The 833,535-nt window shown below is 39.9% G+C and overlaps 5 protein-coding genes across 25 annotated transcripts in view; all 5 read right to left on the reverse strand.

The window, feature by feature from the left end:
- Positions 1-16,524: 16,524 nt before the first annotated feature.
- On the reverse strand, positions 16,525-132,602 carry LOC140739537 (rap guanine nucleotide exchange factor 6-like). The gene is given in 21 exon segments (XM_073067937.1): positions 16,525-16,628; positions 23,771-23,947; positions 25,727-25,950; positions 29,271-29,294; positions 34,956-35,079; positions 38,856-38,880; positions 38,882-39,068; positions 45,038-45,421; positions 45,911-46,151; positions 50,610-50,624; positions 51,063-51,220; positions 54,806-55,052; positions 55,562-55,670; positions 56,621-56,824; positions 57,377-57,481; positions 57,877-58,046; positions 60,710-60,857; positions 82,746-82,934; positions 129,845-130,075; positions 131,747-131,885; positions 132,553-132,602. Coding segments are annotated over 21 exon segments (3,180 nt in total). The 3' UTR covers positions 16,525-16,599.
- Positions 132,603-142,240: 9,638 nt separating this feature from the next.
- On the reverse strand, positions 142,241-516,525 carry LOC140739160 (rap guanine nucleotide exchange factor 6-like). 13 transcript variants are annotated; one of them, XM_073067170.1, is made up of 30 exons: positions 516,064-516,525; positions 406,717-406,787; positions 402,138-402,194; positions 400,482-400,565; positions 342,807-342,882; positions 334,922-335,092; positions 263,141-263,272; positions 241,367-241,547; positions 239,249-239,385; positions 237,695-237,853; positions 230,049-230,201; positions 227,144-227,308; positions 226,656-226,763; positions 224,543-224,746; positions 223,449-223,557; positions 222,700-222,946; positions 215,690-215,847; positions 211,643-211,657; positions 201,754-201,994; positions 201,032-201,415; positions 186,928-187,139; positions 182,799-182,922; positions 178,815-178,838; positions 172,759-172,982; positions 169,900-170,076; positions 167,386-167,538; positions 155,232-155,451; positions 153,078-153,268; positions 146,704-147,033; positions 142,241-144,513 (listed from the first exon to the last, which is right to left on the reverse strand). In XM_073067170.1, the coding sequence occupies exons 1-30, from the start codon at positions 516,130-516,132 to the stop codon at positions 144,488-144,490; spliced, it is 4,602 nt and encodes a 1,533-aa protein (XP_072923271.1). In that variant the 5' UTR covers positions 516,133-516,525; the 3' UTR covers positions 142,241-144,487. The 13 variants fall into 13 exon arrangements, with proteins under 13 accessions (XP_072923271.1, XP_072923266.1, XP_072923264.1 ...); XM_073067165.1 differs by having other exon boundaries at positions 146,704-147,015; positions 153,078-153,634; XM_073067163.1 differs by having other exon boundaries at positions 142,241-144,510; positions 153,078-153,634.
- A 41,396-nt stretch (positions 516,526-557,921) lies between these two features.
- On the reverse strand, positions 557,922-656,742 carry fnip1 (folliculin interacting protein 1). Of its 3 annotated transcripts, none has more exons than XM_073067176.1 (18): positions 656,563-656,742; positions 631,188-631,305; positions 619,297-619,434; positions 614,557-614,657; positions 612,626-612,700; positions 611,180-611,268; positions 606,666-606,755; positions 591,542-591,613; positions 589,549-589,684; positions 588,564-588,765; positions 586,893-586,978; positions 585,220-585,366; positions 579,176-579,345; positions 576,544-577,897; positions 572,698-572,866; positions 565,622-565,822; positions 563,857-563,972; positions 557,922-560,400 (listed from the first exon to the last, which is right to left on the reverse strand). In XM_073067176.1, the coding sequence occupies exons 1-18, from the start codon at positions 656,649-656,651 to the stop codon at positions 560,322-560,324; spliced, it is 3,432 nt and encodes a 1,143-aa protein (XP_072923277.1). In that variant the 5' UTR covers positions 656,652-656,742; the 3' UTR covers positions 557,922-560,321. The 3 variants fall into 3 exon arrangements, with proteins under 3 accessions (XP_072923277.1, XP_072923278.1, XP_072923279.1); XM_073067177.1 differs by lacking the exon at positions 656,563-656,742 and adding an exon at positions 634,593-634,977; XM_073067178.1 differs by lacking the exon at positions 606,666-606,755.
- Positions 656,743-661,911: 5,169 nt separating this feature from the next.
- On the reverse strand, positions 661,912-713,319 carry LOC140739538 (uncharacterized). Its single transcript, XM_073067938.1, has 12 exons — positions 713,220-713,319; positions 707,582-707,686; positions 706,582-706,690; positions 703,777-703,876; positions 703,234-703,294; positions 699,488-699,595; positions 692,692-692,817; positions 692,501-692,537; positions 690,904-690,968; positions 689,404-689,486; positions 675,755-675,881; positions 661,912-662,516 (listed from the first exon to the last, which is right to left on the reverse strand). Exons 1-12 carry the CDS (start codon positions 713,317-713,319, stop codon positions 662,491-662,493), a joined length of 1,047 nt encoding a protein of 348 aa, XP_072924039.1. The 3' UTR covers positions 661,912-662,490.
- Positions 713,320-725,824: 12,505 nt separating this feature from the next.
- The window catches only part of LOC140739162 (long-chain-fatty-acid--CoA ligase 6-like), a 120,687-nt gene continuing 12,976 nt past the window's right edge, over positions 725,825-833,535 (reverse strand). Inside the window, exons 2-22 of one of the 7 annotated variants that reach the window (XM_073067184.1) lie at positions 800,679-800,796; positions 791,001-791,221; positions 789,041-789,155; positions 787,659-787,723; positions 786,384-786,485; positions 786,146-786,245; positions 784,305-784,483; positions 776,915-776,947; positions 776,667-776,718; positions 770,124-770,197; positions 765,005-765,082; positions 763,284-763,418; positions 760,516-760,650; positions 759,656-759,751; positions 757,084-757,156; positions 755,064-755,152; positions 751,677-751,793; positions 748,502-748,645; positions 738,605-738,706; positions 738,249-738,320; positions 725,826-731,646 (exon numbers count right to left, since the gene is read on the reverse strand). In XM_073067184.1, the coding sequence (XP_072923285.1) occupies positions 731,506-731,646; positions 738,249-738,320; positions 738,605-738,706; positions 748,502-748,645; positions 751,677-751,793; positions 755,064-755,152; positions 757,084-757,156; positions 759,656-759,751; positions 760,516-760,650; positions 763,284-763,418; positions 765,005-765,082; positions 770,124-770,197; positions 776,667-776,718; positions 776,915-776,947; positions 784,305-784,483; positions 786,146-786,245; positions 786,384-786,485; positions 787,659-787,723; positions 789,041-789,155; positions 791,001-791,195 (2,097 nt within the window). In that variant the 5' untranslated portion in view covers positions 791,196-791,221; positions 800,679-800,796 and the 3' untranslated portion in view covers positions 725,826-731,505. Of the gene's footprint in view, positions 731,647-738,248; positions 738,321-738,604; positions 738,707-738,888; positions 748,339-748,501; positions 748,646-751,676; positions 751,794-755,063; positions 755,153-757,083; positions 757,157-759,655; positions 759,752-760,515; positions 760,651-763,283; positions 763,419-765,004; positions 765,083-765,129; positions 765,208-770,123; positions 770,198-776,666; positions 776,719-776,914; positions 776,948-784,304; positions 784,484-786,145; positions 786,246-786,383; positions 786,486-787,658; positions 787,724-789,040; positions 789,156-791,000; positions 791,222-800,594; positions 800,797-806,314; positions 806,449-831,373; positions 831,453-833,535 lie in introns of those variants that run through there. The other 6 variants (XM_073067182.1, XM_073067185.1, XM_073067183.1 and 3 more) reach the window with 6 other exon arrangements.

Consider the following 833,535-nt stretch of genomic DNA (forward strand, 5'->3'; position numbering starts at 1 on the left):
GTGTCAAACTTGCCTCATCAAGGTTCATCTGCCAAAACACAGATGACATGTCGAGCTTGGCACCTGCAAACCAGGACATGATCTCTTCCCATGTTGGCAATTTAAATACTCTTTTTTGATGGCTTTATTGAGATCTCTCGGGTCTAGATAAATCCGCGATGCTCCATTTTTGTTTTATAAAATGACCAGTGAGACCCATTCTGTTGGTTCTTCAGTTTTCAGTATGACATTCATCCATTCCATGGGTGCTAGTTTGTCCTTAAGTGGAAACAGAACTTCCCTGCATGCATGGACAGCAGGAGTCACTGTCTCATCTCTATGAATTTTGTGTACACCAGGTAAGCGTCTGAGCCCCTCAAAGACATCTGTGTATTCTTCCATGAGTGAATTGTGATCATCTTTGGACTGTGAAGCCACTAAGAAAGCTCTTTTCACTAAGTTGAGCTTTTCACATGCACTCAGACCTAATATTGACTGTAATCTCTTTTCTACAATCATTTGCTGTACCTTTAGGTGCTGCCCCTTATGCCTGAAAGTCACTCTACAGCCCTTTTTAACTGGAACCTTCTCTCCAGTACAGCCTGTCACTTTTAATTTAACTGAATAAATCTTGCTCTTTACTGCAAAAGTCTTGTAATCATCAATGGATAACAGATTCCCCTGGATTCTGGTATCAAACTTGAATGGAATTACTGTTTCATTCACAATCACTGGAACCCATTCTGCTTTACCAGCACCAACAGTCTGTAGAGGATCCACAAAGAATTCCTTTATCTCCTCATCAACCATATGCACCTTTCTCTTGGTATCCCCAGCTTTGTAGCACTTGACAAAATATTTCTTCTTCCCACAATTACTGCAGGACTTTTCTGAAGCAGGACGTGTCTCTGGAATGTGACTGTCTCCACATTTGCTGCATTTACTGTTTGAGACTACCTCTTTGCTATGCGGTTGCTTTGGGAAATGCCTTGTGCCCTGCCCCTCTGTTTTCACAGCATGCACTGCTGTGTCCGCCCTGTGTAGCTACTTAGCTTGTGCTCGTGTGGTCTCTGCTGTCCTACACATATTCACAGGCTTTTCCAACGTCAAATCCTTTTCATGCAGCAGTCTTTCACCGAGTCCATTTTCTGGAATTCCACAAACTATTCTGTCTCTAACAAGTGAGTTTCTCAAAACTCTGAATCCACTGACTGACACGGTGTGTGAAGCTCAGCCTAGGCATGGCAAAGATAATACCTTGTTTCTGCTCACAGGAACAAAAACCTGACTACTAGACAGATATATGGAGGAATTTAAGGTGGGGGTTATATGGAGGCAGGATTTAAGGGTCGGCACAACATTGTGGGCCGAAGGACCTGTACTGTGCTGTACTATTCTATGTTCTATTAAACATAATGTCTTTATTTGGGACAAAATACTCCTCAAATTTTGTCATCAGAGTGTCCAACATAAAAGCTGTCTCATCAATTTGAAAGCTGATATAGATGTCCAAAGCTCCTTCACCAATTACATGCAGAGAAGTAGACACTTTTTTGTACTTTATCGGTCCCTCCCGCTCAGCTAGCAGCTAAGTATATATTGAATCACTGTTTGAAGCATCTCCAGTTATTGGTTAGATTGCCGGTAAGCCACACTGGTGTGGGAGAACCTAGCTTATCCATGAGAGGAACTCTCGGCCTCTGAGCTGAATCTCTCTTGGTGAATCTGATGACTGCTGAACTTCGGGAACAACATGCTCTCTCACCTCATAGGCCAGATTCTCACTGTTGTAAAGAGCATCCAATGACACATACTGCTCGCACCTTTTGTACTCACAACTCCCCTAGCCCTAGTGATTCAGTCTCTAAGGCCAAAATGCAAGCAGCCTTCAGGAAGCTTCCCCATGAAAAACAATTGGCCCAGACAAGGTACCCAGCCAAGACTAAAGAGCGGTGTTGATTAACTGGCTGGAGTGTTTACTGAGATCTTTAACCTCGCACTTTGGCAGTCTGAGGTACCCACCTGCTTAAAGTAGGCTTCAATTTTACTGGTGCCCAAGTAGAACATGGTGAACTTACTAAATGACTACCATCCAGTAGCACTTACATCCACAGTGATAAAGTGTCCTGAGAGGTTGGTGATGAAGCATATCACTCCTGCCTCAGAAGTGACTTAGATCTGCTCCAATTTGCCTACCAGAGCAACAGGACCACAGTAGATGCCATTTCGTCAGTATTTCACTCAACCCTGGAACATCTGGACAGCAAAGATACATACATCAGGATGCTCTTTATCAACTGCAGCTCAACATTCAGTACCATCATCCCCTTAAAACTAATCCATCAGTTCCTAGAGCTTGGTCTGAATAACTACTCGTGCAATTGGATCCTTGACTTCCTCCTTTGCAGACCCCAGTCAGTTCAAATTGGCAATAATATCTCCCCACAATCTCTGTTAGCAAAGGAGCATCACAAAGATGTGTGCTAGCACCACCCCTCCGCTCAACTCGCTTTACACTCAAGACTGTGGTTAATCGCAGCTCCAGTGAGATATTCACGTTTGCTGGTGACACCATTGCCCTTTCGGGAGCCAGGGTTGTATCTTGCCCCTTTGGTGCCCCAACCCAGGGCATCCTCCACCTGTTCCAAACTTGCCCTCTCACCAAGATCTAAGATGGCTTTGCTGTGGATCATCAATGCTGCCACGAGCTGGATCAGTAGCTTGACAAAAAAACAATTAGATTAGAAGTGTGAAAAGAAAAATACCTGTCATACAAAACAACAAGAAGTTTAATTATTTGTACCCTATTTATGCTAATCATCCAATTATACACAGGAGATTAAATTACAGTACAATTCATTAATTTAAACTATATTATGCCCTAATATCTAACGCCTAATGTCACAAAATTAAAAAGCTTTTAGGCATGATTAAGATTACCAAATACAGTAGTTCAGAGAACAGGAATGTATGCAGCTTTACAAACTAGGAAAACTAAACTGTATTTGAGTTAATTACTTCCACTGAAGACAAAATGGACAGCTTTCATGATTTTGCCACATGCAAAGATGATGTACTTTAAGGCAAAAGAAACACAAGAAAACACCATGACTACATTCCAAGAACATGAGGTATTGTGGTCATTGGTTCAGTGCTTCACTGTTCCAATGGGAACCCAAAATTATCCAAGCATCAAACTGCAGAAACTTTCTCATCTTCTGAAATGTAGAAGGCATATTTTATTTTCATATAATAAAATAATCATTAATGTAATATTTCTGTATTAAAATTAAATCAAAAACATAAGGTATTCTTGTTAAAAGCAGAAATTAGTAATGTGAGCATATATTCTTTACTGTAGGCCCATCTATTGCATAGAGATCCAGAAGTAATTTCAAATAAAATAGTAATCTGAATGATTTTGGGCTTTGAAATTAAAGTAACTGAAGACTCCAAGATGAAACATAGAAACATAGATAACCTATAGCACAAGACAGGCCCTTCAGCCCACAAAGTTATACCGAACATGTCCCTACCTTAAAATTACACATAGCCTTCTATTTTTCTAAGCACCATGTACCTATCTAAAAGTCTCTTAAAAGACCCTATTGTATCCACCTCCACCACCGTTGCCGGCAGCCCATTCCACGCCCTCACCACTCTCTGAGTAAAAAACTTACCCCTGACATCTCCTCTGTACCTGCTCCCCAACACCTTAAACCTGTGTCCTCTTGTGGCAACCATTTCAGCCCTGGGAAAAACCCTCTGACTATCCATATGATCAATGCCTCTCATCATCTTATACACCTCTATCAGGTCACCTCTCATCCTCCGTCGCTTCAAGGAGAAAAGGCCGAGTTCACTCAACCTGTTTTCATAAGGCATGCTCCCCAATCCAGGCAACATCCTTGTAAATCTCCTCTGCACCCTTTCTATGGCTTCCACATCCTTCCTGTAGTGAGGCGACCAGAACTAAGCACAGTACTCCAAGTGGGGTCTGACCAGGGTCCTATATAGCTGCAACATTACCTCTCGGCTGCTAAATTTAATTCCTTGACTAATGAAGGCCGATACGTCGTATGCCTTCTTAACCACAGAGTCAACCTGTGCAACTGCTTTGAGCATCCTATGGACTCAGACCCCAAGATCCCTCTGATTCTCCACACTGACAAGAGTCTTACCATTAATACTATATTCTGCCATCATATTTGACCTACCAAAATGAACCACTTCACACTTATCTGGGTTGAACTCCATCTGCCACTTCTCAGCCCAGTTTTGCATCTTATCAATGTCCTGCTGTAACCTCTGACAGCCCTCCACACTATCCACAACACCTCCAACCTTTGTCTCATCAGAAAACTTATTAACCCATCCTTCCACTTCCTCATGCACGTCATTTATAAAAATCACGAAGAGTAAGGGTCCCAAAACAGATCCCTGAGGCACACCACTAGTCACCAACCTCCATGCAGAATATGACCCGTCTACAACCACTCTTTGCCTTCTGTGGGCAAGCCAGTTCGCGATCCACAAAGCAATGACCCCTTGGATCCCACGCCTCCTTACTTTCTCAGTAAGCCTTGCATGGGTTACCTTAACAAATGCCTTGCTGAAATCCATATACCCTACATCTACTGCTCTTCCTTCATCAATGTGTTTAGTCACATCCTCAAAAAATTCTATCAGTCTCGTGAGGCACAACCTGCCCTTGACAAAGCCATGCTGATTATTCTTAACCACATTATACCTCTCCAAATGTTCATAAATCCTGCCTCCCAGGATCTTCTCCATCAACTTGCCAACCACTGAAGTAAGACTCACTGGTCTATTATTTCTCGGGCTATCTCTATTCCCTTTCTTGAATAAAGGAACAACATCCACAACCCTCCAATCCTCCAGAACCTCTCCCGTCCCCATTGATGATTCAAAGATCATCGCCAGAGGCTCAGCAATCTCCTCCCTTGCCTCCCACAATAGCCTGGGGAACATCTCATCTGGTCCCAGTGACTTATCCAACTTGATGCTTTCCAAAAGCTCCAACACATCCTCTTTCTTAATATCTACATGCACAAACTTCTCAGTCTGCTGCAAATCAGCACTACAATCACCAAGATCCTTTTCCATAGTGAATACTGAAGTAAAGTATTCATTAAGTACCTCTGCTATTTCCTCTGGTTCCATACACACTTTCCCACTGTCACACTTGATAGATCCTATTCTTTCACATCTTATCCTCTTGCTCTTCACATACTTGTAGAATGCCTTGGGGTTTTCCTTAATCCTTCCCGCCAAGGCTTCTCATGGCCCCTTCTGGCTCTCCTAATTTCCTTTTTAAACTCCTTCCTGTTAGCCCTATAATCTTCGAGATCTCTAACATTACCTAGCTCTCTGAACCTTTTGTAAGCTTTTCTTTTTCTCTTGACTAGATTTATTACAGCCTTTGTACAACACGGTTCCTGTACCCTAAATTCCCTGTCCCATTGGAATGTACCTATGCAGAACTCCACACAAATATCCCCTGAACATTTGCCACATTTCTTCTGTACTTTTCCCTGAGAACATCTGTTCCCAATTTCAGCTTCCAATTTCCTGCCTGATAGCCTCATAATTCCCTTTACTCTAATTAAACACTTCTCTAACTTGTCTGAGATAGAATTATGATCTCTATCTCCAAAATGCTCTCCCACTGAGAGATCTGACACCTGATCAGGTTCATTTCCCAATACCAGATCAGATCAGATTATTGTTTTGAAATCAAGGACTTGCAAATTATCTTCTTTGATAACCATAAGGGTAGTTCAATACTGGATCTTTGTAGTGTTTACCATATGGCTGTTGACTTGCAGTGTTTATAATGATGCTTATGCTGAGCTTAACACCTGACTAAAATAATTGTGACATATTTTTCTGAGGTTGAGTATTAATTTATTGATTTGCAAAAAAAGTGTTGGTCTAATGAGTTGCAAAACTCCGTTATTGATAGTATGATAAGATGGAATCTTGACCTCACAATCTACCTGAATGTTGCTGTTGCTTTATTTTCTACTGTATGCACTGTATAATGATCTGATCTGTATGAACAGGATGCAAAACAAGCTTTTCACTATATCTCAGTACATGTGATAAGGAAAAGTGAAAAAGGTTACAAATTATAAATATATGAAATGCTAGGGTGTTAAACAAATAAGAAAAAGACTAATCTGAAATACTAACCTTATCAGAATTGCATGTAGAGAAAAATATTTGCTTATATTAGTTTCATGATCAAAATCAACTTTTACTTTAATTACAGAAAATAAATACTTAAAATTGTACATTGGCAACTGTCCATTATGCCAATGCACTAGAATGTCCTTGCACCCTCTCCCATAGCTCTGCAATTTTGTTTAAGTGAGCTATCACTTCAAAATCAGTTTCTACAACCATTTCAGCCAATACACTATAGCTTGTAACAAATGATTTAATTTAATTTCTCTACTGATTTGTTTTTCAAGTTAATTTAAACTGATGTCGTCTGACTACTAACCCATTGCCAGTGTGAACAATTTCTCCTTTTTCATTCAATCAAAAATCCTATATTAATTTTCAAAAATTAAATGCTATTTTCTTTCACTGTGCTCTGAAACTTATCACACCATCTTTTCCCTCTTACTGTTTCTGAGAAATATACTTTGTACCCATTCAAAGTTCAAAGTCCATATACTATTTACAACCTAGAGATTCATCTCCTTACAGACAACCACAAAGCAAACCCATCAGAACCCATTAAAAAGAAAACCTTCAAACAGCCAATGTGCAGAAAACAAACAAATCGTGCAAACAATAAAAATAAGCAAAGAACTTTCAGAACTGAGGTTCAATAGGTCCTTATGTCATCCCTATGAAAGAGAAACAACATTAACATTTCACCTCAAAGATCCTTTGAAAGTTCTAGCAAAAGGTTGTAATAATAACTTTGTTTTCCTTTCGTGAATAATGCCTGATCTTCTGAGTCTTTCCAACATTTTCTGTTTTTCATCACATTGTATAGACCCGGGTTCAATCCTGACTTTATCAGAATCAGAATCAGTATCAGGTTAATTACCACAGCATGTGATGTGAAATTTGTGAATGGAGCTTGTGCAATTCCCCGTCCTGCATATGACTGTGTGGGTTTCCACCAGGTGCTCCAGTTTCCCCTTTCATACTAAGTATACGTTATTAGGCTTAAATGGCCATGGTAAACCGCTTCTTAGTGTAGGTAATCAGCAAAGGTCTGTAAAGGAAAAGTTGACTGGCGCATCAGAGAATAACAATGGAGACTGTGAAGAAGGATCTTTAAGGTTGCAGTATAATATAAATCTGCTGGAAAGTTAGATGTGTGCAAAGGCAAATGGCAAATCCTGATCATTGCGAGGGTGTACTTTGGGAAGCCAAGTAAGGAAAGACATACACAGTACACAGTAAATCAAAGAAAGTGTTGAACAGAGAGGTCTTAGGGCAAAAGTCCATAGACCCCTGAATCCTGTTTTAGATTAAATAACTGCGCATGTGCGTAAATAGGAGGGCGGAATATGGCTTGGTTTTACTGTCCGTCTTCTTCAGTGGCTTTCCTTCCAGGACATGTGAGATGTCTGCCTTTTTCAGAGAATGGGGTTTCCCTTCCTGTACCATCCAAGCTGTCCTCAGCCGCATCTCCCTCATTTCCTGGATATCCACCCTCACCCCATCTTCCCGCCACCTTAAAAGGCATGGAATTCCTTTTGTTCTCACCTACCGCCCTATGAGCCTCTGCACCCAACACATCAATCTCTACAACTGGCTCCATTTTCAATGGGATCCTACTACCAGGCACATCTTTACCTCCCCACCACTCTCTCCACTTTCTGCAGGGATTATTGCCTCTGTGATTCCTTTCTCTGTGATTTCTTCCCTCTATACGTTCTCCCTCCTGCCATATATCCCTGTGAGCAAACGAAATTCTACACCTGCCCATTCACCTCCTCCCATTCACAGCCCAAATAGTCCTTCCAGGTGAGGCAACACTTCACTGCGAATCTGTTGGGGTCATCTGTTGTATGCGGTGCTCCCGATGCAGCCTCCTCTACATTCCTAACTGATCCATGTTTTGTCACAACCTTACTCATGATTCTGAGTGTATTCAAAGTTCAAAGTAAATTTATTATCGAAGTACATATATATCACCATATACACATACATCATCAGATTCATTTTCTTGCAGAAACAGAGGAAATCCAAGAAATCAATGAAAGATTGCACCCAACAGGACAGACAAAAAATCAATGTGCAAAAGTCAACAAATTATGCAAATATAAAATAAAATTAAATAAAAATAAGAAATAAGAAGCAATAAATGAGAATCGGGTTTATTATCACCAGCATGTGATTGAAATTTGTTAACTTAACAGCAGCAGTTCAAGGCAATACATAATTTAGCAGAGAAAAATAATAATAGTAAATAAAATAATAAAGTAATAATAATAAATAAACAAGTAAGTCAATTGCATATATTGAATAGATTAAAACAGAAATACTGTATATTAAAAAAAGTGAGGTGGTATCCAAAGCTACAATGTCCATTTAGGAATCGGATGACAGAGGGGAAGAAGCTGCTCCTGAATCACTGAGTGTGTGCCTTCAGGCTTCTGTACCTCCTACCTGATGGTAACAGTGAGAAAAGGGCATACCTTGAGTGATAGAAGTCCTTAATAATGGATGCTGCCTTTCTGAGACACTGCTCCCTGAAGATGTCCTGGGTACTTTGTAGGTTAGTACCCAAGATGGAGCTGACTAGATTTACAACCTTCTGCAGCTTCTTTCGGTCCTGTGCAGTAGCCCCTCCATACCAGACAGTGATTCAGCCTGTCAGAATGTTCTCCATAGTACATCTATTTTAGTTTTTGAGTGTATTTGTTGACATGCCAAATCTCTTCAAGCTCCTAATAAAGTATAGCCACTGTCTTGCCTTCTTTATAACTACATCGATATGTTGGGACCAGGTTAGATAATCAGAGATCTTGACACCCAGAAACTTGAAACTGCTCACTTTCCCCACGTCTGATCCAATGAGGATTGCTACGTGTTCCTTCATCTTACCCTTCCTGAAGTCCACAATCAGCTTTCATCTTACTGACGTCAAGTGCCAAATATCAAGAACATGAAAGGAAAACTTACTAATTCTGCAAACTTGCTAAACCTGTCTCCTACATTCACACCCAAATGTTTTCAATCTTCCTCAATGCTTTAATCACAGAGATCGGTGTGAAATGGAGTCAATCTTGCTCACCTCCCAGAACCCACTTGGAGTGATCACAGATCACAGGCTCACAGGCTCCAAAAGTACCAGAAGCACACTTGCAAGAAAAAGATGTCTGAAGAGCCCAATTTGTATGTACTTTCTCTTTTTTTTATTAGTATGCAGACAATTTTCACTCAAAGTTGTCCTCATCCACTTTGAACAATACTTGGGAAATTCAACCAGTCAAACCTAATGTGCAAGACAATTCATAGAACATAGAACATAGAATAGTACAGCACATTACAGGCCCTTCAGCCCACAAAGTTGTGCTGACCCTCAAACCCTGCCTCCCATATAACCCCTCCCTTAAATTCCTCCATATACCTGTCTAGTAGTCTCATAAACTTCACTAGTGTAGCTGCCTCCACCACTGACTCAGGCAGTGCATTCCACGCATCAACCACTCTCTGAGTGAAAAACCTTCCTCTAATATCCCCCTTGAACTTCCCTCCACTTACCTTAAAGCCATGTCCTCTTGTACTGAGCAGTGGTGCCCTGGGGAAGAGGCGCTGGCTGTCCACTCTGTCTATTCCTTTTAATATCTTGTACACCTCTATCATGTCTCCTCTCATCCTCCTTCTCTCCAAAGAGTAAAGCCCTAGCTCCCTTAATCTCTGATCATAATCCATACCCTCTAAACCAGGCAGCTTCCTGGTAAATCTCCTCTGTACCTTTTCCAATGCTTCCACATCCTTCCTATAGTGAGGCAATCAGAACTGGACACAATACTCCAAGTGTGGCCTAACTAGAGTGTTATAGAGCTGCATCATTACATCATGTCTCTTAAACTCTATCCCTCGACTAATGAAAGCTAACACCCCATAAGCATTCTTAACTACCCTACCTACCTGTGAGGCAACTTTCAGGGATCTGTGGACATATACCCCCAGATCCCTCTGCTCCTCCACACTACCAAGTATCCTGCCATTTATTTTGTACTCTGCCTTGGAGTTTGTCCTTCCAAAGTGTACCACCTCACACTTCTCCGGGTTGAACTCCATCTGCCACTTCTCAGCCCACTTCTGCATCCTATCAATGTCTCTCTGCAATCTTCGACAATCCTCTACACTATCTACAACACCACCAACCTTTGTGTCGTCTACAAACTTGCCAACCCACCCTTCTACCCCCACATCCAGGTCGTTAATAAAAATCACAAAAAGTAGAGGTCCCAGAACAGATCCTTGTGGGACACCACTAGTCACAACCCTCCAATCTGAATGTACTCCCTCCACCACGACCCTCTGCCTTCTGCAGGCAAGCCAATTCTGAATCCACCTGGCCAAACTTCCTTGGATCCCATGCCTTCTGACTTTCTGAATAAGCCTACCATGTGGAACCTTGTCAAATGCCTTACTAAAATCCATGTAGATCACATCCACTGCACTACTCTCATCTATATGCCTCGTCACCTCCTCAAAGAACTCTATCAGGCTTGTTAGGCACAATCTGCCCTTCACAAAGCCATGCTGACTGTCCCTGATCAGACCATAATTCACTAAATGCCCATAGATCCTATCTCTAAGAATCTTTTCCAACAGCTTTCCCACCATAGACGTAAGGCTCACTGGTCTATAATTACCTGGACTAAGCCTACTACCTTTTTTGAACAAGGGGACAACATTCGCCTCCCTCCAATCCTCCGGTACCATTCCCGTGGACAACGAGGACATAAAGATCCTAGCCAGAGGTTCAGCAATCTCTTCCCTTGCATCGTGGAGCAGCCTGGGGAATATTCCGTCAGGCCCCGGGGACTTATCCGTCCTAATGTATTTTAACAACTCCAACACCTCCTCTCCCTTAATATTAACATGTTCCAGAACATCAACCTCACTCATATTGTCCTCACTGTCATCAGGTTCCCTCTCAGTGGTGAATACCAAAGAGAAGTATTCATTGAGGACCTCGCTCACTTCCACAGCCTCCAGGCACATCTTCCCACTTTTATCTGTAATCGGTCCTACCTTCACTCCTGTCATCCTTTTGTTCTTCACATAATTGAAGAATGCCTTGGGGTTTTCCTTTACCCTACTCACCAAGGCCTTCTCATGCCCCCTTCTTGCTCTTCTCATTCTTAAGCTCCTTTCTTGCTACTGTTATGATCCCAGCCCCCTCCTTTGTGAGAATCCCAGAGCCCTAGTGAAGGGGGGGGGTCAATGACCCAAGAGAAGAGAGAGATACGAGCGATGTCCCTCGTTTCACATTGGGGCAAAAGCTGGCGACTGTGGTCATTGTCTCGTGGAGACACCTTTGTGAATTGGGAACTGTACTATGTGTATACCCTCAGGGCAACGTGGGTGGAGAGATCGAGAGAGATTGCATCATCCCAACCTGATTGACATCTGAGACCCTGTGAGTTCAGATAAAAGAGGGGTTGTAAAGACGGCCCCCCAGACGCACCAGAAGACACGCTAGAAATCCTGTGACAGCGTTTAATAGCGACAGCCAGTGGGGGGGGGTTCGTGTGCGTCTTTTCCTTGCCTGGGATTGTCGACCTCACCACGAAAGAACGGCTTTAGCTACCGGAGAGGCCACAAGTGAACGGCCACCCCCCAACGAGACTCCGACGGATCGAACTCCTAAAGGTTGGAAAAAACCCGCCGGGTAACTGTTTCATTCAATCTCTATCTCTCTCTCTCTAACAAAAGTGCACCACCGCGACACCCCAGAAGACGGCAGCTGGTGGAACTGCAGTGAACGCAAGAGACTTTTAGATATACAGCGGACAATATATACCTTACCCCTAGACAACGATAGAGCTTATTTCTTATTGATTATTACTATACCTGCACTTTAGATTGAGTATTGACGACGTATGTTATCTGAATGTTTGTATTAACCTTACTTTTGTGCCCCTTTATAAATAAAAGCGTTTAAAAATGGTACCATCAGACTTCAGCGGACCTCTCTATCTTTGCTGGTAAGTGATCCAGTTACGGAATACGTAACACTACCCTATATTCCTCAATAGAGCCATCTGATCCTTGCTTCCTAAACCTCATGTATGCTGCCTTCTTCCACCTGACTAGATTTTCCACTTCACTTGTCACCCATGGTTCCTTCACCCTACCATTCTTCATCTTCCTCACCGGGACAAACTTATCCCTAACATCCTGCAAGAGATCCTTAAACATCGACCACATGTCCATAGTACATTTCCCTGCAAAAACATCATCCCAATTCACACCCGCAAGTTCTAGCCTTATAGCCTCATAATTTGCCCTTCCCCAATTAAAAATTTTCCTGTCCTCTCTGATTCTATCCTTTTCCATGATAATGCTAAAGGTCAGGGAGTGGTGATTACTGTCCCCCAGATGCTCATCCACTGACAGATCTGTGACCTGACCCGGTTCGTTACCTAATACTAGATCTAGTATGGCATTCCCCTTAGTCGGCCTGTCAACATACTGTGACAGGAATCCATCCTGGACACACTTAACAAACTCTGCCCCATCTAAACCCTTGGAACTAATCAAGTGCCAATCAATATTAGGGAAGTTAAAGTCACCCACGATAACAACCCTGTGTTATTTTTGCACCTTTCCAAAATCTGCCTCCCAATCTGCTCCTCGGTATCTCTGCTGCTACCAGGAGGCCTATAGAATACCCCCAGTAGAGTAACTGCTCCCTTCCTGTTCCTAACTTCCACCCATACTGACTCAAAAGAGGATCCTGCTACATTACCCACCCTTTCTGTAGCTGTAATAGTATCCCTGACCAGTAATGCCACCCCTCCTCCCCCTTTCCCCCCCTCTCTATCCCTTTTAAAGCACTGAAATCCAGGAATATTGAGAATCCATTCCTGCCCTGGCGCCAGCCAAGTCTCCGTAATGGCCACTACATCATAATTCCATGTATGTATCCAAGCTCTCAGTTCATCACCTTTGTTCCTGATGCTTCTTGCATTGAAGTACACACACTTTAGCCCTTCTACCTTACTACCTTTACACCTTTTATTCTGCTTCTCTTTCCTCAAAGCCTCTCTATATGTTAGATCTGGCTTTACTCCATGCACTTCTTTCACTGCTCTATCGCTCCGGGTCCCATCCCCGTTGCAAATTAGTTTAAACCCTCCCGAACCATGCTAGCAAACCTACCAGCAAGGATATTGCTCCCCCTCGAGTTCAGGTGCAACCCATCCAATCTGTACAGGTCCCATCTTCCCCAGAAGAGATCCCAATGGTCCAAAAATCTAAAACCCTGACCCCTGCACCAATTCCTCAGCCATGCATTCAACTGCGATCTCCTGCAATTCTTACCATCACTATCATGTAGTACTGGCAGCAATCCTGAGAAACCCACCCTTGAGGTCCTGTTCTTCTGCCTTCTGCCTAGTTTCCGAAACTCACACCTCAGGACCTCATCCCTCTTCCTGCCTATGTCGTTGGTCCTAACATGTATCACGACTTCTGGTTGCTTTCCCTCTCGTACCAGGATGTCATGCACCCAGTCAGAGACATCCCCGGACCCTGGCACCCGGGGGGCAACAAACCAAATTCAAAATACTTTCTAGGATTGAATGACTCCCTACCCCTATCTTGCCTCCATTAATCTGAAAAGTAGTTGGTATCAGGTCACATTTCAGATTTTAGAAATTGTTGCAGTTTACCTGACCTTAATCTACCTATTACAGGTACGACCTCCGGATGCAAAGTAGCAATTCAGGACCAAACTGGAATCACAGAAGGATAATCGAGAGCTATGAAAGGCCTTGAATGTTACCACTGTGTTATAAATAGAACTAATCAACATATGTGACAACAAGGTTTTGCTCTGAGATGAACTCAATGCCTTTTATGCTTAATTTGACTGACAAAACATGGAAGGACTTTCACGAACACCCACAGACCCCCGACCATCCTGTGATTTCAGTCTCTGAGACTGATGTGAGAGCATTCTTCAGGTGGGTGAACTCATGGAAAGCATTTGGCTGAAAAGTGAAAACCTGCGCTGATCAACTTGCTAAAGTGCTCACTGATATCTTTAACCTCTCGCTTTGGAAGCCTGAGGTATCCGGTTACTTCAAGCAAGCTTCAATTATACTGGTACTCAAGAAGAACGTGGTAACATGCCTCAATGACTATTGCCCAGTAGCACTTAAATCCACTGTGATGAAGTGCTTTGAGAAGATGGAAAATATTATGTCCTGCCAGAGGAGCGACTTGGATCCGCTCCAGTTTGCCTACTGTCACAACAGGTCCACAGAAGATGCCATTTCATTAACTCTTCACTCATCCCTGGAACATCTGTACAGTGAAACTGCATACACCATAATGCTCTTCATTGACTAGAGCTCTGCATTCAATACTATCATCCCTTCCAAACGTATCAATAAGCTTCACGACCTTGGCCTCAATACCTTCTTATGCAACTGGATCCTCAATTTCCGAAAATCTAGATAAAATGGTGCCACAACAACAACCACTCGCTCAGTGTCAGCAAGACCAAGGAGCTGATTATCGACTGTAGGAGGAGCAAACTGGAGGTCCGTGTGCCAGTACTCATCGGGGATCAGAGGAGTAGAGGGTCAACAATTAATTCCTCAGCGTTATCACTTCAGAGGATCTGTCCTGGGTTCAGCACACAAGTGCAATTACAAAGAAAGAAAAGCAGCACCTCGACTTTCGTAGATGCTTTCAAAGATTTGGTATGTCATCTAAGCCTTTGACAAACTTCTACAGATGTGCAGTGGAGAGTACACTGACTGGTTGCATCACGGGCCTGGCATAGAAACACCAATGTCCTTGAACAGAAAATCCTACAAAATGTAGCGGATACAGCCGAACCCATCACAGGCAAAGCCCTCCCCATCATTGAGCATATCCGCATGGAGCGCTGCCGCGAGAAAACAGCATCCATCATCAAAGACTGCCACCACCCAGACCATGCTCCCTTCTCACTGCAGCCATCAGGAACGAGGTACAGGAGCCTCAGGGCTCACATCACTAGGTTCAAGAACAGTTATTACTCATCAGCCATTAGGCTCTTGAACCAGAGGGGATCACTTCACTCACCACAACATTTAACAGTCCGCACAACCTCTGGACTCACTTTCTAGGATGCTTCATCTCACGCTCTCGATATTTATTGCTTATTTTGGGTTTTTTTTCTTTTTCTATTTGTAGAGTTTGTTGTTATTTGCACATTAGTTTTTAGTCCATCTTGTTATGTGTGTTTTTTCATTGATTCTATTGTGTTTCTTTGTATTTACTGTGAATGCCCCCATGAAAATAAATCTCAGGGTAGTATGTAGTGACACATAGGTACATGGGTAATAAATTTACTTTGAACTTTATTCTTGATTGTCTATAACTACATACATGATTTCACAATCTATGGAAAAATATTGTGTTTGCAGCAATTTCAAACAACTTGAATTATCACAAATTGGCATTCACTCCAATTCATGCTAAAATCCAATTAATGACAGAAGGTGTGGGAAAACATCATAGTAATTCTGCAAAACTACCTGGATACAGACTCAGTATTTTGCAGTGATCCATGATATAAGTTATTGTTTATTCAGTTTTCAGAATGTGGATGTTTCTAACAAAAATAGTTTTTATTGCTCACCTTCATTTTGAAAGTGTAATAAAAAATATCCATCAGTGGAAAGGATGTAACAGTTGCTCACAAGTAAAGCAGCTCATTTTTCAGGAAATTTTACATAATTGACAGTGCCTTACATAAAAAAAGATTTTAACCCAGAGTAATGTTACTTCCATTTGAGTGTTCAATTATTTGGTTCATGTTTGTAAGCACTGTTGCTGAAATGTGGGAAGGAACCTTTGTGCTGCTGTAGGAATTAAATCTTGCAAACTGTTTAAAGGGTCCAGCATACCAAGAAACTCTACACAAACCAAATGGTACAGGAACAGTACACTGTTTCGGTTAAATGTTGTTGAGACCAATAAAGAACAGTGCTGTAGCAAAGGTAAAGAGGAGGCCAGGAGGACTAACCTTACTTTTAATACACAGTCACAAGAAGTGGAATGGCCATATTCAGACAGAAAACTTGCACTTATTATAATGTTCACAATAAAGCTAATAAGCTCTTTCCACTTTACATTCCCACTTTGGAATATTCTATACATATTATCACTAAAACCTGCGTTGACTTTTATTGCTTTCCACTAGAATCCAGTACAGACTGTTTGTTGGGATTTAGATTTTGTAGCGACCAACATTAGTTTAGCACACACAAAGTACACTGCAGATGCTGTGGTCAAATCAACACGTACAAACAAGCTGGAGGAACTTAGCAGGTCAGGCAGCATCCGTTGAAAAGAGCAGTCAACGTTTCGGGCCGAGAACCTTCGTCAGGACCATCCTTCAGAGGTGTGATAATCTATAAGGATGGGACAGAAAGTACAAGAACTAGCAGACTTTGCCAACTCATGCCCTCTCCTCACAACCAAGGAATGTTTTTTCTTAAAATTCATTCATTCAAGTTGCTGACAAATCCTGTTGTCCGTTCCCACTTGGCTGTAAAGTACCGGTAAGTATGTTGCTAGGCTATTTCAAAAGTAACTAAATTGGATCTGGAATTACAAACAGGATAAGGATTTCATATTTCTCTCCTTGAAGGTGACTAAGGAACTGATATGTCGTACAATGATCGAACTATTTCAAGTTCATCATTTAATTAATTTTAATTTTGCTTATTCTGGCTGCTACACTGGGATTTGAATTGCAGTCTCTGAAACCCCACAGTTAAGAAAATCAAGTAAAATGTTCAGATTAGAACTGCAATTAAGATCATTCCAAAGTAAAGCTATCTCTACCTTATTTCAACAAAGTTCCTCAAATCCAAATTCATATTTGTGTTCCCAAAATAATCTTTAACTGAAAGTTTTTATGAACCAACAGTTGACATAAACTCATGTAACTTCTTGACCAAGTGCAAAAACTCATTTGCAACTAATTTGTGGAGTTGGTAGGGAAATTCTTACATTCAACATTCACTTCAACTGCGTATTAAATAACAAAATAACTAACAGTGTGAAAGCAGACAGTTTGCCATACAATCAACCCCATCAGACTTATTTCTTGAAGCAAAAAGTGATACAAAATTAAAGACTCCAGCAAGCAGGCACCATGATTTGTTGATTTAATATTGTTCATTGAATTAAATCAAGAGTTCAGCAAGGAACTTTAGGTGTGTGCCAGTTTATACAAAACTCTCATACCACTATAATATTTAGAATTTAAAATTTATACAGAAACAATTCTAGTAGATGATAAAATAGTCTAAAAGTGTATAAAAATAATTTAGTACCCAAAGGCTACAAAGGACTGGATCAAAGTTACACTTTGATAAAATAAGACAACAGTGATCATACTAGGTATAGTATAACTGCGTGATTCCTACACATGGCCAATCCATTGCTGACAGTGCAAAATTCTTTTTAAATACAGCCTTTCAGATATTTCTGTTATAATATAGGATTGGAAGTACTGAGTGAATACTTGTTAATGAAACTGCTCAAAAATAAAACAATCTGTTAAGAAACACAAAAGCCAGAGAAATAACTTCAATAAATTAAGCTCTGTCACAGTTGTGAAATCTTAGCGGGAGTAAATGGGTGAAAGGGAAACGGAAGGTGGGGGAGGAGAGGAAGAGGTACAAGGTGGTAGGCGAAGGTGAACCCAGGAGACGGGAAGGGGGCGGGTGAAGTAAATGAATGGAAGGGAGTATGATGATTCATGCATGATTATGAATAACACTTGGGTTTGGGGCAGATGATTGAGCAGCACTCTCAGAATTACCAGACAGCAGAGTGGAACTCCTTCCCATCTGGGAAAAACTGGGTAGAAATTTATCAGTCGTGGCTTCCACCAGAAGAAAAAAAATCATTTCTTTTCGAGAAAAAAGCTGTTACCGTTAGACGTGGCATTATATTTGATTGGAAGTTCCAGTACTTCCCTGGTGACTCAGTGAATAAAGACTACAATCCGGCTTGGGAGGAAGCAGGCTGCTAAATGGCATTTTTACCCAAGTCAGGAAGTAGTGAAAGCAAGGCTGTTGTGAAGGGAAAATGGATAAAAAATATATATTTCTATCTCTGATTACTATAGTCATACTTGGTTAGACAGTACACAGTCAGGTAGCATGTTGAACCTTGGAATCATATATTCTTTTAGCACTTGCTCTTTAAATTCAACCATTATATTAATATTTGAGCAAAGTATTGAAGAGCCAGTGCCAGTTTTACCCAATTGTTTTGAGAAAACTGAGAGGCAGTTTCATCCTCACTATATCACACATCCCCTTAAAATGACAATGCTTAAGTTTTAGTAGCTTCTAAACCATTGACTGTTTTCATTGAAACAGTACTACTTCATGCACAAGTGCAACACTTCATCCAGGTAGACAGAAGAAACATCGCTATGTAAAACCACAAACAAGAGAAAAGCTGCAGATACTGGAAATCAAAGTAATACACACAAAATGCTGGAGGACCTCAGCAGGCCAGGCACATCAATGGAAAAGAGTAAACAGTTGACATTTTGGGCCGACACCCTTCATCAGCATTGGAAAAAAGAGATTAGAAGTCAAAGTAAGAAGTAGAGGTAGGAGAGGAAGAGATACACGGTGGTGGGTGATAGGTGAAACCAGGAGATGGGGAGGGGTGAAGTAAAAAGCTGGGAAGTTCATTGGTGAAAGAGATAAAGGGCTGGAGAAGGAGGAATCTGATAGGAGAGGACAGAAGACCATGGGAGAAAGGAAAGGGGGAGGAGCACCAGAGGGAGGTGATGGGCAGGTAGGGAGAGAAGGTAAGAGAGGGAATGGGAATGGGGAATGGTGAAGAAAAAAGGGGGCGGGGCATTTACCAGATGATCGAGAAATCGATGTTCACGCCATCAAGGTTGGAGGCTCCCAGACAGAATATAAGGTGTTGCCCCTCTCACTTGCTCTCATTGTGGTAGTAGAGGAGGCCATGGACTGACATGTCAGAATGCGAATGGGAAGTAGAATTAAAATAGCGGCCAATGGGAGATCCCATTTTTTCTGGCGCTCCATGAAGCTGTCTGCCAATCTACATCCGGTCTCACCAATACATAGGAGGCTGCACCGGGAGCTCAGGATACAGTAGATGACCCCAACAGACTCACTGGTGAAGTGTCGCCTCACCTGGAAGGACTGTTTGGGGCCCTGAATGGTAGTGAGGGAAGAGGTGTAGGGGCAGGTGTAGCACTTGTTCCGCTTGCAAGGATAAGTGCCAGGAGGGAGATCGGTGGGGAGGGACAAATGGACAAGGGAGCGAACCCGATAGAAAGTGGAAAGCATGAGGGAAAGGGGTGATCCCTTTGGAGATGGCCAAATGTACCAAGAATTATGTGCTGGACGCTGAGGCTGATGGGGTGGTAAGTGAAGACAAGAAGAATCCTTTCCCTGGTGGCGGGTGGCAGGGTTTCCAGAACTAAATAGATGTCCTCTTTCTTCAGAGAAAGGGGCTTTCCTTCCTCCACCATCAACACTACTGTCATCTCTTCCATTTCACGCACATCTGCCCTCACCCCATCCACCTGCCACCTCACCATGGACAAGCCTGCTGTAGACAATGAGAACCGACATAGACCGGGAGACCGCACCTACGCTCCGTCAGCCAGAAAAAGCAGAATCTTCCAGTGGCCATCCATTTTAATTCTATTTTTCAATCCCATTCTGACATATCAGTTCATGGCCTCCTCTACTGCCACAAAGAGGCTACACTCATGTTACCTTATATTCCATCTGGGTAGCCTCCAACCTGATGGCATGGACATTGATTTCTCCAACTTCCGGAAAGTGCTCCCTCCCCTTCTCCTTCACCATTCGCCATTCCCATTTCCCTCTCTTACCTTCTCTCCCTGCCTGCCCATCACCTCCCTCTGGTTCTCCTCCCCCTTTCCTTTCTCCCATGGTCTTCTGTCCTCTCCTATCAGAATCCCCCTTCTCCAGCCCTTTATCTCTTTCACCAATCAACTTCCCAACTTTTTACGTCAGCCCTCCGCCTCTTTACACCAGCGCTCCACCTCCCCTGGTTTCACCTATCACCTACTATTTTGTACCTCTTCCTCTCCTCCCTCCACTTTCTTGCTCCGACTTCTAATCTCTTTTATCCAGTCCTGATGCAGGGTCTCAGCCCAAAGGGTTGACTGTTTACTCTTGTCCATAGATGCTGCCTGGCCTACTGAGTTCCTCCAGCATTTTGTGTGTGTTATCATAGCTATGCAAACTCTAGGCAATTTAGAGAACCCCCCCCCCCCACACACACACACACACACAAAGCTTCCATTAGAATTAGCTTACAAGTGAAAAAATGCTCCACTTTTGCTGCCAATCTCAAGAAAGGCACTTCCATCTACTATTACAAAAGGAACATTTTACTGGAGCTGTTCCTTCTTTTTCTTTTTATTCAGACAAGCCACTGTACATAGGAGATGAAGAAACATTCATATAGTTTTCCTTCTCCTACTCCTCATCATCTTAGGGTACAACCATTTAAAAGGTCGACTGCTGGAGTTGTTGCTGCAGCTGCCTTGATCTGTCCCTACAGTTGGTGCAGAACTTTTATCTGAAACACCTGTTACGTGTCCTGCAGTTCCTTCTGCCTCCCTTTTGTCTAATGAAACCTGTCTATATCTGGAAGAGCTTCGTTCTTGGAATCTCCTGAAGGGTGACCTTATTCTCTTTCTATTCTTTGATTCATGTTCTTTTTCGCTTCTAGCGTTCTTGACCCCGCTCAGGCCTGTAATCTGCTGAATCTTCTTTTGCATGTTGACATCACCTACACCACAGGTACATGCCACAGTGCTCCTGTGCCTGACCTCACTAGCAAGAGAAGAAGAGCAAGTAGATACTTTTGGTGGATTTGAATATTGTGACCACAATGGGATACAAGCTGGTAGAAAAAGGGATGAAACATGTTAAAAAAAAAACCTTATTCAACAACATAAATACCTAAACTTCTGAGGCCATTTTTGTTTTTTGTAGCACAAGCTGTCGTAATACCAGGGTGCCTCAGTCAGAAGCGTTTTGTCTAGTATAGATAACGATTAAGTAGTATCTAAACATAACAATGTTTTTGAGTATCATTTGCCACCCATTATGAATCACAGATCTGAATCCTACAGTTCATGAACAGCTAATAGAAATTACAGATAATGTAATTCAAATTCTAATGAAAATTTCATTATTTTCTGCATCACTGAATCACCGTCTTCTTCTTCTGAACATGGTGCTGGGATATGTTTCCACAACTATAAATCACAAATTGATACCTAGGGCATGTAACCATTACTCAAAATGAACTTTGACATTGACCTCTAATTGGCCAGTAAGGTTTACTTCATTAAAATGCAGTAAGCAGTGTAATTTTTTTATAAAGTTTATCTTTTATAGCTTGAAATCATGCAATGTGTTCTCAATATTTACACAGAAAGGAAATAGAATACCACTCATTATACTATAGATTATTGTCAAATAAATGCCAGGAAGTTATAAAATATCCTAATGGTCACCTGAAGCACAGTTTTGTTTTTGCCAATAACTCTGCTGAAATAAAGCTAAAACTTTATCATTATTAAGAGTCAATCTGCCCAAAAAAGTGAACTAAACTAACCCTCATTGTTTTCTTTACCCCGTCCACATCACCTCCCAGCTTCTTACTTCATCTACCCTCCCCTCCTCCCCCCACACTTGGTTTCACCTATCACCTGCCAGATGCACTTCTTCCCCTATCCCCACCCTCTTATTCTGGCCTCTGCCCCCTTCCTTTCCAGTCCTGATGAAGGGTCTTGGCCCAAACTGTTTCTCTCCCTCCATAAATGCTGCCTGACTTGCTGCAATCCTCTAGCATTTATGTGTGGTGGTCAAGATTTCCAGCACCTGCAAAATCTCTTGTGACCAGGAATAAATTATTGAGCTTACTCAATTTTCGTCAGAAACTATAATTGTATTAGGCTTCATTTTTAGAACACATGAATAAATAAATTTGGTTTAGTTCAGAATAGATCATAGAAAAATTATAGTACAGGAACAAACATTTTGTCCATTACATCTATGCCAGCTCCTAGAACAGCAATCTGGTCAGCTCCAATCCCCTACTCTTGCCTTACAGCCAAAATCTTTCTCTTAAGTCTCTTTTCAATTTCTATTTGAAAGTCCTGGTTGATTCTCTTTCCACTACCTGTTGAGTCAGTGAGTTCCAGATCATAAAGACTTCTTGAATTGGAAAAAAAAGGTATTTTTCACTTGCCCCTGGTCTAAATTTTAAATCTGTATTCTCCAATTTTTCGGCCATTGACTAATGAAAGCAGCTTTAATTCAGGTTTATTCCACCTAAAATTCTCTGAAATCTTTTTCTGGCCAAGGTTCAGTGCAAGTATGCTGGGACCCTGGTGGATAATTCTAAGACATACATCCAGTCTAGCAGATACGAGCTTTATAAAATTATGCCATGTCATTAAGATATTTAAATTGATAAGCCTCCACAAGGACACCATTACAAAGATTCTCCTCAACACCTGCTTCAATAAGAATGGTCCTCGTTTCACCATTTGAATCCTGATAGCTGAAATCACTCAAAACTAGAATGATTTGTTTTGAAACATCCTCTCAGTGTTTCAGATACCTTCCAAAATTTGACAACTACATCTGGACACAATGTTCTAGCACCTGGGGTTTTATAGGAATTAAATAGACACAACTTTCCTGCTTTTGTGTTCACAAAATGCTGGAGGAATGCAGCAGACTCGGCAGCATCTCTGGAAAAATAGTCCTCCCAAAGGGTCTCAGCCCGAAACGTCGACTGTACTCTTTTCCACAGATGCTGCCTGGCCTGCTGAGTTCCTCCAGCATTTTGTGCGTGTTGCTTGGATTTCCGGCATCTGCAGATTTTTTCTTGTTCGTGATTTGTCTCATGCTTCTATGTATGATGGTCAACTTATAAATATTTGAACCAGACCCTAAATCTTACACAAGCATTTCATTGAAGTGTGACAGGCAGTAGGCAGACAACTAGCTGTCTTATAGAGGCTTATCAACACAAATATTTTGCCCTTACATGGGCCAGTAAAAGAGAACCTAGGCTAATGGTCTTCCAAACTCTGAAGGTAAGCAATATGCCCCAAAAGCCAACTGTAACATGGAGATCATGGTGTGGAATCCCTGGCTCTGAAATACTGCGAACTAAAGGCAAAGACAACGGAGAGCTTTACCTACTGTCAAAGTGTCATTTATGAAAGGCCCATTCAGAGACTTTACAAAATTAGAAACTTGAAGTCATTAAAAACAAAAACTGAAAAAATATAATTTTTTGGGAAGCAACGATCTCTGTTGTTTCCTAGATTATTGCTACAGTATCGCTACTCTATTGAAACTGCAAGAGGTTTTGCTATCGTACAAGCAATTCTCCTTTACACTTACAGGATGTAAACATTTCATGAGAATGGAACTCAATAACAAGAAATATCCATTAGAACCAAAATGGATAAAACAATTACCGAATGATGGAGTTGGTACTTTTTTGCGTGAGTTGCTTGAAGGTACTGCTGGCAATTGCAGGGTTTGGCTCATCCGTTGCTGGACTTGGTGCTTTCCCTGCTGACCAGATGACCTTGTAATTACTGGGGACATGTCTGAGCTTTTATATGACCGCCGTTCACCAAAGTTCTTGCTTACTGTTACAAAACAAAAGCAATTAATAGCAGCACCTGACTTAAAAAGTCATTCAGTGTTGATTAATCAAGATAATTCATTTTATGTAAGTGTGTTAAATAATAATCTGAGAAATTTCAAGAAAGCATAGCTTTATTTGGGCTGCACTGAAACACAGTGTGGGTTAGAAATTCCATTTTGTTTTTATAACATTCACAATCCAATATAAGCTAGTATATCTTTAGTTCCAAACAGAAAATTGTTAGTTCTTGCTAGTTTAAGAAATGAACCAATTTTATTTATGAATGTTTGGACTGCATTAGCATTATTTGATAATTCCATTCAATTCAGAATTATAGAGTTCTTTAACATATCTCAGTTTTATATGAAATATTCACTTATATTTGCTCCTGGCATGACACCAGTTGTAGAGAAAAATAAAATTATCATTATTAATTCTCATAAAGCTCCCAGTATAATACCAGCATTGTGCTCCATTTAATTGTTATCTCCACACAAAATCCACTTGATTTCATTTCATTACTAAACATTTCACTACAGACACAACCACCTGATGGCAGTATGCTGTTGCAGCTAATGGGCAGAAATTTCAATAGCACTTTCACACAACATCAATGTATTATTGCTTCCATCACTTATGAAAGGTCGGTCCACTTTGCAGTTTAACCTTTAACCTCCTCATCCATGATTCTGAAAGTGTAACTTCAACGTGGAAAATCAATGTTCATTTAAATATATTTTCATTTCCCGCACATTTTAACAATACACCTGCTTGAACTGAGAGGTTAAATAGAAAACGGATTCCTTTCCCCCGTGGTTTCCAAATACAATAAGCTACTATGTGGCAGCTGAATAAGAAATATCAAGATATTCATGCCTCTCAAATTTTCTTCAACTGAGTCTAAACTTGCAGGCTTCCATGATTAATACTGTACCTCATCTTGTGAAGAGGAAAAAGCATGCGACAGTATAATCTTATACCTCTGTTATACATTCAGGCTGTGTTGTCATAAAAGAAAATTAAAATTATGCCCTCTGTTATAACCTATGATTATTTTGTATGCAGTTCCTTTTGGTTTAAAGACTAAAAATGAACTATAATTGATCATTTACTCACAGAGGTGAGAATGACCAATTTATTTTATTAATGGCAAGTTAAAGGTAAATATTGGCCAGGTGTACAGGATATGGTGCTGTCCTCTTAGTTCAGTAAATCTAGTTGGTTGAGAGGTGAACAATGCAGATCAAAAAGCTTGATGTATGATTCCCTGCCATTGATGATGTGGAGAACACACTGAAGTAGAATGGACAGTAAGCCAGATTTCACCATAACCACCATCCAAATGCGATTGCATTTGATATTTGATATAAGGGAATGTAGACAGTTGGCATGATTCTCCTGAGACTGCTAAATGTCATTGTATTAGTAAAGGATAAATTGTTACCTAATTGCGCAAATACTGATATTAATCTTTGACTATCAAATTCTCTTTGAAAAGTGGGTCAGGAAATTGAGGAGAGGGAAGAAAAAAACAGCTGTTGTACATAAATGGATAATTTGCTTGTTGATGATTCTAATTTAATAAATCCCAAACCCAAATAAATGGTGGAAGTTAATTGTTCTGTATTTACTTCTGAAAAAAATTCTTTGGTATCTGAATAAAACTGAGTATCACGAATGGCAAAAACTATTCCTGCTTCAAGTTATTTTCAAATAATAAATTGCTAAATGTTTCTTCATTAACAATTCAAAACAATAATCATCACTGGAGTTCACTCACATGTGCAATAGGCAGGCTCACATTGCAATGACATCATTTGAATGTTTTCTTCATTCGTCTCCACATTTAGGTTTGAGAAATACTGCTTAACCTTTCGAGCCATTTGTGCATCCTCATAAAGCTTCTTGGCATTGAGCAGGGAGCTTCGACGTACTCGCTTCTTATGACCCCCGCCTTGGACTGAATCTAACACGTTGGAATTTGTGCTGCCTTGACTTAATGACCTGTCCAAAGGTAAGAAGCAGAAATCAAAATGCAGCCAGGTTTTCTCAGCGATGTATAGAAACTAGCGCATGCAGTGAATAAGTGGAGGATGTTAGTTCATGGCACCTGCCGCCACTTCGTCAGCATCACATGCCCACAATAACAGAGAAAGATTTGTGAATAACAGACCTTACAATGGCACAGGAATAATTGAAATGAGTTAATAGATATCAGGATACCGAGAAAAATTTTAAGCAATATAGTTCCTCTTGACCATAATAAAGAAAATCTACATTGGTAACACACTGTATGTGAATTAATAGGAGATTTGCTTTTATTTACTGAACTACAGGCATATGACTGCAAACCACCTGGTGGTCAGCTTAATACTTTTAAGGATGATTAAAAAGTTCTTGAACATTCCTTTCCTCAGCCATCACAAATAAAAACAGATAAAGGTCCTCCCCAGTCTATGAGCACCTGACTTACCTACATCCCATACATACAATTGAGTGTTTGGGAGTCATTGGCTGTATTTAAGGCATATTAAAGCTTCTTCATAGGAAAAGGAGAAGGTGGGTGAATGTGGTTAAATGGCAGAATAAATATGATGGCCAATTGGCCTAATTCTGCTCATATAATCTAAAACATTGTAAACTATTTTGTTTCATCTAAGCCCCTTTTACTAAGGCAATCCAGATCAATGCTGGAAAAGTTAAATATCAGCAATTCAGCTCTATGTTCAATACAATCATACCGTCAGTTCTAATTAATGAGCTCAAAAACCTGAGCCTCTTGACTTCCCTCTGCAACTGGATCCTTGAATTCCTCACCAGATGACCACAGTCTGTGAGGATCAGAAATAACATCTCCTCCTCACTGGCCATCAACACAGGGGCACCTCAAGGATGAGTGCATAGCCCCCTGCTCTACTCTCACTACACCCACAATTGTGTGCCTAGGCACAGTTCAAACGCTATCTATAGAACGATACAACTATGGCCGGCAGAATTTTAGATGGTGATGAGGAGGCATATAGGCGTGAGATAGGTCAGCTGACTGAGTGTTGTCATTGCAAAAACAATGCACTCAGCATCAGTAAGACCAAGGAATTGATTGTAGACTTTAGGAAGGGGAAGTCGAGGGAACACACACCAGTCCTCAGTGAAGATCAGTATTGGAAAGGATGAGCAGTTTCCAGTTCCTGGGTGTCAACATTTCTGTAGATCTATCCTGGGCCCAACATATTGATGCAATTACAAAGAAGGCATGACAGCGGCTATATTTCATTAGCAGCTTGAGGAGAATTAATATGTCACCAAACCTAATTCGCAAATTTCTACAGATGTACTGTGAAGAACATTCTATCTGGTTGCATCACCATCACCATCACCATACTGCATAGTATGCAGGGGCCACTACACAGGATCATAAAAAAGCGGCAGAAAGTTGTAAGCTCAGCCAGTTCCATCATGGGCACTAGCCTCCCCATCATAGAGGGCGTCTTCAAAAGGTGATGTCTCAGAAAGGTGGCATTCATCATTAAGGGCCCACATCACTCAGAACATGGCCTCTTGGACCATAAGACATAGGATAAGAATTAGATCATTTGGTCCATCGAATCTGCTCCACCATTCAATCATGGCTGATTCTTTTTCCCCCTCCTCAGCCCCACTCCCCGACCTTCTCATAAACTTTGATGCCACGTCCAATCAGGAACCTATCAAGCTCTGCCTTAAATTCACCCAACGACCTTGCCTCCACAGCTGCCTGTGGTAATAAATTCCACAAATTCACCACCCTCTTCTAATTGCTACCATCAAGGAGGAGGTACAGGATCCTGAAGACACATACTCAGCATTTCAGTAACAGCTTCATTCCCTCCTCTATCGAATTTCTGAATGGACAGTGAACCAAGAAACACTACCTCAGTATTTTCCCCTCTCCTTTTGCACTATTTGTTTTCTTTTTTATATGTATTGTTACAGTAATTTATAGTTTTTATTATGTCTTGCAATGTATTATGTATTATCATTTTACTCCAGCCCTACTGCTGTGATGCACCATCAATAACTCACTCTGAGACGTAAGAAGCGAGGTATCGGCTTTTATTGACTGGAAGAATGAACAACACTACATCCTGGAGAATGAGGCCGGGCATCAGACCTCAATCGCCTTTATACAGGGGTCTGTGGGAGGAGCCACAGAAGCAGTCAGCAGGGGTCTGTGGGAGGAGCCACAGGAGCAGTCCAGTCAGGTATATCTAGTTCACCACATGCTGTTACACCTTTTTTGCAAATTCCTTACCTAACTGTTCCTTTAATTCCCACCCATTACTGTATTGGGAGGCCTAAAGAATATCCCCTGTGATATCCTCTCTCTCTTGTTCCTAAATTCTTTCCATATGGTCTCATGGGATACTCCCTCCAATACATCCTCCGTAACTACAGCTGCTATATTCTCCCTAGTCTGTAGGGAGAACTGTCCTCTTCTATCATGTCTGAAACTGCATTACCATGGAAAAAAAAGCTATTATTTTTGCCCTTTCCTCAATCACATTTCCATGATTGTTAACATCATGATTTCAAGTGCTGATTCATGCTCCTAGTTCATCTGTCCTATCCAGTAAATCCAGTAAAGTAAATTCAGTTGAGGCCTACCAGACTTCTCATGCTACCAAACCTGTTTCTGTCTACTCTTCCTACTAGATTTCTTGCATTATCCTCTACATTAGGGGTTCCCATCCTGGGGTCCACAGACTCCTTACTTAATGGTGTTGGTCCAAAGGGGTTGGGAACCTCCGTTCCACATCTATACATGCCATTTATCAAAAATGTCTTAGGTCAGTACATGTTCCAGCACTCATCAAAGATATCAACTCAACCATATCAAATAGGTATAAAATTATTCACCACTAATACAGTTGCAAAGCACAAAATTTACTGAAAAATGCTCTTTTCTTGCAAAATAAATGCACAAGCTCAGACACAGTTTAAAAAAAACATATAAAATGGATCTAAAGTTATCCATCATGAATACGATTGCAAAACACAAAATTTACTGCAAAATGCTCTTCACTTGTAAAATAAATGCATAAACCCAGGCATGGTCTTAAAAAATGCTTAGAGTTTATATACATTTTTAAAAAATTGCATGCATTGTTTGTTGTAAAAGGCATTTAGTTGAAGTAGTTTAGAAGTTATTCTGCAATATCACAATATTGTAAGGGGACAGGTGGGATGGATATTAGGTTAAGTGAGACATGCTGTTTTACAGGGCAGGCAGTCGTGAGGAGGATGCAGAGCTGTTATGTGCCAAAACCTATGCACAGACTACTTACCCCAAACTCCTCCATCTCTTCTTCCTGTAAGTGAGAGCCATGAACATTGAAGCATGTGTTCAGAGAGAAAGGCAGAAAAGATAAACCAGTTCAGAAGAGAAAGAGGACGAGGGGAAGAGTGCAGTACAAGGGAACAGAGAGTGCTATAAAACTGGCACTACTATTCATTATCAAATCAATAAGATTTGATCTAATCAGAACATACTATTGATATCAAAAAATAAATAGCTGGACGATCTCTGCAGGTCATGCAGCATCTGTGGGGACAAAGAGATAGTCGATATTTCACGTCAATTTTCTGCATCATTACCAACAATGCAGAGGGAGGAAAGCCAGTCTATAGAAGTGACAGGATTGGAAAGGGTAGGTTCAGGTTATTGAGTGAGGGGGGGCATTCAGGTAAAGGAACCAGGTGAGGAAGAGGTAGGAAAGGTAACCCAAGGAGAAGAAATCCAGGTAGATAGGAAAGTGGAAGACTTGCAGATGGAGCCAGGTTGGAGGTGGGTGTAATGTGTCTATGTAATGAGAGGGGATGGAGAAAGGGATGGGAAAGAAGAATAATGGCAGGCAGACCCGAGGTGGGAATCAGAAAGGAATACAATGAGACTGTGTTTGCTGTCAACTTCTAGCTTCTGTCTCAACCATTTCCTTTGCTCTCTCCCAACCTGGCTACATTTCCCTAAAAAAAAATACTTTTTCCTACTTCTTATACTTCCACTTATCACCTACAGTACTCGGCCTGTGTCTCATCTCTCCCACCTCCCCCATTGCTCCACCTGCTCATCTTCTCATACGCTCCACCTTACAGCCTCTGTCTCACCCCTCCCTCTCACTTCTGCATATTGGTTGTGTTCCCCTTTACCCCAACCCCCTCCCAACCGAAACAGCAACAAACCCATTTTACCTCCACAGATGCTGTTTGACCTGTTATGTTCTTCGAGCAGTTTATTCCAAAATTCCAGCATCTGCAGACTCTTGGCTCGACATACTGCTGATACGTTGCAGAGAAACTGGTGAACAGTTATAATCCTGCAACTATTCCAGACTGAAAGCTGGATTTTAACTGAGTGAAAGAAAAAGTTCAAAATGCACACTATAAAGATTTTAAAACAAATCACATTCTCTTGTGGCCTTGTAGGTATTAAAGTGAGAAGTAATGCAAGATTTAAGCAGGATTACAGACCATTCCAGATTCTGCAAAACCTATTTCCTAGATCTGTGGTTGAATTTAATTTGGATTAGTTTCAAATCCCTTTGTCTAAAGCTGTTCCCTAAAAGAGCATTCCATTCAATTAACCCAATAATCTAAATATAATGAAAGAAAAAACGCTTTGTACATGGAGTCTTTCAATGAACCATGAGAGCGGTGTCATGGAATCAACAGCAGAATGATCCATTTTTATTTGGGGCAATGGTATTTTGACCATGAAGTTGCGTCCCAGCTGTGTATGAGATATGCAGGTCAGGGCAGTATGATATGGAGAGCAAGCTGTTGCCTATGTAGCAGGCTACCCCTCTCCATGCAGCTGGTGAATCCAAAGGAATGGCAGAGACCACTAAAGTTTGGGACCATCATCGACACAGGAGTTACCAGTCAGTGTTGAGCTTAACCCAGGCCTGGGGACTTCAGCTCCAGATTCTTCCTTAGGGTTTACTCCCGAAACCTTCCTCAATAGTGGGTATTGCTGAAAGGCAGAGGAGTTTGAGATCAGAGTTTTTCATCTCCTAGATGAGCTGCCCAGCCCCATCTGACTGGTTTTAAGGTGCCAATAGCCTGCCTTTGCTTCTTCTCTTGTCAGTAGAAATCGCTCCGAATGGCTTAGTAGCTAAGCCACACGAGAAGACCAGGAGCTAGACTTGGTTGTCAGAGGCTATTTGAGATGCACACCATAGAGGGCATTTAATAGGTAATGTGAGCTTATCCCCACTACCACTTCCAGCTATAACAACCTTATGGAACCTGGCATCTTTTACAAACCCCATTTCCAGAAAAGTTGGAATATTTTCCAAAATGCAATAAAAAAAAATCTGTGATATGTTAATTCACGTGAACCTTTATTTAACTGACAAAAGTACAAAGAAAAGATTTTCAATAGTTTTACTGACCAACTTAATTGTATTTTGTAAATATACACAAATTTAGAATTTGATGGCTGCAACACACAACACACTCAACAAAAGTTGGGACAGAGGCATGTTTACCATTGTGTTACATCACCTTTCCTTTTAATAACACTTTTTAATCATTTTGGAACTGAGGATACTAATTGTAGTAGATTTGTAATTGGAAATTTTGTCCATTCTTGCTTGATATAAGACTTCAGCTGCTCAACAGTCCGTGGTCTCCATTGTCTGATTCTCTTCTTCATGATGCGCCATACATTTTTAATAGGAGATAGATCTGGACTGGCAGCAGGCCAGTCAAACACACGCACTCTGTGTCTACAAAGCTACGCTGTTGTAGCCCATGCAGAATGTGGTCTGGCATTGTCCTGCTGAAATAAGCGTGGACGTCCTGGGAAGAGACGTCGCCTTGATGGCAACATACGTCTCTCTAAAATCCTAATATACACCTCAGAGTCGATGGTACCTTCACATACATGCAACTCACCCATGCCGTGGGCACTGATGCACCCCCATACCATCACAGATGCCAGCTTTTGCACCTTTTGCTGATAACAATCAGGATGGTCATCTTCGTCTTTGGCACGGAGAACTCGACACCCGTTTTTTCTGAAAACTAGCTGAAATGTGGACTCGTCTGACCACAGCACACGGTTCCACAGTCTTTCAGTCCATCTGAGATGAGCTCGGGCCCAGTGAATTCGCCGGAGTTTCTGCATAGAGTTGATGTATGGCTTCCTCCTTGCGTAATACAGTTTCAAGTTGCATTTCTGGATGCAGCGACGGACTGTGTTAAGTAACAATGGTTTTCCAAAGTACTCCCGAGCCCAGGTGGCTATAATTGTCACAGTAGCATGACGGTTTCTTAGGCAGTGCCACCTGAGGGCTCGAAGATCCCGCGCATTCAACAGTGGTTTCCAACCTTGACCTTTACACACTGAGATGTCTCTGAATTCTCTGAATCTTTTCACAATATTATGTACTGTAGATGTTGAAAGACCTAAATTCTCTGCAATCTTGCATTGGGAAATGTTCCTTTTGAACTGACTAACAATTCTCTCATGAATTTTGGCACAAAGGGGTGAGCCACGACCCATCCTTGCTTGCAAAGACTGAGCCTTTGATGGACGCTACTTTTATACCCAGTCATGATACCTCACCTGCTACCAATTAGCCTGCTTAATGTGGAGTCTTCCAAACCAGTGTTACTTGAATATTCTGTGCACTTTTCAATGTTATTTTAACTCTGTCCCAACTTTTGTTGAGTGTGTTGCAGCCATCAAATTCTAAATTTGTGTATATTTACAAACTACAATTAAGTTGGTCAGTAAAGCTATTGAAAACCTTTTTTTTGTACTTTTGTCAGTTAAACAAAGAAATAAAATCTAGTGCCAATAAAAAATGAGGAACTGCCTCATTAAAGATTCCACACTCCCTTTGTTTTTTCCTAAATTAATACTCTCTACCAATTACTGCCAAGTTGAGAACAGCAGCACTGAAAGGCAGCAATGACATGTTGTGCATTCACAGTACAAAATTCATAGATGTCGTCAATGTATATGCATTTGCAGTAAGTGCAGTATTTCATTGATTTGGACTAAGTATATCCAGATGGAAAGAGGTGGAGTAATTTATTAAGAACCAGTGGAGATTTGTGGCAAATATGACTATTTGAAATACATCTTATGGAAATGTTTGTTTGATGATGAACTTCAATAAAAAATAAATTACAAAAAAAAGAACATTGTAAAAATATTCTTCAGCCAGTTTATCTTCAATTTATTTTATAGCTATTTGGATGCTGGAGGCCTGTGACTCGTGGAGTGCCGTAGGGATTGGTGCTGGGTCCCTTGTTGTTCGTCATCTATATCAATGATCTGAATGATAATGTGGTAAACTGGATCACCAAATTTGCAGATGACACCAAGAATGGGCATGTAGTGGACAGCGATGAAGGCCATCATGGCTTGCCAAGAGATCTGGATCAGCTGGAAAATTGGGCTGAAAAATGGCAGATGAAATTTAAGTCCTGACTAAGGGTCTCAGTCTAAAACATCAACTGCACTTCTTGCTATAGATGCTGCCTGGCTTGCTGTGTTCCACCAGCATTTTGTGTATGTTAGGTGAAATGTAATGCAGACCAGAGTGAGGAGTTGCAGTTTGGTAGGACCAACCAGGGTGGACATACAGTGAACAGTAGGGCTTAGGGATCTAGAAATGCAGGTCCATAATGTATTGAAAGTGACACCACAGGTAGATAGGGTCATAAAGAAAGCTTTTGGCACATTGGCCTTCATAAATCAAAGTACTGAGTACAGGAAATGGGATGTTATGTTGATATAACATAGCATTGCTGAAGCTTAATTTGGAGTACTGTGTGATGAAAGGGAATGGAGAAAAATGAAAGAGAAAAAGAAATGTCTCAATGGATATCCATGCTGAACTGGTGCACAAGTACTGGCCATTGGTTATACCTATCTCTACACATACAGCTAAGTTAACCACGGAACTGAGAAAACAGGTGGCTGACTGAAACTGAATGTGTAGTGAGCAAACCAAAAGCAAAACACGTCAGTTTAAAACAGAGGCTGTGGGGGAATTTCCAATGACTCTTGATAGATTATGGTTGATTATGATCAGGGAGATTGAGTTTAGAATCACAAGGTAGCTCTATAATACTCTGATTTCACATGTATTCACTCTTAGAATATTGTGTCCAGTTCTGGTCACCTAATTATAAGAATGACGTGGAAGCTTTAGAGACGGCGTAGAGGAGATTTACCAGGATGCTGCTTGGATTGTAGAGAATGTCTTATGAGGATAGGTTGTGCAAACTAAGGCATTGCTCTTTGGAGCAAAGGAGGATGAGAGGTTCCTTGATAAAGGTGTATAAAATGATAAGAGACACAGATCAAGTGGACAGCCAGAGACTTTTTCCCAGGATGGAAATGGATAATATGAGGGCTCATAATTATTAGATGATTGGAGGAAAGTATGGGGGAGGATGTCAGAGACAAGTTGTTTATGGTACATAAAGGGTGGTAGGAGCATTGAACACACTGCTGGGGTAGTGGTAGAAGCTCTTAAGACAGGCAAATGCATGAAAAAAATGGAAGGCTATGTGGGAGGAAAATGTTAGATTGATCTTGGAGTAGGTTAAACAGCTGGGACAACATCATGGCCGAAGGGTTGTATTGTGCTGTACCATTCTGTTCTATGTTAAAAGCAAGTTTAAATGTTGAGGTGATAGCTTTTCTTTCCACGGAGAGGAATGAAAACATAAAACAACAGATAACCAGAAAGTCAGTTGGCAACACATACTGTGATTAGCATTAAGCTGTATGCTGTAACTCTCTCAAAGAAACTGAAAGCATTTTCTCTATAAATTATACAACCATTTATGAGATTTTTAAGTATAGAAGTCCTATTAAACAAGAAATAGTTTGCAGAATGGAATATATTTTCATCAAACTTCCCCAAAACCAAAACATTCAAGACTTGCATTGCCCTGACCACATTTTAAAAATTGAATCCTCAGTTGGTTTCTTGACAATTACTAACCTATTCCTGAACATTACAGCAGGATCCATGTTAACTGAAGTCATGCGGACAACATGGCGAATCTCCTTGGCGATCATCCGCAGCTTCTCAAAATTTGCCAAACCTTCCACTTTGAAGTCATTTCCTTCAGAGAAAAAGAAAGATAATTTTGCCACTGAATGACAATTCCAATTTATAACAAAATATACAAAGAACGGTATAATATAAAATATTATACAATACACAAAATACATATACAAAACAACATAATAAAATATACAAAAATAGGCCTTTCACCCTTTGATCTTGTTCAGTAGCTACAAATGCATTTAATACAAATGCTTTTGAGAATCTGCTTTGCCATCACTGATGAAGTTAGCAGCTCAAAGGCCACCTGCCACAATCATCCTAACTACTCCTCCTCACAGCTTGACTCCTGCCATTGTCTTTTCTTCCAATTTGTCTCTTTCTGCTGCAGCTGTTCTCAAAGTAAGGCCCTCTGCTCAAGGATGTCCAAAATCTCCCCTTTGCTCTGCAAATTTGGCCTCACCCTGGTTGATAAAGCACTCACGTGGATTTCCTCTATTTCCCATACACACGCTCCTACCTCCCCTCTCCACAGACAGGACAAAGTTAAGACTTCACTTGCTCCTCACCTTTTAGACTCCACATCCAGTATGTTATCCTTCACTAGCTACAATGGAATCCTGCCACAGTCACATCTTACTCCTTTTCTACAGCACCACTCTCTCTATAATGTCCTGGTCTACTTATCCCTTTCCAACTACACCTCCCTGTCCTTTGGCACTGTAGAAGGTACAACATTTGCCCCTTTACCTTCTCACTCACCACTATCCAGAGACCTAAGTAGCCCTTCTAGCTGAGGCAGAGATTTATGGGCACCTCCTCCAACCTGGTCTGTTGTAGATGATGCTCACAATGTGGTCTACTCCTCATTGGCACGGCCAAACTTAGGCTAGGCAACTGCTTTGAAAAGCACCTGTGCTCTGTCTGCAACAGCCATCTTGAGCTTCCAGCTGCACGTCACCATTAGCTACCAGCCTCTGTCCTACTCTTCAGCTGCATTTCTTTATACTGGACACCTTTCCTTATACCCATCATCCCGCTTGACACAAAACTACAGCACAGGACCAAAAGAAGCCGCAGAAGGTTGTAAATCTAGTCAGCTCCATTTGGGCACTAGCCTATAAAGGACTCAGGACATCTTCAGGGAGCAGTGTCTCAGAAAGGTAGCGTCCTTTATTAAGGACTTCCAGCACCCAGGGCATGCCCTTTTCTCACTGTTACCATCAGGAAGTCAATACAGAAGCCTGAAGGCGCAGACTCAGCATTTAGGAACAGCTTCTTCCCCTCTGCCATCCGATTCCTAAATGGACTTTGAAGATTTGGACACTACCTCAATTTTTAATATACAGTATTTCTGTTTTGGCACATATTTTAAGTCTATTCAATACACATAATTGATTTACTTGTTTATTTATTATTATGTTTATTTTAATTATTATTATTATTTTCTCTCTCTGCTAGATTATGTATTGCATTGAACTGCTGCTGCTAAGTTAACAAATTTCATGTCACATGCCGGTGATAATAAACCAGAGTCTGATTTCCACAGATTCCACTTGAACTGCTGTGTTCTCCAGCAGTTTACTTTTTGCTCAATAATCTAATGCAGCTCCATTTAGACAAGGCACGCAGAAATGTTCAGCTTCGTACACAATATTGTTAGAACTACCACCTTTTCAGCACACACAGTTGATTCTTGATGAAGTTTGGTGGTGTTGTGGATCGTGTAGAAGATTATCAAGAATTGCAACAGGACATTGATAGAATGCAGAGTAGGGATGAGAAGTAGCAGATGGGGTTTAACCTAGAAAATTGTGAAGTGATTCAGTCTGGAAGGGCAAATTTGAAGGGAAAATATAGGATTAATAGTAGGAGTCCTAGTAGTGTGTAGGAACAAGGGATTTTGGAGTCCACATACATAGATCCCTCAAAGTTATTTGGCAATTTTGTTATGTTGCACGATGTGTTATCCTTCATTGTTCAGGGGATTGAGTTTAAATGCAGTTAAGTAATGGTGCAGTACTATAAAACACTAATTAGAACACATGTGGGATATTATGTCGATTCTAGTTACCTCATTGTAGGAAGGATGTGAGAGCTTTACAGAGGATGCAGAGGAGATTTACCAGGATGCTGGCTGCATTGGAGAGTACGTCTTATGAGTATAGGTTCATCGAGCAGGGGCTATTCTCGTTGGAGAAAAGGAGGATGAGAGGCAACTTAATAGAAGTGTTTAAGATGATAGCAGGCAACGACAGAAGTGGACAATACAAGGGAGAATAACTTAAAGGTGATTGGAGTAAAGAATAGGAAAATAACAGAGGTAAATTTTATATATACAAAGAGCTGTGGGTACGAGGAACACAATGGTAGTGGTGGTGGGACAATTAAGAGACATTTAAATAGTTATATGAATGATAGAAAAATGAAGGGCTATATGGGAGAGAAGGATTAGATAGATCATAGAATAAGGAAAAAGTTTGCACGACATCAAAGGCAAGGCCAAAGGACCTGTTCTGTAATGTTCTATGTTCTTGATCCTGTATAGATCTATAAATCGTGTTGGAGCACAAATTTAACGCACACATTATAAAATACCAGTGAACTAAGTGAAACTAGTATTTACATAATTTCAGCCTTGGGGGACTATGATATTACCTGCCATCTATTCGAAGGTGTGATACAATGAGACACTACATATGGAGGTGACACGGTATTGCACCAAGCAAGTTGATGACTGAAGGTCAGAGTTCTGGGATGATTATGACGATGAGGTGTTCTGGTGAAAAGCATTTTTATTTTGTAGTGTTGCTCATTTCTCCTTAGTAAACGAGTTTAAAAAATGGGGCAGACTCAATGGGCCAAATAGCATGCTTCTGCTCCTGTATCTTATGGTCTAAAATGCCCCAGGGATTTTGTGTTAATGAAAGGCATAAAAAGAATGTTTGTTATGGAATTTTGGAAAGCAGCCTGTTTCAATTGGAAAACTGTCAATACCTGTAAAATGCAAGCCTAGAACACAATGAACTTTATGACAGCAATTGATGAAATAATCCAGATCAACAACAGGTCCCAATTACTCTCGTTAATCCCAATCCTAAAAAAGTCAAGTGCTATTGATCACGAAGTATTTTATTTAGTTGAATATATATATTACTGAGATCATAATATTTTAATGTGTTTAGGATTTTTAGAACAATCGGAATGTTGACACACTGAACAATTGCAATTCTAACAACTAGAGACAATTAACTACATTATATTGTGACAAGTATGTCACATAAAAACAGAAAAAAATAGGCTTCCTGGATTTGATTCATTTCATGTCACGTGAAATTCTTGCTCTGCTGAACAAACATTGCGCAGAAGTAATACAACAAATTTGTAGCTATTAGGTTAACCATCTCCCTATTAGGTAAATTTATACAGCTGTCAAATAAAAACAAATCTATCAAGTTTCATCTACCTGACAACTGCACATTGTGCTTCAAAAATGTGATACGCCCATAGCCTCAAAAAAAATGTTTCTCTTTGTATTTAAATTCTAGTGTCATGGGAGTCAGCTCACCAAGTTGTGAAGGTCACTCATATTTTCCAGCATTTGATAATATTGTGACTGGCAGCCTAACCCTCACCTCTCTGAATAAACAAACCCACACAGTTAGAAAATTAGTACGTGACCAGTGGTTTAATCAGCATCCTGAGTATAATGGAAACTCCACATTGTCACACAAAGGCTGAAGATGCCACTGCAAGAGTTAAACACTTAACAAGCAGTTGATCGCATGCTGTGAATTATCTACATGAGCAGTTCTGACTGGAATAAAGGAATACCTTCATGCAGAAAAGTGAGATCTTTGTTTGACTACAGGGAACAGTGGAATGATGGGTGGCTGCAGACTCTGACTGCTGAGAACATTTCTGTATTTTGCCATGTTTCTCGAGGGATCAAAGAGATCTTGAAGGTCTCGTAGCAGCTTTTCATACTTGCTTGGAAGCTTTTCCCAAGTGCCTCTAAGACGTGCAACTGGTGCAAGATTTAACCCACTGAAAAATAAAAAATTGAATATTTTTGGAATACTTACATATTCTGATTTTCAAACATAGTAACACCCAATAAACACATTATCATTCAGATTTTTTAATCTAAGATGCATTAATTACAAAGTATGACATTATTTACAGTGCAAACACGTCTTTTGGTCAAACGGGTACATTCCATTTATGCTCACTTGGAGCATAAACATTAATCCTTCCCATTAATCTTTATCTAACTTAATCAATATCTTTCCATTACTTTCTCCCCTCCACTTACTTAGCTGCCATTGAATGCATTTATACTATTTGCAAACACTGAGGGCATTGAGTTACATGTTCGAATGAATCTCTAAGTAACAAATATCTCCAGAAATTTCTACAGAGTTGTTAAGAACTTACAGATTTAATGCCACTGTTTCAGTACAATTTTCAGACCTATCCTCTCAAACCCCTGCACCATCTTAATACTTGCTTCAAAATGCCCATTGGTTTTGTTTTATTTAAAAAGAGAATGGTCCACAAAGCTGTTCAGCCTTTCCAAATTCATATTTTCTCTCAGTTTTTTCATTTTGGCATATATTGACCCTTTTGCTTTAACCTTTCCAGGCTATACAGACCCAGACAATGAACCATACTCAAAGCATTGCCAAATAAACCTTCACGTAGCATCTGTGCTTTTCAATTCTATCATATGTGAAACCACCTTAGGTAATTGATTCCCTTTTCACTCTTTATAATGGCTTTATAAACCTGCAGCACTTTTAGTAATTAGTGCAGTTGTTTCATTGATCCCCCAGTTCTTTTACCCCTATTTTGGCAGGTATTTTCCAAGGAGTATGCACTCTCATGCCCACTATCAAAACAGATATCATACTTCCATGAAGAAAAATGTTTGCCAATATATGAACATTCTGAAAGTTTATTATTATCTTCCTTTCACAGTCCTTCCCTGCAGTGCTATGGATGATGGTTCCACAAGTTTGGAAACTATATTCTCAATACTGAGCCCAAAGAGTTTATGAAAATGATGAACATGAGAAGCCTTGGCCTTGATCTTCCTGGAAAAATACCTCACACATTTTTTTCAGTCTGAATACATATGAAGAGTAAGGCAAGCTTAGTAATTATTATAACTTTTCTTTCTAAAAATTCATTCATTATCTGATAATAGTTGTACCGTGGAGAGCATGCTGACAGGCTGCATCACTGTCTGGTATGGAGGGGCTACTGCACAGGACCAAAAGAAGCTGCAGAAGGTTGTAAATCTAGTCAGCTCCATCTTGGGCACTAGCCTACAAAGTACCCAGGACACCTGTAGGGAGCGGTGTCTCAGAAAGGCAGAGTCCATTATTAAGGACTTCCAGCACCCAGGGCATGCCCTTTTCTCACTGTTACCATCAGGAAGTCGATACAGAAGCCTGAAGACACACACTCAGCGATTCAGGAACAACTTCTTCCCCTCTGCCATCCGATTCCTAAATGGACTTTGAAGATTTGGAAACCACCTCACTTTTTTAAATATACAGTATTTCTGTTTTTGCACATTTTTAATAGTCTGTTCAATAAACACAATTGATTTACTTGTTTATTTATTATTATGGTTTATTTATTTATTTATTTATTTATTTATTTCTCTGCTAGATTATTTATTGCATTGAACTGCTGCTGCTAAGTTAACAAATTTCATGTTACATGCCGGTGATAATAAACCTGATTCTGATTCTGAATTGACCACTGTTATCAATGCCTGCTTTTACTGTTATGATACAAAGCAGATGATACAAATCGTTGTTCCCAATGTAGTCAGCACTTTGCTTTTGTTTCAATTACTCAGTAAATTAGACAAACCTATAGAAACAGATAGAGTATTAGTGTTCAGGTCAATGACATTTGCAAAGTCAACCAGGTCAGAATGCTAATAGATATAAAAAGGACAGACCAGGAAAAGGGACAAATTAAATGGTTGGCAAATCAGTTGAGCCTTGATCTCAACCACTATATCATTATTTTCTCCAATCTTTTCAAAGCTATCATGGCCAGTGGCCTTTCTTGCATCTGTTCCTAAATTTGAAGCCATCCTGCCTTACGTTAAGCCTTGTTCAATGATCATTGATCCCAGAATCCTAGAAACATACAAGAGAGAAGCAGGCCATTTTGGTTTAACGTTTGGCCTTTTTGTTTTACCAGCCATGACACCTACCTATGCTAATCCCATTTGCCATATTAGGCCTTAATTTCACATTCCTTAATGCCTCTAAGTATTTGTCTAAATGCCTTTTAAACTTTGTAATTTTCTCTCCCTCCACCATCTCCTCAAGCTTATTCCAGATAGTCATTTCACTGTCTGAAAAAACTTTTCCTTCGGATTATCCTTTAAATTTCTCCCCTCCCCTCTCACCTTAATCCTGTGTCCTCTTGTTCTAGACTTTCCTACCCTGGGAAAAATTATTTTGACTCTGGTTTATCTTCATAACCATCTGTAAGATCAGCCTTCAGCCTGCTACATTCCAGTGAGAATAAATCCAGCCAATCCAATCTCTTCTCATAAATACAGCCTTCCAAGCTAGTCAACGTGTTCTGCGCTCTTTATTGCTACTACACCATTCCAGCAGTGTGGCATCCTGAACAGTATAGAGTATTCCAAGTGTGGTTGTGGTGAACAACATATACCTGTCTGGACTGCTCCTGTGCCTCCTCCAACAGACCCCTGCTGACTGCTTCTGTGGCTCCTCCCACAGACCCCTGTATAAAGGCGATTGAGGCCTGATGCCCGGCCTCATTCTCCAGGATGTAGTGTTGTTCATTCTTCCAGTCAATAAAAGCTGATATCTCGCTTCTTACGTCTCAGAGTGAGTTATTGATGGTGCATCAGTGGTCAAACCAAGTTTTGTAAACATTGTTGGGTCCTTAACCTTCTTCAGCCCCTGTATAGTATTGCATCACTTTAAAACTTGGTGTTTTAAAAGCTCTCTTTGTTTCTCCACTTTTATGTATTTATTTATTGAGATGGAGTACAGAATAGGCTCTTCCCACCCTTCAAGCTGCACCACACAGCAACCCCGATATAACCCTAGCCTAACCACACAAAAATTTACAATGTCCTATTAACGTACTAACCAGTAGTTCTTTGTACTGTGGGAGGAAACTGAAACACCGAGAGAAAACGCACACATTCCACAGGGAGGACATAAAAGATCCAAACTCCAAAAGCATTGAACTCCGAACTGCAACACCCGAGCAAGTAATAGCACTGCGCGACCGTCGCGCCTCGATTCATTGACGGGCGCTGTATTTCACTGAAAGGCCATTGTTGCTAGATGGAGGAAGGCAGATGCTTAACAGTTTTTTAAACTCCCATTCTATGTTGAGACCTGCTCCTTCTACCCCATGACCCAATGACAAAGACTTACAGGTTAGTTATAGATTGGTTAAGACTTATGGGCTGGACTTGGTTTGAAAGTTTCCAAATGCATTCCCCACACTCCTCTGTAGTAAGTAAAATTCTTGTTGAGCACCAGATCAAGCAAAATCCTTTGCTTTAGTGAAGTTTTGTTAAGTAACTAGGGAGGGGATATGCTTGACAAAGAGTCTTGGTCCGAAACATCAAATGTTTATTAATTTCCATAGATGCTGTCTGACTAGCTGAGTTCCTCCAGCATTTTGTGTGTATTGCAAGGGATATACTGTACTTCCTCTCATTACCCCACAATCAACCACTGTGGAGAAATCAAAATTGATTTGATACTTTTACTAGCATTTTGGCATAGAAAATATGATTAAAACTGTACTCATAAAGGTCACTTCAAAGTAAAGGCAGAGATCGACTTATAAAAGGATTTGGCATGACGTCAAACTCTCTGGCAAACTTGTACAGATCTACAGTGGAAAGCATTCTGACAGATTGCAACAGAGCCCAGTATGGAATCTTCAAAACGCAGGATCCAAGTGGCTACTGAGTGGTGGACTCAGTCAGTTCCATCATGGGTACAGCTCTCTTCTCCATCAAGGTCATCAGCAAGAGGTGGTGCCTCAGGAAGGAGGCATCTACCAGTAGGGACCTCCAACATTTGGGCCATGCCCTCTTCTCAATGACGCTAACAGACAGGAGGCACAGGAGTCTGAAGACCTAGGCCCCAAACTTCAACAACAGCTTCTTCCCCAATGCCATCGGGTTCCTGAACTGACCTGAAAAACCTTAACACTACCTCAGACTATATCCATTCTCTAAATCTTGCACTAGTGTCATTTATTCTGCACAAATGTAACTATGTCTAATTTATGTTGATGCACCATCAATAACTCTCGGAGACGTGAGGCGAGAGGCTTTTATTAGCTGGAAGAAAGCAGTCAGCAGCAAGAGACCATCACACAATATCCTGGAGACTGAGGGAGGAGCAGTGCCTCCAATCGCCTTTATACAGGGGTCTGTGGGAGGAGCCACAGGAGCAGTCAGCGAACGGGGGGGGGGGGGGCGTGTCCAGACAGGTATATGTAGTTCCCCACATATGTTAACTTAAGTTTATGTTTACTTATGCTTGTCCTCATCTTGTAATGTTCTGTGCTACTGCAAAAAGCTAATTTTCATGGCATGTGTTTGAATGCCTTCAACAATGACAAACTTGAACTCAGGGACTCTTTCAGCTACAGTGAGAGCAATTTCTTTTTGTCCTTATTTCAGGCATATTCACTGTAATCAAATAGTATTGGCTGCTAAAAGAGAAAATATTTAATTTAGCTTTGCTGAACAATTTAATAACTGAAATAGTGAAAACAATTGCAATGCCTACAGCTTAATGTAGGTCTTTAATTTTGAAGTTAATTTGATTGTTCCTTCCCAATAAAGCCACAATAGCAATTTAGTGGTTTAATTAAACTTTTGACTTTTGACTAAAGGAAAGGACGAAGCCTCACGTTACCAATAAGGATCCAACACAAGTTAATTGGCCAACATCATTTCCACTGCTGGTGGGCATGTATACACAAATTGAGATTAATCTTTGTGTATTGGCATAAAATAGCACCAAATTGAAGAAGATCAGATGGATATGCGGGGAATCAATTACTCAATCAGTGGTTATTTAACAAGGTTAGAGTAAGACTCGTTGTTGAGGTATGCTGTTGTCAAGTGGAGCTACTGTTTGTTCATGAATAGCACAATCAAGATGTGCAGAGAAATTTTCCAGAATTGCTTTTTCCACTAAGCAATTTAAACTGAAAATATTCTTGAAGATTAACCTCAGCAACTTCCAACAGAAAATTTAAAAAAAACTTGTGGTTTTACTATTTGTAGTAACAGAGCTCAATATAGGTTAAAATTGCCCTTCCAGTGCAATAATGCAATCTAGTTATTCACTTTAACATACATAATAGATATTTAAAGTTCACATAACAGTACCTGCAGCCCTGCATTGGTTGGATCCAACCTAGGATGTTGCATCTTAGCTGCTTACATGATATGCAAGCCAGTACAAACCAGAGCAGTACGATACAGAGAGCAAGCTGGTGCCCCTGTAGCAAGCTCCGCCTCTCTACGCAGCTGATGAATCCAAAGCAGCAGCAGAGACTGATACAGAGGTGTCATAGGAGTTCCCAGTCAGCAATAAACTCAACACAGGAGTGCCTTAGCCAGTCAGGAACCAGAATTTTTCTCAGGGTTTACGCCCGAAGCCTTCCCCATGTAGGTATAGCTGCAAGGCAGCGGAGGTTTGAGATCAGAGTTTTCCTTCTCGTAGATGAGCTGCCAACAATGGCCAATAAGCCCCATCTGACCAAACTGAGTGTTTTTAAGGTGCCAGTAACCCACCTTTGCCCCTTCTCCTGTCAATAGAAATGTTTCCGCCAGGCTTGAAGGCCAGGAGCTGGATATGCCATTGGGAGCAAATAACCTCCCCCACCCCCACCAGCTATAACAACCTTAAGGAACCCACATCAATGTACATCATATTGCCTTTGAACTGATAAAAACAATTAATTCTTACCTGATAATAGCAAACATGGAGTTAAAGTTCTTGCACTCTCTGCAGTGTAAGGCAATTTTAATGAAATGTTTCATTATCTTCATTCTTTTCCACTGCACAGTTTCCTTCAAAATCTCAGTAGCAACCCAAAAGGTTTCCTGATTGATAACATCCTCAAACTGCTTGAGATGTATGTTTCCAGTTTTTGACTCCCTTTTAAAGAGGTCATCAATATACTCAGTGGGCTCAATGTTCCGGAACAATTCAAAGTCTCTCATTGACAACTGAGTAGCTACTTCAATGGAGCTAAGTTGCAGCAGAGAGATTTGACTTTCTCTTAGTAATTCCTGGGCATCTTCATCTGAGCAAAGAGTCTCTGTTTCCATGTTATTTTTCAGATAGTACCTAAGTGAAATAAACAGATATTAAATACAGTACTGGCATATTAAAGTTGTAGTTCAAAATTATTCATAATTGATATAAGAAATTAATGAAAATCTACAGATGCTGGAAATCCAAGCAACACACACAAAATGCTGGGGGAACTCAGCAGGTCAGGCAGCATCTATAGAAACGAGTACAGTTGACATTTTGTGCCAAGATCCTGCTTCCATTTTGATTATCACCTTCCTTCCTCCTAACCTTCAAACTCTATGCTGACTTTGAATCAAGGTTATAAGGTTCTCCAGGAAAATTACCTTGAAATGTCCAGTAAAAAAGTGTCTATTGCCCTTTTCATTACATAATTCATAATTTGTTGTAAAATTAATGTAAAAAATTATCAAAATACCCAGAAAAAAATCATTCTTGTAGAAATTGCATGTATTCCTCTTTTAAAATTTGGCACAAAAAGTAACTTGGAATCTTTGATTCTGATGAAAAATGCCTTCTTACCTGCCATTCAGCTGGATCCTGTCAGCAAGTTTAGACAACTGATCAGGAAGTCTTCTTTGCTTGATTACACCTTCACAGCTTATAGAAACTTCACAGAGAGAATAGGTTTCGGAAGTTGCAGTCAGGCCAAATTCATGTACAGCATGGACAACAATTTCTTTTGCTGTGGTATCTTTGCTTATGATAATGTAGCAACTTTGTTGATCAGCCTTAAAAACTCGGATGACTTGATCAGGTACATCTGTTTTACAATACAGTATTAAAAATTGCAAACATATAAACAGCAAAATTTATTTTGCCTACCTCTCAAGTTAATTGACACAAGTAGTTGGAGAATTCCGTCAATGCTGGCAAAACATTCTTGGTTACATGACATTACTGCTTTATCAAACAAGTATCCGGATTGTTGGTTAAAAGTTTATTTAATAAAGAGTGTTATATTATTTTTTAACAGTTTTATTTCTACTGACATGGGATAAGGCAAACTAATTTACCTTCCAAATTTAGCATTTGCAACTCCCCCATGGAACAAGAATGCCTGTTCCAAAATGATTTCCAAATGAGTAAAATTGGAAAAGTAAACTTCAAAATAATTACTTTAATGAATTTCATGGCCATTGGCAAATTTCGGAGTTATCCAGTGATTTGGTTTTAATTGGTACTAAAAATACAGAGCAATCAGATTTCATCTCTTGGTGGTATGGACATCTCTAACAAGAGAAATACTGCTCAGCATCCTTACACCAGGCCAGGGATTCCTAACCAGGGGTTCATGGACTCCTTGGTTAATGGTAGGCATCCATGGCATAAAAAAGGTTGGGAGCCTCTGCTCTAAGCAAATAGTTAACAATCATCACTGGAAACTTGCACAGACAAGAGTCAAACTTGGCTATACAAAACAACGCAGTGTACTAGCCAGATAATAGCAATTGATTGTACAAGGACATTAAGTAAAGCCAATTAGACAAATTAATAGTGAGCTAATTCCAAGAGACCACATAGTAGCAAATTTAGTGAACAGAAGAGCAGTGTAAAGGGGAAAAGGTAAAGGTAAATAGGAAAAGAAAAATAAATCACCAGATTGAAAATCAAACTGTCTATGGATCTGTCTACCAAAACAGATTTATGATAATGCTTCTACCTGAATGTGCCAAAATTAGCTTCTTTATATGTAGAAAATAAGAGTGAAGCTTATCTGATGGTTTAATAAATAAATCCTGCCATTCTGGCTTGATTTCCCATTTAACTGAGCTCAGCCAGGCATTTGCTTAGGGTATAATGATAATTTGCCGTATTCTTTCCTAAGAAGGGAGGACATAGTTGAAGGCAGATTGGATTAACCTGATGCTCAGCATGCTTGAATAGCCTGGAGACAACCATATTTAAAGGCAGGAAAATAATCAGATGTGGCCTCAATAACGTACCATGATTTCCCTACTTTTATACTGCAAGCTGAGCATACAGAGGCTAATGGAATGCTGGTCTTTACTGCTGGGCAAACCACCCATCAGCATCTTTACATTTCATAAATGAAAACCTGAAAATCACGTTGTTCTTCAGATTTTTTTCTTTACGTAATAATCTGCTATATCATTCCCCAAGTACAGAGACTCTCTGGATCGCACTATGGTCCCATGAACTATCAGTAGATTGAAGTTTACGGAGGTTGGAAATGCTGATGGATGAGCTCTCTAAAGTTGCACTGGGATGTTAATTGGCTACATATTAGTGCAGAATTTATTTATGTTTAGATCATAGTTAGAATTATATAGAATTTATAGATTCAAAACATGCCAGACCACAAGAATTGTTGGACCAGAGTCCCAGACCAGAGGATGTTTCTGTTTTTTTAAAGTTTCCAGCACCTGCAGACTTTTTTTTATTTTCAATGTATCTCTGTTAAACTATTTGCACACTTCTTACACCTTGCCTTCCTAACTACTATTTTTAATGATCCTCAAATCTGGCTACAACACATTTGTTTCCTTCCTAGTCTAAATCTTCTATTTCCCTTCTTTGAACTTAAAGAAACCCTCATTGTTAGTTTTCTAATATTTCTTTCAGTTTGTTCTCAATTTACATTTTTCTTTTCTTTGGCTTTATTTGCTAGAGTCTGAAATTATCCTAATCTTCGCTGCCTACTTGCAACTTTTCCTACCTTATACATTTTCTCTTTCCTCAATTTCCTACATTTGACATGGATTGATCATTCCCCATTTTTCAGAATCATTCCTGCTCGTTGTGGCATATATAACGTATTATCTGCTTTAGTCTCTGCTACTGCTTGTCTATTGTTTATCTGCCTCATTTACCAGTTCAATTTAGTGAATTCTCCCTTCATTCCATTCTAATTCCCTTTATCCATGCACTAGTTTTAGACCCAAGTTTTTCATCTTCTAGCTGAATGCCAGATCTACTGTGCAATGATTACCATTTCCCAGCAGATCATTTTCTCTGACAACTTTTATAGCATTAAGTACAACACTTCAGATAAATTCAAAATACAGTAAAGAAGCACGAAAGAAAGGAGAAACTATAGTGAGGGGAAACTACAGAAAAACTATAGGAATTGACAATAAAAGTTACACTTTTCTAGTTCTAAGATAGCCTGACAGAGTGGTTGGTGAGTAGTCTAGACATGGCTTCTGCATGTTCTACTCAGAGACACAAAGTGCTGAGAATCTTTCTAGGTTGCTTCTTCATTTTTTATCAGTCGCAATGCACGGATACTCACAAACAAGAGAAAATCTGCAGACACTTGAAATCCGAGCAAGACACACAAAATGCAGGAGGAACTCAGCAGGCCAGGCAGCATCCATGGAAAAAGTACAATCGAAATTTCAGGTTGAAACCCTTCATCAGGACTGGAGAAAGAAAGCTGAGGAGTATATTTGTAAGGTGGGGGGAGGGGAGAGAGAAACACCAGGTGACAGGTGAAACCTGGAGGGGGAGGGATGAAGTAAAGAGCTGGGAAGTTGATTGTTGAAAGAGACAGAAGACCATGGAGGAAAGAAAAAGGGGAAGGAGCACCAGAGGGAGACGATGGCCAGGCAAGGAGATAAGGTGAGAGAGGGAAAAGGGGAAGGGAGATGGTGAAGTTGGGGCGGGGGAGGGGCAGGCATTACTAGAAGTTGGAGAAATCATTGTTCATGCCATCAGGTTGGAGGCTACCCAAACAGTATATAAGGTGTTGTTCCTCCAACCTAAGTGTGGATACTCATGAGTTGGTAGGGTGTTATTTTGTTCCTGAGCTAACTTTGGTAATGTGCAAGTTCTTCTTCTGCCTTCCAAGACAACTTTTGCCTTAACAGAGTTCTGAATAAAGGACAAGTTTCAGGAAATTGGTATCAATGTTGTCCTCTTCCAAAATTGATTGAATGCAATAAAAGATTCAATGCTGGCCTGGAGGAGAATACTGTCAATGGTTAGACTATCCTACCAGCTGCCTTTTTCCATTAAATGCCAACTTAAAAATCATTTCTGTCTTGCTTAATTCCATTATATGGAAATTATCTGAGTGAGAAGGTTTATCTTGCTTCTTGCTTATTTTTTTAAAAATCATTTTGTATCTCTAGCTCCTAGTTCTAAATCTCTCAAAAAACAGAAATAGTGTATTTCCAAACACCAGATATAATTTTAAGAACTTCTATAAAGTGAACTCGTCTTGCAGTGCCAGAGTGGATTAAGTTTTCCTCTCTGGGTTCTTTTATGTGTCAGCTATGTTGAGTCTGACAATTTTATTTTAGTACTGCCATCAGATGTACAACAGTGCAATGTGTGCTATCTTATGGTGCTCTAGTGCTTACTGCACAACAATAGCATTAAAATGGACTTAATACAGGGCAAATCTATATTCCAATCACAGAGCACATAGCAAAGTATTGTCACAGTCTGATTTTGGGAAGTATTTTATCCTCAATACCAGAACTTTACTACAACAAAGCACCAGTTTAAAAAATTACAAATTGTGTGCTGTTTCTGTTCTTTTGTTGTACAAATTAAAGCAATTCCTATTCCTCTCTGACATTTGTGTACTGAAGGTAAGGGAAAAAATGAAATAGGAAAGCAATTAATAACCCAAGAATAGATTTCAATTAACAATGCACAGATATTATGATTTTTTAATGCTGCCACAATGAGAATTTACATTATGGAATATATACTAATCAATTCTGTAGAGATATTAAAAAAAGTGTTCTAATAAATTTAATTATAAAGTAATTGCATTTTATTTCCAGTGTAGCATAGCATTACAATGCCATAAACGTTGTAACAGAGTGACGGCCAGAATGGTCCTAGACTTGCAATGATATTGCAGTTCATTCCCATAGAATCCATAACAAGGTTTCAGATTATTCTGTCTGATTTCTATGATCTCTTTTGGAAAATTACCAGGATAACCTAGTGGCTATGCAGGCAACTTGACTGAGAGTAAAAGCTCAACAGGTGAAGGGGAGGTAAAGGATACTAAGCAGAGAACATTAACTCCTCTTTCACTTCATTGTGCTGTGCATTGTTAATGCAAAGCACAATGCCATCAAAAATATATTTTTTAAAAACTCTGTCCCTACAATACTAAATAAAAATAACACAATTATCTATAACCTCTAAATAAATACATGATGTTGCAACAAATGGAATATATCACACAAGAAAACAATCATTAAAAATAAACACAGAAGAGTGGATGCATACTCACTATAATAACCTGCAGCTGAAATGGGTACAAAACAGAGGGACAGACAAAAAGTAGTTACACAATTTGTGGACTATATAGATCAATTTAAGGTGACACATAACTGTATTCTAGAAATAATTCAATTTAAGTTGTTATCAAATCATGCAAAAACAACATTTATACATTTTGAACTCAAGCTTAAACATTGGAATCAATCTGACTAAATCGCAAAGGCTTAAATAACTGCATTACTATTACTAGACTGAAGTTAGCTCAAGCATCTATGGAAAAATAATTTCTTCATAGATTTTTAAGGAAATAAAAATTGCTGAAGCTACGATTTTTTAAAAAATCCATATGAAAACCAAGACCAAAATGTTCTATGATAACAGCTGATTATAACAAAGAAATTGAAAAAAAGATTCCACAAGTCAAAAAAAGTAAAATAAAGAATCCTTAATAGATTCTTCTTACCTGCAGGATTTGCAAAATCAAGTATACTAGTAGCAGGCTGCAACAGGTCAGGGCTGCTAGAAGAAAGAGTTCCAGGGAATGGCATTATAGCAACACTGTGCCTGAACTGCCTTGTTCCAACAATGCTATCATCCTGAGACTGGCTCACTCCAGCATCACTGTGAACCATTAAAGAAAGAATAAAGCAAATTGGGGTTTGTGATCAGCTGTACGCAAGAAATAATAACAATAGCAATAGTTCTTAATGGGATAGAACTGCAGTCTTCAGTGTCCAGCTTTTAAAACTACTAAAAATATCTATATTTCACACTTTCAATGCAATCACACAAGCAATAAAGAATATTTATTGGTCATTTGCAATGCCATACACAGGAGGGTGAAGCAAAGCAAACCAGGTAACTTGTCTGCCCTCGTTCAGCTCCAAAGGGAAGATACATTTTTAGTGAATCTATGAAAACAGCACTATGATGCTAAATCTTTAAAAATGAAGGATGACACAGCATAAGGAGATATTGTTTAGATGTTATTAAGAACAGTTATAAAATGCATGAGAATGAGGTTAGAGCAGATTGCAATTGACACTTATTTCTTCCACAAATACAGGACGTTCAATATAGAATAACATCGCAGAGCAAATTTATATTAAAACTTTGGTGGAAATGGACCAAAACATGGAAATGGGTGATGCTACCCAACTCTGTATACCAGAAGTGTAATGGATTATCTTTTACAAAAGCAAAAGTGAATGTCACAAGATGTCAATCAAAAAAAAGTACAAAATTATGGATGACACCTCCAGCAGTTCTGCAGCTTGTCTACTTAAAAGAACAAAACTTCACCTTAGAACAAAAGAAAAATAATTTTCCTAAATTGGATAAAAACAATGCCTTCCAGCAATTGGGCCTTTAAATGATTTGTATGCAAAGCCTTTAATAAATTAAATATCTTACCAAAATAGTCCCCTGTATGGGTTATGCAATCACAGAAAGAAGACAACATTTAATATAATGAGATGAAATACATTACGAAAAGCATACAAAAGACATGGATAAACAATTGGCTGTGAATGGAGGAGGGTTGGCCATGGAGCTAGCAACCCTTTCCCATGAAAACCTAGTGTTACAGAAACACCAACAGAGACTCCAAAGACCTCAACCCAATGAGAGGAAAGATTTCTGAAGATGGGCCACACTTGGGGACAAATTGAAAGACTTGGTGAGGACTTTGGTGAGCTGCCGTCGGTGGCTTATGACCCAGTAGGGGTGATGGACTTAAGTAAAAAAGTAAATAACAAATGATTATAATAACCAACAGTATTGAAACGGTCTTATGGATCAACAGTTAAAGGCAGGACTGACCAGTTTAGATCATCAAGAAATGAGAAATAAAGATAAACAAAGGACAAACGAGAAAATCTGCAGATGCTGGAAGTTCAAGCAACACACACAAAATGCTGGAGGAACTCAGGAGGTCAGGGAGCATCTATGGAAAAGAGTACAGTCAGCGTTTTGAGTCGAGACCCTTCAGCAGGATAAATAAAGGATTCAGGTTCATACTATCTAAAAAAATAAGTAAAGCAAGAAAATATGTTTAATTTCACCCTTATTTGGGAAAAAATAAATGACAAGATTCACTTTGAAGATATTTTTAAATATCCAGATTGTAATGCCACCTTGTTATCTATCAAAAAGGCATGAACCATGATTTTACTGAGATGAATCATACCAAATCCCACTTGTGTGCATGTGAACAATGACCAAGCAGCAGCCGCAATGTTAGCAATGCATCAAAACATTCAAACTACATTTATTATCAAAGTACGTACAGAATACAGAATACAACTCTGAGATTCGTCCTCCTGCAGGGAATCTATCCACGATGCAGGGTAATACTGTTACATGATGAACATTATAACAGAAAGGAACATAGATGCCTTGGTCCACCACAAGAAGATAAGCATCAAACTGGAATAATAGAAGCCTCTGTTTTGTTAAGCTGATGGGGAAAATGTGTCTTTTACTTGCTGCTAGAAACCAGCATAGATAGGTAGCATTCTATCCATTTATCCTCTTGGATGCAGATAGCCAAGCAAATCAAAGAAAACAGAAGGATTTGATGGAAGTACTCATTTTAAAAAACGCTGCAGCTTGTTTTGATAGCAAAAAGAATAATACTGTAGAGCTCTCATGACCATTTGCAGGACAACCATGAAAATACAGAAGCCCTTTTATAACAAGTTATAATGAAACCAGCAATGGCTTGGTGGAGTGGTTGATTTAAGTGAACACATGGAGGAATTTAAAGCATACACCCATGTAGATTTACAGCATTTAAATTGATTTGGCATCCATATGTACTTAAGGAATGAGCTTTGCTTTTATACCATGACGTCGCTCAACAAATTTGAAAATCAGTAATCACGTTTCAGAAATTTCGTCCTGTCACACCAGTGGTATTGCAATGGTGAACTGTGGAAAACAGAAGAGGTCGTCTTTTTGTTGCAGTTTGAGTCCCCAGGAATATTTTTCCAAATTTTAGATCATTTCCCAAAAACCTTCATCTTGCGAGCATAAGCATGGAAGCATTTCATGAAAATACTTCAAAGTGGGTGAGAAGATGGGATATTAAGATGTACTACCCCATTCTGTTTATATACCTGATGCTTCATTTAAGATTTGAAACTTATCGTACAGGGTATTGTAACTTCTCAGAATACCACTGCATCCATCTGCTGATACACCCTATGAATTACCTAGATTAATCCGAAAGCAGAAACGGCCATCATCAATGAAGAAGTAATCCCAAATAAAATTACTGATATTTTAGATTTCAGATTTCTGTGAATAAAGCTCATGTTATTGTTATTACAGAACAGAAATTGAAATGCGTGAATATTCAGCCACAGAAAATATTAACTACTGTTCCTTCTAATAAGATGCAACAGAACAGATTATCTTTATCAATCAATCCCCAGCAGCATTAATGGCTCCAGTCATATTAGCATGCTGTACTCTGCCTACCATGCTTATTTACCCATGTCAGCAACCTCTGATAAGGATTATGCATTTTCCCATCCAACACTTCTGACCTGTCCAACTCTTCTAATCTACTGCATGAAGCTTCCAGTCTCTCTGGCTTCACCATTCAAATTCAAGCTCTGATCTTCCCTCTGGCTTCCCATACTCTCACCTGGCTCTGGAACATACTCTTTCATCTGGCCAGCAGTCAGCCCCCGCTCCAGCCTTTCTAATTGTGTTCTGCTCCTAAATTCCTAATGGCACTTCAGACCTCCCGATCAACAGTTGCTTTCAATATGGCTGGCTGTAACTGGCAAATGAATGTGAAAAAAAGTTGATACATAAATCCTGCCATTCAATCTGGCATGACATCTGGTTCTTTAGACTTCCAAAATCTAAAATCATCACTTGCCACCCATTTCTATGGGCTTCTAGGTTGATGTGCAGCCCAGGATTTCAATCTGCTACTTCTACTAAACCAGATGCCTCTGGTCTTTACATTTGTCAGCAGTTAAGAATATAAGAATTAAGAGTCAGAGAAGGCCATTTTGTCCCAAGTTCCTACTAAATAACACTATGGCTGATCTTTCACTTGAGTCCAACTTTTCCTACTATTATTCCTTGATTTCCTTCATATAAAAAGATCAAATGATTTTTAGCTTGAATATGTAAAGGAACTGGATAATCTTCAATCAAAATATCATCACACTGAAACATTTCACTTACCTGAATGGCTTTGGTGGCAAGATGCTGAAACGTGTCTTGTCAAGTATTTTTCTGATTTTGTTTCGACTGCCTGACACTGTGTTGGCTTTCGTCTTCTTGTTACTTTTATCTGAAGGGAACATCTGTTCTAAATCTCCGTGCAAATCTGGATGTGAGTAACAATTCCCCTTTTTTTCAGCAATTTTAGGAATGTGAGGAACTCCATTATTTTTCTCCTGCATCAACCTGCTTAAGAGTTCCTTAAAAACTGGAAGGCAAAAGTGAAAAAAACAGTAATAGTAGAATGATTTTCTTTAAAAAATCTCTCAGTTAAAGGATGAAAGTTGGCCAGGACATTGAGATCATTTGATAGTTTTGTGGGATATTTTATAGTGATTCTGAGTTAATAGATGGGGCCTCAGTTTAACATCTTCTCCAAATGAAACATCTCACTCATTAATGCCGCATTCTTATTATTGTCCTGAAATTCCAGCTTTGATTTTAAGCTACAGCTTCAAAAGTAATGCTTGAACACATAACTTAATGAATCTAAAGAAAGAATGTCACCACTGAACTACAACAGAAATTATATTTTAAATATACTACTTTGACATTATAATCCTTTGGTTCACCCCAAATACAGTTTAAGTGTAATTGGTTTTCAGATTTATGAATAAAAAATTAAGTACCATTGGACAATTCCAAATTGATATTCAAAGGACTTACAATCATGGAGTCAACAATTCTCAATGGCAGCTTAAGTCTAAACATACTTACCAAATACGTTGGCTCTCACTGTGATGGACAGATGAGTGTTCATTCTCAGAATTTCTTGAGCTTTTGTATACTGGATATTTTCAAAATTCTGTCCATTGACTTCCATAATCTGTAAACAATTTATCAGTTGTTTTAAAAGTAGGCGGAGGAATCAAAGCATTTTCCATTCCTAAAGGTTTGCATCTGTTCACAAGACTAATCCCAACCACTACTGTTCAGCAATGCTCCCCTGCACATCACTGTTGTAACGCATCATTATTTGAGTTCCTGTCACCTTCCTGTTAGCCAGAACTGTCATGAACAAGGCGTTTTCGTCCACAGAACCACTGCTCACTGGGTTTTGTTTTTGTCTAGCACACTATTCTCATTGCTGCTACATGATTGAATAGTTAGATATTTGCATTAGTGTGCTGGTGTACTGGGGTAGCTAATAAAGTGGCCACTGAGTCCATTGTATCACTCTCTTCTTGTGTTCGCTCTCTCTCTCTCACTCATAAAGTACTCTGACCCAGACTCTCCCTCTTGCTCAATAATTACCTGGATTGAGATCAACTCACTTTAATGGGTTAGAGCAAGTAGACTGTAAAGTTTGTTGTGACGAGGGAGACCAAGGAAAGGTGGAATATCTCATGAAATGTTGCATTAAAGAAGTTTCACAGTAATGCAAATTAAATGTGCTATCTGCAAACAGCTGCAAAATCAGATGCAAAATACTTGGTTTGGGGCAAAGATTGAAGCAGAAGTTGAATTTCCTGTACAGATTAAGTCAGTTTTATGTTATTGCTCTGACATTCCAAAGAAATACTCACAGTTCATCCTTAACCAAATAGGAATCCAAATAAACAAGTGTTTCAGCAGCCACTTGAGACTATGCGCAATTTATTTATAGAACTGAACAAATGGAATGGTAAACACAAACTAGAATATTCAGCTTAAATAAGAGGGAGTATACTTAGTCTCTTTGTCCAATAATTAAATACATTTTTTTAAACAAAAACTCAGAATTCAAGTGGTTTTACTGTTACAAATAGCAGTATTTTCAAATACTGTGGTCTTTACCTGGTCACCTCGTTTAAGTCCAGCCTCAGCAGCTTTACTACCAGGCTCTACGCTTTCCACAAAGATGCCGAATCCTCTCTCGCTGCCGCCAAGTAGATTAAAGTATAATGGGGACTCCCTGGAAGGTTTTAGCAAAGTTATCTGCCTCCATTTGGCTTTAGCAGCACAAGCAATATTCAGCAATCTGAGATGTCCTTTCATTTTCTGAAAATTAAAACACCAAATCTTACAATTCAGTTTACATATGTAAATGTGTCTCTATGAATACTTTACAATGCTCTTGGGAAAACAATTGACATCTGTGAGAAATGCTTTGGCGCATTTTATTGTACTTAAATCACTTAATTTTTATAAATGTATGTCAATCAATATAATACAGCTATATATAAATTGTTCGCTAGCTACGGGAAGAAAGAAGCAGAAAAAATATGAAGCCAAAAATTAAGATAGGTTAATTAAATTATCCAATTAGAAAATTACATTTTAGAGATGGGCTAAGTTTAATAACACAATTGATAGCTGTTGACCTTAGAGCAGAAATCTTGCTGCGGTTCAGTAAAATGGAAATGAAAAAATGTAAAAAACAGTTTATTTCAGCCACAAAAGCATTGTAAATATCACAACTGAAGACTCTGTACTTGGGAACAATATTACTGAAAAACTGAAATGCTTGCAGGAATAGGAGATGCTTACTTAAAATTATTCTCCAGTCATGATCATCTTAATCAGTAAGCCCCATTTGCATACTTGGCTTACTGCGGTTTCTAAATTGTTTCCAAATTCCTCTAAAAAATTGGTCGTAGCATGATCTTTAAAGTCATTGAAATGATTGTTCACCCACAAGAGTACAACTCGTGCAACCTACAAAAGAATCATTTTGAAAAGAATTGATTCAAAGTAGATCACAGAATTATGAAGTTTAAACATGTACATGGATCGAAATAAACTTTTACTTTCTCTCTCTCTCTCTCTCTCTCTCTCTCACACACACACACACACACACACACACAGATGTTCTGCAGGTGCTGGAAAACTTGAGCAACACACACGAAGTTCTGGAGGAAGTCAGCAAGTTAAGCAGCATCTGCAGAGGGGAATAAATCGTTAACGTTTCAAACTGATTCCCAGTAACTAAAGCATCATTTTTATTTTCCAGACCTAGAATACAACAATTTATATATGCAGACTAAAAAGAATTTATTTTTAAATTAATTCTATGTATAATTTATTGCAAATGACTTAGTGTTCAGACTGACCTTATCCCTGAGGCTATCAACATTAAACCACTCGAGTAATCTCTCTCCAACTTCCATGGGACTTGACAGAAACGTTCTGCATGTCAACAGGGAATCCTCTATGTACGTGGGATCTTCAATGGAATGTTCTTCAACTAAGTGTCGAATAAGTCTATCTGGTGTTCCCTGAAAGAATAATACAACATTAATAAAACTATTTCAGCTGCCATATTTTCTATTTCCATTTCTCACCCTTTCAGAAAAATCTCCATTGCGAAGCATTAACCAAAAGCTAACTAACATGTGAGACAATGATATATTTTAATTCTGTTAGATAAATTCTCAAATCATATGGTCCTCAGTTATGCCACTCTGTAAGGCTGTAAGTTTAGTGCAACAATATGGCCAGGACATCATGGTTTTAGCCTCTTAATGGTAATATGTTTTTAAAAGGAAGAATTGGAGGATAAGTCTCAGTCAAAGGAGGCACTATCAGCATTGAGGGAGCTGCAACATTATAGTTTCTTAAATTGTCTTGTCTGTGGGTCAACCATAAACTAAAGAAGCAGTACATCAAATTCAAAGCATCGATTTATAATGATTGATGTATGAGAACGGGAGGATAGAGGAATTATCTCACCAAGAGTTTTTGGAGGACTAGACCTCAATATCTGAGGGATAAAACATCCAGAAAGCTCAATTATTTAAAACAAATCTGGTTGTGAATTCTGTTAGCTGTGGACTAAGAGCGGGAAAATAAATTAAGTTAGATTGCATTTCTTTAATGAACTAGATATGGGTCAAATGGCACCTGCCTCTTAACTGTATTTCTATGATTCAAATATCAGACAGATCAAATGTAGAAGCACAATATCATCCTCATTCCAGCGACAACCCACTTACTTCTGACTCACTTCTATGATCTAAACCCCACATTAGAGGCTCAATGCATAACATGCAAGTAGCTTTCCAGATATTGCTGCACTGCTTGAGGTACCATCTCTCAATTCAGATATTAAAGCACATATGCCAGATAGACATAATGTCTATACAATGTCCTATACAAATTCAAAGAAATATTAATTTCTATTGATATCTTGGCCAATGTTTGACCACCTTTTATTGCCATTGGTAGTACATTCCTGAACAACGACTGGCTGCCAATTAACCTTGTGTTACAACAGTGGCCGGCCCATGCACTTTATGATTTAAGGACAATCAATGCTCGCCTTGTCAACACTATCCCAAGAGTGAAACTTTAAAAAAGTTATTCTGCCTTTAAAATTTGAAAAGTACTGTACAAATGCAAGAACATACTGTATCTTGTTTTGAAAAGAACAAATATTAAACTGAAGTCAAAGACATTGCAGCTTGAGCTACGTGCAAATTTATCATTACATATGTCAAAAAACCCAAATTAAAACACCTGTATCACATGGCAGTGGAAAAATTGAGTTAGTAGAATCATTAAATTAAGACTGCATATCATTGCCACATTATTCTAAAAGGAAATAACATAGTTGGTACATTTGAGAATGATATTTACATATTTAGCAAGGGAGTATGTGGTTCTATTTCTCAAGAAGGAATCAGAAGCATTGTACAAACTCTGAACTTACAATCTAAATGCAGCATCTGTAGAGACCCATCAACAGGCCTCCTACGTTTGGTTAATAATGTCACAAACAAAATTGATTAGTGGTTCTCATCAATGTGTCACAAACCCATCATCTTTCTAGCTAGTGGGGAGTCATGAAAGTCTGCCTTTTTACAGATTTGCAATTGTATAGTTCCAAGATGAAAACTTGACTGGGAATCTCAGTGGTATGCAAGCCAGATTGATGCTGCCGCCTCCTAGCTCCACACAACTTACAAAAGACTGATTTTTTAAATTATTTGATACCGCAGGAAACTGCTGCAGCAACCCACCTTCTTCCTTCACCAATCTCCTACTACCTCCGAGGTCCTAGTCTTTCTAGCTCCTCCTCTTAAGAACATAGAATATAGAACAATACAGGCCATTCGGCCCACAATGTTGTGCCGACTCTTAAACCCTGCCTCCCATATAACCCTCCACCTTAATAGAACATAGAACAATACAGCACTCTTACTTGCCGCTTCTCCACCTTCCCATTAGGTCCTGACCTAGAAGAGCTTAAGAATTCTTGAAATTGAGAATTCCATGGAAAAATAGCAAAAACTTTCCAGATTAAATGGTTTGTGCTATAAATCAAAATAGCAGCAGCAACAAATTAAACCACTTCATTAACTAAAACCACCATATTATCCATAACATTTAAGTAGTTTAAAGGCTCAGACAATAGTACATTCTAAAAGTACTACCTGTCCATTCAACAAAATCTTCTGCTTTGCGGCCATTAATATATCAAAATTTGCAAAGTGCTTTAGAGATGAAATAATCCAACACAGCAGTGTGGAAAGGAAATGAGATCACAATTGAAGCTCTAATTAGAGAGAGAAGCTTTCAAATAGCCTCACAAAGAAAGTGGATTTACTAAGTCAAACATTAGACTGAAACAAGATATATATTTAACAGATCATTTGTAAGTTGCCTACTTGTTTTTTTGTTAATTTTTATCTACTGTGAAAATGCATTTTAAGACTGATCTGACACCACTGGTCATAATAAATCTGCATTATGGTGTATATGCAAGAATATATTGTGTGTCAAAATGCAAATTTAGCCACAAGATTCTAGAATAGGACCACATTGCAGCCAAGGGTTTATCCAAGAGTTGTAATGACAAGAGATAAGTGTGAAATATCCCTTGTTGTTTCCTCTTTAATGTTTCAATTGCAAATGAATCTCTCATTTACCTTTGTAACTACAAACTTTGTATGTGTCCTTTCCTGGTTCCAGTACGATCCAGCTCTCTGTGCTCTTTCACCATTACTATCTCTCCTTCCTCCTCCACCTTGTGAGTATTTTCCTCCTCCTCGTTCAGAATTTGGCAATTATCCTGCTGAGCTACACTTGCACACTGTTACAAGAGAAGCAAACATAAAACATGGAAGTTATTTGGTTAATCAACCCTTGGTAATAGTTAGCTAATCTTTAATGTATGTAGCTTGAAACATACCAAGTTTTGCACTGGAAGAGAAACATGTCCACATATGATCACACTTCATACAATTCAGTATTTAATGACACTACTGGAAAATCAGCACGTCTATCCCAAATATTAAAATGGTACAACAGAGCACAGGTGGAAGCAAATGTCAGACTGGTAACGTGAATAAAATGGATCAAGATGCCAGTACATTAGTGTATACTTAAACAACTCTTTCAGATCTCACAACAAAATAAACACAACTTACAATGTTGTAACAGTATTTATGAAAAGCACACTGACACTGGATTATGCAAAGATCGAAGACTCCTGTCTTCGTGCTAGCTCCAGTTAAGTATCTACAAAGTTTCATTTGACTATTCCAAAATGAAGGTTATGAAAACAATAATTTTTACTATGAAGTTTCAGAAGTGTATTTTACAAATCTAAACATTAAAAATGAATGAAAAACAGAAAAAGGTAATGCATTCTATTGAAGATAGTGGTTTAATCATATTCAGAAATGTACAAAAAATAACTTTTCCTCTGATCTGGACTCAACTGCATATGAGTGAACAGACTTAAAAAGAAAATATGAAAGGACATTTCATATTATATCTTCCTAATGCCAGCACCACAGACCCCTTGGAGATGTTGGATTGTGCAGTTCTTCTAGTAAAAGTTTAATTGGGCTTTGGTAGACCAACATAAGGTGCATTACCGCCATCTACTGAGATGGTGTGTGGAGCAAAGAGGCAGGAAGTACACCCATTTTAGTCCCCCCCTCAAAAAACTCAAATAAGATCAAAGAGTCTAATGCTTTTCAGAAAGTCAAATACCGTAGATGTCGGATTATAAGCCGCTACTTTTTTCCCACATTTTGAACAGCTTTGAACTCTGCGGCCTTTACTACGGTGCGGCTAATGCATGATTTTTTTTCATGCCGCCAAAAACATTTTGCCTCGTAACAGTAGACCAATAAAATTGATGAGTAGTTCACAGAGGTCCAATGAAATTGTACGATAAATCAAGCGCACTTTCACAATTAAATTATTGTAAATCAGTCATTTGTACTCACCCTCATCAACATGGAAAACACTCGAAGAAAAGCATTGTGCTGCCTTTATGGCAGTTATTTAGTTTATAATATTTTCGCTTAGTAATTCATTTGTTAGTATTTTCTAGTTAAAGTTAGAAGTGTTTTAACTATATTTGTTTTCTGTACTACATCCCGGGATGCTATGACGTCACATCCGGTTTTGCCGCATCTTGTGGGAAATACCGGTTTGCGATAAACGGGAAGGTGGGGGGCGAGCGGCATTAGAACCGAGCTAAACGCTGCTTTTAAGTTAAAGGTGAGCAATAACTTTTCCTGGTAGGCTGCAGTATATATTTTTTTACCAGTCGTTAGGAGATATTGGAATGTTGTTCGTGCACTGTTCAGTAAAAAAGTATACGCAACGTAATTTGTGTGTTACCGATACGTATGTATATTTAAAAGTAGCCGTGTTAGAGGCACGGTTCGAAAAAAAGCATTTGCAATATGTATTTGTTTATGTTACCATATGGATTTAATTAAAAGTTAAAAAATTCTCACGTGTAGTATCTTTCTGTGTAAATATCTCATATTACAACGTGGGACACCTGCGGCCTAAAATCCGGTGCGGCTTGTACAAGTACAAAATTGATTTTCTTTCTAAAATTAGAGCCAGCGGCTTTTAATCAGATGCGCTCTGTAGTGCGAAATCTACGGGTATACATTTATATAATTAGGATGGCAGCGATATCTTTACAAATTATCCATGTTAAACTGTGTCTATCCCAATTATCTCAACTTAGCAATCAGATGTTACCTTTGAACCTCATAGGATCTGTATTCAAACAATACAGTATATACAGCACTGTTCGACAAGTGCACTCCCTGCAAATATCTGTATCATCTATAATAGTTCTGAACAAGGAATTATTTAACCTAGTGTTTTCAATATGTTAATGTTTAAGTGTACAGTAACTTCTTCTCTCTTGTTGTACCCACCTCCCAGTTGAGCACACACCAGCCTCTGAATTTTATATAAATGACATCTTTTCTTTTCCTAGTCCCATCTTTGTAGCCACATTGATCAGAATCAGTATCAGGTTTATTATCACCAGCATGTGTCCTGAAGTTTCTTCCTGTACACATTTTAATTATGCTTTTCACCTCCCCCTCATGCAAAGGCACAACTATATTTATGTCCTTAATTCTGAATGATTGCTTGCCTAGAAAGTCTGTCACCTTGTTTCCTTCAACTCCAACATGGGCAAGGACCCATAAGAAGTGGATACATAAGCCTAGACCCTGCAGCCTCAACAGATATTGTCCAATTGTCCGGCCTACAATGTGAAATACCTGTTTCAATAGATGTTAAAACTCCAGAATGAATCAGACCAAAGTACATAATTAGGGCGTATTTCTTAGACCCATTCCAAAGCTAAAACGATAACATCCATCTCAGACATGAATACTGATACTTTGTCTGATAATCCTTTCTTACTAGTCCCCTGAACCCTTGAAACATAAACAGAAACACCTGAACAACCTGTCACTGGATCTTTTGAACCATCTGTATGGATGTGTAAAGAACATAATATTTGCCTTGCATATATTGCTGAACTACCTGTGGTGCTGATATAGCATTGATCTTCATCGTGATCTTCTCTTGATGAAGCACAAACAAAGGGAAAAGCTATAAAGGGTAAACTGGATTGCGTAGCGGGAGAGAGATTTCAAAAGAAGCGAATGGATGCAGACCCTTGGGGAAAATGAATTGTGAATTTGGGAGAAAGTTTTCAAAAGAAGCGAGGACGCGTCACAGTTCCCTCGGAAACGCCGGAATGCTTAGCGGGGAAAAGATTTCAAAAGAAGCGAGCGGGTGCATTCCACTTGGAGACAAAGGATTGCAAATTCGAGAGAAAGAAGCGAGCGCGCGTCACAGTTCTCCCAGAGACTTTCGAGTCCAACGCATTCTTAAGCGGGAGGGTGAGCAACCAGGGGTTGTGCCCACGTGGTACCAATGACTTGGGTAGGAAGGGTGACGAGATCCTGCGAAGTGAGATCAGGGAGGTACGTACTATGTTACAGAATAAGACCTCCAGGGTTGTGATCTCAGGATTGGTACCCTTGCCCAGTGCTAGTGAGGCCAGATGTAGAAAGATTATACAGATAAACAAATGATCTAAGGAGGTAGGGCAGCAGAGGGGGCTTTGGGTTTTTGGATCGTTGGGCTCTCTTTCAAGGAAGGTGGGAACTTACTGAAGAGACTGTTTGCACCTGAACTAGAGGGGAGTAATATCCTTGCGAAAGAGCTTGCCAGTGCTGCATAGAGTGTGGGGGGGGGGGGGGGGGGGAACCAGAGCGCCAGAGCAGATTGTGGAGTAATTGAGGGAGAAGATATTGTTAAGCCTACATACAATATCAGGAATCGAAAGGTTGAGCATGGTGGGACTAGTGTTCTGAGTTGTGAATATTTCAATGTAAGGAGCATTGTAGGAAAGGCAGGTGAGTTCAGGACATGGATAGCATGTGGAATTATGACAGCGTAGCCGTTAGTGAGACTTGGTTGCTGGAGGGGCAGGATTGGCAGACTATTGCTATAGTTGTACCGTGGAGAGCATTCTGACAGGCTGCACCACTGTCCAGTATGGAGGGACTACTGCACAGGGCCGAAAGAAGATGCAGAAGGTTGTAAATCTAGTCAGCTCCATCTTGGGCACTAGCCTATAAAGGACCCAGGACATCTTCAGGAAGTGGTATCTCAGAAAGGCAGCATCCATTATTAAGGACCTCCAGCACCCAGTGCATGCCCTTTTCTCACTGTTACCATCAGGAAGTCGATACAGAAGCCTGAAGGCACAGACTCAGCATTTAGGAACAGCTTCTTCCCCTCTGCCATCCGATTCCTAAATGGACATTGAAACTTTGGACACTACCAAATATTTGGTACACCACCACTGTATATTTTTTAATATACAGTATTTCTGTTTTTGCACATTTTTAAAAAAATCTATTCAATATACATAATTTGATTTACTTGTTTATTTATTGATGTTTTATTTTATTTTTTATTTTCTTCTCTTTCTGCTAGAGTATGTATTGAATTGAACTGCTGCTGTTAAGTTAACAAATTTCATGTCGCATGCCGGTGATAACAATCCTGATTCTGATTTCGAAACATAAGGTTGTGGTATGTTATTTTAATTTTCCGCATATTGACTAGGACCCCCAAATTGTAAAAGGGCTGTATGGGATAGAGTTTGTCTAACTGCTTTGGCAGGGAATGGGAAGTGGAGTGACAGTGCTGAAGATGAAGCAGCTGGTTTACAAACAGAGGCAATGTGCAGTAAGACTCCCAACAAGGAGAGGCTGTTGATAGGGTGAAATTGCAGTCAATGGGATGAGTTGAAATGTAAAAGGTGGATAAAATCGAAAAGGGTGGATACAGGACTAATGGTATTATATATGAATGTGTGCAGTATATGGAATAAGGTAGATGAACTTATAGCACAGTTACAGATTGGCAGGCGTTACTGAATTATGGCTGAAAGATTATAGCTGGGAGCTTAATGTCAAAGGACAAGCAGGAAGGCAGAGGTGTTGGCTTGGCTCTTTTGGTAAAAATGAAACTAAATCATTAGAAAGGGATGACATAGGGTCAGAAGGTGTTGAATCATTGTGGATAGAGCTAAGGAACCGCAAGGGTTAAAAGACAATGATGGGAGTTATGTACAGACCCCCAAACAGTAGTAAGGTTGTTGTCTACAAATTATAAAGGGAGATGGAAAATGCATGTCAAAAGGGCAATGTTACAACAGTCATGGGGGATTTCATAATGTAGGTAGATTGGGAAAATCAGGTTGGTGTGGAATTCCAAGAGGGGGAATTTCTAGAATGCCTATGAGATGGCTTTTTGGAGCAGCTCATAGTTGAGCCCACTAAGGGATAAGCTGTTCTCGACTGGGTGTTGTGCAACGAACCCAAATTGATTAGAAAGCTTAAGGTAAGGTTTCCGGTGACGTCATCGTCGAGAATGGCAGCTTAAGTCACTAGCTCCTCCGGAAAAATGCGTATTAAGCCCCGTTAACCCATCAAATATAATATTTTTTGAAAAATATTTGAACTGAAAAGAGGGGCAAGAATGGGGAAAAGGAGCGGAAATAAAAAAAAGCGACACTGCGGAGCCTGTGTCAGAGAGGAGTGCAGTGGGCGGCTCTCCGACCTGACCGCGTGCTAGCGAGGCGGCCGCCGGGCCTTGTTCAGTCAAAGTGGCGAATGTCTTCGAAATCCCGAAAGAAATAATGGAGGTCTAGAAAGATATAAAGCAGCAGCTCCGTGATATTAAGGCAGAGCTCGCCAGCGTTAATCAAAAAATAGCGGTGGCAGAAACTCGAATTGAGAAGGTGGAAGATCGCTTTCAAAACGTGGAACTGATACTGAGCAAGACAATAAAAATAATACATCACCAAGAAGGTAAACTGCTTGACCTGGAGGGAAGATCGCGGCGGAAAAATATCAGAATCTACAACGTTCCCAAAGGAGCGGAGGGCCCGTCTATGACGGAGTTTGTCGGAAAGTTACTGCGGGACGCACTGGATCTTCCCCGGCTATGAAGCTGGAAGTCAAAAGAGCGCACCGCGCGCTCGTCCCAAAACTTCCCAGGATAGAAAGCCATGCTCAATTATAATTAAATTCCTTCAGTACAGCACCAAGGCGGAGATTCTACGAAGGGTCTGGGGTAAGAAGAGAGTGTTTTTAGAGGATAAATTAATATATTTCGACCAAGATTACCCCCCCCCACCCCGCAGTCCTCCAGAAACGCAAAGAATACTCCGAAGTAAAGCGACTACTAAAGCAAAATAAGATTAGATTTCAAACTCCGTACCCTGCTAAACTTCGAGTGTTTTATGACAACGGGACGTGGTTGTACCAGTCAGTGGAAGAGGCGACTACAGACATGAAGGTCAGAGGGTTGCCCGTCAGCATAACCAAAACGAAGGTAAGCCTGACTAAAGAATTATCCCGCTCCGCTTGGGAAATAGTGCGAGAATCAAGAAGGCAGGAGACGGGAGAAGGCCGAGAGAAATACATCAGGAAGAGACTGAGAGTTTCCCAAAGACAGTTCTCACCCCCTTCAGAAGAGCCATAAGGTTTGGCTAACTTTAAAAATGTTGAGAAGCAAAACGGAAGCAAAAGTACACGGTGATATACCTATCTTAAGAAATACTTATTATAATGTGGATTTTATATTACTTAGTTGTTATTCTTTATTCGCTCACTTACTCCTTTTTCCCCACCAAAATGAGAATATATATACGTGTGCATATATGTGTATGTGTGTAATATGTGTGTGTATATGTGTGTATATATATATATATATGTGTGTGTGTGTGTGTGTGTGTGTGTGTGTGTGTGTGTGTGTGTGTGTATATATATGTATGCATATATTTATATATTTGTGTGTGTGTGCATATATATATGTATATATAGGAGGAGTACACAGGGAAATCTTTTCTGTGTAATGGATTTGTTCACTGACTTTTATGAATACTGCAATGGGGGCCCTCAACTCACAAGTAGGAGGGGTTATCCCCCACAGCTAGACATTTCCTCTAGCTCAACGCAGGGTCATCTACTAGAGACCTCAGCCTTGGAATCACACGTTTGTTGCCATTTTTGTTATTATTTGAGTTTCTTGGTTCTTATTTGTTCAGGGAGTAGATCGATTAAGTTTTATTCTAATTTCAATGATACATTGACAGATAAATACAGATGGCTAAGGACAAGGTAAAATTCATTTCTTTTAATGTAAATGGGCTATTAAATCCAATCAAACATAAGAGAATTTTATCCAAAATGAAAAAAGAACAAGCCCATGTAGTATATTTACAGGAAATTCATTTAAGTGATAATGAGCATAAAAAACTAAAGAGAATGGGCTTCACTAATCTGTTTTTCTCCTCATATAAATCAGGACATAGGAGAGGAGTTGCTATTCTTATCTCAAGTAGGCTAAATTTTGAAAAAGTATTCGAAATGGGAGATAAAGAGGGCAGATATATTCTGGTAAGGGGGAATATAGACGGCAATTCTGTTACTCTATTGAATATTTACGCACCCCCGGGAAGTGATATTGGTTTCTTTCAGAAAATTACTGATATTATGTTAACAGAAACAGAAGCTTTCCTGATATGTGGGGGAGACTTGAAATTACAATTACTACCAAACTTAGACTCTTCCAATAGAAAAACCTATGAAACAAAATCTTTACATAAGAAAGTCAATACACTTTTTGAGGATGTTGGTTTAATTGATATATGGAGGGACCTTTTCCCTGACAGAAGGGATTACACTCATTATTCTGCTCCTCATTCTGTATATACAAGAATAGACTATTTCATAACATTTGGAAAAGACAAAGACAAAATAAACACCTGTGGAATTGGGACAATAGATGTAAGTGACCAATCACCTATATATTTATCTGTTGATTTTGACCTACAACCAAAGAATACTATTTGGAAACTAAATTCAAGTCTACTCAATGATCCATACTTTAAGGAACAAATTAAAAAAGGAATTAGTCTCTACTTAGAATTTAATGATAATGGAGAGGTTTCACTTCCCATTTTATGGGATACTCTGAAGGCGGTCTTAAGAGGGAAAATTATAGCGATATCTTCATATAAGAAAAAAATAAGGAATAAAACATATAGGCTGAAGGAACCAGAGAAAAAACACAAATTGAATTTGGCACAGGATACATTAGGGGAAATTAAAAGAATTAGGAATGAAATAAATAATTTGGCTATGCAAGAAATCAGGAAAAACTTAATATTTCTGAAACAGAGACATTATGAAAGTGGATAGAAATCTATGAAAATACTGGTGTGGAAACTGAAAAAAAAAGATAGCAGAAAATACAATTCATAGAATTAGGGACCCAAGAACGAAAATAATAAAAAATAAGCTAAGTAAAATTCAAGAAGTTTTTGAAGTGTTTTACAAAACGCTATATTCCAAAGTTCCAGGGGGAAACATAACCCAAATTGACACCTTCTTGAATTCTCTAGAGTTACCCACTTTAAGCGAAGAACAAAATAGAACGATGACTGCTGACATAACTGAAGTTGAATTAAAAGCTGCATTTAGTAGGCTTAAATTAAGCAAGTCACCAGGATCAGATGGGTATATGGCAGAGTGGTACAAAGAATTTAAAAATGAGTTAATTCCTGTTTTACTCCCCACACTGAACTGGGCTCTAAAAAAGGCACAAATGCCACCCAGTTGGAAGGAAGCGATAATCTCAGCTATACCGAAAGAAGGCAAGGATAAAATGGAATGCGGGTCATTTAGACCAATATCCGTTCTTAATGTAGATTATAGGTTATTTACCTCCATCATGGCCAAACGATTAGAGGAGTTTCTACCCATACTGATACATAATGATCAGACAGGTTTTATACGACAACGCCAGACTCAAGACAATATATGAAGGACACTTCACATTATGGACTATATACAAAAAAAAATCAAAGCAATAGTGATAAGTGTGGACGCTGAAAAAGCATTTGATTCGGTTAATTGGAATTTTCTTTTCAGAGTTTTACATAGATTTGGTTTCCAAGACACAATTATTAAAACTATACAGACACTATATGACAATCCTACTGCTAGGATTAAAATGAATGGATATTTATCAAATAGTCTTACCCTAGAAAGGGGCACGAGACAGGGTTGTGCATGGTCACCAGTACTCTTCGCATTATATCTGGAACCATTAGCTCAATACACCAGACAAAATTAAGATATCAGGGGAATTACTATTAAAGGGACAGAGCATAAATTGGCTTGTTATGCGGATGACATGTTGATCTATCTAGGGCAACCAACATACTCTTTACCTAAATTGATGCAATCCTTTAAACAATATGGTCAATTATCAGGATACAAGATCAACATAGGTAAAACCCAATTACTTTCATATTGGGTATGAAATACCCAATTCACCAAGAGAAATTGAAAGTCGATACCCCTGGGCATAGCACACAGAGCCTTTCAAATATTTGGGCATCATTATGCCAAAAGATTTGGCAAAATTATCAGAATGTAATTATCAGCCTTTATATAAAAAAATTAAGGAAGATGTGGCAAGATGGAACCTGATTCCTTTTTTTAGTCTCAGTTCAAGGATTGAGTCTATTAAAATGACTATACTGCCCAGACTGTTATATCTCTTTCAGACCCTACCAATAGAGCTGAATCAAAATCAATTCAATGAATGGAACAAGATGCTATCAAGGTATATTTGGCAGGGTAAAAGGCCTAGAGTTCATCTCAAAACTTTGCAATGAGCAAAGGAAAAGGGGGGATGGGGCTTGCCTTCTCGTAGAGATTATTATTTTGCAGCACATTTGAGAGCTGTGATATGTTGGTGCAACCCATCATATGACGCTCAATGGAAAAACATTGAGGAGCGGGTACTTCCCATCCCCATACAAGCAATCTTGGCTGATAACAACCTGCAAAAGTACATAAATACTATTGATAACCCATGGGTGAAATTGACTCTTAAAATATGGAAAACTACTATAAAAGAATATAATCTAGAGGGAGATATTGCAATTCTTAAGTGGTGTGCATATGACTCGGATTTTACACCAATTAAATTGGATGCTAAATTTAAGGACTGGAAAGCTAAAGGAATAACAGTTCTTTGCAACATAATGAAAGAAGGAACACTGTTCAGTTTTGAAATGCTTAAAGAGAAACCCTTATTAGAAAAACAAGATTTTTATCAGTGTTTACAGATGCAACAATATGTTAATAAGATGCTTAAAAATGTAACCAAGGCAAATACATGCTTGATAGAGCTCTTTAGAAAAGCATATAATTCAGATAATAGTAGTAGAATCATTTCAAGCATGTATAAGGGGTTGTCAAATCTTAAAACACAATCGACTTCATACATTAAAACAAAATGGGAGAAAGAAGGAGGGATAATTATATCTGAGGAAGAACGGACAACAATATGGAGATATCAATGGAAGTGTACCAGTTCACAGAAATGGAAGGAGTTCGGATGGAAAAACTTGATAAGATATTTTATTACATCCTCTCAGAAATCCCATTATGATAGTAACCTCCCTGTTTGCTGGAGAAATTGTGGAAATCAAAATGCAAATCACTATCATATTTTTTGGGACTGCCCTGTTATCAAAAACTATTGGAGGGGGATACACAATGCCCTACAAGACATCTTTAAATGTGAAATACCCTTGGAGAGTAAGACCATATATTTTGGGTATATACCTCAAGAATGGTTGAAAAGAGATAAATATTTAATGAATATACTGTTGGTGGTCAGTAAAAAGACTCTTACTAGGAAATGGTTATCACAGGAGAGCCCAACTTTAAATACATGGATGGAAATTACAATGGACATTTACAAAATGCAGAAGATAACAGCATCTGTTAACCATAAGCTGGAACAATTTGATTCATACTGGGAAAATGGTTTAACTACATAATGCCTCATAGGCCTGATTTTATTCTCACAAATCAATTAATCTGTTGTAAAAAAAAAAGATCACTCCCTACTTGTACATAGTTCTTTCCTTTTGCTTGTTTTTTCTTTCCACTCTTTTCTATAAGTGTATACCTCAGATAAATACTTCGTGGAGATTTGTGCTATATATGATTATATGATATATATGTACAATGTCTGAAATACATCTTATGGAAATGTTTGTTTGATGACGAACTTCAATAAAAAAAAAGAAAGCTTAAGGTAAAAGAACTCTTGGGGCAAGTGATGATAATATGATCGAATTCACCTTGAAATTTGAGAAGGAGAAGCTAAAGTCAGATGCATCAGTATTACAGTGGATTAACAAAAATTACAGAGACATGACAGAACAGTTAGCCAGAATTAATTGGAAAGGAACACTGGCAAGTATGGCAGCAGAGCAGCAATGGCTGGAATTTATGGAAGCAAAGAGGAAGAACTATTCTAAAGGCAAGATGATACAACCATAGCTAACAAGGGAAATCAAAGCTAACAGAAAAGCCACAGGGAGGGCATACAACAAAGCAAAAATTATTGGGAAGTTAGAGGATTGGGTAGCTTTCAAATACCAACAGAAGGCAACTAAAAAGTCATTAAGAAATTAAAGATGGTATACAGAAGTGAGCTGGCCAATAACATTAAAGAGGATACTAAAAGTTTCTTCAGATGCATAAAGAGTAAAAGAGAGGCAAGAGTGGATATCGGACCGCTGGAAAACGATGTTGTAGAGGTAGTATTGGGGGACAAGAAAGTGGTGGACAAACTAGAATTCAGAAGGCCTTTGACAAGGTGTACACATGAGGCTGCTGAACAAGCTAGGAGCCCAGGCTACTACAGGAAAGATTCTAGCATGGATAAGGCAGTGGCTGATTGGCAGGAGGCAGAGTGGGAATAAAGGAAGCCTTTTCTGGTTGGCTGCTGCTGATTAGTGCTGTTCCACAGGGGTTTTGTATTGGGACCAATTCTTTTTACGTTATATGTCAATTATTTGGATAATGGAATTGTTGCAAAGTTTGCAGGCGATATGAAGATAGATGGAGGGACTGGTAGTTTTGAGGCTACAGAAGGACTTAGATGGATTAGGAGAATTGACAAAGAAATGGCAAGTGGAATATGTTGTCGGGAAGTGTATGATCATGCACTTTGGTAGAAGAAATGAAAGGGTTAACTATTCACTAAATGAGAGAATATACTAAAATCTGATATGCAAAGGGTTTGGGGGGGGCTTGTGCAGGATTCCCTGGAGGTTAATTTGCTGGTTGAGTCTGTGGCAAGGAAGGCAAATGCGATGTTAGCATTCGTTTCAGGAGGACTAGAATATAAAAGCAAGGATATAACGTTAAGACTTTATAAAGCACAGGTGAGGCCTCACTTGGAGTATCGTGAATAGTTTTAGGCCCTTTTTCTTAGAAAGGATGTGCTGAAATTGGAGTGAGTTCAAAGGAGGTTCACGGAAATGATTCCCGGATTAAACTGCTTGTCATACGAAGACAATTTGATGGCTCTGGTCATGTATTCACTGGAATTTGGAAGAGTGGTGGGTGACTTAATTGAAACCTATCAAATGGTGAAAGGCCTTGATAGAGTAAATGTGGAAAGTATGTTTCCTGAGGTGGGAGTGTCTAAGACCAGATGACACAGCCTCAGTATAGAGGGGTGTCCTTTTAGAACAGAGATGAGGAGGAATTTTTTTAGCCAGAGAGTGGTGAATCTGTGGAATTCTTTGCCACAGACAGCTGCAGTATTGAGGCCAAGTCTTTATGTATATTTAAGGCAGAGTTCATAGATTCTTGATTGTTCAGGGCATGAAGGGAAACAGAGTGAAGGCAGGAGATTGGGGCTGAGAGGAAAAATGTATCAGCCATGATGAAATGGTGGAGCAGACTTAATAGGCCAAATGGTCTAATTCTGCTCCTATATCCTATAGTCTTATTGTGTTCAGAAAAGTTTACTTGATCAGTACATAGAGATCCCAACTAGAGAGTGTGATACTAGATTTCCTATTAGGGAGTGAGATGGGCAGGTGGCAGAAGTTTGTGTATGGGAACACTTTGCATCTGATGATCACAATGCCATTAGTTTCAAGATAATTATTGACAAGGATAGGTCTGCTCCTCAGGTTAAGATTTGAAGTTGGAGAAAGGCCAATTTGGATGGTATCACAAAGGACCTAGCAAGTGTGGATCGGGACAGGTTGCCTGCTGGCAAAGGTGTACTTAGTAAATGGGAGGTCTTCAAAAGTGAAATTTTGAGAGAGAGAGAGAGAGAGAGATTGTATGTTCCTGTCAGAATAAAAGGCAAGTATAACAACTATAGGGAATCTTGGATTTTGAGAGAACTTGAGGCCCTGGATAAGAAAAAGGAGGTACACAGCAGGTTTAGGCAGAAAGGAGCAATTGTGGTACTTGAGGAGTGTTAAGAAATGCAAGAGGACACTTAAGAAGGAAATCAGGATGGTTAAAAGAAGGCATGAAGTTGCTCTAGCAGACAAGGGTGAAGGAGAATCCCAAAGGCTTCTACAGACATATTAACTGCAAAAGGATAGCAAGGAACAAAATTGGTTATCTAATATCAGAGTGGTCCTCTATGCATGGAACTGAAAAAGATGGGGGAAATCTTAAGCGGATCTTTTCCCACCTGCATTTACTCTGGATGGGAACACAAAGCCTATAGAAGTGAGGCCTAGCAGCAGTAAGGTCATGGACCATACACAGATTAAAGAGGAAGAGCTATTTGCTGTTTTGAGACAAATTGAGAAATTAGGGAGGGTAAATCTCAGGACCTGACAAGGTGTTTCCTTGTATCCTGTAGGAAGTTTGTGCAGAAATATTTAAAATGTCCTTAGCTACGGGTGAGGTGCCAGCAAGTTAGTGGATAGCTAATGTTGTTCAATTGTTTAAGAAATACTCTAAGAATAGTTCAGGAAGTTGTAGATCAGCGAGCCTGACATCGGTAGTGGTTAGTTATTGGAAGGCATACAAAGGGACCAGATATATATGTGTTTGGATAAACAGAGACTGATTAGAGATAGTCAACATGCCTTTGTGAATGGTAGCTTTGTTTATAACTAACCTTAACGAGCTTTTCAAAGAAGTTACCAGGAAAGTTGTTGAAGCCAGGGTAGTGGATGGTGTCTACATGGACTTTGACAAGGTTGCACATTGGAGCTTGGTCAAGAATGTTAATGCTGCTTAGCATTCAAGGTGAGGTGGTAAATTGGATTAGACATTGAATTTGCAGGAGAAGTTGGAGAGTGGCAGTAGATGGTTCCTTCTGACAGGAGGCCTTTGATTGGTGATGTACCGCAAGGATTGGTGCTGGGTCCATTGAGGTTTGTCACCTACCGTATATCAACAATCAGGGTGAGGGTGATAATGCAGTAAACTGGATCAGCAAATTTGTGGATAACACCAAGATTAGGGGTGTTGTGGACAACGAGAAAGACCATCAAAGCTTTCAGCAGGATCTGGACCAGCTGGATAAATGGACTGGAAAGTGGCTGATGGAACTTATCAATGTTTATAAATCAGTGTTAAGAGTACAGGAGTTGGGATATTATGTTGAAATTGTATAAGATGTTGGTGAGGCCTAATTCTGAATATTGTGCGCAGTTTTGGTAACCCACCTACAAGAAATATGTCAAGATTGAAAGAAAGCAGAGAAAGTTTGCAAGGATTTTGCCAGGACTTGGGAACCAGAGTTATAGGGAAAGAGTGAATAAGTTAGGACTTTATTTCCTAGTGTGTAGAAGAGTGAGGGGACATTTGATAAAGTATTCAAAATTATGAGGTGTATAGATGGGTAAATGCAATCAGGCTTTTTCCACTGAGGTTGCTGAGACTAGAGCTTGAGGTGATGGGTTAAGGGTGAAAGGTGAAATGCTTAAGGAGAACATGACAGGGAACTCCTTTACTCAGAGGGTGGTGAGAGTGTGGAAGGAGCTGCTAGTAGAAGTGTGAACGTGGGTGTGGGCGTGATGTCAATATTTAAGAGATGTTTGGGTAGGTACATGGATGGGAAGGGTATGGAGGGCAATAGTCCAGGTGCAGGTTGATGGGAGTAGGCAGATTAATATTTCAGTATGGACTAGATGGGCTGAAGGGCCTGTTTCTATGCTGTCCTTTTCTATGACTCTATGACCAGTATAAATGTTCTGACTGTGCACTGATAATAGTTATTACAAGAAAGCAGATCTCTGTCATACCTAGAATAAGGACGTGTTTGCACTGATATTCTTCCTATCATTTAATATATATATTTATTTCTCCTCCACATGGTGCTCATAAAACTTGGATGCACCTTGCATTTTCTTCCACACTACCTCCCAATCCAGGCCTGTTATCCTCATTCCCTACGTTATCTTGCCTTTGAGAAGTTCATCAACACTGATAAAATTGGCGGCCTTTGAGAGTAAAGGTTAAGTGGAATATGAATCAGAAGCTATCAGAATACACAGGATGCAGGTTCTAAACTTTGAGTCAGGTAACTGACAGACACTGTAGCTTTTGATTACCAAAATGCATAATTTACCAATGTGAAGAGCCCAGCTGTATTCAAGATTTCACTTTCTTGTCAGTTGTATAGGAAACAATCATCATTATGAACCCACTAAGTGTGACTAAATTAAAAATTACCTTGTTAAATTGCAATGATTGTTAAAGTGCTCTAGAATCATGTGCTTAACTGACAATCATCTGCTTTAGTCTTAGTAGTTCCTTTCATATATTGTTTCTCTAAGGAAGGAACAATGCCAAAACTATTTCTTTCTTTCTTTCTTTCTTTCTTTTTTTTTAATTAGTTTTTTCTATACATTTTACAAATTAAAAAACCCCAAATCACAATAAGGAACATTGATACAGTGCAAAATTAAGCATACAATGACAATATGCTACAAAGGAAGAGAATTCAACAAAAAAGCACCTAAATTAAAGACAAGTAAACTTAGTATCCTCCCCAAGCCCCACAACACAAAAAAAAACTCCAGACCAACCACAACACAATATAGAGAATATAAATCAGGACAATCAAACTCCCAGACTGTGAATACACTTAGCAACAGAGGATAATAATGCCTACTACCAGAAAAAAAAGGGAGCTGAAAGCAAGGGACCGAAAAGAAAAAAGAAAAAAAAACCCTAGTCAAGAGGAAGGTTATAAAAGTACTCGATAAAGGGTCCCCAGACCTTATGGAACTTTAGATCCGAATTAAGAACTGAATAATGAATTTTTTCGAGGTCCAAGCAGGCCATAATGTCATTAAGCCATTGAGCATGGGTGGGCGGGGCATCATCTCTCCATCTAAGGAGGATCAAGCGTCTAGCCAGGAGAGAGGCAAAGGATAATATTCGGCATTTGGTCGGACTCAGACGTAAATCTGTCTTGCCCCAGAAACCGAACAAAGCAATTAAGGGGTTTGGTTCTAGGTGCTGATTCAGAATATACGATAACGTAGTGAAGACATCTTTCCAAAATTTCTCCAAGCTAGGACAGAACCAGAACATATGAATGAGAGAGGCCACGCCCCTCTTGCATTTATCACAGAGCGGACTAATGTTAGGGTAGAATCGAGATAGTTTAGATTTAGACATATGGGCTCTATGAACAATCTTAAACTGTAAAAGGCAATGGTGCGCACAAAGAGAGGTTGAGTTAACTGATTTGAGAATCGAGTCCCAGCTCTCATCAGATAAGGAGGTATTTAAATCCTGCTCCCAGGCCATTTTAATTTTATCCACAGGGGCCCGTCGTAAGGCTGCTAATTTATCTCGAATTATTGATATTAAACCTTTACCTAGTGGATTAATGGAAAGAAATAAGTCCATAGCATTTTTTGCAGGCATTTCAGGAAAGTTAGGAATTAAAGGAGCAATAAAGTGTCTAATTTGGAGATATCTAAAAAAATGAGCATTGGGCAGATTGAACTTTACAGAGAGCTGCTGAAAGGAAGCGAAGCGATTATCAATGAAAAGATCTTCAAAATGTCTAATGCCCTTCCTATACCAAACATGGAATGCTGAATCGTACATAGTAGGTAAGAAAAGGTGATTATGTACGACAGGGCTGGAAACGGAAAAACCATGGAAACCATAGCATTTCCTAAACTGAGCCCATATACGCAAAGTGTGCCAAAACTATTTCTAATGCAAAGTGTTTCAGTTTTTGCAGGGGAGTCAATGATTTCCACTGAGCCATTTAGAATAACATACCATACGCCCATCTGTGATGCTGAGATACATCCTAGGATGCACTGGGAAACATCATCAGTGATGTAACCTGGTGTCATCGGGTGTTTTGGGTCTTTCAACATCAGACTCCCTCGCTCAGGTGACCCAGCCGGGGGTTGATTAGGCCCCGGCTTGTGTCCCAGCAGCACTGCTCCGCGGATCACACCTCTTAATCCTTAGCCATATGGAGGCACACTCAGCAGCCTCTGTGTGGTCCTGGTGGCTCTTCACTTTGCTGCCCCTGCTATGCCAAGGAGAGAGCAGGGTCTGCAGAATGATCGGCCAGCAAAACCTCTACACCCCACCTCTACAAGCTTAAGTGAGGCAGAACTGGCTCTGAGTTATTTCAGATGCATGAAAGTGAGTCAGTTTTCAAACAAAACAATAAATCTAAAAGTATTCTGGGAATCATTCCTCAACTATAATACTCCGGACGAATGGGCGAGTGCAAGGTTTCAGCATTCTGCTATTAATAGTAACTTCAAAAGCATTCTTATTTGACACAAATTTAGCTGTGCTAATGAACAGAATCCTTTCCTTTAAAAGTAATTTGAGGCACTTAAAACTGCCTGAATAATAAATCACAATGGTTTCTAACTGCCTATATTTCTTGATACTACTAATAATAGAACAAACTTTTGCACAAATGTGAAGAAAACTTGATGATGTAAACATATCTTATTTTTAAATGATGGAGGCCCAATATCAGCATTTTTGCTTATAAAATATTCAGAACTTTCAGACACTCAGACAGAGACTGGTATCTCTGAAATACAGGCATGTGCTTCCTTACAGCTTAATGCATGGCTAGCCGGCTGCTTTGAACTTGCTGGATTAGGAAAATTGATTAAGGGAGATATAACGTTGCGCTTTCTTAAACTCAAGCAATGCCAAAAACATCACAGCTGGGCATACAGGTCCTCTTCTTGTTATCACCATCAGGAAGGAGATATAGGAGCCTGAAAATTCATATTCAATGATACAGAAAAGGCTTCTTCCCTTCCAGATATCTGAACGGTCCATGAATACTACCTCATTATTCCCTTTTTGTTCACTATTTATTTATTTTGTAATTTATAGTAACTTCATAAACTTTATAGTAACTGCACTGCTACCACAGGACAATAAATTTCACATCATTTCACATCAATAAATATAATTTTGATTCTTTTTGGCAGAGTCACTATCTTAAGATGGCGTTAAACGGCGACTCCTTTGCTTGTATCTTCGGAAACAGCTTTATTTCTACCTTTGATATCTCTTTTTTTCCGTTTCACGGCATAGGAGGTTCTCTTGAAGACCCTGACCTGGAGTTACTCTCTGACTTTGGTTCTTTGTGGGAATGGGACCCGCTCTCAGGGCCTCATGACCGGCCACTTTTCAATATCCAAAGGACGCGGCCTGGAAGACGAGCATGCCTTCAGGGTTTTGTGGCCCTGGGGACATGCTGACTCTAGCCCGGAGCCCCTGACTGAAGCATTACGGGAGAACATGGAACATCGGGAGCAGTGGGTTAGCTGCTGGGGGGTTTGTGTGCCCGGAGATCTGCGCCATTTTGGTGCTGGCTCTCCGGGTGCAGAGCTTGGAAAAAGTGACTCAACAGACTTATAACATCGTGAATCAGTGAGCTGTTTGTTATGTCTCCCCTCTTGCTGTGAAATGGGGACACCCCTTAGGGAGAAAGAGAGTCTGTGGTATGTTGAATACCGGGTGAACGAGTAGTTTTGGGGTACTGCAAATCTGTGTCTTTACTGATGCTTTGCTGCACGTTTGAGTGCTCAGTGGAGGGTGCTGATGTTGTTTTGCTGGTGGGGGGAGGGTCATTGCCTTGCTGCTGCTTGTGCCTGGGAGGGGGAGCGGGGGGGGTCTTTGGGGTTGTAACGTTTTAACTGTCGTTCATTCTTTGGGGCACTCCTGTTTCCATGGATGTCTGCGAAGAAAAAAATGTTCAGGATGTATATCGTATCCATTTCTCTGACATTAAATGCACCTATTGAAACCTATTAACTGTGAGGAGGAATTAATTTACTTTGAAATACAATAAGTAAAATACTTCAAAGGGGCATCTTATTTATTGTTCTATCATTGTGCAGCAACTATGCTCAGTTTAATACAATGATTTGAAAGAAAAGTAAAAATAAAAATTCATGGCTTTTAGAAAAAGATTCTGAAAGAAAACTTTAGTTCTTCTGAAGAAAGAGCATGATTTATCAATTTTAAAAAATGTGTTCTGTTTTGCAAAATTACCATCAGATGTTTGCGTAATGCCAAGATTATCTTCCTATTGTCTACTTCTAGTTTGAAATTTATTGTATTGTCAATTAAGCTGAAAGAAAAAAGAACAGAATTTGAACATGTCAAGGTCTGTGTAGGAGAAAGTTTGAGCAACGCATAGGGAGGAATTCACAGAACAATTGGAGAGAGAGCATAAATCACACTTTAACACAATTGCAATAAATAATAATTCCTGTAATATATTCTAGAAGAATGAGCCACTCAAGATATCTGTATTTTGATAATATGTTGACTTTGAACTTTGTACTTTTGAGTGCAAGAAGACATTTTTGAAGCATGAAGTTCTTTAAATTAGTTCAATAGTTCCATTTAATATCAGAGAATGGATGCAATACACAACCTGACATTTCTGTTCTCTGCAGACATTCACAGAAACAGTAGAGTGCCTCGAAGAACGAGTAACAGTAAAAATGTCAGAACCCCAAAGCCCCCCCACACCCAAGCAGCTGCAAAGCATTGACCCTCCCCCCCCCCCCACTTACTTCAGCGAGAAGCATCGGCACAGTCTACCCACCAAGCAAGCAATAGCAATGTCCCTAAGAAAGGAATACCCTTCCCTTAAATTAGGAAAAAATATAGTGGGAATGGAAATCAATAAACTGAAATAAACTTATTCTTTTAACTAAAAATTAAAATTATTTGACATGTGAAACTTCCATGAATTATAAATGCAAACAAAAACACAACCAAGTTCAGTATTTACCTTTTTCCCATTGTCAATTATTAAGGCTCCTGCATGTTCCACTACTTCAAATATCATTAATCAGCACAGTTTCCTTCTGACAAATGTTATGAGTGATGAACAGACCTGATGGAAATGGGGTGCAGAGTTAACCATTCCCCCCCCCCCCCGAGAACTATGAACTACTGCTGTTGCTATGCTGCTACTGAGAGAGAGAGATGAAGCCCAGGCAAGGACATCTGCTGCAGATAAGAGGGAGAGAGAGACTGTTGATTTACTGTATTTTGAATCTTCCTGGATTAATTACCTTCCACTACAAAGACTTTACTTTGCTCGTTAACATTCCTCAGGAGACATCTGGAGTGGCCTGATTTGATGGACACAGTCATTCAGAGTTGATGGATAGCTGAGACCCCATTAGTAGGGATAAAAGACAGGTCTGGGGAGACACCCTTCAGACACACCAGTGGACACTGACTGAGTATTGTGAACCCACAGGAAGGTGGGGGTTTCGGAGACCGAATCAGGAGATCGGTCAATAAAGCTCACAGTGTTATGGCAGGGCTAGTGAGGACTTGTGTGTGTGTCCACTCATGCCAGAGTGACGAGTCCACCACAGAAGAACGGTCTAGCTGAAGAACAGATGGGTCATAGCTGAATGACCACAACGATACGACGGAATAAGAAAGCAATAGAAGGTTTGCCTGCTGCAGCTGTTACATCTCGCTCACTCTCTCTCTCTCTCTCTCTCCAACAATTACAACACAACAACCATAACTACCTCAGCATGCATGAACTGAACTTTATACTTTTCTATGACAATTCATTTACCCCTAGACATCGATAAAGCTTGTTTATTATTGCTTATTATTATTCCTACACTTTTAAGTTTATTACTGCTAACTTGTTTTATATGTATATTTGCATTTTTGATACTGTATTGTGTAGTTTACTAATAAACATCTTTAGTTTTTGGTACCACCAGACTCCAATGGATTCTTCTTTCTCTGCTGGTCTGACACCCAGTTACGGGGTACGTAACACGAACATGGTCACGTCGGCAAAAGCAAGTAACTGGTGCATAAATACCACAGAATAATTTTTTTTTTTCTCTCAGCTGAAGCTGGTAAAACTAGAGCTATGGACATAGCCAAGCACACTCATTTGTCTGTTGCTAGGAACTTTCAGACAATTCTGGTGGTGTTCAGTATTGTGGTTTTCTGAAGATTTACATAGATATTACTGCGTAGCCCTAATTGTTTAATGCTATTGTGTAGTGGCTTTGGGGTGACACCAATTGTACAAACGTTTGTAGATATTATTATCAGGACAATGTATATCTTGTTCATGTTCCAAAGTCTTTCAATTTCCTCTTTTACTTCAGAATATTTCTGGTGTTTTTCACTTATTGAAGTCTGTAAGATATGTGTTTGGAATGGGTATATCTATTAAATAAATTGTTTATCCTCTATTATTATATCTGCATGGTAATTATTGAACCGTAATAACTGATCAGCCATAATATAATTTGTGGTATTCTGACTCTAAAACTGGATCAGGCTTGTACCTACAGTAAGATGTGATTTCATTTATGAGTTTGTATTTCAAAACAAGACTTTGAGGATTGCTGTTTACTACCTGATTGTGCCTGTGTAAGTAATCATATTGTGTTAAACACAAGATCCTATAATGTGTTCTATTGTTTCTGGCTTTTCTCAGCATTTTCTACATTTATCATCTTGAATTTGTCGGTATTGTATTATGTATTTTAAACAAAATTCTGTGTTAACCACCTGGTCCTGCATTACCACAAGGAACCCTTCTGTTTCTGGGAAGAAGTTCATTACTAACGCAAGAAAATGTCTAGGAGAATTTGCGTAAAGTCAGATTTTAGTTAAATAGGCTCATTTGTTCCAAAGCGTTAATTAACAGATCACAATAATATGATAGCACAATGAATCTGCAGCCTGCATTATGTTGTGGTTTACACCACCAAATTTTAATTACCATACTCTACCTCAGATTTCATTTCTTCCTGCCCACTCTTAACCTCTCCCACCATGTAAACTTTGCAATCTATATTTATGTCATACTCCTCAGACTCAACAACACTGATGAATTCATTCCCATTGACCACAGCCAAAGCTATTTCTTTGTTGACTTTAACACTGTTACTTTCCTTTCCATTCTCATCTCCACTTTCTGTCTATTAGTCCAAAGAAGAGTTATCCAATTCACTTGCAATCATACATCAATTATCAAGGCTTTCCAATACGGCAATAGATATAGAATCAAGCAAGTTTAATATGATATTATTGATCTTGTTCACCTCAGTCTTTACTGCCTTTGCACTCTTCTATTCAGGTAGAAGTCTAAAATCAATCCCACAAGCTCAACGGGAATGTGTTGAGACTGAGGAGAAAATCTTGAGATATTTAGATTAGTGGACAAAGAAAAGAAGAAGTTTGTACAAGGGCAGAAACAGTAGAGCCACTGGTCTTAACATTAGGGACAAAGTAGCTCTTTGGACATAATTTTATCCAAGATGATCCAAGATCTGTAGGTTTTACTAAGCAGAACAGTCTGACTATGTATGTTGCAATCATATATGTGATTTACTAGAGGAAGTTAGCAGATCCAGCAGCAATTTTGCCAAAAAAGAATTTGATGTTTTAGACGGAGACTCTGCATTGTTAGCCTGTATAAAAGGAGAGGGGGAGAGGTCGGATAGAGACCAGCAGAGGATGGATGAACCAGGGAGAAGCGAAGGGCGATGGGCAAATGGACCGTGTAGTGGGTATGGGGTTAAAAGACTAAGATAAGCGATGAATCCAGGATGGGGAAGGGGTGCAGGGGTTTGCTGATGTAGGAACACAAAGGAAACCAGAGCTGAAATCTGGTAGGTAAGGAAGGTGAGAATAGGAACCATTGGGAAAGGTAAAAGACAGATGGGGCCAAATGCAAGAGGGAATTCAGTAATTGAAATGTATGGATAGCAGTATAGAAAAAAGGGCAAAAATAAAAAGAATTGAGAAGGATCATAAAGGAGGAGGGGATGTAGAAAACATGAGGTAGGGGCTACCTGAAGTTGGAAAATTCAGTATTCGTAGCATTACATTGTAGATTAGTCAGGTGGAAATGAGGTATTGTTCCTCCAGTATGCCTTGAGCCTCACCCTGGCAGAGGAAGCTGAGGATGGACAGATCAGTGTGGAATGGGAAGGGGCAGTGAAATAGCATGTGATTAAGAAGAGCTCGAGCACTGAGCTCATTGATCGATGAGCCGCTCAGCAAATCTGTCACCTGGTCTGTGCCTGATCTTGCTTCTCCCAGCCTTCTCCACAGCGGGGTGAGGTCCAACCCAAGCTAGAGGAAGAACACATTATATCCTGCATGGGTAGTCTACAACCCAATGGTATGAACTACGAATTTTACCATTTTCAGTAAAGTTTACTATTTGTGTTTTTCTCCACACCACCCCTCTCTCCTTCCAATCAACCTTCAGTCTGCCCATTTTGTTCCCATAACTCCCTAACCCCTCCAATCCTCAACACTCATTTTCATCACCCTGCCCTCATGGCTCCAGGCGCCTACTCCCCCATACATTTCATCATGATTTCCACGCCCAATATGGTCCCACCTGCAGTTCAATGCTCTCTTAACGAGGTTAATTCCCCGGATGGCAGGACTGTCATATGTTGAAAGATTGGAGCGACTGGGCTTATATTGTTACGTACCCCGTAACTGGGTGTCTTACCAGCAAAGATAGAAGTGTCCGTTGGAGTCTGGTGGTACTATTTTCAACAGTGTTTATTAGTAAAAATATACAAAACAATATCAATGCAAATATACAGATAATATACATTAGCAATACTAAACCTAAAAGTGTGGGTATAATAATAATCAATAATAAACAAGCTCTTATCGTTGTCTAGGGGATAATGAATTGTCACATGGAAATATAAAGTTCAGTTCAGTTCATGCAGGCTGAGGTAGTTGTTGGTTGATGTGTTGTAATTGTTGGAGAGAGAGAGAGAACGAGAACGCGCAAACAGTAACAGCTGTTGTCTTGCCAACCTTCCTTTATGATCTTGATCCGTCGATGTGTTGTTGCCGTGGCCATTCAAGTATGACCCCTCTGTCCTTTAGCTAGACCGTTCTTCCGTGGTGGACTCATCACCCCGGCAAGGGTGGACACACACACAAACCCCCACCAGCCTCGCTATAAACACTGTGAGTTAAAATTTACCGATCCTACGTTCGGTCTCCAATGCCCCACACTTTCTCGTGGGTGTCTGATGCTCACTAGTGTGTCTCCTGGTGCGTCTAAGGGGTGTCACCCCAGACCTCACTTTTATCCCCACTCACGGGGTTTCAAGTGTCATTCAGTTTTGAATGGCTTAGCCCATCAAACCAGCCCACTCCAGCTGTCCACCAAGGAATTCCAATAAATAGAACAGTACCAAGTAAACAATCCTTCTCCAAAAGACAATAACAGTAAATCAATGGCTCCTCTCCTCTCTTATCAGTAGCAGATGTTCCAACTTGTTTACCTCTTATCTGTGTCTCTCTCTCTCATTCTCTCTCATGAGCTGTTATCAGTAACAGCTGTCCTGGCATGTTTTCTTTTGTCTCTCTTACTCTCCCGTTAACAGCATCGAAATAGTAACGGTTTGCGATTGTCCAAAAGGGGCATGGGCAACTCTGCACCCTTCTGCCCATCAGAGTTGTTCATCCTTCGTAACAATATACACTGGAATTTAGAAGGATCAGAGGGCATCTGATTGAAACATGTAAGATTATTAAGGGATTGGACACGCTAGAGGCAGGAAACATGTTCCCAATGTTGGGGGAGTCCAGAACCAGAGGCCACAGTTTAAGAATAAGGGGTAGGCCATTTAGAATGGAGTTGAGGAAAAACTTCTTCACCCAGAGAGTTGTGGATCTATGGAATGCTCTGCCTCAGAAGGAAGTGGAGGGCAATTCTCTAGATACTTTCAAGAAAGAGTTAGATAGAGCTCTTAAAGATAGCAGAGTCAAGGGATATGGGGAGAAGGTTTGTTTTAAGTTTGTTTTAACAGGTATCCTAAAAATTATTGTATCTTCAGGTGTTCAAATTGAATTGTCCTATAAATGTGAATGTTCCACACTACTCTTCCTGAAGTTTCTAATTACAGATGGCTTGGATTGGCTTCCTGTTGCTTTGATTGGTAGCAATGAGATCAAATTCCTCTCATCCCAGCTGTATGCCTCTCCTTAACGTTAAGCAGGAAAAAAGCATCTTCATGCTCTGCTGAGAAAAGGATTAATTAAGTCTTCTAGGAGTAGCCATTACCCAGATGGCACATATTTAAATAAAGATGAGAGCACAAAAAAAACTGAGATAAACAGGCTGCTGGAAGAACTCAGCAGGACAAGCAGCATTTTGCAGAGGCAAATGTCAGGAAGAATCAAAGAGATAAGTAGAAGCCTTTCAATATTCCATCTCCAGTGATACAAAGAGAACACAAAAAAACATGTGGAGTGTCCAGTACGCTAATAAAAATGTTATTAAGTATTCTGTGCTTATAAGACCAGCAACCACTGTGTATTTTTATCACCATTGAGTATTTTGTGTGACAGTATCATCCTTCAGCATTTGTTTATGCAGTATAACATCAATTTAATTGGAATCAATACCCTAACTTGATTAACTGTATGAACAATACTTCTTCCTGTCTGAAGTTGCTTCATCATTTTATCTTTCACACCTCCATGTTAGAAAGCTAACAGCCTAATCTATCCATGCTTCATTTGGAATGAAAAAGATTACAACTTTCATCACATTTACTGGGAGAACCAGAAGCAAGTAACCATATTGCAACATAAATAAGGATTTTCGACTGTCATTTCTCCCGAAACCGAGCTCCAAACGACTTAATTCAGAACATGGCCTAGCGGACGATGACAATTGTGAACTGCAAATTGACAAGTATTCCAATCTGCAAAATACAATCTGGTCCACTGGCAACACTCATCTCAGTATTTCCCTGCAGGTAGTGATATCAAATGGCCACTTATACACATTTAAAAATCTCTTTACTTCAGGTATAGAAGAAACTCTGAATCTTTTAAATGATTGCAAATCAAAACCCTTTGTGTAAGTGTGATGTTAGTGTGATGTCATTAGAACATAAGGTTACAGTGGTATTTTAGATTCTTTAAGCCAGCAATAGATTACTTCATTGAATATCAACATGACATTTCAGCTCAAGCACATTAGTCAGAGAAATCTGTAGTCTCAATGCCACATCAGAAAGCTAAGATATGTCAAATTAAGTTGATGTCCTCATTTATCCAAGCTAATATAAAATTCACTTTACCCTCGCATTAAGTATTTGTTCTGTCACAGCTATGGGGTCTGCGCGCATTCGCAGGTGGGCTGCAGAATGGGTTCGGCAGTCACACTCGTAACGTTCCATCCAACTGGAGCTTCATTGTGGTGGTATTTAACACCCTTCCTCTCGCTCAATCATATCAAGACTTGACCAAAGGCACAGCAATGTTTATGCTCCCTTCTTGCCTTCTGTGGTGAACTACATATACCTGTCTGGACACACCCCTGATGACTGCTCCTGTGGCTCCTCCCACAGACCCCTGTATAAAGGTGATGGAGGTCTGAGCCCGGCCTCTCAGTCTCCAGGATGTAGTATGGTGGTCACTCACTGCTTGTTCCTTCTTCCAGTCAATAAAAGCCGATACCTCGCTTTTACGTCTCAGAGTGAGTTATTGATGGTGCATCACCTTCATCCTTGTCCCAGGGAAGAAGAATACCATTTTGATTGAAGCTGTAAAGGAGCATTGTTTATTTAGCAATAAGTTGTAGCTTTCTAGCCACAGTGCTGGTGTTAGCTTTCAGCTTGAGCGTTTTAGTTGATGGTCCTGTTGGCTTAGCATTGTTTTTTTTTCTTTTTCCTGCACAGTTGTTTTTAAAAGGCAGTGCATTGTTCATCTGCTTTAGTGCCTCCCTCTGCACTTGGGCTATAACCACACGTTTGTGTCAGCAAGTCTCGACCAGCTAAAATGGACCCAGTGGAGAGAGATCAGCTGATGTCGGCCATGAATTTTGTTGGCAAAGCCAGTTGAGGCTGGTTTGGCTGATGTGGCTTGGGCGGTGCAACAACTACTCACAGAGTGGCCAAACTGAAGTTTGTTGGTCAGCTAGAGAGGTTAAAGTCAATGGAGTCTGGTTTGGCAGAAACGGCTAATGCAGTGCTTTCAGAGTGGCAAGCCCAGTCCAGACAGGAAGAGCGGGTGTCTGGCTTGCACTGACGGTTCAACAGACAGCTGGAATCAGGTGGCAGCCATTGCTGTCCTCACTGCCGCAAGTCAGGACAGTCCCGCTCTGCATCTCCTGGTTTACGTGATGAAACTCAGACAGACCCCCACACAGCCTGGCCAGCAGTCTACGAGAACAGGTTTCCCCCACAGCCTGGTCCTTATGCCACTTCATGATTGATCTCAAGAGAGTGATCTTCCAGTACAGGGTCAGGAGGGAGCCCAGCTGCGCCAAGGGAAAGGGACAGTGAGGGACAGCAGAGTGAAGTTCTGCATGCTTGCAGTTGAGAGAGAATATCAATGTCAAGGCTCGGGATGGTTGGCCTCTGGGCATTGGCAAGATCAACCTTTCCACAGAACCCTTCCAACTTCTTCTAAAGGGCAACCAGAGGGAACAGCTCTCCTGTCTTGTTGATTCACCTGAACTTAGTGCTTCACCTTCCTTGGCTGTCTCGCCACAACCCACAGGTTGACGGGTCCCCAAAGGCACCCCAAGAGGGGGATGGCAGGTCCGTCTACCCGTCTGGGTTCAGCTCAACCCTCTATCAGTGTATCCCCAGCTGTGCCAACTGCTTGTCTGGATCTGTCTGGTGTTCCAGCCGAATATGCGGAACTTCTTGAGGTCTTCAGTAAGAAAGAGGCCATTTCCCAGCCTCTACACCAGCCACGTGACTGCATCATTGACCTCTGACCTGGCACTAGTCCTCCCCAGTACCAGCTCTTTTCCCTCTCTCATTCAAAAATGTGCCTATGGAAGAATACATGAAAGAGGCATTAGCCTTGGGACTTATCTGCCCGATCAACCTCGCCAGCAGGGCTAGACTTCCATTTGGTAAACAAGAAGTATGTCAATCTTAGTCGCAGCATTGATTACTGGCCCCTCAAAAACGTTGCAGTGAAGAACTGCTGCTCTCTTTCCCTGGTTTGCTTCTGTGTTTCAACACCTCCAAGGAGAAACCATATTCGCCAAGATAGATATGCGTAATGCTTACAACCTGGTTTGTATCCAAGAAGGGGACAAGTGGACGACAGCATTGAACACCTCCACCGGCCACTATGAGTACCTCCTGATGCCTTTTGGTCTGGACAATGCCTCTGCTGCATTTCAGGCCCTGGTCAATGATGTACTCTGGGTAAAGTTGCAGGAGCACATGTCAGGAGGGTTCTCAGACGGTTTATTGAGAATAACGTTTACACCAAGCCTGAGAAGTGTGAGTTCCATAAAGAGCAGGTGTCAATTTGGGCTTCTTACTCACCCCGTCCAGGGTGGCATGTTGCTGCGTTTCTTTGGCTGTTGCGTGTACAAGTCCTCATGCCTCGGAATCATCTGTTGCGTTTGCTAGCAAAGGAGACACCGGAGCTGGCAATATGCCGCGAGATTCTGCATTGGGTTGGGGGCTTGCCCGTACCATCAGTATTGCCCTGTAGTGTTCGCTCCTGCAATTACAGGCTGGAATGCCTTCATCTGTGACTGTATTTGCCTGAAATGAGAAACTGTTGTGGATTGCTCTTGCAAAAACATGGCTCCAGTACAACATCCATACTCTGTCATTCTATAGGTCATGACAATCCAGGACTTGGGCTATATTTTTTTTTTGTAATTGTACTTTTTCTGCTATCACACTTACATGTGCAATATGTGCTGTGTGTGACTGTAATATAACATATTGCATCTTGGCCCCATGGAATGCTGTTTTGTTTGGCTGTACTCCTCTGTATGGTTGAATGACAATTAAGCTTGAACCAGAACATGAAGATGACTCTTGACCCCAGTTCACAGTTCATGCACGTATCGAGCTTATCAGGAGAGCCGTGTTGCCTTGTGAATCTGCAGAACTGTAATTGGCACATTCAAGCATCCACTCAACTGCCAGAGCTACACTGAAGGAGCCTTGTAGAAGGTCTCCAGATCTGATGCAGTCTGCTGCGTGTTGCACAGATTCACCGTAGGATTCCTTGGCACTATCTACTCACGGGGAAGGTGCTGAGCAAAGCTGAGTGGAGAAGACAGGAGAGCCACCCTAGAAACCCACTTTTTAACTGGGCCACTTATGACCAAATCATATGAGCACTGAGTAATAAACACAACTTAATTGTTTATTTATCGGAAGTTTTCATCTTTCCTTTCATCAGTTGCCTTCCATCACATCATTTGCTTGGCCACAATGCTATAGTACAACCTGATACAAATTAAACATTCCAAGCTAAATCTTGGAATTGAAAGAATGCCAAATGTGAATTAATCAATCTCACCTATCTTATTAATGCCTTTCTTATACATGGCTTTCTCAATACTCCTATACAGTTCTACTCCATTGGATAATGGAAAAATGCTGACTCTTGGTCACCTTACCCTGATGTTACATTCGGACAGAGAGAAAGATGTGCACAAAGTTTAAGGTGATGTACCTGTCATCGTTGAAGAGGTGACAGGATGTGCAAAACTAAGACGTGGTTATCACAGGAAGAATTAAATAAATGAGAATATGATGGAGTTTATCAACGTTAACCAAGAGTTCGGTTGGAATTTCTTGAAGAGTGATGGAATTATAGTGCAACAACAACTTCTGTGGTTACCAATACAGTTGAAGGGATCCAGCATTTCAGGGAGTACTTAAGATTCTTACTACCCATGAATTTCCTGCAGCATTGCTTCTAGGTTCCATGTGTCTGGAAGATCATCCAAGATGCCCTTTCCCTTTAGGCAGAAATTCATCTCTGGTGAATATGTACTAAACATATGTGGCAGCATTCCACTTTCATGTTTGCATTCCACTTCCAAAAAATTCAATTCCACCATCACTTCAAAGATAGCAATGCTGTCGTAAATTTCCAGTGGCTTGGATTTAATCCTGATCTCCAGTGCTGCTTGGAGTCTACATGTTCTCCCTGTGACAACATGGGCTTCTTCCAGCTGCTCCTGTTTCCTCCCACATCGTGAAGACATATGCACTGGGAGGGTAATCAGCTGTTGTATTTTACTCCGTGTTTGGCAAGTGGTAGGATTTAGGTGGGGGTGGGGTGTGCTGTCGGACATACCTGTGATTCGTTATTCCAATAATAAGCACTATACGTAAGCTACTATTTATAATTGCACATTTTTCCTTCAAATTTATGGACATAGAATTCTGTTTTCAAGCCATCTCCTGTATTATTGTGAATTTGCCCAGATGGGTATACAGACCAGATATTTGAACTGTGTTTAGATAATTGATCTAATCCAGTGCTAGGTAAGAAGTTAAGTCAGTAACTTGAGACCTCATCTTTGATTTTCAATCCTAATCACTATTCAACAACCGAATGGAGTTTTCAGGGAAGCATATGATTGGACTCAAGTGACATGTGTTCTGCAAAGGAATGACCAGCCAGTTTTTACCGGTTTTTTCACTGAATGGTAGATTTTTGATAAACACATGAAAATAATACAAATGTATATTAGCAGTGAGCAGATAAAGACAAGCAAGGGGAAAATTATGCAGTAAAATTGAAGGAAATGGCTGAAACAAAAGAAGTAAGATAAAGAGTGTTGTGAAATTTTTATCTTCTATCTTTCAGAAATGCCAAATCTGAAAGTGCATTGTTTAGCAAGTGCTCGTAAACCATAAAGCCTGTCTAACAGCCATTTTTCTTACCTTGGAACAGAGCTAAAAATAAATTTCATACACAGTCTGCCCTGTCAGTTTCGCTGCATAATGTAGTTATGTTGGCTGTCATACCCAAGAAAATGCCTTAATGCCACAATAGAATCACTTCCTTTTGTCAGCTACTCACTATGGAAATGAGAAACACTTTTGCAAGACTGCTTGACAGATGACGCAATGCAAAGGCCATTTTGAAACAAAATTTGGCACTTGGAAAAAAAAGGTATTTAGCACAAATGAGATTGAGTTTAAATATCACAACTGGAAATACTTCAAAATAAGCAGCTCAGGAAAATCATTTCATAACATGTTTAATGACAATCACACATTTCCTTGCAGCATTGAAGTAAACAGGTTATCTGGCATTTCCCAGCTCTTTAGTTACGCAGTATCTGACGGCAATGGAACAGCAAAATCAATGCTAAATCTACTTAAAAATCATTTGAAGCTTCTGGTATTCCTGATCCTTATTCATCACTCCAAAGGCTTTTCTAACATTCTGCTTTTCATTACAAGCCTAATAAGGCACAGACTGCTTCTCTCTTTCACCATAAAACTGGGAATGTGGGACTTTTGTAATTCTCAGTGCTATGAGGTGGTTCCTGATAATTGGCAGAGTTCTCTCTTTGATGTCATCTACTTTCTTCCTCCTCTACCTTTGTTATATCTGCACAGAGGGCAAGATACTTCCTTCATGACAGGTGGCTTACAAAGCACATATGATGATGACGAATCAAGTCCTCTCTCCAGAATACTGGAGAATACTTTCCCAGCAGAACCTCGTCCTGAGGAACCAAATGAAGACATATTTTAAGCCTACAATGTGGCCCTATGGCTATGATAAACCTCCCTGCCTAGTAGGTTGTCAGTATAACAACAGATACAAAGTGAAAGAATTAGGAGCTTCCTGGATGAGTGATGTTCAGTGGCAGAGTAGCACAATGCCTTACAATACAGATGGCCTGGATTGCCTTTAAAGGGTCTGTAAGTTCTCCCCGTGATGGTATGGGTTTCCCTCCGGGTTCCGCAGTTTCCTCCCACAGTCCAAAGAACTACCGGTCGGTAGGTTAATTGATCATTGTAAAATCGTCCTGGGATTAGGCTTGGATTAAATCAGGGCAGCACAGCTTGAAGAACCAGACGTGCTTATTCCATGATATATCCCAATAAGTAAACAAGTAAACTTTTATTGGAGGTCATAAAACAATACGTTACTTTCAGAAAATGATCATCTTTGAGTTTATGAAGATCTTCCGGATCATGAGGGTCATCGAGCACCCTAAATGCTGTGATTACCTTTACCATTAAAAACATGCAAAACTGCCTACTTAGAACAGATGTTGCTGTCCAGAGGAGATAAATTCCTCTCCTCTTGTGTTCTGATGAAGAGTCCCTGGCCTGAAATGTTGATTCCATTTCTCTTCCCACATATGCAGCCTAACCTGCTGAGTATTTCCAGCATCTTCTGTTTTTGTTTTAGATTTACCCAAGTTTGGTCCATGATATATAGTCATGTTTCAGCATTCCCTTCTCAGTCAATCCCCAAGACATTTGCAAACACAGGACAACTTCTTTAAAATGGCACATATTCAGGGTTTCACCCTGCTGTGTAAATCCACACCAGGTTAATTACTCACTTATCTGAAAGTACCAACTGGGCATTGCATTTACATCAAACATTCAGGTGCTTCCTGAAAGGTACATCTTGCTGTTTGTTGGGACCCTTGGTTCCCAGTGGAGCATAGGCCATCAATGACCTCCTGTTTCCATCATCCTCTGAATTCAAAGGTATGGTTGGAATTCATCAATGTTTCTGCAATCCATAGTATCCACTGTACATGGGATTGGCCTACACAGCTTCACCAGAGCCCAGTTGGCCAGCCTCACCCGTTTCCACCTCTCATGACAGGGATGTAGGGTTGGACCTTAAGAGTCAAAAAGTACTTCTGGTGCATGTAAATGTGATTTAAAATTGTGCTAAATACTTATGAAATCCCAATCATATTTTATGATGGAATTGAGCTATATAGCCAATGTATAACATTCAAAACATTTTGCATTGAGCTAATGTTCATAACCTTTATGCTCTATTGCCTCACCTATTCCAAACATAATGACAAGATGATCTTTTCCTCTGGCAGACTTATCTCTGGTACAACACTCTTTCAGCAAGTACACTACTGACCCTTTCAAAATCTCCTTCAGTGTTTCTTTCCTCCCTTTGCAATCTCTACCTTCAAAACATTTTCCCATTACTGTTATCTGCTAAGTTGATCTGCTTCACTTCAATAGCTTCTCATTTGCAGGGCAGTTTTGGACACCTTTTTGCAAGAGAAGATTTGCTTTAAATAACTCTTTTAATGTAACTTTCAGAATGTCCCAAAACACTTCATAATCCAATAAAAATGTAGATGAAATCTGTTCTACCACCCACCAATATCTGAATGTTGACCCACTACCACCAAACCTTCACTCCTCCAATGATTCCATGATAACTGAAAAAGCCTAACCTCTAGTAATCAGGTTGGTTTAATTTTCAACTTTTGACTTTTGCTGGTTGGAGGGAAGGGTGTTGTTGCCGAGGGGGAAAGTGAAGGGGGAAGGGGCAGGGGAATGTGCTACCTAAGTACAACTCTGGAGATCAGCAGCAATTCTTGGTGACTGTAAGTTCTCCGCTGTTTCACAGCTGACCGTTTCTGAATATACATGGTTGGCAGCATCAAAGTTAGAGTGCAGAGTTACATCTATACTTTTATTCACGATAAGAGCTGTACCACCAGAATTTCTTGCTCACAGGAAATAACACAAAACTAAAGTTTAACATAACTGTTTCTGCCCTTTGTTCTAATCCATTCAAGTCTAATTTATTGTTGTTAATTGGGTGGAAGCAACAGGAAAATCATTGCTCGTATGTGAGAGCAATAGCATCGGCATATGGCAAACACTACATGAATAATATGCAGGTTTAAATTGTGAGCATTGCAAATGTCAACAACAAATCTCTTGAAGTTGTTCTGTCTACTAATATCAAAATAACAAAACTCTCACAGTAACTTCCTTTGTAGTAATATTGCAGCATGGTAGTATTCTACTTTATCATTAGATACATATTACAATTATGAAAGCACAATGTGCAAAAAGACAGCTTTTAAAATACTGAATTATTTGAATTCAATTTGTTAAAGATTTTCCTATATGCCATGAATTTAAAATTAATCCCACTTTATCCAGCAATTATGACCATAACACTGGTGTCCATGAGAAAACTCAAAAAACTAAATCAAAGTAGTTTGGAGCACACAAGCTTCCTTTGCCCTGTAAGAATATATAGTGCATCAAAAATCTGTAACAAAAATCACTTCTTTCCTATCTTTCCTACCTATTTCTTTAAATGAGATTACTGCATTAATGTTAACCTTGATCTATTAGGGAGAAATGAGAATGTGCAACCTGTTGGGAGATGAGTTGAGAAAGAAAGCATATTTTAATTAGAATATTTAATAGGCAGGGAGGTGCCAATTCCTTGAAAAATTATTGCAGTACTTTTAACTCAGCAGTTTGCATCATCTACAGTCATTCAAAAATAGGTAAGCACTTTGAAGGACATTGTACTGTACTTTGAAGTAATATATACAAGACTAATGGCTACATTGCAAATGATCAAAATATGGTTTTGAATACCAATTTTACTTTTTCTTTTGCTTTTTGTTGCACACACATAATACAGAGTCAACTCAGAAGAAATCTCCAATGCTGTTTTGAAAGCTTCTGTTTGGATCACCTTGAATAACCTTTCTGATTTCACCTTTGCTCAGAAAAGAGTATTTCTCAACTTCTCACATCAGGATAATTAAGACTGGAAATTTAACACAAAGGGATTACTGCTCTATCAATTCCTAGATGACCAGAGCTGTGCATAACAAATTTCTACTAGTTGCGAACAGGTCAATTTACTCAAAAAACATCACTTGCAAATATATTTTCAGTTTATAAAGTTCACTAAATGTTAATTTAATGTAACTGTATTTTAAAATGGACTTTGTTTTCTTGGCATTTGTGATAGTTGTTATTACACAGGACAGGTGAAACAAAATAGAAATTCTAGCTTCCTGTCTATAAAGATACCGTTACATACAGGAGAAAATAGCACCATCTTCAACCGATTATGATCTCTTTCCTGAACAAATTCTCACAGAATTCGTCTTTAGGTTTAAATTTATTATACTTTTTAAAAAGACTATTTGATCTGGTAGATTCTGATGACCTTGACTGTGCAAGAATAGTAACATGCCATACTGATGCAAATTATAACAAAGAAACACCTCTACTGAATTCAGATCTGATTCTGTACACTGATCGCTCCTCAATGATTAAGGGAGGAATTTGAATGGCTGGATGGTTCTTTGTTTCTGAAGCAGCTGGCATCAGGAAGCATGGCTCCTGGTAGTTCTGCGCAGCACGCTGAACTGAAAGCTCTGATTGAAGCTGTTGGCCAGAATGAACTACAAATCAGTGAACTGTAATGATGCAAGAGTGGTGAAGTGAATGAAGCAAGTGTTTCTTCTTGCCATGTGATGGCAGGAATGAGGGTCGCCATTTTGTGAGATTGTCCTTACAGCTGTCATTTTGTGAACTGTTTGATGAATTGGTTCTTGTTCTGGGATAACTTAATTAATGATCTGTTAATCCTGAGACCATTCTCAGATAAGACTCAAACAAGAGAAAATCTACAGATGCTGGAAATCCATGCAACAAGTGTGTGCTGCTCAGATAAGAAGCTGTTTATTATGTAAAATGGTAGGTTTGAAGGAAGAACAGCCTGTAATCTGGTTGTCTGTGTCCAGTGTTTGGGTGACCTGCTTAGACTGGTTTGAACCGGTCTGAGCTGGACAGAACAATAGAAATCGCCTAAGGCACAAAGCTAAAGAGAGAGCAATACTGCTCATAGCCCTGGGCTACATCCAATCAGATGCTGACACAGGTCAGTCAGATGACTTCAAAACAACAAAATTGCAGCATCATAGATAAATCTGACAAGGAAAAGAATAAGAATGAGGATTTTTGGCAGCAACAACTCTGAAGACCAACCATTGCGGATGTGGAGGTGTGGTTCTTCAGACATGTGGAGATCACGTCGGGACCACGAGGAATGCCCGGCCAGCATAGGCACTTTGTTCCAGGTATGACCTTTTCTCTTCTTTGACTGTTGACGAAGGGTAAGGGAAATATAGTAGGTGTGCACACAGGTATTCGGTTGTGGAACTTTACGTGCTTGTGAAACGAGTCAATAAAGCTACTTGTTAGTAAATGCAGATTCTCTCTGTGCCTAATTGTTTATTACTATTGAGGACTCAAGGATAAATCTGTCCATTAAGTCAGTAGCAGACTCGAGTCGGACCACATTGTAAGTTACTGAGAGATGTGGGCTGGGTAGCTGTCACTAAACCAGGATTGAGAAATCAGGGAAGTCTGCAGGTCTGGGGGATATGGATCGTCTTAATTGGAGGGGATTCCTCCAAAATTGGGGAAATAGCTTTGTACAATACAGGGGGTATGCTGGTCACACATGTGACACATGGATTTGCAATGAGGTAGAAAACCTTAAAGAGAGGCTTACACATTTACAGGGGTAGATGAGAATGGATTTGATACATACTGTACGTACCAGTTTCAGTTACAGTGTGAAAAACTGGTTAAAGAAAAGAGTGAACAAGAAAAGAAGCCCAAGTGGCTAAGAATGAAGTGGAGGGATGGAGGAAAAAGTGCAGTGATTTAAAGAGAGGGTTACGGTTAGATTGAGAGTAGGCGGGCGTATCAGCCCTCTTGTGCTTCTTGATCTCATCACTTGAGATTCAGCGTCACACTTTGATCTGGCCCATGCCTTCATTAACCAGGTCCAACACTTGCCTTTATTGGATCTTGCTCCTCCTTACACAAGTCATCGTGTTTGTGGGGGTGTGGCCAGGGTTAATCAGGGTGCGCTTAGGGTTAGTAGGGGTGTGTGCCCCCTTGTACTTTAGGATTAGGTTTGAGGGTAGGGCTGGCAGAAGTATACATTGGGTTGGGAGAGATCAGGTTGTAAATTTTTCTGTGGTGAGGTATGAGGTGTTATGCTGGATAGGGTAGTGTAGTGGAGCCTCTTTAATCTGGCCCATGCCTCATTATCGTGGTCTGACACCAGTTGGCTTAATGAAACGAGTGTGCACTGGGACACATCATCAGTAATGCAACCTGGGGTTATCAGGTGTTTAGGGTCTTTAATCATTAGACACCTTCTCCGAGGGATCCCACGCATTGGGGTGCACGATGAATAACTTCCAGCATAGCTTTGTTTTAAAATCTTAAAGTAACACATTTCCTCAGCTTTATCTGATGGCAACTTAATATTTCAGAGCACCTCTGGTGAAGGGGCTTGTCGTGCCCATCCTGGGGCAGCTCACTCAGCTTTGGGTCCCCACTGAACACTCAGTGGTTCCAAGTAGCTGTTTGCATGCGACAGTGGCCACACTCCAGTATACCACTTCGACAGGCAGGCTAAACCAGCTGAGAGTAGCCAACGGCCTCATATCCCAGTGAGATAGGGACATGCCAGGCCTGGCGTGCAAAATCAGCTCCGCAGGCTGGGTGGATGAGATCCACAGTGGGATCCAACAGGTAGTGCTGCAACACTCCACTGTGACCAAGAAAGACCCCAGTGTGTGACTCTAGTTCATACCATTGCACTTGGACTTCTGAGGTCGAGGGACTGGATCTCTGCCCCAGTGCAACAGCTTTTCCACTTTAAAAACTCTCCCGCACTGGTTTTCTGTCATCAGCAGAAACCCACCAATTTGGAACAAGAGATCTTCTGAAATGGTTTAAAGTATGAATGGATTGCATGTTTCAAATGTGTGAAGTATGGCCACATGTGAATTTGCACGTGTGTGTGTGTGTGTGTGCCTACATGTACGTGTGCATTTGTGTGTGTATCCAATTCATATTGGGAGGAAGTTTAAATTATCTTATCCTTCAGAAGGAAAGGTGATCAGTTGAAATATTTTGTTACTCTGAAGTGAGTTTGCAGGATCTTTGGCTTTTAAGGTGTTTTCCCTGTTTTAAAAAGCTGTGTGAATACACTGGGGCCCTCCCCCGGCTATTGTTAATTCTGTTGTTCTCTGAACTATGTGTGAAAGTTTTTCATGGAGGAATTAACTGTTTATTCTAAGTTTTGTAGTTACTTGTGAAGATTCTGAAGGAAATACTGCAAGCATGGATTTTTGTTTTGTATTATCTGTGTTTTTGGTTTGTTTCTTTATTCATTTTCCATGGAATTGGCTTTAGAGAGATCCGGATGCCACACTGGCCGTGTGGAATCCAGGTTAAGGTGATGGAAATCTGTGTATCTCTATTCCGTATATGAGATGCCCACATTTAAGAAGGAAATGGGCATTTGGGGTAATTAGTCATTGGTGTTAAATTGGGAATTTGAAATTACCATTTTGTAAGATTGCACTATTTGGGGAGCAATTATAAAAGTTGAAAAAGGATCTAGTGGTTTCCCAGCATGTACAATGAATAACACTTCTCGAGCTTCCAGCCAGGTACAGATATTAATTATAACCAACATTTCGATGGCAAACTCTGCCATCTTCATCATGGCAGAGTTTGTCATTGAAACGTTGGTTATAGTTGATACCTGTACCCAGCTGGAAGCCTGAGAAGAGTTTATTCATCCTAAAAGCTGTTTTTACTAACAAGGCTGCTTTCTTTTTACAGAACAAAATAGATGTTGCTCAAGATTTTAAACATATTGATTTGAGTTTGAATTTCTTTGAAAATAGTTTTGATGCAATCATAGTGTTTGTCATGTAAATTACAAATGAAAGCTCAGTTTGAATATCCGGCTTATCCAAAAAGCAGCTTGGCATTGATTCCCTTACCATCTTAAAGCACACATTTATCTGGCTGGCACTGAATGGTCGAATTAAAAAGCCTTGGTCAGTCAGCCCTAACACTGCAGGATTGAGATGTAGGGCATTAAGGTTTCTTCCTTTTTTACCGATAATTTTCGTTGTGCTGGAGAACTGCACAGGTATCAGGATATGATAGCAAATGATCCCAAGGCACCATTTGTATCAAAACAAAAGGGGGGAGTTAGAAGGAAATCAGATAAAGTTACAAATGACAGCAAAGGCACAAACAAAGGAAAAACTCAATTGAAATTTCTTATGGAGATGGTCCTTCACCTATACACGATGGTGAGAGGAAAGCCAACTATGGCATATATACTGTGTGTGAGGGGAAAAGAACACAGAGTCCATTCTGCTTCAAAATCTTTTTAACTTGGAGGATGCTGGCAACAGAGGGGATAATTTTGGAAAGCAAATAGTAATGATTCATTAGCATACATATGCCTTTCCCTTAATAATTACCATCACATTTTAAATTTGCATTCTCATGTGACAGGGCTGTTTCATGTGATTTTAAGATAAAGATGCTATACATAGCACAATTATAAAAATATTCAAAAAATTCCAAGTGCATGATTGTAAGCAACAAGAAAAAAGGCACATGAAGACAAGTGCTTGATTTCAAAAGAAAATTTACAATGTGTATCGAGAATCAAGCAACATCAAATCACCACAAAACGTACAAAAAAGCTGGATGAACTCAGCAGGTCGGGCAGCATCCATTGAAAGTAGCAGTCAACGTTTCGGGTCGAAACCCTTCGTCAGGACTAGAGAAGGAGGGGGCAGGGGCCCTATAAAGAAGGTGGGGAGAGGGTGGAAAACCAATCAGAGGAAAGATCAAGGGGTGGGGGAGGGGAAGCAGGGAGGGGTTAGGCAGGAGAGGTGAAGAAGGAATGTAAGGGGAAAGCACTGTGGGTAGTAGAAGAAGACAGAGTCATGAGAGGTGATAGGCAGCTAGAAGAGGAGACAGAGTAGAGGTGGGATGGGGAAGGGGAGGGAGGGAATTACCAGAAGTTGGAGAATTTGATGTTCATACCAAGGGACTGGAGACTACCCATACTACTTGGTATGAACATCTGCAGTGCACTTTGTATTTATTTATCGAATCACCACAACCTGACAAATTTAGCCAATTATTAAATATTCCTTAAATCAGGATGGACTGTGATATTCTAATATGATTAATCATAACTTCTCCACAGTTATTTCTAGGTTTAGTGTGATAGATGCAGAATAATTAAATTCCATTACACTTCTGTTACTTCAATTGTTTTTGAAATTTAATAGTTATATCTGACCTGAAGAAAGATACAGTTTCAGTGGTTAAGATTAATTCACAAAACTGACTGCATTAAATAATCTGATGTATAAAGTGCACAGGAAAATCACAAATAATTCTGCTGCACATATGATATCTTAAAATCAATAAATTTAGTATTCAGCCATATGTACCATTCAGTTACTGTTACCTGTTTCTAATCAATTCGACCCTCCCCATCATATTTTATCTCAAATTTTGTTAAAAAGGTAGATATATGTACATTTGAGAAGTAACAATGATCTTTCAATGTATGCTGAAAGTAGAATTACAAACTAGTATCGAAAGAAAAAAACATTTAAAAGGTGTTGGAAATTCAAACAACAACACACACAAAATGCCGGTGGAACACAACAGGCTAGGCAGCATCTATAGGGAGAAGCGCTGTCGACGTTTCGGGCCGAGACCCTTCGTCAGGACTAACCGAAAGTCTTAACCAAGGAGAAGCCCATCTTAGTCATTATATGCATGCAGATTATTTCTGTGCATGCTTAATATAGAGTCTAAAAATTTTCCAGTGACTATCTAATGGGAAACATTACTGTTGGCTGCATGAAGCAAGCAACATACAAAATAAACTTGTTTGATTTTGAGGTGTGTGGGAGAGAGTTGTCCGATGGATAAATCAATCTGATTCTTGCACCTTTATTTATAATCATCCAATAATCAGATGAATTTTTGACAGATCGTTCATATCTGTGAATAAGCCAATATAAAAATAGACAGTGAATGAGGCCCTGAAGAACATGCAGCACTTACCATCTTCCAAGAAACCCCTCAGCAAAGTCAGAAAATAATGATCAGATTTAATGTAGCACCATCTCAATAGGCCTGTACGGCTGTTGACCAAATGTAAAAACATTTTAAAAACCTGAAACTAAGCACAAAACTCATGATCTGCCTCGGCCTATCTGCAACGGGAACTCCACACCCTGGAAACTTCAGAGCCACTGGCAAACATTGCAACATAGCATCCTTTCCCAGCATCCATTGTCTCCAGCTCCAAAGCCAGAATTACACCAAATCAGCTTCACTAGGCAAGCAACGTTGCTCAAAAGTCTGATGAAATACCATAAGAGACAGCAGCAGAATTAGGCCATTCAGCCCATCAAGTCTGCTCTGCCATTCCATCATGGCTGATTTATAATCCCGCTCAATCCTATTCTCCTGCCTTCTCCCCGTAAAATATCGACAGCCCAACTAATCAAGAACCTATCAACTTCTGCCTTACATATATCCAATGACTTGGCCTCCAGAGTCACCAGTGGCAATGAATTCCACATATTCTCCACTCTCCGGTTAAAGGAATTCCTCCTCATCTCTGTTCTAAAAGGACACTCCTCTATTCTGAGGCTGTGTCCTCTGGTCTTAGACTTCCCCACTATAGGAAACATCCACTCCACATCAACTCTATCTAGGTCTTTCAATATTTGATAGGTTTCAATAAGATTTCCCATTGTTCTTCTAAACTCCAGTGAGTACAGGCCAAGAGCCATCAAATGCTCCTCACAAGTTAATCCTTTCATTCTCAGAATCATGTTCTTGGACCTCCTCTGGACCTTCTACAATGCCAACACATCTATTCTTAGATAAGGGGCCCAAAATTACTCAGAATCCTCTCAAATGCAGTCAGACCTATGGCTTATAAAGCCTCAGCATTGTTTTTATTGTGTAATCCTTTCAAAATGAATGCTAACATTGCATTTGCCTTCCTTACCACCGACTCAACCTGCAAGTTAACTTTTAGTGAATGGTGTACAAGTACTCTCAAGTCCTTTTGCACCTCTGATTTCTGACATTTCTCCCCATATAGAAAACAGTTTCTGTCTTTACTACTTCTACCAAAAAGCATGACTTACACTATATTCCATCTGTTACTTCGTTGCCCATTCTCCTAAGCTGTTTAAGTCCTTCTGCAAACCCCTTGATTCCTCAGCACTACCAACCTTGCCACCTACTTTCCTATCACCAGCCAACTTGGCCATTAAGCCAAAGCCATCAATTCCATCACCTAAATTATAGACATATAACATGAAAAGATGCAGTCCCGACATTGACCCCTGTGGAACACCAGTACTCACCAGTAGCCAGCCAAAAATGGCCCCTTATGTTCCCATACTTTGTCTCCTGCCAGTCAGCCAATCTTATATCCATGCTCGTATCTTTTTCTGTAATACCATGGGCTCTTATTTAGCAGTCTCATGTGCTGCACAGCTTTTTACATAATTAAAAATGAGTTTTTAATTATTTGAAAATATAATTGAAAATATTTCTTTGGATATTACTTATTTACACTTTCAATAAATCACCATTCCCATAAAGTTTTTGTTTTCTTTACAAGATGGTCTAGAATTCATACAAACAATAAAAACAACATGGCATATGGTGACCACAGGCAAAATGGAATATTTCAGACAAGTTCTATTGACATTACTGATATATCAAAATGTGGATATTTCAAGGTCAGTGTCAGAGATAGTCCACTCCTGCAAATGTTATGGTATTTCTTGATTCATTCAAAACAATAGCTTGGTCACAAGCTCCTATCAAGACGTCATTAAAAAGCAGGCTGTGTGCATTAGGACAATGTGAATATTTAATAGCACGATAGGTGATAATTGCTGCCAAGCAAGCTCCCTGGATCTGAAAATGTAATCTAACAAGTGTGGTATCTAACTGCTTAGAGAAGTTAATTGCTATTGAAAACTTAAATAAAATTTTATTTTTAAAAAATTTTCTGGCCTTTTATATCTCCTTCTGAGTAACATACAGCATGGACCCAAACTCTTTGATCATCCAAATCTGCACCAATCATCAAGCAGTAATCCTACACGAATCTCTTTTTATTCTCCTTGCATTCCCATCGATTCCCTCTAAAATTTGAATGCTCGCCTTTACACCAGGGGCAAGTTACAGTGGCCAATTAACCCACAAACCTGCAAGTCATTGGATTGTGGGAAAAACTGCAACACCCTGAGAGAACCCACAGGGTCACAGGGAGAATGTAGAAAATTCATGCAACAGCACTAGAAGTCTGGATTAAATATGGCTCATAGGGCTGTAAGGCAGCAGTTGTTCTAGCTATGTTGTTGCACCAGCCCGTTTGTCCTGTGTTACTTCTGGAGTCCATCTAAGAGAGGGAAAACTCTGATTTCAAACCTCCGCTGCCATGCGGCCATACCCACTCATGGGAGAGGCTTTAAGAGTAAACCCTGAGGACAAATCCGGAGCTGGAGTCCCTAAGGCAGTCCGACGTTGCCTTCAACCCCGTTCTGGCAACTCCTGCCACGACACTGGTGCCAAGCTGTATCGGCCCTTGCCCTTCCCTTTGTTACGTACCCGTGGGTATCTTGTACCTGTCATGTGACCGTGATGCAATTGAGGCCGTACTGGAGATGAGGTAATGGTCTTGAGATGGGGGGAGTGACATCATTTTCCCGCCAGTGAGAGGTCATGTGATAGTTTTTTTCAACAGGGTATAAAAGGAGAACCCCTCCCTGTGACGCAGGGCAGTCGGTGGACGATTTCACTAGTGATTCCACGTTGCTACGTATTCCAATGTTATGACGCAGGATTATTTTAAAGTGGAGCTTTATTTTCTGCCTTAAGTCTCAAAGGTTATTGCCAGCAGTTTCGCTACAATACTGCCAGTAAAGTCAGTGGAGAGTGAAGATTCGTCAGAGTTCAGACACTACTAAAGGATTTGGGAAGTTAATGTCGACGGTGAAACAGATTCGACCTTTGTTTAATCTTCACACGAGGAATTAGTAACTTGTGTTCGTGATAATTCCTGCTTTGCCAAAAAAGAGCAGTGAGTTGGATACAAAGTTTCGCCAAAGAAAGGTCAGTGCCTTTTAAGCCATTCATTTCCTTTGATCGTAAATCCTCCGGGAAAAGCATACTGCAGCTGGGATCAGCAGTAACGCGACGAAAGAGAAATTTAACACCTTTCAAGAAGTCTCTCCTTTTAACTGACTGTGTAAAACATTGGACCTTCGCATTACTACTTTAAGAACTGTCTTCGCATTACCACTTTAAGAACTGTTCAAGCTGCTGCACAGCAGCTGACTTCCAGTTAAGTTAGTTGCTTGTTTACTTTCGGGTTTTTTTTAGCAGTGTTTGATAAATGTTTATTTGTTATAAAAAAAACCTGCCTTAATTACACATTTATTGTTGCTGATTTGTGACACCTTGGACAACATCGGTGGCATGGAGAGGGGAGACTTGCAGCATGAGCAACTGCTGGTCTTCCATACAACGTTGCCCAGACCTGCGCCCTGGAATCCATTCAAGGTGCAGATCCATGTTCTCGCAAGACTAACGGATTCTACCACCACTTCTGGATTGGACTTGATACAGGTTAAATTGGACAAGACTTGAAAACCTGACCAAGGACTAGCTAACGTTATAATTTTTGACTCCATCCAGGAAGTCCTGAAAATAATTTTAAAAAAGCAAAAACAAATACTGAAAATCTGACATACAAACAGAAAACGGCAGGTCAGGCAGCATCCATGGAAAGAGAAATAGAGTTAATGTATCAGAGTGAAGACTCTGTATCAACTGAAGAAGAGCTTAATGTAGATAGACTGCAATTGACCTATTGTTTTAATAGAAAAAAATGGTAAATATTAAAATCCATCAAATGGAAAGTTAATATTCAATAGGAGAAATAATTTGATATATTAAGGTATGTGGCTTTTGGTCTTCAAAGTTCAAAGTAAATTTATTATCAAAGTGCATACTCTATACGTTGTCATATATTACCTTGAGATTCTCTTCCTTGCATTTCTTAGCTATTTATAAAAACAATACCACTAATATAACAACTTTTAATAATGATGCATTCCTGACCAACGTTCCAGGAAATATAAATATCCCCTTCAGTAAGAGCTATTTAATGATTTACTGAGGTTAGTGGGTTGGAGAGGATGCTTTCTAATGCTCAGAGAAGTCTTAAAGTAGTTACAGTGGTTTCAACCAACTCAGACAAATTATAGCTATTAGCTTTCTTATTCCATGAGAGGGGAAATAAATTATTTGTATTTATAAAGAATCTTTCAGTTAGAATATCCCAAAGCATTTTAAAGCCATTAAACTATTTTGGTTGGATGGGTTGTCTGTTGAAGAACAACCAATTTATCCAAAGCAAATTCTCAAACACAATTAATGAACAGATCAATTGTTCTTTTTCCCAAAATCAAATTAATTGAGATAAGTAAATAATTGTTCATCACTGAGAGTGCTTCCTTCGAAATGATATAATGGAAACATGTATATTGTCTGAGAGGTCAAACAAGATCTTGGTTTATTGCCTCTTCATAAGCTGTAATGTGATTTGCATCATGGTGATATGTTAATACACAGTGGACTCTGCAAAAAGACAAACTGTCCAAGGGTGCTAGATGCTGGTGTACTGTGTATGTTAATCAAAATGGCTTCTTTGTTTGTGAAAAGTAAAACTGCTTCTTTGTTATGCTAACTGGTGAGAGAGTGCTTTTCTTGCAGAGCGCTCTCGAAGCTTCTTGAAGCTTGTTTGGGTTAAAGTTGCTGATAATGGGGATTGTATTCATTTGTTAATCAATTGAGTTGGATGTTATTTTCTCTTGTGGGTCTGGGAGCTGGGATTGCGCGGTCTTTTTGGGGAGTCGGGAAGAAGACGGTGAGGAAGGTGGACGGGTGCAACACTGCTGGTCGATCACCGAGGGTGGTCCCAGGTGCGCGGGTCGTGGAGGTCGGAGAAGAGCGAAGAGTGGTCGGAGGGTTCGATGGTTGAGCTCCAACGATGTGCACTAATTGACTGAACTCTGATAAGTTTTGACGCCTTTTCTTTCTTTTCTTTTCTTTCATATATACTGTATCGTTATTAATCACTTAGTTCTAGTAAGATTTATAAAGTGTATTCTGTAAATGTACCTGGTGTGCTCTTGATATTGTGTGTGCGAGTTTGAATTAGCGTGTATTCCACAGCATCCACATATACGGGAGATGCGGTTTGGCGGGGGAACGAATTTTCCCCTAGACATACACCAGCCAGTCGCGGAAGCATTACACTGGATTAGACATGACTTTAACATTGTTTTTCTGCTTATAAATTGCATTGCTTTAAAAACAAATCCAAACTTGCCTATACAGAACTTCTGCAGCCAATGTCAATATTTTTGGTAGTTTCTGTACCTGTACCCAACATTCCCCTTGCTCCTTTACCCCATTAAAAAAATCAGCTTTCCAAAGAATATAGTATGTGGACTCCATTTTTTCCCACAAAATAATACACATCCTCAATTATTTACCATGATATTTATCTACAAGTTAATCCTTCAATTCTATTAACATTTCCTCTACTTTTTTTCATTGTCTTCCCAGGGAATGTTCCCATAATGGGGGGGGGGGGTGTCTAGGACCAGTGGGCACAGCCTCTGTATTCAATGGTGTCCCTTTAGAACGGAGATGAGGAGGAATTTCTTTGGCCAGAGGGTGGTGAATCTGTGGAATTCATTGCCACAGACAACTGTGGAGGTCAGGTGATTGGGTATATTTAAAGTGGCGGTTAATAGGTCCTGATTAGTAAGGATATCAGAGGTTGTGCAGAAAACGCAGGGGAATGGGGTTGAGAGCGAGAATCAATCATCCATGATGGAATGGTGGGGCATATTTGGTGGGTCAAATGGGCTAATTCTGCCCCTATGTCTTAAGGTAATATTTAAACCCCTAAGTAGGATTTTGAAATTCTTTACTTCATTGTTTTCAGGATTAGTCACAGTGTCAGTGGTGGAAAGTGTGCTGACTGGCTGCATTACGGCCTGGGAAGGAAACACCAATGCCTTTGAGTAGAAAATCCTACAAAAGATAGTGGATACTGCCCAGTACATCACAGGTAAAACCCTCTCAAACATTGAGCACATTGACATGAAATATTGCTGCAGAAAAGCACCATCCATCATCAAAGATCCTCACCACCCAGGCCAACCTCTTTTCTTGCTGCTGCCTTCAGGTAGAAGGTACAGGTGCCTCAGGACTTGCATCACCTGGTTCAAGAACAGTTACTACCCCTCAAATATCAAGCTCATGAACAGACTTATTCTACTTTTGGTGTTCCCACAACTGATGCTCTCACTTTAAGGATTCTTTATCTTGTTATTTCTTCCTTGTTATTTATTTATTGCTATTTATTTATACAGTATGTGCATTGGCACAGTTTGTTATGCCCACAGGAAAAAGAATCTCAGGATTGTATGTAGTGACATGTATATACTCTGATAATAAATTTTACTTTGTTTTTTTTTAGCCTCTTTTAACCAGCTTTAACTCAGTGTTTGTTTCAGTTTGTAGCCAGTTTGCTGTGTATTATTCTATTGTCCCCTTTCCATTCATTCAGATTTTGCAGAAATGCAGAATTAATGAAACCCCTTTGAAAATCCAATTATGTCACCGCACTGGCCACTTTCTTTCACTATTTCAAAGAATTTTGTAGACTGGAAAAGCACACACTTTCATTTTGAAACTGCTCCAATTTTGCTTTTTGGATGTTTTTCTGTTTTAACATTTCAGACTGGATTCCATCATCTTTGCCACTACTGATGTCAAACTAACTATACCCAACTATAGGTAGTTATTTGTATATAGTGCCTCTGTTATCTATTTTTAAATATGTACAGACACAAGACATTTGAAACAGACTTTTACCCTCCCTGAATTTGAGTGAATTTTCAACTATCATTCATTCAATATTTTAAATTTGTCTTTCATTAAAATATGCATATCAAAGTTGATTTTTGTTACAATCCAGCAACAATGAATATATAATTGAGACCCGTTTTTTATAACAAATAAAACGTTTATTAAACACTGCTAAAAAAATCCCAAAAGTAAACAAACGACTAACTAAACTGGAAGTTGACTGCTATACGGCAGCTGGAACAGTTCTTAAAGTGAGAAATGTGAACTCGGTTCTTTAAAGCAGTTTTGCAAAAAGTCCAAAATGATTTACGGAGTCAGTTAGGAGAGACTTTCCTTGGAGTAACAAGATCCTTTCTGGTGAAGTTACTGCTGATCCCAGCCGAAGTATGCTTTGCCGAGGGATTTACGATTGAAGAAAATAAAACGGCTTAAAGGCACTGACCTTTCCTTGGTGAAACTCTGCATCCAACACTTTCTGCTCTTTTGGCAAAGCAGGAGTTATCTTGGACACAAGTTACTAATTCCTTGTACGAAGATTAAATAAAGGTCGAACCGGTTTTACCACTGACATCAACTTTCCTCAATCCTCCAGCTTCCCGAACTTCGGTAATTCTTCACTCTCTGACTGGACTGAACTGGCAGTATTGTAGCAAAACTGCCAGCAATAACCTTTGAGACTTAAGGCAGTAAGTAAAACTCCACTTTAAAACAAAACTGCGTCATAACATGGAATACGCAGCAGGACGGAGTCACTGAATGAATTCAACCACGAACTGGCCAGCGTCACGGGGAAGGGTTCCCTTTTTATACCCTGTTGAAAAAAAACTATCACATGGCCTCTCACAGGCGGGAAAATTATGTCACTCCCCCATCACAAGACCATTACATCATGCCCAGCAGAGCCTCAATTACATCATGGTCATGTGACAGGCACATGATACCCACGGGTACGTAACAGTTTATTGTCATATATCAGCAAGTATGTACATGTAAGCACAGGTGCAAAGAAAATGCTGGACCAGCGTTCACAAGTAAAACAATATTTTCAAGAAAGAACATCATTAGATCAAAAAAGGAAACAAATTCTGTTTTAATGCAAAGAGATCATAGAGTTGCTAAATTGTAGGGATTAGAGTTTTACCAACTGGTTCAAGAACCAAATGGTTGAAGGGAAGTAGCTTATTTGAGCATGATTTTGTGACACGTCAGGCTTCTGTACCTCCTGCACAATACTAGCTGTCGAGAGATGGCATGACCCGATGGTAGGGATCTTTGGTTGTGACTGTTGCCTTCTTGAGGCAGCACTTCCTGGAGATACTATCAATGGTGGGATGGACATGTCTGTGCTGTATTGGGCAGAGTCCACTACCTCTGCCATCCTTATCTTCTGCTGTGCTCGTTTAAGTCATCCTATCACCCTTCTTTTGTATCTCTTCCATTTCATTGCAATTACCCCTGGGTTTATTGTGTGTTTCAGTTAGAAGTCAAAGGTTTCAGATTTCCTTTTCTTTTGCTATTTAATGACTGCAGAATATATTTTACTATTTTCTTTATTTTTGTTGTAAATATAATTTTTTGCTTTCCCTTGTTAACATATTCTTGCTTTTTCCAATTCTCATTTCATCATCTCCTCTTTCAGTGTAAGCTACATTCTTTATCTTTACCTTGGTTTTATTCCTCGTTCATCCATCGTATTCCATCGTTGGTTCATTTGTTTATACTCTCCTGCTCTCCACCAATCGCCATTTTGTTTATTCCCCATCGCTATTCAGTCTCTTTTTTGGAGACTAAATTTTTCTGATTTGCTTACCAGTTTAGTTTCATCATTTAAATTCAATAATATTTTTCCAGTTTGTTACTTCGCTTTATTAATTTTGTTCTACTAATCTTGCTGTAAGATTCCTTTTTGTTCCACGTTGCAAAAATATACTTTTTCATGCAAGATATTTGGACCTGAAATGATATACAATCTATTCAGCTTCATATTTAATTTTGCCGAAAATGCTCTCTGCAGGGAATACAAATTCCCTGAAATGTATGCTGACACAATATACCATAACTGATGCTCATTATAACGTGACTTAAATGGATGATGGAAAAAGCATAAAAATTCATGGGAAGGATGAGAATTGATATCAAATCTATTGGTATAATAACTCAAACAGTAGAATTACTAAATCTGCATAAATATTTTAAGACCTGATGTCTGAAAGCTTATAATTAAAGTAAACAATCCCTTCCAAGATTAGGTATAAAGCTCAAAATTTATTTGTTGCCTTGTCAATCCATAAATTACCCTGCCTCAAAGCAATCTATTAAATAACATGAAATATTTCCTTATTAAAGTTGCATCTGGTAACTGGTGAGTGTTTTTTGTGTTTACATAAAAAGAACAATAAATTATGAAATATTACAAGACCACAGGAAAATTAATGGCAAATAAATCCCCAGCATTGTAAGATTTGTGTGCAGTTTGTATGGCATCTTGCAAGTAATGGTTAAGAAAATTAATACATTCTACAAGTTAAGAATCTATATTCAATATTAGAAGGTTTGTGATTTTCACCTTTAACAAGTGTAATCAGCTGGGTTGATCAGACCCAAACCAATTCAATTGTCCAGGAGATGTGGTAATAAGTGTACAAGCACAACTAAGTACTGTAAGCCTAATTTATCAACATAAAGCAGAAAGCACAACTAAACCATACTAAATACTTCATAGTAAGATACAAAGATTTCAAGGCTCATGATTCTTCATCTCCACTTGATTGTTGCTGTGGTCAGGGGAGCACGAAATTCCAAATCGCAAAATCACCGTGGGTCCGTGCTAGGCACTAATCTATCGTAATTCCTCAATCTCGGAGAATTCCCAGGTACCGAGTGAAAGGTGGCTCAATAAATAGAGACTCAATTCACAAACATCGAAAGATGCGCAGAGGCGGATAAATTCTTTGGGCTTTTGTTCTCATGCCACTCGTGCCTAAGGCCAAAAAGAATCCAGCCACTATTAGCAAACATTTAACAAACCTCCAGTGTTTAACTTGCACAGACACCTTACATGCTGCAAACTCACACAGAGCTGAAGAATTACTTGGAATTGTTCACACTTGCACCTAATATTTTTACAAAATTTAATGCACCACAACACGAGTAATCAGCTGACTGATTGCTTCAGGTGTTTAAAATGCAAAAGGGCTAAGGAATTAATGATATGATGCTACCACAGTAGAAGATAAATATTCTAAATTCTACACCACAGTTCAACATGATCACTTGTATTCCACTGTCATGCTCATGACAGTCAGATTTATAAAGATCCGTAGAATTAATAGATACTGTAGCATGTAGGTGGTTTCTCCGACTGTTGTTTTATTTCTGAGTGTTAAGGCTGATTTATACTTGAGTGTACGGGCTATGCTGCAGCCTATGCAGTAACCTGATTTTCACTTCTGCGTCACTCTACGCTGTAGCGACCATGCGTTGGTGTGCGCCAAAATGCTAGTTGGCGGTTGGGTTTCTATGCCACTGTGTTGAGTTTCTTCATGAGAGACATGGACGAGGAAATGCATTTCAAACATTTTCGCATGTCGGAAGGTAGATTTGACGAGTTGGTTCATCTATTTCGCATCAGTGTACAGACATGGTGGAGGAGAAGCAACCGGAAATGCGTAGGAGGAAATGCGGTGCTACCAAGCAGACCAATCACAGTTGTTCCAGTCTGCATTGCCACGATGCATGAATAACTTTTCTGGAGAGGTGCACATCACCCTGCGGTGTAGGGTACAGCGTAGGTACTGCGTAGGGTACATGTTACTGACGGCATCAATGCGATGCACAAGTATAAATCAGCCTTAATCTGAACCCATTCAAGTGGAGAAAATTAGAAAAGTTTCATAGAGAAACATTATTTAAAATTCTTTAAGCAAGTTATTAAAATCCAGCCAAAAGCCACAAACATAATATTAAGTGTGACCATTACATATATGAAATTGTCAAAGGTACGATATAAATGTTACAGACTATTGCACTCTATAAGACACTGAATGCTGTATCTTGTGTGCTTTAACCCTTAAATAATCTGCTAGATCCATTCCTGTAAGTGGTCAATCCCGTTTACAGTTGATTTCCACATTACCCCTTTGATTCTTAAAATTTCTTATTCTCTAACTCTGGAATACTTCAGACAAACTTCACCAATGCTGACCACTCAGGTTATTCTGTCTCAGACTTCCAGCAAGGATTCCCATCTAAGGTGAAATGCAGCTGCTTCTCACTCTCTCTAAGCATGTTTATGATCCAAAAATCCACCCCTATAGCAATTTAATTAAGACAGCCTTCCCTTCAAAGTTCAAGGGTACATTTAATGTCAGAGGAATGTATACAGTATACATCCTGAAATACTTTTGCTTCACAACCATCCATGAAAACAGAGGAGTACCCTAACGAGTGAGTGACAGTTAAATGTTAGAACCCCAAAACCCCCCCAGCTCCCCCCTACTCCAACAGCAAAAAAAAAGTATCGGCACCCACCACTGAGCACTCAAACGTGCAGCAAAGCAACAGCAAAGACACCGACTTGCAGCACCCCAAAGACTACTCGTTCACACGATATTCGACATACCACAGGCTCTCTCTCTCTCTCTCTCTCTCCCTAATAAGGGAGAAAGAGGTATCTCCGTTTCACAGTGAGAGGGGAAACATAACAAAACAACTCACTGATTTACGATGTTAAAAGTCCGTTGCGTCGCTTTTACCAAGCTCTGTGCCCAAAGAACTCGGGTCTCTGGGCACACAGCCAGCAAGCCAGCTCACTGTTTCTGATCTTCTGTCTCCCACGACACACCAGATTCCTGCAGGGACACCGACCTTTGGTCCACCTGTCTCCAGAGCCATGAGATCCCGGAACTCCGAAGGCGAGCTAATCTCTTAGGCCGCATCCTTGGCATATCAAATAACGGCCAGTCGTGAAACCCCGAGAACAGGTCTCATTCCTGCAAGAACTGAAATCAGCGTGTAACCTGATGCAACCTGATGATATGAGTATCAATTTCTCTTCCAGTAATTTCTCCCCAACGCACTTAGGCTTTCCATGTGTAGGACGTACAAACTCCTTATAGATGACATTGGAACTGAACTCAGAACTCAAGCACCCTGAGTTGTAATAGCATCACACTAGCCACTACACTACCGTGGTGCCCTTCTCCCCCTTCCTTTCCAATCCTGATGAAAGATCTTGGCCTGAAATGTCAACTGTTCATTCCTCTCCATAGATGCTGCCTGTCCTGCTGAGTTCCTCCAACATTTTGTGTTTGTTCCAGAATCTGTTGTGTCTTTGATTGCACTATCTCTCCAGGTTCAAAGGTTCAAACGAGAAAGATTGGGCAAAAAACGCAGAATATAAAAAAGCTGTATGACTGAAAATAGTCTATAGTCCAAGTCCATATCCAAATGCAGAAAACCTGGATAACATTCTCCCTCTCCATAGCAGAGCAATCTCACCAGCGATAGTATATTAGCCCAACAAAGATGTTTTAACAGAAAAGAAGTTTGTTTTGGAATTCATCTGCAGTTGGAAGCTTGTTAATGAATGGACAGAGATAGCGATTAGATAACAACGAAGAGTCTCAGCCTGAAACATTGACTTTTCATTTCCCTCCATTGATGCTGTCTGACTTGCGGTGTTTCTGTAGCGTTTAGTATATGTTGAAAAGGTTTGGATCAGTTGATCAGACCTGCTTGTGCACCAACCTTCAGCTGCGCTAACCTATTGGATCCAGCCAGATCCTAGCAATCCCAATTTCTCAGGCACCCCTGTGGCCAGCAGGCTGCTGGGCCTTGCACTGAGGTTGCACCCCTCAGCCCTGTACTGGCAGCCTTTCATGTTTCATGTTATCGGAAGTTTTATCACTGGCTTTATACTCATGAACGCTTGAAACCATGCTCACTAATCAGTGACAACTAAAACCGTGGAAATATATTTAAAATGCCATCCCTTCTCTCAGTTCCTCCATCTCTGCCACATCGGCTGTGGGGTTTCATCCCAGAACTAAGGAGATGTCCTCCTTCTTCAAAGAAAGAGCTTCCCGTCCCCCCCAACATCAATACTGCCCACTCCCGTAACTCTTCTATTCCTTGCAATTCTACCCTCAACCCATCCTCCCACCACCCAACCAGGGATAGGGTTCCTCTTGTCCTCACGTACCACCCCATCAGCCTCTGCATCCAGCACATGATTCTCTGTAACTTCCGCCACCTCTAAAGGGATTCCACCACCGGCACACCTTTCACTTCCCCCCACCCACTTTCTGCTTTCCCCAGGGATTGCTCCCTACGTGACTCCCTTGTCCATTTGTCCCTCCCCATTGATCTCCCTCCTGGCACTTATCCTTGCAAGCGGAACAAGTGCACCCTACACCTTCTCCCTCACCACCTAAACAGTCTTTCTGGGTGAGGCGACACCTCACCTGTGAGTCTGTTGGGGTCATATACTGTGAGCAGTGCTCCAAGTGTGGCCTCCTGTATATCGGTGAGACCCAGCATAGATTGGGAGACCGCTTCATCCGCCAGAAAAAGCAGGAACTCCCTGTGGCCACCTATTTTAAATCTACTTCCCATTCTCTTTCTGACATGTCAGTCCATGACCTCCTCGACTGATGCGATGAGGCCACCCTCAGGTTTGAGGAGCAACACCTTACATTCCGTCTGGGTAGCCTCCAACCTGGTGGTATGACCCCCCCCCCCCCCAACACTTCACCATTTCCTGTCCCTTTTTCCCTCGCTCATCTTATTTCTTTACCTGCCCATCTCCTCCTTCTGGTGCTCCTCCCTCCCCCTTCCCTTTCTTCTATGGCCTTCTGTCCTCTCCTATCAGATTCCCATGCTCCGGCCTTTTATCTTTTTCACCAATTGACTTCCCAGCTCTTTACTTCACCTGTTCCCCCTCTGTGGGTCTCACCTATCACCTACCACCTTGTATTTCTTCCTCCCCTCCCCCACGCCTTCTTCCTCTGACTTCTCATCCTCTTCCTCCAGTCTTGATGAAAGGTCTCAGGTCAAGATGTTGAGTAAACACCTATAGATGTTTACTCAATAGATGCTGCCTGGCCTGCTGAGTTCCTCCAGCATTTTGTGTGTGTGGCCTGAAAAGTATTTAAATATTATATTTTTTCAATGAGGTTCAGATTAAAGCTTATCACTAACATTTTCTGAAACGCACAAATGGCCACTTTTTTTTTAGGTATACCTGCTCATGAATGCAAATATCTAATCAGCCAATGATGTGACAGCAACTCAATGCACAGAAGCATGCAGACATGATCAAGAGGTTCATCTGTTGTTCAGACGAAACATCAGAATGTGGCAGAAATATGATCTAAGTGTCTTTAACCATGGAATGATTGTAGGTGCCAGATGGGGTGGTTTGAGTATCTCAGAAACTGCTGATCTTCTGGGACTTTCAAACACAACAGTCTCTAGAGTTTACAGAGAATGGTGCATGAAACACAATATATCCAGTGAGTGGCAGTTCTGTTGGTGAAAATGCGTTGTTAATGAGAGACATCAGAGGAAAACAGACTGGTTCAAGCCAATAAGAAAGTGGCAGTAACTCAAGTAGCTATGGTAGCAGACTGGTTAGAGTGACACCATTACAGTTCAGGGCATCAGAGTTCAATTCTGGCATCCTCTGTGAGGAGTTTGCATGTTCTCCCTGTGAATGTTTGGATTTCCTCCCACAGTGCAAGGACAAACCAGCTAATTGGTCATTGTAAGTTGTCCTGTGATTAGGCTAGGGTTAAACAAACGGGTTGCTGGGTGGTACAGCCCATTAGGGCCTGTTTTTCACCATACCTCGAAATAAATAAACCACACATTACAGTAGTGGTGTTGATAAGAGCATCTCTACAAGCACAACACGTCGAACCTTGAAGTGGATGAACTACAGCAGTAAAAGACTACAAAGATACGCTCTGTGACCACCTTATTAGGTACAGAAGTGGTGTTCCACAAGGGTCTGTGTTGGGATTTCTTCTTTTTAAGTTATATGTCAATGACTTGGATGACAGAATTGATAGTTTATGGCAAAGTTTGCAGATGATATGAAGCAGGTGGAAGAGCAGGCAGCTTTGAGGAAGAAGAGAGGTAACAGAATGACTTGGACAGATTAGGAGAATGGCTAAGACATGGCAGATGGAATACAGGGTCAGGCAATACACGATCATGCACTTCGGTAGAAGAAGTGAAAGGGTAGACTATTTTGCAAATGGAGAGGGAATTCAAAAAGCTGAGGTGCAAAGGAACTTGGGAGTCCCTGTGCAGGATTCCAGAAAGGTTAATTTGCAGGTTGAGGAGGTGGTGAAGAAGACAAATGTGATGTTAACATTCAATTCAAGGGATGTAATGTTGAGGCTTTATGTAGCACTGGTGAGGCCCCACTTGGAGTATTGTGAGCAGGTTTGATCCACATATCTAAGAAAGGCTGTGTTGATGTTGGAGAGGGTTCAAAGGAGGCTCACAGAAATGATTCTGGGATTGAAAGGCTTGTCATAAGAAGAGCGTTTGATAGTTCTGGGCCTGTACTCAGTGGAATTCAGAAGAATGAAAGGTGACCTCATTGAAACCTATCCAATGGTGAAAGGCCTCAGTAGAGTGGATGTGGAGAGGATGTTTCCTGTGGTGGGGGTGTCTAAGACCAGATCACACAGCCTCAGTATAGAGGGGCGTCCTTTTAGAACAGAGATGAGGAGGAATTTCTTTAGACAGAGAGTGGTGAATCTGTGGAATTCATTGCCACTGGAGGCTAAGTCATTGGGTATATTTAAGGAGAGGTTGCTAGATTCTTGATTGATCACGGCATAAGGGGTTACGGTGAGAAGGCAGGAGATTGGGGCTGAGAGGGAAAATGGATCAGCCATGATGAAATGGCGGAGCAGACTAGATGGGCCAAATGGCCTAATTCTGCTCCTATATCTTATGGTCTTACAGGAGGTACCTAATAAAGTAGCCACTGAGAGTAAAATGTAAAGTTTCTTTACATTACTTCAGAGACAGCCTGTCAGATTTACACCTACATTTGGACTACAGAGAACAAAGCTCCTTTGCATTTTCTAACCTATTAGTGCCACTTATCACTACTAATTGAGCCAGTAATGGGCAGGCAGTGGGCTATTGACAGAGAAATGGTCTGTGGCTATCAAAGGAATTTGAACGGAGCTAACATTACCTCAACTAGCTTTTGCTTATTTTTGATGTCAGATGTTGTTAACCAGAGTTTGCAGGGTGATGTCAAAATATGAATCAACTTAGTGTACTGGAGTACTTGAGGATTAGGGGGAATAACCATTCTATCCATGAAAGCTTATTGTTTTAGCTATTTTAACACGTTGCCGCAAAGAATTCAAAGCCAACCAGTTGGCATTGCAAATAGACTTATCAACATCATGAATCACGTTATTAGACCATAAGACCATAAGATATAGGAGCGGAAGTAGGCCATTTGGCCCATCGAGTCTGTTCTGTCATTTGGGAAGAATTGGGCTGATCCAATTCTTCCTGTCATCCCCACTCCCCTGCCTTCAATGCATACCCTTTGATGTCCTGGCTAATCAAGAACCTATCTATCTTGTCAGCATATACTTCCTAAAATAAGGAGCCCAAAACTGCACACAATACTCCAAGTGTGGTTTCACGAGTGCGTTACAGAGCCTCAACATTATATCCCTGCTCTTATATTTTATACCTCTAGAAATCCCAACATTGCATACACCTTCTGCACCACCGACTCAACCTGGAGGTTAACCTTTTAGGGCAGGGGTGTCAAACTCATTTTAGGTCACGGGCCGGATTGAGCAAAATGCAGCTTCATGCGGGCCGGATCAGTCAGACGCGTGCGAACGCAGCTTTCGTTGCCTCCGTTTTTTCAGCCTGCTCTCATGTGTCTCAGTCTCTGCTATAACTACAAAGTGTTTCACTTTACAAATTCCGTTTCTTATGAAGAAGACTGCCGAGCAAGACTGCCGAATAAACACTAAAAACCCTGAAAACCTGGTACCTGAATAAACTCAGCATTAGCCATATCATACGCCATAGGCGCTTCGATTACTGGGGCCAGCTTTAATAGTAATTAGATATTATCTCGCGGGCCAAAGATAATTCCACCGCGGGCCTTGAGTTTGACATATATGTTTTAGGGTATCCTGCACAAGGACTCCCAACTCCCTTTGCATCTCTGTGTTTTAATTCTCTTCCCATCTAAATAATAGTCTGCCTGTTTATTTCTTCCACCAAAGTGCATGACCATATACTTTCCAACATTGTATTTCATTTGCCACTTCTTTGCCCATTCCTTTAAACTATCTAAGTCTCTCTGCAGGCTCTCTGTTTCCTCAACACTACCCACTCCTCCACCTATCTTTGTATCATTGGCAAATTTAGCCACAAATCCATTAATCCCATAGTCCAAGTCATTGACATACATCTAAAACGCAGCAGTTCCAACACTGACCCCTGTGGAACTCCACTGGTACTGGCAGCCAGCCAGAATAGGATCTCTTTATTCCCACTCTCTGTTTTCTGTTGATCATCCAATGCTCCACCCATGCTAATAACTTCTCTGTAATTACATGGGCTCTTATCTTGCTAAACAGCCTCATCTGTGGTACCTTGACAAAGGCCTTCTGAAAATCAAAATACACCATATCTACTACACCTCCTTTGTCCACTCTGCTTGTAATTTCCTCAAGAAATTGCGGTAGGTTAGTCAGGCAGGATTTCACTTTCAGGAAACCATGCTGGCTTTGGCCTATCTTGTCATGTGCCTCCAGGTACTCCGTAATCTCATCCCTAAAAATCGATTCCAACAACTTCTCAACCACTGATGTCAGGCTAACAGGTTTCCTTACTGCCTCCCACCCTTCTTAAATAGTGGAGTAACTTTTACAATTTTCCAGTCATCTGGTACAATGCCAGAATCTATCACTTCCTGAAAGATCACTGTTAATCCCTCCGCAATCTCTACAGCTACTTCCTTCAGACACCCAAAACTGCATTCCATCAAGTCCAGGAGATTTATCCACCCTCAGACCATTAAACCTCCTGAGCACCTTTTTCAGTTGTAATTTTCACTTTATTGTTCGCAAGGCTATTTATTTCACGGAAGGATCCGTACTGATCTGAAGCTGTACAGTTCAGATGCAACTTTGAATTGGCCGGGATAGATGAGAGTCGACCTTACTGTGATGATGGTGCTTGTGCTTCAATCTATCAAGTAACAGAGGACAGTACTGAACAAATGGACCATGATTTCTGTCTTCAGGCGAGTTGAGCTGTTAATGGATGGAATTGCAGGAGTCTGGGTTTCACCTCATTTATGTCAAAGATAATGGAACAATGTCACTGAAGGCCAATAACTGGAAGTGCAGTGAGGAGCAAAGTATCAGCAAGTTCTGAATTATGGAGGTTTGACTTTACAGGCCAGTCAGACACATTATCTACTACTGTTTAATGATTCTTCTCTCCATCAACAGGCAACGTGTTCATGTTCCTTTGACAGACGTGCTCTAATCACGTTCCTGTTCCACCATCTGCCCATACTTACTTGTGAAGTGTTGAGTAACCAGCCATCTGTCCCAGTGAAGTATACATATCTGTGCTACTGTCTGGTCTGAGTTACTCTCAGGACAGTGCACAATCATCATCTCTGAGGCCTCATCACCCACCTAATCTACTGAAACCGACTGCACACAGGGAAATCCTCTGGAGATGAACTATATGAATCACTAATAGTAAGGGTGTTTCAGGCATCATTACAATGAGCATCATATTTCACTCACTGTTGAAACTGTCAATATACTCTCTGTAATCTGGATGCCTTTGATTTTGTGTGCAAAGTCAGCTCTTAACACTTGCAGCCAAGGCTGCCATAAATTTCTAATGCGGCTATGAGTTTTATGTTTTCTCCAGCTTCCTGTGCTCAGTCACCCTGCGAGTATAGAAAGTAAGGGTCACCATGAGTGAGGATGAGAGCAAGTGTGGGAGGGAATCATTAGTGGATGGGTGGGAATGTGTGGCTGCACAAAAAGTGAGTAAGTTCAAGACTGGTGCCAGACAAATCACTTTTTCCTTAATGTCAACAAGACGAAGGGGATGGTTATCAACTTTAGGAGAACTCGCACCACTCACACCGCTCTTCAATTTGGCAAAACGGCAAAGCAGTTTCAAACTTCTGCGAATGCACATCTCGCATAACCTCTCATGGTTGCAGAACACAATCAGGAAAGGTGACCAATGGCTCAGCTTTCTGAGGAGGTTAATGAGAGCTGAACTATTCACATCTATACTCAACATCCTTCTACAGACGCGTAGTAGAGGGTATCCTAACATGCTGCATCACTGCATAGTCTGGAAACGGCACTGCAGTGGAGAGGAAGGCTCTACAACATGTTACCAAAACTGCCCAACGCATCACCAGCACCAGCCTACCCACCAACACACAGAAGGGCGCCAGAAAAGGCCAGTAATTTCCTAAAGGATCCTGCCCACCCTGCTCATGGACTGTTTGTCCCACGCCCATCAGGGAGGAGGCTAGGTAGCAACCAAGCCAGGACCACCAGACTGAAAAAGTTACTTGCCCCGAGCAGTTAGGCTGATCAACACTTCCCCCACTGACCTGTCCCTATCACATCTCTCATCACCACTTCTTCATCATTTCCTGTCAGTGTCACCTTATGAACAGACATTCCTGTGCCTAGCATCACTTTATAGACATACAATCAATGTATGCATATAAGCTATCTTATGTGTTAATATTTATTCTGTTTCTTTTTAAAATTGTGCTCTTTATCTTATTGTGCTTCTGTTAGTACTACATCATATCTGGAGTAACAATTATTTCTTTCTCCTTTACACGTGTGTACTGGAAATGACATTAAACAATCATGAATCTTGAATGGTTGTATCTACAAATGAATATGAGTTGTGATATGTTGGAGCTGGATTGAAAACACAAATTGAGGGTGGGTTGATATGGACATATGCGAGTTTGCTACTGTATTCAATTATCCTGACTTGGTTAGGCTGTTAGTCTACTTCCTGCATCAATCACATGTTGCTGTTGGCCTTGCTGCTACTTCAACTGAGCCTTGCTAGTCTAAGTTGTCGGGCTCTCCCTCTGAGTATTGAGAGAACAACCTCAGCTTCAACAGACATATCCCACAGCATTTTTCCTTCTGCCCGGAATCAACCTAGTTAATCTTTTCTGCACATCTCCAGGACCTTCACATCCTTCCTAAAATGAATTAGAGACTGGGAGTATAGAAAAAATGATGCAGAGAGTCACAGGGAAGACAAGAATTTATGATAACAAGTGTTGTATGCTCATTGTAAAAACACAATCGTAGAAAATTTATGTAATGAGTCCATTCAATCCATCATCCTACTTCCACCTTCCAACACGATCCACAATCCTGCAGGCCATGTCTGCTCAAACATATTCTATCTTTTAAATGGGGACGGCTTCTGCCATTCTTTCAGGCAATGAGATCCAAACCTTCTTTACCCTCTGTATGAAACCCTTTCTCCTTATCTCTCTTCTAAACCTTCTTCCACACTTTGACACCTCTATTGGTAAGATAGGCCCTTTGCTATCTATAAAACCCCTCATAGTTTTACGCCACAATTCAGCCTCTAACTAACCACATTTGTTCCAAAGAAAATAACACTGGCTTGTCCAATCTTTCCTCACAGGTATGAATTTCCAGTCCGGGCAACACCCTTGTAAATCTCTGGCTTTTCCAGATTGATCACTATTTTTTTGTGGGAATGAGAAATATCAATGAATGGAAAGAATTTTCATGCAAGAAAACTAACACTGTATTCTCCTTGATCATTTCTACTGAAGGCACAGACCTAGGTAGGCACAACTAATGTTCAGGAAGGTTAAGTTATTACTTTCTTGTGCTGGTACATCTAGTTAGCCATTTATCTCTTACTGACTTTCAGCTCAGATTTATTGCTGCTGAATGTCAGTAAAGTCACTTATCATACCTACACAAACAAGAGAAAATCTGCAGATGCTGGAAATCCAAGCAACACACTCAAAATGCTGGAGGAACTCAGCAGACCAGGCAGCAACTATGGAAAAGAGTACAGTCGACGTTTCAGGCCAAGAGCCTTCAGCAGGACCCTTCAGTGTGTACAGTATCTCCATTTATTACGAACTGCTGCAGTTCTTTCCCTTGCCACTTGTAAGTGCTACAAGCAAACATATCACAACACACATAGCTCTATCAATGGAAACGTTCAGATGCTTAATTGAACATGGAATGTTAACATTACAAAACATACTTTGCCATTATATGTTATTATGCAAATGTTCGATGGTCAAATATATGCGATTCATTGTAAACATCACTGAAATGAGAATGTCCAAGTCTTTACAATATTACTTGTTTTTGTTATTTTGTGACAAATAACTTTAGAATTCAGATTAGATTTTTCATACATCATTATTAATATAATTAATATATTTTTTCTAATTGGGCACTGAAAAAATATAAAGCTCTATCAAAATGAGGTGACACAGTAACGTAGTGATTAGCACAACACTTTACAGTAATAGTGACTGTGACCCGGGTTCAATTCCTGCCGCGGCCTGTAAGGAGTTTGTACGTTCTCCCCGTGACTGCGTGGGTTTCCTCCGGGTTCTCTGCTTTGTTTCCACGGTCCAAAGACGTGCTGATTGGAAGATGGAAGGTTAATTGGTTATTGTAAATTGTCCCATGATTAGGCTGGGATTAAATCGGGAGATTGCTGGATAGCACGGCTCGAAGGGACAGAAAGGCTGTATCTCAATAAATCTGCCTGAAATATCACTACACGTTAAAGGTTAATAGAAACATAGAAAATAGGTGCAGGAGTAGGCCATTCGGCCCTTCGAGCCTGCACCGCCATTCAGTATGATCATGGCTGATCATCCAACTCAGAACCCTGTACCTGCTTTCTCTCTATACCCCCTGATCCCTTTAGCCACAAGGGCCATATCTAACTTCCTCTTAAATATAGCCAATGAACCAGCCTCAACTGTTTCCTGTGGCAGAGAATTCGACAGATTCACCACTCTCTGTGTGAAGAAGTTTTTCCTCATCTCGGTCCTAAAAGGCTTCCCCTTTATCCTTAAACTCTGACCCCTCGTTCTGGACTTCCCCAACATCGGGAACAATCTTCCTGCATCTAGCCTGTCCAATCCCTTTAGAATTTTATGTGATACACCATCAATAACTCTCCGAGACGTGAGGCGAGATACAGGCTTTTATTGGCTGGAAGAAAGAACAAGCAGCAATTGACCACCACACTACATCCTGGAGACTGAGGCCAGGGCTCAGGCTCCAATCGCCTTTATACCGGGGTCCATGGGAGGAGCCACGGTCAGTGGGAGGAGCCACAGGAGCAGTCAGCGGGGGGGGGGCGTGTCCAGACAGGTATATGTAGTTCACCACATTATGTTTCAATAAGATCCCCCCTCAGTCTTCTAAATTCCAGTGAGTATAAGCCTAGTCGATCCAGTCTTTCTTCATATGAAAGTCCTGCCATCCCAGGAATCAATCTGGTGAACCTTCTTTGTACTCCCTCTATGGCAAGAATGTCTTTCCTCAGATTAGGGGACCAAAACTGCACACAATATTCTAGGTGCGGTCTCACCAAGGCCTTGTACAACTGCAGTAGAACCTCCCTGCTCCTGTACTCAAATCCTTTTGCTATGAATGCCAACATACCATTTGCCTTTTTCACCGCCTGCTGTACCTGCATGCCCACCTTCAATGACTGGTGTACAATGACACCCAGGTCTCGTTGCGCCTCCCCTTTTCCTAATCGGCCACCGTTCAGATAATAATCTGTTTTCCTATTCTTGCAACCAAAGTGGATAACCTCACATTTATCCACATTAAATTGCATCTGCCATGAATTTGCCTACTCACCTAACCTAGCATCCTCCTCACAGCTAACACCGCTGCCCAGCTTCGTGTCATCCGCAAACTTGGAGATGCTGCATTTAATTCCCTCGTCTAAATCATTAATATATATTGTAAACAACTGGGGTCCCAGCACTAAGCCTTGCAGTACCCCACTAGTCACCGCCTGCCAATCTGAAAAGGTCCCGTTTACTCCCACTCTTTGCTTCCTGTCTGCCAACCAATTCTCTATCCACATCAATACCATACCCCCAATATCGTGTGCTTTAAGTTTGCACACTAATCTCCTGTGTGGACCTTTTAGGACCTTGTCAAAAGCCTTTTGAAAATCTAAATATACCACATCCACTGGCTCTCCCTTATCCACTCTACTAGTTACATCTTCAAAAAATTCTATAAGATTCGTCAGACATGATTTTCCTTTCACAAATCCATGCTGATTTTGTCCGATGATTTCACCTCTTTCCAAATGTGCTGTTATCACATCTTTGATAACTGACTCTAGCATTTTCCCCACCACCGATGTCAGACTAACCAGTCTATAATTCCCCGGTTTTTCTCTCCCTCCTTTTTCAAAAAGTGGGGTTACATTAGCCACCCTCCAATCCTCAGGAACTAATCCAGAATCTAAGGAGTTTTGAAAAATTATCACTAATGCATTAAATATATAAAGAGCAGAGAGCTATATCTATTTTAATGCTATATGTTTTTGACTGGAAGCAATGCCTTGCCTTACATTTGTTTGATTTTAACTACAAAGGATTAAACTCTGTGCACACTACTCAAACAGTGAAGGCAATTCTCAAAACATCACACCATTCATTGTCTGAACTATAACAATAAAATGATCATGGAGACTTGTCTAGAATTTAGTTTATGAACAAAACATTGAGTTCAAATAGTAGATTTGAATACTGTAATAGTTCATTCGTATCTCATAAAGTAAATTAACCATCTGTCAGTTACCTAAATTAGAACACCCCCTGTACAAACCATTTGGTCCACGATGTTGTGCCAACCTTTGAACTTACTCCAAGATCAACCTAACCCTTCCCCCCCACATGGCTCTCCATTTTTCTTTCATCCATGTGCCGATCTAAAAGTACACTAATGTATCCACTCAGCAATCACCCTGGCAGGGCGTTCTGTGCATTTACTATTCTCTGTGTATAAAATCTACCCCTGACTTCGTCCCTATACTTTCCGAATCAGAATCAGAATCAAAATCAGAATCAGGTTTATTATCACCGACATGTGACATGGAATTTGTTAACTTAAGCAGCAGCAGCTCAATGCAATACGTAATCTAGCAGAGAGAGAGAAAATAATAATAATAAATAAACAAGTAAATCAATTACATGTATTGAATAGATTTAAAACAAATGCCAAAACAGAAATACTGTATGTTAAAAAACAAGTGAGGTAGTGTCCAAAGCTTCAATGTCCATTTAGGAATCGGATGGCAGAGGGGGAAGAAGCTGTTCCTGAATCACTGAGTCTGTGCCTTCAGGCTTCTGTATCTCCTACCTTATAGTAACAGTGAGAAAAGGGCATGCCCTGGGTGCTGGAGGTCCTTAATAATGGACGCTGCCTTTCTGAGACACTTCTCCCTAAAGATGTCCTGGGTCCTTTATAGGCTAGTGCCCAAGATGGAGCTGACTAGATTTACAACCTTCTGCAGCTTCTTTTGGTTCTGTGCAATAGTGGCCCCTCTATACCAGCTTGTCAGAATGCTCTCCATGGTACAACTATAGAAATTTTTGAGTATATTTGTTGACATGCCAAATCTCTTCAAACTCCTAATAAAATATAGCCGCTGTCTTGCCTTCTTTATAATACATTGATATTTTAGGACCAGGTTAGATCCTCAGAGATCTTGACACCCAGGAACTTGAAACTGCTCACTCTCTCCACTTCTGATCCCTCTATGAGGATTGGTATGTGTTTCTTTGTCTTACCCTTCCTGAAGTCCAAAATCAGCTCTTTCGTCTTACAGACGTTGAGTGCCAGGTTGTTGCTGCAGCACCACTCCACTAGTTGGCATATCTTGCTCCTGTATGCCCTCTCGTCACCACCTGAGATTCTACCAACAATGGTTGTATCATCAGCAAATTTGTAGATGGTATTTGAGCTATGCCTAGCCACACAGTCAGGGGTATATAGAGAGTAGAGCAGTGGGCTAAGCACACACCCCTGAGGTTCACCAGTTTTGATCATCAGTGAGGAGGAGATGTTATCACCAATCTGCACAGACTGTGGTCTTCCAGTTAGGAAGTCAAGGGAGGTACAGAGGCCCAGGTTCTGCAACTTCTCAATCAAGATTGTGGGAATGATGGTGTTAAATGCTGAGGTATAGTCAATGAACAGCATCCTGATGTAGTTGTTTGTGTTGTCCAGGTGGTCTAAAGCTGGTTGGAGAGCCATTGAGATTGTGTCTGCCGTTGACCTATTGTGGCGATAGGCAAATTACAATGGGTCCTCCAATCTCCTTAAAAGTATGTCCTTTCATATTACTCATTGCGACCCTGAGTAAAAAACTGCTGACTGTTCACTCTGCCTCTAATCTCCTTGTCAAGTCAACTCTCATCGTCTTTCGCTCCAGAGGAAAAATACCTCGCTCACTCAACCTTTCCTCATAGGATATACTGTCTAATGCAGGCACCATCCTGCCAATTCTCTTCTGCAATCTTTTGAAATCTTTCCTGCTTGGTTTTCTGACAGTGAGGTGACCAGAACTGAACCCAGTACTCCATGTGTGGTTCAACCAGAGTTTTATAGAGCTGCAACAATACCCCACAGCTATTGAACTCAGTCTAACTGAGGGGAAACACATCATGAGTGGTGGCATCCGTCTGTCTCGAGAGACCATGGATCTGCGCCTGCAGTTTCCAGGGCGCAGGCCTGGGCAGGGTTGTATGGGAGACCGGCAGTTGCCCAAGCTGCAGGCCTTCCCCTCTCCACGCCACCGATGTTGTCCAAGGGAAGGGCACGAGGACCCATGCAGCTTGGCACCGGTGATGTCGTAGATGTGTTGATGTAGCAATGTGTTGTTAAGTGCCTTGCTCAAGGACACAAACACGCTGCCACAGCTGAGGCTCGAACCAGTGACCTTCAGGTTACTAGTCTGATGCCTTGCCCACTAGGCCATGCACCAACACGGAAACACTTCAAATGCCTTCTTAACCACTATATCAACATGTGCAGCATCTTTGAGGGATCTATGGATGAGGACTTCTGTTCCTCCACACTACCAAGAATCCTACCATTAACCTTGTACTTTGCCTTCAATTTTTATCTTCATACTTCTCTGGAATGAACTCCATCCACAACTTCTCAGCCGAACTCTGCATCCTATTAGTTCCCCGTTGTAACCTACGACAGCCAGCCTTCTACACAATCCACATCACCATCAACCAATGTATTATATCATTTATACAACTCCAAAGCGTGATGCTTTCTTTGTCCTCTCACATTTTCAGATATAGGACTAATTCCAGACTTACTTCCCACAGCGTACCTTGCTTTCATTGAAATGGCCTCACCAGTGCCTTTTCATTTAAGAGAAGCATTCATGGGAGACATCTGCGTGAATCAAGAATATTTCTAAACATTCAGCCAAAAATGGACAGATTCTATAAATAAAAACATTATCAAGTCCGGTTTATTGTCATTCAGCCATACACACACATACTACCAAACAAAATAACATTCCTCTGGACCAAAATGCACAAACGCAGTACATACAACTTATGCACATATAACATAAAGTAATATTACCACTATTAAGTTAATAAATAATAAGATGCTCTCATTAAAAAGTAAACAGTATAACACGTATGATAAGACTTTCATGGTGGTAGGGAGTTTAGTTCTCTTACCACCTGGGGGAGGAAGCTGTTTCCCAGTTCTTGTCATAATGTTATGATACCTCCTGCCTTATAATAAGGGGTCAAAAAGCTTGTTGGATGAATGGGAGGGATCATTGACAATGTTAAGGGCCCTACATATGTAAAGCTTATGATAAATAACTCTGATGGGTGGAAGAGAGACCCCAGTGATCCTCTCAGCAGTCCTCAAAATCCTTTGTAGGGACTTGCAGTCAGATGCCTTAGATGATGATGCAGCTGGACAGGACAACTCTCGATGCTGCTCCTGTAAAAACTTGTTAGAATGGAGAGGGTGTGGGGAAACCTCACTCACTTCAGTCTCCTAAGGACGTGGAGATGCTGCTGTGCTTTCTAGACCAAAGGTGGGGGGGGTGTTGAGGGATTGGGTGAGATCCTCCATTATGTCCACTCCCAGAAACTTTGTTCTCGTAACTCTTTCATGGAGGAGCCATGTCTGTACAGTGAGAAGTGGTCAGCTTGCACCTTCTTAAAGTCCACAATCATCTCTTTAGTCTTGTCCACAATGAGACTCAAGGCATGGGCCCATGATCAACTTCATTCCAAAGCATCGAGGAAGATTGAAGCATTAAGGTGAATGCGGAGGAGGTCAGTGGTCACTCTCCATGGAGGCCACAGAACTGACGGCGGTCAGTAGCTCGGTCAGCGTGGCCTTTGGACCCGGCACAGCCATCGCTCCTCAGCAACTCTCCCTGATGCTGATGGGGGTATGTTTTTTGAAATTCTGAGATTTATGTGATTATTGGACTGTAGTTCATATTGGTTTCCCGTGTCTTCTTTCATGTTGCCAGTTGGCGGGTGGGCGATACGTTAATGTTTGTGCAAGGGAGGGGTTGGGGATTTGGGTTCTGATGTTCTTGTTGGTGTTTTTCAGTGGGGGCGATCTGTTAGCTTTTGTGTGTGAGAGAGGGTTGAGAGTTCGATGCTATTGTCACTGTCCTTTCTTACGAGGGAGGAGGTTGAGGTTATTGCTTTATTGTCACAGTTTTTTTTGTGAAGGAGGTGGTTGGGGATTTGATGTTATTGTTGCTGTTTTTCTGCAAGGGAGGTGGCTGGTGTTTGATTTTATTGTCGCTTTTTTGTGAGGGAAGGGGATGAGGGTTTGATGTTATTATTGTTTTTTTGTGAGGGAGGGGTTGAGCAGTTTGGGGTTTGCGAGTTTTGTTTTGCTTTCTTTTTCATGAGGGGGAGTGTTTGATGTCTTTTCTTTCAACGGCTCCCATGGATTTTCTGTATTTCCTGGCTATCTGGAGAAGATAAATATCAGAACTGTGTTGTACATGCATGCTTTGATGATAAAATGAACCTTTCAACCTTTGAAGTTGTGCTTGCACCATTTTACCAGCTGCTCAACATCTTCTCTGTACGTTGTTTCATCATCGTTGTTGATAAGGCCAGCCACTAATGTATCATGAGCGAATTTGATAATTCGGTTTGAACTAAATTTAGCAATGCTGTCACACGTCAGCGGCGTGAACAACAGTGGGCTGAGCACGCGACACTCAGGAGTGCTGGCGCTCAGTATAATGGAGGTAAGAACTATTTCTGCCAACATGGACTGACTGGTGCCTTCCTGTCAAGAATTCCAGGAACCAGTTACAGATAGAGTTGTTGAGACCTAACAGGGACAGGTTATCCATCAGCTTCTGAGTGATGAGATAAAAGATATATACTTCATTTTTCATGAATGTTTGATTATGTTGGTTTTTCCATTCATTAACAAGGTTAGCATGCATCTGGACACAGGGTCCATATATCAGTCTCTCACAGCGAGAAGGTCTAACACCTCCCACAGACATGAGCATAGCTTGAAAGGAAGCTGCTTGCATAGTTTTGGTATGATGCATGCAAAGCAAAGAGATGCTGATTCACAGGAATTCGGTTATTTTTAGCATCCGACTATTGGCATTAAAGTATATTCAGGGCAAATAACAAAGGTCATTAGGGCAAATAAGTTAATCTTGCTCATCAACCACACTTACTTATCTGCCTTCTGAACATTTGTCTTAAACTCCAGAAAAAGAAAATTGATTCTTGACCAAATCACACAGCCTGACTTAATGGCCAACTTTAATAATTTATTCAACAGTCCTGTTTTAATTGGGTAGAAAGGCTCTGCTCAGCTTGCTGGTCATATTTAATTAGATATTGACCTCCTGGCTATTATAAAAGAATTACATGAACTAATGCCCTTATAGGTTTCAAAAGGTTTAGAGAGATTGCCTCATAAACTTATATTTTCCAAAGATATTATTCCACTTACCTTCACACATCTTCACAGTATCCAAAATTATCTTTATTGCTTGCCTGTATTATCACAAGTCACACACTAATCTACCATTTTAATTATTATACTCCAGTGTCTGCTAAAATAACATTTAAAAATAAATACAGCCCCTTTCAGTCTGTGCACAGACAACTATTGCAAAGCAGCTGTGCCTATTTGAAATGTAACCAAAATCTTAGCCAACCTTTTCTTTTAGAATAAAATGCATGCATCTGTAAACATAAAATAGAGACAGAACTCAGCAGGTCAAACAGTACCTATGGGGGGGGGGGGGGGGTCTTTATTCTTCACCATAGCTGCTGCCTGACCTGCTGAGTTACTCCTGCTTTTTGTGTGTGTTACTCTGGATTTCCAGCAACATCAAAATCTCTTGTGTTAAATCTGAGTTTAACATTGATAAATCTGAGTTTAGCCTCTGTGTGAAGCCTCTGCTGCTAATTTCCCCCAGCAGCAGGATTGGAAGGTACCAAAATAAACCTTGAACTCCACATGGAGTTTGGGAAGGAAGTGTATGGAAGGGAACTTTGTTCTGTGGCTGTTCTGATAAAAATTTAAATATTTATAGTTGCAACACAGTTTCTTTCTACTGACACATGGGACCGATGGACTATGTCCTTGATATCAATCTACAAATACAAAGTACAACTTACATTTATTATCAAAGTATGTACACTTTATACAACCTTGAGATTGTTTCCTTACAGGCAGCCACAAAACCCAGCAGAACCCATTTAAAAAAAGAAGACAGGCAAACACCCAATGTGCAGAAAAGAAAACAAGTTGAGCATACAATAAAAGCGAGTAATTAACATTCAGAACTGAAGTTCATGAAAGTGAGTCCACAGCCACAAAGCCAGTCATTAGTGCAGCCAATTCAGGAGCCCATTAGTAGCCGGCCACAGCCTCAGTTCAGCACAGAGACAGCAGAGCAGCAAGGTAAACTGGTCCATCTCTCACCTTTGGTCTCGATACCGTGACCTTTTCATTCTGGCCCTCTGCTTTAATCGTCCAAACCTCAGACCGTTCCTTGCTCTTGGACCTGGGCCCTGCCACTCTGATATACCGAGGCAACTTAAGCAAAGTCTCATGTCTGAAACTGATTATATTTCAGGAAAACAAATCAAAAACAAATCAGAAAGATAACTTGAAATATGTTTTGGTTTTGCCCTATTTTCTCCTTTCCAGGAACTGTATACATAATCCAGGCTGGCATTCATGAACAGAATGCGGGAAATTTTTTGGGGATCTCCAGATAGTGATTACTCTTTGAGTGAAATAACGTTTTCTGATATCAGCTCTGATGACTTCCTCTACATCTTTCACTGATGGTTCTCTGGAACTTGTGCACTGTAGCCTGTGAATGCAACTCAGCAGTTACGATTCCCCAGGTTATGCAACATCAGCTTTACAGATATCTGACCACACAAATTCTACCATAATTTTTTAGAGAATGTTTAATAATAAATGTTTTGCTGTATTCATTAACAAATGGGTACACTATAACAGCAGTTCTCAACCTGGGACCCACTGACCCCTTGGTAAAAAGAGAAAAGCTTGAGAACTCCTGCACTATATGACCTATTTGTTTAATTAGAGTGTTAAAGTGAAGATAGAAGATACTGAACTAAATTAAAATTTTTAGGAAGTGTATGCAGAGTAATATGGGTAACTATAGAAATGAAAGCTTCTCACGGAAAAGAAATAGTTTATAGACAGCTTTTGGGAATGATACCCTTGTGCAACTCAGGAGTACCAGAACTTACCCTATCCTATGAAGTTCTATATTTGTATGAATCATCTCCCTTAGCGTCATGACTAGGAAGCTGTTCAATGTGATTTTTATCTGATGAATGCCTATCCATTTGTGTTTAGTCTACTGCTTGGCTGAGAACTTATGAAACTACAGAGTACGTGGCTGAGTGGAGCAGCTAGTAGAGCCTCATAGCTGCAGTAACCAAGTTCAGTTGTGACTTCCAGTGCTCTGCGACTGCTTGGATTTCCTCACAAATGACCAGGTGTACTGAGGGCTAATTGGTCACTGTAAATTATCCTAGCATGTAGCCTACAATCTGGGGGAGCTGATGGGAAGATGGAGAGAATGTAAAAACATAAAGTGAAGGATTAGTGTAGATTGGCCTTTCTATTTGACACAGACTCAGTGATCTAAAGATCCCCATTTCCACACTGCAGCATGAATCTATAGCATGCTTCTGTTGACTAGGCTTTGCTGGGTTGCTAGGCTGAGCTATTGCAACCTTTGCTTCTGGACTTAAGCAGACAGAAATATTTTCCCCATCTTCCTTGTGGTAAAGTTCCTTTCCATTGCCATTTCTCAGCTGGGATCTCCTTGGGGTTGTTTCCTGCTGTCACTGTAGCAATAAACCTGCAGTAAGTATGTATGGGGGAATTCTATTCAACTATCTTCCAGGATAAATGCAATATATGAATACCTAGCATGAACCTTTTCCTTTTGGTTTCATTACTGCTTACTTCTGATAAACCTATTTCATCATGCGTATGAGAAAAGGCCTTAATACAATTGTCATGGATAGTATTGTTGTGAAAACCATCAAAGTGGATACGTTGACTTCCTCAAACCTGCTGGTAGCTTTATCGTAAGTGACTGCTAACCAAAAGTTTGCAACTTTCATAATAACTAAAAGCCATTATCACCCACATTTTTTTTTGTCAAATCTATGGGGAGCTGTAAAATGAAGGCTAATTTGCTGGGGGATTAAGATGATAATTACAGAACTTGTAATTTTATAAGGAATCCTAGTTTGGGTGATAAAGAATAAGCAAAACTAGAGAATTCTGTTGGGCACATTTGAATGTAACATTTGATTTTTTAAAGACAACTGTATTTCATCAAAGGAATTGCCAAGGTTTCTGCACAATAACACACAAATTTATAACTGAAGGTTAAGGTTTGGAAGAATATATCTTACTTAGATTTGTTTTAATCTTGCAAGACAGTGCAATATAGCATTGAGTCTAGAAAGGGACATTAAACTGGCGAGGTGTGGTAGATCAAAGTGTCATATGTAAGGGTTTGTCGCAGCAAATCTTATTTCACAATACCAAGGCATAATAGGCTGAGGTGGCCTTACACAGTTAACATGCAAGGGCAAGCAAGTGGAGACCCTTCAGAAGATCTCCCGTTGCGTTTAGAGGTTCGCAAAACAGAATGGTTTGCAACAGAATGAGACACTGTGACTGCAGAGGAGGGATTGTCAGTCTGTAAAGAAGGATGAGGGTCAGGAGCTGGAAAATAACAGCACATTTCAGCCTTATACCCAAAAAATAAACATATTTATAGGAGCCATGTATCTGTTTTCTATCTGCATTGCATTCTGTTGCATGTTTATGTGAGTGAGAGTGTGGAAAAAGCAAAGGGAATAAGTTAAGACGTACAAAAAAGCTGGATGAACTCAGCAGGTCGGGTAACATCCATTGAAAGCAGTCAACGTTTCGGGTCCGGACCCTTCATCAGGACTAAAGAAGGGGGGGGCAGGGGCCCTATAAAGAAGGTGGGGGGAGGGCGGAAAACCAATCAGGAAAGATCGGGGGGGGGAGGGGAAGCAGGGAGGGGATAGGCAGAAGAGATGAAGAAGGAATCTAAGGGGAAAGCACTATGGGTAGTAGAAGAAGGCAGAGTCATGAGAGGTGATAGGCAGCTGGAAGAGGAGACAGAGTGAAGGTGGGATGGGGAAGTGAGAGGGAGGAAATTACCGTAAGTTGGAGAATTCGATGTTCATACCAAGGGGCTGGAGACTACCCAGACGATATATGAGATGTTGTTCCTCCAACCAAAGTTTGGCCTCATCATGACAGTAGAGGAGGCCATGTATGGACATATTCGAATGGGAATGTGAAAGAGAGCTGAAGTGAGTGGCAACCGGGAGATCCTGTCTGTTGTAGGTGCTCGACGAAGCGGCCCCCAATCTGTGTCGGGTCTCGCCGATGAAGACGAGGCCGCACCGGGAGCAATAGATTACCCCAACAGACTCACAAGTGAAGTATTGCCTCACCTGGAAGGACTGTTTGGGGCCCTGAATGGTGGTAAGAGAAGAGGTGTAGGGACAGGTGTAGCACTTATGCTTGCAGGGATAAGTGCCAGGTGGGAGATCTGTGGGGAGGGATGTGTGGACCAGGCAGTCGCGGAGGTTACAATCCCTGCGAAAAGCAGAGAGGGAAAGATGTCCTTAGTGGTGGGGTCCTGTTGAAGGTGGCGGAAGTTGCGGAGGATAATATGCTGGATCCGGAGGCTGGTGGGGTGATAGGTGAGGACAAGGGGGACATGGTCCCTGTTGTGGTGACGGGAGGATGGGGTGAGGGCCGAAGTTCAGGAAATGGAGGAGATGCGGGTGAGGGCATCATTGATGACGGCAGAAGGGAAACCACGATTCTTAAAGGAAGTGGACATTTGGGATGTCCTGGAACGGAAAGCCTCATCCTTGGAGCAGATGCGGCGGAGATGGAGGAACTGGGAATAGGGAATAGAACTTTTGCATTTGGCAGGGTTGGAATAAGTTACGTTTATCATGTGAGTGAGGGTGTGGTAAAAGCAAAAGGAATACGTTATGTATCTGTGCTCTGTTCTAGGGTTCAGTGGTTCTGAGGACCACTGGGTGTCATATCTTTTGTTGACTACTTAATTATCCTTAGTTACATCGCTTCAAGTTTGTTTGTTTTGCTAGTTGCTAATAACGGATTGAATGAAATTCCTTGACTTTTTTTGAACATTATTATTGGATTGATCAGATGGTGTGTCATACAAGGAAATCAACCCGGCTGAGTCACCAGCAGTGGTACTGGTTTGTTAGAATAGCTGATACATTCTGTCAACAAAAGATTTTTGACAGTTATACCAAATGAACATCAGCATTTGAACACGTCAGTGAAATTAGAAGCATTGCAGCCAGGAGCAGCTTGTGGCAATAACAGCCTTTTGTTGATTCATGCTGTGCATTTCATGTTGGAACAGTCTGGAATGGTCATCACTGAACCATAAGCTCTATAGTGTGATGTTTGGTTAAAAGTTCAGGACTTGGTATTGTTGAAGTGCTAATATATTTTTATTGCTGATATCTGAATTGAATGCCATTGTTTTGTTTGGTTTGTGCACTTGGAAAACAACATGAGTCAAGCTGGAATCAGAAGAGCAAGATGTCTCACAAGTGCAATCTTTGTGAAAATGTTGCTAAGCAACATTACTTGTGGTTGTCTTTTAATGCCAATCTTAGAGCAAGATAAACAGACCAAAAGTTTTGCAAATGTTCAGACACTTATTAATACAGTCACAGCAGAGGCTGAACAATAATTAAAACTAACATGGGATGCTGAAGGTCAGGTTGTTGGAGTAAATGAAAATATTTAGAAAGTCACATGGCATGCTTTGACTAGGTATAAAGCTGATGATTTTCAGGATGACATACACACTGAAGACAGTGTGTTTAACATGCGTGCAACAGGTACTATTGGTAGCAGAGAATCCCATGGATCTGATAGCTCCTTGGCATGAATGGAGGCAGATTTACCTGAGTTATGTGCAAGACAACAGATACTAAGGTATGAAGATGCACTGGAAGAACAGGCAGAGTGGATGAAAGAACAGCTTTGGAGAGGGAAGGAGCAGATGGAAGACAGCTTTGGAAAAACCAGGAGCAGCTACAAAGAACGATGGACAGCTTAATATGCAGGAAGAAATTGCAGCCAAGGTGGTCAATGTGAAAGCTCTGAAGGCTTCAAGAGCTGTGGGTGCTAAGAGTGCTCCAGCAGGATAGTTCGATGCTGTTAGTTCCTATGTTGATATGTCACACAGAAGATCAAACATACTTAATATCAATGTGGATACATTTGTTACTCAAATGTCTATGAATCACAAGGTTGGACCCCAAGAGGTAGTTCAGGATGCTCATTCTCAACCTGCACTAAGGAGGCACTCTGATCTATGTCATAATCCAATAGCACAAGGTGTTCCTGAGGACATTAATTTACAGTATGTTGACACTCATGTTTCAGATGATAAAAGTCTAAATAGTGTGTTGGCGGCCATAAGGTTGGAAAAGGAAATAGCAAGCTTAGTGGTGCAACAAAAATGCATAGCATCTCTGCCTAAAAGAGCGATACAAATCTTCGATGCTGACCCATTGCAATAGCATTCATTTATTAGGGCTATCAAGAAAAACATTAAAGACTGATAATTATGGTGACCGCCTCTAGCTTCTCAACAGTTCACTGAAGGTTACCCTAGAGAGCTTGTCAAAAGTTGCCAGTGAGCCAAGGAAGCAAGAGTATCTAAAGACCAAAGCTTGATTGCAGAACTCTTTGGTGATGAGTACAAAATTGGTGCAGTGTACTGTGAAAGGCTCTTTCTTGGCATATCAAATTGGTATAAAAGCTCTTAAAGACAACAATATTTTTCTTAGAAGCTGTTGCAATGTCATTGAAGTGCAGGACACTTCAACTTTCTTTGACAAAGTTCCACATGGAAGGTTAGTTAAGAAGGTTCAGTCGTTAGGTATTAGTGCTGGAGTAATAAAATGGATTCAACAGTGGCTAGATGGGAGATGCCAGAGAGTAGTGGTGGATAATTGTTTATCGGGATGGAGGCCGGTGACTAGCGGGGTGCCTCAGGGATCTGTTTTGGGCCCAATGTTGTTTGTAATATACATAAATGATCTGGATGATGGGGTGGTAAATTGGATTAGTAAGTATGCTGATGATACTAAGGTAGGAGGTGTTGTGGATAATGAGGTGGGTTTTCAAAGCTTGCAGGGAGATTTATGCCGGTTAGAAGAATGGGCTGAACGTTGGCAGATGGAGTTTAATGCTGAGAAGTGTGAGGTTCTACATTTTGGCAGGAATAATCCAAATAGAACATACAGGGTAAATGGTAGGGCATTGAGGAATGCAGTGGAACAGAGAGATCTAGGAATAACAGTGCATAGTTCCCTGAAGGTGGAGTCTCATGTAGATAGGGTGGTGAAGAAGGCTTTTGGAACGCTGGCCTTTATAAATCAGAGCATTGAGTACAGAAGTTGGGATGTAATGTTAAAATTGTACAAGGCATTGGTAAGGCCAAATTTGGAATATTGTGTACAGTTCTGGTCACCGAATTATAGGAAAGATATCAATAAATTAGAGAGAGTGCAGAGACGATTTACTAGGATGTTACCAGGGTTTCAGCACTTAAGTTACAGAGAAAGGTTGAACAAGTTAGGTCTCTATTCATTGGAGCGTAGAAGGTTGAGGGGGGATTTGATCGAGGTATTTAAAATGTTGAGAGGGATAGATAGAGTTGACGTGAATAGGCTGTTTCCATTGAGAGTAGGGGAGATTCAAACGAGAGGACATGATTTGAGAGTTAGGGGGCAAAAGTTTAAGGGAAACACAAGGGGGTATTTCTTTACTCAGAGAGTGATAGCTGTGTGGAATGAGCTTCCTGTAGAAGTAGTAGAGGCCAGATCAGTTGTGTCATTTAAGGTAAAATTGGATAGGTATATGGATAGGAAAGGAGTGGAGGGTTATGGGCTGAGTGCGGGTAGGTGGGACTAGGTGAGATTAAGAGTTCGGCACGGACTAGGAGGGCCGGAATGGCCTGTTTCCGTGCTGTGATTGTTATATGGTTATATATGGTTATAGGACATGCATAAACTGGACTTGCTTACTAATATAATGACTGTAGTAAAGAAATTGCCCTATATGCTTAGATATAAATGGAGAATGGTGGTTTATGAACTGCAAGAAAGGCAGTGAAAGTAAGATTACTTTCACTGGCATTGTTGATTTTATTGACAAAAATAAAGCTTGCTACACACCCATTGTTTGGGAATTTACACAATGCTACATCACCAAAACTAAGTCACCAATTCAGGGAAGCAGCTTTGCCACTGCTGTGGCTACTGTGGAAAGTGAAGCTAAAACTGAGCCTGCAATTGATGAAAAGGGTGCAGATACAAGCAAGACACAAAAGATTCAAACACAGCAGTGAGTAATGCATTGGTGTCTAATGGCCTTACGGGGACTTGTGATCCTGATTGTAAACTTACTGTAATTCCAGTTCAGGTGAAGTCTAAGAAGAGTAACACAATGGGGGTTACTAGATCAAGGAAGTACAGCAATGTTCTTTGTACAGTGAGGCACATGAACAAGTTCAATCTGACAGGAAAAGGAACACGCATTCTCTTACACACCATGGGTCAAGGGAACGTTGATAACTACATTATTTCAGGATTGGAAGTGGGTGGCTTAAACAGTGTAAACTATTGTGAACACCCTAACATCTATACGCAGGAAAATATACCTGTCCACAAAGGGAGCATTCCTCACCTGAGAGATCTTCGGGGAAGGTCTCACCTTAAGCATATTCTTTTGCCAGAAATTGAGCTGATGGTAGGCATTGTAAGTGATTTGCTGAGTTAATGATGGACCCTATGCAATCAGAATCAATTCAGTAATGGACTATTGAAAGGAGAGTATGGCAGTCAGAGAGACCATACTCGGACAGAGCTGGCAGTTAATAGGAAGTTGGATCAACTTTGGCAGTAGCAATTCAAAACAGGTTTTGCTGAATGCAGTCAGGAGGAATGACCTTGTAAAGAGAAGATCACGATCTGGGATAGACTGCTTAACAGAAATAAGACATTTGTGAGGTTAGTAAGATTTCATCTCTCCTGTGTTTTGGCAGCAAGTAGTTGTAATTATTATAATAATTAGGGAGATGGAATGTAGGAGTCATGCATCTGTTCCCTATCCGCATCATTTTCTGTGTCACGTGTTTATTATGGTTCATCATGTGGGTGGGGTTGTGGTTAAAGCAAATGGAATAATTTACATATTTGTGCTTTGTTCTGGGAGCCATCAGGTGTCGTACCTTTTGTTGACCACTTGAATGCATCACTTCAAGATTGTTTGTTTTGCTAGTTGCTAATAAATCATCAAATACATTTGTAGAATTCTTTGACTTTTTAGAACATTATTATTGGATTGATTGGAGGACTCACCAAACAAGGGTATCAACGCATGCTAGGTCACCAGCAGTGGCACTGGTTTGTTAGAATAACTGCTACAATGTTCTTTTAAGGAAACAGCATTGTGAATGTTGAACAAAAATGAGACAAAAGGCTAAAGTATTGTGATACAAGTATAAATAGACAGTACTCCTGACATGTTGATAAAGATCTTTTGTTTAAGGTTGTTGTGCAGAAACTGGATGATTAATCTGAAGCCATTCAAAAATGGTATTAGCTGAAAAGCTGAGAGTTTGGAATGAGGATCAGGAAAGAAGATGCAGCTGTGAATTCTCGAGAATGCAGGTTGCCATTGCTGAAGCTGACTTTGAGCCAGATTGAAGCAGCGGAGCACAGGCCCGAGAGCAGGAAACAAAGCTACGTTTAGCTGATTTAAATGGTGAGCCAGATAAAAATCATTAAGGTGTCAAGGCCGAAGGACAAGCTGGCATTGAGTTCACCACTCCATGAGCTTCAGTTACCTCAATTCTGAACTGACTGACTCTGCAGCTGTGGCTTGCAGCAGTCAGTAATTGCCTTAGCTTTGAACTGGCTCCGTGGCTGTGGCCTGCAGCCATCCAGCCCCTGGACTGGCTGCAGTGCAGAACTGATTCCATAGCCATGCACTCACTTTCAGGGACTATGCAGTTCTGTGCATTATTTGTTTAGCACAATTTGTCCATTATCGCTCATTGGATGTTTGACGGTCTTTGTTGTGCGTGCGCGCATGTGTGTGTGTATATTCTATTGTTTCTTTGTTTTATGGTAGCTTGCAAGAAGATGAATCTCAATATGGCATTATAAATATAAATATATATATATATATATATACACACACACACACTTTGATTTAAAAATATATACTTTATATTGTTTCATTAAAGAATCTATCCTTGAACAATAGTTTTGGTGCTTTTCCTAGTGTATAATGTGCCTAGTAGATGTATCAATTCAATCAAAGCTGCTGTGTGTGCAAGAGTCTGACATTTGAATGGGCATGTAAAATCACTGTGATAATATGGTGAAGAATGCATTTTGGCATGCAAGAAAATTGAGAATTCTATCAGCATTAACAAATTACCTGACGCTATAGTAACACAGCTGTACCAGTCCAAAGCATTGAAACTTTATCATAATGGTGAGATCCATTCATACAATCACTATTAATGTAATGTTAATAACACAGAACTCTTGTCAGGTTTGCACAGCCAAAATGTTGAATTTCAACAGCCTGAAGGTTGAGTGCTAACATTAAACAGAAAAGCAATGTCAGAGGCAATTATGTATGACAAGAGGAATTAGGACTTCATAGTTTGGAAGTTCACTTATAACTTTTTCCTCTCATAGTACAGGTCATTCAAGTGGAACACCATTGCAGATCCATCAAGGTTTCTACATAATAATAACTCTAATTTTGGAAAAAAAAAATGAACAAATTTAATGTGTAAATAGATGAGTTTTCATTAATTGCATTTAAATTGGCAGACAGATGCAGTGTTGAAAAAGATGTAGGGATAAACCATAAAATAGACAAAATTTCACTAGAGTGCTGACAACTAACTGAAGCTGTTCCACAACTATCTCAATGAGCTGTCACGTACAGGAATGCATTGGGAGAAACTATAGAGTGCTATTAATTCCAACAACTCTTGAAGGAAAATAATTATGAACTTACAGTAAAATACAGGTTTGAAAATATAGTATGAAAACAATTTCAAGTATATTTATTTGCCTCTCCTCTGTTGAAAACTCAAATTATTTCTACCCAAATTCAACATTTCCCAAAGTTGTAGGAACAAGCTACGAAAAACACCATCATGACAATGGGGAATTAAAAAACAGAGATTTCTATAAAAAAAAGTTGATTAATAATTTCATGGCCTTTATCAATAGTGACTCAAAGTGGATTGAATTGATATTCAAAACCCAGTGGAGTTGGCCAATTTCTTGCTGAAGTACATAGCTCTTAAAACTACCACAAGCAATGAACTTGCAAAATATTTTCTTAAAGTGAAAATTGTGAACACACTGGAGCCATGTTTAATCAAATTTGAACAGAAGCAGTCAGTTAAAAATACAGTATTCTGTTTCTAATCAGAAAGAACTCAACTTCAAATGTTCTTGGCCTCCTTAGCAAGCCTTGCAATTAGGAGGTATAAACCATAGTGTAAGGCTTGTAGAACCAAAAGATTTTTGCTTGAAATTGGTGATAAAATTAAAAATATTTGAGTCAATCAAATAATCATTGCTGCTGATGAACTATGCCTGGCTAGTGAGTTAAAAATTTATGATATCGTGGCTTAAATGTGTGAACTTCAGAATGTACCAAACTGAAGCAAGTTGGCAAAGAATCAGGACCTTCTCCATGAGACACAAGAATTAACATTCTCTCATAAAATGAGGAGAAGAAAACTCTTATCAAAAAGCTCTACGATCATACATCACGGCTCTTTATTGGTTTACTCGTTCACTTTAATGAAATCTCAAGAAATAAACAATACATTTTATAACATTTGTTCAACAAAAATATAACAAATATGTACACTGATAAAAGTATAAAAAAGCATACAGACACAAACTGTCTTTCTAAAAGACATAAGTTACAAGTAGTATCAAAAGTAGGAGAAAACATTAGTTAATATTACATACTCTTTACAATTATATTTCTTCTTTGTGAATGGACATTACAGAATATTTCTCTAATACCTGTATGTTTACAATGATTGTGCAGCTTATTCAATACGCTTAACGCCCATTTTGATAAGAATACATAGTCCATGAAGTGCACTCCAGTTTTTTTTAATATATATATATATATATGTATATCAAAAATAAAGCCCAAATTACCATTAACAAATGACATTGTGGGGAAAAATTGCAAACAATCACCTAACACTGAATAATTTTAAATTAAATTTAAATAAAGCACAGAAAAGATTTGCTACTATGAATACTACACAAATTGTTGAACAAACTGATCAATATGATCAGTTAATTTTTTTAATCAGTCGCAGTAGGACAAGCATGTGCATGTCACACTGTAAACTGGATATAAAGAAAATTAATCAAGATTTGCTTTTCCTCATTTATCTCTTCTATATTTCCTTTTATTTACATTTAAGGGGCAGGAGGTGTTTTAGTCCTTCAAGAAGGACGCTTCTGGCAATCATAATACTGTACTTGTTTCAATTTACCACTTATTTTAAAATACCTTGCTGCCCCTACAACTAAATAAAGGCACAAGGGATCAAGCCCAAGATTGCTGACCATAATAATGGCCAATCACAATCTGGAAAACTAAAATTAATTCTGAAACAAAAACAATAACTTTACCTTGTTTCTTGCTTACCTTGTAAACTTTCCTCACCAGTTAAGGTGCAAAGACAATGCCACAGTGAATGATTAAAAAAAAGTCAAGTAATATCATTACACAACTACCAGCCAATGTAAGAAACTAAGATTTTGTTTAGAGGTTAGTCTTGATGAAAATAGTTTTTCCAGTCTCATACATGATCATATACACATACAAATAACTAGACCAACAAATAACTAATTATAGGCTGCTAGATTTTCAAGGTTTAAAGAGTAATTTTGGTGTTGGATAATCTCTAACTACTCTTCAGTTAAGTTTTTGGAAGCAAGGAAAAAGACGTAATAATTAAAAATTAATGAGACAAAATTGTATACTAAATTCCAAAAAAATAAAACTCAGATTTTTGCTTGCTCAATAGCACAAACAAATTGTGGCATATTTAGATTGAATTTTAAGCAACTGAGCAACATAGATGTTTTTACTGATCAGCATACCTGCAGCACAGCTTTGATTCAGAAACCATTTATCTAATTTGCTTCCCCATAAGCTATTTATAAACAAACCCTCAACATATGGCCTTAGCTGTATAATCCTGATTCCTGTCATTTGTGCAAACACAGCATATTAGGAGTTTATAACAGAGTTTATGCCACACAATCTATTCCATGTTTGACCACACAAAGCATTATGAGAACAATTCCCAATGTTGCAAAACCTAACTGCAATCCCGAGACAACAGAGCTCCCATTAAACCTGAATAGATGTAATTTGTATTGTGATGTACATTACTGAACTATGAAATAAACACAATATGGAATAAGGACCAAAGGAAAATGGAATACCCTGTATGTCATACAAATTTCAGGTCAGCAACAAGCTATAATTTACAGCCCTTAGTTGATCATCACCGATGTATGGTAAAACAATTTATGATCAGTTTCCCCTGATGAGTCTAGTTATTTGTACACTATTTATGCTCATAGTCCAATTATGCACAGGAGATTAAATTACAATACAATTCATTAATTTAAACTACATTAAGGCCTAACATCTAATAACTAAGACTCCCAAAATTAAAAAGCATTTGGCATGATTAAGATGACCAAATACTGTAGTTCAGATAACAGGAGTGTATGCAGCTTTACCAACATGGAAAACTAAACTGTATTTGATTGAATTACTTCTCACTCAAAGACAAAATGGATAGGCCTTCATGATTTTGCCACATGCAGAACATGATGCAAAGATGATGTACTTTAAGGCAGAAAACACAAGAAAAGCAGCTGCCTGCATTCTGAGAACATAACGTACTGTGGTCCTTGTAGCTCCAGTGCTTCACTGTTGCAATGAGAACCCAAAATTATCCAAGCATCAAACTGCAGAAACTAGCTCGTCTTCTGAAAAGTAGAAGGTATATTTTATTATTTCATAATTATAATAAAACAATCATTCATATAATCTTTCTGTATTGAGGTTAAATCGAAACCATAGGGCATTTCTATTAAAAGCACCACATGGGACCATTTATTGAATAGAACTTAATGTTATTGCATTCAGAAGTAATTACAAATAAAATAGTAATCTGAAAGGTTTTGAGGTTTGAAATCAAAGTAACTTAAGATTCCAAAATGAGACCAATCAAAGCCTAGTAAATTACCTTTATTGCTGACTGTAGAGGGTAGGTTAATTCAATATTGGATCATTATAATGTTTAGCATGTGGCTATTGTCCTGCAATGTTTATAATGATGCTCACTCTGGAGGTAAACAATTAACTAAAAAATTGTGATACATTTTTCTGAGGTTAGGTATAAATTGATGATCTAACAAGCTCCAGAAATTCTGTTATTTGAAGTACGATAAAACAGATTCTTGACCTCACAATCTACCTCATTACATTCTTGCATGTTATTAGACCATAAGATATAGGAGCAGAATTAAGTCATTTGGCCCATTGAGTCTGCTCTGTTATTTCAACATGGCTGATCCATTTTTCTCTCAGCACTAATCTCCTGACTTCTCACTGTATACCTTCATGCCTTGACTAATGAAGAAGCTATCAACTTCTGCCTTAAACATACATAAAAAGCTCACCTCTACAGCTGCTTGTGGCAACAAAAAATTCCACAGATTCACCACTCTCCGGCTAAAGAAATTCCTCATCTCTGTTCTAAAAGGACCCCCCTCTATTATGAAGCTGTGTTCTCTGGTCTTAGATTCTCCCACCATAGGAAACATCTTCTCCATATCCACTCTATTAAGGCCTTTTACCATTCAATAGGTATTAGGTCACCTCTCATTCTTCTGAATTCCAGTGAATACAGGCCCAGTCATCAAATGTTATTCATATGACAAGCCATTCAATCCTGGAATCATTTTCGTTGACACCCTTTGAATCCTCTCCAGTTTCAGCACATTGTTTCTAAGACAAGGGGCCCAAACCTGCTCACAATACTCCAAGGGAGGCCTCACCTGTACTTTATAAAGTCTCAACATATTTTGTCTACCTGCACTGCACTTTCTCTGTAGCCTTTGCACTTAATCTATATTTAGTTATTTTTTTTACTTTGTGCTAGCTTAATGCACTACAATGAATTATCTACATGAACAGTATATGAGCTTCTCACTGTATCTCAGCACATGTGAAAATAATAAACCAAAGAAAGGCAGACAAAGACAAACATGTTTACAACAGTCTTCTAGACTCTTAACAGAAAAACTTAACACCTGCAGAAGAAAAGAAGGATTGCAAAAACATGCTTAAACATGAGAGACAAATACATTTCTGTGACTGAGTTACTCTATTATTTTTTTTAGAGATGCGATACAATTCTTAGTACTTCACAGAATTGAATTAAATTGAAAAACACCAGTAATTTCAGAATATTAAATGTAAATATTAAATTGTATTTGGATTTCAAATGTGAAACCAGTTTTTAACAAGGTAAAAACCAAAACTGTGTGCTAATGGAAAAATGACATCAAAAAGTATAATTAAATAAAACCTGAATCCTTAGAAATTCAACAAAATCGACAAATTTAAGAGTTTCAAACATCTGTTGGTTAGATCAGTTCAAAGATCTTTTACTCATGGATAAAATTCTGGAGAGTGTAGTGCATTTAGAACCTACAGTATGGTCATGGAAAGGTGTGACCTTCGTTGATTTCTCATTGGAGTACGTAAAGCCTATGTCAGACAGAACTGGATGGAGCAAATGGTAGGAATGAAAATCAGGAGGTCTTGTTAGACCCTGATTGAGCACTTTATTGCAATATGCCTGGATTGGTTTTAACAGAACACTAAGTCAAACACTCATAGCATCCATATACAAATATTCATAGTTGATGAATACTTAAAAGCAGAAATGCTTATTTATTCTAGGTGCAGACAAAATCATAGAACATACTGATGCACGTTTAAGATATGTTAAAGGTAACGACATTTTATAATTTTGGAAGCACTTTCTCTGTTATTTTCTAAAGATGATTTTAGCTAATACCAAAAATGACTAAGTTCAACTTAGACAAATGAGTAGTGCTAAATCCTACTTATTTTACCTCTAAATTTCTGAGGAATGGGCAACTTACCATCATCTTCATCACCTTGAAAATTCTGGTGGTTAAGCTGTGCAGAGTCAGACTCAGGCAGTTTATGCCACTGAGGTATTCCCAGAACTTTAGGTTGGTTGCTTGACGTCGGCTGACAAGCAATGGGAGTCTGCATCAGTCTACATGGGTCAGTATTTTGTGTTACCATCCGTGACCTTTTCAGTGCAACGCTGTAATCTGGAGGTTTTAAGTGTGGATGGTGATGTCCTCCTTCCTTCATCTGTGCTATCGGAATTCCCACGTAGCCTGGAGGAGTGGGTGGTGGCTCTCTATACCTACCATCCCTTTGTGCTGCAGTAACACAATACACTATTATAAGAGATAATCATTGTTACATTAATGAGGTTTATGAAAGGAAAAATGAAAAAGATTAAAAATATAAACATATGAAATGTTAGGAAGCTAAAATTTTTTTAAAGACACAAGCCTAATCTAAAACACCAACCTTATCAGAATAGTATGTAAAGTATTTGCTTATATTAAGTTCGTCATTAAAATTAGCTTCTACTTTAAATATAGAAAATACTTAAGATCGTATGTTGGCAACTGCCATTCAGTCCACTAATGTGTCGTCCAAATAGTTATATCGAAGTTGCGCCTTCTCCCATAGCTCTGGAGTTTTGTTTAATTGGGTTACCACTTCAAAATCAGTTTCTACAACCATTTCAGCCAATACACTATAGCTTGTAACAAATCATTTAATTTCACTTCTTTTCTGATTTGTTTTTCAAGTTAATTTAAACCAATGTCCTCTGACTACTGACTAATTTCTCCAATTTAAATTTTAAAAATCCTATAGTAATCTTCAAAAATTAAATGTTATTTTCTTTCTCTCTGCTCTTAAACTTACCAAGCTCTCTTTTCCCTCATACTGTACTTTTGAGAAATATACTTTGCAGCCATTCAATGTTCAAAGTTTGGTACATTTATTATCAAAGAATATATTCTATATACAACCTTGAGATTCATCTCCTTTTAGAAAGCCACAAAACAAAGAAACACGATGATGCCCATTAAAAAAGAAAACCATCAAATACCCAATGTGTAGGAAAAAACAAATCATGCAAACAATAAAAGCAAGCAAATAACATTCATAATTTAAGTTCAGTAAGGTCCTTATGTCACCCCTGCCATGCTTGCTCTACTGCCATCCTTGCTAAGGCCCCCTTCCAATTGACCTTGGCTAGCTAGCTCCTCTCTCGTGCCTCTGTACTAATACACCTTTAGCTTCTCTCTCTCAAACTGCAGTGTGAATTTTGTCACATTATAATCACTGCTTACCAAGAGTTCTTTGCCTTAAACTCACTAATCAAATCTGGTTCATGGCACAACAGCAAATCCAGAATTTCCTTTTCCCTTTTGCACTCGAACACAAGCTATTCTAAAACACCAACTCGATGGCATTCTACAAATTCCCGCTCTTGGGATCCAGTGTCAATCTGATTTTACTAGTCTATCTGCATATTGAAGTCTCCCATGATTACTGTAACACTGCCTTTCTTAAATGCCTTTTTCTATCCCTTGTGTAATTTGTATCCCACATCCTGGCTACTATTTGGAACCCATCAGGGTCTTTCTACTCTATCCAGAAGGATTCTACACTTTTTGATCCTGCTAAAGATTTGAATTCTTTTTTTTACCAACAGAGCCACCTAACCCCTTCTAACTAGTGTTATAATGTTTGACTGTAATTATACTATCTTACCATTCCTACAAATTGACTGCTGTTATATTGTAATATATCAAGTGGCATAACACAATGTTATGCCAATGACATAATCATCTTTTTATCTTTTAGCTTTATTAGCACTATCTCCAGAGTATTCCAGATGCACACTTACATATATGCTATAAACAAAACTATAAACTTCAAATAGCAAGAATGATGTTACTAAAGAGAACTGAATAAATTACTGTCCTAATGCTTCACTACCAGCTATCTACAGGTAAAATATAGTTCAGGATTTTTAAATATAGTGTACCAAGCTTGCTTATAAATCACATTTGTTATTTGATTTCATCATGGGAATTTTTTTTAGACAAAATTGGCCACTTGTGCAACAATCTTATCATGAGGGTGCTGAATGAATCAAGTGCAAGCTACACCCACACAAGAACTAGAACAAACACTGACAACCTGCTAAATAATACCCTGGCTTAACACACTGCAAAAAAATTGAATATTTCTAACATTCAAAAATATTCCATAGCTACTTAAAAAATGAAAAATTAAGAAAAACAAAGTTAAAACACTCAAAATAAAAGAACTATAGATTCGCAGTTACATATAATGAAAACTCAGAACGAGATCCACATTTAAGCTAATCCAATTTACCAGAACTTGTCACGTCCCTCTAAATTTTAAAGGGAAAGGGAAAGTTTTCAAATGCCTTTTAAACGATCTGCTCCCACCACCACCTCTGGCAGCTCGCTCTACGTACCCACCACCCTTTGTATGAAAATCCTCCCCTTCAGAACCCTTTTTAATTTTTCTCCTCATTTAAACATGTGTCCTCTAGTTTGAGACTCCACTTCCCTGGGGGAGGGGGAATGGCTGTCACTATCTATGCTTCTCATAAATTTAGAAACCTCACTGCTCCACGGAAATCAGTTCCAGCCTATCTAATCTTTCCTTACAACTTAAGCCCTCTAGTCTAAGAAATGTCCCTGTGAATCTTTCCTTCTCCCTCTCTAGATAAATCACATTTCTTCCTACAGAATGGTAACCATAACTGCACACAATACTCCAAGAGCTGTAGAAATAATGCTTTTTAAGAAGGTAACATGACATCCCAATTCTTGTTCTCTATGTCAATGCATTCACACCGTAAGCCTTCCTCTCCACATTCAGGGAATTATGTACTTAGACGCCAAAGTCTCTTTGTTTAATAACACTCCCCAGGGCCATGCTATTCACTGTACATCTGTCTTGGCTTAACTTCCTAAAATGCATAACTGCACAATTACACAAGTTAAATTCCATATACTATTTTGTTGCTATTGTAATGATCTATATCTTGTCACAGTGTTAGAAAACCTTCTTTGGTATTTTGGGTGTATTTGTACATTTACTAATCCTGTCACCTACATTCTCAACCATGTCTTTAGCATATACAGTATGACAAGCAACAAGGGACCCAGTATTAACCTCTGCTGCACACCACTGTTCAGAATCCTCCAACTGACAAACAAACCCCCACCTCCTGCCACCAAGCCAATTTGTAATCAATTTGCTAGCTTACTCTAAATCTCATGCCTTTTAACCTACTGAAGGATCAGTCCGAGTCAGCATGGATTTATGAAGGGAAAATCATGCTTGACTAATCTTCTGGAGTTTTTTTGAGGATGTAACTATGAAAATGGACAAGGGAGAGCCAGTGGATGTAGTGTACCTGGACTTCCAGAAAGCTTTTGATAAAGTCCCACATAGGAGATTAGTGGGCAAAATTAGGGCACATGGTATTGGGGGCAGAGTACTGACATGGATTGAAAATTGGCTGGCTGACAGGAAACAAAGAGTAGTGATTAACGGGTCCCTTTCGGAACGGCAGGCTGTGACTAGTGGGGCACCGCAAGGTTCGGTGCTGGGACTGCAGCTGTTTACAATATACATTAATGATTTAGATGAAGGGATTAAAAGTAACATTAGCAAATTTGCTGATGACACAAAGCTGGGTGGCAGTGTGAAATGTCAGGAGGATGTTATGAGAATGCAGGGTGACTTGGACAGGTTAGGTGAGTGGGCAAATGCATGGCAGATGCAGTTTAATGTGGATAAATGTGAGGTTATCCACTTTGGTGGCAAGAACAGGCAGGCAGATTACTATCTAAATGGAGTCAAGTTAGGAAAAGGGGTAGTACAACGAGATCTAGGTGTTCTTGTACATCAGTCAATGAAAGCAAGCATGCAAGTACAGCAGGCAGTGAAGAAAGCTAACGGCATGCTGGCTTTTATAACAAGAGGAATTGAGTATAGGGGTAAAGAGGTCCTTCTGCAGCTGTAAAGGGCCCTGGTGAGACCCCACCCGGAGTATTGTGTGCAGTTTTGGTCTCCAAATTTGAGGAAGGACATTCCTGCTATTGAGGGAGTGCAGCGTAGGTTCACAAGGTTAATTCCCAGAATGGCGGGAATGTCATATGTTGAAACATTGGAGCGACTGGGCTTGTATACACTGGAATTTAGAAGGATGAGAGGGGATCTGATCGAAACATAAGATTATTAAGGGATTGGACACACTGGAGGCAGGAAGCATGTTCCCGCTGATGGGTGAGTCCAGAACTAGAGGCCACAGTTTAAGAATAAGGGGTAGGCCATTTAGAACAGAGATGTGGAAAAACTTTTTCACCCAGAGAGTGGTGGATATGTGGAATGCTCTGCCCCAGAAATCAGTTGAGGCCAAGTCTCTGGATGCATTCAAGAGAGAGTTAGATAGAGCTCTTATAGATAGCGGGGTCCAGGGATATGGGGAGAGGGCAGGAACGGGGTACTGATTGTGTATGATCAGCCATGATCACAGTAAATGGTGGTGCTGGCTAGAAGGGCCAAATGGCCTACTCCACCTACTGTCTATTGTCTATTGAACCACTATGTAGAACATTGCCAAAGACATTGATAAAGACTTTATAGACAATGTCTATCACTCTCTTGCCCTTGCAGATTCTCTTGGTAATTTTCAAGAAAACTCTGTCAAATTTACGAGGCATCATTTCACACAAACAAAGGTATAATGACCATCCCTAAACAGTCCCCTTTCCACCTACAACTCTGTGTTATTTCTCAAAATCCCTTCCAGAAAATTACCCACCATTGCTTTAAACTTACTGATCTGTCCATCTCTGGTTTGTCCTTGCAGACTTTCTTAAATAAAGACACAATATTAGCCATACTCCAAAGATCTCAGTCCTGAAACTTCTTCTCCTAGATGCTGACTGTCCTGCTGAGTGTTTCCCCTATTTCCTATTTTTATTTCATTTTCTGTTTTTGAAATTTCTCTTTGGTATCATTCATCTTCTGCTAATTGCATTTCTGCTGACAGGTCAGCTGCACTAAGTGAAGATGCAAAAATCTCTGTCAGAAACACAACCATTTCCTCCCTTGCTTCACTTATCAATCTGTGATTGAACCTGTCATGCCAGGGGATAGCATAGCATTTTGTGCTTTAATATGTTATCCATGACAAGAAGCGTACACAAGTCTAAAACTTCCATAATTTTAATACTTATCCTGGCATTCTTCTTTTTTCAAGAGTTGGCTTCCACAGTATGTAACTTGTCCTTGTATGATCATTCCATGCTCTAAAGTCAACCAAGAAGTCTTTTTCCTTTTATCTACAATAACTCCAATAACTTTTTTTTTGAAAGTGTAAAACCAAATCGTTCCATATGTTCCATCAGGTCTAAATACTTTCAATATATTTATTGTGTATCTGCTACCAATGTTAAATTCATTTGTTAATTGATAGATGTAACATTAAAATGCATTTTAAAATAGTTCAGTACTGCAGATAATGTATTTTTAAACAATTAATTATCTTGAAGAATCACATTAGAGGCCAAAGTTGGACATTGTCCTTCAATGGAAAATAAGATCTCTATGGAAATCTATGAAAACAGCTTTACTCCTGCTTTGGATACTTTCCCATGGCTAAAGAGCCTATTATTATCCACATTAAAGGTTCACATATTCAAAATATTACTGAACTCTAACTAGATCTCGACAAGAGTCAACATGCTAAAGGATGGAGCTAAGAAAATTAAGGAGAAAGATGCAAACAATCCTGCTAGCAGTAACAAGGACACATTTTTGCCTTTTGAGCCATTGCCCATTTTAATTAGTTCTCCTGCAAAATTGTATGCTACCCTTTCAGGACTGATTTGTAAGTTTCATATCCTCTGGGGTACAGTAGAAAATCTGCATAGGAACATACTACTTCAGACTTCAGACAGTATGTGGGAGCAAAATTCATATTTTAAGAAAACTCACAAAATTAAACAAAATAAGGTAGCCATAAGTTGCACTGAAAAGCTAGCATTTGATCTCTTCTACATTCTCCACAAAATAGAGTTGAGAAAGGGAACAAAAACATAGGAAACCTGCACTGTCTATTTCACAATTGCACAACAAAAATTAAGGTCACCACTCCTCTAAAGTCAGACAAACAGGAATGCCCTGATATGATCTCAGAAGAATTGGTAAGTGGCTGTTATAATTAACCACAGTGTTCATGTATGCTGTTTCTGACCCATGCCAAACCTGGCATTCTTAATACATAACAACCAATGTTATCACTTTATATATCATTTACAGTAAAATTCATTATGAATGTCAGATATTTACCTATTATCTTTCTTACCTATGAGACCCTTTTCTGTGCTTGAAGTGACAGCTTTGCAAGAGGGGTCAATGTTTGGTTTAGAATTTGAAACATTCTCACTGCGCCCAGGTGCTTCAGCTGTAGTCTCAGGCAATCCTACTCGGTTTACGGTTCCACAGTCTCTTTCAAACTTGTCCAAGTGGGAATATGTTGAAGGCATCCAGCTTTCCCTGGAATGAACACATTCAATGCTGTCTTTAGACTGAATCGGACTAGGGCTTTTAGTCAGGTCTCCAGAGTATAAGTGACAGCCTGTGGTCCAAGATTCTGTCAGTTCAATTTCTGCAACTGGTCCATCTAAAGTATGAGTATATTTAGAAGCATTTAGTAGGTCCCAGTTTTTCTGAGTTTGAATTGTCTGGATGTTGTCATGGGAGTTGCTGGAGCATGAAGTCCAGCTTCCACGGCCACTGTCCGCTGCATCAATTGAGATGTGATCATAGTGTTCGCGGGCCAACTCTTCATTACTTGAAGATGTGACTGCTGTTTCCATAACCAGGCACCCTCGCTTTTCAGTACTTAAAATTACAGAAGAACTGAAGGGGAAAACAAATGTGTCACTATTATGGTTGACCAATTTTTAGCCATGTTGGTGATTAACCATTTATGGATAAAACCCAGATTCCCCAATTGTTTTGTAGTATTGGGGAACTTTCAAAAGTAAAAATTTTCACCTCATTGAAACAATGAGGGAAGGGATAGACAAGAGGGAAAAGTGGTGAGATGGAACTCTGATGTCAATGAAATGCCTTAAAATAAACATTTACTCCTGATCCCTGCTAAAAAAACTGAATTTTAAAATTCAACTTTAATTTACTTCAATTAAGGTTACTTTTGCAATATTTGGCAATGGACATTGTACAGATGTCACAGAATGAAGTAAGTTTATTTTGTGTCTAACTTTGTTCAGGAAGAGCATCAACCAAAGCCATTAGTTTGCTCTCAGTTACCCATTCTTAACCTAATCACCAAGTTTCTCTCTCACCATTGACTAATAATATGATTAAAAATAATTATCATAAACTATGGGGCATATGATTAATTTGAAATCCATTTTAAATACTGTACAGAAGAGCGAGTTACACAAAGTTGCAAAATGATATCAATGTGTTTTATGTAATGTTGTGAAGAGAGGTAATGAAATTATCACAATTCTGTCCTCAATTATCCCATGTACAGTAGATCTCAAAAGTGATGGTGGTCATGCTACGCAATTATGACTAGTGTGAGAGATTCAAAATAAACAACTTACAAGTTTAACAATGAATATCTATGACATAACATTCAGATATTTTACTTAAATGTATTTATAAGCAAGTAAATCATGTTAGTAATCAGACCATCAGACTACTCACTGCACCTTTGATCAATGAGAATAAACACATTCCAACAAATGCAAAAAGGACAAATGATAAACTAATGATAAACTGCTTATGTTACCTTCAATGAATATAGTCTATACTGTACAAAATAACATTTCAAAGTTACTTTTTGTCTATATAAGGTGCTTTCTTTTCTTTTTGTTATGGAGGACTGGAGAATGATAAGTTGTCATCAAGTGATACAAAACAAATTAACAAAAAAATGGTGGAGTGGTGACTCAGTTGACAGAATAGTTTACAAATAAATTATTTCTAGCTGCTCCTTTGATGCAGTCCCACAGAGGAAAAAGCCACAGCAAATGCAAATAAATCTCATAGGCCAATATGAATTATCTATTAATAAATAATTCAAATTGGAAGTTCTGATGAAATCTAACATTCAAGAATGAGACAGTTGTCATTTGACTGAGGTTGACCTGTGATTCTCCATCAATTTCAGAAATTTCAAAAATGACATTTTTTTGGTTTATCTTACCCATTGCCTTAGGACCTACAATGAAAGGAAATCTTTAAAAAGTCTTATTTTGTCTAAATGCTGACAAGAAATTCATGCTAATAAATTCATCTCATTCATTTACTTTTCAGAGCAATCAATCACTGAAGCCCTCATTTTTTTGTGTGCCCAAAAAAAATTGACTTATCTCATTCTTGATTATGCGCAACAATAATGTTCAAGGGTCAGTGGGATAGAGAATGTCAAAAAATCAAACTGAGTTGTGCTACATAAATAAAAGCTTCTTACTGATCTTACCTTGCGTTGGGTTGTGCAGATTTGTTTGCCTGTTGTACGTTTCTCCCTCCAGCTGGTTCCGTTGCATCTGGGACACTGATTGACTGCGATAAACATCTCTCATCCTGCATAGCAATGCACATGGAATCAACAGAGCAATTGCTGACAATGCTGGAGCGTGATGAGATCTCACTGTGACTTGAGTCGGAGAAATTGTCAATTCTTGTGATTGGAGCCAGGACTAAAATTAAACATAAAATATAAGAATAAAATCATCCATTTGCTTTCAAGATGCATGTTTGATACTACAATTATCTTTTTTTGTAGAATATGGGGAAATATTGGAGTAACCATCAGATTAATAAGATTGGACAGGCTAAGGTTTGTGCACTTACATTTAAAAACAATCAAATTGCTCTGGTCACTTTTAATAACTCATCAATTATTAAGATGGATTGCCTCTGCTACTGATAGTTTTCTAAACAAGACTGAAAACAGTGGATGGGAACTGGGGTACGTTTTGTTTAGGAAACCTGGAATTCCATATTCCCAGTTTATCATGGAGTGTTTGCACTGAAGGACACTTCTTCCCCGTTTTGACAGGATGCCAAAAAGATGTCTTATTGGCAAAGCTAGCTTCCATTTGGGAGGTGGAGGCTCGTGGGGAATGTTATAAAGAAAAGGGCCAAGTATAAAATGAGCCTACTGTTAGTGAGAACTTGGGGTAGAGTAGGTGCCTAAAGGTGTGGAAGCAGCTAACATGGAAAACTAGTGTACCACACACACACCAGCTCATCTGGTACACTAGCTCTGTGCAAAGTACCACTAATATCTAATCCTACTTTTATCTCCACCTGCTGGTCCAAAGAACACTTCTTGTACGTGCTTTCTCTTTTTTATTACTGCAGATAATTTTCATTCAAAGTTGTTCTCATCCACTTTGAACGAGACTTGGAATATCAAGCTAGACAAACCTAATATGCAAGAAAATTCACAATACTTCCTAGGACTGAATTACTCTGTACCCCCATCTTGCCTCCATTAAACTAAAAAGTAGATGGTATTAGGTCATACTTCAGATTTTAGAAATTGCTGCAGTTTACCTGACATTAATCCACCTGTTCTTGTCTATCTATAATTGTACCCAAAATTTCACAATCTTTGAAAAAAAAGTAGTGTTTAAAGCAATTGCATACACAACTTGAATTATTACAAATTGGCATTCTCGCCAATTCATGCTAAGATCCAATTAATGACAGAAGGTGAAGGAAAACATTATAGTAAATCTGCAGATCTACCTGATACAGGCTTAGTATTTTGCAATGATCCATAATATATATTATTGTTTATTCAATTTTCAGAATGTGGACGTTTCTCGCAAAACTAGCTTTTATTGCACACCTTAGTTTTGAAAGTGTAATGAAAAATATTGATCGGTAGAAAGATTGCAGGAGATGTTCATAAGTAAAGTGACTCATTTTTCAGGAAGTTTTACATAATATTGGTAATATTAATAATAACATTTTACATATCTTACATAAAAAAAGATTTTAACTGGAGTAATACACATAAAATGCCTGAGGAACTCAGCAGATCAGGCAGCATATATGGAAATGAATAAAGAGCCGATGCTTTGGGCTGAGACCCTTCATCAGGTGTCCTTTCAGGAATTGACGTGTAGGCTCAAATATACAATTGACATCTCAGTCTAAAACATCAACTATATATTCATTCCCATAGATGCCATCTGGCCTGCTGAATTCCTCCAGCATTTTGTGTGTGTTGCTCTGGATTTCCAGCATCTGCAGAAACCAAAAAGCACAGGAATAATACACTATTTATGATATATGTTGTGGAGCCCAATAAAGAACAGCATTGTAATAAAGGTAAAGAGGCAGCCAGGAAGGCTAATCTTATTTTTAATACACAGTCACAAGAAGTGGAATGGCCATATTCAGACAGAAAACTTGCACTTACTGTAATGCTCATAATAAAGTTAATAAGCTCTTTCCACTTTACATTCCCACTCTGGAATATTCTATACATATCAACACTAAAACCTACATATTGACTTAAATTGTTTTCCACTAGAATCCAGCACAGGCTGTTGAACCTTATTCAACAACATAAATACCTAAACTTCTGAGGCCATTTTTCTTTTCTATGGCACAAGCTGTCATAATACCAGGGTGCCTCAGTCAAATGTTTTTGTCCAGTACATATAACAATTAAGCAGAATCAAAACAATGTTTTTTGAGTATCTTCTGCTACCTATTATGAATCATACAGCTGATTTTGCAGCATCTAACTTCAGTTTAATATCCTTCTTCAGGGATGTGAAAATCTATAAAGATGGGGCCGAAGTACTAGAGCTAGCAAAATCTGCCAACTCATGCACTTCAAAGAAATGCTGTTATCCTAAATTCATTTATTCAAATTGCTGACAAATCCCATTGGCCAGTCCCAAATGGATGTAAAGTAAGTATGCTGCTAGGCTTTTTCGAAAGGCAGCTACATTGGATCTGGAATCACATACTGAACAACAGGATAAGGATATCATATTTCTCTCCTTCAAGTTGTTTAATGAACTGATAGGTCGTACGATGATCAAATAACTGCTTCATGTTCATCATTTAATTAATTTTAATTTAACTTACTCCAGCTACTACATTGGGATTTGACTTGTGGTCTCTGTAATCACTCAGTTAAGGAAATCGAGCAAGATGTTCGGATTAGAACTGTAATTAAGATCATTCCAGAATAAAGTTATCTCTACCTTATTTCAACAGTGTTCCTCAAATCCAAATTCATATTTGTGTTTCCAAAATAATCTTTAAGTTTTTAATGAACCAACAGTTGACATAAACTCATGTAACTTCTTGACCATGTGCAAAAACTCATTTGCAACTAATATGTGGCGTAGGTAGGGAAATTCTTACATTCAACATTCACTTCAACAATGTACATTAAATTCCAAAATAACTAACCAGTGTGAAAAAAGACAGTTTTCCATATTATCAACCCCTTGAAGTGAAAAAGGATCCCAAGTTAAAGACGCCAGCAAGCAGGCATCATACCACTATAATACTCAGCATTTAAAATTTACACAGAAACAATTTTAGTAGGTGATATAATAGTCTAAAAGCAGAGTGTACAAAAATAATTTAGTACCCCAAGGCTACAATAGACGAGATCAAAGTTACACTCTGGACTTTGGTACAACAGGACAACAGTGATCATACTAGGTATACTATAATTGAGTGAGTCCTGCACATGGTCAATCCATTGTTGACAGTACAATATTCTTTTCTTTGAGATATTTCCATTATAATATAGGATTGGATGTATTGAGTGAATACTTGTTAATGAAATAGTTCAAAAATAAAACTGACTGTCAAGAAGCACAAAAACTGGAGAAATAACTTCAACAAATTAAGCTGTCACAAACGTGAAATCTTAATGGGTGTAAATTATGGAAGAGTGTATTTGTATGATACATCATGCCTAATTTTGAATTACACTTAGGTCTGGCAGGTGATTAAGCAGCACTACCAGAATTGCCAGACAGTCCAGTGAAACTTCTTTTCATCTGAAAAGAACTATATAGAAATTTATTGTGCGTGGTTTCTGATAGAAAAATCAAATTCATATACACTCTTCTTTTAGGGAAAAAAAATCTGTTACCATTAGACATGACATTATACTTGATTGGAAGCTCCAGTGCTTCCCTGGTGTCTCAGTGAATGAAGACTACAATCCAGCTTGGGAGAAACCAGGCTGCCAAATGGCATTTTTACCCAAGTCAGAAAGTAGTGGAAGCAAGGTTGCTGTGGAGGGGAAAATGGTTTAAAAAAAAAATTCTCTCTGGTTACTATAGTCATACTTGGTTAGACAGTACATAATCAGGTAGCATACTATGCTATGTTGAACCTTGGAGTCAAATATTCTTATAGCACTTGCTCTTTATATTCAAACAATATACAAACATATTGAAGAGCAAGTGCCCGTTTTACCCAATTGTTTTTAGAAAACTGAGAGGCAGTTTCATCCTCACTATATCACACATCCCCTTAAAATGACAATGCTTAAGTTTTAGCAGCTTCTAAACAATTGACTGTTTTCACTGAAACAGTACTATTTCATGCACAAGTGCAAAACTTCATCTAGGTAGACAGAAGAAACATAGCTACAGTATGTAAACTCTAGGCAATTCAGAGAAAATCCCCCCTTACACAAAGCTTCCATTAGAATTAGCTTACAAGTGAAAAAATGCTCCACTTTTGCTGCCAGTCTCAAGAAAGGCACTTCCATCTACTATTACAAAAGGAACATTTTACTGGAGCTGTTCCTTCTTTTTCTTTTTATTCAGACAAGCCACTGTACATAGGAGATGAAGAAACATTCATAAAGTTTTCCTTCTCCTACTCCTCATCATCTTAGGGTACAACCATTTAAAAGGTCGACTGCTGGAGTTGTTGCTGCAGCTGCCTTGATCTGTCCCTACAGTTGGTGCAGAACTTTTATCTGAAACACCTGTTACGTGTCCTGCAGTTCCTTCTGCCTCCTTTTTGTCTGATGAAACCTGTCTATCTCTGGAAGAGCTTCTTTCTCGGAATCTCCTGAAGGGCGACCTTATTCTCTTTCTACTCTTTGATTCATGTTCTTTTTCACTTCTAGCATTCATGGCCTCGCTCATGCCTGTAATCTGCTGAATTTTCTTTTGCAAGTAGACACCACCTATGCCATAGGTATGTGCCACAGTGCTCTTGTGCCTGACCTCACTAGCAAGAGAAGAGCAAGTAGATACTTTTGGTGGACTTGAATATTGTGACCACAATGGAATACCACCTAGTAGAAAAAGGGATGAAACATGTTAAAAAAAAACCTTATTCAACAACATAAATACCTAAACTTCTGAGGCCATTTTTCTCTTTTGTGGCACAAGCTGTCATAATACCAGGGTGCCTCAGTCAAATGTTTTTGTCCAGTACATATAACAATTAAACAGAATCAAAACATAATGTTTTTATGTATCTTTTGCCACCTATTATGAATCATACAGCTGAAACCTACATTTTATGAACACCTAAAAGAGATTACAGATTATGGAATTCAAATTCTAATGAAAAGTTCGTTATTTTCTGCACCACTAAAATGCTGTCTTTTCATTTCCTGAACATGATACTGGGATAAGTCTCCACAATTATAAATCATAATTTAATACCCAGTGCACGTAATCATTACTGAAAATGAACTTTGACATCGACTTCAAATTGGATGTTTGATTTAACTGCTTTATCACAGAAGTGCTCAAGAAGCTTCAAGCTTCCTATAAGAACATCTGATAGTAACCCCATGTAATAACTTGTCCTTCTAACCCAGAAATACTAGGATAAATTGCAGGGTCTCACCATCTGTGTAGATTGAAACTTAAAGTTACAAACCCCTTGGCTGTCATGCCTTCCCTAATTTGAATAAGTCTGCTGAGTGATAGAGTGATAAACAGGCCGATAAACAAATTTCTATGGTTGAAGCCATGCAATTTTTTTTCTCATTATTTACACAAAAGAAAACAGGATACCATTCTTTATACCTTAGATTCTTGCCAAATATATGCCAGGAAGTTAAAATATCTTAATGGCCACATGAAACACTATTTTGTTTTGCCAACAACTCTGTATAAATAAAGCTAAACCTTTATCATGATTAATAGTGTAATTAACAGCAATGCTTAGTACACAAAAGTTCATCAATTAAAAGTGGATCTGTCTAAAACAAAAGTTAGCTAAACTAACCCTCACAGTTTTTCTTTAAATTTAGACTGTATACTGTATTTTTAATGAGGTAAACCTTACTGGAAAAGATAATACATTAACCGCACATGGTTAAGTATGGAAATTGGTGTGCATTGCAAATCAACAGATTTTGTTCTATCATTAAACCAGCCTCCGGTTTAAGATGGTGCTACAGTAGATGTGTGACAGCTTACCGGTGGTTCAAAAGCAAAGGAATTCGATTAAAAACATTATTAATAACTTTTGAAATAAATTGTGGTAAACTATCACATCAAACAATGAAGTGTAAGTGAGGGCAAAGCAAACTTGAGAGATGTGCCCTGCTGGTGCGCTGCAAAATCAACGCACTTAGGGTTGGAGTGGACAATTTGGAGGGGAGAAGACAGAACAGGGGAGTGCTGATGCCCGCCCAACTAACTTGGGTGCACAGGTGGATCGCTCTAAGTGCCAAGCCAATTTGGAGAGATCGAGAACAGCTTCCTTGGCAGCGAAGTCCAGGTCCAAAGCGAATTGCTGGGTGGTGTGTTCCAGGCCCAGAGCAATTCCCCACTGTGAGGACCAAGTCCTAATGCCAGGTACAATACGAAGTCTGGATAATCTCAATGCCGGCCCAGACAGACTGGAAAGACAGAATGTCAAAAGTCGGGCAAGGTTGGATCGTTTGGACACCGAACAAATTTGGAGAGGCTGAGAACGACTTCCCCGGCAGCAAAATCTAGACCCGGAATGATTCAGCGTGGTGGGACCCGGGTCTTAGTATGTAGTTCAGATAATTTAAATGCTGGCCCAGATAGTCTGTGGGCTCCACTCTCCACAATGCCAAGGCTGTGTGACTGTCCGTGGCTGCTGTGCTTCGCGTCTGCAACCTTTGTGCAATTTCCCCCACTAATATGGTGAACTGAATACTAAAGCTTTGGACTTGCTCCAGCGATTTGGATCTAAGGACTTAATTTGGTTCTGTGTGCTGCTGTGGTTGCTTGCTTCTATTGTTTGCATGATTGGTTTGTTTTCCCCCCCTCTTCCCCGGTGAGCACGGTGGGGGGGGGGGGGCTTTTTTAAAAAAATTTAAAATTTAAATTTTTTTTTAAATTAAAAAAAAAAATTTCAGGTTCCTTGCTTTGTGACTGCCTGTAAGCAAATAGATCTCAAGGTCGTATAATTTATACATTATTTGATAATAAATGTACTGTGGTGACCCACTTTCTGCGCAGGTGAACTGGCTCACAAATAGCCAGCGCGCGGGGGGAGACTTTGGTAATGCACCTCTGACGTCATTTCCACCCGGAGAGGGCGGGCATTAGGGATTAAATGCCACCGCCGCGAAGTTTGAATAAACTAGTCTAGAAACGACTTACCGACTGCATGTCATTATTTCAGCGCTGTGTGTAGCACATCGCTACATTGGTGACCCTGACGGTCCAAACGGGATTTGGACCAAAGATGACCGACTCTTCATCTGTTCACGCAGTTTCGCTAGAACTGCAGACTTTCCGGACGCTGCGACCACGCGTGTGATTTAGCCAAGCAGAAGCCCAGTTCCAGATTCGGCAGATATCTTCTGATTCCATGCGTTACTATCACGTGGTGAGCACCCTTGACTAGGAGATGGCGCCCCGGTTGTGGATTTCATACAGTCGCCCCCGGAAGAAGGCAAATATGAAGCATTCAAAGCGCTGCTCATTGGGACCTTTGGCCTCTCACGGCGTGAACGGGGTGCCCGCCTGCTTCACCTGGACGGTTTGGAAGACAGACTGCCGTCAGCATTGATGAATGAGATGCTGGCCCTGGCTGACGGACACAAGCCCTGCCTCATGTTCGAGCAAGCATTCCTAGAGCAACTGCCCGAGGACATACATCTGCTGCTGGCCAACACAGATTTCAGCGACCCCCGGAAGGTGGCGGCCCGGGCAGACGTGCTGTGGAAAGCCAAGAGGGAGAGCGTGGCATCTGTCGGTCAGATTACCAAGCCACGCGCCCAACAGCGGACCAGACCAGGCCCGGCAGGGGGGCGCACACAACACAGAGGCAGGAGTGAGGAGGCCAGTGAACAGTGGTGTTTCTACCACCAGCGGTGGGGCACAAAAGCCCGCCGTTGTCGCCCGCCCTGCAAGGGCCAGGGCCAGCTGCTGCTAATGACTATGGCGGCTGGCCACCAGGATAGCCTCTTGTACGTCTGGGACAAACAGTCGGGACACCGCTTCTTGGTCGACACCAGAGCGGAAATCAGTGTCTTGCCCCTGACGGGGTACGACACCCACAACAGGAAGCCAGGACCCACCCTGAGGGCCGCAAACGGCAGCACAATACGGACCTATGGCACCCGCACAGTGCAGCTGCAGTTCATGTGGGACTTCACACTGGCCGCCGTGGCCCAAACACTCCTGGGGGCGGACTTCTTGCGAGCTCACAGCCTGCTGGTCGACTTGCAAGGGAAAAGACTAGTACATGCCGAGACTTTCCAGACGTTCTCCCTGGGTGAAGCCAAGTTGCCGGCCCCACACCTGGACTCCATCATGCTGTCGGACAACGAATTCACCAGAATCCTGGCGGACTTTCCATCAATTCTGGCACCGCAGTTCATGGCAGCCAGGCCCAGACACGGGGTTCAGCACCACATCCCAACCCAGGGACCACCCCTCCACGCACTCGCAGGAAGGCTCCCCCCGGAAAATCTCCGTCTGGCAAAGGAGGAGTTCAAGAGGATGGAGGAATTGGGGATCGTATGGAGGTCCGACAGCCCATGAGCCTCCCCCCTGCCCAAAGTAGCCGGGGGTTGGAGACCATGTGGCGACTACCGCAGACTGAACGAGGCTACAACTCCAGACCGCTACCCCGTGCCGCACATACAGGACTTTGCAGCAAACCTGCACGGGGCAAGAATATTTTCCAAAGTAGACCTCGTCCGGGGATACCATCAAATCCCGGTGCACCCTGAAGACATCCCCAAAACAGCACTTATCACCCCGTTCGGCCTGTTCGAGTTCCTCCGAATGCCATTCAGCCTGAAGAATGCCGCACAGACGTTCCAGCGGCTAATGGATGCCGTGGGACGCAACCTGGTCTTTGCGTTCATCTATTTGGACGATATCCTTATAGCCAGCAGTAGTCGCCAGGAGCATCTGTCCCACCTCCGCCAGCTCTATTCCCACCTGAGTGATTTCGGCCTCACGATCAACCCGGCCAAATGCCAGTTCGGTCTCGATACCATCGACATCCTGGGCCACAGGATTACCAAAGACGGGGCAACACCTCTGCCTGCCAAGGTAGACGCGATCCGCCACTTTGCCCGGCCCAACACGGTCAAAGGCCTACAGGAGTTCGTTGGTATGGTGAACTTCTACCACCGTTTCCTCCCCTCAGCAGCCTGTTTCATGCGCCCTTTGTACACCCTGATGTTGGGTAAAGGCAAGGACATTACTTGGGACGAGGAGGCTGTGGCCACTTTTGTTAAAGCCAAGGAAGCCTTGGCAGATGCCGCGATGCTGGTGCACCCCAGAATGGACATTCCGACCGCACTCACGGTGGACACATCCAACACAGCAGTCGGTGGGGTGCTGGAGCAGCTCATCAAGGGGCGCTGGCAACCCTTGGCGTTCTTCAGCAAGCACTACGACCACCCGAACTCAAGTACAGTGTTTTCGACCGGGAGCTGTTGGCACTGTATCTGGCTATCCGGCATTTCAGGTACTTCTTAGAAGGCAGGCCATTCACCGCGTTCACAGACCACAAACCGTTGACCTTCACGTTCATGAAGGTGTTCAATCCCTGGTCGGCTCGCCAGCAGCGATATCTGTCCTACATCTCCGAGTACACGACGGACATCCAGCATGTCTCAGGAAAGGACAATGTCGTGGCGGACGCACTCTCCAGACCAGCTGTCCAGGCCCTGTCCCTGGGAGTGGACTATGCGGCACTGGCGGAGGCGCAGCAGGCAGATGACGAGATGCCCAGCTACAGGACCGCAGTCTCGGGTTTGCAGCTGCAGGACTTTCTCGTAGGCCCAGGTGATAGGACCCTCCTGTGCGACGTGGCTACCGACCAACCTCGCCCCATCATCCCGGCAGCCTGGAGGCGGCGAGTTTTCGACTCCATACACGGTTTGGCGCACCCATCTATCAGGACAACCGTCCGGCTGGTCTCCAGCAAGTTTGCGTGGCACGGACTTCGCAAGCAGGTCTGTGATTGGGCCAGAACGTGTGCGCAGTGCCAAACAGCCAAGGTGCAGCGGCACACTAAAGCCCCGCCGCAGCAGTTCGAACCCACCCACCGGAGGTTCGACCACATTCATGTGGATATCGTGGGCCCCCTACCAGTGTCCCCAGGAGCGCGGTACCTCCTAACTATGGTAGACCGGTTCACGAGGTGGCCAGAGGCGGTCCCGCTCACCGACACATTTGCCGATTCCTGCGCCCGAGCACTGATTGCAACCTGGGTAGCACGCTTCGGGGTACCGGCCCACATTACCTCCGACAGAGGCGCCCAGTTCACCTCCAGCCTGTGGTCGGCTGTGGCCAGCCTTTTGGGAACGCAGCTACACCACACAACTGCCTACCACCCACAGTCGAACGGACTAGTGGAATGCTTCCACCGTCACTTGAAGTCAGCTCTCATGGCCCGCCTGAGAGGACCTAACTGGGTGGACCAGCTTCCCTGGGTCCTGCTTGGAATTCGCACAGTGCCCAAAGAGGATCTGCACACCTCGTTGGCCGAGTTGGTGTACGGCGCGCCCCTGGCCGTCCCAGGAGAGTTCATACCAGCCCCAAGGGGGCAAGAGGAAGAACCTGCAGCAGTCCTGGACAGGCTACGCAAAAGACTCGGCAACCTGGCCCCCGTACCGACTTCACAGCACGGATGGACCCCGACCCATGTACCCAAAGACCTGCAGAACTGTAAGTTTGTGTTTGTATGAAGTGGCAGACACTGGGCACCGCTACAGCGGCCGTACGAGGGGCCGTTCAAGGTGATCAACAACAACAGGTCCACATACGTTCTGGACATTGGGGGGAGAGAGGAGGTTTTCACGGTGGACCGACTCAAATCAGCCCATGTGGACTTGGCGCAGCCGGTCGAGGTTCAGGCACCGGGGTGCAGAGGCAGACCTCCCAAGCAGAGGCTGATCCAGACTGTGGACATTGGGGGGTGTATCGCCGGTTCTGGGGGGGGGGGTTATGTGGCGACCCACTTTCTGCGCAGGCGAACCAGCTCACAAATAGCCAGCGCACAGGGGGAGACTTTGGTAATGCGCCTCTGACGTCATTTCCGCCCGGAGAGGGCGGGCACTAGGGATTAAATGCCAGCACCGCGAAGTTTGAATAAACTAGTCTCAAAACGACTTACCGACTGCGTGTCATTATTTCAGCGCTGTGTGTAGCACATCACTACAGTACTTTGAATCTCTTGAATCTTTGAACTAGCTTTGCACAAAAGGCTTTGACATTATTTTCCACTTAATTCTAGATGGATACATTATTTTGCATTGACCTACCAATCAAAATGAAGTCTGGCAACAAACAGTTCAAGTCTTTTCAATTGTTAATTCAACATAGCCACAGAAACTAAAATTAAACATGGTAATTTCTTATCATCCCATCCTGTTTCTTGTATTGATTTGATTCTAATTTTGATTCCGATGTACTCTTTCTGTTATCTCCATGTTTATTAATTGTTAAGTCTCTCTAGATAAGACCACTGCTCAATGAGATTCCACATGCTCTACTTCAGCACGCACTAAAGATTACACAAACAATTCTGACAGGATGCACAGTGAGATACCTTACTGCAGTGAGATATGGAACAAAATATTTGTTAATTAATAGCTGAAAGCAACTAATTAGTACTAGCAAATAGCACATCTCAAACCTCTCTTCAGAGCTTCACCATAAATTTAACATCATTATGAGAAATAATCTGTTCTGGATCAAATGGTTAAAAACAAAAATCAACTAAAGTTGATATCTGATCTATGGCTATGTGGCTTTCACTAATTGATCTAAATGTACAGTGAAGTTCAACATTCCAGAATTCTGGTGTTGCTGAACAAGCCTTTTTTTCTGGTTTATTGAATGTTATTCCTGTTAATACTCCAAAGCACTATTAATTTGCTTTTTTGTAAGTCCTTATTCATCATAAACATCATAAACTTTCCAGGGAGCTGAAAAGGTAAACAGCAGCTGGGACTCTAGTCAGTTGGAGGGAGCACAGGAGACATTACCAAGTGAGTCAGATGCTGAAATGACAGGATTTCCGAATGCATGGATAGCAGACTATTGGAGTTTTACTGTATTCCCATTTCTTTTAAGAAACAGCTATATAAAATGGGGCTAATTATTAAAAATTAAGGTTTGCTGATATAAAACCAATGCACAATGGCTAAAGATTACCTTTGCGTGAGGGATTTTGAGGAGATACAGGAGGAGAAGACAGTTGTGAGGATGCTGTTGACATAGTGTCATCAGTATTCTTCTTGCTTCTATCTGCTAGTACTTCCTCAGACACTACTGAAGTCTTCTTCAAGGACTGTGGTGAATTGGTACCTAGGGAAATAAAATTAATAGAATAGTTATATTTGAAAATTTAAAAAAAAAATTAATGATGAAAGTCTGAAATGAAAACAAACTACTGGAAATAGTCAACAGGTCAAGCAACTTTCTGTTCATACAGAAACAGAGGTATTGCTATAGGCCTACTGAATGGTCCTGTAACTGAAACATCATGATTCATTCTCCACAAAACACTGCCTAAGGTGGCATACCCTTTTTTAATTTATATTGTTACATTTTTTAAAGTTTTGATTTTAAAGCCACATTCATAGCCCCTTCCTATAAGCTTTAGTTGACTCAAGGCAGCAGCAGAGTAATATTCAAAAGCATGAGAAGACCCGGGAACTCAACTGAACATCATTTTTTGTTAAAAGAGTCAACATGCTGCCTGACTGTAGAGGCCTGGGAACAAACTAACACAACAATACCCCATTCACACTCATAAATCTATATTTCATAAGATGTAGATCAAAGCAAAGTGAGTAAGATCAGGAATGCTGTTAAAGCAGCTGTTACATTAACTACCCACATTTAAAAAATACCATCGGACTAGACTTGCTCAGGCATCATCCCTGAAGAAATTTGAAATCAATATCTGTACCCAGCTAGAAGCCTGAGAAGAGTTTATTCGTTACCCACGTTTATTTTCACAACCACTACTACTTAATGATATTCCAAGCACCACATGTAGTCATTGTAATTAACCTTTCAGGATGGTTTCAGTGATGGTGCACCAAAGTACCAGGAATTTGTCCTATCAGATACCCTCTTCCACCTATTACCTCCCAGCTTCTTAATTCATCTACCCTCCCCTCTGACCTGGTTTAATCTATCACCTGCCAGCTAGTACTCCTTCCCCATCCCCCACCTTCCTATTCTGGCTTCTGCCACTTTCCTTTCCAATCCTGATGAAGGGTCTTGGCCCAAACTGTTTATCTCCCTCCATGAATGCTGAGTTCCTCTAGCATTTTGTGTGTGTTGGTCAAGAAAAAAAACTACAATTACATTAGGCTTCATTTTTAGAACACATGAATGAAAAGATTCAGTTTAGATCAGAACAGATCATATAAAAATGACAGTACAGGAGCAACCACTCAGTCCACCAGATCTATGCCAGCTGCTAGAACAGCAATCTGGTCAGCCCCAACGCCCTGCTCTTGCCCTACATGAAAGCTCGTTCTTTGTCTCTTTCCAATTTCTAAGTGAAAGGCCCGATTGATTCTATTTCCACCACCTGTTGAGTCAGTGAGTTCCAGATCATAAAGACTTCCTGCAAAAATAAAAAGATATTTTTCACATGCCCCTGGTTGAAATTTTAAACCTGTATCCTCCAGTTTTGAACTATCCGCTAATGCAAACAGCTTCATTCTGGTTTATTCCATTGAAATCTCTCTGAAATCTTTTACTGGCCCAGGTTAAATGCAAGTGTGCCAGGACCTTGGTCGATAATTCCAACACATGCATCCATTCTGGTGAAATTCAGCTCTACAAAATTCTGCCAACCTTATTAAGATGTTTAATTTGATAAGCCTCCACAGGGACACTATTATAAACCTCCCCTCAACATCCTCTGCTTCAGTGAGAATGGTCCTCGTTTCTCCATTCGAATCCTGATAGCTGAAATCACTCAAAACTAGAATGATTTATTTTGGTATCCTCTTGCTGTTTCAGATAAATTCCAAAATTTGGCAACTACAGTTGGGCACAATGTTCTAGCACCGGGCGTTTCCTAGGAACTAAACTAACTTTCCTGCTTTTGTACTGATGCTTCTAAATATGAAGGTCAAATTATAAAGATCTTAATTTGACTCTGAATCTCCATATGCATTTTACTGAAGTCTTTCAGGCAGTGAGCAGACAACTTGTTCTCTTATAGAGGCTTATCAATGTAAATCTTTTGCCCTTACTTGGGTCAGTAAAAGAGAACCCATGTCAACCTCCTTCTGCACTCTGAAGGTAAGTGACATGTCCCAAAAGACTACTGTAACACAGACATCATGGTGTGGAATCCCAGGCTCTGAAATGCTTAAAAGCAAAGCTAGTGGAGAACTTTGATTACTGTCAAAGTGTTATTGACTTTAAGTCTTTAAATGAAAGTGTGATTCAGAGACATTTACAAAATTATTAAACATGAAGTCACTAAAAACAAAAAAATAAGAAATACTTATATATTTTTGTTCTGGAAATTAATGGCCTCTGTTGCTTCCTATATTTTTGTTACAGTATAGCTATTCCTTTAAAACTATGAGAAAGTTATGCTATTCTCCTTTACACTTACAGGATGTAAACATTTCATGAGAATGGAACTCAATAACAAGAAATATCCATTAGAACAAAAATGGATAAAACAATTACCGAATGATGGAGTTGGTACTTTTTTGCGTGAGTTGCTTGAAGGTACTGCTGGCAATTGCAGGGTTTGGCTCATCCGTTGCTGGACTTGGTGCTTTCCCTGCTGACCAGATGACCTTGTAATTACTGGGGACATGTCTGAGCTTTTATATGACCGCCGTTCACCAAAGTTCTTGCTTACTGTTACAAAACAAAAGCAATTAATAGCAGGCAGTATAATTTTTGTTTGACCAGAAAATTGTTATTTCTTGCTAACTTAAGAAATGAACCAATTTTACTATGAACGTTTGGAGTGCATCAGTATTACTTGATAGTTCTATTCAATCCAGATTTATTGATTTCTTTAACATATTTTAGTTTAATATGAACTATTCACTTATATTTGCTCTAGCATGACACAGTTGTAAATAAATATAAAATTATCATTATTAATTCTCATTAAGCTTCCAGCTTAATACAGCATTGTACTCCATTTAATGTTTATCTCCACTGAAAATCCACTTGGTTTCATTCCCTAGCCACACATCCCATTACAGACACGACTATCTGATAGCAGTATGCCATCTCCTTTTCTGAATTACTCCGTCTCCACCGCAGCTGCTCTCAGGATGAGGCTTTTCATTCTAGAATGAAGGAGATGTCCTTTTTCAAAGTAAGTGCCTTTCCTCCCTCCACCATCAATGCTGCCCTCAACCACATCTTTCCCACTTCATGCACGTCCACTTTTACCCCATCTTCCTGCCATCCTACCAGGGATAGGGTTCCTCATCCTCACCAACCACCCCACCAGACTCCGCATCCAGCACATAATTCTCCAAACCTTCTGCCACCTCCAACAGGATCCCATCACCAAGCACATCTTTCCTCACACCCCCACTTTCTGCGACTCCCTTGTCCATTCATCCCTCCTGGCACTTATCCTAAGTAGCACTGACAGAACAAGTGCTACAGCTGCCCCTACACCTTCTCCCTCACTATCATCCAGGGCTCCAAACAGTCCTTCCAGGTGAGGTGACATTTCACCTGTGAGTCTGTTGGGGGTCATTTACAGTGTTCAGTACTCCCGGTGTGGCATCCTGTACATTGGTGAGACCTGGCATAGATTGGGAGACTGCTTTGCCAAGCATCTATGCTCTGTCTGCCAAACCAAAGGAGATCGCCCAGTGGCCACCTATTTTAGTTCCACTTCCCATTCCAATTTCGATTATGTCTATCCATGGCCTCCTCCACTGTCATGATGAAGTCACACTTAGGTTGGAGGAACAACACCTTATATTCCGTTTGGGTAGCCTCCAACCGGATGGCAAGAAAATTGATTTCTCAAACTTCCGGTAACACCCCTCAACTCCCCCCACCACCTTCTCAATTTCCCATCCCCTTTTCCCTCTCTCACCATATCTCACCAATCAACTTCCCAGCTCTTTACTTCATACCTCTCCCTCCAGGATTCACCTGTCACCTGGTGGTTGTCTCTCCCCTCCCCCTGCCTCTTAAATCTACTCCTGGGCTTTTTTCCCTCCAGTCTTGTCAAATGGTTTCAGTTTGAAATGTTGACGGTACTTTTTTCCATAGATGCTGCCTGGCCTGCTAAGTTCCTCCAGCATTTTGTGTTTGTTGGCAGTATGCCCTTGCAGCCAATGGGCAACAATCTAACAGAACTTTCACACAACATTAATGTATTATTGCTTCCATCACTTATGAAAAGTCAGACAACTTTGCAGTTTAGCCTTTAATCTCCTGATCTGTGATTCTGGAAGTGTAACTTCAGCATACAAAAAAGCATGTAAAATCAATGTTCATTTGAATATATTTTGGTATTTCACATTTTCCTCACAGTTTTAACAATACATCTGCTTGAGTTGAAAGGTTGAATAGAAAACTGACTCCTTAGTCCTGGGAGTTCCAACGACAATAAGCTACTATGTGGCACATGAATTAGAAACAGCAAGATCTTCACGGTTTTCAAATTCTCTTCAACTGAGTCAAAACTTACAGGTTTCCATAATTAATACTGTACCTCATCTTGTGAAAAGGAGGAAATATGTGAGTATCTATGGGTATAAACTTGTAGCTCTGTTACACAGTCATGCTGTGTCAGCTTAAGATTATATCCTCATTTATAACCTATGATCATATTGAAGTAGTTACTTTTGAACTACTTTTGACTGAAAATGAACTATAATTGATCATTTACACACAGTGAGCTGAGAATGACCAACTTATTTTATTAATGTCAAGTAAAAGGTAAATATTGGCCAGGTGTACAGGATATGGTGCTGTCCTCTTAGTTCAGTAAATCTAGTTGGTTGAGAGGTGAACAATGCAGATCAAAAAGCTTGATGTATGATCCCCTGCCATTGATGATGTGGAGAACACACTGAAGTAGAATGGACAGTAAGCCAGATTTCACCATAACCACCATCCAAATGCAATTGCATTTGATATTTGATATAAGGGAATGTAGACAGTTGGCATGATTCTCCTGAGACTGCTAAACGTCATTGTATTAGTAAAGGATAAATTATTACCTAATTGGGCAAATACTGATAGTAATCTTTGACTATCAAATTCTCTTTCAAAAGTGGGTCAGGAAATTGAGGAGAGGGAAGAAAAAAGTCGTTCTACATAAATGGATAATATGCTTGTTGATGATTCTAATTTAATAAATCCCAAGCCCAAATAAATGGTGGAAGTTAATTGTTCTATATTTACTTCTGGAAAAAAAGTCTTCAGTATCTGAATAAAACTGAGTATCATGAATGGCAAAAACTATTCCTGCTTCAAGTTATTTTCAAATAATAAATTGCTAAATGTTTCTTCATTAACAATTCAAAACAATAATCATCACTGGAGTTCACTCACATGTGCTATAGGCAGGCTCACATTGCAATGACATCATTTGAATGTTTTCTTCATTCGTCTCCACATTTAGGTTTGAGAGATACTGCTTAACCTTTCGAGCCATTTGTGCATCCTCATAAAGCTTCTTGGCATTGAGCAGGGAGCTTCGACGTACTCGCTTCTTATGACCCCCGCCTTGGACTGAATCTAACACGTTGGAATTTGTGCTGCCTTGACTTAATGACCTGTCCAAAGGTAAGAAGCAGAAATCAAAATGCAGCCAGGTTTTCTCAGCGATGTATAGAAACTAGCGCATGCAGCGAATAAGTGGAGGATGTTAGTTCATGGCACCTGCCGCCACTTCGTCAGCATCACATGCCCACAATAACAACAGAGAAAGATTTGTGAATAACAGACCTTATAATGGCACAGGAATAATTGAAATGAGTTAATAGATATCAGGATACCGAGAAAAATTTTAAGCAATATAGTTCCTCTTGACCATACTAAACAAAATTTCTATAGGTAACACTTGACTCTACAAACTGCCTGGCAATCAATTTAATACTCATAAGGATGATTAGAAAGTTCTTGAACACTCCTTTCCTCAACCATCACCAACAAAAATAGATAAAAGTCCTCCCCAGTTCACAAACTCCTGACTTTTGCACATCCCGTACATAGGAACAAGCATTTGGGAAACAGATGAGGTGGATTTGCCATCTGCTCTGGGTCTGCAGTTGACTGTTCTTGATACTAGTTGGACCTTTGCCACATCAAATGCAAGAATACATTCTCATAAGCATGTTGACGTCCATTTTGCTAAACCTATTAAAAGATGGCTCCTTAAGATTGTTATAGCCAGGGGAGATAGTGGGGATCAGGTCTCACAACCTATTAAATGCTTGCAATGGTGTGTGTCTCAAAGTGCTTGTGATGACCAAGTCCAGCTCCTGGCCTTCACATGAGGCTTAGCTATTAAGTCTGGCTGAACTGTGTCTACTGAAAGGGGAAGGGACAAAGTGCCTCAAAACTAGTTGCTTCGGTCAAATAGGACTCATCAGCCATGGTTGGCAGCTCCTCTAGAAGGAAAACTCTGATCTCAAACCCCCACTGCCTTACTGGTACACCCACTCAAGGTGAAGGCTTTGGTAGTAAATCAGAGGCAAAATCTGGAGCTGGAATCCACAAGGAAGTCCTGCATTGAGTTCAGTGCTGACTGACAACTCCTGCAATGCCGCTGGTGCAATCCTGTATCAGTCTCTGCTATTCCTTTGGATTCATCAGCTGCCTGGAGAAGGGGAGTCTACTGCATGGACAATAACTTGCTTTCCATATCCTCCTGCCCTGGCTTGCATATGATGTAGACAGTATGAACACAGCATTCAAGCTTGACCCTGTCCAACGGAGAGCCTCATCTAGAGACATCCCTTTCAAGCCACTGACTGTACAATCATCATTTGCATTTCAAACCTTGTTTATAGTAAAATGTTTTAAAAGAATATCATTATTAGTGCAAGATAAACTCTGGCTAAATTTATTAATATCTAGTTTATTATCAAGAATACCAGGACAAGATTTAAAATGCTTCTTGGAATAAGTATTTCTATGGAACAACCCACCTCGGCAGGTATTTTCTGTCATGTGAGAATTTAGTTCATGGCTGCAATTCTGACTTGTGAACTGTCAGGGTTAAAATTTACAGGAATGGGGGTCTGTCATAGCCTGGGGAATGACATGTACCTGACCTTAATTAATTAATTAATTTGATGCCAATGGACTTTGTTGTACTTGCTTTATCTCTCCTGCCTTTATATACTTAAGGAGATACCTAGTTTCAAAAGAATTCCACTAACTTTACAACATGAGGACATTGTCAGAATATAAAACAAAGCAGGCCAATTTTCTTCCAGTTCTATGAGGTATGATTTATTCAGAATCAACTGACAAATATGAAATACAGAGAAGTATACAGGACTGCTTTCAGAGGGACAAGTATCATTAGAATAATGTGCGTGCACACATGTGATCCCCCATGATAGCTTATATTACTGGATGGCAACTGATAGTGGCAGTGAGCCCTCCTTGGTGTGATGTGGGCAAGGGTGACATTATTAGTTTCAGTCCTTTGTCCTTCTTGGTATTGGTAAACTCTAAGTTTTGTTTTAAATTTTTTTTTAGCATTTTAATCAGAGCAATAAATGTTTCTCACATTTCAACATAAACTATGTATTTGTAATCAATTCAGCCTTTAAGAACATTTAAACATTCAATAGAAAGAGCAACAAACCATTGCCCTTTAAAATATGTACTAACCATGTTAAAAAAAAACTAAATTAAACTGTCAATCTGGACAATAGTAGATAAATTATAGATTTATTCAAGATTAGTGCACCTAGTACTTTCCTCCCAATTTCAAAGGCAGCACACACATAGAGACATTGAGTCATAAAACTGTACATTATATAAGTGGGCCCTTGGTCCACCACATCTACCTTGACATTTTTTGACTATCTAGGTTAAGCCTATTTGCCTACAAAAGGTCTAGATGGTTTAAGCCTTCCTTATTTCTGACATAAATTACTCCTTTATTCATTAAGTGGTCCCTAGCAAACATCTTGGTTCTGATAAACTTACAGAATTACTTGGGAGTCTCCTTAAACTTACCATGGCCCTTTTTTGTTCTCCGAGCTTATTTCTTAAGTTCTTTCTGCACACACTATACATTTGCTATGTTTCCTTTCTCTCCTGCTGCGCCCTTCCCCGATCTAACCTTTAACACCATCTTTCTTTCATCTTTACTGGAACATGCTGGCCCTGAACTCTTACAAACACTGCTCTTCAAGACTCCCACTTGTCAACTCCAAGCATCTGTTCCCTATTTCTTTTCTCTAACTCCTTTCTTTGAGGTCCAAATTCATCTTTTTCTATACTTACCCTGTCATTTGCAGAATTTTGGTCACCTGTTCCTATGCATTTCCCTGCCAATACATCCACAACCTTCCCAGTTTCATTTCCTGAGATATGATTGAATACTGCCCCATTTCCAGTTTGGCCTTCTACATATTGTCTCAACAAACAGCACAGTCAGCATCCGTTCGTTAAGGGGAAATCTTGCCTGACAAATCTATTAGGATTCTTTAAAGAGGCAACAAGCAAGTTGAATCACCGTACATCATTTACTTGGATTTTCAAAAGGCCATTGATAAGGTGGCACACATGAGACTTCTGAAGAAGTACCAATTGTGTTACAAGTAAGGTACTAGATTGGATTAGCTGACTAGCATAAGGAAGAGAGCGAGGGTAAAAGGATCCTTTTCAGGATGGCTTCTAGTGGCTCGTGGGGTTCTGCAGGGATTGGAGTTAGGACCACAACTCATCAGTATTTACATTAATGTTATGGATGAAGGAACTGATGGCATTGTGGCCAAGTTTGTGGATAGTACCAAGATGGATGGAGAGACAGGCAGCGTGGAGCGTGCAGAAAGACTTGGGCAGGTTAGGAGACTGCAGAGTGGCAGATGGAATACAGCATTGCACAGTGAGCAGTTATGCAAGTTGGTAAGAAGAATAAAGGTGTAGACTATTATTTAACTGGGGAAAGAATTCAAAAATTGGAGGTGCAAAAGTACTTGTTCAGAATTCCCTTAAGGTTAACCTGAAGGTTGAGCTGGTAGTGTAAGAAAGGCAAAATCAGTGTCAGCATTTGTTTCAAGACAATTAGCAAGGATGTACTGCAGAGATTTAATAGAGCGCTGATTAGACCACACTTAGAATATTGTGAGGAATTTTGGTCCTCATATTCAAGGAAAAATGAACTGGCCCTGGAGAGTGTCCAAAGGAGGTTCATGAGAATGATTGTACAAATGAAAGGCATAACATATGTGGAATGTTTAATGGGCCTGAATTCAGCGGAATTTAGAAGGATAAGCTGTATTGCACGGAAACCTTATAAATACTGAAGGGTGTGTGGATATGGATAGGATGTTTCCATTAGTGGGAGAGTCTAAGATCTGATGGCACAGCCTCAGAATAAAGGAATGCCCCTTTACAACTGAGATGAGGAGGAATTTCTTCAGCCAGAGGGTGGTAAATCTGTGGAATCACTACCACATATATAGCAAGGTCATTTGGTGTTTTTAAGACACAGATTAATAGGTTCTTGATTGCAAGGGAATACAGGGATAAGGTGGGTGACTGGGGTTAAATGGAGAAGCATATACAATGGCCGAATGGCCTATTTTTGCGCCAGCATCCTATGGCCTAAAACATTCTTAACAAATTCTGTCTCTTTTACTCAGGCAATCCCAGTAAATGCTGGGAAAGTTAAAATACCATACTCCTCTAACACTATTGCTGTTACACCTTTTTTGCAAATTGCTTATCGAACTGCTCCTTTAATTCCTATCTATTATTGGGAGGCCTAAAGAATAACTCCAGTAAAGTGATCTCTCCTTCTCTGATTCCTAAATTCTATCTATATGGTCTCACTGGATCATTCCTCTAGAACACCCTCTCTAAATACTGCTGTTATATTTTCCCTAGTCTGTAGTGAGTATTGTCCTCTTCTGTCATGTCTGAAACTGCATTGCCAGGGAAAATTAAGCTTCAAATCTTGCCCTTTCTTCAATCACATTTCCATAAATCTAGTAACATCATTATTCCAACTGTTGATTCATGCTCTAAGCTTATCTGACTTACCCATGAGGGTCCTTGCATTAAAGTAAACTCAGTCAAGCCTACCAGATTTCCCATGCTTCCAAACCTGTTTCTGTCTGCTCTTCCCACTAGATTGCTTGTTGTATCCTCTACGTTTTTCTCCTCACCTGCTGCATTGCTATACTGTCAGAGGTACCATTAAACCTTGACTCTGTTTGCTCTCTTCAATAGACAAAAAAGTTGACATGGCATTAATGCAAAGAGAAGTAGGGAAGTATATGAATCTATATTTCCAAAAAGACAAATTATGGGGGTTATCAACGACTGGGGGATCCTATGTACAAATTTCCTATACTACAGTTTTTGCACTTCATTAAATATTTGACCAACTATAAAATGGCTGAGGTTGTTTCAAAATGGATTCAATGTCAGTACATTAATTTAAATCTTTTTGTCTTGTAACTCTTCACTTGATATAAACAGCCTACATTCTCCTTTTATTTTTGCATAAAATAGCTCCAACTTGATGTCACTGGTCTTTCTGCTTTATCCAAATCCTGAGACTGTAAATTACAGACTTTTAATTAAGACATTTAATCACCATAAATCACAATTATAATTGGCGTTGAACTGATCAAGGCCAATTTCAACCTCGTTTCCAGTGGTATTATTGTTATTTTAACAATAACCACAGTATTATTGGAGTGGATATAAAGAGTAGCGTGATGAATAATTGACCTGAAAACTTAACTCTTCACAGATGCTTCCTGTCCCTTGAATATTTTCAACTTGTTTTGTTTTAGTTTACATAATGCTATGTGAGAAACAGTAATACTAATACTGCATCAGTAATACTCCCAATAAAATCATGAGGAATATAGTGAAAAGATTTACTTTCAGTTAATCATGCTACACCTAAGCTATACGTGCCACTTATTAAAAGTTCCATCACTCATCAGAAATAACACTATCATATCAAATAAATATAAAATTATTCACCACTAATACAGTTGCAAAGCACAAAATTTACTGAAAAATACTCTTTTCTTGCAAAATAAATGCACAAGCTCACAGTTAAAAAATCATATAAAATCGATCTAAAGTTGTCCATCGCTATTACCACTGCAAAACAAAATTTACTGCAAAATGCTCTTCACTTGCAAAATAAATGAATAAAGCCAAGGCACAGTCTTAAAAAATGTTTAGAGTTTATATATTTTTTAAAAATTGCATGCATTGTTTGTTGTAAAAGGCATTTAGTTGAAGTAGTTTAGAAGTTATTCTGCAATATCACAATATTGTAAGGGGACAGGTGGGATGGGTATTAGGTTAAGTGAGACATGCTGTTTTACAGGGCAGGCAGTCGTGAGGAGGATGCAGAGCTGTTATGTGCCAAAACCTATGCACAGACTACTTACCCCAAACTCCTCCATCTCTTCTTCCTGTAAGTGAGAGCCATGAACATTGAAGCATGTGTTCAGAGAGAAAGGCAGAAAAGATAAACCAGTTCAGAAGAGAAAGAGGACGAGGGGAAGAGTGCAGTACAAGGGAACAGAGAGTGCTATAAAACTGGCACTACTATTCATTATCAAATCAATAAGATTTGATCTAATCAGAACATACTATTGATATCAAAAAATAAATAGCTGGACGATCTCTGCAGGTCATGCAGCATCTGTGGGGACAAAGAGATAGTCGATATTTCACGTCAATTTTCTGCATCATTACCAACAATGCAGAGGGAGGAAAGCCAGTCTATAGAAGTGACAGGATTGGAAAGGGTAGGTTCAGGTTATTGAGTGAGGGGGGCATTCAGGTAAAGGAACCAGGTGAAGAAGAGATAGGAAAGGTAACCCAAGGAGAAGAAATCCAGAAAGATAGGAATGTGGAAGACTTGTAGGTGGAGCCAGGTGGGGGAGGATGATGTGTCTAGGTAATGAATGAGGAGGATAGAAAAGATAGTAGTCTGAAAGGAACGCAAGAAGACTGCATTTGCTGTCATGTTCTAGCTTCAGTCTCAACCATTTCCATTGCCCTCCCATCAACCTGTCTACATCTCCCAAAAAAAACCTACTTTTTTTCTCCTTCTTGTATTTCCACTTATCACCTACAGTCTCAGCCCGTGTCTCATCTCTCCCACATTCCCCATGGCTCTACCTGCTTATCTTCCCACATTGTTCCATCTATCACCATACAGTCTCTGTATCACCCCTCCCTCTCACTTCTGTATATTGTGTTACCCAAACCCATTCCCGACTGAAACAGCAACAAACCCATTTTACCTTCACAGATTCTGCTTGACCTGCTAAGTTCTTCGAGCAGTTTATTTTTTGCTTAAGATTACAGCATCTGCAGATTCTTGGGTCAACATACTACTGATACATTGCATAGAAACTGGTGAATGGTTATAAATAATCCTGTAACTATTCCAGACTGAAAGCTGGACTTTAATGGAGTGATAGAAAAAAAATCCAAGATATGCACTATAAATATTTTAATACAAATCACATTCTCTTGTGGCCTTGTAGGTATTAAAGTAAGAAGTAATGCAAGATTGAAGCAGAATTCCAGACTATTCCAGATTCTGCAAAACCTATTTCCTACCTTTGTGGTTGACTTTATTTTGGATTAGTTTCAAAGTCCCTTTGACTAAAGCTGTTCCCTAAAAGTGCATACCAGTCAATTAATCCAATAATCTAACTATAACGATGAGAGCAGTATTATGAATCAACAGTACGATGATCCACTTTCATTACATCATGATTTGGGACAATTGTATTTTAAGTATAATGGCCACCAAAGGCATTATTGACAAGAACCTTGAAGCATCATCTGGATGGGAAGAAAACTGTCCCAAGATACTGGACTTCTCTTAGTTTTATGCTAAAAGACCAGCAAAAAAAAAAGTTGGTATCTCTTTGTGCAAAATAAAACTACAATGGGTACAACCTTAAAAATTGCCTCAATAGACCTGCTTTCAAGTTGCTACTATCCAGCAAAAAAATGACAAGCTGAAAGACACCAATAAGAAAGAGGAGATATTCTTTTATTTATAAAACATTTAACATTGTAAGTCAGTGGAATAAGTTTCATTTCTTGAAGCACTAATACTTTCATGGGAGTTAATATAGCCGACGATGTAAAAATGACAAACTTTATGGATGCTAAACTTGGTGACCAAGTAAACTAGGATGGAAAAAAATGACAAAAATGGCCATTAAACGAATGAAAACACATCATTCTGTGGCTGAATCACGATGATCAAGTTTTCAAATCACTTTGTAAACTGCATTTCACATTGAATAAATTGCTGTTTCTCTTCAACAACAGCAAAATAAAAACTAGCATTAATGCAGAAAATGAGTAACTGCCTCGTTAAAGATCCCACACTCCCTTTGCTCCCTACCAACCACTGCCAAGTTGAGAACAAAAGCACTGGAAAACAGCAACATGTCACAGTCTCACAGTAAAAAAAATAGTAATTGAAGTCAATGCATACAGCATGCATCTGTATTAAGCACAGCATTTCATTTATTTAGGCAACGTATATCCAGATGGAATGAAGTGGATTAGTTTATTATGAACCATGTAAAAGTATTCTGTAACTATAAGCATTGTTATTCCGTGATCTTCAATTTATTTTGTAGCCATCTGCCACTGTTTAAATGAAAACAAAGGTGCTTAATGTAGTATTTTTGAAGTGTTCAGACTTTGAAGTTGGGTATGTTATTGTTCATGTTGAACTGTCAAGCTCTTTGGGTAATTATTTACTACAGCAATTATTTTTATACACAGGTTCAGCTTGATTTTTTAAGATGCTTAATTAACAGCAAATTCTAATGTTATTTTTATTGCTATCATTTACTTCAAAAGCAAGCTCAACATATAAAATCTAAATGCATTATCTCAAAGTCCGAAAAATGATCAGATTCAAAGTACCAATACTAATTGGGTGAATGCCAAAGAACACAATTATCAGTCCCTGTGAAATTTCAATGCAGCAATTACAACAATTGACAAATGAGTTGTTCCCACTTTCGCCATCAATCTCAACCATTTTACAAAGTAAATATTTCCATCCTATCTTCTTCAGGACAATGAAAGGGAATGGAGAAAAACAAAAGAGAAAAAGAAATGTCTCAATGGATATCCATGCTGAACTGGTGCACAAGTACTGGCCATTGGTTATACCTATCTCTACACATACAGCTACGTTAACCACAGAACTGAGAAAACAGGTGGCTGACTGAAACTGAATGTGTAGTGAGCAAACCAAAAGCAAAACACATTAGTTTAAAACAGAGGCTGTGGGGGAATTTCCAACAACTCTTAATAGATTATTGCTGAAAATAATTGGCTGTCTTCTTGGGGTCCATGTCTATATCTCCCTCAAAGTTGCCACACAAGTTGATATGGTGGTTATGAAGACGTATGTTGTGTTGCCCATCATTAGTCAGGGGAAATGAGTTCAAGAGGCAGAAGATGATCTATAAAACTCTGATTCCATACATATTCTCTTAGAATATTGTGTTCAATTTTGGTCACCTCATTATAGGAAGGCTGTGGAAGCTTCTAGAGAGGGTTCAGGGGATATTTATCAGAATGCTGCCTGGATTGGAGAGAAAAAGACAGATTATGTGTGAACTAGGGCTTTGCTCTTTGGATCAAAGTAAGATGAGAGGTGACTTGATAGAGGTGTATAAGTTGATAAGAGACACAGATCAAGTGGACAGCCAGAGACTTTTTCCCAAGATAGAATGGATAATATGAGGGGACAAAATTATAAGATGATTGGAGGAAAGTATAGGAGTGGATGTCAGAGGTAAGTTGTTTATTTTAATTAAACGGTGGAAGGAGCATTGAACACACTGCCGGGGTAGTGGTAGAGGCAGATACATTATGGACAATTAAGAAGCTCTTAAGATAGGCAAATGAATGAAAAAGATGGAAGGTATGTGGGAGAGAAATGTTAGATTGATCTTAGAGTAGGTTAAACAGTTGGACAACATCATGACCGAAGGGCTGTATTGTGCTGTACTGTTCTGTTCTATGTTAAAAGCAAGTTTAAATGTTGAAGTAATAGTTTCTCTTTCCACACTGTGTGGCAGAGAAGAATGAAAACATAAAAGAATAGATAACCAGAAAGTCAGTTGGTAACACATACTGTGATTAGCATTAAACTGTATGCTGTAACTCTCTCAAAGAAACTGGAATCATTACCTTTATAGATTGTACTACACTATATGAGATTTACTTGTATAGAGTCCTATTAAACAGGAAATACCTCGTAGAATGCAATAAATGTTCAACACACTTTCCCAAAACTAAAACATTCAAGGCTTGCAGTGCCCTGACCACATTTACAAAAATAATCCTCAGTTGGTTTCTTGACAATTACTAACCTATTCCTGAACATTACAGCAGGATCCATGTTAACTGAAGTCATGCGTACAACATGGCGAATCTCCTTGGCGATCATCCGCAGCTTCTCAAAATTTGCCAAACCTTCCACTTTGGAGTCATTTCCTTCAGAGAAAAAGAAAGGTAATTTTGCCACTGAATGACAATTCCAATTTATAACAAAATATACAAGAATGCAAGTTCAAGGGCCTTTCATCCCTTGATCTTATTCTGTACCTACAAATGCATTCAAAGCAAAACCCGAGAATCTGACTTCTCGGCATTGAAGGAGTTAGTAACTCGAAGGCAAATTGCCACATTCATCCTAGTCATTTCCTCACAGCCTGACTCCCACAAGGATGCCATTACCCTTTTTCCCCCAATTTGTTTGTCTCTGCTGCAGATGTTCTCAAAGCAAGGCATTCTGCACGAGGATGTCAAAATCTTCCCTTTGCTCTGGAAATTTGATTTCACACTGATTGATAGAGCACTCACATGCAATTCCTCTTTTTTCTGTACACACACTCCTACCTTGCTTCTCACCAGACAGGACAGAGCTAGACTTCTCTTGCTCCTCATCTTTTAGCCTCCATATCCAGTATGTTGGGATTCTGCTACAGTCACATTTTACTTCCTGTCTACAAGGACCACTCTCTTGCTGCTCTCCCCTTCCCACCTACCTTCACCCATCCTCTGGCATTGTAGAAGGTGTAATGTTTGTCCCTTTACCTCTTCCCTCACACCATCCACAGACTTAAAAAGGCCTTCCGGCTGAGGCAAGGATTCATGGGCACATCCTCCAACTTGGCCTATTTTATTCGATGCTCGCAATTTGGTTGCATTGGCAAGGCCAAACTTGCACGAGGTAATCACTTTGCAGACACCACTTCTTTTCACTCAGTCTACCCAGGGTCACATCCTTTTTTCACTATTTCCATCACTCCCCCTCCCTGATCTTCCCTCTTCATCTGGTTCCACCTATTGCCTACAGCTCTGTCCTACTCTTCCCCTGCATTTCTTTATACTGGACATTTTTCCTCTTACCCATCACCTCCCTTGACCTGAAAAATCACACTTCACTTTTAACTCCACAGATTCCACTTGAACTGCTGTGCTTGTACAGCAGTTTCCTTATTGCTTAAGAACCTAATACAGCTCCACTTGGACAAGCCATGCAGAAATTTTCAGCATTTTACAGAATATTGTTAGAGCAAACCACCTATTCAGCGCACACAGTTGATTCTTGACGAAAGTTGGTGGTGGTGTGGATCATATAGAAGGTTGTTGAGGGAATACAACAGGACATTGATAGAATGAAGAGCTGAGCTGAGAAGTGGCAGATGGAGTTTAACCCAGAAAAGTGTGAAGTGATTTGGTGTAGAAGAATATAAGGCAGTTTGCATGATTTTGATGGCCAAATACAAGGTTAATGGCAGGATTCCTAGCAGTGTGGAGGAACAGAGGGAATTGAGGTCCACATCCACAGTTCCCTCAAAGTTGCTGCTGAATTTTGTTAAGTTCTTAAGAAAATGTATGGTCATTAGTCAGGGGATGGAGTTCAAATTCCAAAACCCTGATTAGACCACACTTGAAATATTATATTGCATTCTGGTCAGCTCATCTCGGAAGGATGTTGACATTTTTGTGGGTGCAGGAGATTTACCAGGATGCTCCTGGATTAGAGAGTATGTCTTATGAGGACAGATTGAGCAAACAATCTATCTCTTTGGAGCAAAGGAGGATGAGAGGCAACTTGACAGAGATGTTCAAGATGATAATGAGCACAGATCAAATGGACAGCCAAACCTTTTTCCCAGGGCAGAAATGGAGAATACAAGGGATCATAATTTTAATCATAAATAGAGGTAAAGTTGGAGGTAAACTTTTTACTTACAGGTTGCGTGAGCAGAACTCGCTAGGGGTGGTAGTAGAGGCAGGTATATTAGGGACAATATACAGACTCTTACTCATGTGGATGACAGAAAAATGGAGTGCTATAGGGGAGGGAAGGATTAGATTGCTTTTAAAGTAGGTTACACTATCATAGGCCAGGCCGAAGGGCCTGTATTGTCATGTTTTATGTTCTTGATCCTGTATAAATCTGTAAATCATGTTGGAGCACAAATTTAAAATTATAAAATACCTGTGTACCAAGTGAAACTAGTATTTGCGTAATTGAATTCTTGGTGGACAATGTTCCCTGCTGTTGATCCAAAAGTGTGATATAATGAGACACTACATATGGAGGTGAAACTGTACTGCACTAAGCAAATTGATGACTGAAGGTAGAGTTCTAGGATGACCATGATAATGAGGTATTCGGGTGAAAATAATTTTTATTTTGTAGTATTGCTCATTTCCCCTTAGTATGCAAGTAGCATGCCCCTAGGATTTTGTATGTGTGACATTATTAGTAAAAAATGCAAAGGGAATATCTTACGGATTTTGTTTTAAACAGTACTGTACCACAGTCTTAAGCACATACATATAGCTAGGGTGCCTAAGCCTTTTGCACAGTATTGTGTTTGTCAAGGTGGGGCAGAGTGTTTGTAAATCTGGTGGGGAAAATGATGTTGGGATTGGTGAGGGCGGATGCCATGGGAGGAGTGTGGAGCAGGTAGCAGAGGAGTGCCAGGGACGGTGGGGGGGGGGGGGGGGGTGGCGACATGAATGCAGACACAGCCAGCCCTGAGACACTATGCAAGGTAATTTGACTCCAAACAATTACTTCATTACTGAATCTCTCTCTAGCGCTTACCGCTCCCTCCCCTTTCTCCCAACCATTATTCCCTCTCCTTGCCCCCTTCCCACTCTCAGTCCACAAGAGACCCATATCAGAACCTAGCTTATCATTACTCACACGTCAAGAAATTTGTTTTTTCTTGTGGCAGCAGTATAGTGCAATACATAAAATTACTACAATAATATGGAACCTTAGCTACATATACATGAGCCTAAGACACTGCAGAGATACAGTGCCAAGCAGCTCTTTCAACCCTTCAAGTTGCACCGCACAGCAACCTCTAACCCTAGCCTAACTGAGAGACAATTTTACAATGACCAATTAACCTATTAGCGGTACGTGTTTGGACTGTGGGAGGAAACCAGATTACCCAGAAGAAACCTCTGTGCACACGGGAAGGAATGAACAAACTTGCTTTCACAGGATGCCAGAATTGCACACAGAACTCCAATGTCCTGAACTGTAATAGCATTGCACTATGTAACCACTATGCTACCGCGGCACCTCCAAATTTGGAGAAGTAACTGCTTCAATTGAAAAACTGTCAATACCTGTAAAATGTAAGCCGAAAAGATGATGAACTTTATGCCCCAGTAATTGATTAAATAATCTAGATCAACAACAGGTCCCATTACTCTAGTTAATCCTAATCCCCAAAAAAACAGTGCAAATGATCACAAAAAATTTAATTTAGTTGAATATATATTACTGAGATCAGAATATTTTAGTGTATTTAGGATTTTTAGAATGATTGGAATGCTGACACATTGAATAATTGCAAATCTGACAAGAGACAATTAATTAAGTTATTTTGTGCAAAGTACAGTATATCACATAAAAACAGAAAAATTAGACTTCCTGGATTTGATTGATTTCATGTCACGTGAAAATCCTGCTGTGCTGAACAAACATTGCGCAGAAGTAATACAACAAATTTGTAGCTATTAGGTTAACCATCTCCCTATTAGGTAAATTTATACAGCTGTCAAATAAAAACAAATCTATCAAGTTTCATCTACCTGACAACTGCACATTGTGCTTCAAAGATGTGATACACCCATAGCCTCAAAAAAAAATGTTTCTCTTTGTATTTAAATTCTAGTGTCATAGGAGTCAGCTCACCAAGTTGTGAAGGTCACTCATATTTTCCAGCATTTGATAATATTGTGACTGGCAGCCTAACCCTCACCTCTCTGAATAAACAAACCCACACAGTTAGAAAATTAGTACGTGACCAGTGGTTTAATCAGCATCCTGAGTATAATGGAAACTCCACATTGTCACACAAAGGCTGAAGATGCCACTGCAAGAGTTAAACACTTAACAAGCAGTTGATCGCATGCTGTGAATTATCTACATGAGCAGTTCTGACTGGAATAAAGGAATACCTTCGTGCAGAAAAGTGAGATCTTTTTTGACTACAGGGAACAGTGGAATGATGGGTGGCTGCAGACTCTGACTGCTGAGAACATTTCTGTATTTTGCCATGTTTCTCGAGGGATCAAAGAGATCTTGAAGGTCTCGTAGCAGCTTTTCATACTTGCTTGGAAGCTTTTCCCAAGTGCCTCTAAGACGTGCAACTGGTGCAAGATTTAACCCACTGAAAAATAAAAAATTGAATATTTTTGGAATACTTACATATTCTGATTTTCAAACATAGTAACACCCAATAAACACATTATCATTCAGATTTTTTAATCTAAGATGCATTAATTACAAAGTATGACATTATTTACAGTGCAAACACAAGTCTTTTGGTCAAATGGGTACATTCCATTTATGCTCACTTGGAGCATAAACATTAATCCTTCCCATTAATCTTTATCTAACTTAATCAATATCTTTCCATTACTTTCTCCCCTCCACTTACTTGTCTGCCATTAAATGCATTTATACCTTTCTTTGCAAACACTGAGAACATAAGAGTTATGTGCTTGAATAAATCCCAAGGTAACAAATATCTCCAGAAATTCTTATTGAGTTATTAAGAACTTATATATTTAATGTCACCTGTTTCAGTACAAACATTTTCAAATCTATCCTCTCAAACCCCTGCACCATCTTAACAATGGCTTCAAAATGCCCATTGGTTTTGTTTTATTTAAAAAGAGAATGGTCCTCAAAGCTGTTCAGCCTTTCCAAATTCATATTTTCTCTCAATTTTATCATTTTGGTATATATTGACCCTTTTGCTTTAACCTTTCCAGGCTATACAGACCCAGACAATGAACCATACTCAAAGCATTGCCAAATAAACCTTCACGTAGCATCTGTGCTTTTCAATTCTATCATATGTGAAACCACCTTAGGTAACTGATTCCCTTTTCACCCTTTATAATGGCTTTATAAACCTGCAGCACTTTTAGTAATTAGTGCAGTTGTTTCATTGATCCCCCAGTTCTTTTACCCCTATTTTGGCAGGTATTTTCCAAGGAGTATGCACTCTCATGCCCACTATCAAAACAGATATCATTCTTCCATGAAGAAAAATGTTTGCCAATATATGAACATTCTGAAAGTTTATTATCGTCCTTTCACAGTCCCTCTCTGTAGTGCTATGGAGGATGGTGTCCCACAAGACTTGAAACTATATTCTCAACACCGAGCCCAAGTGTTTATGAAAAAGATCAAAACTTTTTCAGTCTGAATACATAAGAATAGTAAAGCAGAATTAGTAATCATCATAATTTTCCTTTCTAAAACTTCATTCATTATCAGAAATGACCACTGTTATCAATGCCTGTTTTTACTGTTAAGGTACAAAGCAGATGATACAAATCATCGTTCCCAATGTAGTCATCAGCACTTTGTTTTCATTTCAATTACTCAGTAAATTAGACAACATCTAGAGAAACAGATACAGAATTAGTGTTCAGGTCAATGATCTTTGCAAAGTCAAAGAGGTAAGAATGCTAATAGATATTAAAAGGAAAGAGCAGGATAAGTTGAATTAAGTGGAAAGCAGATAGTAAAGGATGCTAGCAAATCAAACCACTAAATCTTTATTTTCTCCAATCTTTTCAAAGCTATCATAGCCAGTGGCCTTTCTTGCATCTGTTCCTAAACTTGAAGTTATCTTGTCAAACATTAAACCTTGTTCAATGATCACTGATCCTAGAATCATAGAAACATACAAGGGAGAAACAGGCCATTTTGGTTTAGCATTTGGCCTTTTCAGCTCACCAACCATGATTCCTACCTATGCTAATTTTGTTTGCTACGTTAGGCCTTAATCCCACATTCCTTAATGTCCTTAAGTGTTTGTCTAAATGTCTTTTAAATTTTGTAATTTTATCTGCCTCCACCACCTCAAGCTCATTCCAGATACTCACTTTGCTGTGTGAAAAACTTATCCCTTAGATTATCCTTTAAATTTCTCCCCTCCCCTCTCACTTTAATCCTGTGCCCTCTTGTTCTAGACTCTCCAACCCTGAGAAAAATTAGTTTGACTATGTTTTATCTTTGTAAACATCTGTAAGATCAGCCTTCAGCCTGCTACATTCCAGTGAGAATAAATCCAGCCAATCCAATCTCTTCTCATAAATACAGCCTTCCAAGCTAGTCAACGTGTTCTGCGCTCTTTATTGCTACTACACCATTCCAGCAGTGTGGCATCCTGAACAGTATAGAGTATTCCAAGTGTGGTCAAACCAAGTTTTGTAAACATTGTTGGGTCCTTAACCTTCTTCAGCCCCTGTATAGTATTGCTTTACTTTAAAACTTGGTACTTTGCAAATCCTCAATGTTTCACCACTTTTTTTTTAACCTTTTTACACAATAATCTTCCAAGTTCCCTGCATGCAGATGTATACTGGTACTTTCAGACGCAATCATTTCAACATTAGTTGTTACATAGGTTTCAGCTGCAAAACCAAAACCTCGGAAATACCCTGTTCTCTGTTCTCAGAGATTTCTTAAAACCTACCTCTAACAAAGTTCTGAGTCACTGGTTTTCCCAAAATTGTTCTGGTGTGTTAAGTGGCCACTGGAAATTAATGCTGTAAGGAGAAGTTGATGGGCATGTGGGAGGAGGGAGAGGATGCTATACAGATTAAATGGGGAAAAGAATTAGGTTTTGTTGATCTTCCTCATTGTGTAATTCCCCCATCCAACGTACTAATCAGAGGAAGCTTCATTGTATATCCTCTAGCCCAAGTGTGTCCTTTGTAAAACAGAAAGCAGACTGGAAGCTAATATTGCAGGTGGAACAAGTGCTACACCTGCTCCTACACCTCCTCTGTTACCACCATTCAGGGCCCCAAAAAGTCCCTCCAGATGAGGCACCATTTCACCTGTGAGTTTATTGGGGTTATATACTGTGGCCTATATATCAGTGAGACTCGACATAGATTGGGACACTGTTTCACCAATCACCTATGCTCCATCCGCCAAAAGAAGTGGGATCTCCCAGTGCCACCCATTTTAAATCCACTTCCCATTTCCATTCCGCTATGTCAAACCATAGCCTCCTCTACTGTTGCAATGAAGTCACACTCAGGTTGGAGGAATAATACCTTATATTCCTTCTGGGTAGACTCCAACCTGATGGCATAAATATTGATTTCTCGAATTTCCGGTAATTCCCACCCCTCCCCCCCTTCACCATTCCCTAGCCCCTTTTTCCTTCTCTCACCGTATCTCCTTGCCTGCCCATCAGCTCTCTCTGATGCTCCTCTACCCTTTTCTTTCTTCCATGACTTCTGTTCTCTCTTATCAGAATCCCCCTTCTCCAGCCCTGTATCTCTTTCACCAATCAACTTCCCAGCTCTTTACTTCAATTCCTCCCCCTCCTGGTTTCACCCTATAACTTTGTGTTTCTCTCCTCTCCCTCACTTTTTAAATCTATTCATCTTTTTGTCTCCAGTCTTGCTGAAGGGTCTCGGTCCGAAACATTGACTGTACTTTCTTCCATAGATGCTAAGTTCCTCTAGCATTTTGTGTGTGTTGCAGATTTTCTCTTGTTTGGAATCTCAAGTTCAAGATTTTTGTCATCTGACTGTATATATGTACAGTCAAATGAAACAATGTTCCTCTGGACCACGGTGCACACACAAAACATATATCACATACAGCACATAAAACAAAAAAAATCATAAATAAGTCAAAATATAATTTAAAATGTACATTGTGCAGAATAAACGTTACACATTACAGTAAACAGCTTGCTGTCCAAGTGATGAGACCTCAGTGGTGGCAGGGTATTTATTAGTCTCACAGCCTCAGGAATGAAGCAGTTACGCAGTCTGCCAGTCCTAGTCCTGGTGCTCTTGTACCTCCTTCATGATGGTACTGTGTCAAAGAGATTGTGGGACAGGGATCCTCAACAATACTTTAGGCCCTTTGTAAAAAAAGTTCTAAGCAAATGTCACAAATGATCCTCTCAGCAGCTTCTACTGTCCTCTGTAAGATCCACACAATGATGCTTAATGGTGCTCCTGTTGAAAACTGTTACAATGGGGGCAGGCAGTCTTGCATGCCTCAATCTTCTCAAAAGGTGTAGATATTGCTATGCCTTCTTGATGAATGAGGTGTAGTGGGTCCACGCTAGATCGTCCACTATGTGCACATCAAGGAACTTAGTGATCTTCTCTCTCTCTCTCTCCCCGCCACAGCAACACCATTGATATGCAATGGATAGTAGTTAACCTGTGCTTTCCTGAAGTCCACAATCATTTATTTTGTCTTGTCCACACTGAGACTCAGGTTGTTGTTCGTACACCATTTGATAAGCCTCTCTGCCTCCTCTCAACCACTGTTGTATCATCAGCAAACTCGTTAATGCAGTTTCTGAATCTGGTAATGTAGTCATAAATCAGCAGTGTGAACAACAATGAGCTGACACACAGCCCTGGGGGGCACCAGTGCACAGCATGATGGAGCTAGAAATCTTGATGCCAACTCGGACTAAGTTATGAGTTGGCATCAAGATCCATCCAGTTACGATGAGTCCCACCAGCTTCTGAGGGATGAGCACATTAAATACTGAGGTGAAGTCGATGAACAACAACATGGAATATGAGGGATCGTTTTCAAGATGGACAGGACAGTGTGGATGGACGTGTCTATGGTATCATTAGCACATCGATTTCAGTGGGGGGCAAACTGGAAAGGGTCCAATGTATCTGGAAGGTGGGATTTTATACAATCCATTACCAGCCTCTCAAAGCATTTCATGATTGTTTAAGTCAGTGCAACTGGCAGTAATCGTTTAGGCCAGCTACCGTCACTCTATTGGCCAGCAGAATGTTGGTGGCTGCCTTGAAGCCTGCAGGGAGAGTGGACTATTGCAAACAGATATTAAAGGTATCTTAAGACCTCTGTTAGCTGGGCCACACCTCAGCTCTAGGCAGGTATGATGTATGGCGCTGCAGCTCTGCATGGGTTTACCCGGGCTAGGATCCTCCTCACTACAGCTGTGGCCAGACATGGTGCCATTTCCTCAGGCTTTCCTTGATGTCATATCATTCATTGCATCAAAATATGCATAGAAGACATCAGCCTATCAGGAAGGGAGGTGTTGCAGAGTGGATATGTAATCTGTTATGGTTTGTATACTTTGCCACATGCCCCCAGTGTCACAAAGGTGTCTGAGAATTTTCTATGACTACTTGTACTTTGCATTCTTGATCCTTGGAGTCATCCTATCCCCCAATCTGAAGGCAGCATCCCAATCCCTAAGCAATGTACAAACTTGTGCAGTCAACTATGGTTACTGGTTTGCACTGGCAGTGTAATGCATAATAAGGGTAATGTCCTCAACGCATTTTCCTATGTCTCCAGTCACCTGTCCCGCATATTCATCAAAGTTAATGTGATGATCGCAGGGAGCCGGCTCCCTGAATATGCTCAATTCCATGTTTTCAAAACAGTCCCCCAGAGCTGAGGTGACACCTTCTGGCTAGGTCCTGATCTTCCTGCAAACTGGTTTGACTTGTTTAACCAGTGGTCTCTGTATGTGGCCTCCGTCAGTCATGGTTGACCATGGGTATTGCACCTCTAGTCACTGGTTTGTCAAGCAGTGTCGACTGTGGCTATTGCCGTGGAATTGTTGTCCGCTGTCCTCTCTGCTCCTGAAACTGACTCCAGATTACTCTTTCGCCTTGCTCTAGGTGTTGCTGAAGAAACCTTGCCATTTGTTGCGAGGTCTAGCAAAATGGATATGTGGTCTGAGTATCCAAGATGAGGCCGGGGCAGTCTTGTAGGCTCCACAAACGTTGGTATAGACCAGGTATAAAATATTTTCTCCTGTGGTTGTGAAGTTGACATGCTGGTAGAACTTTGGCAGGACTGCTCTTAAGTTGGCATCATTGAAGTCACCAGCAACAATGAAGAAACCATCAGGGTGAGTGGCTTCAAGGTCACAAATGGCACCGTAGAGCTTCTGCAGCATTTCCCCAGCACTAAGATGGGGGCGGGGGTGGGGGGATGGAACGGCAGTGTCCCTTGGAAAGTAGAAGGGACTGCATGTCACCATTGAAACCATCTGCGGTGAGCAGTTACTTCTGAGGCAGTCACACACCCTTTTTTATTGAGGTAGACACGCAGATCTCCACCGTGGATCTGACATACATGAATGATAATAAATTAGAACTTTAATTAGAACTTAATAACTTAGAACTTTGAACAAATTCTGAATTCCTTTCACTCTGATTTACTGATCCTTTTTGGCAATGTTATAAACTGTTCCCTTTAATCTCATACCATCTTGAACTTCTTAAACTGCTAAAGAACATGAGCTTCAGAATAACAATACAGGCTGCTAACGCTGGAGTATTTTTCAGATAAAGATGAAAGTGAGTGCAATGCAATAAAGCTTCCCATTTTCCATTAGTCTCGTTTCCATAACATGACTACGAAATGTTCTCCTGAAGGCACTAAGATAACTGCTAATCCCATCAAGATTAATAGAAACATTGACATGGTAAAACACCAACTTTTATATCTTCATTAAAGCAAATTTTTTTGACAAGCTAGACAAGCTAAACAAGCTCATTCTTATCAGTGCCAAGAAAATACAATTTGATGCATAATTTGAATAATGGTGGGAGTAAAAATGGGTACTTGTAAAACAATGTATACTGAACAATATGCTAGCGCAGCAAGAGTACAGCTTAAAGATCTTTGCTGAATTCCTCTAAGATCGTCTAACATGCAACTGAGAAACGCTCACTCCTTGAAGTTAGCCAAAGTATTTCATTAAACATCAGTTTATTTCAATGCGTTGAATTGAAGAACTTGTTGCAATTACACTTGCCCATAACCTTTCTCATGATTTTCAAAGTAAGTTGTAACACATACAGCAAAAACATTGCAGTATCCTCAAAAGTCACCAGGGACTCCTGCGGAAAATGAAAGTGACTATGCATCTCCATCATCAAATTAAAGTGATAACTTTAATTCTTAATCTTATGGAGATAAACAACTAACAATGCCTTAAAAAATACCCATATATTTGAAAGGAAAAGCCCAATTTTTCTGGGCATATTAGTGGGTAAGATTATAAAATGGACATCCCAACACCTTTTTTCCCCAAGGTGGGAATGACTAATATTATTTAAGGAAAGTAGAAGTGGGATGTCAGAGGAAGTTTTTTTTTAAAAACACACAGAACGTTAAGTGCCTGGAACGCACTGCCAAGGGTGCTGGTAGAGGCTGATGCATTAGGGATATTTAGAAGACTCTTAGATGGGCACATGGATTTATGAAAAAATCCCTGTGTAGGAGGGAAGGGTTAGATTAATTCTGGAGTACGTTAAAAGGTCAGTACAGCATTCCAGGCAGAAGGGCCCACACAATGCTGTACTCTTCTATGTTCTATATTTAGTGGAAATGATTTTTGGTGCAAGATCAAATGCCCTGAAATCCCACTCCTGGCCCTATATCTTAAATTCTTACATTTAACTCCATGTCTTTTTAAGCCAAGTTATGTAGTGAAAGGGAATAGCAAGAATGCAGTTTCTTGATTTCAGTATTCAACTGCATATGTGTGGATGCTAGATAAAATCACATCATTATTCCTATTTCAAGTTCCTGTCCTTTACATAATTCTTTACTATGATAACAGCTAAAACAGGATCACATTTTCAATGCAACTAGTTTTACAGGAAAGGCAGGTGAGCTCAGGGCATGGGATCAACATCTGGAATTACCATATTGTAGCCATTAATGAGACTTGGCTGCAGGAGGGGCAGGACTGGCAACTCCATATTCCAGGATTCCATTGTTTCAGACATGACAGAGCAGGAGGGATTAAAGGAGGAGGGGTGGCGATAACCGTCAGGGAAAATGACACGACAGATTTCAGTTAGGACAGACTAGAAAACTCATCTAGTGAGCGTTATACAGTGGCATGCAAAAGTTTGGGCACCCCTGGTCAAAACTTCTGTTACTGTGAACAGCCAAGTGGGTAAAAGAATACCTGATTTCCAAAAGGCATAAAGTTAAAGATGACATATTTAATATTTTAAACAAGATTACTTTTTTTATTTCCATCTTTTAGTTTCAAAATAACAAAAAAGGAAAAGGGCCCAAAGCAAAAGTTTGGGCACCCTGCATGGTCAGTACTTAGTAGCACCCACTTTGGCAAGTATCACAGCTTGTAAATGCTTTCTGTAGCCAGCTAAGAGTCTCTCAGTTCTTGTTTGGGGTATTTTCACCCATTCTTCCTTGCAAAAGGCTTCTAACTAGAACTGTGAGATTCCTGGGCCGTCTTGCATGCACTGCTCTTTTGAGGTCTATCCACAGATTTTCAATGATGTTTAGGTCGGGGGACTGTGAGGGCCATGGCAAAACCTTCAGCTTGCACCTCTTGAGGTAGTCCATTGTGGATTTTGAGGTGTGTTTAGGATCATGATCCTGTTGTAGAAGCCATCCTCTTTTCATCTTCAGCCTTTTTACAAACGGTGTGATGTTTGCTTCCAGAATTTACTGGTATTTAATTGAATTCATTTTTCCCTCTATCAGTGAAATGTTCTCCTTGCCACTGGCTGCAACACAAGCTCAAAGCATGATTGATCCACCACTGTGTTTAACAGTTGGATAGGTGTTCTTTTCATGAAATTCTGCACCCTTTTTTCTCCAAACATACCTCTATTTTAACTTCATCAGTCCACAGGACTTGCTTCCAAACTGCATCAGGCTTGTTTAGATGTTCCTTTGCAAACTTCTGATGCTGAATTTTGTGGTGAAGACGCAGGAAAGGTTTTCTTCTGATTACTCTTCCGTGAAGGTCATATTTGTGCAGGTGTCGCTGCATAGTAGAACAGTGCACCACCACTCCAGAATCTGCTAAGTCGTCCTGAAGGTCTTTTGCAGTCCATATAACCATATATAACCAATAGGGGTTAAATAGGGGTCAAATGGGGGTTTTGATTTGCCTTTCTAGCAATCCTATGAGCAATTCTCTCAGAAAGTTTTCTTGGTCTTCCAGACCTCAACTTGACCTCCACCATTACTGTTAACTGCCACTCCTTAATTACATTACAAGCTAAGGAAACAGCTACCTGAAAACGCTTTGCTATCTTATTAGAGAATGATACAGGGCAGGTGACAGAAGGTTCTGTAGGGGAATACTTTGCACCAAGTGATCACAATGCTATTAGTTTCAAAGTAAATATGCAAAAAGATATGTCTGGTCCGTGGGTTGAGATTCTAAATTGGAGAAGGCCAATTTTGATGAAAGGCAAGTGTGGATTGGGAACAGGCTGTTTTCTGGCAAAAGTGTACTTGGTAAGTGGGAGGCCTTCAAAAGTGAAATTTTGAGAGTACCAAAAATTGTATGTGCCTGTCAAAATAATAGGAAAAAGTTCAGGGATCATGGTTTTTAAGAGCTATTGAAGCCCTGGTTTAAAAAAAAGAGTCTAGCAGGAACAAATGAGGTGCTCATGGAGTATAAGAAAAGCAAAAGAACAGTTTGAAAATCAGGAGGGCTAAAAGATGCCATGAGATTGCCCTAGCAGACAAGGTGATGGAGAATCCTAAGGGATTCTACAGATATGTTAAGAGCAGTAGGATTGTAAAGAAAAAAAAATTGGTCCTCTGGAAGATCAGAATGCAATCTTTGCATGGAGTCAAAAGAGAAGGGAGAGACATTAATTTTTTTTTTGCACCTGTATTTACTCAGGAGATGGACACAGAGTCTATAGAAGTGAGGCAAAGCAGCATCAACTTCATGGACCCTATACAGATTACAGAGGAGGAGGTGTTGCTGTTTTAAGGCAAATTTGGGGGGGGGGGGAGATAAAGCCCCAAGGCCTCACACGGTGCTCTCTCGGACCCTGCCAGAGCCAAGAGCAGAAGTTGACTATGTCCTAGCAAAGATATTTAAATCATCCTTAACAAAAGGTGAGGAACCAGAGGATTGGAGGATAACCAATGTTGTACTGTGGTTTAAGAAAGGCTAACAATAAACCAGGAAATTATAGGCTGTTGAGCCTGGCATCAGTAGTGGAAAAATTATTGGAAGGTATTTTAAGTGACTGGATATATGCGGGTTTGTTTAGACATGGACTGATTAAGGATAGTCAGCATGGCTTCGTGATGGTGGGTTGTGTTATAATGGGAACTAGGAAAGTTGACCAAGGCAAGACAGTGGATGTTGCCTACATGGACTTTAGCAATGCATTTGACAATGTCCCACATGGGAGGATCGTCAAGAACTTTCAGTCACTCAGCATTCAAAATGAGGCAGCAAATTGGATTAGACTTTGGCTTTGTGGGAGAAGCCAGAGAGTGGTAGTAGATGGTTGTCCCTCTGAATAGAAGTCCCTGACTAGTGGGGTGCTGCAGGGATCGGTGCGGGGCTTGTTATTGTTCATCAACTACAGCAACAATCTGGATGATAATGTGGTTAACTGGAGCAGCAAATTTGTGGTTGACACCAAAACTGGGGGTGTAGTGGACAGTGAGGAAGACTATCATTACTTGCAGCAGGATCTGGACCAGCTGGAAAACTAGGCTGAAAAATAGCAGGTAGAATTTAATGCAGACAAGTGCAAGATGTTGCACCTCTGTAGGTCTTACTTTAGGATAAGGCACTGAGGAGTATGGTAGAGCAAAGAGATCTGGAAATAGAGCTTCAAAATTGAAAGTGGTGTTGCAGGTGGATAGGGTCGTAAAGAAACCTTTTGACACTCTGGCCTTCATAAATTAAAGTACTGAGTACAGGAGACTGGATGTTATGTTGAAGTTGTATAAGACGTTGGTGAGGCCTAATTTGGAGTATTATGTGTAATTTTGGTCACCTACCTACAGGAAAGATGTAAGTAATGTTGAAAGAGTACAGAGAAAATTTACAAGGATATTGTCAGGTCTGGAGGACCTGAGCTAAAAGGAAAGATTAAATAGGTTAGGATTTTGTTCCTTGGAACATAGAATATTGAAAGGAGATTTGATGGAGGTATACAAAATTATGAGGGGTATAGATACTGTAAACGTAAGCAAGCTTTTCCCACTGAGATTGGGTGAGATTACAACTAGAGGTCTTGTGTTCAGAGTGGAAGGTGAAAACTTTAAGGGGAACATGAGGGGAAACTTCTTCACTGAGAGGGTCATGAAAGTGTGGAACAAGCTGCCAGTGCAAGAGGTGTATGTGAGCTCGATTTCAATTTTTAAGGGAAGTTTGGATAAGTACATGGATGGTAGGGGTATTAAGGACTATGATTCCTGGTAAAAGTCAATGGGAATATGCAGATAACATGGCTCAGCACAGACTAGATGGGCTAAAGGGCCTGTTTATGTGCTGTACTTTTCTGTCTTTTTGACTACATTCAAACACAATTCCTTACAGATAGCGCCAGAATTGAACACAGGTCAGTGATGCTGTAATAACAGTACACTAACCATTACGTTACCACAGGTGCAGTTGAGCAGCAGGGTAAAGTAGCAATTAACACTCCACTCTTGCAACACTAGCAAACAGGATTCAATTCTGCCACTGTCTGTAAGGAGTTTGTACATTCTCCCTGTGATTGCATGGGTTTTCTCCAGGCACCTTCTCACATTCCAAAGACCTATAGTTAGGGACAGTGAGTCGTGGGCATTCAATGTTAACGTTGCAGCTATATAGGGACATTGGTCAGACCCCACTTGGAGTACTGTGCTCAGTTCTGGTCGCCTCATTACAGGAAGGATGTGGAAGCCATAGAAAGGGTGCAGAGGAGATTTACAGGGATGTGCCTGGATTGGGGGGCATGCTTTATGAGAACAGGTTGAGTAAACTCGGCCTTTTCTCCTTGGAGCGACAGAGGATGAGAGGTGACCTGATGGAGGTGTACAAGATGATGAGAGGCATTAATCGTGTGGACAGCCAGAGGCTTTTTCCCAGGGCTGAAATGGTTGCCAAAAGAGGACACAGGTTTAAGGTGCTTAAGAGTAAGTACAGAGGAGATGTCAGGGGTAAGTTTTTTACTCAGGGAGTGGTGAGTGCGTGCAGTGGGCTGCCGGCAATGGTGGTGGAGGCGGATACGATAGGGTCTTTTAAGAGACTTTTAGATATGTACATGGAGCTTAGTAAAGTAGAGGGTTATAGGTAAGCCTAGTAATTTCCAAGGCAGGGACATGTTTGGCACAACTTTGTGGGCCGAAGGGCCTGTATAGTGCTATAGGTTTTCTGTGTTTCTAGGTTTCTATGACAAACCTATATGGATATACAGTGAAAAGCATTCTGACAGATTGCAACAGAGCCCAGTATGAAATCTTCAAAACACAGGATCCAAGTGGCTACAGAGTGGTGGACTCAGTCAGTTCCATCATGGGTACAGCTCTCTTCTCCATCAAGGTCATCAGCAAGAGGTGGTGTCTCAGGAAGAAGGCATCTACCAGTAGGGACCTCCAACATTTGGGCCATGCCCTCTTCTCAATGACGCTGACAGAAGGCACAGGAGTCTGAAGACCTAGGCCCCAAACTTCAACAACAGCTTCTTCCCCACTGCCATTAGTTTCCTGAACTGATCTGAAAAACCTTAACACTAAATCAGAATATATCCATTTTCTAAATCTTGTTTTTTGCACATATGTAAACTGTGTCTAATTTAAGTTAACTTAAGTTATTGTTTACTTATGTTTGTCCTCACCTTGTAATGTTCTGTGCTGCTGCTGCAAAAAGCTAATTTTTCATGGCATGTGTTTGAATGCCTTCAACAATGATAAACTTGAATTTGGGGACTCTGTCAGCTACAGTGAGAACAATTTTTTTTGTCCCTTGTTTCAGGCATATTCACTGTAATCAGATAGTATTGGCTGCTAAAAGTGAATGTTAATTTAGCTTTGCCGAACGACTTAATAACTGAAATAGTGAAAACAATTGGAATACCTACAGCTTAAGGTAGGTCTTTAATTTTGAAGTTAATTTGATTGTTCTTTCCCAATAAAGCCACAATAGCAATTTAGTGGTTTAATTAAACTTTTGTCTTTTGACTTAAAGGAAAGGACGAAGCCTCACGTTACAAGTAAGGATCCAACACAAGTTAATTGGCCAACATCATTTCCACTGCTGGTGGGCATGCATGCACAATACTGAGATTAATCTCAATTTGGCATAAAATAGCACCACATTGGAGGAGATCAGATGGATATATTGAGAATCAATTACTCAATCAGTGGTTCTTTAACAAGGTTACAATAAGACTCATTGTTGAGGTTTGCTGTTGTCAACTGTTCATGAATAGTACAATCAAGATGTGCAGAGAAATTCTCCAGAATTGCTTTTTCCACTAAACAATTTCAGCTGAAAATATTCTTGAAGATTAACCTCAGCAACTTCCAACAGAAAATTTAAAAAAAACTTGTGGTTTTACTATTTGTAGTAACAGAGCTCAATATAGGTTAAAATTGCCCTTCCAGTGCAATAATGCAATCTAGTTATTCACTTTAACATACATAATAGATATTTAAAGTTCACATAACAGTACTTGCAGCCCTGCATTGGTTGGATCCAACCTAGGATGTTGCATCTTAGCTGCTTACATGATATGCAAGCCAGTACAAACCAGAGCAGTACGATACAGAGAGCAAGCTGGTGCCCCTGTAGCAAGCTCCGCCTCTCTACGCAGCTGATGAATCCAAAGCAGCAGCAGAGACTGATACAGAGGTGTCATAGGAGTTCCCAGTCAGCAATAAACTCAACACAGGAGTGCCTTAGCCAGTCAGGAACCAGAATTTTTCTCAGGGTTTACGCCCAAAGCCTTCCCCATGTAGGTATAGCTGCAAGGCAGCGGAGGTTTGAGATCAGAGTTTTCCTTCTCGTAGATGAGCTGCCAACAATGGCCGATAAGCCCCATCTGACCAAACTGAGTGTTGTTAAGGTGCCAGTAACCCACCTTTGCCCCTTCTCCTGTCAATAGAAATGTTTCCGCCAGGCTTGAAGGCCAGGAGCTGGATATGCCATTGGGAGCAAATAACCTCCCCCACCCCCACCAGTTATAACAACCTTAAGGAACCCACATCAATGTACATCATATTGCCTTTGAGCTGATAAACACAATTAACTCTTACCTGATAATAGCAAACATGGAGTTAAAGTTCTTGCACTCTCTGCAGTGTAAGGCAATTTTAATGAAATGTTTCATTATCTTCATCCTTTTCCACTGCACAGTTTCTTTCAAAATCTCGGTAGCAACCCAGAAGGTTTCCTGATTGATAACATCCTCAAACTGCTTGAGATGTATGTTTCCAGTTTTTGACTCCCTTTTAAAGAGGTCATCAATATACTCAGTGGGCTCAATGTTCCGGAACAATTCAAAGTCTCTCATTGACAACTGAGTAGCTACTTCAATGGTGCTAAGTTGCAGCAGAGAGATTTGACTTTCTCTTAATAATTCCTGGGCATCTTCATCTGAGCAAAGAGTCTCTGTTTCCATGTTATTTTTCAGATAGTACCTAAGTGAAATAAACAGATATTAAATACAGTACTGGCATATTAAAGTTGCATTTCAAAGTTATTCATAATTGATATCTGCCGTTTCCACTTTGCTTATCACCTTCTTCCTTCCTAACCTCCAAACTCCATGCTGGCAGTGATTCAAGGAAAATAACCTTGAAATGATAGATAAAAGAAGTGTTTTATCCCCTTTTCATTACACAATTTATAATTTGTCGTAAAATTAAATGTCAAAAATTTATCAAAACACCCAGGAAAAATGCATGTATTCATCTTTTAATATACGGCACAAAAAGTAACTTAGAATTTTTGATTCTGATGAAAAATGCCTTCTTACCTGCCATTCAGCTGGATCCTGTCAGCAAGTTTAGACAACTGATCAGGAAGTCTTCTTTGCTTGATTACACCTTCACAGCTTATAGAAACTTCACAGAGAGAATAGGTTTCGGAAGGTGCAGTCAGGCCAAATTCATGTACAGCATGGACAACAACTTCTTTTGCTGTGGTATCTTTGCTTATGATAATATAGCAACTTTGTTGATCAGCCTTAAAAACTCGGATGACTTGATCAGGTACATCTGTTTTAGAATATTAAAAATTGCAAACATATAAACAGCAAAATTTATTTTGCCTACCTCTCAAGTCAATTGACACAAGTAGTTGGAGAATTCTGTCAATGCCGGCAAAACATTCTTGATTACATGACATTACTGCTTTATCAAACATACATCCAGATTGTTGGTTAAAAGTTTATTTAATAGAGCATTACTTTATTTTTGAATAATTTTATTACTACTGGAATGGAATAAGAGAAACTAATTTACCTTACAAATTTAGCATTTGCAACTCACCCATGGAACTCGCATGCCTGATTCCTAAATTAGTCATATTGGAAAACTACCAGTAATCTGATCTAGTAAATTTCAAAACAATTTACTAATTCAATTGTTATTCAAGATTTTCTGTAATATCCGGTGACTTGATTTTAATCGGTATCAAATACAGAGCAATCCAGATCTCATCTGTTCGAGGTATGGACATTTCTAACTCAAGTCAAATAATTAACAACCGTCACTGGAAATGTGCACGAACAAGAGTCAATCTTGACTATGCTAAACAACACAGCGTAATAGCCAGATAATAGCAATTGATTATGTAAGGACATTAAGCAAAGCCATTTAGACAAGGTAATAGTGAGCTATTGCCAAGAGACCACATAGCAGCAAATTTAGTAGACAAGAGAACAGCATTAAGAGGAAAAGGCAAAGGTGGAGAAAATATAAAGGTGAATTGAAAAATAAAAATAAATCACCAGATTGAAAATTAAACTGTCTGTGGATCTGAAGATCAAAACAGATTTATAATACTGCTACCTGACTGTGCCAAAATTAGCTTTTGTATGTAGAAAATAAGAGTGAAGTTTATCTGATGGTTTAATGAATAAATCTTATCATTCTAGCTTGATTTTCAATTTAACTGATCTCAGTCAGACATCTGCTTAGGGTATAATGATGATTTGCCGTATTCTCTGCTAAGGGTGGACATAGTTGAAGGCAGGATTGGATTAACTTGATGCTCAACATGCTTGAATAGCCTGGAGACAACCATATTTAAAAGCTGGAAAATAATCAGATTTGGCCTAAGTAACATAGCATGATTTCCCTACTTTTATGCTGCAAGCTAAGCTTACAGATGCTAATGTAAGGCTGGCCTTTACTTCAGGACAAGACCTCCATTAGCACCTTTGCATTTCATGCACGTAAACCTGAAAATCCTGTTGTTCTGCAGCTTTGTGCAGGTTTTCTCCTTAATGGAATAATTTGTTTTATCATTCCCCAAGTACAGACATACACTGGGTCACACGAAATTCCATGATCTGTCAGTAGACTGAAGTTTCTGCTGGCTCAAAATGCTGCAGGCTGAGATTGCTAAAGTTGTAATAATACGTTAATTGACTACAGATTAGTACAAATCTGTACTATAGGTTCAAAACATACCAGAATACTGGAGTTGTTGGACCAAAAAATACCAGACCAGAGAATGTTTTAATCTGTTCGTTAATTTTTTAAAGGTTTTCAGCACCAACAGATTTGTTTTCTGTCCATGTACTGTATCTCCATAAACAACTTGTATACTCCTCACACATTGCCTTCCTAATTACTATTTTTATGATCCTCTGCCTTGAAGACATAAAACATAGGAGCAGAATTAGACCACTTGGCCCATCAAGTCTGCTATACCATTCTATCATGGCCGATTTAATACCATTCTCAAGCCCATTCTCCTGTGCTCTCCCTGTAACTTTTGATGCCACAACTCACTAAGAACCTATTACCCTCTGCTTTAAACATACTTAATGACTTGGCCTACACAGTCATCCGTGGCATCCACAGATTTACCACACTCTGGCTAAATAAATTCCTTCTAATTTTTGTCCTAAATGGGGGTCTTTGAGTCAGCTCAGTATCTTCTCCAAATCCACTCTGTCTAGGCTTTTCAATATTCAATAGGCATCAATCAGTTCTCCCTTCATTCTTCTTAATTCCGAGTACAGGCCTAGCTAGGTCCATCAAATGCTCCTCATACGTAAACCACTACATTCCCAAAATCATTCTTGTGAACTCCTTTGAACCCCCTCCAATGCCAACACTTTTTTCTTAGATAAGGGGTTCAAAACTGCTTACAGTAAGACCATAAGAAATAGGAACAGAACTAGGCCACTTGGCCCATCGAGTCTTCATTGCCACTTCAACATGGCTGATCCAAATTCCCTCTCAGCCCCAATCTCCTGCCTTCTCCCCGTATCCCTTCATGCCCTGACCGATTAAGAATCTATCCACCTCTGCCTTAAATATACATAAAGACTTGGCCTCCACAACTGCCTGTGGCGAAGAATTCCAAAGATTCACCACGCTCTGGCTAAAGAAATCCCTGCTTATCTCTGTTCTAAAAGGACACTTCTCTATTCAGAGACTGTGCTGTTTGGTCTTAGGCTTTCCTCCCAACATTCACACTTTCAAACCCTTTCACCATTTGATAAGTTTCAATGAGGACACCCTCATTCTTCTGAGTTCTAGTGAATACAGACCCAAAGCCATCAAACACTCTTCATACGACAAGCCATTCAATCCTGGAATCATTTTCATGAACCTCCTTTGAACCCTCTCCAGTTTCAGCACATCCTTTCTAAGATAAGGGGCCCAAACCTGCTCTCAATACTCCAAGTGAGGCCTCACCAGTGCTTTATAAAGCTTCAACATTACATCCTTACTTTTATATTTTTGTCCTCTTGAAATGAATGCTAACATTACATTTGTTTTCCTTACCACAGAATCAACCTGCAAATTAACCTTTAGGCAATCCTGCACAAATACTCCCAAGTAACTTTGCACCTCAGCGTTTTTGTATTTTCTCTCAATTTAGAAAATAATTAACCATACACTTTCCGACACTATTCCATCTACCAATTCTTTGCACATTCTCCTAATTTGTCCTTCTGGAGCCTCTCCACTTTCTCTAAACTGCCTGTCTCTCCACCTATCTTCATATCATCTGCAAACTTTGCTATAAAACCACTAATTCTATCATCCAAATCATTGACATATCATGTAAAAAGAATTGGTTCCACACAGACCCCTGTGGAACACCACTAGTCACCGGCAGCCAGCCAGATAAGGCTCCCTTTATTTCCACACTTTGCCTCCTGCCAATCACTAACTGCTTTATCCATTCGAGAAGCTTTCCTGTAATTCCATGGGTTTGTTGCTTGTTAAGCAACCTTATGTGTGGAATCTTGTCAAAGGCCTTCTGAAAATCCAAGTACACAACATCAACTGATTCTCCTCTGTCTATCCTGCTTGTTATTTCTTCAAAGAATTCCAACAGATTTTGAGGGGGTGGAGCTTAGCAGGCAATGGCGCCTAATGGCGACTCCTTTGCATGCATCTTCCGAAACAGTTCTATTTCTATCTTTAATATCTCTACTTTTCCTTCTCAGGGTTGTTTTGAAGAGCCTGACCTGGAGTTGCATGCTGGCTTTGGTTCTTTGCAGGAATGGGACCCGCTCTCAGGGTCTCACGACTAGCCGCTATTCGATATACCAAAGACACGGCCTAGAAGATTAGCACACCTTCAGGGTTCCAGGATTTTGTGGCTCTGGAGGCGGATAGACTCTAGGCTAGTGCCGCCACCTGATGTGTTATGGGAGTACATGGAAAATCAAAAGCAGCAAGATGGCTGCTGGTTATGCACCTAGAGACCCCAGTATTTTGGGCACAGGCCTCAGAAAAAGCGATGCAACAGACTTTTAACATTGTAAGTCAGCTGTTGTTTGTTATGTCTCCCCTCTCACTGTGAAATGGGGACACCTCTTTTTCCTTTATAAGGGAGAGAGTGAGAGCCTGTGGTATGTCGAATTACCGGGTGAACGAGTAGTCTTTGGGGTTCTGAAAGTCTGCGTCTTTACTGATGCTTTGCTGTATGCTTGAGTGTTCGGTGGGGGCCGCTGATGCTTATTTGCTGGTGGAGGGAGCCGGAGAGGGGGCTTTGGGTCCTAACATTTAACTGTCATTCATTCTTTGGGGCACTCCTCTGTGTTCGTGCATGACTGCGAAGAAAAAGGATTTCAGGATGTATATTGTATACATTTCTCTGACATTAAATGTACCTTTGAAACCTTTGAGATTTGTCAGGCAAGATCTTCCCTTAAGGAAACCATGCTGACTATGGCCTATTTTATCATGTGCCTCCAAGTACCCTGAGACCTCATGCTTAATAATCAACTCCAACATCTTCCCTACTACTGAGGTCAGACTAAATGGCCTATAGTTTCCTTTCTTCTGCCTCTCTCCCTTATTGAAGAGTGGAGTGACATTTGCAATTTTCCAGTCTTCCAGAACCTGGTGATTTCTTAGAAGATCATTACTAATATTCCACAATCTCTTCAGCTACCTCTTTCAGAACTCTGTGGTGTACACCATCTGTTCCAGGTGACTTATTTATCTTTTGACCTTTCAGTTTCCCAAAAACCTTCTTTCTAGTTATAACTGCATGTCCCGACACCTGGAACTTCCAATATACTGCTAGTGTCTTCCACAGTGAAGACTGATGTAAAATACTTATTCAGTTCATCTGCCATTTCCTTGTCCCCCATGGCTACCACTCCAGCATTGTTTTCCAGCAGTCCAATATCCGCTCTTGTCTCTTTTTTGTACTCTATGTATCTGAAGAAACTTTTGGCATCCTCTTTAATATTATTGGCTAGCTTACTTTTGTATTCTATCTTTATCTTCTTAATGACTTTGTTTTTTACTTGTCTTCTGTTGTTTTTTTTAAAAAAAAAGTTCCCCAATCTTCTAACTTCCCAGTAATTTTTGTTCTGTTATATGTGCTCTCTAGCTTTTATGTTGCCTTTGACTTCTCATGTTAGCCATGGTTGTGTCATATTTTCTTTAAGTACTTCTTCCTCTATATATCCTGTGCCTTCCAAATTGCTTCCAGAAATTCCAGCCATTGCTGCTCTGCCATCATCCCTGCCAGTGTTCTCTTTTCTGGCCAACTCCTCTCTCATATCTCTGTAATTCCCTTTACTCCACTGTAATACTGATACATCTGACTTTAGTTTCTCCTCAAATTTCAGGATGCATTTGATCATATTATGATCACTTTTACCTTAATCTCTCTAATCAATTCTGATTCATTGCACAACACCCAATCCAGAATAGCTGATCCTTTCGTTGGTTCAACCATGAGCTGCTCTAAAAAAAAGTCATCTTGCAGGTATTCCAGAAAATCCCCCTCCTGTAATCCAGTACAAACCTGATTTTTCCAATCTATATGGATACTGGTGTCCCCTGACTATTCTAACATTGCCCATTTGGTATCCATTTTCTATCTCCCATTGCAATTTGTAGGCCACATCTTTACTACTGTTTGGGGGTCTGTATACAACTCCCATCAGGGCCTTTTTACCCTTGCAGTTCCTTAGCTCAATCCACAATGATCCAACACCTGTCACATCTTTCTAATAACTTGATTTCTTTTTTTCTTAAACCAACAGAGCAATGCCACCCCCTCTGCCTTCCAGTCTATCCTTCCGGGAGAATGTGTATCCTTGGACATTAAGTTCTCAGCTATCATCTTTCAGTCATGATTTGGTGATGCCTACGACATCGTACCTGCCAATCTGCAACTGTACAGCAAGTTCACCTACCTTATTCCGTATACTGTGCGTATTCAAATACAACACCTTCAGTCCTGTATTCACCTTTTTTGATTTTGTCCACCTTTTATGCTGCAATTCATCCCAATGACTGAAATTCTGCCCTATCAACAGCCTCTGTTTGTAAACCAGCTACCTAATTTTCAGCACTATCATCAGCCTTTCCTATGATACTTTTTGCTAGGCACAGCACTAGGACTCGTTTAAACCCCACAGTGCAGCATTAACAAACCTTCCCCCCCAGGATATTAGTCCCTCTCCAGTTCAGGTGCAAACTGTCCCTTCTGTTCAGCTCCCACCTTCCCTGGAAGAGTGCCCGATGATCCAAAAATCTTATGCCCTCCTACACCAAGTCCTCAGCCACATATTAATCTGCATAATCCTCCTAGTTCTGGCTGTCCTAGCACGTGGCATGGGTAGTGATCCTTAGGTCACATCCCTGGAGGTCCAGCCCTTTAACTTAGCACCTAACTCCCTGAATTCCCTATGTAGAACCTCTGCACTCATCCTACCCATGACTTTGGTACCTACATAGACCATCAGCTTTTTGCTGTTCACCTTCTTACTTAAGATCACTGAAGACTTGATCTAAGATATCCTGAACTCTGGCATCCAGCAGCAACATACCATCCAGGAATCTCGTTCTCGCCCACAGAACCTCCTGTCCGTTCCCCTAACTAACAAATCCCCTATCACCACTGTGTGCCTCTACTCCCTCCTTCTCTTCTGAGACGCAGAGCAGGTTCAATGCCAGAGACCTGACCACTGTGATATTCCACTGTTAGGTCATCCCACAACCCCCCTCCCGTGACAATATCCAAAGAAATATACCTTTTAATCGGGGGATGGCCACAGGGGTACTCTGCACTGGGTCCTTAACTCTTTCCCAAACACTCCAAATGTGGTCTAACTAAATGCCTTATAAAGCCTCTGCATCACATCCTTGCTTGTGTATTCTGGCCCTCTCGAGATTAATGCTAACATTGCATATGTCTTCCTTACCATTAACTCAACCTGCGAATTAACCTTTAGGGAATCCTGCACAAAGACTCCCAAGTACCTTATACCTCTAATTTTTGAATTTTCGTCCCATTTAGAAAATAGACTACACCTTGATTCTTTCTGCCAAAGTGCATCACCATATACTTCCCTGCACTATATTCCATCTGTCACTTCTTTGCCAATTCTCCCATTCTGCCTGAGTCCTTCTGCAAACTCCCTGCTTCCTCAACGTAACCTGTCCCTCCACATATCTTTGTATCATCAGCAAACTTCACCACAAAGCTATCATTTGTGTCATCCAAATCTTGGCTTAATGTGAAAAGATGTGGCACCAATACCGACCCCTGCAGAACCTCACTTGTCACCGGCAGTCAACCAGATAGGTCCCTTTTATTTTGACTCTTTGCCTTCTGCCATTCAGCCAACCTTCTATCCATGCTAGTATCTTTCCTATCATACCATGGAATCTTATCTTGTTAAGCAGCCTCTTGTGCAGCACCTTGTCAAAGACCTTCAGAAAATCTCAGTAAGCAACATCTATTGATTCTCCTTTGTCTATCCTGCCTGTTATTTCCTCAAAGAATTCCAACAGATTTGTCAGGCAAGATTTACCTGAAAGGAAACCATGCTGATTTTGGCCTACTTTATCATGTGCCTTATCAAGTACTCTAAAAACTTCATATAGTCTCCATAATAGTCTACAACATCAATGAAGTCAGGCTAATTAGCCTATAAGTTTCCTACTTCTGCCTCCCTCCCTTCCTAAAGAGTGGAGTGATATTTGCAATTTCCAACCCTCCGGAACCATTCTAGAATCTAGTGATTTGAGAGATTATTAATAATTTACTTTCTTTGAACTTAAAGAAACCCTCATTGATAGTTCTTATATTTCCTCCAGTTTGTTCTCAATTGACATTCTTCTTTTCTATGGCCTTGTTTGCTGGAGTCTGAATTTATCCTAATCTTCGCAGCAAAATTATACATTATACATTTTTTCTTCCCTCTACTTCCTTCATTTGGTATGGTTTGATCATTCTCTATTTCTCAGAATCATTCCTTCTCATTGAGGTATATATAATGTATTATCTACTTTAGTGTCTACTACTGCTTGTCTATTGTTTTATCTGGCCAATCAATTTACCAGTTCAATTTAATGAATTCTCCCTTCATTCCATTCTAATTCTCTTTATTCATGCAGTAGTTTTTGCTGAATGCCAAATCTATTAAGCTATGACTATTGTTTCCCAATGGGTACTTTTCTTTGACAACATTTAGTACAAAAATTTGGATAAATTCAAAATCCAGCAAAGAAGGACCTAAAGAAAGGAGAAAATACTATAAAGGGATACTAACCAGAAAAATATAGAAATTGACAGTAAAGTCACATATTTCTAGTTTTAAGATCGTCTGATAGAGTGGTGGATGAGTAGTTTAGACATGGTTTCTGCATGTTCCATTCAGGGACATAAGGTACTTCGAACCTTTCTCAGTTCCCTCTTTATTTTGATCAGTAACAATACAAGAATTCTCATGAGTTGGTAAGAGTGTCGTGTTGTTCTCAAGCTAAATTTGGAAATATCCAAGTTTTTTTCTGCCCTCCAAGACATCTCTGCCATGACAGAGCTCCGAGTAGAGGACAAGTTTAAGGTCTGGTGTCAAATACGCAAACAATGTTGTCCTCTTCCAAAATTGATTGAATGCAATCAGAGCTTCAATGCTGGTCTGACAGAGGATACTATCACTGGTTGGGCTATCCTATCAACTGAAGTGGATGTTATTCTATTAAACACCAACTTAATCAGTTCAAATGCTGACATAGTTTCTGTCTTGCTTAATTCCACAATAAGGAAGTTCTCTGTGTGAGAAGGCTATCTTGCTCTGAGCTCATTAAAAAAAATTGCATCTCTGACTCCCCATTTTAAATCTCTCAAAAACTAGAAATAGTGTATTTCCAATCACTAGTCAAAATTTTAAAAAATTTCTATAAAGTGAACTCATCTTGCAGTGCCAGAGCAGATTAAGTTTTCCCCCCTGGGTTCTTTTACGTGTCAACTTTGTTGAAACTGACAATTTTATTTTAGTATTGCCAGCAGATGCACAACAGTGCAATGTGTACTATCTTATACTGCTATAGAGCTGACTGCACAACAATAGCATAAAAATGGATTTAATACAGGCCTAATCTATATTCCAATCACAGAGCACATAAGCAAAATACCATCACAGTCTGATTTTGTGAAGTGTTTTATCCTCAATATCAGAACTTTACCAAAACAAAATATCAGTTTTAAAAATTGGAAAGTGGGTGTTGTTTTAATTTTTCTTTGGTGTACAAATGAAAAGTCCTCTTCCTTTCTGACATTTGTATACTGAAGGTTAGGGGAAAAGTGAAATACGAAAGCAATTAGTGACCTAAGAATAGATTTCAATTAACAATGCAGAGATATAATGATTTTTTTTTTAATGCAGCCACAATGAGAATTTACACTATGGAATATATACTAAACAATTCTCTAGGGAAATAAAAAACAGCAATCTTATAAATTTAAATATAATGCAATTACATTTTCTTTCCAGTGTCAGTTGGCAGAGTGATGGCCGATAATTTGGGTCCTAGACTTGCAATAGTATTGCTGCTCATACCCATGCTGAGGTTTCAAATCAAATCAGCCTTGTTTATATGATCCCTTTTGGGAAACTATCAGGTTAACCTAGTGCCTCTGCACAGCAACTTGTCTGAGATTAACAACTTAACAAGTGGCGGGGAGGTATAGGATGCTAGGCAGAGAATTCTAACTCCTCTTGTACTTCATAGGTAATGCAAAGCACAATGGCATCAAATACATACTTTTAAAAGAAATCTGTCCCAGCAAAACTAAATAAAAATAACACAATTATCTGTAACCTCTAGTTACGTACGTGAAGCTGCAACAAACAGAATACATCACAGAAGAAAAACAAACATGCATTAAACATAAATACAAAAGAGCAGATGAATACTCACTATAAAAACCTGCAGCTGAGATGGGTACAAAATAGAGGAACAGACCAAAAGTTATAGAATATATAGATCAATATAAGGTAATACATATTCTAGAAATAATTACATTTCAATTATTAAATTATCAAACCAAGCAAAACAACAATTTTACATTTTGAACTCAAGCCAAAACACTGACATCAATCTGATCAAATTGGAAAGGCTGAAATAAATGTATCACTACTATTACATAAAGCTTGAACTAAACACTTGGGAAAAAATGCTTCATAGAACTTTAAGGAAACAAATATCATAAGAAATTAGACTCATTGATTTTAATGAGGTTATTAATTTTTAATTTGCAGAAAAAAATCCATATGAAAAGCAACAGCAACATGCTATATGCAGATGTCGGGTTATAATTTCTGAAGGGAGAACAAAGGAAGTGTTACTTTAAAGGTGGTAAATTATTAAGACACTTTACAAGTTACCCCTCCTTTGAGTCAAACTATATTTTTATACAGGAAGAACAAGTAAAATTGGAATTTTTGCAGTAGATGTACTTGGATTTTCAGAAGGCCCTTGACAAGGTGCCACACACGAGGCTGCTTAGCAAGGTAAGAGCCCATGGAATTACATATAGGGGAGTTATTAGCATGAGTGGAGCATTGGCTGATCAGCAGAAACAGAGAGTGGGTATAAAGCGATCCTATTCTAGCTGGCTGCTGGTTACCAGTGGAGTTCCACGGGGGTCGGTGTTGGAATCACTGCTTTTTACAAAGTTTGTCAATGATTTGGACCATGGGATTAATGGATTTGTGGCTAACTTTGCCAATGATACAAAGGTAGGTGGAGGAGCAGGTAGTGGTGAGGAAACAAAGAACCTGCAGAGAGACTTAGATAGTTTAGGGGAATGGGCAAAGAAGTGGCAAATGAAATACAATGTTGGAAAATGTATGGTCATGCACTTTGGTGGAAGAAATAAATGAGCAGACTATTATTTAGATGGGGAGAGAATTCAAAATGCAGAGATACAAAGGGACTTGGGAGACCTTGTGCACGATACCCTAAAGGTTAACCTCCAGGTTGAGTCGGTGGTGAAGAAGGCAAATGCAATGTTGGCATTCAATTCTAGAGGTAAAGAATTTAAGAACAAGGATGTGATGTTGAGGCTCTATAAGGCACTCATGAGACCACACTTGGAGTATTGTGTGTAGTTCTGGGCTCATTATTTTAGAAAGGATATACTGACGTGTGGCAGCTCTTGGGCTGTATTCCCTGGAGTTCAGGAGAATGAGGGGGGATCTCAAAGAAACATTCCAAATGTTAAAAGGCCTGAACAGATTAGATATGGCAAAGTTATTTCCCATTGTAGGGGAGTCTAGGACAAGCCGGCACAACTTCAGGATTGAAGGACGTCCATTTAGAACAGAGATGTGGAGGAATTACTTTAGTCAGAGGGTGGTAGATCTGTGGAATTCGTGGCCACAAGCGGCTATGGTGACCAAGTCAGTAGGTGCATTTAAAGCAGAGATAGATAGGTTCTTGATTAGCCAGGGCATCAAAGGGTATGGGGAGAAGGCAAGGGAGTGGGAATGACTGGAAGAATTGGATCAGCCCAATTCTTCCCAAATGGCAGAGCAGACTCGATGGGCCATCTTCTGCTCCTATATCTTATGGTCTTATTTCCCATTCAAACTAGTGTTACAATTTAATGGATTCTTTGATTTATCTGAACTTATTTGACTTCTTGGATTTATCTGAATTTATTTGACTTCTCTTGTTAGCCATTGTTGTGTCATCTTTCATTTATATAATAGACAATAGGTGCAGGAGTAGGTCATTCGGCCCTTTGAACCAGCACTGCCATTCAATGTGATCATGCACAATCAGTACCCCGTTCCTGCCTTCTCCCCAAATCCCCTAACTCCGCTATCTTTAAGAGCTCTATCTAACTCTTTCTTGAAAGTATCCAGAGAATTGGCCTCCACTGCCTTCTGAGGCAGAGCATTCCATAGATCCACAACTCTCTGGGTGAAAAAGTTTTTCCTCAACTCCGTTCTAAATGGCCTACCCCCTATTCTTAAACTGTGGCCTCTGGTTCTGGACTCCCCCAACATCAGGAACATGGTTCCTGCCTCTAGCATGTCCAATCCCTTAATAATATTATATAATATATATATATCATCCTTCTAAATTCCAGTGTATATAAGCCCAGTTGCTCCAATCTTTCAACATATGACAGTCCTGCCATCCCGGGAATTAACCTCGTGAACCTATGCTGCACTCCCTCAATAGCAAGAATGTCCTTCCTCAAATTTGGAGACCAAAAATGAACACAATACTCCAGGTGTGGTTTCACCAGGGCCCTGTACAACTGCAGAAGGACCTCTTTGCTCCTATACTCAACTCCCCTTGTTATGAAGGCCAACATGCCATTAGCTTTCTTCACCACCTGCTGTATCTGTATGCTTACTTTCAGTGACTAATAAACAAGGACACCTAGATCTCGTTGTACTTCCCTTTTTCCTAACTTGACACTATTCAGATAGTAATCTGCCTTCCTGTTCTTGCCACCAAAATGAATAACCTCACATTTATCCACATTAAACTGCATCTGCCATGCATCTGCCCACTCACCCAACCTCTCCAAGTCACCCTGCATTCTCCTAACATCCTCCTCATCTTTCACACTGCCACCCAGCTTTGTGTCATCTGCAAATTTGCTAATGTTACTTTTAATCCCTTCATCTAAATCATTAATGTATATTGTAAATAGCTGCGGTCCCAGCACCGAGCCTTGCAGTACCCCACTAGTAACTGCCTGCCATTCTGAAAAGTTAATCCCTACACTTTGTTTCCTGTCTGCCAACCAATTTTCTATCCATGTCAGTACTCTACCCCCAATACCACGTACTCTAATTTTGCCCACTAATCTCCTATTGGGACCTTATCAAAGGCCTTCTGAAAGTCCAGGTACACTACATTCACTGGCTCTCCCTTGTCCACTTTCATAGTTACATCCTCAAATAATTCCAGAAGATTGGTCAAGCATGATTTCCTCTTCGTAAATCCATGATGACTCGGACCGATCTTGTTACTGCTATCCAAATGTGCCGCTATTTCATCTTTTATAATTGACTCCAGCATCTTCCCCACCACTGATGTCAGGCTAACTGGTCTATAATTCCCTGTTTTTTCTCTCCCTCCTTTCTTAAAAAGTGGGATAACATTAGGTACCCTCCAATCCTCAGGAACCAATCCTGAATCTATAGAACACTGGACAATGATTACCAATGTGCCCACGATTTCTAGAGCCACCTCCTTAAGTACCCTGGGATGCAGACCATCAGGCCCTGGGGATTTATCAGCCTAAAATTCACTTTTAAATGTAAAATTTAGACATCTAGAATATGAGTTATACGAGAGCTACACAGAACTACATTCCCACTAACCATTTACATACTTCTAATTTCAACTATTCAAAAGGATTACTGCCAATGGAGTACCTCATATCAAAAGGAATGCTATAATTCCATAATTAATAAAACATTTAATAATTTTCAATTCCTCTAATATCTGCAACTTGACAAAAGTTTTTTTTCAATCACCCTTCAATTTGTTTCAGGTCAACAGTTTTTTAAAAATGATACTGAAAAATATTCTAATTACCCTTTTTGCTTGCTCAATATCGTTGCAAAAGTTTTATGATCTTCATTACTTAAATTGAATTCTACTTAGGGTACAACACAAAAAAAAATCTGCTTTAAATATGGTCAATTGGCATTAGAAGGGAAGCCTGCATGCAATAAAAAAATCCTTGGATGGAAATTCACGCTCATACTGTATATTGTTCAACATCTAGGGTAAAGTAATTGCAATTAAGAGTTTCAGGACTGTGTGATGGCTCACAAAGTGATCAAGATTTTTCTTTCACCTAATGGGTTCAAATATACTTAAGTACTGTATGTTTAAAAGGAGAAAAAATGTATTTTCATTACATTAATTTTTGAAAGATGAAATTGAAAAAGTTGCATGATTCATTTAAAAAGCCAAATAAATTCTTCTTACCTGCAGGATTTGCAAAATCAAGTATACTAGTAGCAGGCTGCAACAGGTCAGGGCTGCTAGAAGAAAGAGTTCCAGGGAATGGCATTATAGCAACACTGTGCCTGAACTGCCTTGTTCCAACGATGCTATCATCCTGAGACTGGCTCACTCCAGCATCACTGTGAACCATTAAAGAAAGAATAAAGCAAATTGGTGTTTGTGATCAGCTGTACGCAAGAAATAATAACAATAGCAATAGTTCTTAATGGGATAGAACGGCAGTCTTCAGTGTCCAACTATAAAGCTACTAAAATAATCTATGAAATGGTCTTGCACCAGAAGTTACATTTCACACTTTCAATGCAATCACAACAACAATGAAGAATATTTATTGGTCATAGGCAATGCCATACACAGGAGGGTGAAGCAAAGCAAAGTGAGTCACCCTGGGCTGTTCTTGGGTAACTTCTGATGAATGATTGCAGGTCAACACTGGCAGTAGGCCAGAAACCAGGTTACTTGTCTGCCCTCGTTCAGCTCCAAAGGGACGACGCACATTTTAGGGAGTCTATGAAAACAGTACTATGATGCTAAATATTTAAAAATGAACGATGACACAGCACAGGCAGACATTGTTTAGTTGTTATTAAGAACAGTTACTAAAATGCATGAATGAGATTAGAGCAGATTGCAATTGACACTTATTTCTTCCACAAATACAGTATGCCCAATACAGAATGACATTGCAAATTTATATTTAAAAATTCTGTGGAATTGGGCCAGTACAAAGAAATAGGTGATACTACCCACGTCTGTATATCAGAAGAGCAATGGATTATCTTTTACAAAAGTACAAGTGAATGTCACAAGATGTCAATCAAAAAAAAGCACAAAGTTATGGATGATACCTCCAGCAGTTCTGCAGCTTGTCTACTTGAAAAGAAAGATAACTGAACAAATAGTCAACAGAACAAAAGGAAATCATTTCCCTAAACTGCATAAAAACAAAGCTTCAGGCAACTGAGCCTTTAAATGAGTTGTATGCAAAGTTTTTAATAAATTAAATATCTTACCAAAATAGTCCCCTGTATGGGTTATGCAATCACAGAAAGAAGACAACATTTAATATAATGAAATGAATTACATTACAAAAAGCATACAAAAGACATGGATAAACACCTGAACATTTCCCTAGATTCACAAATGATTACATAAACCAACAGTAATTTCAACAGTATTAAAATGGTCCTATATATGAAGAGTTAAGGGCAGGACTGACCAGTTTAGATAATCAAGAATTGAGGACTAAGAACAAACTTATAAAGGATTCAGGTATTACCTTAAAAATGAATTAAGAAAAACAAGAAAAAATGTTTTAATTCTACCTTATTTGGGAAAAGAATAACTCGGTTCATTTTGCAGATATATTTAAATATCCATATTGGGGTGGCGTGGTGGTGCAGTGGGTGACCACTACAAGTGAACTGGGTTCAATTCCTGCCACTACCTGTAAGGAGTTTGGATGTTCTCTTCCTGACCATGTGGGTTTCCTCCGGGCGCTCTGGTTTCCCCCACAATCCAAAGACATACAGTACTGACTGATGAGTTAATGGTCATTGTAAATTGTCCCATGATTAGGCTAGGAATAAATGAAGGATTGCTGGGTGTGAGTCGAAGGGCAGGAAGGGCCTATTTCGCACTGTATCTCCATAAATAAATAAATCACACCACCTCATTTTTAAAAAAGGCATTAACCATAATTTTACAAAGATGAATCATACAAAATCACATTTTTGAGCACGTGAACAATGACTAAGAGGCTGGTGTAATGTTAGCAATGCAGGATAATACTGTTACATCATGAACATTGTAACAGAACAGAACATGGAGGACTTGGTGAAATAACAAGAAAATATTTCCGAAATATTTCCCTCTTAGACATAGCCAGCAAAGCAAATTTAAAAGAAAACAGAAGGATTTGATGGAAGACTTCTTTAAACAAATACAGTAGCTTGTTTTTGGTACCTCCAAGAGGACTACAACTTTCTCGTGATTTGGCAGCTCGTGTGCCCCAATGTCCCAGAAAGCTATGCTGGCTGGAATCAAGGCTTTATGCTTTGGCTTTTGGTAGAGTTACCCATGCCATGTCAGGGTAATGCTCAGAGTAAGTACAGTTCACTGGTCCTCTAGCTTTGGGGTTTCTGCTCAGGGCTAACAAACCTGACTGGTCAAACAAAACTGTTAAGGAAACAGCAATGAAGAAAACCTTCATTGCTGCACTAAAAGCAAGTGATGTAATGGCAGTAAGTAAATTGTTTTTGATAACAAAAAGTAAAATAGAACTCTCAGAACAATTGACCATCTGCAGGACAACCATGAAAATCCAGGAGATCTTTTACAAGATGTTATAATGAAACAAATCAATGCTTGGTGGAGTGCTTGATATAAGTGAACACGTGTGGATGCCTTAAACTTCTAAACAGGTAGATTTATAGCATTTAAACTATTCTTAAATTGTCTTTGCCATCCTAACAGAAGACCACCTCTACCTCGCTGACAATCAACACTGGCGCACCTCAGGGATCTGTGCTTCGCCCACTGCTCTACTGCCCCTATACCTCTGCCTGTGTGGCTAGGCAGAGTTCAAACGCCACCTATAAATTTGCTGAAGATGCAATTGTTGGCAGAAACACACCTCAGCAGGCCAGTCAGCATCTATTTCAGGACTAGCCCGAAATGCTGACTATGCTTTTTGCCATAGATACTGTCTGGCCTGCTGAGTACCTCAAGCATTTTGTGTGGGTTGCTTGGATCTCCAGCATCTGCACATTTTCTCATGTTCATTGTTGGCAGAATTTCAAATGGTGATGAGAGGATGTACAGGAGGAAGATGTATCACTACTTGAGTGGTGTCACAGCAACAACTTTGCACTCAATGTCAGTAAGACCAAAGAACTGATTATGGACTTCAGAAATGGTGAGACATGGGAACACACACCAGTCCTCAGAAGGATTAGAAGGAGAAAGAGTGAGCAATTTCAAGGTCCTGGGTGTCAATATCACTGTATCTATCTGGAACCTAATATATCGATGCAGTTGCAATAGGAGTCTGAGGAGATTTGGTACGTTCATAAGGCCATAAGAGATAGGAGCAGAATTAGGCCATTCTGCCCACAGAGTCTGCTCCGCCATTCCATCGTGGCTGATTCTTGATCCCACTCAACCCATACATCTGTCTTCTCACCATATTCTTTGTTGCCCTGATGGATCAGGAAACGATCAACTTCCACCTTAAATATAGCCACAGGCTCACGGACTTCAACTTCACTGCAGTCTGTAGCACAGCATTCCACAGATTTACTAATCTCTGGCTAAAAGAAATTCTCCTTACCTTTGTTCTAAAAGGTCACCCCTCAATTCTGAGGCTGTGCCCTCTAGTTCTGGATATCCTCACCATAGGAAACACCCTCTCCACATCAACACTAACTAGTCCTTTCAACATTTGGTAGGTTTCAATGAGAACCCCACCCCCTCACATTCTTCTAAGTTCCAGCGAGTACAGGTAAAACTGCCAAACGCTTCTCATATGTTAACCCCTTCATTCCTGGAATCATCCTTGTGAACCTCCCTCGACTCTCTCCAATGACAACACATCCTTTCTGAGATATGGAGCCCAAAACTGTTGACAATACTCCAAGTGTGGCTTGACTAGTGTTTTATAAAGGCTCAGCATTATTTCCTTTCTTTTATATTCTATTCTCCTAGAAATAAATGCCACATTGCATTTGCCTTCTTTACCACAGGCTCAACCTGTAAACTAACCTTCTGGCAGTCTTGCGCAAAAACTTCTAAGTCCTTCTGCACCTCTGAGGTTTGAACTTTCTTCCCATTTCCGCACTATTGCTCCTTTTACCAAAATGTATTGTCATACATTTCCCAATTCTGTATTCCATCTGCCACTTCTTTTGCCCATTCTTCCAATTTGTCCAAGTCCTGCTGCAATCGCATTATTTCCTCAGCACTACCTACTGCTCCACCTATCTTCGTATCATTCACAAACTTAGTCACAACGCAATCAATTCCATTATGTAAGTCAGTGGCAAACAATGTGAAAAGCAGTGGTCCCAGTACTGACCCCTGAGGAACAGTATTAACACTGGCAGCCAAACAGGAAAGGCCCCCTTTATTCCCACTTGCTGGTTAGCCATTCCGCTATCCATGCCAGTATCTTTCCTGTAACTCCATAGGATTTTATCTTGTTAGCCTCATATGTGGCACCTTACCAAATGCCTTCTGAAAATCCAAGTAAATGACATCCACTGCCTCTCTTTTGTCCACCCTGCTTGTTACTTCCTCGAAGAACTCAAACAGATTTGTCAGGGATTATTTCCCTTCACAGAAACCATGCCGACTTAGACTCATTTTATCATGTCACCAAAGACACTCACAAATTTCAACAGATGGACGGTGGACAGCAATCTAACTGGCTGCATCACCGTCTGGTATGGGAGGTAGCTACTGCACAGGATAAAAATAAACTGCAGAAAGTTGTACACTTAGCTCTATCTGCGTAGTACCAAGGAACGATGCCTCAGAAAGGTGGGATACATTACAGTATACTGCTGCCATAAAAGCAACAAATTTCATGACATATGCTGGTTAAACCTGATTCTGATTCAAATGAACTTGAAGAATGAGCTTTGCATTCATACCATGATCTCATTCAAACGAACTTGAAAAACAGAGATCACGTTTCAGAAATTTCATCCTGTCACACCAGTGGTATTGCAATGGTGAACTTAGGAAAACAGAAGTAGTCGTCTTTTTGTTGCATTTTGAGGTCCCAGGAATATTTTTCCAAATTTTAGATCACCCTAACCCTCAGATCAATAATTCCATCTTGAGAGCATATGCATGGAAGCATTTCATGAAAATACTTCAAAGTGGGTGAGAACATAGGATATTAAGATGTACTACCCCATTCTGTTTATTTACCTGATGCTTCATTTAAGATTTGAAACTTATCCTACAGGGTATTGTAACTTCTTAGAATACTACTGCATCCATCTGCTGATACACCCTATGGATTACCTAGATTAATCCGAAAGCAGAAACGGCCATCATCAATGAACAAGTAATCCCAAATAAAATTACTGATATTTTAGATTTCAGATTTCTGTGAATAAAGCTCATGTTATTGTTATTACAGAACAGAAATTGAAATGTGTGAACATTCAGCCACAGAAAATATTTACTGTTCCTTCTAACAAGATGCAACAAAACAGATTATCTTTATCGATCAATCCTTAGCAGCATTAATGGCTCCAGTCATATTAGCATGCTGTACTCTGCCTACCATGCTTATTTACCCATGTCAGCAACCTCTGATAAGGATTATGCATTTTCCCATCCAACACTTCTGACCTGTCCAACTCTTCTAATCTACTGCATGAAGCTTCCATGGCTTCACCATTCAAATTCAAGCTCTGATCTTCCCTCTGGCTTCCCATACTCTCACCTGGCTCTGGAACATACTCTTTCATCTGGCCAGCAGTCAGCCCCCGCTCCAGCCTTTCTAATTGTGTTCTGCTCCTAAATTCCTAATGGCACTTCAGACCTCCCGATCAACAGTTGCTTTCAATATGGAAGGCTATAACTGGCAAATGAATGTGAAAAAAAGTTACTACATAAATCCTGCCATTCAATCTGGCATGACCTCAGATTCTACAGAGTTCCAAAATCTAAAATCATCACTTGCCACCCATTTCTATGGGCTTCTAGGTTGATGTGCAGCCCAGGATTTCAATCTGCTACTTCTACTAAACCAGATGCCTCTGGTTTTAACATTGTTCCATTTGTCAGCATTTAAGAATATAAGAATTAAGAGTCAGAGAAGGCTATTTTGTCCCAAGTGCCTACTAAATAACACTATGGCTGATCTTTCACTTGAGAGCTACTTTTTTTCTACTATTATTCCTTGATTTCCTTCATATCTAAAGATCAAATTGATTTTTACCTTCAATATATTTTACAATGCTTGAGCCTCCACCACAGACCACAGTCTTGGGTGGTAAATTCAGATTCACAGCCTGCTCAGTACTGGAATTTCTTTTTATTTACCCTGACTGGCAAATCCTTATTTTCAGATAATGAATCCAGCTTGTAAAGATACCTATCATACGAACATCACTTCCACACCCACCATGTCAAAACCATTTAATAACTTTCTATGTTTTAATGAGATTTGTACATGTTAAGCCAATCACAATTCTCTTATACTGCATTTGGTAAGTTCTTGTTGTTTGGTCTCAACTATCATCACTTTTCAAACTTACATTTCTTGTGTAAAATTACAAAGCTTTTAAAAGAGAAATTAAGTAAAATATTCCTAGAAGTTTATTACTCAGGCTGCCAGCTTAGAAAGTGTGAATCCAAATTCTATATTTTAAATATGCTGTGCACAGTCTCCACGCTCATCATTTTGTATGACATTCTTCAGCCTCCCCCCAGAAAAATAACAGAAACTGCGATTCAGGCTGAAAGCATCTAAATACCTTGGCCCAACAGCCATTGAACTATCAAACTTATTTAAGTAATGATGCTTATATACAAGTTATTCTCATGGAAACAACTTTCGACTAAAAACTTAACAAATACTGCACATATCAAATGATATTCCCCAGGTTTCACACAAATAATTGATAGCCTAAGTTGCTTCAAATTGTATTACATAGTATGTGTTCTCTGGAGTGCAAATGATTGAGCCATTCAGATCCCAACCTCATGCTTTGCCAAGTCAATCAAATTGAACCATGTCATAGTAACTAGCTCAGGGAATTTTATGGAAAGAAAGATACAATGAAATAATGTTATTTTATCCTTCCACGGAAATTTAGCGCTAACCATTATTTATCTGTGTTTTATTTAATTGGTGCTTTGCTCCTTTTTCCTGGTTGCTCTGCATTATATACCATAAAGAGAACAGGGCACTTGTCAATCAAAATTTCATTACATTGAAACATTTCACTTACCTGAATGGCTTTGGTGGCAAGATGCTGAAGCGTGTCTTGTCAAGTATTTTTCTGATTTTGTTTCGACTGCCTGATACTGTGTTGGCTTTCATCTTCTTGTTACTTTTATCTGAAGGGAACATCTGTTCTAAATCTCTGTGCAAATCTGGATGTGAGTAACGATTCCCCTTTTTTTCAGCAATTTTAGGAATGTGAGGAACTCCATTCTTTTTCTCCTGCATCAACCTGCTTAAGAGTTCCTTAAAAACTGGAAAGCAAAATTAAAAAAAACAGTAATAGTAGAATGATTAAAAAAAACACTCTCAAGTTAAAAGATGAAAGTTGGCCAGGACATTGAGATTTTTTGGTAGCAGCTGTGGGATATTTTACATTGATTCTAAGTTAATAAATAGGATCTCAGTTTAACATCTTCTCCAAATGAAGTATTTCTCTCATTAATGCTACATTCTTATTATTGAACTGAAATGCCAGCTTTAATTTTAAGCTAGAGCTTCAAAGGTAAAGCTTCAATGCATAACTTTAAGAATCTAAAGGGAAAATGCAAGCACTAGGTTAAAACAGTGATTATATTTTAAATATACTATTTCACATTTTGACATCATAGCTCTTTGGGATACCCTTGATATAGTTTTATGTGCAGGACTAATAATAAATTAAATACCAACAGGAATACTCCAACTTGGTAACATAAGGTCTGAAACCATGTATTCAACAATTCTCACTGGCATCTTGAATCTAAATATACTCACCAAATATGTTGGTTTTTACTGTGATGGACAGATGAGTGTTATTTCTCAGAATTTCTTGAGCTTTTGTGTATTGGATATTTTCAAAATTCTGTCCATTGACTTCCATAATCTGAAAACAATTTATCAGTTGTTTTAAAAATACACTACAGGAATCAATGCATTTTTCATTCCTACAGGTTTTCATCTGTTGGCATTATAGCCATTGCAGTTATTAACCTAATTCCAACCACTAACATCCACTGATGTACTTCAAGTAAAATTGGATTTTAAATGTTAGTGAGCTACCCAGTGACCACATCATTAGGTACAGGAGTGGAACACAGTGTGGTCTTTTGCTGCTGTAATCCATCCATTTCAAGGCTTGACATATTGTTGCTGCTACATGATTAGCTGGTTAGATATTTGCATTAGTGTGCTGGTGTACTGAGGTATCTAATAAAGTGGCCACTGAGTGTATATTCCATTGTATCACTCTCTTCTTGTGTTCGCTCTCTCTCTCTCTCTCTCTCTCTCTCTCTCTCTCTCTCATAAAGCACTCTGACCCAGACTCTCCCTCTTGCTCAATAATTACCTGGATTGAGATCAAATCACTTTAATGGATTACAGCAAGTACACTGTAAAGTTTGTTGTGACGAGGGAGACCAAGGAAAGGTGGAATATCTCATGAAATGTTGCATTAAAGAAGTTTCACAGCAATGCAAATTAAATGTGCTATCTGCAAGCAGCTTCAAAATCAGATGCAAAATACTTGGTTTGGGGCAAAGATTGAAGCAGAAGTTGAATTTCCTGTACACATTAAGTCAGTTTTATGTTATTGCTCTGACATTCCAAAGAAATACTCACAGTTCATCTTTAACCAAATAGGAATCCAAATAAACAAGTGTTTCAGCAGCCACTTGAGACTATGCGCAATTTATTTATAGAACTGAACAAATGGAATGGTAAACACAAACTAGAATATTCAGCTTAAATAAGGGGGAGTATACTTAGTCTCTTTGTCCAATAATTAAATACATTTTTTTTAAACAAAAACTCAGAATTCAAATGGTTTTACTGTTACAAATAGCAGTATTTTCAAATACTGTGGTCTTTACCTGGTCACCTCGTTTAAGTCCAGCCTCAGCAGCTTTACTACCAGGCTCTACGCTTTCCACAAAGATGCCGAATCCTCTCTCGCTGCCGCCAAGTAGATTAAAGTATAATGGGGACTCCCTGGAAGGTTTTAGCAAAGTTATCTGCCTCCATTTGGCTTTAGCAGCACAAGCAATATTCAGCAATCTGAGATGTCCTTTCATTTTCTGAAAATTAAAACACCAAATCTTACATTTCACTTCACATATGTAAACTTGTCACTACGAATACTTTATAATGATCTTGGGTAAACAACTGACGTTTGTGAGAAACACTTTGGTGTTTTTATTGTGTTTATATCACTTAATTTTTATAAATGTATGTCAGTCAAGTTCACTAGCTACAGAGACAAAAAAGAAGAAAAAATATTAAGTTAAAAATTAATGCAGGGTGAATTATATGAGGAAACTAGCTTACTTCAATTATCCCATTAGAAATAATCAATTACAATTTGGAGAGTGAATTCTCACAAGGCAGAAGGTCCGGATGAGGTACCTGATAAGGCTCTGAAAACCTGTGCCAACCAACTGGCAGGAGCATTCAAGGACATTTTCAACCTTTCACTGCTACAGGTGAAAATTCCCACTTGGGTCAAAAAGGCAACAATTATGCCAGTTGTCCAAGACGACTAATGTGGGCTGCCTTAATGACTATCACCTGGTAGCACTCACATCAACAGTGATTAAATGCTTTGAGAGGTTGGTCATGACCAGACTGAACTCCTGCCTGAGCAAGGACCTGGAATTTGCCTATTTGCCTATCGCCACAATAGGTCAACGGCAGATGCAATCTCACTGGCTCTCCACATGGCTTTAGACCACCTGGACAACACAAACACCTACGTCAGGATGCTGTTTATTGACCATAGCTCAGCATTGAATACCTTCATTCCCACAATCCTGCTTAAGAAGTTGCAGAACCTGGGCCTCTGAACCTCCCTCTGCAATTGGATCCTCAACTTCTTAACCAGAAGACCACAATCTGTGTGGAATGGTGATAACATCTCCTCCTCACTGACGATCAGCACTGGTGCACCTCAGGGATGTGTGCTTTGTCCAATGCTCTATTCTCTATATACCCATTACTCTGCGACTTCAACAACCCAGCACTCAACGTCAGTAAGACGAAAGACCTGATTGTGGACGTCCAGAAGGGTAAGACGAAGGAACACATACCAAGCCTCATAGAGGGATCAGAAGTGGAAAGAATGAGCAGTTTCAAATTCCTGGGTGTCAAGATCTCTGAGGGTCTAACCTGGTGAAGAGATTTGGTATGTCAACAAATAACACTCAAAAACTTCCACAGATGTACCGTGGAGAGCATTCTGACAGGCTGCATTAGTGTCTGGTGTGGGGGTGGTCTAATGCACAGGACCAAAAGAAGCTGCAGAGGGTTGTAAATCTAGTCGGCTCCATTTTGGGTACTAACCTACAAAGTACCCAGGGCATCTTCAAGGAGTGGTGTCTCAGAAAGGTAGCATCCATTATTAAGGACCTCCAGCACCCAGGGCATGCCCTTTTCTTATTGTTACCATCAGGTAGGAGGTACAGAAGCCTGAAGGCACACGCTCAGCGATTCAGGAACAGCTTCTTCCCCTCTACCATTCGATTCCTAAATGGACATTGAATCTTTGGACACTACCTCACTTTATTAATATATATTATTTCTGTTTTTGCACAATTTTTCTATTCAAGATACGTATTCTGTAATTGATTTACTTATTTATTTATTGTTATCATTATTTTATTTTGTTTTTTTTTCTTCTATTTTATGTATTGCATCGAACTGCTGCTGCTAAGTTAATAAATTCCACGATACATGCTGGTGATAATAAACCTGATTCTGACATGTAATAAATAACAAACAGAATTGATAACTGGTAACCTTAAAAGACAGTAATCTTGCTGGAAATGATCAAAAATTACTTTAACAGTTTATTTCATCATAAATAGCACAATTAAAGTGCCTGTATTTGGGAACAATATTACTGAAGAACTGTGAAATAACTGTTGGCACAGGAGATGCTTACTTGGAACTATTCCCCATTCATAATCATCAATTGCATATATTGCTTACCGCTGTTTCTAACTTGTTTTCAAATTCCTCTAAAAAATTGGTCATGGCAGGATCTCCTTCAAAATCATTGAAATGATTATTCACCCATAACAGCACAACTCGTGTGACCTACAAAAGAATTGTTTGTTTTTAAAAGAATTGGTGAAAAGCAGAGCACAGAATTAAGATTAAACATGCTAATAAATTGAAATAAACTACACACACACACACACACACACACACACACACACACACACAGAGGTTCTTGCAGGTGCTGGAAATCTTGAACAACACACACAAAATTCTGGAGGAAATCAGCAAGTCATGCAGCATCTATAGAGGGAAATAAATCGTCGATGTTTCAGGCTGAGACCCAGTGACTGCAGCATCATTTTTATTATCGAGAACTAGAATACAAGAAAGTTATATACACAGACTAAAAAGAACATTCTTTAAAGATTAATTCTACTTTTCCATTTACTACAAATTATTTAAGTGTTCAGACTGACCTTATCCCTAAGGCTATCAACATTAAACCACTCGAGTAATCTCTCTCCAACTTCCATGGGACTTGACAGAAACGTTCTGCATGTCAACAGGAAATCCTCTATGTACGTGGGATCTACAATGGAATGTTCTTCAACTAAGTGTCGAATAAGTCTATCTGGTGTTCCCTGGAAGATTAATACAATGTTAATAAAACTATTTCAGCTGTCATATTTTCCATTTCCCTTAACTTTAAACTTTTCACCCTTTCAGAAAAATCTCCATTTGAAGCATTAACCAAAAGTTCAACTAACATGTGAGGCAATGATATATTTTAATTCTGTTAAATGAACGCTCAAACCTCAGTTATGCCACTCAGTAAGGCTGTAAGTTTAGTGGAACAATATGGCCAGGAGAACATGCTTTTAGCCTCTTCATCAGAAACGAATATGTTTTTAAAATGAAAGAATTGTGGGGTAAGCCTCAGCCACGAACAGCACTATTTGCAATGAGATCTTGCTTTTGCCACGAATTTGTTTGAAATCATTTGACTTTGCTTCTTGGTTTCTCAGAATTGTTAAAAGTACATCAGATTATACAAATGCTGTTCTTTTCTGGTTACAGCAGATGGCATGGTCAAGGTTGTCCAAAGTCCCTGAGAAATGCAAGTCAACCTTTGTATAAATTTCAAACTGCCATCAATGAACAGTGTTTCAATGGAGCTGCAACATTATAAATTGTTTTGACTATAGGTCATCCATAAACTAAACAAAATACCAAATTTAAAACATAGATTGAACATAATTGGTTTATGATCACGGTAGAAAGAGGAATATTCAGTTTTTGGAGGACTGGACCTCAATACCAGAAGGGAAAAGACATCCAAAAAACTTACGCATTTTAAAAAATATCTAACGTGCATGTGAATACTGTTACCTGTAGAATGAAAGCTGGAAAGTAAATCAAGTAGACTGCTTTTGTTTAATCATGGGCCAAATGGCTACCAGTCTCTTATCTGTACTTCCATGATTCAACCATCAAACAGATCAAATGTGGAAGCACAATGTCATCCTCAGTCCAGTGACAGTCCACTTACTTCTGACTCACCTCTATGATTTAAACCCCACATTAGAGGGTAATGCGTAATCTGAGAGTGGCTTTCATTATAGTACCGAGGGATTGCTGCACTACTTGAGGTACCACCTCTCAAATCAGATATTAAATGTGCATTGGTCAGAAAGACATAAAAGACGACATGGTCCTATTCAAATTCAAAGAAATAATAATTTTTATTGATATCTTGGTCAATGTTTGACCACCTTTTATTGCTATTGGCAGCACATTTCTGAACATCGACTGACAACAGCGATTATTCAACTTCATGAGCACTTCACTGGCCAGCCAATGCACTTTATGATTTAAGAACAATCAATGCTTGCCTTGTAAACCCTATCCCAAGAGTGAAATTTAAAAAAATATATTCTGCCTTTAAAATTTGAAAAGTACTGTACAAATGCAAGAACATACTGTATCTTGTTTTGAAAAGAACAAATATTAAACTGAATTCAAAGGCATTGCAGCTTGAGCTACATGCAAATTTATGATTGTATATATCCAAAACTACCCAAATTAAAACCTGTATCACATGGCAGTGGAAGAATGCAGTTACTAAAATCATTCAGTTAAGACTGCATATCATTGCCACATTATTCTAAAAGGAAATAACCTAGTTGGTACTTCTGAGAATGATATTTACATGTTCGTCATAACAGCAAGGGTTCTATTTCTTAAGAAGGAATCAGAAACTCTGAACTTACAATCTAAATGCAACATCTGTAGAGACCCATGAACAGGCCTCCTATGTTTGGTTAATAATGCCACAGCTACACAAACAAAATTGATTAGTGGTTCTCATCAATGTGTCACAAACCAATCATCTTTCCAGCTAGTGTCAAAGTGGAGAGTTATGAAAGTCTTTTGCCTTTTTAAAGATTTGCAGTCGTATAGTTCCAAGATGAAACCTTGACTGGGAATCTCAGGGATATAAAATCCACATTGATGCTGCTGCCTCCTAGCTCCACATAACTAACAAAAGACAGATACCACAGGAAACTGTGCCAGCCAGCCACCCTCTTCATTCACCAACCTCCTACTACCTCTGAGATCCTAGTCTTTCTAGCTCCTTCTCTTACTTGCTCCTTCTCCGCCTTCCCATTAGGTTCCGATCTAGAAGAGTTTAAGAACTCTTGAAATAGAGAATTCCATGGAAAAATAGCAAAAACTTTCCAGATCAAGTCGTTTGCGCTACATAAATAAATCAAAATAACAGGAACAACAAAATAAACCACTTCATTAACTAAAACCACCACATTATCAATGAAACTTCAGCAGTTTAAAGGGTCAGACAATAGTACATTCTAAAAATACTATCTGTCCATTCAATAAAATCTTCTGCTTTGCTGCCATTAATATATCAAAAATTGCAAAGTGCTTTAGAGATGAAATAATCTAACACTCAGCAGTGTGGAAAGGAAATGAGATTACAATTGAAGCTCTAATTAGAGAGAGAAGCTTTCAAATAGCTTCACAAAAAAAGTGGATTTACTAAAGTCAAACATTAGAGTGAAACAAAATATATATTTAAACAGGGCATTTGTAAGATGTATACTAGTTTTTTGATAGTTTTTATCTACTGTGAAAATATATTTCAAGCCTAATCTGACACCACTTGTCATAATAAATCTGCATTATGGTGTATATGCAAGAATATATTGTGTGTCAAAATGCAAATTTAGTCATAAGGTCCTAGAATAGGACCACATTGAAGCCAAGGCTTTATCCAAGAGTTATAATGACTAGAAATAAATGTGAAATATCCCTTGTTGTCTCCTCTTTAATGCTTCAATTGCAAATTAATCTCTCATTTACCTTTATAACTATGTGTCCTTTCCTGGTTCCAGTACGATCCAGCTCTCTGTGCTCTTTCACCATTACTATCTCTCCTTCCTCCTCCACCTTGTGAGTATTTTTCTCTACTTGGTTCAGAATTCGGCAATAATCCTGTTGAGCTACACTTACAAACTGGTACAAGAGAAACAAAAATAAAACATATTGAAGTTATTTTGTTAATCAACCCTTGGTAATAATTAGCAAATTTTTAATGTATATAACTTTAAACATACCAAGTTTTGCACTGGAAGAAAAACTATTCCACATATGCTCACATTTCATACAATTCAATATTTAATGACACTACTGGAAAATCAGCACTTCTTTCCCAAATATTAAAATGGCACAACAGAGCACAGATGGAAGCAACTATCAGACTGTTTCACTCTGGTGACTGATGAAACATGAATAAAATGGATCAGGATGCCAGTACATTAGTGTATACTTAAATAACTCTTTCAGATCTCACAACAAAACAAACACAACTCACAATGTTGTAAAATTATTTACGAAAAGCATTATGAAACCCCACTGACACTGGTCTATGCAACTATTCCAAAATAAAAGGTTCTGAAAACATACATTTTAACTACTAAATTTTAGAACTGCATCTTACAAAACTAAATGCTAAAAATGAATGGAAAACAGAAGAATGTAATGCATTCTATTTGTAGGAGCCAGGTATTTGTTTTCTGTCTGTATTGTATTTTGTCTTGTGTATTTATTATGACTAATTTGTCACGTGGGTTGGGGTGTGGTAGAAGCAAATGAGTATAGTTACATATTCATACTTTGTCTTAGTTTGGTTTAATTTTGTTGAGAGCTGGAGGTAACTGGGGTATGATATTTTTTGTTGATTGCTAACTTCGCTAATTGCAACACATATTTTGTTACTTTGCTTTAAATTGTTCATCTTTGCTGTTTTCTTAATAATTGACAAAATGAAATATGAAGTGGACAGTGCACATACTACTTCTAGCATTGATAAAGAATCTATCTTCATCTTGATCCTTTCTTGATGATTACAGGCAAAGGGAAAAGTGAGAGAAAGGGGTACACTGGATCGTCAAGTGGGAGGGAGATTTCAAAAGATGCAAGCAGGCGCAGTCGGGACGTTCTGTGCACCAGAGTTCCCTTGGAGACGTTGGAATTTGTAGCAGGAAAGAGAATTCAAAGGAAGCGTGTGAGGAGAGTCAGGACATTTTGCATGCCTCAGTTCCCCTGGAGACATTAGACTGTATAATTAAGCACTTGCCAAGGGCCAATAAAAAGTAGCTAGGTTTAAGTGGAGCTGCCATTGTGGAAGCGGGCCAGCATTAGAGTGAGGAGTTGAAGGCCTTGACTTCTTAGAGGGGGAGTTTGTAGAAGGATATATTTTGTTCAATTTTTCTTTCTTTCTTATTCCACAGTTAGAGCATTGGGGGTTGCCAAGCAGGATAGTTGAATGCTCCTCTTGCAAGATGTGGGAAGGCACTTAGACATCCAGTGTCTCTGATGACCACACCTGCAAGAAGTGCACTGAGCTGCAGTTTCTTTCAAGAATTTTAAAGAACTGGTGGAGGAACTGTGCAAGCTCTGGATCATTTGTGGGGGTGAGGGGTTGATGGACAGGTGATAGAGTGAAGTATTTAAACCCAAGGTGCAGGACACAGGTAACTGGGTGACTATCAGAAAGGGGGAAGGGGAAAGGAGATAGCAAGCTCTTGTGGCTATTCCCCTAAACAACAGGCATTCCGCTTTAGATACCGCTGGGGGGAACTTTAGCAGAAAGAATGTTACAGCACTCTGGCACTGAGTTTGGCTCTGTGGCTCAGGAGGGAAGGGAAAGAAGAGGCAAGCTGTGGTGATTGGGAATTCATTGGTTAGGGGAACAGACAGCAGTTCTGTGGAAGAGAATGAGATTCCTAGATCATATGTTGCCTCTAGGATGCCAAGGTCAGGGACATCTCAGATCAAGTCCACAGCATTTTTAAGTGGGAGAGTGAGCAGCCAGAGATTGTGGTCCACGTCGGTACCATTGACTTGGGTCGGAAGGGTGATGAGGTCCTGCAAAGTGAGATCAGGGAGTTAGGTGCAAAGTTACAGGACAAGACCTCCAGGGTTGTGATCTCAGGATTGCTACCCAAGCCTATTGCTTCTGAGGCAAGAATAAGAGAAATTACACACAGATTAAGGAGATAGTGCAGGAGAGAGGGTTTCAGATCTTTGGATCATTAGGCTCTCTTCCAGGGAAAGGTGGGACCTGTAGAAAAGGGATGGCTTGCACCTGAACTGGAAGGGGACTAATACCCCCGTGGGAAGGTTTGATAGTGCTGCACTGGGAGGTGGAAATAGAAAGACTGAGCATAGTGGGACTAACGTTCTGAGTTGTGTATTCTTCAATGAAAGGAGAACTGTAAGAAAGACGGATGAGCTTAGCGCATGGATCAGCAGTTGGAATTATGACACTGTAGCCGTTAGTAAGGCTTGGTTGTAGGAGAAGCAGGATTGACAGCTCAGTGTTCTGGAGTCCTGTTGTTTTAGACATAATAGGGCTGGAGGGATTAAAGGGGGAGAGGTGGCATTACTACTTAGGGAAAATGTCACGGCAGTGCTCAGATCGGACAGATGGAAGGACTCATCTGCTGAGGCTACATAGGTGGAACTGAGGAATAAGAAAGGGATTATAAACCAGCCAAAAGTCCATGGGATTTAGTGGAGCTAATTTGTAGAGAGGTTGCAAACTATTGCAAGAAACACAAGGTTGTGATAATACCTTCCACACATTCACTCGGACTTCCATACTGTAAAAGGGCTGGATGGGATAGAGTTTGTCAAACGTGCACAGGAAAGTTTCCTTAATAAGTACATAGGTGTCCCAACTGGAAAGAGTGCAATATTATATCTCCTATTAGGGACTGCACAGCGCAGGTGACAGAAGTTTGTGTACGGGAACACTTTGCATCTCACGACCAGAATGTAATAATTTTCAAGGTAATTATGGAGAAGGTTAGGTTTGGTACTTGGGTTGAGATTCTAAATTGGAAAAAGGCCAATTTTGATGGTATCAGAAAGAATTTATTAAGTGTGGATTAGGACAGGTTGCTCGATGGCAAATGTGTACTTGATAAGTGGGAAGTCTTCAAAAGTAAGATTCTGAGAGTATAGAGTTTGTATGTTCCTATCAGAATAAAAAGCAAAGAATACAGTTATAGAGAATCTAGGCTTTCAAGAGATATTGAGTCTCTGTTTAACATAAAGAAGGTGCATTGCAGGTATAGGCAGAAAGGAGAATATGAGGTACTTGAGTATACAAAATGTTAGAAAACACTTAAGAATGAAATCATGATGGCTAAAACAATGTATGAGGCTTCTCTAGCAGACAAGGTGAAGGAGAATCCCAAAGGCTTCTGCAGACATATTAAGTGCAAAAGGATAGCAAGGAACAAAATTGGTCCTCTGGAAGGTCAGAGTGGTCATCTATGCATAGAGCCGAACAAGATGGGGGAGATCTTAAATGGATTTCTTGCATTTGAATTTACTCGGGAGACACACAGTGTCCATAAAGTGAGACAAGAGGTCATGGACACTATACAGATTACAGACGAGGAGGCATTTACTGTCTTGAGGCAAATTCTTTAATCCTTTTCGCTCCTTATGGAGCATAGGACCTCAACAAAAGTCCTCCACTTTCTGCGATCTCTAGCAGATGTTTTTGCAGTCTCCCAAGTTTGGCTGACGGCTTTCAGTTCATCCAAAAGCCTATGCCTCCAGCTTTGCTTTGGGCGAACTCTTCTTCTCTTCCCTTGTGGATTCCATTCGAGTGATTGTCGAGCGACATTCGACCAGCTCTTCCTCAAGGTGTGGCCGACCCATCTCCACTTCCTCATCCTTATCTGGAATACAATGGGCTCTTGGTTTGCTCTCTTCCATAGGTCTAGGTTTGACACTCTGTCGTACCACTTGAGGCGGAGGATCTACCAGAGGCATTTGTTGAGAAAGGTCTGGATCTTGTTGCAGCTGGTGCTAGTGATTCTCCATGTTTCGGATCCATATAGCAGGATGGCTTTCACATTGGAGCTGAATATACGGAGCTTAGTCTTGACAGAGATGGCCGTAGATCTCCAAACAGGTCGCAGAGTTGTGAAGGCATGTTGGGCTTTTCCGATCCTTGCTCTGATGTCCTCATCTGTACCTCCTGACTTACTGATTTTGCTTCCGAGGTAGGTGAATTTGTCTACATCTTCAACTATTTGTCCTTCAATCCGTAATGGCTCCTCTTGTTTGTTATTAATGCGTAGAACTTTGGTCTTCTCCTGACTGATCTTAAGGCCTACTCACTGTGAGGTCTCTCCCAAGGAATCTACTTTCTTCTGCATATCTTGAAGCCGGTGTGAGAGAAGAGCAAGATCATCTGCAAATGCCAGGTCTTCCAATTTCCCTGTTAATGTCCACTGGATGCCTCTCTCTGAGCCAGCATAGGCTGTTCTTGTAGCCCAGTTGAGTACCACAAGAAAATGTAGAGGCGACAGCAGGCATCCCTGTCTGACTCCAGTAGTGACCAGGAACTCTTCGGACAGTCTCCCATCGTGGATGGCCCTGCATGAGAAGCCATCATAAAGCTGCTTGATGATATTCACCATCTCTTCCGGTACAACATAGTGTCGTAAGATGCTCCACATTGACTTTCTGTCCAGACTGTCAAATGCCTTCTCAAAATCAATAAAACACACATATAGTGGAGTTTGCCATTCTATTGTCTGCTCCACAATGACTCTAAGTGTAGCTATCTGGTCAATGCATGATCTCTCTTTCCTGAACCCTGCCTGCTCATCTCTAAGTCTCTGGTCAATGGTGTCTTTCATCTGCTCCAAGATGACCCTGGTGAGAAATTTGCTAGGAATGGACAACAAGGTGATCTCCCTCCACTTGCCACACAGTGATAGATCTCCAGATTTTGGCAGTTTCACAAGGAGGCCCTTCTTCCAATCTGATGGGATCTCTCCTGTTCTCCATATCAAATTCAGCAGTATATGCAAATGGTCCACCATAACCTCTCCACCCTCTTTCAATGCTTCTGCAGGAATGTTGACGGAATTGACGGAAGAGAACAAGAAAGATTTCCACATCGCCTTGCAAAACCGCTTTGGGGCTCTTCAAATAGAGGAACAAGATGAGAGAACAGCGGAACATGCCTGGATTACCTTCAAGCAGGCCACTGTAGGAGCCTGTGATGAAGTACTGGGAAGACCACCAGTCAACAGTAAACCTTGGATCAGGGACGAGACATGGCAAAAGGTGGAGGAGAGGAGAAAACTCAAACAGGAGGCGAATCAGGCCAGAACCCGGCAACAGAAACAAATCGCCGCCAACAGGTACAGCTTGATGGCCAAGGAGGTGAAGAAACAGCTCAGAAAGGACAAGAGGTCATACTTCAATGAAATAGCAGAGCAAGCAGAAACAGCGGCCAGTAAGGGGGACCTCAAGGCACTCTACACGACAAATAAACTTTTGAGAGGGAAGAAAAGCAATTTCAACAGACCTGTTAGGGACAAGACAGGCCATCTGCTCACTTCGGTTGAAGATCAGCTGGCAAGATGGAAGGAACACTTCCAGGAAGTATTGAATAGACCACCACCAGAGAACCCACCTGACCTAGAGCCTGGAGACCCACTCAACATCAATATAGGTGAAATCACCAAGCAAGAAATTCGAAAAGCCCTGAAAAGCCTGAAGAACGGCAAGGCTGCTGGAGAAGACAACTTGAGGCAAATTAGGGAGGACGAATCACCAAGACCTGACGAAGTTCCCGTGAACCCTGTAGGAGACTAACTAGTACAATAATTGCAGGGACTCTAACAGATATTTAAAACTTGGTTGAGGTGCCAGAAAATTGGAGGATAGCTAATTGTCTTGTGATGTTTAAGAAAAGGTAGTAAATTGGATTAGACATTAGACTGAAGGTGTGTTGGACAGTGAAGAGTATAAAAGCTGATGAGGGATAGTCAACATGGCTTTGTGCGTGGTAGGTCATATATAACCACCTTGTAGTTTTTTGAGGAAGTTACCAGGAAAGATAAAGAAGCCGAGAGAGTAGATGTTACCTACATGACTTTAGCAAAGCTTGTGACAAAGCCCTATAGAGGAGGTTGGTCAAGAAGATTCAATAACTTGACATTGACGATAAGGTAGTAAATTGGATTAGACATTGGACACTAAGACTGAGGGTTTGTTGGACAGCGAAGAGTATCAAAGCTTGCAGCGGAATCGGCACCAGCTGCAAAAATGGGCTGAAGAATGCCACATAGAACTTAATGCAGACAAGTGTGAGGTGTTTCACTTTGGGAGGGCAACCCAAGGTAGTACTTAGACAGTGAGTGGTAGGACACTAAGGCATGCAGTAGATCAAAGAGATCTGAGAATACAGATCCATAATTCCTTGTAAGTGGTGTCACAGGTAGATAGGGATGCAAAGAAAGCTTTTAGCACATTGGCCTTCATAACTCAAAATACTGAATACAGGAATTGGGATATTATGTTACAGTTGTATAAGACACTAATGAGGCTTAAGTGACACTAGTGAGGCCATGAGCAGTTTTGGCCACTCACCTACAGGAAAGATGTCAAAAAGATTGAAAGAGTACAGAGAAAATTTACAAGGATGTTGCCAGGATCTGAGGACCTGATTTACAAGGGAAGGGTGAATATATTAGGACTTTATTCCCCAGAGCATAGAAGAAGAGGAGATTTGATAGAGGTATACAAAATTATGAGGTACATAAATAGGGTAAATGCAAGCAGGTTTTTCTCACTGAAATTGTGTGAGAATAGAACTAGAGGTGAGGGTTAAAGGTGAAAAGTGAAACACTTAAAGAGAATATGAGGGTGGAACTTCTTCACTCAGAGACTGTGGAACAAGCTCCCAGCAAAAGTGATGAATGTAGGTTTGATTTCATCACTTAAGAGAAATTTGGATAGGTACATGGATGCATGGGGTATGGAGGGCTATAGTTTGGGCACAGGTCGATAGGACAAGACAGAGTAATAGGTCAGCATGAACCAGATGGGCTAAATGACCTGTTTTGTGCTGTAATGCATATATGACTCGTGTAAATGCTCTGACAGTATACTGATAATAGATGTAACAAGAAAGCAGATCTCTGTCAAACCAGGAATAAAGACATGTGTTTGCACTGATATTCATCCTGCCATTTAATATATTTCTACTGCACCTAGTGATCATAAAATTTGGATGTACCGCAAATTTTCTTCCACGCCACCTCCCAATCCAGGGCTGTCCTCCTCACTCCTTTAAGTTATTTTGTCTTAGAACTCTGAGAAGTTCATCAACACTGATAAAATTGGCTGCCTTTGAGAGGGTTAAGTGGAATATGAATCAGAAGCTATCAGAATACACTGCATGCAGGTTCTCAACTTTGAGTCAGGTAACTGACAGACACTGTAGCTTTTGATTGCCCAAATGCATAATTTACCAATGTGAAGAGCCCAGCTGTATTCAAGATTTTGCTTTCTTGTCAGATGCGTAGGAAACAATCATCATTATAAACCCACTAAGTGTGGCTAAATTAAAAATTATCTTGTTAAATTGCAATGATTGTTAAATTGCTTTGAAATCATGTGCTTACCTGACAATCATCTGCTTTAGTCTTAATAACTCCTTTCATATATTGTTTCTCCAAGGAAGGAGCAATGCCAAAACTATTTCCCATGCAAAGTGTTTCAGTTTTTGCATGGGAGTCAATGATTTCCACTGAGCCATTTAGAATAACATACCATGCCTCCAGCTGTAAGTAGAGCAAAACAAACTTTGAAGAAAAACAGCTATTTTAAGATGTATAAAAGTTAGCCCGTTTAAAAAAATAAATAAATAAATTTAAAAGCATTCCATGAATCATTCAACTATTAAACACCAGACAAATGGGGAGGGCAAGTGCAAGGTATCTGCATTCTGCTATTAATACTAACATCAAAAACATTCTCATTTGACAGAAAGTTAGCTTTGCTGATACTCAGAGGTCGTTCCCTTAAAAGTAAATTGAGGCATTTAAAACTGCCTGCATAATAAATCACAACAGTTTCTAACTGCATACATTTCTTGTTACTATTATTATAACAAGATTTTGCACAAATATGAAGAAAACTTGATAATTTAAAGATATCTGATTCTTAAAACATGGAGGCCCAATATCAGCATTTTTGCTAATAGTAGTCAGAATTATAAGACACTCAGACAGAGACTGGTATCTCTGAAATGCTGTCACGTGCTACCTTGCAGCTTGATGCATGGCTGGCTGACTGCCTTGTACTTGGTGGATTAGGAAAATTGACCAAGGGAGATTTTGTGCTTTATTAAGCTCAAACAATGTCAAAGACATCACACTGGAGCATCCTGGTCCTCTTCTTGTTACTGACATCAGGAAGGAGGCACAGGAGCCTGAAGATTCATATTCAATGATTCAGAATTACATTGAATTACAATCAATAGAATAATTTAGAGTGGCACCTTATTCAACAGCCCTGTTCCATCATCTTGTAGCAACTATGATCGGTCAGTTCAATACATTGATTTGAAAGAAAGGCTCGATACAAGAAAGTAAGAATAGAAGCTCATAGCTTTTAGATAAAGATTCTGAGAGAAAAAAAATAGTTTTCCCTCAGAAAAAGCATTATGCATGAAATTTAAAAAATGTGTTCTGCTTTGCAAAACTACCATCAGATGTTTGCCTAGTACCAAGGTTAGCTTCCTATTGTCTGTTTTTAACTCTGAATTTATTGTATTGTCAATTCAGCTGAAAGAAGAAAACAAAACAGAATTTGAACATGTTGAGGTCTGTACAGGAGAAACTTTGAACAACACAGAGAAAGGAATTCCCATAACATTTGGACAGAGAGCATAAATCACACTTTAACACAATTGTTGTAAATAATAACTTATATATTCTGGAAGAATTAGGCACTCAAGAGGGTTGTATATATTTTACATGAACTTTGATAATAAATTTACTTTGAATTTTTCCAAGCAAGTCATTTTTTGAACCAATGAAGTCCATTAAATTAGGAAAAATTTCTTGGGAATGGAAATCAATTTGTTCTTTTAACTAAAAATGAAAATAATTTGATATGTGAATCTTCAGTGAATTATAAATGCAAACAAAAACACAACCTAGTTCAGTATTTACCTCTTTTCCATCATCTATTATTATGGCTCCTGCATGTTCCACTACTTCAAATATCATTACTGAGCATAGTTCCCTTCTGACAAACATGGTCATGTTGGCAAAAGCAGGTAACTGGTGCATAAATTCCAGCAATTGTTCTGAAAATTGACAAACACAGATTTAACAAAGTTTTATTTGCACACATTTGAAAATTATTAAAAGAGTACTTAATGAACTCTGGTGACCATTGAATATGTAAGAAAATATGGGTATCCTTAGAGACATTTTACCTACTGGAAAGGAATACAATGCACCCCTGTTACTTTATCAGTGGAGTTGTCCAGCTATTAAAAAAGTAATCATTAATTGCACTACTAAACCATAGTAGAATAGTTGAATATCAATAACTTATATTATTAAATTAACTGTTTGGTTGATTAACTCATAGAAGTCATGGAGTTACACAGCACGGAAATAGGCTCTGGGCCCAACTTTTCCATGCTGACAAAGATGTCTTCCTAAGCTAGTCCTACTTGCATGCATATCCCTCTAAAACTTACCTACTGATGTACCTGTTACCTACCTCGGTCAGTTCGCTCCATATATTCATCACTCTGCATAGAAACACTCACCTGTCAGGTTCCCTGCTCACTCCTCATCCCAAACCTGTGTACATCTAGATTTCAATTCCTGTATCCTGAAAACAAAAGACTGACCATCCATCTTATCTGTTCCTCTTGATTTTATAAACCTCTCTGTGATCACCCCTCAGCTTCTTTTGCTCCAGGGAAATCAGATCCAGTCTTTCCTTCAACCCTTGAGTCCCAGTAACATCCTATTCAATATTTTCTGCACCCTTTGAAGTGTAATCAGATCCTTCCTATAGTATGGTGACCAGAACTGCAAAAGATGTTCCAGTGTGGACTCCCCAATGTCCTGTACATGGGATGTAATATGATGCCCGATCTTTAATTTAATGCTGTCTGATGAATGCAAGCATCCCATACACCTCCTTCACTACCTTATCAATTTGCGTTGCCACTTTCAGGGAACAAGGTACTTGTACCCCTAAGTCTCTGTTCTACAACACTCAAGGCCCTACCACTCCACTGTCCGGTTGATTTTCAAAACGCATTACCATACTTGTCCATGTTAAGTTCCATCTGCCAATCCTTGAATCACATTCCCAATTGACCTTGATTAATTTTCTTCACAGTCCACCACACCACCAATTTTGGTAACATCTTCAAATGTGGCAATCATCTAGCAATTGTGTAGGGGTAATATGGTAGCGAAGCCATTAGTGTAACACTTAACAGCGCCAACGACTGGTTCAATTCCCACCACTGTCTGCAAGGAGACCACGTGGGTTTCCTCCTGCATTTCAATGACATACAGGTTAGGGTTAAGCTGTGGGCATGCTATGTTGGCACCGGAAGCATGGCAACATTTGCCGGCTGCACATTGTTGGCTGCTGACGCGGATACATTTCACTGTATATTTTCCTGTTTCAATGTACATATGACAAATAAAGCTAATCATAATCTTTAATCTTAACTAATCATGCTACCTGCATTTTCATCCAAAATGTTAATATAGCTGACAAATAAAAGTGTATCCAGAACCACTCCCCATAAGTTACAACTGATCCATAGACTTCGAATCTTTAAAAAAGTAACCTTTAACTAACACACTCTGTTTCCTCCCATCAAGCCAATTTTGTGTCCAAGTGGCTACCTCACCCTGAATCCAATGGACCATGCCTATCACACAGGACATTATAGTAAGAATATTTTACTTTTTTTTTTAAAGATTTTAATTCAAACACAGTTTCATTGATTTTTAATTTATAAATAATTCAGAATGTTAAAGGCACAATGACTGTTTGACAGGCAACTATGACAGGTGGGATTCAGTTACCTGCCAATGTAAGAAATCATTAGTAGTATGCAAGGTTTGCTCTATCTCCTCTCACCCTGCACTGACATTTTGTTAAGGAATGAAATTTGCAGGAACTTTTTGTTCAGTATGCAAATAGTTCCACCTGGAAACTACTAAAAAGTGTACAATAGTATCAAGCAATGGGTAACACTAAAATGGAAGACAGTCGAAGTAAAGATAGATCTCTCTTAATTGTACCAATGTCATCGTCAGTTCGGTCTGCAGGATCTTTCTCCAGACATTCCCTAACAACATCCCTGCTCATCAATGGATCGGAGGCACGGTCAATGTCCTCTTCATCTTCTTCCTCTTCTTCAGAATCTACAGCTGTTTCCGGAAGACCAGTAAGATCCACATCCCCCATTTCACTCTCTGTAGCCTGTAAAAAATAAATAATTGCATGTAAATTATGTATGCCCATATTAAAGTACATTACTTTTTAAAAAAAATGTACTTTAGAGAAATAAAGCATGACATTGACCAATCTACTGTGATCTTCTTCATCTGCTTCCTTGCTAATGCAAATGAAAAGATCAAATTTTCTCCATTATCTGACAGATATCAATAATTTAACAATGATCCCTACAGGATGGGTCCATCTGTCCCACCAGTGCTATCACAAAAGCCCCACTTCTGCTCAATCTAGCTGCTCACTAGAGCTCTAGGTTACCAATTGCAGCTGGAGACTCCAGGATTACCAACTAATTATAAAAAGGCCCATGGTGCCTGCATACAACTCTTCTTCAGTCAACATCTTCTGGATAGATTTTGAAACCATATATTTCATTTCTTTTATGTCTTTTACGTATGTTTTTCATCTTGAATGTGATTCTGGAACTGCTGGAGCCTGTGATTCGAAGTCTGGAGATTGTGTGTTTCAGTGCTCCTGAGGCAGTCTGCGTGAAACTCGTGGCGGGAAAGCTGTGAGACGGGGTGCAAGCCAATGTTTGACTCTATTTCACTGATTAAAGCTTCCATTGTTCGTCAATTAAAGCAATGAGGGAGATTCGAATATCAACGCAAACGCGAAAGGTGAGCGCCAGCTGCCTGCCTTTTTAAGCATTGGTGAGATTGCTCTGCTACTGGAGATGGGAGACCCGGAGACTGCCTTTTGATCACTCTGTTACCAGAGAGGACTACTTTTTGATTGCTGATGTGATCACTCTATTGCCGGAGACGGAAAGGTCTGCCACTGTGCCCACAGAATGTTACCCAGGTTTTCCGCAGTTTGGATATGGGCTTGGAGTATAGACTTTTTTTCAGTCTTAGTTTTTTTTCAAACATTATGTCTTTTTTACCCTGTCTTCCTTTTCTTTGTGTGCAAGGGAGGAGGATTTGGGGGTTGATGTGCCTATTCTATTTTTGTTTGTTTCTTTGTGTGGGGAGAAGGGATTTGGGGTTGATGATCGTGCTGCCATTCTTTTTTTCCTTTCTTGGTTTCGCGGTGATCCGAAGAATAATTTCAGAATTGTACACTTCGATAATAAGCGAACCTTTGTGAAACGATCATGAAGAACATCTAGGAACCAGGAAAAACTGAAAATCAGGGGTTTAAGTTCTAAAAAGAACAGGGCTCCCTGCTATGTATCCAGGTCCCTAGGATCCCTGATTCCAAGCTCCAGACTCAACTATGCCTGTGACTTGAAACCAAGAGACTATTTTGTTCTAGAAAATAACCTGTTTTTAATCCATTCTAACACAACTACTCCAATACCATGGTCTTTTTATTAGTGTACCAACCTCCTATACCTTGTCAAATGGTTTTTGGAAATCTAAAGACACCAATGACACAGTTCCCCTACATTGTTTCCTTATTATAATTCTCAAATAATTCAAACAAATTAGTCAAACTATTGACTATTCACGTCCTTAAAAATATCAGTATCTAATTATCTAATTACTATAAGCTCAGAAACTTATTGAACTGCATGTCTGACGCACACCTCAAAAAACAGTCCATTGATGATAAATGAGTGAATATTCCGCTCAAAGGTAAGGAGAGGGCAGAGCTATTCACAGCCTTTTAAGATATGATAAAAATTCTGAATTCTAGATTTCAACTTAAATATTAGTCAGACAACAAACAAAACACTGAAGGAAATCAGTGGGTCAACTGCATTCATGGAAAAAAGGAACTTAACATCGTTTTGGGTTGAGACCCTGCATTCAGAACTGAGTGCAGAAAGACAACAGCCAGTATAAAGCAAAAAGAGGGAATGCTGAGACAGAGCCCAGTAGTTGTTTGGTGGACTGAGGAAGGGTGTGGGATAACAGGAATATCAAGCCAGGTAGCAAAAGGGCAGAGTGGAGTTGGGAGATGGAGACAAATGAATGATAGACGGAGGCAGACAAAAATAAACTGCAGATCGAGCTGGAAGGGAGGGTGAGTGTAATAATAACTAGAATCCTGTGACTAGCGGTGTGCCACAGGGATCAGTGCTGGGTCCATTGTTATTTGTCATCTAAATCAATGATCTGGATTATTATGTGGTAAATTGAATCAGCAAATTTGCTGATGATACAAAGATTGGAGGTGTAGTGGACAGAGAGGAAGGTTTTCAAAGCTTGCAGAGGGATTTGGACCAACTGGAAAAACGGGCTGAAAAATGGCAAATGGAGTTTAATACAGACAAGTGTGAGGTATTGCACTTTGGAAGGCCAAACCATGGTAGAACATACAAGGTAAGTGGTAGGGCACTGAAGAGTGCAGTAGAACAGAGGGATCTGGGAATACAGATACAAAATTCCCTAAAAGTGGCATCACAGGTAGATAGGGTTGTAAAGAGAGTTTTTGGTACATTCACCTTTATAAATCAAAGTATTGAGTATAAGAGTTGGAATGTTATGGTGAGGTTGTATAAGGCATTGGTGAGGCCAAATTTGGAGTATTGTGTATAGTTTTGGTCAATGAATTACAGGAAGGATATTAATAAGGTTGAAAGAGTGCAGAGAAGGTTTACAAGGATGTTGCCGGGTCTTGAAAAACGAGTTACAGAGGAAGGCTGAGTAGGTTAGGACTTTATTCCCTGAAGCGTAGAAGAATGAGGGGAGACTTGATAGAGGTATATAAAATTATGTTGGGTATAGATAGAGTGAATGCAAGCAGGCTTTTTCCAGTGAGGCTCGGGGAGAAAAAAACCAGAGGACATGGGTTAAGGGTGAAGGGGGAAAAATTGAAAGGGAACATTGGGGGGGGCTTCTTCACACAGAGAGTGGTGGGAGTGTGGAATGAGCTACCAGATGAAGTGGTAAATACATTTAACATTTAAGAAAAACTTGGACAGGTACATGGATGAGAGGTGTATGGAGGGATATGAGCCATATGCAGGTCAGTAGGACTAGGCAGAAAAATGGTTCGGCACAGCCAAGAAGGGCCAAAAGGCCTGTTTCTGTGCTGTAATGTTCTATGGTTCTAGAAGGTTGATAAGCAGGGACACAAAGCCAAAACAGTGTTGGAATCTGATAAAGAAGGAAGAAAATAATGGGAATCATTAGATGAAAAGTGAACAGAAGATAAAACCAGAAGCAAATGGGAGAGGGACACGGGTTTGTGTGGGTAGTAGGTTGGTAGACCAGCAGGCGATTGGAAGGAGAGATTGGGGTGGGGACTGCTGGGGGAGGGAGAAAAACGCACAAGATTTAACACATAGAAAATGCTGGAGGAACTCAGCAGGTCAGCCAACGTCGACGGAAATAAATCTGCAGTTGATGTTTCGGGCCAATATTCTTCATCAGGACTGGAAGGAAGGGGAAAGATGCAGAATAAGGAGGAGGGGGAAGGGGAAAATGGACAAGCCAGAAGGTGATTGTTGAAGCCAGGTTGGTGGGGGAAGGGGAAGAAGCTGGGAGATGATAACTGGAAAGACAAACAGCTGGAGAAGGTGAGGAGACAAAGTAAGAGGTTAGAGTGGGGAATAGAAAAGGAGGGAAGGGGAAGAGAACAAAAAAACTACTTGAAGGAGAAATTGATGTTCGTGCCATCAGGTTGCAGGCGACCTAGATGGAATATGCGGTGTTGTTCCTACAACCTAAGAGTGGCATCATCGTTGCATAGACCAACATGTCAAACAGGGAATGGGGATAGGAACTGATTGACTACTGGGAAATTCCTTTTCTTTTGCAGATGGAGTGGAAGTGCTCAACAATGTGGCCCCCCAATTTATACTGGGTCTCACCAATGTAAAGGAGGTCACATAGGAAACACCAGATACAGTAGATGACCCTGACAGACTCGCAGGTGAAGTTTTGCCTCACCTGGAAGGACTGAATGAATCCTGAAATTAAAAAAAATTCTATGCTTACACCAATTATTTGAGACTACGTAAAGAGAATATAAGGTCCAGTTAATTTAGTTTTTGTGTTAGGCCTCAATGACTGTGGAGAATGCAGCAGATGGACAAGTCAGTATGGAAATGGGAAGAGGGTTTTGAAATAGTATGCATCTGGGAGCTTAGGATGGTTCCTGCAGATAAAGTACAGGTATTCTGCAAATCTGGAGCATGGAATGTAGTAGATGTAGTTAAAAAAGGTGCATGCGAATTTTTGCCTCACCTACCAGAGCTGTTTAGATCACTGAATGGTGACGGAAAATGAAATGCAGAAATAGGTCTTGCACCTCCTGCTTATGCAGTGGTAAGTAACAGGCCATTCAGAGATGGGTGGGGAGGGATGAACATAGAAACTAGAAAGGGGTGGGAAGGTGATATGCCTGGTGATGGGATCTCACTGCATCTGACAGAACTGATGAAGAATATGTTGGATATGGAGGCAAGGGGAGCTCTATCACTGTCCTGTTTAAAGGGAGGTGAGATGAGAGCAGATGACCAAGAAATAAGGGAAATGTGACATTTCAGATGCCCTGGAATGGAAGGCCTCATCTTGATTGCAGATGCAAAAATGGAGAAAGTGGAAGTAGGGGACAGAATCCTCACAAGAGATAGGGTTGGAAGAAGCGACGTTTAGGTTTATACAAACTGTGGGTTTATACAAATGCTTGTGAAGAACTAATAAATATTTTTACTATGCTTGCTGAGAAATGAAAGTAGGCTATTATAATGGTTTGTCATAACTATGTTTCAAAATAGTTTTCTTCCCAGTCTGCTAAAATAATTATTGTCCATACAATGGAATTATGAGCAATTTTAATAAATGTAATTTCCACATTGACTGATCTGCATGATAATTAAGAATTTTTGTGAAGTTTCAATGCGTATAATTATCAGATCTAGAAGCACAAGCTATTTTTTCATGTTGAATCAGTGAACATTAGCTTATAGAATACTTTTGTGTTTTTACTTCTGCCTTGTATGAAAATTTACAATACAAATCCCTGTCATTTCATTTGATTGATTCTGTTAGTCAAAAACTTGTTATAAAGGACAGTGACTGAACATACCATCCCTTTTAAAAAGGGACAAATAGACAAAGACTATTCAGTGAATCTGATTCTGAAAAAAAGTTTCAATTGAAACGTTAAATATAAAACATATTAATATTGTCAGAAGACATGAAATTCAAATCATTCAGTAATATCAGTAATAAAACCAGTATCGATTAAAAATTATCTGCTATCATTCAGCACTAATTAATATCGATGCCAATTACATTTTTGCCCTGGTATTGAAATGGATTTTTGATTATTTTGATTTATAATATTTGTTTTTAAGATTCAGCATGAAACTGGAGTTTTTTTTACTCTGATACAGCACAAAATAGCACTTTTCACAGAAGGACTAAATTTGGTTTTATTTGATATAATTTATGAAACAGGGTTCTAACTGGAATGGTCCTCATTTGATGTCAATGGAAATGTCAATGTCACTTACCTAAAACAGATCTTGGTCATAATTTCTTGAAAAGGTATTTTATTCATTTTTCCTTTGGATCTCAACATTAATGACAAGAACAATAATTGCCCTTGAACAATGATGGTTTCACAACATAATGTAAACAAAATAAACTATTAAAAAATTGATTTAGCATAGTTGAAAGCAGTTAATTACAAACTATCTTATTCTCTATGAAAGGAGGTAAGCTAAAATTAACTTGTTCTTACACTATTAATTTTGTAGACAGATTAAGCTCAAGTCAAATTTCAGTCTATTGTGTTTACTGCTCTATAATTTAAAGATAAAGTAAAAATCTAGTCTGCTGTTCTGCACATAAAGCAGACTTACACTGGATGTGATAATATCAGGAGCTGTTTTAAATTAAACTTCTCAGGATACTGAAAATATTTGTTGGTATCTCAGTATTAACAAAACATTTAAGATATGAATGTAGGCTTATATCAATAAACTTGGAATAATATGCTATGCTAAAAATTTATTCATCAGCTCTCATAGCATTACAATCATAACTGAACACAACTTAGACTTTCTTCATTTCAATGGAATGACGCTTTGTTTTGCCATGTTCCTGTATATTCCCCCATATGCTGAATCTGCCAACCTCTAAGAGTCAATAATTTGAAATAATAGTACAATTAAATTTTAATGATCACATAAAGGGATTTGAAACATCATCAAGTTTTAGATATTCAGAATTATTTTCATATTAACATATAGCTGAAATAGCTGGAAAAAGCAATTTGATTTTGTTTTGCCGGCACTCCCCTACCTATGCAAAGGTTCCATTCCTAAGAACCCCAAGACGATCTCTCGAAGTCAGAGCATTGTTTTTTTTCTAAAACCACCTATATTATCTAATGCACATTATTACTTGTTAACTTAGTTGTGGTAATATTACTTTATTGTTGTGTTGTGTGTGAGTTATATATACTGTGTTGTGCACCTTCGTCCAGAGGAACGTTGCTTTGAGGGTATAGATAGATAGATAGATAGATAGATAGATAGATAGATAGATACTTTATTCATCCCCATGGGGAAATTCAACTTTTTTCCAATGTCCCATACACTTGTTGTAGCAAAACTAATTACATACAATACTTAACTCAGTAAAAAAATATGATATGCATCTAAATCACTATCTCAAAAAGCATTAATAATAGCTTTTAAAAAGTTCTAAGTCCTGGCGGTAGAATTGTAAAGCCTAATGGCATTGGGGAGTATTGACCTCTTCATCCTGTCTGAGGAGCATTGCATCGATAGTAACCTGTCGCTGAAACTGCTTCTCTGTCTCTGGATGGTGCTATGTAGAGGATGTTCAGAGTTATCCATAATTGACCGTAGCCTACTCAGCGCCCTTCGCTCAGCTACCGATGTTAAACTCTCGAGTACTTTGCCCACGACAGAGCCCGCCTTCCTTACCAGCTTATATGTGTATATGGTTGAAATGACAATAAATTGAGCTTGAACTTGAACATATTACTCTACATATACTTTCAATAATTGTTTCTTTGAATAATCACCCTATCACTACTCGTGATTAAATGAATGAAATGCATACTGTATCAAATCATTTATGAATACCACAGAGTAATGTATTATTATTATTAGTAGTAGTAATAGTAGTAGCAGTGACTTGAAAAATGCTAGACAACATCTAGGAGAATTTGTGTAAAGTCAGATTTTGGTTAAGTAAGCTCATCGGAAACACAATGTGTGATTACGTTAATTAACAGATCAATGTACTATGATAGTGCAACGCATCAGCAACCTGCACTAAGCTGTGGCTTACACCACCGAATTTAACTTACCATCCTCTCCCTCTGATTTTATTTCTTCCTGTCTACTCATAACTTCTCCCACCATTTAAACTTTGAAACCTATATTTACACCTCATTCCTCAGTCTCAACAACACTTGTCATAGCCCAGGCTCTTCCTTAGCTGGCTTTAACACTATTACTTTTTTCCCATCTCCACTTTCTGTCTACAGTCCAAAGAGGAATTATTCCATTCACCTTGCAATCATAAATTAATTACCAAGGCTTTACATTACCTCAATAGATATAGAATCAAGCAACATTAATATGACATTATTGATCTTGTTCACTTTAATTTTTACTGTCTTTGCACTATTCTTTCAGGTAGAAGTCTAAAATCAAACCCACAAGCTCAAAAGGAATGCATTAAGACCAAGGATATAATCTTGGGATATTTAGAGCAGTGGGCAAAGAAGAGGGCAGAAACAGCTGAGCCACTGGTCTTAACATTAGGGACAGAGTAACTTATAGGCTCTTTGAACATCATTTTACCCAAGATAATTCCAAGAACAGTAGGTTTTAGTAAGGGAAACGGTCTGACTATGCGTGTTGTGATCTGCCAATAAATACTTTGACTTATCATATATATGATTTGTTAGAGAAACTTAGCAAATACAGTAAAAATTTTGGTGGAAATGAATTTGATGTTTCAGGCTGAGACTCTGCATTGGGACTGAGAATGGAGGAAGAAGTTGGCCAATATAAAAGGAGAAGTGAAGTGGTGAGGTAGTGGTGAAGTGCAAGGAGAAGCAAAGAGCAGATGGAGCCAGGTAATGGGGGTGGAGTGGAAAGACATCGGTAGGTGAATGCTATATGAATGGCAACAAAACAAAGGACAGATGGATTTGGTTTGGGGAAAGGGGGTGCAAGGGGTTGGGTGATGTAGGAACACAAAGGCAACTAGTGCTGGAACCTGGTAAGGCAGATGATAATCGGAACCACTGGGAACGGTAAAAGGCAGATGGGACCAGATACAACAGGGAATCTGTTATTGAACTGTGTCGATAGTAGTATAGAAAAGGAGGGAAAATAGGAAGAGTTGAGATGGATCATAAAGGGGAGGTTAGTAGAAAACAGGAGGTAGAGGTTGTAGGTCATAAACATGAGAAATTTTGCAGATGCTGGAGACATTCGCACACGTACACAATCGAAAATACCACAAGACAGGGTTACCTGAAGTTGGAAAATTAATATTCATAGGGTTACATTGTAGATTAGTCAGGTGGAAATGAGGTATTGTTTCTCCAGTATGTCTTGAGCCTCACCCTGGCAGAGGAGGCTAAGGATGGACAGATCAGTGTGGAATGGGAAGGGGCAGTGAAATAGCATGTATTAAGAAGAGCTCGAGCACTGAGCTCATTGATCGATCAGCCGCTCAGCAAATCTGTCACCTGGTCTGTGCCTGATCTTGCTTCTCCCAGCCTTCTCCACAGCGGGGTGAGGTCCAACCCAAGCTAGAGGAAGAACACATTATATCCTGCATGGGTAGTCTACAACCCAATGGTATGAACTACGAATTTTACCATTTTCAGTAAAGTTTACTATTTGTGTTTTTCTCCACACCACCCCTCTCTCCTTCCAATCAACCTTTACTCTGCCCACTTTGTTCCCATAACTCCCTAACCCCTCCAATCCCCAACACTCATTTTCATCACCCTGCCCTCATGGCTCCAGGCACCTACTCCCCCATACATTTCATCATGATTTCCACGCCCAATATGGTCCCACCTGCAGTTCAATGCTCTCTTAATGGTTTCCATATTACTTTCCTTATCAGATTCCAGAACACTTATTATTCTCCAGCAGCCATCTCTACCTTCACCCTTTCCTTCCCTCACCTGGTTCCATCTGCTACTTTCCTCCATCCACTTGGATCTACCATTCTCCTGGCTCAGTCTGCCAACTCCACTCCTCTCACTACTGGCTCCATCTCTCCATCAGATTTCATACTTTTACATTCCATCAATCATCCACTGCCGCACCATATCACCTCTTCCCCGCTTCTCTTCATATTGACCATTTTCTTTCTCCATTGTAGGTCATAATGAAGAGTGTTGATCCAAATCATTGAAAAATCCTTTCCTCCATAGAGGCTGCTCAGCCTTCTAAATCCCTTTAGCAGATTGCTGCTTCAGAGTCCAGTATTTCCATCTTTCATTCTCCATATGTGTGATTTAATTTTTGAAGTTAGACCTGAATGTCACTGAGGATGTACGTGGAATGTGCATTCCAGGACTTGGTTAGGAGGTTATTGAACAAGAGCTCAATTTCTTTGCAAAGCCAAATATTCCCAGATTGGTAAATTTAGATGCTCTAATGCAATTTTTATAATAAATTGCAAGTAGCAAATAAAAGATGCGCACAGGTACAAACACGGTGGATTCCATCAGGATCAGTATATCTTGGCCCAATTAAGTAGCTGCCCCAATTAGCCAAAGTTTCATGGAAATAGTTTAAAAGATGTCAGAAAGATATAAAAGACTACCACTTAACTGAGTAACCAATTATGTACTTAAGTAAAGTACAGAGCAAATTAGAATACTACCAATGCTACTACAGCACTATAAAACTGTGCATTAGTTTCTAATAGTTATTGACGGAGGAACTTATCCAGTGTACGCTGTTGTGTTCTTTCAATTGATTGTAAATTAACAAAATCAGCGCAGACACCTAATGCAGATAATCGACTGTCTTCATTCAAAGCTTTTTTACTATTACATTCTCCAAATCTTCATTTTCATTGTAACATTCAAGATGATTGTAGATACCCTCAAATTCTTTGTAGTTCCAACCTTGTTGAACTAGTGAGATCATTTCAATCCTACTCTCATTTTTGGCATATTCAAATCTGAATGCATGAAATGGCAGCGAACAAAACAGTTCTAAATTTTCTTACTGCTTATTTCTCTCCAACTATCAGTGACAAAAATCACTACTTTTTGAACACAAACACATGCAACTGAGACTATTTAAAACTGCTGGCTCTCAGCATGGTGTAGTTCACATGACTGATGCTAGTTAGAAACTGTTCAACATCAGTCTCCTGTCCCAATTAAGCAGTAGAATGTCCCAAATAAACAAAGGCAATCTTCACAATTATTGTTTGTTCTTGAAGAGTTGTCCCAAATTAGCAACTGCCATGATTAATTGATGGACTAATAAACCAGAATCCAATGGACTTCCTAAATATATTGCTAATGCAAGATCTTTTAAATTTATATGTGTTAGAAACATAAAAAACCTACAGCACAATACAGACCCTTTGGCCCACAAAGCTGTGCCAATCAGGTTCTTACCTTAGAAATTACCAAGGGTTACCCATAGCCCTCTATTCTTCTAAGCTCCATGTACCTATCCAGGAATCTCTTAAAAAAGCCTATTGTACCTGCCTCCACCACTGTTGACAGCAGCCCATTCCATGCACTCACCGCTCTCTGTATAAAAAACTTACCCCGATATCTCCTTTGTATCTACTTCCAAGCACCTTAAAACTGTGCCCTCTTGCGCTAACCATTTCAGCCCTGGGAAAAAATCTCATACTATTCACATGATCAATGTCTTTCATAATCTTGTACACTACTATCAGGTCACCTCTCATCTTCCGTCACTCCAAGGAAAAAAGGCCGAGTTCACTCAATCTATTCTCTTAAGATGTGCTTCTCAATCCAGGAAACATCCTTATAAATCTCCCCTGCACCCTTTCTATGGTTTCCACATCCTTCCTGTAGCGAGGCAACCAGAACTGAACACAGTACTCCAAATGGGGTCTGACCATTCCTATATAGCTGCAACATTACCTCTCGGCTCCTAAACTCAATCCCATGATTGATGAAGGCCAATGCACCGTATGCCTTCTTAACCACAGAGACAACCTGCACAGCAGCTTTGAGTGTCCTATGGACTCGGACACCAAGACCCCTCTGATCATCCACACTGTCAAGAGTCTTACCATTAATACTATATTCTGCCATCATATTTGACCTGCCAAAATGAACCACTTCACAGTATTCAAGGACATTTTCAACCTCTCACTGCCATGGGCAGAAGTTCCCACTTGCTTCAAAAAGGCAACAATTACACCAGTGCCAAAGTACTATAATGTGGGCTGCCTTAATGATTATCGCCCAGTAGCACTCACATCGACAGTGATGAAATGCTTTGAGAGGTTGGTTATGACTAGACTGAACTCCTGCTTCAGCAAGGACCTGGACCCATTGCAACTTGCCTATCACAATAGGTCAAAGGCAGATGTAATCTCAGTGGCTCTCCACACAGCTTTAGACAACCTGGACAACACAAACACATACCTCATCAACTATACCTCAGCTTTTAATACCATCATTCCCACAATCCTGATTAAGAAGTTGCAGAACCTGGGCCTCTGTACCTCCCTGTGCAATTGGATCCTCGACTTGCTAACTGGAAAACCACAGTCTGTGCGGATTGGAGATAACATATCCTCCTCGCTGACGATCAACACTGGCGCACCTCAGGGGTGTGTGCTTAGCCCACTGCCTGTATACACAAGACTGGCTGGGCATAACTCAAATACCATCTACAAATTTGCTGATGATACAACCATTGCTGGTAGAATCTCAGCTGCTGACGAGAGGGCGTACAGGAGTGAGATATGCCAACTAGTGGAATGGTGCTGCAGCAACAACCTGGCACTCAACGTCAGTAAGACGGAAGTGCTGATTGTGGACTTCAGGAAGGGTAGGACGAAGGAACACATACCAATCCTCAAAAAGGGATCAGAAGTGGAGAGAGTGAGCAGCTTCAAGTTCCTGAGTGTCAAGATCTCTGAAGATCTAACCTGGTTCCAACACATTGATGTAGTCATAAAGAAGGCAAGACAGTGGCTATACTTTATTAGGAGCTTGAAGAGATTTGGCATGTCAACAAACACACTCAAAAAGCTTCTATAGTTGTACCATGGAGAGAGCATTCTGACAGGCTGCATCACTGTCTGGTATGGAGGGGCTACTGCACAGGACTGAAAAAAAGCTGCAAAAAGTTGTAAAGCTAGTCAGCTCCATCTTGGGCACTAGCCTATATCTTCTTCCCCTCTGCCATCCGAATCCTGAATGGCCCCTGAAGCTCTGGACACTACCTCACTTTCTTTTAATATACAGTATTTGTGTTTTTGCAGATTTTTCAAAATCTATTCAATATATGTAATTAATTTACTTGTTTATTATGTTTTATTTTATTTACTTATTATTTTTTTTTCTCTCTCTGTTAGAGTATGTATTGCATTGAACTGCTGCCACTAAGTTAACAAATTTCATGTCACATGCCAGTAATCATAAATCTGATTCTGATTATCTGGATTGAACTCTATCTGCCACTTCTCCTCCCAGTTTTGCATCCTATCAATGTCCCACTGTAATCTCTGACAGCCCTCCACACTATCCACAACACCCCCAACCTTTGCGTCATCAGCAAATGTATTAACCCATCCCTCCACTTCCTCATATAGGTCATTTATAAAAATCACGAAGCGTAGGGGGTCCCAGAACGGATCACTGAGGCACACCACTTGTCACCGACTTCCATGCAGAATATGACCCATCTACAACCACTATTTGCCTTCTGTGGGCAAGCCAGTTCTGGATCCACAAAGCAATGTCCCCTTGGATCCTATGCCTCTTTACTTTCTAAATAAGCCTTGCATGGGGTACCTTATCAAATACCTTGCTAAAATCCATATACACTACATCTACTGCTCTACTTTCATCAATGTGTTTAGTCACCTCCTCAAAAAATTCAATCAGATTCGTAAGGCACGACATGCCTTTGACAAAGCCATGACAACTATTCCTAATCATATTATGCCTCTCCAAATGGTCATAATCCCTGCCTCTCAGGATCTTCTCCATCAACTTACCAACCACTGAAGTAAGAGACTCTGCTCTATAATTTCCAACATCTGCAACCCTCCAATTCTCTGGAACCTTACATAAGAGGAGTACTCTATCATTCATTAAAAGCTTTGGCTCAATACTAAAAACAAGTGCAAATTTTATCATTTAGAAAGCAACACTAAAGAACTCTTTAAAGATGACAGGGGAATTCAATACACAATCACAATTATCAGCAACCTTAATCGTGTAAAAAGTATTACATACAGGAAATGTAAGCTTATGTAGGTTACATGAATCTAGAAATAGATTTATTTCCAACTTCATTCCACCCTGCCCAAAAATATAGGAGACTACTTTAAATATACTGGATTTTCATATAGGGTCTTGACCTGAAACACCAAGTTCCACCTTTTGTCTCTGCAGATGCTGTTTTTACAAGCATCTGCAGAGATCCGCAGGTCTTCCAGTAGCCTGTTTATTTCTTTCAATTCCAGCACTGTCTGAATAAATACTCTCCTGTTTATTTAAATATTATATGCCATCTGGTTAATAGCCACTACTGGAAGATGTATTTTGTTTTTTTCTCAGCAGGGCATGAAGATGCTTTTTTCCTGCTTAACCTTTAGGAGAGGCATACAGCTGGGATGAGAGGAATTTGATCTCATTGCTACCAATCAAAGCAACAGGAAGCTTATACAGCCATCCATAATTAGAAACTTCAGCAAGAGTAGTGTGGAACATTGACGTTTGCATGACAATTCAATATGAATACCAGAAGAAACAACTATTTTTATTTAGGATATCTCAGTGAAAACAAATTAACTAGTTAAAATTTATATTTAATCTTAACTACTTCTTGTCATAAAGATTTTACTCAAGACATGTTAATGAAAGTAGCATTATTGATATATTTTACTTATTTTCCCCCAAGGAAAATTACTGAACATATCAACAAGTTTTAATCGTGATCATTGTGTTAAAGATTGAGTGAAAGTGGAATGCCCTGGGTCAAGCTTCCAGGAATGCTAAACTCATATCAGACCCAAAGGATTTTGACATCATTTCCTTTGATTTTTAAAGCATTGAATATAAACAATGTAGCTTGAAGGTGGGGTGCTCGTTTGCAAGGAAGTTGAACTACTAGTTAGTTTAAGATCAAGTAAATGAAAGTGCAATCAACATCACTCTAGTTTCAATGACTGTCATCAAAGATTCTCCTAAGTCACTGAAATCCAAAAGATAAAATCCAGTATCACTAGTTAATTAATAATATTCAAATGTCAGGAAGAAACAAAGAGGTAAGTAGAAGCCTTACAATATTCCATCTCCAGTGATACAAAGAGAACACAAAAAATAGGTGGAGTGTCCAGTACACTAATAAAAATGTTATTAAGTATTCTGTGCTTATAAAACCAGCAACCACAGTGTATTTTTATCACCATTGAGTATTTTATGTGACAGTATCATCCTTCAGCATTTGTTTATGCAGTATAACATCAATAACATCAATTTAATTGGAATCAATACCCTAACTTGATTAACTGTATGAACAATACTTCTTCTTGTCTGAAGTTGCTACATCATTTCATCTTTCACACCTCCATGTTAGAAAGCTAACAGCCTAATCTATGCATGCTTCATTTGGAATGAAAAAGATTACAACTTTCATCACATTTACGGGGAGAACCCGAAGCAAGTAACCATATTGCAACATAAATAAGGATTTTCGACTGTCATTTCTCCGGAGACCAAGCTCCTACCGATACAATTTAGAATACAGCCTAGCAGATGATGACAATTGTGAACTGCAAATTGACAAGTATCCCAATCTGCAAAATACAATCTGGTCCATTGGCAACAGTCTTCTCATTATTTCCCTACAGGTAGCAATATCAAATGGCCACTTCATACACATTTAAAAATCTCTTTAGATATAGAAGAAACTCTGAATTTTTTAAATGATTATAAATCAAAACCCTTTGTGTAAGTGTGATGTCATTAGAACATAATGCTAAAGGTTACAGTGGTATTTTAGATTCCTTAAGCCAGCAATACATTACTTCATCAAATATCAACATGACATTTCAAATTAAGCATATTTAAGCATTAGACAAAGGAATCTGTAGTCACAATGCCACATCAAAAATCAATTATTTTTAAAATTAAGTTGATGGCCTCATTTATCCAAGATAATATAAAATTCAGTTTACCTAACATTAATATGTGCTCATTTAGTATATTATGCTCTTCTCAAATTAAATTGGTGATCAAAAGGTTTCGTTAAGGAATACATCCTAAGAATGCTGTCAGTTTTATTAGTTCAACTTAAATACTTGTACTTAGCATTCTTAAGTGGAAGATAACAAAGTCCTCTAAGCCTTTGAGTCCGACTCTAAGGCAACTAAGCCAGTAATACTGTGACAGAACAAATTGGCACAGAAGCTGCACAATGGGCATTGCAAGTGTCAAATGGCAAGAAATGCTTTCATGCACCAATTTAAGCTGAAGAATTAGAAACCTTGAACTGTGCTTACTGGAAGAATCCAAAACAAAATGAGCTCCTGACAACCCAAACTGTGGACTTTCTTAAGATAGTACAACATCTAGCATAAGAAATGGAAAAAAAATTATTCTGACATAGAGCTCTTCTGTTACTGGGGCCGAATTCGACATTTACTCCTGGGGTAACTATGATAGACTTGAATGCACCCAACACGAGGTGACTTAAGAAGTTTTCTAATAATCAGAACCAACTATCAGCAAACTTCAAACTGGCTGCAAAATTCAGCTGCATAACATTTGATGTTTGGGCACTATAAATGCCACATTGATTCAGATGTGGCAATCATAAGTGTATGGCTGCAATGCAAGTTACAAAGCTAACGTATTGATAAGGACACTAGTATCACCCACTGTAGGTATTGAAAAAGGACTAGAATCCATGTGCAATGTAGGTGTGACAGCAACAATGGCAATTTATCGCTGAACAAGTTAACCAACTCCCCAATCACAAACAAGAGAAATCTGCAGATGCTGGAAATCAAAGCAACACACACACACACACACAAGATGTCAGAGGAACTCAGCAGACCAGGCAGCTTCTATGGGAAAGAGTACAGTTGACACTTTGGGCTGAAACCTGCTGAAGGGTCTCAGCCAGAAACATCAACTGTACTCTTTTCCATAAATGCAGCCTACCCTGCTGAGTTCCTCCAGCGTTTTGTGTGTGTTGGAACCAACTCCCCAAGTTCACTCTACACCACAGAACATTTATTTATTAGCAGAAAATTATCCATTCCCCAACAGTCATTATGGAGATTAGGTACTAATAAATTTCAACCAGTAATTATTTGTCATCCCACATTTGATGCTGCCTGGCAACGTTGAAGGTGCTAGAATTTGCAGGAAACCAGGACCTGAAAGATTGTCTTTTATACCTGCTACATTAATCTGAAGTCTATCCACTACAACATTATTCTTTTTTAAGTGCCATATGGCACATACATTCATCCTACTAGACTTTTCCTCAACACTAATAAATTTGCTGAACAGATGTGATAAATGCCAAATATTCCCAAAACAGTAACAGTACTTTCATTCCATTGTAGATATCTGTGCGATTTGTATTTGAATATTAAAAGCCATCTCCATCTACATGATATGATTCCAGTTCATAATTCAGGCATATATGGAGCATATCAGGAGAGCTGTGTAGCGATAAGAATCCAGAGAACTGGTATTTGGTATGTTCAAGCATCAGCTCTACTGCCAAAGCCACATTGAATGAGGCTAGTAGAAGGTGGTCTTCAGATTTGAGGCAGTCTACTGCGTGTTGGATAACTTCACCATAAGATGCCTTGGCAAATCTATTCCAGGTGAAGACACCGAACAAACGTAGGTTGAAGGAGAGGTGGCAGATGGAGTTCAACCCAGATAAAGTGTGAGGTGGTTCACTTTGGTAGGTCAAATATGATGGCAGAATATAGAATTAATGGTAAGACTCTTGGCAGTGTGAAGGATCAGAGGAATCTTGGGGTCTGAGACCATAGGACACTTAAAGCTGCTGGGCAAGTTGATTCTGTGTTTAGGAAGGCATACGGTGTATTGGTCTTCATCAATCGTGGGATCGAGCTTAGGAGCCGAGAGGTAATATTGAAGCTAAATAGGACCCTGGTCAGACCCCACTTGGAGTACTGTGCTCAGTTCTGGTCACCTCACTACAGGAAGGATGTGGAAATCATAGCACGAGTGCAGAGGAGATTTACAAGGATGTTGCCTGGATTGGGGAGCATGTCTTAAGAGAATAGGTCGAGTGAACTCAGCCTTTTTTCCTTGGAGCAACGGAGGGTGAGAGGTGACATGATAGAGGTGTATAAGATGATGAGAGGTATTGATCGTGTGGATAATCAGAGGCTTTTTTCCCAGGGCTGAAACGGCTTGCATGAGAGGACACAGTTTTAAGGTGCTTGGAAGTATGTATAGAGGAGATGTCTGGGCATAAGTTTTTTTTTAAATGCAGAGAGTGGTGAGTGCATGGAATGGCTGCAGGCGACGGTGGTGGAGGCAGATATGATAGGGTCTTTTAAGAGACTCCTGGGCAGGTACATGGAGCTCAGAAAATAGAGAGCTATGGGTAACCCTGGGTAATTTCTAAGGTAAGGGCATGTTTGGCACAGCTTTGCAGGCTGAAGGGCCTGTTATTGCGTTGTAGGTTTTCTATGTTTCTACAACTTAATTGTTAAGTTATCAGAAGTTTTCAGCTTTCCTTTCTTCAGTTGCCTTCCATCACATTATTTGCTTGGCCAAAATGCTATAGTACAACCTAATACAAATTAAACATTCCAAGCTAAATCCTGGAATTCAAAGAATGCCAAATGTGAATTAATCAATCTCGCCTATCTTATTAATGCCTTTCTTATACATGACTTTCTTCATCTCAATACTCCTATACAGTTCTACTTCATTGGATAATAGAAAGATGCTGACTCTCAGTCACCTTGCCCTGATGTTACATTCGGACAGAGAGAAAGATGTGCACTGGGAGGTTAATCAGCCATTGTAAATTGCACCCAGTGTTTAGCGAGTGGTGGAATTTGGATGGGGGTTGCTAGGGATTCATTAGAATGGGGAGAAAATAAAATGAGATTAGTGTACAATTTGTGCAAATGGTCATACTCCTGGTAGGCTGTAGGCCCATTTCTGTGTTGTGTAACTCTGTAACTCTCATTGAACAGATTTCAGAAGTGACTACTCATACAAACACAACAAAAGCTGAATTTCTATGCCTTCCATTCCACCAAGACCTCAAAGCAGCACTGAAAACTATGGTAATTGTTCTCTCTCATCTAATACAAACATGTCTTCTGTTACATTGCAATCACCTCCTTAATGACATCTACCACTAGAAATAGCCACAGTCCTTCTTGCAAGAGATACAGACTAGTTTTAAGAAGCAGTGCTTAAGAAACTGAACTGCCTACTGAGGGGATAAAGGAAGCAACAGCATGGTTAACAGCAGCTGGATACTAAAATTTTATGAACAAGCAAAATAAATTGGCTGCATTGTCTGCACTGTTTGCTACTGAACTCCCTGCCACCACATATGAATCTCATCACACAGTCTCATTACGTATAAAGCACTGGTGGTGTTATAATGCTTACTTTTTAATTTGTATATACACTTTATATTTTTGTTGATAATATTTTGGTAATATTACTTTGTGTTATGTATTTTAGTATATATTGTGCACTTTGGTCTGGAGGAACGTTGTTTCATTTGGCAGTACAGATGTACGGGTATACAGTTGAATGACAATAAAATGAACATGAACTTAAAATTGATGAGGTCAAACAGGTGTGTAGTAATTAAACACAGAATTTCTACATCACTTTTGAGTATTAGTCGATTCAGCTCCTTTTATTTCTTGGTTTTTAACCTCAGATAGTGCTGAGGCTAGCAGGAGTGAGATCGATCAGCTGATTGAGTGGTATCATAATGATAACGCCACACTCAAAAACAGCAGAACTAAGGAACTGATTGTTAATCTGAGGAAGGGGAGGTCAAGAGAACACACATTAATCAATGGAGCAGCTTCATACTCCTGGGTATCAACATCACACAGGATCTATCCCGGACCCAACACAATGATGCAATCAAGAAAAAATGCTTTACTTCATTAGGAGATTGAGGAGATTTGTTATGTCACCAAAGACTCTTGCAAATTTCTTCAGATACATGATGGAGAGCATTGTGACTGGTTGACCACAGCCTGTAGGAAGCCTCCAATACACAGGATCACAAAAGATTTCAGAGAGTTATGGACTCAGCCAGCACCATCACAACATCTTCAAGAAGCTGGCATCTATCATTAAGGACCCTCATCATTAGGTACACACACTTTTCTCATTAATGCCAAAATGAGAGTTTTAGGCCATTCAGCCCATCAGGTCTGTTTTATCATTCCATTATGGCTGTTTTACAATCCCACTCAACTCCATTCTCCCGCCTTCTCCCCATAACCTTTGACACCCTGACTAAAAAGAACCTAACAACCTCTGCTTTAAATATACTCACTGACAGCCTCCAAAGCTGTCTGTGGCAATGAATTCCATGGATTTACCACCCTCTATCTAAGAAATTCCTCCTCATATCTGTTCTAAATGGATGCTCCTTTATTCTGAAGCTGTGCCCTCTGATCCCAAACTATTGGAAACTGCTCTTCACACACACTCTTATCTAGTCTTTCAAAATGCTATAGGTTTCAGTGAGATCCCCCTCATTCTTCTGAAGTCCAGTGAGTACAGGCCCAGGGCCATCAAATGCTTTTCAAACATTAACCCTTTTGTTCCTGGAATCATTCTCATGAACCTCCTCTGGACCCTTCACAATGCTAGCACATCTGTTCTTACATAAGAGGCTCAAGACAGCTCAATACTCCAAGTGCAGTTTGACCAATGGCTTATAAAGCCTCAGCATTACATCCTTGCTCTTACATTCTAGAGCTCTCAAAATGAATGTTAGCATGAATTTGCATTCTGTACCACAAATTCAACCTCCAAATTAACCATTCAGGAATCCTGCACAAGAATTCCCAAGTTCCTTTGTACCTCTAACTTTTTAACTTTGTCCCCACTTAGAAAACAGTCTATGCCTTTATTACAATCTGAATACCTTCAGAAAGAAAGCACAGGAGCCTCAAAACCCACACTCAACAATCCAGGAAAATCTTCCCCTCCATTATCAGATTTCTTAATGGTCCATGAAGATTACTTGGTTATTCCTTTTCTGGCACTTCTTTTTTTGCAATTTATAACTTTTATGTCTTGCAAGATACTGCTGCTGCAAAACAACGTATTTCGTGTTATAGGTCAGTGATAATAAACCTGATTCTTAATGTTTGTTCAGTTCTGACTTCCGTCAATCAATATCAGCATATTGTTGCACAAGATTTCCCAGTAAAGCTTGGTTGTTCATTTTATATTTGTATCTAGTTGAGTAACCAACATATACAACAAAGTACAGGAAACCGCATGTGCATTATTCCTCCAAAACCTTTTCTGAGAGTTAACAACCTTTATGCTGTTTTGGTGATTCTTAATTTCCTCTAGCTGACCACTAGAAAAACAAAAACAATTTTCCTCAATGCCTGTCATAATCCTTGTTCTCAAGCCAGTTCCCATCTCTCACTCTGGGACTATCAGAAGGTTGTTATCTGGACACCCAGCAAAACTTTCTAGTGAGTCTTAAACTTCATTTTTTCTATCAACAAAGACTCCTCACCCCCATTTCATCATTAATTGCTTTAAATATATCATAAATTCAGCTAGCATTCTTTGGCTTCCAACTTTTATTCTGCTTGAAATACTAACTTGACCGAACTCTGCAACACAAATGCTGTCCCATTTAAATCCCAGTCAACCATCACCCCTTCCTCATTATTCTAACAGGCTTCCTGTCTTTTAAGCTTCAATTAAATCCTATCTTCCCTTTATTAAATCCCTCAAGCCAGTTCTGATTCACTTTTTGTGCTATTCTCCAGACCAGCATTCATCCCTGTAAACAATTTTTGTGTCTCTGGATTCTTATGCATCACCACCAATTCCTCCCCCAACCTTCACACTGCACCTCAACTGAATGGCCTGTTTCTTTGCAATATGACTCTATAACTCTGAACCTCCAGACATTCTCTATAGAAGAATCAATCTAAACATTTCTGTCTAATTATACCTTTCTACCTTTTTCCTTTTAAGCCCCAATCATCAAACTGGATTGTGGTCAACCCTTTTAAAGTGTCTTTTTCAGACTTTTTAACTATTTTCGTAAATCTGAAAAGTACCTAAATCACAAAGGTATTTTACAATGCAAAATTTTGCTTTGTTGTATGCCAGCATAAATAATTACTGAAAAATAATTATATTGTTTTTCCTCATTTCAACTTTACCTGATAGATATCTGATAGGCTGCTGCTCCCAGAGTCACTGGCAATACTGCACCCAGACTGGCTGGAAGGGACAAGTGTCACTTGTGGATGTGGATTATCTGTGAGGTGCATCTTGGAAAGATCTGCAGGAAGCTGTAAAAATTATGAGGAGGAAGGGAGAAAAAAATCATTAATTTAATAAAATAAACTAAAACATAAATTAAAGAGCATTAGAAAAGCTTGCTGACCTTTAATAATCGTCTTTTAAATGATTTCAGGTTTTGTAGGGGTGAATGATTTTAGTAAAAAAAACTAATTAGCTAATAGATCAGTGTTGATGTGTGCCCTTATGTTGATGCATGGAATGGATTCTGTTGGATGCGTAGGTACAAAATTCCATTAATATTATTGAAATGAAAGTTCACATTCCAAAACAAACAGGTTTAAGGAAATTTTAGGCATTTAAACATCACAAATCAGAATCAACATATTTACTACCATGACCTCAACGAAGCAGCATATTTTTGCAATATCATTGGAACCTTAGCCTTGCAATGAAAGTCTGACCATATAAAATACAGACATTTCAAGCTTCCAAAACTCCTTTTCTGGCTTGATTATATTTGTTCTGTTATGTATTTTAACTTTTAAAAATATCTTGGGTGAAGATGGTGGGTGGTGGCTGGTGGTATTGATAAGAAAGGAACTAGATATGGTAATTCCTTTATGGATTTAAAAATGAAATCACTAAGGAGAACCATTCTCTTTCCACAATGAAAATGTTACCATATCCAGTTACGGTCGCTAGAAAGTTGCAAGCTAGATAATAATTATCAAGAAGTAGAAACAGAGATGGATATATAGACTGAAAATGGATGATGGATATTGCAGATCAGCAAGCTGAGAAACTAAATGGGGAGCAAAAACATGGAAGGAGGATTGGCAAATAATTTTTATATGCACTCAGCAATAGGGAACAGCAAACACTGGGTTTCAACTACATGATTTATAATAACTATGTTACTTCAACATTTCCAATTTATGTCAATTAAAAATTTAAATATTTATCTCCTTTTTCATGAATAACATACATTTTAATAATTAACAATAACTGTCATGGAAGCATTTTACTGAATTAGATTAGTTGCATACGCTGAGCTGGGAACAAATTCACACAAACATTCCATACTTCAGAGGAGCTGAAGCTATGTCTCTTTATTGTATTTTTTTCTCTCTGATTCAAATGCTCATACCTAAGTTCTGCATTTCTGAAACAGGTATGTACTTTAAACTTTGAGATTTGACACAGACATGACAGATCACAACTTCCTCCAGTTCAATAGGCTTCTCTAGCTATCGTATCAGTTATCGGGGACCAAAAGAATGGAGTTCAATTGCTCACATGGTCTCTATTATATATCCAGTTTAGATTTTCATACACCTGAACATTCAACTAAATTTAATTTGCACAATAAATGAAAGGCCAGACCTACATATGGAGCCACTGAATCTGCATGTGTGTCACAAACACATGGTAAGTTCTTTTAAATTTGATATTAATATACACAATCCATCAATAAGGAATTCTGGTCTAACTTTATGAAATGAGAAGAGCCCACTCACACTTTAAACAGAATAAAATAAATTAAAATTAAGAAAATAAAGGACCCAGTTATAAAATTTGGAGGAAAAGAGGCAAGTTGATGAAAGAAGAGGCTTTGTTTGGCAGTAATAAAGGCTGGATCCACTTTACAGCAACTTCTTTCCTGCAGGTCCCAAACACTGCCATCTTGTCATTCTCCTCTCTAGTAATAAGCATTGTAAATAAGCTATTTTATGTATATAATTGGACAGTTTTTCTTCTAACTCATAGGCAAAGAATTCTGTATTTAAGCCACCTCCTGTATTTTACGAGCCTGACTGAGTTTTTTGAAGAGGTAACAAAAGAAATTGATGAGGGTAGGGCAGTGGATGTGGTCTACATGGACTTTAGCAAAGCACTTGACAAGATCCCTCATGACAGACTCATCCAGAAAGTCATGAGGCATGGGATCAGTGGAATCTTGGCTGTTTGGATAAAAAAAAATTGGCTTAAAGGAAGAAAGCAGAGGGTAGTTGTGGAAGGAAAGTATTATGCCTGGAGGTCAGTGACTAGTGGAGTGCCACAGGGATCTGTCCTGGGACCCCTGCTATTTGTGATTTTTATAAATGACATGGATGTAGAGGCGGAAGGATGGGTCAGTAAGTTTGCGGATGACACGAAGATTGGAGGAGCTGTGGATGGAGCTGTAGCTGGTCGAAGGTTACAAGAGGATATAGACAGCCTGCAGAGTTGGGCAGAATAATGGCAGATGGAGTTCAATCCGGACAAGAGTGAGGTGATGCATTTTGGAAGGACTAACCAGAAGACTGAGTACAGGAGTAATGGTCAGTTACTTAAGAGTGTGGATGAACAAAGGGACCTTGGGGTTCAAATCCATACATTCCTCAAGGTCGCTGCACAGGTTGATAGGGTGGTTAAGAAGGCCTATGGGATGCTCGGCTTCATTAACAGGGGGATTGAGTTCAAGAGTAGAGAGGTCATGTTACAACTCTACAAATCTCTGGTGAGACCGCACTTAGAGTATTGTGTTCAATTCTGGTCACCTCTTTATAGGAAGGATGTGGAAGCTATGGAGAGGGTGCAGAGGAGATTTACCAGGATGTTGCCTGGTTTGGAGAACAAGTCATATGAAGCAAGGTTAGCAGAGCTGGGACTTTTCTCTTTGGAGCGTAGAAGAATGAGAGGGGACTTGATAGAGGTCTACAAGATTATGACAGACAGAGATAGGGTGGATAGTCAGTACCTGTTTCCCAGGGCACCAATAGCAAACACCAAGGGCATATGTACAAAATTAAGGGAGGGAAGTTTAGGGAAGACATCAGGGGTAAGTTTTTTACACGGAGGGTTGTGAGTGCTTGGAATGACTTGCCAGCAATGGTGGTGGAGGCTAAAACATTATGAGTATTTAAGAGCCTCTTGGACAGGCACATGGATGAAAGAAAAATGGAGGGTTATGAGGTAGTGTGGGTTTAGTACTTTTTTTTAAGGATTATATGGGTTGGCACAACATGGAGGGCTGAAGGGCCTGTACTGTGCTGTATTGTTCTATGGTTCTACGGTTGTGAATTTGCCCAGGTGGGTATACAGACCAGGGGAATACTTAACTTGATACGTGAACTGTGCTTAGTTAACTGTTCCAATGCAGGGCTCGGCAAGAAGTTAAGTCAGTACCTTCAGATCTCATCTTTGATTTTCAATCCTAATCACTATTCAACAACCCAACCGAGTTTTCAAGGAAGGATATGATTGGATTCAAGTGACATGTTCCCTGTAGGAGAATGACCAGCCAGTGTTCACCAATTTTTGCACTAAATGGCAGATTTTTGATAAGACACAAGACAATACAAATGCATATTAGCAGTCAGCAAAAATAAACAAACAAGTGGAAAATTAAGTAGTAAAATTGAAGGAAATGGCTGAAAGAAAAAAAGTATGATGAAGGGTGTTGTGCAATTTTTTTTATCTTCTATCCAACAGAAACACCAAATCTGAAATGCTGAATGCAGAGCACTTCGTTATGTTTTATGTGCACTGTTTAAAAAGAGTCTGTACAGCCTGTCTAGCAGCCAGCTTACCTACTTTGAGAGCTAAAAATAAACTTCATACACTGAAATTTCATTATCAGTTTCACTGCATAAAATAATGTTGGCTGTCACACCAAGACAATGCCTTAATGCCACAATAGTATCACTTCCCTTTGTCAGCTACTCACTATTGAAATGAGAAACATCTGTTGCAACACCGCTTGACAGATAATGCAATACAAAGCCCATTTCGAGACATAAACACTGTCACTTGGAAAAACAAAGCTGAGTAAGCATCGTGGATCAGTGAGCAGAACCATCCCTCGCCTTGCCTCCAGTCCCGACATCCTGGCCTTTTCAATTTGGCCTCGCGCTTAAATCATCCCTGTTCCAAAGGTTTTTCTGATATTCAGCGTTTCATTTCAAGTTTAATGAGGCACAAACAGTTTATTCACTACTAAACTGGTGCAAGAACAGAAACCTGAGCCTGAACATGGACAAGACAGAGATGATTATGGATCTCAGGAAGGCACAGGTTGCTCACTCTCCATTGGATATCAATGGCTCTGCCACTGAAAAAGTGAAGAGCACAAAGTTCCTTGGTCTGCACATAACAGTTGACCTAACCTGGACCCACAATACCTTCTCACTAGACTATAAGGCACAGTAGCACCTACACTTCTTGAGGAGACTGAGCCATCCAAAGTTCCCCACTCCCACTTTAACAACTTTCTACAGAAGAATGATCAAGAGTGCCCTTTCTGGCTGCCTCACAGTATGGTATGGAAGCTGCAAGGTATCAGACTGCAAGACCCTACAGAGAACAGTAAAATTACTGAGAGGATCATCGGGGTCTCCCTCCCCACTATTTGTGACATTTACAAGGAGCATTACAGACTAAGGGCCAAAAGCACTGTTGAGGATCCCTACCACCCATCCCACAATCTCCTTGACTCATTACCATCAGCAAGGAGGTGCAAAAGCATCAGGACTAAGACCCTCAGAGTGAGTAACAGCTTCTTCCTTCAAGCTTTGAGACTAATGCATACCATGCCACCAGGGTCTCGTTTCTGGACAGTGAGCATTTTACTGGACAGTTTACTGTTTACCTGTGCTGCTCTTTACTACATGCATGGAATTATATTCTATTGTTTTTTATAGAATAGTGCTTATGGTTTATGTGTTGTGTGTGATATATGTTGTGTGGATAAACAGTGGTCAGGAGATACATTGTTTTGTTTGGTTGTGTATATGTACAGTTAGAAGACAATAAACCTGAACTTGAAGTGGGGACCATTGTTAATTTGGCAGAGTTCTCTCTTTGACACCATCAACTGCCTTCCTCCCCTTCATTATATCTGCACAGAGGGCAAGATACCTCCTTCATGAAAGACAGATTACAAAGAACATATGTTGATGAAGAATTACATCCTCTCTCCAGAATACTGAAGATCACTTCCAAAGCTACCCAGATAGCAGAAACTTATCTTGAGGACCCCAATAAAAATATTTTAAACTTTCAATATAACCCTATGGCTACTGAAAACCTCCCTGTCCACAGGTTAGCAGTATAACAGCAGCTACAAATTGAAAGAATCAGGAGCTTCCTGGATGCATGACGTTGTCATTAGAACCTCTATTGGAGGTCATAAAACAATACATTACTTTCAGGAAATAATTACCTTAGTGTTCATGATCTTCTGGATCATGAGGAGGCTGAAGCACCCTAAATGCTTTACCACTGAGAAACATGCAAACCCGTCTACTTAAAACAAATATTAATGTCCAGGGGCAATAAATTACTCTCCCCTTGAGTAGAGAACATTAATGACCTTCTGTATATACCAGTGAACAAAATTAGAGATCATCAACTGCTGTTGATTCAAAGACAAAGTAATTCGGTCAGTAACTATGTCACAAGGCTGAAAAATTCTATGTGCAGATGCATGACTTAAAGGTGATCTCTGTCATCAGTGATTTTGATAATTTTAGTCTTCAGATTCTCCAACAATTTAACATAAGACCCTGGCTCCCAGAAGACTGTTATCAGAGCCATTCTGGCCCTGCTCTTGCATTGTTCCCAGCCAACAAGCCTTGTTCTTTGTCCTTTTCCTCTTATTCTTGATGTTACTTGAGTCCTGCTAGAAAAATTAATGTTCCTATGACAAATAAAAGCTAGCTGATCACCTTGAATGCAGACTTGGTGATCTCTTTGCTAAACACTTGCACTGAGTCTGCAATGACATCCCTAAGCCTCATGTTGCCTGCCACCTTAATTCCCCTCTTTATAATTAGATGCATTTTACTCATCGGGAGCATCTTTTGTCACCTTTCTGTTCTGATGAAGAGTCTCTAGCCTGAAATGCTGATTCCATTTCTCTTCCCACATATGCAACTTAACCTGCTGAGTATTTCCAGCATTTTTTGGTTTTGTTTCAAAGTTATCCAAACTTGGTCCACAATATTCAGCTATGCTTCAGCACTTTTTTCTTAAATAATGCCTAAGAAATCTGCAAGCACATGACTACTTCTTTAAAATAGCACGCATTCAGTTTCACCCTGCTGAGAAAATCCACACTAGGTTAATTACTCATTTAGGAGAAAGTGCCAAATGGGCATTGCATTTACATCAACCATATGTGTCCTCTTGTGCTTCCTGAAAAGATACATCTGGTGCATGTAAATATTATTTTAAATTGTGCTAAGCACTTATGAAATCTCAATCACATTTTATGATGTTATTGAGCTGTATAACTGATGTATAACATTCAAAACATTTTGCATTGAGCTTATGCTCATAACCTTTATGCTCTCTATTGCCTCACCTATTCCAAACATAATGACAAGCACATCCTTTCCTCTGGCAAATTTATCTTGGATGCTGCATTTTCAGTTTCCTCTTTCAGCCAGTACACTACTGTCTCTTTCTAAATCTCCCTCAGTGTTCCCTTCTTCCTTTTGTAATTTCTACCTTCAAAACATTTTTCCAGCTTCTGGTTTGCAGGGCAATTTTGGACACCTTTTTGCAAGAGAAGATTTGTTTTAAACAGCACTTTTCACTTTACTATCATAATGTCCTAAAACACTTCAAAATCCAATAAAAGTGTAGATGAAATCTGTTCTGCCACTTACCAATATCTGAATTTTGTCCCACTACCACCAAACACTCACTCCACCAAATGACTCCATGACAGCTGCAAGGGTCTTGCTTCTAGTAATCAGGTTGGTTTAATTTTCAAGTTTTAACTTTTGCTGGTTGGAGGGAAGGGTGTTGTTGCCCAGGGGGAAAGTGAAGGGGGAAGGGCAGGGGAATGTGCTACCCAAGTACGAACTCTGGAGATCAGCAGCAATTCTCGGTGACTGCAAATTCTCCACTGTTTCACAGCTGACCGTTTCTGAATAAACATGGTTGGCAGCATCAAAGTTAGAGTGCAGAGTTACATCTATGCTTTTATTCACGATAAGAGCTGTACCACCAGAATTTCTTACTCACAGGAAATAGCATATAACACAAAACTAAAGTTTAACATAACTGTTTCTGCCCTTTGTTCTAATCCATTCAAGTATAATTTATTGTTGTTAATTGGGTGGAACCAACAGGAAAAACCTGGCTTGGGTGTGAGAACAACAGCACTGGCATATGGCAAACACTACATGAAAAAAATACAAGTTTAAGTTATGCCAATAGTGAGCATTGCAAATATTAACAGCCAGATCTCAAGAAATAGCTCACTCTACAAATAACAAAATAACCAAATTACTTAATACAAGTAACTCTCATGGTTCCTAGCAACTCCTTTGTAGTAATATTATTATATTAATACTATAGTAATACTATAGTATTCCACTTTATCATTAGACACATTTTACAATTACAAAAGCACAATGTGCAAAAAGACAGCTTTTAAAATACTGAATTTGTCTGTCTCATCTGAATTCAAGTTGTTAAAAAAATTCTATAAACCTTTTTTTTAAAAAAGACAGTATTCCTCAAATGTGTGAAATAATGGGTTTGTTTATACCATGAACCTAAAATTAATCCTACTTTATCCAGCAATTCTGGCCATAATACTAGCATCCATGAGTAAACGCAAACAACTAAAAAAAATACTAGTTAGGAGCACACAAAATTCTATTGACCTCCATGATACCCAAAAGTGATAAAAATCTGTAACAAAAATCACTTGATACAATGACTTTCCTATTTCCTTCCCTACCTATTTAAGTAGGATTACTACATTAGTGTCAACCTTGATCTATCATGGAATGATAGAGTGTGAATGTGCAACTCCCTGGGAGATGAGCTGAGAAAAAAAGCATACTTTAATTAGAATACTTAATAGGTAGAGAGCTTCCAATTATTTGATAAAATGCTACAGTATTTTTAACTCAGTCTGCAGTTTGCACCATCTACAGTCATTCAAAAATAAACACTTTGAAAGACATTGTACTTTGAACAGTATATTCCAGCCTGACGGCTGTATTGCAAATATGTCAAAATATGGATTTGAATACCAATTTTACTTTTTTTTTGTGCCATTCACACGATCAATTTACTGAAAAACATTTTAGCAAATATATTTTCAGTTTATGAAGTTCACTGCATGTTAATGTAACTATTTTAAAATGTACTTTGTTTTCTTGGTACTTATGATAATTATTATTACACAGGATAAGTAAAACAAAATAGAAAATTCTACCTTCCTAGCTATAGTAATACAATAACATACAGAAGAAAATAACACCACCTTCAACAGATCATGATATTTTGTCGGAACAATTTCTCACTGAATTCATCTCTTAAGCCTAGGTTTACATTTATTATACTTTTAAAACAAAAGTCTATCGAGATGTTTGACCATGATGAGGGGAGATCTCAATGAAACCTTTCCAATGTTGAAAGGCCTAAACAGAGTAGATGTGGAAAGGATGTTTCCCATGGTGGGAGAGGCTAGGACAAGAGGACACAGACTCAGAATAGAGCGGCGCCCTTTCAAAACAGAGATACGGAGAAATTTCTTTAGCCAAAGGGTGGTGAATTTGTGGAATTGTTTACCACGTACAACTCTGAAGGCCAGGTCATTGGGTGTACTTAAGGCAGAGATCAATAGATTCTTGATTGGACATGGTATCAAAGGTTACGGGGAAAAGGCTAGGAACTGAGGTTGAGGAGGAGAAATAAAAAAAGGATCAGCCATGATTGAATGGGGCAGCAGACTCAATGGGCCAGATGGCCTAATTCTGCTCCTATGTCTTATTATGACCACGATTATGCAAGAGTAATAACATGCCATGAAGATGAAAATTATTACGAAGAAACATCTCTATTGAATTCAGTTCTGATTCTGTACACCAATGGCTTCTCAACGATTAAGGGAGTAATTTGAATGGCTGGATAGGCCATTGTTTCTGAAACAGAAGTGCTGGTATCAGGAAGCATGGCTCCCGGTAGCTCTGAACAGCAGGCAGAATTGAAAGCTCTGATTGAAGCCTGTAAAATAGCAGAAAGAAGATCAGCTGATATCCACACTGATTCTCATTACGCTTTTGGAGTGTTCATGATTTTGGAAATTATGGAGACAAAGGAGATTTCTTACAGCTGTAGAAACCCCAATCAACAATGTCAACTAGTATAAAAGCTCATGAATATCATGCAACTGCCATCAGAAGCTGCGGTATTAAAATGTAAAAGCCACTCCAAAGCAACTATAATGGAACGCCATGGAAATGCATTCACAGGTGAAATTACAAAAGAGGCAGCACAGGAAGGTGTAAAATAAATAAAGCAATAACAACTAGATCATGGAGCAGTGAAGCAGCTACCACATTTAAATGCTCTTGCCCCATCTGGTCCATTTTTACAAGTGGACTACATTACTTTACCAAGTATCAAGGATGGGCAGAGATACTGGTAATAATGGAGAGTTTTCAAGATAGATGGAAGCAAATCCAGCCAAAAAAGCCACTGCCACACACACAGTAAAAATTCTGATCAAGGACTATACTCCTAGATGGGAATTGCCATGTCACATCAACTTGGGCTAAGGAACACATTCCACTAGGAGTGTTTGCCCACAATTATATTGACTGATGAACATTAAATGGTCTTTTCATTGTACAAAGCATTCACAGTCATCAGAGCAAGTCAAACAAATGAATGGAATCATCAAACGACAGCAAAGTATCATGAGGAAGGTGTACCATGGGCTATAGCTCTTCCTATGGTCTTATGTAGCATCAGAGCAACCCCAAAAATGAAAATTAAATTAAATCCATTCAAAATAGTCACAGTGAGTCCTATGTCACTACCGGGAGCTCTTGATCTCGGAGGGTGATATACACATTATGGCAGACAGTTTAGTTATCTAATATGTGAAATTAATCCAAGCTACTGTCTGCCTCTTAACAGGTTTCTGCCACTTAGACTGATTGAACAGAAGGACGTACCCTGAATTCCGGTGAGTGAGTCCTGATTAAGAAACCACAGACTATAAATAACCACTGGGAGCTCAATGGGAAGGTTCTTATCAAGTGCTGTTAATTACCAATTCGGTGGTGAGAGTAGAAGGTATAATTGAATTGAATTGACTGTATCAATTACATCCTTCAAATCTGTCAAAAAAAAGTAACTGGATACATGGTGAATACTGTAAGCAAGCTAAATTGGTACAAGACGGGGCAACAAGGACTGAAATTAATATGCTAGTAACCTCTGACTGTGCCTTAGCTGCAGGGTTATGATGAGCAAATCACTAACCAGCCAGAAGACTTCAACCAGAGACAATAACTACTAGACATTATGTTTATTCTAATATTAGTTATTGTTCCCTATTCATAATGTGCCAATTGAAATGACTCATAATGTATACTTGCAAGTATCACATGAATTTGCTGATGCTGTTAATGCCTCTAGTTTTTGTGTATGTCAATATATACAACACACTTCAAAATATTCACCAATGCTAGGAATTCCTGTAGATCCAGAACAAGCATGCACCCTGTTCTGTGGCAAAATTCATTACCACAATCTAGCAATAGTGACACTAACATTGTGCCCATGCTTCATTATTGTCAGGGGAGACAAATATACAATGATCGTGCTTCCCACGTACCATCTTAAACTACATCAGTTATATAATCAGCATGATTTAGGAAATCAAATCATACCCTACTCATGTTTTATCCTGGGATATCTCCATATTTGCATCTAATGTTCATGACAAAACTTTAACTATTTTCATGTGTTTACTATAAAGCTACCTTTTACTTGAGTTCAGAAAGTACCATTCCAGTAGGGCAGAGTTTATGGAATTATACTTTATGTTGCCCTAAATGGGGTAATGACTCCGGAATTTGTATTGACAATACCCATCAGAAAAAATGACAGTTCAGCAAGGTTCCCAACAAACAATAAGAACTGGTCTAAGTTCATTGAATAATACATACTCTGGGTGCAGAAATGGGGCTTATATCTCTCTTCCATGTAGTTGGTTAGGATCTTGTTATTTGGGTTATGTCTTTCCTGCTTATCACATATACACAGACTCTATCTTTACATCCCAAGTCTGGAAGAAAACGAGACATTCAGGAGCTCATTTTGCATGAATTATATTCCCATTTTATGGTGTCACAATAAATATAAGAGAAATCAAAAACGCTAATGCAGCATTTGAAAGAGTAGGCAATGACACTGTTGGTGTCTTGGAAAAAGTAACAGAAGTAGTCACCGTGTGTACAATAGTTCTTCAAAACCATATGGTTTTAGATCTCTTAGCAATTGTTGGTGTGGGGGGGGGCACGTGCAGTTATGTAGGCAAGGAGTGTTATACTTACATACCTGATGGGTCTGAAGGTGGCTGATCATACTCGTAAAGAGACAGCTGAAATACATTAATCTGATGGATGGAATTTCTTTGACTGGATCCAATTAAATCAGAAGCTGGGGCTACTCAATATTGCAAGTCATAATATTTGTCCTGATATGTCTTATCATCATTTACATCTTTTTTACTTGTACAAGAGAAATGATGCACAGAGCAGTTCAAACTCACATAAGTGTACCTACTCATGAAAACAACCTACCTGCAATGGCATAATCTCATGAATATCTTTCAATAGTTCCATAGCTTTGGTGCATTTTTGATTATTTTATACTTAACATAGGAATCACAAGTTTTTCTGCCTATGAATATTCAGGTTTAATGATTCTAAATGAGAAAGATACAGGATAGATGTATTCCAAAAACAAAGAAATACTCAAATAGCAATATAGTACAATCATGGCTGACAAGGGAAGTCAAAGCTAATATAAAAACAAAAGAGTGGGCATACAACAAAGCAAACAATGGGAAGTTGGAGGATTGGGAAGCTTTTAAAACCTACACAGAGCAACTAAAAGAATCATTAGGAGGGAAAATATGAAAGCTAGCAAACAATATCAAAATGGATATTAACAGCTTTTTCAAGTATGTAAAAAATAAAGGAAATGAGAGTGGATATAGGACCACTAGAAAATTAAGCCAGAGAAATAATAATGGGGGACAAGGAGATGACAGATGAACTAAATTAGTATTTTGTGTTAGTCTTCACTGTAGAAGACATTAGCAGTGTGCCAGATATTGAAGGTTGTGAGGGAAGAGAAGTGAATGCAGTTTCTGTTACAAAAGAGAAGATGCCTAAAAAGCTGAAAGACATAAGGGTACATAAGTCACCCAGACCAGATGAACTGCAGACAAGGGTTCTGAAAGGTAGTGGTAGAGGCATCAGTCATGATCTTTCAAAAATCATTGGACTCTGGCATTGCTCCAGAGGACTGGAAAATTGCAAATGTCACTCCACTCTTTAAGAAAAGAGGAAGGCAGCAGAAAGGAAATTATAAAGCAGTTTTCCTGACCTCAGTGGTTGGGAAGATGCTGGAGTCAATTGATAAAGATGAGGTTATGGAGTATTTGGTGACACAGGACAGGACAGGACAAAGTCAGCACAGTTTCCTTAAGGGAAAATCTTGCCTGACGAACCTGTTGGAGTTCTTTGAGATCGCACATAGGATAGATAAAGGGGTGCAGTGGATGTTGTATATTTGGACTTTCAGAAGGCCTTTGACAAGGTGCAACACATGAGAATGCTTATGAAGTTAAGAACCCATGGCATTACAGTAAAGTTACTAGTATGGTTATAGCATTGGCTAGTGTCTAGAGGTGTTCCGTAGGGGTCGGTGTTGGAAACGCTTCTTTTTATGGTTTATGGTGTATATCAATGATTTAAATGATGGAATAGCTGGCTTTGTTGCCAAGTTTGCAGATGATATGAAGATTGGTCGAGGGGCAGGTAGTGTTGAGGAAACAGGAAGGCTGCAGAAGGACAGATTAGGAAAATGGGCAAGAGAGTGGCAAATGAAATACAATGTTGGAAAATGCATGGTCATGCACTTTGGTAGTAGAAATAAATGTGCAGACTATTTTCTAAATGGGGAGAAAAACCAAAAATCTGAGATGCAAAGGGACTTGGGAGTCCCTGTTAAGAACACCCTAAAGGTTAACATGCAGGTTGAGTTGGTGGTGAGGAAGGCAAATGCAATGCTAACATTCATTTCAAGAGGTCTAGAATAGAAGAGCAGGGATGTGATGCTAGGGCTGTATAAGGCACTGGTAAGGACTCACCTTGAGTATTGTGAACAGCTTTGGACTCATCTAAGATCTGCTGGCATTGGAGAGGGTTCAGAGGAGGCTCATGAGAATGATTCCAGGAATTAAAGGGTTATTAGATGAGGAATGTTTAATGACACTGGGTCTGTACTCACCGGAGTTTCGAAGGATGGGGTGGGGGGGAGGTGGATCTCATTGAAACCTTGCAAATGTTGAAAGACCTAGATAGAGTAGATGTGAAAAGAATGTTTCCATGGATGAGTGAGTCTAGGACAAGAGGGCACAGCCTCAGGATGGGGGAGCATCCTTTTAAAATAGACATGTATTGAAATTTCTTTAGTTAGAGGATGGTATATTTGTGGAATTTGTTACCACAGGCAGCTGTGGATGCCAGGTATCCAAGGCAGAGACTGACAGGTTCTTGGTGGGACACAGCATCAAAAGTCACGGGGAGAGGGCCGGGGAGTGGGGCTGAGAAGGGGAAAGAAGGATCAGCCATGATTGAATGGCAGAGCACACTCAATGGGCCAAAAGATTTACGGTAATTCTTCTCCTATGTCTTCTGGTCTAAATGTGTTATTTAGAATTAAAGGCTTGGTTGGAGGGGTGGCGGGGGGGGGGGGGGGGGAATGTTGGATTGGACTGTGTAATTGTTACCTTCATTGTAGGTTAACTTATGCTTGTTAGTATTTTTATATAATTACTATATATACACACACACATACACAAAAGAAATACATGTGTGTGAGAGAGATTGTTTGTGAGAGAGAGTGTGTGAGAGTTTTCTAATGGTTACAGTTCCACCACATTTTTCTGGAAGCTTCTTGGTTTCAGTGGTAGATATTACATTACTTGAATAGTGGCTATCTTATTGATTGATTCAAGCAATGGATTTTGAATGGAATGTCTATTATCAGCAATTGGGCATCAAAAGACTGGTTCAGTCTCTGTATTTGTGATTCTTGGTCTCTTTCTCTGTCTGTTCATCTTCCTTCCCTTATTTCAACATTCTTGTAACGCTTCTGAAAAACTTCAGAACAAAAACATCAGAATCCAATAGATCAACATGACTAGATATCATAGTCTTCAAGGGCTCATACAGCCCAAAGAACACAACTATTAAGAGCTAAATATACAAAATGCTGGAGGAGCTCAGCAGGTCAGGAAGCATCTATGAAAAGGAATAAACAGTCGACATTTCTGGCTGAGACCCTTCATCAGGACTGAAAGAGCCCGAAAAATTGACTGTTTGTTCCTTTTCCTGGATGCTGTCTGACTTGCTGAGTTTCTCCAGCATTTTGTATCTGTTACTCTGGATTTCCAGCATCTGCAACATCTCTACTTATGAGTTAAACATGATGGGTTTGGCTCCTATTCTGAGAGATGGGCTGGAATTGTCAATGACAATACTCGTGTATGTTGCTTGTGGTACATAGATCTTGGAAGAGAAATCTCCTTTTAGATGAGTTTCTGGAGGACAGGACTTCGTTTGATTTTTCAAATTCATCCCTAAATCAGCAGTTAATGTATGTAAACAACAATGCTAAATGAGATTGTAGCAAATTAGATGGCACAAAAGATTTCAAGGTAGCAAAAGTTCCTTAAGAGGAGAAAGCTCCCAAATGCCAAAATCTAATAATTGCTTGAGGCCTTTAATTTTGTATTCTGAAGGTTTGTCGGTTGTCGCCTAGAAAGTGGCAGGGGATTAGGAAGAAAATCTGTCACTCCACACTACCCGCGATACTTTAAAATTTGTACATAATAATAAAGATATTAGTAATGTTCTTGGCAATGGTAGAGAGGGGAAATCTTGCTCACATCACCACACACCAAAACTCAGCCCAAATTTTTGATATCCTCCATTGTGAACCAATTCAAATCAAAATTACAAAGGACAATTCCTCCCTTCTTCTATTCTGCTTCAAAACCTTTTTAACTTGGGAGTATGCTGGCAATAGAGAGAATAATTTTGGAAAGCTGATAGTAATGAAGTCATAAGCATACATATGCCTTGTCCTTAATAACTATCATCACATTTTGAATCTGCACTCTCATGACAGGGCTGCTTCATGTGATTTTAAAATAAAGATGCTATACACAGCATAATTATGAAAATATTCAAAAAATTCCAAGTGCATGATTGTAAGCAAGAAAAAGGCACATAAAGACAAGTGCACTATTTCAAAAGAAAATTTACTAGTTTACAATTTAGAATCAAGGACTTTGTACTGTCACAACCTGACAAATTTAGCCTGCTGCCTGGCCTGCTGAGTTCCTCCAGCATTTCGTGTGTTCCTTGGATTTCCAGCATCTGCAGAGTTTCTCTTGTTTGAAATTTAGCCAATTATTAAACGTTTCTTAAATCAGGATGAACTGTGCTATTCTAACACTATCATTCATAATTCCTCCATAGTAATTTCAAGGTTTAGTGTGATAGATGCAGAGTAATTAAATTCCATTACACTTTTGTTTCTTTATTTTTGAAATTTAGTAACTAAATAGAAATTGTATATTTTTAAAGTGCACAGAAAAATCACAATTTTGCTGCACATTTTAAAAACAATAAATTTAGCATTAATCCAAATGTACATCTTCAATTACTGTTACCAGTTTTTAAGTCCCTCCTTCCCCAAAATATATTAGCACAAATTTTATTAATGAGGTAGATTTATGCATTTACCATAAGTCACAATGATCTCTGAATGCACACAGAATGTAAAATTATAAAGTAGCATCGAAAGAGAAAAGCATTTAAGACTTAATAGTCTTAACCAAGAAGTCGTCCATTTTAGATAGGACATTTTACAAAATATATGCATGCAGTTTATTTCTGTGCATTCTTCGTATGGAGTCTAAAGATTTTTCCAGTGACTATCTAATGGAAACATTTCTGTTGTCTGCATGAAGCAAACAACATACAAATTAAACTTGCGTTTGACTTTGAGGTGCTTAGGAGAGATATGTAGGATGTGCAAATCAAATCTGTTTCTTGTAAATTCATAAATATCCAATAATCAGAACCAATTTTTGGACATACCATTCATATCTATTAATATGCTAATATAAAAATAGACACTGTATGAGGCCTTGAAAAACTTGTATGGTGCCCTGAAGAATATGCAGCACTTCCCATCTTCCAGGAACCACCTCTCAGCAAATGCAGAAAATAACAATCAGATTTACTGTACCATCATCTTCAATTCACCTGTACACCTTTTGACCAACTGTAAAAAGATTCAAAGAACCTGAAACTAAGCACAAAACTCATTATCTACCTTGACCTATCTACAACGGCAACTACACGCTCTGGAAAATTCAGAGCCACTCCCAAGTCCCTTCTGACTTTCCTCCCCATTTAGAAAATTGTCTACGCCTTTATTCCTTCCACCAAAGTGTATGATCATACATTTCCCCTGCACTATACTCCATCTGCCACTTCTTTGCCCATTCTCTCAATCTGTCCAATTCCTTCTGCAGACTCTGATTCCTTAAAGCTACCTGCCAATCAAACACCTATCTTCATATAATCCACAAACCCATCATTTCCATCATCCAAATTAATAACAAATAACATGAAAAGAAAAGGTCATAACAGCAACCCCCACGGAACACCACTAGTCACTGGCAACCAACCAGAAAAGGCCCCTATATTCCCACTCTTTGCCTCTTTCCTGTCAGCCAATGATCTATTCATGCTAGTATGTTTCATGTAATACTACTCACTCTTATTTTGTTTAGCAGCCTCATAAGTTGCACCTTGTCAAAGCCCTTCTAAAACTCCAAAAACATCCACTGACTCTCCTTTGTCTATCCTGCCTGTTATTTCCTGAAAGAATTCCAACAGTTTGTCAGACAAGATTTCCTCTTTAGGAAAACATGCTCTCTTTGGCCTATTTTATCATGTGCCTCCAAGTACTTTGAAACCTCATCCTGAATAATGGACTCCAACACCTTCCCAACCACTGAAGTCAGGCTAACCGGCCTATAATTTCCTCTCTTCTGACTCCCTCCCTTCTTAAAGAGTGGAGTGACAATTGCAATTTTCTAGTCCACCATAATAATTCCACAATCTAGTGATTCTTGAAAGAAAACTACTCAGGCTTCCACAGCTCTTCAGCAACCTCTTTCAGAACGCTGGCGTGCATCCATCTGGCCCAGGTGACAAGCATCATTTCATTAGTAATAGTACCTACACTCACTTCTGCCTCTCACACTCTTGAATTCCTGGCATACTGCTAGTGTTTTCCACAGTGAAGAATGACACAAAACACTTAAGTTCTTATACAAGACTCCAGAAACACATTGATACTTCGTAATCCAAGGCAAGGGTCGTTCTAAATCAGGACACTACACGCACCAGTTCATCTAAGTCCAGTATGAGGTTTTAGATCTCTTCTAAGATCATGCCATTTAGCACAATTCTAGGCCCTTACAAGACAATGGTAGCTGTCATTAGTGTAATGACAAGACTTTGTTCTTTAAGATGTTTTCAGAAACTGTTATTAATGCTAACTTGGAAAAATGCAACCTCTGGATTGATAAGGGGGACATCCAACTGGATTACTCACTAAGTGCACAGACACAATACAATAACTAAGCTTTTCACAAATCAGCTCTTCAATCAGTGCTGGTGCAAGTGAGCCATCCTTGTTGACAGACAAAGTACTCCAGCCAGAGCATATTTTCTGATCTTACCACTTTTAATGCTTCTTTCAAGTTTCTTCAACATTGATTCGTCATCTGTGAAATGATGGCAAGTAGCAATCAGGAAGAGGCTTCTTTGCTCATGCGTGTCCTGAAGTATCTAAGACTCACGAGATATTGAGACAATACTGGACATTGATTGGCCTATTCCCACTGCCAGTACACTGTACCTCTACCTCTGGTGATTCTGTCCTACCAGTGAGACAGGATGTATTCAGGATTGTACTGGAGTTTTCCGGCACGTAGTCCCTGCGATACAATTTGTAAATATGATTTGTAGCTTGACAGGTCTATGAGAGCTTTTTTCAATTAACCTGGTAATTGGTTTATTCTTGTCACTTGCATTGAGAGACAGTGAAAATCTTCATTTTGCATGCAATCCCAACAGATCATTCCTAACATAAAGTACATTGAGGTAGTACAAAGTGGAAAAAAATAACAGAATGAAGAATAGAATGTTACAGTTACAGAGAAAGTGCAGTACAGGTACACAAATAAGATGCAAGGTCCATAATGAGGTAGATTGAGATATCACATTTATCGTACAAGTGGTTTCTACCAAAATGAACCACTTTACACTAATCTGGGTTGAACTCCATCAGCCACTTCTCAGCCCAATTTGATGATCTAATTGAATCTATCTCAAACAAAACTGTTACACTCATTGTCCATCCTGAACTCATCTGTTATCCTTTTAACCTACTGTTCCTTCCTTATTTTCCACTGTTCTTAATCCACAAGAAAACTCACATCAAATTAAGAATATATTTTATAACATTATCTCAGACCAGCTGCGGCTGGAAGTGCAAAATCATATCTAGAGTATTTGGGAGGCAGTAAGGGACAAGAACATGCTTAACAACACTCAGTTGGTGAGGTTAGAACAGCAGTAACAGAACCCATGAAATTGGAAACTGGAGAAAATAGAAGTGATTTTGTAATAAAACACAGAATGCATCTTCTGCTGAATGTGCAAAACACCTGATGTGGTAACATTAAGATGATGGACACTGCTTTTGAAACTTGATTCTATTCTCAATGCATCCGAACTTCAGAAGCAAAGCTCAATGTGCAGAGCAACCATGTATGATGCAAGTGTATTTTTAGACCGTAAGACATCTGCATCTACAATTATTTCAAATGTATGCATTTTATAATGTCAATACTTGATTCTGTTTGCCAGTCACTCCTAATATAATACTCAAGTTTAAAGTTCAAATTCATTCTCAAGGTATGTATACCGTATACAAAACTGCAGATTCATCTTCTTGCAGGCACCCACAAAAAAAGAAACACAATAGAATCCACAAATACCACAGAACAAAGACAAACATACATTCAATGTGCAAGAGGACAAGAGGACAAATTGTGCAAATAGTAAAAAAAAATAAACAAATAATACTTTGAACATAAGCTTCAGAGTCCCCGAAAGTAAATCCATGGCTGCAGAGTCAGTTCAGCGCTGAGGTGAGTGCAGCCTGATGGCTGCAGGGAACAGCTGCTCCCAAACCTAGCAACATGGAACCCAAGACACCTGCACCTCTCTTCCGATGGTGGTAGCAAGAAGAGAAGGACAAATGGAGGCAAGCAGCATTGAACACCAGTTCCTTTTCCACTCTTGGGCCTCAACACTTTAGTTGGCACAGAGTAATGGAGCCTAGCCAGGTTCATTTTCTGCTCTTGGGCCTCGACACAGCATCCGCCCCCAGTGATGGCCGCCCCTGTATTCTTGAGGGTCAAATTTTCCGAAAAGTACATACCTTAAAGGGAAATTACAGGCTGCAGATGAGGTGATCGCAGTTAAGAAATAGAATATTTAGTACACCATCTAGAAAGTTTGTGAGCAGTCTGTTAAACACCATCGTATGTTGCCAGCACCATCTTGCTTATAAAGCTGCCAGCGCATCTATGCACAGTTTCAAATTACCTTTGGTATTGATGATGGCGATAAAAAAAACAAAAACTATATCTCAAATGGGGAGAGACGGCAAAGGAAAGTTATGCCTAAACCCATTTTGTCTTGTAGGGGAAGCTAATATAATCGGACAAAATATTATTTATGCAGTTGCTAAGCAAGTTCTGTCACCTGCTTCTTCAGCCTGTGGCCTGTGCAGTCTTCTATCTTGCTGAACCAAAATCTTGAACATGTGGCAATAAATTTATACCATAACCATATGGGATGTAATCTGGTAAAACTGAGTGCCCACTCTTTGTGATCTGCCAACTAATTTTTTAACTTTTAGACTCTTCTGTTGTTAATGTCAGAATTCTTTATCTCTGTCAATTAGAAAATACATACTTCTAGTGTCTGTGAATAAAACAGAGAGCCATACTGATAGAGGAAATGGAGCATGTAACTAATATAGTGAATACTAACCCAAATGTAATTTTGGACACAAAATTATAGGGACTTCTAAGCATACCTACTTCTAATATGGAATTGTACGTATAAGAAAATGTAAAAGAAAAAAGACAATAAAAAATAATCAGATCGAAACCTATGGTGGAAACATTTTTGTTCAGCAGTGAGGGAGAAAAAAGTGAGAGGAAGCAAATTATAAATAAGTAAAATATTAATGGAAAGATAGATATTACCTTCAGTAAACAATAGTCATTTGTTTTATTACACACAAGGAAGAACAGTTGCTTTAGCAATTAATATATTACTTCATAGCTTCAGGGATCCAGATGTAATGTTGACTTGAGGTGCCTTTTATACAATGTTTTTGTGTCCTCCCATGGCCACATGAGTTTCTATTAGGTGCTCAGTTTTGTTATCCCTTAGTGTAGCTAAGTAGCAAAAAAAAAACACAAAAGCAAAGCTAAGTTGCAGGGCAATAGGAGGGAGAGGAGGAGAAAGGGAATGGGTCACACGGGATTGCTCTGTTGGCAGCCATTATGGTCCTAAAGGGCTGAATAGACTCCTCCTAAACTACAATAGATAAGTAAAAGTTTGTTTTACTTTGGTTGTGATATTGAAGAATGATTTGTTAAACTGACATGCTATGCAAATTCAATTATTAGATGCCAAGCACATTCTGTGACACGTCCTTTGGACTTGGAGCATCCAGCACTGCATAAATTTTCTCAGCACACTTGTGTAATCATTATGCGTCAATAGTATGACTACAGTAAGTGATGACTGGTTTAAAGAATTCATACTTGTTGCATCATGCTCTAAGCCCATAATCTAATATTCTTAACAATGTCTTGATATTTTGAAGATGTCCTTGTCACTCTTACTGGTAACAATATCATCCAGAAAACACTGAATGCCTGGACAGTTCTGCAGCACCTGGCCCATAGCTTTCTGCCAGAGAGCAGGTGCAGATGATACTCTAAATATAAGCCTAGTATAGCAATAAAGCCCTATGTGGTTATGGTAAGAAACACTTTGAACTCTTCCTCCATCTCCATCTGTAGCTAGGTCTCAACTAAGTCCACTTTGCTGAAGTGCTTCCTTCCAGAAAGGTTTGCAAAGATATCCTCTATCCTGAGCATTGATCTACTTCCAGACCTTAAAATCACCACAGATCCTGACAGACCCATTCTTCTTGGCTACTGGGACCACTGGTGTTGTCCATGAGCTCCACTCAACCGTGGAAAGAATTCCTTCAGCCTCCAATCCAATTAAGCTCACTGGTTACTTATCATAGATAGTATAAGAAACCCAACAGGCTGCGTAAAACTTGGGTACAGCATTTTCACTGACTGTTACAAGAAATATAAGGTTGTTATAGTAGGTGATTTTAATTTTTCAAATATTGATTGGGACTCCCATACTGTAAAAGGACTAGACAGGACAAAGTTTGACAAATATGTTCAGGAACGTTTCCTTAATCAGTACACATAACTCCCAACAAGAGAGTGTGCGATAGTTGATCTGCTATTAGGGAATGGCACAGGGCAGGTGACAGAAGATTGTGTATGGGAACATTTTGCACCTAATGATCATAATGCCCTTAGATTCAAAGTAAATATGCAAAAAGATAGGTCTACTCTGTAGTTTCAGATTCTAAATTGGAGAAAAGCCAATTCTGATACAGTCAGAAAGGATCTGGCAAGTGTGGATTGGGACAGGTTGTTCTCTGGCATAGATGTACTTGTAAGTAGGAGGCCTTTGAAATTGATATTTTTAAAGTACAACACTTGTATGTACCTGTCAAAATAAAAAGTAATGACATGTTTAGGGAACCTTGGCTTTCAAGAGATCTTGAGGCCCTGGTTAAGAAAAAAAAAGGAGGTACATAGGCAGGTAGGAACAAATGAGGTAATTATGGAGTATAAGAAATACAAGAGAACATTTATGAAAGAAATCAGGAGGACTAAAAGAGTACATGAGGCTTCTCTAGCAGACAAGGTGAAGGAGAATCCTAAGGGATTCTATAGATATGTTAAGAGCAAGAGCAAGGGACAAAATTGGTCCTCTAGAAGATCAGAGTGGTAGTCTATGTGTGGAACCAAAAGAGGTGGGGGAGATCTTAAAATGGATTTTTATATCTGTACTTATTCAGGAGATGGACGCAGAATCTATAGAAAGAAGGAAATTAGAGTGGATAAATTCCTGGGGCCTGACAAGGTGCTCCCTTGGACCCTGTGGGAGGCAAGTGCAAAAACTGCAGGGACCCTAGCAGAGACCTTTAAATCATTAGCGCCAGGTCAGGTACTGGAGGATTGGAGGATAGCGAATTTACAAGGATGTCTTGGGACTGCACGACCCAGGTTATTAGGAAAGGTTGAAGAGGTGAGGAATTTATTCCTTGGAACGTTGAAGATTAAGGGGAGGTTTGATAGAGATGTACAAAATTCCAAGGGGTATAGATAGGATAAATGCATGCAGGCTTATTCCACTGAAGTTGGGTGGACTACAATGAGGTCATGGGTTAAGGGTGAAAGGCGAACATGAGGAGAAACATCTTCACTCAGAGGGTCATGAGAGTGTGGAATAAACTCCCAGAGCAACTGGGACATGTGAGCTCAATTAAACAATTAAGAGAAGTTTGGATAGATACATGGAGGTAGGGGTATGAAGGGATATGATCTGGTTGCAGGTCAATGCTTCAACATGGACTAAATGTGTCAAGGGGCCTGCTTCTGTGTTGTACTTTTCTATGATTCTATGATTTATTTTGTGGAATGGCAGGAACAGCCAAGCCAGTGTCCTATTCCATTTTAATTAATTTGCTGTTCACTTCTGGGGTAAGCCATATTGCTTGTCTATTGTTAGCTTTCGCGTTGCAAATCTCAAGTCTACCCAGTCTTGTGTCATTCTTGACATTATCAGATTTTTCATCAATAGCATGCAGATTACTGTTCTTTTTGAAACTGCAATTTGGCATTGTATTTTTCAGTCCTTCATGTGCAGTCCATTTATTTTTATCTGTCCAACATGCTCTTTGTATGTGTCCTACTTTGTTGCATTTTCTGCACGTTTCGCTTTTAAACCTGCAAATGGTCTGGTGTATGTGAGCCCTGCCACAAACAGCAACACAATTCATTTAGCAAATTAGCTTTCTCTTTAGACATGGCAATTTTGTTCATGCTCATAGAAACATAGAAAACCTACAGCACAATACAGGCCCTTCGGCCACAATGCTGTGCTGAACATGTACTTACTTTAGAAATTACCTCAGGTTACCCATAGCCCTCTATTTTTCTATGACTCCTTTCATTTTTGAATACAAATCAATTGTATTTCTGTCTGCTATTTCCATTGATACAGCGATTTCAACTGCTCTTTTAAATGCGAGTTGTGCTTCAGTTAGAAGCCAGTTTTAAATGCTTTTTTGCAAGATTCAACAAACTGAATTATCTCTCAGTGCATCATTAAGCCCATCGTTGAACTGACAATGTTCAGGTAATCTCTTCCATTCAGCCACGTATGCTGAAATAGCCTCCTCTTCTGTTTCATTCTGCTTATGCAACTTAAAGCATTCTGCATTCAACAATAGTTTTGGTACTATATATTCCTGCTTTCTTTCATGATATCAGCAATGCTCATTTCAACTGGTCTGGTTGGAGCAGTCAAACCTCTAAGCAAGCTATATGCCTTTCTACCTAATGCACTCAGCAAAACTTGCAATTGTTTTTCATCGGCTACTTAATTTCCTTCTTGATGAATGTCTCAGATGAGTTGAAAGGCTGAAATAACCTACTCCTACATATTAAGTTCATAAATATTTGGAGTTTGAGGAGCTGCAACTCACATCATTGAGCTGGAAGATGATCTTTAAACTCTGCAACACATCAGGGAAGGTGAAGTTGATGTTTTACCAGGAGGTGCTCACAATACATAAGATATGGTCTTTGGATTTAAATCTGTAGTCAGGGACAGAACAATATAATTCTAAGCAAGCAGGTATAGGAGCCTTAGGACCCACACTACCAGGTTCAGGAACAGATATTATACCTCAACTATCAGGCTCTTGAACCAGAGGGAATAACTTAACCTCATTCACCCCTCAAACTACGGACTCACTTTCAAGGACTCTTCATCTCATACTCTTGGTATTTGTTGCTTATTTATCTATTTTTATTCTTTTTGTATTTGCAAAGCTTGTTGTAGTTTGCACATTGGTTGTTTATCTATCATTTTGGAGGTGGTCTTTTATTGATTCTATTATGTTACATGCACTTACTGTGAATACCCACAAGAAAATGAATCTCAGGGTTGTATATAGTGACAAATATGTTCTTTAATAACAAATTTACTTTAAACTTTGATAAGGACCAAGAGTTCAGGGGCATGCACCTTTGAGGTTGTCCAAAGGGTTTATGGTTTTTCAGTTTATTTGGATAGAAGTTTACAGGGTGAATGTGTTAATTGACCATTACACCAAGGGTCAGAAAGTCATTGAAGAGGGAAGAACAAGCAAGAATGTTGTGGTAGAAGGGTTTTACATACAGTGCCTATACAACCTCTTGACCCTCCACCCACCTCGGAGGTTTTCATGTTTTATTGTTTTACATTTAGATTTGTCTTACATTTACATTTAGATCAGCCTTTCAACTCATCTGAGACATTCATCAAGATCACAGCCACTGTGATTCAATTTGGCTTTTTTTGATGCTGATCAACAGAAAAAGACTCATGTCAAAGTGAAAACCGATCTCTACCAAGTGATCTAAATTAATTATAAAATGATTGATTACATAAGTATTCACCCCTTTTAATATGGCACTGGTGCAGCCAACTGCTTTTAGAAGTCATATAATTAGCTCAATGGAGATCACGTGTGTGCAGTCAAGTTGTTTCAATTGATTGTCATAAAAATACACCTGTATCTGTAAGGACCAGCTGCTGGTGAGACAGTATTCCGGCAAAAAATACACCATGAAGACAAAAGAACATTCCAAGCAACTCCACAAAAAAGTTATTGAAAAGCACAAGTCAAAGGAAAATTTCCAAGTCACTGAATATCCCTTGGAGTACAGTTAAGTCATTCATTATGAAATGGAAAGAATATGGCCCAACTGTAAATCTGCCTAGAGCAGGCTGCCCTCAAAAACAGAGTGACTGTGCAAGAAGAGGACTAGTGAGGGAGGCCACCAAGAGACCTATGACAACCTTGGAGGAGTCTCAAGCTTCAGTGGCTGAGAAGGGAGAGACTGCGCATTCAACAACAATTGCCCAGGTACTTCACCAGTCGCAGCTTTATGGGAGAGTGGCAAAGAGAAAGCTACTGTTGAAAAAAGCTCACATGAAATCTTGGCTAGAATCTGCCAGAAGAATGGGGAAAAAATTGCAGTGTACAGATGTGCAAAGCTGATAGAGACCTATTCACACTGACTCAAAAGTTATAATTGCTGCCAAAGGTGCATCTACTAAATTCTGATTTAAGGGGTTCAGTCATTATGCAATCAATTATTTTGTGTTTAATAATTGAAATAAATTTACACCAAATTGTAGCAATTTGTTTTCACTTTGACACAGAAGAGTCTTTTCTGTTTATGTGTCAATAAAGCCAAATTAAATCCACTATGATTCAATGATGTGAAACAATAAAACATGAATACTTCCCAATATGGGGGGGGGGGGGCAGGTTGAATACTGCTTATATGCACTGTAGCAAGGAGGATATTCATTCATTCTCAGAATCAAAAGAGCTAACAATCTGAAACATTTGATACTGTAGAATGTTTTAACTAGGCTCAAGAGGAAATTAAGTGGGAGACAGTGAATTCAGTATGCAAGGTACATATACAAAGGTATGGCAAAGGAAAGTACTCTATCTCCAACAGGATCCCACCACCAAGCACACTTTTCTGCCCCACCACCCCACTTTCTACTTTCCGCTGGGATTGCTCACTAAGTGACTCCCTTGTCCATTCATCCCTTCCCACTGATCACTCTCTTGGCACTTATCCTTGCAGCAAAACAAGAGCTACACCTCCCCCTACACCTCCTCCATCATTGCCATTCAGGACCCAAAACAGTCCCTCCAACTACTGTAGCCGGTGCTCCCAGTGTGGCCTCTTATATATCAGTGAGAGCCAAAATAGATTGAGAAACCACTTCACTGAGCACCTAAGCTCTATCCACCACAAAAAGCAGGATCTCCCAGTGGCCACCCATTTTAATTCCACTTCCCATTCCCATTCTGACGTCCATCCATGGCCTCTTCTACTGGCATGATGAGGCCACAATCAGGGTGGAGGAGCAACATATATTCGTCTGGGTAGCCTCCAACCTGATAGCATGAATATTGATTTCTTGAACTTCTATAATGCCCCACCTTCTCTATACCCCATCCCCTTTTCCCCCACTCACTATCTCCTTGCCTCCCTCTGGTGCTCCTCCCCTTTTTTCTTTCTTCCATGGTCTTCTGTCCTCTGCTATTAGATTCCCCCTTCTCCAGCCTGGTATCTCTTTCACCAATCAACTTCCCAACTCTTCAATTTCATCCCTCCCCTCCCCCAGTTTCACCTATCACCTTGTGTTTCTCTGTCCCCTTCTCCACCCACTAACTCTGACTCCTGATCTTCTTTTCTCCAGTCCTGATAAAGGTTCTTGGCCCAAAACATTAACTGTACTCTTTTCCATAGATACTGCCTGGCCTGCTGAGTTCCTCTAGCATTTTTTGTGTGTAACCTGGATTTCCAGCATCTGCAGATTTTCTCTTGTTTGTTAAAGTAGTTCCATACAGTCAGAGGAGCTTGACAACAAATTAATCAGCAACACCAAGAAGTTAATATCTTTGATTGTTCCCTGAGACATCATCAAATAGGTTTAGGGGAATTAAGATTCAAGAAATGAATACATGGCTCAAAACTGGCGTAGTCAAAGTGTGTTTTAGTTCATGCCGATCGATTCCAGTACGGGAGAAGGTATGAGTTGTACAATTAGGATGATGTATGTACATTGAAACCACACTGGTTTGAGTTTTCTGGTGAGCTCCATAGCAGTGGAAGTAGAGAGGATTTTAAACTAACGTGTGTAAGGGATCAAAGTTGGGAATAAATGTGAAATCAAAAAGGAGAGAGAAGGCTCAAGAGAAAGCAGAGACAAAACTACAAACTAAAGCCCATATGCGAAGTGAGACATTAGAACATTTAGTTACAACTGGAAAGCTGAAAGGAAAAAGAAGCAGAGGCTGGCAGAGAATGAAAATGATAGATGGATTAACATCATGTTTAGAAACAGGGGAGGCAACAACTACAATTCGGAGGGTCAGGGACCGTGATGGATGGAGAGATATGAATGCCCACACTGAACGGCGAGGCACCTGAAAGCCCATAGCTTAACATGTAGCTTAAAGGATATAGTAATTACGCAAAGTCATGGCTTTGCCAAGGGGAAAGCATGTCCGATCAATTTATTGGAGATTCTTTGAAATACCACATGCCCTGGAAAGAGGTATTTAGATTGCCAGAAGGCATTTGGTAAAGTTCCACTAGAAAGGCTCTGTGGAAAATAAAAGCCTATGGGGGCAAAAGATAACATAGTCGCATAGATAGAAAATTGGCTAACTAATCACAGACAGTATTTATAATAGGTCTTTATTTGTGCTTGACAATGTTTAATGAGTTGTGGTGCACAAATCTGTTGAGGCTTCAATATTTTAATTTTTTTATAAATGGCTTTGATGAAGGCACTAAAGGTATGACTGCAAATAATGCTGATTACACAAAGATACGTTGGAAATAAGTTGTAAAGAAGGGAAAGGATATTGCAAAAGGTTAACAGATATGTTAGTGCACATGCAAAGCAGATAAATGAGAGTGTTATGAATGAATTGATTCTTCAATGGTGAAGTGCTCCAAAGAACTGAGAAAACATGCTCTTTCTTCAAGGGGACAACAAAGATCTTTCAAGACTACAGCCCTCTCAAACCATCAGTCAGACACTGATACTTTGAGAGGTCATTAGTGCAGTTCATGAATAACTGCGCTGGGAAAGTCTGCAATGCAGTCAGCTACTTTTGCCTGCTCTATCGCTTCTGTGGGATGAAGATTAAGCAAATAAAGCCACCTCTCTGAGTATAGTTAGGTGACATCCCTAATACAGAAGTGCCCAAAATAGTCAATTCTGCATTTGAAGGCATAGCTTATCACAGATTCAAAGAAGGACAAATAATGCAATATAAATTATTGTCTTTAAATAGTAAGGGAAATAGGGTCTATAAAACCTGATTGTTCTGAGAGTAGGGATCTTTTTTTCAAACAAGTGAAATCTTAGCACAGAGAAACTGTGTGTATTGCATTACAGCTGAAGTGTGGGAGTGTCATGCCAGAAAAAAACTGCAAGGGAGAACAAAAAAAACACAAATTTCCTGGACACTGGGACACATAAAAATCTGAATAGGGTTGCTTCACTTCAGGCCAAGCCAATTTTGAACAGCACAATGCAGATTTATTTTAATGGACTCATATGGACGAATTACTAACCTTGTACGTCTTCTCTATACTTTTCTATTGGAACCACAATATTTCAACTGAAATTCCAGGAAGAGATTACGATGATCAATAAGCTCTGCAACTGGCTTGGGGAAAAAATGTCCGTAAAAAGAATAACAAAACTTATTTGGTCACCAATGGGAGCTTATTTTGGCTGTGAATTCTATTGGAAAGACTTCCTTTACATAGGCAATATTTGCAGTACCTGGATTTTTACTGATTCTTCTGAATAGGAGATTATACACTCACCTTTTTCCAACTTCAGCCAAGAACATACTTCCAGCCTATTTAGAAATGCATTTCCACTAAAAAAAAATGTTCAGTTCGTTCAGTGAGAAAACAATTTAATGATTCAGGGCCATGACCTTTTATCAAAACTGGAGAAGTTAGAAACTCAATGTCTTAAGTTGTGAAGAACTGAGAATGGTGGAAAGAGCAGAGGAAATTACTGATGGCGAGGGAATGAAGGAGACCAGTGCTGGTAATATTGTTTAAGAAAGGATGGAAAAGACTCTTTATTCAAGTCTTCAGCAGGTTATCAAATGGCAGTGACATTGTTATTTGGCAAATTGACCTCTTCCAAAATCTGAATGACAGCTCTTTGATACCTCTCATACCCCTCCTCCTCCTCTGAATCTTACCTGCTCACTGTATTCCATACAGTGACATAATTTCCTTTAATCTTCCTGCATAGCCTCCTGCTTCATAGTTCCTCAGCTTCACAGAACCTACTTCATCTCCAAGGAGAACTATCCTAGTAAATCTATGATTTCAACTTGTTCTTGCCCCAGAACCTATTTTGTTGTGCTTTAACTCTATTTTTTCCTTGTTTTCAAACATCCCACTTCAACACATGACACCTTTGTAGCAGTTCACAATCATTCAGAAACATAGAAAACCTTCAGCACAATACAGGCCCTTCGGCCACCAAAGCCGTCATTACCTAGGGTTACCCATAGCCCTCTATTTTTCTGAGGTCCATGTAACTGTCCAGGAGTCTCTTAAAAGACCCTATTGTATCCGCCTCCACTACCGTTGCCAGCAGCGCATTCCACGTACTCATCAATCTCTGTGTAAAAAACTTACACCTGGCATCTCCTCTGTACCTACTTCCAAGCACCTTAAAACTGCCCTCTCGTGCCAGCCAATTCAACCCTGGGAAAAAGCCTCTGACTATCCACACGATCAGAATCAGAATCAGGTTTATTATCATCAGCATGTGACATGAAATTTCTTAACTTAGCAGCAGCAGTTCAATGCGATACATAATCTAGCAGAGAGAGAAAAAATAATAATAAAATAAAACATAATAATAAATAAACAAGTAAATCAATTATGTATATTGAATAGATTTTTTTTTTAATTTGCAAAAACAGAAATACTGTATATTTAAAAATGTGAGGTAGTGTCCAAAGCTTCAAAGTCCATTTAGGAATCAGATGGCAAAGGGGAAGAAGCTGTTCCTGAATTGCTGAGTGTGTGCCTTCAGGCTTCTGTATCTCCTACCCGATAGTAACAGTGAGAAAAGGGCATGCCCTGGGTGCTGGAGGCCTTTAATAATGGACGCTGCCTTTCTAAGACACTGCTCTCTAAAGATGTCTTGGTTACTTTGTAGGCTAGTGCCCAAGATGGAGCTGACTAGATTTACAACCTTCTGCAGCTTCTTTCGGTCCTGTGCAGTAGCCCCTCCGTACCAGACAGTGATGCAGCCTGTCAGAATGCTCTCCACAGTACAACTATAGAAGTTTTTGAGTGTATTTGTTGACATGCCAAATCACTCCAAACTCCTAATAAAGTATAGCTGCTGTCTTGCCTTCTTTATGACTACATTGATATGTTGGGTCCAGGTTAGATCCTCAGAGATCTAGAGGCCCAGGAACTTAAAGCTGCTCACTCTCTCCACTTCTGATCCCTCTACGAGGATTGGTATGTGTTCCTTCGTCCTACCCTTCCTGAAGTTCACAATCAGTGCTTTCGTCTTACTGACGTTGAGTGCCAGGTTGTTGCTGCAGATCTATTCCACTAGTTGGCATATCTCACTCCTGTACGCCCCCTTGTCACCATCTGAGATTCTACTAACAATAGTTGTATCATCTGCAAATTTGTAGATGGTACTTGAGCTAAGCCTAGCCAGTCATGTGTATACACAGAGTAGAGCAGTAGGCTAAGCACACACCCCTGAAGTGCACCAGTGTTGATCGTCAGCAAGGAGGATATGTTATCACCAATCCGCACAAGCTGTGGTTTTCCAGTTAGGAAGTTGAGGATCCAATTGCAGAGGGAGGTATAGAGGCCCAGGTTCTGCAACTTCTTAATCAGGATTGTGGGAATGATGGTATTAAATGCTGAGCTATAGTCAATGAATAGCATGCTGACGTAGGTGTTTGTGTTGTCCAGGTGGAGGCCTTGTGAAGAGCCATTGAGATTGTGTCTGCCTTTGACCTATTATGGTGATAGGCAAATTGCAATGGGTCCAGGTCCTTGCTGAGGCAGGAGTTTAGTCTAGTCATAACCAACTCAAAGCATTTCATCACTGTCAATGTGAGTGCTACTGGGCGATAGTAGTCTCATCATCTTATACACCTCTATCAGGTCACCACTCATCCTCCATCGCTCCAAGGAGAAAAGGCCGCATTATCTCAACCTATTCTCATAAGGCATGCTCCCCAATCCAGGCAACATCCTTGTAAATCTCCTCTGCACCCTTTCTATGGCTTCCACATCCTTCCTGTTGTGAGGCAACCAGAACTGAACACAGTACTCCAAATGGGGTCTGACCAGGGTCCTATATAGCTGCAACATTACCTCTCGGCTCCTAAACTCGATCCCATGATTGATGAAGGCCAATGCACTGTATGCCTTCTTAACCACAGAGTCAACTTGTGCAGCAACTTTGAGTGTCCTATGGACTTGGACCCCAATATCCCTCTGATCCTATAGTCAAGAGGCTTACAATTAATACTATATTCTGCCATCATATTTGACTTACCAAAATGAACCACCTCACACTTATCTGGGCTGAATTCCATCTGCCACTTCTCAGCCCAGTTTTGCATCCTATCAATGTCCCACTGTAATCTCTGACAGTCCTCCAAACTATCTACAACACCCCAACCTTTGTGTCATCAGCAAATTTACTAACCCATCCCTCCACTTCCTCATCCAGGTAATTTATAAAAATCACGAAGAGTAAGGGTCCCAGAACAGATCCCTGAGGCACACCACTGGTCACCGACCTTCATTCAGAATATGACCTGTCTACAACCACTCTTTGCCTTCTGTGGGCAAGCCAGTTCTGGATCCACAAAGTAATGATCCCTTGGATCCCATGCCTTACTTTCTCAATAAGCCTTGTATGGAGTACCTTGTCAAATGCCTTGCTGAAATCCATACACACAAAATCTACTGCTTTACCTTCATCAATGTGTTTAGTCACATCCTCAAAAATTTTACTACTCTTTCAACATAATTTTAGCATTCAATCAAACTTGGTGTTCACCTGATAAATAGACATGATCTTTGTTTTGTTCCTCCTCAAAGTATGTTCCAATTTTTCACATTATCATCAATAGTTTTTGACCTGAACCACTTTGTCATTCTCTATCCATAGAAACTTACAAACTCACTGAGCATTTCTAGCAGATAGTTAATTTATCCAGACACCTATCATCTTTAGGTTTATCTTTACTTTTCCATTATATTCCTTCACTATCAAGTTGATTTCTCTTTCCCATTTTCTCTTTAGCAGTTGTGATATCCAAGATGTATTGAACATTATTAATTCATCTTGTTGTGTGCAAAACATGCAGCAAAAGCCAGTAAACCTATAGTAAATCACACTCAACATTCATTGATGAATGAATTTTTATGTAGTAGCTATAAGCATTTTGTGATTACCTCAGTACAAAATAAGTGTGAGATCCTAAATATAAAAATACACATGGTAAACACCATAACTGTATTGTTGGTGCCAACCAGTCAAATCACTGGCAAGCACATTTGGACAATGAGTATTTTGGCACATTTAGAGACTTCACGTCGTCAATGACTGCAAGGTTTCTCACTTCCATGCTATTTTCTGTTACTGATTTTAAATACGCTATACTTTGGATTTCCATTTAACTAATTTGCATATAATTGGACAGAATTGCATTGATTCAGTCACTTACATGCTTTAAATATCACTTTAAGCACATCTGTGTTCAAATCTGTCCTGAGCTGTCTGTCTTTGTCACACACATAAAACAATGCTAGGATGATATATTCAAAAATATAAATGTCACCATTCTTTTCAATTTTTCTTTTTTGCAGGTTTCTTCTGATTTCACACTAGATTAAATACTATAAGCCAGAAAACTAACTTGATTTCCGATTTGTACGAACTGCAACTTTTTATTTTTCAAATAACTATCCAAAAATTATTACGTAAGGAGTCTTAATAGATGTCTGTGACTTAACTGCTCCTGGTGTACTTAAGAAGCATCAGAGTCCTGAAGTGTTAATAGCATCAGGCTCACCAGACTGAGTAGACATGGCAAACGAGCTTAAATGCAAAGATGTGGAGTAAAAAGCAAGAATAGAACAAAACCCAGAAAACTATAAGTGTTTCTGTGGGATTCTGTGGGAATATGGCAAATTTTATATGAAAAGGTGGCTGTTAATGTAAATACCATCAAGGACTATTTGTGGCTTCCCTAACAACAAACCATGGGCATCAGTGATCTAAAGGCTCTTTTCAATCACAAGAAGAGAGCATTTAGATCAGGATACATGGAGGAACTGAAACATGTGCAGAGGAAGCTAAAGGAGAAGATCAAGGTGGCTAAAGAGGAATATGGGAGAGAGCTGGAGAACAAGCTTTGGGCAGAGTAGCACACAGGAGGTGTGGACAGACATTAAGAACATCATTGGCTTTGATCAGCCGAGCTGTGGAAACTTGGAATGTAGCTGTGAATGGGCTAATGAGTTAAACCAATTCTCTTACGGTTTTGACAATTTCCCTCCTGTTCACACCCCCTCCCCCCGGCACCAATTCCTCTCCTCCTCCAGTTCAACACATGCATGAAGAAACACAGAGTACCACTGTCTACATGCCCTCCTTCCCCTGACCTGCCATCCACACCTCCATATACCAACTGCCATGGTGCCGATCTTCATCTGCCGCAGCCCCCATCTTCCACCAACTCCCCAGTCACTGTGGACTCATCTTCACTACTGAAAAGGTGAGAAGGGCTTTGGGGAAACTCAGACACAGCAAAACATTGGGACCGAAGGAGTGTGCTGAGTAACTACGTGAGTTCTCCAGCACATTTTCATTCTGAGTCTCAGCCTAGAAAGGTCCCAACTGTGTGGAAAACATCATGTGTGGTCCCAGTACCCATGGGCCAACTGAAAGTTTTGATTGACTACTGTCCAGTGACCCTGACCTCACACATCACGAAGACCCCAGAGAGGCTGGTCCTGGCTCACCTCCGACCCCTGGTCAGATCAGTCTTCAATCCCCTGCAGTATGCCAGCAGGAGCATACTGGAGTCAACAATGCTGTCATCCACCTGCTGAACAGGACCTACTCCCACTTGGATAAGCAGGGCAGCACTGTAACGATCGTGATTTTTGATTTCTCATGTGCCTTCAATACCATACAACCCTCATTGTTGGGAGAAAAGCTCTGTTCAGTGCAGGTTGGCACTTCCACTATCCTGGATAATGACTACCCTGACTGGCAGACCGCAGTTTGCGTGGCTTCAGAGCTGTGTGTCAGACGTGGCTATAAGTAGCTCTTGGGCCCCACAGGGGACTGTATTACTTCCCTTCCTGTTTACCCTGTATAACTCAGACTTTAGATACAACACTGAGTCATGTCACCTGCAGAGATTCTCTGATGACTCAGGAATAGTTGTGTGTATAAAGGGAGGACAGGAGAACAAATACAGGGACAATAGGAAGATTAATCCTGCCCTGCTCCCTGTTAACATTGATGGTGAGGACCTAAAAGTACCTGGTGGTGCACCTGGATGACAGACTTGAGTGCTGCACCAACACAGAGGCTGTATACAAGAAGGGCGAGAGCACTTCTACTTCCTGAGGAGATTGAGGTCCTTTGGAGTATGTAGGCCTCTCCTTCACAAGTTCTACCAGTCTGTTACTGCCAATACAATCTTCTACACGATGGTGTGCTGGGGCAATGGCATCAACACAGGTGATGCCGATAGGCTCAATACACTGATTAGAAAGGCTGGCTCTATTACAGGAGTCAAACTAGACACATGGAAGCTGTGGTAGAACAAAGGACCCTATAAAAGCTCCCGCCAAATCTTGACAATGTTTCTCACCATGGTTGAGCAGAGGAGCACTTTTAGTAATAGACTAAGACAACTGTGCTGCTCCAAAAAAAGCGCTATATAAAGTCATTCTTACCCTTGGCCATTAGGCTCTGTGAAGAGTCAACCAATAGCTGGGAAAGTGATGCCCCCTCTCTTTAGACTGTTTGAGGCAACTTATTTTTTATTCTTTCATACTTCTTTTCTAATATTTGTATATCTGTGCATTTGTAATGCTACTATGACATTGAAATTTCCTTTGGGATCAATACAGTTATCTGTTAATCAAGAGTAAAAATCATGCTGGCGATGGTAGTGTTAGAAATTAAATTCTGTGATTCAATAATATCTCAGTGAAAAGTTGAACATCAGATCACAACACATATGATACCAATTGAAAGATTTGCATTACAGCTCAGAGACAAAAAGAAATGCATTAAATACGTTTTCCAATAAAATGATAACTGACACCAAGGCCGTAATCACATCTTCGGGTTCAATAGCAATGAACCACTCAAACAGCACTTTTAGCAATATCTGCCATGTCTTAAGCCCCTATTAAATTACAACAATGTAACTCATTTCCAGCATTTCAGCAAAAAATAATCAATAGAAAGACTATTGAATTAGGTTTTGGGATTTTTATTTGCTACTATTTGCAGTATTTAATCCTATTACGTTGGAATGAAAAATAGTGTCAACTTTAACGGGTTTTTAATAATTACTATTTGGTAATAGCATTGTACAGTAGATTGTGGCACAACAAAAAAAAACCAAGAGCATCATCCATATGTCAGTAGCTGAAGGCTGACCCCAAGGCAGCTGGCAAACCAGTTAGTTGTTAAATTGGTCACAGTATGCTAATGTCGTCAGCTGTCTTTTCTCTAAAGAGAAAAATACTTCATAAAGCATTTAGCAGGAAGGATTTAGCAGGTCTTGGTAACATTATTCTGTAAGTGATATCATACACCAGTCTGGCCACGTATGAACTAACAAATAGCCATAACTTATTAGAATCACATTCAAAATCACTGGTGATAACTAATACCAAGTTTATGTGGTGAATTACACTATTATTGTACCAATTCATAAAAATATTGTGATGTCCCTATTTTGCTGCATTATATAATAATTACCAATACAACCCCTACAGAAATTTAATTTTGATACTAAAACACACTCATCCAAAACATATAATTGTCAGCATTATGTTAAACTACAATGAGACAATATTGAAAATTTGTAAGATTTCAGACTTGGAAGAATATTATTTTCAATGCAGCCATTCGTTAAAAGTCTAAATTTTAGCATTAGGGTGAGGAGAAACAGCTTATATTCCACTTGGGCAGTTGCCAACCTGATGGCATGAATATTATTTTCTCTCTCGGGTAAAAAAAAATCCCCCCCGCCTTCTCTTCCCTACTCTGACCCTTTACCTCTTCTCACCTGCCTGTCATCTCCCCGGTGCCCATCCTCCTTCCCTTTCTAGTATGGTCCACTCTCCCCTTCAACCCTTCACCCTTTCCACTCACCTGGCTTCACCCATCACTTTCTAGCTATGCTTATTCCCCTCCCTTACCTGTTTCTTCTGGTATCTTCACCCTTCCCTGACAATCCTGTAGAAGGGTCTTGACCCATTCATGCTTATGGATGCTGCCTGACATGCTGAGTTCCTCCAGCATTTTGTGTATGTTGCTCTGGATTTCCAGCAAATGCAGAAATTCTTGTGTAAATGATCTGTCCAACTTTGATCTCAAAAGACTCGTCCCCCACCATGATATCTGGACAAATCTGTACCATTATTAATATCCACTATATTGCTGAGTACTCTGAAACACTGACTCAGTTAATCTTTTGTTGAAGCTCATGTTATCTCTCAATCTGATTACTCCAACACCTTCCCACATTATTATCACAGAATGTTAAAGCCATCCAAAAATTATCTGAGCTGTGTGTCAGCTTCAGCTGATTCACCACTTGCTTTGATTACCTCCATCGTTTACAGAATAGAGTGTTCTCCCAACAATTAATAGTCAGAGAGGTACAGACAGGAACTAGGTCCTTCCAACCCAAATCCATGCCAAACATTAAGTACCCATTTATGCTTATCCTACAATAATCTGTGTTTATCCTCCCCTCATCTACACCTTTACAGCATACAATTCTCTTATCAACTCACATGTTTTTGAGATTAAACTGAAACACAAGGAAACCCACATGGTCACAGAAAGAACATGCAACTCCAAAGGGCACCTAGGCCTCTGGTACTATTTGAAAGAGACTTTACTCGCTGTACCACTGTATCATCATGCTTTGTAAAGATTTTCTTTCTTCATCTGTCACAGGATCTTTTATTAGGGTGGAGCTTGTATACTTAGAATATCTGCTGGGTGAATTGAATTATCTTTTCTCACCAGCTACTTTTCACATGCACTTATATGGTACCTGTTATCTGCAATAATGTTCAATCTAACACAAACATTAATTTCAGAGTATTGGTACTATATCGTCTAAGCAGCAAAAAAATGTGAAACTTGCAAATGGTATCGCTATGTGAAAACTGAGTATTTTATATTGAGAACTCTGCTGACATTATTTAGAACTTTCTAATACAAGCAGACTGAGTTCATTAAATAAAAACAAATATGCTGGAAACATTCTGGAAGTCAGGCAGCATCTGTGGAAAGAGAAACAGTTAATGCTTCTGGTCCAGGATAGATAGATAGATAGATAGATACTTTATTCATCCCCATGGGGAAATTCAACTTTTTTCCAATGTCCCATACACTTGTTGTAGCAAAACTAATTACATACAATACTTAACTCAGTAAAAAAAAATATGATATGCATCTAAATCACCATCTCAAAAAGCATTAATAATAGCTTTAAAAAGTTCTTAAGTCCTGGCGGTAGAATTGTAAAGCCTAATGGCATTGGGGAGTATTGACCTCTTCATCCTGTCTGAGGAGCATTGCATCGATAGTAACCTGTCGCTGAAACTGCTTCTCTGTCTCTGGATGGTGCTATGTAGAGGATGTTCAGAGTTATCCGTAATTGACCGTAGCCTACTCAGCGCCCTTCGCTCAGCTACCGATGTTAAACTCTCCAGTACTTTGCCCACGACAGAGCCCGCCTTCCTTACCAGCTTATTAAGACGTGAGGCGTCCCTCTTCTTAATGCTTCCTCCCCAACACGCCACCACAAAGAAGAGGGCGCTCTCCACAACTGACCTATAGAACATCTTCAGCATCTCACTACAGACATTGAATGACGCCAACCTTCTTAGGAAGTACATTCGACTCTGTGCCTTCCTGCACAAGGCATCTGTGTTGGCAGTCCAGTCTAGCTTCTCGTCTAACTGTACTCCCAGATACTTGTAGGTCTTAACCTGCTCCACACATTCTCCATTAATGATCACTGGCTCCATATGAGGCCTAGATCTCCTAAAGTCCACCACCATCTCCTTGGTCTTGGTGATATTGAGACGCAGGTAGTTTGAGTTGCACCATATCACAAAGTCCTGTATCAGTTTCCTATACTCCTCCTCCTGTCCATTCCTGACACACCCCACTATGGCCGTGTCATCAGCGAACTTCTGCACATGGCAGGACTCTGAGGATGCTGACTAAACTGGGAAAGAATGAAAACAAGTTGTTTTTAAGTTGTTTATAGAGGGTGGGGGTGGAATAGATGGACAGTGGGAATATATGTGATATATGGGAATTCCCGCAGCTTTTACATTTGTGCTTTCTCTAACTTCCCATGCATTAGACTTAAACTGCCCTTGTTCGTACTATTTCTATCTTCAAATATTCATCAGCCTGCTTCATCAACGGTTTATCTTCACATTAACCTAATATTCCACATCTCATCCATCCACTACTCTGCCTGCAACTTGAATCTAATTTGTCCAGCATAACAAGTCCTTGACTTGAAACATGACTGTTTCTCTTTCTGCAAATGCTGCCTGACTGCCTGAATACTTGTAGCATTTTTGACATACTGTCAACACTGACAGAAGTTTCAGTTGAATTTAGTATATGTTAGGCAAGGATTTCCCACTATTTAAGGGTACACTATTCAATTAATGGTATTCCAACTTCCAAACCAGTAATGTGGAGGTTTGAAATTCACTTAAAAACTGTCCCAACTAATAAAGAAAAAAAATTTTCTAATCAGAATAACTAACCCATTGGCAAGGTTGATGGACTTATAACAGCACTACTAAATGCATTCATTAACAAATAATGCAATGAAATTAAGAAATTAAAACCAGTAAATGTGTCCAGTAGCAAGCAATGATATCCAAAGGGCATCTAAACACATTGTTTAAATACTACCTACCAATATTTAAAGCAATGGCTTCATACCAAATTAAAAATACAAATATTTCTTCAGCCTCTCAAAGGGAAAAAATTCAGCATAAAGATACAAAGTATCATCAAGATTACTTTCATAAATAGCTTGACAGTCATAATTTGAAAATAAATTAACTTAAAACATTAAATACTGAAATCTTAAAAATACAACATAAAACCTCTATGTCCACAGATACTTCCCTCTCTCTTTTATTTCGATTCATTATAAATGGAATAGGTGGATAATTAGCACCATTAAAGTAACAAGAGGGATTAATTGCTCTTCTGGCAGCAGTTGTCCAAAACAGAACATCTCATTAGATAATCTCATTACTGTAATGACCGCCTGCATTGGCCCTTAACTACAACCATATTTTTGCTCAGCCTAGACAGAATGATGCGCTTTCTAAAAAAAATCCCCAGCATTTCTTGTAAATGTATCCATAAAAGGTTTTGCATTGGGATATGCAGAGCGTTTACAATAACTGCATGGTTTAGCCAGACTATCAGCAAGATTTGAAACATGAATCACTGTGTGCAAATTTGGAGATGCTATGATAACAACTTATAAGGCTTTCACATAACAATGTGCAATTCCTGTGTAAAAGGAGAAGAAAAAGTATTGGGGGTGTTCAGTCGGGGTAGAGGAGCCAAATAGCAGTACTACACATAGATGATGCAACTTGGGGATCTGTAAAGACAGGCTATGTAGTTATAGTGAGATTGATTTCATACATAAACAAAACATATATAGTAGTGCATCTATGTTTCATTCCAATTACGGTCTAGCCCAGTCACTTAACACAGCAGGCAACACTGCTTCCCTAATAAAGATTCATAGCCAGTTTAAGAATAAAGTCGTCAATGTTGATGACTAATCAAACATCATAAAAGATGGCACAGCTTTCTCTGAACATACTCAACTTGCTTCCTTGCTCCAGGTTATTTTCTAGTAATGACAACATACAAGGCTCCAAAGATTAGCTAGGAAATCAATTTTGATTACAACAAACCCAAAAATGTGAAAGTACTCTGCCTAGAAGTTAAAGGCTGACCAGGTACATGCATTAAACTATATGGTGGTGGCAAGTTAACCAAGCTTTGCTCAAGGCCTGCCACTAAATAATTTACAGTACAGGTTCGAAGATACCTTGCACAAAGTCATTTCTCCACACACTTCACTCAAATATGATTAATTCACAAAGGATGCTTTGGTTGACTGCAGAGATAAACAGGTAATGCATACATGTCCTGACGGAAGGTCTCGGCCCAAAACATCGACTGTACTTCTTCCTATAGATGCTACCTAGCCTGCTGTGTTCCACCAGCTTTTTGAGTGTGTTACTGAACTTTTCTGTTCATTTGATGTTGTATTTAGTCTCACGATCAACAAAACTGGGCAATATTTCTAGATATGGTGGAATTTCACACATTATGGTAGGTCATTCAAAGGTGACATTTACTTTTAAAATATGCTTTATGTTATTTCTCAACAGAAACAATCAGAACTACATTTTTCGGTATTCCCATAATACTGCAATGCTGCCAGTACATGTTAATAAACTGCTATCTCCCCAAGTACTTCCAAAGTAAGCTGTCCCTTGTGTGAATTTGGTGGAGTTAATGGGAATGTGTGGGGAGAATTTTTTTTAAAGTGAGGTTAATGGAGGATGAGTATAAATGGTGGCTTATGGTCAGTATGGATTTGGTGGGTTGAAGGGCCTATTCTGTGCTCTACTTATTATGACTCTCTTCTTCTCATTTAGCTGGGATGGGGTAAATGTGGTCTTTTCCATCTAAAGATATTCTTTCACATTAGGATGCACCCCACCTCAAGTTGAGAAAGCAGACACGTTATAATTTCATATGTCCGTTTCCAGGATAATTGTCCCATATTTTTGCGAACAACCCACAATGTTGAATGGGATTTGTAAAATGTTGATTAAAATGGCTGAGAACCTGAAAATCCCACAGTAAAAAGCAAAATCTGCTTTATTACATCACCAATGAACCAGAAACTAGAATAATGAACAAAGCACAATATGATTCTAAAAATGCTGGCAATAAATCAGAACCCTTGAAACAAAAAAAAAATCAGGTGCTGACCTAATTAGGCATGGTAAATCAATGGCAAGATCAATTCATCAGCAGCTAATAGTTGATAGGGGAAAGGGAAACAGAAAATCATAGCAGCTCAAATATTTTAAATAAGAATTTCATAGCCGAAGGTGCAACAATACTGGACTAATGATTTAATTTTGTATATTTTCCACAATTCGTAAGAACTAAAATTTACATGAAACATACAACTTATGTTACAAATTTAAACTTCCATGTATTGTGAAGGATTTTGATTCTTCAATAGAGATGTAAACATGTAGAAGAGCTGTTATAAGGTAGAGTGGGAGCAGATGTTCTAACTGTACTGCACAGAAACAGGCCCTTTGACCCATGACATCTGTGCCGATCATGATGCCAATTTAAACTCTACATCTATTTGTAAATCCACATCTGTCTCTCGCCCTCAATTCCTCATCTGGCCAGTTACCTATCTTAATGCCTTTCAAACATTGCTATCAGATCTGTTTTCACATGAAATTACTTTCCGGTCACTCACCATTCTCTGAGGAAAAAAGAACTTGCCGTGTAAATCTCCTTTAATCTGTCCCCCCCCCCCCCCCCCCCATGTTAACATTGCTTTCTAGTATTTGATATTTTCACCTGAGAAAAAGCCTCCGATTATCTACCCTGCTAATCTTCTCATAATTTTATATACTTGTATCAGTTGACCTCTCAGACTCCAATATGCCAGAGAAAATAATCCAAAGTTATCCAAGATCTCCTTATAACTAATATTCTCTAATCCAGGCAAAATCCTAGCAACCTCTTCTGCACTTTCACCAGAGCCTCCAAGGAGAAACTTGAAGGACAATAAAATGAAATGTTTTAAACTTGGTAACAAAGGAAAAACACATAGGACAGTAAAACACAATGGGTAACTAAATATGTATTTAAAACATAACAGAATAAGAAAATTGCATTACAGTATTTTGTCATCATGAGAGTGAGCACCAAAGATGGAGTAAGTTAAACAAGAAGAAGAAGACCCTTAAATCCGAGTGGAGTCATCAGGACGCCATCGTGATGGCGTTTTCTTTTAGCAGGCTTTCTTGTTTTTATGGGGCCAAGTTGCGAGCTCAACATTCAACCCAGCATGGGATGGAAAGCGTGCAGGTGAGCTGGCTAGATATGAACTCAGGAGCCTTCGCTCCGAAGTCCGGCGCCGATGCCACTACGCCATCAGTTGGCCAAGCTTGCTAAACTAATTGACCCCCAATTCCCACTAAACCTTCAATTTCAAGTTTATATCCTTACAGCTGTTTTGTCCTTATTTCTCCAGTGGCAATCGGTTTTATAACCTCATCAGAACTCTTAGCTTCATACCTTGTATATTTATATAATCTAAAACAAAGTTAGATCATTAAGCATTTTGCTGTATAATCAAATGAAAAAATGTTTTTTTCTGCGAGTGCCATTGAATCTAGAGGAAGCAAAGAGTTTTCCAGATCTGGGATCTAAACTGCATAGCAAAATAGTGTCAACAGAAGATAAAGGAGACTGCAGTGGTTTTGATCTTAAATTGTTGAATTTAAGATGCCCAAGAGGATTTAAATTACCAGATATTAAGACCACAATCTGGAAATAGTACAGATTTGGCTTAGAAATTCAGTAAAGTTAGGCTGGAAGAAGGAAAAGACTAAGTTAAGGCAGAAGTAATCAGTCTCTTCAAGTTTGAATAGAGGTTATCAATAATTTGGTTCAAGCTAAGATAATGCAAGAAAAATGGGGAATGAAATCAATAGTGAGCATTCTGAATTTGTGGATGGATTTTAATTTGGTGGCCTCAATTTTCCCCCAATGTTTACCTGAATGAGTTTTTGATGCTTTCAAGACTAAATTTGATCTAACATGGATTAATTTTTCTGATGAAAATGGTTAGTTCTGAAGAAAGGTCATCAACATTGAAACATCAATGCCACTGCTCTATCCACATGTCCTGTCTAACCTGCTGAGTTTTTCCAGCATTTTCTGATTTTTTTTAAAGAAGTCACCATCCCCTAACTGTGTTCTAACTAAGATTGCATTACAGGTAAAACTGCAGACATGCATGAGTTGTCCAAGCAAACAGATCAATAGGGTGACATTGAAGGAAGATGTTGTGAGCTTCAAAGAGACTGAGGAGAATTAACATATACCGGTATATAACAGCTACCACTTCACCTTGTATTTTGGGGATTAAATCTCAATAAATAAAAAGAATGCTGTGAGAAAGTGATCACAGCTTTGATTTTCAAGGTTCTTGGGAATAGAAAGGGGAAACTAGGCTGGCTGTTTGCAAGTACAGAGAATGATTATGAAAGAGAGAGAAACGTGATAAAGGGCTGTCTGAGGAAAGAAAACCAACAGTATTACCACCTGATTTGATGAAAAGCACATTCATTCAGGCAATCAATTAAATTACTTTTCTTGAATAACATCTTAAATTACTATGTTAATTCCAACTCATTATTTTTCCATTTTAACACTTTATATGTTTGGTAACAATAAAAATAACACTGTAATTCAACATGATTAACCATTCTTGTGCATCACATACAAAAACATAAAAAACTATTCTCCACAAAGGAACATAATTCCTGAGAGGTCAGCAACATAAAAGCTGAAGAGTAACTGTTTTCCTATTCTCCCCAGATCATAGATTTCACTGTCATTCAGATCCATGTCCTAGTCTATGATTTTTGACAAATATACATGAAAAAATAAATTAAAAATCATGGTCCAACTTTTCAAGTTATTATGCAAAGGTGCAGTATTCTTCACCAAATATATACACTTAAATTATGAAGTACATATTTGTTATGTATGTAGATATTAATAATATTTATAAAAATACACTTCTATCCCATCTTAATTAAAATGGTTTTGTTCTTTTTTTGGATAAAGGGTAGGCAAGCTCAAAAGATAAGGGATTAGAAAATAAGGCAGAGTGAATTAATGGAACAAATAAGAACACAATTATAGCAGAAATATGTGGGAGACCCCTTCAACTTGCACTGGTAGTTGATATGATTGTCATAGGTCCACACTTCCCCTGCATTTAAAGAATCCATTGATCTAACCTGGAAAACATTCACTGACTTAATATCCAAAGCCGCATGATATACAAGATTACATAGATTCATAACTATTTAGATGAAAATATCTCTCAGTCCTAATGTCAGTCTTAAATTGTTAACCACTTATTCTAAAATTATACCTTCTAGGTTTTCATGGTGGAATGATAGATGGAATTGCATGTCACTACATGCAAGATTGAGTATGGTAAAAATAATGTCTAAATTAATAATAATATGTTAATGGTAGAGGAGTAAAATGTATAAACCAGCAATTTTGAGATTCATTTTCACAAACCAACAGAGGTTAATGGCTTCCAGAAGCAAGAAAGACAACAGAAGCAGATGCTTGGGAATGCCACAATTTTCAAGTCAAATATTATCCTCAGTTCAAACTATTTTATGCCCCTTCACTGCCACAAAATCAAAATCCTAGAACTAGTCGCCAACAGCACTACAGGTTACTTAACCAGATTTTGCAGAGAATTTACAAAGGCAGTAATTTTTTGCACACTTATTGCTCACCATCGTTTCCTTTAAAGAAATGAGATATGGGCAAACTAAGCCATGTGACATAAAAAGTGAAAGAAAAAATGCCAATATTGGAAATTGGGAACAAGTACAGAATACAAAAATGTGAAACATAACAGCAGAAGCATATACAGTGAAATGTTGATAGTCCATCTGATTGTTTGGAAATCTAATGATCTGGTATATGCCTTACTCTTGAATCCCAAATGCAAGTCTATGGACAAGAATGCAAACATGATGCATGGGTAATGCCATAGATCTGGAGAGCAACCAGGACTTGGACTATTGGCCATGTGCATAGCTGAAGCCTGGAGCACCAGAGATCAGGAACACCCAATCTGTAGCCTGGTAGGTTTGTTGGCCACCATAAATTATCCCTATTATGTGGCTGAGTGGGGGGTTCTGAGGTTTACAGCAGGACCCAAAGTGCTTGTAATTTTCCTATTCTCTAACTCATGGGTAAGCCGAGGTAGTTCTAAGGTAAGGACATGTTCAGCTCAGCTTTGTGGGCCGAAGGGCCTGTATTGTGCTGTAGGTTTTCTATGTTTCAACTGGCTGACTAGAAGATGAATTATTCAAATGTCTAACAAGTTAAAAAATGAAATACGGGTATTTACAGGAGCAATATCCGACAGCCCTGAAAATCTGCTAGTCCACTATACTAAAGTCCCAAGATTGCTAGATCAGAGCTTTTGCTATAACATTTTAGTAAATTCAATGTTCAGGTCCAGAGAACACAAATATGAACACAAAGTAACACACATACAATGTTGTAATGCACAGCATACCAAGTATGTGGGGGGGAAAAACTTGGGCTACTTTTGTGATCTGCCGATGACTTCAAAAAAACTCATCATGGATGAACAGAATATTTCCAGAGGAAATTGAAATGTTGTCAACATTTAGATGTTCACAGGGAGGTAATGAAAACAAGAATACAACAGTACGTGAAATTAAATGGCAGCTCATGTGGAATGTAATCATCCTGAAACTTAGTTTGCATGTGTGTTGTAATTTCAATGCTATTCTAGGTTGTGCATTAGAAATTCCAATGACACATTTTAAATCATTAATTCACAAGTTTTTAAAGATGAAACACAGGCAAGTATTTCTCCATTACATAGATCTTGTTTAAATTTTGCCAGCTCCAACAGATTGTTAATTATGGTATAACAATTTTCCCCAGTGATACTTTAATTCATTCACAGGGAATTGGTGTGATATTTGAAATTATAGAGTGCACGGCACACAAGCTACTTTATCTTACATCTTTCCAGTGAACTGTCCCTTCATGATATTCTGGTTCTCTAACACCATCAGTATCTCCTCTTCCCATGGCACAGTTCCATGCAGTTTTAGAAAGTGCATTGTCTCCTTTTAGATTGTCATTTCCAAACAATTTTCAGGTGAAATCACGCAAAAATGTTCTACTTTTCAACTTGTGTACAACATTGCCTGCACACAGTGCATTCTCTCATAAAGTTTGGAGATAAAACTCAATACCATAACCATACCATAGAACATCACCTCTCTGTACAGTTCTTATTTTAGTTTTTTTTATCCAACACCCACTCTGATCTCTCTATGCTCAGCTTCCTATGCTTTTCCACCGATGCTCAGTTTATGCCTGAGAAACAAACTCTTATATTTGAAGTAGGCAGACCACAGTTTTCAACCATTAACACCAGCTTTAACCAGTTGAGGTGATATGAGGATTCCCATAATCATCTCTAGGGCCACTTACTGATCCATAGAACACACAACAGGACAGCACAGGTCTTTTGGCTCACAATGTTGTGCTAAACTAATTATATTAGTAGTCAAATACCCAATTAAACCTTTCTACCTATATAACACTATATTCTTCCAGTTCCTGCATGCTCATTTGCTCTTCTAAGAGCCTCTAGGATGTTTCTATTACTTATGGCTTCACCACCACCCCTGGCACACTGCATGCTCCAGCACTCTGTGCAAAAAAAGACTTGCCCTACACATTTCCTTTGAAGTTAACACCCTCTCATCTTAAATGCATGCTCTCTGGTATTAGACTCTTTAACTTGAGGAAAAAGATACTGTTCAGCCTACTCTGTCAAAGCCTCCTAATCTTGTAGACCTCTAGTAGATCTCCCCTCAGCCTTTGCCACTCCAAAAAAAAGCAATCCAAGTTAGCCCAATGGCTCCTTATAGCAAACACCTCTAATCAAAGCAGCTTCCCGATAAACCTCTTCTATACCCTCAAAGCCTTCACATTCTTCCCAAAATGGGGCAACCAGAACTGAATGTAGTACTCAAGATGCAGCTAACTATAGTTCTATGAATCTGCAATAACACCTCCCAACACTTAAACTCAGTTCCACAACTAATAAAGGCAAACATCCTATTTGTCTTTGCTACCACTCTATTAACCTGTGTAACTACTTCAGGCAGCTATGGACTTGGGCTGCAACATTATTAAGGTTCTTTCCATTAATGGTGTACTATCCCTTTACATCTGATCTCCCAAAGTGCACAACTTCACACTTGGCTGGGTTAAACTCCATTTTTTTTAAGAGATACAGTGCAGAATAGGCCGTTCAAATTACACCGCCCAGCAACGCTGACATTGGATTTCCCATGGGGATGAATAAAGTATCTATCTATCTATCTATCTAACCCTAACACAATCACGGGGCAATTTACAATGATGGGTCTTTGGACTCTGGGAGGAAACTGGAGTACCCAAGAAAACCCACACATTCCAAGGGGAAGACATACAAACTGCTTACCGAGAACGCTGGGACTGAACTCCGAACAGCGATACCCTAAGCTGTAATAGCCTCTCATAACCATCATGCTACTGTGTCACCCATGTGCCATTACTCTGCCCACATCTGCAACTGATACATATGCAGCTTTATCCTTTGGCAGTCTCCTACATTATCAACCACACCACCAATATTTGCAAGTCTCAGTAGAGTTTTCTGTGGAACACCACTAGTCGCAGAACTAGGCAGAATAAGTCACTTCAACTACTACCCATTCTTGTAAGGCCAAGCCAATGCTGCACTGAAATAGCAAATTCGCTGTGGATCCTATCCATCTTGATCTACTGGATGAGCCTCAAACACCTTATTAAAATCTATGTAGACAACATCCACAACTCTACCTTCATCAATCACCTTCATTTTCCCTCTCGAAGAACTCAATCAAATTAACAAGACACAACTTAGCTTGCACAAAGCCATGCTGGCTCTCTCTATTAGGCCATAGTGTTCAAAATGCACATAAACCTATCCTTAGTAATCCTCTCTAATAACTTCCCTACCACTGATATGAGCCTCTCTGGTCTAAGACTGCACGATTATCCCCATTTCTCTTCTTGAATAATAGAACATCAGCCTCTAGTCAAACCTCCGAGACTTCACTTGTAACTAAAGAGGACATGAAGATAATGGTCAAGGTCCCAGTAATATCTTCCCTTGCCTCTCTCAAAAAACTGGGATTTATTCCATCAAGCTCAGAGGACTTATCCACCTTAATGCTCTTTTGAGACCCAACACTAGCCTCTTTTTCTCAAAATACCTTGGCAGAAACTGTTCCCTCTAAGCTGTGTGGATGCCCGGCCATGGAGTAACTGAAGTATTCCCACACACATAGCTTTTGTTGCCTTCTTTAGAATGTTAATATAATTTTGAAATCAATTAATATAATTGTGAAATACCCTGTAATTATGTGTTAATGAATATAATCTAACCTTTACTATGAAACATCTTAAAAGTTCAATGTACTTACATTGTCAGTGTTTCAAGTAGCAACACTGTTACAACTTGTAACAATAAACACAGAATGGAACTCAACAGCTCATTATTAATAAACCACCAGCCCGCTAAACACTGACACTGTTTAGTCAAAACATTTTACTTTTGCCATTGCGCCTGTAAGTTGCTTTGACTGCCTGACATCAGTTATTTGTGTTGTGAGTTGTGATTTGTGTTTGGTTGATATGTATATTACGAAAAAAAAACATGTTGCAGAGTTATGAGGCATGTACAAATTTCCTGCTCAGAGCAATGATTGGTCTGTGCAGATATATATATATATATATATATATATATATATATACATACATACACAGACACACACACACACACACAAAAGAAGAAGAAATGCTGCTGGTGAAAAAGCATTCTCCACATTTATCTCCCTATCCTCCATGTCCTTCTCTTTGGTAAATACTGATGCAAAGTACTCATTCAGGACCTCAACTACGTCCTCCATCATCCCTCTTTTATCCTTGGGAAGTCTTACCCACTCCTGAGTGATCCCCTTGCTCTTGATGTATTAATAGAATGCCTTGGAATTCTCTTTAACCGTATTGCCAAGGACTTTTCACGGCACCTCCTAGCTTTCCTAATTCCTTCTTGAGTTCTTTTCTAGATTCTTTATAATCCTCACAAGCCCTGTTTGTTTTAGCTTCCTAAACCTTATTTTCCTTCTTGACTAAACTCACCACCTCTTCACATCCAAGATTCTCTTGCCTTGTTATCCTTGCCCTTTTTGTCTTATTGGAATATAGCTATCCTGTACTTTGTGCAGCTAGTCTTTATACACCCTCCACATATGAGATGTGGACTTTCTCCAAACCAGCTGTTCCAATTAACTCTTCTGCCTAATACTCTCATAATTTGTCCTGTTCCAATATAGTATTCTTCTGCTATTTTCCATGCTTATCCTTTTCTTAAAACTTAAGGAGTTGTAATTACTGTTCCCAACTGTTGTCCCAATGATAGCTCAGTCACCTGGCCAGGTTCATTACCCTACACCAGATCCAGTATAGTTCCTCTACTTGTTGGTATATTTACAAGTCGATTTAAGAAAACCTCCTGGGTGCACTTCTTGCCTCATCTAAACCTCCTGCACTAAGGAGGTCCCACTCTATATTAGGGAACTACACAAACCTGTTGGTTTTACATCTTAATCTGCCAACATATTTCTTTCTCCATGTCCCAGTAGCTATTGGGGGGGGGGGGGGTTATAATTAGTATAACTCTATCAGAGGGATTGCACCATTTTTGAGTTCTATATAGAGTCAGTGGGTGAGCCCTCCATTATGGCCCCCGAGGGCATCTGTGATATTCCATCCCATCTCGCCCCCATTACCTCCTATCTTTCTAAAATCTAGAACCCTTATCCCTCATTACTACACCCCTTTGCATTGTGCTGCAACTCTTTTTTCTTAAATCATTTATCATTCCTCAATTCCATCCATTTAGGCACCTTCTCTTTTGTTCTTTTCTGCCCCAACTCTACCCACAACTTCTCTGCATCTGACAATAATTTCTAAATCTGATGAAAAGGCATTGACTTTAAATGTCATCTAGTTTTTCATTCCAGACATTGCCGAGACGGTTGATTATTTCCAACATTTGCTTGTATTTTCTATGTATGGTTTTCATAAGTTTGACATTTGCTTTATGCACTGTGTAATTGCTTTTAAAACATTAATTGGCATACCTTCACTCTCAAAGACTTTTCTTGTGAAGTAATTCATGAGTTTGGCACAAATAGACACAAATCAGAACCAAAGACAGAGAGGTTTGTGTTGTTTTTTTAAACATTCCTAAACAAGGGTAGAGCTCTAGACCAAAAGACAAAGGAGCAAAATCAGGGCCTTCAGCCCATCGAGTCTGCTCCACATTCAGGAAGCTGGTCCTTATTTATACACAGTCTGCACTACACATGACAGCTATCTGACAACTGAGTTTTATTTCTATACACGATGGATATTGTGCCAAAGCATAAATTAGAAGCTTATCATCTTGACAGCTGCAAATCTCAAATGCTATATGCTTTTCATTACTTGCAATTAACTGCTAAGATGCATTCATCACTAGATTCAAAGTTAACTTTACCTGCATCAACAATTAATTTTCAAACATAATTAATTCGGGTTCCTAATATGATGAGCAGATAAACAGAGGAACAAATTGGCTACAGACACAAGCAGCAATTAAAAATAATGTGGGTGGTGAGAGAAGCAAAGTACATGAGTAGCACACAGCTCAGTACATTAAAAAATATTTCTAATTGGAATTGAGTGCAGAGAGAATTAGTGTGTGAATATACTACTGCAAACTTAACTACTGATCACAACATTTTATTGGGTAAGACTCCACAGATCCAAATCAAATCCATAATAAAATCATGTTGTTAATTTCAGGCAGCCTCCTTTTAAGCTGCAAATTTTATGTTCTAGTCTTGAAGTGCAAGGATGATACACACTACAAACTTAAATGGTTTGAACAAAAAATTGATCCAGAAACCACACAAGCAAGCAGCAAAGCTTAAGAGCCAACATGAATTCTAAGAGTATTACGTATACCTGCAAAAAAAATGTTTAAACTAATTTTCTATAATAGTTGACAGAGTAAAATGGGGAAACAGTTTTTAAAAAGGTAACAAGCTAACTAGTCACAGCTTCATTTCAAAAACAGCAATAAAACCAGCCAGTAAATTTTTCATTGGATTCTAGGTATCTTTCTTTCTAGCAGAACTCTTAAAAATCAGGAATGATGTAAATGAGCATGGAAACACATCTAACCAACAACTGCTTGCAACTGACAGGGCATCACTGCTGGCCTCCCTTCAGCTTAGCTAACTAGATTTTAGTAATTAATCTAACAGTAAACCAGCATTGACATATTATTACTCAATTACAACAGAATAACAAATCTCACAGGTAACAAAAGATATCACCAACACAGCATGCAAAAGACATAAAATTCAAAATTAACTTCCTTGCAAAAGATAATACTCGGTGGTAAACAAACAACTGTGCTTACTTTGGAGGACCAAGGCTGCAAGCAGTTGGCATAGCAACGTACAAGGAAAGCCATTTCCAGGATAATGAAAACAAGTTTCCTTTTGTGAGTAGAAGGGAGGAGGAAAAAGAGGAAAAGCAGAGATTTTGGAAAAGAGCAAGGAGGAAGTCACTTCTGGAAATGCGAGCCCATTGTAGTTGAGGTAGCCGAATATCCAGGCTGACTTTATGAACCTGCTAGTACAAAGATACTGCAGAACACCACTGGAGGATGTGCAAGCTACTTTAGTATTTCTTGGTGCTTTAATGCAGCAGCAAAATGTCACAAATAATCCAACCCCCGTTTTCCAGCGCGAACTTCTGCATTCCGTAGTGCAAATGATACGCTGTGGATCTTCAGCTAGAATAAAATCACATGACACAGAACCATTTCCTATCGAGTATCTTTGCTTGTTTCCTCAGCAGGTCCCTCAGGAAAAGTAGTTATTGATTGGATGCTTCACAGCAAGATGAAATATCTAATACCAGGCAAGGAAAAAAAGGTGGGAGGAGAATACAGCTACAGCAATGACATCATCTCCAAGAGGCCTCATTGGAAACTGCAGCAGATCAATCAGCTCAGCCATCGGAAGCTGCAGACACAATGGTTATCAGAATCAATGTAAATAGAGCTTCAGAAAATTATATATAGTAGAAAAAAGGAAAAATCTGCTCACATCAGATTAGTAACAGTGCTAATTTATGAACAAAAAAGCACAAGCAAATTAGATCTGTTTTTTAAAAAAAAATACTTGTAATAATACTCCCTAATGGCACAGACAATAGATGATTTACTGTGGCTATCAAATTATGCCGTGCAAAATTGTGTATCCATGCTGCTTTCTGCCATAAAAACCAGTTAACAAACATTGAGCACTGAGCCGTATTTCAAAAAAAATCTGAATATCTAAATTCCAAAAAGTCTTTATATAGATAAATATATGCTTCCAAGTTCAAAGTTAACAGTGAAAATATGAATCTAAACAGATCAATCAATAAAAAGAACAATTCCTGCAAAACACTAGTCAAACAGATTCACACAGCAGCAGTCACACTTTCTATCCATGCTCTATTGGATAGTTAATAAGGTTAGTTTGTTTTTAAACATTAACATTTCATTCCTTTTGTTCCTATGGATTTTGCTGAGTAGAGTTTTTCCTCCGTTCTGTAACTATGAATGTATTCTACATTTTCCAATGTAATTTTTGTGCAGAGCCTACTCAGCTATCAATTAGCTTGCATAATGAAGGGATGTATTATTTATCAGAATTCTGTAACAAAGATTCTGCCAGGCTAAATCTAAATAAAGTACTGCACATATTAATATACCTCCTTCTAAGAAATGCACAAAACACTATGCAAATGTCCATTAACAAATTTCTTTCTGGTCATCTGCTTTCAGATGCCATACTCAAAGCTAAATAATGGACACTAAATTTTATTTCCTGTCAGTTGCCCTCAAGTGAGATGACATCATCCTTTTCCTCAATACACCAATCAAACATCAGCAAATCCAGATCTCTGGAGTATTTACCAGGAGATTGTATATGTTGCACTGCAGCCTGACACTAGCAATGTAATAAAAAATAACAGCTCATTTTGGAATAATACTTCACCTATTTTCTAACCTCGGAATAAACTGTAATTTAAATCGTAACCCCTGCTCTTATACTTTGTATGTAAGTACTTTACCAGTTACAGTATAGATCCTGCATTTTAATTTAACTCTTCAAGTAAACTGGAATTCAAGTAAAATGATAGTGCAGTGATAGCTAAGCTATCATCATTGGATTCAATTCCTGTTGCTGCCTAAAAGGACTTTGTATGTTTTCACAGTGACCATGTGAGTTTCCTTGGATGTACTGGTTTCTTCCCACATTCCAAAGATGTACAGTTCAGCCTAGGGCCCATGGGTCTAACAAGAGAGGACAGCCAAGAGTTTGCAGTGGAATCTAAGCCACTAGATTTGGAAGTTCTAAGCTTTACATTTCTACCCCTGAAAGTGCCACAAGGAAAACAGTTCATGGAGAATTTATCACTCCCAAAAAACCAAGAGACAAATATGCGCACCTCACTTTTCTTCCAAGCTAAACAGAACAAAGGCTTTTGACATGAGTCTTCATTAGTCAGGACAGTGAGTATAAAAGGTGGAAGGTCACAGTGCAGATGTACAAGATAGCGATGAGGCTACATTGGGAATATTACATTCAGTTTGTATATAGAACATTACAGCATAGTACAGGCCCGTCAGCACGCAATGTTGTGCCAACCTTTTAACTTACTATAAGATCAATCTAACCTTCCCCCTCACAGGGTCTTCCTACTATAGTAAAAATTTTGTTAAACTAGAAAGTGTACAGAAAAGATCTGCAAGTATGTTGCAGGACTTGAGGGATTGAATTATAGGGAGAGCTTGGACAGGCTAGTACTTTCTCCTGGTAGGTAGGAAGCTAAAAGGATAAACACAAGAGATTCTGCAGATGCTGGAAACCCAGAGCAGCACACAAAATGCTGGAGCAATTCAGCAGGTCAGGCAATATCTAAGGAAATTAATAAACTGTCAATATTTCGGTCTAAGACCCTTCTTCAGGGCTGGAAAAGGGGCAAGACACCAGGATAAAAAGGTAGGGGGAGGGGAAGCAGGACTAGCTAGAAAACCATGGACCAACATGTCAGAACAGGAATGGAGATATCAATTTAAGATGTTGGTCTCTGGGAAATTCTACTTTTGGCAGATGGGACAGAGGTGCTCAACAGTCAAGCCCAAATTTACGTCGGGTCTCACCAATGTAGAGCAGGTCGCATTGGGAGCACTGGATACAATAGATGATCCAACAGATTCCCAGGTGAAGTGCTGCCCCACCTAGAAGGACTGTTTGGGGCCCTGAATTGAACTAAGGGAAGAGGTGAATGGGCAGATGTAGCACTTCTGTCTCTTGCAGGGACATGTGCCAGAAGGGAGATTAGTGGGAAGAGACAAATGGACAACGGAATCATGAAGAGACAAATTCTGCAGAAAGCGGAGAGTAGGGGGTGAGGTAAATCTATGTTTGGCGGTAGGATCCCGTTGAAGATGGCAGAAGATGCAGAGAATGATGTGTTGGTTGCGAAGGCTCATGGAGTGGTAGGTGAGGACAAGAGAAACTATCACTGTGAAAGTGATAGGAAGATGGGAGAACACAGATGTCTGGGAAATGGAGGAGAAGCAGGTGAGGGCAACATCAATGGTGGAAGTAGGGAAACCCCATTTTTTTGTAGAAGGAGAACATCTCTGATGTTCTGGAAAGGAAAGCCTTATCTTGGGAAAAGATGCAGTGGAGACAAAGGAACTGCAAAACAGGAATAGCATTTTTATAGGAGACATGGTGCAAAGGTGTATAGTCAGTGTAACTGAGGGAATCAGTAGGTTTAAGAATAATGTCAGTAGACAGTTTATCTCTAGAAATGGAGACAGAGATGGAGAAAGGGGAGAGAGGCTTCACCTATTAATCTTGTAGCTAGTTCTCCTTCCCCTCCACTCCCCTGCCGCCTTTGTACTCTGGCGTCGTCTCTCATCCTTTCCAGTCCCAAAGAAGTGTCTGGCCCAAAACGTCAATTGTTTGTTCATTTCCATTGAAACTGCTTGACCTGCTGAGTTTCTCCAACATTTAGTGTGTGCTCTAAGGAAACTAGAAGGTGATCTTTGTACAAAATCACAAAGGGCTTAACTAGGGTGAATAAGTGCAGTCCTTTTCCCAGGGCTGGAGAAATCAAGAACTACAGGGCATAAGTTTAAAGTGTGAGAGGGGTAAGATTTAACAGGAACTGGAGGGTCAACTTTATTTATTCATTCATTCATTCATACATACACATAGGCATATATAGAGGATGGTCAGTATGTAAAATGAGGTGCCAGAGGAAGTGTTGAAGAAGGTACAATAACTACATTTAAAAGACAGTTGGGCAGATATAGGGATGGGAAAAGTTTAGAAGGTTATGGGCCAAATGCTGGCAAATGGGACTAGCTTGGATGGACATCCTGCTTGGCATGGTCCAGATTGGCTGACATGCCCATTTCCATGCTATATGATGTGGTAACTCTACATAACTGCAACCTAAAGATCTCATCACTTTGAACCGTCTTTAGCCCTGTGTGCCTATCTGGAATGGTGGCTACTATGCCAAATGTTTCAGGGCAAGTTAACTGCCAAAAATGACCAAGCGCAGCATGTTTATCACTTGGCTTCATGTATAGAAAATACGCACTCAAGTTCCTGGTGAGTAAAGGGGGCTAAGGAAAGAACAATCGCGGGTTTAGCAGTATGAACAATAGATCTGTTTATGATAAAAGCAATAACCTTGCAACAGGATCAACACTGATCAATATTTATCATAATTCCATAACACAAATTTTCATTTTATCACATTCAACTGTAACATAACCTCATAAGTATCATGAGAAATTAATATTTACAGTGACATGTCCATCTTATAAGTGGAAACATATAAGTTACAGTGCCAATGTAATTTTATCGAGATTTGGTCTTCAAAGGGGCAGCTAAATATTGAAGCTGTACTATTCCTTTGCTTTGGTAGTATACATGAAATTTTGTAAAAGTGCAGCATTTCTGGTGGTGAAATGCTAGAGAAAACAACAGTTCAGGATACCAGCATGTGAACAATAAAATAACTATAGTTTCTACCATTTCTCATTAAACATATACATTAATAAAATCTGAAAACATTATACTATAATGAGATGATGGCCTACATAATGCAAGAAAGAATAAATTCAAAACAATAGTCACAGAAAAGTTTTGATGATGCTATCAATTAACTGATTAGGAAAGAATATACTATTTTTGACTTTATTTTAAAAGCGTTTGAAAATAACTCCCACATAAATAATTTAGTCTTCTAATAGGTTTTTTTGCACAAACATCAATATTGTTCTCTGAAGCAACTGCCTGCAATGGTCATTGGAAAGCCAGATGTAATTGTAAACCTAACCTTACTAAAGCCAATATTAAATTGTTTCCCTGGGATTCAGAAATCCTGATTGCAATTCTTGGGAAATCTCTTAAACTAGCAACACCCAAAAATGTCTGCTTATCTTTTTTATTATTATGTAAAGTCAAAGCAGGCAGAGCTCTCATTATTTGTGAAATTCAGGAATTCCTGTCCGAAAATATACTCCACCCATTCCCTTGCCTTTTGAACACAGCTTTGCCTTACTTCCCCAGCAGCAAAATATAATTTAGCCTTCAGGCCCAGTGGTCCTAAGTGTTCTCCTTCAAGGGCTCACCAACATATCATGAACAGGCCCAATTATAAGCATCAGTGAAATTTGCAGCACAGCATATAATGAGAATATGATATTCCCCTGAAGAGGGAGCACAGTTGTCATCACAACCAAGATGATGTAATTTCTTAAAATAGAATCAGCAACTCATGAATAACAATAATGAGAAGACAAAATGAAAATCGCAGCCATTTTTGCAGATCCATATGTAAATCATTCATCAATTTGCTTTTAAATGTACGAAAGGAGGTTGAAGTTCTATGCTAATTGCAATTAGGAATGGAAAGGTTAAGCAATGGAGCACACTTTTGGTTTGTTGCTGCTCTTGCAACAAACTGAATACTATCAGCACCATTTCCATCCTTCTAATGACAGACTTAAATTTGACTGCCCATAGCCTGAACACACTGACCACTTGCTGAGCTTAGATTCAATAAACCTCTACCATCTAGGTCCACCTGAATTGTAACACAGTGAAAACTATCTGCTCCCAAAATCTTCAAATGTGACAATGTTATCTCCAAAATTAATAAATTTGAATGAATCTGGAAAACTATTACCTTATTTATTTACCTTGTAACATCCTTCAGTCCTCCAACAAGCCTGGAGTACTTTAAAACACTAGGATTAACCTTTCAACATTACTTGGGCAATCTAGGGCACAAGTTCTAGAATGCTCTGCCCATTCCAGCTATCTCACTTCTTCTTTATGTCCTTCACTACCTTGTTCAATGCTTATAGACACTGAATGTCTTTTTAGAGTCAGTTTCAAATATTCGTATGCTTCTGTAAAGTGGCAAATCATTCATGACACATTTTTCCATTGGTTTTTGGCAAAGGTCTCCAATTTAAAGCCTAGGCAAATAACAAAATTTTTGCTACAGAAAGGGCAAAAATAGGTTAGCTCCCAGTCCTCAACCAATGCTATTTTAAGATTTACAGGAGGTAAGAAGGAAATCTTTCTTTCTCCATCTGCACTATAATACAAATAACAGAAGTCTCCAGTCACTTCACATCTGACTTGCACAGAAAGGTTCTAAAACTAAAATATATAGTGCAGATATTTTACTAAAACATACAAGATAATTTAATAATTAATTCAGCAGATCACAGTGCTTTAAAAATAAAGATTAAAAAGACCAAATGTACTTAATGTAATTTTAACTCAAAATGAACCATAAAGGGTTTGAATCACAAACAAGAGAAAATCTGCAGGTGCTGGAAATCCAAGCAACACACACAAAATGCTGGAGGAACTCAGCAGGCCAGGCAACATCTAGGAAAAGAGTACAGTTGGCATTTTGGCCCAAAACGTCAACTCCTTTCCTAGATGCTGCCTGGCCTGCTGAGTTCCTCTAGCATTTTGTGTGTGTTGCATAAAGGTTTTGAGTTATAAATCAAACAAAATAATAATACTGATAATTTTCGGTAAGGCTGCTTGACTAATCAGTCTACGAATTTGTGTTTTAATTAATCTACCAATAAATGTTACTCAGTTTATCAGTCTAACCTAACAGATTTTAAAATAAGACACTGAACTAAGTCGACAAAAAATGGAAATTATTGCATATAGTTGTCACCCACCAACCAAAAGGTTTGACTGGGCATTTCAATTCAATGAATTTACAGGAAATAGAGTTTCACTGGCAAGATGAACACTTATTATATATCTCTGTTGGCCTTCAGAAAATGGTGTTTTGCCAACTTCTTGTTCAAGATACACTGCTAATAGTTCTGAAATTTAGACCCAGAGATGATGAAGGTTCTGTTTCCATGTCAGGGAAGTACAAAGAGAAGATGGAACTATTATGTGATTGCAGCTCAATCTAGTAAGAGGTCATGGGTTGGGAGGTGGTACAAAATGTTTCTGACCTGAGCATTATACAGAATCACAAATGTAGCAGTGGCAAGCACTCAATTGCACAAGAGGAAAGGCTGACATGGTTTCTGAAAAGATTGCTTTCAATTTGCAAATATTGCAACAATTCTTTTCTTCATAAAATGGTTCTTGTCAGACACCACAGGAAACTTCAAACCGCAGACATGTCACCATTCTATGCGACAGTGCAAAATGCTGCAAATACAAAATTATAACATGTGTCTGGAAAAGATAAGACAGTGCAGATTTTGCATTTTGCTTCCGGTTGTTTTATTGCCCTAGTTACATGATTAACCACAAGAATATGAAACAGCAGCAACTACAAAAATCATCCAAACTATAAAGCAGTAAAACTCATCTATGTGAAAGCTACAGAATTTCCAGAAACAATTCAGGTGATGGTCTGGCAGTTCTGTACAACAGGCACCATGGAATCTGGTGATAAAATGAGATGGCATGAGGAAGGTCATCCTATTTTGCAGAAAAAATAAAAAGAATAACTCCAATAAACGTAATAAATCAACCTTTACTTTGCATGGTATCCATTTTAGAAAACATCCTAAAATTGTTCCATAAGCCATTTGGCTAGATCAAAATGCAAAGGTACATCTGCTAAATAGTCACCCATAGTGGCTATCCATGGCCTAAGTGCTTACACATTAAGTTGAATTTAGTTTTAATTCAACTTTGAGTTACTGAAGATACAAAGAAAATGTCTCAAAATTAGAGTGATCACCTGCACAGCTCAATAATTACTAACAATCAGTACTAAGAATGGAAAGGAGTAATTAAAACTACATAAAATAAGAGCTGATATATAGCTGAAGCCAAAAACATCAGGAGTTTATTTCACATTGAAGCTGAAGATAAGTGCCTGTTAGGTCACTTTCTCAACATGACCTATGACCACATCTCTTTTTTAATGTTGGTTACTGTTTTGATGGTCTGCATGTAATGTTTCAACTCCCCACAGTATCCTTAGTAACGACGGATCAGGAGACTTAGCGTCCTAGTAGTTTGATCCACTCCAAGTCACAGGAACAGAAACAATAAATTTTGGTGAAACCACTGACTCAGAATAGAAAACCATACGAACTTTGGGTCCAAGCAAATCCAAATCTTTTCATTTTGACTGTAATATCATTCAGCACAGGTGCTTAGCCCTCTGCTCTATTCGCTTTACACTTGTGACTGTGTGGTTAAGCACAACTCCAATGCCATATTCAAGTTTGCTAACAACACCGCTATCATAAGCTGAATCAAAGGTGATGATGAATCAGCATATGTGGAGGATGGTTAACAATTTGACTGAGTGGAGCCACAACAACAACAACCTTTTACTCAATGTCTGCAAGACCAAGGAGCTGATTATTGACTTTAGGAGGAGGAAATAAGAGGTCCATGAGCCAGTCCTGACTGGAGGATCAGAGCAACTTTAAATTTCTAGGTGTTATTATTTTGGAGGACCTGTCCTGCGCCCAGCAAATAAGTGCATTATGAAGAAAGCACGGCATTGGCTCTATTTCCTTAGGAATTTGCTAAGATTCAGAATGACATCCAAAACTTTTGACAAACTTCTATAGGTGTGTGGTTGTGCATATACCTGGTATGACAACACCAATGCCCCTGAATGGAAAATCCTACAAAAAGCACTGGATATGGCTCAGTCCATCGCAGATAAAACCCTTGCAACCACTGAACACATCTACATGAAGGATTGTCGCATGAAAGCAGTATCCATCACCAGGGACCCCCCTCCACCCAGGTCATGCTCTCTTCTCAGTGCTGCCATCAGAAGAATACAGGAACCTCAAGACTCACACCACCTGGTTTAGGAACAGTTATTACCCCTTAACCATCAGGCTCTTGGACATAAGGGATAACTTCACTTGCCCCATCAGTGAAATGTTTCCATAACCAACGGACTCACTTTCAAGTCCTATTGAGTCCTAACATCTTATGTTCTAGATGTTTATCGCTTATTTTTTATTACTATAATTTCTTTCTTTTTGTATTTGCAGTTTGTTGTCTTTTGCACACACCCAACTTGGTGTGGACATTCATTGATCTTATTATGAATTTAGTGAATATGCCCACAAGAAAATGAATCTCAGGGTTACATATGGTGACATACAGTATATGTACTTTGATAATAAATTTACTTCAAACTTTGAATATGTCCACTAATACAAATTAGGGATGTAATAATAGCATCAACCAAACTTTAAAGCGCCCTTCAATGTTAGTTTGAGGAGAAGTAAAGAATAAAGCCTAAGAGTGGATTGATAAAAAAGTGCTAGCAAATCTTCCACAGCATCTTTAAATTTTTAGCAATGCAGATATATTCCAAGTTGTCTGATTTGATCATACTTATTTAACCCATGCTGCATTTATACCACTACTAGAACCTATTAAGCTACTGATATATTTTATTTTGTACAAGCCAGATGTTTCTTATTTAATGCTCCTCTGCTGGGATATTTTCTTTGAAAATGAAGCTTTTCTAATTGCAATATAAAGAGAAATTAACAGCAATTTCTAAATCAAAATAAAATCCTGTAACAGTCATTGTCCTCAAATTACTGTTCCAATTAATACTTAATTTATCACAAATTATTCGCCATAACCTAGATGAAAAAGATCAATTGATTAAATTAATTAAGCTTATGTCAATATTGATCCTCTATATTTAAAAACAGAACACACAGGAAATATTGAGTTCAGTTATGCAGGAGGCAAATTTCAGGTCAATTTCCATCACTACATGAAGGAATAACCTACTTCATTTTCACCAATACAATCAGGTGAAACCATTGAACTGTACAGTTATAGTATTACCTACAAGAATAATATAGAATTTTGATCCAAACATCAACCAAACAGTGTAATAGAATAGGTGACCTTTTACAACTAGGAACCATTAAGAAACTCCAGACAGAATGAATGGAAATCAAAAGGAAAGCACTCCATTTGTTGCAGGCGAAACAAAAACAATTATCCCAGACAATATTTTAGTACTCTCAGCCTTCAACTGGCTTATCACTGACCCTGCCACAATTACCTCAGGTGTTGGTATATGCATGCGTAACAGAAGGGGTGGAGTGTAGGGAAAGTAATGAGTGCAAACTTACAATGACAGTTAATTAAATGGTCCATACTTGTCTACAGGACAATATTCAAACATGGAATGATAACTGATCCATAAATCAAATTTTAACCATTGACACTTCCTCCGAATTAACATCCTGCCATAGAGCATATATTTGATTTGACCTGCAACTTGAATACTATGTTATGGCAGGAGGATCAGAAACTGGGTACTCCATGGTGAATGACTCAGCCCCTCATTATCTTTACACAGCCTCCAAAGTATGACAAAATATGAAAATAACCACTCTGCAGTTCCAATACTGACAAACAGGGAGCATAACACTTGATTAACAAAATATCTACCAGCTAATATTACCTCCCCCATCATATTTGCAGTGTCTCATCTACAAGGATTCATAATCATTTGTATCAGGACAGCAAAACACACTGCCTTCAATAATCACCTGATGCTTAATTATGATGGGCTTCCCCATCCTGTTCCTTGGGCAACCATTTCTGCTGGTCATCTTTCAAAGAAAACAATGGCTATTAAATACACTAATCATATTATCAATAATTAGGCATTTCAGCTGTGTTCCATAATTTATTGGGAGGTGTACACTTTTATACTTGGCAGGATGGGGTGGGAAAGGGAGAGGGGTGGAAGGGCAGTGGCAGGGGCAGGGTATTCCTTGTTGAGGAAATGACAAAAAAAGAGTCTGGAAAAATCTCATGAAGAGTCAATGAAGAGGGGATGGGGGTAGACAATTGGACTGCCCTAGTGAAAAGAGGGGTTTAAAAGTGGGAGTGCCAAGTGGAGAAAGTGAGGAAGAGGAAGGGGTCTGATAAAAAGAGTGGAGAAGAACAAACAAGTGGAAATACTGAAGTTGCATGTGGTAGATAAAGGTGTCCTTAGACCATAAGACATAGGAACAGAATTGGGCCATTCAGTGCATCGAGTCTGTTCCACCATTCCATCCTGGCTGAGCCCAGATCCCACTCAACCCCATACACCTGCCTTCTCGCTATATCCTTTGATGTCCTGACAGGTCAGAAAATTATCAGCTTCTGCCTTAAGTATACCCAATGGACTTTGCCTCCACCACAGTCTGTGGAACAGCATTCCACAGATTCACTACTCTCTGGCTTAAAAAAACTCCTCCTTACCTCCATTCTAAAAGGTCACCCTTCAACTTTGAGGCCATGCCTGGATACCCCACCATAGAAAGCATCCTCTCCAGATCTACCTTATCTAGTCCTTTCAACATTCAGTAGGTTTCAATGAGAAACCTGTCCCTCTCCCTTTCCCACCCCATCCTGCCAAGTATAAAAGTGTACACCTCCGACTAAATTACTGAACACAGCTGAAATGTCTAATTATTGATAATACGATTAGTGTATTGATAGTAGATGATCAGCCATGATCTCAGAATGGCGGTGCAGGCTCGAAAGGCCAAATGGTCTACTTCTGCACCTATTGTCTATTGAGATCCCCCAGCATTCTTCTAAATTCCAGTCAGTACAAGCCCAAAGCTGACAAACACTCCTCATATGTTAACCCCTTCATTCCTGGAAGCATCCTTGTGAACCCCCTCTGGACTCTACTATCTGAGATAAGGGGCTCAAAACTGTTGACAATCCTCCAAGTGTGGCCTGACTAATCTCTTATAAAGGCTCAGTGTTATCTTTTTGCTTTTATAGTCTATTCTCCTTGAAATAAGTGCCAACATTGCACTTGCCTTCTTTACCACGGACTCAAATTGTAAATTACCTTCTAGGAGTCTTGCACGAGGACTCCCAAGTGCCTCTGCACGTCTGATGTCTGAACCTTCTCCCCATTTAGATAATAGTCTGCACTATTGTTACTTTTACCAGAATGCATTATCATACATTTCCCAACACAGTTTTCCATCTGTTGCTTTTTTGCCCATTCTGCCAATTTTTCAAAGTCCTTCTGCAAACACATTGCTTCCTCAGCACTACCAGCACTCAGTCAGGACTGAGTTAGGGAACTGGAGATGCAGCTCAATGACCTTCGCCTAGTCAGGGAGAGCGAGGAGGTGTTAGAGAGGAGTTATAGGCAGGTGGTCACACCAGGGCCAAGGGAGACAGACAAGTGGGTTACAGTCAGGAGGGGGAATGGAATGTGTCAGGTACCAGAGAGTACCCCTGTAGCTGTACCCCTTGACAATATGTACTCCTTTTTGAGTACTGTTGGGGGGGGGAGAGGAGAACAGCTTACCTGGGGGAAACGGCAGTGGCCAGGCCTCTGGCACAGAGTCTGGCCCTGTGGCTCAGAAGTGTAGGGAAGCGAAGATGAAGGCAGTAGTGATAGAGGACTCTATAGTTAGTTGGTCAAACAGGCGTTTCTGTGGATGCAGGAAGGAAACTCAGATGATAGTTTGCCTCCCAGGTGCCAGGCTCCAGGATGTTTCAGATCTCATTCAAGATATCCTGCAGTGGGAGGGAGAACAGCCAAAGGTCATGGTACGTATTGGTACCAATGACATAGGTAGGAAAAGGGAAGAGGTCCTTAAAAAAAGACTACAGGGAGTTAGGAAGGAAGTTGAGAAGCAGGACCGCAAAGGTAATAGGAATAGAATGAAGTGGAGGATAAATGCGTGGCTGAGGGATTGGAGCAAGGGCAGGGATTCACATTTCTGGATCATTGGGACCTCTTTTGAGGCAGGTGTGACCCGCACAAAAGGGACAGGTTGCACTTGAATCCCAGGGGGACCAATATCCTGGCGGGGAGATTTGCTAAGGCTACTGGGGAGAGTCTAAACTAGAATTGCTGGGGGGTGGGAACCAAACTGAAGAAACTGGGGAAGAGGAGGTTAGCTCACAGATAGAGCAAGCTTGTAGAAATTGCGAGAGGGAGGATAGGCAAGTGATAGAGAAGGGACGCGCTCAGACTAGAGGCTTGAGATGTGTTTATTTTAATGAAAGGAGTGTTGTGAACAAAGCGGATGAGCTTAGAGCGTGGATCAGTACTTGGAGATATGATGTGGTGGCATTACAGAGACCTGGATGGCTCAGGGACAGGATTGGTTACTTCAAGTGCTGTGTTTTAGATGTTTCAGAAAGGACAGGGAGGAAGACAAAAGAGGTGGGAGCATGGCACTGTTGATCAGAGATAGTGTCATGGCTGCAGAAAAGGTGGACGCCATGGAGGGGTTGTCTAGGGAGTCTGTGGGTGAAGGTTAGGAACAGGAAGGGTCAATAACTTTACAGGGTGTTTTTTATAGGCCGTCCAATAGTAACAGGGATATCAAGGAGCAGAATGGGAAACAGATCCTGGAAAGGTGTAATAATAACAGAGTTGTCGTAATGGGAGATTTTAATTTCCCAAGTATGGATTGTCATCTCTCTAGAGCAAGGGGTTTAGATGGGGTGGAGTTTGTTATGTGTGTTCTGGAAGGTTTCTTGACACAGAATGTAGATAAGCCTATAAGAGGAGGGGCTGTAATTGATTGGTATTGGGAAATGAACCTGGTCAGGTGTCAGATTTCTCAGTGGGAGAGCATTTTGGAGATAGTGATCATAATTCTATCTCCTTTACAATAGCATTGAAGAGAGATAGGAACAGACAAATTAGAGAAGTGTTTAATTGGAGTAAGGGGAATTATGAGGCTATTAGGCAGGAAATTGGAGGCTTAAATTGGAAACAGGTGTTCTCAGGGAAAAGTACGAAAGAAATGTGGCAAATATTCAAGGGATATTTGTGTAGAGTTCTGTATAGGTATATTCCAAAGACACAGGGAAGTATGGTAGGGTAAAGGAGCCGTGGTGTACAAAGGCTGTAATAAATCCAGTCAAGAAAAGAAAAGCTTACAAAAGGTTCAGAGAGCTAGGTAAAGTTAGAGAACTAGAAGAGTATAAGGCTACTAGGAAGGAGCTTAAGAAGGAAATTAGGAGAGCCAGAAGGGGCCATGAGAAGGCCTTGGCGGGCAGAATTACGGAAAACTCCAAGGCATTCTACAAGTATGTGAAGAACAAGAGGATAAGACGTTAAAGAATAGGACCTATCAAGTGTGACAGTGGGAAATTGTGTATGGAACCAGAGGAAATAGCAGAGGTGCTTAATGAATATATTACCTCAGTATTCACTATGGAAAAGGATCGATCTTAGTGATTGTAGTAATGACTTGCAGCAGACTGAAAAGCTTCAGCATGTAGATATTAAGAAAGAGGATGTGCTAGAGCTTTTGGAAACCATCAACTTGGATAAGTCACCAGGACTGAACAAAATGTAACCTAGGTTACTGTGGGAGGCGAGGGAGTAGATTGCTGAGCCCCTGGGGATGATCTTTGCATCATCAATGGGGACGGGAGAGGTTTTGGAAGATTAGAGGGTTGCAGATGTTGTTCCTTTCTTCAAGAAAGGGAGTAGAGATAGCCCAGAAAACTATACACCAGTGAGTCTTACCTCAGTGGTTGGTAAGTTGATGGAGAAGATCCTGAGAGGCAGGATTTATAAACATTTGGAGAGGTATAATATGATTAGGAGTAGTCAACATGGCTTTGTCAAGGGCAGGTCTTGCCTGATTGAATTTTTTGAGGATGTGTCTAAACACATTGATGAAGGAACAGCAGTAGATGTAGATGGATTTCAGCAAGGCATTTGATAAGGTACCCCATGCAAGGCTTATTGAGAAAGTAAGGAGGCATGGGATCCAAGGGGACATTGCTTTGTGGATCCAGAACTGCATGGAGGTCAGTCACCAGTGGTGTGCCTCAGGGATCTGTTCTGGGACCCTTACTCTTTCTGATTTTTATAAATGACCTAGATAAGGAAGTGGAGGGATGAGTTAGTAAGTTTGCTGATGACACAAAGGTTGGAGGTGTTGTGGATTGTGTGGAGGGCTGCACAGCAGGACATTGATAGGATGCAAAACTGGGCTGAGAAGTGGCAGATGGAGTTCAACCCAGATTAGTGTAAAGTGGTTCATTTTGGTAGGTCAAATATGATGGCAGAATATAGTATTAATAGTAAGACTCTTGGCAGTGTGAAAGATCAGAGGGATCTTGGGGTCTGAGTCCATAGGATGCTCAGAGCAGCTGCACAGGTTGACTCTGTGGTTAAGAAGGCATACAGTGTATTGGCCTCCATTAATCGTGGAATTGAATTTAGGAGCCGAGAGGTAATGTTGCAGCTATATAGGACCTTGATCAGATCCCACTTGGAGTACTGAGCTCAGTTCTGGTCGCCTCACTACAGGAAGGATGTGGAAGCCATAGAAAGGGTGCAGAGGAGATTTACAAGGATGTTACCTGGATTGGGGAGCATGCTTTATGAGAATAGGTTGAGTGAACTCAGCTTTTTCTCCTTGGAGAGAAGGTGACTTGATAGAGGTGTACAAGATCATGAGAGGCACTGATCATGTGGATAGTCAGAGGCTTTTTCCCAGGGCTGAAATGGCTAGCACGAGAGGGCATAGTTTTAAGGTGCCTGGAAATAGGTACAGAGAAGATGTCAGGGGTAAGTTTTTACTCAGAGAGTGGTGACTGTGTGGAATGGGCTGCTGGAGATGGTGGTGGAGGCGGAAACGATAGGGTCTTTTAAGAGACTCCTGGATGGATACATGGGATTTAGAAAAATAGAGGGCTATGGGTAAGCCTAAGTAGTTCTAAGGTAAGGACATGTTCGGCACAGCTTTGTGGGCCGAAGAGCCTGTATTGTGCTGTAGGTTTTCTATGCTTCTATGTTACCAACCCCTCCAACTATCTTCATAACATCCTCAAACTTTGCCACAAAGACATCAATTCCATTATCTGACAAACAATGTGAAAAGTAGCCGTCCCAATATTGAACCCGAGGAGCACCACTAGTCACTGGCAGCCAACCAGAAAATGCCCCGGGAACACTCCAGGAGATGGGTTATAGTGTATCCCAGATTCTTGGCCATCCTGTTGCTGTCGGATGGATGGTATGCTTTGTGAACTGGACTCCTTGCAGCCTTTGTGAAACTCATCAGAAAGCTTGATACAATCCAGCTTGGATCACAATCTAAGTTTTAATTACTGCTGATCATCACAGTGCGTTGCAAAATCTTACCAGGGACTCCTTAAATTTACCCAAGAAGATCATAGTTGGGAGCTTAACATCCAAGGATACACATGGTATCAAAAGGATAGACAGGAAGGCAGAGGGAGTGGGGTGGCTCTGTTCGTAAAAATGAAATCAAGTTCTTAGAAAGAGGAGACACAGGATCAGAAGATATAGAATCCTTGTCCGCAGAATTAAGAAACTGCAAGGATAAAAAGACTCTGATGGAAAATATATAAAAAGGTCCCCAAACAGATAGTAATGGGGGATTTCAGTATGCAGGTAGAATGGGAAAATCAGGTTGGTGTTGGATCCCGAGAGGAGGAATTTGTAGAATGCTTACTGCTCTGTTCTGCGCTGAACTAAGGGTCAGTGGCTGAACTCTCTTTGTGGACTTAAGTTCTGAATGTCATTGGTTTACTTATATTGTTTGCGTGATTTGTTTCTTTTTCCTCTGCACACTGGGTGTTTGACAGTCGTTTTTTATAAATGGGTTCTTTTGGGGTTGTTTATTTTGTAGCTGCCTGTTAGGAGATGAATCTTCTAGGTTGTATAATGTATACATACTTTGATAATAAATGTACTTTGGATTTTGAGGAGGCAGGAGAATGGGTTGAGAGGGATAATAAATCAGCCATGATGGAATGGTGGAACAGACTCGATGGGCCAAGTGGCTTAATTCTACCCCTATTGTCTTATGGAAGATAAAAGGCTGTCAAGGTCATGTAGATAAAGAAGAACACATGTGCTTTCATAACGTCTGGAGCATAATATACTCTCAGTGGCCAGCGAGGGGCACCCAATATAGGAGCCCCTCAGGGCTGCTTACTGAGTCGACTCTTTTACTCCCTGTACACCCATGACTGTACAGCTCCAATCTGCTAATTAAATTTGCCGACAACACTACATCAATTGGCCATATCTCAAACAATAACGAGGTGGCCTACAGGAAGAAGTCATTTCTCTGACACTATGGTGTCAAGAAAACACCTCTCCCTCAATGGCGCTAAAATAAAGGAGCTGGTTGTGGATTACAGGAGGAATGGAGATGGGCTAACCCCTAATGACATCAATGGATCTGGGGTTGAGAGAGTAAACAGCTTCAGGTTCCTCGGAATCCACATCACCGAGGACCTCACGTAGTCTGTACACACCAGCTGTGTGGTGAAAAAGGCACAACAGCGCCTCTTTCACCTCAAGCGGTTGAGGAAGTTTGGTATGGGCCCTCAAAATCCTAAAAACTTTCTGCAGGGGCACAATTGAGAACATCCTGACTGGCCGCATCACTGCCTGGTATGGGAACTGTATCTCCCTTAATCAAAGGACTCTGCAGAGAGTTGTGCGGACAGCCCATCGCATCTGTAGTTGTGAACTTTCCATGATTTAGGACATTTACAAGGACAAGTGTGTAAAAAGGGTCCAAAGGATCATTGGGGACCCAAACCATCCCAACCATAATCTACTCCAGCTGCTACCATCGAGGAAGCAGTAACGCAACATAAAAACCAACAGGCTCCGGGGACAGCTTCTTCCATCAGGCCATCAGACTGATGAACTCACACTGATTTGAGTGTACTCTATATTACACTGACTGTTCTATTTACTATATGTTATTATAAATTACTATGATTGCACATTGCACAATTAGACAGAGACATAACCTAAAGATTTTTACTCCTCATGTATGTAAAGGATGTAAAGATTCAATTCCATTCAATTCAATATTGGTGAATTTATGGAATTTATTACCACAGGCAGCTGTGGAGGCCTGGTCATTACTTAAGGCAGAGCTTGATCAATTCTTGATTATACACAGCATCAAAGGTTACAGGGAGAAAGCTGGGGACTGGGACAGAGGAGGGGAAAAAAGGATCGAATGGCAGAACAGACTTGATGGGCCAAATAACCTAATTCAGCTCCTATGTCTTATGGTTTTATTAGGTACAGATATGGAGCTTGGTGTGGTTTTCTAACGTTATAAGCACTTCCACTTCAAGGTTTAATGTACTGTACATTCAGAGATGCTCTTCTGCACACTACTGTAGTAAAGTGTGCTTACTGATGTTGCTACAAGGTACACCACTGAAGTACCTTTTTGACTCACTGGATGCTTATCTTGATAGATACCTTTTAAAAAAAGCAGCTTTTTTTTAAACCCTCCTGTAAGTTTGAACCAGTCTGGCCGTTCTCTACAGACCTCTCTCATTAACAAGAAGTTGTCACCCATACGACTGCCGCTCACTGAGTGTTTTTAATATTTTTATACAGAATTCTCTGCAAACTCTAGACCGTTGTGCTCGAAAATCCCAGGAGATTAGCAGTTTTTGAGATACTGAAACCACCCTGTCTGACATCAACAGTCACTCTATATCGAAGTCACTTAGATCACATTTCTTACCTATTGTGATCTTTGCTGTGAACAACAACTGAACCTCTTGACCATGCCTGTATGTTATTATTCATTGAATTGCTGTCCCATGATTGGCTGATTAGATATTTGCATTAATAAGCAGGTGTACAGTTGTATCTAATAAAGAGGCCACTGAGTGAATGCCTCAATCATTTATTTCATTTGCTATTTGTAAAACTCTGCTCAGCACAAAATCATTTCTAAAGTATCCACTGGCTGTAAACAAAAAATATTTGTGGACACAGAAGATGGCTGAACTGTGCAAATCTTTAAAAAAAAATCTTTGAAGGTGCATTACTATCCTGAAGTGTACTTTCTTCCCTGGTATGGTCCATGAAATCTCTACAATTACTTAAACCAGGCAAAGGCTGCTAAAACAGTATTCCTCTTTGCTGTTAAGGTTCAGTGTATTTGGGAAAGGGCTTTGGTGAAAACAAATGTCCATGAAAAATTGGCATATGCAAGAGTTCCCACAAATCAGAGATTCAGACCATGCCTTCCATTTCAAAGGTGCAATGCACCAGCTGATTATCCACCTTTTTATTCTGATTGGTCAACTGCATTTTTAGTGGAATTTATTATGGTTCTTCTATAACTTGAGACAGAAAGTAGGAAAACAGCCACTGGATGTTCGTAAATATGAAAGGTTATTTCAAATGGAAAACCCCACTTGAATGATCAAATGCTGTGTGAAATTAGTCATACCACTAAAGTACCTTCTTGACTTACTGGATGCTCATCTTGACGCACACTTTTTTTTTTAAAAAGCAGCTTTTTTAAAAAATATGTTGCAATCTCTGCTTAGAAGTCCATCCTTCAAAATTTAACAGAACTTTCAGTTCAAATACAATTTATTTAAACAAGAAATAGCTTTATTAAATTTACATTTTTTAAAAATTCAAAAGTAGTGCCATTACCAGAATCCTGAATGTTAGTTTTAAACTTCACTTAAGGTTCATTTAAAAAGAGCATATTAAGTACATTATGTGAAAGGGCTTTACCATGTTACAAGTGCTGGTCTGTTGGGGTCCATCAGAATGGTATGAATCCACATTATCTGTGATTGTTTGTCGCTCCCCTTTCAGGTTAATCTTTCTGAAGCGGCGACGAGACTGCCGGTTTGTAACTTCCCTCTGTAGATTCTTCTCTTCATTTTCACTCACATTTTCAACCTGAAATACATGTTCAGGATCCTGATTGAACATCCAGTTCTTCCATATCAAAGAGAGTCTATGGAATCTTAACAGATTCATCAGAAATGTGAAAAAAACATTAAACTATGCACATGAGAAAGGAGCTCTTGGGATAGAAACCGCACAAGCACAGCCGCACTATAACTGTGAAAAATTGTGTTTCAATGAGCTGGAGGCCACAGCTTCCTTCCTTTCAGGAAACTGTAAATAACGGTTTATCAATGCAAAAATCACATGCTTGTTTTGTGAGTACTGAACATTTTTTTCTATTATGAGCTATATTTTGTTCAATGTAACATTTATTTGTCAAATTCTTTTCAGTTATCAACTAGTTCTTCAATTTCCTACCATGAAAATCTAAATTCAGCATATTTAGTAGATACAATTATCTTCCTGTTTAGTCATGTTCATTCTGGTCCTTCAGAGCAAAACAAAAACTTAAAGGCTGTTTCTTATCTTTAATTAAGTAATCTGACCTCATAATGGTCTCTTTAAATGCTCTATGATTTGTTTCTTCTATGAAGAAAAAAAGGATACAAGGCATCACCAGTTTTAAATATAAAAATATCTTACTAACTTTTCAGTTTTGTTGAGTTACAGGTCCTGATTTTACAGGAAAAAGTCATCAGTTCTCTGAACAATTGATATTCACCTCTCATGTAACCATAAGCATTTTGGGGATTTTCATACAAAAGTGAAGGTGCTGAAGTTCCAGTCAGCTGCTTGATGGTATTTTCTCAATTACACTCTGCCATTGAATTCTCCAATCCGTCTACTTGGATGTTTAATTTCATTGAGAATTCCAAAAAGTTAATGTGGCGATATAAAATTACATCCTTTTCATCAAGTCAAGTCAAGTCACTTTTATTGTCATTTCGACCATAACTGCTGGTATAGTACATAGTAAAAATGAGACAACGTTTTTCAGGACCATGGTGTTACATGACACAGTACAAAAACTGGACTGAACTACATAAAAAAAAACAACAGAGAAAGCTACACTAGACTACAGACCTACAGAGGACTGCATAAAGTGCACAAAAACAGTGCAGGCATTACAATAAATAATAAACAGGACATGATTGTTCAAATGCATTTAAATATTTTTGTATTTGTTTCCTTGATTTTTAAACTAAAATATACTTTAAATTAAATCATTTTGAGCACTTTTCCAATTCATTTTGATAGCTTTGATAAATTACAGGGGTTATCCCTATCATTGTCCCCAAAATGATCACTTATGCTGTAGAATACCTTGTCAACAAGATTTCTTTGGAAGGCATGGATCGAGCTGTGAGGTGTGTGTTACCATTGGATTATCTCATGAGGCAAGCTCTAACTCCTATAAATATTAGTGGGGTGCAAGTGCAAATTGACCACAAATTTTGAACCATTAGGTAATACGAAGATCATAATTACACATGTTCTTGTAAAAACTGACAATAATTTATGCTTTTCTCGTGAATGCTGTTTATATGACACTATGTACTTGTGATGCTGCTGTATTTAAGAATTTCACTGTACCTGTGCAAATGACAATAAACTCGACTAGATTCTTAACCAATGTCAAGTGCAACTTCTAATGTTACACATTGAGTTGAGATGTTGAAGGGGGTCAAGCAACACACACAAAATGCTGGTGGAACGCAGCAGGCCACCCTGTCTCTTGCATTGCTACCTGGTCTATTCCTCTTCCACCCTGTCTCTTGCATTTCTCTGGAGACGGCTTATCTACTGATATCTACTATAAGCCCACTGGCTCTCACAGCTACCTGTACTATTCTTCTTCCCACCCTGTCTCTTGCAAAAATGCTATCCCCTTCTCGCAATTCCTCTGTCCTCACCGCATCTGCTCTCAGGATCAGGCTTTTCATTCCAGGACGAAGAAGGTGTCTTCCTTTTTTTAAAAAAGGGGCTTCCCTTCTTCCACCATCAACTCTGCTCTCAAACGCATCTCTCCCATTTCCCGCACATCTGCCCTCACCCCATCCGCCCGCCACCCCACTCAGGATAGGATCCCCCTTGTCCTCACCTACCACCCTACCAGCCTCCGGATCCAACGTATAATTCTCCATAACTTCCACCACCTCCAACGGGATCCCACTACCAAGCACATCTTTCCCTCCCCCTTCTCTTTCTGCTTTCCACAGAGATTGCTCACTACGCGACTGCCTAATCCATTCATCCCCCCATCCCTTCCCACCGATCTCCCTCCTGGCACTTATCCTTGTAAGCGGAACAAGTGCTACACCTGCCCTTGCACTTCCTCCCTCACCACCATTCAGGGCCCCAGACTGTCCTTCCAGATGAGGTGACACTTCTGGAAGTCGGCTGGTGTGGTATACTGCGTCCAGTGCTCCCGGTGCGGTCTTTTATATATTAGTGAGACCCGACGCAGACTGGGAGACCGTTTCGCTGAACACCTACGCTCTGTCTGCCAGAGAAAGCAGGATCGCCCAGTGGCCACACATTTTAATTCCACATCCCATTCCCATTCTGATCAAGTCTATCCATGGCCTCCTCTACTGTCAAGATGAAGCCACACTCAGGTTGGAGGAACAACACCTTATATTCTTTCTGGATAGCCTCCAACCAGATGGCATGAACATTGACTTCTCTAACATCCGTTAATGCCCCTCCTCCCCTTCTTACCCCATCCCTGACATATTTAGTTGTTTGTTTTTTTCTCTCTCTGCCCATCACTCTGCCTGTTCTCCATCTGCCTCTGGTGCTCCCCTCCCCCTTTCTTTCTCCTTAGGCCTCCCATCCCATGTTCCTTTCCCTTCTCCAGCTCTGTATCCCTTTTGCCAATCACCTTTCCAGCTCTTAGCTTCACCCGACCCCCTCCTGTCTTCTATCATTTTGCATTTCCCCCTCCCCCTCCTACTTTCAAATCTTTTACTATCTTTCCTTTCAGTTAGGCCTGACAAAGGATCTTGGCCCGAAACGTCGACAGTGCTTCTTCCTATAGATGCTGCCTGGCCTGGTGCGTTCCACCAGCATTTTGTGTATGTTGCTTGAATTTCCAGCATCTGCATATTTCCTCGTATTTGCTGTCGAAGGGGATGAAGTTTATTTTTTAAAATGACATACAGAGGAGAAGACTCAATGGGCCAAATGGCCTAATTCTGCTCCTATATCTTATTATGTTAAATAATCTGTTAACTAGCATCTTAGCCAAGAAACATGAAATTCAAGTTTTCAATCAAATAAAGATGTCTACATCTGGATATCACTGTGACCAGCTCAAACTTAAATGTGATGACTTGTTTTAATGTCATCAGGAAACAGCCCACTGCCAGGCCAATATTAATTATTTTAAAGTGGTATGCATTTAGCCCCAGTACGTCATCAAGAACAGCAACAAACGTGATAAGATAAAATAAAGGGAATAGGACTCAAGAGATATTGTAACAAGATCTTTTTTCCCTTGGTTAAATAATTTCAACAAACACATATGTAAATATGGATAACTGCATTCAAAAAGCAGCAGAACACCAGCGGTAGGACAAGAAGAATTTTTAAAAATTTGATATCCATATTATGTACAACTTGGTCAGGAATACTCACATCCCATAGTGAATTTAAAAATAAGTTGTTTCTATTTGTGCTATCCATTCAGCCAGTATCCTTATTCAATTATCCGGTCTTAACCCACTTGACACAAAAACTGCATTTGACAATGACCCTTCACGCATACTACAGAAACACAGAATGCTTGCTCTATAGATGTAATATATAGTCTGGTTCAGTTCGGTCATGTTTTAACACTGTGCATTCGTATTAACAAAATCAAATAAGTTTGGCTACAAAATGCTTAAGATACATCAAATTTTAGTCTCTTTCAAAGCATGCCACAGGTTCATATTGCACATGCAGAGTCAAGACAGAGCATCACATAGCCCGATTTTTAATGTTGAAAAAAGTATCAATTGCCTTGTCATGTAGTTTCTACATCAGCCATTGCAATACTCTACAAAAGTTTGTTTCCATTGTCAGGGGATATAAACAGGATATTTGCAGGAAATCTGTCAAGCATCTCATGGCTTTCATCAAAGTTATCTACTTTTTGAAAACCACATGCAGTATACTAATGACCAAATATTACTTTTGCATAGTTACCATTTTTTGGCGGCTCAGAATGTTTTTTTTATCGGCAAGGGATAGCTATTTTTAAGTAGGTCTTTTAGTTAGCTACGATGGAAATTTCAAAGCCAAGATATACAAAAAGAACAAATTGAGCACTGACACGTAGTTTATCTAAACATCAATAATAACATGCTTACATATTCACAGGGCTCTTCTGCTGGAAAGAGTACAAATAATTCAACATTTCTTTGCAGGAAAGCAATGCAGTCCATTCTTTACTAATACACAATCAGGCAATTAGAGAAGGAATTGATGACCATGAGGCAGAGGAAAGGAGACAGGCAGTTAGATGGAAAACCTCACACTTTCTCTGTGTAGGAAAATTGTGGTAGGTGAATGCACTATTGGGGTATGTGGCCAGATACCATGATTAAAGCACTATGGATAGCTCAGACGTAACAGCACAAAAGCAATTGTGGTAAGAGACGCTATAGTGAGGGGATTAGTCAAGTGTTTCTGCAGCTGCAGCACCAGGATGGTGTCTTGCCACTTTTGTATCAAAGTCAAAGATTTCACAAAGCTGTTACAGAAAATCCTAAAGAGAAAGAAATCTTGGTTCATATTGATATTGTCAACACAGGTAAGACAAAGAATGAGGTCCTGTAACACAAAGCCAGGGAACTTGGTGGCAGATTTAACAGTACCGTAGATTCCGGACTACAGAGCGCACCTGATTAAAAGCCGCTGGCTCTAATTTTAGAAATAAAATCAATTTTTTAATTGTAAAGGCTGCACCGGATTTTAGGCCGCACCGCTACTTTTAAATATACATACGTATCGGTAACACAAATTACGTTGCATATACTTTTTTACTGAACAGCACGAACAACATTCCAATATCTCCTAGCGACTGGTAAAAATATATATACGGCAGCCTACCAGGAAAAGTTATTGATCGCCTTTAACTTAAAAGCAGCGTTTTCGCTCGGGTCTGACGCGCTTGCGTAACGCGATCGGGTCTAATCGGGTCTGACGCGCTTGCGTAACGCGATCGGGTCTAATCGGGTCTGACGCGCTCGGGTCTTGCTTTTCTTCGAGTATTTTCCATGTTGATGAGGGTGAGTACAAATGACTGATTTACAATAATTTAATTGTGAAAGTGCGCTTGATTTATCGTACAATTTCATTGGACCTCTGTGAACTACTCATCAATTTTATTGGTCTACTGTTACGAGGCAAAATGTTTACGAGGCGGCATGAAAAAAAACCATGTATTAGCCGCAGTGTTCAAAGCTGTTCAAAATGTGGGAAAAAAGTAGCGGCTTATAATCCGGAATCTACGGTACTTCTTTCATTGTAATCTCTGTAACTTCAACTGCCACATGCTAGCAAGTGTACGAATTAAAGGATAGGTCATCATAGTCATAGGGGTGTTCAGCATGGAAACAGACCATTCGGCCCACTACATCCACACTGATCATTCTGGACAGTTAAGAAAATTAGTCACAAGGTCATTTTATGAACAAAATTACAAGCCAATCAGATCCTTTTCACTTGGTACAAAACAGAGCAAATTTTACCAACATTTTAAAGAATAAAAAAGTTATATTTTATTGCAGATAGCAGAAAAAAGAAATTCAGTTCATACTTGAAGCTGATCTTAAACGGTCAAACAGTTGACTTCGGGCAAATTGGTACACTGACACAACACACTGATTGGAAGAAAGAATTCAGGAACATGGCAGTGTAGCAGTAGATTTAAATTATTTTCATATTTTGGAACAACCAACAAAACACCAAATTGAAAAGCCCCTAGTATTTTCTTTTTATTTCAAATTTTCAGCATATGTAGTTTTTATTTCCATTTTCATTCACATTGTGATTTTCAGCATATTAAGAGATTAATAGGTGTGTTTACCATAAAGTCAAAGGCTCTCTTGTTTTAACCATGAGTCCATTAATTCAAGAGAGGAAGACTAACTGATATTTTTCTTCCACATTATGTCACTAACCTGGTATTTTAAAAGCTGAACACGAGGAAATCTGCAGATGCTGGAAATTCAAGCAAGACACACAAAATGCTCGTGGAATGCAGCAGGCCAGGCAGCATCTATAGGAAGAAGTACAGTCGACGTTTCGGGCCAAGACCTTTCGTTAGGACTAACTGAAAGAAAAGATAGTAAAAGATTTGAAAGTGGGAAGGGGGGGTGGAATCTGAAATGACAGGAGAAGACAGGAGGGGGAGGGATAAAGCTAAGAGCTGGAAAGTTCATTGGCAAAAGGGATACACAGCTGGAGAAGAGAAAGGATCATGGGACGGGAGGCCTAGGGAGAAAGAAAGGGGGAAGATGGAGGAGATGGAGATGGAGAACAGGCAAGGAGTGATTGTGAGAGGGGCAGAGAGAGAAAAAAAGGAGAGAGAAAAAATGGGGAGAACAAATAAATAAATAAGGAATGGGGAAAGGAGGGGAACTTCCATTAATGCCCCCTCCCCTTCTTACCCTATCCCTTATTTATTTATTATTCCCCTCCTTCCATGATCCTTTCCCTTCTCCAGCTGTGTATCCCTTTTGCCAATCAACTTTCCAGCTCTTAGCTTTATCTCTCTCCCTCCTGTCTTCTATCATTTCGGATTCCATCCCCCCCCACCACTTTCAAATTTCTTACTATCTTTTCTTTCAGTTAGTCCTGACGATGGTCTCCGCCCGAAATGTCGACTGTACTTCTTCCTATAGATGCTGCCTGGCCTGCTGCGTTCCACCAGCATTTTGTCTGTGTTGATTTTAAAAGCTGATTAGGATTCTTGCTGTAAATGAAAAATCAGGGAAAATCAGGAAACTGTGGTATTCCTACTGACTCTGCAAGATCACAATATAATATTTTTTTTAAATGGGCTAACTCAGTTACTGCAGGTACTTGCTGTCAGCCAGAACTGCTCATTTCTATTGGGCTCTCTCCAGGGTCTCAAAACAAGACGAGTTAAGATTGAAAAAGGCAAAACCACCTGGTTTATAAAGCAAATAGCCTCAGGAAGCTCAAAATGGAAAATGAAAATCTGAAAAATGTTAGATTTTACAAAGATAGTTAAACACTTGAAAACTTTTGGCATGTACAAGCAGTTACCAGATTACATAAGAGTATTATTCCTACGAATTGTCCATAAGCCCAGTTCTCTATAAGTCAGAAGCATCAGTTTCTGTTGTAACCTGTTTGTATTGCTCTATGTACAATTGCAATAATAATAACAACATTTCACTGAACAATTACCCTTCACTACCCATAATTAAACTAAATGAAATATATTATGCACTGTCATTAATCAACACTATGAAATTTATTATGAATATTACTAGCTTAAAAATTGCTTTAAAATTCTAAGGGTGAATGTGCGTAGTTAGATTTCTTTAAGTCAGGTGATTCATAGCTAAGGGAGCCCTTGCACGTTTGGGGCCAGAGGCAACAAAGGATTCATTGTAAAGGTTGGTTTAAACCCTATAAATGCCACAGAAGTACATATTGCCAATACCTTAAATAGCTAAATCATATTTACAGAAGCACAAGATGTCATGTAAAAATCCTATACAGTATTTCAAATTATTCTTACCACAATCATTTCTGAAGTTTCTAAAACGATACATTCACAACCTCGTCTCAGACTTCCAGCAGATTGCTTGCCAAAACTACATGTAAAAGAAAAGGAAAATATATAAATCAAACTTATCAGCAACACATATTATACATGGTCATAAGAAGATACACAGACTGAGCTGAAGACTATAATATAGGTAGTTATGTGATACAACTACTCATCCATTTAGCATTGGCCCAAAAATAGGTCCAAAGCTCCAAACCACTCAGAATCACCAATCTCCTAAACCTCTTCTTAATGCAAATGGACTTTCAATATGAAATGCAGGTACAGTGGCTTTAATGTAATCAGTAAAGCTCATAGTACATCAATCCCATTGAAGTACTCATCATCAATCTTATTGAAGTGTTCAAGTAGATCGACCCATGTCTCAGCCTCAATTGGCTATATAAAACTTGGAAGGATTTGGGATGATTAAAAAAAACTTAAAGACCAGTCATCACAAAAAAAAACACATAAAACACTTAATCTCATTTAAAATAGCTTAAAAACATAAATTTATTTAACTCACAGTAATTCATTTCCAAAGAAATTAATGAAGTCGTGTGAATTTCCCAGTAGATATTCCAGGAACCTTAGAGGTTTACACACCACTTCCACCACTGGAACATACTCAGAACAACAGAGTGAACAACAATGCAGAAATTCAGGACTTCTATGTAGATAGATAGATAGATACTTTATTCATCCCCATGGGGAAATTCAACTTTTTTTCCAATGTCCCATACACTTGTTGTAGCAAAACTAATAACATACAATACTTAACTCAGTAAGTACGTATGTATGTATATGATATACACACACTCACACTCTGCTGTGGGAATCCTGACTGTCTGTAAAAAAAAAACAGTACCCCCGCTACAAGCCTTACTAAGTTACAAATTGTAATTAATACCAATGAGATTACTAATGATATTTATAACTAAAAGAATGAGTGTGAGAGATATCTTCTGAACATTTTCAGAGTGGAAAATTAGGTCACTTCACTAAATCAGTGTTTCACCTTAACCAAGTGCTTTTAATTTTGATCTCCTCCTCCCAAGCCAGCAGGCTACGTGCAGTCCTGTCAATTCAAATATAGAAAACCTACAGCTCAATACAGGCCCTTCGGCCCACAATGCTGTGCCAAACATGTACTTACTTAAGAAATGGAACTAGTGTTACCCATAGCCCTCTATTTTTCTAAGCTCCATGTACCTATCCAGGAGGCTCTTAAAAGACCCTATTGAACCCAGCATCACCATCATCCCTGGCAGCGTATTCCACGCACGCACCACTTTCTGTGTGAAAGACTGACCCCTGACATCCCCTCTGTACCTGCTTCCAAGTACCTTAAAACTAAGACCTCTCGTGTTAGCCATTTCAGCCTGGGGAAAAAGCCTCTGGCTATCCACACGATCAATGCCTCTCATCATCTTATACATCTCTATCAGATCACCTCTTATCGTCTGTCACTCCAAGGAGAAAAGGCCAAGTTCGCTCAATCTATTCTCGTAATGCATGCTCCTCAATCCAGGCAATATCCTTGTAAATCTCCTCTGTACCTTTCCTATAGTTAGGTGACCAGAAATGAGCACATACTCCAAAAGGAGTCTGACCAGGGTCCAATATATCTGCAACATTACCTCTCAGCTCTTGAACTCAATTACACGGTTGATGAAGGCCAATACACCATATGCCTTCTTAACCACACAGTCAACCTGCGCAGCAACTTTGAGTGTCCTATGGACTCAGATCCCAAGACCCCTCTGATTCTCCACATGACCAAGAATCTTACCATTAATACTATATTCTGCCATCATATTTGACCTACCAAAATGAACCACCTCACACTTATCTGGGTTGAAATCCATCTGTCACTTCTCAGCCCAGTTTTGCATCCTATCCAAGTCCTGCTGTAACTTCTGACACACAACACCCCCAACCTTTGTGTCATCAGCAAATTTACTAAGCCATCCCTCCACTTCCTCATCCAGGTCGTTTATAAAAATCACAAAGAGAAAGGTTCCCAGATCAGATCCCTGAGGCACATCACTGGTCAACAACCTCCATGCAGACTATGACCCGTCTACAACCACTTTTTGCCTTCTGTGAGCAAGCCAATTCTGGATCCACAAACCAAGGTCCCCTTGGATCCCATGCCTCTTTACTTTGTCAATAAGTCTTGCATGGGGTACCTTATCAAATGTCTTGCTGAAATCCATATATACATCTACTGCTCTACTTTCATCAATGTGTTTCGTCATATCCTCAAAAAAAGTCAATCAGGCTCATAAGGCCTTTGACAAAGCCATGCTGACTATTCCTAATCAATTATGCCTCTCCAAATGTTCATAAATCCTGCCTCTCAGGATCTTCTCCAGCAACTTACCAATCACTGAGGTAAGACTCACTGATCTATAATTTCCTGGGCTATCTCTACTCACTTTCTTGAATAAGAGAACATCTGCAACCCTCCAATCCTCCGGAACTGCTCCCATCTCCATCGATGATGCAAAGATCATTGTCAGAGGCTCAGCAATCTCCTCCTTCGCCCCACCCCCCCCCCCACAGTAACCTGGGGTACATCTCATCCGGTCCCGATGACTTATCCAACTTGATGCTTTCCAAAAGCTCTAGCACATCCTCTTTCTTGACATCTATCTGCTCAAGCTTTTTCAGTCCGCTGTAAGTCATCCTTACAATTGCCAATGTCCTTTTCCATAGTGAATACTGAAGCAAAGTATTCATTGAGTACCTCCGCTATCTGCTCCGGTTCCATACACATTGTTCCACTGTCACACTTGCTTGGTCCTATTCTCTCACATCTTATCCTCTTGCTCTTGACGTACATGTAGAATGCCTTGGGGTTTTCCTTAATCCTGCTCACCAAAGGCCTTTGCATCTCCCCTTCTGGCTCTCCTAATTTCATTCTTAAGCTTCTTCCTGCTAGCCTTATAATTTTCTAGATCTCTATCATTACATAGTTTTTTTGAACCCTTCATAAGGTTTTCGTTCTTCTTGTCTAGATTTTTAGCAGCATTTGTACATCATGGTTCCTGTACCCTACCATCCTTTCCCTGTCTCATTGGAACGTACCTATGCAGAACACCACACAAGTATCCACTGAACATCTACCACATTACTGCTGTAGTTCCCAATTTATGCTTCCAAATTCTTGCGTGATAGCTTCATATTTCCCTTTACTCCAAATAAACGCCTTCCTGACTGTCTGTTGCTATCCCTCTCCAATGCTATGGTAAAGGAGATAGAATTTTGATCGCTATCTCCAAAATGCTCCCCCACTGAGAGACCTGACACCTGACCAGGTTCATTTCCCAATACCAGATCAAGTGCAGCCTCTCCTCTACATATTGTGTCAGGAAACCTTCCAGAACACACCTAACAAACTCCACCCCAGCTAAACCCTTTGCTTTAGGGAGATGCCAATCAATATTGAGGAAATTAAAATCTCCCACCACAACAACCCTGTTATTATTACATCTTTCCAGAATCTGTCTCCCTATCTGCTCCTCGATGTCCCTGTTACTATAGTGGTCTATAAAAAACACCTAGCAGAGTTATTGACCCTTTCCTATTCCTAACTTCCATCCACAGAGACTCAGTAGACAATCCCTCCACAACTTCCTCCTTTTCTGCAGCCATGACACTATCTCTGATCTGCAATGCCATGCCCTCACCTCTTTTGCCTCCCTTCCTGTGCTTTCTGAAACAGCTAAAGCCTGGTAATCTAAGTAGCCATTCCTGCCCCTGAGCCATCCAAGTCTTGTTTCTTTGTAATTTACTACTAAAGTGGCTTGTGGCTGCTTTATCAGAGTATATTCAAGACAGAGAATGGCAGATTTTTGGATATTGGTAATATCCATGGTAATAGTACAGAAATTATTCTGAGGTAAAGGTTCAGCCTTCATGTTACTGAATAGCAGATCAAGCTTCAAAGTTCAAATTAATTTATTATCAAGGCATGTATAGCATGTGAAACCTTGAGATTTATCTTTTTTTAGTCAGCCACAAATCAAAGAAAACAACAGAATCCACAAAAAAACCCACACAGCAAAGACCAATAAAAATCCATGTGTAAAGCAAGAACAAGTCATCAAACAACAAAAAGGAAACAAATGATACAAACAACATGAATTTCAGAGTCCCCAAAAGCAAGTCCACAGTCACTGAGGGAATTGAATCCAGTCCAGGAGCCTGACTACTGCAGGCAACAACTATTACTGAACTGACAGCTGGGACCCAAGACTCCTACACCTCCTGTCCAATGATGGTAGTGAAAAGAGAGGAAGACAAGTTAAACACAGGAAGATAGGATAGGCTCAGATAGGAGATCTTGGCTGATTGAGAGAAGTGAGCTGAACATCAGTTTGTCTTTTGCCCTCGGCATCAACGCCTTAATCCTTTTATTTTTTTTATGAGCAAGTAGGGGACAAATGCCATACTTCTGCTTAGTCCTTCTTATGTACACCATCACTCCATCACTGACACCAGTCAACCTGCCGTCAAGGACATGTATACAGTAATGTCATGAAGGATCCCACCCACTCTATTCATGAACTGCTTGTCCCATTCCCATCAGGCAGGAGACTATGTAGCATCCATGCCAAGACCATCATACTCAAAAAGCAGTTATCTTCCTCAAGAAGTTGGCATGATCAACACCACCACCCACTAATTCCACTTTATTATTTCCCTTTAGTCACCTTATGTACAAGTTAGCATCATTTTATGGTCATACATTGTATATAAGCTTTCTTATGCATTTAGATTTATTGTGAGTTTTTAAATTATTATTTGTTCTCATCTTCTGTGGGGGGGTTTTTGCATTGTATCTGATCTAGAGTAACAATTATTTTGCTATCCTTACATGTGTGTACATGAAATGACATTAAAAAATCTTGAATCAAACCAGAGTTACATACATAATTAAATATTTCACAATAAAGCAAGGATCATGAAAACATGACAAAAACACCACCTGCTGTTCCAGGTACTTTTTAATTGCTTAGTAGCATGGGTAAACACAGGTGTGTGAACACAGTATAACAGACTGATTGCTTGCACAAATACTTAAAGGCATCTGAAGAGAAATGAAAAATCACAGTATGTATTCTGTCTTCTTTACTGCAAACTCATGATGCCATTAGCCTCTAAGTCTCAATTCTCATAATGCTGTATGCCACAGTAGCACAATGCTATTACAACTCAGGGTGTTCCAGAACTCAGAGTTTGGTGCTGTTCTGTAAATGGTTCTCTGTACGTCCTCCCCATGGAATGTGTGTTTTCTCTGGGTCCTACGTTTTCTTCCCACATTACAAAAATGTAGAATAATTGGTGATTGTAAACTGTCCTGCGATTAGGTTAGGCTTAATTGGATTTGTTGGGGGTTACTGGGGTGGCGTGGCTTGAAGGGCCATAAGGGACTATTCTACATTGTATTGCTAAATGAAATAAAAATCATTAAAAAGTAAGCGAGCACAGACTGAGGCATGAAAACAAGGAAATAATAGCTGAAAAATGTTTGCAATCTTTTGTCTCAGAACATTAACTGCTGGAATTTTTTGTGGCCTATTTTTTAAATACTGTAATTAAACAAATTTGTTTAAAATTCATTCAAAAGAGAAATGCCATTATGCTCAAAAAATGGCATAAAACCTTATACTGACAACTGAAAAGGATTTTTCTAACATTACACTATCAATGTCTTTGCAACCACATCTCTTTGTGACCCCAAATTGCACTGTAACCCAAGATGGGGAAATGCTTTTGTAAAACCAGAGGACTTGCACTCATTAAAGCACCAGTTATGTTTGATCATTCTCCACAGCATCCTACAATACTTTTGTATATTAAAAGCTTTAATTAAATGCCCTACCATTTACTGTATATGTCCTACCTTGATTTGTCCTTCCAAAATGCAACACCTCACACTTGTCTGCATTAAATTCCATCTGCCATTTTCTGGCCCATTTTTCCAGTTGGTCCAGATCCCTCTGCAAGCTTTGAAAGCCTTCCTCGCTGTCTACAATGCCTCCAATCTTAGTGTCATCAGCAAACTTGCTGATCCAATTTACCACATTATCATCTAGATCATTGATATTAACAACAAGCAACAATGGTCCCAGCACAGATCCCTGAGGCACACCACCAGTCACAGGCCTCCAGTGTGAGAAGCAATCATCCACTGCCACTCTATCTTCTCCCACACAGCCAATTTGAAATCCAGTTTACAACCTTTCCATGGATACCTAGTGTCTGAACCTACTGAACTAACCTCCCATGTGGGACCTTGTCAAATGCCTGACTAAAGTCCATGAATACAACATCTACAGCCTTTCCTTCATCTACTTTCTTGGTAACCTCCTCGAAAAACTCTACAAGCTTTGTTAAACACTATCTACCACACACAAAGCCATGTTGACTATCTTTAATCAGTCCTTGGCTGTCCAAATACTTGTATATCTGATCTCTCAGTACACCTTCCAATAATTCACCTATTACTGATGTCAGGCTCACTGGCCTGTAATCACTTGGTTTACTTTTGGAGCCTTTTTTTAAAACAACGGAACAACACGAGCTACCCTCTCTATATGTTGCATGACACTACTGCTTGTTTCCCTTCCTTCTATATATGCTATGCCAGTTTCACAAGTAAATACTGATGCAAAAAAACTGTTTAAGGTCTCCCCCATCTCGTGAGGCTCCATACATAGACGACCACTCTGATCTTCTAGGGGACCAATTTTGTCCCTTACTATCCTTTTACTCTTAATATACTTATAGAAACCCTTCAGGTTTACCTTCACATTATCTGCCAAGCTACCTCATGTCTTCTTTTTGCCTTCCTGATGTCTTTCTTTAGTATTTTCTTACATTTTCTATACTCTTCCAAGTACCTCATTTGTTCCTTATTGCCTATACCTGCTATACACCTCTCTCTTTTTCTTAACCTCTTCTTTGTGGTGGCGTGTTGGGGAGGCAGCATTAAGAAGAGGGACGCCTCACGTCTTAATAAGCTGGTAAGGAAGGCAGGCTCTGTCGTGGGCAAAGTACTGGAGAGTATAACATCGGTAGCAGAGCGAAGGGCGCTGAGTAGGCTACGGTCAATTATGGAAAACCCTGAACATCCTCTACATAGCACCATCCAGAGACAGAGAAGCAGTTTCAGCGACAGGTTGCTATCGATGCAATGCTCCTCAGACAGGATGAAGAGATCAATACTCCCCAATGCCATTCGGCTTTACAATTCAACCGCCAGGAATAAGATATGTTAAAGTGCTGGGGTTAGGACTCAATGTATTTAAGTAAACTACTTAAGAACTTTTTAAAAGCTATTATTAATGCTTTTTAAGAGGGTGTTTTTAGATGCATATCATATTTTTACTGAGTTAAGTATTGTATGTAATTAGTTTTGCTACAATAAGTGTATGGGACATTGGAAAAAAATGTTGAATTTCCCCATGGGGATGAATAACGTATCTATCTATCTATCTAACCAGATCGCCATTATCCCTTGAAAACCAAGGATCCCTATGCCTGTTAACTTTGCCTTTAATCCTGGCAGGAACATGCAAACTCTGTACTCTCAAAATTTCGCCTTTCAAGGCCTTCCACTTACTGAACACATCCTTGCCATAGAACAACATATCCCAATCCACTCTTCCTAGACCCTTTCTCATTTCCACAAAACTGGCCCTTCTCCAATTTAGAACCTCAACTCGAGGACCAGACCTATCTTTATCCATAATTAACTTGAAACTAATGATATTATGGTCACTGGACACAAACTGTTCACCTACATATACTTCTGTCACCTGACCTGTCTGGTTCCCTAATAGGACGTCATCCTTTCTCATAGGTACCTCTATATATTGATTTAGAAAACTTTCTTGAACACATTTGACAAACTCCAAGCCATCTAGACCTTTCATAGTGTGGGAGTCCCAGTCAATGTGGAAAGTTAAAATCCCCTATTACAACTTTCTGTTTCTTACATCAGTCTGCTATCTCTCTACAGATTTGCTGCTCCAATTCTCTCTGATTATTGGGCAACCTAGAATACAACCCTATTAGTGTGGTCACACCTTTCCCATTCCTCAGCTCCACCCATATGGCCTCTGGAGACAAGCCCTCCGGGCTGACCTGTCCACGCACAGCTGTGGTATTTTCCCTGACTATTAATGTCACTCCTCGCCCTTTCGTCCCTCCCCCCATCACGTCTGAAACAGTGGAGCACAGGAACATGAAGCTGCCAGTCCTGCAACCAAGTCTCACTAACAGCAGTAATGTCATAATCCCATGTGCCAATCCACACCCTAACCTCATCTGCCTTACCTACAATACTTTTTGCATTGAAATAAATGCACCTGAGAACATTTCTATCATGTACAAACCTTTGATTTCTGTCTATACATGCAGTCCTCGCATGACCTTTATCCTCCTCCACCTCGCTATCTGTTCTAACACTCTGGTTCCCCTCCCCCCTGCAAATCTAGTTTAAACCCCCCCGGTGCAGCACTAGCAAATCTACCCACAAGGATGTTAGTCCCCCTCCAGTTCAGGTGCAAACCGTCCCGTCAGAACAGGTCCCATCTTCCCTGTAACAAAGTCCAATTGTCAGAAGCATGAAGCCCTTCCTCCTGCACCATCTCCTCAGCCATGTATTTAGCTGCATTATCTTTCTATTTCTGGCCTCACTAGCACGTGGCATGGGTAGCAATCCTGAGATTGCAACCCTGGAGGTCCTGTCCTTTAATTTTGCACCTAACTCCCTAAACTCTCTTTGCAGTACCTCCTCCTCCTTCCTATCCAAGTCATTGGTCCCTAACATGGCCCACGACATCTGGCTACTCACCCTCCCTCCTGAGAATACCGAGAACTCTATCAGATATATCGCGGACCCTGGCACCAGGAAGGCAACACACCATCCGGGATTCTCGATCTCTCCCACACAGCCTCTTATCTGTCCCCCTAACTATCGAATTCCCTATCACTACTGCTCTCCTCTTTTCCCTTCTTCCTTTCTGAGCTGAGGTTCAGTCTCAGTGCCAGAGCTGCGACCACTACAAGTTGTCCCTAGTAGGTCGACCCCACCAACAGTATCCAAAACGGTATACTTATTGTTGATGGGAACAGCCACAGGGGTGCTCTGCTATTTCTGTCTATTCCCCTTCCCTCTCCTGACAGTCACCCAGCTACCTGCCTCCTTTTAGGGGTGACTGTCTCCCTGAAACTCCTGTCTATTTCTGCCTCAGTAATAATCTGAAGTTCATGCAGCTCCAGCTCCCGTTCCCTAACTCGGTTTGTCAGGAGCTGCAGCTGGATGCATCTTTTACAGGTGTAGTCATCAGGGACAATTGTGCTCACCCTGACTTCCCACAAACTGCATACGAAGCACTCAACTGCCCTAACTGCTGCCTCCATTACCTACTCCTAAGTTAATTAAATTAATTAAAGGAACTTACCCAACCTTACCTCACTGGGAGCAAGCTCATTCTCAGCCTCTGCTCACCAAAGCCTCTCGAGCCAAAGCCTCAAAGCTCCACTCCTACCCTGAGCCACTATCACATTGGCCGCTCCTCTTCAGTTACCCCTCCTTTTATTTGTCCCTGCCAATTATCTCAAGTACTCACTCCCTCTAATCAACTAATCAATACACTGTTTAACCCTTCAGTTGCCATCCACGCTCCTTTTAAAGCACACTCACCTCAACTCCTCAGCTGCTTCCCAGCACTCAGCACTCTCCCGAGCCCCTCGCTCCTCCTCCTGCTGTGACAGTCCCGCAATCACACTGTCTTTCCAGAATGTCTTTCCAGATGCAGAATCATAGAGCATTACAGCACTGAAACAGATTCTGCAGACTAATTCTTTCTGACTGATTTTTCTGCCTAGTCCCATTTACCTTCACCCGGACCATAGCTCTCCATACTTCCATCATGCATGTACCTATCCAAACTCCATTAAGTGTTATACTTGAACCCACATCCACCACGTCCACTACAGTTTACTCCACATTAGCATCACCTTCTGAGTGAAGAAGTCCCTCCTCAAACTCTCCTTTGTGGTCTCATTCAAACTCAGCATTGAGCTGCCAGCCCTACTCCTTCGGCAACCAACTTTTGTTAACAGCTAATAAACAGAGCGACTCAAAACGTTAGCTCCATCATGTTCGACCTTCCGGTTTTCATTTTTGCTTGTAGGTTTAGCATCTGCTTTCCTCACTGCCTCTCAACTTCCTATCATTTTCATATTTTTCTTGCATTTAAGGTAAATATCATGGGAACCACTTTTACAAGGGAATATCTATTTACTACTATACTTTACTGCTTAAAAAGTATTTAACTCCAGAATTGGATTGGAACCTTTGAAACAAAACAGGAAGGAATTGTTGATGCACAGAAGGACAGAGAATGCTTCAATGACTATGTTGATTTCTCCTCAATCAACCTTAGTTCCTTTTTGAACTCTTTCCGCAGATGAGGTTGTTTAAATAAAAATAAGCAATAAAACCATTTTACAGCAGGAATATTACTTCAATTATTATATCAAAAAGTATTCCGTTGTAGCTTCATCCATGATTACCAGAACTGCAAGAAAACAGGGCGAAGTAAAAGTGAACATAGCAATTGAACAGAATGAGGTTAGCAAACTATTTATGGGGGGGATAAGGAAATGCAAAGGAGTTGCATATATTTCCTTGGAATTATTAGCAAGTGATACTAAAAACAATCCACCCATTGCTGAAAAAATACAGGAGAAGAAATAAATACCATCACTAGAATCTACGAATTAGGCAATTTAATAAAATTCAAGACTGATAAATGCCCTTGATCTAATGGTTTGAGGCCCAAAATTCTAAAAGGAATGGCTAAAACGATAGAAGCATTGATTGCAATCTTCTAAAAATTAATATATTCTGAAGATGAACTAAAGAATGGGAAAACTGTCATTGAGATATGTTTCACAAACAAGAGAAAATCTGCAGCAGCTAGGAATCCAAGCAACACACGCAGAATGCTGGAGGAAACGTTGACTATACATTTTTCCATAGATGCTGCCTGGCCTGCTGAGTTCCTCCAGCATTTTGTGTCTGTTACTGAGATATGTTTATTCATTAAGAGCTTGAGGCACAGAGCAAAAATGAACTATAGGCCAGTTTGCTTGATTGATGTAATTAAAATCAAAACTAGAATCAATTATTAAGGATGCAATTAACAGCTGGTTATGATATGCATTAATGCTATTGAGGAAGAAAGCCAAATTTGCAGTGAGGGATAAAGCAAGCTATAAAAAGTTTATAAAGAATTGGGTAAGTGAATGGACTAAACATTGGTAGATGGAGTATAATGTGGAAAAACATGAAGTTGTTTTCTTTGAAAAGAAGAATGAAATAAAACTAATTATTTAAACAGAAATATTTAAGGGTCTTGTACAAGAAACAGAGAGAGCAAGAGAGGCTGGGGTTAATAAAATTATGGCAAATATAGAAGTGAATTCAATCAAGTCCAGCAGGCAGTACAGGCAGGGAAATAGGATGCTCTGATCTATGGCATTTACTTTAATGCAAAAAAAACCTGACAGGTAAGATAGATGAACTCAGAGCATGGATAGGTAATGGGATTGGGATGTTATTGCTATTATATAAACATGGTTGAGACAGGACAGACAGCTCTGGGTACAATTCTGTGGTGTTACAGAGGTGAAAGGAAGGAAGGAGGAGAGTTGCACCCATATTGTTTCACTGAACAATCTCCTTTAAAATCATCAATGCTGCAGTACTTAGAGGATTTGTCAAGGGAGGCTATATAGGTGGAAATGGAATTAGTTTCTTATTGTGCTGAGATACAGTGAAAACATTACCTTGCAACTGTGATCTGACATAACTGAGCAATGAACCAAGGAAGGTGAAATAGGGAGATTGGTTAAACAAGTGACCATGGAGTTTTATGGAAACTGTTTTGTCACTGTCACATGTACTAGATATTGTGACACCTTACCTTGCATACTGTTCACACAGATCAAATCATTACACAATGCATTCAGGCAGGACAAGTCAAATCACGAATGCAGAATAAAGTAAAGCAGATAAAGAGAAAGTGCAGTGGAGGTAAACAATAAAGTGCAAGATCATAACCAGGTAGTCTTGTGAACTGAAGAGTCCACCTTATTGTAGAAAGAAACGTTAATGAGGTAGAAACTTCTGGTGCTGCTATTAAGGAGGTGACTTGTGTGAGCTGCTCCAATAGAAATCATCAAATATTCCTGCATTAGACTGCCACAGCTGAAGTACACAGCCACAGCCATGGACAATACAGTAAGCATCATCATTTCAAGGCGTTTAAAAATCTATTGCTACTCAAAGTCAACGAATTTCAGACAGCAGTCTCCAGTCATAAGTGTAGTTCCCCTTTAAGACAGTGGAAGAAAAGATGCCACGCTGGTTTAAAAGTTTATTTAAGGAATAGCAAGTGCCAACTTCCACTACTGGCTATTCTGCTGGCAAATATACAGTCTCTGGAAAATAAACTGAAGACCACAAACAAGATTGCCGTACCAGAGGGAGATCAGGGACTGTTGTGTTTTTTGTTTTTCGGAAACTTGGATATCCCCCGCAATCCCGGATGTAGCAATACAGCTTGCTGGCTTTACTATTCATCACCAAGATAGGACTGCATACTATTTCAAGGGCAGAGAAGTTGGAGTATGCTTTATGATTAACTTCCGTGGTACAGAAGCATGGTGGTTTGTCCCAGTCCTCCTCACCTGACCTCGAACATCTTGCGATCAATTGTTGTCTATTTTATCTGCCACAGGAGTTTTCAGCCATCATCTTGGTAGTGGTGTACATTTCATCTCAGGCCAATGTCAAACAGGCTCTCGATGAACTGAATGACATAATCAATAGGCATGAAATAGCATGCCCTGATACTTTCTGCATCATTTTGATGTATTTTCACCAGGCCAGCTTGAAAATATCTCTAAATATCACCAACATATCACTTGTGGAACCAGAGAAGCCAACACACTGGACTACTGTTATACCATCAATAAGAGTGCTTACCATGCTATCCCATGCCCACACTTTGGAAAGTCTGATCATCTAGTTGTACTTCTACTCCCCGAGTACAGGCAAAGACTAAAGACCACAGCAACAGTAGATAAGAACAAAAAGGTATGGACAAGGAAGGCAGGGAAGTACCTACAGGACTACTTTGAGTTGGTGGGCCAGACAATATTCAGAGATTCATTTTTGAGCCTGAATGAATATGCCACAGTTGTCAGTGACTTTATTAAAATCTGCATTGACGAGTGCAGGCCTTTGAAAACATACTGTACATACCCAAATCAAAGCTGTGTATGAACCAAGAGATTCATAGCCTGCTGAAGGCTAGATCTGTGGCATTCATGTCTGGTGATCCAATACTATACAAGAAGGCCTGGTACAATCTAAAGAGGGTGACCTCAAGAGCAAAAGAACAATTCCGAGTGTAATTAGAGGTGGAATCGGATGGATGTCAACTCTGGCAGGGTTTGCAGGCCATTACTTCCTACAAAGCAAAACCTAATTTGAATGGCAGTAATTTTTCACTCCCAAATGAGCTCAATGCTTTTTAAAAGGAGAATAAAACTACAGCTATGAGCACTCACATCTATGGTGATTAAGTGCTTTGGTTATGTCTAGAATCAACACCTGCATCTCATCAGCAAGAACGACGAGTCAGCTTACAGAGAGGAGGTGCCGCGGCTAATGGACTGGTGCAGAGCCAACAGCCTGTCACTTAATGTGAACAAAACAAAAGAGATGGTTGTTGACTTCAAGAGGGCATGGAGCGACCACTCCCCGCTGAACATCGACGGCTCCTCGGTAGAGGTCGTGAACAGCACCAAATTTCTTGGTGTTCACCTGACTGAGAATCTCACCTGGTTCCTCAACACCAGCTCCATAGCAAAGAAAGCCCGGCAGCGTCTCTACATTTCGCGAAGGCTGAGGAAAGTCCATCTCCCACCCCCATCCTCATCCCATTCTACAGGGGTTGCATTGAGAGCGTCCTGAGCAACTGCATCACTGCCTGGTTCAGAAATTGTACCATCTCGGATCACAAGACCCTGCAGCAGATAGTGAGGTCAGCTGAGAAGATCATCAGGGTCTCTCTTCCCACCATCACGGACATTTACACTACACGCTGCATCCGCAAAGGGAACAGCATTATGAAGTGTTATGCCTGCAGCCCCCTCCTTTGTGAGAATCGCAAGATCACTATTGGGTTGGGTCAGGGGACCCAGGAAATGAGAGAGAGACGTGCAGAATGCCTCGTTCCCCGGCGATGTAAAGCTACGGGACATGGCCATTGTCTCTTGGAGACACATTTGTGGATTGAGATACTATGCTGCGTGAATGCCCTCAGGCAAAGTGGGCTGGGTGAGAAAGAGATTGCATCACCCCAACCTGATTGACATCTACGACCCTGCGAGTCAGGATAAAAGAGGGTCTGTAGGAACAGCCCCTCAGACGCACCAGAAGAAACGCTAGCGATCCCGTAATAGCGGGAAGCCATTTGAAGGAGGCCACGTGCGTTCAGTTCCATTGCCTGGAACTGGTGGCTGGTACCACGGAAAACGGCTTTTAGCTAGCAACGGGGAAATCAACTCCCCCGACTCAAAGGACTGGCATCATAAAAGACCTGGGCAAGTTTAAAACCATCTCTCTCTTAAACCCAAAACGCTGCAGCTTGAACGAACTAACAGTGACTGTTATATTTCCATCGGACAATACATTATCCCCTAGACAATGATAGAGCTATTTCTTATTGATTATTATTATACCCGCGCTTTTAGATTTAGTATTGACGACGTATATTATCTGTGTTTGCATTAATCTTATTTTTGTGCCCCTTTATCAATAAATACTTTTAAAAATAGTACCATCAGACTTCAACGGACCTCTCTATCTTTGCTGGTAAGTGACCCATTTACGGGGTACGTAACAGAAGGACCCCATGCACCCGTCATACAATCTCTTCTCCCTCCTGCCGTCTGGGAAAAGGCTCCGAAGCATTCGGGCTCTTATGACCAGACTATATAACAGTTTCTTCCCCCAAGCTATCAGACTCCTCAATACCCGAAGCCTGGACTGACACCTTGCCCTACTGTCCTGTTTATTATTTATTGTAATGCCGGTACTGTTTTTGTGCACTTTATGCAGTACAGTGTAGGTCTGTAGTCTAGTATAGCTTTCTCTGTTTTTTTTATTACTTAGTTCAGTCTAGTTTTTGTACTGTGTCATGTGAACCATGGTCCTGAAAAACATTGTCTCATTTTTACTATGCACTGTACCAGCAGTTATGGTCGAAATGACAATAAAAGTTGACGACTTGATAAGCAAGGACCTGGACCCACTGAAATTTGCATATCACATCAAGTCTACAGTGGATGCAATCTCATTGACTCTTCATGCGGCCTTGGATCACCTGGACAACACTAATACTTACATCATGTTGCCGTTTAATGAGTACAGCTCATTGTTTAATACTATCATTCCTACTACAGTTCTTATCAAAAAGCTCCAAAATCTGAGACAAAATAATTATTTTTTGAATGTTTGTTAATGTCAAAGACAACAGATAGGAAAATTTGATGATAATTTATATCATCTCCAGGTCAAGGTTTCAATCATTTCTCAATCGTTTTTATCAATTGTTGTATGTGGTCATATAGTGTGTGCAGAATGACACAGATTACAGAAAAACAAAACTTTTAAAACTTCTCTCTTTATCAAAAGTAAAAGTGTATATGTATCAAAACTAACACATGCACAATTCTGATCACTGTTCACATTAAAACTACAAGATCCATCCAGCAATGGGGAGTTAGCAAATGTAGTGTTATGAAGATATCAGCACTGATATCAGATAATGGATCATCCAAAAAACAGAGAGGTGGTTGAGAAGGTGAATAATAGTTAAATTATTGCTCAAGCAATAATTTGCTATTTCACACACATATTTTACCCCAAACATTAAAAATTGAATGCAAATGAATTTGCAAATACAGTGGATTTAATACAGTGGCACAATTTATCGGCTGCTTTAATTATCCAAAGTTTCATGGAAAAAAAATGTTAAAAGTATAAAAAAGACAAACTACTATTTAACTGAGTAATAAATTGTGTATTTAAATGAAATAACAGAACAAATTAGAACACTGCCAATACAGTGCTACCACAGCACAATAAGTTGGATATTAATTCATAACAGTTATCGACAAAGGAATTCATCCTGTGTACACTGCTGTGTTGTTTTAATTGACTGTGAATGAACAAAATCAGAGCAGGCACCTAGTGCAGAACCATCCGGCATGGCATGATTTTAACAAAAGCCATGTTTCATCAGAATTGTAGATATCATCTACACAAAATGTTCAAAGCAACTCGGAGAGTTTTGTAGATTTCTGTGTTTCTACACTTATAGCACCAGCACCATCTTTCCTACTGTACGTCTTCTTGAAGTTAATGGTGCCTATATTTCCATCGAGACAAACCATCACCTGTTGTTTTAAAATCTTTGTGACCGAGCTTCTTAGCTAGTTTTTCTTGCTTGTTTTTTTAAAACATTGGTCCACTGACACCCGCACCTCTTCCAATTACAACTATTCACTCGAAGCAATGTGGTGTGTAAATGCCACACAAGTACACACGACTGACACCAGTTAGAATCTGTTTGGCAACAGTCTCCTGTCCCAATTAAGTGGAATAGGGTCCCAAATAAATGAAGGGAATCTCAGCAATGTTCTCAATTAATTTTTGTTAAGAATTGTCCCAAAATATGCGGCTGCCCCGATTAACCGATGGCCCAATTAGCTGGAAACCACTGCATAATATTTGTGTACTCGTTGAATGTTTTAGTTTTCCATCTTAATACAAGAATACAATCATAAATACAAACCCAATCATAAATACAAACCCAACAAAATCTCTATTTACAAAAGTGAGACCAAATATCTTGCCCTAGGTTAATAACAATGCTGGTTTCTAGACTACACTCCATCTGCTGGCTGGAAAATATTCTACTGTACTCAACTGCTGTTAACCTGTATTTACCACTTTATGTCACACAAGAGCCTAAACTTGGTGTCTGGAGAAACTACCACTTCTGCATACACTCTCTCAACACAGAATACAAGTTCACAAAAATGACAAGTGATTGAAAATGTTGAGAATTGACAGCTACAAAACAGTAAATCACATTTCTAGATTTACAGGGTTTTTTAGTAATCTTACTGACATTACTAATATCATAACAACACACACAAAATGCTGGTGGAACACAGCAGGCCAGGCAGCATCTATAGGGAGAAGCACTGTCGACCCCCTCCTACTTTTAAATCTCTTAGTATCTTTCCTTTCAGTTAGTCCTGACGAAGGGTCTCGGTCCGAAACGCCGACAGTGCTTCTCCCTATAGATGCTGCCTGGCCTGCTGTGTTCCACCAGCATTTTGTGTGTGTTGTTTGAATTTCCAGCATCTGCAGATTTCCTCGTGTTTACTAATATCATGTTGCTTTCATGCAGGTGCTCTTATTACAACGAGGAGGAGCAAAATTTTTCACAGATGAGAAGCCAACATCCTATCAAAAGGCAAATTTTTACACTTCAGCTATCAAAGATCATGATTTTTTTATTAATATTCTTTTGTATTAGTACTAAATCCACTCAAAACCTTCATCTGACACGAAGCAACAAATGAATAAGATGTTACAATAACTAACTTATTCACTAAACAAACATGTTAAAATTCAATAGACATTCTGTAAGCTGGCACAATAATCAGCAAAATTTGTCTGGAAAATATACTATAAATAGCTGGCTTAAAGTGCAGTACATCACTCAAGAGCAATGAAACAATTTTTTACCCCTATTGAAAAGGTTTGCATTGGTCTTCTTCATAATTCTCAACCTCTGCACTCTTGCAATTCTAGCCTTTGGCTCCTACTCAAGTTTAAAACATGCTTTGCAGCCCAGCCCTTAAAACAGAAAGTATGAGATACTCAGTATATTGGACATCATTTGTGCATGGGGTGGGAGGAGAAAAAAAAAACAGGCTGACAACTGTTCATCAGGACAGTCAAGTTATAAATTAAACATTTTAAACAGCAAACAGGCAAAAGCAAGAGAGAACAAAGGGAACATTTGTGGTAGAGACCAAAATGAATAACACAAGTGGTGGTAGAGCTGGCTGTGAAAATGGTGAAGGCCTGTTATTCACAGACCTTCTGCCTAGAACTGATGTAGAAGGAGATGCAAGAATGTCTGGATGCAGAAAAAGAGAGGGAAAGATTTAAATGTGCTGGAACAATTAGAAAGAAAACAACAGATACTGCAAATCTGAAATATGAACAGAGTGCTAGAAGTACTCAGTAGGACAGCAGAATCAACATTTCAGTTAATGATTCTTTACATGGATCCAAGATAAACTTAAAAAGCTGGCATCTAATATGGATGAAGATAATGTTAACTCTGAGGTTAAAACGTGCAAATCAAAAATGAGATACTTGAATTGAATTACTTACATCCTTCATATACATGAGTAAAAAATCTTCAGGTTACGTCTCCGTCTTAATGTGCAACTTGCAATTTATAGTAATTTGTAATATATTGACTGTCCTGTTGTACATACTCTATAATATAGAAATACACTGTATCAGCATGCATTAAGCAGTCTGATGGCCTAGTAGAAGAAGCCGTCCTGAAGCCTGTTGGCCCTGGCTTTTATGCTGCAGTACCGTTTCCCAGATCGTAGCAGCTGGAACAGTTTGTGGTTGGGGTGACTTGAGTCCCCAATGATCCTTTGGGCCCTTTTTACACACCCGTCTTAGTAAAGGTCCTGAATTGTGGGAAGTTCACATCTACAGATGCGTTGGGCTGTCTGCAGCACTCTCTGCAGAGTCCTGCGATTGAGGGAAGTACAGCTTCCATACCAGGCAGTGATGCAGCCAGTCAGAATGCTCCTGTAGAAAGTTCTTAGGATTTGGGAGCTTCATACCAAACTTCTTCAACCATCTGAGGTGAAAAAAGGCGCTGTTGTGCTTTTTTCACCACACAGCGGGTATGTACAGACCAAGTGAGATCCTCAGTGATGTGTTTGCCAAGGAACTTGAAGCTGTTCACCCTCTCAACCCCAGATCCATTTATGTCAATAGAGGTTAGCTTGTCTCCATTCCTCCTGTAGTCCATAACCAGCTCCTTCGTTTTTGTGACACTGAGGGAGAAGTTGTTTTCTTGACACCACTGTGCCAGGGTGATGACTTCCTTTCTGTAGGCTGCCTAGTTATTATTTGAGATTATGCCAATTAATGCCATCAGCTAATTTATTTAGCAGATTGGAGCTGTGGGTGGTGACACAGTCATGGGTATACAGAGAGTAAAGGAGGGGCTTAGGACACAGCCCTGAGGGGCAGCTATATTGAGGGTTAGACCTCTGTGTTGAAAGTCTAAACCTCTCAGCATTCTCTTCCCTTCACCTTTACAGCCCTCTTTAAAAATAAAACTTCTGATTAGGCTTTTATTTGTTTCTCCTACATATCCATATACTGTCAATATGGCTTTATTTGATATGTTCCTATGAAGTAGCATTGGTTATTTGACTGTAGAGATTTCCTGGTGGTGGTTGATGGAGTAACAGCAATCTGCCGTTGCTCCAACTCTAATTATCTTACTATTTCCAACCTGTCTTGAAACTTCTTTTTGAAGTGTGATATTTTTTCCAATATGGCTACATTAAGGGGTGGCAGAGGTACTAAAAAGGATGATTCCCCTGCTTCTTTGGATTCTATTATGGATTTGCTGCAAAATCATACACAAAAAGCCTCTGAGAAGTTTCAACAATTCAGCTCTGAATTTGAACAAATAGATGGTAAATTGGATTCTATTCAGCAAACTTTTAATGAACACGATAAACATATTAAAAAATATTGAAACAACACACACAAAATGCTGGTAGAACACAGCAGGCCAAGCAGTATCGTCCTGATGAAAGGTCTCAGCCCGAAATGTCGACAGTGCTTCTCCTTATAGATGCTGCTTGGCCTGCTGTGTTCTACCAGTATTTTGTGTGTGTTGTTTGAATTTTCGGCATCTGCAGATTTCCTCGTGTTTGCTCTTTAAAAAATATTGAAGCAATTTTGTCACCTCTGGAAATGGAAATGGAAGAATTGTAAAAGTTTTGTGAAAAGCAATCGAAGTCCAACGAAAAGTTAAGACAGAAGATTATCAACATAGAAAATATAAGTAGAAGGAACAATCTATGGGTTCAGGGTCTCGAAAAATTAACCAAAGGTAATCATCCTATGGAATTCTTTGCAAACTTTCTGCAAGAATTATTTCCGGAAATTTTGGCGTCTTTGCCTATGATTGATCGAGTTCACAGGTCTCCGTGTTTCGCCCTCCTAACAGAGATATACTAAGTTCAGCGATAAGTTGTTTTCATGAATTTAAAACAAAGGAACTGTTAATATGCGAATCTTGTCGAAGAGGCATGATTGACTATCATGGCTGCAAGACTAGAACTGTTGAAGATTACTCACCTGAGGTTATGCAGGAATGTGCTAAATTCAAAGAAGTTATGTCCAAGTTCTTTAACAAGGGTATCAAGCCCTCCCTTCGCTACCCAGCTTGACTCAGAATCACACTTAAAAATGGATCTTTCGAATACCGTAGATGTCGGATTATAAGCCGCTACTTTTTTCCCACATTTTGAACAGCTTTGAACACTGCAGCCTTTACTACGGTGCGGCTAATGCATGATTTTTTTTCATGCCGCCAAAAACATTTTGCCTCGTAACAGTAGACCAATAAAATTGATGAGTAGTTCACAGAGGTCCAATGAAATTGTACGATAAATCAAGCGCACTTTCACAATTAAATTATTGTAAATCAGTCATTTGTACTCACCCTCATCAACATGGAAAACACTCGAAGAAAAGCATTGTGCTGCCTTTATGGCAGTTATTTAGTTTATAATATTTTCGCTTAGTAATTCATTTGTTAGTTAAAGTTAGAAGTGTTTTAACTATATTTGTTTTCTGTACTACATCCCGGGATGCTATGACATCACACCCGGTTTCGCCGCGTCTTGTGGGAAATACCGGTTTGCGATAAACGGGAAGGCGGGGGGCGAGCGGCGGAGCCAAAACGCTGCTTTTAAGTTAAAGGCGATCAATAACTTTTCCTGGTAGGCTGCAGTATATATATTTTTTACCAGTCGTTAGGAGATATTGGAATGTTGTTCAGTAAAAAAGTATACGCAACGTATATTTAAAAGTAGCCGCGTTACAGGCACGGTTCGAAAAAAAGCATTTGCAATATGTATTTGTTTATGTTACCATATGGATTTAATTAAAAGTTAAAAAATCCTCACGTGTAATATCTTTCTGTGTAAATATCTCATATTACAACGTGGGACACCTGCGGCCGAAAATCCGGTGCGGCCTAAAATCCGGTGCGGCTTGTACAAGTACAAAATTGATTTTATTTCTAAAATTAGAGCCAGCGGCTTTTAATCAGGTGCGCTCTGTAGTGCGAAATCTACGGTAGTTTTGTTCGACTGCTGAAGCACAAAGGTTTTTAAAATACAAAAGCAAGCTGTTTGGTTTGTCCTTACATAAAGATACAAGATTAAATAAGAAACTTAATTCGCAAATCCGGTCGAAGGGACATGATTCGTTATAGGGTGGAATATTAAGATTCTCGAAGACTATTCACCTGATGTTTTGCAGGAATGTGCTAAATTTAAACAAGCTTTGTTAGAATTTTTTTTAACAAGGATTTTAACCCGTCCCTTGGCTAGCCAGTTTGACTGAAAATCTCATTAAAGATGGATCCTTCAAATGGTTTTGTTTGAATGCTGAAGCATAAAGATTTTTAAAATTTGAAAACTAACTGCTTAGCCTGTTTTATTCATGAAGATATAAGATTAAATGTTTAATGTCTTTCTGTATGAATAATTGTATCTGTTACTTTTGGTAAACCTTTGTAACTAATTTCCTTTTGTATTTTTTAATACTTTTTTTTGATTTACGAGAATTGAATTTCTTGTTTGGATATTGTTTAGTCTGGGTTGGAATATAAATAACCTTGAAACTAATTGGAGCAATCTCCAGGCTTTTTGGGGGGGGATGTCCTTAGTTGTAGATGCCAGCTTTCTATTGGTCGGTTTTCTGTCTTTGGGGGGTGTGCAGGGGGTATGGTTTTTTTTCTCAGAAGCTGTTTTCCATTTTTTTTTAGCCAACTTGTTGCTTGGTTACCATTTCTCAAGGTTTATGGATTGGTTTTAGCTTACATTTTAACCCTTCCTTTAAATAATATTAAAAATGGACCAAACTATTAACTTACTCAGTTTTAACATGAAAAGGTTAGCTCACCCTGTTAAACATAGTAAGATTTTTGCTTGTATTAGGAAATTTAAGACCCCTATTTTTTGTTACAAGAAACTCACATACACAAATGTGATAATCTACTTTTTTTAGCCATTGGAACGGAATTTGTTTTCATTCGTCTTTTCAGGCCAAATCTAGAGGAGTTTCAATTCTTATAGATAATAATACACTTTCCTTTGTCCAACATAAAGTAGTGTCTGATACTAATGGAGGTTTTGTTATACAGGCTGTCCCTGGGTTACGAACGAGTTCCATTCCTCAGTCCATCTTTAAGTCAGATTTGTACGTAAATCGAAACAAGTACATCCAGTATTATTTAGCGTCAGTTAGTCAAATATTTGTCTTAGCATATAGAATATATTTTACCTTTCTATGCATATAAAACACTTAAGAAACGTATGTATTTCAATAATTAACCCACTGCATTGCTTAGTAATAATTATAGCTTTCATCGGGGCAGGGCTTTTCACATGCTCCATTATTCTCACTTTATACTTAATCCTTTGAACTTGTTCCGATCGTTGACCAACTGTAGCCTAAAACTTTTCCAATGACCAATGACGTTTCACCTCTTTCCAAATGCTTTATTATTTCCACTTTATTTTCAATTGTGATCGCTTCCCGTCAATGGAACAGAAACACTGCGGGCAGCGAGTCCCGAGCTCTGCTGGCTCCCGAGGTCCACTGGGTCCTAAGGACCACCGCACTGAATTCCCCGGGCCCTAAGGACCACCGCACTGAGAGGGGTTAAATGGAACAAGTGGAGGCTATGCTGGGTTTGGGTATTTGATCCTCCACAATATTCCACATGGGAATTTAAACAGGAGGTGGCAGTGTTTTTTTTTACAAGGTCGAGTTGCAAACTCGGCATCAACCCGGCACGGATGGTACGGGAGTCACTGGATCGATGTCAACCTGGCACGCTCAACAGCGGTCTGTCACTGGATCAAACTCGGGAACCTTCGTTCTCGAGCCCGGCACTGATCTCACTGCGCCACCAGCCAACCGTAACGGGGGGGGGGCAGTGTCAGGGTGAATCTTGCTCAGAAAAATTTAAGCCAAATACAAAGTTACACACTCAACACAGTGTCAATGGCAACAACTTAAAATGGCGGACCGCATCACAATCCGACAAAATGGTGGACGGCGCTCTCCTTCCTTGGTTCGTAAGTACAAACTGTCCGTAAGTCAGACGTTCATAACTCGGGGACTATCTATAGTTTCAGGAAAACTAGATAATAAATTAATAGTATTTGCTAATGTGTATGATGCCCCAAATGTAGATGATCCAGGATTCTTTGAGTGTTTTGTTTTTTCGTTTTTACCAGATCTGAGTCTTTATTCTTTCGTGATGGGGGGAGATTTTAACTGCTGGCTAGACCCAATTTTAAACCGATCATCTTCTAAACCAGCATCTCTTAATAAATCAGCTTTGTTTATTCAATCTTTTTTATTGAAATATGGTATTGTTGATATTTGGTGTTTCTCACATCCTTTAGATAGGGAGTACTTGTTTTTTTTTCCCATGTCCATCATACATATTCCAGGATTGATTTTTTTTATTGATAGTCAAATGATTTCATCAGTTCGTTCCTATGAATATAAAGAAATTGCTGTTTCAGATGATTCTCCTGTATTTCTATCTTTAAATCTCCCTGGTCTTCCTCAAACAAACAGGTTCTGGCGTTTTAATACAACTTTGTTATCTGATAAGAAATTTTTAAAATTTCTAGAGAGGCATATTATTTTGTTTTTTGAAGAGAATAAAAAGGAAGAGACTTCTAATCTTATTGTATGGGATACTTTCAAGGCCTATATTAGAGGACAAATTATGTCTTATACTGCGAGTGTTAAGAATAAAGCTAATAAAGAAAGAATTGAATTAGCCAATCAGCTGCAACAATTAGATCCAAAATATGCTATAGGTCCAGAATCTGTTTTAAATAAAAGACATGTTGAATTTAAAACTAAATATGATTTTCTGATAACATATCCAACTTCTTAAAGATAAAACTCAATTTTACATTTATGGAGATAAATCAGGCAAAATATTAGCCAACCAATTAAAAACTTCTGTAGTTAAACGACAAATTAAAGAAATTTTCAAAACTAATAGTGATAGGACAACTGATCACTCTGAAAGAAATGATACCTTCAGAGAAATCTATTCTAAACTTCATAGTTCTGATTCCCCTAAAGATAATACTGTAATGAATAATTTTCTAGATCAATTAAATATCCCTGCACTTTTTTGCAGATAATTGTTATCAGATGGATCAACCCATTTCTTGTGAGGAAACTGCCGAGGCTATACGTTCATTACACTTTGGGAAGGCTCTGGGTCCAGATGGATTTTCTGAAGAATTTTATAAGGCTTTTTCTTCATTAATTATACCTCAGTTACACTTAGTCTTTTTGGATTCTTTCAAATTGGGTAGTTTGCCTCAATCTTTCTATGAAGCCTCTATTTTGCTTATCCTATAGAAGAACAAGGACCCAACTGAATGCACTTCATTAGGCCAATTTCATTAATCAATGTTGATACTAATATCCTTTCTAAAGTTCTGGCTCAGATGATTGAAAATATTCTACCTTCTATTATTTCTGATGATCAGACTGGATTTATTAAAAACCAACATTTCCATTTTAATATAAGCCATGTATTACATGTTATTTACTCTCCCTCCCAGGAAATATCGGAATGTGTGATATCCATAGATGCTGAGAAGGCCTTTTGATTGGGTTGAATAGAATTACTTATTTAAAACTTTAGATTTTGGACCAGATTTTATTCAATGGATTAAATTACTTTATCTGTTTCCTTCTGCTCAGGTTCTTACTAATTTTCAAAATTCCAAACCATTTAAACTTCATCGTGGAACTAGACAAGGTTGTCCATTGAGCCCTTTGCTCTTTGATCTAGCTTTAGAACCCCTTACCATAGCTTTTCGAGAATCTAATGATATCTGTGGTATTTTAAGGAGAGGCATTACTCACAAAATTTCACTTTACGCTGATAATATATTGCTGTTTATCCCTAATGTTGAAACCTCATTACCTGGCCTACTTTCTTTACTCTCCTGTTTTAGCCAGTTTTCAGGATATAAATTGAACCTACATAAGAGTGAATTATTTCCTTTAAATAATTTGGTATCGATTAATACTAATCTCCCTTTTAAAGTTGTAAGGAATCAATTTACTTATTTGGGTGTAACAGTCACTAAAAATTACAAACACCTGTTTAAAGAAAACTTTCTTAATTTATTGAATCATGTAAAAAGGATACCATTAAATTGGTCACCTCGTTCAATATCGTTGATTGGATGAATTAATTCTATTATAATGAATATTCTACCTGAATGTATATATCTTTTTCAGGCCTTACCCATTTTTATTCCTAAATCCTTTTTTGATAAACATCCTCGTTTAAATAAAGTTCATCTTCAAAAATCTAAAAAGTCTGGTTTAGCCTTACCTAATTTTAGGTTTTATTACTGGGCAGTTAATATACAATTTCTTACGTTTTGGCTATATTATGTTAATCGTGTAGACTGTCCGGTATGGGTCTCTTTAGAAGCTAACTCTGTTAATAAATGTTCTATTACTTCTCTTCTTGGATCCTCCCTTTATCTGTAAGTAAACTAACTGATAATTTAATAGTTAAACATACTCTGAGGATCTGGATACAATTTAGAAAACACTTTGGTTTATTGAGATTTTCCCTTTCAAATCCCATTTATTCTAATTTTTTTAAACCCTCCATGACTGATTTAGTTTTTGAAGAATGGGAGAGGATCAGTATTAAATGTTTTTGGGATCTGTTGGTTGGAGGAAACCTTTTTTCATTTGAGCAATTGTCAGCTAAATATAGCTTACCCAAAACTCATTTTTTTAGATATTTACAAATCAGAGACTTTTTAAGTTCTCAATTCTGTACATTTCCTATAAGTTCAGATAAGAACTTACTAGATGTAATTTTTAGTTTGACACCTTTTCATAATGGTTCAATATCTAATATTTTTGGTACGTTACTGGAGATGAGGAATGTTCCTTTAGACAAAATTAAGAATCTCTGGGAACAAGATTTACAGCAATGAGGCAATATCTGAGGAAACTTGGAATTAATATTTAAACTGGGTAACGCTTCATTGCTATGTGCTCGTCATTCCCTCATAGAATTTAAGGAGGTACATAGAGCTCATATGACTAATTTTAAGCTATCTTGTTTTTATTCGGATATATCTCCCTACTGTAACAGATGTAATAATGGAGAAGCTTCATTAATTTATATGTTTTTGGACTTGTCCGAATCTTGAAAAATATTGGAAGGAAGTTTTTCAAACTGTTTCCTTACTTTTTAAAGCCAATTTTAAGCCTAACCCTCTGACAGCCCTATTTGGTATTGTTGCAGGACAAGATATTAAGCTGAAGGCATCTGATTTACATATTTTGGCCTTTAGCTCTTTTATAGCTAGGAGGGCGCTTTTGTTTAAATGGAAAGATGTTTTTCCTGCTACTCATGCTCAATGGTTATGCAACATTATGCCATGTTTAGATTTAGAGAAGATTTGTTGTTCAATTTCTGAATCTCATCAAGACTTTCAAACATGGTGGGGACCTTTTCTGAATTATTTTCAAAACCTTCAATTCGTTATTTAAACTCAGATGTTGGCTATATTAATTTTTTATTATATGAGAAGGTATTTTACCTTTTCTCCTTATTAAACAGCTTTGGTCTTGGTAGGGGTTAGATTTTTTTGTAATAAATTAGTATAATGCAATATAACTTGATTAACTTACATGAATACAGGGTAATGAGATTGTTATTATGAACAGATATAATGTAGTTGGTGGTTTTTTTCATCTTTTTTGACCTTTTATATATACTTTCTTGTACTCTGTACTCTTCTAAGTAGAAACTAATAAAAATATTGGAAAAGACTGTATGAAAAGCACAGCTAATTGCAGGTCACATCATCGTTCAGATGGCTATCCTCTTTTCTGTGTAAGGACTGCAGGAAAGTAGGACACTGCACAGTCTGTCTCAGCTTCATCTTACAACAGTTTTGTTGAAATCAGATCCTGAACATTTGGCAATATTTTAGTGATGAACTTATTGCTATTACATGCAGATATTAAAATATCTGCATTAAATACCATGAAATTTAATTAGTGCAAAAATATGTTCAAAGGAAGCAATTGCTCTCAATATAAAAACATGACTCAACTTCCAAACCAGGTGCAAAATAAAAGTAGTTTACCCTATAATCATAATTACTATAAATTGTATGATACAAAAAGTCTTAAAATAGAATGAATTCTATGAATGGCAAGAACAAAGAGCAAGAGATTCAGCAATGTGTGAATGGAAAGCATGAGATGTAAGTGATCATGTTCTGAATCCAAAATAAAAGCTTATGACTTAATTAAGTGTTTGGTATATAATGAACTGTGTTATTCTAACAATTGCAAGTCAAATCGAAATGATGAACATATAGCTTTATAGGTCAAATTCCATTATTCCAAGATCTACAACTCTACAATATTATCAATATTAAGAAGTTCAAAGTAAATTTATTATCAAAGTACATATTTGTCACCATGTATAACCCCAAGATTCATTTTCTAGCTGGCATATTCAATAAATCCAAGAATCATAAAAGAACCAATGAAATAATGCATCCAATAGGGTAGACAAACCAATGCCTAAAAGGCACCAAACTGTACAAATACAAAAGAGAAATAATAAAAAATAAATAACCAATAAATATCAAGAAAATTACATGAAAGTGAGTCCAAAGGTTGTGAGAATAGTTCAGTGATGGGGCGAGTGAAGCTGAATGAAGTTATTCCCACTGGTTCAAGAGTCTGATGGATAAGCAGTTATTACTTTTCCTGAATCTGATAGTGAGAGTCCTGAGGTTCCTACATTCTTCTTCCTGATGACGGCAGTGCAAAGAGAGCATGAGCTGGGTGGTGGGGATTCCCAATGATGTATGTTGCTTTCCTGCAATAGTGCTTCATGCAATGGACAAGAGTGCTTCACCCCTGTTGGACAGGACTGTATCCCCTTCTTTTTGTAGGATTTTCAATTCAAGGGCATTGGTGTTTCCATACAAGGCTGTGATGCAACCAGTCAACATATTCTCCACTACACATCTATAGAAGTTTGGCAAAGTATTAGATGTTATGCCGAACCTTTGCAAACTTCTAAGTAGAGATGTTGCTGTGCTTTCTTCATAATTGTACTTAAGTGCTGGGCCCAAGACAAGTCCTCTGAAATGATAACACCAGGCAATTTAAAGTTGCCAACGCTCTGCACCTTTGATTCCCCTGATGAGCACCTCCAGTTTCCTATTCCTGAAGTCAATAATCAGCTCCTTGGTCTTGCTGACGTTTAGTGACAAGTTGTTATGGCAGCACTCAGCCAGGTTTTCAAGGCATTTTAATAAAAGTGCATTTTAGTAGTTACTAAAGCACATATTATACTGCTTCACCATAACTTTGTAAAGATTAGTGGAACTCTCCTGAAATTATTTGAAACTTGGAAGTAATTTCTTTGACATTCTATCATCAGGCAGGAGACTCCGTTGCATAAAGATAAGAACGGTTAAGATGGAAAGCATCTTCTTCCCTCAGGCCATTCGGGTTCTGAACACCTCGCATAGAGTATTTGAAGTGACACCGGATGATTTGTAATGTACCCTATAATATTTTAACTTGTGCACTTGGTTTATTTTTAGATCTAATTCCTACTTTCTTCAGTCATTGTGTGTTATACGTGTGTGATGTGTACTACTGTGCTTTCTGGTCTGGAGAAATGCTGTTTTGTTTGGTGATATGCGTGTGTATACTTAAATGACAATAAACTTGACTTGACACTGGGATTGAAAAATTCAAGTACATAATGCTACTGTTGCTTAAAAGAAGACACTGCTACCAGGATTAGAACAATGGGCAGCAGCAATTCTAACCATCTCACATGTTGTTGCAAGGGAACAGAATATTCAAGGATGTTCTACATTTAGCAAGGATAGCCAAAAAGAAAAACAAGATGGGCAATGGTTTAATATTTAATTAGGATCAGATTAGAACAAGCTAACAAGAGTCTCTTCACCTGCAACCTGTGTCATTAACTCAGTTTTTCTTTCCACAAATGCTACTGAGTGCTTCCAACATTGATTTTATTTCAGATTTTCAGCATATGCAATTTTTCGATTTTCATTTACTGAAGAGAAATGTAATGTTATCAAAAAAAAAAAGCAGCAAGCTTTAAGATTGGGAGCACTTTAGGACTCTGCAGAGAGCAATCAATAAATTGATTTTTAAAAAGGCAAGAAATCAAATGGATCACAAGGCGTAAAAATGTGCATCCCTTACATTCTGAGGCAGAATGTGGAATAAGGAAATGGAGGAAAAATTGAACAATTTTAAGGAAGACAACAAAAAAAAACTTACCAGAAGTAGAGAACCTAAGGCTCAGTGTTCAGCTAGAAAATTGTTGAAGTGTCTGATCAGCTTAAAAAGATTAGGACTGAACAGAATTACCAAGGACTTGTGAAACCATATTTGACTATTTTGTTGGATTTTTTAAAATCTGCAATTAGTATAGATCAGAGGGATCCAGCTGATATGGTGTACTGGATTTTCAGAAAGCTTTCAATAAGGTCCCACGCACGAGAATTGTCAATAAGATTTGAATACATCACATTGTGATCAAAATGTTGGCATGGACTAAGGGACAGTTTAAACAAACAGAAAGCAAAGATTTGGAACAAACAGCTCTATTTCAGATTAGCAAAAGTAATCAGTGCTTGGTCTCAGCTATTCACAAACCACAAATAGAGTTCAGAAGAATGAACAGAGATGTCACTGAAACTGATATACAGAACTGAATGCAAGACCAAGAGCACATAAGATCCACCCTAAATCAGGTTGTTTAACAACATTAAGTACAACTCAGACAAGACGTAGAGACTGAACACATCGGGTGCACATACACTAAGTTCTATTTTATTGGTGCAAACTGTTGATAGCTTGGATCAGTTCATTATTTTTTGTTAAGTAACAAAAAACTGAAAGTAGTATGATATATTAATTTTGTGTGCTTTAAACAACTAAGTTAAATTATATTGTGACTTCTGATACATTCTTGTACCAGATACTTCACTTAGCAAAGTTTGCAGAATTGGATACATCCACCTTTAATATCTACTTCCAGGGCAGCTTGAAGGGGATCTCATGTAGCACAGCTGGATGGATATGATTAAGTATTTGAATTTCAGCCTGATAAAGCTGAGAATTCAAACTACTCCAAAGGTCTGTACAGTTAATAAAACACCCCAATGCATTTGAACAATCGCTGCCTAAAACCGCCGGAAACAACGCCAATTGTGGCTGTACTTCTTGTCGGACTCCTCAAAGGAAACGTGGCTGCCGATCAGGGGTACAGGTGTGTTTTCGACTCCCAATACAACTATCTTGCTGGCAAACATACAGTCTCTAGTAAATAAAATTGAAGATTTCAGAGCTAGGGTGTTGTACCAGAGGGCATTATGATCACTTGTGTCCTTTGTTTCACAGAACCCTGGATAACACCTTCCGCACCGGACCAGCAATTCAGATTGACGGGTTCACTATATACCGATAGGATAAAACCATCCAGTCTTTCAAAAACAGAGGTGGAGATGTATGCCTCGTGATCAGTTCCTCTTGGTGACAAATGTATCAGTGATGTCCCAATTCTGCTATTAGTGTCGTTGATCTTAGCTGCCGCAGGAGATTTCAGCGATCGTTTTGGTAGCAGTGTATATTCCACCTCAGGCTAATGTCAAACAGGCTCTAGATCATCTGAGCAATGGGATCAACATACATGAAACATCACATCCTGGCACCTTCACCGTCATTTTGGGGGAATTTTAACCAGGCCAGCTTGAAAAAGTCACTAAATAATTACCATCAACAAATCACTTGTAGTACCAAAGGAAACAATACACTGGACTGCTATTACACCACCAAGAATGCCTACCATACTATTCCAAGCTCTCACTTCAGAAAGTCTGATCACCTGGAAAGCACAGGAGCACTTACATGACTGCTTTGAATCAGTGTGCTGGACTGTATTCAGCGATTCACTACAAATCTAGATGACTATACCACAGGTGTTACCAACTTCATTAAAACCTGTATGGATGAGTGTGTGCCTATGAAAACTTACTGTACATTCCCAAACCAAAAGTTGTAAATGAACCAGGAGGTTTGTCATCCGCTACGGGCTAGTTCAGTGGCATATACCGTAGATGTCGGATTATAAGCCGCTACTTTTTTCCCACATTTTGAACAGCTTTGAACACTGCGGCCTTTACTACGGTGCGGCTAATGCATGATTTTTTTTCATGCCGCCAAAAACATTTTGCCTTGTAACAGCAGACCAATAAAATTGATGAGTAGTTCACAGAGGTCCAATGAAATTGTACGATAAATCAAGCGCACTTTCACAATTAAATTATTGTAAATCAGTCATTTGTACTCACCCTCATCAACATGGAAAACACTCGAAGAAAAGCATTGTGCTGCCTTTATGGCAGTTATTTAGTTTATAATATTTTCGCTTAGTAATTCATTTGTTAGTAATTTCTAGTTAAAGTTAGAAGTGTTTTAACTATATTTGTTTTCTGTACTACATCGCGGGATGCTATGATGTCACACCCGGTTTCGCCGCGTCTTGTGGGAAATACCGGTTTGCGATAAACGGGAAGGTGGGGGCGAGCGGCATTAGATCTGAGCGAACGCTGCTTTTAAGTTAAAGGCGATCAATAACTTTTCCTGGTAGGCTGCAGTATATATATTTTTTACCAGTCGTTAGGAGATATTGGAATGTTGTTCAGTAAAAATGTATACGCAACGTAATTTGTGTTACCGATACGTAAGTATAATTAAAAGTAGCCGCGTTACAGGCACGGTTCGAAAAAAAGCATTTGCAATATGTATTTGTTTATGTTACCATATGGATTTAATTAAAAGTTAAAAAATCCTCACGTGTAATATCTTTCTGTGTAAATATCTCATATTACAACGTGGGACACCTGCGGCCGAAAATCCGGTGCGGCCTAAAATCCGGTGCGGCCTGTACAAGTACAAAATTGATTTTCTTTCTAAAATTAGAGCCAGCGGCTTTTAATCAGGTGCGCTCTGTAGTGCGAAATCTACGGTAAGTCTGTACAAGAAAACCAGGTATGACTTGCAGAGGGCTATTTCAAGAAGGAAGAAAAACATCCCGAGCAAATTTGGAGGCGACATTGGATGCACGTCAACTCTGGCAGAGTTTTCAGGACATTACTTCCTACAAAGCAAATCCCAATAGGATGAATGGCACCAATGCTTCACCACCAGATGAACTCAGTGCCTTCTGTGCCCGCTTTGAAAGGGAGAACATACCTACAGCTGTGAAGATCCTTGCTGCACCTGGTGACCCTGTGATCTCTGTCTCAGAGGTCGATATCAGACTGTCTTTAAGGAGGGTGAACCTTAAAGCATGCCCCAATGGAGTACCTGGTAAGGTTCTCAAATCTGTGGCAATCAACTGATGAAAGTATTCAAGGACATTTCAACCTCTCACTGCTACAATCAGAAGTTTCCACCTGCTTCAAAAAGGCAACAATTATAATGGTGCCTTAACGACCATCGTCCAGTAGCAATCACATCTATGGTATTGAAATGCCTTGCGGTGTTGGTCATGGTTAGAGTGAACTCCTGCCTCAACAAGGACCTGGACCCACTGCAATTTGCCTATCACTACAATAGGTCTACGGCAGGCACAATCTCAATGGCTCTTCATACAGCCTTAGATCACCTGGACAATTTGACTTCCTAAGCAGAAGACCACATTTTGTGCGGATTGGTAATAACATCTCCTCCTCACTGACAATCAACACTGGCACACCTCGGGGGTGGGGAGGGGTGTGTTTATCCCACTGCTCTAGTCCCTCCATACCCATGACTGTATAGCTTGGTGTAGCTCAAATGCCATCTATAAATTTGCTGATGATACAACAATAGAGGCAAGATAGCAACTATACTTTATTAGGATTTTGAAGAGATTTGGTATGTCAACAAATACACTCAAGAACTTCTATAGATGTACCATGGAGAGCATTCTTTCAGGCTGCATCACTGTCTGGTATGAGGGGGCTACTGTACAGGACCAAAAGCTGGAGAGAGTTGTAAATTTAGTCAGCTCCATCTTGGGTACTAACCTACAAGGTACCCAGGACATCTTTAGGGAGCAGTGTCTCAGAAAGGCAGTGTCCATTATTTAGGACCTCCAGCACCCAGGGCATGCCCTTTTCTCACTGTTACCATCAGGTAGGAGGTACAGAAGCCTGAAGGCACACACTCAGCGATTCAGGAACAGAACCATAGAACACAGCAGCACAGTACAGGCCCTTCAGCCCTCCATGTTGTGCTGACCCATATAATCATTTAAAAAAAGTACTAAACCCACACTACCCCATAACCCTCCATTTTTCTTTCATCCATGTGCTTGTCCAAGAGGCTCTTAAATACTCCTAATGTTTTGGCCTCCACCACCATCACTGGCAAGTCATTCCAGGCACTCACAACCCCCTGTTTAAAAAACTTACCTTTGATGTCTCCCCTCAACTTCCCTCCCTTAATTTTTTTACATATACCCTCTGGTGTTTGCTACTGGTGCCCTGGGAAACAGGTACTGACTATCCACCCTATCTAGGCCTCTCATAATCTTGTAGACCTCTATCAAGTCCCCTCTCATTCTTCTACGCTCCAAAGAGAAAAGTCCCAGCTCTGCTAACCTTGCTTCATATGACTTGTTCTCCAATCCAGGCAACATCCTGGTAAATCTCCTCTGCACCCTCTCCATAGATTCCACATCCTTCCTATAATGAGGTGACCAGAACTGAACACAACAGCTTCTTCCCCTCTGGCAACCAATTCCTAAATGGACATTGAACCCTTGGACACTATCTCACTTTTTTTAAAAATATATAGTATTTCTGTTTTTTTGCACAATTTTAATCTATTCAATACACGTACACTGTATAAAGTAAACTGAGTAAGATTTACTTTATTATTTTTTTCTTCTATATTATGTATTGCATTGAACTGCTGCTACTAAGTTAACACATTTCATGTCACATGCCAGTGATAATAAACCTGATTCTGATTCATAGTTGGTAGAATCTCAGATGGAGTTGGGAAGGTGTACAGGAGCAAAATATACTAACTAGTTTAGTGGTGTAACAGCAATAACCTTGCACTCAATGTCAGTATGATGAAAAAGCTGACTGTGAACTTCCGGAAGGAATAAGATAAAGGAACACAAACTAATCCTCATAGAGATATCAGAAATGGAGAGAATGAGCAATTTCAAATCCCTGGGTGTCAAGATCTCTGTCTTGCCTTATGGCTGCATCAAATGTTGGGACAAGGTTAGACGCTCAGAGACTATATTTCATTAGGAGTTTGAAGAGATTTGGTTTGTCACCCAAAACACTGGCAAGCATCTATAGATATATCGTTATATCTGACAGGCTGCATCACTGTCTGGTATTGGGGGACGGGGTGGGTGGGCTACTGTACAAGACCAAAAGAAGCTACAGAAAGTTGGAGAATTAAATCAGCTTCATCTTGGGTATCAGCCTCCTTAGTATCCGAGACATCCTTAAGGAGTAGTGCCGCAGAAAGGTGACATCCATTTTTAAGGACCCCAATCACCCAGGACGTGACCCCTTCTCATTATTACCATTGGGAAGGAGGTACAGAAGCCTAAAAGCACACACCCAGCAACATATGTATTTACCGTAATTGATTACACATTCTGGTGTTTTTATCGCCTATTACAAGATTCTTTGGTCACACAATTGCCCAAAGACATGCTGTGAAATTGAGGCTTACTGTACATGCAGAGACTATAAGTGCAACATGCCTGTTTATTAGAAACACTGCAAAGACAAAGCTGTCCAAATAGTGATAGATATTACATTGTCCATGATTAAGTATTGAAGTCATCAAGCACACATCTCACATTAGACTCTTCGATCTAATATTTCTATAACTTCTCTTGATAGCTCCAGCAGAACTACTCACCTTGTTTCTTTTAATCTTATATATTTTCTCGTAAACCATTTAGTAAATCTGCTCTCACCACGCCTGCCACGCCACTAGGGATAGGGTTCCCCTTGTCCTCACCTACCACCCTACCAACCTCTGGGTCCAACATATAATTCTCCGTAACTTCTGCCACCTCCAACAGGATCCCACCACCAAGCACATCTTTCCCTCCCCCCCTTTCTGCTTTGTCCGTTCGTCTCTCCCACCCCTTCCCATTGATCTCCCTCCCGGCACTTATACTTGTAAGCAGAACAAGTGCTACACCTGCCCTTACACTTACTCCCTCACCACCATTCAGGGCTCCAGACAGTCCTTCCAGGTGAGGCGACACTTCACCTGTGAGTTGGCTGGTGTAATATACTGCATCCGGTGCTCCCAGTGCAGGCTTCTATATATTGGTGAGACCCGACGCAGACTGGGAGACCGTTTCGCTGAACACCTACACTCTGTCCGCCAGAGAAAGCAGGATCTCCCAGTGGCCACACATATTAATTCCACGTCCCATTCCCATTCTGATATGTCTATCCATGGCCTCCTCTACTGTCAAGATGAAGCCACACTCAGGTTGGAGGAACAACACCTTATATTCCGTCTAGGTAGCCTCCAACCTGATGGCATGAGCATTGATTTCTCTAATTTCCGTTAATGCCCCCCTCCCCTTCTTACCCCATCCCTTATTTATTTATTCATTCATTCATCCTTTTTTTCTTCTTTTCTCCCTTTTTTCCCCTCTCTGTCCCTCTCACAATCACTCCCTGCCTGCTCTCCGTCTCCCTCTGGTGCTCCCCTCCCCCTTTCTTTCTCCCTAGACCTCCCGTCCAATGATCCTCTTCCTTCTCCAGCTGTGTATCCCTTTTGCCAGTCAACTTTCCAGCTCTTAGCTTCACCCCACCCCCTCCTGTCTTCCCCTATCATTTTGGATCTCCCCCTCCCCCTACTACTTTCAAATCTCTTACTATCTCTTCTTTAAGTTAGTCCTGAGGAAGGGTCTCAGCCCGAAACGTCGACTGTACTTCTTCCTATAGATGCTGCCTGGCCTGCTGCGTTCCACCAGCATTTTGTGTGTGTTGCTTGGATTTCCAGCATCTGCAGATTTCCTCGTGATTGCGTTAGTAAATCTTTAGATGCTTTCAGAGGTCATTCAGAGCAACTGCATTCCTTTTAATGTTGCTTCCCCAATCTAGTGCAGCCAGCTAACACTTCATACACCTATAGTTCGTTTTATTCAGATTTGAGAAACTGATTTCAGTTAGAAATTACTTCTGATTTTGATGTAAAATTATATCATATTCTGACCCCTGTTTCATAAAGGCCCTTTGATTTCCACAGCATCAATTAAGCCTCCTCATTATATAATATCTGAAATAGCTGTTTCCTCCTTTGTGCCTCCACAATAGTTACTTATAAAACCGTAAAAGTCCATGAATATTCCATCCTCCAAACTATTACAAAGAATTCAGTTTATCCTCTTCATAAACTATTATAATTAAGTTGTCTTACTCTCTTGTAAATTATTCCATTAATCTTGTTACACGAACTTCTAATTTCATGATTTACGCTGCACCATACACAATTATTAATTTATGTACAACTCCCATCGATTCCACTTCTTGATTTTCTAAGCAACATTTTCTCTCTACTTCCTTTATCCCATTATTTAATATCAGGCCTTTTCTAATATTGTTCTTCTTTTCTAAAAGTATCTTGGGAATATTCAATCTTTCTTTAGTGATGAAGCACGAAGTAGTGCTTTCCAGCCCTTGAAGCCAAACCTAATTGTGGAATAATTTACAATGACCAACTAACCTATCCAGCATGACTTTGATAACTTAGAAACAATGTTAACAACTATTACATTGCGCAATTTTATTGCCATGTGTGACAATAATAATCACTTAGCTTCTGTAGAATCTGCAAAGCAGTTTGAACATAGTCACATCAAATCTCTTCTTCCAAATGTCATGACTGGGATTGTTAATCATAAAAATCATTGAAACTCAATACTATAGTTGTACCGTGGAGAGCATTCTGACAGGCTGCATCACTGTCTGGTATAGAGGGGCTACTGCACAGGACCGAAAGAAGCTGCAGAAGTTTGTAAATCTAGTCAGCTCCATCTTGGGCACTAGCCTACGAAGTACCCAGGACATCTTCAGGGAGTGGTGCCTCATTATTAAGGACCTCCAGCAGCCAGGGCATGCCCTTTTCTTACTATTACCATCAGGTAAGAGGTACAGAAGTCTGAATGCGCACACTCAGCAATTCAGGAACAGCTTCTTCCCCTCTGCCATCCTATTCCTAAATGGACATTGAACCTTTGGACACTACCTCACTTTCTTTTTTAAAATATACAGTATTTTTGTCTTTTTTAATGTTTTTTTAAATCTAGTCAATATATGTATACTGTAATTGACTTGTTGTTATTATTGTTTTTATTTTATTTTTTTTTCTCTCTGCTAGATTATGTATTGCATTGAACTGCTGCGTTAAATTTCACGTCATATACCGGTGATAATAAACCCGATTCTGATTCTATTAATGCTATTAAAGAGTCAACCACTAGGTGGTATTCTATAGCAGTCGTGGCACAACTAGCTCAAGACTTTGTTACCTCAAAATGGGTGACCTCCATTTTATGAATGTGGTTTAAAATATTTTCACCTTGCTTTGCAGTTCCTTGTTCATGTATTTTTTTTGCAACAGCGGAAGCAAGTCTTCAATTTCCTATTTTCCTAGCATGACATTTCACTTCCTATTATCAGTAAATAACAAGTGAAATGTCAGCCTTTAACTTGAGGTGATCAAAATCCCTAGTTATAGAAAGTTGAGCATTCACCCTAAAATTAACTAGAAATTAGGCACTTCAACTCAAAATAGCACCCCAGAAATGCACCAAAATTTTACAAAAAGCAGCAAGGAGTATGGTTGACACCCATAACATTATCATGATATAGGCAACACCCAGTTATGCAAAGGTTCCGTTCCTGAAGCCGATTTCTTCGTAGTCAGAAATGCTCATTTTCTGTATCTATCTATATTGTACTGCTCTACAGGCACTTCCTTCACTTTACTGAATAAAATCCCAACAGTACACATAATTAATGAAATATATAATGAATAATATAATGTACTCTTGAGTTGGAGTCCTACATGTAGTTCAATGCTAACTGGCAACTCCTAAAACACTGCTGGCACCAAACTATATCAGCGTCTGCCATTTATTTGGGCTCAACGGATGGGTGGAGAGGGAAAGCTTGCTCTATGGGTAACAACTTGCTCTCCATATAGTACTGCCCAGGCTTGCGTATCTAGACAACTAGGACGCAACGGAAGCCCCAACTCAACTCAGCTGAATATAATGTATCATTAATGAATACATTTTTATTATAAATAGTAGCTTGAAAACTCCTTCAAAATATATGGCAAAATTGTGCAATACGTAGTCAGATTTCTGTAAGTCAGGTCGTTCATAACATGGGGACTCCCTATATATGGAAAATTCACATATTGATGTATTAGGGAGAAAATGTCAATGCTTAAACCACACAACATTGTATTTCTCATCTCATTGGAAATTTGAAAATTTTCTTGGAATTTGACTGACCTTACTTTCTGTAGTTCCCTAATATTTCCAATCTGAATAAGCATGAAAAAGTCCATTTTAACAATGCTTTGCTGAGAATTAGTTGTCAGAAAAGATTTTATTAATAAATGTATGTGATGTTTACCTGCATGTTATATAGATAATCCATATTTATGTTAGAGGCAACACCGGCATGAAGATGAATTGTCACAACTCAGACAACCAACAAGTGCACTTGAGCACTGTAACTTTGTCAGGAATGCACCAAATGCCCTGATTAAATGCAAGATGTTTAGGCATAGAGCAGAGAAGCCATGAAGAAATGCTGGCTCATTTTATAGATTCTGAGTTATATAGCCACAGAAATTAGCCCTTTGGCCCAACTCATTAATGCTTAACCCATTTGCCAGTATTTGGTCCATTTTCTCTGTGTCCTATCCATAAACCCGTTCAAATCTCTTTTAAATGTTGTACCTGCTTTTACTACCTCCTATGGCAGTTAGATCCATTTATGGACACACTATGTGAAAAAAAAATGTGCCCCTCAGATCCCCTTTTAAGCCTACACTTCTCAACTTAAACCTATGCCCTCTGGTTTAAACTTTGCTATCCTGAGGAAAAGACAGACTATCTACCCCATCCATCCCCTTCATAATTTTTTAAATCTTTATAAGTTCAACTCTCAGCCTCTTGCACTCCAAAGAAAAGTCCCAGACTATCCCATCTCTACTAATAACTCATTCTATCTGGTCCAGGCATCACACCTGTGAACCTTTCCTGTACCCTTTTAAGTATAATTAGTCTGCAAAATATTCAGGTAAGGACATTCTTGCAATGAAAGATTTTCTCTTCTCTCTCTCATGATAAAATGTCTTTATAAAGGTAGTATCAACATTTCAAACAACTCTGTTACTGCTTTGCTAACACTGACTGGCAAGTTGTGTGCATAAATTAAAGATACCGTTTTAAACCATTTTAACTAATGTACCAGTTTACTAAATCTATCCAGAATTCTGTACCTATGACTCAAAATCAGATTCTGCAAAAAGAACCCTAACCTCTGAATATGGCTTTATGTTTAAAGCACATGTGAATCATTGAATAAGTTCCCAAATAAAAGCAATACACCATTGGGTGCAATTCCTGTAACAAATGTAGGTTCATAAAATTTGTACTGACTTCAAAAAGAAATCCTAATTAAGAACATGAGTAGACAACTCAGTCTCTTGTGTGTTCCATCATTCAGTAAGATCACGGTTGTTCTTTTACCTCAGCACTATTTTCCCTCATTAATCCCTTATTCCTTGATTCTTTTAATATCAAAGTCAATCTCCGGTTATAAAAAGTTACAGATGCTTAAAAATAAATCCTCACTGCAATGGAGTCAATCTTAGAAAAGAATATATCAGTAATGGATCCATTAAATATTTTAACAAAACCAGAATTTTTCAAGTTAACTGTAAATAATTACTGAAAGAATCTGATTAAAATTCCAGCTACAAACAACACACAAGACTGAAAAATTATAAAGTAAAACATACCATTAGCTGGATGACTTTGTGTAAATTTTCTTTACCTAAAGTGGACTCTCATCTAAAGCACCATTTTCCTCCGAAATAACTTCCATTCATGAATGTAGAAGTACACCAGCAACTCACCAAGATCAGACTGTACTATAGGTCTTGGTTAACAAATATTGCTGTTATAGTACAACTCCGTATTAAGCCCAGCTGAATTAAGACGACGAAACAGAGTGTCCAAGTAAAAATAGTTTGGGAAAAAAAATACTGAAGTGAATATAAAATTTCACTTCAAAACTGTTGCAACTGAGTAACTTGCTTTAGGCCAGAAACACGGTTTGCCTCTGTTTCTTTTCCAGACTTGAGCTTCCTCTTTTACAGTTTTTCCCCTTCCATTCTCTGAATGTGAAAGCAAGCATTGAACTTGGCTCTCTGCTCACCAGGAGCAAGGCATGTGCATTTCCTGCTGAAAGTGATCCCAGAGACTCAAAAACAACACGGTTAAATTGCTCTGAAGTCGACAATTTTGCCTGCATACCAGCTTGAGACTTCAACTGCTATCTGGCAGCTGCAGCTCATCAATACAATGTAGAAGACAAATACGCTGTGACCATGATTTAAATTTTCCAAAGCAGGATGGCACGCCCTTCCAACCCACGGCTTGACCTCTTTTCCCAACCATGTCTAGATTAAATGAAAAAAAAAATACTAAACTTGAGAAATTAGGTTGCCCAAACAAGTAAGTGTTTTGCCTTGTCTTGTAGAAACCCCTGCTTTTTTCAACAAATGGTAATTCAACACAAGAAATGATGGCCCAAATTCAGTAAGTCACACACAGGGATATTACCAAGAGAAAAATAAACAGATGCTTAAAAAAATACTGGAAGTAGTACAGATCAACCACTGACTGCAGAATTAACAAGTGCAGTTGCTCTGCTCTCCTCTCTCGTGCACTGGATTTAGACAAACACAAGAAAAGCTAGTGACCTGAAATTAATTATGTACATTAAATTTGGTGTTCATTTTTAAGATGCTTTAACATGTGCACTTTTGTATTAATAATATATTGCTTCTATGATTCTGAACTGTTACACTGAAAATAAACTTTTCTATTGGGAAGAAATAACGCTCAATACAATTTATTCAATTTGAAGAGAAGCATTTTTTAAATTAAATAAACACTAAAAATATCACAATCCTGTGAACATTTTAAGCTAACCCAATAAGTTATTCTTTCAAAAAAATCAAATCTGTCGTCTATACATATCTTTGACTAATTTCCCATGGTTTCTGGTGTGTAAGTGCTAAACTACTCTCCCATGTATTATTAAGTAAACAATGCAGTCTAGCCATTCTTAAACTACCTCAAAATTTAAATCAATACTTTCCAAAATATACTGATCTCTAAGCAAACACACACTTGCGTATTAGACTAAATAGAATGCAGACAATTAAACAAATTAGCTTATGCTAACTTGCCTTACTTTTAAACAATTCAATGAATTTGAAGCAGTCAAAATATTCTGATGGTACTACAATACTGTGGTAACTTGTAGAGCTGATTCCTCTAATGCAATATTCCAGAGACATTACCTCTGCATGGGAATCATTTTCAGTAAATACTTTTCACGCAGAACACAATGTTTTTACTAATATAGAATCCATCCTCCCTCTTCTCTAGCAAATGACAATTAAAACATAGGCAAATAATCCAGTTCAAATCCCACCAAGTCAACTTCAAATTTTGAAAAATACACACAAAATGCTAGAATCAAAATTTTGAATTCAGCTTTTAAAATATTCTGGATTTGCAAATTGGAATCAGCTTAAATAATCATGAAGTAATTTGTTTAATATGATCTAATGGCATTTAGTTTTATGCAAGGAGATTTTTTTTGATGTAAGGGTAAGGAAAACTAATGTCTCCTCCAATTGTTATCAAGATTGCTTAAATTGTCATTTCCAGTACATAAGTGTAAAGGAGAACAAAATAATTGTCACTTTGGATCTGATGCAGCACAAAAAAAACCAATAAGAACACAATCAGAATTTTAAAAAACACGGATGGACGGATGGACAGATGAACGGATGGATGGATGTCATTAGAAACGGGGATTGTGCCGGAGGATTGGCGTATTGCTCATGTGGTTCCATTGTTTAAAAAGGATTCTAGAAGTAAGCCTGACAATTATAGACCTGTCAGTTTGACATCAGTGGTGGGTAAATTAATGGAAAGTATTCTTAGAGATAGTATTTATAATTATCTGGATAGACAGGATCTGATTAGGAGTAGCCAGCATGGATTTGTGCGTGGAAGGTCATGTTTGACAAACCTTATTGAATTTTTTGAAGTAGTTACGAGGAATGTTGAGGAGGGTAAGACAGTGGATGTAGTCTATATGGACTTCAGCAAGGCCTTTGACAAAGTTCCACATGGAAGGTTAGTTAAGAAGGTTCAGTCGTTAGGTATTAATGCTGGAGTAATAAAATGGATTCAACAGTGGCTAGATGGGAGAAGCCAGAGAGTAGTGGTGGATAATTGTTTATCGGGATGGAGGCCGGTGACTAGTGGGGTGCCTCAGGGATCTGTTTTGGGCCCAATGTTGTTTGTAATATACATAAATGATCTGGATGATGGAGTGGTAAATTGGATTAGTAAGTATGCTGATGATACTAAGGTAGGAGGTGTTGTGGATAATGAGGTGGGTTTTCAAAGCTTGCAGGGAGATTTATGCCAGTTAGAAGAATGGGCTGAACGTTGGCAGATGGAGTTTAATGCTGAGAAGTGTGAGGTTCTACATTTTGGCAGGAATAATCCAAATAGAACATACAGGGCAGGGAGATTTATGCCAGTTAGAAGAATGGGCTGAACGTTGGCAGATGGAGTTTAATGCTGAGAAGTGTGAGGTTCTACATTTTGGCAGGAATAATCCAAATAGAACATACAGGGTAAATGGTAGGGCATTGAGGAATGCAGTGGAACAGAGAGATCTAGGAATAACAGTGCATAGTTCCCTGAAGGTGGAGTCTCATGTAGATAGGGTGGTGAAGAAGGCTTTTGGAACGCTGGCCTTTATAAATCAGAGCATTGAGTACAGAAGTTGGGATGTAATGTTAAAATTGTACAAGGCATTGGTAAGGCCAAATTTGGAATATTGTGTACAGTTCTGGTCACCGAATTATAGGAAAGATATCAATAAATTAGAGAGAGTGCAGAGACGATTTACTAGGATGTTACCTGGGTTTCAGCACTTAAGTTACAGAGAAAGGTTGAACAAGTTAGGTCTCTATTCATTGGAGCGTAGAAGGTTGAGGGGGGATTTGATCGAGGTATTTAAAATGTTGAGAGGGATAGATAGAGTTGACGTGAATAGGCTGTTTCCATTGAGAGTAGGGGAGATTCAAATGAGAGGACATGATTTGAGAGTTAGGGGGGCAAAAGTTTAAGGGAAACACGAGGGGGTATTTCTTTACTCAGAGAGTGATAGCTGTGTGGAATGAGCTTCCTGTAGAAGTAGTAGAGGCCAGTTCAGTTGTGTCATTTAAGGTAAAATTGGATAGGTATATGGACAGGAAAGGAGTGGAGGGTTATGGGCTGAGTGCGGGTAGGTGGGACTAGGTGAGATTAAGATTTCAGCACGGACTAGGAGGGCCGGAATGGCCTGTTTCCGTGCTGTGATTGTTATATGGTTATATGGTTATATAGATAGATAGATAGATAGATAGATAAACAAACAAACAAACAAACATACATACATACATACATAAGATATCATATATACTAGATTGATTATATGTCCATGAAGTAATGCTGGGCACAGGAGTATCTGTACATAAGATGACTGACAGGAAATGATAAAGTAGTGGTGGTTGGGGTATGGAGGGGTGGGTCACTGGGTGGTGGTGTTGACCAGCCTCACTGCTTGGAGAAAGTAACTGTATTTGAGTTTGGTGGTCCTGGCATGGATACCATGTAGCCTACACCCTGATGGAAATGAGACAAACAATCTATGAGCAGGATGACTGTGATCTTTCATGATGTTACAAAGGCAAAATCTAAAAGGGCGAAGAATGCAGGACTGAAGGTGCAGATAGCATTTGGAATAAGGTGGTCGAACTTGTGGTGCAATTACAGACTGGGTATTGCTGAATCGTAGCTGAAAGAAGGCCATAGTTGGGAGCTTAACATCAAAGGGTATACTTTGTATGAAAAGGACCAGCAGGAAGGCATAGGCGGTGGTGTTAGTAAGAGATGGAACTTTATATTTAGGAAGAGGTGAGAGTCAGAGAATGTTGAAACCTTCTAGGTAAAGATAAAAAACTGGAAGGGTAAAAAAATAATTGTGGGAATCATATACGGGCCTCCAAATAGTAGCCAATATGTGGGGTTGAGATTGCAAAGGGAGCTGGAAAGGACATGCAATAAGGATAATGCCACAATTGTAACGGGGGACTTCAAAATGCAGAAGAAGTGGGAAAAACAGGTTGGTGTCAGATTGCAAGAGAGGGAATTTGTTGAATGCCTAATTGGTGGCTTTTTAGAGCAGTGTGTGCTTGAGTCTACTTGAGGAAAGGCCATCTTAGATTGGGTGCTGTGTAATAAATCCAATCTTATTAGGGAGCTTAAGGTAAAGGAACCCTTAGGAGTCATTGATAATATGATTGAATTGAATACTGCTATTTGAGAGGGAGAAGCGCAAGTCATATGTATCAGTATTGTAATGGAATAAAAGGGAATTAGAGGCATGAGAGAGGAGTTTGCCCAAGTGTTCTGGAGGAGGATACTGGCAGGGATGACAGCAGAGCAGAGACAGCTGGTTTCCGGGAAGAGTTCAAAAGCCACAGGATAGATATGCCCCACAGAAGCTGTTCTCAAATAGCAGGGATATACAATCGTGGCTGACAAGAGAAGTTAAGGACTACATAAAAGCCAAGGAAAGGGCATATAAGGTAGCAAAAGTAAGTGGGCAGTTGGATGATTGGGAAGGTTTTAAAATCCACAAAAGACAACTAAAAAAAGCTATAGAAGGGAAAAAAGAAAATACAAGGGCAAACTAGCCAACAATATAAAGCAACAAGGGAGGCGAGAGTTGTTATTGGACCACTGGAAAATGATGGTGATGAAGTAGTAATGGGGGTCAAAGAAATGGCAGATGAACTTAATAGGTACTTTGCATTAGTCTTCACCGTGGAAGACACTAGCAGGGTGCCAGAGGTCCATGAGTGTGAGGCAGCAGGTGTGAGTACCATTGCTATTACAAAGGAAAAAGTGCTTGCCAAACTCCAAGATCTTAAGGTGCATAAGTCACCTGGACCTGATGAACTACATCCCAGAATCCTGAGAGAGGTAGCTGAAGAGATAACAAATGCATTGGTCATGATCTTTCAAGAATTACTTGATTTTGGCATGGTCCTGAAGGACGAGAAGATTACAAATGTCACTCTTTAAGAAGGGAGGAAGGCAAAAGAAAGGAATTATAGGCCAGTTAGCCTAACTTTGGTGGTTGGGAAAGTGTTGGAATCTATTATTAAGGATGAGGTTTCAGGGTACTTGAAGACTAATGATAAAATAAGTCAAAGTCAGTATGGTTTCTGTAAAGGGATACCTTGCCTGACAAATCTGTTAAGAGTTCTTCGAGGAAATAAAGAGCAGGGTGGACAAAAGAGAGGCAGTGGGTGTCATTTTCTTGGATTTTTGGAAGGCATCTGATAAGCTGCCACACATGAGGCTGCTTAACAAGATAAAATCCTATGGTGTTACAGGAGAGACTCTAGCATGGACAGAGGAATAGCTGACAAGCAGGAGGCAGAGAGTAGAAATAAAAGGGGCCTTTTCTGGTTGGCTGCCAGTGACTAGTGGTGTTTCTCGGGGGTCAGTATTAAGACTGTTACTTTTCACATTGTTTATCAATGATTTGGATAATGGAATTGATGGCTTTGTGGTAAAGTTTGCAGATGATACAAAGACAGGTAGAGGGTAGGTAGTGCTGAGGAAGCACTGTGATTGCAACAGGACTTCGACAAATTGGAAAAACGGGTAAAAAATAGTGGCAGATCGAATTGGGAAATGTATGCTAATGCATTTTGGTGAAAGGAACAACAGTGCAGACTATTACCCAAATGGGGAGAAGGTTCAAACATCAGAGGTGCAGAGGACTTAGAAGTCCTCGCGCAAGACTCCCAGAAGGTTAATTTATAGGAGTCATCTGTGGTAAATATGGAAAATGCAATATTGGGATTTATTTCAAGGGGAATAGAATATAAAAGCAAGGAGATAATGCTGAACCTTTATAAGACACTAGTCAGGCCACACATGGAATGTTGTCAACAGTTTTGGGCCCCGTATCTCAGAAAGGATGCGTTGTCATTGGAGAGAGTCCAAAAGAGGTTTACAAGAATGATTCCAGGAATGAATGGTTAACATAAGAGGAGCGTTTGGCAGCACTGGGCCTGTATTCACAGGAATTTAGAAGAATACAGGGGACATCTCATTGAAAGCTACCAAATGTTGAAAGACTGTTTAAGGTGTATGTGGAGAGGATGTTTCCTATGGGGGGGGGGGGGGGGGGGGAATCCAAAACTACAGAGCACAGCCTCAAAATTGAGTGGTGACCTTTTAGAACAGAGGCAAGAAGAAACTTTTTTAGCCAGAGAGTAGTGAATCTGTGAAATGCTCTGCCACATACTGTGGTGGAGGCCAAGTCCATGAGTACATTTAATGTGGAAGTTGATATTTTCCTGATCGGTCAGGGCATTCAAGGAAATGGTAAGAAGGCAGGTGTATGGGGTTAAGTGGGATCCGGGACCAGCCATGATGGAATGGCAGAGCAGATTCGATGGGCTGAATGGCCTAATTTGCTCCTATGTCTTGTCATCTCATGGTCTTATGATTTGCAGTTTATTGTCAATCAGCTTACAAGTCAGTCTAGTCACAAAGAAAAACAGAAGAATTTACTTAAGTTCACAAAGTCAAACTTCAGAGACCTTTATAAAAGGGGAGTTGTTTGGTACACAAAAGGACGTAAGAAACAACGAAATGCTTTAAATCACTGAACTGTGGGTTCCTATAGGATCTTTGCATTTCTGGGCAGTACCTGCATAGGGGTTTATTATATATTGGCTTTCATTCCTACACTCGAGTGCCAAATACAAACTAAATAATTTGCATTTCAAATGAGCAAATTTACAATAAGAAAAAATATTTTGCTGAATTCAGTCAATACTTGCAAGGCATTAATTAGTTCTAATTAATCCCTTTTTGCTTCATCAAATTTCCAAGTTGTACTTTCTGCCTCCACTTATCATATACAACAGCCGACTGATCAAGTTGCAACCTCCCAAGTCATTCCCCAAATACAAAAGTCATAACTTATTAATAAAGTGCTGGAACATTTCTCTGGGTTTCAATGTTTCTTCTGTCCTCTTACGAGAAGGACAGGTTCTATACAACCTCTCCTTACCTTACTCGAAACCAGGAACCCAAACATCAGTGTGAATATGTCCTACTAATATCAAAATACATTTTTAAAGTAACAAAACTTCTTCAAAATACACTACTATTTTCCAAATGATAGTTTGCCACCCACCTTCTTGACATGACAGATCAGTTTTGAAGAAAACAATTCCCAATGCGATGATACTTATTTCCCAATCTGACTTGAAAATACAGAAACAAGTAGAATCTTTTACAAACAGGTTTCTATAGAACCCTATAACATTTTATTCAAAAATTTATAAGAATTTGCTGATGGCATAGTCCTGTGCAGAACAAAAAACCCCGACTGGAAAAATACTGGGACTCTCCAAGTGGCCTTAACAACCATAAATTATCAAGGATTGCAGTGGAAGATAAAGGCAGAAAGTCATCCAGGGTTCTGCATCTTGATTACTCAACTTTCTAGATGTAATTGATAAGGTACTGTACCTCAAAGTTAAATGCTGCCAGACAGTTAAATTATATAGCAGCAGATTATAAATTGGCTGAAATGATTTCTCCTTACTGGGTGGTTCACCCTGGGTATTTTGCAAGTACCGGCAAAACAAGCTTTGCACTTGACTACCTGCACTTGAGAGCTAAAATATGCATATTACAGGCACATTAAGTTTGAAAACTTTTTTTTATTTAACTTAAAATGTCCATGACAATGTGAACTTCATGAAAATCCCCAAATTCATCTGAGCATCCCCATATACTCCTCAATTCAAGGAAATGGGTAACAATCATGTTAATGGATCTGGAGTCATAGGCCAAACCAAATAAATCTTCCCTGAACTATATCAGCAAATCAGATAGTTTGTTACAACAACCAGTCCTGGAGTCTTGTGACTGTCACATGACCATGATGTAACTGAGGCTCTGCTGGGCATGATGTAATGGTCTTGTGATGGTGGAGTGATGTAATTTCCCCGCCAGTGAGAGGTCATGTCATGGCCTGTTTCAACAGGTATAAAAGGAGCACGCCTCGCTGTGACGCAGGTCAGTTTGTGGCTTAATTCGTCAGTGACTCCGTTCTGTTGCGTATTTGATTTTATGACACAGTTTCGTTTTAAAAGTGGAGTTTTAATTTCTACTGCAAGAATCGTTGTGCCGGCAGTTCTGAAAATCACTGCCAGTTAAAGTCCAGTCAGAGAGTGAAGAATTTATTGAAGTATGGAAAACCCGAAGGTTTGAGAAAAGTTGGTGGTGCTGGTGGCAAACCAGGTTCGACCTTACTTGATCCTCATTCGTTCAAGGAATTAGTAACCTGCGTCCGAGATAGCTCCTGCATTGTGAGCAGAAAGAGCTGGATGCAGCATTTCGCCAAGAAAAGGTCAGTGCCTTTAAGCCATTTTAATTTCCTTCGGGCAAGGCATATTTCGGCTGGGATCAGCAGTAACGTTGTGACGTTGAGAAATTCATTACTTCTAGGAAAGTCTCTCCTAATTGACTGTGTAAATCATTTGGTCTTTTGCATTTACTGCTTTTAAGAACTGTGTTCGTATTTCTCGTTTAAGGACTGTTCGAGCTGCCGTATAGCAGCTGACTTCCGGTTAAGTTCGTCGTTTGTTTACTTTTGGGTTTTTTTTTAAAGCAGTGTTTAATAAAAGTTTTATTTGTTTATAAAACAAACCTGTCTCAATTCTATATTCAATGTTGCTGAATCGTAACAATAGCATGCTCACAACTCACTAATCCCAACCGTATGTCTTTTGAATATGGGAGGAACAGCAGCACCCAGAACAAACCGATAACCACAGGAAGAACGTACAAACTCCTTACAGGCAGCAATGGGAATCAAAACCCTATCAGTGATCAGTGGCACTATAAAACAAATGCACTAAGCGCTATGCTACTATGCCACTTCATGGTTTTTGTAATTGATATATAATGATTTTTATAATTCCTGACTTACTTTAATATCATAGTAGCATCCAAACGCGAGTACCTGGATCAATAATCCAGGCTTCAGGATGCAAATACTCATGTCACCATATTATAACAGGTACACTGATACAGCATGTGCTTAGGATGCATTCCAACCAATGAATATACAGGCTTCCCCCATGATTCGAAGGTAGAGCGTTCCAATGAAATGGTTCGTAAGCCGGAATGTCGTAAAGTGAAGAAGCAAATACCATTTATTTATATGGGGAAAATTTGTGAGCGTTCCACATCCAAAAAAATAACCTACCAAATCATGCCAAGTAACACATAAAACCTAAAATAACAGTAACATATAGTAAAAGCAGGAATGTTATGATAAATACACAGCCTATATAAAGTAGAAATACTTTTCTGCAATCAATGCAGTACAGTACTGTCCACCGTAGCAAAACTTTCACACAAGCGCTTTCACCAGCACACTCAGGGCATATGCTCTCGGCAGAAACATTCGGCGCATGCGCACTCGGCAGCACTCTCGAGTAAACTTTAATCTATGAAGCTGCCAAATGAAACCAAATAAGAAATCATACCAAATAACACATAAAAATACACAGCCTATATAAAGTAGAAATAAGTGTAGTTTCACTTACTGGAATCGGGAAGACAGCGAGCACACTGATGATGGTGCATTAGGCTCAGTCGTCGGAGGTTGGGGTGGTGGAAGTTAGAGGAGACTGGGGTGTCATCTCATCATCGTCTGTTTCCATCAGGGCAGGCAGGTCGCCTTCTTCTATATCTACCTGCCTCAATTTCGAAGGTCAAGGTTCATCGTCTGCTGTGGCTGATGTGGAAGGCTTGAAAAACGACAGTATGCTTGATGCTTAGCCTTGCGCATTTTTCTATCATACAGTTCTTTGTAAGCACTCAAAACATCCTGCAAACCTGCCCTAAACCAAAGTACCCTTTCAAAATTAAATTCATACTTTTCTGCAGTCATTGCAGCGTTGTTAATTGCAGCGAAAATCTCACACAATTGCTTCACATTCAGTTCCTGGACGACTTCACTTCTGTGCTGTTCGCTACTGCGTTCGGATTCAATTGTTATCCTTTCCTCTTCCAATTGTATCAGCTCTTCATCTGTCAGTTCTTGGTCATGGGATGCCAAAACCTCTTTAACATCATCTTCGTCAACTTCCACAAACCCAGCCTCCTTAGCCAAACTCACTATTGCCGTAATTATTGTTGATGGTTCGAAGCTTTTAAAATCGTTCACTGCTTCGGGACATAGTTTCCTCCAAACACCATTTCTCATCGAGACTGCTAGCCTATCGAGAGCATCGCCAATGTTGTCGATTGCCAATTTTATATCGTACTCTTTCCAGATCTCTCGCAAAGATGCCTCGGAGTTGCCCTCTCTGTGGTACTTACAATAAAACGCATCACATTTTGCATATAGTAAGCCTTAACTGTGGCTATTAGGCCTTGGTCACACGGCTGCAGCAACGATGTCGTATTCGGCAGTAAGAACGCAACACGAATGTTGCGCAACTCCGTAATGCCAGGTGGATGAGCTGCACAATTATCGACAATCACAAGACACTTATTATCGAGGTTATTTTCTCTACAGTAATTTTCAACAAAGGGACCAACGTATCCACTCATGTACTCAGAAAAAAGCACTTGGGTATTCCAACCACTTGGATGTGAACAGAACACAACGGGAAATGTTTTATTATCAACGCCTTTAAGTGCCCTCTGATTTTCTGAATGGTACACTAGTAGAAGCTTAAGGACAGCATCACCAGCGGCGTTAATAATAGGCATTAGGGTAAACCTGTCCTTTGATGCCTTGTGTACCTTAGCCTGCTTTTCTTCTATCGAAATAAATGTTTTGCTCTGCAATTTTTTCCAATAAACTGCAGTTTCGTCACAGTTAAACACTTGCTTATATGAATAACCATCTTCTGTAATTATTTTCTTCAGTTCTGCTGGGAACTTTTTGGCAGCTTCAGTATCAGCCGAAGCACTCTCTCCAGTAAACTTTAAACTCTGAAGCTGCCCTCACTTCAGAAACCAATCAAACCACCTATGACTGCCTTTAAATTCCACTTTCGCAACACTTTCATCACCACCGTCCAGTACTTTCTGTTTCAGCTTATTAAAAAGACTGACTGATTTCTCCTTAAGTATAAGATAACTTAACGGAACACCACGCTTTGTATACCCATCAATCCACTCAAGCAAGACTTTCCATTTTATCCATTATTGGATGCCGACTAAGAGAGACCACTTTGCTACGAGCAGAACCAACAGTAACATCAGCAGCTTTCAAAATTCTTTCTCTCTGCACATAAATAGTGCGAATGGTGGACGCAGGCAAATTCAATGCGCGGACAATGTCCTTACTTCCTTCACCACGATCGAAATGTTTAATTATGTCTAGTTTTACGTTAAGTGTAACACCCTTATGAGCTCTTTTAGGCTTTTCCGATACAGGTACCTTAGAAGTCATCTTGCAAAATAAATCGACATACAGTAAAGCACAGAGGCTATTTTTTTCGCGCGCTGCCTTTCTTCGTAACAGAGAAAACACCTTCTGTTAGCGGAAACAGGTAACTAATGTAGGTCTTTCGTAACAGCGAGTTGATGTAAAGAGAACGTTTGAAAAACTGGGGACACCTGTATTAAAGGTCTAAAAAAAAAAGGCATTCATATTATCAGCATTGTTATATTGGGTACCTAGTATGAAACTTCCCCTTCCTACTCTGCTCCAGGAACTTGGGCAGATCAAGCAACAAATCACACACGACTACATGTGGAGAGGAAGTCAGTGAAGGGTAGTATCAAGCAGGTTCAGGTAAGTCTTGCAGCTGCACAGAACCACAAGATGGTGCATGGTTAGGGACTGGCACCACCTACTTCATGTTTTAAATGACTGACCAGATCCCAACTTCTGTCCCTTCACCTCCCAATAGATGTAATGAAATCTGCTGTCTTCCCTCTCTTTATCTGACTGTAAAGCTCTCCTCACCCCAGTGATCTCACTATAGTAACAAGCTCAGCAATGGGAACATGAATTTAAGCATGTTCAGCCAAAAATTGATGGAATCGGAATTGGTTTATATTGTCACGTGTACCGAGATACGGGGAAAAACTTGTCTTATACACTGTTCATACAAATCAATTCATTACATAATGCATTCAGATAGAACAAGATAAAACAATAGCTTTGCAGAATAAAGTGTTACAGCTAAAAAAAAATGTGCAGTGCAGGTAAACATTAAAGTGCAAGTACATAACGGGGTAGATTGTGAGATCAAGAGTCCATCTTATTGTACTAGGGAACTATTGAATAGTCTTATTACAGCAGTCTACGTCTGGTGGTACACCCTTTCAAGATTTTGTACTTTCTGCCCAAAAGATCATGAGATAGATTATGAGTTCAAGAGACAATCTTATCATACTAAGGAACCTTATTGGGATAGAGGCTCTTCTTGAGCTTGGTAGTACATGCTTTTGGGCTTTTTGTATCTTCTCCTTTGCAGAAAAGGGGAGAAAAGAGAATGCCCAAGTGGTGGGATCTTTGATTCTACTGGTTGCTTTACTGAGGCTACGATAAGTATAGGCAGAGTCCACAGAGGGGAGATTGGTTTCTGTGAGCTTTGTCTCAACTCTCTGCAGTTTCTTGCAATTACGGGCACAACAGTTGGCATACCAAGCTGTTATGCATCCAAATAGGATGCTTTCTACAGTTCATCAATAAAAAATGGCAAGGGTCAATGGGGCAATGCCAAATTTATTTAGATTCCTGAAGAAGCAGAGGTTTTGGTAAGCTTTCTTGGCCATGGAATCTATGTAGTTGGACTGGGATAGACTACTAATGATGGGAGAAAGTGGCTTCCATCATACGGAGGTGATGAGAGAGACCACTTGATTCAAATGCTATGTCAACCAACAGAGAAATTACTGACAGACCCAAGGAATGGCATGGAAACAGTGTTAAGCCCTGAGGCCCACATATTACCACACAGCAGCTGAACTACTCACATCAACACTGTAATTTCAAGTGTTCAGGCTTGGAGATGCCAGAAATGGGCAAGAGTGAAAATGAAACAATTTCACGACTTCAGCAAGTTAGGAACTATGAAGAATTTGAAGGGATTGACAATCATTTGTTGCAATGAAAATTAAAATTTGGAGGTAGCAATCTTTGAAAGCAATGTATGAAGGCAGTCCATTTCTACACTAGGTGTCTGATTTTGCAACACACACAAAATGCTGGAGGAACTCAGCAGGCCAGGCAGCATCTATCAAAAGAGTAAACAGTCAACGTTTTAGACCGAGATCCTTCATCAGGACTCCTAGCGTACATTGGATGCATTCCTCCGTTAATAACTATTAGGAACTAACACACAGTTTTATACCTTTTTAACTATTTCCACGAAACTGTGCATAATTGGGGCAGCTGCTTAATTGGGCCAAAATATACTGTCCCAATTAACCAGAATCCACTGTATCAAAAAGGGGTCAATTAAATCAGGTTGTATAAGACTCTGTTACAATCATCATTAAAGATTAAAAACAAAACTTCTATTCCAACAACAGATCATTTAACACCTTTATTTATTTAGAGATACAGCATGGAACAGACTCTTCTGCCCCAACGAGCCGCACAACCTAGCTAATCACAGGACAATTTACAATGGCAAATTAACCTACTAACTGGTATGTCTTTGGACCCTGGGAGGAAACCAGAGCACCTGAAGGAAACCCACGTGATTCACGAGGAGAGCGTACAAACTCCTTACAGACAGCGCTGGAATTGAACTCTCAACTCCGGAAAGCCCCAAGCTGTAACATCATTGAACTAACTGCTCTGCTACCACGGCGCCCATCTCTGCCTCCGCTATCAGGAATACACCAGAGCTTTTTCCACTATTAAATAAGATACAAATAATTTTTGCATTACGTTCATTATAAAAATATAACAAAAGTTGGGGTACTTTTGTTGTTTCTCTATTTTTTTTCTAATAAGGTTCACTTCCTTATACTTAGACTTCCACATTCAGTGAGTAATGACTGTGGTAACTTTTTTTAATTATTTCTACTTCTATTCTAATATTTATATCTGTGCACTTGTAATGCTACTGTAACACTATAAAGCAACTATAAACCTGATTCCACAAGTTGTCTCTCTTTAGGGTGCAACAAAGAAAACTTCTGGATCTCAACACATAATTTTCTGTTTTATAAGTTAACAAATGAAAGAAATGAAGTTTTAAAACATAGGACATTATAGCACAGTAGAGGCCATTCAGCCCAGTGTTGTTCCGAGCTTTGAACCTACACCAAGACTACCGTAGATTCCGGACTACAGAGTGCACCTGATTAAAAGCCGCTGGCTCTAATTTTAGAAATAAAATCAATTTTTTACTTGTACAGGCCGCACCGGATTTTAGTCCGCACCGGATTTTCGGCCGCAGGTGTCCCACGTTGTAATATGAGATATTTACACAGAAAGATATTACACGTGAGGATTTTTTAACTTTTAATTAAATCCATATGGTAACATAAACAAATACATATTGCAAATGCTTTTTTTCGAACCGTGCCTGTAACGCGGCTACTTTTAAATATACGTTGCGTATACTTCTTTACTGAACAACATTCCAATATCTCCTAACGACTGGTAAAAAATATATATACTGCAGCCTACCAGGAAAAGTTATTGATCGCCTTTAACTTAACAGCAGTGTTTTCGCTCCGCCGCTCCCCCCACCGTCCCGTTTATCGCAAACCGGTATCCCACAAGACGCGGCGAAACCGGGTGTGACGTCATAGCATCCCGCGATGTAGTACAGAAAACAAATATAGTTAAAACAGTTCTAACTTTAACTAACAAATGAATTACTAAGCGAAAATATTATAAACTAAATAACTGCCATAAAGGCAGCACAATGCTTTTCTTCGAGTGTTTTCCATGTTGATGAGGGTGAGTACAAATGACTGATTTACAATAATTTAATTGTGAAAGTGCGCTTGATTTATCGTACAATTTCATTGGACCTCTGTGAACTACTCATCAATTTTATTGGTCTACTGTTACGAGGCAAAATGTTTTTGACGGCATGAAAAAAAATAATACATTAGCCGCTCCGTATTAAAGGCCGCAGAGTTCAAAGCTGTTCAAAATGTGGGAAAAAAGTAGCGGCTTAAAATCCGGAATCTACGGTAATTTAACCCTTCCCTCCTACATTGCCCTCCATTTTCCTGTCATCCATATGTCCATCTAAGAGTTTCTTAAATATCCCTAATGTGTCTACCACCAACCCTGGCAGGGTGTTCCACACACCCATCACTGTGTGTAAAGATCTTACCTCAGACATTCCCCCTTATACTTTCCTCCCATCACCTTAAAATCAAGTCCCTTGATATTAGCCTTTTCTGCCCAGGGAAAAAGTATCTGGCTATCCACTCAATCTTTGCCCCTTACGATCTTGTACACCTGTATCAAGTCACCTCTCATTCTCCTTTGCTCTAAAGAGAATAGTCCTAGCTTGCTCAACCTATCCTCATAAGACATGTTCTGTATTCCAAGATCCCTCTGTTCCTCCACACTGTTAAGAATCCTGCAATTCTGTCTTCAAGTTCAACATTCTAAAGTGAATGACTTCATATTTTTAGGGTTGAAACCTTCAAGGGACAGTTTAGTGCAAGGCAATAAATACTGACATTATAGCAATATTTACATCAATGTGCTAATTTATAATGAAAAATAAATATTAATCTCCTCTGTTCTTCTCTCCATAGATGCTGTCTAATTTAAGTATTTGCATAATTTTCTGTTTACTGTAAGACGGTAAGCCACTGGCAAGGTGAACAGTAACACCAGACACATAGCAAATAGAATGACACAGAGTCAGACAAAGGTGGTAAGTGAAGTGGCGAGGGCTGGCAAGCAGTGGTGAGAACTAGTTCATTATTGCCGTTAAACATGACGAACGTATCAATATCTGATTGTGCATGGTAAATTAAAATGCATGTATTTTGAGTTATCATAGTTTGGATTGTACTTCAGGCTCTTTCTGCAAAAAAAAAAAGTTGTTAACCAAATAAATAACCATGGGATAAAGCATAAACTGAAGACACCTGGATAAGGAAGTTAAACCTTGGCTGCTTTGCAGCGAGGAATGTGCATCAATAACAAACAACTAAAACTGAGATTATAAATCAACTATTTATGCAACTAAATGGTAAAAAAGACCAGCTGCTAGAAATGTACTGCATTTCTCCAGCACAAAAACTTTAATTCAGTTCTGGCTTATTGATTAATTTAAAATTCAGATAACTCACCTGAAAAAGGTCACCAGGAAAAGACTAATAAAGAGCAATGGGAACTGAGACAGAACTTAGCAAAAAGAGTTAAGATTTCATTGCAACAACAGTCCCTTTACAATGTAGTTCCAAGTGAATAAAAGTGGATATTTCTTACATCCCACAATACACTTGTTTTTCACTGTCAATTATTTGAGTGTCAAAGTCCAAACATGGTTGTCATTTACACGAAGAAAAATGCATAAATTACCTGCAACGTGGAAGAAACATGGATTCTTTGATAAATACACATCCCGAAAGGAGGATATACCAGCAGGTTGCAATACTATCAGGACTAAACAAAAAGGAGAAAACAGGTTAAAGTATATTGTACAAAACACTAAAGGACAAAAGAAAATCTGTAGAATGATTTGATAAATTTGTAAATAGACTGTCAAAGAAACAGAATAATTACATAGATAAATTTAAGCAGAACTAAATCATAGATATAGAACTGTTTGAGATCTGCCCACTATGGTGGTGTCACATGCAAAATCCTAATTGGTGTATAGACAGAATCTGGACATTCAGTCGTGAGTCTATAGAGTGTAGAGGGGCTTTAAAGATGCAGCCTTGTGGGGAACCAGTATTGATAACAATAGTGGCAGAGGTATTGCTGGCTATCCCACTGACTGCAGAAAGTCAAGGATCTAGTTCCAGGAGGGGTCGTTTTGGGATTCAGGGTCCTCAGTCTAGGAGTTTGCGGTACTAAAACTATAGTCAATAAATCAGAATCTGACATAGGTGTCTTTGTTATTCAGATGTTCCAGATATCAATATAGGGCCAGGGAGATTGCATTTCCCCCATGGACCTATTTTAGCAGTGATCAAATCACAATGGGTCATGGGTAAAGGTTGACTAAGAGGCTGAAGTTGATGTGTGCCATGACTAGCCTCTCAAAGCACTTTGTGACAATGGAAGCTAGAGGATAAGACTGGCAACACTATCTGTCCTTCACCGTTCCTTAAACTGAACAACATTTCAAAGGATAATTAAGGGCAAATCACACCGTGAGGGAGGAATGAGACAGACTGGAGAAGGATGACAACTTACCATGAAAGACACATTAAGAAACAAGAATTATTTTTTTTACAACAACGTTGAAGTTTTAGATTGTCTATCATTGATATCATTCAAATTTAACTTTGCTAGCTGCCACTCATACCCTAGAATTCAATACTCCATTTCTATGATTACTATAGTAACTTTACTATGTACTGTACTCCTAAAATCTTGGTAATTCTTATGACAAAATAGTTTATATGAGAATGAGTATTAATGCAAAACACTTCCCTCAACTAGAAAGAGACCTTGTTTCTCCAACAGTTAGGGTAATGTTTAATTTTCTCCTTCCATCAATTCAAAAACTCATCATGCTTAAAAACTTAAAATACACATTAAAAATCAGCAGTCAACATAATCCTCAGTGTGGTGATACAAGACTCCTCTGCATCAGTCCTGGTTGATAATCGAAAATCAAATTTCCCACAACATTAGGAGTGACTGAAAACTGGACAGGAATCAGTTGAACTGAGTGGCTACTTCACAAACCACTGTAATACAGATTTCATAGTGCTGCAATGAGGGAAGCTATATCTTCTACTGATAATTTAACATCTTGAAATAGCAATAGAAATAACATATCTATTGATATTTCAAGATCAAACATTCACCCAAGCACCTAGCAGTTGCACTGAAAGCATTAGCATTTTTTGGTAAATTCTGCATAATTCAGCATTATTTGCACTGTAACAACAAAACCAGTGGATGTTTCTGCAAGGACAGGAAGAAACATTGCAACATAGAGATAAATGTGAGTTTAAAACTGACAAACACATTGAAAGACGTGACATTACAACTACTTACTAGAACAAGACTTCATTGGCATCATGCTTTTCATAACGTACTGTTGTGCACATCAACCTGAAAGACAAGCATTAGCATAGTAAAGGTTTAACGTTATTCTATTGTAAATACCATTGCTAGATGATAACATTTGAACCTCCTAACTTCTAAACACCAGAAATAATTAATAAATGATTTCAAACTAAACTCAGGGTCAACAATAGAGGAAGTCCAAAAGATGACTGATCATTTTTGTTTCTAACTGTAGTTTACTGCTACATTTCAGAACTAGCATTCATGGCTGAAACTTGGATATCCAAGAACTACAAATATTCAGTCTGGAAGAACACAACAGATAGATGATCACTACGAATGTAACATTTACCAAGAGATTCAAATAAGTTGCTCTGGTTGCTATATTCTCAGTATCCCATTTGGGATTTTAATTAGGATCTCTAAACATCAATTTTCTCTTTTTTTTCCTAAAACCAAAGTCTGGAAGGATTTAAACTACTGAGTTGCAGTAATCCCACATAGCTAGACTAGTAGGCAGCCTGTGATCCCAGGGGATCATAGGTTTGCGCCTCTGGTGGACTGTGACCTCTCCAGGGCGCTAGCCCAGGGGGAAAGATTTGAAAAACTGGCTGTGCCCATGCAGCAGGTTCCCCCGCTCCACATCACTGATACAGTTCAAGGAAAGGGCAAGCGCCAATACAGCTTGGCACCAGTATCGTCGCAGAGGCTGCCAGCGTGAAGTTGTAAACAACATCAAACTGCCTTAGGGACCCCGGCTCCAGATTTCTTTTTCGGGGTGTACTCCCAAAGCCTCTCCCATGGGTGAGAATGGCCACAAGGCAGCACAGGTTTAAAATCAGAGTTTTCCTTCTCCTAGGTCCAAGGCTGACAAACCCACCTTCCCGAAAGCTAGACTAACAGATCACAGAACTAGTAAATCAATTCCGCATTATTTCTGTTAAATAAATCCCAGTTCCTAAACATGATTTATTCATTGTGAAACCTGAAGAGGATCAAAAAACAACTGAGACCAAGCTGATCATCCAATGAACTGGTGCATGAATGCACTATATGAAAGGGAACAGAAGAATACCCTTGGAGTTCCTACAGTACTGGTGGATCTCTCTGTGCGGGGCTGTTATTAAAAGAAACAAACTAGTTATTCCAACTCTTCTAAGCCTATATTATTGCATTTGATGGGTGTATCTCTGGTGAATAGTTTCCCCATTTGCTCAATGCAGAGTGAGAATACAGAAAACCAAAACAATCCATTTAAGATGAATGCAGATAAAATAATTATCTAAAACATTTAAAATTAAAGATAGAGTCAGAATCAGGTTTATTATCACCTGCATGTGACGTGAAATTTGTTAACTAGCAGCAGTTCAATGCAATACATAATCTAGCAAAGAGGAAAAAAATAAACAAAATAAAAATAATAATAAACAAGTAAATCAATTACACATGTTGAATAGATTTTTAAGAAACAGGCAAAAGCAGAAATACTGTATATTTTTTTTAAAAAGTGAGGTAGTGTCCAAAGCTTCAATGTCCATTTAGGAATCGGATGGCAGAGGGGAAGAAGTTGTTCCTGAATCACTGTGTGTGTGCTTCTGTACCTCCTACCTGATGGTAACAGTGAGAAAAGGGCATGTCCCGGGTGCTGGAGGACCTTAATAATGGATGCTGCCTTTCTGAAACACTGCTCTCTAAAGATGTCCTGGGTACTTTGTAGGCCAGTGTCCAAGATGGGGCTGACTAGATTTATAACCTTTTGCAGTGTGGTACAAAGGCCCAGGTTCTGCAACATCTCAATCAGGAAATGGGAATGATAGTATTAAATGCTGGGCTAGAGTCAATGAATAGCATCCTGACATAGGTGTTTGTGTTGTCCAGGTGGCCTAGAGCTGTGTGGAGAGCCATTGACCTATTGTGGCAAAAGGCAAATTGCAAAGGGTCCAGGTCCTTGCTGAGGCAGGAGTTCAGTCTAGTCATAACCAACCTCTCAAAGCATTTCATCACCGTTGATGTGAGTGCTACTGGACAATAGTCATGAAGGCAGCCTACGTTATTCTTCTTTTGCACTGGTATAATTGTTGCTTTTTTGAAGCAAGTGGGTACTTCTGAGAGGTTGACAATGTCCTTGAATACTCCCGCTAGTTGGTTGGCACAGATTTTCAGAGACTCGCTGGGTACTCCATCAGGACCTTCTGCCTTGCAAGGGTTCACTCTCTTTAAGGACAGCCTAACATTGGCCTGTGAGACGGAGATCACAGGGTGATCGGGTGCAGCAGGGATCTTCACAGCTGTAGTTGTGTTCTCCCTTTCAAAGTGTGCATAGAAGGCGTTGAGTTAATCTGATGGTGAAGCATCGCTAACATTCATACTACTGGGTTTCACTTTGTAGGAAGTAATGTCTTGCAGACCCTGCTAGAGTTGCTGTGCATCTGTTATTTCCCCCAACCTCATTCGAAATTGTCTCTTCGCCCTTGAAATAGTCCTCCGCAAATCATACCTGGTTTTGTGGTACTGGCCTGGGTTACCAGACTTGAACGCCACAGATGTAGCCTTCAGAAGATGACGTACCTCCAAGTTCATCCACGGCTTTTGGTTTGGGAATGTACAGCAAGTCTTTGCAGGCACACACTAACCCAGACAGGTTTTAATGAAGACGGTAACAACTGCAGCATACTCATCCAGATTCAAAGATGAATCCCTGAATACAGTCCAGTCCACCAATTCAAAGCAGTCCTGTAGGCGCTCTTGTGCTTCCCTTGTCCAAATTTTCTTGGCCCTCACTGCTGGTGCTGCAGTCTTCAGTCTCTGCCTATACTCAGGGAGTAGAAGTACAGCCAGGTGATCAGACTTCCCAAAGTGAGGGTGTGGAATAGCATGGTAGGCATTCTTGATGGTGGTGTGGCAATGGTCTGCTGTGTTGTTTCCTCTGGTATTACAAGTGATCTGTTGAAGGTAGTTGCTTAGTGATTTTTTCCAGACTAGCCTAGTTAAAATCTCCAAAACCGATGGTGAAGGTGTTAGGGTGTGCCGTTTTGTGCATGTTGATCCCATTATTCAGATCATCTGAAACCTGCTTGACATTGGCCTGAGCTGGAATGTAAACTGCTACCAAAATGACCCCAGGGAACTGCTGTGGTAGGTAAAAAGGATGGCACTTTACTGCTAGATATTCCAGGTCTGTTAAGCAGAATTGAGACAGCACTGATATACTCATGCACCAAGAAGAGTTCATCATGAGGCATACTCCTCCACTTCTGCTTTTGAGGACTCTATATATCTACCCTGGTGGTGTATAGTAAACCCGTCGATCTGGATCGCTGCATCCAGTATGGAAGGGGTTAACCAGGCTTCCATGAAACAAAGGACAAACACGGTCCTAATGTCCCTCTGATTCAGCACCCTGGCTCTGAGATAATCAATTTTATTCACCAGAGACTGCACGTTCGCCAGCAAGATAGTCAGTATAGGGAGTTTAAAACCCCGTTTCCTTAAACGCACTTGTAACCCTGATCAACACCCGCGGTTCCTCCAAGGTGTCCTCCATGGGCACTTCTGACAAAAAAGTGTCGTTTCCATCGGTTTTAAGCAGCAATAAGTTCGTTTAAACGCATTGACACCTTTGTTGACTGTACTGACCTTGGAAGCAGTTGTGCTTTTAGCTGTAACAGGCTGAAACGGGAACACTTACAGGATGAAGAGGTCAATACTCCCCAATGCCATTAGGCTTTACAATTCAACTGCCAGGACTTAAGAACTTTTTTAAAGCTATTATTAATGCTTTTTGAGTTAGTGATTTAGATGCATATCATATTATTACTGAGTTAAGTATTGTATGTAATGAGTTTTTGCTACAACAAGTGTAAGGGACATTGGAAAAAATGTTGAATTTCCCCATGGGGATGAATAAAGTATCTATCTATCTATCTATCTATCTATCCATTGGGAGTACTGCTGCTACTCGAGTCGCGCCCAGGTGCCCCAGAAGTTTACAACACAAAACAAACTTGCTGCATTTTATACTGCATAATTGTACATGATTATACAGTATATAAGTGACCAAAAAATAAAGATCAACCAGACAGGACCAGATCTCAGCTCCAACCACTGAAGGTCAATACCAGCTATTCATCCATTTCCCTGAGACTCCATTAGCCTGTTCACCAACGACACAGACACCACCTTCAGAATGCATACAGTACTTTCCAAAATCTATACCTTTAGACCACTCCTAACTCCTAACAGTAGACTGACATCCTCCAAGACACACTTTCTAAAAAACACATGTTCAAATGCCTCACCAACACATAGCCCTGCATTTTTATTTTTCTGACTATTAACAAATGTTATTGGTATAACATTTTAAGTATCTGTATTTCTAAGAATTCCATGGCCCTATCCCTCCATCTGCCCTCAATTCTTTATACTGCCCTTCTTTGCTTTCAGTCCAATGCCCTTCCATAATCTATCAAACCAAGTAAAGGAGATGTAGCTGGAGTCAACTGATTCACAGAACGTGAAAAGGCAAATGGCCTACACATTTAAATCAAGTATTTTTGTTAATGCTTACCTGAGTTGGTGTTCCCTCAAATTAGAAAGTACATCCATGCCATGGAGGTGTGAGTAAATGATTTCTAAATCCTGTTCAAAAAAGATATAAACCAATTCAGTTCAAGTACAGATTACAACTTACAAGGATCTCTCAGAAAAATAACATCATATCATGACATACATTTTCAAGCACAAATAAAATTACCAAGAAAACTGTCTAATATTGTTAACTTTTGGAATGTCAGTTTACATTTTGTCCCTATTAACAAACTCATTCAAGATGAAAATAACATGATGGTTTTTCACTTGTGCACCTGCAGTGCAGTATCAACATACAAATTATCTAGACCCATCGATCTGCACCCAGACCATAGAGCTCATTACCCCTCCCATACACCACCAAACTGAGCTCGCATGCACCACTTGTGCTGGCAGTTCATTTCGCACTCTCACAACCCTCTGACTGAAGAAGTTTCCCCTCATGTTCCCCCTTAAACATCTGACCTTTCTCTTATAACCTATGACCTCTAGTTCAAGTCCAACCCAACCCCAGTGGAAAAAGACTGCTTGCATTCACCCTTGCGTTTGCATCTATACCCTTCCTAACTTTGCATACCTCTATCAAATCTCCCCTCAATCTTCTACGTTCCAAGGAATAAAGTCCTAACTTATTCAATTTTGCCTTATAACTCAGATCCTCCAGTCCCAGCAACATCCTTGTAAGTTTCCTCTGTATTCTGTCAACCTTATTTACATCTTTCCTGTAAGTAGGTGACAAAAGCATCACACAATACACCATATTAAGCTTTACCAACGTCCTGTACAATTTCACATAACATCCCATCTCCTGTGTACTTTGATTTATGAAGGCCAACATGCCAAAGCTTTCTATCTACCTGTGCCACCACTTACAATCAGACAGACAGACATACTTTATTGATCCCAAGGGAAATTGGGTTTTGTTACAGCCGCACCAACCAAGAATAGTGAAGAAATATAGCAATATAAAACCATAAATAATTAAATAATAAGTTAGTCATGCCAAGTGGAAATAAGTCCAGGACCAGCCTATTGGCTCAGGGTGTCTGACACTCCGAGGGAGGAGCTGTAAAGTTTGATGGCAACAGGTAGGAATGACTTCCTATGACGCTCAGTGTTACATCTCAGTGGAATGAGTCTCTAGCTGAAAGTACTCCTGTGCCTAACCAGTACATTATGTAGTGGATGGGAGTCATTGTCCAAGATGGCATGCAACTTGGACAGCATCCTCTTTTCAGACACCACCGTCAGAGAGTCCAGTTCCACCCCCACAACATCACTGGCCTTACGTATGAGTTTATGAATGAATTACGGACCTGTATTATTCCTTTGTTCTACCACACTCATCAGTACCCTATTATTCTCTGTGTAAGATCTACGTTGGTTGGTCCTACCAAAGTGCAACACCTTGTACTTGTCTGCATTAAATTCCATCTGCCATTTTCCAGCTGGTCTAGATCCACTGCCAGCTGTGATAGTCTTCCTCGTTGTCCACTACACCACTAGTCTTGGTGTTATCCAAAAGTTTGCTAATCCAGTTAACCACATCGTGATCCAGATGACAAACAACAAAAGACACAGCACCAAGCCCCATGGCACTCTGCAGGTCACAGGCCTTAAGTCAAAAGGCAACATCTACCACCATTCCTTGGCTTCTCCCACAAAGCCAATGTCTAATCCAATTTACTACCTCATCTAGAATGCCAAGCGAATCTTCCTGACCAACCTCCCATGCAGGACCTTGTCAAATGCCTTGCTTAAGTCCATGTAAACAACGTGCACTGCTCTGCCTTCATCAAATTTCCTGGTAACTTCCTCAAAAAACACTATACAAGATTTATCAGACACTGTCTACCATGCACAAAGCCATGCCGACTATCCCTAATCAGTCCATGTCTATCCAAATACTCATATACCCAGTCCCTTGCAATACCTTCCAATAATTCTTCCCATTACTGCTGTCAGGCTCACTGCAGCGGAACTACATTAGCTATCCTCCAGTCCTCAGTACCTCACCTGTTTTTAACAATGAGTAAAATATCTCTGCCAGGGTCCTGGTGATTGCTGCACTTGCCTCCCACAGGGTCTGAGGGAACACCTTATCAGACCCCGAGGAACTGTCCACTCTAATTTGCCTCAAGACAGCAGACATGTCCTCCTCCATGATCTGTATAGGGTCCATGAGCTCGCTACTGCTTTGCCCCACTCTTTAGACTCTGTGTCTGTCTCCTGAGTAAATACACATGCAAAAAAATCTATTTAAGATCTCTCTCATCCTTTTGTTCCACATGTAGATCACTATTTTGATATTCTAGAGGACCAAGGATTACTTTGCAATCCTTTTGCTCTTAGCATTTCTGTAGAATCCCTTAGGATTCTCCTTCACCTTGTCTGCTAGGTCAACTTCATGCTTTCTTTTAGCCCTCCAGATTTCTTTCTGAAGTGTTTTCTTCCATTTTTTATACTCCATAGCTACCTCATTTGTTCCAACCCGCTTATACCTGCTATACACCTCCTTGAGAAGGTCCACTCTTTCATACATTTCCAACATATACACCTGCTGCTTTTGCTGATGCTGAAAACTGGTGCTACTCTTCTCTCAAGCGTTCAAAATGCAATAAAGCACAGTTAATCTGACATCCACACTTAGACAATTAGAGTTATAGAGTCATACCGTGCAGAAACAGGCTCTTTGGTCAGTGCGGATTTGTTGGGCCTTTGAGCGGTCACTTCGCGAATTCCATTTAATTCTCCCCAAATTCTCACATTCCCATCATCACTCTAATTAACTTATCCACAATGGACAGTTCACAATGGCCAATTAACCAACCCACCCTTCTTTGGGATAAGACCATAAGACCTAGGAACAGAATTACACCATTCAGCCCATCACGTCTGCTCCTCCATTCCATCAAGGCTGATCCTGGATCCCACTCAACTTCATACACCTGACTTGTCACCATATCCGTTGATCTCCTGATTGATCAGGAAACTATCAATTTCCACCTTAAAAATGCCCATGGATTTGGCCTCCACTGCAATCTGTGGCAGAGCATTCTACCGATTCACCACTCTCTGGCTAAAAAAAATTCCTCATTCCCCCTTCAGTTTTGAGGATGTGCCCTCTAATTTTGGATACCCCCATCATAGAAGCATCCTCTCCACATCCACCCTATTTAGTCCATTCATCATTTGATAGGTTTCAATAAGATCATAAGACCATGAGACACAGAGCAGAATTGGGCTGTTTGACCCATCTAGTCTGCTCTTCCATTTAATCATGGCTGATCCATTTTCTCCCCTCCTCAGTCCCACTCCCCAGCCTTTTCTCCATAATCTTTGATGCTGTGTCCAATCAAGAACCTATCAAGCTCTGCCTTAAACACCCCCAACAACTTGGCCTCCACAGCTGCCAGTGATAATAAATTCCACAAATTCACCACCCACTGGCTAAAGAAATTTCTCCGCAACACTGTTTTAAATGGATACCCCTCTATCCTGAAGCTGTGTCCTCTTGTCCTTTACTCCCCCACCATGGGAAACATCCTTTCCACATCTACTCTGTCTAGGCCTTTCAACATTCGAAAGGTTTCAATGAGACCTCCCCCATCCTCCTAAATTCCAGTGAGTACAGATCCAGAGCTTTCAAACATTCCTCGTATGACAGCCCTTTCAATCCAGAATCAACCTTGTGAACTTCCTCTGAATGCTTTCCAATGACAGCACATCTTTTCTAAGATGAGGACCCCTAAACTGTTCACAATACTTAAAGTGAGACCTCACCAGTGCCTTATAATCACATCCCTGTTCTTGTATTCTAGACCTCTTGAAATGAATGGTAACATTCTTTCCTCACCAATGACTCAACCTGCAAGTTAATCTTTAGGGTGCTCTGCACAAGCTCTCCCAAGTCCCTTTGCATTTCCAATTTTTTGGATTTTCTCCTTGTTTAGAAAATAGTACGCACATTTATTTCTACTACTAAAGTGCATGACTCTGCATTTTCCAGCACTATATTTCAGTTGCCACTCTCGTGCACTTTCTCCTAATCTAAGTCCTTCTGCAACCTACCTGTTTCCTCAATCCTACTTGCCCCTCCACCAATCTTCATATCACCTGCAAACTTGACAACAAAGCCATCTATTTCATCATGTAAATCATTGATAGACAGCATACCAACCCCTGTGGGACACCACTAGTCTCTAGCAGCAAACCAGAAAATGATCCTTTCATTCCCACTCGCTACCTCCAACCAACCAGCCAATGCTCTAACCATGCCATGGGCTCTTAACTTTGTAAGCAGCCTCGTGTGTGGCACCTTGTCAAAGGCTTTCTTAAAGTCCAAATATACATGTTACGTACCCGTGACACGTGACAGTGGTACCCTTGTCACGTGACTGGGGTTGAAGTTATACTGGACATGAGGTAATGGTGGAGTGATGTCATTTTCCCGCCAGTAGAGGTCATGTGACAGGTTTTTTCTACAGGGTATAAAAGGGAGACCCACTCTGTCGGGTGGGGCAGTTCGTGGCAGGATTTGCCAAGATGACTTCATGTTACTGTGTGATTTAATGTGATGACGCAGTTTAGTTAAAAATGAAGTTTTATATAATGCCTAAAGTTTAAAAGGTCAGAGCCAACGGTTTCTTTGCTGATGGAGAGTGAAGAGAAGTTTGGAAAATGGAGATCGAGAAAAATCGATTTTCGATGGATTGACTTCGACCTTGTGTGATCCTCATTCGGAAGGATTTCGTTTACTATTCTCATGATAGTCTCCGCTGGAAAAAGCGGAAGATTGAGAATATTGTGGAAGGAAGGTCAGTCACTTTAAGTTGTTATATTTAATAAAATTCGACGTGGGAGTTCGACGCTGGGAATCAAAGGACATCGACGTGGAAGAGAATTTACATCGCTTTAAAAAGTCTCTCCTTTTAAAAATACCGTGAGCTTTTGAACTGTCGGCATATCGTTTTAAAGTCTGTTTTCTTTCGGCATATCGTTTTAACGAACTGAGTTCTTTTCAATACCGCTTTGAAGACTGTTTGGGACTGCAACGCTATTAAGGACTGTTTGAGCAGCTGAGCTCGGATCATTGTTTGGGATTTGTTTACATTTGAGGGGGGGTTTGTTATCAGTGTTTAATAAACGTGTTATTTGTTATAAAACCCTTCGTCTAACTCATCTATAATTATTGTTGCCTGAATACGTAACATACAACATCCACTTTATCTATCCTACTTGTAATCTCCTTAAAGAATTCCAACAGGTTAATCAGGCAGGATTTTCCCTTAAGGAAACCATGCTGACTTTGTCCTATCTTGTCCTGTGTCGCCAAGTATTCTATAACCTCAACGTTAAAAATAGACTCCAACATCTTCCCAAACACTGAGGTTAGGCTAACTGGCCTACAATTTCCTTTGTTCTGCCTCCCTTCCTTCTTAAAGATTCGCTATTTTTCTGAAAAAAATTCAAAAATCTAGTGATTATTGAAAGATCATGACCAATGCATCCATTATCTCTTTAGCAACTTCTTTCAGGATTCTGGGATGTAGTCCACCTCGTCCAGGTGACTTATCAACCTTAAGACCTTTCAGCTTGCCTAACACTTTTTCCTTTGTAATAGCAATGGCATTCACTGCTGCTCCCTGACAGTCATGAACCACTGGCATATAGCTAGTATGTTCTACAGTAAAAACTGAAGCAAAGTACTTAAGTTCATCTTCCATTTCTTTGTCCCCCATTACTACCTCATTTCTAGTGGTCCAATATCAGCTATCACCTCCCTTTTACTCTTAATATAACTGGGGAAAAAACTTTTAAGTATTCCGCTTTACATTATTGGCTAGTTTGCCCTCATATTTCATCTCTTCCCTTCTTATAGCTTTTTTTAGTTGCCTTTTGTTAGAATTTAAAAGCTCCCCAATCATCCAACCTCTCACTCACTTTTGCTACCTTATATGCCTTTTGCCTTGGCTTTAACGCAGTTCTTAACTTCCCTCATCAACTACAGTTTGCCATTTGATAACAACTTTTTCCATGGGATAATCCATCCTGCGCCTTGTGAACTATTCCCAGAAACTTCAGCCATCTCTGCTCTGCCATCATCCCCCGTAGTATCCTCCTCCAATCCACCTAGGCAAGCTCTTCTCTCATGACTCTGCAATTTCCTTTATTGTATCATGATACCGATGCATGTAACTTATGTGGGATGTGAGTTGACACCAAAGTATTCAAGAGATGTCCTAGCAATCATGGGGGAAATGGGGAAATGTACTAAATCCAAATAGGTCACGCTAGAGACTATAAGTGAACCCATGTCTTACTAATTAAGCAAATTCATATTTTTCTGCGATTATGGAAATCTCAAATTTTCCACCAGTGATTTCCTTACGCACGCATACTTCATTCCTGAAATAGGAGCTTTATGGTAGCCCTCAGTATTCTTCAGCTTAGTCAATATTACAACTAACAGAAAGAAAGATTTTATTAATAATTTGTTTTGCCAAAAAGTTTTCATATTTTTAATAGATAATTTTACATGTACAACATACAGCACATTACAGGCCCTTCAGCTCACAATGTTGTGCCAACCATGTAACTTACTCAAGAAACTGCCTGAAATTACCCTACCACATAGCCCTGTATTTCTAAGCTCCATCTACTTATCTCAGACCCCATTGTATCCACCTTTACCTCCTTTGCTGGCAGTGCATCCCATGCACCAACCAGTCTCTCCGTGAATACCTTGCCTCTGACATCCCCCTTATATTTACTTTGAATTGAATTGAATGATCTTTATTGTCATTATACATAGGCACAATGAAACTCTGTTTGGCTTCCTCCCAAGCAATCAAACAAAGCAATAGATAAAGACAAGACAGTAATAGAAAAACAGTATTAAATAGATAAGTAGCATAAAATAAGTTACAGCAGCACCAGAATGTCACAGTAATGCACAAAGTGCTATTAGTGCAAGTATTTGAGTCCTTGTGTGTGCTCACAGTTTCAGTCATTGTTCTGTGGGAGTGGTGTGATGGAGGCCACAGCTCTGGGGTAGAAGTTGTTCCTCAGTCTATTTGTTCTGGTTTTTAGTGTCCTGAATCTTTTGATGGACAGAAGCGAGTCAAACAGGGAGTGGCTGGGGTGTGTGGTGTCTCTGGTTGTGCTGATTGCTTTCCTATTGAGTCTGCTGGAATAGATGGTGTTCAGTCCTAGGAGCTCCATCCTGACAATTCGCTGGGCTGCCTCCACCACACGATGCAGGTCTTGTCGCTCAGCGGCTACGCAGCTAGCATACCACACTATGGTGCTGATGGTTTGAATTGTGCTTCTGTAGATGTTAAGCAACACTTTTTGTGGGAGTTTGGCCTGATACAGCTTTCTGAGGAAGAAGAGTCTTTGTTGTGCCTTTTTAACAAGCAGCGAGGTGTTGCTGGTCCATGTCAGTTTCCAAGCACTTTCAAACTATGCCCCTTCATTATTACCCATTTCAGCCCTGGGGAAAAGCATCAGGCTATCCACACAATCAATGGCTTTCATCATCTTGTCCACCTCTATCAGGTCACCTCCCAGCCGCCATTGCTCCAAGGAGAAAAGGCCAAGTTCACTCAACCTATTCTCATAAGGCACACTCTCCAATCCAGGCAACATTCTTGTAAATCTCTTCTGCTCTCATTCTATAGTATCCTGTAGTGAGGTGACTAGAAATGAACACATTACTCCAAGTGGGGTCTGACCAAGGCCTTATGTAGCTCTAATATTATCCCACAACTCTTGAACTCAATCCTACGGTTGATGAATGTCAACACACCATACGGCATCTTAACACTGTCAACCTGCACAGTAGCTTTGAATGTCTTATGGACATAGACCCCAAGATCTCTCAGATCTTCCACATTGCCAAGTGTCTTGCCATTAATACTATATTCTCTCTTCAAATTTGACCTAACAAAATGAACTACTTCACACTTACCTGCCATTTCTCAGCCCTGTTCTGCATCCTATTGATGACCTACTGTGACCCGACAACCCTCCAGACTATCCACAACAACCCTGCCTTTGTGTCATCAGCAAGCCTACTTACTTAACCTTCTACTTCTTCATCCAGGTCATTTATTTAAAAAATGCACAAATACGAAGGGTCCCAGAAGAGATCCCTGCGAAACACTGCTGGTCACCAACATCCATGCAGAATATGAACCATATTAGTTTTGCTACAACAAGTGTATGGGACATTGGAAAAAAAAGTTGAATTTCCCCATGGGGATGAATAAAGTATCTATCTATCTATCTATCATCTATCTGCAACCATCCTTCGCTTTCTATGAGCAAGCCAATTCTGGATCCATAAAGCAAGGTCTCCTTGGATCCCATGCCTCTTCACTTTCTGAATGAGCCTTGCATAGGGAACGTTATCAAATGCCTTACTGAAATCCAAATAGACTACATCCATATCCACTTCATCAATGTGTTTTGTTACATCCTCCAAGAATTCAATCAGGCTTGTAAGGCATGACCTGCCCCTGACAAAGCCATGCTCACCATCCCTAACCAGATTATGCTCTCCAAATGGTCATAAATCCCACCTCTCCGGATCATCAACAACTTACCTTCTATTGAAGTAAGACTCACTGATCTACAATTTCCTGGGTTATCTCTATTCATTTTCTTGAACAATGCAACAACATTTGTAATACTACAATCTTCCGGTACTTCTCCCATCCCTATTGATAGTGCAAAGATCACCAGAGGTTCAGCAATATCCTCTTTCGCTTCCCATGGTAAACCGAGGTATATCTCATCCAGACCTGGCAACTTATCTAACTTGATGCTTTTCAAAAGCTCCAGCACATCCTCTTTCTTAATGTCTATATGTTCAAGCATTTTAGTCCACTGCAAGTCATCCCCACAATTGCTACGGTCCTTTTCCCTGGAGAATACTGAAGCAAAGTATTCATTAAGCATCTGCGCTACCTCCTCCGACTCCATGTTTCCACTATCGTATCTGATTGGTCGTATCCTCACATGGCTCATCCTCTTGTTCTTCACATACTTGTAGAATTCTTTAATCCTGCTCAGCAAGGCTTTCTCACGGCCCTTTCTAACTCTCCTAATTTCATTCCTGACCTCCTTTCTGGCAACCTTGCAATTTTCTAGAACTCTACCAGTACCTAGCTTCTTGAACCTTTTGTAAGCTTTTCTTTTCTTCTTAACCAGATTTTCTTTGTAAACCATGTTGTTACCCTACTATCTTTTCCCTGCCTCAATGGAACATGCCTATGCAGAACACCACACAAATGTTCCCTGAACATTTGCCTCATTTCTGCTGTGCATTTCCCGGAGAACATCTGCTCCCAAGTTCCTGCCTATTGGCATCATATTTCCTCCTACTCCAATTAATTGTTTTCCAAAATTGTCTGCTCCAATCGCTCTCCAGAACTATGGTAAGGGAGATAGAGTTATGACCACTACCTCCAAAATGCTCCCCCACTGACAGATCTGACACCTGACCTTCATTTTCCAATACCAGATCAAGTACATCCTCTCTAGTTGGCTTATCTACATATTGCATCAGGAAATCCTCCTGAACACACCTAACAAACTCGTGCTAAAACCCCGCGCTCTAAGGAGATGCCAATCAATATTAGGAAAGTTAAATTTTCCCGTCACAACCACCCTATTATTCTTGCACCATTCCAGAATCTGCCTCCCTATCAGCTTTCTCGATGACCCTGTTACTATTGGGGGAGTGGGGGGGGGGGGGGGGTCCTGTAAAATTATTGCCCGCTTCCTGTTTCTGACTCCCACCCATACTGACTCAGTAGATAATTCCTTCCACGACCTCCACGTTTTCTACAACAGTGTCACTATCCCTGATTAACAATGCCATGCTCCCACCTCTTTTGCCCCTCTCCCTGTTCTTTTTGAAACATCTAAAGCCTTGCACAATCAGCAGCCATTCCTGCCCCTGAGACAATAAAGTCTAATATTCCATGTACTGATCCACACTCCAAGTTCATCTGCCTTGGTTATGATAGTCCTTACATTAAAATAAGACACATCACAAACCATCTGGCTGAGTGCATCCTTGTTCTATCTTCTGCCTATCCTTCCTCACAAACTCCCTACAAGTTATCTCCACTTGTGCATCAACTACCCATCCTCTGCCTTTTCACTTCGGTTCCCACCCCGCTGAAAATCTTGTTTAAACCCTCCCCAATTGCATTAGCAAACCTCCCCGCCAGGATACTGGTCCCCCAATTTACTTCATTTTGAATGTTAAAGTATGTTTTAAATACATATTTTACCTATTCATCAACCGTAGGATTGAAACAACACACACAAAATGCTGGTGGAACACAGCAGGCCAGGCAGCATCTATAAGGAGAAGCACATGTTGACTTCATCAGGACGAAGGGTCTCGGCCAGAAACGTCGACAGTGCTTCTCCTTATAGATGCTGCCTGGCCTGCTGTGTTCCACCAGGATTTTGTGTGTGTTGTTTGAATTTCCAGCATCTGCAGATTTCCTCGTGTTTAACCGTAGGATTGAGTTCATTTAGAAGCATTGAAATATGCTGACATCAGTCATAGATTGCAGAGCTAGAAGTGTGGCATTGCTGGCAAAGTTTACACAGAGTGGCAGAAGACTATTTTGCCCATCCTATATATCAGTTACATTATTCAATGGTGCTATGAGACATTTGATACTCCACTCTTGTATTAGTATCTACCAACAAGATTATCCTTCCAGATACAAACAAGGCAAACACGTGTAATCCAGTGACAACTGTAAGCATGGGGCTTAACCCAATAATATTTTAGCCAATGAATTTGAAAGATTGTTAACCTTGAGCTCAGAGCCAGCTTAATCCTGTCTACAGCTGAGAACTTATGTAACACATTGCTTCCAGACCTGCCAGATGTTGAAGTTGTTCAGAAAAGTTTTACAGAGGGACTGCTATTTCTGACCTATCCAACTAAATTTGCATAGCTATCTATATTACATCATAAGCTTAATTTCCAATTATTATCAGGCATTTGTATTGAAGTTAATTTTGACTTCTTCACACCTACAAACTCATCCTGTTACCAGTACAACGCTGGGGTTGAAGGTGTGATACAATGGTGTCAGAAAGCATTGAACCTCCACACAGCCCAATGAGGAGGAGTCCCTTATTTTTTGTAGTGTGTATCAATGATCTGGACTTAGTGACAGAAGACATGATTGAGATGTTTGCAAATTATATCAAAATTGGCATAAGGGATAATAGCAGGGGTTACACACAATTAGAAATTGAGCAATGGTATATTATTCTGGAAGTCTGTAATTGCATTAGAGCAGTTACAAGGAAAATGTGTGACACCATTCACAGTGCAAAAGAAGCTGTGTCATGAATAGATTTTGTTAAGCCAGGGATGCTTTTAATTGGAATCAAGACGAATAAAAACTAAAGCAGACATCATACAAATATGAAAATCCCTAAGTAAAAGGGGGTCAAAACAATGGGTTCTGATTACAGTAAATTCTGAAAAGTTTAGAAGGTCTGTGTAGAAAAGAATTTCACATTAGTGACTTTAAAGTACTTTGAGATATGAAATCATGAAAGACATCATGCAAATATCCTCAGCCAAGGGTGAGGTGCTACAGGATTGGAGGATAACTAGTGTTGTTCCATTGTTTAAGATAGACTCCAAGAATAAACCAGGAAACTACAGGCCAATGAGCCTGACATCAGTAGTACATACATTATTGAAAGCTATTCTAAGGAATCAGATATAAAAGCATTTAGTTGTTCAGGGACTGATGAGGGATAGGTCATGTTTAACTAATCTTATAGAATTTATCGAGGATGTTGCCAAGAAAGTTGATGAAGGCAAGAAAGTGGATGGTGTCTACGTGGACTTTAGCAAGGCATTTGACAAGGGCCCATATGGGTGGCTAGTCAATAAGTTCAGTCACTTGACTTCCAGATCAGATATTAAATTGGATTAGACATTGGCTTTGCAGAAGCCAGAGAGCAGTAGTAGATGGCTGCCTCACTGACTGGAGGTCTGTACCTAGTATGCTATGCATGTTGCAGCTGCAGGGATCAATGATGGATTCATTGTTGTTTGTCATCTGTAACAATGATTTGGATGATAATGTAGTTAACTGGATCAGCACATTTGCCTAAGGCACTAAGATTGGGGGTGTAGTAGACAGCGAGAGAGACTATTGAAGATTGTAGCGGAATATGGACCAGCTAGAAAAACGAGCTGAAAAATGGCAGATGGAATTTAATGCAAACAAATTGTGAGGTGTTGCACTTGGGTAGGTCTTGCACAGTAGGCGGTAGGGCACTAAGGAGAGCCGCAGAACAGAGGGATCTGGGAATACAGATCCATAATTCCTTGAAAGGGACACCATAGGTAGACAGGATTGTAAAAGAAAGCTTTTGGCACATTCGTCTTCATAAATCAAAATGCTGAGTACAGGAGTTGCAATGTAACATTGAAGTTGTATACGACCTTGATGATGCCTAATTTGGAGTATTGTGTACAGTTTCCGTCACCTACTGGCATGAAAGATATCAATAAGACTGAAAGGGTGCAGAGAAAATACATAATGATGTTGGCAGGACTTGAGGACCTAAGTTATATGAAAAGGTTGAATAGATTAGGAGCATAGAAGTATGAGAGGAGATTTGATAAAGGTTTACAAAATTATGAGGGGTATCGATAGGTAAATGCAAGCAGGCTTTTTCCACTGAGGTTGGGTGAGACTACAACTAGGGATCATGGGTGAAGAGTGAAAGGTGAACTATTCAAAGGGAACATAAGGCGGAACTTCTTCACTCAGAACGTGGAGAGAATGTGGAACGAGCTGCTAGCAGAAGTGGTGGATGCTGGTTTGATGTCAACATTTAGAGAAATTAAGATAGGCATATGCATGGGAGGGGTACGGAGGGCTATGGTCCATATGAAGGACTAGGCAGATTAATAGTTTGGCATGGACTAAAGGGCCTGTTTCTGTGTTGTAGTATTCCATGACTCTAAATCCAAGTGCTTTCTTCAACCATTTATAAAAAACAAGTTAAATAGCATAAACATATAATAAGAATCTAATTGTCATTTAACCATACACATGTATACCAGCAAATGAAACAACATTCCTCCAGACCAAGGTGCACAACAGAGTACACACAACTCAAACACGTAACATATAAAGTAATATCACCACAAGTAAATTAACAAATAATAAGATGTATTTACGACAAGTTAAAAAGTAAACAGTGTAGTTTTATGTGTGATGAGACTTGGGTGGTGGCAGGGAGTTCAGTCGCCTTACAGCCTGGGGGACTGTTGGACTGATAGGAGCGATCATTGACAATACTAAGGGCCCTAAGTACACAGCACTCCTGATAAATATCTCTGATGGGTGGGAGAGAGAACCCGATGATCCTCTCAACAGTCCTGATAATCCTTTGTAGGGATCTGTGGTCAGGTGCCTTACAATTTGTGTACCAGACAGTTGGTCAGGACACTCTCAATGGTGGTCCTGTAAAAATTGGTTAGAATGAGGACTAAGGGGAGTTTCACTCACCTTAATCCCCTCAGGAAGTGGACATGCTGCTATACTTACTTGACCAAAAAGGTGGTGCTGAGGGACCAGGTGAGATTGTCCATTACCTGCACTCCCAAAAACTTGGTGTTCCTAACCCCTAACCCTCTCCACAGAAGAGCTGTGTACGTGCAGTGAGGAGTGGTCAGTTTGCATCTCCTGAAGTCCACAATCATCTCTTTGGTCTTGTCCACGTTGAGACTCAACCTATTGTGCTTGCACCATTCTTCCAGTTACTCTACCTCCTCTTTGTACGTTGTTTCATCATCGTTATTAGTACAAGAATATTTGATCACAAAGTATTAAAATCTGTCTACATATTTGAAATTGAATGCATTGAGCGAAATTTAACCTATCATCCTTTGCCACATAATGAAACACCTACTCCTGTTTTGAACCTGAATTTACTCAATGACTGATTTTTGCAGTGTTGCCAGCTGTGCAAGAATCCACACTCCATTGCCTATTAGGACCTAGGTCACTCAATGAAACATTAGCAACTTGTTTGTTTTCTTCCTGATCTTCTTCACCTCCCGCCCTTCATTTCCAAAAGGAAAACAGGTAAACCTCCCATTACTCTATGAAAAAACAATGACTATACCTTGTATTTGTCGATATATTGCATTTATGGGGCACAACAAACACATAATTGTTCATTCCACTATTTGCTTCAACACTGAATTTTCTCAAATTAAAACATAGCTGTATTTTAAAATCAAAAATTTTCTTAAGTAATAACTATACAACTGGATAAAATATTACTGAAATCTCATGTCAATTCCAATATTCTTTATTGGCAAGTTGTAAAAAATTTTAATACATTCCTATAGTTCATTCATTACCTCATTCCAATGCAGCCAACGGAATACTTTGGTATTTCAGAGTTATTACAATTAGATGGGAAAAGAGTAAAGAATTTAACAAACCAGAGAATCGAATGCAAGTATTGTAATTATGATCAGATAATTCATGTCTCATTTCAAACTGGTGGTAGAGATACTTTGTGATTAGGACACAAAGAACAGCATTTTACTCCTGTCTAACCATTCTAAGCTGATGGATCTCACCATAGTATCTCATCCAAAAAACATTTATTAATAAAAGTATCCTCAATTAAATGGGATACATCGAAATACCATTTCACAAACATATCAGCAATATTCTTGTGCTTTAGTTTAATTTCCTTTTTCTGCACGGGCATACCTTACAATATTCAATATTTAAATCACTGGTATTGATTTGCTCAATCTTAGAGAATTGGGGAATAAATCAAATGGATTTATCACAAAGAAACGGAAGTAAAATTTTACTTCAATTTTCACATCAAACATAGGGAACCACTAACCTTTCAACAAGAAAGGAGAAGAGTCAAAACAGGATGAGGTTCAGCATTACGTCTATTTAACTATGAAGTAGTTTATAATTAAAAATGTGTTGTGACAAAATTGAAATCCTTTTCCTGGCTTAAATTTTCACTTCCGTTCTCCAAAGTGTATTGACCAATGTGATGTATATTTCCCTACATCCTATTCACTTTCAGTCTCATGGCCTTCATACCCTATAATCTACCGTAGATTCCGGACTACAGAGCGCACCTGATTAAAAGCCGCAGGCTCTAATTTTAGAAATAAAATCAATTTTTTAATTGTAAAGGCCGCACCGGATTTTAGGCCGCACCGCTACTTTTAAATATACATACGTATCGGTAACACAAATTACGTTGCATATACTTTTTTACTGAACAGCACGAACAACATTCCAATATCTCCTAGCGACTGGTAAAAATATATATACTGCAGCCTACCAGGAAAAGTTATTGATCGACTTTAACTTAAAAGCAGCGTTTTCGCTCGGGTCTAATCGGGTCTGATGCGCTTGCGCAACGCGATCGGGTCTAATCGGGTCTGACGCGCTTGCGCAACGCGATCGGGTCCAATCGGGTCTGACGCGCTTGCGCAACGCGATCGGGTCCAATCGGGTCTGACGCGCTTGCGTAACGCGATCGGGTCCAATCGGGTCTGACGCGCTTGCGTACGCGATCGGGTCCAATCGGGTCTGACGCGCTTGCGTACGCGATCGGGTCCAATCGGGTCTGACGCGCTTGCGTAACGCAATCGGGTCCAATCGGGTCTGACGCGCTTGCGTAACGCGATCGGGTCCAATCGGGTCTGACGCGCTTGCGTAACGCGATCGGGTCCAATCGGGTCTGACGCGCTTGCGTAACGCGATCGGGTCCAATCGGGTCTGACGCGCTTGCGTAACGCGATCGGGTCTAATCGGGTCTGACGCGCTCGGGTCTTGCTTTTCTTCGAGTATTTTCCATGTTGATGAGGGTGAGTACAAATGACTGATTTACAATAATTTAATTGTGAAAGTGCACTTGATTTATCGTACAATTTCATTGGACCTCTGTGAACTACTCATCAATTTTATTGGTCTACTGTTACGAGGCAAAATGTTTACGAGGCGGCATGAAAAAAAACCATGTATTAGCCGCTCTGGATTAATGCCGCAGAGTTCAAAGCTGTTCAAAATGTGGGAAAAAAGTAGCGGCTTATAATCCGGAATCTACGGTACTCAGTTCACAGCCAATAAAAACATATTGATCTCACAGCAAGACACAACTTTTCATTGAAAAATCTGATTAGGTGAAGTCCATACCGATGTGCAAAACATTTCTTTGCATCATTAGTCACTTAATTTTGATGAAAAGCTCAATCTTTTTCTGCTCACAAGGGCAACTTGGTCAACGTTATATCATCACTGCAGCCTATTTTATAAGGTTTAGCAAAGATCAAGGATTGAACTTGAAACTTCACTGTTATGCCTTATGTGATATTGTACTGCTGGTGCATTTCAGAATCAGAATCATGTTTATTATCACCGACGTGATGTGAAATTTCTTAACGTAGCAGCAGTAGTTCAATGCGATACATAATATAGAAGAAAAAATCATAAGTACCGTAGATTCCGGACTACAGAGCGCACCTGATTTTTAGCCGCTGGCACTAATTTTAGAAATAAAATCATTTTTTTAAATGTAAAGGCCGCACCGGATTTTAGGCCGCACCGGATTTTCGGCCGCAGGTGTCCCACGTTGTAATATGAGATATTTACACAGAAAGATATTACACGTGAGGATTTTTTTAACTTTTAATTAAATCCATATGGTAACAAAAACAAATACATATTGCAAATGCTTTTTTTCGAACCGTGCCCGTACGCGGCTACTTTTAAATATACGTTGCGTATACTTCTTTACTGAACAACATTCCAATATCTCCTAACGACTGGTAAAAAATATATATACTGCAGCCTACCAGGAAAAGTTATTGATACCTTTAACTTAAAAGCAGAGTTCGCTCGGATCCAAAGCCGCTCGCGTAATGCCGCTCCCCCCCTCCTTTCCGTTTCATCGCAAACGGCATTTAAAAGCAGATTTCGCTCAGATCCAAAGCCGCTCGCGTAATCCGCTCCCCCCCTCCTTTCCGTTTCATCGCAAACGGCATTTAAAAGCAGATTTCGCTCAGATCCAAAGCCGCTCGCGGAATCCGCTCCCCCCTCCTTTCCGTTTCATCGCAAACGGCATTTAAAAGCAGATTTCGCTCAGATCCAAAGCCGCTCGCGGAATCCGCTCCCCCCTCCTTTCCGTTTCATCGCAAACGGCATTTTCCCACAAGACGCCGCGAAACCGGGTGTGTCGTCATAGCATCCCGCGATGTAGTACAGAAAACAAATATAGTTTAAACTAAGTAGGGTAGGTAGCACAATGCTTCGAGTGTTTTCCATGTTGATGAGGGTGAGTACAAATGACTGATTTACAATAATTTAATTGTGAAAGTGCGCTTGATTTATCGTACAATTTCATTGGACCTCTGTGAACTACTCATCAATTTTATTGGTCTACTGTTACGAGGCAAAATGTTTACGAGGCGGCATGAAAAAAACCTTGCATTAGCCGCTCTGGATTATTGGCCGCAAAGTTCAAAGCTGTTCAAAATGTGGGAAAAAAGTAGCGGCTTAAAATCCGGAATCTACGGTAAATCTTATTCAGAAAATACTCTATACAGTGTACTTATATTGAATAGATTAAAAATCATGCAAAAAGCAGAAATTATATGTATTTTTTTTTAAAAACTGAGGTAGTGTCCAAAGCTTCAAAGTCCATTTAGGAATCAGATGGCACAGGGGAAGAAGCTATTCCTGAATTGCTGAGTGTGTGCCTTCAGGCTTCTGTATCTCCTACCCAATGGTAACAGTGAGAAAAGATGGAGCTGACTAGATTTACAACCTCCTGCAGCTTCTTTCGGTCCTGTGCAGTAGCCCCCCCCCCCCCCCACCCCATACCAGACAGTGATGCAGCCTGTCAGAAAGCTCTCCACAGTACATCTATAGAAGTTTTTGAGTGTATTTGTTGACATAACAATTCTCTTCAAACTCCTAATTAAGTATAGCCGCTGTCTTGCCTTCTTTATAACTACATCAGTATGTTTGGATCAGGTTTGATCCCCAGAGATCTTGACACCCAGGAACTTGAAAATGTACACTCTGTCCACTTCTGAACCCTCTATGAGGATTGGTATGTGTTCCTTCGTCTTACCCTTCCTGAAGTCCACAATCAGCTCTTTTGTCTTATTGACGTTGAGTGTCAGGTTGTTGCTGTAGCAGCACTACACGACTTGATATTTGAGATATCTGGCATATCTCATCACCACCTGAGGTTCTACCAACAATGGTTGTATCATCAGCTATTTATAGATGATATTTGAGCTATGCCTAGCCACACAGTCATGTGTATATAGAGAGTAGAGCAGTGGGCTAACCACATGCCCCTGAGGTGCATCAGTGTTGATTATCAGCGAGGAGGAGATGTTATCACCAATCCGCACAGATTGTGATCTTCTGGTTAGGAAGTCAAGGATCTAATTGCAGAGGGAGGTACAGAGGCCCATGTTCTGCAACTTCTCAATCAGGATTGTAGGAATGATGGTATTAAATGCTGAGCTATAGTCGATGAACAGCATCCTGACAACGGTGTTCATGTTATCCAGGTGGTCTAAAGCCTTGTGAAGAGCCATTGAGATTGCATCTGCTGTTGATCTATTGAGGCGATAGGCAAATTACAATAGTCATGACCAACCTCTCAAAGCATTTCCTCACTGTAGATGTGAGTGCTACTGAGTGATGGAAACTAAGCAATGTAAACTTGTAGTTTTAAATACCATAGGTCTGTAAGATCGCCAAACAACAAACTGCCATTAGCCCCATAACAATAACAACAATTTGACGTTTTGACTATAGAAGTTAATCTCCCTCAATGAGACTTCTCAGCAGAGACCAGCTGAATACCACTTCATAGAAAAGAAAAGGTGTATTGCGACTACATGGACTGCTCTCAGAGGCCACTCAGATCCCGTCTACGAAGTCAAGCAGTGAGCAGAATCAAGAAATTGGTTAGAGATAGTTGTCATTCAAGAGCAAAGTAACAGGAATATAGTCACTGTAGACAATGGCACTGCACTAAATTCCCTTCAAAACTAGTTTGCCATTTATCTAAATACTGTGAACATTTCAGGCATCACACACACAGAATGAAGATATATCAAATACAGTACTAAGCCTTGGGCAAGATTCTCATGTTGATGACAGGAAAATAATAGTCTTAAAATGCAATAGATTCAGCTAGCATGGACTATAGCTCAAAGAACAAATGTACACTGCCATTTAATATTAAACTGTTTATCATATTTGGTAGTAATATGAAAATGTCAATTACTACTACTGAGATCTCTCCAGACAGGTTACAAGATGTGGTGGAAGGATTTTATCAATAAAGAACAAGGATATTTATGTTTATTCAGCAATACTTGCTACAGTATATGGAGATGCTGGTTCTCACCCATATCTGACTACACAAAAATTTGATGCTTTAAAACATAAACTTGCATAAAAATTTTGACCCATTTTCCTTACTGTACTAACAGGTCAAGAAGATGCCATTTCATTGGATATTCATTCAGTTCTGGAACACTCAATGCTGATATATACAGTATATCAGGATGCTCTTCACAGACTACAGCTTATCATTCAACACTATCATTTCCTTGAAACTAATGACTCAGCTCTTCGACCTAGGTTTCAATACCTCCTTTTACAACTGGATCCTCGACTTCCAGACTCCATTCAGTATAGGTTTGCAACATCTTCTCCATAATCACCATTAACACAGATGCACCATAAGGTTTTGTGCTTTCCCACTGCTCTACTCACTTTATTCTAATAAGTGTGGATAATTTCAGCTCCAATGCCATAGTTAAGTTTGCTGATGACACCAATGCTGTTGGCTAAATCAAAGGTGGTGATGAATATATGAGATTAAATATCTGGTTGACAAGTGCCAGAACAACAACACTGCACTCGACGTCAGCAAACCAAAGAGCTAATTATTCACTACAGGAAGAAGAAACTGGAAATCCATGAGCCGACCCTAATTAAGGGATCAGAGGTGGGAAAGGTTAAATTCCTTAGCATAATCATATTAGAGAATCTATTCTGGGACCAGCCAGCATAAGAGCCATCACAAGGAAGGCACAACTGCACCTTTGCTTTCTTAGAAGTTTGTGCAGATTTATCATGTTATCTAAAAATATTGGTCAAACTTTCAGAGATTCACAAAGGAGGTATCCTGATTGGTTGCATCATGGCCTAGTATGGAAACACCAATGCTCAGGAATAGAAGTGTCTAGAAAATGTGGTAGACTCAGCACAGTACATCATAAGCAGAGCCCTCCCCACCACTGAGCATATCTACATGGAGCACTACCACAGAAAAGCAGCATCCATCATCAAGCAGCCTTGCCACCGAGGACAGGTCTCTTCTTGCTGCTGTCATTGGGAAGGAGGTACAAGAGCCTTAGGTCTCACAGTACCAGGTTCAGGAACAGATATTACTCATCAACCATCAGGACCCTGAACCAGTGAGGATATTTTCACTAACCTCAACTCTGATATGATTCCACAACCTGTGGACTAACTTTCAAGGACACTACCACTCAGATTCTCAGTACTATTCATACATCCATATTTTTATTATTTGCACAAATTGTCTTCTTTTTGCACAGATTATCAGTTTTTATACATTTTTTTATTAATTCTATTGTACTTATCTGTTCTACTGTTAATGCCTCCAAGAAATTGAATCCTAAAATAGTAATAGAGACTTTACAGACTTTGATAATAAATTTACTTTGCACTTTGAAATCCATTCAAAACATCCCCTTTGGCACACAAGTAGTGATGGCTTGTAGGGAGTTTATGAGGAAGGACAGGCAGATGATAAAGCAAAGAAGCACTCAGCTAGATGGTTTGAGATGTGTCTATTTTAATGCAAGGAGTTATCATAAATAAGGCGAATGAACCTTAAGAGTGTGGATCAATATGTGGAACTATGATTTGTGGCTATTACAAAGACTTGGATAACTCAGGAGCAGGAATGGCTGCTGAGTGTTCCGGGCTTTAGATGCTTCAAAAAGGATAGGCAGGGAGGCAAAAGAGGTGGGGGAGTGGCACTACTAATCAGGGATAGTACTGTATCACGGCTGCAGAAAAGGAGGAAGTCTTGGAGGGATTATCTACTGAGTCATTGTGGGTAGAAGTCAGAAACAGGAAGGGAACAATAACTCTACTGGGTGTTTTTTTTATATATAGATCCCCCAATAGTAACAGAGACACAGAGGAACATTCAGGGAGGCGGATTCTGGAACGGTGCAATAATAATAGGGTTGTGATGGGTGATTTTAACTTCCCTAATATTGACTGGTGTCTCCTTAGAGCAATGGGTTTAGATGGGGTGGAGTTTGTTAGGTGTGTTCAGAGAGGTTTCTTGATGCAATATGTAGATAAACCAACTAGAGGAGAGGCTGTACTTGATCTGGTATTGGGAAATGAACCCGGTCAGGTGTCAGATCTCTCGGTGGGAGAACATTTTGGAGGTAGTGATCGCAACTCTATCTCCTTTACCACAGAGCTGGAGAGGGATTGGAACAGACAATTTGTGAAAACAAGTAAATGGGGTAAGGGGAAATATGATGCCAATAGGCAGGAACTTGGGAGCAGATGTTCTCAGGGAAATACACAGCAGAAATGAGGCAAATGTTCAGGGAATATCTACACAGCTATGTTCTATTGAGGCAGAGAAAGGATGGTAGGGTAAAAGAACCACGATGTACAAAGGATGTAGAAAATCTATTTAGAAGAAAAGCTTATGAAAGGTTTAAGAAACTAGGTACTGTTAGAGCTCTAGAAAATTACAAGGGAGCAAGGATGGAGCTCAGGAATGAAAATAGGAGAGCAAGAAGGGGCCATGAGAAGGCCTTGGTGAGCAGGATTAATGAAAACCCAAGGCATTCTACAAGTATGTGAAGAGCAAGAGGATGAGCCATGTGAGAATAGGACCAATCAGGTGCAATAGTGGAAACATGGAATCAGAGGAGGTAGCAGACGTACTTAATGAATACTTTGCTTCAGAATTCACTGGTGAAAAGGACCTTGGCAATTGTGGAGATGACTTACATGGATGAAACACTTAAGCATATTGACATCAAGAAAGAGGATGTGTTGGAACTTTTAAAGGGTATTAAGTTAGATAAGTCACCGGGACCAGACGAGATATACACTAGGCTACTGCAGGAAGCAAGGGAGGAGACTACTGAGCCTCTGGCGATGACGTCAACATCATTGATTGGGATGGGAGAATTACCAGAAGATTGGAAGGTTGCAAACGTTGTTCCCTTGTTCAAGAAAGGGAGTAGAAATAAACCAGGAAATTATAGACCAGTGAGTCTGACTTCAGTGGTGAGCAAGTTGTTGGAGAAGATCCTAAGAGGTGGGATTTATGAGCATTTGGAGAGACATAATCTGATGAGGGCTAGTCAGCATGGCTTTGTCAAGGGCAGGTCATGCCTTATGAACATGATTGAATTCTTTGAGGATGTAACAAAATACATTAATGAAGGTAGAGCAGTGGATGTACAGTATATGGACTTCAGTAAGGCATTTGATAAGGTTCCCCTTGCGAGGCTCATTCAGAAAATAACGGGGCATGGGGTCCACGGAGACCTTGATTTGTGGATCCAGAAGTGGCTTGACCACAGAATGCAAAGGGTGGTTGTGGATGATTTGTATTCTGGAGGACAGTGACCAGTGGTGTTCCACAGGGATCTGCTCTGGGACTCCTTCACTTTGTGATTTTATAAATGACCTGGACGAGGAAGTAGAAGGGGGGGATTAGTAAGTTGGGAGTGTTATGGATAGTCTGGAGGGTTGTCAGCGCGAGTTCGATAGAATGCAGAACTGGGCTGAGAAATGGCAGATGGTGTTCAACCCAGATAAGTTTGAAGTGGTTCACTTTAGTAGATCAAATTTGAAAACAGAATATAGTTTTAATGGTAAGACTCTTGGCAGTGTGGAGGATCAGAGAGATCTTGGGTTCCATTTCCATAGGACACTCAAAGCTGCTGCGTAGGTTGACAGTGTTAAGAAGGCATATGGTGTATTGGCATTCATCAACCATAGGACTGAATTCAAGAGCTGTGGGGTAATATTACAGCTACGCAAGACTTTGGTCAGACCCCACTTGGAGTACTGTGTTCTTTTCTGGTAACCTCACTACAGGATACTGTAGAAAGAGTGCAGAGGAGATTTACAAGGATATTGCCTGGATTGGAAAGTGTGTCTTATGAGAATAGATTGAATGAACTTGGCCTTTTCTCCTTGGAGCGATGGAAGCTGGGAGGTCACCTGATAGGGGAGTACAAGATGATGAGAGGCATTGATTGTGTGGATAGCCAGAGGCTTTTCCCCAGGGCTGAAATGGCTAACATGAAGGGGAACAGTTTTAAGGTGCTTGGAAGTAGGTACAAGGGGGATGTCAGAGGCAAGTTTTTCCACACAGAGTGGTGGGTGCGTGAATTGCACTGCCAGCGAAAGTGGTCGAGACAGATACAATGGGGTCTTTTAAGAGACTCTGAGACAGGTACATGGAGCTTAGAAAAATAGAGGGCTATGAGGTAAGAAAATTCTAGGCAGCTACTAGAGTACGTTACATAGTTGTGAAGCTTCAGTTTTCCATTTCTCCTATAGATTAGCTCACTCCAGCAGGAAGTTTGCTTGAGGTGAAATGCAGTATTCCAATGGGAAAGATTGAGTGGTATGTTGAAGCAATGACACAGCCTTGATTTATACAAGAGACAATTTAATAGAGACTAATACAACACCATTGTGAGGACAAGAGAGCTAGAGAACAATTTGAGAACAATGATAGTATCAGCTGCAGTGAGTAAAATGCTCTGAAAACAAGAAATGACCCTTCAAGGAACTGCATTGTACTAAAAAATGCAATGCTGCAAGAAATTAATTACATAATGTTATTTTTGGAGCCAAAAATCAAGATTAAAATCATCAGACAACAATGGAATTTCCTTCTCACATCATTTAACATGTAACTGCAAATAGCTGTTTTGTTCACAAATGAAAAACAATCCTTTCAGTCCAGTAAATGGATCCAAGCTAGCTGTTTCTTTTTAAAATAAACTGTTTCAGCTAAAATTAACTGGAAGATAAGCAAAAAAAATGAAGGACACATAAGCTATTAAAACTTAAAGAGGAAGTGCAACATAAAATCTGTTTGGCACAACAAAGATCCAGAACTTTACTCACGTACCAGTCTGAGATACCCACCTGCTTCAAGTTGGTCTTCAATTATACCAGTATCTTTGAGACAGGTTTGAGACGATTATACCAGAGCCTCAATTATAGTCACTGAGACAGGTTACCGGAACCTGGTAACCTATCTCAATGACAATCGCCCAATAACACTCAAATCCACTGTTTTGAAGTGCTTTGACAGGTTGGTGATGAAACATATCAGCTTCTGCCTGAGAAGTGACTTGGATCCAACCCTATTTGCCTACTATCACAACAGGTCAACAATAGATGCCATTTCACTGGCTTTTCACTCAATCCTGGAACATCTGGAAAGCAGATGCATACATCAGTATGCTCTTCATTGACTGTAGCTTGACATTCAGTACTATTCATCCCCTCCAGACTAATCAATAAGCTTCAAGGCGAGGCCTCAATTCCTTCTTGTGCAATTTGATCCAGGAAATTTCTTCACTTGCAGACCCTAGTCAAATTAGATTGGCAAAAACATCTCCTCCATAATCACCATCAGCACAGGTACACCATGAGGCTATGTGCTTAGCCCACTTCTCTACTCTACTGTGACAGTGAGGCCAAGCATAGCTCCAATGCCATACATAAGTTTGCTGACAACACCACTGTCATTCACAGAATCAAACTTGGTGATGAACCAGCATATAGGAGGGAGATTGAGAATCTGGCCACAACAACAACCTCTCACTCAGTGTCAGCAAGAAAAACAAGGTAATTATTGACTTCAGGAGGAGGAAACTGGAGATCTATGAACCAGTCCTCATCCATGGGATTAAAGGTGGAGAGAATAACCAATTTTACATTCCTCGGTGTCATTACATCAGAGGATCTGGAAGTTCCATTATAAAGAAAGCACAGCAGCACCTCTACTTTCTTAGAAGTTTGCAAAGATTCGGCATGTCATCTGAAATTTTGACAGATCTTATAGACGTGAAGGTGGAGAGTATATTGACAGGTTGCATCATAGCCTAGTATGGAAACACCAATGCCCTTGAACAAAAAAGCCGAACAGAGTTGTAGATACAGCCCAGCCCATCACTGGTAAAGCCCTCCCCACCACTGAGCACATCTACATGGAGCACTGTCACAGGAAAGCAGCATTCATCATCAACGACATCCACTTTCTCTTCTCCCCACTGTCATCATATTGGTTGTACAGGAGCCTCAGTACTCACACCACCAGGTTCCCATAACCTATGAATTCACTTTCAAAGACTCTACATCTCACGTTCTCAATATTTATTGCTTATTTATTTACTATTATTGTTTTCTTTCTTTTTGTCTTTGCACATTGGTTGTTTGTTCATCCTACTGGGTGCAGTCTTTCTTTGATTCTGTTGTGTTTCTGGTACTTACTGGGAATGCCCACAAGAAAATGAATCTTAGGATTGTATATGGTGACATATACAGTATGTATTTTGATAATAAATTTACTTTGAACCTTAAAAATTCAGCTATTTACTTGCAATTTGATTATGTAGTATTGTGGCGACCCACTTCCCAGCGCACTCGAACCGGCTCACAAAGTGGCACACACCGGCATTGAGGCCGGTCCCAAAGAGGGCACCAAGCCTGCTTCACCAGCAAGGGGAAAAGCCCGCGCGCGGGACAGCACTGTGAATACGCACCCCCTATAGTATTCCCGCCCAGGGAGGGCGGGAACAGGAAGGCTTTAAAGTGAGGCCGCGAAGTTTGAATAAACCTCTTTTGCAACTGCAGCTCACCGATTACATGTCGTTATTTCAGCGCTGCGTGTAGCACACTGCTACAATTGGTGAGCCCGACGGCCCAAACGATATTTGGACCAGAGATTAACGACGCCGCATCTGTTCATGCAGTTTCGTTAAAACTGCCAAGCTTCTGGACGCTGCAACCTCACCTATGGTTCCAGCAAGCAGAAGCCCAATTCTACATTCGGCAGATAACCTCTGACACCACACGTTACTACTACGTGGTGAGCTCCCTCGACCAGGAGACAACCGCCCAGGTTGAGGAGTACATACAGTCGCTCCCGGAGGACGGCAAATACACAGAATTCAAAGAACTGCTCATAAGGACTTTCGGACTCTCACGGCGCGAGCAAGATGCCCGCTTACTGCACCTGGATGGTTTGGGGGACAGGCCACCGTCGGCTTTGATGAACGAGATGCTGTCCCTGGCCGGAGGTCACAAGCCCTGCCTCATGTTTGAGCAGGCATTCCTGGAGCAGCTGCCCGAGGACATATGCCTGCTGCTGTCCGACGCGGATTTCAGCGACCCCCGGAAGGTGGCGGCCCGGGCAGACGTGCTGTGGAACACCAAGAAGGAGAGTGGGGCGTCCGTTGCACAGATCACCAGGCCACGCTCCCAGCAGCAGACCAGACCAGGCCCTGCCGCAGAGCCCGCTAACCCCAGAGTCAGGGGTGAGGAGACCAACGAACAATGGTGCTTCCACCACCAGTGGTGGGGCGCAGAAACCCGCCGCTGTAGCCCACCCTGCAAGTTCCCGGGAAACGCCAGGGCCAGCCGCCGCTGATGGCTACGGCAGCTGGCCATCGGGATAGCCTCCTGTATGTCTGGGACAAGCAGTCGGGACGCCGCTTTTTGGTCAACACCGGAGCCGAGATCAGCGTCTTACCTCCGACGAGTTACAACACCTGCAACAGAGAACCAGGCCCCACCCTGAGGGCCGCGAATGGCAGCACAGTAAGGACCTACGGCACCCGTACGGTGCGACTACAGTTCGGCTCCAGCCAGTTCACGTGGGACTTCACACTGGCCACCGTAGCCCAACCGCTCCTGGGAGCGGATTTTTTGCGAGCTCACAGCCTACTGGTCAACCTGCCAAGGAAGAGACTGGTCCACGCCGAGACCTTTCAAACGTTCTCCCTGGGTGAAGCCCAGTTGCCGGCCCCACACCTATACTCCATCACGCTGTCCAACAACGACTTCACCAGAGTCCTGGCGGATTTCCCATTGGTTCTGGCGCCGCAGTTCACGGCAGCCATGCCCAGATACGGCGTACAGCACCACCCCTCCACACCTGTGCTCGAAGGCTTCTCCTGGACAAGCTCCAACTGGTAAAGGAGGAGTTCAAGAGGATGGAGGAATTGGGGATCATACGGCAGTCTGACAGCCCATGGGCCTCCCCCCTGCACATGGTGCCCAAAGCAACAGGGGGCTGGAGACCATGCGGCGACTACCGCAGGTTGAACGAGGCTACAACACCGGACCGCTACCCGGTGCCGCACATTCAGGACTTTGCAGCAAACCTGCACGGCACACAGATCTTCTCCAAGGTAGACCTCGTCCGGGAATACCATCAAATCCTGATGCATCCATACGACGTCCCCAAAACGGCACTCATCACCCCGTTTGGCCTTTTCGAGTTCCTCCACATGCCGTTCGGCCTAAAGAATGCCGCACAGACATTTCAGCGGTTAATGGACACGGTGGGACGCGACCTGGACTTCGCTTTCATCTATTTGGGCGACATCCTCATAGCCAGCACTAGTCGTCAGAAGCATCTGTCCCACCTCCGTCAACTCTACGCCCGACAGACTGAATACGGCCTAACAATCAACCCGGCCAAATGCCAGTTCAGGCTCGACACCATTGACTTCCTGGGCCACAGGGTTACTAAAGACGGGGCAACCCCTCTGCCCACCAAGGTAGACGCGGTCCGCCATTTCCCCCGACCCAACACAATCAAAGGCCTTCAGGAATTCATGGGTATGGTAAATTTCTACCACCGCTTCCTCCCCTCAGCAGCCCGAATCATGCGCCCCCTGTTCACCCTGATGTCGGGTAAGGGCAAGGACATTACCTGGGACGAGGAGTCTGCCGCCGCTTTCATTAAAACCAAAGAAGCCTTGGCAAACACCGCGATGCTAGTGCACCCCAGAATGGACGTCCCTACCGCCCTCACAGTGGACGCATCTAACACAGCAGTCGGTGGAGTGCTGGAACAACTCATCGAGGGTCGCTGGCAACCCCTGGCGTTTTTCAGCAAACACCTGCGGCCACCCGAGCTCAAATACAGTGCTTTCGACCGGGAACTGTTGGCGCTATATCTGGCAATCCAGCATTTCAGGTACTTCTTAGAAGGTAGGCCCTTCACCGCGTTCACGGACCACAAACCGCTTACCTTTGCGTTCACGAAAGCATCCAACCCCTGGTCATCCCGCACTAACTGCAGCAGTCCTGGGCAGACTACGCGAGAGGCTCGGTAACCTGGCCCCCATACCACTTCACAGCATGGACAGAACCCGACCTGTGTACCCAAAGACCTGCAAAACTGTAAGTTCGTTTTTGTACGACAGGGCGGACATCAGGCACCGCTACAACGGCCCTACGAGGGGCCATTTACGGTGATTAGAAACAACGGGTCCACATTCGTGCTGGACATTGGGGGGAAAGAGGAGGTTTTCACAGTGAACCAACTCAAACCGGCCCATGTGGACTTGGCGCAGCCGGTCGAGATTCAGGCACCGCAGCGCAGAGGCAGACCTCCCAAACAGAGTCCGACTCAGACTGAGGACATTGGGGGGTGTATCGCCGGTTCTGGGGGGGGGGGGGGTTATGTGGCGACCCACTTCCCAACGCACTCGAACCGGCTCACAAAGTGGTGCGCACCGGCATTGAGGCCGGTCCCAAAGAGGGCGCCAAGCCTGCTTCACCAGCAAGGGGAAAAGCCCGCGCGCGGGACAGCACTGTGAATACTCGCCCCCTACAGCATTCCCGCCCGGGGAGGGCGGGAACAGGAAGGCTTTAAAGCGAGGCCGCGAAGTTTGAATAAACCTCTTTTGCAACTGCAGCTCACCGACTACGTGTCATTACTTCAGCGCTGCGTGTAGCACACCGCTACAGTATATCACTTCACAAAAATATGTATCAAGGCAACAACAAAAGTTTTCCTCTCCAATGGTTTCAATTTTATCATCAGTAAATGGTACAGATTGCAATATTTACTCAATTCTATTTATTTATTGAGATACAGTACAAAATAGGCCCTTCAAACCATGCCACCCAGCAATCCCCAGATTAATCCTAGCCTAATCACAGGACAATTTACAATGACAAATTAGCCTACCAACCAGTGCATCGGGAGGAAGCCATAGCACCTGGAGGAAACCAACACAGTCACAGGGAGAACATACAAACTCCTTACAGGAAATGACAAAAATTGAACCCAGGTTGCCTGTACAGTAAAGTGTTGTGCTAACCACTACGCTACCGTGCCATACTGTTCCATATTACCTTATGGATAGGAAGTGGAGGAAGGAAAATAGCCTGGCCCTCAAAAAAAAAGACCCTTTTAGAAATATTTACAGTTGTGCTTTGATACAGCACATCACTGATATCAGATTATGAGCAAAACATAATTTGTTTTTAAGTTAGTATTTGAAAATTGTGGAGCACCATGACCATGTCAACTACTTTCCAGGCAATTTGAGATGGAAAATAAAATCAGGCACTTAATACTGGCCTCAACCACAAAGGATATTTAAAGCTGTATATATAGTTTATCGTACGTGCCCTTTCAATTTTTTTTTATTCTTTTAAATTCTCTAAACATATTAACTGAACCAGTAAAACAAAGTGGCTTGTTACTCAAGCAGATATTAATGCTTATAGCACACTCTAGTGGCAATAACTAGAATTTCAAGTTCCATTGTATTCAGGTAGCTAAAGACAATGATCTATTTTATTGAATGATAGCAGCTTCAAAGAACTAAGTGAACTCCTGTTACTAGCTCTCAATGCCACAAGTAGTACAGAAAAGTTGTATAACTGGTACACTTACTCCCTTCCTCACGATGCTCTCACAGCTACTAGACTGAATACTCTGAGCAATGTTCTTCCAAGCATTTCCAGAAGTACTTTTTGAACATTCTTGTGATAGGCATGAAAGCCAGAGCAAGTTATACATCCTTGCTACCTTCAATGGTTTTTCCAAGCACTTAAGGCATGATGGAGCATTGGGACTGTGATCATGACTAATTCAAGCTGTGCTTTTAATATTGGCACAAACCTCTGATGTTAACAATGAAACATCTTGGGGTTGACGAGACTGGGAATGCTTGCGCCAAATCCAAATTCAACAGCCAATGGAATAGCCACTTTTACTTTTGATACTATTAAACGTTAGACACAGAATTCACTGTCAAATATTGATCAGAATAGGTACAAGCAGCATATTCAAGTCAAGTTTGGAATGTGAATGTTTCCAGGTCATTAATCCAGCAGCTAGGAGTACTCAGTGTGTAACATAACTACTATGCCTCTGCACCCTATATTTAATACTGATATGCTGGAATGAAGCCATCAAATTCAAAGACACTTCTCAATATTTATGCAAAGTTTACAGTTACCATTGATACTCACTTTTGATATCACAATACATGCTTTGTATCCCTTTGTGGTTTTTCATGGCTCCCCAGTCTGCCGGATTCTCATGTATCCTTGCATTTTCCTTAATTGAATTCTTGATCATAGCTACTTAACTATAATCACTAGCCTTTGCTTATTACAGATACAGATTTTTATGTCACATAATTATTTCAGTACTACCCACTCTTTATCTGCAAGTTAACCCTTAACAGATCACCTAAGCTTAATAGTACTTTGTTCATTTTTGATCCCTTCAGTATTTTACATACCGTATTTAAAATTGAAACCACCCTTCAGTCTCTTTATTTGCCTTATAGCCAGTATCAAATTCATTCCCATCTTGGTACCCTGCTTAGTGCTATTCATTTGTCGCCCCGTCTGACCACTCATAGCTGTGTACATCAGTGAACTTTAAAGGAAGACATTTGCTTGTGCTGCACAGCAATAAGTCAAAACCTGGTGACAATTTCTGTTCTCAAATCCATGTCCTCTGCAAGTGCACTACATGTGTTGAGAGACTCATAGTATCTCCCATCACATCCTGATAGATGTAATAAATGCTGACATCTTCCCCAATTCTCCCTTGCCCAGAGATTTTGCTATGGTTTGTGCCAACATCAAATGTCAGGCTAGGAAGAGCTATTTAATATATTCAAAAAAAAGGGAGGGAAAGATGTCCAATGAGAAGTGGTGGTGAGATGGTGAGTTCCAGTCAGTCTGCCAACACATGGACAGTTGCTGTTAGTGCCCAAAAATGGCCCACAATCACTCATCAGAGTGCATCCTGAAAGCTACATCTCATAGCTAAGCAACAAAATCCACCTGCACCAAATTAACATTCTTTTGTCTCACAGCAGCTATTCGCAGACTTCTCTCAGCTGGTTAGCCAACTTAATGTCAAGTCTGGGCTGTTTCATGCTATGGGCAAAGGATAACTTTTGTATTGCTCTAATTATCTGAATATGAAGCATTCCCTTTTCTTTTTGAATAGGTATTACAAAAGGTAGTTTATTTTCCCTGTAAGATTTAAGTAATACATTTTATTGCTGTGGCACAGTTGTGGGAAATGGAAGATGGATGACTACCATCTGTAACTGAAGCTTCCCAAAGTTCAGAAACTGTCAGTTATGATCGAAAAGTTGCACTGGTCAATTAATTAGCTACATTAGTACAGATCTTAAATGATTTCAGATCTTAATTAGAATTAATTATATCAGATCTGGACTAAAAAATGCTGGACCAGAGATATTTTGGCTTCCTCAACATCACAGGCTGCTCCATGCTGGCCCATAAATCAAAGCCAGCAATACCAGGAACTCCCTATCATGTGATCTGCAATACACACAAAGAGAATGATTTAAAACATTTATTTAAAAGTGGTATTATTTAGAAACTGGCTCTCAACATGATTAGATGCTAATTTCTTACTCTTTACATCAATAGTCTTAACTTCTTACCAATTGATCAACATTCAACAATTACCTTGAATTTTTAAAAAAGACAATGTTACAAGCCTCATTTACTCAACCATAAAAATCTTAAGACTTCATTAATGCAATATTGTATTGCTTTCAATCAAGAAGAGAGGTAATAATGCAAAAGAAACATGTTGTAACATAGGTCTAATTAGTACAGCTCAGGAAGAGTCCATACTTTAAGAAAGATGGCACTACCAAACGTGTGTGAAGTCTCCCTACCAGTCAAAAAGCAAAGAAATCCAACAAAAAGCATCACTAAAAAAATACTTTTTCTGAGGTAAATTATGTTAAATTATCACCACAAACAGTAAAGGAGTGAGCGTTGGCAAGGCGAGTTCAGGGGATGAGCCAAGATGGTGCATTGCGGAATTGTTGCAGGTAGAGTCCTGATGCCCATACAGATGGCCCAAGAGTGAGGATTGATTGCTCTGGGCACCAAAAGGAGAAGTTGGGCCTGGGCGGTGAAGTCAGAGCCCAGGCAGAGAAATCCCAATGCTCATTCAACTGGCCCGGGTGCATTGCTCTGGGCGCAGAAATGAGAAGTCGGGGTCCGGACAGAGGAGATTTGGTGCCCATACAAATGGCCCGGGTGGAGGCTGATTTCCTCTGAATGCAGAAAGGTAAAGTTGGGAACCGGACAGAAGAGATTTGGTGCCCGTACAAATGGCCCAGGTGGAGGTTGATTTGCTCTAAGTGCAGAAAGGTAAAGTTGGGGACTGGACCGAGGAGATTTGGTGCCCATACAACCAGCCTGGGTGCAACATAGGATCGCTCTGGGCACTGAGCTGATTTAAAGAGTTTGAAGCGGCTTTGAGCTGAGTAAAGGAATGTAGGCCCGGATCAAGTTGCTGGACGATATGGTCTAGGCCCAGAGCCTTTCATGGTAGCCCAGTCCAAGTGCGAGGTATGATTTGCTGTTCAGAAGATTTAAACACCGGCCCAGATCAGAGGCAAGAGCCAATTTTGTTCACTCTCCACAATCTTCACTCCTCTCTCCAGGACGCAGAACCTTTCGCTGTTCTGTTGTTGGGTCAATTTAACCGCCGCCCCAGGTTGTCCGTTGGGACAAGAGCCGATTTTGCTCGTTTTCCACAATGGTCATCTCCATGGTGCTGAGGCTATGAAGACTGCCCCAGGTGCTGTGCTCTGTGTCCGCTAATATGATGAACTGATAAGCAAGGCTTTGGATCTGAGGACTCAAATTTGGCTCGGAGCACTGTTGTTCACGTGAATTGTTTACATGATTTTAATTGTTTTTTGTTTTTTTTTTCAATTTCTCTTGTGCACCGAGTGGTGGTCTTTTAGATTTATTCTTTTTTTTAAATTGGGTTCTTTAGGGTTTCTTACTTTGTAGCTACTTGTGAGCTATCAAATCTCATGGCTGTATAATTTAAACATTCTTTCATAATAAATGTCTTGAATTGTATTGGTAAGTTAACATCGTAGACTATAATTATAGAGGAACACAAATGAAAAGGCATCTTTGAGTTGGAATTTCATAAGCTGAGAAAGGCTGTTTCAGGCTGCATTACAACACTCTCAGAACTCAGTGATTTTAAATGATTTATGACAGCATCCAATTTTGCTGCATCATCACGAGACAAATACTCAGAGCTCAAGTTCAAACAGCATTTACTTTGAAGAGGGGATGAAAAATAGTTAAATATTCTAATTACCCACTTCTACAAGTAAACGCAGATTATTATTTCAGCATCAAGACTTCCCTTGCTAAACATCTCTCAGACCATTTCAATGTTGAGTGCAAAAAATGCACAACTGATTTCATGATCTGCAAGTATATACTCCAAGGCTTATTCAAACAATTAATTATCTTTATTACATGGGAAATAGTCAGTTTCAATCACATTGTCATTAACAAAGGCCTAGTTTACTGACAATTTTCAACCAATTCCTAATACGTGGCATCATACCACTTACTTTCAGCAGAAATATCTCATTACAGTTCAGAAAGCTTGAGTCATGTTCTCTATGATAACTGACAGGGCATACTAGAAGATTATATCCATAAAATAAAACTATTATGTGATGCATTATATTCAACAGCAAAAATAAAGGGAAAATATATTCTCTGCTGGCAAGGTAATGCACCGCATTGGCCTTAAAAATGCAGTTGAAGAAAATCTGAAGTAAAAACAGCAGGTACAGCCACATCTTTCTAATGCTCCTCAACCCTTCCTTTAGTACAAAGACGAAGACTTACTGTACACTCCAAAACCAAAAGCTGCGAATGAACCAGGAGGTACATCATCTGCTGAAGGCTAGATCTGTGGCATTCAAGCCTAGCGATCCAGGCCTGCCCACAAAACCAGGTATGATTTGCAGAGGGCTATTCAAGGGTGAAGAGGCAATTTCCAACAAGGTTGGAGGTGACATCGGACGCATGCAACTCTGGCAGGGTCTGCAAGACTTTACTTCCTACAAAGTGAAACCCAATACAGGTTTCACCCACTATCTGAAAGTACAGCGTTCCTATGAAACCGTTTGTCAGCTGAAAAGGTGTAAAACGAAGAAGCAATTACTATTAATTTATATGGGAAAAATTTTTGAGCATTCACAGACCCAAAAAAAACCTACCAAATAGCACATAAAACCTAATATTAACATATAGTAAAAGCAGGAATGATATGGTAAATATACAGCCTATATAAAGTAGAAATATTGTATGTACAGTGTAGCTTCTTATCAAAATAGGGAAAACAGCGAGCCAAAATCGATTTGGAGAAAAAAATCAGCACATATACGCCTATGTACGTACATGCATACACACACAACTGCCCTCACAAGGCTTCACAGTCATGGTAGTCTTTCTTGGGGTAAACACACGTATAAAGCAGGCGTCTTTTTCTTGTAAAAGCGAAAATCCGCTTTGGTTAGCGAAAACAGGTACTGATGTAGCTCTTTCCTAACAGCGAGCTGTCCTAAAGCGAACGTTTGAAAAACGGGGGCCACCTGTAGCATGAATGGCAGTGATGCTTCACTACCAGATGAAATTAACGCCTTTAATACCCACTTTGAAAGGGAGAACACAACTACAGCTGTGAAGATCCCTGCTGCACCTGATGACCCTGTGATCTCAATTTCAGAGGCTGATGTTAGACTGTCTTTAAAGAGGGTGAACCCTTGCAAGGCAGATGGTCTCGATGGAGTACCCAGCGAGTCTCTGAAAACCTGTGCCAACCAACTAGCAGGAGTATTCTAGGACATTTTCAACCTCTCACTGCTACAGAAGGAAGTTCCCACTAGCTTCAAAAAGGCAACAAATATACCAGTGCCTAAGAAGGATAATGTGGGCTGCCTGTAGCACTCACATCTACAGTAATGAAATGCTTTGAGAGGTTAGTCATGACTAGACTGAACTCCTGTATCAGCAAGGACCTGGACCCATTGCAATTTGCCTATCACCACAATAGGTCAATGGCAGACGCAATCTCAATGGCTCTCCACACTGCTTTAGACCACCTAAGCAACACAAGCACCTACGTCAGGATGCTGTTCATTGACTATAGGTCAGCATTTAACACCATCATTCCCACAATCCCGATTGAGATGTTGCAGAAGCTGGGCCTCTGTATCTCTCCCTGCAATGGGATCCTCGACTTCCTAACCAGAAGACCACAGTCTGATTGGTGATAACATCTCCCCCTTGCTGACAATCAACAGTGGCTTAGGGGTAAGTGCTTAGCCCTGTGCTCTACTCTGTATATACACATGAGTATGGCTAAGCATAGCTCAAATACCATCTACAAATTTACTGACCATACAATCATTACTGGTAGAATCTCAGGTAGTGACGAGAGGGTGTACAGGAGTGAGATATGCCAACGAGCTGAGTGGTGCCACATCAACAACCTGGCACTCAACATCTGTAAGATGAAAGAGCTTATTGTGGACTTCAGGAAGGGCAAGATGAAGAAACACGTACCAATCCTCATAGAGGGATCAGAAGTGGAGAGGGTGAGCAGCTTCAGGTTCCTGGTGTAAAATCTCTGAGATTCTAACCTGGTCCCAACATACCGATGTAGTTATAAAGAAGGCAAGACAGTGGCTATACTTCATTAGGAGTTTGAAGAGATTTGGAATGTCAACAAATACACTCAAAAACTTCTATAATTGTACCACGAAGAGCATTCTGACAGGCTGCATCTCTGTCCAGTATAGTGGGGTTGCTGCACAGGACCAAAAGCTGCAGAGGGTTGTAAATCTAGTCAGCTCCATCTTGGGTACTAGCCTACAAAGTACCCAGGACATCTTCAGGGAGTAGGGTCTCATAAAGGCAGCATCCATTATTAAGTACCTCCAGCACCCAGGGCATGCCCTTTTCTCACTGTTACCATCAGGTAGGAGATACTGAAGCACACACTCAGCGATTCAGGAACAGCTTCTTCCCCTGTGCCATCCGATTCCTAAATGGACATTGAATCCTTGGACACTACCTCACTTTTTTAATTTACAGTTTTTCTGTTTTTTGTATTTTTGTTTTAATCTATTCAATATATGTATACTGTAATTGACTTACTTGTTTATTTATTATTATTTTTAATTTTATTTATTATTTCTTTTTCTTTCTTCTAGTTTAAGTATCACATTGAACTACTGCTACTAAGTTAACAAATTTCACATCACATGCTGGTGATAATAAACCTGATTCTGAATGAACTGATGCTCCTTCATGCACCCTTGCTGAGCTTGTGAATTTCATCAACTTTTCCTCAAACTTCCACCCTGTCCATAAATTCACGTGGTCCATTTCTGTCACCTCCCTCTCCTTTCTCAATATCTGTCTCCATCTCTGGAGACAAACTGTCAACTGACATCTTTTATAAACCCACCTATACCTCTTCCCACCCCGTCTCCTGTAACAATGCTATTCCCTTTTCTCCATTTCTTCATCACCACTGCAGCTTTTTCCAGCATGCGGCTTTGCTTTCCAGGACATCAGAGCAGTCCTCCGACTTCAAAGAACAGGGCTTCCCTTCATCTACCACTGATGCTGACCTCATCCTTACCTCCTCCATTTCCCGAACCTCCACACTCACTCCATCTTCCTGCCACCTTAACAGTGATAGTTCCTCTAGCCTTACCCACCACCCCACGAGACTCCGCATCCAACACATCATGCTCCACAGCTTCTGCCCTCTCCAATGGGATCCTACCAACAAACATATCTTTATGCCCCCACCTTACTCTGCTTTCCACAGGCATCACCCCCTGTGATTCCCTTGTCCACTTGTCCCCACCTACAAATCTACCTCCTGGCACTTAATCCTGCAAGTGGCCAAAGAGCAATACCTGCCCATTCACCTCCTCGCTCATCTCCATTTAGGACCCCAACAGTCATTCCTTGTGAGGCAATATTTCAACTACAAATCTGCTGGGGTCATCTAATATGTCCGGTGCTTCTGATGCGGTCTCCTCTACATTGCTGAGACCCATTTTAAATTGGGGAACTGCTTCATCGAGCACCTCTGCTCCATCCACCAATCGAGGAACATCCCGGTGATCAAACATCTTAGTTCCCATTCCCTTTTCAACGAGTTGGTCCATGACCTCCCCTTGTGCCAAAATGAGGCCACCGCTCTCAGGATGAAGGAACAACACCTTGTATTCTATCTGGATAGCCTCCAATATGATGCATGAATATTCATTTCTCCATTCGGTAAAAAAAATTCCCTCTCCCTCCTATTCCCCACTCTGGACACTTAACATTTCTCATCTGCCATTCACCTCCTCATGGGTCCATTCCTCTTTCTCTTTCTCCTATGGTCCACTCCCCTCTCCTATCAGATTCCTTCCTCTCCAGCCCTTAATCTTTCCTACCCACCAGGCTTCACCTATCACCTTCTAGCTATCCTCCTTCCCCTCCCCCCATCTTTTTAATCTGACATCTTCCCCCTTTCTTTCCAGTCCTGAAGAAGGTTCTCAACCTGAAACATTGACTGTTTATTCAATTCCATAGATTCTGCCTGACCTGCTGAGTTCCTCCAGCATTTTGTTTGTGTTTCTACGCATGTTTCAGATCCTTCACTATCAGAACTGGCAAAAAAGAGAAAGTAAATTAGATTTTCGTAACAGAAAAGGCGGGTGCTAATCATCAGAACAAATGACATCACAGAATGGAATGGAGCCTTGCTAGGACAGCAGAGGCACAGTCAACAGCTGGATGTGTGTGGGCCTTCATCTTGAAGTAGTGTGGGGGTATGGCTGTGAAATGTCCATACTTGTATTTGTGAATTGTTTATTGTAAATACATTAGCTGCCATGGTATGTTCGGGGAGGGCGGGTGAGGGGACATTTGTTTAGGGGTAAGGCATAAAAGCAAAATGCAGGAAAATGTAATCCATTATGCATTCTGTATTGTGTCATTCCTTCAATAAAAATATATTTTAAAAAAGAGTCTGTGGACTGGGATGTTTGTGACTAGTCAAACCTCTGAGACACTGATTCAAAAGGAAAGAGTCAGAGACAGACTATGTGAAGGTGATGACAGGATGGAAAAATGACAGCAAATGACATGAATTGTTTCAGTTCCGCTGCATGAGTTCAGGAAGCAGCACCACTATAGTCATTCATTTACTGTTAAAAATAGTTGGAGTGGGCTCAAGTAGGACTAAAACCAAGACTGCCATCTATCCCATACAAAAAAACAAGTATAGCTTGGATCCATGGTAGAACCCATTGCTACAAGTTTGATCCGTACAGTAGAATTCAAGCTATACAGTTGTTTAAGCTGAGGAAAATTTCAGCCATAAATTAATTTGCTGGTGATGGGGGCAAGAGATTGTGACTCATTGGGCCTCTGTTCAAGGAAGATTTGATAGTCCTCACACCTTCCTGATGAGATACGGAAGGTAGAGGGATTTTAACCCATGATGAAGATGACTTGGTTGGGACTAGGAAAGTGAAAACTGCTGATTAGGTAAAGAACATTTGAAGCATCACAGAAGTGAATGGAAAGGGTTAATGCAGGAAGAAACAAAGTCAGTGGGGCAAAAGCAAACTGAAAGAACAGGTCTGTCTGGACAGTCTTGTTTATGGACATCGGCAGAAGTTACAAGAGAAGATTTTCCCCCTCCCCCCTCTACTTTCATATCTCTTACTATCTTTCTTTTTGGTTAGTCCTGACGAAGGGTCTCGGCCCGAAACGTCAACATCGCTTCTCCCTATAGATGCTGCCTAGCCTGCTGTGTTCTACCAGCATTTTGTGTGTGTTGTTGGCAGAAGTTACAAGTTAGCTCTGTAGGGCTGGCATTCTAAGAAGTTAGAAACTGTAAAGGGAAGATCACCCAAAAATATGAAGTCCACCTGTGGAATTGGAATATTACTACAAATAAACTCTTCTCAGGCTTCCAGCCGGGTATAGGTATCGATTATAACCGACATTTTGATGACAAACTCTGTCATCTTCTTCAGGGATGATACCTGGGCATGTCTAGTCCAGTGGCATATATACCCCTGTAGTCTGTCTCTCCTGATTGGTTAGTCCTCATCTAATCAGGTTTCCACTCTCCCAACTTGTTTACAATCGAACTCTAGTTCTTTCTTAGTCAGACCTTCATCTTTGTTAAAATTAATTTCCTCTCATTCCATTTCAATGGCTTCCTTTACCAGGCAGCACAAAAAGCACAGGCACAGCACAGTAATTTTGTGTCACTGAAGTCAATCCTATTGCCATTACAAGTGCAGTGTTCTGCTAAAGCCAATTTCTTCAGGTAACTCAAATGGATACACCTCATGTGCCCCTTGATGAACATTTCCACCATGTACACTGCTCCACATTCACAAGGATTTCTGTAAGCACCAGTCGACTTCACTCCCAGATCAACTTTGACCCACATAAGCTGTGACATGAGTTTCCTTAGAAGTTTGTGGCTGGTATTAATCCGGTATTTCTTCAGGATATTGGCAATCCTTCCAAAAAATGTGGAAATATAGGGAAGACAGGCAGTAGCAACATTTTCCTCCTCGTTGTTAGGTTTCCTGGTTTTTCCATCAGCCCTTTTAAGGGTCCAATTGATTTCTTTCACCATTTAGCCATTCTGTAGAAACATGTGTAATCGTCTTATTTCCTCAGAAGTAGTCTCCGGGTCCGAAATAGTTTTTGCATGGTTAATCAAAGTAGAAATCAAACTCTACGTTGCAAGGCGTGGTAGTGGCTGTTATTGTTGAAGTATTGGTCTGTCTGAGGAGGTTTCCGATAGATACCATGTCTGAGGCTACCATCCAGTTTCCATCATATTAGAATATCCAGGAATGGGAGAAAACCATTCTTCTCCATCTCTATTATAAATTGAGTATTTCAATGTATACTGTTCAGATGGTCATAGAACTATTAAAGTGCCTGGACTCCATGAGGCCACACTACAAAGGTGTCATCAACGTAACTGTAGTAGTATTTGGGGCACTTGGGTAATAAACTCAGAGCCCTCTCCTCAAAGTCCTCCATGTAGAAATTAGCAACAGCCAGCAACAAAGGTGATCACATGGCCATTCCATCTGTTTGTTCATAGTAGTTCCCCTTATAGTGCAAATACGTCAATAAAAGGGTGTATTCAAAAAGGTCAACGGTACCCTTATCAAACCTTGACCACCGGAGGACCAAGCTGTCCTTAATGTGAACTCTCATGAACAGGGACACCACATGGAAACTGACCATTATGTCCTCCGGGTTCAGCTGGGTGTTGGTCATCATTTTAACGAAGTTGGTCGAATTCATGATGTGAAGCTCAGAGCCTCCAACAAAGGGAATCAGCATGGTTGTTAAATGCTTAGTGAGGTAGCAAGTTGGAGAATCTATCACACTGATGACAGGCCTTGGCGGGTGGGGGGGTGGGGTGAAGAAACCCTCCTTGTATATCTTAGGGAGCCTGGAATATTACTGTCATGTGTACTGAGCTGTACTGAAAACATGTCTTAAATATTGTTCATACAGATTAAATCATTACACATTTCACTAAGATAGTACCCCAGATAAAGCGTAACAGAATACAGAATAAAGTTTAACAGTGAGGGAGAGTACAGTGCAGGTAGACAATAAGGGGTAAGATCATAACCAGGTAGACTGAGAGGTCAAGTATCCATCATATCTAACTGGACAACCATTTAATAACAGGTTAGAAGCTATCTCTGTGCCTGGTGGTACATACTTTCATATCTTTTATATCTTCTGCATGATGGGAGAAGAGAACATGTCTAAAGTGGGTGGCGACTTTGATTCTGTTGACAGCTTTGCTGAGTCAGCGGTGCGCTGAGCTGTAACCACCACTCTGCATTTCTTACAGTATAAGCAGTGATGTATCTGGATAAGATGTTTTCTATGGTGCATAAAAGTAGATAAGGGTCAGCAGGATATGCCAATTTTTTTAAACTTCCTGAGGAAAGAAAGGAGTCTAAATAGTTGGACCAGGACATATTATTGGTGTTCACTCCTAGGACCTTGAAGCTCTCAACTTCAGCACCATTGATGTAGACAGCAGCACGTGCATTGCACCCCCCCACCCCCGAAATCAATGCTTTACACCTGGATGACAGACCTCCAAAACTACAATCAATCTCACATATGCACTATGCCAAGTATGTCCTAGTTCCTACTGTAACACATTAAATGATCCACCAAATCAATTCCACTTTCACGCAACTCTTCTTTACATGTAGAAAAGCAGCATGGTAGCCTAGAAGCAAGCCCGTCCAGGCTTATGGCTGAAGATGTTACTGCAGATTTTATCCAATTCAATAAAGTAAACATTTCAAGGTGCGACAATTCCATGAAAAAATGTACAACAGTATTTATAAACATTCAAAAGTTACATTAAAATTTGTTTCAGTAAGCATGCCAAATGCCACTGATGCTTATTTCTCTAACCCCATCACAGCAACAGTTTATCAACCCCATCACTTTATCATTCTCTCCATTTCTCAGCATCTTTTACTTTCAGCATCTGACCTTGTTCCAGGTTATTTGACTCTTAAGTTCCTCATTTTCTATGCTAAGATCCATGAGAACTTCATCTCTTAGATATTGCCATTGTTTCCCTCTTTCAGTCCTTCAGTATGCTACTGCATTCTCAGAGATTTCAAGCTTCATCTTGTTTCATCATGCTCACAAAAGTTCAAGAAAATTGCAATCTATTAAAATTGCAGTTTAATGATTTGCAATTTGCCTTAACTTCTCATTCTCTCCACAAAGATTCCCTAAAACCCTGCTCTGTCCTCCCCTTTAACAGTAGCAGTTCATGTGGCTTTGGTACTCCTAATCACAGATAAACTCTTTTCAATTACTTTCAACAGACCTTTGGTTTAAGATGAAGCTGCTGAGGGCAAGCAACAACTTGCTGGTGGTTTTCAATGCAAGAAATACAACTAAATACTTTAATGAAAGCACTTTTTCTGTTAAAAAAAAATATTATGGGAAACGATCACCACAAATAATGAAGGCGTGAGCAAAGGCGAGGCTCAGTCAAGGGTCAAAGCATGTTTGATAGATAGATAGATAGATAGATAGATAGATACTTTATTCATCCCCATGGGGAAATTCAACTTTTTTTCCAATATCCCATACACTTGTTGTAGCAAAACTAATTACATACAATACTTAACTCAGTAAAAAAAAAATATGATATGCATCTAAATCACCATCTCAAAAAGCATTAATAATAGCAATGCAATTTTGCAATGCAAAATTGGATTGAGGACAAGGAATATTAGAGACAGAGTCAGGGCATGCAGAGCAAAGTCAGAGCGGAAGAGATTCGGGGCCCACCTAACCAAACTGAGAGCAAGGTTTGATTAACACAACCACTAGGCCTATTCGAAAAGGTGGATATGGGCCAAAACATGGCTGTAGGGTCCAGGCTCAAAGCTTATCAATGCGATAGGGCCCAGATTGTAGAGCAAGAAATGAACCGATGTTTGGATGATTTAAATGCTGGGCCAAATGGATTGAAAAGGCGGGGTGTCAGGACTGGAGGGGAGGGGCAGGGTGGTTCTGCTAGCTGCTCGGCAACGGTTACTCCATTCTTCACTGCACTAAGGCAGAGGCTGAGGACTTGCTCCGGCTGCCCAAGGCTTCATGTCTGAGGACTCACTTTGCTTCTAAATGATATTTGCTTACTTTTATTGTGTTCACAATTAGTTTTTTTCCCTCTCTCTGCAAATTGGGTGTTGATTGGTCTTTCTTTAAAAAAATTTTTGGGGTTTTTTTTTGTTTTATGATTGCCTGCAAGGAGACAAGTCTCAAGATTGTATAATGTATATATACTTTGATAAAGATATACTTTGAACTTTGAGATCCCCCCCCCTATCTAAACATAGCTTCTTATCATCCAAATCTAGAAACAGTTCTTCCTAAAGTTATTTCAGTAATCTCAATTCCGAGCTATTGGTCTTTCATTTGCCAAAACTTTCCTGCCGGTAAGTCATAATCATATATATTGATTCAGATACATTTATCACATGTATTTCAAAATATACAGTGAAATGTAACATTTTGCACCCAAAGACGTGCTGGGGGCAGCCCGCAACTATCGCCATACATTCCAGTGCCAATACAGCATGCCCACTATGTTCAGCAAACCCAAGCAGCAAATTAAGACCCTTTTCCACCCCCCCCCCCACCCATAAACCCACTCACACACAGAGACCTCCAACTCCAGGCCTGGCTCAGGTTCACAGACAAAGGCTTCTGACCTCCAAAGAAGCAATTCAGGGACATTAACCTTGTGTCCTCTTCCTCCAAACTTGCTGACTTTGGTCTTCAACCTTCTGGCTTCAAACTAGGCGAACTCTGAACTTCAACCTTTGGCTTTGCCCCTTGGACTTCACCAACCTCTGGATATCAACCCCAGGATTTTTGGCTATGACCGAAGGACTCACTAATCACAGGTCTGACCTATAGGCCCCAATACCAGGCCTCACTGATCACAAGTTTGAATTGAATTGATTACTTACATTCTTCACATACGTGAGGAGTAACTTTATGTTACGTCTCTGTCTAAATGTGCAATGTGCAATTTATAGTAATTTGTAATAAATAGTACATACAAGAGGACAGTCAACATAACATAGAAATACAATTGTATGAGCATGAGTTATTCAGTCTGATGACCTGTGAAAGAAGCTGTCCCCGGAGCCTGTTGGTCCTGGCTTTTACGCTGTGATACCATTTCCGGGATGGTAGCAGCTGGAACAGTTCGTGGTTGGGGTGACTTGGGTCCCCAATGATCCTTCAGGCCTTTTTTTTTTTAACATAACTGTCTTTCAAGCCTCAATTTTCAAGAGGACTTGCATGGTCCTCTGACGCTAGTGACCTTGGGAGTCACCAGCGCTTATGACCCATGCCCATACAGACCTTCAATCCAGGACTTAAGGACAATAATGATAATATATAGGAAGGGCTGCCAACTTGACGTCCAGGATTGCTGACTGGCTCCTGTCCTGACTCTTCATTTACTGCCCCAGACCCCTAACCCTCTCATTCCACTCCCTAAACCCTGATCTCCAACTCTCCGCATTGACTCAAAAACCATCACTGCGAACCTTAAAAACAACTAAGGCTGAGCCCTGACATCAATGGACGTTGCACCTTAGGGCCAGCTTAACCCAATCTTGATTTTAATATGGATATATGGTATCTGGAATTGTTTTACTATTGTCGCATGCACCAAGATACAACTGAAACATTCCTCATCCAGTTTGGCTTATTCTTTAGTCCAACAAATGAAACTTCAAAAAGAGCAAACACGAGGAAATTCTGCATACCTTGACACTGTCTTATCCCCCCTTGTTCAATCTCTTCCCACCTATGTTCGTGACACTTCTCATGCTTTGAATTTTTTCCATGATTTTAAGTTCCCTGGTCCCCACCGTCTTATTTTCATCATGGACGTCCAGTCCCTATATACCTCCATCCCCCACCGAGATGGCCTCGAAGCTCTTCACTTTTTTTTGATTCCAGACCTAACCAATTACCCTCTACCACTACTCTCCTCCATCTAGCGGAATTAGTTCTTACTCTCAATAATTTCTCCTTTGGCTCCTCCCACTTCCTCCAAACCAAGAGTGTAGCCATGGGCACCCGTATGGGTCCCAGTTATGCCTGCCTTTTTGTTGGCTTTGTGGAACAGTCCATGTTCCAAGTCTATACAGGAATCCATCCCCCTCTTTTCCTTCGCTACATCGACGACTGCATTGGCGCTGCCTCCTGCACGCATGCTGAGCTCGTCGACTTCATTAACCTTGCCTCCAACTTTCACCCTGCCCTCAAATTTACCTGGTCCATTTCCGACACCACCCTCACCTTTCTGGATCTTTCGGTCTCCATCTCTGGAGACGGCCTATCTATTGATATCTACTATAAGCCTACAGACTCTCACAGCTACCTGGACTATTCCTCTTCCCACCCTGTCTCTTGCAAAAATGCTATCCCCTTCTCACAATTCCTCCGTCTCCCCTGCATCTGCTCTCAGGATGAGGCTTTTCATTCCAGGATGAAGGAGATGTCTTCCTTTTTTAAACAAAGGGGCTTCCCTTCGTCCACCATCAACTCTGCTCTCAAAGGCATCTCTCCCATTTCCCACACATCTGCCCTCACCCCATCCACCCGCCACCCCACTCGGGATAGGGTTCCCCTTGTCCTCACCTACCACCCCACCAGCCACCAGGTCCAACGTATAATTCTCCGTAACTTACGCCACCTCCAACGGGATCCCACTACCAAGCACATTTTTCCCTCCCCACCTCTTTCTGCTTTTTGCAGGGATCGCTCCCTACGTGACTCCCTTGTCCACTCGTCCCCCCCATCCCTTCCCACCGATCTCCCTCCTGGCACTTATCCTTGTAAATGGAACAAGTGCTACACCTGCCCTTACACTTCCTCCGTCACCACCATTCAGGGCCCCAGACAGTCCTTCCAGGTGAGGCGACACTTCACCTGTGAGTCGGCTGGTGTGGTATACTGCGTCCGGTGCTCCCAGTGTGGCCTTTTATATACTGGTGAGACCCAACGCAGTCTGGGAGACCATTTCACTGAACAACTACGCTCGGTCCGCCAGAAAAAGCAGGATTTCCCAGTGGCCACACATTTTAATTCCACATCCCATTCCCATTCTGATATGTCTATCCATGGCCTCCTCTACTGTCAAAATGAATCCAAACTCAGGTTGGAGGAACAACACCTTATATACTGGCTGGGTAGCCTCCAACCTGATGGCATGAACATTGACTTCTCTAACTTCCGTTGATGCCCCTCCTCCCCTTCTTACCCCATCACTGACACATTTAGTTGTTTGCCTGTTCTCCATCTCCCTCTGGTGTTCCCCCCCCCCCCCCACCTTTCCTTCTCCTGAGGCCTCCCGTCCCATGATCCTTTCCCTTCTCCAGTTCCGTATCACTTTTGCCAATCACCTTTCCAGCTCTTAGCTTCATCCCACCCCCTCCGGTCTTATCCTATCATTTCGCATTTCCCCCTCCCCCCACCACTTTCAAATCTCTTACTATCTTTCCTTTTGGTTAGTCCTGACGAAGGGTCTCGGCCCGAAACGTCGACAGTGCTTCTCACTATAGATGCTGCCTGGCCTGCTGTGTTCCACCAGCATTTTGTGTGTGTTGTTGTTTAAACTTCAAAAGATCTCACTTATCTATCCAGTTACAGCCAAAGAACCATTCCATTCTCCATTTCCATACCATTCCCTATGGGTGTCCTCCAAGAATTTATATTTAGCCCTTCCTATACATTATCATTATTTTCCCTCAGCAACTTTAAATGAAAATAGTTTGTTGTGTGTGTGTGTGTGTGTGCGTGCGTGCGTGCGTGCGTGCGTGCGTGCAAGCAAGCAAGAGAGAGAGTGACTACTATTGATCTCCTATCTATCTCCAGCTATCCATCATACACCAATCAATAAGCATAAATTTCCCCCAACTAAGATTGGGTAAACCAAGGCTAGTAGTTTGTATCACTATCACAAACACTCCTCTTTATCTTATGATACCTTCTCTTTCATGACATGACAATCATCTCAAAATAAACCAGAAGAATGTTTCCAATCAAAGTTAAATTTTACTCTAAGATACAAGTCACACTTCCTGACTAAGTAGCAATTAGTTGTGTAGCATTGTTTGAAGTTAATTGTTTCAACAAGAATAAAGATCACTCCTCTAAATGATTTTCATCAGAAGAATAACACATTTGTGGGAGCAGCAACTTTTTCACACCAACCAGCATCAGAATTTGCTCAATTTTGTTTAATATGAAGTTAAAAGACATAGAAACAAGATGTGCCTGAAGAGATCCTGGGTGAGAAAGATGTGTAATTTTTTTTTACAACTCATTTCAAGAAATGATATTCTGGCTGTATAGATCAATGACAAAAGATGGTTTCATGATTCCTCTTTTGTGGTCAACACATCAAGTATAAATCTCAAAACCTGACCTCTTCCTCAGCCAATATGTGCAGCTGACTTAATGCAGGATCAGTCAATACTCTGAACTACCTTAAAGAATTACAAATACCATTCATCTAGTGCTGTAAATACAGAAGTGAAGCTGATTACTACAGCATCAGCTGATCATACTGTCACAAGAAATACACAAAACTGCCAAATTTCTGTTTTCACAAGTTTCCCTTCCCAAATTCTTTTGTTCATTTCTGTTGTCAGCATATTTCAGAAGCATTTTTAACCAGAATGAATCCAGTTTTGAACATGTCTCAGGTTTTTAAAAGGCTAAAAATATTCAGAACATCTAGCTTATTTTGCTTTCCCTTTTTAAAAAAAAACAAATAAAACTATTGAAAGAAATATTTAGCAGCTTAAGCAGGATTACAGGAAAAAAGTTAACATTTCAGTATCAGAACAGTTCAGAACTATAAACTGGACATTGCAAAGTCAGGCAAACTATTCATTCTTCCTACCCATACTTCTATAAATACCTTTCAATTTTGTTACACAAAATTTCAATGCCAAACAATTTCATTTTCAACATCCAGTAGTCACAGTCAATTAAAAACTGGAAAAGCTGAAATGATCATTTTCAGCTCTCATCACAGAATTATACCATTTCCAATAATTCTATCTCACTTCCTCAGCACTGAATCAGAAATTTTAGTTTAAAACCTCCACCCTTATTAAAGAGCTTCTCTTTACAGACACTACTGTCTTCATTGTATCCTGCAGCAGGGACTCTATATTGACTCCCAGCTCCTCAATATCTCCACTGTAAAATTTTCATCCCTGTATTTAGATACCTTAATAGTCTAAACCCAGCCTGTCACTGCTATTCGATTTAGTCATACACCCTTCCAGAAGCTGCATGTTGACTGGTCATCCATCTCTATACTCATTCCACCATGTCAAGCTCACGTTTTTAACATTCCACTCTAAAAGATCTTTGCTCACAAACATGTACATTTCGGGTCATCTATAAAAGGTTTGCCAACAACAGCACATCCTATCCCAATGAGCTTACTGCATTCTATGTACATTTTGAACAGACGAAAACTATACATCACCACTTACCTCAATGTCCTCCAATGCACCCAAACCCAAATTCACCATTGCAGATGCAAGATCAGTCTACAAGAGAGTAAGCCAGTCTAGCCCAGATGGTGTCCCTGGCCATACCCTCAGATCCTGTGCAGATCACCTGGCAGGGTTATCTGCAGGCATTTTTATCCCTCCCTTGGTAAATCAATGGTCCCACCTGCTTTAAGAAGACCACTATCTCCCCGATACTCAAGATAAGGTTCCTTAACGAATACCACCCAGTGGCTCAAACATTGACCATCATGTAATGCTTCCACAGACTTGTCATGGCACACATTAACTCCAGTCTTTCAGACAACCTCGACCCTCTGCAATTCACCAAAACAGTTCGACGAAGGATGCCACCTCCCTAGTCATCTCTGGAACATTTGAGCAATTAAGACACCTACACTAAACTATTATTCATTGACTAGAGCTCTGCCTTTCAGATTATATTACCAAGCAAACTTATCTCCAAACTCCAGACACTAAGAATCACAACAGCTCCCTCTGAAACTGGATTCTTGACTTCCTGACTAGCAACAACACCTCTACCATGATTATTTTATACTCGGGTGCTCAACAAGATCATACACTCAGCAGCCTAGTCTACTCCCTTGTGCACTCACGACTGTGTGGCCAGATTCTGCTCTAATTCTATCTACAAGTCTGAAAATGACACTATCATAGTGGGCCATATCTCAAACAAAAATGCGTTCGAGTACAAAAAGAAGATGGAGAAGAGTAGCAACATAGTATAATGAAAAAACAATCTTTTCCTCAAAGTCAATAAAATGAAATAGCCCGTCACTGACTTCAAAATGGGGAGCAGTGTACATATTCCTATCTACATCAGTGGTGCTGAGGTCAAAGGGTTAAAAGCTTCAAAGTACCTAGGCGTGAACATCATCTAGTATAACCATGTAAACACCACAGCCAGGAAAGCTCAACAATGCCTTGACTTCCTTGGGAGGCTAAATAAATTTACAAGTCCTATTGACTCTTACCAATTTTTAATTAATGCACCATAGAAAGAATCCTATCTGGATGTATACATGAGGAAATCTGCAGATGCTGGAAATTCAAACAACACACACAAAATGCTGGTGGAACACAGCAGGCCAGGCAGCATCTATAAGGAGAAGAACTGTCGACATTTCAGGCCGAGATCCTTCGTCAGGACTAACCAAAAGGAAAGATAGTAAGAGATTTGAAAGTAGTGGGGGGGGGAGAGGGGGAAATGTGAAATGATAGGAGAAGACCAGAGGGGGTGGGATGAAGCTAAGAGCTGGAAAGGTGATTGGCAAAAGTGATACAGAGCTGGAGAAGGGAAAGGATCATGGGACGGGAGGCCTCAGGAGAAAGAAAGGGGGGGGGGGGTCACCAGAGGGAGATGGAGAACAGGCAAACAACTAAATGTGTCAGTGATGGGGTAAGAAGGGGAGGAGGGGCATTAACGGAAGTTAGAGAAGTCAATGTTCATGCCATCAGGTTGGAGGCTACCCAGCCAGTATAAAAGATGTTGTTCCTCCAACCTGAATTTGGATTCATTTTGACAGAAGAGGAGGCCATGGATAGACATATCAGAATGGGAATGGGACGTGGAATTAAAATGTGTGGCCACTGGGAGATCCTGCTTTCTCTGGCGGACCGAGCGTAGGTGTTCAACGAAACGGTCTCCCAGTCTGCGTCGGGTCTCACCAATATATAAAAGGCCACACCAGGAGCTCCGGACGCAGTATACCACACCAGCCGACTCACAGGTGAAGTGTTGCCTCACCTGGAAGGACTGTCTGGAGCCCTGAATGGTGGTGAGAGAGGAAGTGTAAGGGCAGGTGTAGCACTTGTTCCGCTTACAAGGATAAACGCCAGAAGGGAGATCGGTGGGAAGGGATGGGGGGACGAGTGGACAAGGGAGTTGCGTAGGGAGCGATCCCTGCGGAAAGCAGAAGGTGGGGGGGGGGAGGAAAAGATGTGCTTGGTAGTAGGATCCCGTTGGAGGTGGCGTAAGTTACGGAGAATTATACGTTGGACCTGGAGGCTGGTGGAATGGTAGGTGAGGACAAGGGGAACCCTATCCCGAGTGGGGTGGCGGGTGGATGGGGTGAGGGCAGATGTGCGGGAAATGGGAGAGATGCGTTGGAGAGATGCGTTTGAGAGCAGAGTTGATGGTGGAAGAAGGGAAGCCCCTTTGTTTAAAAAAGGAAGACATCTCCTTCGTCCGGGAATGAAAAGCCTCATCCTGAGAGCAGATGCAGCAGAGACGGAGGAATTGTGAGAAGGGGATAGCATTTTTGCAAGAGACAGGGTGGGAAGAGGAATAGTCCAGGTAGCTGTGAGAGTCCGTTAATGCCCCTCCTCCCCTTCTTACCCCATCCCTGACATATTTAGTTGTTTGCCTGTTCTTCATCTCTCTCTGGTGCTTGCCCCCCCCCTTTCTTTCTCCCGAGGGCTCCTGTCCCATGATCCTTTCCCTTCTCCAGCTCGCTATTACTTTTGCCAATCACCTTTCCAGCTCTTAGCTTCATCCCACCCCCTCCAGTCTTCTCCTATCATTTCGCATTTCCCCCTCCCCCCACTACATAAGAACATAAGAGATAGGAGCAGGAGTACGCCAATCGGCCCCTCAAGCCTGCTCCGCCATTCAACAAGATCATGGCTGATCCAATCTTAACTCTAGTTTTCACCGAATCCCACAAGGCAGCAGTGCCAACCAACAGGGCACCATGCCGCCCATTTTATTTTATTATTCATCCCGCCCAAACCCATGTGATCACCCAGAGAAAAAAACTGAGTTGCCAATTGAGGAGAAAAAATCTGGAAAATTCCTCTCCGACCCATCCAGGCTATCGAAAACTGGTCCAGGAGATCACATGGCTGATCTAAACCTAGCCTTATGTCTACATACCTGCTCGCTCACCATATCCCCTAATGCCATTTTTATCCAGGAAAATGTCTATCTCCATTTTGAATTTATTGAGTGTAGTAGCTTCCACAGCTCTCTGGGGCAATAAATTCCACAGCCCCACTACCCTCTGAGTGAAGAAATTTCTCTGCATCTCAGTCCTGGAACGGCATCCCCTTATTTTAAGATTATGCTCCCTAATCCTAGTTTCACCCATCATTGGGAACATTCTCCCCGCATCCACCCGATCAAGCCCCTTCACAATCTTATATGTTTCAATAAGATCGCCTCTCATTCTTCGGAACTCCAATGAGTAGAGTCCCAATCTACTCAACCTCTCATCATACATCAACCCACCCATCCCCGGAATTAACCTAGTGAACCTTCTCTGCACTGCCTCGAGAGCCAGTATGTCCTTTCTTAAATATGGACACCAGAACTGCACGCACTACTTTCAAATCTCTTACTATCTTTCCTTTCAGTTAGTCCTGACGAAGGGTCTCAGCCCAAAACGTCAACAGTGCTTCTCCTTATAGATGCTGCCTGGCCTGCTGTGTTCCACCAGCATATTGTGTGTGCTATCTAGATGTATCATGGCTTGATATGGGAACTGTTCGACATGTGACTGCAAGAAACTGCAGAGTTGTGGAAACAGCTCAGCACATCCCAGAAACTAGCATCCTCCCCTCCATCGACTGAGGCCATACTTTGTGCTGTCTCTATAAGCCAGTCTACACAATTAATGACCCCACCTACCCCAGACACTCTCTTCTCCCCTCTCCAATCAGGCAGAAAACTCAAACGTCTGAAAGAAAGCTCAAGGACAGTTGTTACCCCACTGTTATATGACTATTGATTGGACCCTTGTACTGCAAGATGGACTCTTGACCTCACAATCTACCTCATTACAAAACCTTGCATCTTATTGCTTATCTGCACCACTTTCTCTGTGGTGTCAAAATGGTTGTGATACATCTAGTGTGGTAGCGTACTGGGTAGTGCATGTACTCTCACTTTCAGCTTCCACTGCTAGCAAGCAGTCTTGCAAAAGGAAGAGTGAATGTATAAGTCTCACTCTGCCAGTACGTAGCCTCTCCAACGGCAAACCTCATGTAGTACATCCTCACTGGCAACACATGGAAACCGAACTCCTTTTAGACTCAGGCTAAACTATAAAGGACGGAAAGGCACATGTAGCACTCAGGCCACCCTGGACACACCCTGGTGTTCATGAACCAGATCCCCAACAAATCCGGAATGGAGCCCGTAAGGCAGTTGGACGTCATTGAACATCTTTCTGGCGGCTTCTGCAGCCAAGCTGGTGCCAAACATATTACATCATAAGCTTTCCTTTGGACTACACTAGTGAGGCCAAGAGGGGGGTCTTGACGACAGGGCATGTCAGGATCTCCATACCTTCCGTCTAGACTTGCAATGAGCATCAACCAACTGTCCTTCGAGACAGATGGATGCTTTTCACTGTATCTCGGTACATGTGTCAATAAACCAATTTCAATAAAATTCCATGGTCACTCATTATTTAACCAATCTCCCAATTGCACAGTTATGTCAGATCACAGTTCCGTACATGGATGTTTTCATACTTTAAAGGGACTTTAGTAATGAAAAAGTTTCACTACTGTAGAAATAACGATTTATTGAACCTTTTTAATGTTTCACAAGACAAAAATACATTATACTTTGTGGATTTATTTCACTTAACATACTACTGACTCCCATTTTATAAAGAAAAATCATCAATTTTAAAAAATGCATTTATACAGTACCTATCTCAAACTCAGAGTCCCAAAAAAGATTTGCAATCCAAAACTTTTGGGAAAACAGTTTCATACTGTAATATAGGAAACACAGAGTTGCAGGTGATAACAATTGCAGTATTGTCAGTGATATTGATTGAAGGGATAAATATTAACAAGAATATCAGGGATAAAAACTCAGCTTTTCCAAATAATCCTATAAAGCAACGAAGCAGAATTTGGCCATTCAGTCCATCGAATCAGAGATCAGGTGCAAGAGACAAAAGAAATCAGTAGGGCTAAAAGAAGAGATGAAGTTGCTCTGACTGAAGTAGCATCCTAAGAGCTTCTACAGATATGTTAAGAGCAAAAGAGACAGAATTGGTCCTCTGGAAGATCAGAATGGTAATCTATCTGCGGAGCTAAAAGAGATGAGAGAGATCTTAAATGGACTTTATGCATCTGTATTTACTCAGGAGATGGACACAGTCTATAGAAGTGAGGCAAAGCGGCAAGGAGGTCATGGGCCTTATAAAGATTACAGAGGAGGAGATGTTTGCTACTTGAGGCAAATCAGGGTAGACAAATCCCCAGGGGCTAACAAGATGTTCTCTCAGACCCTGTGGGAGGCAAAGACAGAAATTGCAGGAGCCCTAGCAGAGATATTTAGTGATAGGTGAAGTACCAGAGGACTGGAGGGTAGCTAATTTTGTTCTGGAGTTTAAGAAAGGTTCTAAGAATAAACCAGGAAATTATAAGCCAGTATGCCTAACATCAGTAATGGGAAAGTTACAGGAAGACATTTTTGGGACCAGATATATGAGTATTTGGATAGACATGGACTGATTAAGAATAGTCAGAAAGGCTTTGTGCATGGTAGGCCATGTCTAACCAATTTTATAGTTCTTCAAGGATGTTACCAGGGAAGTTACGAAGGCAAGGCAGTGGATGTTGTCTACATGGACTTCAGTAAGGCATTTGACAAGGTCCCACATGGAAGTCTGGTCAAGAAGGTTCAGTCGCTTGGCATTCAAGATGAGTTATTAAATTGGGATTAGACATAAGCTTTATGGGAGAAGCCAGAGTGGCTGCAGACGGTTGCCTCTCTGACTGGAAGCCTAGAACTAGTGAAGTGCCATAGGGACTAGTGCTGGGTTCATTGTTGTGTGTCATCTACATCAATGACCGGATGATAATGTGGTTAACTGGATCAGCAAATTTGCAGATGACAACATGATTGCGAAGAAGACCATGAAAGCTTGCAGTGGGATATGGACCAGATAGTAAAAATGGGCTGAAAAATGGCAAATGGAATTAAATACAAACAAGTGTGAGGTGTTGCAATTTGGGAGGACCAACCAGGGTAGGTCTTAAACAGTGAGCAGTAGGACACTGACAATTTCGGTAGAAAACAGGAATCTGGGATTATAGGTCCATAATTCATTGAAAGTGGTGCCACAGGTAAATAGGGTCGTAAAGAAAGCTTTTGGCACAATGGCCATCACAGATCTAAGTATTGAGTACAGGAGACAAGATGTTATATTGAAGTTGTATAAAACATTGATGAGGTGTATTTGAAGAATTGTGTGCTGTTGTGGTCATCTAACTACAGGAAAGATACAAACCAGGTTGAAAGAGTACAGAGAAAATTTACAAGGATGTTGCCAGGACTGAAGGACCAGAGTTACAAGGAAAGATTGAATAGAAACACAGAAAACCTACAGCACAATACAGGCCCTTCTGCCCACGAAGCTGTGCTGAACATGTACTTATTTTAGAAATTATCTAGGGTTACCCATAGCCCTCTATTTTTCTAAGCTCCATGTACCTATCCAGGAGTCACTTAAAAGACCCTAACGTATCTGCCTCCACCACAGTCTCCGGCAGCCCATTCCACGCACTCACCACCCTCTGTCTAAAAAACGCCCCCGATCTCTCGTCCGTACCTACTTCCACTCACCTTAAAACTATGCCATCTCATGTTAGTCATTTTAGTCCTGGAAAAAAGCCTCTGACTATCCACACAATCAATGCCTCTCATCGTCTTATACACCTCTATCAGGTCACCTCTCATCCTACTTCACTCCAAGAAGAAAAGGCCAAGTTCACTCAACCTATTCTCAAAAGGCATGCTCCCCAATTCAGGAAACATCCTTGTAAATCTCCTCTGCACCCTTGCTATAGCTTCTACTTCCTTCCTGTAGTGAGGTGACCAGAACTGAGCACAGTATTCCAAGTGGGGTCTGACCAGGGTCCTATAAAGCTGTAACATTACCTCTCAGCTCTTAAACTCAATCCCACGGTTGATGAAGGTCAATGCACCATATGCCTTCTTAACCAGAGAGTCAGTGACTTGAAACTGTGCAGCAGCTTTGAGAATCCTATGGACTCAGACTACAAGCTCCCTCTGATCCTCCACACTGCCAAGAGTCTTACTATTAATACTATATTCTGCTATCATATTTGACCTACCAAAATGAACCACCTCACACTAATCTGGGTTGAACTCCATCTGCCACTTCTTCGCCCAGTTTTGCATCTTATCAATGCCCCACTGTAATCGCTGACAGCCCTCCACACTATCCACAACACCCCCAACCTTTGTGTCATCAGTTAGAAGTTTATTCCCTGGAACACAGAGGACTGAGGGAAGATTTGATACAGGTAAACAAACTTACGAGGCATTCACTGAAGTTTTCCACTGAGGTTGAGTGAGACTACAACTAGAGGTCATAAGTTAAAGGTGAAATGCTTTAGGGGAACATGAGGGGAAACATCCGCACTCAGAGAGAGGTTAGAGCGTAGAACAAGCTGTGAGTGCAAGTGATGGATGTGATTTTGATTTCAACATTTGAGGGAAGTTTGGATAGATATATGGATGGGAGGGATATTGAGGACTACTAGGCAGTTTAAATAATTTGGCATGGATTAGATGGGTCAAAGCGCCTGTTTCTGTGCTGTTAACTATCTATGACTCTGAGTATGTTCTGCCATTCCATCATGGCTGATTTATTATCCCTCTCAAACCCATTAACCTGCCTTCACCCCATAACCTGATACTCTCATTAATCAAGACACTATCAACCTCCACTTTAAATATACCCAATGATTTGGCCTCCACAGACTCTGACTAAAGAAATTCCCTCTCATCTCTATTCTAAAGGAAAGCAAGCATTTTGAGGTTGTGCTCTCTGCTCCTAGACTCTCCCATATAGCAGAGGTTCCCAACCTAGGGTCCACAGACCCCTCAGATAAATGGTAGGGGTCCATGGCATAAAAGGTTGGGAACCCCTGCACAAAAGAATATGTTTCAATTAGATCCACTCATTCTTCTAAACTCCAAGTACAGGCTCAGATCCATCAAATCTCAAGGTCATTTATAATCAATTAAATCAGAATCAGGTTTATTATCAACAGCATGTGTCATGAAATTTGTTAACTTAGCAGCAACTAAATGCAATACATAATATGGAAGGAAAAAAAATAGTAAGAGTAAATAAATCAATTATAGTATACATATATTGAATAGATTAAAAATCGTGCAAAAACAGAAATAATATATATTTTAAAAGTGAGGTAGTGTTCAAGGGTTCAATGTGCAAGGGTGTGTGGTTTAATGTCTCATCCAAAACTAATTACTCCTCAGTCTATATGTAACAAAGATTCAATGCAGAGTCTTTATCAACAACTCAATTGTAAAATCAATCACAATATCATTAACATTAGCAAAAACATAATCAGATCAAAACTGCAAGTTCTACACTTTAGATAAGCAAAGGGGATTTTTTTTTTTAAAAATGCAAATGCTAGAATCCAACAAGGAGAAATCCTTAGTACACTAATTTAATATTTCTATTTCCCACCCTACCTGTTTTTGCCTCAACAGTACAAGCAGTAGGAGGCCCTACTGTCCCATGTAGTTGCTCTTGCCTCAAATCCACCATCCCACCTACAATTCCTATTTTCTTTCGTCCCCTTGAGGTCAAAATTGCAAGATTTTATGCTGACACATTAATTACAAGTTCAGGCAGCAAACCACAAATGAAACTAGCTTCTCCTTTTCTCCCCCCCAATTGCACTAGGATTGCAGAGGTTAAGGAAACATACAAAATTAACAAACAAGTCAAAGAATAAAAAGGGCTACTGTTTTACACCGAAGTAAATGGCAAAGTGAGGCCAAGTAAAACAACTGATTCTGTGTCAATCAACAGTAAGCATCTGGATCTGAAGCTCATCATGCCAACAGTTACATTATCATTTGGAACAAACAGAAAAGTCCATGCAGCAGGCTAATCAAATGATCATCCCTTTAAATTGCTGGTCAGTGAAGTGTATGAACAGCTTGCCATGCACAATATAGGATGCCAATATGGCTAGAGATGAAATATATCAGCTTCTGACTGACAGGCAACTTGGATCTGCTCTGATTTGCCTCCAAGAACAACAGGTCAACAGCAGATGCCATCTTACCGGCTCTTCACTCAATCCTGGAACATCATCTAGACAGCAAAGTTGCATATGAGGATGCTCCTTATCTACTATAACTCAGCATTCAACACCATCACCCCCCACAAACTAATCAATAAGCTACAAGATCTTGTCTTCAATATCTCCTTGTGCAATTGGATCCTGGATTTCCTCACTTATAGACTCCAGTCAGTTCAGTTTGGCAACAACATCTCTTCCACAATCTCCATCAGCATGCTTGCACCACAGGGCTGTGTGTTTAGCTCCTTGCTCTACTCACTTTACTTACACCTATGGCTGTGTAGCTAAGCACAGCTCCAATACCATATTCAAGTTTGCTGATGACACCACTGTTATGGGCCGAATCAAAGGAGGTAATGAATCAGCATACAGGAAAGGGATTGAAAATTTGGAAGAGTGGTGACATAACAGCCACCTGTCACTCAATGTCAGCAACACCAAGGAACTGGTTGTAGACTTCAGGAGAGGGAAACCAGTGATCCATGATCTAGTCCTCATTGGAGGATCAGAGGAAAGGGTTAGCCACTTTAAATTCCTGGGTGTTACTATTACAGAGGATCCATCCTTGACCTTGCACAAGTGCAACTGTGAAGAAAGCACAGCAGCACCTCTACTTCCTTTGGAGTCTACAGAGTTTCGGTATGACATCTAACACTTTGACAAACTTCTATAGTTGTGTAGTGGAGTGTGTATTGACTGGCTGCATCATAGCCTGGTATAGAAACAGCAATGCCTTTGAACGGAAATCCTACAGAAGGTAGTGAATTTGGCCCAGTATACGACAGGTAAAACCCTTCCAACTATTGAGCACAGCTACTTGAAATGCTGTCATAGGAAAGCAGCATCAAAGATCGTCACTACCCAAGTCAAGCTCTTTTCTCACTGAGACCATCAGGTAGAAGGTACAAGAGCCTCAGGACTCACTCCACCATGTTTAAGAACAGTTACTATTCCTCAACCATCAGGCTCCTGAACAAAAGGGGACAGCTATACCCCCTTGCCCATCCACTAAGATGTTCCCACAACCAATGATCTCACTTTAAGAACTCTAACTCATTATTTCATGTTTTTGTTATCTAATGCTATTTATTATATTGGCATTTGCACAGCTTGTCGTTTTCTACACTCTGAAGTTTCATTGATCTTACTGTTCTATAGATGTGCTGTGTATGCCCACAGAAAAATGAATCTCAGAATTGTATATAATGACATATATGTACATTGATAATAAATTATTTTGAACTCACCTGTACTGGTTTCTAGGTATAATACAATTTAAAGTTTCAGACCTCCAGCCGAAAAGGATAATAAATTGGATTTGAAGAAAACATTTTAATAATATTTATGACTTGCCCCCTTCTAATACACAAAATTTGCAATATATAAAAAAAATCAAAACAATGGTATGAATCCAACTTGAGATGACAGGTTTGAAGATGAATATCATGAGGTAAGAACAGGATAACGATACAAAATAAAAAGTGTGAATTTTGCAATGTGTATTGATTAACTACACTGTTCTCTAACTCAGCATGGAGTTCAATTTCAGATTAAAAGTCTTCTCTTTGCACCTGCTTCCAAATAATCTTTTGCTTTTTTGTTTCATTTGTTTTAGCATTTAATCTCCATGATTTCCACTCCTTTTTAAACACCAAGTGAGCTGGAACGCCCAAGACTGTTCTTTCATCATAGCTTAGTCAAAAATTAGAATTTTCTCTGCAACATTACTGCCAAAATTATAGGAGGATTTCAATAAGCGCTGACTTGTAAGCTTTGCCCACATTCTATGATTAAATAACCCAGATTGTTCTTTTTTTTAGAAAATTAAAAACAAGTCAGAGACCTCATTCTCTAATTGTATATACAGTCGGCCCTCTTTATTCTCGGAATCCGTATGTGCGGATTCAACCAACTGCGGATCAGGAAAACCCGGAAGTTCTCTCTCCAGCACTCGTTGCTTGAGCATGTACAGACTATTTTTTCTTGTCATTATTCCCTAAACAATACAGTATAACAACTATTTACATAGCATTTACACTGTAATAGGTCATCTAGAAATGACTTAAAAGTACAGGCAGTCCCCGGGTTATGAATGAGTTCCATTCCTGAGTCCATCTTTAAGACGGATTTGAAGTCGGAACAGGTACATCTGGTATTATTTAGCGTCAGTTAGTCAAACGTTTTTCCTTTATAGTACACATTTACCTTTCTATGCATATAAAACACTTAAGAAACATACGTATTTCAATAATTAAACCACTGCGTTGCTTAGTAATAATTGTAGCTTTCATCGGGGCAGGGCCTTTCACATGCTCCATTAAAATTGTTCCGATCGTTGACCGACTATAGCCTAATGCTTTTCCAATGACTGATGGCATTTCACCTCTTTCCGATCACTTTATTACTTCCACCTTATTTTCAATCACTATCGTGATTATTTTTGTGAACAGAAACACTGCGGATTCAGATCTGCGCCGCCAGGTCCTAATGTCCACCGCACGGAGACATGTTAAATAAGGGACTTGAGCATCCACGGATTTTGGTATCCGCGGGGGGGGTGGGGGGGGGGATCCCGGAACAAATCCCCCGCAGATAAGGAGGGCCGACTGTATAAGCATTCCACACCTGTTGCTAAGCAACAGTGTATACATATGTGAAACTCCGTTGGACCAAATTTAAGCAGAAAAATGGAAAACTTTGTCCACAGTTGTTTGCTGTTTAACAATCTAACACATTTTCATCTACTATTAAAAAAACCTATACTTTATTTCATTACAATTTACTTCCCTATCTCTGCAACACCATCCAAAACCTACTTCAAGGTTGGGAAATGTAATTACATTTATTTAGAGATACAGCATGGAACAGGCCCTTCCTTCCAGCCCTTCCGAGCCACACTATCCAGCAAAACCTGACAACCCTCATTTAACCCTAACCTAATCATGCGACAATTTATAATGACCAATTGACCTACTAAATAGTATGTCTTTGGACTGTGGGAGGAAACTGGAGCACCTGGAGAAAACCCACGTATTCCACGCAGAGGACACACAGATTTCTTACAAAGGACACTGGAATTGAACTCCGACGACCCGAGCTGCAATAGTAACCACTATGCTACCGTGGTGCCTCAGTTACTGAGTGATATGAACATTGAAAATCACTGAGATCAAACAATGAAGAAAAAGTGTATAAAGCTTAGGAAGCTAAAGTCCATCAGAGCCCTTGAATATTATAAAGCCACAAAAGAATTCAATTAATATGCAATGAAAGTATGCCGCACTTTACATAATTAAACCTACCCCAGCTAACTACATAAACCAATTTCTGCACAGCCAGACTCCACAAACTAAGAAACAAATAACTATTCAAGTGACTCCCAATTCCTCTGTCACTCATCCATAGCAGAACCAAGTAATATCACAAGTAAAGCAGATTGGATATTAGCTAAGTTTTAACAATAAAGATACAAATAATAACTGTTAGTTTTATATTTGCCTACCGACACAACTGATAGACAGATGACGCAATAGCCACTGCTCTACATACCGTCCTTTCACATCTGGAGAAGAAGGATACTTATGTGAGAATGCTGTTCTTGGACCACAGTTCAGCATTCAACACCATAGTTCCATCCAGGCTCGACAAGAAGCTCAGAGACCTCGGCCTTGACCCTACCTTGTGCAGCTGGATCCTGGACTTCCTGTCAGATCATCAGCAGGTGCTAAGAGTGGGCCCCCTCACCTCCACACCTCTGACTCTCAACACAGGAGTCCCTCAGGGCTGTGTACTGAGTCCCCTCCTTTACCCCCTGTATATGCATGACTGTGTCACCACCCACAGCTCTAATCTAATAATTAAATTTGCCGACGACACTACATTGATTGGCCTTATTGCAAACAATAACTAGGTGGCCTACAGGGAAGAAGTCATCTTTCTGACACAGTGGTGTCAAGAAAACAGCCTCTCCCTCAATGTCGCAAAAACAAAAGAGCTGGTTGTGGATTACAGGAGGAATGGACATCAATTGATCTGGTGTTGAGAGGGTAAACAGCTTTAAGTTCATTAGCATCCACATCACCAGGGACCTCACGTGGTCTGTACACACCAGCTGTGTGGTGAAAAGGGCACAACGCCGCCTCTTTCACCTCAGACGGTTGAGGAAGTTTGGTATGGGCCCCCAAATCCTAAGAACTTTCTACAGGGGCACAATTGAGAGCATCCTGACTGGCTGCATCACTGCCTGGCATGGGAACCGTACCTCGCTTAATCGCAGGACTCTGCAGAGAGTGATGCCGACAGCCCAACGCATCTGTAGTTGCGAACGTCCCATGGTTCTGGACATTTACAAGGGCAGGTTTGCAAAAAGGGCCCGAGGATCATTGGGGATCTAAGTCACCCCAACCACAACCTATTCCAGTTGCTACCATCCGGGAAACAGTACCGGAGCATAAAGCCAGGACCAACAGGCTCCGTGGCAGCTTCTTCCACCAGGCCATCAGACTGATTAACTCACGCTGATTTGAGTGTATTTCTATGTTACAATGACTGTTCTATTTATTATAAAATACTATGATCGCACATTTAGACGGAGACGTAACGCAAGGATTTTACTCCTCATGTATGTGAAGGATGTAATAAAGTCAATTCAATTCAAAATAAATTTACTGAAAAGAATAACATACATAAAAATTCCCAACTCAAAATTCACAGGATGATTTTAAAAGCTTTATTTCCATTAAAGTACACTTGAGGTTTGGGCCCTTAGAATTAAAGCATTCTAAACAGTTAATCTGTGCACATATATCTTTTTTCCTGAAAAAAATGAACTTTATCAAGTTATTATCTCATTCAGAACTGGTTATAGTTGAGGAAAAATTGTACGCGGTCATCTGGAGAATTCCACTGTTCTTCTTCAAGTATGGTCTTTGAAGTTCCTTTGTAATTCCAACAGACAAGGGCCATGCTTGGATGTCTTGTCAAATAGACAACTTACAGAATAGCAGACATGAAGAAAATCTGCAGATGCTGGAAGTGTGTGTGTGTGTGTGTGTGTGTGTGTGTGTGTGTGTGTGTGTGTGTGTGTGTGTGTGTGTGTGTGTGTGTGTGTGTGTGTGTGTGTGTGTGTGTGTGTGTGTGTGTGCACGCGTGACACACAAAATCAATCAATCTGTGGAAATGAGCATTCAGTTGATGTTGACTGCTTACTCTTTTCCATAGATGCTGCCTGCCCTGCTAAGTTCCTCCAGTATTTTGAGTGTGTTGTTAAGTTAAAGAATAGGTTAGATAGGGTAACACTAAATCAGTTTAGCCCAAGAATCAAGCCTCTAACCGTCTGGTTTGAATTAATCAGTTGCCTTTGCCCACTAAAGAAAAGATGAATAATCTTACTTCTGGTTCAAAACAAGGTGGATTCAAAATGTCTCGAATATAGGAAGCAGAAGGTGGTAGTTGAAGGTTGTTTCTCAGAATGGAGGCTGGTGACAAGTGGCGTGCCAGAGGAGTCAGTATGGGACTGCTTGTTATCCTTTATATAAATGATTTGGATGCAAATACACAAGGCTTAATCAGCCAGTTTATGGTTGACAGTGAAGGTTGTCATAGGTTCTGGGGATCTTGATCAGTAAGGGGAGTGGTCCAAGAGCAGTAAATGAATTTCAATACATACAAGTGTGAGATGATGCATTTTGGTAAGTCAAGCTAGCATAGTATGTATACACTGAATGGTAATGAAATAGAGAGACATAGTGCACAGTTCATTAAAAACATCACAGGCAGCCAGGACGGTGGAAAGGTATTTACTACGCTGACCTTCATCAGTCACGGCACTGAGTACAGCAGTAAGAACATTATGTTGCAATTCAATTGCACAAATCATTGGTAAGCCTACACCTGGAGCACTGTGCAGTTTTGGTCGCCCTGTTATCGAAAAGATGTGGTTAACTGGAAAAAGTGCAGAAAAGATTTACGATGATGATGCCTGGACTAGAGTCAGAATTAGGTTTAATATCACTGACATTTGTCGTGAAATGTATTGTTTTGAGGCAGCAGTACAGAGCAATACATAGAAAACCATAAATTACAACTACAAATATATTTTAATTAAATAAATAAATAAATAATGCAAGTAGACAGCAAAATATTGAGGTGTGGTCATGGGTTGCTTCATTGTCCATTCAGAATTCTGATGGTGGAGGGAAAGAAGCTGTTCCTAAAACAGTGTGTCTTCTGGCTCCTGTACCTCCTCTATTATGGTGGTAGTAAGAAGAAAGCATGTCCTGTGTGAGGGGGGTTCTCAATGATGAGTGCTGCTTTTTGAAGATGTCCTCGATGCTGGGTAGGTTAGTGCCCATGATGGAACTGAGCTTGCAACCCACTGCGGATTTTTATGATCTGTGGACTGGTGCCTCCATGCCAGACGGTGATGCAGCCAGTCAGAATGATCTCCACTTTAGTGACATGCTAAATCTCCTCAAACTCCTAAAATATAGCTACTGACATGTCTTCTTCATAATTGCCTCAATATGTTGGCCCCAGATAAGATCTTCAGAGCTGATGCCTGGGAACTTGAAAATACTCACCCTTTTCACTGCTCATGCCTTGATGAAGACTGATGTTTGTCCCCTTGACTTTCACTCCCTCAAACCCTGAGTTAAAGGCCATGGTAGGTGTATATTCCTTGAAGCATATAAAAATGAGGGATGACCTGACCTGATAGAGGCTTATAAAATGATGAAGGGCTCAGATAAGATGGATGGTAGCGTAGAGGAACATAAAACTAGGGGGCACACATTTAGGCTAAAAGGGTAAAGATTTAAAAAAGGGTCTTGAGGTGCAACTTTTTCCATGCATTAGATGATGAGTATATGGGATGAAGTCAGAGGAAATGCTTAAGGTAAATACAACAGTACCATTTTTAAGCCCTTGGTTGGATACACACAAGGATATGGACTGGAATTTGGATTGCATGGGTGGATACCATGGTCGGCATTGACCTGTTGGGCTGAAGGGCCTGTATCCATGCTAACTAGCCCATGCCCAAATGTTCCATGTGACGCCAGTCCATTTCTTTCCACAGATGCTGCGTGACCTGCTGAATACCAGCAGCACCTTATTTGTTGCTCCAGATTCCAGCACTGTAGTCTCTTATATCTCCATACCTAAATATTGTCTAAGTAAGGTCTCAAGCAAGTACAGACTGTTGCATTTGCTAAGTATTGGAACATTATACAAACCACATTTCAGACTCTGTAATGAAAAAGTCATCACTGACAGAACAGTGGAAACTTGTTGGGCCTAAGCACTGTGGTGGTTTAATTTTAACAACCACACCTAATTTCCTTTGTGTGAGATACGACTCCAACCAAAGAGTGTTACTCTTTTAATGCCCACCAACTTCATAACATTACCAGATTTCCTTGATTGTATTCTGGTTCAAATGGTGTATTGATGTTAAGGTTAGTTACTCTCCGTTCACTTCTAGAATTCAGCTTATTAATTCAGTTTGAACCACGGCTGGGTGAAGATCTGGAGCCAAATTATCCCACTGAAACCAAAACTTTGCAGGAAGATTGGAGACTCATGCCACTTGATAACTCAACCAATGATGACTTCCATTAGTTTGCTTCATAGAGTAGACTGATTGATACTTGGCTAGATTTGTTCTCTTTTGTGAATGGTAAATAAGTAAGTAAATTTTGGGAAGATGTAATGGAACACTTTGGACTATAGGTGAAACTAGTTCTAGAAAACAAATTTTGTTAGTAATGCAACTAGAATCTTGTCTGGTGTCACATCTTTTACTTTATCCAATGCCCTCAGCCATTTCTTGATATCACTTAGCAAATGCATTGGCTGGAGACTCATTTCTGTATAGTGAGAAACTCAGGAGAAAATCTAAATTGATCAGCAATTCAGCACTTGCTATATTTTATATTTTGCTCTACATCATCAGAAACACATATCTATCCCCTTAACTTCCAAATCCCCCTTCATTACACCTTAATGTTTTTTAAACAACACATACAGTTCAATCAACTATGGTGCTATGAAGTCAACCCTGTCTGTTTTCCTTTTAGGAGCCTTCTCCAACATCAAGACAGGAAAACCAGATAGAGGGCTTGATGCACTCAGTGAGGCCCTGCACAATATACCATGGGTTCCTGAAATGTTTAGTGGTTACCCATTCCCTCACTACCTGCTGAACAATTAAGCTGCAAAATTCACCCTCACAAACACATTACAATCACACAGCTATTGTTCAAGGTCCAGATCCTGAGCTCTTCCTGTTGACAATTTTTTTTAAAACACATACACAGTAGTTGCCCAGCACTCAAAAAAATGCCATTTTCATAAAATACATGGTAGAGACTGAGTAGTCTGCCATGTCTTTATTTTTTTTAATCCACATTACTTAACTTTTTTATTTGGCCTGAAGCCATGACAAAGTGCAGGTCTTTCTTTTCTATGTCAATGTCATGCTTATGAGGACCCTCTTAATGCCACAACAAAGGTGAATAAAATAGAGAGTGGTAACTTTCAGAATAGCTTTGATATCCAATTTTTTTAAAAACATCTAAGCTCTAGCTCCCACTTAGTTGGGAGACATGGGAATGCCATTTCCAGTCAGAACTCTATTCCAGATGTGAAGTGAGTGCCATTCACCCACTGCACTGCCTCTAGGCAAAATAAATGGTCTGCCTCAGCCATGAAGCTGATTATTTCCACATGCTCACAAAAAACATTACCTCACTTAATCTGAATCTTTGAATATGTGTACGTTTTTGCCAGAAAAGAAAAACATATTGAAGGTTTCCTATGCAGTAATGATGCTAGAAAAATCCACTCAACAAGTTGCAGTCAATTTTCCTTACTGGCAAAGCCAAGAATCATTACCGACTCAATGGTCTGCAATTTAGATTTCCACTGGTTAAGATTATTCGTAGATTCTTTCATCTTTTCCCCCGAAGTTACTCACCTTTATTTCATTTTCAACATAATAAATCATTTTTCATTCCCCTAAATCACTTATAATCTATCTCATCCCATCACCCTCAAATGCCTAATGTAAACCAGCCTCTTCTTTCAAAATACAAATTAAGCAGCATTTAACTTTACAATATGTACAAGGCTATTTGATGCCCTTAAAAAATACCTGCGATTACGGCAGCTCAGAAATGATTTTGATTTCACTTTCAATCGTTGTGCTTGCAATAAATCTTCTAACAGTGCCATTACTCAAGATTTGAGTTTGTCACGTATATATCAAAACATAGTGAAATGTTTTGTTTGTGTTAACATCCAACAAACCCTTACTCATTGAAATCTTCTTAAGCATAACGGTTTTAAAGTTGGTCAATTTCACACAATCATTACTCTAGACAACGTGAAAAGAAACCCAACTAACCTCAAACCAAGCAAAACATGGAAATTATATATTTATTCTCCTTTTTCATTCTTTGTCCAAATTAAAATAGCCTGCTTAAATAATATTCTCTCCTTGCACCTTTACTATTTACACTTAAACTTCAAGCTTAAATAGTTCTATCAGATGGAAAATTAATTCTCAAAAGTCTTTCACACCAAGCAGCTATTTTTCCTTCATAAAATGCAACAACCAGGACAAACATATGCAAACTCATCAAACTGGGATTGTGGTATTTCATACTGTTAAGAGGTCAGCTCCCCTTCATCATCAAAGCACATTTGCAAGTAATCTAACGGCAACTAGGAAATCCAAAAAGATGACATGGGATCATTGGGTTAATCACTTCAAGGTGCTCTAGCTTGCGGCTCCAAGACCAGCATGTCAAGTCTCCTAACACACTAATAACCATCCAGAAAATGTTTATCACAGAAAGATCAATATTAAGACATTATTTTAAAGTTAGTTTTGAAATCATTTCACAGATCAATTATTGAAAATAGCCAAATCAATCATCCCTTATTTAATTAAGCAATGAAATTACTACATATTTTAAAACTTATACAATTCCATTTGCTTATTTCCATTAAAAGCCACTTCACAAATTTTCAAAGGCATTTACATGTAATTTTCCATATCAATATCACATAATCAATGGGCCAAATGGCATCACTCTGTACTATAGATTTTATATTATTCCATCACCAAAATCAAAACAGTGCCATATTTTATTATACTCTGCATTTCATTTCAATGAAAACTCAACTGTACTAGAAAATCAGCAACATTTGAATAAGCATCACAATTCTCTTTTTCACTATTTGTGTGTCCAAGACTTGAAGGACCGCAGATATCCATAGTGCCACCCAACAATATGCAATGCATGTCTGGATTAACACTTTGATAATTTTTAAATTTTATGTAGATGACCCACACCACAATACTAAAAACCTGATTTTGTATTACTCAAAGGGGAGACCAGCACTGGGGAAGGGAGATCTACTTAAGTAACGTAGCAATCCCTCACAACTGCTGTCCCTTTGGCCTCCTTATCAATCCACCCTTCTTCTTCTATTATTGATTGCCAATTCACTCTCACTAACTGGTCAACCACCCCCACCTATTTGATCCTACTACATACCGATTTTACCAGTATGATTCAGTTTCAATGCAAAATGCCTTCAGTCTCTTTCAAAGCAATTTTAAACAAGTGATACTAGCCAGAGTGGCACACATTTTAAATAAATAAACTTTTGTTTACATTTGACCATTTCTTGCCCAGCAATTTGTGTCAATTTTCTTGAATAAAATGGGTTACAATCAGCAAAGGCTTCCATATCATTTCCTCAGATGGCAGTAATGCCTGTAAATTATTTTTTAAATGGGATTGTTAAATACACAGGTTTACACAGGGTTCAGAAACATTAAAAAAATGCAGTAGGAACTCAGCAGGTCAAGTAGCATCTGTGATGGGAAATGAACAGAATCCAGAAGAAAAGGGGCAGGAGCACAAGCTGGCAGATGATAGGTGAATCCAGGGGGAGGAGGGGGGAGATAAGTAGGCGGGAAAGAGAAGTTAGAATGATGAGAAGCTGGGAAGTGATAGCTGGAGGAAGCAAAGTTCAGAAGATAGAATCTGACAGGGAAGACAATGAACCATGATATAAGGGAAGGAGGTGGGGAACCAAATGAAGGTGTGGATCATGGGCAAGTCACAAGGACAGGGGAGAGGAAAAGAGATAATGAGGTCAGTGAAAAGAGAAAGCAAAGGTAGGAGGGATGAAAAACAATGGGGAATGGTTACCTGAAGTTAGAGCAATCAATGTTGATGCCATCGAATTGGAGACTAGCAAGACAGAATATGAGATATTGTTCCTCTACTCTGCATTTAGCTTTGCACTAGAGTCAGCCATGAACAAACATGTCAATGTGGAAATGGGAAGTGGAATTGAAATAACTGGCCACCAAAAGATCTGGCTGTTATGACAGATGGCATGAAGGGGAGGCCACATCAAGAGCACTACATGGAGTGACACCAATGCATTCTTAAGTGATGTGTTGCTTCACCTGGTATTACTGTTCATAGGCCCGCAATGATGGGGGGAGGTGGTGTAGGAACAGGTGCAATATTAAAGTGCAACTGCAGGAATAAGTGCCTGGAGGGGATCAATAGAGACAGATGAGCAGACGAAGGAAACACCAAGACTGTGATCCCTGCAGAAAGTAGGGAGGGAAGGGCAGCAGAGAGAAAGATGTGCCTGATGGTTGGATTCACTGGAGATGCTGGAAGTCGCAGAGAATTATATGTTGGATGCCAAAGCCAGTGGGCTGGTAGATAAGGACAAGGAGAACCACATCCCTGTAATGTTGGGAGGAGGGTTAATGGGTGAGGCAGATGTTCAGGAAATGGAGGGGATACTAGTGTGGGCTGCACTGAAAGCAGTGGGGGGAAACCCGTTTTCTGTAAAAATAAAAGGAATCCCAAAATGTCCTGGAATGGAATGCCTCATTATGAGAACAGCTGTGGGAGAGACAGATTCAAAAGACCAAAACAACAAACTAAACAAGCCTGTAGGATAAGTAGCTAAAAATGCAGTATCCACCCTCTGCTGAATAGCTTGTTCAGCAACTTGTCTGATGTGCAAGTGTGACAGAGAAATTAAAAACTGGTCTAACAATATCAGTTGAATTTTGCTACAAATTCTCTCCACAAGCTCTTCCCCGGGGAAAAAATCCAAGCAGTCACACTTGCAACATAAATATTTTCTTCAACCTGCCAAGGATATGAAACAATTCAGCTAAAATGAAATGCTCGTACAAGATTGCAAATGCTTTAGGCACTGAAGAACTGAGTGCATTTTTTTTTAAAAAGTCAAAAATTATTTTAGCTTCAAGGTATGCTTGCTCAACCTCCAAAGTGAAAACTGAACTTTGAACTTGTTGCAAATGAGAACAAACCAGTCACACATTTTTGTTCTGGTTATCTCCTGGTACAGAAGAGAAACATGACCATTTCTTTCTTTTGCTCCTTTTTTAGCAGTTCCTTTGGAAATAGGATGACTTGCACCCATCCTCATCTTGTGGATTCTGAAGTGACTGACTGGAACCAGGCACTCTACCACAAATGGGGTTGCTGGTGCCCCATGAGGTGGGCGGGGGAAAAGTAGATTGTTGTGAGGAAGCTGTCCCATCACCGCTTACGCTGGGTTTGCAAAGAACAAGTATACATGGACTCTGGGTTCTTAAAACCATTCTGAATGTTACTTCTCCCCTTTGAGTAGACATGGGGAAAGGATTATAAGATTATCAGGAATCATTGAGAATAGTGAATTCCTGCTTCCCCCACCCCTGCATTAGCAGAAAGGGTCAGGAATAAACTATTTGAACAAGATACATTTTTGCTTCAACATAAAATTCAGATCAGCTCCCATCTATGGAGATAAAATATAACTAACATTTCAGTTGATGACTGTACATCAAAATCAGGAACTCACATTTTTAGTTGCAGAGAAGGCAAAGGGGTAGTAGAGAGACAAAAATGATAAAATGAAGACAAAGAATGACAAGGACAAATTGGTGGTGTTGCTGGTTGAGAATGTTGAAGACTTACTATTCACAGCTGATCCACCTACAGATTTAAATGGAATTTGTATTGTCTTTCATTTTTCCTCTTCCTTTCCTCATTAACCTGGGGATATAGCACAAATCCAGATGCAATATTGACTTAGTTTTCTTTTTCCCCACAACATTACCTGAATTCCTGGACATTTTCTAAAGCTCTACATTTCACTGTTTTTATGTTTATCCTGCTACTTGTACCACCTCATCCCACCCTGCTACATGGAGAAATGTCATCCCCTTTTCTCAATTCCTCCATCTCTGCCGCATCTACTCTCAGAATGAGGCTTTTCATTCTAGAACGAAGGAGATGTTGTCCTTTTATAAAGAAAGGGGCTTCCCTTTCTCTACCATCAACACTGCTCTCAACCACATCTCTTCCATTTCACGCACATCTGCCCTTACCACATCCTCCCGCCACCCCACCAGGAACAGGGTTCCTCCTGACCTCACCTACCACCCTCCGCATCCAGCACATAATTCTCTGAAACTTCTGCTACCTCCAATGGGATCCCAACACCAAACACTTCTTTCTCTACACCGCATTTCTTGCAGGGATCGCTCCCTACACAAATCCCTTGTCCATTCGTCCCTCCCCACTGTCTCCCAACTGGCACTTATCCTTGCAAGCGGAACAAGTGCAACACCTGCCCCTACACCACCCCCCTCACTACCATTCAGGGCCATAATAGTCCTTCCAGGTGAGGTGACACTTCACCTGCAAGTCTATTGGGGTCAGTTACTGTGTTTGGTGCTCCCAGTGTGACCTCCTGTATATCAGTGAGATCCAACGTAGATTGGGATACCAGTTTGCCGAGCATCTACGCTCTTTCCGCCAAAACAAGTGGGATCTCCCAGTCGCCACCCATTTTAATTCCACTTCCCATTCCCATATGTCCATTGATGGTCTCCTCTGCTGTTGTGATGAGATCACACTTAGGTTGGAGGAACAACTTATATTCTGGTTGGGTAGCCTCCAATCTGATTTTATGAACATCAATTTCTCAAACTTCTGTTAATGCCTCCACTCCCTCCCCCTTCACTATTTCCCATCTACTTATCCCTCTCACCTCATTTCCCTGCCCACACATCACCTCCCTCTGGTGCTCTTCCCATCTTTTTCCTTCTTCCATGGCCTTCTGTCTCTTTCATCAATCGACTTTCCATATCTTTACTTCATCCCTCCCCCTCCAGGTTTCACCCATCACCTAGTGTTTCTCTCTCCCCTCCTCCCACCTTTTAAATCTAGTCCTCACCTTTTTTTTCTCCAGTCCTGCAAAAGGGTCTCAGCCTAAAACGTTAACTGTACTCTTTTTCATAGGTGCTGCCTGGCCTGCCAAGTTCCTCCAATATTTTGTGTGTGTTGCTCGGATTTCCAGCATCTGCAGATTTTCTCTTGTTTGTGATTATTTTTATATTTCTCTGTTTATGCTCCCTCTCTAACTGCCTTTGTTTCAGATGTTAGAAGACCATGAAAGAGGCAATTACATCACTTTCAAATTCAAGTTTATAGATGGTAAATGAGTGTAGGCCACAGGTTAAAGTGGCATCCTGGGAAACTGATGGAAGTTTATTTGCAAACTCTTTTTACTGAAGGTGGTGATTAGGTAATATTAAAAAAAGTTTTGGAGTTAATAACACTGTTCCACTATGATCAAAAACTCCACCAAGATTCACTTCATGCATTCACTCAAGTCAATAATAAGCAACTTGGCCAAAATAGAAGAGCTCATCAAACATTCACAACACTTGAGTACAACTACGAGTTAACACCCTTCCTGAAATTCAAGGATATACTTTGCTGGGTGCAGGAAAGGGGAAATGGCAAGAAATTGGCCTATACTGAAAACGAACAAAACGAGTCTCTGATGGATTTCAGTTTCCAAGTGTTACTTCTATTCAATTTCTTTCAATGCTCGGACTGCTAAAAAGGAAATGTACAAAAGGGACTAACAGGATATCTTACTACTTCTGGGATGTAAATGAAAGCCTCTATCTAGGCAATGTGCCATAAACATAGAAACCCTACAGCACAATACAGGCCCTTCGGCCCACAATGCTGTGCCGAACATGTACTTACTTAGAAATTACTTAAGGCTACCTATAGCCCTCTATTTTTCTAAACTCCAGCTACCTATCCAGGAGTCTCTTAAAAGACCCTATCGTATCCATCTCCATCACCGTTACCGGCAGCCCATTCCACGCACTCACCACTCTCTGCGTAAAAACTTAACCCTGACATCTCCTCTGTATCCACTTCCAAGCACCTCAAAAACAGTGCCCTCTCATGTTAGCCATTTCAGCCCTGGGAAAAAGCCTCTAACTATCCATATGATCAATGCCTCTCATCATCTTATGCACCTCTATCAGGTCACCTCTCATCCTTTGCCATTCCAAGGAGAAAAGGCTGAGTTCACTCAACCTATTCTCATAAGGCATGCTCCCCAATCCAGGCAACATCCTTGTAAATCTCCTCTGCACCCTTTCTATAGTTTCCAAATCCTTCCTGTAATCAGGTGACCAGAACTGAGCACAGTACTCCAAGTGGGGTCTGACCAGGGTGCTACATTGCTGTAACATTACCTCTCAGCTCTTAAACTCAATCCTACAGTGGATGAAGGCCAATGCACCGTATGCCTTAAGCACAGAGTCAACCTGCGCAGTAGCTTTGAGTGTCCGATGGACTCGGACCCCAAGATTCCTCTGATTCTCCACACTGCCAAGAGTCTTAACATTAATACTATATTCTGCCATCATATTTGACATAACAAAATGAACCATCTCAATCTTATCTGGGTTGAACTCCAAATGCCACTTCTCAGTCCTGTCTTGCATTCTTTCAATGTCTCGTTGTAACCTCTGACAACCCTCCACACTATCCACAACACCTCCAACCTTTGTGTCATCAGCAAATTTACTAACCCATCCCTCCAATTCCTCATCCACATCATTTATAAAAATCTTGAAGAGAAGGGTTCCTACAACAGATCCCTGAGGCACACCACCAGTCACCAACCTCCATGCAGAATATGACCCGTCTACAACCACACTTTGCCTTCCGTGAGCAAGCCAATTCTGGATCCACAAAGCAATCCTTACTTTCTCAATAAGCCTTGCATGAGGTAACTCATCAAATGCCTTGATGAAATCTATATACACTACATCTACTGCTCTACCTGCAGTGTGTTTAGTCATATCTTCAAAAAATTTAATCAGGCTCATAAGGCCTTTGACAAGCCATGCAGACTATTGCTAATCATATTATGCCTCTCGAAATGTTCATAAATCCTGCCTCTCAGGATCTTCTCCATCAACTTACCAACCACTGAAGTACGTCTCAATGATCTATAATTTTCTGGGCAATCTCTACTCCCTTTCTTGAATAAGGGAACAACATCTGCAACCCTCAAATCCTCCAGAACCTCTCCCGTCCCCATTGATGATGCAAAGATCATTGCCAGAGGCTCAGCAATCTCCTCCCTCGCTTCCCACAGTAGCCTAGAGTACATCTCATCTGGTCCCAGAGACATCCAACTTGATGCTTTCCAAAAGCTCCAGCACATCCTCTTTCTTATTGTCTATATGCTCAAGCTTTTCAGTCTGCTCCAAGTCATCCCTACAATCGCCAACATCCTTTTCTGTAGTGAATAGTGAAGCAAAGTATTCATTAAGTATCTTGCTATCTCCTCTGCTTCCATACACACTTTTCCACTGTCACACTTGATTGGTCCTATTCTCTCATGTCTTATCCTCTTGTTCTTCACATACAGGTGGCCCTCCTTATCCGTGAGTTCCACATGTGCGAATTCAACCAACCGCAAATGGAGAAAACCCGGAAGTGCTCTTCCAGCACTTGTTGTTCGAGTATGTACAGACTTTTTTTTCTTGTCATTACTCCCTAAACAATGCAGTATAACAACTATTTTACATAGCATTTACATTGTATTAGGTATTATAAGTAATCTAGAGATGATTTAAAGTATACGGGAGGACGTGCACGGGTTATTGTGGATCGGGATCGAAAAAAGTCAAAAGTTCTCTTCCCAAGTAAGTCGGAACAGGTACATCCAGTATTATCCCTATTATCTTGTTCATTATTTATTGTAATGTCTGCACTGTTTTGTGTACTTTATGCAGTCCTAGGCAGGTCTGTGGTCTAGTGTAGTTTTTTCTGTTGTTTTTTACGTAGTTCAGTCTAGTTTTTGTACTGTGTCATGTAACACCATGGTCCTAAAAAACGTTGTCTCATTTTTACTATGTACTGTACCAGCAATTATGGTCGAAGTGACAATAAAAAGTGACTTGACTTGATTTAGCGTCAGTTAGTCAAACGTTTGCCTTAGTATATAGCATATATTTTACCTTTCTGTGCATATAAAACACTTAGGAAAATGTGTTTCAGCGCCAAGCTCGGAAACTAAAGCTCCGGAGTTCGATCCAGTGACAGACCACTCCCGAGTGCGCTCTCCATCATGCCGGGTTAATGTGGAGAATCAAAAACCCAGAAACCCAAAACCCAATAATTAAACCACTGCATTGCTTAGCTTTCATCAGGGCAGGGTCTTTCTCACTTTATCCTTTAAAATTGTTCCGATCGTTGACAGACTGTAGCCTAACGCTTTTCCAATGACCGATGGCGTTTCACCTCTTTCCGATCGCTTTATTATTTCCACTTTAATTTTCAATTATTTTCACGAACACTGCTGATTCAGAGCTCCACCGCCAGGTCCTAATGTCCACCGCACTGAGACAGGTTAAATAAGGTTCGGGGTTCCGCTGGGTCCTAAGGTCCACCGTCTTGAGACAGATTGAATAAGGGACTTTAGCATCCGCATTTTTTGGTATCCGCGAGGGGTCCCGGAACCAATCCCTCGCGGATAAGGAGGACCGACTGTACTTGTAGAATGCCTTGAGGTTTTCCTTAATCCTGTTCACTAAGGCCTTCTCACAGCCCCTTCTGGCTCTCCTAATTTCATTCTTAAGCTCCTTCCTGCTAGCCTTATAATCTTCTAGATCTCTCTCATTACCTAGTTCTTTGAACCTTTCATAAGCTTTTCTTCTCGTCTAGATTTCCAACAGCCTTCGTACACCACAGTTCCTGAACCCTACCAGCCTTTCCCTGTTTCATTGGAACCTACCTATGCAGAACACCATGCAGATATCCCCTGAACATTTGCCACATTTCTGCCGTACATTTCACTGAGAACATCTGTTCCCAATTTAAGCTTCCAAATTCCTGCCTGATAGGTTCATATTTCCCTTTACTCCAATTAAACATTTTCTTAACCAATTCATACCAATGCTATGGTAAAGGAGATAGAATTATGATCACTATCTCCAAAATGCTCCCCCACTGAGAGACCTGACACCTGACCAAGTTCATTTCCCAATACCAGATCAAGCACAGCCTCCTCTTGTGGGCTTATCTACATACCGTGTCAAGAAACTTTCCTGAACACACCTAACAAACTCCATCCCATTTAAACACCTTGCTTTCGGGAGATGCCAATCAATATTTGGGAAATTAAAATCTCCCACCACAACAACCCTGTTATTATTACTCCTTTTCAGAATCTCTCTTCCTATCTGCTCCTCCATGTCCCTGTTACTATTGGGAGGTCTATAAAAACACACACATTAGAGTTATTGATCCCTTCCTGTTTCTAACTTCCACCCAGAGACTCTGTAGACAATCCCTCCATGACTACCTCCTTTTCAGCAGCCATGACCCTATCTCTGATCAGTAGTGCCACACCCCCACCTCTTTTGCCTCCCTCCCTGTCCTTTCTGAAACATCTATTGCCTGACACTCAAAGTAACTATTCCTGCCCCTGAACCATCCAAGTCTCTATAATGGCCACAACATCATAGCTCCATGTACTGAACCACGCTCTAAGCTCATCTGCTTTGTTCATGATGCTTCTTGCATTAAAATAGGCACATCTCAAACCATTGGTCTGAGCGCATCACTTCTTTATCACCTACCTATACTCCCTCCAAGTATTCTCTATTTGTGAGCTGTTACAGATTCAGCAACAATAAATATAGAAGCAGGGTTTTTTTTTATAACAAATAAAACATTTATTAAACACTGAAAACCCCCCAAAAAGTAAACAAACAACTAACATAACCGGAAATCAGCTGCTGTGTGGCAGCTTAAACAGTTCCTAAAGGAATAAAGCGAAAACAGTTCTTAAAGCGATGTTGCAAAAACAGTTCTTCAAAGTAGTACTGCAAAAGTTCAAAACGCTTACAGTCCATTAAAGGCGAGAATTTTTAGACGATTTAAATTCTCTTTCACGTCGTGTTGCTGTGGTTCCCAGTCGAACTATACTTTTCCCGGAGAACTTACGAAGATGAAAATGAAACGGCTTAAAGGCACTGAGCTTTCCTTAACAAAACTGTACCCAACCCTTTCTGTTTTTATTTGCAGGGGTTACCATGGGCACAGCCAGCGAATTCCTTCCGAATGAGGATCAAACAAGGTCGAACCTGTTTCACCGTCGAAATCAACTTTCCTCGATCTTTTAGCTCCCGAACTCCGATCTTCACTCTCCACTGATTTTTAACTGGCAGTATTATAAAGAAACTGCCAGCAATTACCTTTTAAACTTTAGGCATTAAATAAAACTCCACCTTTCAACCAAACTGCGTCATAATATTGGACCACGCAGTGGCATGGAGTCAAAACTGCAAATCCAGCCATGAACTACCCCTCCTCACAGGGAGGGGTCCTCCTTTTATACCCTGTAAAAAAAAACCTGTCACATGACCTCTACTGGCGGGAAAATGACATCACTCCACCATCACAAAACCACTACCTTAAGTCCAGTATAGCTTCAACACCACTGTCACGTGAGAAGTACAAGATACCCACGGGTACGTAACAGAGGCAAAAGCCTCTTCCTCTATCTCTTCAGTTTAGTTCGCACCCCCCAGCAATTCTAGCTTAAACTTTCTCCAATAGCCTTAGCAAACCTCCCTGTCAGGATATTGGTACCCCGCAGTTTCAAGTGCAACCCGTCCTTTTTGTACAGGTCACACTTGCCCCAAAAGAGGTCCCAATGATCCAGAAATCTGAATCCCTGCCCCCCATCTCTCAGCCATGCATTTATCCTCCACCTCACTCTTTTCCTATACTCACTGCTGCGTGGCACAAGTAGTAATGCCAAGATTACTACCTTTGAGGCGCTGCTTCTCAAGTTCCTTCCTTAATCCCTGTAGTCTGTTTTCAGGACCTCCTCCCTTTTCCTACCTATGCTGTTGGTATCAATATGTACCACGACCTCTGGCTGTTCACCTTCCCACTTCTGGATATCGTGGACGCAATCAGAAACATCCCAGACCCTGGCACCTGGGAGGCAAACTACCATCTGTGTTTCTCTCCTGTGTCCACAGAATCGCCTGTCTGACCCCCTAACTATAGAGTCTCTTATTACTGCTGTCTTCTTCCTTTCCCTACCCTTCTGAGCCACAGGGACAGACTCTGTGCCAGAGGTGCGGCCAATGTTGCTTCACCCAGGTAGGCAGTCCCCGTCCCCCCCACCAACAGTATTCAAACAGGAGTACTTATTGTTAAGGGGGCCAGCTACAGGGGTACTCTCCAACATCTGCCCCTTGCCCTTCCCTCTCCTGACTGCTACCCATTTATCTGTATCCTGAGGCTCCTGTGTGACTACTTGCCTATAACTTCTCTCTATCACTTCCTCACTTTCCCTGACCAAGCAAAAGTCATTGAGTTGCATCTCCAGTTCCCTGACCCGGTCCCCAAGGAGCCACAACTCATTGCACCTGGCGCAGATGTGGCCTTCCAAGAGGCTGTGAGTCTCCCAGACTTCCCACATCTGATACCCAATACAGAACACCAGCCTCACAGACATACTTCCTGATTCTATTCTTCACAGATAACCTACCTGGCCTCGACCCATTATCGCTGAAGCCCCATTGCACCAAAGCCCTCCTACTGTCTCCCTCTACTCCACTGTCTGCTCTGTAAAGCTGTCCCTTTTTAATATCTTCAAGCCGGTCTTACTTGCTGACATCCATATGCTTGCGCAGTCATCCCTCAATCAAACCACCAAAGAAAAATCTGTTTCCTTTTAAACTCTTCGCACCGGTCTAACTCGCTGACGTCCACACGCTTGCGCAGTCATCCCTCAATCAAACCTTAAGGAAATCCTTAAAGTACACAAAATACTTTAATATATGCCCTTGAAGTGAATCAAGTGTATCACTTAACTATAGCCACAGAACACTAAGCACATCTAGTCAGTGTCAAACTGTTATTCTGCCTACACCCATCAACTCACACCTGAACCACAGCCATCCAGAATGTTCCCATCCATGTACTCATACAAACTTCTCTTACATGTTGTGATTCAAATCATATACACCATATATATCCTAGAGAGTCATACTGCAGTTTAGGTAGTTGGTGTTGTGCATTTAATATTTCAGTAATATTTGGGTTATTTTTTAAATATATTGTTTAAGCATTCTCGTTCATTTAAATAATTCATTACAGATTGTACACAAACTTATATGAATGGCACACTTCATCACACCACAACATACCAGCACCCCTCATTTAAAGTAAAAATGAAATTTACATGCATCTCTCAGCTCCCTTGTTTTTCTTTCAATTATGTTTATGTTATGGAGTTACAACACATAACAGTGGTGACAAGTAAGTTTTAAAACAAACCCGAGACAACTACTTACCTGTATAAATGCAGCAACACACTGGAGTTTTAAAAAAGCACTTTCTTCATAAGAGAAGACGTTCAAGTTTAAGAAAAAGGCAGGAAACACAAAATTTACAGGTTCATAAACCATGAGTACTACTTATGAAAAAGCAGAAATGGAGGAATGGTGGGCTACATCAGAAGGTTAGACTTGTTCGACTGCACAACAGATAATTGGAATATGCATACTGAGCGAATTGAGCTGTATTTTTAATTAAATAGACATTAAGAAGTATGTGCCAGTTTTGCTGAGTGCATTGGGTGGAAGAGCATACAATTTGCTTAGAAATTCAACTGTTCCAACCAAACTCAGCCGAAATGAGCTTTGCTGATATCGTGAAACTACTGCAGGAATCTTTGGAACCAAAGCCATTGTTGGCTGCAAAGCGCTTTGTTTCATAAGAGGAATCAAAAGGATGCAGCAGTCCATTTCAGCATACATGGCTGAATTGAAGAGATTGTCTGAACATTGTCAGTTCAGTGACGGGCTTTATGATGCACTGAAAGATCATTTAGTTTGAGGAATCTTACAAGAAAGCATTCAAAAACAGCTCCTGAAGCACAACTTAGGTTTAAAAGAGCAGTTGAAATTGTGGTATCAATGGAAACAGCAGACAGATTCACAATTGAGTTGCAGTCAGGAGTGAAAGTGAGCATGAACAATATTGCAAAATCTCAACACAACCCAGCCTGGCCAAACGAATTGGATTACCATTGTGGCAGGGGCTCACATACATCCGACCAATGCAAACCCTTGCCTGACAAATCTGTTAAGAGTTTTTCAAGGCAGTAACAAGCAGGGTGGACAAAGTAGAGGCAGTGGATGACATTTACTTGGATTTTCATAAGGCATTTGATAAAGAGTCACTCTTGAGGCTACTTAACAAGATAAAATCCCATGGCTTTACAGGAGAGATACTGTCATGTATAAAGCAATCACTGACAGGCAGGAGGCAGTGAGTGGGAATAAAAGGGGACTTTTCTTTGAGGCTGCCAGTGACTAGCAGTGGTGTTCCTCAGGGGTCAGTATTGGGACCGCTACTTTTCACGTTGCTTGCCAATGATTTGGATAATGGAATTGATGGCTTTGTGGCAAAGTCTGTGGATAATACAAAGATAGGTGGAGTGGTGGGTAGTGCTAAGGAAGTAATGCAATTGCAGGTAGTCTTGGACAAATTAGTAGAATAGGAAAATAAAGTGGCAGATAGAATACAGTGTTGGGAAATGTGTGATAATGCATTTTGGTGAAAGGGACTATAGTGCAGACTATTATCTAAATGGGGAGAAGATTCAAACATCAGAGATGCAGAGGGACTTAAGAGTCCTCATGAAGATACCCAGAAGGTTAATTTATAAGTTGAGTCTGTGATAAAGATGCCAAATGCAATGTTGGCATTTATTTTAAGGGGAATAGAATATAAAAGCAAGGAGATAATGCTGAGCCTTTATAAGACACTAGTCAGGATGCAGTTGGAGTATTGTCAACAGTTTAGGGCCCCATATCTCAGAAAGGAGGTGCTATCATTGGAGAGATTCCAGAAGAGGTTCACAAGGATGATTCCAGGAATGAAGGGGCTAACATATGAGAAACGTTTGGTAGTTTTGGGCCTGTACTCACTGGAATTTAGAAGAATGCGGGAGGATCTCATTGAAACCTACCAAATGTTTAAAGGACTAGATAAGGTGGATGTGGAGTGGAAGTTTCCTCTAGCAGGGGGATCCAGAAATAGAGGGCACAGCCTCAAAACTGAGGGGCGAGCTTTTAGAACAGAATAGCGGAAAGGAGGGTTTTTTTTTAGCGAGATTAGTGAATCTGTGGAATGCTCTGTCACACACTGCAGTAGAGGCCAAGTTCGTGGGTATATTTAAAGCTGAAGTTGATAGTTTCCTGATTGTTCAGGGATCATATCAAAGGATATGGCAAGAAAGCAGGTGCATGGTGTTGAGTGGTATCTGGGATCAGCCATGATGGAATGACAGAACAGACTCAATGGGCTGAAAGGTCTAATTCTGCTCTTATGTCTTACGGTCTCATGCAGTTTTAAAAGCAAAACTTGCAGAAAATGCAACAAAGTAAACTACATATACAGAGCATGTTGGGCAAACAAAAATAAATGGACTGCACAGGGAAGAAAAAAAGATGAGAGGTTAAGTTGCAGTTTCAAAAAGAGCACCAATATGCATGCTGTTGATGAAAATTCTGATCATGATGAGAGTAACACAGGGCTAGGTAGCTTTGAGATTTGCAATGTGAAAAATAACAACAGACAAGCATGGCTTACACCAGAAGCGAACGGCAAATTAATTAAAATTGAATTCGACACTGGCTCAGCTGTTTCAGTCAATCCAAAAAGTGAGTTTAAATGGCATTTCAAAGATACTGAACTGAAGCCTGCAGATATCCAACTAAGAACTTATACTTGAGAAAAGATCATTCTGGCTGGAATGACATTTGTAGCATTGAAATACAACTATCAAGCCACACTGGGAGGACCAAAACTGGCGGGGAGGGGGGGGGTCATGAGTAGCTGAGACAACTACAACTTGATTGAAGATCCATCTACCATTTGCATTTCAGATCCCCTGCAACAGAGTCAACTGACAGTGAATTAAGCTGACGTCACAGCAGTGATCAACAATGGCATTAGAAAATTCAAACATATCAAGGCTTAAATGGTGTTAAATAAAAATGCCACATTCATGTCTTATAAAGCCCGTTTGGTTCCTTATACCATCCATGATCAAGTAGCCAGTGAGCTAGATCAGATGGACACTGAAGGAATTCTGTCCAAGTTTGAGTGGAATCCATGGGCAATGCCAGTGTTCATAGTAGCCAAAAAAGAATGGGTCTGTTAGGATTTGTGGTGAGTTAAAGGTAATCATCAACCCAGTACTAAAAGTAGCTCAATATCCTCTATCCAGAATAGAGGATATCCTTGCAAACCTTTCTGGAGAAAAACACTTCAGTAAAGTGGACTTAGCGGAGTATTATCTACAGATGGAGATTTCACCATAAGCACTCACAAAAGGTTTTATCGCTATAATAAGCTTATTTTTGGAGCAGCAACTACACTTGTACTCTGGCAAAAGCTATGGCCCAGGTGTTGCAACGTTGTCCAGGCACTCAGGGTTACCTGGATGACATCATTGTTAGCAGTAAGGATGATAAGGTTACAAAACATAACAGTTTGAAAACCCTCGCAAATGGTGACATGCTTTTGTGCCTTTGAAATGAAGCTTGGAGTGCTTGAGACTAGCAATTTATGGGTAAATTTATGCTCAAATACATTAACAAAGAAAAACTTATTTGTACTTAACAGATAATTTTTTTAGTGTTCTAAGAACTAAGGGAAATTTAGCACTTCTTAACTATTTTTAACTATTTAAACACTTTGTTTACAAAAATAAATCAAGTGTAGACAAGTTAGCTGCTGACAGTTTCTAAAACCAATTTATAGTATTTATTGAGGAAGAATCCGCACATTTAGTTCCAATTTTCTCTACCACTCCTAGCTTCCTGCAAATTACAAACCTTACATCAAACTTTATGGCCCAGTTCCAATGGACTCTCAAAGTGAGAAAAGTTAGCCCCATTTCTCTTTAAAGCAGATGCTTCCTGGCGTGCAAACACAAAAGCGACTTCTGTTCTTATTTCAGAACCAAGCTTAGCCACACAGATTAAAATCTACAAGTTCTAATTAACTAATGGTTAGCAGCAAAGAATATAAATTACATTCATACAATTGCATCCTCTGTGACAACTTAAGTGCTTTCAATTCAATTGTTCCAAGATTTTGATTTTAAGCAGCAGGTCAGAAAATACTTACATCAATGACAACACTCCATTGATTTGTTTTCCAACAGATGCAAATAATTAATATTACAAACCAAGACTGAAGTGATAGGGAAGGCAAGACGGTTACGGCATAATGCGTTCCTGAGACACAAATTCAAATCCCATCATACAAATGGATATTTTAATAATTAAATAAATCAGTAAGCATTACCAGGAAACAAACAGGTTATCACTGAAAAATTTCCCAGTTCACTTATATCCATACTTGTCTTGTACATAACGCTAGACCCGACATTATAATTGACCCTACTTTCAAAAATCACCCTATGTTAAGTCAGGGGACAATTAATAAAGAAAAATAAACGTTTTTCTGGACACATTTATAACCCCTTCATTCACAAATGTTGTTCATTTCATGCTGCACAGTTCATGAAAATAATTCCATGGCTTCCAACAACACCACCACTTGAAGACCCAACACCAGATACAATCTCTCATCAGTACCATTGATTAAATATTCTAGTCATTCCTTTACCCCATAACAACCACATCCTAACTTGTTGCATCACCATCTGGTATGAGGAGCCACCGTACAGAATCAGGAAAAGCTGCAGAAAACTGTAAAATCAGCCTGGTCCATCGTGGGCATTAGCCTCTCCAGCATCCAGGACACCTTCAAAAGGCAATGCCTCAAAAAGGTAGCATCCATCATTAAGGACACCTATCATCAAGGACATGTCCGCTTCTCATTGCCTATGAACCTGAAGACACACACAGGTTTCAGGAACAGCTTCTTCCCCTCTGCCATCAGATCTCAAAATGGATAATGAAACTATGAACACTACATCAGTGTTTTTCTCCTCTCTTTGTACTACTTATTTAATTCAAATTTCTATATATACTTATTGTAATTTATAGATTTTATGTATTATAACGTCATGCTGCTGCAATACAATGAATTTCACAACATATGCTAGTGATATTAAACTTTCTGATTTCCATTCATATTTCTCAAATCTCAGTGCAATTATTGTACACTAGAAAGCAACTGTGGTTGAGATATTGCCCTCATGAACTTTGAAATTAACTGAAAGGTTACTTCTAAGAAAGAAGGTGGTTACTTCTAACACAAAGAAAAAATATTTCTATTATCTCTTCCCCTAAACCTTCAGAATTAATGAAATTGTAGTAATCCTTTAGCAAGTATTTCAAATGGTGCTGTGCTTTGCAGTGGGCCATGAATTTCTTCAATAATTAGTGCTTTCAACATGGTAAAACATCCAATAGGTGCTTTACGGAAGCATCTAACAAAATCAAGACAGCAAGACCCTTGAGAAGATTAAAGCACATGACCAAAAGCTTGATTAGTAAAACATTCAAAGGTTCAGCTATTATCAATGTATACAGCTCTGCAATTTTTCTTCTCTGGATGGCCATGAAACCAAGAAAGAACAGCAGCATGATTGTCAACCCCCAAATCCCTCCTCTCTGCACAAAAAACTGAACAAACACATCAACCCCTCCCCTTCATCCCTCTCTACAACATACAAAAAAACGAGAAAGATCAGGCGAATATAAAAATACTTCAAGACTGGAAAAAAAAGTCTATAGTCTAAGTCCATATCCAAAACACAGAGAACCTGAGTAAAATTCTCCAGGCACAGCTGCTGGTCTTTCCCTCTCCAGCAACAGCTCGATCCCACCAGCAATCAAAAGGCAGGCAGCTGGCGCTCACCTTCCACACTTGCCTCAATTTTTTTTATCTCCCTCATGGCTTTAATCAGCAAACAATGGGAGCTTTAATTGGCAAAATGGAGTCGAACATCGGTTCACGCCCCATCCAGCAGTCATCTTGCCACAAAGTTTGCGCACACTGCCTCTGTCTCCCGAAATTCTCTTGGAGACTGCAAAGCACTGAAACACCCAAACAATCTCCAAATGGCAAATCACAGGCTCCAATAGTTCCAGAATCACATTCAAAACAAAAAGCAAATGTAAAAGACATAAAAGTGAGATACTGTATATGGTTTCATGATCTATCCAGACATTGACCAAAGGAGTACTGTCTGCAGGCACCATCTTGACCGAAAATCCCATCAAATCCAAATTAAAGGCGGCGTCTTAGAAATATTGTTGAGATGAAACAGAAGCATACAAGTTATCAGATTTAAAGGAAAAATGAGAGCTCAGAGCTTATGTTACTCAAGGCACAAATCAGCAAAGGTATGAATAAACTTTGGGGATCAGAATTGGAGGAGTGCAGCTATCTTGGAGATTGTCCAGCTAGGTGATTATGAAAAGAAAACCCATTGAAGGACCTAAAAACTATGTTTAAAATGTGATAATTAACCAGGACCTAATGTGGGAAAGCAATATCTATGTGATGGGTGATCAGGATTTAGTTCAATTCAGGGCATATGTTTAGGATTAAACAGTATGGAAGATATAATCTGATAAGAAACAAAGAAAGCCTTTGTTACTGTCTAGAGTAACAAACACAAAATGTTGGATGAACTCAGCAGGTCAGACACGATGCAAAGGCATGAACAAAGGTTTCAAATACAACTAAACAAACTCACAGGCAAAACAGAGCAATATTATAAAGATGGCAATAGATGTTCTTCCTGCTGCTGCAATTTGAGCTTCAAATCACATTTCGAGGCTAAATTAGCAACTGTTGTAAACCGTCTGATGCAGCTTCAGACATTCACTAGGAATAGGGATGCTCTCAGTAGCCAAGCAACAAACTTGGTGACAGTGACAAAAGTATTTAGGGTCAATAAAATTACTACTCATACTCTGCTAGATGTTCACCATGCAGACTGACAATTTAAAGACAATGAAAGGACCTAGCCAGGGGATGATCAAGGAAAGCTGGGTATTATCAAAAAACACGTGGAAATTGATATCGTTCGTTTGGAGATAAGGACAAAGAAGGTAAGATTTTTTTTTGATGAGGTTAATGGCAACAGCTTTGAAGACCAGAGCACACACATGGGGAATTGTAGCTGTCAAGATCTTTCAAAGAGTTGGTCATTATTATACCAAGTATTGTGCTTATGCCATTGAAATTAATGTTAAGTCAAATGTTATTTTTCCAATTTCTGTCAGACTTCACTACCCACAATTGTGAATTTTGTTTTGGCGGCCCAGGATCCCCTTGGTTGCAATTTCTCAAATTATTCTCATGTTTTGTCCTGTCTTTCTACACAAGTATAACATATCTCAATCGGAAATCCTACCAAAAAACTTGAATACAAAATTCTTCGATGCAATTCCACACTTGAATTTGATTAGTTTCTTTTTATCTACAGCCTCCAGAAATAAACTTCATATTCAATAAAATTCCACTTATTGCATATGCACCAGAAAATGTGGTTCTATCATACTGTAAAATTGGCACTATTTTATTGAGACTAAAAATAAGTTAGTTGGAATGAAACAGTGGTAGTTATTGCCAAAAATAAATGAAAAACATACGCTAAACCTCTTCGCTCTACAAATCAAAGAAACTACATCATGTGTAAAGCAAAACCAAATATCCTCCAATCTTTCTCTCTCAAGATCAGATCAAGTAGGAAATGCATTACTCATACTACCTATCAAACAATTTAGTTAACATACTGACCAATGTAAAACAGCATTTTAGATTAATGCAAATGCATTTCAAAACTCTGATCTGTTTAGTTGGAATACAAAAGTTAGTCTCAAATCCCCCCCAGTGGTAATTTTCTTTTGACTCAGTAATTTTCTATTTTAATTGCTATCTACTCACATTGAACATAGCTGGCAATTTTATATTAAAATTCATTACCTACAAACATCCTTGCTGATCTTCTATTGCTGAAACCCAAGACCCCAAAGGCCCTCCAGAGAATTTGAAAAATAATTGAACAGAAATTTTTAAATATTCACTGGTTGTCATTATTATAAATAAAACAATAATTGAATGCCATATTGATATTAACTGCAGAATAAATTCTGGCAATACCTAGCATGCATACTGGTAGTACAGAGCAACATTACGTCCACAAGACTGGGCTTGTTTCAGGGCAAGGTGAACCTTGTTTCAATTAATATTATAGCAATGTAATCAGCCCACATAACCCAGATGAATCAAATTTAACTTTCCTTCTGTCATTTTAAGATCATGTCGTACAGCTCTTTCTCTAAACCCACCTTAAATAGATTCAGTATCTTCAGAAATTGTGCACAAAAATGAATCAATAGCACAGTAGCAGTGAAACCAATCCTTGCGTATTGTATGTAGGCCATGAAAAAACAGCAGGGTGATAAGATTGATCAATTAGGTAGGAGGCAAATAATTTTAATTATTAGCCATAATCACTGTTACACACCTCAGTATTCAAAAGTAATAAACTACACCAACCAAACCAATCTCTTGGGTAACATTTACATTTTGTGATGAGTGTGAGAAAGGGGAAGAGTCGGAAAATTGAAATGCAAGAAAAAGTTTCTTTTAAAAATAGGCTAATCAATTTATAAAAGAAATATCTCACTGAACAAAATAATAGTGGAATAGGAGCAGACAATTTAATACCAGTATCACAACATTTTAATTATTTTCTGTTCCTGTAGAGTAGTTTTCACAGCTCTATACAAGAACTTTTAACTTGCTTGCAATATTCCTGTTTTTGCATATTATTCCACAAGACTTTTGTTGCTAAAAACTACATAGACATCAGATTTGAAACTTACTACTGGCCTGACAGCAATTGTGTGCAGGAAAAGAATTCCAAACTTTCACCACCCTTCGTAAATAAAATTGTTCCCTAACTTCACCTTTGAAATCTCAAGGAAGAATCCTCATCATAAATTCTCCATCAGTGATTACAATAGAAAGAGATTGGGATCTTGGATTCCTCAATCCAATTACTTCAAAATCTCCTAGCTTGCAAGAATTATTAATCCACTGGCATTATTTTCACCTTCCTGCACAATAGATCAGCTCAGTAAAGATAAAACACATGCACTCTCCGTCTTTTTGCAAGGTCACACAAAAACCACCCAGTAAGATTTTGTTTTAAATCTGAAAAATACTTTTAGGTCCCAGATTTATTTAGAAATGCTCAAATGCCTTTTCTTTTTAAGAGCAGAAGAAATTGTTCAGGAGTTTTCCAATTTTCTGTGCAACTCCACAAAGCCTTGGGCTCTGGGAGTATGATAGAAGACGGTACACAGTAGCTAAATGAGTATATGATCTGGAAACCTAGTCCAAAATTTTGGAGCACGAGATCAAACAAATATATTAAAAATTCCAAATGTAGCTCAATAAACAAACTGGACCACAAGACTACAAAATATAGGTGCAGAATTAGGCCATTCAACACTTCAAATCTGCACTGCCATTCAATTATGGTTCTTTTTTTCCAGCCCCATTCCTATAACCCTTAGCCCTCTTACCAATCAAGAATGTATTAATCTCTGCTTGGCCTCCATAACCCTCAATGGCAACGATTTCCACACATTAATCATCCCCTGGTTGAAGAAATTCCTCTGCAACTCAGGTTTAAAGTAACACCTCTTTATTCTAATGCTATACCCTCAGATCCCAGACTCTCCTACTAATGGAAATTTTCTCTCCATCCAAGTCTTTCAGTGCCTGGTAGATTTCAATTAAGATTGGCCATCTCCATCTTTCCAAGCTCCAAGTACAGGCCCAGGGACATCAAACACTGTTCATAATGTGTGACCTTATAGAAGTTTATAAAATTGAGGAGCACAGATAGGATAAATAGTCAAAATCTTTTTCCCAGGGCAGTGAAGTGAAATACTAAAGGGCATAGGTTTAAAGAGAGATGGGAAAAATTTAGGAAAAGACTTGAAAGGCAGGTTTTGCCACACAGAAGCTCTTGTTTATTAGGAACGAGCCATCAGTGGAGGTGGTAGACATAGGCATATTTCCAACTTTAAAATGCATTTGGATGGGTACTTCAATGGGAAGGGGTTGAAGGGGTTTGGGTTTAATGAAGTCAAACAGGAATGGAGTAGAAAGGCATCATAATTGGCATGGATAAGGTGAGCAAAAAGGGTTCATTTTTGTGCAATAAAATTCTATGATTCCTGAGAAAAATCAAAGTCTGATAGAAACACACATTGGACATTGTACAAAAAAAATCTAAGATTTTTTTACATTATTAATATTTAATAACTCCCTTTAGCAAACCTAAATGTATACATTGATCCACTCTTGGCTTCTGAATCTCCAATGCGTCAAAAATCTATTGCCATATCTTTACAGTAAAACTATAATTTACAAGTATTTCATTCATCAAGTACAGGCAGTTCCCAGGTTACATTGCCAAGAATTGTTCATGAACCAAACTGTTTATAATTTGTAAATGAACAAAAACAATGTGTGGGAGAGGATTACAGAACCAACTGTGACAGGACAGAACAAGCACAGGAAGAGCAGCTGCCATCTGGCATCACTGACTCAGGGAATGAGCGAGTCTTAGTAATGCAAGCTCTCTCAGCTCGGCCCAGCTTCCAAATGTTGAGGCTTGGGGTGGAGGTCAGGAGAGAAGGCATTTGGAAATGTCCCATTCCCACGTCCCCAAAAGATGCCCGCAGCTGTACAGCAGATCCACCTTCACCCATTCCACTGGTTTGCCAAATGGTTGCTTATGTTTACATGGTATCCATAATTCAGGCATTTGTACCCCGAGGACCTGTAAACTTTATAAATGCATATCTTCATGTTATGAAAAACCTGATTTATGGCAATCTAACTTTATGCAAATCTCCTGGGTTTTTTTTAGTATATTACAAGGTAGCAATAAGAATAAAATGTTTAATAGCATTTACAATAACTCAATATTGTACATATCTTGTGGTTCAGTTATGGGTAGTGCTAGGCTGATTATTCAATGATTAAACTATAGCAAATGTACTTAAGAGTGACAGGTAGCTATAAGAAAAGGATTTTCCTGAAAAATGGAGAAATCGACTTACAGATAGTTTTCAGGATAGAACGTTTATGTAACCCAGGCCTACCTGCATTCCCTTTCACCTTTCTTGTTTAGCTTAGGAAAGAATCATTAACTCAAGCCTTTCTGGCACAGCAATCCAAATACAGACTGGTATGCCTAATCTACCAATGCACTTTCTATTCTATGTGGTTTACTTCTCTCTGGCCCACCTTCACCTTTCAGTTAGGTTATGTTGCTGCAAGGTCATTCACCTGTTCAAATGGATGAAAGGTAAAATAGGTTTGGGTTTTCATTTCAACTGTACAATCAGGATGAGGCTTCAGTTCAGAGGTGATGCTCAGCAAATGACAGAAACTTAACAAGGTTTAAGTGCCCCAGTTTATTTATAATATGACTGCAATTGAACAGTCCTTTTGTCTGATGGGAAGGAGACTCAAGTACTTCAAGTGATAAATAATAGATGCAGATTGCTGGCAAGGTGGGAGCACACAGCAGAGGAGAAGAAAAACTACTAGATTCTGTTTAAAGTGAATTTCAATTATGGAAAATGTGAATTGCTTAAATGCAACATGCAAATAGATTCTATTATCTTTTAACTAACTATGGGTTTATAAATATCTAAAATCAGTATCTGGATGGGCACAATCAATACAAAACATTTCTCAGAAGTGGAACTTCTTTGATTTTAGCTTTCTGTTTAAAATAAAAATAACTGTAACAGCATTTGTGGAACATAATTAAATGTGTATTGTTTTAAAGTTATGAGCCAAGATAAAAGGTTCTTATCTTTTACTGTGTCAGTGAATATTTAGAAACAAGTATTAAATAATATCAGAAAATGCTGAAGCACTCAGTCAATCAAGAAGCATCTGTAGAAAGAGAAAAATTAAAATTTTAGATCAAAGACCATTTGTCAAACCTGACAAAGAGAGAATACAAGTTACCGTAGATGTCGGATTATAAGCCGCTACTTTTTTCCCACATTTTGAACAGCTTTGAACACTGCGGCCTTTACTACGGTGCGGCTAATGCATGATTTTTTTTCATGCCGCCAAAAACATTTTGCCTCGTAACAGTAGACCAATAAAATTGATGAGTAGTTCACAGAGGTCCAATGAAATTGTACGATAAATCAAGCGCACTTTCACAATTAAATTATTGTAAATCAGTCATTTGTACTCACCCTCATCAACATGGAAAACACTCGAAGAAAAGCATTGTGCTGCCTTTATGGCAGTTATTTAGTTTATAATATTTTCGCTTAGTAATTCATTTTCTAGTTAAAGTTAGAAGTGTTTTAACTATATTTGTTTTCTGTACTACATCGCGGGATGCTATGACATCACACCCGGTTTCGCCGCGTCTTGTGGGAAAAATACCGGTGTGCTGCCTTTATGGCAGTTATTTAGTTTATAATATTTTCGCGTAGTAATTTGTTAGCATTTTTTAGTTAAAGTTAGGATTGTTTAAATCAATTGATTTGTCTGTAATACATCGCGGCTGTGATGACGTCACATCCGGGTTCGCCGCGTCTTGTGGGAAATTACCGGTTTGAGATTCACGCAAGGGTGGGGGTCACTCACATGTGCCACCATAACGCCGACTAGGGTCTCTCTATGCACCAAAGACACAGTGAAAGCAACGCTGTAAGTCATTAGATAATCGATATTTTGAGTTAAAATGTTAACGCCGATTCTGTTAAAAGTAACGACGGTCGGTAAGGTTTACCTTTTCGTCAGTTAAAGAGTCGGGATAGTTTGTATTGAAGTGTATCTAAAGCAGCCAATGGAGCAGCTAGATTCCGACTGTATGCTGCACTTTAATGTAATGTAGTTATTGTAGTTTTACCTTTGCAAGTATTCACAATGTAAATGTGATATTTAGAAGGAAACAAACACTGTACCAATCTTGTATTGTTTTTCAACAGTTTTCACCATGCGTTAATGTGAAGAGTGAACAGTAAATGGTTAATCTTACTGCGGCCTCGTTGCATTGATTCTGGTTTATCTCGACGTTTACCTCGGCGTTACGTCACACCCGAGCGAGAACGTTACAACCGGTTTGCGATAAACGGGAAGGAGGGGGGCGAGCGCATTACGCGAGCGGCATTAGATCTGAGCGAACGCTGCTTTTAAGTTAAAGGCGATCAATAACTTTTTCTGGTAGGCTGCAGTATATATATTTTTTACCAGTCGTTAGGAAATATTGGAATGTTGTTCAGTAAAAAAGTATACGCAACGTATATTTAAAAGTAGCCGCGTTACAGGCACGGTTCGAAAAAAAGCATTTGCAATATGTATTTGTTTATGTTACCATATGGATTTAATTAAAAGTTAAAAAATCCTCACGTATAATATCTTTCTGTGTAAATATCTCATATTACAACGTGGGACACCTGCGGCCGAAAATCCGGTGCGGCTTGTACAAGTACAAAATTGATTTTCTTTCTAAAATTAGAGCCAGCGGCTTTTAATCAGGTGCACTCTGTAGTGCGAAATCTACGGTAGTTTCAGTGGCAAAGATGTAGGGAGGGATCAGTAGAACAAAGTTCAAAATAAGTTTATTTTCAAAGTACATATATGGCACCATATACTTCCCTGAGATTCATTTTCTTACAGGCAATCACAGTGAATAGAAAGAAACACAATAAAATCAATGAAAAACCATACACGACAAATAAACAACCAATGTTCAAAAGACGACAAAATGGAAATACAAAAAATAATAAACAAACAAAAAGTACTGAGAACACAAGTTGTAGAGTCCTTACGAGTGTAACTATAAATTGTGGAATCTGTTTAGTGTTAGGGTGAGTGAAGTTATCCCCCTTAGTTCAGGAGCCTTATCGCTGAGTGGCAAGAACTATTCCTGAACCTGGTAGTGTGAGACTTTGAGGCTCCTGTACTAGCTTCCTGATAGCAGCAGCAGAAGAGTGCATGGCCTGCATGGTGGGGGTACTTCATGATGGATGCTGCTTTCCTACGACAACACGCCTGGTGCCACAGCAACAACTTGGCACTCAGTATCAGTAAGACAAAAGAGCTGATTGTAGACCAGGAAGGGTAAGATGAAGGAACACATACCAATCCTCATAGAGGGATCAGAAGTAGAGAGAGTGAGCAGTTTCAAGTTCCTGGGTGTCAAGATCTCTGAGGATCTAACCTGGTCCCAACATACTGATGTACCGTAGATTCCGGATTTTAAGCCGCTACTTTTTTCCCACATTTTGAACAGCTTTGAACTTTGCGGCCTTTAATCCAGAGCGGCTAATACATGATGTTTTTCATGCCGCCTCGCAAACATTTTGCCTCATAACAGTAGACCAATAAAATTGATGAGTAGTTCACAGAGGTCCAATGAAATTGTACGATAAATCAAGCGCACTTTCACAATTAAATTATTGTAAATCAGTCATTTGTACTCACCCTCATCAACATGGAAAACACTCGAAGCATTGTGCTGCCTTATGGCAGTTACTTAGTTTATAATATTTTCGCTTAGTAATTCATTTTCTAGTTAAAGTTAGAAGAGTTTTAACTATATTTGTTTTCTGTACTACATCGCGGGATGCTATGACGTCACACCCGGTTTCGCGGTGTCTTGTGGGAAAACGAAGGTTTGCGATAAACGGAAAGGAGGGAGGGAGCACATTACGCGAGCGGCTTTGGATCTGAGCGAACGCTGCTTTTAAGTTAAAGGCAATCAATAACTTTTCTTGGTAGGCTGCAGTATATATATTTTTTACCAGTCGTTAGGAGATATTGGAATGTTGTTCAGTAAAGAAGTATACGCAACGTATATTTAAAAGTAGCCGCGTTACTGGCACGGTTCGAAAAAAAGCATTTGCAATATGTATTTGTTTTTGTTACCATATGGATTTAATTAAAAGTTAAAAAATCCTCACGTGTAATATCTTTCTGTGTAAATATCTCATATTACAACGTGGACACCTACGGCCGAAAATCCGGTGCGGCCTTTACAATTAAAAAATTGATTTTATTTCTAAAATTAGAGCCAGCGGCTTTTAATCAGGTGCGCTCTGTAGTCCGGAATCTACGGTAGTTATAAAGAAGGCAAGACAGCAGCTGTACTACCATTAGGAGTATGAAGAGACACAGAAATACCATGGATATTTTGAGGAATTATTCCAAAAAGCACAGTCTATTTATTAGGTTGTAAGTTGATTCTGAGTGCATTAGAAATTGTCAAAAAGACTGACTTCCAAAACTGTTTTAATATAGAACATGACCAGAACATGTGTCAGTGTAGCTATCTCAGTTTTACACCTATCACAATACTTGTCAGCATTGGGAAATATTTTAAAAAGTCTCTCCTTCGTCAAATGGTAACAATGTACAATTTAAAATTGAATCAGTGAATGACTAGTACAAATCGAAGAAGTTAACCAGCTTCAGAATCCGCATCCAATCCTCCCATATAAAAGTCAAATTGAGTTCCTTCTCCCAATCCTGTTTAATCTTAAGTAAAGGACGTTTGTTACATTGATAGCTAAGGGGGCCATCTTGTTGAAATGGAAGGATATATCAGCTCCTACTTTGTCACAATGGTTCTCTCAAGTAATGCTGTGTCTTAGCTTGGAGAAAATTAGAAGTCAAACCTTTGAACCTTTATTTGATTTTGAGAAGAGATGGGGCTCATTTGCTCGTTATTATCATTTCAGTTAACTGATAGATTTCCTCCACGATCTGAATGTAATTTTTTTTGATATATCTTTTTTTCTTGTTGGCAGTTTGATGTTTATTTTTTAGAAGCTTTCTGTATGACGCATGGCTCCGGGGTTGTACCCCCAATGGGTTTCTTTTTTCCCCCTCACTTTTCTTGCTTAGTAGGGTGTTTCTTTTATTCACAAAAATTTTCAATCTTTAAGATAATTTCTTTTTTTTGAGGCATTGTAAGTGTTGTTACTTTGATGTACCTGTGTTATTTTTGAATAACAATAACAATAAAAAGATTTGAAAAGAAAAGCAAGGAATACGAAGAGATTTGGCATGTCAACAAATACACTCAAAAACTTCTATAGTTGTACGGTGGAGAGAATTCTGACAGGCTGCATCACTGCCTGGTATGGGGGGACTACTGCACAGGACTGAAAGAAGCTGCAGAGGGTTGTAAATCTAGTCAGCTCCATCCTGGGTACTAGCCTACAAAGTACCCTGGACACTTCAGGGAGCAGTGTCTCAGAAAGTCAGCATCCATTATTAAGAATGCCTAGCACCCAGCATGCCCTTTTCTCACTGTTACCATCAGGTAGGAGGTACGGAAGCCTGAAGACACACACTCAGTGATTCCGGGCTTCTTTCCCTCTGCCATCTGATTCCTAAATGGACATTGAATCCTTGGACACTACCTCATTTCTTAAAAATATACAGTATTTCTGTCTTTTGCACATTTTAAAATCTATTGTAATTGATTTACTTATTTATTTTTCCCACTCTTCTATATTATGTATTGCATTGAACTACTGCTGCTAAGTTAACAAATTTCACGGCACATGCCAGTAATAATAAACCTGATTCTGACTCTTGTAAATGCGCTTAATGGTGGGGAGGGCTTAGCCTGTGATGGACTGGCTGTATCCACTTCTTTTTTATATAGGTTTTCCATTCAAGGACACTGGAATTACCATACCAGGCTGTGATGCAACCAGAATAATTCATTTGATCTCACACGATCAGAAATAATATAGCATTACAGCAGCTTTTTCCCCCAGATTGGTCCATTACTAAACTAAGTGTACAATATGTAAAGCACTTACAATAATTCATGCTCAGTTTGGCCAGGATAGAAGCATATTAATCATTAGGTGTCTGGCTTCTTTTGTCTTCATCTTTTCCCCATTCCTTTATGTTAATGAAATAAGCCCAAGTATACCAATAACAACAACTGAATGAAGAAAGCGATTTCCTACTAGGTATTAGTATGGAGCTTAATTAGACAGAAATAAACACCTAACCAATGTTTGATCCTCAGAGGCTTTCAAACAAATGGGAATATAAATGGTGTACATGTCAATTAAAACATTAATTGAAAATGAAATGAGTGGTTTTTAAAAGTGTAAAAATAACTTCAAAGGATTTACATTCTAAATGATTCAAGATTTAACTTTGATACTTTGAAATTAAGATATTGAATTTCAAAATTAATTCATTTTGGATTCCTACCTAATACAATTCTTGATTAAATCAATACACTGTCTTCTTGGTTGTAAATATTACTGCAAAGAATACCCTGCCTTTTGTCTTGGATCTCCATGTGATCACTGGCTATATTTTTTCAGTCCCACCTTAACTTCTAGAAAATAAGTCCAGTCTCATTTCATATTACATTCAATGAGCTTTTAAAATCAGAGCTCATTCTGCTGCACAAAATCTCATGGCACAAGTCAACAATCAAGCATTGCTTTAGGAATTCTAGTAAAATTCACCTTAGTTAATATTACCACTGCACCTACAAAAGAAGTTAGCTACACATCTTGAGCAACCCACTGTCAATAAAATTGACAGCTTTATTTACAACTGTCAATAAAAACCCATGTTGGTAGGTATTGTCTCCAGCCAAAAATGTGACTGCACATAACTTTGTATTAACAGACTATCATATTAAGTACTAAGCGTGTGGCCAAGTGGTTTAGGCGTTCGTCTAGTTACCTGAAGGTCGCTAGTTCGAGCCTTGGCTCAGGCTTGCGTGTGTGTCCTTGAGCAAGGCACTTAACCACACATTGCACTGCGACGACACTGGTGCCAAGCTGTATGGGTCCTAATGCCCTTCCCTTGGACAACACTGGTGGCGTGCAGATGGAAGACTTGCAGCTTGGGCAACTGCCGGTCTTCCATTAATAAAATCTTGCCCAGGCTTGCACCCTGGAAACTTTCCAAGGTGCCAATCCATGGTCTATCGAGACTAACGGAGGCCTACTACATTAAGTACATGCTCCAGTTATATACATACATCTTCCAGAATTGCCATTGTTTATCATTTAAAGCCCATTTTAGTGCACATCATTCCAAAAACATAACTATCTACTTAATGCACATTTTTTTGTTTCATCAGTTCTTTAAAATCAACATAAAACATATTTCTCATAATTGCCCAAATGAAAATGCTGAAAAATGAAACCCAATAGCTGGTAACAGACTCCTGAATTAACCCACTAAGCACCTACCTACAGGAGTGTGTTGTGTGTGTTACCTACCTTTAGGTGTCTACTTACATCAGGTTTCAGAAAATGTGCTTATGTGCTTAAAATGTGCTCTGAATCTATCTTTTCCCAGTCAGAGTCAAGCATGAACATGGTTCAGTTAAGTTTATTATAACCCTGAATATGTTATCAGAATGCTTATTAGAATGTTTGAGGCGCAATAAATGGAATGATATAGAGGGCAGCAGCAATTGATTGTTTTAGCAGAGCTTTAGTTGCCTCAAAAGTAGCCAAGAAGAAAGTGGTAACAACAGAGTTGCCAATTACATTTTAAATTCTGTTGGAAAATAAGCAGTGCCAAATCTGATGCTCAAAAGATACTCTCTGCATCGAAGAACAAAGAAATCATATGTGTACATATGAGGCAAATAAGGAATACATTTCTTTGTAAAAAGAGTGAAGATAAAACTACACATATTTTGAGATCTCATATTAAATCATGCGAATATAACAAATAGTGCTACGAACATAGTGCAACATTGGGCTACATTGGAAAAATTTCATAGTCCTCCACGACTACAGAGCCATATCCACAAGCATTAATCCATCTAGTTTAATCATCACGCCCCCTGAAAATATAGGCAACCAATCAACTTGAAGGAGTGGGAAAATATTGATTGTTGCCAGGTTTGTATTCCAACTACATATCACTTTTTAACAGCCAAGCTACTTTAGGTATTTGGTCCAAATATTTGTTTATTGGTACCGTTGCTACTTTCTGTCAATCATTGACAGGATTCTATTGTGCCACAAACATAACACAGCAACTTGGAATGCTTTTTACACCTTTAACTGTCAAGAGACAAATTTCTATGTATCAAAAACTCACTGATGCCAAATCGTCAATGACTGTCAACAATTAAAAATCACCAAACCCAGTTGAATAAAATGCATTCTATCTAGTACAAAATATTCAGATCCTGACTGAAAGAGAATGGGAAATATAGTAAATTTGTGACATATGTATCTGTACAGATAGCCGAGTTATCAAACTCAGTCACACTATGTTGTAAAATGAACACTGGTACTTCTCATCAGATTCAGGATCATGATACAGCTTATTTTTTCAAAAAGCTGACTGAAAAATAGCAAACCCGATTGAATCATATGTGCTTGTCAGTAACAGCATCCACATAACCCCACAAGTGAAAAGAACAAGAGCTTTTTGCTCCAATATGTAAAGTATGCACTGCTTCATCATGTTTATCATACCCTCCTTATTAAAATATTGTTCAAATAACATTCTTAATATTAAAACTCTTAAAGAGTGTTCCAATAGCTTAACTTTTTATGTTAGCTAGTTGGATATTCCACAATTTTTTCTTAAACTTTTAACATTTCAAAAGCTGCTATTGGCAAAGCACTATAGAGAATATTTATTAATGTTATCCTTTTATGTGCAAGAAGAATGCAAAGGCAATCCATTTTTAATGATTTTGTTTTAATATACAACACCACTTGAAACCTTTTTTGTCCCTGTTTGATCAGTCAGTCATTGACTTCTTGTCACAGGATATGTCTCAGAACTTGAAGCTTAATTGGACAGATAGGTACATAAAACTGAAAAATCAGATAATTCTTTAGAAAAAAACTTCGCAAAGTTTCTTTTATGTGATATATATTTTTTAAGTTTGCACTCGTATCTGAAATGGAAAATGCTGCAACACTCAGCAAGTCAACACTAAGGAATTCAAGCAACATCTGGGGAAGGAAGAGATTTAGCATTTCCAAGTCAAAGACCATTCTTCATAATGGAGAAGAGTGAGGAAAAATAAGTTTTAACTTGCAAAGAGATGGGTAACGTGATGCCTGATGATACCAATGTAGGACCCACAAGTTTTGCTGCAGGTGGGGCTGATGGTGCTTTGTGAAATGGATGGTTTGGGATAGTGGTTGCCAACCCATCGATCGCAATCGACTGGTTGATCTTTGAGACTTTCCCAGTAGATCCCAAAAAAATCAAAAATAAATACACAAATACTGTTGAGAGATTGTTTCCGGGTTGCGGGGTTTTAGTTCCGTTCTTTCTGCCCAGTGCGCATGCGTATCGCTCCCCTGCACTACACAGTGTACTTCAGTGGTCCCCAACCACTGGGCCGCGAGGAAACAATATGAGTCAGCTGCACCTTTCCCCATTCCCTGTCACGCCCACTGTTGAACTTGAACCCACGCGAGGTCATCAGTCGCCTAAACGCAGTGACACCCTCGTGCCAGTGTTCGCCTCGCGTGGCCGGCAAGAACCGCCGATGGTATTGGCCCGGAGCACGGCTGGCGGGAAGTGCCAATGCTACTGAGCCAGAGCGCGGCCGGCGAGAACCGCTGATGCTACTGGCCCGGAGTGCAGACAGTGGGCATTGCCTCTAAACCTATTTAGCACACTGAATGTTCATGGGGAATCCGGTGCTAAAATATTCGCAGACGACCTAATTTGGCCTCAAGGTTTCGTAAGTATCAGAGCAGCTACCTCGCTGCGGTCTGCTGAAACAAACTTTTGTCAGCCAATAGACCCTACAAGAGGGGCGGGTGCCCTGTCGCTCTCCTCGCTCAGTCGCTTGCTCTCTCTGGACTACGACCGCCGTGGCCCCGGTACGGGGCCCTCCAGCCCTGACCTCATCCTCTCACCCAACCCACAACCCACCACACCTGGCCAGGGCGTCTGGTGGCGGGCAAGCAGAAGTTGGAGTTCGGGCTGGGAGGCTGTCTAATGAGGCAATGAAGCCCTCAAAACTGCTTCAGTACCCTGAGTCCAAGCACCCTGCACTTAAAAACGAACCTGCTGAGTTTTTTCAGCGGAAAAAACATGAGCAGCGTGGGACAGAAGCTAAGTGCCAAGAGCCGTGAAAATTAAATTGCGGAATAGACTAAACATAAGGAACCTGCATCAAGTATCACTGTATTCCCGTCGTGTTTAACATTCCCCCCACCCCGTGGCCAGTCCGCAAGAATATTGTCAATATTAAACCAGTCCGCGGTGCAAAAAAGGGTGGGTACCCCTGGTGTTTATGCATTATTTCTACTTCCGGGTTGTGGGGTTTTACTTCTGGTCTTTCTGCCCCAGTGTGCATGCATGTAACTAATCAATTTGGAGTCGATCTCGCCTTTCACTAAGGCCGAGGTAGGGGATCTTGGGCTTAAAAAATGTTAGTGACCACTAGTTTGGGAGGTGCTGCATTTCCTTAGCTACTTTTGCTAAGCTTCTATGCATATGGAATTAAAGTTCTGAATGTTTTTCCTACACTCTGAGCAATCATAGGCCAATAATTCCTGGGAGTCAGTAAGAATGCTACATTCCTTCACCCATATCCTAAGGTCTGTTTAAGGACCTTGCATCTTTCACTCTGTCCACTTAGCTTGGAAGAGAGTGTCTATTTCAAGAGGCTGATGTTAGGTACTTTAATGCATTGGTTGCCCAAAATAACCTAATGTGCATGATTAGCACCTCAGTATTGGAGAAATTGGCTTGATAGAGGCTATTGATGCTGATTCGTCAATCATACCAGTAGACATGAAATAACTCCAGTGTTATCTATCTCTCCATGCTTTGTAACATCTCATGCTGATTATCCATGTCCCATAAACATATACTGTAGGAATATTGGGATCATGTCAAGTTTCTTGTTCTTAAATCTAAAAACAATTTTATCAATGACTCTAACTTCTCACAAACCTGTGACTTCTATCACCATGGAAGGCAGCAGGAACAAGAACAAGAGAACACCACCAGCAAATCCATCCTGAAATTTGGAAAGTCGTCTCCATTTTTCTGTGCCTTAAACTTATTGGCAGAGAGCAAAAACAAATTGGCAGAATACTCAATTCTGTCAACATCAAATATACTGTCTGCATATTATTGCTAGACTACCGAGGTTACATTAACCATGATTCTGGAATGGAACTGATGTGGGCTGAGATTTTCCATGTCTGTATACAAATTCAACACAAAACTTGTTAGGGGTGAGATGGAGCATCTTACACAACAAGACATCTTATTTGTCACTAGACTGCACTGAAATCTTTCTGATGTAGACCTGTTCACTGAGGTCACAGCCTGCATGCTATCATGAAGAAAATGGAACCTGGTTCATTCATAACTTCTGCAGATCATCAAATTTCAGTAGAGTGCTCTACAGTCTCTCCCAGCAGAGTCACAAGGCTATAGCCAAGCCAGAAAAAGTCACGCTTAGCTGTTGGTTTCTCACAGCACTACTTTAGTGTCATGCTCTACAAAGACAAAATCGTAACTACAATTCAGGGAAAAAGCTCTTCGCTCATTGGGATGAGGCTGTTTATGAGGTCCCTGGCAATGAGATGCCTTCTGGTAAACTACAAGGAGACCATTCTATATAGCTGCAAGACCATAAGATATAGGAGCAGAATGAGGCTATATGGCCCATCAAGTCTGCTCTGCCATTTCATCCTCAGCTCCAATCTCATGCTTTCTCCCCATATACCTTCATTCCCTAACCAATCACGAATCTATCCATTTCTGTTTTAAATATACATCCCTCTGTTTTCAGACTGTATCCTCTGGTCTTGGACTCTCCCACCATAGAAGTCACATGCACTCTATCCAAGTCTTTCACCATTCGATAGATTTCAATGAGGTCACCCCTCATTCTTCTGACTTCTTGTGAATACAAGCCCAGAGCCATCAAATGCTCTTCATACTACAACCCACTCAATCCTGGAATCATTTTCATGAACCTCTTTTGAACCTCTCCAGTTTCAGCACATCCTTTCTAAACTAAGGGGACCAAAACGGTTCACAATACTTCAAGTGATGACGCACGAGTGCAAATTAACCTGTAAGAAATCCTGCACAAGGACTCCCAAATCCTTTTGTGCCTCTGTTTTTCGCATTTTCTCTCCATTTAAAAAATAGTCAACCCTTTCATTTCTTCTGCCAAAGTGCATGACCATACACTTCCCAACACCTTATTCCACCTGCCATTTCTCCTAATCTGTCTAAGTCGTTCTGAAGCCTCCCTACTTCCTTAAAACTACCGGCCCCTCCACCTATCATTATATCATCTGCAAACTTTGTAACAAAGCCATCAATTCCATCATCCAAATCATTGACATATAACATAAAAAGTATCAGTCCCAACACAAACCCCAGTGGAGCACCTCCAGTCACCAGCAGCCAACCAGAAGAGGCTTGCTTTATTCCTCCTACCAATCAACCACTGCTTTATCCATGCTAAAATCTTTCCTGTAATACCATTGTTAAGCAGCCTCATGAGTGGCACCTTGTCAAAGGCCTTCTGAAAATCCAAATACACAACATCAACCAATTCTCCTCTGCCTGTCCTGCTTAATGTTTCTTCAAAGAATTCCAAGAAATTTGTCAGGCAAGATTTTCCCTTGAGGAAACCATGCTGATGTCGGCCTATTTTATCATGTGCCTCCAAGTACCCTGAGACATCATCCTTAATAACTGACTCCGACATCTTCCCAAACACTCACGTTAGACTAACTGGCCTATAATTTCCCTTCTTCTGCCTCTCTCCATCCTTGGAGAGGCATTTGCAATTTTCCAGTCTTCCAGAATCTAGTGATTCCGGAATCATTACTAATGCTTCCACAATCTCTTCAGACACCTCTTTCAGAGCCCTGGAGAATACATCATCTGGTCCAGGTGACTTATCTACCTTCAGACCTTTCAGTTTCACAAGAACCTTCTCTCGAGTTATGGTAACTTCACACTCTTCATGACCCCTGGAACTTCTACAGTGAACACTGATGCAAAACACTTATTCAGTTCATCTGTCATTTCCTTGTTCACCATTACTACCTCTCCACATCTGATACCTCTATGAGGATTGGTTCATGTGCACTTCAGGAAGGTACAATCAGTTCTTTCATCTTACTGACAAAGTGCAATGTTGGTGCTGCGACTCTACTCAACTAGTTGGTATATCTCACTCCTGTATGCCCTCTCATCTCCATCTGAGATTTGACCAGTAATGGCTGTATCATTAGCAAATTTATAGATGGTATTTGAGCTATACCTAGCCACACAATCAAGGATACAGTAATAATAAAGCAGTGGGCTAAGCACGTGCCCCTGAGGTCCACCAGTGTTGACTGTAAGTGAGGAGGAGATATTATCACCAATCTGCAGTTTGTGGTCTTCCAATTAGAAAGTCAAGGATCCAATTGCAGAGGGAGGTATAAAGGCCCAGATTCTGTAACTTATCAATCAGGACTGTGGGAATGATGGTGTTAAATGCTGAGCTATAGTCAATAAACAGCATCCTGACTTAAGTGTTTGGATTGTCCAGGTGGCATGTGAAGAGCTTTTGAGATTGCATCTGCTGTAGAGCTATTGTGATGAAAGGCAAATTGTAGTGGGTCCAGGTCCTTGCTGAGGCAGGAGTTCATTCTAGCCATGACCAACCTCTTAAAGCATTTCATCACCATAGATGTGAATGCTACTGGGCGACGGTCATTAAGGCATCTCACACTACTCTTCTTAGACACTGGTATAATTGTTCCCCCTTTGAAGCAGCAGGTGAGAACTTCCAACCATAGCAGTGAGAGGTTGAAAATGTCCTTGAATACTCCTGCCAGTTTTTCAGCGGTCTGATATCTACTTATGCCTCTCTTTTACAGTATGTATCTGAAGAAACTTTTGGTATTATCTTTAATATCACTGGCTACAACAGCCAGATTTTCTTCCTTGCATCTTTGAAATACCTGGCATATCTTCCACTTTCCCGATATAACCGGTGAAGTTGTGAATTCATGACTGAATCTCTCTCTGTCAAGTTTTAGATCTTCAGAGTTACAAATGATCAAGGCTAGGATACCGCTCTGAGAAACTCCAACAATAATGTTCTAGAGCTGTGAGTTTGACCTCCAACAACTGCAACCATTTTTCAAGGTGTACTCCAGTGCCTTTAAATGTATACTGGATGGACGAAGGAGGAAGTACAGCACAGCACTGGCAACCTCTCAATCTTCATGAACCTCAACCATGTGCCTCCTGGTATCACAACATTAAAAAAAACAAGTAGAAAAAGGCATCAGAAAACTGGAGGCCAGTTGTCCAATTACCCTGTACCTATCAATTTCTTGAAACACATTTCCAAAAGCAGCAAGCAATATGATCTTCAGCATGAAATTTGGAGAATATTATTTCATGGTTCTACTCATACCAAAGCTCCTCTTACAAGTATTGATCCTTGGCATACTAATGAGCTATCAATATATGCAGTACATATAACCAAAGTTCCAAGTATATTTACTGTCCAATTATAAATATATTACCATATACAACTCTGAGAATTATTTTCCTGTGAACATTCACAATAAGTACAAGAAACACAACAGAATCAATGAAAGACCACCCCCAACAGGATGTATGAACAATCAATGTGTAAAAGACAACAAACTGTGAAAATACAAAAAGAAAAAAATAATAAATATCAAGATACGGGATGAAAAGTCCTTGAAAGTTAGTTCCTAGGTTGTGGCAACAGTTCAGTGATGGGGTAGTGAAGTTATCCTCACTGGTTCAAAAGCCTGATGATTGAGGGGGAATAACTGCTCCTGAATCTAGTGGTATGGGTCCTGTACCTTCTTCCTGATGGCAGCAGCAAGAACAGAGCACGACCTGGAGAGTGGGATCCCTAATGACAGATGCTACTTTCACATAACAGCACTGTGTTTCTACACTAACAATCAAATTAAAAAAACATTTTTTGAAAGACATAGCCATTTAGAATCACATCAGTGTGACACAGGAAGCCATCTCTATGTAAAACATGATAATTCATTTCTCCAAACTTTGCCTCCTAGGCAGGGCTATCTAAATCACCATTTAATGTACCAATTGGTTCCATTTCCATGATGCCACCAGGCAGCAAATTCCAGGTCATGACCATTCTCAGAAGTAAAGATTTTTCCCCTCACATTTCTCTAGTATTTTTAGGGCATGCTTTTAAGTTTTTGTCTTAGAATAATCCTTATAATGGAAACAATCATCCAGCTACTTTATTCAGATGTTTTGTTTTGACCCTTTTGTTTACTCTCAATCTTTGCAGCTCAACCCCAGTTCTCCAATCAGAACTTAATGTTGAAATTCCTAGAACCACGGCATTTGCTACCAAACAAATTGAATATACAATAAATTACATAATATAACACCTTTTAATAATGATAGCACGAAGTATACAATTCAAATCAGTTACAAACATTAGGTTAAACATATTGCAGTAATTGGTCTATTTAGCTTGCCTATATTATTGGGCTGGTCTGATATATTTTTGTGTCATCTGCCGAATCAGATTTATTGTCATTGACATACTAAATATTTAAGTATGTTGTGGTTTGTTATTTAGTGGCAGCAGTACACTACAAAAAAATCCTATAAATTATAAGAAACATATATTAAAAAGATGAATATGCAGTACAAAATAAGAGAAAAAAGTGATTTACTGCTCATTGATTCATTGTCCATTCAGAAATCTGATGGTGGAGGGGAAAAAACTTGTTACTAAAATGTTGAACATTGCCCAAAATCATTTTATGATGACACAAAACACACACTGATAGTTCAAGAATTTTTTTAAATCTAGAAACTAATACACTACGGAATCTGTGACAGAGGCAGAGATAATCGAGCACAGAAATAGGCCCTTTGGCTCAACTAACCCAAGCCAACCACAGCATCCTCCCTGCTAGTCCCAGTGGCCCACATTTAGTGCATAATCTTCCAAACCCCTCCCCAATGTACCTATCCAATGCCTCTTAAATATTGCAATTGTACCCACCTCAACCATTTTATCTGGCAATTTGTTCCAAGTACTCAATACCCTCTGTGTAAAGAATTTACCTCTCAAGTCAATTTTAAATCTGTCCCCTCTCCTTATGGACTCCCCAAGACCGGCAAAAAGACATAGACCATCTGCCTTATTTATACCTCTCATGAATTAATAAACTTCCAGGTTAATCCCTCATTCTCCTGCGCTTGATGAAGTAAGGATCCATCACGGTCAACCTCTCCATACAACTCACGCTCTCTAGTCCAGGGAGCACCCTCATAAATTTCTTCTGCATTATTTTCAGCTTGACAATGTCTTTCCATTAACTGTGTGACCAAAACTGTACACAATACTCCAAGTGGGTTCACCAATGACTTACAATTGCAACAGAATAACTCAAATGTGATAGCCTGCTGAAAGCCCGCATGCTAAAGGCCTTCACCACCACCCTGTCTACGTGTGCGGTCACTTTGAGCAAACTGTGCACTTGTAATTACAGATCCCTCTGCTCCACAACACTTGTCAGTGTTCGCCATTCACGGTATAAGCCCTACCCTGGTTTGAATATCCAAAATACATCATCTCACATATATCAAAGTTGAAATCCATTTGCCATTTTTCAGTATATCCCCCTGACTGATCAAGATCTCTTTGTAACTGAATGTCATCTGCTTTACTATCAACAAGACCCCATTTATTTTTATTTAGAGATACAGCGTGGAAAAGGCCCTTCAGGCCAAGCGAACCGCTCTGCCCAGCCACCCACTTTTAAAGTTAGTCTAAACTTCTCACACGTCTCTTTGGACTGTGGAAGAAAACCAGAGCAGCCAGAGGAAACCCATGTGGTCATGCAGAGAATGTACAAACTCCTTACAGACAACAGCAGGATAAAACTCTGAACACCCTGAGCTGTAACAGCCTTGAGCTAGCGGCTACACTACCACTGTGCCTTATTTAGTATCACCAAACTTGTTCATCATGCCATGTACACTCATACCCAAACAATTTACCTAAATAATAAATAACATCAAACCCTGGGACATCCCACTAGTCACAGGCCTCCAGTCAAAGAATCAACCATACATTATCTTCTGCTTCCTATCAAGCTGAATTCTGAATATACCTCTCTAGCTTCACCATCCCCTACCAAATCTCGTGCAACCAACTGTCATGTATTTAATATTTAAGTGATCTTGTATAAATATTGTTTAATTAAGCATTCTTGTTCATTTGAATAATTCATTACAAGTTTATATGTATAAATACATGAATTGCATACATCATCATGCTACCAAGTGATACATACACACCTTGCTTTAAATAAACTTGAAGTTAGTCCCACATTCCTGATTCCCTTGTTTTCCCTTTAATTAATTTGAAGTTACAAAACATAACACTAATCTTCCAGGTCTAAAGTCCATATAGACAACATTCTCTACCCTATCTTCATCTATCCCCTTAGTTGCTTTTTCAAAAAAAAACTCCAAAAGACACAACCCCTACTGACTATTCTTGATTGGGCCTTGACTATCCAAGAGATGATAGACCTTGTTCTTCAGCATTCCCTTCAGTAACTTCCCTACAAAAGTTAGAAAATCAGTTCGCAAGCCTATAATTTCCATGACTGTCCTCACTACACTACTATGATCCAAAACCTCACTTAATACCTTCATTTCTTTTGGCACCAAGTAAACAGCAAGGAAAAATTAGATATTAAAACTTTCCTACCTCAAGGAAAATATCCTTTCATCATTTCAAAATGTTCCTATCAAAAGCATTTCATTTTGAACAACACACAGGATGGAGGGTCCTGCCGAAGTGGTTCGGCCCAAAACATCGACTGTACTCTTTCCCTAGATGCTGCCTGGCCTGCTGAGTTCCTCCAGTATTTTGTGTGTGTTGCTCGGATTTCCAGCATCTGCAGACTTTCTCTCATTTCATTCTGAATACTAGATGTAATTTTTCACGGGAGATGGGCATTCAAATTAAATAGACAAAATATAAAAGATTTACAACCGTTAAAGATATAATTAAATAATTATAACGCCAGTTGTAATGCTGGCTGGAAGCCTTTTAGCCCATTATACCTGTTCAAGACCTAGTTAATATAGTTATACGTATTTCGAGTAGGAAATCAAGTCAACTCAATAATGGATCACAAGCACATCTACTTGTATTACAGCCTCAATCACTAATTGGAACGCAAGAATAGAAAGCAGTTCAATAAAGATAAACTTGTAATTCAGTTCTAATCTTGTTGCAATTGAATCATATTGCTGGAAAAAATCATTAAGCAATCATAGAAAAGGAGAACTGATGTCAACCTTGTGGTAGTACACATTTTTAATATTAAACCAACCATCACAAAGTTTAACCTTTGAAGGGCAGATTTCACACAGGAAGAATGAACTAGTATATTACACATTCACTAGAACGCCAAACAAAAGCAAAAGCTAGAAATAACCTCTACCCACATAAAAGCAAACAAACTTGTGCTGTTGACAGTTAAACTGCACAAAAATAAATTTTGACAATGTAGATGGAACAATTAAGCTTGAAATATTTTAAGCCCACTGAAGTATTGTTCCCAGGGTTTAATAAGTTCTAACAATGGTTTGATTTTCACAACAGAACTCCTTAAATCGGCATGTTTGCAAAATACTGATTGTTCAGGGAAACAATGTTCCTGAACTTGGAGGACTATTTTTTCCATTTGGATTGTGTAACTATATTTTGCAAATAGTAGTTTCATTCGCAAAACACTAATTACAAGAAGGTCAATACATCCACTCCCACCCGCCAAATCGTACGTTTTAGTCGGCACAATCAAAATTAAAGCCCCAGGGACACTCCCTTTAAGCGGCCAGCGCGTGCTGTCGAAAGTAGGGTATCTCTCTTCAAAAGTGTGAATACTGGTTGTATTTTTAAAGGAATTACCTGCTGGCTTCTTTCCGACGGTTTTTTCATTAAAACCTGCTTGAAAAGTAGGTCCACGTAGGAAGTCATTATCCCTGTGAGCCGCGGGCTCCCTTACCACCTGAAACCAAAGTCTCCGGGAGCGGCGAGACCCGAAAGAACAAGGGGGGGGGGGGGGGTAAAAAGGGGAGATCAGACTCAATGAAGTTTGCGTTCAATATCCTCCCGACCGACGCCTCCGTCAAAGTTCACAAGCTGAGTAAAAGACCAGGGCACAATCCAGACTCCGGACCCCGTTGCCACACATTTTTTAAAAACGGCGACCGACTCAGAGCCAGAATTCACTTTGCGATTTTCGGACCGATTCCCATGCGGCGATAAAAGAGGAAAAACCCTCTATCCGTAACGTTCGGGGGAAAACTTCTGCCCGACGGTTTAGGCTCCTCCGTCCGCCGCTCTGTCAAACTCCAGCGCAAAGTTGGGGCGCCGGCAGCACGCGCAATGCGCGCTCTGGGGCCTCACCTCCTGTCAATCAAACGGCGGCGCCATGGCGGCGGAGCGCTGACTTGCCAGCTCTCCAGTCTCTGCACTTAGTTCTCTCGTCTGCCTTTCTAGGCCCGCCGCGGCGGGTTCGTGCAGGAGCGTGTGTTCCTCGCTTACTGGGTTATTTGCCGGCCTGGAATCGACTCAAATCAAAAACAAGGTGCCTTAATTATTCAGCAGGTTAGGTAGCCTCTGTGAAGAGAGGAATCAGGTTTATTGCCACTGACATATGTCTTGAAATTTGCTGTTTTACAGCAGCAATAGATATAAACAATACTTTTAGTTACAAAATTAGATAAATAGTGCAAGAAAGATTAACAAGGTAGTATCTGTGGACCATTTGGAAATCTGATAGCGGAGGGGAAGAAGATGTTCCTAAAATAGTGAGCGAGGGTCTTCAGGCCTCCTTCCTGATGGTAGTAATAAGAAGAGGGCATATCACAAATAACAAGGGTCCTTAATGATGAATGTCACCTTAAGGCACCACCTCATGAATGGACAACAACACACACAAAATGCTGGTAGAACACAGCAGGCTAGGCAGCATCTATAGGGAGAAGCGCTGTCGACGTTTCGGTCTCGGCCCGAAACGTCGACAGCGCTTCTCCCTATAGATGCTGCCTAGCCTGGCGTGTTCTACCAGCATTTTGTGTGTGTTGTTGTTTGAATTTCCAGCATCTGCAGATTTCCTCGTGTTTGACCTCATGAATGGGAAAGGTTTGCCCATGATGGAGATGGCTGAGTACATTTCTCTGCAGCTTCTTTCAATCCTACATATTGGTCCTTCCATATTATGTAGTGATGCAACCAGACGGAATCTCCACTGTATATCAGTAAAAATGTTCAAGTATTTGATGACATACCAAATCTCCTCAAACTCCAAATGAAGTAGAGCCTCAGGCAGGCTCTACTTCAATATGCTGGGCCCAAGATAGATCCACCCTGATGTTGACACCCAGGAACTCGAAGCTGCTCACCCTTTCCACTGCTGGCCCCTCAATGTGGATTAGAGTGTGTTGTTCAAACTTCCCCTTCCTGAAGTACATAATCAATTCCTTGGTCTTGCTGACACTGAGTGCAAGGTTGTTATTGTGACACCATTCCACCAGCCAATCTATGCCACAACTAATTGCTGACTCATTGCTTTGGGCCAAAACTGCAGTGTCATTGGCAAATTTATAGATGCCATTTGATCTCAGCCTACCCACACAGTCATAAGAAAAGAAAGAGTAGAGCAGTGGGCTGAGCAAGCATCCTGGAAGTGAATCTATTAATTATCAGTGAGGAAGAGATGTTATTAAGGATCCACAAGAAAGGAGTCTTGTGGTCTCCCAAGAAAGAAGTCAAAGATTCAATTGCAGAGAGAAGTACAGAGACCCAGGTTTTGAAGCTTGTTGATCAGTACTGGGGGGACTGTGGTGTTGAAATGCCAAACTGTAATCAATAAATAGAATTATTATGCTGTGGTGTAGGTGCTGCAAATCTGAGGTGAGAGATGGTGAGATCATATCCATTGTAGACCCATTGTGGTAGTAGGCAAATTACAATGGATCCGGGTGCATGCTCAGTCAGGATTAATTCGAGCCATTAATAAACTCTCAAAGCACTTCATCACGGTAGGTGTGAGTGATACTGGGCATTACCCTGCTTTCTTGGGCACCAGTATATTGATGCACTTTTGAAGCAGGTGGGCACCTCCAGCTACAGTAGTGAGAAGTTGAAAATGTCCCTGAGCTCTGCAGCCAGTTGGTTGGCACAGGTTTTCAGTATCCCCCCAGTGTTCCTGGTTTGGAAAAACTCAGCATACACTCAGGTCTTGATGAAATTGGCAATGACCGTAGCATATTCATTCAGAATAGCGATGAATCTCTGAATATGGTCCAGTCAACCAATTCAAGGCAGTCCTGTAAATGCTCATTCGCTTCCCTTGACCATACCTTTGTGCTTCTCATCACTGGTGCTGCAGTCATCAGGCACTGCCTTTATGCAGGAAGTAAAAGTACAGCCAGGTGATTTGGACTTGCCAAAGTTTAGGAGTGAGATGACCCCATTAGCGTTCTTGATGGAGGTGTAACAGTGACCGAGTGTTGGTTCCTCTTGATTCTGAGGGTGACATGTTGGCGCTAGTTTGTCAGAGACTTTTTCAAACTATCCTAGCTGAAGACTCCACAATGTTCGGGAAGGCATCAGGGTACACTGTTTCATGACTGCTGATCACAGTGCTGAGCTGCTCCAGTGCCAGCCCGATGTTTGCAAGCTTTATGATAATTTTTCATCAGGACTTGGAAAATCAATATTTATAACTTACAGTTAAAGGGTTGGGCTAAAGAGGACAAAGTGATGTGTGTAATAAAGTGGAGACCATGCAAAGTTGTATAATGGTTGGTGGAGGTGGAACAACTGAGAGGATGGTGAAGACTTTGTTAATCACAACTGATCTGGCTAGGCTATTGTAAAGTAGGATGATTAATTAGGGAAAGACAAAATATAAACAATGCAATAACTGTGAAGTTTTGCTGACTGCAGTTACAGGAAATCCAAAATTGAAGATAATCTGATAATGTTGAAATCTGTATTGAGTCATGTGCACTGTGTTGTGCTGCCAGAAAATGAGATGCTCTTCCTCAAATTAACGTTGGGCTTTACTGATAGAGTATCTTAAGAGGTCAAGATTGGAAAGATTTGAATGGAGAATTAAAGTGAATTGCAGCAGTTGTTCCTCTTTCAGTGAATTTGCCACTGTCCCTTCTATGAAGTCAATGACCTGCTCTTTTGTTTTGCCGACATTCTTCTTCTTGGGTCCTTGGCTCATAGTGGAGCATAGGCCATTGATGACCTCCCATCTCCATTGTCCAAAGTCAATGTTATGGCTGAAGTTCATCAATGTTTCTGAATTCCATTGTATCTATTGTACAAGGGAATGGCCTATACAACTTCACCTGATCTCTGTTGGCTAGCCTTACTCATTTCCAGCTCTCACAATGGGGATGTAGGGTTTGACTCTGAGAGGCTTTTGTTGACGTTAAAAGAAAGAATGTTGTCATGACACCATGCCTCTAGGCTCTCTGTCTCCTTCCTGTACTCTGAATCATCGTGGATATGGCCCAGTCCATCATGAGTAAAGCCCTCTTCTCCATTGTGCACATCTACACAGGATGCTGTTGCAGGAAAGCCACATCCATCATTAGGGAGTTCTACCTCCCTGGTCATGCTCTTTTCTCCATGCTACTGCCAGGAAGAAGGTACAGGTGTCTCAGGACTCACACTACCAGGTTCAGGAACAGTTATTTGGCTCCTGAACCAGAGAGGATAACTTCACAACTTCAGTCGTCCCATCACTGAATTGTTCCCACAAACTATAGACTTACTTTCAAGGACTCCTCATGCTCTCAATATTTATTTAGTTTTCTCTTTTTGCAGTTTGTTGTCTTTTGCCCATTGGTTGTTTGTCCGCCCTTTTGGGTGTGGTTTTTCATTGATTCTATTATGGTTCTTGGATTTACTAAGTATGCATGCAAGAAACCAAATCTCAGGGTTATATATGGAGACGTGTGTACTTTGGTAATAAATTAACTTTGAATTTTGATACATTTGCATCATCTGGAAATTGTAGGTGGAGTTCAAACAGAATCTGGCCATGCATTTGTGAGTGTATAGGGAGTAGAGTAGGGAGATTAAGGATGCAGCCTTGTGGGGCATCAGTGCTGAGAAAAATCATGGCTGCAAAGGGACTGTTGAAGTGGGTGATGACATCCCAATCCCCTTCTGATCAGAACCTGTGAAAAATATATTAAGCTCACCAGGAAAGGATACACTGTTGTCAGTAATTCTGTCTTGTAACCTGTTACGGATGCAAGCCCTGCCACGGCTGACAGGATTGACTCTTGCATTGACTCTTGGCATCTCTGAGGGCTTTACAGAGGTTGAATACTGATTTCTTTGAAGGTCAGGGTCAACTGATATGAGTGCTCTGGTCCTGGACTTTAGTGGGGAGTTTATCTCCCAGTTCATCGATGGTTTCTGGTGTGGGAGCACCTGGAATTTCCTGTTTCTTCCGGTGTTCTCAACATACTTGTTATTAAAATCTGTGACAGTGGTGACATTCTTATCTAGGCTAAGTATTGAATCTTTGAATATGATCTAGACTACTGACTCTAAGCAATGATATAGAAGTTCATCTGTATCCTGAGACCAGCACAGAATGACTTTCTGTGCTGGATCCTCGTGTTTCAGCATCAGCCTGGTGATCTGAGTTGCCAAGGTTGAGGGAATTGCTCAGTAGGCATCTTTGATTGTTATGTAGCCATGGTTGAAGGTGTTTGGGACCTTGGTGGGACTGTTGTTAGAACTTGAGGAACACATTCTTGAAGTTGGCCTGTTTCACCAGCAATGATGAAAAGGACCTCAAGGTATCAACTTTCAAAGCTGTTGACCACAGAGTATGAGTCATTGAGTGCAGGCTTCATGTCCACCAGTGTTGATATGTAGACTGCTGTTAGGATAGCTGAAGTGAGAGGAGATTATTTCACAAAATTAAAGGATTTATGATTGAGGTAATTACATTGGTATGGTCTAAGGGATGGATAATAGACAGAAAACAGTAGGAATAATCATAAATTTTGGCTACAGTAGCTGAAACTAAGAAGTACTGCAGTGATTGGCTTTGTGGTTCCCTCTCTTCACAGTTTACTTCAGTGATTTAGAAGAGGGAATCCAGTGCATTACAAGTTTACTGAAGATAGTGTGAGTTATAAGAGGATGCACAGAATTTGGTTAAGGATAGTTGAGAACACGGCAAAAGTGAGCTAATGTGAAAAATCAAAAAGTAGAATATTTTTTAAATCGTGCAAATTTGAAAATTTCATGGTGACAAGATAAAATCTGCAGATGCTGGCAATGCAGGCAACACACACAAAATGCTGAAGGAACTCAGCAGGCCAGGTGCATCTGTGGAAAAGATTACAGTCAACATTTCGGGCCAAGACCTGCTGAAGAGTCTCAGCCTGAAAGGTCAGCTGTAGTCTTTTCCATAGATGCTGCCTGGCCTGCTGAATTTCACAAGGACCTAGGTTTCTTGGTACACAATCATAGAAAAGTAACTTACAATAGAGCAAGCAATTGTGGAAGTAAATTATATTCTTTGTTGAGAGAGGATTTGATACAAGTATAAAGAATTGGATGCATTCTTGGGAGAGGTGAATTGTTGATTGAAGGGGGAGACTGAGCAAACTGGATTTCTGCTCTCTGGAGTTAAGGAGGAGTTGTAATCTCACTGAAATATGCAAAAATTCTGGGGTTTGACATAGTGAGAAAGAATATTTCAAGTCATTGGGGTTTCTAGAACCAGGACAGCGAATGAGAAGAATCTACTGAACATCAGTAGAATTGAATGAATCATTGGAATTCTGTAAAGCAAGTAAATTATGGGGATTCTGCCATTATTTTCAGCTCCAAAGTCTTGAGTTTAACGGAGGAAAATGATGCTGAGGTAAAAGATCCACTGTGCTCTGACTGAGTGACAGAGCAAGGACAAGAGAAGCTACTGCTTCTATTTTACATGTTCATGTTTTACATGTTTTACAATATGACTGCCCTCACCCCTCTTCAAAATACTTTCTAATGTGTGGTCATGAACTATTTTAATATAAAAATGGGCAAGATCAATAATGAGTTGCCCATTTGCTTCTCCATCTTATTCAGGATATGTAATCTTAATTAATAACTGCGCTCTTCAGAGGCTTAAAGCATAAGCTGTAGATACACTTCACACACGCACACCAACTAGAGTTAATGTAGCCATTTATTTAAAACTTTGCACATCTACTATGAATAGAATACTTATTGATAGCAGCAGTTTCAGTGAACAGTGTGTATCCTGCATCATGTTGTGCATTTTGTATAAATCATTCGTAGGGTTTGTTTAAAAATTGGTTAAACTGCATTTGGAGTATAGAGAGTAGTTATGGCTCGAACATTACAGAAAGTAAAGGCTAAGTGAGGGTGCAGAAGAGGCTCTCCAAGATGTGTGGATTAGAGAGTATTAACTCTAAGGAGAGTTTGCACAAACTTGGATTGTTTTCTCTGGAGTATTAGAGGCCAAATGGGGAATGTAATAAAAGTATGTTGGAAAAAAAAAGAGGCCTAGATAGGTTGGATAATCAGTCTACTTCCCAAGATGAAAATGTCAGATTCTAGAGGCCTTAACTTTAAGGCGAGTAATGGAAAGTTTAAAGGACGATTATGAGGCAAGTCTTTTGTTTACACAGAGGGTGGTTGGTGCCCAGAACATACTGCCAGGAGAAGTGGTGAAAAATATGCAGTTTAAGTTAGTATCATGGTCAGCATAGATGTCATGGACCAAAGGGGTTGTTAACTCTTTAGTAAACACAAGGGATTTGCAGATGCCAGAAAACCTGAATAACACACACAAAATGTTGGAGGAACTCAGCAAGTCAGGCAGCATCTACTGAGAGAAATAAAGAGTCAATGTTTCAGGCCAACATCCTTCATCAGGACAGGAAGCACAATTTATGTCTATCAACCTTTTGTGCTGTTGTATGTTTTATTACTGGCTTTTGTTAATATGATTAAGAGTATTCTGTAACTTTTTTTGTCAACCAAGAAATGTCTCTGGGGAAAAATACTGGAAATAGGAATTAAAAATATTGAATATTGTGACCTCAGCAGCGATCTGTAGAAATCACGGATATTAATCAAAGTACGAAGTAAATTTATTATCAAAGTACATATACAGCCCTGAGACTCATTTTCTTTTGGGCACACTCAATATATCGAAGAACCATAATAGAACCCATGAAAAACCCTGCACCAACTGGGCAACTAGTGTGCAAAAAGCAACAAACTATGCAACTACAAAAAGGAAGGGGAAAAAATAATAATAAACAGGCAATAAATATTGAGAATATGAGATGAAGAATCCCTGAAAGTGTGTCCATAGGTTGTGGGAACAATTTAGTAATGAGGCTAGTGAAGTTGAGTTAAGATATCCTCCCTGGTTCAGGAGCCAGATGGTTGAAGGGTAATTACTGTTCCTGAACCAGGTGGTGTGAGTCCTGAGGCTCTTGTACCTTCCTCCTGATGGCAGCAGCGAGAAGAGAGCATGAGCTGGGTGGTGGATACCCCAGTTCATCAATACTACTTCTCTGCAATAACACTCTGTGTAGATGTGCTCAATGACAGGGAGAGTTTTACCCATGAGGGACTGGGCCATATCCACTACTTTTTGTAGGATATTCTGTTCAAGGGCATTGGCACTTCCATACCAGACTGTGATGCAGCCAGTCAATAAACTCTCCACCACACATCTATAGAAGTTTGCCAACATTTTACATTCTAAGGAGGTAGAGGCACTGCCATTCTCTCTTCATAATTGCATGTATGTGCTGGGCCCAGGACAGGTCCTTCGAAATGATAACTCCATGAAATTTAAAGATGTTGACCCTCTCCACCCCTAGTTTCTCAATGAGGACTGACTCATGGACTTCCGTTTTCTTCAACCTGAAGTTAATAATCAGCTCTTTGCACTTGCGAACATTGAGTAGGAGGTTGTTGTTGTGTCCCTTTCAAAATGGTGCTGGTGAACCACAGCAAAGTTCTGTGGGCTACATACAAATAATGAAAACAATATCACTTCATCTTCACGAGGAAATCTGTAGATGCTGGAAATTCAAGCAACACACACAAAATGCTGGTGGAATGCGGCAGGCCAGGCAGCATCTAAAGGAAGAAGTACAGTCGACGTTTCGGGCTGAGACCCTCATCTTTCTGGGATTCCTTCTGCTTCTTGTTCATATTGCCACAGTTTTATTGGAAAATCAGTGTGCAAAAGTGGCCCATTTTTTAATCTGGTAATTTGGGCATAAAACAATAATGGAAATCAGAAAGAATGTTTCCAAATTGTGCCAGCACCCACCAAAGGTGATAAAATACAATGGAATCAAGCTTGTAGCGTCCTATGCACTCTTCCACAATAATTCTGACTTATTACTCTAAGTGCAAATTTGATCCACTTTACACATTATTAAATGAGATTCATTGAACTATTTTAGCTCCTGAAAAAAAAACAAAGAAGGCCATCTGGCCAATCAAGCCTTCTCCAATTTTCTGCCATTTGCCATGCTGTTAATTTTACATAATTGTGAGCCTTATTGACATCTTATTTCAGCTCTCATGTATTCTTCTCAACCAGCAAAAAAGGTTTTTGTTTCAGTAACACGCACAAAATGCAGGAGGAACTCTGCAGGCCAAGCAGCAGCTATGGAAAAGAGTAAACAGTCAACATTTTGGGCAGAGACCCTTCATCAGGACTATATCAGGACTTCCAGCATATTTTCTTGTATTTTTTGTTTCAGTAGTTCAAGCTACATTTAACTTCTGACAACTGAAGTAAAAAAAGCAATACATTACTTGAAAAGTATAGAAACATAGAATGCTACTGAAACAGGCCCCTCAGTCCATCTAGTCTCTGTTGAACTATTATTCTGCTAAGTCCCATTGATCTGCACCCAGACCTCCATACCCTTCCTATCCATGCACTTATCCAAATTTCTTTGAAATACTGTATTGAAATCAAACCTGCATCTACCATTTCCTTTGACAGTTTATTCCACATTCTCACCACCCTCTGAGTGAAGGAGTTCGCCCTCACATTACCCTTAAATGTTTCATCTTTCACCCTTAACCCATAACCTCTCATTCTAGTTTCACCCAACCTCAGTGGAAAAAAGCCTGCTTGCATTTACGCTACCTATACTTCTCATGCTTCCATCAAATCTCCCCTCATTTTTCTACGCTCCAGGGTATACTAATGTTTTTCTCTCAAACCTGATATAAAGATCAATCTCAAGTGATTTATTGGATTAAACCAGCTCACTGAGAAGTACTGAGTGTAGAAATTGATGCTTGCTTGGTGCTGTGGCTAAACCCTGCAGATGCAGGTGTATGTCAGCGTTGGAGAAATAAAAGAATGCCACTCTTCTTCAGGAATCACTTCTCAGCAACATCTTCAGAAATGCACTCCCCCGGGATCATGTGGGAAAAGGAAGTTTGACTACAATACCCACTAAGATCCAATATCTGAGCCTGTGTACAGAAAATGCTCTCGTGAAAATGTTACATGAAAACCTTGCAGAGAGATCAAGCAAGATAAAATCAGGATTAGTTCAGCATGAAAAAACTTCAGCTACATTCATTTAGTGTATTATTTTTCAACACATACATATTTCAGACCCTATATTGATATAAACAACTCAGGATGAAAATTTCCATTTGAACTTCCTCTAACCCCATACTTTGTTTCTTTTCTTGTCCTTTTGCCACCTACTTCCACTATGCACCATCACCCTTTTGGTATTCAGTGATACCCTTTTGATACCTTTTGGTATCTTTCATACATATCAACACACAAAAATTGCTGGAGGAACACAACAGGCCAGACAGCATCTATGGAAATGAATATACAGTCAATGTTTCAGGCTGAAACCCTTCATCAGGACAGGAAAGGTAGTGGGGAGATGCCAGATTAAGAAGGTGAGGGGAGAGGAGGGAGGGCAAGCTGGATGGTGATACATGAAGCCAGCTAGGTGGGGGAGGGGGAGGGGGGTGAAGTAAGAAGCTGGGGGGAAGTGGAAGGGGCAAAGGGCCGGAGATAAAGGAATCTGATAGGACCATTGGAGAAAAGAAAAGAGGAGCACCAGGGGCAGTGATAGGCAGGTGAGGAGAAGAGTTAGGAGGCCAGAGTGGGGAATTGAAAAAGATAAACATATTGAAAAGATTAATATATATTATGCTTCCCTTCCCCCACCTTTACTACTTTCCTTCTTTTCCCCACATCTTTCCTACTTTCCATCCTTAAAACTTATTTCTAATGTTCTGATTTGAAGAAACATCATTGAACTGACACCTTTACTCAGCTTCCCGGGAAATGCTGCCCAATTTGCTGAATACTTACGGCATTTTCATTTGTCCTTTGGATTTTAAGTTTCCACTGCATCCATTCAGTAATGCTGACTTTGAAAACAGAGCATAGGACGTGGAGGCTTTGTCAGTCTGAATGGCAGTGCTTCATTAGAATTAAACCAAAAGCAAACTACGGTACTGCAGATGCTTGAAATCTGAACTGAAATGGAGAAAGCTATATATACTTAGTAGAATAGTTAGCATCTGTGTAGAAGGAAAAAGAAGAATCATATTATCTATTTTTGTCATTCATCTTATAAAGGCAACTACTGCCTGGCAGACAGTAACAGGAAACCACAGTCAAGGAACTACATGGAGAAGTTAATTATTTATTAAACAATAATGTAGTCTGAACATTGTTTTTGATAGTTCTGTTGGGTCAGATGAATTATTCTCATTCTGGACATTTTTGTATTCTTATGACAGTTGTCTCAATGACAAGAATGCTTTTGATAACTCTGCATTTCTGAAGTCCTGCTTTACTCCTTCTTTCCTCCTTTAAATTGCCCTTTAGAACCCACTTCCTTGTTCCCTGCTGCAACGCCTCTATACTCCACTGCTACATTCTTAGTCCACATATTTCCCCATTACCCTTAATTCCCTTGCTATGCAAGAATCTATCTATCTTAAATATACTTAATGAGGTAGCCTCTACTGCTTTCTTGAGCAGGGAATTCCAAAGATTTACTACTTTCTGGGAAAAGCAGTTTCTCCTCATCTCCATCCTAAATCTATTCCACCCAATCTTATTTTTTGAGATATAGCATGGAATAGGCCCTTCTGGCCCTTCAAGCTGTGCCGCCCAGCAATCATCAGATTTAATCTGAGCCTAATCATGGGTCAATTTAGAATGACCAATTAACCGATCAACTGATAGATAGATAGATAGATAGATAGATAGATAGATAGATACTTTATTCATCCCCATGGGGAAATTCAACTTTTTTTTCCAATGACCCATACACTTGTTGTAGCAAACTAACTACATACAATACTTAACTCAGTAAAAAATATGATATGCATCTAAATCACTATCTCAAAAAGCATTAATAATAGCTTTTAAAAAGTTCTTAAGTCCTGGCGGTTGAATTGTAAAGCCTAATGGCATTGGGGAGTATTGACCTCTTCATCCTGTCTGAGGAGCATTGCATCGATAGTAACCTGTCGCTGAAACTGCTTCTCTGTCTCTGGATGGTGCTATGTAGAGGATGTTCAGTATGTCTTTGGACTGTGGGAGGAAACCAGAGCACCTGGAGGAAACCCAATCAGTCACAGGGAGAACCTACAAACTCCTTAAAGCAGTGGTGGGAATTGAATCCAGTTCACTGCTACTGTAAAGCATTATGCTAACCACTATGCTACAGTGCCTCTCCAAATTTTGAGGATTATGTCTCTCTTACCAGTGGAAACAACTTTACTTCCTCGATCTTACCTATCTCTTTCATATTTCTATGTTTCTATAAGATCCCCTCACATTCTTCTCAATTTCAACAAGTATAGTCCCAGGCAACTCAATATCTCCTCATAGGCTAAGCTCTTCATCTCAGGAATCAAACTGGTGAACTTCCTCTACACCACCAAAAATTCCTTTATCTTTCCTCAAGTAAGGGAACCAGAACTACACGTAGTACTCCAGTTGTGACCTCACCAGTACCCTGCACAGTTTTAGCATAACTTTCTTGCTCTTAAATTCAATTCTTCTAGCGATGAAGCAACATTCCATTTGCCTATAAAATAACCTGTTCCATTCCTGCAAGGCAACATTTTTGCAACTCGTACACAAATGCCTCTGCAGAACAGCATGCTGCAATCTTTTACTATTTAAATAATAATCTGATCTAGTTTCCTTCCAAAGTAGATGACATTGCATTTACCAACATTGTATTCCATCTGCCAGACCATTGCACACTCAGTCCATCTATGTTTCTCTGCAGAATCTCCATATCCTCTCCACATTTGCTTTTCTGTGCAATTTAGTGTCATTAGCAAAGTTAGATACACTATACTCGGTTCCCCCTTCCAAATCATTAATGTATATCATGAGCAGTTGTGTGTCCCGCATCAACCCCTATGGCACTCCGCTCACCAGTAGTTGCTAACCAGAGGAACATCTATTTATCCCTACTCTCTGCCTTCTGTTGGCTAACCAATTCTCTGTCCATGCCAATACATTACCTGTGAACTCCATGCATTCTTATATTATACAGCACCTTTTCAAATGCTTGTCCTTGAAATCCAAGTATGCAACATCCACCTGTTTCCTTCTATCTACTGTACGTATTATATACTCTAAGAACTCCAGTAAGTTTGTCAAACAGGACTTGCCCCTTGTGAATCCATGCTATGTTTGTGTGACAGAATCACCTCTGTCCCATTTGAGTCACTACTTTGTATTAATGGCACTTGAAAGAATCATTTCAATAAATATTAATGATTACAGGGCTTATAAGTGAAATCAATATCAGTGGCTTAAAATTCATTCCCATGCACTGTATGGTTCCATTAGGATTTCCATTTGGCCTACTATTCATTCTTTGATACATATTACACATGTCCCTGTTTTACGCCACTTCGCTTTTACAAAAGACCTACGTTAGTAACCTGTTTTCGCATTACAAAGAGGATTTCCACTTTTACAGAAACTTTTCCCATATAAATTAATGGTTCTTCGCTTTATGCCATTTCGGCTTAAGATAGGTTTCATAGGAGCACTCTAACTTTGAAATACACCTGTATATTAATATGAGTGGCATGTTACTGGATGGAGATGAATTTCTAGAGAAGGTGAATGATTCATTTATTTTTCTTCAATTGAGAGTATTCCCCATGTGCCATTATTACTAGATAGCGAATAACAAATATTATGATTCTTAAAGTTAGAAAAGTAGTAAAGGAAGTAAAGTGTCCCTAGTGTATAGATGAGAGGTAGTATTGGGGGAGGGGGGCTGGTGGGAATATGGGATAAATATTACTGTAGAAGCAGGTGCTCAATGGTCAGCATGGATTTGAGGGGTGGAAGGCCTGTTTCCATGTTATATTTTTCTGTATTTTATATCCAACATTTTTCTATATATAAAATAAATATTTTCCATATTTCCTGTTTCCATGACTCTCTGTGGCTTTCGTTGACTACTTTTCATTACAAGTAGTAATCACATTTTCTTATTAACTCATGGGGTAGTTTATCATTTCTGAGACCATTATACTGAAGTACATGTGTTCTTGGGTGTTCGTATTTAAGACTTAATAACTCTAGTTCCAGGTCTTTGACTTTGTTAACTCTGGTCTGAGCCCTTTGACCAAATTATGCCTACAGTCAGTCATCTAGAATTGTGACTGCTCAAGTTCTTATTTATTGGTGTTTTGTGATAATTAAGCTATTTAGTTATTTTCCATCATCTAACTAAGGTTGTTTTGAACAGTTTGTCCCTTTTTGCAAGTTGATATTGTAAAATATTAATTTTAACCCACCTCATTCCCTCCCCTCCGGTACCTTGCACTCAGGTCCAAGTAAACCAACATTAACAAATCCTGAGTTCTCTAAGCATTGGTAGTAATCAGGGATGTGGCTAGAGGGACACAAGCTCCTGTAACAATTATAGACATGGTAGTAATAACAACCTGGCCCTTCCTTTCCAGTCCTGATAAAGGGTGTCAGCCTGAAACATGGATTGCTAATTCCCCTCCATAGATGCTCCCTGACCTGCTGAGATTCTCCAGTATTTTGTATGTTGCACTAATAACAGCCAGCTGTTTTTCATGAAGGCTTTAGCTATTTCTTTGTTTTCCTATTTATACACAGTGTGTGCTGCAGTTCCCCAAATGACAGTTAAAATAATTGTAACACTACCAGGACACGGGAAATAATTTGGATCTAAGAATGGATCTCACTATTCAGTCCCCAATTCCACAATTATTCTCCTCATGTTTTATATATTCTTCTTTAAATATATTATTCTTTAAATCCTTAGGTCTTGTTTCAAAACTTAGCGTCACTGTACAGACAACTTCCATACTATGAACATTCAGGTTATGGAAATCTACCCTTACAGAATTCCCAAATCGCAAACCAAAAAAATTGAGATAAAAAATAAAACTTGCCCTGGTTGAATTTAAGAAGGCAAGAAAATAAACAAATCTACACATATTTATTGATTATGTTGATGTGGTGTTGCATTATGGAAAGTTGCAATTCAGCACTGTCTTTTAGAAAGACAACCCCTCCTGATGTGAGGGGTGGTGTTTCACCTGTACGAGTAACACATAACATTTTGGATTTTCTCAGGAAGGTCAGGTAGCATTTATGGAGAGGAATAAACAGTTGTTTCAGGCTGAGACACTTCATCAGGGCCTTTCCTCCATCCTGGTGAAAGATCTTGGCCTGAAACAACGACTGTTTATTCCTCTCCATAGTGTTACTCTGTATTTCCAGCATCTGCAGAATGTATTTTGTTTAGTATGTTCACGTGTATGACTCTGCATAAAATCTCCTTTTTGTAAGTGTGCCAGCAGCTGGAGAATAAGATGCCCCAAAATGATCTTTGAACTTGCTCAACTTCATTTTGAAATTCTATATATTTTGAAATTCTTTATATTGGTAAATTGGTTTATTAGAGCCACATGCAAAGTGCCATCTGTACAGATTGTTTTAACACATCAGTGCATTGAAGCAGTACAAAGGAAAACAATGTCAGAATGCAAAATAATTTGTAACTGCGGAAGTGCAATGCAGGCAGAAGATAACAAAATAGATTGTAATGTCAAAAGCACATCTGATGGTATTGGGGACCATTCATTAGTTTTATAATAATGAGATAGAAACTGCCCTTGAGCTCGGTGGTATGTGTTTTTAGATTTTTCTATCTTCTGCCTGATGAGAGCAGGATAAAGAGAGATGTCTGAGTTCTTTGATTATGTTCACTGTTTTACACAGGCAGCAACAGGTAGAAAGAGTTGATGGAGGGGTGACTGGCTTCTGTGACGTGCGGAGCTGTCTCTACAACTGCTCTGCGGCCATGTGCAGAGCAGTAGCTATACCAAGCTGTACTTCATCAGGATAGGAGTACTCTGTATGGTGCGTCTATAAAAACCTGAGGGTCAAATGGGATGTGCCAATATGTGCTAATTCAGTATGTCCCAAAGTATCAGGGACCCATGTTATAAAGCAAATATTTGGTATTGTAAATTTGCATTAAATCTGCCTTTTGATATCTGATCTGCTGATGGCACAGTACTGTCCTTGACTTTGGTATCCAGAGTAAATACAAGAAATGATCAGTATAAGATACTTACTACTCACATTCCTCTCTCTTATAAGAGCATATTCATCCTTCATATCTCCCCCCATATGGTGTGGGCATTTAGTTACACAGTTCCTTCTATGATAACTGCTTAGGAACAGCCTATGACAGTAGTATTTTTCTTAATAGCATGGATGTCCATCAGAACATGCTTGTAAAGGATTTCTGCTCAGACCAGGCCACCTGATACAGGGGACATTGTTGAGCACCTGATAAGATTGCTAAGATAAAACACTACTTTCGCATCAGGTTAGAATGTACTATGCAGTGTTGAAGATCCCTTTGAGATTGAACTTCGTTGTTGTGTGGGAATACGGAGGTAGGAATTACTGATCGATTAGGGCACCTCATGGTGTTGGATTAGAGACAGGTTACATCCCAATGTCCTTTTGCCTATTGTCCACGAGCATGGCACAAGATTCACTATTCCTGTTTTGTTCTGTTCTAAGTCCTGATCATTTAGTCAGAATCAGAATCAGGTTTATTATCACCAGCATGTGTCATGAAATTTGTTAACTTAGCAGCAGCCATACATAATATAAAAGAAAAAAAACCAAAATAATAATAATAATAATAAGTAAATCAATTACAGTATACACATGTTGAATAGATTGAAAATCATGCAAAAAAATATATATATATATTTAGAAAGTGAGGTAGTGTTCATGGGTTCAATGTCCATTTAGGAATCGGATGGCAGAGGAGAAGAAGTTGTACCTGAATCACTGCGTGTGTGCCTTCAGGCTTCTGTACCTCCTAACTGATGGTAACAGTGAGAAAATGCATGCCCTGGGTGTTGGACGTCTTTAATAACGGATGCTGCCTTTCTGACACACCGCTCCTTGAAGATGTACTGGGTACTTTGTAAGCTAGTACCCAAGATGGAGCTGACTAAATTCACAACCCTCTGCAGCTTCTTTTGGTCCTGTGCTGTAGCCCCCCTCCCCCATACCAGACAGTGATACAGCCTGTCAGAATGCTCTCCATGGTACATCTATAGAGGTTTTTGAGTGTATTTGTTGACATACCAAATCTCTTCAAACTCCTCATGAAGTATAGCCACTGTCTTGCCTTCTTTATAACTGCATCAATATGTTGGGATCAGGTTAATCCTCAGATATCTTGATACCCAAGAACTTGAAACTGCTCACTCTTTCCACTTCTGATCCCTCTGTGAGGATTAGTATTAATATTAGTATGTATACCTTTGTCCTACCCTTCCTGAAGACCACAATCAGCTATTTCGTCTTACTGACATTGAGTGCCAGGTTGTTGCTGCGACACCACTCCACTAGTTGGCATATCTCACTCCTGTACGCCGTCTCGTCACCATCTGACGAACACTTAGTGGCCTTTACATTGCTTTCCATTACTTTTAGTCACTTTAAAAGCTGTGTAACTTTCTGGGTACTTAACTGCACTCTTGTCTGCACATCTGATTTCCTATCACCATTAACCACTAGTTATCTCCTTTAACTATTCCACACTAAACTGCACAGTTTGTTTTATCTAATTTATACGTGAAGGTGTTCCACTTTCCTGTATTTATCCCTACAAGAACAATTGATTACATTTGTGATGGAATTCAACAAGCACTTTGAATTTTGTGCACCTTTAGAATCAACGGCTTACTTAGTCTGTTTTAAAGGTTCAAGGTACCTTTATTATCAGAGTACATGTACTATATACAGCCTTGAGTTTCAGCTCCTTACAGGCAGCAACAAAACAAAAAAACCCAATAGAACCCATTTAAAAAAGAACGAGAAACATTCAATGTGCAGACACAAAAACACATTGTGCAAACAAGGAAAATAGGCAAATAACATCCAGAACTGAAGTTCATGAAAGTGAGTCCACAACCACAAAACCAGTCAAAATCAAATTCTCAATAATGTCAAATTCACTACAATACTTCGGCTGTTGCAACACTGTCAAATTCAGCAACACTGGTACAACTTAATGTTTTATATTTTCATATGGCTGCTTCCTCTCAATGATTTATAGCAGTTCTTTTCCTGAATGCATTGTTAATTTTAAGCGCATGAGAGTTCCAATGTGAGGTTTGTGGTTCTTTGCCTTAGTCAAAAATGTGGGTTCCTCTGCTGCCATCAGACCAGGTGTAGTAACGGCATTTATATTAGTCTATGTTGGAGCATTGTCTTCTCATGTCAAGATATATACGCCCACTACTTTGCCTTTTACCTGTTGATTCTTTATGCATTTCTTTACTTTAGAGATTTTAGCCATTCCACATGGTACTGGACTCACATTTACACACATCAAATGTTTAATGCCCCTTTTCTTGATATCCATAGCAAACTGAAAGAAACAAACCCAGCCAGTGTTCTTGTAAGAGGTGTACAAACTACATTCCTTCCTTCTCTGTTTTATAGTTCTTTCTGTGTGAATTGTTCTGATCGTTAGGTTCATCACGTAGCACCATCATGGTAGCCACACTATCTAAGAAAAGGCACAATTCTAGTCATCACCAATCTGTAAAACAAATTAATGCACACATAATACATTATACTTCTTCTTCCTATATTGAGCTAGATCCTCAGTCCTGTGGATCAGTGACCAGTTTTAATTGTGATCTTTTGCTTTTCCCTTTTAATATGCACATAATCAAATGTAACACTGATCAATATCACTTCTTATAAGGATGTGCACAAAGGGGAAAACTCAATCCATTTTGGGTCATATCTTGGACACTAATCCATTTATTCTTTATACCTGTACTGCTGTTGGTTGTCTTATGGCCTCTCCTGCTTTCTCAGCTCACATAATTGTCCTTCCTAATATAGCCATTTACTATTCTCATTTAATTGCTACCCACAAGTACCCACTGGTACTAGCATTGTACATCTTGTCTTTAGTTTAAGTGAAGACTGTGTGGTGTATGAATGCATACATTGTGTCCTGTACTAGTGCGAAATCCTCCCACCCACCTATCATTACTAAACAGTAACCTTGTTGCTCCTTCACTGCAAGAGTTCCAGTAGAGTCATTCTGTAAGTTCTCTGGTCTTTGCCATTTATGTCGACTTGGCCTTAATTGGCTCTCAAACATTATACTGACCATGTAGTATGCATCATTGCCAAAGTTTAACCAAATCACTTCCCAAGCCGTTCCACCACTAATCCCTCATCAATCTTTCATACATAGCTTGACAGAGACACAAGGCTGCAGAAGCTGGAATCTGGAGCAAAATCTTGCTGGACGAACTCAGCAGGTGATGCAGCTTCTGTAGAAGGAAATGGACAGTTGACATTTAGGGTTGAGACCCTTCATTTGGCCTGCCATGGGATGAAGCATGTCTTCCAAAAAAAGTTCCTCAGTTAATATTGTATCTTGTGTTTATAATCTGTGATTGTTCCAATCATGCCACTTTTGGGCTTACTTTGAAACCTGCCTCTTTCAATACTGTACTTCCACGCTTATAGAAGAATATCTACAGGTCCACCTTCATCCTCTGAGGTTAATTCTTGTCCTGTGGTGCTTGGCTTATTACGCAATGCGGCTTATTAGAACTGTTATGAAACCCTTGTGAAATGTTGATTTAAGGGAAATCCTAATAAGTTCTATCACTATATTAAGAATAAAAGGGTGGTTAGGGAGAGAGTAGGTTCCTTAGAGATCAGTAGGGCCACCTGTATCTCAAGACACAAGAAGTGGGTGGGATTTTTAATGTATGTTTCTCTTTGGTATTCATAAAGGAGAAAACCATGATTGCTCAAGAAATACAGGAACCACATGGAGATATTTTGGAGCTTAGGAGGACGATGGCGCCTAACAGTGACTCCTTTGCTTACATCTTCAGAAACCGCTCTATTTCTATCTTTAATATCTCTATGTTTCCCTTTCAGGATTCTTTTGAAGACCCTGACCTGGAGTTAAACACTGACTTCGGTTCTTTGTAGGAATGGGACCTGCTCTTGAGGTCTCACGACTGGCCGCTATTTGATATACCAAGGACGCAGCCTAGAAGACTAGTGCGCCTTCAGTGTCCTGGGATTTCGTGGCTCTGGAGGCAGGCGGACTCAAGGTTGGTGCCTCTGCAGGAAACTGGTGTGTCATGGGAGATGGAAGATCGAAAGCAGCAAGCTGGCTGTGTGCCCAGAGACCCGAGTTCTTTGGGCATAGAGCTCAGAATGATGCAACAGTCTTTTAACTTTGTAAATCAGCGAGTTGTTTGTTATGTCTCCCCTCTCACTGTGAAACAGGGACACCTCTTTTTCCCTTACTAGTTGAATTACTGGGTAAACGAGTAGTCTTTGGGGTACTGCAAGTCTGTATCTTTATTGCTGCTTTGCTGCACGCTAGAGTGCTCGGTGGGGGGCGCTGATGCTTTTTTTTGCTGGTGGGGGAGGAGAGATTGTTGCTTTGCTGCTGCTTATGTGTGTGAGGGGAGCTGGGGGGACTTCGGGGTTCTAACATTTAACTGTCAATCATTCTTTGGGGCACTCCTCTGTTTTTCTGGATGGTTATGAAGAAAAAGAATTTCACGATGTGTATTGTATATATTTCTCTGACATTAAATGTACTTTTGAAACCTTTGAGCATTCATATTACCATGGAGGAGGTTGTTGCAGCTTTACAGTGCATTAAGGTCGAAAATTTGCAGGGTAGGCCATGCTCTCTTTTCACTGCTGCCATCTGGAAGGAGGTACAGGAGCCTTAGGTCCCACACCACCAGAATTAGGAGCAGTTATTACCCCTCAATCATCAGGCTCCTGCACCAAAGTGAATGACTTCACTCACCCCAACATTGAACTGATTCCACAACCTATGGACTCACTTTCAAGGACTCTGCAATTCAGGTTCTCAATGTTTAATAACTATTTATTTATTATTGTTATCTTGTTGTTCTTTTTTCTTGTTTTTGTACTTAACACATTCTGTTGTCCTTTGCACATTGGTTATTTGTCTTCATTTGTATGCAGGTTTTCATTGATTCTATTGTGAATCTTTGTATTGTTGGAAACCACTGTTTTCTTTAATAATACTTTTTGTAAGAATTGTACTTTTCAACAAATTCATGTTTCATACTCACTGGCAGAAAGCGGTATAGAAGTTAAATTAACAGATTATCACCTTTCTCATTTTTCATTGGCTAAGTATTAGCACATGGCCCATGTGATGTAGTTGTTTTAAATATGTGGCCTATTAACTAATTTCTTCCTATCTAAGGAATTTCTTTTATCTTATCAATAAAAGTGATGGATTTTTCAGAAGCTCATCTCTTATTCCTTTGTCTTAAACACCTTAATGTCAGTTCCACTCTTAGCATCGTTTTTCTGCTCTTTATTTAGTTTGCTTAGTAGTTTGATTTTTGTTTAAATTAGTAGTTTAAATTAAACTGAAACCTTGGAGTTAAGACTGCTCACCATTTTTGACTCCTGGAAGATTTCTAAGATCAGAATTAAACAGAGATTCAACAATATTTACTGTGTAAGCCCTCAAGAAAATGAATCTCTGGGATAGTATGTAGTGACATGTATGTACTTTAATCATTTACTTTGATTTTTGAAATCTGCCCTCATGCTTTGTGGGAAACTAGAGAGGAAATTGTGGAGGCCATTGGAGAGATACTTCGTCATTAGCCACAGGTGAAGTTCCTAAAGGTGTCGTCTAAGATGAGCAGCAAGGAGAAGCTGAGGAGATACAGCTTGTCAGCCTGACATCAGTAATGTGGAAGATACTCTAGGGAATTCTGAGAGACTATATCTACCAACATGTGGATTGACAAGAGTCTGATTAACAAAAATCAACATGGCTATGAACATGGGAAATAGTGTTTGATGTATCTTTTAGTTTTCCTTTGAAGGGGTAACCAAAATGGGAGATGAGATTAGGGCACGGATGTTGCTTATGTGGACTTTAGCACGCTCTTCAATGAGCTTGTGCATAGTAGGCTCATCCGGAAGATTCTGGATCCAGGAAGAACTAGTCTGGTGTATTCAAAATTGGTTCGGAGGTAGGAAGCATAGGGTGGTGCTTGAAGGTTGTTATATGGAATAGGAACTGGTGTCTAGTGGTGTGCTGCAGGGAGTTCATTTTGTTGTTTGTCTATTTATATAAGTGATTTGCATATGAATACACAAGGCTTGACACAAAATTGAGAGGTGTTGTTACAGGAAGATCTTGATCAGTTAGAGAAGTGAGTCATGGAGTAAGAAACAGATTAGTATGAGGCTTTGCATTTTGGACAACCAAACCTGTGTTGGACTTCTAGCATGAACGGTATGGTAATGGGGATGTGTAATGGAACAGAGAGATTTAGGAGTGCAAAGTTCATTGACAGCAGCATTACAATAAGACAGGATACTGTAAAAGGCTATTAGCATGTGTCGTGGTTTCTCGTGCCCCACAAATGACCAAGAGACGCAGAAGATTCTTCAAGAAGGGTTAAACTTTAATTTGCAAATCAAAGCTGAGACAGTCATTGAGCTAGTCGCTGATTGCCCACCGATCCTTTGGACACAGCATTTTTTATAGCAATCTCCTGGTCCAGTTGCATTAGCATATGTAATCGGTCTATAGCTGCGTATCACATGTACATCCTGCCACTATTGTTTCTACCCATTGACTTAATCATGCTCTAATCTACATCTCTTAGCTACCTCTCATTAACACACCATTGTCTTCTACATTTTTAGGATTTCATTCTCCTACTAAATTGGGTACATGCATAGCAAATAGCAAGTTTAAAATTTATACTTTTATACTCCAATATATCCCCCCTTTGAGACCCAGAGGGTCTCACACAGAGAAAAGACTAAGAGTCTGCGCACAAAAGCCCCAATAAACTCAAGCACTTATTCCCAAATCTCCAGTTAAACTATAATTTTCTGCGCCAAGACCTCAAAGTATTCTCTCCCTGTTACCCTGGGCCGCTGAGCCAAAAACCTGTCCCTCTGTATCTGAGACAGGGAAAAAGACTTAGAAGCCCTTATAATCTACTCCCACACTGTCGTTTTGCTCTTGTTCATCCTGCAGGTGTTGTAGGCTGTAACGATACATTTTCGGTGTTTCTTTCTCCACTAAGCTTGCTTTAGTAATTGCCACGAGCATTGGAAATTGTTTGGTTGCAGCACGCACTACAAGAGATTTGAGACAAGGAAGAAAACAGCACAGCACAAGCGCACAGCTCAACAATATAATACTGACAGTTATTGCTATTTTAGTCAGCCATGCTCCCCATCCTCCGAGTCTACTTTCCAACCAATCAAAGAACTGATGTTCAAATCCTGCATTCTGTTTGACCTCCGCCCGCAGATTCTTTAATTTATTCATTGCTCTGGTGAAAGACCCTTCTGGGCTAGTATTGTTCGGTATGAAAGTGCAGCATTGTTCTCCAAACATTACACACACACCCCCTTTTTCTGCCAAAAGCCAATCCAGTACCTGTCTGTTATTCTCTCTTTTTAAGGTATTTCAGAGATTCACAGTTTGTTTACTGGATAATATTATTTACTCTAATTCTATGCCTAGTCTATTCTGTTCTGCCCGTGCAGACCTCTATTCAGAGCGGTGCCCACAGAACTTGCTCTTTGCACCTCGTCTGTTCAGACCCTTATCTCTTAAGGCTGTATCCATGAGGATTTTCTACTCTAATTCTATTCTATTTTCCTTTCCCTGCCCGTTTAGCCCTTCGTTTCATATGAAGCGGTACCCACAGGGATTTACCAACACCATGTGGACTTTTTCTTAACTTAACTTCTTATTAACTTATTTGTACTTACCCTCACTGCAGTGTTCTTGATCAATCCTCTGAGCCTCCTCTGTTAACCCCTAATTCTGCCAGATTCTTTGGACCCGAGAGACCCTTCGGCAGTGGTTCCACACTTCTGAGACTCCAAGACCTCCCCAAAGCCAACAGAATTCTTAGTCAAAATTGTCGCAAAAAGCGCTTACCGATTGGCCTACTCCTGCTTCTATCTCTTATGTTCTAATGTTTGGGTGCACCCTTAATACTGTTAGCCTTGTGGGGGTCCCTAGAGGACTGGGAAGCGTCCCCAATCTGCCGTTTCCGTTCCGTGGGTCTCTTTCCAGTCCTGCCGTGGTCGCCAATTTTGTCGTGGTTTCTCGTGCCCCACAAATGACCAAGAGACGCAGAAGATTCTTCAAGAAGGGTTAAACTTTAATTTGCAAATCAAAGCTGAGACAGTCATTGAGCTAGTCGCTGATTGCCCACCGATCCTTTGGACACAGCATTTTTTATAGCAATCTCCTGGTCCAGTTGCATTAGCATATGTAATCGGTCTATAGCTGCGTATCACATATACATCCTGCCACTATTGTTTCTACCCATTGACTTAATCATGTTCTAATCCACATCTCTTAGCTACCTCTCATTAACACACCATTGTCTTCTACATTCTTAGGATTTCGTGACTTAATCATGCTCTAATCTACATCTCTTAGCTACCTCTCATTAACACACCATTGTCTTCTACATTCTTAGGATTTCATTCTCCTACTAAAATTGGGTACATGCATAGCAAATAGCAAGTTTAAAATTTATACTTTTATACTCCAATACATGCCAGCTTTCATTAGTCATGCACTAAATTGGAATGTTACGTACAAGTTGTAGGTGAGGTTACACCTGGAGTATTGTGCACTGTTCTGGTCTTCCGGTTATAGGAAAGATGAGACCATAAGGCCATAAGACATCGGAGCAGAATTAGGCCATTTGGCCCATCAAGTCTTCTCTGCCATTCAATCATGGCTGATCACTTTTTTCCCTTCGTCAGCCCCACTCCCCGCCTTCTCCCTGTAACGTTTGATGCCATGTCCAATCAAGAACTTATCAATCTCTGCCTTAAATACATCCCAAAAACCTGGTTTCCACAGCTGCCTGTTGTAATAAATTCCACAAATTCACCACCCTCTGGCTAAAGAAATGTCTCCACATCTCTGTTTTAAATGGACACCCCTCTCTCCGGAGACTATGGCCTCTTGTCCTAGACTCCCCCACCATGGGAAACATCTACTCTGTCTAGGCCTTTCAACATTTGAATGGTTTATATGAGATCCTCCCTCATCCTTCTAAATTCCTGTGAGTACAGACACAGAGCCATCAAACGTTCCTCATATGATAACCCTTTCATTCCCAGAATCATCCTTGTGAGCCTCATCTGGACCCTTTCCAAATCCAGCATATCTTTTCTTAGATGTGAGAACCCAAAACTGTTCACAATCCTGAAGGTGAGGCCTCACCAGTGCCTTAGAAAGCCTCAGCATCACCTCCCTACTCTTGTATTCTTGACCTCTTAAAATGAATGCTAACATTGCATTTGCCTTCCTCACCAATGACCCGACCTGCAAGTTAACCTTGAGGGTGTTCAGCACAAGGACTCCCAAGTCCCTTTGCATCTCAGGTTTTTGGATTTTCAGACTAGAAAATAGTCTGCACATTTACTTCTACTACCAAAGTGCACGTCCATGCATTTTCCAACATTGTATTTTATTTGCCATTTTCTTACCCGTTCTCCTAATCTAAGTCCTTCTGCAGCCTTCATGTTTCCTCAACTCTGTCTGCCCCTTCACCAATCTTCATATCATCTGCAAACTTGGCAACAAAGCAATATATTGCATCATCTAATTCACTGATATACAGCATAAAAAGAAGTGGTCCCAACACCACCCTGGTGGAACACTACTAGTCACTGGCAGCCAACAAGACAAGGATCCTTTTATTCCCATTCACTGCCTCCTACCAATCAGCAAATGCTCTAACCATATCAGTAACTATCCTGTAATACTATGGGCTCGTAATTTAGTAAGCAGCCTCATGTATGGTACCTAGTCAAAGGCCTTCTAAAAGTCCACATATGCAACATCCTCCGCATCCTCTTTATGTATCCTACTTGTAATCTCCCAAAAGAATTCCAACAGGTTCATCAGGCAAGATTTTCCCTTAAGGAAACCATGCAGACTTCGTCCTATCTTATCCTGTGTCACCAAGTACTCCATAACCTCACCCTTAACAATTGACTCCAACATCTTCTCAACCACTCAGGTCAGGCTAACAGGTCTATAATTTCATTTTTGCTGCCTTCTTGCTTTCTTAAAGACTGGAGTGACATTTGCAATTTTCCAGTCCTCCAAAACCATCCTAGAGTCCAATGATTTTTTAAAGATCATTACTTAATGCCTTCACAACTCTGCCACCACCTCTATCAGAACCCTAGGGTGCAATTCATCTTGTCTGGGTGACTTATGTACCTTCAGGTCTTTCAGCTTTTTGAGCACCTTCTCCCTTGTAATAGTAACTCCACTCACTTCTCTCCCCTCACACCCTTCAACACCTAGCATACTTCTAGTATCTTCCACAGTGAAGACTGATGCAAAATACTCATTTAGTTCATCTGTCATCTCCTTGTCCTCCATTATTATTTCTCCATTTTCATTTTCTACTGGTCCTATATCTACTCTTAACTCTCTTTTATATTTTTATATACTTGAAAAAGTTTTTCAATCCATCTTAATATTGTAGCCTTGGAAATTCAGCACCCAACTACAACCATCCTTTAGCCACAACTCAATGATGGCCACAATATCATACCTGACAATCTCTATAAGTTCAATAAGAGCATACACCTTATTTCTTATACCCGGTGAATTAAGATATAACTATTTTGAGTACTGTATTTGCTAGCCTTTTTTATTAAACTGGAAAGAGTGCAGAATTATCTAAGAGGATGTTGCCAGAATTAGAGGGCCTGAATTCCAGGGAGAACTATTCTGGTTGGAGGTCAGTGACTAGTGGTGTTTCACAAGAATTACCGTAGTCCTGGGACCTCAATGTGATTATGTTGCTGGGTAGATTAGCAAGTTTGTGGTTAACACCAAGATTGGTGGAGAAGTGGACAGTAGCAAAGGCTGTAATGAGATATAGATCAATTACACATTTGGGCAGAAAAGCGGCAGATGGAGTTTGATCCGGACAAATGTAAGGTATTGCACTTTGGGATGTCAAATGAAAGGAAGAGGTCTAAAGTTAGTGGTAGGCTCCTTAACTGCATTGAGGTAAAAAGGGATTTTATGGTCTGGGTCCAGAGTTCTCTGAAAGTGGCTATGCAAATAATTAAGATTGTAAAGAAGGAATATGGCATACTTGTCTACACTGGCTTTAACTGGTGTATTCACATTGCAGCGAGAGAGAGAGAGAGAGAGAGAGAGAGAGCAGATCAATGTGAGTGCAAAGACAACAGATCATTGATCAATCCATGTGTAGTGCTAAGGAGAGTCATTGCTCTAAAAGAAATGGATCGATACATTACACTTCCATTACCCTATAGATTAATATAATATACAACTGCATATGTAACAAAACATTCAGTTTCCCTTTAACAAACCATACTCAAATAAATATGCTTTCACAATAATATTCCATAACTAACTTCGCTGTCCTAAAGAATCAGTCTTTTGGATGGTGCTCTGTTTTTTTCAGGATAGTGCCTTTGGGCCTGTGGAGTGGCATCAGGTTTGGAGGGTGTCTTGTCAAAGAAAACTTTCTCTGTTGCAGGCGTCACATTGATGTTTGTGATATGATCATCACCAGTGCCTGTAACGTGTCCGTCTTGTTGGATGCAGTTGACTCATGTGTGTTCTTCAGTTGAGCATCCAGTCTCTGGTCCACAAGACATCTTCATGTCTGATCTCAAACATCTACTGTGTACATTAGTGGTCCAGTTCAGTAACCGCACACCAGGACTTCCTGTCCAACCTCAAAGCTCCTAGCTGATTCACTTGGCAAATGACTGTTCTGTTTATTTTGCACTTCGCTCCGCAGATCTGGTTTCAGGAAGTCCACACAAGATCTCAGATTCCTGCTGATTATAACATTGTAGGTGTTTGATTTGTCATTGCATGAACAGAATTCTGATACACAAAAAGGAGATAGTCCACCTCGTGTTGTAGAGAAATGTCCTGCTTGTCCATAGTTTTAATGGACTTCTTAAACATTTGGACAAACCTTTCAGCTAACCCATTCGTTGCTGGGTGGTGAGGAAATAACCTGAAATATCTGATGCCATTTTTCTTCATTAATAGTATGAACTCTTCTGGATATATTCCGTCTGTGTAACTTCAACCTGATGGCATGAACATCAATTTCTCAAAGTTCTGGTAATGACTCAACGCCCCCCCCACCACCTCACCATTCCCCATCCCCTTTTCCCTCTCCCACTTTATCTCCTTGCCTGCCCATCTCTGGTGCTCCTCCCCTCCTTCCTTTCTTTCAGGGCTTTCTGTCCTCTCCTATTAGATACCCCCTTCTCCAGCCCTGTATCTCTTTCAACAATCAACTTCCCAATTCTTTACTTCACCCCTCCCCCTCCCAATTTCACCTATCACCTTGTGTTCTTCCCTCCACTCTCCCAACCTTTTAACTCTACTCCTCATCTTTTTTTCTTCAGTCCTGCTCAGCCCGAAACGTCAACTGTACTCTTTTCCATAGATGTTGCCTGGCCTGCTGAGCTCCTCCTGCATTTTGTATGTGACGCTTGGGTTCTGGGTCATTTGCCTTTCATTGGTTCAGATTTTTAAACATTTATCAACAAGTTCAGTTCACACTGTATGTCTATTTCCAAAATCATACCTTCAAGTTCTTCATATATCCATAACGGTACTGAAAGGATTATACAGCCTAGTTACAAGATGTGCGGCTCACTTTTATCAGTTGTAACTTGGTCCCCATTCATGGGGGGTGACACTGATGCCTGAGTGTCTATTTAGATATCACTCTGGCAGTCCCTTAACAGTGTTATCACATGGGCCCAGGGCCTCCGCAGCTGATTTGTTTCTGTTAGTTTATGATTATCTTAATCAATTGTTCTTTAATTGTGCCTCCTCAGATGGTGAAGCATTCATTTGGGAAAGCTTGCTATTGCCTGAGTCCCTGCATTTTCTCATCCTGGCCCTCAGCAGTTCTTAACTTCAGATCCAGGTTTAATGGAGTTTCCACATTTCCCGATGTTGTCTGTCTTTGGCCATGGATGATTACAGCTGCTGTGCGATTATGGTTGAAGCAGATTTCTGAATTTCCCATTGCATTGCTATGGCTATTTGACTGCTTTAGTCCTTTGTTGTCTAAGGTTTCATAACCTTACCATCTTGATCAATTCTGTCTTCTAATATATTCTGGTGTGCTATGCCTAACTTATCCATCAACAGTTTTAAAAATTATGTCATTTGTTTAAGTTGCTGGCACACCTGAGTGTGCCCTGTAAAATGTCCATTTGCTATCTTGGTCTTCTTATGCTGGCTTTCCTTTGTTCTGTCTCACTCCCGTGGTCTGGTTTACTGGAGCTGTTCCTACGATTGTGGCCATTGCTGCTTTAAAAATATGCAGTTAGCGTAAAAGCTTTACAGTGCTAGTAGTAAGCTTGGGGTTTGATTCGTGCCCGTCTGTAAGGAGTTTTCCTGTAACTATGTGGGCTTCCTCTGGCTGCTCTGGTTTCCTCCCACATCACAAAGACTTACAGTTAGGTTTAGGGAGTTGTTAACAGTACTAGTGGGCTACCCAGCACAACCCTTGCTGGTTTGATTTGACATAAACAATGCATTTCACTGTATGTTTTAATGTACAGTCCATGTGGTACATAAAGCTACTCTCAAAGAGTGACTGTTTTCAGATAACCCTTACGAGGCAAGGAATTGGACAAATGTGCCACATTAAGTTAGTTCTATCCAGGTGATGCAACTGCTGGATTATTTCATACATAGAACATAGAACAAATAAAATTACAGCTCATTACAGGCCCTTCGGTCCACAATGTTGTACTGACCATGTAACTGACTCTAGAAACTGCCTAAAATTTTCCTAGCACATAGCCCTCTATTTTTCTAAGCTCTATGTAACTATCTAAGAGGCTCTCAAAAGACCCTATTGTATCTGCTTCCACCACCACCTCCACTGGCAGTGCATTCCATGCACCCACTACTCTCTATGTGTAAAACGTACCCCTGATAGTCCCTCGGTACCTATTTCCATGCACCTTAAAACCATGCCCCTTCGTGTTAGCCATTTTAGCGCTGGGAAAAAGCCTCTGGCTATCCACATGATCAATGCCCCTCATCATCCTATACACCTCTATCAGGTCACCTCTCATCCTCCATCATTCCAAGGAGAAAAGGCCAAATACACTCAACCTATTCTCATAAGGTACACCCTCCAATCCAGGCAACATCCTTGTAAATCTCCTCTGCACTCTCTCTATAGTAATCACATCCTTCCTATAGTGAGGTGACCAGAACTCCAAGTGAGGCCTGACCAAGGTCTTAAATAGTTGCAATATTACCTCACAGCTCTTAAACTCAATCCCACAGTTGATGAATGCCAACACACCATACAGCTTCTTAACAACACTGTCAACCTGTGAAACAGCTTTGAGTGAACTATAGACACAGACCCCAAGATCTCTCAGATCCTTTACACTGCCAAGAGTCTTACCATTTATGTTATATTCTGTCTTCAAATTGGACCTACCAAAATGAACCACTTCACACTTACCTGGGTTGAACTCCATCTGCCACTTCTCAGTCCAGCTCTGCATCCTATCGATGTCTCACTGTAACTTCTGACAACCCTCCAGACCATCCACAACACCCCCAACCTTTGTGTCATCAGCAAGCACCCTTCTACTTCTTCATCCAGGTCATTTATAAAAATCACGAAGAGAAGGGGTCCCAGAACAAATCCCTGCAGAACACCACTAGTCACTGACTTCCATGCAGAATACTAACCATCTACAGCCACCCTTTGCCTTCTGCGGGCAAGCCAATTCTCCATCCACAATTCAAGGTCTCCTTGGATCCCATGCCTCCTTACTTTCTGAAGGAGCCTTGCATGGAGAACCTTATCAAATGCCTTACTGAAATCCAGATACACTACATCCACTGCTCTATCTTCATCAAAGTGTTTTGTTACATACTCAAAGAATTAAATCAGCCACATAAGGCACGACCTGCCCTTGACGAAGCCTTGCTGAATATTCCTAATCATATCATGTCTCTCCAAATGCTTATAAATCCTGCCTCTCAGGATCTTCTCCAACAACTTGCTCACCACTAAAGTCAGACTCACTGGTCTATAATTTCCTGGGTTATCTCTACTTCCTTTCTTGATCAAGGGAACAACATTTGCAACCCTCCAATCCTCCAGTACTTCTCCCGGCCCTATTGATGATGCAAAGATCATTGCAAGAGGCTCAGCAGTCTTCTCCCTCACTTCCCACATTAGCCTGGGGGTATTTCTCATCTGGTCTCGGTGACTTCTCTAACTTAATGCTTTTCAAAAGCTCCACCTCTTTCTTAATGTCTATCTGCTCAAGTGTTTCAGTATTTCCATTTTGCTTTTTCCCAAAAAAGTTTTTTCCTTGTGCAATTCATCTACAAGTCTGCATATAATACCACCACATCCCAAATAATGATGTTTCAAAGTACAGGAAGGAGTTAAAGAGTTTAATAATTTGATAGCTTACTCTCAATGTCAGCAAAACAAAAGAACTGGTCATTGACTTCACAAAGTGCTCATTACTCCTGTCTACATCAATGGTGCAGAGGTGGAAAGGATTGGGAGTTGCAAGCCCCTAGATTGAACATCACCAATAGACTGTCCTTGTCCAACCACATAGATGTCATTGCAAGGAAAGTTCACCAACTCCCCTATTTTCTAAGGAGGATAAAGAAATTTGCCATGTCTCTATTGATGCTTAAAATTTTTTAAAGACACACAACAGAAAGCATCCTATTTGGATGCTCTACTCTCCCTACCTGTGTGGATAAGCACAGCTCAAGAGTCATCTATAAATTTAGCAATGACGCTAGTATTGTTGGCAGAATCAAAGATGGTGACAAGGAGGCATACAAGTGTGAGATGTTATAACAACAACCTTCAGCTCAAAGTCAGCGAGACCAAGGAATTAATTGTGGAATTTAAGAAGGGGAAGTTGGAAATGGATTTTTTTTTGTATCTGTATTTATTCAGGAGATGTACATGGCCTCTATTGAAGTGAGGCAAAACAGCAACGAAATCATGGACTCTATACAGATTACACAGGAGAAGGTGTTTGCTGTCATGAGGAAAACTAGAGTGGATAAATCCCAGGACCTGACAAGGTGTTCCCTCAAACCCTGTGAGAGGCAAGTGCAGAAATTACAGGGGCCCTAGCAGACATATTTAAATCATTTTTAGTAGCAAGTGAGGTACTGGAGGATTAGAGGATAGCTAATGTTGTTCTTCTGTTAAAAAATAAACCAAGAAATTATAGACTGGTGAGCCTGATGACAGTAGTGGAAAAGTTATTGGAAGGTATTCTAAGAAACTGGACATATGAGTATTTGGATGGACATAAGAACATAAGAATTAGGAGCAGAAGTCGGCCACCCGGCCTTTTGAGCCTGCTCCGCCATTTAATAAGATCATGGCTGATCTGGCCATGGACTCATCTCCACCTACTTGCCTTTTCCCCATAACACTTAATTCCCCTACTAGGCAAAAATTTTTCCAACTTGTCTTAAATATATTTACTGAGGTAGCCTCCACTGCTTCATTGGGTAGACAATTCCACAGATTCACCACTCTCTGGGAAAAGCAGTTTCTCCTCATCTCCGTCCTAAATCTACTCCCCCAAATTTTGAGGCTATGTCCCCTAGTTCTAGTCTCACATACCAGTGGAAACAACTTTCCTGCCTCTATCTTATCTATCCCTTTCATAATTTTATATGTTTCTATAAGATCTCCTCACATTTTTCTGAATTACAGTGAGTACAGTCCTAGGTGACTCAATCTCTCCTCATAGTCTAACCCCCTCATCTCTGGAATCAACCAGGTGAACCTCCTCTGCAACACCTCCAAAGCTAGTATATCCTTCCTCAAGTACAGAGACCAGAACTGCATGCAGTACTCCAGGTGCGGCCTCACCAGTACCCTGTACAGCATAACCTTCCTGCTCTTAAATTCAATCGCTCTAGCAATGACAGCCAACATTCAATTTGCCTCTGCTGCACCTGCAAACAAACCTTTTGTAAATCACGCACAAGCACTCCCAAGTCTCTCTGTGCAGCAGCATGCTTCAATTTTTTACTATTTAAATAATAATTTGCTCTTTCATTTTTCCTTCCAAAGAGGATGACCTCGCATTTACCAACATTTTACTCCATCTGCCAGAACCTTGCCCACTCACTTAACCTATCTATATTGCTCTGCAGACTCTCTGTATCTTCTGTACAATTTGCTTTTCCGCTCAATTTAGTATCATCAGCAAACTTAGATACACTGCACTCAGCCCTCTCTTCCAGATCGTTAATGTATATTGTGAAAAGTTGCAGGTCTAGCACTTACAAACAAGCTGGATGAACTCAGCAGGTCTGGAAGCATCCGTTGAAAGGAGCAGTCAAGGAGGGAAATTTCTTTTACAATATAATAGACCCTTGACTTAGCAATCTACCTTATGACAAGTTTGTACCTTATTGTCTACCTCCACTGAACTTTTTCTATAGCTGTTGCATTGTATTCTGCATGGTTGTTATTTTACCTTGTGGTACCTCAATGCACTGTGCAATGAAATGATATGTATGAACAGTATTCAAGACCAGCTTTTCACTGTGCCTCAGTAGGTTTGGTCTGTTTGTTGGGAGTCCACCTCTTTAGGACCCGCCGAAAGTGAGTGTGTCAGTATCATCTCATGCTGAGTAGTACCTTCCTGTGCAGGTTTCATCCAGACCCTTGCTAACTGACTCAAGTGAACCCAGGGTACCAGACCCTGGTGACTCTGGCTCTTCAACCCTGAGTGGCAGTTTAACAGGTATTCACAAGGTAGCTCAGCCCGCACTCATCTGCTTCCACAGTCCTCAGTGAGATGCCATCCCTCTCTCCATAATGTTGTGGAGAACTTTGCGCCAATGCCTAGCACATGGTCTTTTAATCAAATCTCAATCAGTCTTTAGATTACGCCACTAGTAGGATGACTTTTCCTGTGTTTTGAGAAATCGTTTCCTGAAAGTACAGGTCACAAGTCCCCTGACGTAACATTAGCAACCCATTCAAAATGCTACACATTACTCTGTTTGTCCATCCTCAATCTCTATTTGTTACATCACAACTAGTTATTGTACTTCACCTGGGGTAATTTATCCTGCCTAGGACCTCATCATTGTGACACGTGCATGTCCTCGAGTTGCTTGTGTGTAAGACTTAGTGAACGGTGTCTGGGTCCTTTCAGCTTGCTCAGCTTGCACCAGGCACGTTGCCGTGTCGGCTTACATACCCAACCCTTTGCAAGCTGCGATTATTCCCTTCAATGCTCATTAACTGGCTCCCAGCATCTCCTTACAGTAAACCACTTCAGTGACGAATTGAAAAACCGACAGTATGTTGACATTTGTAAATTGTGTAACGAAGTATAATGATGGACTTGGTAGAGTGAATGAAGACATGGCAATGTCCCATTTTTCACATGTAAAGTATATTTTTGGAGAAGAAGCACACTCTTTACAATGATAGTGGAATTTGAATGATATAGTGTATGTCTTTTCTATGTTACCTGTGTTGCATAGTTTGTTCTTCACTTGTTCTTTCCTTTTGTTTCTTTCTTAGTGCTTTGTGTTTGTTTCCTTTGCATATTATTCAATGGACAATAGACAATAGGTGCAGGAGTAGGCCATTCGGCCCTTCTAGCCAGCACCACCATTCACTGTGATCATGGCTGATCATACACAATCAGTAACCCGTTCCTGCCCTCTCCCCATATCCCTTGACCCCGCTATCTATAAGAGCTCTATCTAACTCTCTCTTGAATGCATCCAGAGACTTAGCCTCCACTGCCTTCTGGGGCAGAGCATTCCACATATCCACCACTCTCTGGGTGAAAAAGTTTTTCCGCATCTCAGTTCTAAATGGCCTACCCCTTATTCCAAACTCCAAACTCCAAACTCTAGTTCTGGACTCACCCATCAGCGGGAACATGCTTCCTGCCTCCAGCGTGTCCAATCCCTTAATAATCTTATGTCTCAATCAGATCCCCTCTCAGCCTTCTAAATTCCAGTGTATACAAGCCCAGTCACTCCAATCTTTCAACATATGACAGTCCCTTGTATTCATGTTTGGTGCGAAGCTAAATCCCTCGTGTTACAGTTGTGATTCCTCTCCTTTTTCACTGTTGGTTCTTAAAAAAACTTTGGTTCTTGCTGTAAACCTGTTGCCTTTTATTCAGATGATCAATTCTTTTGCCATTTTATTACCTTATTTGACACTACTCTCTTTCTCATTCTTCCATGACGACTTGCTGCTCAGCTACAGAGCTAACATACTCTGGTAGGCTACGGTCAATTATGGAAAACTCTGAACATCCTCTACATAGCACCATCCAGAGACAGAGAAGCAGTTTCAGCGACAGGTTACTATCGATGCAATGCTCCTCAGACAGGATGAAGAGGTCAATACTCCCCAATGCCATTAGGCTTTACAATTCAACCGCCAGGACTTAAGAACTTTTAAAAAGCTATTATTAATGCTTTTTGAGATAGTGATTTAGATGCATATCATATTTTTTACTGAGTTAAGTATTGTATGTAATTAGTTTTGCTACAACAAGTGTATGGGACATTGGAAAAAAAAAGTTGAATTTCCCCATGGGGATGAATAAAGTATCTATCTATCTATCAGCTGCTTTCCCACAGTTTATGTGAAAACCTCTAAGGCTCTTCACATTGTGTTCTCTTCCCAACCCATTCACCCACATCACACTGCTATCCCTTAGCCAGTCTCAAAAATCAGCCCTTCTCAACCATTGCTTAACTTGAACAGGAAATACTCGTGCTTTAATCCATCGTTCCCTCTGTCGGTCATCTCCTTAGCTGTAATACCGCACATCAATGCCAATTGGCTTTCTTAATTGTAAAACAGCCCTTTGATTATATTTAAGCTACATTTATGTTATATTTTTAAAAAACCCAGCCTATTTTCCCAGTTCAGGAAGGAGTCAAATCAGAGCTCTTCAATACCAAAAGGTTTTGAAGACTGGAATAGGAGATTGGCCGGATGAACAACTGAGTTTGACATGGGTAACTGGATGGAAATTTCAGGAGGGTCAAAGAACCAGGTTATATAGCTGGAAAATGTGGGTAACCACAGTTTAAAAAATTCAATGAAGTTGTTTTCCTCCAGAGAGCATTGAGAAGACTGAGGAAATCAAAGAAGCAACTGATTCAAATGTACTAGTCCCAGCATTACTTAACAGCAGGAGGGCTTTAACTCAGCGACACTCAGCTGTTTATGTACAGATATGTTTTAAATATTTACATCAGCAGTTTTTATTTTAAATGTTTAGGGAAAATGTCAAAATGATGACAAACGACAGATTCATGGACAGAAGGTGTATGTCATATATGAGATTTCATAACATCTGTTTGCATTCCCTTTATATATTAACTTGTGTTTGAATTTCCTCAAAGACACATATAAAATTGTAAACACTGCTTCTCAGAAAATAAAACAAAATCATAAACACAAGAGATTCTCCAGATGTTGGAAATCCAGAGCAACACACAAAATGATGAAGGAACTCAACAGGTCAGGCAGCATCTATGGAGAGGTCAACATTTTGAGCCGAGACCCTTCGTCAGGACTTTTTAATATTTAATATCATTTGGCCTCACCTCACTTGGAATATTATGAGCTGTTTTGGGCCCTTTACCTTAGAAAGGATGTGCTGAAACTGGAGGGGGGGGGGGAAAGGAGGTTCATAAAAATGATTCTTGGATTGAACGGCTTGTGATATGAAGAGTGCTTGATGGCTTTGGGTCTGTGTTCACTAGAATTCAGAAGAATGAGGGATGACCTTACTGAAACCTATCAAATGGAGAAAGGCCTTAAAAGAGTGGATGTGGGGAGGACTCTGGACTCTTCCTATGTTGGGAGAGTCCAGAGGACACAGCCTCAGAATAGAGGCTGTCCTTTTAGAACAGAGATGAGAATTTTCTTTAGCCAGAGGGTGGTGAATCTGTGGAATTTTTTCACCACATGCAGTTGTGGAGGCCAAGGCAGAGGTTGGTAGATTCTTGAATGGTCAGGACATGAAGGGATGGGGCAGGGAGAAAGCTAGGAGACTGTGGATGAGAGGAAAATTGGGTCGGCCGTGATGAAATGGTGGAGCAGACTATTATCACTGTTTTTATTTCTGCAGAGGAGGTCAAGGATTGTTATTGCCGCTGTTCTTTCTCTGTATGTGGGGGGGGGGGGGGGTGGAGATTAGCTGTTATTGTTTTTCCTGCCAGGAGGGAGTGGGAGATTCTGAGGTCTGCAAGTTTTGTTTCTTTTACTTTTTCATGTGTACTTCATGGCTATCTGGAGAAGACAAATATCAGGGTTGTATTGTACATGCATACTTTGACAATAAAATGAACCTTGAACCTTCAACTATGGGTAATGTGAGTGGTTCAGTAATGGGGCAAGTGAAGTTATCCACTTTGGTTCCAGAGCCTGATAGTTGAGGGATAAAAACTGTTACTGAACCTGGAGGTGTGAGTCCTGAGGCTCCTGTACCTTCTTCCTGATGACAGCAGGAAAAAGAAAGCATGGACTAAGTGGTGGGGGGTCCCTGATGATGGATGCCATTTTCCAGTGACAGTGTAGATGTGCTCAATAGTGGGGAGGGCTTTACCCATGGTGAAATGGGCCTCATCCACTACTTTATGTAGGACTTTCTGTTCAAGGGCTTTGGTATTTCCATATTAAGCCATATTGCAGCCAGTCAATGTACTCCTAACCACACATTTACACAAGCCTGTCAAAATTTTAAATGTCATGCCATATCTTTGCAAACTTCTAAGGAAGTAGAGGTGTTGCTATGCTTTCTTCATAATCACATTTAAGTGCTTGGCCTAGGACAGGTCTTCTGAAAAGGTAGTATCAAGGACTTTAAAGTTGCTGACCCTCTCTGTCTCTGACTCCCTGATGAGGACTGGCTCAGTTACCTTCAGTTCTCTCCTCCTGAAGGTAAAATCAACTCCTTGGTCTTACTGACCTTTAGTGGGAGATTGTTTTTGTGGCATCACTCAGCCAGATTTTCAATCCCCTCCAATGTGCTGATACAGCACCACCTTAGATTTGGTGTTGTCAGGTAACTTAAATCTGTTGTTGGAGTTGTGCTTAGCCTCAAGTTATATTGGCCATTAAATGTTTTTGTTACGGGTTTCTCTGTGAGTCTGTAAGGTAAAGCAGAGTGAGAAATATACAGGTCTACATGCAACTTTGACACTTTCCCCTTGTGTTGGGGTGACTCATTCTGTTTGCAGCAACTGAATACCCCGCTTCTGTTGGATTTTCCTGATAAATGGGACATTCCTGGGCAAGTACAAGGCTAGTACTTGCCTTAAACTATGGAGTAGCTGTCTTTGCTTCAGGATACAGCTGATTTCCTTTGTGTGCTTCAACTGGTCAAGGCACAACAGAAAGGATCTGCATCAAATGCAGGGGCAGCAAAGCATAGCCCAACACAGCAGTGCCTCTAATTCCTCAAGAGTTTGCAAAAATTTGACAAAGCATTTAAAAATCTGACAGCCTTTATAAATGTATCATAAACAGAAGGAAATCTGCAGATGCTGGAAATCCAGAGCATTGCACACAAAATGCTGGAGGAACTCAGCAAGCCTGGCAGCATCTATAGAAAAGAGTAAACAGTTGACATTTCAGGCTAAGAACCTTCTTCAGAACATTTTTAGAGAAGGCACAAAGCTATAGTAGCAATCTAAAATCAGGTTCTAATGAAGGGTCTTGGCCTGAAACATTGACTTCTTACTTTCTTCCATAAGTGCTGCCTGGCCTGTTGAGTTCCTCCAGCATTTTGTGAGTGTTGCTTCTTTGTGTGGTGGAATATTGACTGGCTGCATCACAGCCTAATAAGGAAACACCAATGCCCTTGAACGGAAAATCCTACATAAATTAATGGATACAACCAATTCCATCATGGATAAAGTCCTCCCCACCATTGAGCACATTTACACAGAGCATTGTTGCAGGAAAGCAGCATCCATCATCAGGGACCCCACTACCCAATTAATGCTCTCTTTTTGCTGCCGCTATCAGGAAGGTGGTACAGGAGCCTCAGAACTCGCATCACTAGGTTCAAGAACAGTTAATAGACTTCAGCCATCATGCTCTTGATCCAAAGGGGATAACTCCACTTGCCCCATCACCAACATGGATTCACTTTCAAGGACTCTTTATCTCATGTTCACAATATTTATTGCTTATTTATTATTATTTCTTTCTTTTTGCACACTAGTTGAATGCCTAGTTGGTGCAGTCTTTCATAGATTCTATTATAGTTATTATTCTATTATGGATTTATTGAATATGCCCATAAAAATTATCATCAGGGTTGCATATGTACTTTGATAATAAATTTACCTTGAACAAATTTCAATTGGTACACAAGATTCACTCTACCTGCAGGGAGGAGATTATTGAAAGCTTCTTTCCTATTTCCTCTATGGGTGATCTTTCCATACCCTTTTCACCCTACTAGTTTCTTTAGAAGAAAGTGCTCGTTCATGTTCTATTTTCCTGTTCTTTAATCTTTAAGCATAGCATTTTGTGATTTAATATGTTATCCATGACAAGAAGATTGCACGGGTCTAAATCTTCCATTATTCTAATTATCCTGATAGTCTCATTTTTTTCCCCCCTAAGAGTTGATATCCACAGTAGTCAGCATGTCCTGTATGCTTATTCCAAGCTCTAAAGTCAACCATAAAGTCCTTTTACACATATTTCTAAACTATTCTTGTTTGGTGCGACGAAACCCAGTTTCCCTCGGGATCAATAAAGTATGTCTGAATGTCTGTCTTTTCCTCCCCCCCCCCCCCCCAATAACAATGTTTTGAAAGTATAAAACCAATTAACCAACATTCCAGATGTTTTATTAGGGCTAAATAATTTTAGTATGTTTCTTGTATCTCTGCTACCAATGTTAATTGATTGTTGTAAAATTAAAATGCATTTTAAAATCACTGCAGATAACATTTTGTAAACAAATAAACATCTTAAAAATCATGTTACAGGCCAATGTTGGAAATAGTGCTTCTATGGAGAATAGAATTTCCACGGAGACAGTTTTAAGTCCTGCCTTAGATACTTTCCCATGGCAAAAGAGACTATAATTATCCACAATAAAGGCTCATATGTTCAAAATATTAGTGAACTGTAACTAGATCTTGACAAGAGTCAACATGCTCAAGGTTAGAGCCAAGAGAATTAAGGAGAAAGATGCAAACAATCCCAGTAGCAAGTAACAAGGACACTTTTATTTGCCTTTTGAGCCATGGGCTATTTTAATTTGTTCTCCTGCTACCTTTTCAGGACTGACTAAACTTCACATTATCTGGGGTGCAATAGAGAATTTGTATTGGGGTGTACCACTTCAGACTTTGTATAGGGAGCAAAAAAATTCTTACTTTAAGAGAGCTCACAAAATTAAACAAGGGAGCCGTAAGTTGCACTAAAAAAAACTAGCATTTGATCTCTTCTACATTTTCCATAAAATCTTGTTGAGAAAGAGAACACAAACATAGGAAACCTGCATTGTCTGTTTTACAAATGAATAACAAAAATTAAAGTCACTGCTCCTCTAAAGTCAGACAAACTAAACACAGTGGGATGATCTCAAAAGTAATGGCAAGTGTGGCTGTTGTAATTAACCACAACATTCTTGTACACTGCTGCTGACCCATGCCAAATCCGGCATTCTGGAATACTGAAAGTCAGCTGTGAGGACATCTACAGTTGAAATACTTCCTGATAATCTTGACAAAATTTATGCATAAATAATGTTTGCTTGACTTGGTAGCAGTCTATAGTAAATTCTACTTGTGCATTCTTTATTTGAAGATGAAGGGAAAAATATTACAGGTCACATTCCAAAATGGTAGATGTACATGGTTGGAAATAAGTGAATATAATAAAGAAAATCATATTGCTATTGGAAATACTCAACTTTGAGTTAAAAATATTTAGATTTTCATTTTGGGAGCTTCCCCTTGATGGAAGAAAATAGCAAAATACATTCAAATGTTTATATTTAAAGCAAAATAAAATAAGAAAAAGTTATCCAAAAATGGCCACAGGAACTGAAAGTATGTATTAAAACCTGACAAACTAGTTATGGCAAGATGCGCTTCATCCTCCTCTGAAAATACATTGTCAGTCTTTCTTTATCATTGGAATGAAATCCTGGCACATCCACCCAAACAGAACTGTGGGAGTACCCAAGGGCTGCTTTAGTTCAAGAAAGCAGCTCACCGCTGTCTACAAGTGCTGACGGGAATGGGCAATGTTGGCTTTGCCTGATTCATCCAGATTTTGAAAATGAAATGGAAAAAAATGTATCGAGGATTGAAAGAATGACAAGACTTTTGACTCATACCAGATTCATCAAGCCAGGAAGGCTTCTATCCATTTTACTTAAATGCATGTCACAACAATGCAGAGTGGAGTTAGTTGGGAGAAAATGGAGCTGTTGGAAATCTGGGGGAAAGCTAAAAATTCTGGAACTACTCAACACGTTAGCAGCATTATGTGGAGCCAGGCACAGTTAATGAATCACAACAATGAACCTTCCAGCATTTGCTATTTTAAGAGTGTCGATCAGCTCTTACATGAATATGTACGATTTGCTAGCTTGCCAAGCCAAGGCTGAATGTCCAACTTAATAAGGTGGAACTCACTCGTTTTATCAAGCCCAATTTATTATAGCAGGTCCTCTCAAAACATTCTTCTTTTTGTTATATACAATAAACAAAATGTCAGCAAGTTCAATGAAACCCACATCAAATTTAATTAAGTTTCAACCTCATGAAGGAGTTTTAAGGAACTTCCATGAAAGTTCATCCCAAAATATTGCTAGTAAATTGAAAACACAATCTCAAGAGTGATGTGTAATGATCCGAATAGTAAATTACATTTCCTCAATGAATTCTCAAATAGTTGGCATTAACTTGTGAGGGAACTACTTGTGTTAAAACAAACTGTAGGCCAAATGCCCAACCTTAATTTTTTCTCATGTATTTATTGCACAGAATTCTCCAAAAGTAACAAATGGTTAATACATAGTGCACACTGAAAGAAGAATATTTACAGGATGTCCTGGATGTTTTGTGCAGTTTAGACAACTTCCATTTGAGTCAAATAAATTAAAAATACTGTAAAAGACAATTACAATTGACAAAATATTAAATACAATAATATCTTGCTCTTAAATCAGCATTCATGTTGCAATTTAGAAATTACTTTGTAATAGTTATTTTGAAAAATTACACAAAATCTCCCTTAAGACTTTAAAACCATAATGCATGAAAGAAAAGCTTTGTACAAACCCACTGCCTTTAACTACAATAGAGGATGAGAAATTAACAGGATTTCTCCCAAGCAATCCAAGTATCCCTTATTAAAGTAAACTCATCTTTTTAAATTGTACCTTGCGTCACGCCCATTACTACCTCAACCAAATACGTTTTTATTATTGTTAGCCCATGCCTTGATGGAAATTTCCTCCGATTAAGGCTGTGATTATATTAACAAAATCAATTCATAGCTCAGAATCTTATGCAGAATAAAGTCCAAGCGATATCAAAGATACTTTATTTTGTACTTTAACATCACTGTGATGGGTTCAAAAGGCACTCTCATTTTAAATTGCCCTCTCAATCCTTTGTCCGGCTAAGATTTATATTTCCTTTTTCTCCATGCTATATCTTGACCAGAACAGTAAATGGTGTCTGCAATCCTAGCTTCTGCTAGTGCTGCTGTAAAAACTAATCTTCCACTCTCTGGAATACTTTTCTATGAATACTGAAGACAGGGAAAATAAAATAAAACATAAATAACTCTTGCAGCATCACATAGATACAATTTTGACATCAGTACAAACACCAGGAGTTCCAATGGAAAATATTACTAAATATTTAACTACTTTTCCCCAGAGTGGATGGCTATTTTAAAATATTTTATTTACTTTGGTTTATTGTCTGCATTTCACCCTCATACTACTTCACACCTGAAAGATTTTAGTTGTTATAGTGATGGTCAAACTGGATTGCTAAATGATATCCTTACCCAACATTCCCAATCCATCCTCGGCCTGGTTGGCACTGGGTTCTGAGGATATGAAAAAAGTCTTAGAGAGATTACCCCATTGTAAAAACGTTGAAAAATACTGCAAAAATTAATGTAGTTAGGATCATGTACAGAATTCAGTATGGACATGAAAATACGATTGTCTTTTCACTTTATTTTATTCACATGATCAACTAGGAATGCATTAAACCATCCAGAACCAGAACCACATGTTGAAGATGCCTATTCTCACCAGTTAATTAGCTAAAATTTACATTTCTTCTTCCACTTTTAGTTTCTTCTCATGAGCTCTACCCACATGTGGTGCCAGTGCCTGAATTTGGTACTTTACTGCATCACTTAGCACCATGAGCTGAATAACATGCATAACATTGGCAGCCAAATTATAAATAAAATCCAGCTAAACTAGCATTTGGTAGCAGAGAAATGAGAGCATGTTACATCCCTTGATGCAGAATTAACTGAGGTAGTACAGCATTGAACTGATTTTCCCTCTCCATTACAAAGCATTTTCAAATAAGTTTTGGTCAGATTCCTGACTGAAGGTCTGTTACTGATACAAATGAATGAATGTATTGAATTTTTGACTGATCTTTCCTATATGATTTTATCCAAATTGTTGCATCAATGCTTAAATTTTAGAAAGGTGAAGCGAAAGCAATCACAGATAACAATTCCTCGAATTAAAGGCAATAATTAGCACTGTTCAATTCTTGTCAGTTACATCAATATACTTAAAACATTAAAACAGACTTTTTTTTAAAGTTTATTCTTAAGAGGGTTTTTGTAAAAGTAAACATACAAAACATCTTTCCAAATACTCTGTCCATAGAGTACAAAAAATAAAAATGCGCAAATATGTGCAGGTTCAGTAAAAACAGGAGTTAGTCCGACTTCCCTGAAGTCAAAAAATTTCCATACATGCAACATCATAGTTTTAGATCAAGTCAGAAGAAAAAGCTGAAATTTCTTGCTCTTGGTTTAAAAATGTAGTTGTTCAAATACCGGTTAAACACTGAAAAAGAATATTTCACTATTCTTTTTTTTGGTCTCCCCTTCCAAAACTTTCTACTTGCTTTAAACAGTTTAACAGTGAGAAAAATAACTGTTTTGCTCAGTACCAATCTTTTTCCTTCTACCAGGGTGATATTCTTCTGTGGCATTTTCATGCCGTTAAGATGCAAGGACCTTGCCATATAAGACAAGAACATAGGATTACACGCATGGAAAATGTAAATATTTTGGTGTTGTCTTCCATTCTCTGCAGTCATTTCCTTTTCCAAATGTTTAACATAACTTGGCTATCAGGAAATTCAAAGCAATATCTGGGCCACATATGGAGAATGAGTGCTCGCTACAGCTGCCAGCAAGGGCAGGTCACTGGATTCAATCCTATGAAAGAAGAAAACATGAGTAATTTTACTTCAGAGTTCCAGAAAGCAAATTAAGTATTTGTGTATTCCTTCACCTTATGCATTTGGAAGTTTTTGTTTAAAGAGGGGCAAAAATAGCTTTCTAGTCTATTCTAGTTCAAATTGACACAGACATATACATCTTTACCTTAACAACACACTGAGCTTTCTCTATCCAATGCACTTCATTAACCAAAATTAAGCTTGCTAAGTTTCTGGATCTTGACTTTAATTTTATTTAGAGATACTGCGCCGAACTGGTCCTTCTGCCCAACTATCCATTTTGCCCAACAACCTAATCACAGGATAATTTACAATAACCTATTAGCCTACCAACTGATATATCATTGGATTATGGGAGGAAATCGGAGCATCCGGAGGAAACCTATATACACATGGGAAGGATGTACAAACTTCTTAAACAGATGACGCTAAAATTGAACTCCGAATTCTGATGCACTGTACTGTAATAGAGTTGCACTAACTGCTACGCTGCCATGGTGCCTCAGCATTGAGTGTGACGCTATTACAGCTTGGGGCAATGTAGTTAGGAGTTCAATTCCAGCGTCCTCTGTAAGCAATATCTGTACATCCTCACAATGGAATGCATTGGTTTTCCCCGGGGGCTCCAGTTTCCTCCCACAGTCCAAAGACATATTGGGTAAGTTAATTGGTCATTGTAAATTGTTTCTTGATTAGGTTAGGGTTAAATCGGAGTTGCTGGGGCAGTGAGGTTTTAAGTACCAGAAGGGCCTACTCTGTGCTGAAATAAATACAAAGGTCCATTTGTTTAAGTCAAACATGGCACTGAGAGGAAATAAAATAAGCCTTGGGTTACAGGAAAATAAGTAAACAAAATTGTCAGTTATTGTTTCTGATTGTTAATCAATAAAACATCCTGTATTGTCCCGGTACCGAAGAAACCACAACCAAAAGAGTTGAATGACTTCAGACCTGTTGCCTTGACGTCGCACGTGATGAAGACCATGGAGCGGCTGATAATACAGAATCTGAGGCCACAAACCAGGCACGCCCAGGATCCTCTTCAGTTTGCGTATAAGGAGAAGGTGGGAGTGGAGGATGCTATCACGTATTTGCTGCACAAATCACTCTCTCACCTAGATGGGGTCAGTTGTGCTGTGAGGATTACATTCCTTGACTTCTCTAGTGCCTTTAACACCATCCAGCCCAAGATCTTAAGGCACAAACTAACGGAGATGGGAGTAGACTCTCACATGGTGGATTGGATAGTGGACTACTTGACAGATAGACCTCAGTATGTGTGGTTGGGAGACTGTAGGTCTGACACGGTGGTAAGCAGCACAGGGGCGCCGCAGGGAACCGTACTCTCTCCGGTCCTGTTCACCCTGTACACATCAGACTTCCAATATAACTCGGAGTCCTGCCATGTGCAGAAGTTCGCTGATGACACGGCCATAGTGGGGTGTGTCAGGAATGGACAGGAGGAGGAGTATAGGAAACTGATACAGGACTTTGTGATATGGTGCAACTCAAACTACCTGCGTCTCAATATCACCAAGACCAAGGAGATGGTGGTGGACTTTAGGAGATCTAGGCCTCATATGGAGCCAGTGATCATTAATGGAGAATGTGTGGAGCAGGTTAAGACCTACAAGTATCTGGGAGTACAGTTAGACGAGAAGCTAGACTGGACTGCCAACACAGATGCCTTGTGCAGGAAGGCACAGAGTCGACTGTACTTCCTAAGAAGGTTGGCGTCATTCAATGTCTGTAGTGAGATGCTGAAGATGTTCTATAGGTCAGTTGTGGAGAGCGCCCTCTTCTTTGTGGTGGCGTGTTGGGGAGGAAGCATTAAGAGGAAGCACTGTTGGGGATGGTTTAAAGTAATTTGGGAAGAGGGTGGGAACCAGAGTGATTACCACGTCTTAATAAGCTGGTAAGGAAGGCGGGCTCTGTCGTGGGCAAAGTACTGGAGGGTTTAACATCGGTAGCTGAGCGAAGGGCGCTGAGTAGGCTACGGTCAATTATGGATAACTCTGAACATCCTCTACATAGCACCATCCAGAGACAGAGAAGCAGTTTCAGTGACAGGTTACTATCGATGCAATGCTCCTCAGACAGGATGAAGAGGTCAATACTCCCCAATGCCATTAGGCTTTACAATTCTACCGCCAGGACTTAAGAACTTTTTAAAAGCTACTATTAATGCTTTTTGAGATAGTGATTTAGATGCATATCATATTTTTTTTACTGAGTTAAGTATTGTATGTAATTAGTTTTGCTACAACAAGTGTATGGGACATTGGAAAAAAGTTGAATTTCCCCATGGGGATGAATAAAGTATCTATCTATCTATCTATCTAAAACTGGTGGTTGTTAAACAAAATAAATGACAAAAAGTTTTCAGGTTTAAAAAAAATTACTACAAGGAATCTCCAGTCTTTAATCAATTTGATATACAAACACTCTCCCAGTCCCCCATTAGGTGGTAGACTAAATACGCCGGCAGAAAGTAAAATTTAAAGGGTGGAGGGGAGGTGGGAGATTTTCCACATCCACACTCTCAACTTTTATTTATTATTATATAACGTGAAGTATACAGTCAATGGCTGACAAGGTTGTAGCTAAATATGATAGCTGTAGCTGAAAAGGTTACAAAGGAAATGAAACCAAGACTCAAATACAAATGGAATTTTACAGTAAATCATTGAGGTGCATTAAAAAATGTGCCTTTGCATGGAACTGAATAAATAATTTAGAAAAAAAGTTGAGGGAAAATTAAGAACACCCCTGGAAGATACTTGCAGCACAGTGGCATATTGTTGATGCCACACTGCCCCAGTGACCTGACTTGTGGCATCTGTGTGGAATTTATACATTTTTCCTGTGATCCCTTGGGATCTCCCACCACTACACGTTCCTGTTGTTTTGAATATCAGAACCAGGGGGAGATTTGTTAGAAATGTGAACAGTATAAAATGATGCTTAATGGTTGGCCTAGCCTAATTAGGTCAATGTGCCTGTTTCTGAGGTGTATCATTCCAAGTCAGAGTCTTGATACTTGTGTAATGTGCCCCTCTGTCACTCATTCCCCAAAAGACTTTAAATTTAAACTAGGTCTTCACTTGCAGCAAGAAAGGTGAAATAAATGACACTAGAAATCATGACAGATAACCTTGGGATCTTGCTAGTTTAAGTAACTTAACTGATACCACCAGTGAGTGTGTACATTTGAAATCAGCTAAAATAGGGGAAAGGAAGTTACAACAGACAAATACAGAAATAATTTGGTTGATATCAATTAATGCCCTTATTGAGACTGTGACTCAGAGCATTACAACATAGGTGGATGACATATTTTCTGTAAAAGTTTCCTCTTCATGTGGAATTTTAAAAAAAACAGCTGGAATAATGGCATACATAATTCACTGCTTGAAAGATTAAAACTCCTTACCCCAAAACCATACCCAATTCCTTCACATGAACTCTCATTTGGCCCTTCAGATATTCCGACAACATCTTGCTTTTGAAATATAGCTCCTGCAAGCGATCTTCTAGGTGCATTATACACTATATATAAACAAATATAGATTAATTCAATATTAATCCTTTTTAATATTTAAGACAAGTTGTGAAGATTCTTGGCAGTCTGCTCATGACTAGCACAATGAAATACATAATGTCTTTATGAACAGCTGGTGTAAGTGTTAGGAGGGGAGCAGCTGTCTTTTGCATGAAAATCAGATCTACAACCAGAACTAATTACTGGAATGTTAAAGGAGAAGAGCTTCTATTTAGTTCCTGGTGTTGTGAAGTGAAGATGCCCCAAATTAAAGGTTAGTGTTGTTTGGGGGACAACAGAACAATAAAAATGTTACAGAACAAAACTGATTTGTTCCAAATCAATTTCTCTAACTCATTTGCAATGAATTTCCCCAAGCCCCTACTTATCCTCTAATCACTGGTACTGCCTTGTAAAATGTATTCTTTTCCTCAGATATGCAATTTCATCCCAATAACCATGACCAAACCTGGCTTTACCAGCAACCATTCACCAAATTTGACCAGATGATGACTTGCTATCACAGCAACAGTCCAAATACCTTCTGGTGGAGTTTTACTTATTCCTGATTTCAAACATCTTTTTAGAATCCACATGTACAGTACTGTGTAAAAGTGTTAGGCACATATATATATACTAAGACTTTTGCACAGTACTGTGGTTGCGAACATGGAATGTAGAGTGAATTTGTAAATATGGCGGGAGCAAAAGATGTTGGGAACAGCGAGGGTAGAGCGCCACTGGAGGGATGTGGGACAGATAGCAGAAAAGGAGTGCCATAGGAGGGGGAATTGGGGGGGGGGGGTGCACACACCCAGCCCTGAGACACCAGGCAAGATCATTTGATTCCAAACAGTTGCTTTATTGATCATTACAGAATGTTTCTCTGGTGCTTTACACTCCCTCCCCTCTTCCCAACCATGATTCCCCTCTCCCTGGCCCCTTCCCACTCACAATCCACAATAGAGACCCATATCAGAATCAGGTTTATCATTACACACAAACCCCCAAGACTTTTGCACAGTACCATATATAATTGGTTTCTTTGAAATTAATTTGACCATTCTTCAAAAATAAAGCAAAGGGCATTTCTTCATTTCCAGCCTCCTTTCAATTTGCCCATGTTCTTAACCTACAAGATTTAGTCCCATCTTTCTATCTTCTTAAACTTTTTGACTAAGTTTCTTCTTTTGGCCATTCTGTTGCCAAAATCATTAGCCTCTTTGCTTAGATGTAATAATTAAAACAACATTCACTGCTTTAAAAAAGGTTTATTTCTTTTCTGCATGTATCATCGTTCCTAAAGTGCACTAGTGTTACACTATCACACAAGATAAACAGGCACATTGGAGGCAGAAGCAGTTTGAATTTTTTTTTGGGTCCCCTAGTACAATTCTAAAATAGGATTTGGTTGCTGCTTTAGATATACACATCATTTCCTGGTAACAGGCTTTAGAATAGGTTTACACATTTATTAACTTCTTGTGGTTCTACTGAGATGAGTGATCAACTGCAATTGTGGAGTTTAAGGATGATGGAAGCTAGATGTGAACGTAGTCAATAGCAGCAATGATACTTTGTTTGACTTGATATTTTATTTTATATCTGAATAAACCTCAAATAAGATAACAGATCGCTCCCAGTCTTGAATACTTACAAAGTTTGGAGACAGATTTAGTTTATAAAGTTGTAGAGTGGAATGAAGTAGGTTAGACACTAAACTGGATACAAGTACTTCTTTCCCTAGTTTGTTGCTGTCCGTGACACGTCTCTGGCTACTTGCAACCTGGACTGTCCACTTATCCATATCTGCGATAATGCAAATTGCTTCTGCTATCGGTTCATCCAACACAGGATGCTGAGCAGAAAAAGAACGTAGAATGGTTAATACATTCTCTATCTTGGAGCATTAAACATAATGAAATTCTAAAATCAATGTCATCATACCAAATCTGCACTGGCTAATATTGGGAACATATCATCCATCTTCTAACATGGAGGAAAAAATATTGTTTACTTTTATTATTTTGTAAACAACTGTTCCTTTCTTCTTACAAGTTGGTAGTAACAGAGTCTTTTGTAAATTAAGTGCATAAACAGCATACAAGAGATTATTTACTGTACAATCTAGAGTACTAATAACATAGGACAGGGCTTATAATCTGAAGACACTTTCCTCCCACACCATTTGAGTAACTTGAAGTCAATTGATTAAATTATCTGGAACAGGAGAAAGTCTGGAGATGCTGGAAATCCAAAGCAACTCGTACGAAATGCTAGAGGAACTCATGTCAGGCATCAATGGAAATGAATAAACAGTTGACATTTCAGGCTGAGACCCCTTCTTCAGGACTGAGAAGGAAGGGTGGGGGGGGGGGTGTGGTGAAGAGAGACGCCAGACTGAAGTGGGGAAGTGGGGTGGTGGGGAAGGAAGTTAGCTGGAAGGTGATAGGTGAAGCCAGGTGGCTGGGAAAGGTAAAGGGCTGAAGAAGTAGTAATCTGCTTGGAGAAAGGGAAAGAAGAGGGGACGCAAGGGGAGGTGATGGGCAGGTGAGAAGAGGTAAAAGGTAAGAGTGGGAAACAGAGGAGTGGGTGGGGGTATTTTGTTTTTTAAAAACAGAAGGGGAAATTGATATTCATGGCATCAGGTTGGAGGCTACCAAGACGGAATATAAAGAGTTGCTCCTCCAACCCGAGGATGGCCTCATCTTAGCACATGAGGAAGGCCATGAACTGATATGTTGGAATGGGAATGGGAATTGGAATTAAAATTAAAATGCTTTGCTACTGGTTAGTTCCACTTGTGGCAGATGAAGTGGAAATGCTTGACAGAGTAATCCCCCAATTTACTAGAGGTTTCACCAATGAAGAGGAGGCCGCAATGGGAGCATCAGACACAACAGAAGACCCCAGCAGATTTACAGGTGTGGTGTTGCCTCAACCTGGAAGCTCAGATAAATTATCTGGAATCTCATATCAATAAAAGCCACATGAAGCTAGCACATTTGAAATGGAAAAGATTTGTTGTCCTTTGGAAATAAAAATACTGCAGATGATGGAAATGGAAACTGAATGGCCTGATATGACGTGGGATTACATGGAAGATTGAAAGCAGCAAGCTGGCTGCATGTCCAGAGACCTGAGCTCTTTGGGCACAGAGCTCGGAAAAAGCAACGCAACAGATTAACACCATAAATCGGCAAGTTGTTTGTTATGTCTCCCCTCTCGCTGTGAAACAGGGACACGCCTTTTTCCCTCATTAGGGAGAGAGAGCGAGCCTGTGGTATGTCGAATTACCGGGTGAAAGAGTAGTCTTTGGGGCACTGCAAGTCTGTGTCTTTGTTGATGCTTTGCTGCACACTTGAGTGCTCGATGGAGGGTGTAGATGCTTTTTTGCTGGTGGGGGGGTCGTTGTTTTGCTGCTGCTTGTGTGTGGGAGGAGGGAGTTGGGGTGTGGGCTTTGGGATTCTAACATTTAACTGTCATTCATTCTTTGGTGCGCTCCTGTTCTTGTGGATGTTTGTGAAGAAAAAGAATTTCAGCATGTGTATTGGTTACATTTCTTTGATATTAAATGTACCTACTGAAAATGCTGGAAATACTCAGCAACTTGGGCAGTGAAGACAGAAACAGAGTTAATGTTTCAGGTCAAAGACCAGAAACTGAAAATTTAGGAAAGAGGCAAATTTAAACCACTGTTTCTCTTGTCATAGAATCTATTGATCTTACCTCTTGTGATGTTAAGTGAAACCTTTAAACCATGGGGCTCATTTTTGGCTGCTACTTGAAATAGCCGAACAATTTAATTATGTTATAGATGGCAAATTCTGATAGGACACACAGTAAATGGCAGGGACCTTGAGGAACTTGATTGAAAAGGCATCTCATGGTGCAAGTCCATGGCTTGTTGAACGTGGTGACACTGATGGATAGGGCAGCAAAAGCAGCACTGAAATGCTTGCCTTCATGGCCAAAGCATTGAGCACAACACATTTACTCAACAGTGCTTGGGTTAATGAACGTAGTTCTGGCCACCATGCTACAGAAAGGGTGTAGTAGCAATAGATGTAAAGAAAATTCACCAGGATGTTACCTGGAATGTGGGACAGTAATTATATGGAGAGATTGAATAGACTGGGTTCATTCTCTTTGGAACATAAGGAGCCAAGGGGTGATCTATATATAGTGTTCTTAGCGTGAGATGTGGGAACTCTGGAAAACCTCCAGCCTCTCCGATAACCACATCTGCATCAGGTGCATCAAGCTGCCGCTCGATGGCCTTTAGCTTATAGGGGAGACTGAGGAAGTGATAGTTAGGAGCTACAGGGAGATAGTCACCCCTAGGCTGCAGGAGGCAGGTAACTGTGTGACTGTCAGGAGAAGGAAGGGAAATGGGCAGACAGTGCAGAGTACCCCTGTGGCTATTCCCCTCAAAATAAAGTGTACCATTTTGGATACTGTTGAGGGGGACAACCTACCAAGGGGAGCTGCAGTGAATAGGTCTCTAATACTGAGTCTGGTGCTGTGATTCAGATGAGAAGAGGTGAAGAGGACTACAGCAGTGACTGGAGTTTCCACAGTTAGAGGAAAAGAGATGATATTTTGTGGAGAGATACCCTGATGGTATGTTGCCTCCAAGGTGCCGGGGTCAGGGGGATGCATCGGATTGGATCCATAGCATTCTAAAGGGGAAGAGTGCAGAAGTCTTGGTACATACTGGCACTAATGACATTGGTAGGAAAGGCAAGGATGTCCTGAAGAGTGATTTTAGGGAGTTAGCTGAAAAGCAGGGCTGACAAGAGTAGTAATCTCTGGATTTCTGCCTGTGTTACGCACCAATAAGGGCAAAAATAGGCACAATTGGCAGATGAATGCATAGCTGAGGAACTGGTGCAGGTGGTAGGGGTTCAGATTTATGGATCATTGAGATCTCTTCTGGTAAAGGTATGAACTGTAAAAAGGGACATGCTACACCTGAACCTGAGGGGGACCAATATCCTTGTGGGCAGGTTTGCTAGAACTGTTTGGCAGGGTTTAAACTAATTTAGCAGGAGGATGGGACCCAGAGTGATAGGGCTGAGGATGAGGCAGTAGGTTTACAAACAGAGGCAAAGTGTAGTGACACTGTAAGGAGAGGGTGATGATAGGGCAAAACTGCAGCCAATGGGGTGAGTTGCAAAGTAAAAGGTGCACAAAATCCAGAGAGGTAAATACGGGACTGAAGGTGTTATATTTGAATACATGCAGTACATGGAATAAAGCAGATAAACTTGTAGCGCGTTTAAAGATTGGCATATATGTCGTTGTGGGCGTCACTGATTTGTGGCTGAAAGTAGTTTATAGCTGGGAGCTTAATATCCAAGGATACACACTGGATCAAAAGGTCAAGCAGGTAGGCAGAATGGGTGGGGTGGCTCTTTTGGTAAAAATGAAATCAAAATCCTTAGAAAGCGGTGACAAAGGATGGGAAGGTGTAGAATCATTATGGATAGAGTTAAGAAACTGCAAAGATAAAAAGCCCCTGATGGGAGATAGATACAGGCCTGCAAATAGTAGCAAGGATGTGGGCTACAAATTACAATGGGAGCCAGAAACTGCACGTCAAAAGAGCAATAGTCATGGAGTATTTCAATATACAGGTAGATTGGGAAATTTTGGTTGGTGCTGGATCCTAAGATAGCTTTTTAAAGCAGCTCGTAGTTCAGCCCACTTGGGGATCAAGTATTCTGGACTGGGGCTGTGCAATGAATCAGAATTAGAGAGCTTAAGGTAAAAGAACCCTTCAGGGAAAGTGATCATAAAATTCACCCCAAAATTTCAGTGAGAGAAGCTAAAGTCAGATGTATCAGTATTACAGGAGAGTAAAGGGAATTACAGAGACTTGAGGGAAATGGTGACCAAAGTTGATCGCAAGGGGTCACCAGCAGGGATGGCGGCAACGGCCAAGTTTCTGGGAGCAATTCAGAGGGCACAGGATGGATCCATCCAAAAGAAGAAATTTTCTAAAGGCAGGATGATGCAATTGTGGCTGACAAGGGAAGTCAAAACCAACATAAAAGCCAAAGTGAGGACATATAATACAGCAAAATTAATGGGAAACTAGAAGACTGGGAAGCTTTTTAAAACCAACAGAAGGGAAATAAAAAAAGTCATAAAGGCAGTAAAGATGGAAGATGAAAGTAAGCTAGCCAATACAAAAAGTTCCTTCAGATACATAAATAGGAAAAGAGTGACGAGAGTAGGTATCGGACTGCTGGGAAATGAAGCTGGAGAGGTAGTAATGGGGTACAAGGAAATGACAGACAAACTGAATATGTATTTTGCATCAGTCTTCACCGTGGAAGACACTAGCAGTATGGTGGAAGTTCAGGAGTGTCGGGGGCAGAACTGAGTGCAATTGCCACTACTAGAGAGGAGGTGCTTGGGAAGTTGAAAGGTCTAAAGGTAATTAAATCACCTGGACGAGATGGTGTGCACCCTGGCATTCTGAAAGAGGTGGCTGAAGAGATTGTGGAAGCATTAGTGATGGTCTTTCAAGAATCAATAGATTCTGGCATGGTTGCAAAGGACTGGAAAATTACAAATGTCACCCCTCTCTTCAAGAAGGGAGAGATGCAGAAGAAAGGAAACTATAGGTCAGTTAGTCTGACCTGAATGGTTGGGAACAAGTTGGAATCGATTATTAAGGATGAGGTCTCAGGGTACTTGGAGGCACATAGATAAAATAGACTGTAGTCAGCATTTTTTCATCAAGGGGAAATCCTGCCTGACAAATCCTTTGGAATTCTTTGGAGAAATAACTACAAAGATAGACAAAGGAGAATTGGTAGATGTTGCGTACTTTTATTTTCAGAAGGCCTTTGACAAGGTGCCACATGAGGCTGCTTAACAAGCTATGAGCCTACGATATTACAGGAAAGCTTCTAGCATGGACAGAACATTAGCTGAATGGTAGGAGATAATGAATGGGAAAAAAGAGACCCCTTTCTGGTTGGTTGCCAGTGACTAGTGGTGTTCCACAGGGGTCTGTGTTGGGATATACTCTTTTTACATTATATGTCAAATGTTTGGATAATGGAATTGATGGTTTTGTGGCCAAGTTTGTGGATGATACAAAGATAGGTGGAGGGACAGGAAACGCTGAGGAAGCAGAGAGGCTGCAGAAGGAATTAGACGCATTAGAAGAATGGGCAAAGTAGTGGCAGATGGAACACAGTGTCAAGAAATGTATGCTGATGCACTTTGGTAGAAGATATTAAAGCGTAGACAATTTTCTAAATGGAGAGAAAATACAAAAATCTGTGGTGCGGAGGGAATTGGGAGTCCTTGAACAGGATTCCCAAAAGGTTAATTTGCAGGTTGAGTTGTACTCAGTGGAATTTAGAAGAATGAGGGGTGGGGGTCCCATTGAAACCTATCAAATGGATTCAACAGTGGCTGGATGGGAGATGCCAGAGAGTACTGGTGGATAAACGTTTGTCAGGTTGGAGGCCAATGACTAGTGGTGTGCCTCAGGGATTTGTACTGGGTCCAATGTTGTTTGTCAAATACATTAATGATCTGGATGATGGGGTGGTAAATTGGATTAGTAAGTATGCAGATGATACTAAGGTAGGTGGCGTTGTGGATAATGAAGTAGGTTTTCAAAGCTTGCAGAGAGATTTAGGCCAGTTAGAAGAATGGGTTGAATGATGGCAGATGGAGTTTAATGCTGTTAAGTGTGAGATGCTACATTTTGGTAGGAATAATCCAAATAGGACATACATGGTAAATGGTAGGGCATTGAAGAATGCAGTAGAACAGAGTGATCTAGGAATAATGGTGCATAGTTCCCTGAAGGTGGAATCTCATGTGGATAGGGTGGTGAAGAAAGCTTTTGGTATGCTGGCCTTTATAAATCAGAGCATTGAGTATAGGAGTAGGGATGTAATGTTAAAATTGTACAAGGCATTGGTAAGGCCGAATTTGGAGTATTGTGTACAGTTCTGGTCACCGAATTATAGGAAAGATGTCAACAAAATAGAGAGTACAGAGAAGATTTACTAGAATGTTACCTGGGTTTCAGCACCTAAGTTACAGGGAAAGGTTGAACAAGTTAGATCTTTACTCTTTGGAGCGTAGAAGGTTGAGGGGGGACTTGATAGAGGTTATTTAAAATTATGAGCGGGATAGATAGAGTTGACGTGGATAGGCTTTTTCCATTGAGAGTAGGGGAGATTCAAACAAGAGGACATGAGTTGAGAGTTAGGGGGCAAAAGTTTAAGGGTAACACGAGGGGGAATTTCTTTACTCAGAGAGTGATAGCTGAGTGGAACGAGCTTCCAGTAGAAGTGGTAGAGGCAGGTTTGGTATTGTCACTTAAAGTAAAATTGGATAGGTATATGGACAGGAAAGGAATCTGTGAATCTGTGGAAATTATTGCCACAGGAGGCTGTAGAGGCTGTCATTAGGCATATTTAAAGCAAAGGTTGAGAGATTCTTCATTAGTTAGTACATGAAGGGTTATGGGGGAAAAAAGCAGGGGGGCTGAGAGGGAAATGGATCAGCTATGATGAAATCCAAGTGCAGACTCATTGGGCCAACTGGCCTAATTTTGCTCCTGTATCTTATGGTGATTTATTAATGTGAATTAATAGTGGTTTGCTATAACAGTGTCAGTGATAGATCTTTTCCATTAAAAAAAACTATTTTGGACATTGTAAAATAAAGTGAGCAGCATCATGGATGACATACCTGAACAGCATGTGTTAGATCTGAGGGCAAACACTGCTTTAATCTCTCATCACTGCCTGTTCCATGCAAAACAAAGTCTGATACATAATGAGGGCAATAACCACCGAAAAGAGACCTTCCAAAATTTGCTATGCTGGGTTTGTTGCAGTTTATTTCAATTGCATTTGATCTATAGGGAGGGAAAAGAACAATTAAAGAACAATCAGGTTTCGGTAAAAAGTTAAGCAGCTGATCACCACTGAGTATATCTACATGGAGCACCGTCGCAGAAAATCCAACATCAAGGATCCCCACTATCCAGGCCATGCTCTCTTCTTGCTGTTGCCATTAGGGAGGTGGGTACAGGACCCTCAAGACTCACATCACCAGGCTCAGGAACAGTTATTACCCCTCAATCATCAGGCTCTTGAACCAGAGGAGATAACTTGACTCACTCCACAGTAAACTGTTCCCACAACCTATGGACTCACTTTCAAGGACTCTTTCTCTCTCTTTCTCAACATTTATTGTCTGTTTATTTTTACCACCATGTTTACTTTTTTTCTTTCTTTTTGTATTTGCTCAGATTGTCTTTTGCACATTAGTTCTTTTGTCTTATTGTGCACAGTCTTTCGTTGATTGTATTGTGTTTCTTTGTATTAATTTATAATATACACAAGAACAATGAACCTCAGGGTTCTATATGGTGACATACATGTACTTTGACAATAAATTTATTTGAACTTTGATCTCTTGAAATTTGCTTTCATGTTTCTTTTTACATTGTATTTGCTTTCTTGTTTCTGAAGCTGAAACCCATGTTGTGAGTAGCCCAATGTGAGTGGAGACTCTGCAGTCAAACAAGGACCCGCAATGTAAATATTAAAGCAGGGATATAGGCACATAGTGTTCACTTGATTGGGTACACCTGTTTGTTAATGTAAATATCTAATCAGTCAATCATGAGGCAGAAATGGAAAGCACAAGAGCATGCAGACATGGTCAGGAGGTTCAGTTGTTGCTCAGGTCAAACGTCGTAATGGGGATGAAATGCGATTTAAGTGACTGACTGTGGAATGACTCTTGGTGCCTGATGGGGTAGCTTCAGTATCTCAGAAATTGTTGATCTCCTGGAATTTTCATGCACAACAGTTTCTATTGTTTACAAAGAATGGTGTGAAGAAAAATCCAGTGAGCAGCAGTTCTGTAGGCAAGAACACCTTGTTCATGAGAGGGGTGGAATGAGAATGGCCAGACTGGTTCAAGGTGGCAGTAAATCAAATAACGATGCATTACAACAACAATGTGCAGAAGAGCATCTCTGAACACACATCAAATCTTGAAGTGGATGCCCTACAGCAGCAGAAATTCATGAATATATGGAAATACACTCAGCAGCCACTTTATAAGGTACTTCTTCAATGTAATAGTGGCCACTGTGTAGGTAAAAAAGTTAAGCAATTGCTGAAGTTTACTTCTTTCTGAAGCAGAAACCTACATTGTAAGAAACAGGATGTGACTGGAGATACTTTGGAGACAAACAAGGATCTACAGCATAACTATTATAATGGAGATATATAAATATATAAACAGGTTAATCCTTTAAGTTTCTCTTTTCACAATTAAGAATTAATTAACTACTCTGGTAAGATAATTTTGTTATATACAACTGATTAACCATTGAACTGTTGATTCTGCTTCGAACCTGGAGGTATCTGTGTCATTCATTCAGAATGAAAAATGACTCCTATTTCATAGATTTAATGCAGTTGTCAATTCATAGGTTTATCATATCCAGAATAGCAAAATTTAAAAGCAAGTTTTGAGGGTATTCTGGGTATAACAAAGAATAAAGCCTGTGCTTAAGTTTTACTTTAAAAAAAAATTTACAGGGTCTTTATAATTCATGGAAGATCAACCCACGTGCCAAAAGTTTTAAAATTAACTCAACAGCAAGGTTAGCAAGGTAGTGAAATGGTTGAATGATAAACTGAAATTCATCTGTCCTCAACTGACCTACGTACATCATAGTATTCCTGTTCAGTTCAGAAACTAATTTGTAAATCATTAGCAGAATTTCACCCTGTCCCTGCCCAAGGGAATTTTCACAAACAAGAGAAAATCTGCAGATGCCGGAAATCCAAGCAACACACTCAAAATGCTGGAGAAACTCAGCAGGCCAGGCAGCATCTATGGAAAGAAGTACAGTTGACGTTTCAGCACGAAATGTCAACTGTACTCCCCCCCCACTGCCTAGTCTGCTGAGTTTCTCCAGTATTTTGTGTATATTGTTCCAAAGGAATTTTAAATGCACAGCTATGAGTTGTTTTATTAGAAAATGTTTCATTAATATGATTTATCTACTTGAAGGTGTTTTGAGACATGAGACACCCAAGAAACTCTCTTTCCCATCCAATTACTAAAAGTACACTATATAGAACATTCTGTGCTCAGTTATTGGACAGATATACTGCAGAGTACCCATTAAAAGCAGTAAATCCTACAAACATTTAAGTTACAGAACTGCAACTTTTTTTTGTTACAAGTTAGTCATTGAAACAACAGAATGCACTTGTCAGCAGCAGCAAAAATGAAGGTGGAGAACTAAAATAATAAATGATTCCTAATCTTATACATCATGTAGAAGACGAAAGTTCAACATGTAATTTGCAGAGCCAAGTTCACCCTCCAGTCTCAGGCAGCAAATGTCAATTTACAAGACAGACCCAATCTAAATAATGTTTTGTATACTGATGATATTTTTCCCATCAGGATTCTGAACTGCACCCTCTACAGCCAATAAAGAGCTATTCTGTAGTCACACATGTATATATAATAAACTATTTCTGGTCCTGAATTTTTAAAAACTGACTAAGGTTGCGTTTGAAAGTGAGAATCATTCTTTGAAGCCTACCAACATTCTTATGTAGTAGCAATAAGTTCTGCTGAAAATGCAGAAAGTGAACTTTGCCTCACATGAAATAAACTCTTGCATCCACTGCTTGATTGCCTGTTGCCACATCACAATCACATCAATTATTCCCCATTATAAAATGTCATATCTATATTTATAGCTGTTATTGTTCCAACAATAAAATTAGCATCTTTCACTACAGAGAAATTTCATATTCTGAATCCACTTTCTAAACTGAAACAATGCCAGTGCTTTCAATTAATGTCTACACATTTGTAGAACTGCCATGTGTAGACAATTGTTGCATGTTTAAAATAAGAGATAACCAAACCATTTTGGGAAGGGGCATGGTAAAGTCAAACATAAAAGCACTGACGTAATCACAGAGTCAATCCACTACACTGACTCTGTGAGAAATATGCCGCAACACTAGATCAGTACTTGTCTATCAAGCAGTGACAGGGTGAATTCAGCTTAATCTGCTTTAGCAATTATGATTTTATTCACAATTTGTTTTTAAATAAATTAATTCATTTTCTTTCTTTGCACTATCTCCCAAGAGCAGCATGTCACTCACTGCAAGGCTACATGGGCGAAGGTTGCCCTCTTTATCATTACAACCAATCCTGAAGTTTGAACTTCCAACCAGAATAGGTGATTGGAGGGGGTGGGGAAGATAAAGATGTAACATATTCTGTCTGTGTTAGATGTGAACAGTGCGTTGCATATATTCAGGGGGCTTCTAGCAAGTTTCCCAATGGATGAGTCATCCCCAACTCACCATGTCCTTGTCACTCAAGCAAAACATCCAATTTCAAATTCATGTCAACTTTCCTGAATAATGTAACTCAACAAAAGTAATCCCATTTGATAGTTTGTACATATGTCACAGAAAATTCACAAATTAATATAGTGCAAGATTTTCTTGCTTGGTACAAAATATTTGCTCTTACCCAGGAAAAGGTATCTGTTCCAGCCAGTCATCCTGCTCTGTACTGTAGTAATTATGTCTGGACAATTCATGCCCTGCGTCTTCATTCTCACTGTCACCCAAGGCACTATCTGAGCTTTCATTTCTGGGAATATCCCACTCAATCACAGGTGGTGCTTTTTTCCGTGGATGGTCTTCTGCACAGTGATTAAGAAGGGAGGCCTTGTCTCTGGTGTTCTGCTCAGCAGAACTGAGTGAATGTGATTCTAAATCTGTTACATACACTTTACAAGTGCAAATGCAACTGCTTCCATTCATGCCATATTGCTGGTCATTGTCCTGAATACCAAGCCCCAGATCCAAAATATTCTGCTGTTCGACTTGCAAATCTTCTTTCGGAAGATCATCAATGGTCTTTGCTTCTATTAAGTTGCCTTCATTAAAATACTCATCAAATAGACTCAAGCTTCCTTCATGTGAAGCATCCCATTCATAATTGTGTACACTGGACAATGTTTCCTTTATCCGATTTGTTTTGTTTTGGCCCAAAGGTTTGTTCAGTAAGTCTTCTTGTGCTCTTTTTTTAAGCTCCCCAATGCCCTTTTGTAGTGCCTCATTGGTCTCTTTTCTCTTGGTTTCTGTATCAGAGTCAGGTGAGAGTGATTCACCAATCTGAAAAGTAACTTTTTGCATTGAAGTGGGACAATTTTGGAGATGATTTTCACTACAAGGAATGGAAGGAGGCAACTGTTTATCAGGAGGCTGTTTTTCAATTACTGGTTCTACGATGTGGCTTTGGTCTACAGCAGCAGATCTGACAGAGAGCAATGTTTCGGTCTTGGCTTCCGGCACAGTGTGTATGCTTTCTTTGTACGGCTTGATGGCATCTTCCCTACAAAGAGCTGGCAGATTTGCAGTACAGCTGCTTGGACCACAACTGGTTTCCCACAAGTTCCTGTGAGACTGTACCAATGCATCATTTGAACCACTTGCCTCCTTCTGCCTGTTATCACCTTGCTGTTCTTTCCTAGGATGAAGGGGGCATTTCTCACTCTGGTTACCAACAGGGCTGTTCTCTGAAAGAATATTCTGATTTTGCAAAATGGTTGGAAAATGAAAGCTTTTATTTCGGTGAATTGTAACCACGACATACTCGGACTCTTCTACCTCTCCTTTCTCGAGGGATGTGGTCATTACTGACTCAGTCATTTCAGAATCACCATCCCCCTCCTCCACTAGCTGGGTTTCCTGCAGCTCTGAGCATCGAATGAAGTAGGTGAGAAAGTGCAGTAGACGCTGGACCAGTTCTTGCCGCTTGCCGACCACCACTGTCCGGGCTAATCGCACAGGAGAACCTATTGCACCATGCAGATCAACTGTCATAAAATCAAATGGTTAATATTAGAAGAGAATATTTTTGATGGTTGTATGAAGATGAAGGTAAACCGACGCTTTGGAACAGAATTATTTTCCTATGCAAAAGAACTTGAGCTTCCTCACAAACTAAATACAAAACAAACTATGAATGGCTCTACAACAATATGAAGGGTGATTGATATGTTCGTGGCCTAAGGTAGGAGATGAGTTATACAGCTCTCCTTACATGCACGTATTGGTCCACTCTGAGTGATTATGATGAAAGTTTGAAGTTAATAACTTATCTCCATCTCTCTTAGGCCACGAACTTATCAATCACACCTGATTAGTTATTAACTTCAAACTTTCTGCATAATCACTCTGAGTTGAACTGCATATGCATGTAAGGAGAGCTGTATAACTCATCTCCTACCTTAGGCCACAAATTTATCAATCTCCCCGGCTGTGGACACTTTCTGGAGGTCCAAGGTCTGTATGCTCCACGACTGCTGGACTAAGTGTGTAAATGTAGGAGGGAACTATGTTGAAAAATAAATGTGCTGGGTTTTCTAAAATTGACTCCTACCTTAGGCCACGAACTTATCAATCACCCTCATATAAATTTCCCTCCATAACCTTATGTTAAGCATCCAAACAAATTTTCTTTTGTATTTCTCCAGTGGTCTCCCATTCAAAGCAGTTCCAAAAAAATACACAGAGCCCAACTGCAGTTTTCCCAATGGATGTGAAACCACAGGAACTGGATTCTCAAAGTCTATTTCAAATGGATTAAGAGCACTAATATTTTGCCTTAGTCTAACACTAAACCCTAATCCCTTAATATCTGGAAAAAAAAAGATTCAAATGGTTTTGAACTTACTTAGCAACTAAGCACCTACAGTCTTCTGGAATAAAGAATTTTAAAAACTGACTACACCGAGTGAAGTTTATTCTCAGTGCAGTACTCTTTGGCTGTACCCTGCTTTTGAGATTGTGACCACAGGTTACAGACAACCTGACCTGGGGAAATTCCGTATATACCCTGTCAAACCTGTTAGGAGAAGGCTTGCAGAGATAACCCCCCACTGCCAGGAACGGAAAACAGTCACCTTAACTTTGACAGCTTGGATAGGCACAGACATTAAACTCAAGCTCAACAATTCATGTGATCTATTGTATATTTGAGCATTCCAATAGATTTTATTAAAGCACATTGGTGTGGCGTGGGTTACTTGCACAACTGAAATGGATTTAGTAATTGTCCAGTTTGTAAAAACATCTTTTAAAATAAAACATACCTAATTGGGCCCACAGCGGATTATAGGGGTTGGATTTTGAAAGCATATCAACACTTTGAGAGGAATGCTTTTCCAAGAAAATTTTAATAGGTGGTTGATCATTTGGCATAACAGTGGGGACCCAGGCAAGATGATTTGTGAGTACAGCAGTAATCAAGGCAGGCAGAAACCTGATTAAAGACAAAAATAAACATTTAAGCAAATTTGATAAATCATGTCTATCCACGCAAATACAATTTGTGCATTTAATAAGTACACAGTTTATCCCAAAACAAAGAGGAATATAACACCTAACAAATATATCATGGCATCATTTCATTGAGAGATAAAAGAAGTAATTTAAATTTCAGTCTGTCAATCTTCTTACCTGATGCCAGATCAAATATGGTCAAGAAGCCTTATAGATACTGACATATTGCTGAAGGACTTCTGAACTTTTTGCTTGTGCTATTGAAATTTAGAATCAACTATCCAAAATAAAACTCTGCAATCAACGATAGCTGTCTTAATTATTGCAGAACAACGCGGATATGCAAGCATGACACTAGATGAATATTTTGGAATCAAAAAACTGACAACCACTCAGAAATGACCAGGACATCAATCACCTTGCGAAACTTAAGGATTGAGAAAAGGCAGGAAAAATGCTGCAACCACATGAAGCTCTAGCCCTTACTCATGGAAGGTGGATTTATCCCTGTGAAGCCCTTTGATTGTCCTGAAAATAGGCCACACACTCGTGCTAGCAAGCTTGAGCCTTTTCTGCCTCTCTCTCTCACACACACACACACACACACACACACACACACACACACACACACACACACACACACACACACACACACACACACACACACACAAAAGCACGACAAGGAGTGCAGAGGAAGAAATAAATACATTTTGGCTGCAAACAAAATAGCAAGAATTATTCAATAACCAACAAGACAAATAATGAGACTTTTTTTTTGCCAAAGCCATAGGTTAAAATGCATTTTAACCTATGTGTCTACCATAGATTAGATGTACCATGAGATTCAAATTTATTTTTGCGGAAAGTGGCAAAATGGACCTGGCTCTGAGAGAACTAGGAGGCACTTCATCAGACAGAAGAGAGCACTTGAAAATAAGATCATCATGTGCCTTTCTGACAAGTTCAAAAATGGTTGAGAAGTGGGTTAGTACACAAAAAGCAAAGCACCATGGACAGATAATATGCAGTGTTTTTTTAAAAAGCTATCAAAATTTAATAACATTATTTAAGATTTAGTTTTTTTTTTGCAAAGGTTCCTGTTTTCTTCAGATGGAGGGGAATTGAATAGTTTAGATGCAATTCCTTGTGTAACCACTAGATGACGAACATGAGACATTGGACTGAACCAGAATCCAGTTTTATCTCTGTGTAATGAATTTGGTCTCCACTCTTCTCTTCTCATCCTCCATCACCAAACAGTTCTAAGGGCAGAAACTACAGTGCAGCCCCTCCCCAGTCTATGAATCACAGATTAATTAAAAAATATAATTGGTTTTTGCCATGCGACCTGAAGGATTCAAACAAGTCAAATGTAATTTTAAAAAGCCATGGTATTATACATGAACTATCGAACTTCATCAAGACCTGATGAAAACATGTCTGAAGCTCCACCACGTTGTACTCCTCAGTTCTGTCAAGCTGTAGATATAATGTGGCAAGTTAAAGACCAAATTTCCACCTTTCCCTGACTTTGCTGGTAATAGGTAATAGTGGATGAAGGGAAGCCCCTTTCTTTAAAAAACGAAGACATCTCCTTTGTCCAAGAATGAAAGGCCTCATCCTGAGAGCAGATGCTGCGGAGGTGGAGGAATTGAGAGAAAGGGATAGCATTTTTGCAGGAGACAGGGTGGGAGGAGGAATAGTCTAGGTAGCTGTGGGAGTCTGTAGGTTTGTAGTAGATATCAGTGGATAGGCTGTCTCCAGAGATAGAAACAGAAAGATCTAGAAAGGGGAGGGAGGTGTTGGAAATAGACCAGGTGAACTTGAGGGCGGGGTGAAACTTGGAGGCAAAGTTAATGAAGTTGACAAGCTCAGCATGTGTACAGGAAGCAGCGCCGATGCAGTCGTCGATATAACGTAAGAAAAGAGGAGGACAGATACTGGTGTAACGTTGGATCTGTAGGCTGGTAGGGTGATAGATGAGGACCAGGGGGACTCTATCCCTGGTGGGCTGGTTGGATCTGTAGGCTGGTAGGGTGATAGTTGGATCTGTAGGCTGGTAGGTAATATCCATGGTGAGTAAGATTAAAGTGAATCCCAAGGCATTTCATACACATGTTAAAAGCAAAAGAATAGCCAAGCAGATGGCAAGATCACTTCAAAACTAAGGAGGGAATTTATACCCAGAGCTGGAGAAAGTGGGTGAGCTACTAATGAGCACTTAGCATCACCATGGTATTCACCATGGCATGGGTTCCCAAGCTGGGCTCCATGGACCCTTTGGTTAATGGTAGGGGTCCATGGCATAGAAAAGGTTGGGACCCCTGCATCAAGAAGGTCATGGAGAATAATGAGGTCAGGACGACATAAGCTGATATTCTAGGAAACGTTTTTATTAGTCTTGAGTGTCTTGAAGAATGCAAAAGTGGAAAGCCCCCATTTCTTCATGAAATCTCTCACAGGTTACGGAGATATGCAAGAGATGAGATTGCAGGCACCCTGAGCGAGGGATATAAAAATCCTCTGCAGGCAAGATACCAGAGGACTGGTGGAAAGCCACTGACGTTCCTTTGTTAAAGAAAAGCAATAGGGATATTCCTATAGTACTACTACTTTCTCAGTATTTACTCTCATCTGGAAAAGCATGGACATGGATATTCAGCAAAGCATTGCACAGGGGAAGTTTTGCCACATAAACCTGATGATCAAAGTAGTAGTACTACTGTTGAGTAATTTTGAGGTGAAGAACATGATTGATGAGGGTAGGGCAGTGTATTCCACAATGTGCCTCATGGTTGGCTGATCCAGAAGATTAAGGCATAAGGGATCCGCAGAGACTTGGTAGATGAGATTTCAAATTGACTTGGCCGCAGTTGGCTGAGTGCAGTGGAGGAGAAAGTGTTACTCTGACTAGAAGCTTGTGTCCAGTGGTGTTTACGGAGATCAGTGCTGGACCTTCTTTTATTTGTGATATATAACTGATATGGACAAAAATGCAGAGTGGCTGACTATCCACAAAAAAAAAAGCGGATAAGGAGAAAGATTGCTGAAGGATACATTTGGATATAGATCAGTTAGAAATTGAGCAGAGCAATGGCAGATGAAGATCAGTCCGGATAAGTTTGAGGAGCTGCACCTTGGGAAGTCAATCAGAATCAGAATAGAGTTTATTATCATTGACAACACTTGTGAAATTTGTAGAAGAGATGTAGTGCAACAGCAGTACAGTGCAATACGTTAAAAATAAGTTACATTAAATATTAAAAATAAATTGTACAAAAGTAGAGCAAAATGGTGTTCGTGAACCTTTCAGATATCTGATGACAGCGGGGAAGAAGTGTATTCCTAAAATGCAGAATGTGTATCTTCAAGCTCCCGTACCTCCACCCTGATGGTAGTACTGAGAAGATGTCATGTCCTGGGTGGTAGAGGTCCTTAATGATAGATTTTAAGGCATTACCTTTTAAAGATGTCCTCAATAGTGAAGAGGCTAGTGCCCATAATGGAGCTGGCTGAGATGACAACCTTCTGCAGCCTTTTTTCAATCCTGTGCACTGTACTCCCAATACCAGACACTGTTGCAACCAGTAAGAATACTCTACACGGTACATCTGTAGATATTTGATGGAGTCTTTGGTGTTACACCAAAGTATAAGAAGAAAGTATACAGTAAATGGCAGGACCTTTAGGTGCTTTGCTGTGCAGAGGGGTCTTGGGGTGAAAGTCTACAGCTTCCTGAAAGTAGCAACAAAATTAGATAGGGTGGTAAAGAAGGCATACAGCATGGTTGCCTTCATCAGTCAAGGAATAGAGTACAAAGGTTGACAAGTCATGACAGCTATATAAAACTTCAGCCAAGTCACATCTGGAGTATTTTGTGCAGCTCTGCTTACTGCATTACTGGAAGAAATGTGAGGATACAGAAGAGGTTCATCAGGATGTAAACCTGGATTATAGAGCATTAGCTATGGTACATGGTGAGATTGGACAAATTTGGGATAATTTTCTCTGTACTTGTTGGAGGTTGAGGGGAGACTGGATAATTGTGTGGCACATACACGGTAGTCAGTCACAGGCTTTTCCCAGGATGGAAATTGTCATATACTAAAGGGCAACTTTTTAAGGTGAAAGGGAGAAAGTTCAAAGGATGTTTGCCAAGTTTTATGTTTCCAAAGAGTGGTAGATATCTGGAATGTACTCCCAGGGGAGGTGCAACTGCAGCATTTAATAGGCATTTAGAAAGACACATGAACAGGCAGGGCTTGGTCCATTTCTGACTCCTTCTCCTTCCCCTTCTTGATCTCTGTCTCCATATCTGGAAACAAACTGTCAATGAACATCTTTTATAAGCCTACTGATTTCCATGGTAATTTCAACCACTGATCTTCCCACCCTATCTCCTGTAAGAAATGCTATTCCCTTTTCTCAGTTTCTTCGCCCCCGCCACATCTGTTCCCAGGATGTGGCTTTCCGTTCCAGGACAGAGGTATCCTTCTTAAGGAGTGAGATTTCCCTCCCTCTATTGTTGATGATGCCACCCTCACCCACATCTCCTCCATTTCCCGTAGATCCACGCCCACTCTATCTTCCTGCCGCTGTAACAGTGATAGAGTCCCTCTTGTCCTTACTACCACCCCATTAGCCTCTGCATCCAACATATTCTCTGCAACTTCTGCCACCTCCAAAGGGATCCTACCACCAAACATATCTACCCACCCCCCCGGGATTTGGGTAGGGATTGCTCTTTCTGCAATTCCTTCCTCTGGTCTCCCTCCAGTATCTGCAATCGGCCTAAGTGCTACACTTGCCTTTACAACTCCTTCCTCACTTCTATACAGGACCCCAGACAGACCTTCCGGATGAGATAACACTTCACCTACAAATCTGCTGGGGTCACCTATTGCACCCAGTGCTCCTGATGCAGCCTCCTCTACATTGGTGAGACTTGTCGTAAATTGGGGGACCACTTCATTGAGCACCTCCACAACATCCGCCACAGATGGGACTTCCTGGCGGCCAAACATTTTAATTCCAATTCCCATTCCGACATGTCGATCCATGCCCTCTTGTACCAAGATATGGCCTCCTTCAGGGAGGAGGACTAACACCTTATGTCCCATCATGGTACCCTCTAACCTGACGGCATGAATATTGATTTCTCCTTCCAGTGAACAAATTTCCACTCTGACCTTTCACTTCTTCCCACCTGCCTATTACTTCCCTCTGGGTCCCTTCCTTCTTCTTTCTCCTACTGTCCATTCTCCGCTGCAGTCAGATTCTTCCTCCAGCCCTTCACCTTTCTCACCCACCTGGCCTCACTCATCACTATCTAGTCAGCCCCTTTCCCCTCCCCCCACCTTTTTATTCTGGCATCTTTCCCTTTTCCTTCTCAGTCCTGAAGGGTCTCAGCCCGAAATGTCAACTGTTTACTTTTCCCCATCGATGCTGCCTGACCTACTGAGTTGCTCCAGCATTGTGCGTGTACTGCTTGGATTTTCAACATCTGCAGACTGCCTCATGTTTATAGACAGAGATAAGACCATGTGCATACAGATGGGATTAGTTTAATTTGGCATCAAACATCGTGGGTCTATGGCCCTATTCCTGTGCTATACTCTCCACGTTCTATGCTACATTTCATGGCAGTTATTGTGGGTATTTACAATCAAACCATTAATACAAATATTTTATCATATATACAAGGAAAAGGGAAATGTTAGAAAATATCCAAGTGAAAGAATAAAAGGGAAACATTTAACAGAAAACTTTTAAAGTGATAATTAATAATTAAGATTGAAAGTAACAATCACATCTTTCCTGCCAAAAAAAGGTACGAAAAGTTTTCAATACTAACTGGTTCTTTGAAGCTTGTTCCATCAATAAAGCAAATTCTCTCATAAGCTGCTGACAAAGGAGGTTTTTCTCAGGAGCTCCGGACATCATAGTTAACCATACTGGCTCTGCAATCCTTGGCATTGTATATAGATTATGTATCGCTGTCCTAATTTGAGATAAAGTTATGGGAGAAAAAAGGTCATGTGTTTGTGGTCTGAAAACTTTTTTTAAATTTAAAAAGACAGTTTGTGCAGATTTCACTTTTCCTCATTCCAGCCATAATATTTAAACAAAAATTACTGTATCCACACTGGTCACTTAAGGTGAGTTATTCCTGTACAATATTCAAGACTGCCCAAATATGTAGCATATCATACACTTGTTGTGGTTAGAAGGCTGACTATATTTTACTGAACAACATTCTGCTTTCTATTCTTACAGCCTCTGGCATAAACTGCAATTGATACACCTCCCCCTGAAAGCTATCAAATTCTACTGGCATTGGACCAGCAGACATATGACCAGTTGGGAAGAAATCTAAACTCGGGCAATTTAGTCTGCATCCAAAAAAAAATAATTAGCGTTCTCCACAGCTGCTGCAATTCTTTCATTTCAAAGTGGAAGATGCTTATTTTAATGTCTACAAAGATGTTAACAGAATAGTGTTAAGTTAAAAACTCTTCCACTTAATTCCATGTTTGTTTGCTACAGCAGTTTATACAGTTCTCAGAGCCCAATGTTTGATCAAACAGCCAGATTTCTGATTTAAATGCTGTTCATAAATAATTCACAGGAAAATTTCCAGTTATAGAGGGAGTTGGCAGTTGTTATGAACTACAGCAATTCATTGTCTATAAATAGCATTGGCAGCAACGTACAAACAGGCATGTGTAACTACAGTAGATGTGACAGCAGTTAGGTAACCTCTGACTGAAGGACAAGACCCCAGAAAAACCCTCAGCTCATATGTCCATTCCTAATTGAAAATGCTGTGGCTATTTATCAAGCTCCGTTTTGGTCTCATTCCAGATTATTGTAAAATGAAAGTGCTTTTTTACAACTGATTTGTACTTTATAAAATAACCTATTGATAATATCATATTCTACATCAAAATTAGTAGTTGTGAATAGAACATGAGCAATACAATAAAGTCAAACTACTGTCAGACAGTCCGTTGTCACCAGTTGAAAATCTAAATTGGAATGTTAACTAACACCAAACAAAATTCAGCTCTTCCGAATTAAGGTAATGGATATGATTAAGCTTAAGAAAATCAATGATACAAAACATTAATTTATCATAATGAATTTCATAATTACATTTTCAATTTGAAGCACAAGACAACTTATTATATTGAACTAATTTAGCTAAATTAAAAACAATAAACAAGTGCAAATTATAAGTTGCAAAATGACAAACTATGCATGGAGTAGCTTATTCGCCTGTTGGTCCCTGCCTACTTCACTGACTTTATGAATGGAGCGCCTTGCTGGAACCTTTACTGCATCAGTCAAAAACTGGAGAGGCAATCAATATTTAAATGTTAATTCTATCAAGATAATGAGTTTTTAAAATGCTGCAATAGCTACTTTCAAAGGAATCTTTACTTAAAGCAAGACTTCTGCATTGATCCTAAGGCAACAGAAGCTTTCAAAATGCATGGTAAATATATTTAACATTGAAATATTCACCTGAATTCATTTAAAGCATCCACAATTCTATTGGAACTCACAACACGCTGGTTTGTCTCAGAAATTCTATTTCTCATTTTCATGGCCTGAAAAAAAAAGAAGAAATCAAACAGTTCAGCAAGTTACCCATGCAAATTATACCTTTTGCAAAATGTTTAAAGGTTATAGCTTTATATGAGAATACAAGGATTCAGATCAACGTATTAACACTGCTTTCAACACTGCATTTTTTATAGTGCAATAACGCTTGTTTCATGCAGTTCTACTCAACAGGTAACATAGTACCTATCAAATTTTTGGATTTTAACCAGTATTTAATTGATTGCTGCTAAAGCTCCTCTGACTGTATGAATAACTCTATATATTTAAATTTTGTGACCAAATTATCATAGAACAGTACAGGCAGGAAAGCATCTCTATAGCAACGTCAGCTCTTGGCTAAGGGCACTTGGCACCCAGTGAGGATGGTTACCTGCAAACCAGACACATTGGCTCAGTGGCACATTGGCTCAGTGGCTTATTGCCAAAATTGCACAGAGAATCAGTTCCCTGATTGTTCTCCACACTCTACACTCTAATTGGGGCAGCATTTATTTACAGGATATTGAGCTATTTCACCTTGGTCAATGTTTTTGTGAACAATGATTGGAGTAGTTCACCAGACTTAACTATTTCATGCTGTTATTCTTCTCACAAAGAAACTTAAAATAATACTCGAGTTTTCTAGGGATAACTGTTTGCAATTGTTCCAATGAATGAATGGGAGGAATCGAGGTATTTTTGAAATTATGAACCTGCTGATGATGAGGAAGCACCTACAAAAATGGATTTAGTCCAATATACTTCAAGCCACTCAGTTGACTACACACTCTGTCCAATGAAGCCAGCAGAGACAGATATTTCACTCAGGACAAGATTTAATTCTAGATTATTGCAAATTAATGCAGGCCTCTGAGTGGTCTGACAGCCCAACCTTGATATGCAGGAAGTTTTCAGGTAATCTGTTTTAACAGGAAGTGCAGATGTAGCCAATTCAACTGCACTACTTCTCTGTGGATACTAGGAAATCATCAATTCTTCCAATCCAAACATTTAAAAAAAACGACAAGTCTCTCACCTGTAAACAATGCTTCTGCACATCAACAGCTTGGTGACCAAAACAAATATTAAGCCCACTAAAGGGGAACTGGAGAAGAATTAACAAACTTCATATTGCAATGGAATAAGTACTCATTTTCAATTATTTCTTAAAACTGAATTTAGGTGGTTTCGTGAGGTCTTTCAATCTTCACATAGAGGGAGAGACAAGCTGACTGTGGGATTGGGCTAAAGTTCTTGATATGTCTCAAAGAAGATCAGAGGCTAACACTGGAAACAGTGATTTGCATCCCTGCCCGATGTGCAAAGTATTTTTTGGAACTGTAAAATGAAATTACATTCACTGCAAAACACTGAAGTTATATTCACACCCGCCCTGATAATTTTATACTAGGAATGTTTTTTTAAATCATAATACCATATAGGTGATTTTTCTTGTCAAAGGTGTACACCTTTCCCTCCACATTACTTATTATGTTACAAAACTGTAAAATGTCAGTGGGTCAACAAGTGATTCAGATAAATCCATGGAGGTACTACTTCCCAGCTAGCAGAAGGAGGAAAGACAAGTACCTGCTCAATAGCAAACTTCAGTCTGTTCATATGACTCTCAAATAGAGGGAAATGAGCAAAGAAGAATTCGTGAAACTTATTATTCTCTTCCTCAGTCTGTGATAGAGAAAATATAATGCCAATGGCAATCTTCTTTTTGCGAACAATAGAAGGATTTGAACTACAGCTTTCATCAGACATATTAAAACTCTCCTCGACTGACCTGAAAGACAATGAAAATTTTCTTAACACAGATGCCTTTAAATTGATTACTTAAGAGGAAAGATCAAATGTGTAATAGCAACAAATTGAAACCTGGTCATAGAAGTAAATGAGAATAAAATGTTGTTAATGTGAATTGCACTGCTCTCTTCATTTTCTCTTACATGACCATTAAAGAACAAAGAACAAAGCACATTACAGGCCACTCGGCCCACAATGTTGTGCCGACCCTTAAACCCTGCCCCCCATATAACCCTCCACCTTAAATTCCTCCATATACCTCCTGACTGATTACACCGTCCATCAAACTTAAAGCAATATGTAGTAGTCAACTGTCATTCAAACCAGAAAAATGAACTATCCATGAAAAACGCATAAGATCACAGCAAGAACACAAACTCCACACAGATGGCACAGAGAACAGGATTAAATCCAAGTGAGGCAGCATTGCTACCGTTTACACTCCAGTACTGCCCAAAGGATGAGTGGCAAGTAATGCACATTACCAATTTTTAAATTACTTTAAAAAAAATTACCACCATTCTTTTTCAGAAGCAGATTTAAACTAATGAATCTGGAACACAAGATCAAACTAATGAGAGTCATTAAATTATCCAATACCCATCTCACAATCTGCCAGATAAGTGTTTTACCTTTAGAGATTAGTGTAATATGGGAAAGACAAAGGCAGAATTTTCACTTGAAATACCAATTGATTTTGTGAAGCATCAAGGTTGAAAGAGCGTTAACAGATGACTTTTTCATCAAAAAATTTCAGGCTTACCACCTAGGAAAAACTCCATTCTCAAGACTGGTATTCTTACTGCGTCGCCAACGACGATGGTAACTGCTTGCACAACTACTTGGAAGTGAGGAGCTTGGTGAAGGAAAGGGTGTGATCAGCAGACTGCTCAGGGAAGCTGTGTCAAAAATAAATTTTAAACATATGTGACATTGGCTTGTACATTTTGAAAAAGATACGTCTGTGATTTTCATTCATTTTGATGTAATACAAATTACTACTCATCTCTTCCTAGGTCTAAAAAAGTATCCTTTTTTAGGAAATAAATAAAATCAAGAATTCAACAGGTTAATCAGTATTTAAACTTTTTGTCATTATAAAACACAAAATATAAATGTTCAACATTGATATTATTACAAAAAGTTCAAGCAGATTGAGAGTGGTCACATTGTCCAGAACATAATGAAATGCAGGGCACTCATTTTGCACAGCAATTTGGTCTGCTCGTTAGGATGTCCCTGAATAGACAGTGGAGAAGACACAGTAGAAATAGTGTTTTTTACAGTCTCATGGGTATGAACTGAGGTCAGTTATCCTCTGTTCACAGCTACACTGGGAGATGCCAAACAACAGCTTTTTCTTGGCCAACAATTATTACATGATGCAAGTCGGAATCTGATTATAGAGTAATAATAAACATTAGAAGTATTCAGCTTGGAAAATTCGGTTGAATTATTTTCCTATATCTTGGTCAGGAGGGTGCAGTTACAGTGTTAAAAAATGAATACCGTAGATTCCGGATTTTAAGCCGTTACTTTTTCCCCACATTTTGAACAGCTTTGAACTCTGCGGCCTTTAATACGGTGCGGCTAATGTATTATTTTTTTTCATGCCGCCGAAAACATTTTGCCTCGTAACAGTAGACCAATAAAATTGATGAGTAGTTCACAGAGGTCCAATGAAATTGTACGATAAATCAAGCGCACTTTCACAATTAAATTATTGTAAATCAGTCATTTGTACTCACCCTCATCAACATGGAAAACACTCGAAGAAAAGCATTGTGCTGCCTTTATGGCAGTTATTTAGTTTATAATATTTTCGCTTAGTAATTCATTTGTTAGTTAAAGTTAGAACTGTTTTAACTATATTTGTTTTCTGTACTACATCGCGGGATGCTATGACGTCACACCCGGTTTCGCCGCGTCTTGTGGGATACCGGTTTGCGATAAACGGGACGGTGGGGGGAGCGGCGGAGCGAAAACACTGCTGTTAAGTTAAAGGCGATCAATAACTTTTCCTGGTAGGCTGCAGTATATATATTTTTTACCAGTCGTTAGGAGATATTGGAATGTTGTTCAGTAAAGAAGTATACTCAACGTATATTTAAAAGTAGCCGCGTTACGGGCACGGTTCGAAAAAAAGCATTTGCAATATGTATTTGTTTTTGTTACCATATGGATTTAATTAAAAGTTAAAAAATCCTCACGTGTAATATCTTTCTGTGTAAATATCTCATATTACAACGTGGGACACCTGCAGCCGAAAATCCGGTGCAGCCTAAAATTCGGTGCGGCCTTTACAAGTAAAAAATTGATTTTATTTCTAAAATTAGAGCCAGCGGCTTTTAATCAGGTGCGCTCTGTAGTCCGGAATCTACGGTACTTTTATAAAGGTATTTAAAATCATAGGTACATTATTGTTAAATACTGTATGGTTCAAAAGCTTAATATATTTTACAGCAGACTATTTCTGCTAGCTTATAACAGTCATGCCCAAATCAGAAGCACATCTTGGCCATATCAGAATACAATTTAGCCTAAATATACTCATAGCATCAAATGACTAGTTTTAATAATTGTGTTTCTTTAAGGTTATTTATTTGGATTTTTTTAAAAAAATAAGCAAATGCCCCTTCCCTCAAAAATTAGTAGCATTAACTGAGACATTTCAATGTAAATAGTAGCTACACAGATAGCCACAAGCACTCAACATTAAAATTACTACCATAAATAATAACTCATTTAATTCTTACCAGATCTTGTTATCCCACTGTCTCTATCTTCATTGATTCCTCTACTGGGCATGTCCATGGGGGTGCTGTGAACTGCAAATGTTAGAAACAGTTAACATTTCTCATCTTACCATCTTAACTCTACCTGACTCTTCCCGCAGTAAATCAACCAGACCAAAGTGTAAACAAACAAACAAACAGATTGTGAAACAGGCAAGCTTCAAGTTATCCTACTGTGATGCTTTACATAGCAGCATGCATATTCAATTCATGATAAATGATCAGTTTATCAGCATGCAATTCACCAACAAATAGTAAAGTTGAAATTTCCAATGTTGTTACCATTACTAATGACCCACCACCACAATCAAGTCAGAGCTGAAGTAAATCAGAATCATTTATTTTGATGATTGAAATGAAATTAACAATATCATTTATGATAAACTGATTACTCAAAAATGTCCTTTTACTTAAGAATGCATGTATTTTGTAATATCCTACAAAAAAGTCGAACTGCTATTTCCTATTCTAGATACCTCATTTCATTAACTCAATTTTCCAACATCCCAAGAGATTAATTATGAGCCAATCAGTCTCAACTAAAAGCAGCAAGTAGTTTCTGCTAATTAAAGGATAAAAATCTTTGTTTCCTTTCACCTGTTCATCTCACCTCACTCCTGATGCCATTCAACACTTATTCATTGTTCAAGACAAGCAGCTGCTATAATCCTGAAACTACTCAAACATTTGACTTTCCAGTTTTAAAACAAATCAATTTCGCAATTCCAAATTGGGGCTCATTTACAGTCCTGTCCTTGGATTACTAGCTCACAATCTATGCAATCAATGATTTGGAGAGGGGATCAAATATTAAATCTAAGTTTGCTGATGATACAAAACTAGGTGCAAGTGTAGGCAGTGAATAGGATGCAGAGAGGCATCAGGAGGAGGTAGAAAAGTGAGTGGGCAAGGCCGTGTCAAATGGAAAAGCACAAGAGGGAAAAAGTAAAAAAGTGCAAGTTGTTTTAGAACAAAGGTGTACGATGGAATGATGTTCAGCGGGGTTTACACGGCCTTTTACACAAATCAGTGCTGAAATGCAGGTACAGCAAACAATCAGAAAAGCAACCATTTATAGATCTTTATTGCAATACGATTTGAGTTCACAAATCAATGTGTTACGCTTCAGTCATCTAGGGCTCTGGTGAAGATATCTCAAGTATTGTGTATAGCCTGATCTCCCCATCTATGAAGATACACATAATAGAAGGGGTGTACCAAAGGTTCACTGGATTGAATCCCGGATGGCAGTGTCTTTACACAAGGAGAGGTCAACAACACTGAGCCCATACTTCTGACCTTAGAAAGGTAATTTTATTGGAATCTACAAAACTCATGCAGACCCTGACAGGGTAGATGCAGAGTTGATGTTTCTCATGGACCAGGAGCATCAAAATAAAGATTCAGGCATCAAGACTGAAGTAAAATGAATCTTCTTCATGCACTGAGTTGCTGATCGTTTGAATTTTGTACACTTAACCGAAGGAAGCTTAACAGTTGTGCATATTCAGGAGATAGAGCAACAGATTTTTAAGATATTAAAATAATCAAGGGATATCAGAGTGCAGGGAAGTGGTGCCTAGGCAAAGAGTTAAATGGAAGTGGGAAGGATAGTTCAGACGGTGGGAGAGTCTAAGACCAGAGGACAGCCTAATAGAGGGGCTTCCTTTTAGAATGGAGATGGAAGAATTTCTTTAGCCAGAGTGTGGGGAATCTGTAGAATTTATTGCCACAGGCAGCTGTGTTGGCCAAGTCTTTAAGTATTATTTAAGGCAGATGTTGACAGATTCTTCATTGGTCAGGGCACGAAGGGATACAGGGAGAAGGCAGGAGATTGGGGCTGAGAGGAAAAATGGATCAGACTAATGGCCTAATTCTACTCCTATATCTTGTGATAGATAGATAGATACTTTATTCATCCCCATGGGGAAATTCAACTTTTTTCCAATGTCCCATACACTTGTTGTAGCAAAACTAATTACATACAATACTTAACTCAGTAAAAAAAAATATGATATGCATCTAAATCACTATCTCAAAAAGCATTAATAATAGCTTTTAAAAAGTTCTTAAGTCCTGGCGGTAGAATTGTAAAGCCTAATGGCATTGGGGAGTATTGACCTCTTCATCCTGTCTGAGGAGCATTGCATCGATAGTAACCTGTCGCTGAAACTGCTTCTCTGTCTCTGGATGGTGCTATGTAGAGGATGTTCAGAGTTATCCATAATTGACCGTAGCCTACTCAGTGGTCTTATTTAACTGAATGCTGGAGCAGGCACAAGCAGTGAATGGCCTAAACCTACTTCTATCATATTACTTGCTGCTCATTCCTAATATTGAACTTGTCATGCACCAAAGTATTGCTAAATGAAGACAATCCAACTTATAATCGTACAGGCAAGGATATACAAAAATTGGTATCTTAATTTGCTACAATTCAACAAAAAGAACTGTTGAGGTGACTGACTGATCCCTTAACCCAAGTGGCAGCTCATTTTAGGTAACTCTGTTTTCATAACCTCATAGCTATCCTTATCCAAGTTCAAAATACTCTTTTCTCTCAACCTTAATGTGAAAATCAATTTAATCATATTCACTGCTAGCTAGGGTTCCTCAAGATGAGATCACTAATTAATCCAATCTTTTTATAAAATATCTGTTCTTTGGTTGGCTTCAAAATATGCTGTTCTAAGAGACGATTCCAAAAACACTTATTTCCATCCACTCTGTCCTTCCATATCAGATTTTTCTTGCTATGTATAGAATAAAACTCCCCATGGTTATTTTCATACATTTCCGACAAGTATCCATTATTTCTTATTTTATACACTGCCATATCACATTGTTACTGTTAAAAACACTGTACACAACTCCCACAAATGACTTCTCAACTTAGTTATTTCCCAGTTAAACTGCTTTCGCATTCAGATTTTGTAAACAAGTTATCCTTCTCTATCACTACTCCTCCACAATTAACATTGAGCCTCTTAAAGAATATTAAGTCCCCAGGGCCTGATGGAATATACCACAGATAATTAAGATCAAGTGATAAAACTAAACACAGAATAGCCCTTTCAGCCCATGTTGTTTTGGCAAGCTTTTAACCTATTCCAAGGTTAACCTAGCCTTCCCTCCCACCTAGTCCTCCAGTTTTCTTTCATCCACGTGCCTATCCAAGAGTCTCTTAAATGTCCCTGATATACCTGCCTCTACCATTATCCCAACAGTGCATACTATGCACTCACCACCCCCTATGTAAAAACACCGCTATAATCTAGCCCACCCACTTACTTTACTCCAAGCATCTCTCATACTAGCTAGCCACTGCCACTCTGGGAGAAAGGTGCTGGCTGTCAACTGGATTTATATCTCTTATCATCTTATACACTTCTTTCAAGTCTCCTCTCATCCCTGTTTGCTCAATCTTTCCCCAAAAAACGCGTTCTCTAATCCAGATGGCATCCTGATAAATTTCCTCTGCAGTCTCCCTCTAGAGCTTTTACATCCTTCCTATAATGAGGCAACCAGAAATGAACACATTACTCAAAGTGTAGTCTAACCAGAGTTTGATAGAGCTGTTGTAGGAACCTTTGCCAATATTTTAATGTCTGTAGCCACAGGCAAGATCCCAGAGGACTGGTGAGTAGGCAGTGTTGTTCCATTATTCAAAAAGGGAAATAAGAATAATACTGGAAGCTATAGACTGCTCAGTCCATGCCAATGAAAGGGAAGATACTGAAGAGGAATCTTAAGGATAGGATTTAACAGTATTTGGGAAATCATAGCCTATATAGGGACTGTCAGCAAGGCTTTATGTCCTAGTAATAACTAGAGATTTTTGAAGAGGTGATGGCTCTCTCTCTCTCTCTGTATAGATGGGTGGGTTTGTAAGCTTGCAGACAAAATGAAGACCAGTGGTGTTGTGGATAGTGTAGAAGACTGCCGAAGTACATAGCTGAATGTAGATCGATTGCAGATATGGTTGGAGAAAGGGCTAAATGTGAAGTGTTGAACTTTGAGAGGGCAAATGTCAAGGGATAATACACTGAATAACAAAACTAACGTGTAGTGGGATTTTGTGGTAAGTCCGTGGCTCCCTGAAAGGGTGGTAAAGGCCTTATTAGACAAGGAAGAGTTCAAAAGTCGGGAAGTTATGTTGTAGTGTTATAAAACTAGTTCGGAGGCATCTGGAGTATTGCGTTCAGTTATGGTCACCCCTTTACAGGAAGGCAATGGAGGCTTTGGAGAAGATGCAGAGAGGTTTATGAAGACAGTGCCTGGATGTGTGACAAGCAGAGATTGCACAGACTGGGGTTGTTTTTCTCTGGAGTGGTGGAGACCAAAGGGAAATCTCAGAGGTTCATATGATTAGGAGAGGCACAAGCAGAGTAGACAACTAGCATCTTACTGCCAGAGTTGAAATGTCTCATACCAAAGGGCATGCAGTGAAGGCAAGACAGAGCAAGTTCAAATGCGATGTGTCAGGCAAGCTTGTTTTGAAAATAGAGTGGGGTGCCTGGAATGCACTGCCAGGGTTGCATTCAAGAGGCTCCTAGATAGGGACATGGGAAGTGTAGGAAATGTAAGGATACAGACATTGTGTAGGTAGAAGGGATTAGTGTAGTTGAGCATTTGATTAGTAATGTAATTTTTTGCACTAAATATTACATGGATTTGGGTACAGACTTCGGGTTTGTCTTTTGATTACTTTAGTAATCTCTTGCCTTGTTTGAGGTAGACCTTACATGTTGCATCCTAGCTGTCTACGTGATATGCAAGCCAGGACAGTACAATATGGTGACCAAGCTGTTGCATTTGCAGCAGGCTCCCCATCTCCACACAGCTGTGAATCCAAAGGAACAGCAGATACTGATGGTTTGGCACCAGCGTCATCGTAGTTGTCAATCAGTGTTGAACTCAACATAAGACCACCTTGGGGACTCCAGTTCTGAATTCCCCTCAGTGTTTACTCCCAAAGCCTTCCCCAAGAGTGATTATGGCCACAAACCAGTGGAGGTTTGAGATCAGAGTTTTCCTTCTCCTAGATGAGTTGCCAACCTTGGCTGACAAGTCCCACCTGCCCAAAGCAACTGGCTTTAAGGGATCAGTAACCTGCCCTTCTCCTGTCCGTAGAAATAATTCTGCTAGGCTTAGTATCCAAACTACATCTGAAGTCCAGGAGCCAGACTTGGTTGTCAAGAGGCAATTTGAGATGGATGTCATTGGGAGCATTTAATAGACTGTGGGAGCTTATTCTCACTACTTCTCCTGGCTATGATAATCGTAGGGAAACATACTCTTTGGCACAGTTATTTGAACCTTCTATCCCTTCCTGCCACAATCTGTTACTTATTTCTCTTATTACTATACATCTCTCCAACCAAATATATACTGATCTACATCTTCTCACTGTTGCTAAGGAACTGAGGAAAATCACTGATGATGTCTTCAACCACAGCAGTACCAGGAAAGAAGTACTAGCAGCCTTAAAAATGCACTAGGTGAATAAATCCCCAGGGCTTGATGAGTGCATCCTAATAACTTGTGGGAAGCTAAGGAAGAAGTTACAAATTTCCTTGCAGAGATGATTTGTTACATCTTTAGTCACAGGTGAAGTTTCTGAAGCCTGTAGGGTTGCTGAAGTTGTATTGTTAATTGAGAACTACCGGCCGATGAGACAACATCAACGGTGACGAAGTTACTGGAAAGGATTCTGACGGATAAGATCTACACACAAAATGCTGGTGAAACTCAGTGGATCATGCAGTATCCATGGGAAATGGACAGCCTATGTCTTCTGTTGAGACATTTTATCAGCACTAGAAAGATGGGAGAAAGTCAGTATATAAATGTGGGGGAATGGTGGAGCAAAGGCTGGTGAATGATAGGTTAAAAGATGAAAGTAAATTAATTATCAAAGTACACATGTCATGAATTTACTTTGAGGTGAATCTGTGGGTGGAGGGTGATGATAGGAAGGTGGAGGGGGGAATGGGGATATTGTAAGAAGTCAGAAGATGACGAAGGGCTGAAGAAGATGTAATCTGATAAAGGCAGAACAACAGACCATGGAATAAACTGAAGGAGGTGAGGAAGGGAATTGGAGGGAGGAATGTATGTGATGGGGGAAAACATAGGATAAATGGTTACTAGATGTTAGAGAAATAGATATTTATGCTGTCATGTTGGAGGTTACCAAGCTGAAACATTAAGTTGTTCCTCTAATCTGTATCTCGCCTCAACTTGGCAGTAGAGAAGGCTGTGGACAGACATGATGGTGTGGGAATGGGAAGAAGATTGAAAATGGCTGGCCACCAGAAAATCCTGGCTGTTACAGTGGTGAGAGCAAAGGAGTTCAACAAAACAATCCCCTAATCTGTGCCGGGCCTCACTGATGTAGAGGAAGCTACACTGGATGAAAATAAATAATACCATTGGATTCATACATGAAGGATCTGCCTCACCTGAAAGGACCGTTTAAAACCTTCAATAGTGATGAGTGAGGAAGTGGAAGGGCAGGTGTAAGATTTAGTGAAGTTGCAAGGATAATTCAGAGGATGAGATTTTCCGAAGAGATAATTGTGGAAACACTCCCAAGATCTGAGGACGGCAACTGTTGTGAATCTTGTAGAAAGTTGTCATAGGTTACAGTAGACATTTTCAGGACTCAGAGCTGGGCTGAGAAATGGGATATGGAGTTCAATCTGGCAATGTGTGAAGTGATACACTTGGAAGGTCATATGTGGTTACAGGACCATATGGTGCTTTGGCTTCATTAGTTGGGGGACTGAGTTCAAGAGCCACAAGGTATTATTGTAATTCTGTAAAACTCTAGTTAGACTAGTTAGTACTCTGTTCAGTTCAGGTCACCTTATTATAGTAAAGATATAGAAGAGGGTGCAGAGGAAATTTACCAGGGTATTGCCTAGATTGAACATAGCTTATGAGAAAAGGTTGAGCAACCTTTGGAGTGAAGGAAGATGAGAGGAGACTTGACAGAGATATATATGAGGGGTAACAATGCCTAATACAAAGGCATACTTTCAAGGTGATTGGAGGAATGTACCAAGGGGATGCCAGAGGTAGTTTAAAAAAAAAACAGAGAGAGTGGGAACGCACCATGGGGGAGGGGTGTGGTAAGAGGTACAGAGGTACATTAGGGATATTTATGAGACTCTTAGATAGGCACATTGGTGAAAGAATAAAAATGGAGGGCTATCTGGGAGAGAAAGGTTAGATTGGTCTTCAGGTTGGCTAAAATAGTGGCACAACATTGTGGGCCAAAGGGTCTCCATGTCCTACGTCCTATGTTGACTTAGCAGTTCTGGCCACCTCTGTGGGAAGGGAAATAATGTTGATGTTTCAGAGCCTTCGTTATAACAGAAATTGAGACAAAAAGTAAAGCTACAAGGAGAGTGGGGGAGAGGAGTGTCTCAGATCCGAACAGTACAGCTCCCAGTTTCCTCAGTACAGATGTCAGTTCCCCATGTGCTAAAATAAAGAGTAACAGTAGCCTACTTCAACATATAATACAAACGTAGCTTATTATCCATCCCAAAACCAAATTGCTGTTCTCTGCCAGTAGATTTGTGACATTCTGGACTTTTATACAACCTTCTGAACTTTTACATTTTGCTACAAACAACAGTATCAAACCCCAGCCTCTCTTCAGTATGTTGAAACACAATCTATATTTAGTGTCTTCAAGGTTGTTATAGCCAGTGGTGGTAATGGGGACAAGCTTCCACTACCTACTGAATGCTCCTAATGGCATGTGCCTCAAATAGCCCCAGACAACCAACTCCAGCTCCTGGCCTTTACTAAGTTGCTAAGCCTGACAGAACCGTTTCTACTGACAGGAGAATGGGCAAAGGTGGGTTACTGGTGCCTTAAAACCAGTCGCTTCGAGCAGGTGGGGCTCATCAGCTGTGGTTGGCAGTTCATCTAGAAGGAAAATTCTCATCTCAAACCTCCTCTGTTTTGCGGCTATACCCACTCATGGGGAAGGCTTTGGGAGTAAAGCCAGAAGAAAAAATCTGGAGCTGGAGTCCCCAAGGCACTTCTACATTGAGTTCAACGCTAACTGGCAACTCCTGCAACTCTGCTGATAACAAACTGTATCAGTTTCTGCCGTTCCTTTGGGTTCATCAGGTGTGTGGCGAGGGGGAGCTTGCTACATGGGCAACAGCTTGCTCTCCATATTGTACTGCCCAGGCTTGTGTATCCAAACAGCTAGAAAATCCATGGCCAACTCTGAGTGAGGGAGGCCCTCACCTCACCAGTGTCTGCAAGGAGCTATGTGTGCATAATAACACAATAACACCAATCCTTCTGGCCTACTTTCTGCTTTAAAGAAGGCAATTGTTTTTAATTCCACTTTACTCTAGGAAGCCATTTTTTAAATTAAAAAAAATCTGACCAAATGGGCTTGAAGGGTACAAGATAAATAGATGTGAATGGAAACCAGGATGTTATTCAAACAACTTGTGCAGTAATTGCACAGGCAACTCCAGCACTATATTGTCTGTTAAACTGTGCCTTCACATTTTGTTGTCCCTTACTTGCCCAATGCCACATCCTAATGGGCAATGCTGGGTCTGGTCTCCTATCAACTAGTATTTCAAAGCTGCACAAAGCACAGCAAACCATCATTGCCTTTGAGATTCGAGATCCACAGTAGGGTTGCAAAATTGATTCTGCAGCTGTGAAGTAATGTTTCAGCACATCTCGAGCTGTTCAATACAAATTCTAGTTGTGGTATTAGCACATGAATTCAGCTGATAATTCAGGATTCAAGACAGCACAACCTGCAATCCAGGCAGAACTTACCCAGGTCCCAATCCTGCCGAGATTTACTGTTATTAGTTAAAGGTATTAAGGATGCTTCTCATAAGCATTAACTCACTCAAAGATTCCTATGACCATGTGGATTTTTCTTTTTAGGTAGATAATGAAATACGCCTGATTTGGCAAATCAACTTTACTGCATCTTAGTAAAAGCTCTAATTTATTTATTAGTTGTTTCCTTTCTCTCAGATAGATTGTAAGACCCTACAAATTATTTGATACATGTTTTCTGCAGCTTCAAATTGCTGAGTGAACAGTCAAATGCATGTTATTAATGAAAAATTTAATGCCACCAGATGCTACTAAGTTTTATACAATGACTGAGAGCCACACGAGCCAACTTATGACAGTTAACCTAGATGTGCAGAACTATAAATATGGATCCAGTGATAAAAGAAGAAAAAATAATAAAGGACAAAAAGTCATTATGTCCAAGATGGAAAGTCATTATGAATGAGTTGTTCTTAATCTGTCACAAAAGTCCCCTTCCAAAGCCAAAAGGGTTCCATTGGAACCTTCAGAAACGAAGAACTGAAGCAAACAGAATTGTTACAATCAGTTTCTTTGAAACAAGATAGTTGGAGAAAAAGATCAGCATGTAAAAGCCTTGCAACAGCAAAAGGAAACAAATTAGATAAAGCAAAACAGCATGTCTATAAAATCTTTAATCTTACAAAAAATCTGATGTATGTTTGGGAAGCCAAATTATCCAGAAAGAAAGTATCTAAAAAACAAAAGGGATCAGTTATTAAGCCTATCATCAGATTGCCACACAGAAAGAGACAACTACACTACAGACTAACTGCATAATCTTCAAAATTACTCGGGTATATTAGGAATGATGAGTTCCGTGACTTGTAATCTGATTTAGTAATATAATACAAAATTGATTCTCAAAAATTGAATATAAATTAATGGAATACTAAAAGCAATTAACTAAAGGACCCTTAACAGTGTTGATGAGCAGAAAGATCTTGGGGTCCAAATTCATAGCTTCCTGAAAATGGCTACACAGGTTGACAGGGTGGTTAAGGAGGAATATTTAGCCAAGGCAGGAAGTTATATTGCATTCTTAGGAAACTCTAGGTTGCATCTGGAGTACTGCATACAATTCTAACCACCCCATTGTGGGAAGGATGTTGAGGCTTTGGAGAGGGTGCAAAAGAGGTTTACCACAATGCTGGCTGGATTAGAGGGCAGGGCATGTGCTATAAAAGAGAGGCTGGATAAACTTGGTTTGTATTCTCTAGAGAGGCAAATATCCATCTTTCTGGCAACCTGAAGTTCCGCAATTGCTCAGCAAAGCTACTTCCAACTATTCTGGGTAAAAACGTTGTAGCATATGTTACTGTACAACATATCCAACAGAATAAAAGAAAATGTGACATAATGTAATCTGGAAGGACTAATAAGGCTAAGTCATAAACTCTGAATGGTAGGACACCTGGAAGTATTGAGAACCGAAGTTCCTTGGAATATGATTTCAAGGATCCATGACACTGGTAGTGCAATAGGGAAGCAGTAAACAATGCCTATGGAATACTTGCACTTGTTAGCCAGGGCATGGACTGTAACAGCAGCAGGTTACATACAATTTTATAAACAGAGTCCATCTCCGCAGGAGTACTGTGCATAGTTTCAGTCACTGGGCTGTAGGAAGAACATGATTGCAATGGAGAGGATGCAGAGGAGATTCACATTGAATAGGCTGTATTTGTTTTCCTTGGAATGGAGGCAGCCAGAGAGACTCATACTGAGGTATAGGAAATTATGAGGGACACAGATAAGGTAGTTATAAGAAACTCTTCCCCAGAGCAGAGAGAACAGTTTTAGGGTAAGAGAGAGGAGGTTAGAGGGAATGTGAATAAGAACATTTTCTTTCTTGAAGATGATGGCTGGAACCTGGATCATGCTGATGAATGGGGTGGTGGAGCAGAGACTCTCACAAAATTTGTATGTGTAATAAAATCCTTCAATTGAAATGGGTTACAAAACAATGGACTAAGTTCCAGATAAATTAAATTATTATACATCAGGTACTTGATGGTATGAACAGGATGGTGTGAAAGGTCTGCTTTAGAACTCAATTACTTCAGAGGGAAAATTACCTATAATCCACTGAATGGAAATTCAATTATACAACAACTCTATAGGAGAAATCTGATAATGAATTTACTGAAGGCACTGGCAAATGTTGGTGCATGGCAAAAATGTCCAAAATTCACCTGTATTAAACACAGCAGATTGTACAATCATGAAGGACAATCTTAATTATTCCTAATCAGCAATGATTTTACTGCAAATGAAACATTCAATATCCTAATAAAACTTAGCTGATCTGAAAGACCAATTTTTGAACTTGAAACTCATTTTGGATTATAATATTACCTGTAACAAAAGAGGCAGTCTCACTTACTATAGCCGCCCTCATTGACTTCTCTCATTTAAAAGATCAGAATCCTGCTCTTACCACAAGATACTAATGATTTAGTGGAGTAAAATTTCAGCTCTTTGACTTGAAATTCACCTAACCAAGTGTAAAAGGCAAATATTTTCCAAGGAAAAGATGTAGGAAACCTTTGTTCAACAATTGCTAGGTAAAGATTGCTTCTCAAATGGAAAGCATGCAAGCTAGCATGCTACTAATTATTAGCAACAGTCAGAAAGTGCCTGTCACCATAAAGAAACTTCCATAACATTTTAACATTTGAGAACAGGTAAATAAGGTACTCTCAAACATTTATTTCTCAAGTAAATCAGTGGATTTCGGTTAATTGAGCCCATCGGTTAATTAGGGCAGTCGCTTCTTTAGAACAGCCCTTAAAGAACAAAAATTGAGTAATTAGCTGGGATTCCTTTTGTTTATTTGGGACACTATGTTGCTTGATTGGAACAGGAGACAGTTGCCAAACAATTTCTAACTAGTGTCAGTAACATGCACTTGCAAGGCCGTAAGAAATTACACCATGCTCAGAGTGAAAAGTTTTACAAATAGCATCAGTTGCACATGTTGGTGGTCAAAAAGCAGTGACTTTCATCACAATAGTTGGCGAGAAATAAACAGCAAGACAATAACCGGAACTGTTTTGCTCAGTGACGTTCAAGTTTTCAGGCTTGGAGAGTTCAATGTTCAAAGAAGTTTGGATAGATACATAGATAGTAGGTGTATGGAGGGCTATGATCCCAGTGTAGGTCGGTGGAAGTAGGCAGTTTAGAAGGTTTCAGCATAGACTAGATGGGCTGAAGGGCCTATTTCTGTGCTGTACTTCTCTATGACTCTATGCCAGAAGCAGCTGGGAGTGAAAATAAAACAATTTCACTACTTCAACAAGTTACATACCATGAAGAATTTGGAGGCATTAACAATCATCTTGAATATTACAATGAAAATGAAGATTTGGAGGATGTAATTGTCAAAGGCAATAATGTTGAAGGCAGTCCATTATCTACACTAGATGTCAGTATTGAATTTGTTCATTTACAGTCAATCAAAAACAGTTTTATAGTACTGTAATAGTACTAATAGTGTTCTAATTTGTTCTGTTTTTCATTTAAATACATAACTGTTACTCAGCTAAACTGTAGTAACATTTTTAACCATTTCCCCGAAACCAGCTAATTGGGGTAGCCGCTTAATTGGGCCAAAATGTACTGGTCCCGATGTGCCCCAATTATGCGGAATCCACTATATTTGTAATCTTGCGTCAGTTTCTAAAATGCTTAATGGAATTATTTTCTTCTAACATCATAGATTATATTTATAACCTGTTCTATGTATGTGGAAATGAGGTTTACATAGTCCAAAAACTGCAAGCTCTGGTGGTGCAACCAACATTGGACTGCCATCCATTGAGCATTGAAATAAGCTTGAAATCTTAGTTTCACATCAATCCATAATCAGTTCTCAGTTGCTTCACAAGGTGGATCTTGGTACAGCATGTGATCGAAGGATAGAAGGAAGGATAATGTGCAAGGAGGAAAACTAATAATGCACTCCTTTTCTATAAATCTAAAATACTACTAACCAGATTATATAAATAGCACTGAGGAAGAATACAATGTAATAAATCAGACATTTGAGAAATAAATGTACACCGGGCAATGAATTTTAATACAGAAATATGAACTGATTCACTTTAAATCAAGAACACAGAAAGAAATATTCTATATTGGACAGAAAAGCAAAGGAATCCAGAAGTACTGATGAACATTGCAAGCTCTGCACCACAAGCCACCAAAAGTTAACAAAGCACCAGGATTCATCTCTTAGCTGTACAGAATTCAGAAGTATGATACCAACCATATCAGTTCTACTGTGTATAATTCTTTGACTGTACTTTAAAATGTACATAATACAGTAAAACTCCAATAATCTGCTATCTGGCCATTTGGAAATCTCTAAAGTTTGGCAGCTGGTTCATTAAGTGCCATTTCTTGTGCTCCCTTTAGACTCCCCAGGTTCACTGGAATATTTATGTTAATGTGCAGCATCCAGTTGTTAATTAAAAGGTTTTCATGATTTTATCTGTACTTTTATTTAGAGATACAGCGTGATAACAAGCCACACCACCCAATTACACTTACGTGACCAAGTAACCTACTAACCCATAGATCTTTGGAACGGGGGGGGGGAGAACTGGAGCAAGCGAAGACTACCCATGCAATCACAGGGAGAACACACAAATTACTTACAGACAATTGTGGAAATTAAACCTGGGTCGCTGACACTGTAAAGTGCTACATTAACAGCTACTCTCTTGCATCACTAATTAAACATGTATCAATAACATCCAGTAGTGCAGAAAATATGCCACTTCTGCAATACCAAGTTCTTGATCATGCTGCATTATTGACATTTTATTGTAGAACTGAAGAATGAATGGAGAGAGATACGCAAGCACGGCACCAAAATAAAGTTACCAAAATGGCCAAACTCCAACAGTGCTGCAACTCTTAGTATTTTGGTACTGAAAGATCTGTTATGAGAGTTTCTCAATGTCAGATTGTTGGAGTTTTGCTGTACCAGGAAATACAAAAGTTACAGAATCATACAACACAGAAATGGGTCCTTTGATTCACCTCAAATGCACTGTTCCATTTTCCCTCTTGCATCCCCATTAATGCCTTCTTCTCTGATTCTACATTGGGGACAATTTACGACTTTGCCAATTATTCTACCAACCACCAGGTCTTTAGCAATGTGCTAGGAAACCAGAGGACCCACTCACCTCAGAGTCCAAATTTCACAAAGATTTCACCTACAGTCAGAATCTAACTTGGATCCCTGGAACTGCTAGGCAACAGCATTAACCAGTAGACCACAAGTCATCAACCCGTCAAAAGGATGGGAAAGGGCTTGTTTAGGAAAAGAAGGATTAATCAGAGTATACAAGGAAGAGAATGTTTCCATGTGGAAGAATACAAAACCAAGACAATTATTAAAAATAACTACTGGAAAAGGAAGATGACACATTTGTATATTATAGACAGTTAGAACGTGGAACTTGTTATCACAAGAAATGGCTGTGGCAAACAGCTTTGATACTTTCACAACAGAATTTGAGTGCCTGAGGAAAAAAATAGAAAATGAACTGAAAGATTGATAAGATAGAGAGAATGAAAAGGTATATCAAAAAGAAATATTAGATTGGTTGGGTCAACCAATATATTCTAAAAATACATCCAGCACACAATTAAGGAGAAGAAGAACCAGGAGCAGATAGTCAGCAGAGATTAAGGTCACTCTAAAATGTACTTTAGGTTGCCAATGCTTATATTGATTTTTTTTAATTCAGATGCCAATGCTTAGATTGATTTTTTTTTATTCAGAGACAGAAATTACAAAAATGCATTAAAAAATAGAAACTGTAGAGTATCAATGAAGCAGAACGACTGACAATGCATTCACAAGATCACATCCTTGTGTGTGAAAGGGAGGCCAAGAGCACAATCAGGCATGCAAAGCAACTAAACGAAATGTAAACACACACTTGTTTTTCTTCTGTCATACAAGCACGTGCATCTTGGCATCTTAAGAGTTAGCAATACATAAAATGCTATCATCTTATAGGAATAATTAATGGATGATCAAAAGCCCTTTTTTTTGGGAACTTGAACCAAACATTGTAATTTTGTTATTTTACAAAAAGTTATGAACCTCATTTCCACAGGTACAAGTTCATGCTCAGCCAATGCACATTGACACACAGAGTCCAGAACCCAGAAACACTATGCAAACCTGCAAAGAAAGAAGCGCTCCGGATCAGGCGGAGCGGTGCTGGCTCAGAAACACCTGGTGCCCGCCTAGGGCTGCAAAGCTGCGAAAAACCTATGGAGCAAAAGGGTAACAAAAATAGAAAAAAAAACACAAGACAGAAGTATGGGATTAGTAAAGCCATCAGACAGAAGTTAGATAACAACAAGGACTTCCTTTTGAAACCAAAAAGCCAGAATTTTCATAAAACTGAAGCTTAGAATGAATTCTGGGCAAAAACTTATTTTACATGTACATACACAAATATTAACAGACACTTGCCTTCATCGCTCGATAGTCAAAAAAGCCAAAAACAAGTGATTTATCCACATTGCTGACAAAAAGAATCTTTCAAGAAATAAAATAACAAAACTGACAATAAAACAGTTAGTTTTTTCTCCTGTGAATTTCTGTCACATGGACCAAAAGTAAATACTGTGTGGGGGGGGGGGGGGGGGGGGAAGAATATACATCAATGACTGCTTCAAAAGTTGGTTCAATTGATACAGGGCACAGATATTATCTGGGATAGGGATGATACATTAATAACTTGTGAACAAAAACTTTGTGATGAATCTGAAATAACAAAAACAGCCATTGTCCCAACCTGACTTTTGAGGCTGTCACTACGGTACCAATGGAAAACAAAAATGAGACACAAAATCTCTTCACCGAGTTAAAATATTACATGAAGGCAATTTTTTTTAAGAAGTTCAATTTAATACTTCTAATGTTTTTACAATACTATGCCTATAATAAACAGCAAAATGAATATAGTCACTGGATTAATAAGAGAAACTGTGCAAGTTATCACTACTGTTTTTAGTCAACTATTCCCTTTAATAGAGTCAGTGGTACTAAATCTACAATTTAAAAAATCTTTCAGCAACATTAATGTGAATACCATACATCAATGATACCAGTTAACAGATGCAATCTTGCATACTATAATTTCCTTAATCTTGGCAATGCCAATGAGCAAATGGAGGCAGAAGAATGAAAAAGACATTTGCCAACATCAGTAAATTTCTCATTGTGGCAGAGAGAAAAATACAGAGAATGTACCTACCACAATCTCAAATGCTAAGGGAGGAAAGATGTGGCTGCAAAATTTAAAGCTAATGTTTTGTAATGTTCACAGTAAATTACTATTTCAGTAAATTGTGCTGCATAAGAACGTGCCGAGTCCTGCTCGGTGCTCTAGTTAATCACTAAAAGCAGCTGAGGTAAGGTATACCTTTGTAGGATTGGCCAGGGGAAAAAAAACATCAAGTCTTCAAAGTATATCAATTAATGAAAACCCCAAATCAGAACAGTAGCAGCTCGGGCCCCATTTGCAAGTAGGGGACTGCTGAAATTTAAACATCCAAGACTGTGCACTTAGCAGCATAAATAAAAATAGACAAACTTACACTTATAGTGTAACCATTCAGTATTTCGAAGTCAGGTAGGATATTGTCAGTGGGAAAGGTACTATGCAAAAAGTATTCTTGATTTTATTTTTTTAATATAAAAAAAAGGGGGATCTTATCTCAAAGCTGCCAGCTCAAGTTTAGAACATCTTCATTTCCAAGTTCAAAGTAAATTTTTTAATCCAAGTACATATACAACCCCGAGATTCATTTTCTTTCAGGCATTCACAGTTGATACAAAGAATCAATGGAAAAAAATGCATACACAAGACATAAATAATCAATGTGCAAAAGACAAACTGTGCAAATAAATATAATAATAAACAACAAACATGGAGAACATGCGATGAAGAGTCCTTGAATGTGAGCTTATAGGAACAGTTCAGCGTTTGGAGAGAGTGAAAGTGAGTGAAGTTATCCCTTCTGCTTCAAGACCTTGATGGTTGAGGGATAACAACTGCTCCCAAACCTGGTGGTATTGGTCTTGAGGCTCCTGTACCTACTTCCTGATGGCAGCAGCAAGAAGAGAACATGGCCTGGATGCTGTTTTCCCACAACACCACTGCTTATAGATGTGCTCAGTGGTGGGGAGGGCATTACTCGTGTGGACTGGGCTATATCCACTTCTTTTTGTAAATGAGAAAGCCAGTAAGCTTGACATCAGTGGTTGGGAGGATGCTGGAGGCCATTATTAAGAATAAGGTTTCAGGGTACTTGTTGGCAAATATGACAATGTCAGCATGATTTCCTCAAGGGGAAATCTTGCCCAACAAATCTGTTGAAATTCTTTGAGGAAATAACAAGCAAGATAGACAAAGGAGAATCAGTTGATGATGTTTACTTGTATTTTCAAAAGGCCTTTGACAAGGTGCCACACGAGGCTGCTTAACAAGAGTCCATGGTATTACAGGAAAGATACTAGCAAGGATAGACCATTGGCTAACTAGCAGGAGTCAAAGAGTGGGAAGAAAGGGGACCTTTTCTGAGTGGTGCTATGTAGTGGTTGGCATTGGGGCCACTTCTTTTCACGTTGTATCTCAACGACTTTGTCAATGGAATTGATGATTTTATGGCTAAGTTTGCAAATGATACAAAGACAGGCTAAGGTGCAACTAGTGTTGAGGAAGTAGGGGGTCTGCAGAAGGACATAAGACAGAATAGGAGAATGGGCAAGGAAGTGGCAGATGGAACATAGAGTAGAAGGTGTACAGTCACGCACTTTGGTAGAAGAAATAAAGGCACAGACTAATTTCTACAAAGAGAAACTACAAAAATCAGAAATACAAAGGGACTTTGCAGGATTCACTAAATGTTAACTTGTAGGTTGAGTTGGTGTGAGGCAGGCAAATGCAATGTTAACATTCTTTTTGAAAGGACTAGAGTAAGTGAGTAAGGATGTAATGCTGAGGCTTTATAAGGTATTGGTCAGATTGCATGTGGGAGTATTGTGAACAGTTTTCGGCCCCTTATCTAAAAGATATGCTGGCATTGGAGAGGGTACAGAGGAGGTTGATGAGAACGATCCTGGGAATAAATGGGTGAATATATGGGGAGAATTTGATGGCTCTGGCCCTGTACTCCCTGGAGTTTTGAAAAATGATGGAGTATCTCATTAAAACCTATTGAATATTGAAAGGTCTGGATAGAGTGGATATAGGGAGAGTGTTTCCTACAGTGGGTGAGTGGACCAAGAGGGCACAGCTTAGAAGGATGAACATTTAGTACAGAGATGAGGTGTAATATCTTTAGCCAGAGGGTAGTGAATCTGTGGAATTCATTGCCAGCAGTTGTGCAGGGCAAGTCATTAAGTATATTTGTAGCAGAGACTGTTATAGTGGATAGGTTCTTGATTAGTCAGGGAGTCAAAAGTTGCAGGGAAAAGGCAGGAAAATAGGATTGAGAGGGATAATAAATCAGCCATTATGGAATAGCAGAGCAGATTTGATAGACTGAATAGCCCAATTCTGCTCCTAGTTGGTCAAAGTTTAAGGTAACATGCCGGATCTTAGTCAACTCCTAAGAAAATAGAAGCGCTGCCGTACTTTCTTTGTAATGACACTTACATGCTGGGCCCAGGACAGATCCTCTAAGATGATAACACCAAGGAATTTAAAGTTGCTGACCCTCTCCATCACTGATCCCCTGATGAAGACTGGCTCATGAATCTCCAATTTCCTCCTCCTGGAGTCAATAATCAGCTTCTTGGCCTTGCTGACATTGAGTGAGATGCTGTTGTGGCACCACTCAGCCAGATTTTCAATCACCCTCTTATACGCACACAAGAAAGGTTTCAGCCCGAAACGTTAACTGTTAACTTTTCCATAGATGCTGTATGGCTTGCTGAGTTCTCCCAGCATTTTCTATGTACTGCCTATATGCACACGTTTGGTGGCACCATCTTTATGAGAAGTCCTCTCTCCATGGTGTTCAGGCTATGAAAACTGCCCCAGCTGCTGTGCCCTGTGCCTGGTAACATGATGAACTAATAATTGAGGCTTTGGGCCTACCTCAGGGTTCGGATTTGAGGACTCAATTTGGTTCACAATGTTGTTTTTTTGCTTTAATTGTTTGCACAATGTGTTTTTTGTAACTTTTCTCTTGCGCATCGGGTGCTGGTCTTTTTATTTTTTTTCTTATTGGGTTCTTTCAGGTTTCTTGCTTTGTGGCTACCTATGAGCAAACAAATCTCAAGGTTGTATAATTTACACATTCATTGATAATAAATGTACTTGAAACTTCTGAAAATGCTGATTCGTCACCACCTTTGATTCAGCCAACAGTGGTGCTGTCAGCAAATTTAAATATGGCAGTAGAGCTGTGCTTAGCCTCACAGTCCTAAGTATAAAGCGAGTAGAGCAGGGGGCTAAGTACACAGCCTTGTGATACACAAAATTTATACATGAATTTTGCTAATAGAGCTGATCAAAGGACATGCATGACCTTGCATTCATTTGATTGGATGCCAAGTGCCTAGATCAGATCCACAGACATCTTTAAACCTGACGAGGGGAGAGTGATCTGTAAGATTGACTCCTCCCTCCAAAGGAAGCATATGAAAGGATTAACAAGCTCAAAAGTGAAACTTACCTACAAGACTGTTCATCAGATTATTCTGATCTGAGCAAGGTTTTGATGTAGTAGTATCTTGGTTAATGAATTCAAGGCTGTCTTGTAACCTTAAAGTACAATTAAAATTCACATATAATTTTTTTGACAAGAAGACATCTCACACTAGGCAGAAAATATTCCCAAGATATTGACCAATACCCAATTTATTAAGCCAGAGGTTTCTACACAAAATTCATCTCAAACCACCTGCAATAATTCATTCATAAGCAAGTTTAAAAATAAAGCACAGAATAATGCTTCTTTAGTACTTGAACACAAGAAACTTCAGATGTTGGAATCTGGAGCAACTCAAGGATAGTTAGATAAACTTTAGCTCTGAAGGAACTCTCTGTCAGGCAGGATAAACGGAGAGAAATGGACAATCAATATGTTGGGTTGACACCCTTTATCTATACCGATCTAAAGGAAATAGCAAGTATATAATGGTGGTGGGAAGAGTGGAGGCTGATAGCCAAATGAGCGAGTGATTCAGTCTATCCTCCCACAAAACAAAATCATACTTGTTCCAGTTATTTGCCATTCATTACGAATGTTTAATTTAATTTTTAAAAATGTATGCTTTCTCTCCTTTCACAATTTACTACAGAGGGGGTTTATTGTGATTTGCTGCTAACCCAACTTGGTAACATCACAGTAATTGTACAGCAGAGATTCCTTGAATTAATGCCTGATAGCATCAAGAAAACTGTGACAAATGATCGCAATATCTTTGTTGGAAGCTTTCTGATAAGTCATTGGCCATTGTTCCCTTATCAGTTCTGGACAAAAAGTTTGGATTCCAATTTTATCTATTGTTTTCAAAAATGTACAGAAAAATACTTGTTAAAACCAAAATAAAGTAAATCCACTCATATCCAAATAAGACAAATAATTTTTGATAGTAATTATCGGTGGAATTTTATATTCATAATGATTGGAGAGTCATTTCTATTTTACAAAAATATCTATTCAGCAGATAAGAATCAGCATAATCTTTCCACAGAGAAACAAAAAAATGCTGGACAGTAGCTTATAAGGTACTGTATGTCTCTTGGTGTGTGGTTCACTGTATGGGTTGCAAACTTCGTTTGCCCATAATTCTTTTTTGTTCCCGTCTTCCAACAGGGGGGAAAGAAAGGCAAATCTAAAAATGGTATTTCAGTTACTATCTGAAAATTAGACTGCCCACAGTGGCCAACTGAAATCTGATATCAAATCTTCCCAAAATATTAACCTGTTTTACTTTCAGGTGTAAAAATCTACAGTGCACCCTTGTCACATTTCTTTTATAATATATTTTCAGCATTTTTCTTTTTTCAAAAATTCTCTGATGTTACAAAAAACTAAACATTTTACTAGTTAAATGTTACTAGGGTATGTGAAAGTCAATTTAATCTCATTTTATTTAATAGAAATGGTACCCACGTATTCAAACTTCCAGTCACACTGCCTCCAGTGCGAGCTGTGAAAACTTTGCTGAGCATTAATTGGGGTGGAGACCTAGAAGAGGGGGGAAAACAGCAAGGTTTAATTATTTGGAAAATAGCACACGTACATAAAAAAATTTAAAAATTAAATGCCAAATTACATGATACCCAAAAATCAGTGCCACCCAACACTTTGAAGCATGCTTAAAAGAGAATCTAAATCAGTGGTTCCCAACCAGGGGTCTATGGGCTACTCCGTAAATGCAAAGGGGCCATGACATAGAAAAGGTTGGGAACCCCTGGTCGAAATGAAGGAAGCCAATACTCTGTCTTCCTCATCACACAGCACTTTGAACTGCTTACGTTGTGAATAAAACATCAATATGCATTCTTGCAGGTGGAATGTGCATGTCACAGCAAGACAACTTCACCGCAAAACCAGCCTTTCGAAATGCATGCATTATTTAAACTGGGAATGTTGTTCTGATAGTTACTGTGTGTATGTGACTTAGAAAAAGGAATTAGTATATGTATGCATCATGTATGCTGACACAGTGTCTAACCAGATAATCAAAAATAGTAAACAAATGAAAGGAGAGAGTGCAATGAATTCATGGAATAGACATTATACACAGTGGATTCTGGTTAATTGGGGCACATTAGAGACCTGTATATTTTGGCCCAATTAAGCAGTTGCCTCAATTAGCTGAAGTTTCATGGAAATAGTTAAAATGGTATATAAAAAAAGGACAAACTACTGTTTAACTAATAAGTTATGTAATTAAAAACAGAGGAAATTGTTTCATTTTCACTCCTAGGCATCAAGCATCTCCAAACCTGAATGCTCAAAACCACAGTGAGGAACACAGTTGTGAATTGTTTTGCTGCTTATTTCTTGCCAAATATCAAGTGACAAAAATCACTGCTTTTTAAACAGAAACACATACAACTTAAAAAAACTTTTCACTCTAAGCAGTGTAGTGACTAACGGGCATAAAAGTGCACGCGGCTGCTGCTAGTTAAAAACTGTTCTGCAACAGTTTTCTGCCAAGAGTTAAGAGGCTAGTGTCCCAAATAAACGAAGGGAATCCTGGCTATTTTCTCAACTAGTCTTTGTTTTTCCAGAGCTGGCCTAAACAAGTGGCTGCCCTGATTAACAGATGGCCCGATTAACCAGAATCCACCGTATTTGTTAACTGGAACATATAAGCAAAAGGGTTTCTTTGCAGAAAGGTTATAGGGACATGCTATATTAACTCAGATCTTTACTGCTTGATATGATCATTTTCCAGATGTCCCTGAAAAATTCTTGTAGCTGAGGGTGTCCATTTAAAATGTTCTGTTAAATGGACATAATTATCTATAGGCTTTCCACATGCAATAGCAGAACTGTTCAGCAAAATAAGTAAATATCCATTGAAATGAGCAGTCAACGGATGCTGCCCGACCTGCTGAGTTCATCCAGCTTTTTTACGTGTTGATTTGACCACAGCATCTGCAGTGTACTTTGTGTTTAGAATAAGTACATAATTTCATCCTTCATTCTTTAAATTAGCATCTCAAAGCAAGATGATGGAAAATTTAAACCAGTAACAATCATTAATCAACAATCAAAATATAAACACTAGTAGCCAAGCTTCTTCCCTTTTCCCCGATTAACCAATGACCCAATTAACCAGAGTGAACCAATTTTACCAATTAAAGGTCAACATAATAATATGTTCCAAACTGGTTAATCAATTAACCCCAAAGTCATGTTATAATCTGGGTCAAACTGTGAATATCAGCCAAAACCTAATATGTGGCTGGATTGTTTTTAACCAAATAAACCTAGCCAAATTCTAGATTTTATTTCTTAAAAGGGCAGTGTGAACTGTGTATTGGCTACATAAAGATTTTACAGTGTGTTGGAACAGAAGTTACTCTTACCGTATCTGGTGAATTTTTAACGTGGAACCTTTGTAGCTCATTGCCACAGAACCAAACATCATCTCTCCAAGCATGCTGGCATCAGAGGATTGTCGAGAGCTCTGGAAAACCAGATATAAGAAATAAAGATTGCTTAAATATCATTTTAGCAATTGTTTTATCTGAACATTAGACAAGATAAAACAATATCCAACCTTAAAATATTCAATTCTGTATTGAATTGTTGAGGCTGAAAAACTTTTTTTTTGGCCAGTTCTACTTAAAAAATAATGAAAATCACATGATGTGGAGAGACCTGGAACATGAGCATAGCAAGGCTGAATCACTGTACATTATGTGCACAATATTAAAGAAATGTTGGCACAAATACTTCTGTAAAAACTATCCCTTCCTCAAGGTGTCAACATATTGACAGTTAAAAATGTATTCAAGCTGCCAAAAGAAGCCAGTGCTCACTTTGTAAAGAAGATCCTAATATAGATTCCAAGGATAAATTATTTATGGGAACAACAAAAACACGGCTCAGTAAATATTGATCTTACTGTCAGCAATCCTCCCATTTCCTTTTGAAATGTACTGTTTCCATTTTCTTAAGAGTATATTAAAGTAGACAAATTTTATACTTTAGCCTCATAATACTTATTATGATTTCTTTGCCATTTCTGTGGGAACAATTATTCAAATTAGAACAGAACATATTTTACTGAAGAAACCCTTCCCCAAATTAAAAATCATTGTTCATTCGACCTTAAGACACAAGAGCAGAATTGGGCCATTTGACTCTTCCAGTCTGTTCCACCATTCATTCATGGCTGATTTATTTTCCCTCTCAACCCCATTTTCCTTCCTTCTCCCCATAACCCAACGCCCTGACTAATCTGAGAGTAGTACATTAACATAGTGGTAAGTGCAACGCTATTACAAAACCAGCGACCCAGGTTCAATTCCTGCCACTCTCTGTGAGGAGTTTCAAAGTTCTCCACGTGGCACGTTATTAAGCTCAACAATGTATCAGATTCATTCCGTGCAGTACACACAACTTTAAATAGACTCATATAACTCTAGTAATGACAAAAAATACCTATAGCATAAACAAATGGTACCTTCTACTTCAGCCTCTAGGATAGGTTCTGCACCCCATCATTCCTGCTCCTTCACTGCCAATTCCTTAGCTGGGCTTCTCTCTTTTTTCTCCCCTCATCCACTGCACCCCCACCATCCACTTTAGAATTCACTTTGGATCTACTTCTTTCCTCATTAAACCCTCCATCTGGGAAACCATCACCCTCTGAACGATGCACTCACTACAGTTCCAGTAGTGCTGGGCTACATACAGCACACAGAGGAACTATGATATTTTGTCCAGATTATGAAATAAACTGTTATGCCTTAAACCACAAAAGCAGGGAGTGAAGTAAGACTCAATCTAAAAACTTAACAGAAAAAATGAGAGTCTTTAAATTGTTTTTCCAAACTTTTTTTTTTTAAATATAAAAGTTCTTTGTTTGAACCAACTTACATTACCAATTTCTTTTGCATTCTGTATTCAGTGTTTTTCTAGTCCAGAGTGCATAATACTCCTTCCAGTACTGACTCCCGTTCTACAACATTAGACTGGTCTTGTCTACGAGTTAAGATTTCTATTAGTTTCTTATTTTTTCCCTCGCCATCACTATTCACAACCTCATCCTTTCACTCCAGTACTTTATCCTGCGTTTTCATCAATCCACCCACATAGGAGATCCACGGCACTCTTCACTGCTTAACACTCAAGTTCAGTGTTATATTTTTGTTTTTGCATGTGACCTCAGACTGTGTTACTCAACCTTTTGTTTAGTCATCTCTTTCACAGCATTCCTTATCTTCAAATTGTAACACGCAAGTGTCTGCCCCCCAACCCCCTGCCTCCAATTTCCTCCCACAGTCCAAGGATGTACCGGATGAATTAACTGGTCATTGTAAACTGATTAGGTTTGGGTTAATCAGGGGTAGGTGGGGAACCGTGGTTCAAAGGGGTGCAAGGGCCTACTCTGCGCTGCATCATTAAATTTAAAAAATTGCTGAAGGAACCCAGCAGTTCGGGCAGCATCAAGAGAAGTGAATAACCAGTCGTTGTTTCAGGCAGAGACCCTTCTGCATGACTGGAAAGGAACACAGAACGTAGAAGAATACAACATGCGAACAGGCTATTTGGCCCAAAGGGGGGAGACACAAGAGTACAAAGGTGGGGGTGGGAGAGAAGGGGAAAGAGGACGAGCTAGAACAAGGGTTCCCATCCTGGAGTCCACAGATCCCTTGCTTCAAGTCAAGTCACTTTTATTGTAATTTCAATCGTAACTGCTGGTACAGTACATAGTAAAAATGAGACATTTCTCAGGACCATGGTGTTACATGGCACAGTACAAAAACTAGACTGAACTACGTAAAAAAAAAAATACAGAGAAAGCTACACTAGACTACAGACCTACACAGGACTGCATGAAGTGCACAAAAACAGTGCAGGCATTACAATAAATAATAAACAGGACAATAGGGCAAGGTGTCAGTCCAGGCTTCAGGTATTGAGGAGTCTGATAGCTTGGGGGAAGAAACTGTTACATAGTCTGGTCGTGAGAGCCCGAATGCTTCGGAACCTTTTCCCAGACGGCAGGAGGGAGAAGAGATTGTATGAGGGGTGCATGGGGTCCTTCATAATGCTGCTTCCTTTGCAGATGCAGCGTGTAGTGTAAATGTCCGTGATAGCGGGAAGAGAGACCCCGATGATCTTTTCAGCTGACCTCACTATCCGTTGCAGGGTCTTGCGATCTGAATTGGTGCAATTTCTGAACCAGGCAGTGATGCAGCTGCTCAGGATGCTCTCATGCTTAATGGTATTCATCCATGGCATTAAAAAAAAGACTGGGAACCACCGAGCTTGAAGGTGTCAGGTGAAGTCAGGTAGGTGAGAAGTCTGATTGGAGAGGAGAGTGGGCCATAGGAGAAAGAGAAGGAGAGGCACCGGGGGAGTTGATGGGCAGGTTTGGAGAAGATGGAAGTGGCCAGAGTGGGTTAATAGAAAGGGGAAGGGCGAGGGAAAAAAATTACCAGAGCAGAAACTGATGTTTATGCCATCAGACGAAACTTGAAATATTGTTGCTCCATCAAGAGTGGCCTCATTGTGGCACAAGCGACGGCCATGGACCAACGTGTCAGAACTGGAATGGGGACAGGAATTAAAACGGCTGGCAATTGGGAAATTCTGCTTTTGGTGGATGGAGCGGAGATGCTCAACAAAGCGGTCCCAAATTTATGTTGGGTCTCTCCAATGTAGAGGAGGTTGCATTGGGAGCACTGGATACAACAGACGCAAGTGAGTATTGTCTCACCTGGAAGGACAGCTTGGTGCCCTGAATGGAGGTAAGGGAGAAGGTGAATAGGCAAGTGTCTGTCACTTGCAGGGTTATGTGCCAGGAGGGAGATTAGTGGTGAGAGATGAATGAACAAGGGAATCATGGAGAGAACAATCCCTGCATAAAGTGAAGAGTGGGTGGGGGGGGGGAGGAGGAGGAGGTAAAGACGTGTTTGTTGGTAGGATCATGTTGCAGATGGTGGAAGTTGCGGAGAACAATGCGTTGGATGCAGAGGCTCATGGGGTGGTAGGGAAGGAGAAGAACTCTCTCCCTGTCAAGGCGGCACGAAGATGGATGTCTGGGAAATGGAGGAGATGGAGGTGAGGGCAGCATCAATGGTTGAGGAAGGGACACCTCATTTTTTGAAGACAGAACACCTTCAATAGCTTAATCAATCAGCCTTCATTATTAAATCAATTTCAAAAACTTATCTCTGTCAGTACTTGGTGTCTCATCTTCAAATCTTGTGTTCATGTGTCAAATGTGTTTGTTGCTTTCCTATAAGCAATGAGTGTTGAATTGCATACAACATACACTTAAAAGTACTGGAAATATATCCACCAAATATCTCTGCAAAATCCTCCATATACACTGGAGAGATAAGTGAACAAATGTCAGCACCCTTGCAGAGGCCAACATCATGAATACTGACAAAGGTGGTGCCACTGTAGAGCTCGGGCAACAGCTCAGATACTGCCCCAAAGGTAATCCTGGAGCATGACCCCATCAATGAACGTCAGGCCACTGTGATGAGACCCTGTATAGTCACAGATCTCATTTCAAGAGATGTCATGTATACAACCTCCAACCCCATACTTTTCGGTTCTATCCCTTCAAGAAGTTCCACAAACAAGACTGCCCTGCTTCTGCCTGATCTTGGCCCACTGAATTTATCTACTGATACATTCTCTCTATCCTGTATCTCCTTTTCCAGTTCCTTCCCACCTACCTTTGGGACATCTCCACCATTCCGACAGCCCCCAGTAACTGTTTTGCAGAGTACCTATGTTTGGCTCACAATGGTCACTAACGTCTCTCTGCATGCCATTCAATTCCCCGCTCTCATTCCCACACTGACCTGTCCATCCTCTACATTCTCCACTGCCAGGGTAAAGCTCAACACAAACTTAAACAACAACACCTTATACTCTTATCAGGGCAGTACAAAATCCCACAACACGGACATGGAGTTTTCCAGATTTAAGTAATCTTCCCTTCCTTATGTTCCATTTGCCATTCACCATCTCCCAAACATTTCCAATTATCACTCCTCTCCCCCCCTTTCTTATCAAAGTTTTGAAAAACTAAAATACAGGAATTGACATTTACATTGAGTAACTTTAGGCTTTACCTGGCTCGAGGACTGATCTTTAGAGTTCGAGGAAGATGAGGAGGTGGATGAGAAGCTATCCGATGAACTGATACAAGTATTGCATTTTGAATGACAATATTTCTCCAGAATCTTTGTTTGGATTTCATTGCCAACTTTCTGTAAAGAGGCAAGTTTTAATTATCAAAATTATTTAGTAAACATTCTGTTAAGTCATTTAAAAATTTAGAAAGGAAGACGATGGAAATGAAAATCAAGCTACTGTTTTGTTTAGTGCATAAATTACCATGCCTGTAGATGGCAGTGCAAAGGTAATAAGTGATTAGTGAACGCAGCTTCATCAGTACCGCTCATGATGCAGAACTTGCAGGTTAACAACACCCAGAACAAAATACATTAACTATAGTGGCAAGGACTTGCATGCCGGCAGGGGCTTATCAAAATAAATCTATCCTGTGCTGCTTGTGCATCCATAAGACCACTGGAAAAAGAATCAGAAGCAGGCGGCTAAGCCACACCTCTTGGCTTACCCAAATGAGAAAGCAAACAAAGACATGAACATTTTGGACATGCAGAAGCATTAAAATATCCCAATGCGATAAAGGGTAAACAACAACAAAAAAAAAATGAACTCTTCAAATATTAGCACATTTTAAAGTTCAAAGTAAATTTATTATCAAAATACACATGTCACCATGTACAACTCTGAGATGCATTTTCTTGCAGTCATGCACAGTAAATCCAAGAAACACAACAGAATCAATGAATGCTAGTCAGGGAAAATATTACAGCAGTGCTTCGGCAGGACACATTGTCTACTGAGGCCACATGGGTGGAGCTGAGGAACAAGAAAGGTATGACCACATTAATAGGGTTATATTATAGACCACCCAAGTCAGCGAAAATTGCAGGAGCAAATCTGCAGAGAGATAACAGACGATTGCAGGAGACAGAAAATTGTGATTGTAGGGGATTTTAATTTTCCACACGTTGATTGGGACTCCCATACTGTTAAAGGTCTAGATGGGTCAGAGTTTGTAAAGTGTGTTCAGGAAAGTTTTCTAAATCAATATATAGATGTACCAACTAGGGAGGATGCAATATTAGATCTCCTATTAGGAAATGAATTATGGCAGGTGATGGAATTGTGTGTAGGGGAACACTTTGGTTCCAGTGATCATAATGCCACTAGTTTCAACTTGATCACGGATAAAGATAGATTTGGTCCTCGGACTGAAGTTCTAAACTGGAAAAAGGCCGAATTTGAAGAAACGAGAAAGGATCTAAAAAGCGTAGATTGGGACAGGTTGTTCTCTGGCAAGGATGTGATTGGTAAGTGGGAGGCCTTCAAAGGAGAAATTTTGAGAGTGCAGAGTATGTATGTTCCTGTCAGGGTTAAAGGCAAAATGAATAAGAATAAGGAACCTTGGTTCTCAAGGGATATTGGAACTCTGATAAAGAAGAGAGAGATGTATAACATGTATAGGCAACAGGGAGGAAATAAGATGCTTGAGGAGTATAAAAAGAGTAAGAAAATACTTAAGAAAGAAATCAGGAGGGCTAAAAGAAGACATGAGGCTGCTTTGGCAGTCAGGGTGAAGGATAATCCTAAGAGCTTCTACAGGTACGTTAAGAGCAAAAGGATAATAAGGGATAAAATTGGTCCTCTTGAAGATCAGAGTGGTCCGCTATGTATGGAACCAAAAGAAATGGGAACGATATTAAATGGTTTTTTAACATCTGTATTTACTAAGGAAACTGGAATGGAGTCTATGGAAACAAGGTAAACAAGTAGGGAGGTCATGGAATTTATACAGATTAAAGAGGAGGAGGTGCTTGCTGTCTTGAGGCAAATCAGAGTAGATAAATCCCCAGGACCTGACAGGGTATTCCCTCGGACCTTGAAGGAGACTAGTGTTGAAATTGCAGGGGCCCTGGCAGAAATATTTAAAATGTCGATATCCACGGGTCAGGTGCCGGAGGATTGGAGGATAGCTCATGTAGCTCCGTTGTTTAAAAAAGACTCAAAAAGTAAGCTGGGAAATTATAGGCTGGTAAGTTTGACATCAGTAGTAGGTAAATTTTTGGAAAGAATACTAAGAGATAGGATCTACAAGTATTTGGACAGACAGGGACTTATTAGAAAAAGTCAGCATGGCTTGTGCGTGGTAGGTCATGTTTAACCAATCTATTAGAGTTCTTCGAGGAAGTTACCAGCAAAGTGGATGAAGGGAAGACAGTGGATGTTGTATACATGGACTTCAGTAAGGCCATTGATAAGGTCCCGCATGGGAGGTTAGTTAGGAAGATTCAGTCGCTAGGTATACATGGAGAGGTAGTAAATTGGATTAGGCATTGGCTCAGAGGAAGAAGCCAGAGAGTGGTAGTGGAGGATTGCTTCTCTGAGTGGAGGCCTGTGACTAGTGGTGTGCCACAGGGATCAGTGCTGGGTCCACTGTTATTTGTCATCTATATCAATGATCTGGATGATATTGTGGTAAATTGGATCAGTAAATTTGCTGATGATACAAAGATTGGAGGTGTAGTGGACAGTGAGGAAGGTTTTCAAAGCTTGCAGAGGGATTTGGACCAGTTGGAGGAATGGGCTGAAAAATGGCAGATGGAGTTCAATGCAGACAAGTGTGAGGTATTGCACTTCAGAAGGACAAACCAAGGTAGAACATACAAGGTAAATGGTAGAACACTGAGGAGTGCAGTAGACGAGAGAGATCTGGAAGTACAGATACATAATTCCCTAAAAGTGGCATCACAAGTAGATAGGGTCGTAAAGAGAGCTTTTGGCTCATTGGCCTTTATAAATCAAAGTACTGAGTACAAGATTTGGAATGTAATGGTGAAGTTGTATAAGACATTGGTGAGACCGAATTTGGAGTACTGTGTGCAGTTTTGGTCACCTAATTACAGGAAGGATATTAATGAGGTTGAAAGAGTGCACAGAAGGCTTACAAGGATGTTGCCGGGACTTGAGAAACTGAGTTACAGAGAAAGGTTGAATAGGTTAGGACTTTATTCCCTGGAGCATAGGAGAATGAGGGGTGATTTGATAGAGGTGTATAAAATTATGATGGGTATAGATAGAGTGAATGCAAGCAGGCTTTTTCCACTGAGGCTAGGGGAGAAAAAAAATGAGGTCATGGGTTAAGGATGAAGGGGGAAAAAGTTTAAAGGGAACATTGGGGGGGGGCTTCTTCACACAGAGAGTGGTGGGAGTGTGGAATGAGCTGCCAGATGAAGTGGTAAATGTGGGCTCACTTTCGACATTTAAGAAAAACTTGGACAGGTATATGGATGACAGGGGTTTGGAGGGATATGGCCCAGGTGCAGATCAGAGGGACTAGGCAGAAAAATGGTTTGGCACAGCCAAGAAGGGCCAAAAGGCCTGTTTCTGTGCTGTAATGTTCTATGGTTCTATGGAAAGACTGCACCCAACAGGATGAACAAACAACCAATGTGCAAAAGACAACAAACTGCAAATACAAAAATAAATAGGGAAAAAAAATAAACAAATAAACAATAATCAAGAACATGAAGAGTCCTTAAAAGTGAGTCCATGGGGGACGTCACGTGATGACGTAGGATCGAGACGTGGAAATCCAGCTCTCCCATAAAAAACTAATAAATTAATGTTTAAGTGAAGAAAAGTTAGTAAATATTTTCTAAAAACTATGTCTAATCTACTCAGGATTTTCCTTAGATATGCCTCCTAAACAGACAAAGAAGAAAGCTACTACTTTGAAGACAGTACAAGTACAAGCTGGGCCGGCTTCCATGAAGAAGCCTCGGACTCAAGTGCATCTCATCTCCGGCGATACAGAACAGGAATTGGCAGCAACATCAACAGTCTCCAAGAAGAAACAACAGGAACTGCGCGTGCACGAAGGAAAGGGCATGTGCAAACATGAGCAATTTGAACTACAAATCCCAGCTACGATTGGAAGTGGAAGTGAAAATGAACCCGAGGTGGATTCGGATTCTCTGGAACATACAGATGAAGATGAGGAGGTAAAAGAACAACAGGAAGAGGTTGGAGGTGGAAGATATTCTGGAGACATAAGAGAAGCTTTGGCGCAAATAATGCATGAATTAAAAGAATTAAAAACATTAAAAATAATAAAAGATGATATTAAAAATATGAAGGCTATGTTTGATAAAATGGTGAAAAAACAGGAGGAAATGGACAAGAAAGTTAAAAAGCTGGAGGAAATGGACAAGAAAGTTAAAAAGCTGGAAGAAATAACGGGAGACACTACTGACAGAGTGAATAAAATGGAAGATAATATTCTTGCCTGGACATCAGAAAGAAAACGACTGTTGGAAAAAATAGACGTGCTTGAAAATTTTAGTAGACGAAATAATATTAAAATTGTTGGTCTTAAAGAAGGGATAGAGGGAGAGGATCCAATAAAACTTTTGCAAAAATGGATCCCGGAAAATTTGGAAATGGAAGAGGGAACCCACTTGATTGAAATCGAAAGGGTCCACAGAGCCTTAAGACCAAAACCTCAACCTGATCAAAACCCATGACCAATCTTGATAAAATGCTTAAGATATCAAGATAAAGAAAAGATCCTGAAGGCAGCTGCTCAATGTGCCAGAAAGAGAAATGAGCCATTGATGATAGAAGGGAAAACAGTTCTTTTCTATCCTGATATAAGTTATGACCTTTTGAAGAGAAAGGAGGAATTTAATCCAGCGAAAAATGTTTTATGGGAAAAGGGTTATAAATTTATATTGCGCCACCCGGCAACACTGATAATTTTTTTGGATGATGGAAAAAGAAGATTTTTTACTGATCATCGGGATGCAGAGGAGTTTGTACAAGAACTCCCAAATATTCGCTAGACACAGTAAAGATTTAAAAGTGAAACAGATTAAAGATGAAGATGGGGACAGTGAAGTGAATTGATGGACATTAAGGACAGAAGAATATTTAAATATACTTCTAATTATATGATACAGGGGGAGAAAGGTAAAAATTTGAGAAATGTTAATCGAGAGTAGTGATATTATTTTTTCTTCTCTTATATATACTTTTTTCATGTTACGAGGGAGCTAGGGGAACTTCGGAATGATCGCTATGGGATTCACATGTGTAATCATGGCGTTTGCCATGACCTGCACAACGAAGGGGGGTAATGTTGTGTTTTTTTTCATTCACAACATTAGCAGGGGTTTTTTTTTCTTTATAATTTATTTTTCTTTTATCTTTCTTTCTTTGCCTGGATGATCAGAGGGGAGACACATAGCAACATGGAGAATTTTAAAATAATTCCCCAAGGTACTATGAGAGTTGAAATATGTATTATTATAGACTGGAGTAACCCTGTTAAAAATAATGACTAATTTACTGAATTTTTAAAGTTTTAATGTTAATGGGCTTAATGGACCAGTGAAAAGAAAAAGAATTTTAACATACATTAAGAAAATGAAAATAGATATAGTTTTTATACAAGAAACACATTTAACAGAGATAGAACATCAGAAATTAAACAGAGACTGGGTCGGAAATGTTATAGCAGCTTCATTTAATTCAAAAGCGAGGGGAGTTGCAATTTTGGTCAACAAAACTTTACCAATTAAAATACAAAATGTATTAATTGATTCTGCGGGAAGATATGTAATTATACATTGTCAAATCTTTTCAGAACTATGGACTCTTATGAATATTTATGCACCAAATGTAAACGATGTAAAATTTATACAAGAGGCTTTTTTGAATTTGGCTGATGCACACGATAAAATATTAATAGGTGGAGACTTTAACTTTTGTCTAGACCCAGTTTTAGATAGATCAACAAAGGTTGTTACAAAACCAAAAGTAGCAAAATTAACTTTATCATTGATGAAAGATTTAAATTTGATTGATATATGGAGAAGAATTAATCAAGAGAAAGAGATTATTCATTTTATTCAAATAGACATAAAACTTATTCAAGGATAGATTTTTTCCTACTATCAGCGAATATTCAAGACAGAGTGAAAAATATGGAATATAAAGCAAGAATATTGTCAGATCATTCCCCCTTGACAATAACAATGATAATGATGGATAAGGAGGAATCGATTTACAGATGGAGATTTAATTCAATATTATTAAAACGTCAAGATTTTTGTGATTTTATGAAAAAACAGATTCAGTTTTTTTTAAGATACAAACTCACATTCAGTTGATGATAAATTTATATTATGGGAAGCGATGAAGGCATATTTGAGAGGCCAGATAATAAGTTATACTTCTAAAATGAAGAAGGAATATATGGTAGAAATAGATCAATTGGAAAAAGAGATTACAAAATTAGAAAAAGAATCTCAAAGATATATGACAGAAGAAAAACAAAGACAACTTATTAATAAGAAGCTACAATATAATACACTTCAGACATACCGAACAGAAAAACTAAACAGAGATATTATGAACTAGGTGAAAGATCACACAAGATTCTTGCTTGGCAGTTAAAAACAGACCAGGCTTCCAAAATGATAAATGCAATTAGAACAAGTGTAAATAAAATTACTTATAAACCTTTAGAAATTAATGAAACTTTAAAATTTTTTTTATTCTGAACTGTATCAATCAGAATCACAAAATGATATTGTTGAGATAGAAAGGTTTTTATCACAAGTAACTCTCCCAAAATTGAATTCGGAAGAACAGAATGGATTAGATGTGCCTTTTACATTAAAAGAGGTCGAAGAAGTTCTAGGATCACTCCAGAGTAATAAATCCCCAGGAGAGAATGGTTTTTCGCCTGAATTTTACAAAAAGTTTAAAGATTTATTAATTCCTCCTTTTATGGAGCTAATACACCAAGCGGAAAGAACGCATAAACTTCCAGAATCTTTTTCGACAGCTATTTTAATAGTATTGCCAAAAAAAGAGAGATCTTTTAAAGCCAACATCATATAGGTCTATTTCTTTGTTGAACACAGACTATAAAATAATAGCAAAGATTTTATCTAATAGATTATCTAAATACTTACCAAAATTAATACACATCGACCAAACAGGATTTATTAAAAATAGACAATCGGCAGATAATGTAACTCGGTTACTTAGCATAATTCATTTGGCACAAAAGAGGGAAGAAATGAGTGTGGCAGTTGCTTTGGATGCAGAAAAAGCATGATAGATTGGAATGGGATTTTTTATTTAAGGTATTGGAAAAATATGGATTAGGAGTATCTTTTATAAAATGGATTAAAACCTTAAATACTAACCCCAAAGCTAAAGTGGTGACAAATGGCCAAATTTCAACATCATTTCAGTTAACAAGGTCAACTAGACAAGGATGTCCATTATCACCTGCTTTATTTGTGTTGGCGATAGAACCATTAGCTGAATTAATTAGAACTGACTCAGATATTATAGGTTTCAGAGTTAATCAGGAGGAATATAAGATTAACTTATTTGCTGATGATGTTCTGATTTATCTAACTAACCCATTGCATTCATTGCGTAAATTATCTTCTAGATTGGAAGAATATGGGAAAATATCAGGGTACAAAATAAATTGAGATAAAAGTGAAATTTTACCCCTTACTAAAGGAGATTATAGTCAATGTCAATTAATAACTCAATTTAGATGGCCGATAAATGGTATAAAGTATTTAGGTATAAGAGTTGATAATGATATAAAGAATTTATATAAACTAAATTATTTGCCATTATTGAAAAAAATTCAAGAGGATCTTGATAAATGGATGATGTTACCAATAACATTAATAACATTAACATCAATGCTGTAAAAATGAATATATTCCCTAGATTACAATATTTATTCCAAACACTACCAATACAATTACCGCAGAAGTTTTTTCAAGAGTTAAATAAATGTGTGAGGAAATTCCTTTGGAAAGATGTCAAGAATATCGTTGGAAAAATTGACATGGAAATTTGACCTAGGAGGGTTACAATTATCAAATTTTAAGAATTATTACAAAGCAAATCAACTTAGATTTATTGCATCTTTTTTTGATGAAGATAAACCGGCATGGATTAGAATAGAATTAGATAAAATAGGAGAAAATATACCAGAAGATTTTATATATAAATGGGAATCTAAATGGATACTGGAACAGAAAGAATCTCCTATACTAAAACATTTGACTGATTTATGGAATAAGATAAATGTTGATGATGAGATAAAAAAAATCTTTATTAGCAAAGAGACCTTTAATTCAAAATAAACTTATCCCTTTTACAATGGATAATCAACTTTTATATAACTGGTTTCACAAAGGGATTAGATATATAGGAGATTGTTTTGAAGGAGGTATATTAATGTCATTTGACCAATTAAAGAATAAATATAAAATATCAAATAACACTCTTTTCTGTTATTTCCAATTATGGGCATATTTAAGAGATAAACTGGGTCAAACAATGTTATTGCCGAAACCTAATGAAATAGAAACTTTAATTCATAAAGGAAAAATTTTAAAAATTATTTCTGGTATGTATAATTTGATTCAAAAACAGGCAATTAAACAAGGAATTCATAAGTCAAGACAAAAATGGGAAACTGATTTGAATATTAAAATTGATGAAACAAGTTGGTCAAGATTATGTCTTGACAGTATGACAAATACAATAAATGTTCAACTAAGATTAGTACAATATAACTTTTTACATCAAATATATACTACACCACAATAAAATAAATAGATTAAACTCAAATTTATCTGATCAATGTTTTCGATGTAATCAAGAAATTGGTACTTTTTTACACTCTACTTGGTCTTGTTTTAAAATTCAACCTTTATGGACAAATTTAAGAGTTTTACTGGAACAAATTATTGGAATACAACTTCCACATAATCCAACATTATTTTTACTAGGCAATATTGAAGGGATAAAATCGAAATCCAAATTGAATAAATATCAGAAAGAATTCATAAAAATTGCATTGGCAGTAGCCAAAAAGGCTATTGCAGTTACTTGGAAATCGGATTCATACTTAAGTATAGATCGCTGGAAGAATGAAATTTTTAGCTGCATTCCACTTGAAAAAATTTACAAAAGATAGGATTAAATATACAGGTGCTCCGCAGATAAAATTATTGGTTATCTGGGGAAAGAATTAAATATACATATTAAAGCTATTATGAACTCCATGGAGCATGTGGGGATCTTCCGATATCCAGGCATTCTTTCTTTCTTTCTTTCTTTCTTCTCTTTTCTTTCTATAGGGATATGTTTGGGGGGAGGGGTTAAGGGGACAGGGAAGGGTTGACAATTTTTTTTCTTTCTGTAACCTATTTGAAAATTCAATAAAAATTTTTTTTAAAAAAAGTGAGTCCATATGTTGTGGGAACAGTTCAGGGATGGCAGCGAGTGAAACTGAGTGAAGCTATCCCCTCTGGTTGTAGAGCATGATGGTTGAGGGGTAATAACCATTCCTGATGCTGGTTCCTGTACTTTCTTCCTGATGGCAGCAGTGGGAAGAGTACATGGCCTGGGTGGTGGGGATCGTTGGTGATGGATGCTGTTTACCTGCTCCGTGTAGATGTCCTCGATGGTTAGGAGGGTGGGCTGTATCCACTACAAATTTGTCAGAGTTTTAGATGTCATGCCAAATCTTTGCAAACATCAAGTAGAGGCACTACTATCACAAACGAGAGAAAATCTGCAGATGCTGGAAATCCAAAGCAATACACCAAAATGCTGGAGGAACTCAGCAGGCCAGGCAGCATATATGGGATAGAATATAGTTGATGTTTCAGGACGAGACCCTTCTGCAGGACTGGAGAAAAGCAGCTGAGGAGTAGATTTAAAAGGTGGGGGAGGGAGAGAGAAATAGAAAGTGATAGGTGAAACTTGAAGAGAGAGGGATGAAGTAAAGAGCTGGGAAGTTGATTGGTGAAAGACATACAGGGCTGGAGAAGGGGGAGTCTGGCAGAAGAGGCACAAGAGGCACTGCTATGCTTTCTTTGTAATGGCATTTGCATAGTGCGTCTAGGACAGATCCTGAGCAAGTGCCATTATGAAGAAAGCACAGCAGCGCCTCAGCTTCCTTAGAAGTTAAACTGAAAAATGAAAATAAATTCAAAGAATTAAATAAAACTTTAAAATACTAACATTAACTTAACATCTTGCAGCTTTTATCTAACACAAATCAATGGAGAACTTTCTGGGCCGAATCTAAACTGGTGTGAGATTTTTTGAATAAGTTCCCCCAAAAATGTTGCTGAATTATCACAACTATTTCCACTGATCAAATCTGTGAGGGAGTCTCATGTCAGAGCTTAGTTGGCAATGTACCAGCAAAAAGCTGTGAATTAGTATGACATGCCCAGTTTTCATATGTGCACACGGGGAAATCCCAAATAGTGGCATTTCCTAACAAAATCCAACCACAATTTCCATCAGACATTCACAGCTAAAAATATCTATTTTAGGAGTCCAAGAACTTTCCTGGAAAATGCAGCTGAGGAATTGCAATTAAATACCAACTTTAAACTCCTCGACTTTAAATTGCTCAATGTTATCATTTCTACTTTCCCAAACCCTGCACCAAAATAATCTAAAAGTTAACCTATAATGAGGCCACCTCAGAAATCGTAAAAAGTCAATCCCCCACATTGTCACTCTTCTCTTCCCCAAGTCCAATGTTAATGAAGTTACCTGGCTACCTCTTCACACCCATTCCTCATTTCTCTTCCTCTTTTCCCAGTTCCACACCCACTGCAGTCACTTATTTGTCCTCAAGAAATCATTTTCAAAGTTCAAAGCAACTTTGTTATCAAAGTACATACATCTCCCCATATAGTTTACTGAGATTCATTGTCTTGCAAGAACCCACATTAAAACAAATGGGGAATTTTAGGTCCCCAATTTGCAATCCAAAAGATACACCCAACATCTGTTTAATTTTCCAATTCGGAACTTCAGGTTTCTGGTTAAAGATTTCATCTACATTTAACTCCTACATCCAGAGCACTGATTTATCACAATTTAATGACCACCCTCAAGGAAGATCATCAATATGAAATTACAACTAAATTACCTAAAAGTGAACTATTACACAAAATCACAAGAAATCCTCATGTACTTAAAACTCCATTTGACATTTACTCCCCCTCCTAAACGTAAGCATCTCCTCTTCACTTTTGAAAAGAAAAATGCAAAGTGGAAATCAAATATTAGTCAAAAGCTCTTCAACCACTCAAGTGCTCATTAAGAAACTACGTTTGAGATCATTTTTTTCTTAGATCAGAATATTTCTCAAAAGAACTGCAACTGCTTCCATTTTCCAAAATTCAGACTCATTTTCATAACTTCAGTCACCAACACATCACGCTGTTGAATGATAATCATATGACTTCCTTAAAAACAAAACTCATGAGATGAAACTGCACAGAAACCAGAAAGAAATATTTCTTTCACCATTCTTACCACATGGTAACCACACATCTAAGTCTGAGGGGTGGGGGGGGGGGGGGGAAGAGAGCCTGGGATATAAAATATTGCCATTTTGGTGTTTATATTTCAGATGTCAATTGCCCATGGGATTTTGTTTTACTGTCATGAAGGGAAAATAGACGGCATAGCTTTAAAAGCTTTTGGATCATGTAAACAAGTCACAGGTGATATATGGTTTCTTTTTAACTGTTTTCACTACCTTTTCTCAATGCAATATGAGAAATCCATATGGCTGCCAATAAAAATCATGCAACATTGTAATGGGGGACTGAGACTTTGGTTTGGAGGCAGCCACTGCTGGGATATAAATGATTATCATTTTTGATAAGGAAATAAAAGTTCAGGAATTGTCGTGTTGTTTCTGTTAGAATACTTCAGACCTAATTAAAATATTGTAGAACTACATATGTAAAATAGGTGTTTTATTCTGTTTTAATCATTAGATAAATAGGAAAAAAATCCGACTTACTGAAGATGAAGTTTCTTCAGTTTTCTTGGAATCAAACAGCACATTCCTCCCGCGTCGCTCACAATCCTGGTAGACTATAAGTCTTATCTGGCTGGGATTGAACTCTGGAGCAGGCCAGCTTGAAAGAAAATGGTCACATAGCGATTGATAACTGCAACTAATACATAAATTTGTATTTACTGGCTATATAAATTGCTATCGTGAATTAGAGTGACATTCCAGAAAACTTGATCACATATTTGCAATTTGCTTTCTAATCTCCCTTGAGTTTTGCAAGGATTTGCCAAAACAAGACTTTATTTTGCTGAAAACCAAACCAAGGATGGATGGAAGGCACATACCTACAATAATGCAGAAACACATAATATCTAGGTACTTTAATTCAGCAAATTATATAACCTGCTCATAATAACAAGTTTTCCAAGATCTCTATCTTTTTGAATTGTATCTTTGTTATACTGCTGAAACTGCACTTTTTGACAGGATGACCTACAAGGAGACTCAAAAATTCCTCATTACTAAACCAATAGCTTCAGTGCACAGAGAAGATGACTCTAAATGCCCATATACTTCTCATGGCAAGTTAGGAAACTATTTTTGCTACCAGTTTCTGGAATCTCACATCCTTTCAAAAATCATCAAATCTTAAATAAACATCATCAACCTACTGGGAGGAGATGCAGGGGCTAAGCAGTGGAAATCATGAACAAAGAGAATTATTTCATCCTCTACAATATTGCATGGAAATAATCAGTAAGAAAAAATAAATTCCTCCTCCCACCAGCCCTTGCACTCCTCCACCATCAGACTGTCAGAGGTTGAAAGCATTCTGTAAATGATCTTTAGGAATGCATTGTGCATTGAAGAGTTGCAGTTCAGCAAAGTACCATTTCTGAAAATAACTTGGGCCAAAAAGGCAGAAAAATGAATGTAGGGTGTGGCCCACTTATAGGTTTATATTACTGAACTGCTGGAAGATCTAATTGTGTGATTTAATTCTAAATCATTTAGGGGAAAAAAATTACATGACTGATTAATAATGGAATTACAAGATGTTTATTAAATTATGCTATTTAGGCTGAGAAAATGAATTGCTTTTGCTTGTCTGAAATTTCTCAGCTGTGTATTGGAACAAATGCAGAAGATTACATGCTTAGCTGAGAGAATAAACAACATAATGTATTAAATGAAATCTCTAGAATGCTGGCATAGCACAAAGCTTAGAGATGCATGCTACATAGAGCACTACTTTCATCAGTAATATTTATAGCTTTCCTACCCACTCGTTTGCTTTCCCATTACAATGCTGCTTGAATTTTCAATTCAGAACCAAGTCCATCTTCATACTACTTCTTAAATTAAACTTTAAGCATAAGAAAGGGACCGGGTGCCATGAAGAGAGATGGCTGTTTTCTCCTGATCCCACCATTCTGGAGTCAGAAGTCAAATGGCTAATAACCGTGAGCAAATATACATTTACTTATTAAAGGTCCAAAACCAAATGAGTTCGAGAAGTATGAATCCAATATTAATTGGATTCAAAACATTTATCTCCCATCCAAAGGTAGCACTAAGGTAGCTGGCAAAACAAAAGATTCAAAGAAAGACAGATGTTTTCTTCGATGAGGCAGATAAAAGTTTTACTTTGTAGTTATAACATAAAATTATTACAGAATTAATATTAAGATACTGGAGGACATTAGCTTCTTTAACATATGCCAATGTGCTTCACAGGAACTTTTATAAAATTTAACACCAAGTCACATTAGGAGGTGACACAAAGAGAAGTGTTTTGATGGGAGGCTTAAAGGAAGCATGAGAAATTTAATAAGAAAACTGCAGAGTTTAGTACTTGTCAACCCAAGGCATGATAACCAGGAAGAGCAGATTCAGTTGGAATGAATGAAAGGCCAGAACGTAGGGTCGCACATGGAGGCTGTCAAGCTGAAAGGGATTATGAGACTGGGTGTGCACATGGTTTGTACAGTGCAAAGTTTGTGAGCAGTGTGCGATGTGTGTCAATGCACATCAGAAAACAAAGGGATTGAAAGCCAGCAGGGCTTAATGTGAGACACTGCTTGGACAGCTGAGTTTTGGCTGGCCACAAATTTACAATATTAACATGAAGGGCTGCAGTCAGAAAAAAAACAATGACATGGGTATAAATAATTGCAGCAAATGAGCTGAAGTAGGGATAGAACTGGGAGAGAACAAATGGATGGCTTTATTGATAGTGTGGCTAACTGGTTTGGAGATGATCTCAGGTCAAAGGGCTAAAGAATAGAGATCATGCCCACTGAAGAACAGTAGCTATGCTAGGAATGGACTATGTCATCCTTTAGGATATCAATAATTGCATGTTATAACTAGGAATTTTATAGTGATATAACTACTCAAATTTGACAAACAAGACAAAATCTGCAGATGCTGTAAATCAAGGTAACACATGCAAAATGCAGGAGAAACTCAGCATGTCCAAAAGAAGGGTCTTGGCCTAAAATGTCCACTGTTTACTCTTTTCCATAGATGCTGCCTGGCCTGCTGAGTTTGAGTTCCTTCAGCATTTTGTGTGTGCTACCTTCTACATTGTGTTATGTTTTTTTCCTCTAGGATGATAACACACATTGGGATACTTAATATAATGAATTCTGTCTTCCAATATTTCTCTACATATAACTTTAAGGAACATAGTGGTGACAGAACAGAGATACTATTTATCAGAGTTTGAATACACTATAAACAGAACTGCCTAATGCTGGGTGCCAGAAATGGATAAAGGCCACTTCCTAGCACTGATGTCTCTCATTTAAATTTGCACAAAGCAAAACTCACATATGAAGTTATTCAGCTCCAGCAAAATCCAATTAGATCTTGTTAACCAAATTCTATGATAACCATCCTTCAATTTGTAAACTGGTGTAAATAAGACAATAAAACTTGCAACTGGTTTTAAAATCCTGTGAGACAAAAAGGCAGAAATGCAGCATTTGTTACTCAGTATAACAAATTCCCACAGACCGCTTTTCCAAAAGACTATGACACAAGTGGTCTGGAACATAAAAATGTATTTTATCTCAAAATTTTAACTTTCCCCTATACAGCTGCACAATTCTATTAAGTCTCACAAATCTTCTGAAAATCAGAAGCACATCCCTCATATGGTACGGCTTGCACACAATTTCAGTAAAAGAAAAAAAATGTTAAAAGCAACATTTTCTACTGTTGGGTTTACAAAAATAAACCCGTAAAGTTTCAGCCTCTTATTCCTGCTTAATTGCAATATTTCAAAAGAGTTGGTTATAACAAGGAAGCTTTCATGAAGAATCTTAGCTGCTTAAAGATTTTAAAAAATTAAGAGAATATTTAATGCACAACATCAACACCAACAATTATTTAAAAATATACCTGGGTAACATTGTTGCTTGGGAAATCCAGCAATGTAATCCACAGAAAGGTTTCTTTGCTTGCACACCCTTACTAATAATAGCTCTGTATTAGGTTCATCCTGCAGCACAAGGCTGTCAGGTGACACACACACAGTGATGTGAACACTCTGTCAAAGGTAATTCCAAGTTCAACCGCACAAACTGCATAGGAGCTTGCAATTTTCTAGATTCTTGGTTACAGCAGATGTTGCGTAGTCTAGTCCCTCCACAACTGGAAAACATTACTTGTTTCTAGATCAGAGCTATTTGTTGTTTACAGCAGTACAACCTTGTTCCCAAATGGTCATGCAGATGAATAATTAGGAAGAACAGCAAAAGGCACAACTCCTGCCCCACCTCTCTCCTCCTCTTTGATGCATCAGGATGCCTTGCATAATCACAGATAGGGAGCTTATGTTGACTCAAGAACTGGCGTATATAACAATCATGTGACCTGACTCAATGTACCACCTGGATCCATTTGGAACATTGCCAACCAATCCCTGCGTCAGGAAGCCTCCAAAAGCCTACACTATTCCAAGTAAACTAAACTCTTTTTTCCATTTCACTCAATAACAAAAACCCTGTACATTCACCCAGCTGAACACAACAGCGCTTGTTCAATGTCCTTTGTCTGGTATAATAAGGCGTAGTTTATCAAACAATCCTGTGCAATACTGGCTGGTACTGAATTTTTTTTCTACCCAACCCCTGCCCCATTTTCAAAACAAACCAACTTCATCTTAAATATATAATTAGCAACTGGACATCTACCAATAAATGACATTTTTTTAAAAATCAATTGGTTAAAAAATAAATTAATTTCCTTATACACACTCAAGAATTTCATCCTTTCTTAGAGGATGTCCTTCAAGGATAGCAGAGGGTTATTTAGGGTGATAACGGGAAATGTACTTATATCTTTCTTCAGTGGGTTATTGAGTAGCAGTCACAAGGGAAACACGATCTATGATGTCTAATACTAGAAACTAGGTCATCACAAGTCTTCAGTGCAGTTTAGTTCATTAATTGGTCTTTTAACCTACTTTACGTAACATTATCACAACGGACGGCACTACAGGAAAAAAGGGATATTGAAATTGCATGCTCCCAATGATATTAGAGAAAATGTATTATGTATAGCATGAAAAAGTTTTTAAATAACTTTCATAAAACTCAGCACTGTGCATCTATACACTAAACATTATACCATTTAATGGATAGTAATGATAACAATCAAGTGATGTAATTTTGCTTTCTGCATCGCTCAAAGATGGAGTGCTACCAAGTGACATAGGGTTCCCAAAACATCCACTTCAATCACCAACCTCTTGCGGCCTTCATTCCTGGTTGATCTGCACCTGATATTTCGCGTTAGATCAAATTATGGGAAAATATTAGTAGTTAAGTTTGGATGATTTGGGAAGAACTGAACATTTATTCAAATGTTACAGCTAAGGATTTCTATCTTTGCAAATTAAATACATCAAATGTTCCTCTAACCCTCGTTTCCTCCTTCCATTAGTACCCAGAGCTGCTTGTGACTAATGCTGCTTTACCCAGAGTTATCAATTGTTCAGTTTCGCTTTCATGCAAGAAGTTCATAGTTTCAAATCACCACTCCAGAGACAAAATTGAAGGCTGAAAGACTGACGTTCTAGTCCAGTGCCAATGAAGTGCTATGCTGTTAGCCAAAAAAAATTCTGCCAGAAAAACTCCGTTTCAGGGAGCATTTATCGAGGGGAAATGGACAGTTGAAGTTTCAATTTGACATATCTTTTATGAGATACTTAAATCAACATCCTATCTAATGAAAAGGATCCAGTAGCACCCTTGCAAAAATGAGAGTGCTATTCTCAATATTTGATCAATACCCATCCCTCAACCAAATTCAACATTACTAGATTGTGTTAAGCTTTCTTTTTTCCCTCTCAGGCTACCCAAAAAAGTGCTGAATAGCTCTACTGATTAATAAAACAAATTTAATAGCATTTTAAAAAGAGGCCTGAAGACTTTCAAACTGATAGACATGTTAAAAGCAATGGCATTACAGTTGTTTTCACACAGCACAAAGTATATGGTTAGAAGTATTTGAACCTTATACTTACATACAGAATATACAACAATATACAAAGCACAGTTAGATGACAAGAAGAATGCATGGTTATACATACACAGCTTTTTGTATTTGCCAAACAAGAAATTGCAGAATGATAACTAATTTGCATTTGAGAATTCATCAAGCTCATTATGACAGCAATAAAAAACTAGCCTATAGTGAAAACTCTTTGAAAATACATTCCTAACTGCATAGTAATTAAGGTGTGTTGTGTCTATCTAGCTCATGTGACTCTGCTCATGTGTTGTGACTCAATGTCACAAGATAGAAACCAGCTGTAGAAAAAAACAAGGATACAAGTCCCGAACTTTTGATTGCAATAAGATGCATTGTTTACAGTCGAATTTAAATATCCTTCCTCATTTTAATGCATCTTTTGGCATGATTTTTGTATTATTTGAAAATAATTTGTTAATTAAAATCCAGGTAAAGACACAGGATAGAATTTGCAGGTTAGCATTTCCCATTTAATTACATAAAAACAAGTTCTCCATATCATTAGGGAACTAAAATGGACATCACACCAACATACCAATTCACTTTATTCTCACCAACTAATAAAGTCCCATTTAAAGAATAATGAGGAATGGAAGGAGAGGCAAAAGCAGGAAATAAACTAATTCATGCAAACTGTCATTGGTAAACCTCAAAAAGCTTTGTTCAAAGTAGCAGATTGGCAAATTGCCAATGAGTGACATTTTAAAATTAAGAGCTCAAATTTCTCAGCTTTTATGTTTGGTACAGTTTGTCAACATTTTCTGACTTTAAGAAGTGTTTGTCAAAATCGAGTATTTGTTTTTCCAAATAAAAGCACTCCAGTCTCTACAAATCTCAAATCAAAACTAGTCACTATGGACTAATTCAAGCTCTGTCTTAATTATTTCCACATCTTCATCTTCTTTAATCAATTACTACCTGCATTTTTGCTCTTTTTCATCAACACCAACCAACTCATCCCACAGACAAGTATGGCTGGTCATAAATCTATGTGAACACTTTGAAAGTTCTGTACAACATTAAAGAAAATTAATGACAATGTCATCTTGAATTTACATTACCAGCAAAGAGTTGTATCAATAGGTTAAAATAAATCCATTTGAGCTTTCAGGGCCATTTTCAGTGTTCACATACATTAAATGCAAAAAAAAGATATACTGTTTTAACAAGAACTTGGCTTTTTAAACATTTGTTTTTTCTATGGTGTGCACCTTTTGTACCAGTTTTGAAACAATATTGAGAGGAGGTTTGGTGCTGAATAGCTGTCCCTTAAAGTATTTATTCATTTCCTGTTTACACTTTCTCCAAACTTATTTTCTGTTCCTCACTGATGTCTTTACCATTCTATTTCATCTAACTCCATCAGCTCTTTTGTCATTTCTCCTCCTCCTCCTCCCATTTTCACTCACAGTTCTTTGTTCTCCCTTCTTTCCATACTTTTTACCTCTTTTCTCATTCAGATGCAAAGACATTGACTCAAAACACTTGCTTTTCTCTCCGCAGATAATCTTACTGGGCTGCTGTGGATTTTCTTTTTATATGTTAAGAGAGGGACAAAAGCCTCCTCAACCATATTGGTGTAACAGACCTCAGGAAAGAATGCAGGGAGGCGAAGTTTCTTCTATAAAAAATACAATTTTAAACAATGAATTGATAGCTAAAATAGTTTCCATAAAATTATCTTTTTCCTGTTTTTCCTAGATTTCACCTGTTTCTAACATATGAAGAAGCCATTTGATATTACTCTCCCACCACTGCCTAAATGAATCTTACCCAATAGGAGACACAGAAGCAGCACTGTACTAATCATTACACGAGGAAATCTGCAGATGCTGGTAATTCAAGCAACACACACAAAATGCTGGTGGAACGCAGCAGGTCAGGCAGCATCTATAGGGAGAAGCACTGTCGACGTTTCGGGCCAAGACCCTTCGTCAGGAATAACTGAAAGGAAAGATAGTAAAAGATTTGAAAGTAGGAGGGGGAGGGGAAAATGCAAAATAATAGGAGAAGACCAGAGGGGGTGGGGTGAAGCTGAGAGCCGGAAAGGTGATTGGCAAAAGAGTTACAGAGCTAGAAAAGGGAAAGGATCATGGGACGGGAGGCCTAGGGAGAAAGAAAGTGTTGTGTCCCTTGAGGCTACTACAGATTTTCTTTTGTGAATACGCTAATAACAATGGGTTCTTAAGCAAATACAAATGAGATTAGGAATCATCAGGGGAAGTAGACCATTTGGCTTTTCAAATCTTCTCTGCCATTCAATACCAAACCTTTATCTTACGGTTGATCCTACCTACCATATTCCCATTCTAACCCACATCTTGCTGTCTTCAGAGATCCAAATTATTTCCTGATAATTGCAAAATTTATTATCAAAAGTACTTCAAAATGCACATTTGAAAGTATTGTCTTAAATAATTTCAATTGCTTGCATGGGAAATAGAGTGGAATAAAACTTTAGTGACCCAAATTTGTCACACGAGACCATCGTGAATTAACAAATATTCTCTTTTTCAGTTTTAAGGGAATAATAACAACCCACAAATAGGTTGCACAACAAACACATGATACTCCCTCCCCCCCCCCACTTTCTAGAAACTTGTACAATGACCTATCATACAAATGATATATATATCCTTTTATCATGGTAGAAGATAAATAAAACAAAAGTTATGTGAACTTACAATAACATTTTGTAAATTGATGTTATCTGCCAATAATAAACCTGACAACCACATCCTAACCCCCCAAAATATTACAGTAGAATGCCTGATTGTGATATATTGGAAAATATATCAAAATATCGATAAAATTGCAACTAATATGTATTTTCTTAGCTATGGGATCAGAATTACTGTTTAAAAAAACCAAACCTAGCTATTAGATTTTCAATATTAACCACGTTGATGTACAAATTAAATGCAAAGAGTGGCAGTTCAATATTAAATTATTGATAAAGCAAACAAAACTCTGAACAATTGAACAAGGGTCTTGAGAGCCCTTAAGTGCTGTCATTATATTTTAAGTTGTTTTGCATGAATATGATCACATACTGTAAGATAAACTCTAATCAAAAGTACGTCAATGCCACCCCATTGTAAAGCCAGAATTGTAAATATTACCATACTCATAGCTATCAAATGCCTAATCTAATCTTGATCTTTTGGTTTGAACCAAAATTGTGCTTACAATGCCTATGGGAGAGCTCAAGGAGATTACTGCTGAAGTTTCTATCTTTCTAAATTTAACAAAATAAAACTTCCAAACTAGTATAATCACAATCAACCAGAATGACTTGCTGTACTAAGAACACCTGCCTGTGTTATCACAATGGCATAGCTCTGTTGTATGGGGAGCAATCACAACTACAGTGAGGTTTGGTGATTTTAGCTGGACTCTACATGGACAATGGGAGGGTCACTGAGTCATTGATCTGAAATGTTAACTCCACATGTTCCTCTCTATAGATACTGGCTCACCTGCTACTTTCGGCATTTTAGTTATTATTTATATAATTACAGCACATGATTCTGACTGAACAGAATATCCAAAGTGAAAAAGTAACCACTAAAGGATGACCTGATGAGCATCTTCCTGTCTTTTAATTTTGTACTTGCAGTTTAATAAAACTGACCTCAATAAAGAATTGGCCAAATGTACAATGATTAAGAACATGACAACACAGGCCTTTGAATTCTCGGATAGACTTAGGACAGATTATGAAATCTAACATGAAATAATGCATTATATTGAAAATCTTGTAACAATAATCAAAATTGTTATGGAACTTTACCCAAAATGCTTTAAAGTGGAATTATGATTGGTCTGAATCACTCTGTTGTTTTGGACTTACGCATTTTCTAAAGAGCTTGCATCCTGCATGATCACTTTATAACTTATCTTGTGACCAGAAAGATGAAGCATGAATATTTGGAAATGGGAAGAAAAATTTGCTTTTGGTATCATGTGAATGATATGACTATTGCATTCCCTATTGAAGGGAAGACAAATTCTTGATGCTGCTGACAAGAATCATAGCTGATTCTAGAGTGCTGTATTGTAATACCGGTAATTCATTTCTGCTGCTTGCAGGTGTCAAGCAAAGGATTCTGTGTGAATAAAAGTTGTAACATAAGCAAGTAGAAAAATCATTAAGGAGAAAGCCATCCATTTCTTGAACTTGCTCAGCCATTCAATAATATTGTGGCTAATCTGATCAATGGCCTCAACTTCATTTTCCTCACTGATCTCCATTATCCTCAATGCCACTATAGTCCACAAAAACTCCCAGCTTTGAATACATTTAATGGCTCTGAAACCACAGCCCTCAAGATTAAGATCCATTTAGAATTACATTTTCACTAACATATGACATTACATTTACCATTTTAGATCATAAGATATAGGAGCAGAATTAAGCCTTTCATCCCATCAATTCTGCTCTGCCATGTCATCATGGCTCATCCTGAATCTCACTCAACCCCACACGCCTGCCTTCTCACCATACCCTTTGATGCCCTGACCGATCACGAATTTATCAACTTCCACTTTAAATATACCCATGGACTTGGCCTCCACCGCAGTTTTGTGGCTGCAGTACAGCGTAAGGACCCAAAAATCTATAAGTTTACAAAAATAGCGCAGAAAAAAATAACAAGGTCATTTTCATGGACCACTCGATAATCTAATGGCAGAAGGGATGAAGCTACTCCTAAACTGTTGAGTGTGGTTTTTCAGGTTCCAGTATGTCACTCTGATGGTCCTGGATGGTGAGGTCCTTGATAAGGCACTACATCTTCTAGATATTCCTTGATAGTGGGGAGGGTTGTGCCCATGATGGAGATGGCTGAATCTACAACCCTCTGCAGCCTCTTTTGATCCTGCACACTGGAGCCCCTACACCAGGCTATGATGCAACCAGCCATAATGCTCTCCATCTGTAGGAATTTAAGAGTCTTTCGAGAGATACCATATCTCCTCAAACTCCAAATGAAGTAAAGCCCTAAAGTGCCTTCTCATTGATTGCATCAATGTGCTGGGCGCAGGGCAGATCCTCTGAGCTCTTGAAGCTGCTCATTCTTTCCACTGCCGACCCCTTACTGAGGGCTGGTGTGTTCTCCTGACTGCCCCTTCTGGAAGTTCACAATCAGTTCCTCACCACCAACTGAGATTCAACCAACAGCACTTTATTATTGGTGATTTTACTGATAGCGTCGAGCTGTGCTTACCACACAGTCATACAACTATAGAGAGTAGGGAAGCGGGCCAAGCTTGTATTTGAGGTGTGCCTGTACTGATTGACAGCAAGGAGGAGATTTTACTACTAATCCACATTGACTGTGGTCTCCCACCAAGGAAGTCAAGGATCCAGTTGGAGGGGGAGGTACAGAGGTCCATATTTTGAAACTTGATATTAGTACTGAGGGAATCCGGTTGTCTGGTTTCTCCAAACCAGAGTGGAGAACTACTGAGATTACATCTGTTGTAGAACTGTTGCAATGGTAAGTGAACTGAAATGGATCCATGTCCCCACAAAGGCAGGAGTTAATTCCAGCTGTTACGTACACGGGGTACGTAACTGGGTGTCAGACCAGCAAAGATAGATGTATCCGTTGGAGTCTAGTAGTACTATATTCAAAGGTGTTTATCAGTAAAATAAGCAAAACAATACCAATACTGCAAATATACATATAACACAGGTTAGCAATAATAAACCTAAAAGTGTAGGAATAATAATAAGCAATAATAAACAAGCTCTATTGATGTCTACGGGTAAATGAATTGTCATAGAAAAGTATAAAGTTCAGTTCAGTTCGTACATGCTGAGGTAGGTATAGTTGTTGTGTGGTAATCGTTGGAGATTGAGAGAGAGAGCGAGCGAGCGAGCGAGATGTAACAGCTGCAGCAGGCAAACCTTTCTGTGGCTTTCTTAATTTGTCGGGTCATTGTGGCCATTCAGTTATGACCCCTCCATCCTTCAGCTAGACCGTTCTTCTGTAGTGGACTCGTCACTCTGGCATGAGTGGACACACACACAAGTCCCCACCGGCCCTGCCGTTACACTGAGAGCTTTATTGACCGATCTCCTGATTCGGTCTCCGAAACCCCCACCTTCCTTGTGGGTTAACAATTCTCAGTCAGTGTCCACTGGTGTGTCTGAAGGGTGACTCTCCAAGCCTGTCTTTTATCCCTACTAACGGGGTCTCAGCTATCCATCAACTCTGAATGACTGTGTTCATCAAATCAGGCCACTCCTGCTGTCTCCTGAGGAATGTTAATGAGCAAAGTAAAGTCCTTGTAGTGAAAGGTAAATAATCCAGGAAGAGTCAAAATACAATAAATCAACAGACTCTCTCTCCCTCTTATCTGTAGCAAATGTTCGTGCCTGTGTTTCGTCTCTCGCTATCATGAGCAGCATAGCAACAGCAACAGTTCATGGTTCTCGGAGGGGGGGATGGTTAACTCTGCACCCCATTGTCCATCAGGTCTGTTCATCACTCATAACACAGCCATAACCAACATCTCAATGCATTTCATTATGGTCAATGTGAGTGCAACACGGTGATAGTCATTGGGCATCTCACTCTGCTCATCCAGGGCACTAGAATGACTGCTGCCTTTTTGAAGAGGGCGAGAACAAGCAAGTGTTATGAAGAAAGCATGGTGGTGCCTCTATTTTCTTACAAGTTTGCAAAGATTCAGGACTTCAGCTGAAACTTTGACAAACTTCTATAGATGCACGGTGAAGAGTATATTGACTGGTTGCACCACGGCCAGGTACGGAAACACCAATGCCCTTGAATGGAAATGCCTACAAAAAGTATTGAATACAGCCCAGTCCATCAGGGGTAAAGCCCTCCTCACCACTGGGTACATCTACATGGAGCACTATCGCAGGAAAGCAGCATCCATCATCAAGGATCCCCACTTCAAGGCCTTACTCTCTTCTTAATACTGCCACCACAAAGGTGGTAAAGGAGTCTTGGGTCCCACACAACTAGATTCAGGAAGAGTTATTACTCCTCAACCATCAGACTCTTGAACCAGAGGGGACAACTTCCTTTAACTTCACTTGCCTCATCACTGAACTGTTGCCACAGTCTATGGACTCACGTTTAGGGACTCTTCATCTCATGCTCTTTTCATTTATTGCTTATTATTTTGATTTTTTTTCCTTTTTGTATTTACACATTTTGTTGTCTTTTGTACTGATTGTCCTGTTGCTGGTGGTTTTTCATTGTGTTTCTTGTATTTACTGTGGATGCCTGCAGGAAAGTGAATCTCAGGATGAAATGCAATCAGAGGTGGTAATGGCTAGATCTAACTCCTGCCTGAGCAAAGGCACGTGTACTTTAATAATAAATTTGCTTTCAACTTTGAACCTCAGACCGCAACAGTGACAGGTTGAAGATGTCCTTGAATACTCCAGCCAGTTAGTTGGCATTGCCAGCTACACTGTCCAAATATTCAAAGCACTCCAAGAACAACTTAATTATCAAATGCATGTTAAATGAGTGCATTTTATCCAGAAATGATAATTGCCAATTTCAAACAATCATCCAATGAGGGAAAACATTTATCACTTATCCCATCAAGCATCTCAATAATATCACTTCACTCTTCTAAACCCCAAGTATGCATAGAATTTATTAAATCTTTTCACCCCACCCTACTCGAATCAACTAACTCAACCAGGTCGAGCATATCTTTCCTTAAATCATACTAAAACTGCATGCAGTCTTCTACTGCCATTCTTTGGTCCCTCATGCTACATAGGCAACATTTCATTTGCCTTCCAAATCACTTGATGCACAAGATATAAAATGTGAACATACACCACCACTTAAACACAAATGTAGTCAAACTTCTATTGTCTAATATCAGATTACATGGAATTCCAGATGTTCTAGAAACTTAATTTGGTTTCCAGTGATTCACTGGAAAATTTATTACTCTAATGTGTAACTTTGAAGAAAAAGTAAATTGAGTATGCTGGGGTATCAATATCAATGATACTGATTAATCTAGAATATCTGCCAGTCCAACACTAAAGTTCCACAAGTGCTGAACTCAGTTTTATTGTATTCACTCACCATTCTAATTTTTGTTATATCTTCATACCACATTTCCCCATTTTGTATTCCATCTGCTATTGCTTTCCTACTCAAACTTATCACGTTCCAAACATTCAGTCCCTTCATCTGCCATCAATAGCAAAAATCCAGGACCTTAACATTTATTGGACCACAAAGTAGTTTTTTTCCTAATTATAATAGAAGTGACTGTCATTGTCAATACACCCACAAGAATATCTATAAATATAAACATAATAGAACTGGGAAAGACAAGAAAAAGTTAATTGATCGAGAGCTAAAGTGTATCATAGTTCAAACCGCATACAAGCTTGATCTTAGTAGCCGCTTTTAGGTGCTCGTTTATTGCAAATATCTAATCAGTCAATCATGTGGCAGCTACTCAATGTTTAAAAGCAGGCAGACATGGTCATGAGTTTCAGATGCTGTTCAGACCAAACATTAGAATGTGGGAGAAATGTAATCTCAGTGACAAACCGTGGAATGATTGTTGGTGCCATACGGGGTGGCTCAGGTATCTCAGAACTGCTGTTCTCTTCGGGTTTTCACACAAAACATTCTCTTAAGTTTACAGAGAATGGCATGAGAAACAAAAAAAGTATCCAGTGAACAAGGCAGTGCCTTGTTAATGAGAGCTCAGAGGAGATTGGCCAGACTGGTTCAAGCTGACAGGAAGGCGACAGTAACTCAAATAACCACGCGTTACAATAGTGGTGCGCAGAAGAGCATCTCCAAATTCATAAGACATTAAACCTTGATAGGCCATAGCAGCAGAGGACTATGAACATACACTCAGTAGCCACTTTATTAGCTACATGATGATGGCATCTGTCTGTCTCGAAGGACAATGGATGGTAGCACTGGAGTAACCTCTCTAGAGCACAAGCATGGACAGAAGGTATGGAGATCCTGGGATACGAAGTCATCAAAATCCCCTTCTCAGCCTCACAGGTGTCGTCCAAAGGGGAAGCATTACGTTTGGCACCAAGCTCGACTGCAGGAGCCACCGGAAGGATGTTCAGTAACGTTCAGCTGCCTTAGGGGCTCCACTCTGGGTTTACTCCCGTAGCCTTTGTCTCTCCCAAGGCTGCCCACAAGGCAGTGGGGCCATTTACCCATAGCTGGGGATTAGGTACAGGAGATACCTAATAAAGTGGCCACTAAGTGTAAAATCAGTCAGATGCTGATTAGATTGAAAACCAAATAATCCTGGTATACCCCAGGATTACCAGAAGCAACATTTGAAGTGCCTTTCCTGCAGACTCTGCATTGCCAACTACTGCTGTGTACTTCTCATTTGCAAAAATCTTAAGGGAAGTACTTCTGCACAGAATTAATCATGCTTCTTAAAACTTGTGACAATACCTGTGACACTAGCAGGAAAATAAATTGCAATACACCAGCACTTACATCAATTCCTGATTTCATAATTAGATCATGCAAGAGAAATCTTATGATAAAGGGAGCAAAGTTTTGATTGCATCATCAGTCCAACTTTTCTATATAGCCACTACAGCAACAGAAGCAAAAAGCTGCTATATTTTAGCATAACGGAATAAGGAAGAGTTAATAAAATTTGAATTGAATATTATAAATAGCTGTTAATATAATTCAACTAATCAGATAGGAACTGCTAAATATAGTTTCGCTTCCATTGTCCTTTAAGTAAAATTGTAACAAAACCTGAGATGGCTTTTATACAAGTATTCAGGATAAAACAATTATCTTTTATAAGTAATTGTGCTCCAATTTAGTTAAGAGTATGAGAAAGAAAGAGAAAATAAGACATCAAACTTCATCAGCAGAACTTCAACCTAAATAGATAGCTGTAACTTTTTTAAAAATATGGAGCCTACCACACTTGTGAAATCAAATCTCCAAAATTTACAAGACTCCAATAGCTGAAATTTATTAGGTGTGTTGATGAAAGCTGTATGTTCCCATTCACCTCCAACTGAACCCAGGTACCTTGCTGTGAACTCGAATACTTCAGTATTCATGAATATGGCAAATGGGTAATACTTGAGGATTAGTTTAATTTCCAAATTCACTCAATACAATGTCAGGTTTTCCATTTGCTGATATGCTGTAGATTTGCAGCAGTTACGCCCTTGTCATTTGCTATCACTAGTTAGCTCTTTAGCAAACCACAAAATGAATTAACAATCACAAATTTAACATGCAGTTAAACATTTCTCACTAACTGTACATATTCATATCAACCATTAGTGATTCCCTTTGATTGCTCCCTTAAATTTTCCAAGTAATTAAAGTATTCAAATAAATCAGAGGAGTGTCCTCTTCCTGAGGAGATTGAAATGCTTAAGGCTCCGCTCCCCCATTCTAACCAATTTTTACAGAAGCACCATCGAGAGTGCCCTGACCAGCTACAGTACCATTAGACCGCAAGACCCTACAAAGGATTGCGAGGACTGCCAAGGATTGATCATCAGGATCTCTCTTTCACTTATCCCAAGCTATTTACCAGGAGTGCTGCACATGCAGGGCCCTTAGCATTATCAATGATTCCTCCCATCTGGCCAGTAATCTCTTAGACTCCCCTACTCAAGCAGGAGGTACCGTAGCATTCAGACAAGGACCGTTAGGAATGGAAGCAGCTTCTTCCCCCAGGCTGTGAGACTGCGGAACTCCCTGTCACCACCCAAGTCTCACCACATATGAAGCGCCAAATGCATTTTACTGTTTACTTCTTAAACTTGTGTCATAACTGCACATTATTTATTTATGGTAATATTACTTATTGTGTCAGTTATATGTACTATGTTCTGCACCGTGGTTTGAAAGAACATTGTTCCCTATGGCTAGGTTGAAAGCAGGTTGAAATGACAAACTTGAACTCGAAACACTCAAATTAGTTAAAGCAATCATGTCTTCTCTTTCATGAAACTTGTCTATTAAATAGAAAGTGAAGTAATTAGCAGAGATTTGATGAATAGCATTTAATTATTTGCAGTATCATGTTTGCATTGTCAGTTCATATATGATTTGGTTAAAATGTAAAAAAAGTTTATTCCCCCATTAAAGTTCTGAAACATTTGCTGACAACTGGAAAAGGGGTGGCAGGTATATAATCAGAACTTTTGTCGATTAACCTCTCCTACCTTCCAATCAATCACTGACTTTCCTTATTGTTCTTTCCTCAAATTTACAGATAATTTTTTTTCTTCTCTGGCTTAATCTAGTATTATGGAAAGGTCATTACTCTGATAATTCAGTTTCTGTTGTCACATATGCTCCATAATGTGCTGAGTACTTTGAGAATTTTGCTTTGCATCTGCAGTATTTTGCTTCTGTAGGTCAAGTAAAATCACTTTGGGAAGAATATTACAGGATATCAATTGGCCTTTTCTCCACATCATCTTTTTGGTCTGATCTAAACTTCATTAAAATAAGTGCATTGTGAATATAATTAACACAGATTAATTTGACCATATCAGTTATTTCTGTACATTATATTAAATGTAATTTGGGGAGTACTGGATGCTTCACAAACCTGATTAATAATCAAAATAACTGTCTTTGACCAAGTAGTGGCAGTGTACTACCAACAACTCCTACAAGATGTCAGCATGAACATTGCTCAGGGGTTAAAAGATTGTGGTCTTCAACAATCATTGTAAGACAAGCTAATTGAGAATTTTGCCTTCCATCTGCAGTATTTTGATTATCACTGGTCAGTGATAAATCTTCACAGTGGGACATTGCATGTCATCTAAAACTTTGACAAGCTTCTATTGATGTGATGTGGAGAGTATATTCACTGGTTGCATCATGGCCTCGTAAGGAAACATCAAAAACACAAGTGCACAGAAACGCCTACAAGAAATAGTGGATACAGCCCAGTCTATCATGGGTAAAGCCCTTCCTACCATGGGCACCTCTACATGGAGTGTTGTCGCAGGAAAGCTGCATTCATTATCAAGGATCTTCACCATCCAGGCCATGCTCTTTTCTTGCTGCTGCCATCAGCAAGGTATAGGAGCCTAAACACCCTCACCACCAGGTTCAGGAAGAGTTATTACACCTCAGCCATCAAACCCTTGAACCAGAGGTGATAACATAACTCCATTTCATTTGCCCCATTACTGAACTGTTCCCACAACCTTTGGACTCAACTTCAAGGACTCTTCATCTGATGTTCTCAATATTTATTGCTTATCTGTTTATTATCAATTTCTTTTTTCTTCTCTTTATTTTCATACTTGCACAGTTTGTTTGTTTTTTTTGCACATTGGTGTTGTCCATCCTTTTGGGTGTGATCTTCCATCGATTTTATCGTGTTTTTCGCATTTACTGTGATTGCCCACAAGATGAATCTCAGGGTTGTATATGGTAACATAATGCTTTGATAATAAATTTATTTTGAACTTAAAGCAATCCCATTCTCTCAAGTCTTCTGCATACTGCAACTTGATTCAGCTTGAACTAACTTTGAATCTACAGTGGAACTGATGCAGTTTGCAGTTTCCCATTCCAATACAACAGAAAGCTTATGGGCAAAATGCAATTCCATTGCAAATGAAGTTGAGTGAAGTTTCAGAGTGATGACAGTCAAATTTGTGTCAGATGCACAACTACATATTTGCACAGGTACAGTGAAAAATTTGCAAAAACACACAATTCATACGCAATTTTTTTAAACCAGAGGAAAATGAAAGTCCATTTTAGTGCAATGTGGTCAGTGTAGCTAAAATACAGTGATTAGGGTTTTGGCAGTTGGCTCAAGAACTAAGTGGTAGAGTACCGGTAGTTGTTCTTGAAACTGGTGGTGTGGTGTGGGATTTCAGGTCCATTCAAGGGCACTGGTGTTTCATACTAGGCCGTGATGCAGCCAGTCAATATACTCTCCACTATATATATATATATATATGTTTGTCAAAGTTTTAGTTGTCATGCTGAATTCTCACACACTTAATTAGAGGCACTGCCGTGCTTTCTTCATCATTGTACTTATGTGTAGAGCCCAGGGAAGGTCCTCCAAAATAATAACACCGAGGAATTTAAAGTTGCTGACCCTCTCCACCTCTGAACCTCCGATGAGGACTGACTAATGTACCTCTGCTTTCCTTCTTCTGAAGTCAACAATCAGCTCCTTGGTCTTGATGACTTTGAGTAACAGATTGTTATGAGACCACTCAGCCAGATTTTCATTCTCCCTCCTATATGCTGATTCATCACACATTTGATTTGGCCTATGACAGTAGGGTCGACAGCAAACTTGAATATGCCATTGGACATACTGGCTTTGGAGGCAGTGCAGAGGAGGTTCACCAGGCTGATTCCAGAGATGAGGGGGTTAGACTATGAGGAGAAATTAAGTTGCCAGGGACTCTACTCGCTGGAATTCAGAAGAATGAGAGGAGATCTTATAGAAACATAAAATTATGAAAGGGATAGATAAAATGGAGGCAGGCGCACTGTTTCCACTGATAGGTGAGACTAGAACTAGGGGACATACTCTCAAGATTCAGGGGAGTAGATTTAGGATGGAGATGAAGAGGAGCAGCTTTTCCCAGAGGGTGGCAAATCTGTTGAATTATCTGCCCAATGAAGCAATGGAGGCTACCTCAGTAAATATATTTAAGACAAGGTAGGATAGATTTTTGCATTGTAGGGGAAATAAGGAATATGGGGGGGAAAGGCAGGGAGGTGGAGATGAGTCCGTGGCCAGATCAGCCATGATCTGTTGAATGGCGGAGCAGGCTCAACGGGCCAGATGGCCTACTCCCGCACCTATTTCTTATGAGCTGTGCCTAGCCACACAGTCATAAGTGTAAAGCAAGTAGAGTAGGGGAATAGGCACACAGCCTTGTAGTGCGTCTGTGCTGATGGAGATTGTGGAGATGTTGTTGCCAATCCAAACTGACAGGGGTCTGCAAATAAGGATAGAGGATCCATCCAAATGCACAAGGAGGCATTGAGGTCAAGGTCTTGGAGCTTATTGATTAGTTTTGAGTGGATGGTGTATTAAATCATGAGTTTTAGTCAATAAAGAGCATCCTGATGTATACACCTTTGCCGTCAAAATATTCCAGGGTTGAGTGAAGAGCCAATGAGATAGCACCTGCTGTGGACCTCTTACTCTGGTAGGCAAATTGAAGCAGATCCAAGTGGTTACTCATCACCAACCTCTCAAAACACATCATCACCGTGGATGGAAATGCTACTGGTGATAATCATTGAGGCAGGTTACCATGTTCTTCTTTGGCGCTGGCATAATTAAGGTCTGGTCGACACAGCCCAGTCCACCACAGGTAAAGTCCCTCCCACCAGTGAGCACATCTACATGAAACGTTGTCATAGGAGAGGAGCATCCATCATCTGCAAACCCTCCACCACCACCCAAGGTATGTGGATGTGGATTCTCTCTTCTCACTACTGCCATACAAGAGGTGGTACGGGAGCATCAGAACTCACACCGCCAGGTTCAGGAACAGGCATTACCCTTCAAGCATCAAGCTCTTGAACCAAAGGGGATAAACTTCATTTGCCCATCATTGAAATGTTCACACAACCTACAGACTCACTTTCAAGGACTCTTCATCTCATGTTCTTGAAATTTATTGCTTATTTATTATTATTTATTTCTTTTTGCATTGGCGCAGCTTGTTGTCTTTTGCAAACTGGTTTAATGCCCAAGTTGGTGTGGTCTTTCACGAATTCTGTTATATTTATTAATCCATGGATTTATTGAGTATGCCCACAGGGTAGTGAATCTCAGGGTTGTATATGTACATGTACTTTGATAATGAATTTACTTTGCATGTTTCTCCCACCTGATGGTAATTGCAAAAAGATGGCATAGCTTGGACGGTGGAGATCTTTGATAATAGATATTGTCTTTTTGAGGGAGGACCTGCTGTAGATAATATTAACGGTGGGGAAGTAGGTGCCCTTAATGAATTTGGCTGACCGACTCCCAGTTTGCATTGGAATTGGAGGTAGAGTGAACCTATTGGTTGGAATTACAACATGCATGCTGGCATGTAACAATTGCAGAGAGGTGATGAATTTCTGAGGCAAATAAATTTGAGAAAGATTCCCCATAGGTCCTCTTAAGTTAGTAAGTCCAATGACAAAAAAAGTCACATGTCACGGTTGATGTTGCACTTTGCATTTCTTTTGTAATTATTATGCAATTTTGTGCCTCTAAATGGATAAGATTATAGTGGAAAAAATGTCAGCTGAGTGCAAAGGGCACAGTTTATTAAAATACATGCAATTCTAACCCAAATAGGTAATGAAGAATTCCATCTACTACATACATTTATAAAAACAGATTTTAATACCAAGGTTTAGAAAAGTGAACAAGCTTTTAGTCAAATAATGCAAATCTCATCTTTTACAATAAACATCTTGAAAATGAATCAGAATTAAGCATGGTGAACTAGAAGGCCGATTTCAAGGCTGAAAACAGGACCTGGCAAAAGTAGACTGGGAGCTCTACTTGAAGGTAAGGCTACATCCAAGTGGGAATCATTTAAAAATTAAATACTTAAAGAGTTCAAAGACAATATGTTTCTATAAGAGCAAAAAGTTCAAGGAATCCTGAACGCCAAGGCATACTGAGGATTGGATAAAGGTAAAACCAGAAGCAAAAGGCAGCTATACAAAGAACTGAAAGCAGGGGAGGTCAACAGGAGTACAGAAATTATAGGGGAGGGACACTTTGAAAATGAGGGAAAAAAGAGGGATATGAATATTATGATGGGCAAAATTAATAGCATATTTCATAAATATTTTGCAATTTTCAAGGCTATGATGATAACTGGGAAAAAGCTAGTGCCCAAGGAGGTGATCTGCGCCCCCAGAGTTGGAGGATGCTAACAAGCTCTTAAATTACCATTTCTCCACTGCAATCAAAATAGTTGGAGGTGGTCAGTGAAATTCTATCTTTAAATATAATTGAAAAAGGGGTAGATATCTTAGCAGTGTTACAGGTAGATAAATCTCCTAGTCCTGATGAAATGGATCCCTCCTTGAGAAGCAAGGAAGGATATAACTGGGGCAATAAGAGATTGTTTTTTACTGACCATAACTGATGTATCAGATAATTTTAGAGCAACAAACATGATAACTGTATTCAAGATAGGCAGCACGGATAAACTAGGTATGACCATTAGTAAGATGCACAAGACAATGACCCAAAAGGCTCAGAGCCAATGCGATCCAGAGCAGTTTAGCAAATTGGATCCAAAATTAGCTCGGTATTGAAGCACAAGACAATGGCAACAGCAGTTTTTGTAATTGGAAGTCTGTGACTAGTGATGTACCATAGCGATCAGTGCTATACTGTTTATAATAAACATTAATGATTTGGATGTTAACATAGACAGCATGATTTGTAAGCATACAGATGATGTAATAACTGTGGCTATTGTTAATAGTTTACAAGGTAACTAAGACTACAGGGCAATACAAGTTGATGAGCACAACAATGGCACATGGAACTTAATTCAGCTAAAAAAATATGCATTTTAGGAGGATCGTTAAGGATAGGACATTCACAATGAATGACAGCACCCACAGAAATATTGAAGTGCACAGCTTTGCTACACAAGTCTAAGAATCCCTGAAAGTGGCATCTCATAGGATACTTGCCCTCATTAGTCAAGGCTATGATAAGCACACGGAGTAATGGTGCAGCTTTACTGGCCATTGTTTGAGTCAAAGGTGGAGTACCAAAAAGGAAGTGCATGCTTGCACTACACCATGCTTAAAGTTGCCTGTCCCATTTAAGCAGCATAGTGTCCCAAATACATGAAGTGAATCCTGGCAAATTTCTCCATTGGTTTTTGATCTTTAAGAGTTGACTATCCTGACTCTTATCACCAAGCCAATTAGTTAATGTATCTCACCTTGGAGCTCCCAGGGGCCTTAACTTTTTGGACCAGACTTTCATGCACAATCTTGTCAAACACCTACCGGTAACTAAATTCTATATAAACAACATTTATCACACTGCCGCAATCAATCTTCTTAGTTATCACCTCAAAAATCTCAAACTCCTGAGTTAAGATTTCATCTGTACAAAGCCACACTTACTGTTTCTGATCAGCCTTTCTTAATTTACACAGATTCTATTCCTTAACATTTTCTCCAATGATGTCTCTACTACTGACACAAGGTTTATTCGTCTTATTCCTACTGTCCATAAAGAGAGCTCTAAGGGGGAAGATGGGGCTAATAAAAGTAAAAAGAGCTGTGATCTCCATCAAAGATTTCACATTGTCTTGCAGTGATGCCCATTTATTGGACTATCTAACTGCCTTTCATTTGAGAGGACAGTCATATTTTTCATAAATTTAAGGAAACAGCAAACATTAACAGATTAAATGTTAACAGTAATTAACATTAATAGATTCTGGCCATTTACACAACAGAAACAGAATGAACTGGATTTCCTGCATTCTTTCTAAGCAGTTCATAGAAGCAATGGCAGAGACAGAAATACATCTGTTTGAAATATTTAGTATATTTTACAATATTATAAAATATAAATAATACAAGATTAAATGTACAAAATATAATATATAATATTGTAACAATTATAGCATAACTGAGAACAACATGAATTTCAAATATTTTCCTAACCATAGCATTCAGTAATCTGAAAAGGGAAGTTTTCCTTTTCATTCATAAAAATCTTTTATAGATATCTAAGATCATATAGTTGGATCAAAAATGTTTAAAAAGACATTAATTTGAAGTTATTTTGAAGAAATAGAATCAGTTAGCTATTCTAACACATATTATGCATCAGTTGCAGTTGTCCATTAATTTGGATGAAGGCTAATATAAAGATTTGCATTATAAGCAACTTATCACAATCTCCCCCCCTCTCTCTCTCTCTAGGACCAGCTAACAAAAATTGGTAGACATTAATGTCCTTGCTTGTACAATACACAATCCTATAACTTCGATACATCTGTACAAACTAATCATACAACTACACATGTTTAGAAACATTGAGAGAAAGTTCAATTCTGATACATTCTATCATTAACATATATTTTGTTAATTACATTTGAAATCATGCAACATTAAAAGCAATTAAGTCATTAGTTTATTGAAATTCTGGTAGCTATCACCTTCACTCTATACACCTCCAAACTGACTATTCCAATGCACTCCAGGAATATCCTATCTTCTGTGTACTTCTGGATATTCATGTTCTGTTTCTGATTTTGCACTGGGGCCATTCAGTATTAGATCTGTATTCCCCAAACTACACTGAATCCTGATTGAGAAAGTCTCAGTTTTAAAATGTTCATCTGTATTTTCAAACCCTTCCATGTTCCCAGCTTTCCTCATCTCCAATCCTATAAGTCTTAAAGACACTTGCTCTCCTCCAGTTCTAGCCTCTAAATCATCTAGGCTTTATTTCTGCTAACTTCAGCTGTCAAGATCCTGTGCCCTAATCTCTCTTTTGCTCCTTCCAAAAACTCCATGTTCTTGATTACATGTCCGTGTTGCTTGCTGACAAATTTTGTTTGACAATTTTCCTTTCAAGTGCCTTAGAAAGAAAGTTCAACTACGTCAACTTTGCCATACCTGCTACTGACAGATTCTGATATCAAAACACCCATATCCAGTGACAATCAATTAAATGGCCAGCAACTAGTGGTGATTGACCACTTCAAAAACACATCAAAACTCCCACTGGCAGAACTAAAATCGGCACAGGGAAGAAAATTCATATGTTTCCATTCTTCTCTGCATACTGGTATATTAAAAAAAAAGAATGTACTTTGGAAAGGAGTTAACACTACTCTTGCCACACCTATATTTATTTTAACAGGTTGCTTTGAATAAGTTCCCCTATGCAACGAAACAATACCTTATTTAATAAAAATCGAGTGATGAGAGCTGTTTATAACGTTTCACTTCACTATATCATACACAGGTTTATTGTGTATGTGATCTGCCAGAATTCATATTAGTTCCCATAAGAACGTTTACATTTGTTGGTACCCTTGTGGCCCCTTTTACTATCTACTTTCAGGGCAACAGTTTTAAAAGAGGAAACAAATTAGAGTTAAACCAAGACTCGTCATCGTGATGGCTGAAGTGGCTCATCTTTGGATTGGGTGGGGAGGGGAATTTATCAGAAAATGTTAAGCATAAAAACTGCATTATTTGGGAAAAGACAGCCTTCGGTTATATTTGGAGGAAAGAATCCTAATATTAATCATGACCCAAGAGCACGGAGATCAGCAGTATGATTTTTTGATCAGCAGTAATTTTTTTTTTAAATAGCAAGTTCAAAAGCACGGTTTCAACCCCTCGTCGGTTAATTTTCTCGTTTATTTTAACTGTGGATGCAATCAAAGCGTTTTTTTTTTTTGAGTATTTGATTTTCAGCCAAGTCTTTATCACAGTAATTGTCACAAGCACGTGGAGGTCCACCCATCTACTGGTAAATGTTTCTTACGACCAAAAAAAGCTCCTCCCCAGAATAACGAAACAGAACAGCAGTCACCCAGTAAATCAGGTTTCAAAATTAACATAATTGCATTCTCTTAAAGGACTAAATACAACAAAACACTAAGAAATAAAAATGCAACAATTCAGCACTAGAATACACTTCCGTATTTTGATACATTCTATCTGCCAGGGCTGGGCTATAGTCACTGGTCGTATCACTTCAACCACCGATACTCCTGGGTGCAATTCCTTCCTTAAAGAAGAAAGGGAATACACAGCACATCAGCTCATACCTGAACGAACTATCTTCACTCGAACCTTTCGTGGGGGAAGTCGGGCCATTCCGTTTGTTGAAGAGTTTCTGAAATAAAGTCGGTGGCATTTTCCTGGTAGGTGTGACAATCGCTGCAAAGCGATACTCCACCGAGCTTCACTGTCATATGACTAAGGCTGGCTTAGAGACGCCGCTTCAGGGGAACTCCAAACGACCTTGCTCATTGGTCCTTTGCAGACAGACCTGTTCTATACCGAATGTAATTATTGGCTACTTCGCATCGGGTAACCCACATGCTTAAAGATTTTTTTGAAAAAAATGTTTTGGTTGTTTTGGGGAGTGTTTCATGTGTGCAAAGATCTGACTTCATCTCATCCGCAGAAAATACCTATGTTTGTTACAAATATTGTTAATGATTTGCTGAAATGATATTGTATGCATGGAGAAATCAATCTTCAGGGTATTTTTTCTTCCGATTTGCACCACTTTTTTAAATAATACTTTCTAGTGCAGTGGGTGATATTGGAGTGCTTTGTGTCGCCATCTGTACAGTTGAGTAGTTTCGTTATCAACAAAACTAGCCGAGCAAAGAAAAGTTGTAACGTTTAACCGGGAAGAACCAGTTTACCAAAAATAATTCTCCCGCCGATTCAGCTCTTTATTTCGAGCCTTCTAAAATGCATTCGTTATCCCATTTGTTTTTATTACTTTCTTCGGAGTCATTTCGGTCCTAGTAGACAAAAATATATACTTTTATCAGGGAGAAAGCGCATTGTAAAAGTACAAATGTCATAATGTCATAGGAAAGTTAAATACAGAAACAGGGCATTCAGCCCATCTAGTCCGTGTCAAATCGCTATTTTTCATAAAACTATTTTCTCTAGAATCCTCTTTACAGCTGTGTATTTTTTTTCAAAATGTATACGTCACTAGCAAGGCTTTCACTATTCCCCAAACCTAAATGCTCACTAATCAGTGTGGCTTTTTTTTAAAGGAGAAATACTTCAATTCAGGTCTGGAGTCACAAAAATGGTAGACTGATATTAACAGCAGATTTCCTGTTCTGAGCTAGATGGGTTCCCACAGCTGCTATGGTAAGGGTGAACCTATGAATTATTAGTCTTGACAGCTACTTATACTACAACAGCAAATTAACCATTGCATCACCACTATACTTGGCCATCTTCTTCATCATTTTCATACATATTTCCCGAAAGAAGCCCAAATTGGACCAGACATGAAAGTGGTCTTGCAGTTACTCTAGACAATGTTTATTTCCAGTGGTAATTAAGATAATTTGTTTTCTATAGCAGGTAGCAATGCACAATGACAATTTAATATAGGGGTCACAAAAGTCTTCATCCACTTTTTCCCCACCTTGTCCTCTTCCAATTGCCATTGTAAGTAAGTGTATGATAATTTCTGCTTTTGGTTTTATCAGATCTTGATATATAACAATCAACTTTGAATAGAATATGAAACTTATTGTTGTTATGTTTTGTTAACCCCAAAACATAAAACTAATTGAAATAAAACACAGAGTGGGAATAACGTGTCTTAGTTTTGTTTTTACTTTAAGCGAGGTGCGCACTTATGGCGTGGTGGTGTGATGATGTATGCCATTCACATAGCTTTACATCTAACCCATAATGAATTATTTAAACAGGCAAGAATGCTTTATCAAACAATATATTTACAATATAACTCAGATTTTTCTGAAATATTAAGTACACAACAAGAGTTGCAAGCAGCATTCAATATCCAAAAGTAATTAAGATTTTGAAAGTCTTCGAAATGGGCAGTGCAAACTTTCTTTCTAATTCCAACCATAAAAATTCAAGAGAAACTGTAAATATGAAGATATTTAACATATCTTCAAAGCATATGCTATTAACAAAAGAAAATAGCTATACAAATAGAGACACAGAAGCAAACTATAGTTTACAATTTTTCCATAAGTGTGTGGGCAGAACATATTTGCAATGTAGTGGACAGCACAAGGACCCCTGTAAATATTAATGGCAGGGTGGCATTGAAATAAAAACAAATTTCTAACCAATACACTAATTCACCATTCTCCTCCACTAGTCACACAGTGAATGTGCTCACACTAGGCCACAGGTAGGGATCTAAAGCAATCAGTGGATTCAGAGAGCAATAGGGATATTTCTTTGAAAGCCAAGGATTCTTCAAAGGAATGGATTACTATTGCTCCTTCACTCCTAATGAAACTTAGGGAAGGAAGTTCTTATGTTATCTTGGCCTCCTTGATCAGTTAACTGCTACTCATCTTTCCCCCTGAATTTATAATAGCCTTTGTCTTATTAAGGAGAGTTTTATTTTGCCTGTTTTGCTGCTGAGAAGTATCAGAAAATGCATACTGCCAACAACAGGTTTCCAACATGCAAGTCCAACTATGCCAGTGCCCTCTTTGCCACAAACATCTGATACAAACTTACACACCATTAAAGCCCTGGGCACTGAAATGACTCCTCGCTCAATCATTAGACATAGAAGCAGAATTAGGTCATTTGGCCCATCGAGTATGCTTCAACATTTCGTCATGGCTAATTTATCACCCCTCTCAATGTTACTCTCCTTAACCTTTGATACTCTTACTAATCAAGAAATCAATCTCCACTTTAAATATACCCAATGTATTGGCCTCTGCAGCTGCCCATGGCAATGAATTCCACAGATTCACCACTCTCTGGCTAAATAAATTCCTCCTCGTCTCTGTTCTAAATGGACGTTCCTCTACTTTGAGACTGTATCCTGATTCTAGACTCCCCACAGTCCGTGGTCTCTTCCACACTCAGGTTGGAGGAGTAACAGCTTATATTCCATCTGGTAGCCTCCAACCTGATGGCATGTACCTCGATTTCTCAAACTTCCAGTATTTGCCCCCCAACCATTCCCATTTCCCCCTCACCTTCTTCTCCTCCCCTTCCACTTTCTTCCATGACCTTCAGTCCTCTCCTATCAGATTCCCCCTTCTCCAGGATGATTTGGCAGGTGAATATGTGGCTGAGGAATTGGTGCAAGGAGCAGGGGTTCAGATTTCTGGATCATTGGGATCTCTTCTGGTGAAGGTACGATCTGTACAAAAGGGATGGTTTACACCTGAACTCATGGGGGACCAATATTCTAGCAGGCAGGTTTGCTAGAGTTGTTCAGGAGGTTTTAAACTAATTTGGCAAGAGGATGGGAACTGGAATGATAGTGCTGAAGATGAGGTAGTTAGTTTACAAACAGGGAGCCGCAGTGATTCTAGCAAGGAGAGGCTGGTGATAGGGCAAAATTGCAGTCAACAGGATGAGTTGCTATGTAAAAGGCAGACAAAATCAAAAAGGGTGGATACAGGATTTAAGGTGTTATATTTGAATGCACACAGTATACAGAATAAGGTAGATGAACTTGAAGCATAGATACAGATTGGCATGTATGATGTGGGCATCATTGAGTCATGGCTGTAAGAACATTACAGGTCGGAGCTTAACATTCAAGGATACACATTGTATCGCAAGGGTAGGCATGTAGTCAGAGGAGGTGGCATGGCTCTGTTGGTAAAAAAATGAAATCAAATCATTTGAAAGAGGTGAGATAGTGTTGGAAGGAGTTGAATTGTTGTGGGTAGAATTAAGGAAATGCAAAGGTAAAAAGACCCTGATGAGAACTATATAAAGATGAGCCCCCACCCCCCCAAACAGTTGCAAGGATGTGGTCTACAAATTACAACAGGAGATGGAAAATGCATGTCAAAAGGGCAATGTTACATTAGTCATGGGGGTGTTCAAATGCAGGTACACAGGTAGATTGGAAAAATTAGGTTGGTGCTGGATCCCAAGAGGGGGTATTTCTAGAATGCCTATGATAAGGCTTTTTAGAGCAACTTGTGGTTGAGCCCAGGGATCAGTTAAGGGATTAACGGATTGGAGGTTCTGCAATGACCCAGAATTGATTAGAGAGCTTAAGGTAAACAAACCCTAAGGGGCAAGTGATCATAATGATAGAATTCACCCTGAGATTTAAGTTAAAGTCAGGTGTATCAGTACTACAGTGGAGTAAAGGGAATTGTGGAGGCATGAGAGAGCAGCTGGCCAAAATTGACTGGATTCTGGAATGGTTTTGGAAGACTGGAAAATTGCAAATGTCACTCCACTCTTCAAGAAGGAAGAGAGACAGAAGAAAGAAAGTCATAGGCCAGTTGGTCTGACCTCAGTGGTTGGGAAGATGTTGGAATCAATTGTTAAAGATGTAGTTCCAAGGTACTTGGACACACGATAAAATGTTGTAGTTCACATGCTGTCAAGGGAAAATCTTTCCTAATAAATCAACAAACAGGATAGACAAAGAATCAATGGGTGTTGTGTACTTGGATTTTCAGAAGTCCTTTGACAATGTGTCACACATTAAACTGCTTAACGAGAGCCTATGGTATTACAGGAAAGATACTAGCATGAACAAAGCAGTGGCTGAATGGCAGGAGGCAGAGTGGGAATAGAAGGAGCCTTTTATGGTTGGCTGCTGGTGACTAGTGGTGTTCCACAGAGGGCTGTACTAGGGCAGCTTCTTTTTACATTTTATGTCAATGACTAGGTTAACAGAACTCATGACTTTGTTGTGTTTGCAGACAATACGAAGAGAGATGAGAGGGCAGGTAGTGCTGAGGAAACAGAGGCTACAGAAGCACTTAGACAAATTAGGAGAGTGGGCAAAGAAGTGGTAGATGAAATACAATGTAGGGAAGTGTTACCTGCACTGGTAAAAGAAATAAAAATGTAGATTTTCTAAATGGAGAGAAAATTCAAACTCTGAGGTGCAAATCTGAGCTACAGGTTTAATCTGTTCTGAGGAAGGCAAAGTGAGGGTAGCATTCATTTCAAGAGGACAATATAAAAACAAAGATGAAATATTGAGGCTTTATAAAGCACTGTCAAGGCCTCACTTACAGTATTGTGAGCACTTTTGGGTCCCTTATCTAAGGATGTGCTGACATCCTTGGGGTCAAAGGAGGCTCACAAAATTAATTCCGGGATTGAAAGGCTTGTTTTACGAAGAGTGTGATGGTTATCATCCTGTACTCACAGGAATTCAGAAGAATGGGCGGGGGGGGGGGGGGGTGACATCATTGAAACCTGTCAAACGTTGAAAGGCCTTGATAGAGCAGATGTAGATAGGATGTTTCCTTTGGTGGGAGAGTCCAAGACCAGAGGATACAGCCTCAGAATAAAGGGGCTTCCTTTTAGAATGAAGATGGGAAGGAAATTCTTTAGACAGTGTTGAATTTGTGGAATTCATTGCACCAGGTGACTGTAGAGGCTAAGTCTTTAAGTATATTTAAGGCAGAGGTTGATAGATTCTTGACTAGTCAGGGCATGAAGGGATACAGGCAGAAGGCAGCTGATTGGGGCTGCGAGAGAAAATGGATCAGCCTTGATGAAATGGTGGAGCAAGCTCAATGGGCCAAATGGATAAATTCTGCACCTAAAAACTACTTTATGGTCTTACAAGACCGAATCAAAATGAGAAAAGATATATTAAAAAATAATTCTTGAAACAGTCTTAAATTATGTTTCTCTGGCACCATTTTTTCTGGATGGTAAACCACATTACATTTATAGTATTTAATTTCTATAATCAGCTGTAATTTTAACTTTCAACAAACTGAATCTAAACTCTTTGCCATAACAATACAACCATCTTTGAACAAATATAGATGCAACTTTGGTTTTATTTTCCATGAATATATTAAAAATTACAAATTCTTTTACATAAATAAATATATACTGGACAATTTTATTCCAAGCATAAATTAACAATCACTATAAGTTTTTTCCCCCCCATTCTCTGGTTAAATAAAGCTTTTACTGATGAATTAATTTAGTACAAAAGTACAAACTTGACAGATACAGAAGAGCTTTTTCAAAATTTCAAACAAGCACAATCAAGTAGGTGAGGTAATAATAAAGTCTGCAAGAGAGAGAAAAAAAAACAAAGTAATTACAAAATAATCCAGCACATGAATGAAATCAAAATGAAGTCACATTTCAACAGCATTACAAGCACAACTGTGTTACAGTCTCAGGCTTGCGCTCCCAATCAAAGGATTTTGACTGATCCAGACATAGCTTCAACTCCATTTTCTCCCTGATCTCACAACCATGTAATATTTCTTTATATTCCAGATGTATATCAGCATAAGCAAGCTTAAGACTCAACATTCATAGATCTCTGTGGGAGTAATTTCCAAAGATTAACAATCCTTTAAGAAATTCCTAACAAAGTGTTGTGAACAAAGCGGATGAGCTTAGAGCGTGGATCAGTACTTGGAGAAATGATGTGGTGGCCATTACAGAGACTTGGATGGCTCAGGCACAGGACTAGTTACTTCAAGTGCCGGGTTTTAGATGTTTCAGAAAGGACAGGGAGGGAGGCAAAAGAGGTGGGGGCAAGGCACTGTTGATCAGACAGTGTCATAGCTGCAGAAAAGGTGGACGCCATGAAGGGAATGTCTACAGAGTCTCTGTGGGTGGAGGTTAGGAACAGGAAGGGGTCGATAACTTTACTGGGTGTTTTTTTTATAGGCTGCCCAATAGTAACAGGGATAGAGGAGCAGATAGGGAAACAGATCCTGGAAAGGTGTAATAATAAGAGTTGCTGCGATGGGATATTTTTATTTCCCAAATATCAACTGGTATCTCCCTAGAGCAAGGGGTTTAGATGGGGTGGAGTTTGCCAAGTGTGTTCAGGAAGGTTTCTTGACACAGTATGTAGATCAGCCTACAAGAGAAGAGGCTGTACTTGATTTGGTATTGGGAAATGAACCTGGTCAGGTGTCAGATCTCTCAGTGGGAGAGCATTTTGGAGACAGTGATCATAATTCTATCTCCTTTACAATAGCACTGGAGAGAGAGAAGAACAGACAAGTTAGAAAAGTGTTTAATTGGAGTAAGGGGAATTATCAGCAGGAAATTGGAGGCTTAAATTGGAAACGGATGTTCTCAGGAAAAGTATGGAAGAAATGTGGCAAATATTCAGGGTATATTTGTGTAAAGCTCTGTATAGGTACGTTCCAATGAGACAGGGAAGTTATGGTAGGGTACAGGAACTGTGGTGTACAAAGGCTGTAATAAATCTAGTCAAGAAGAAAAGCTTACAAAAGGTTCAGAGAGCTAGGTAATGTAAGAGAACTAGAAGAAAGCGACTAGGAAGGAGTTTAAAAAGGAAATTAGGAGAGCCAGAAGGGGCCATGAGAAGGCCTTGGCGGGTAGAATTAAGGAAAACCCCAAGGCATTCTACAAGTATGTGAAGAGCAAGAGGATAAGATGTGAAAGGATAGGACCTATCAAATGTGACAGTGGGAAAGTGTGTATGGAACCGGAGGAAATAGCGGAGGTACTTACTGAATACTTTTACTTCAATATTCACTATGGAAAAGGATCTTAGTGATGACTTGCAGCAGACTGAAAAGCTTGAGCATGTAGATATTAAGAAAGAGGATGTGCTGGAGCTTTTGGAAAGCATCAAGTTGGTTAAGTCGCTGGGACTGGATGAAATGTACCCCAAGCTACTGTGGGAGGCAAGGGAGGAGATTGCTGAGCCTCTGGCAATGAGCTTTGTATCATCAATGGGGACGGGAGAGGTTCCCGAGGATTGGAGGGTTGCGGATGTTGTTCCTTTATTCAAGAAAGGGAGTAGAGATAGCCCAGGAAATCACAGACCAGTGAGTCTTACTTCAGTGGTTGGTAAGTTGATGGAGAAGATCCTGAGAGGCAGGATTTATGAACATTTGGAGAGGTATAATATGATTAGGAATAGTCAGCATGGCTTTGTAAAGGGTAGGTTATGCCTTACAAGCCTTTGAGGATGTGACTAAACACATTGATGAAGGAAGAGCTGTAGACGTAGTATATATAGATTTCACCAAGGCATTTGATAAGGTACCCCATGCAAAACTTATTGAGAAAGTAAAGAGGCATGGGATCCAAGGGGACATTGCTTTGTGGATCCAGAACTGGCTTGCCCACAGAAGGCAAAGAATGGTGTGCCTCATGGATCTGTTCTGGGACCCTTACTCTTCATGATTTTTATAAATGACCTGGATGAGGAAGTGGAAGGATGGGTTAATAAGTTTGCTGATGACACAAAGGTTGGAGGTGATGTGGATAGAGTGGAGGGCTGTCAGAGGTTACAGCAGGACATTGATAGGATGCAAAATTGGGCTGAGAAGTGGCAGATGGAATTCAACCCAGATAAGTGTGAAGTGGTTCATTTTGGTAGGTCAAATATGATGGCAGAATATAGTATTAATGATAAGACTCTTGGCAGTGTGGAGGATCAGAGGGATCCTGGGGTCCAAGTCCACAGGACGCTGACAGCAGCTGCACAGGTTGACTCTGTGGTTAAGGTGGCGTATGGTGTATTGGCCTTCATCAATCGTGGAATTGAATTTAGGAGCCGAGAGGTAATGTTGCAGCTATATAGGACCCTGGTCAGACCCCACTTGGAGTACTGTGCTCAGTTCTGGTCGCCTCAGTACAGGAAGGATGTGGAAGCCATAGAAAGGCTGCAGAGGAGATTTACAAGGATGTTTCCTGGATTGGGGAGCATGCCTTATGAGAATAGGTTGAGTGAACTCAGCCTTTTCTCCTTGGAGCGACAAAGGATGAGAGGTGACCTGATGGAAGTGTACAAGATGATGAGAGGCATTGATTGTGTGGATAGTCAGAGGATTTTTCCCCAGGGCTGAAATGGTTGCCACAAGAAGACACAAGTTTATGGTGCTGGGGAGTAGATACAGAGGAGATGTCAGGTATAAGTTTTTTTTAAAATGCAGAGAGTGGTGAGTGTGTGGAATGGGCTGGCGGCAACGGTGGTGGAAGCAGATGCAATAGGGTCTTTTAAGAGACTTTTAGATAGGTACATGGAGCTTAGCAAAATAGAGGGCTATAGGTAAGCCTAGTAATTTCTAAGGTAGGGACGTGTTCGGCACAGCTTTGTGGGCCGAAGGGCCTGTATTGTGCGTAGATATTCTATGTTTCTAAACAAGAGGAAAAAATATGGGCAAAACCATGCCTTATCATTCAATATTCACTGGCTAAGGGAAACATCCTTTATCAATTAACCCTATCAAGCTCGCTCAGAATCTATGTTGTAATGTGATCATAATATTCTTTGAGAGTTCAATTCTTCTTTATCTCAGGAGTTAATCTGTGAACCTTTTTCTGCTGTAAGGCCAATACAGGCAGATCCTTCAGAATCGGATGCACTGAAACATATGTCCTGAAATAAGACCAAAATTGTTTGCAGTTGTTCAGATGTTGTCTTACCAAAGTCTTACATAATTGTCGCAAAACTTCTACCCTTTGTACACTTGTAATAAAGACCAGAATTTGCCTTTCTAAATGCTTAAGTGTAATTGCATGCTAATACTGCATTTTCAGTTTGAAACATACAGAGCGTTCTAAATGTCATCATTTAGTGGATTCACACTTAAATACTGTAATTTTATTTTCCTTACTTTTTCTCCCACTCATTTACAGATTGTGCTATTAAAGCCAATAAATAAACAACATAATAAAAATAGAAATCATTAAAATAATTCACGTTTATTAGTATCTTAAAAAACTATTTCAGGTGTCTATCTTCAGTTAAACCAAAGTTCTGATATATTATCTATAGTTCGTCAGAACTTTAAGTTAGCTTGTTTGTCTTTTTCAGATGCTGTCAAGTTGTTATATTTTTCATTTCAGACTTGAAGTTTTTGTTTCTATTTATAAATTCTTTTCACATTCTCTAAGAGAATTAATTAAATGAGTGAGATATTTACATGTAGGTAATTTCTGTTTGAAGAACCTTGTATTCTTTGGGTGAAAATGAAATAAACCTAAAGAAAGCAAGGGAAGACGCACAGCATCTGAACAAGTATCTTGGTTATCCAAACATCCAATCATATAAAAACAAAATATCTTGCATGCTGGAAATAAATTAAAAATAGAATATTCTGGAAAAACTCAGCAGGAAAATATTTAAAGAGACAATATTTTAAATCTAATGACTTTTCATCAAAACTGGAAAAAAATTGAAGAAAATAAAAGGTAAAGTAGCAGGCAACGGCTGAAAGTCTGGAGAGAAAAATAAAAGGGAAGGTCATTGTTAGGTTAGATTAAGGTTCTTGAACAAATTTGTTCCATTTCCTATGTTGCTACACTTACTCTTTCCCCTTCCTTTAAACATAGAACATGAAAATCTACAGCATATTATAGGCCGTATGGCCCACACTGTTGTGCCAACCATGTAACCTACTCTAGAAGCTGCCTACCACTATTTTTATAAGCTCTTAAAAGACCCTATTGTATCTGCCTCTACCACTGTCGCTGGCAGTGCATTCCATGCACCCACCAATCTGTGTTAAAAAACTTATCTCTGTCATCCCCCTTGTACCTACTTCCAAGCACTTTAAAACTATGCCCCCCTTGTTAGCCACAATATGTTGTTTCTTTCATTAAACTGGTCTCCAAGTCCAATTCTCCCCCTTTCAAGTAATGCCACCATCAAACATCTCTTCTCTTCAGGCTCTGACGGTGCCACTTCCTGCAGGAAACTTTTTCATCTCCATCATTACCCAGTCCCCAATTCCACTTTGCCAGATACTCAGTTCTCCTCATTATCCACCACATACAAATTATTCACATGCATTTACACATCCAGAAACCAATCATTGTATAAATACAGTATTCACTGTCCAGATCTCGTGTCAAGTAGCTTCCTGCTGTGCGCTGAACTGAAGAGAACTTTTTATATTTACACATCTGCATTTTGCAATTTCAAAATTTGCCACTGCTTGTAAGATTCAATAGAAGGAGCTTGTTAACTAATAAAATTTCCTTTTTGGTACTTAAGCATTTTAATATGTTCACTAAAGACAGTGATGCTTTTAGAGCACTGCAGGGCATATTTATATTTATTTGGAGGGGGTGTTATCGGGTACAACAAAAAAAAGCTTAAATGGTATCCAAGCACCACACACAAAATGCTGGAGAAGCTCAGCAGGCAAGGAAGCACCTATGGAAAAAAAGTACAGTTGACGTTTCGGGACAAGACCCTTTGGCAGAACTGGAGAAAAAAAATCCACATTTTTTGTTATCCGCAGTAAATCAGTGCCCCTTTTTCTTGTGGTTTATGGTATCTACTGGTCATGATGCAGGCTCCTCTCTACTGAGAAAACAACCCAGATTGGATGATTATTTTATCCAATACCATGCTGACTCCAAGCTTCCAATTATTTGACATATTAATTCTCCATTCCATTCCAATTTCTCCATTTACATTGTCCAATGAAGCTCAGAGTAATACAACACAGAAACAGTCCTCTAGCCCACTGAGTCATTGTTGACCTTTAAGCATCCACTTACAATTAATCTCATTTTTATCCTCAATGCCTTCCCATCCATTTTTCCGGGTTCTATTCTTCATTTACATATTAGAAGAATTTCACAGTATCTAATTAACCAATCAACCTGTATATCTTTGGGACAGGAAGAAGCTGAAGGACCCAAGGAAATCCAAGCTTTCATAAGAACATTTTACAATTCAGCCTAGGAGCAAGCCCTTTGGCCCAAACTAATTAAGCTAATAATGCCTAATTATACTAATCTCTTCTGCCTGCACATAGGTCAATTTCCTGCATTCTCTGCATTTTTGTATGCTTATTCAAGATCCTATATCATACCTGCCTCCACCATGACTACTGGCAGTACATTCCAGTTATTCACCACTTCTACATATCCTTTGAATTTTGCCCTTCACCTTAAATGCATGGCCTCTGTTATTAGAGATTTCAACCCTGAAAAAGATTATCAGCTGTCTAACCTATGAATTTCAAAGTCAAAGTAAATTTGTTAACAAAGTGCATATTGCATATACTTCATCATAGAGATTCATTTTCTTGCAGGTATTTTCAGGAAAATAAATAAAATAGAATTTCTTAAAAATATAAACAATGACTAACACACAACCAATGTACTAAAGTCCAATTGTACAAATAAAAAAAATACTTGGAATGAATTGTAGAGCCCTTGAAAGGGAGTCTTCAGGTTATGAAATGAGTTGTAAGGCACTAACTGTCCCTGACTGCTCAACCATCATGTTCTTAAACCAGAAGGGATAACTTCATTCAACTATACTCATCCCAACACTGAACTATTCCCACATCAAATGGACTCATTTTTAAGAACTATTGATCTCATGTTCTTGATATAATTTTTTGCTTATTATTATTTTGGTTGTTTCCATTATCTCTTTTATATTTGCAGTTTGTCTTTTGCACTTCGGTTGTTTGCCTATGTTGTGTGTAGTTTGTCATTGATTCTACTATTATTTTGCATTTAATATGAATGCCCACAAGTAAATTAATCTCTGGGTAGTATATGGTGACATACATTTGAACTCTTAACCTGGTGATGAGAACCCAAGGCTTCTATATCACCTGCTGATGAGAAGTGTGCCAGGCCTGGACAGTGGGTCTTCTTTGATGATGGATGCTGCTTTCTTGTGACAGCACTCCATGGAAACGTGCTCAATGGTGGGGAGGGCTTTGCCTGTGATGGATTGGGCTGTATCTACTACCTTCTGTAGACTTTGCCATTCCTAGACTTTGAAGCTTCCATACCAGGCGGTGATGCAATCAGTTCGGATACTCTCCAATGTGCATCTATAGAAGTTTGTCAAAATTTTAGGTGACATGCCAAATCTATGCAAACTTCCAAGTAGAGATCCTGTTGTGCATTCTTAATGATGGCACTTCTGTGCTGGTCCCAGGACAGATTCTCCAATACGATAATGCTAAGGAATTTAAAGTTACTCACCCTCTCTACTTCCAATCTCTTAATGAGAAATGGCTCAAGGATTTCCAGCTTTTTCCTCCCGCAGTCAATAATCAGCTATTGGTTTCAACATAGTTGCATAGTTCCCTGAAGATGGAATCTCATGTGGATAGGGTGGTGAAGAAAGCTTTTGGTACGTTGGCCTTTATAAATCACAGCATTGAGTATAGGAGTTGGGATGTAATGTTAAAATTGTACAAGGCATTGGTAAGGCCGAATTTGGAGTATTGTGTACAGTTCTGGTCACCGAATTACAGGAAAAATCTCAACAAAATACAGAGAATACAGAGAAGATTTACTAGAATGTTACCTGGGTTTCAGCACCTAAGTTACAGGGAATGTTGAACAAGTTAGGTCTTTATTCATTGGAGCGTAGAAGGTTGAGAGGGGACTTGATAGAGGTATTTAAAATTATGAGCGGGATAGATAGTTGACGTGGATAGGCTTTTTCCATTGAGAGTAGGGGAGATTCAAACAAGAGGACATGAGTTGAGACTTAGGGGGCAAAAGTTTAAGGGTAACATGAGGGGGAATTTCTTTACTCAGAGAGTGGTAGCTGTGTGGAATGAGCTTCCAGTAGAAGTGGTAGAGGCAGGTTTGGTATTGTCATTTAAAGCAAAATTGGATAGGTAGATGGACAGGAAAGGAATGGAGGGTTATGGGCTGAGTGCGGGTTAGTGGGATTAGGTGAGAGTAAGCGGGACTAGAAGGGCCGAGATGGCCTGTTTCCATGCTGTAATTGGTATATGGTTTTGCTGATGTTGAGGAGGTGGTTGCTGTAATGGCACCATTTAACCACATTTTCAATCTCCCTCCTGACAATTTGTCACTACTTCTGATTCAGCTAACAACAGTGGTGTAATCAACAAACTTAAATATGACACGAGCTGTACCTAGCCACACAATCATAGGTATAGAGCTTACAAACTTCTATCAGGACTTCCCTCACCCTCTGCCACGCCAGAGAAAACAACCCTATATTGCCCAACCTCTCATTATAGCACGTCCTCTCATCCACACTGCATTGTGGTAAACCTTTTCTACACCTTCTCCAAAGCATCCACATCCCAACTATAATGGGATGACCAAAACTGAATGCAATACACGAGATGCAACTTACCCAGAGTTTTATAAAGCCACAATATAATTTCACAACTCTGGAACTCAATGCAGGAGAACACTCCGCACTGACAGATCCTAGGTGGTTGATGCAGTTAGGTAGTATCTTTACCAACTGCACTACTGTGCCAAAAGACTGAAGCACATCACCCATACTTTCTGACCAACCATGCTGCAACCTTATGAACTCAAGAGTTCAACAATTTTAGAAAATGAGTTAATTCCCACATTTCTACTTTTATTTCAAATTTCTTCCATTGGTACTATTTTTGCTTCTTTCATTTAGATTTCTTCTAGACCAGCGCAATATATCTTGACCCATTACTTCTCTTTTGCACTTTTATCATCCCTTCAGTCATTCAATCTCAACACTGACCTATTGCAGATTTTCCTTTTGTTTTCTTTTTTCCATCATTTAATTGTATCTTAAAACTTGTTTCCTTTCTCAACTTTTATGAGGCAAACTGAAATATTGAATCAACTAGATGATTTGCTGGATATATTTTTGTGGTTCAAAAAACATAATGAATTCTAATCCCAATAGATTAAAAAGTACATAAGAGTAGGGACTTCCAAAAGACTTTTTCATAACCTGAACATTATTATTTAAGCATTTTATACAGAGTCATAAGAACAGAAACAAGTCTTTCAGCCCAACATACCAGTCATCTAGTACCCATCTATACTAATCCCATTTTATCAGGTATTGGTCTGTAAACTTTCATGCATTTACAACTCAAGCACTTATCGAGAAACATATTAAACACAGTATCTGCCTACATCGTCCATTCAGGTAGGCAGTGCATTCCAAATTCCGACTACTCTGGGTTAAAACCCACTTCCCCTCTAAAACTGTTAACGCTTACCTAAAACCGATGTTTTCATGATTTAGCCACCTCTGCTGTGGGAAACTGTTTTCAATCATTTTTACTATCTATGCTCCCATATAATATTACATATCTCAAGCAGGTTACCCCTCAGTCTCCACTGCTAATGGAGGGAAAAAAAATTCAGCCCGTCAAGTCATTCCCTATAACTGAAGTGGACCAGCCCAGGCAATATCCAGATTTTTTCTGCACACTTTCCTTCATGTTCTTTCTTTAGGCTGGGACAGTACTTCAGCTGTAGCCTAATCAATTTCTGTAAAGTTGCATCAGAATGTCTTTGCTCTTATATTTAATGTCTTGTCCAAAAAAGGCAGGTATTCTTCACATCTTATTTAGCTGCATTGCCATCTTGATGAATACTTGGATTTATACACCAAGATCTCTTGATTTCCAAATATTTCCTTGGGTCCTATCATTTACTGTTTATGTCCTGGCCGTATTAGTCCTCCCCAAATGCATCACTTCACACTTAAGATTAATTTCACAATTACTTTTAAAAACTGATTAATGTCATTCGAAGTCAATACTCTTCACTATCACGAGCTAGTCAACAACACTACCAACATGAAATCATGTAAAAAAAAATCATGAATATTTGTAACAATAAGGTTATTAACATTGCTTCTACAGCAACTGCACTGCCCTCTGTTGTTACTTAATCAAATAATTCACCCTCCCCACTCCAAACAACGTCATCTTATTTATTTTTGATTAATCTCCATCTTTCCAAGTGCAGGTTAATCCAATCCCTTATTTCTTTTAATACCCGAGTTATTTCGCCATCTCTACTTCTCAAAACTCAGTATTTTCACCATTTATTATCTCCAGTCATGGCCAGAATTTGTCTTTCATTCAATCATTCTGTGAAACCGATCATTACATTAGGAGGTGCAAGTTATTACAGGGTATTCTTAAAATAGAAAAGAAAAAAATTAGGGATTACCACCTATGCACTTTAAAAACCAGCTTTTAGGTTAATATAATTACTGTAACAAATTTTCAAGAATTTTGCAAAGTTCTTAACTTACTTTTATAAAATGTCTTAATAACAGAACCATCCTAGAACCCAGGCTTACAGTTTTCTTAATTTCATCAATATGTGCCCCTTCATGCTATTCCCTGCAGCAATTCCTTCCCAGCCTTTACCATTCCACTTTACATCTTATTCATTTCTGTCACTCACCCTTACTACCTCACTTGAATGGGCCCAATTCCTCCTCTTTCTTAAAATCTACAAACTGCCTTTTCTTTCACCTTTCTCTATTCAATTTCTCCCAATAAGTTTCATTCTAAATACTAACATTGTTTTGGACAGTCCCATCTGGCCTCTCAATAACCCAACCTTCATTCTCTTTTGGGGCGCACGCGCACGCGCACGCACACGCACACGCACACGCACATATCACCAAACCTTATGTGGCCACACTGTGCCAACATGCTTTAAATCCGCCTTCATCACAATATACTACGTGCAATTTAAAAGAGGAAAAATTATCAGTAGAACTCAGTGAACAGTACTAGATAAAGAAAAAAGTGGAGAACATTTCGTTTGCACGTGTATGTATTGAGAGAAGATTTACCAGCATGTAACACATTAAGACAAACTTAACGAGGCATTGAAATTCTTCTAGAACGATTTCAAAACTTCCCATGTTCCACATAAGTTTGCTGGAGACCACCAGAATACTGAACCTGGCCCCAGGCACCTATCTGTGTCATTATAATATCCACTGGTAACTAATGGTGCATGTTCTGTGTCATCTATCTGCCTCTCCAAGGAAATCCATCCCAAAGCATTTCCTTAATTGATTCGGAAGTCACCAACCACTTCTCTATCAACATCTGTTTTTCCATCTTTTCTTTCCCCACCATTCGCAAACCCAAAGTCTTCTAGATCTCCAACTTAGTGTGCCACACTTACTGTTCACATAAATGATCCGTTTTACACTGAAGAACCCAAAAACAATTGACTTGTGGAGTACCTGCATTCAGTTTGCAGGAGTGACCCTGCATTACTATTTGCCAGCCACTTTAATCTTCCATCCAGTTTTCATTCCAGTCAATCTGTGGCCTCCTGCACATTCAATAGGAACATTACATCATGCAAGTAATGGCATGACTTCATTTAGAAAAGCTCATTTTAGTCAAAGATATACACTAAATTAAAAACAAATGGTGCGTTATGTGCAGAATGAGGTCTGAGGTGGAATTAGGGAATCAAATAAGTATGTTTTGTTGGATTAAGACAGCTAAATAAGCATTTTTCTTTCATTTAAGGAACAAGCTTCAACATTCTTCATTCTTCAGATCAGCAGTTCAAAAATAAATTCTTCACAATGGGCTGAGGAAGTACGGATGTAAGGGGTACAGGGTAAAGTGGGAGGTCACACTAAACAGAGCGAGAATGTAGAGAGGGTAAATAGACAGGAAAGAGGCCAGAAAACACAAAAGGAAATGATTTATAGTCTTAGAGGCACAGATCCCACACAGCCTCTCATGCTCCCAGAACACATCTTATACAATCAGGAATGCTCATCAACTCTTTTACTTTCTGAGGCTGAAGGGGGCTGGACTACGCACAACTGTACTCACATGCTTCTACAGATGCACATTGGAGAACATCCTAATAAGCTGCATCACTGCTTCTTATGGAAATTGCCCTGCGTGGACTGAAAGCCTCCATGAGCAGTCAAAACTCTCCAGTGCATCACTGGTATCAGCCTATCCCGCCATCAAAGACGTACTGTGTATACAGAAGCATGCCAGAAAAGGTCCAGTAACATCATGAAGGATCCCCACCTCACCCTGCTCATGGATCATTTGCTGGATTCAGATTAGGGAGGAAGCTACATCGCATCCATGCCAGGATTACCAGAATCAAAAGCAGGTACTTTCCCCAAGCAGTAAGACTTTAACATGTTCTGCCAGTATCACCCTTTGTACAGACCCTCCTGTGCCTAGTGTTACTTTATGGACATACTGTACAATCAATCTAACTAGTGTAGTTATATTTATTGTATTTCATTCTCTATTGCACTTATGTCCTGGAAATGACAGTACACTATCATGAATCTTTAAGCAATCATTGCCTACAAGAAAAAATACTGACCTGAAACAAACTGATATAACCTCTGCAGATGGTGGGTCTGCTGGTATTAGACCTGCGATATGCTTTCATAATTTTCTATTAATATTTCAAATTTCCAGCAATTCCAGCATTCTGGCTTACTTAAGCACATAAAAAGTACAGAAAGACAAGAGATGCTAGAATCTAAAATAAATACAAGGATACCGGCAGCCCCTGTGGAGAGAAACAGTTCTGACATAGGATCTTAGTCTTGAAATGTTTAACTCTTTTGTTTCTTCCCCCAAAATGTTTTCTCCCCCCCAAAACTCCTGTGGAGTAGTTCCATTATTGATTTTTATTTATAAAATTGATAATCAATTCAAAAGGATGCTTTATACATTTCAAGAGTTAGATAGATGTTCTATGATAAACACATAGATATAATTAACACAAAATAACTTTGTATCATAATTATCAATATTATTTATACTTATTTTTATTTATTGGAAGATACAGCACGGTAAAAGATCCTTCCAGTCCAACAAGCCCGTCTCACTTAATTATACCCATATCACCAATTAACCTACTAACCCGTTTGTCTTTGAATAGTGGAAAGCTTTTAAGTTACGAGGAGAATGTATAAACTCCTTACAGACAACAGTGGCACAGTAACAGCTTTACATTAACCATGGCACTACTGTGACATTATTTTCAACTACTAAGTAAGATCTTACAAAAGAAAGTGTAATCCAATGATGCAATTACTGCTTACCCAGTTATTCCTTTAATATCAAGTACGGCAGAATATACCCAAATAATGAGTGCAATACCTAGTTCTTGAGTATGCCTTTCCTTGCTTGATAATATATGATTCATGAAAGCAATGTCACGGCCATCTAGGGCAGGGGTTCCCAACCTGGGGTCCCACTGACTCCTCGGTTAATGATAGTGGTCCATAGCATTAAAAAGGTTGGGAACCCTTGAACTAGGGTTTAAAATTATCCAACGTTTACGTATATTAACAGGTTGCTACATCATTTTATAAAGTATTCTAAAATAGTTGAGTAAATACTTTGAACCATTTACCATTGTGAGAAACCAGTACAATTATTTGATGCATGTTATTAGCTTCATAGTCATACGAATTGGCTCATCTCAAATGATGCTGTTGCAACTTTTAAAAAAAAATAAAGACAAGGAGCTCTGGATGAAATAGAGGCATAATGAAACAGGAGATTTTGGGTAATTTACCAAGAGATGCATCTTCAAAAGTTGTGCAAGATTGCAACTGCTCATATTGCCATACTTTAGCTGGTTGGTAACACACAGGAGCTAGAATAATGCTGCAGATTGGCACTTCATCTTGGTGTTTCTGCTTCTAGCAAGAGAAAAAATAATGTTCTTTTAAATTAACCAGATTCTAGTTTCACAGTTGTTTTACACCAAATGATTATATTCACAATCAAGGCTTTGTTTCGTGTTGCAAACATATTTTATTAACTGTGTAAATTCTAGCTAAGATAGAGAATTCTTTTTTTTGGTTGTATTAGTTTATCAATCCATCCTTTAGATGCAAGGTTGTTCACCTAGTTTGCTCAGGTTCAATTTAAGAATACAAATGATTTCAGCAATGATGCCTGGAAGTGTTTCTTCATACAAATATCATTAACACATGAAAGGATCTTTGTGTGTATTGGGAAAAAAAACCATTTAAGAAATAGTCAAATCATGTAATAATAAAAATAGAAAATGCTGGAAATACTGAATAATTAACTGTATCTGTGAAAGGTGAAAGAGTCGACATTTCAGGTAAAGATCATTTTGTCAGGACCCGAAAAGCAAGAAAACAAGTTGATCTTAATTTGCAGAGTGCTTAGGAGAGGGATAGATTGGACAAAGCAAATATCGGATAGACAAAGCCATTGAGGATTAATTGTAAACAAAGCCATCCAGTTGGTATAAGACCATAAGACATTGGAGCAGAATTAGGCCATTTGGCCACTGAGTCTGTTCCGTCATTCCATCATGTTTGATGTATTATCTCTCAACTCCATTCTCCTAATTTGATAATCAAAGCAGTTAAAGAAATGTTAAGACTCTAAAATAGATCATGTGAAACTGAGTGTAGGGTCAAGTTTTAAAATTTAAGAATTTTTCCAATTCTTTTTGAGTGAAGGAAACAGCACAAATACAAGCACTGATGGAGGGGTCTTGAGTAGGAGCAAAGAAAGACTATCAATGTATCATACAAAAACAAAGACCTAACTTGGACCCACAGCAATACCTTTGATCTGAGGGAACAATGTGGAGTTGAAGATGTTGTTCAACAGAAAACAAATTCACCCAATTGCATGACAACACAGGTAGCTTGATTCTGCTCAAAGATGAAGCAGAGAGCTTTCAGGCTTCCTGGTAGGATAACTGGCTCCCTGAATGGAAGACCTCAGCTGAGCTCAATTGGCTTGGCCAATACAACCAGTCTTGAGATAAGCAACTTAATGTCCATCTGTAAACTTATAGCTAAAAATCATTTAAATTAAAGCATGTTGGAATACCAGTACGAAATAGAAACATAGAAAACCTACAGCACAATACAAGCCCTTTGGCCCACAAAGTTCTGCCGAACATGTCCCTACCTTAGAAATTACTAGGCTTACCTATAGCCCTTTTTATTCTAAGCTCCACGTACCTATCCAAAAGTCTCTTAAAAGACCCTATCGTATCCGCCTCCACCACTGTTGTCGGGAGCCCATTCCATGCACTCACCACTCTCTGAGTAATAAACTTACCCCTGACATCTCCTCTGTACCTACTCCCCAGCACCTTAAACCTGTGTCCTCTTGTGGCAACCATGTCAGCCCTGGGAAAAAGGCTCTGACTATCCACACAATCAATGCCTCTCATCATCTTGTACACCTCCATCAGGTCACCTCTCATCCTTCATCACTCCAAGGAGAAAAGGCCGAGTTCACTCAACCTGTTTTCATAAGGCATGCTCCCCAATCCAGGCAACATCCTTGTAAATCTCCTCTGCACCCTTTCTATGGCTTCCACATCCTTCCTTTAGTGAGGCGACCAGAACTGAGCACAGTGCTCCAAGTGGGGTCTGACCAGAGTCCTATATAGCTGCAACATTACCTCTCGGCTCCTAAATTCAATTCCATGATTGATGAAGGCCAATACACCATACGCCTTCTTCATCACAGAATCAACTTGTGCAGCTGCTTTGAGTGTCCTATGGACTCGGACCCCAAAATCCCTCTGATCCTCCACACTACCAAGAGTCTTACCATTTTTACTATATTGTACCATCATACTTGACCTACCAAAATGAACCACTTCACACTTACCTGGGTTGAACTTCATCTGCCACTTCTCAGCCCAGTTTTGCATCCTATCAATGTCCTGCTGTAACCTCTGATAGCCCTCCACACTGTCCACAACACCTCCAACCTTTGTGTCATCAGCAAACTGACTAACCCATCCTTCCACTTCCTCATCCAGGTCATTTATAAAAATCACAAAGAGCATGGGTCCCAGAACAGATCCCCGAGGCACACCACTGGTCACTGACCTCCATGCAGAATATGACCCATCTACAACCACTCTTTGCCTTCTGTGGGCAAGCCAGTTCTGGATCCACAAAGCAATGTCCCCTTGGATCCCATGCCTCCTTATTTACTCAATAAACCTTCGATGGGGTACCTTATCAAATGCATTACTGAAATGCACATACACTACATCTATTGCTCCTTTCATCAACTTGTTTAGTCACATCCTCAAAAAATTCAATCAGGCTCATAAGGCACGATCTGCCCTTGACAAAGCCATGCTGACTATTCCTAATCATATTATGCCTCTCCATATGCTCATAAGTCCTGCCTCTCAGGATCTTCTCCATCAACTTACCAACCACTGAAGTAAGACACACTGGTCTATAAGTTCCTCGGCTACCTCTACTCCCTTTCTTGAATAAAGGAACAACATCTGCAACCCTCCCATCCTCCGGAACCTCTCCCACCCCCATTGATAATTCAAAGATCATCGCCAGAGGCTCAGCAATCTCTTCCCTTGCCTCCCACAGTAGCCTGGGCTACATCTCAACTGTCCCAACCGCTCAACAGACACCATTGCCATCACCCTCCATCTGGCCCTAACCCACCTGGACAAGAACGACATATACGTTCGGATGCTATTCATAGACTTCAGTTCAGCATTCAACACAATCATCCCTCAGAAACTGATTGGAAAGCTGAGCCTACTGGGCCTGAACACCTCCCTCTGCAACTGGATCCTAGATTTTCTGATTGGGAGACCTCAGTCAGACCAAATCGGGAGCAGCATCTCCAACACCATCACACTGAACATGGGGCCCCACAGGGCTGTGTGCTCAGTCTACTGCTGTCCACTCTGCTGACCCACGGCTGTACTGCAACACACAGCTCGAACCACATCATCAAGTTCGCCGAAGACATGACTGTGGTGGGTCTCATCAGCAAGAACGATGAGTCAGCTTAGAGAGAAAAGGTACAGCAGCTAACAGACTGGCGCAGAGCCAACAACCTGTCTCTGAATTTGAACAAAAGAGATGGCTGTTGACTTCAGGAGGGCACGGAGTGACCACTCCCTGCTGAACATCGACCGATCCACGGTAGAGATTGTTAAGAGCACCAAATTTCTTGGTGTTCACCTGGCAGAGAATCTCACCCGATCCCTCAACACCAGCTCCATAGCAAAGAAAGCCCAGCAGGTTCTCTACATTCTGTGAAGGCTGAGGAAAGTCCATCTTCCACACCCCCATCCTCATCACATTCTACAGGGGTTGTATTGAGAGCATCCTGAGCAGTTGCATCACAGCCTGGTTCAGAAATTGCACCATCTCGGATCACAAGACCCTGCAGCGGATAGTAAGTTCAGCTGAGATAATCGGGGTCTCTCTTCCCGCCATCACGGACATTTACACTACATGCTGCATCCGTAAAGCAAACAGCATTATGAAGGACCCCACGCACCCCTCATACAAACTCTTCTCCCTCCTGCCGTCTGGGAAAAGGCACCGAAGCATTCGGGCTCTCACGACCAGACCATGTAATAGTTTCTTCCTCAAGCTATTAGACTCCTCAATACCCAGAGCCTGGACTGACACCTTACTGCCCTATTGTCCTGTTTATTATTTATTGTAATCCCTGCACTGTTTTGTGCACTTTATGCAGTCCTGGGTAGGTCTGTAGTCTAGTGTAGTTGGTTTTTTTTCTCTGTGTTGTTTTTTACCTAGTTCAGTCTAGATTTTTGTACTTTGTCATGTAACACCATGGTCCTGAAAAACGTTGTCTCATTTTTACTATGTACTGTACATGGCAGTTATGGTCAAAATGACAATAAAATTGACTTGGCTTGATCTCACCCAGTCCCGGCAACTTATCCAACTTGATGCTTTCCAAAAGCTCCAGCACATCCTCTTTCTTAATATCTACATGCTCAAGCTTTTCAGTCTGCTGAAAGTCATCACTACAATCACCAAGATCATTTTCCATAGTGAAAACTGAAGTAAAGTATTCATTAAGTACCTCTGCTATTTCTTCTGGTTCCATACACACTTTCCCACTGTCATACTTGATAGGTCCTATCCTTTCACATCTTATCCTCTTGCTCTTCACATACTTGTAGAATGTTGTGGGGTTTTCCTTAATCCTGCCCACCAAGGCCTTCTCATGGCCCCTTCTGGCTCTCCTGATTTCCTTCTTAAGCTCCTTCCTGTTAGCCCTATACAGTTGGCCCTCCTTATCCGCAGATTCAACCAACCACAGATTGGAAAAAACCTGGAAGTTCTCTCTCCAGCACTCATTATTTGAGCATGTACAAACTATTTTTTCTTGTCATTATTCCCTAAACAATACAGTATAACAACTATTTACATAGCATTTACATTGTATAGGTATTATAAGTAATCTAGAAATGACTGAGAAGTACATGCAGTCCCCGAGTTATGAACGAGTTCTGTTCCTGAGTCCGTGTTTAGTTGGATTTGAAGTCGGAACAAGTACATCTGGTAATATTTAGCGTCAGTTAGTCAAACGTTTTTCTTAGTATATAGTACATATTTTACCTTTCTATGCATATAAAACACTTAAGAAACATACATATTTCCATAATTAAACCACTATGCTGCTTAATAATAATTGTAGCTTTCATCGGGGCAGGGCCTTTCACATGCTCCATTAAAATTGTTCTGTTCATTGACCGACTGTAGCCTAACGCTTTTCTAATGACTGATGGCGTTGCACCTCTTTCCGATCGCTTTATTACTTCCACCTTATTTTCAATCGTGCTCGTGATTATTTTCGTGAACAGAAACACTGTGGATTGAGAGCTGCACCACCAGGGCCTAATTTCCACCGCACTGAGCTTGTTAAATAAAGTCCGGGGTTCCGCTAGGTCCTAAAGACCACCTCACTAAGCCAGGTTAAATAAGGGACTTGAGCATCGCGATTTTTGGTATCCGCGGGGTTCTCAGAACCAATCCCCCCGCGGATAAGGAGGACCAACTGTAATTTTCTAGATCTCTAACATTACCTAGTTCTCTGAACCTTTTGTAAGCTTTTCTTTTCTTCTTGACTAAATTTATTACAGCCTTTGTACCCTACCATAACTTCCGTCTCATTAGAACGTACCTATGCAGAACTCCACACAAATATCCCCTGAACATTTGCCACATTTCTTCTGTACTTTTCCCTGAGAACATCTGTTCCCAATTTAAGCTTCCAATTTCCTGCCTGATAGGTAGCCTCATAATTCCCCTTACTCTAATAGCCCATAACCAGGTATATTTTAACACTTCTATTAAAAAGGCAAAACTTTAGTCTTGTTTCATTTGGAAGATGCAAATACTAGGTTGCATTAAGACTGATTGCCAAATGTCAGGAGGTCTTTCTTCATTTTGCTACAACATTGTACAGAGTAAATTCCACAGCAGTGAACTTTCATCACGACTGTTGCTTCTGATAAAGCATCCACAAAGATTTGCTTCTATAGATACACTTACATCCTTACCAAATATCTTTGGCTTCAAATTATTCTACATTATCTCCAGATGAAATTCTACCTTACATTTTGAAAACAATCAAAATGATTTACTGTTCCAAATCACTGATCAAATTGTATCCAGATATCCACAACTACTTGCCATCTGTTTCAGCAATCACAATTTCTCAGACATTTCAAATCAAATTGAGGTTAATTATTACTCAACCATACATGAATACAGCCAAATAAGCCAGCATGCAAAACATACACGTGCATTCAAAATAGCAAGAAAGAAAATGAAAGAAAACACATTTTTTAGTCCAAGGCCCTGAGTAACAATTTCCACAAATTGATGGTTTATTCCAGCCTATCATTCCAACTATCGAACAATACAGGGGCAATACTGATGGGAGAGGCCAGCCCCCAACCAAGCATGGATGCTACGCTACAGCACCTCTGGCATCTCCTCTGTTGGACTGTAAACAGCAGGCAAACCCACAGTTTGGGGCCAATTTCTGTGCCTCTCTTTGGAAAGCATATTGGACCAAGGAAAGACCATGCTACTTAGAGAAATTGTGAAAGTGATGAAAGTTGTTGTCTGACATTTAGAACTGAAACCATTGTTGACTTCAGAATGCTTTAGGTTTTATAACTGGAATCAAAAGGGAGTCCATTTCAGCTAATCTGGGTAAATTGTCCTCCTATTTTATGATTGAAAGGAAAATAGCACAGAGAGCTTCGCAAAACTAGGTCAGAGAGATATGCATTTTTTTCTTTAAATGAGTATTTAATAATGAGGCCTAAACTTCTTTTGACTCAAGTGCAAGTTCCATCTTGGTCATTTTACAAGCATCAGTTGTCATGCATAGAGAAATATGATATATAACAAAGAAACAGGTTATTCAACTCCAAGAGTCTATAGCGGCAACTTGAACAAACCAATGCCGCTGCTAGAGACCAAGCATGGGGAATTATCCTATATGACACGCTCTCTGATCAATCCAATAATAATCTTCAAAAAGCCAAAGGAAGGTATTCAGCCCTTTATTAGCAACTAGCAAAGCATACAATCTTGAAGCAATGAAAATTATAACCTAAGACTACCAATGTTAAACATACTTAAGTGATTTCAAATGTAATTCAGTAGTCTACAAGATATGACACCCAACTGTTTCCAGCTCTGAACCAACCAGAATAAAGCATGAATACATAACTAACCCTTTGCTTCTACCACGCTGTGGTGGACTCACTTTGATGAACTTCAGTTCTGAATGTTATTTTCTTAATTTTATTGTTTGCATGATTTGTTTTTATTTCTGCACATTGGGTGTTTCACGTTTTTTTAAAAAATGGGTTCTATTGGGTTTCCTTATTTTGTAGCTGCAAGGATACATACTTTGATAATAAATATTCTTGAACTTTGAAGAATTTGCCTGAGCATTCTCAGTTCAGTAATGAGCTTAGTAATGTACAAAGAGATCGTTTAGCTTGTGGAATCTTACAAGAAAGCGTTAAAAAATTCTCTTAACTGAAGCACAACCTCTATTTAAAAGGGCAATTGAAATTGCCATATCAATGGAAACAGCAGACAGAGTTGCACTTTAGTTGTGGTCAGTAATGAAAGTGAACACGAACAAAATTGCAGCGTCCAAACAGAAAGTGGTCTGCCTGATCAAAGGCACTAAACTGAAGCCTGCAAATATCCAGTTAAGGACTTATACTGGAGAAAAGATAGTTCCTGTGGGAATGACGGTCATAACAGTAAAATAACCAAGGCAAATTGGGGCTGTACATGGGAAAATATAAGGAGGGGTAGCATTATGGGGTGTGAATGACTGAGACAACTATTTGATTAGAGATCCACCCACCAGTTGCATGCCACATGCCCTGCAAATGTCAACTGAAAGCAAATTAAGGTATGGATGAGGCCATGACTGTTTCCATGGTGTACAGCATGAACTGTTAACTAACACAGAACAAACAGGTGTTGCTGCTAATTTCTGTGCCTCTGATAGGAAAGCATATTGGACCAAGGAAGGGCCATGCTACTTACAGGAGTCATGGAAGTGACAAAAGCTGTTGTTTGACTACAACAGATTTTGTCGACAACATATCTGAGAAAGATAGATAGATAGATAGATACTTTATTCATCCCCATGGGGAAATTCAACTTTTTTTCCAATGTCCCATACACTTGTTGTAGCAAAACTAATTTCATACAATACTTAACTCAGTAAAAAAAATATGATATGCATCTAAATCACCATCTCAAAAAGCATTAATAATAGCTTTAAAAAGTTCTTAAGTCCTGGCGGTAGAATTGTAAAGCCTAATGGCATTGGGGAGTATTGACCTCTTCATCCTGTCTGAGGAGCATTGCATCGATAGTAACCTGTCGCTGAAACTGCTTCTCTGTCTCTGGATGGTGCTATGTAGAGGATGTTCAGAGTTATCCATAATTGACCGTAGCCTACTCAGCGCCCTTCGCTCAGCTACCGATGTTAAACTCTCCAGTACTTTGCCCACGACAGAGCCCGCCTTCCTTACCAGCTTATTAAGACGTGAGGCGTCCCTCTTCTTAATGCTTCCTCCCCAACACGCCACCACAAAGAAGAGGGCGCTCTCCACAACTGACCTATAGAACATCTTCAGCATCTCACTACAGACATTGAATGACGCCAACCTTCTTAGGAAGTACATTCGACTCTGTGCCTTCCTGCACAAGGCATCTGTGTTGGCAGTCCAGTCTAGCTTCTCGTCTAACTGTACTCCCAGATACTTGTAGGTCTTAACCTGCTCCACACATTCTCCATTAATGATCACTGGCTCCATATGAGGCCTAGATCTCCTAAAGTCCACCACCATCTCCTTGGTCTTGGTGATATTGAGACGCAGGTAGTTTGAGTTGCACCATATCACAAAGTCCTGTATCAGTTTCCTATACTCCTCCTCCTGTCCATTCCTGACACACCCCACTATGGCCGTGTCATCAGCGAACTTCTGCACATGGCAGGACTCTGAGTTATATTGGAAGTCTGATGTGTACAGGGTGAACAGGACCGGAGAGAGTACGGTTCCCTGCGGCGCCCCTGTGCTGCTGACCACCGTGTCAGACATACAGTCTCCCAACCGCACATACTGAGGTCTATCTGTCAAGTAGTCCACTATCCAATCCAATCCAAAGCTTCTAATATGTTAATCAAGCAGTTACTTGCAAAATATAGTGTGGTTTTAAGCTGGAAGAGAATACAAGGAGCTTCAGGGAAGTTGCAAGCATTTGGATTTTTGAGTATAACAAACAAGAATCTAAGCACAAACACAAGGAAATCTGCAGATGCTGGAAATTCAAGTAACACACACAAGATGCTGGTGGAACACAGCAGGCCAGGCAGCATCTATAGGAAGAAGTACAGTCGACGTTTCGGGCCTAGATCCTTCGTCAGGACTCAAAACAACCATGGACACCTTCAAAGCAATTGTGCAGCCTCCAACTGTGACTCCAGCCTTGAACTCCAGGCCGGGTCTTCTCATGCTGCTATTGTGACTCCTGTCTCCCTTTCCCCCTCTCCCTCAGGTCCCATCGCCAGCTCCTGGGCCCTCAAAGGCTCCATCTTCCTCTCACCCCAACCCTCCCCTCTCCAGTGACACTACCAGCCTCCCTCCCCCCTCTGATCCCAAGCTCTCATCCGTGCCAGGTCTTTATCATCCCCTCCAACCTTCAACTCTGAGGCAGAGTGCTCTATCCTCAGTAAAGGCCTTACCTTTATCCCCCTTCGCCCACACCACAGCGAGTTCCACTTGCCTACTTCTTCAGCAAGGACTCTATCCCCACCGATGACCCCTTCTCCTGTCTTCACCCCTCCCCCTCTTCATGGACACCCCGCTCTGGTCTCTTACCTGATCTGGATCTCTTTATTGCTAATTGCCGACAGAACATCAACCATTTCGACTTCACCACACCTTGTTCCAATTCCAACCTCACTCCTTCTGAACACTCTACTCTCCACTCCCTGCACAAGAATCTAAGCTGTGTGCATTAAGGTTATTGCATGAAATTGAAGAGGGGAAATGAGATCCAATTTCGAGAAATTAGCAAATTCAGAGATGTTCACAAGAAACAAGAAAAAGGTGAGAAAGAGAAAGATAAGAAGGATTGAAGCAGATGCAGATAGAGAAAAGCTGAGAAAAGGAGAAGAAAGGTGTCCAGAGCTGTCAGAACCACTTCCTTTAGCCTCACAGTCAACTCCTACAACCACCATGGATAAGGCCCCAGTACCCAAGATTGTTTCATAGTCACAAGTCTCACCTGTCAAGCAGAGTAATCTTGCTTGTCAGTAAAGACATTACCCAACAAGAGTAAGAAAGTCTCCACAGCAATTAAATCTTTAGACCTGAATGGGGCAACTTACAATGCTCTGGATGTCTATTTGGTAAATGGATTATATAGCATACTATGTATATAGCTGAGAAGCATTCTATATTGGTTGGGAGTTTACAGCTAAGCAGGGAGAAGTGTTGTGTATTTAACATTTCAGTAGTATTGGAGTAATATTGTAAATATATTGTTTGACTAAGCATTGTTAGTTTAAATAATTCATTCTGGGTTATATGTAAAAATAAGGGAATTGCATACATCACGACACCACCACGTGATATGCACATACTTCGTTTTAAAGTAAAAGCAAAGCACACATTTATCTCATGGCTCTCGTTTTCCTTTCAATTAGTTTTTTTTGTGTTTTGGAGTTACAAAACGTAACAGAGTAGATGTCAAATGCAGTCTTTAAAAAAAAATGCACAGAATGGTGAGTGTCTGGAACACATTCCTATGGATGGAGATTTATTAATAACTATCTTATAATGATGGGCTTGATAGAGGACTTGCATTTCTGGAATCATTCTTGAAAACCTTCCCTGCACCATCTCCAAAGCCTCTACACTTTTTGTAATATGACAAAAAAAACTTGTGTTGCCGCAATTATTTAAGTAATTAATTTGGTCACCAAGGGTCACTTCAAATTACAGTCGGCCCTCTTTATCCGCTGGTTCCGCATGCATGGATTCAACCAACTGCGGATCGGGAAAACCTGGAAGTTCTCTCTCCAGCACTTGTTGTTTGAGCATGTACAGACTTTTTTCCTTGTCATTATTCCCTAAACAATACAGTATAACAACTATTTACATCGCATTTACATTGTATTAGGTATTATAAGTAAATTGGAATAGGTACATCCGGTATTATTTAGCGTCAGTCAGTCAAACGTTTGTCTTAGTATATACAAAACCCATTTCCAGAAAAGTTGGGATATTTTCCAAAATGCAATAAAAACAAAAATCTGTGATGTTAATTCATGTGAACCTTTATTTAACTGACAAAAGTACAAAGAAAAGACTTTCAATAGTTTTACTGACCAACTTAATTGTATTTTGTAAATATACACAAATTTAGAATTTGATGGCTGCAACACACCCAACAAAAGTTGGGACAGAGGCATGTTTACCATTGTGTTACATCACCTTTCCTTTTAATAACACTTTTTAATCATTTTGGAACTGAGGATACTAATTGTAGTAGATTTGTAATTGGAAATTTTGTCCATTCTTGCTTGATATAAGACTTCAGCTGCTCAACAGTCCGTGGTCTCCGTTGTGATTCTCCTCTTCATGATGCGCCATACATTTTCAATAAGAGATAGATCTGGACTGGCAGCAGGCCAGTCAAGCACACGCACTCTGTGTCTACAAAGTCACGCTGTTGTAGCCCGTGCAGAATGTGGTCTGGCATTGTCCTGCTGAAATAAGCATGGACGTTCTGGGAAGAGACGTCACCTTGATGGCAACATATGTCTCTCTAAAATCCTAATATACACCTCAGAGTCAATGGTACCTTCACATACATGCAACTCACCCATGCCGTGGGCACTGATGCACCCCCATACCAACACAGATGCTGGCTTTTGCACCTTTTGCTGATAACAATCAGGATGGTCGTTTTCACCTTTGGCACGGAGAACTCGACGCCCGTTTTTTTTCGAAAACTAGCTGAAATGTGGACTCATCTGACCACAGCACACGGTTCCAGTCTTTCGGTCCATCTGAGATGAGCTTGGGCCCAGAGAACTCGCCGGCGTTTCTGCATAGAGTTGATGTATGGCTTCCTCCTTGCGTAATACAGTTTCAAGTTGCATTTCTGGATACAGCGACGGACTGTGTTAAGTGACAATGGTTTTCCGAAGTACTCCCGAGCCCAGGTGGCTATAATTGTCACAGTAGCATGACGGTTTCTTAGGCAGTGCTGCCTGAGGGCTCGAAGATCATGTGTATTCAACAGTGGTTTCCAACCTTGCCCTTTACACACTGAGATGTCTCTGAATTCTCTGAATCTTTTCACAATATTACGTACTGTAGATGTTGAAAGACCTAAATTCTCTGCAATTTTGCATTGGGAAATGTTCCTTTTGAACTGACTAACAATTCTCTCACGAATTTTGGCACAAAGGGGTGAGCCACGACCCATCCTTGCTTGCAAAGACTGAGCCTTTGATGGACGCTACTTTTATACCCAGTCATGATAACTCACCTGCTACCAATTAGCCTGCTTAATGTGGAGTCTTCCAAACCGGTGTTACTTGAATATTCTGTGCACTTTTCAATCTTATTTTAACTCTGTCCCAACTTTTGTTGAGTGTGTTGCAGCCATCAAATTCTAAATTTGTGTACATTTACAAAATACAATTAAGTTGGTCAGTAAAACTATTGAAAGTCTTTTCTTTGTACTTTTGTCAGTTAAATAAAGGTTCACGTGAATTAACATACCACAGATTTTTGTTTTTATTGAATTTTGGAAAATATCCCAACTTTTCTGGAAATGGGGTTTGTAGTATATATTTTACCTTTCTATGCATATAAAACACTTAAGAAATGTAAGTATTTCAATAATTAAACCACTGCATTGCTTAGTAATAATTATAGCTTTCAATGGGGCAGAGCCTTTCACATGCTCCATTTTTCTCACTTTATCCTTTAAAATTGTTCCGATCGCTGACCGACTGTAGCCTAATGTCTTTCCAATGACCGATGGCGTTTCACCTCTTTCCAACTGCTTTATTATTTCCACTTTATTTTCAATGGTAATCATTTTCCGTCAACAGAACAGAAACACTGCGGGCAGTGGGTCCTGAGCTCCGCCAGGTCCTAAAGTCCACTGCACTGAGATAGGTTAAATAAGGTCTGGAGCTCCATCAGGTCCTAAAGTCCACCGCACTGAGACAGGTTGAATAAGGAACTTGAGCATCCGCGTTTTTTGGTATCCGTGGGGTGGGGGGGGGGGGGGGGGGTGTCCCGGAACCAATCCTCCGCTGATAAGGAGGGCCGCCTGTACTCCAGTAAAGAATACATTCCCAGATAGGTATCAATTTTCTTTTATTTAGTTAACCAAAAGTAAATGTTTTCACAATTTATGTTTCATTAAAATATGAATAAGATGACAAAAATGAATTGATCAATTAAAAATTTCAGGACTCAAGAGTTAAGCTAAGTTGCTATCTTTACTTCTTTTGCTCTGTTCTCTAGAAAAATATTACTTGACACAGTTTTCTTGGTCTATGGATCAGAAACTAGACATATACAGGAATTGGGATCTTATTTGTAAGATATGATTCAACAAATATTATTACACCAGACTACTGCCCCACTAGTCTGTTGGATAGAGCTTCCAACTTAAAAAGCTGAACCCCAAATGTTTGAGAGAACAAAAGATACTCAAAAATTTTGACTCACTCTTCGCAATATATTTAATGTATATATTTTCCATTATACAGTTACTATAAACAATTATAATCTACGATGATGTTACAAGATACAAAACACAAACTTACTATAGTTTTCTTCTTTGATGAAATGGAGATTGCATACATCGTTTTCTGCTCATTGTCTGGATGAAATTTAGAGATGTTTTTACCTTATTAAAAAAAATAAGATACCTGATGGTAACATAAAATTAATGTATCACAGCATTATAAGAATAAAATGAATTCTTAACATTATTTGACAATGCAAGGGTTCTACATTTAGAGAGTGAATTCCACTTTCATGCAGATTAAAGTGTGATGGAAAAAGGTAAATCTTGTTGTTGAATTGTGATGAGCAAAAAGTTAACCTTAAGTGCCTTAAGGTTGGGCAATGCTTTTTTGACCATCACAATTGGAATGAAAAATGTAGATGAAATTTATACTGCACGTTTATTCAGATCACATAAACAGAATTGAAGGAACCTATAACATCTGGAAGAGATTACAGAAATAAGAATGACCAAAGTCACAGAAAAATATGTAAGCAGGGATCAAAATTTTAAAAAGTAGAGGAACCAGAAGGCAGTAAGGTGATGGTTTCAAATACTGAAAGGCCTGGATAAAGTAGATAAGCAAAGTATGTTTCATTACTAGGAGAGTCTATGATTTGCCAGCCTCTAAATAAAGGCATGTAACTTTACAACTGAGACAAGGAGGAATTTCTTCAGCCATATTTTTAGTAGTCCAAAGCTCATCTCAGGTCAGATAAGACACAAAGGTTCTTAATAATGTTAAAATGCCAGAGGGGCATTAGAGGTAACAACTAATGTACAAAGACAACGCCTTCAATTCTCCCCATTATCTTAAATTTCCAGGAAAAATATGAGCAGTTTTAACAGAAAACAAACTTTGTAGAGCTTCTTTTTTGTGGCATGTCCATATTTCAGGATAAACAAGAATGGAAATCCAGTTGGATCATGGTGGGAAGGACTGAAGGAGGATGGTGGAATTAATCTGTCAAAAAGGACAACCAGGGATCACAAAGATCATCTTTGTTACTTGGATTTTGGCACCATGGCACGGTCAAACACCTGAATGGAGGGATTCAGACAAGTAGTTCCAGGAAAAATGCAAAAATTTGGGAGATCACAACACAAGATTGTGGATCAAAAGACGTAAATTACCAGACCTAAACTTTCTGTTGATAATTCACTTCCTTTAAAATCATTTCCCATTTTGAACTCAGTTCCTCATTTCTGTTGTCAAAATTCTGATGCAATTTATAAAATATTCTTAATATTGTTGCTATTATTTGGTAAAATATTTTATTAAGTATATCAGGTTTTTGAATTTGACAAGGTAAAAATGGACTGCACGAAATTTGAAGGCATATTACAAGATTCTCTAGTGATAGAAGCCAAGCCAGGTCAACAAACAAGAGAAAGTACATGTGAACAGAATTTTGGAGAGGATGTTGAATACGTTTGGGAAATTTCAATGAGATGAATTTTATGGAGGACGAGGGCAAGAAGCTGGTCAAGTGGACGTTGATTGGAATAGGAAGATGATCATTGTGGTAACCAATACCTGCAGCTGTAACCGAATTAGGTTGAAAAGTTCCATACACCTCAGTTCCATCTGTCACATGGTTTCTAAAACAAAAAGCACATTTGAGCAATGTTAGTATAAAACATTGGAAGCAAGTGGTTACCCAACAGATCATTGTTAAAAGTAGAGCTTCTCCAGTGTTGCCATTGTGGGTGGAAAAATCATGGGATTTGCAGAGGTTTACCTCCTATTTTGTACAATTACCCCAATAAAAAAGGGAAAAGGCATTGGGTGTCTTAGCAGCCTAAAAGACAGAATAAGTTCTCAGGAGAGGCAAGAGGAGAGATTATGGGGAGCTCTGACAGAAATTTTTGAACTTTGTGAAACCTACATTCAAGTACTGTCAGGTATTCTAACAACAGAAAGTCTAACATCAATGGTAGGAAAGTTATAGTACATAGAATAGTACAGGTTTTTTGGCCCATGATATTGTGCTGGCATCTTAACTTACTTCAAGATCAATCTAACACCTCCTTCCTGCATCACACTCTATTCTTTTCTATCCAGGTGCCTACCTAAGAGTCCCCTAAATGTCACTAATGCATTTTCCTCTACGACCACCCCAGGTAATGCATTCCACAAACCTACCACTCTACGTAGAAAACTTACCATTGACATCCCTCTTACACTTTCCTCCAATCACCTTAAAATTATGCCCTCTCCTTTTAGCCATTTACACACTATGAAAAAGGCCTTGGCTCTACACTCTATCAATGCATCTTTATCATCTTATACACTTCCAAAAGAAGTTCCCTAGGAACTTAACCCCTTTGTTGATGAAGGGACAGTTGTAACTTTTCATCACTGATAAACAAAGTCCCTCATTGTTATAAGACTCTAGTTTCTCTACATTTCTGTAATTTCTATTTTCTACAGTAAAGAAAAATATTCAATACTAGAGTTCTTTCTTTACAAACCATTAACATTTCTTGAACCATCTATTCCACATCTATAAATAAAAAAATCCCTAATACAAGCCTTGTTAATTTAGTCTCATATTTGATCTTTTCTGTCTGACCAACTTTAGCCCATTTGTATTAGATTGTTAAAATACATCATCAATCTATTTTGCTAGCTCTGAAGGGATCACTTTTCTTCTGGAATTATTAATGTTCTCAATGGAAATGAAATTGTTTGAAAATTTCCTAATTTTTTTTTCACACTGCTTATTTAATGGAAAACACTTAAGCCATTGCTGCATTCAAATTTACAAAAACTGGCTTTAATTTTAAGATTGTAATGCCTGGTCTCTGAGTTTCAGCAACTGTAAAAAAAAAAAGTTCTATAATAGTGATCTCTTTTCCAAATATTTCAGGAATAATCCCAAATGCATTCTTTGAATTATTTCTTCAAATTGTTTTTGCCAATTTGATGTCTCCCATTTACCTTCCTCTATATTTACTGCATTACCTTTGTCATTTCTACTCACACTGATAATACTGCCACCTGTCTTTCAGAACAACATTAAACTTGTTAACTTTATTAAGAGGCATTATTAGAAATGGGAACTTTGCATTTGCTTGCAGTGACAGCATTAACATTATTTCATAATTGTTTTAACCAGCAAAAATCTTACTTGAAGTTTCTTTCTTTTGTAATATTTCCAGAATGTTCTGAAATCCAAAAGAAACTATTATTACAAGGTAAATTTCTGAAAGAATAACAATAATAAAAGCATTATATTATCTGCAGCTTTTACTCATCAAACTAGTACATGCGTACAAATAAACAGTTTTAACACAAAATGATCACAGAAGTACATATTACCTAAAATATCTGAGAGATTTGATGGCTGAGGTACTACATCAATGTTTGCTGCTTTACTACTGTCCAGAAGAGTAGAATTTTTGTAACAGAACCAGCCAATATCTTTCTGCTGCACACAAGTATGATCTGCAAGTTGAAATGATAGCATGTTATTATAATAGTATACAAAAGTACAGCACAGAAATGGGCCCTTCTACCTTTCCAGACTTTCCTCAAATTATTGAGATCTCGCTCATGTGCACCACTTGTGCTGGCAGCTCATTTCACACTAATAACCCTGAGTGAAGAAATTTCCCTTCATGTTCCCCTTAAACTTTTCACCTTTCACCTTTAGCACTTGACCTCCAGTTGTAATCCCACACAGCCTCTATGGAAAAAGCATGTTTGTACTTATGCTACCTTTACTACTCATAATTTTGTAAACTTCTATCAAATCTCCTTTCAATCTTCTACTTTCCAAGGAATAAAGCCATAACCTATTCAATCCTTACAAATAATTCAGGCCCTCCAGTCCCGGCAACATTCTTGTAAATTTTCTTTGCACACTTTCAATTTTACTTATATATTTCCTGTAGGTCGGTGACCAAACCAGCACACAACACTCCAAATTAGGCCTCACCAATACATTGTACAACTTTAACCTAACACACCATCCCCTCTACTCAATACTTTAATTTATGAAGGCCAATGTGCCAAAAGCTTTCTTTATGACCCTATCTACCTGTGATGCCACTTTCAATGAATTATGGGCCTGTACTCCCTGATTCCCTTATTCTACAGCACTCAACAGTGCTTCAGATTTCACCTGCCATTTTTCAGACCATATTTTCCAGCTGGTCAAGATCTCACTGCAAGGTCACATAGTCTTTCTTGCTGTCCACAACATTACCAATCTTGGCGTCATCTGCAAATTTGCTGATCCAGCTTGTACCATATAGCCTACTGTATGTCATAGAAGCACATCATATGGATCAAATCCTGAATGCTCAGTTGGAAAACTCAACAACATTTTGCCCTGACTCACCAGACATAAAAGCAAACACTCCTGTGACCACATCAACCTCGTCCACAGTGCTGTCATCACACCACAACGCCTGTCATCAGTGCTGAGAAGTCACCTGATGTACCTGTGGAGACTAATTCCCCAAATCAAACTTTGCAGGGCAGATGTTACCCTGAGAGGCAGAGAAGATCCCCCCCCCCCCGAGACTTCAGTTATAATTATTATTACGTTACTTTGTTATAATTTCATATCATTAAGTTATTAAACAGTTGGTAGGCATTTGTATATTATGGGTACACATACAGTATTTGTTTAGCGTGGTGCTCCAGAAAAAAAAAGTTGATACACTTTTAAAATAAAAGGGGAGGAGTGCACCATATAGCCTACTGTATAATATGGGACTATTTTATGTCGTATCGTAGTAACACGTTATTGAGCATACGCTATTAGGCACGTATTGATATGTACAGTCGGCCCTCCTTATCCGTGAGGGATTGGTTCTGGGTTCCCTTGCGGATACCAAAATTCGCAGATGCTCAAGTCCCTTATTCAACCTGTCTCAATGCGATGGATCTTAGGACCCAGCGGAACTCCAGACCTTATTTAACCTGTCTCAGTGCAGTGGACATTAGGACCCAGCGGCAGAGATCTGAATCCACAGTGTTCACGAAAATAATCACGATCGCGATTGAAAATAAAGTGGAAATAATAAAGCAATCGGAAAGAGGTGAAACACCATCAGTCACTGTAAAAGTGTTAGGCTACAGTCGGTCAACGATCGGAACAATTTTAATGAATAAAGTGAGAAAGGCTGTGCCACAATGAAAGCTACAATTATTACTAAGCAACGCAGTGGTTTAATTATTGGGTTTTGGGTTTTTGATCCTCACATCAACCCAGCACGGTGGAGAGCGCACTCGATAGCGGTCTGTCACTGGATCGAACTTGGGAAGAAGTTCCCAAGCCCGGCACCGAAACATACGTTCTTAAGTGTTTTATATGCATAGAAAGGTAAAATATATACTATATACTAAGACAAACATTTGACAAACTGACGCTAAATAATACCAGATGTACCTGTTCCGACTTACTAAGAGAACTTCCGACTTTTTTTGATCCCGATCCACGATAACCCACGCACATCCTCTCGTATACTTTAAATCATCTCTAGATTACTTACAATACCTAATATAATGTAAATGCTATGTAAAATAGTTGTTATACTGCATTGTTTAGGGAATAATGACAAGAAAAAAGTCTGTACATGCTCGAACAACAAGTGCTGGAAGAGCACTTGCGGGTTTTCGTGATTTGCAGTTGGTTGAATTCGCACATGCGGAATTCGCGGATAGGAGGGTCGACTGTATATATATGTGCTCAGTTCAGGTTCCGTAAGTAAAAATCCCATTAGCTTAGCTCCAGTTTCTAGAGTTTTTATTTATAGTTTTGTTGTGTAACTGGTCACATACACAACACAGTTAACCACATTATCATCCACATCGTTGATATAGATGACAAGCAACAGATGCAACACCAATCCCAGCAGCGCTCCACTAGTCACAGGACTCCAGTCAGAGAGGCAACCATCTACTACCACTCTCTGGCTTCTCCCACAAAGCCAATGCCTAATTCAATTTACTACTTCATCCTGAATGCCAAATGACGGAACCTTCCTGAGTAATTTCCTATGGGGGACCTTGTCAAATACCTTGCTAAAGTCCATGTAGACAACATGCACTCCCTTGCCTTATCAACTTTCCTGGTAACATCCTTGAAAAACTCTGAGATTGGTTAGATATGACCTAGCACACCCAAGGCCATACTGACAATCCCTAATCAGTCCATATTTATCCAAATACAGGTTTCTCCTGCAATCCAAAGGTAGAGTGTTCCTATGAAACCGTTTGTAAACCGAAATGTCATAAAGCGAAGAAACAATTACCATTAATTTATACGGGAAAATTTTTTGAGCATTCCCAGACCCAAAAAATAATCTACCAAATCATACCAAATAACACATAAAACCTAAAATAACACTAACATATAGTAAACCAGGAATGATATGATATACACCCTTTTCTAAAGTAAAAATATTGTAGGCACGGTGTAGTTTCACTTATCAGTATCGGGAAGACAGCGAGCCAAAATTGATTTGGAGAAAAATCAGCACGTACACACATGCGTATGCACGTACGCGCATATGCAAACAACTGCCTGCACAAGGCTTCACAGTCATTGTAGTCTTTCTTGGGGTAAACACACATATAAAGTGGGTGTCTTTTTCTCGTAAAAGCGAAAATCCTCTTTGGTTAGCGAAAACAGGTACTAATGTAGGTCTTTCGCAACAGTGAGTTGTTGCAAAGTGAACGTTAGAAAAATGGGGACACCCGTACTTATATATAGGGTTCTTTAGAATATCTTCCAATTACTTTCCCACTGCTGATGTCAGGTTCACTAGACTGTACTCTCCTGCTTTATTTTTAAAGCCTTTCTTAAACAGTGGAACAACATTAGCTATCCTCAAATCCTCCAGTACCTCACCTATTGTTAAAGATTATTTAAATATCTCTGCTAAGGCTCCTGCAATTTCTACACTTGCCTTCCACAGGGTCTGAGGGTACACCTTGATAAACCGTGGGGATTTATCCACCCTAATTTGCCTCATGACAGCAAACACCTTCTCCTCTATAATCTGTACAGGGAAATGAAGTCAATGCCACTTCCTCACTTCTATAGACATCTGTATTGTCTCCTAAGTAAATATAGATGCAAAAAATCCATTTGAGATTGCCCCATCTCTTTTGGTTCCACGTACAGATTACTACTCTGATTTTCCAGAGGACCAATTTTGTCCCTTGCAATCCTTTTGCTCTTAACATATCTGTAAAATCCCTTAGGATTCTCCTTAACCTTCTCTGCCAGAGCAATCTCATGCCTTTTAGCCCGCCTGATTTCTTTAAGTGTTTTCTTGTATTTTTACACTCCATAAATACTTCATTTGTTCCAACCTACTAAGTACTGTTTTTAAATCTTAACCAGTGTCTCAGTATCTCTTGAAAACCAAGGTTCCCTAAACTTGCTATCTTTCACTATCACATCTTTTGTCAGCCCAAACTGTCAACCATTTACTCTTTTCCATAGATGCTGTCTGGCCTGCTGAGTTCCTCCAGCACTTGTGTGTGTTGTCTTAAAGTGAGATCATTGGTTGTGGAATATAGTGGCTGGCCAAGTAAGTGTAGTTATCCCCTCTGTTCACAAGCCTTATGCTTATGGGGTAGTAACTGTTCTTGAACCCGGTAGTGCAAGTCCTGAGGCTCTTGTCCATTTAAACTGATGGCAATAGTGAGAAAAGAGAATGGCATGGGGAAGACTGTAAATGATTTAGTGGAGATACACTTATCTACAGCTGTTCTAATGAAGTCCATTACAACCATGGTGTATTCATTCAGATCTCTAGATGAGTGTTTGAATCTCTGGAGCCTTGCTTTTTAAGCTCTGCCTCTATGCAGGTAGGAGGGCAACCAAGCAATCTGATTACCAAAATGCATTGTGTGTAAGGAACAGTAGGCATTCGTTATCGGAGTGTAGCAGTGATCTAGTATGTTGAGACCTCTGGTACAGGTTGTATGCTGGGTTGGGCAGGGTTTTCTTCGAAGAAACCTAGTTGAAGTTTCCAGCTATATGAAATGTGTTGCGATGGGCTGTTTCTTGTCCACAGATGCCATCATGCAGTGTTGCGAGTGCTTGCTTATAGTCACCCACTGGTGGTATACAAGCTGCAGTCAGGATCACAGATGAGAACTCCTAAGGCAAATGGAATGGATGACATTTGACCGTTAGGTGTTCCAAGTAGGGGAGCATGAGTTTAACATAACCACCATGTCAAAGCACCAACAAAATCAGACTATAAAACGCATGCCTCCTCCCTTTGTCTTAGCTGAGCCCACAGTTCGGTCCATTCTATAAATCATAAATCTTTCTGGTTTGACTTCTGTGTTTGGCATATCTGCAGATAACCAAGTTTCAATAAAGCAAATAATTGAGATGTTTCTTATCTGCCTCCTATACTGCAGTTTTAATCTCAAGTCCTCAATTTTATTCTCCAGCGACTGCACATTTGCCAATAAGATGCTGGGTAGAGGAAGCTTCATCCCTCTGCGTTTCAGCGTGGTCTGGATTCACCTCTTCTGTCTTGCTTTCAGTCATGGCGATGAACCTTAAAAGGTGCTGTGCCTGACTAGTATGGGTTCATCAGTCGATCCTGAGAACTGAAGATCATTGATGTGATTTAAAAGTCCATTGTTAAGAAGAAATATATGTATGAAGTATACTTAAGAGGAATTTTGGAACACTTATCTGCAATGATCACCAGCAGCATCTTGCTCAATATTGTAGCTCTATGAAACACTGGTTAGACCACACTTGGAATATTGTGTTCAGTTCTGGTCGCTTCATTATAGGAAGGATGTGGAAGCTTTAGGGAGGATGCAGAGATTTACCAAGATGCTGCCTGGATTAGAGCATGTCAATGAGAATAGGTAGAGCAAACTAGGGCTTTTCTCATTGAAGTGAAGGCAGATGGGATGTGACTAGATGAGGCATATATGACAAGAGACATAAATCAAGTAGATAGTCAGAGGCTTTTTCCCAGGGCAGATATCACTAATATGAGGGGGCGTAATTTTAAGGTGATTACAGCCAAGTGATGTCAAAGGCAGGTTCTTTCCAGAGAGATTGGTGGGTGTGTGGAATGCCCTGCCAGGTATAGTGGTAGAGGCAGATACTTTGGGGCACTTAATAAACTCTTAGATAGGCACATGGATAACAGAAAAATGGAGGGAAGGATTAGAATATTAGAATAGGTTAAAACTTCAGCGCATCATCATGGGCAGAATGGCCTGCACTGTGCTGTAATTTTCTATGTTTATGAACATATGCTAAGTGAAGCAATATGAGCTGAAGGACCACTGAAATCTCAATTTTAACATAGGTAGGGCTCATATAAAACCTTTAGATAATGTTCACTGCTTAGTTTTAGCTTCAATTCTTAAAATACTTGAAATTTACAGCAGTTACATGCAACTGACTTGTGTTTATTTGATGTTTTTGACATCCAGTTTTTAAAAAAATGGATATTCATTTGAATACTTGGGGCAGTGAATGGATCGTAAAGCTAATATTATTCTTGGCTACAGCATATTTGGTCTAGATTTTAGGTATCTGCTCCATTTGGGGATTCAGGGCATGATTGAGAAAACTGCAAATCACAGACGTGCTAGAAGTTGGACCACCACTAATCAGCAAGTGAGTAAGCTTCCTGACTTTCTCAGTCAGTATTCACAGAAGGGAACCTACCTCAGCGACCTGTACCAGGGACTGAGGCAAATCTTGGATAAATTTATATTTTCTGAATTTATTTTCTTTAAAATCAGTTAAAAATGTATTTGCATAAAGACTTCAAATGAATGAATATATTCCAGTGACATAGCACTTGTTACAACCATCTAATGCATTTAGCAATACTGAACTTCCAGACATGCATGTTCCAAGAAAAATAATGAACCAAGCACACGTTCACAAATAAGATTATACTTCTAAAGATGCTAGATATTTCTTCATAGATAAATGTCACTACCTATAATTAAGTTACTTGTGAATGAAGATATCGTCCATTAATCTTGAAGAATCTTAAAGCAAACATTACCATTTCAAAAACAGTTGCCAAAAGCAAGTTATTCAAAAAAAAGATTGAAGGAGCTATTTCATTTATTGCTGAATTAATGCAGTATTTACCATCTGCCTCTCGGAATAATTCTATAGAAGAACAACTATCCGTGCTTGCAGGTGAAGATGAGTCCACAGGCAGCTCTGAATCTAATGAAGGCAAAAGGGAGGGGGAAGCTTCATATAGCAGGGAAAATTAAAAGAGATAAACATCAATGTTACTATTCCAACATCAATGGTGTTTTTTCTTTCAACTTGAGTAGAGTTGCAAGTTATTATCAATCAAACACCTTTAACAGCAAAACATCTTAGTGGCTTGATGAAAAGTCATTCACTAAAAACGTTAGTTACTTTTCTCTCCACACACTCTCACTGGCTTGCTGAATAATTCCAACATTTGTTGATTTTATTTTAGAAAGGAGAGTTCAAGCCATATATTGGGACCATTAAATAATGCCTTAGTCGAAATAGTAAGTTAAAAGGGGCACCTCAAAGGACAAAGAGAGAACATTTCCTGTGCTGATAATATCTGGGATGGAAAACATGCTTTAAATATCTTCAACATCTTCAACATGAGCCTGGAGCAGAGAAGAGTACCCAGACAGTGGAAAACATCCTGTATTGTCCCGGTACCGAAGAAACCACAACCAAAGGAGTTGAATGACTTCAGACCTGTTGCCTTGACGTCGCACGTTATGAAGACCATGGAGCGGCTGATAATACAGAATCTGAGGCCACAAACCAGGCACGCCCAGGATCCTCTTCAGTTTGCGTATAAGGAGAAGGTGGGAGTGGAGGATGCTATCACGTATTTGCTGCACAAATCACTCTCTCACCTAGAGGGGGTCAGTTGTGCTGTGAGGATTACATTCCTTGACTTCTCTAGTGCCTTTAACACCATCCAGCCCAAGATCTTAAGGCACAAACTAACGGAGATGGGAGTAGACTCTCACATGGTGGATTGGATAGTGGACTACTTGACAGATAGACCTCAGTATGTGCGGTTGGGAGACTGTAGGTCTGACACGGTGGTCAGCAGCACAGGAGCGCCGCAGGGAACCGTACTCTCTCCGGTCCTGTTCACCCTGTACACATCAGACTTCCAATATAACTCAGAGTCCTGCCACGTGCAGAAGTTCGCTGATGACACGGCCATAGTGGGGTGTGTCAGGAATGGACAGGAGGAGGAGTATAGGAAACTGATACAGGACTTTGTGATATGGTGCAACTCAAACTACCTGCGTCTCAATATCACCAAGACCAAGGAGATGGTGGTGGACTTTAGGAGATCTAGGCCTCATATGGAGCCAGTGATCATTAATGGAGAATGTGTGGAGCAGGTTAAGACCTACAAGTATCTGGGAGTACAGTTAGACGAGAAGCTAGACTGGACTGCCAACACAGATGCCTTGTGCAGGAAGGCACAGAGTCGACTGTACTTCCTAAGAAGGTTGGCGTCACTCAATGTCTGTAGTGAGATGCTGAAGATGTTCTATAGGTCAGTTGTGGAGAGCGCCCTCTTCTTTGTGGTGGCGTGTTGGGGAGGAAGCATTAAGAAGAGGGACGCCTCACGTCTTAATAAGCTGGTAAGGAAGGCGGGCTCTGTCGTGGGCAAAGTACTGGAGAGTTTAACATCGGTAGCTGAGCGAAGGGCGCTGAGTAGGCTACGGTCAATTACGGATAACTCTGAACATCCTCTACATAGCACCATCCAGAGACAGAGAAGCAGTTTCAGCGACAGGTTACTATCGATGCAATGCTCCTCAGACAGGATGAAGAGGTCAATACTCCCCAATGCCATTAGGCTTTACAATTCTACCGCCAGGACTTAAGAACTTTTTAAAAGCTATTATTAATGCTTTTTGAGATAGTGATTTAGATGCATATCATATTTTTTACTGAGTTAAGTATTGTATGTAATTAGTTTTGCTACAACAAGTGTATGGGACATTGGAAAAAAAGTTGAATTTCCCCATGGGGATGAATAAAGTATCTATCTATCTATCAAATATATACTGCTTGATAGTAAGTCAGTTTATTTGATTAATAGTTTAAAATGTCATTTAGAAATCATCTAGAGAATCTGAAAGATATATTGTTTTCAACAAATGAAATAACTTCATGGAACTATACAATCTTTCACTAGTGATTTAGATGCATATCATATTTTTACTGAGTAATTTTATGTAATTAGTTTTGCTAAAACAAGTGTATGGGACATTGGAAAAAATGTTGAATTTCCCCATGGGGATGAATAAAGTATCTATTTATCTATCTAGTTGTGCTGGCCAGATGCTCAGTAAATTAGCACTTTATTTACACTTTTGTATCCTGCTGACTTAAAGAACATAAAACACAGCTCAGCCACAGGTCCTATAGCCCACCATGTTGTGTTGAGCTAATAAATTAGTAATCAAGTATACACTAAACTAATCCCTTCTGCCAACACAACGTCCATATCCTTTCATTTCAACACATTCATGTGCCTCATGAACACCCCTGTCATGTTTGCCTCTACCATTACCCCAGGCAGCACATTCCAGGCACCCATCACTGTGTAAAATAACATGCCTGGACCAGCTCCTCTGAACTTACTCTATCTCACCTTAAATGCATGCCCTTTGTTGTTGGAAATTTCAACCCTGGGAAAAATATATTAGCTGTCTACCCTGTCTGTGCCTCTCACACTCTTATAAACATCTATCAGAGTCTTCCCTCTGCCTCAGCTATTTCAGAGAAAACAACTTAGTTTGCCCAATCTCTCCGTATAGCAAGTGCCCTCTAATCCAGGCATCCTGGTAAACCTCTCCTGCACCTTCCCTAAAGCCTCCACATCCTTCTTATAATGGGGTAGACAGAACTGAATACAATATTCCAGATGTAGCCTAACTAGAGGTTCATAAAGTTGCAGTACAACTTTCTGGCAGTTAAATTTAATTCCTTGACCAATAAAGACTTGCATAGCATGTGCCTTCGTATCCACTCTATCAACCTGTGTAGCCACTTTCAGGGAGCTTCAGGATCCCTTTACTCATCAACACTGTTAAGGGTCTTGCCATTAATAGTGCACTATCTCTTTACATTTGATCACTAATGTCCAACACTGACCAAGTTAAACTCCATCTGCCATCCCCCCCCCCACTCTATCCACAACAAAACCAATCTTCATATCATCTGCCAATTTACAAAGCTTATTGCGATTTAGCCATTTTGTTTGTAAATCAACACAAAAGGCCCTAAACAGACAAAACCAACAAGAGTCACAAAGGTACCTAAAACAATCTAACAACTTGCAAATTTTGTACTGAAGTTGGCCCATCTGTAATGTTTTAAAAAAAATATTAGATCACAGAATCTTAAAATTGGAGAAACCAGCAGGAAGGAACATAGATTTTAAAGCACAAATTAACTGTGCCAGCATTTTTAAAGCAAAACCAACTGAAACAGTAAGCCAATATTTTTTTGCCATTAATAAAGGCTCTCTCAATGTGCTATGGTGTGGTTTTTCAATTAGGATTTACCACTGTTCATATAAGTTGGTAGAAAACAAAAGTTCCAAAATTTCAAGTTTACAAATGCATATAAATTAGAAAAGGCAAAGACTTCTGAAGAAAAAAAAACAGGTACTTTGGCTTGAGTTTTCATTCAAAATTGATATAGCTATAATGGTTATTTGTAAAATATTGTGGGACTGAAGGTCACATTATTATAAGCGGCAAAAGTGCAATTCAGATGATTAAAGAAAAATATCACATTCCATAATTTCCATAGAACTTAAATTTTTAGTCAAATTTCTTCCAGAATAGCTTTCTTACCTGAACTAGTTTCATTGGATCCAGAACATGTTGAATATTTGGAATTAGTTTGGGTAAACTTCTAAAACAAAATTAGAATTGGACTACCGTTAAGTTTCTAGTTTCCATTTACAACTGTAATTCATGTACAATATTTTCTTCAATGATAACATTAGAAATTTCAGAGATCCATGTGAAATTAAACAGTATTATTTTAGGAAATGATTGTACTGCATGGAATAATGTTAAGATAATGTTAATTAAAATTGTAATAGTCTGCTTTCGCACCCAGGCTATTCTACCCAAATAGAATATTGATAGAAATTGAATTAGAATAGCAATTTAAAATGGGCTTTGCCAAAATTAACAATTCACAAGTGACAAAAAGTTGCATTCCTGATATCAAAGAATTACATTTAAATGCCCAGGGGGCGGGGGAGGGAGAACTTACAGCAACATTTCTGTTAAAATAAGCTGAAGAAACTAAGCCGAATGATAATTGGCTCCTTAAATTACCACTCAAACAAAAATTAAACAAATTTATGATTTAATGCAGTAAAATACCTTCCACTGTTGAAGACTTGGGCTTCTGTTCCAAAAAGGCTTAATTCCTCTTTTTTTATTTAAAGTTTTTTGTTGTGCTGTTGCTAATTGAGCTAAATGCCTTAAGAACAAAGAGACATGGTATATTTTTCTCCACATTTTGACAAAATATAGAAGTTTGCAATATACAAGTCCTATATATAATATTAGGGATCAGGGATAATTTGTTTCTCTAATGTAGAGGAGGCCACTAAGAGCCCACTTAGAAATTACCTATTGCACCTTTTCTTCGTTCACAGGAACATATGCCAAAGTACCTTAAAATGCCATTCCTCTCAACTAAATTTGTTAACATTTAAAACCTCTGGGCTAAAGAGAATGACCAAAGGAAAGAAAGCAGCTTCCATGACGTACAACAGGTGAAGAGAAAAGATTACAATCCTCGTTAGCCTTTAATAAATGAAGAAAGTACTTCCTGTCCCCACTTGCCAAGAAGCAGGTCTGAGCTCATCCTCTCAGTGCTAAGCCGCCACACTGCTCGTCCCAGTCTGCAATGCAGTATCAATCATGCACAACTTCTTTACACCAAGAAGCAGGAAGAATGGTGGATTTGCACCAGATTCCTAATAGAGCAACACATGGCAGCAAGTAGGATAAGAGATTACACCTGGTCCATGGCACATCTGTCAATGATGCATCTCTCAAGTTATAACACTAAAACGACCTCTTTCAACAGATTCTATTATCCTCTCATTCCTGGGAATGCACCCCCAGTGATATGTGGGACACCATCATAAATTAGAAATCTGCAAGTGAATTGCTGCATCAACCAGAAAGATTACAAAGATGATAATGAAACTGAGCAAGGTTAAAACACAGTGCTGCATCCCCTGAATGGGATAGAGCCACGAAAAGGAGTTTCAGAAGGAATAGAGGGAAAAAAGTTTCAGAATGCAGAAAACGAAGGAGGAAGATGTATCCGATAGTAGAATTAACTAAAGACTGGAGAAAGAATACAGCCAAGATAGCTAAATATAGGCAAATAGAGATTTGAAATATGTATCTACTGTCTGTAAAAAGGCAGGATGCTCAAGGTTAAGATCCTATGAGGGTAGAGGGTACGAAGGGAAGATCTCCAGATGAAATTAGGTCAGTGAACATCTGGGAAATAATAGACTCATGTCCAGTCATGTGATCATGGTGGTGAATGAAAGCTGACATGCAGCAGAGATCACCACAGCATAACATCACCACCCTTACTAGCTTGAAAAAGCTCAGCTTCTGGAGCCAGTAAGCATACAATTCCATTGTACCAGGATTTAAGAATGCATGTAAGATAATGAATTAACTATTTGGCTAATAAGTTGGTTCTGCCATTCAATTACCGTAGATTCCGGACTACAGAGCGCACCTGATTAAAAGCCGCTGGCTCTAATTTTAGAAATAAAATCAATTTTTTACTTGTACAGGCCGCACCGGATTTTCGGCCGCAGGTGTCCCACGTTGTAATATGAGATATTTACACAGAAAGATATTACACGTGAGGATTTTTTAACTTTTAATTAAATCCATATGGTAACATAAACAAATACATATTGCAAATGCTTTTTTTCGAACCGTGCCTGTAACGCGGCTACTTTTAAATACACGTTGCGTATACTTCTTTACTGAACAACATTCCAATATCTCCTAACGACTGGTAAAAAATATATACACTGCAGCCTACCAGGAAAAGTTATTGATCGCCTTTAACTTAAAAGCAGCGTTTTCGCTCCGCCGCTCGCCCCCCGCCTTCCCGTTTATCGCAAACTGGTATCCCACAAGACGCGGCGAAACCGGGTGTGACGTCATAGCATCCCGCGATGTAGTACAGAAAACAAATATAGTTAAAACACTTCTAACTTTAACTAACAAATGAATTACTAAGCGAAAATATTATAAACTAAATAACTGCCATAAAGGCAGCACAATGCTTTTCTTCGAGTGTTTTCCATGTTGATGAGGGTGAGTACAAATGACTGATTTACAATAATTTAATTGTGAAAGTGCGCTTGATTTATCGTACAATTTCATTGGACCTCTGTGAACTACTCATCAATTTTATTGGTCTACTGTTACGAGGCAAAATGTTTTCGGCGGCATGAAAAAAAATAATACATTAGCCGCTCCGTATTAAAGGCCGCAAAGTTCAAAGCTGTTCAAAATGTGGGAAAAAAGTAGCGGCTTAAAATCCGGAATCTACGGTAGATTTTGGCTGACTGATCTTGATCTCAACTTCTCTTTCCTGGCTGGTTCCCATAAACCTCAACTCTGAAAGACTTTTTTCCACTTCATCCTTAAAAATGGTAAATGATTCAGCCTTTAGAGCTCTCTGGGTAAAAACAAAAATAATCACCAGAAATTCTGTTATTTTGTAATAAATGAGGAATCTCTTAATCTGAAATTTTAATCAGTAACTTTAAATTGTCTCATGAGGGGAAGCTCTTAATAGCATCCCTCTCAAAGTGTTATGTTTCAATAAGGTCCTCGCTCATTTTTTGATTTTTCTGGACCTAATCTTTACTCATGTCAGCTCCCTTTGTCAGTAATTAATCTAATGAATTTTCTGTGAACTGCCTGCAATGAAAATAATGTGACCAAAACAGACCCACATGAACAGTCGTAGCAAGGCTTTCTTCCATACAATTATATTTCAGGCCTTCACAAAATAAACAACTCCTAAAACTTACTAAATTTGAGTAAATTTTTTTGAATTGCAACCATTTTAAAATACATTAAATTTCCTTCTGAAACTTGCCATCTCATAAAACTCACAAACACACTAACCTGTGACCACCAGGAACTGGTTTATCAGTTGCAGATAATTTGGAAACTTCTTCATAAATCATTGACAATTCCTCTAAATTTGAGCTTGGCTTTGGATCTGCATTCACCACTTTTAAAGTAAAAGTAAAATCTTGTACAATTAGATAGAAGCATATTGCTATCTGCTATCAATGTAATATTTTTATTAGAAAGAAAATGGATAGTGAGATAAAATCTAATTTTAGTAAGAGGTGTTGGTGGGAAGAATGCAAGGACAATGGCAGAGTGGCTGCCTGGTATACACGCTGCTAGAAATTTTACTTTCAGTGAAAACAGTGGAAAGAAAATTTGAGTAGGCTATGTAATGGCCAACCAATTTGATTACTCTTAATCTCACACCAGCAAAATGCTGGTTTATTTCTCCATTAATGTTTTATTATGTTGTGTGGTGTCATATTTTTAACAATTAAAGATGGTAAACTGTATAGTGCAAAACAGAAATGAAATCAAACAGATATTGCATTTGTCTCCAGGTCACCAAATGAATTTAAAGCAATGGCAATGAATAGCCCATTAACTTCCTGTCATTGGTCATGACATTCAAACATATTGGCTATGATAAATAAGACAGACTGGGAAAAGATCTTTAATCCAGATAACTGCAAAAAAGTACACGCTGCACTGGATCAATGGCTAAATTATATCATTGAGTATATTTTGTGTGAGTTAACCAATTTATTTTTGAAACAATGGTGGTATGAATGAGATAGAATTACCTCCAAACTAGTAGGCAGTGGAAGAAAAAGTGCACTAACTCTTAAATGTTAATTGAAATGGTAAAATGGACAAAAATCAATAGGATGAAGTATTACTTCAGCATTTATTGTTAATACTGATTTGAGTGCCCATTAAGCAATACCTTCAGCATCAATACATCACTCTAGAATGAGAGTAAATCACAGATGAATAACTATTATTATCTACAATATTGTAAATACGTATATAATATCAATAACATTACTTCTCTTTCTGCCATCATGATAAGGGGAGGAACACCGGTTCGTCTGTGTATTTGCTTCTATGCCATTCCATTTTGATTTAACTTTAATATGAGGCATTATTGTTCCTGCAGATGAAGAAATAAAATTAGTCCCTAGATATTTCAAAGAAATAAGTAAACTATGTATACCATTTATTCTGCAAGGTTGGCAGCTTAGGTGCAACTCTTGAGATTTCCAGTCCTTCTGTACCTCACCTTATTTTTGAACTTCTTGAGAGACAACATGTAAAAATCAGAAATAGGAAACTATAAAAACTTGCTAGCTCAACCATAATTAATCAATGACCATGAATAAGGATAAATGACAATGATTTTGGACCTTTTACAAGAATACATCACAGCACCATAAATTGGATGCTGAGTCAAAAATGAAATGCAGAAGCATAGCCAAAAAAATTGAGCTCTCTAGAAGAATGACCAAAAGCTTGATTAAAAATGAACACTGCAGCAAGTACTAAAGCAAAGAAACATTTTGCAGAGTAAATTATTCAAACAGGACATCAATGGCAGGAAAAACCACCATTCACAAGTTCAAAGTAAATTTTATTATCAAAGACATATATGTCACCATATACAACCATGAGATTCATTTTCCTGCAGGCATACTCAGCAGATTTACAGAATAGTAACTATAACAGAATCAACGAAAGATCAAAAGGAATGCAGAAGACTACAAACTGTGCAAATATAAATAAATAGCAAAAAATAACAAGAACATGAGATAATGAGATGAAGAGACCTTAAAGTGAGATCATTGGTTGTGGGACCATCTCAATGGATGAACAAATGAGTGTAGTTATCCCCTTTTGTTTAAGAGTTTGATGGTTGAGGGGTCGTAACTGCTCTTGAACCTGGTGGTGTGACTTCTGAGGCTCTTGTACCTTCTACCTGATGGCAGTAGCAAGAAAAGAACATGGCCTGGGTGGTGGAGATCTCTGATGATGGATGCTGCTTTCCTACAATAGCATTCCATGTAGTTGTGCTCAATAGTTGGGAGGGATTTGCCCATGATGTACTAGGCTGAATCAAATACCTGTTTGTAGGATCTTCTTTTCAAAGGTATTGGTGTTTCCATAGCAGACCGCAATGCAGCCTGTCAATACACTCTATATGACACATCTATATAAGTTTGTTAAGGTTTTAGATGTCATGCCAAATATCCACATCTCCTAAGGAAGCAGAGGTGTTGCTGTGCTTTCTTTGCAATTGCACTTATGTTCTGGGTCCGGGACAGATACTCTGAAGAGTAACACCCAGGAATTTAAAGTTGCTAACCTCTGATCCTCCGATGAGGACTGGCTCATGGACCTCTGGTTTCCCTCTCCTGAAGTATACAACCAGTTGCTTGGTCTTCCTGACATTGAGTAAGAGGTTGTTCTTATGACACCACTAAGCCAAATTTTCAATCTCTCCACTGTATGCTGTTTCATTCCCTCCTTTGATTCGATCCACAACACTGGTGTCATCAGCAAACTTGAGTACGGTATTGGAGCTATGCAGAGGGCTAAGTACACAGCCCTGTGGTGCACCTGTGCTAATGGAGATCATAGAGGAGATGTTTTTGCCAATCTGAACTGACTGGGGTCTTCAAGTAAGGAAATCCAGTATCCAATTGCACAACGAAGTATTGAGGCCAAAGTCTTGGAATTTATTGGTTAGTTTTGACAAGATTATGATAGCAGAACAGATTAGAGACAAGGTTAAGAACTTTTCATCTGACACACTGCAGAAAAACGCAATACAAGATGCCATGGAGAACAAAGGACAAATTAGACTTCCTAAAATTGGAAACAAACAGCAGAGTTTAATGAAAGGATGGCGGAAAGGTAATTCAGCCAGCAGCAGAATATCCAAGTGAATACATATTCAGAGTTTGAAGAGTTTGAATGAGTTTCTTAAGAGTTGGTGGGGAGGAGGTCATGTTGGCATATAGGCAGATCAACTGATACTGTGAACATGTCAACAGATATTCCTTACAGTAGGATTACAACTAACTTCAGGATTGAAGAGACATTGGTTAAGACAATTCTGGTTAATTCTAAGGCAAACACAGGCTGAGAAAGAATATGAGGCCAGTCATTGTGGGTATGGAATTTGTATAAAATAGCTTTTCCTTCATAAGCTCATGGAACATTTTCTTTCATGATTTCCCAGGTTGGATAGTTATTGCAAAAACTATACCAAAAAGGCAACAACGTCACATGCAAGTCCAATAAATTGGCATTACTATTGGTTCAGAAGCAAGATCATTTTGTGCTTATTCCAAACCCGTTCTTATGTTTCTGACTTTTATATGTTACCAATATCAAACACGATCAGCCTCCAACCCCACACACCTTCACCTCATTGCCGCCTGTTTCCTTATTTATCTTAGTTCTCTAAACTGCATCATTTCTCTAACATCCAATTATTTACCAAACTTTTGACACCCCTTTCGGTATCTTCTTTTGTGATACTTCCTATTCCTCCCCCCCCCCCCACCCTGTCTATTTTAGTGGTGGGGGGAATCCGTGAACAGAGTTCTGATGTTTGGAAGAACAAATGTTTGTGCTTGATGGAATAGTGAATGGGTGAAGCAAAGCTGAAAACTCAAGAAATTTTTATTAAGATACTGTTGGAGCAGGAAAAGAATCCAACGGTTAAGACCTCCTCATTGCTATTGGACAGATGAAAGTGAAGTAAGCAAAGACAATCCTATGGAGCTGAAAACCAGGATGGTGCTAAGAGTTTGAGGAAGCATAAAACCCAGTCTGATCACAGAGAACAGTGCTTGTCTCTTTTCTTTCATTTCGGTGCTTTGGGAAGAACAGCAAGCTAAGTTCAAATGTGATTGTTGAAAAAAAAGTGAATTTTGGTGGTAATAACACTTAAAGAATGTGAAGAATCAAGCACTGCCAAAGAAATACAGCTTGCAAGGTTCAACGATTTTTAAAAAAAAAGAAAGTGGGAGTTATTTATTTGGTTAAAAGGGTCAATAAGAATAGACAACAAACAAAGGATATTTCAGGGTTCTAATTTAGGATCCCTGTGTGATGATATTGGGTTTACTGACTGAGAAGTTATAAACTCAAAGGCTTTAAGACTTAGCCAATATACATAACCATGAGTACTCTCACTATCTAAAGGAAGATTATACTGTAACTAGCCAATCTTCAAAAGCTACTTCTGCATTTAATCCCCATGGCAAGTTTAGTTGCCAACACCCACTATTAGAGCGATGGGTCCCCTCTTCCAGCTAACAAAGTAGTTTAAAACACAGTTCATTTCTTTACAGAGACACACATTTAAATCCGCATGTTCGTAATACACATTTAAAACTCAGAGTTCTATCTTAAGCATTTCCAAATCTCAGAGAATTTCTATCTTATCATGAATCATTGTATCATTACCTTACATCTTGAAACATAAAACATTTTCAAATTATAAATCGTTTCTAAAACACAAAGTGTTAAGGATTTCTTAAACTTAAAGGATAAACCACTTTTTAAAAAGTATTTCTTAAATTCCAAAACTCAGGTACAATTCCAAAAACTAAAAAGCCACCAACAAGTTGCAGAAAAACAAATTGTCTGTCACAGAAACCAAAGCTGGATGATTGAATTCTTGCTCACCGTGTTTCTTCCATGCTGCCTGATGTTCTTCACTCCATTCCTAATAATCCTGAATTGCTCTCTGCATTTATGCAGTTTCTCTCCCACTTGCGTGACTTCACAAGCATATGAAATTTCCTCAAATGTCTTCTTAACACAAGTGCTCGAAAAACACTTTTGGAGACATAGCCCTTAGCAATAAATTCTGTAAAGCTAACATTCTGAGCACATTAAACCTTTTCAACTATAAATACATCAGTTATTGATACTAAATAATATTATCCATTGATTCTGCAAGCTTCCTTGAACTAAGCAACTTAAGAGTCAGTTTGTCTGTTTGAAACAAACCAAACAATCCATTTCTTATACTCTATGATCGAGCAATAACAAAACAGGCACAATGACTAGCATCTGACTTCTCACAGAGCTTGATTGCAAAGCTATCCCATAGGGTACTTTTTTCAATTTTAAGCCAATTACTGCTTTTAAGAACGAAGAGTGACTTCCATTTACTACCAGAGACTAAAACTGTTAGTTTACTTCAATCTGTTTTTAATCTTACAAGCAGCACTTCCTATTAGATAGCAAGTTGAGCAAAAAAAACGAGGGAATTTCTGTCACATCTGCATGACTTAGTATCCTGCATGTAATTATCCAAGTTTTGTGAAGTCTACTATTGCATTCTTTCATGTTCTGTGACATTCAATTTCCTTGAGCCCAGTGTTTTGGTTATGGAAAGCAATTGTTTATTTCAATGATCATGAGTCAATAACAGATATTGATAGATGTGGGGTTGCCATATGATATTCATCAGACACACTACAAAATAAGGTATGTACAGCTATAGCAGATAAATTCAGTTTTGCAACCACAAAAACATTTAAATCAATTAATCCTCCTTGTCCTTAGTGCTCCAGATAATCTTACTTCCACATCGCTTCACGTAACCAAATATGAAACGTCAGCTTCCCTTTAAAATCGGCAATGTACATTCTTACTGTTTTGGTAGAAGTTTCGCCATTTTCCATTCTTTGGCATTGAAGTTAATGTGGTCATTTCAATACTTACTCCCTTGTTCTGTCTCACCACAAACAGAACATTTTCCCCATCTCAATCCTAAACACTTAGGGTCTCTCCTGGATAAACAAAGAGGAACTTTGCAGTCTCTCCTGACCAGACAGTATGCATCCTTATTTGAGGACTGAAGGGTACAGCTTTGTGGGCCGAAGGGCCTGTACTGTATTGTGTATTGAATGTATGGGAGCGGAGAGGACTCAGCCTTACCACCAAGCTGAAGGTCTACTGAGCAGTGGTTCTCACCATCCTCCTCTATGCCAGCGAGACCTGGACTGTCTACAGCAGACACGCTAAACAGCTCAACCACTTCCACTTGAGCTGCCTCCGCAGACTTCCCCACGTACGATGGCAGGACAAAGTCCCAGACACGGAGGTCCTGGAGCGGGCTAGCACCCACAGCGTCTACACCCTCCTACAGAAAGCCCAAGCCAGACGGGCTGGCCATGTCGTCAGGATGTCTGACAGTCGACTACCAAAACAGCTGCTGTATGGAGAGCTGAGCCAGGGCAAGCGCTCAGTTGGAGGGCAGAAGAAACGTTTCAAAGTGTCCCTCAAAGACCTCAGCATCAATCCCAGTAGCTGGGAATCGCTTGCTCTGGACCGCCCAACCTGGTGGAGCAGGACCACTAAAGGAGCGTATGCAGAGGCTCAGGCTCCAGCTACCTCCACTTCCACTGCAGCACCTACCCTCATGTGGGCGAGCTTTCAGGGCCCAGTCACCTCCGGACCCCACAGTCACAAACCCTCCACCTGACAGAAGTCGTGGTCGTCTTCGACTCCGAAGGGCGAACAACATTGTACTATAGGTTTTCTAAAATAAAACCAGGGTGTACTTGGTTCGACGTCTGCATGCATCTTAAGGATAGACGAAGCTTTCCCACCTTCAGTTTCCCGGCTGAAACCATACAATCTCGGCGGACAAACATATTTACCAAATCGGGCACGCTTTCCAAGCCGCCACACCCGCCCCCAGCGGCCCGCCCGGCTCCACGCCAGTCCGACCACGCCCCACGGCCCGCGCCGGCGCGTCATCAACGTACCCGGTCGCGCGCTGCATCACCTGCGTCATCAACGTACCCGGTCGCGTGCTGCATCACCTGCGTCATCAACGTACCCGGTCGCGTGCTGCATCACCTGCGTCATCGGACATTCGTGCCGGGACGGGAGCCGCTGCTTTGTGCAAAGCGATGCCCTCGGCTGACGCGGAGTTAGTTTCTGCTCAGACCTAAAACGATGGGATCAAAAGTAAACCAAACGAAGTCTGCTCGGCGAAGCAATCACTTCATGAACATAGATAGATAGATACTTTATTCATCCCCATGGGGAAATTCAACTTTTTTTTCCAATGTCCCATACACTTGTTGTAGCAGAACTAATTACATACATACTACTAATTACAGAACGTTCTTTTATTTCAATTAATAGCCCCATATCCCTTGATTCTCCAGGAGATGATCTCAGCTTCGAAAGCGAATTGGAATGCTTTAAGTTTACAGTGATAATGGATTGAATGCTGTAATAGATATACTCAGTACCAATCGGGAAATGGGTTTCTCTTCTGAGATAATGCTGCACCAGTTAATTTACTAGAGTGGGCATTTCTCATACTGAATTAAAGACGAAATGGAAATGATGAGGCTTCTTTTTTGTCTTCACTGAAACATTTGGAATGTCTCTCTCCAACCGGACTGAATCCATTAAATTATGTGGGTTGACATCAACAACTTGCTCGAGTTACCAAGTGATGACCATTCAAGTGCACTATTAGCAAGCGATCAAGAGGAGAAAAGACTTTAATGCTAAGGAAGGGGAATTTAAAAAAAAAAATCTTTAGTCCTCTAAATCCACAATGGTGAAAAATACATAGATTGAAACCTATGGAGAATCTATTAAACTAATCCACAACTGTTTATCATTGAAAACTTTGCAAATCAAGCAATGGTAGATTTAAAAGTTGAACAACACCTTATATAGCGGCTGGGTAGCCTCCAACCTGATGGCATGAACATTGACTTCTCTAACTTCCATTAATGCCCCTCCTCCCCTTCTTACCCCATCTCTGACATATTTAGTTGTTTGCCTGTTCTCCATCTCCCTCTGGTGCTCCTCCCCCCGTCCCCCGCCTCCTTTCTTTCTCCTGAGGCCTCCCGTCCCATGATCCTTTCCCTTCTCCAGCTCTGTATTACTTTCGCCAATCACCTTTCCAACTCTTAGCTTCATCCCACCTGCTCTGGTCTTCTCCTATCATTTTGCATTTCCCCCTCCCCCCACTACTTTCAAATCTCTTACTATCTTTCCTTTCAGTTAGTCCTGACGAAGGGTCTCGGCCTGAAACGTCGACAGTGCTTCTCCCTATAGATGCTGCCTAGCCTGCTGTGTTCCACCAGCATTTTGTGTGAATGGTAGATTTACTGAGCTTCCAAAGTTCAAAGTAAATTTATTATCAATATTGTTAAATGTCACCATATATACTACCTTGAGATTCATTTCTTGCAGACACTTATAAGAAAATAAAGAATTTATGAAAGAAAACTAAACCAACTGTCTGTGCTGAATAGACTATAAGATATAGGAGCAGAAATAGGCAATTTATCCCATTGAGTCTGCTCTGCCATTTTATTATTGCTAATCCATTGAAACTGGGTCCCTCTCAGCCTCAGTCTCCTGCTTTCTCCCGTACCTCTTCATGCCTTGACTAATCAAAGGTCTAATGAACTCTGCCTTAAGTATACCCAGTGACTTGGCCTCTAAAGCCACCTGTGGTAACAAATGTCACAGATTCACTGGCTAAAGAAAGGCCTCCTCATCTGCATTCTAAAAGGATGCCGCTCTATTCTGAGGCTGTGTCCTCTGGTCTTAGACTCTCCCACCATAGAAAACATTCTCACCACATTCACAATATCCTCTATTGAGGCCTTTCAACATTCGATATGTTTCAATGAGATCCCATCTCAATCCCCTGAACTCCAATGAGTGCAGGCCCAGAGCCATAAAATGCTCCTCATATGATAAGCCTTTCAATCCTGGAATCGTTCTTGTGAACCCCCTTTGAACCCTATCCAATGTCAGCACATTCTTTCTTAGATAAGGGGCCCAAAACTGCTCACATTCTCCAAATGAGGCCTCACCGGTCGGTGCCTTATAAAGCCTCAACATTATATCCTTGCTTTTATATTCTAGTCCTCCCAAAATGAATGTTAACATTGCGTTTGCATTCATCACCACTGACTTAACCTGCAAGTTAACCGTTAGGGAATCCTGCACCAGAACTCCCAAGTTCCTTTGCACCTCAGTTTTTTTTAATTGTATTTTCTCTCCATTTAGAAAATAATCAACCCTTTTATGTTTTCTTGCAAAGTACCTGACCATACACTTCCCACTGTATTCCATTTCCCACTTCTTTGTCCATTCTCCTAATCTGCCTGTGACCTTCTGCATCCTCTCTGCTTCCTCAACACTACCTGCCCCTCCACTTATCTTTGTATCATCCACAAACATGGCCACAAAGCCATCAATTCCCTCATCTAATTAATTGATATATAAGATGAAAAGATGCAGTCCGAAGACAGACCCCTGTGGAACACTTCTAGTTACCAGCAGCCAACCAGAAAAGACTCCATTTATTCCCACTTTGCCTCCTGCCAATCAACCAATGCTCTATCCATGCTAGTATCCTTCCTGTAATACCATTGGCTCTTAACTTGTTATGCAGCCTCACGAGTGTCACCTTGTCAAAGGGCTTCTGAGAATCCAAGTACACAACATCAATAGATTCTCCTTTTTCTATCCTGCTTGTTATTTCTTCAAAGATTTCCAGCAGATTTGTTAAGCAAGATTTTCCCTTAAGGAAACCATGCTGACTTTGACCTATTTTATCATGTGCATCTGAAACCACATCTTCACAATCAATTTCAACATTTTCCCAACCACTGAGGTCAGACTAACTGGCCTATAATATCCTTTCTTCTACGTCTCTCCCTTGTTGAAGAGTAGAGTGATATTTGCAATTTTCCAGTCCTCCAGAGCCATGCCAGTATCTAGTGTTCCTTGAAAGGTCATTACTACTGCCTCTACAATCTCTTCAACCATCACTTGCAGAACCCTAGGGTGTAGACCATTTGGTCCAGGTGACTTACCTACCTTCAAACCTTGCAGTTTCCTGAGCACCTTCTTCCTAGTAATGGCAACTTCGCTCTCTTCTGCCCCCGACACTGTCAAACTTCTGGCATTCTGCTGATGTCTTCCACAGAGAAGACTGATGTAAAACACTTATTCAGTTCATCCGCCATTTTCTTGTACCCCATTACCACCCCCCAGTGTCATTTTCTAGCAATCCAATATCTACTCTCATCTCTCTATTTCACTTCATGTATCTGAAGGAACTTCTGGTATCCTCTTCGATATTACTGGCAAGCTTACCTTCATATTTCATCTTTTCCTTCTTTATGACCTTTTTTAGTTGCCTTTTGTTGGTTCTTAAAGGCTTCCCAATCTCTAACTTCCCACCAATATTTGCTCTACTTATTGTCCTCCCTTTGGCTTTTTGTTGGCTTTGACTTCTTTTGTCAACCATAATCATGTTATCCTGTCTTTAGAACACTTCTTCTTTGGAATATGTATCATTGCTGTGCCTTCCAAATTGCTCCCAGAAACTCTAGCCACAACTCAGCTGCCTTCATCCCTGCTGGTGGCCCTTTCAGATCAATTTTGGTCCACACCTCTCTCATGCCTCTGTAATTCCCTTTACTCCACTGTAATACTGATATATCAGACTTTATTTTCTCCCTCTCAAACCGCAGGGTGAAATCTATCATATTATGATCACTATCTCTTCAGGGTTCATTTACCTTAAGTTCCTTAAGCAAATCAAGTTCATTACACAATACACAATCCATTCCTTAAGCTCTCTAATCTATTCTGGTTCATTGCACAACACCCAATCCAGAACAGCTGATTCCTCTGGTGGGCTCAACCAGGAGCTGCTCTAAAAGGCCAACTCATATGCATTTTACAAATTCCCCTCTTGGGATCCAGCAGCAGCCTAGTTTTACCTGCATATTGAAATCCCCCGTGACTATTGTAACTTTGTCCTTTTGACGTGTATTTTCTATGTCCCATCATAATATGAAGACCACATTTTTGCTTCTGTTTGAAGGACTGTATATAACTCCGATCAGAGTCTTTTTAATCTTGCAGTTTCTCAACTCTACTGACCACAACTGCACACCTTCCAATCCCATGTCACCTCTTTCTACCAATTTGATTTTATATTTTTACCAACAGAGTCATGCCAGCCCTCGGCCTACCTGACTGTCCTTTTGATACAATGAGTAGCCTTGAACATTAAGCTCCTAGTTATAATCTACAATTCAGTAATGCCCACAACATCATACATGCTGATTTGTAACTGCTACAAGTTCATTTCCAGAATCTGTATACTGCATGCATTGAGTATTAGTCCTGTATTCATCACCCTTATGATTTTGTCCCCTTTTTACATTGCAACTCATCCCGTTGACTGCAATCTTGCTCTACATTCAGCTTCTCCTTGCTAGCAATCTTACTACACACTGCCTCTGTTTATAAAACAACTACCCCATCCTCAGCCCTATCATTCCATTTCCCATCCCCTTCCCAAATTAGCTTAAATCCTCCCGAATGGTTCTCGCAAACCTGCTCACAAGGATATTGATCCCCCTCAGGTTCAGGTGTAACCCGTCCCTTTTGTTCAGGTTGTCCCTTCCTCAGAAGAGACCCTAATGATTCAGACATCGGAACCCCTGCACCAGTTCCTCAGCCATGCATTCATCTGCCAAATCACCATATTCTTACTCTCACCAGCACATGACACAGGCAGCAATCCAGAAATTACCACCCTGGAGTTCCTGCTTTTCAGCTTTCCATGCTCCCTGAAGTCTCTCTTCCGTACCTCCTCAGGTTTCCTACCTGTGTCATTGGTGCCGGTGTGTATCAAGACTTCAGGCTGCTCACCCTCCCCCCTTTAGAATGCCATGCACCCCGTCCAAGATATCCATGACCCTGGCACCTGGGAGGCAACATACCATCTGGGCATCTCTATTGCGGCCACAGAATCTCGTCTCTATTCTTCTAACTATGGAAACTCATATCACTCAGCAGTCCTCTTCACTGCTCTTCTTTTCTGATCCATAGCTGGAATGTCTCCCTGTAAATGCCCCTACTGTGTGAATACAGAAATCCTCAACTTACTAGCCACACAGTGCTAGTGTTCTGCTGATAATGCACCTTATGGAGTCCAACAGTTGGTTGGAAATTTGCTATAAATGCCTAGGAGCAATGCGTAATTAAATTGATTTTCTTTAAGGTTTTAATCGTTTTAAGTGTTTCAATTTCTGAAGCAAATACTTTAAAACATTTTCAATCACTTTATTATTAATTTTTAATACCTTTAGAATGTATTTGAACTTTCACAGTACATGATACTTTTGAGTCAGCTATTGAATTCTAGGGCATGGTTGTCAATGTTACTCTGCAGTTTTGAGGGAAAGACTACTGAAAGCCCACTCATGGGACAGAATTATTTTGATCAAGGCTCTGATTGGCTGACCACTGGCAAGAACCACTATTCCAAATTCTTTCTTAGTCTCACTACCTGTACTTCCATCATATTAAAAAAATTCATATGCTTTCTGTACTTTTCACATCTTTCCAGAGGCACACGGTAACTTCCTTACCAAAGTTGCATCTAATCCCTCCTCCTTCAGGGTCTGCACTAAGCTATTCCTCTATTAGATTGGGATATACATTTGAAATCATCCTGGTTCCTTCCTTATTCAATTTCTCCTTAATAAAAATTACTTCACTGTTACACCTCTCGGCCTCATAATTTCACATGCTCACCATCTGGTACGGGCGGGGTGTTGCTGCACAGGACTGAATTAAGCTGCAGAACTGTAAAATTAGTCAACTCCATCATGGGCACTAGTCTCTGTAGCATCCAAGCTTCAAGGAGCGGTGCCTCAAAAATGCAGTGCCATCATTAAGGACCCCCATCATCCAGGATATGCAATTTTCTCATTGCTGCCATCAGGAAGGAGGTACAGAAGCCTCAAGACACACACTCAGTGTATCAGGAGCAGCTTCTTCCCCTCTGCCATCTGATTTCTGCATGGACATTAAAACCATGAACACTAACTCACTACTTCTTTATTTCTAATCTTTTGCACTAAATATTTAATTTAGCTATTTAATATATATCTATATATTATGTATTACATTGAACTGTTGCTGCAAAGTTAACAAATTACTCGACAAATGCCAATGACATTAAACGTGATTCTGATTCTGACAAAAATTGACCACTTCCTGAAATGTCTGTTCTAAACTTGTTACCATCTACCCTTGAAACTGGTTTCTTTAGCTTATCCACAATTTATGTTAAATTGTTCATTTTGTTTATTCTGTTATTCCTTTAATCACAAATCATACCCATATCTGCACCCTACCTGGTAAACTATGAAGTTTTCTGAACAACTCACCTCTTTTCAGTTCCTTTAAGGCATTCATTTAAACACGTCCTTAATGAATGTTCATGCCTATTGTCTTCAATGTGGCTTCATGGCAAACATTGACAACTCTCCTGTGAACTTCTTTGCGACATCTTAATATACAAGCAAATCCTATCAGTTCTTATGAAGGGTCTTTGAATCAAAAAGTTAACCGTTTTGTTTCCAAGACTGCTGTTTGACTTGCAAAATGCTTTCAGTTTTTCTGTTTGAGTATTGTTATGCCCTCGGCCCCCTCCTTTGTGAGAATCGCAAGAGCCCTAGTCAAGGAGGGGTCAACTGACCCAAGAGGGGGAGAGATGTGCGGAAGACCACGTTCTCCCGAGAAGCAGAATAAAGGCGACATTGACTATTGTCTCATGGAGACCACGTGAAAAGCCCTCGGGCAAAGTGGGCTGGTTGAGAGAGAGATCGCATCACCTGCAACCTGATTGACACCTGCGATCCCGTGAAGAAGTATAAAGGAGGGTCTGAGGGGGGGACAACCCTCAGACGCACCAAGGAGACACCAAGGAAGCACGATACCGATTCCCGTGGGAGCAGGAAGCCATTTTGAAGGAAGCCACGTGCGTTAGGTTCCAAATTTTGAATCTGTGGCTAGAACCATCGGAAGACCGCTTTTAACTAACAACGGGGAAGCCTGCTCCCCTGATTCCAAGGATTTGCTCTGTAAAGACAACGGGCAAGTGTTTATCTTTTCTCAACCATCTCTCTCTCTCCCCAATGTGAAACCCCAGCGGTTCCCAAAATGGGAAAGCCTGCAGCCTTCTGAGTGACTCTTTATATTTCAATTGGACTCAGTATTATCCCCTAGACAACTGTAGAGCTTATTTCTGATTGATTATTATTACACCGGTGTTTTAGATTGAGTTTTGATGATGTATATGATCTGAATGTTTTGTATTAACCATACGTTTGTGCCCCTTTTTGAATAAAACGTTTGAAAATAGTAGCATCCGACTCAGCTGATCCCGCTATCTTTGCTGGTAAGTTACCTGGTTACGAGGTTACGTAACAGTATTAAATGTTGGTTTTCAGTCAGATCTGAGTGCCTTCAATTAAAGAAACAGAAACTTAAAATGAAGTGCAGCAAGTAAATAGGAAGGAACTGAAATATTTGCCTTTCCTACAAGCGCGATAGTGTGCCAGCGCCATACATATTACCGCCTGACCCCATCCGAAAGCTGAGTCTGGCAGAAGAAAAGTGGATAAGTGTTACTCTCAATCCAAACTGATGAAAGTTCACCCAACTATGGTATTGTCCTCACCAGTAGTGAAGACCAAGAAGGTATGAACAAGGGAAGCAAAGGAACGTGTACAGGATTGCTTTGAATCGGGGGTCTGGACTGTATTCAGGGATTCTTCCATGAACCTGGATGAGTATGCTGCAGTAGTTAATGGCTTCATTAAAACCTGTGTGGATGAGTGTGTACCTACAAAGACTTACTGTGCATTCCCAAACCCAAAGCAGTGGATGAACCAGGAGGTACATCGTCTGCTAAAGGCTAGATCTGTGGCATTCAAGGTTGGTGACCCAGGCCTGTACCAGAAAATAAGGTATGATTTATGGAGGGCAAAGAGACAATTTTCAATGAGGTTGGAGGCTAAATCAGATGTACAACTCTGGCAGGGTTTGCAACCTACAAAGCGAAACGCAATAGTATGAATGGCAGTGATGCTTCACTACCAGATGAACTGAACACCTTGAAGCCCACTTTGAAAGGGTGAAGATCGTTGGTGCACCTGATGACCCTGTGATCTCTGTCTCAGAGGCCGATATTAGGCTGTCTCTAAAGAGAGTGAACCCTCACAAGGCAGAAGGCCCCGATGGAGTACCTGGTAAGGCTCTGAAAACCTGTGCCAACCAACTGGCGAGTGTATTCAAGGATATTTTCAACCTCTTACTATTATGGGTGGAAGTTCCCACTTGCTTTATTTACTGCAGGATTTATGAACATATGGAGAGGTATATTATGATTAGGAATAGTCAACATGGCTTTGTCAAGGGCAGGTCGTGACTTACGAGCCTGATTGAATTTTTTGAGGATGTGACTAAACACATTGATGAAGGAAGAGTAGTGATGTAGTGTACATGGATTTCAGCAAGGCATTTGATAATGTACCTCATGCAAGGCATATTGAGAAAGTAAGGAGGCATGGGATCTAAGGGGACATTGCTTTGTGGATCGAGAACTGGCTTGCCCACAGAAGGGAAAGAGTAGTTGTAGATGGGTCATATTCTGCATGGAGGTTGGGCACCAGTGGTGTGCCTCAGGGATCTGTTCTGGGACCCTTACTCTTTGTGATTTTTATAAATGACCTGAATGAGGAAGTGGAGGGATGGGTTAGTAAGTTTGCTGATGACACAAAAATTGGAGGGGTTGTGGGTAGTGTGGAGGGCTGTCAGAGGTTACAGCAGGACATTGATAGGATGCAAAACTGGGCTGAGAAGTGGCAGATGGAGTTCAACCCAGGTAAGTGTGGTGGTTCATTTTGTTAGGTCAACTATGTATAGTATTAATGGTAAGACTCCTGGCAGTGTGGAGGATCAGAGGATCTTGGGGTCTGAGTCCATAGGACGCTCAAAGCAGCTGTGCAGATTGACTCTATGGTTAAGCAGACATATGGTGTATTGGACTTCATCGATCGTGGAATTGAATTTAGGAGCTGAGAGGTAATGTTGCAGCTATATAGGACCCTGGTCAGACCCCACTTGGAGTACTGTGCTCAGTTTTGGTCACCTCACTACAGGAAGGATGTGGAAGCCATAGAAAGGGTGCAGAGGAGAATTACAAGGATGTTGCCTGGATTGGGGTGCATGCCTTATGAAAACAGATTGAATGAACTCGGCCTTTTCTCCTTGGAGTGACAAAGGATGAGGTGTGACCTGATAGAGGTGTACAAGATGATGAGAGGCATTGATCATGTGAATAGTCAGAGGCTTTTTCCCCAGGGCTGAAATGGTTGCTACAAGAGGATACAGGTTTAAGGTGCTGCAGAGTAGTTACAGAGGAGATGTCAGGGGTAAGTTTTTTACTCAGGGAGTGGTGAGTGCGTGGAATGGGCTGCCAGCAATGGTGGTGGAGGCAGATACAATAGTGTCTTTTAAGAGACTTTTGGATAGGTACATGGAGCTTAGAAAAATAGAGGGCTATGGCTAAGCCTAGTAAGTTCTAAGGTAGGAACATGTTTGGCACAACTTTGTGGGCCGAAGGGCCTGCATTGTGCTGCAGGTTTTCTATATTTTCTATGTTTTATGCTTCAATAAGGTAACAATTATACCAGTGTCTAAGAAGAATAATGTGAGCTGCCTTAATGACTATCACTCGGTAGCACTCACATCTGCAGTGATGAAATGCTTTGAGAGGTTGGTCATGACTAGACTGAACTCCTGCCTCAGCAAAGACCTGGACCCATTGCAATTTGCCTATCGCCACAATAGGTCAATGGCAGATGCAATCTCAATGGCTCTTCACACGGCTTTAGACCACCTGGACAACACAAACACATATGTCAGGATGCTGTTCATCAACTATAGCTCAGAATTTAATACTATCATTCCCACAATCCTGATTGAGAAGTTGCAGAACCTGGGCCTATGTATCTCCTTCTGCAATTGGATCCTTGACTTCCTAACTGGAAGACCACAATCTATGCAGATTGGTGATAACATCTCCTCCTCGATCAACACTGCTGTAGCTCAGGGGTGTGTGCTTAGCCCATTGCTCTACTCTCTATATACCCATGACTGTGTGGCTAGGCATAGCTCAAATATCACCTATAAATTTGCTGATGATACAACCATTGTTGGTAGAATCTCAGATGGTGATGACAGGGCGTACAAGAGCGAGATATGCCAACTAGTGGAGTGGTGCCACAGTAACAACCTGGCACTCAACGTCAGTAAGATGAAAGAGCTGATTGTGGACTTCAGGAAGGGTAAGATGAAGGAACACATACCAATCTTCATAGAGGGATCAGAAGTGGAGAGTGTGAGCAGTTTCAAGTTCCTGGGTGTCAAGATCTCTGAGGATCTAACCTGGTCCCAACATATCAATGCAGTTATGAAGAAAGCAAGATAGTGACTATACTTCATTAGGAGTTTGAAGGGATGTGGTATGTCAACAAGTACAGTCTAAAACTTATATAGTTGTACCATGGAGAACATCCTGACAGGCTGAATCACTGCCTGGTATGGAGGGGCTACTGCACAGGACTGAAAGAAGCTGCAGAGGGTTTTGAATTTAGACAGTCCATCTTGGGTACTAATCTACAAAGTACCAGGACATCTTCAAGGAGCGGTGTCTCAGAAAGGCAGCATCCATTATTAAGGACCTCCAGCACCCAGGGCATGCCCTTTTCTCACTGTTATCTGAACCCGGAAGGCACGCACTCCGCAATTCAGGAACAACTTCTTCCCCTCTGCCATCTGATTCCTAAATGGACATTGAACCCTTGGACACTACCTCACTTTATTAGTATATATTATTTCTGTGTTTTGCACAGTTTTTAATCTATTCAATATACGGATACTGTAATTTATTTATTTATTATTATTTTATTTTGTTTTTTTTCTTTTACCTTATGTATTGCATTGAACTGCTGCTGCTAAGTTAACAAATTTCACGACACGTGCTGGTGATAATAAACCTGATTCTGATGCTGTTGCCTATCAAGACTGGCCCTTGCAAAGGCACTCCAAGGGAAAGATTTTTGTCCATTCCCAGCAGAAGAGAATACTTCCCAATCCTTGCACCAAAGTTACAGAGCTTTGGCGTAACCACACCTGAATCACTGCATGCAGTTTGGAGATGCTTCCTTCATAGATGATAAAGCAATAGTATAACGGATTCATTCCTGAGATGAGATTACAAGGAAAGTTGTGCAGAAGAAAACTACCGGTAGTAGCCTTTAGAAGAATGAGATGTACCGGTAATCACAGTGAAAGGTATGAGATACTCAGTGTTCCTCCTGTACTGAAGGTTTAGATTTTACTCATCACTAATTTACACCTTTACCACCCTCTTTGAGCAGCATGTCCATCACCTGCACGATTTCCTCTTTGTTTACACAGTCCCATCCCCTTTATTCTGCAAAATAAAACAGGGAAAGCCATTATCCTGAAAGATTAAGTCTGCTTCTTTCTCAAAATATTGAATAATTTTTGCATCGTTTATTTTTCTCTCAAGGGTTACACCATCTCCATTATTTTACTTAAAGAACTGAGGAGGCTTGATAGGTGCAAAGAAAACGTTTCCATTGGTGAAAATATCTAGAAATAGAGACCATGATGCCAAGATGAACTTTCTCCTATTTTTTAAAGGTAGAGGAAGAGGTTTTTTTTTAGAATATTTAATTCCAGAGAGCCATGGATGCTGATTTATGTGGAAGACTGAGAAGCATTTATATACTTTGAGCTGAAATATGGGGTTAATGTTAAAAAAAAGCTGTTGCGGTTAAAAGACAGAACTTCTGTGAACAGCAGACCATCCCCAATCTCTCCCTTGTAGCTATTATGGCCTAATATTATGATTAGCTAAATTTCCAATGAAAATAAGCATATTATAGGAATTGGCTAGAGTCCATTAAATCAATAAAATGCAAAGGCAACAAACCGGTGGACAATATCAGATTCAAATACCTAGATCACTCAGCTTAAGTAATGCTTCTCTCCATTTGGAAATTTTAATGTTCTGTAATGCTGGATCTGTATACAATCTCTATACAATATTCCAGATATGTTACTTTGTATACGATATTAACAAACTGCAAGTGAAGAATCTTTTAAAAGTAGTCACATGTGCAAAATATAAAAAAATTCTCTCTTTTTTTTCTTAAACTGGAAAATACAAAAGCAGATCCTAAGCTGCAAAGAAATTGTCAACATTATTGAATTTCCTCTCACAGCTCCTGAGAAGAGAACTTTAGGAAAATTTTGATTAAAACTGCCGACCAAAATAATACTTCAATATAAACTTTTAAAGAGCGGAAGTAATTTATACAGTGGAATGTGAATCGAGCAATCCAGAAGAGAAACTATTCGTATTATTTGTTTGTACTGTATATTTCCCCTTCTAATGTAAAAAAATTGACAAATGCTAATTTTTCCCCTCAACAAAGATATGAGTTTGTGATATCTTTGCATAACACGAGGACATTAAAATGCATCACAGATAACTGCATAGAATTGTTTAATACAAATTGACTTTTCAAATTATTCTTGCATGTATATTTTTTCCATTAAAATTATGGAAATATACTCCTGTAGGGTGCATTTCAGTCTTATTAGATTAGAAATAATTTAGATAATTTTAATATATTCATATCATAGAGAATTTTCTTATTTTTTTAAAGGAATTAATCAACTGAAGTAGTTTTTAATCTGGTAAATTGCTTTATTTGAATTTGAAACTTTTTTATTATAAGACTACATTCCATATACACATTTTGAATATATAATTTTGCTTGCTTTCATGCAAAAATAATGTTTCTATTATTCTGTAGTATGTGTTACAGTATCCTGTACAATATAATTTGTGCTCATCTCATCTTTTAAAGCTGCAGTATTTGAGAAGTAAAAATAATACTGCTTTATTTACACATAGAGAGCAAATGATTAAAAGAACCACGCACTATTGCTTCCCTTGTCAGAACAAATATAGTACTTCTCAAAAACAGGAAGATGTCACATCCATATTAATTACAATGATATCATATGACATACAACAGTATTTTCATACCACAACCCTACTCAATATTCAATAACATGATTCTCTTTAAAAGTACAATGAAGTGCACAGAAATGCTTTCAAATAGCTAGAATGTTTTGGAAATGAGCAGGCCAATTCAACTTTCAGAAAAAAAAATTTAACCCTTAAGGTCAAACTTTAAATCCATTTCTTGTTCACTTGACATTTTGATGATGATCTTAAATTTTGCACTTCTCCGCTCACATAAACAATCCTTGTGTCTGTACCAAAACTTTAATAACTTTAAAATGTCTGTGAGCTCTTTCTTCAGTTTCTCTTTTCTCATGAGAAGATAAAGAATTAGCCTGTTCATCTTTTCCGGATGACTGTAATTAATTTTGTTTCTTCTCTAAGGGCTAGCAGAACTGTAGGCAGATGTCTCATTCTGAAACTAAATGCAATTCCCATTGCTAAATTAAGAATGATTCTACTGTACTGAAGTTCCTTCGATGGGTTTGCACATTGCGTAAATTATACTTAAATACTAACAGTGGCAAAAGCACACTCAAGTACTTTATTCTCACTGCCAAATTGAAAAAGTTTCTTTGTTCCAGTCAAGTTTTACGTGCATCTTACCAGTTTTCCTGACATCTTCCTTCAGTAATATAGATTATATTGAAAACTACTGAATACAGGTTTGAACTTTCAACTCAAATTCATGGCAACATTTTTGTGATATTAACAGATATACATCTATTTATTCTATAACAGCTTCTTACATCAGCATCAGCTTGTTCTGCATTGATGCAATGCATGATTTTGTTGTAATACAAATCACACAGACCGTGCACAGACCTCATCTAACTAATACCAATGAAGTTAAAAACTGTTTCCATGTGTGGGAATGAACAAATGACAGAAAGTTGTGATGTCATATTGTTGTATTTAATCTTCTCTATACCCTTGGCATAAATCCAGAGTTAAATAAGAAAATAAGAAAGCTGGTATTTCAGATTTATGTTATAGTATGGTAATAAAGACTAATTGATGGCAAAAGTCAGCAGCAAACTGAAAACTTCTGTATGCCGAAACTTGGCTTTAAAAATTATTGTGAATGTTTTTAGCCCAGTTGCTTACTAGATCAGCATTTCATATGTATATTTCAGGTTATTGTTGTATTAATCCTTGACCTTTGTATTGTGATACCCCTAATTATTTTTTTAATATTTTGAAGTCAGAGTGAAGCTCCTCTCATATTATTACATTTTTCACAATAAGACTGCAAATTAGACATAGGATTAAACTACCAATGGCATCCATTTTAGATATGAAATTGTTAATTTAATTATTATTCTTAGATTTGTGTTTAGGTCTACATTGTAGTGTAGAAGGTACATTGTACCAAAATAAATGACAATTTATGAATGGGACATTAAATTAATTCACTTCCCTTCTAAACTTAGATGGATGCAAATGTTCCTGAGACAATTTTGAAGAAAGTCCAGGAGAGTGTCAGTGTCCAGGCCATCATTGATCTGAAGCCAAACACCTGTTTCAGATCAACTGGTCATTTTGCTGTTGTATTTAACTATGTGGTTATAGTGACAACAGTTCTAAATCGATACAGTGCTCATCTATAAAGCATCTTGAGATAGATGAAGCACGAAACGTGCTTTAGAAATAACATCTTGTATATTTTAATCAAGAATAATTTTCCACTACTGAGGCTTGAAAATCTGAACCAAGTTCTTGATTCCACCTTACATTAAGAGCTTCAGCAGAGATTGATAGTTTTACCGAAAATATTGACTAAGACAGAACAAGCAAGTGTTTTAAACAGGAGCCTGGCAATATTAAGAGACAGTACATTCTAATTGCACTACCCAAATCAAATGATAAACACAAGAGATTCTGCAGAGGCTGGAAATCCAGAGCAATATGCAAAAATACTGGAGGTACTTAGCAGGTCAGACGGCACTTATGGACGTGAATATAACAACTGACGTTTCAGGCTAAGACCCTTTTTTCAGACTGGAATGGAAGGAGGAAGATGCCAGAGTAAGAAGGTGGGGGAAGGGGAAGCAATACAAGCTGAAAGGTAATGGGCGAACCCAGGTGGGTGGGAGAGGGGCAATGAAGTAAGATGGGAGGTGATAGATGGAAAAAGGTAAAGGCTGGAGGGAGAAGGAGTCTAATAGGAGGTGAGAGGGAATGATGGAAGAGAGGGAAGAAGGGGTGCCGGGGGGAGCTGTTAAGCAGGTGGGGAGAAGTGGTAAGAGAACAAAGTGGGGAATTGAAGAGTGGGGTGGAATTGCCAGAAGCTGGAGAAATTGATGTTCATGCCATCAGGTTGGAGGCTACCTTATTGGAATATGAGGTATTGCTCCTTCAACCTGGTGGTAGCCTTATCATGGCAACAACTTTCAATTCCCTGGCCCTGATCACCTTATTTTCACCTTGGATGTCCAGTCCCTATACACTTCTATCTCCCAACAAGAAGGCCTTAAAGTTGTCCTCTGCTTCTTCCTCAACAAAAGTTCCAATAGGTTCCCCTCTGTTGTGTATTTAAAATTTCAGTAATATTTGAGTAATCTTGTAAATATGTTGTTGATTAAGCATTCTTTGTTTGTTTAAATAATTAATTACAGTTTATATTTCAAAGTGAGTGGATTGCATATGTCATGACACTACCATGTGATATGTATGAGTCTCGTTTAATGTAAAACATGAAACTAGATTCTCTTTTTGGACTTCCTTGTTATTCTTCCAATTAGTTTTATCTTTTCGAGTTACAAAAAATAATACCCTCCACAACCACCCTCCTCTGCCTGGTGGAACTGGTCTTCATCCTCAGCAATTTCTCTTTTGGCTTCTCCCACTTTCTCCAAACTCAAGGTGCAGCCACATTGGCCCCAGCTATGCCTGCCTTTTCATTGGATATGTGGAACAGTCCATGTTCCAAGCCTTCGCTGGTAACGCTCCCCAATTCGTTCACTGCTACATTGATGACTGCATTGGTGCTGCTTCATTAACCCACGCAAAGCTTGTCAATTTCATCAACTTTGTCACCAACTTGCACACTGACCTTAAATTCGCCTGGTCCGTTTCTGACACCTCTCTCCCCTTTCTCAATCTCTATGTCCATCTCTGGAGACAAACAGTCTACCAATGTCTTTTATAAACCTATGGATTCTTACAGATTCCCACAGCTATCTTGATTGTACCTCTTCCCACCCTGACTCCTGTAAAAATACCTTTCCCTTCTCTCCGTTCCTTCGTCTCCTCTGCATCTGTTCCCAGGATGAGTCTTGGCGGATTTCCTTTCCTCCACCATCGATGTTGCCCCTCACTTGCATCTCCTCAGTTTCCCAGATATCCTTGCTCACCCCTTCTTCCAGCTTTCTAAACAGTGATAGAATTCCTCTTGCCCTCACTTACCTCTCCATGAGCTTCCACATCATTCTCTGCAACTTCTTACATCTTTACCAAGACCCTACCACCAAACACATTTTTATCTCCTCACCACCCAGGGATTGTTCCTTCTGTAATTCCCTTGCCCATTCATCTTGCCCCACTAATCTCCCTCCAGGCACTTATTGCTTCAAGTGGCAGAACTGTTATGCCTGCCTATTCACCTCCTCCCTCACCACCATTCAGGGCCCCAAACAGTCCTCTAGGTGAGGCAACACTTCATCCACAAATCTGTTGGGGGTTATCTACTGTATCCGGTGCTCCCAATGTGTCCTCCTCTACATTAGTAAGACTCACTCAACATAGATTGAAGGATCGCTTTGTCGAGCACCTCCACTCCATCTGCAAAAAGTAGTGTTTGCTGGCAGCCAACAATTTCAATTCCTATCCCATATTCCCATTCCAACATGTTGGTCATGTTGGAGGAGCAACTCCTCATATTCTGTCTAGGTAGCCTACAACCTGATGGCATGAACTTATTTTTAATTATTTCTTTATTGTTTCTGGTAATTTTTCCTCCTCTCCTTTCCTCTTCTTCAATTCCCCTCTCTGGTCTCTTACATCTTCTCCTCACCTGCCTATCATCTCACCCTGGCGCCCCTTCATCTCCCCTTCCTCTCTCCTTTCCCATAAGATTTCTTCTTGTCCAAACCTTTGCCTTTTCCATCTATCACCTTCCAGCTTCTTACTTTATCCACTTCCCCCACCCAGCTGGATTCACCTATCACTTTCTAGTTTGTTCTCTCCGTACCTTCTAATTATGGCAGTTTCCTACTTCTTTTCCAGTTCTGAAGGGACTCGGCCCAAAACTTTGACTGTTTATTCATCCCTAGAGATGCAGCCTGAGCTTCTGAGTTTCACCAGCTTTTTGTGTGCATCAAATCAAATGATGAGACTTCCCTTTACCACATTGATTCTTTAAATTTCACAATATTTCTTAATCTGAAATTCCATGAACATTTATGATACATATTCAATTAATGATAAATTATGTTTAATTTACTTCAGTACAAAAATGCAGTTGTAGTTCTGAATATGCTCAGGTGTGGCACAAATCATATACTTCAAGTATTGATGAATTCATACAGCAAAAGTTTCTTAGATAACAGACCAATTCATATACCTGTACATTTTTTGATTTACAAATGTTAAAGGGAGGCATTTCAAGTTGCTTAACCCTCAGCTGAGAAGCTTTTTATGTCCCATTTTTACAAAATATGTACATTAGAATTTTAAGCTATTAATTATACCATCATATAAACAAAGTAAATTTCATTGCTGAAGAACATACAAAATTTATCTCAATTACAGTGCAGCTTTAAAAAAAGGTCAAATTTTTATTTTACATAGAAGATCTTGAAGTTAAGCAAGAAATAACCTTTCAGTTGACTGAAGAAATTACTGTTTCTGAATATAGTGAAAGAATATTTCGAATGTCCCTAATGAGTTCTTGACATAAGATAAACAGCAAACACAGGATTTTCTCCCCCCAACACGATATCTGTCAAATATTTTCATATAGAAGTATTAGCATAAAGCTCTTCAATTTGCTTCTGGAAGTAATTTCTCATTTCCACTCTTCTGGACTTTAATGTTGGGGTCAGAAGGCCATTTTGAACTGAGAACATTTCACAGTGGAGATAGATGTTTTTCACCTATGAGCCAAGAAATTACAATTATCAATATTGTATAATCTATGGATGTTCCCTTTTCCCCCTTTGGTGTCTCAGGTCTGTCCTTTTGACATTGAATGGCTTACAGACAGATTTTGTTTGGATCTTTACCTAGATTACTACAAGTCCATCTACGACTGTATATCTGACCAGGAGCTATATTTGCTTGAGTTTATCTTTTCTAAAGAGTCTGACCCGAGGATTTGAAATTCTTCTCGTGTGTTAACTAATGTGAAAAAGCGATGCTGTACAGTTTACCCATGTAAGATTAAGGTGGCAAGCAAAAGCTGCTGTCGGTTTAAAAGTGACTGAACAGGTTTAGGAAGAGATTCAGGGTGAGAACTGAGTGGCTGTTCGTGAGGGAGAGATGATGAGAGAGAACATCAGGAACATCTTTCCTTGAAAACTTGTTGCTGGAATTGTGTCTTTTTGAGTCAATTTTGCAGTGCTCATGAAAAAAATCATAAGACATAAGACCATAACACATAGGAGCAGAATTAGGCCATCTGGCCAATCGAGTCCGCTCCGCCATTCAATCATGGCAGATCCTTTTTTTTCTCCTCCTCAACCCCAGTTCCCAGCCTTCTCCCCGTAACCTTTGATGCCATGTCCAATCAAGAACCTATCAACCTCTGCCTTAAATATACCCAATGACCCGGCCTCCACAGCTGCATGTGGCTACAAATTGCAAAAATTCACCACCCTTAGGCTAAAGAAATTTCTATGCATCTCTGTTTTGAAAGGGCGCCCCTCTATCCTGAGGCTGTGCCCTCTTGTCCTAGATTTTCCCACCATGGGAAACATCCTTTCCATATCTACTCTGTCTAGGCCAGGGGTTCCCAACCTGGGGTGCCCGCACCCCCAGGGGGTGCGAGATGGAATGTCAGGGGGTGCAACAAAGAGTGACTTGTGCTTGAGTGACGAGTCACGAGTCATCACTTAGCAGGCTGCCCGTGTGCCTTGAGAAGTGGTAGTAACGCTTGTCCCAAGCACACTCCAGTCTCCCGCTGCCCGAGTCAGCATTGAGGATTCTCATCAGCGTTACTTGGGAAGTTCCACCTCAGAGTTGAGGAGTCACATCAGTGTTACCTGGGTGTTGAGGAGTCTCATCAATGTTAGCTAGAAGGTTACATCTCAGAGTTAAAAATTATCTCATAATGCCAAAATCTTTATACATCCCAAATCAACCATCGAGTAACGACTTCGCGTTAAAACCAAACCTGCAGACAGTAGTTAAATTATTCAATTATAAAATTTTAAAAAGCCGCATTTTGATAAAAAGCGGCTGAAGTCATTCGTTTGTATTTGTCTCAAGGCATTAAAGAAGTTTTTGAATTTCAAAGGTTTCCTTTCTCTTAAAAGGTTTTTTTCTTGAATCGTTGATAATTTTGAATTGTGTTAGTTGAGGTATCACGTTTAGTACCGAGGACTTTGAATCGTGTGATGGGAGTTCATATCTCCGGTTATCATCGGAAATAGGTGTGTAAATTCAGTAAAGAGTAGTCTAATAAGTCGCATCATGTCCCCGTAGCATTTCCACCTGATGATTTATCTTGGCGTAACCGCAGACAATATCGTAATATAATATTCAAAAGCATATTTCTCGCGATACTTTGCTATAGGCGTGGCTGGTTGAGTAAAGCGGTCATCCCTGACTTAGTCAGATAGTTTTTCTCATATTAGCTCATATTTTTCTCTTTACCCTTAACCCTTCATTAACCCTTCATCATGTCAAAAAGAAGGAAATGGAATGATGACTATGTGTACTTTGGTTTCACTTGCACAACAGGAAATGATGGTTTGCAAAAACCCCAGAGCATTCTTTGTAGTGTTGTGTTTTCCAACTCAAATCTGAAGCCATCCAAGCCTCAGGAGCACTTCAACAACAAGCATTACGGAACTGATGTTGAAGGACATGATGTTGGGTCATTGAAAATCAAAAGAGCTTGTTTTGATTCACAAGGAAATCTTCTAAAATTAGGTTTCATTTCCGTTGAAAAACCACTACTTCTTGCTTCATACCAAGTGGCATATAAAGTGGCCAAATCCAAGAAGCCCCATACAATTGCGGAAGATCTCATCAAGCCATGTGCACTGGAAATGGTAACAATTATCCTGGGCAAAGAAGCAAGAAAAAAATTTGAACAGGTGTCCCTATCAAATAACATCATTCACAACCGTATCAGTGATTTGAGTGAAGATATTTTGGACCAAGTCATCTCAGATGTCAGAGCTAGTCCTCTTAAAATCTCTATTCAGTTGGATGTGTCAACTGATGTCTCCAGTTGTAGTCAACTCATCACATTAGTGAGGTATGTCAATGATGGTGCTGTGAAGGAAGATTTCCTGTTTTGTAAAGATCTGAAAACAAACACAACTGCAAAGGATGTGATGCAGCTGGTGAAAGACTTCTTTGCCAAACATGATTTAGATATCAAAGTCATTGGTTCTGTGTGCACTGACGGGGCACCTGCAATGCTTGGAAATAAATCTAGCTTTTCTGCATTGATGATAAAGGAGATTCCAGACTTGCAAGTTACCCATTGTTTTCTTAATTGGCATGCTTTGGCATCAAAAACATTGCCTCCAAATTTGAAGAAAGTCCTTGATAATTGTGTGAAGATCATCAACTGGATTGGGGGCGTGCTTTGAACCATCGCATCTTCAAATTATTTTGTGAGGATCTGGGAAGTGAGCATTCAGTTTTGCTTTTCCACACAGAAGTCCGTTGGTTGTCATGAGGTTAAGCTTTAACTCGCTTCTTTGAACTGCGGGAAGAAATCAAAGTTTTTCTGGAGGAGTGTGAATGTAATCTGGTTGGGGCAATGGAATCACAGGAATTTGCCCAAATGCTGGCTTACTTAGCTGACATTTTCACTTGTATGAATGACCTAAGTGTTTCTCTTCAAGGAAAAGGGATAAACATATTGAAGGCTTGTGAAAAGTTGAATGCCTTCAAAGAAAAGTTACGTCTTTGGCATTGAAGGATCAAAAGAGGCAGTCTCTCAAATTTTCCTTCACTAGAAGAGATGGTTGATGATGTTGGATCCATAACTCCTACTGTGCGTGAAGAAATTGTGGCTCATTTGGAAATGCTGTCAGAATCGTTTGATGGGTATTTTGCAGCTAGAGACCTGAAGATTTCAGAAGAATGGATCATGAATCCATATTCCTACAATTTGTAGAAGATGTCAGATGATGAAGAGCTGAAGGAAGATCTTATTGATTTGCGGCAAATCGAGCTCTTGAAATGCAATTTGAAAGCAAGACTTTGGAGGAGTTTTGGTGTGCAGCACTGGATATGTTCCCAAGACTTGGTGGAAAAGCACTCCGTGTCCTCATTCCATTTGCAACAGCATACTTGTGTGAATCTGGATTCAGCCCTCTTTTGTAAATCAAGACAAAATCTAGGAATCGCCTGAATCCACAGGCAGACCTGTGGATCGCAGTCAGCAAGGAAGTTCCACGTTTTGACAAAATCATGAACGAGAAGCAGGAGCAAAGAAATCATTGAATTTTATGTTCACAATTGGGATTGATTTTACAGTTTACAATTTTTTCTGAATAAATTAGAATCTGATTGCTCAACTTATATTTGCATTTTATGCACTGAGTTAGAAGCTTAATTTTTTAAGTTCAGTTTGTTCACCCGCAGTATTGTATGTGGTTCAAAAATTAGAAATTAGACTTCTTCATCTTCAAATGTGATATTACTTTTGTAGGGGGTGCGAACATTAATCAAACATTTCCTAGGGGTGCGGGGCATAGAAAGGGTTGGGAACCACTGGTCTAGGCCTTTCAACATTTGAAAGGTTTCGATGAGATCCCCCCACATTCTACTGAACTCCAGTGAGTACAGACCCAGAGCCATCAAATGTCCCTCGTATGATAACTCTTTCATTCCTGGAATCGTCCTTGTGAACTTCCTCTGGTCCCTCTTTAATGCCAGCTCATCTAAGATGAGGGGCCCAAAACTGTTCACAATACTCAAGGTGAGGCTTCACCAGTGCCTTATAAAGCCTCAGCATCACATCCTTGCTCTTGTATTCTAGACCTCTTGAAATGAATGTTAACATGGCAACTCCCAAGTCCCTTTGCATCTCAGATTTTTGGACTTTTTCCCCATCTGAAAAATAGTCCACACATTTATTTCTACTACCAAAGTGCATGACCATGCATTTTCCAACATTGTATTTCATTTGCCACTTTCTTACCAATTCTCCTAATCTGTCTAAGTCCTTCTGTATCCTACCTGTTTCCTCAGCACTACCTGCCCCTCCACCAGTCTTTGAATCATCTACAAACTTGGCAACAAAGCCATCTGTTCCAACATCTAAGTCATTTATAAACAGCATAAAAAGAAGTGGTCCCAACACCCACCCCGACGGAACACCACTAGTTACTGACAGCCAACCAGAAAAGAATCTTTTTGTTCCAACATGCTGCCTCTTACCAATCAGCCAATGCTCTAACCATGTTAGTAACTTTCCTGTAATACTATGGGCTCTTAACTTTGTAAACAGCTCATGTGTGACACCTTATCAAAGGCCTTCTGAAAGTCCAAATAAACAAAATCCACTGCATCCCCTTTATCTATCCTACTTGTCAGGAAAATGTAGGGCTGGGGAAGTGTGGCGTTACCAAGGAGAGTCAGGATAAAGCAATATATGAAGAGAATTGAGGACAGGCTTGATGTCAAGGAATGCTATTGGTTAGGGGAGGTCTTTTACAGAGTGAAGTTAGTTACAAACTATCAAAATTATCCAAGATGATTTCAAATGCTTCTAAATTCTGCTTATGGATGTTTGCATAACATCTCACAGAATCATACTTCGCGGTATCTGGGAAAGCCACTTCCTGCATGAGTGGCCTGCAGATGGCCATTCAGACAAGAACTGCAGGTTGTCACTGATCGCTGCCAAGTCTGGTAGCTTTTGCATTTGTGTATCAACTGTATAAAGAACCCATAATAAATCATCTAACATGCTAAATCTGTATCTCAAATTACAGTTTAACTTTCATAGTAATTGTTTCATGTTGTGAAAGTAAATGTGAGGTTTTGCAGTATAATTTCCACCAATACTTTACCTATTCATTGTCTTGGCACTATAAACTTTTAAAATAAATACTTAAATATTTCTAGTTGTACCTTTGTAGTCACTTAAGCAGAACCTTTACAAAGACACAAATACAGTCTGTTGGAACAAGCAGTTTAATTATTCTTTAAGTTTGACTTATCATGTAGTACTTAGACAACAGTTGTTCAACAGATGAACACTTGATTAATTTTATACTTTAAGATAAAATTATTTTAGTATTTAATCTGGTTCAAGGGAGCTGTGGCAAAACAAAGACATCTTGCCACAGATGTTTCATTCTGCAATATAAAGGTAAATATATTAAGTCTGGACGATTAGAATTATTTGGAACTTTAATCTTTGAACTTTCTTATTTTATCTAAAGGATTGAGTAAATATTCACAATATTGTCATATAACATGCATGATGGCACTACTAATGCAAAATGCATTTAGTATGGGTCTTAATTTTCAAAAGGAACTGGTAAAATTATAAGGCTAAATTAACACTATTTCAAGTGACTTTTATTATGCATTTCAGGGTGGCAATTTTTAGGCCTTTATTTTAGATGTCAGTAAATGCATAGTGAACCTTGATTTTAAGAATTAAAACTCCATTTTGGTAAAGTAAAATAATTTACATGTGTAAAGGGGGTTTCTTTTTTCTTTGTTACTGTGTATGTAATCAAAATGGCTTCTTTGTTTTGTTAAAAACAGGAATGCTTCTTTGTTGCGAGAGAGCGCTGGAAGCTTGTTTGGGTTAAAATTCACTGATAACGAGAATTGTATTCCTTTGTAAACCAATTGGGATTAATGTTGTTCTTTCTTCTGAGTCTGTAAACTACTGTTGGCGGGCTTTTGGAGAGATGGGCGCAAGGGGTTGAGAGAGAGAGGACGTGATGCTGTAAGCTGAGCGAGGAACGGACCCCAAGCGGGGGTCCAAGGCCAGGAGGTACTCCGAGGAGAGGAGATGAAGCTAGATGTGCTTGGTTGACCACTTCGGGTGGTCCTAAGCTGCGAGTCGAGGAGTTTGGAGGGGTTTGAATGGTGGCCAGAAGACTTCAGTAATTGAGCTCCAACGGTTGTGCACAAAGTGGTTTGGACTTTGATAAGTTTGGCGCCTTTTCTTTATTTTTTTCTTCATATATACTGTATCGTTATTAATCACTTAGTTATAGTAACCTTTATAAATTGTACTCATTTAATCGCATATGGTGTACTGTCTGTTTTTGGTTGAGGTGGGGACATCACACAGCATCCACACCAGCTGATTACCCAGTTTGGCGGGGCCGAAGGCTGCTCCCCCTAGACGAGAACGAGCTGAGCGAGCCTGAGGCGACCCAGGGGGGGTTACATATGAATTGCTTAAATTAAAAATATTACACAAATTAAATTCTAATAAAACATATTAATAAGTTATGTAAATTCAAATATATCCTGACAAAAATGTTAAATTTCTAGAAGGAAATTCCCTATCTTGAAAATAAAAACAGTTTATACTTCTTACCTGTTCAAATGAATAAAGGCCGGCCTGCTGCCCCAGCTTTACCATGTCCTCCATTATTGCTTTTTTAAAACCCTGAATTTAATCAAAGTGTTTTGTTAGGTGCTTCGGCAGTTCTCTTTTATAACTGACATTCAAAGCAGACAGCGGCAGAAAATGTGATAGATGTGGAAATGCACAGTGAATCATGTAGTACCTTTTCCTACCAAAAGAGGTCATCTTATCAACAGATTGTGCAGTAAAAACTGTCATATGTAAATCTATAATGATAACATGATTTTTAGAAATTTGGCTTTGCAATAACCTGGTTAAATACATAGTATAGTCAAGATACACATTTTAGAAGCATTAAAAAATACCTTGGATTTACATAGTTCTCCATATGATCCTTCAAATCCCTTTTTCCTTGCCCAGGCTTCTGTGGCTTCTGGGTCTGGTACGACAATACCTACCAGGAAGGACTGTACCAAAGCAGTGTAAGGATGTTTATATATTACTAGGCAATTAAATTTCAATCTTAAATAATAAAATTCATAGATTCATAGCTTTATATGAGATGAAAAATTCTAATGAAATGTGAACTGATTTAGATATGGTACAAAAGGAAGAATATAAATAGCATCCGAGGTCTTTGAAAACTCACCATGTGATTCAGTCTTGATGTTGCTTCATGCAAATATTTTTGCACACTTTTGTTCCATTATATTTTTTAATGTAATATAACTTGAAGGTGAATTTCCATTTACAGTCTGTTTGCAATTGTTCCATCTTCAAAATCTTAGTTAAACTCTTCTGGTTGAAAAGGCTTCACGTCTACACCACATTCCAATAAAATTATGGCTGCTCTTCTATTTTAGCTTCAACTTCTCACACCACCCCTAATATTTTTGATATTTTTGCTACCCAAAGGACTGTAGATTGCTATTTTGAGTATATTTCATGACTAAGCATCTGAAACCTCTGGGCTTACAAATGCTAAGGATTCATAACTCAATCCATAAAGAATTAAAAGGACAAGAAATTCTGCAGATGTAGAAAATACAGAGTAATGTAAAATATGGAGGAACTCAGCAGATCAGGTAGCATCTGTAGAGAGGAGTACAGAATTGATATTTTGGTCCGAGACCCTTCATCAGGGCTCAACAAGAATCGAACAAGTATTGTCACTTTATTTCATTTCTTACTCTTTGAATTTTAATTTCAAACTGCTCAGCCAGTGGAAACATCTTCCCAGCAGTTACTCTGTACACAAATATTTTGTATGTTTCAATGAAATCACTTTCCATTCTTTCAAAGTCTAGGGATTATGGACTTCAATTGGTTACTCATTCCCATCACGCAAGCTATCAGTCAGGTGATCTTTTTGCCCATCCTTTAACATATCTTTTCATCATTCAAGAGATGGAGGTCCAGAAAATGGACCATTAAATACCTGTATTCTCTATTAACAATCTTATTTCTATTCAGATTGTTATCAAGTAGTAACAAATCAATAATTAAGGGAATTAAGGTGAGTGTGTGTGTTGACAGCATAATTTACCCGAGATCAATCTTTCCTGGAAGATCAGTAACACTTTGGTTTTTAATGCAAAGATCATCTCATTGATATGAAAATAAATCACTGCTTTAAATCCCTCTCTCAGTAGGCTTTCAGTAGCAACTGGAGAGACATTATACACAACACAATCAACCTGATGGAAAAAAGCTCAGAACCAATATGTTTTCAAAAGGAATCAATTTTCCTTTACTATTTAAACCACAAAACAAGCACACTTGCACAGGAGAAATGTGTGTCTACTATCAGTTCTTTATAGGCTTGTCAATGCTCTGAGGTAAACTGTTTGTTGTACACCACAAATTAAAGAGCTCTTATGGGATATTTACTGGTTTGTTGGAAATCAAATTAGGACATTGGAATTATGTAAGACCATAGACCAGAAATGATTGGAGCAGAATTAGGCCATTCAGCCCATTGAGTCAGCTCCACCATTTCATTATTTCATTATATTTTCCCTCTTAACTGCATTTTACCAAAAAAAAGGTGAGAAGTCTGTTGATCCAAGGATAACTGTTCAGGAAATAACTTGGTTACAATCCCTCCAGCCTCTGGTCTTGAAGAGGCAGAGGAATCACAATCAGGTTTATTATCTCTGTCTTGTAGGAATAGAAAGATATAAAATTACCATAAATTACAATAAAAATAAAATGGAGATAGTATCCAAAGGCAAGAATAGTCAGTCTGACAAAGGTAAAGAAGGAGGGTGCATTATAAATTTGGGAGGTTGAAGAGGTGACAAATAGGACATAGAGAGAGGTAGTTACACCCAAGGTGCAGGTCAGGAAGGGGAAAGGGGCTAAGGAGCCAGAGCAGAGCACTCCTGTGGCCATCACCCTCAACAACATGCAACTGTTCAATATTATTTGTTATTGTTAAAGTGTAGTTATTTATTCACCCTGGTAATGCTAAAGTAGCCTTTAAGAGAAAAGGGAGACATTATTATCCATGTGCCAAGTAGAAAAAAGTGTTACAATGTTCTAGAAAGAATATTGAGTATTGGTTGTATTGGTCGTATTGTGAGGAAAGGTGAATAATATTTGATAATATCCATGTACATTGTTTTTAAAATCCAGAATATTGGTAATGTTTTCCATGTGGATGCTTTAGATTTTCGCAAGTAAGGTATCGGCGCTGGATAGCATAGTTGTGCATAGTCCCTATCAGCCTAGTAGCTTGCCCTTTCTAGTGATTTTAACTAAAAGGCAATAAGTTTTTGTAAAGGTTTATTTTTGTCTTCCTTTATTGTTTTCATGACCAAATGTGAATGTGATGGAGTAATGTGAATGTGTTAAACTCTGTTCATGTAATGTGAGTGAGGAGAACTCATTTCAGGGTCTCGCCTATACACGTTCGGAAATTAAGCATGTGTGTGCCAAAGTGAGTATACCTTGATGAGATGTATTTATTCATATCTTTTATGTTGTGTATGAGGTACAGGGTTGGTGGGATTCTAATGTTGTTTGCATTTCTTTTGGGATTGCTACTACCATATTGGCTTGGTATATTGTGTTTGATTTACTTTCATACTGCATAAGTAGTGAGTCGATACACAAGTGTGTGGACCAAAATTAAGCTGAGATTGTAACAGCAGGAGCTGTGTTTTTTTAAAAATTCATTTTGTTGTTTCTATTTTGATTCTCCCTTTCTGCATTAAAACATCTAAAACAGATAAAGAAATTAAAGATCCAAAAAATGATTTGTCGTCCTATGCCTATATTTTTCCCAGGCTGCAAAATTTAGTACCAGGAGTGGGATAATCCCAAGCCAGTTCAGAGGGTTTTTGATTTTTGTATGCAGTACAGGATACAGCACATAACTCCATAGTGGTGAAGAACTGGACAGCCGTTCCCAAGGGCTGGAAGAAGAGCCTGCCTGGTGTTGCGTGGAGACTATGGTAGAGCCTTGAGTCTGGGCTGGGTCATCTGGGACTGACACCAAGACGTAGAACTGTGACCGTGAAGTCATCATGATTTCCTCAGGAGACGTCAGCAACCCCTTTCCAGGCTTGTTGTAGAGACTTTAAAGACTTGAGTTTTCATAATGGTTCATACAGAGAATGAATAAACTGAACGAGATTTGAATGAACAATTAGGGAGTTGTGTAGTAGGCATGAGGAAGCCATGGCAACTATAGATAAATTAAGTTGTATGTATGTGTTCCAAGGGAAAGACAGATTGCTCCATTTACAGGGGATGTTGAGAAAGATGGGAGGTCTGTTGATGACCTTATTGAAGAAGTTGAATGGGCACTTTGTGCAAGAAATCATTCTGACCAGGATCAGGGGTCCTGATTATGTCATTGCTCAGGAGTGCAGCTCTAGAAGAAGCACGTATGTGCAGTGATGCTGAGGAAGACCAGGCTGATGACGTGTTCACCTACGTTTCTCAGGGAAGCTTTTAGTGACAACCAGAGTACACTCCAGCCGATGCATAGCTTCTGTAGTCACAAGCAGCGTGAGGGTGAAGAGAGTTTTCACATGCCCTAGCCCAAGCTCTTAACTTGCTATTGAAGTGTTCCACTGATGCTGTGGCCAATGAGAGGGTGGTTCTAAGAGATCAATTTATAGAGGGCATCAGAGATCCTTCACTTAGAATCACAATTGGAATCAGGTTTATTATTACCGGCATGTGACGTGAAATTTGTTATCTTAGCAGCAGCAGTTCAATGCAATACGTAATCTAGCAGAGCTCCACAGATTTGTACAGGACAACCCTGAGTCCTCAATGATAGAAGTCCGAGAGGAAGCTCATCTGTGGTTTTTAGAAGAGTCCTCAAGAAATGCAAAGACTGTAAAAGACAAAGTGTAGCAGTAGCCAGCCACAGTGCTCAACTCTTAAAGTTCAGGTATCTGAGTCTGTCACTCGAGAAGATGCCCTTAAAGTAATCGCAGAGCAGGGCAAAACCATTAGTGAGTTGACTCAAGCAGTGAAAGATCTTGAGCTTAAGATATCAAGTGTTTGTTGGACACAGGTAGTCAAATGAGCACTATGACTGAGTAGTTCTTTCGAGAAAACTGGAACGGAGCGGATGAGGATATGTTGTCCACTGCTGGCTGGTTTAGGTTGACAACTGCTAATGGTCTTTCATATTCCTTCAGTATCTAGAGCTTGATGGGCATGACGATATCCCATTGTGGCTTCTAGTAGTCAGGGATCCTGTTAGCACTGAACAACCAGTCCCACGCCTTGTAGGCATAAACATTATAAGCCAATGTAGGCAACATGTCTGTGCAGAATTTGACATGACCCTAGAAGGAAAGTTGGATTCTGATTGGAGAGAATTTTATTAGAAAGTGCAGATGCACACTACCAAAAAGAAAGCTGTAGTCCAAGTATCGGGAAAGGATACTGAGCATATACCGGCTGAATCAGTGGCTAGGACGGCCGTTGGAGATGCTGGTAGTGACCATAAAATGTTACTTAAGCCACTTAACACCCCTCTACCGGGACGCCTTGTAGTTACTCCCATGCTCGTTGACTCTCGTAGTCATATAGTACCAGTACAGATTTTAAGCCTCTCTCGAGAGGATGTGTGGCTCTCACCTAGGACCCGGCTGGGTATCCTATCAAAGGTAGAGTGCATCGATAGTGGTCTGCAACGTGCTGTAAGATTTCAGCAGATCACAGCTGGCATTGAACAAGTGTCTGTCGGTGTAAAGGAGGAGGGTAGAAATCCCATGCTAGAGTCAATTCTAGACAAACTCGACATTAGCGGTAGTGAGGAACAATAAGCTCAGCTAAGAGCTTTACTGGCTAAGAACCTGGATATCTTTGCAGTTGAAGATGAAGACCTTGGGTACACTGACAAGGTCAAGTATGAAATTCAGTTAATTGGTGACGAATCAATTTCACAGCCATACCATAGCATTCCACCCAATCAGTACAGTGAAGTGAAAAAGCACATCTCAAAGTTGTTGATGAAGGGTGTGATTCAGGAGAGCAATAGTGCATATGCCTCACCTGCAGTGTTGGTATGCAAGGCCGATGGTAGCATAAGACTGTGTGTAGATTATCGGAGACTGAATCTCAAGACTACAAACGACACATTCCCGCTCCCATATATCGATGAGAGCTTTGATGCCCTGTGGGAGTGCAATTTTTCTTGACAATAGAGTGATTACCACCAATTGGCCGTAGAGGAGTTAATAGGTATACAATTGCTTTTTTGACCCCGTTTGGTCTATATGAATATCTACACATGCCATTTGGGGTCTGCAATGGGCTGGTGACTTTTCAAAAACTCAAGCAGGCAACCATGAATGATTTAGTCTTCCAAGTTATGCTCGTGTACCTGGATGATATTCTGGTGTATTCACAGACTTTGTAGGAACACTTGGAGAGGCTTGACACTGTGGTTCATTGCCTCAAGGAGACTGGTCTGAAGGTGAAATTGGAAAGATGCCATTTTCTGCAGTCAGAGGTCAAGTTCTTAGGACACCAGATATCAGCCAAGGAGATAGGCCCAGATCCCGAGGAGGTCTTGGCTGATCAGCAGTGACCAGTTCCATCTACAGTCAAAGACTTGAGATCATTTCTCAGCTTTTGTAATTATTTTAGACGGTTCATTCAGGGATTCTGAATGTCAAAATGTTGAGCATGGTGTGACTAGTGTCCTGAGCTGTGTTTATTTCAATGTAAGAAGTATCATAGGAAAGGCGGATAATAGTGCTGAAGATGGGGTAGCTGGTTTACAAACAAAGGCAATGTGTAGCGAGGCGAGGCTGTTGATAGGGCAAAATTGCAGTCAGCAGGATAAATTGCAGTGTTAAATGCAGACAACATTGAAACGGATGAGTACAGAACTGAGGGTGTTGTGTTGGAAAGTGCACAGTATACAGAATAAGGTAGATGAGCTTGCAGCACAGTTACAGATTGGCAGGTATGATGTTGTAGGCATCACTGAATCATGGCTGAAAGAAAGTTATAGCTGGGAGCTTAATGTCCAAGGATATACATTGTATCGAAAGGATAGACAGGAAGACAGAGGGGGTGAAGCTGCACCGTTGATAAGAAATGAAATCAAATTATTAGAAAGAGGTGACATAGGGTCGGAAGGTGTTGAAACATGGTGGATAGAGCCAAGGAACTGCAAGGGTAAAAAGTCCCTGTTGTGAGTTGTATACAGGTCACCAAACAGTAGTTAGGATGTGGTCTACAAATTACAACGGGAGATAGAAAATGCATGCCAAAAGGGCAAAGTTACAATACTCAAGGGGGACTTCAATATGCAGGTAGATCGGGAAAATCATATTGGCGCTGGATTACAGGAGGGGGAAAAGGTGGCTTTTTGGAGCAGCTTGTGGCTGAGCCCACTTGGGGATCAGCTATTCTGGATTGGGTATTGCGCAATTAATCAGAATTGTTTACAGAGATTAAGGTAAAAGAAACTTCAGGGGAAAGTGATAATAATATGATCAAATTCACACTGAAATCTGAGAAGGAGGAGACAAAGTCAGATGTATCAGTATAACAATGGAGTATGAGAGAGGAGCTGGCCAGAATTGATTGGAAAAGACCATTGGCAGGGATGATGATGGCAGAGCAGCAATGGCTGGAAAATTCCGGAAGCAATTCAGAAGGCATAGGACATAAACATCTCAAAGAGGAAGAAGTATTCTAAGGAAAGATGACACAATCATGGTTAATAAGAGAAGTCAAAACCAACATAAAAGCAAACGAGACAAAATATAATCAAGCGAAATTTAATGAGAAGTTAGAGAATTGGGAAGCTTTTAAAAACTAACAGAAGGCAACTTATAAAGTCATTAAGAAGGTAAAGATGGGCTACAAAAATAAGCTAGCCAATAATATTAAAGAGGATACCAAAAGTTTCTTCACATACATAAAGTGTAAAAGAGAGGTGAGAGTGGATATTGGACCACTAAAAAATGATGCTGGAGAGGTAGTAATGAGGTACAACGAAATGGCGGGTGAACTGAATAAGTATTTTGCATCAGTATTCACTGTGGAAGACTGTTGGAGTTAATTATTAAGGATGAGGGCTTGGAGGCACATGATAACCTAGGCCATAGTCAGCATGGCTTCCTCAAGGAAAAATCTTGCTTGACAAACTTATTGGAATTCTTTTAAGAAATAATGAGCAGGATAGACAAAGGAGAATCAGTTGATGGTGCATACTTGGATTTTCAGAAGGCCTTTGACAAGGTGTCACACATGAGGCTGTTTAACAAACTATGAGCATGGATAAAGCAGTGACTGACTGGCAGGAGGCAAGCATTGGGAATAAAGGGAGTCTTTTCTGGCTGGCTGATGGTGACGAGTGGTGTTCCACAGGGGTCTGTGTTAGGACTGATTCTTTTTGGGTTATATGTCAATGAAATGGATGATGGAATTGATCGCTTTGTTGCAAAGTTTGTAGAAAATATGAAGATAGGTGGAGGGGCAAGTAGTTTTGAGGAAGTAGAGAGGCTGAAGAAGAACTTAGACAGATTAGGCGAATAGGCAAAGAAATGGCAGATGAAAAACAGTATTGGAAAGTGTATGGTCATGCACTTTGGTAGAAGACGTGAAAAGGTTGACTATTTTTAAATGAGAAAAAATACAAAATACGAGACGCAAAGAGACTTGCAAGTTCTTGTGCAGATTCTGTAATGGTTAGTTTGCAGGTTGAGTTTGTGGTGAGGAAGGCCAATGCTATGTCACCACTCATTTCAAGAGGACTAGAATATAAAAGTAAGGATGTGATGTTGAAACTTTATAAGGCACTGGCGAGGCCTCACTTGGAGTATTGAGAGCAGTTTTGGGCCCCTTATCTTAGAAAAGATATGCTGAAACTGGAGGGGGTTCAAAGCAGGTTCATGAAAATTATTCCAGGAATGAATGGCTTGTCACATGAAGAGCATCTGTTGACCCTGGGCCTGTATTCACTGAAATTCCAAGGAATGAGGAATGACCTCATCGAAGCCTGTCAAATGGCGAAAGGCCTTGATAGAGTGGATGTGGAGAGGATATTTCCTATGGTGGGAGAATCTAAAATCGGAGGACACACCCTCAGAATAGAGAGTCATCCTTTTAGAATGGGGATAAGGCAGCATTTCTTCAACCAGAGAGTGGTGAATCTGTGGAATTCTTTGCCATGAACAGCTGTGATTCCAAGTCTTTATGTAATGATTGATAGGTTTTTGATTGGTCAGGGCTGTAAGGGATATGGGGAGAAGGCAGGAGATTGGGGTTGAAAGGAAAATTGAATCAGCCATGATGAAGTGGTGGAGTAGTCTTCATGGGCTAAATAGCCTAATTTTGCTCCTATATCTTATGGTCCTATAAAGATTCAACTGGAATGGTATAAATATGATGCAACAGGACTGTTTTGATTATTGCTCCAGAGCACCAAAATTCCTTTATGGCTGAGATCTGAGGCTTCTAGTGCATGTTATTGGGGTTCTGTTTTCACATTTTTTAATTTCCTTAGCAGGCCTACACACAGAGTGTCCACCATATGCTCAGTAGTTCAGGTATAGAGTGCATTGAAGCCAAGCAGGGGTGTGCTTCGGTGGGTTGGGGTGGTAGGGTTTTGTAATTAACATAACTGGAGAGAGGAATTGGAAGCATAATCAGGGACCGTGGAATTGAAGAGGTTAGTATCATTGTTAGAGAAGGGTGATTGGGGATTTGAAGTAGAAGCAGCTGTATGGAGGGTGATAGGAGGAATTGAAGGGGAGAATCACAGGGTAATTTGCGGGGCAGATTTGAAACAGCAGGTCTTGTGGTGAGGACTTGATAAGTGGAAAAAAAATCACGAAGTATTCATTTGCTGGAAACCTGAAACAAAAACAGATTATGCTTGAAAAACTCACCACATTAGGCAGTATCTTTGGAATTAAAAAAAAGTCAATATGTCAGATTAAAAGATAATTCATCAGAATTTAAATTCTCAAGACTCCAATGATAATGCAGTAGGATTTAAAATAGGTTTTCTAAGTCAATGTGTACGTCCAAGATAAAGTGGCACTGGTTGGTTGCCACAGTTGTGTAGTGGTTATTACAGCTGGACGCTATTACAGCTCAGGACATTCTGGGATTTGGTGTTCAGTTCTGTCACCAACTGAAGGGTGTTTGTACCTTCTTCCTGTGAACACGCGGATTTCCTCCGGGTGCTCCAGTTTCCTCCCACTGTCCAATGACGTACTGGTTAGTAAGTTAATTGGCCAATGTAAATTGTCCTGTGAATGGGGTAGGTCGAAAAGGTGGGTTGCTGCACAGTGCAGGTGGTTGGGCCAGATGGGCGTGTTCCACACTGTATCTCTAAATAAAATAAATACATCTCTGCTTCATTCTTTGCACAGCTGTACAATTCAGGGTTTATGAACGTCTCCTACCAGTGCTTATTGTCTTTTTGTAGCACCACAATCTGATGTGCAACTGTAGAAGTTGAGCTTGATATAGCACATTGGTCTCTCAGTTTCTTTTTCTTTAAACCCTTTCCAGTAAGATGTTGTCTTCATTAATTGTATCTTGGAGTAAAGTAGTCCGCTATCATAAGTTGATATTTTAATGATTTCCTGACGCATTCCAACTAATAATTTATATACAACATAAAAACATGAGAGAGACTAAGACAAAGAGAAACGCTAATAATGCAACAAAAATATTTTAAAGGAATCAGATTAACAGATAATATACTTTAGAAATTTTAAGATGGAATTGTTATGCATTGTAATTTAAAAATCCATATTTACCTGCAAACTATCTCCATGAACATACACTTGGGCCAGAAGCTCACTCTGTACATATATATTCTCAATTTTTTCAGGTGCGATGTACTCTCCTTGAGCAAGTTTGAATATATGTTTCTTTCTGTCAATGATTTTTAAAGTGCCATTCTGTATTAAAAAACAAAATCAAAGCAATGATCTCACAAAATTTCAGCCACTTACTACAAATTAAATCATATTATTACTCTTGAAAAATGAATAATCAAGTAAAATTATAGGTGTCTATTTCTGAGCATGGAGCTTTCCAAAAATAAGAAGGAATTTCAATAAAGAAATGTATAAAATTTTGTGGGATATGTGGAAGAGTCCTTGATTTAAATCCTACTGATTCCCTCTCTTTGTCACCTCAAGGGCACCATCGTCACTTTTCCTTCCATAGATGCTGGTCACACAGTTTTGCATTGATGCACCATCAATAACTCTCGGAGATGGGAGGCAAACGATAGGCTTTAATTAGCTGCAAACGTGACCACAACATCTTGGAGACTGAGGGAGGAGCAGTGCCTCCAATCATCTTTATACAGGGGTCTGTGGGAGGAGCCACAGGAGCAGTCAGCAGAGGGGCGTGTCCAGACGTATACACATAGTTTACCACATGCATACAGTGTACGTCTCATTTTGCTCTCTCCAAATGACTGAAATAGATTTTGAACAGAAGGTATTCTAGTATCAACAATTGCAACACTTCAGGTGGTCAGTCTCCCAATCTGAAAATAAGGCATTTATTTTTACCCTGCAGGAGATGCAACAATTATCCTTTTGCCTTTCCTCCCACTATTTAGAGAGAAAGAAACAGTTTCCAGGTGAAGAATTAATTCATTTGCCTTTCTTGCTATCTAGTGTATTGCATTTAGTGTTCACAATGTGATCTCCTCTACATTGAAAAAAACCAAAGGTTGGGTGATCACTTTGGGGTATACCTATTTCCAAGTCAAATTTCCTGCCACTTTAGTTCTCAGTTCCACTCTTCTTTTAGCTTTCTCCCTCTTACCTTAAACTTACGTCATCTGGTGCTTAACATTTCTACCTTGGGGGGAAAAGACACTTACTATGTACCCCATACTTGTTTCAGGTCACACCTCAGCCTGTGACACTCCAAAGCAAATAATTCAAGTGTCTTCAGCTTCTCATTGTAGTCCATACACTATAATCCAGGCAACATTCTGGTGATCCTCCTCTGTAGCCTTTCCAAATCCTCCTCAACCTTTCCAAGCTGTGGTGTCCGGAAGTGCACACAATATTCCACCTGTGGTCTACCCAAAGTTTTATACAATTGCAGTATGATTTCCCCACCTTTATATTCACCTGAAGAAAGCAAGCATGCTTTCTTTGTCACCTTATTCAATTGTGTTAACAGATTCAGGGAACCAAGATTTGCATCCCAAAGATTTATTTGTATTATCAGTTTTCCCTTTACTGGATACTTGCCACTAGCATTTTCAACAGCTAGAAACAAAGAATCATACAGCATAGTAATAGACCATTCAACCCAACTTGTTTACATTAACAAGTGAGTGTGACACGTGATCTGATTAAACTTTATTTGCTATTTCTCTGTCCAGCTTCCAACTGATGTATATCCTACTGTAACACGAGTGAATCTGCAGATGCTGGAAATAAATAAAAAAACACAAAATGCTGGCAGAACTCAGCAGGCCAGACAGCATCTATGGGAGAAGGTAATAACGACGTTTCCGGCTTACCTCCTCCCATAGATGCTGTCTGGCCGGCTGAGTTCTCCCAGCATTTTGTGTTTTTTATATCCTACTGTAGTCAATCTTCCTCATGATTCACATTTCCGCTGGCTAGCACAATGGCTATAGTTCGTTCACCTCTGATGTGAGCTCAGCTTTATTTTCTCCTCCATTTGTACATATGACCTGGGGCATGTCCCACAGCCCTGCTATTAACTACACACAAAACAGACAAAAAAGTCTAATCACCATCTAACTGCACCTATTTAACTCATCTCATCTAACCTTACCGTATTGTAGATATTCTCTTTATCATGTCTTTCCCCCAATTTTTCTAGACCTTAAAGTTAACATTTTTTCTTCCCTTCCTATCCTTCCTCAGCATATATATCTACAGTATAATTTCTTATGTTCGTTCATGTCATATGATGTAGGTGATCATAGCCCCATGATCATGATTGTTCTTGGTAAATTTTCATACAGAAGTGGTTTGCTTTCTTTTACAAGAAGTGTGACCCCAGCCATTATCAATTCTCTTCAGAGATTGTCTGCCTGGCATCTGTGGTCGCATAACTAGAACTTGTGATATGCACCAGCTGATCATATGACCACACTCCACCCTCCCTCCACCTTCTTTATAGGGCCCTCGCCCCCTCCTTCTTCAATCCTGACGAAGGGTCTAGGCCCGAAACGTTGACTGCTCCTTTCAACGGATGCTGCCCGACCTGCTGAGTTCATCCAGCTTGTTTGTACGCGTTCCTATGACCACCCACCACCTGCTCCCATGGCTTCACATGACCCTGATTGGAGGGCTAAGCAAGTGCTATGCCTTGCCTAAGTGTGACCTGCAGGCTAGCGGAGGGAAGGAGTGCTTCAAGCCTCCTTTTGGTAGAGATGTATCTCCACTCTGCCATCCCATTTCTTACGTACTTCATAAGTTTAGAATGAGTCATTCTGAATCGTCTACTCCATTCCAAATGAACAATGAATCCCTGCTGAGGCATGTGATCTGAGAGTTGCCACAGATCTTTCTACTTAAAAGTCATTGTCCATTTGGAATGGGATGGGCCATTCAGCCTATCGGTCATTTCTAGTATCCAGTAATGACATATATTTTAGTATCCAGGTTGATCTAAATTTAATTTCCTCTTTGCCCCATATCTCTTGATTCTTTTGATTTTTTTAATGTGTCTTTACTAATTAATTTATAATGCAATAACAAGTATATTTGAATAGAATTCACTATTTCCAAATCTTACAACAGTGTATTCATCTAAGAATAGTTGTACTGCATACCAGAATTTACATTTGGAAAAAATGTATAAATACTCAGGATTACATATTGTGCTTTACCAAAACTGTTTAATCAAAATATACACTATTTCAAAAATCTTATCTAATTAGTGAAGCAATATGATTTAAGTACTTAGATGGTAGATACTTACTGCTAACCATTTGCCTATGTCCCCTGTATGCAGCCACATGTCTTTGTCTAAGGCTTCAGCAGTTTTCTCTGTATCTTTGAGGTAACCCTTGAAGACATTTGGTCCTTTCACACAGATCTTCAACATAATGGACATTTAAAACAGGGAGTCAAAAAAGTTTAAATTATATTTTTCTGTCTTACACAAGCAGGTTCATTATGTAAATTTAGAGAAGCCTCAGTGTTGTGTTTGTTATGAGTGTTGCATGATCAGATCAGAGGCCCTGTGACTGTAACGAGTTAGAATGCTACTGGGAAATGGGGCTGGACAGGGACATCACAACGTCAAGGTAGTGATAAACAATCTGCTCCCAAAAGACAGGAGAAAATAGTTATAAGTGCTGACAATTATATTCCATGGAAGGAACGAATGAATGGACTCTAACATTTTATTGGATATTAAGTGCTGATGGCAGGCCAGAGGTATATGATCACAAACCGGAAGACCCAACCCAGTTAATTATTATTATTGGCAGAAAAATTTTAATGGAAAACCAAGGACACTGAGTCGCATGATCTATTGTTTCCTTTGAACTATCATCAATCACTCTTTCCTTCTGGCAGTCCCAGCACAGGCACTCCACCTCCTAATCAGAATCCCGACTCTTCTACACTCGATCCAAGCTCACTGATCCTTGGCCCTTCTCACACCAGGGGCCTGATCACCCCTCACAATCCTTCATTTCTGTGATCATGCCCTGGACATATTGGATTTAGTGACTTGTCTGTTCAGTAGCAAATGGTGCTTTGATGGTGTTGAATTTTCCAAATACAGTCTTTCAAAAAAAAAGTGCTTGCTGGCCCACCAGAAAATGACATTTAAACAGAAACAGGAACTGTTAAATGTCTATCCACAGGGCCCATACCTGAAATGGGTGTTAGCCATTTATTTACATATGCTATTGATGATGGTAGGTAGTCATTCATCACCTTCTTGCAAGTGTTATTGCCAAATAGATTTGGACTGTGTTGATTTGCCGAGCACGGTGGGCAGGCTATGTTGGTATCAGAACGTGTGCTGTCCTAACACGTTTATTGTTTATTGGCTGTTAACTCAAATAATGATTTCACTGTATATTTTGATATACGTGGTCTGAATCTCATCTGAGATGCTGTGTAAAATAGGCGATTTTCAGGGGCACATACCAAGTGCCACTGGAGGATTATCAACTTGGCACTCTTGGGTTTGCCCAAAACTGGCTGAGTTTCCTGTGCAAAGAAATGCTCATGCGTAAATATTGTGATTTGTACATTCCAGAGACCAGGACTGCACATCTGGAACAGACTGAGGCTTAGCACAGCCACCATATAAACACCATGAATGAAGATAATACATTGCATATCTGCAGCTTCTATAAATAATTTGTATTTTTGGGAAAATAGAAGCAAGATGTAATGCTTGTAAATGCTGTTCTTTACAATCATAGAAGGCCCCTTTTCTATTTTTAATTGAGGAAAACAAAATCCATGGGTGGATGGACAGACCGTTTTTAAATGGCATCAGTGCAGGCTACTACCAGAAAGAGTCTTAAAAAATTAACCTGCTATAAAAGAGTCTGCAGATGCTGGAAGAACTCAATGGGCCAAGAGGCATCTGTGGAGACAAGAAATGTAAATTGATGTCTTTGGTTGAGACTTTGCATCAGAGCAGGTAGAGAAGAGAAAAGAACGCCAGTGCGTACTGTAGCAATATGAAGTGGGGAGGGATGGATCTTGTAGATGATCAGTGCAAACATTTGCTTCTATCTATCAACTTCCATCCTCTACCGCTCCCTTATACTGCTATATACTAGCAATCTTTACTCCTCCCACTCAGTCCTGATTCACAGTCTAGACCCGAAATGGAAACTTACACCTTTTCGCTTCCACGGATGCTGCTTGACCCATGGAGTTCTTCCAGCATTGAGTCCTTTGCCATAAGATGGAGCCAGAAAGGGCATGAGTCCAGTTCTCAAACCCCCAGTCAAACAGATAAATTATCTTTGATAACTTTCATTTAGTGACACCACTTTCCCAAATCACAGTGGGATAAACCAATCACAATAAAGTATCCCGTGCAAGGCTTATTGAGAAAGTAAGGAGGCATGGGATCCAAGGGGACATTGTTTTGTGGATCTAGAATTGTCTTGCCCACAGAAGGCAAAGAGCGGTTGTAGACGGGTCATATTCTGCATGGAGGTCGGTGACCCGGTGGCGCACCTCAGAGATCTGTTCTGGGACCCCTACACTTCGTGATTTTTATAATTGACCTGGATAAGGAAGTGGAGGGATGGGTTAGTAAATTTGATGATGACAGAAAGGTTGAGGGTGTTGTGGATTGTGTGGAGGGCTGTCACAAGTTACAGCGGGACATTGATAGGATGCAAAACTGGGCTGAGAAGTGGTAGATAGAGTTCAAGCCAGATAAGTGTGAGTGGTTCATTTTGGTAGGTCAAATATGATGGCAGAATATAGTATTAATTGTAAGACTCTTAGCAGTGTGGAGGATCAGAGGGATCTTGGGTCCGAGTCCATAGGACACTCAAAGCTGCTGTGCAGGTTGACTCCGTGGTTAAGAAGACATACGGTGAATTGGCCTTCATCAATCGTGGGATTGAGTTTAAGAGCTGAGAGGTAATGTTGCAGCTGTATAGGACCCTGGTCAGACCCCACTTGAAGTACTGTGCTCAGTTCTGGCCACCTCACTACAGGAAGGATGTGGAAACCATAGAAAGGATGCAGAAATGATTTACAAGGATGTTGACTGGATTGGGAGCATGCCTTATGAGAATAGGTCGAGTGAACTCGGCCTTTTCTCCCTGGAGAGACGTAGGATGCAAGGTGGCCTGATAGAGGCGGTATAAGTTGATGAGAGGCATTGATTGTGTGGATAGTCAGAGGCTTTTTCCCAGGGCTGAAATGGCTAGCACAAGAGGACACAGGTTTAAGGTACCTGGAAGTAGGTACAGAGGAGATGTCAGGGGTAAGTTTTTTTACACAGGTAGTGGTGAGTGCATGGAATGGGCTGCTGGTGACGGTGATGGAGGTGGATATGATAGGGTTTTTAAAGAGATTCCTGGATAGGTACATGGAGCTTAGAAAAATAGAGGGCTATGGGTAATCCTAGGTAATTTCCAAGGTAAGGACATGTTCAGCACAGCTATGTGGGCCGAAAAGCCTGTATTGTGCTGTAGGTTTTCTGTGTTTCCTAGTTTCTATGTTTTTCTATGTTTCACAATGTTACAGTAAACTTATCATTCCTGAAAAATGCTTCCTACATGTGATATGTCCTTTCAATTGAAACAACATATAACATCAAATATTAAATACCCCACACGGGGTGCAATATGAGCTGTGACTACTTACTCACCTCGCCTTCTCCTTTTGCAGAAAAATATTTCATTTCTTCTACATCAATGAGTTTGAGAAAGTTGCATGGTAGGGGAGCCCCAACATGACCTGGTAAATTCGAGTGAAGTAACTTATTAGTCAAGAAGTGTTTCTTCCCATTTCTCATCTCCCCTTACTCTCTTTTCTTCATGGCCCTGTCACATCATTGAATCATTTGTTCTCCTCTCACCCTCTTCAGCTTCTTTGTCTCAATCCTTCATACGCTCTCCTAAATCTTCCATTACATCCTGCTCCAATGCTTTTCAAGCACTTTCCTAAACTGTCCCCTCCCTCTCATATCTTCCTCTTCCAGGTGCCCCAGTGCCCTCCTACATTCCAAACACATAGGGGCTGGAGTTAGTAAGTTGTTGGTGCTGGAAACATGATGATACTTTTGGGCTGACTAACAGTGCCAGAGATACACTGGGGGCATTGACGCAAACAACACATTTCAGTGTGGCAGATAAAGCTAATCTTTCAAAATATTTTATTGAACATTTATCCATGTACACCTTGCTAGTGGTTCCATTCTCTTCTTATCTCTCCACTCCGTTTGTTTGTCCTCCTGCCTTTTTCTTGAAACACATTCTATGTTTTCTTTTCTCTTCATCTCTCCCATTTTTATTTTCTTCGCTTTCCCCACACCTTCTCCTACTAATTCACAGTTCATTCCCATAAATCCTGTTTGTTTCCCTGCATTTGAACTGATGCTCCCATCCCTGCTATCTTACCCTTCTCTACCCGGGCTGTCTTACGCCACCACTTGAATTTGAACTGTGTTCACACATGAGCCTTTGGTCTTAAGTCCCTGGGGTTAATTTTAGTGTTATATGATAGTGTTCTTGCCTCTAGAAGTATGGTTCATTTAGTGTGCAGTTTGTTTTGTATAAATATCACTTCCTTACGTAAGCATTTTAAAAAATAATTTCCTGTGTGAGTTAATTCATATTCAACTTGAAGCACTCAGTGGAAAGTCTTCTCCATCCTCTCTTGATTTGCCCTTGAGGCAACAATATATTTTTTCAACTAAAACCTCATTAAAAACCATGAAAGAATCTTCCATCTTGGGTGATTTTTGAGAAGGTGTTTAACTCACTGCATTGATTTGTACATATGTACTGCAAGGGCCATAGAGATAGCATAAAATTACTTGGTTTAACCAGTTGCTGAAAGTGCCCGGGTGGTTATTGAAAAATGCATGCTTTCTACTATTCAGTGATTGGATTATCTTCAAGACTTTGTATTGCACCTAAAAGGAAAGGGATCTTATATATCTACTCTGAGCAGTTGGTTAATTGTGAAGATCAAATCAAATCACGTTTAGTTATCATTCAAACCATACTTGAATATAACTGAACAAGATAGTGTTCCTCTGGGACCAAGGTACAAAAACATACAAGCACACTCAAAATAGCGAGAGAGATAAAAAAGAACATAGTCACACAAGAAAACACATTTTTAGTCTGAGACCCTGAGTGACAAGTCCCATAGTGCATTTAGATTCTGCTAAAGTAACAGAGGCAAAACTGGACCACAGGGTTACAAAATTTGTAACCGTTAGAAAGGGGAACTGAATTGGAGTCCAAATTAAGTGTTAACAGTTGGTCAACCAGCTATAAGGAAGAGCATAATTGATAGACAAAATGATCTTTCTAGCTCGGGTAACAATTACTGCTACATGATTATCTGACTGAAACATTGTGTACTAAAGATTTAATTTTAGAATATAACTATTGAGATAAAGCTGGCAAAAGGCACAGCAGCCAAATGGCAACACAAATTATTTTTGAATTAAGGCACCAAGCACAGTCTGGTCAATTCCTCGGTCTGTGTGGCACTATTTTCAGATCCATTGTCATGTACTGTTAAGATTTTATATGTGTAACTATCATTAAACTGTATGGAACCCTCTGGTAGCTGGACTTTAAGAAACATATATAAACCTTTAGATATATAGTGTGGCATTATGTTGGAAGTGAAATCAAGGTTTCAGAAGATACCTGATGTCCAGTCTCCAGGTGTGGTAAATGTACATCCGGCTGTGCACTCAGTCTGTCCATAGCCTTCATAAATCTGACAACAGCATGTGAAACATTGCAAAAACAATTATTTCGATTAGATAATTTCTTAAGAGGTTCCGTTACTGTACGTTGAGTCTGCATATATAAGCAAAATGGGAGATAGCTATACAGCTATTTTTAACTCTCAGTCTCAATTTATTTTTTTAACTCTTTAAAGCTGTTGATTAAAGCCAGATGTGGAATAGATACCTCTATAATATGTATAGTATTTCTAAATGAAAACAAATGATGAAAGCAAAGGAAAACCTCACTCATTTGGCTCTTTTTGAGGAACAGAGCTATTTTCCATACATCCTCGAGTTGTTGATTAAGGAAGACATATGGGGCACTGGGCTGTATTAGTTGGGGATTGAATAAAAAAGAAACAAGGTTATGCCCTAGCTTTATAAAACCTTGGTCACATCCTGCCCAGAGCAGTGCATGCAGTTCAGGTCACTAAGGGAGGATGAGAAGGCACTGCAAAGTGCAGAGAAGATTCACCAGGACGTTATTTGGGATGGAACTGTTCATGTGTAATGAGGCACCCAGGAGCAGAGAAGTTTACGCGAGAACAGATTGAGGTATACAAAACTACAAATGTACAAGGGGTACAGATAAGGTAGAATACAGGAAACTTTTATCCATATCAGAGCTAGACAAAATTTGATGATATAGATTTAGCGTAATGAGGAAAGTGATTCAAAGGGGTTTATGGAGGTAGGTGGCAGGGGTACTTCACCCTGAGAGTGGCAAGCAGCTGGAATATATTTTCTAAGAGAATATTTGAAGCTGGGTTGCTGATAGTATTTCAGAGGTATATCGATAAAGAGTCGAATTGCTAAAGATACAGGGATATGCACTAAGTGCTGCTAAGTGGTGTTACCATGGAATGGTGCCCAATGATTGGTGCATGAGCAGGTAGAGCCATTTGGCTTTCCACGTGGCACAATTTTATGACTAACTTCCCGTAAATTGCATTTTTCAGTATTTCTCATATGATTAGCAAAAATTACAGTACAAGATTGTCTTTAAAGATCTTACTGCATGTATTCTGATATAACTTTCTAAATAACATTGATTGTTTAATAAAAAAATCAATGTGTGATGGATGATAATCATTTCAAATTATAATAATTCAGGATAGACAGAATGATTATTGAACCAGACTGCAAAATAAGATTATTAAGTCAGCTGTTTGTGATAAAATAGAATCTACATTGAGCCATTGGTTAATTTTTTGCTTACATTGCTTCATCCACTGCCACTAAGTGTCACCAATTTTACCATGGCTTTGCTTAAGGAAAATTGGACGATAAGCTGTTTCATAAACACATGAAACAGTATCACATTGTTTAAAGTACAAGGCATTATTTTGCAAAAATTCGGCTAATTTCAAATCAAATTCATTTTTAAGGCTAGAAAATCCAACCATATGTGAACATAGACTGAGGTTACTCGAAGTTTGACTCAAATAACAAATAGTCTGTCTTCAAACATCAGACAGCTGGTCCTTTCTTCAGATCCATAGCAGCTAGTTATAATAATAACTATAGGGTCCACCGTTCCTGGTGGGCGGAAGGTGACTCAAATAGCCTTTGACCCTTCCTGAAGTATAAAGTTTTTGCCCTTGTCATGTGGTGTACCTTCAGCTCTGCTTCCTTTAAAAAATATTCCTCACTTCCACTAATATAAAAAACAGATTTATTGTTTCTTAAAACTACACAGAAATCATTGTGGACATTTAAAATAATCTGAAATACACTTCCAAAGTGTACCAGAAATAAGCCGCGTGTGATTTACTAGCTTATCAAGTATTTCATAAAATGCATTTCTTTATTCATGGAATACATATTTTCATTTCATTACATGAAATTAAGCTTCAACACTAACATGCCATTGAGTATGAGGAACTGGTATCACTGTCAACACTGAAGGAAATTTATTTTCAGAAATTGATAGCCATGTCATGTAATATGGAGAGGAAGCCATTGATAGGAGAGAGAGAGAAGGGAGGAAGGAGGCCATGAAGGGAAAGGTGGAGTAAATGAGGAAGGAGACAATAGGAGGAGGGCAGGAAAGTAATGAAGTGTACAGGAAGTGAGGGAAAGGATAAACATTGAATAATCTGTTCAGAAGAGGAAGGAATAACACAAGGTCATGTGCAATACAAGATGATCTGAAAAGATGCTGTTGGAAAAGGATAGAGATGGAGACAGAAAGGTAATTGATGTCATTTCCTCTTTGATTTTCAGTTGCTGAATGCCAATTTCTCTGCCTTATGCAGATTCTTTCTGGGTAACTTCAGGAGATGGGAAGTCAGTTAGGATTACAAATCCCACAAGAAACTCTGGGTCTATTTTCCGTACCTCTCTAATACAGATCAAGTAGAACCAGTATGGACCATCTCTTTGCTATTACGTGGGTTTGGGTGAAACTACGGAGGTGCAATTAATCTTCTTTGGATGGTTCAAGAGGAACACTGAAAGAATGACATAAGTACAAATGTTCATACCTGGCAACCTAATGCGGCTCGAAGGAAACCAAGCACAGTGGGCGAAGTAGGGGCAGCCCCTGTGACAATCATTCTCACCTTTCCCCCCAGACTTCCCTGTGTAAACAAATATCTTCAGTTAACAAGAGCAATGGCAAATTCAAGGTAAGGTAGACACTACATGCAAGTTTCAAGATCAAGATTTCCACAGGAAACATTTCCAAGAAATATTTCCACTCTAATTTCAATTGCAGTGTGCATTTTCAATAAAAATTCAGGAAGACAATAAACTTGTAATTGATTCTTTTCTGAAATAAAAGTCAGGAGATTTCTGAAACACGAAGGAATCGTATCTGTGGGGTGGTGCTATATTTCTAGCCTGGATTAATGAGTCTGGGCTCAGATCACTTCTCAGGTGGCCTTATGACAATCTATGGGCTTATTGAAAGACTATCTTGTAAATACTGCTACTGTTAATATCAGGAACCAATTCCCCTTGGAACAAGAGATCAGCAAAAGATAAAGAATTAAAGATAAAATTCAGCAGACATTCTTCCTCCACAAGGTATGATTATAAAATTACAACATTATGTTACATTTGGAAACTAATAGTTTTTCCATACTTTCTATACCAGCATAGCAGTGAAAAGTAATTGTAGTTAACTGCTGCAATTTAACTAAGTGATCCTGAAGTTAGATTGAATAGTTTTTCTTTCTACTGGATAGACTTTCTCAAAACATATCTGCCAACAGCAAAGAGAATGGAAAGATATTTACCAGTGTCAAGAAAGTCAAAATCAAAAATCAGTTTGTTGTGCAAAAGTGATCAACTTTCTTGAGTATGGTTGCATGATAGTACTTTAAAACTTTAAGATTTTTACCTGTATTTTCTTGAAAAAGATTTTATCCCATACGCTGTCATTCCTTACGATACCATTTCGCACTTCCGCTGCTTTTCTCTTGGCAGCAAATTGCAGTAGCCAGCGTTTTACTGGTGTACCAGCTTGGCTAAATATCTAAAATAAAATGGATAATATTTACACTTGAGTTGCACAACGTAGTGGGAGAAATAAATAGCACTGGAAAATAGATTTATTTTTAGGTTTTATTAGATTTATTTTCAGCTTCACAGTGGGTTCAGAACCTGAAGCATAAACTCTGTTTTCCTTGACACAGATCCTGCCTGACCTACAACATTTTGATCTAATGTGAATTTTAGACCTCATGTACACTCAGAGGCCACTTTATTAGGGACACCATCTCACTGATGCAAATATCTAATCGGCCAATCATGTGGCAGCAACTCCATGCAGACACGGTCAAGAGGTTCAGTTATTGTTCAGACCAAGCACCAGAATGGGGAAGGAATGGGACCCAAATGACTTTGAACATGGAATGATGTATGGTATCAGATGGGGTGGTTTGAGTATCTCAGAAACTGCTGATCTCCTGAGATCTTCAAGAACAACGGTCTCTAGAGTTTATAGAAGATGGTGCGAGAAACGAAAAAAACATTCAGTGAATGGGAGTTCTGTGGGCAAAAACACCTTGTTAATGAGAGAGGTCAAAGAAGAATGGCCAGACTGGCCCAGTAAATCAAATAACCATGTATTACAACAATGGAGTGCAGCAGATCATCTCTGAATACACAATATGTTGAACCTTGAAGTGGACGGGCCACAGCAGAATACTACACCAGGTTCCACTCTTTTGCCTAATAAAGTGGCCACTGAGTGTAAATGCATGAAGTGTATAAAAAAAAAGCTTGGTGAAATGCAAACTTTTTTATAGACAATTAACCACACAGAGATGCAATTAACCACATTGAGTATTGTCGTTAGAAGGTAGAACAGCGGAGCACAGGAACAGGCCTAATGGCCCATCATGTCTGTACAGACAATAACACCAATTTATAAAGCACATCTGGCTGCATGTGTCCATACCCCTCCATTCTCTGCCTGATTTTGTGTATTCCTAAATGCTTCTTAAATATTAATATTCCTCTTCTGCCTCCCCTGGCAGCACATACCACTCTGTGCGGAAAAAAATCTAGTCAATACTGTATATTACCTTTAAACTTATTCCCTCTCATCTTAAAGCCATATCCTCTAATATTAGACACTTTCATTCTGGGAAAGAGACTCTTGGCTATCTACGCCTCTCAAAACTTTATACATTTCTATCAGGTTGGCCCTCAGCCTCTGGCAGTCCAGATAAAACAATCCAAGTTTGTCCAACCTCTTCTAGCTAATATTCTCTAATCCAGACAGCATCCTGGCACACCTTCTACAAAGCTTCCACATACTTTCTGCAGAGTGATGACCAGAATGGTACATAATACTCCAAATGTGGCCTGAACAGAGTTTTATACAGCTGCAACACAAATTCTCAGCTTTTAATACACAGCACCCCAATAACTGAGGGCAAGCATGCAGTACGTCTTCTTTACAACCTCGTCTACTTGTGTCATTGCTTTTCGGGATCTAAGGACTTAAACATCAAAATCCTTCTGTACATAAATGTGGCCAGGACCCCTGTCATTTACTTTATATGTTCTTCCTACGTTTGACCTCCCAAAGTGCAACACCTCATACTTGTCTGCATTAAACTCTGTCTGCATCTTCTTGCCCACATTTTCAGCTCAACCGAATCATTTGATAACCTTCCTCACCATCCACAACTCTGCCACCTTGTATCATCTGAAAGCTTACTGATCAGCACACTGCCATTTTCATGCAAATCATTTTGATATTACACAAATAGAGGTCCCACTACTGCTCACAGATCTCTAGTTGGAATAATACCCCTCCACCAGACCCTCTATCTTCTGTTGCCAAGCCAATTCTGGATACAATCTACCAAGACTCTGTGGACCGTATGCGCGTCAATCTTTCAAATTAACCTACCTCGAGGGTGCTTGTCGATAGCCTCACTGAAGTCCATGTATACAGTCTAATATCTACTTCCCTAACCTCATCAATCATCTTTGTCACCTCCTCACTATACCCTATTATTTGTAAGACATTGCTTCGCCCACACAAAGCCACTTTGAGTATCCTTAATAAATTGTGCCTTTCCAGATGGGAATAGATTCATTCCCTGGAAGTCTTCTCCAAAATTTTTCTAATGAAGTATGGTTCACCAGCCTATAACTTCCTGCTTTGTCCCTGTTCCCTTTCTTAGAGGAACAACATTGAATGAACTGAGATATGCCCCATCAGGCATTTGGGATTTATCCACTTTGATGCTCTCCAGGAGACCCAACATCATCTCAGTCTTGATAGCAAGATGTCCTGGAATATCAGCATCCCCTGCCATGTTCTCTGATTGATATTTGTGCCTCCACTAGATTGGCATCTTGCATTATTATTCTCTTTGCCATTTAACCTCTCCTGCATTGCCACATACCAGTGACTTTCTTTTTGTTCCTCTCCTCCCCTCTCCTCTGATCAGCCCAAGTTCTTTTATACACAAATCCATTAGAGATATTTCCACGCATTGTTAAGTAGTTAACAATGCATGAAATTATAATTCTTAATTTTAGTGAAATATAATTTTTCTAAGGCATTACATGACTGCAATTGGATTAAATTGTACGGTATGCACATTTACTACTAAATTATGCATTATTACATAAAATACTGCTAACCTTGTCATACATTCTATTTAGTAGTCTTGGAACTACAGGAAAAATTGTTGGATGTAGAGCCTTCATATCATCAGAGAGGAGCCTAATGTCACCTTGGAAGAAACCAATCCTGCCTCCATGGCATATAACTACAGACTGAAAGAACATAGAATCTTAATTATTTAAAGTAGACACAAAGGTTCTTTTACTGTCACAGTCTTTATGTGCTTCAAGTTATCCAATGAATGACTTCAATATTATCAAAACTAATTATTAGAGTACAGTAATTCATATAAACATGAAATGGAAGAGGACATTTGCAAGGAGAACTGCATCATATTGGAGATCGTTAATGAGTGTAACACTTACTTTTGGTATACATGAGTAAACCTGAAACTATAGCTTCAGAATAATCTTGAGAATGAGGATTCTTTCTGATAACCTGAGAAAATCTGATTTACAACAGAAATCAGTGCTGGGGCCCTTACTATGTCTTATATACATTAAGGATTTAGGTATGAAAGTAGGTGATATGATTAGTAAGTCTGCAGATGACATAAAATAGGTGGTATTATTGATAGTGAGTGGATAGTTGCAGGCTGCAGGATAATATTGATCAGTCGGCATCATGAGGAGAACAATAGCAGGTGGAATTTTATCTTGTTAAGTATGAAGTGAGGTACTTTGGGAGGATTAACAGGGATGGAACATTGGACATACACGATGAATGGCCGTGCGCGTTATTATTGAAGAGCAGTAAAACCTTGGTGCATTAAAATGTTTCTAGGAACATCTTACTCTCACTTTCATGAAAAGATTTATGAGAGAGATATATATATATATAGGTTAGAAAGTTAGAATTTTTTAACCCCAGGGTAGAAATATCAAGCACCAGGTTACCGGGGGTAGTAGTGGAATCAGGTAACTGGTGAAGTTAAATAGAAAAATGAATATGAAGGGATTGGTTAGATTTGGATGACACACAGATGGAGGACAGTTAGTATAAATTGGCAGGGAGTTAGGCAGAACACTATGGATCAAATGGCCTGTTCATAGCTTAATGCTCTTTGCAGGTATAAGCCAAGGATCTCTGAAGGTGGCAGCAAAACAGAAAGTTAGCTCTAAAAAACCTTTCAGATATGATAGAAAAAGATAGAAGGGTGAAGGCAAACACAAGACAGACTTCAGGATATTATTCAGTACAGAGAGAATAAAGAACATTTTAGAATGCTTGCTCAAGTAATGGAGTAAGACTTGTGTTAAATATACTATTGTGGGAAATTTAAAATCCTGAAATTTTGTATGTTATTAGGTAGGGTAAAGGGATCTCCTTTAAGCTAAGCTACCTAATGAGCACACTAAACTACACAGTCATGATATTTGAGAAAAAATGTATTATTTTGCATATGATGCATTAACTCAAAGCAACATGTCGCATTTCGTGCCACAACAATCTAATGCACATTTGGTGTCCAAGGATTGCATTTCAATTACTGTCATTTTGATGATGTAATTGATGAAACTTGGATGGAAGTAAAAAGGTTTGCAATAAGATGGTTATGGTTACCTTTGGGTATAAGATATTACTATTATGGTTAGCAGGTAAGTATGGATGCAAATCTATTTTGTTCTTAATAGGGCTTCACCAAAAGGATGAGCAAAAAAGAGAAGAATGTAAGTGCATATATTTTCAGTGTGATGAACTTTGGTAGATATTACTGTTCTGCCTTCATCCTTCTTACCTGTACCATTCTTTCAAACATGTGTGCTAAAGGCAAGTAGGAAATATGTGCATCTTCAGATGTAGGTAACCATTGGCTCTGTAAAATAGAATAAATGGCACAAGCCTGGTGAGACAGACTCTTACCTGGATAACTCTCTCAAACATGTGAGCCAGAGGCAAGAAGGAAATAAGGACATCATCCTGTCTTGGAAAGATCACTTTCTGCAGAAGGTATGAGGGAATGTGAGACAGAGAGGAGAATACACTGACAGAGAGACAAAGAGAAAGTTACAAAAGAAAAGAAATGGCACCAGAAGAAACGGGTGTGAATTAAAGGAGCTTTGTCATCTCACAGCATGTACAGAGGAAGTTGCTCCACTTTACAAAACTGTGCTAAACTCACATCCCAAAATCTAGATCTCAATACATAACCAACTTAAAGGAGAAAATCTGCAGGTGCTGGAAATCGAAGCAACACATACAAAATGCTGGGGGATCTCAGCAGGCCGGGCAACATCTATGGAAAAGAGTACAGTCCATGTTTCGGGCTGAGACCCTTCATGAGGTCCTGCTGAAATGTCTCGGCTCAAAATGTTGACTCTTTACTCTTTCCCACAGATGCTGCCTGACCTGGTGAGTTCCTCAAAACCAATTTAGTTCTGATGAAGGACATTACATTTGAAATATTGACCATCTCTCTCCATAATTACTACCTAATTTACTAAGTGTTCCTAGCATTTTCTGTTTTTATTTCATATATATAGTATCTTCAGTACTTTGCCTCTTCTAAAAATGTTCTCCACTTTTGAGGCTTTCTACATACAGACTACCTTGTCTTCAGCACAAGGGCTGTTCATAGGAAGTGCTCCCAGATAACTGATAAGGCGCAAATGACTGTCAAATTGTGATTTGCTTTAAGCTGGACAAAAGCTCTGCATAACCAACTTGATAATTTGCCACACAATGTGCTATAATCAAATGCTATATAGTTTCATGAAGGCTCAATGCCACTGATAAGACTTCTCTCTTCCGCTTTCTCAGTCACTCCTAATGTAACAAATTAACTCTTCACTAATTTGCCAATGGATTTTGTCATAGGAATCAAAGCAGCAAAATGTTAGGAACACTTTTGTGACATAGCCCCTTTAATAAGAGTAAAGTAATGAAACAACATACAAAACAATCAATTAGTATACACTACAAACTGATCTATATCAGTCAGTGTGGAAGATGTTATTTTTGGAGCAAAAGTTACCTAGATGTTGCACCAATAGTCATATCTCAATTCTACATATAACCATATAACATATAACAATCACAGCACGGAAACAGGCCATTCCGGCCCTCCTAGTCCGTGCCGAACTCTTAATCTCACCTAGTCCCACCTACCCGCACTCAGCCCATAACCCTCCACTCCTTTCCTATCCATATACCTATCCAATTTTACCTTAAATGACACAACTGAACTGGCCTCTACTACTTCTACAGGAAGCTCATTCCACACAGCTATCACTCTCTGAGTAAAGAAATACCCCCTCGTGTTTCCCTTAAACTTTTGCCCCCTAACTCTCAAATCATGTCCTCTCATTTGAATCTCCCCTACTCTCAATGGAAACAGCCTATTCACGTCAACTCTATCTATCCCTCTCAACATTTTAAATACCTCGATCAAATCCCCCCTCAACCTTCTACGCTCCAATGAATAGAGACCTAACTTGTTCAACCTTTCTCTGTAACTTAAGTGCTGAAACCCAGGTAACATCCTAGTAAATCGTCTCTGCACTCTCTCTAATTTATTGATATCTTTCCTATAATTCGGTGACCAGAACTGTACACAATATTCCAAATTTGGCCTTACCAATGCCTTGTACAATTTTAACATTACATCCCAACTTCTGTACTCAATGCTCTGATTTATAAAGGCCAGCGTTCCAAAAGCCTTCTTCACCACCCTATCTACATGAGACTCCACCTTCAGGGAACTATGCACTGTTATTCCTAGATCTCTCTGTTCCACTGCATTCCTCAATGCCCTACCATTTACCCTGTATGTTCTATTTGGATTATTCCTGCCAAAATGTAGAACCTCACACTTCTCAGCATTAAACTCCAATAATTGTAACAGAAGATCAAACTATTTGAATTTACAACAAAGTACACAGTTTTAAGTAACAATTCTCGTTTTCTCAATATGCTGGGAATGAATGGTTTAAGCTATTTGCCTATACTGCATCAAATTCTTGGACTATGAGAGGTGTCAGAGAGGTGCTTAACCAGCTATGAGCCAATACACAGCAGGACTCAGATTTTACTGGAAATAGTATAGCCAATAGTTTTTTGTAATTTTCTGAATGGCGTACCTGCACTGCCATACATTTTGTCAATGTGCTCAACTGCTTTCAAGGATTTATGAATATATACACAATTCCTTTAATCTGGAACTGTTGTGAAACTTTCCTGCAACTGCACGTATGTTCAATTTGCCTAATTAAAAAGCGGTGTTATTGATAATACTAAGGCTGAGAGTGGGTAAATCCAGCTTTACTTTCTCCATACATTCAGCAGGGTGTAACTGTACCATTAAGAAATCTAATAGTTTTAGTCCTTCAAAATGCTGTTTAATCTTGATGGCAATGTGGATCTCATAGGATATCTAAAATTATCAGTTTATTGCTCTTTTCAAAGTATTTGCTACAGATCATTGTTCATTTTCTTTTGTGCAGTTGCTGTATTCCTGTCCTTTTTTTTGGTTCACATATTATCAGCTAATTAGCAGTTTTCTGTTCTATTAATTGCTTCCAAGAATAGCTGACTACTTTTAATACTGATTAAGCATTGAACAGGAGGCAATGACTGAAGGTTACAGGAGAAGAAATATTTCGCACCATTTTTCTTAAAGTACAACTGGAAAAGAATTACATGAACCATGGTTAATACTAGTTTGATTACTGAATGAGACAATACACTATAATTGTTTAAGTGAGAACCCGTAACAAAGATATTTCACTACCAGCATTCTATGTAAGTTTTCTGATAAAAAATGCTGTCATATATCTGCCTCAGAAATTATTCCCTTTCAAGTTTCCTCATGCTGATTATTAGTCATATTTCCTGTGAAATTGTTCCATAACCTTGGTCATTATACCATAAGACACAATAAGTAGTTTTCAGCTTCAATCTTTCTTTGATGGTCTCATCCATTAATTGCACTGAGTGTAGTAACATAACTGATTTGATTTTACATTCAGCACAAGCAAACTAATTATACATTGTGAAGTGCTGGAAATATTTCCAGTCAGCAATAATGCCTTTTAAATCATGAATTTATGATCTGCTTTTACATGCATCTTCTGTTGCACTATCTGGTGAAATTATCATAGGATTTCCATTTTTCTGTTCATTTTCTCCTCTCCATTCATCAGCTTGGCTGAGATGGTTAGAAAGGTCAAGTCTGCAAGGGACTAAATCTTAGAAGAATGAGCAGCCTAAATAGCTGAAAGGTGCTAATGCCTTTTGATCTCCCCTTCCTGTTAATGGCACTCTTAGACAAAGTATTGTACTCGACATTCACTAATAATGATAGGAAATAAAATCAGAGTCTAGGAGTTTAAAATGTGTTCTGCTAACTTCATAGCATTCGCTGGAATGTATTATCAGAACATCTACTGAAAAGATATTAAAACCGTTACAGATAACCTTCACAAAAATGTGACATTCATACGAATTAAACTTAAACAGTCATTGCCTGGATTGCCAGCGTTGCATGGTTGCAGAATGTACTAGGTACAATATGCACCACAGCAACTTGCCAAGCACTCCCAAACAATATCTCCATTACTTGGAAAGTCAAGTCTATAATTCACACGAGTATGCATCAAAACAAAGTTCTCTCTGTACCTCAGTAGATGTGACAATAATAAACCCAATTTATCCTAAACAAAGTCTCAAGAATACAAGTCATCTTTATTAGAAATGTTTCACATCATCATTGGGAGTCAAATTCCAGGAACTCTTTATCTAGCAGCACTGTTGGAACACTTTAACACATGGAATGCAGTAAAAGAAGGCTGCTCCTCTCAAGGGTAATTACAGATGGGAAATGGATATTGACCTTGCTTGTGATTCACAGATCTAATACATGAATTAAACACGAGTATATTAAAAGCTTATTGGGGTGTGCAGTTTTGCAGTCAACGTTTATAACTCAAACATCCGATGTATTTGAAAATGACTCTTGCAGAAAAAGCATTTCAGGATGTATATTGTATACATTTCTCTGACATTAAGTTTGACTTTTGAACCTTTGAACCTTTTGTATCACTTCCCAGTGAACATCAGTGAAGCCAGAACAGCAGTAAAGGGAGTTTACCCAAGAGGAGAGGGCAGAAGAAGATTATTTTTCCAACAGATTAGATTTTCAACAAATATTTGATTCTTAGTCACAAAAAGAAGTACTTAACTAGTTCTGTGCACAAGATATTTTTTCCTTCCTACACCCTGTAGTGTTCAAAGCCAGAGTGATACATCCTGACTCCCATTCCCACAGTTCTGTCCACATCTAAAGCGAGGTACATGAAAGTTGCTGAAGATCAATTAAAGTTTGAGATTCCTTTCCACCTCTGTGCTTATCCCTGAACGTCAGCAGGCATCATCATTGCTGTTGGATCAAAATCCCAGAAACCCAATGTATCAATATCATCGAAGGATTTTTGCTACAAGGACTCCAAGGTAGTAATGAACTACACTTTTTCTAAGCAAGAATGGATGGCTAATAACTGTTACTTTTCTACAGTTTCATTTCTTAATCTCACTGTTGCAATTTTATCAAGATGGACTTTCTAACTAAATCATCAGTCCTTCCTAATTAACAAGATAAATTTAACAACGTTCACACCATAGAAAATATACATGTTCAAATCTCATGAATTAAGTTTTGAAAGTGATACCATGGCCAAACTTACATAGGAGATTTCTATTCAATAATTAAAATTTAATCTATTTACAAATTGATCTCAAGATTACTTACATTTTCTTGCACACTTTTCATAACTTTAATTTTATAAGAGTAATTAGGATTGAAAATAAGTTTATGCGATTATTCTATCTGCAGCCAAACAGTTCTTCATGTTTATATTCACCTCTGTAACTTTCAAAAAGCCTGAAAAATCAGCCACCACATTCCCATGTGTGAGCATAGCCCCTTTTGGATTTCCTGAAAAGAAACGTACATTGTCAAAACAATTAAGATAATCAACAAAATACAAAGCAATTTGTAAAAAGTATTGTAAAAAGTAGAATTATGCAACAAGAACAATTTGAAACTGTCCTGAACAAGGATCTCCGCCTGAAATGTCGATTATCTATTCATTTTCATAGATGCTGCCACACCTACTGAGTTCCTCCAGCATTTTGTATGTGTTAGTTTGAAAATGAGGCCTTTTTGGCTGACGTGAACATGCACTGAGTAGCCTTCTACAATGCCTCAGGAATATTGATTCTAAAGAAAATTGTACAGGATCTGATAATTTCTTTGTCATGGTATTAAAGTGGTGAGAAATTGTAGAGGCTTTAGTCACCACATTCTTCAAAGCTTCTTGATTAACAACAGAAAGACCCTACTTCAAATTGAAAAAATACAAATGGCACTCACCTTGTTTTTAGTTGGCAGGAAAGATAAACTGGATCTATTAAGACTATTGATAACCTGCAGGAACTGCATCTCCCCCTCCTCTCCAAATAGGATTATGTATCTGACTATCTTGATCTGTATACCACCTTACATATCCCAGGACCCTTCTGCATAATTTCTCTATTAAACCTACCTGCTTACCTGGTCGCCATACAGTACTTCATTTAGCCTTGTAAAGCAGGTCTCTTACCAATTTCTCATCAATTTGTTTGTCCATAGTAACACCACAAAAATATTTAAATAAGTCTTTTAGATTGAAAACTGCAGGGAATAGAAAGTAATCATAGAAAACATAGAGAAAGCCTACAGCACAATACAGGCACTTCAGCCCAAAATGCTGTGCCAAACATGTACTTACTTTAGAAATTATCTTGGGTTATCCATAGCCCACTAGTTTTCTAAGCTCCATGTACCTATCCAGGGGCCTCTCAAAAGATCCTATCGTATCCACCTCCACCACTGTCGCTGGCAGCCCATTCCATGCATTCACCACTCTCTGTGTAAATAACTTACCCCTGACATCTCCTCTGTACCTACTTCTAAGAACCCTAAAACTGTGTCCTCTTGTGTTAGTCATTTCAGCCCTGGGGAAAAGTCTCTGACTATCTGCACGATCAATGCCTATTATCATCTTATAGACCTCTCTCAGGTCACCACTCATCCAACGTTGCTCCAAGGAGAAAAGGCCAAGTTCACTCAACCTGTTCTCATAAGGCATGCTCCCCAATCCAGGAAGCATCCTTGTAAATCTCCACTGCACTGTTTCTATAGTTTCCACATCCTTCCTGTAGTGAGGTGACTGGAACTGAGCACAGTACTCCAAGTGGGGTCTGACCAGTATCCTATATAGCTGCAACATTACCTCTCAGCTCTTGAACTCAATCCCACAGCTGGTGAAGGCCAGTACACCGTGTGTCTCCCTAACCACACAGTCAACCTGTGCAGCAACTTTGAGTGTCCTTTGGACTCGGACCCCAAGATTCCTCTGATCCTCCACACTGCCAAGAGCCTTACCATTAATACTGTATTTTGCCAGCATAGTTGACCTACCAAAATGAACCTGGGTTGAACTCCATCTGCCACTTCTCAGACAATTTAGCATCCTATCAATGTCCTGCTGTAACCTCTGACAGCCCTCCACACTATCCACAACAGCTCCAACCTCTGGGTCATCAGCAAATTTACTAACCCATCCCTCCACTTCCTCATCCAGGTCATTTATAAAAATCACGAAGAGTAAGGGTCCCAGAACAGATCCCTGAGGCACACCACTGGTGTCCAACCTCCATGCAGAATATAACCCATCTACAACCACTCTTTCCCTTCTGTGGGCAAGCCAGTTCTCGATCCACAAAGCAATGTCCCCTTGGATCCCATGCCTCCTTACTTTCTCAATAAGCCTTGCATGGGATATCTTATCAAATGCCTTGCTGAAATCTATATACACTACATCTACTGCTCTTCCTTCATCAATGTGTTTAGTCACATCCTCAAAAAATTCAGTTAGGCTCGTAAGGCATGACCTGCCTTTGACAAAGCCATGTTGACTATTCCTAATCATATTATGCCTCTCCAAATCCTGCCTCTTACCAACCGCTGAAGTAAGACTCACTGGCCTATTATTTCCTGAGCTATCTCTACTCCCTTTCTTGAATAAGGGAACAACCCTCCAGTCCTCTGGAACCTCTCCTGTTCCTATTGATGATGATCACTGACAGAGGCTTGGCAATCTCTTCCCTCACCTCCCATAGTAGCCTGAGTTATATCTTGTCAGGTCCAGTGACTTATCCAACTTGATACTTTCCAAAAGTCCCAGCACATCTTCTTTCTTAATGTCTATATGTTCAAGCTTTTCAGTCTGCTGTAAGTCATCCCTACAATTGTCAGGGTCCTTTTCTGTAGTGAATACTGAAGCAAAATATTCATTTACACAGTTTTCCACTGTCACACTTGATTGTTCCTATTCTCTCACATCTTATTCTCTTTCTCTTCACATACTTGTAGAATGCCTTGAAGTTTTCCTTGAACCTGCTCACCAAGGCCTTCTCATGGCCCTTTCTGGTTCTCCTAATTTCATTCTTAAGCTCCTTCCTGCTAGCCTTATCATTTTCTAGATCTCTATCATTACCTAGTTTTTTGAACCTTTTGTAAGTTTTTCTTTTCTTCTTGACTAGATTTTCAACTGCTTTTGTACACCACAGTTCCTGTACCCTACCGTTGTTTCCCTGTCTCATTGCAATGTACCTGTGCAGAATGCCACATTTCTGCCGTACATTTCCCTGAGAACATCTGTTCTCAATTTATGCTTCCAAATTCCTTGATTGCTATTGTTAAATATACAATTTAATAGTGTAATTATTTGGTGTATAACTTCTATAATATGGGATACTCTTCCTGTGATATGTGTCCCATTAGAACAGAGACGAGGAGGAATTTCTTCAGCTCGATGGCAGTGAATCTATGGAATTCATTGTGACAAATGGCTATGGAGGCTAATCATTGGGTATATTAAAAGCAGATGTTGATAGATTCTTGATTTGTAATGGCATCAAAGACTATCAGGAAAAGGCAGGGGATCAGAGTTGAGAGGGATAATAAGTCAGCCATGTCAAATGATGGAGAAGACGATGAGCCAAATGGCCTAATTCGGCCCTTATGTCTATGGTCATATGGCAGGTTGATTGACCAACAGCCCAACATGTGGAACTCACTTTTTGGCGAAAATCATGGTGAAGTATACCGACTGTAATAAATGATAACTTGGAGCCTTCTGATTACTTTCCTTAAACATGCCCAGAAGACCTCAAACTCTTAACTTGCTATGGGCACTGGGATTCAGCATCACATACATCCACTTCATTTTCTTTTTGAACCTGAACTTGATAACATGGCAAAGGCAGTGAATAATTATGCAACTATTATACTTTGTTTAGTTGCTCAATTGTCTATAACCATGTAGCCATGAAAACATTTAAATTATATCCATGAATATATGCATATATAATAATTAGACAATAGTTTTTTTCAGTAGACTCGATTTTCAAGTGTTTCAAATTGTCAGCAATTATTGCACTTGTGTGAATTTGGAAAATTGAATCCTTAATTGCTAAGAACTGAATGCATACAAATTAACTCATCTAAACTGATAGCATCTTATCAAACTTGGTACCTGTCCTATTTGATATTAATGTTTATCTGTACTGCATCACTTTGTTTCCAAAAGAAAATGATTCCCCCATGATAACCACTGTGGAATATCAACATTTGAAAGTTTTTGGTAAAATAGATACACATTAAAAGAAATCAAGATTCTGGACTCAAACATTTCTGTCACATATGCAAGACTATTTTATTTGAGATCTGTTGCGTCTTTAGGATTCTTAGTATATCATTGAAATAAAGCCTTATTTCTGACTTGTAGAAGGCAAATAGAAATCAGAAAAAAATATTCACAATGGTAGATTTTCACTGATGATAATGTTTATTAGAGACGAGACACTGGACTAGCTTATTCTTCATGATGAATCTCATTCCATAATACAATTTCCTCTAATTTGCTCTGGCCATTTGTTGCTCAATTTTTCTTACTGGGTGCAGTGATGTCAATGTTAAAACGTCGTGAATTTCTGTGCTTTGCCTCAGAGTGATTTTAGGTCTGTCACCACTGGGATTATCAGTGAGGTCCAGTCAATACAAGTGAAAAACATCCTATTGTGGGGTGGAAGTCGCCTAACCTGGGATAATGTGGGGTTTTTGGCTAATGTGGGGTAGTCAGAATACACCAAGTACCACATAGGTTTCACAGAGCAAGGTTGTGACCTAGTGGCGTGGAGAGCCAATGTGACTGGAGACTAACATCTCTTGCACAGCATTAACGTTCATGCAAAAAGATGGGTACGCACAGCACTCTATACCACCCGGTATTAGTGCATTCACTCACTCACATGCATAGGTTTTGGTACAGAAGACCTTGGCGGTGGTTTTGCGGTTAGCATAATGCTTTTACAGTGCCAGTCTGCCACTATCTGTAAGGGCAGTCCAATTTCTGCCGCTGTCTGTGAGGAGTTTGTATATTCTCTGTGATCGCGTGGCTTTCCTCTATGTGCTCTGTTTTCCTCTCACGTTCCACAGCATACGGTCGGGGTCAGCGAGTTGTGGGCATGTTACATTAGTGCCGGAAGCGTGGTGGCATGTGCAGGCTGCTCAGCATAATCCCCACTGATTTGATTTTGACGCAGACAGTACATTTTGCTGTATGTCTCGAAGCACTTTGAGCCAAGTAAAGCTAATCTATTAAAGGTCTTTATTCCTCCTCGTCTGATAATCAGACACTAAACCCATCTGCACTTTATGCATATTGCCAGCTGAGGGTGCAGCCACAAACCGACCCATAATCCTAAGGCCTGGCTCCAGCCGCAAATCCAACTCATGCACATGACAATCAGCTCCAGCGGCTGACCTGGTCCACATTCCTGATGCTCATCGTGAGCTGCACACTCAGTCCACCCTCCTGACACAAGGCCCCGTCTGCCTACCACAGACTGACAGTGTCAAGGATTTAGATGAAGATAATACTCGTCAGATGATTCAGTTGATAATTGCCAGCAACCATAGCCTCCAGACAGTTTTTGAAAATAAATAGAATTGCAAATGCTGGAAATCTAAAATAAAGACAGAAAATGCTGGAAATACTCAGCTGGTCAGGCTGCATTTGTGAGAAGAAAAACAGCTACTGAGTATTTTCAGCAGATAGATTCGCTGTCCACTTACTCTCATTACTGTTTGTGGGGAAACGGCTATGCACCCACACTGAGCATTGCTTTTTCTTTATAATTCATGAGGTACTATAGCTCAAACTTAACTGTTGGCACTGAGGAAGCAGTTAATATTCATACACTTTAGTGGGACTGGCTGTGTTCCACATAGGATAGACAGGGTGAGGTAATAGGTTTATTTTTCAGAGAGCATGAGTAAGTCAGATGAGTTTTTAATGACACATACTGTAGGTTCACAGGTATAATTACTGATAACTTCTTTAATTTCAGATATATTTAATAATCATGAACTTAATTCCACAGTTGCTGTGATGGATTTGAACTCATGTGCCTTGCTTCTGGATGCAGGGCTACAAACATAACCAATGATGGTTTCCGGTAAGATGGTGGCACATTTGGTCACAGCGGCCTCTCCGGGTCCAACAAATGGTTTAAATGTTTGTCTTAAACAATTTTCTTGTGATCATAAGACCCTGAATACTGCAAGTCCAGTTCATCGGTTCACTGTTAAGACCGATGGTGGGGGAGCTATGTGGTCTTGGTTGTTGCGTGGACCTGGTCCTCACGCTGCGGCGTCACCCCAGGGGTGGAAGCACCAGAAGTGGTGTGGGAGAGGACAGAGGCACGTCAGGCGCAATGGAATCTGTGCTGGGTTGGGGGCTGGTCTCTGCTTTCCCGTTGGTGCTGCTCTCCAGTGTTTGCTCTCTGGAAGATAAACTGGATTGCTCCAACTGCCGTTAACACAGCGCGAGATGCTGCATGCTCTTTTTTGCAGAAACGACAACATCCCATGCACCATCAAACTTCAGGCCATGCCACTGAGGGTCTTGTGCTAACATTATTTTGAGACTATATTTACCATCATATCTATGAGCTTTGTGTGATGATATGTACTGTGTTTTGCACCTTGACCCTGAGGAATGTTGTTTCATTTAGCTGTATACATAAGTGTGATTGCATGACAATTGAACTTGAACTAATGTGCCACGCCTACTACATGCATCAAAAGCCATTCCAAAGGTAAACTGGCGAGGTTGTGAAAGATACTACACAAATTAAATTATTTCTTGATTTATACCTAAAACATTATTGTTCTTCGAGCTAACTGGTTATTCGAGCAATCACCTTTCCTTCAAAGATATACGTGGGCTGTGAGAAAGGAAAACCAGGTTCATAACAGTGTTCAGAGATATTAAATAATTCTAAGCAATACATACCTGTTGTTCCACTGGTAAAACAGACAATCGATAGATCTTCAGGTCTCGGAGGCTGAATGAAAAAAGAAATATCAATGAAGGAACCCAGGAGAAGTACAAGTAATAGAGGATACAAATTAATTCTGAATTCCAGAGATGAATACATTGTGCTCATCAGTGCTGGTAGCTAGTGTTGACTATTTCATGTTATTGTTCCCTATATTATGAATATGCTCTCAAAAACAAAGCACATTTATTACTTCACTCACCACAGGATCTCGCCTGTTAATTTTTCCAAGGTTCTGAAGATGAGAAGAGAAAAAAATAATTTCAAAATAAAAATCTGGACAAATATTTCATCTTAAAATGGCTTTTGATTTTTAATAGACAGCTGTACAAGGAAAGCTCTTCAAAAATGGTTACGGTAATTTACAAGCTTTGGTAATTCTGTTAAGTGCTGTTAGATAGTTTCATTATTTTGGGTTGATTCATCGATAAAACACTGTTGAAGTCCTGCAGAACATGAGCTTGGCAACAGGATGACCTGCCAAGGATTCACAACTGAATAGTACTATTTTCATAATCTGCTTAAAATAAATTTAGGCTAATACTCTTTTGTAGACTGTATTTTTGATTCAGCTTTTGTAAGCAGTTTCACCATTGTGTACTGACTGGTTTAAAAGAAATAAAAGGAATAAAAGGAAAGCAGATGACCCCATAGTCTGCTGTAATCTCCATGCTAGGAGATAATTTCTGTCATCTGTGTAACAGCTCCCATACAGAAAACCAGGTTAATTAAAAATGCAGCAAAACTAAGTGCAATTTTGTACCCTGCTGTTGACCTGTGCCATTTCCGAAGCTGATTAAACTTTATATTGCTATAAATTTTTCTGCAAGGTGACTGGAAGTATAAGGACTTCCCTTTGATTTCACAATGCAGTGGTGAGCCACAAACTGAAATAAGACATAAGACCATAGGATATTGGAGCAGAATTAGGCCATTTGGCCCATCGTGTCTGCTCTGCCATTTCATCATGGCTGATCCAATTTTCATCTCAGCCCCAATCTCCTTTCTTCTTCCCTTATTTGATTGGGAGAGGTGCACTGACATGGTAGCTTGTCACCGTGCAAGGCCGCTGAAAAGATTTAAAAAGCGAGCAGCTTCTTTCAGCAGTAGATTTGATTGGAAGAAGTGTGCAGACACAGTAGTTCGTCATCGCACAAGGCCGCTTAGAAGATTCCGGGATAACAGGGAGACACTGCCCAGCAGAGCAGTCATCGGAGGAGCATGAGTCAGAGTGGTAGGGCTTTGGCTCCTTGGGGCTTTGTCGAGGACGGGCTTAGATAAGGTAAGGAAGTGTTACTTGCATATCTCTTTTTTCCCTTTAATTTAAGAATAGTGGGTATGACAGCAAGGCCAGTTTTCTGCTGTGGGTATCGGATGTGAGATATCTGGGAGAGTTCCAGCCTCCCTGATGGCCACATCTGTGTCAGGTGCATCGAACTGCAGCTCTTTAGAGAGTGGGTTAGGGAGCTGGAGCTGCAGCTCAATAACCTGTGGTTTGTTAGGGAAAGTGAAAAGGTGATTGATAGGAGCTACAGGCAGGTAGTCATACCGGGGCCAAAGGAGACAGATAAGTGGGTGACTGTTGGGCTAGGGAAGGGAGAGCATCAGGGAGTGGAGAGCACCCCTGTGGCTGTCCCAATTAACAATAAGTACTCCATTTTGAGGACTGTTGGGGTGGACGACCTACTTGGGGGAAGCAACAGTGGCCGTGCCTCTGGCACAGTCTCTGGCCATGTGGTGCAGAAGGGTAGGGAACGGAAGAGGATGGCAGCAGTAATAGGGGACTCTATAGATAGGGGGATGGACAGGCAATGCCGTGGGTGCCAAAAAGAAACACGGATAGTTGATTGCCTCCCAGGCGCCAGGGTTTGTGATGTTTCTGAACGAGTCCACAACATCCTGCAATGGGAGGGTGAGCAGCCAGAGGCCATGGTACATATTGGTACCAATGACATAGATAGAAAAAGGGTGGAGGTCCTGAAAGCAGACTACAGGGAGTTAGGAAGGAAGTTGAGAAGCAGGATCTCAAGGGTAGTAATCTCAGGATTGCTGCCTGTGCTATGCGACAGTGAGCATAGCAATAGAATGAGGTGATGGATAAATGTGTGGCTGAAGAATTGGAGCACGGGCAGGGATTCAGATTTCTGGATCATTGGGACCTCTTCAGGTAGCACTTGAATCCGAGGGGGACCGATATCCTGGTGGGGAGGGATTAAACTAGATTTGCAGGGGGATGGAAACCAAAGTGAAGAGGCAGATGATGGGGCAGTTGGCGCACAAGTAGAGACAGCTTGTTCGGAGGCGGATGGTAGAGCAAAGATGCAGTCAGCCAGATGTTTGAGATGTGTCTATTTTAATGCAAGGAGTATCATAAAGAAGGTGATGAACTTAGAGCCTGGAACAATACCTGGAACTATGACATTGTGGCCATTACAGAGATCTGGATGTCTCAGGGATAGAAATGACTGTTGAGTGCGCCAGGGTTTAAATGTTTCATAAAGGACAGGGAGGAAAGGAGGCAAAAGAAATAAGGATATGGCTTTGCTAATCAGGGATAGTGTCATGGCTGTAGAAAAGGAGGAAGTCATGGAGGGACTATCAACTGAGTCAGTGTGGGTGGAAGTCATAAACAGGAAGGGGGGCAGTAACTCTACTGTGTGTTGTTATAGACCTCCCAATAGTGACAGGGACATTGAGGAGCAGATAAGGAGGCAGATTCTGGAATGGTGCAATGAAAATGGGTAGTTTTGATGGGTGATTTTTACTTCCAAACATTGACTGGCATCTCCTTAGAGCACAGGGCTAAGATGGAGGGAAGTTTGTTAGGTGTGTTCAGGAAGGTTTCCTGATGCAATATGTAGATAAGCCAATTAAAGGAGAGGCTGTATTTGATCTGGTAATAAGAAATGAACCTGGTCAGGTGTCAGATCTCTCAGTGGGAGAGCATTTTGGAGGTAGTGATCACAACCCTATCTCCTTACCATAGCGCTGGAGAGGGATAGGAGCAGACAAATTGGGAAAGCATTTAATTGGGTTAGGGTGAAATATGATGCTATTAGGCAGGAACTTGGGAGCATAAATTGGGAGTAGATGTTCTCAGGAAAATGCACAGCAGAAATGTGGCACATGTTTAGGGAACTTTTGCACGGCATTCTGCATTGGTATGTTCTATTGAGGCAGGGAAAGGATGGTAGGGGAAAAGAACCATGGTGTGCAAAGGATGTGAAAAATCTAGTTCAGAAGAAAAGCTAATGAAAGGTTCAAGGAACTAGGTACTGATAGAGTCCTAGAAAATTACAAAGTTGTCAAGAAGGAATTTAGAATGAATTTAGGAGAGCTAGAAGGGACCATGAGAAGGCCTTGGCAAGCAGGAATAAGGAAAATCCCATGGAATTCTTCAAGTACATGAAGAGTAAGAGGATAAGCTGTGTGAGAATAGGACCAATCGGGTTGGATAGTGGAAATGTGTGCATGGAGTCAGAGGAGGTAGCGAAAGGTAATGAATACTTTGCTTCAGTATTCACCAGAGAAAAGGACCTTGGCAGTTGTGGGAATGACTTACAGGGGACTGAAACACTTGAGTATATAGATATTATGAAGAGGATGTGCTAGAGTTTTTGAAAAGCATTAAGTTAGATAAATCGCCGGGACCAGACAAAATATACCCCAGGCTACTGTGGGAAGTGAGGGAGGAGATTGCTGAGCCTCTGGCATTATCTTTTCATCATCTTTAGGGATGGGATAAGTACTGGAGGATTGGAGGGTTGCAAATGTTGTTCCTTTATTCAAGAAAGGGAGCAGAGATAACCCAGGAAATTGTAGATCATTGGGTCTTACTTCAGTGGTGGGCAAGTTGTTGAAGAAGATCCTGAGAGGCAGGATTCATGAGCATTTGGAGAGACATAATATGATTAGGGATAGTCAGCATAGCTTTGTCAATGGCAGGTCATACATTATGAGCCTGATTGAATTCTTTGAAGATGTAAGGTAGAGCAGTGGATGTAGTGTATATAGATTTCAGTATGGATGTAGTGTGTATAGATTTCAGTAAGGCACTTGATAAGATTCCCCATGCAAGGCTCATTCAGAAAGCAAGGAGGCATGGGATCCAAGGAGACCTTGCTTTGTGGATCCAGAACTGGCTTGCCCGCAGAAGGCTGTGGTTGTGGATGGTTCATATTCTGCATGGAGGTCAGTGACCAGTGGTGTTCCGCAGGGATCTGCTGTGGGACCCCTCCTCTTTGTGATTTTTATAAATGGATGAGGAAATAGAAGGGTGGGTTAGTAAGTTTGCAGATGACACAAAGATTGGGGATGTTGTGGATAGTCTGGAGAGTTGTCAGAGGTTACAGTGGGCCATTGATAAGATGCAGAACTGGGCAGAGAAGGGGCAGATGGAGTTCAACCCAGATAAGTATGAACATGTTAATTTTGGTAGGTCAAATATAAAGACAGAATATAGTAGTAATGATAATACTCTTGGCAGTGTGGAGGGTCTGAGAGATCTTGGGTCTGTGTCCATAGGACATTCAAAGCTGCTGCGCAGGCTGACAGCATTGTTCAGAAGGTGTATGGTGTGTTGGCATTCATCAACCATGAGATAGAGTTCATGAGCCATGAGGTAATGTTACAGCTATATAAGACCTTGGTCAGACCCCACTTGGAGTACTGTGTTCAGTTCTGGTCCCCTCGCTACAGGAAGGAATGCGGATAATATAGAGAGAGTGCAGAGGAGATTTACAAGGATGTTGCCTGGATTGGAGAGTGTGCCTTATGAGAATAGGTTGAGTGAACTTGGCCTTTTCTCCTTGGAGTGACAGAGGATGAGAGGTGACCTGCTAGAGGTGTACAAGATGATGAAATGCATTGATCGTGTGGACAGCCAGAGGCTTTTTCCCGACTGAAATGGCTAATACAAGGGAGCATAGTTTTAAGGTGCTTGGAAGTAGGTACAGAGGGGATGTCAGGGGTAAGTATTTCACACAGAAAGTGGTTGGTGTGTGGAATGCACTGCTGGGGATGGTGGTGGAGCTGGATACAATAGGGTCTTTTAAGAGCCTCTTAGGTACAGGAACTTAGAAAAATAGAGGGCTATGTGGTATTCTTGGCAGTTTCTAGAGTAGGCTACATGGTCAGCACAACATTGTGGGCTGAAGGGCCTGTAATGTGCTGTAGATTTCTATGTACTTATTCTTGATTGGTCAGGGCATGCAGGGATTCGGGGTGAAGGCAGTAGATTGGGGTGAGAGGAAAATTGGATCAGCCATGTTAAAATGGCAGAGCAGACTCAATGGGCCATGTGACCTAATTCTGTTCCTATACCTAATGGCTTTATGGTATCTCTTCATGCCCTGACCAATCAAAAATCTATCAACCTCTGCCTTAACATACATAAGGACTTGGCCTCCACAGTTGCCTGTGACAAAGAATTCCACAGACCCACTACTCTCTGGCAAAAAAAAAATCCTCATTGTTCTAAAGGGACACCCCTCTATACTGAGGCTCTGTCTTCAGTTCTTAGACATTCCCTCCATAGGAAACATCCTCTCCACATCTAGTCTATCAAAGCCTTTCATTATTTGATAGGTTTCAATGAGGTCATCTCTCATTCTTCTGAATTCCAATGAATACAGGCCTAGAGCTATCAAACGCTCTTCATATGACAGGCTATTAAAATAAAGAGCCCAAACCTACTGACAATACTCCAAGTGAGGCCTCACTAGTGCTTTATAAAGTCTCAACATAACATCTTTGCTATTATATTCTAATGATGATGATGACGATGGCTGATTCTTTACTTGCGAAGATCAGGAGGAAAGAAGAGTCCTCAGGAGCGATGGCACGATTGTTGGTGACTGTAGAGGCCAATCCTGGATCTGCAGACTTTGGAACTATAGGGACACGGGAATAGCTAGGATGAGGGAGCTTCGGTAGTAGGATCCTTTCTGCATCTCTTTATCTTGCCTCTATTGTGTTTTTTTTTTTGGGGGGGGGATGGTATACTGTGTAAGCCAAAGCAACAAATGTGGTCCAAAGATAAGGTGATTTGTTAGAGGATCATGAGAGAATAGAAACTGTTGTGCAAGTGGTCTTGGCCTGGACTGCTCTGGAAGTCACTATCATTAGTCATTTAGTTGATTAACAAATGTACCAAGGTTGCAGTGCTACCTCAGCTTGCATACCATTCACACAGTTCAATTCTTGACTTCCGGTCAAGATGGCACCAGCAAATAACGATTCCTTGGGCGACAAATTTCAGATAGTCCACAGAACTACTTATTTCACTTTTTCTATGTCTTCTACATCTTTTTATCTTAAACGTGCTTCTGGAGTTGTTGAAGCCTGTGACTTACAGTTTGGAGATTGATTGAATGATCTAGTGCTGGAGTGAAAATTGCAGGAGTGGAGCACGAGGATAAGCAACCTCGAGGAGAAGAAGCTCAGAGACCATGATCGGGGCCATGATCAACTCCATTACTCACCAATGAAAACATTGAGGAAGGTTGAATGCAGAGGGGAGCGTCAAATGCAGAGGTCAAGCGGCCACTCTCCTCAGAAGGCCGCTGTGTTCGAGAGTTGCTCTCCTTAATGCTGTTGGAGGATGTTATTGAAACTCTGAGATTTATGGATTGGACTGCTGATTGTAGTTCAGGCTAACTGTAGTTCATATTGGGCTCCTTCAGTTTTCTGTGTTTTCGACCATTCTTTCTTATTGCCAATTGGCATGTTGGGGCTTGGGAGTTTGGGGTTTGATGTCTTTATTTCAATTTTCTGGCTGGAGAAGATATTTCACTATCTTTACTTTCCTTCATGTGGCGACCTTTGAAAACCTTTAAACCCAAATGCAAAGTTTTTGAATAAGCTTTTATCCAACTCTGTTCTAATAGATGTAAATGTTGCCATTTATTAGTTTGTGGTTTACCTCTGCATCAAATGAAATCAAATGAAAGTCCATACACTCTGAGTCATTTTTGGGAAAAACTGGTATTAAGTATTATCATGTTTAAACTACCTGAGGTAAGTCTTCTTTAACTTGAATACTTACCTCATCTACATCACTCTCTTCAACAATTCAAAATTCCTTCCTTCTCAGTCACAACATCTGCCCAACCCTAAATTTGCCCGCAAGTCTCACCTCCATTCCTGATTGTTATCCTGATCCTCATCACCCTTCCATATGCAAATGTCACTCTTCCCAATGTTATTGTCACCTTCCATTAACCCTGACTGTTCCTCAGATGAACTGACCCTTGATGGCCCGGTCACCTTCCCTGTCCCAAATTTCTGTTGCCACCCACCACTGAACTCTCACCCCAGCTTCATTTCCCTTGAAGTTGAACCTGGAATCCAGAACTTAGGCACGATGGTGGACTGTGCAAGGAACAGCCTGATAGTTCATGGCAGAAGCCACAGCATAGGTGCTTCAAGCTCTGAGAATATTTCATTCAAGGGAAAAACAATCAGAAATAGGCTTTCTTTTTATACTGTGTCAAATTATCCCATCTTCATCAGGAATTATCATGGGCGTAGCAATCACAATCCATGGCATACCTGTCTAAGAACAGCTTTGATCATTTTCATCAATCACATACCTCTACTTCCTGAAGGGCCAGAATATTTACTCCACAGTCATTTCCCATCTCTACCAAGTCTGCCTCAAATGGATCCATTAGGACAACAACCGTCAGGCCTGGTGTCTCTTTTCTCTCCACGTTCTTCAAAAGAGTTCTTGCTTTTTTCACATTGTCACAGATAACTGTTGATATCTCAGCTTAAAAAGGAGTGCATGTATTTAGTGGCACATTGTGCTTCTGGAGAAATTATAGATTCCAGAGCTACAAGCAAGTCTAGAAGCTTGGTAAAATCTTGTTCACGCTCCCACCCCCTCTACCCTCTCTGTCACACTATAAGAGGAAAATGAAACACGTTGGTCAAAGGGAAGGCTTCATTTACAGCATGCATTTGGAAGTGGAAGTGTTTAGGGAGAGGCAAATTCATAACATGGAATTGAAGATGCCCATTTCAGATATCACTTAAATCTAACCAGGGAAATTACAGCATTGAGTAGCAAGATGTGTGGGGTTTACTAAAATAATTAACAAGTCATTCTTAGATTTTAAATATCAATGACGCAGTTTTGTTACTAATTATTTATATACTTTAAAACCAAGCAATACTTTCATGAAGTGAAGAGGCCATGGCCTGCACAATTTAATGAAAACTTCTTTGGAACAATTTTTTCAAGTAGACAGAAGATCCATGCATTTTTTTTCCAGCATGAAAATATCACATGATCACGGTGCAATGCTACAATTTACTTCAATGTGTCAATTGTTAGCTTCAGTGACGAATGCTTGCCAAATATATTTTCATGCATGGTGAAATAAAATGATTTTCATGTAGACTTTATCTTCTAAAATAAGAAAAATACAAGAAAAATGTTTGTAAATTATTCTTGTGCTAATGAAAAATATATTGAAAATGCAACAGAACCCTGCAGACCATCAGGTGCGAATAAAGACATTTTTATCAATGATTGGGCTCTGGAAGAATAGCATTCAAGCAGAGAAACTTAGGAAATAAAATTTGGTTTTGGCAGAATTGGAAAGCATCAGGACCCCCAGTCTATTTAACACCTGTCCAGTGCTGGGTATGAATCTACATCCAGTTTTATTCCCATCATGTGTTTTTTACCTCCTTCCTTTTTCCACCATTAAGAATGGCACAGAATCAATATTAAAGCGGAGAATTACATCCTAGATCCGTTCCAGTCAATGGAAAGAATGGAATTATATCAATTTAAGGATGCCCTAAAGAAAGAGTGTGCAAAAACTAAGGGTTATAATAGGACAGAATCTACAAAATATTTGCCAATGAACTGCTAAAGAGAGGGTTCCAAGACAGTGGAGCAATGACTTTTATCGTTTGGTCCTATAAACCAAGAGTCAACAAATCACATAATTCACTAGTGATAATTCAAAAGATATGAATAAATGCAAGATCCCATGAAGCCATCTTTGTCCCAGTTGGGGTAAGAGTATGCACACTTCCAGACCTCTTATAATTCTTCCCATAAAACAAGAAGCAAATTGTAGTTTACGATTTATAAAATATTAAAATGTTCCATTGTTACTGAGAACTTTTTTTTGAGGAAAACTTGTTTTCCAAAGCAATCTGTTTAGAGTAATTCATTTAAAATAAATATTTGATTATTATTTTCATTAATGAATAAAATACAATTTTTACATTTAATTGTTTTTCCATGAGTGTGAAGCTATTTGTCTTTCAAAGAAATATCTACTGCACATTCTGCAGGAAAATAGTTACTTCAAACCCCTTAAAGTTAAGGATCCTTTGATTTCACCTTTTTTTAAATTGGCATTTAAGTTGAATAAACAATGTATAGTTTTAAGAATGGTGTTGTTTTTTTTACCTGTGTTAATAATGTAGCGAATGGCTTCGGGTCCGAGTGTGTCATAAAGTGGCACTACCACCATGGAGTAGGTATAGCATGCCAGCTCAGCAATAATCCACTGGTGAGAAGTTGCAATTATAAAAACACAAAAATAAACAACAAAAAGAAACAAAACTTCATGCATACAAACAAACATCAAATTAAGTTTCTTTTTAATAGAAGTACCACAAAATACTGGCTGAAACAATTTTCTCACCTCAGGCCTGTTTTGAGCAAATACACCTATGAATTGGTCTGGTGATGATCTGCAGTTTTTTTGGAGGAGTCCAGATCCCAAATCCATGGCTCTGTTGGTAACCTGTGAGGAAAATAATATTGCTTTTGTCATATATTCAGACCAAAGAAAACCAATTAAGCAGTGTTGCCCTATACTATATATGGCCTTTTATGGAATGTTACTTTTCCATCTGATAACACTTTCAAACATAAATGATATGACCTCCATGTGTACAGGAGTTCAGTGTTATAATCATAGAGAGATAGCATGGCCCTTTAGCAGAAGGTGCTCATGTTGATCATCGAGCACCTATATACACAAATCCTGTTTTAATTTTCTATGTCCTCATCAACTTCTTCTGTTCTACAATTCACCTACATGTGGGACATTGCAGTAGTGAAGCAGTTAGTGTGATGTGTTACAGTGCTGGCTGTAAGATTGTGGTTCAATTCCAATCGCTGTTAGAAGCTTATATGTTCTTTCCTTAGCCACGTGGGTTTCCCCTGGGTGCTAGGGTTTCCTCCCACATTCTGAAGATGAGCGGTTAGGGTCAGTGAGTTGTGAACATGTGATGTTGGCACTGGAAGTGTGGCAACATTTGCAGGCTGCCAACACAATCTTTGCTGATTTGATTTGGTGCAAATGTTACTCTTCCCTGTATGTTTTGACGTACATGTGACAAATCTTTAAGGGCAACTGAAAACCCAACTCACATATTTTTGAGATGTAGGAGGAAGCTGGAATATGTAGGGGAAACCCACAGGGTTACAGGGAGAACATGCAAACTCTGGAAAAGGATCACTGTAATTCAAGCAATAGCTCAATTGGCTGTGGTAACCCAAAAATGTTGCTGAAAATGTACAGCTTCAATGCCATTGAAAAATCAATATCAGTACTATTTTTAATTCACTTTAGCATTCTGCAAGTGAATATGTATAATAGACAAATAATTATTTCCAGGTAGTCTTAACATATGGAAATATACAATTAGAAGTATGTACCTCGTTTGGCTCCGTGGGTTTGCTATGCCGTTCAGCAAGAAAATGGCTGATTTATTTCAGCACCATTTTCCAGTGCTTTCTGAAACCCCATCAGTTCCTTTGATATCTTTGAAACTGTATTTTGAATGACTCAACGATCAAACCTCCACAGCCCAGAAGCATCGTTGAAATCAAGAAACTAATTAGACTATTACATGCCACTGAGTGAAAAGACTAGCTGTCTTTCAAATGACTCCTTCAAATGTTGTCTTACCTCTTTATACGAAAGCCATTGATAAGGGCATTTTGGTTTTCTGAATCCTAAACAAGGACCATCACCTAAACAGAGAAGAAATGCTCAGATGTTTTATATTTCTAAATACAAGCTGATCTTCTCAGATGAACCTCGTGGCAAATCAAAGATGTAATTGTTAAATCAAGGAGGAGTAGTAGGTAAAATGACATTGATAAAAATACTTTCTAGCTAAGTCACTATGCCACTGTGGTTACTGGGCACAAAGTTTGGGTCTTGTGCCAATGTTATGTATGCACTTCATTCACTGGATAGTTTCCAATACTGTTACCAAAGTGCACATCCTCTATACTAGCATGAATCACCTCAGCTTATCTGGTGAGGGCTTTAGTAAATGTCACACTTCTATCCCATCAAATATGCAGAGTAGACATCTGTAAGTAACAACTAGGTTAACTGGAGGGGTGCAGAGTGTCTTTGAATTCATGTGTCAATCTGGAGATTACTACCACTGACAGGGATTCATTTCCATCATTATCTAGCTGGTGCTCGATGTATGATGTATGATCAATGCCTAAAACCGTGGTGACAATCATGAAGGTTTTATGCTACAGCCTTCCACACTTGAGTCATTGCAATAAACCATGACTCTGATGTGCAACCAATGTATACAAGCAAGAGCACGCAACAAAAATCAAAAAATGGAATAGGTTAGACATTGGCGTTCTCAAACAAGAATTACGCTGTTTGCTCAAGATGACCTGGTGCTTGACAGAGACAGATTCAAGATTTCTGGTAGTTTTAGTGAGAGGTCGGACATACACAGAGCAACTGTGGAGGAGGAGGCAGAGAGCAGAAGACCAGGACGGTGACAGGATGGGCAGAGAGATAAAGGAGGAAGAGGAAAAAAGCTAGTAATCTGGACAGCTTCCTCTGAACAACTCTTTCCACTGTGCTGCCAATAAAAACAAATCCATCTGCTCTTAGAACTTCTCTATGGCTAAGATCCTGGCTTTCACGTCATCACGTTGCAATTGTAAGAAGGACACAAACTTGAGAGGACAGCTAAACGATTAAACCCAACATCTTTAAAGAGAGTGGGGAAAAGGTTAAAAAAAAGGAACAAAAATTAAGGAAAGGGATATCACGTGAGGTGGAATGAGAGTGAAGGAATTGGTTATGATGTGATCCAAGGAGTGGAACTATGTTTAATTACAACTGTGCTGAACATAAATGCCATAATTGAAACCTGACATTGTTCTGAAGAATTGAGCATCTTTGGGCTGCTTCATCTCAGTTTTATTTGATGCATTATTATTAATAATTAAATATCAGTCTTCTAATGTCTAGAAACAATTCTTCCACATTAAAGTGGAAATATAGTCTGGAAGTTAGAAACATGCCTGATATATACAATCCACGTTGATATACTTCATACATGGTCCTTGCATCATCATGATAGTGGGTCATTAGCTTGGGGCTATCACCTAAAACAGATCTGCGAGCTTGTTCAGAACCCTATGAAACAAAGCAATATACTGCATTAGTATAAGCATGCAGAAAGAATCTTTGTAAGGCTGAATTATAAGAAATAACTTTAAATCATGTATCACTTTCACACCATCTTGGATTAGGTTATATTTCAAATCAACAGTTCATTTGAAACAAATGCCATCCAACAGGCAGGAGAATATAATATCTGATTAATTATTATCCTCAATGCCATGAGACTTGATTCTGCATTGTTTCAGTCCCATTTAAAACTGATGGTTTGATACTGACAACATCCAGTTTTTTTTTGTGAAATACTGATAAGCAACCTAGCAGGTTCAAAGGCTGATGCAGCTCTACAAGTTGACAAGCTGTCTATTTGCAATGTCGGCCCAAAATATAAATTATATGTCCTTATCTGATGATATGCACTTCTTAAGTAAGTACTGTAGCTTGTTCTTCCTTGGATTATTGGGGATAGATGTTTTGAAATATTATAATGAATTAGTAATTTGGATAGCTTTACTGAAATGAAAATGAACTGTCTTCTGTCAAGCTGAAGCAAGAAAGAAACTAAAACACCTTTTCTTTGAAAATGGTTATTTCTTTCTTCCTCACATGTTTTCCCCTTAATATTAGAGGATGTTTCTTTCTCTGTCCTTTCTTCAGAACTCTGCTTAAGATGAAGAACCAAACATAACTTTGCACTTATTTCATTTCTTTTCTTTAGTGGCTGCAGCATTTATCATAGTAGTTTCCACAAACAAAAATGAATTTTATATTAAGTACTATACATACATCTATTTATTTTAGAACAGAGTAGTATGAGGGGTGATTGATAAGTTCGTGGCCTAATGCAGAAGGAGTCAATTTTAGAAAATCTAGCACATTTATTCTTTAGCGTAGTGTCTTCCTACATGTATGCACTTAGTCCAGCAGTCGTGGAGCATACGGATCCCTTCTTTGTAGAAGTGGTCCACAGCAGGGGTGATTGATAAGTCTGTGGCCTAAGGGAGAAGGGGGTGAGTTATACAGCTCTCCTTATTATTGTAAATTATTGTAAATCCATAGTGTCACAGACTAGTTAGTTCTGGGTTTGTCGATTTACATAATCCTCTATTTGCTGAAATTTTTACCTTAGCTTCCCTTTTTGTATGAAGTGCTAGGCATTATTCATGCAATTCCCCCAGGTCAAAGAAAAAAACGTCAAAATTATTGACATGTGACACAAAAAGTAGAGCTGTAGTCTTACAAGTCCAGTGACTTGAGGTCACACCTAACTTCCTGTGTGTCAATGTGACATCTAGACCTTGTAACCATGTTTGATTCCCATGAGTAAAATGACTACAAATAGGTGAGTAGTGGTCAGAGAAATTTGGTGGGTTAAAGAGCCTGTTTTTGTGCAGTATATTGCTTTAACACAATTAGCAGCAAACTGTGAAACTAATGAAGCTTTAAATGCATCATTTGCTTGGACTGTAGTTAATATGCCACAAGGTATTGGAAGCAAATGTGAAATAATTATAACTGTGACCAGAGATTTTATCAGTTTTTAAAAATATTTTAATAACTGCTGGTGTATTGATGCTTTATCACAAATCCTATTTTATCACAAAGGTTAATACAGAACAGAGATAATTAACTTATTCTATTATGATCACTCTTGTGGGAGTTATTGCATATGAATTCAAGATCATTACAGTACTCTGAGGGCTAATCAAAAAACTACATTAATCCAAAACGCACTTAGGTTCATATCTGCATAAATGCTGGGACATCATTTAAATTATGTTAGGCTACAATCTAATAAAAGGTAAATTAGTGACATATAACATGTTTTATTCATGTCATGCGGCCATAGACTGGGCTTACCTCAATTTCCATGGACTGTTGTGAAAGATCACAAGGCGGCTTCAGGGCTTTGGGTCTGGTCGCTAGCCAATATGCTACAATAGCTGTGAATGAAGCAATTCCCACTAGAGCTGGAGGAGGGAGTGCGCGAAAGAAGTGGCCTAATTCATCTAATTCCAATAGCCATAGCCTCCTCAGGATTTCCTTTATGTGCATCTTCTCAACCAGAAAGCTAAGAAATCCTGCCTCAGAAGTGGAAAAATAAATCAGTGACACCGCCTTCCAAAATGTTATCGCAGCAACAGTGAAGCAAAGACTGCAAAGAAAGACGAAACTGAACTATATTGCTCAAGACATTCAGTACCATTTAGTATAATAACGTAATATTCTGTTTCAGCAATGCACTGAAAGAAACATTTGTTCTTTCAGTGTGTATCAATTAAAGTCAAAAGGCAAAAGACGCTGACATCAGAACACGGATAAACATTGAACATTGAAACGTTGGGTAGCCACTTTAAAAACAAACTTCATCTCAGTTAATTGTTGCATATATTTCATAATTGTTTTATTTTTATGTTATTTTATTTCGAGATACAGTGTGGAACAGGCCCTTTCGGCACTTTGAGCTGAGCCTCCAGCAATACACAGGTTTCACCCTAACCTAATCACGGGACAATTTACAATGAGCAATTAACCTTCTAACTTGTATGTCTTTGGACTGTGGAGAGAACATACAAACTCCGTACAGAGGACACTGGGATTGAACTCAAATGCTGATGGCCCGTGCTGTAATAGTGTTGGACTAAATGCTATGCCAACATGGCAACAATTATACTCAACAGAGTAAATTATACTCAGTAGATTAAAAAAAAGCAGCCTTTCTTCTCTCCCTCCAGGCAGTTATCCCTGCAAGTGGGACAAGAGCTACAGCTGCCCCTACACCTCCTCCATTACCACCATTCAGACCCCAAATAGTCCTTCCAGGTGGGGCAACACTTCACCTGCGAGTCTGTCAGGATCATCTGCTGTATCCGATGCTACCTGTGAAGCAGAATCAGTGTGGCCTTCTCCATATCGGTGTGACCTGACATAGACAGGGCGACTGCTTTGTCGAGTACCTTTGCTCCATCTGCCACAAAAGGTGGGATTTCCCAGTCGCCAACTATTTCAATTTGACATTCCGTTCCCAGTCTAACATGTCATTCAGTACATTGGTCCATGTTTGTGCAAAGTAATCCTGGCAAACTCGAAACTGGACATTAATGAGTAAGTGATTAGAGTGCAAGTGTTGCTTGATAGCATCATTGATGATGGCTTCAATCACTTTGTAGATGATTGAGGTAATTCATAGTGGCATTAGGAACACACAAAAAATGGTGGGGGTACTCAGTAGGTCAGGCAGCATCTATGGAGGGAATGATCGTCGACATTTCAGACCAACACACTCTGAGATTGAAGGTTTAAATGAATAGTGCCAAGACTGGGTAATGGTGGTACGTGTAAAGCTGGTACAATATGGAGAAGGGCTTCCTTCAATGAATTATAGATAATTAATTGACTTGCATATCAGCTATCCCATGTTCAGAAGACCTGTTTGTCCTGGGAGTGTCCAACAATGAATAGTCCTATTGCAATGTGATCCAAGTTCTTCCACAATGCGCTAATAGGACTAATGCATACAAAATGCTGGAGGAACTCAAAAGGTCAGGCAGCATCTGCGGAAAGGAATGAACAGCCAACTTTTTGGGTTAAGGCCTGATGAAGGGTTCTTGGCCCTAAATGTCGACTGTTTAGTCCTTTCCATAGATGCAACCTGACCTGCTGAGTTCTTCCAGTATTTTGTATGTGTAATTCTGGATTTCCAGCATCTGCAGAATCTTCTGTTCATGGGGAATGTTATTATCCTCATATACAATATTACGCACCAGGATGTCTTACAGTTGGGAGTAACCTGTTGAATTTCTGGAGAAAATGGGGTAACCTGGTAACATAGTCATTAGCACAACCACTTTACAGTGCCAGTGACCACTGATTGGGTTTTGATTCCTGCTGCTGTCTGTAAGGAGTTTGTACATTCTCCCTGGGACCACATGAGTCTTGTCTAGGTGATCCAGTTTCCTCTTGCATTCCAAAAGAGTACGGTTAGGGTTAGGGTACCCTACAGTGAGCTGCGGCCATATTATGTTGATGCTGGAAGTGTGCCAACACGTGGGTCACTCAGCACATCGCAAACAATGACACAAGCCAGGCAGTTCACTGTATGTTTTGATATTTCCATATACACGTGACAAATAAAGCCAATCTTTAAATAGCAATTTGAAAAAAAAACTTTTAGTCAGTACTTTACAATGAAGTTCCAGGCACGTTCTTAAATTTTTCAAATCTTAAAACATATGCTGCCAGTTAACATTGGTATACAATGTCTCAAACTGTTTTATCTGGGCCAAGGTTCACTTATCTTGGCGAGTATGCCTTAATGGCTCACCAACAAGGATCCAATTGTATTTGAGACACAATGTGCCACTTCACAGCAATATGCAAGTAGCCTTGAAATCATTTCTAGCACCTATGACTGTGTGCTTTCATGTAGGAAACGTGCAAAACTGCATACTCAGCATATCAGTTAACAAATACAAAGCTAATCTTTCTTCATATTTCTTTGAACAAATTGAATACATTAGTAATATCAAGCTCAGCTTTGAGAAAATTGAAGAAATAAATTATCCATGGAAGAGATCTCCTTAATTATCACAGGATTATTATATATACGAACAATGAGTCATTGGTGAATTAAAAATTTCACAAATTATATAAAACATATCCGATTATCCTAGTTCTAGAAAGCTATGGAATACAGTGTCAGGAAGTGTACGGTCATGCACATTTGTAGAAGAAATAAAAGCATAGACTATTGTCCAAAAGGAGAGAAGATTCAAAAATCTGAGGTGCAAAGGGACTCATGCAGGATTCCCTAAAGGTTAATTTGCAAGATAAGTCAGCGGTGCAGAAGGCAAATGCAATGTTCATGTTCATTTTGAGAGGACTAGAATATATGTGACTAAACACATTGATGAAGGAAGAGCAGTAGATGTAGTGTATATGGATTTCAGCAAGGCATTTGATAAGGTACCCCATGTATGGCTTATTGAGAAAGTAAGGAGGCATGGGATCCAAGGGGACATTGTTTTATGGATCCAAAACTGGCTTGCCCACAGGAGGCAAAGGGTGGTTGTGGACGGATCATATCTGCATGGAGGTCGGTCACCAGTAGAGCGTCTCAGGGTTCTGCTCTGGGACCCTTACTCTTCGTGATTTTTATAAATGACCTGGATGAGGAAGTGGAGGTTAGTGAATTTGCTGATGAGACAAAGATTGGAGGTGTTGTGGATAGTGTGACGGGCTGTCATAGGTTATAGCGGGACATTGATAGGATGCAAAACTGGGCTGAGAAGTGGCAGATGGAGTTCAACCCAGAGAAGTGTGAAGTGGTTCATTATGGTAGGTCAAATATGATGGCAGAATATAGTATTTATGGTACGACCCTTAGCAGTGTGGAGGATCAGAGGGATCTTGGGGTCTGAGTCCATAGGATGCTCAAAGCAGCTGCACAAGTTGACTCTGTGGTTAAGAAGGCATATGGTGTATTGGCCTTCATTAATAGTGGAATTGAATTTAGGAGTTGAGAGGTAATATTGCAGCTATATAGGACCCTGGTCAGATCCCACTTGGAGTACTATGCTACAGGAAGGATGTGGAAGCCATAGAAAGGGTGCAGAGGAGATTTACAAGGATGTTGCCTGGATTGGGGAGCATGCATTATGAAAACAGATTGAGTAAACTCGGCTTTTTCTCCTTGGAGCGATGGAGGATGAGAGGTGACCTGATAGGGGTGGACAAGATAATGAGAGGCATTGATCATGTGGATAGTCAGAGGCTTTTTCCCAGGGCTGAAATGGCTAGCACAAGAGGGCACAGGTTTAAGGTACTTGGGAGTAGGTACAGAGGAGATGTCAGGGGAAAGTTTTTTTATGCAGAGAGTGGTGAGTGTGTGGAATGGGCTGCTGGCAATGGTAGTGAAGGCGGATACGATAGGGTCTTTTAAGAGACTTTTAGATAGGTACATGGAGCTTAGAAAAATAGAGGGCTATGGGTAAGCCTAGTAATTTCTAAGGTAGGGACATGTTTGGCACAACTTTGTGGGCCGAAGGGCCTATATTGTGCTGTAGGTTTTCTATGTTTCTATAAATGCAAGGATGTAATACTAAGGTTTTATGAGGCATTGGTAAGGCCTCACTTGGAGTCTTGTGAACAGTTTTGGGCCCTTATCTAAGAAAGAATGTGCTGACATTGGAGAGGGTTTGGAGGATGTTTATGAGAATGATTCTGGAATGAAGGGGTTTCCAAATGAAGGTCGATTGATTGTCCTTGGCCTGTACTCATTGGGACTCAGAAGGATGACGGGTGATCTCATTGAAACCTATTGAATGTTGAAAGGCCTCGATAGAGTGTATGTTTCCTATGGTGGGGTAGGACCTGAGGGCACAGCCTCAGAATAGAGGGGGTCCATTTAGACCAGAGGTGAGGAACAATTTCTTTAGCCAGAGGTGGTAAATCTGAAAATTTTGCCTGAAGCAGCTGTGGAAATAAGCCATTGGGTATATTCAAGGCAGAGGTTGGTAGGTTCTCGAATAGTCAGGGCGTGAAGGGCTGTGGGGCAAAGGCAGGAGACTGGCACTGAGAGGGAAATGGATCAGCCATGATGAAATGGTGGAGCAGAGTCGAGGGGCCAAATGGCCTAATTCTGCTCCTATATCTTTTGGTATATGCTTTTGTATTATAGATGTCACGCTAAATACTGTAGAGCTAAATTTAATACCTCAGTATCATCAGTCATTTAACAACAAAGAGAAAACATTTGTTCTCTAAATAAGGGAAAACAAAATGTCACTTTTCAAAAGCATATGATTCAAGATTGTTTAATGTCATTTCCAGTACACAAGTCTAAAGGAGAATGAAATAATTTTTACTCGAGATCCAATGCAGCACAAGAAAAGCACAATAAAATAAAAAAAAGATGATAAATACAAATACACAAGATAGCTTACAGTATATAAATAGATTGATTATATATCCACAAAACCATGTGAGGCACAAGAGTGTCTGTCATGAGGTGCCTTTTACAGGAAATGATGAGGTAGTGTTGGTTGGGGGTTGTGTTAGTGATTGAGGTGTTAATTAACTTTGCTGCTCGAGGAAAGTAACTGTTTTTGTGTCTTGTGGTCCTGGGTGAATGAAATGTAACTTCCTCCCTGATGGTTATGAGACAAACAGTCCTTAAGCAGGGTAGATGGTATCTTTCATGATGTTGCTGGCATTTTTCCGATACCTATCTGTATATACCACCTTGATTTATGGATGGTATTTTAAAAGATAATATTCAGAAAAAAGCTTAGCACTGTGAGTTCAGAGGAGCTACTGCCCTTGGCTTGAGAGTAGAAGAACATTTGGCCCCATTTCCCTATTAGATGTTGGACTACATAATGGGAGAGTGAGTTCAAAAGTCAGGACATTCTGTGCACCACAGTTCCCAAGGAGACGTTGGATTGTGCATAATTAGGCACTTGGCAGGGACCAATAAAGAAAAAGTTAGTTTTAAGTGATCAGACATTGTGTGAGTGACCAGTATTAGGGAAGAGGTCAGGCTTTGGTGAGGAGAGACAATGGCTGAAGGTAGATTTTTTAAAATTTAATTTTTCTTTCTTTTTGTGCAGTTAGGGTAGTGGGTATGCCAGAAGGACAGTGGAATGCTCTTCTTGCGAATGGGGAAGGCAGGGAGACCTCCAGTGTCCCTGACAACTATACCTGCAGGAAGTGCATCCAGACTGTGTTCGGGAATTGCAGCTGCAGCTGGATGAACTCCGGATGATGAGTGACCGTAAAGCAGGAGGAAAGGAGATAGGCAGCGCGTGCGGAGTACCCCTGCGGCTATTCCCTTCAACAACCGGTGTACCGCTTTGGACACCAAGCAGAGGCAAGCCACAGCTGTCAGGTCTCAGGCACTGTGTCTGGCTCGGTGGCTCAGAAGGGAAGGGCGGGAGAAGAAGCAAACCATAATGATAGGAGATTCATTGGTTAGGGGAACAGAAAGGAGGCTCTGTGGACAAGAATGAGATCCTGGTTGGTATGTTGCATCTCAGGGAGCAGAGACCGGGACATCTTGGGTCAAGGCCACAGCATTCTTAAGTGGGAGGGCGAGCAGCTAGAGGCAGTGGTCCACGTTGGTAAAAATAACATGGCTAAAAAGGGTGAGGAGGTCCAACAAAGTGAGTTCAGGGAGTCAGGTGCTAAGTTAGAGTACAGGATCTCCAGGATTACTGTGATCACAGGATTACTACACGTGCCCAGTGTTAGTGAGGCCAGAAATGGGAAGATCATACAGTTCAATGCATGGCTAAGAAGATGGAGCAAGAAGGAGGTCTTCAGAGTTTTGGATCATTTGGCTCTCTTTCAGGGAAGGTGGGACCTGTACAGGTGGAAAGTTTTGCTAGTGCTCCACGGCGGTGGTGTGTGTGTGGGGGGGGGGGGGGGGGGGGGGAGGGGGGTTGTGGTTAAACTAGAGTTGCAGGGGGATGAGAACCAGAGTGCCAGAGCAGACAGTGGAATGGTTGTGGGGGAAGATGTTGTTAAGCTTACATAGAAAGACAGGAATCACAAGATTGAGCATGGTGGGTCTAACGTTCTGAGTTCTGTATATTTCAGTGCAGGGCGCATTGCAGAAAAAGTGAATGAGCTTAGAGCATGGGTCAGCATATCAGCACATTATAGCTGTTAGAGAGAGACTTGTTTGCAGGAGGAGCAGAAATGAAGCCAGTTAACCTGACTTCAGTGGTTGGGAAGATGTTGGAGTCCATTAATAAGAATGAAGTTTCAGAGTACTTGGAGGCACATGATAAAAGCATGGTTTCCTTGAGGGAAAATCTTGCCTGATAAATCTGTTGGAATTTTTAAAAGAAATATCAAGCAGGATAGACAAAGAAGAGTCAATGGATATTGTTAACTTGGATTTTCAGAAGGCCTTTGACAAGGTGCCACACATGAGGCTGCTTAACAAGATAAGTGTCCATGGTATTACAGCAATGGGGGAGTGATAGGAGAGTCTAGCAACAGAGGGCAGAACGTCAGAATAGAAGGACATCCATTTAGAACAGATGAGGAGGAATTTCTTTAGGCAGAGGGTAGTGAATCTATGGACTATATTGCTACAGATGGCTGTGGATGCCAAGACACTGGGTATATTTAAAGCGGAGGTTGACAGGTTCTTGATTAGTCAATCCATCAAAGGCGACATAGAACATAGAACATAGTGAAGGCAGAAGAATGGGGTTGAGAGGGATAATAAATCAGCCATGATGAAATGGAGAACAGACACAATGGCTGAATGGCCTAATTCTGCTCCTGTGTTTTATGGTTTGATGGACTGGCAGGTCAATGTTTCAGGATTCTGTTGTTTTAGATATGACAGAGCGGAAGGGATTACAGGGGGAGTGGTGGCATTACTAGTTAATAAAAATGTCACAGCAGTGCAGACTGGAGAGTCTGTCTACTGAGGCTACATAGTTGGAATTGAGAAATAAGAAAGGGATGACCATATCAATGGAATGATGTAATAGATCCCCTAACAGTCAGTGGGATTGAGAGGAACAAATTTGCAGAGAGATCGCAGATTGTTGCAAGAAACATAAGATTGTGATAGCAGGTGATTTTAACTTTCCACATATTGATTGGAACTCCCATACTGTAAAAGGGCTGAATGGGATCGAGTTTGTCAAATGTGTTGAGGTAAGTTCCCCTAATCAGTACATTGGAGCCCCAAATAGAAAATGTGCGATTCTAAATCTTCTATTAGGGGATGAGACAGGGTAGGTGACAGAAGTTTATGTAGGGGAACACTTCGCATTTCGTGATTATAATTCCATTTGTTTCCAGATCATTATGGAGAAGGATAGGCCTGGTCCTTGGATTGAAATTCTAAACTGGAGGAAGGCCAATTTTGATGGGATCGGAAAGGATCTGTCAAGTGTAGATTGAGTTGGGTTGTTTTCTGGCAAAGGTGTACTTGGTAAGTGGAAGGACTTCAAAGGAGAAATTTTGAGTACAGAGTTTGTATTTTCTGGTCAGAATAAAAGACAGGGATAACAGATTTAGGGACCCTTGGCTTTAACGAGATGTTAAGGCCTAGTTAAGTAAAAAGGAGATGCATAGCAGGTATAGGCAGGAAGAAGCAAATGGTACTTGAGGAAAATAAGAAATGCAAGAGACACTTAAGAAGGAAATCATGAGGTCTAAAAGAAGGCATGGTGTTGTTCTAACATTAAGGTGAAGGAGAATCCCAAGGGTTTCCACTGATACATGAAGATCAAAAGGGTAGTATGTGACAAAATTGGTCCTCTGGAAGATCAGAGAGGTCACTTATACACAGAGCCAAAAGAAATGGGTTTGATCTTAACTGGATTTTTTGCATCTTCATTTACTCTGGAGACGGACCCAGAGTCAATGGAAGTGAGACAAAGCTCAGTGGGTTCATGAACTGTTTACAGATTACAGACGAGGAGGTGTTCGCTGTCTTGAAGCAAATTGAGGCAAATCCCGAGGGCCTGACAAAGTATTCCCTCGGACCTTGTGGGAGGCAAGTGCAGAAATTGCAGGGGTATTTAAAATATCCTTAGCCACAGGTGAGGTGCCAGAGGATTGGAGGCTAGCTAATGTCATTCTGTTGTTGAAGAAACGTTCCAAAAATAAGACAGGAAATTATAGGCTGTGAGCCTATAAATTGTTGGAAGATATTGTAAGGGACCGGATATATATAGGGACTGATTATGGATAGTCAACAGGCCCTGTCTAACCAATCTTACAGAGTTTGTCGAGGAGGCCCAAGGAAAGTGCTCCATGTAGATGTGTTCAATGGTGGGAGGTCTTGAAGCTTACTGATTAGAATTGAGCGATGGTAGTATTGACTGATGAGCTGTAATGAATAAAGAACATCTTGATATATTTGCTGCTTAGATGTTCCAGGTTTGCATAAGGAGCCAATTAAACAGCATATGCTGAGGATCAGTTGTGCTGGTAGGCAAATTGGACTGGATCCAAGTTGCTTCTCAAGCAGCAGTTGATATGTTCCCTCATCAACCTCTCAAAGCACTTCATCATGGTGCTGTTGGACGATAGCCATTGAGGCAGGTTACCACGTTCTTCTTAGGCACTAATATAATTTAAGCCTGCTTGAAGAAGATGGGTACCTCAGCCTACAATAGTAGGAAGTTAAAGATATTGGTTCACATGCCAGCCAGCTGATCAGCCCGAGTCTTTAATACCTGACCAGGTACTCTGTCTGGGTCAGGTAATTTCTGTGGGTTCATCTTCTTGAAGGATGCTCTCACATTGGCCTCAGAGACCGAGATCACAGGGTCAAAGGAGGCTATGATAGTTTATGGTCCTTTCATGTTTGGATAGTCAAAGCAAGCATAGAAGGAATTGAGCTCATTTGGAAATGAAGCCCCGTTGTCGCCTATATCACTTGATTTTACTTTGTAAGAAGTAATAGTATTCATGCCCTACCACAGCTCTCAAGCATTCTTCATTGATTCAAGTTTGGTCTGGAATTACCGCTTTGCCCATGTGCTGGCTTCCTGGAGATCGTACCTTGACCTCTTGTATCTTATTTGGTCTACAGACCTCAATGCCATTCATCTGGCCCTCTGCAGATTGCAGATCTCATGGTTCATTTGGTGCTTCTAGTTGTGGAAGACTGAATGATTTCCTGGGGGGTGGGAGGAGAGAAAAAAAGAAAGAGACAGAGAGAAAGAGAGAAAAGAGAGAGAGAGAAAAAAAGAAATGGTTTCAGGGTTTGAGCTCTGCCCTAACTCTAACTTCTTTCCTTATTCCCTTGATTCTTCTTTTCCATTAAGAATACGAGGTCATTAATTATAAATAAATGATAATATACCAGGATGGTTTTCTTTGCTATTAACTACAAATCATTTATTAATAACAATTATCTGTAATTATGTGTTAAAACCATTAAGTCACTCATGATGATTACTGCAGTATTTTCATACATCTATCTTTACCTTGTAACTTGTGAAACATCACTTTAAATGCAATGGAACATTGCAGTGGTGTGACACAACGAATCTTCAGCAAAGTATCAAAGAGCAGTGAAAAGCAGATTCTTGTTGGACCTTTTTCAGCTCATGAACTCCTGTATGAATATAAACATAAAGCACTTGCTGGGAAGGACAAAAAAATTGGGCTGTCATGGTTATTCCCTAGCGTACGCACTTCCAATCTATTAGCTGCCCGGCAACACTGGCAGACAGCTGGATTTGGAGGGGCATGGGGGGTGGGGTGGGTGGAGGGGAAGCTATCTGTACTGATCACAATGACAGAATATCAGCCTTAGCTCAGTGAAGCCACTTCTGGCTCAAAACTGAAAGATTGCGGGTAGAGTTCCAATCCACATTTTTGACCAAACAATCAATGTAGTACTGAGGAAGGAATTCCTGTTATATGAAATTTTAAGCTAAACTAAAGCAGCTCTGATAGATATCATGTAAGAAATATCAATGGCATTTCCAAATCCTCCCCTTCACCTTGATGCAGAGCACAAAAAAAAACAGGTTATTGTTTATTAATATTTATTCATTTATGGGATGTAGGTGTCACCAGCTAAGCCAGCATTTATTGCCCATTCCCTAGTTGCCCTTGAGAAGGTGGTTATGAGCTGTCTTCTTGAACCGATTGATTATCTAATCATTTGCTATCTCCTGTACCTAATAAAGTGGCCACTGAGTTTATGTTTGTGGTCTTCTGCTGTGCAGCCTATCCACTTCAATGATCGATGTGTTATGCATTCACCGATACTCTTCTGTACACCATTGATGTAACACATGGCTATTTGAGTTACTGTCACCTTCCTGTCACCCTTGAACCAGTCTGGCCATTCTTCTCAGGAATAAAGGCATTTCAACCCACAGAACTGGCGCTCACTGATGTTTTTTTTTGTTTTCTGCACCATTCCCTGCAATTTTTAGAGAGGGTTGAGTGTGAAAATCCCAGGTAATCAGCAGTTCCTGAGATATTCAAACTACCCCATCTGGCACCAACAATCACCTGGCACCAACAATCTAAGTCACATTTCTTCCCCATTCTGATGTTTGGTCTGAACAAAACCTGAACCTTTTCTGCATTGACTTGCTGCCATATCACTGGCTAATTAGATATTTACATTAACAAGCAGGTGTAGTTAATGGAGTGGCCACGGAGTCTACATTCTCTGTTTATGAGTCTAAACCAGTACACTCTGAAAGTACTTAACTACCTGTGAGTGTCTTCACTGGATTTAAAAGATGTTATATAAAGTTTAGGTGGGAATGTCTTGCTAATGGCAGGGTTGGGATGGGTATTTAAATAGTACAGCAATGAATGGTTTATCAAGTGATTAATATTACTAGATTAGGACTCGGAAAGAATTGGTATCTCTGAGATAAAACTGACAGTTTTATTTAAATGCAATTGGAAACGAAAAAAATAAATTACTAAATCTTACTAACATTTTAGTTCAAATTATTAAAATGGTTTATTTTCCAATTTTGTTTCCTTTATTTAAACGGCTTACTTTGCTTTGTTATGGTATAATTTTCAGCTTGGTAATTTGTTTGATCAACTGGCATTAAGTTTCTGGTTTAAAATTAAATGAGTGTGCTGTTCATTGTATTGGTATGGCCTTACCTAACTATAAAGTTCCAGATTTTGATCTTGGGTATTGTATGAATGAACCTAAATCAGAATAGCAGTTAGAACATTACAAATAATCTCAAACCAAGATGATTGTAAACTTCTTCATTTCAGTGCTGATGAAGAGTCTTGGCCCAAAATATTGACTGTATATTTCACTCCTTAAATTCTGCTTGACTTGCTGAGTTCCTCCAGCATTTTGGTTGTGCTGCTTTGAATTTCCAGCATCTACGTAATCTCTTGAGTCTATGAAATCTTTTCCTGTTCTTGTGGCCAGTCATGTGACCCTCATTAAGGCACTGACTGAATAAACATTCTGGTTTAATTTAAGCTATGTTGAGGGAAGGGTACAAAATTGGTGAAGGGAATACCTTTGTCTTTGCGGTAATTAATTAGATAAATTTATCTATGATCCTTGACCAAATCTCATAATATTATTGTTTCGCAGAAATTATTTCATTCCAGGTATGTAATATTTCCCAAAAATATAAATGACACAATCTTCTTTATAAAAACCTAACTATAGATTGTAAAGCAATTCTCTTTCAAAGTTACTGTATTGTACCAGCTTGAAGTATCTACTGGATATATTGAAAACTGGATTATCAATTTCACAATGTGCTTCAAAACGTAACACTTCAGCCCATAGCTTTGTTCATGTAGCTAGTTACTGTAGAGTTATTTCCCGGTTCAAGAACCAATAGTTTATGAGACATATTACATTTACAATTTTGTTATTTCTGGTTTCCTTACTGAATAGTTTTATGCCAAAACCCCAAACATTCATCGTGCTTTAATTGCCAATAGATGCAGTAGTAAAAATTTATTAAAATTCAAGGAAGTGACTAGAAAAACAAAAAAAAGTGTTAAAAGCAAGACATTATTCACATTCAAGTGAACACAGAAAGAGTTCCAAAGTTTGGACACTCAGGATGGAGAATAGAAAAGTTACATCTATTCACTTTTGTCTAGTTTTATGGAAAAGGAGGAAAATTGCAATCCCCCACAACAATATCTGTTGTCATAAAATAAATCCCCTGGGATAAGGAAACCAGAAATCTAATTAGAATTCACTTGTAGTAAATATAAAGAGAAAAGACTTGTTTTATATTTCACACGTATATTGAAACATAGTGAAATGCAATGTTTGCATCAACAACCAACACAGTTCTAAGATGTGCTGGGGACAGCCCACAAGTGTTGGCATCCATCTGATGCCAACACAGCATGCCCACAATTTACTAACCTTAACTTTTATGTACTGGGAATGCGGGAAGAAACCAGAGTAACCGGAGGAATCCCATTTGGTGGTGGGGAGAAGGTACAAACTTCTTAAAGACAGTGGTGAGAATTGAAACCCGTTCTAACAGTTGACACTAATATAAAACAACCAAACAACCAAGCGGAGAGAATTAATTTGATCTACATAAAATACTTTAAAAGCAAACTTAGCTTTCCCTTCCCCTCAATGTGCATATTTTTCATTTCATACACGTGGCATGGCACATACACCAAATATATTGCGCAATGTAACAAGAATAGAAAGCTGAAACTCATTTCATTATGTCTGCAATAAAAGTCATAGTATCATAGAACACTGCAGCACAGAAACTGGCCCTTCAGCCCATCTAGTCAATGCCAAGCCATCAATCTGCCCAGTCCATCGACCTGCACCCAAACTATAGCCCTACATACCCCTCCCATCATTGTATCTATCCAAGATCCTCTTGAATGTTGATTCTAATCCACATCCACTACTTGTGCTGGCAGCTCAATCCCCACTTTCACCACCCTTACTTATGACCTCCATGACCACCAGTTCCAGTCTCACCCAACCTCAATGGAAAGAGCTTGCCTGCATTTATCCTTTCTTTACCACTCATTATTTTGTATACCTCTAGCAAATTTCCATGTATCTTTATGGGAATAAAGTCCTAACTTATTCAACCTTTCCCTACAACTCATGTCCTCAATTGCCAGCAATATCCTTGTCAATTTAGTTGGCACGTTTTTCAATCTTATTGACATTTTTCCTGTAGCTAGATGCCCAACACTGCACATAATACTCCAAATGAGGCCTCACCAACTTCGTATACAAGTTCAACATAACATCCCATCTCCTTTACTCATAACATTGATCTATTTAGGCCAATATTCCAAAAGTTTTCTTTCGAACCCTACCTACATATGATGCCATTTTCAAGGAATTATGGATCTGCACTTTGTTCCACTGCAGTCCTGAGTTCGCCACTGCTCACCGTGCAAGATCTACCCTTGTAGGTCCTTTCAAAGTGCAACACCTCACACTTGTCACTTTTCTGTCACTTTTCAGCTCATTTTTCCATCTGGTCCAGATCCTGCTTCAAGCTTTGTTAGCCTTCCACACTGTCCACTCCACCCCCAATCTTTGCCGATTCAGTTTACCACATTATCATCCAGATTGTTGACCTAGAAGACAAGCAACAAAAGACCCTGCACTGATCCCTGTGGCACACCACTAGAAACAGGTTTTAGTCAGAGGCAACCATCTACTACCATCCTCTGGCTTCTCCCATGAAGCCAGTGTCAAATTCAATTTTCTACCTCATCATGAATACCAAGCAACTGAACCTTCTTGATCAACCTGCCATGTGGGACCTTGTCAAAGGCCTTGCTAAAGTCCATTAGGTATCATCCACTGTCTTGCCTTCATCGACATTCCTGGTAACTTCCTCGAAGAACTCTATAAGATCGGTCAGAAACGATCTACCACACACAAAGCTAAGTTGACTGTCCCTAATCAGTCTCTTGTCTGTTCAAATACTCATATATCTGGTTCCTTAGAATATCTACCAATAACCTTTACACTACTGGTGTTAGGCTCACCAGCCTATAACTTCCGAACTTATTCTTCGAGCTTTTCTTAAACAACGGAATAACATTAGCTATCCTTCAGTCCTTCGGCACCTCACCCATGGCTAAAGATGTTTTATATATCTCAGCTAGGGCCTCTGCAAATTCTGCGCTAGCCTCCTACAGGGAACCATTGTGACATATGTTTAAGTCTCTTTCCAGTACTATTTAGGAGGAAGTTAATGCCAAACATTGCATACATTATCACGGAGTAAGATAAAATCTGAAGGACAGCTACCACAGGCTGCTGTTGAACACCATTGTGAGTTTCACAGCAACAATGGTAAGGATCTGTAATCATCCTTTCCTTTAGAATACATAAGGAAAGAAACTGAACAAGAGATTAAAAAAATCATCAAAAGCAAATCTTTATGTACACTAAAACTAATTACTATTTTTTATCTATTCATGTTGTAAAATTTGCATAATCTATAATCAGTTTCCTGTATCTGCTCTACTGTTAATAAGAGCATTAAATGACAGGTTCAATTTTCAGCTTCAAACGTTTTGCAGATTACATAATCACAAACTTTAAAAAAGCACAAATTAAAAGGATTTTGCTATCAAGAGAAGTCTAGAAGAATACATACAAAATCATGCTGATTTAGATTTCTGTTAGCCAGATACTAAATTATTGAGGCTGAGATTACCTTAAATTTTCAGCATCTTTAGTGAACCAGCAGCTGAGATCACATTCCATTTAAAACGAGCTGTTTGTGGATCAGAAATCCCTTTGTATTCAAGGAAGAAACAACACTTGAATCATCAGGATGTTGCTTTTATAAAAAGTGGTGGCTCGATGCCAAATTTATGCTTTGTAAAAGGCAAGAATGCAATCCACTGCCTCACACTACTGACTTCATCCAGTAGCAAGGCAGCAGAGCCTCCCACTCTGAGATGGCCAGATCTATGCCCGACAGTAAACCCTGCAGATGACTGGCAGCAGCTGCCTACGTTGGCCCTGCCTTCCTGTTTCAGTGTACGCACAAGAAAGCTCAGCACATTTTCATTTTCATTTATAATACTAGAAACTAACAAAGAATCTTAATTTCACACTGTAGGAATTAATTCTTGCTGTTAGTTTAGTGGAACAATTCTACGATATGATTAAATTTATTTATGGCTCTTTTCTTTTTTAATGATAGATATGATTTTTTGGAAGTACTCTGGTGCTGTGAAACTTGATCTGTAGCTTTGAATGGCAAACATGATAAGGAATGAGCTATGAATGTAGAACATACAGCACAGAACAGACCCTTCATCCCATGATGTTGTGCAGAAATTTTAACCTATTCTAAGATCAGTTTAACCCTTCCTTCCTACATAGCCCTCCATTATTTTCCTATCCATGTACCTATCAGAGAGTCTCTTAAATGTCCCAAAAGTATCTGCCTCTACCATCACCTCGGGCAGGGCATTCCAAGCACTTACCATTCTCTGTGTAAAGAACTTCTCTGAAAATCTACAACCACCCCATACTTTCCCTTATCACCCTAAAAGTATGTCTTTTTGTATTGGTCATTGCCACCCTGGGGAAAAGGTGCTGTCTGTCCACTGTTTATACCTTTTATCTAAAACACTTATATCAAATCTCTTCACACCCTGCTTTTCTCCAAAGAGAAAAGTTCTAGCTTGCTCAACCTTTCCTCTTAAGACATGCACTCTAATCCAGGCAGCATGCTGGTAAATCTCTAAAGCCTCCTTCCTATAATGAGAGGACCAGAACTGAATACATTACCCAAGAATGTTCTAACTGGAGTTTTTATAGAGCTGCAACATTAATCCACAGCTCTTGAACTAAATCCACCAACTGATGAAGGCCAACACACACAAAATGCTGGTGGAACACAGCCGGCCAGGCAGCACACAATATGCCTTTTTAACATCTTGTGTGGCAACTTTGAGAGATCTGGGAATTTTGGCCCCAAGCTCTCTCTTTTCCTCCTCATTGCTAAGAATCTTGCCATTTGCTTTGTACTCTGCCATCGAGTTCAAACTTCCAAAGTGTATCACACTTTTCTGGATTGAAATTCATCTGCCGGACTCAACTCAGCTCTGCATCCTGTCAATGTCCCATAGTAACTTATAGCAACCTTCCACACTATCTACAACACACCACCCTTTAAGATATTTGCAATCTTACTAACCTACCCTTCTACTTCCTCATCAAAGTCATTCATAAAAATCACAAAGAACAGAGGTCCCAGAACAGTTCCTTGAGGGACACCACTAATCACAGACCTGCAGGCAGAATGCAATTCATCTACTCCAACCGTCTGCCGTCAGTGGGCAAGCCAATACCGAATCCACACAGCCAAGATAATTGCCAACGGTGCAAGCATGTCCCCCTTAATAGCCTGCAGTATATTCCATCCAGCCCAGGGATATATCCATCTTAACATTTTTGAAAAGTTCCATCATTGCCTCTTTCTTAACCTTGACATGTTCCAGCATATTAACCTGTTCTATGCTTCCCTTACACTTGTCAATGTCCCACTCACTGGTGAACACTGAAGCAAAGCATTCATTCCTTGCCTTGTCCAACTCCAGGCACGTTTCCTCTTTTATCCCTGTTTGGTCCTACACTCACTCTGGTCATCCTGTTCTTCAAGTATGTGTAGAATGTCTTGGGGCTTCTCTAATCTTACTTCCCAAGGCCTTCTCTTGTCACCTCCTAGCTCTCCTAAATCCTTTAAGCTACCAGCGATGATAGCAATGGTTGGAACTTCTGGGAGCAATTTGGAAGATGCAGGATGGATACATCCAAATAAGCAGCATCCCAAAGGCAGGATGGTGCAATCGTGGCTGACAAGGGAAGTCAAAGCCAGTTACCTGGGTTTCAGCACTTAAGTTACAGAGAAAGGTTGAACAAGTTAGGTCTCTATTCATTGGAGCGTAGAAGGTTGAGGGGGGATTTGATCGAGGTATTTAAAATTTTGAGAGGGATAGATAGAGTTGACGTGAATAGGCTGTTTCCATTGAGAGTAGGGGAGATTCAAACGAGAGGACATGATTTGAGAGTTTAAGGGAAACACGAGGGGGTATTTCTTTACTCAGAGAGTGATAGCTGTGTGGAATGAGCTTCCTGTAGAAGTAGTAGAGGCCAGTTCAGTTGTGTCATTTAAGGTAAAATTGGATAGGTATATGGACAGGAAAGGAGTGGAGGGTTATGGGCTGAGTGCGGGTAGGTGGGACTAGGTGAGATTAAGAGTTCGGCACGGACTAGGAGGGCCGGAATGACCTGTTTCCGTGCTGTGATTGTTATATGGTTATAAAAGCCAAAGAGGGCATATGATAGAGCAAAAATTAGTGGGAAGTTAGGGGACTGGGAAGCTCTTAAAAACCAACAGAAGGCATCTAAAAAAAGTCATAAAGAGGGAAAAGATCGAATACAAAGGTAAGCTAGCCAATCATATTAAGGAGGATACAAAGAGTTTCTTCAGACACATAAAGAGTAAAAGAGAGGAGAGAGGAAATATCGGCCCACTGGAAAATAACGCAGGAGAGATAGTAATGGGGGACCCGGAAATGGAGGACGAACTGAATAGGTATCAACCTCTACTGTGGAAGACGCGAGCACTATGCCAGAAGTTTGAGGGTGGGGACAGAAGTGAGTGAAGTTGCTATTAAGTGAGGAGAAGGTGCTTGGGAAGCTGAAAGGTCTGAAGTTAGATAAATCATATGGACCAGATGGTCTACACCTCAGGGTTCTGAAAGAGGTGGCTGAAGAGATTGAGAAGGGACTAGTAATGATTTTCAACAATTAATATATTCTGTATGGTTCTGGAGGACTAGAAAACTGCAGATGTCATTCCACTCTTCAAGAAGGGAGAGAGGCAGAAGAAAGGAAATTATAAGCCGGTTATTCTGACCTCCGTGATTGGGAAGACATCAGAGTCGACTGTTAATGATGTGGTTTTGGGGTACTTGGAGGCACGCGACAAAATAGGCAATAGTCAGCACGGTTTCCTTAAGAGAAAATCTTGCCTGACAAATTTGCTGGAAATGCTTTGAAGAAATAACAAGCAAGGTAGACAAAGGAGAATCAGTGGATATTATGTACTTGGATTTTCAGAAAGCCTTTGACAAGGTACAGCACATGAGGCTGCTTAACGAGTTAAGAGCACACGGTATTACAGGAAAGATACTAGCATGGATAAAACAGTGGCTGAATGGCCGAAGGCAAAGATCAGAAATAAAGGGAGCCTTTTCTGATTGGCTGCCAGTGATTAGTGGTGTTACACAGGGGTCTGTGTTGGGACTGCTTCTTTTTACATTATACGTCAATGATTTGGATGATGAAATTTATGGATTTGTGGCCTAGTTTGGGTACGAAATGAAGATAGGTGGAGGGTTAGGTAGTACTGAGGAAGCAGAGAGGATGCAGAAGGGCTTAGATTAGAGAATGGGCAAAGTAGTGGTAGATGGAATACAGTGTCAGGAAGTGTATGGTCATACACTTTGGTAGAAGAAATAAAGACATAGGCTATTTTTTTAAATGGAAAGAAAATTTTAAAAATCTGAGGTGCAAAGGGACTTGGGAGTCCTTGTGGAGGATTCCCTAAAGCATAATTTGCAGGTTGAGTCAGTGGTGAGGAAGGCAAATACAATATTAGCATTCATTTCAATAGTTCTAGAATATAAAAGCAAGGATGTAATGTTGAGACTTTACAAAGCACTGGTGAGACCTCAGCATTCTGTGCAGTTTTATAGACAATAGGAGCAGGAGTAGGCCATTTGGCCCATCGAGCCAGCACCGCCATTCAATGTGATCATGGCTGATCATCCACAATCAGTACCCGGTTCCTGCCTTTTCCCCATATCCCTTGACTCCGCTATCTGAGGCAGAGCATTCCATAGATCCACAACTCTCTGGGTGAAAAAGTTTTTCCTCAACTCTGTTCTAAATGGCTTACCCCTTATTTTTAAACTGTGGCCTCTGGTTCTGGACTCCCCCAACATCAGGAACATGTTTCCTACCTCTAGCGTGTCCAATCCCTTAATAATCTTATATGTTTCAATCAGATCCCCTCTTATCCTTCTAAATTCTAGTGTATATAAGCCCAGTTGCTCCAATCTTTCAACATATGACAGTCCCGCCATCCCGGGAATTAACCTCATGGACCTACACTGTACTCCCTCAATAGCAAGAGTGTCCTTCCTCAAATTTGGAGACCAAAACTGAACACAATACTCCAGGTGTGGTCTCACCAGGGCCCTGTACAACTGCAGAAGGACCTTTTTGCTCCTATACTCAACTCCCCTTGCTATGAAGGCCAACATGCCATTAGCTTTCTTCACTGCCTGCTGTACCTGCATGCTTGCTTTCAGTGACTGATGTACAAGAACACCTAGATCTCGTTGTACTTCCACTTTTCCTAACGATACCATTCAGATAGTAAATTGCCTTCCTGTTCTTGCCACCAAAGTGGATAACCTCACATTTATCCATATTAAACTGCATCTGCCATGCATCTGTCCACTCACCCAACCTGTCCAAGTCACACTTCATTCTCTTAATATCCTCCTCATATTTCACACTGCCACCCAGGTTTGTGCACCTTATCTAAGAAAGGATGCTGGCATTGGAGAAGATTCAGAGGATGTTCATGATAATTTTTTCAGGGAATGGAAGGGTTACCATATGAGGATTGGTTGATGGCTCTGTGCCTATACTCACTGGAATTTGCAAGAATGAGGAGTGATCTCATTGAAACTTCTGGAATGATGAAAGGCCTCAAAAAAGTGGATATGGAGAAGATGTTTTCTATGGTGGGGGAGGCTAGGACCAGAGGGTACAGCCTCAGAATAGTGGGGTATGCATTTGGAGTGGAGATGAGGAGGAATTTCTTTAGCCAGAGACTGGTGAATCTATGGAATTCTTTGCCACAGGTGGCTGTGGAGGCAAATTCATTGGGTATATTTGAGGCAGAGTTTGATAGGCTTTTAATTAGTCAATGCATGAAAGATTGCGGGGAGAAGGCAGAGACTGGGGCAGAAGGAAAAATGGGTCAGCCATGATGAAATGGCAGAGAAGACTTCATGGACCAGATGGCCGAATTCTGTCACTACATCTTATAATACAAAATAGCCATTCTGCCAAGTCACTTGATGTAATATTCAATTCAATTCCAGTTTAATTGCCATTCAACCATACATGAACACTCATGAATACAGCCAAACCAAACATAACTTCAGTGTCAAGGTGCAAAACGGTCACACGTGTCACAAAGCCCAAAGAAGACAGCAAGCACAAATGGCATCACAATCACACAATAAAAGAGTCCAAAGCTCGTGACATCTATCTACAGTTAACCAGAACAGAGTACTGGGGGTGGGGGTGGGGGGGGGGAGCACTGACTGCAGCCTGAACACTGCACCCCACTGCCTCCAATGCCTTTCCCAGTTAACACCACAGCTTGACGCTCAGTCCCTGCATACACAGAATATCAGCAAACTGCAACCACGCAAAATATGCAGTTTATGTTCCAGATCCTTCAGTCCATTGAAATCTTCAGTCATCCCCAACAGAGCTTGCCTTCTGCTGAGCAAATATTGGGAGGGTGACACCAACTCCAGCCCAGATGCTGTGGACACTGCCCTTGGTTTAGCGCACTGTCTTCGACACCTCTCTCCTGGCAGCTATAAACAGGCAACACTGTGGCGCACCCTTCAGCAAAGCTCATTTTAGCTGAGTTGGTTGGAGCAGTTAAACTTCTAAGGAAACAGTATGCCTTTAAACTCAATGAACTCAGCAAAAGTGGCACTGGCCTTTCATGGGGTATTTCATTTGCCTTAAAATACAACTCAATTCACCCGGTATACAAATCCAGTTATCTCTTGTGCAATTGAACACATCTACCTTTCCAATGTAGCCAACCATATCTGCTTTTTTTAAAGCATTTATGATTATTATCACCCTGTACTCACTTTTTACGAACCCATGAATTTTGTCTGTTTTCTGCATTTTTTAAAACTCGACTGTCTCTGCTCTTCCCCAAAGAAGCATGCCCTGTTTTTACATGACTCCTTTTTAAAAAAACTCGAACTTCTCATTGCCTTTCAAGTCAGTAGTCATCTCAGGTTCATTTAAAATTTCTCATTTCCACGGTTATATTTTGTAACTCCAAAACATAAAACTATTTGATTTGAAAGCCAAAACAAGGAGCTGGGAATGTGTGTCTTAATTATGCTTTTTTACTTTTAGCGCATATGATGTGGTAATGTGATAACGTAAGCCATTCATGTACTTCTTACATATAACACGTAATGAACGATGCAAACATAGAATGCTTAATCAAACAATGTATTTACAATATTACACATATTAGTGAAATATTAAATACACAACATAAACAAGCTCCACATTTCCATTGCCGACAATGCCCAGCAGGACAACACAGAACAGAGTAAGTAATGAAACAATAACAACAAGACAAACCCCAACCCTCCCTCTCACCCACCGAGCCACCCACACACACCACTTTCCATCCACAGGAAAGGCTGTTTCTGGTTTCCAGCCTCCAACAGGCTCATGGATTCATAGACATGTGGCTTTAATGCTCAAATGAACCTGCAGACTCAGGGCTCCAGCTACTGGGCCTTGACTTCCAGACTTCTGATCGGCCTTTGGGCTTTAATGTTCAGTATCCTAAGGACCCTGGTTGAGGTTACCAAACTCCAGGCCTCAAACTCTGGATTCACCCATGATGTGACCCTGAAGAGTAGGCCTCAAACTCTGGTCTTGCTGACTTGCATAACCTAGTGGCTCACTGGCCCCTGTGCCTCCTGCCTGCATGGAACTTAGATCCCGGAACATGCCACTTACCTACCTGAGGGAACCACCAGCCCTTGTCCTCACTGATGTCCTTTATCCACGTCACTGGCCTTTGGCTTTGGAATATGGAGGGCTAGATTCCAGGCTGACCTCCAATTCCCACACATGCTTGTGCCTAAACCTTAACTTGACCCCTACCTCCTGCAGTCCCCAAAACCATACTATGATTTAAGAAAAAACAACTAAAAAACAATTAAGTCCGAGCCATGACTGTGATGGAGACAGCAGCTCAGCACCATCCTGACTGGAAGGGAGAGGGCAGAAGTCACTATGTAGGTGAACAACTGTTTGTTACAAAGGTCCTCTGTTAAGACTAATTAGGTTAGATGTTCCAAATGTGTATTGTATTCATGCTATTTATTTAAAAAAAACGATATTAACAACTTGGGAAAGCAATGAAATAAAATTAGGTTTAACTTGGCACAAACATAAAGCTTTCAAAATGTATGTGGCTCAGTAGTCACTACATGGACCCAGAGGGTTGTGAAAAGATGATGTGAAATTCATTGCGTAAGATTTCTATACAATTTAGAAATGTTACAGACAGCATGTAAAATGTGTGCTGCCTGTCTATTCAAACGATTATTGCAGATGGCATTGGTCTATTGGCTCCGTTAGTGGATTTCCAGAAGCTACAATTCAATCGAAAGGCAGCTTTGAAGGAGAGGTTGCTGTCAATCATTGCCGCAGCGAGGCTGATAAAGGAGAGAACCAAAGCGTTCTGCGGCTCTATTGGAGGACTGGCTGTCGTGTGCAGTGCACGAAGGGAAAGGGAGACACCTTCTGTTCGTTAGGGAGTAGGAAAATATCCAGGCAACTGACACATAGGCACTGGAAGACATTATGTCTGATGAAAATTATAGACTCGGTTGTCCCACAGGTCATGGATTTACTGCTGGAAGTAGTTTATCTGTTAATAGGTAAGGGCATTGTTTAAATCTTTCTCATCACCATTGCACTGATTACAGTTTCACTGATTGCCACAGCAGCCTCTTCTCCCCCGCCCCCATGCTTCACTTCCGATAGTATAGTGGATTTCGGTTCATATTATTCACCTCTCCCACAGACTCGCGGTGCTTGCAGACATTATACCAACAATAGATACAATCAAATAAGCAGCAGGCATGGCACTAAGTATTGACCTTGCTCTTGACACTAACATCCTGAATGAAAATTAATAAAATGCAATCACACTCACAACTCTTTCCTACATGCATACATCCACAGAGAGACAGGCACCTCAGTCACAGATCATAAAACTGACACTAACACATGTACCTCTTTCTTGCAGAGAAAGGAGGTGTGTAGCACATGGCAGTTACCTTGGGACGACTAGCCTTTACTTCACTGATGAGATGATGCAGCAGTTCATGGGAGGAGCAGAACAGGAGCTTTGGCTTCCAGTGAAGCTGGAGCATATGACAGCAATGCTTTTTTCTCACATCTAGTTCTTCCCTTTTCTGACTTCCTCTTCATCCCACATCCTTTGCATTACAATTTGCAGATGCTTTCTGTACAGATTTTCTTCCTCTTTGCTCAAACTCACACCACAACCAAACTTCTGTCCCACTTTATTTCCAAGCAAGACATTGAGGAACTTCCTCAGAAGCTGGGGTTCCAGCCTGGGTTCACAGATCCCTCGGTTAATGCTAGAGGTCCAGGCATAAAAAAGGTTGGGAACCCTGCACTAAAGAAATGTGAGGAACAGGACAATCATGGAAATGTATTATCAGATTAAATTCTTAAAGCCACTAGTTCAAGCAATGATAGTAAGCAAACAATCTTGCATAATTTTCTTGTCCCTGATGTGGAAGCTTGTAAACTTGTTTCCTTCCCCAAGGTCTTGAATAAGAAAATTCAGGCTGAATATACATTGCAGTATTAAAGGAATGACATGTAAATGCTCCTCCCCTCTCATGAAAAATTTGGCTTGGAACTGGAAGTCAGAAGTGTTACAACTCCCATGAGGTTTTCAAAAAATTAACTTGTATATCTTAAGCTATAGAATTCTTCTACATATTTCTTTCAAATTTATATGTTCTACAAAAAACTAGAAGACCAACTTGAGATTCATTTTCTTGCAGGCATGTACAGGAATAAAGGAAATGCAATGGAATTTACAAAAAACTATACATAAACTAAGATGGAGAAACAACCAATGTGCAAAAGACTAATAGCACAAATAAAAGAAAGTAATACTGAGAACAAGTTGTAAGAAGCCTTAGAAAGTGAGTTTTGTAGGTCATTGAGTTGATTCAGAGTAGCGGTGACTGAAGGTATTCATACCGTTTCAGGAGGCAGGTGGTTGCAGGGTAATAAATGTTCTGGGACGTGGTGGTGTGGGACCTAAGGATTTTGTATCTCCTGCTCAATGGAGGTAGTGAGAAGACAGCATGGCGTGGATGGTGGTTTTGTTATAATGATATAGATGCTGCTCTTTTTGTGACAGCACTCCATGTAAATGTATTCAGTGTTAGGGAGGGCTTTGCCTGTGAAGGTCGATCAAGTTTTACAGCTACATTTTAACAGTGTCTGCTATTCCAAAACTAATCCAGGATTTTCAATACTATAGCCTTGTTAAGGGCAACAAATAAATTCAAGGCCTTTCTTTAAAAATAATCTTCCTCCCTGTAGGCCAAAATTAATTTCTTCATTCTGGAATAATTTTCTGTGTTATTGTGGCTACAGCATCCTTAATCAAAACAACAGGGTGTGGCGACCCACTTCCCAGCGCACTCGAACCGGCTCACAAAGTGGCGCGTGCCGGCATTGAGGCCGGTCCCAAAGAGGGCGCCAGGCCTGCTTCACCAGCAAGGGGAAAAGCCCGCGCGCAGGACGGGACTGTGAATATGCGCCCCCTACAGCATTCCCACCCGGGGAGGGCGGGATCAGGAAGGCTTTAAAGCGAGGCCGTGAAGTTTGCATAAACCTCTTTTGCAACTGCAGCTCACCGACTACGCGTCGTTATTTCAGTGCTGCGTGTAGCACACCGCTACAATTGGTGAGCCTGACGGCCCAAACGATATTTGGACCAGAGATGAACGACGCCGCATCTGTTCATGCAGTTTCGTTAAAACTGCCAAGCTTCTGGACGCTGCGACCTCACCTATGGTTCCAGCAAGCAGAAGCCCAATTCCACATTCGGCAGATAACCGCGGATTCCACATGTTACTACTACGTGGTGAGCTCCCTCGACCAGGAGACAGCCACCCAGGTTGAGGAGTTCATACAATTGCCCCCAGCGGACGGCAAATACACAGAATTCAAAGCCTTGCTCATAAGGACTTTCGGACTCTCATGGCGTGAGCAAGATGCCCGCTTACTGCATCTGGATGGTTTGGGGGACAGGCCACCATCGGCTTTGATGAACGAGATGCTGTCCCTGGCCGGAGGTCACAAGCCCTGCCTCATGTTTGAGCAGGCGTTCCTGGAGCAGCTGCCCGAGGACATACGCCTGCTGCTGTCCGACGCGGATTTCAGCGACCCTCGGAAGGTGGCGGCCCGGGCGGACTTGCTGTGGAAAGCCAAGAAGGAGAGTGGGGCATCCGTCGCACAGATCACCAGGCCACGCTCCCAGCAGCAGACCAGACCAGGCCCGGCCGCAGAGCCCGCTAACCCCAGAGGCAGGGGTGGAGAGCCCAACGAACAATGGTGCTTCTACCACCAGCGGTGGGGCGCAGAAGCCCGCCGCTGTTGCCCGCCCTGCAAGTTCCCGGGAAATGCCAGGGCCAGCCGCCGCTGATGGCTACGGCGGCTGGCCATCGGGATAGCCTCCTGTATGTCTGGGACAAGCAGTCGGGACGCTGCTTTTTGGTTGACAGCATCTCCGACGAGTTACGACACCCGCAACACAGAACCAGGTCCCACCCTGAGGGCCGCGAACGGCAGCACAGTAAGGACCTACGGCACCCGTACGGTCCGGCTACAGTTCGGCTCCAGCTGGTTCACATGGGACTTCACACTGGCCGCCGTAACCCAACCGCTCCTGGGAGCGGATTTTTTGCGAGCTCACAGCCTACTGGTCGACCTGCCCAGGAAGAGACTGGTCCACGCCGAGACCTTTCAAACGTTCTCCCTGGGTGAAGCCCAGTTGCCGGCCCCACACCTAGACTCCATCATGCTGTCCGACAACGACTTCACCAGAGTCCTGGCGGATTTCCCATCGGTTCTGGCACCGCAGTTCACGGCAGCCATGCCCAAACACAGCATACAGCACCACATCCCGACACAAGGACGAACCCTCCACGCCCGTGCTCGAAGGCTTCCCCCGGACAAGCTCTGGCTGGCGAAGGAGGAGTTCAAGAGGATGGAGGAATTGGGGATCATACGGCGGTCCGACAGCCCATGGGCCTCCCCCCTGCACATGGTGCCCAAAGCAACAGGGGGCTGGAGACCATGCGGCGACTACCGCAGACTGAACGAGGCTACAACACTGGACCGCTACCCTGTGCCGCACATTCAGGACTTTGCAGCAAACTTGCATGGCGCACGGATCTTCTCCAAGGTAGACCTCGTCCGGGGATACCATCAAATCCCGATGCATCCGGATGACGTCCCCAAAACGGCATTCATCACCCCGTTCGGCCTTTTCGAGTTCCTCCGCATGCCATTCGGCCTGAAGAATGCCGCACAGACATTTCAGCGGTTAATGGACACGGTGGGATGCGACCTGGACTTTGCTTTCATCTATTTGGATGACATCCTCATAGCCAGCAGCAGTTGTCAGGAGCATCTGTCCCACCTCCATCAACTCTACGCCCGACTGAGTGTATACGGCCTGACAATCAACCCGGCCAAATGCCAGTTCGGGCTCGACACCATCGACTTCCTGGGCCACAGGATTACTAAAGATGGGGCAACCCCTCTGCCCGCCAAGGTAGACGCGGTCCGCCATTTCCCCCACCCCAACACAATCAAAGGCCTTCAGGTATTCATGGCTATGGTAAATTTCTACCACCGCTTCCTCCCTTCAGCTGCCTGAATCATGCGCCCCCTGTTCGCCCTGATGTTGGGTAAGGGCAAGGACATTACCTGGGATGAGGAGTCCGCCACTGCTTTAATTAAAACCAAAGAAGCCTTGGCAAATGCCACGATGCTAGTGTACCCCAGAATGGACGTCCCTACCACCCTCACAGTGGACGCATCCAACATGGCAGTCGGTGGAGTGCTGGAACAACTCATCGAGGGTCGCTAGCAACCCCTGGCGTTTTTCAACAAACGCCTACGACCACCCGAGCTCAAATACAGTGCTTTCGACCGGGAACTGTTGGCGCTATACCTGGCAATCCGGCATTTCAGGTACTTCTTGGAAGGTAGGCCCTTCACCGCGTTCACAGATCACAAACCGCTTGCCTTTGCGTTCACGAAGGTGTCCGATCCCTGGTCGTCCCGCCAGCGGCGACATCTGTCCTACATCTCCGAATTCACGACGGATGTCCAGCATGTCTCGGGAAAGGAAAATGTCGTGGCGGACGTCCTTTTCCGCCCTAACATCCAAGCCCTGTCCCAGGGGGTAGTCTATGAAGCACTGGCGGAGGTGCAGCAGGCAGACGAGGAGATCCCTAGTTACAGGACTGCAGTCTCCGGTTTGCAGCTCCAGGACCTCCCCGTAGGCCCAGGTGAGAGGACCCTACTCTGTGACGTCACCACTGGCTAACCCCGCCCCGTCGTCCCGGCAGCTTTGCAGCGGCGCATTTTCGACTCCATTCACAACTTAGCGCACCCCTCCATCAGGACAACCGTCCGGATGGTCTCCAACAGGTTCGTTTGGCACGGACTCCGCAAGCAGGTCAGTGAATGGGCCAGAACGTGCATGCACTGCCAGACGGCCAAGGTGCAGTGGCACACCAAAGCCCTGCCGCAGCAGTTCCACCCCACCCACTGGCGTTTCAACCACATTCATGTGGATATCGTGGGCCCCTTGCCAGTGTTGCGAGGAGCGCGGCATCTCCTGACTATCGTGGACTGGTTCACAAGATGGCCAGAGGCGGTCCCGCTCACCGACACCACTTCCGAATCTTGCGCCTGGGCACTGATCGCCACCTGGGTATCTCGCTTTGGGGTACCGGCCCACATTACCTCCGACAGAAGTGCCCAGTTCACCTCCAGCCTGTGGTCAGCTATGGCCAGCCTTTTAGGGACACAGCTGCACCACACCACTGCCTACCACCCACAGTCGAACGGACTAGTGGAGCGTTTCCACCGTCACCTGAAGTCGGCTCTCATGGCCCGCCTGAGAGGGCCTAACTGGGTGGACGAGCTTCCCTGGGTCCTGCTCGGAATCCGCATGGCACCCAAAGAGGATCTGTACACCTCGTCGGCCGAGTTGGTGTACGACGCACCCCTGGTCGTCCCAGGAGAGTTCATACCAGCCCCAAGGGGACAAGAGGAAGAACCCGCAGCAGTCCTGGGCAGACTACGTGAGAGGCTCGGTAACCTGGCCCCCATATCCACTTCGCAGCATGGACAGAACCCGACCTGTGTACCCAAAGACCTGCAAAACTGTAAGTTCGTTTTTGTACGACAGGGCGGACATCGGGCACCGCTACAGCGGCCCTACGAGGGGCCGTTTACGGTGATCAGAAACAACGGGTCCACATTCGTGCTGGACATTGGGGGGAGAGAGGAGGTTTTCACGGTGGACCGACTCAAACCGGCCCATGTGGACTTGGCGCAGCCGGTCGAGATTCCGGCACCGCGGCGCAGAGGCAGACCTCCCAGAGTCCGACCCAGACTGTGGACATTTGGGGGGTGTATTGCCGGTTCTGGGGGGGGTGTTATGTGGTGACCCACTTCCCAGCACACTCGAATCGGCTCACAAAGCGGCGCGCGCCGGCATTGAGGCCGGTCCCAAAGAGGGCGCCAAGCCTGCTTCACCAGGGAAAAAGCCCGCACGCGGGATGGGACTGTGACTACGCGCCCCCTACAGCATTCCCGCCCGGGGAGGGTGGGATCAGGAAGGCTTTAAAGGAAGGCCGCGAAGTTTGAATAAACCTCTTTTGTAACTGCAGCGCATCGACTCCGTGTCGTTATTGCAGCGCTGCGTGTAGCACACCGCTACAAGGGTTGCATGGGCAGTTACCATGCTGAAAATATGAAGCTCTACAACGCTGAATATCAGTTGACCTTTTGGCATTCTGCTTCCAATTCTCAAACAGGATAAAAGTTGTGTAACAGAGTAAATGGATTGAGTAAAACACAGAAAGCAGCTTCAGTTTCTCTTTCAAAATTAAGTATGTTTCGCAAAGCTGAACACAAATGCAATGGTCTAAATCTTCCCAAAAATATAATTGTAGCAATCTGGTAGGAACTATTTTCAAAGCCATTTTACCATGAGGAGAACGTGCCTTACACCCTGTGAATCTTACTAACACTGGAGAAAAGAAATGCAGATTCAGCCCACGCAGATGAGGATGATGGTGAAAAGGCAAGTAACATCTTAAATGGGATTACAATATTAACAAAGATTTAATAGAAAATATCAAGAGTATTCTTTGAATTTATGGATTTTACTGTACTGAGAGATTGATTATTTGATCCAGCACTTACCAAATTTGAGATTATAATCACTGCAGTTTCTGAGAGAAACAAATGCTAGCAATTATATTTTCATTCAATCCACATCAGGGGTGCATACAAAGAGCTACCTTTGAATCAGGACACAATCAAGATTTTAAAGGAAGAGGAGCAACCAATCGACAATAGGGATTCATTGGAAAGGGTCAATAAAGATAACTTAAGTGCTGGTGGAGTGGACTTTCTTTTGAGTGCATCCAGTGTTTAGAGAGGCTTTGGCTCATCAGGCTCAGGTGAAGTAAATCATCTTGTAAATTACTCTCTCTCTGTTCTTATTTGCTCATTCCTCATCCATTAGGGCTACATAGTTCAGTGAGAATGACTCCATGGGCAGTGTTTTGTACTCAGAGTGGGATGTGGGAAGTCTGGGAGACTGCCAGTCTCCTAGATAACCACATCTGTACCAGGTGCACTGAGTTGCAGTTCCTGAGAGAACGTATTAAGGAACTGGAACTGCAGCTCGATGACTTTCGACTCATACGGGAGAATGAGGAGGAGATAGACAGAAGCTACAGGGAGGAGATTGGAGGAGTCAGGTATCTGGGTGACTGTCAAGAGAAGGAGGGGAAATGCAGAGCCAGTGCAGTGTACACCTGTGGCCACTCCCCTCAATAATAAGTATACAACTTTAGATACTATTGAGGGGGATGACCTACCAAGGGGGAACCTCAGTGACTGAGTCTTTGGCACTGAGTTTGGTGCTGGGGCTCAGAAAGGTGAAGAGGATTGCAGTGTTGACAGGAGATTCCTTGATCAGAGGAACAGAGATGAGGTTCTGTGATAGAGACATCAGGGTGGTATTTTGCCTCCCTGGTGCCAGTGTCAGGAATGTCTTGGATCAGGTCCATGGCGTTCTAAAGGGGGAGGGTGAGCAGCCGGATGTCTTGGTACATATTGGCGCCAATGACATCGGTACATCAGGTGAGAAGATCCTGAAGAGAAGTTTTAGGGAGCTGAGAAACAGGACCTCTAGAGTCTATGGATTGCGGCCTGTGCCACATGCCATTGAGGTTAAGAGTAGGTGAATGTGTGGTTAGAAACTGGTGCCAGGGGCAGGGGTTCAGATTTATGGATCATTGGGATCTCTTCTGGGGAAAGTATGGCCTGTACAAAAGGGACAGGTTACACCTGAAGCTGAGTGTGTCCAATATCCTTGTGAGTAAGTTGGCTAGAGCAGTTTGGGTGGGTTAAAACTAATTTGGCAAGACGATGGGAACAACAGTGATAATGCTAAAGATGAGGTAGTTGGTACACAAACAGAGGCAGTGCATAGTGAGACTCCTAGCAAGGAGAGGCTGATGATAGGGCAAATTCGCAGTCAGCAGGATGAGTTGCAACGTGAAAGGTGGACAAAATTGAAAAGGATGATACAGGACTGAAGGTTTTACATTTGAATATGCGCAATATATGAAATAAGGTAGATGAACTTGTAGCGCAGTTACAGATTGACGTTTATCATGTTGTAGGCATCACTGAATCATGGCTGAAAGAAGGTTATAGCTGGGAAATCAATGTCCAAGGATATACATTGTATCCAAAGGATGGGGAGGAAGGCAAAGGGGTGGTGTTGATCTGATGGTAAAAAATGAAATCAAATCATGAGAAAGAGATGATATAGTGTCGGAAGATGTTGGATATTGTGGATAGGACTAAAGAAATGCAATGTAAAAAGACCCTGATGGGAGTTGTATACAGACACCAAACAGTAGTAAGGATGTGGCATACAAATCGCAACAGGAGATCGAAAATACATGCCAAATGGACAATGTTGCAATAGTCATGGGGGATTTCAATACACAGATAGTTTGGGAAAATCAGGTTGGTGCAGAATTCCAAGAGGGGGTGTTTTTAGAATGCCTCCAAATGGCTTTTTAGAGTAGATCATGGTTGATTCCACTAGGGCATCAGCGATTCTGGACTGGGTGTTGTGCAACGAACCAGAGTTGATTAGAGAGCTTAAGGTAAAAGAACCCTAAGGCATGAGTGATCGTAACATGATCCAATTCACCCTGAAGTTTGAGAAGGAGAGGCTAAAGTCTGATGTATTACAGTGGAGTAAAGGGGATTACAAAGGCATGAGAGAGGAGGTGGCCAGAACTAACTGGAAAAGAACACTGGCAAGAATGATGACAGAGCAGCAATTGCAGGAATTTCTGGAAGCAATTCAGAACGCACAGGATATATACATCCCAAAGAGGAAGAAGTATTCTAAAGGCAAGATGACACAACAGTGGCTAGCAAGAGAAGCCAAAGCCAACATAAAAGTCAGGAGGTCACCAGGAGACGCTCATGGAGTGAGCACTGTTTTAGATTCGCTCCATAACCTTTACTTTTTTAACCTATGATCACCCTTATTTAACTTATTTTTACCTACACCAGAAGATTCTTGTTACTTTTTTGGACTTATCTTTAAGAGGGTACTCTGAATTTTGAAGAAATGAGTACTGAAATGGCTTTAAGATCTAAAGGGTGAGACCCTGGGAAAGATTCCAATGGCAATGGAAGGAAAAAAAAGACTGATCCTAAGCGTACTGAATTGACTTATGATGCGATATTGGAGCTCTTGAATGAAAAATTTGAAGAACAATGACAAACTTTCAAAGCAGATTTAAAGGCTTTCCAGGATTCTCAGGATAAGATTGATCATGAAGTTAAACAGCATCAAACTCTAATCGCAACTCTGCAAGTGGACGCTCAGAAGCGAGACTTGAAAATCGAGAAACTGGAGCAGAAATTATCTTCGGCGATTAAACAGTTGGAAATACATAAAGCCAAGAGTGTCGATTTTGAAAATCGGTCTAGAAGACAAAACTTACGCATACTTGGTTTCCCGGAAGGTATCGAACAAGGGGACCCCTCGAAGTATTTTGCTCAACTTTTAAAGGATGCGTTCCCTTCTGTATTCCCAGACAGTCTTCCGTTACTTGATCGTGCCCTTAGAATTATGCGCTGATCACCAAGTTCTTCATCTAAACATCCAGTTGTAATTGTTCGATTTCATTATGTGCATGTTAAAGAGCACCTTATTCGTTTGGCTCGGCGTTTAGGGATGGTTAAATTGAGAGAATTCCAGTATCGGCTCGTGGAGGATTTCAGCCTAGAAGTAATGAAGGCACTTTGATGTCCGAATGTTATGAGAAAAACCTAAAACCAATGCTTTTATACCCTGTGAAACTTAGAATCTCGCCTTTGAATGCACCACATCGTGTTTTTCTCTCCACATCTGATGCTCGAAGCTTTCTGGATGAGAACTATCCTACTGCTTCGGACTCTCATCTCTAATAAATGTATGGTTTTGATTGTTACAAGATAGTTTTTGTTTCCAAAACCAGATTTTGTTTCTGACTATTGGTGTAGGTTTATTTTACATTTTATATTCGAATTAAAGTTTTTCTTTATCGACGTACTAATCTTTTTAATTTACTTACTTTAACCATTGTATTTTATTTTTTGTTATTATTATTAATTCTTTGAAGGTGAATTTTTTTTAACGTTTTGATATATATCTTTTTCATTTTTTCTGTAACTAAGATGGCGGTTTCTTTTCTAAAATATTTCTTGCTTTTTTAAAAATTTCGCCACTTTTTTTGTCGTCTTCTTCCTATAATGCCTTTCTTATCACATCCTAACTTTTATTTGTTCGGGTTTTAACCCGATTTATAAGTTACCAGTGTTTATATTCTTTTTTTTTTACTAGCAATTATATTAAGAAGTCTGTTTTAGTATAGTGTTAATTATTTTTTAGGATTTTGGGTCCATCTTTTTTTTTCTCCTTTATATATCTGGAGTCGCCTTCTGGAGACCTGGGGGTAGATTTAGTCTCACAATTTCTTATTTTCCTGGCCTTTTTCAGGCTCAGGAGGAACTCTTTTCCGTGGGTGGTGGGCGGTGGGGGGGGGGGTTCCCTTTTAATTCTATTACTCTTTTTATTAGTTTTTCTAGTTTTTTCATTTGGGCTGATTTCAAACTACTAAAATGTCCGCCATGTCGTCATTTCCGGGTCCTCCCCTTATTTTTGTTCCTCTTCCAGGTGCATGAGTTCATACTTTGGTTAACTCTTTATATACCAAAGGGTTGATTTTAGAAATATGGCTAAGACCATTAATTTTGTTTCTTGGAATACTAATGGCTTAAACCATCCGATTAAACGGAAAAAGATTTTTAAAGTATTCCAAAGACTGAATACGCATATTATTTTTGTACAAGAAACTCATGTGAGGAAAGAGGACAATCAACGTCTTTTTTAGGTTTTGGAAGCATCAACAGTACCATTCGAATCTGAATGCTAAAGTAAAGGGAGTTTCAATTTTTATTGACTCCTCTATTGCTTTTGTTCAACACGATATTATTTCGGATCCGAGTGGTAGATTTTTGTTAATTACTGGGTTACTTTTTAATAAGAAGGTTGCTATGGTTAATGTTTATGCTCCAAATGTGGATTATCCTGATTTCTTTAAGTCTTTATTTACTTCTCTACCTAATCTAAATGAATATATGTTAATAATGGGTGGTGACTTCAACTGTTGTTTAAATCCTTTGCTGGATAGATCTATATCCATTCAGACTTTACCAAATAAGTCGGCCACTTAAATCAATTATTTTTTGACTGATAATGGAATTTTCGATATTTGGAGATTTCTGCATCCTAAGGACAAAGAGTTTTCATTTTTCTCACATGTTTATCATTCTTACTCGAGAATTGACTATTTTTTTATTGACTCTCATTTTATTCCATCTGTAACTGGTTGTAATTATGACATTATAGCCATCTCTGATCATGCCCCAATGAAACTTTCTATTAAATTAATGGATACAGCTTCTAGTACTAAGCAATGGCGATTTGATTCTACCTTACTGCAAGATCCAGATTTCATTAAATTTATGAAGGAACAGATTGATTTCTACTTTTCTACAAATTTCATGGATGAAATTTCCTGCGGAATACTTTGGGACACTTTTAAAGCATATATATGTGGACAGATGATCTCCTATTCTGTTGGTTTGAGAAAACGTATTAAGAAGGAAACTCTTTTATTGGTTGATAAGATTAAAGAAATTGACAAGAAATATTCGATTGCTCATAGTAAGGAGCTTTACAAACAAAGGGTTGAGCTTCAAATGGAACACAGTTTATTACTTACATCTTCAATTGAAAATCAATTAGTGAAAACCAGAACTGATTTTTATATACATAGTGATAAATCAGGTAAACTGTTAGCTAACCAATTGAAAAATGCTTCGGTTAAATGTCAAATTATTAAGATTCGTCAACAGAATGGTGAACTGACAGTTGACCATGATGAGATAAACAAATCTTTTCAAGATTTTTATTCTTCTCTGTATCATTCTGAATTTCCTCATGATCATAATACCATGCATGATTTTCTTGGGAAATTGAATTTTCCAAAATTATCATCAGAAGAACTTTTAATATTAGAAACTCCTATTACGGATGCAGAAATTAAAGGTGTTATTTCCTCTATGAATTCTGGGAAAGCACCAGGTCCAGATGGGTATACAGTGGAATTTTTAAAGTGCTTTTCCTCTACTCTTTCTCCTTGGTTATGCAAGGTTTTTGAAGAAGCAATTAGACTAGGTAAATTGCCATAATCTTTTTATAGAGCTTCCATTTCTTTAATATTGAAAAAAGATAAAGACCCTACTGATTGTGCATCCTATAGATCAATATCTTTATTGAATGTAGATTCCAAGATCTTTTCCAAGTTACTGGCATCCAGGCTGGACAAGGTATTACCTCAAATTATCTTGGAGGATCAAACTGGTTTTATTAAAAATCGCTATTCTTTTTTCAATATTAGGAGATTATTGAACATTGTTTATACTCCTTCATGCAGCACCTCAGAATGTGTCATTTCATTAGATGTGGAGAAAGCATTTGATAGAGTTGAATGGCCATATTTATTTACTGTGCTTGAGAAGTTTAATCTTAGTCCGACATTTATATCCTGGATTAAATTGATATATCATACTCCAGTAGCCTCGGTTTTTACTAACAATCAAAGATCTCCCTTTTTTCGTTTATTTCGGGGTACCGGGCAAGGTTGTCCTCTTAGTCCATTATTATTTGATATTGCTATAGAACCTTTGGCAATTGCTATTAGAGAATCACTTAACGTTTTTGGCATCACTCGTGGGATGGATATACATAAGTTATCATTATACGCAGATGACTTGTTATTATATTTTTCTGATCCTGAGAAATCCATTCCTGCAGTTATATCATTGTTGGCTCAGTTTAGTAATTTTTCCGGGTATAAATTGAATCTTAATAAGAGTGAATTGTTCCCCTTAAATAGACAGGTTCCAATTTATGGAAATTTACCTTTTAAATTAGTTAATGACTTTTTTATATACTTAGGGATTAAAATTGCAAAAAATCATAAGGAGTTATTCAAGGTTAATTTTTTACCCTTAATTGATCAGATTAAATGTTTGTTCACTAAATGGTCACCATTGTCTTTATCTCTGATAGGTCAGATTAATACTATTAAGATGATTATTTTACCCAAGTTCTTATATATATTTCAAGCGCTACCAATTTTTATTCCAAAATCCTTTTTTGACAATGTTGATTCAAAAATTTCCTCATATATATGGCAGAACAAAAATCCTAGATTAGGTAAAAGATATTTACAGAAGACAAGGAAGGAAGGTGGATTGGCATTGCCTAATTTTAGATTTTATTATTGGGCAATTAATATTCGATATTTGAAATATTGGTTAAGGGATTGGGATTTATCTCCTAGCCCTCATTGGGTAAATCTGGAAACTAAATCTGTACAAGGATTTTCATTGGGTTCTATTTCAGGGACTTCTCTTCCCTTTGCTCTTTCTAAATTGCATAAATGAATTGACAATCCAATAGTCAAACACACTTTACGTATATGGTTTCAATTTCAGAAATTTTTTGGGTTGAATCAATTTGTTTTAACTATTCCTATTGTATCCAATTTCTTTTTTCATCCTTCTATTATGGACCAAGCTTATTCAGCTTGGAAGACTAAAGGAATACTACGATTTTCTGATCTATTTTTGGATAAGTGTTTTATGTCTTTTGAACAATTATCTAATAAATATTATTTGCCCAGATCTCATTTTTTTAGATATTTACAGATTAGGAATTTCTTAAACACTGTACTTCCTACCTTTCCAAATCTTGATTCTTCGGGTATTTTGAAGAAATTGTTAGAACTAAATCCTTTTCAGAAAGGTGTAATATCAAATGTTTACAATATAATTATGAAAATACATTCAGAGGCCTTTTATAAGATTAAAAATGATTGGGAAAGAGAACTTAACTTTATTATCCCTATTGAGAATTGGGATAAAATTCTTCAATTAGTTAATTTATCCTCTATATGTGCTAAACATTCATTGATACAGTTTAAAGTTGTGCACAGGGCTCATATGTCCAAGGATAAATTGGCTCATTTTTATTCCCATATAAATCCTATATGTGACAGATGTCATTCTGAGATAGCTTCTTTAACTCATATGTTTTGGTCATGTCCGCTTTTGAAAAAATATTGGAAAGACATTTTCGATATTATTTCTACGGTATTGAACATCGATTTACAGCCACATCCTATTACTGCAATCTTTGGTTTACAAATTACAATTACAAATCAATCCATTTATCTTCTTCTGCTTGTCGGATGATTGCATTTCTTACATTAATGGCTAGAAGATCTATTTTGTTGAATTGGAAAGAAATTAATCCCCCTACCGTATTTCATTGGTTTTCTCAAACTATGTTATGTCTAAATTTGGAGAAAATTAGAAGTGTCGTACATGACCCTTCTATTAAATTTGAAAAGATTTGGAGGCCATTTATTCAATATTTTCACATGATGTAATTTGACACTGTTCCAATCCTATTTGTTTTTCCGGTTTTGATTATATATATGTTGAGAGGATCGGAGTTGGGGACACTGATGATTTTGTAATTTTTTTTATAGATACTATCAACAGCCCAATTATTTTTATTTATTTATTTATTAATTTTTTTTTCTCATTCCTTCTTTTTTTTCTTAATAGTTTAGGGTATTCATGATTTGGGAAGACAACTATAATGTACTTATTGCTTATGTATCCTTTTATGTTCATTTTAATTTTTTAAGTTTGTAATCCCATTATCTATGTACTAATCTTATCATGTTGATATTAATAAAAAGATTGAAAAACAAAGCCAACATAAAAGTCAAAGAGAGTGCGTATAATAGAGCAAAAATTAGTGGGAAGTTAGAGAATTGGGAACCTTTTAAATTCCAGCAGAACGCAACTAAAGAAGCCATTAAGAAGGAAAAGATGGAATATGGAAGTAAGCTAGCCAATAATATTAAAAGGAGGCTACTGTATGTTTCTTCAGTTGCATAAAGTATAAAAGAGAGGCAAGAGTGTATAGTGGACCACTGCAAAACAATGCTGGAGAGGTAAGAATAGGAGACAAGGAGCAAATGAACTGAATATGAACCGGTGTGGCCTTTTATATATTGGTGAGACCCGACACAGACTGGGAGACCGTTTCACTGAGCACCTACGCTCGGTCCGCCAGAGAAAGCAGGATCTCCCAGTGGCCACACATTTTAATTCCACATCCCATTCCCATTCTGATATGTCTATCCATGGCCTCCTCTATTGTCAAAATGAATCCAAACTCAGGTTGGAGGAACAACACCTTATATACCGGCTGGGTAGCCTCCAACCTGATGGCATGAACATTGAATTCTCTACTTTCCATTAATGCCCCTCCTCCCCTTCTTACCCCATCCCTGACATATTTAGTTGTTGTTTTTTCTTCTCTCTTTGCCCATCACTCTGCCTGTTCTCCATCTCCCTCTGGTGCTTCCCCCCCTTTCTTTCTCCCGAGGCCTCCCGTCCCATGATCCTTTCCCTTCTCCAGCTCTGTATCACTTTCGCCAATCACCTTTCCAGCTCTTAGCTTCATCCCACCCCCTCCAGTCTTCTCCTATCATTTCGCATTTCCCCTTCCCCCTCCTACCTTCAAATCTCTTAGTATCTCTCCTTTCAGTTAGTCCTGATGAAGGGTCTCGGCCCGAAACGTCAACAGTGCTTCTCGTTATAGATGCTGCCTGGCCCTGCTGTGTTCCACCAGCATTTTGTGTGTGTTGTTTGAATTTCCAGCATCTGCAGATTTCCCCGTGTTTGCGAGATGAACTGAATAAGTATTTTGCATGAGTCTTCACTGTGGAAGACACGAGCAGTAAGGTGGAAATTCCAGGTGTCGGGGCATGAAGTGTGTGATTACTTTGTAGAAAGTTCTTGGGACACTGAAAGGTCTGAAGGTAGATAAGTCAACTGGACCAGATGGTGTACACTCCAGGGTTCTGATAGAAGTGGCTGAAGAGATTATGGAAGGATTAGTAATCAATTGATTCTGGAATGGTTCCAGAAGACTAGAAAATTGCAAATACTTCTCTACTCTTCAGAAGGGAGAGAGGCAGAAGGAAGGAAACTATAGACCAGTTAGTCTGGACTCAGTGGTTGGGAAGATGTTGGAGTCGATTGTTAAGGATGTGGTTTCAGGGTACTGAGAGGCACATGATAAAATAGGCCGTAGTCAGCATGGTTTATTAAAGGGGAAATCCTGCCTGACAAATCTGTTGGAATTCCTTGATAGAATAAGGTGTGACCTAATTGAAGCCTATTGAATGAAGAATACCTTGATAGAGTGGATGTGGAGAGGATGTTTCTTATGGTGGAAGAGTCTAAGACCAGAGGACACAGCCTCAGAATATAGTGACATCCATTTAGAACAGAGATGAGGAAGAATTTCTTTAGAATGGTGAATGTACGGAATTCATTGCCACAGACAGCTGTGGAGGCCAGGTTTTTATGTAAATTTAGGGCAGAGGTTGGTAGATTCATGATTTGTCAGGGCATGAAAGGAAATGAGGGATGGTGGTGGAGGGTGGGGAGGCAGGAGACTGAGGCTGAGAGGAAAATTGGATCAGCCATGATGAAATGACAGAGCAGAGTCAATGGGCCAAATGGCCTAGTTCTGCTCTTATGTCTTATGGCTAACTCATGGTCTTATTTACAGCTGTCTATCATTTATTTCATCACATTCTGGCACTCATTTTCTTTTTATGTTTCATTAATCCTGGTTTCCATTCTAGCACAGTATTTCCTTCTGGATCAGATCTACTTTATGACTCCCATTGCTCACCTATTCTTCTTCTAGTTCTGGAAGAAAGTCATCAATTTGAAATGTTGACTTCATTTCCATTCTCACAGACGGTGCTTCTATACTGACCTGCTGAGCACCTCCATCAGATTGTTTCGAGTTCCGGCGCAGGGTTTCAACCTGAAACAGTTCCGTTCTTCCCAAAGAGGTTGCTTGATGAGTTCCTCCAGCAATTTGTTTGCTGCTGCTGAGGATAGCAGAAAGTTTCTAATAAATTTACAAATAAATACTGCGGGGTGGCACAGTAGTGTAGTCGTTAGTGTAATGCTATCACAGCGCCAACGAAGCTGGGTTCAATTCCACTGCTGTCTGTAATGAGGTTGTTCTTGCTGTGACCACATGGGTTTCCTCTGAGAGCTTTGGCTTCCTCTCACATACCAAAGATGGATGGGTTAGTAGGTTAATTGATCACATGTGTAACTGGCGGTGTGAGTTCATTAGGCTGGAAGGACCTGTGACCGTCCTGTAACTCTAAATTAAAAATAACAATTTTATACCCCACGTCTTCCTATAAAAATGGTCTGCATATTAATATACCTCATCTCAAATTAGGCATTGTTATCTAAATAAAATTCAACTTTCTGGATTTATTTTGTAAAATGGTTCAGGCATTGCCCCTCATAAAACACATTCACAAACACTTCTCATTTTGTGCATCCAGTCTGCGTCTGATCAAAGAACGTTTTCAGTATTTTTTATTGCATTTTTCTTTGAACAACTTGAAACAAATCATGAGTGAATCTGCAGATGCTGGAAATAAATAAAAACACAAAATGCTGGCAGAACTCAGCAGGCCAGACAGCTGCTGTCTGGCCTGCTGAGTTCTGCCAGCATTTTGTGTTTTTATTGAAACAAATCACAATGTATGAAACGAGGTAGCTACATGCTCACAAATAATTATCCCTTCAGTGTTAGCAGAAGAACCCTTGTTTTTCACAACAACCGGTGCTATTAAGTCATTGCATTACACAAGCAGCAGTCAGAGCTTAAGGATTCTTAAAACAAAACTGTCATGCTGATCTGTTTTTGGCAGGCCTCTGCATTGTACCACTTTAGGGAAGCTCATCAGGAGAGATTTTCAAGTGGATTAGAATCGTCTAGATCCGCAACCAATGATATTAAACAAATCATTTTAGAAATGCAATAAAGTTAAATTGAGGGTATGGTGATAGAGTACAGAAACAAGCTTGTCCATGCTGACCAAGATGTCAATCTGAATCAGTCCTATTTGCCTCCAACTGGCCCATATCCTCCTCGGACCTTTCTACCCATGTACCTGTCCAAATGGCTTTTATAGATTGTAATTATCTGCCACGACAGCTTCCTCTGGCAGCTCATTCCATATAACAACCACCCTCTGTGTGGCAAAAGTTGCCCTTTAGGTCCTTTTTAAATTTTTCCTCTCTCACCTTAAACCTATGCCCTCGTTCCCCTACCCTGGGGAAAAAGATTATGACTTTATCAATGCAAGTCATGATTTTAAATGCTTTTATAAGATTACCTACCCCTTGACCCCCTATGCTCTAGAGAAAAATATCTCAGCCTATCCAACCGCTCTTATAACTCAAGTCCTCCAGTGGCTGTAATGCGCTCCTGTATCCTTTCTGCATCATTTCCAGCTTAATGACATCTTTTCTATATCTGGGTGAGTAGAAGAGCACACAATATTCCACGTGTGGTCTCTCTGAGACTTACAGAGTTGTAACATGTCTATGCTCCTGTCCTCAATGCCTTGACTGAAGGCAAGTGTGTGAAATGCCTTCGTCAACACCCAATGTCACCACTTTCATTGAACTGTATACCTCTCTGTTCTACAACACCCTCCAGGGCCCTGCTATTTACTATGCAAGTCCTACCCTGGTTTAACTGATCAAGATGAAACACCTCATGCATCTGAGTTAAATCATATCTGTCATTCCTTTGGCCACTTTCCCAGTTCATATGGATTGCACTGTAGCCTTAGGTAATCACGGTCACTGTCCACTACACCACTGATTTGTATCACCTGCAGACTTACAGGCTATGTTAACAAGCAAACACGAGGAAATCTGCAGATGCTGGAAATTCAAACAACAACACACACAAAATGCTGGTGGAACACAGCAGGCCTGATGAAGGGGCTCGGCCCAAAACGTCGACAGCACTTCTCCCTATAGATGCTGCCTGGCCTGCTGTGTTCCACCAGCATTTTGTGTGTGTTGTTGAGCTGTGTTAACAATCTGGATGATCAA

The sequence above is a fragment of the Hemitrygon akajei genome, chromosome 15 (assembly GCF_048418815.1).
Source record: "Hemitrygon akajei chromosome 15, sHemAka1.3, whole genome shotgun sequence".
Classification (NCBI taxonomy): domain Eukaryota; kingdom Metazoa; phylum Chordata; class Chondrichthyes; order Myliobatiformes; family Dasyatidae; genus Hemitrygon; species Hemitrygon akajei.

Excerpts from the sequence above, each read along its gene's own strand:
- LOC140739160 (XM_073067162.1), bottom strand. The coding sequence starts at position 516,132 with ATGACTTCCTACGTGGACCTACTTTTCAAGCAGGTTTTAATGAAAAAA. Across the intron at positions 241,548-263,140 it reads GCCTATCAGATATCTATCAG|GCTACAGAGAGTGAAATGGG; the intron begins GTAAAGTTGAAA and ends TATTTTTTACAG. Across the intron at positions 215,848-222,699 it reads TTGCCACCAAAGCCATTCAG|TGATGCTGGAGTGAGCCAGT; the intron begins GTAAGTGAAATG and ends AATGGTTCACAG.
- fnip1 (XM_073067176.1), bottom strand. The coding sequence starts at position 656,651 with ATGCCACCGACTTTATTTCAGAAACTCTTCAACAAACGGAATGGCCCG. Across the intron at positions 619,435-631,187 it reads CTGAAGAAACTTCATCTTCA|AAAGTTGGCAATGAAATCCA; the intron begins GTAAGTCGGATT and ends GCCTCTTTACAG. Across the intron at positions 585,367-586,892 it reads GATGCTTTAAATGAATTCAG|GACAGCGATACATAATCTAT; the intron begins GTGAATATTTCA and ends ATCTCAAATTAG.
- LOC140739538 (XM_073067938.1), bottom strand. The coding sequence starts at position 713,319 with ATGACGCGCCGGCGCGGGCCGTGGGGCGTGGTCGGACTGGCGTGGAGC. Across the intron at positions 706,691-707,581 it reads TCATGATGGCAGAAAGAGAA|TGGTGAATGCAGATCCAAAG; the intron begins GTAATGTTATTG and ends TTACTTTAAAAG. Across the intron at positions 675,882-689,403 it reads CATCAAAGAAGAAAACTATA|AAGCAGAAACACCAAGATGA; the intron begins GTAAGTTTGTGT and ends TTCTCTTGCTAG.